This window comes from Ambystoma mexicanum, chromosome 4q (genome assembly GCF_040938575.1).
Source record: "Ambystoma mexicanum isolate Mex_15411 chromosome 4q, UKY_AmexF1_1, whole genome shotgun sequence".
NCBI lineage: Eukaryota > Metazoa > Chordata > Amphibia > Caudata > Ambystomatidae > Ambystoma > Ambystoma mexicanum.
In genome coordinates, this window is record NC_090928.1 from 1,235,510,937 (window position 1) to 1,236,398,063 (window position 887,127).

General features: G+C 48.1%; 1 protein-coding gene across 2 annotated transcripts; it reads right to left on the minus strand.

Annotated features, from left to right (window-relative positions):
- Positions 1-73,828: 73,828 nt before the first annotated feature.
- LOC138468306 (zinc finger protein 318-like) lies at positions 73,829-689,897 on the minus strand. 2 transcript variants are annotated; one of them, XM_069608799.1, is made up of 10 exons: positions 689,462-689,897; positions 651,222-651,349; positions 562,967-563,555; positions 412,389-413,573; positions 337,071-337,170; positions 297,608-298,116; positions 254,255-254,407; positions 174,909-175,008; positions 111,851-111,969; positions 73,829-77,624 (listed from the first exon to the last, which is right to left on the minus strand). In XM_069608799.1, the coding sequence occupies exons 1-10, from the start codon at positions 689,729-689,731 to the stop codon at positions 75,102-75,104; spliced, it is 5,676 nt and encodes a 1,891-aa protein (XP_069464900.1). In that variant the 5' UTR covers positions 689,732-689,897; the 3' UTR covers positions 73,829-75,101. The 2 variants fall into 2 exon arrangements, with proteins under 2 accessions (XP_069464900.1, XP_069464901.1); XM_069608800.1 differs by lacking the exon at positions 562,967-563,555 and having other exon boundaries at positions 689,462-689,895.
- Positions 689,898-887,127: the final 197,230 nt, after the last annotated feature.

Genomic DNA, 887,127 nt, shown 5'->3' on the forward strand with positions numbered 1-887,127 from the left:
ACAGGGCACCTAATTTGAGGTCCTCTGGAGGCGATCTCCCGCCACCTGGCTAGTCGATTCTTGAGTGTGCACGCGCAGTCAAGGCATCCCAGCCGTGGTCTGGGCAAAGGCACCGGAGGTAGATGGCGTAGGGGTCAGACATTGGGACGGTACCCTTGCAGGCTGGACACCTTCTGAAACCCACAGTTGTCAAAATGCACTAGGGAGGAGCATGGCACCAGAGAGCAGTACCTAATATAGAAGAAAAAAGAAGACATGAATACCTCACCAAGGAAGAACACGTGGAATTACGAGGCTGGAGGCCTAAATCAGAAACGCTGGTGGAAGCGGTCCGTTCCTGCCAACATGGAAAAGAGGACCGAGGAGTGGCACTGGTGGGTGGAGTCAGGGGGGCGCATGCTCCCAGGGCCACGCCCGACGCACTTCTAAATTTAAAGGGGAAGGTGATTTTTCTGATGAAAAAGGTTCTGTCTCCCGCCCGTAAGGAGGGACGCCCATACAGTATGGAGGAAAGCGGACCGGACGTAGAAGTATAACGGATACCAGAGTGGGTTGGGCAGATTTGGCAGACAAAATGGGAAAGATCATTGCGTCAGCCTACCTCGGTCAAAATTTGGCAGTACTGCTGCATGCAAACTAGAGGGGTTGCGATTAATAGCCGGCATAAATTAATACATTTTAAATTTCTCCATCAGTTGTATTATACTGTAGCAGCCCTGCATGGACACTACTCGGAAGACCCCGAAGAATGCAAGAGATGCTCATACTCACCTGTGGATTTTGTTCACTTACCGTGGAGTTGCCCTTGTGTAATGGGATTCTGGACTGCAATGTTCCCAGTGGTGTCAGAGATAATTGAACCGTCCCCACTGATGGCTCTGATGGAGGTTGTTGGGGTACGTTTGATACTAGCAAGGAGGAGAGTTGATATGACCTAGAGTGGGAGTGGGGCACCTAATGTGGAACAATGGGAGGATGGATGGATGTGCTGTATTGCAATGACATTGAAACTGAAGATGGTGCTGTGGTGCATCCGTGCGCCAGGCCAAAAGACATCTGGGGGTCGTACAAACTTTATTTGATCACTAAGATGCGGGCGGAACGGACTCCCCCTATGGGGGCTTGGGGAGGTTACTGCAATCCTGCTTTCGACATAGGGTGGAAATGCACCTATATCTGATGTATGTACTGTGATGGTGGGGAGGCCGTGCCTCTGGAATAGCTGGGGATGGATCAGTCGCCTGAGATTGTGGAATGGGCAGACAATGTATGGAGCTGAACACACTCTAGACAAGGGTGGCCGGGTATTGGTGTGCTGCTTGGTAATGTTGACTACATTGATATGTGAACTTCTGTGACGGGTTCAGAGTGGTGAACTGTTTGTTGTTGGAAAAACTAAAATACATTTTTTTTCATTTCTTTAAACAAAGTATCTGTAGTATACTCCACAGGCACATGGCCTGAACATTCCTTGATGAGTTGAGCTCCGTATGGCTCTTCTCTTATAATGGGAGGAATGCAGGGGCACTTGTCTTGGCACTCCAGAGTGTTCCTGCTCGATGACATCGAGCACCCATTTGTCCGCGGGGATAATGCGTCACTTGTCGACAAACTGTGATAGCCAGCCTCACACTAGGGTGCTGAAGTGGGGGATTGGGCCTGGACAGCCTTCCTTCAGACGTCTGTGTCCTGGTGGCTCGTGGATGACAATGCTGGGTACCACCCCTATCAGCCTGAGTATGGCCTCTCAAAGTCTCCTGGGCAGTGGAGCAAGAGTGCTGGCGGTAGGAAGGGCTGCGCAGTTTGGGAGACTTTTCCTTTCTGAGAGCGAAATTCCAGCTTTCTTTATTGCAGCATGCCCAGAGAGCACACCGTCTGAGTGTGTGTCTTGATGGCGAGATTTGTCCGCTGCCTTGCTGAAATGGTTATCCCAGCCAAAAGGCAGATCGACCCCTTTGGCTTCGCCATCCTGCCTGAAGGAAACCAGAGTCGGCAGTGTCCAGGGCGACTGATCACATGGTCAGATGCCACTTCCCCTCATGAAAGATGGACATGGCCTCCGCTTTGTCCTCTGGCAGGAAATCGAGAATGGGTCCCAAATTGTCACAGAATTCTCTGTCGTATCGTGCAAGGATGGCTTGGGCTTTGGCAGCCTTGACTGTAGATGCTGCAGGGGTAGTTATGGGCTTCCCAGTCACATCTATTTTCCTTCCCTCCAGGTCAGAAGGGGCTACCTCTTCCTCGCAGCTGCCGAGACCACCGTGTCCGGAGTTAGATGGCTTCAGACATTTAGGAGCTGTATAAGGGACCCTATATTTCTTCACCCGCTCTCCTTTTTAGTTGTTGAAGAAAAGGGTTTTTGCATCACCACTAGCCTGTCCACTTAGGCGTTATCCAGAAGCGGGACTGAGACCAGTCTTTCTGGAAGTTTTGCGACACTGGAAAAGGAAACCTTCCTTTTCCTCAGGGACCATGTTGACATGCCTGGCTGGCCGGAAATCCATTGTCTGGAAAGATCCCACTTCATCTGGGGGGGAGGAGTCCCTAGATCAGTGGTCTTCAAACTTTTTTGGCCTGCCACCCCTTAGCAAAATGTCATTAGGCCACGACAGCCTGCTCCTGTCACTATCCCATGCCCCCCTCCCTCCCAAACCCCCACTCCCAGCATAGTCCCAGGGCCAGTGGCGGCTGTTGAATTTATTAACTGGAGGGTCAAATATTTCCCCTAGATTGCCATAGCGACAGAGGGTAGTGAAAGAGCCTGAACCAAATAAAATGGAGTTGGGGTACTCCCCCGGGACATTTTTATAAAACAATGGGTTAAAAGAACAAGTTACTTCTTACCTTGTAACGTTCTTTCAATGGGATGTTCCTCCGACGTATTCCTTACCTTTGATAGATCATCTCCAGCTTGCTGGCCTCGGAAAACATTTTTCAATAGAGGGCGCTGCGCGTCGACATCCCTCGAGCCGATGTCCCTCGACGGCCTCCGTATCGGCGCCGACGTCACCACGCGTATAAATAGACTTGCGCAGCGTCCGTTGCTCAGTTCCGTTTTGACCTTAATAGATGTTGTACATGAATTGGTTATTGACCTTGAAAGAGCGTAAGCTGCAACCACAAGGGAAGTATTCCTGCGGGGATGGATGGGAGGGGCGATAAGGAATACGTCGGAGGAACATCCCATCGAAAGAACATTACAAGGTAAGAAGTAACTTGTTCTTCGAAGGGATTGTGTCCTCCGACGTATTCCTCATCTTTGATAGACTCCCATAGCAGTGGTGTGCAATTGGAGGTGGGATTAAAACTCCATGTTTCCTTTTAGGAATGAACCGAATGTAATACGGCTTTACCAAACCTAGTCTCTTGACTAGAGGAGGAATCCAGGTTGTAAAATCTTGTGAAGGTATGTGCAGACGACCATGTGGCAGCCGCACATATGTCTTGAACCGGAACCCCTCTTTGGAGGGCCGAGGAGGCTGCGATACCCCTGGTTGAATGAGCCCTAAGGTTTTGAGGAGGCTCTTTTCCTGCCAGTTTGTAACATTCCAGGATGGCTAAAATAATCTATCTGGAAATGGTTTGTTTTGTTATCGCTAGTCCCAACTTGTGCCCTGAGTAACGCACAAACAGTTGGTCTGCTCGTCTAATCCTAGCAAGTCTGCTGATGTAAAAGCTTAAAGCCTGCCTTGGGTCTAGCCTATGTAGCCTTTCTTCCTCTTTCCCCGGATGGGGAGGTGGATAGAATGAAGGTAAGGTAATTTTCTGAGTGATGTGAAATTCAGAAACCACCTTTGGAAGGAAATTAGGCTTCACCTGTAGGACAACCTTGTCTTTATAGAAAATTGTATGAGGGGGTTTACAAGATAGAGCTTGTAATTCGCTCACCGTTCTAGCAGATGTTAAAGCCACTAATAAGACAGTTTTAAGGGTGAGAAATCTTAACGAACAAGAGTGGAGTGGTTCGAAAGGAATACCCATCAGGAAATTTAAGACTACATTTAAGTCCAATAAAGGAACCTGGAAAGGTCTTGGAGGGTAGACATTAGTTAATCCCTTTAGAAATTGTATTACTAAGGGTAATTTGAAATACAAAGGTTCCTCCGCACTGCGCTTGAAGATCGATAGCGCTGCGAGATAGCCCTTGATAGTGCCAACTTGGAGGCCTGAATTTGCCAAGTACAGTAGAAAGGATAACACCGTTGATGTACCACATGAAAAGGGGTCGATATTCTCTTCTCTACACCAGCTGCAAAATTTGTTCCAACGGCAGCGGTATAAAGACTTTGTTGCTGGCCTTCTGGCAGAAAGCAACACTTCCATGACATTATCAGGGAGGTCCCAATCCTTGTATCTCAACCTTTCAGAAGCCAGGCGTGAAGGTTGAGGGTTCTGATGTCTGGATGGAGAACCCGACCTCCCTTCTGTGAGAGAAGATTCTCCTTTAGTGGAAGACGAATTGGAGGGCAGATGGACATGTCCAGAAGGTCCAAGTACCACGTTCTCCTGGCCCAGTCTGGGGCAATTAGGATCATGGTTCTCCGGAATCTTCTCAACCTCCTGATCATTTGAGGAATGACAGGGACTGGCGGAAACGCATACAGGAGTGGAAACTCCCAGTCCACTAAGAACGCGTCCCCTAGAGCTCCTCTCTGGGGAAATTCCCTTGAACAAAAGAGATCGCACTTTCTGTTGGTACTGGTGGCAAACAGATCCACTTGAGGGGTTCCCCAAAGGGTGAATATCTCCTGAAGGACTTCCTGAGCTAGTTCCCACTCGTGGGAGACTGTGCCCTGCCTGCTCAGAGCGTCCGCCGTCAAGTTCTTCTCTCCGGCTAGGTGGACTGCCGATCGAGAAATTCCTTCTTGGATTGCCCAAAACCAGAGCTGCATCGCCTCTCTGCACAGTGGTATTGATCCTACTCCTCCTCTTTTGTTGAGGTAGTGCATGGCCACTGTGTTGTCCGTCATTATCAGGACATTTTTCCCCTTGTACAGATGGCGGAAAAGCTTTCAGCGCTACTCTGATTGCTCTCAGCTCTAACAGGTTGATATGTAGTTTGGACTAAGATGGAGACCAACGACCGCTGATGGTCAAGTCGTTGGTATGGGCTTCCCACCCCGTGAGTGAGACATCTGTGACTACAGTTATCTCCGGCCATGGTTGCCAAAACAGTTCCCCTTTCAAGATGTTTTTCTGGCAGGCCCACCACTGAAGGTCTCGAGCCACCTTGTCCGGAATGTGAAGGAGGTTTGTCATTCTCCCTGAGAATTGCGACCACTGAGTTCTCAGTGCCCACTGAAGAGATCTCATTCTCAGGCGAGCCTCTGGCACAAGGAAGATGCAGGATGCCATTAAGCCTAGCAACCTCAAAAAGTCTAAGGCTGGGAGACGTTGGGCATTTTGAAACTTGGTGACCATCTGCAGAATATCTTGAGCCCTCACCTCTGGTGGCGAGGCTTTTCCCAGGGAAGTGTCCAGGACCGCTCCAATGAACTGGAGTCTCTGTGATGGTATCATCTGCGACTTCTTTAAATTGAGGGAGAAGCCCAGTTTGTGAAGGAAGTGGCAGACATAATCTAGCTGGATCTGAGCTTGTTCCGAAGATACAGCTCTGATCAGCCAATTGTCCAGGTAGTGGTTGACGTGGATCCCTTCCCTCCTTAGACTTGCAGCCACTACCGCCATTAGTTTGGTGAAGACCCTCGGGCGGAGGTCAGCCTAAATGGCAGAACTCGAAATTGATAAAGAGAGCCGCCAATTGCGAACCTCAGGTATTTCCTGTGTTTGAGATGGATTGGCACATGGAAATAAGCATCCTGGAGGTCCAGAGATACCAGCCAGTCCTGGAGCTGGAGGGCCAGAAGGATCTGAGAGAGAGTTACCATCTTGAACTTGTCCTTCCTGAGGAACTTGTTCAATTCTCCTAAGTCCAAGATAGGTCTCAATCCTCTGTCTTTCTTCGGTATGAGAAAGTAGGGGGAGTACCAGCCCTTGTTCCTCTCCGCTACAGGGACCGGTTCTATGGCACCTTTCTCTAGCAGGTCTACAATTTCCTGCAAGAGGAGCGGATCTGGAACTCTCAGAGAGCTTTTCCCCGGTGGATGACTCCGAGGGATGCGTAGAAAAGGCAGGCAGTAACCTTGGGCAACTGTCTCCAATGCCAAAGCATCTGGCGTAATAGCCTGCCATTCTGTCAGATGTTGAGTTAACCTGCCCCCTACTGGTGTTTTGTGAAGAGAGTCCTCAGAGCGGTTTGGAGGCGGCTGATGCACATGCCGAGGGTAAAGAGGCACCTGCTGCTGCTGCGGCTTTTGTGTTTTCACCCCGTCCACCTCGGGTGAATTTCTTCTGACCCCTTTGAACCGGCTGTCCTCTGCCCTTTCCGAATGCGGAATAGAAGCGAAAGGACTTACCTCTCCAAGAGGTTCCTGAGGGGCGATATGGTGTCCGACGGATTGCAGCTCCTAAGGATTTTGCTGCTGCCTTTGATGTTTGTAGTTTTTCTAAACTGTCGTCCGCCTTCTTACCAAACAAAGAAGAGCCATCAAAGGGCATATTCAAGAGTCTGCTTTGCACATCTGGAGCAAAACCAGACTTTCGCAACCAAGCAAATCTCCTGGTTGTTATACTTGCCGCCATGGCCCTGCTGATACTGTCAGCAGAATCGATGCCAGTCTGAAGGGATTCGCACATTGCGTCCTTACCATCCTTAATGATGTTGAGAAATGCTTCCCTTTCTTCTCCCTCCGGGAGGCAGTCAGCCGCTGATGAATCACACTCCTAAAGTGTGTGGCTGAACCTTGCGAGCGTACAAGTAGCATTGATGGATTTCAATGCCATGCTACATGCGGAAAATACTTTTTTGTCCATAGAGTCATATCTCTTATCATGCCTGTCCTGTGGAACAGTAGGGTAAGCCGATTCAATGCCTGCTGAAGTAGCTGCCTGAACAACCAGACTCTCCGGAGTTGGGTGTTTGGATAAATATTCAGGGTCAGCAGAAGACACCTGATACTTAGGTGATAGTTTCTTGTTAACTGCGGGGATCACCTCAGGAGTTTTCCAATATTCTCCTTTGTAATGCCGCATGAAATGGCACTACAGGATCCTCCTGTGGACCTTTGACCAAGATGTCTGTGAGGTCGTCATGCTGAAAAGCAGGTGAGGGTGTGGACCACCCCATAAACTCTATTATCCTTGCCATCAAGGTTCTATAAGGGGTTTCAGCATGTTCCACTGGGTCTGGTGTGGCAAATTCCACTTCTGGGGAAGTGTCCAACCCACTTGCTTCCTGTAGGGATTCATGGAGGTCTTTCAACCTACGTTCCTGAGAGGTAAATTCCTCTAGTGCAGGAGTTGTAGATCCCTGTAACACAAAAGGCCTTTCCTGATCTGCATCCTCTCCTTCATGAATAGAAGATAAGACCCTGGAGTGGTCAGGTCTTGAAAATGGTATAAATCCCATTTCCAGAGCAGAAGGAGCCAGATTTGTCATGATTGGCTGAGAAAACGTCGACGTCGTCGACGCAGACGTTAAAGGCTTCGAAGCCATTGAAAAAGGCGTCGAGAAAGGTGGTAGAGGCCTTGAACTCGAGAGTATCGGGATTCTACTCGAGGTAGTCAACGACATTCTCGTGCTCGAGGCTCTGGGTATGACCACTGGCTGTGAGGTGGCCGTGGGTTTGTCCTTTCTCGGCGTCGACGACGGCGTCAACTCGACTGACTTGTGCGTCGGAGAACCCTTCGGTGACGGCGTCGATGACGCCGATCTATGAGTCGAAGGGATCTTCGACGACGGCGTCGAAGACGCAACTCTGCCTTTACTCGAGGGTTCGTGACGCTCTCGAGTGGCTTCTTTCACCGGGTACTGCGACTCGCGGCTTTTTGATTTTTCAGGTCTTTCACCCAGTGTATCACCCTCAGCAGTCTTCGAGGGGGTCGAGGCTGCTTTCTCGAAGACGCTTAGCATCTTTTTCCGGAATTCCTCCAACTCGGCCTGAGAGCTATGTTTTGTGGGACAGGAGACCCTTTTTGGGGAAACGGAAGACGAAGACGAGGAAGGGGATCTTCAACGTCTCTTTTTTGAATGCTTAGATCTCGAAGAGTGATGGGAACTGCTTCGAGATCTCGAACGAGAATGTCTTTTATGATGGCGAGGAGACGAATGTCTTGACTCAGCCGAGGAAACTTTCCAAGAGGTTTTAACTGCCTTACCTCTCTCGAGTTTCCCCTTATGCTCCTTCAAGGCTTTCGCCGTCATGGACATGCAGTCCTCGCACTCCGAACAATGGTGCTCGATTCCCAAGCACCACAAACAGATCCTGTGAGGATCCGTCAACGACATTTTCTTTCCACAGTCTCGACATTTTTTTTAAGCCGGTCCGTGGAGTCATCGGTTCGGGTGAGGAAGCCATCGAGTACGAGTCGGTATTCACGAGGAATATATCGATATATTTGACTGAAGAACTGAGCAACGATATTCCGAGGCCCCACGAAGCGCGGAAAAACGGAACTGAGCAACAGACACTGGGCAAGTCTATTTATATGTGTGGTGACGTTGGCGCCGATACGGAGACCGTCGAGGGACATCGGCTCGAGGGACATCGCAGCGCCTTCTACTGAAAAAAAAATTCTGAGCCAGCAAGCTGGAGATGATCTATCAAAGATAAGGAATACGTCGAAGGACACAATCCCTTCGAATGTTGCGTTTTAGAGCATACTTTAAAAAAGAAAATTGGGTAAAAATCCAAACAGTTTGCAATTGGCGCTAGGGAGTCCAGGGGGCAGGCATGGTATTTTTTTACTGGACATCTATGATAGCTGTCTGGTAAAAAGATACCTTCCCTGTACCCTGGGCCTCACAGCACCTAACACGCACATAATCAAAGTGATTATGTGTGCATGCAAGGCGCTGGAGGTCCCAGGGGGAAAGCATGGTATCTGTTTACCAGACATATATGATCGATGTCCAGTATAAAAATACCATACCTGCCCTCTGGATCCCCCCACCCCCAACATCCAGTAAAGAAATACCATGCTTTCCCCCTGGGCTCCACAGCGCCTTAGAAGGAGAGCTGATTTTGCCAATTGGGTAGGGGAATTGTGAAACAAAGGCATTTTTAAAATGCCTTTGTGTACAACACTCCCACTCCCTCACTCGCCAAAATCAGCTCCACGGACCAATACAAACACGTATATACACATTTCAATTAAAAATAAATTAACAGAAACTTACCTCCTCCCCAGGGCTCGAGCTCCTGCATCATGAACAGGAATCGGGAAACAAGAGCTTCCTGGTTCCTGCACATGCATGCAGGGGCCTGAGCGTGGGTGTTAAAACGCCCGCTCCAGCTGCTCTCTCTGTATGTGCGAGGAGGAACAGGAGCTCCCCCTCGCACATACAGACACCCAGTTCCCCAGTCACCATTGAGCTACAAAGCTGACTAAGCAAAATGCCCTTAGCCTTGCATGGCTCATTGAGTATGTGCGGCCAGGGAACTAAACTGTCAAAGGGAAACAGTGTTTCCCTTTGACAGTTCAGCCACGCAGGATCGCTTCCCTCCGCTGGAAAAAGCAGTGGAGGGAGCGTTCCGTGTTTCACTGGGCTAGCTCCTCCATAATGGGTGAGGGGGGCCACTCGGTTGATGGCCATTATGGATGAGCTGCTCCTGTCCAGGGCTCCTCCTGCCCCACTTGTTCTTTCTTAGCTTTTTGAAATAGATACAAAATAATTTCACCTTTCAGGCTGGGGTCTCGCACCCCGACACCCCTCGTGAATGAGGCTGGAATACCTCTGCCCTAGATGGTAGCTCTACATCTGACCGCTCACAGTCTGCAGGGACGAAGTTGTCAAACTCATCTGTACCCTTGGTACCATCTGTATTCAGGTTGGTGTCTGTATTAGGGTCCATTCCTGTCGGGTCCAACTGCTCTACAATAGGGGGCTGCGGAACAGGAGGTGGCTGCGGGATTGCTGGCACTGGAGGAGGTGGCGCCAGTTGGGGCCGAGACAGTCTTGGCGGACTGGCCACAGGAGCTGGGACCGGAAACCACAGAAACATTTCTTGGCGCTGGATCTCTCGGAGCCTGAGGTGTTAAGACTGATGCATGAGGCCAGGGGCTCATAGGGCGAGTAGGCTAAAGCCTCCATAGCGTGTGGGCTGACGTCTTCATAAACAACTTCTTCTTCCGACAGGATGGAAAGAGCAGAAACAGGGGCTGGAGAAACCGCCCTGGGAGGTCTTCCAGGGGATATGGCATGCAGCTAAGGGGCCCTTATGTGCTTTGCCAGAAACGATGTGGCGGTACCTCCCTCTCTCGGCAGGGGCCTCTCGGGAAGGTGCTTAAGACAGGCGCACCTGGAGAAGGTAGTGTAGACGGAGCAGACCCAACCGGGATTGATGGAGGCCTTGGAGGCAATGCTGCCCTTGAGATAGCCGCAGTTACCGTAGATATTGTGCCAGCAGTGCCACCAAGCCTGTAGATGTGACTAAACTGGCATGTTGGTGCAGTCAGTCTAGCCATTGCTTACTGTGACATGACATGTATTACTCAGCATCTTTAAAAAAGCAAGCATGATAAGTAGTGTTCTCTCACTAGACTGATGTTTTGGTATAGTGGCCTGTATGCTCTTCACTGTAGCATCACTTTTTATTAACTGAGCATCTATGACGAATCAAGCAAGATAAGTGTGCATATGGGTCTAGACTGGCTTATATTGGAACCAGTTTGTACAGGTTTTCCTATTGTGGCATGTCACTTTTAATGGCCAAACCAACGGGAGTACTGGCATATTGGCAGAGCCAGTTTTGAGCCCAGTGCCAGTAATGAATAGAAAAACGTCTTAAAGCGAACATAAGTATGGTCTTATATGGGAATACTAGCATATGTTGGTGGAGCCAGCATGGAAATATATGGGTACAGCCAGCATACAAATATACTGGCATATATTGCAGGGACCGGCATGATAAAGCATTGGGAAATGCCCTGTGCACTTTTGGTGACTTGCATCTATTGTACTTTATTTACCCCACAAAACAGACTGTTGGCCTCTTACCCAAATTTTCCCAGAAAGTTTGCTGTGTAATGCAACATTTTAACCCATTATTCAAAATATTTACTCTGGGGAGGGAGAAGAATCCCCCCCCCCCACCGCCCCTGGAACTCCACAACCCATTTTCATTAGTTCTGGCTCCCTTGCTATTCTCAGTTGCAATCACATACTTGTGGCAACTATTTACACCCGACAAAAAAACTATTCACCAGCCACTTCTCTCTATGTTACATTAAAGATTTAAGCTTCGATTGAAAAACAGATTTACTTCTTTTACTTGCAGTAGCGCATGCCCCTGCAGCGGCACAATCATCATGGTCATTGCACACATGTGGCGTACCCTGTGCTTTGTTAAGGGGGTGGGGGTGGGGGTGGGGGGTGTCACAGCATGGCTCGCAGGGGAGCTGCCAAATGCATGCTTATGTCTGAGAAAGGGGTAGTGTGAAGTGCGAGCCTTGAAGTCTACCAGTAAGTCACCGGGTGATAAGCAACTTGTGGGTGTTTTCAATTTTAAATAACTGGTGTTATGAATTTGTGTGTGCAGCAATGACATTACATTAAATGTTTTTTTTGCAAGTCCTCTGGCACCCAGAATTACGCTTACATAATAAAAACTATAGGGGGTCTTGGGTAGATTGAAAGCACCTGTCCCAGGTATTATACTCCAGCAAAGATATTATCAGGTGCACTCCCCTCTGTGCACGCGGACCAGTCTAATAGGTTTCTTCTATCGTAGTGGTAGCTGAATCATATATACATTTATAACCAGGCACTTTTGTTGATACTAAATCCTGGTCAATGATTTAATTTTCAGGAGTTGCTCGTGCAGCATTTTTCTACTGGTTAAACAGCAGCGCACGCCTCCCCTGGTCAGTGCTTTTCTGGCTTGTTTAACACAGCAATGCACCAGATAACACATACTTCTGTGTCCATTGATTGTATGTTTCATAAACTAGCTGTAGCCTGCGTTACAGATTTCGGTTAACCTGTTAGAAATACTGCATTATGAATGTTTTACATATAGACCCCACGTCGAATCTGGAAAATGGCATCCCCCAAATGTGTAATCGTGGACAAATCATGCCTCCCTCCGTGCCTCGGTTCTTATATCTGGCTGAAATTAGAGCACCTGGAAACACGGGTGCTAGATGCACCTAAAAAATCTGAAGGTCGTTTGCCATCACTTCCTGTGATGCCATCAGGGGAGTCAAGGGACAAGGGATGTCACTTCCACTAGCCTTGGCATTTTGGTGAAATGACGTCCCTGGGGGATCGGCAACAGATCCCCACTGCTGACAAGTCACAACAGTGACAGAGTGAGAACAATTTCAAAGAAAATATCAAAAGTAGGCTAAATACTCGAAGATGTTGAGTAGCCAAACTCGAGGACTACCAACACGAAAAAGTGCGGTAAAAATTTGAAGATGCCCACCAGAGGTGGAGCTAAGGAGGACGAATGTCATTGGTTGGGGCTGTATGACCCAAAGTGACAGCAATAGGCTTTACAAGCGACAACGCAGTTTTTAGCTTAAAGTTAAACTGTTTTATTGTAGTCCATGCTTTTGTTTATTTGGTCTTATTAGATTTTGGATTGTTAAAAACCTTTCACCATCTTACATAACATGCGAGATGATGATATAATTATTCACTACAGATTATACACACATTCCCTTTCCTAAAATCAGCAATAAACACAATTCATCACATTCCTTAAATGATTCTGCGAAAAATCTAATCACAGCTAAAACCAGGGGAACACTTGCACATCAAGCAAGTTCCCTACCACTCTACTGGTGTCATGCTAGTGCTTTCCGAGAAGAACTTCCCAAGACATTGTGTTTGTATCTCTGTCAAGCCTGTGCACAATAACAAAAGAATCTTCCGCCACATTATCCCTTCGATTTGCTGCCAGTAGCAACCCTTGTCGAGCCAGCGACTGAGCTTTAGATTTTGGATGATCTGACCATTCCTTTTCTGTTTCTGAGTGGTTTAGCCAAATACCCCAAGTATTTGATTGATTTCACCAGTTCTACTTTTTTCCCTTCTAGGAAGATTACCAGAGGTTTATTTTTTGCTTTTGGTTGGTGCGTCAATATAATCACTTGGGATGTTTTTGTATTGATCAGAAGATCATTCGTCATAACATAGGTTTCCAATTCTTTCAGTCTTTTTTGTAACACCACTTGGGTTTTGTCTAGTATTACCAAAGTCATCAGCATACATGATGTAAGGTAGTTGCGTGGCATTCACTTTCAGGGGATTTGCTAATATGACTCATTGGTTATCCGCTAGATCTGAAGTATATAGATTAAAAAGCGTTGCCGCTAATGGGCAGCCTTGCTTTAGGCCATTCCATGTTTGAATCTCTGTGGACAAGATTCCGTTTTGGGATAGTCTGATTTTTATCACCATCGGTTCAATGATACCTCTTGGGCATTTCCAACTAGTTAATTTATCTCACAGTTTTGATCTGTTAGCATCAAAGGCAAGTTGTAGATCGATGAATTCTGCATAAATAGAGGTACTCTCTCTTATGGCTTCCAATTTTAAGATGTTAAGTAGTATCTGGTTGATGTTTGTACCTACATTCCTAATGAAGCCGGTTTGCCTTGGATGTCGTCTTCCATTTGCTTTTGCCCAGTCTGGTAATTTACACAGCAATAGGTATGCAAATACCTTCCCCAAAGGGTCCAACAAGGCTACCTGACGATAACTGGATGGTAATTTCCGATCGCAATGCTTGAAAATAGGTATTAAAATTTCTATTTTCCACATTTTTGGGATAACCTTATAGTTAGCGATGATCGAAAATATCTGCATACACAAATTCGCATATACATCAGCTTTCTGTTTAAGGATAGCATTACTTAGGCCATCTTCATAGTCCCAAGCAATGTTCCATTTCCGCTCGTTATCTGGTAGCATGTCTTTCTGGAGGTAGATTCTTTTCTTATAGAATACAGAAAAATAAGCTGTCCATTCTGCCTCTGCAACATCCAGTATTAGACACTCATGTTGTTGATGGTTCTCATTCAATAGATTCCATAAATCTCTACTGTTTTTATTTGTCAATACTAGTAGCATGTGCTCTGCATTATTCTGGATAGGTTTGCCTTTATCATTTTAATCCAGTTCTTAAAATGTTGTTTCAAAAGTTTAGTGATTTTCAATCTCTCTCTTCTTGTTCCAATTTCGATGCATTTATTATGTTCGTCCGTAATTCTTTTTTTTCCTGCTGCTATTTGTGTGTTATAGGCATGCTTGCGTCTCACTCCATTGATCTGTCTATTCCCATTTGCTTGTTTAAATGGTATCAGCAGCCATTTGTACTCTAGTTTTTCTAACTCGGTACGAGATGTATTATAGAATGTTTCTTTTAGGCCATCAAGTTGTTCAGAAATCGATAGTCTATTCGTTCCAGTGTTAAGTACAAGAGCAGGTATTGTATCTTTAGTCACACAATCCAAATTGATCATCCATTCGATTGCAATTTTGGTATGGTCACTATTGTTGGATGATCTGTTTGCTATTTTTATAATCTCATGCTTAATTCCATCAGAAATGTAAATGTAGTCCAGCAATGCGCTTGAAGTACCTCTCGACCGAGTTGGCTTAGGTGGCATGTCATCTGTCAGAGTACCATTAATTAATGTCATATTTCTTTAAGACCGTTCTTTAGTCCACATTTGGGCAAGCATTGGTAGTTTTTCGAGTGAGATTTTCTTTCCCTTCTGATGAAACAAGTGTATATTCAGGTCTCCTCAGACAATTAATTCTATCTATCTGTTTATCTTTCACGCACCCAGTATCCATAGCTGTTAGAACAGTATCAATAAACCTATCATCATTGATGGCAACTGAGTTCCAGTAGAGATTCCCATTTTTCTTTAGGTTTTGGTTTTTCATTGCTTCATTTTTCAGTTGCTATTTCTTAACTTTATATTCAACAATGGTAAGTTTACTCCAGGGATTAAGATAGAATGTCTCCACTAATTGGAAGTTGCCATCTGTTTTAATTTTTTTTTAAATTTTTTTTTTTTATTGAACTTTACACAGTTAAAACTGAGTTTTGTCAACGAAAACAGTAGCAGATCCGACCAGGGCAAAACTCTTCAGGGATCAGCAGAAGGAGAGAAGAGAGAAGAGAAGGTAAGAGAGACGACTTCCTTTTTGTCATTCCGCCATTGTTGAGGCCAGTGAGGAGGTGGTTTCCACGAACTAATTGGCATTTGTCTGCATGATTTTTGTAAAGACTAAATCGATCAGTTTAGACAGTGCCTGAGACCATTTGGTACTCTCCCCGGAAATTAGTCTGTTCCATATGTCGTTTTTCTGCAAAAACCATAGTCTCTCAGACAAAGGGAGTAGATAGACATTTCTTATGTCATTAATGGCGATGCAATCCATTATCAGATGTTTTAGTGTTTCAGTCGTATTTGGGTTTTTACAGAGACGACAGAGTGTTATGGTACCCTGATTTCGGAGCGCCAATATCTCTCTGGTTGGTAGCAGGTTAAAGCGGGCTCTCATAATCACGTTTCTCAGTTTTTTTTCCGGAAATTTTGCACAGTAATTTAGGGGTTTTTTCAGCTTGTTAAATGAGGGTGGTAGATGACTCAATAGTTTGTTGTTAGTTGCCTGCTCTATTGTGGTAATCCAATCCATGTCTTCCATTTTAGTTTTGATACGATCTGGGTTTTCCTTTAGCTCCGTCGGGGAACATTTGATCATTTCAAGATCTTCTAGTCTCCTGTTAACCCAGTTTTTTAGTGCGAAACAGTTGCCGGTGGAAGTTTCTGCGTGAATGATGTTCAAAATCGGTAGAGTGTCCGCAGAGATGATTTTTCTATATAAGCGCATCGCACTTTGGTTTACCAAGGATGTTAAAGAAACCAGTCCTAGCTCCCTTCTGATGGCAGCTATTGCAGTAGACTTGGGGAGACCCAGCAACGTGTTCCACACATATCCTTCCAATTTGGTCCAGATTTGCGGAGGAAGATATAACGAAGCTTCTGCTCCATACGGCAGGGATGGAACTACTTTCGTTTTATAGAACAGGATGGCTGGTAGCAAGGAGAACTTTCCGAACTTACGGTCGATCGCCCTTATTTGGGCCGTTAGGCATTTTACTTTTGCCCACAGTTGAGTTTGAAGACTAAGGTCTGTTTTAGAAGTGTCCAGTTGTGTCCCCAAGTATTTAAAGTTGGTGACCACTTCGATATGTTCATTGTCCAGATAAATATTGGGCTTAGAAGTTCCCTTTGCCTTCAGTTTCTCCAATACCAAGATTTTTGTTTTGGATTTATTTATTTCTAACAAGTTGTCCTCCATGTAGTTTTGTAGGTTAGATAGTTTGCGTTGGAGACCCACTTTGGTTTGATCGATGATAGTAATATCGTCCGCGTACAGTAGACGAGGGATCTTGACTTTCCCAATTTTTGGAGGGAACGCTCGGATCTTTGTTTCAGAGTGCTGATAGTCGCCTAAAAAGGCGATAAAAAGCGCTGGCGCGAACGGGCAGCCCTGCTTCACTCCTCTTTTCACAGGTATTTCTTCTGACAGATCACCCTGTTGATTGAGTCTTACTCTCATCTTTATATCCGTGTTAAGTGCCATAATGGGCTCCAATATTTTCATCGGGCATTTCCAGCTTTGCAGCTTTGCCCATAGCCTAGATCTGTCGATCTTGTCAAAGGCTTTCGAGAGGTCCACGAAAGCCAGGTAGACTTTGGGTGCTCCTTCTTTCACTTTGGCTTTCAAGATGTTCAAAGTGAAAAGGTTGATGGTCGTGGAACCATGTTTCTGAAAGCCCGTTTGGAAGTGGTCATTGGCCTCGCTGTTTTCCTCCCAGATCCGAAAGTGGGCCAAAAGGCGAGTGGCATATAATTTGCTCAGGATATCTAGCAACGCTATTGGTCTGTAGCTAGCCGGGTCCTGCCTTGGTCCTTTTTTGTAAATTGGAACAATGACGGTTCTTTGCCAGGATTCTGGGATCTTCTTCGTTCGGCCACAGATGTCAAAGATGTTGCTGATTACCGCGGCCCATTTAGGGGGGGAGATCTTTAAGTCTACATTGGTCAGACCATCGGGACCTGGGGCTCTGGAGGTTTTTAGTTTTCTAATGGCCGTTTCGATGTCTTCCGGATTTGATAGGTCGACCCAAACAGTGTCTGGGAATGGTGTAACCCCATTCGAGTTATCTGGGGGGGTTTTGAATTGGGTCGTGTAATATTGAATCCAGGTTTCCTCTGGGACTGCATTTGTAAAAGTTGAACTCTTGGCACCGTTGTTGTCTTTTATCAATGACCAGAGTTGACTAGATTTTTTTGATTGTAGTGCGGACATCATCTGTTCGGCGTCATTTTGATAGCGACTGGCCCTGTTCTGTTTAAGCCAGGTTTTATACTTTTTTGCTTCCAGTTGCCAACTAGTCCAGTCTTCTGTATTGTTTGTTTTCTTCGCACATCTTAGTAATCTGCGGACAATCTGTCTTTTTAGGACCAGCTCTTTATTATAGGTGTGCATGATATTTGTTATCTTCTTTGTTCCGTTTGAACTTTTCTTGTGAAAGGGAAGTAATAGCGGCAAGTAATTAGGTCTTTCCTCAGTGTCTTTATTGCCGATTTTGTTGTGATTTAGCTCCCAAGAACTTTTAATTTTGTCAATATCGCGTTCAGTCAGTCTGAGTCGCGTTTGTTGTATGTTTACTTCTGTCCCCCAGTCGTATGTTTTGGGTTTAATATGGGGAACGACCCAGTCAGATCTCAATAAATTGTGGTCACTATTCATAGTTTTCTGGACTTGGAAGCTTTTTAAATCTTGGATGAGGCCAGACGACACAAAAATGGGGTCTAATGTTGCTTTGGAGCCCATGCGTTCCCATGTTGGAATATTATTTTGGGAGGGAAAAAGCGTCGCCACGTTTTGAATGTGTCGCGATGTCATGACCTTATTCCATGCCTTTCCTCTTTTAGAGGCGGCGTCTTCCCACTGTCTCTGCAATTTAGAGCAAGCTCGGTCTTTCGTTACTTGAATGCATTTAGCATTAAAGTCGCCACAGATTATGATTTCAATTTTTTCAAATTCTGCATATAGGTGATCGATCACCATAGTCATATTGTCGCAGAAAGTTTTGATGGACATTCTTTGTGGATTCCAGTAGCAGTTGAGTATTGCTACAGTCTTTTGGAAAACATTTTCCATCTTGGCCTTTCTCTGGGTGTGGGAAGTCAGCGTTACCAGTGTTTCGTAAGATTGTTTCCAGATTTTGGGTTCTGTTAGACCCGAGCTAGATTTTATGGCAGTTAACAATCCTGATGACGGTCGGCCGAGTAGGCCTTTTACTGCCGGAGAGATTGCGACCGAGTACCCATCCAGACTTGGTTGTATTGAGAGCCACGTTTCTTGTAAACATAATATGTCAAATTGATTTAGATTGACGTCTCCTGCCATTGTCAAATGCATATGGCCTCTCGTGTTCCAAGAGGCAAGAGAAAAAGAGGTCGCTGTGGGGTGGTCGAGTGTTGTATCTGTGGAGTTGTTTTCACGGACCCCCACCTTCGATGATTGCTATTTTACTTGTTTTTTTGTCCATCTTGATGAGATCCAGTTCCATGGTCCCATTCTTTGCGATTCTGGCTCTCCTTTTTCTGTGTAGGATCGAAGGGTGTGTGTGTCCTCCCCCGAGGCTTTCTTGTTGTGGTTGATTCGCGGAGGGGTGGGAGTTTCTTGTTGTTTTAACCTTTTTTGTGGTTGTCCGGAGTGCCCCGTTTTATCTTTTATGTTCTCATAACCTGTTAGGTGAGTCCTTGTTCTTTCTTTGATTGGCGATTGGTCTCTTCCATCTCTGTCTAGAAATCTTCGATGCTCAAGATATGCTCGAGAGTTTTGCGAGCGGGGAGTTTTCTGGGCCCAATTTCGATTTTCAAATCGGGATCTGAGGGGATACTGGCTGTTTCGTGTTTGTCTCTTGTCCTCCTCGATGTCTCGGCTGTATGAGCTACTTTTTATTTCCCACAAGTGAAACCCCATTTGGTGCAGATCTTGATATGCTGATTCGTTGATATATGCAACGATCTCTGCTTTTAGGTGAATAAAGGCTTTTGCTTTTTTTTCCCTGTGATAGGGTTCCACTAATATCAGATCATCCGAAGTAATTCTTTTCAACGTTTTAACTTTCTTTATGATTTGTAGTATTGTCGATCTATTTAAGATGAGTGAGTATCTATCTGGTCGAATTTGTTCCAGTTTAAAGACTCGAATTATCTTATTTGGTTTTGTTGAAGTGTTTTCCCGGACATTAATTTCTTCACAATCGGTTTGTCGATTTGGAGTTCTCTGCGTCTCCTCTTTTCTCTTTCTCGATGTCTGTGGGCTGGTTCTTAATCTGAGCGCCTGACTATATGTCATTGGTTCATTTGCTCTTTGGTCCAGGTTCTCGGAGGATGCTCTGGTCTCCCTTTTGTTGGGACCCCCATCCGTCGCTTTCAGATTGCGGGAAGTGGTATCAGCCTTGCTTGTTCGTTTCTTTATTTGGACCTCTTTTATAGGTGAGTCCGATATTATATTTGAACCATCCTCAGAATAGGTGGAGATGTTCATTACCTCTGCACATTGTAGGAACTCTTCCATTGTTTTCGGTGATCTTGGGGAGCCCATTGTGGATTCTCGGCTTTTGGTCTCTTGTTGTGGTTTCGTGGGGCTCTTTATCGACAATTCGGTGATCGTTTCCATCGAAGTCAGAGTTTGCTTTTGTGAATTAGATTTCATATTTCTCAGCTCTTTTTCAGGTAACTGCGGTTTTGTTGGCTTAGCCCCATTGGGCCCTTGTTTCTGGTTTTTTGGATTTAAGAGCAACATGATGGGTTCGTGGTTTTTATGGAGATCTCCCCTTTCACCCAACACGTTAGCAGTATTCGATAGTGGAGTCTCAAGGTGTTTATTTAGCATTTCAAGCTTTTCGATCTTTCTTTCCAGGGCTTCAATTTTTTTTTTCCCAATGTATTTTTTGGGTCTCAACTTCCTGTGAAATCCCTGGGTTTGTTCCCTTTTTTGTGAACAGGGTACATGCGGGCACGCTTGATGGTGGTCTCGTGTTCCGTTTAGAATCAAAGGTGTTATCCAGATTAGGTATTTTTTGATTTATTGGCAAGAGGCGAGTCTCTATGAGGGTAAGTTTGTCCATCACATTCGATAAAATTGCCGTATTGTTTTGTACATTTTCCTTAATTGCTTCGTATAGTTTGCAGAAAGGTGCTAGAACTACGGTCATGGCTGACATAGTCGCAATCATATCCGGCTTCTTATTGGGCGAGTCCTTTTGTAGTGTGGCTGCAATTTCACTAAGGCGTCTCTTTTTTGGGGGGGTGAGCAATTTTTCCGATCTTTTTGGCGATGTTCGGAGTTCCAGTGCGGGACTTAATCCAGTGGCCCCCAGCGGTCTATCTGGAGTTCCCCCTTTTCTAAAAGTCGCCCTCTCATTCTCATAGATTTTGCTATCAAAACCCTGCCGCGCTTGTTTGACGTTTGGGTGGTCCTTTTCTTGGATCTTTGTTAGGTGGGGCTTAGTCCAGGCCCATCTATCTTCTTTATTTTGGGGATCTAACAGTGTTACGTCCATTGGCTTATTTGGAGATTTCACTTCCCTGACCTCCTCATCCTGTCCTTCTTCTTGGATTATTGTCTCTTCAATGCTCGCGGGTCTTTTCATCGGAGGACTTATAGATCGTATACTGTCCAAACTAATTATGTGTGGGACACTGGTAGTCCTTGCTTGATTCTTCGGGGTGCTTGTTTCAGTTAGGTTTTCAAGGTCCGGACCGGGTGCTTTTCTTACTGACGGAGCCCTGTGAGGTTGAGATTGTTCCACAAGCCCGTTCTTGTCTGTCGGCCCTATATCTGGTTCCGTTCTTCTTTGTTTTTGTGCAGGCTGAGAATCAGCCGCGATTTCAAGCATTTCTGCATCCGAGATCTCGGTCTCTATACTCGGTTTTCTTTTAGGTTGCTGAGTAAGAAAAACTTTTAATAGATGGGACGAAGGTGGATTATAGCGGCCTCGTGGCCGTCGTCCTGGTTTTTTGAGCTCTTTCCTTGGTGTCAGTTGCCCCTGTTGGGTCAGCTTAGCTGGTTTCTCGTCTCCCCTTTTTTTTTGATTTTGGAGACCTGGGTTCGAAGTGGTATTCACTTTAGGTCTCTCTTTAGTTTTCGCCGTTCCCCCTAGTAATTTTTCCTGTTCCGCGTCAGTTTCTTTATTGGAGCCATCCGACTCCTCGTCCGTTGAGATATTACTCTCAACGTCCTCTTTGTCTGATTCCAAAATCTTCTCTATGTTATGAGCATTTGGCAGTCCTTTTTGTTCGATTTCTATCTCGGTGGAGTCACAGATGGGAACACTGGCATTATCCCCCAGCTTGAGGTTATTAGTTCTTTGTTCGTCCTCGTGGAACATTGCTTGGATACGCATAGTGTTAGTTGAACCCCATATCTTGTCTGATAAGGTTGCTGAGTTGGTTGACATTACCCCTCCCACTCTGGGGCACGGGACATCTTTTTGGTTTGAGTCTGTGTGTGAAAAAATGTCAGTTCGTTCAACCCCAGGCTCCTGTCCCTGTCCCAGTCCCTGTGATAGTTCTGAATGCCTTTGCCCTGTTGCCTGTTGCCCTCCCATTCCCCGCTCCCGCGCACTCGAGGGCTGCAGGTCATTGGACTGGCAAGTTTCCGGGAGGTGAGTCTGATCGCGTAGGGCTGGTAGAATTAAATTTGCAGTATTTACCGAATCCAGTGACTCAGATGGGATGAGTGGGATGCATATGTCCTTCTCTCCCATCTCCCCCTGCGATTGTAATGTCGCAGTTTTGGCGCCAAACAGGGTCTGATTAGCATTGGGGGAAAGGTAGCCCCTGATGGAATGCACCCCCCCCCAAAGTCCTTTCAGTAGGGAGGCTGACTTACTTCTCCTACGTGTTGCACCGCCTGGCTCAATGGGTGCGATGGATGCCGTCATAGTTTTTTGCCTTCTCCTCCCCTCCGTGTCGGCGTTTGTTGGACGCACCTCCGGTTCCATTGGAGTGCATTTACTGCGCGTTTGCAGCGGACTGCGGCAGACTGCGGTATGATGTGAAAGAAATGCTACTTCCTGCAGCACAACGACGTGGACAGCTCTGCTCTGCCTGGAACTGCCACACACCTCAGCCACACAGCTCCGCTACACCGCTCCGCGGTATGATGTGAAAGAAATGCTACTTCCTGCAGCACAACGACGTGGACAGCTCTGCTCTGCCTGGAACTGCCACACACCTCAGCCACAGAGCTCCGCTACACCGCTCCGCGGTATGATGTTTAATTAGCGTTAAGAGTCCAGACGATGGGCGTCCTTTTGTTTGATTTATTGCAGGATTCATGCAAGTCAAATACCAATCGCAGAATGGCTGGTTATATATCCACGTTTCCTGTAGGCAAATTATCTGGTGTTCTGCTAGATCGTTATTTTCATTTTCGAACAGATGTGCTGAACCCCTGACTTCCAGGAACATAGGCCAAGCTTTTTATTTTTTTATATAGATAGTGTTTATAGATTCCTCTTCTTTTTTCATTCTTGTAAATCATTTCGGCACCTCTGGTTGTTGGGGAGTTAATCGTTTAGGTGCTATCATTCCATTTCCTTTTCTTAGCGGACTCCTTCCCATTGCCTTGGTTGGACACCTGTCTTTTTCTGGGATGTCTAATGTCAATAGCTGATGGTATCTTCGATCTGGTCTCATTTTGTTATTTACTTTATTCACAAGTTTGGATTTGTGCCCCCCAAGCGTAGACACTGCATAATGTTGCGTACAGCAGAATCCTAATTTGTAGAAAAGATGTATTCTATCCATCACTTCTTCCACGCTTTGTCGAGATCGGAATTGGAGCCAGACCTTATCCGTAATATTCTCATGTATACATTCCACCAGTTTGATGTCCTGTGATGTAATAGATTGTAACTGTGGCATCACATGTAATAATCAAAGAACGTTAGTTCCGTTTAGTATTAAGCAGTCATTCCTTTCTTTCAGTCTCTCCATCGTTATTGTGTTCACTTCGTCATTATGTCGTGGATCGATGAATGATGGTAATTTCAGCCAGTTTTTCTCTGTTTCTAGGGATTGAATTCCTGAGTGTTCATCATGTTGGTTCATGTCCGACTGGTCATCATCTTGAGTTACATCAGATAGACTTCTAGATTCCCCACGTGAAATATCTAGTTCATTCTCAGAGATATCCTCACACGAAAGATCAACTATGTCATTGTAAAAGGTATGACCTTCATATCCACCCAAAATGACTAATGAGTCTTCTTCATCAAGTCTTTCTTTAGTATGGCATTGTAGATCTAAGTAGACAGAGATTGATCAGAATTTCAGGTTGGGCTCGTTCCTCAGATGTTAGTTTTTTGGTACGTCTTTGGGAGCTGCTTCTTGGCCCTTAGTTAGCAGTTGCTCTTTTTTCTGTATCACATTATTTTTGGTGTGCCCCCACAAAAGTTGTTAAATTTCTCAAGGATGCTCTAGAGCCACTTTTTGTGGTTTTCATTTAATTTAGAGCTGTATGTTCACTTTTTGCCTGGTTACTCCCACTCTTTGGGTGGATATTATTACTTTTTAAGCTGATCAAAAATCGGGAAAGATTCAGTTCCCTGTGCTGGAGGCTGTACACTCTGCTCCAATTTTTCATGCACTGTTTCCTGAGTTCTTAACTTCGGGTCAATTTTCAATGAAGATTTTTGTGGCTGAGGGTTGCTATCTTGTGGGTTCTGTAGTCATTCGTTTTGTTTTTCCATTCTCAAACTTGCTTCCTCACCTGTATTTCGGTTCCTGGATTCATCAAATGCTGGTTGGGCTGCTGTGTGGAAGGCCGCTGCTTCAGGTAGGTGTCTAGCTCGAATATTTTGGGGCTGTTTGGTCGATACCATCTCCAATGGTGCTGGTGTCATTAGCGCCTTATCAGACCGATCATTCCATGCAATGTCAAGTAGTCTGGTTTGCCATTGGTTTGATGCCTCGGCTTCCGTATATAGCCTGGGCAGGATTTTATTAGTAAATGTTACTAGATGTACTTGTTTGGTATGAATTAGTGCCAATAGCGTTGCCTGATCTTTCATCGTATCACTGATTGCTTCATAGAGTTTAAGGAAAGGCCATTAACAGTTGCAGTTTGATCATTGTGGTTGGGATGACTTCCTGATGCTCTTCACACGGCTGTTCACATTGACATTTCGCCTTTGCACTATTATCTCGGTTTCTTTCGTCTGTTGTGCTGGCATTCTGCGCATCCACCATGTCAGTTTCATCTTTTATTAGTCCTGTATTCAAAACTATCAGCAGCCTACTTGAGGATGTTTGTGTCATAAAGTTTGATTTGAAATGTATTGGTGCGGAAGTCATAGCAGATTCCGGCAACTGTGATGTTACAGTTAGTGGCATGCCAAACACCTCATTACGTTTTTCGTGGTTGCTCATAAGAGCTTCTCTCTATTTAATGTCAAGCGCTAACCGCGCTATGCATCTATTATGTAATGCTGGGGTTAACGTAGAGGCAAATGAGGCCTTGTTCTCTTGGTCAAATTTATGTTGCCATAAGCGCTTTGCCTGAATAGCTCTATTTTTTTGGGTCATTAATGTCGTTGCATTACTCTCCCTAAAGTGGCATTGTGCATCTTTTTCTGGAATTCTCCACTCCTCGTTGTTTGGACATAGTGACATATCCTGTTTTCTGCTTGCTTTTACTAAATCAATCTTCGTGGTGTCAAACGAAGATTGTAGTTGGCACGAGACGTCTTCATTACCCGGTTGGGTGGGTACCAGGTACGCAGCTTTCTCGCTGACCTTTTCTTTGTCCTTATATTTGTGTTGGGATCTCTCTGGACTATTTTCCTGTTCCGCCGTCGTGACGACAGGAGGGTCATTAAAGTCCAGCTGATGGATGTCAAAAGGCGGCTGTCCCGGCTCTTGTCTACGGGGAGTTTCTTCCATATTTATGCTTATCCCTCCACCCTTTTCTACTTGAATCAAGGTCTGTTCGCGCAAGAGTTCGCCATGAGGCTGCGCATGCGCACTCACCTGCGGGACCGTATGTTGTTCTTTCAGTTTCAGGGCAGCTTTCACTTTGCATCCGTTTGCATTGTGAGAGTGGCGGTTCTAGCAGGGAGGGAGGAGCGGCCGTCTGTGGGGGATCGATTGCTGACAGTGTCTTTGCTCGATGCCTCGTGCACGGGCCAGTGGAAGCCACCATAGTAGCACTGACTATGGCGCTTTGCACACCACCAAGGACAAAGTTAGTGCAGGGCCAGCCCCGGAAACTCACAGTACTATGCTGCCTTCAGCCCCGCAAAAACTCAAGACTCTGCTGACCCTGCGCCGCTCTGCGGGTCAGCTGGGTCTTTATCCACGTAGCCACGCCTTCCAGTGATGAAACAGGACAACAGACTGGAATAGCCAGCAAACATTGCACACTCTGGAAATAGTGATCCTCCTCAAGACTCTCCTGACTCCTCTTACTTACCTTTACTTTATGGATCCAGCACAACCATCCTATGTGGAGTGCTCATGTAACATTGTGTTACACTAACTCACTTGAATAGCTGGTGGCAGTGGTTTCTTTTTTACTACCTAGTGACATGTATCAGCAGGCTGATACCTTAGCTGCAGTACTGCACACAAGGGTGACCATTTCCCCAAAATAGCCCCGTATTTTTTTCGCCATTTCTGTTTAGTTTCTTATAGACTTTTACTCTGCTTGCATCAGGTTTGAGCCCTTTGTGTAGTTTGTCTTTGGTGGGCTTAAGTCCTGAAGCCCGCCCAGGATCCAGTGTGTCTGGAAAGGCAGGAAGTGAGGCAGGGTCCCAAAACATCCCTGTCCTTTGTCTCTAGATGTGCCTGAGTGAAACCAGTTCCTATGGGCCGGCTGGCTGTCCTGAAAGGACAACCACCCTGCTGTGTGATTGACAGTCTAGGGCTGTGAATGAATGGGGACTTGCATAAAAAGTGAGGTTTTTGGGACTAAGAGCAGAGTCGACCACTGGAGGACAGAATCTGAAGCAGAGGACGAAAGAAAACGCCAGCAGCTCCCTCCTGGACCGCAAAGTGCCAGGTGAAGCCCTGCAGCTGTGCTGACCCAGTTTCCGAATGGACAGGCAAGACCCACAAAGCACGACTTCCTCCCTTAGGCTGGTGGGACCAAATAGCCCAAGACAAACTATTTTGGCGCAAACCCCTGACTTGCTGCGACATTACAAGGCTGCAGAAGGCCAATACCCGGGGTACCTCGACCACGTGAGTGCATTGTCTTCCGAAGTCCGAATCCAGACAGATCTTCGTAGGCATCCAGAAGCAAGAAATCTGCGTCTAGAGTCTCCTCATCAGAGTCTAGGACTGAGGGATCAATGAAATCCTAACCAAAGCTTTTCGTTCTTCTTTAGTGCTGAGGAAAAGGCGCCAATACCACAACAGAAATCCATTGTTGCCGAGTCCCTCTCTCTCGAGTGCTGCCGCACGAGTCCGCCAGACGTCCATTTCGTCACAACGACCAAGGACCAGGAAAAGAGTCTACTGCATTGCATCATGAAGGCAACCAGCCTGAACACTTTTTTCATTTTCAAGGTAATGTGGGGCTTAGGGTATTTTATCCTTTTGCCATTTGGGATTCTTCCTACCTTTGGGAGTGCATTTCAACCCAACACCAAGTTGACCTCAACTTACCTGCACTGGCCTTACAGCTTGTGCTTTCTAAAGGTCACTCCTGAGTTGCTGTGATTTCCCCTTTGAACACTGACTATTTAAGAACATATTTATAAGAAGAAGAGCATCAGAACTTTGACTTTGTCCACTGACCTTGGATGTCCTGGCTCACTAAAGGCCTCTTTCTGTACCTATTGGCTTTGGCAGTGCGTGTTCCCTTACAGGTCTTAAATATTGAACACTTTAATGCTGGGATAATTGACTGCCTGCATCCCCTTTGGGAGAATCTAACTTGTCTTATAACCGATCAGTCTGATCTGATCTAACCCTAACCTTTCCTTCCTGAGAAACTCAATATTGCAAAGGTGATACTATATAAATGCTATACTGACCTCAAATGACGTCACCCCTGGGTGCTGGAACATGTGTAACCAATGACTGAATTACTCACCTGCTTTACTGTTCATTTTTTTAATTGAATCCTAACTTGGAATTAATGTTACAGCCAAATGCTGCTTTTTAAAGAATGTTTTAAATATCTTTGTGTATAAATAAATAATTTAGTATAACTTTAAGCGTATAAGTGTTTACTTGGATATGACATGAATTGCTCACCTTAATAGCATTTCTAATGATAGTATCTGCTTAGATTCACATGCTGTGCATATAGTCCGACATCTAGTGGTAATTGCGGAGCATTGCATATTTCTTTCGAGGATCGAAAGCGGACGGCGTTATGTGTGTGCCTGTAACACTATCCCTAACGTGACGTGTAGTGCACCCAAAATCCCTCACGTGTCGAGGTTCCACCGATTGTGTTTTTTCTGCCGTGAGAGCCTTATGACCAACGTGAGGGAGTACAGCGAGAGAAGGAGTAAGATGTCTATGTTTCTTCTACTCTACAAGGGGAGAAAGAATGGGCGCATGTGATTCTAAGCAGATACAATTATCACAAACGCTATTATGGCGAGTAATGCATGTGTTCTGATGCTCGTTAGTCTGCTTAGAATCACATGCTGTGCATAGACTAGTGAGCAGTACCCAGAGATGATGGTAGGACGTGAGAAGGAATGTGAGAATCAGACCTAGAGTGTGTATCTAGGCAGTAGTGTTGTGTAAAGCTGTGAACAGAACTCCAGGTTGCTGCCTTACAAATTGACTTGAGAGGAACATTTGCAATGAATGCTTTGATAGCCCCTGTACCCCCGAGTAGAGTGTGCTCTAGGCGTGAAGGGCATAGCTCTCTTAGCAAGAGTGTAGCATAGTGTGATGCAATTTACGATCCACTTTGATATTGCCGATTTAGAGACAGGGTCCCCTTCTTTAGCAGCTGCCACTGAAACGTAAAACTGGTTTGTCTTTCTTGGTAGTTTTGTCTTTTACATATAGTAGATTGCCGCTCTCCTCACATTTAGTGTGTGGAGGCTTCTTTCAGCCACGTTAGTGGGGTTCTGGAAAAAGGTGGGTAGTTCTATGTACTGGTTCGCATGGAACTTTGGAATAAATATAGGCGCAAATCCTGGGCGAGTGTGCAGGACCACCTTATTCTTGTAAATCGTGACGAATGGGTCTTGAACTGAAAGGACTTGCAGTTCACCAACTCTCCTTATTGATGTGATCGCCGGCAAGAAGGCGGTCTTGTAGGTGAGTGCTTTAAGGCTAGCCTTATGCATTGGTTCGAAGGGAGGCCCCATTAGTCTGGTAAGTACAACGTTCAGGTGCCACCCGGGAGCTGGGTTGGAAACAGGAGGATGAAGTCTTTTTAACCCTTGCATAAACTCTTTAATTACTGGAATTTTCCACCACTAAACCTTTTTCTGGGACGTGGTGTATGCTGAAAGCGCAGCTAAGGGGACTTTCAGGGAATTGAAAACCAGGCCTAAATCTAGCAGGTGAGTAAGGTACAGGACAAGATGTGTTGGTGTGCATTCAATAGGATTGAGGTCTTTGCCATTGCACCAAAGGACAAAGCGCTTCCATTTGCTGGAGTAGCAATGTCTGGTGTTAGGACCTCAGGAGCCCAGCTAAATTGAGAGTTTGAGGGCATGGATGCAGTGTCCCCCCCTTGACTCGAGAAAGCATGTTGTAAGGGCATGGCAGCTTCCTGGGAGGGGAGACTAACATTGCCATGAGATGGGAGAACCAAGGTTGGCGTGCCCACATCAGAGCCACCAGAATCCTCCTGACTGGTTCCTGGTGCATCTTGTGCACTATCCTGTTGAGCAGAGAAGTCGGAGGGGAGGGGGTGGGGGAGCGTGTAGAGACATTTCCCTGACCATGTTATCCAGAGACAGTTCCCCTTGGAGCAGTTCCGACGGTAGCTGTAGGCATAATCTGGGCATTGTGCATTCTCCAGGGTTGCGAACAAGTCAATCTCTGGGAAGCCCCAGTCTCCGAAGACATTGAAAACAATGTCTTTATGTAATCGACACTCGTACTCTACAGGTAGTGAGAAGTCTCTGCCGAGTACATCCGCCAGAAGATTGAGTTCCCCTAGAACATGTTGTGACAGGAGGAACATCTTGTGTTTGAGAGCCCATTTCCATATGTTCTGAGCCAGCTTGGATATCCCTGGAGAGCGAGTGCCCCCTTGTTTGTTTAGGTAATACATGGCAGTAGTACTGTCTGTGAGGACTAGGACTGTCTTTGCCTGGAGGTGTGTTTGGAATGCCTTCAGGGCCTTGAACACTGCTAGCAGTTCCAACAGGTTTATGTGGTTGGTTGCTACCGCTAGGGACCACACGCGGTACGCCGTCTGATGAAGGAGGTGGGCCTGCACCCCATCAGATGCGTCCGCGGTGAGAGGGGCTGCTACTGTGGGGGTGGTAAAGGGTTTCCCCTGCAGAAGGCTTTCCCTTGACCACCACTGCAGAGACTGAACGAGGGTTGCCGAAACAACCACTAGATCGTCCCATTGTCTGCAAGCCTGACACCATTGGCTCGAGAGCCACTCTTGCATGGGGCGCAGACATGCGTGTGGAACTAGGTAAATGCAGGAGCCCATCATCCCTAACAGTCGCATGGCTTTGCATACAGTCACCTCGTGCCTGCTCCATAGTGAGGAATCTGGAACAGCATGTTTTGAACCCTCTCGTTGGAGGCAATGGCAAAGCCTTCTTTGGCACGAAATAGAGCCCCCAGAAACTGCTCGACTTGGCTGGTGTCTAAGCTGGACTATTTCTTGTTATATGATATGGTATTTATAACATGCCTATACACAAGTGTTTGAAGGCACGACGAGTCAAGGTAGGGGGAACAGAGGTAAGACAGACAACGATCTTACTAGGCCAGGTGACCCTAGACTGAAGAGGAGATCAACCGTCTTTTGGGTATTTGTTATGCATGCCCTGTAAGAATCCCCTGTTATTAGCCAGTTGTCAAGGTAAGGGTAGACTGGGATGGATTGCCTGCGCAGGTGAGCAGCTACTACCGCCAGTAACTTCGTGAACACCCATGGAGCTGAGGCAATGCCGAAGGGAAGAACCTTGAACTGATAGTGCGTGTTCTCCATCATGAACATTAGGTACTTTTTGTGAGCTGGCAACATTGAAAGCTAAAAGTTTGCATCTTTCATATCATCCAACTTTACATTCTCTCGATACACATTCGGCTGATGCCAGCAACCGTCTCACTAAAAAGGCCCTCATGGCCATTCCATTGACAATCATTCTCATCATGGCCACCGGGCGGCCTGCAGCCATTACCAATGCACATAGGGAAATGCCTCCTCCTCTCGATCATAACCAATTATACAGGCCTATTACTGTAGCCGCAGATTGCTATAATCTCACCCTCTCTCCATCCCAATGGATACTACGCTATGCCACTAAGGCAACTGCCAACATACCATGTACTACTGCATGCAGAAATGCTAGACTTGGTTCCCGAACAATCATCCAACACTCCACGCCCGACAAGTACCCACTCAGAAAATCTACCTCAGCCAACATTAGCCCATGCCACACAAACTCGACATTGACCGCACCATCGCCTAAGCGCACACCTATAGTTCAACCATCAGCATCAGCAGCTTCCTACATCATAGGAGCTCTCATTAACGCCAGATCCTTAATGGCTCATGGGCTAGATATAGCCAATCTCATCACTTTCAACATCATTGATTTCTTACCAGTCACAGAAACATGGTTTCCCCCTGCAGCAGGACCTACTCATGCTGGCAATTCCTGAAAATTACACAATCAGAGCCGACAGAATAACTAGTAAAGGCAGCGGCGTGGCATTCATTGCCAAAAACCCAACCAGGTATCAGCCAATTTGCCAGTCAATCTATCCCCTCGGGAGAACTCCTCTCCGTAAAATTGACGCCATCATCTTAGCGTACTTTACTTATCCACGTACTGTACAGACCTCCTGGCCCACTATCCTTCAAGACATCACACACCTACTCACCCACAACACCAAACCCAGCTCCCAAATTCTGCTACTTGGTGATCTGAACTTCGGTTTCCACGACACACAAGATACCAACACTAAAGCCTTAGAACACTCCCTCACAGAATTGGGCCTCACACAGCGTATCACAGATCCCAAGCACAGCAAAGGCAGAACCCTGGACTAGGTAGCCAATCTAAACTGCAACTCAAAAATCCTATCAAATTCATGCAAGGTCAGACCACAAGGTTATATCCTTTGAGATAAAGAACATTGGGCACCTATCGCTCTGCATGTACCGCCGGCCATCACCAGAAATAACCAGTTGGTTTACCCTGGAGAATATACGCCCACTCATCCAACCAATCACCAACCCCACAAGCTGCTAGATAAGGATCCTGCCAACCTGGTAGACCTATACAATCAAAACGTATTTCAAGCATTAGACCAAATAGCTCTGCTCAAATCAAGAAAAGCCAAGGCTGCAGCACACTTAAACAAATGGTTCACGTCAGAATTGAAAGCCTTACGGAAGACCAAAATATGTGTAGAAGCTATTTGGAAAAGAAATCCCACTACCCATAACAAGGAGATATTCAACACCACTTCAAATACCTATAAATCCACCATTCAGAAAACCAAAAGTGACACCTTCAACAATAGAATCCTAAACGCTAAGTCCAGCACCAAAGAGCTCATCAGCATCTTGAAAGAACTGGCGCCACCTACCCCCCAACCGGTTTTGTGCAACAAAAATGCCCTTTGGTGCACCAACATCCGAAAAGCTATCTTAGATAAAAGCGCTCTATTAAAAGCAAAAATCGAAACCCAAAAAGAATAGCCTCGCATCCAAAGGCAAATCCAGCTAACTCCAATCTTCTTCACCCAGTTCCTGCAACCCATTTGAATTCTCATCAGTCACTACTCAAGAGGTTGAAGTCAATCTCCAGCCTCAAACCATCCAAATGCCAAGGTGACATCTGCCCTGCCACCATCATAAAAGAAGGCGCCAAGCAATTTGCACCTCTCATCACAGCCTTCATCAATACTTCCTTCGCCTCATGCTTAGTCCCAAAAAACCTTAAAGATGCCCCTAATCAAGAAACCCACACTCGACCTCTACATCCAAACCAACTACAGACCAATCACAACCGTCCCGTTTCTTTTGAAAATATTGGATAAAGCAGTTTACATCCAAATTCAAAACCATCTCGAAACCAACAACTTGTTCGGCCTCCAGCAATCCGGATTCAGACCCAGACACAGTACAGAGACAGCCCTCTTGGATTTGAAAGTCTAGATGGATGAAGCCAAAGATAATGGAAACCCTGCCCTACTTCTACTCAACCTATAAGCTACTTTCGACTTAGTCGACCACAGCATACTAACTGCTAATCTAACCACAGCAGCCTCCTTCTCATACAAAACTGTGGCTTGGATCCAATCCTTCCTCTGAAGATAGAACTATGAGGGTCTTTTCATCCTTAGTTTCTGCATCTCCAATCATATGCAGAGTCCCACAAGGCTCTTGCGTCTCCCCAACTTTGTACAACATCTTCAGGAAGTTGTTGTTCGACCACCTAGATGAGCTGAACGTCCCATACACATTACGTGGACGATACGCAAATACTCATTACTCTCTCGGGTCCTTACGAGAAAGATTCCACATTCCTTAACAAAATTTACCTCAAAATGCAAGCCTGGATGGCCACGCAGAGTCTCTGTCTCAATGACGATAAGACTGAGCTCCTGCTCATTGACACAAGGCAACGCCTCAACAAGTTAAATCCCCAATACGCCCCATTCACTATTGATGGGAACATCATCAAAGTGGCCATGGATGCCAAAACGCTAGGAGTCTTTCTTGATTCCATTCTTTTTCTCTCCCTCTAAAGACAAGCGAATGCAACAGGTTATTGCTTACACCTCTAAAATAATAAATGCATGCAGACCATTTCTATCCACTACCAGCTGCATCACTCTAACTAGGGTGCTCGTATTGTCCAAACTGGACTACAACACCTTATACTTAGGCACTAGCAAAAGCAAACTTAACAAGCTACAGGTGTTGCAAAACAATGCACTCAGAGTGGCGATTAATATACCTCGCTCTAGCCACATCTCACAAATTATACAACACAAATGGCTCCCTATACCAGACAGAATCCCCTTCACAACCCTAATGATCACACATAAATGTCTGTCTAACTCGGCCCCCAAATATTTGGCTGATAGATTTACTAGAAAAACCTCCACTATACCTACCAGACCTAACTACACACACTGCCTCAACATCCCCAAGTCACAAGTTGCAAAAAGCGGGTGGCTCCAGCTTCCCAGTGTTAGCACCCAAGACGTGGAATGCACTGCCCCCTGCTATAAGGGAGGAACCATCTTTTCCATCCTTCCAATATAAAGTTAAATCCTGGCTCTTCTCACTGCTTACCCACTAACATGTCCGCTACAGCTGATACTACAAGGTATTCCTTTGTCAACTGCCTAGCTCATCAACACGTCCTTGTGATGCTGGAAATGCATCGGAGGGACAGGGCCTCCGTATCCTTGTCCTTTACTGCTTTTTATCATGTGTTCTGTCGTGTTTTCCGCACAGGAGTTCATGTGGGACTCCTGGCGGTGCAGCTCTCTTTCTTTTGGTTTGGTGAACGGACCCGTGGGATACCCTTATGGCACCCATGGGAGGGGGGTACAACCCTGTGCACCTAGTGTATGTTTTTGGGCACCTGTGGGTGGCCCACAGAGCAGGGTATGGGCTGGTGGCAGCTCCATGCTGAATTTGACAGGTGCGCGGAGTATCCTCCATTTTGGGATACCCCGGCCCTGCCATTGGGATCAGTTGATTCCTGATGGAAAACAAGATGGCCCGGTGGCCTCTTGCTTTCTATTACCCATTACCTTGTTTTCCCAAAGTCCTGGGAAGCCCTGACTCTGTCCCTTCCCCCTGACTGGCTGTTGGATGGAAGTGCCATATATGGTGGTGTTGTGAAGGCCCAGTCAGACTAGCTGGAGCCTTGCCGGTGATGTATGTTGTGGGTACCTCCTGTGGGTGGGACCTGGGTGAATAGTGTGTGTGACGAATATACATTCTGTATTGTGGGTGTCTAGTATCTGGTGGTTGACACAATGACTGAGACAACCCTGCCCGAAACCGGTATGAATGCAGCTTGGAGTGTTGAATGGCTCGGTACTTGTCCCAAAACACATAACTTGTTGTAAGTGTCTGGAGAGAAGTGAATGGCCTGAATACCTCGTGTGCCTGATTGGCTGCCTGCCTGCATGAATGCCCGTAGTCGTGATTGGATGCTTGAGTGTGACCCAGCAGAATGAATGGGAGATCAACAGTATATCTGGGGACCTCTCACTGCTAGGAATGGTGTTCAGAAGCTGAAGTCCACTACGACGAGTAACTGGATTAACTGACGCTTGACCTTGAAGCCCTGCTGGACGAGAAGAATTGCTGTTGCTTTCCTTCACAATCAGAAAGCTGTTGTGCCTCCAAGGACTGACCCAGAGAGGACCTGGTAAGGCGCCCTCTTCCCGAGCTCCGAGGGACCATCATGCACAGCTGATCTTTGCCAACGCTCCCTGGTAGACAGACCTACAACAGGCTGCCGACTCGATACAGGCACTGCTGCGGAACTCCAAGGAGAAGCACTCGGACTGTTGTCCGCCACTGTCGACGACCGCCGTCGCCGACCGGAGCCGCCGTGCTCCCATTTGCCTAAGAACTTCCATTGATCATCTGACGCTCTCGTCTGCATCGTCATCCGCTTGTCTCCCGCTGGAGAAGGCCCGACCGTCGACGCGCCGAGGAGCATCCACCGGTGGGTTTCCCGCCACCTAAAGACCGCAGAGACGCCAACGACTCGACGCCCTTGCTGGGCAACAGTTCTTCATCATCTCTTTGCGGTCCAGAACTATTGTCATCGAGGTGCCCCGCACGCCTCTTCCTTGCAGGACGCCAACGCTCTGTCGTCGACGAGCACCGCTAGGAACGAAGCGGCCACTTCCCTGCCATAGTCCACCCTGTTCCCCGTCGGACGTTCGACGACCCATGACTCCTGCCTTAAAGGGAGGGCACTCAAGAAGGGCCGTCGATTCCCCGACACCGAACGCCAAGTTCCCCGACACCTCTCGACGATCCGTGGCTCCCGCCTGAAAGGGAGGCACTCAAGAAGGATTGGTCGGTGCATCGTCGGAGAACTCTACTCCACCAGGTACATTGGGGGGGGGGGTAAAACCTTAATAGGAAGAAGTAAGAATATTGAACATTTGGACTGGGCTTGTGCTATATATCTTTATCTACAGGTTGCCCAGGTGGGGGTATCTCCACACAGAACTGCGCCTAGAGGTAGGGGCCAGTATTCTGCCTGTTGTTTTAACCAACTTACTTTCCTGCCTATCTCTATTGCTGGTTTACTCGTTATTGATCTGTGTGACATTTTAACCGTACAGTTGATGCACTTTAATGAGATTTGATAACATTAGTGGTACCACTCTAGACGTGTATATATTTATCATTATTGACTTCCAAGTACAAAGTGTGTTATTTTGATCGTGTACATACCTTTGAATATTTATTATATAAAGACTGTGTTTTCAGTAATACAGTTCCTTTGTGGGGATTCGGGGACTACACTGTACTTAAGAACCAGCCCGCATCACCTCCTGAGAAGCTAGGCCTTGATTGCTCGTCCATGGCTGCCCTATAGAGAATCTTGGCTGGGGTCCGCTGTGCCTCTCCTCTACCATATAGAGAGCGGAAGTACAGACACCCCCTACCAGTCTTTACAGTCCTCTACTGCACATATCCACTATTTATTATGCTGTCCTTCTCCCAAATCCTGTGACTCTGGCCGGTCCTCAGAAGGAGTTAGCCAACCTTGTAAATTCTATGTATATTGTGCTTTGTGTTCCTGTATTTTTATGCCTTTTGTAACATACTGTAACTTATGTTTTTCAATTCCTGTGCAACATTCTTTAACAATTGCCTTCTCTAAGTTAAAGCGCCTAGCTACCTTCGGGTTAGTGCGCTATATTAGCAAATAAACTAAACTAATGTTGCCATGTAATATGCAACAGCAGTGGGATTACTTCCTGCAATGTGGTCATTCTGAACTTTTGCAGTTTGACATATTTGTTTGCTAGGCGCAAGTCTAACACAGGGCACGCATGGTGAGATCCTTTTTGGGTACAAGGAAGTACACTGAATAAATACCCTCGTTTACCTAGTGAATGCGGACAACTTCTATGGTGCCCTTTTCCAGAAGGATATGCACCTTTTCCAGCAGGATTTGCAGGTGTGCTGATGATAGGCGTCTGCTCTTTGGTGGATGGTATGGAGGTGGCCGCCGGAAATCTATGCAATAACCGTGAGTGACTGTCCTGTGTACCCACTGGTCTGATGTGATGCCCCTCCCATGCATGAATGAATGATAACCGTCCCCCGACCCGGGAGGCATTTGAGGGGACCCGGACCTGGCAAGTCATTGTGATGCGGAGGCCGTGGAGACTCGTGGGGTGGTGTTTCTGCCTGTATCCTTGCCTCTGCACGGGCCTCGTTGCAGATATTTGCTGTTGCCAGCTGAACCTTGTCCGGTCTCAGCTGAACTTTGTCCGGCGCCATATTGCCCGTGGGGAGATCGGGAGAAGGACTGACCTCGAAAGGAACGGGAGTTTGAACCTCCCCACTGTTGGAAAGGCTTGGCTGTAATTTGATTGAGCAATTTCAGCATCTCATGTTCTTTTTTAGCTGTTACGAATGCGTCATCTATAGCAGCCTTACCAAACAGGGTTGACTCTTCTACAGGCTTATTCATCAGAGCGGCCCGAGTCTCCGGCTTGAAACCTGCATTTTTTAGCCAGTTGTGTCTCCTTTTGCCAGAGTGCATCCCGCAGTTTCAGCAGCGTCTAGTGTGTTCTTGAGAATATTATGGCTCACCGGTCTACTATCAGAGACGATCGCCAGCAGGCGTGTCGCGTGAGTTCAGGGACCTCTTGCAGGCCCCATTGCACGACACTAACTAGCAAGAAGGGTCGTATTATTCGCAATTCTGGTTGAATAGGCTGCAGATGTCGTAATACGTTTGCCAAGGGCAGAGCTTATTGCAGTCCTTATCTGGGGGAGCGTCTGCCATAGACAGTGACACCCCTACTCTTTTTTTGGTGGTTGTAACAACCAGAGAGTCCAGTGTGGCATGACCTTGAATATACATAGGGTCAGAAGAAGGGGGGCAAAACAGTTTCTCAAATCGAGGCTATGACTGCCTCTGTTGAGGGGAAGAAGGCGAGTCCAGACAAATAATGTCTGGGGTATGAGTGGGTGAGAGACAAGGAGCTTTATCTGCTGGCTGATCTTGTTCCCAGTCTGGGCACTGGTCAGTTGTGTCCTGACCAAAAGGATTGCCCTCATATGTTTCCTCTGGTTCTGAATACTCAAACACCTCCTCCTGATGGGTTTGTGATTGACTAGGAAGCTTCTGCAGCTTTGGTGGAATGGGACAGGAGTCCTCCTCCCTTGGTGCCTTGCGGGTAATGTATTTCTTTGAGAAGTCCATCAATTGGGACATTTTAGCCATATAATTCTCAAACCTATGTCTACTCCACAGGAATGTAGCAGAGGGGTCTGGAGGGAAAGGCTGCTCAGAAGTGGAGAGTTTCCTGATAAAGCCCTACAGAGGGGATAGGGGCCTTCAAAGTACTCCTTTCGACGAGAGAGGGTGATCCTGGGCTGGTCCATCGCTGAAACAATAGCTGCAAGACTCTTGCATATTTTTGGCAGCTGAATACTGTGTTTCGACGCGCCTGAAGGCGTTGTTGCAGTTGTCGACTCTGCCGAAGCCTTAGGTGCGAGCGTGCCCTTGGATGACGTGTCGGTAACCGTGTACTTTTTAATGGGAACTCCCTTATGAGAGGGAGGCCCAGTCGCATGCCGAGAAGACTGTTGCGGGGAGGGCGCCGGACCAAGAGGTTCGGCAGGCACCATCAAAGTCTTCGGCGTGCCTGTTGGCGTTTGGCGCTTTTTCAACGTGTCCGTTGAGGAGGCCTTCGGGGTTGTGTGTTTTTTCTTGGGTAGTGTGTGCCCCTGTCGCCGGGGTGTGAACTCCCCATAACAGAACCAGTGGCCTATCTGTAGGGCCGGGCATCTGGGAACCAGAGGGTTCCGCCGAAAGATCTATGGCCCCCGCTTTGTCCGCCTATCTTTTCACGTCTAGGGATGAAAGAGTTTGTAGGACTTACAGGAACACTCGTTGTGGTCACATTAAGCCTTTCCAGGGGTGTTTTCCATTGCACGATGAACAACATTTAAATGGAATCCTCTCCATAGCAGAGGTGAAAGGCAGTCAGACTAGAAAGGGGAAGAAAAGGGAAAAGGAAATGCTTTCTCAGAAAGAAATCAACCCAGGGCCCCACTCTCCTTACTCTAAGGGCCAGGCCGGAGGGCCAACGCCACGCGGTCGACAGACATCGATCGATGCACCAGTCACCAAACAGCAGTGGATGTCTTCGGTGTAGGAGTCCACAAAGCAGTCGTTGAAGAGAAGTAGTCGAAGATTATATGACCATTGGTCGTGGGACAACGAAGTAACTATTGAGCAATATGAACTCGAGCTCTGCATAAGGCAACCAACTAGTTGGGCGAAAAAACAATCTGGGGGACCTCGACACGTAAGGGATTTTTGGTACACTACACGTCACGTTAGGGATAGTGTTACAGTCACGCCCATGTCGACGTCCCCTTTTGATCCACGAAAGAAAGATGCAATACTATATGCACAGCATGTGATTCTAAGCAGATTAACAAGCATCAGAACAGTATTTACTGGTATCATTGCACAGCTCTACAGCTCACATTACCCCTCTTAAGATAAGCCTGGCTGCTCAGTCACACTACCAACTTCTGTAGTACAGGCCTATATTAAAAGGTGGGTCTAATACCAAGTAGATAAGCCTTGTGTAGTCCCACACCAGTTGGACTGCACTAATTCTTACCCAACATGAAGCCAAGGGGCAGCCTTGTTTTAGGCCTTCCTGTTTTGATTGGTCTAGATATGCGTCCAGTCAAGTTCAATCTAACACTTAGAGAGGTGAACGAATATAGGGCTTTTATTGCATCTAGTAAATCATTAGGACAACACCATTCCCCCATAAAGGATTATGCTGCAGAACGCCTGGGATAGGTCTATAAATGCCAAGTATATCCATGAGTTTTTTTTATAAGTTTTCATGATAGTAAGCAGAAACACACTGAGGGTTGTGCGTACTCCCTTCACAGCACCCGACTGAAAGACACTGTGTCGACCAGAAGACTTCACTCATTTAGCCAATGCCTCCAAAATGATTGAGGTGAAAATCTTGCCTGCCACTGCCAAAAGGCCAATAGCGAGATCGGTTTTAGGATCAGCCGTATTGCCCTTTTTAAAAATGTAGACAATTATGGCCGTCTTCCACAATAGAGGCACTTCCCTCAGTTTCATCACTTGCTCAAATATATCAGGAAATCTGCCCATAAATTAAGTTCTTTTTTCATCATAGCATTCGTAATCCCATCAAGGCCTGATGTTCGAGAACTGCTTGCTTTTTTAATTTTTAATAATAGCTATAATGTCCTGATTCTCTGTATGAAAGAACAGCTCTGCGAGGGGACTTCTCTTGTTTCTACTGCTTTGTTTGATGCATTAAAAAGACTAGAGAAGTGGGATACCCAAAGCTCCTCCGATATCCTCGGGAGGATTGCTGAGGCGCAACGCACTCGCCTTGGAAGCAAGACAACGCAGAGAAACAGAGGTTCGATCCGCGGGTATGCGCTTGGAAACCTCTGGGTTTAAGCACATTATAAATAACCAATTATCATTATACTGCATTAATTTGAAGAGCAGGTTGGAAATTGATCAGTTGCCATATTTCGCCAGATAGTTTAGCTATATTTCTCAACATGCCCTATTCATCATGTTGCAGCATAATGGCCCTATACGACTGTAATCAATTCTTAAACTGATGCCTTTTCTTCTTGATCCTGACCTCTATTTCAAGACCTGCTTGGGCTTTCATTTGCTTAATTTCTTTTTTACGAACTGTTTTCCTCTCTGCTACTTGTTGATCAAAGGTGGGCTTATGGCGAAACATCCGCTTGGGTAACCCGTTCCAAACGTTTCTAAAGTTTACCAAAATTGAAGAGTAATCAAGCAAGTTTAATGTACTGGAACCCCTGCAGTTTCTTATGTGTTCATCATCTCGCTCTCCAAGTATAATCTCTCTAGGTCGCATTCTCAATCGGTTCCCATTGTGCATACTATCTACTTGATTTTCACAGTATGATTCATGTGGTGTCGCCAGCATTCCCCATGTGATTTGCAAAACATTATGCTCACTGCTGATAGATGTAATGACCTCAAACTTCTTTACCAAATGAAATGCGTTTCCTGACATGAAGATGTAATCCGGGATTATTAATTGCGAATCTCTATGCTAGGTAGTGCATCCTGACAAATCACCCTCAACCTGTCGATTACGGAGTTCAAAACCCCTGAGATCCATTTCAGTTAACCATCAAAGCCCTCTTTTCTCCGTATGCTTAGCGCAAGATTGCTCCTCCTTTGTGGGTCTGCCCCATTTTATCTAAGCAGGTGATATTTAAGTCACCACAAATTAGGATGATTGCATTCCACAGATTTACATGACCCCCATCAACTAAATCCATGACACCCTCCACAAATTCATTGTCCCCTATATCTGTTGGATTCAAACACACATTAAGTATTACATACAAATTCATATCAATGTTACTCATGTTGTTCCAGTGTAATGTTACTATCTGAAAGTAAAGGTTGAGGTTGCAAATCTCTATTTATACAATTCCAAGACCACTTCTAAAAGCTACCAAAAGGCCTGATATCGGTCTTCCTCTGAAGTCCTGGTTGGGCAGAATTCTCAGAAATGTGCTAATTCCCTCCACCCTAGAGACCAACTTTGCTGGATTTTGAGGACTTGATTTTTTTTAACCTGGAGAGGGTTAGACCCTTTTTCCCCACTCACTTGTGTATTTTAATGTTATTTCTGAACTTTGTGTTTCTTTTGGTTATGGAGCCTGACAAACTCCATAGGCATCATCTTTTACATTGTGTCACACAGCACCTTCAGTGCAGTGGCACAGGGAAGTCTTTCAGATTTCCCAGAGGTTTAAATACCTTCTCTGGGATAAACTACTGTTTCCCAGAGCAGTAAAGTGAAATTGACTTTACTTCCATTTATAACTTTCTAGACCTAGCACAATGGGGTGCTGGAGGGGTTACCTAGTATCCCCTTTGTCTTGCTTCTTATGTAACATTTTTATGTTACCCTTTCCTCACTGCATGGCTGGTGGCAGTGGTTTAATTCGCAGCTGCAGTAAAGCCCTGGTCGTCTTTTTTTTTGCCATTTCTTTGTGGAAAGGTCCTTCTTGAGATTTACTCGGCACGCCAAACCAGGTTTGGTGCAATTGTTCACTTTGTCTTTGGCGGGAGTCACGGGTGAAGCCCGCCTCTGGTTCCAGGGTGTCTGGGGTAGGTGGAAGTGAGGTAGGTGCCAGAAACTCCCTGTGCTTAGTCTCCTAGGAGACTGAACGGGTGAAAAGCAACCACCACCCCATGATTGTATAATGGTTACTGAACAAGAAACAAAAGGAAGAATTGACCTAACAGATACCCCGCAGAAAGAGCCAGACAGAGAACTGTTTTGTGACGGTTCCTGTTTCAAATTACCCGATGGCACATCAACTGCTGCATATGCCATCACAACACTAAAGAGTATTGTAGAGAGCAAAAGGATCCTATACAATTCAGCACAGGCTGCAGAGATAATGGCGCTAACCAGAGCATGTGAAATTTTCTGAAAACCTGAATGTAAACATATATACTGACAGTCAGTACGCATTTGGGGTGGTACACAATTTTGGTCCACTCTGGGCTGAGAGGGGTTTCCTAACATCGCATGGAATCAAAATTCAACATGGTTCTTTGATAGCAAGATTGTTGTCTGCACTTGCGCGTCCTAATCAATTAGCAATAATGAAATGCGAAGCACATAAGAAAGTAACATGTAACGTTGGAAAAGGAAACACATTCGCAGACAAAATTGCAAAACAAACTGCCACTGATCTACACACTAAGATGTTTATTGAAAGATCAGAAATACCCTGCATGATAGAAAATGGGATTGCCACAGTAAAGGAGATGCAAACGGAAGCAACTGCAGATGAAATAAAAAAAATGGTCAAAGGGTACAGCAGAATTAGAGGGTTGCTAGGTAGACAAAGAGTAAAAAGTGGATGCTGCCCAACTCCTATGTAACAGCGATGGTAATTATGGCCCACAGTCCCACACAAATGTGCAAAAAAAAATGATTCAGCATTTTTACCAGGTTACTCACCATAGTGACCACCTTACTCCTAGTCCATAGTCCCCTTTCCTCCATACTTGTGGGACATCTCTCCGTCCTGTGGGACGGGACCGGAGCACTTTGTAAAAAGCATCCACTTTTCAAAAATGTGTCCCTCCTCTCTTTCCTGCGCGGGGCCAGCACATGGCCGTAACCCCGCCCACCTTAGCACCGCCCCGCGCATCACCCATCAGTCCTTTTATATCGCTGGGTCAAAGACCCATTAGCAATAACAGAGGAACCTTATTAGAGGGGACGGCGGGCCGGCGTTTGGAGGAAAGGGGACTATGGACTAGGAGTAAGGTGGTCACTATGGTGAGTAACCTGGTAATACTGCTACATCCCGTCCCCTTTCCTCCATACTTGTGGGAGATTCCCAAGCACTCCTTACTGGAACTACGGGTGGATGGAAATACCCTTTACTGAAACAGGTTCTTCAGCACAGCCTGGCCAAACTGAGCGTCAGCTCTAGAGCTCATGTCGAGACAGTAATGTTTACAGAAAGCAGATGGGGAGGCCCAAGTAGCTGCCCTAGCGATGGACTCCCAGGGAACATATTTCTGAAAAGCAACTGCGGCTGCCTTGCCCTGCACCAGGTGTGCATGGATACCTTTAGGAGGTTTCAGCCCTTGGACGGTGAAAGGCTCCGTGATGCAGGCGGCAATCCACCTGGAAATAGTTGCCTTAGACGCCGGCTTGCCCTGAGGGTTACCGAAGGTCACAAAAAGTTGAGAAGAACTCCTAAACTCGGAAGTCCTGTCCAGGTAGAATTTAAGAACTCTTCGGACATCAAGACAGTGTAGAACTCTTTCAGTCTCTGAGGCTGGGTTCGGAAAAAAAGACCGGAAGGGAGATCGACAGATTCAGATGGAATTCGGTCACTACCTTTGGTAGGAAAGCCGGGTTTGTCCGAAGGACTACCTTGTCCTTGTGAAAGACCAAGAAAGGATGCTCCACCGACAATGCCTGGAGCTCACTCACTCTCCTTGCTGACGTAACGGCGACCAGAAAGGACACTTTCCAAGACAAGTACTTGAGGTCTACCGTAGCCAATGGTTCAAAGGGTTTATGGCACAGCACCGTCAGGACTACATTTAGGTCGGATGGCGGGTGCAGATTACGAACCGGAGGGTAGGGCCGTGTCACGCCAGCAAACTGCCTGTTCACCACTGGGTTATTTAGATAATAAGAACAAAGGTCTGTAGAAAGGTAAGCAAAAACCGCTGCGAGATAAGTCCTGCATGACAGAACATGAACCCCTGACTCTGCTAGGGAGGACACGAAGGACAGCACTGTGTCAATCGTGGCCACCCTCGGATCCAAATTCTTCTCCAAACACCAATGACAGAACCTGAGCCATTCACTCCTGTATTGAGATCTGGTCGAGGGTTTCCTGGCTGCCTGGATAATGCGCATGTTATCCGCAGACAAACTCAGATGGTCTAAAGACTTGAACTCAGGCACCATGCCGCCAAGTTGAGCGATTGTGGGGAGTGGTGCCACATCTGTTGTTCCCCCTGGTGAAGATCGGGAGTTAGTGGTAACCTGATCGGCGGAGACACCGACAGGTGTTGAAGTTCTGAGAACCAAAACCTGGCCGGCCACCACAGTAGAAGGGAACAGTTCACAGAGTTCTTCAACTTCCAAATTGCACGGTGAACTAGAGGCAGAGGCGGGAAGGCATCAGCTCTCATGTTGTGCCATGGAATCTCGAGAGCATCCCCCAGAGAGGAGGCTCCCAGCCCCACTCTGGAGGCATACTGAGGAAGTTTCTTGTTCACCGCCGTGGCGAAGAGGTCCACCTCCGGTGTGCCCCAATGCGAGAAAATCCATGATAGGACCTCCGCCTTCAACTCCTACTCGTAGCTGACAACTGTCGACCGGCTGAGGACATCCGCTGTGACATTCAGCTGGCCCGGGATGTGCACTGCAAGCAGCCAGACACCATGAAGCACGGTCCACTTCCAAATCTGGATGCACAGTTCCACGAGGGGGAGGGGGGGGACTTTGTTCCCCCTTGCTTGTTTATGTAATACATTGATTCCACATTGTCCGTTCTTATGCGGACCACCTTGTTGACAATGAGTGGTCTGAACGCCCTGAGCGCTAGGAAGATCGCCAGAAGCTCCAAATGATTTATGTGCAGGAGCTTGTCCTGAGGCGACCAGAGGTCCGAGACCTGAAGAAGATCTAACGTCGCACCCCACCCGAGGAGGGAGGAGTCCGTCGTGATCGTCACCGTGGGGACAGGGTCCTGAAACCCTGCGCCCCCAGAAAGATTGCTGAGAGATGACCACCAATCCAGGTCCACTCTCATGGAATCCGGAATCATTATCTGCATGGAATCCGGATCCACTGCCTGATGCCATGAATTCCAAAGAGCCATCTGGGTCCATCTGATTTTGAGAGGAGCAAGAGGAAGAGCCAGTACACACGAGGCCATGAGGCCCAGAAGCCTCGAACCACCAGGCCGACATGCTCTCCGACTGCGCAAACATCTGAGACGTGGCCAACAGATCCGCCATTCTGTCCCCGGTCAGATACACTCTGCAGTCGATCGTGTTCCAACGAAAAGCTGAAGGAGAGACTGGAGGTTGCCCACTGCTTCTAACGGACAAGGGCTGCGTAAGAGCCAGTCGTCCAAATAAGGATACACATAGATACCCTGGAGACAAAGATAGGCCGCAATCACCGTCATCATCTTCGTGAAGACACGCGGCGCCGAGCTGAGGCCAAAAGGAAGCACCGAAACTGGAAGTGCTCCTCTCCCAAAGAGAAGCGGAGGTATCTCCTGTGTGGATTCCAAATCAGGATATGCATGCACGCATCCTGAAGATCCACCATGCTGAGCCAATCGCCCATCTGCAAAGAGGAGCGTATCTGGCCGGGCGTGATCATCTTGAATTTCTCTTGGGGTAGGAAAAGATTGAACTGGGAAAGGTCTAGGATGGTGCGCAGGCCAACCTGGTTGGGTTTGGGCACCGTAAACAGCCGGGAGTAGAAGCCCTAACCTCGCTCCCCAAGGGGAACGGGTTCCACATCTGAGGTCCAGAAGTTTCTGAACCTCAGCCTTGAGGGAGGTGAGCCCGACAGCTAAAAAAGAGGGTTGAGGGGTGGGGTAGGGGGTAAAGATAAGCGGAAGCCCACTCGAGCGACTGACAAGACCCATCTGTCTTCTGTGATGGTCTGCCACAACTCCCAATGAGACGCAATGCGTCCTCCCACCGGGGTCTCGTGCGAGCAGGGAAAACCCTCATTTGGCAGGCTTATCGGTGACGGTGCCACATGAACCTGATGAGGAGGCTGAGGAGTGGGAGAATAACCGTGTACGCTGTTGTCTGCGGCGGTTATTCCCCGCAGGAGTATCCACTCTGCGAGATTTGCGGTCGAGGAAGCCCCTAAAACTAGAGGAAGGTCGACTTTGCGACAAAGGTCTCTGGGATTTCAAAGGAGCTTTAACCAGGATTTAGCTGTCTGAGTGCTATCCTTGGTTTTGGTGACCTCTACATCAATAGAAGAATGAAAAAGCTCCTTACCATCGAATGGAAGGTCCAACACCTTGTCTTGCACTTCCTTAGAAAATTTAGTGGCATGCAGCCACGCCTGCCGTGAGGTATCAACCCCAAGCATCAGGCCCCGAGCCGAGGTGTCTACGTGATGAGCATAGCCTCCAGGATATCCTGAGCCAAGACCCTGGCATCGGAAAGGCCTCCTTTGAAATCTTCCAGCTTCTCGACTGGGATGTGCTCCTCCAACTCAGACCTTTCCACATCCGCATGTTAGCTCCCGCCAATATCAATTCGGCGTTGGCCTGCCTGAGCTGCAAGGCCGAGTTGGCGAAGATTTTCCTCCCGAGGGAGTCGAGGAGCTTGTCCTCCTTTCCCAGAACCTGAGTAGCCGTCGTGGAAGAGGATGCTGCAGGCTTGGACTGGGACGACAGGGTCACCTCTTCCGAAGAATGCAGCCTGTACCTCGCGTCAATCTTTTTATTGACAGAAGTCCCGAGTGTGGCTTTTCCCAGACTCTTCGGACCTCGGCCAGAACGTCCTTCTGCAGGAACAGGCCGGTATGCTCCAAAGGAGGCAGGGTGAACGGCCCAGAAAGCACGCCCTCCTGCGGAGCGGGTGCCTCGGGCACTGGAACATCTAAGAAACTCATCATGTCCAGTACCCGCTCATGAAAGGCTCTGATAGAGCGGGGGAAGGTCCTCGTTGTCCTGATCGCCTTGAGGGTCATCTGACAGGTCAGGATCCTGCTGAGCCGTGTCAGGCACTGCCTTGTCCACTGGGGACAATGGAGGCAAAGGCGGGAGAGCAGGGGGGGGGGGGGCACCATGGGCAAGCGAGGCGCCGGCGGAACCACCGGAGGAACAGGTGGAGCCGGAGGCGCCGGTGGACATATCTCCTTGAAAAGCCCTTTGAAATATTTCCTCATGGGGTCGGTGTGCATAAGCGCTTGGAATTTACAGATAATGACATCCTCAGGTGATTGTTTCCGGACCTGAGGAGGCCTCTCATGAGGTGGACAAATCCAGGGACTTAACAGGGAAGGGTGACACACCGGCCCCTCCGCCGACGTATCCACATAAATCAAAGGAGCCGCCCCCGTGGGCAACGAAACATTGTGTGGAAGAGGCATCTGGGGATTCCAATCATAAACCAGCCGGTAAGGATGCGCACAAGGGACCTTAGGTTCACCCAAGAGACCGAGCCCTACACCAGAAGCCGATGGCGTAGTTGTAAGGGTAGCACCTAAAATGGCCGCTGTGGTCGTAGCAGGAACGGGTGCCATTTTGTCCTCATCTGAGGGGAACTGCAGCACGTGAGGAAGTGAGGCAGGGGTCCCCGTCGGTGAATCAGGGGTCCTAATCTTAGCCTTAACATAAGGAACCTCGGCTGAGCCGGTACTATGAGGCTTGGAATGTTTTTCTGACATACCAACTGCCAAATGACCCTTCGAAGGAAGGACCTCGGCACTGCCGGTAAAAGAAGAACTTTGCTTCTTTGCCCCCTCAACAGATCTGGTGTCACCACAAGAGCGGGAACGGTGCGCTTTCACCGACAAAGCCTTGACCGGCCTCTTAGAACTGTTGGTAGCTTTAGCCTCTGTACGAGGGACCTCGGACCCAGGCCCGGTAACAGCCTTTTCTGCGCGGGCCTCGAACATCTGTTCGGTAACTACAAGCCCAGCCAAGGCCTCGGGGTGCACCCCGGTTTTGTTTTTGAGGGAAGCCGACAGAGAGGCCTCAGAGCGAACTACGGTACCCCACGACTCAGTAGAACTTGGTCTACAAACAGCCCTCACAGGAGGGGCCTCGTACTCCAGTGTTCACAGGCCCCTTACGGAGACCCTCTGAGAAAACTCCAGTAGAATTATTAGGCCCAACGGGCACCTAAGGGCGAACCCCGGTAACAGAGCGATCAACGCCCCTCCCGGACCGAGAGGAACCCGGGAAGGTATCCCCCGGTCGGGGTGCTCTGAAAAGTAAAGAACTTACCGGGCGTTTTTTCTTCTCGTCGATGAACGCCTGAAAATGCGAAGGAGGAGTTCGTTGGAACACCTCCTCCCACCGCTCCAACCGACGTTGAAGTGCCCTGACCGAAAGGGAGTCACAGTAAAAACAGGAGTCCCAACAGTGTTCCGGACCCAAACACTCTAAACAAAGAGGATGGGGATCCGCCCTCGCGAAGCGACGGTGACACGATGAACAATCCGGAAAGTCTAATTTGAAAGACATAGACAGACTAGTAAACGAACGCTAGCGAGAGCCAGGGAGGAAAAAAGGGAAGAAAATCTTCTGAGGATGCAAGTGCCCTGATCGAGCAGAGAAAAGGACTGCTGGGCGATGCGCGGGCCGGAGCCAAGGTGGGCGGGGTTACGGCCACCTGCCAGGCCCCGCGCAGGAAAGAGAGGAGGGACACATTTTTGAAAAAAATTTGGATGCTTTTTACAAAGTGCTCCGGTAGAGATGTCCCACAAGTATGGAGGAAAGGGGACAGGATGTAGGAGTAAGACACAGTATGGCAGAATCCGCACATAAGAAAAACTGCCGAAAGACTGGTCCAGAACTGTATGACAGGTTTGCAACATAACATTGGAAAAGGAACCACTACCCCAGTAGGTAGTTTTGGCCCCCTGTCTGCCCTTTGAAGTCATCCATTCTGATTTCATAGAAATGGAAAGATGTCAGATCATCAAGTACGTACTAGTGGTAGACTGTGCATTCAGTAAATGGGTGGAAGCATACCCGCTTAAGGACTACACAGCGATGAGCACAGCAAAAAGTAATGCTGAAGGAGTACTTCTCTAGATTTGGCCTGCCTCGTCTCATATGGTCAGATAACGGCCCGCATTTTGTTGCCACCCTAATATTACAAATTTGTGCAGGCCTTCAGATTGATAAAAGATTCCATTCAGCCAGACACCCGATGAGTGCCGGTCTTGTTGAGCGCCAGAACGGTATCTTGAAAAATAAAATTAGCAAAATATGTTCAGGGAGTCAGTTGAAGTGGCCTGATGCGCTGCCCTTAGCTTTGTTGTGCATGTGCACGTCTATGCAGGCAAGGACTGGACTCTCCACCATACGGAATTGTGATGGGGAGACGCGCAAATATTTGGAGCGCCCGCAGCCTAGGCGCTTGAATGAAATTGAATACCCATTGCTCAGCACTTATTGTAACGTGTTAACTCTCAAACTGCGTTTGATTCATCAGCAGGTGCAGGAGGCTCTTCCTGTCAGACACACTGGCCCAGGGCATTGTCTGCAGCCAGGAGAATGGATTCTGGTAAACATTTTTGAAAGAAAATCTTTGCTTGCACCTCGTTGGGAGGGCCCCTACCAAATCCTCCTGGCAACAGACTGCAGTCCGAGTAGTTGGTCGAAAGCATGGATTCATGCCACCCACACGAAAAGAATTCCATTCCCGTTGAAAGAGCTGCCTGATCCAGACGACAAGAAAGAAACAGCTGCCCTTGATTTGAAAGACACCATCGCCAGTTCTCTGCCACAAGTACTGCCTAAGCCTGAGAAAGAGCATGGGAAGATTGCCACGGGGGAGAAAGGGCTAAAGGTGTCCCAACTTTGCCCAGCTGAGCCTGCATCATCACAGGCTGACATTAAGCCTGCATCATCACTCATTGCATCACAGGCTGACACTGAGCCTGCAACTGTAAGTGAAACTGCATTATTCATGGATCACACAGTACCTGAAGCGATAAGGTACAACCTAGGTTCTCAAAATTGGAAGTGATCTGATCTACATGTTTGTTTTGCCTCTATTCCCGACACGAATGAATTGGGAATCGGAGGCGTAGGGAAGTGGAGCGTGGGTGCTGTATCAATCTGCATCGAATTGAAAGCTCTGGAACGCGGCTTCCCGGTGCTATCTTTGGAAACGTGAATGGCCTATGTTGATCACCCTGTGCGAAGAAGCGGGGTGCATATGGTACCAACACAATTGATCCTTGCTCTAAAATCTTTGGAGCACGGTGTAGAGTCACGATAATATCGCCACACCTTTATCAATCCAAGCTAACGAGAACTGGCCTAGACGCTTTTCTGACTTCTTTGGACACTTGGCCGTTTAAAAGGGTGCTGGTGTGAGGAAATTATTTGCGACGAACATTGTCGAGATAAGAATTGCAGACAATGCCTATACTCACTTCAGTTCCCTCCTGCACCAACACTGATGATGTTATAGATATAGAGACTACAAAACTGCCTAAAAGAATTTGCCGTAGGAAATTTATACTAATGATCATCACACTACTTTGCATTTTGAGTACATTGATCCCAGTATGAAGGTATTTGGAAAGTGTGCACCCATTAAGTTCTCTTTTGCCCGTTACCAATGCTCCTGCTACAAATAGTCCAGTCCATGTACTCTCTTATACTCTCTCTCCACTAGAAGAGACACAGAAAAGAGTACGACAATAACACATTGCTTTTGATCATGAATATGACACACACTATTCTGAATAGAACAAATTGTTGGATCTGCTCCCATTTACCCGAGCATGGCGGGAAAGGAATGGGTTGGTATGTACAACCATTACCCCTTAATACAGCATGTTATGCATCATTGAGTGCACTATTTTATGGTAAATGGAATAAGAGTGATACGGGTCAATTAGATGGAACAAACATAGATGAGTTTGAAAGGGTGATAATGGAACCGGTGGGTTGTTCCATATTTAACAGAGCATGGGTAATCAAACCAGTGGTGAGACTAGTAGATAGACTCAATGTGCCTTATAAATCATCTGTAATCACTTTTCACATGAATCCAGTAGGGAACAAGGACGTTGTGCCCCCCTCCTACACTATCAATTACACCCCACCCACTGTCCCATTTTGCTTATGAAAAAAGGGTTCTTACTCAGTAGGAACATTCACTAGATGCATGAATATTGCAGTACTTGAGAAAGAAGAACCACCAATATATGTAGGTGACCCTGTTTATTTCATATGTGGAGAACAAGCTTATCCCTGGTTGCCTAGAAATTGGGGAGGGACATGTTACTTGGGGATCCTTTTTCCTGGTGTATTCCTTTCCAAATCGTCAGACATATTGAAATTATCCAGATCTAGGCCTCGGCGAGATGACACAGGAATAATTGCAGAGGACATAGCAAAATCATTTATCCCATTTTGGCGGCAAGCCATAAACTCTTGGAATATAAGAAGACTGCCCAGGGTATTAGAGAAAACGATAAATGGAACAACTGATATATTGTATAATATGACACTAGAAGAGAAGGCAGTTAGATTAATGACGCTTCAAAATAGAATGGCTCTTGATATAATTTTGACCGACCGTGGAGGTGTTTGCAAAATCGTGGGGTCAGCGTGCTGTGTATTTGCAAGTGACTCCTCCCCTATGATTTTTGAGACAATCAAGAAATTGCACATTCAGAGTTCTGACATTCATACCCCGACAGGCGGTTGGGAGTTGAATATAAATTCATGGTTTTGGGAGTTACTGCGCTCATGGGGATGGAAATGAATTGCAATTCTAGTAACATTACTTGGAATCCTCATGGCATGTTGTTGTTGCATACACTGTCTGCCAATCTTTTGCTCTGAAATAACGAATGAATGTGTACACATGGTAACAGAAAAAAGAACTCCCAAATTGAATACAAATATAAACAACGAAATGGAAACAATGAAAGAATTCATGTCAATTAATATTGATGACGATTACAGCAGCATGCATAGTTCAGAACTAGATATATGGTCAGATGAAGATACGATGTATGGTTGATGCTCTTGGCTTACGACAAAAAGGAGGGTTTGTAAGTCTAGAAACTACCCTAAGTATAGAAGGTATATTATGTTGGCCGAAACCAATCGCATCATATGCCCTACATATATCACCAACAGAGAATCGTCAGCATAACCATAGGGCGTCCATTTTGTGTAACATCTGCCATTTGCTTTCTCTTCCCTTCTGTTAAATGCTTTGCAAAATGTATTTTATTCCGAAAAGCTCATGCACGGAGCGAGGTCACAGTCTACATGTTGAGAGACCGGCCCAGCCAGAAATGCCAAACAGTACAGAAATACATTGTTTTCCTCGCTCACAAGTCCTTGAATGCGAGCAGAGAGGCATTTAATCTGCGTCCCAGGTGCCGGCCAGTCTCGCTGAAACTGAAGAAACAGCCCATTAAACATGAATTATACTTTCCAGCAGTCCACCTTCGGGGCTCTTCTTAGAGCAGACTGACCCCTAGTTCACAAATAGAAACTAGTAAACACTCTTTGGAATGTGTCTCTTCTACAAACACAGTATCCTTGCTGAACAAGTGCCTTATGTTCTTCATAACAAAGAACTATGTCTGCTTACTGCAAATTGCAACTGTTGCTAAAACAAGTAATGTAGATTGAGTCAGAAATGTGTCATATTTGTCACAATTGTCAATTACTGAACCCTAGCTCAAGAAGATACATTATGGGCGGTTTTGATGCGTCACAAAGAGATTATATGAGTGTCATTTTATATATACGATACTGTTGTAGAATGTTCGCTCTCCTGCATCTCACGAGGTCTGGGTGACACACGTTGCGAGACGGTAGACCCAGAATATATTTGCTTTGCAATAATGTCATGCCTACCCCCGGGGACCCAGACCAGGTCCAGCAACCCCCGAAGCAGGCATCAAGTTATCCTAAGCAAGCCCAAAAACCCCTGCTAGGGGCTATTTGGGTCCAGTCCTAGCACCTATGGCGCCAGGCTCATAGATTAAAACTTACCTGATGCAGACTATGCTACAAACTTACCTGATGCAGACCATGCTGCAAGAGTCCAAGCCAAAAGAGGCTTGGAAGGGACTACTTTACTTAGGGACTATTTTTTACTCGGGCGGGGCTGGGGAGGAATACTTACCTGGGACTACTTTGGAGGCTATTTAAACAACGGCCAAAGAGCAGCACACGCTTCGCATTATTCTGCATCCAGCAGCGTAAAGCTCACCGTGCCTGCAAGTCTGCATCCAGCCTTCTGCCACGCCCGCCTCGAGTTTGGAGCTCCTAGAAAAAGGGGCAAAGAAGGAGAAAAGGTTAGAACAAGAGCAATACCTTTAATCCTTACCTGAATTCCCGATCCATCGCGCCCTCGAGCTGGAAGAAAGAAGTTATTTTATGCCCGTCGCCTCGCCTGCTGCAGCGCCGCGCTGAACTCACTGGTCTTCGCAGCATCTTCACATTCCACCGCATCCTCCTGCATGTTCCCGCCGTACTCCGGCACCTAAGGAGAAGACAAGAACATCAAGGTGAGCTAAGGGAATACACAGAGGAATATTAGTTACCGCCCCATAGACTTACCTGATTTTACCACCGGGGGTACTATTCCTCTTCACGGGTCGGCGCAGCTTCCACTGCATCTTTGCCGAACCCCCGCCCCTAAGGGGAAACAAAAGGACAGCAAGGTGAAGCAAAGGGACTAACAAGGGGAACCCTCCTCACCACAATAGACTTACCTGATTTTACCGCTGGAGGTATTATTCCCCAAGACTTCATACTTTCTCTCAGCGCCTGAATAAGGGAGAAAGCAACAGGTTACATATTGACTTTATTTTATCGAACTGTGTTGGAAAATACAAATCCTTACCAGAATACTACCGGTTGCCACGAGGAACTCTTCATTAGGGTCAAGTTGCAACCTGCAAGGAATCGGACAAGAGTGAAAGTCAGGCATTTGAACCCTTACGAACTTTATACTTATGGCGTCTTGCCGGGAATCTCTGAATCAATATTGTTCTGGAACTCACCAATTCCTTCGAGCCAGTGAAGCAACTGGTTATCAACGCGCCCCTGCGCTCAATGTAGGATGGAGAGCTCATCTTTTCAAACCATCAGGTGAGACTATAAGAGGGGACATCAAAAGCTATCTGTGGGGAGAACAGCGGGGGTGGGGGGATTTACGCTCAACTCCAGGGGTGGTTAATTCCCTTTCTCCATTTGCAGAAGACTATTCCTACGGGCCAATCAAACGAAGCTAGGTGGGCCAGTCCAGTTCGTCATCTCAGCCCTACGCGTCACATTGGTGGAGACCGCAGCTGTCCAGTTCCGATCGATGTCTCTGTGGGAGCCAGGTGAGTGTAACAAATAATCCCTAGTACTTGGAAATCAAAACTTGTGTCTGTCGTATCACTAGTGTATGGTGATTGTGCCTGGTTTCCATACGCAAGGGTTTTTAGAACCTAGCACACCCCCCTAGGAGTTTGTCTAGAGAGACAACATGGTCGCCCATGCGGGGGTAGGCCAAAGGTAGATTTGTTGCACTTTTCCACACCACTTGAAGGCCCCTGTGGCCCGAAGTAAGAAAGACAAAACCATAGGAATGGAGCACTGAAAAGGATCAACATTGTGACCTCTACACCAGTCGCAGAACTTACGCCAATAGTACAGGGATTTTGTTGCAGGCCGCCTGGCCAAAAGCAACACGTCCGTCATGTCATCCGGGAGGTCCCAATCCTTATACCTCAACCTTTCAGATACCAGGCGTGAAGGTTAAGAGTCTTGACATCTGGATGGAGAACATAACCCCGACTCCCTCCCCCCTGTCCTCCCCCCACACCCTGCCCCCCCATACCTCTCCCCCTGTTAGGGAGAATTCTCATTCTATGGCTAATTTCCCTTACCTATAGAGTGCCCCAGCAGCTTTGCTGGATTTGAAGGGTTTGTTTCTTTCTCCTGATAAGAGTGTGACTCTTTTTCCCACTCTTAGGCATATTTGCTATGTGTGTTCTAGGCTATGTTTTGTGTTTAATGTCTATGGGGTTTATTTCACCCCCATAGGAACCAGCTTTATCCACATGTGTTACACAGCAACCTCCGTGCAGTGACACAGGGGTGTCGTAGCGACCCCCAAACATAGACTCCATACCCTGGGACTGACTACTGTCTCCCAGGGCATTTAAAGTCCCCATTGACAGTACTAGTCAATCTTTTTGAGAAAAAAAAACAGTACAACCCATCTTGCTATGGATGTACTGGCAAGGGTTAATAGTTTTTCCCTTATGTTCATTTTCGAGAGGGTACCGTACAGACCCTCTCTCAAATGTTTCTGGCTGGTGGCAGTGGTTACTACAAAAAATATTCGACCGCAAATATTTCCCTATGGGATTTTCCCATTGTTCGAGGCTACCACATTTACTGTCAGCCTCTAACATACCACTGGTTTATTTTTATATTAACTTTACTCCTGTAGGTTTTATTTGCCAGATCCTTAGTTCGTCCTTTTGGCGGGCTTCTGCCAAGAAGCCCCCCTTTCGGCGCCACTGAGTCTGGGGTGGATCCATTGTGTGGGAGGGGGAGTAGGACCCCTGGACAGGGTTGCGTAGGCAACCCAAGTCGCACTATGCCCTGATAGGTTGGAGGGTCTCCCGCCAGGATGACCACTCCACTGTGTGAGTGACAGCTAGGCTGTATGAATGGGGATCTTTTTGCATAAAGGCAGGGTCCTGAGGACAGGAAGAGCAAGACGTCGCCAGTGGAACTAAGAAGCCGAAGAGGAGAGAAGCCAAAGACATCGGCAACGACTGAACCACCGGTGAAGCCCTGCTGCAGCGTCTCACCACTTTTCTGCACACAACGAGAGAAGATCTTCATCTGCAAGAGCCTTCTTCCCTCGAGTTGGTGGGGCCAACCAGTTTGCCCATCGCCTTCCTGGACCTGCCTTGGTTGAATCGCCAGTACCCTGTACTCGGAGACCGGATAGCCAGGCACCCGTCTACCCGGACCACGATTTAAAGGAGCGTACCTTTTATTTGTTGGGCAGCACCGCGGCTGGTTTCATCCCTGGGCAGTGCAGTAACTCGAAACTTCCTCCACGACGAGTCTCTCTTCCTCTGCTGGATCTCCCAAACTGCAGGAACTGCCAGGAACAACCACCACCGCAGGAGCCTCTTCTACATTTCAAGGTACTTTGTTCCGCTAAGGCTCCCTTTTCGCGTGGTAGTGCTAAATGTGTTTTAAATCCTTTACCTACCTCTTGGGTTGGCCGCCCCTATCCTCTAACATTGTCTTTCACCTTCTGCATCCACCTTTTCGAATCGTTTAACAAAGACTTGACTGCAGCTACAAGAACATTTTGCTCCTGTGCTCTTTGTCCTGTACCACTGACTCTGGCACAGGTCTATTGAGTCTGGCTGAATCTGTTAGAACAGCCTTCTCTAGATGGCTTCTCAACTAGAACTGTGTTGGTGCACCTACTTATTATAACCACCTTCTTCTTCCCACTTTAAAAACTTGTGAAGTGCCATTTTGCTCGGTTTTCATTTAAGTATTATACATGTTAAAGTACTGCCTTGCCTAAACTTGTTCACAGATTTATGGGAAGTGTTGCTAGGGTGTTTAAGAAGATATTCCTGTATAACTTGTGCTTTCCCTCCCTTGCAAGAAATTGCTAGAGTGCCATTTGTGTTTGGTTTTCACTGTGCCGTTTTGCTCAGTTTTCACTCTTGCTCAAACTTGTCTACAATTTAACTAGGGAGCTGTATATACTTTTCTTGACCGATTTTAACTTGCTTTAATAACTGTGATTAATGTGTTAACTTAGAAGTGTGTAAAATAAATATATATTCTTTTTAATACAACGCTTTGGTCAGTGTTTCCTTGTGCCATAGTATTATAGCCCTATTGTGTAAACCCTGAATACTGCTCATCTCCCTCTTGAGATAAGTCTGACTGCTTAGCCAGAGCTACCAACTAAATCTTTGTGGTACAGACTGATACCAAAGGGGATTTATTGCTCATACCTGTACTCTTCCTCCTCCTCCTCCTCTTCCTCCCCCGCCCCGAGAGAGAGCAGATCATCTTGGTAGGGAAGACGGCGTGAAGGGCAGATGGACATTTGTAGAAGGTCCGGGTACCACGCTCTCCTGGCCGATTCCGGAGCAATAAGGATCATGTGGGAACCAAACCTGTTGAGGTAATTCATGGCCACTGTGTTGTCCGTCATGATCAGGACAATCTTCCCCCATAAAGATGGCAAGAAAGCTTTTAGGGCTAGCCTGATGGCCCTCAGCTCTAACAGGTTGATGTGGAGTTTGGACTCAGATGGAGACCAACGAATGCTGGTGGTTAAGTCGTTGGCATGAGCGCCCCATCCTGTCAGGGAAGCATCCGTCACTACAGTCACCTCCGGCCACGGTTGCCCAAACGGCTCCCTCCTCATGAGGTTCCCTTTGTTGGCCCACCACAGAAGATCCTGGGAGAACGAGAGTGGAATCTGAACGGGATCCGACATCTTGCCGGAGAACCGCGACCACTGCATCTTTAGGACCCATTGCAGGGATCTCATCCGCAGCCTGGCCTCAGGCACCAGAAAAATGCAGGATGCCATGAGGCAGAGCAACCTTAAGAATTCGAAAGCTGGGAGACTCTGGTCATGTTGAAACTTGTCCACCATCTGCACAATGTGATGAGCCCTCACCTTGGGAGGCAAGCACTTCTTGAAGGATGTGTCTAGCACAGCCCCGATGTACTGGAGCTGTTGGGAAGGTGTCAGATGCAACTTCTTGAAATTCAGGGAGAAGATCAGCCTGCGGAGGATGCGGCAGGAGAGACCGAGATGATCCAACGATTTTTCAGGAGAACGCACCCAAATCAGCCTGTCGTCTAGGTAGGGGTAGACTTGAATCCCCACTCGCCTGAGGTACGCTGCCGCCACCACCGTTAGCTTAGTGAAGACACTCGGGCGGAGGTCAATCCGAATGGCAGGACCCGAAACTGAAAGTGCGAGTCGCCAGCCGCAAACCTCAGGTACTTTCTGTGCTTGGGATAAATTGGCACATGAAAGTAAGCATCCTGTAGGTCCAGAGACCCCAATCAATCCTGAAATTGAAGGGCCTGGAGGACTTGAGAAAGAGTAACCATCTAGAACTTGTCCTTCCTGAGAGGTTTGTTCAACCAATGCAAGTCCATGATGGGTCTCAATCCCCAGTCTTTCTTTGGGATCAAAAATTAAGGGGAATACCATCCCTTGTTCCTCTCCGCTATAGGCACCAGTTCCAGGGTTAAGATTTCCTGCGCAAGGAGCGGATTCGGAAGCTTCAAAGAGTTTCCCCGGTGGATTGTCGTCAGGCCGCTGAAGGAAGGGAAAGGCAGTAGCCGTGGGCTATGGTATCCAAAACCCACGCATCTGAAATAATGGCCTGCCATTCTTCGAGATGCTGAGGCAGTCTGCCCCCAACCGGCGAACCATGGGATATGGCCTCATGACTGTTTGGAAGCTGCTGCAGCAGTGCCTGAAGGCAAAGAGGCAGCTGCCTCAGCGGCTTTGGCACCACGATTTCCCCGACCACCACGCATACTTTTTCGAGGGCCTCTTTGACTGGAGGCCTCTCTCGTTCTACCAAATGAGTAGTAGTAACAAAAAGAACCTCCCCTCCATTGCTGGCCCCTAGGACGAAAAGGCGGAGTTTGACGCACAGCTGCGCTTAAAGATTTAGCCGCAGCTTTCGAGGTCTGCAACCTCTCAAGGCTCTCGTCAGCCTTGCTGCCAAACAAATGTGAGCCATCAAAGGGCATGTTCAGAAGACGGGCCTGCACATTCGGAGCAAAACCAGACTTCCGCAACCACGCAAATCTGCGTATAACGGTGCTCACAGCTATGGATCGGCTAACACTGTCGGCCGTATCCAAACCAGACTGAAGGGATTTGCACATGGCATCCTTGCCGTCTTGCACAAGAGCAAGGAACCCATCCCTTTCTTCCCCCTTGGGAATATGCTCAGCCGCTAAAGAAACCGTTCCACAGTGTGTGAGAACCTTGCCAAGGCACAAGTGGAGTTGGCCGATTTCAAGGCCATGCTCCCAGCCGAAAATATCTTCTGAGCCCAACCGTCGAAGTGCTTGTCGTCCCCATCAGGAGGGATGGTAGGGTACGCCGCCTGCCTCGAGGTGGCCGTAGCCACATGAACCACCAAACTCCTGGGAGTGGGGTGAGTACATAAATAGCTGGGGTCGCGTTTTTTGTCAAAGATTTATTAACAGCCGGAAGAGATTACGGGGACTGCCAAGCAGCTGCCACCCTCTTCTGTAAGGTGAAATGAAACGGTAACACCGGGTCAGAGGATGGACCTTGGTCTAAGATGTCCGTTAGATCATCCTGTAAAAGTCTTCAGGAGGACTGGACCAGCCCAGATACTCCGAGACCCTAGCCATGAGTCGTCTGTATGAAGACTCAGCATGCACCCCAGGCTCAGGCCTACCAAATTCCACTTCCGGAGAAATGTCCAGCCCACTGGCATCATGGAGGGTTTGCCTCAACTCCTCCAATTGACTGTCACCAGAAAAAGGGTCCTCAAAATCAGACCTTTCTTCCTCTTCATAAATGTCCAGAGGGAGTTGAAAACCTGGCCTGGGGACAGAAGAGGGCCTGGAGTCCAATACTGGCCTCGCAGACTTCATAGTAGCCTTCCTAGGAGGATCCACGATATCCGGGTACTCCAATGGCAAGTTGCAGGCAAAAACACCCTATGGCTTCGATGTCGTGAGCGTCGACAACCTTAGCGTTGTGAGCGCTGAAGGCTTCGGCGTCAACACTGGTGCTGACGGCGCGTGGGCTGATACGACAGAAAATCGGTGACGTCCGAGGCAGACGGACACAGCGCCGACCGAGTCGACGGCGGCTTCGAGCCCATAGCAGGTTGCAGCAGGCTCGCTGGAGACTAGGACCGAGACCTGAAGGCACGTCTCTTGCGACTGTCCTGAGCCTTATCCGTACGGGACCTCGAAGGTTCCCGGTGCGAGTCGCGTCGCAGACACGAGCCCGAAGGCGTGCAAGCCGCCGTACGAGACCGTTCCTTGCCGGCTTCATTAGAAGGCCCTACCGGAACCGTGCCCTGCGATTGAAATCTGCTCCTTAAAGGCAGCCCATTCCTCCTGAGTCGAGGAATTTGTCAGGCATGCCAGTTTCCTCGAGCCACCATCCTCCGAAGAGGACGGGGAAGGCGACCAGTGACAGTGCTTCCTAGAGTGCCAGTATGAGGAAGAATGGCGGGAGCCACTCAGGGACCGAGATCACCGGGCCACCTCCCGACGCGGAGAGTCGCCCCTCGAGTCGTCGGTGGAAACCCAATTGGACGATTTCGATTTTTGGGACTTACTAGGCTTAGAGCTCCTACTAACCTAGATCTTCCCCTTCCGCAAGACCTTGGCAGTCAGCGACTGGCATTTCGAACAGTCGTCTGTGTCGTGTGACTCGCCCAAGCACCACAAACAAATGCGATGCGGGTCGGTGATTGACATTTTCGGCTTGTAGTCCCGGCAGGTCTTGAAGCCAGACCGCGAAATCGGAGGGGTCGAAGAAAAAGACATCTCAACGATGATAACACACGAGGCATGGCGAGTTTCACGGAGCAACACGTTCGTGGAAAAAACAGAACTGAGGCTATGGGTGCCGTGCGTCCTATTTATAACATCTGGTGACGTCGCCCTTGATGGAGGCCTTCGAGGGACATCGACGAGACATCATCGACGCCCTATGCTGAAAAAGTTTCCGAAGTGCACAGCTGTGGATATTACATGCCAAAGATGTGGAATACGTTGGAGGACACAATCCATTCGAAGTAATGTTACTGACGGGAGGCTCCATGTTAGGGAGAATTCTCAGGAATGTGCTAATTCCCTTCTACCTTAGAGACCCCCAGCTCTTTTGCTGGACTTTAGCACTTTCTATCGCTCATGTAATTTTAATGTTCTTTAACTTTGGAGTCTGACAAACCCCATAGGCATCATCTTTACATTGTGTCCCACAGCAGTGGGACAGGGGAAGTCTCTCAGATTTCCCAAAGGTTCAAATACCTTCTCTCGGTGAAACTACTGTTTCCAAGAGCAGTGAAGTGAAGTGAAATTGATTTTACTTAAAATTTGTAACTTTCTAGACCCAGCACTCATCATCTTACCCATAGGGTGCTGGAGGCGTTACTTAGTATCAGGGGAGTTGCTAGGTATGGAAAAGACCCGGGGCTATGCTGATATCGGAACTGTTGGGACTGGGGGCTAGCTAGTCTTCTGGCTGTAGCTCCTGAGATTCTATCCGGGGCTACAACCAATAAATCAGGGGCTATAGCACCCTTAGCCCCCCCCCCTAGCAACGCCCCTGCTTAGTATTCCCTTTGTCTAGTTTCTAAGGTCACATTTTTAATGTTACCCTTCCTACAATTAATGGCTGGTGGCAGTGGTTTACTTTTTACTACCATTGTGTGTTTTAACAGCGGGCTGCGTTCACAGCCACGGTAAGGCACACGTGGGTGCCCATTAGTCAAAATGGCCCAGTCGTCTTTTTTCACCATTTCTTGTCGGAAAGGTCCTTCTTGAGATTTACTCTGTGCGCCAAACCAGGCTTGATCTCTTTGTTCGTTTTGTATTTGGCAGTGTTCACGGTTGAAGCCCGCCTCAGGCTCCAGTATGTCTGGCAGGAGCAGGAAGTGAGGGAGGTGCCCGAAACTCCCTGTGCTTAATCCCATTGGTTATAGGAGTATACCGAAAGGTGATTGGCCGGCTGTCCTTGGAGGACAGCCACCCCGCTGTGTGATTGACAGCTAGGCTGGAATGAATGGGTGAAACCTGCATAAAAGGCGAGGCTTATTGGCTTGGAAGGCAGAGTTGCCCACTGGACGAAGGAATCCGAAGAAGAACTTGTAAGAGACGCCGGCTGCAACTCCTGGACCGTTGGTTTGACCGGTGAAGCCCTGCTGCTGTGCTGAAGCTTTGAATCCGCCTCCACTAGAGAAGCCCTGCAAAGACGACTTCTCCCTTTCAGTTGGTGGGACCAATCAACACCAAAGTAAAACCATCCGGAAGTCCTCTCGAAGCTGGTTGCATTTCCACTGCAGTTGCTGCTGGAACCGAAGAGCCAGGGAGAGGAACACCCGATTGTTTGCGTTGCTTTTAAGTCAGACCCGAGCGCTAGGAAGATCCTCCGGACTTCCCTGATGCAGGACTGACCAAGCCTGAGCCACCTCAACAGAGTGCTGGAACCCAGATGCGAAGAAAGTCTGGAAGCGGAGTTTCTAGGAGTCCACTCTGCCTTTGTTGGACTTGCTGCTGCAGTGGTTTTTTTTGTTTCGCGGGACACTGTGGAACATCGAGGACGCTTGCTGCACATACAGCGGATTGTTCCTTTAAGGCATTGGATTTGATTGAGCCCTGGTGAGCCCCTCCCCTCCTGTCGGAACTTCCTGCCTCCTACTCCTACTTATACCCCACTTCCTCCGTGAAGCGGAGCATAATAGAGGCAAGTGGAGTTTCTAGGAGTTTGCAGGAGGTGAGGTGGTGCGTGCTCCGGGCTCCGTAAGCTGCGGCTTCAGTCTCCGCATGATAAAGAGAAGTTAAGTTGAAAGTCCCTTCATCGCACGGATGCGTCTGCAGGTCAAGAGGAGTTGCACTTTGTGCTGAAGTTGCCGAGAGGAGCTGCACTCCGTGATCAAGTTGCTGAGAGGAGCTGCACTCCGTGATCAAACCTTCAAGAGGAGCTGCACTCCGGGATCAAATCTGGACGAGATGAGCAACTCGTTGGCTCCAGAACTTGATGTCAGGGCAAAAGACCCGCCAACAGAAAAGGCAGCGCCTTGCCTCTTGCCCCGCCCCCCCAGTCCATTTTGACGCCCACTACACGATCCACGATGAAAGCCCCCTTGTCCCTAAGGCAATCCCGCCTCCCCTTTGCAAATAAGACCTCAGACAAAGGGTCAAGGGATGGGACCCCGACCAAAGTGGGGATGCAGCCATTCCCTCAAAACAGGATCCCACGGAGGTCGGCATGTCACAAAAGTCTGCCTCAATACTGAATGAAATATTGGTGCCTGCCTGAGATGAGGTCCCGAAACCAACAGCTAAACCCCATCATCTCCAAGTGCCCAGAAGGGTGAGAGTGTCCCCGATAATGACCATTCCAACACCACTCCCGACTCCTGCAAGACGGTGGGTCAGTCGCCCTCAGCTGTAGGCAGATCAGCTGAGGCACTGAGTTCGCTCTGAGGGGTCCAGCCCTATTGGATGTTCCATGGCCCAGCATAGTGATGATTTGCATGACCCTGCCACTGTGGAAGCCTCAACCATGGCAGTCAGTAGTGCTGAGACGATAGTCTCTATCGCCCCTCTCAATCCCCTCCCCCTCATACCATCACAATCTGTAAATCAGATGGAAGTAAACTGGTTAATAGAAAATGGAGTCGAAGGGGGAACCGGGCATAAGTCACCAACATCAGAGCGCACGCTCTTGCAGACTTCCCTGAAGTGGAACAAATGCAATTTAGACCTTACCAGCCAAATTTGACCACTCGTCTGGATCTAGACAGTGTTTAGGGTTTAGGGACACTGCTACATTCAAATGCATGCTTGTCTAATAAACTGATTCAAGACATTCCGACACTCATGGGGAGAATTATGACTGAAAAAAGGAGAGGTTTATCTTTCAGGATGGCGAAAATAGCGGCACTTGATGAAGAACCACCGTCTCCCCACTCCTCGCCCTCATTGATTCAAGATGACTCGTCTACACACTGGAGGGAGTCAGCGGGGGATTGCACCTACTGACACTGTGTTCAGACGAGAAAGAGAACTGCCTCGCATGTTGATTGATGAGGCCTCCCTAGTGAAAATCAGTGAAATTTGCAGTAAAGGAAGAATGGATGATTTCATCCATACCCAAAATGTAGTTATGGCAGCACTCAATATCGCAATTGCTCCATTCCTAAAGTTATACGAGATCATCAATGACTGTGACCGCGCTCCACGCATTGAACCTGAATATGAATGCGCAGGTGAAAGATCTGGTCGGCTTTGTGAACAAACTGGACATAAGGCTCGAGAAGGAAGCCGACAATTCCTGTAATTGGCAAAATCGTCTTTACAACCTGGCTCAACAGGACTCCATTGACAAGCAATTACTTATGGAGGCCATCCTGGAAGACCACAAGTGGATCAGGAAATCCACTGAGATCAAGGCATCATTATGCATGAACCATCTTGTGGATAAACAGGAGAAGCTTCCACCTTTACATCCAGTCTCTAAAGAGGCCCCGATACAAATCAGAGGCCCCCCCTGGTGCTGGTGCTGGAAAAAGGACAACCAGGCCTGGGTAAAGTGAAAAATGCCCTGAATACTAAACTTGGGGCTTAGGAGGCCAAACCAAGTTACTCATTGTTCCTTGTTCCAAATAAAACAACTCGGCTCAAAACAGCGAATGTAGAAGGGATTCTACCACACTCTGTCTCACTGACATCGCAAAAGAAAACAAAAAACAAGCATTCAAACGAAAAGCAAATGGCTCTCGAGTCTTTTTAAGGAATATACAAACTCCACCCTGGAAAGACCCGAAACCGCCAGCAAAAAAGCTAAGATGCGAAATAAAACTAAGTCAAAATCTTCAGGAGAGCCCCCTGCTTGACCCAGTCCCACGAAGAGGCACCTTTCAGGATCAAGTTCAGGTAGTGGACCTGGTCTCATCGGACGGCCTCAGTGATCTGATTGAAGTAATTAAAAACAATCAGGAGGAAGAAGCTTGGGAGAACATCAGCCTCACAGATTGGCAAATTATAGATAAATATTCAAGCCCAGTGAAAACAAAAGAAAGGCCGACCTTGGGTACAAACACCCTGGAAAAAAGACCAGAAAGGAAGAAACTGTTACAGGCCAAAACTTCACCAAGAAAGGAAGAAAAATGAAACGACCTCCTTTGAGAATTGGAGGATAACAGAAATAGAAACATCTTGGAAAAGATCAAAAAAAGAAGACTAGACAGTAAAGAGCTCATACAGGCTAAAACCTCATCGAGTAAGGAGGAAAAAGTGAATGATCTCCACCAAGAATTGGAGGATAACAGAAGCTCTTGGACCAAACATCAACATGAGACAGTAAGACCGTCTAAGTGGACGGACACTGAATATTATTTGCGAAGAAAAAAAAAAAAAATCAGGACCTCCTAAAATGTCTGGAAGATCGAAGACAACAAAGACACAAGGGGAGCTTAGCCCCCAGGGCGTCCTGTGACAACGCGAAAGGGAAAGAGAACGTGAATGAGGAAACCAGAACAAAAACAGGATCGGCGGGCTTGCAAGTATCCGTCTAAGGAAAAGCCCTCATACACCTTCCAAGTAAAACTAGAAAGGTTCATAAGAGACAATAAGAAGATCCCCCTGAACAGAAAAAATACTCGAACGTTGCTAAATCAGCTGATATCAAGAGGGAACCTATTACCCGATGTAGTAATCTTCGAATTGCGGGAGGAAGGCCGCACGGACCTAATCATCATTTATTTAAGATCGTGAAAGTACTGGATTCGGTGATGACAACAAAGGATAAGTTGCAGGACCTCAGGTTTAGGCTTAATACCTCTGAGGTTACTCAAGGCAGATGTTGGACAAGGGAATCTTCTCGAACCAGACAAGAAAGACAAAACTTCAAAGCCCAATCTACAGACTCCAATGCTTTAAAAGATCAGCCGAGGCACCTCCCAACTCCCCATATCAACAAATCTCATCATATTGAAATCCTGTGGGATGTGAGGCCCGGCAGACAACTCAAGAGAGATGATCACCAAAACCCCTCAATCAGCACTTTGAAAAAAATAAGGTTTACTGTTGACAACTCAAGACCAAAGGGGAAGCACCCAGAAACATCTGACAAGCCGCAAGCCCAAGGGAATTCAAGATCAGTAAAGCCAGATCTCCAGCTTGAAAAGAAGAAGCAATAGAGCACCCAGGAAGGAGTAGAAAGACGTTCTCTCCTCCCCCTCATACCATCACAATCTGTAAATCAGATGGAAGTAGAACACTAGGGGGTTTGGACATTTATACTCCGGGGAAAGTGACTTCCTGAGTGAATTTGAAATTATACGTCTCCAGGAGACATGGGTGCGAACAAGCCCAATAAGTGAAGGATACCAAACCTTCATTAACCCTGTGCTGAAAGGACAACTGGGAAGGCCTTGAGCTGGGCTTCTGATCCTAATCAAGGAGGACAGAGACTTGCATGTCTTAGATCACCCAACTCATATGTTCAAGTGCTGAAAGTGGTAAAAAACAGAGGGAGCCAGGAGCTCAGACTATTAATAATTAATACATATCAGAGAAGCTATGACTGTGAAGACGAGAAGTACCTAACCGAGATTACGGATCAAATTGATTAGTCCATGCTTTAAGATAAAAACCAGCTGATCTTAATATGCGGAGATCTAAATATGAAATTCATGGACAGAAATGGCCAATTAAGGCAAAGAGCTCATCTGGACCCACTGGAACATAGATGAATTACAGAAATGAAGATCAGAGAAATTACTATGTTAAATGGGTAAACTTATGGCGACATTCTAGGTGCGGACACTTGGTTTAGCAATCTAAGTAGTACCTGCTTGGATTACTGTTTCGTGGCAGGAAACACAACTAAGTGGATTAAATCGCTCAATGTTAGACAACAACAGACCAGTGATCACGCACTGTTGGAAGTAGAACACTTGTGGAATTCTAAAGAGGCGCAGAAACAACTTATACGCCCTATTGAACTAACATGGGGCAGAAATAGACTAAGAATTAAAGCAGCTGCCATCCCGAATTGGTGACTGATCTTGAGGACACTATCAAAAGTAAAAAGAATGCAGTGGAATACAGATGGATGCTTAAGGAATTCGAAGTAAAAAGACACTGTAAGAAAACGCGCCTACAATGTAGACCTGGTCAAAAGGTGAAGGGAACATCGTGCTGAACTAAGAATCCGCCGACACAATTTGCCTGATAGAGAGGAAAAATTGAAGCAATGTTAACAACGATATATGAACTGGCTAAAATCTACAAAGGTCTGGAGAGCTCAGAGAGACGCAGAACACGTTAGCCGTGATCAGTACCGCTAACACAAGATCTCTTTGGGAAATTATAAACAAGGGCAATGACTTCCAACCTGCCCTAACTTCTAACCAAGTCTCAAAGGAAGACTGGGTGAAGCATTATACGGCTTTGTTTAACGTAGAAATGATTTCAAAGCCCTCCAAAAAAAAGCCCAGTTCCTGCCCTTGGCTCATCGAGATCGATAGAGAAGATATTTCGTACCGATTGAAGCATCTCAGCTCTTCAAGAGTCGCCAGCCCCGATGGCATTTCCAACTACAGGCTAAAAGAAAACAGGGAGGCATGAACAGAATTCATTTTTACTCTGTTCCAACTGATTAAGAAAACAAGAACAATCCCGCAATCTTGGAAGGAAGCCCTAATAGTGCCCATCTTCAAGAAGGGGGATCGAACAAGCCATAGAAACTATAGGCCTATTGCCCTTTTAGATACTATAGGGAAAATCTTCTCCTCGATCCTGCTGAGAAATCAGAAAAACTGGGCCATCGAGGAAGATATATTGGATAAACGCCAGACGGCATTCATGACTGGGGTAGGAACCTCACTGAATTTGTTCCTACTAAATCTGCTAACATTTAAAGCGCTTGAAACAAAAGGAAACATCTACTTAGGATTTATAGACCTTGAGCAGGCTTTTCATGCAGTTAGTAGAGAACACTTATGGGCTAAACTGGAAAAATGGCACTGTCCCGAAGATCTCCTAGAAGCAATAAAAGCGCTCTGTAGCGATACATCAATCCAAATTATCGTCTCAAAGGGAGGGGATACGACAGAAAAAATCCTAACGTTTAATACAGGGTTGTGCGCTAGCTCCTTTTCCATTTGCCCTGTATTTGGCAGATATGAAAGCTGCACAAGATAAAATAAGAGCATTTCCGCCAAAGCTGGAAGGGATTGAATTACCCTGGATCCTCTATGCAGACGATGTTGTTTTTACTGATCAAACTGCAATAGGATTGCAGAGGCGAATTGTGGAATTTGAATGAACATCAATGCAGATAAGTTGATGATCCTGATAATGCAAACTGCCTTAGGTGCCAGGAAAAAAAAGACCCCTTTCACGTGGCGACTCGAAAACCAGGTGCTGAAAATTGTGGAGACTACAACATACACCTTGGAGTCAGAATCAATAAAAACATCAACGAAACAGGCACAAATTTGCTTTATCAGGGAACGGTTAGAAAAACTAATGAACCAGGGGAGAGTATTGCATCAGAGACATAGCATCTATTCCATGATCCCAATTATCTCCTTCTACAAACAAAAGGTGATACCAATCTTGATCTATGGAGCCGAGGCATGTTTAAACCTCTCTTGGGGAGTATGGGGGAAATTTGAGGCATACTTTTGGCAGAAAAATTCTTGGACTCCCAAACTGTCTAAAAGTAGAAACAATCAGACATGAGCTAAGACTTCAATCAATGGTATCGACTGTCATATGGAAAACGATTTCTCTCTTTCGCAAATGTATGCTGGATACCCCCCCCCCCCCAATCCCTTTTGAGATCTTAGCAAGACCAACAAGCACTAAAGGAGATACATTTTTTTTCAATCTGGAAACAGACATGTAATGATCTACTACGACGGAACTCCACTAAAATAGTGACACTGAAAGAAAATCCAGATAAGGTGAAGACAATCCTAAGGGAAAAGGATTGGGTCGAAATAATTGTGCAGAAGGAGCAAAATATCTACTCCCATAACATCTGGGAGAAAAAAAAAATTGAATCATCCACCTCAGTATCTCACAAGATTTCCATCTCCCCATTATCGAGACTTATTGATGCGTTGCAGATTAAATCTATTGCCGACAAGAGAGGTACAATACCTAAGAAGACTGACATTAAAGGCAGATACATGCTTCCGCTTCTGTAGGATACCCGAATTTCTGGAAACAATGAAGCATTTGACACTCTCATGCTCGAATTTTCAGAGACTAAGGAGTTTATATCTGAAGCACAGCCCCGCCGGGAGGGACACTATCATTGAGGAGGAATGGTGGGAAAGCCCGATGACGGTTGACAAACTTGGTCAGACACTGGACGCTCGTAGACTGGTGGAACGGATTATTCCATCCCTTTTGGAGGGCGATAAGGTAACTGATGATATGGGCAATTAAGAAGGATACCTAAAGAGGTTCAAATGGTCGAATGAAATAGTCATCTGTCATTGTTTTGTTTTTTTGGTTTGTTAAAGGTTGAAATCTGGCATTGGACCATAAAAGAATACAAAAAAAGAAAGTGGTATCCAAGAACGGCAATGTTGCTATTTGTTGTCAGACGCAAGGAGCTGAAACACAGAAGAACCGCTGAATCAAAGTTTGCCCATTGCTGCCGCTGACCTTACCATTGCAGAGCAGGAGTCCCTAGACGTCCTCCCTCCTGTCCCCGTGACTGAGGCTCAGGAACAATACAGGAACATAAGCCAGCTGGAATCATCTCTTCTATCTAACCAGAGGTACTGTAAAGTCTAAGAGAACTTACCTCTTGTTGTGTAGTCTTACTTGCTCTCAATTGAGACCTGTCTTGGTTACCTTGCAGAGTTGCCCACGGTTTGCCCCTCACAAACCTTTCAGCTTGTGGCCCTTCAAGTGTTATATTTTCAACAAACATTTCTAAAAACATTGTTCAAGACTTTTTACCTACCTGCAAAGAAGATCTTCAGCTCCCCTTGACATTGTGCAATTAACATTGGCTGTCCTGGCTCCCCGAGAGACTCCTCTTTACCTCCGACTTTGTGCTTTGGAAGGTGTTGAACAGTACCTGCCCGTTTATGAATTGTTTGTTAACCTTTGTTTTATTCCTCTATTCTATCTTTTTCACCTAATTCTGTATTGCGTTAAATGTACCAGTGATAAATCAATGTCCTAGCTATTTGAGTCACCTGAGGGTGTAGGAAGTGTCTGTGTGCCATCCCCAAAGGGTGTCATCGGATTTAGAGAAACTGAAAGGGTGTTTTGAAGTATATTTAAGTGTTACATGTTTTGCTCCCTTTCTGAAGAAGGCTTATATAACTGACTATGAAATAAATTAATAATTGTTTTATCAAGAAACCTTGAGTGTAAGTGTTTATTTGGATAACTGTATTGCGAAACACTGTCATAACCTTACTGCTCATATTGAACCCTCTTGAGATAAGCCTGGCTGTTCGACCACACTACCAATCTGTGTAGTTCAGACTTATACCAAAGGTTGGGTCCCTATTGCCAGGTTGTCAAGGTTATAATGCACCCAAAGGGTACTGCATACAACCTTGCCGAACACTCCACTACATTCAAAGGCTGGATGATTAACGCAGGTAGTGCAGGTGGTGTCAGTGGCCTTTCATTTGCTTCTCAGATTGATGCAAGCGATTGGGTCAGGTAGGTTCAGGCGACAACTATTGAGAGGGTGGTAGAGGTAGTTGCTCACCTCGACTGGAGTTGCTCCGGTTTTCCATGGTTGAAAGGTCCCTTGCCACATCACTGAACTCTCCCAGGCATTGTTAGTTGCTGCTCCACCATCATCCTCTACACGAGGCTGCCACCTTGTGAGGCAAGATTGTATGCAGTAACCCTGTGGGAGACTACACCAGCCTTGTCCTCTTGGTATTAGATAACCCACCTATTGGTATAGGTCTCTACTACACAAGTTGGTAGAGTGACTGAGCCGCCAGACGTATCTCAAGAGGGGTAAATGTGAGCTGTAGAATCGAAATCCACACATACAAGTATCCAAATAACACGTACACTCAAGGTTTTCTAACAAAATCATTATTTATTGAACGGTCAGTTTTAAAAAAGGATTCTTTAAAAATGGCAATGTGCAACAATAAAAATACACATCAAAATACTTTCTCAGAAACTAGGCACAGCAAGTAGACACTCTTTAGAGATGCTTCAGACACTTCCTACAACCTGGGGTGACTTCAATTAATAGAACAGTATTGGACATCAAGATTCTCCAAAACGAGAGCTACCCTCACTCCTGACCGATGTCTAACTGCTGCCTGACTGCATGTTAGGTAAGAATTGATGCATTCACACTGTGTGAGACTACCCAATACTTATCTGCTTGGTATTAGGTAACCCACCTTTTGGTATAGAACTGTACTACACAAGTTGGTAGTGTGATTGAGTAGCCTAGCCAGGCCTATCTCAAGAGGGGTAAATGTGCGCTGTAGAGCTTTACCAATGAAATTTGTAAATAAAAGTAACCAAGTAACACTTACAATCAAGGTTTCAGTTATAGTTATTTTTATTAAATACACGTTTTTAAAAAGGCTTTCATGTAACAATGTAATTATTTTTCAGAATCAGAACAAGTTAGTGGATAACGTTTGGACATGCCTCTTACACAATTCCTACACCCCGAGGTGACTTCAATCACAAAGACAGTAATGGGATTTATATATCACACTAGTTATACTTCGCAGATTCTGAGGTTGCAGCAAGGAAAGGTTTAAGGAAGGAAAAGGATAAACAGGTTCTCAGTATATGAAAGGACACTTAAATCTTCTAATGAAATTTAGACAAGCCTTTCCCAGAAGTATCAGTCTAAAACAAGTTACCACCTATGATGGACAAACAATATCAAAGTAAATGGGCTAGAAGAGTCTGCAGGGAGCCAGTACAGCCAAAGTCAATTGGACCACAGTCTATGGAGCACAGGCACTTTTGGAATCAAAGTCTTGCACAAAGTTAGAGAGTTTGTTAGAAAATCACTTGTAGGATCACAAGCTGTTAAGCCTGTGTAAACAGAGTTGGAAGCAACTCTAAAAGTAAAAGTAAGGTCATGTAAATCTCAACTGAGAAAAGCACAGCTAAAAGAAAATTATGTTAGTACCCCAAGTCTAAACAGTACCTCTGGTTTGAAGACAAGAGTTGTCCAGCTGGATTCTGTCCTGCTACTGCGGTGCAGACCCAGTGTTCCTGAGCGTCAGTCGTGGGTACAAGAGGGAGGACATCTGGAGGGCTCCTGCGGCGTTACTTGGTAGGCCGTTGGCAGCTACGGGCTCTTTTCGGTCCTGCAGCACTTCGCGGTTTCAGCGCTTTTCAAACAGCACTGTTGCAGATCTCAGATACCGGTTGGGCTTCCTTCACTCCTTGGGTCCTGCACTCTGGTGAGGGGACTCGAGCTCTGGTCGTCCTGCTTCTGGAGGGTCCCTTAGGAGACTTCTGGAGCTTCTAGTCGGATTTCAGACGTTTGACTCGACTACGGACTACTCAACCCCTGGCACTCGGTTATTGCAGCAATGAAGAAGTACAGCCAGTTGGGGAAATGGTCCAGTGGAGTTTGTCTCAGGGTTAGTTGGTTCCACTAATCCAAGGGGAGAATTCGTCCCTTCCGGAGCTTCTCTGTCGAATTGAAAAAGGAGTTTCAGCACAGCAGCAGGGCTTCACACCGGGAAATTCAAAGGTCCAGGGGGATGCAGCAAGCTTTGTTCACGGTTTCTTCATCGGGTGTTTCTCCCAGTGGTCGACTCTGCCTCTAGTCCCAATACACTCGCCTGTTAAGCAGGTTTCTCCCATTAATGCAGAGCCTAGGCTGTCACAGCAGTGTGGCTGTCCTGAAAGGACAGCCAGGCAGCCAATCAGGACTGGTCGCATTCAGGCATTCCTAGAGACAAAGGACAGGAGAGTTTTATGACCCTCTCTTACATCATGGCCTTCCAGACAAACTGGAGCCAGAGGCGGACATCAGGGCTGAAACCTGCTAAAGGCAAGACAAACAAAGGGCTCAAATCTGTTTCGACACACAAAGTAAAATGGCGAAAAAAGGTCACCCATGGGTGCTGTACTGCAGCTGAGGGTTCCGCCTGCGGTAGAAAAGCACAATGGTAGGAAAATTAAACCACTGCCACCAGCCATTTAAAGTAGGGAGGGTGGCAAAAATGTTACATGAGAATGTAGGATAAGGGGCTACTAGGTAAACCCCCAACACTCCACATAGGATTCGGTATGCTGGACCTACAAAGAGAAAAGGTAAGTAAAGTCAATTTCACTTTACTATTCTTGGGAACAGTAGTTCACAAAAGAAAAGGTATTTAAACCGTATGAGAAATCTAAAGGATTTCTCTGCGAAACTGCACTGAAGGTGCTGTGTGTGACCATACAAAAGGTAGATGCCTATGGAGTTTGTCAGCCTCCAAAAACAGTGGCAACACAGAGTCCAAATCAGGTCAAAACACACGAGAGAGTGAGAAAAAGGTCTCACTCCAAGGTTAAAATTAAAAAGTCCTAAAGTCCAGCAAAAGAGCTGGGCGTCTCTAAGGTTGAAGGGAATTGGAACAGAAATGAGAATTCTCCCCAACACTGAACTCCGCCAGCACTCGCGCTGGCGCTTCGCAACAGGAGCAGTTAATATAGTCCTTCTGGGTTTAAAGGGCCCACTGGTTGATGCAGACAGCAATGAAAACGGGATAAAATGTCAGGTCGCTCCACTCTCCACAGAATGACTGCACACTGCCAGCACTTTATATAATATATGAATTATAAAGAATTTGGACAAAGAAAGCCATTGATAGACAAAATGTGAACATTTGTTGCAAGATCTAACTGAGCATCAACAATTTTTCTATATTCATGAATTGCAGGATTGATAATGGTTCTAGTTTTGCACACCAGAAAACAAGAAAATGAGAATATTTTCTAAAGTCATACACATTTGGTCTGCCTCTCTTCCGCATTCTCCCACACCTAATACAACTTCTCTCACATTATGAAACCAGTGGTTTGAGGCTACATAAAAGCTGTTTATGAGACCAATATAAATTTTGATTGACAAATTTGTAGATAAACAAAAGTAAATTGTTGTAAACCTCATTTGCACCAGCCAATAATGTGCTGAAAGTTAAAGGCAAAAGTGAACTATCGAAGAAACAAAGACTATGCTGAATGCAAGTATAGATTCACAATTGCTATTTATTGTAAGTGATTCACAAACAGCAACAGGTTTCATTTGTCTAAAGGAAACACCTTAACTAGTTCAACTAAAATGGAAAGAGTATTTCAACATATTGATACTCTTCAGATGTATACCAATGTAGGGCAGGGCATTAATCGAATTGGGTAAGCAGGAAAATCACCAGGACTCTTAGCACATTTGACACACACTTTTGCTCGCAGTGCAAGAAAAGAGGTCCTACTTGAAATGAAGGTCAAAAGCATCCCCAAACCTGGTTAAAACACAGGACTTCATTCCAAATTAAATCTGATATTTTTTAACCACCGACGTTGCAGCTTCCTGTGATCCTGCTTCTGTCCAGATGTACCTACCTGCCTTACTGTGGTGTCAATACAGCAAAGACAAATTGCAATACAAAACAAAAGAGTAGTAACAACAAAAGAGGAAACAAGTGTTATCATATATAACATTTATCATATATAACATTTTGGAACATAAAAAAATAAAAGGGTATGTGCAATTCTAATCTAATCTGTGTTCCCAATTCAACATTTACCCTTGTACTTGATCAGATTTCAGTAAATAAATGTTACAGAAATGTTTTAAGTTCCACCTATAAGGAAAATGATAGAATAAAAGTATAAAAAGGGACTCACGGCTAACTGGATGAACTAGAAATATATTCAAATGGCAGAGTACTGCTCTTAAAACATACAAAACTCATTTTACAGATATTGAAATTTACATAATTTATATCATCTTATTTACTTCTTAAACCAGAGCTTCTCGACCCTTTAAAGGAGTCTTTGGTTTGACATTGGCTGAACGCTGACAAGTGCTGGCAGGCTGTCCAGAAGGGGATCTTGCCATTTCAGCATCATCACCCTAATCGTCTGCTGCAGTGTCATCCTCAGGACGGCTGTCCACTTTCTGGTGGAAATCTTAGTAAAAGGTGCTGCTTTCTTTGCTGCGCCAACCTCTGCCAAAAAAATCATTCTCTTCCCCAAAAGAGAAAGTGAAATGTACCTTTTCAGACTCTCTCCTTGCCTGTTCATTGCCTCATGTGACCTCTTGAGAGCCCTCACATTTTTACATATTGGCTCTCATGCGCTTAGGTCCCAGTATGGATGTGCCCATTGCCTTTGACACTGCTAGATTTTATCATTTGAAGTACTGGTTTTGAACTGCTGGTAGGATGAAGGTTACCCAAATATGTTCAGCTTTGTAAACCTAAGCTTGCTTCAAATCTGGAAACGGATAACTTTTCACAGCTTACTCCTCTTCACTTTCCTCATCTTCTTCAGTAACAAACACCCCTTCCATCTCTTCTTCCTGTGCCTTTTCTTGAACCACGGCCATTTCAACATCTGCAGGCTTCTGGAACACAATTTCTGGAGGAGGTGCCACATCCATGTCCATGGAAATTGGCTCTTTCTTTGAGTTTACTGTGCTGGCAACAGTCCCTACAGACTCAATGGACACATCAGACTTGGCATTTTCAGAATGGCCCATTTTGCGGTTTATCACTTTTAAAATTCGTTCAACTTCCACATCAACTGTGTCATTTTCTGCTTTCTCATTAATAGGAATATCCGAGGACATGGCCTTCTCGGGGCCTGGACTGACTTTGTTAACCTTTGAAGTTGTAACCAATGAGCTGGAAACCGGCACTGCAACACCCCTGGTGGCTGTAGGGCGCGCTTTGTTAAACTTGGCTGCACTCTTTGCACTACTTGGTTGGTCAGCACTTTTAAGAGTAGAAAGGGAACTCGGCTTCTCTATGGTTGCTTTAGAAGCAATGCTTTGTTTCAAGCCAGGTTGCACCTCATCAGTCTTCATATTTTCAGTACTTTTGTTCTGTACATTCCCCTTAACAGTGGAAGGACTTGTAACCTTTATGTTAGATGAAATCTTGGCACCACTGCTGTAAAAGTTGTCATAGAGATCCTTAGCACTGGCTGTAGCTAGGCAGGACTTTGTTACCTTTTCACTAGTTGCTGGGATGTTTGCTTTTGGCATAACTGCTTCGGGCAACGACTGAACTACCCCAGCTGCCGTACCCCCAAATGCACCTGGTGTTGCTAAAATCTGTGGCCATTGGGGTTCATTTCTCACGGGAGCTTTTACTTGGTACTGCAGATTTCTTTTTCCAAACGGTGCAGCTACTAAAGGCCACTGAGTCTGAGTGAGGGTTTGAGCATCTGGAGGTTGATTAGTCAGAATTCCACTAGTCAGGATTGGTGGCCACTGGGGCTGGGTGAGGGTTTGAGCATCTGGAGTTTTTGGATTGGTCTGAATTCCACTAGTCAGGATTGGTGGCCACTGAGGCTGGCTGAGGGTTTGAGCATCTGGAGGTTTTGGATTGGACTGAATTCCACTAGTCAGGACTGGTGGCCACTGGGGCTGGGTAGGAGTTGGACTGCTTTGTGTTCCAAAAGTTGCAGTTAATGGTGGCGGCCACACCTCCGGAACTTGTGAAACTGGTAGCCAATCAGGTTTATTAACTGTTGGTTTATCTGAAAATTCGGTTGAACTCTTTACAAATTTCTGAGCAATCCTTAGCATAGGACCAGTTTGGACAATGGATTTTGATTCCGATTTCACTTTTCCGGGAACTGCCTTGTTTGGCCCAACAGTGCCAGGCGTCTTCATACTTGCAGCTGGTTGACTGGGGGGAGTTTTAGCTTGTAAGGAATTTGCAGTTTTTAATGGACTGGGCTGCGGTGCAACTGGTTTTCCAGCAAGTTTAATTTGCAAATCCTGTAGCTTCTCAGACTGTGATTCACTCTCTTTCTCCCTTTCCCTGGACCTCGGTTTTTCCCTCGCCTTTTCTCTGTCCCTGCCACGCTCTCTCTCCCTTAATCGTACTCGCTCCTTCTCCCGCTCCTTCTCCTTCTCCCGCTCCTTCTCCTTCTCCCGCTCCTTCTCCTTCTCCCGCTCCTTCTCCTTCTCCCGCTCCTTCTCCTTCTCCCGCTCCTTCTCCTTCTGGCGCTCCTTCTCCTTCTGGCGCTCCTTCTCCTTCTGGCGCTCCTTCTCCTTCTGGCGCTCCTTCTCCTTCTGGCGCTCCTTCTCCTTCTGGCGCTCCTTCTCCCTCTCGCGCTCCTTCTCCTTCTCCCTCTCGCGCTCCTTCTCCTTCTCCCTCTCGCGCTCCTTCTCCTTCTCGCGCTCCTTCTCCTTCTCCCTCTCGCGCTCCTTCTCCCTCTCGCGCTCCTTCTCCCTCTCGCGCTCCTTCTCCCTCTCGCGCTCCTTCTCCCTCTCCTTTCTCTCTCTTTCCTTTTCTTTCTCCAAGTCTTTTGCCTTGTCCACATCCATGTCCAAATCCTGAAGCATGCCCCTGAGCCTCTCTCGAAGGTTTTCTCTAAGCCTTTCCTTCTGGTCCAGTTCTTTGCCACTCTCAGAGTCTCTTTCCGCTATTTTCTCATGATCCATGCCTACTGCTACAGTTTGTGGTCCAAATTGTTGCTTTTTCTCCTGTGCCAGATTTATCCAGTTAAACTTACTAAAAACGGAGGGCGTTGATTCTGTTTTTGAAGGCTCAACCTTGCCCCCTTGGAAATCCTTATTGTGCACAGAGTGTGTGCTCTCCTTGCCAACAGCCTTGTCCTTCAGTTTATGCCCATCTGTTTTCTTAGCTAGTTTGGAGTCTTTCTCTTCAGCTCCCCCTTTTGGTTTTTCTTGCAATTTGAGTTTTAACTCATTTGCCCGTCGACGATCTGCTTCCATCACAGCAGCAAGCCCCACCTGCCGGTCCAACTTTCTTCTTTCTTCATACAGAAGGTTCTTCTGAATATATTTCTGTGAAAATAAACAAAACTGTTGCAGAATCTATATTTAAAAAAGCACTCGACAGAAAATCTGTACTCCATGTCAGTTCAAAATTGATTCTTTCGAATGATAAAAACAATGTAGTATGACAAAGATCACAATACCTACCTTTATTAATATCCTTCCTGATTGAAATGAACTTCCACCCACCGCTTCCCCATCTTTTTAAAATAGCTTCCAGTGAATTCACGATCCAGAAATCTTTCGCTAGCCATAAAAAGACACTTCAAGGGAGTCATGGGGGTAGTGTCCGCCAGATGTGAGACAGCTGGTAAATAGTCCTCCATGGGCACTTATTCTGAAATTCTACAGAGGTTGCCATGAGTCTCAGACTACAAAAGCAACAGATATGGCATGAAAAGAGCACAATGTACGCTATCAAATGAGGGCACATGGGAGAAAGATTGAATCCATCAAAAAGAATGTTACCAAAGTTAAGTCATTTGTTTTTCTAATGGATATTCTTCCTCATAGATTCTTAACGCTTTTTTTTTAAAGACTCTCGAAACAATATTACATAACAGGATTGTGGGAAAAACTTTGTGAGAAACAGACACTAACTTCATGTGTTAAATGTTAAGGGTATTTGTACCGCGCACCGTCACCAACGGAATTGGTTCCCAGGCGCTCTGGTGGATCTATAAGCGATAAGGAACAAGTTATTTACCTGTAACTTGTTCTCCAGCATGGGTCTGGCATGGATTCACATGCTCATGAATATTCCCCGTCGTCAGGCTGGGAATCCTCGGTAAAGAAAAAAAATCAGTATCAGTTTCATTTCTGATTTGTCTTTCATAGTAGTAACCAATCACTGGTCTCTGGGTCATACTGCCCCCAGCCAATGACTGCCCTCTCTGTAAGCCACGCCTCTGGCAGCCATCTTCAGATTTGGTAGCACGCAAAGTGGCAGTTTGACCAAGTGAAGAGCCGCAGAGGGGTAGGAGGGAGGGTTCGCATGTGAATCCATGCCAGACCCATGCTGGAGAACAACAGTTACAGGTAAGTAACTTGTTCCTTCTCCAGCATGGGGTCTGGCATGGATTCATATGCTCATGAATATAAGAATACATAGCAGTACACACATGCACAACCACAGGGGGTGGCAAAAGGCTCAACATTAAGCATTACATAAACTCAACATTAATCAACTCTTACCTCCCCCACCAGGCCCACCTTCAGGCGAACATGTTGCGCAGCACTGCTTGGCCGACTCTGGACTCCTCCCTGGAATCCCGGTCGACGCAGTAGAATCTCGTGAAGGTGTGCGTCGACCTCCACCTAGCAGCCCTGCAGAAGGCCCCGCAGGGGCACAACAGACAAGAACGCCGTGGAAGCAGCAATCGCTCTGGTCGAATGGGCTCTCGGACGGCCGGGCAAAGGTCGGTTTGTCAACCGGTGACAGTGCATGATGCAGCCGGAGAGCCATCTGGAAATGGAAGCCTTCGAGAGAGCCTTCCCTTGGTTCACAGGTCCAAAGTTCACAAACAGCTGTGATGTCTTGCGAAAACTCTACGTGCGGTCCACCTAGAACTTCAGCGCTCTAGCTACATCCAGCGAGTGCAAAGTCCCCTCGGCCGGCGACAAAGGCGACGGGAAGAAAACTTGTAACACCAAGGGCTCGTTGAGGTGGAAGCCTGACGGCACCTTGGGCATAAAGAAGGGGTGCGTCCTCAGCACCACCCTCGTGTCGTGAAAAGTCAAGTATGGAGGCTTGCAGGATAGGGCCTAGATCTCTCCCACTCGTCGTGCGGAGGTGATGGCCACAAGAAAAGCTGTCTTCCACGACAGGAAGTTCAACGGCGCCGAATGCAGAGGCTCGAATGGCACCCCCATGAGCCTAGACAGCACCGCGTTGATTTCCCACGCCGGGGCAGGAGCCTCCACCAGCGGGAACGATCGGAACAGTCCCTTCATAAATTCCTTCACTAGGCGATGAGACCACAAGGACGCCCGTCCCATAGTTCTGGTGTATCGGGAGATCGCAGCCAGATGTATCTTGATGGAAGCGTGAGCTAGTCCAGCCTTGGCCAGCGACAGTAGGTACGGCAGTACTTGAGGGGCCGTAATCCGCAGAGTGTTAATCTGTGCACGGCACCAGACAGAGAACCTCTTCCACTTATGTCTGTAGCACTTGAGAGTTGAGGACGCCCTGCCTTTGCAAGAACCTCTCTGCAGTCAGCTGGGATATCGTACCCTCCAAACTCTAGTGCTGCAGGAGCCAGGCCTGCAAATTCAGCGACTCCGGGTCGTGATGAAGGATGACGCCTCCTTCTTTGGAAAGACGATCTGCGTCCGTCGGCAGCTTGACCGGTAGGGACACCGACAATTCCAGAAGGCCCGGGAACCAGATCTGCCTCCGCCACGCCAGTGCGACGTGGATCATCCTGCACTGGAACCTCTTGAGCTGGTTGATGAGTTGGAACAGCAACGGAGGAAACACATATAGGAACAGGCCGTCCCAGGGGAACAAGAAAGAATCGGCCATGCTCCTCGGTTGGGGAAACCTGCTGGCGAACCTCTGGCACTTGGTGTTCGTCACCGTTGAGAACAGGTCGATCTGGGATTTGCCCCATCGCTGAAAGAGTCAGTCCACTTGATCCTGGCATAGTTCACACTCGTGGCACGAGCGCAGCTCTCTGCTTAGTGAGTCGGCGATGGTGTTTTTTATCCCTGCCAGATGAACCTGCACGAGACACATCCCTTGGGCAACGGCCCAATGCCACAGATCCTGGGCTTCTTTGGATAGGGCTGGGGATCTGATTCCGCCCTGCTTCCGGATGTAGAACATCGTGGTGGTGTTGTCAGTGAAGATCCTCACCACCATGCCCTTGAGGGATGGGAGAAAGGACCCTAGGGCCCAGAACACTGGCCAGAGCTCTAGGATGTTGATGTGGAGCGGCTTCTTCTCCGGGAGCCAAAGGCTTCTCACGTGAATATCTCCGGTGTGCGCTCCCTACCCCTCCAGGGAGGCATCCGTCGTCACTGTCGCCTGGTGGGCCAGGGTCTGAAAGTCTGTCCCTGCCGCTAGATGTGCGCGGGTGCCCCATCACCGGATCGCTCATCGGAAGGTCTCGTTGAGAGGGACCCTGTCCTCGAAGCTGCCCGTCGCTTGAATCCAGCAGGCGTTGAGGAACTCGTAGAGGGCGCATCCGCAGCCTGATGAGATAAATGCAAGAGGACATCATCCCGAGGAGGGACTTGATGGACCTCACTCTGGCAACATCCGTGGCCAGGAGACGCTGCACCTTGCCTAGGATGGCCTTTGTCCTTTCCTCCGACGGCGAGGCCAGACGCGCCACTGTGTCGAGCTTGTCTCCCAGAAACAGTGTGACTTGAGAGGGGACCAGGTGGGACTTGGGGAAGTTGATGGAGAACCCTAGGTCCGTGAGCAGCTGGACGGTCTTCGCTGTTTGTTCTACGGCAAGCTACCTTGTCCTTGCGCGGATGAGCCAATCGTCCAGGTAGGGGTAGACGTGGATCCCCTGCAGGCGCAGCCGCGCCGCCACTGGAGCAAGGCACTTGGTGAAAACCCTGGACTTCAATTCGAATGGGAGGGCCTAGAACTGGTAGTGCCGCACTTGGACCACGAACCTGAGGAACTTCTGGTGTCCTTGTAGAATGGGAATGTGAAAGTATGCATCCTCCAAATCCAACGACAACAGGAAATCGCCCTCCTCCAGCTGTCCCAGCAGTGCTGGAGGGTGACCACCCGGAACTTCTGTGCCTTGATGTACTTGTTCAGTCGTCGCAGGTCCAGGATGGGTCGCCACCCTCTTGTCTTCTTTTTCACAAGGAAGTAACCTTGAGTATACTCCGGAGCCCCGGAGCCTCTTTGGGACGAGCTCGATGGCACCTTTCTTGAGCATCGCCCTTACCTCCAACAGTAGTTGAGGGATGTGGTTTTCCTTCCTGGCCACGGGAGGAATGCGGGGGCACTTTTTTAGAAATTCGAGGGCGTGCCCCTGGGCCAGGGCGTCCAGCACCCAACGGTCGGTGGAGATGGACTCCCACACGCTGACGAACTTCGCCAGCTGGCCTCCCACCGGGGCGCTTCGGTGGGGGCCAGACTCCACGGTCGGTTCAATCTTGCTTGGAGGACGCCTTGCCGCCTTGGCGATGACGGCGGGATCCACCCGACTTGCCTCGTCCTCTATAGGCTTCCAGGGCCTCAGCCCTCTTGTTGTACCGATCCCTCTTGGCAGGCGGCGTCGACTGGTTCTTGAGAAGGGTGAGACCCTCGTCCCAGAAGTCATCCAACAGAGGCACGGCGAGGACTGTCTTCCTCTTGGCCTCACGCCGTTGGTAAAGGAAACCTTCCTTCTTCATCTCTTCGGGGCAGAGCTGAAAAAGCTCAGATGCCCTGGCGATCATAGCGTGGAAAGACCCAATCTTGTCGGGCGGGGAGGCCCGGGCTGGAGGCGATGGGAGCTCCGTCCCGTCGTCACCGCCGTCGTCGTCATCCGTACCCGTTGTGGCCGTGTCCGTTCCCGGCGGGGCTGGATGGGTCTGTCTTCTCTTGTTTGGGGGACTTCCCGACGGGCCTGGCTCTGGCTCCTCCGTCGGGCCTGGTTCCAGCTCCTCCGTCGGTGGTAGGGCAATCTCGTCCTTATCTCCGAACATAAGGATTGCATTGCCAACAAAATGGCCGCCGAGTTGTCCTGCGGCTCCGGAAGCGACGGGCGCAACGGTTGACTAGGAACCTCGCCGGCGCTCTCGTTGTCCCCTTCGTCGGGATCCCTCCTGTGGGACCGAGCCTCTTCGACACCCTCGTCGAGGCCCTCCAAGATTTCAACCAGTTCCTCCTCGGAGACTGTGTCCGTGTCCACAATGGCCACAGGCTCCCCCTCTCTTTTTCCGCCAGGGTTTTCACGGGGGTCTTCTCGATGGGCCTGAAAGAGGCTTCCCTCCGCGGTGGCAGAGAAACTCTGGGCCCCGAGGTCGCCTCCACTTGTGTAGCCTCCCCAGGCTGCTCCTCGATAGAGGCCTTAGCCGGGTGAATCAAGGCCTTCACCACCTTCTGCGGGCCTGTGGCCTTCACCTTGGGAGGAGGGTCAGCGCCTCCGTCCCCCCTCAGCTGGATCCTTCGAGACCGACCGAGGCCTCTCCAGAAGCTTCGCCGGGTTCTCGGCTTTCCTCTTCCCTGAGCCAGAGCGTTGGCTCATGGTTGATGGTGCTGGAGAGGATGCGCCCTGCCTGGCAGCCGAGGAGCCCGACCGTTCGGTGCTCCCGGTGCCCTCGGACTGGCAGTGCTTTGCTTTCTGTTGGGCCCCCGTCGCCGGGGCGCCCTCACAGGACTTAGAAGACCGCTCAGTCTTCTTCTTCTCACCTGACGGGCTCTTTCCTTCCAGCCAGTTGGAGAGACGAAGATGTCGATCCTTGATGGTCCGTTCCGACATGTTCCCGCAAAACGCACAGTCCTTCTCCACGTGCGTTTTGTCCTCATGAAGGCAGTAGAGGCACTTCGAATGCTCGTCCTCTTTGAACACATTCTGCAGCTGGCATCCAGGGCAAAACCTGAACAGCTTTCCGGGCGTCGAGCTTCCTTTCTCCTGGGCCATGTCCGGGGTAGGCCACAGAAACGTCTGGACTCCTCCAAGAAGCGTAACTCAACGAAAACTTCACCCTTAAGGGGCGTAGAAAAATCTGAAACGGATCCTCGTTGATCGGATGTAGAAACGGTGGAGCTTGAGGCTCTATTTGACCGAAAAATGAGAAAATCTCTTTGAAAAAGTGCGAAAACGCTGCAAACAACTCGAGAACCAAACACGAGGACTCCCAACACTTGAGCGTGCGGTAAAAATCTGAAGATGGCTGCCAGTGGCGGGGCTTAGGGATAGGGCAGTCATTGGCTGGGGGCAGTATGAACCAGAGACCAGTGATTGGTTACCACTAAGAAAGACAGATCAGAAACAAAACTGATACTGATTTTTTCTTTACCGAGGATTCCCAGCCTGACGACGGGGAATATTCATGAGCATGTGAATCCATGCCAGACCCCATGCTGGAGAAGGTGGGATCCGTTAGTAAGGTGAAGAGGGAGTAGGATAGTGAGAGGAGTGGTGTTCTGTTGGCAGCTTCAACTCGATATACACTGGGTGCTGAGTTTTGGTGCGGCTATCGGATCGGTGTCAGTCCGCGTGTGCTGTTGCTCCGGCTTATGTGTTGTTGCAGTGTTGTGAAGTGCGTGTGGCTTGTTGTGCGAGAGATGGTTGTGTGATTTTTTTGAGTGAGATAAGTATGCAGAGTTTGTGCTTATATTGGTTAGTGGGTTACCTGTCCTTTAACATGCTAACATTCATAGTTCCGTCCAAGTGTGGCACTTGTTGGCCTTCACAATCCCGTCTAGATGCGGCGCAGGCCAATGCTTAGAATTCTACCCATGTGGGGTCATGCCAACATTCCCAGTCCTATCTAGATGCGGTGCAGGTTAGTGTTTAGAAATCTGTCTAGGTGTGGGCATGCTAACATTCACAACTCCATCTGGAGGCTATGCAGGCTGGTGTTCACAATTCTAAGTGTGGCACATGCTAGCATTCAAGTTTCTTCTAGGCGTGGGCAGGCTATCCTTCAATCAATCCCATCCAGATACGACGCAGGCCAATCTCCACAATTCCAAGTGTGGCCTATGCTAGCCTTCAGGTTTCGCATAGGTGCGGGCATGCTAACATTCAATGTCCTGTCCCGATGCGACACAGGCCAATATTCACAATTTCATCCAAGTGTGGACATGCCAACATTCACAACTCCATCCTAGTGCGGGTATGCCGACAATCAAAGTCCCATCTAAATGCAACGCAGGCCAACATCCGTAATTCCATCTAAGTGTGGCCATGCTGATAATCACAATTCTATCTGGATGAGTCCGTCGGTCTGGATATGGTTCGTCCGGTACGTACAAGTGGGAGAGTCACTTGGGGGTTTTCGTCTGGGTGTAGGCATGTGATCAGTCTCTGGAGCCTTCCTTTTGTGGCTATTTTCCATGATATCTTATGCTCTGTTGAGTGGTTGGTTCTTTGGGTCGAGTGTTTGTCCAATTTGAGAGTGGCCAAGGTTGGAGTTATGTTCATCATTGTTTTGATGTCTGGGCATTTTAGTGCGTCTCTGTTGTGGTTACGCTGTGAAGAGCCATGATTTGAGGAGTTTCCTGAATGCTAGGTGGTTTGTTGTATTCTGTATATTCTTAGGTAGGTCATTCCAGGTTTTGGGTGCCTGGTGAGAGAAAGAGGATCCTCCGAGTTTTTTTCTGTTGTAGGGTTTTGGTTCCAGGCGTATGTCGGTGCTTGATCTTAGTGTTCTTGTCGGTTGATGTAGGCGTAGTTTGTCGCTTAGGAATTCTGCGCCTTGTTTGTGTATTGCTCTGTGCGTGATGCACATGGACTTGAACTTTATTTGCTGTTTTAGTGGTAGCCAGTGGAGTCTGGCTGCTGCATTTTGTATGCGTTGCAGTCATTCGGGCATGGTATAGGCTATTGGCATAGTCTACTCTGGACATGATCAGAACAATGATGTTAAGTGTTTTGTTGGCGAACGACAGGAACGGTAGGATCCTTTTTGCTGCTCGCAGGAGGAAGAAACATTTCTTGATTACCAAGTTTATTTGTGGCTCCAGAGTGAGGTTATCATCAATCAGGACCCCTAGGTTTTTTTTACAGTTGATGATGGTTCTGGTGTGGTGCCGAGCTCTCTTGGCCAGGGGATGTAGTTGACGTCTCCCTCCCTTTTATGAAACAATCATTATCTCTGTTTTGCCTGGGTTGATTTTGAGCTGGTTGATGTTCATCCAATTGAATATGCCACAAAGGCAATTCTCTAGTGTGGTGTTTTCTTCTCGGGTGTCTTGTATGTTGAAGATTATTTGAGTATCGTCGGCGTAGTTGTAGCATGTGAGACCGTGTTTTTTGATGAGTTTGATTAATAAGTACATGTAGATGTTGTATAGAAGCAGGGAGAAGGATCATCCTTGTGGTACTCCGCACGTGGAGTCTCTGGGTTTGGATTTAAAAGGTTTCATCCATACTGTTTCTGTTCTGTTTGTTAGGAATGATTTGATCCATAGTAGGGCAGTGTCTGTTATCCCTAGTCCTAATCTCTTTATGAGGATGGCGTGGTTGACAGTGTCGAAAGCTGCAGACAGATCAAGGAGAATCAGGGCGATACGGTTGTCCGAATCTGCTTTTGTTTTTAGGTCGTCCCATATTGAGAGGAGAGCCGATTCCATTTTTCTCAAAGGTCTGAAACCAACTTGTGCCTGGTCTAGTAGGCAATGCTCTTCTATGAATTCTTGGGTTATTTGGTAGACGTACGTTTCTAGCAGTTTGGCTATGTAGGGTATGTTGGAGATGGGTCTGTAGTTTGATAAGTCCTCTACGTTTCCTGTTGTGTCTTTGAGTTGCGGCTTGATGTAAGCTGATTTGAAGGCCTGCGGTACTTTACCTGTTGAGATTGAGAGGTTGAGGAGGTTCCTGTGGTTTTCCATGGTGGTTCCCTGTTTGAGAATTGTTTTGTATATGTCCGGGGGGCAGGGGTCTTCAGGAGAGCCCGATTGGTTGCTTTGGTTTACCAGTTTGACGAAAGCCTCAACTGATATTTCTGGGAAGTTTCGTAGCTTGTTTGCGTGCTCCTTGTCTGTGTCGGTGGGGTTGGAGCTGTGATCGCTCGGTCCGTTTTGTATGGTGTATTGGATGGAGGTTCGTTTTTGAAGTGGTCTCCAAGGTCCTCGCAAAGTTTAAATCGATGGAATTGGCGTGTTGCGTTGTAGCAGCCCGGTGGGTTTTTTATTTCGTTTATGATTTTGAATAGTTCTTTTTAAGCGTTTGGTGCTCTGAAGATCCGGTTGTCGTAATGTTTCCTCTTTGCTTTTTATATTTCCTTTTTATATGAGCGGATCTGTTGTAGGAATTTCAATTTGTTTGCGGTGGTGTTGTTGGCCCTCCATTCAGATTATAGTATTCTGTTTTTTCTTTTCATGGCGTTGAGTGGTGGGGTGAACCATTTTGCTGTAGTTTTCTTGCGTGATGGGGTGAAGGGCTTTTCTTTGGGGATGTCGTCTAGGGTTGTTGCGATCCAGGTATGAAGTAGGGCAACTTTTTTGTCTAGGTCTGCTTCTTCCATGGTTGATGCTTGTGGTTTGCCAAGTTCTAGGAGCTCGGTTAGGTTGGAGTTTATGGTTCTCCAGTTTCTTTTCATCATGGTGGGTTGATTTTCTTGTTGCTTTTTTGTTGGAGCGGCCGTTGTGATTATGAATGGAATGATGAGGTGGTCGCTCCAAAGTATTTGAATTGGGGGTGCATAGCAAGAAAGCAGGATCATCCATGGATCCCTGCCCCCTTGACATCTACAAATCAATCTTCGCACAAGGAACGCTGTCAGACTATTACAGAAACCTCCTAAATCTCTCACTAGCAACAGGAACTGTACCAAGAGCCTTCAAATCAACATATATCAAACCGCTTTGAAACACCACAAGTGGAGACGTAGAAGACCTCTCCAACTACACGCCGATCTCAAACATTCCCTACCCAGAAAAACGCCTTGAAACTTACATATACAAATGAACCCAAGAACACATATAAAAACACCACCTTTTAGACCAAGCACAAGTCTGTTTCAGACCCGAAAGATGAATAGAAACAGCACTACTATCCATCTGGGATGGCCTAAAAACGAACGCGGGTGCCCAAGCTACCTCAAACCTGATTCTGCTCGACCTATCCACAGCCTTCGACAGTTAACCATGACACCCTAACCAAAAGACTAGAAGACGTAAGCATAACGGACTTGGCACTACTCTGGATTAAATCATTCCTAGCTGACAAAACAGAAACCATATGGATAAAACCCTTCAAATTCACCCCACGAGTTAACGACTGGTTTACCACAAGGATCCTCACCATCACCACAGTACTTCAACATCTACCAGACTCCAGTAATCAGAATCTTCAAAAAATACATTGCATGCTACCACTAGACAGATGACACTCAACTCATCTACAAAATCGAAGCCACTCAAACCGATCACTCGACCCTAAGAGTGTCTAAAAGAAGCTTTCAACTGGATGAATGGCAACAACTTGAACATTTAACCTATGAAAGACAAACAGACATGGTTATATCCAAAAACCAAGAGAACACCACCTACATGCCATTGCCAACAGAAATGGGAACCGCACCAACACCATCTAAGCTAGTAATAAATCTGGGAGTCCTGATGGACAACACCAATAAATGCTATCAAGAAATGCTTCCTCCTCCACAATGCAAGAGGAATCCTACATTTCCTCTCCTTCACCCACAAAACTAAATTGTTGCTCTCATCATGGCAAGAATCGACCATGTACAATGAAATGAAGCGGCTGATGTAAGGTGAGCCTAGTGGGATTGTAGTGAGGGGAACGCTCCCAAACTCAAATAGGTTGATATTTTACAAATGTGCTTCTCACAGCAAAGTGAAGGTGAGGCAATGCAGGAATAGGGAGGATGTTTCATTGGGCCTCTAACATATCCCACCGCACACACCTTGAGAACAGAGCTTACTGTTGTGGGTATGCCATGAATTATATTTCTGTATCACTGTTAATGTTGGACTCCTCCAACTTCCAAGTGCCAGACTGCAGGTCGAAGCCAGGAGGCAGAGCATTTCCTTGTTCACAAGGTACCCCAGAGATACCAAGGCAGCCCTTGAGGAATCATCCCGCAGCCAAGTCAGGCATTTACATCCTCTTTCTAAGGTTGGTGTTCCGGGCATGTGAAAGGCTGCACTATGGTTGTCTCGGTATTATATAGTGCAAACCTAGCTGTGAAGCAACCAAGCATTATGCAAGTGGATACAGTGGTAGAGTACAATAACATGGATGTTTGATGAAGGCAATGATATAAAGGAGTATACACTTGGAAACACATGAGAGAATACAAGCTAGGGAGGAAACGGCAGATGTACTCACTAAACACTTGAGGGAAAACAGTCCCGTTTTTAGATAGTGCCTATCTGGCATTTATTACCTATCAAAGCAACTCGCATGTGGGCAGATAAAGGATCTGCATTGTAAGTAGGTAGTTACATTTCAGCAAAATCTCATTGTGCATGAGAGTGAAAGAATCGATGAATTTGAAGCAGGTCCACACAAAGGAACTGTCAAAAACAAAATGACCAGAGGGAGGCTTAAAATACATAGGATTACCTTAAAGGCTTCCATATACGAGCATTTGGCTCCTAATGTGGTGAATGTGGCTATAGCTCTGAGTAGCCAAAAGTAAATAACTGCCACCAGCCGACTCCATAACACTTTCAGGGTGATATAATCACCCCTGTGACTAAAACAGTAGCTATAATATACTGGTGAGGTGTGTCGTGTCTGCAAAACAGCAGTGTGGTGAGCTCGCCTTGGCATTGAACAATAGGGTGTCAGTACTGAGGTTACGAAAAAGAAAGTCGAACTGGGAAAGCCAGATTGGAATGCAAAGTCGAATGCGGCACAGATCGGTACCCCACTCTCCTGTGGTAAAGCATGAGACAGTGGCTGGTCAAGGGGTATTGCATCAAGTAGGGTGGAGTGATAACTTGGAGATTCAGATTAGTCATAATGGAACATCAGGTGCTGATAATATGACATGCATTACTCTCCGTAATAGCATTTCTGATGATTGTATCTGCTTAGATTCAAATGCTGTGCATATAGTCATACATCTAGTGAAAAACGCAGAGTACTGCATCTTTCTTCTGAAGATCGAAAGGGGACATCAACATGGCCGTGATTAACAGTATCCCCAACGTGACGTGTAGTGTACCCAAACTCCCTCACACGCCTGGGTCCCTCTGGTTGTGTTTTTGTGCTGTGAGGGAGCCTTATAGTCAGCGTGAACAAGTACAGAAGAGAGAAGGTGTAAGAGGTCTATGTTCCTTCTAATCCACGAGGGGATGAAGGGTGGGCGCATGTGAATCCAAGCAGATATAATCATCAGAAATGCTATAAAGGTGAGTAATGCAGGAATGCATGCTTCTCATGCTTGCGAATCTGCTTAATTTCACATACTGTGCATAGACTAGCGAGCAGTACCCAGAGATGGTGGTGGGATGTGTGAAGGTACAGTAGCAAAGAGATGTCCTCGCACCGCTTTTCCCACCTGAGAATCAGACCTAGAGTGTGGCAGTAGTGTTTTGTAAAGGTGTCTACAGAACTCCTGGTTGCTGCTTTGCAAATGGACTCGAGAGGAACATTTGCAATGAATGCTATGGTAGCCCCTGTGCTCCGAGAAGTGTGTGTGCTCTTGGCGTGAAGGGTAGATCTCTCTTGGCAAGAGTGCAACACAGTGTGATGCAGTTTACAATCCACTTTGAGATAGCTGATTTAGAGACATGATCCCCTTCTCTACCAGCTTCCACTGATACGAAGAACTGGTTTGTTTTTCTTCGAGGCTTTGTCTTTTTCAGATAATAGATCATTGCTTCTTTCCGCCACGTTAGTGGGGTTCTGGAAAAAGGTGGTTAGTTCTATAGATTGGTTTACATGCAACTTTGAGATAAATTTAGGTGCATAGCGTGGGGGTGTGAGCAAAACCACCTTCTCTTTGTGAATCGTGACGAATGGGTCCTGAACTGAAAGGGCTCGCAGTTTGCAAACTTATAGAGGTGATTGCCCCCAGGAAGGCGGTCTTGTAGGTGAATGCTTTAAGGCTAGCCTTGTACATTGGTTCAAAGGGAGTGGCCATTAGTCTGGTAAGAACAACATTCAGGTACCACCTGGGAGCTGGGTTGGAAATAGGGGGATGAAGCCTCTTTATCCCTTCCATAAATGCTTGAATTACCAGATTATTCCACCACAAAACCTTGCTTTTGGACGTGGGTTACGCCAAAAGCGCATCTAAGTGGACCTTTAGAGAATTGAAAACCAGACCTGAATCTAACAGGTGGGTTAGGTACATGACAATATGTTTAGATGGGCATTCAATAGGATTGATGCCCTTGCTGTTACACCAGATGACAAAGCGCTTCCATTTGCTGAAGTAGCTATGCCTGGTGTTAGGTATCCGTGCTTCTCAAAGTATGTCCATACATCTTTGAGGGAGCTGGAGGTGCCCAAACTCTATGACCTCAGGATCCAGGCTGCTAAATTGAGAGTTTGAGGACATGGATGTAGTATTTACCCCCCTGGTCTTGAGACAGCAAATTGTAAGGCCATGGCAGCTTCCTGGGAGGGGAGACCGACATTGCCATCAGATGGGAGAACCGAAGCTGGCGGGCCCACATCGGGGCCCCAAGAATCATCCTGACTGGCTCTTGGTGCATCTTGTGCACTATTCTGTTGAGCGGGGCAATCCGGGGGGAAAAGCACAGACAAATTTCCCTGACCATGTTATCCGAAGACCGTTCCTCTTGGAGCAGTTCCGTGGGCACCTCGAGGCGTAATCTGGGCATTGGGGGTTCTTCAGAGTGGAGAACAAGTCGACCTTTGGGAAGACCCATCCTTCGAAGACGTTTAGTACAATTTTCTGTAGTCGCCACCCGTGCTCTACGGGTAGAGGGAAGTCTCTGCCGAGTACGTCTGCCAGAAGATTGAGTTCAACTGGAACTTGTTACAGGAGGAACATCTTGTGTTTGAGAGCCCATTTCCATATGTTCTGGGACAGTTTGGACTTCCCTAGAGACCGAGTGCCACCTTGTTTGTTTAGGTAATACATGGCTGTAGTACTGTCCGTGAGGACTAGAACTATTTTCCCCAGAAGGGACGTTTGGAGGGCCTTGAACACTGCTAGCAGTTCCAACAAGTTTATGTGATTGGATGCTACAGCCGGGGACCACACGCAGTGCACAGTCTGTTGAAGGAGGTGAGACCCCAACCCAGTCAGAGATGCATCTGTGGTGAGAGTGGCTTCCACTGCGGGGGTGGTGAAGGTTTTTCCCCGCAGGTGGTTTTTCCTTGATCGCCACTGCAGATTGAACGAGGGCTGCTGAGACAACCACTAGATCGTCCCACAGGCCTGACACCATTGGCTTGAGTGCCACTCTTGCATGGGGCGCATGCGCAGGCGAGCGTGAGAAACTAGGTAGACGCAGGAGGCCATCATCCCTAACAGTCGCATGGCCTTGCGTACAACCACCTTGTGACTGGCTACATAGTGAGGGATCTGGAACAGCATGTTTTGAACCCTCTCGTTGGAGGGAAAGACAAGGCAGTCTTTGGTCCGATTTAGAGCTCTCAGAAACTGTTTGACTTGGCTGGGGTTTAGACTGCACTTTCTCCGCGATAGAGAAACCTAGGTTGAAGAGAACATCTACCGTCTTCTGGGTTATTTGTTTGGCATATGAGCCAGTCGATGAGGAAAGGATAGACTGGGATGGACTGTATGCACAGGTGAGCAGCTACTACTGCCAGTACCTTCGTGAATACCCTTGGAGCTGAGGCAATGCTGAAGGGGAGAACCTTGAACTGATAGTGGGTGTCCCATCAAGAACATGAGGTACTGTCTGTGCACTGGCAACATTCAAATAGGAAAAGTATGCATCTTTCATATCCAATGTGGCCATGTAACCCCCTTGCAGCAGCAGTGGGATTACCTCCTGCAGTGTTGTCATTCTGAATTTTTGAGGTTTGAAATACTGGGCGCAGGTCTAACACAGGGCGCATGGTGAGATCCTTTTTGGGTACAAGAAAGTACAGTGAATAAATACCCTGGTTTACCTGGTGAATGGGCACGACTTCTACAGCGCCCTTCGCCATTTTCCAGCAGGATGCGCAGGTGTTCTGGCGGCAGGCGTCTGCTCTTTGGTGGATGGAATAGAGGTGGTCGGTGAAAGTCAATGCAGTAGCCGTGGGTAACAGGCTTTAACACACATTGTCTGATGTGATCCCCTCTCAGGCGTGAATGAATGAATGATAAGCGACCCCCGACCGGGGAGGTGTGGAAGGGGACCCGAATCGGCGAGTCTCTTCGAGGTGGAGGCTTGGGAGCCTCTAGGAGTGGAGTTCCAGCCTCTACCCTTGCCTCTATGAGGACCACTCTGTTGATATTGGCTGTTACAAGAAGAGCCTTGGCGGGAGGACCACGTAGTACTTCCTGAGCCTTATAGTCCATGGGTAGAGCGGGAAAGCGATTGTCCACGAAAGGAATGGCATGAGTTAGAGCCTCCACATTGGAAGGACTTGGCTGTGATCTGGCTGAGTGATTTCAGCGTTTCGTGCTCCTTTTCCGCAGTATCCAGGGCGTCATCAATAGCTTTCCCAAAAGCGTTTGAGTCCTCAACAGGTTTGTTGATAAGAGAGGCCTGAGTTTCGGGTTTAAAGTCAGAGTTTTTTAACCAGCCGTGTCTCTTAAGTAGAGTCCCATGGGCTAGAGTGCGTCCAGTAGTCTCAGCAGAGTCCAGAGTATTTTTCAATATGCTGTGGGTAATCTGTCTGCCTTCAGCCACGACTGCCAGCAGGCGTGATCGGGCGGGCTCTGGAACATCTAGTTAGCTATCCTGGACAAGGTCCCATTGGACATCGCTGCACCTTGCCATTAGAGTTGTATTATTTGCGATCCTAGTAGAATAGGCTGCAGAGGCAGTAATGCGTTTACAGAGGACAACGTTTCTTACAATCTTTATCTGGAGGGGCTTCTGCCGTGGATAGTGGAACTCCTGCCCCTTTCCTAGTGGTTCTAACCACCAGGGAGTCCGTTGTGGCAGGACCCTGTATGTATAGTGGGTCGGAAGGTGATGTGTGGAATAATTTTTGAACCCAGGGATTGACCGCCCGTGTGAGAGACAGTGACCCCAAGAAGGGAGCTAGGTGACTCTTTATAGATTTGAGCAAGGGGATGTCTTGACTAGTCGGAGGCTTCTCCTTAAGGCCACTCTTTTTAAAATAGCGCTGAATATCATCTGGTCATCTACAGGTAACAACTCCCTCTGTGGAGGCGAAGAAGGGGGATCTAGACAAATGATTTCCAGGTCATAGGTATGTGTTGGTAATAGCCATGGTGCCTGATGCCCCGACTGATCTTGATCCCAGTCAGGGTCTTGATCAGCTGTGTCCTGAGCAAATGGGTTAATGTCCTCATAGGTATCCTCCTGTGTTGGGTCCTCTGAGACAACCAAGATATCCTCCTGGTAGCCTTGTGCAGAGATGGGAAGTTTCTGCAGTTTACAAGGAATGGGGCAGGAGTCCGCTTCCATGGGTCTTTTGGGAGTGATGTATTTGTCTGAAAGGTCAAACTGGGCCATTTTGTCCATACATTGTTAAAATCTCTCCATCTCTCCCTAGTCCAAAGTGAAGATGCAGAAGGGTCTGGAGGGGAAAAAGGTTGCCCAGAAGGGGGCAATTTCTTTCCTAATCAGGCTGGGGGGCTTCAGGATATGCCTCTCGTCGAGATGGTATGCCCTTGTGCGCTCTGTAGCTGCCAAAATGATAGCCGCCAGGCTTTTGCAGATTTTCGGCGGTTGAATGGAAGGTGTCGACGTGCCTGACTGCACTGGTGACTCCACAGAGTCCTTAGGTGCATGTGTGCCCTTGGACAGTGTTTCAGCGAACTTATTTTTCTTGGGTGAACGCCCTTTCCAGGGGAATGCTAAATCGCATGCCGCAAAGACGGTTGCGTGGAGGGTGCCGAACCACGAGGTTCGGGAGGCACCGAAGTTTTCGGCGGCCCTGTTGATGTTGCACGCTTCTTTGACGACTGTCGAGGAGGCCTTAGGGGTTGGGTATTTGGGTATTTAGGTATTTGTGGTGCGTGTGTGCCCTTTTGTTGCCGGCGTGTGCAGTCCCCATAACAGAGCCAGTGGCCTGTCTGTCGGGGACGAGCATTTGGGAGCCTGAAGGTTCTGCCGAAAGTTATATGGCTTCCAATTCGGAGCCATGGTTGCCAATGGATTCCTAGTCGTCCGAAGCGCCAACGGGGGAATGGCTTTCAGCCTGCAAAGTGTAGGCCGCCCATTGTTTAGTCTGCCTGTCTCAACTTTTTTTCGGTCGAAAGAGCTTACAGGACTTGCATGAGTGCTCGTCGTGGTCTCAAGTAAGACACCGATTTCAACAGCGATGGGTGTCCTGCCAGGGAAACTTGCCATTACACGACGGTCAAAATTTAAAGGGCGTCCTCTCCATAGCAGAGGGTGACAGCAGCCAGACCAGAAAGAGAGGGGAAAAGTAAATACATTCTTAAAGAATAAAAAACCAAGGGCCTCACTCTCCCTACTGTAAGGGCCTGGCCGGAGGGCCGAGGCCACGCGGTCGACAGTTGTCGAGCAGTTGTGGATGTCTTCGGCGGCAGGAAGCCCACGAGGCAGTCGTCGAGAACCTTTGCTTTTTTCCACTTCTAAAGCGCTCACACAGCCCAGGGGCATCGAGGCCCCGTTACAGGAATAGGTCTTAGTTACATCACATGAGTGGGAGATCGGTTAGATTAGTCCGCCTACATGTATTATTTACAATATTCAAGAGTGTGGCTTTATTACAATCGCCCTTCATTGGCTAGATAGGCATGAATGGTCTCAGTACAATGTGCAGGTTTTGATATTTTGTTAAACACTTATAGGAGGCCGCAGTGTTACATTAGGCCTGCGGTCATACAGAGTGCAATTTTAGATAAACAATCTGGTTTTGATGGCCTTACGGAAGGCGAGATGAGAAGGTTCACTTCTGATGGAGTGGGGCATTGAGTTCCAGTGTCTCGAGGCAATGAAAGGGAAGCTGGCGCCACCGCCTCTTGCACGTTTGATTCTTGGGACCGGCAGTAGCTGGCATATGGGGTCCGAATGGGTCTTGCCGCAGGATGCAGGACTCTGTGGTAGAGGTAGGGGGGTGCAGTGTTGTGGATGCATCTGTGTGGGATGGAAAGTGTCTTGAACAGGATGCGCTGGCAGCCGGTGCGCTTATTGTCTGGCTGCAGAGATATGTTCCCTTTTGGCTATGCCGAGTGCTGCGCGGAGGGCGTTATTCTAAATGGTTTGTAATTGGTCTAGGTTTATTGTTGAGGTTCCTGTATAGAGTACATTACAGTAGTCCAGCCTTGAGCCTATGATTGCTTGGGCAATTCAGACAGTTGGTGGTGGATAGGAACAGTCTGGTGGCATTGAGGAGCTTGTAGTAGTAAGCTGCAGAGGTAGCTACTGTGCTTACTTGTCTGGACATAGTTAGGTTTGTGTTTAAGTAGACTCCGAGAGTTTTGACTGACAGCGAGACTGGGACGGTGATGTTGTCGATGGTGAAAGCTTGGTATTTGGCGTCAAGGATGATGCGTGAGTCGGTCAGGCAAGCAGAAGTAGTTCCGTCTTGTCCCCACTCAGGCATAGCCGGTTTTCTGCCATCCATATGTGGATGGTGGCGTAGATGGAGTTAAGGGTGATGGAGTCATTCTCATAGTTGCCGGAGAGAGGATTGAGGACTTGAATATCGTCGGCATAATTGGTGTACATGATGCCGAGCGAGTCAAGTAGATGGAAAAGGGAGATAGTAAAGATGTTGTACAATGTGGGCGATAGGCATGAGCCTTGCGGCACTCCGAAGAGGATAGTGTGGTATCCAGACAATATGTCCACATTATTTTTTCAAAATACCAAAATGGCTGTTCGCCAGCAAGTTCGGCCACATGCCCTAACGAAACACCATGGGTAAACTTAGCAGTCCAAGAAGAAGTTACGTCAGCAATCTCAAAACCGAAATCTTCCAGGGCGCCGGGGCCAGATGGTCTGACCAACATAGACCTGAAGCAACATCAAATCGAATGGTCCTTCCCGATAACCAAAATCTTCGAGCACTGCAGAATCACCAAACAAATTCCTGCAACATGGACTGAGGCGGTCATTGTCCCTATTTTCAAAAAAGGAACCAGAGATAACCCGGCAAACTATCGGCCAGTAGCCCTTTTAGACATGGGAAAAATATTCGCAACTCTACTCCTTTCAAGATTCCAAAAGTGGGCAAGAACCTCTCCATCAACATACCATTTTCATACGGGATTCCTAAAGTCTGCCAGTACTAGCATCAACATCATGATCCTGAATATCATCAAGGAAAATATAAAAAACGGTGCACCGAAAGTTTTTCTAGCGTTTATTGACTTATCCCAAGCTTTCGACAAAGTAAGCCAGCAAAGACTAAGCCAGCAAAGTAAGCCAGCAAAGTAAGCCAGCAAACTGACCAACTGGCCCTGTCCAACAGAAATCTTGGCTCCAATAATCGCTTTACATACAGACACAACCATTCGAGTCCGTTTAAACCGACAAGGCATGCTATCTGAAGATTTCAAATCAGAACGAGAAGTCAATCAAGGCTGCCCTCTAGCCCCGGCCCTGTTTATCGCCTTCTTGGGTGACTTCCAGTACACTCAACCATTGGTTAGAGCATTTCCGCCTAAAGTAGAAAACACTCCAGTATCCAGTATACTTTATGCAAACGACATGATTTTGATGGACCAAACACAAATAGGTCTTCAGCGTCAGCTGACAAACCTGGCTAAATATATATCTTCAAATGATTTGGAAATAAACACTGAGAAATCCAAAATCTTGATCCTGGAAAACAAGCGCTCGAAATCCAGACCGTGCAGTACCTGATTCTTAAACTACGCAAAGATCGAGACAGTTACAAACATAAAATACTTGGGCATAATGATCGATGAACTAAGATCTGAGAAATCAACGGACCTGGCCCTTTGGACCAAAATAAAAACGCTGACTGCACAAACAAGACTAATCGACCGCAAATATGGAAAATTCTCCCTTGTACCGGTGATCCAGTTTTATAGACAAAAGGTGGTCCCTTCACTAATTTACGGAATGGACCTGGCTCTCAACATCCAAGATTCCATATGGCCGAAACTGGAGGGTTACCTTTGGAAAGTGGTCCTGGGCCTGCCCAAATCTTCGTCCATCTCAGCTATAAGACGTGAACTCTGCTTACTTTCGCTGACGGCCTCAATAGAACAAAGTCAAATGAGAACACTGAGGAAAATCATAAACCCAGATACACTTCCCGTCTATAAAATGATCCAGGAAGAACTCCGCCTTGGCCGCTGCAAAGCTCTGATCTCTTGGGAACAGAAACTCATGACAAAACTGAAAGATCTGGCCTGCACCCAAGAGGCTCTAACACAAAACTCTGGAAAAATCAAAACCAAAGTGGCGCAAGAAGACTGGATCAACACGTGCAATTTGGCAACTGCAAACAAACTTCTCGGCCAACTACCACCTACTACAAATAAACTGAACCTTCCATTGAACTATTGTATCAAATTCCCAAACAAGACTCTGCAGAAACTCTTTATGAGAACAAGATTAAACCTGATGCCAACCCAAGAAATTCGGGCTATTCGAACCCAAACCACAGATTAAACCTGCAGACTGTGTTTAAACTCGGAAATGGTAGAAGCAACAAGACATTTGCTCTTGAACTGTCCTAAAACTGACTACTTGCGTGAAGCCTTCTTACTACCACTATTCCACGATTCATCTCTGAGAGAAGAACTTACATGGTGGTGCAGACTGATGTGCAGACCTATTGCAGGCAAAAAGACGAAATGGGCCCTAGTCACAGTCAAGATGCTTGACGCGGCTTTAAAAAAGGCCACTGAGTCTGAAATCAAACCCATTTTAGGCTGATCTCAGGAGGACTAACAACCCACGTTGCCATACTTTACTAACGTGACACTTCATCTTGTAAAAATCAATTCTTTTTATATTGGTTATAATCAAGTAAATACATTTTTTTTAAAATACCAAAATGTCGAACTACAAGTGCTGACATTTTTTTTCTCAAATGTATTGTTTTTTATTTTATAGGGTTTAGTTTTGTTTAGTTAGCAAAAAAAGATGTTTTTTTTTAAAAAAAACTGAAAAACGGTGTTGGGGGACCCCCCCCCCCCCAAAAAGGCATTTGAAAAAAAATATTTCGCCACTTTTGGTTCGACATTTTGGTATTTCGAAATAGACTATTGGAAAAGTCACTATAAACCGTTGGTGTCTGGATTAGCAGCTGCTATGTCTGAGCAGACACGCACGACTCTTCCTTCAAGGAAGGAGGCAATCCATGTGATTGCGTTCAGTGAGAAGAAGGTTGAGGAAGAGAGATGTTGACATAGTAGATTGTGATCCATGAGGTCAAATGCTGCCGATAAATCTAATAGGAGGAGAAGGGCAGGTTTGCCAGAGTCTCTGATATTGTCAATTTGATTTTTACAGTCCAAAAGGGCTGTCTCGGTGCTGTGCCCAGGACGGAAGTATGTTTTTTGATTCTAGGAATTCCTGGATGTGCAGGTATGCTGCTTTGTCCAGAATCTTGAGCAGGAAGGGTACAGTGGTTATGGGTCTGTAGTTATTGGGGTTCGATGGGTCAAGTGAGGTATTATTTTATTTTTTACAAGTCGATGAACCCAGGCTTCTTTTAGGCTAGGAGGAACCGATACTGATTCAAAAGAGGCACTGATGAACAGTGTGATGAACAGTGTGAGGAACAGTGTGAGGAGGTCCGTGCATTCCCTGAAGTGGGGTGCAGGGCAGATGTCTCCTTTGCATATGGATGGTTTGAGGTTCTTCATGATGGCAGTGACTTCCGTCTCATTGACGTCTCTGAACGAGACAAGAGTAATGTCGGTAGTCTGCTGGTCGGATGAAGGTGGTTTAGTTGTATTGGCGAGGAGTGGGTTGAGTTGATTTGCTCTGAATTTGTTCTGCAAGACGTCAAGCTTGAGGAGCATGGCTGCTTATATGTCAGCGCACCATGATTCATTCGGGGGGGCGTAGAGGGTTTGGGGGGCGGGAGTTTCCAGCTCCCTAAAGATGGAGAACATTTCTTTACAGCTGGACTTGGCATTGACTATTCTTATAGATTTTTTAAAATTCATTGGACAGTTTGTCAAACTCAAGTTTGTCAGGTGTCAGTTGGCTAGCTTGCTATTTAGATAGGGCGGCATGCTTTTTGGTGCGTAGCGTTGCGAGTTCAGCAGTAAACCAGTTGTTAGCGTGTTTCGTATGTTTGGCTTTACAGACTTAAGGATACAATGGCATCAATAGCTTCAGCTAGAAATGGTGTTGGGGGAGAGAGCTAAGGCCTCAGGATCATTGGAGAATGGAGCCTCAAGGACTGGGACCTTGAAATAGGGCGCTAGCCTTTCCTTGGTGAGGAGGCATGCACTTCTAGTGAGTGCAGAAGGGAGAGGTGTGGTGGTGGCTTTTTAGACCTTCAGGGTGGAGAGAGTGAAGAGGATGAGGTGGTTGTCTGTCCATGGGAGAGGGAGGTTGGCTGTGACATCTGGGGCACAGTTGTGGTGGGATAAACCAGTCGATGGTGCGGCCCTTGTTGGGGGTGGGGTTGTTGGAGTGTAAGAAGCCTTGAGTTCCTAGTGCTTTAGCAGGGTTTTTGGCTGGAGTGTTCTTGGGGTTGTGAAGCCCTAGGTCAAGATCACCTGCTAGGACGACCTTGGAGGATGTTTTAAGGTAATCTGAGACCAGGTGCATGATGGAGGCGTGGAAGTCTGCTAGAGGGCCTGGTGGGCAATATACAATGTGAAAAGTGATGGTGCAGTTGTGTGAGGTGGAGATTTTAAGAGATAGGAGATTGTAGTTGCGGGAGTTAGTGTGGTCTATTTTTCGGATATAGATTGAGTCTTTGGCCATAAGTGCCACTCCGCCTCCTTTAGTGAGAGGGATGTCCTGGCAGAGTATGGTATAGCGCAGAGGGAGTGCTATTGTCAGAGCTGGGCTAGATGCATCCTGAAGCCAGGTCTCGGTCACAGCGCATAGGTCTAGGTCGTGGGTCATTATTAGATGGTGCAAGTCTGCTGGATGAGCAGGGATGGAAGTACATTGAGTGCGCAGTGAAGGTGTGTTTCAGTGGCAGCATGGCAGGTAGTGGTGGTAGCAGTTTCATTCCTGTGGGTCGAAGGGAGGCAAGGCTTGCTACAGGTAGAGGACTCAGCAGGGCAGGTGGTGTGGGGGCCTGTGGCTTGGGTGAGCTCTGGAGGTGAGGTTTAACTGTGTGGAGGACTTTTGCTTTGTAACCCATGTCCCTGGAGCATAGCCTAAGGTTGCGGCAGGAAGTTCTCATGGGTTGTGTTATGAGTGGGACAGATGCGGAGAGCAGGGTCCAAGGGGTCTGCCTTTGGGGAGCACATGGTGCACAGTGCATGTTATCAGAGGGTTAGGAGCAATTTTTGTTGAGCCTCAATAGAATGCTAGGATCAAGCATATTATCAGGATGGCAGTGTGCAACAATCGATATTTTCAACAAATGGCAGGGTGCAAAAATCAATATTTCACTGATGGCAAGGCGCAACAACCAATATTTTCTAAAAATGGCAGGTTGCAGCAATCAATATTTGCAGTAATGGCAAGGTTCAACAATCAATATTATTCGAGAACTGGCAGGGTGCAACAACCAATATTTGCACTAATGTCAAGGTGCAACAATCAATATTATTCTAGAAATTATAAGTTACTCACCATAGTGACTAATGTACTCTTAGTAGTCCCCTTAGTAGTTTCCATTCCAAGGGTCGGGAGACGGAACCTTTTTCACCAGAAAAAAACCTTATTCCCCTTTACATTTAGAGGAGCATGCGCTGCCCTGACTCCGACCTCCGGCGCCACACCTCAGTTCCTATAGATATGATATGATATGGCATTTATAACGCGCCTATGTACAAGTGTTTCAATGCGCAACGAGGCAGGGGAGGGGAACAAAGGGAGGACAAAACAATCTTACTAGGCTAGGTTATGTTCAGATCGCGCAAGTGCATGAGAAGGGGGCAGGGACAGTGCAGTACATGGGAATAAATAAAATAATAAGTAAGTAATGGCCAGCATGTGGCAAGTGAATGGTTAAGTGCAGACATGTGTCACAGACTCATAGGGGGGGCTGTAGGGATACAGAAACAGTCCCCAAATGCGGGGGTTGCCAGTTGGGCAGTGCAGGTGTGACATGCTGGCGGGAGGGGGACCTGGGTACGAGATCACAGGGTGTCCAGGTAGCCAGTGCAGTTCGGTTACAGCCAGGAGGTCAGAGGAGGAGAAAAAGCAGAAGCAAAGAGAAAGGTTTTGAGCTGCTTCCGGAACCAGACATGGTTCTCCTCAAGTTTGAGGGAGGAAGGGAGGCTGTTCCAGAGGGAGGCACCAGCAAAGAAAGATCTACCACAACTCGTTGCTTGGAGAAGCGACTGATCCTGGGGGAGTTAGAGCCGGATGAGCGGAGAGCTCGAGAAGGAAGATATTTAGGGAGAGAGAGTTGAAGGTATTGCGGCCCCAGGATCCAGAAGGCATTGTGGACGATGCAGAGGGTTTTGAACTTAATCCTCACAGCCACTGGGAGCCAGTGCAGAGATTTAAGTCCTGGAGAGATATGATCCCTGGGCTTGAGGCCAAGGACAAGTCTCGCAGTCTTGTTCTGGATAAGTTGCAGAGAGTAGACAGGCAGATTTAGAAAGAGGCTGCTGCAGTAGTCCAGCCTAGAGAGAACCAGAGCTCTGGAGACAGTGAGCTTCTGGGAGAAGGAGAGGAAAGGAAGAATACGCCTGAGGAGGTGCAGCTGGTAGTGTGACTTCACACGAGGCGTCGACAATAGATTAACATTGCCTAATGACACCAGTTTTATTTGGGGGGTGGGGGGATGGTGGGACGTATGGAGGAAAGGGGACTAAGGACTAAGAGTACGTTGGTCACTACAGTGAGTGATTTATAATTACTCTTACGTACCGTCCCCTATCCTCCATACACCATACTGCCTGGCGATTACAACTGAATGTAGCCCCAGGGTGGAGAGGATACCCTCCTTAAGCAAACAGGTTTCTAAGAACCGCCTGTCCGAAAGCCGCATCTGATCTAGAACTGGCATCCATGTGGCCTCCCTGCTTATGACTTGCCAGGGGATGTGCCGCTGGAAAGCGATGGCCGTTGCCTTGGCTCTGATCGCGTGGGCGTGCATGTTGGCCGGCAGTGGCTTACGCTGGCCCTCGTAAGCTTCCTTGATGGCCGAGACCATCCAACAGGCTATGGAGGCCTTAGAGGCCTGATACTCCAAGACCCGCCGAAGGTGACAAAAAGTGTGTCCAACTTGCGGAAACCCTTGGTCCTGTTCAAGTAGAATTTCAGGGCACGCCTGACATCAAGGCAATGCAGAACTCTGTGCCTCATCTTTGGGCTCGGCAAAAAACATATGTAGCACTATTTCTTCGTTCAGATGGATGTGGAAGGCACCTTGGGCAAGAATGCTGAGAGTGTCCGCAGGACTACTTTGTCCCTGTGAAACGTAGTATATGGTTCTGAGGCAACCAGCAACCGGATTTCGCTCATCCTGCGAGACGAGGTGAGGCGGAATAGCAAGGCCGTCTTGATGGTGACCAGCCTGATGTCCGCAGATGCCATTGGTTCAAATGGTTTCTGCGCCAGGGCACCAAGAACTATGTTGAGGTCCCACACGGGGTGAGGCCTCTTGATGGGCGGGTAGAGTCTGGCAAGTCCCGTCAAATGTCTCTTGATAATCGGGTTGGAAGAGGAAAAGATTTCCTCCTCCGAGTTTCTGTAAGCCCCAATGGCTGCCAAGTAATTGCAGCAAGTGTCCACCTGCACTCCTGAGTGGGCGAGGTGCACCGAGGAGAGCACATTGTCCAAGGTACCTGCAATGGGTTTGAAACTCTTAAGAGTCTATCCAGTGGCAGAACCTGGTCCACTTGCTCTTATACTGGGCCCTTGTAGACTTGCTCCTGGCGCCCCGTAGGTTCTCTAAATTAGCCTGGGAGAGGCTGAGTTGACCTAGCGGTACCTGTTCAGGAACCACGCTGTGAGGGCTCGTTTCTGTGGGGCGGGGTGGATGACCCTGCCCCCATTCTGCGCCAGAACATGTGCTGGGCCCGCCGTGAGGTGAATGGGCGGCATCTCCAAGAGGCAGAATAGCTCCGAGAACCATGGCCTGGCCGGCCACCACAGTGCTATTAGAATGATGCTGAGGTGGCGAGATTCCTTGATCTTGCATATCACCCTGTGTATCAGTGGTGTGGGCGGGAAGGCGTATGCTGTTATTCCGTCCCACTGAATCTGGAATGCATCACCCCGGGAGCCTGGGCCCCGACCCTGCAAGGCGGCGAACAATTGGCACTTCCTGTTGTCCCACGAGGAAAAGAGGTCCACCTGGGGGTGTCCCCACTTGTAGAAAATGTCCTGCAGTACAAGGTTGGTCAACTGCCACTTGTAGTTGTCCGCACCCAATCCGCTCAGCCTGTCTGCCTCCAGGTTGGATTCCCCCAGCAGGTGGACAGCCCTGAGCTAGATGTTGGTCACCATTGCCCATTCCCACATGCTGACTGCAAGCCTGCACAGTGGCGGTGGGCGGAATCTGGTCCCTCCCTGCTTGTTGACGTAGAACATGCTGGTAGAGTTGTCTGTCTGAATGAGGACAACCTTGCCCTCAATAACCAGAAGAAAGGCTCTGAGCGCCAGTCAGATAGCTTTCAGTTCCAGCCAATTGATGTGGAACTCCTGCTCCCGCCGGGTCCAGGAGCCATGGAGAAAGTGGTCGTCCAGGGTGGCCCCCCAACCATCAAGAGAGAAGTCTGTGGTGATGGTGACCTGCGGATAGGTTGCTGGAAGGGCTTGCCTAGCCGAAGGTTGCAATCCCTGGACCACCATGTGAGGTCCGGTTGAAGTGAAAGAGGAATGTGGATCATCTCAGCCTGAGAGCTAAGCTCCTGGTTCCAAGAGGCTGCAAGGTGCAGCTGTATCCTCCTCATCCTGAGTCTCATGTGGGGGACGGCCAACAGGACTGCTGCGATGAGACCCAGTAGATGTTGGTCCCACCAGGCCAAGGTCACTTCTCTGCTGAGGAAGTGTGCGGTGGCCCTCCTGAGGGCCGTGATCTTGTCCTCCGAGGGAAAAACTCTCTCGGAGCACATGTCCCAAATGAGACCTAAGAAGGCCAGTCTCTGCGTGGGCAGCAGCTGTGACTTCTTGAGGGTGAGTGAAAAACCCAGCTCGTGCAGTATGTTCATAAGAGCGTGGGAAGTAGGGTGCACTGCTTCCAGAGAAGTCGACCTGACAAGCCAGTCGTCGAGGTACGGGTGGATGTGGTGGCCCTGCGACCTGAGGAGGGCTGCCAGACAGTGTTCATTAGCCTGGTAAAGACCCTGGGGGCCGAGTTGATGCCAAAAGGAAACACCTTGTATTGGAAATGGTAGCCCATGATCCTGAATCTTAGAAAAGAACAATGAGGCTGCCAGATCGGGACGAGTAGGTATGTGTCCTTCTGATCCAGGGAGAACATCCAGTCTCCCTTGCACAAGGTCTCCGCTATCAAAGCTGGCGTAACCATCTTGAATTTTTGAAGCGGTTGGGAATGTCCAGCGCAACTCTCAGGCCCGTCTGGTTCTTCTGAATGGCAACAATCATGGAGTAAAAGCCCAAGCCTTGCTGGGAGGCTGGGACTTCCTCCACTGCCTGGCTCTCGACGAGCAACCGGTTCTCCACCAAAAAAAGTTGCTGTCCCAACCTGTGGGAGTGGAGGGGAGGAGAGGCTGGGAAAGTGAGGCGGTACCCTGTGAGACGGTACCCTGTGAGAGGATCCAGGGGTCTGCAAAATTATGGCGCCAGAAATGTGCATGGAGAGCAAGCCTGCCCCCCACTGGAGACATGTGGACCCAGAGGGGCGTGTCATGCCTTGGTTCCCTACGAGGCTGTTGCGGAGAAGGGGGACTGGAAAAAGCCCTTACTCGCCACCCTTTTTGTTTGCGCCGATGAGTCGGTGAACGGTCAGGCTGCTTGGACCTCTGCTCCTGGAAGCTGCGGAACCCTGCGTATGTATGCCCCTTGTCCGAGCGCTGCTGTGACTGGGTGTACCTTTTGGGCGTAGTCTTTGTCAAGATGGATAAAGATTTGGCCGTTTGTGAGCTGTTTTTCTTTTTATCCAGCTCCTCGTCCGTTGTGGAATGGAAGAGGTCGCCCCCTTCGAACGGAAGATCTAAGATGCAATCCTGGACATCCGGGTTGAATTTCATCACACAGAACCAGGTCATTCTTCTCAGGTCTTTGGGCAATGCAGATGGCACGGCCAGAGGTGTCAATGTGGGCCACGGTGGACTCCATGATGTCTTGCGCCACCATCTTTGCCTCTGCCAATCCCACTTTGAATGATTGGCTCTCCCCCGGAAGCTCTGGGAGGAAATCTGCAATTTCCCGCCAGAGCCTCTGGTTAACGGCTGCCAGCATGGAATTCGCGTTGGCTTGACGAAGGTGCAAGGATGTGTTGGAATACAGCTTTTCCCAGTACGCCTCCAAGCTCTTCTCCTTGGCTAGCAGCGACGCAGAGGAGGCGGCTGAGGATGGGCCGATAGCAAGAGTGTATCCCCTCCATCAGCCTGTACTTGGCGTCCAGGCGTTTGTTCACCGGCTGGACTGAGTGGGGCTTGAGCCAACCTTTCTTTGCCAAGGCGACTACGTCCTTTTGCATCGGGATCCATCCCCGTTCTAGTCACAGGCCATAGCGTGAGGACCTCTGCAAGGACCCCCTCTGCTGGTTGCTCAACCTTGGGCTGAGGAAGGCCCATGACCTCTGCCAGCCCTGCCAGACATTTGTGGAAGGCTTTGGCCGAAGAAGGCGTGCTGGGGTAGTCCTCATCTGTGTCCCCCTGCGTGTCCCGTTGGCCAGGGCCCGGAGGCGGGGAGTTGGGAGCCGTGGGCTGCGGAGTGGAGGCTGGGGCTGTCACGGAACCGCTTGGATAGGAGGCTGAGCAGGGGCCAGAAGCATCTGCACGGGTGCCTGAGGGGCCGTTGGAGGAAGCACCGTTAGGCAGAATTGCATGCAGTACCCTCTGGGACCATCACATACAATTAGGAATACAGGTGTAAGCAAAACCAACTTTTGATATAAGTCTGTACTAAACAGTTTTGTGGTAGCGAGCTGAGCAGCCAGGCTTATCTCAAGAGTGAATGTGAGCTGTACAAGAAGTTACACAGAGGTATTACAATCACAGTGGTTCAAGTAGACACTTACACTCAAGGTTTCTTGGTAAAACACTTATACATTTATTACACAATCATTTAGAAAACATTCAATATTAGGAGGCAACTTAATATTATACACAAATATACTTCAACACAAAACCAATAAGTTTCTGAACAACTTAAGCTCCCCTGAAATACGAGTAAAAGGGCATTTCAGTCACTTTGAATGGGAAGGCAAAGGCACAAGTTAATAGAATAGATCACTAGTACGTTCTTAGGCAATGCAAATAGTTATAGTTCACTAGACGACTCGATTCAGTTCAATAGGCATAGGCCAAAATCAATGGACTAGTGTCTTGGATCGGAAAGAGCAGTTCTTGAAGTAAACGTTAAAGTCTTTGCCAAAGTTCTCAAAAGTAGTTTGTACGAAAAAGAATCATATGTTGGCTCACAAGCTAATTAGGCCTGTAAGTTGGGAAAGTTCCACGAACTTTCAAAGCGAGAGAAGCGTTCTCTCAATCGGGTTGGCACAGTACCTTAGTATGAAGCAAAAGATGCAGCTGAAGACGTTGCTTCCTTGCAGTTCCTACAGATCTCACTGTTCCTGAGCCTCAGTCGTGGGGACAAGAGGGAGGACGTTGGGGGGACTCCTGCACTGCACGGGATCGTCGGAAAACGCAGATAAAAATGAAGTCACTTCAGTTCAAGTAGCTGTTCTTCAAGCACACAAGTTGGTGTCCTTCCCCCTGGTTAATCCTAACCAGCTTCGAGAATGCTATCCATGTGGCTTACGAGTTGATTGGTCCCACCAACTCAAAGAGTCGTCCTTGAAGGGGCTTCTCTGTCAAGATGAACTTGGCAATTCGGACCTGCAGCAGGGCTTCACTGGGCAAACCAACGGTCCAGGAGTTGCAGCACCCGCCCTCTTCCAGCTCGTATTCGGTTCTTTCGTTCCAGTGGTCGACTCTGCTTTTCAGTCCAGGAGACTCGCCTTTTAAACAGTTTTCTCCCATTCACCCAGCAGGGTGGCTGTCCTTACCGGACAGTCAGCCAGCCAATCACGCCAGAGTGCATTTGGGTCTCCTAGGAGACTAAACACAGGGCATTTTGGGCACCTCCCTCACTTCCTACCCACCCCAGACACTCAGAGCCCAGAGGCGGTCTTCAGTCCTGAAGCCCGCCAAAGGCATGCATACAAAGGGGACCAAACCTGGTTTGGCATGCAGAGACAAACGCTAGAAGGACCTTTCCAAAAAGAAATGGCGAAAGACGACCGGGACCCATTTAAACAAAGGGGCTTAAAGCGCCATCTTGAAAAACATGGCTCCTGTGATTTTTAGCTACCGATGTTCGCGGTTAGGAAAAATATTGGTAGTTTTTTCTAAAACCACTGCCACCAGCCATTTCATTAGAAAAGGGTATCCTTTGATTGCTACATGAGTTTCTAGGCACAGTGGATACTAGGTAACCCCTCCAGCACTCTATAGGAAGATAGTATGTGCTGGGTCTAGGAATTTAAAAAGACTTTACTAGTCAATTTAACCTTACATTCTCTGGGAAACGGTAGTTTATCCCAGAGAAGGTATTTAAACCTTTGGGAAGTCTAAAAAGACATCCCCGTGTCACTGCACTGAGGGTGCTGTGTAACACATGAAAAGATGCCTATGGAGCTATCTTAAAACTCCCTAATCAAAGAACACGAGTAAAACACACAAAAATACATGAAAGAGTGGGAAAAAAGGCTCACACTCTTTACAGGTTAAAAAAAAAAATCAAGTCCTCAAAATCCAGCAAAGTTGCTGGAGGTCTCTAAAGGTGAAGGGAATTGGCACATTTATGAGAATTCTCCCTAACAAGCACATTGCATCCCTGAGGATGTCCCCCATCCGAGGAGATTTCATGAGCCTGAGGAACCGTTCAAAGAACCTGTCCTCGCAGGTCGGATTGGTGGTAATTGATATTGACGGGGTAGCGAGGGGCTGCTGGAGCCGTTGCGTGCCCTGCCCATATGGACGCATCGGGAACCTGCCTTGCGCAAAGGAAGGGTAAACTGTAGGCCACATACCTGGTTGGCACCAGTCCCACCTTGACACGATCCTCCAACTGCTGCCTTCCCTGGAGCGGCGTCAGCCGGATGCCTGGATCTTTTGGCACGGCTGCGGTTTTGTCAAGCTGCCTTCCACGTGCCTGCGTCGTGGTGCGCGGCTCACTGGGACCCGCCCCGTCCAGGACTCGAGTGTGGATCATGGGGCCTACCCTGTTCCTCAGGCCGAGGCCCGGTAGGCATTTCACCCTCAGCGGATCTGCCGGTAGAACTGCGTATAGGCGACCCCTCGGACATGTTGCTGGTACTAGGGCGTAGCCCCTTGGGTGAAGACCTGGTTCAAGAACCTTTCTGGTCCCTCAGCACTGTCACCGGGAGGATTTACTGACCCCTCGGCCTGTCGGCCAGTAGCTGATTCAGCCTTGTGCTGGTACTAGGACCTGGCCGGTCCCTCCCGCGCAGGCGAGTCCTTGGGAAGGAGTCTCCCTTGCGGGGTGCCTCCTTTAGGAGGAGATTTCTGGAAGAGCTGCCTCCCCCTGGCTAGTCTGTTCTTCAGAGACCTCGAGGATAGCACGTTGCACCCAGTACAAGCTTGCCAGCCATGGTCTGGGCCAAGGCACCGTAGGCAGAGGGTGTGGGGGTCTTTAGTCGGGAAGAGTCCGTCTCAGGATGGACACCTGCTGAACCCTGTAGAAGTCAACATGCCCCCGGGAGGAGCGTGACGCCTGAGAACTGTACCTGAATGATAAAAAGACAAAAAAGAAAGAAGAGAAGAAATATGCGCACGTGGAATGACATGGCCGAAGCCAAACCCTGGAGCGCTTGTGAATTCGGCCCGTTCCCGTCGACACGGAAAAGGGGACCGAGGTGTGGCGCCAGAGGGCAGAGTCAGGGCAGCGCATGCAACCAGGGCCGCAATCCTGCACGCCTCTAAATTTAAAGGGGAAGAAGGTTTTTTTCTGGTGAAAAAGGTTCCGTCCTTTGGAAGGGACGCCCAGGCAGTATGGAGGGAGGAAAGGGGACGGGACGTAAGTTTACTGGCAGGGTGCAACAACCAATATTTGCACTAATAGGGGCAATGGGTGCAACTATTAGAGGTTCCCTGACATTGGCAGGGAGCAACAGACAGTCCTTTCGTAACATGGGCAGGGCGTTATTGAGACATCTATGCAGAGGTGTAGCAGACGGAATTGAGCGAGTCCGGGTTTGTGCACGCAAAAGTAATTGCTCGCGCCAGGAAGAAGTTCCAGGAGGGAGGGGCAGTGAGGGTGGCCTAGAGGCAAGCTAGGAGGTTGTAGCAGGAAGAGGATTGCTGGGTGGTAATGGGTATTTCCTGGCTGCAGTGCGAGTTTGGCAAAAGTGGAGGTTCAGGCAGAGTACAAGTGCATATGCGGAGAAATGGCCATCGGGCTGACGGGTCTTATGTGTCGGGGTAAGCTTAGGCAGATAGTATCATTTCAGGCAGTAAGTGACAGGTGTTTGCCATTATGGTGGAGCCAATAATAAGTGACGAGGTAGCGGTACGTGCAAGCCGATGCGAGAAGATTGTGGAGGCAACACAAAGTAACTAATAGCAAGTTCCAACTTACTCGATCAGTGTAAGACTAGACAACCGTAGGTTGTGGGGACAAAGTAGGCAATATTAAATATTGCGAGATCCGCATAGGCGACCAACTAGGTTGGCGGAAAAAACAATTTGAGGGCCCTCCACAAGAGAGGGATTTTGGGTACACTAAGTGTCACGTTAGGGATCATGTTACAGTCACGCCCATATCGACGTCCCCCTTTGATCTTCGACAGAAAGATGCAATACTCTGATTTCCAAATTGCTTCCACCTCCCTGGCCTGGTGGTTTGTTTGTCAGCTAGCCTAGAGACTTTAGGGTATCATATTCCTCCGGGGTGGATTTTAACGCGTCTTCAACGGCTTTCCCGAATAAGCTGTTGGATTCCACCTGCATATTAAGGAGTGTAGCCTGGGTCTTATGTTTGAAGCCAGACAGGCGCAGCCATGCGTGGTGTTTGATGATGGTCCCCTCTGCAATATTCTGCCCGCATGGTCTGTGGCATCTAGGTTATTTAAGATGCAGCTGGATGTTGCCTTGTCATCTGCAGCTACTAGGGCCAGTTGTATTTTGAGAGGTTCAGGAGCAGAAGCCATCAGTGTAGTTATCTCGTCCCATTTGTGGCAGTTGTAGCTTGCCAGAAGTGTCGAGTTATTGGCGATCCTTGTTTGGAAAGCTGCCGAAGTGGCTACTTTTCTCCCCATAGTGTAGAGTTTTTTGCTCTCCTTATCGGGGGGCACCTCTGACAAGACTAACTGTGTTCCCTCTTCAGAGTCGTGGTAATCATAAGCGAATCCGGCTTAAACTGGCCCTTGATGTAAAGTGGGTCAGATGGCGCTGGACGGAAAGCTTTTTCAACCCGCGGGTTGAATGCCCGTGTCTGGTTTGGGGTTTCCGGAGAAGGTTGAATCCTTCTTTGGACAGACTGTAGGATAGGAATGAATTGGGTGGCAGATTTATTGTCCCCCCAGTATATCTTCCACGAAATCTTTATCGAGCTGAGTCTCTTGGATTCCAAAGTGTTCAGCTGCCTTTATAAGCACATCATTAAAGAGTGGCTAATTGTCAACTGGCGAATCGGCCACTGGCGAGTCCTGTTGAATTGGTGAGGCTAGGTTATACACCTCTTCCTCATTTTCATTGTAATGACCTGTCTCGTGAAAGGTTTCATTGTCATCAGTGTCTGTGTGTACATCATACAGATCACTTTGGACTGGTTCGTACCAATGTACCATGGCATGGTTCCTTGATGTCAGTGCTATATGCAAAACTAGTCATGCTATATTGTTAAGCAAACATTTACTGTTGCTGCAGATGAACTACATACTTCTAATTCAATAATTGTATTGGTACTTAAAGATACTTGCTTTAGAGTCAAAGTAACATTCGGTCCGCAATGAAGGTGAAGACCACTTATTGCTTCTTAATTTGCATACCATTGGGGAAATGTTTCTATTTAGTACATTCCTTATGCGCTTCAATGCACATGATTAATTCAAGGTATTATGTGTTAAATGTTGTATGTGATATTTGTATTTTTAGCATGTATTGTACAACGATCATTATTAATGGTTTATTTTCCAACATAGCAAAAACTCAAATTGCAAAATAAGCTTTTAAAGATGAACTAGGACACATTGCAAGTGGAGATGTAACAAACAAGAGTCCACAGTAAATAGGATGTATAAGGAACTGACCTTGTAACTCTCGTTATGACAACGACTTCTAACGTGCTGCTCAGCCCACTGCTGATCGGCGAAAACTTGTTCACAGAGCTCACAGTAATATCCTGTCACAGGAATCAGAAATTCTGAACCTACACAGGAAGGCGAAACAATCAATACAGGAAATATCAGATGTCACTCATCACAGTGGATCAGATTGCAGGCAATCAAATTCATTTCCCTGCCGTCTTCATTACCATGCAAATCTCACTGCTGGGCTTCCACAATTCTATGAAAGTGATGCCCTACATTTGTGCTAGAGTGTGGCCTCCATTAGTGAATGCACTTGCAGATCACAATGTCATAAACAAGTCACAAGTATCTTTTTATATTAAGTCTGATGAAGCTCTTTGCACTCACATGTTGCTTTTTCTTTTTTATTACGTTTCAACATTTTTCGTTACTCGCTCTGTCTCGGCTCTATTCAGCTTTACATTAGCTGGCCTACACTTGTCAAAATATTGGTAGTGGAACTGTTATCTGTGGTCTCATTACCCAGGCCAGATGTGCTCAATCAGGTATTTTAGACTAGGCCTCACTATTCCTGCTACAATGGATTGTTCTTGCAAGAAAAGTAGGAATAAGTAGGAATAATTGCTCAATTTAATTCACAGTTTCCTTCCCATCAGAGTCTGAATTTTGCGTGTTCGGGAGGTTTCCCCACAGCCCTCTAAGGGAGGAGTGTGAAGAGACTCATCCGAAGTGGAGGAAAAGGGTGTGAACTAAGTTAGACCAAACACTCTCAATGGATAATGTAGCTAAGTAATTAGGTTCCACTCTGAGATGGTGATTGGCTGGTATCAACATACAATTAGCCCCATGTTAGGTAAGATTTAGTGCATTCCAACTGGTGTGGGACTACATAAGACTTTTCTCTTTGGTATTAGACCCACCTGTTAATATAGGCCGGTGCTACACAAGTTGGTAGTGTGACTGAGCATCCAGGCTTATTTTAAGAGGGGTAATGTGAGCTGTAGAGCTGTGCAAAGAAACCAGTAAATACAAGTCTGCAATTAAACACAGTTAAAGTTAAATAATAAATATTTATACACACAAATATTTAAAGCATTCTTTATAAAGCAGTAATTAGCTGTAAGATTAATTCTCAGTTAGGATTCAATTCAAAAAGTGAATAATAAAGCAGGCGAGCAATTCATTCAAGTTACACATGTTCCACCATTCATAGGTGACGTCATGTGAGGTCAGTATAGCATTTATATAGTATCACCTTTACAATATTGAGTTTGTCAAGTAAGGAAAGGTTAGATCAGAACAGACCAAAAAGTGATAAGTTAGATTCTCACAGAGGGATGCAGGCAGTGTATTATCCCAGCATTCAAGTGTTAAACATTTAAAACATGTAAGGGAACAAGCAGTGCCAAAGCCAATAGGTTCAGAAGGTGGCCTTTAGGGAGCCAGGACAGCCAAAGTCAATGGGCAAAGTCAAAGTTTTGATGCTCTTCGTCTTCGAAAAATGTTCTTTAGTCAGTGTTCATAAGAGAAATTACAGCAATTCAAGAGGAGTCACCTTTAAAAAGCACACGCTGTAATGCCAATGCATGTAAGTTGAGGTAATCTTAGTCTAGGGTTAAAATCGCACTGGATAAGATGGGAAGTACCCCAAATGGCAAAAAGATAAAATACCCCAAGCCCCACAATACCTTAAACATGAAGAAAGTGTTCCAGCTGATTGCCTTCACGATGCAATGCCCTGCATTGACCCTTGTTCCTGGTCCTTGGGCGTGGTGACAAAAGAGAGGACATCTGGCGGGTTCCTGCGGCAGCACTCAAGAGAGGGACTGGCAGCAATGGATTTCTGTTGATTCAGCAGCTCTTTGTGGTTTTGACATCTTTTTCTCAGCGCTAACGAAGAACGAAAAGCTCTGGTTAGGATTTTCTTGATCCCTCGGTGCTGGACTCTGCTGAGGCGACTCTAGATGCAATTGTCTTGCTTCTGTAGGGTCCTCTGGATGCCCACGAAGATTTGGCTGGATTCGGACTTCGGAAGGCATTGCACTCGCACATGCTCGAGGTACCCCGGGTATGGAGCTTCTGCAGTCTTGGAAAGTCACAGCAAGTCGGGGGTTGCGCCAAAGGAACAAGTTACTTACCTGTAACTGTTGTTCTCCAGCATGGGTCTGGCATGGATTCACATGCTCATGAATATTCCCTGTCGTCAGGCTGGGAATCCTCGGTAAAGAAAAAATCAAAGAGGTGGAAGTCCGACGGCACCTTGGGCATGAAGGAGGGGTGCGTCCTCAGCACCACCCTCGTGTCATCAAAAGTCAAGTATGGAGGTTTGCAAGATAGGGCCTGGATCTCTCCCACTCGTCATGCGGAGGTGATGGCCACGAGGAACGCTGTCTTCCATGACAGGAACTTCTAAGGCGCCGAATGCATAGGCTCGAATGGGGCCTCCATGAGACTGGTCAGCACCACATTAAGCTCTCACGCCGGGGCAGGAGCCTTCACCGGTGGGAACGATCGGAATAGTCCCTTCATAAATTCCTTCACCAGGCGATGAGACCACAAGGACGCCCGTCCCGTAGTCCTGGTATATCGGGAGATGGCAGCCAGATGTATTTTGATGGAGGCGTGAGCCAGTCCAGCTTTGGCCAGCGACAGTAGGTACGGCAGTACTTGAGGGGCCGTAATCCGTAGAGGGTTAATCTTCTGTGCACGGCACCAGACAGAGAACCTCTTCCACTTATGAACGTAACACTTAAGAGTTGAGGACGCCCTGGCTTTTGCAAGAACCTCTCTGCAGTCAGCCGGGATATCGTACCCTCCAAACTCTAGTGCTGCAGGAGCCAGGCCTGCAAGTTCAGGGACTGTGGGTCGTGATGGAGGATGGCGCCTCCTTCTCTGGAGAGAAGATCCGCATCCGCCGGCAGCTTGACTGGTGGGGACGTTGACAAGTCCAGAAGGTCCGGGAACCAGATCTGCCTCGGCCACGCCAGTGCGACGAGGATCATTCTGCACCTGGACTTCTTGAGCTGGTGGATGAGGCGGAGCAGCAACGGCAACGAAGGGAACGCGTATAGAAACGGGCCGTCTCAGGGGAACGAGAAAGCATCGCCCATGCTCCTCGGGCTGCAGGAACCTGCTGGCGAACCTCTGGCACTTGGGAGTTCGTCGCCATCGCGAAAAGGTCGATCCGGGGTTTGCCCCATCGTCGAAAGAGCCGATCCACCTGGTCCTGACGTAGTTCCCACTCGTGGCAAGAGCGCAGGTCCCTGCTGAGTGAGCCGGCGATGGTGTTTTTTATTCCTGCCAAGTGGAAGGGAACCAGAAACATCCCCGGGGCGACAACCCAGTGCCACAGATCCTGGGCCTCCTTGGATAGGCCTGGGGATCTAGTGCTGCTTCCGTATGTAGAACATTGTGGTGGTGTTGTCGGTGAAGATCCTCACCACTTTGTCCTTGAGGGACGGAAGGAATGACTTGAGCAGCCAGAACACTGCTCGGAGCTTCAGAATGTTGATGTGGAGAGACCTCTCCTCCGGGAGCCAAAGGCCTCTTGCGTGGAGATCTCCGGTGTGGGCACCCTAACCCCCCAGAGAGGCGTCCGTCGTCACCGTCTCCTGAAACGCCAGGGTTTGAAAGTCCGTGCCTGTAGTGAGGTGAGCACGGGTACCCCACCATAGGATTGCCCGACGGAACTCCTCGTGGAGAGGGATCCTGTCCTCGAAGCGGCCTGTCGCCTGAAACCAGCGGGCGTCGAGGAACTCCTGTAGCGGACACATCCGAAGTCTGCAAAGGGGTACAAGATAGATGCATTAGGACATCATCCCGAGGAGGGACTTGATGGACCTCATCCTGGCCCCGTCCGTGGCTAGCAGGCGCCGCACCTTGCCCAGGATGTTCTTCGTCCTCTCCTCTGACGTGGAGGCCAATTGCCCCACTGTATCGAGCTTAGCTCCCAGAAACAGTGCTACTTGCGACGGAACCAGGTGGGATTTGGGGTAGTTGATGGCGAACCCCAGTTCCGTGAGCAGCCGGACGGTCCTCGCTGTGTGTTCGACGGCAAGTTCTTTTGTCCTTGCCCGGATTAGCCAGTCGTCCAGGTAGGGGTAGATGTGGATCCCCTGCAGGCGCAGCCGCACCACCACTGGTGCCAGGCACTTGGTGAATATCCTGGGTGCCGACTTTAATCCGAACGGTAGGGCTCTGAATTGGTAGTGGCATCCCTGAACCACGAACCTGAGAAACTATGTGTCCTTTAGAATAGGGATGTGGAAGTAAGCATCCTCCAGGTCCAACGACGATAGGAAGTCGCCCTCCTCCAGCTGTCCCAGCACGTGCTGGAGGGTGACCATACTAAATTTCTGCGCCTTGATGTATTTGTTTAACCGACGCAGGTCCAGGATGGGGCGCTAACCGCCTGTCTTCTTTCTGACGAGAAATTACCTTGAGTACACTCCGGAGCCTCCTGGGGACGAGCTCGATGGCCCCTTTCTTGAGCATCGCCCTTACCTCCAACAGCAGTTGAGGGACGCGATTCTCCTTCCTGGCCACGGGAGGAATGCGGGGGCACTTCTTTTGGAATTCCAGCGTGTGCCCGTTGGCCAGGGTGTCCAGCACCCAACGGTCAGTGGAGATGGACTCCCACACGCTGAAGAACTTCGTCAGCCGGCCTCCCACCGGGGTCAGTCTTGCTTGGAGCGACGACGGCGGGATCCCCCTTGCTTGCCGCAACCTCTGTAGGCCTCCTGGAACGAGTAGCTGGCCGCCTGGCGTTAAGTGGAAGAGCCACCGCTGGATCCCTTGGAGGCACCCTGTCTGCCTCCGGAGTTCCGAAAGGGCCGTCGTTGTTGAAGTACCCCTAGGGTCCGGGCCGTCTCTGAGTCGGTCTTGATGGCCTGGAGCGACTCGTCCACCGTCTTACCAAAAAGGTTGTTGCCGTCGAACAGCATATCCAACACTCTGGTCTGGACGTCCTGGCGAAAGTTCATCGCCTTGAGCCGTCCTCGTCGTCGGCAGCAAACTCTGTTGCCCAGTTGGCAAATTCCGTTGCCACCGTTATGGCGTGATCCGACGCCACCTCGCCTTCCTGCAGAATTTGTAGGGCCTCCGCCCTCTTGTCGTCAGGTAGGAAGTCTAGCCCACGCTGTCCGGCGGGGAAGTGGAAGTTGAAGCCGCTGCACCCGCTGCTTTCTTCTTGGCCGCTGCCGAGACAACAGAGTCCGGAGTGGGCTGGGCCATGAGGCACAAGGGGGCGGCATCGGGGACTTGGTACTTCTTCTCGTACCTGTCCCTCTTGGCGGGTGCCGTGGAAGGGTTCTTGAGGATAGCAAGCCCCTCGTCCCAGATGTCATCAAGCAAAGGCACCGCGAGGACCGTCTTCCTCTTGGCCTCTTGTCATTGGTAAAGAAACCCTTCCTTTTTTTGTTCTTCAGGGCAGAGCTGGAAGAGACCGGATGCCCTGGTTATCAAGGCGTGAAAGGAGCCTATTTCGTCGGCTGGAGCCCGGGTGGGGGGTGTATGTGGGGGGGGGGGGGGGGTGATGACGGGATGTCTGTTGTGTCATCGCCACCGTCGTCGTCCGTCCCCGTCGCTGTATCCGTCGCCGTATCTCCTCTCTAGGGTCCGGTGAGGGGGATGAAGGGTCCACAAGCCTCGCGGGCATGACGGGCGGAGAGGGGTGGACTCGCCTCCGCTTGTTCGGAGGGTTTCCCGACGGGCCTGGTTCTGGATCCTCCATCGGGGTCTGTGGTAATCTCGTTCTTATCTCGGTACATAAGGATTGGATCGCCAACAAAACGGCCGCCGAGCTATCCTGGGGCTCGAGTAATGGCTGCGGTGGACAGGATGGCCGCTCCACTGGGCCCTCTTCATCGCCATCGTCGCTATCTTCGATCACATCAGCGGGGACCGTCCCCTGGGATCGAACCTTCTCGAACCTCTCGTTGAGGCCTATGAACCTCTCGTTGAGGCTCTTCTCGGTTTCCACCAGATCTTCCCTCAGAGGCTGATTCCGAGTCTGTAATGGCCACCGCCCCCCCCCTCTTTTTCCGCCAGGGACTTCACAGGGGTCTTAACGATGGGCTGGAAAGAGGATTCCCTCCGCGGTGGCAGGGATACTTTGGGCCCAGAGGCCGTTTTTCACCGACGTAGTCTCAGCCGGCTTCACCAGGGTCGTAGCGACCACTTCGATAGAGGCCTTTGCCGGCTGGATCAAAGCCCTCACCTCCTTAGGTGCGTCCTGGGCCTTCGCCTTGGGGGAAGGGTCAGCGCCTTGCTCCCCCTTCGAGATCGACCGGGGCCACTCCAGCAGCTTACCCGGGTTTTCGGACTTCCTCTTCCCCGAACCAGAACGCTGGCTCGTGGTTGAACGTGCCGGGGAAGTCGCGCCCTGCCTGGCAGCCGAAGAGCCCGACCTTTCGGCGCTCCCTGGGCCATGTCTGTTGAGGTAGGCCGCAGATCTTCCGGAATCCTCCAAGAAGCGTAAACTTGACGAAAACTTCACCTTTGAGGGGCGTATAAGAATTCCGAAATGGGTCCCCAATATCGGAAGTAGAAACAGTGGAGCTTGAGGCTCGAGTAAACTGAAAAAATGAGAAAATCTCCTGAAAAAGCGCAAAAACTCGAGAGCTAAAGCATGAGGACTCCCAACACTTGAGCGTGTGGTAAAAATCTGAGGATGGCTGCCATAGGCGGGGCTTAGGGAGAGGGCAGTCATTGGCTGGGGGCAGTATGACCCAGAGATTAGTGATTGGCGGAGTGAGCGCAGAGTGAGCTTGCAGACTTTGGCAGACTCCAGATTCCACAGAGTCTTTCTACAGTGGACATATCCTGTGTGGCTTGAAAAAGCCATCCTATCCGCGGAGCGGCCGCGGGACCGCAGGGGCGGAGTTTCTCATTCCAACCTGCCCGCTCCTGCTGACGTCCTCGATCAACTCAATTCCATCGGATCACCGGTCCCGCTTCACGATGGAGGTTCGCCCGCCCGACATCAACATCCTCGAACCAAGACCTGATTCAGGACTCGAGGTAATATTGCCAAACAACACTAGAACTACTGGCTTGGAACCAGTTCGCCCCTCACAACCTGCCGCCATTGAAAGCTCACCTTCCACCCCTGCCCCTTCCCGAGTCCTTGTCTCACCCATCTACCCTTCCCATCCCATACCTGCCTTCCCTCCCTTCACTCCCGTCTTACCTACCCTTCCCATCCCAGTACCAGCCTTCCGCACGCCACCCCTACCTCCTGTTCCTTCCCGAGCTGCCTCGGCGGATCGTGGCTCTGTGGAATCCGAGGAGGAGGGGGAGGGGCCTTCACGCCGGGCTCTTCGTGCGAGGAGAGAGACTGCCGTGCCCGCTGCGCGTGGAATGCCCACGAGGAAGCGAGGTGAAAGGTTGGCGCTCCCCAGGCGGGCAGTGCGGCGTGTGGCCTCACCGGGCCCGATCGTTCAGATCTTGCAGCCCGTGGATCCGGCGGACGAGCCGGCGACGAAGTTGGCCGTCTCGGCAGAGTGCGGACAGGCGGTGGGCACTGGCTCCTCTAACCCCGCCTCCCTTGGCTTGGGTGGCCGAGCGGCCCGCACTGTGTGCGAGTCACTGGGCTGTATCGTGGACGAGGATTTCCAGCGGCCCAACTCAGCCTCGGCGGAGCTGGGGAGGCGGACCGGCCCCTCTCCTCAGGGGAATGTGGCTCCCAGTACATGTTGTGGGCAGATTGACCCGTTCCCATGGCATAATGGAGATCTAAACCCCGCTGCAACGGATACTGCAATTCCCTTAGAGGGAAACGAAACGGCAGTGGAACATTTTCCTCCAATCCAGGTGGAAACCTATTCCACCAGTTCAAAAGGATCATTATTCCACGTCGAGGTCCACCAAATACCTAATCGGAATGACCTGTCGAGCCCTAAAGAGACCTCTTACCACCCAGAGTCAGTTATAGACACTACTGAGTGCACGTTGAACCCAATACCTTTTCCCAATTCAGAACTTCACTTACTTGGTGCAGACATCCTTGACAGAGCCTGGAAGATTGGGAAGTTGTCTCCCTAATACACCTTCGAAGAAAGTACATCAAGTAGCCCAGGCGATGTCTGCTCAACAAGTCCCCCACTTACAACCCAAAAAAAACAGATAAAATTCTGCCAGCTGACGAAGATCAGAATCCAACTACCAAAATCTACATTAAACGACAACGTATCACAAGTAGTAAGTGCAGAAAAAGGCAGATCACTAAACCAACGGTCCCGCAAAACAAAAAAATGGGACCCATGAAACATCCCGCACTACCCCTTACCGAGGTTACCCTGAATTACTTTTTTAAAAGGAAAACGGATAGCCAGTGGACTCCCCAGGATGAAATCTCCGACAAAGAAATCTTGGATAGTTTAAACTATCAAGAGCAATTTGCCTCTCACTCAAACTCAGTGCCAGGGGGCCATACTAAAAAACTTCAAGAAGTACAGCTCAGAACACCGCCACCACCGGCAAAAGACCCTTCTGTGGTCAGATGGCACTGCACTCCCAAATTCATACCAACAACAGAAATAATTAAACAAAGTACTGAACCAACTCTTGACACTGCCGTAATCTTACTAAATAAAGAAGGTGAGAGGCTAAACAACACACCCCCGAAGGAATGCTCAATTGCAGTTCACATAGAGTCTTCCATAAACCCGGTTTGCCAGGGCTCTGACCAAAGGAGTATGTTCGACGCTCCGAGTCCTCCTGTCTCAGTACAAGCATGCCCACACTTAGATAGAACTGTCAATAGTGAATTTAGAAGTATACCCAATTGCCTCTCTGTGAAAAGGGAATTAGAAGTGTACCCAACAGCCTCTCTGTGAAAGTTAAATTTGAATTTAGAGTTGAATTTGGAAGTGTACCCACTCTGTGGTAAGTTGAATATAGAATTGCATTTAAAAGTGTGCCCAATAGCCTGTCTGTGGAAAGTTTAATTTTAGAAGTACATTTAGAAAGTTGAATTTAGATGTGTGTCCAATAGTCTCTCTGTGATTCTAGAAATGTGCCCAACAACCCCGCTGAATTTAGAAGTGTGCCCTGTAGCCTCTCTATGAATTAAGAAGTACGCCCAAGAGCCTCCCGTGGAAAGTTGAATATAGAAGTGTACCCCATGTAACCCATCATATCTCACCAACACGCTTACTCTCTCCTTACATCACCACTCAAATAGAACACAGAGATACTATGACACCATTCGGTATAACTGTTCTCATATCAACATTTGCCGCTCACCCCACATCACTCTAAGTAATCACTGCTGGTTACGCACCCCCCAGCGAGGCGTTCTCCTCAGGCCTAACGCAGCCACATCCGATCTGGATAAATCCTGCCAGAACGAACACATACCCCTGACCTCTCAACCACCACACCTACCGCTAGAAAGCAGCTATTACACCGATACTGCACGAGCTGTACACATACCCGGTGCTCACACGCACCTTTTTGACTCTCTCTACTCTCTCTACTGATATGAACTTCGGTTCCCAAGGGCGTTCAACCTACCAGCGCCTTCAGACCATACCAATGGTATATAAGGCGCTATATAAGTGCAAAATAACATAACATAACATAACCATTAAGTCCCCCCATCTCAGAGGAAAGAGTCCTGCCTCAACAAAAACTAGAGGATCCACCAGTTCGTGTAACGTTCCTTGTACTCCGACACAACTGAGAAGATCGAATAACGGAGGCCACCCAACACCCCAATCAACGCCTCAACACAAAAAGGCAGATCTGCTGTCTATTATGTCTACGGTGACGATTGCGCTTGCCCCTTTTAGCAAGCTGTATGAGAGCATTAACGACACCTTACAAGACCAGACGTCCTTAATAGCATCAATGCAGTCAAAGCTGAACTATCTCGAAGGCTTTATAGTTGGTAACAACGGCAATCTCGCTTCAAGAATAGATCAATCACTTAAAATGGCTCTTCCCGAAACCTCACTGCCCATGTATGGCGCATTGGGGGACCAAGTAAACAGTGTCAACATCTACCCAAACAAATCAGGACCCACCTATCTGAAGCTGAGGACCACCATGAGGCCGAAGTCTCCAAAATACGCGATAATAACGTCTCTGAAACAGAAAATTTGTTGGATCCCCTTGACGCAATAATCGCAATAATAGATGAAAATAATAAGCCCATTCACAAGGATAATCGAACCAAATCCTTCACTGGACCTAAGCCTTCAATGTTAAACCCTTTCTCCTACACAAAACCAGTGGGTCACCGAATGGCCACCATCAAAGGTCCAGATCAAATACCTAAGGTTTTTTCCTACGGGATCTTCAACCAGCAATAGACCGCATCTCATTTTGGTGCAAAGAAAAACCCAAAAAAGATTGTGACGTTACAATGCTCTCAATCAGTAAAGAATAAAACCAAGCGGGTGGAACATACCCAAGACCCAACAACCAAGTCTCAAGCTGAAAATTCTACCCTGACAAACCATCAACCGATTACAATAAACTTAACAGGATCAGAGGAGTTATAGAACTCAGTAATGACTGTTGAAGATCAACTTGACTGGAGCCCGATAACGATTGATGAAATTGACTTTGAACCGAGCAAGAAAAAATCTTCAAAACGGAAAGCTGCTGAAGCGTGTACTCTACCAGACAAACGAGAACCACCAATTAAAGTTCTCCTGCACGATCGACCATCATCAGAACTGCGTGTAGAAAAAAAATATCCAAAAAAACAAAATGACTGTTTAGACAATCGAAAGAATCAAACAGTCAACAAAAAAAACGATAATCACGCAGTAAGAACATCAAATCCCTCTAATCGAGGAATCAGATCTCGGTCTGCGAGTCTACGTCCCCGCAATCCTGCGAGAACATCCGAGTACAAAACTCGCTCATACGAAATGCAACATGAATCTAGCAACAGATCTCAACTACTCTCTCAGAACCATCGTGCAGCAACAACTATCAAAAATTCGATAAGGCAGAAGAGAGAAAGGGACCAACGAAACAAATCATAAGTGACTCCATCATTAGGTTGAAAAAGATCAACCCAAATGGGGGAGAAATCACATTGAAAAGAACCAATATTCTGAAAATATTGGCCCAAATGCCAAGCCTAAGACAGATCAGAAACTATGACTTGTGGATAGTGGAACCAAGTACATCAGGAAGAAAGGACTATTCATACATTCATTTAAACTCGGAAATCATTAAGAACCAACTGATGAAGGAAATAGAATCGCTGTTGATCCTCGGTTACGAACTTATAGAAATTAAGCGGCCAAACAACCAAACCGAACCATCATTTAGATCACTGACGGGCCTGAGAGAACCGATAACCTCACCAACAAAGCCCGGTCCCTCTCGCATCCATTTTGTCAGCAGGATGGATCACCTACGAGCACCTGACAATAAGCGAATAAGCGAGAAACCAAGAAGACGTACAGTTCCTGATGCGGACCCCGATTCTCCAATCAATTGTCACAGATGACAGCTAGCGCACGAGCAACCCCAAGTAAGATCGCAGAGAAGATTTCATCAGCCTCAGAAACTAGCACCATCGAATCAACTGGAAAAAACAGAGGAGAGAACTAAAAGGGCTTGGACCTGGTTTAAGGAAGAAGCACAACGTAATAAGAAAAATTAGCAACTATCATTAGAAGACGGAACTAATTCACCAGATGCAGGAAAAAAGGAAAATCGACCTAAAACAGACTTAAAGAACCCCTAAAACTGGGAACTTGGAATACACGTGGATTTGAGCACCTAACTAAAATAACTGATGTCAACTTAGGCACCTTCGATATCCTATGCCTGCAGGAGACATGGCTGACTACTAAACCTCACTTGGACGGGTATGAAATAACTTTTTCAGCAGCAACAAAGGGAACCTTGGGTCGACCGTCTGCAGGGCTAATCACGGCTATCAGATCAGGATCGGGACTTAAAGTAATTGAAGTTCTGGCCACACCTAAATGGATCCAGGCGATGATTCTAAATCAAACATTCAACCAGGAACTCTCCCCGACTTCGAATGAGGGGAAAACCCTCTTACCCAATATATACTGGAACCCAGAGGCAACATCTATCGAGGAATTTGAATCCACTCTCTCAAATTTGTTCGATGAAGCCGACGAAAAAAATTCAGCACCATAACATCATAGTAAACGGGGATTTCAATGCAGTATGCGAAGGGATAGGGGAAGATGGCAAACATCAAAACACTTCGGCAAGAAGAAGAGGGAAACTGCTTGAGCATCTCATGAAAGCAAGGGATTTGCAAAACCTTCACCTGATGCGTACCAACGCAAACCTGGAGATCCCCACGTGGGAAAGAGGGAACCAACACGCTTCGATCGACCACGTATTCGTCTCCAAGGATCTACTTCAGGTGATCCATTCCTTTGCGGTTAAGCGGACGATGTTCAGCGACCATAACCTTCTCATTACGGAGGGGAAGAACTGCAGACCCCTTTCTCTCGCATACCCAATCCCCCTGGAAAAGTCGAATATGGGGAACCGGGTAAAGATATCGGAAAAAGGACTCCGAGATATCGATTGACAATACTCCAATCCCCAAGTTATTGGCGAGGCTCTGGGAACAACTGCCAGAGACGCCCTGGATTATACCCCTTTGTTGACCAAATTCTTGATACCAACGTCAAAATCCCGCAACTCGGCAACTGCCCCCAACCATCTGTATAACACCGATTTGGTGAAAAAAAGAAGGCTCCACCGACGCTTAAAGAAAGTCTACTTTAACAAACCCACCGCAGAAAATCTTAACTTGTGGAGGCTGGCTGTCCGTGAATACAAGAGTTGGCTTAGACACTACCGCCACAAACTCTATCAGTGTGACGCAGAACATATGCTGTCAGCCATCTGTGGAAATAAACCCAAAGAATTTTGGAACCTGATTAAGGGAACTTTAAGCAAAACATCTGGAGACATCCAGAATAACGTAGGAGAGGCCAAGTGGATAACCCACTTTTCAAACCTGTTCGCACAGATAGCTGACAACAACTTTCCGTTGGGTTCTGGCACCAGAACAACAGTCCATGACACCGAATTTTGGAATATTCCTGCTGACGAAGCAACGATCCTGCTCAAAATAATTAAACTGAACAACTCGAGGGCCCCCGGGCCGGACGGCCTTTGTAACGCCGAGCTTAAGTCCCATCCAGAACTATGGGCAATGATAATGAGTAAGGTCTTCAAAAACTGCAACCGCCTCCAGGATATCCCTCCGTCTTGGAAAAGAGGCATTATTGTACCTATTTTCAAGAGGGGTCCCACAGACGACCCGGGTAATTATAGACCGATTGGCCTTTTGGACGTCATGGGCAAGGTGTTTGCATCTTTGGCCCTGGACGCTTTCCAAAAATGGATCATGGACTCGGACCAAGTGGACCCTTTTCAAAACGGCTTCGTAAAAAACTCTGGAACATCGACCAACATCTTTCTACTAAGCTCTCTGAAAGCCAGAGTATTGCAGGGAGGCCCTCCCATTTACATGGCTTTTATTGACCTGGTCCAAGCCTTCGACCAGGTCAATAGACAACGATTATGGGCCAAATTGGAAAGCTTAGATTGTTCAAGGGACATCTTGGAACCCATAAAAGCCTTACATTACGGAACGTCAATACGGGTGCGACTAAGCGCCGAAGGCAGATTGTCAAGGGAAATACTCACATCAAAGGGTGTAAAGCAGGGATGCCCGCTAGCACCAGCCCTGTATAATGCCTATATAGCAGACTACAAGAAATCATCGGAACTGATCAGAAGTTTCCCCCCATCCCTAAGAGGCTCAAAAATTGAGAGACTACTCTATGCAGATGACATTATCCTCATGGATTTAACCCCTATAGGCCTGCAACGCCAAATAGACAATCTAACACGCTATATGGCAGAAAATAACTTAAGACTGAATAAAGAAAAAACAAAAATTTTAATACTGGGAACAGCAGCTACAAGAAGGAAAAAATTCACTTGGTATGGAGAAGGGAAGATGTTGGAAACTGTCGAGGCCTTTAAATACCTGGGCATTATGATCAGCAACGACAAGGAAGAACAAGTCATGCAGGAGGCCCTTTGGATAAAACTGAAGAAGCTAACGGCGCAGGACAAAGCAGTGGACAGGAAGCACGGAAGATTCTCCATCATTCCCGTTATAAGATTTTATAAAGCCAAAGTCGTTCCTGTCCTGATTTATGGCATGGACGCAATGCCGCTGATCCCTGATTCAATCTGGCCCAAACTTGAAGGTTTTTTCTGGCGGGGTGTTCTAAACCTGGCCACTTCGACACCGATAACACTGATAAGAGAATTGTGCTTATCCTCTCTTCGGGCCTTAAAAATGAGATCGACCATAATGCTATATCGCAAAGTCTTCGATTCTCCAAAAAATAAAGTTCTGGACCTTATTAGGAGAGAAACTAACTATGGGAACAACACAATGTTGACCAAATGGGCCCAATATAACCTCTCCATTCTCCAAGAACTAAACCTTAATCTGGAAACATTAATACAAAACCCCAACCAGGTATCAAAGAAACTTCTCGAAGCAGACTGGATAAATACCCTGGAAGTTGCAAACAACTACTCGATGACAGCTAATCTACCCAGCACGCCGATGAAACTCGACGGGGTATGTGGATACCTATGCAAGTTCCCAGATAAACGGCTAAGTAGAACTTTCCTCAGGTTCAGACTGAAACAATTGAAAACAAACGAAGTCCTAGCGATTCGAAATCAATCCAGCTCAAACAACTGTCGGTTTTATGAAATATCGGACATTGTGGAAACTACTAAACATCTGATCCTCGAATGCCCTGGCCTAACAGGGAACAGACACCGATTTTTGGCCGACCCTTTGAAGAACTACCGCACCCTCGACTTAGAGAACCTATGGGCCTTATTGGCTAGCGGTAACAACAGAAGGTGCACCATCGGTCTTTCTCTGTTTCTGGAAAAACTGAACTTGTGAAATTGGTCTGTTAAAATATCTCATTCAGAATTAAGAATGAATAATTCAATAACTTATCATTGGTCGGATTTTTTGTAAAAATTGTAACACAATTAAATCAAATAAAAAAAAAAAAATTAGTGATTGGTTACTACTAAGAAAGACATATCAGAAACGAAACTGATACTGATTTTTTTCTTTACCGAGGATTCCCAGCCCGACGACGGGGAATATTCATGAGCATGTGAATCCATGCCAGACCCCATGCTGAAGAAATAGTTCGTCTCGAGGCTAGTTGGTCCCATCAGCCTAAGGGAGGAAGTGCTTTTCGGGTCATGCCGGTTGATTCAAAAACTGGGTCAGCACAGCCGCAGGGCTTCACCGCTTCACGGCCCAGGAGGGTGCTGCTGGCGTCTTCTCTCATCTTCGGCTTTGGATGTTGTCCTCTAGTGGTCGACTGCTCATACTCCCAAAAACCTTGCTTTTAATGCAAGTTCCCATTCATTCACAGCCCTAGACTGTCAATCACACAGCAGAGTGGCTGTTCTCACGAACAGCCAGCCGGTTAATTGGAACTGGTTTCACTAAGGGACACCTAGAGACAAAGGACAGGGAGGTTTTGGGACCCTCTCTCACTACCTGCCTTTCCAGACACACTGGAGCCTGGGCGGGCTTCAGGGCTGAAGCCCGCCAAAGGCAAAACACACAAAGGAGTAAAACCTCATGCAAGCAGAGTAAAAGCCCAGGAGAAACTAACAAGAAATGGCAAAAGAAGACCGGGGCCATTTTGGGAAAACTGTCACCCTTGGGTGCAGTACTGCACCCGAGGTATCAGCCTGCAGATACATGTCACTAGGTAGTAAAACAAGAAACCACTGCCACCAGCCATTCAGGTGAGTTAGTGTATGAAAAATGTTACATGAGGAATGGGTTAAAGGAATTACTATGCAACCCCCCCCCAGCACTACGCATAGGGTGCTGTGTGCAGGACCCATAAAGTAAAGGTAAGTAAGACAGGGGTCATCTTACTATTCTTGGGAACAGTACTTCACTCAAGAAAATGTAGTTAAACATTAAGGAAAGTCTAAGTGACTTCTCAGTGGCACTGCACAAAAGGTGCTGCGTGTCACAATGCAAAAGCAGATGCCTATCGAGTTTACCAGACTCCATAAAACACTAAGGAACATAGAAAATCATAGTCAGGAAAACACAAATGACTGAGTAAAAGGTCCTACTCCGGAGTAAAAATTAAATAGCCCCAAGTCCAGCAAATAAGCTGGGGTTCTCTAAGGTTAAAGGGAATTGGCACAGAAATGAAAATTGTCCCCAACACTCGCCCCCTCCAAACTAACAGGAGGATTTAATACACTCCTGGATGAATCTCTTCTTCCAGTCGTTCATACTTCCTGGAGAGACCATTAGCATTTTGGCGATTGCATTCTGACCTATGCTCAATGGTAAAATCAAACCCTCGGAGGCTGATAGACCATCTAAGTAATTTAGGATTGTCCCCCTTCATTTGCATTAACCATCTCAAAGGTTGGTGGTCTGTTTGAATAAGGAAAGTAGAACCAGACAAGTATGGCCTAAACCTTGTCAAAGACCAGACAATGGCAAAACACTCGTGCTCTATAGTTGCCCACCTTTTTTCACAATCTTTCAGTTTCCTACTGATGAAGCAACTAGGGTGTTCTCTGCCATGCTCATTCAATTGACTTAAGACTGCACCTATCACTGTATTAGTAGCATTTGTTTGTATTATAAAGGATTGGTTGCAATCAGGAGCCCTTAAGACACAAGCTTTGCAGAGGGCATGTTTCAGCCCTGCGAATGCCTTGGCACACACCTCATTCTATCTGACCGTAGGACATTTTGGAGAGCAGATGACATTCAGGGGAGAAGTGTGGTCCCATAGTTCTCAATGGACTTTCTGTAGTACCCAGTGAGACCTACAAAGGCTCTCACTTGGGTTTGAGTAGTGGGGGTAGCCCAGTCCTGTACAGCTTGTACTTTTACTAGGCAAGGGCGAAATCTCACCACCTCCCACCTCATGCCCAAGGTAGATCACTATCCTCTGTCCAATTTGACATTTAATGGCCTTTTGGTCAGATGGGCCTATTCAAGAGCCTGCAATACATATCCAAGGTGATGAAGATGGTCTTCCCAAGTGGGGCTGAATACTGCTATTTCATCCAAGTATGCCATGCACAAGTCCCCTAACCCATTCAGAAACTGGTTCACCTTTCTCTGGAATGTAGCAGGTGCATTCTTTAGTCCAAAAGGCACTCGACTACAACTATGCTTAGGTCCTGTGAACTTCTCACAGTGAAACTAGCAACTTCTCATTCAAGCACTGTAACCATCCACCTCATATATAGACCTCCTGGCCCTACCGGAGGAGTATATCATTAGACTACTTTCAGACAATACCACAAATTCTAGTACTAGGTGATCTTAACCTAGGCTTCTCAGACCCTAATGGCCATGCAGCTAAATCACTAGCGGAATCATTAACTGAACTGGACTTCACACAAACAATTAGCCAACCAAACCATGTGAAAGGAAGAACGTTAGACTGGTTGGCTGACCATAACTGTCACGGCAATAATCGGCATCGAACCTCAGTCATGAACCGATCACTCCCTTATTTCCTTTACTATCGCTGCTAACCAACCAGCCACTAAAACGAAAATTATCGCGCCACCTCTCCTCACCAGAAATGAGCACAACATCACAGCCGAGAAGCTGACACCCATCGTCATCCCAATATTGAATTCCACTAGTTCTGAAGACCCTGAAGACTTGATTGACTTATTTAACAACAGTATGACCAAGGCCTTAGACGCTATTGCCCCACCATCTCCGTAAGAGCAAGCCTAAAGCTCACCTTAACACTTGGTTCACCCCTCATTTGAAGGCTCTCAGGTTTGAAAAAAGGAAATGTGAAACCATATGGAATAATTTGCCTTCCTAAGAAAAGATAAAGTAACCGAAATGTCCACTTTCTACAAAGCCGAGATCATCAGAACCAAACATGAAACTTACGACAGAATTCAGAATACGAGTTCCAGTATCAAGGAACTATTTGGAATCCTGAGGGAATCAGAATCACCTATAGCCCCTGACTCACACCTTAAAAACAAAGATTGGTGCACAAGCATCCAAAATGCTCTGGCCAACAAAATTGTCACCCTACCAAATAAAATTGCAACTAAACGACTTAATATCAACAGTACAGAGACTTCCCAGAAATTCCCAAAAATCCTAGCTTTAAATACTCTCCAAGAATTCACCACACCAGAGGTCGAAAGAATTATAGCCACAAAACCGTTGCAATGCCAAGACGACATCTGCCCAGCGGCAGCCAGAGACTTTGCCCCATTTATTGCTAAATTAATAAACACTTCTTTCAAGTCATGCCAGGTACCCACAAATCTCAAAGACGCCTGGGTACTCCCTTTACTAAAAAGGCTACACTTGACCCTACCATCCCTACAAATTACAGACCTATAGCGGTCCCTTTTTTACTCAAAATCATTGACAAAGCAGCCTATATCCAAATCCAGACCTACCTCGAGTCTAATAACCTCCTAGGGCTCAAATAATCTGGCTTTAGGCCCCTTCACGGAACAGAAACGGCCTTAATTGATTTAAAAACACAAACAGACCAAATGAAAGATAATAGACAATGCGCACTACTTCTGTTCGACCTTTCTGCCGCCTTCGACCTAGTTTGTGAACATCTCCCTCTTGCGGTTAACTTCTCACAAGAGGCTGCAAACTGGATCAAGTCCTTTTTAAGCAAAAGAACAATGAGTTTTCTCTCCTTCTGATGCTGCAGACCCTACCCCTATTACATGTGGAGTGTTGCAAGGCTCTTGCGTCTCTCCAACATTGTATAATATATTCACCAAACCCCTTTTTGACAAATTGGACCGTCTGGATGTCATCTACACAAACTACGCAGATGACACTCAGATACTGATACCGCTTTCTGGTAACTATGACTGGGACACTGCCCAACTAAACAAAATGTACCTAGTCATTCAGGCCTGGATGGCAACCTACAGCCTTTGCATGAATGACGAGAAGACTGAAATTCTCATTCTAGACGCCCCCGCCAACATCAAGAAACTGAACCCAAAATAAATTTCCTTCAACATAGATGGCAACATTAGCAAAACCGCCAAGTAAAGAAAAACTTTAGGCTTTTACCTTGACTCCACCTTGCACCTCAGGAAACAGGTTAATGCTACTGCATCGGCTACTGCCTATACTTGTAAGCTCATCCATGCTTTCAAAGCATACCTTTCCACAGACAGCTGTATCATACTAACAAGAGCACTAATCCTGTCTAAACTTGATTACTGCAATGCACTCTATGCAGGAGCAAATGAAGTATTAAACTTCAAACCCTACAACATAATGCTTTAAGAACAGCCTTGAGCATTTCAAGAAGAAACCACATCTCCGAAACTAGAAGGAAACATAAATGACTGTCAATCCAGGACAGAATGTACTTTAAACCAGTCTCAATCTCCCATAAATGCCTCAACAATGCCGCACCGAAGTGCCTGAAAGATAAAATTACCTTCAAAACGTCATTAAGACCCACGAGATCAGCCAATTCCGCCTGCATTGTTACCCCACGCTTTAACCTGAAAAGAGCTGGCGGTACCAGGGTCCCAGTACAAGCGGCCCTAGCCTGGAATGCGTTCCCGCTTACTCTACGTACTGACCAATCCTTCCATAGCTTTAGGTCCAACACAAAATAAATGGCTCCTCACGAATGACACCACTGCTTAGACTGCTTGAGCACTGTCACATAGCATCTCCTCGCTCCGATAACTTGCACTTATTATCTTTCCACTGCTAACTCTGAATTGCTGCAAACTATCATGCGTCTGCGTACGCTTATAAACTGCATATAATGTATTCACCGCCATGCATGTTCAACATGATGTATGTATGTATTTATGTGCCCTCTCATCATGTTGTATTTATGTATCTATCATGATCTTAAGCTGTCTTGTAAATGCGCCCAGATACCTTAGGGTGTGGTACGCTTTATAAATAATAAAAAAACAACCCTAAAACTGGTATAAGCCTCCTGTGGTGGAAATGCAGTTATCTCCTTGGCATGGCCTGTCAGTGCTATTTGCCAATAGCCTGAGGCCAAGTCAAATGTGCTGAGGAACTTGGCAGATCCATGTTTGTCCACCAGCTCATCTGTCCTTGGTAAAGGATGGGCATCCGTCTTGGTGGCTGCATTTAGAGCTCTATAGTCCACACAGAATCCCAATTCCTTGGTTCCTGCTTTTGGCACTAGTACAACTGAAATAGCCCATGGCCTTGTAGATGGCTCTATACCCCTGAGGTCAAGCATATTGTTAACCTCCTTTTAACAGGGAGACTGTCACCAGTGAGAATATCATGCTGGCCCCAAGGGGTCAAGCCTGGTGTCAGAGAAAACCGCGACAGCAAACTAATTTAACAGAGCTTTTCATTTCTCCTGTTGGTGCAGCGTTAGATCTGACAAGAGTTTGACTCTTTTAATGGTTTCATCTGAAGTGTGCCCCCTGAGGAGATCAGGGAGAGGCTCTCACTCCTTTCCTCCTCCTCCTGATCAGAGGCTAGAAACAAAGCTCCCAGTTCTGGTCTAGAGACATAGGCCTTCAGACGGTTAGTGTGAAAGACTCTAGGGGCCCTCTTGGGGTTGCCCAAGTCCACTCAGTAATTCACCTCTCCAAATGTGCCCACAACCTTGAAGGGTCCTATCTATGTGTCCTGTAAGGCCCTCTGCCTTGTAGGGACCATAACCAATACAAACTGGTCTGGAGTGAACTCCACCAGGTTGGCCTTCTGGTCATGCCAATTTTTGACCAGTCTCTGACCAGCTTTCAGGTTTTCTGTTGCTTCTGTCATCAAAAGTACCATCCTCCTCCTGAGGCCTAGCACACAGTCAGTGACACGGACTGGCGTCAGTGCTGTAGGACTCTCAAAACCATCTTTAATCAGGGCCAAGGGTCCTCTGACTGGATTACCATAGAGGAGCTCAAAGGGGATGAAACCCAATTCAACTTGAGGCACCGCTCTGTAATTAAATAAAAGGCATGGCAGTAGAAGGACCCACTTTCTTCTCAGTGGTTCTTCTAAGGCGCCTATCATGCTCTTCATGGTTCTGTTAAACATTTCTACCAAACCATTTGTTTGAGGATGGTAAGCAGTTGAGAACCTGTAAATTACTCCAGAATTCATCCACGTGGTCTGCATGTAGTGGGACGGGACATAACATTAGATCCTGCGTCAGAGATAACTTCCTTAGGAAACCCAACCCTGGAATAAAATACCAAGGAGAGCCTTAGCCACTGCTTGGGCAGTAGCAGTCTTCGTATGTATAGCCTCAAGGTACCTGGTTGCAATGTCTACCACAACCAATATAAATGGATTGCCTGAGGCAGTAGGAGGTTCTAGGGGACCAATTGTCAATCCCCACCATCTCAAAAGGAACTCTCACCATTGGGAGGGGCACTAAAGGTGCCACATTCTTGGATCCACTTTTGCCAGAGGTCTGGCAGGTGTGGCAGTTTCTACCGTGTTTGTCAACATCTGCACCCATCTTGGGCCATTAAAAGTACAGAGAAAACCTCTCTTTGGTCTTCTTGGAGCTCAAGTGACCAGGTAGAGGTAGCTCATGTGCTAGTTGTAGTAGCTTGGATCTCACCTCCTAGTGTACTACCAGTCGCCTGAAGTCCCCCGAGGTAGATTCTGTAGGCTCACTGTAGGAGTAAATCCTCCCAGTAGGGTCTATGCTTCCCTGGCTCTTGCCCTTCCAGCTGGGAAGCCGTTTTTTTGTCTCAGACCTTCTAGAAAGGAACACTCTCTCCGTCCTCTGCTGAAATCTGCTTTAGAGGGTCCACCTTCTGTAAGCAAAGTCTGCAGCTCAGGATGGTGTCTAGGATACAGATTGTTAGGGAGAATTCTCAGAAACGTTCCAATTCCCTCTACCTTAGAGACCCCCAACAACTTTGATTGATTTTGAGGACTTGATTTATTTAACCTGGAGAGAGAGAGAGAACCTTTATTCCCCACTCTCTCATGTATTCTAATCTTTTTTTATCTCTGTTCATTTTTGGTTGTGGAGTCTGACAAACTCCATAGGCATCTTTTAAAGTTGAATTTAGAAGTGCACCCAATAGCCTCTCTGTGAAAAGTTGAATTTAGAAGTGTGCACAATAGCCTCTCTGTGAAAAGTTGAATTTAGAAGTGTGCCCAATAGCCTCTCTGTGAAAAGTTGAATTTAGAAATGTGCCCAATAGCCTCTCTGTGAAAAGTAGAATTTAGAAGTACATTTAGAAAGTTGCATTTAGAAGTGTGCCCAATAGCCTCTCTGTGAAAGTTGAATTTAGAAATGTGCCCAATAGCCTCTCTGTGAAAAGTTGAATTTAGAAGTACATTTAGAAAGTTGCATTTAGAAGTGTACCCGATAGCCTCTCTGTGAAAAGTTGAATTTAGAAATGTGCCCAATTGCCTCTCTGTGAAAGTTGAATTTAGAAATGTGCCCAATAGCCTCTCTGTGAAAAGTTGAATTTAGAAACGTGCCCAATAGCCTCTACGTGAAAGTTGAATTTAGAAGTACATTTAGAAAGTTGCATTTAGAAGTGTACCCAATAGCTTCTCTGTGAAAAGTTGAATTTAGAATTGTGCCCAATAGCCTCTCTGTGAAAAGTTGAATTTAGAAGTGCGCCCAATAGCCTCTCTGTGAAAAGTTGAATTTAGAAGTGTGCCCAATAGCCTCTCCGTGAATTAGAAGTCTCTGAAAGGGCATGTAACCCATCATATCTCACCAACACGCTTACTCTCTCCTTACATCACCACTCAACTAGAACACAGAGATACTATGACACCATTCGGTATAACTGTTCTCATATCAACATTCGCCGCTCACTCCACATCATTCTAAATAATCACTGCTGGTTACACCCCCCCCTCCCAGCGAGGCGTTCTCAGGCCTAACGCAGCCACATCTGATCTGGATAAATCCTGCCAGAACAAACACATACTCCTGACCTCTCAACCACCACACCTACCGCTAGAAAGCAGCTATTACACTGATACCGCATGAGCTGTACACATACCCGGTGCTCATACGTACCTTTTGACTCTCTCTACTCTCTCTACTGATATGAACTTCGGTTCCCAAGGGCGTTCAACCTACCAGCGCCTTCAGACCATACCAATGGTATATAAGGCGCTATATAAATGCAAAATAACATAACATAACAATAACATTGTGTCACACAGCACCTTCAGTGCAGTGGCACAGGAAAGTCTTCCACATTTCCCCAAGGTTTCTATGCCTTCTCTGGGATAAACTACGGTTAACCACAGCAGTAAAGTGAAATTGACTTTACTTACATTTGTAACTTTCTAGACCCAGCACACACTATCTTACAATAGGGTGCTGGAAGGGTTACTTAGTATCCCGTTTGTCTAGATTCTTATGTAACATATTTATGTTACCACTTCCTCACTGAATGGCTGGTGACAGTGGTTTACTTTTAATTACCGTGGTGTGCATTTACCGTTCACAGCTGCAGTAAAGCACCCAAGGGTGCAATTTTTGTCAAAACGGCCTGGTATTTTTTCGCCATTTCTTTTTGGAAAGGTCCTCCTTGAGATTTACTCTGCGCGCCAAACCAGGCTTGGTCCCTTTGTTCGCTTTGCCTTTGGCAGGATTCACGAGTGAAGCCCACCTCTGGCTCCAGGGTGCTTGGTGAGGGCAGGAAGTGTGGGAGGTGCCCAAAACTCTCTGGGCTTAGTCTCCTAGGAGACCTAAATGCACTCTGTGGTGATTGGCCGGCTGACTGACTGGCAAAGACAGCCACCCTGCTGGGTGACCGACAGCTAGGCTGGAATGAATGGGAGAAACCTGCATAAAAGGCAAGGATTTTTGGCTTGGAAGGCAGAGTTGACCACTGGACGAAGTAACCGAAGAAGAACTTGAAGAGGATGCCTGCTGCAACTCCTGGACCGTTGGTTTGCCCAGTGAAGCCCTGCTGCTGTGCTGAAATTCCAAATTTGTTTCGACAGAGAAGCCCCTGCAAAGACGACTTCTCCCTTTGAGTTGGTGGGACCAATCAACTCCAAAGTAAGCCACCTAGATATCCTCTCGGAGCTGGTTGAATTTCCACAGAATTGCTGCTGGAAACCGAATAGCCAGTGTGCGTTGCTTTTAAGCTGGCCAAGCCCTGCAGGAAGATCCTCCGGACCGAGCCTGAGACCCCTCAACAGAGTGCAGGACCCTAGATGCAAGGAAAGCCCACCTCGACAGCCAGGAACCGCAGTGTTGCTATTTGCGGTAGACGCAAGGAGCTGAAACACTGAGCAGCCACTTGTTTGAAGTTTGCCAGTTGCGAGCGGTGACTGTCTCATTGCAGTGCAGGAGTCTCCAGAAGTCCTCCCTCTTGTCCCCATGACTGTGGCCCAGGAGCAGTGAGATCTGCAGAGCTGCACAGGAACTGAAGTCATCTGCTGCACTTTTCTTCAACTTTAAGGTACTGTAAAGTCTAAGAGAATTTACCTCTTGTTGTGTAACCACTTGTCCTTGTTGGAGACTTGCTTGCAGCTTCTTTACCTCACAAGCCTAAACAGCTTGTGCCCCTACTTTCAATTCTTCTACTTACAAAGACTTTTAAAACGTGCAAGACGTTGTACCTACCTCTGAGAAGTGCTTCAGTTTCACCAAGACTTTTGTTCAATTGGCTCCCTGAATTGACTCTTCTTCCCTCTGTGAATGTGTGTTGTCTTCCTTCCAGGAAAGGGTTAACTAACTTTGCATTGGTGGGGGCGGGTTTACAAAAGTGCTCACCTGCTTTGAGAAATCTTTGTGAGATCTTTTGTTGTATTGTAACCACCTTTTTCTTTGACAAACTCTTAAACCTGATTCTAAATGCAAGTGATATATTAATGTCTGTTAGGCAGAATCACATGCAGAACCCTTTGGGAACACTACAAGCAATTAAGACTACAAGTGTCAGAAGAATATCACCTTTGGTACAATCCTGTACTACACAGTTATGTGGTAGCAGTGGCTGAGCAGCCAGACTTATCGTAAGTGCGTGAGCAGTAGAACAAGTTACACACAGGACCAACAAATACAGTGATTCAAATATACACTTACTCAAGGTTTCTTGGTAAAAGAATACATTTATTTACACAGTCAGTTTGAAAACATTACACTAGCAAGAGCAGCTCAATATCAGACACGAATATACTACAAATACGCAACCAATAAGTTACTGAACAAGTTCAGCTCCCCTGAAGTGGGAGCAAAATGGCACTTCAGATACTTTCAAAAGGGGTAACAAGACAAGGTTATAAGAATAGACAGCCCAAATACTTTCATAGGCAGGGCAAAGGGTTTCAGTAAACTACAACCAGCAATTCAGTTCATAGGCCTGGGCCAACGTCAGTGGCTCAGAATCTTTGTATAGGATAGCACAGTTCTGGTAGTAAACGGTTAAGTCTTTGCCACGGAGTTTAGAAGAATTTGGCTATGCGAAAAAAGTTAGACAAATGTTTAGGGGAGGACAAGCCTTCGAAGTTGGGAAAGATTCACAAACTTTCACGATGGCCGAAAGGATTTCCGGACCGCGTTTGCACAGTACCTTTGTATTGAAGAAGAGCTGTAGCTGAGGCAGTTACTGCTGAGTTCCTGGCAGTTCGAGCAGATTTCGCTGTTCCTGAGCTTCAGTCGTGGGGACTGAAACGTCAGTTTAAGGTGCGAGTGCCTTAAAGTCCACAAACTGGTATCCTTCCCACTGGCTATCTGGTTTTCCACAGCACTCTGCAGAAAATTCAACAAGGAGGGGACGGTGTCAAGGCGGCTTACGAGTTGGTTATTCCCACCAAACTCAAGGGAAGAAGTTAACTTTGAAGGGCTTCTCTGTCGATGGAGTTTCAGGCAATTCGGACCTGCAGCAGGGCTTCACCGGTCGTCCAGGAGAGGCAGCAGTCCTCTTCCTTCAGCTCGTCTTCGGTTCTTTCGTTCCAGTGGTCGACTCTTCTTTCCAAGTCCCAGAGACCTGCTTTTAAACAGTCCCCCCCCCCCCCATTCATTCCAGCCTGGCTGTCACTCACACAGCAGGGTGGCTGTACTTGCTGGACAGCCAGCTGGCCAATCACGCCAGAGTGCATTCAGGGCTCCTAGGAGACTAAGCACAGGGAGTTTCGGGCACCTCCCTCACATCCTGTCCACCCCAGACACTCAGGCGCCAGAGGAGGGCTTCAGCACTGAAGCCTGCCAAAGGCCAACGAACAAAGGGACCATACCTGGTTTGTCGCACAGAGACAAACACAAGGAGGACCTTTCCTAAAAGAAATGGTGGAAAAAGATGACCAGAGTCTTTTTTTACAGATAGGTCTTGGGCGCAATATTGAAAAACATGGCTGACCCGATTTTTAGCTACCGTTGTTCGCGGTCGGGAAAAATCATGGTAGTTTGAACCACTGCTACCAGCCATTTAAAGTAGGAAAGGGTAACATTTGACTGTTACATGAGTGTTTTGACTCAGAGGAAGCTAGGCAACCCCTCCAGTACTCTATAGGAAGATAGTGTGTGCTGGGTCTGTACATTTAAAGAGACTGTAAAGTCAATTTAACTTTACATGCTCTGGGAGACAGTAGTCAGTCCCAGAGAAGGTATTTAAACCTTGGGAAGTCTGAAAGACATCCCTGTGACACTGCACTGAAGGTGCTGTGTGACACAGAAAAAGATTATGCCTATGGGAGTGGTCTTAAAACTCCATAACCAAAGAACACAAAAGTAAAACACATCTCAAAATACATGGAAGAGTGGGAAAAAAAGGCTCACGCTCTTCCCAGGTAAAAATCAAATCCTAGAAATCCAGCAAAGTTGATGGGGGAACTCAAAAGGTAAGGGAAATTAGCACATTCTTGAGAATTCTCCCCAACAATGTCCCAAACATTCTAACTATTGAAGTCACCTGAGGGTGTAGGTAGTGTCTGTGGGCCATCCCAAAAGGGTACTTACTGATTTAGAAACATTAAGAGTGCGTATTTTTAAGTGTATTTGAGTGTTACTGTTATATTGCCCCCTTCTGAAGGAGGCTTATTCTAACTGACCGATAAATTAAGAATTGTTTATTCAAGAGACCCTAGGTTTAAGTGTTTATTTAAATACTTGCCACTGTGAATCTCTGTAACTCCCCTACAGCTCACATTGACCTCTCTTGAGATAAGCCTGGAAGCTCAACACGCTACCAACCTGTGTAGTACAAGCTTATACCAAGGATTGGGTTCCTATTGCCAGGAGGGTAGGTTTGTTGTAGTGCACCAAAAGGGTACTGCATACAATATTGCCTAACATGCACCCAAAGGGTACTGCATACAATCTTGCCTAACACAGATCTTCCAAGCAGAGAATGATCACCTCCAGATCTGTTTCACCAGTAGCTGGATTTTCAGGAGTTTGTGCGTCCACCTACTCTGTTTCAACTGTGGATGGGGTCACTAGGAAATGCTCTCTCAGGGAAATCCTTCAGAGAAGGTTTGGGTTTGAGACCCTTTTTCTTTCCAGATACTCTGGATTTCTCCTTGGTCTCTTCTTTCTAGAAGTGGTAGGTTGGCCTGTCTGCTGGTTTGAAATACCGGATTCCTCCCAGACCTTAAAATGAGAATCTCTTAAGGTTTCCTCTTTGGCCAGTTTTTTCAGCTCTGGTTTCTTTTTGCTGGGAGGCCTCGGGGTACTGGAGACCACTCCAAGAGTTAAGTCATTACCCAACAGAACTCTCCCTGGTACTTCAGATTGCACACCATCAGGAATTCGTAGAGTCATGTTACTGCACTGGATAAGGGCCTAGAAGCACCCCGGTGCCTTGTTGATCTCCTTGCCTCCCCTTCCGTGTTCATTTCCCCGCCTCATGTCCTGCTCCCTCCCCATACTGGCTAATTCCTCAAGCAACTCAAACGGGGACCTAGTCGCTTGTCAAGCCACCTCCAGCATGCCACTTTGGTCCCTGGCAACACTGAGGTGAGCACCACCCGCCCCCCCCCCCCGCACCCGATAGATCATTTGGGTGCATTCTGATGATTTTACTGCCTAGAAGCGCCCCAGTGCCTTGTTCATCTCCCTGCCACCTCTTCCATGTTCATGTGCCTGCCTTGTGTCCCGCCCCCTCCGCTGATTGGGTAATAAAATGCCATTATTAGCATAGCACTAGGGCAGACCCTGCCCGTGCAGCCCCATCGGCTCAGGGCGGAGGCAAAGGGTGGCTCCGACAGGGATGTCGTCATACTGTGTCTGCAGGTGTCAGCAGGGGAAGCAGCCACCCAGTAACAAACTAAACCTAAACTACCAACTAACCCTCAATGGCTCAGTGACACATAACCAAACCGACCCACTGTGCCCCATCACTTAGCGCATGCTCCAAATTGAGCTCAAGGAAAAAGACAGACAGTGCTCAGACTAGAGTCCCAGGGTGCAGTGCCAAACTCCTATTGTGGCCTCTAAATACAGCCAACACTTCCCTGGTGCAACCGCATTCAACGAGGTGGTTGCAAAGGCATAATTCCACTCGCGAATCGGCTGCAGTACCCAGACACGTCAAACAAGGAACAGACTGCTGTCAACCAGCACCAACAGATAAAGTAGGCGCAATTCTCGCACAATCACACTGGTATCAAAAACCACTTTAGCATTCACCCCACCAATTAACACTACCAACAGAAAGAAGAACACCAACGACTCCCACCCATCACCGGAACAAGGAAATCCACTGTGAAGACAAACTATTTAAAAACCAACGTAAATGTAAATATTTTAATATTTTCTTTTGTATTCTGTTTTGTCAAGGTTCTACAGTTTCGTTTTTGTAATTGAACCAAATACAAATAAAAAAAATAAAAAACCGACCATATCGTGAAACCTACGCCTCTCTCTCTCTCCCACTATACAGGATTCTCTAATCTAAGTGCTGTATTACTGCCTGCCATTCTGTGAAACCTAGGCCTTTCCCCCGTTATCCAGGTGTTTCAAATCTAGGTACCGCTATTACATCTACAGTTATTGCACTTACTGTTCTTGCACTTACTGTTATGCCCCCGTGTTAGACCCTTTCTCCCTTTACCAAGTGTCCCAAATATAGGTGCTGCTTTTACATCTACTGTTCTTGCACTTACTGTTGTGCCCCTGTGTTAGGCCATTCTCACTCTATCCAGGTTGCATTTACTGTTATTGCTCTTACTGTTATTGCATTTACTCCATCTGCCTAGATGTCCCAAATCTAGGTCCTGCTACTGCATGACATGCATTACTCACCGTAATAGCATTTCTGATGATTGTATCTGCTTAGATTCACATGCTGTGCATATAGTCCGACATCTAGTGGTAATCGCAGAGTATTGCATCTTTCTTTCCAAGATCGAAAGGGGACATCAACATGGGCGTGACTGTAACACTATCCCTAATGTGACGTGCAGTGTACCCAAAACCCCCCACGCGTCAAGGTCCCTCAGATAGTTTTTTTCACCAACGTAGTTGATCTCCTAATGCGGAGCTCGCAAGAGTTAATATTGCTTACTTTGACTCACGACCAACGGTCATCTCGTCTCCCGACTAATCTTTGGACAACTGCCTCGTGGGTTTCCTGCCGCCGAAGACATCCACAACTGCTCAGCGACTGTCGACTGCGTGGCCTCGGCCCTCCGGCCCTACATTTATTGCATTCATTGTTATTACACTGAACCCCCTCAACCCTTGGTCAGCCTCAGCCACCCAGACTGTTCCGGCCACACCTTGCATCGCAACGACTGACACCTTACCCACCCAGCCACGAGGGTTCGGAAAACCACCACGCATCATGAAGTCATTTGCCTCCTTTTCAATGCCCCCTCCGTGGCGAGAAACGGACAGCATCTTTGACCTCCAATCCTCTGACAATCCTGACCTAATTTACATCACTGAAACGTGGTTCTCTGACGATTTTGCACCAGTCGCACACAGCTTTCCCCCTAGGTTACTCGCTCATCTCCCACAACAGACCTTCCAGAGGTGGCGGCGTAATGATCCTCTATAAACCTAATTTCTCCATCTCACTCACCGAAACCCAGACTTGCAATGCTAACTGTGAATCCCTTCTAGTGAAACTCTCTCTACTGTCAACACTCACTCATTCACAGCTTTCTACTCATATACAGACCCCCCCGGATATGACAGCCATTTTGTCAACAATCTCTGACCTGCTAGCTACCATTCAGGCAAGCCACCCAACACTCACACTACTGGGGGACTTCAATATATGGTTTGATGTGCCAGAAAAACCTCCATGACCCAACCCCTGGTCGACAGTCTAGAGGCAGTGAACCTCTCGCGACATGCCATAGGTCCAGCCCACTCTGGAGGTCACACCCTTGATGCAATCTTCCGCTCCTATGACCTCGTCCCTGAATCTACTCCCAAACCGCTCAGCTCGACAGACCACTCTGCCTTCCCTTTGTCCACACTCCACCACATCCACCCAAGGCTCACCCTGCACACACACATGACCACAAATGCTGGAACGAGACCAAGGTTCTCCCTGACCTAGCTGAAGCCCCGCTACACAATCTCCCAATACCGCTGACCTTAGATAGACCATTAACCATCAAATCCTTTGACTCCTGGCTTAATGAATCACTACTTCCTCTCATCCCCTCACGCCCCACAGCCTCTCGCAAAGGTCCCTTCCCCAAATGGTTCACGCCCCACCTGAAGATCTTCAAAAGCCAAAATAACTCTTGAGCGCTGTTTTGTAAGGTTTGGGGATAGTACCCCGTGGGTGCACAACAACCTTAGCTTCCTGGCAACAGGGACCCAACCTTTGGTACAAGTCTGAACTACACAGGTTGGTAGTGTGGATGAGCAGTCAGGCTTATCTCAAGAGGGGTCAATGCGAGTAGTAGGGTAGTTACACAAATATTCACAGTGACAAGTATTCAAATAAACAAGAATACTCAAGGTTTCTTGATAAAACAGTTATTAATTTATTTACTAGTCAGTTAAACAAGCCTTCTTCAGAAGGGAGCAATATAATAGCAACACTCAAATACACTTCAAAATACACACCCTTAGGTTTCTCAGAATCAGCAGATACCCATTGGGGATGGCACACAGACACTTCCTACTCCCTCAGGTGACTTAAATAGATAGTACACTATGGGCATTACTATATCACAGTTGCATTCAGAGTATGGTTTATGAGAGTGTCAAAGGAAAGGGTTATTAGCATAAACAAGAGATCAAATATTCTTAAGCAGGCAAATACTCTTGGACCCCCCAATGCAGAGTAAGTTAGCCCCTTCCTGGAAGGACAGTGTCAGAGGAGAGAAGAGTCGCTAGGCCAATGTCAATTGGGCAAAATTCAATGGAAGCTGAAGCACTTCTTGCAGGTAAGTTAAAGGTCTTTGCACAATGTTTTAGAAGTCTTTGAAGAAAAATAATCAATATAGGGCCACAAGCTGTTAGGCTTGTGAGAGTAGAAGATGCAAGCATCTCTACAACAAGAGGTAAGTTCTCTTAGACTGTACAGTACCTTTAGTTAGAAGAAAAATGCAGATTACTTTTGTTCCTGTGCAGCTCTGCAGATCTTGTTTTTCCTGGGCCTCAGTTGTGAGGACAATAGGGAGGACTTCTGGGGATTCCTGCACTGCAACGGGACCGTCGCGGACGGCAACTAACTAATCCTGAACTGTAGCAACAGCAGCAAAGAGCTCCAGAGGATCATCTCTGAATTTGTAAAATCCTCCTGCACCTCTTCCCCGACGCCCATGCAAACTCTCCGACTCCCTCACTGCATTTCTACAAAAAAGCACTTGACAGGATGACAACCCTTAATACCAAACTTTCTACCCTCACACCCTGCCCCTCCTGACTCCACTGCTCCGACCGCTGCAATGCCATCTTTCGACTCTTTCAACTCCATCTCAAGAGACTAGTTCCTTGATCGACTATCCAGCAGCAGACCCTACGCATCCCCCCCTTAATCCCTGTCTGGCCGCTCTTCTGAAAGAAATATTCTCCTCCACAAGTGAACAAGCAAAGTCCATACTGAATGAATCCCTGACCCCTGCCATCTTTCCTGAGGCCTTTAAAATAGCACATGTCAAACCTCTTCTGAAAAAAGTATCGCTTGACCCCAAGAATTATAGGCCGATTTCCAACACAGATTCTTGGTGAAACTCATGGACCACGCTGCATACTCACCACTCAACTGTTTAGTAGAATCCAACAATCTACTCAACCCCGCTCAATCAGGCTTCAGGTCGCGCCATGGAACAGAAACCACTCTGATCTCGATCTGAGCTGATCTCATGCTTTGACATCGTTAACCATTCTATCCTCCTTGACCGACTCCACTTGCTAGGAATCCGAGGCTCGGCACTGAAATGGATTGCCTTATTTCTCAAAAACAGGAAACAAGTCCCTTTCCTCTCCCCATTTCTCTCGACCGCTGGAACCGGGAACACTGGAGTACCACAAGGCGCATGCCTCTCCGCTCTCCTTTTCAACCGCTATCTGACCACTCTACCAGGTATCATGCACACGCACAACCTCACCTGCTACAACTACGCTGACGATATCCAAATTATCCGGAGAATTCCCAAAACAAGCTTCAACCCACACCCCAACCTTGAAGCTTGCCTCAGAGACATTGACTGCTGACAAGAAACCACCTCCTTCTGAAGCCAGATAAAACAGATCATTGTGTGCAGCAACACAGCCCTTCTCCCGCAACCACTCCCATGGCCCTCCTTCCTTGGTACCCCTCCTACTTCCGAAATGATATATGTCATGTCATTTACAACGTGCCTATATACAAGTGTGTCTAATAGTCAAAAACCTTGGCTGCACTACGGACTCATGCTTAAACCTCTCCCATCAGTTCAATAATGTATCAAAATCCTGTTACTACCACCTTAAGCTCCCAAGATGCATTTTCCATTACCTCACCTACCCCAACAGACTTGCAGCTATTATATTTGCTGTTATGTTGAGACTGGACTATGCCAACTCCTTATATCTGGGTACAGCAACAGCAGTCAACCAGCAGCGACTACCAAGGTTGGTGTGGCTAGGGTGGGGGTAGAGCAATCACTCTACCCTGGAAGCCCTACCACTTTGAATAAAATATCCAAACACTGTAAATGTTAGCTACATCACACCTTAGGGAGCTGTTCAAACTGACTTCTATCAAATGTGCTCTCACTGCATTATCCATATCTAGAAAGTGCCTACTATGGTAGTACTGTACATTATTTGCCTATGCCGCTCACTTAGAAACTGTTCTTACAACTCTGTTTCACTTCTGGAAATACACACCGGCATTACTAGGCTACTCACCCAGAATTTGTTCCTGCTACATCGATTCTCATGTAGAAAGAGCTCACTGTGATAGCACACAAATCTGCCCCCGTTGGATCGACTCACTCCTTGAAAATTACACTGATTCACATCTAAATAGTGCCCACTCAGAAATTACTCTGATTTACTTGCCTGTGCTGCTCACTTAGAATTGCCCGTCAGCTTAACCCGCATCTAGAAAGGGCCCCCTGAGATATTACTATTACTGTGTTATAGTCTGCTTGTACCACAAGCTTTGAATTGATACACAATGTATGCTCTTCAAGGTCTTAAACCAGCCACTCCGAAACAATATTTGTTAAATACGGCTAATAGGACTCTGAGGAGATTTATTTTACAGCTACGTATGAATACTCTCCCATGTAATGAAATTACTGGGGCTTGGGCAAATATACCCCGTGCTGAAAGACTGTGCAGGCATTGTAAATTAGAGGTGGAGACAGGAAGACACATTTTAACTATGTGTACTAAATTAAAAGGATGGTATTATAAAGGATACTCAAATTTAGTCGGTGACCTCCAAATGATTGAATCTAATCAATTTTGGTCAGTAATTTATGACGATGAAATTAAGGTTTTTATTGGGGCAGCCTTTTATATTTGGAAGCGAGCAATTTCTTTTTAAAACCTGTAATATCTTATTTTAAAATGTGATATCCTGCTTGTATGATTTACATGATTTGATGTGCGATATTCCCTTCTTATGTATGGATAATATGAAATGAATGTATGTTCTCTGTTTTCGATGTAATTAATTTTGTTAGTGTATAAGGTTTTAATTAACCAATATGCACTTTAAATAAATAAATAAAACAAAAATTACTGTGTTATAGTCTGCTTGTACTACAAGCTTTGAATTGATCCGGTTCGCCTGAGTCACATCTAGAAGTACCCCTCGAGATATCACTGTGCTGTATTCTGCATGAGTTATTACTGTGTTTTATTCTGCCTGTCCCACACACTTAAAATTGTTCCTGTTCGCCTCATTCACATCTAGAAGCACCCTCCGAGATATTACTGTGATTTATTTTGTTCCACGCACTTAGTGATTTGTTCTTGCTGCATTGATTTAAATCTAGAAGGTGCCCTCTGTCTTAGAAGTGTTCCTTTTTGCCTGATTTGCATCTAGAAAGTGCCCCCTGAGCTATTACTGTGTTTTCTTCGGCCTGAGTTATTACTGTGTTCTATTGTCCCCGACACTTAAAATTGTTCCCGTTAGCCTGATTCACATCTAGTAGTGCCCTCCAAGATTATAACTGATTTATATGCTCCACACACTTGTAAGTTTGCTCTTGCTGCCTTGCTGCATTGATTCTCATCTAGAATTACCCTCTGTGACTTAGAATCTGTTCCTGGTAGCTTGACTCACATCTAGAGGGTACCCCCTTAAATAATACTGCAATCTATTTGCCTGCGCTGCTCACTTAGAATTACTCCAGTTAGCTTATCCACACCTGGAAAGTGCACACCGTGATTGTTGCTCTTCTAGAAAGTGCACACTGAGATTTCTGTGATTTAGTTGACTCTGCCGCTCACTTAGAACTCCCCACTGCTAACCTCTTTGGTTGTCTCTCACTGCCCCGGTGACCAGAATCTAGACGCAGATTGTACATCTTAGGCCTATAACATATACTGCTACTAGTTCATCAACCTCTGGGTACTGCACTGACCTCACCCACGATGGAGATCCCAACTCCCGATATACCCCCTTCTCTGACCCTTCCCGATCCCTAGCTTCCCCGCACCATTCCCTCCCCCATACCTCTCCCCTCACGGCACATGGCCCGCTCTCTAGCACCCAACTTCACGATCCCCCCCTTTATTCCCCACAGGATCGCAAACCCCATCCACTCCCCCGTACATCAATACACCCAGACGCCACCCGCCCACTCTCCTACCATCATCCCTCGTCCAACTCTAAGATCAGAGGAGCACTCTGGCGCACCAAACAACTGCCCCCTCAACCCCTCTCCCCATCCCACCCTAAACACATTGCCTCCCACTCTCCCAGACATCTATTGAAAACACCCTAATACCCCCCGTCCATACACCACACCCTCTTTCGAACTCCCAAACCAGGGGAGCCCTCTGGCGCTCCAAACAGCACAAACCCACCTCCACTTCATCCTTGTGCCCTCTGAGGAACTTCCCTCCCTCCCAACCTCCCATGCCGCCCACTCCCTCCCCCTTAGCCCACTGAGGAACACACCACCCCCTCGACCAACCTCCCATATCACCCCCTTCCAACAATCCACAACCTTCATATCCCTTCACTTCTCTTAATGTAGCGCATCTCACCTTTGCTCGAACGGTAGCCTTGTCTCCCTCCCCCTCTCACTCTCCACCCTCTGTCACACCCCCTATGGCACCAAATCCCACGAAATGCAGAAAACATGACTGGTCCTCTCCCTCAACACTCTACTCCTTACCACCTCTGCCTCAGCCCACCCTTCCAACCTCTCCATCCCCTACAACCCTGCACTCCCCTCCCCCAGTTTCCACCCCCTTTCTCTTGACTTCTCACCTGGTACACCTAAACCCCCTTCACCCCCCCCCAAACCCATTCCAAAATCTGCCCACCCAAACCCCCCTTGACCCGCCCCTCGTCTCTCACATTCCTACGTCCACCCGCCTACTCTTCTCGTCCCTATCGACGTACCCTCTCTACAGACACTCAGGCACCACGCCCTTCCCATACTCCTCAACCTGTTTCAACACCCCTGAATGTTCCTACGTTATGTTACGTTATTAACGCTTATTAAGCGCTCTGTCGTCCCTAAGGCATCATGGTGCTGGTGGGAAACCCAGATATAGGTAGTTTACTGAAATAGATACCTTTTCAACAATTCCCTAAATCCCAGATGGTTTGACAAACTCTTCAGGAGCAGCGAAAAACTGTTCCAAAGCTGAGAGGAGGCAACTGAAAAAGCTCTGCCTCCAATGCGTGATCGGCGGAAAGGGGGAACAATAAGTACACCCGCAGTGGCTGATCGTAACTGGCTAGCAGGGAAATTGTGAGTAAGCTTGCTTTGAAGATATTCGGCTCCTTGATCATGCATTCGGCTCTTACCACACCCACCGGGCAGCCATGTCCCGCAAGCTTCCACTCCGATGTGCACCACAAAACCCACATTCCCTCACAGTCACTTGCATCCTCTTTAACGCCCGCTCGATAGCAAGAAACAAACAACATTTTTGACCTCCTATCCTCCGACAAGCCTGACCTTATTTTTATCACCGAAACCTGGTTCTCCGATGACTTTGTCGTTGTAGCACATGCAACGTTACCCCCCCCTCTGGCTACTCGCTCATCGCCTATAATAAACCCTTCAGAGGTGGCGGAGTGGCAGTCCTCTTCAATCGTCATTTCTCCGTCTCACTTGTCAAATCCCAGACATGCACAGCCTCCTGTGAATCCCTTTTAGTGTAACTATCTCTACCACTGACCTTCACCCACAGCTTCCTCCTCATGGACACACCTCCTGGATACAACGAACATTGCGCCAACGACCTCTGTGATTCAATAGCTACCATTCAAGTAAACCACCCATCTCTTACTCTCCTAGGAGACTTCGATATCTGGTTCGATATCCCCACGACTTATACACTGGTTAATAGTCTTCATGCGCTCAACCTCTCCCATCATACAACTGGTCCAACGCACTCAGGTGGGCACACCTACTCCAGATGGTCATACATTCTGGAGAGACCATCAGCATTTTGGTGATTACACCCGGACCTGTTTTCTATGGTAAAAATCAAACCCCTGTAGGCCGATTGACCATCTTAACAATTTAGGATTTTCCCCCTTCATCTGCATTAACCATCTCAAGGGTTGGTGGTCTGTTTGAATTACAAAAGTAGATACATACAAGTATGGTCTAAACTTCTTCAAAGGCCACAAGATGGCAAAACATTCACCTTCTATGGTTGCCTAACTTGATTCAGGGTCCTTCAGTTTTCTACTGATGAAGCAGATTGGATGTTCCCAAACATTCTCATCCAGCTGACTCAGATCTCCACCTATACCTGTATTGGAAGCATCTAACTGTACAATAAAGGATTGGTTGTAGTCAGGAGCTCTCAAGACTGGAGCTCGACAAAGGGCTTTCTTTAGTTCTTCAAATGCCTTTGTGCTCTCCTCATTCCACCTGCCCTTCTTGGGGAATTTGGGTGAGATCACCACATTCAAGGGAGAAGCTATGGTCCCTTAGTTCTCAATGAAGTTTCTATAGTAACCTGTGAGACCTAAAAAGGCTCTCACTTGGGTTTGAGTAGTAGGGTGGACCAGTCTTGTACAGCTTGTACTTTGCTAGGCAATGGCATTATTTCAAATCCTCCTACCTCATGTCCAAGATAGACGACTTTACTCTGACCAATTTGACATTTACTTGCCTTTATGGTCAGATTGGCCTGCAATACATATCCTAAGTGGTCAATATGTTCTTTCCAAGTAGGGCTGAACACTGCAATGTCATCCAAGTATGCCATGCAGAAGTCCTCCATCCCATTCAGAACATAATTTACCAGCTTTTGGAATGTAGCAGGTGCATTCTTTAGTCCAAAAGGCAGAACCTTAAACTGGTAGAGGCCTTCAGGTTTTGAAAATGCATGGTCTGTCGGAGATATTTGCCAGTAGCCTGAGGTTAGGTCAAATGTACTGAGGAACCCCTGCTCTCAGGTAGACAGAATATCATACTGGCCCCAAGGGGTCAGGCCTGGTGTTAGTGAAAACAGAGGGGAAAACTGATTTAACAGCATCTTGCACTCCTCCTGTTGTTCCAGGGTTAGACCAGAAGAGAGATTAACTCCTATCTTTCCATCTAAAGGTTGTCCCCTCAGGTGGTCAGGTAGAGGCTCACTCTCCTCCTCCTGAGCAGAGGCTAGAAGCAAAGCTCCAAGTTCTGGTCTAGAGACATGGGCCTTTAGGGGGTTGGTGTGAAAGACCCTGGGGGCCTCCTTAGGATTATCTAAATCCATAAAATAATTGACCTCTCTAAGTTTTCACACAACCTTGAAGGGTCCAATCCATTTGTCCCGTTAAGGCCCTCTGCCATGTAGGTACCATAACTAGAACTAGCTGGTCTTGAGTAAACTCAACCATGTTGGCCTTCTGGTCATGCCAATGCTTCACCAGAGCCTGACCTGCTTTCAAGTTATCAGAAGCTTCTGTCAGGTGTGTCATTCTCATTTGGAGACCCAACACATAGTCAGCGACTCTCACTGGCCTGTGGGAAGGAACACTCTCCAACCCCTCCTTGATTAGGACCAATGGAACTCTAACAGGATGACCATAGAGGAGCTCAAAGGGGCTGAAGCCAATCCCTTCTTGAGGGACATCTCTATAAGCAAAGAGATGGCATGGCAGTAGAAGTTGCCACTTTCTTCTAAGGGGTTTTTCTAAAGCACCCATCATGCTCTTCATAGTTCTATTAAACCTCTCCACCAACCCATTGGTCTGGGGATGGTAGGCTGTTGAGAACTGTTAGGTCACTCCACAGTTTGTCCACATGGTCTGCATGTAGTGGGACATAAAATTGGTCCCCCTGTCAGAGATAACCTCCTTAGGAAAAACTGGTAAAAATACCAAGGGGGCCCTTAGCCACTGCCTGAGCAGTAACAGTTCTCATAGGTATGGCCTCAGGTACCTGGTAGCATGGTCTACCACAACCAATATAAAATCGGTTGCCTGAAGATGTGGGAGGGTCTAAGGGATCAACGTCAATCCCTACCCTATAAAAAGGTACTCCTACTATTGGGAGAGGCACCAAGGGTGCCACGTTCTTGGCTCCACTCTTGCCTGAAGTCTGCCAAGTGTGACAGCATCTACAGAAGTTATCTACATCAGACCCCATCTTGGGCCAGTAGAAATAAAGAGAAATCCTTTCCTTGGTCTTCTTAAAGCTTAAGTGACCAGCTAGAGTAATCTCATGGGCTAACTGTAGAAACTGGGCTCTCACCTCCTGAGGCACTACAAGTCTTCTGTAGTCCCCTGGGGTAGTCTCAATAGCCTCACTGTAAAGGAGGCCATCCGCCCAGTACAGCCTGCCCTTCCAGCTGGGAAGCTGCCTGTTGGCGAAGTCCTTCAAGAGTAGGACACTCTCTTTGACCTCTGCTGAAGTCTGCCCTACAGGGGCCGCCATCTGCAAGCGAAGTCTGCAGCTCAGGATGGTCTTTAGGATCCAGATCTACAACAGGGGGGAAGGTCTTCTTACAGCTCTGTGTCATCAGTGTCTGGTTCACCATCCTCTGGTTGGTCCTCACACTCAAACTCAGCTGGTGGAGGGGTCACTGGTGTAATCTGGGACTGTCCTCGCGGGGATGTCCTGGTTTTGTGCACAGGAGTGCTACTTTTCTTGTTTCCTGAGACCTTGGGTTTCCTTTTTGCCTTTCTTCCAGGAATCGGGTTGTTCTTCGTGTGGACTGGGAGTTATAGGTACTTCTGTAACTTCCCATTGAGAGTCATTTATTAAAATGGGTTCTCTGGCCTTCCTAGTCTGCTTCCTTTTACTGGGAGGTCTGGGGGTGCTTGATACAACTCCAAGAGGTTTCAAGTCATTCCCCATCATGACTCTCCCAGGCACCTCACTCTGTACAATGACAGGTATTCTTAAAGTAAGATTGTTGCATTGGATGAGAGCTGGTAGTATCGGCTCCATCTGGACAGGGCCTCCAGTAAGCTTAGTGGGTTCTTTGGGTGCCTTAGCATCATCCTCAGGTTTTTAAAATGTTTCATCCACCATTAATGCTGACCCCGGTGTCTCTAGTGGCAGGGGTTTCCTGACCATTCACAAGTACACTGTCATTGTAATATTCTTTTGTGTCATCTGGAATAGAGTTATACACATCTAAATTCTGCTGTTCCCACAGACACAGGGACACTAAAGAAACACTGGCTGAGACTCCAATGGGGTCTTCAGCCAATAGATGAAAGTTTACACTTAGCATATGAACTTCTACCTCAGCAATGAAGGCTAAGGAGGCAGTGTGGACCCCTGAAGGTTTACCCTTACATCTGGGATCCCCTTTCACATGGTCAGTTGACCCACAAGCACAACATTTACCAAATGTTTTGACAAATGGGGGCTTCTGCTGACCTCCTCCTGGTTTGGCACTAGAGGTTTCACTAGACTGACCTGGTTTCCCATGGTATTTACCCTTCTTCTGTTTGTGGCCCTCTTTTGGATGGGAGGTTTTAGAATTCTCTTAGTCAACTTTCTTGTGCTGCTTAACCTCATCCTTTTTGTGAGTGGCCCCACAATCCTTGTGAGTAGCCCTTTTGCCATCCCACATGTCAGCAGCCTTTACTAACGTCTTGAGAACAATCTCTTTAGAGTCAGCCAAGTGCTGTCTCAGCTCAAGAGAGCAGGCATCAAAAATAGATTCCAACAAAAAAAGATCTCATTCCTTCAAAAGTAGTTACTCTGTAACCCTTTACCCAACCATCTAAGTTTTTCAAATATTCACACACCCAGGTAGCCCAAGGGGAACCATCAGTCTTTTTGAGGGTCCTAAACCTCTTAAGGTACTGGGAAGGGGTTTTCCCAAATCTAGCTATCAAAGCTAGCTTCACATTTTCATGCTCCAATCTTTCAAGTTCCCCCACCTCCATTACATCATCAGTTGCAACCTGGGGGAGCCTAGACAAAAGCCAAGGAATCAACTGATTCCCTGTGTAACCCCGAATCCCATAATTGTATTCAAAAGCACCCAACCAATCCAAAATATCAAGTTTCACATCATATATACTCACTGCTTCTTTGGGCTTGCAAGGCTTCTTTGTACTGGAAGACCTAGAGGACTCTGGGAGAGAAATCTTTTCAAGATACCATTTATTCATTACAAGAGCATGCTGCATTTCCAACTTCCTAAGTTGGATGTCCTGATGTTTGGTTTCAGCTTGGACTTGTAACTTTTTGAATTCCAACTCCAGTCTCATTTTCTCAAGAGACACAAATTTTACTGGACTCAGTGATGGACTGGCTCCATCCTCCGGACTCCTAGGAAGCAGGACTGACCGAGCCTGAGTCCCCTCAACAGAGTGTGGGACCCCAGAATCAAGGAAAGCCCATCTCGAGAGCCAGGAACCACAGTGTTGCTATTTGTGGTAGACGCGAGGAGCTGAAACACCGAACAGCCACTTGTTTGAAGATTGCCAGTTGCTAGCGCTGACTGTCCCATTGCAGTGCAGGAGTCCCCCGAAGTCCTCCCTCTTGTCCCCACAACTGCAGCCCAGGAACAGTGAGATCTGCAGAGCTGCTCAGGAACAAAAGTCATCTGCTGCACTTTTTTCCTCAATACAAAGGTACTGTAAAAGTCTGAGAGAACATACTTCTTGCTGTAGAGTCTTCTACTACTCAAGTCTAACAGCTTGTGGCCCTACATTTATTCTTCTTTTTCATCAAAGACTTCTAAAACATTGTGCAAAGACTTTTCTTATCTGCAAAGAAGTGCTTCAGCTCATATAGACTTTTGCCCATTGACTTTGGCTTAGCCTGTTCCACTGAATGATTCTTATTAGGGGATCTGAAAGTATTTGCCTGCTTAAGAATATTTGTGGTCTCTTGTATGTTCTAATAACCTTTTCCTTTGACTTACTCCTAAATGATTCTAAACACCACAGTGATATATTAATGTCCCCGGCACCCTAGCTATTGAAGTCACCTGAGGGTGTAGGTTGTGTCTGTGGGCCATCCCAAAAGGGTACTCCCTGATTTAGAGATATTAAGAGTGTGTATTTTGTTAAGTATATTTGAGTGTTACTGTTATATTGCTCCCTTCTGAAGGCTTACTCTGACTAATAAATTAATAATTGTTTATTCAAGAAACCTTGTAAGAGTTTATTTGAATACTTGTCACTGTGAATCTCTGTGTAACTCCACTACTGCTCACCTTGACCCCTCTTGAGATACGCCTGGCTGCTCACTCACGCTACCAACCTGTGTAGTATAGATTTATACCAAAGGTTGGGTTCCTATTGCCAGGAGGTCAGGGTTGTTGTAGTGCACCCAAATGGTACATACAATCTTGCCTAACATGGGGTACCTCCTACACTGTACTGTCGGTGTGGAGATCGCGAAAAGGACTGGGCCCAAAAGGAATAGTGAGAGTGTGCACCTCCCCGCTGTTGAAAAGGCTTGGCTGTGGTTTAGTTGAGAGATTTGAATGCTTCATGCTCTTTCATCGCCGTTTCCAAGGCGTCATCCACAGCTTTACCTAAAAAGTTTGAATCTTCCACAGGCTTGTTTATCAAAGAGGACAGAGTCTCCGACTTCATTTCTTTAGCCAGGCGTGCCTCTTGAGAAGAGTACCCTGTGCCAGGGTGCGTCCTGTCCATCTCTACAGCATCTAGTGTGTGCTTAAGGATGTTGTGTGTCACCTGCCTTTCCTCAGACGACCGCCAGCAGGCTTCATCGCACGGGCTCAGGGATGTGTTGGAGGCCCTCCTGAAGCGGTTCCACTGCACATCGCTATAAGTCACGAGAAGAGGAGTATTAGCAATTCTCAGAGTATGCTCCCGACGTGGTGATATGCTTGCTAAGGGCATAGAGTTTCTTGCAGTCTTTGTCGGGGGAGCCTCTACAGTAGACAGTGGCATTACAGCCCTTTTCCTGGTGGTGTTCACAAGTAGGGAGTCTGGTGTGGCATGCCCCCGAATATACATTGGGTCTGATAGAGGGGCAAAACAGTTTCTCAACCTGAGGGATGACAGCCCTTGTAAGGGAAGTGGACAGTAAGGAAGGTGCAAGGCGCTCTTTATGGAATTCAGAAGGGGAATAGCTTTTGAGGGAGGTTTCGCCTTTAGGATGTCCTCCACAAAATCAGAGTCCTAAACAGCCTCCTGTGTGGCGATTTGGAAGTGGTCTGCGGCCCACTTCAGGATGACATTGAAAGCCATTTGGTCGTCAATAGGCGATGGCTGCCACTGTTGAGGCGAGGAGGGCGGGTCCAGGCAAATAACATCTGGGTCAGGAGTTGGAGTAGGCGAGAGCCAAGGTGCTTCGCCTGCTGGCTGATCTTGTCCCCAATCTGGACACTGGTCAGTTTCGTCCTGCCCAAAGGATTGTCCTCATGACTATAGGGATACTCATAGGTCTCCTCAGGTTCTGAAAACTCAAACACTACTTCTTGGTGAGTTTGGATTGGAAGCTTCTGCAGCTTTGGTAAAATGGGCAGGAATAATCCTCCCTAGTCCTTTTGGGATTAATAAACCTTTCAGAAAAGTCTATAAACTGTGACATCTTGTCCATGTAATTTTCAAACCTCTCTCTGGTCCAAATGGATGAAGCAGAGGTGTCTGGGAGGAGGGAAAGGCTCACTAGAGGGAGGGGATTTATCAGATAAAGCCTTAGAAAGAGGCTGTGCCACTTCAGTGTATTCCTCTCGACGAGAGGGGGTGCCTTTTAGTCGTTCCGCCACCAAAACAATAGCCGCAAGACTCTTGTTTAACTCCGGCGGTTTTATGTAGGATACCGACGTGCCTGCAGGGGATAACGGCGTGGCTAAAACCTTTCAAGCCAACGTGTGTTAGGCAAGATTGTATGTAGTAACCCTGTGGGAGACACCTCCAGCCTTGTCCTCTTGGCAATAGGTAACCCAACCTTTGGTATAGGCATGTACTACACAAGTTGGTAGAGTGACTGAGCAGCCAGGCTTATCTCAAAAGGGGTCAATGTGAGCTGTAGAAGTGCACCATAGAGATTCACAGTGACAGGTTTTCAAATAACACATACTTAAGGTTTCTTATTCAAATAATTATTTATTAATTTAACAGTCAGTTTTAACATAAGCCTTCTTTGGAAAAGGCAATATGCAACAATAAAATACATTTCAAAAATACCTCTTTCAGTTAAGTAAGTTTTGGGATGTCACATACAGACTTCCTGCACCCTGAGGTGACTTAAATTGCTAGGACACTGTGGACATTGATATATCACTTGAACACTTAATGCAATACTGAGACTGTGAAAAGAGGGAAAGGTTAGGGAAGGGAGTCAAGTTTAACAAGTTTCTCCAACAGGTAAGTACTTTACAATCCCCCAATGTAATATAGGTTAACCCTTTTACAGCAAAAGACCTTGCCTTTTATGTAAGTTTCTCCCATTCATTCGCAGTCTAGCGCTGTCACTCGCACAACAGGGTAGCTGTCCTCCAAGGACAGCCAGCCAGCCAATCACCTTTGGGTGCATTCCTGTCACCTAGGAGATTAAGCACAGGGAGTTTCGGGAACCCGGCATCCTGCCCTGCCAGACACACTGGAGCCAAAAACGAACAAAGGGACCAAACTTGGTTTGGCACGCAGAGTAAATCTCAAGAAGGACCTTTCCAACAAAAAATGGCGAAAAAAAGAAGACCGGGGCCTTTTTGACAAAATGGGCATCCATGGGTGCTGTACTGCAGCGGAGGATTCAGTCTGCGGTAAAAACACACAATGGTAGGAAAAATTAAACCCCTGCCACCAGCCATTAATTGTAGAAAGGGTAACAAAAATGTTACATGAGAAACTAGACAAAGGGGATACTAAGTAACCCCTCCAGCACTATATGTAAGATAGTTTTGTGGTTTACAAAGTTATAAAAAGGTAAGTAAAGTCAATTTCACTTCACTGCCCTTGGAAACAGTTTATCCAAGAGAAGGGATTTAAACCTTTGGGAAATCTGAAAGACTTCCCTGTGTCACTGCACTGAAGGTGCTGTGTGTCACAATGTAAAAAGATGATGCCGATGGAGTTTGTCAGGCTCGAAAACCAAAAGAGAAACAAAGTTCAAATCAAATAAAAATATATGAGAGAGTGGGAAAAAGGTCTCACTATCTCCAGGATAAAAATTAAAAGTCCTAAAGTCCAGCAAAAGTGCTGGGGTTCTCTAAGGTAGAAGGGAATTAGCACATTTCTGAGAATTCTCCCCAACAGAAATCATTTAGCTTGAACTGGCTATTGGTAATACGCACCAGTGCATTTTGTAGTATATATAGCAGCCGAGGGAGTGCTAACATTTTAGGTAGATTGACTCGCCCTAGCAATGTCACCGGCAAGGTAACCCAATGTTTTGTGTCCTCTTTATTTAATTTATTAATAATCGGATCCAGATTTTCCATAATAAATGACCCAGGGTTCTTCCGTACTTCAATTCCCAGATATTTGAACCCATCTAGTTCAAACCAAAGGGGGCACCCCATTGGTACGGCCGCTCGCTCCCCTTTGACTGGCATAATTATAGATTTCCCCCAGTTAATTCCAAGTCTGCAGTAGTTCCTGTAGTATCTGAATGACCCTCGCTCCCGATCTTTCCGGATCGCCCAGATACACTAGGACATCATCCGCATATAGGAATATCCCATCTTCCCAACCCCGGGGTCATTTGAACCCGCAAACACTGGGGTCCATAAAGAGGACTTGCGCCAGTGGCTCACTTCCTAATAGAAATAACAAGGGGGCAGCGGGCACCCTTTTCGGGTGCCCCTCCGCAATGTAAACATACGTGACGTGTGACCATTTACTCTGACCTTGGCTACCGGCTTCGCATACAATAAATGCACCCATCGTAGGTATCTGGGCCCCAAACCCATTTTTCCATTCACTGCACATAGGAAGTTCCATCCGACCGAGTCGAAGGCCTTCTCCGAGTCCAGATGACCACATGATCTCCATCTAGGGTCTTCGCAGGTTCATTTGTGTGGCCCTACCCAGCACAAATCCGCTCTGGTTCGGGTGGATCAGCTTGCCGATCCATGGTAGTAAGGGTTCCATGCTATAGCCCCGCAAAAATACAGCCGTACAAGAATGGCAGTTTATTTGTGGCAATATTTCCCTATGGAACCTGCGGGGGACACCCCCGCAACCACCATATTTTTTTTAAAAGGGAGCAGGGAACACCCCATTCCGATTTACCCCATTTATTATCCCCAAAAATAATGTCACCCATGCCGTTTGCCGGTGACCATATGTATGGCGACATTATTTATGGGGATAATATTACCTGACACCGTAGTAAGTAGTCTGGTTCGGCAAAACTTGGGCCAAGATTTTTACCACCACGTTCAATAGTGAGATTGGGCGGTATGATGAGCAGACGGTCAGGCGTTGAAGGCTTTCTCTGCGGAGCCATCTAGGAAAGCATTGGGGGTGTGTGTTTAGGTGTAGGATGTGTGCCCTTGTCGCAGTGGTGCCATCTCCCCATCGCACTGCTGGGGTCATGCTTGTCAGCGACAGACACACAGGTACGTGTAGGTTCCACCGTTAAGTAAACTGCTTCCGAATCATAGCCGTGGCTGCCGACAGACTCCTCTTCCGAGGCGACAGTGCCAGTGAGGGAGTGACTCTCTGCCTACATAGCGTAGGCCGCCGACCGCTTAGTGTGCCTATCTTAAGGTTTTGGGCCGGATAGTTTTACAGGCCTTGCAGCACCGCTCATTGAGGTCACGAGAGAAGCACCGGACGATGGGTACCTTCCCAGGGAAATTTGCAGTTGCAAGATGGGCAGAATTTAAAGAGTGCGCTCCATAACAGATAGAAACGACAGCCAGACTGAAGGAAAAAGAGGCATTCTCAGGAGACAATCGGTAATAAACAGAGCATCACTCTCCCTACTGTGAGGCTAGGCCGCGGGGCCTAGGCCGCGAGGAAATCAGTCGCAGTCTCGTCAGCAGGAGGACAGTAGGCGAAGCACGATCAGTCGACGAGTAGAAATGAAGCACAAACCACTTAAAGAGAAATATAAACTCCATACGAGCTCTGTATGTGTGACCGACTAGATAGAAGGAAAAATACAATCTAGTGGGACCTTGATGAGTGAAGGATTTTGTTAGTCATGGCCATGTTGATGTCCATTTTTGATCTTTGAAAGATGCAATACTCCACGATTACCACTAGATATCGGACTATATGCACAGCATGTGATTCTAAGCAGATTCACAGGCATCAGAACAAGGATTACTGCGTGAGCAGTGATTGTTGCTCCATATCAAACCTCCTGTTCCACCCCCTGCATCGCCCCACACTCCAGATCTTCCTGGTGTCAACCCACATATCCCAGAGCCTGGAAATAACACAATGACGGTTACCCACACAGCACAAACACTATCCACATGTGCATTTGTGATCAGAGACACTGCACCAAGGAATGACGTGTCCCTATTTCATAACCACAACAACCACTGTCTTCCCCTTGTATATGAGTCTCTACAGTGCAGCCTTCTCTGGATACGAGACCCTCTCAGTGCAGTCTCTCCAGCAGAGCCCTAGCCGATTGCCTTCATGCAGCAGTGCAAATATAAACCACTGCTGGGATGAAAGACTGCCAACCCCATATTCCATTTAACAAACTCAAAACACATACAATATGCCAAAGTCAGTATAAGCATGCAGAAGTCAGAAAAGATCATTTTCTATACATGTTTACCCTGCTCAAACACACCCATAAACATAACAGAATTGGGCACACATCTCATTATTTCCAAACCGTTGGCTCACATTGCAACGCAACACCAGATAGAAGTACTGGCACATCCCCACTCCCACCACAGTACCGATTACTAACAACTTTAAACAATACAAGAAAAAACAAGAAGGGGCGAGGTGCGCACTCCAGTTCCTAGCCAATGTAATACCTGAAAAAAAGTTACTGGGTTAAATCCCAAAGTGTCCAGTACATTCACAGGGTTAAATCCCAATTGCTGCCAAAATGTTCACATGCCCTACATTGGAGAGCCATAATTATGGTTTTTCCCCTCCCCTGTTAAGGGTGAGATGTATGTTTTTGGAGGGGAGTCTTTTCCTGGTTACCTGAATTGTTAGAATGGTTTGACTACAGCTACCACAATTCCTAGAGACTGCAACAGCAATTATATTGGATTCACCTGAACAGAAAGGCAACTCAGCCTCCCTGATGAGTGTTGGTGACAAGAAAGCATTAGGAGGAGAACAGCAGTGCAAGAAGGGAATCAACCCTGTGCACAATTGGGCAGCAATTGGGATTTAACCCTGTGAATGTACTGGACACTTTGGGATTTAACCCAGTAACCTTTTATTCAGGTAATATATAGGCCAGGAACTGGAGTGCGCGCCTTGCCCCTTCTTGTTTAAAAAATACAAAGGTTCGCTAAAAAGACAGGATTTTTTTTTTATTGCTGCGCATTTAGTATATAGAAAACACATCATATAAAATACAAATTAATAAAAAATCCATATTACATAATACATCACATAAGCCCGTCTATAAAATTCATTGCAGAATATAAAGATATACATCAATCAAATTGCAGAGTACATTGGATAAGTCAAAAATGATCATATCCACAATTTGACGTTAAGTGACCAAATTCATTTTATCCAAATCTTTGCTTATAACCTGCAGAAACGCATTCAATGCCATGATTAGGGATTTAGACCCCACATGCATCTATTCCAGAAAAGATTAGCTGAGAGCTCTGAATCTTTCTCAAACCTATCTTTGAAGGTCAAGACACGTATAGGCTCAAAATAAGAGCAACTAAGCACCAAGTGCTTGAGGATTTGGTATCCCCACACAAGCGACACCTCAGATCTAGGGATTCCTGCCCTGGTGGACCGTTAGTACCCCAGTGTCTTATCCTCGAGGGTCGGTAACTGATAGAGCCTAAAACGCATATAGCTGGTTCTTCCCCTCTCACATTGGAACCTCTGCCGGTAAAGGGGCAGACATTCCCTTGCGTGGCAAAAATTTGAATATTCTTTATAGGTAGAATAAGAGTTGACACAGTCGACGGTTTCCATCCAATCTGCTCTAAGGAGAAACCTCTTCACCAATCCTGGGCGTTGTACAAGATCAGCCCTAGGGACAAAAGTATTGAATTCATTCTATCACAGAACTTTGTCATGGATGGAACGGATTTGGATCTAACCACCTTTCTTAGCGTTTCGTAAGGAGAATTTGTAGGAGGGTCACTTATTTTCCTATACAGGGAAAGTTGTTTCAAGAGGTACCTAGATTTAAGGGATATAAGGCAAAGCTCATGGCGAATAACTGCTTTGGGCACAGCCATGGATAAACCCAGTAGCTCTTTCCACAACTTTCCATGAATGGTATTGAGAATCAGACTCATATCGTGGGTACAGATATCAAGGCCATAAAGTAAGATAGGCTCACATTTGGCAAGATAGTATCGCCTTATCGGTATCAGAGAAAATCTGCAAACCTTTACTCTCAAACATTTCATTTGGGATTTAAGTTTACAGGCCTGCTCGTCAAGGCTCTGTTTCCATTGTTTGGCGCTAACCCTATTTGTAAGGTAGTACCCCAAGTATGTGATGGCCTGTACCTGGTCCACTGATACGTCACCCATGGTCCACTTATATGTCTGGATCTTTCTTTTTTTTTTTTTTTTTAGAAAAGACCAGAATCCGAGATTTGGATGCATTAGGCATGAAATTGTTAGCCACTGCGTAAAAATAAAAGATGAATTTTTATTCTAAGACAACCAGTCTTAGGATAAAATCGTCTGCAAAGGCCATCCACTCGACCGCCATCCTCCCCAACCTGGCTGGTGCGATTGAAAGTCCCTGCCACACTCCCTCCACATCGCACACATACAGGTTGAAAATAATAGGCGTCAGTGAACAGCCCTGCTTGTCCCCCACATATGTAGCTATTTCCCCAGACAAGGCATCCTCCTTGGTCAAATGGACCCTGATGGATGTGTTCGTATGAAGTAATGCAAGGAGTTGAACTATCTTACGCGGGATCTTCAAAGCTAGCATTTTTTTTACCACAATCACGATCTTATTACTCTATCGAAAGCATATTAGCCTGATGTACCGAATCTCTTAGGTGAGCCAGAATCGTTGCATTTAGATTAGTTCCCAGCTCTTCCCTAAAACCAACTTGGAATTTGCTAGGATGGGAATTATGCCTGACCACTTTATTAAGGTCTCTTAAGAGCAGGATGGCACAGACTGCTCGCCGCATCAATGAGCGATATGGGTCTATAATTCGAGACATCACTTTTTATATATGGGCACGATGATGGATTGAACCCAAAATTCCGGGACTGTGTGGGTCTCAAAGATGTGATCATATACTGGTTTTAAAAGATTGGCCCACAACTCAGGGGCAGCCTTGATAACAAAAGGCGGAATGCTGTCGGGGCCGGGGGCTCTGGACGGCTTAAGTATGTGCATCGCCCATGTGATATCCTCGTGGTCCCATGTACAGCCTCCCATAACAGGAGATCCCAAATCCGTGCTTGGCTCTATAACACATTTCACAGGAAGGTCAAATTTGTTGGTGTAATATGCAGTCCAAGCTGCGGCTTGGACAGGACAATCTAGGCTGCCCTTGGAGGGGACCAAGATTCTATTAACAGTAGCCCAGAATTTGCCATCCATGCCCTTGCAGAGACTTTCCATCTAGACTGATGAGAGCTCAAATAGTGGTCCATCCTAAGTGATTTCACATGATTTTTATGTTTCAGGATTCACTTTTTCTTTAGAACCAAGGACTCAATTAGCGGCAAGGACTGTTTTTTGAGGGCCACCAAATCCCTTCCTTTATTAATTTTTGAGTTGTAGATTCTGGCGTCCCATCTAAAGCTCTTTTGTTTCTTGCCGATTTGGTTTCCCACTTTACTGATTTTATAGGCACAAGTAAGCATGATGTTGTTATATAGGTTACCATCTCGTAAATGTGAACTATCCCCGAAATCAGGATGAGCAGCTTTCATGAAGTATTTTGTGAGGAGGGTATTAAATCTCCTAATGGTATTGTAATTCCAATTAACCGATCTCCCTTGATTTGCCAAAGAAAGACCTATAAGAGCCAGTCTTACTTGGATAGCCGGAAGGGCCAAAGTCAGGGTAAAGGCTAAGGGGATGTGATCACCCAGATCAGTATCTATGTGAACCAGGTTCCCCCAGGTTAATTTCAGTCCCTTAGACACATACATGAAATCAATCCTAGAGTTGTAGGAGCCCCTTCTCCACGTATGCTTGGGTACTTGCGCCTAGTATGGGTGGTCCAGCATCCCCAAATCCCAACCGTTCAAGAAAGTGTCCCACTGCATCCCCCTGGAAAGGTTTGGGTAAAGAATCTTAGGAGTAGCTTCCATATCGTTCCACTCTTCAGCGCAAAGTGAATTAAAATCTCCTCCCAACACAACGCAATGTCCAAGCCCTTTCTCACACCATTCCCCTAGAATCTCACTGAGAGTCTCCTCCACTGTCTCAAATGGCACTTTTAGGCGATTCCAATAAAGATTCAGCAACAATATAGGTTCTAACACTTTATATTCAGAGCGATACCCAAAAGCCAGTCCATGCTACAGGCCACTCTAGACTTAAGCCCCAAATTAGAATCTACGGCTATAGTCAAGCCCTCACTAGGACGTCCCACCGTACCCCTAGAGGCAGGATGGGAAAAGGTATGAGCACCCTCTATACTCTGATGGTCGACCATCATGGTTTCCTGGAATAGATAAATGCGTGGAGAGGTGTTAGTCAAATTCATACGCAGAAATTTACTTACATTTATACTGTCACATGTATTCCATGAGATCACTTCTATATTAGACCTGTCATGCACATCCTGAACCTTGTCTCAGAGTCTCCAGCGTTTTAAGTGCTGGCTGTAGCCAGGACCAGTCATGGCCATTATTCAAGAGACTAGAAATCAAAGACAGAACTGGTACGGAGGTTATAGAAGGATTAGAGCCAGAATCTAATCTGGAGTAAGGAACAAGTTACTTACCTGTAACTGTTGTTCTCCAGCATGGGGTCTGGCATGGATTCACATGCTCATGAATAAAGAATACATAGCAGTACACACATGCACAACCACGGGAGGTGGCAAAGGCTCAACATTAAGCATTGCATCAAACTCAACATTAAGCATCTTACCTCCTCACCAGGCTCACCTCAGGCGAACAGGTTGCGCAGCACTGCTTGGCCGACCCTGGACTCCTCCCTGGAATCCCGATCGACGCAGTAGAACTTCGTGAAGGTGTGCGTCGACCTCCACGTAGCAGCCCTGCATATGTCCAGCAGGGGCACACCAGAAAGGAACGCCGTGGTAGCTGCGATCGCTCTGGTGGAATGGGCTCTGACGGCCGGGCAGCGGTCGGTTTGCCAACCGATGACAGTACATGATACAGCCGGAGAGCCATCTGGAAATGGAAGCCTTCGAGAGAGCCTTCCCCTGATTGACAGGTCCAAAGTTCACAAAGAGTTGTGACGTCTTCCGAAAACACTTCGTGCGGTCCACGTAGAACTTCAGCGCTCTAGCCACATCCAGCGAGTGCAAAGTCCTCTCAGCCGGCGACGAAGGTGACGGGAAGAACACAGGCAACACCAAGGGTTCGTTGAGATGGAAGTCCGACGGTACCTTGGGTATGAAGGAGGGGTGCGTCCTGAGCACTACCCTCGTGTCGTGAAAAGTCAAGTACGGGGCCTTGCAGGAAAGGGCCTGGATCTCTCCCACCCGTCGTGCGGAGGTGATGGCCACAAGAAACGCTGTTTTCCACGACAGAAACTTCAACGGGGCCGAGTGCAGAGGCTCGAACGGAGGTCCCATGAGCTTGGTCAGCACCACGTTGAGCTCCCACGCCGGGGCCGGAGCCTTCACCGGCGGGAACGATCTGAACAGTCCCTTCATGAACTCTTTCACCAGACGATGAGACCACAAGGACGTCCGTCCCGTGGTTCTGGTGTATCGGGAGATCGCAGCAAGATGAATCTTGATGGACGCGTGTGCCAGTCCAGCTTTGGCCAGCGTCAGCAGGTACGGCAGAACTTGGGGAGCCGTAATCCGTAGAGGGTTAATCTTCTGTGCGTGGCACCAGACAGAGAACCTCTTCCATTTGTGGCCGTAGCATTTAAGAGTCGAGGACGCCCTGGCCTTTGCAAGAACCTCTCTGCAGTCGGCCGGTATGTCGTATTCTCCAAACTCTAGCGCTGCAGGAGCCAGGCCTGCAAGTTCAGCGATTTCGGGTCGTGGTGGAGGATGGCGCCTCCTTCCCTGGAGAGCAGATCCGCGTCCACCGGCAGCTTGATTGGCGGGGACGCTGACAAGTCCAGAAGGTCCGGGAACCATATCTGCCTCGGCCACGCAGGTGCGACGAGGATCATCCTGCACCGTGACCTCTTGAGCTGGTTGACGAGCCGGATTAGCAGTGGCAAAGGAGGGAACGCGTAGAGGAACAGGCCCTCCCAGGGGAACGAGAAAGCATCGCCCATGCTCCTCGCCTGGGGAAACCTGCTGGCGAACCTCCGGCACTTGGAGTTCGTCGCCGTCGCGAACAGGTGGATCTGGGGTGTGCCCCACCGTCGGAAGAGGCGATCCACTAGATCCTGCCGTAGTTCCCACTCGTGGCACGAGCGCAGCTCCCTGCTGAGTGAGTCGGCGATGGTGTTTTTTATCCCTGCCAGATGAAACGGCACCAGAAACATCCCCTGGGCGACTGCCCAATGCCACAGGTCCTGCGCCTCCTTGGACAGTGCTGGGGACCTGGTTCCGCCCTGTTTTCTGATGTAAAACATGGTGGTGGTGTTGTCGGTGAAGATCCTCACCACCTTGCCCTTGAGGGACGGAAGGAAGGACCTGATGGCCCAAAACACTGCACGGAGCTCCAGGACGTTGATATGTAAGGATTTCTCCATCGGGAGCCAAAGGCCCCTTGCGTGCAGATTTTCGGTGTGCGCTCCCCACCCTTCCAGGGAGGCATCCGTGGTCACTGTCTCCTGGTGGGCTGGGGTCTGGAAGTCCATGCCCGCCGTCAGATGCGCGCGGGTGCCCCACCACCGGATCGCTCGTCGGAAACTCTCGTCGAGTGTGATCCTTTCCTCGAAGTTGCCCGTCGTTTGGATCCAGCGCGCGTCCAGGAACTCCAGGAAATCCGGAGCCTGCACATGGGAATGAGGTAGATGCAGGAAGACATCATTCCGAGGAGGGACTTGATGGACCTCACCTTGGCCGCGTCGGCCACCAACATCCGCTGCACCTTGCCCAGGATGGTCCTGGTCCTCTCCTCCGACGGGGAGGCCCGAAGGGACACTGTGTTGAGCCTCGCTCCCAGAAACAGAGTGTCTTGCGCGGGTACCAGGTGGGATTTGGCGTTGTTCACGGAGAATCCCAGGTCCGTGAGAAGTTGGACGGTCCTTGCCGTGTGGACCACGGCAAGCTCCCTTGTCTTGGCTCGGATGAGCCAGTCGTCCAGGTAGGGGTAGACGTGGATCCCTTCGCGGCGCAGCTGAGCCGCCACCGGTGCGAGGCACTTGGTGAACACCCTGGGTGCCGACCGTAGACCGAAGGGGAGGGCTTTGAACTGGTAATGCCGCCCTTGGACCACAAACCTGAGGAATTTTCGGTGCCCCTTCAAGATGGGAATATGGAAGTAGGCATCCTCCAAATCCAACGACGACAGGAAGTCTCCTTCCTCCAGCTGACCCAGGACGTGCTGGAGGGTGACCATCCGGAACTTTTGCGCCTTGATGAACTTGTTCAGACGTCGCAGGTCCAGGATGGGGCGCCATCCCCCCGTCTTCTTCTTCACGAGGAAGTATCTCGAGTAGACTCCGGAGCCCCGAAGCCTCTTTGGGACGAGTTCGATGGCGCCCTTCTTGAGCATCGCCTTCACCTCCCGGAGAAGTTGAGGGACGTGAAGTTCTTTCCTGGCCACGTGGGGGGACGCGCGGACACTTTCTTTGAAACTCGAGTGCGGGCCAAGGCGTCCAGCACCGAACAGTCGGTGGAGATGGACTCCCACACGCTGACGAAGCTCGCCAGCCGGCCTCCCACCAGGGTGCTTCGGTGAGGGCCCGACCCCCCGGCCGGTTCAATCCTGCTTCGACGAGCCTTTAGCGCCTTGTCCTTGGCGACGACGGCGGGGTTGCCAGGCTTGCCTCGTCCTCTGTAGGCCTCCTGAGATGACGAGCGGGCTGCTTGACGGTAGGAGGAGAAACCGCCGCCGGAACCTTTGGAGGCGCCCTTGCCTCCGCTGCTCCGAAAGGGCGTCCGTCGTTGTTGCAGAACTCCAAGGGCCCGGGCCGTCTCGGTGTCCGCTTTAATGGCCTGAAGGGAATCGTCCACCGTTTTCCCAAACAGGTTGTTCCCATCGAAGGGCATGTCCAGGACTCTGGTCTGAACGTCTTGACGGAAGTCCGTAGCCTTGAGCCATCCACGCCGCCTAAGGCAAACGCCGTTGCCCAACTGGCGGAACCCAGTGTCGGCGATGTCCGTCGCAACGGTAATGGCGTGGTCCGAAGCCACCTCACCTTCCTGCAGGATCTCCAGGGCCTCTGCCCTCTTGTCGTACGGCAAGAAGTCCAGCAGGGGAGCCAGTTTGTACCAGAGATCCCTGTCGTATCGGGCCACGATAGCCAAGGCGTTGGCAGCTTTAATCGTCGTCGCTGCAGACGAGATGACTCTGCGTCCCATAGCGTCCAATTTCTTTCCCTCGCCGTCCGGTGGGGAAGTCGATGTGGAGGCCGCACCCCCCCCCCCGCTTTTTTCCTGGCCGCCGCGGAGACGACGGAGTCCGGCGTAGGCTGCGCCCGGAGGCACAGGGGGTCCGTGTCCGGGACCCGGTACTTTTTCTCGTACCGGTCTCTTCTAGCTGGCGTCGTGGACGGGTTCTTGAGGAGGGTGAGGCCCTCATCCCAAATGTCGTCCAATAGAGGCACCGTGAGGACCGTCTTCCTCTTGGCCTTGCGCCGCTGATAAAGGAAACCTCCCTTCTTCTCCTCAGGGCAGAGTTGGAAAAGCTCGGATGCCCTGGCGATCATTGAGTGGAACGATCCAATCTCGTCGGGCGGAGAAGCCATGGTGGGAGGCGACGACGGTACATCCTCGTCGTATACCTCGTCGTCCGTACCCGTCGCTGCCGTGTCAGTCCCCGTATCATCCCCTCGGGTGGACGGGGAGGAGGGCTGGAAGGGGCGCGACGGCTGAAAAGGAGGTGGAGGGTGGATCCTTCTTTTCTTGGTAGGGGGAACACCAGAAGGTCCCGGTTCTGGGTCCCCCGACGGGAGAGGTTCCGTCGGCAACGGTAGTCTCGTCCTTATCTCAGAGCATAAGGACTGTATAGCCAACAAAATGGCCGCCGAGTTGTCTCGCGGCGCTGGCAGAGGGGAATCCGACGGGCGATCAGGGGCCCCGTCGGTACCCTCGACGATGTCGTCGTCACCTGCGTCGGGATCCATCCCGACGGGCGGGTCGTCTTCGAGGCTTAAGACCTCGACCAGCTCCTCCTCCGAGGTTGAGGCCGAATCTACGACGACGCCCTGCCCCCCCTTTTTCTTCCCCACGGGGGATTTCACGGGGGTCCTATCGATGGGCACAAAAGAGGACTCCCTCCGAGGTGGCAGGGAGACTGAGCACCGAGGTCGCCACCACTGGTGTAGCCTCCACAGGCTGAGCCAGGGCCGCCGCGACAGTTTCGATAGAGGGCTTGGCCGGATGGATTAAGGCCTTCACCACCTTAGGTGCGCTCACCGCCTTATCCTTGAGGGGGGGGGGGGAGACACTGCCTCGCTCCCCCTCCGCCTTCGAGCCCGACCGGGGCCTCTCCAGGAGCTTCGCCGGGTGCTCGGCCTTCCTCTTACCCGACCCAGAGCGTTGGCTCGTGGTTGATGGTGCCGGGGAGGGTGCGCCCTGCCTGGCGCCCGTAGAGCCCGACCGTTCGGCGCTCCCGGTGCCAGCAGACTCGCGGTGCTTGGCCTTATGTTGGACCCCCGTCGCCGGGGCGTCCTCAAAGGTCTTAGAAGACCGCTTGGATTTCTTGCTCTTCTTCTCGCCGGACGGGCTCTTCCCTTCTAGCCAGTTGGCGAGACGTTGATGGCGGTCCTTCATGGTCCGCTCAGACATGTTGCCGCAAAACGCACAGTTCTTCTCCACGTGCGTCTTGTCCTCATGTAGGCAGTAAAGACAAAAAGAGTGTTCGTCCTCCTTGAAGACGTTCTGCAGCTGGCATCCAGGGCAGACCCTGAACAGCTTTCCGGGCGTCGAGCTTCCCTTCTCCTGGGCCATGGCCGGGCCTGAGAAACTTCTGGAGTCCTCCAAAAGCGTAGCTCGACGAAATCTTCACCCTTGAGGGGCGCAGACGAATCCGAAATGGGTCCCCGTTGATCGGATGGAGAGTCGGTGGAGCTTGAGGCTCTTTTGACCGAAAAAACAACGTTTTTGAGAAAAAACGTGAAAAAATAGCACTAACGCTCGAGAGCAATAGCACGAGGATCCCAACACATGAACATGCGGTAAAAATCTGAAGATGGCTGCCAGAGGCGGTGCTTAGGTAGAGGGCAGTCATTGGCTGTGGTCAGTATGACGCAGAGACCAGTGATTGGTTATTACTACGAAAGACAGATCAGAAACGAAACTGATACTGGTTTTTTTCTTTACCGAGGATTCCCAGCCTGACGACGGGGAATATTCATGAGCATGTGAATCCATGCCAGACCCCATGCTGGAGAATAACGGGTTCCTTGTATGCAAATGAGATGTGAGCCTCTTCAGCACTAGAGAGTGTCAGCAAGTTAACTCTCAATGACTCAAGGTTTTTTTTTTCTTGTGCTCCGATCATATCGGCCGCCATCTCCGAATGGAAGTTACATACCATTCGGAGATTATTATGGGCTAGGAGAGAAATGGTGTCCATGTCATCCGTGGTAATAGAGCGAAGTAAGGGGATTTTCTTAAAAGTATTTAACAGATTAGTTCGGTTTAGGTTGCCTTATTGTTATTTATCCAACCAATGATTTTTCCTGTGTTAGTCACAGCAACTAACTGGTCAGGGACTGATATCCCCTTATTCCTGTTAAGAACGGGTTCCTCTGGCTTTGCTATAGCTATCTCTAGCATATTATCACCTAATATGGTCTTCGAGCCTGTGGGCACAACACCCTTAGTCACAACATTAGAGACCGGCCCCCTGTCTTTGCTTACCATAGACTGTGCCCCAGTTATCCGAGGACCTGTGGAGGATATCTCGCTCAATATAGGAACTGTAGACTGTGTGCCCAGTGAGGAGAGAACCCCCAATTGTTGTAAACCAGTAGACAGTCTGGCATGCTTAGTACTAACTATTTTTCCAAAGGCTGTCATCTTGGTTTGTTTAGTCTGGGGGCGGTCTTCGTCCCCCATCATCAAAGGTTTGCATCTTTCTAGCATTCATTATTTCCCTCCCAACCGCAGACACCTCCCCCTTTGACCCTTCCCCAGAGTGGACCAAATCGCAACTCGAAGGGTGTTTACCTGTAGAAGGCATTTTGGATTGATCTTCTTGCATAGGTATATTTCTAATCGCTCCAAGATTAGAATTCCTCCCCTTAATTTTAGCGCCAGGCATATTTTTCGTTTTCTTAGGCATCCTTACTCCTCTTTTCCCTTTTTTTTCCTCCTGCGCACCGGTGACTGAGGAACCTCATTAATGTCATAATTAGATACATTATGAGACCCCTCCCTCTGATTTTGCAGATTGAGTGAATCAGAGATTTCCCCGTTTGGTGATTCCGCCTTTTTTTCTAATGTGTTTAGATTTTTCTTTACACTTGGTCCCTTTTATCGGGGGAATCTGGAGCACTTCGCCTGATTCTTCACTACTAATACTCGTAATCATCCCTCTCTTAGGTGATTCTGAGGCTAAATCATGACTTGCCCTCTCCTCCATTTGTCCCATCACGTCCAACAAATGGACTATCTAAAGCATTTGTGGAAATTCTCTACATTATTACGACTGGGGCATATAGTTTCTTCAACTCTCCCCCCCCCCTTGTAGGATGGAGATGGCCATTCACCTGAAATCAAATTCTAGTAGTGTGGTGAGTTTTGCATACATCGTGGACAACCTAATATTTTGTTCGACCCTCAATCTATCCGCCTCTTTCAGATTTAGATAGTTCTTCGTTTTTACCCTCTACGAGCCCCTCCAAAAAGGCCAATCGCATGGTTAATTCGTTGAAGGCCGATTGTTGCCCCGCCAAGGCGCCTCCCAAGATTTACTGCGTCTTGCCCAGGGTTTTGAGTGCCAAATTTAAAATAATATGCAAATTACAAAGAAGAGGAAAAATAAAATCACCACTTCCCCGATTATCAATAGGTTTTCGCTCTGTTCTATCCTGAATAGGAGGAAGGCTTTCATTTGCATCTAACTTGTGATCGGGAGCCCTAGCCCCATACTCAATCTGATCTTCTGATCCCTCCCATGGCTCGGTTTGTGTGCCGCCTTCTTTTACATCAACGGGCAGAGCAACCTTCCCTTAGTCATGGTTTTCTTCTATGCAGGATGGCCATATAGCTTCTTTAGCCCTTTCATCTCTGAGATCTGTAAGGAACCCCCTCTGAGAGACTCCTTAAGCCCCTACGGCTGGGGTCTGGAAATCTTATAGGCATCTCCAAATCAATAATTTCTTTTAATAGAACCCCATTTGCATCAGCCATTTGAATAAATGGGTCCTCCATATCCTCCCCACACACTCTAAACATAGATCTTTGCTGACCCGCGGTGGAGGCATCTTTCAGCTGACTCTCCCAGCCCCCAGTGTAGGGTAAGCCTTGCCTCGTGTCGCCTTTGGTAGTTCCAAATACAAACACTGCGGCAGAATGCTGGGCGGTTAGAGCCTTACCCACAGTATGTAGCCGCATAATGCCTTCAGCCCGCCGCCCCACTAAAGGAGTCAAAGCAAGGGAGGCATTTCCCCTTCATTTTTCCCCTTGTGTTTGCCTCCTGTAGTGGTGTGGATGCACGAAAACGTACCACCCTCCTGATACCGGGGACACATTCCTGTAAACACTCTGCATCAGTCAGCTCATGTCTACTAGTATGAGGCCAAAAGACACATTTTTTTCCAGATGCTTAAGACTATCATTCGAATCTGGTATGGTTGTAGCAGTGGAATTAAGGAGCAAGTTCTCCGTCTTCTTAGGAGGCTCCATTGATATAGTGTATTCTCTTCCCCTGCCAAATTTTGAACCTTAGAGGGAAGAGGACCAGGCTCCCCGTCTATGGGAAACTCCACCCCTCCCACAACCCTAGGTAGTATAACATGCTGTGTCACCGGCCCCTTTGTTGCTTGCTCCTCAGAGGAGCCAAAACCGCTTCTTAGAGCCGGCATAGTTCTGCTGTGGGCACCCTCAAGATATAGAAAGAAAACCCCAGTCAAGGTGCCCCGAAATACTATGGGTTAAAGCTACACAATAGGGAATAAATACAGGCATCTTTCCTATTATATAAATATATCATGAAATGTAAACAGTCTTGAACTCTGCAAGATGTGTCAAGCTACAAGAAAAAAATACCCTAAAATCACATAAAAGCCAGGCAAAATGTTAATATTTAAAAATATAGGTAAACATGCAATATGTGGTCGACTGTTCGATAAAAAGTCCCTAGGGTTTGCAGCACAATAAATATAATGTCCAATCGGGTAGAGGAAAACCTTGCAGCCCCCTTATAGGAATATACAGATATTAGAGCAATGCAAAAGTTAATGTGAGGCCCTGCACAGAAAACACAACACAATTTATATAACTTGCCGTCCGGGGAACGCCTGATGGTTTGGGGAGCTGCCTTAGTCCGTCTCTCCCACCCACTGGACCGGCAAATGTATAGTAACTTCTTCCAAAGTATCTATCATATCGGAGTTAATACTATTCCAAACAAGTAGATCCTGGCAACAAATGATCCAAACAACCGGCCGCTCAAAGAGTCTCACCTCCGCAGTTGCGACCTGTAGAGAAACATACAAGGGTTGCATTTCGACTTTACTTTCTACAACCTTCGTGTCAGAAGTTGACCAAGTAGTTCCAGGCTTTATAATTCAAATAGGTGGGCGATATACATGAATCAATGGAGCTAAGCTCCAGCAGTCTACTGTAATTTCTCAGCCCAGTAGTGTGTAAATGTCAATATGGCAAATCGCCTTACCGTCTGCTCTCTTGAGTCTTCACTGGCATGTAGATGCCACTATACGATGCAAAGGATTATTAGGCTGCGTCCTTTCAAAGATGTGCTCTGTCCATGCACCGTAGCACAAACAGCAAAAACAGTGTTGCAGATATAAACCCTTTTCTCCACAGGCGGGCTCCAAGACAGAAATATATAGCAGATTTAAACACCCAAAGCACACATCAGTGTCCAAAAATAGTCCCTGAAGAGTTTGTATGAGGCAAGTTAAAGCAGAAAAGATTGAGATCGCCCCAATCACAACGTGCACTCCACTGACAACTCGGAGCACTGAAAGTAACCCACCGACATCCGTGGTCATGCGCGTATCTTAACTGCCGTTGCAGAGCTGCCAAAAAGTGCCTCTGAAATCCGCTCGCCAGGGCGGCAGCCAACCCAAGCTTCATTGCCCCCCTGCACAAATCCGTCCATTTCCTCATCACACCGTGCAGCGAAACGTTGCAACGCTGCAGGATGCCCCTTTCCAGCAAGCTTGCCTTCCTGCTCGTGACTAGGAACCGAAGGAAAAAAGTAAGCAACCATTTGAACGGTAGCAAAAAGCTGGTGTAAAATAATTAAGTAATCAATCTACACCCTTCAACAATATTATGAAATAAAAACAAATCAATATATATCAAAGTCACAAACATGAAAAAAAAAATAGCATCCAACAGGTTTAAAAAAAAAAATGAATACCAATCTCTTCTTTTTTACTGCTACTGAGCCCCTCCGTATAGCAGTTCATTCCAGCATCGGTTCTTTGCCCAAGCCTAATAAAATTGCCTCCACACTAAGATGATCAGCAAAAGAGTATTTCACCATCCAGGACCACTCCACAAATTGCTGGGTAAACCATATAATATTTCAGACTCTTGTTCCTCACTTTCACGTTAGCCACAACAAACGCCCTTCTTTTTCCATGACATTTCTACTTAAATCCACAAAAATTATTATCTTATCCCGTCCCGATGCAAGGTCTCCCAACTCCCGTGCCCTTTTTAAAATCAACTCCATCTCGAGCTCATGGGTGGAAAGGGGAAACCTTTGAACATCTTTCCATAGGAAATGGAGCCGAAGTGCGGGCGGCAAAAATAGGTCCTGCGGTGCAGCCCTGCACCCTCCTCCTCCACTAGTGGGGGCCTCAGGTTACATAATGACACGACTTCTAGTGAAGCCTCCCTGTACACACAAATAAAGCCAAAAATCCAGGAACATATGCAGAGAAATGGGCAAATGGTTTCGTGCAACATTAAAATGTGACGAGAACCCTAAAATTAGAATGCTTGCCCTTCTTGGCTGCATTGTTAATCACCACTCAGTGGGTCTGGTCTCAACAGCAGGTACAGGGAGCTATTGCACGGCATGCTGGCGGGCCCAGCAGAAGCATACCTCGTAGGGAGTTTATTCAAGGCTGGGTGTAGCTTGCGTGGCTCATTGCTTGCACACAATCGTGCTTATTCACGGATACTTAGAATCATTTGATGCACTATTTGGGACAAATGGAAACATTTGCAAGAAGATGACATGCCTAAAATACACAAGGTGAAAATAATAAAGATAAATATTTCCAACTAAGGAAGTTCTATTGATCAGCTAACATAGGTTTTCCTATTCCGATTCTGTGTAAATAGCTAATAGTAAACTTTGCTAGGATTTCAAATCTATATTATTGTTTTGCATGTGTAAACATTGATTCAGTGGGACTTTCACATTCAAAAGTCATGGTTTGTAATGTGAAGTTCAGAAGTACAAATCCAAACTTGAATTCCTAGTGCCTGACGTACCTTTGGCGTGGATTGATATTTTATTGGAGTTATTTGTCACATCTTGTTTGGCATCATCCTGGACCTTGTCAGCCCATGGTCTCTTGTAAGGATCCAGCGTCTATGTGTACAAAGAAAGAGGTAGTCATTAATGAGGCAGGTTTTAAGAACAAGCACTTGCAAGGATATACAATGGTTATTCGGGAGAAACGGGCTACTCTTCTGCAAGGAAAATGATCCTCCCCTGAAGCAATGGCTTTGTAACTTGAGATTAGTTCTCAAAATCCTACTATTTTATGCCTGGGCTTGGAATTGCACATTAGCATCAGATAAAGTGGCAACTTGTCCAGATAGCCTCTCTAAGAGGTGCACACAAAGTCAACAATCACAAATCAGCAACATCTCCACTGTTCTATTTTCAACATTCTCATGGTCATGGGTGATGCCTTTACTTCATTTACAGCCCAAGCACTCACATGGAGTTAGGGATGGCTCGATTGTGACATATCAAGCCATAAGGTTAATGCCCAAGATACGCAATGTTTTCCTTTTCAAAGCAGGAGGGTTCTAGAGTCATGTTCTGCATGTGCTTTATAGCAGCAATGTATATTCTAACGAGGGACGTGATGGGGGCATATAGAATATATACTTCTGAATTGCCAGTCCATGTAATCATGTTGCAAATGTTGGCAAGACACATGTTTTTGTAAGCATGGGGTTTGAGCTCCAGGCGGCTGTTGATTCCTACTTTATTTCTTGCAGAATGTGCATTCAGGGTGGACAAAAGATTCACATGTCTAAACACAGCTTAGTACACTGCACGATTCAGTTAACTTCTTTTTTGCTGGATAATCTTATGTGGATTTACTAAATCTACCTATAATTGTGTAGTAGTTCTTAATACTTTAGTCTTGGTCTAAAGCCTACAGTGACCTTTCTGCTGCAGACGTGGATCTTTAAAGTGCCCGAATCAACTGTCATTTTAAAACAGGAGATGAAGCAAGAAAAATCCTGGGTGGTTCACAATACCACACCCCCACGCCCCAATCTTTATTGCAAAAGAAAATCACTTGACAAACCTGTAAAAATGCATTTAACATACACCTGTCCCAGGCACATAGATTCAAATGCTTATTCTCATGCCTAACAAGCAAGAGTTTATATTCTAGCGGGACACATGTTTTTGGCAGTCCTGCACTGCTTTCGCAAGTAATGGTGCTCCCTCAAGGAATGGTGCTCATCGGCTGTGGAACAGTGTTAGATAAAGATTTGGGGTAGTAACCTTAGGGTGCACTACAACAACCTCAGCCTCCTGGCAATAGGACCCAACATTTGCTAGAAGTCTGAACTACACAGGTTGGTAGTGTGGTAGAGCAGCCTGGCTTATCTCAAGAGGGGTCAATGTGAGCTGTGGAGTGGTTACACAGTGACAAGTATTCAAATAAACACGTACACTCAAGGTTTCTTGATAAAACAATTATTTATTTACTGGTCAGGTGATTAAGCCTTCTCTAGGAGGGGGCAATATTTTAGCAACACACAAATACCTTCGAAAAATACACACTCATAGTTCTTAAATCAGCGATCACCCACTTGGGATACCACAAAGACACTTCCTACATCCTGAGGTGACATCAATAGTTAGGACACTGTGGACATTGATATGTTACTGTGAGCATTTAGAATAGTACTGAAATGAGTATCAAAGAAAAGGTTATTAGAACAAACAAGAGTTCACAAATATTTTTAAGCAGGCAAATACTTTTCAACCCTCCCCAATGTCAGAGGAGAGAACAGTCTTTCAGTGAAACAGCCTAAGCCAAAGTCAATGGGCAAAAGGGTATGTGGCTGAAGCACTTCTTGCAGGTAAGTAAGAAAAGTCTTTGAACAGTGTTTTTAGAAGTCTTTGATGAAAAAGGAGAATCAATGAAGGGCCACAAGCTGTTAGACTTGTAAGCAGTAGAAGCGAATCTACAACAAGAGGTAAGTTCTCTTAGACTTTACAGTACCTTTAGTTAGAAGAAAATGCAGCAGATTACTTCTGTTCCTGTGCAGCTCTGCAGATCCTGGTATTACTGGGCCTCAGTTGTGGGGACAAGAGGGAGTACATATGGGGACTCCTGCACTGCAATGGGACGGTCACTGACAGTAACCGGCACTCTTCAAATAAGTGGCAATTCGGTGTTTCAGCTCCTCACATCTACCGCAAACAGCACCACCGCGGTTCCTGGCTGTCGAGATGGTTCTGGGTTCCAGCACTCTTGAGGTGGCTCAGGCTCGGTCAGTCCTGCTACCTGGGAGTCCGGAGGATCTTCCTGGAGCTCTTGGACAGCTTAAAAGCAACGCACATGAACTGGTCTTCCTCTCCCTGGCTATTCGGTTCCAGCAGCGATGGAAATTCAACCAGCTTCAAGAAGGATGTCCAGGTGGCTTACTTTGGAGTTGATTGGTCCCACCAACTCAAATGGAGAAGTCGTCCTTGCAGGGACTTCTCGGTTGATACGAATTTGGAGTTTTCAGCACAGCAGCAAAGTTTCACCGGGCAAACGAATGGTCCATGAGTTGCAGCAGGAGTCTTCAAGTTCTTCTTCAGATTCCTTCGCCCAGTGGTCGACTGCCTTCCAAGCCAAAAAGCTTCGCCTTTTATGCAGGTTTCTCCCATTCATTCCAGCCTGGCTGTCAATCACCCAGTAGGGTGGTGGTCCTTGCCGGACAGCCAGCCAGCCAATCACCTAGGAGGGCATTCCTGGACCTCCCTCCATTCCTGCCCCCACCAGACACCCAGGAGCCAGAGGTGGGCTTAACTTGTTAATTCCGCCAAAGGCAAAATTAACAAAGGGACAAAACCTGGTTTGGCGCGCAGAGTAAATCTCAAGAAGGACCTTTACACAAAGAAATGGCGAAAAAAGAAGACCGGGCCATTTTGACAAAAATGGCATGCAAGGGTGCTTTACAGCAGCTACGAACGCAGCCCGCGGTAAAGACACCACAGTAGTAAAAAGTAAACCACTGCCACCAGTCATTCATCGAGGAAAGGGTAACAAAACCCTTACATGAGAAGCTAGACAAAGGGGATACTATGTAACCCCTCCAGCACCGTATTGTAAGATAGTATGTGCTGGGTCTAAAAAAGATACAATTATAAGTAAAGTCAATTTCACTTTACAGCTCTTGGAAACAGTAGTTATCCAAGAGAAAGGTGTTTACACCTTTGGGGAAATCTGAAAGACTTCCCCGTGCCACTGCAATGAAGGTGCTGTGTGACAATGGAAAAAGATGCCTATGGAGTTCGTCAGACTCCAAAAACCCAAAAAATAAATAAAACAGTTAAAATCACATTTAAACACATGAGTGGAAAAAAGGGTCTCACTTTCTCCAGGTAAAAATGAAAAAGTCCTAGAGTCCAGCAAAAGAGCTGGGGGTCTCTAAGAAGGAGAGGAATTAGCACATTTCTGAGAGTTCTCCCTAATATTCGCCTCCTCCCCTATCCCCCCCCAGACTAAGGGACAGGAGGATTTAATCCACCCCTGGATGAATCTCCTTACTCTAGTCGGTCATACTTTCTGGAGAGATAATCAGCATTTTGGTGATCTGCATCAACCTTCAAGGGTTGGTGGTCTGTTTGAATTACAAAAGTAGATCTATAGAAGTATGGTCTAAACTTCTTCAAAGACCACACAATAGCAAAACATTCACAGTCTATGGTTGCCCACCATGTTTCAGGGTCCTTCAGTTTCCTACTGATGAAGCAGATTGGGTGTTCCCTGCCTTTCTCATCTAGCTGAATCAGAACTGCACCTATACCTGTATTGGAAGCATCAGTTTGTACAATAAAGGATTGGTTGTAGCCAGGAGCTCTCAAGACTGGAGCTTGACAAAGGGCTTTCTTAAATCCTTCAAATACTTAGTGCACTCCTCATTCCACCTGACCTTCTTGGGGAATTTGCGTAAGGAGATCATATTTAAGGGAGAAGCTATGGTCCCATAGTTCTCTATGAAGTTCCTATAGTAACCTACGAGACCTAAAAACGCTCTCACTTGGGTTTGAGTAGTAGGGGTGTCCCAGCCTTATACATCTTGTACTTCGCTAGGCAATGGCCTCATTTCACCTCCTCCTACCTCATGTCCAAGGTAGACCACTTTACTCTGACCAATTTGACATTTTATTGCCTTTATGGTCAGATTGGCCTGCTCAAGAGCCTGCAAAGCATATCCTAAGTGGTCAATATGTTCTTTCCAAGTAGCGCTGAACACTGCAAAGTCATACAAGTATGCCATGCAGAAGTCCTCCATCCCATTCAGAACATGATTTACCGTAGCAGGTGCATATTTTAATCCAAAAGGAAAAAACCTAAACTGGTAGAGGCCTCCTGGGGTTGAAAATGCAGTTTATTCCTTGGCATGGTCAGAGCTATTTGCCAATAGCCTGAGGTTAGGTCAAATGTACTTAGGAACTTGGCTGAACCAAGTATGACCACCAGCTCATCTGTCCTAGGTAAAGGAGGGGCATCAGTCGTGGTGACTGCATTAAATGCTATATAGTCCACACAGAATCTCAACTCTTTGAATCCTGCCTTTGGTACTAGCAAAACAGGACTAGACCAAGGACTGGTAGATGGCTCAATAACCCCAAGATTAAGCATCTTGTTGACCTCTTCCTTTATGTGGGCTCTTATATAGTCTGACATTCTGTGATCCGTGCTTTTGTCAGGGTCACCAGAGAGTATATCATGCTGGCCCCAAGGGGTCAAGCCTGGCGATAGTGAAAACAGAGGGGCAAACTGATTTAACAGAATTTTGCACTCCTCCAGTTGTTCCAGAGTCAGATCAGAAGAGAGATTAACTCCTATCTTTCCATCTAAAGGTGTCCCCTGAGGAGGTCAGGTAGAGGCTCACTCTCCTTCTCCTGAGCAGAGGCTAGAAGCAAAGCTCCCATTTCTGGTCTAGAGATATAGGCCTTTAGGCGGTTGGTGTGAAAGACCCTGCGGTCCTCCTTGAGATTGCCCAAGCCCACCAAATAATTGACCGCTCCAAGTATGCCCACAACAATGAAGGGTCCAATCCATTTGTCCTGTAAGGCCCTCTGCCTTGTAGGTAACATAACTAGAACTAGCTGGTCCCGAGTAAACTCAACAATGTTGGCCTTCTGGTCATGCCAATGCTTCAACCAGAGCCTGACCTGCTTTCAAGTTACCTGAAGCTTCCGTCATCATGTGTGTCATTCTCCTTTGGAGACATAACACATAGTCAGTGACTCTCACTGGCTTGAGGGAAGGAACACTGTCCAACCCATCCTTGATTAGGGCCAATGGACCCATAGAGGAGCTCAAAGGGGCTGAGCCAACCCCTTCCCGAGGCACTTCTCTATAAGCCAAGAGAAGGCATGGCAGTAGAAGTTCCCAATTTCATACTCTTCATAGTTCTGTTAAACCTCTCCACCAACCCATTGGTCTGGGGATGGTAGGCTGCTGAGAACTTGTAGATCACTGCAGATGTTTTCCACATGGCCTCCATGTAATGGGACATACAATTGGTCCCCCTGTCTGAGATAACCTCCTTAGGAAAACCAACCCAGGTAAAAATAACAAGGAGGGCCTTAGACACTGCCAGGGCAGCATCAGTCCTCATAGGTATGGCTTCAGGATACCTGGTAGCATGGTCTAACCTACCACATCCAATATAAATCCTCTCAAAAGGAACTCCCACCACTGGGAGAGGCACCAAGGGTGCCACGTTCTTGGTTCCACTCTTGCCAGAAGTCTGATAAGTGCGACAGCTTCTACAGAATTTATCTACATCAGACCCCATCTGAGGCCAGTAAAAATAAAGAGAAATCCTGTCATGCTGCCTACCCTCAGGGAACCAGACCAGGTCCAGCAATCCCGGAAGCAGGCATCAAGTTATTTAGAGCAAGCCCAAAAGCCCCCGTTAGGGGCTGTTTGGGTGCGGTCCTGGCGCCTAAGGCGCCAGGCTCATATGGAGAGTCAGTCCAGGCGCCATAGGCGCCAGGCTCATAGAGTAGAACCTGATGCAGACCATGCTGCAAGCTTACCTGGTGCAGACCATGCTGCAGAACTCCAAGCCAAATGAGGCTTGGAAGGGACTATTTTATCTAGGGACTATTTTTTACTCGGGTGGGGCTGGGGAAGAATACTTATCAGGGACTACTTTGGAGGCTATTTAAACCACGCCCGAAGAGCAGCACACGCTTCGCGTTATTCTACATCCAGTAGGGTAACGCTCACCGGTGTCTGCAAGCTTGCATCCAGTCTTCTGCCACGCCCGCCTCGAGTCTGCAGCTCCTACAAAAAGGGAGGAACAGAAGAAGAAAGGTTAGAATAGGAGCAAACCATCAATCCTTACCTGAATTCCGGATACACCGCACCTTCGAGCTGGAAGATAGAAGCATTTACGCGTGCCGCCTCGCATGCTGCAGCGCCGCGCTGAACTCACCGGCCTTCGCAGAATCCTCACGATCCACTGCATCCTTCTGCACGTTCCTGCCGCATCCTGGCACCTAAGGGGAACACAAGAACAGCAAAGGTGAGCCAAGGAAATAAACAGAGGCAATACTAACTACCCCCATAGACTTACCCGATTGCCGCCGGGGGTACTATTCCTCTTCACGGGTCGGCACAGTCTCCATTGCATCCTCGCCGCACCCCGGCCCCTAAGGGGAACAAAAGGACGACAAGGTGAGACAACGGGACAAATAAGGGGAACTCTTCTCACTGCAATAGACTTACCTAATTTTACCGCCGGAGGCATAATTCCACGAACTTCATATTTTCTCGCCACACCTGAATAAGGGAACACGCAGTTTACATTCTGGCCTTATTTTATTGAACTGTGTAGGATAAGCCAAATCCTTACCTGAACTTCATCAGCTACCACGAGGAACTCTTCGCCGGGGTCAAGCTGCAAACTGCAAGGAATCGGACAAGAGTGAAAGTAAGACATGTGAACTCTTACGAACTACATATTTTTTGGAGTCAATATTGTTCTGGAACTCACCAATTCCTTCGAGCCAGTGAAGCAACTGGTTATCAACGCACCCTGCACTCAATTCAGGATGGAGAGCTCATCTTTTCAAACCATCAGGTGAGACTAGAAGAGGGGACATCAAAGGTGATCTGTGGGGAGAACAGCAGGGGTGTGGGGGAATTTACGCTCAACTCCACAGGTGGTTAATTCTCTTTCTCAATTTGCAGAAGAATATTCCTACGGGCCAAGCAAACAAAGCTAGGTGGGCCAGTCCAGTCCGTCATATCGGCCCTACGCGTCACATTGGTGGAGAAGGCAGCTGTCCAGTTCGACGCCTCTGTGGGATCCAGGTGAGCGTAACAAATCCTTTCCTTGGTCTTCTTAAAACTTAAGTGACCAGCTAGAGGAATCTCATGGGCTAACCGTAGAAACTGAGGTCTCACCTCCTGAGACACTACAAGTCTTCTGCAATCCCCATGGGGTAGTCTCAATAGGCTCACTGTAAAGGAGGCCATCCTCCCAGTACAGCCTTTGCTTCCCTGGCTCTTGCCCTTCCGGGCAAAGCCCTTCAAGAGTAGGACACTATTTGACCTCTGGTGAAGGCAGACCTACAGGGGCCACCTTCTGCAAGCAAAGTCTCAGGGTCTTTAGGATCCAGATCTCCAACAGGATGAAGGGCGTCTCCCAGCTCTGAGTCATCAGTAGCTGATTTACCATCCTCTGGTTGGACCTCCCACTCAGCCTCAGCTGGTGGAGGGGTCACAGGTGTGACCTTGCAATGTCCTCTTGGGGATGTCCTGTTTTTGTGCACAGGGGTGACACTTTTTTTCTTCCAGAGACTTTGGGTTTCCCCTTTGTCTCGGTCTTCCTGGAATCAGTAGGTTGTTCTTCCTGTGGAATGGGAGTTATAGGTATCTCTGTAACTTCCAATTGAGAGTAATTCAAAGTTTGCTCTTGGCCCGTGTAGTCTGCTCCTGCTTCCTTTTGCTGGGAGGCTTGGGGGTGCTTGATACAACTCCAAGAGCTTTTAAGTCATTCCCCAACAGGACTCTCCTAGGCACCTCATTCTGTACACTGACAGGTTTTCTTACAGACATATTGTTGCACTGGATGAGAGCAGGTAGTATTGGAACCATCTGGACAGGTCCTCCAGCCAGTTTAGTGGGGCCTTTGGGTGCCTTAGCAACATCCTCAGGTTTGAAAAAGGTTTCATCCACCACTGTAATGCTGGCACTAGTGTCTCTAATGGCAGGGCTTTCCTGACCATTCACAGGTACACTGTCCTTGTAATATTCTTTTGCGTTATCTGGAATAGAGTTATACACATCTACATTCTGCTGTTCCCACAGACCCAGGGACACTAAAGAAACACTGGCTGAGACTTCAATGGGATCTTCAGCCAACAATTGAAAGTCTCCACTTGCCATATGAACTTCTCCCTCAGGGATGAAGACTAAGGAGGCAGTGTGGACCCCCTGAAGGTTTACCCTTACATCTGGTATCCCCTTTCACAAGTTGACCCACAAGCTTAAAATCTACCAAATGTTTTGACAAATGGGGGCTTCTGTTGACCCGCTCTGGTTTAGCACCAGGGGTTTCACTAGACTAACCTGGTTTCCCATATGGCTTACACTTAGGTTTGCGGCCCTTTTTTGGGTGGGAGGATTTGGAATTCTCTTTGTCATCTTTTGTGTGCTGCTTCCCCTTATCCTTTTTGAGTGGCCCTGTTGGCAACCCACAACTCAGCAGCTTTTGCTAACTTCTTTGGATCAATCTCTTTAGAGTAAGCCAAGTGCTGTCTCAGCTCAGGAGAGCAGGCATCAAAAATAGATTCCAACAAAAATAGATTTCTCATTCCTTCAAAAGCAGTTCACTCTGTAACCCTTTACCCAACCAAGTTTTTCAAATATTCCCACACCCAGGTAGCCCAAGGGGTAGCATCAGTATTTTTGAGGGTCCTAAACCTCTTAAGGTACTGGAAAGGAGTTTTCCCAAAACTAGCTTCACATTTTCATACTTCAGTCATTTGAATTCCCCCACCTCCATTACAGCATCAGTTGCAATCTGGGAATCCTAGCTAGAAGCCAAGGAATCAACTGATTCCCTGTGAAACCCTGAATCCCATAATTGTATTCAAAAGCACCCAACCAATCCAAAATATCACGTTTCACATCATACATACTCACTGCTTCTTTGGGCATGTGAGGCCTCCTGGGACTGGAAGACCTAGAGGACTCTGGGATATAATCATTTTCATTTCTTCATTTCAAGAGCATGTTGCATTTCTAAGTGCCTTAGTTTGATGTCTTTATGTTTGGGATCAGCTTGGATTTGTAACTTTTTGAATTCCCGTTCAAGTCTCATTTTCGCAAGAGACACATATTCTGGACTCAGTGATGGACCTTGTGGGCTGCTGAGGTAAATAGGGGCTCCCATGTTGAGACTCCTCTCACTCCTCTGACTCTTCTAAGACATTGGAGTGAGACTCTGAATTATCATCCTCATTATCAATTTCCACATTCCCTGGGTTAGTAGGTCTGACAGGCCTGCTACCCAGACGTTGATGATTCAACAATCTTGCAATCAATTCATTTTTCTTTCCTTTAACAGGGAGATTCCCGGCCTTACACATTTCTTTCAGGTGATCTACTATTAAAATCATCAGGGCTTCCTGACAGAAGTTATCCATATTTGCCATGTTACAATTTCTGTTCTAGTGGAGCTTAGCCTTTTGAAGGTTTTAGTTGAACAAAAGCAAAGCAAATGCTTAGTGTAACAACTCTACAATAGATCCCCACCGCTACGACCAGTGTTAGGCAAGATTTGGAGCAGTACCCTTAGGGTGCACTACAACAACCTTGACGACCTGGCAATAGGGACCCAACCTTTGGTATAAGTCTGTACTACACAGGTTGGTAGTGTGGTTGAGCAGCCAGACATATCTCAAGAGGGGGCAATGTGAGCAATAGGGTAGTTACACAGAGATTCACAGTGACAAGTATCCAAATAAACACTTCGACTCAGGGTTTCTTGATTAAACAATTATTTGTCAGTTTGAATAAGCCTTCCTCAGAAGGGGCAATTATATCAGTAACACACAAATACACCCCTAAATACACACTCTTAGTTTCTCTAAATCAGCAAATACCCATTGGGGATGGCACACAGACAATTCCTACACCCTCAGGTGACTTAAATAGCTAGGACACTGTTATCACTGGTACATTTAGAGCATTACTTTGAGTGTCAAAGAAAAGGGTTATTAGATTAAACAAGAGATCAGACAAATATTCTGAAGCAGGCAAGTACTTTTGAACCCCACAATGCCAAGTAAGTTAACCCTTTCCTGGAAGGATAGGTGCAACACAATGTCAGAGGAGCGAAGAGTCATTCAGAGAGCCAGGCTAAGCCAATGTCAATTGGGCTAAAGTCCAGGCGAGCTGAAGCACTTCTTAAAAGGCGAGTAAAAGTCTTGCACAATGTTTTAGAAATCTTTGTAGACAAGAAGAATCAATGTAGGGCCACAAGCTGTTAGGCTTGTGAGTAGTAGAAGGTGCAAGCAACTCTACAGAGTAACAAAGACAAGTCTCACCTGAGAACAAGCAAGGCTACACAACAAGAGGCAAGTTCTCAGACTGTACAGTACCTTTGGTTAGAAGAAAAGGGCGATAGCTGCCCTGAAGATCCTGTTCCTGGACCCCAGTCGTGGGGCCAAGAGGGAGGACATCTGGGGACTCCTGAACTGCAATGCGATGTCAACAACAGCAACCGGCAATCTTCAAATCAGTGGTGTTTCAGCTCCTCGCGTCTATAGCAAATAGCACCACCGTGGTTCTCGGATATCACTTCCTCGCATCTGGGGTCCAGCAGTCTGTTGAGGTGGCTAAGGCTTGGTCAGTCCTGCTTCTTGGGAGTCCAGAGTCTGGTGTTCCTCTCCCTGGCACTTCGGTTCCAACAGCAGCAGCAGTGGAAATACAGCCAGCTTCGAGAGGATGTCCAGACAGGTTTACTTTGGAGTCAATTGGTCCCACCAACTCAAGGGGAGAAGTCGTCCTTGCAGGGCTTCTCTAGTCGAGGCGAATTTGGAACTTCAGCACACCAGCAGGGATTCACCGGGCAAACTAACGGTCCAGGAGTTGTAGCAGGCGTCTCTTCCAAGTTCATCGCCTCTTTCAAAGCCTCGCCTTTTATGCAGGTTTCTCCCATTCATTCCAGCCTAGCTGCCATTCCAACAGCAGGGTGGCTGTCCTTGCCGGACAGCCAGCCGGCCAATCACCTTTGGCTGTATTCCTGTAACCAAGGGGATTAAGCACAGAGTTTCGGGCACCTCTCCTCACTTCCTGCCCCTCCCAGACACTCTGGAGCCAGAGGCAGGCTTCACTCGTGAATCCCGCCAAAGACAAAACTAACAAAGGGACCAAACCTGGTTTGGCGCACAGAGTAAATCTCAAGAAGGACCTATCCACAAAGAATTGGTGAACAAAGAAGACCGGGCCATTTAGACAAAATTAGCACCCCCGTAAGTAAAGTCAATTTCACTTTACTGCTCTTGGAAACACTAGTTTCACCACGAGAAGGTATTTAAATCTTTGGGAAATCTAAGAGACTTACCTGTGTCACTGCACTGAAGGTGCTTTGTGTCACAATGTAAAGACGATGCCTATGGAGTTCGTCAGACTCCAAAGTCAGAAGAAACTAGTCCAAATCACAGAAAAATACATGAGATTGGGTAAAAGGTCTCAATCTCTCCAGGTTAGAAATTAAAAGTCCTTAAGTCCAGCAAAAGAGCTGGGGGTCTCTAAGGTAGAAGGGAATTCACACATTTCTGAGAATTCTCCCCAACCTTCGTATCCCCCAGACTAAGGGACAGGAGGATTTAATCCATTCCTGGATGAATCTCCTTACTCCAGTCGGTCATACTTTCTGGAGAGGCCATCAGCATTTTGTTGATTCAAAGACCACACAATGGCAAAACATTCACGTTCCTTGGTTGCCCACCGTCAGTTTCCTACTGATGAAGCATATAGGGTGTTCCCTACCTTTCTCATCCAGCTGACTTAAAAATTCACCTATTCCTGTATTTACCCCACTCTCTCATGTAATCTCTGTGATTTGGACTCTGTTTCTTTTTACTATGGAGTCTGACAAACTCCATAGGCATCATCTTTACAAAGTGACACACAGCACCTTCAGTGCAGTGGCACAGGGAAGTCTCTTAGATTTCCCAAAGGTTTAAATACCTTCTCTTGGACAACTACCGTTTCCAAGAGCAGTGAAGTGAAATTGACTTTACTTACACTTGTAACTTTTTTTATTAATTTCTTTTTTTTATTTATTTTGGTTAATTAATTAACCTTTCAAAACAGAAGTTACAATACAAAGAAAAAAGAAAAAAACCAGAAATTTCAACATAAACATTAAACATCACAATTTTGCATACATAATAAAATAACATATCTAAAAGTTTCCAAACAGTTAAATTAGCTTAGTCAGTAACACATCACCCTAATAGCCCAAACACTTTGTATATAATACCGTGTTTAAAAATTGGATGGTCGCTATTCTTAATGATATTTTAGGTGTCACGAATAGCTCATGCCATAGTTCATCATTTGAGCGTATTATGTGATGTGACCATGTCAGTTTATTAATAATCCCTTCTCTTTGTTTCCGCAAAGCAACACACTCAATTAATATGTGTTTCAATGTTTCTTGGACTTCTATCACTTTACAAAATCGACAATAGGATGTTTCCACTGGGATAAGGCCTCTTCTCAATAGAATTTGATTTGTGGGCCATAAATTTAAGTGAAATCTTAGTATCTGCTTTCTTAGATTGCATGAGGGGCATTTTAATAGATAATCTGCTGCTTGTCGAAATTTTTTGTGCCCAAACAGTGCTCTATCAAAACCCCTTCAACTTTAGACAACTCTGTTGCGTTAAGTGCCAGTCCCATTGATATAGTTTAAGTTTGGCTTTATTTGGGTTGTTAATTAGGAGATCTAATGCAATATTTGCTTCAGACAGATCAAATAGAACAACGGCTCTCCATTTAGATGGAAAAGGATGCTCAGAATGCATTAGATAATTTGCTAGTACTGTCAACAAATTATTGTTAGCCAAACTCATAATACATTTTCGAAACAAACAGCAGCTCTTCCACGATACTTGTATATGCATAGATAGAATACCTAATTCAAACCGCAGCAATGCCGACGGGACTGAGTTGGGGAGATCCAAAACTTTCTTCCAAAATTTTGCTTCAATTTTGTTCCAGAAGCAAAGATTAGATAGTAACCACGCCTCCGCCCCATAAGTAATAATAGGAGTTACCTTTTGCTGATAAAATATGAGGACATGTGCATATGAACATTTCCCATACTTATATTGAAGAATCTTAGCTTGTGAAATTAAAGTAAACAATTTACCATTTAGGTGGTTCTGCTGTGCTTTATTTATGGAAGAGTTACTAAATATGACACCAAGATATTTATATCCATCTACTAGTGTCAATTTTTGATTTTTCAAAAACCAATCATAATGTTTCTTTTGCCTCATTTTGTTTCTCCCTAACTCCATGACTTGAGTTTTCTCCAAGTTTAGAGTTAAGTTGTTTTTGCCGACATACTGATCTAATTTATTAAGCATGTTTTGTAGGCCACTTGGCGTCTGTGAGATAAGTACCAAGTCGTCTGCATAGAGAAGCCATGCTATAGGTTGATCTCCAAGTTTTGGTGCATCGTTCCTTACTTCCATGAATTCAATTCCTAGATCCAATAGGAACAGATTAAATAGTGTAGAGGCAAGTATGCAGCCCTGTTTCAGGCCGCGTCTAGCATGAATCACCTCAGATAACAATCCCTCCAAATTCATTTTAACTTGCATTGAAGTATTGGAATGGAGTAAATATGACAATGCATTACTTACCGTAAAAGCATTTCTGATGGTTGTATCTGCTTAGATTCACATGCTGTGCATAGGTCCGACATCCAGTGATCACTGCGGAGTATTGCATTTTGTTTTTCATAGTCGAAAAGGGACGTCGACAAGGCATGTCTGAAATAGTATCCCTATAGTGACGTGCGTTGTACCCACAATCCCTCACGCGTCGAGGTCCCTCTGTTTGTATTTTTCTGCCCTGAGGGAGCCTTCTAGACGTGAGTGAGTACAAAAAAGAGAGATATAAAAGAAAGTCTATGTTCCTTCCATCCGAGCGGGGAGGAAGGGTGGGCGCATGTGAATCTAAGCAGATACAACCATCAGAAATGCTTTTACGGTAAGTAATGCATTGTCTTCTGATGTTTGTTAATCTGCTTAGAATCACATGCTGTGCATAGACTAGCGAGCAGTACCCGGAGTTGGCGGTGGGTTATAAGAAGGAACAGTAGAGAAAAGATGTCTTAATACTGCCTGTCCCACCTGGGAGTCAGATCTCGAGTGTGCATCTAGACAGTAGTGTTTTGTAAAGGTGTGCACAGAACTCCAGGTAGCCGCTTTGCAGATGGACTCAAGGGGAACATTTGCAATGAATGCTATGGACGCCCCTGTGCCTCCAGTAGAGTGTGCTCTTGGCTTAAAGGGCAGTTCTCTCTTAGCAAGAGTATAGCAGAGAGTGATGCATTGAACAATCCATCTAGAAATAGTGGACTTTGAAACTGCATCCCCTTCTCTTCCTGCTGCCACCGAGACGAAGAACTGATTAGTCTTCCTCAGTGGTCTGGTTCTTTCCATGTAGAACATGACCGCTCTGCGCACATCTAGTGTGTGCAGAGTTTTTTCTCCCAAGTTGGAAGGATTTTGAAAGAACGTTGGCAGTTCTATAGACTGGTTTACGTGGAATTTCGAGATGAATTTCGGAGCAAACCTTGGGTGCGTGCGTAGAACCACCTTATCTTTGTGAACTGTAACGAAGGGGTCTAGAACAGAAAGAGCATGTAGTTCACTTACTCTCCTGATGGAGGTGATAGCTATTAAAAAAGCAGTCTTAAGAGTGAGGTCTTTAAGAGATGCTTTGTGCATGGGTTCGAATGGTGAGCCCATGAGTCTGGTAAGTACCACGTTAAGGTCCCATCCGGGAGCTGGGTCAGCTATCGGGGAGTGTATTCTCTTTGCTCCCTCCATGAAGGCCTTTATAACAGGGATCTTCCACCACGACACCTTGAGTTGGGAAGTGGTGTATGCAGAAAGTGCCGCTAGGTGGACTTTAATGGAATTGAACACTAGACCTGAATCCAATAAGTGGGTCAGGTATAGAACAATATGTGTGGGAGAGCAGTCAATCGGGTTGATGCTTTTTCCTCTGCACCAGATGACAAATCTCTTCCACTTGCTAGAATAGCAGTGGCGAGTGTTAGGTTTTCTGGCTTCCCTGAGGATGTCCATGCATCTCTGTGGGAGCTGTAGGTGTCCGAATTCTATGATCTCAGGTGGCAAGCTGCTAAGTTCATGTTCTGGGGCATGGATGCAAAGTCCTGCCCTTGTCTTGTGACAGCATGTTGTACGGGCAGGGGAGTTTCACTGGGGGAGATAGAGACATCTCCATCAAGTGAGCGAACCATGGCTGTCGGGCCCACATTGGGGCCACCAGTATCATGGTCACTTGTTCCTGGTGCATCTTGTGCACCACCTTGTTGAGAAGGGGAGTCGGGGGGGAAAAGCGTAAACAAATTTCCCTGACCATTGCATCGACAGACCGTTCCCCTTGGATTGGTTCTGGGGGTACCTGGAGGCGTAACTTAGGCATTGTGAGTTCTCCAGGGTTGCGAATAGGTCTATTTCTGGGAATCCCCATTGTGTGAAGACGTCGAAGACGATGTCTTCGTGCAGTCGCCATTCGTACTCTTCGGGCAGAGGGAAATCTCTGCTGAGTTTGTCTGCCAGCAGATTGAGTTCCCCTGGTCATGTTGTGACAGTAGGAACATGTTTTGTTTGAGAGCCCACTTCCATATATTTTGGGCCAGTTTGGACAGTCCTGGAGCGTGCGTGCCCCCCTGCTTGTTGATGTAGTACATGGCTGTGGTGCTGTCTGTAAGGACCAACACAGTCTTGCCTTGTAGGTGTTCCTGGAAGGCTTTTAGCGCCTTGAACACAGCTAGTAGCTCCAGTAGATTTATGTGTTTGGATGCTACGTTCGGAGTCCACACTCTGTGAGCAGTCTGATGGGATAGGTGAGCCCCCCCATCCTGTGAGGGATGCCTCTGTGGTTAGAGTGGCTTCCGCCGCGGGTGTGGCAAAGGGTTTCCCTCTTTCCGGGTTTTCCTTTGTCCACCACCGTAGCGAGAGAACCAAGGCCTGCGAGACCACCACTAGATCGTCCAATAGTCCGCTGGCCTGACACCACTGGCTGTTGAGCAACTCTTGCATAGGGCACACGCGCAGGCGCGCGTGAGGTACCAAATACATACATGACCCCCATCATGCCTAGCGAGCGCATTACTTTGCGTACCGTCACCTCTCGACCGGTCACATATTGAGGGATCTGAAACAGCATGTTTTGGACCCTCTCGTTGGAGGGGAAGACGAGGCCGTCCTTTGTTTGAATTAGAGCCCCTAGGAATTGTTTGATTTGGCTGGGGTCTAGGCTGGACTTCTTTTCGTTGATGGAGAAGCCCAACTGGAACAAAAGGTCTACAGTCTTTTGGGTATTGGAGAAGCATGTTTCGTAAGAATCCCCTGTTATGAGCCAGTCGTCGAGGTAAGGGTAAACTGGGATGGACAACCTGCGCAGGTGGGACGCTGCCACTGCCAGTACCTTCGTGAATACCCTTGGTGCTGATGCTATGCCGAAGGGTAGCACTCTGAACTGGTAGTGTTTGCCCTCTATCATGAACCTGAGGTATCTTCTGTGCGCTGGCAACATTAAAATATGTAAGTATGCATCTTTCATGTCCAATGTTGTCATGTAATCTCCCTGTGATAGCAGTGGGATCACTTCCTGTAAGGTCACCATACAAAACTTTTGGGGTTTGATAAACTTGTTCGCTAGGCGCAGATCTAATACAGGGCGCATGGTTAGATCCTTTTTGGGTACAAGGAAGTACACTGAATAAATACCTTCTGCTACCTGAGATAGAGGCACGACCTCTATGGCTCCTTTTTCCAGCAGTAGTTGTACTTCTTGGAGAAGGATGGCAAGATGTTCCGGTGTCATGCGTCGTCCCCTCGGGGGTCTGTATGTTGGGGAACTGTTGAATTCGATGCAGTATCCGTGGGCTCCGGTGGAAAGTACCCAGCGGTCTGACGTTATTCCTTCCCATGCTGGAAGAAAGGATGTTATCCGGCCCCCGATCGGTGTTGCATGGGAGGGGACGCGAATCTTCGCGTCACTTGGTGTTGTTGGGGGCTTGGGAGCCTCTGGGGTGGACCCCCGACCTCTCCCTTTGCCCCGGCGCTGGCCTCTTTGGCTATACTGCCCACTATTGGTCTGTTAATTGGTGGCAGGATACTGTTGCTGCTGATTCTGCTGTTGGCGTTGGCCACGAAAAAAGCGTTTGTTGCCATAGCCGCGTCTGGTAGTGGGCTTAGAGATCTGGTCAAGAGTTTTGATAGTATCGAACTCTTTTTTAGCCATCTCCAGAGCCTCATCCACCGCTTTCCCGAAAAGGTTTGAGTCTTCAACAGGTTTATTTATTAAAGACGCCTGTGTCTCCGGTTTGAACCCTGAGTTGCGCAGCCATACATGGCGTTTTAGGAGTATTCCCTGAACCAGGGAACGTCCCGCTGTCTCTGCAGCATCCAGAGCGTTCTTTACAATACTCTGGTTGACCTGGGTTCCTTCGCCAATAGTTGATAGCAGGCTTGTACGTAGTGGTTCTGGCGCTTCTTCGGCGTCTTTGCGCAGTTTGGCCCACTGCGCGTCCGCGTAGCTAGCTAGCAAAGAATTGCTGTTCGCAATTCTTGCCGAAAAGGCAGCCGAGGATGTGACTCTCTTTGCAAGGGCATATAACCTCTTGCCCTCCTTGTCAGGTGGTGCCTCGCTGGTGGACAGCGGCACCCCTGCCCCTCTTCCTTGTATTAGTTCCTCGTCACTGTCGGTGGTAGCAGCGGCGGGTGAAGAATCGGCCTTCGACATAGCGTAGGCCGCCCACCTCTTGACCCTACGGTTTTTTAGAGTCTTTGGATTCAGTATTAGTTACTACAAGGGAATCCGGAATGGAATGTCCCCTGATGTACAGCGGGTCTGAGGGTGAAGGAGTGAAAAGTTTTTCAATTCTTGGATTAACTCCTCTGATTAGTGCAGGTGTGGATAGCGAAGGGATGATTCTTCTCTTCACTGAAGCGAGGAGGGGAATGGTCTGGCTGACTGGGGGTTTCTCCTTAATTACTCTTTCCACAAAGTCTATTTCAGGAGAGATCTCCCCAGTGTCCAGTTCGAAATGTGTTGCTGCTCTGCGCAACAGGGCATTGAATGTGGGCTGATCGTCAATGGGAGACGTGTTTCTAACAGGTGAATTGTCAGGAGGATTTAGGTTCGGGACATCAGTGTCCGAATATACTGATGGGGATTGCCAGGGATGAGAAGGTCCTTCTTCTGGATTTTCTCCGAAGCCTTCTCCTACCATGTCTGGGCTGTCTTCCAGACCTTCCTCCTGGTTCTGTCCCTCTTCATCGTCCACAAATTCATCCTCCTCCTCCAAGTATTGTTCCTCACCAGTGAGGTCATACACATTATGGAAGTCTGAGGCTGTGTCCTGCTGGGGATTGACTAGTCTCGGATATTTGGCCCTGTGGTCCTCCTGAGGCCCTTCTCTTGTTCTCTTGGGAGTGGGAGGGTTCTGGGTCTTCATAAACCTCTCCATTCTCTCCATGCAGAGATGGAGCCTTTCCATGGTTTCATGGGGTACCCCTGAGCGGTCTAGCGGGGGAAAATTAGTGTCATCCAGCTGAAAACAGCTCAACCTCTCCCATAACGTTGAGGAAAGTGTACCGTCGCCTTACGAAAAGCCTTCCGGTGTGCTGGGGGTCCCCCCGACTGAAGGGGGTAGTACCTGTCTTTCTTCGGGCTTTTTCGGCGTGTCTTTCGACCTCTGCGTAGCGCTCGACGTGTCTTTCGGCGTACGCTTCTGGGCGTCGGCTACAACGATCCTCGCCAAGCTCTCTGCGACTCGTTTGTCAGCGGAGGGCTGTGGTTTCGACATTACGGGTGTGGATCGTTCTACGGCGGCGTGCGCTCTCTGCTGGTGCGCGACGGCCGATGGTTTGGGGGCGGCGCCCTTATTTGCCGAAAGCCCAGTCGCTAGTCGCGGTTGCGAGAGGGGCTTCGAACCTGAACGGTCCGAGGAGGCCGCCGGTGGAACCTGCGTCTCCTTGGGCGCTGATTCTTTCTTCGTCGAAGAAGAGCTATGGGTTGTGTGCCTATGTGTGGTATCGGGTGCGTCAGTGTCGCCGGGGTATTCATCCCCATAAGCAGGGCGTGAGCCGAGCCCGTCGGGGCCGGGGACAGACGACGAAGAGCGCGAGCGCTCTTTAGAGGGGTGTACGACTTCCGTAGCAGAGGTCGTGTTATCACGTTCCTCGTCACTGTCGGTGGTAGCAGCGGCGGGTGAAGAATCGGCCTTCGACATAGCGTAGGCAGCCCACCTCTTGACCCTACGGTCTTTTAGAGTATTTGGCTTCAGAAGCCGACAAGCCGTGAAACCCTCCTCTTTGTTATCGAGGGGCAAGCAGCGGTTACAACGTGAATGCTTGTCCTTCCAAGTAAACTTGCCCTTGCAAAGTGGGCAAAACCTAAAGGGTGTCCTCTCCATAGCCGAGGCAATAGATCGTGATGACGACCCCAAGGGAAAGGAAGGGGAAAAGGAAAGGCATTCTCAGAAAATAACCAGAGATGTCCCACGACCCCACTCTCCCTACTGTATTTGGCCTGCGAGGCCAGGCCACGTGTTCGGCAACGCCGAAGGATCTCCTCCGCTCGTCCCCTCCGTCGAAGATCTTGCTCGGCGGAGACAGCTTCACTACTGCGTCGAGGGAGGGATCGATATGTTATATATTAAATTGGAAAACGACCAAAGGTCGAGAAGATGGAATCTGCAATGTCTCTTGAGGAGCTCCGCGTAAAGGCGACCAGTAGCTGGGCAGAAAAAAACAATCTGAGGGACCTCGACGCGTGAGGTATTGTGGGTACAACGCACGTCACTATAGGGATAGTATTTCAGACACGCCTTGTCGACGTCCCTTTTCGACTACGAAAAACAAAATGCAATACTCTGCAGTGACCACTGGATGTCGGACCTATGCACAGCATGTGATTCCAAGCAGATTAACAAACATCAGAAATTAACGTTACAATTGAGTGCTGACAGCCAAATCTTATCAACTTTTCAAGAAGTAACTGTCGATCTACAGAGTCAAACGTGACTCGAAAGTCTACATGCGCCAGATAAAGAGGTTGATTTCTTATTGCATATAATTCTTTGATTGCATTCAATGTCGTAATATTAATAGCAGTGCCAAGACCTGCCACAAATCCAGTTTGAAAAGGATCACGACAGTTCACACTTGAAGCCCAGATGTTAATGTCTCTTAGGATAATTCTACTAAAGATCTTTCCAGGTGCGTCAAGAAGCGCCATCAGTCGATAACTTGCAGGATTTGTTCGATCACCTTTTTTGTATATTGGCACTGTTATGACTTTAAACCATTATAACGGAATTGATTGTTTAAATTGAACAGCTTGAAAAACAGCGTATAGGATGGATGCCCATAAATCTGGATTCTGTTTGAGAACAAAGTTTGATAAACCATCTAGGCCAGGAGCTCTTGAAGAGCTGGCCTTATTTATATAGAAAAGTACATCTGCATAAACAAATTAAATAGAAAAACTAATATGGGCAAAGTCATAAGACAGTTGTGAGATGTTATTATGTGGAAGTTCATAAATGTTTGAAAAATAGCTCACCCACCTTTTCTCTGAAACACCATTAGGTTGAGATATCAGCTGTGTGCACATTGGAACTAACATTTATAAACTTTCAAATCTCCGACGTATTTTTAGACTTAGTCACTTGTAACCAACTTTCACCATCATTTTGATACATTGCTGCCTTATGCGCACGAATCCAGTTTTTATAGTTTGTTTTTACTTTGCGTAGAGGTGACTCACGATAATGCACCGGAAGAGATAGTATTTGTCTTTTCTGGTTCCGAAATAGCATTTTCCTTAATCTGACAGATTGATCGAAAATGTGGGCACAGGGCTTATTAGGTTTCTTAACACCGGATACGGTTGAAAGTGCAAATAGATGCATTTTATCGGAGTATTCAGGAGCGGGCAGGCCTCTCTCCAAATAGCATTGATCATCTACCGCACTACAAGCAAATGCTTCTAGGGCAGGTTTGTTCCACTGTAATCTATTTGTTGAGAATTTACAGTCAGATTACTCAGCTGTTTTTGTTGCGCCTGGATCTTGTTATGGGATTGGATCATAATTTCGGCCATCAGCATCAAATGATCACTAGATGCAGTTGGCACTTTACTGAACTTGGATATTTTAGCAAATAATCCTCTATCCACATACATGTAATCAATGATTGCTTTTTTAGATCCACCTGACCAGGTATAAGAGGGTGGAGTGTCAGACTCTACTGCACCATTTAGCATCATTAAATCCCATGTCTGTATGAATTCAAGCCATTGAGTGATCCGCTCCGAACCTCTCTTCCTGGCCGATGTAAAGAGATGTAAATTCAGATCACCGCCCAGGGTAACGTGTACATTAGGAGTAGTAACAATTCTTTCCATAGTGGCATTAAGATCTTTCAAAAAGGTGGAAGTAAGAATTGCCATAGGATTCCAATATATGTTAACTATTACAAATGTTAGCTTTTGAACCAATAGTGTGGAGCATTGTAAATAGGAGTTCGGGGAGGGCCAGTCTGCTATATTATTAGTTATAGTTATGTTAGAGATGGTTACTAGGCCAGACATTGGTCTTCCTTTTTGACCTTTAACAGCAGGAACTAAATGAACATAATGTTTGTCCCAAGAAAATGGGGCAGTTAACCAAGTTTCCTGCAGTAAAATTATATCATGACCCTTTAAATTACAATTGGAATTGTTGAGTAAGTGCTTATGTCCTCTTGTATTCCAACTCACAATTGTTACTTTATGAATTGAAGGACAAGGTTCATCGACTAATAGTTAAGATTTTTTACAACAGCAGCCCTGAGCCATAAGATCAACACCATTATCCCCTCTGCCTTCCGGACTGTTGGGAGACCTCCGCAAGCGGGGTCTCTATAGTAGTTGGAATTAAATTAAAGCCCAAGTCATATAGAGTAGATCTTGAAGACCATATGATATTAAAAATAATGCGAGATCTTATCCAGAGACACAATACAGTTGGGTCATTATCGTCAGGAAATTCTACCTGCTCAATGTCACTTGTAGAAAGTTCTTCCAAAATTGGGATATCAGAAAATATTTGCATGACGCACATTCTATTCATGGTGTAAGATGGAAATGAATCACCGTGACAACTAAGAAATAGTGTACATTTGAGGAGGCTTTTTAACCTTGGAGCTTCCTTTTGTAAATATTTCTTTTTAGCAGAAGTTTATGCATGCACATTACAAGCCCTTTCATCTGCTATTGATTTAAAAGTAACGTTTTTGAGCTTAGTTCTTGCATCTTGGGAACTTGCCAGGTCAGATTTAATACTGATGAGAGTTTTCATAGAGGATTTAAGAGTCTTCTGTTCCAAAGTTAGAGCTACTAAGCAGTCTTTAATTGTACTTAGAATGCTATTCTGCTGAGGGTACTGAGAGTCGGGTGCCATACATTTTTCAAGCACATTATTATTCGGAATCTTTGCGTCAAAAGTACTTAAGAGCTTCACATCATTGACAATTGTATCAGCACCGAGCCCAGCTTTTTCCACACTTATGGAACTCACTTGCATCAGTGGATGACTTACCATCGGGGCTGGATGAAATTGACTCATGTACTCATCTACAGCTTTCCTGAGTTCTTGTCTATTAAGTGTGGAATCAGATTTTTCATCATTAATCACTAAATTAGTTTGGGGAGTGGGTGCAGATTGAATCTTTGGCAGCACATTCCCCGAGTTAATTTCCATGTCTTCCACCACTTGCACCAGCTCATCCAACGGAAAGTGTGTTAAATCAACTCGAGGACTGCTCACACCATTACTTTCCGTTCTTTTCCTTTCTTGCGTCAAGTTTAAACATTTTTTGGTTATAGCAGTCGATACCAGCATTGAGTCTCTTACTGGTTTTGACAGAGATTTAAAGAACTGTCTTGTTTGTCCATTAGAGGCTACTCCTTTGGACTTTTGATTTTTGGGTTTCTTTAAATTTACATTATGGTCAGGATTTTGCTTTTTTGCAAAAATCATATAAGCCTCCTTACGTGGCTGTGCTTTTTTAGACATATGGGGAACAGCAGCAGAGTCAACTGGCAATGGATCCGTGGCCGTATGCTGTGAAGATAAGGATGTAATTTCTGCCACATCTGCAGATAATTCCCGTATAATGCCTTCAACACAAGGAACAACAGTCTTAGAGCATTGTGTGCTCTTACCAGCTTCAGTTACACTTGATAACACATCTAATCGGTCAGTAGACTTGTTTTGCACGGATAGTATCTCTGCAAGTTGATTAAATAAAAGAGCATAAACACCGTCATCAGACACTTGTCTCTGAGCCATGGAATCACTAAATATTTTTTGCCAGCTTATCATATTTTCAACATTAGTATGAAGTAAGTTTACTTTTGAATCCAAAGCTTCAAATAATTTGGCAAGAGACATTAATGCAGTATTCATTATCTCAAGTGTTATCAGAGATTCTTTTTTAGAGAAGGAGCCTGACGATGCAATCAGACTATTTCTGTTCGGTCTCCTCGGAGTCGGAGGAATAAATGATATGGAAGTTTCAGATTCCGAAATATTTTCATTTTCAAATAATGCTGGCGATTTCTAGAGATTAGATTCAGCTTCCTTGGCCGAGTTCGATGACTCCAAATCAATAACCGCATCATCTATAGCATTGGCAGAATTAGAATACTTTGGTGCTGATCTAACAATACCTGACCGAGCATTCTGAAGCAACATAGTGTCTGACAAGGAAATGTTACATAATTGTTTATCTGCCTCATTATCAGCATTCATATTTTGTGCCGTCGGTGAACTCATTAAAGGTTGCAATACAGCCAAACAGTCTTGAACAGCGGGGAGAGGCTGTGCCTCCACGTTCGAGACGCTTAGATTTATACGTTCTAACATTGGTGCCATAGGGCATGAAGAGCGCGAAGAGGCAAAGTCTCGTAGATCACCAGTTAGAGTCTTAGATCGAGTCCGTTTCCTTATTGCGCGTTTGTCCAAATTAGGACCCTTTGCAAATGAACAAGCTGCTTTTGGAGCAAGCACAGGGCTGTCTTTGGACAAAGGGGTAAAAGGAACACGTAAACGTTCCGGGCATGGCACACCCGTGCGCAAGGTAAACATTTTTGTTCTTTATCTTCGTTGTGATACCGCAAAACGAGCCGAAAAAAGGCCTGTAATACACCACTGCTAGCTGTGTTGCACTAATGACAATTGCTAATAATTTTTTTTTAAAAATAATAAAATTAGAAAAATTAAGAAATTCACTCGCTCTGCTAGCCGCGACGAAGTGGCAAAGTGGGACTTGACGGGGCTTTACACGGGTGCGCGCGCGATCGTGTTTATATAGTTCTGCCCAGTAACAGGTAAGTGGAGCCTGAATAATAAAAAAGAAAGAATTGTCACAAATCAAATTTTTAAAAAAAAAATACACTTCTAAGAGTGTCCTTGCTTCAGTCTTCACCTGTTGGGACTTGAAGTACGCTCTTAATCCGTTGTTTCAGTATCCCCAGAAACGCTTGAAGAGCAACCCGCGGCAAAGCGGGACTTGACAGGGCTTTACACGGGTACACTTGTAACTTTTTAGACCCAGCACACACTATCTTACAATAGAGCGCTAGAGGGATTACTTAGTACCCCCTTTGTCTAGTTTCTCATGTAACATTTTTATGTTACCCTTTCTACAGTTAATGGCTGGAGGCAGTGGTTTACTTTTTCCTACCATTGTATGTTTCTAACGCGGGTTGCGTTCGCAGCTGCAGTAAGGCACCCATGGGTGCCCATTTTTGTCAAAATGGCCACGGTCGTCTTTTTTCGCCATTTCTTGTTGGAAAGGTCCTTCTTGAGATTTACTCTGCGTGCCAAATCAGGTTTGGTCCCTTTGTTCGTTTTGTCTTTGGCGGGATTCATGAGTGAAGCCCGTCTCTGGCTCCAGTATGTCTGGCAGAGGAGAGGAGTGAGGAGAGGTGCCCGAAACTCTCTGTGCTTAATCCCCTTGGTTACAGGAATACAACCAAAGGTGATTGGCCGGCTGGCTGTCCGGCAAGGACAGCCACCCTGCTGTTAGAATGGCAGCTAGGCTGGAATGAATGGGAGAAATCTGCATAAAAGGCGAGGCTTTGGAAGAGGCGAAGAACTTGGAAGAGACGCCTGCTACAACTCCTGGACCGTTTGCCCGGTGAATCCCTGCTGGTGTGCTGAGGTTCCAAATTCGCCTCGACTAGAGAAGCCCTGCAAGGACGACTTCTCCCCTTGAGTTGGTGGGACCAATTGACTCCAATGTAAACCTGTCTGGATGTGCCCAAAACTCCCTGTGCTTAATCCCCGTGGTTACAAGAATGCACCCAAAGGTGATTGGCCGGCTGGCTGTCCTTAGAGGACAGCCACCATGCTGTGTGATTGACAGATAGGCTGGAATGAATGGGAGAAACCTGCATAAAAGGCGAGGCTTTTTGCTTGGAAGTCAGAGTCGACCACTGGACGAAGGAATCCGATGAAAAACTTGGAAGAGATGCCTGCTGCAACTCATGTACCGTTGGTTTGCCCGGTGAAGCTTTGCTGCAGTGCTGAAGCTCCGAATTCGCCTCGACTAGATAAGTCTTGCAAATGACGACTTCTCCCCTAGGGTAGGTGGGACCAAATTGACCCCAAGACGAGCTTATCTGGAAATCCTCTCGGAGCTGGCTGGACATCCATTACCGCTGCAGGAACTGAAGTGCCATGGAGAGGAACACCAGTATTGAGCGAGTGTCTTAAAGTCGGACTCGAGCTCCAGGAAGATCCTGCGCATTCCCAGGAAGCAGGACTGACCAAGCCTGAGCCACCTCAGGAGTGCTGGACCCCGGATGCAAGGTAAGTCCATAGTGGTATCCGGGAACTGCGGTGGTGCTATTTGCGAGAATCGTGAGGAGCTGAAACCGCAAAATGCCGCTGATCTACAGTTCGCCCATTGCTGCCTGCCGACCTTCAAATTTGTAGTGCAGGAGTCTCCACGACTGAGGCCCAGGAACAACAGGATCTGCAGACCTACACAGGAACAGAAGCCAGCTGGAACCAATTTCTTCTAACCAAAGCAAACGTACTGTAAAACTAAGGGGACTTGCCTCTTGTCTTGTAGCCTAGCTAGTTCTCAGAGTTGAGACTTGTCTTGGTTACTTTTGCAGAGTGGCTTGCAGCTTTGCCCCTCACAAGCCTCCCAAGCTTGTGTCTCTACAGTGATTCTATTTTTCTACAAAGACTTCTAAAACATTGTGCAAGACTTTAACTTTCCAACAAGAAGTGCTTCAGCTCACCTAGAATTTTGTTCAATTAACATTGACTGGCCTGGCTCCCTGAAAGACTTCTTCCCTCTGACTGTGTACTTTACCTTCCCTCCAAGAAAGGGTTAATTTACTTTGCATTGGGGGGTTTAAAAGTACTTACCTGCTTGAGAATATTTATTAGACCTCTGTTTATTCTTAAACCCTATTCTTTGATACCAAACTCAGTATTGCTCTAAATGTACCAGTGATATATTAATGTCCAGAGTGCCCTAGTTCTTTAAGTCACTTCACGGTGTAGGAAGAATCTGTGTAGTATGTATTTTGAAGTGTAGTTTTGTGTTACATATATATTGCTCCCTTCTGAAAAATTAATCATTGTTTAGTCAAGAAACCTTGAGTGTAGGTTTATTTGAATACTTGACATTGTGTATCATCCTTTTCCACTCATCTGTCGCCTTCAAAACCATTGACCACACCATATACACAGACAGGCTACACTCCTTAGGAATCAAGGACTCTGCTTTAACATGGATCTCCTCCTCGGTCTGGAATCGTTTGCAAATCATGCCCCTCCTTCCTTCTCCTAAACCTCTTCCCTAGATCCAAAAGGTGTTCCACATGGACCTTCACTGTCTCGCCTCCTCTTCAATATTTAACTTTGCTCTTTCCTGGCTCTCATCATATCTCAAACGCATCCGTTACAACTACACAGATGACACCCAGATCATCCTCAAGATCCCAAAATCACCTGCCACAGCTCTCCTCCGGCCTTTCTGTTATCGACCACCGGATGACAACCAACCACCTCATCCTCAACTGTTGCAAAACAGAAATACTTTTATGCAGCAAAAGCGCTCTCCTTCCCCAACCAATCCCCTGGCCACACTCCCTAGAACCCCTCCAACCCCCAGGCAACCTCCAACCTTTGTGAAGTACCATGTATGCACTCAGCACTTGTACCTCTTCCAACACAACAACTACATGTCCAGAACTTGTTTCTTCGACTTACGAATCCTCAGGCGAATCTACCCGTACCTCTCCTATCCTTGCCATCATCCTCTCCTGCATAGATTATGCAAACCACCTTTATCTAGGTGCCCCAGCATTACAGCTCAGGTACCAGCAAAGAATCCAAAACGCTGCTGCTAGTCTCCTCATTGGCCTCTCACCTAGAGAGCATATCAGTCCCGCACTCCAAGTCCTACACTGGCTCCCTATCGCTTGATGGACTACCTTTAAAGCCATGTGCATCACTCGCTGTGCCCTCGACAACACCGCAGTTGAATAACCTTCAGGGTAAACTCCTATGATATCAACTCACCAGGCACCTCAGATCTGGCTCCGCTCTTCTAGTTACCCACCATTACAACTCCACCAAACTGGGAGTATCCTCCTTTCCCATCCAAGCCCCTACCACCTGGAACTTGTTTCCTCTCCATATCCGGTCCATAGATAACCACCTCTCTTTCAGAAAGGCACTCAAAACTTGGCTATAACCTGATACACAAACCCACAGACAGGGGTTGGCTGTTATCGCAGCGGCCCGTTTTGCTAACTCTAACCAGACCACTCTATATACACATGATCACACATCGGTCCCAGACATCCTTCACTCTGCCTGATGCGCTCTGGCTACCAGTTTAGAACAACTGACAATCTTAGGGTAGCTTGTACGTTACCAATTTGAAGAATTTCAGGACAGCCAACCAGGACACGAAATAGCCACTGGTATCCCGTCCTTAAAGTCGCTTCAGCTGCACACCTTCAAGACCCATGCTGGAACCCACTCTCTTGTCGAATAGCTATTACTTTACCAATGAAATCAAATATCCAAGGGGATCGAAAAAAGGAACTCAATGGATTTTTGTGAGTAGGAAATGCGTCACTCCTAGATAGATTTTGGGGGGAGGAGATGTGACACTGGATGGATTTTAGGGGGTAGGACTTGTAAAGCACTCCCTCGCTAGCCTTTCTATTTAGGCAGATGTTTCATGATGATATTCCCAGCACTCTGTAAGGACAGGAATGGGGTTGCACTTAGATATGCATATAGCCTTGCATTGCAACTAGAAGAAAGCATACATATGTTAACACATGTTACACTTGGAGTGTTAGGGAGAACTCTCAGAAATGTGCTAATTCCTCTCTACCATAGAGACCCCCAGCTCTTTTGCTGGACTCTAGGACTTTTCTATTTTTACCTGGAGAGGGCGAGACCCTTTTTTCCACTCTCTCATGTATTTTAATGTGATTTGAACACTGTTTCTTTTGGTCTGAAGATAGGCATCTTTTTACATTGTAGCACAGAGCACCTTCGGTGTAGTTCTAAAGGGAAGGCTTACAGATATCAACAAAAGTTGGCAAAGAACAAGTTACTTTCTTACCTGGTAACGTTCTTTCGATGGGATGGTCCGACAACGTATTCCATATCTATGACAGTAATCACCACAGCTGTGCTGCTTCGGAAACTTTTTCGGCGTCTGCGTCCTGCGTCGATGACGTCGATGCGCCGCCGTCGAGGACCTCCTCCGACGTCATCCGATGTGATAAGTAGGACGCACGACGCCAGTAGCCTCAGTTGTAGTTTTTTCCCCCAGAACGTGTGACAATAGTCAACTGCCAGTCCGACACAAAGCCTTGCGGAACGTAAGCTGCAAACGCAACAGAAACTCTGCAGCGGGGAAGGCAGGGCGGGAGCGATATGGAATACGTCGTCGGACCATCCCATCGAAAGAACGTTACCAGGTAAGAAAGTAACTTGTTCTTCGAGGGGATTGGGTCCTCCGACGTATTCCATATCTATGACAGACTCCCAAAGCAGTACCAAATCAAGGAGGAGGGAAAGAATTTAGAAGCAAAATTTAGAATAGCCAATCAAATAGCAGAGCAAAGGACCGCCTTGCCAAAGGCCAGATCCTGCCCTCTGATGGAATCGAGGGAATAATGCCGCACAAATGTATGCACTGAAGCCCAGGTGGCAGCATCACAGATGTTGCGAATAGGAACACCCCTCTGCAGGGCAGTAGATGCAGCCAAGCCCCTGGTAGAATGGGCCCGCAAGCCAGCCGGAGGGTCCTTGCCCGCCAAGCGGTAACACTCCGAGATGGCCAAAATAATCCAGCGGGACAAAGTCTGTTTCGTCACAGCCTGCCCCAAGCGCTTACCAGCGTAACCAATAAAGAGTTGATCGTCCACTCTGACCCGGGACATGCGAGAAACATAAAAGCTCAAAGCTCTCCTAGGATCAAGCCTATGGAGCCTCTCCTCTTCCTTACCAGGATGCGGAGGAGGATAGAATGCCGGAAGAACAATCTTCTGGGCCAAATGAAATTCCGTCACTACCTTCGGAAGAAAAGAAGGACGAACTCGAAGGACAACCCTGTCCTTGTGAAATACAGTGAAGGGTGGCTTAACAGAAAGAGCCTGTAACTCACTCACTCTGCGAGCGGAAGTAACCGCAACTAAAAACACAGTTTTCAAAGTCAACAGCCTCAAAGGGCAAGAATGTAACGGCTCAAACGGAGCACCCATAAGAAACCTAAGAACAAGGTTCAAATCCCAACCGGGCACCAGGAAAGGCGACGGAGGGAACACATTAGTGAGCCCTTTCAGAAACTGTGAAATTAAAGGGATTTTAAAGTAAGAACATTCTTCAGATGAGCGCTTAAAGATGGACAGCGCCGCCAGGTAACCCTTAACGGTACCCACTTGCAAGCCCCTGTGGGCCAAAGAAAGCAAAAAGGACAGAACCATGGGGATGTCACATGCAAAAGGATCCACATTCTGAACTCTGCACCAGTCGCAGAACTTACGCCAACGGCAACGGTACAGAGACTTAGTTGCGGGCCTTCGGGCCGAAAGCAACACCTCCATCACGTCTTCAGGGAGGTCCCAATCCTTATACCTCAACCTTTCAGAAGCCAAGCGTGAAGGTTGAGGGATCCGACCTCTGGATGGAGAACCTGACCCCCCTCCCGTGAGAGCAGATCGTCTCGGTAGGGAAGACGACGTGGAGGGCAGATGGACAAGTCGAGAAGGTCCGGGTACCACGTCCTCCGAGCCCACGCCGGAGCAATAAGGATCATCCGGGAACCGAACTTCCGTAACCTCCGCAGCACTTGCGGGATGACGGGGACCGGAGGAAACGCGTACAGCAGCGGGAACGACCACTCCACCACGAACGCGTCTCCTAAGGCTCCTCTTGGAGGAAATTCCCGCGAGCAAAACCTTTCGCACTTCCGGTTGACACTGGAGGCAAACAGATCCACTTGAGGGGTCCCCCAAAGGGCGAAGATCTCCAGGAGAATCTCCTGAGCCAACTCCCACTCGTGAGAGATCGTGCTCTGCCTGCTCAGAGCGTCCGCCGTCACGTTCTCGACTCCGGCCAGATGAACTGCCGAGATCGAAACTTCCTGCTGGATGGCCCAGAACTCGAGCTGCATCGCCTCCCTGCACAGAGGAAGTGACCCTGCCCCCCCCTTTTTGTTGAGGTAGTGCATGGCCACTGTGTTGTCCGTCAGGATCAGGACATTCTTCCCTCGCACAGTCGGCAGAAAAGCCCTCAGGGCTAGCCTGACGGCCCTCAGCTCCAACAGATTGATATGGAGTCTGGACTCCGACGGAGACCAACGACCGCTGACTGTCAGCCCGTTGGCATGAGCTCCCCATCCCGTGAGGGATGCATCCGACACGATCGTCACCTCCGGCCAGGGAAGCCAAAACGGAGCCCCCTTCATCAAGTTGCCTTCGACGGCCCACCACAGAAGGTCCCGGGCGACCGAGGGCGGCACCTGAATCGGGTCCGACATCCTGCCGGAGGACTGCGACCATTGCATCTTGAGTGCCCACTGCAACGATCTCATTCGCAGGCGAGCCTCTGGCACCAGAAGAATGCAGGATGCCATGAGGCCGAGCAACCTCAAGAACTCGAACGCTGGGAGCGTCTGGGCATGCTGAAACTTGCGCACCATCTGCTGAATGTGAGGAGCCCTCACCTGGGGAGGAAAACACTGCCCCAGGGAAGTGTCGAGCACTGCTCCGATGTACTGGAGCCTCTGCGTTGGCGTCAAATGGGACTTCTTTAAATTGAGGGAGAAGCCCAGCCTGTGAAGGGAGTGGCAGGCGACGGACAGATGATCCAGGACCTGCTCGGGAGAGCTCCCCCTGATCAACCAATCGTCCAGGTAGGGGTAGACGTGAATCCCCCCTTGCCTGAGATGCGCTGCCACCACCACCATGAGCTTGGTGAAAACCCTCGGGGCGGAGGTCAAACCGAACGGCAGGACCCGAAACTGAAAGTGCGAGTCGCCAACCGCGAACCTCAGGTACTTCTTGTGCTTGGGATGGATCGGCACACGGAAGTAAGCATCCTTGAGGTCGAGTGACACCAACCAGTCCTGAAGCTGAAGGGCCTGGAGGACTTGAGAGAGAGTAACCATCTTGAACTTGTCCTTCCTGAGGAGTTTGTTCAAACCGCGCAAATCCATGATGGGTCTCAATCCCCCGTCTTTCTTGGAAATCAAAAAATAAGGGGAATACCATCCCTTGTTCCTCTCCGCTACAGGCACCAGTTCTATGGCGCCTTTCTCCAGCAGGGCTCGAATTTCCTGCGCAAGGAGCGGATCCGGACACTTCAAAGAGAGGTTCCCCGGTGGATTGTCGCGAGGCCTGTGCTGAAAGGGAAGACAGTAGCCGTGGGTTATGATCTCCAGAACCCACACATCCGAAGTAATGGCACGCCACTCTACAAGATGCTGCGCCAGCCTTCCCCCAACCGGCGAACCATGGGACAAGGCCTCATGACTGAGTAGGAGCGGCTGCGGCGTTACCTGAGGGCAAAGAGGCAACTGCCCGAGCGGCCTTGGCACCACGGGTACCCTGTCGTCCACCTCTGGTACCCCTGCGTTGGCCCCTTTGACTGCCAGCTCCTCTCGCTCTACCAAAGGACGAGTAATAGCGAAAGGAGCCACCCCTCCACTGCTGTCCCCTAGGACGAAAAGGCGGAGGTTGGCGAACTGCAGCGCCCAACGACTTCGCTGCAGCTTTTGAGGTCTGCAACCTCTCAAGGCTCTCGTCAGCCTTGCTGCCAAAAAGATGTTCACCATCAAAGGGCATGTTGAGGAGCCGGGACTGCACATCAGGAGCAAACCCCGACTTCCGCAACCACGCAAACCTGCGTATCACGGTGCTCGCCGCCATGGACCTACTGACGCATTCAGCTAAGTCCAAACCCGACTGAACGGACTCACACATGGCATCCTTACCATCCTGGACCAAAGCAAGGAAACCAACCCGTTCGTCCCCTTCGGGAATATGTTCAGCCGCTAACGCAACACAGTTCCACAGAGTGTGCGTGAAACGTGACAAGGCACAAATGGAGTTGGCCGCCTGAAGCGCCATACCACCAGAAGAAAACACCTTCTTCGCCCAGCCATCAAAACGTTTGTCGTCCCTATCAGGAGGGATGGTAGGGTACGACGCCTGCTTTGCCGGGGCCGTGGCCGCCTGCACCACCAAACTTTCCGGAGTGGGGTGCCTGGTCAAGTAGCAGGGGTCGCCACTGGCTGGACGGTATTTCCGCGACAAGGATCTGCCCACTGCCGGGAGACTCTCCGGAGCAGTCCAAGCCGCCGCCACCCTACGCTGTAAAGCCATATGGAATGGCAGAACCGGGTCAGAAGGGGGACCAACATCAAGGATGTCCGTCAGATCATCCTGCACAAACTCCCCTGGGGGAGCAGACCATCCCAGATACTCAGACACCCTAGCCATAAGGCGCCGGTATGAGGAATCGGCATGGGAGCCAGGCTCAGGCCGACCAAATTCCACCTCCGGAGAGGTGTCCAGACCACTAGCATCATGCAGTGACTGCCTCAAATCGTCAAATTGACTATGGCCCGAGACAATGTCATCCGGCACCTGATCAGGAACCAGGCCAACCGAATCCTCATCCGCCTCCGAAATATAATCCAAGTGGTGGAAAGGCACCTGAGAGTGCCTGCTCTTAGCCAGAGCCTTCCTAGGGGGTACACCCGAGACACGGGGCACCTCCGACACGAAAGGCGTCGATGGCGTCGAGCGAATCGGCGCCGCCGTCGAGAAAACCGGCAACGGCGCCGAGAGGATCGGCGTCGACGTCGAGGAAATCGGCGTCGACGTCAGATGCAGCGCCTCCAATATCGGCGGCGTCGACACAGCCCTCGAAGCCGGAGCCCCGAGCGTGTCTCTCGACGACCTGAACGTCGACGGCCTCGACGACTTCCTCGGAGCCGGAGCTTCGAGAAAGCCTGTCGACGCCCTCGACGCCTCAGACGTCGATGTCTTCCTCGAAGACATCACAGGTGCACACGGTCTCGATCGCGTCGAGGACCGGGACCTGGAACGGGTACGGCGAGAACGAGCCTCCTTGTCCGAACGGGACCTCTCCCGTGACTCGTGCCGACCACTCTTGCGAGCGGCGTCTCTCGACCTCACACGGCCGACCCCACTCGGGGGCGCGGACGGTTGAGTACCCTGCGACTCAAGAATCGCCAACATTTTCTTCCCAAAGGAAGCCCATTCCTCCGGCGTCGCACGGCTGGTGGGATAACCGACGTGCCGGGCAGAGTCCTCGGAAGAGGACCTGGAAGGCGACCGGTGACGGCGCTTCCGAGAACGCCTCGAAGAGGCAGAGGAGTGGCGAGACCGACTCCTAGAAGAAGACCGACGAGACCTCCGACGATGACGCGGAGAGTCACCCCTCGAATCATCCGTCGAAAGCCCCGCCGACTTCGACTTCCGGGGCTTGGACACCCGACCTACCGACAATTTCTTCTTACGTTCGCGTAAGGCCTTGGAAGTGAGCGACAGGCAGTCGACACAGTCATCCGTGTCGTGGGCCTCCCCGAGGCACCAGAGGCAGGCGTCGTGCGAGTCAGTCACCGACATCTTGGACCCACACACCCCGCACTTCTTGAAGCCCGGACGCGGGGTTGAAGACGAAGTGGAAGACATCGCTGCGAAGGAATATTCACAAACGAACAGGCTCGAAGAACCAGAAAGAACAGAACTCCAAAGAGTCGAGGCTAGAACCGAGAAACACGAAGCAACACGTTCGCGGAAAAAACGGAACTGAGGCTACTGGCGTCGTGCGTCCTACTTATCACATCGGATGACGTCGGATGTCGGAGGAGGTCCTCGACGGCGGCGCATCGACGTCATCGACGCAGGACGCAGACGCGGAAAAAGTTTCCGAAGCAGCACAGCTGTGGTGATTACTGTCATAGATATGGAATACGTCGGAGGACCCAATCCCCTCGAACTACTGTTTCTAAGAACAGTAAAGTGAAATTAACTTCTACTTACACTTTTAAATTTCTAGACCCAGCACACACTATCTTCAATAGGGTGCTGGAGGGGTTACATAGTATCCCCTTTGTCTAGCTTCTCATGTAACATTTGTATGTTACCCTTTCCTCGATGAATGACTGGTGGTAGTGGTTTGCTTTTTACTACTGTGGTGTGTCTTTACCACGGGCTGTGTTCGCAGCTGCAGTAAAGCACCCTTGGGTGCCATTTTTGTCAAAATGGCCCCAGTCTTTTTCCGCCATTTCTTTGTGGAACGGTACTTCTTGAGATTTACTCTGCGCGCCAAACCAGGTTTGGTCCCTTTGTTCGTTTTGTCTTTTGTTTCGGGATTCACGAGTGAAGCCCGCCTCTGGCTCCAGGGTATCTGGTGGGGGCAGGAAGTGATGGAGGTGCCCGTAACTCCCTGTGCTTAGTCTCCTAGGAGACCCAAATGCACTCTGACAATTGGATGGCTGACTGTCCGGCAAGGACAGTCAACTTGCTGGGTGAGTGGCAGCGAGGCTGGAATGAATGGGAGAGAACTGACTAATAGGCGAGTCTCTTGCTTTGGAAGGCTGAGTCGACCATTGGACGAAGGAACCGAAGAAGAGAATGAAGAGGACTGCTGCAACTCCTGGGCAGTTGGTTTGTCCGGTGAAGAACTGCTGCAGGTCCGAATCGACAAGTTCGCATCGAGAGAGAAGCCCCTACAAGGACTTCTCCCTTTGAGTTGGTGGGACCAATCAACTCCCAAGTAAGCCACCTGGACACCCATCTCGGAGCTGGTTGAATTTCCTCAGAGCTGCTGCAGGAAACCGTAGAGGCAGGGAGAGGGACTCCAGATTGTGTGCGTTGCTTGTAAGCGGTCTGGAAGCTTTTGGAAGATCCTCCGGACTCCCACGAAGCAGGACTAACCAAGCTTGACCCCCCCCCCCTCGCTCTCTCTCTCATTTGAGTGCGGGATCTCAGATGTGAGGAAAGTCCACCTTGACAGCCAGGAACAGCGCCTATTGCTATTTGCTGTACTGCAAGGAGCGGAAACTCAAAACACCCACTGATAGTAAAGTTTGCCGGTTGCCAGCTTTGACGGTGCCAATACATTGCAGGATTCACCGCCCCCTCCCCAGGCCCCACCCCCACCGACGTCCTCCCTCTTGTCCCCAGGACTGAGGCCCAGGAACAGTGAGATCTGCAGAGCTGTACAGGAACAGAGGTCTTCAGCTGCATCCTTTCCTTCTTTACTATGGTACTGCAAAACTAGCCTCTTACTATGGAAGTACTTGAAACTTCTGCAACTCACAAGTCTAATCAGCTTGTGGCCCTACATTTGGCTCTTCTTTTTATCAAAGACTCCCAAGAACTTGTGCAAAGACTTTTCCATTTACTTACCTGAAGTGCTGCAACCTATACAAAGAGTTGCCTATTGACTTTGGCTTAGCCTGTTGAAATGAATGACTAAGTGCTATCTGAAAGTATTTGCCCTGCTTATGAATATTTGTATTTCTTGTGTTCTAATAACCTTTACCTTTTACAAACTATTGAGAGTATTCTGTATGCCAACAGTAAGGTATTAATGTCCCCAGCACCATTGTTACTGAACTCACCTGTGGGTGTAGGTTGTGTCTGTGGGCCATCCCAAAAGAGCTTTGTCTGATCCAGAAACTCAGAGTGTACAGTATTGAAGTATATTTGTGTCTCACTATTCTATTGCTCCCTCCTGAAGAAGGCTTTATATATGAGTGATAAATAAATTGTTTATGCAAGAAACGTTGAGTGTAAGAGTTTATTTGAATACCTGCAACTGTGAATCTTGGTGTAACTCCACTACAGCTCACATTTCCCCTCTTGAGATAAGCCTGGCTGCTCAAAATTCTACTAAAAGTGTGTAGTACAAGCTTATACCAAAGGCTGGGTTGCCTATACCTGTAGTCAGAGTTGTTTGTAGTATTCCCAGAGGGTACTGCATTCAAACTTTGCCTAACACTGCTGGAAAACTAAATACCAGGGTGAGGAACACCCGTTTAAGTGCGTTGCTTTTAAGCTGGCCAAGAGCTCCAGGAAGATCCTCCAGACTCCCAGGAAGCAGGACTGACCAAGCCCGAGCCACCTCAACAGAGTGCTGGACCCCAGATACAAGGAAAGTCTGTCTCGACATCCCGGAACCACAGTGGTGCCGTTTGCGGTAGACACGAGGAGCTGAAACACCGAATTGCCACTTGTTTGAAGATAGCCGGTTGCTGTCGGTAACCGTCCCACTGAAGTGCATGGGTCCCCAGAAGTCGTCCTTCTTGGCCCCACGACTGAGGCCCAGGAACACCAGGATCTGCAGAGCTGCACAGGATCAGAGGTCATCTGCTGCTTTTCATCGAACTAAAGGTACTGTACAGTCCAAGAGAATTTACCTCTTGTTGTAGATTTGTTTCTACTCTTCACAAGCCTTACAGCTTGTGGCCCTACACTGATCATCTTCTTCACTAAAGACTTCTAAAACATCGTGCAAAGACTTTTCTTACTTACCTGCAAGAAGTGCTTCAGCTACATAGACTTTTGCCTCCTTGAGAATATTTGTGATCCCTTTTCTTTGACACATCTCAGTGCTATTCTAAATGCTAACAGTAACATATCAATGTCCACAGTGTCATAACAATTGATGTCACCTGAGGGTGTAGGAAGTGTCCGTGGGATCCCCAATTGGTGCCTGCTGATCTAGAAACTAAGAGCGTGTATTTTGAAGGTATTTGTGTGTTGCTATAAAAATTGCACCCTTCTAAAGAAGGCTTATATAAATGACCAGTAAATAAATAAATACTTGTTTAATGAAGAAGAACAAGTTACTCTCTTACCTGGTAATGTTCTTTCGATGGGATGGTCCGATGACGTATTCCATATCTATGCCATGTAATCACCACAGCTGTGCTGCTTCGGAAAATCTTTGGCGTCTGCGTCCTACGTCGATGACGTCGATACGCTGCCCTCGAGGACCTCCTCCGACGGCCGACGTCACTGGATGTTATAAGTAGGACGCACAACGCCCGTATCCTCAGTTGTAGTTTTTTCCCAGAACGTGTGGCACCAGTCTTCTGCCAGTCTGACACACAAAGCCTTGCGGAAACGTAAGCTGCAATCGCATAAGAAATTATGTAGCGGGGAAGGCAGGGAGGGAGCGATATGCAATACGTTGTCGGACCATCCCATCGAAAGAAGGTTACCAGGTGAGAGAGTAACTTGTTCTTCGAGGGGATTGGGTCCTCCGACGTATTCCATATCTATGACAGACTCCCAAAGCAGTACCAATGCAAGAAGGTGGGAAAAGAATTTAGAAAACAGAAATTTAGAATGCCCAATCAAATTGCGGAGTAAAGGACCGCCTTGCCAAAGGCCAGATCCTGCCCACGGATGGAATCGAGGGAGTAGTGACGTACAAAAGTATGTACCGAAGCCCAGGTGGCTGCATCATAGATGTTACGAATAGGAACAGCCCTCTGTAGGGCAGTAGAGGCAGCCATACCCCTGGTAGAATGGGCCCGCAAGCCGACCGGTGGGTCCTTACCCGCCAAGTGGTTACACTCGGAGATAGCCAGAATAATCAAGCGAGACAAAGTCTGCTTTGTCACAGCTTGTCCCAAACGCTTTCCAGCGTAACCAATGAAGAGTTGATCGTCCAATCTGACCCGGGACATGTGTGAAATATAAAAGCTTAACGCTCTCCTAGGATCAAGCCTATTGAGCCTCTCCTCCTCTTTACCAGGATGTGGAGGAGGATAAAACGCCAGAAGAACAACCTTCTGGCCTAAATGAAATTCCGACGCCACCTTCGGAAGAAAGGAAGGACGAACTCGAAGGACAACACAGTGAAGGGTGGCTTAACTGAAAGTGCCTGTAACTTGCTCACTCTGCGAGCGGATGTGAATGCAACCAAAAATACAGTTTTAAGAGTTAACAGTCTCAAAGGGCATGAATGCAAAGGCTCAAATGGAAACTTGACAACAAGGTTCAAATCCCAACCGGGCACCTGGAAAGGTGACGGAGGGAACACATTAGTGAGCCCTTTCAGAAACTGGGAAATTAAAGGAATTTTAAAATAGAAACACTCTTTAGACGAGCACATAAATATGGACAGCGCCGCCAGGAAACCTTTAACGGTACCCACTTGCAAGCCCCTGTGGGCCAAAGAAAGCAAAAAAGACAGAACCATGGGAAGGTCACATGCAAAAGGATCCACATTCTTAACCCTGCACCAGTCGCAGAACTTACACCAACGGCAAGGGTACAGGGACTTTGTTGCGGGCCGTCTGGCCGAGAGCAACACCTCCATCACGTCTTCAGGGAGGTCCCAATCCTTATACCTCAACCTTTCAGAAACCAAGCGTGAAGGTTGAGGGATCTGACCTCTGGATGGAGAACCTGACTCCCCTCCCGTGAGAGCAGATCGTCGGTAGGGAAGACGACGTGGAGGGCAGATGGACAAGTCGAGAAGGTCCGGGTACCACGTCCTCCGAGCCCACGCTGGAGCAATGAGGATCAACCGGGAACCGAACCTCCGTAACCTCTGCAGTACTTGCGGGATGACGGGGACTGGAGGAAACGCGTACAGCAGTGGGAATGACCAGTCCACCACGAACGCGTCTCCTAAGGCTCCTTTTGGAGGAAATTCCCGCGAGCAGAACCTCTCGCACTTCTGGTTGACACTGGAGGCGAAGAGATCCACTTGAGGGGTGCCCCAAAGGGCGAAGATCTCCAGGAGAATCTCCTGAGCTAACTCCCACTCGTGAGAGATCGCGCTCTGCCTGCTCAGAGCTTCCGCCGTCTCGTTTTCGTCTCCGGCCAGATGAACTGCCGAGATCGAAACTTCCTGCTGGATTGCCCTGAACCAGAGCTGCATCGCCTCCCTGCACAGAGGAAGTGACCCTACCCCCCCCCCCCTTTTTGTTGAGGTAGTGCATGGCCACTGTGTTGTCCGTCAGGATCAGGACATTCTTCCCTCGCACAGTCGGCAGAAAAGCCTTCAGGGCTAGCCTGACGGCCCTCAGCTCCAAAAGATTGACATGGAGTCTAGACTCAGACAGGGACGAACGACCGCCGAATGTCCACTCGTTGGCATGAGCTCCCCATCCTGTGAGGGATGCGTACGTCACGATCGTCACCTCCGGCCAGGGTAGCCAAAATGGAGCCCCCTTCATCAGATTGTCTTCGACGGCCCACCACAGAAGGTCCTGGGCGACCGAGGACAGCACCTGAACAGGGTCCGACAACCTGCCAAAGGACAGACCACTGGAGCTCGAGTGCCCATTGCAAAGATCTCATCTGCAACCTGGCCTCTGGCACCAGAAGAATGCAGGATGCCATGAGGCCGAGCAATCTCAAGAACTCGAACGCTGGGAGACTCTGGGCAAGCTGAAACTTGTGCACCATCTGCTGAATGTGATGAGCCCTCACCTGGGGAGGAAAACACTGCCCCAGGGACGTGTCGAGCACAGCTCCGATGTACTGGAGCCTCCGAGTTGGTGTCAAATGGGACTTCTTTAAGTTGAGGGAGAAGTCCAGCTTGTGGAGGGAGCGGCAGGTGACTGACAGATGATCTAGGACTTGCTCGGTAGAGCGCGCCCTGATCAACCAATCGTCCAGGTAGGGGTAGACGTGAACCCCCCCTTTCCTGATGTGCGCTGCCACCACTACCATGAGCTTGGTGAAGACCCTTGGGCGGAGCTCAATCCGAACGGCAGGACCCGAAACTGAAAGTGCGAGTCGCCAACCGCGTACCTCGGGTACTTCTTGTGCTTTGGATGTATCGTCACATGGAAATAAGCGTCCTTGGGGTTGAGAGACACCAACCAGTCCTGAAGTTGAAGGGCCTGGAGGACTTGAGAGAGAGTAACCATCTTGAACTTGTCCTTCCCGAGGAGTCTGTTCAAACCGCGCAAGTCCATGATGGGTCTCAAACCCCCGTCTTTCTTGGAAATCAAAAAATAAGGGGAATACCATCCCTTGTTCATCTCCGCTACAGGCACCAGTTCTATGGCGCCTATCTCCAGCAGGGATTGAATTTCCTGCGCAAAGAGCGGATCCAGACTCTTCAAAGAGAGATTCCCCGGTGGATTGTCTTGAGGCCTCTGCCGGAAAGGAAGACAGTAGCCGTGGGTTATGATCTGCCGAACCCATACATTTGAAGTAATGGCGCGCCACTCTGCAAGATGCTGCGCCAGCCTTCCCCCCAACCGGCGAACCATGGGACATGGCCTCATGACTGAGCTGAAGCGGCTGCGGCGTTGGCTGAGGGCAAAGAGGCAACAGCCCGAGTGGCCTTGGCACCTCGAGTACCTTGTTTTCCACCTCTGGCACTCCTACGGTGGCCCCTTTGACTGGCAGCTCCTCTCACTTTACCAAAGGATGAGTAATAACAAAAGGAACCTCCCCTCCATTGCTGTCCCCTAGGACGAAAAGGCGGAGGTTGGCGAAATGCAGCGCCCAACGACTTCGCTGCAGCTTTGGAGGTCTGCAACCTCTCAAGGCTCTAGTCAGCCTTGCTGCCAAAAAGATGTTCCCCGTCAAAGGGCATGTTGAAGAGCTGGGCCTGCACATCAGGAGCAAACCCCGACTTCCGTAACCACGCAAACCTGCGTATCACTGTGCTCGCCGCCATGGACCGGCTGACGCAATCTACCATGTCCAAACCCGACTGAACGGCCTCACACATGGCATCCTTGCCATCCTGAACCATGGCAAGGAAACCATCCCGTCGTCCCCTTCGGGAATATGTTCAGCCGCTAAGGAAACAGTTCCACAGAGCGTGCGCGAAACATGACAAGGCACATACGGAGTTGGCCGCCTTAAGCGCCATACCCCCTGAGGAAAACACTTTCTTCGCCCATCCGTCAAAACGCTTGTCGTCCCTATCAGGAGGGATGGTAGGATACGGCGCCTGCTTTGCTGGGGCCGTAGCCGCCTGCACCACCAAACTCTCCGGAGTGGGGTACCTGGTCAAGTAGCAGGGGTCGCTACTGGCTGGGCGGTATTTTCACGGCAAAGACTTGCCCACTGCCGGGAGACTCTCCGGAGCAGTCCAAGCCGCCGCCACCCTCCTCTGTAGAACCATATGGAATGGCAGTACCGGGTCAGTTGGTGGACCTTGGTCGAGGATATCCGTAAGGTCATCCTGAAGAAAATCCCCTGAGGGAGCAGACCATCCCAAGTACTCGGTGACCCTAGACATAAGGCGCCGGTACGAGGAGTCGGCATGAGTGCCAGGCTCAGGCCCCCACAAACTCCACCTCTGGAGAGGTCTCCAGCCCACTGGCATCGTGCAGGGACTGCCGCAGGTTTTCAATCTGGCTATGGCCCGAGAGAATCTCGTCTGGCACCGTATCAGGAACCATGCCATCATCAGAGCCCTCATCCACCTCTGAAATAAAATCAAGATGATGGTAAGAAGGCACAAAATGTGGAACAAAGCCATGCTTGACCTTGGCCAGAGCCTTTCCAGGGGGTTCCACCGAGCCCGGGGTACCCTCATCGAAACAGCCTCGAAAGGCTTCGAGTGAATCGGAGTCAACGCCGAACGCGGCGCCGACAGCATCAATGGCGTTGACACAGGCTTCGAGACCGGAGCCCCAAGCGTGTCCCTCGAAAGCCTGGGCGCCGACTTCTTTGGAGGCGGGGCCTCGAAAGAGTCCGTCGATGACCTCGGCGTCGACATATTCCTCGAAGACAGCACAGGTGCACACGGTCTCGAGCGCGTCGAGGACCGGGACCTGGACCGGGCATGACGAGAACGATTCCCCTTGTCTGAGAGGGACCTCTCCCGCGAATCGTGCCGACCACCCGAGCCCGAAGGCGTCGCATGCTTGGTGGGATAAGCGACCCCGCCGACGGGCGGTGTCCTCGGATGAGGACGGGGAAGGCGACCAATGACGGCGCTTCCGGGAGTGCTTCGAAGAGGTAGAGGAGTGGCGGAACCGACTCCGGGACCGAGAGCCACTGGACTTCCGACGACGATGCAGAGAGTCGCCCCTCGAATCGTCCTTCGAAAGCCCCGCAGACCTCGACTTCCATGGTTTGGACACCTTGCCTACCGACAACAACTTCTTACGCTCCCGCAAGGCTTTGTACGTGAGCGACTGGCATTCGACACAGTCATCCGTGTCATGGGCCTCCCCGAGGCACCAGAGGCAGGCGTTGTGCGAGTCCGTCACCGACATCTTGGACCCACAGTCCCCGCACTTCTTAAATCCCGGACGCGGGGTGGAAGACGAGGTAGACATCTTCACGAAGAACATACTTCACAATACGAACAGGTTCGAAGAACCGAGAAAGAACAGAAACGCCAAAGAGTCGAGGCGCGCCGAGATCTCCGTAGCAAACACGTTCACGGAAAAAACGGAACTGAGGCTACGGGCGTCGTGCGTCCTACTTAAAACATCCAGTGACGTTGGCCGTCGGAGGAGGTCCTCGAGGGCGGCGTATCGACGCAGGATGCAGACGCTGAAGATTTTCCGAAGCAGCACAGCTGTGGTGATTACATGTCAGATATGGAATACGTCGGAGGACCCAACCCCCTCGAAACCTTGAGTTTAAGTGTTTATTTGAATACTTGTCACTGTGAATCTTTGTGTAACCACTCTACAGCTCACATTGACCCCTCTTGAGATATACCTGGCTGCTCTACCACACTACCAACCTCAGACTTACACCAAAGGTTGGGTCCTATTGCCAGGGGGCTCAGATTGTTGTAGTGCAAGTGTCCAACCCAAATCTGTGCCTAACATGGAGCATTTATGACTTATATCTTTGCGCGTCATGCACAGGCTAAATATATGTTGGTAACCGTCCATTGCACTGATCACTGCTTGGTCAGCCATAGTAATGCACAGTGGCTATACGCAGTGGTTATATGCAGATATCCTAGATGGAGCACTTAATAGACTCTTTGGTTAGCATTTGTAGAACTTGGAAGACATGAAGTGAGATTATAGAGGTTACCAGTATACGGAGCTTAGAGAACCCCATTATCCTAGTGTGAAGGGTCAGAAATGTAAGACGGACAACTTTAAGAGTTTTCAAAATTACCCACTTTATTAAATCAATAAATGGGGAGCGTAACTACGTGGCCATGGACTAAACGTGCATTCTGTGTACTCCTGCCGATCCGGGACTGATCCGACGAAAATAGGTTCTTTAAAGCTAACTAAGAAGCATGGATTGAAAGCTACGGAATCATGAAGGTGACGGGCATGCAACGGTGAAAAGACCGACGGAGATCATGCAGGAGGAAGAGAGTGGGGAGGCGGCAAAGGTGGAGCGTCCCAGGGGACGAAAGTATTAAAATGGCGTCCGTCGCAGAACAAAGAGAAAGGCTGAGTAGTACGGCGCTGGGAAGAAAACGGGAGGTTTCGCCTACATGAACAGCAGCTCCGATTCTACGAGGGAGGATCGAATTAGTGTGGCAGCCGCGGGGTTGCAAAGCGAAGCTGGCAGGGAAGCACAAAGAATAAGGCTGATCAGCGCGGCGCGGATGGAATACTGCATAGCTCAGTTCTTCAAGTAAAGCAGACCCGGCACGAAGAAAGAGGTCCGCAAGATTTTAACAACCGAGACGCTGCATGAGGTAACTGACGTGAAGGAGCTTATAACAGAAGCGGAGAACACAAGTGCTCGGCAGCTACATGGCGCCATTGTATCACTGAACGTACGCAGACGCGCTCACTGGGTGAACCAGGACGGAGCTTCCAGCCACTTTTTGCAGGATCACAACACAAGCGCTCCCGTGTGTACCCAGAAACCCATTTCTGCATATCGTGCAGTAAAGACTTAAGCTCCCAGCGTGCCCCTGACTTTGATCTGGCATGTAATCATCTCTGCCACAGCTGCACAGACAAGGGCTGTGTCGGGCATCTCACCCTGTGGGCATGCCATACGGCATTCCTCTACTGTTCGCCTGCCCCTTTCCCAGCTTGGATTGAACAGTACTCCAGTAAAACGGAACTTAAGCATTCTACAAAGGGCGAAGGAAAAGTATCTAAAAGATTTGATTCAGATACTGGCCACAATTGGTATCTGGAGCACACCGCATGTCAACGTCTGATAAGATAAACACATGAAGGCAACACGTGGTTTTCACCCAACCCACAGCGGCTGGCACTCCTGAACATCACACCTTGGTTCTCCACTGCAGTAGTCCTAAGCCTATTTTGAGACGACCATGGGACCTCGCATCGGCTGAGCCCCCTCGCCGGATGCTGCCTGCAAACTCATATCAATCGTAGAGGCCGAGAGGCGGGGCTGACCAGACGTTGTAGAGCCCCAGTTTGGGTATTTGTGCAATGACTACTTGTTCTTCGGCATCCCCCCGCCACGCTCACTGTGCACACATTAGAACAACCTTTAGGCGTAGCTGAGCTTATCCAAGCACATGCGCACGCCAAGTGCTCCTTGAAAGTACTCTAAGCAGTGTTACATTGAATTCTTAGCACACAGGCGCTCCCCACTTGCAACGCAACATCATTCCTGCCGACTCTGGGGGGCCGGCCTTGGCGCCTTGCACGCTCCTAACCTAGGCCTGACTAGGCGCTCTGGCAGCAGCAGCAGTTCAAGTAGGAATTTTGGCGAGGATTTAAAGCCCCATTTATAGAGGAGGGGGCGGCGGTGGAAAAGAGCACAAGTGGGGATAGTATTGCAATTCACCTCAGTGCCCAAAGAGGTAAAGAGAACAGGGGGAGGCGGCAGGGTGGTGCAGGGCAAGAGAGGGCCATAAAAACAGGCCTTCAGCTGCAATTCTAAAGGAGACAGCTATAACAACAGAGACTGGCTAAGGCACGGAGCACAAGACACCGTGAAGGAAGCACTCGACAAAGCCCTGTATAAAACCGCTTGAAGGCAGCTTTCCCGCTGGGGACTGCGCTAGCAGCCAGCAGCACCACCACCACCATGGATGACAGGAAGTAGAAAAAAAGAACACCAGTGAGACGGCGATAGCAATGTCGTCTAAGGGAAATAAGGAAGTGAAGCAGACATCCCTGGACAAGTTTACCAGATCCGCTCAAGCGATGGAACGAACAAAGTCGCAGCCGCAAGAACCAAATAAAGGAGATACACAAGGACAAATGGACAAGCAAATATTGGTGGCTATAGCGGAACTGAAAGCGTCCCTAGAATTCAAAATAGATGCAATGCAGATAGATATGAACCTCTTGAGGCAAGATGTAAGAGCGTTGTCAGAGCGCACCATGGCGCTGTAAAATGAGGTACAGGCCAATACCAGTAGTTGCAAGGGCAACACCTCGGACGTCTCCATCATGAAACAGCAAGTACAGAACCTGGCAAGCAGGGCGGGGGAAGCAGAAGGTGAGCCAGGCGCAACAATGTGCGGATCATCAGGCTCCCGGAAGGCGAGGAAGGGCAGAACCCGACCAACTACATTGAGGACATGTTCCTGCAAGAAATAGGATCAGGTACGCCCAGCCAGGGATTCACGGTGGAAAGGGCACATAGAGCACTGATAAGGAGACCACAGCCAGGTGCCCCTCCGAGGCCAATAATAGCCAAGATATTGAATTACAAGGATAGAGAGAAGATACTGGAACATTTTCGGAAAGGCGGCACCATCAATAGAGCTTTGACATCCATCACAGCATACCCGGACTACACCTTTTTAATACAAAAGCAACGGATGAACTACGGGGTGGTGCAAAGAAGACTTCGCACGGCCCAACTCAAGTTTCTGCTACTGTATCCTGCAAAGATGAAGGTGCTGTACAAAGACTGTGCCTTGTTTTTTGAAACTCCAGAGGATGTCAACAGTTGGTTGGATGCTCAGAATATGCCGACAGAGCAGCAGAACCGTAATGACGAGGAAAGTGATAAGTGATACGGCGATGGGGACCCTAATGCACAACCTAGGGGGAGGGAACAGGAGTGGGGGCGATAGAGACACTTGGACTATTAGATGAGTATTCTTTAAGACCTATGAATAATAATGGAATGAGGGCACAACGTGCGCTGCGTAAGAACGGCCAGCGCAAGAATCACTCTTACCGACAGTAGGTTAGTTGTGGTGATACAGGTAGCACAGTATCCACCTGCTGCGCTCGAAGTATTGGCAAGTGCCAAGAAAAGAGGGAGAAGCAGGGATGCCTGAGATTCAGTTTTGGAGCTGGTTGTTGGTGTTAGTTTGGGGGACTGCACTGCTGGACATCTGCACTGCTGCTACGTGGAGGTCGACGCACACCTTCACAAGGTTCTACTGCGTCGATCGGGATTCCAGGGAGGAGTCCAGGGTCGGCCAAGCAGTGCTGCGCAACCTGTTCGCTTAAGGTGAACCTGGTGAGGAGGTAAGAGATGCTTAATGTTGAGTTTTTTGTATTGCTTAATGTTGAGCCTTTTGCCGCCCCCCCGTGGTTGTGCATGTGTGTACTGCTATTTATTCTTATATTCATGAGCATGTGAATCCATGCCAGACCCCATGCTGGAGAAGGAACAAGTTACTTACCTGTAACTGTTGTTCTCCAGCATGGGTCTGGCATGGATTCACATGCGAACCCTCCCGCCTACCCCTCTGCGGCTCTTCACTTGGTCATACTGCCACTTCACGTGCTGCAAAATCTGAAGATGGCTGCCAGAGGCGGGGCTTAGGTAGAGGGCAGTCATTGGCTGTGGTCAGTATGACGCAGAGATCAGTGATTGGTTACTACTACGAAAGACAGATCAGAAACGAAACTGATACTGATTTTTTTCTTTACCGAGGATTCCCAGCCTGACGACGGGGAATATTCATGAGCATGTGAATCCATGCCAGACCCCATGCTGGAGAACTATATTAAATGTAATAGAGTTATGATGTACTTGAAATGACAAAAAAAAGTTTATAGCTTTGCTACAAGAAACCCAACTGACCAAAGAAAAGCAGGATGTGATAAGGAAATGGAAAGGGACAACCATGGGAGCAACCTATTCAGCATACGCTAGAGGGGTCATAACATGGATAGCGCGATAGCGCCACATGTCCCGTTTAAACTACTGCAGCCCACCATAGACAGATGCAAGGATGGTATTGATAATGGGTTTGGTAGAAAATACAGAAGTGTGCATTATCAATGTGTATGCCCCAAATCAAGATACTACAGCCTACTTCAGAACCCTGTACACCAAGATTAGTCCTTATATTGATGGAGCGGTGGTATGGAGGGGGGTGGCCTTCAATTACACCCTAGAACCAGTGATGGACGGTCAGACAAGAAGTTGACACACCCAACCCTGGCAACGAAAGCCCTAAACATCCTGATACAAGCTTTTCGGTTGGTAGATGTATGGAGGCTGCACCACCAACAAGATCGAGAATATTCACATTATTCTGCCCCACAGAACCTGTATAAAAGGCTGGATTATATATTAATTGGAACAATTTAATAAAGGAAGCGACAAGCAGAATACAAAGCCATGGTCCTTTCAGATCATGCTCTGCTGGTGGTAACATGGCAGATCCGGCCACCTAGAGCCAGAATCCCGACATGGAGACTCAGGGTGAAATCACTAAAAGATACAGGGTTCGGAGGACCTGCGGATGGAGATAGAAGAGTATTTTAAACACAACACGGGCAGTGTAGACTCTGCTGGGACATTATGGGAGGCATTTAAAGTAGTAATAAGGGGAGCGGCAATGACTAAATCGAAGGGGTTGCAAGGTGGTATAACACGTGAACTGCAAAACGCAGAACGGAAGTTAGAAAAGATGATGCGGGAGGGCACAAGAACTCCAGAGGCGGCTAAGACCATAATCCAATTACAAGAATGCAGAGACCACTGGCAGAGGCTAGGAAACGTAAGCTATAGGAAATATGTTGAGAGGCAGCATGCAGAAGGAGACAAACCAGGCAGATTACTAGCCTGGTTGTACAAAAGCGAGACCTCTACGCAAACTATTAGAGCAATTCAAGGGATAGATGGTCAGATACGAGAAAACCAGGAAGGAGTAAACAAAATGCTTTTTGGAAAACTATAAACAACTGTATGCAGACTCCATAGAAGGGGAAGAGATAGACACAGGGGAAGCATTAACAGATCACACTCCCCAAACTTGAGGAAGCAGAAAGATAGCCTAGAAGCCCTGATAACGTCAGATGAACTATAGCAAGTAATTCAGCTATTGCCCACCAGCAAGGCCCCGGGTGCAGATGGACACCCCAGCAAATGTTATAAGATGGAAAATACTCCCCCCACTTTTAGCGATGCTCAATGAGGCACTTAGTACAGGCACACTGCCAGAGACTCTACGGGAAGCTATTATTCCGCGCCTTAAACCCAACAAACGAGACACAGAATGCGGGTCCTACAGACCGCTCTCACTGCTCAATCAGGACAGTAAGATTCTGACGGCAGCGATGGCTAACAGGTTAAGACCAGTCATAAGCAAACCTATACACTCAGACCAAACGGGTTACATTTCACAAAGGAATATAACCGACAATTTGCGAAGACTCCATCGTGTCATAGATCACACCCAAGGGGGCTCGCAAGAAGCGGAAATAGTTTCACTTGACGCGGTCAGGCCTCCAGATAAGGTGCGTACTAGGCCTTTTTACGCATGAAAATCTTGTAAATACGACAGCTTTATTATTTTCCTGTGTACATTTACACACAAGTTTAAAGCAGAGGGCAGTGCAAAGGTCAGGTTACTTGAAAGAATCCAGAAGGCTCCTTTTGATTTTTATATCTACATGGATGTAATTGCAAGCCACCTCTGAAACAGAATGTATTTCTCTGAAGCCTTTCAAAAAAAGAAACTGCACACTATGATAAAAGAAATGGTTTCTTTCCATTCAGCTTATGCTGTGTTGATGCTCATGAAGCAAACAAAAGCATGGTGCATATTTATTTTCCTAGAATGCTAGGATTGTATAATTAATAAGATGAAAAACTAGTTGCAATTGAGAATTTATATTTTGTAACAAATTATGTTTTTTTTCCCCAGTGAAAGCAAACCATTATTGCACAATTGTATTTTTCAGCGTTCCGGTGCTGTGTGCATAATCATGCAGAGGCACATCATTTTTACACAGTGTGCAAAATGATGACTGCACAATCTAGTTTACATCCATTCAACCTTGCAGTCAATGGGGTACATTACTATAAATGGTCAGTGGCAGCAGAGTATTTGCTCAAGGGTGAGTGATGTGTCATTACACAACTCACAGGTGTTCTAGCCACTCAAATCTTCAAGACTACAATTAAATCATCCAAAACCTGACTCTCCAGGAAGTGCAAGCGCTGTTCAAAAACAAACAAAGGAAAGTTACATTGGTAATTGAAATAGAAACTCAGCAGAGCCTGTCCCCTGGTTACTGGCATTCTGGAAGAATATGGGATTGGGCCCATATACCTGAGATGGTTGAGATTATTGTACAGTGAGCCAGTTGCACGTGTCAAAACAGGCTTGCATATCTCCGAACAATGGCAGCTAAGTAAAGGCACCAGACAAGGATGCCCGTGATCCCTGATGCGTTTTATCCTAGCGCTGGAACCCTTAGAGTATCGAAGGCAGCAATTTGGGGAAATAGGAATCAGCACCAGAGGAGGGCGACACTTGATATCACTGTATGCGGACGATATATTGTTGTACCTGCAATACCCAGAAGAGAACCTACAATACATTCTATAGGTAATGGCACGATACGCAAGGTTATCAGGTATAACAGTTAATCCACAAAAGTCAAGCATATTCCCCCTGGGGAGGTATGTAGGAACACCTAAACACAAACTGCTGGTACTACAGATAATATGGGAAACTGGGACGTTTAGATATCTGGGTATAGATGTGTATTACAATACCGAAAAAGAACACAAGCAGAATACTGTAAAGGTGTTGTCTAAAATAGAAAAAAGTATGGCATTTTGGGCCAAACTACCACCGACTATGATGGGGAGAGCAGCACTATCAAAGATGGTGGTGCTGCCCAGGCTATTACATTATTTTGCCAACATCCCGCATGCAATATCCAAACGTTTCTTCTCGAAACTACAGAGCATATGCAGGGGTTTCATCTGGCATAATTCAAGGCATAGAATAGCATTATGGACGCTACAGAATTCATATGAGCAAAGAGGCATTAGATTGCCAGACTTTTAAGTATACTATCTGGCTAGCCAACTCCAATACGTAGAGAGGTGGCTATCGGAAGAACAAACACTTGAGTCTAAACTGTTAAGTGCCGAAAACACCCCTGATTTGTTACACGAAAGAATGTGGTTACCGAAACATAGGGGTGGAGAAGACAGATTGCTGGGACTGGGAGGGAAAACGTGGCGGAGAGTCTGCCAATTGATAAATAATCAAATCCCATGCTCCCCGAAGATACCACTAGTAGCACTGGAAGGCGCAGATGAACAAATTTGCCTGAACATCAGAAGGAAGTGGGAACCGGTGGTCATAGCGACGGTGGGGGATGTGTGAATAGAGGGGAAGCCAATGAGTTTGATAGATTGGTAGAGGACACAGGTTTACATCAGGGACAGCATATCACATATTCTCGGCTTGTGAGAAGAATAAAAGGCACGTGGCCCGAAGGGGTGCTCGCCCAACAGCAAGATGCAGCGATAGAAACATTTTATGATGTGTCTAAAGGAGGCCATGAGGTCTCCCGTATATATGAGTTGCTGATGTCTAAGAGAAGGTAAGAGATTGTCCAAACGAGATTAAACTGGGAGGCGGATGTGGGGGAAATCAATGGAAGACGGGCTTAGAGCGAAGGATACCATAAAAGGTTTTGAGAAACGCTCGATTGCAACAGATTCAGTTGTATGAAAACCCACAGAGCATACATGACCACTAGGAAAATGGCTAAGTTCAACCAAGCAGGTGAACAGTCATGTCCGAAATGTGGGGAAGCGGAAGCAGGAATGGTACATATGTTTTGGTCATGCCCCGAAATAGGAGGTTTGTGGAGGGAGGTGGCCCAAGTCATGGCAGATGCAGAGATTAACCTAGATGTAAGCACCCCTGGGCATGCCTTTTGAGAGGGGGGGTCAGGGGGGGGGGGGGGTTCCCTAGGCCTTGAAGAGCTAAACATGTAAGAAAACTCAAAGACCTAGCGTATATATTAGCCAAACACAGAATAGCGATGAGATGGAAAGCGCGCATGAGACTGTCAGCCCATGACTGGTGGTAAGATCTAAAGAAATGGGCGAATGCGGGAACAAGATTATGGCAAAAGATGACGGGTGGAGGTGGGGAAGAAGGGGCTGAAATATTGGTCGCCTGGAGACAATTAGTAGCTGCACTATCTATGTCGGACAGGGATAGTCTGAAGAGAGACAGTCCTGTAGGAGAGGAATAATGCTGGAAAACACAGGGAGAAGTGGGTTGCGGAAGAGAGAGGGGTGCTGTAGGCCGGGGGGAGTTAGGTGTTAGGGTGGGAGAAAATTGAATCATGGAACTGTACGAGAGAGTCATTTTGTACAACGGTTTATTGTGCTGTATGGTCGTAAGTTGGAAAACTAATAAAAAAAAATGTTTTTTAAAAATTACAAATAAAATAAAACGGATAAACGCCTCTTCATCCCTACCCTGACTAGGATTTTCCTGCCTAAAATAAACTAAAGGAAACACTAACAAAAAGATATCTGTGCCTCACACTTGTACATTCAATAACAACAAGGAAATGCGTGGCAGTTCAATTCAACAAATATGACATGCATTACTTACTGTAATAGCATTTCTGATAATTGCATCTGCTTAGATTCACATGCTGTGCATATAGTCCGACATCCAGTGGTAACCGCGGAGTAGTGCTTCTTGTCTTTCGGGGACCGAAAGGGGACGTCGGCATAGGTGTGCCTGTAACACTATCCCTATCGTGACGTGTAGTGTCCCCAAAATCCCTCACGCACCGAGGTTCCCCCCAATTGTATTTTTTCTGCCATGAGGGAGCCCAAGGCTATTATGAGCGAGTACATGAATGTTAGGGAGAATTCTCTCTTTAGACTAAATTTCCTAACCTAGTGAGTCCCCCAGCAGCTTTGCTGGATTTCTGGAGTTTGTTTTTTTTTCCTCCAGCCAAGAGTGAGACTCTTTTTCTCCCACTCTTGGACATGATTAATGGTATTCCTTTGATTGGTAAGGTGTTTTATGGGCTATGGGGTCCTTTATTCCATAGGGTCTCATGTGTTTTTCCTATGTGTGTTACACAGCACCCTTCGTGCCCTAGCACAGGGGTGTCATAGTGACACCCCACCATAGACTCCATACCCTGGGACTGACTATTGTCTCCCAGGGTATGTAAAGTCACCATTGGCTTTACTAGTCCCAAATTATTAACAGAAACCAGTACAAACCATCATATTGTGGACGTACTGTTCGGGGCAATTCGGTTGCCCCGGGGTCAGTTAGTCGAGGGGGCACGTCTCCGTCCCCCCGATCGAGTTTTGGCTGGTGGCAGTGGAAACTACTTTTTTATATTCGACAGCAAATATTTTCCTATAGGATTTCCCATTGTTCGAGGCTACCAACTTTATTTAATTCTCATAGCCTCGAACATACCGCCGGTTTATTTAATTAATTAATATTAATTCTCCGGTTGGTATTTTTTGCCAAGACTCGATTCTAAAATGGCGTTTGTGTTCTCTTCTGTGACACCAACCCAAGTCGAGCCCTTTGTTCCACTTTTTGGCGGGCTTCTCCACAGAAGCCTCCAAAAGTGGTGCCACTCTGTCTGGGTACCACAGGGGGTGTGGGAAGGGGTTTAGGCACCCTGGACCGAGTTACCTTGGTAACTCAGGTCGCACTCTTGTGTGATTGGCCCAAGTGGTGAACCGGCCGGCTCACCACTTAGCATGTTTGAGTGACAGCTAGGCTGAGTGAATGGGGGTTCTCTGCATAAAAGCAGGGCTTTGGGGACTGGAACTTCAGAAGTCGCCACAGGACCTGAGAATCCGACGAGGGAGAAGCTGAGCCGACCTAACACGACGACACCACCGGTGGAGCCATGCGGAACCGACTCATCACTTCCGGACGACAGAGAAGATCTCCCGGCTGGAGAGGCTTCTTCCCCTGACTGGTGGGCACAACCAGTTTACCTTTCTTTCTTCGCACCCCAGCCCGGTTTGTGGTCGAACTGCCCGTGCCAACCACCCCGGCAGCCGGATAGCCACTCACCACTGAACCGCGAATCACCGGACCGCTCCTTGTACCTGAGAAACTACGCGGCTGGTTTCTTCCCTGGCACTGCAACGGACTCCTGTCTTCCTCCACGACGAGATCCTCTCTTCCCCCGGACGAAGCACAAACTTGCGCCTGCTGCCAGGAACAACTGCCCCCGCTGGAGTGTTCTCACCACTTAAGACACCGTGTCCGCCAGGCCTCCCTTTCTAAAGATTGCAACCAGGTAGTAATAACTCCTTAACCTTCTGGACTGGGCTGGGCTGGGCTGGCCGCCTTGACCCTCTAACTGGTCCCTTTCTTGGTCCAACTCCTTTTTTGAACCGTCACGAGACGTTTGTGCACTGCAACCATGTGTCCTTGGACACATTTCGTTTTGATCCTCTTAAAGCCGATCCAGCCTATTGACTCTGAATTCACGGTGTTACTTTGCCTTTCCCTCTTGTGTGTTCGTGAAAAAGTGTTGGGATCTGTTGCAATTTATCCTCTGCTTTTCTCTCCCTTTTTAAAAAAACCGAATTATTAGCGTGCCATCTATGTTAAGCGCTCACCGCTGTCTGAAAATAAGTGGCGCTTTACTTAAGACTTGGGGACTTAAGACTTCTTTTAAGGGAGTGTATATCTTTTAGTGACCGTGTTTTTGAATTGCTTACCATCAGTGCCTGTGTGTTTTTCGAGATGTGGTTTTAAATAAATAATTATATCTCTTTTACACCAAGCCCTGGTCAGTGTTTGCTTGTTCTACTGTGTTCTCTTGACCTATTGTGAATACTCTGTATACTGCCTAACTCTTCTTGAGGGAAGTCTGACTGCTCAGCCACAGCTACCAAGTGAATCTGTGTGGTACCGACTGCTACCAAGAGGGTTTACTGCCAAACACCTGTAGTCCTAAATCTTTTGCAGTGGTCCCAGAGGGAACTGCACAGGTTTCTGCCTAACCATGAATAAGGGAGAAGTAGTAAGACGTATATGTTCCTTCCACCCCGAACGGGGAGGTAGGGCGGGCGCATGTGAATCTAAGCAGATACAATCATCGGAAATGCTATTACGGTAACTAATGCATGTCTTCTGATGCTTGTTAATCTGCTTAAAATCACACGCTGTGCATAAGACTAGCGAGCAGTACCCAGAGTTGGAGGTGGGTTGTGAGAAGGAACAGTAGAGAAAAGATGTCTTAATACTGCTTGTCCCACCCGAGAATCAGACCTAGAATGAGTGTCTAGGCAATAGTGTTTTGTAAAGGTGTGTACAGAACTCCAGGTTGCCGCTTTGCAAAGGGACTCAAGGGGAACATTTGCAATGAATGCTATGGATGCCCCAGTGCCTCGAGTAGAGTGCGCTCTGGGTTTGAAGGGCAGTTCTCTCTTAGCAAGAGTGTAACAGTGTGATGCATTTGACAATCCACCTTGAGATAGCTGATTTAGAGACAGGATCCCCTTCTCTACCAGCTGCCACTGAAACGAGAAATTGGTTTGTTTTCCTCAGTGGTTTAGCTCTTTCCAGGTAGAACATGACTGCCCTGCGCACATCCAGTGTGTGTAGGCTTCTTTCGGCCATGCTAGTGGGATTCTGGAAAAAGGTAGGTAATTCAATCGACTGGTTCACATGAACTTCGAGATGAATTTGGGCGCAAACCTGGGGTGCGTGTGCAGAACTACCTTATCCCTGTGGACTGTAACAAAGGGGTCTAGAACGGAAAGTGCATGTAGTTCGCCAACCCTTCTGATAGACATGATAGCCACTAGGAAGGCTGTTTTATAAGTCAGGTCTTTTAGGCTTTCTTTATGCATAGGCGCAAAGGGAGCTCCCAGGAGCCTGGTCAAACCCACATTTAGGTCCCACCCAGGAGCTGGGTGAGAAATGGGAGGATAAATCCTCTTAAGCCCTTCCATAAAGGCCTTAATCACCGGTATCTTCCACCACAACACCCTTTGTTGTGATGTGGTGTAGGCTGACAGTGCAGCCAGATGAACCTTTAGGGAATTGAAGACCAACCCAGTGTTCAACAGATGGGTTAGGTGAATTCTGGAGGTCGGGCGAATTCCACGCAGTACCCGTGGGCGACCGTCTTTATGACCCACTGGTCTGAAGTTATCCCCTCCCATGCTGTGAGGAAAGATGTTAATCGCCCCCCGACCGGGGAAACATGGGAGGGGACCTGGATCTGATGGCTATTTCTGAACGGAGGCTGCAGCTTCTCTAGGACTGGGGCCTCTACCCTTTGCCGCTTCGCTGCCTCTTGAAGGGTAGTATGCAGGCTTCCTGAAGTTTGTCCTGTTTTGAAACTCCCCGTGCTATAGTTACTTTGATTTGCACGGGACTGCCCTCGAAAGGACCGCCGGGAGTTATTACCTCTCTCTGGTGTGGGGGGGAGGGGGAGGCGGTGGGGGGGGGGGAGGGGGAGTCTTTGTGTGATCTGTTGCAGAGACTTAAGAATCTCATGCTCTTTTTTGGTTGTTTCCAATGCCTCATCAACCACATTCTGGAAGAGGTTACTTTCTTGAATAGGCTTATTGATGAGTGAGGCCTGAGTTTCGGGTTTAAACCCCGAGGTACGCAGCCAAGCGTGCTTTGAGTAGGGTCCCTTGGGCCAGAGACCTGCCGGCTGTTTCAGCCGTATCCAGAGTGTTCTTTATCACATTCTGGTTCACCTGCCTTCCCTCGGCTACAATAAAGAGAAGTTTGGACCTGGCGGGTTCTGTGACCTCCTGGAGGCCCTCTTGGAGCAGGTTCCGTTCCATTGAGCATCAGCATAACATGCCAGCAGCGTGGTATTATTTGCTATTACGCGTAGTGTGTGCGGCAGCCGAGGTGACTCGTTTGCCTAAGGCATACAGCCTCTTGGATTCCTTGTCCGGGGATGCCTCCCCAGTAGCAAGGGGTACCCGTGCTCTTTTTCGGGTAGTAAGCACTAGCAGAGAATCAGGGATGGCGCGCCCTTTAATGTATTGTGGGTCGGAAGGAGACAGACGAAAATATTTCCACTCTTAGTTCACTGCCCGAGTTTGAGCCGGTGATACCAAGGAGGGAGACAACCTTCTCTTGATGGAGTTAAGGAGGGGAAGGCCTTGGCTAGATGGAGGCTTCTCCTTAAAAATATCCTCTACAAAGTCCTGCTCAGGCACCGCCTCTTGAGTAGAGATCTGAAAATGTTCAGCTGCCTTCTTCAACATAGAGTTGACGGCCATCTGGTCATCTACAGGCGAGGCATGACGAGCCGAAGTAGACAGAGGGGAATCCAAATACAATATATCAGTGTCCTGATCTTGATGGGGAAGTGTCCATGGGTCCGTTCCCTCGTGCTGGGTTTCTTCCCAATTGTCTGTGGCATCGGCCTGTTCCTCCTCAATCCTGTAGAAAGGAAGTTTCTTCCTCTTCATTGTAATTGTCCCTATAGGTGTCCATGTGGACAATGTCTTCCTGCTGGACGGGAAGAGAAGGCTGATCTTCCTGATAATGGGTAGATTGAAGGTTAGGCTCTCCACAAGACCTTTTCGGGGGAGGATTATCAGACAAACTGATAATTCTCTCCAGACGGTCCATACACCCCTCAAATTTCTCCCTTGTCCATTTGGAGGACCCAGGAGGGCCTACGGGTGGAACAACGTTGTCTTCCGCCCTATGGTGCCGTAAAGTTCTCTTAGGGTGTTGGAAAGAGGCTCCTGACTGTCCTCATAAGTATCATGAGAATCAGGGCCGCCGTTCTTCATACTACCGACATCAATGCGGAAACTCCACGAACAGACAATTACAAACTCGAGCAACAAATAACCTCAAAACAAAATATCACCCAGAGAATCCACTGTAATCTAATAAACGCAAGATCAATGTCCAAACACTCAACGGAAATATACGACCTCCTGTCAGAAGGAGGCATAGACATCCTATTTGTAACCGAAACATGGCTAGACAACTACAAGATCACCCTCAACAACTGCCTGCCTGAAGACTTCAAATGCATCCAAACAAACAGAAAATCCAAAAGAGGGGGGACTAGCGATCATCCACAAGGAACAACTGGCCATCAAAATGGAAGATCCACTAAACATCAATAAATGCGAATCCCTAATACTACGACTTTCAGTAAACCCCAAAACCAACCTGAAATTCATTCTGATATACAGACCACCAACCTACGATACGCTTTCACGGAAGCAATCACCACCCTAGCCATCAAGTACAATCATCTGATCATCCTCAGAGATTTCAACATCTGGTTCGACGAAGAAACCACAACCACACAAAAATCCTTAACCGCCCAACTAGCAGCCATGAACCTACAACAACTAGTCAAAGGAGCAACCCACTCAGCAGGGCACACACTTGACACAATCTTCGCCAACAAGGATCTCATCACCGCGGTACCCCCAATTCAAATACTTTGGAGCGACCACCTCATTATTCCGTTCATAATCACAACGGCCGCTCCGACAAAAAAGCAACAAGAAAAGCAACCCATCATGATGAAAAGAAATTGGAGAACCATAAAAAAACTCCAACCTAACCGGGCTCCTAGAACTCGGCAAACCACAAGCATCAAACGTGGAAGAAGCAGACCTACACAAAAAAGTAGCCCTACTTCATACCTGGATCGCAACAACCCTTGACGGCATCGCCAAAGAAAAGCCCTTCACGCAAGGAAACTACAGCAAAATGGTTCACCCCACTACTTAAAGCCATGAAAAGGAAAAAACGAAAACTAGAATCGGAATGTAGGAACAACACCACCGCAAACAAACTGAAATTCCTACAACAGATCTGCGCATATAAAAAGGAAATACAAAATGCGAAGAGGAAACATTACGAAACCGAATCTTCCGAGCACCAAACGCTCAAAAAGAACTATTCAAAATCATAAACGAAATTAAAAAAAACACCGGTCTGCAACAATACGCCAATCCCATCGATGAAACTTTGAGAGGACCTCGGAGACCACTTGAAAAACAAAATAACCTCCATCCAACACACCATACAAAACAGACCAAGCGTTCACAGCTCAAACCCCACCGACACAGACGAGGAACACGCAAACAAGCTACCAAACTTCCCAGAAATATCAGTTGAGGCTTTCGTCAAACTGGTAAACCAAAGCAACAAATTGGGCTCTCCTGAAGACCCTTGCCCCCCGGACATGTACAAAACAATTCTCAAACAAGGAACCCCCATGGAATACCACAGAAACCTCCTCAACCTCTCAATCTTAACAGGTAAAGTACTGCAGGCCTTTAAATCGGCTTACATCAAGCCGCTACTCAAAGACACAACAGAAAACGCAGAGGACTTATCTAACTGCAGACCCATCTCCAACATATCCTACATAGCCAAACTACTAGAAACGTACGTCTAGCAAATAACCCAAGAATTCATAGAAGAGCATTGCCTACTAGACCAGGCACAAGTTGGCTTCAGACCTATGAAAGGAACAGAATCGGCTCGCCTCTCAATATGGGACGAACTAAAAACAAACGCAGACTCCGACAACAGCACCACCCTGATTCTCCTTGATCTGTCTGCAGCCTTCGACACTGTCAACCACGCCATCCTCAAAGGAATTAGAAGGACTAGGGATAACAGACACTGCCCTACTTTGGATCAAATCCTAACTAACAGAACAGAAACAATATGGATGAAATCTTGTAAATCCAAACTCAGAGTCTCCACGTGCGGAGTACCACAAGGATCATCCTTCTCCCTGCTTCTATTCAACATCTACATGTACCCATTAATCAAACTCATCAAAAAACACGGCCTCATATGCTACAACTACGCCGACGATACTGAAATAATCTTCAACATACAAGACACCAGAGAAGAAAACACCACACTAGAGAATTGCCTTCGTGACATATTCAACTGCATGAACCTCAACCATCTCAAAATCAACCCAGGCAAAACAGAAATAATGACTGTTTCAAAAAAAGGGAGGAGACAACTACATCCCCTGGCCAAGAGAGCTCGGCACCACACCAGAACCATCATCAACTGTGAAAAACCTAGGGGTCCTGATGGATAACAACCTCACCCTGGAGCCACAAGTAACCTCGGTAATCAAGAAATGTTTTTTCCTCCTGCGAGCAGCAAAAAGGATCCTACCGTTCCTGTCATTTGCCAACAAAACACTTACCATCATCACTCTGACCATGTCCAGAGTAGACTATGCCAATAGTCTATACCTGGGCATGCCCGAACGACTTCTGAAAGAACTGCAACGCATACAAAATGCAGCAGCCAGACTCCTTCTCAAGCTACCCAGAAGAGAACACATCACACCCGCTCTAAAAATACTACACTGGCTACCACTGAAACAACGAATAAAGTTCAAGGCCATGTGCATCACGCACAGAGCAATACACAAACAAGGCGCAGAATTCCTAAGCGACAAACTACGCCTACACCAACCGACAAGAACACTAAGATCAAGCACTGACAAACGCCTGGAACCAAAACCCTACAACAGACAAAAACTCGGAGGATCGTCTTTCTCTCACCAGGCACCCAAAACCTGAAATGAACTACCTAAGAATATACAGAATACAACAAACCACCTAGCATTCAGGAGACTGCTCAAATCATGGCTCTTCAAAGCGTAACCACAACGGAGACGCACTAGAAAGCCCAGACATTAACACAATAACGAAAATAACTCCAACCTCGGCCACTCTCAAATTGGACAAACACTCGAGCCAAAGAACCAACCTTTTGACAGAGCATAAGACATCATGAAAAATAACCACAAAGGAAGGCTGCAGAGACTGACCACATACCTAGACCCAGACAAAAGCCCCAAGTGACTCTCCCACTCGTACGTACCGGATGAACATACCCAGACCGGCACACGCATCTAGATAGACATTGGCCTGCGTCACATTTGGATAGGTTCGATTGAAGGATAACATGCCCGCGCCCAGAAAAAAACGTGAATGCTAACATGTGCCACACCTAGAATAGTGAACACCGACCTGCGTACCGTTCAGATGGAGTTGTGAATGTTAGCTTGTCCACACCTGGAGGGGTCTCTAGACACTAGCCTGTGCCGCATCTGCATGGGGGTGTGAGGGTTGGCATGACAATACCTGGATGGAGTCCTAAACAGATGGGAATGTGAGGGCCAACAGGTGTCACACTCAGACAGAACTATGAATGTTAGCATGGTAAAGGTCAGGTAACCCACTAACCAATATAAGCTCAAACTCTGCATACTTATCTCACTCAAAAAACTCAGATAACCATCTCTTACAACAAGCCGCACGCACTTCACAACACTGCAACAACACATAAACCGGAACAGCAGCACACGCGGACTGACTCTGATCCGATACCCACACCAAAGCTTAGCACCCGGTGTATACTGAGTTGAAGCTGCCAACAGAACACCACTCCTCTCACTATCTTACTCCCTTCTTCGCCTTGCTAACCCATCCCACCTTTATCGTTTACAGATCCGCCTGAGCGCCTGGGGACCAATTCCGTTGGTGACGGTGCGCGGTACAAATACCTTTAACATTTAACATCTGAAGTGCCCCGGTCACTCTCAGCTGGTGTGGCGGCGCCATCCTCAAAGGAATTAGAAGGACTAGGGATAACAGGATATACCATACACGGTGCACCACTTTACACAGCGCTCCTTAAGGGTCTTAGGCCAAAGGAGTTTGCAGGCCGCACACCGCTTTTCGTCGGGATCTAAGGGGAGATCGGCGTTACACGTCCTTTGTTCGTCCTTCCAAGGATATCTGACCCTACACTCGGGGCAGAACCTAAAAGGAGTCCTTTCCATAGCAAAAGGGGAAGAGGACTAGACCAAAAGGGTAAAGAGGGGGAAAGAGGAAAGACCTACTGAAAATATGGCCACCCCGACCCCACTCTCCCTACTGTAAAGGTCAGCCAGAAGGCCCGACCACGTGGAAAATATGGCCGCTGGATCTTAGGTGCTGAAATCCACTGCCGTAGACGAATCCCCCGCAGCATTCGTCGAAGATGTTCTTGTGACAAGTCGGTATAAAATAAACAATGTCTCTTATGTAAGAGCTCTGCTATATGGCGACCAGTTATCTGGGCGGAAAAAAACAATCTGAGGGACCACGGCGCATGAGGGATTCTGGGTACACTACACGTCACGATAGGGATAGTGTTACAGACACGCCTATGCCAACCTCCCCTTTCCGTCCCTGAAAGACAAGATACAATACTCTGCGGTTACCACTGGATGTCGGACCATATGCACAGCATGTGATTCTAAGCAGGTTAACAAGCATCAGAAACATAATATACAATCAAATTCACAATATGACCACTGTCTTCTCATGATCTGGATGAATTCCGCTTGCCTAGATCTGAGCTAGGTTTTTATCCACAGTTCAAATGAAAATCCTGGGTTGCCACAAAATTCCAACAGTTCTTGAGGCTTTTAAACTTCATAAAACATTATGTTGCCTCAATAACACACCGAAAGAAATAGTATATTCCAACTCCCCTGGAGTAAGAACAAGTTCACATTTGACTTAAAGTAAACAATACTAGTTGTCAGGATGATTTGCCACAACTTTGATTTCGGAAGAAATCTAACTCCTCCACAGCAGGTTTACACAAGTCTTCTTTCAATGTCAGAATTGACCCAAGTTGTTTTTGTTAAAAGCACAGTTCAACATCAACTACCTGTTTATCCCCCATGCCAGGCCTTCTACTTCAACAACTTGTCATACGGGTTAACTCCCCAACCCGCTCAATACTTCACAAAAGAAAGTGTGCTTCAGTGGTCACTTCCAACTTAGAACAACAATTTCACAATGTTTCTTTAGCATCAAATTTCAAGCCATTTCGGGGAAACAAGGAATCACATTAGTGCTCTTTAGGACTCCTCTGCAAGTATGCTCCTCTCCCTCTCCAGAAGGGCAGCCTGTTTGCCACCTTTCTTTCCCCTCTACACCAGCAACCAAATAGTAGTGACCCATATTTGGCCTTACTCTGCTTGTGTCTTGGCTTTGGCAATGTGCAACTGGTGATCTGTATTTCACAATAGTGAGCCAAAAGTCAACAACCTCACCCAAAGCAGTATATTAAAAAGCAATATTGTGTGACCTTTGATACAATAGCATCACAGGCAGTGATGCGCCATGCAGTCCCAAAGATAGTTTTTGGTGTCAGGGGCAGTGCGTATCTAAGGGAACCCCTCCATCAAATGATCTGAGGTGAGTTGCTTGTGATTTTTTTCAGTGTGTGTGTGTTCATATTTTCCTGAAATAGTGGGGGCAACCGAGCGTAGCGAGGGAGCTATAAGGATCTACCGAGGGTTTGGGGGGTTCCCCCTCCAAGAATTTTTTTTCAAATATGGGGTTGAAATGGTACATTTTACAGCAGAAAAACTGACCAAAAGCCATAAGTTTATAATCGGTTCTAAAACAATTCGAGTATGTGCAGTGTGCCCAATACATATGCCAGTTTATCTCTGTAATAGACATTCATTACTTATGTGGTAATGATTGATGCTGCATGTGCAGTGTGCTCAATACATATGGCAGCGTATCTCTGTAATACATATTCATTAATTATGTGTTAATTTCTTTTTTTAATTTTTTTTTTTATTTACTTGATTTTAACTAAAAAGAATAGATTTTTACAAGGTATAAAAGTTCAGCGTAGCTGTTTCTTTGCTTGCATACCGATTTTTGAGGTCCGTTGATGTAATTTCACAGATTTCATTCTCGACTAAGTTCATTATCAAAGTCAGAGTTCAGTAGCCTTTTTTAAGGCAGCTTCAAGGATCTTGACTGCCACTATAACCCATTTTGTTTTTTCCCCTGCAATCAATCCACACCACCAAGTGTGTTCTTCTCTAAGAGGGGAGTCCTGGAGTAGCGGCAGCAAGAATGCCGCTCGGAGGTGGACGGTTTTAGGACAATTCAAAATCAGATGTCTTGCCGTTTCTGTAATATCTGGGTTTAGACATAGTCTGCAGGTTTTATTTATTGAGTGCGAATAGCCCAAATTTCTTGCGTTTGCATCAGGTTTAATCTTGTTCGCATGAACATTTCTGAAGATTCTTGTTTGGAAATTTGATGCAATAATTCAACGGAAGATTCAATTTATTGGTGGTATGTGGAAGGTGACCAAGAAGTTTATTTGCAGTTGCCAAATTACATGTAGTGATCCAATCTTCTTGTGCTACTTTGATTTTTTCCGGGTTTTGGATTAAATCCTCATGGGTGCAGACAAGATCTTTTAGTTTTGACGTTAGTTTTTTTCCCCAAAGGGTCAATGCTTTGCAGCGCCCCATCTGAAGTTCTTCTCAAATCATTTTGTATATTGGCAGTGAGTCTGGGTCAATGATTTTCCTCAATGCTCTCATTTGGCTTCGTTCTATGGATGCTGACAGAGATAATAAGCCAAGTTTGCGTCGTATGGCTGCGATAGATGTCGATTTTGGCAAACCCAAGACAGCTTTCCAGAATTAGCCCTCCAGTTTTGACCAGATGGAGTCGTGTATGTTGAGCGCCACGTCCATTCCATAGATTAAAGATGGTACCACCTTTTGCCTGTAAAACTGGATCGCCGGTATTAGGGAAAATTTTCCATATTTGTTGTCGATCAGTCTTGTTTGAGTGGTAAGTGTTTTGACTTTAGCCCACAAAGCCACGTTGGTCGAGTTCTCAGTTCTTAATTCGTCAATCATTACACCCAAGTACCTGATGTTTGTAACCATTTCGATCTTTATGTTGTCTAGGAGCCAGGTACCAACCGGTTTAGATTTTGAGCGCTTGTTCCCCAAGATCAAGATTTTCGATTTCTCTGCATTTATTTCTAGGTCGTTTTTGGTGAAGAATCTGGCCAGGTTTGTCAACTGGCGCTGAAGACCGACTTGAGTTTGATCCATCGGAATCAAGTAGTCGGCTTAGAGCAACCTGGACACTGCGCTGTTTCCAACTTTTGGAGGGAATGCTCTCAATAAAGTTTGCGTGTATTGAAAGTCACCCAGAAATGCGATGAATAATGCAGGGGCTAAAGGACAGCCTTGTTTGACTCCGCTTTCAACCTTTACTGCTTCCGATAGCATGCCTTGTCGGTTTAAACAGACTCGCATAGTTGTCTCTGTATGTAATGCGATTATTGTGTCCAATATTTCCTCTGGACAGTTCCAGTTGGACAATTTCGACCATAATCTTTGACGGCTTACTTTATCAAAAGCTTGAGATAAGTCAATAAATGCAAGGAAAACTTTCGGGGCCCCATTTTTTACGTTGTCCTTGATGATATTCAAGATCAAGATGTTTATACTTGTCGAGGCCGTCTTGAGAAATCCCGTTTGGAAGTGATCGGTTGAAGGAGAGGTTCTTGCCCATTTTTGAAAGGAGTAAGGTCGCAAATATTTTGCCCATGATGTCCAGTAGGGCTATGGGTCGATAGTTCGCCGGATTGTCTCTACTTCATTTTTTAAAAATGGGTACAATAACCGCCTCTGTCCATGTTTTCAGGACTTGTCTAGATATTATGCAATGATCGAAAATTTTTGTTATCAAAAGGGACCATTCCGTTTGATTTTTCTTTAGGTCTATGTTTGTCAATCCATCAGGCCCAGGTGCTCTGGACGCTTTCAGTTTTGAGATTACTGACTTTATTTCATCTTGGACTGCTAAATTTATCCATGGTGTTTCCTTTTGGTTTCCCACCTCTGTAGCAGATATAGAGGTAGGGGCGAATTGGGCAGAGTAGAAAGCTGTCCAGGATGATTCCGGTATCAGGTTGAAGAGTTTGTCATCACTTTGGATGCCCTTGTTCTTTATTAGAGCCCAGAAATCTCCAACACTTTTCGATGTTAATGTTTTTAACATCTGTTCTGCGTCTTTCTGATAAAGTTCCACCCTCCGGTGTCTTACCCATGTTCTGTAAGATCTGGTCACCGCAGCCAACAATTGTTTAAGATTTTCATTGGTGTTTCTTTTGTAATCGCGTTGTAGTTTTCTCAGTTCTCTTTGTTTTTGCACTAGTGCTTCGTCATATTCGTGGTGACCAGTTGTTACTGTAGGCTTGCAGCTTTTTTGCTTTTGCATATGAGGTAGAAGAAGGGGCAGGTAGTTTGGCCTTGTCAGAGCACCCGTGGCATTTTTTTGGACTTCATCGTAGTTTTTCGTTATTTCTTTGATGTTTGATGCTGTGAGCTGAAGCCGCCTTTGGTTCGCTGCCAGTTCCAGCTTAGGTGTATAGATCGATCTCAGCGGAAATATAGATTCCAACGTCATGGTTAAAAGATTGTGGTCGCTTTCTTTCGTTTTGTAGATCTCGAAGGTAGACGCGTAAGGTAGTAGAGCAAGGGATGTGAAGATGTAATCAAGTGTGGCTGTTGAAGAATCACGTTCCCATGTCGGGAAAGCAGGAAGTTGGCCCCTCACCATTGCCACGTTATGGAAATTTCTGGCGTCCATCAGGTCTAACCACAAGTCTCCTCTTACTTTTGCGGCTGTCGATAGTGCTGCGTGACTAAAATGATCACACTTTGCGTTCAGGACGCCACAAATTATGATGTAGTCAATACAGAGTGATCTTGTCTAACAGGGTAGTCATTTCTTCACAAAATTCCTTGTTTGTAGATCTTTGCGGATTCCAATAAGTATTGATGATAGCCAGCTTTGACTTCAGGTTTCCCTTAGCATTTGTATTCGGATGAAACCATTCCGTCTGAAGAGCGAGGATTCCATAGGTTTCAGGTATCTTTGCCTTGACGTCGATTCCGGATCCAATTCTGATCGAAGTCAGAAAGCCTGATGATGGTCTTCCAAGGATGCCTTTTATCGCTGGTGATATTTCGGTAGTATATCCATCTAAAATTGGTTTTTCCCTCAGCCAAGTCTCTTGGAGGCAAATCATGTCAAATTTTGCTAGATCTGTGTTTCTGGGTTTAGCAGATGGTCATGGCCTCTCGTGTTCCAGGAACACATGGAGATGATTTGGGGAAGATCTTCAGTGGTTTGATACAAAGATTTGTCTGAGGGTTGCGGTTCTTTGTTAGGTAGTTGCTAATTTTGAGGATTTAGCTTTAGCACTTTTCTTTACCAAGACCAGGGACCAGATGGAGCCTGTGATTGTGATTGGTTCAGTGGTTCTTTATGGTCCGAGAGAAAGTCTTTCACGGAGGTTCTATCTGACCTGATACAGGTTTTTTTCCAACTTTGGCCTCCTTCAGGTCTAAGGTGGTGGGCTCTGCTTGTCCAGGTCCGTGGCGTGTGTTTAGGTCTTTCACGTTGATGTTCTTGTGTTTCTGCAGAGTGACTTCGATACTTGGTGTTCTGTTGTGCTTGAGGAGATCGTTTGTGGTTTGTAGTTGGAGAATTTGTCTTGTGATGTATTGATCCTACTTGGGAAGCAGATTGAAATAGTTGCACTTCTGACAGACCAAAGCCTAGTTGATTCAGTGCTTCGAGTGTGTCTTTAGTTGGCTCATGCTGAGGAATGGTTTTTACATGTAGATATGCTTTGGCCTTTTTCTGCCTGTGGTAAGGCTCAATTAAGACGAAGTTAGTAGTAGACAAATGAGTCAAACTAGGCACTTTAGCCAGTATTGTAAGAACTGTTTTTCTGTTCAGAACTAGAAAATTCTTTCCTGATACTAGTTGTTCCATTTTAAAGAGGCGGGTTTGACTCGTGGTTTGGACGTGTATTGAGGGGTCTTTTGTTGTTTTGGTTGATTCTAGTCTTAACTGGGGTGCTGTTTCAATGCAATCTTTGTTGTTGTCCTGTGGCTTGTTATCATACAGTGTCGTTTTGACGACATCTGTAGGGTGTATATTTACCGACCGTGCCTCAGAAGGTAGTTCTTTTGTCACGTTGGGTACGAACAGAGCAGCTGAGTTCGATAAAGTCGGGGACACTTTTGTGAAGCCCAGTGTAAGTAAGGCAGTAGAGGCGTTTGTTATTCCTGTTGATGAGGGCTTAGGCAAAGCGAAGTGTAAATTTGAAGTAACTTCCAGTTCCAAGTGTTGTGTGAGCTTCATCAAGGAGGAGTCTGGGATAGATGGATGAGTTGTCCACCTCTATTGTCGGTTGAATTTCCAGAGGTGCCGCTTCTTTCGATGAATTCTGTACCTTGACTTGGAGTGGCGTTCTTTTTGGTTGCAGCTCCCCCCCTTGTTTACTCCAGCTAAGGATTTCTGCGCCTTTCGGTTCCAGTTGCTTAGAACTAGTTTTTGCTTTAACAATGGGCAGTGTCGTTTTTTTACTAGATTCATCCACACCTCCTTTCAGATCCTTGGCTGTCTGTTGGCCACCTTGTTTTGATACTTTAATTACAGGAGTAGTTTGGGTTTCCCTAATGGATTGACCCTTATTTGCTTTATCCGATTTTTCCTGAATGGTTGTGTGTCTGTCTATATTTATTGGTGAACAGAGTGTATGTGGGGATCTTAGTCTTAATTGGGCTTCTAAGTGTGTCATTCTTTGCTCCCACTGATGTTCTCGCTCCATGTTTTTTTGGTCGAGAGCCGTAATGAAGCCTTCCAAGAAGATCACTTTTGTGTTTGCAGTGGCCGCTATTGCCACCAGGTCTTTCATTGAATCGTTGAGCGATTCATACAGTTTTACAAACAGGGACAAGGCCACCGTGATAGCTGATATCACTGCAAACATATCTGTGGACCGATTTTTTGACTCGTGGTTTAATTTTGATGGAGGAATCTCACAGGGTTGGTCTTTCCCCGGAGTGGAGGAGTTTCTCTGATGGTCTAAAGGGTGTGTGCATGGAGCGAGTTGGTTCACGATAGTTCTTTGGGGCGCGTCTTCATTCCTGGCATTTGTTGATAGATTATGTTTGTCTAGGTCCAGGACGATAGGTCCCAACACTCGGTCTTCAGATGACTCAACGAGCAAGTTGAGAGCTGGTTGTGTGGATCCGATAGATGGGTTTAACTGTAGGTGGTCCAGGTTATGCGGGAAGTCTGAAGCCCTTACTGGAGAGAGGCATTAGTCGATTAATGGTGAATTCGGTGAATCGGCCTCCCCCGTTTTCATTTGTTTACGAGCCGGGGGAATTTCAGCAATTGCGTCCAATAATTCGGCATCCGAGAGCTCGGCTTCCCTCACCAGTTTTCTCTTAGTCTGTCTGGCAAAGAAGTCTTTTAGCACGTGGCATGTTAAGGGTTTGGAAAGTAGCGTTTTCCCAATCTCGATTTTCTTGGCTGTTGGACTCCGTTTCCTTTGGTAGTAATTGGAGCTTAGTAGAGTCCCGGGCTCACGGGGTTTCTTCTGATGAAGTGCTTTTCTTTTTAGTAAAGCTATAGCAGTTTGTCTTTGTAAGGCGTAAGGCTCTATGGCCGGCGCGTTCACAGGTGCTGATCTTGTGTCCGCTACCATGGGGAAGGTAGAAGGGGCCACCAATGAAAGAGGAGTTGGAGAACCTATCGACCTCTCTATTGTCGGTAAAGTTAACGGTGGGTGTGGTGGTAAAGTGGTAGGCGTTTCGATATCGTCTGCTTCACCAAGTGTTTTCGTAGAGCCAGGGTTTGCATGCAATTCGACTTGAATGATACTTCCAAAATTAGCACACGCCACTAAGTTGTCTTCCTGGTTTCCAGCTTGTAAAGAGGGCGTGTGGATGTTGCACTTTTCGAAGGTTTGTCGTGAGGTTGGATCGATTGGAAGTTCAAGAGTCTGTGGTTCATCCTGGACCGGAGCGCTAGGGTCAGACCGGCGCCCCCCTCCGGCGTCATCCGGTGTGATCCCACTCGCCATGGCAAAAGCCGCAATGGGAGCGGGCCGGTCAGGAGATTGTCGGGTCGGTAAGACCAGGCCGCTGGGGTCAAACCGACGGCGCCCTTCGGCGTCGTCAGGTGTGGTCCCACTCGCCGCAGCGGAGGCAGGCCGGTCTACTGCAGATGAGAACTGGTTTCGCGATACAGAGCATGGCGTATAGCCAGACAGATTTATCGTCGTGGTTTCGCCATTTTCTGTGGAACCTTCGGGTAAGTTCACATCAGGGTTGGACTGCAAAAGAGTTCCGGTAGTAGCGAGGTGCTGGTCAAAGACTTCATCCCTCAGTAAGGCCGCCTCGGTTTGCTCGGCAGTTCCTTCCTCTAGGTCAGCCCGGGCGCTTACATCGCGCAGCAGCCGGATGTCTGGCGAGCTCGACCTAGACGGTGAAGAGGAGGAGGAGGAAGTTGAGATAGGTTTAGCCTCCCCCTTACCCTTCCCCTTCCTTACATTTGGACGGGATCGTGGGTTTCCTTTGTCTTTTTTATTACGTCTGTCAATTTGTTGCAGACGTGTATACTGACTGCGTAGGACACGGCCCAACGGGGTTGTCGGGACTGGTAGTTTGTTAAATAAGTCCAAGTCGGCTGAAGTGGGCATTTCAGCCAAGACGGCCGTGGACTGCCGTAGACTGCGAGCAACTCTGGCGAGCCAACTCCGCGTGCCGCTTCGCGCAGGGTCGGGGGTTTTAGCTGCTCCTCCCTTGGAAAAAGACGGCAAGCGTAGAAAGATTGGAAAGGCTGTGCAGACTGCCGTAGACTGCACGCAACTCTGGCGAGCCAACTCCGCGTGCCGCTTCGCGCAGGGTTGAGGGTTTTAGCTGCTCCTCCCTTGGAAAAAGACGGCAAGCGTAGAAAGACTGGAAAGGCAGTGCGGACTGCCGTAGACTGCTCGCAACTCTGGCGTATGTGTTAATGATTGATGCTGTCTGTGCAGTGTTGTGCCCGATACAGATGCCAGCTTATCTCTATAATACGCATTCCTTATTTCTGTGTTACTGATTGATGCTGCCTGTGCAGTGTGCCCAATACATATGGCAGCTTATCTCTGTAATACACATTCATTACTTCTGTGTTAATGAAAGAAATAATCCAATTCAACAGATAAAATGGAGAAAAGCGATCAACCAAAGGTGAACCTAATTGAAGAAACGCAATGTGAGCACAATCTTTAAGTATGAAGAACTAGACATGGCCTGGTGCCCTCCTCTCCTGGGACCCAGGGGTGGCCTGTGCGCCTGTACTCGGATCACTCCAGCTGAGCTGGGGGCCATGTTGTAGGAACCGGGGAGGGAATTGACCTCATGGTGTCTGCTGTAAAGCCCACAGTGTCTTGGATCTGGTGGGCTATGGTGTTATGAGCTCTGAAAATTCACTACCGCAGCTGGCCTTCCTCCGACAGGGGCACAAACATCTCCCAGGGGCTGTTTTGCCTCGTCCAGGTTAGCACTTGTCAGTTGCAAAAACAAAAACTGGATAGATCCCCCAGGCATTTTACCCGCTGTGCTGCTTTTCTGGATGTGGATGGCATGATTGTGTTGTCTAGCGATTTTGTCAAGGAATTAATTCCCACATGTGGTAAAATCATGTGGGAATTAATTCCTTTTGTGACGCAATTTGAACAGTACCCAAAGGGGGAGGTTTTTTTCAAAAAGTGATGCAAATTGTACCCTCCCTCCCGAGGCGGAATGTTCAAACATTAAGGCAGCGCACGCTGCTTTTGAGCCTTCGAGATACTGCTGGCCAGATACTGGTGTTTCGGTGTATCTGGCCATCAGTATCTCGAGGCTCAAAAGCACCGCATGCCACAAACATACGTCGGAAAATATGGCAGGCAGTACTTCCCACTGCTGCAGGCAAGGAGAACTAGACCTCGGTGTGCACCGCACGTAGCACTGTGAACCTGGGCTGGGCTGCTGGCTCACGCAGGCTCTGCCCTGGGCTTGGCAATGCAGCTGTGTGAAGGTGGCGCTGTGTGCCCGTCACTCCACCCACACACATTACTTGATTATGTTTTTCACAGCCAATGGAAATACGGTTACCATGCAAGGCAGTTATTCATTTCATTTATTTCCACTACTACAACATGCCTTGCATGGTAACAGTGTTTCCCCTGGCTGTTTCTCAGCCAGTGGAAATCATAATCACGTAATGTGTGTGGACTACAATTCCTATCCTGAAACTGCAGCCACAACGCTTGCTGCGCATAAAATAAATACAAAATGTACAAAAGTAACCCGAATGCTTTGTCTGTGCTCTTGGACTTCGAGGGCCACATAAAATGGCTTGGAGGGCCGCATTGCGGCCCTCGGGCCGCATGTTGGAAAACCCTTCTCTAGTGCAGCCCAGCCACCTCAAACTTGGAGACGGCAAACTTCCCTCTGCATGACAAGCCTTCAATGGGCAAACATCATTAGCTCACGCTTCCCGCTGCGCTTTTGCCATTACAGTGGTCCTGGCATATTCGCTCTCCTCCCGTTTCACCTTCAACTGTATAAACAGCTCTCACTACCTTCTCCGCTCCTGCTTCTCTAATGCCTGCACCTGAGGGGGCTTTTTAAGCCTCCCAGGTTCCCTCAGGTGTAGGTCATTTACACTAATTAGCGGACCACTCCTGTAGCAGTGTTCCTCTGCATCCCTCTTCCTCATCCCAGTAGTAAGGGAATTATGGGACTTGAAGTCCCTACCAACAAAGTTAGTTTTTCTAACATTTTCTTTTATGATTTGAACTCTTTACAATATTTATTGAAGGAACATCGCACAAATGAGTCAGACTTGTTTGGAAAAGGAATAAGGTTTTCATTTTAATTGCTATAGGATACTGAAGGATACTATCAGCAAGTGTTGCGGGTTGTTAAAGGGGATTATCACAATATGCCATAGGGGACGTGGAGGATATCCCTAAAAGGGAAAGGGGGATATCATGCCCCATCTGATGATGCCTTTTTAAGCCATTGAGGGTTGCCTCACCTCATGTGATCCTCCCTCACATAGCCACCCCCAGGGTCAGGATCAGGTATCGGCTGCCGTCCCCTAGCCACACGAAGAGAGGCTGTTAGGCAGAATTGCATGCAGTAACCCTGTGGGAGACTACACCAGTCTTGTCCTCTTGGTATTAGGTAACCCACCTATTGGTATAGATCTTAACTACACAAGTTGGTAGTGTGACTGAGCAGTCAGACATCTCAAAATGGGTAAATGTGAGCTGAAGAGCTTTAGCATCAAAATCCACACATACAAGTATCCAAATAACCATAACACTTAAGATTGTCTAGTAAAATAATTATTTAACGTTCAGTTGTAAATAAGCATACTTTCAAAAGGGCAATGTTCAACAAGGAACACGTTACTTACCTGTAAACTGTTGTTCTCAAGCAGGGGTCTGGCATGGATTCACATGCTCATGAATATTCCCCGTCGTCAGGCCGGGAATCCTCAGCAGACGCTGCACCTTGCCTAGGATGGCCTTTGTCCTTTCCTCCGACGGCGAGGACAGACGCGCCATTGTGTCGAGCTTGGCTCCCAGAAACAGTGCGACTTGAGAGGGGACCAGGTGGGACTTAGGGAAGTTGATGGAGAACCCCAGCTCCGTGAGCAACTGGACGGTCTTCGCTGTGTGTTCTACGGCGAGCTCCCTTGTACTTGCGCGGATGAGCCAATCGTCCAGGTAGGGGTAGACGTGGATCCCCTGCAGGCGCAGCCGTGCCGCCACTGGAGCGAGGCACTTGGTGAAAACCCTGGGTGCCGACTTCAATCTGAACGGGAGGGCCTTGAACTGGTAGTGCCCCCCTTGGACCACAAACCTGAGGAACTTCCGGTGCCCTTTTAGAATGGGAATGTGAAAGTATGCATCCTCCAAATCCAACGACGACAGGAAATCGCCCACCTCCAGCTGCCCCAGCAGGTGCTGGAGGGTGACCATCCGGAACTTCTGTGCTTTGATGTACTTGTTCAGTCGTCGCAGGTCTAGGATGGGTCGCCACCCTCCCGTCTTCTTTTTCATGAGGATGTACCTTGAGTATAATCCGGCGCCCCGGAGCCTCTTTGGGACGAGCTTGATGGCACCTTTCTTGAGCATCGCCCTTACCTCCAACAGCAGTTGAGGGACGTGGTTTTCTTTCCTGGCCACGGGAGGAATGCAGGGGCACTTTTTTTTTTTAATTCGAGGGCTTGCCCCTGGGCCAGGGCGTCCAGCACCCAACGGTCGGTGGAGATGGACTCTTACATGCTGACGAACTTCGCCAGCCGGCCTCCCACCAGGGTGCTTCGGTGGGTGCCCGACGACATGGTCGGCTCAATCTTGCATGGAGGACGCCTTGCCACCTTGGCCTCCCTGGCGACGACGGCGGGATCCACCCGACTTGCCTCGTCCTCTATAGGCTTCCTGGGACGAGGAGCGGGCCGCTTGGCGGTACGTAGATGAGCCACCGCCGAATCCCTTGGAGGCACCCTGCTTGCCTCTGGATCTCCGAAAGGGAGGCCTTTGTTGCTGGAGAACTCCTAGGGCCTTAGCTGTCTCTGTGTCCGCCTTGATGGCTTGGAGGGACTCATCCACTGTTTTCCCCAAACAGGTTGTTCCCGTCGAACTGCATTTCCAAAACATTGACTTGTACGTCCTGGCGGAAATCCGTCGCCTTGAGCCACCCTCGTCGTCTGAGGCAAACGCCGTTGCCTAGCTGGCGGAAATCGGTGTTGGCAATATACGTTGCCACCGTTATGGCGTGGTCCGACGCCACCTCGCCTTCCTGCAAGATCTCCAGGGCCTCAGCCCTCTTATCGTCTGGTAGGAAGTCCAACAGGGGGGCAATCTTGTACCATAACTCCCTGTCGTAGCAGGCCACGATCGCAAGGGCGTTGGCCGCCTTAATCGTTGTTGCCGCCGACGAGATAACTCGTCGTCCCATTGCATCCAGCTTCTTTCCTTCGCTGTTGAGGCAGATGACCCCCACCCCCAGCTTTCTTCTTGGCCGCCGCTGAGACGACCGAGTCATCCAGCAGAGACACGCGAGGACTGTCTTCCTCTTGGCCTTGCGTCGTTGGTAAAGGAAACCTTCCTTCTCTTCGGGGCAGAGCTGAAAAAGCTCAGATGCCCTGGTGATCATAGCATGGAAAGACCCAATCTCGTCGGGCGGGGAGGCCCGTGCTGGAGGCGATGGGAGCTCTGTCCCGTCGTTGCCGCCGTCGTCATCTGTACCCGTCGTGGCCGTGTCCGTTCCCGTGTCATCCCCAGGTACAGGGGACGTGGGCAAAGGCTGAGCAAGCCGCGAGGGCTGAAAAGGCGGGGCTGGATGGGTCCGTCTTCTCTTGTTTGGGGGACTTCCCGATGGGCCTGGCTCTGGCTCCTCCATCGGTGGTAGGGCCAATCTCGTCCTCATCTCCGAACATAAGGTTTGTATTGCCAACAAAATGGCCGCCAAGTTGTCCTGCGGCTCCGGAAGCGACGGTTGACTAGGAACCTCGCCGGCGCCACCGTCACTCTCGTCGTCCCCTTCATCGGGATCCCTCCCGTAGGACCGGGCCTCTTCGACGCCCTCGTCGAGGCCCTCCAAGACTTCAACCAGTTCCTCCTCGGAGACTGTGTCCATGTCCACAATGGCCACTGGATCCCCCACTCTTTTTCCGCCGGGATCTTCACGGGGGTCTTCTCGATGGGCCTGAAAGAGGCTTCCCACCGCGGTGTCAGGGAAACTCTGGGCCCGAGGTCGCCTCCACTGGTGTAGCCTTCTCAGGCTGCACCAGGGCCGCCGCGACTTCCTCGATAGAGGCCTTGGCCGGGTGAATCAAGGCCTTCACCACCTTCTGCGGGCCTGTGGCCTTCACCTTGGGAGGAGGGTCACCGCCTCAGTCCCCCTCGGCTGGATCCTTCGAGATCGACCGGGGCCTCTCCAGAAGCTTCGCCGGGTTCTTGGCCTTCCTCTTCCCTGAGCCAGAGCGTTGGCTCGTGGTTGATGGCGCTGGAGAGGGTGCGCCCAGCCTGGCAGCCGAGAAGCCCGACTGTTCCGCGCTCGCGGTGCCTGCTGACTCGTGGTGCTTTGCCTTCTGTTGGGCCCCCGTCGCCGGGGCGCCCTCACAGGACTTAGAAGACTGCTCAGACTTCTTCTCACCTGACGGGCTCTTTCCTTCCAGCCAGTTGGAGAGACGAAGGTGTTGGTCCCTGATGGTCCATTCCGACATGTTCCCGCAAAACGCACAGTCCTTCTCCACGTGCATTTTGTCCTCATGAAGGCAGTAGAGACATTTCCGAGTGCTCATCCTCCTTGAACACATTCTGCAGCTGGCATCCAGGGCAAACCCTGAACAGCTTTCCGGGCGTCGAGCTTCCGTTCTCCTGGGCCATGACCGGGTAGGCGGCAGAAACTTCTGGACTCCTCCAAGAAGCGTAACTCGACGAAAACTTCACCCTTGAGGAGCGTAGAAAATCCGAAACGGGTCCCTGTTGATCGGATGTAGACACGGTGGAGCTTGAGGCTCTATTTGACCGAAAAATGAGAAAATATCTTCGAAAAAGCACGAAAACGCAGCAAAAGCTCGAGAGCTAAACACGAAGACTCCCAACACTTGAGCGTGCAGTAAAAATCTGAGGATGGCTGCCAGAGGCGGGGCTTAGGGATAGGGCAGTCATTGGCTGGGGGCAGTATGACCCAGAGACTGGTTACTACCAAGAAAGACATGTCAGAAACGAAACTGATACTGATTTTTTCTTTACCGAGGATTCCCGGCCTGACGACGGGGAATATTCATGAGCATGTGAATCCATTCCAGACCCCATGCTGGATAATAAAAATACACTTCAAAAATACTTTCCCAAAATCAAGTCACGCAAGTAGATACTCTTTAGAGATGCTTCATACACACTTCCTACCCCTGGAGGTGACTTCACTAACTAGGACAGTATTGCCATTTATACATCACTTTGGTAATTGGTAAATTCTGAGGTTTGTAGAAAGGAAGGGTTAAGGGAAGGAAAAAAAGGTTAATAGGTTCTCAGAGCATGTGAGCACGTTTAAATCTCTGAATGAAGCCTAGACACAACCTTTCCCCGCAATATTAGTTAAACGCCAATGTATCAACTATGAGGGACAGTTTGAATCAAAGTCAATGGGCCAGAAGAGCCTGCAGGGCGCCAGGACAGCCAAAGTTAATTGGAGCAAAGTCTAAGGAGCCTAGGCACTTCTTAGATAGCAAAAAAGTCTTGCACAAAGTTAAAGAGTTTGTTTTAGAAAATCACTGTTGGGCCACAGCTGGTACATTTGTGTAAAGTTAAGAGCTACAATAACTCTAGAAAGGAAGCTACTGCAAATCTCAATTGAGACAAGCAAGCTACAGACAAAAAGGTAAGTACCCTTTAGTCAGAACAGTACCTTAGGTTAGAAGGAGAGGATCCAGCTGGCTTCTATCCTGGTTACAGACTTGCAGATCCTGTGTTCCTGGGCCTCAGTCGTGGGGACAAGGAGAGGACGTCTGGAGGACTACTGCACAGCAGTTTGGAGGTCGGCAGCAGCTACGGGCTCTTTTTAGTTCAGTTGCACTTTGCGGTTTCAGCTACCGGCACATAGCACCACCGCAGATATTGGACACTGGATGGGCTTCCTTCACTCCTCGAGTCCAGCACTCTGGTGAGTTGACTCGAACTTGGGTCGTCCTGCTTTGGGAAGGTCCTCAAGATCTTCCTGGAGCTTCAATCCGGCTTAAAGACGTTGCACTAGACTATGGATTTATTGACCCCTGGCACTCGGTTCCAGCAGCAGCAGCAAAGTAATACAGCCAGTTGGGGGATGGTCTTCCAGCAAAGTTCGTCTTGGGGTTCATTGGTCCCACTAACCAAAGGGAAGTTGTCCTCTCTGGAGCTTCTCTAGTAGAATCGGAAAAGGAGTTCCAGCACAGCAGCAGGGGTTCACCGGGCAGTTAAACTGCCCAGGAGGATGCAGCAAGCTTCGCTTCATGATTCCTTCGTCGGATGTTTCTTCCAGTGGTCGACTGTCTTCAGTTCAAGAAGCCTTGCCTTTTATGCAGGTTTGTCCCATTCATGCACAGTCTAGCTGTCACTCAAACAGCAGAGTGGCTGTCCTGCAAGGACAGCCAGCCAGTCAATCATGACTGGGTGCATTCAGGTTCCCAAGGAGACTAAGGACAGGGAGTTTCGGGCACCTCCCTCGCTTCCTGCCCTGCCAGACACACTGGAGCCAGAGGTGGGTTTCAGTACTGAAGCCCGCCAAAGGCAAAGCAAACAAAACGGTAAAACCAAAGAGACATCACGATCAAGAAATAGCGGAAAAAAGAAGATCGGCCACTTTGACACAATGGTCACTCATGCGTGCTATACTGCAGAAGAGGATTCAGTCTGCGGTAGAAAGCACAATGGTAGTAAAATTAAACCACTGCCACCAGCCATTGTAGTGAGGGTAACATAAAAAATGTTACATGAGTAAGTAGGAAAAGGGGCTACTAAGTAACCGCCCAGCACTCCACATAAGATAGTGTGTGCTGGACCAACAAAGAGAAAAAGATAAGTAAAGTCAATTTCACTTTACTATTCTTGGTTACAGTAGTTCTTGCAAGAAAAGATATTTTAACCTTAAGAGAAATCCAAAGGACCTCTCTGTGACACTGCACTGAAGGCGCTGTGTGTCACCATACAAAAAGTTGAAGACAATGGAGTTTGTCAGACTCCAAAAACCAAGGAAACAGATAATCCAAATCAGATCAAAATACATGAGGGAAAAAAAGGTCTCACTCACTCCAGGATGGGGGTCTCGAGAGTTGAAGGGAATTAGCACAGACATGCAAATTCTCCCCAACAGAGGCTACCTCAGGCAAAGGAGTGATGACATCATCAGATTCATCACACTCTTCTTAGAACTTTCCAATATCTGGACTTCAGCCCCCCGAGGGCGCTACCATCACAAAGCGCATCGAGGCCATACAAATGGGAAAGGCACTATATAAATGACTACTACAATGTACAATCCTTCTGTCCACCCTTGATTGGAGCCAATGCTGCTCTGCAACCGATAATCCATAGACTGGTTTTGGTCTCCCTTTTGTTTGGAATAATGGCTTACAGTTAGGGCAGATTGCTTCAAACACCTCAAAAAAGGGTTTTGGAAAAATCCCTGAGACTTGGTATTCAGATGTGTTCCCAATTGACACTGATGGAAATAAACGCAGGGGTAGAGATATTTTACTCAACATACTTTTTATATTTGATTGAATTCATAGATTTTAAATGCACTGTAGTATAATCACCATCCCGAAACAGGCTGGTGGTGAAGGTTACTACGTGGGTGGAAGACTGTTTCCAAGTATGAGAGCTTGGACAAAGTGACCTGTTACTTCTAATAATCATGCGCACCACTATTATCCACAACTTCATGATCTTTGGTCAAGGAGATTCCCGTAACACTTAAAAGGCATACACAAACTCAAATTAACCGGTAAAAAATGTGTGCCTTTACAAAAACCGTGGCCATGTGCACCTTGCACATTGCGCTGGTAGGTCTGCACAGAAGGCATTCGCAGGCTGCAGGTTAGTTCCCATTTTCCACTAAACAGTTTCCAAGCAAGCATAACAGAAAAAATACATACCTGTCGATGCCTCCTAGTGTGCATGTGTGTAAAGAAGTCATAGAAGGTGCCACAGATGGCATTACAGTCTTTGCACCAATGGCTGCCTCCATCACAATACTCGAACAGATCCGTATTCAACACAACCGATGTTTCTAAAAGGGGTTTTGTAGCCTAAATGACAGAAGTGGCAGATTTTTAACACATGGAAAAATGATGAAACAAGCAAACCAAGATTACCACATGGTCACCATATCATTCACTATGCAGAGCAAAGCTTCAAACATGACTCATCATCATAAACTTTATTCGGCAATAGGCCATCAAAGTGCAGCCTATAAAACAACTAAAATTTCAACATAACAATACCACAATGAAGGGAAAATGGAGTAAATAAAAAGCAACGAGCACCATTTACAGGTACAGATACCCAGAGCCCAACATCTCCGAGCTGCCCTTGTACCCAGGGGTGTCAAGTTTGCGCCAGATAGAACAGTATTGGATGGAGCGTTTCCAAGGGGGCTTACCGGTCCCATATATGGGTGCAAACTCAAAACAATCCTGCTGTTGACCACCCTGCATGATGCCCAAACCTTCCCAGGACGTCCCTGGTCAATCGCTCATTCCTAAGGGACAATTTTACAGAGTCAACATGCGAGTCTCCCTCCGTGGACATCCTTATGCACCCCACCATGTCATCCCTGGACACGAAGTGACATTTCCCCCGGGCGGATCCAATGGAGAGATTTGTTAAGGAGCGCATCACTCGGTTCTTTCCTGCCTGGGAGCAATTTCGGCTCTCCATGCAGATAGACAGTGGTTTTTCTTTCCTCCCTATGCCAATGAGGCTTGAGCATATGCCCCCTTGAGCGATGACTACACACACCGAGTCTCCTCCTCCTAGGGCGGTTAGTCTTAGGTCCACAGGGCGTACGGGCCTCCATCGGGATTGGTTTGTCACATAGTGTGGAGCTCTCTAAGTGCACTGGACAGTGAGGGCTGGTCAGCCATGGGCCGTCTAATCCCTGCACCAACGTCCAGATTGGTCGGGACTATGGTCGGGACTGGGACGTGTCCGAGAACTCCTTTGGCATGCCCTCCCCTCCGTGGTCACTCCCTGGGCGTCAACCAGAGTTCCAGTTCAAGAGCACCAGTTCATTGAGCACCCGTACGCTAGGGCAGGCCCCCACGTGGCTCCCCCTTGGACGTTGACTCAGACAGAGATCACTTCCATAAGGAGGTAGTTTTGGGCCCTAAGTGGGGTTAGGCGTAGAAAGGAACTAGTCCCTGATAGTACAGCCAGCATATTCTTGCCCCAGGTGCTGCAATTTGGGCTGTGCTCCGTTGCTCCATCCGTCTCAGTGTCCATCGAGTCCAGGGCAGGGGGAGAAAGGGCAGACAAGGGGAGTTCAAGAGTGGGATCAAGTAACGGTAGGGTGGCGGGAGCTGGACATGGATTCTGTCGGGGGGAGCTAGGAAGGGCTAAAGGGCAGACTGCCAAAGCTGATGCCAATGGAGAGGCATGTGGTTCGTAAAGCTCCCCAGTTCCACGGAACATAATTCCAAAGCCAGAAACGATAGTCATAGGATGGCTCTCTAGGTTCCTTGTGTTCCTGGGTGAGCCCTGTGGCGCACCAGAGATTAGCACAGAGCGAGTGGAAACGTCAGAGGTAGACCCCGAGGGTTGACCGATCTCATTCAATGTAGGGTGGACCAGCCCCATAAAATTAAGTGCAAGTTAGTGAGTCGCAAAGGCGGCTTCTTGGTAGTGTCAATAGCGGGGGCAGCCAGAGCTCTGTAGATGCAGGGTACACAGTCAGAAACGCAGCCAGTGGCTCTAGCCTGGCTTGGGGGATAGTCCACACCCCCTTTCCTGCACACCACCTGCATCTTGCGTTTGGATTTAGGCTCCGGCTCCATAAGGGACGAATAGAGGCCAGACTAACAGATGTACGAGGAGTAGAGGGGGTAAAGGCACCACTGTTTCCATCTCGGTGGCGGTGGTTAGGGGGTCAAAGAGTAACAAGGTGATTTGTGTGTGTCGGCCAGCTTGGTCTCACCTCAGTCCGGAAGGCGGGCAGAACTTTCAGACCCACGAACACCCCCGCGGGTCGCCAACACCCCGCGCCCTTAACCCCGCGGGCTTGACCCTGCAGGCTTTCCATCCTTGAGTTCCATCTCTGCACACCTTGCAACATGACTCCCGATTGGCAGGTTTTCTGTCAAAACGGATACATTTAACTAACAATTCATCTAATTTCTGGCCAAATACTTCAAACAGATTTTTAGATGGGGGATCTGTCCTAAGCTGTGGCTCTGGGGTGGACTCTCCTTTCCTGAACTAGTTCACCAACTGTTAGGTAAGAATTAGTGCAGTCCAACTGGTGTGGGAATACACAATACTCATCTCTTGGCATTAGGTAACCCACCTTTTAATATAGGCCTGTACTACACAAATTGGGGGTGTGGCTGAGCAGCCATGTTTCTCTTAAGAGGAGTAATGTGAGCTGTACAGCTGTGCAATGAAACCAATAAATACAAGTGTCCAATTAAACACTTAGTGATAATAAATGACATGCATTACTTACCGTAAAAGCATTTCTGATGGTTGTATCTGCTTAGATTCAAATGCTGTGCATAGTCCGACATCCAATGGTCACTGCACAGTATTGCATCTTGTTTTTCTAAAGTCGAAAAGGGGACGTCGACATAGGCGTGTCTGTAATACTATCCCTATAGTGACTTGTAGTGTACCCAAAATCCCTCACGCATCAAGGTCTCTGTTTGTATTTTTTCTGCCATGAGGGAGCCTTATGACTAACTTGAGAGTACAGAAAAGAGAGAAAGTAATAAGGTGCCTATGTTCCTTCCATCCGAGCGGGGAGGAAGGGTGGGCGCATGTGAATCTAAGTAGATACAACCATCAGAAATGCTTGTATGGTAAGTAATGCATGTCTTCTGATGTTTGTTAATCTGCTTAGAATCACATGCTGTAAATAGACTAGCGGGCAGTACCCAGAGTTGGGTTGTGAGAAGGAACAGTAGAGAAAAGATGTCTTAGTACTGCATGTCCCACCTGGGAATCAGATCTAGAATGGGCGTCTAGACAATAGTGTTTTGTAAAGGTGTGTACAGAACTCCAGGTTGCCTCCTTGCAAATGGACTCAAGGGGAACATTTGCAATGAATGCTATGGATGCATCAGTGCCTAGAGTAGAATGTGCTCTAGGCGTGATGGGCAGTTCTCTCTTAGCAAGAGAGAATCAGAGAGTGGTGCATTGGACAATCCATCTAGATATAGTGGATTTGGAAACTGCATCTCCTTCTCTTCCTGCTACCACCACTGAGATGAAGAACTGATTAGTCTTTCTCAGTGGTCTAGTTCTTTCCATATAAAACATGACCGCTCTGCGCACATCAAGTGTGTGTAGGCTCTTTTCTCCCAAGTTTGATGTGTTTTGAAAGAACTTTGGTAGTTCTATAGACTGTTGACATGGAATTGTGAAAGGAACTTTGGTGCAAACCTAGGGTGTGTGTGCGTAGAACCACCTTATCTTTGTGAACTGTTACAAAGGGATCTAGTATAGAAAGTGCTTGTAGTTCACTCACTCTCCTAATGGAGGTGATAGCTATCAAGAAAGCAGTCTTAAGAGCGAGGTACTTAAGGGATGCTTTATGCATGGGTTCGTAGGGGGAGCCCATTAGCCTGGTTAGTACAACATTCAGATCCCATCCGGGAGCTGGGTTAGATATAGGAGGGTGAATCCTTTTCACTCCCTCCATGAAGGCTTTAATAACTGGAACTTTCCACCATGACATCTTATGTTGAGGCGTAGTATAGGCGGAGAGTTCAGCTAGGTGAACTTTAATAGAATTAAAGACTAAACATGAGTCCAACAAGTGAGTCAAGTATAGAACAATCTTTGTGGGAGAGCAGTCAACAGGGTTGATGCTCTTTGACTTAAACCAGAAGGCGAACCGTTTCCACTTGCTAGAGTAGCAGTAACGAGTGTACGGTGTCTTTGCTTCTCTGAGAATGTCCATGCATCTCTGAGGGAGCTGCAAATGACCAAATTCTATGACCTCAGGAGCCAGGCTGCCAAGTTCAGGGTCTGTGGGCATGGGTGCAGCGTTTGGCCCCTGTCCCGTGACAGCATGTTGAACAGGCAGGGTAGTTTCACTGGAGGAGACAGTGACATTTCCATCAGATGAGCGAACCAGGGTTGGCGGGCCCACATGGGGGCCACCAGTATCATGGTAACTGGTTCCTGGTGCATCTTGTGCACTATCTTGTTGAGAAGGGGAGTAGGGGGGGGGGGGGGTAGAATAGACAATTTTCCCTGACCATGTTATCCAGAGACTGTTCCCCTTGGAGCGGTTCTGGGGTACCTGGAGGCATAATCTTGGCATTGGGTGTTCTCCAGAGTTGCTAACAGGTCGATCTCTGGGAAGCCCCATTCTGCGAAAACATTGGAGACAATGTCTTCGTGTAATCGCCATTCGTACTCTGCAGGTAGAGGGAAGTCTCTGCTGAGTCCGTCTGCCAGAAGATTGAGTTCCCCTGGTACATGTTGAGATAACAGGAACATGTGTTTGAGAGCCCACTTCCAGATGTTCTGGGACAGCTTGGACAGTCCTGGAGAGTGTGCCCCCTTGCTTGTTCCGGTAGTACATGGCTGTGGTGCTGCCTGTGAGCATCAGCACTGTTTTCCCTTGTAGATGTGTCTGGAAAGCCTTCAGTGCTTTGAAGACCGCCAGTAGTTCCAGCAAGTTTATGTGTTTGGACGTCACACTCGGAGTCCAAATTCCGTGTGCAGTCTGATGGGATAGGTGAGCCCCCCATCCTGTGAGGGATGCATCTGTGGTTAGAGTGGCTTCCACTGCGGGGGTTGCAAAAGGCTTCCCCAACATGAGGTTTTCCTTCGACCACCATCGCAGCGAGAGACCCAGGGCCTGTGAGACCACCACTAGATCGTCCCTTTGTCCGCTGGCCTGACACCACTTGCTGTTGAGCCACTCTTGCATTGGGCGCATGCGCAGGCGTGCGTGAGTTACCAAATAAATATTTGACGCCATCATTCCTAGCAATCGCATGGCTTTGCATACCCTCACCTCCCGTCAGCCTACATATTGAGGGATCTGAAACAGCATGTTTTGGACCCTCTCGTTGGAGGGGAAGACAAGGCCGTCCTTTGTTCGAATTAGAGCCCCTAGGAATTGCTTGACTTGGCTGGGGTCTAGACTGGACTTCTTCTCGTTGATGGAGAAGCCCAGGTGGAACAAAAGGTCTACAGTCTTTTGGGCATTTGAGAAGCATTTTTCGTAAGAATCCCCCCGTTATGAGCCAGTCGTCGAGGTAAGGGTAGACTGGAATGGACAATCTGCGCAGGTGTGCTGCTGCCACTGCCAGTACCTTCGTGAATACCCTTGGCGCTGAAGCTATGCCGAAGGGTAGCACTTTGAACTGATAGTGTTTGCCTTCTATCATGAACCTGAGGTATTTACTGTGCGCTGGCAACATTGAAATATGAAAGTATGCATCTTTCATGTTTAGTGTCGCCATGTAATCCCCCTGTGTCCCATACGAAATTTCTGAGGTTTTACGAATTTGTTCGCTGGGCGCAGGTCTAGTACAGGGCGCATAGTTAAATACTTTTTGGGTACAAGGAAGTACACTGAATAAATACCCGGCTTTACCTGTGATAGAGGCACAACCTCTATTTCTCCTTTTTCCAGCAGCAGTTCGACTTCCTGAAGAAGGATGGAGAGGTGTTCCGGTGATGAGCATCGTCCCCTTGGGGATCTGAATGTAGGGGCCTGACTGAATTCGATGCAGTAAACGTGGGCTATTGTTGACAGTACCCAGCGGTCTCTGGTAATTCCCTCCCATGCTTGTAGGAATGAGGTTAACCGGCCCCCGACCGGAGATGCATGGAAGGGGACTCAAACATTTGGGTCATTTGGTGTTGGTAGCCGGGGAGCCTCTGGGAGTGGAGCCCCAACCTCTTCCCTTGCCACAACGTTGTCCTCTCTGAGCATACTGTCCACTGGTTCCCTGAGGGGAGGACCAGTTGCCGGTTGAGTATTATTGTTGTTGATTTTGTCGTTGGCCACGAAAAAAAGCGCCTGTTGCCGTAACCTCGCTTATTAGGCGGTCTTGTGATTTGGTCCAGAGTCTTTAGAGTTTTGTGTTCCTTCTTAGCTGTTTCCAGTGTGTCATCAACCGCCTTGCCAAACAAGTTTGAGTCTTCAAGGGGTTTGTTGATGAGGGACGTCTGTGTTTCTGGCTTGAAACCTGATGCTTAAGAAGTACACCCTGGACTAGTGACCGGCCAGCCGTTTCCACAGCATCTAAGGTGTTCTTGATGATGCTTTGGTTTACCCGAGTACCTTCTGTCACAATGGCTAACAAGCGGGTTCGCAAGGGCTTCTTGTAGGCCTTCACCCAACAATCCCCATTGGGCATCAGCGTAGCTTGCTAACAAAGTTGTGTTGTTGGCAATCCGCATGGAAAAGCTGCATTGAAAGTGGGTTGATCATCCACAGGTGAAGGGTCTCTGACCGGTGTGGTCTGAGGAGAGGGCAGATCTAAAACATCAGGGTCTGTAGACGCTCCTGGTGACTGCCAGGGCTGTGGTTCACATATGTCTGCGTCTTCCTCAAAGTCCCCTACAGGGTCTTGTGGAACCTCAGTATTTAGGAATTCTTCATCTTCCTGAAAATGTGGATCCTCCTCAGTGAGGTCATATGTATCAATTTTATTCCTCGCTAGGGTCATCATGGAGTACCTCTCTTGGCCTTTTGGGTGTAATGTGTTCAGAGGTGGACACAAACCTATCTAGTCTGTCCATACACGATTCAAATCTTTCCCTAGTCCACTGGGATAACCCTGAACGGTCTAGTGGCGGAAAGGCCTGCTCCTCCACCTCTAGGTGTCGAGATCTCTCCCATAGCGTGGAGGATATAACCCTGTCGCCCTGAGAACCCTTCTTGTGGGCCCTGCACTGGGGATGTATCTCTGGGTTTTCCCGACGACGTGGGGGGAGGTTCCGGCGTACCCTCCGTAGATTTCAGCGTCTCTCTGAACTTGTGAGCAGGTTTCGGTGACTTTTTCACCACCGGTTTTAGAGGGTCCATGGAGACTATTCTAGCTAAGCTTTCCACTACTGTCGAGGACTGGCCGTGAATGGTTTCCACCGGTGCCGGAACCTTATCGTCAATGGACGCTCTCTTACGAGGCGTTTCGACTGATGTTTTGGTGGTAGCGCCCTTAGTTGCGGACGGCCCCATCGCTAGGCCCGTATGCGGCTGCGGGGAGGGCTGGCGACCCTTGCGGTCGGTGGAGGCTGCCGGTAGATTCGGCATCTCCGTTGGCGCTTGGGCCTTCTTCGACTTACTCGAGGAATGGCCAAGGGTTGTGTGTTTAGATTTGACTTTTTCGTTGGCGTCGCCGGGGTGTAGATCCCCATAAGTAGGGCCGGAGCCAAACTTTTCGGGGCTGGGGACAGACGCGTTGGAGCGTGAGCACTCCATAAAGAGGTCGACAACCTCCGTTACAGAGGTAGCGTTATCACTATCCCCCTTGTTACATTCAGCGGCCGTGGGTGAGGAATCAGCCTTCGACATGCTGTAGGTTGCCCACCTTTTGACCCTGCGTTCTTTCAAAGTTTTTGGACAAAGGAGTTTACAGGCCACACAGCCGGCCTCATTGTGGTCGAGGGGTAAGCAGCGGTTACAACAATTATGCTTGTCCTTCCACGGGAATTTGCTGTTACGAGGGCAAAATATAAAAGGAGTCCTCAGCAAAGCTGAGAACGTAATAAGTGATAACGACCCAGAAGGAAAGGGGGGAAAGGCATTCTAGAAGAAACATAAATTTTCACAACCACCCCACTCTCTGTACTGTGTAGGCCGGGCCACGTGTGCGGCAGCGATGATAGGATCGCCTCTGTCGAAACCACCGCCGTCGAAGATCTTGACTCAGCGGGGAAGTTGATTGGCCATCGAAAGAGGGCTGGAGGTGGTTGGATTAAACAATAACTGACAAATCGACCAAGGGTCGAATAAATGGTAATAGCAATGTCAATGTCTCTTACGAGCTCCGCATAAGGCGACCAGTATTCTGGGCGGAAAAAAACAATCTGAGGGACCTCGACGCAGGAGGGATTTTGGGTACACTACACGTCACTATAGGGATAGTATTACAGAGACGCTATGTCGACGTCCCCTTTTCGACTAGTGAAAAACAAGATGCAATACTCTGCAGTGACCACTGGATGTCGGACTAGGCACTGCATGTGATTCTAAGCCGATTAACGAACATCAGAAATGTATTTATGCACAAAGATATTTAAAGCATTCTTTAAAAAGCAGTAACATTAATCCCAAATTAGGATTGAATTCAACAAGTGAACAATAAAACAGGTGAGTAATTCATTCATGTTACACATTTTCCAGCACCCAGAGGTGACGTCATTTGAGGTCAGTATAACACATATTTAGTATTACCATTGCAGTATTGAGTTATTAAGGAGGGAAAAGGTTAGGGTCAGATGAGAATTGGAGCATGCGCTGCCCTGACTCCGCCCTCCGGCACCACACCTCAGTGCCCATAGACGCGTCGACAATAGATCAACGTTGCCTAATGACACCAGTTTTATTAGAGGGGAGGATGGTGGGACGTATGGAGGAAAGGGGACTAACGACGTTAGTCACTACAGTGACTAAGTTATAATTACTCTTACTTCCCGTCCCCTTTCCTCTATACAGCATGGGCGATTGCAACTGAATGTAGCCCCAGGGTGGAGAGGAGACACTCCTTAAGCAAACCGATTCCTGAAAGCTGCGTCTGATCTAGAGCTGGCATCCAAATAGTAGTGCTTGCAGAAAGCTGAAGGGGTGGCCCTGGTGGCCACCCTGTTTACGACTTGCCAAGGGACATGGCACTGGAATGCGATGGCCGTTGCCTTGGCCCTGACTGCGTGGGCGTGCATGTTGGCCAGGAGTGGCTTATGCTGACCCTCGCATGCTTATTTGATGGCCAAGACCATCCGGTGGGATATGGATGCCTTGGAGGCCTGATAGCCTGCTCTTGCTCCTCCAAAAGTGACAATGACAAATAGGGCGTCTGGCTTGCGGAAGCCCTTGGTCCTGTAGAATTGCAGGGCACGCCTGACATCCAGGCAGTTCAGAACTCTGTGCCTCGTTCCTTATGATCGGCAAAAAACATAGGAACCACTAAATCCTCATTTAAATGGAAAGCAGACTGCACCTTGGGCAGAAATTTTGGGTGCATCTGCAGGACTACTTTGTCCCTGTGAAAGGTAGTCTATGGCTCCGAGGCCACCAGTGCATGGATTTCACTGACTCTGCGAGCTGAGGTGAGGCCGACTAGTAAGGCTGTCTTAATGGTGACCAGCCTGATGTCCGTGGACGCCATTGGCTCGAACAGCTTGTGTGCGAGGGCACCCAAGACTATGTTCAGGTCCCACACACGGTGTGGCTTCCTGATGGGAGGGTAGAGCCCTGCGAGTCATGTCAAATGTTTGACAATCGGATTGGAGGAGAAGACCTCCTCCTCAGAGTTCCTGTAAGCCTTGATGGCTGCGAGGTAAGTTGCGGCACGTGTCCACCTGCACGCCAGAGTGGACGAGGTGCGCCGAAAAGGAGAGCACGTCATCCAGTGTACACGCAAGGGGGTCAATTCTCTTAGATTCTGCCCAAAGTCAGAACCTGGTCCACTTGCCCTTATACTGGGCCCTGGTAGCCTTGCTCCTTGCACCATGTATGATCTCTAGAAGAGCCTGGGAGAGGCTGAGGTGCCCTAGTTACCCATTCCAGAACCACGCTGTGAGCGTTAACTTCTGTGGTTCAGGTGGATGACCCCCGCGCCCCTGCTGTGCCAGCAGATGTGCTGGACCCATGGGGAGATGAATCAGTGGTATCTCAGAGACTGAGCAGCTCTGAACCATGGCTGGGCTGTCTACCATGGAGCTATTAGAATGATGTTGAGCTGGCGAGACTCCTTGATCTTGCACATCACTCTGGAGGAAAGGCTTCTGCGTCATGCCGTTAGACTGAATCTGAAATGCGTCGCCCAGGGAGTCGGGACCCTGTCCCTGCCAGGTGACAAAGAGGTCCTCCTGGGGGTGTCCCCATCTGCTGAAGATCTCCTGAAGAGCGAGAGCGTTTAGCTGCCACTCTTAATTGTCTGCTCCCAACCTGCTAAGTCTGTCCGCCTCAAAGTTGGATTCCCCCGGAAGGTGGACTGACATGAGGTGGATGTTGTCCAGGGCCCACTCCTACATGCTGATCGCCAGTTGGCACAGTGGGTAGGACATGGTGCCTCCCTGCTTGTTGACATAGTACATGCTGGTTGAGTTGTCTGTCTGGATGAGGACAACATTGCCCTAGATAAGTGGAAGGAATGCTCTGAGGGCTAGCCAGATGGCGTCCAGCTCCAGCTAGTTCATGATGTGGTACTCCTGCCGGGTCCAGCTGCCGTGGACCGAGTGATTGTCCAGGGTGGCTCCCCAACCCTCGAGAGAGAATTCCGTAGAGATGGTGACCTGCATGGTGGGAGGCCGGAAGGACTTGCACGTCCGTAGGTTGCAGTCCCTGGACCACCATGTGAGGTCCAAATGGGGAGCTGGAGGAACGTTGATCATCTTGGCTTGAGAGCCCCTCTCCTGGTTCCATGATGCCGCAAAGTGCAGCTGTATCCTCCTCATCCTGAGTCTCATGTGGGGGATGGCCAGTAGGACCGCTGCCAAGATGCCCAGGACCTGGTGGTACCACCAGACCGAGGTCACGTCCCTACTGAGGAAGTGAGTCGTGGCCTTCTTGATGGCTGTGATCTTGTCCTCCGATGGAAACACCCTCTAGGAGCCTATGAGTTCCAAGAGGGTCAGTGTCTGCGCAGGCTGCAGCTGCGACTTGTTGAGGTTGAGCGAAAAGCCCAGATCGTGCAGAATGTTCATGATAGCATGGGAGGTGTGTGCACCGCTTCCAGAGATGTAGCCCTGACGAGCCAGTCGTCTAGATACAGGTGGATGTGGAGGCCCTGAGGAGGGCTGCCACCATATTCATTAGCCTTCGTAAAGGCTCGGGGGGCCTAGTTGAGGCCAAAAGGAAGCTCCTTGTACTGGAAATGGTAGCCCATGACCTGAATCGTAGAAAGGAACGCTGGGGCTGCCAAATCGGAATGTGTAAGTACGCGTCCTTCAGATTCAAGGGCCACATCCAGTCTCCCTTGCACAATGTTTCTGCTATAAAAGCAGGCATAACCATCTTGAATTTTTGTAGAGGTAGGGAGAGGTTGAGGGTAGAAAGGTCCAGCACAACTCTCAGGCCCGCCTGGTTGTTCTTCTGAATGGCAAAAATCCTGGCGTAAAAACCCAAGCCTCGCTGGAGGTTGGGACTTCCTCCACTGCCTGGCTCTTGACGAGCGACCGGATCTCCGTCAAAAGAGTTGCTGTCCCAACCTGTGGGAGTGGAGGAGGGAGGAGAGGCTGGGATGGGTAGGCGGTACCATTGGATACTACAGAGAGGATCCAGGGGTCCGCGAAATTCTAGAGCCAGAAATGTGCATGAGAGCAGCAAGCCTGTCCCCCCACCCCCCTACTGGAGACAGATGGACCCGAAGGGGCGTGTCATGCCTTCTTTCCCTCTGAGGCTGTTGGGGAGAAGGGGGATTGGAAATGGCCCTTACTAAATCCCCCAACCCCCATTATTGATGCTTGCGCCGACATGAGTCTGCAAACGGTCCATCTGCAGAACCCTCCGTACGTACGCCCCTTGTCAGAGTGCTGCTGTGTCTGGGTGTATGATTTGGGTGTGGCCTTTGTGAGGATGGATAAAGACTTGGCCGTTTGTGAGCCCTTTTTCTTTTTATCCAGCTCCTCATCCGTGGTGGAGTGGAAGAGGTCACCCCCTCCAACAGCAGATCTAATATACGTTAGTGGACATTCGGGCTGGACTTAGTAGCACAGAGCCAGGCTGTTCTCCTCATGTCCGTGGCGATGTAGATAGCCCGGCCAGAGATGTCAATGTGGGCCACGGTGGATTCCATAATGTCCTACGCCACCATCTTGGCCTCACCCAGTCCCACCTTGAAACGTGATTGGCTCTGCGTAGGAAGCTCTGGGAGGAAATCAGCAATTTCCTGCCACAACCTCTGGTTAACGTACCGCTAGCATGGCATCTGAATTGGCCTGACGAAGATGCAAGGACGTGTTGGAATACAGCTTCTTCCCGTATGCCTCCAAGATCTTCTCCTCCTTGCCTACCAGCGCCGCAGAGGAGGAAGTCGAGGACGACTGAGGCTTGGAGTATAGTGATGCCGCGGCAATCACCGAGGAGTGTGGCTGAGGATGGGCCGATAGCAAGAGTGTATCTCCCGCCATCTGCCTGTACTTGGCATACAGGGGTCGATTGACTGGCTGGACAGAGTGGGGCTTGAGCCAACCTTTCTTGGCCAAGGCGACCATGTCTTTCTGCATAGGGATTCCTGTCCTAGCGTGAGGACTTCTGCGAGGACCCCCTCTGCTGGTAGCTCGACCTCAGGTTGAGACAGGCACAGGTACTCTGCCAGCCCTGCAAGACGTTAGTGGAAGGCCTTGGCTGACGATGGTGTGTTTTTTTCTGTCGGGTCCTCCTCCTCATTTGTGTCCACCTGAGGGTCCGGTACCGGTGGAAGTGTGTTCGGAGCCGGGGGCTGTGGTACAGGGACTGGAGCCAGGGGCTGCGGCAGAGGCTGGTAAGGAACCGCCTGCACAATCGGTTGGGGGGGGCAGGAGCAGAGGCTGCGCTGGGGTCAGAGGAGGGAGCACGTCCCTGATGCCGTCCCTGAGGATGACCCCCAACCAAGGCGATTTCATGAGTCCGAGGAACCTTTCAAAGAACCTGTCCTCATAGGCTGGCAGGGCAGTAGGGGATATTGACGGGGTAGTGGGAGGCTGCTGGAGCCGCTGCATACCTTGCCCATATGGACGCAGCAGAATCCTGCCCTGCGCAAATGAAAGATAGGCTGTAGGCCACGTACCTGGTTGACAGCAGTCCCACCTAGACACTCGTTCCTTGACCTGCTCTCTTTCCTGGTGCAGCGCCGGACGGGTGCTAATGTCTGGCACGGCGGCTATCTTGTTGAGCTGCCTTCCACGTGCCTGAGTCGCGTTGCTCGGCTCACTGGGCCAGGCCTCCTCCAGGACTCTTGAGTGTGGATCACAAGGCCAACCCTGCTCCTCAGGCCGAGGCATGGTAGGCATTACACCCTCAGCCGGGAGGCCGGTAGAGCTGCGTTTAGACGCCCCCCTCTGACATATTGCCGGTACTAGGGCGTGGCCCCTCGGGTGAAGACCCATTAATAGAACCTTCCGGTTCCTCAACACTGTCACCAGGAGGATCAACCAACCCATCGGCCTGTAGGCAGGTAGCTGAGATAGCCTTGGTGCACATGCTGGTACAAGAAGCTGGGCGGTCACTCCCGCGTGGGCAAGTCCTTGGGAAGGAGTCTCCCTTGCGGGGTGCGATGGAGAAGAATGGCCCTACCTTGGGCCTCGATCGATGGTGGACAAAGACTTTCAGGCCCTCTGGAGGCAATATCTGGAAGAGAGCTCTCCACCTGGCTAGTCTGTTCTTCAGAGACCTCGCAGAGAGGGCGTTGCACGCTGTACAAGCCTGCCAACCGTGGTCTGGGCCAAGGCAATATAGGCAGAGGGCGTGGGGATCTGAAGTTGGAAAGAGCCCGTCGCAGGATGGACACCTGCTGAACGCTGTGGAAGTCGAAATGCGCCGGGGAGGAGCGTGATGCCAGAGGACCGAGTACCTGTATGATAAAAAGACAAAAAAGATAGAAGTATCCGTGCCTGAAATAACATGGCCGAAACCAAACCCAGGAGCGCTGGTGAATCCGGCCCGTTTCCGTTGACTCGGAAAAGGGGACTGAGGTGTGGCACTGGAGGGCGGAGTCAGGGCAGCGCATGCTCCCAGGGCTGCACCCTCACCCCCCCCCACGCCTCCAAATTTAAAGGGGAAGGAGGTTTTTTCTGGTGAAAAAGGTTCTGTCTCCCGTCCCTTGGAAGGGACGCCCATGCAGTATGGAGGAAAGGGGACTGGACGTAAGTGTAAGGAAGGACATCTAGCGGGCTACTGCGGCAGCACTCAAGAGAGGTACTCGGCAGCAATGGATTCCTCTGGATTCAGCGCCCCTTGTGGTTTTGGTGCCTTTTTTCTCAGCGCCAAAGAAGAACGAACAGCAGATCTGAAGTTCCTTAATCCCTCGGTCCTGGACTCAGGTGAGGACTCTGGACACAGATTTCATGCTTCTGTAGGGTCGATTCGCACTTAAAAAGACAATGCAGATGGTCGAGGTACCCGGCGTATTGGGATTTTGCAGCGTTGGAAAGTTGCAGCGAGTCAGGGGTCAAAATAGTGTTTGTCTTGAGGCTAGTTGGTCCCACCAGCCTAAGGGAGGAAGTCGTTCCGTACATGTCTTCCGTGTCGATCAGAAAACGTGATCAGACCAGCTGCAGGGCTTCAACGGACCCTTTGCGGTCCAGGCGGTTGCTGCTGGCATCTTCTTTCGTCTTCTGCTTTGGATGTTGTCCTCCAGTGGTCGACTACTTCTAGTCCCAAAAAACTCACTTTTCATGCAAGTTCCCATGTATTCACAGCCCTAGGCTGTCAATCGCACAGCAGGGTGGCTGTCCTCCAGGACAGCCAGCCGACCAATTGGAACTGGTTTCACTCAGGCACACCTAGGAACAAATAACAGGGAAGTCTCGGGACCCTCACTCCATTCCCGTCTTTCCACACACAATGGAGCCAGGGCGGGCTTCAGGGCTGAAGCCGGACAAAGGCAAAAACACAAAAAGGACTCAAACCTGATTCAAACAGAGTAAAAGCCCAGAAGAAACTAACGGACAAGAAATGGCAAAAGGTATCCGTTAGGTAGAATTCTCATTTCTGTGCCAATTCCCTTCAACCTTAGAGACCCCCAGCTCTTTTGCTGGACTTAGGACTTGTTCATTTTAACCCTGGAGTGAGTGAGACCTTTTTCTCCCTTATGTGTTTTGACCTGATTTGGATTTTGTGTTTTCACTGTTTTTGGAGTCTGACAAACTCAAAAGGCATCTGCATTTAGTATGGTGGCACAGCATCTTCAGTGCAGTCCTTTTAGATTCTCCATAAGGTTTAACTACCTTTTCTTGTGTGAACTACACTTCCCAAGAATAGTACAGTGAAATTGACCTTACTTACCTTTTCTCTTTGATCCAGCACACACCATCCTATGTGGAATGCTAAGGGGTTACCTAGTAGCCCCTTATCCTACTCTCTCATGTGACATTTTTATGTTACCTTCACTACTTTAAATGGCTAGTGGCAGTGGTTTACTTTTTCCTACCACTGTGCTTTTCTACCGCAGGCTGAACCCTCAGCTGCAGTACAGCACCCATGCATGGGTGACCATTTTGCCAAAATGGCCAGTCTTCTTTTTTCAGAATTTTTTATGTTTGTGAGGTCTTTATTGGGTTTTACTATGTGCGTTGAGATAGGTTTGAGCCCTTTGTTTGACTTGCCTTTGGTGGGCAACACCCCTGAAGCCCGCCCCTGGCTCCAGTGTCTGGAAGGACACGATGTGAGGGAGGGTCCCGAAACTCCCCTGTCCCTTGTCTCTAGGAATGACTGAATGCAACTAGTCCTGATTGGCTGGCTGGCCATCCTTTCAGGACAGCCACCCTGCTGTGTGACTGACGACTAAGGCTGTGCATAATTGGGAGAAATCTGCTTAAAAAGGCGAGGGTTTTGGGACTACAGGCAGAGTCGACCACTGGGAGAAACACCAGACGTAAAAAATGAACAAAGCTTGCTGCAACCTCCTGGACCTTTGAATTGTACGCTAAAGCCCTGCTGCTGTGCTCAACTCCTTTTTCACGTCGACAGAGAAGCTCCGGATGAATGAGTGGGTGGAGGAGCTTCTAACAGTCTCGATGTAGAAAAAGCCATTTACAAGTGCAAGGATGAAATTGGAAAATTCTGGGACATTTGGAGCTGTTTTCTTGATGTCTATGGATAATCTTGAACTTTCATTTGGGATTGATGTATCCTCGACTTTGTAGATTACTGTCATCTGTCATTGTTTAAGGTTGTATACAATGTTCTTATGATATTCTTGTATCTGCTGCATGAATTTTTGCTTTTATGTTTTGTATTTTGACTTTGTTCTTTTTCTTGCTTCCTTTTCTTCTTATTTCTTTCCTTTAAATAGGTTGTTTGATGGTAGTTTATGATATATTGCTTACTATGCTGATTAATGCCAAATGATGATGATATTTGCTGTTGTGAAAATAAAAAGGTTTTTTCCGAGAGAAGCTCCGGACAGAAAGGCTTCTCCCTTGGGTTAGTGGGATCAACGAGACGAACTCCAATGGACCACCATCCCGACTTGCTGTGCCTCTCCGTTGCTTCGGAAGCCCAATCCCAGGGGTCAAGTGAAATGTCTGGCCCGAAACTAATCAGGCTGGAAGCTCCAGGAGACTCCTAAGGACCCTCCAGAAGCAGGACCTCCAAAGTCCCCTCACCAAAGTGCAGGACACAGGGAACAAAGAGTCCAACCGGTGTCCGAGATCCGCAACGGTGCTGTTTGCCAAGCGCTGAAACCGCAAAGTGCTGCTAAATCGAAAAGAACTGTCGCTGCCGACGACCTCCCAAGTACCGCTGCATGAGCCCTCCAGACGTCCTCCATATTGTCCCCACGACTGAGGCTCAGGAACAAGGGTCTGCACCACTGTAACAAGGCAGAATCCAGCTGGACCACTTCTTCAAACCAGTAGTAGTGTTTAGGCCTAGGGTACTTCCCTTATTGCCTTTAGCCGCTCTCTTCTCAGTTGGGAATTGCATTGGCTTACCTTTTCGAGTTGATTTCAACTCTCTTCTCACAGGCTTAACGTGTGACCCTACAAATAATTTTTGATCTAAGAAGTGCATCAGATCCATAGACTGTGTCCCAAATGACTTTGGTTGTCCTGGCTCTCTGAAGACTCTTCTACTCCATTGTCTTTTGTTAGGGAGAGTTCTCAGAAATGTGCCAATTCCCTTCTACCTTAGAGACCCCCAGCGCTTTTACTGGACTTTAGGACTTTACATTTTTATCTGGAGAGAGTGAAACCTTTCTACCTCGCTCTCATTTTTTTTCATTTAATCTGAACATTCTTTTGGTTTGGAGGTAACAAACTCCATAGGCATCATCTTTTTACATTGTGTCACACAGCACCTTCAGTGCAGTAGCATAGGGAAGTCTCTCAGATTTCCCAAATATTTAAATACCTTCTCTTGGATTAACAACTGTTCCCAAGAGCAATGAAGTGAAATTGACTTCACTTGCATTGTAACTTTCTAGACCCAGCACACACCATTTTACAAGAGTACTGGAGGGGTTACTTAGTATCCCCCTCGTCTAGTTTTTTTTAATTTAACATGTCTATGTTACCCTTTCTACAATTAATAGCTGGTGGCAGTGGTGTACTTTTTTTTTAAATCTCTGTATTGATTCTTACAACACATAAACATACACCAACATTATAGTACACCTGGCACTACATGTTGGGATACACTCTGTCATCCGTCTTGGCGCACTGGCTTGGCAATCTCCTCGTCTGTCCCCAATGTTTAACCATTTATAGTCCAAGACACTTAGATCGGCCCCATCCGGCGTGGCCACAGCCTCTGGCTTCCCACCCCGCTGAGTGCCCTCACCCACATTGCCGCCGGCAGTTCAATCTTCCTCCAGCCCGCTGGGGCTTGTTGTACCATGCCCTTCTGTGCTTTCGAACAGGTCTTGTATGAGGGAGTTCCATGCAAGTAACTTGGCCCCGCTCTCTCCCCCTCCCCTCTGCATCGCTCTGGTCCACACAGATGTTTCTGCTATTGTCCATTTCTTCAGGTCTGCCCACCACATTTCTATTAATGGCCCTGTTCTTCTGTTCAATGCCATCGCAAAGCGGTGCCTCGCCAGTATACACATTAGGTCTTTCATTTTTGCTATGTGTCCTTTGTTTGCTGCCCCTCTGGAACAGCCCCAGTAGGTAAGAATCCGGCAACCATGCCTGCATTTGGATCCCTTCTGCCGCTGCCCTGTTTTTTTTTTACAGTGGCCCAAAAGTTAATTATCACCGGGCAGGACCAGAACATATGCAGCATACCCACTCTTTCTGTCGCACAGCGTGGGCAGCTACGGGTTTGTTTCCCATGTTTGACATTCTCTTGTGTATGAGGTAAAGCTGCATCTGCTTAAATCTCTTAAATTTCTTGGTATACTGAAGTGTCCTGCTCCACTATCAGTGAAGGTTCTGTGGAGTTCCTCCTCCCATCTAGCTCGTGCCTGCAGCTCCCTTCCATTGTTGCTGCCCAGGATCCGTTTGTAGAGTCTTGATTTCGTGTGTCCTCTCTCTGACGCATCGTACCACGCGTCCAGCTCTTCCTCGTTGTCTCCTCCCTCAAGTAATGTCCTCCACCTCTTCTTGATCCTCTGGACCATGCTGTTGTATAACAGAAATTGTCCTCCGTGTACGTCCTGCTCTTCCATTAAGGTCGGAAAGTCTCCCCAAAGTCCATCTTTCCATAGATCTCCAATCTGGGCCACTCCATCTTCGCACTGTGTGCGATAAGTTGCCAGGGAGACCGTGTAGGTATCGACTAATCCCGCAAGGGGAATTTGTCTGGAGTAGGGGTCTCATGTTCCTTGCATTTTCCACACTCTCTTCCATAGGGTCAGGCCCAGTTTAACCATGTTAGGGAGTGGCTTGGCTAGAGCTTTGTCTATCCATAGGAGTTCCATCAGGTAGTAGTGTCGAATTGCCGGCTGAAAAAGCAGTGTCTATGGATGGGTCATCCCACAGCCATCTTATCACAAATTGGAGTTGACCCGCCAGATAGTAGCGTTCAAAGTACGGCAGCCTGATCCCACTCCATTCGTAATCCCTCTGCAGTGTGTTCAGCGCTATTCTCTTCCTCCCCCGCCCCACAGGAACTCCCTTGCCATTGTGTGGCGTTGTCTAAAGAAGGGCCCAGGAATGTTGTATGGGATATTAGTAAAATAATATAGTAGGTGGGGCTGAACCGTCACCTTCAGTAAGGCCGCTCTTCCTATCATCCCCAGTGGGAGCGTCTACCAGAACTTCATTGCTTTCCCTATTTTGACTAGGGCCACCAGTGTGTTGGCTGTATGCGTCGCTGTGGTGTTGTGGTGTATGCCCACTCCCAAATAGTGGAAGGTGACTGGTGTCCATGCAAGTTTTAGATTTGGCAACTGGTCAGGGGCAGTCCTCCTCAAGCCCGCCAGGGGGAAGAGCGAATATTTCTCCTTATTAATTCTGATTCCCGACAGTCTGCAACTGACCCCAGGGCTTCTAGTAGGTCTGGCATGATTTGCCCCTGGTTACCGACAAAGGAGCATGCCGTCTGCATATATCGAGATTTGGTGCATCACCCCATCTATTTCTATTCCTGCGTCCTTGGACTCCGCCCTGAGGAAAACCGCAAATGGTTCCAAGGCCAATATGTATAACATCAGGGATAGTGGGCATCCCTGCTATGTGCCCCTGTCAATTTTCCACCCCTCCGGAATGTGGCTGCCCGTTTTCACCCTCGCTCTAGGATTCCGGTAAAAGAGCTTTATCCAACAGAGGTATCCCTCCCCTATCCCAAAATGGGCAAAAGCTCCCAGGAGTCAGTCCCAATTCACAGAATCAAATGTTTTGATAGCGTCTAGTGACGCCACCGCGCAGTCTCCCTGTTCTTGATTCGTGCTATCTACATGCTGGAGTCTGCGCAGATTCCATGTTGTGTTCCTCCTCGGTACATATCCCGTTTGGTCTGGGTGCACCAGCGTAGGTATGACTCGCTTGAGTAGATTCGCTAGGGCTGCGGTCAGGGTTTTGGAGTCCTGGTTGATCAGGGAGATTGGTCTATAGGAGCCACACTCGAGGCAGTTTCCCTGGTTTCAATATGGGTATTATAACCGATTAATAGGCTCTGTTGTAACCTTCCTTTCTCATATACCTCCTCATACACATCTATCAACTGTGGGGCCAGGGTGTCTTTGCATTTCTTATAAAATTCCCCAGGTAACCCGTCCGGTCCCAGGGATTTGCCTGTTGGGAGGTCAGCAATTACGGCAGTCAACTGTTCTAGCGTGAGGGGTGCATCTAGTGTCTGCACCTGCTCTTACGTTAGCTTGGGGAGGTCAATCTCCCCTAGGGCATTGGTTATATCTTCCGCCTCTGCTTCCTGGAGTACAGCCTTTCATAGAACCGTGAAAAAATTCAATTTATCCCTTCTTGGGTCCTCATTTCATCTCCCTGCTCATCTTTAATTGCAGTTACTGGTTCGTGTCTGCTCTCCTGTCTGGCGAGCCAGGCTAAGAGCCTACTGGGTTTATCCCCTTCCGCTTGTAGTCTCTGCATGTACATCCCATAGTCTAGACTCCTCAGTTTTTCCTAAATGGTGCTACACTGCAGCCGCAGCGCAGTGAGTTCCCCCGGTTGTTCTCCATTCATGCCCGCCCGTGCCTCTACCCATTCTATCACCCTTTCTATTTCCCCCGAGTTCAGACAAAATGGTCCCATGGAGAACCCCTGTCTTCCCTATCGCCACTCCCCTGCCCACCACCTTGAAAGTTTTCCAAACCATTCCACTGCTGTTGACGCTTCCCACGGTATGGTCAAAATAGTCGTCCATCATCTCTCTAATGTGTTCTTGGAAATCCCCATCCATTAGTGCCTCTGCCCCCCTCAATCTCCAAGTGGGTATGGGGGCCCCCTCTATATGTGTATGTCCATGTTGCTACCAGCGGGGCATGGTCAGATAGCATTCTTGCCTTGATATATATCCCTGTGAATTCTCAGAGACACTCCCTGGGCGTAAATAAGTAGTCTATGCGGGAGTATGTTCTGTGTGGGGCGCTATAGTGTGTGTATATCCCCTGGTGTTGGCATGTACCTTCCTCCAAAAGTCTTCCAGTCACAGCTGGTCTAAAGTCTTCTGTAGAGCTGTGGCCGGTGGGGCCAGCCTCCTCTGCTTGCCTTCAGATCGGTCTACCTGTGGGTTCAGCGTGCAGTTGAAGTCTCCTGCCCAGATGAATGACGCTTCTCTGTATGGGGCTAATCGAGGTGCAATTGTCCTTAAGAACTCTGTTGCATCGTGGCTAGGAGTGTATGTGTTTATCAGGCACACCTCTTTGTTCTCCTGGCTTCTGTGTACAATCACCATTCTGCCCTCCAAGTCCCTCTCTTGCCTTATCAGTTTAAAGTGCACTAGAGTACGTTGAGCTTTACATTTGTCCGCCCCATTTCTTAGCAATCTTAGTTTGGTTTTCGACCGGGTTAGGGAGAATTCTCAAAAATGTGATAATTCCCTTCACCTTAGAAACCCCACGCAACTTTGCTGGATTTTGAGGACTTGATTTTCTTTTACCTGGAAAGAGTTTGAGCCTTTTTTCCACTCTCATGTATTTTGATGTGTGTTTTACTCTTGTGTTCTTTGATTATGGAGTTTTAAGATAACTCCGTAGGCATCTGTTCATGTATGTTACACAGCACCCTCAGTGCAGTGACACAGGGATGTCTTTTTAGACTTCCCAAAGGTTTAAATACCTTTGCTGGGATAAACTACTGTTTCCCAGAAAAAGTAAGGTTAAATTGACTTTACTAGTCTTTTTAAAATTCCTAGACCAAGCACACACTATCTTCCTATAGAGTACTGGAGGGATTACCTAGTATTCCCCTGTGTCTAGAAACTCATGTAGCAGTCAAATGCTAACCTTTTCTATCGAAATGGCCGGTGGCAATGATTTTACAACGAACAACCATGATTTTTCCCCGACTACGAACACCGGTAGCTAAAAATGGCAAGAGCCATGTTTTTCAAGATGGTGCCTTAAACCCCTTTGTTTAAACAGGTCCTGGTCTTTTTTTATCACCATTTCTTTTTGGAAAGGTCCTTCTAGTGTATGTCTCTGCGTGCCAAACCAGGTTTGGTCCCTTTGTTTTCATGCCTTTGGTGGGCTTCAGGACTGAAGACCGCCTCTGGCGTCTGAGTGTCTTGGGTGGGCAGGAAGCTAGGGAGGTGCTGAGACTAACTCCCTGTGCTTAGTCTCCTAGGAGACCCAAAGGCACTCTGGCGTGATTGGCAGGCTGAATGTCCGGCAAGGACAGCCACCCTGCTGGGTGAATGGCAGCTAGGCTGGAATGAATGGGAGAAAACTGTTTAAAAAAGGCGAGTCTCTTGGACTGGAAAGCAGAGTCGACCACTGGAACAAAAGAACCAAAGACGAGCTGGAAGAAGACGACTGCTGCAACTCCTGGACCTTTGGTTTGCCCGGTGAAGCCCTGCTGCAGTTCCGAATTGCCAAGTTCATCTCGACAGAGAAGCCCCTTCAAGGGCGACTTCTTTATTTGAGTTGGTGGGACCAATCAACTCGTAAGCCACCTCGATACCATTCTCGGAGCTGGTAAGGATTAACCAGGGGAAGGACACCAGCTTGTGCGCTTGATGAACAGCTACTCGATCTGAAGTGACTCAATTTTGTCAGCGTTTTCTGACGATCTCGTGCAGTGCAGGAGTCCCCCAACGTCCTTCCTCTTGTCCTCACGACTGAGGCTCAAGAACAGTAGGATCTGCAGGAACTGCCGGGAATCAACGTCTTCAGCTGCATCTTTTGCTTCATATTAAGGTACTGTGCCAACCCGATTGAGAGAACGCCTCTTTCGTGGTGAAAGTTTGTGGAACTTTCCCAACTTGCAGGCCTAATCAGCTTGTGACCCAACATATGATTCTTTTCCGTACAAACTACTTCTGATAATTTTGGCAAAGACTTTACAGTTTACTTCAAGAACTTCTCTTTCCTATCCAAGACACTAGTCCATTGACTTTGGCCTATGCCTATTGAACTGAATCGAGTCCTCTAGTGCTCTAAAACTATTTGTACTCCCTAAGAAAGTATTTGTGATCTCTTCTGCTAACTTGTGCCTTCTTATTCCAATTGAAAGTAACTGAAATGCCATTTTGCTCCTATTTCAGGGGAGCATAATTTGTTCAGAAACTGATTGGTTTAATATTTAAGTGCGTTTGTGCATAATATTAAGTTGCCTCCTTCTAGTGAATGTTTTATAAATGATTGTGTAATAAATTAATAAGTGTTTTTAACCAAGAAACCTTGAGTGTAAGAGTACTTGAACCACTGTGATTGTAAGATCTCTGTGCAACCTCTTGTACTGCTCACATTCCCTCTTGACATAAGGCTGGCTGCTCAGCTCGCTACCACAAAACTGTGTAGTACAGACTTATATCAAAGGTTGGTTTTGCTCACACCTGTAGTCCTAATTGTATGTGGTGGTCCCAGAGGGTACTACATGCAATTCTGCCTAACAGGCCGTCAGATGAGTTTCTTCCAGCGTAGTGATTTATACGTTTGCCCTGTTCAGCCAGACATAGACCCGTAGTCTCTTGACGTAAGCATTTAGTCCCCTGACGTTCCAGGTAGCTAGGTCAGCTTTTTCTTGGCCCAGTTGGTTGCAGTATCCTGCGGCCCGTCTGTTCCCAAAGGGCTATATTTTGTCTTGTGTCTGCCGATGGGCATTCTCATTCTGTCCTTTGCTGGTTTCCCCTGTGCGGGGTGGGTCTGTCCATTCCCTTCCATGTTGGGTCTTGCTTCTGCGGGTGCCTTTAGGGTCCCCCGCTTTGCTGTACTTCCTTGGTTGCCTTTATCGGGGTATGTTTCGGTCTGCCTGTCACTTGCGCTTCGTCCATGTTGCTTGGTGCTTCTTCCTCCACGTGTGCCTTCTCTCAACCTACCTAATCACTCACTAACTGTTAACAAACGCCCAGCCACCCTCCCACTGCTCTGGCGTCGCCGTTTTCCTTGTGCCGCCCTCCTTCCCGCAGATGCACTCGCTACAGCAGGATGCCTCAAAACTGGCATTACGAGTTCTGTTCCTCTGTGGGGTGCCTGGTGGCAATTGGCGGTCAGCCCCAGGAGTTGTGCGGGCTCGCCCATCTAATTGCGGGTCCTTGTCTCTTTAAAGTAGCTTGTTCATCTTCGTCTCACTCTGTGCCTCGTCAGGGTGCATTTCTGTTGATTTGCTAGTTCCCCCCCTCTTGGTTGTGGGATTCCTTGTTGATCCATCCACTCTTGGGCATCGGCTGTGGTCTCAAAGATGTGTGACCTGTCATTTAGTTTGGCAGGGTGCAGTAGCATGAATTGCACACCGGTGGCCTAAAGGCGCTCTTTAGTCGGTCAAAACTGCGCCAGTTGCTTTTGCACTAGTTAATGTTAAAGGATATTTGTACTGCACACTATCACCACCGGAGCGGTGCTGTTGGGTAGATGGTTATTCCGGCAGCGTTTCTCGTTATCATCCACCCTTCCCTTGCAAATGTCAAGATCTTCTCCTTATCCTTGAAGTTCATGATCTTTGCAATCATGGGTCTTGGGGGTGGTCCCGGACGGGGTCTCCTGCTCAGAGCCCTATGTGCTCTCTCTACTGCAAAGCCCTGAGGTAAGTTCCCTGCCCCAACTTCTTGGAGCAGGAAGTATTCTATGTAATTTGTGGGGTCTCTGCCTTCCTTCCCCTTCAGCAGCCCCATTTTGATTTTTTTTCTTTTTTACCAAACTTGCCTTGGCGCAAAAGGGCACATTGGTGTGCCAATCTGGCCCCAGGGTGCCCAAACCTTACTGCCCCACCCACTGAGGGGCCTGTCTCCCAATTTTTACTGGCCCCCACCCCCCACTCCATTTGGGCGGCATGTTTCGGTGGGTGAGCCGAGTGAAATGTGCGGAAAATTGGGGTTTTTTGACCCCATTTCAGAATTTGATAGGGTTTCTGGGTAATGCATTCTGGGCCGATTTGAGCAAGTCAGACCTCTGCGGATTCCCACGGGTGTCCTCGTTTTGGAAATGCATGGGGTTCCCAGTTTTCCTTCGTGGCTTGGACACCAGAGGCCCATATCTGTATGGTGTGCCCGGCTGGAAAAATCGTGAAATTCAGCTGTCTGAAAAGACTTGGGGGTGTTTTCGGCTTTATCCTTGGCGCCTAGGTAGGTGCACCCACACATGCGAGGTACCATTTTCATCGGGACACCAGTGGGAACGCGGGAAGGTATGACATTTGTTGTTTTTGTGTGGTTTTCATAACGTCTCAACACATTTGCAGGTGCCCTTTGTCACACAACCCTTTTATTTCCCAAATGTGCCCTACATTTAATCGCTGCTTTAGGCATCATACACTTTTGTAACCTGCACAAGTCACCTACCCTTGAAAAGGTCTGCCTGTGCTCTTTCAAAAAATGTATGCTTGCCATTCCTCACCACATTGGTTTTCCTGATTTACACATGCTACGTACGTCTGATCAGTCCGTAAGCATAAAGCTCCTGTGTACCATGGCTCAGTGTTTGGCTTGTGGTATTGCTTGTTTTGTGAAACACTACAAAAAATGTGTGCTTTCCTAACTGCAAGAGTCGGGGGAATGTAGCGGAGCATTGTTTTTCTCAAAATTCATAGAAGCCATTGCCGTACCAGGCCAACCATGTCCACCACATACCTTTTTCTTCAGTCATTTCCCCGCTTTTTCACCAAACTATGGCATTTTCCCCTACCAAGTTGTTGCCCGACATGCGCAAATCACCCCTTCCTAAACAAAATGGCCAAAATCGCCTACCTCTCACAAAACGGTTGATAACCATATCAAAATATTTTCTTTCCGTTTCCACTCAACCTGTTCTTGAAAGCCAGGAAATTGGGGAATTCAGCACAGCAAACCATTTGTTCCTAGCTCTTACAAGGAAAAAACCACAGGCTTCTTTGTACATCATGTTATTGGCATTTTATGAAAAAACAAAAAATCTTTGCCCTTTTTGGTTATTTTTTCTCACCCCCCCTACAGCAACTTAGGATTCCTGGGTGGCGTTACGACCGCCTACATGTGGGGAAAAAAAGGGGCCAAATTTGGCCAAGATATCTCATGTAACAAAAAAGCTACAAGGCATTGAATGGTGACATACCGAAATCACCAAAAAAGGCCTTGGCACTGAGGGGGAAAACCCCATGGCACTTAGAGGCCTAAATGTTGGGACCATTAACCCTTTATGTGCCAGGGACAAGAGAAAGGATAACACTTCCGGGATAGAACATAGAAAAGGATCAACATTCTTTTCTCTGCACCAGTTGCAAAATTTTTTCCAACGGCAACGGTATAGAGATTTTGTTGCTGGCCTTCTTGCCGAAAGCAACACCTCCATGAAGTCATCTGGAAGGTCCCAATCCTCGTCTCTCAGCCTTTCAGACACCAAGCATGAAGGTTGAGTCTTGGCCTCTGGATGGATAACCTGGCCCTCCATTTGCAAGAGAAGGACCTCTCTCTGAGGAAGACGTAACGGAGGGCAGATGGACATGTCGAGAAGGTCTGGGTACCACGTTCTCCTGGCCCAATCCGGGGCAATTAGGTTCATGCGGTTTCCGAACCGTCTCAATCTCCCGATGACCTGAGGAATGACAGGAATCGGAGGGAACGCGTATAGTAGTGGGAAGTTCCACTCTACCACAAACGCGTCGCCCTAGGGCTCCTCTCGGGGTAAATTCCCTTGAACAATACTTTTCGCACTTCCGATTGATTCCGGTCACAAACAAGTCTACTTGGGGGGTTCCCCAAAGGGTGAAGATCTCCTGAAGGACTTCCTGAGCCAGTTCCCACTCGTGGGACACCATGCTCTTGCCTGCTCAGAGCGTTCGCCGTCATATTCTCCTCCCCGGCTAGATGAACTGCCGTTAAGGAGATTCCATCTTGAATTGCCCAATACCAGAGCCGCATTGCCTCTCTGCACAGAGGTAGTGACCCTACACCACCTCTTTTGTTTAGATAATGCATGGCCACTGTGTTGTCCGTCATTATCAGGATATTATATCCTCTGATAGATGGCAGAAAAGCCTTCAGCGCTAGTCTAATTGCTCTCAGCTCTAAAAGGTTGATGTGTAGTTTGGACTCCGATGGAGACCAACGACCGCTGATTGTCAGATCGTTGGCATGAGGCTCCCTACCCCATGAGTGAAGCGTCAGTCACTACTGTAATCTCCAGCTATGGTTGCTAAAAATGTTCTCCTTTTAGGATGTTCTCTGTGCAAGTCCACCACGGAAGATCCTGCCAAAGCTTGTTTGGAATCTGAAGGAGATCCATCATTTGACCAGAGAACTGGGACCATTGAGTCTTTAGAGCCCATTGAAGGGATCTCATCCTCAGGCGTGCCTCTGGCACTAGGAAAATGCTGGATGCCATGGGTCCGAGCAACCTTAAGAAGTCGTAGTCCTGGAGATTTTGAGCATTTTGGAATTTGGATACCATCTGAAGAATGTCTTGAGCCCTCGACTTGGGAGGAGAGTTCTTTCTCAAGGATGTGTCTAATACAGCCCCTATGTACTGGAGCTGTTGGGAAGGTGTCATTTGTGACTTCTTGAAATTGAGGGAGAAGCCCAGTCTGTGGAGGAAGTGGCAGGTGACTTTCAAATGATCCAGGGCTTGTTCGGCAGAACTTGCCCTTATCAACCAATTGTCCAGGTTGGAGTAGATGTGAATCCCCCCTCTCCTGAGGTGCGCTTTCACCACTACCATTAACTTGGTGAAAACCCTCGGGGTGGAGGTCAACCCGAATGGCAGGACTCGAAACTGATAGTGTGAGTCGCCAACTACAAACCTCGGGTATTTTCTGTGCTTGAGATGAATTGGCACATGAAAATAGGCATCCTGGAGGTCCAATGACACCAACCAATCCTGAAGCTGAAGGGCCTGAAGGATCTGAGAGAGTGACCATCTTGAACTTGTCCTTCCTGAGGAACTTGTTGAAGCTCCTTAAGTCCAAGATGGGTCTCAGTCCTCCATCCTTTTTGGGAATAAAAAAATACGGGGGGAGTACCATCCCTTGTTCCTTTCCGCTACAGGTACTGGTTCTATAGCACCCTTCTCTAGCAGAGTTAAGACTTCCTGCTGTAGGAGCGGATCTGGAACATTCAAAGAGTGTCTCCCTGGTGGATTGCTTTGAGGTTGCATTAGAAAAGGAAGGCATTAACCTTAGGCTATTATTTCTAGAGCCCAAACATATGAAGTAATGGCTCACCATTCTTGCAGATGACATGAGCACTGCCTCCCACAGGCGTCTTGTGTTGCAAGTCCTCAAAGTGGTTTTGTGGCGGTTGCTGCGGCCGCTGATGGTAAAGAGGCTGCAGCTGGGGATGGCTTTGCACGTTTTCCTCGTTCACCACGAGTGGCTTTTTTCTGCCCTCTGACTCGCCATTCCTCTCGCCTTTAATATGAGGAGTAATAACAATAGGATCTCACCTCCAAGATTGTCCTGATGCATGAAAAGGATGAGGTCGCCCAATAGCAGCTCCTAAAGATTTGGCAGCCGCTTTTGAGGTCTGCCACCTCTCAAGGCTCTCGTCAGCCTTGTTGCCAAAAAAGGTGAGACCCGCCAAAGGGCATGTTCAAAAGATGGGTTTGCACGTCCGGTGCAAAACCCGACTTTCGCAACCACACAAATCTGCGCATTACCGTGCTAGTGGCCATGGACCTGCTCACACTATCTGCAGTGTCCAACCCAGACTGAAGGGATTCCTGCATGGCCTCCTTTCGATCTCTAACAATGGCTAGGAATCCTTCCTTTTCATCCCCTTCTTGTATGTGCTCCGCCGCCATTGCAATGCACTCCCGCAGAGTGTACGAAAATGTTGCCAAGGGACATGTGGAGTTGGCTGATTTTAACGCCATACTCCCAGCTGAAAATACCTTGCGCACCAAACCATCCACACACTTGTCGTCCCTATCCGGAGGGATGGAAAGGTACGCCACCTTATTTGAAGCTGTGGCTGCCTGGACCTCCAGACTCTCGGGAGTAGGGTGTTTCGACAGATAGCCGGGGTCGCTACTGGAAGGGCGGTATTTTGAAGTGAGGGACTTATTCACCGGAGGAATAGAGTCCGGGGTCTCTGAATTTTTGGCCACCCTATTTTGTAAGGCTACATGGAAGGGTAAAATCAGATCTTCGGTGGGACCATGATCCAATATATCGGTCAAATCATCTTGGATGAACTGAGTTGGTGGTCTAGCCCATCCTAATATTCAACCACCTGTGTCATGTATTGCCTGTATGAGGGATTGGCATGTTCCCCTGGTTCTGGCCTGCCAAAATCTCTTTAATCAATTCCACTTGCATTATGCAAGGTTTCCACCAGATCCCTCATCCGGCTTCCTCAGAAATCAGGCCTTCTGGGACATTTGGGGTGCCATATTCCAGTCCAAAAGGATCATCCTCCTCCTCCTCAGACCTCTCCTGTTCTTCAATAATTGAAGTTAAGGATTTGAAATATTCTTTTCTCGGAAGAGGTTTAAAAACCTTTTCTGGGAGAGGTGTATCAGTGGAGCCTGAAGGCTTTACAGCCTTTGCAGCCTTTTCTTTTGCTGTTATTTTGACAGCTTCTGGCTGAATTGGAGCCTTTGGGACATTTGGCGCCGAGGGCTTCGGGGACGGCGCCGATGAAATAGTGGTCGTCGATGGAACTGGCTTCGAGGCGCTCTTCGAAGGCTCACCCTTCAAGGTGCGCCGGGTTCCGGACGGCATCTGTGACCTCGAACGGTCGACTCGACTTGAGCGGTCTTTTTCGCTCGGCGTCCTGGAGGGTTCCCCTTCCTTTCTCCTTCGATCACCTGGGCTCGAGGGCGCGCAAGTGTCGGAAGGGTAACGCTCCCGGCCGGCTTCCGAAGAAGGCGCGGACCGAGGCTTAGCCTTTTCAAACAACTCCATCATTTTTATTCTAAATGCTTCCCATTCTTCGGTTGAAGGATGTTTTGTGGGGCATTGCATTCCTTTGGGGGATTCGTCCGAGGACGAGGTGGAAAGGGACTGGTGGCATCTTTTCTTTTACGTCGACGAGTGGTATGAATCATTTCGGGACCTAGACCAATACTTTTGCCTTTCGCGTCAAGGAGATTCCCCCTCATGGGACCTCAACTCAACGCTAGAGGCTTTTTTCGGTCGGGTTTTCAGCCTACCTGCAGTTTTCCTTTCCTCTCTCACAAGGCCTTCGCAGTCATTGCCTGACACTTCGTACAGGTCTCCATGTCGTGGCCTTCACCGAGGCAGCGCAGACATTCTCCGTGCGGGTCCGTGATGGACATTTTTGAACCGCAGGATTTACACCTTTTGAACCCCGAACGCGGGGTAGTCCCGGTCGACGACAAGGACATTATCGAATATCTTCTTCAGTAACTGCGTCACAGAACTACTCGAGGCGCGCCTAGTCTCCGAAGCAACATGTTCTGTGTAAAAACGGAACTGAAGCCAACGGCCCCCACGCGTGCTACTTGTATACCCCATGATGTCACCCTCTACGGAGGCCTCTGAGGGACCTCGACTCGACGAAATCAACACACAGCACCCTCTGCCGAGAAAAATTTAAACTGGATGGAATACATCTAAGATGAGGAATACGTTGGAGGACACAATCCATTCTAAGAACAAGTTACTTACCAACTGGTAACGTTCTTTTGATTGGATGTTCCTCCAACGTATTCCACATCGTTGACATGTAATGTCCACAGCTGTGTACTTGGAAACTTTTTCAGCAGAGGGTGTCCTGCGTCGATGGCGTCAGGTCCATGTCCCTCGAAGGCCTCCGTCGAGGGTGACGTCACCAGATGTTATAAATCGGACGCACAGCACCTGTAGCCCCAGTTTATGTTTTTTCCTCCATAACATGTAACATACACATATCAAATGTCTGCTTGACTGCACAAAGCCTTGCGGAAACGTAAACTGCAATCGCATAGGAAATTCTCCAGAGGGGCAGGCTGGGAGGGCGATGTGGAATATGTAAGAAGAGCATCCAATTGAAAGAACGTTACCTGTTGGTAAGGAACTGGTTCTTCGAATGGATTGTGTCCTCCAACGTATTCCACATCTTTGACAAACTCCCAAAGTAGTACTAGAAAATGGAGAAGGGAAAGAATTTAAATTACCCAATCAGCAGAATAAAGAACCGCCTTACCAAAGGCCATATCTTGAGCATGGATTGTATCCTGGGAGTAATGTTTAACAAAGGTGTGGATAGAAGGCCATGTGGCTGCATCACAAATGTTCCTAATAGGAAAACCCCCGCTGCAGGGCAGTGGAAGTAGCCACGCCCCTCGTGGAATGAGCTTGCAACCCTTCAGGAGGGTCCTTGCCCACCAAAAGGTAACATTCAGTTAATCCACCTGGACAAGGTCTGTTTTGTAACAGCCTGGCCCAATCAATGACCAGTATACCCCACAAAGAGTTGATCGTCCCCCTCTGACCCTGGACATCCTAAAAATATAAAAGCTTGGAGCTCTCCTAGGATCCAATTTATGGAGTTGTGCCTCTTCCTTACCAGGATGAGGAGGAGGATAGAAAGGAGGAAGAACCACTTTCTGGCGCAAATGATATTCAGACACAACCTTAGGTAAAAAGGAAGGACGTACCCTCAGTACAACCCTATCCTTGTGGAACACAGTAAAGGGCAGCTTAGATGAAAGTGCCTGCAATTCACGCAACTCTGCGAGCGGAGGTAACCGCAACCAACCAAGGACACAGTCTTGAAAGACAATCTCAAAGGACAAGCGTGCAAAGGTTCAAACGGAGCACCCATGAGGAATTTCAAAACCAAATTCAGATCCCAAACTGGCCCCTGGAAAGGGGACGGCGGGAACACATTAGTGAGTCCTTTAAAAATTGTAGAAACCAAAGGAATCTTAAAATAAGAACATTCTTCAGACGAGCGCTTGAAGATAGACAGCATCGCAAGATAACCTTTAATGGTACCCACTTGAAGGCCCCTGTGGGCCAAAGAAAGCAAGAAAGACATCACCACAGGAATGGAACACTGAAAAGGATTAACATTTTGTTCCCTGCACCAGCCGCAAAACGTACGCCAACGTTACAGGGATTTTGTTGCTGGCCTCCTGGCTGAAAACATCACACGCCATCCAGCTCTAAGAGGTTGATGTGGAGTTTGGACTCCGACAGAGACCAAAGACCTATGGCGGTCAAGTAGTCAGCATGAGCTCCCCATCCTGTGAGGGAAGCATCCGTCACTACAGTCACCTCCGGCCAGGACTGCCAAAACAACCCCCCCTTCATCAGGTTCCCTCCGTTGGCCCACCACAGAAGGATCCTGGGAGACCAAGATTGGAACCTGAACGGGATCCGACATCTTGCCCGAGAACTGCAACCACTGCATCTTGAGGACCCATTGCAGGGATCTCATCCACAGCCTGGCCTCTGGCACCAGAAAAATGCATAATGCCATGAGGCCGAGCAACCTTAAGAATGAGAAAGCGGGAGACTGGGCATGTTGAAACTTGTCCACCATCTGCACAATGGGATGAGCCCTTACCTTGGGAGGCGAGCACTTCCCAAGGACATGTCCAACACAGCCCAATGTACTGGAGCTGTTGGTAAGGTGTCAGATGAGACTTCTTGAAATTGAGGGAGAAGCCCAGCCTGTGGAGGGAGTGGCAGGTGAGACCGAATTGATCCAATGCTTGCTCGGGAAAACGCGCACGGATCAGCCAGTCGTCCAGGTAGGGGTAGACGTGAATCCCCCCCCCCCTCGCCTGAGATACGCTGCCACCACCACCACCATTAGCTTGGTGAAGACCCTCGGGGCGGAGGTCAAACTGAATGGCAGGACCTGAAACTGAAAGTGCGAGTTGCCAGCCGCAAACATCAGGTACTTTCTGTGCTTGGGATGAATCAGCACATGAAAGTAAGCACCCTGCAGGTTCAGAGACACTAACCAATCCTGAGGTTGAAGGGCCTGGAGGACTTGAGAAAGAGTGACCATCTTGAACTTGTCCTTCTTGAGAAGTTTGTTCAACCAATGCACGCCCAGGATGGGTCTCAATACCCCGTCTTTCTTTGGAATCAAAAAATATTGGGAAACACCTTGCATGCCCAACCGTCAAAGCCTTTGTCGTCCCTATCAGGAGGGATGGTAGGGTGTGCTGCCTGCCTCGAGGTGGCCGTAGCCGTCTGAACCACCAAACTCTCGGGAGTGGGTGGGTGGGATGAAAGGTAGCTGGGGCCGCTACCAGAAGGGCAGTATTTCTTAGTTAACGATTTGTTAACTGCCAGAAGAGATTCCGGGGTCTGCCAAGCTGCCACCACCCTTTTCTGCAAGGTCAAGTGAAAAGGTAACACTGGGTCAGAGGATGGACCTTGGTCCAAAATATCTGTCAAGTCATCCTGAACAAAAGTTTCAGGAGTGGTGTACCAACCAAGATATTCCGTGATCCTAGCCATCAGTCTCCAGTAGGATGACTCAGCATGAGTCCCAGGCTCAGGCCTGCCAAACTCCACCTCAGGAGAAGTGTCTAGGCCACTGGCATCATGAAGAGATTGCCTCAACACTTCCAACTGACAATCAACAGAAAAGACAGGAGCCATATCAGGCTCAACAGTGTCAAAATCTACATCTGACCTCTCCTCCTCCTCATAGATGTCACCCAGAGGGAGTTAAAAATCCTGTCTTGGGACAGCTGAGGGTCTGGAGTCCTTAACAGGCCTTACGGATTTGGAAGTAGTCGTCCTAGGAGGATCCACCACACCAGGGACTCCCGACGGTAAATCCTGGCCAAAAGGCCCCTAAGGCATCGAGAAAGGTGCCGACGGCTGGTACGAAGACAAAGCTTAGATGTCCGTATCTGTCGGACAGAGTGCTGATGGAGTCGACGCCAACCTTGAGCCCTTAGCAGGTTTCTGTGTTCTCTCTGGGGACGAGGACCGAGACCTGGAAGCACGTCTCTTGCGACCATCCTGAGCCTTGTCTGAACGGGACCTAGAAGGTTCCTGATGAGGATCGCGCCGAGGACCCGAGCTTGAAGGCACACAAGCCATGGATCGAGACCGTTCCTTGCCGGCTTCGTCAGAAGGTGCCGACGGAACTGTGCCCTGCGATTGAAAAATCGCAAACATCTGCTCCTTGAAGGCAGCACATTGCTCCGGAGTCGAGGACTTTGTTGGACAGGCCACTTTCCTGGTGGTGCCATCCTCCGAGTAAGATGAGGAAGGCGACCGGTGACGGCGCTTCCTAGAATGGCGGGAACCACTCTGGGATCTAGACTCCTCGGACTCCTTCCGACACGGAAAGTCGCCCCCTCGAGTCATCGTTTAGCTAGTGTACACGTGGCATTTGCCAATTTAAAAGCCGTACTCTCCGCAGACAAAACTTTGTTAGCCAAAGCATCAGAACGCTTGTCATCTCTGTCAGTGGGGATACTTGGATATGCATTTTGTTTGGATGTAGAAGTGGCAGTCTGAACTACCAAACTTTATGGAGTCAGATAATAGGGGTCACTGCTCGACGGTTCGTACTTGTCAATTTTTGTATTCACTGCCGGAATTAACTCCAGTTGCTCTCAGTTGGCATTCACTCGCCTTTGTAGGGCTACATGAAAGAAAAGGGTCCTCCTGGGGTCCCTTATCTAGAATATCCATGAGGTCGTCCTGTTCAAATAGAGGTGCAGGTTTACTCCAACCCAGATATTCTACAACCCTGCACATCAGTTGTCTGTAGGATTCATCAGCATGGTCTGAGGGATCTGGTCTTTCAAACTCAATTTCTGGGGAAGTGTCCAACCCACTTGCAGTCTGTAGAGTTTCTTGAAGATTTTGTATTTTTGATTGCTCAGAGATCAAGCCTTCTGGGACCACTGGTGTCCCATACTGGAACCCAAACGGACAGGATTCATCCGAAGATGGCCCAACATCCTCAGACATTGAGGAAAGTGACTCAAAAAAGTCGTCCCTTGGCAGTGGGGTGTACGTTTTCTCAACATCCTTTGAGGGCTTTGTAAAGTGCGTCGACAATGGCGAAGACTTCGACGACGTTGACGGCTTCGAAGGCTGTGGCGTCGAGGACTTCTTGGATACGGACGCCGGGCATTTTGGTGCCGACAGCGTGGATGACTATTTTGGAAGGAATCTTTTCTCTACTCAACGGATCCTCTGAGGGTTCCCAAGGAGTTTTCTCCTGGGCACCCGAGAAAGAGGGTGCTCAGGTTTTGTCCTTTGCCTTCTTTCTGTCGTGTTTGTCGACATGCGCATGGCTCTCATCTCTCTTCGAGGGGGCCAAGGCCGCATTCTCAAATACTTAGAGAATTTTAAGTCTGAATCTCTCCCATTCAGCCGGAGAGGCCAATTTGGCCGGACAAGTGACCGTTCCGGTGAGGAACTCGAAGACACCCATCTATGGTGCCTTTTCTTCAAACATTGTGGGGGCCATGACAAGTGGTGAGAACCACTGCGGAATCGAGAACTTTCAGCTTTTTTACGATTAGGAGAGTCGTCTCTCGACTCAGAGGGTCGCTTTTTCGACAGTCGTCGAAGGGGATTTATGCGACCTACCTGCAGCCAACATCCCTCTACGCTCTTTCACGGCTTTCGCTGTCATCGATAGGCAGGACCCACACTCTGATGTTAAATGAGTGGATCCTAAGCAGCTGACACCCAATGGGGGTCTGTAAGGGACATTTAGCCCCGCAGTTGTGACATTTTTTTGAACCCTGTTCTCGGAGTCTATGCCGACGATGATGCCATTTTCACTGAATTCAAAAGGTTTTTTGTCAAGGAACCGAAGCTTGCCGATCTTGCGAAGTGATGGCTCTTGCGGAAAAACAGAACTGAAGCCAACGGTCGCTGCATGTGATATATGCGATGACTTAGACATCGAGATGAAGGCCTTCGAGGGACATCCAAGTCGACAGGCATCGACGCGCAGCACCCCATGCTGGAAAAACTTTCCAAAGCAGCTAAAGCGGGCTAGGCGGATATCATAAGATGAGGAATACGTGGGAGGATACAATCTATTTGAAATATATTTATGAGTGCAACGTAACAACCTAGAAACTGGACAACGAGGAGCGTCACAATGCGCATGTGAGAAAGGAGATTTGTCATGAGGGAAATGTAAAAATCTGTATGCCGTGTGCTTGTTTCATGAAATGGTTAAACTCTGGAGTGAGGGTTTGCGAGGCTTAGTGACTGAAAAAGAAATGGTTTGCCAAGGATTGAAGGACATAGGAAGGGTAGATGCACCAATAATCACATGGTCATACACAGACAGGCCCAGGGTTTTTATGACTTGGCAGTATCGCGTAAAGGAGATGCAATCCTTTAAGTGCATGGGTGCTTGTTATTTTATTGTTCATGGGAATCCGTCCATTTGCTTTTGGCCAGCAATAAACCTGGGGTGAAGGCACGACCGAGGCCAGAGTTGACTGAAACATTGGGTTTCAATTATTTTCTCAGATTGTGTCCGGAGGTCATGCATGCTGAATTGATAGTCATTTAGATTAGACAGTTCTAGGGACGCCAACAAGTTTGGATGGGTGAGAAATGTATTACCAGTTCAAAGGAAGAACAAGTTACTTACCAACTGGTAACGTTCTTTCGATTGGATGTTCCTCCAACGTATTCCTCATCTTTGATGCTATTCCATCCAGCTCAGCTGCTTCCGAATTTTTTTTTCGGCAAAGGGCGCCGTGTGTCGTCGAGTCGATGGTCCCTCGAAGGCCTCCGTCGTGGGCGACGTCATCGGGTGTAAGAAGCATGCGCGGCAACCGTTTGCCTCAGTTCTGTTTTTCCCCCTCTTTTGTTATTGATTTACACTATGCAGACTGTGTCGGTAGACAGGTACTTTGCCTTGCGAGAGTTGGAGTGGCAATAGCCCGGGAAAAATCTACAGAGGGGTAGGTTGGGAGGGCGATGAGGAATACGTTGGAGGAACATCCAATCGAAAGAACGTTACCAGTTGGTAAGTAACTTGTTCTTCTAGTGGATTGTGTCCTCCAACGTATTCCTCATCTTTGATAGACTCCCAAAGCAGTAAGGATAATCCTTATGGAGGAGGGATTACATTTTTTTTTTTGATGGCCGCCGAGTATAGAACTGCTCTGCCAAAATTTAACTCCTTAGATTGGGGAAGCATCTAGGTTGTAGAATTTTGAAAAAGTATGCAGCGATGACCAAGTCGCTGCTTCACAAATGGACTTTATAGGAGCACCTCTTTGCAGGGCTGTAGACGTAGCAATGCCCCTGAATGAATGAGCCCTTAAACCTTCTGGTGGGTCTTTCCCCGCCAGTCTGTAGCATTCTGAAATGCAAAGGACAATCCAACTTGATATGGTCTGTTTTGTTACTGATTGACCCAATCTTTTTCCCTTGTAGCCAATAAACAGTTGGTTATCCAATCTAAGCCTAGATAGCCTAGAGATATAAAAGCTTAAAGCTCTTTTTGGATCCAACCTGTGGAGTCTTTCCTCCTCCTTACTAGGATGGAGTGGAGGATAGAAAGTCTGTAACACAATTTTTTGATTTAAGTGAAACTCAGATACCACTTTTGGCAAAAAAGAGGGTTTGACCTTCAAAACACCTCTGTCATTATGGAACACTGTATAGGGTGGCCCAGAAGACAGTGCCTGCAATTCGATCACTCTTCTTGCAGATGGTAAGGCAACTAGAAAAGCAGTTTTCAATGTTAGCAATCTCAATGGGCACGTGTGCAGCGGTTCAAAAGGAGCACACATTAAGAATTTTAAGACCAAATTGAAATCCCAAATCAGTACTTGAAATGGGTGAGGAGGAAACACATTAGTGAGTCCTTTTAAGAATTGTATTATCAAAGGAATTTTGAAGTAGGATCATTCTTCCGACGAGCGCTTGAAGATGGAAAGCACAGCAAGGTAACCTTTTATTGTTCCAATATTCAGACCTCTATGCGCTAGGGTCAGAAGGAAAGATAGTACTTCCGGGATAGAACATAGAAAAGGATCGACATTCTTTTCCCTGCACCAGTTGCAAAACCTTTTCCAACGGCAACGGTATAGAGACTTTGCTGCTGGACTTCTTGCCGAAAGCAACACCTCCATAACGTCATCTGGAACACCTCCATAACGTCATCCAATCCCTGTATCTCAGCCTTTCAGATACCAAGCATGATGGTTGAGCGTTTTGACCTCTGGGTGGAGAACCTGACCTTCCATTTGAGAGAGAGAAGGTTCTCTCTCTGAGGAAGACGTACTGGAGGACAGATGGACATGTCTAGAAGGTCCGGGTACCACGTTCTCCTGGCCCAGTCTGGGGCAATTAGGATCATGCGGCTCCCGAACCGTCTCAACCTCCTGATGACCTGAGGAATGACGGGAATAGGAGGGAACGCATACAGTAGTGGGAAATTGCACTCCACCACGAACGCGTCCCCTAGGGCTCCTCTCGGGGGAAATTCCCTTGAGCAATCCTTTTTGCACTTTCGGTTGGTACCGGTCACAAATAAGTCTACCTGAGGGGTTCCCCAAAGGGCAAAGATCTCTAGAATGATTTCCTGAGCCAGTTCCCATTCGTGGGACACAGTGCTCTGCCTGCTCAGAGCATCTGCCGTCATATTCTCTTCCCCGGCTAGGTGAACTGCCGTTAAAGAGATTCCTTCTTGAATTGCCCAATACCAGAGTTGCATTGCCTCTCTGCACAGAGGTAGTGACCCTACACCTCCTCTTTTGTTTAGATAATGCATGGCCACTATGTTGTCCATCATTATAAGGACATTCTTCCCTCTGACAGATGGCAGGAAAGCCTTCAGCGCTAGTCTGATTGCTCTCAGCTCCAAAAGATTGATGTGTAGTTTGGACTCCGATGGAGACCAGTGACCACTGATTGTCAGATCGTTGGCGTGAGCTCCCCACCCCTTGAGTGAGGCATCCGTCACTACTGTGATCTCCGGCCATGGTTGCCAAAAAGGTTCCCCTTTTAGGATGTTCTCTGTACAAGTCCACCATAGAAGGTCCTGTCGAACCTTGTTCGGAATCTGGAGAAGATCTGTCATTTGACTTGAGAACTGGGACCATTGCGTCTTTAACGGCCACTGAAGGGATCTCATCCTCAAGCATGCCTCTGGCACCAGGAAGATGCAGGATGCCATGAGGCCGAGCAACCTTAAAAAGTCATAAACCTGGAGATTTTGGGCATTTTGGAATTTGTAAACCATCTGGAGAATGTCTTGAGCCCTCGACTTGGGAGGCGAGCTCTTTCCAAAGGATGTGTTTAATACAGCTTCTATATACTGAAGCTGTTGGGAAGGTGTCATTTGCGACTTCTTGAACTTGAGGGAGAAGCCCAGTTTGTGGAGGAAGTGGCAGGTGACTTTCAGATGATCCAGCGCTTGTTCGGCAGAACATGCCCTGATCAACCAATCGTCCATGTAGGGGTAGACATGAATCCCCCCTCTCCTGAGGTGCGCTGCTACCACTACCATTAACTTGGTGAAGACCCTTGGGGCGGAGGTCAATCCGAATGGCAGGACTCGAATCTGATAGTGTGAGTCGACAACCACGAACCTCAGGTATTTTCTGTGCTTGAGATGAATCGGCACATGAAAATAAGCATCCTGGAGGTCCAATGACACCAACTAGTCCTGAAGTTGAAGGGCTTGAAGGATCTGAGAAAGGGTAACCATCTTGAACTTGTCCTTCCTGAGGAACTTGTTCAAGTTTCTTAAGTTCAAGATGGGTCTCAATCCTCCGTCCTTTTTGGGGATAAAAAAATATGGGGAGTACCATTCCTTGTTCCTTTCCGCTGCAGGTACTGGTTCTATAGCACCTTTTTCCAGCAGGGTTAGAACTTCCTGCTGTAGGAGCGGATTCGAAGACTTCAATGGGTGTCTCCCTGGTGGATTGCTTTGAGGTTGCGTTAGAAAAGGAAGGCAGTAACCTTGGGCTTTTATTTCTAAGGCCCAAACATCTGAAGTAATGGCTTGCCATTCTTGCAGTTGTTGTGACAGCCTGCCTCCTACAGGTGTCTTGTGATGCAAGTCCTCAAAGTGGTTTTGTGGCGATTGCTGCAGCCGCCGATGGCAAAGAGGCTGTAGCTGGAGCTGGCTTTGCACGTCTTGCTCGTCCACCGCGAGTGGCCTTTCTTTGGCCCCTTTGACTGGCCATTCCTATCGCCTTTCCATATGAGGTGTAGTAACAATAGGATCGTCCCCTCCAAGTTTGATTTGTCGTACGAAAGGACTGAGGTTGCCTGATAGCAGTTCCCAACGATTTGGCAGCGGCCTTTGAGGTCTGAAACCTCTCAAGGCTCTAGTCAGCCTTGCTGCCAAAAAGGTGAGACCCGTCAAAGGACATGTTTAGAAGATGGTTCTGCACGTCCGGTGCAAAACCTGACTTCCTTAACCATGCAAATCTATGCATTACCGTGCTAGTGGCCATGGCCTGCTCACACTATCAACAGTGTCCAAACCAGATTCAAGGGATTCCTGCAAAGCTTCCTTTCCATCTCTAACAATGGCTAGGAATTCTTCCCTTTCTTCCCCTGCTGGTATGTGCTCCACCGCCATTGCAATACATTCGCAAAGAGTGTACGAAAACTTTCTCAAGGCACAGGTGGAGTTGGCTGATTTTAATGCCATGCTCCCGGCTGAAAATACCTTCCTTGCCCAGCCATCCACACGCTTATCGTCCCTGTCTCGAGGGATAGACGGGTATGCAAGTTTGTTTGAAGCTGTGGCTGCCTGTATAACTAATCGTTCTGGAGAGGGATGCTTAGACAGATAGCTGGGGTCGCTAGTGGCAGGGCAGTATTTTGAGCTAAGGGATTTATTCACTGGAGGAATAGAATCCGGCGTCTCCCAATTTTTGGCCACTCTATTTTGTAAGGCCACATAGAAAGGTAGAATTGGGTATTCAGTAGGACCATGGTCCAATATGTCTGTAAGATCATCTTGGACAAATTGGGCTGTAGGCCTGGCCCAGCCCAAATAATCCACAACCTTAGTCATATACTGACGATATGATGGATTAGCATGTTCACCTGGCTCTGGTCTACCAAATTCGTTCTCTGGGGACGTATCAATACCACTTGCATTGTGTAATGATTCCACCAAATCCTTCATCTTGCTTTGCTCTGAAATCAGTCATTCAGGAACATTTAGAGTACCAAATTCAAGGCCAAAGGGAACATTTTCTTCATCAGATCTTTCTTGTTCCTCAATAATTGAGGTCAAGGATTTGAAGAACTCCTTCCCAGGTAAAGGCTTAAAAACCTTCTCTGGGGTGGTATAGGAGGAGTGCTACTGGGTCCTGAATGCAAACCAGGTGATTTTTCCTTTTCTCTATTCCTAGCTGATCTTGTCGAGCTGGAAGTTTCGGCGTCGATAACTTCGACGTATTATCCGACTTCAACAGCGTTGACTTCAAGGGCGTCGAGGCACCCTTCAAGGACTTGCCCTTCGAGGTGTTCGGTCTCAGACGGTGTCAGTGACCTCGATTGGTCAACTCGAGTGGCGTTTTCGCTCGAAGTCCTAGAAGGTTCTCTAGCCTTCCTCTTTCGATCACCCGGGCTCGAGGGCGTGCGAGTGTCGGAGCAATGGCGCTCCCGGCCGACTTCCGAGGAAGGCGCAGACGAAGGCTTCGCTTTGTCAAAAACCTCCAATATTTTCATCCTAAAAGCTTCCCATTCTTCGGATGATGAATGTTTTGTGGGACATTTCATCAGTTTTGTGGATTCGTCCGAAGACGAAGTGGAGGGGGATCTATGGTGTTGTTTCTTCGATTTTTTTGTCAAAGACGACAAGCGATGGGAATCGCTTCGGGACCCCGACCGATGCCTTTCGCGTCGAGGAGATTTCTCCTCACGGGATCTCGACTCAACGCTAGAGGCTTTTCGGTCGGATTTACGACCTACCTGCAGTTTTCCCCTCCTTTCTCGTAAGGCTTTCCCCGTCATCGATTGACACTTCATGCAGGCTTCCATGTCGTGGCCCTCTCCAAGGCACCATAAACACTCTCGGTGCAGATCGGTAATTGACATTTTTGAGCCGCACAATTTACATTTCTTGAAACCCGATTTCGGGGTCGTGGTCGACGTGGATATTTTGTTATTTATCTTTTCTTCACAGAACTCGAGGCGCGCCGATTCTCCGAAGCAACGTACACTGCGGAAAAACAGAACTGAGGCAAACGGGCGCCGCGCATGCTACTTATACACCCGATTAAGTCACCCTCGATGGAGGCCTTCGAGGGACCATCGACTCGATGACATCGACGCACGGCGCCCTCTGCCGAAATATTTTTTCTGAAGCAGCTGAGCTGGATGGAGTAACATCAAAGATGAGGAATACGTTGGAGGACACAATCTACTCGAAACACATTTACTCTCTTCCTCCCCATATTGTTTGAAGTATCCTTGCAAACCATGTGCAGTCACGTCTGGGTTGAGAAGGTCCAGCTGGAACTTCTAATAAGTTATGTTTATATTTAAACGTGTAACTATGTGATGCCACAACCCATCACGACAAATCCTAAAAAAGGGGGTGTGCTGTTCACGTGAGCTGAAGTTGTTAGTTAAGATAATTGAGACCAATAAGAATGGTGGAATTGGAGAAGATTGGATTTCCTTTGTATATGTTTTGACCAATCATGTCTGGGGTGGAGGAGTTTGTAATAAAGGGCATGTGAGTTTAACCGTTGCAAACAGTGTGCCATAGTGTATATAATAAATAACTATGTTAACGAAGATAAGTGTACCAGTGTTTTCTTTAGACTAAGTGTATGCTCAGAGTTCGTTGTAACGCACTACAGCCCTCCTCCCTCCTTAAGAGTAAGCTTGGCAGCTTGCCCTTCTACCAAACCCATGTGCGGTTCAGGCCAAACCTAAGGGGTGCAACACTGTTCATCCAAGGTGGGCTTTCGTAAACTCTGTCACAGACAGTAACCTTTGTGAAAATCCCCAACACTATTTTGATTAGATTTATAAAACAAAGTACTGACCTGCTAATGTACATTTATTCTTTGTGCATTCAAAAATAGTACATTTCTTGCAACATACTTCATGGACATTCTAATACTATATGCATGTGTGTAACGGATTACCACCCTACTCCCTGTCTAAGAGCAAAGTATTCAATGCTCAGCCTACTTACACTCTTAGTCTTATCTCCCATCACACTCCCCTCTCACCCCCTTCTAAGCCTTGGCTAAAGTGGTTCAACATTTGGAGCACTGCTTAAAGCAAGGGGTACTCAGCAGACTGAGCAAAGGCAGGTAGATTAATCCCAAAAACCTGCCAGCACAAAGAAGCACACCTTTTACTGTGTGTGGAACATTTAGCATCATTTCCATCTTAATAAGATCAGTGCATATTAAAAAAAAAAGTTTTCAATATTAGAAGAACATCTAATTTAACATGCAGTGGAAAAGCTAGTGCTAAACAATGTTCCCCAAAATATGAGATCCCTGTATAAAATAAGTGGCAGTATAACCAACCTGGGCCTGTGCCATGGGCTGGCTTTGGAGCGGCGCTCTGTCAGAGTTCTTCATATCAGGTAAACTTCTTTCTTCTGCTGAATTCTCGTGTGTGCTGCCCTCTGGCTTGCTGTATTTTTCACTGCTGCTTTTCTCTGATGAAGTCCGAGGTTTACTCTGCCTTTCGTTTGAGACCACTGCTTTATTGCCCTTTTCAGCAGAAACTATTGGTTTGCTGTTTTTTCTATCTGAAGCTACAGTTTTTCTCATTCTTTCAGCCTTAGTTTTACTTTTCTTTTCAACTGAACCCATCTTCCTCTCTGCAGAGGATTTGTGCGGTTTGTCTTTGTGTGTCATCCCCAATATCATGGCTACTGCTTCAAGCTCAGACAGTTTTGTTCTTGCTTCTGCAGCCTCCTTGCATATTGTCATCATCTCAACCTTAATAGAATCCTGCATCCTTGTTACTTCATCTAAAACAGCATCGTTGGTGCCTTCTCGATCACGAGGTTTCCTCTTCAGCATCTCCACTGAACAAAGAGAGGAGGAGGTAGAAAGCAAGAAGGTGTTAATATTTAACCTGTTACATCAGTTGACCCGTTTCAGAAATTATTGCAATGCATTTCTGTATGAAAGCTCACATACCTATCCCTGCAAAGCAAAAACAGGAGCAAATACATGCACAGCAATTCCTGCACTCTTAAGCAATGTTTCCGTCTTTCAGAACTGTGGAAATTCCTGCATCATAGGCAAGATTGAAAAGGTCCTCCAAAAGATTTGTGCCTCGCTCCCAGACCTAGAATGCATTTACACACAGGGGCCCCAGCCACACCCATCTGGTGCCAACTTAAGACTTCCAGTTCGTGCATGATTTTTCCAACATGCAAGATTGTAGCACAGCGTATGTTGCCAAGGGATGCCTGGGAGGACAGTGAAGTAGGAAGAGCAAGGACTGACGGTACTGGAATCCACAAGAAGGTACGTTTTCCTGACAGTCGAGTCCTGGTCTCCCGCCTTACCACTCAATTAGAAATTGGATAGCATAGACGAACAAGTTACTTACCTTATATCTGGAAACGTTCTTTCGATGGGATGTTCCTCCAACCTATTCCACATCTATGACAGGTAATGACCACAGATGTGCTGCTTTGGAAAAAAAATTGGCGTAGGAGTCCTGCGTCGATGATGCTGACACGTTGTCCTTCGAGGGCCTCCGTCGAGGTCACCAGATGTTATATATAGGACGCACGGCGCCGATAGCCCCAGTTGTAATTTTTTCCCAGAACGTGTGGCAACAATCTCCCGCCAGTATGACTGCAGAAAGCCTTGCGGAAACATAAGCTGCAATCGCATAAGAAATTCTGTAGAGGGGCAGGCTGGGAGGGTTCGATGTGTAATACGTCGGAGGAATATCCCATCGAAAAAACGTTACCAGATAAGGTAAGTAACTTGTTCTTCGAAGGGATTGTGTCCTCCGACGTATTCCACATCTATGACGGACTCCCAAAGCAGTACCAATGTATGGAGGTGGGAAAATTTACAAATTTAGAATTTTAGAATGCCCAATCAAATTGCTGAATAGAGGACTGCCTTACCAAAGGCCAAGTCTTGCCCATGGATGGAGCCCAAGGAATAGTCTCTCACAAACGTATGGACAGAGGCCCATGTGGCTGCTTCGCAAATATTGCGAATAGGAACGCCTCTCTGTAGAGCAGTGGAGACAGCCACACCCCTAGTAGAGTGAGCCCGTAGGCCTACTGGAGGGTCCTTTCCCGACAAACGGTAACACTCAGATCGTCAACATGATCAATCTGGACATGGTCTGCTTGGAAACAGCCTGACCTAAACGCCTTCCAGCATAACCAACAAAGAGCTGATCATCCACTCTGACCCGGGACATCTGTGAGAGATAGAAACTCAAAGCTCTCTTAGGATCCAACCTATGGAGCCTCTCCTCTTCCTTACCAGGATGTGGAGGAGGATAAAATGCCAGAAGAATTACTTTCTGGCTCAAATGGAATTCCGACACAACCTTCGGAAGAAAAGAAGGAACACAGTGAAGGGTGGTTTGGTGGAAAGTGCCTGCAACTCACTCACTCTGCGCACGGAAGTAACCGCAACTAAAAATACAGTTTTAAAGGCTAACAGTGGCAACGGACAAGAATGTAAGGGCTCAAATGGATCTCCCATTAGGAACTTTAAAACCAAATTCCAATCCCATCCCAGCACCTGGAAAGGCGACGATGGAAACACATTAATTAGCCCTTTTAGAAACTGAGAAACCAAAGGAATCTTAAAATAAGAACATTCCTCAGACGAGCGCTTAAATATAGACAGCGCCGCCAGGTAACCCTTAATGGTACCCACTTGCAGGCCCTTGTGGGCTAAGGAAAGCATAAAAGACAAAACCAAAGGAATGGAACATTGGAAATGATCCACATACTGTACCCTGCACCAGTCACAGAACTTTCTCTAACGGCAACGGTACAGGGATTTCGTTGCGGGCCTTCTGGCCGAAAGCAACACTTCCATCACGTCTTCGGGGAGGTCCAAATCCTTATACCTCAATCTTTCAGATACCAAGCATGAAGGTAGAGAGACTTCACCTCTGGATGGAGAACCCGCACCCGCGAGAGCAGATAATCTCGGTAGGGAAGACGGCGTGGAGGGCAGATGGACATGTCTAGAAGGTCCGGGTACCACGCTCTCCTGGGCCATGCCAGAGCAATGAGGATCATCCGGGAACCAAACCTCTGCAACACTTGCGGAATGACGGGGACTGGAGGAAACGCGTACAGCTGTCGGAAGGACCACTCCACTACGAACGCGTCCCCTAAGGCTCCTCTTGGAGGAAATTCCCGCGAGCAGAATCTTTCGCACTTCCGGTTGACACGGGCGGCGAAGAGATCCACTTGTGGGGTTCCCCAAAGGGAGAAGATTTCCAACAGAACTTCCTGAGCCAGCTCCCATTCGTGAGAGACCGTGCTCTGCCTGCTCGGAGCGTCAGCCGCCGCGTTTTCGTCTCCGGCCAGATGAACTGCCGAGATCGAAATTTCCCGCTGGATGGCCCAGCACCAGAGCTGCATCACCTCCCTGCACAATGGGAGTGACCCTGCCCCCCCCCCTTTTTTGTTGAGGTAGTGCATGGCCACCGTATTGTCGGTCATAATCAGGACATTCTAACCCCGCACAGACAGCAGAAAAGCCTTCAGGGCTAGCCTGATAGCCAGCAGCTCTAACATATTGATGTGGAGTCTGGACTCTGACGGAGACCAACGGCCGCTAGCCATCAACTCGTTGGCATGAGCTCCCCAACCCGTGAGGGATGCGTCCGTCACGATCGTCACCTCCGGCCACGGTTGCCAAAATGGAGCACTCTTCATCAGATTGTCTTCAACGGCCCACCACAGAAGATCCTGGGCGACCGAAGGTGGAATGTTAACAGGATCCGACATCCTGCCGGAGAATTGCGACCATTGCATCTTGAGAGCCCACTGCAGAGATCTCATCCACAGCCTGGCCTCTGGCACCAGGAAAATGCAGGATGCCGTAAGGCCGAGCAATCTCAAGAACCCGAACGACGGGAGACTCTGGGCACGTTGAAATTTGTTCACCATCTGCAGAATGTGATAAGCCCTCACATGGGGAGGCGAACACTGCCCCAGGGATGTGTCGAGCACCGCTCCGATGTACTGGAGCCGTTGGGTAGGTGTCAAATGGGACTTCTTTAAATTGAGGGAGAAGCCCAGCTTGTGAAGGGAGTGGCAGGTGACGGACAGATCTAGGGCTTGCTTGGGAAAGCGCACCCTGATCAACTAATCGTCCAGGTAGGGGTAGACGTGAATCCCCCCTTTCCTGAGATACGCTGCCACCACCACCAGCAGCTTGGTGAAAACCCTCGGGCGGTGGTCAATCCGAATGGCAGGACCCGAAACTGAAAAGGCGAGTCGCCAACCGCGAACCTCAGGTACTTCCTGTGCTTTGAAAAATCAGCACAGTAAGCATCCTTGAGGTTGAGAGACACCAACCAATCCTGAAGTTGAAGGGACTGGAGGATTTGAGAAAGAATGACCATCTTGAACTTGTCCTTCCTGAGGAGCTTGTTCAGCCAACGCAAGTCCATGATGGGTCTCAATCCCCGTCTTTTTTCGGGATCAAAAAATAAGGGGAATAACATCCCTTGTGCCTCTCTGCTACAGGCACAAGTTCTATGGCACATTTCTCCAGCAAGGATAGGATTTCCTGCGCAAGGAGTGGATCCAGACGCTTCAAAGAGAGCTTCCCGGGTGGATTGTCTTGAGGCCTCTGCCGGAAAGGCGACAGTAGCCGTGGGTTATGACCTCCAGAACCCACACGTCTGAAGTAATGGCTTGCCATTCTCCAAGATGCTGCGCAAGTCTGCCCCCAACCAGCGAACCATGGGACATGGCCTCGTGACTGAGCTGACGCGGCTGTGGGAGTGCCTGAGGGCAAAGAGGCAACTGTCCGAGCAGCTTTGGCACCTCGAGTACCTTGCTTTCCACCTCTGGTACTCCTACGTTGGCCCCTTCGACTGGCAGCTCCTCTCGATCTACCAAAGGTAGAGTAGTAGCGAAAGGAACCTCCCCTCCATTGCTGTCCCCCAGGACGAAAAGGCGGAGGTTGACTGACTGCAGCGCTCAAAGACTTCGCTGCAGCTTTGGAACTCTGCAACCTCTCAAGGCTCTCGTCAGCCTTACTGCCAAACAGATGAACCCCATCAAAGGGCATGTTGAGAAGCCGGGATTGCACATCAGGAGCAAACCCCGACTTCCGCTCTTAGGGAGAATTCTCTGTTTAGGCTGAATTTCCTAACCTAGTGAGTCCCCCAGCAGCTTTGCTGGATTTTTGGGGTTTATTTTTTTTCTCCTGCCAAGAGTGAGACTTTTTTACCCTCACTCTTGGACATGATTTGAGTGCGTTTCTTTGGATCTAGATGAGTTTAATGGGCTATGGGGTCTTTTACCCCATAGGGCTGCATGTGTTTTTGTGATATGTGTTACACAGCACCCTCAGTGCAGTGACACAGGGGTGTCATAGTGACCCCCCAGTATAGACTCCATACCCTGGGACTGACTACTGTCTCCCAGGGCATGTAAAGTCACCATTGACTTTACTAGTCTTAAATTCTGAACAGAACCAGTACAAACCATCATATTGTGGACGTACTGGCTGGGGGAATTCGATTGCCCCAGGGTCTGTTAGTCGAGGGGGCACGTCTCCGTCCCCCCTGATCGAGTTTTGGCTGGTGGCAGTGGATACTACTTTTTATATTCAACCGCGAATATTTTCCTATGGGATTTCCCATTGTTTTAGGCTACTACCTTTATTTAATTTACAGTAGCCTCGAACATACCGCCGGTTTATTTAATTAATATTAATTCTCCGGTTGGTATTTTTTGCCAAAACTTGATTCTAAAATGGCGTTTGTGTTCTCTTCTGTGACTCCAACCCAAGTCGAGCCCTTTGTTCCACTTTTTGGCGGGCTTCTCCACAGAAGCCCTCCAAAGTGGTGCCACTCTGTCTGGGGTACTTAGGAGGGGTGGAGGGAAATTTAGGCACCCTGGACTGAGTTGCCTAGGCAACTCAAGTCACACTCCATCCTGATTGGCCCAAGTGGTGAGCCGGCCGGCTCACCACTTAGCATGTTTGAGTGACAGCTAGGCTGAGTGAATGGGGGTTTGCTGCATAAAAGCAGGGCTTTGGGGACTGGAAATTCGGAAGTCGCCACAGGACCTAAGAATCCGACGAGGGAGAAGCTGAGCCGACCTGTCACGACACCACCACCGGTGGAGCCCTGCTGGACTGCCTCACCACTTTTCCCAACGACAGAGGAGATCTCCTGCCGGAGAGTCTTCTTCCTTTGACTGGTGGGGATAACCAGTTTCACCGTCTTTTCGCTTTCCCGACGTACCTCGTGGCCGCCTCGCCCGTGCCAAGCACCCCGGCAACCGGGATACCACGTTTTACCACGACCGCGAAACAAAGGTACCACCTTTAACCGGAAGACTCCGTGGCTGGTTTCTTCCCTGGTACTGCAACGACCGTCATCTTTCCTCCAAGTCGAGATCTTCTCTTCCCCTGGACGACGACGCAACTTGCACCCACTACCAGGAACAACTGCCACCGCTGGAGGATCCTTCCCACTTAAGGTACCGTGTCCCGCCTGGCTTCCCTTGCTACCGACTGTACGGGGTAGATTTAGCCCCCGGCTTACGAACCTGGGTTAGTCTGGGACACCCCGGCTAAACTTTCTTAAAGCTTCTCTAAACCCTTTTTGAACCCTCTGCAAGACTTTATAAGCATAGTGAAACTGTGTGATCTTGGGCGCATTTGTGCTCTGCTCTCTCTAAGAGTGGGCCCAGCCTTTGGACTTTGGCTCACCAGTGACTTTTTGCTCTCTGCCTTGCTAACAGTGTTCCTGATTCTTAGAGTGGTGTACCTTTTCATATTCTGTCTTTTTCCCTCCCTTTCTCACAAACGTATCGGAGTGCAATCTAGTTAAGCGCTCACCTCTGTATAAAAATAAGTGGTGTTTTACTGTGACTTATCTGATAAGGAAAAAGGGGTGTTTATATTACAATAGTAACTGTGTTTAGAATATTTTACAATAAGAGTGCTGGAGTGTTTCAACTGTGTGTTTTAAAATAAATCATTATATACTTTGATACCAAAGCTCTGGTCAATGTTTGCTTGTATTATTGTATCTGAGTGCCTATTGTGTATACTTTGCATACTGCCTAACTCTTCTTGAGGGAAGTCTGACTGCTCAGCCACAGCTACCAAGTGAATCTGGGTGGTGCAGACTGCTACCAAGTGGGTTTACTGCTAACACCTGTAGTCCTAAATCTTTTGCAGTGGTCCCTAAGGGAACTGCACAGGTTTCTGCCTAACATCCGCAACCACGCAAACCTGCGTACCACGGTGCTCGCAGCCATGGACCGGCTGACACAGTCCGCCATGTCCAGACCCGACTGAACGGAGTCACACATGACATCCTTGCCATCTTGCACTAGGGCTAGCAAACCATCCCGTTCCTCCCCTTCGGGAATATGCTCAGCTGCCAAAGATACACAATTCCACAGAGTGTTAGTGAATCTCGCCAAGGCAGAAATGGAGTTGGCTACCTTCAAAGCCAAACCCCAAGTACAGAATACCTTCTTCGCCCAACCATCAAAGCGCTTGTCGTCCCTATCAGGAGGGATGGTCGGCTACGCATCCTGCTTCACTGGGGCCGTAGCCGTCTGCACCACCAAACTCACCGGAGTAGGGTGCATCGACAAGTAGCAGGGGTCACTACTGGCTGGGCAGTATTTTTTCAGAAGCGACTTACCAACTGCCAGGAGACTCTCCGGAGCAGTTCAAGCCGCTGCCACCCTTCTTTGCAAAGCCATGTGAAATGGCAACACCGGGTCAGTGAGTGGACCTTGGTCCAGGATGGCCATCAGATCATCCTGATCAAAACCAACAGGTGGAGCAGACCACCCAAAGTATTCCGTCACCCTGGACATGAGACGCCTATAGGAGGATTTGGCATGTGTTCCAGGCCTGCCAAACTCCACCTCCGGAGAAGTGTCAAGACCACTGGCATCATGCAAGGACTGACAGAGGTCTTCCATCTGACTGTGACCAGACAAAAGGTCATCAGGGACATCAGGAGGCACAACCAACTCAACAGACCCTTCCTCCACCTCTGACATATACTCCAAAGGCTGGAACAAATCCAATCTGGGAGGAGGAACAGAGTAGGGCTCAAAAACAGACCTCACAGATTTACTGCAAGCCTTCCTCGGAGCTTCGACAGCCCTCCGGGGCACCTCTGGCAAATCCTCCACAAAAGGCGCCGAGTGCGCAGAGGGAATTGGCGTCGAATGAGGCGCTGATGGCGTCAACGCCTTCCTCAAAGGCTTCACAGGTTCCGACGGTCTCGATGGTGTCGAGGACCGGGACCTGGATCTGGCACGGCTACGGCGATCTTCCTTGTCCGGTCGGGACCTCGACGGCTCCCGATGATTGGGCCGACTGCCCAGGCCCGAAGGCGTGCGAGTGGTGGACTGAGCCCGTTCCCTGCCAGCTTCTTTTGAAGGTGCGGCCGGAACTGTACCTTGCGATTCGAAAATCGCCATCATCTGCTGGCGGAATGCATCCCATTCTGCCCGCAACGAAGACTTGGTGGGACAAGTCAACCGCCGTCTGGCATAGTCCTCCGACGAGGACGGGGAAGGCGACCGGTGACAGTGCTTCCGAGAATGCCTCGAAGAGGCAGAGGAATGGCGGGAACCACTCTGAGACCCCCTGGACTTTCACCGACGCAGAGAGTCGCCCCTCGAGTCGTCGGTCAAAAGCAGAGCAGATTTCGACTTACGGTCCTACCTACCGTTAATTTCTTCTTCCGCTCCCGCAAGGCCTTCGATGTCAGGGACTGGCAGTCATCGGTGGCGTGGCTTTCGTCGAGGCACCAGAGGTAGACATCGTGCGGGTCCCTGATGGACATTTTCGACCTCCAGTACCGACATTTTTTAAAGCCCGTCTTTGGGGTAGAAGAAGTCGAAGACATTGCTTTCGAAGTAGAAGAATCGAGCGCACCGAGATTCCGAAGCAAACACATTTGTGGAAAAAAAACGGAACTGAGGCTACGGGCGCCATGCGTCCTATATATAACATCCGGTGAAGTCGACCCTCGACGGAGGCCCTCGAAGGACAACCTGTTGACGTCATCGACGCAGGACTCCTACGCCAAACATTTTTCCGAAGCAGCACAGCTGTGGTCATTACCTGTCATAGATATGGAATACGTCGGAGGACACAATCCCCTCAAACAAAACTTTGGGTGGAGGCAAGCAGCAGCTGCCAAAAGGTTAAGCAGGACCTCCTGGCCAAAAGCTGTCCCATAGGAAGCATCTAGAGAGAATATTTACAGATTCAAACATGAAAGGCCAATGTAGCTGCCATGCCAAGGTCAGCAATGTGGGTGTACATAACTTAGAAAGTCCATCATTCCTGCCCAAGGTCTGCAGGAAAGAGTAAAATTGCTGAGGAACCTCAACCCCACAGATTTAAGCTTTAGAAATACTAAAATTACATTTTGCTATAATAACCTTAGACGCTTTATTGCCAACCAGCGCTCAACCATACATAACGAAAAGATCAGAGTTCCTTGAGGATTTCCTCTTCTAGAAAACATTTCAAGCATCTAGACCAACCTTCAGAAAACATCTCTCATCAGCCCAAGGCAGCATAGTAAATAGGTGAGGGATTTGGAGTCATAGTCCTAAACCTCTGGAAAGGTGCAGGTTGCAGACCACTTATCTTGTATTGTATTTTGTTATTTATATAGCGCTCTTTCCCCACTTGTGTGGCCTCAATGCGCTTTTTCCTTGGTTGAACGCCCTTGGTGACCGTAGTCTATGTTGTTGCAGAGTTCTAGGGGGTTAGTTTAGGAGATGCGTGTGTGCATGTTGCCGTTCTAGGACTTAGGTGGCTGGCAAGGCTCGACTAAGCAGCCCTAGAGAGGTCAGACACATGGGTGGGTGCTGTTGAGGGTTAGAGATAGATTGCTATTGTTGAGAGTTTATGTGGTTCAGCTATACCAGATTTCTTTCGGGTGGTGGTCGCTGCGTGCTAGTGGTAGAGGTGTTGAGGTACGTCAGGTGTTTGTCTGGACGGCTATGTGTGCACTGGGCCGGATGGGCTTAGCTGTAGGTGTATTCTATCATGCATGGATGATTGGCTGTGCCTGTGTCAACGCTAGTGGTGCAAGCTATACATACTGTAGATTCGAGATTCCTGTATATTGGGAGAGAGGCCTACACCTAACAGTGAAATTTAAGAACAAGGCTAAACACAGCTAGATTCGAGAGTCCTGTATAGTGGGAGAGAAGCCTAAACCTGACGATGCAATCGAGTACAAGGCTAAACAAGCTACAGCATACACGAACAGTGCCCCTCGATTCGTCTAGGTGGAGGGGGGCCTAGGTATGAAAGGCTGAGGGTTACAACCGATTGTATAGTAAGTATCCGTGATGTAACAAGTCATCGAGGGCTTGTTGGACCTAGCTTGGGGAATAGGGTTGTGGAGGGGGTTGCTAGTGATGGGAGCTTCCAAGGGTGAATGTTGGGGGTTAACAGAGGCAGTGAATAGTTAATGATGTGCATCTGTTAGCCAGGACCCTCATCTTGAAATTGTCTCTCGTGGACTGGTGGGCAGGGTTTCGTGGTGAGTGTGAGGCGAGTGTAGCCACAGCAAAGGCTGCTGGCTTAGCTTGGGTGCTTGTAGGGTTGGAATGTTAGTGGGTGGGATGTTGGTGGATCAGCAGAGCCACAACGAAAGATGCTGGCGGATCAGGAGAGCCACAACGAAAGATGCAGTCTTATCTGGGGTTCTAGACTGTGGCCAGTGTTGTTCTTTGGCGTTTCCGTAGTTGGGATGCGGGGGCTCCTAGTTAAAGGCAGTTTGCACAGTCCAGGTGGGAGAGGATGATGGAGTTGATAGCCGAGAAGCAGTGGGGATAGGTGAGGTAGGGGAAAATCCACCTGAGAATCCCTAGGTGAAAGAAACAGGTTTTGTATACGCTGGTTGTTTGTTGGGTGAGGGATAGATCTGAGTCGAATTTACATTCAAGGTTTTTAACCACGTTTGAGGGTGCTGGTGCTTGTTCTAGGGATTCGGGCCAAGGGATTAGTTGGGGAATGAGAGATGTTTTCCCGCAGAGTAGGATTTTGGGTTTCCCAGGGTTGAGGATGAAATGGTTGGTCGTCATCCAGTGATCAATATCAGAGGGCACGATGACAGGTCAGGGCTGCCGGATCCTTCGGTATTTGGGATTATGAGGATGATCTGGGTATCGTCCACGTAGTTGTAGCAGGTAAGGTTGTACGAACAGATGATTGTGGGAATGGGTTGTATGTAGAAGTTGAAGATTAGCAGTGATGTGGATGCTCCTCGGGGAACACCTTTGCAAATTGGACGTGATATGGATGTCAATTGGTTGAGGTGCATGATTTGCGACCGGTTCGAGATGAAGGATGAGATCCACGACAGGGCTGTGTTTTGATTCCTAGTCTTTGTAGTCTGTATAATAGAATCATGTGATCAATGGTATCGAAAGCTGCGGAAAGTTCTAGAAAGATGAGAACTGCACAGCCATCTGAGTCAGCTGTTCTTTTTAGGTCATCCCAGATGGAGACCAGGGAGGCTTCTGTTGCCCTTAGTGGTCTGAAAACTGATTGTGCTGGGTCTATTGGGTTATTGGATTCAGAAAATTGGCCAAGCTGTTTGTAAGCCGCGCAATTAGTTTGGCGATGTAACACGTATTGGAGATAGGTCGGTAGTTTTGGGGAAGAAGCGGGTCAAGCGTCGGTTTTTTGAGAATGGGTTTGGTGTAGGATGTTTTTAGGGCTTTCGGGAAGAATCCTGAGGTGAGTGAGTGGTTAAGGATTCATTATTTGCACAGGTGGCGGTTAGTATTTTCTTGAGCAAGGTGGGTGGGCACAGGTCTTCCGGAGAGCCTGAGGGGCAGCTGGTTGCTACCAGCGACAGGAATTCTTGTTGTGTGATGGGAGAGAAAGAGTCAAATAAAGATTGTGATTGGGGTGGGGTTTGTGTGGGGTGCTGCAGGAGGGTGGGCAGGCGGTGGGATTTTTTGCTTGGCAATGATGGCGCTGTGTCCATCGTTGGCGGCTTTGTAGAAATGGAGCGAGAGGGTGTCGCATAGGGCTTGGGTGATCAGGCGGACACATGAGGGTGATTTGAATTCTGCTATGATTTTATGTAATTCCTTACTTGGGTTGCAAGCATTTTGGATTCGGTTCCCATAGAATGATTTATTGCTTTTTCTGATTTCCGATCTGTAGGTTCTGGTTGTCCTTGCTAGGGCGGTTTTGTTTTGGGCTGAGGGGTCGGCTCTCCAGACCCGTTCCAGACGGTGCTTGAGAGTTTTGAGGTGTTTGGGAGAGAACCACTTCGGCGATACTCCATATCTCTGCGAGAAATGTTTTGACGGGGTGAAGGCTTTGAGGGCATTGGTAAGCCAGAGGTCGAAGGAGTAAATTGCTGGTGGCCCTTCTGCTAAGGAGAGTGAGTTGAGGGAGTTACGGGGTGAGAGTTCAAGATCTAGGGTGATTACCACTTTGTACCATAATGGATAAGTGGAAGGGGCAGTTTGTGGGGGACGTGTTGGTGTTGGCCGCTGACCCCAGTGTTGCGCGGTATGATGAAACAGACAGCGGGGTGATCAGACCATGACAGTGGGCGCGTGGGTTGGGTGGTTAGGTTTTTGGTGCTGAATATTGCATCAAGGGTGTGGCCTCCCATGTGGGTGGGAGTGGATGTGTGATATTTCAGATTGAGTGGATCTAGACAGTCTCTAAGTGACCTGGTCATGGGGTTTGATGGTGAGTCGAACCATATGTTGAAGTCTCCTAGGATGGTGAGAGTTGGGTGTTGGATGAGGTTGGCGGCCAGAGCTTCACCAAATGTATAATGTAAAGTTCTTGTTATAGCCGGGGGTTGGGGAGGTGGGGGTTGTAATCGGTGGTGCTGGTGGAGGTGTCCTTGGTTAATAGCTTGAATTGGTCTTTGTGTAATATTGCAAGCCCACCTCTCCTACGAGATCTGTTCCGAACGGTGAGACTGTAACCAGGTGGGAAGGCCTTGTGCACAAGCGGTTCGTAGTCATCTGAGAACCAGGTCTCAGTAATGAAGAAGATGTCTGGGTTTTCTTCAGTGATGAGGTCGAAGATGTGGAGTTTGTTTTTGGAAACAGACCTGGTGTTGATGAGGATGCAGGATATTTGGAGGGATGCCTTTGTGGGTGGAGGTTGGGTGGTGTTTGGGGGGGGGGGGGGGGGGGGGTCAGGGTCTGCTTTGGGGAGAGGCAGTAAGAGGTGGGAAAGTAAGAGGGGAGGTGGAGTGTGGGGATGAAGGAGTAGTTGGAGTGGGTGGACAGGGGAGGGAGGGGAAGAGCTAGGACTCAGTTGGGTGCGGGCAGTGAGGTTTCGCTCCTATATTGTGGTGGCAGGGGTTGCGAACTGTGTCGGAGAATGGGAGATGCTAGGGGGGACATTAGCTGACTGCGGTCTCACCCTTTCCTTGCATTATGTGCTGTCATGGGAGTGTGGGAGAGGGTGGGTGGTTCTCTGGTGAGTGGAGTATTGAGCGGAGTGTTGGCTAGAGCATCTCTTGGTGCGCTAAGTGAGGGGAAGTGGGAGGTGGGCCTGGTCTGTAGATGGTTGGGGGAATGTGAATGTGCTGTGTCGGGGATTGTGTGTTTCGTGGGTGGGAGCATTCTGGTCTGTCTCCAACATGCTGCTCTTAATTGTGCAGATTGAGGACTACAGGTAGGTGAGAGAGTATGAGGCGGCAGGGTAAGTTGGGGCGGAGAAGAAAGGGGGGTGAGGGATGCCAGATGGATGTGCTCTGAGGAAGCGAGGTGGGCTGTGTGGCATTGGGGGTAGAAAGCGACTGCGGTGGGTCTCAGTGGGGGGAGAGGTACGCCCAGGAGCTGCACGGTTATGGCCAGTGAGTGACATGGTGCCTCGAGGACTACTACGGATTGAGGACGTTTCACGATGCAGGTTGAGTGCCAGGTAGAACAGGACTAACTTTGTGTGTGAAACAAGACACAGCTAGATTTGAGTCCTGCATAGTGGGAGGGCCTACCCCTGACAATGCAGTTCATGTACAAGACAAATCACAGCTATCTAAAAATGCAATGTGTGTTCAAAACTAAAACACTGCCTAACAATGCAGTTTGTGAACAAGAGTAGCCACCGCTAGAGTTCAGAGTCCTGTAAAGGGGGAGAGAGGCCGTTAGGCAAAGTTTGTATGCAGTACCCTCTAAAACTACTACACACACCTCTGACTACAGGTATAGGAAACCCAACCTTTGTGATAAGCTTGTACTACACAGTTTTGGTAGCGTGTTGAGCAGCCAGGCTTATCTCAAGAGGGGTCAATGTGAGCTTTAGCAGAGTTGCAGACATTTACAGTTACAAGTATTCAAATAAACTCTTACGCTCAAGTGTTCTTGCATAAACAATTATTAATTTGTCAGTCAGTTAGAATAAGCATTCTTCAGAAGGGAACAATACAATAGTAACACTCAAATACACTTCATGAAATAGACACTCTTAATATCTCTAAATCAGTAGATACCCTTTTGGGATGGCCCACAGGCACTACTTACCCACTCAGGTAACTTCCAATTGCTAGGGTGCTGGGGACATTAATATATCACTGTTGCATTAAGAATCATATAGTAATAAGTCAAAGGAAAAGATTATTTAGAACATACAAGCAACCACAAATATTCTTGAGCAGGCAAATACTTTTGGATCCCTCCAGAAAGACTCATTCAATACAATAGACTAAGCCAAAGTCAATGAGCCAGAGTCTTATATGGGATGTAGCACCTGTGGTAGGTAAATGGAAGTCTTTGCACAATGTTTTAGAAGTCTTTGAAGAAAAGAAGAATCAAATGTTGGGCCACAAGCTGATTAAACTCGTGAGTAGTAGAAGATGCAAGCAACTACAGCAAGAGGTAAGTTCTCTCAGACTTTGTAAACTACCTTTAAAGATGAAAAAAGATGCAGCAGATGACTCCTGTTCCTCTGCAGCTCTTCAGGACTCACTGTTCCTGGGCCTTAGTCGTTGGGACAAGAGGCACGACGTCGGGGGACTCCTGAAATGCACTTGGATGGTCAAAACTCGCAACCGGCAAACTTCACTTTCAGTGGCTGTTCAGTGTTTCACCTCCTCGTGTCTACCGCGAATAGCAACACTGCGGTTCCTGGCTGTTGAGATGGACTTTTCTTGCGTCTGGGGTCCCACACTCTGTTGAGGGGGCTCAGGCTCAGTCAGTCCTGCTTCCTGGGAGTCCGGAGGATCTTCCTGGAGCTCTTGGCCAGCTTAAAAGCAACGCACACAATCTGGTGTTCCTCTCCCTGGCTATACGGTTTCCAGCAGCAACTCTGTGGAAATTCAACCAGCTCTGAGATGGATGTCCAGGTGGATTACTTTGGAGTTGATTGGTCCCACCAACTCAAGGGGAGAAGTCATCCTTGCAGAGGCTTCTCTGTCAATGCGAACCTGGCATTTTGGCACTGCAGCAGTGCTTCACCGAGCAAAGCAACGGTCCAGGAGTTGCAGCAGGCGTCCTCTGCAAGTTCTTCTTCAGTTCCTTCGCCCAGTGGTGGACTCGTCCATCCAAGACAAAAGACTTGCCGTTTATTCACTTCTCTCCCATTCATTCCAGCCTAGCTGTCATTCACCCAGCATGGCGGCAGTCCTTGCCATACAGTCAGCCGGCCAATCACCACAGAGTGCATTTGGGTCTCCTAGGAGATTAAGCAAAGGGGAGTTTCAGCACCTTCCTCACTTCCGGTTCCCACCAGACACCCTGGAGCCAAAGGCTTCACTCGTGAATCCTGCCAAAGGCAAAGCAAAACCTGGTTTGGCACGCAGAGCACATCTCAAGAAGGACCTTTCCACAAAGAAATGGCGAAAAAAGAAGACTGGTGCCATTTTGACAAAAATGGCACCCTTGAGTGCTTTATTGCAGCTGCGAACTCAGCCTGCGGTAGAGGCACACCACAGTAGTTAAATTTAAACCACTGCCACCAGCCATTCATCGAGAAAAGGGTAACATAAAAATGTTACATGAGAAACTAGACAAAGGGGATACTAAGTTACCCTCCCAGCACCCTATTGTAGGATAGGGTGTGCTGGGTCTAGAAAGTTACAAATCTAAGTAAAGTCAATTTCACTTTACTGCTCTTGGGAACAGTTGTTAATCCAAAAGAAGGTATTTAAACCTTGGGGAAATCTGAAAGACTTCCCTGTGCCACTGCACTGAAGATACTGTGTGTCACAATGTAAAAAGATGCGTATGGAGTTTGTCAGACTCCAAAAACCATAAGAAACCGAGTTACAATCACATAAAAATACATGAGAGAGTGAGAAAAAAGGTCTCACTCTCTCCAGGTAAAAATGAAAAAGTCCTAGAGTCCAGCAAAAGAGCTGGGTAGTCTCTAGGGTAGAGAGGAATTAGCACATTTCTGAGAATTCTCCCTAACCCTTTGCTATAGAGCACCAACACTTCACTTTTAACAATTAAATCAGTTAATTAGAACATTAATATAGCAAAGCAAGTGAAGAAAAAGTAATACGTTAAAACACAGCTAAGTAATTCCAAGAGACGAAAAAACCCAATACACATTATAAAAATAACTCCCTATAGTTTGAAAGCTCTACCCATGCTAAGGGAGAAGGGGTTTTGTGCTCAAAGAGTCGTAGGTCCCTAAATTAACCCGTTGCAAGGAGCTACGGATCTTGAGAGGGCTGAATAATTGCTGGAAAAGCCAACATGTATGTTTAAGTGTCAAGTAGTGAAAAAAAAACAAAGTTCTAAGGAGGTCCTTTCTCAACCTCACCACCTTACTGGAAGCCTGATGGAGATTTGTCCAGAACTTCAATGATCACGACCAGCCAAGGGTTAGGTCGAGGTTGGGACTTTGCACCAGTCAACCACTAAAGCGTGTGTGGGTTTGGCGGGGACTCGAAACAGGTATGTTAACTTACCCCTTATATTCAGATTGTGTCAGAAACCACTTCTGAGGCTTCTGAATAAACTGGGCTAACTTACTTCATGCCATGGTTCTGCTGCAAGGAGTTTGAGGGGTTGCTGGTGCAGAATCACGCTTAGTCGCAATTTAGATCCAGCTAGTCAGCCATTCCGCGCTCTGGTGAGACGGTTTGTGAGACTGACAGCTGGGCGACACAGGGACGATGAGATTAACAATCTGATGACCTCAGGGGACTCCCAGCACACTATGCAGGAGGGAGACAGCTGGATCTGTAAGGACCCTGTGGGTGCTGGAGAACTTCAACTGCAGGGTAAGGCCTCATATCACTAATCGAGGGTCTGCAGTATCCCATGTCCAAACTTGGCATGGCAACCGATGTAGCGAGGAAATCCCAGGTAGAAGCTGGACAGTCCTCAGGGTGGTCTCGGGACACTTCAGAAGGCTTGCAAGGGGAGGATTCTCGATCAGGGGTAGAGGCTGGTTGTTCGGTATCGGTTTGGAAAAAGATGAAAAGTTTCCGAAGCAGCACAGCTGTGGTGATTACCTGTCAGATATGGAATACGTCGTCGGACCATCCCATCGAAAGAACGTTACCAAGTAAGAGAGTAACTTGTTCTTCGAGGGGATTGGGTCCTCCGACGTATTTCAAATCTATGAGAGACTCCCAAAGCAGTACCAGAGCAAGGAGGAGGTAAAGAATTTAGAATTAAAATTTAGAATTGCCAATCCAATCAAATAGAGCAAAGGACCGCCTTGCCAAAGAGGCCAGATCCTGTCCTCGGATGGAATCGAGGGAATAGTGACGTACAAATGTATGTAATGAAGCCCAGATGGCTGCATCAGAGATGTTGTGAATAGGAACACCCCTCTGCAGGGCAGTAGATGCAGCCATACCCCTGGTAGAATGGGCCCGCAAGCCAGCCGGTGGGTCCTTACCCGCCAAGCGGTAACTCTCCGAGATGGCCAAAACAATCCAGAGAGACAAAGTCTGTTTTGTCACAGCTTGTCCCAAACGCTTACCAGCGTAACCAATAAAGAGTTGATCGTCCACTCTGACCCGGGACATGCGTGAAACATAAAAGCTTAAAGCTCTCCTAGGATCAAGCCTATGGAGCCTCTCCTCTTGCTTACCAGGATGCAGAGGAGGATAGAATGCCGGAAGAACAACCTTCTGGGCCAAATGAAATTTCGTCACTACCTTCGGAAGAAAGGAAGGACGGACTCTAAGGACAACCCTGTCCTTATGGAAAACAGGGAAGGGAGGCTTAACTGAAAGTGCCTGTAACTCACTCACTCTGCGAGCGGAAGTGACCACAACTAAAAATACAGTTTTAAGAGTCAACAGTCTCAAAGGAGAAGAGTGCAAAGGCTCAAAGGGAGCACCCGTTCGAAACCTGAGAACAAGGTTCAAATCCCAACCGGGCACCAGGAAAGGTGACGGAGGGAACACATTAGTGAGCCCTTTCAAAAACTGTGAAATTAAAGGGATTTTAAAGTAGAAACACTCTTCAGACGAGCGCTTAAAGATGGACAGCGCCGCCAGGTAACCTTTAATGGTACCCCCACTTGCAAGCCCCTGTGGGCCAAAGAAAGTAAAAAGGACAGAACCATGGGGATGTCACATGCAAAAGGATCCATATTCTGAACTCTGCACCAGTCGCAGAACTTACACCAACGGTACAGAGACTTTGTTGCTGGCCGTCGGGCCGAGAGCAATACCTCCATCACGTCTTCAGGGAGGTCCCAATCCTTATACCTCAACCTTTCAGAAGCCAAGCGTGAAGGTTGAGGGATCCGACCTCTGGATGGAGAACCTGACCCCCCCCTCCCGTGAGAGCAGATCGTCTCGGTAGGGAAGACGACGTGGAGGGCAGATGGACAAGTCGAGAAGGTCCGGATACCACGTCCTCCGAGCCCACGCCGGAGCAATGAGGATCATCCGGGAAATGAACTTCCGTAACCTCTGCAGCACTTGCGGGATGACGGGGACTGTAGGAAACGCATACAGCAGTGGGAATGACCACTCCACCACGAACGCGTCTCCTAAGGCTCCTTTTGGAGGAAATTCCCGCGAGCAGAACCTCTCGCACTTCCGGTTGACACTGGAGGCGAAGAGATCCACTTGAGGGGTCCCCCAAAGGGCAAAGATCTCCAGGAGAATCTCCTGAGCCAACTCCCACTCGTGAGAGATCGTGCTCTGCCTGCTCAGAGCGTCCGCCGTCACGTTTTCGTCTCCGGCCAGATGAACTGCCGAGATCGAAACTTCCTGCTGGATGGCCCAGAACTCGAGCTGCATCGCCTCCCTGCACAGAGGAAGTGACCCTGCACCCCCCTTTTTCTTGAGGTAGTGCATGGCCACCGTGTTGTCCGTCAGGATCAGGACATTCTTTACTCGCACAGTCGGCAGAAAAGCCTTCAGGGCTAGCCTGACGGCCCTCAGCTCCAACAGATTGATATGGAGTCTGGACTCCGACGGAGACCAACGAGCACTGACTGTCAGCTCGTTGGCATGAGCTCCCCATCCCGAGAGGGATGCATCCGTCACGATCGTCACCTCCGGCCAGGGTAGCCAAAACGTAGCCCTCTTCATCAAGTTGCCTTCGACGGCCCACCACAGGTGGTCCTGTGCGACCGAGGACGGCACCTGAACCGGGTCCGACATCCTGCTAGAGGACTGCGACCATTGCATCTTGAGTGCCCACTGCAAAGATCTCATCCGCAGGCGAGCCTCTGGCACCAGAAGAATGCAGGATGCCATGAGGCCGGGCAACCTCAAGAACACGAACGCTGGGAGCGTCTGGGCATGCTGAAACTTGTGCACCATCTGCTGAATGTGAAGAGCCCTCACCTGGGGAGGAAAACACTGCCCCAGGGAAGTGTCGAGCACTGCTCCGATGTACTGGAGCCGCTGTGTTGGCGTCAAATGGGACTTCTTTAAATTGAGGGAGAAACCCAGCCTGTGAAGGGAGTGGCAGGTGACGGACAGATGATCCAGGACCTGCTCGGGAGAGCGCGCCCTGATCAACCAATCGTCCAGGTAGGGGTAGACGTGAATCCCCCCTTGCCTGAGATGCGCTGCCACCACCACCATGAGCTTGGTGAAAACCCTCGGGGTGGAGGTCAATCCGAACGGCAGGACCCGAAACTGAAAGTGCGAGTCGCCAACCGCGAACCTCAGGTACTTCTTGTGCTTGGGATGGATCGGCACATGGAAGTAAGCATCCTTGAGGTCGAGAGACACCAACCAGTCCTGAAGCTGAAGGGCCTGGAGGACTTGAGAGAGAGTAACCATCTTGAACTTGTCCTTCCTGAGGAGTTTGTTCAAACCGCGCAAGTACATGATGGGTCTCAATCCCCCGTCTTTCTTCAAAATCAAAAAATAAGGGGAATACCATCCCTTGTTCCTCTCCGCTACAGGCACCAGTTCTATGGCGCCTTACTCCAGCAGGGCTTGAATTTCCTGCGCAAGGAGCGGATCCGGACTCTTCAAAGAGAGGTTCCCCGGTGGATTGTCGTGAGGCCTCTGCCGAAAGGGAAGACAGTAGCCGTGGGTTATGATCTCCAGAACCCACACATCTGAAGTAATGGCACGCCACTACTAGATGCTGCGCCAGCCTCCCCCCAACTGGCGAACCATGGGACATGGCCTCATGACTGAGTGGTAGCGGCTGCAGCGTTACCTGAGGGCAAAGAGGCAACTGCCCGAGCGGCCTTGGCACCACGGGTACCCTGTCGTCCACCTCTGGTACCCCTGCGCTGGCCTCTTTGACTGCCAGCTCCTCTCGCTTTACCAAAGGAGGAGTAATAAAGAAAGGAACCACCCCTCCATTGCTGTCCCCTAGGATGAAAAAGCTGAGGTTGCCTGACTGCAGCACCCAACGATTTGGCTGCAGCTTTAGAGGTCTGCAACCTCTCAAGGCTCTCGTCAGCCTTGCTTCCAAAAAGGTGTTCACCGTCAAAGGGCATATTGAGGAGCCGGGATTGCACATCAGGAGCAAACCCCGACTTCCGCAACCACGCAAACCTGCGTATCACGGTGCTCACCGCCATGGACCTGCTGACGCATTCAGCCATGTCCAAACCCGACTGAACGGACTCACACATGGCATCCTTACCATCCTGGACCATAGCAAGGAAACCATCCCGTTCGTCCCCTTAGGGAATATGTTCAGCCGCTAACGCAACACAGTTCCACAGAGTGTGTGTGTGTGAAACGAGAAAAGGCACATATGGAGTTGGCCGCCTGAAGCGCCATACCACCCGAAGAAAACACTTTCTTCACCCAGCCATCAAAACGTTTGTCGCCCCTATCAGGACGGATGGTAGGGTACGACGCCTGCTTTGCCGGGGCCGCCTGCACCACCAAACTCTCCGGAGTGGGGTGCCTGGTCAAGTAGAAGGGTCGCTACTGGCTGGACGGAATTTTCGCGACAAGGACCTGCCCACCGCCGGGAGCCTCTCCGGAGCAGTCCAAGCCGCCGCCACCCTTCTCTGTAGAGCCATATGAAACGGCAGTACCGGGTCAGTTGGGGGACCAACATCAAGGATGTCCGTGAGATCATCCTGCACAAACTCCCCTGGGGGAGCAGACCATCCCAAGTACTCAGAGACCCTAGCCATAAGGCGCCGGTACGAGGAATCGGCATGAGAGCCAGGCTCAGGCCTACAAAACTCCACCTCTGGAGAGGTGTCCAGTCCACTGGCATCATGCAGTGACTGCCTCAAATCGTCAAACTGGCTATGGCCCGAGACCATCACATCTGGAACCTGACTAGGAACCAGGCCATCAGAGTCCTCATCCACCTCCGAAATATATCCCATGTGTTGAAAAGAAGGCACTCGAGAGTGCTTCCTCTTAGCCAGAGCCTTTCTAGGGGGTTCCCCTGTGCCACGGGGTACCTCCGACACCCCTGCCTCGAAAGGCGTTGAGGGTGTCGAGTGAATCGGCGCCAGCGTCGAGAGAACAGGCATCGGCGCCGAGAGGATTGGCGTCGACGTCAGATGCAGCGCCGCCAGCTTCAACGGCATCGGCACAGTCCTCGAAGCCGGAGTTCCGAGCGTGTCCTTCGACGACTTCCTCGGAGCCGGAGCCTCGAGAAAGCCTGTCGACGCCTCAAGCGTCAATGTCTTCCTCGAAGACATCACAGGTGCACACGGTCTCGAGCGCGTCAAGGACCGGGACCTGGAACTGGTACGTCGAGAACGAGTCCCCTTGTTCGAACGGGACCTCTCCTGTGACTCGTGCCGACCACTCTTGCAACAGGTGTCTCTCGACCTTTCACGGCCGACCGCACTCGGGGGCGCGGACAGCTTAGTACCCTGTGACTCGAGAATCACCAGCATTTTCTTACCGAAGGAAGCCCATTCCTCCGGCGTCGCACGGCTGGTGGGGTAAGCGACGTGCCGGGCAGAGTCCTCAGAAGAGGACCTGGAAGACTACCGGTGTCGGCGCTTCCGAGAATGCCCCGAAGAGGCCGAGGAGTGGCGAGACCGACTCCTAGAAGGAGACCCACGAGACTTCTGACGACGACGCAGAGAGTCACCTCTCGAATCATCTGTCGAAAGCCCCGCAGACTTAGACTTCCGGGGCTTGGACACCCGACCTATCGACAACTTCTTCTTACGTTCCCGTAAGGCTTTGGACGTGAGCGACTGGCAGTCAATACAGTCATCCGTGTCGTGGGCCTCCCCGAGGCACCAGAGGCAGGTGTCGTGCGAGTCCGTCACCGACATCTTGGACCCACACTCCCCGCACTTCTTGAAGCCCCGACACGGGGTCGAAGATGAAGTAGAAGACATCTCCTTACGAAGGATTTTCACACAAAAACAAACAGGTTCGAAGAACCGAGAAGAACAGAACTCCAAAGAGTCGAGGCGTAACCGAGATTCACGAAGCAACACGTTCGCGGAAAAAACGGAACTGAGGCTACGGGCGTCGTGCGTCCTACTTATCACATCAGATGACGTCGGACGTCCTCGACGACGGCGCATCGACGTCATCGATGCAGGACGCAGAAAAAAGTTTCCGAAGCAGCACAGCTGTGGTGATTACCTGTCATAGACATGGAATACGTCGGAGGACCCAATCCCCTTTTTATATATATAAATATATATATATATATATATATATATATATATATATATATATATATATATATATGTGTATGATACATTACTCACCGTCTCACCGTAATCGTATTTCTGATGCTTGTATCTGCTTAAATTCACATGCTGTGCATAGGCCGACATCTAGTGGAAGCTGCGGAGTATTACAGTTTGTTTTTCGAAACTCGAAAATGGGCGTCGACACAGGGCGTGCCAGTAATACTATCCCTAGTGTGACGTCCACTGTACCCAAGATCTCTCACGCGTCTAGGATCCTCGGATTGTATTTTTTCTGACATGAGGTAGCATGAGGACTAGCGCGAGTACAGATAATCCAAGCAGATAGACAGAAAGGTAAGACTACAAGCAATCATGCGCCTTCTCTCAGAGGGGAGGAAGGGTGGGTCGCATATGAATCTAAGCAGATACAAGCATCAGAAATACGATTACGGTGAGTAATGTATCCCTTCTGAGGCTTGTGGAATCTGCTTAGATCACATGCTGTGCATAGATTAGCAAGCAGTACCTGAAGAAGGAGGTGGGATGTGAGAAGGGTCATGAGCAAATAAGTGTCTTAGAACCGCTTGTCCCACTTGTGTATCTGCCTTGGAATGGGTGTCAATGCAGTAATGCTGAGTAAAAGTGTGAATAGAGCTCCAAGTAGCTGCTTTGCAAATGGTGTCAAGGGGTACATTTGCAATGAAAGCCAGAGTGGCCCCAATGCCTCTAGTAGAGTGGGCCCTTGGTGTAAAAGGCAGAGTCTTTTCAGAGAGTGAGCAACACAGCTGGATACAGTTAATAATCCACTTCGAGATGGCACCTTTAGAGACGCAATCCCCCTCTCTGCCTGTAGCTACGGAGACAAACAGTTGATCTGTTTTCCTTAGCGGTCTGGTTTTATTTACATAGTAGAGGACCGCCCTACGCACATCTAGGGTGTGTAGTTTCACCTCAGCCGAGCTTTGCGGGTTCTGGAAGAAAGCCGGAAGCTCGATGGACTGGTTTACATGGAATTTTGATATAAATTTAGGCGAGAACCTAGGGTGTGTGCGTAAAACCAGTTTGTCTTTATGGATAGTAAAGAAGGGATCCTGCACTGACAGAGCCTCAATTTCACTGACCCTTCTTATAGAAGTAATAGCTACTAAGAAGGCCGTTTTATAAGTCAGGTGTTTGAGACTGCTTTTATGCATGGGTTCGAAAGGGGGGCCCATGAGCTTGGCTAGCACCACATTAAGGTCCCACCCTGGTGGTGGGTTTGAAATAGGAGGGTGAAGTCTCTTTACTCCTTCCATGAAGGCTTTAACTACTGGTACTTTCCACCACGAAACCTTGCTATGGGATGTGGTGTAAGCCGAGAGGACTGCCAGGTGTACTTTCAGTGAGTTAAAAACCAATCCTGCATCTAGCAGGTGGAGCATGTATGTAACAATAGTGGAAGGAGTGCAATCAACTGGGTTGATTTGTCTACTCTGGCACCAGATAACGAACCTCTTCCACTTGTCAAAGTAACAGTGCCTTGTGTTTGGTTTCCTAGATTCCTTTAGGATGTCCATACACCTCTGTGGTAAATTGAGGTGTCCAAACTGTATGACCTCAGAAGCCATGCTGCAAGGTTCATTGAGTTGGGTTGCTGGTGCACTGTTTGACCTTGGTGCTGGGACAGTAGGTTGTACCAGGCTGGAAGTTTGATGGGCTCGCACACCGCCATCCTGCGTAGGTGTGGGACCACGGTTGTCTTGCCCACATGGGAGCAACTAGGACGAGCGTCATCGACTCCCTGTTCATCTTGTTCACCACTTTCCTGATGAGGAGTTGGTGGAAAAGCGTACGCAAACATCCCTGACCAGTTCATCCACAGGGCATTCCCGTGGGAGTCTGGTTGGGGGAACCTGGATGCAAATCCTGGGCATTGTCTGTTTTCGCTTGTGGCGAATAAGTCTATAGTGGGGAAACCCCACTGAGAGAAGAGATCTTCTACGACCTCTCTGTGAAGAACCCATTCGTGTTCCTCTGGGAGGGAGTCTCTGCTCAGAGCATCCGCTAGGGAAATGAGCTCCCCTGGAACATGTTGTGATGACAGGAAGATGTTCCGTCTGAGTGCCCATATCCAGATTTTCTGGGCAAGCTTGGACAGATTTGGCGAGCGAGTCCCTCCTTGCTTGTTCAGGTAGAACATGGCTGTAGTGCTGTCCGTCCGGATTTGCACTGACAGGTTTAGTAGGTGGGGCTCGAACGCCTGAAGCGCTCTGAATACTGCCAGAAGCTCTAGCAGGTTGATGTGGTTCTTGGCCACCGAGTGAGACCAGAGATCCTGAGCTGTGTGGTGGAGATGGTGAGCTCCCCACCCCGTCAGACATGCATCTGTAGTGACTACTGCCTGTTTATCGGGATCGTAAAGGGTTTCCCCTGTGCGAGATTTTCTCTTGTCCACCAGTGAAGGCTTTGTACCAGTGTTGGCGAAACGACCACTAGATCGTCCCACTGACCACTTGCCTGAGACCACTGTTTCGCCACCCATTCCTGCATGGGACGCATGCGCAGGCGCGCGTGGGGGACCAGGTAAATGCAGGACGCCATCATGCCCAGTAAACGCATTGCTTTGCGTACCGTTATTTGTTGACCGGACTGATAATGCGGAATTTGCAGTAGTATATTCCCGAATTCTTTCTTCTGAAGGAAAGGTCAACCCCTCCTGGGTATCCAGGATTGCTCCTAGGAATTGTTTTGAGGTGCTTGGCACCAGGCTTGACTTCTTCTCGTTGATTGAGAAGCCTAACTCGTGGAGGAGGTCGATAGTCCTTTGAATGTTTGTCCTGCAAATTCCTGGGGTTTCCCCCGTTATGAGCCAGTCGTCCAGATAAGGGTACACTGGGATTGCCTCCCTGCGTAGGTGTGCAGCCGCCACCGCCAGTACCTTGGTGAATACCCTTGGTGCTGAAGCTATCCCGAAGGGCAGTACCTTGAATTGGTAGTGCCGACTGTCCACCTTGAAGCGCAAGTACTTTCTGTGCGCTGGGAACATGGAAATATGAAAATAAGCATCTTTCATATCCAAGGTTGCCATGTAATCCCCCTTTTTTAGGAGGGGGATTACCTCTTGTAGCGTGGTCATACGAAATCTTTGGGGCTTGACATACTTGTTGGCAGGCCGTAAATCCAATACTGGGCGCATTGTCAAGTCTTTCTTTGGCACAAGGAAGTAAGTTGAATAAATACCCTTGTTTACCTGGTGTCCCGGGACGAGTTCTATCGCGTCCTTTTGTAGAAGAATGTTGATCTCCTCGAGGAGAATCTTCTGATGTTCTAAGGAGTATACTCTTTGTCGTGGAGGATGGTTCCGGGGACGCTGCAGTAGCTCTATACAATATCCCGTGGATACTGTTGACAGCACCCATCTGTCTGATGTGATCCCTTCCCAAGCCTGGGTGAAGTTTGAAATGCGTCCCCCCCTACTGGGGTTGCGTGAGAAGGGACCCTGAACTGAGTGTCACTGCTTTGGTGGAGGCGTGCCGCCTCCCTTGCTGGGGCTGCCTCTGCCTTTACCACGACCTCTCCTATTACCTCTGCCGTTACCCTGGGTAGACTGTTGGTTGTTGTTCCACTGTGTACCCTGCCCCTGGGAATAGTTAGATCCTCTATGGGAATTTGGGCCGCGTGGGCGACGAAAATTAGTATTCCCTCTCTGGTTAGGGGGTTTATTGGGTAACTGACCAAGGGATTTGAGTGTCTTGTATTCGTCCTTGGCATTTTTCAGTGCGTCTTCGACCGCCTTACCAAACAACAGATCGGCTTCCACCGGTTTGTCTAACAATGATGCCCGAGTTTCTGCCTTAAAACCAGACTGCCGTAACCACGCTTGTCTCTTGATAACAGTACCTTCTGCTATCAATCTGCCTGCGTTGTCCGCGGCGTCGAAGGTTGCTTTCAAAATGCAACCAGACACGGCTCTACCCTCTGCGGAAATCCAAGCTAATTGGCCCTTTAACGGTTCAGGAGCAGAGGCTAGGAGAGCCGCGACTTCTTCCCACTGATGGCAGTTGTAGCTGGCCAACAGGGTGGTGGAGTTAGCAATCCTTGCTTGATAGGCGGACGTTGAGGCTACCTTCCTGCCAAAACCGTATAGTTTTTTGCTCTCCTTGTTGGGAGGAGCTTCTTACGAAGACAAGGGTGTCCCAGCACTCTTACGAGGGTTGGTGACAACTAGGGAGTCTGGGCTTCAGATGTCCTCTTATATAGAGAGGGTCAGACTGAGCTGCCCTGAAAGGTTTTTCAACCCTGGGATTGACTGCTCTGGTGAGGTTTGGGTTCACCAGGGACAGATCTATTCTCCGCTGAATGGATTTAAGGATAGGGCTGGTCTGGGCAACAGGCCTCCTTTCTCCCACTAACTCTTCTGCAAAGTCCCTTTCCTCCTGTACACCGTGGGTGTCAATGTGGAAATGTTCCGCTGCGCGAGCGAGAACCTCATTTAGGAGGGGTTGGTTATCGACCGGGGAGTCGGTAACCGGGGCTTCGTTCTCTACTGGGGAATCTACTCTGTATGTTTCCGGGTCATCCTCTTCTTCCTCCTGGTCCTCATCATCCCCATAGTAGGCCGTCCAGGTTTGCTCTTCTATCAACCCAAAATCTTGGTCTTCACAAAAGGAAGCCTCTCCTTGATACCGTGAGTATGGTCTTGCGTAAGGTTGTACCTCGAAGGGTTCGGACCTCATTGGAGTTTCTGTAACGCTCACCTGATTCCCACGGAAGCGCTGGTCCCGGCTGAACTGTTATAGTCTCTTCAATTGAGAAGCGTAGAGCTCGGATGACTCTATGGACTGGGCTTCCTCTTATTGACCGTCTGGCTTGCAGGGTAAGGTTTCTGCAGGCGGAAGAAAAAAAGGTTAATGACCGTTTGGCTGGACTTCCTCCTCACTAATCGCCAACTCTCCGAAAGTCCAATGTCCTGGTGAGCTCTCACCTTAGGCGTATAAATGCTGGGCTCTCCATCCTGCGACTTATGCAGGGGTGCATGGGTTCCAGTTACGTCACTGGAGGTCCTCAAAGTCTTTTGTGGCCTTAGAAGTGGCACAGGTGCTGAGATGCCAGAAGGTGATGCCGCCGTTACTGCACGAGCGGATGCCAGTAGGTATAAAGAGTTTATAGTCTTGAAGAGATGGGCACCTTTAATTAAGTCTTTGCATTGTCTTTTTCAGGTGCCTGGATGCTGAGGGCGTGGTCACTGAGAGCACGACACGTACGGTTGTACGTAGGTATGGGAATTTCAATGACACCTCAATAATGTCCCTTGTTTTCGGTTTTCAGGTCTTGAGATGTTGCGGGCGTTGTTCGTCCGTTGCCGTTGCACGTGCGAAGTACGTGATTATAATGATCTGTGACCTTATTATAGCACCTCTAACAATGTTCTTTTCTTATTTGCAGGTGTCGGGACCTTGCGGGCATTTTCCCAGTCGCGGATGCACATGGGGAAACACGTAAGTGTTAGGCTTTCTTGCAGTCTTTAATGGCACTTCAATAATGTCTTTTCTTGTTTTCAGGTGCCGGGCTGCTGCGGTTGAAGAGATCGTAATACGCGCACAAAAGCAGGTAAGAAAAGTAAATGTGGCCGCCTTCACCCGATTCCTACTTAACAATGTTCTTTGTCTTTACAGGTGCCGTTAGGCTGCTGAAGAGAAGGCCGCGAAGAATCCGTGAAAGCACAGATGGATCAGGTAAGCGAGCGCGGCTGCGAACGTGTTGCAACTTGCTAACCTTATGTTTCTTTTGCTTGCAGTTTCTGCCGGTGTCTGGATTCCTGGATGGTTAGTATAGTTCTCGTGTTTTCTTCCACAGGTTGCTGAGCTGAAGCTGGAGATGTCACTGGAATGCTGGAGCTGACTCGGTGAGTGTCCTGCTGCAGATGCAGAATAACGTGAAGCACGTTTTCCCAATCGGGTGTGGTTTAAATAGTGTTGGAGTGATTGGGTGTCTTCTTCCTCAGCCTCGCCCAGGTAAAAGAGTTCCTGTGTTCCAGAGCTAAGGAGTGGCACCAGCCCCACCCTGGTAAGAAAGTAGTCCCAGTTCAGGGAATAGTTCCTCCCAGCAGAAGGCTGGGGACTTCATCCTGCCAGCATTTGCAAATGTGAGTATGCAGCATGGTCTGCTACAAGTAGGTCCACCCAAGCACCTTTGCAAGAATTATGAGCACGGCGCCCCTGGCGCCGGGACTGAGGTTCCTTATGAGCCTGGCGCCAGAGGCGCCAGGACATGGTCCAAAGGGCCCCAATAGGGGTTTGCTGGAGCCGGGGACGAGGGTCGTGAGCCTGCTTCCGGGGATGCTGGGCTTGACTTGGCTTCTCGGGAGCAGTGCTCATGACAGTTTCAAACCGGGCCTTCTTACTCAGGGGGATAGGATCAGTAGAGCCTGAGGGTGTGGCCCCTTGTGGATCATACGAGAGGAAATGTTCTGGATTTTTATCATAAAAATCAGCCAAAGAAGACATTCTTGACATGACCCTATCTATGTCTTCACTGGACCATTTTTTGGAACTGGGAATGACTCTCTCAGCAAGTCTATGGGATTTATCTTGAGTAGCTTTGCTGGTTGTGGACCTATAAGCAGACCTGGGCTTGTCTGTCTGTTTAGGGGGGGTGGAGTGTTTCACAGGTGTGGAAGAATGTACAGGTAGTTTCTTCTGCTGTCTTCCCCCCTCCCCGTGCGTAGAAAAATGTTTTCCCTGTCCCTTAGTGGCTCCGGAGTTTTTCGACGCCTGGCGACGAGGATCGGGAGAGGTGTCCCTGTCCTTCGAGCGTGGGGCCTCGCTGGCTTTAATTGCGGGCTCCGACTCCTGGAGCGTGGCCTGGGGGTGAAAGTCGTCTTCGTCTTCCGACGATCGAACTTCTGTTAGCCTAGGGAGCGAGGCACTCTTGGCAAGAGTGGATGATTGCCTGGAGTCATGCGGCGATCTTGATCGAGAGCGCCTAGAGGACACCGAATCGGACCGTTCTGTCTGTGCCTCTTTCCGAGAACTCGACGTCGTCGAAACTCCGGATGATCCGGAATAGGGTTTTAGAGGCTGGCGCAAAGAGGCGCTAAGTGATTTAGCTGCCGCTTTCGAGGTCTGAAGTTTTTCTAGGCTTTCATCAGCCTTTCTGCCAAAGAGCCTCGAGCCATCAAAGGGCATGTTGAAGAGTCTAGCTTGCACGTCCAGTGCAAATCCCGACTTCCTCAACCACGCAAATCTGCGTAGCAACGCTTGCAGCCATGGATCTACTGATACTATCAGCAGTATCCAGTCCAGACTGGAGGCATTCCCCCATTGCCTCCTTCCCGTCTGACTACATTCAGGAAGCCTTCCCTTTCCTCGCCTTCCGGAATATGATCAGCCGCCACCGAAATACAGTCCCACAGGGTATGGGTAAACCTGGCTAGGGTACAGGTGACATTTGCCGACTTAAGTACCATACTGCCTGACGTGAAAACATTACGTGCCCAGGCATCAATTTTTTTATCCTCTCTATCTGGAGGGATAGTTGGATAAGCAGTTTGTTTTGAAGTAGATGCTGCCTGAATGACTAAACTCTCTGGAGTCGGATGTTTATTCAAATATTCAGGATCCGTTCCAGCTGGTCTATATTTTCTTGGAAAGGTGCTATCTGCAGCAGCAATAGTTTCTGGTTTCTCCCAGTTTTTTTCCACAGTCCTTTGAAGGGCCCTGTGAAAATGGAGAACAGGATATTTCTGAGGTCCCTTGATTATATCCATCATGTCATCTTGTTAAAAAATGGGTGAAGTATTACCCCAACCCATATATTCAACTACCCTGGTCATAAGACCCCTGTACCCAGCATCTGCATGCTCTGCAGGATCAAGTTTGGCGAACTCTAATTCTGGGGGTGTGTCAACTCCACTGACAGAATGTAGAGTATCACTCAGGTCTCTCATTCTAGATTCCTGGTCAATAAGTTCCTCAGGAACTTGTCTTGTACCATAAGTAACTCCCAAAGGAGTAACCTTGTCTTCTTCTGAAGCAGACTCTTCATAGATTGCTGACATAATTTGAAAAAGTCTGACCTGGGCAAAGGAATGAATCTCCTTTCTTCCTCTTCCATCTGCTTCGAAGGAAATGGCGAATCCCTCGAAGTTTACGAGGGTGTCTTTGAAGTTTTCGAAGATGACTTCGATAATGGCGTTGATGACGCATTTGGCTTTGGCGTCGAAATTATCGACATCGAGGGCGTAGACGAAGTTGTCTTAGTCTTCGACGACTTGTGCTTCTTGCACGGCACCGGAGAGGTGCTCGACTCTCGAAGAGTCTTTGACGGTTTTACGTTGACTCAAGGTTTTTTGTATTCCTTGACGCTACTGGTCTTGGCCATGGTAGCCTTGGACTTCCCTTTGTCGTCCAATGGAGCGACTTTAGGGGTATGGCTTTTTCGAGGGGGTCGAGGCCGCATTCTCGAAAACCTCCATCATCTTTTTGTGGAATTCTTCCCACTTACTGGGAGAATCCGGTTTAGTCGGACAACAAATTTCTTCAGTCGACTCTGAAGAAGATGATGAGGGAGATCTATGTCTCCTCTTCATTTTTTTCGATGATGACGAAGAGTGTCTCGATCTACTTCTAGATCGAGATCTCTTCAAGTGCCTATGGCGATCCGATTCCTTGGAATCAGTCGCTTTCTTGTGTCTTTTTTTCGAAACCTCCCTCCGCACCAACAGTTTACCTCTCCTCTCACGAAGAGCTTTTTCGGTCATCGATTGGCAGGACCCGCAGTCGTCGGTTCGGTGACTGGAACCGAGACACCAGAGACAAATCCGGTGGGGATCGGTGATCGACATCTTAGATACACAATCTGCACACTTTTTAAACCCAGTTCTGGGTGTCGAAGATGACATTTTCTTCACAGAAAATAGAAGCGTGCCGTTCTGGATAGCGAAGCGATCGGACAAACGGAACTGAAGCAACAGGCGCAGCTTGAGCTATTTATACCATCGGTGACGTCGACGGAGTACGAAGTACGTCGAGGGACAATCGACGCCACGACCTCGAGCACAGCACCCTCTGGCGAGAATTTTTTTTTCCGAAGCAGCAAAGCTGGAGATAACGATTTATCATAAGATGAGGAATATGTGGGAGGACACAATCCATTCGAAGCAAGGATTCGAGTGTCGTATATGAATTCAATCGTCGATACTTTAGAACCCCGTGATCATGTAGTGTGTGACTTCATATCGTCACTTACAATCATATCCATGTCCCAATCATAAAGTAAATCTCTAAATTTCGCATCCCTTCCACATGATATTTGGGAGGATTTGGATCTGTACAATCACAATTAAAATCTCCCCCAATGATAATTTCTAGGGATTGATGTTTGCTGGATATATTTTCCATACAATCAACAATTTCATTCAACATAGCATCAATCATGACACTGGCGGGATTCCAGTATAATGATATCATGTTATGTTATTTTGCATTTATATAGCGCCTTATATACCATTGGTATGGTCTGAAGACGCTGGTAGGTTGAACGCCCTTGGGAACCGAAGTTCGGGTCAGTAGAGAGAGTAGAGAGTCAAAGGTGTGTGTGAGCACCGGATATGTGTGCAGCTGGTGCGGTATTCGTGTAATAGCTACTTCTTAGCGGTAGGTGTGGTGGTTGAGAGATCAGAAGTATGTGTTCGTTCTGGCAGGATTTATCCAGACCGAATGTGGCAGCGTTAGGCCTGAGGAAAACGCCTGGCTGGGGGTGAGTAACCAGCAGTGTTTACTTAGAATGATGTGGAATGTGCGTCAGATGTTAGTATGAGAACAGTTATACCGAATGGTGTCATAGTATCTCTGTGTTCTAGTTGAGTGGCGGTGTAAAGAAGAGGGTAAGCGTATGATGGGTTATATGCTCTTTCAAACGTTCCCTGCAGTCCAAACCATACTATATACGTCGCGCTAGGCACTTTCTCAATTCAACTTTATACAGGGAGGGTATTAGGCCTAATTCTAAAATCAATTTTGCACAGAGCGGTTGTTAGGGAGATTGGTCGGCTCAGCCTGGCACGCTATTAGACTAATCGGATATTGGGCACATTTCTAAATTCAACTTTCACAGAGAGGCTATTGGGCGCACTTCTAAATTCAACTTCTTGATGCACTTCTAGATTCAACTTTCACATATAAGCTGTTGGGCACGCTTCTAAATTCAACTTTCCCAGAGACGTTATTGGGCACATTTCCAAATTCTTATGATCGTTTGTTTATATAGCGCCTATACACAATGTGTTTCAAAGCGCTACAAGGCAAGGGAGGGAACAAGGGAAAATACAATCACATTCTTACAGGCCATGAACAGTAAGGATGTGAAATTAACTATCGTACTCGGCCGTATGACATTTCAGATAGTGCAAGAGCTAAGACATAGATAAGGAAGGGAGAGTGGGAAGGAAATGGAAACAGACAGGCGACTAACGTACTAGGCCTGACAACTTTTCTGGTAGAGCCGGAGAAAAACAAAAGGTGAGGGAGAGGGGTGCAGAAAGGGAGGGGAGGAACAAAACAAGCGACTATCATACTAGGCCTGACGATATTTCAGATAGTGCTGGAGGTGTGGTGGGGAGGAAAAAAAACAGTAATAGGAGGGTGGAGGAAACGGACGAGGTTGCTATCATATTAGGTCCAGGGACAATTCTGATAGAGTAAGTGCATAGAAGAATGTAAGGGGAGGAGATAGGAAAAGGGAGAAGGGAAAGGAGGAGAGAAAAGAGAGTAAGCAGTCAAAAAGAGTGGAGAGCAAATACAATTGCAGAAGTCAGTAGTAACACAATGTTGCAAGCCAGGATACAAGATGAAGATGGGAACAGCATGATTCAGGGCCACCATGAGTACAAGATGCAAAGGAAGTCCAGCATGAGAGTTGAGAAAGAGTGACGCACCGTGAATGAATGAAGTCCATAACAGTAAAATCCAGCATTGGCCACAAGACAGTGATGGTGAAGGAAGGCACCAGGTGGGTGGGGCTTGCTAAGTGGTGAAAAAGAGCAGCAGGCAGGAAGGTACCAGGTGGCCGGGCATTAGGCCAGGTGACCTAGATCCACTTGCACCTGCTGCCCATCTGCAAAGGAAAAGAAGCTGGAGGGCTCCTTAAGTAGGGAAACAGAGTGGCAAGCAGGAAGGCACCAGGTGGGCCTGGCTTGCTAAGTGGTGAAAAAGAGCAGGAAGCAGGAAGGCACCAGGTGGGCGGGGCTTTCTAAGTGGTGAAAAAGAGCAGCAAGCCACCAGTTGGGCGGGGCTTGCTAAGTGGTGAAAAAGAGCGGCAGGCAGGAAGGCACCAAGTGGGCGGGGCTTAGGCCAGGTGACCTAGATCCACTTGCACCTGCTCCCCATCTGCCTGAGGTACTTACAGTATGTGTTATGTGCAAAACTACTCCCAGATTAGCCAGACTATAAGATTATCATTTTAAGGAGAGATATGTTCCGGGGAAAAAGAATCTATTAGCAGATTTTTTGTCAAGGCTGCCTTTAGCTGACTGCAATACAGAGTCTAGTGAGGAAATCGAAGTGGTGGCGACGTTGTTTGAAGCAACGTCTAGAGAAGAGTGGTTAGACAAACTCACCGAAGACCAAACTTTATTCAAGGTTATGAATTTTAACAGATTAGGGTGGCGGATAAGAAATTGTTGGATGATGAGTGCACTAAATTCTGGGAAATCAAAGATGAATGCTCTGCGGAGAATGATCTATTACTTAGAGGGGACAAGTTAATTCCCCCGCAAGTGTTGCGAATGGATCTGATTGAGAAAGCTCATCAAGGGCACCCATGTATGTCCGGCACAAAGAACAATGTAAGAGGCAAGTATTGGTGGCCAGGTATTGACACAATGGTTGAAAGATTTTTTAGAAATGGTTGGCCTTGTCAGAATTGTGACAAGAGTTTGAAAATGGAACCCATCACCATGCCCAAGGTCGAATCACCATGGGATAGAGTAGGGACTGACATTGTAGGGCCACATGGGGATCTAATGCATGGGAACAGATTTATGATTGTGTTGGTAGATTACTATTCTGGATGGATAGCGCTCAAATTAGTAAATAGAATTGACGCCAGTGAGATAATAACATTTCTATTGCAGATATTTAGGAGAGAGGGTTATCCTAAAATTATCATAAGCGACAATGGAGTGCAATTCAAAAGTAAAGAAATGAAAGTTTGTCAGGCACCTAGGGATTGAGTGGAGGTTCTCAGCATATTATCATCCCCAGACCAATGGTTTAGTAGAAAGATGCAGTAGGGTTTTGGTGGAGACGATTGAGCAAGCTGTAAGGAATAATATGCCCGTAGAGTCTGTGGAGCAGTAGGGTTTCTGTCAGAAGGGACACAGGTAAATCTCAGTTTGAAATGATGAACGGGAGAGTGCCCAACACTATCCTGTTTGGGTCAACAATAGAAGTGAGAGTAAGTGTGACAAGAAGATTGTTGAACAGAAGGAGAGCAAATTAAGAATCGCCCAGGTGATTTTGTTAGAATAAAAAAGGGGCTCATGGTGAGAAAAGGTGAATCCAAATACTCTGATCCTGTGAAAGTAATAGAAGTGTTTAAGCGGGCTGTTAGAATTCGTGGTGGCTCGGTGTGGAATATGAATAGGATCAGTAAATGGAATTGGATGAATGGCGGTGATGTAGGTCAACGAATAAGAAGGAAAGAAAATAGAAGTGCGATAGAGTTATTTGAGGATGGCCCACATAGAAATCCCATCGGAATGGATGGAAACCGTAGAGAGGAGGTGGATGATGTTAATATGCACCGAGGAAGTGACGTTTGTGAAGGTGGTGGCGAGAGAGTTTTGCAGGGCGCAAGAGTCAGAAAACCTCCAGTGTGGTCCAAAGACTACGTGATGGATTAAGGGATCATTACATTTTCAACGGAATCATAGTCACAGTTATATTTTTGAAAATACGTTCAAATTTGTATATTCTCTTGGGTTGTTTCCTTTTGCATTCTCTCTCTCTTTCTGTTCATTTGGTTGTTTCTGGGGGGAGGGATATTGTAGTATTTTATATGCAACGTGTATTATGATGTCACTTTCACTTCCATGTGTTTCATTAGTATATTGTATTGTTTATATAAGCAGTGCTGCCTGCATCCGCATGCTCAGAATGTTTGGATTGAAAAGGCTAGCGAGGTTCGCGTGGAACGGGCTGAGTGAGAGAGCAGTTGTGTTGGGGGCTGATGGCAGCGGTTGCAGGCAGAGCACCGGGTTTGTTGTTTTCAATAAACTTACCTGCGTTAATCCTACATGAAGCACCGTCGATACTTCAGTAGGCTAAATTCAAAACCCAGCATAGGGCCGAGTGTGTCAATTCGGTGGTTACAAGAAGGCTAAATACAAAACCCAGCACAGGGCTGAGTGTGTCAATCCGATGGTTTCAGGTAGGCCATATACAAAACACAGAGCAGGTGTGCAGTGTCTGGATGGGATCACTCCTAATGGTAGGGCAGACATTGGAAGTGCAAGCAGGCTACAGGACAGTGGTGTACCAAGAAAGTGGGGCTTTGTATCATGGAGCACGGTTGTAGCAGAAATGCAAGCAAGGGCAGGATGCGGTGGGTGCATCAGTGTGTAGAATGGTTACAAAAGGGCATAGTACAAACTGTAGGGGGCAGGCACGACGGAACAGACACTGGAGAAGCCTTTCCTTGTGATGACGGTGCAATGTCAGGTATGCAAACGGACAAGGTGGGTTACATGAGCAACACAGAGCTGCTGCGACATATTCGGTAATTCCCAGCCACCTTTGTTCGGTACAACGTCCATTCATCACTGGTTTTCTTCGTGGCATTTTTTGCCGCAGATCTTTAAGCGCAAAAACCCATCGAAAAATATGGGGTAGGGGGTGGGTAGAGAGATAAGGTTTCAGGATGATTCAGGACTAGATTCTAAATAGGTGGGAAGGAGGGTTTTGGGGGTATCCCCCCCCCAAAACAAAAAAACATTCAATGATTTTTTGCTGCAAAAATTCTGCGGCAAAAAATGCCGCGAAATAAAAACGGGCGATGGAATGACATGGAAGCCTTTGTTCCTGGCCTTGAGGTTGTGCAGACCTTGGTGGCCCAATTTCAGGCACTTAAGACCAATCAGGAGGTGGAGATGGCCATCTAGATTGGTCTGATTGCCCCAGACCTGTAACATCAGCATCCAAGAGGCTTTGGAGCCACCTACAGATTAGAATAGGCCTCCCATTTCACAACCAAAACGCAGGACATCCTGTCCTCACTCTCCTCTACACCCTCCCTACTACTGCACCTGCTCTCAGGCCTCCCTTGCACCCCCCCCCCCCCAACTCTCCCTCTCCCCCATTCTCTCCTCCTCGCCCATAGCACCGGATGAGGTCTCTAAAGTTGTCTGCTCTATGAGAGCCTCCTCCAAACAAGTGCTCCCTGACTCCTCCAGAACTATCAAGGACACCATTTCCTCTCTCGCTCCTGCCTTGGCCGATTTCAGCAACCACTCCATTGTCGCTGTCTCCTTCCCACTACTCCTAAAGCACTCCCTCGTGCACCCTCTCCTGAAAAAGCGGTCTACCTCCTGCCCGGCTAACTACCGCCCTATCTTCACTACCTGCTTCCGGGGCAAACTCTTGGAGAAGTTGGTCATCTCCCAACAGATCCACCCCACTGAATCTGTTGGCTGTCTCCATGACCACTAGTCTTGCTTCAGAGCATCAAGAGGCATTGAAACTGCTCTTCTGAACACCTGTGAAGACCTGCTCTCAAACCTTGATTCTGACTCTCCTTCCGTGCTCATCCGCCTTGATCTGTTCTCTGCCTTTGACACAGTCAATCATGCCACCCTCATAAATCAGTTCTGATACCCTTGGCATCACAGACCTGGTACTGGAGTGCCTGACCTCCTTATCGAATTGACCTTCCCAGGTTCAACTGGGCCCTTTCCTCTCCTCCACCTCACTCTACCTGCAGTGTGCCTCAGGGCTCTATCCTATCGCTGTGACTCTTCAACACCGCCCTTGCCCCTCTGGCCCACTTGATATCCTCCTCCTCGCCTCACTTCCAGTGTTATGCTGACGACGCCCAGCTCTCCTGTAACCTTCTCTCCTCTACCGCATCTCCATCCTCGCTCATTCCCGACTGATTGCTATTCAAGGCATGGTGCACGGCTAACTATCTCTGTCTTAACTCCAGTAAGACAGATTTTCTCATTGGGGCCCCTGCTCCACTCCCACTTTCTGGCCACCCTCCTTGGATCTTCTCCCCTCTCCATCCTATGGGGCTAGCAACCTTGGTGTCCTTTTAGACGACTCTCTCTCTCTCCTTCTCCCCTCACATCTCAGACCTTGCCAAAAAGGCTCACTTTCAGCTTCACCTCCTCAGAGGCATTCTCCCCTTCCTCACGTTGCCCCAGTAACTCATTGTTTCCAGAGCTCTGGTCCTCTTCTAGGCTGGACTACTGCAACAGCCTGTTCCTCCATCTGCCTCTTTCCTCTCTTGCCCCCTCCCCCTTCAACTAATCCAGAATAGGACTGAGACATATCCTCGGACTCAAACCCAGGGACCCCAACTCTCCAGGCCTAAAATCTCTCCACTGGCTCCCGGTGGCTGCGAGGATCAAATTCAAGACCCTCTGCATCATCCACAAGACTTTCTGGGGCCTGGGACGCCACTCCATCCAACTCTAAATACCTCCCTGCTATAGCCTTGGTCCTCTAGCTCAAACTCACTGCATATCGGATGGTAGTCCAAGCAGAAAGGGGGGTGGGGGATTAGATCTTTCTCTTCGGGAGGTTCTTCCCTCTGGAATGGCCACCCTGCCCCGCTCAGACTTGAGCCGGATCTCCTTAAGTTCCGGAAGTTTAAGACACTGCTTTTCTCTACTTCCTTCCCTCTCTCCCTCCCTTGCTAATACCCCCATCTGCCGCTGCGACTGGTGGCCTGGTCCCTTCTAAGTCTTATAGGGAACCAGGCCCTCCTAGAAGTTCCATGTAATGTCCCCGTAAAAATGTCTCCAGACAAAAATATCACCTTTTTTTGCAGAGACATTATTGCATTGAACATGCGGGGGACATCCATTTTTTTTTTTTTTACAAGGGGAGCAGGGGACATCCCCGCAACCATCCCCATACATAATGTCACCATATATCATGTCACCAATGGCTTTTCCCAACAACTTTATGAATGGGGACATTATGTATGGAGACATTATTACCCGATACCCTCCTAGACCAGTCTATAGCAGTTCCCCCCTCCAACCCACCAAACCTCCCAAACAAGCACTGCCCTTCCGGGCCTCTTCCCTGACTAGTCTGGTGGGTTGGGCACCCCTCCACAGTCTGGTCCACCCCTGTCCTTGCACTTAGATGGTGGTCCTCGCCTCCGGCATCCCCTGGCACTTACCCACCCCTGGGCTCCCCTCAGCACTTGCATAGCCCCTGGGCCCTTTCTTCCCTCTGCTTTGTATGCTACCCTCTCCTGACTGTCATTCCCCAACCCCCCCCCCACCCCTTCCACACCTTTTGTTACTGCACTTGCACGGTCCGAATGTCACAAGGTATAGTAGGCCAGTTATTGTTATTTATCTCTCCTGTCCCCCACCTCCCCTTTTTTGTCTTGTGGTGCCTGGAAACACTATTTGCTGTATAGGCACCATATAAATATTCAATAAAGGTACATTTTACACAATCAGCTGGACCCGATCTCTTCCTGATATTAACCAGAAACAATTGCAAGAATAATAAAGTTAGTCTCATCAACATGCATAAGTAAAAGCAATCCAGTAGAGTACCTCGCTTCTTCTTCATCCTTTCTAGTTCTATCCCAAGGTATCGGAGTCTCTTCTGCCGGAGATCCTGATCATCCTTAATGTTCTCAATTTCCTGAACTACCTGAAAGAAAAAACAAAGGTGAAGTTTAAAAATTCACTTCAATCTAATACTATGTTGGTTAAATATTGCATGTCCATCTTTAGAACTGCTGCATCTGTTTGGTCTTTACTTTCCTACGTTAGTATCCGACAGGCACAAGTAGGACAAAGACGACATGATAGATGTAGATTGTAGTGTTCAACCGTATGCAATTCCATACAAAGCGTGGTTACCACACAGATCAAGTAAGGCCATCTTCACATTTGTTGTTCTTCTGAACTTAGAAGCTTAAAAATAAAAATGATATGACAATGCATTACTTATCGTAAAATCATTTCTGATGGTAGTATCTGCTTAGATTCACATGCTGTGCATAGTCCGACTCATTGCGGAGTATTGCATTTTGTTTTTCGTAGTCGAAAAGGGGACGTTGACAAGGCGTGTCTGTAAAACTATCCCTATAGTGACGTGCAGTGTAACCACAATCCCTCACGCGTCGAGGTCCCTCTGTTTGTATTTTTTCTGCCCTAAGGGAGCCTATTAGATGTGAGAGTACAGAAAAGAGATCTATAGAAGAATGTCTATGTTGCTTCCATCCGAGCGGGGAGGAAGGGTGGGCGCATGTGAATCTAAGCAGATACAACCATCAGAAATGCTTTTACGGTAAGTAATGCATTGTCTTCTGATGTTTGTTAATCTGCTTAGAATCACATGCTGTGCATAGACTAGCGAGCAGTACCTGGAGTTGGAGGTGGGTTGTGAGAAGGAACAGTAGAAAAAAGATGTCTTAATACTGCTTATCCCACCTGGGAATCAAATCTAGAGTGGGCATCTAGACAGTAGTGTTTTGTAAAGGTGTGAACAGAACCATTAAAGGTTGCCGCTTTGTAAATGGACTCAAGAGGGTCATTTGCAATGAAAGCTATGGAAGCCCCGGTGCCTCAAGTGGAGTGTGCTCTTGGCCTGAAGGGTAGTTCTCGCTTAGCAAGAGAGAAAGAGTGATGCATTGTACAATCCATCTAGAAGGAACAAGTTACTTACCTGTAACTGTTGTTCTCCAGCATGGGTCTGGCATGGATTCACATGCTCATGAATATTCCCCGTCGTCAGGCTGGGAATCCTCGGTAAAGAAAAAACCAGTATCAGTTTCGTTTCTGATCTGTCTTTCGTAGCAATAACCAATCACTGGTCTCTGCGTCATACTGACCACAGCCAATGACTGCCCTCTACCTAAGCACCGCCTCTGGCAGCCATCTTCAGATTTGGAAGCACGTGAAGTGGCAGTATGACCAAGTGAAGAGCCGCAGAGGGGTAGGCGGGAGGGTTCGCATGTGAATCCATGCCAGACCCATGCTGGAGAACAACAGTTACAGGTAAGTAACTTGTTCCTTCTCCAGCATGGGGTCTGGCATGGATTCACATGCTCATGAATAAAGAATACATAGCAGTACACACATGCACAACCACGGGAGGTGGCAAAGGCTCAACATTAAGCATCACATCAACTCAACATTAAGCATCTTACCTCCTCACCAGGCTCACCTCAGGCGAACAGGTTGCGCAGCACTGCTTGGCCGACCCTGGACTCCTCCCTGGAATCCCGGTCGACGCAGTAGAATTTCGTGAAGGTGTGCGTCGACCTCCACGTAGTAGCCCTGCATATGTCCAGCAGGGGCACACCAGATAGGAACGCCGTGGTAGCTGCGATCGCTCTGGTGGAATGGGCTCTCGGACGGCCAGGCAGCGGTCGGTTTGCCAACCGGTGACAGTACATGATACAGCCGGAGAGCCATCTGGAGATAGAAGCCTTCGAGAGAGCCTTCCCCTGATTGACAGGTCCAAAGTTCACAAAGAGTTGTGACGTCTTCCGAAAACCCTTCGTGCGGTCCACGTAGAACTTCAGCGCTCTAGCTACATCCAGCGAGTGCAAAGTCCTCTCAGCCGGCGACGAAGGCGACGGGAAGAACACAGGCAACACCAAGGGTTCGTTGAGATGGAAGTCCGACGGTACCTTGGGCATGAAGGAGGGGTGCGTCCTGAGCACTACCCTCGTGTCGTGGAAAGTCAAGTACGGGGCCTTGCAGGAAAGGGCCTGGATCTCTCCCACTCGTCGTGCGGAGGTGATGGCCACAAGAAAAGCTGTTTTCCACGATAGAAACTTCAACGGGGCCGAGTGCAGAGGCTCGAACGGAGGTCCCATGAGCTTGGTCAGCACCACGTTGAGCTCCCACGCCGGGGCCGGAGCCTTCACCGACGGGAACGATCTGAATAGTCCCTTCATGAACTCTTTCACCAGACGATGAGACCACAAGGACGTCCGCCCCGTGGTTCTGGTGTATCGGGAGATCGCAGCAAGATGAATCTTGATGGACGCGTGTGCCAGTCCAGCTTTGGCCAGCGTCAGCAGGTACGGCAGTACTTGGGGAGCCGTAATCCGTAGAGGGTTAATCTTCTGTGCGTGGCACCAGACAGAGAACCTCTTCCATTTGTGTCCGTAGCATTTAAGAGTCGAGGACGCCCTGGCCTTTGCAAGAACCTCTCTGCAATCGGCCGGTATGTCGTATCCTCCAAACTCTAGCGCTGCAGGAGCCAGGCCTGCAAGTTCAGCGACTTCGGGTCGTGGTGGAGGATGGCGCCTCCTTCCCTGGAGAGTAGATCCGCGTCCGCCGGCAGCTTGATCGGCGGGGACGCTGACAAGTCCAGAAGGTCCGGGAACCATATCTGCCTCGGCCACGCAGGTGCGACGAGGATCATCCTGCACCGTGACCTCTTGAGCTGGTTGACGAGCCGGATTAGCAGAGGCAAGGGAGGGAACGCGTAGAGGAACAGGCCCTCCCAGGGGAACGAGAAAGCATCGCCCATGCTCCTCGTCTGGGGAAACCTGCTGGCGAACCTCCGGCACTTGGTGTTCGTCGCCGTCCCGAACAGGTCGATCTGGGGTGTGCCCCACCGTCGGAAGAGGCGATCCACCAGATCCTGCCGTAGTTCCCACTCGTGGCACGAGCGCAGCTCCCTGCTGAGTGAGTCGGCGATGGTGTTTTTTATCCCTGCCAGATGAAACGGCACCAGAAAAATCCCTTGGGCGACGGCCCAATGCCACAGGTCCTGCGCCTCCTTGGACAGCGCTGGGGACCTGGTTCCGCCCTGTTTCCTGATGTAAAACATGGTGGTGGTGTTGTCGGTGAAGATCCTCACCACCTTGCCCTTCAGGGACGGAAGGAAGGACCTGAGGGCCCAAAACACTGCACGGAGCTCCAGGACGTTGATATGCAGGGACTTCTCCGTTGGGAGCCAGAGTCCCCTCGCGTGCAGATTTTCGGTGTGCGCTCCCCACCCTTCCAGGGAGGCATCCGTGGTCACAGTCTCCTGGTGGGCTGGGGTCTGGAAGTCCATGCCCGCCGTCAGATGCGCGCGGGTGCCCCACCACCGTATCGCTCGTCGGAAACTCTCGTCGAGCTTGATCCTTTCTTCGAAGCTGCCCGTCGTCTGGATCCAGCGCGCATCCAGGAATTCTTGCAACGGGCGCATCCGGAGCCTGCACATGGGAATGAGGTAGATGCAGGAAGACATCATCCCGAGGAGGGACTTGATGGATCTCACTTTGGCCGCGTCGGCCACCAGCATCCGTTGCACCTTGCCTAAGATGGTCCTGGTCCTCTCCTCCGACGGGGAGGCCAGAAGGGACACTGTGTCGAGCCTCGCTCCCAGAAACAGTGCGACTTGCGCGGGCACCAGGTGGGATTTGGCGTAGTTCACGGAGAATCCCAGGTCCGTGAGGAGTTGGACGGTCCTTGCTGTGTGGACCACGGCGAGCTCCTTCGTCTTGGCTCGGATGAGCCAGTCGTCCAGGTAGGGGTAGACGTGAATCCCCTCGCGGCGCAGCTGCGCCGCCACCGGTGCGAGGCACTTGGTGAATACCCTGGGTGCCGACCGTAGTCCGAAGGGAAGGGCTTTGAACTGGTAATGACGCCCTTGGACCACGAACCTGAGGAATTTTCGGTGCCCCTTTAGGATTGGAATGTGGAAGTAGGCATCCTCCAAATCCAACGACGATAGGAAGTCTCCTTCCTCCAGTTGACCCAGGACGTGCTGTAGGGTGACCATCCGGAACTTCTGCGCCTTGATGAACTTGTTCAGCCGTCGCAGGTCTAGGATGGGGCGCCATCCTCCCGTCTTCTTCTTCACGAGGAAGTATCGCGAGTAGACTCCGGAGCCCCGAAGCCTCTTTGGGACGAGTTCGATGGCGCCCTTTCTGAGCATCGCCTTTACCTCCAGTAGAAGTTGAGGGACGTGAAGTTCTTTCCTGGCCACGGGGGGGACGCGCGGGCACCTTCTTTGAAACTCGAGCGCGTGGCCCCGGGCCAGGGCGTCCAGCACCCAACGGTCGGTGGAGATGGACTCCCACACGCTGACGAAGCCCGCCAGCCGGCCTCCCACCGGGGTGCTTCGGTGGGGGCCCGACCCCACGGCCGGTTCAATCCTGCTTGGACGCGGCCTTGCCGCCTTGACGTCCTTGGCGACGACGGCGGGGTCCTCTAGACTTGCCTCGTCCTCTGTAGGCCTCTTGCGACGACGAGCGGGCCGCTTGACGGTAGGAAGCGAAACCGCCGCCGGAACCTTTGGAGGCGCCCTTGCCTCCGCCGCTCCGAAAGGGCGTCCGTCGTTGCTGCAGGACTCCAAGGGCCCGGGCCGTCTCAGTATCCGCCTTGATGGCCTGGAGGGAATCGTCCACCGTCTTCCCAAACAGGTTGTTCCCGTCGAAGGGCATGTCCAGGACTCTGGTCTGGACGTCCTGCCGAAAGTCCGTAGCTTTGAGCCATCCACGACGTCGAAGGCAAACGCCGTTGCCCAACTGGCGGAACCCAGCGTCGGCGATGTCCGTCGCCACGGTGATGGCGTGGTCCGAAGCCACTTCACCTTCCTGGAGGATCTCAAGGGCCTCCGCCCTCTTGTCGTCCGGCAGAAAATCCAGCAGGGGAACCATCTTGTACCAGAGCTCCCTGTCGTAGCGGGCCACGATAGCCAAGGCGTTGGCCGCTTTAATCGTCGTCGCTGCCGACGAGATGACTCTACGTCCCATAGTATCCAATTTCTTTCCCTCGCCGTCCGGCGGGGAAGTCGATGTGGAGGCCGCACCCCCCCCCCCCCGCTTTCTTCCTGGCTGCCGCGGAGACGACGGAGTCCGGGGTAGGCTGCGCCCGGAGGCATAGGGGGGCCGTGTCCGGGACCCGGTACTTCTTCTCGTACCGGTCTCTTCTAGCTGGCGTCGTGGAAGGGTTCTTGAGGAGGGAAAGGCCCTCATCCCAAATGTCGTCCAACAGAGGCACTGCGAGGACCGTCTTCCTCTTGGCCTCGCGCCGCTGATAAAGGAAGCCTTCCTTTTTCTTCTCCTCAGGGCAGAGTTGGAAAAGCTCGGAAGCCCTGGAGATCATGGAGTGGAAAGATCCGATCTCGTCGGGCGGAGAAGCCCTGGTGGGAGGCGACGACGGAAAATCCTCGTCGTATGCCTCGTCGTCCGTACCCGTCGCTGCCGTGTCAGTCCCCGTATCGTCCCCTCGGGTGGACGGGGAGGAGGGCTGGACGGGGCGCGACGGTTGAAAAGGAGGTGGAGGATGGATCCTTCTTTTCTTGGTAGGGGGAACACCAGAAGGTCCCGGTTCTGGATCCCCCGACGGGAGAGGTTCCTCCGTCGGTAACGGTAGCCTCGTCCTTATCTCAGTGCATAAGGACTGTATGGCCAACAAAATGGCCGCCGAGTTGTCTCGCGGCGCTGGCAGAGGGGAATCCGACGGGCGAGCAGGGGCCCAGTCGGTATCCTCGACGATGTCGTCGTCGTCACCTGCATTGGGGCCCATTCCGACGGGCTGGTCTTGTTCCACGCCTAGGCCGTGGCTTAAGACCTCGATCAGCTGCTCTTCTGAGGTTGAGGCCGAATCTACGACGACGCCCTGCCCCCCCTTCTTCTTCCCCACGGAGGGTTTCACGGGGGTCCTATCGATGGGCACAAAAGAAGACTCCCTCCGAGGAGGCAGGGAGATTCTGGGCCCTGAGGTCGCCACCACTGGTGCAGCCTCCACAGGCTGGGCCAGGGCCGCCGCGACCGTTTCGATAGAGGGCTTGGTCGGATGGATCAAGGCCTTCACCACCTTAGGTGCGCTCACCGCCTTATCCTTGAGGGAGGGGGCACTGCCACGCTCCTCCTCTGCCTTAGAGCTCGACCGGGGCCTTTCCAGGAGCTTCGCCGGGTGCTCGGCCTTCCTCTTACCCGACCCAGAGCGTTGGCTCGTGGTTGATGGTGCCGGGGAGGGTGCGCCCTGACTGGCGCCCGTAGAGCCCGACCGTTCGGCGCTCCCGGTGCCAGCGGACTCGCGGTGCTTGGCCTTATGTTGGGCCCCCGTCGCTGGGGCGCCCTCAAAGGTCTTAGAAGACCGCTCGGATTTCTTCTTCTTCTCGCCAGACGGGCTCTTACCCTCCAGCCAGTTGGCGAGACGTTGATGACGGTCCTTCATGGTCCGTTCCGACATGTTGCCGCAAAACGCACAGTCCTTCTCCACGTGCGTTTTGTCCTCATGAAGGCAGTAAAGGCAGAAAGAGTGTTCGTCCTCCTTAAAGACGTTCTGCAGCTGGCATCCAGGGCAGACCCTGAACAGCTTTCCGGGCGTCGAGCTTCCCTTCTCCTGGGCCATCTCCGAGACCGGGCCTGAGAAGCTTCTGGAGTCCTCCGAAGTGTAGCTCGACGAAATCTTCACCCTTGAGGGGCACAGACGAATCCGACACGGGTCCCCGTTGATCGGATGTAGGATCGGTGGAGCTTGAGGCTCTTTTGTGAAAAAACGCGAAAAAATAGCACTAACGCTCGAGAGCAATAGCACGAGGATCCCAACACATGAACGTGCGGTAAAAATCTGAAGATGGCTGCCAGAGGCGGTGCTTAGGTAGAGGGCAGTCATTGGCTGTGGTCAGTATGACGCAGAGACCAGTGATTGGTTATTGCTACGAAAGACAGATCAGAAACGAAACTGATACTGGTTTTTTCTTTACCGAGGATTCCCAGCCTGACGACGGGGAATATTCATGAGCATGTGAATCCATGCCAGACCCCATGCTGGAGAAATAGTGGATTTTGAAACTGCATCTCCTTCTCTTCCTGCTGCCACCGAGACAAAGAACTGATTAGTCTTTCCCAATGGTCTAGTTCTTTCCATATAAAACATCACGGCTCTGCGAACATCCAGTGTATGCAGGCTCTTCTCACCTAAGTTTGAAGGATTTTGAAAGAACGTTGGTAGTTCTATTGACTGGCTGACATGGAAATGGAATTTAGAGAAATTTTGGTGCAAACCTAGGATGTGTGCGTAGAACCACCTTATCCTTGTGAACTGTTACAAAGTGTCTAGTACAGAGAGCGCTTGCAGTTCACTTACTCTCCTAATGGAGGTGATAGCTATTAGAAAAGCAGCCGTAAGAGTCAGGTCTTTAAGTGTTGCTTTGTGCATGGGTTCAAATGGTGACCCCATGAGCCTGGTTAGTACCACATTTAGGTCCCATCTGGGAGCGGGGTTAGCTATGCGAGGGTGGATCCTCTTCACTATAATAACTGGGAATTTCCAACATGACACTTTAAGTTGGGAAGTGGTGTATGCGGAAAGTGCAGCTAAATGGACTTTAATAGAGTTAAACACCAAGCCGGAGTCTAGTAGGTGAGTCAGGAACAGAACAATGTGTGTGGGAGACCAGTCAACTGGGTTGATGCTCCTTCCCCTACACCGGATGCCAAATCTTTTCCATTTGCTAGAATAACAGTGACGAGTGTTAGGCTTTCTAGCCTTCCTGAGAATGTCCATGCATCTCTGCGGGAGTTGTAAATGTCCAAACTCTATGATCTCAGGAGCCAGGCTGCTAAGTTCATGGTCTGAGGGCATGGATGTAGTGTCCTGCCCTTGTCCTGTGACAGCATGTTGTACGGGCAGGGAAGTTTCACTGGAGGAGATCGGGACATCGCCATCAAGTGAGCAAACCATGGCTGCCGGGCCCACATAGGGGCCACTAGTAGCATGGTAACTTGTTCCTGGTGCATTTGTGCACTATCTTGTTGAGAAGGGGAGTCGGGGGGGAAAAGCGTAAACAAATTTCCCTGACCATGGTATCGATAGACCGTTCCTCTTGGATTGGTTCTGGGGTTCCATGGAGGCGTAATCTTAGCATTGTGTGTTCTCCAGAGTTGCGAACAGATCTATTTCTGGGAATCCCCATTGTGTGAAGACGCCGAAGGCTATGTCTTCGTGTGACCGCCATTCGTACTCCGAGGGCAGAGGGAAGTCTCTGCTGAGTTCGTCTGCTAGCAGATTGAGTTCCCCTGGTACATGTTGTGACAGTAGGAACATGTTGTGTCCGAGAGCCCACTTCCAGATGTACTGGGACAGCTTGGACAGTCCTGGAGAGTGAGTGCCCCCTTGCTTGTTGAGGTAGTACATGGCTGTGGTGCTGTCCGTGAGGACCATCACTGTCTTCCCTGGCAGGTGTGCCTGGAAGGCTTTCAGTGCCTTGAACACAGCTAGTAGCTCCAGTAAGTTTATGTGCTTGGATGCTATGCTCGGAGTCCAAACTCTGTGAGCAGTCTGATGGGATAGGTGAGCCCCCCATCCTGTGAGGGATGTGTCTGTGGTTACAGTGGCTTCCACTGCGGGGGTGGCGAATGGTTTCCCTATTACCAGGTTTTCCTTCGACCACCACCGTAGCAAGAGAACCAAGGCCTGCGAGACCACCACTAGATTTTCCCATTGTCCGCTGGCCTGACACCACTGGCTGTTGAGCCACTCTTGCATTGGGTGCAGGCGCGCGTGAGGTACCAAATAAATACATGACGCCATCATTCCTAGTAAGCGCATTGCTTTGCGTACCGTCACCTCTCGACCAGCCACATATTGAGGGATCTGAAACAGCATGTTTTGGACCCTCTCGTTGGACGGGAAGACGAGGCCGTCCTTTGTTCGAATTAGAGCCCCTAGAAATTATTTGATCTGGCTGGGGTCTAAACTGGACTTCTTGTTGATGAAGAAGCCCAGTTGAAAAAAAGGCCTACAGTCTTTTGGGTATTTGAGACGCATGTTTCGTAAGAATCCCCTGTTATGAGCCAATCGTCGAGGTAAGGGTACACTGGGATGGACAACCTGCGCAGGTGGGCCGCTGCCACTACCTTCGTGAATACTCTCGGCGCTGATGCTATGCCGAAGGGTAGCACTCTGAACTGGTAGTGTTTGCCCTCTATCATGAACCTGAGGTATTTCCTGTGCGCTGGCAACATTACAATATGAAAATATGCATCTTTCATGTCCAGTGTTGTCATGTAATCTCCCTGTGAAAGCAGGGGGATTACCTCCTGTAGAGTCACCATACGAAACTTTTGAGGTTTGACAAATTTGTTCGCTGGGCGCAGATCTAGTACAGGGCGCATGGTTAAGTCCTTTTTGGGTACAAGGAAGTAAAGTGAATAAATACCTTCTGTTAACTGAGATAGAGGCACGACCTCTATAGCTCCTTTTTCTAGTAGTTGGTCCACTTCTTGAAGAAGGATGGCGAGGTGTTCTAGTGACATGCATCGTCCCGTTGGGGGTCTGTACGTAGGGGAACTGTTGAATTCTATACAGTAACCGCGGGTTATGGTGGATAGTACCCACCATACTGATGTGATACCCTCCCATGCTGGAAGAAAGGATGTTAACCGGCCCCCGACCGGCGATGCATGGGAGGGGACCTGAATCTTTGAGTCATTTGGTGTTGGTGGCTTAGGAACCTCTAGGGGTGGGACCCCAACCTCTTCCCTTGCCACAACATTGTCCTCTTTGGTTGTATTGTCCACTGGTGTCTTGGTCAGAGGACCAGTTACCTGCAGAGTATTGCTGCTGCTGCTGCTGTTGCTGCTGGCGTTGCCCTAGAAAAAAGCGTCTGTTGCCATAACCGCGTTTGTTGGGAGGCCTTGAAATTTGGTCTAGGGTTTTGATGGTGTCAAATTCCTTCTTTGCGGCCTCTAGTGCCTCATCCACCGCCTTACCAAAGAGGTTGGCATCTTCTATAGGCTTGTTAATTAGAGATGCTTGTGTTTCAGGTTTAAAGCCTGAATTACATAGCCATACATGGCGTTTGAGGAGGATTACTTGGACTAGGGAACGGCCAGCCGTTTCTGCAGCATCCAGAGTATTTTTAATGATGCTTTGGTTGACTAAGGTCCCTTCAGTAACCGTGGCTAGAAGCAGAGTACGTAGGGGTTCCGGTATCTCCTCTATGTCCTTACGTAGTTTGCTCCATTGTGCATCTGCGTAACTTGCCAGCAAAGAGGAGTTGTTGGCAATTCTTGCGGAAAAGGCAGCCGAGGCTGTAATCCTTTTTCCTAGGGCATACCATTTTTTACCCTCTTTATCTGGTGGTGCCTAGCTAGTTGACAGTGGGACCCCTGCTCTTTTCCTTGTATTTGTCACCACTAAGGAGTCTGGTACAGAGTGGCCCCTGATGTATAACGGGTCCGATGGGGAAGGACTAAATAATTTTTCTATCCTCGGGTTGCCCCCTCTAATCAACGTGGGTGTAGATAGTGAAGAAATAATTTGTCTCTTTACTGAGGCGAGGAGGGGAATGGTTTGGCTGACAGGGGGTTTCTCCTTGATGATCTTTTCTACAAAATCTATGTCAGGAGAAATTTCCCCAGTGTCGATTTCAAAATGCGGTGCTGCCTTGCGTAGTAGTGCATTAAAGGTAGGTTGATCGCCTATAGGTGACGTATTCCTAATAGTCCTTGGGGGACGGGGGACAGGTTTAGGGCATCAGGGTCTGAAAACGCTGATGGGGACTGCCAGGGCTGTGAAGCGCCCTCTTCTGGGTCTTCTCCGAAGCCCCCATCACCCATATCTGGGTTATCTTCAAACCTTCCTCCTCTAGGTTTTGTTCCCCTTATTTGCCTAAGAATTCATCATCCTCCTGAAAGTGGGGGTCCTCTCCGGTGAGGTCATAAATCTACATCCTCTTGGGGGGATTAAACAGCCTAGGGTACTTGGCCCTGGGATTCTCCTGAGGTCCCTCTCTTGATCTCTTGGGTGTTGGAAGGTTCAGAGTCTCCATAAACCTCTCCAATTTGTCCATACAAAACTGGAGTCTCTCTAGGGTTTCTTGAGGTACCCTAGAGCGGTCGGGGGGTGGAGGGAAAGGGAGGGCCTTCAGTTTGAAAACGCTTCGACCTATCCCATAACGTTGAAGAAAGGTTCCACTCTCCTTCTGAAAAGCCTTCTGGTAGGCTAGGAGTCCCTCTTGACGGAGGGGGCAGTTCCTGCCTTCCTTGTGACCTTTTCGTCGTCTCCCGGGCCTTGTGAGCGGTGATCAACGTTTCTTTCGCCATCCGTCTCTGGCTATCGGTGGAAATAATCTGCGCCAGGCTCTCAACAACTAAACTGTCTGTCGAGGGTACCTCTGGCGTCGACGTTACAGGCGTCGCTTGCTCTACACCGACGGGCGCTCCCTGACGGTGCGCGTCGTCTGGCGGTTTAGTGATAGCGCCCTTATCTGGGGGTAGCCCAGAGGCTAGTCGCGTTTGCGAGGGGGGCTTAAGACTCTTACGGTCTGAGGAGGCGGCCGGTAGGACCTGAGTCTCCATTGGCGCTAATGCTCTCTTCGTCTTCGACGAGGAAGAGCCGTGGACCGTGTGTTTATGGGAGTGTTTTTTGTGTGCGTCAGTGTCGCCGGGGTGTTCATGCCCATAAGCAGGGCGTGAGCCGAGCTTGTCGGGCCGGGGACAGACGACGAGGAGTGTGAAAGCTCCTTAGAGAGGTCTACGACCTCCGAAACGGACGTCGGGTTATTACATTCCTCGTCACTTGCGGCGGCGGCGTGTGAGGAATCAGACCTAGACATGGCATAGGCTGCCCACCTTTGGACCCTGCGGTCTTTTAAAGTCTTCGGCTTAAGAAGCTGACAGGCCGTGCAGCCGTCTTCTTTGTGGTCGAGGGGTAAGCAACGGATACACCGTTTATGCTCGTCTTTCCAGGTGAACTTGCCCTGCAACGCGGGCAAAACCTAAAGGTTGTCCTCTCCATAGCTGAGGAACCGATTGCATGCGACAACAACCCCGAAGGAAAGGGAGGGGAAAGGGAAAGGCATTCTCAAAGAGAAACAAATGTCCCACAACCCCACTCTCCCTACTGTATTTGGCGAACGCCGAACAACCTCCTCCGCCGAAGCCACCGCCGTCGAAGATCTTGTTCAGCGGTGAACAGCTTCGCAGCTACGACGCCGAACGAGGGATGTAAAGTAATAATATAGTTATAAGTTAACGACCAAAGGTCGAATAAATGTTTTTGTAATGTCTCTCGAGGAGCTCCGCGTAAAGGCGACCAATATCTGGGTGGAAAAAAACTATCTGTGGGATTTCGACGCGTGAGGGATTGGGGGTACACTGCACGTCACTATAGGGACAGTATTACAGACGCGCCTTGTCGACGTCCCCTTTTCGGCTACGAAAAACAAAATGCAATACTCAGCAGTGACCACTGGATGTCGGACTATGCACAGCATGTGATTCTAAGCAGATTAACAAACATCAGAAATATATTTTTTTAAAGGTCATTGTGTTAATGTGTCAAGTGAGGTTTTTTGTAGAAAAGAAAATATTTTGGGGACGAGCAGTAGGAGAGTAACAAGGCTGGTAAACTGACTAATGCAAAGTCACACACATGTGCCTGTGTCAGTCCAGGCATCTCCATACCGGCCTGCATATTTTTAAGATTTTAGGTATTTTTCCCTTTCATGGTTTGCCTTAAACCTTACGTTGGTGTATTTTCTTTGTTGCATTCTTAATTTCTCTGTTCCTCCACCTCTTCCCCCTTCTTTCTTCTGTTTCTTGCTATCCCTTTTCACTCGTTCGATTAATTTCCATTATTTGTCTGCTTTGAATTTTCTCTACTTTTTAATATTAATTTACTTCTGTTATCAGTCTGCTTTCTCCATTTTTCTAAACATTTTACAGAAACTGACAGATAAAAAGACAAGGAATATCAAATAACAAAGGACAGAAATAAAGGTGGATGAAGGGATAAAAGAAAGAAAATGGAATGATGAAAGGAAAAGCATGAATCGTAAGCAATGGAAAGGAGAGAAGAAAATCAAACATGTTAAGAAATAAAGTGAGAATTATAGTAAACTAAGTAAAGAAAGAAAAAAGAAGAGTGAAAGAAAAAGTCTATTACAAAGTAGACAAGAACTTTTGAACATATACTAAACTTTTTTTTCTTTTACAGGCAATGTGGACATGCATTTATTTTTGCAATAAAGGGACACTGTTCAATCTGATTTCATTTGCTTTTCAATTTTCAAATTAGATGCAGCTTCCTTCTTTTCACAGTACAGCACATTAAACCTTTTAAGTTATGTTGCATTTAAAAACCGCAGCTAGTACATAAGTGTGATGCTTATTTTCTGTTTAAATTCCAGAATGCTAAACAGTAGCCTTGTGTGTCACATTAAACAATGCTTGGAAACAGGGATTTTAGATTCATACATAATAACCTTTTAATTATCCAGGATGTATGAACTAACAGTTCTAGTTAGCATTACCTATCTGTAGGAGACTGGCATTTGAGAAGTCGTTGGAGGGGTGCACCGCCGATGGATTTAATTGTTTTTTTTAATAATGTGCCCAATACCGTACCAGAGTTCCGTTTCTAAGCAAGGATCCGGGATTGGAACCTCTGTTGCCCTGCGTGGTCTTGCTTCTAAGACCTGTGCGTTGCCCCTGTGCTATCCTCCGGTATGAAGGCTAAACAATTTCTTTGCTCTATGGAGCCATGTAAAGTGCTGGGCTTCAGAATGTGAGCAATTGTTCGTACTCTCACATCCAAGAGTTGATACTAGATGCATGATAAACTGCTGTCATCAACACTGTGGGGCCAATGTGGCATGGGGGTTTGTGTTGCTGTGTCCTTAAGGGATGGTCTCGTTATGCTTAGTCTTCAGGGGGGTCCGGTGAATCCATCGCCTCTCTCACTTCCTATGACCTGTGTCTTAACCGCTTTTACTGGTCAGTTGGCCCTCCCATTTGTACAGATCCTGCAGAAAGGTTTTTTGAATTAATTGTATCATATGTCATTTTAGCTGGCTCCTAGCAAATTTCACATGTGCTCCCTGTTAATGGACTTCAGGAACACCTGATCATCTATTTCACTGCCCTCTCCTGTGTCATGTACAATCTTACATACCTCTTATCCTATTCTTTCTGGAACCTTACCTAGTACCCTAGGAGTAGATAAAACAGGCATTAGGTGAATGACAAACTCTTCCCTGAGTTGTATCGCACTGAATGCACTGGTCCATGGGACCATATTAGGCGTGAGCTAGGCACAACCACGACTGTTAGGCAAACAACTCAGACTACAGGTATAGGAAACCCAACCTTTGATATAAGCTTGTATTACACAGTTTTGGTAGCGTGTTGAGCAGCCAGGCTTATCTCAAGAGGGGTCAATGTGAGCTGTAGAGGAGTTGCAGATTTACAGTTACAAGTATTCAAATAAAATCTTACACTCAAGGTTTCTTGAATAAACAATCAGTCAGTTGGAATAAGCCTTCTTCAGAAGGAAGCAATGTAGCAGTAACACTCAAACACACTTCATGAAATATACACTCTTAATATCGCTAAATCAGTAGCTATGTCCCTGTTGGGACTTCCCACAGACACTACCTACACCCTCAGGTGACTTCAATTGCTAGGGTGCTGGGGACATTAATATATCACTGTTGCATTTAGAATCATGGAGCAAGATGTCAAAGGAAAAGATTATTAAGAACATACAAGCGACCACAAATATTCTCAAGCGGGCAAATACTTTTGGATCCCCCCAGAAGAAAGTTACTTACCAACTGTAACATTGTTTCGACTGGATGTTCCCTCCCATGAATTCCTCATCTATGATATTCGTATCTCACCAGCTTCGCTGCTTCGGAATTTCTTTTCCCGGCAGAGGGTGCTGTGCACAAGATCGTGGCGTTGATGTCCCTCGGCGTATAAGTAGCTTGTGCCACGCCCTTTTGCTTCAGTTCTGTTTTTTCGTGGTATGATTCAAGGAGGAGGAGTACCTCAGACTGTAAGCTCTTCGTGAACGAGAAGTGTAAATAACCAACTGTACTGCGGGGTAGGATTGGAGGGGTGATGAGGAATACGTGGGAGGAACATCCAGTCGAAAGAACGTTACAGTTGGTAAGTAACTTGTTCTTCGAATGGATTGTGTCCTCCCACGTATTCCTCATCTATGAAAGACTCCCATAGCAGTAGTCATTTTGGAGGTGGGAGTACCAATTATTTTTTTTATCATGTATGGAATGAAGTACAGCTTTTTCAAACAGACCTTCCCTGGAAGAAGAGGCATCTAAGCAGTAAAGCTTAACAAAGGTGTGCATTGATGCCCATGTTGCAGCTGAACATGAGAATGCATTACTTACCGTAAAAGCATTTCTGATGGTTGTATCTGCTTAGATTCACATGCTGTGCATAGGTCCGACATCCAGTGGTCACTGCGGAGTATTGCATTTTGTTTTTCGTAGTCGAAAAGGGGACGTCGACAAGGCGTGTCTGAAACACTATCCCTATAGTGACGTGCGTTGTACCCACAATCCCTCACGCGTCGAGGTCCCTCTGTTTGTATTTTTCTGCCCTGAGGGAGCCTTCTAGACGTGAGCGAGTACAGAAAAGAGAGATATATAAAGGAAGTCTATGTTCCTTCCATCCGAGCGGGGAGGAAGGGCGGGCGCATGTGAATCTAAGCAGATACAACCATCAGAAATGCTTTTACGGTAAGTAATGCATTCTCTTCTGATGTTTGTTAATCTGCTTAGAATCACATGCTGTGCATAGACTAGCGAGCAGTACCCGGAGTTGGCGGTGGGTTATGAGAAGGAACAGTAGAGAAAAGGTGTCTTAATACTGCCTGTCCCACCTGGGAGTCAGATCTAGAGTGTGTATCTAGACAGTAGTGTTTTGTAAAGGTGTGCACAGAACTCCAGGTAGCCGCTTTGCAGATGGACTCAAGGGGAACATTTGCAATGAATGCTATGGATGCCCCCGTGCCTCGAGTAGAGTGTGCTCTTGGCCTAAAGGGCAGTTCTCTCTTAGCAAGAGTATAGCAGAGAGTGATGCATTGAACAATCCATCTAGAAATAGTGGATTTTGAAACTGCATCTCCTTCTCTTCCTGCTGCCACCGAGACGAAGAACTGATTAGTCTTCCTCAGTGGTCTGGTTCTTTCCATGTAGAACATGACCGCTCTGCGTACATCTAGTGTGTGCAGAGTCCTTTCTCCCAAATTGGAAGGATTTTGAAAGAACGTTGGTAGTTCTATAGACTGGTTTACTTGGAATTTAGAAATAAATTTCGGAGCAAACCTAGGGTGAGTGCGTAGAACCACTTTATCTTTGTGAACTGTAACGAAGGGGTCTAGAATAGAAAGAGCCTGAAGTTCACTTACTTTCCTGATGGAGGTGATAGCTATTAAAAAAGCAGTCTTAAGCGTGAGGTGTTTAAGAGATGCTTTGTGCATGGGTTCGAATGGAGAGCCCATGAGTCTGGTGAGTACCACATTAAGGTCCCATCCGGGAGCTGGGTCAGCTATCGGGGGGTGTATTCTCTTTACTCCCTCCATGAAGGCCTTTATAACAGGGATCCTCCACCACGACACTTTGAGTTGGGAAGTGGTGTATGCAGAAAGTGCAGCTAGGTGGACTTTAATGGAGTTAAACACTAGACCTGAATCTAATAGGTGGGTGAGGTATAGGACCACATGTGTGGGAGAGCAGTCAATAGGGTTGATGCTTTTACCCCTGCACCAGATGACAAATCTTTTCCACTTGCTAGAATAGCAGTGGCGAGTGTTCGGTTTTCGGGCTTCCCTGAGGATGTCCATGCATCTTTGCGGGAGTTGTAGATGTCCGAACTCTATGATCTCAGGAGCCAAGCTGCTAAGTTCATGTTCTGGGGGCATGGATGCAGCGTCCTGCCTTTGTCCTGAGACAGCATGTTGTACGGGCAGGGGAGTTTTATTGGGGGGGATAGAGACATCTCCATCAAGTGAGCGAACCATGGTTGTCGTGCCCACATTGGGGCCACTAGTATCATGGTCACTTGTTCCTGGTGCATCTTGTGCACCACTTTGTTGAGAAGGGGAGTCGGGGGAAAAGCGTAAACAAATTTCCCTGACCATTGCATCGACAGACCGTTCCCCTTGGATTGGTTCTGGGGGTACCTGGAGGCGTAACTTAGGCATTGTGAGTTTTCCAGGGTTGCGAACAGGTCTATTTCTGGGAATCCCCAATGTGTGAAGACGTCGAAGACGATGTCTTCGTGCAGGCGCCATTCGTAATCTTTGGGCAGGGGGAAATCTCTGCTGAGGCTGTCTGCTAGCAGATTGAGTTCCCCGGGTACATGTAGTGATAGTAGGAACATGTTCTGTTTGAGAGCCCACTTCCATATATTCTGGGCCAGCTTGGACAGGCCTGGAGAGTGGGTGCCCCCTTGCTTGTTGATGTAGTACATGGCTGTGGTGCTGTCTGTAAGGACCATTACTGTTTTGCCTTGTAGGTGTTCCTGGAAGGCTTTTAGCGCCTTGAACACAGCTAGTAGCTCCAGTAGATTTATGTGTTTGGATGCTACGTTCGGAGTCCACACTCCGTGAGCAGTCTGATGGGATAGGTGCGCCCCCCATCCTGTGAGGGATGCGTCTGTGGTTAGAGTGGCTTCCGCCGCGGGTGTGGCAAAGGGTTTCCCTTTTTCCATGTTTTCCTTTGTCCACCACCGTAGCGAGAGAACTAAGGCCTGCGAGACCACAACTAGATCCTCCCATAGTCCGCTGGCCTGACACCACTGGCTGTTGAGCCACTCTTGCATTGGGCGCATGCGCAGGCGCGCGTGAGGTACCAAATAAATACACGACGCCATCATTCCTAGCAAGCGCATTGCTTTGCGTACCGTCACCTCTCGACAGGTTACATATTGAGGGATTTGAAACAGCATGTTTTGGACCCTCTCTCTGGAGGGGAAGACGAGGCCGTCCTTTGTTTGAATTAGAGCCCCTAGGAATTGCTTGATTTGACTGGGGTCTAAACTGGACTTCTTTTCGTTGATGGAGAAGCCCAACTGGAACAAAAGGTCTACTGTCTTTTGGGTATTGGAGAAGCATGTTTCGTAAGAATCCCCTGTTATGAGCCAGTCGTCGAGGTAAGGGTAAACTGGGATGGACAACCTGCGGAGGTGGGCCGCTGCCACTGCCAGCACCTTCGTGAATACCCTTGGTGCTGATGCTATGCCGAAGGGTAGCACTTTGAACTGGTAGTGTTTGCCCTCTATCATGAACCTGAGGTATTTTCTGTGCGCTGGCAACATTAAAATATGAAAGTATGCATCTTTCATGTCCAATGTTGTCATGTAATCTCCCTGAGAAAGCAGTGGGATTACTTCCTGTAAGGTTACCATACGAAACTTTTGGGGTTTGATAAAGTTGTTCGCTGGGCGCAGATCTAATACAGGGCGCATGGTTAGATCCTTTTTGGGTACAAGGAAGTACACTGAATAAATACCTTCCGTTACCTGAGATAGAGGCACGACCTCTATGGCTCCTTTTTCCAGTAGTAGTTGTACTTCTTGGAGAAGGATGGCAAGATGTTCCGGTGTCATGCGACGTCCCCTCGGGGGTCTGTAGGATGGGGAACTGTTGAATTCGATACAGTATCCGTGGGCTACGGTGGACAGTACCCAACGGTCTGACGTTATCTCCTCCCATGCAGGAAGAAAGGATGTTAACCGGCCCCCGACCGGTGTTGCATGGGAGGGGACGCGAATCTTCGCGTCACTTGGAGTTGTTGGGGGCTTGGGAGCCTCTGGGGGTGGATCCCCGACCCCTCCCTTTGCCCCGGCGTTGGCCTCTTTGGCTGTACTGCCCACTATTGGTTTGGTAATTGGTGGCAGGGTATTGCTGATGTTGATTTTGTTGTTGGTGTTGGCGTTGGCCACGAAAAAAGCGTTTGTTGCCATAGCCGCGCCTGGTAGTGGGCTTAGAGATCTGGTCGAGAGTCTTGATAGTGTCGAACTCTTTTTTAGCCATCTCTAGGGCTTCATCTACCGCTTTCCCGAAGAGGTTAGCGTCCTCGACAGGTTTATTTATCAAAGACGCCTGTGTCTCTGGTTTAAAGCCTGAGTTGCGCAGCCATACATGGCGCTTTAGGAGTATTCCTTGTACCAAGGAACGTCCTGCTGTTTCTGCCGCGTCCAGAGAGTTTTTAACAATGCTCTGGTTCACTTGGGTTCCTTCGCCAATAGTTGACAGTAGGCGCGTACGTAAAGGCTCCGGTGCTTCCTCGGCGTCTTTTCGCAGTTTGGCCCACTGCGCGTCTGCGTAGCTTGCAAGCAAGGAATTGTTGTTGGCAATTCTTGCTGAGAAGGCAGCCGAGGAAGTAACTCTTTTTGCAAGGGCATATAGCCTCTTGCCCTCCTTGTCAGGGGGTGCCTCACTGGTGGAAAGTGGTACCCCTGCCCTCTTTCTAGTATTAGAAACCACTAGGGAATCAGGAATGGAATGTCCCCTAATGTAGAGGGGGTCTGAGGGTGAAGGAGTGAAAAGTTTTTCAATCCGTGGATTGACCCCTCTGATCATAGCGGGAGTGGACAGCGAAGGTATGATCCTTCTCTTCACTGAAGCGAGGAGTGGAATGGTCTGGCTGACCGGCGGTTTTTCCTTAATCACTCTTTCTACAAAGTCCAATCCTGGAGAGAGTTCCCCGGTGTCGAGTTCGAAATGCGCTGCTGCTCTGCGCAACAGTGCATTGAACGTTGGCTGATCGTCAATTGGAGACGTGTTCCTAACTGGAGAATTGTCCGGAGGAGTTAGGTTTAGGACATCAGTGTCGGAATACACTGATGGTGATTGCCAGGGGTGTGAAGGTCCCTCTTCTGGGTTAACCCCGAAGCCTTCTTCTATAATGTCTGTTCTGTCTTCCAGACATTCCTCCTGGTTCTGTTCTTCATTGTCCATGAAATCATCTTCTTCCTCGAAGTCTTGCTCCTCCCCAGTGAGGTCATATACATCTTGGAAGTCTGAGGCTGTGTCCTGCTGGGGATCGACTAGCCTCGGATTTTTGGCCCTGGGGTCCTCCTGAGGCCCTTCTCTGGTCCTCTTGTGTGTTTGAGAGGCCTGGGTGCTCATGAACATTTCCATCCTCTCCATACAGAGGTGGAGTCTTTCCATAGTTTCATGGGGTACCCCAGAGCGGTCTGGCGGGGGAAACATAGGGTTATCTAACTCGAAATGGCTCGACCTCTCCCAAAGCGTCGAGGAAAGTGTCCCATCGCCCTCCGAAAAACCTTCTGGTGTGTCGGGAGACTCCCTGCCTGAAGGGGGTAGTCCCTGCTTCCCTTCGGGCTTTTTCGGCGTATCCTTTAACTTATGCGTAACGCTCGACGAAATCTTCGGCGTACGCTTTTGGGCGTCGGCTACAGCGATCCTTGCTAAGCTATCGGCGACTCGCTTGTCGGCGACTCGCTTGTCGGCGACTCGTTTGTCGGCGGAAGCTTGAGTTTTCGACGCTATGGGTATCGAACGCTCTACGGCGGTCTGCGCTTTCTGTTGATGCGCACCGGCCGATGGTTTGGTGGTAGCGCCCTTGTTTGCCGAAAGCCCAGTCGCAGGTCGCGGCTGCGGTTGCGAGAGGGGCTTCGAACCCGAACGGTCCGAGGAGGCCGCCGTTGGAACCTGCGTCTCCTTGGGCGCCGAAGGTCTTTTCGACTTTGTCGACGAAGAGCCGTGGGTTGTGTGTTTATGTGGATCTTTGTGTGCGTCTGTGTCGCCGGGGTGTTCATCCCCATAAGCAGGGCGTGAGCCGAGCCCGTCGGGGCCGGGGACAGACGACGAAGCGCGTAAGCGCTCCTTAGAGGGGGTTTCGACTTCCGTAGCGGAGGTCGTGGTATCGCGTTCCTCGTCACTGTCGGTGGTAGCAGCGGCGGGTGAACCTTCGGCCTTCGACATCGCGTAGGCCGCCCACCTTTTAACCCTTCGGTCTTTTAGAGTTTTAGGCTTAAGAAGCCGACACGCCGCGCACCTTTCCTCCTTGTGATCGAGGGGCAAGCAGCGGTTACACCGTGAGTGCTTGTCCTTCCAAGTGAATTTGCCTTTACAAAGTGGGCAAAACCTAAACGGTGTCCTCTCCATAGCCGAGGCAATAAATCGCGATACACACCCCAAGGGAAAGGAAGGGGAAAGGGGAAGGCATTCTCAGAAAAGACCCAGAGATGTCCCACGACCCCACTCTCCCTACTGTATATGGCCTGCGAGGCCAGGCCACGTGTTCGGCAGCGCCGAAGGATTTCTTCCGCTCGACCCTCCGTCGAAGATTCTTTTCGGCGGAGAACAGCTTACAACTGCGTCGAGGGAGGGATTATAAATATTAGAGAAAATACGACCAGAGGTCGAGGAGTTGCAATGTCTCTCGAGGAGCTCCGCGTGAAGGCGACCAGAAGCTGGGCGGAAAAAAACAATCTGAGGGACCTCGACGCGTGAGGGATTGTGGGTACAACGCACGTCACTATAGGGATAGTGTTTCAGACACGCCTTGTCGACGTCCCGTTTTCGACTACGAAAAACAAAATGCAATACTCCGCAGTGACCACTGGATGTCGGACCTATGCACAGCATGTGATTCTAAGCAGATTAACAAACATCAGAAATATCAATTACAGGGACTTCCCTCTTCAGAGCCGCGGAAGTAGCCATTCCCCTTGTGGAATGGGCACAAAGCCCTTCCGTTGGGTCTTTCCCAGCGAATCTGCAGCACTCTACGGTTACCAGTCAAATGGTCGAAAACATTTGGTCGACAGACAATTTGGTCGAATTTTTTTTTTTTACCCATTTTTTGGTTTTTTTTGGGGGGGGTCCCCCCCCCCAACCCCCTTTTTTTATTTTTTTTCCCCACACGAAAACCCACAAAACACATATATATATATATATATATATAAAAAAAAAAATTCGACCATTTGGCATTCGACCAAATGGTGTCGACCAAATTGCAGTCGACCAGTTTGTTGTCAACCAGTTGACTGGACACCGCACTCTACTATAGCCAAAGTAACCCAGAGGTATATAGTTTGTTTTGTCACCGCTAATCCCAGTTTATGGCTGTAGTAACCCACAAAAGAGTTGGACATCTTGGCGCAATTTTATCATTCTTGATATATAAAAACTCAGAGCCCTTTTTGGGTCCAGTCTGTGTAACCTCTCCTCTTCTTTGCCCAAATGAGGAGGAGGATAGAAGGTTGCAAGTGTGATTTTTTGTGCCAAATGAAAGTCAGAAACTACTGTCGGCAAGAAAGAAGGTTCAACTCTATGTACCACCTTATCCTTGTAAATGGTAGTGTACAGAGGTTTGCATGAGAGAGCATGCAATTCACTAACCCTGCAGGCTGATTTTAAGGCCACAAGAAGGACAGTTTTGAGTGTTTAAAGCCTTAAAGGACTGGAATGTAGAGGCTCAAAACGTATAAAAGTTAGGAATTTCAACACAAGATTCAAATCCCAAGTAGGGAAATGAAAAGGTATTGGGGGGTGGGGTGGTACACATTTGTGAGCCCCTTTAAAAACGGAATAATCAAAGAAATCTTAAAATGGGAAACCTCTTCCGAGGAGCGCTTGAATATGGAAAGCGCTGCCAAATATCCCTTTATTGTCCCAATCTGGACCCCCAGATTGGCCAGATGTAATTGAAAAGATAGCACTATAGGAGTGCCACATTGAAAAGGGTCCACATTCTTATCTTTGCACCAGTTACTGAATCTATTCGAACACCACCGGTACAGAGATGTAGTTGCTAGCCTTCTAGCCCAAAGCAAAATCTCCATTACGTCATCCGGGAGGTCTCAACCTCTCAGAAACCATGCGTGAAGGTTGAGCGTCTTGACCTCTGGATGAAGAACTCGACCTTCCTCTTGCGGGAGAAGATCCTCTCTTTGTGGAAGACTTATTGGAGGGCAGATGGACATGTCCAGAAGGTCCGGGTACCACGTCCTCCTGGCCCAATCCCGGGCAATTAGGATCATGGGTTTCCTGAACTTTCTCAACCTCCTGATTACGTGAGGAATTACAGGGACTGGGGGAAACGCGTACAGAAGTTGAAAATTACGAGTCCACTACGAACGCGTTTCCTAGAGCTCTTGGGGGGATATTCCCTTGAGCAGTACTGATCGCACTTTCGGTTGAACGAGGTCGCGACCAGATCCACCTGAGGGGTTCCCCAAAGGGTGAAGATCTCTTGAAGGAATTCCTGAGATAGTTCCCACTTGTGGGATACTGTGCTCTTCCTGCTCAGAGGGTCTGCCGCTGTGTTCTGCGCTCCGGCTAGGTGAACTGCTGACATAGATATTCCTTCTAGTATTGCCCAGAACCAGACCTGCATTGCCTTTCTGCACAGTGGTAGTGACCCTACACCTCTCTTGTTGAGGTATTACATGGCCACTGTGTTGTCCGTCATTATCAGGACATTCCTTCCCCGTACAGACGGCAGAAAGGCCTTCAGCGCTAGTCTGATCACCCTCAGCTCCAAAAGGTTATTGTTTAGTTTAGACTCCGATGGAGACCAATGATCGATGATTGCCAGATTGTTGTTATGGGCTCCCCACCCCGTGAGTGAGGCATTTGTCACCACTTATCTTCGGCCATGGTCGCCAAAAAGATTCTCCCCTGAGAATACTGTCGTTGCAAGCCCACCATAGGAGGTCCTGGGCAACTGTGCTTGCAACTGCCACAAGATCAGACATATTCCCCCGATAATTGGGACCACCGAGTCCCGAGGCCCCATTGAAGGGATCTCATTCTCAATCGGGGCTCTGGCACCAGAGAAATGCAGGATGCCATGTGGCCGAGCAACCTCAGAAAATCGAAGGCCGGCAGATGCTGGGTATTTTGGAACTTTATTACGATCTGCAAAATGTGGTGAGCTCTTATCTCGGGAGGCAAGGCGTTCCCCAATGAAGTATCCAGGACTGCTCCGATAAATTGGAGTCTTTGGAATGGTACCATATGCGACCTCTTGTAATTGAGGGAGAAGCCCAGTCTGTGAATGGAGTGACAGGTGATTGAGAGATGTTCCCGAGCTTGTTCAGGGTAACGAGCCCTGATCAACCAACCGTCCAGGTAGGGTTTGACATGAATCCCCCCTCTCCTGAGACTCGCTGCCACCACCATCAGTTTGCTGAAAACCCTTGGGGCAGAGGTCAGCCCGAATGGCATAACTCGAAACTGATAGTGATAGTGAGAGCCGCCAACTGCGAAACTCAGGTACTTTCTGTGCTTGAAATGGATTGGCACATGAAAGTAAGCATCCTGATGGTCCAATGATACCAACCAGTCTTGGAGTTGGAGAGCCTGAAAGATCTGAGAAAGGATTACCATCTTGAACTTGTCCTTCCTGAGGAACTTGTTCAAGTTTCTCAAGTCCAAGATGGGTCTCAATCCTCAGTCGTCCTTTGGAATGAGAAAGTAAGGGGAGTACCAAGGCTTGTTCCTCTCTGCCACAGGTACCTGTTCTATTGCACCTTTCTCTAGCAGGCTTAAAATTTACTCAAGGAGCGGGTCCGGAATTTTGACAGAATTGGTTCCCGATGGATGGTCCGAGGCCTTTTTAGGAAGGGAAGGCAGTAACCTTGAGCTACTGTTTCCAGTGCCCAAGAATCTGAAGTAATGCCCCGCCATTCATTCAGATACTGTGAGATTCTGCCTCCCACCGGGGTTTTATGTGCCAAGGTCTCAGAGAGATTTAGAGGCAGCTGCACGAGAGGCTGAGGGCAGAGAGGCCGCTGCTGAGGCTGATTTCGCACCACTTCCTCGTCCACTACGAGGGACATTTCTTTTACCTTTATGTGCAGCCCGTCCTCTTCCTCTACCAAATGAGTAGTATCAAAAAGAACGACCTCTCCAGGCAGATGAGCCGAATAAGGTTTTTGAGGCTGTCGCATAGAGGCGTTAAGTGACATAGCTGCCGCCTTGGAGGTCTGCAGTTTTTCTAAGCTCTCATCAGCTTTACTGCGGCACAGCCTCAAACCGTCGAAAGGCATGTTAAGTAGCCTGGCCTGCACGTCCGGTGCCATCCCCGACTTCCTCAACCACGCAAATCTGTACAGTATTGTGCTTGTAGCCATGGACCTGCTGATGCTGTCAACAGTATCCAGTCTAGATTGGAGACATTCCCCCATTGCCTACTTACCATCTTTCACAATATTTAGAAAGCCTTCCCTTTCTTCGCCTTCTGGAATATGTTCATATACAACCCTAATTACTTATTAGAAAAGTCTTAATGAGAAACGCCACTTATTTTCAGACAGAGGTGAGCGCTTAACATAAGATGGCACTCTAATAAGTTATTAAAAAGGGAGGGAAAAAGGCAGAGTTATGAAAGCATGCAAATTTCAATACTTTTCAAAGAACCACAGTGAGGCAGGTTGGGCAAAGTCTACTGGAGAGCAAGGAAGTTCAAATGCCAGGCCCACTCTTAGAGAGAGCAAGCGAAATGTGTCCAGAATCACACAGTGGGGATAGGCCCAAAGAGTCTTTGTAAATAGTTCACAAAAAAGGTTGAGATCAAGTCAGGAAAAGTTAGTTAACAGGTCCCAGGCTAACCCAGGTTAGAAAGTGGAGGATTTACTGTCACCCCAAACGATCTGTCGCAAGGGAAGCCAGTCGGGACACAGTACCTGAAAGTGGGAAGAATGCTCCAGCGGGGGCAGCGGTTCCTGGCAGCGGGTGCAAGTCGGTGTTTCGTCCAGAGGAAGTGGAGGTCTCGGCGTGGAGGAAAGCTGAAGGTCGCTGCGCTGCCAGGGAAGAAACCAGCCGCAGAGTTTCCCGGTTACAAAGTATCACCCTTTTCTTCGCGGTAGTGGTAAACCGTGGGATTCCGGTTGCCGGGCTGCTTGGCACGGGCAAGGCGGCCAAGAGATGGTCCAGGAAGGCGAAAAGTCGGGCAAACTGGTTATCCCCACCAGTCAAAGGAAGAAGACTCTCCGGACTGGAGATCTCCTCTGTCGTCGGGAAAAGTGGTGAGCCGGTTCAGCAGGGCTCCACCGGTGGTGTAGTCGTTGCAGGTCGGCTCGGCTTCTCCCTCCTCGGATTCTTTAGATCCTGTGGCGACTTCTGAAGTTCCAGTCCCCAAAGCCCTGCTTTTATGCAGAAAACCCCCATTCATTCAGCCTAGCTGTCACTCAAACATGCGGGCCAATCACACAAGAGTGCGACTTGAGTTGCCAAGGCAACTCAGTCCAGGGTGCCTAAACCCCCTCCCACACCCCCTGTGGTACCCAGACAGAGTGGCACCACTTTTGGAGGCTTCTGTGGAGAAGCCCGCCAAAAAGTGGAACAAAGGGCTCGACTTGGGTTGGAGTCACAGAAGCGTACACAAACGCCATTTTGGAACCAAGTTTCGCCAAAAAATACCAACCAGTGAATTTATATTAATTTAATAAAGCGGCGGTATGTTCGAGGCTATTTTAAAAAGTGATAGCCTCGAACAATGGGAAAATCCCATAGGAATATATTTGCGGTCGAATATAAAAAGTAGTATCCACTGCCACCAACCAAAACTCGGTCGGGGGGGGGACTGGACAGTGCCCCCTCGAACAACAGACCCCGGGGCAATCGAATTGCCCCGACCAGTACGTCCACAATAGGATGGTTTGTACTGGTTCTGTTCACAATTTGAGACTAGTAAAGCCAATGGTGACTTTACATGACCTGGGAGACAGTAGTCAGTCCCAGGGTATGGAGTCTATGTTTGGGGGTCGCTACGACAGCTCTGGGTTACCGCAAGGAGGGTGCTGTGTAACCCATATACCAAAAACACATGAAGCCCTATGGGGTAAAGGACCCCATAGCCCATAAAACACATACACAGTCAAAGGAACACCTCAAATCATGTCTAAGAGTGGGAGAAAGAGAGTCTCACTCTTAGCAGGAGAAAAAAATTAAACCCCAAAAATCCAGAAAAGCTGCTGGGGGACTCACTAGGTTTGGAAAATTAGCCTTTTCAGAGAATTCTCCCTAACAACGGCTTGATGGCGTATATTTTTTGGGAACGTCTTTATTGACTGCTGCAACAGACTCAGCAGCCACCCAATTTTCAACTACTGTTCTTTGAAGAGCGCTATGAAATTGAAGAACTGGGTCCTTTTGAAGGCCCTGGTCCAGGATATCGGTCATATCATCTTGTTCAAAGCTTGGTAAAGATCTACCCCAACCCATATAGTCAGCAACCCTGTTCATCAAGATCCTGTACCCGGATTCTGCATGTTCTGCAGGATCAGGTTTTTGAAAATCTAACTCTGGTGACGTGTCAATGCCACTGGAAGATTGAAGGGTGTCACACAGGTCCTCTCATTCTTGACTCAAGGTCAATCAATTCCTCTGGCACATTTCTAGTACCAGATTTTACTCCAAATGAAGACCTTTCTTCCTCCGAGGCATTTTTTTCCTCAAAAATAGAGAACATGGAATTTAAAAAAGTCTAATTTGGGTAAAGGTGTATACCTTTTTTCCTGTTCCGGAATTTGCCTCAAGGGAATCAAAGGATTCTTGGAAATTGTCGATGTTGACTTCGATAATGGAGCCAATACCTCCTTCGACGTCAAGGAAGTCGGCGCCGATGGCGATGAACTCGTCGAGTGCTTGGACAGTTTATGTTTTCTAGCCGATACCGGGGAATCACTAATCTCGAGGAACCGTCGACGTTTTAACATTGGGTCAAGATCGTCTAGTTTCCGTCTTACTACTGGACTTGGCCTTAGTAGTTTGACTCTCCTGCGTCATCCAAAGGAGCAACCACAGTCTAGCTCTTATGAGGTTTCTCTGAGGGCGTCGGGGCAGCATTATCAAAGACCTTCATCATTTGTTCTCTAAACTTTTCCCATTTCCTAGGGGAATCTGACTTAGCCGGACATCTTACCTTCTCGGTAGATGTGTCCGACGAAGAGGAAGCAGATCTATGTCTCCTCTTCGTCATCTTAGAAGACGACGAAGAACGTCTATCTACTCCTAGATCGAGATCTCTTGAAGTGTTTATGCCTATCGGAGGCTCGACTCGCCGGACTTTCTATGCTTCTTAGAAGCGGCCTTCGAAGAGGCCCTTGAAGCTTCCCGCCCCACCGCTAGTTTACCTTTTCATTCGCGAACAGCTTTCTCCATCGACTGACAGGAACCACAGTCGCCGGTCCGATGGTCCGAACCCAAGCACCAAAGGCAGACACGGTGAGGGTCAGTGATCATCATTTTGGAACCACAGTCGACACACTTTTTAAACTGTTTAGGAGTGGAAGGGGTCGAAGATGACATTTTCTCTGAGGAAAATATGTAGCGCGCCGTTAACTCAATTGCAAAGCTATCGGAAAAACGGAACTGAAGCCAACGGGCGTGGCATGAGCTACTTTTTTTTTCTTTTTTTAAATATCTTTATTAAATTTCCAACAAAATATAAACAAAAGAAATCATTGATTAATCATTGCAGTATGCATAGTTTGAAAAAACATAACGTTCCTCCACCCTCCCTTCGAGAGCACAGTTAGATCCTCAATCTTCTTATTGGCCCCGTGTCGGGCCGGGACTGTCTGTGCTGACCGAGGCACTATCTCGCACTGCTGGGTGGATTAATGGCACAGTTAACGCCACCCATCGGAGTAGTTCCTCGCTGGAGTCTAGTCTCTGCACTTGGATTGCTGTTTCCCATGCAGCCGTCTCAGCGGCTAACCATTTTATGAGGTCTTCCCACCAGAGGGCATCGCTCAGGTCTCCAGCGCATTTCCATCCCATGGCTATGCGTCTTTTCGCCGTTATGTATATTAAGTCTTTGAGCTTATTAAGGGGCTTGTTTTTGCTGCTTCGCTTGTATCTTCCCAATATGCAGGCTGCCGGCTCGAGAATTTCAACTTCTATCTCATTGTTTGCCATCCTTTCCTTCACCTGGGCCCAGAACCTTTGGACCGTGGGACACCCTCAGAATATGTGGGTCATTCCTGCTTTTGGCTCATTGCATTTGGGGCATGTTTGGATTGTGGCTCCTTTGAACCTTGACATGGCTTCGGGTGTAAGGTAGGCTCTGTTGGTAACGTATAGCTGGATGAGCTGGAGGTGGGCATTTCCAGAAATGTTCTTGTGGTAGTGAGTTATTTTGAGCTACTTATATGACTGGTGACGTTGACACACTACGGAGACCGTCGAGGGACATCAACGCCATAACCTCGAGCACAGCGCCCTCTGCCGAAATAAAAATTCCAAAGCAGCAAAGCTGGCGAGATACGAATATCAGATGAGGAATACGCGGGTGGACAGATTCTATTTAAAAGAGTCATTACAATACAATAGGCTAAGCCAAAGTCAATGGACCAAAGTCTTAAAGGGGATGAAGCACCTCTGGTACGTAAATGCACAATGTTTTAGAAGTCTTTGAAGAAAAGTAGAATCAAATGTTGGGCCACAAGCTAATTAGACTTGTGAGTAGTAGAGATGCAAGCAACTCTACAGCAAGAGTCAACTCTACAGCAAGAGACTTTGTACAGTACCTTTAAAGATAAAGAAAAGATGCAGCAGATGACTCCTGTTCCTGTGCAGCTCTGCAGGTCTCACTGTTCCTGTGCCTCAGTCGTGGGGACAAGAGGGAGGACGTCGGGGGACTCCTGCAATGCACTGGGACGGTCAAAACTCGCAACCGGCAAACTTCACTTTCAGTAGCTGTTCAGAGACTCAGCTACTCACGTCTACTGCAAATAGCAACACTGCAGTTCCTGGCTGTCGAGATGGACTTTCCTCACTTCTGGGGTCCCGTACTCTGTTGAGGGGGCTCAGACTCGGTCAGTCCTGCTTCCTGGGAATCCGGAGGCTCTTCCTGGAGCTTGTGGCCAGCTTAAAAGCAACACACACAATCTGGTGTTCCTCTGCCTGGCTATATGGTTTCCAGCAGCAACTCTGTGGAAATTCCACCAGCTCCGAGATGGAAGCCCAGGTGGCTTACTTTGGAGTTCATTGGTCCCACCAACTCAAGGGGAGAAGTCGTGCTTGCAGGGGCTTCTCTGTCAATGCGAACTTGGCGTTTCGGCACTGCAGCAGGGCTTCACCGGGCAAACCAACGGTCCAGAAGTTGCAGCAGGCATCCTCTTCAAGTAGTTCTTCAGTTCCTTCATGGTCGACTACCTTCTAAGCCAAAAGACTCGCCTTTTATTCAGTTCTCTCCCATTCATTCCAGCCTAGCTGTCAGACGCCCAGCAGGGTAGCTGCCCTTGCCGGACAGTCAGCTGGCCAATCATCACAGTGTGCATTTGGGTCTTCAAGGAGACTAAGCACAGGGAGTTTCGGGCACCTCCCTCACTTGCTGCCTACCTCAGACTCTGTGGAGCCAGAGGCGGGCTTCACTTGTGAATACTGCCAAAGGCAAAGCAAACAATGGGACCAAACATGGTTTGGCGTGCAGAGAAAATCTCAAGAAGGACCTTTCCACAAAGAAATGGTGAAAAAAAGAAGACAGGGCCATTTTGACAGAAATGTCACTCTTGGGTGCTTTACTGCAGTTGCAAACGCAGCTCACGGTAAATACACACCTTGGTAGTTAAAACGGAACCACTGCCATCAGCCATTCAGTGAGAAAAAGGTTAACATACAAAACGTTACATGAGAAGCTAGACAAAGGGGATACTAGGTAACCCCTCCAGCACCCTATTGTAAGATAGTGTGTGATGGGTCTAGAAAGTTACAAATGTAAGTAGTCAATTTCACTTTACTGCTCTTGGAAACAGTAGTTTAACCAAGAGAAGGTATTTAAACCTTTGGGAAATCTGAAAGACACTTCCCTGTGTCACTGCACTGAAGGTGCTGTGTGACACAATGTAAAAGATAATGCTTATGGAGTTTGTCAGACTCCACAACCAAAAGAAACAGTGCGCATAATCACATTAAAATACATGGGAGAGTGGGAAAAAGGGCCACACTCTCTCCGGGTTAAAAACAAATCCTCAAAATCCAGCAAAGTTGCTGGGGGTCTCTAAGGTGGAGGGAATTAGCACATTTCTGAGAATTCTCCCCAACAACCTGTGCAGACTATCCACCAAAAAAGACAATGCTGCCTGTTAGGCAAGATTGTATGCAGTACCCTGTGGAAGACTGCACCAGCCTTGCTCTTTTGGCAATAGTTAACCCAATATTTGGCATAAGCATGTACTACACAAGTTGAGCATCCAGGCTCATCTCAAGATGGGTCAATGTGAGCTGTATGGTTGTAACAGAGATTCACAGTGACAGGTATTCAAATAAACACAAACTCAAGGTTTCTTGATTTAAAAATTATTTATTAATTTAACAGTCAGTTGTATAAGCCTTCTTTAGAAGGGAGCAAAAATATGTAACTTCAAATATACTTCAAAAATACACACTACTGGAACCCCTCTCCCTGCTGGCTGTACTTCCTTGTTGCTGCTGGAACTGAGTGCCACGAGTCAGGAACACCAGAAACAAGTGCCTCGTCTTTAAGCCGGACCTGAGCTCCAGGAAGATCATGAGGACCCCCCCCAAAGCAGGACGACCCAAGCCTGAGCCACAACAGAGTGCTCGACCCTATAAGCAAAGGGAGCCAATCAAGTGTCCAAGAACCGCAGTGGTGCTATTGACTGGTAGCTGAAACTGAAGTGCCGCTGAATTGGAAAGAGCCCATAGCGGCCGCCGACCTTCGAACGGCAGTGCAGGAGTCCTCCAGACGTCCTCCCTCTTGTCCCCACGACTGAGGCCCAGGAAAGCAGGACCTGCAGGACTGCATAAGCCAGCTGGATCCTCTTCATCCAACCAAAGGCACTGTCTTGACTAAAGGGGTACTTACCTTTTTGGTCTGTAGCTTGTTTGTTCTCACTGGAGACTTACAGTAGCTGCTTTTTCTGCAGAGTTGCTTGCAGCTTTGCCCTTCACAAGCCTAACAGCTTCTTATTCTACAAACTCTTAAACCATTGTGCAAGACTTTTGTACTATCTGAAGACATGCCTCAGCTCCCCAGACATTGTTAGGCAAGATTGTATGCAGTACCCTGTGGGAGAATGCACCAGCCTTGTCCTCTTGGCAATAGTTAACCCAACCTTTGGTATAAGTCTGTGCTACACAAGTTGGTAGAGTGACTCAGCAGCCAGACTTATCTCAAGAGGGGTCAATGGGAGCTGTAGGGTTGCAACATAGAGTTTCACAGTGACAAGTATCCAAATAAGCACTTGCACTTAAGGTTTCATTATTAAACAATTATTTATTAATATAACGTCAGCTGAATAAGTCTTCTTTAAAAAGGAGCAAAACATCTAACACTGAAATATACTTCAAAATACACACTCTCAGTTTCAATAAATCAGTAGACACCCTTTTGGGATGGCACACAGACACTTCCTACACCCACAGGTGACTTTAGTAACTAGAACACTGTGGACATTAATATATCACTGGTACATTTAGACCAATACATAGTTTGGTGTCAAAAAGGAAAAGGTTAGAGGGAGAAAACAATGATGAACAAGTTTCTCAAACTGGTAAGTACTTTGGAACCCCGCCCCCCAATGCAATGTAGATTAACCCTTTCCCAGCTATACAAGTAAAGAAAGGTAAGAGGTAAGAAGAGTCTTATCAGGGAGCCGGGACAGCCAATGTCACTTGAGCAAAGTCTAGGGGAGCTGAAGTTCTTCTTGCAGGTAGGTAAAAAGTCTTGCACAATGTTATAGAGAGTTTTTGTTGCAAAAGGAATCTTTGTTGGGACACAGGCTGGGAAGCTTATGAAGGGGAGAGCTGCAAGCAACTCTAGAAAATGCAGTAAAGCAGGTCCCACCTGAGAGCAAGGAAACTACACAGCAAGCGGTAAGTACCCCTTAATTCACAGTACCTTAGAAACAGTACCTGAAGAAATTGGTTCCAGCTGGCTTCTGTTCTTGTGGTAGTATGGCAGATCCTGTTCCTGGGCCTCAGTCGTGGGGACAAGAGGGAGAACGTTTGGAGGACTCTCGCACTATGATTCGAAGGTCAGCGGCAGCAATGGACAAAGTGCAGATCAGCAGTACTTTGCAGTTTCAGCTTCTCGAGAATAGCACCACTGCGGTTCTTGGACACCGTTTGGACTTTCCTTGCTTCTAGGGTCCAGGACTCTGTTGAGGCAGGATCTTCCTGGAGCTTGGGTCCGGCTTATCAACGATGCACTCGATTCTGGTGTTCCTCTCTCTGGCAATCAGTTCTTGCAGAAGCAATGAAAGTATAGCCAGCGCTGAGAGGCTGTCCAGATGAGTTCGTCTTGGGGTCGATTGGTCCCACCAACCCAAGGGGTGAAGTCGTCCTTTGCAGGGCTTCTCTAGACAAGGTGAATTCGGAGCTACAGCACTCCAGCAGGGTTTCACCGGGCAAACCAACGGTGCAGGAGTTGCAGCAAGCATCTCTTCCAAGTTCTTCTTCGGATTCCTTCGTTCAGTGGTCGACTCTTCCTTCCAAGCAAAAGACCTTGCTTTTATGCAGGTTTCTACCATTCATCCGCAGCCTAGTTGTCACTCACACAGCAAGGTGGCTGTCCTTCAAGGACAGCCAGCCAGAAAGCCAAGCACCTTTGGGTGCATTCCTATAACCAAGGGTTAGGAGTTTGGGAACCTCCCTAACTTCCTGTACTGCCAGACACGCTGATGTCAGAGGCAGGCTTCAGCAGTGAAGCCCGCCAAAGACAAAACGTACAAATGGACCAAAACTGGTTTGGCGCGCAGAGTAAATCTTAAGAAGGGCCTTTATAACAAGAAATGGCGAGGAAAAAAACAGGGCCATTTTGACAAAATGGGCACCCATGGGTGCTTTACTGTAGCTGCAACTGCAGCCTGCTGTAAAAACACACAATGGTAGTCAAAAGTAAAGCACTTCCATCAGCCATTAATTGTAGAAAGGGTAACACAAAAATGTTACATGAGAAACTAGAAGATGGGATACTAAGTAACCCCTCCAGCACTATTTTAAGATAGTGTGTGCTTGGTCTCTAAAGTTACAAATTTAAGTAAAGTCAATTTTTACTTCACTGCTCTTGGAAGCAGTAGTTTATCCAAGAGAAGGTATTTAAACATTTGGGAAATCTGAAAGACTTCCCTGTGCCACTGCACTGAAGGTGCTGTGGGACACAATGTAAAAGAATTATGCCTATGGAGTTTGTCGGACTCCACAACCAAAAGAAACAGTGTGCAAATCAAAGAAAAATACATGAGAGTTCTATACAGCTTTAGTTTGCTTATCTAAGGCTGCCAACTGGGTGTCATGACCCATGCCAATGGCCCTCACTGCCAAGTCAGCCTTCCAGTTAGGGCCCGGTCAAAGGCCTTAAAACCCCATCCAAGACTCTCTTGGAGTCAGTCCTGACGCCTTTCGCGCCAGGCTCATAACCATCATGAAGACCAACATTAGAATGGGATTATTTACTTAGGATTATTTAACTTGGGGGGGGGGGGGGTGGGGGGAATTCAGCCAACATGGAGGCACACACATAGCTCAGTTACAAGGAACTAAGCTATGCGGTCTAGTCTTTTGGGTGTGGCAGGCCTGGGACTACTTTACCTGGACTACTTTGGGTGTGGCAGGTATGGGACTATCTTACCTGGACTACTTTACCGGAGACTATTTAAACCGCACCCAAACAGCAGAGCATGCTTTGCGTTATTCTGCTGTGGGCAGCGTAACGCTCACCGTATCCAGTTCTTTCATGCCAGCTTACCTGAAACCAAGGACCTGCAGAGAGACAGAACACTACGAAACTTACCTGGAACAGTATCCTGTCTTCAATCCATCGCCGACTTCAGTTCAGCCACACAATTCTTACCTGGGTGGTCATCTCCTGGTCAGTAACTAACATAGCATTGCTGCAAAGCGAAAGATGCACTCGACAGCTCGCCTAATGTGATAAATAGGTGGAGTACTCGACATTAACTGGGGTTTACTTGTGTCAAATCCAACCCCTAGTTGAGACCATATTAATGCATGGTTCATATGCAAAATAACCACATATACCACAACAATTTCAGTGTGTGAATTACACAATTTTTTATATATATTCTTTTAGTGCTCTGAATAGTAAAACAATCAACAAAAAGATTTTTACAGTATATTCAGTATCGAATTGTAACTTAAAGAAGTGGATTAAATCATGGTCAGTATCATTGCTGGAACATTACGGCGCTCGGAGAGGAACATCGCAACCTGCAAGGAGAGAAAGGACACAGGTTAGCAATATAAAAGACGAAACAGTGCCGCGCATCGTGCATTACTCACCGGACAGCATCGCGCACACCGCGCTTTCGCCTACCGGCCCATGCTCATTTTCAAACTGCATGACAACACCAAAATACCTTTCCATACCTAAAAGGAAAGAAGCAAGACATTATTATTCGAATTAAAAGGAACATAAGAACTGCATATAAAGCAGCAAACCTACGGAGTCGCAGCAGGCCTGGATTCCCACAGGGGGGCTTGCACCAGTGAAGTAACTTGGTCGCTGCTCGCCCCCCCACATCTACACGCCCCTGCCACGAGGAGCAGGACGGAGAATCCACCTTTTACAATATTAAGGTGAGGAGAGAGCCCAAGGGGGAGGAAGGAGTTGAAGCCAAGGGAGGTGGGAAAACAAAGAATCCGGTATTGAATCCAGCTCTCCTATACTGCAAATTAAAGCCTCTTCATCCACTGAAATGTCAAATTACAAAGTCCCCATCCCCAACTAGTCCTCTGCATAGTGTACAGCTTGTACAGTTGCAAGAATGTCTACTGGACATTTAAGAAGCGCTATACTACATAAGTAATCCTTCAGCGCCGAACATGCAGCTCTCACACAGCCTCCTTGTAATGGACCCCCTTTTTGCATCCAACTATGTAGGACTTCGTCAAAACTACTTCAACCTAAGAACTTAGCAACTGGCTTACACATTCCTACCTTGGCACTCCCGGTTATGCCTGCTTTCCCTAAACATCACTCTGACTCCTTCTCTCTCAGCGCACTACTGCTTCCAACTCCTCCAGTACCAAAGATGGCACACACCTAGTCAACCCTCTCATCTGCCCCACTTCCTATCACACCCAGCCTCTTTCTATTCCACATCCCCCTACTCACCACTTATCAACGTTTACTAAGCCAAGTCCATGGTGTGCTTCCATTGACACCCCCCCACCCCCCACTGCGCTGCAAATAGCTTGAAACCATGACCATCTTTCACCTGGCCCATTTCCAAACACTTCACAGGCATTTTCTATGCCTGCTATTAAAATAGCCATCAACATCCCCATTAAGAATACCACTGCCAACACCAAATATCTATCCTTTTACGGACCAGACTCTGTCCTACCTCAACTCAAAAATCCATAAGTGAGTTGTCTTTAAACGTAAGGTCAGCTACCGCAAAGAGCACTCACTCTGACTCTCCCGCCACTCATCTAAGTACACACTACATGCAAACACCACTTGTCCATATCACAAAGTACCAAAGACAGCTCAGCCTATGTGCGCTGCCTTGTAATAGCTGCAGCTAGGCCATGTGTACCCTTCAACCTGATATTGTGCGCCTTGTCTCCGATACCAGCATTAGCTTATGTGCCCTGCCTTGTGATAGCTGCATCTAGACTATCTGATTATCGTATTCAGCACACATGTGTCACACTTTTGACCATTGCCTCTAGCCCATTGCTTTCATCCCACCTGTGCCGCGCTTTTGACTATTGGTATTAGCCCATTGCTTTAGCCCACTTTTGCCGCACTTGCATTAGATAACTGTGCACTAGATTACTAGCCCTAGATAACTGTGCCGGACTAGATCATTCTCACTTCAATCCTGCCTGCATGTTGATTTTCAAATCTAGATGTGCTGTCAGACTCGGTCTCTATGACTTGCTATTTCGCCTGCCCACCTAGAAATTAGACTAATTAGCCCTTCACTTAGACACAGGGTACACCACACATTATATAATGCACCTTATATTGTCCAACCTAGTACACTTGGGCTCCTTACTCATACTACTGGGACTACACATTATGTCGCCATGTACAGGAACAACAATACAACAACCTATGACACAATGTAATATAGCCGAGAGAAATGTAAGATTATGAGCACGACTACCTAGAATCTTTGATCCTTTTATCAAATATGAAACTATCAATAATCGAACCAAAATGGCCACTGAACCCACTCCCAAACTTAGCTCTCATAATCACAAAAGGCATAACAACCTTCGATAAATAGAGAAAAAAGCCTCACCCCCACAACGTCAATAAACCTTATCTCATCCCCACCAACAAACTCCATACCCAAACTTAAAGGAGCCTTAATAAACGCTAGATCCCTAGTCGGCCATGCCATAGAAATATCTGAAGTCATCTCTACTGAAAACTACGACTTCCTAGCCATAACAGAAACATGGCTGCACGAGGCATCAGGCCCAGCACTATCCATAGCTGTTCCTGACAACTACACTATCCTCATAACGGATAGATGTGGAGCTCGAGGTGGCGGACTAGCCATCATCGCCAAAACTAAGCTTGGTATGAGACTTACTCCTTCACCAACCATTGAATCGTGTGAGATAATGTCTACTAAGACTCGCACAGCTAATTCTCAAACTCTTAAACTCTATTTGATATATAGACCTCCTGGTCCCATCAAGACCTTCACAGAAGACTTATCTACTATCCTCTCAGAAAACCTCAAAGACACCACCCAATCAATATTACTTGGTGACCTTAATATTGGCTTCAATGATATCAATGACCCACAAGCCATAGCACCATCCACCACTCTGACGGAACTGGGCTACACCCAAAGAGTGTTTGAGCCTACGCATATCAAAGGGAGAACTCTAGATTGGATTGCTGACCATAACTGCAAAATCTCCATCCCTACTATCTCACCTCAAATATGGACAGATCACCATCTAATCTCATTCTCCTTGGACACCACAACCCCTAAACTGCAACAACCTTGTGCACCACCTGCACTTACCAGAAACAAAAAAAATATGACACTAGACAAACTACTTCCCGGTATCCTGCCCACTCTGAACGCTGTACCTAACAATCTAAACCCCAACGATTTAGTGGAAGAATTCAATAACATTATGAACACAACCCTTGATGACATTGCTCCGCTTAAGCTTAGAAATAGTAATCCACAGAGCCACCTGAATAACTGGTTCACCCCTCTCCTAAAAAATCTTAGATTAGAAAAAAGGAAATGGGAAAATACGTGGAAAGCTCACCCCACTCCGGAAAATAAACTGAAATTAATTAACATTTCATCTCAATATAAGAGACCTACAACAACAGTATTACACAAGCCAATTCAAGCACAAAAGAACTGTTCTCCATACTTAGAGAATTGGAAAATCCCATAACGCCTCAAGATACTGCCTTAAAGATAAAAAATGGTGCTCCGAAATCCAGCATGCATTATTTAACAAAGTTATAAACCTCCAAAAGAAAATGTAACTAAAACGAGAGACCTTAGCCTCTGCCACATTACCCTCTACTAAAACGCTCTCCAACCCTAAACCAACCACCCAATTGCACTTCTCCAAAGTCTCTATATTAGAGGTGGAGAAGGTAATACTTGGTCTAAAACCGTCTAACTGCAAAGGAGACCTTTGCCCAGCACAGCTCATCAAAGATGCTGCACGAGACCTAGCACCGTTCATCACAAAGTTGATTAATGCCTCCTTTACCACGGGCACCATCCCGAGCAACCTAAAAGAGTCTTGGGTGCTCCCTCTCCTTAAAAAGGCAACTTTAGACCCGGATATACCCACTAATTATAGACCGATTACTAGCGTACTGTTCCTCTTGAAGATTCTGGATGAGGTGGCATACATCCAAATCCAGAATTTCCTGGAACAAAATCAACTACTAGGCTCCCGCCAACCCGGCTTCCGTCCACTGCACAGCACAGAAACTGCATTGATGGACCTAAAAGCCCAAATAGACAAAGTATGAGATTCTGGAAAACCAGCACTTCTCCTGCTATTAGACTTATCTGCTGCATTTGATTTAGTGGATCATAAAATCTTGTGTAACCACTTAGATACAGCAGCAGCACACTTCTCCACTGAGGCTATAGTGTGGATCCAATCATTCCTTAGCGACCGTACCATGAGGGTCTTTTCACCTACAGCATCTGCAGACCCCATCCCCATCACCTGCGGCGTGCCACAGGGATCTTGCGTCTCACCAACGCTATATAATATTTTCACTAAGCCCCTGTTTGATGACTTGGACTATCTGGGTATCACGTATACCAACTACGCTGATGATACCCAGATCCTCCTCCCACTCACAGGGGATTACGAAAGGATTTAGCTCTAGTGAACAAAATTTACAGCATCATTCAGGCATGGATGGCAACCCACGGCTTATGCCTGAACGATGATAAAACTGAGCTTCTTATCCTAGGTACCGCTTCCCTCATTAATAAACTAAGTACAAACTACTCCTCCCTCATCATCGATGAAAACTGCATACAAGTATCCAAAGAAGTAAAAACGTTAGGTATTTACCTTGACTCCACCTTATCATTCGCCAAACAGGTCAACTCCCTAGCCTCATCAACAGCTTACACATGTAAACTAATTAGAGCAGGAAAACAATTATTTTCTCAGCACAGCTGTCTAACATTAGCCAGAGCCTTAATCATCTCCAAATTAGACTATTATAACGCATTGTACATAGGAGCCACCAAATCCATCATTAACAAAAGTCAGATACAGGAAAACAATGCCCTCCGAGCTGCATTGAACATCCCAAGAGAAAACACATCAGAAACAAGAAGGAAACATAAATGGCTCTCCACCCACGAGAAAATCAGACTCAAAACCGCATCCCTCACATACAAATCACTTCATAATAAAGCCCCACAATATTTAAAGGACAGATTCACCAGAACACATTCCACAAGACAAACTAGACTAGCCAACACCAACCGCCTCCAAGTACCCCGATTTAAACTTGCCACCATAGGTGGCGCTAGCTTCCCAGTCAAAGCTGCTCAACTGTGGAATGAATTACTCATCATTGTGAGGCTAGAACAATCTTTTACCAAATTCAGGCAAAATGTGATCAACTGGTTGACAACAACAAATGTTAAATGAATGCATGAACTTGTTCCCACTTGATTGGTACCTGTCACGTGTATTACACGCCTGTAACCAATGACCTTTGTATCCTGTAACTTGTAACCTTTGCTGAAACCTGTAACCGTGCTCTAAGCTGTACATCTTCTTACCTTTTGCGCCCTTATACTCCAGGGTCTGGTGCGCATAATAAATACTAAACAAACTCGCCTTCAGAATAATCAAATTTGCTGTCTGCAGCCTTTAACATCATGGTCATCCCTCCCTCAAATGCTCTCCTCCATTGGAATCAAGGATGGTGAACTTCACAGCTTACTTCTCCTTTTCAATCTTCTGCAAACTCAATAAACTCTTCCCTCACACGTCTCCTGTGGGTGTCCCATGAAAATACGCTCTAGAGCACATCCCAGGAAAACTCATCGCCTCCAAATTGCTCTATAACCTCTTTGCCCCTCACAACCAGATCGTTTTTCTGTCTTCCACACCAGACTTTCCCCTCACCTCAGCCAAAACGCCAATAACTACTCCTGTGCTCAGAAAATGTGATTACTATACAATCCTACTCATTGGTCTTCCCCATTTCTTTTTATCTCCTTTTACGTCCTGAACTATGCCACAAGCACCGGCTGTAAGTTTTATTCAACATTCACAGCTGCACACACCACCACCAAGCAAAATGGTGCTCAATGTAAAATGGATACCACATTAAAATCAAATCCTGCTTCTCGTCTTCAAATCGATTCATGGTCGCTTTCCTACCTTCCCAAACTAACGCACTGCATCTCAATGCACGGTCATTCTCATACTCTGCATTCCTCCTCAATTCTTTCCATCCACTACTTCCAATATCCGTATGTTGTCCCACTTCTGCTTCTGCACCCTATTTGCCCCATTTGGATATCAATGCCATCCCTTCAATAGAACGGTTCAAGGCCAGCCTTGAGCTTCACCATTTGATCAGCTGTGACCTCTTGCACCAAAGCCAACCTAGCCCAGTCCATCCTTTCCCACGTGCTCCTCCCCAACCCCTGGTTTCATTTGGAAATATGTGAACTGTACAATACCATGTGAATTTGTACTGTGTGCAGTAGGTCTGCATGTTATTGGATATTTGTCTGCTCCCTAGGCGACATTCCGGTTTCATATCCCATTACCCGCCATCCACCCACATTAACTGATAACTTAAACTCCTATATGCAACCTACTGTAAAGGCACCCAATCTAGGGGCTGCCTTGGTCTGTATATTGCTTATGTAATTCCTATTCAAAATCACACCTAGTCAATCACTACAAATCGGGTCCTTGGCTTTAATCAAGAAATAATTAATTTCACTAGCCAGTCCATGTGTACAATTACATCCCACACGACCCATAACTCGTAAGTGAATTTGGCCACCTCCCTCTCTTATCCCCCCCCTTGTCTGCATTAAAAATAGCAGCTATGAAAGTTTTCCCGATGCAATCGCATGCAGATATGTCCACCACCAACCTCAATTAAAGTGGAGCCACCGAGTAGCAAAAGTGGGAATAAACCTTAAATCTGAGCTAACAACCGGAAACTGTAGATAGTGGAGTCATATTTGTGACTAGTGGGGACATTTCCCTTACGTGACCAAAAGAAAATACCACTTCAAGTTTCAATGTGCGCCTCACCCCAGAAAGCGTGTGACAAATACTCAAGAGTTAGTTGTGATGTTTTCCAAAAATGCAAGGACTCCTATCAGATCAAATTCCCTCTCATCGTGGGGTGAAGCAGGGATGTCCGCTGGCCCCCGCACTCTTTATATCCTTCCTAGGCGACTTTAAAGATTCCCAGGATGCGATCAGGTCATTCCCACCTAAAGTCGGCAACGTAGGGGTCAGCCGGCTTCTATACGCCGACGACCTGATAATTTTGGACCACACGCAGGTTGGACTCCAGCGACAACTCGACAACCTTGCCCAATACATAAAGGATAATAACTTGGAGATAAACAAATCAAAAACTAAAGTCCTGATCTTCCAAAAACAGGGGACTAAAAAGAAAGAAAATCTCCAGTGGTTCCTTCACCAGACAAAAATTGAAGTTGTTACAACATTCAAATACTTGGGAGTTGAAATTGACAGTTCTAAGAACGCTAATACAATGCAACAAACTCTATGGACAAAGGCGAAACATCTAACATCTAACATCTCCGCTTCGGGCAGTTCATAGAAAATATGGCAAATTCAGCCTCCTACCCGCTATCCATTTCTATAAAGCTAAAGTAATCCTGTCTCTAACATACGGCATGGACGCAACACCAACAATCCCGTCGACCCTCTGGACCAAACTAGAAGGCCATATCTGGCGAACAGTACTTGGACTTCCTAAATCTACATCTTCTGCAGCAATAAGACGCAAACTAGGTCTGCTCTCTATATCTGCAGTGGTGGCACAAAGTAGGATTCAGTTATTCAGAAAAATAAGACATCCAGAGAGTCTTCAAATATACCGTATGATCAATGAAGAAATCAGTAAGGGAAACAACAAGCTACTTAAAAACTGGGTTGAATCCGTTAAGAATAAAATCAAAAATGGAGTGGTTAGATTGGATAAATACGAATGAAAAAGCAACATCAAACAAGCTGCTAATCCATCTACCACCCGTCTTTAACAAACTTAAAGAGCCTATGGAATACTGTAAAAAATACCCCAGTAAGCTGTCAATGAAAACTCTACTGAAAGCTCGTCTTAATTTGCTTCCTACAAAAGAAATTCTAGCTATCCAAGCTGCTACTAATGAGAAATCATGTCGCCTTTGTAAAAATTCTGAAACTACAGAATCCATAAGACATCTCCTGATGGTTTGCCCTGCGATCGCACAGGGAAGGGACGTTTTTTTTGGTCCCTTGTTTACAAACTCTTATTAACGATGAAGATATGTGGTGGAACCGCCTAATTACAGGAGCCCAAACTAGATGGCTAATCCCGACGGCAAAACTACTAAACATCATTATGGAAAAGATTAGCCATCTCTGACATTTCTGACATCTAACGAGAAAAGCCATTTAATTCTGATAAATTTTGGATGGTGTAAACACTAACAATGTTCTAAACATCTATTAGTATGTAACTTTCAACACTTCAACATTTCTTTTGTCAGGTAAACGTAATCATGAGAACTCCTTTTGTAAAAATCTAATATAGATTATATACAAAATAAAAAAAAATAAATAAAAAAAAAAATAAAAAAAAAAAATGCATTGGTGCTTAGAATATTACTGCAGTGATGTGGACAACAAATAATCTTTAAAGGCTCATAGCTTAGAAGCTGTTCTTGATCAATCAGGCACACATGAAAAAGTGGCCAATATTAGTGGCCCTCTTCAAACAGCTAGCCAACACATGTTTCGAGCTTTGCTCTTCCCTAGGGCTGTCAAGAAGGTCCGGGTACCACATCCTCCTGGCCCAATAAAGAGCAATCAGGATCACGGATTTCACGAACGTCCTCAACCTCCTGATGACATGAGGTATGACGGGGACTGTAAAAAACGTGCACAGGACTAGAAACCCTGAGTCCACTACGAACGCGACCCAGAGAACCCTGTTCAAAGGAAATTCTGTGGAGCAGAACAGTTTGCACTTCCTGTCAACAATGGGCACAAACAGATCACCCTTTGGGGAACCCCTCAAGTAGAAGGTCTCCCTGAGCTAGTTCCCACTTGTGGGAGACTGCTCTGCCTGGTCAGAAGTCCACCACTGGGTTCTACTCTCCGGCTAGGTGAACTGCTGTTAGGGAGATTCCTTCTTCAAGTGCCCAGATGGTTTATAGTGATAATTTCGAAACAAAAGTTTTGAAGAAACAAAGTTTCAAAAACTTACCTGTAACTGTTGTTCTACAGCATGGGTCTGGCATGGATTCACATGCTCATGAATATTCCCCGTCATCAGGCTGGGAATCCTCGGTACAGAAAAAAAAAAATCAGTATCAGGTTCGTTTCTGATCTGTCTTTCCTAGTAGTAACGAATCACTGATCTCTGGGTCATACTGCCCACAGCCAATGACTGCCCTCTCCCTAAGCCCCACCTCCGGCAGCCATCCTCAGATTTGGTAGCACGTAAAGTGGCCCCCCCCCCGCCTTTTTCCTGGCCGCCGCCGAGATGACTGAATCCGGGGGCGGCTGTGCTCTGAGGCATAGAGGGACCGCGTCAGGGCCCCGGTACTTCTTTTCGTATCAGTCCCTTTTTGCCGACGTCGTGGACGGGTTCTATAGGAGGGAGAGCCCCTCGTCCCAGATGTCATCCAGTAGAGGTACCGCGAGGACCGCCTTCCTCTTGGTCTCTCGACGTTGATAGAGGAGGTCATTGCATGGAAGGATCCAATCTCATTGGGCGGGGAAGCCCGGGGAGGAGGGGGCGACGGGAGGTCCACCCTGCCGTCGTCGCCCTCGTCGTCCGTGGCCGTGCCCGTGTCATCCCCGTGGACTGTGGACGGCGAGGAGGGTTGAGCAGGCCTCGAGGGCTGGAAGGGTGCAGGAGGATGTGTTCTTCTACTCTTGGGTGGTGGACTTCCCGACGGCCCTGCCCCTGGCTCCTCCGTCGGGCCTGGTTCCGGCTCCCCCGTCGGGGGTAAAGGCAGTCTAGTTCTTATTTCAGAGCATAAGGATTGTATTGCCATCAAAATGGCCGCCGAGTTGTCCTGCAGGACTGGCTGCGACAGGTGCAATGGTTGGTCTGGGGTCCCGTTGGCGCTTCCGTCGTCGCCCTCATCGGGATGCCTCTCGACAGGCTGACCTCCTCCATGCCCGCATCGTGCCTCTCAGGGGCTTCGACAAGTTTCTCCTCAGAGGTTGTGTCTGAATCCACGACGGCCACTGGTTCCCCCCCTCTTTCCCCGCCGGGGCTTTCGTGGGGGTTCTTTCGATGGGCTTGAAAGATGCCTCCCTCCGAGGTGGCAGGGACACTCTGGGCCCTGAGGCCGTTACCACAGGTGTAACCTCCGCAGGCTGCGCCAGGGTTGCTGCAACCTCCCCGATAGAGGAATTGGCTGGGTGAATCAAGGCCTTAGTAACCGACTGCGTGCTTGTGGCCTTCACCTCGGGGGAGGGCTCCGCGCCTCGCTCCCCCTAAGCCGAAATCTTCAAGATCGACCGGGGCCTCTCCGGAAGCTTGGCCGGGTTCTCGGATTTCCTCTTACCCGAGCCAGAGCGTTGGCTAGTGGTCGATGGAGCCGGGGAGGATGCGCCCTGCCTGGCAGCCGAGGAGCCCGACCGTTCAGCGCTCCCGGTGCCCGCGGACTCGCAGTGCTTAGCCTTCTGTTGGGCCCCCGTCACCGGGGCGCCCTCACAGGACTTAGAAGACCGCTCAGATTTCTTTTTCTTCTCACGTGACGGGCTCTTTCCCTCCAGCCAGTTGGCGAGACGAAGATGGCGGTCCCTCATGGTCCGCTCCGCCATGTTCCCGCAAAACGCACAGTCCTCCTCCACGTGCGTTTTGTCCTTGTGAAGACAGTAGAGGCATAAGGAATGCTCGTCTTACTTGAACACGTTCTGCAGCTGGCAACCAGGGCAGGCCCTGAACAGCTTCCCGGTCGTCGAGCTCCCTTTCTCCTGGGCCATGTCCGGGGTAGGCCTCAAACTTCTGGAATCCTCCAAAAGCGTTGTTCGACGAAATCTTCACCCTTGAGGGACGTAGAAACTTCCGAAACGGGTCACCGTTGATCGGATGTAAAGACGGTGGAGCTTGAGGCTCAATTTAACCGAAAAATGAGAAATTCTCTTTGAAAAAGCGCGAAAACGCAGTAAAGCTCGAGAGCTACAGCACGAGGACACCCAACACTTGAACGTGCAGTAAAAATCTGAGGATGGCTGCTGGAGGCGGGGCTTAGGGAGAGGGCAGTCATTAGCTGTGGGCAGTATGACCCAGAGATCAGTGATTGGTTACTATTAGGAAAGAGATCAGAAACGAAACTGATACTGATTTTTTTTTTTTCTGTACCGAGGATTCCCAGCCTGACGACAGGGAATATTCATGAGCATGTGAATCCATGCCAGACCCCATGCTGGAAAAGGAACAAAACAAGCGAATTAGGCCCGATGACATTTCGGATAGTGCTGAGGGGTGTGGGGGTGGTGGGGCGGGAGCGTGGGGACGACAAAGGGAGGGGGAAGGAGACGGACGAGGTTGCCATCAAACTAGGTCCAGGGACTATTCTGATAGAGTAAGTGCATAGAAGAAAGTAAGGGGAGGATATAGGAAAAGGGAGAGGAGGAGAAAACAGAGTAAGCAGTCAGGAGTGGCGAAGCAAGAGGGGGCAAGTGAATACAAATGCAGGAGTCAGTTGGGGGGCAGGGTAGAATAATCAAGAAAAACAGGCAACACCTGTGTACGAGAAGGGTGGGGGGCACAAGGGTACATCACGGTAGTGACCAGAGACGATGGGGGAAGGCCTGTGGGTATTACATGGCCACTGGGTTGTCCGCCATTATCAGGACATTCTTTCCCCCATGCAGAGGGAAAAAAGGCCTTCAGCGATAGTAGGATTGCCCTCAGCTCCAAAAGGTTGATATGTATTTTGGACTGATGGAGACCAACGACTGCTGACTGTCAGATCGTTGTGGGCTCCCTACCCCATGAGTAACCATTTTAAACTTATCCTTCCTGAAGAACTTTTTCAAGTATCTCAAGTCCAAAATGGGTCTCAATCCTCTGTCCTTTTTGGGAGTCAAAGTACGGTGAGGGAGGATTCCAAGATAACCGCCTACACCCGAGGACGCAGCTTGCCGAGCTCCAGCCCAATGCAGAAACCCAGCTTGGCGCAGATAACCCAAGACACATAATTAAGCAAAACAAGCCTGTGGGGAGCACCCGCGGCTAGTCCCAGTGCCCTCCAGCAAATTCTTATACTCTGCTAATCCGAGATCACCAACACCCAGGGCCAGCTGCACATAACGATCCGACATACAACGGCCACTGCAAACCCTCCCCTTCCGGAACTTGTAGTAAAAAGGCGCAGGCGACACAAGCCGAAGACCCAGAAGCTGGTAGGGATGCAACCCGATGCACAGGCAGAGGCCGCCTGAGTGTTCCAGCACCCCGGGGAGGACCCATACCCCCCCCCCCACACCAGCACACATGGACCCAAAACACCCACAGGACCAGTTCAAGCGTACCAGCTTGCGGTCACAGGGGGAAAGGCAAAGAGTGACACATGCGGTAAGAGAGCAGCCTGCAACGCAGCAAACAAACACTGGCACCCATATTATCGCTCAATACGCTCCAGAAACCCCCACCGCTCCCCTCCTCTTGATGCCTGCAACCGCAACACAGCAGGCACTGCAAGGGCCACCCAGTTGGGGAGGAGCCTTTGCTGATTGCTAATAAAGTGCCGCGGGACACACCAGTGGCACAACTGAACTCCCCGACCCCCAGGGACCCGGTGTACACAAGCCGGCGGCCATATCTGGGGAAAATACATCAAGAGGGAGAACCTGCCCATAAGCCACACTGCCTAGTGCAGGGCCCGGGCAGCAGCAGCAGCAGCACCACCACCACTCCAGAAACTGGGGAGCGTGATCCCACCGACAGCAGGCGACATCAAGCCAGGAAGGTCCAATCGCCTGCAAAATTATACGTTACTCACCGGAGTGACTAACGTACTATTAGTCCATAGTCCCCTTTCCTCCATACTGTATGGGCGTCCCTTCCAAGGGACAGGACACAGAACCTTTTTCACCAGAAAAAAGGTTCTTCCCCTTTAAATTTAGAGGTGCGCTGGGGCGCGGCCCAGGGAACATGCGCTGCCCTAACTCCGCCCTCCGGCACCACATCTCAGTCCCCACTGACGCGGCGACAATAGATTTAACATTGCCTAATGACACCAGTATTATTAGGGGGGAGGTTGGTGGGACGTATGGAGGAAAGGGGACTATGGACTAAGAGTAGGTTAGTCACTACGGTGAGTAACTTATAATTACTATTACGTCCCGTCCCCTTTCCTCCATACTGTATGGGTGATTACAACCGAATGTAGCCCCAGGGTGGAGAGGAGACCCTCCTTAAGCAAATAGGTTCCTGAGAACCGCCTGTCCGAAAGCCGCATCAGTTCTAGAGCCGGCATCCAAACAGTAATGCTTGCAAAAGCCGAGGGAGAGGCCCAAGTGGCCGCCCTGCTTATGACTTGCCAAGGGACATGGCGCTGGAATGCGATGGCTGTTGCCTTCGCCCTGACTGCGTGGGCATGCATGTTGGCTGGGAGCGGCTTGTGCTGGCCTTGTGCTGGCTTTCATAAGCTTCTTTGATGGCAGAGACCATCCAGCGGGATATGGAGGCCTTCCAGGCCCGATAGCCTGGCCTCGAGCCACTGAAAATGACAAACAGGGTGTCCGACTTGCGGAAGCCCTTGGTTCTGTCCAAGTAGAATTTCAGGGCACGTCTGACATCCAAGCAGTGCAGCACTCTCTGTGCTTTGTACTTGGGATCGGGAAAGAACGTCGGAAGGACTATTTTCTTCGTTCAAGTGAAATGCAGATGGAACCATGGGCAGAAATGATGGGTGCGTCCGCAGGACTACCTTGTCCCTGTGAAAGGTGGTATAGGGTTCTGAGGCAACCAGCGCCTGATCTCGGTGACTCTCGAGCCGAGGTAAGGCCGACTAGTAAGGCCGTCTTGATAACCAGCCTAATGTCCACGGAGCCATTGGCTAGAATGCTTTGTGCGCCAGGTCGCCCAAGACTATATACAGGTCCCACACTGGGTGCTGTCTCTTGACTGGCAGGTAGAGCCTCGCGGGACCGGTCAGTTGTCTCTTGACGATAGGATTGGAGGAGGAAATAGTGCCTCATTCCGAGTTCCTGTAAGCCCCAATGGCTGCAAGGTACGTACGGCAGGTGTCGACCTGTACGCCCGAATGAGCGAGGTGCACTGAAAAAGAGAGCATGTCGTCCAGATTGCAGGCCACAGGGTCAATTCCCTTGGAGTCTGCCCAAAGGCAGAACCTGGTCCATTTGCTCTTGTACTGGGCCTTGGTGGCTTTGCTCCTGGCGCCCTGTATGATCTCCAGATTGGCCTGTGAGAGGCTAAGGTGCCGAAGCATTACCTGATCAGGTACCACGCTGTGCGGGCTAGTTTTTCTGGCGTGGGTGGATGATCCTGCCCCCTGCTGCGCCAGAAGATGCGCTAAGCCCGTCGGGAGGTGTATCGGGGCACCTCCGAGAGGCTGAGGAGCTCTGAAAACCATGGCCTGGCCCGCCACCATGGAGCAATCAGAATGATGTGGAGCCGGTGCCACTCCTTGATCTTGCAAAGAACCCTGTGGATCAGGGGAGTGGGCGGAAAGGCGTAGGCCTTCATGTCGGTCCACTGGAGGTGAATGCGTCACCCAGCGAGCCGGGGCCCTGACCCTGCCAAGATGCAAACTGGGGGCACTTCTTGTTGTGCCAGGTGGCAAAGAGATTCACTTGGCGTATTCATCTTGAACTTTTGCAGGGGTAAGGAGAGGTTGAGGGTGGAAAGGTCCAGCACAACTCTCAGGCCCACCTGGTTCTTCTTCTGAATGGCAAAAATCCTGGAGAGGAAGCCAAAGCCTCGCTGGGAGGCTGGAACTTCCTCCACTGCCCGACTCTCTACGAGCGATTTGATCTCCGCCAAAAGAGTTGCTGTCCCAACCTGTGGGAGTGGAGGCGAGGAGGGAGGAGAGGCTGGGATGGGTAGGCGCCAGACATGAGCATGGAGAGCAAGCCTGACCCCCACCGGAGACACGTGGACCCGAAGGGGCGTGTCATGCCTTCTTTCCCTCAGAGGCTGAGGAGGGGGACTGGAAAAAGACCTTACCCCCCCCCCCCCCCTTTTTGTTGTTTGCACCGGTTCTGAGACAGCGAGCGGTCCAGCTGCCAGGATCTGCGTTCCTGGAAGCAGCGGAACCCTCCATATGTACAACCCTTCACTGAGCGCTGCTGAGATTGGGTGTAAGATTTGGGCGTGGTCTTTGTAAGAATGGACAAGGACTTTGCCGTTTGTGAGCTGTTCTTTTTGTCCAGCTCTTCATCCGTAGAGGAGTGGAAGAGGTCCACCCCCGCCCTCCCTCGAATGGTAGATCTAGAATGCGCTCCTGGACATCCGGTTTGAATTTAGTTGCCTGGAGCCAGGCTGTGCGCCTCAAGTCTGTGGCAATCCAGATGGCACGGCCCGAGGTATCGATATGCGCCACTGTGAATTCCATGAGGTCATGCGCCATGAGTTTGGCCTCCGCTAGCACCGCCTTAAAGCGTGATTGGTATTGGGAGCGGAGATCTGGGAGGAAGACCGCAATTTCCCGCCATAACCGTTGGTTGGCGGCAGCCACCATGGCATCTGCATTGGCCTGACATAGATGCAAGGAGGCGGAGTAGATCTTCTTGCCGTAAGCCTCCAAGATCATCTCCTCCTTGCCTAGCAGCGGCGCAGAGGAGGCGGCTGAGGATGACACTGTGTCCGCGAGGATCGGAGGACCCCTCGACCTGAAGGCCGGTCGCTGCGGCAGCCTCGGTGCACGTGCCGGTGGGAGGACCTGGCCGGTCCCACCTACGCAGGAGTCTCCCTGGGTAGGAGTCTACGTTGCGGGGTGCGCTGGAAAATATCAGCCCTACCTTGGACCTGGGACGATGCTTCACAAAGTTCTTGAGATCCTCTGGAGGCGACTTCTGGAAGAGCTCCTTCCACCTGGCTATTCTGTTCTTCAGCGCCTTCGAGGACAGCGAGTCACACGCCGAACATGATTGCCAACCGGGGTCTGGGCCAAGGCAACGTAGGCAGAGGGCATGGGGGTCTAAAGTTGAGAAGAGGCCGTTGCAAGATGGACACCTGCTGAACCCTGTAGAAGTCGACATGCGCTGGGGAGGAGCGCGACGCCTGAGGACCGAGTTTTGAATGATAGAAAAGATAAAAAACAAAGACCAAGAGAAGAAGTATCCGCGCATGGAATTACATGGTCGAAGCCTAACCCAGGAGCTCTGGTGAATTTGGCCCGTTCCCGTCGACACAGAAAAGGGGGAGTGGGGTGTGGTGCCGGAGGGCGGAGTCAGGGCAGCGCATGCTCCCTGGGTCGCGCCACTAAATTTAAAGGGGAAGAAGGGTTTTTTCTGGTGAAAATGGTTCCGTCCCTTGGCAGGGACGCCCATACAGTATGGAGGAAAGGGGACGGGACGCAAGAGTATGTCACAGCTCGCTGTGACACCCCGATACCTCTTGTGGCACCCCAAACCTGGGTCCACGGAAGCAGTGCAAAAGTAATACAGACCCATAAGGAGCACAGTGACCCCAACCCCCCGCTAGTGAGGGATTACGGTCAATGCCAGGCACCAAAGGAAAGAAAACACTGCGGAATCGGACAACTCGCCACCCCCAAAGAAAACCCAATCCGGAACTGCTGCCTGAGGTCTGAAGAAGCACAATCAAACCCAGAGTGCTCACAACATCCCCGGGAAACCCCATCATATTCATCGGATACCAACATGGCAGCCTCCAAAGAAGACAGGATGCTGCTTTCTGGAGTTCCAGGATAATTTTGCCAGCTCCCTTCAAGCGCAATTCAGCACCTTCACCACAGAATTTAGGTCGGCATTATCTGAAATAAGAAGAGTTGTTTAATCTCTTGAGGAAAGGACGGACATTAACGAAAAAGCACTACAAGACCTCGCCCTTGACGACACGAAGTCGGACAAGCTACTAGAACACCTAGTCAAGACTACACAATATGGAATTGCAATGTGAGGACCTCGAAAATAGATCACAGAGATCCAATATCCGTATCAGGAACCTCCCACAAACAGTTCTAGAAGCAGGTATCTTTAGAGATCTCAAACGCAGAGGGAGAGGTCGATATTACAATCGATAGGATCCACAAAGTGGGTCCAAAACACCAGGATCCCACAAAAGGAACAGATCCTAAGAGGGGCGAGACCAATCACATTTAATGGCAAAGAAATCACAATTCTTTCAAGACCTCTCCCAACTAATGCTACCAAAAAGAAGAGACAAGCGCGAACTTCTAGATCACCTAAAAATTAAAAAGATAACATAGGAGAACCTTCCCATTTAGCCTTCTGTTAAACTCGGAGGGCAAACAACACAGGGTGACATCAAAGGAGGAGGGAGCCCAGATAATGCAGATAGACCTGGACGACTATGCAGAACCAAACACGGCCTGGTTATACACCCCTCAGGGACCCCGGTCATGGAAATGGACCCCAACGGAACAGAGCCACCGAAAAAACATGTAAGGCCCTACAGGCCGCCCCATCCCGTGCACTGAGAAGGCAGTAGACCCATCCGAAACGCTGAGCTGGGACAATTATCCAAGTCAAGCTAAGCTACGGCAGAGTTTACTGGGAATCCATGAAAATACATGGTTGGGATTTTAGGATACCCTGCACATGCTCCTGGTAATTGATTTGCAGTCGTCCTCTGGGGGCCGAGTCCTTGGTAGGAATAACGAGGGTGACCTACACCAGGGAGAGCGGGGGGGGGGGATATTAGGTTTTAATAGGGGAGGGATTTTGGGGGGTGGAGTTGGGAGTTTAGGGTGTTTCGGGGACCTCGGGGAGGGAAATGTAGTACACTGCGGAATGGTCAAATCATGTACAAATGCACATAATCATTCAGGATATTCCTTAAGCCCGAGTCCCAAGCAATGGGCGTACCTTCAGATTTTTAACTCCTAACATTAGGGAAACTAGAATGCCTAAGAACACACCAGCCCGATCGGATAGCCCTAAAAGAAACACACATTAAGCTTCAAGACCAACACAGGCTAAAAGTCAGACAGTACCTAAAAACCATACAAGCAAATGCCAAGGAGAAAAGGCGGGGGTCCTCGCATTCAAAACAGGTACCTAAGTTGTAGTCTCACGCACAAAAGCGGAGAAAGCGGGCCGCTATCTATTTCTAATCGTACAAGTGGGTTCAAAGACCCTAACACTGCCCGCTATATACGCCCCAAACTCAGGCCAAGAGGGCTTCTTGAAAACAGTTCTCATGGAATTGCAACAATTCAGCAAAGGGGAGATTATTCTGATGGAAGACAAACATTGCGTGGGATCCACTCCAGGATAGAAGCTCTTTAACAAAATATACGCAACCCTCAAAATGAAATTTGCACAACTTATACTTCGAGACCTGTGGACAACCTTGAAAGGTACTCAAACTGCATGCACGCACCATTCCCATGTACACAAATGATTCTCTAGAATAGACTGTTATATGGTGTTCAACTAAGTTCTTAGGCAATATGTCACATATTGACACCCACACTATCACGATCTCAGACCATGCTCCGATAACCTTTGACCATCCACTTCGTGGGCTATAACCTAAACTATGGAGCTGGAGATTCCCCCAACTCGCTGGTGACAGACACGGTTGTCTGCGAGGAATTGGAACACAAAATTAGGGACTACTTCGACATGAACAGAAATAGGGAAGCAGGCAGGGATGTAATATGGGACACCTTCAAGACAACTTTATGGGGGAGCTCAGCAAAGAGAAACTCAAAAAGAAAATGGAACTAGACCTCGAATCCACAAGAAAAATATACACTGAAATGGACAAAGACTGACGCTAGCACAGGACTCCATAGAGAATATAGAAACGCAAAAGGTAAATTTGGCCTCATACATACCAAACAAGCAGAAAAAAGAGCTTACTTTACCAGAAACAGTGAATAAAGCTGACAGACTCCTGGCTAGACAGCTACAACAAAAAGCAGCCCAAACAATCTTGGGCGTAGATGACCAAACCAGGAAAAGGGTGACTATGACAAAGCATCGCACTACAATTCCAGACCATTTATACAGCCCTATACGCATCAGTTCACCCGATCAGATAATACAGCATATTTATTTACAGGCTATACCACTAAACAAGATCCTCCACCCCAGATTGGGGGGGGGGGGGTCAGCTTGAGAGGGATATTACCAGGGAAGAGGTGCTACACGCGTCAGAAAACCTACCAATAAATAAATCACTGTGCCTGGACGGTTAACCCCCCGCCCCCCAGTCCCCCGGTCTATAAAAAATTCCAGACAATCTCGGCCCCCAAACTAACCGGTCTATTCAACTCTTGCGCAACGGCAGGCAAGATAGATATCCACCTCAATGGAGGAATCCAAAATAATCCTCATCCCCAAACCAGGGAAAGGCCCAGTGAAATGTGGTTCTTACCCGCCCGATTGCGCTGATAAGAAGTGACGCAAAGATCTACGCAAAAATACTTGCGACCCGACTCGAGAACCAAATGCCTACCCTAATCCACCACGACCAAATGGGGTTAATAAAAAACCACCAGACCCATAAGACGAGCATGCCACCTGCTGGAAAAAGTAGCCAATAAGGGCGGACGGCGCGGTATTAGTGTCACTTGACGCAGGGAAAGCATTTGACGCAGGGAAAGCATTTGACAGTCAAATGGACCTTTCTCTTTAAACTCTGAGCAAAGGGCTTTGGCCCCAAGTTCATCGCCACGATTCACGCCAACTAAAATACCCACATGGCTAGACTACTAATAAATGGACATCTCTCTAGCCCCATCCCCCACAAAGGGGCACAAAACAGGGACGTCATTTCCCCCCCCTCTCCTTTACGCGCTGCATCTGGAACCATTACTGTCACAAATACGGCACTCTGATGCAATCAATGGAATCACATTTGGAGAAAACATTCACAAAATGACGACATATGCAGAAGACATGCTGCTCACCATCACCAGCTCTGTTACCTCGCTCCCCGCAGCAATACTCGAACGGTTCGGTACAGTGGACGGTATAAAAATTAACATTGCCAAATCGGAAATTCAAAACTATGTCTCAAACATGACGAATTGGCTAAGGAAGCGTCACAGTTCCACTGGGTCTCAAAGGGAATCAGAGTCCTGGGGATGACCATAACTCATACACTTAGAGGACTAGAACAAAGCAAAATTTCAGCCACTTTTGGCAGACAGCAGACAACTGCAGAAATGAAGTCCGCTCGCAGTCTCTTGGCTGGGACGGATCAACTCGATTAAAATGATCATCTTACCCTAGGTTCTTTATCTCTCCCAGGCCCTCCCGATACTGGTCCCATCCACAAGATAATCTCTGACTATATTTGGAAAAATAAATCTCCCAGAGTAGCATTCAAAACACTAATGCTTCCACCAAACAGAGAGGGGGTGGGACTTCCAAATTTCCGACAATACTATCGAGCAGCCCAACTGCAAATAATAAAAGAGTGGTTCGGAGAAGACTCGGACAAGAGATGGGGGCAAATGGAAAAAGCAATAGCGGGCCCAAGAATGGGAGAAAAACTATGGTTGCATGGGTCAGACCGACCACGAAAACGTACAGAGTCAGATCACAGAGCTAGTTCTAACTACGTGGGACCAGGTGGCACGTAGGCACAACATCATGATGTTCGCGCCCCCTTCATCCCTTTCTTCGCCAACCCACAATTCACACTGGGAAAAAACAGTGTGCACCAAATTCCAGGACATGTTTCAAGGGAAAGTCATTTGACACATGCAAGACAGAACTATGCCTACAGGAGATCCATAGATTCCAATACTTTCAAGTATGTCACTGGTTGATGCCTCCCCCCCCACCTCCCCTCTAATAGATCAGCAGCACTGAGAGCCCTTACACCATTCGAGGCATTTCTGACCTCCAACCCAGGGGACAAGCATCTGATTTCGATACCATACAAATTCTTAACAGACGAATCCCCACAGACAACACTATCGTACCAAATTAGATGGCAGAAAACTGGCCCGATATCCCCTGTCTGACGAGGATCCATCCAGATAAGGGAATTTTAGATCAAGGGAATGTTTCAATGGTATTATACCCCTGAACATCTACACAAGATATCGCCAAATACACCAGACGAATTCTGGAGGGAATGTGGTGGGCGTGGGTACTGGCTGCATGTCTGGTGGTCTTGCCCCAACCTGCAACCTTTCTGAAATGATGTTAAAGGAATGGTTCGGTCAACATTTATTATTGTCCCTACGGGTCGGCCATGTGTTTTTAAGCCTAAGTCGCTCGATTTTAGAAAAATTTCCTATGGACCTTACCAGAGTTTCCGTCCATTAAATGCACGTGAAAACAGGCATCAGGGCGCTGCCATTTTTTGATAATCCTATCACTTGCCCCATCGCCCTGGCTGACCTGCTTTTGCGGCACTATATCATATCCCCCGCCCCTGAGCCGGTCATCAGCAGACGAGTACCGCCCATTTCACAACGCCAAAGCACGTCTCGTGTCAACATTCGCTGCGCTTCAGCTAATGATGTGTCGCCATGCAAATGGCAGGACACCTCTTTCCTCAATAAGTATAAACAGACCGTTTCACAAAACACAGCAGCAGATTTTCGATTCCATTCCTCTCTCTGTGTTAATATGAGTATTCTGTGACTCGTTTCTGTGCTCTGGTCAGCTACCTTCGTTGCTTGTAGCCCCTGTGAACAGATACCAGTACCACCGCTATAAATTATTTTAGTTTTTTTAACACACAATGGCTACAATAATGCCCTACATGTACGAGCCAGAGTATACCGAGGAGGAACTACTGGAAAGGGAAACACGCGAAAACGAGGGGTCTTCGGGCGGCAGTTGGCAGGACGATTCAACAGCTGAAGAGGCTGGACCTAGTCGCATGGACGGTGTTTCCACCTGGTGCACATGCAATCGGTGCGAGCTAATGCCAACCGAGGACGAGAACTGCTGCTGCTGTGAAAACTCGGGATGCGTGACCTACATTCCGGAAGGCGAGCCACCACCGCAATGCATCACCGAGCTAACAGACTTCAGGGCAGCCTGCCTCACACGGTCCGCGTTGAGGATAATGATGGTGCTTATGCACGAACTTCGCGCAACTGTTCGTCCTCGTAATCCGAGTAACGAGTAAGTATACTCTGCTTATCATGCCACTCCTATTTCATGGTCTTCTACTATATCCAAAATTACATATACATATAATTGTAACGCATGAAAGTCTTTCAATAGTGTGCAGTGTCTAGATAGCATTTGTCCGAGCAGAATGCCATTAGTTACAAGAATTGTCATTGACAACAAACGTTTATTAAACTTATCTTATCTTAGTCATTTAAAAACAGTTTGTTTCATTCCTTTTTACAGGTGGTACAGGCTGGTGGCCTATCGTTCCTTTACATGGTGGCTTGACGGGAGGCTTGGACACCGCGTTCGAAGAGTAATACCCACCTGTGCCATTCGTGCCATAAGAGAAACTTTCCAAAGTGACAGCGGTCAGTACAGGGGATTTTCTCTCGCTGTGCTGCAACCTGACCTGTACAATGTGTAAAGTCTTGTATTTTTGTGTCATCAAAATAAGATACAAAATAAAACACCACATATATTTTAACAACGGTTGTTACAATTTTTCAAATAAATCAAGTGTGTCTCCATTCAAGGATGGACGTCAGACATCTATGCTCGGAATGGGTGAAGGTCAGGTCGCTGTGAAGCAGGGTGGTCATCGTCTAAGCTAACATAATATATTCTCAATAATGCATGCACTAAATAACACTTGTTCAAAGTCTTTCAGTCGGTTATGTCTCTATAACAGTCACACATATATCTATACTATCAATTAACATTGGATTATACAGGCCTTAGGTTAAGGGTCTTGACCACTATAATACACTGTTTGAAGTGTGGGTATGTGCTCACAAGAATCTCCGGTATGTGGCATTTGTTACTGATAGGCAACGATATATACTACAGTAGGGGTCTAATGTTAGTTGGGGACCTGCTAGGTGGGCAACATGGCGTGGTCAGTGGTCTGGCACATGAAGAGAATACCTTGCAGGGACACAGGGTCAGAATGGCAGTAAGTTTCCACTTGCGAGGGTGCGTGGGCAAGGATACGTTTGTGGAGATGAACGAGCTTAGTTCAGGCTGGTTCACATGCAGGACAGTGATCTCGGAGGAAGAGTGATGTGTTACATTTATTAGCTGTTGCAAATACCTCTGGAGTTTTCCAGTCAGAGTGGGAACGACGGTGGGGGCCATGTGCTCTGCGAAGTGAGGCCTGGTCACCAAGATGGAGTGGAAAGGGGGTACAAAAATGGATGCCCCGTGTCCTGCTCAGTGGTCCCATTTACGCGAATGTCAACCAAAGTTATCACATAAGGGCAAGGGGCGAACCCACTTCTGGAGGTACTTGGTCAGAGTTTCTACTGAGAAGTAAAGGATGAGAGGGGCCTGATGGCCACTCGCTCCCACACACTTGCCTGCACGCCCACCGGCCCATCCATCCCACCGCCCTCTATCAAAGGCGGTTCGCACCCGGGGATGAGCGCTGGCATGGGGGGCTGTAACGGGCGCAAACGGCCAAGGTGCCAAACAGCATGTACACTTCAAAAGATATCCCACGCCCAGGGGCCATCGCTCACATGGCCTCCTCAGACCCCTGTCTCTCCAGGCAGGCCTCCCCTGAGGCAGGCCGCCCCCCTGCAATCCACATAAGTGTGTCTCCATTCAGCAGTCTTCCTGTGCCTTATCTGCACGCCCCAGGCCCATCCATCCCACCCCCCTCTATCAAAGGCGGTTCGCACCCGGGGATGAGCGCTGGCATGGGGGGCTGGCACGGGCGCAAACGGCCAAGGTGCCAAACACCACAGACAGACACGTTTCAATTGCCAAGACAATGAGAGAGCAGTTCCCACATATTAGACATCAATTTGATGTATGGCAGCTTGCTAAATCAATCGATAAGAAAATCTCTGCTGCAGGGAAAAAAAAGGTTTGGAAAGTATTTCACAGTGGTCCCAGTCTATCAGAAACCATCTTTGGTGGAGCTCCAAAACTTGTGAAGAGTCAGTGGAAATACTACTTGAAAAATGGCGGTCACTGATGCACCACTGTACCAACGTTCACCACTGGTCAGAAAACCTACATTTCCACCAATGTGAACATGGCCCTTTGTCCCCAGAGGAGGCAAGGAAGAAGAAGTGGTTGATTCCATCTTCACCGACACACAAAGCCATTGAGAAGATTGTTTTCGATAAAACTCTATCAAGAGATTTGAGGGAACCGACAGAATTCTGTCACACAGGAGGTTTGGAGGTGTTCCACAATATGTGCCTAAAGTACAGGCCAAAGCGCTTGCATTTCAGCATACAGGGCATGAAACATAGGACTCTACTTGCGGTCTTCGCCCATAACGAGAATCTCTGCCATGAATAATCTAGGACTACGGGTAATGTAAGGATGCCTCGCTACACTAAGGTGTTTTCTAAAAGAAGCAAGCAATGGGTCATCAAACCAGTCTATGAGGAAATGGAGTTCGACTTTGTAAAAAGCCTTATTGTTGCTGTACTCGAGAAGCACAGATATGGAATTTTGAATGTTTCTGTGCAGAGCACTGATGCATTGCCACCAAACATTGCCACTGTGCCATGTCCACCCAAAGCAGAGCTGGTTGTGAAGTACAAATCCCGGTTTAAATAATTGTAATATGATTGTCTTTTTGTAAATAAATGTTATTGTACAGTGTACATACAAAGTATGCTAACCCCTCCCTTCACCATCCTGGGTGGCGAAAAACCTGGGTGTCATGTTTGACTTCTCTCTCTATTCACCTCATATCGCTGACCATGTCAATATGTGTATGTATATATCTTTGTTGCTGTAACTAAGTTTCGCAAGGCTTGCGTATTGCAAATAATAAAACAAACAAAAAATCTCACTTTCAACTCAACTCCTTGGGTACGTTATACTTTCCCTGACCTTCCCCCAAAAAGTCAATGTCTCTATAGTTATGGTTCTCTAGGGCTGCAAAGCTCGCGGACAACGAGGACAAAATTGGGGGCTTCAGAACGCGCCAAGCGAGCCGTTGCAGATGGGAGAGAAGCCAGTTCACATTGGCACATTGAGGCCTAGTACATAGATGGATTCGAAAAACAGCATTGCGGTTCACCGTGCGACCAAAGTGCTTCTTTTAACGAAAACCAACACCCTGTGTGTTAGGCAGAAACCTGTGCAGTTCCCTTGGGGAACACTGCAAAAGATTTAAGACTACAGGTATAGCAGTAAACCCACTTGGTAGCAGTCCGCACCACCCAGATTTACCTGGTAGCTGTGGCTGAGCAGTCAGACTTCCCTCAAGAAGAGTTAGGCAGTATGCAAAGTATACACAATATGTACTCAGACACAATAGCACAAGCAAACACTGACCAGAGCTTGGTTTCAAAGGTATATAGTCATTTATTTTTAAGAACATATAAGTTGAAAACACTCTAGCAAAGTATAGTAAAAACACTTTAAACACAGTTATAATAAAAGCAGTTTCAACCCTTACTCCTATCTAGCCAACTCTAAGTTAACATCACATAATTAAAACAGAGGTGAGTGCTTAACGTTAGATGACACTCTAGTAGGTTCAAGAAAGGGATAAAAAAAGAAACAGAAATGGGTTAAACACACCACTCTAAGGTCCAGAACACTTGCAATAGGCTCAAAGAAGCACAAAGTCACAGGTGAGCAAAAGTCACTAGGCAGGGCCCACTCTTAGAGTAGCCGGAGCGAAAATGTGCCCAAGATCACACTGTTATTAGGGATTCAAAGTCTTGCAAAGAGTTAGAAAGAGTTTAGAGTGGTTTAGAAAGTTTAGCCAGGGTGTCCCAGGCACTCCCAGGGTCGAAAGCCGGGGGCTAAATCTACCCCGTACAGTCGGTAGCAAGGGAAGCCAGGCGGAACACGGTACCTTAAGCGGAAAGGATCCTCCAGCGGTGGCAGTTGTTCCAGGCAGTGGCAGCAAGGCTCGACGTCGGTCAGGGGAGAAGAAGTTCTCGCTGAAGAGCAGAAGAAGAAGGTCGTTGCACTGCCCGGGAAGAAACCAGCCGCGGAGTCCTCCGGTCAAAGGGTTGTACCGACTTTCGTGGTTGGGGTAAAAGTGGTGGGGTTCCGGTTGCCGGGGTGCTTGGCACTGGCAAGGCGGCCACGAGATACCTCGAGAAGCGAAAAGAAGGCGAAAACTGGTTGTCCCCACCAGTCAAGGGAAGGAGCCACTCCGTTAAGAGTTCTCCTCGGTCGTCGGGAAAAGTGGTGAGACGGTTCAGCAGGGCTCCACCGGGTGGTGTCGTCGAAGCAGGTCGGCTCAGCTCTTCCCTCGTCGGATTCTTGGTCCTGTGGCGACTTCTGAAGTTCCAGTCCCCAAAGCCCTGCTTTTATGCAGCAAACCCCCATTCACCCAGCCTAGCTGTCACTCAAACATGCTAAGTGGTGAGCCGGCCGGCTCACCACTTGGGCCAATCAGGACGGAGTGCGACTTGAGTTACCAAGGTAACTCAGTCCAGGGTGCCTAAATTCCCCTCCACCCCTCCTAAGTACCCCAGACAGAGTGGCACCACTTTGGAGGGCTTCTGTGGAGAAGCCCGCCAAAAGTGGAACAAAGGGCTCCACTTTGGGTCAGAGTTACAGAGGCGAACGCCAACGCCATTTTAGAATCAAGTTTTGGCAAAAAATCCCAACCGGAGTTATAATAATAAATATATAAACCGGCGGTATGTTTAAGGCTACCGTAAATAAATAATTAAATGTGTTAGCCTAAAACAATGGGAAATCCCATAGGGAAATATTCGCGGTCGAATATAAAAAGTAGTTTCCACTGCCACCAGCCAAAACTCGATCAGGGGGGACGGAGACGTGCCCCCTCGACTAACAGACCCTGGGGCAATCGAATTGCCCCAGCCAGTACGTCCACAATATGATGGTTTGTACTGGTTCTGTTCAGGATTCAAGACTAGCAAAGTCTTTGGTGACTTTACATGCCCTGGGAGACAGTAGTCAGTCCCAGGGTATGGAGTCTATGTTGGGGAGTCCCTAGGACACCCCTGGGTCACGGCACAGAGGGTGCTGTGTAACCCACATCACAAAAATACATGAGGCCCTATGGGGAAAAAAACCCCATAGCCCATTCAACACAAGGTTTAACCAAGAAAACACACTTCAACATGTCCAAGAGTGAGGGTAAAAGAGTCTCACTCTTGGCAGGAGAAAAAAAGAAACCCCAGAAATCCAGCAAAGCTGCTGGGGGACTCACTAGGTAGGGAAATTCAGCCTAAACAGAGAATTCTCCCTAACACTGTGTACCATAAAGTAACAGCGCGTGACTCACGATAAAACGGAACAGGATTTGCGGATAGAGAGAAAAGAAAAAAAATGACATTCAGATTTAATATGCCAATTGCTGAATATTCTATAAACATTTAATGTTAAATAAATGTACTTTACCAAATGTACCGTGTTGCTGTTTGATTTGAAAGTACAGTTTCATATTCCGAATTGTGGCTCGCTGTGTTGTGAGTTGATCTGTGTTGGTTTCCGGGTTCTGTGTGAAGTCGCGTAGAAGACGACTCGGCGCATTTGCCTACGCAGCACAGTAACATCATGGAGAGAGGCGGGGAATATGAATGTTTTGATAATGTCAGGCTCAGGGGCGGGGGTTATGATTTAGTGCCGCAAAAGCAGGTCAGCCAAGGCGATGCGGCAAGTGATAGGATCATCACAAAATGGCAGCGCCCTGATGCCCGTTTTCGCGTGCGTTTAATGGATGAAAACTCTGTTAAGGTCCATAGGAAATTTTTCTAAAATAGAGCGACTTAGGCTTAAAAACACATGGCCGACCCGTAGGGACAATAAACATTTTTGACCGAACCATTCCTTTAAGTGTAACATGCAAACAATGTTTGCGTGTCAGGCAGAGAGACAACTAGGGGAACATCTACTGGGCTTGGCAGAACAGGACAGACTGTGGCCAAAGCACAAAAGGAAAGCATATTACATAATTCAGATGGCAGCCCTAATTGTGGTGGCGCAGAAATGGAAAGCCAGATACCCTCCACACATAACTGACTGAATCTATTAACTGTGGTTCGTCTCCTTGGAATTGTTCACCTATGCAATCCAGGGGGAAAAGACCAAATCCTCAGTACAATAGGCAGCAATACTGGACTTCCTCTATTGAGACTGTACTGAATACTGTCGAACAATACTGTCCACACAACCTACAGATAATGGGCATACTCTGAAGCCCACATTGTCTTCCATTCATACTTGTGTATTGGGAGGGGGTCTAGGGTGGGAGCGCAAATGTTGGCCGTTATGTTGTATCGAATCCGAAAACCCAATAAATAAAGGGTTGTACCATCCACTGTGCCTCTCCATCACAGGTACTGGTTCCATAGCAACTTTCTCTAGCAGACTAAAACCTCCTGCAAGAGGAACAGATCCAGAGTTCTGCAGGGGTGGATTCCTAGTGGATGATCCAGAGGCCTTCTTAAAAAGGGGCAGCAGTAACCCTGGTTCACTGTTTGCAAGGCGCAAGTTTCAGATGTAATGCCACACCATTCTTCCAAATGCTGACGGAGCGTGCCCCCCACCGCAGGCCTGTGGACTAAGACCTCAGAGTGGTTTTGGGGAAGCTGAAGCAGCAGCTGAAGGTAAAGCAGCCGTTGTTGGGCAGACTTCGCATCTCTTCCTCGTCCACCACGAGAGAATATTCTTTGGCCTCTGACTAGCTTGCCCTGTCGCACTTCCAAAGAAAGTATAGCAGCAAAAGGGCCGACCCCTCCATCCCCAATAGTTGGATGAGAGGGTTGAGGCTGTTTTATACTGCACTCAAAGACGTGTCTGCCACCTTAGAAGTCTGAATCTTTTCAAGACTTTCATCAGCCTTGTTACCAAAAAGGTGTGTGCTATCAAAGGGCATTATAAGACGTCTGACCTGAACATGCGGTGCAAAACCAGACTTCAGCATCCACGCAAATCAAGTGTTTCTATGCTGGTGGCCATGGCTCTACTAACATCAGCCTGATTAGAGGGATTCACAAATTGTGTTCTTGCCATCCTCAATTATGTTAAGGAAGCCATCCCCTTTCCTCTCCCTCAGGGATATGGTCAGCTGCCAATGCAACAACGTCCCAAAAAGGGAGAGTTAACTTAGCCAGAACGCAAGTGGTGTTAATTGACTAGGGGGCTATGCTTGGGCTCAAAGACACGCAAGCTTTTACCTCATTGGTCGCTTTGTAGGACTTGGTAGGCGTGACAGGGGTCGTGTACTTCAACAGTTCCTTTGAATGGGCAGGAGCGGCCCTTTAAAAAATGAAATAATTTGACAACAGAAGGTCTCCCATTCAGCTTTCGAGGCTGACCTACCTGGGCAGGACACCTTGCGGTTTGGAGTGTAATCTGAGGAGAAAGATGGAGATCTGGGACGCCGCCTCTTAAATCTATTCCTCGACGAAGAGGAGGCTTGATGAGAACTCTTTTTTAATGCTTTCTCGGCAGAGACTCATCCCTCGAGCATTGTTCACCCTACACATTTTTTATCTAGGGTGTCATTAATGGGGACCTGAGGGGGCCTACCTGCAGCGAGTTTCACCTTTCTTTCCCATCAAGTCTGACTGACAACCTGCATGCTGCTGAGGCAAATGCAGTGTGGGTCAGTGATGAACATCTTTTACCCACACTCGATGCACTTTTTAAACCCCGTCTTAGGAGTCGACATTTTTGCAAATAACAGTTGAGATTTGCCAAAAACTGCACTGTATCCGAAGTGAAGCCAGTGGAAAAACAGAACTAAAATAATGGGCATGGTGCATGCTATATATACCATAGGTGACGTCCGCCTCGAGAGGGGATGGAGGCGGTTAAGGGACAAGTTGACCCACAGCGCCATCTACTGGACTTTTTTTCCTAAGCAGCTGACGCTGGAAGGAGACTTAAAATGAGGATTATGTGGGAGGACACAATACATTCGAAAAGAGCGTTACAGGCCATAAGGAACATGGCCTTTCTCCTCTGACAAAAATGTACCCAAATCATCAATTCTGCAGCAATAGCATGACTAAGATAAGGTGAATGCTCAGTAAGAATTAGCTATATCCAAGTCTGGAATCTTGATGTATTGACAGAAGGTGCAGCTTTCAAGGGCATTGATGAAACCGTAGCTGTAGACTCCAGCTCCAAAGAGACAGACGCTGGGGTGGTGAGGATAGGAGCCAAACAGCACATAGTTGGGGTTGAAGGTGCTGGATCTCAGACTTGCACCTCAGTGCGAGCTCTATGCATGTAGGAGCAGTGCTCTTGTTTACAAGAACTGTCATTGGGAGCAGATGGAATTGGGCTGTTGGGCAGGATTGTGTGCAGTACCCTTTGGGAGACTACAGCAACCTTGACCTCCTGGTAATAGGAACAAAACCTTTGGTATAAGTCTGTACTACACATGTTGGTAGTGTGGCTGAGCAGAGAGGCTTATCTCAAGAGGGGTCAACGTGAGCAGTAGTGTTCTGACACAGAGGTCTACATTGACACGTATTCAAATAAACTCTTACACTCAAGGTTTCTTGATTAAACAATTATTAATTTAACAGTCAGTTCAATAAGCCTTCTTCAGAAGGGGCAATATATAAGTAACACACAAATAAACTTCCAAATAGACACTAAATCAGCAAGTAGCCATTTGAGATGGCACACAGATGTTCCCTACACCCTGAGCTGAATTAAATAGCTAGGACACTGGACATTAATATATCACTGGTACAGCAGGCGTATCTTCCAATTTCTTCTTCTGATTCCTTCATCCAATGGTTGACTCTGCCTTCCAAGCCAAAAAGCCTCACCTTTTATGCAGGTTTCTCTCATTCATTTCAGCCTGTCAATCACACAGCAGGGTGGCTGTCCTCCAAAGACAGCCAGCCGGCCAATCACCTTTGGATGCATTCCTGTAACCAAGGGGATTAAGCATAGGGAGTTTCGGGCACCTCGCTCAGTTGCTGCTCCTGCCAGGAACGCTGGAGCCAGATGCGGGCTTCACTCATGAATCCCGCCAAAGACAAAACCAACAAAAGGACCAAACCTGGTTTGGCGCGCAGAGTAAATCTCAAGAAGGACCCTTCCAACAAGAAATGGCAAAAAAAGACGACCGGGCCATTTTGACAAAAAGTCTAGGTGAGCTGAAGCACTTCTTGCAGGCAAGTACATGTCTTGCACATATTTTTGTCTTCCCGGTAAAGAAGAATCAATGTAGGGTCACAATCTGGGAGGCTTGTGAGGTGAAGATGCAAACAACTCTACAGAGACAACCAAGACAAGTCTCAATTGAGCACAAGTAAGGCTACACGGTAAGTTCTCTTAGATTGTACAGTACCTTTGGTTAGAAGAAATGGTGTCAGCTGGCATCTATTCCTGTGCAGCTCTGCAGATGCTGTTGTTTCTGGGCCTCAGTCGTGGGGACAAGAGGGAGGGCTTCTGGGGACTCCTGCACCGCAATGGGACTGTCAACGAAAGCAACTGGCAATCTTCAAATCAGTTGCACTTTGCGGTTTAAGTTCCTCGCGTCTCAAGCAAATAGCACCACCGCAGTTCTTGGACACCACTTCAGACTTTCCTCGCATCTCGGGTCCAGCACTCTGTTGAGGTGGCTCAGGCTTGGTCAGTCCTGCTTCCTGGGAGTCTGGAGGATCTTCCTGGAGCTCAGGTCCGACTTAAAAGCAATGCACACGATCTGGTGTCCCTCTCCCTGGCACTTCGGTTCCAACAGACGCAGAAGTGGAAGTACAGCCGGCTCAGAAAGGGGGTCCAGACGGGCTTACTTTGAAGTCGATTGGTCCCACCAACTCAAAGGGATAAGTTGCCCTTACCGGGCTTCTCTAGTTGAGGCAAATTCAGAGCTTCAGCACAGCAGCAGGGCTTCAACAGTCAAATCAACGGTCCAGGAGTGGCAGCAGGCGTCTCTTCCAAGTTCTTCTTTGAATTCCTTCGCCCAGTGGTCGACTCTGCCTTCCAAGCCAAAAAGCTTCGCCTTTTATGCAGGTTTCTCCCATTCATTCCAGCATAGCTGTCAATCACACAGCAGGGTGGCTGTCCTTGCCGGACAGACAGCCGGCCAATCACCTTTGGGTGCATTCCTGTAACTAAGGGGATTAAGCACAGGGAGTTTTGGGCACCTGCCTCACTTCCTGTCCCTGCCAGACATACTGGAGCCAGAGGCAGGCTTCACTCATGAATCACGCCGAAAACAAAACGAACAACGGGACCAAACCTGGTTTGGCGCACAGAGTAAATCTCAAGAAGGACCTTTCCACAAAGAAATAGCGAAAAAAGACGACTGGGGCCATTTTGACAAAATAGGCACCTATGGGTGCTTCACTGCAGCTGTGAACGCAGCCCGCGGTACAAACACACAACAGTAGTAAAAAAGTAAACCACTGCCACCAGCCATTAATCGTAGAAAGGGTAACAAAAATGTTACATGAGAAACTCGACAAAGGGGATGCTAAGTAAACCCTCCAGCACCTTATTGTAAGATAGTGTGTGCCTAATCGAGAATGTTACAAACGTAATTAAAGTCAATTTCATTTTACTGCTCCTTTGAAACAGTTTATCCAACAGAAGGTATTTAAACCTTTGGGAAAACTGAAAGACGTCCCGTGCCACTGCACTGAAGGTGCTGTGTGTCACAATATAAAAAGATGCCTATAGAGTTTGTAAGACTGCAAAAACCAAAAGAAACAGCGTCTAAATCACAGAAAAAGACATGGGAGAGTGGGAAAAAGGACTCACTCTCCAGGTTAAACATTAAAAAGTCCTAGAGTCCAGCAAAAGTGCTGGGGTACTCTAAAGGGTATACCGTCTTTTTATTGACGGGCTTTTCATCGCAGGGTTTTTTGCCGCAATTTTTTTTTTCGAAAAAAAAAAAATATTTTGGGGGGGGGGGGTTAAAAATGTAATACATTTGGTGTGTGTCTAGGGGAATATTAAAATAATAATTAAAAAAAAAAAACAATTTTTTTTCGAAAATAAATCTGCGGGAAAAAACCCTGCGATGAAAAGTCTGTCGATGAAATCACATAGAGCCCTCTAAGGTAGAGTGGAATAAGCACATTTTGGAGAATTCTCCCCAACAGTCGCCTAATTGTGGAGCTCTGGTTCTGGTGTAATCCTTGCTTTTGTCTTTTTACATGCTCTTCGGTGCCGTGACGGATAATTGACACGGTCGCCCAGGTGATATCCATCTTCCATGACTGTAGATCAGCGCAGGGGAAATGATACAGGAGTTTGCTGCAGTGAACACGCGTGGCTGGTCCCTGTGCGTGGCTGACAGTTCTCTGGGCACAGTTGCAGCGAGACACTGGGGCTGCGGTGTGGCCTTCTGGCTGCGGGCATGGAGTGCAGGATAGGCCCTGGGAGACCCTAACGCCAGCAGGTACTGCTGTTATCACACTGCAGCAATATGAAGGAAAATAATTACTTCCATATATCCTGCACGGTGCAGCATCCAGAGCCATTAGGGCGCTTTCAGTATTGCCTGGACCACCACACTAGGGCCATTGAGTTTTTAGTTGTCAGGGTAGTCAACATCTGTTCCCTCTCTTGGTGCCATAAGGAAGCCGTGAGCTCAAAGCCAGTTCTTCTATCCCTGTAGTAACACTTTTTTTCCTCTTATAATCTTCCTGTATTAATTTACAACTCTTCACAGTGCAAGGAGTTCTCCTTAAGGCCCTCTTTCCTTGAAACATCCTGATCAAATACATGCCTTGGGTTGGTCCCTCGTTTTGACCCAACACCAACGGGCAGTCTTCTTCCCAAAGAAAATCAGCTGAAAACTGAACAAGCCTCCTCACTTGGGGTACTTTCAACACAACTCTTCAATTTTCTCGTGAGATGTCCCTGCTCCCCCCCCCCCACAATGTATTTGAATGTTTGCCCCCAGTATTAAGCCGGAGTGCTGTATGGACCAGAGTGCTTTGCATTTATTGTAATTGTAAATCTGCTGTTAACATATTGCGGTCACTGTAATCTGATTCCACTATTAAGACTTGGAGCATGAGAACATGTTACGGGAAAGAACAAGCTAGACAATAACAATTTGATTCACTGTTTTTTTCCAGGTTGCCCTAGGATTTAAGTCACCTTCCACTCTACCATTAGCAATCAGCAGGTCTCAATCCTCAAAAAATCTGGCCCACTTTTGCCCGTACTTGGAGATATTTTAAGGTGGCCAATATCTGAAGCAAGGCAGTGTGAATTAAAATCACGAGCAAGGAGAATGTAAGGGGCCTCATATTGAGGCAGACCCTCCCCCAAAATGTCAATTTGCATAGCAAAATCTTCAAGTTTGGAATTCAAGGTTCCAATAGATAAACTAACAGCTTTTAGTGCCAATTTATTTTTGCAGGAGCACTTTCACATTACAATACCGTGTTTCTCCGCTGACAATATCCCTGCTTCTTTTACAACTGAACTCCTTACAGCAATAAGCAAGCCTCCCAACAGCTGACCACCATTCAAGTCAACTGCTGAAATATGAGTAGGCTGAAGATCGCATACCGGTAGGTCAGCTAGGACTCCCGTAACATAATATCATAATTACTAAATAAGGTGGCCTTACATTTATTTATTTATATTTGTAAAGCGCCTGCAGCAAAGAGGCATCGCAGCGCTGTTTCAAGAATGTGAATTAGTTACATGGGTGAGGGTAACAACATACGATCGTAGGATCTACATTGTTACAGGCAGTGATACACAGCTCATGAGTTACACATTTTAACAGGCAGAGTTAGCAATGGTTATGAGCTTACATGCCTCCTTGATAAAGCTCCTGAAACTCTGAATAGTCCAAACCACCAATGACAGATGAGATCGGGCTAGAGTCCAGTACCATGATCTCCCAATTTCTTTTATTTCCGATACAAGGTTTCTGGTACCCAGGCCCATATCATCGTCCTTCATATAACCTGATTCCACAAATGTTTTCAAATCGAACCTCTTTTTCCCTAATCAAACTGTTGTTGCAGGTGATTTTTAAAAGTGCGCTTGGACCCTCCTGCCACCAGGTTAAGGACTCCTCTTTATAATTCTGGGACCTCATATGTTCCGATGGACTGCTGAAAAATGTCATAACAGTCTATGGACCTTATTCAAAGATTAGATTGCTCAAAGATTGATTAGATTGACAACCATCAAGGACTTAAAACCAAGTTCAACAAAACCTGTACAAGGGTCACCTGGGAATTATACATAATCTATATTGCCTGTAGAGAGAAGATCAAGATCAGGAATCATCTGAAGTAGCTGTAGAATTGCTGATCTATTTAAAACCACTTGTTTATGAGATTAGAATATATGCTCAAAGCACACCCATTTCGAGAGGGATACCCCTAATTGCTTATTATTCCATCTTGAGCTACCTGCTGGTGCCGCCGATAAATGTAATAGAGGATAAGAAACCACGGAATCAGAGCTTATTCGATACTTTGGACCCATCCAATGAATTGGTAATTGTGAGCAAGTAGACTCAACTACAGGGGGGGCTTGCCCCCTGACACAAATGCAGCCTTTGTGATCCTACATTGTTCGTAGGCTTTTTACCCTGGATATGGATTAACGATTCTTCCCTATATTGAAACATCGACTCTAATCTTTGGTGCCCTGCTACCTAGCCACTACGAACAGGCTATTATGTGCCATTAAATCGATGCAGTTTGTGTCGGAGATGCCATCCCTGTTTGCGTAGAGACCATTCTGTTGGTAGAGCAGGCGCAGCACCAAAAAGGGCTTCACTCTCATGAGCATGCCCAGTTTGCGTAGAGTCCATTTAAATAGTAGACCAGGCTCAGCGCAAAGGGAATCTTCCCTGTCATGGGCATGTCCTCTTGATGATCTATCAAGTTGAAACTCCTGGAATTTTCAGCCTCCTCTTCAGACATATGCAAGTTTCTTATAAACATTCTCGCATTCTTCCTGGCATTATTTCTTTTCCCATTTTTTGATTTTATTTAGAGCTTTTTGACTTAGAACGGTACTGAAAAACTAGACAGTATAGCTTGTGTTCGCTTGTATTTTCTTTTCTGCCTCTTGCACTCGGAGGCAAGCCAAGCTACAGGGAGCCTTTTGCGAGATACCAGTGATAGCGGATCCATGTGATCCGACCGCAGCAGATTTTCCCGCGGCCGTAAGGTTTGCATGTGAAATGTACAAACCACAAAAAGGTTTGTACATTTCCCATGGAAACAAATGTTCAAAACCCCTACATACCCACACCCCCACCCTCAACACATCCCCAACATAAACAAACCCTACTTGTCTTCTTCAGGCTGTGTCGCTGCAACGCCTGTTCCCATTTACTTCCGTGATTGAGAACCGGCGCTGCAGGGTCCTTTTCTTTTTTTCAGGAACTGCTGGGGTTTCCCATGCAACCCCCGCTCACTATACCTTATAGTATAGTGAGCGGGGTGTTGCGGGGGACACCCCCATAATCTTTTTTGTTTATATACTTACCTACAATGCTACCACCAAAGGTTCGAACTTTTGGTGTTCGAACCTTTGCTGGTCGCCTTTTTCGGACTTTTTGTACGGTCAGACCTTTTTTTTCAGTCCGATCGTACAATTCCGTACCAGCAGATATCAGAGAAGGGAAATAATTGTGTGGTGGGGCAACACCTTTTTGGCCCCATTGGTCGGTTTAACCGGACCTTTCTCCTTAGTCTGTATCAGCTCTTCCAAAATCTTATATAGGCCGACAAAGAAACTCGATACTAGATATAAGGCTGAAATAAAAGGCACAGTGAGCTTCACCCTCTCATCCAGATATTGAAACGTTTGATGAATACTGGCCGTTGTTCTGTCGAAGAGATAGAATTCAGATGTTCTGTTATGAATGATGGCAACTCTTCAATATTCACTGGGAATTCATCCTGTATTGCAGCCCCACATCGCCAGACTCCGCAGAACTTGGGGCAATTACTTGTGAAAAAGCAGGAGTCAAAGGTGCCTCTGAATCAGCCGTAGTGACTTCTTCCATCATTGAGAAAGTTAGACTCTGTCCTAATGCGCTGGCCGAAATCCAGTATTGAGTCGAATGTCAGTGCTTGTGCCAGTGGTAGGAAAGAAGTCGAGCATCTTTGTAATCACCGGGCTGGGCGTGAAGGAGGAATTTAAGGGTGATTAACTGAGCGTTCCTCGGACAGAGGAGGCTGCACTGCTCAACTCATTTGGCAGTCCTGCTGTGCCCAAATTTGGAGCGCTGTTGTTAATTGGAGAGGGAATAGCTGGAAGCATATGACCTGCCTGATCAGATGCCACTAGTGGAGGCAGCAGCATCACTTCCAGCACACTCTTCTCTAATCCCCCACCCCCGTGCTGGGTGCCGGGAGCCTGGGCATTGAAAATACATAGTGTCAGCAGATCCAAATGATTAGTACGACCCGAGCCGTAGTAAAGTGGTCTGGCTCATACATTAATGAAGATGTTAAAGGCATGATGCGGATGCAGAACAGCTATTAAGTCAATCACAGAATGAGGCTCATGCAGACAACAATTACTTTGATCGTATGCAATGTTTTTCAGCAAAGTAGAACCCCCTGCACTTCAGCCACATATTTCCAAGACTACAACTCTGCAGTAACACTGTGGCGCTCCGAGCCAGGAAGGGGTTCTTAAGTTGAAACTCCTTCTCTTCCTCACCAGCACCACTCGAACACAGGTAAGCCAGCAAGTACTGCCAAAGCTAAGACCACAACTCTGCAGCAGCTCCTATGCTATGGTTTCCTTTGTGGATGCTGGCAAGCAAATAAACCAGCATTACAGGTTTTGTGCATCGAAGGAACTGAAAGGAGTAAATAGAGTGAAAGAAAAATAAGTAGGAGCTATAGGTGCCTCAGACTATACTGAACGGTGCAGAACGAGATGAAATACTAAACTGTTTTCCCACAATAGGCAAGTTAAATTGATACATTTCAAGACTTTGCAGCATGCATATTTAACTTCTGCTCTGTTGAAAGAAATTCCCCCAGATGTCGCAGACAACTATCCAATGTATGAAAGCAGCAGATTAGTTTTCAGGAGCTTGTAGAACAGATTGTGCAGGTATTTGCATCATTGTCACTTTGATCATTCACAACCTCCAAGTTATGGTTGGTAGGTTTAACTTGATAGCAAAAGGGGAAAACGTACAATAAGCGGGAAAAAATATCAAGTTGCAAGTTACTAGCCAGGTATACAAACTTTCTTGCTCCTCGGTTGTCCAGCTACACACAGCACACTATTTGTTACGCTCCAAAAGTCAAATATCAATGGCTAGTAGAATGCGCATTTTTGAGTGTACAACAGTTTGCAACGCTGGGACTGGTTCTGGTACAATACACTATTATATCAAAGAAGCTAGGACTGTGGCCCTATTTCAGTGAACTTAGTTTGAACTAGAAGGGCAACCGCTGAAAGGGACAGAAGGATCAGAAAGATAAATTGTTTGGACCGAATATACCATTCATTGTGGGGTTCTTTCTTAGATGCAATATAGCCCTCAGCTGATCAAACTAGTGATGGTGGATTGCCACTGGTAATGTTTGCCTTCTTTGTATGCACTGGTAAATGAACAGGGGAGGGAACTGAAGAGAATTACTGGTGTGCCATGAACTGCACCTTAACTACCCAAGGTTGTGGATTGCATGCAATGTTTACACGTCGCAATCACCCAGTTGATAAACTATATTCTAGAGCTGATGCAAATGTGGTATTTTGAATATGATAATGAATAGAAAGACAAAACGAGCTGTGAATCTAGAATTGGATACCATTGCCCCAAAGCAAATCGATCCAATTTAATCTAGCTCATTCCTTAATCAGCAGTTCCATGTGGACCCGGTTTGATTTTATGACTAACAGTTACTAAACAAGACCCTACCGTTACTGTGTATTTGTAAGAATGTGCTGGTTGTACATTTTCATATTCATATTCAACCAAGCATAGTTCAATTTTAACTTGTGCAATTTTAAAAGGAAACATTTACAGAGCAGTCTTCAGCATGCACAAACTAGTCTTGGACAATAGACCAGATATTACAAGGTAACAAAACATGTGTGCCAACTACTGATGTCCCATCATTATCATCATTACTGAAGTGTCCAATGTCCTTCATATTATTGTGTTGCTGGATGTGAGCCATTAGTAGACACTAACCATCATTGTGCAAGTCTTATATTACAGGCCTAGCCTGTAATTGAAAAGAGATTGCAAACGAAGTTTATAGTGCATCATACAATGCAAATGGTCTGGCATCCCCCGCTGCACAAGGAAGCAAATGATATAGAACTATACACATGTAGGTTGATCAGGTCGGCTAAACCCTTCCTCTCAACAAGCAGTTGTACCACACTGGCAAGAGCACTTGTGCTGTCCAAATTGGACTACTGCAATGCCCTATAGCTTGGTTTCAACAAACACATTACCAGGAAAATTCAAATGCTTCAAAATAACGCCTCGAGAGCAGCGTTAGGAATGACTAAAAGAGATCATATCTCAACAGCAAGGAGACAGACAAAATTAGGCTAAAAACCGCTTCACTAACATTCAAGTGCCTCAACAATGCAGCACCTCGCTACCTGACAAAGATTCAACAGAAGACCCACGCTCCAACCTGCTAGAGCGGCCTATATGAACTGCCTGACACAGTCCCCTCCTTCAAAATTACGACTATCGGCGGCAATAGCTTCCCTGTCAACGCTGCCCAACTTTGGAACTGCCTCCCACCCATCCTAAGGGAGAACCAAACCTACCCAGATTTCAGACAAAATATCATTAACTGGCTTAAAGAAAATGATTTTTAACCTCAGTATGACCTTCAAATCTGTTACTCTTACCTACTGAAGCCGGCAAAGTTCAAATGCACTGATTTTAGCTACATATGCAATACATTGGTTGTATCACCTCAGATCTTGTATTTGGTAACTTACACTATGTTTCACATGCATATGTGGACTCTAACTGTAATCAACGCAGTATTTTGTATCGCATCTTTGTAACCATGTAAGCGATGCTGTATTTCCTATTGTTTCTTTGTAATCATGTAGGCTGAAAACATCTTTGTCCTCGCGCCCTGATAGCCTCGGGTCTGCCGTGCGCGCTACAAATAAACAACCAAAACACCAGACTCCCGATTTAAAATAGAAATTTGAGGATTGCAACAATGTTTTTAACACCTCTAATTTATGTACAATGGCACGAAGCAGGACAAATCTACACCTTTCCAACATTTTTATTTCTCACTGAAACCCATTAACACTCACCTCCAGTGATGTAGGCTCCTTGGTTGCACTAGATCGTGCTCGTGTGTCACTGTTCAATGGTTGTGAAGCTAATCCAGAGGCTCCAATACTGGAGACATTACTGTTTGTGGATTCAGTCAGTAAAATGAGATTGTGTCTGTTTTTTGTTTGGTTCGTGGGCGTCGTAGTCTTAACATGGCCAGCCCGATGCACTGTTTTAATGTTTTCAGGTGGCCAAGTTGCTATGTTTTTATTCCTGTTTTTTTTCCTTTTACCTCTATGAGGTACAGCATCAGGAGGTCGAACTTTATTTAGTGGGGCATGAACTGTGGTGGAGGAAGTTGAGATTTGTGTAGTAGAAGTGATCTGTTTCGTGACCAGTGTAGTTGGGGCCATATGCGCAGAAGTAGCTTCCTGTCCCGTTCCTGTTCCTTTTATCGGAGTCTCAGATGCTGGGTTAAGATCCTTGATAGAGGCCTTGGATGGATCAACTGGAGATTCAGGAGCATGTGTGTCACTCTTGCTGCGGTGCATCTCCCAAGAACTTGGTTTATCTGGATCAGGGGATCGCCGCTCAGGAGACCGAGAAACAGGTTTACCATAAAGACGCTCTTGGGTTCGGGCTGTAAGCTGGCCAATTTCACCCACATCCATATCAAGTCCAATGGTCTTGAGTAAATCATGAATCTTTGTAAATTCTCCAGGAGCTTTATTATCTTGTGGAGGTCCAGTCCCATTTGGAGAAGAGCTTTTCTGGTCTGCAGTTTCATCAAAGTTATGGTCTGGGTGTTGAATGTTGGTTGGGTTTGGTTTAACATCATCCTCATCACCATAAAGAAATTTCTCCTCATCTTCAACATTTGATAGGCTTTTCTGCACGCCGTCAGATAGACGGGACATCACATTGTCGGAGAATCCACGGACATCCTGTCTGGCCTTTTCATGAGCCATTAGAAATACACTACTGTGGTCAGAGCTATGTGGCTTTGCAATTTGATTGGTTGCCCCTTTCTGGTCTTGGTTATACAATCGGCCTGAGTCGTACATCTCATCTTGAGAGGGTTTGCTCATAGGATCCGTACTACCACCTTTGTTAAACAGTTTGAGGTAAGTTTCAACCTGCGAAGAGAAGGTATTGCTGCTTGTCTGTGGGGTTGAAGTAACAGTTGAGAGCAAAGATGTAGAGCTTGTAGTGAAGTCTTCACGCTGCAATACAAAACAAAAAACTCAGGTTTACCAGAGAACAAGGACAACACTTCAGTTGGGTAACATGCAATACAAATTGCTGAACAAAGATGAAATTCAAACATGTATGTCACAATGGAAAAGAAACTAATTGCCATGCATGTGTGTGATGCTGGAACAGACTTGACACTAGATTACTGGAGATTCCTGAAATGTTATTATGGAAAAAACAGCAACCACAAATCAGATTCTTAACTCTGCAAGTTAAACAGCACTTGGCACGCAGCATGAAGAGAGCTCAATGAATCATTGTACCAGCACAGTACATTGTATTAGTAGTTGTGATCTCAATCATACTTGTGACCAGAGAGGTGAATTATGTTGCAGACGCAAGACTTACCACGCTATAAATGGGGTTGTTGGAAGAATACTACCAAGTAAACAAGATGTAGTACTTGGGTGTGGTTTGGGGGTTTGACCCAGCTTCTACAGCTTGCTCATTTCCGAACCAGCCAATCCGCCTTTCAGCACCAGAAATAACATGTTGGTGTACACAATTTAAACTCAGCCAACCAGACATCCTTTACTGTATTTTCAGTCAAGAGTAACAGAAGCAGCAGGGACCCGAGAATCCAGTTTTTAAAACCAATGCATTTTTTCCTTCTTTGTTTTTGTATAAAAGCTAAACCCATACATATTTTTAAAATGGACGATCAGGCATCAAATGTTTTCTTAACACAGAATACCCAGACATTAACTACACAACATATTTAAAACGCATTCGAGAGATGTTGAAAAGGAGGACATATTGGTTAACAGTGATAGAGCCTTCCCGTGCCACTATTGAATGTTTTGTTCTCTCTTTTAGGGTGCTCGCATTTCTGGAAACTAAAAATTAAGATGCTTAAAGAAACAAATCTGACTCAATACTTAAAACACATCATTTAAAAGGTTTTGAGCACGGTCCGTCTCGGCTAGATGCCAGGTGCTTGCTTTTATGGGTATCAATTGCGGTACACTTCTCATAAAAGATCACAGGATTTATTTCCTGCTTTTATTCCAGTCCACAAATTTGGGGCAAAACTGAAGTGGCAATTTCTTTGTTTAAATTAGACACATTTTTAAACTTTTGAAATCCCTACTAAAACATGAGTTTCTCACCTTTAAATACAATGCTCCAGTTTGCAACATTCCAATATGTGCCAACTTCATAGGTGCTTCATTTTTAAATGATGGCGAGCACTTATTGGATACAGTCACCTACAGTCCTTTCTGCATTATCATTCTCATACTTTGGGGGACTGGAATTTAGTATACGGATTCTGTAGTATTTTTCAGAATCATAAAGAACCCCATATGATGCACTTGATAAAGAGGACACTACCAGTACAAAAGTAACACATTGGTAAAAGTGATTAGCATCACTTTTATATGCACTTATAGGGTTGGAAATTGAGGGGAACTGGGAGCTATTTAGCTGCTGCCTAATGCCCAGATGAGTCTGGTCAGCTTGATACCAAGATTTACCAGGAGCTACTATGGGCTCCCCGTGCGAACTGAAGCCATACAAACGCACCCATGTGAATTTAGGGCCGAACAAACGCACCCATGTGAATTTAGGGCAATGTATAAACAAACATTAGGACACACTACACAACATTGAAAGCATAATGGGTCATAAAAAATGGATAAAATGTTTGGATTTTATGCGGAAGTTAGATTTGAGAAACACTAGTAGCTCCTCGTTTCCCAGTGGTAGCTCCTGTACACTGAGGAAGCTGGATACGCAGCTAATCCAATCGTAATTTCGATCCCTGACTAGTCTGTACAGTTTAGTGTCCTTGGTTTTAACTTGGTCTGATAGAATTGATCCAGTGTATATGCACTTACAATTTAACCACATTATCATCCTGGGCAAATATCTTTAAGAAGGAAAGCTGAAATAGAGAATTTCTATATAAAGATATTTGGACAAGCAAGAAAGATGGGAAAATAATTTGCCAAAAAGCACACAATTTACAGTGATTACTATGGACAACTATGGCCGGACCCTCGCCCCTAGTTGTAACCTGTAGTTTAAGCAAATAGTATCATGGCAGCAGGAGAATTAAGCTAGCTTTTGAAATCTGACCTTCACTTCATTAGAGTTCCATGGTAGAAATCTCACTTTGTTAAATTCCCGCTCCATTCACCCCAGCCACTTTTCAAATGGTTTAATCTGCAGTTTGTGTTGCTTTGGTGACACCGGGTGTACTAACCCACCAGGCCCTATCCGCAAACAAGCTATATATGGCAGATGTTACTTACCAAGAAATAGTCTTTATGTGGCTTGTATTTGTTTAGCTTAATATGCATTGCACAGTCCATCTAGTGGTTGGTCAGAAGTATTGAAAGTTTACTTCCAAAGTAAAAAGTCATGAAGAGGAGCACCCAAGTTACACTATGACAATCCTATGCTTGACACAGGTATGTCCTTACATTGTTTTTCCCAAACCTTTGTCAGAGGCCATTTTGCCTTCAACGTTAGAGCAGAAGTGCATCCCTTTTTAGTTCAGTGTTACAACTGGTGAAATACACTCATGTTAGTAAACTTTCACGCTGGACCTGGAGCTTCACATTTCAGCTTACAAAACCTTTGGGTGAAGTAAGCAGGCGAGGCCGGCTGTGTTTGACAAGGAAGAGAACGCATGAAGGGTTTCTCGATCAACAAGACAAGGTCACTAGTGTCCTGAGAGCAAGGCTATTTAAAGTTCCACTCTGTAGTAAAAGTCGCATGCAGTGACGGACTTACCGCAAATCTTGAGGTTGAGTTTAGACATTAAGGATCAAAAGCAAAGAGAACAGAAGATGAAATGCATACACATGAATTGCTTTTTATTGATATATGATATGGCATTTATAACGCGCCTGTACACAAGTGTTCCTAGGTGTGACAAGACAAGGAGGGGGGAAAACAGTGGGAGGACAAAACAACAATCTTACTAGGCCGTGTGTTATTTAGATTGCGCAAGGGCAGGGAAGTGGAAGGGGTGGGGAGTGCAGGTAACTCCAAAGTGCAGCCAACACGTGGCTCTTAAGTGCAGAGAGAAGGGACTTTAGGGCTGCAGATACAGACAGACCCCAAGTGCTGGGGGAGCCAAGAGGCAGTGCGGGGTGCAACTGGACATGCAGGGACCTGGGGCAAAGTTCAGAGGGTGGCCAGGTGACCAGTTCTGGGAGCTGTCAGGACATAAGCAGTGGAGAGCAAGAGAGAAAGCGGAAGCAAAGAGGAAGGTCTTGAGTTGCTACAGGAACCGGAGGTGGTTCTGCTCAAATTTGAGAGAGGTAGGGAGGCGGTTCCAGAGGGAGGCCCCAGCCGAAGATAGAGATCTGCCCCCAACTCTCTGCTTGGAGAAGCGTCTGAACCTCAGAGTTGGAGCTTGAGAAGGGAGATGTTAAGGAAGAGAGTGTTGGAGGTAGTGCAATCTCTTGTGGACGATGCAGAGGGTCTTTAACTTGATCATTGCCACCACTGGGAGCCAATCAAGATATTTCAGAGCTGGAGAGATACGAACCCTGGGCTTGAGGCCAAGGACAAGTCTTGCAATCCTGTTCTGGATACGTTGTAGAGGATGGAGTGTAGAAACGGGAAGATTTAGAAAGAGGCTGTTGCAGTAGTCCAGCCTAGAGAGGAACAGAGCTCTGGAGACCGTGAGCTTCTGGGTGAAAGTGAGGAAAGGAAGAATACCTCTGAGGGGGGCAGATGAACGTTTGACTTCTTAGAGACATCAGAGATGTGAGGAGAGAAGGAACTGGTGGAGTCGAAGATGACCCCAAGGTTCTTATCCTCAAAGGTAGAAGCAGGAAGAGGGCGCACATGGGGCGGCCAGAGAGAGTGGAAAGGAGGGAGCCAGTGTTCTGATGAGGGGGATCTCAGTCTTAATGGCATTAAGGCAGAGATCATCGGTAGCACACCATTCCTGAACTTAGACCAGACTGTCTGGAATGATAGAAGGAGAAGAGGCAACCGAGGGGAGCTTGAAAGAGAGCTGGGTTTAATCTGCATAATACTGAAAGTTGGAGCAGAGAGCAGCGATGCAGTGGGCAAGAGTTGCCAGGTATTGGTTGAACAGCCAGGGAGAAAGGTAAAACCGTTGGGGAACAAAACAGGTAGAGAGAGAGAAGAGAGGAAAGACCCAAGTTGGACCTGAGAGGGTGGATCAGTGAGAAAGGTCAGCCAGGCCAGGACCTGATAAGCGATACCCGGGTTATCACAGAGGCGATTGAGCAGGATGGCATGGCTGACCTTATCAAAAGCAGAAGAAAGATCGAGGAGAAGGAGGACAGAAGGAAGGTTAGAATCAAAGTTAGAGAGCAGGTCGTCACGGGTGTTCAGGAGAGCGGTTTCCGTGCTTCTGGCCGCTCTGAAGCCAGACTGCTGGTCATGGAGACAACCAACAGATTCAGTGTGCAGATTCATCTGGGAGATGGCCAGCTTTTCCAAGAGTTTGCCCAGAAAAGGAGTGATGGAAATCGGGTGATAGTTAGCCAGAGAGGAAGGATAAGCAGAGGGCTTCTTTAGGAGGGGGAGCACAAGGGAGTGCTTTAGGGGGGGGGTTGAGGGGGAGGGGAAGGCTCCAGTGGCAAACGAGTGATTGCAGAAATCGGCCAAGGCTGGAGCAAGGGTGTTGATGTGGTCCTTGATGGTTCTGGGTGAACAGGGAAGAACCTGTTTTGGCTAGACTTTCGTAGATCGGCCTTGTCTAGAAACATTGTCTGGGGTGAACAAGGGAAAGGAAGAGCAGGGAGGAGGAGAGGCAGCCACAAGCAGACCAAGAGTGGAGGAGGAGAAAGAGGAAGAGAGGATGGACAGGATGTCCTGAGTTTTAGCGATGAAGCTAAGGCCGTACAGAGGGCCTGGCAGGGAACAGGAGAGGTAGGGACTGCGGCAGGATTGGCCAGCTCCTTGCAGATTTGGAAGAGTACGGCCGAGTTGTTAGATGCCACAGGAGATGCATGCTTGGATGCGGGCTTTCTTCTTGGCAAGGACAGAGTACGCATTGCCTTTGGAGCAGGCCAGTTTGTCAGAGGGTGCACCTAATGCCCTCCACTTCCTCTCAGCCACCCTGCACTTGGGTTTGAGGGTGACAAGGTCAGAGTCCAAGAGTTGCACATGGATTGGGGCTTCAAGCGGAATCTCATGACGGGGGCAAGTACAACAAGAGTGTTCGAGATAGTAAGATGCAGGTTAGATGGGGCTGTATCAGGATGCGTGTCAACCAAAGATATTGGATATGTTTGCAGCTTTGAGGAATGAAAGGCAGATGAAATCTCACACACACACACACACACACACACACACACACGAAGACCCCCCCAACACCCACCCCCACAGGCACTGAAACAAGATTGTTTCAGCTATTGGACGTAGTTTAGGACAGATTTCTCCAGGGGTTCGAAATTGAGGGAAGCTGGGAGCTATTTGGCTCCTGCTTGTAGCCTAGAAGAGCCAGGTATCTTGACTCCAACAGCTACCTCACACCAACAGGAGCTACCTTTGGCTCCTCAGGCCAACTGATGCCAATTACACGCATGCGAGTTTACCTATGTGCATTTGGAAAATCTATTAACTAACACTAGGACACAGCTATGATATTTAAAGCATAAGGACTCAAATAATGGACCAAAGGAAAGTTTGTATTTTATGTTCGATTTGGGCAGCACTATGTACTGGCTCCTGCTCACTGGTTAATGCTGGATACCCAGGAGTGCTTTTAGCTCCTGCTTATCCAATCTTAATTTCTACCTCTGTTACTCCAATGCACAAGTGACAGCTGTAAAAGCTTTCAATGAAACTTTAACACTGGGAATTTTTCTGGATAATATTCTATTGTCATTTACTCCATCTGTTCCATTACAAAATTGAATGAACCGTACACAGTCAGGTTATGCACTACCGGAAAGGGAACGGGTCAGTCTAAAAAGGAACATGGAGGCCATCAAAGCTAGGTTCTGTCAAGCAAGAAAACCATCACAGACCTGTTTCGACAAGGATATGCCCTTGCTTGCTTAACATACATAGTCCAGCTAAAACTCCCTGCTCTGGCCCAATGAGTCTCAAATCTGTAGGGTGTACGTGTTCTCCCTAAATAGAGGGTATGGCCATCTCTCTATAGTGGCAGAGCTCTGTTAATCTGACTATGAGAGACATCAGGAGAAAAAGAAAAAAATTGAAAACGCTCTAGTTACGTACGCACAGTACTGTACCTACTGCCTCATTGGGCACCCCATTTTACTGCTAGTCTCTCCGCCTAACCTGGCCAGAACTCAAAAATAGTAAAAACAGAATTAAAATCCCACTGCTCCCCCCTTGGGCTCTGTTACCAAGGTCACTCTTTGCACTTGCATTCACTGTGCAAGCCCTTCAATCAAGGAACAACCAATACCTGGGGTAAAGTTTTCAAGTCGTCAGCTACTAGCCAGGCATAAAAATGTACTCACTCAATTCTGCACCAGCACACAGCACAGTATTTCTTACTAAGTTAATCATCACTAGCAAAAGTGAATGCAAATCCTTAGGCCGGCTGACATGCAAACAAGCAGAAGAAAGATCTCCTGCTTAGCCAGACTGCAGATTGGCATAAACATATGTAAAATGTATACAAATTGTGTCCGTGCAAGATTAAGTGCTTTGCAATCACATCCAAAAATGTGCAGCAAAAGCTTCAAAAATTCACTTTCAAATTTCAAAATAAAAGAATATGCTTTGGCAGCACTGGAAGTCATCTTGAAAACTCAGGGGAAGGAAAAAATGTTGAGTGCAATTAGACTACAGAGGCCATCAACAATGAGTTGTAGATTTAGCTCTGCCTCGCATGTAGTTCTTTGCAAATTGACACTGTGTTATAGTTATTCTTAATAAATGTCTGGAATCTGATCCATGGCTATACAATTACTGTCAAATAATTAAGGAATGTTTCACATTTCAACATGTTATACATGTAAATCCTTGCTGATGAATAAAGAGAAACTTATTAAACAAAACTTACTGAGGTCTTCCATTTGTTTATTTTTAAACATTTTGGTTTGGGCAGTGGAATCAATCGTGTAGCTGTTTATCACAAGGCAGTTTCCAGCAGCATCTTAACAACTTAGATGCAGGCAGGATCATCGCCGAAGGTACCATCATTAAACGCCATGCACGGCTACGCCAATTTGGTTTCAAACATGAAACGCAGGCAACACTCCTTAACATGACAGTGGAACCCAACGTCCTGTTTGGGAAGGCCAAAGAGGATGCATTCAAATCTGCCAAGGAGGAGTATGATACTTTAAAATCTGTAGGCCAGCTAACGAATAAGCCGCCAGGCCAAAGAGGCGGAAGCAATTTACATCTGTTTCGTGGTCAAAGCTCACAAAGGGGTTCAGGTTTTGGACAAAGTCAGGGCTCATCCCGGGGAAACAACCAAGGACAAGCCTTGCAAGGTTTCCAGAGGGGCCACTGTCGATCTTGTGGCCGGGAGAGGTCCTCCACTTCCAGAGGTGGAGCTACACTACCAAAACAATGACCAACAGCTTCAGGTCCCCTCCCATGCCTCTCCAGTAGGATGGCGTATTTCACACTTCACCCACGCATTGGAGGGAATCACAACAGACAAAGGGTGCTATCTACCGTAGCGAGTGGTTATTGTATGGAGCTAATCCAACAACCTTCCAACCATCCCCAGCGACAAAGAACAACCACGAAGGAAGAACACATCCTTCTCGGGGAGGACGCATCGCTGTTACTCAAGGACACCAAAGAAATAGTCCCAGCGAACCAGGTGAACAAGGGTATTTATTCGACCTCCCTGTGCCAAAAAAAGATCCAACAATGCGCCCAGTATTAGACCTACGCCCGACAAACACTTATGAAAAGCCACACAAATTCTGCATGACAAAGCTACAAGAAGTAATCCCTCTGCTGAAGTGGGGAGACTACATGGGAACACTGGATATGAAAGATGACTATTTGCATATTTCAATGTTCCCAGCGCACAGAAAACTCTTGCATTTCAAGATAGCAAACCAGCACTACCAATTCAAGGTGCTGCTCTTTTGCAATAACGTCTGCTCCAAAGGTATTCGCCAAGGTACTGGCGGTGGTGTCAGTGCACCTGTGCAAGAAGGCAATCCCAGTGTACCCCTACCTGAAGGACTGGCTGATTACAGGGGAGTCACCCCAACTTTGCAGGCAAAACACTAAAAGAACCATAAACCTTCTCTTCAAACAAGACAAAATCAAGCCTTGTGCCAAGCCCAACCAAGCAGTTCCTAAGAGCGGTCAAACACGGAAGCAGGGTTAGTCTTTCCATCAATGGAAAGAGTTCAAAACAAGCTATGGCAAATACCTCCGTATCAAGCCAGTCGCCAGATAGGCGTATGTAAATCAATGCGTTTGCCAGGCATGATGCATTTACCTGGTGTGTGTGACTGAGACAGACAGACAGACAGACAGACAGACAGACAGACAGACACACACACACACACACACACCTCTAGTGTTGGTCGTTTTGCCAATACTAGAAGCCCTACACTGGTGGACAAAGGAAAACTTGTTAAAGGGAAAAACTTTCCACGATCCGGCAGTGCAAGCGATCGTTAAAACAGAGGCATCATTTTCAGGACAGGGGGCACATCACTGTAACCACATAGCACATGGTCTGTGGAATCACAGCACAGAACCACATCAAACTGATGGAACCTCTGACAGTATTCAAAGCGCTACAAGCATTCAAAGCTCAGCTGACAAATCAGTTGGTACAAATCCTAACCGACAGCACCGCTGCAATGTTCTACATCAACAAGCAGGGGGGCACACACTCTCCAAATCTGTCCAAGCTAGCACAGAAGGTATGGAACGGGGAATGGTCCATCTTCCCAAAATGTTCCAGGGGTACTCAACAGTCTAGCAGACTCTCTGAGCAGCGATCCCCTACCAGAAGAACACGAGTTGCGATTAGACTCAAATGACCAAATCTTTTCGCAGTGGGGTTACCTTGTTAGCTACAGGAGAAAACTAGCGATGCCCAGACTTCCCGTCCAGGTTTCCCGAGCCAGACTCCAAAGGGAACGCCCTATGGATGGGCTAGTCAGGGAAATGTACTTATGCTTTTCCCCAAACTCCTCTAATGAGCAGGGTGGTGAACAAGATTCACAGAGAATAGATGACGCTCATCCTAGTTGCTCCCATGTGGGCAAGACAACCATGGTATCCACATCTGCTGAAACTGGCGATGTGCGTTCCCATCATACTCCCGTGCCAGACCAGTCTACTGACCCAACACGGGGGAATAACAGTTCACCCTCAACCTCACTCAATGAACTTGGCAGCATGGCTCCTGAGGTCATAGAGTTTGGACATCTAAATCTACCACAGACGTATATGGATAGCCTCAATCAAGGAGGCACGTAAACCAAACACCAGACACTGTTATTTCGACAAGTGGAGGTGGTTTGTAATTTGGTACCAGTCTAAACAAATAAACCATATAGAATGTACTCCATCCCACATTCTTAACTATATGCTCCACTTGTTAGACTCTACTATTCAACTCTATAAAGGTCCACCTGCCGGCTTTATCGGCTTACATCACCTCTCAGAGTAAGGTATTGTGGTGGAAAGTTCAAGTCATTAAGGCATTCATGGAGGGAGTAAAGAGACGCCACCCACCAATTTCTAGTGAAAGCACAGCTTGCCCTGCAGTACTCATGCTCTCAGGGGTCTCTGGGGCTGTGTGCGCCACAACAGCTTGAGGGTCAATCAAAGTCTGTACTCCCCACGCCCACACACCTTATACAATCTCAACCATCTTCTCAGTCTGAGACGCTTTGGGCAGATAAAACGGTTCTGGCAAAACAAAATGGCTTCATTTGCCTCCACTAGTGACGTTGCCTTTAGCATACAACATTCATTGCGTCAATATTCGAGTGCTCCAATTCTTCTACAGTGCTCCCGGCTCTTACACTTTCAACAATAGGTGGTGAGACTGTCGACACTGAGCACAGACACTTCAGTTGAAAAGTGCACGGCCTCTGATCCTCAATCCGCAATCAATGTTACTTTAACTTGGAGGCGGTAATAAAATCATCTGATCAGCTGTGTCAGAAGCAGCACAGCCTGGTCCTTCCATTTTGCTTTCACTTCCACGCTGCATCAACACCGATCGCTGGTTATCAGCTAGGAAAAGGCTGTTAAACTGCTACAGCCAACTCCTGGCAGCTCGAGGAGTCCTCGGGAGTCGCGAGAAACAACCCCTATTGAGAATTAACTCTTGGCAAGTAAGAAATGATGTGCTCTGTGTGTGTATAGAACTGAGGTGGCAAGTGACTTTCTATGGCTGACTAGCTTGAAACCTGACGTTTTTACTCCTGCCTATAGTATTCAACTTTGTGGTGAAGAAATCTGCACATGAAGAATATGCCCTTCTGCATTTTACATAAACGTACAAGACATGTCTGTTCAGTAACATAGAACTTCAACTGAGGTTTAGTCACCTTCAGAGACTCGCTCTTTGGGGTTATGGACGCTCGTTGCTGTGACAAACTCCCTAAAGATTCTGCCAAGATTCTCTCTTCAGACATATTCTATCAAGATATATATGAAGGAGGAACAAGAATGTGCTACTGTGAATCTGAAAATGTGGATGTCCCTTTAAACAGAAATCATAATTTAACTGGGATGAGAAGGCATGATAATGAGAGGTTGCTGAACACAGAGAGCGATAGTGACGCTGGGGAAAGCCCAGGACACCGTCATTGAGAGAAGGGACAGAGACGGGGAACTTCAAAGAACCAGTGAGTTACGAAACAGCTGCCGAGCCAAGAGAGAAGTGCTGGAGGCAGCAAGCCCTTGAAACTGGAGAGTAAGAGAAGGAGCGAGGGGTGGCGTGACCATAGACCGTGGTGGACCAACGGTCCTTGCACCGACCACTATGCAGCCGGAGCCACGTAACAACCCGCTACATGGCACACCGGAATGACATCCTAGACTATAATGTGAAGTACGAGAGACCGAAAGAAGACAAGCAGTCTGCAAAGTGAAGAGGCAACGCAACCCGACTGAAAAGAACCCCGCGGTCATGTCATCTCTGAGGTTGTCAGGTTACTGGGAAAGTGTTAGACCTCGTAGGGTAATGGAGAAGTTATCCAAACATTCATACTCTTCTGAGTCACGATAAAGAGACTAGTGAAGCAAAAGCAAGTGAAGGAGAATCATAACAAAAGTGTTCCTAATCGCCACAGTGAAGATAAAGAGATAATAGAGAAAGCAAGAGAAGTGAATGAGAAGCATTAAAGGAATGATTATACTTGTCTCAGTCAGGATAAAGACGATGACAAAGCCAGAGAATTGAATGAGACTCATTGTGAGAAGCCTCAGATCAGTCTTGGACAAGACAAAGACAATAACAGTAAACCCAAAGGAAGTGCAGAATAATTGTCATACGAGTAATCCTGCTCTTCACAATCAAAGTAATGAAAGCCTCAGCATGGAAAGGAGTACAGCTCTAAGAGAAAAGAGTGATAAAACCACTCATAAGAAGAGACATTAGTTAAGAATCTGATACATTCTGTAGAAAGGAAAACGCAAAAAAGTATTGAGAGAACTATATCACTTGATCAAGGAAGTCGCAGGACTATTTGAGAATCCGCTATTGAACAAGAGTTGGCCGTAAGCCAAACCCATGAGAATGGAGTCATTTTACTGTCCTTGGTTGTTTCGATAGGGTCAGAGTGAGTGTGGAAGACTTTCACAGACAACTGATGGGCACCTTGGTCAGTTTTAGGTAGGGAACACCCCTTCGAAGTAGGGACAGATCGGTATTTTCTTTACTTTAATAAAGACCCGTTTAAAAATTTCTTGTATAAATCTGCATCGTCCTGATCCACCACCATGGCACCTCCCCACTATCTCTGCCAATATATGGGTTCCCTCAGGTATGCTCTCCCTTTTATTGTAAACGTGTATATCAAACCGTGATCTATTAAAATGGCATTTGGGAAAGTGCAGTTGTAGAAGTGGAGTTGCTGTCTCACTGGCCTTTCTGTGGGTGGAGGAGACTGGACTCAAAACTACTGCTCGAGTCTCTGGGTGTGGATTGGAGCGGTATGAACTGCCTATGGTCATTGACAGTGGATTATTGTGACTATTGACGACTAACTGCTTACAACAGTTAGCCTTTATTCACTTCGTTTTCCTCTTTCTTTTATATTGTCTTCCTATAGTGATTGCCCCCGCCTCCACTCCCAGGATCCTTATTATGAACCTGCACGCGCATTTGGGGAAGTGCAGTTGTAGAAGTGGAGTTGTTGTCTAGCGGGAGGCGGTACCGATGATCCAACGTGGTAAGCCTAGAAATTGGCACTACTCACCCAAACGGGATAACACTCAATATGTCTGTAAACAAGTATTCTTTAAAGACAGGTATGCCTCCGATTCTGCCTGTGCCATTGTCACTACAGCGGGTGACTATTGAGAATCCAAATATAACGGTTTCCCAGCCCAAAAAAGTTTAACTGACCTCTGCATTGAAATCACAGAGTCTTCAAAAATTCCAACGGTCAGTATCCATCTCGGCAGACATCCGGTTCTTTTGTGCATCAGACCCAAAACAAAATGTTAAAGCCCAGCAAGTGGATTTGATTAAAATAAATTGTGAAACCGGCGGGCTTCCCGAAGAACCAGATCGTGCTGAGAGGGGTGCAATTGTGATTTTGGAAGAACCCCAACAAAATATGTTTGATAACCCATTGCACGAAGTAACTGACACCACTCTGGAAACTGCATGCATCACAGGGGATCGACAGTCAGTAGGAACGAAACCCTGAGGTACTAACATACTATTGGAGCCATTGGCCTTTCCAGCAATGGCTCCAGTCTTGTGTTCAGTGCTAGCACGACACAAACTAAGTGAGGCGCACGAGGCGCTGACCATAGCCGGGGTGATTGATGATGACGTGATGGACTTCATGAACACCACTAATAATACATGTCCTGATTCCCAAGAAATATTGTACATCTGTTCAAACAAGAGTGATTTGATTCAATTACATTTAGAAAAAGATATTGGTAATTTGACAAATAATAATTAAAATCCTTAAAACTGAGCTTCCACGTAACTGATTATTTGCAATTATTTTTTAAACCACACAATCTCCATTTAGACAACACAAGTCTTAACCTTAACTGCCATGAGCCCCCCTTACCTCCCAGTGCCAAGGCCTTTTTTGGTGATTTTGGTATTTCGCCATTCAATGCCTTCTAAATCATGACTCTCGCCCAATACCAATCCTCTCCATTTAAAACCTCTTGGGGTTTTCTTCAATGGAGCACCTAAATATATAACCCATCGAATGTGTGCTGAACATTGTTACTAAACTCACTCCTACATGGCGGCTATTACTCCAATCGTTTGCCAACTACAGTTGCTACCTATTACAGCCAGGATTAATTTCAACGTGGCCACATGATTTAAACGTTCCTCGAGAATAATGGCCACCAATATTTGTCTGACAGAGTAAAATGTTACTAGCCAACATGACCCTCCAATCCCCCCTCTAGAAAACTTGTTGTGCCTCACATTTTTTGCCAATGGCTCTAATAGTATTTTAGTACCTCTGGGTTTTGTTCCTACTGACTGTAGTTTGACGAGTTCGCACATCGCCAGTTTGAGCATATGTGGTTACCATGGTTGTCTTGACCACATAGGAGGAACTAGGATAAGCGTCATCGGTTCCTTGTGGATCTTGTTCACCACTTTCCTCACGAGAGTTGTTGGGGGGGAAAAGCATAAGCAAATTTCCCTGACCAGTTCATCCATAGGGTGTTCCCCTTGGAGCCTGGCTGGGGGAACTGGGACGCGAAATCTAGGCATTGACTGTTTGCTTGTAGCGAACAAGTCTATTGTGGGGAAACCCCATTGAGAGAAGAGGTGTTCTATGACTCTTCGTGTAGACGCCACCCGTGTTCCTCTGGTATGAGTCTGCTATAGAGTTGAGTTTCCCTGTAACATGCCGAGACGACAGGAACATCTTGCGTTTGAGTGCCCATTTCCAAATTTGATGCGCAAGCCGGGTCAGATTTGGAGAATGTGTGCCCCCCTGTTTGTTGATATAAAACATCGCTGTAGTGCTGTCTGTCAGGATTTGCAGATTGGTTTGTTAAATGGGATTCGAATGCCCAAAGGGCTTTGAGTACTGCCAGAAGCTCTAGCAGATTGATGTGGTTCTGAGCTGCAGTGCGAGACCACAGACCCTGAGCTGTGTGGTGAAGGTAGTGAGCCCCCCTGCCCGAGAGGTGTCCGTCGTGACAATCGCCTGTATCTCTGGATCGTAGAAGGGCTTCCCCTTCATTAGATTTTCCCTTGTCCACCAGCAAAGATTTTGCACAAGTGTTGGCAAAACGACCACTAGATCGTCCCACTGACCACTTACCTGAGACCCCTGTTTCGCCAACCACTCCTGCATGGGTCGCATGTGCAGGCGCGCCAGTGGAACCAGGTAAATGCAAGATGCCATCTTGCCTAGCAAACGCATAGCTTTGAGCACCCTTATCTGGCGGCCGGCCTGATGATGCAGTATTTGCAGTAACAAATTGTGTACTCTTTCCTCTGACGCAAAGACCAACCCCTCTTGTGTGTTTAAGATGGCTCCAAGGAACTGTTTGGAAGTGCTTGGCACTAGGCTTCACTTTTTCTCGTTGATGGAGAAGCCCAATTGAAAGAGAAGGTTGATTGTGCTTTGAATGTTTTGTCTGCTAATTAGGGGGGACTCCCCTGTAATGAGCCAGTCATCCAGGTAAGGGTACACTGGGATTGCCTCCCTATATAGATGCGCTGACGTCACCGCCAGTCCCTTTGTGAATAGCCTTTGAGCAGAACCTATTCCGAAGGGCAGCACTTAGAATTGGTAGTGAGGGTTTGCTATCTTGAAACGCAAGAATCTTCTATGCGCTGGGAACATTGAAATAATAAAAATAGGCATCTTTCATATCCAGTGTTGCCATGTAATCCCCTTTTTTAGTAGAGGGATTACCTCTTGTAGCGGCAGTCATGTAGAACTTTTGTGGCTTGACATACTTGTTTGCAGGGCGAAAATCTAATACCGGGCGCATTGTTAGATCTTTCTTTGGCACAAGGAAGTAAGTTGAATAAATACCCCCGTTTACCTGGTTGGCCGGACTACTTTGATGGCGTCCTTTATTATAAGGATACGCTGGTGTTCTCCTGAATGGATCTTCTGTCGTGGGGGTGTTTGTGGGCTCGTTGGCAGAGTTCTATACAGTATCCGCCTGCTACTGTGGACAGCACCCATCTGTCTGAGGCGATTCCCTCCCATGGGTGGGTGAAGCTAGAATTGCGCCCTCCTACTGGAGAGGCATGGGAAGGCAACTGAAGCGGAATGTTGCTGCTTTTGAGGTGGTGTGCCACCACAAGAGGAGTTGCCCCGCCCACGACCTCTGTGCAGCCCTCTAGGATAGCCCTGGGAGGATTGACCTTGGTTATTTCCCCAGGAGGAGCCTTGGTTTTGACTAATTGGATCACCGTTGAGAACTTTGGCCGCGGAAACAGCAAAAATTGGCATTACCCTTCTGGCTGGGAGGCTTGTTGGTGAGTAGGCCCAACGATTTAAGTGTGTCATACTTGTCCTTGGCTGTTTTAAGGGCGTCTTTGACGGCCTTGCCGAAGAGCACATTGGGTTCAATAGGCATGTTAATTAGTGTGGCCTGCGTTTCTGGTCTGAAACCTGATTGGTGCAGCCGCACATGATGTTGAATAACAGTACCCTGAGCAATGATTCTTCCGGCATTGTCCACCGCGTCAAGGTTGGTCTTAAGTAAACAGCTTGACACTGCCCTCCCTTCTGCAGCCACCTGTGCTAGCTGGGACTTCAGTGGTTCTGGGGAAGACGAAAGTAAAGCCAAAACTTCCTCTCCTCCCATTTGTGGCAGTTGTAACTGGCCAAAAGGGTTACATTGTTTGCAATTCTGGTCTGATAAGCCGCAGAGGAGGCGACCTTTCTACCCATGGTGTAAATCTTTTTGCTTTCCTTGTCGGGTGGGGCCTCAGAGGAAGCAGGGGGAGGTGGGGTGCCCGCTCTCTTCCTAGTTGTAATTACAACTAACGAGTCTGGCTTCAGTTTCCCTCTAATATACAATGGGTCTGAAGGTGCAGGTTTAAAATAGTTTCTCTAAACGTGGCTTTTTCCGACAGCCTAATGGGCATGCATTGATAAAATTGTGGCAAAAATGTCGCCTGTACAATTATTTAAAAAAAAATAAATAATATTGCTGCAAAAATGCTGTGGTTTGGCCCCTTAAAGGTGTACACCATGACACCATTTAAGGGGAGAGATGGTTGCAGGGGTGTCCCCCGCTCCCCTTAAATGGTATAATGGGTCCGGGGGTTGCAGGGGTGTCCTCCGCATCCTTTAACATGGATTGCGGAGGCAAAACCACAGCCTTTTTGCCGCAATATTTTGTGTTCACGGCCATTTTTGCAGCGATTTTAAAACATGGAACCGTGTAATGTTAGGGGCTTCTAATGACGGTAGTATCCTGTGCTGTACTGACTTTAGTAGAGGAATAAACTGTGCCATGGATTTCTTGTCTCCAAGGAACTGTTCCACAAAGTCCATATCCTCCTGTGTGCCTATTTGAAAGTGCTCCGCCACCCTGGTTAGCACTTCATTAAGAGGGGTTGGTTATCACAAGGAGAACCAATAATTGGAGGGTCCTGATCAATAGGTGAGTCTAAGATATATATTGGCCTCTGTGTCAGCCTCTTGGTCCTCATCATCCCCATAATAAGGGTCTGCTGTATCATCCTCGTACTGAGGGTCAGCTGCCTCTACAATCGAGAGATCTTCGTGCTCGGTTTCCGGGTCATAGAGATCTATGACTGTGCTTTGCACTGGAATATCTGTACGAGACCTTTTAGAAGGGGGTTGAGTCGGTTGAGCAGAGACCTGTGACCGAGATGGAGTTGTGGTGAGGGAGTGGAGTGGAAACTCTGGAAGTATGCAGTGTCTTTTTCGTAGAAATTGGCCATGAAGGTCATTCTCCTAATCACCCTGTCCATGTCTTGTGAAGACCATTCTGATGAACTCGGGATTACCAAAGGTTGGGAACAAAGTCCTAAGTCTTCATCTGTGGGAGGTATTACCCCAGATGTTTTAGGCCTAGCCTCAATAGGGATGGGCCTAGATTCTCTAGGTTTTTCCTTTTGAGGATTTTATTTACCCTAAAAGGGCTTTTATCCCTATGAGGGGTCTTTGAAGATTTCTTCTTGTGTCCTCCCCCTGCTGGCCCCCAGGCGGCCAGAGGCGTGTTTATCCAACTTTTTGGGGCCTACTACCTGATCTGACTGAGCATTGACTTTCAGATGTGGGTAGGGCCGAGGCCTCGTCTGCGGTTTACGCGCAACACCCTTGCTGTCTTTCGACAGTTGGGCCCTGTCGTGTGGCGATCTCGAACGAGAGTGCCCAGAGGACAGGGACTCAACTGACCTTTCCCTGGGTGTCGAGCGTTGTCGATCGCTCCACCCATGTTTCGAGTCTCAACTTGAGGATATGCGTTTAGTGGTGGATGTTTTTGTTGCGCTTCCACCGCCGTGTGTAGACCCCACAACAATGCCACCGGCCTGCCATCACTGAAAGTCACTTCTACCCCCATGGCCCCAAGTTGCCTGGCGTAGTGGGTGCAGTGTTTTTGTCGAGCGGTCCTTTAAAGTCTTGGGCTTGAAGAGCCTACACGCTCGACAAGAACCCTCAACGTGGTCCCTTGGGAAACACAAGTTACAGACTAAATCTTTATCGACACAGGAAAATCTATGATTGCACCTGGGGAACATTTTAAATGGGGTCCTGTCCATAACTACAAACTATGGCAGCTGGGTGAAAATAGTGCAGGAAAAGGGGCATATACATCCTAAAATCACCTCCCCCTCTCTTCCTACTGTCTGGGCCGAGGCCCGGGATGGCCTTCCACGGCCGAACGCTCTGTTGTGGTAGTCTTTCGACGGCAGTCTCTGTCTTCATCGGCGTGATGTCTCGATGGTCGGTGAAGTAAAGGATAGAAAGAATGAACTATTGGTAATTGAAGTAAGTAAATGACTTTACGCCAAAAGAGGAACTCTGCTACACGCGTCTGTCTAGAATGGCGAAAAAAAAACAATCTGAGGGACCTCGATGCGTGAGGGATCATGGGTACAGTGGACGTCACACTAGGGATAGTATTACTAGCACGCCCTGCTGATGTTCCTTTTCGAGTTTCGAAAACAACAACTAATACTCTCCAGCTTCTACTAGATGCTGGCCTATGCACAGCATGTGATCTAAGCAGATTCCACAAGCCTCAGAAATAAATCTATAAATAAAATATAAATAATACATTACTCAACGTAATCGTATTTCTGATGCGTGTATCTGCTTAGATTAACATGCTATGCATAGGCCGACCTTTAGTGGAAGTAGCAAAGTATTACAGTAGTTTTTGAAATGCGAAAAGGGACGTCGAAAGGGCGTGCCATTAATACAATCCCTAGTGTGACTATACCCATGGTCCTTCACGCGTCGAGGTCCCTCAGATTGTTTTGTTTTTGACATGAGGTTGCATGAAGTTTTGCATGAGTATAGGTGTATTAAAGCAGATATGTATCAGATAAAGCTCAGAAAAATATCTATGCACCGTCTACTCCAAGGGGAGCAAGGGTGGGCGCATGTAAATCTAAGCAGATACAAGCATCAGAAATATGGTTAAGGTGAGTAATGTGTCCCTTCTGAGGCTTGCAGAATCTACTTAGATCTCATGCTATGCATAGATTAGCGAGCAGTGTTAGAAGGTGGTGGGTTGTGAGAAGGTCCAGCGGCAAATAGATGTTTTAGAACCGCTTGTCCCACCTGGGTATCTGCTTTAGTGTGTGTGTCAATGCAGCAGTGCTGAGTGAAGGTGTGTAATGAGCTCCATGTAGCTGCTTTGCAAATGGCATCCAGCGGGACGTTTGCGATAAAGGCCAAAGTAGCTCCTGTACCTCTTGTGGAGTGAGCTCTTCGTGTGAAAGGCAGTGTTTTGCTTGATAAAGAGTAACAGAGCTGTATGCATCCGGCTATCCACTTGGAGATGGCATTCTTGGAACGCCGTCTCCTTCTCTGCCTGGTGCTACGGATACAAACAGTTGATCTGTTCTCATAAGCAGTCTGATCTTGTTTACATAGTAAGGGACCGCCCTTTTCAGTTTATTCCTCAGCAGAGCTTGTGGGGTTCTGGAAGAAGGCCGGTAGCTCAATGGATTGGTTTATGTGATATTTTGAAATGAACTTAGGTGAAAGCCTAGGGTGTGTTCTCAATACCAATTTGTCCTTGTGGCTGACAAAGAAAGGATCTTGCATTGACAATGCTTGAAGTGCACTCGCTTATGGAGGTTATAGCCACTATGAAAGCCATCTTGTACATGAGGTGTTTAAGGCATGACTTATGCATAGTCTCAAAGGGGGGTCCGATGAGCCTTTCAAGTACCACATTGAGGTCCCAGACTGGCGGTGGGTTTGAAATAGGACGGTGGAGTCTTTTTACTCCCTCCATAAATGCCTTCATGACAGGAAGTTTCCACATTGATACATTACTATGGGAGGTGGTGTATGCTGATAAAGCCGCCAGGTGAACCTTTATAGAGAGTTAAAGACTAACCCTGATTCTAGCAAGTGGAGCATGTAATGAAGAATGCGGGATGGAGTACATTGTATGGAGTTTATTTGTTTTGACCAGCACCAAATTACAAATCTCCTCCACTTGTAGAAATAACAGTGTCTGGGGTTTGGTTTACGTTCCTCCTTGAGGATAGCCATAAACCTTTGTGGAAAATTAAGATGTCCAAACAATTCCCCATGAAACTTGAGAGGAGCCTGCAGTAGCACCCTCGGAAGGTGCACAGAAAATTTGAGGCCAGACAGAGAAGGGATCGCCGAGTAATAAGCTCAACAAGATCCCACGGCACGTGGAGGAGCGGCAACCGAGCGCGGCGTGGAGGAGCCCGGATCCAAACCTACGCGAGCTACACAGGCGAAAAAGCAGGCGAGTGCGCTCGCGGGGGGAACCGCGGGCGCCCCCGAATATCCTGGAGTGCCTGCGGACGGACGCCCGGATTGACCAGGAGAGAGGGGAAGACCCCGGTTCGCACCGCAACACAGAAGCAGGGAGGTAAGACGGGCCGCCCCTCCCCCGCCGATACATGCGACTCTCCCTCCGAACGAACGCCACGTAGAGCGGCACTACGGGAGCATAAACTGAACACTACAGGCACCGGCAGAGGTATTGCATAATTTCACAGTGCGGGATGAGGTCCCCCCCCCCAACCTACACGTGACCCCGGGATAAGGAAGTAGCACGAACGCTAGGCAAGGTGCGATTCAAGGCGTATAGGTTGCTGCCTCATCTCGTAAACGAACGCAAACTCACTCGCCCATCTACACCCTTACGTCGGACAGGCCACTATATCCCGGAAAGGAAAAGAGATCTAGGGAAAAGAGCCTGCTGGTGTACTGGTTAACGGTATCTTCGCCCTAAACACACTGGGCAATTGGGGCATTCACAGGACATATAAACGCAGCAAATACTCCCGTAAGTTAGTCGGAACCTCCAGCTAGTTACGACGACAGAGCGGAGTGCACCTCCCATTTAGAGGAAATCAGTGAGGACACTCTTGTGAAGACTAACGTCGAATTCAACTGGATAAGCGACGATGCCCAAGAACTTTGGCCCCAAAAAGAGCAGAGGCACAAAAGACAAATATACAACCGCAATCCAAAAAGACACGGCATCAGAGGTCGAAGAGGAGATGGAAGCACAGGACAATCAACCCCCTCCCACAGCAATGATGAACCCCTAGGAAGTTTTCACGGCCATGCAGCAGTGCTTCACAACGCTCACTGAAAAACTTGACGGGATCACAGCCAGTGTGGCCACCATGAAAGCACAACTTGACAAGACCACCTCTCGTGTGACAGAGGCTGAAACAAGAATATCAGGCACGGAAGATGCCCTTGAAGCATTGAAATCCACAGTTTCCACTATGGCTATTGAACTGGGCACCGTGAAAACCAAATGTGAGGACCTAGAAGCGAGATCTCGGAGGAACAATGTTCGCATTATTGGGGTCCCGGAAGACGCAATTAAAGGGCCGATGGAAAAACCGATAGAAGACCTCCTATGCTTGCTATTAGGGGATCCTGGATGGTCCCCGACGTTCATAGTGGAGAGGGATCACAGATCAGCAGCCCCGAAACCCAAGCCAGGGGCTTATCCGAGACCGATAATTGCACGTATATTGAACTACAGGGACATAGACCTGATCCTGACAACCTCCAGAGAGAAACAGGAGTTGAGATGGGAGGCAAATGTAATACGCATCTACCCGGATTTTACGTTGGCGGTCCAACAGGAAATGGAAACTCTTCAATGGGGTCAAGAAAATGCTATGGGACCGGCAAGTGCAGTATGCGATGCTTTACCCCGCCAGATTGAAAATCCAACACCAAAACAAGCCCTTTTTCTTCACATTTCCTGAGGAGGCAGTCAACTTTGTAGAGACACATATTCCTCCGAATAAAGAGCGATCCGCAACTGAGGGTGACTAAGAGGGAAAAATGGCCACATTACCACCAGCACACCAAAGGAACAGAACGGACAACAACAAGGCAGGCTCCACACGGAACTCTACACTAAGGTGCGTCGGAATTCAACTCTCATTGTTGTCAATATGCACCTTAGACAGCACGATAAGAGCGAGTAACGGGACAAAACCAGAAATGGCTCAACACCGGCAGCAGCACCGAAGACGCCGCAACCCCCCCCCCCCCCCCCGTAGCAGGTGCTTAAGATGTTGGAGAGGGAAGGGATGGACAATCTATTGCACAGTTGAAGTTTGGGGAACTGTGAGGGTGGGGGGGAGGGGGGCCACATGGGATGTTGGGGGTTTGTTATGTACAAAGGGCGGAAAAAAGAAATAGCACACAGGGGAATGGCACGTTTGCACCAAAGCAAACAAAGGGAGGCTACTGGAGCACAAACCAAAAGAAATACGTAAGAGACAATGGGTAAACTAAGCAGAGATTATATAAATGCGATAAGCTGGAATGTAAGGGGCCTTGGGTCTAAGATTAAGAGGAGAAAGATCATGGCATATCTAAACAGACAAGCTGCTAAGATCATCTTCCTACAAGAAACACATATTGGTCAAGGACAGACAGAACATGTGATACCTAATTGGGGCTCTTATCAATACTTCACCACGTACTCTAGACGAGCGAGAGGGGTCACAATATTACTGCATAAATCATTACCATTCCGGCCAATAGAGGCAGAGTGAGACCCGGAAGGGAGATATGTGCTACTGCATGGCAATCTCTGACGTGATCTGTGGTGGGGACTTTAACACTATCTTAAATGTACAACTTGATTGCACATCCACTCAACCTAGGTCATTAACTAAAGCTGCCCAGTCAATCCTCACATATATGTCAGACCTGAAGTTGAGGGATGCCTGGAGAGCACTACACCCAGACACGAGGGACTATACATACTATTCATCAGTCCATGATATGCATTCCAGAATAGATCTATGGCTACTGGACCCGGGCAGCATGACATGGGTCCCAAACTCCCACATTCACCCTAGGACATACTCTGCCCACTCTCCGATACAACTAACACTGAGAATCCCAGATAAGACATATTCCCGCCCACCATGGAGATTTAAGCCGGAGGCACTGAGGGACCTAGTTTATAAGAATTCAATGGAACAACACATACAGGAATATTTTGACTTAAATGAAAACTCGGTTTCCACTCAGGCCACTTTATGGCAGGCATTTAAAGTATGCATTAGGGGGCAGTCGATATCTATAGAAGGTGGAATCCTGAAAGATATTAGGAGACGGTTAACCCGACTTGAGACACACATAGCAGCCCTACAGGCCCAATATGCGACCACTCCAACGCCCCAAATTAGCTTAGAGATCAAAAACGCGCTCGATGATTACATCGAGGCAGCAGACCAAGAGGTCAGATACTTCGATAGACCAGTGGCAGCACGTAGGTATGGAGAAGGGGAAAGGCCAGGAAGGCTATTGGCTAGGACAGTGCGAGGTGAAAGGGGCCCCACGACAATACCCTGTATACGATCGGCGGATGGTGCAGTAACCACCGATCAGACAAAAGTGAAGGACACATTTAATGCATTCTACAAAGACCTATATTCTCCACAGAGCACTGTCACAGATCCTGAAATAGAACAATATCTTTCCCGAATACCCACGACCCTCATAGCAGATGCCACTAGGGAATCGCTAGAACAACCGATCGCTGAGGCTGAGATTAGAGAAGCAATCAAAGCACTCCCCAGCGGGAAGTCGCCGGGCGCAGACGGGTTGGGGGCAGAGTTCTATAAAGAATTCAGTCAACTGTTAGCGCCCAGACTTCATGCAACATGGATAGAGGTGATACAAAAAAGAGCTCCCAGAAACCACAAGAGAGGCAATAATAACACTGCTACTCAAACCGAGGGAGCCTCCTGAAGACTGCGGGTCATATCGACCACTCTCTCTAATAAACACGGACGGTAAGATCCTAGCAAAGATTCTGGCCATTAGACTCACGCCGCTGATGCAGTATATGGTTCATGAGGACCAGGCTGGGTTTGTAACAGGCAGATCCACAGCAGCTAACATAAGAAGATGTCACCACATCATCTCCACCATCCCCCCCCACCCCCCTCCGAGACCCAAGCGATAGCAGTCTCTCTAGACATGAGGAAAGCGTTTGATACGGTCTCCTGGCCCTTTCTCTTTGGGGTGCTGCGAAACTATGGAGTTGGCACGCAATTCATAAAATTTATCAAAATATTATACACGACCCCAAGCGAGGATTAGGATCAACGGAACACTCACAGAGGTCCTGGAACTGCTGGGTGGTACGAGACAGGGTTGCCCACTATCCCCGCTCCTTTTTGCGTTAATAATAGAACCAATAGCAGACATACTTAGATCACGCTATAACACGTTTGGGATCCAAAGTGGCGGTAAACTTCATGTAATAACACTATATGCCGATGACATCCTACTATACCTAAGGGACCCGGATCGCACACTCAATAAGGTTCTGGCAGAAGTAGAGAAGTTCGGCGAGTACTCAGGGCTACGCCTTAACCCTAACAAATCGGAGATATTCCCGCTGACCGAAAACACAGCCCAGCCTCAAAACATGCACGGCCTCATATGGAGTCCGGTGCATATCACATATCTAGGCGCACACATAGCGAGGACGGCCCAACTGTCTGGCACCCTGAACTACTCCTCTCTAATAGAAGACCTATGCATCAAAATGAAACGTTGGAATGCCCTGCCCATATCTCTGATGGGAAGGATAGCGCTAATAAAAATAATTATACTACCAAAACTCTTCTACCTTTTCAATGCTGTCCCAGTCTGGCCAGGCCATGCTCTGTTTTCCAGGATAAACCGTGCCTGTATAGCGTTTGCGTGGGGTGGACATCCGAGATTAAGCTGGAGGGTTATGTCTGACACGTATCCTAGGGGTGGACTGATGGCATCCGACCTGGAAGTATACTACCTTGTGGCACAGGCACACCATGGTTCGAGCTGGGCCACATCCTTCATAGACCCTGGCCCCTCATCCCCTATATCATTGGAGCGTGAAGCAGTGATGGCGCTGCAAAGGATCACTAGGCCGGCCCCCAAGCACTATATCGCAATAAACCCAACCAAAGTCACGGCATGGGCAAAAATCATGGAAATATTTGGGGCCAGTAAATTATACCATCCAAGCATGCCAATCTGGGGCGACCCTTATACATCTCTATCTGAGGAGAGCGTAGTAGCGAAGCACTGGAGCTCGAGAGGAATTACACAATGGGGACAGCTATTCCCGGAGAAGCAGTTTGTACTCTGGGAAGACATTATAGAAATAGTGGGTAACACAAATACACAAACCTCAATACGCTCTGGTGGAGCACACTTCACGTCGTATGTTCCCTTCATTCCTGAAGGAACCGGAAATTAACATGGCACTAGGCTACATTTACACTGGGGGAACAAAGAAGATAACCGCCTCAGCGTTGTACAAGATTATAATACAGACACGACCGAGAGTGAATCATTCAGCCAGGGGTAAGTGGGAGCAAGATCTAGGACAACAGATTGAGGATCAAGAATGGTCTCAGATATGCTCACTAACCAAACAAATATCATGCAACTCAAGATTTAAGCTGATTCATTATAAGATAACACATAGGACACACTACTCCCCAACCTAACTCAAGAAAATATATCCCACCTTGCCCGGCAACTGCCCCAGATGCAACAGTGGGAACGCGAACATATTTCATATGCTGTGGGATTGTATTAAACTGAAACAATATTGGGCTGATGTATGTGAAGCACTGGACATGATGGCAGATCAGCCAATGGAATGGTCCCCGAAAATATGTATGTTGGGGGCGGTGGAAAAGATGAAACCGACATGGCGTAAACTGCTAAATGTGAGCCTACTAATCGGTAAAAGGGTCATACTGATGAGGTGGAAGAATAAGCGCCCCCCGACCAGAGAAGACTGGAATAAGGACATGATGTGGGCTAATGACAACGAGGAATTGTACACTGACTCTGTGTTACCCCCCCTCCAAACCGTCAAGATATAAACAATACCTAACGGAGTTAAATGACCTTGAGTCCCCAACCACTGAAGAAATCCCGCCAACCTCGGTTGTGTAAAAGCCTAATGCATGGTATAATGGTATGAGCATAACCTGTGTGCAAATATAAATAAAGTTTTAAAAAAAAAAGATGATGTTCAAACTCTATGAACTCAGGAGTCACGCAGCCAATTTCAGTGAGTGAGGTCGAGGGTGTTATGTTGGTCCCCCCGTGCTGGGATAGCAAATTGGTCTGGCACGGGAGCTTGATTGGATCGCACATTGCCGGTTTGCGCAGATGTGGATACCAGGGTTGTCTTGCCCACATGGGAGCAACTAGGATTAGGGTCATCTGTTCTCTGTGAATCTTGTTCACCACCCTGTTAATTAGTGGATTTGGGGGAAACGCGTAGTCACATTTCCATGACCAACTCATCCATAGGGTGTTCCCCCTCGAGTTGGGGAAACCTGGATGCGAGGTCTGGGCATTGCTTGTTTTCTCTTGTAGCGAACAAGTCTAGCGTGGGGTAACCCCACCGTGAGAAAATAAAGTTAGTCACCGCAGTGACTACCTTACTCCTAGTCCATAGTCCCATTCCCTCCATACTTCTGGGACATTACGTCTTTTAGGACGGGACCGGAGCACTTTTGATAAAAAGCATCAAAATTGAAAAAATGTCCCTCTCTTTTTACGCGGGATATTGTACGTGGCGTAACCCTGACCTCCTGAGCTCCGCCCCGCGCATCGCCCTTCAGTCCTTTTCTATCGCCAGGTCTGCGACCATTTAAGCAATAATAGAGGACACTTATTAGAGGGGACGGCGGGCAGGCTTATGAAGGAAAGGGGACTATGGACTAGGAGTAAGGTAGCCACTACGGTGAGTAACTTTGTTATACTTCTACGTCCCGTCCCCTTTCCTCCATACTTGTAGGAGATTCCAAAGCACTCCTCACAGGTAATACGGGTGGATGGAACTTTCCTACTGATAAAGGTTTTTAAGGACAGCATGGCAGAATTGAGCATCGGCTCTGGAGCTCAGGTCCAAGCAGCAATGCTTACAAAAAGCTGATGGGGATGCAAACCTAGCTGCCTTGGCAATGGTTTCCCAGGGAACATATTTTTGGAAGGCAACAGCAGCCGCTTTACCCCATACAAGATGGGCATGAATGCCCTTCGGAGGTTGAATGCCCTGAATAGTATACGCTTCTGAAAAACAGGCGGCAATCCATCGGGAGATAGTAGCCTTTGAAGCAGGTTTCCTTTTCGGGTCTCTGAACGGAACAAAGAGTTCAGAGGAGCTCCAGAGTTCAGTTGTGCTGTCCAGATAGAACTTCAGAGCTCGTCTGACATCAAAATTGTGTAATACTCTCTAGGCATCGGAGGCCGGATTCGGGAAAAAGACAGGTAATGATATAGAATGATTCAAATAAAAATCAGTCACTACTTTAGGAAGGAGCACAACCTTATCCTTATGGAAGGTAAGGAAGGGATGTTCCACTGACAGATCAAAAAGGCAACCTTCCAGGAAAGGTACTTTAGATCAGTCGCAGCCATGTGTTCAAACGGTTTATGGCATAAGGCGGTGAGGACCACATTTAAATTCCACTTTGGATGAGGATTGCGTACAGGTGGAAAAAGATGTAATAAACCTGTGAAATGCCAATTAATGACTGGGTTCATCAAAGAAAAGGAACATGCCTCAGTGGACAGGTAGGCGGCAATGAATGCCTGAAGCGGCCAGATGAAACGTGAACATGAACAAAAGGACTGTCAATCGTAGCATGTCTGGGGTCTAGATGCTTAGCCAAACACCAGTGACAAAACTGGAGCCACTTGGCTCCTATACTGAGACCTCGTAGAGGGCTTCCTGGCCGCTTGGATAATGCGCATCTTGTCCTCGGACAGGTTGAACTGCACCAAGGACTTGAATTCAGGTACCAGGCTGTCAAGCTGAATGCTTGTAGGGAGGGGTGCCACATCTGTTGATCGCACTGGTGAAGCAGGTTGGGAATCAACAGGAGTCTGATCGGAGGACAAATTGACAGATGCTGAAGTTCCGAAAACCAGAATCTGGCTGGCCACCATGGAGCTATGAACAGGAGAGTGCAATTTGATGCATTCCTGAGTGACAGCTGAATCAGAGGAAGAGGCGGGAAAGCATATGCCCTCATGTTGTGCCTCGGAATCTCAAGAGCATCTCCTAGAGAGTAGGCCCCGATACCGTTCCTGGATGAATAAAGAGGATGTTTCCTGTTTGTGGCGGTCGAAAAAAGGTCCACTTCTGGAGTGCCCCATTGGCGAAAGATGTTGGAGGACCTCCATGTTCAGTTCCCACTCGCAGCTGGCCGCTGTCTGTCGGCTGAGTGAGTCTGCAGTCACATTGAATTTCCCTGGAATGTGTATCGCCAACAGCTAAATGCTGTGCTGGATTGCCCATTCCCAAATCTGAATGGCAAGGTCCACAAGAGGTTGTGCCTTGGTACCACCCTGCTTGTTGATATAAAACATTGACACTGAGTTGTCCATATGGACGCGGACCACCCGATTCATGATGGATGGTTGAAAGCTTTCAGCGCCAGACGAAACAGCCAGGAGTTCCAAATAATATATATGATACTGCCTGTCCTGCTGCATCTATAGATCGGAGACCTGGAAATGATCCAGCGTCGCACTCCACCCCAGAAGGGAGGAGTCTGTGGTAATCATCACTTGTGGGCAGGGCTCCTGAAAAGAGGCCCCCACTTTAAGATTGTTGGTCGAGGACCACCATAGAAGGTCTGCCATCATGCAGGATGGAACTGGGATCATCTTGGAATCCAAGTCCGAAGCCTAACACCTAAGATCTTCGAAGAGCCAGCTGTGTGTGCCTTATTTTGAGATCTGCAAGGGGAAGATCAATCATGCGCAAGGCCATGAGGCCCAGAAGTCTCTGGAACCACCAGGCCGTCATGTGTTCCGACTGGATGAAGAGTTGACACGTGGCGAATAGATCTGCAATCCTGTCCGCCGTCAAATACACCCAGGAGTCGATCGTGTTCCAAAGGAAACCCAGGAAGATCAGGTCTTGTGAGACCGTTGTGGAAGATTTCCGCCAATTCACCGACAGCCCAAGATGAAACAGGAGCTGGAGGAGAGACTGAAGATTGCTCAAAAACATCAGAGGACAAGGGCTGCGTAGGAGCCAGTCGTCCAGATACAGATATACATGAACACCCTGTAGCCGAAGGAAAGCTGCAATGACCGACATCCTCTTAAAGACGCGCAGCGCCGAGCTGAGACAAAACGGGAGCACACAGAACTGAGGTGCCCCCCTCCCAGGGAGAACCGCAGATAATTTCGATGCAGCCTCCATTCCAGGATGTGCATATACGTGTCCTGAATGTCCACTACACTGAGCCAGTCACCCTTCCGAAGAGAGGACTATATTTGACAGGGTGTGATCATCTTCAATTTCTCTTGAGGAAGAGAAAGGTTGAACTGGGAAAGGTCGAGGATGGTGCGCAGGCCAGCCTGATTGGGTTTGGGCAGTGAACAGTCCAGAGTAAAAACCCTTCCCTTGCTCCACATATCCAGAACCCGCTCATGGAATGCTCTGACAGAGCGGGGCTGCTCATCGCTTTCCTGATCTGCTTGAGAGTCATCCAGTGAATCGGTCGCAGACGGCTGGGCTACCACAGGTTTTAAAGTGCTATCCGGCTCTACCGGTGTCTTCTCTATGGCAGATAACAGGGGTAGTGGGGGCGGGGGAGCTGGAGGCGGACCGATAGGTGGTACACCCGCAGGAGCCACTGGGGTGGAAGGCAGCGCCGGAGGTTCGGGGTAATGTCCTTGAAAAGACCCTTAAAGTACTCTTTAATAAGGTCGGAATGCATGAGAAGAACAAGTTACTTTCTTACCTGGTAACGTTCTTTCGATGGGATGGTCCGACGACGTATTCCATATCTATGACATGTAATCACCACAGCTGTGCTGCTTCGGAAACTTTTTTTGGCGTCTGCGTCCTGCGTCGATGATGTCGATGCGCCGTTGTCGAGGACCTCTGCCGACATCCGACGTCATCCGATGTGATAAGTAGGACGCATGACGCCCGTAGCCTCAGTTGTAGTTTTTCCCCCAGAACGTGTGACATTAGTAAACTGTCAGTCAGACACAAAGCCTTGCGGAACGTAAGCTACAATCGCAAAAGAAATTCTGCAGCGGGGAAGGCAGGGCGGGAGCGATATGGAATACATCGTCGGACCATCCCATCGAAAGAACGTTACCAGGTAAGAAAGTAACTTGTTCTTCGAGGGGATTGGGTCCTCCGACGTATTCCATATCTATGACAGACTCCCAAAGCAGTACCAGAGCAAGGGGGAGGGAAAGAATTTAGAATCAAAATTTATAATATCCAATCAAATAGCAGAGCAAAGGACCGCCTTGCCAAAGGCCAGATCCTGTCCTCAGATAGAATCTAGGGAATAGTGACGTACAAATGTATGTACTAAAGCCCAGGTGGCTGCATCACAGATGTTGCGAATAGGAACACCCCTCTGCAGGGCAGTAGATGCAGCCATACCCCTGGTAGAATGGGCCCGCAAGCCAGCCGGTGGGTCCTTACCCGCCAAACGGTAACACTCCGAGATGGCCAAAATAATCCAGCGAGACAAAGTCTGTTTCGTCACAGCTTGCCCCAAACGCTTTCCAGCGTAACCAATAAAGAGTTGATCGTCCACTCTGACCCGGGACTTGCGTGAAACATAAAAGCTTAAAGCTCTCCTAGGATCATGCCTATGGAGCCTCTCCTCTTCCTTAACAGGATGCGGAGGAGGATAGAATGCCGGAAGAACAACCTTATGGGCCAAATGAAATTCCGTCACTACCTTCGGAAGAAAAGAAGGACGAACTCTAAGGACAACCCTGTCCTTGTGAAATACAGTGAAGGGTGGCTTAACTGAAAGTGCCTGTAACTCACTCACTCTGCGAGCGGAAGTAACCGCAACTAAAAACACAGTTTTCAGAGTCAACAGCCTCAAAGGGCAAGAATGTAAAGGCTCAAACGGAGCACCCATAAGAAACTTAAGAACAAGGTTTAAATCCCAACCAGGCACCAGGAAAGGTGACGGAGGGAACACATTAGTGAGCCCTTTCAGAAACTGTGAAATTAAAGGGATTTTAAAGTAAGAACACTCTTCAGGCGAGCGCTTAAAGATGGACAGCGCCGCCAGGTAACCTTTAATGGTACCCACCTGCAAGCCCCTGTGGGCCAAAGAAAGTAAAAAGGACAGAACCATGGGGATGTCACATACAAAAGGATCCACATTCTGAACTCTGCCCCAGTCGCAGAACTTACAGCAACGGTACAGAGACTTTGTTGCTGGCCTTCGGGCCGAAAGCAACACCTCCATCACGTCTTCAGGGAGGTCCCAATCCTTATACCTCAACCTTTCAGAAGCCAAGCGTGAAGGTTGAGGGATCTGACCTCTGGATGGAGAACCTGACCCCCCTCCCGTGAGAGCAGATCGTCTCGGTAGGGAAGACGACGTGGAGGGCAGATGGACAAGTCGAGAAGGTCCGGGTACCACGTCCTCCAAGCCCACGCCGGAGCAATAAGGATCATCCGGGAACCGAACTTCCATAACCTCCGCAGCACTTGCGGGATGACGGGGACTGGAGGAAACGCATACAGCAGCGGGAATGACCACTCCACCACGAACGCGTCTCCTAAGGCTCCTTTTGGAAGAAATTCCCGCGAGCAAAACCCTTTGCACTTCCGGTTGACACTGGAGGCGAAGAGATCCACTTGAGGGGTCCCCCAAAGGGCGAAGATCTCCAGGAGAATCTCCTGAGCCAACTGCCACTCGTGAGAGATCGCGCTCTGCCTGCTCCGAGCGTCCCCCGTGACGTTTTCAACTCCGGCCAGATGAACTGCCGAGATCGAAACTTCCTGCTGGATGGCCCAGAACTTGAGCTGCATCGCCTCCCTGCACAGAGGAAGTGACCCTGCCCCCCCCTCTTTTTGTTGAGGTAGTGCATGGCCACTGTGTTGTCCGTCAGGATCAGGACACTCTTTCCTCGCACAGTCAGCAGAAAAGCCTTCAGGGCTAGCCTGATGGCCCTCAGCTCCAACAGATTGATATGGAGTCTGGATTCCGACGGAGACCAACGACCGCTGACTGTGAGCCCGTTGGCATGAGCTCCCCATCCCGTGAGGGATACAAACGTCACGATCGTCACCTCCGGCCAGGGAAGCCAAAATGGAGCCCCCTTCATCAAGTTGCCTTCGACGGCCCACCACAGAAGGTCCCGGGCGACCGAGGGCGGCACCTGAACCGGGTCCGACATCCTGCCGGAGGACTGAGACCATTGCGCCTTGAGTGCCCACTGCAAAGATCTCATCCGCAGACCAGCCTCTGGCACCAGAATAATGCAGGATGCCATGAGGCCGAGCAACCTCAAGAACTCGAACGCTGGGAGCATCTGGGCATGCTGAAACTTGTGCACCATCTGCTGAATGTGAAGAGCCCTCACCTGGGGAGGAAAACACTGCCCCAGGGAAGTGTCGAGCACTGCTCCGATGTACTGGAGCCGCTGTGTTGGCGTCAAATGGGACTTCTTTAAATTGAGGGAGAAGCCCAGCCTGTGAAGGGAGTGGCAGGTGACGGACAGATGATCCAGGACTTGCTCGGGAGAGCTCCCCCTGATCATCCAATCGTCCAGGTAGGGGTAGACGTGATCCCCCTTGCCTGAGATGCGCTGCCACCACCACCATGAGCTTGGTGAAAACCCTCGGGGCGGAGGTCAATCCGAACGGCAGGACCCGAAACTGAAAGTGCGAGTCGCCAACCGCGAACCTCAGGTACTTCTTGTGCTTGGGATGGATCGGCACATGGAAGTAATCATCCTTGAGGTCGAGTGACACCAACCAGTCCTGAAGCTGAAGGGCCTGGAGGACTTGAGAGAGAGTAACCATTTTGAACTTGTCCTTCCTGAGGAGTTTGTTCAAACCGCGCAAGTCCATGATGGGTCTCAATCCCCCGTCTTTCTTCGAAATCAAAAAATAAGGGGAATACCATCCCTTGTTCCTCTCCGCTACAGGCACCAGTTTTATGGCGCCTTTCTCCAGCAGGGCTTGAATTTCCTGCGCAAGGAGCGGATCCGGACTCTGCAAAGAGAGGTTCCCCGGTGGATTGTCGCGAGGCCTGTGCCGAAAGGGAAGACAGTAGCCGTGGGTTATGATCTCCAGAACCCACACATCTGAAGTAATGGCTAGCCACTCTACAAGATGCTGCGCCAGCCTTCCCCCAAACGGCGAACCATGGGACATGGCCTCATGACTGAGTGGGAGCGGCTGCGGCGTTACCTGAGGGCAAAGAGACAACTGCCCGAGTGGCCTTGGCACCTCTGGTACCCCTGCGTTGGCCTCTGACTGCCAGCTCCTCTCGCTTTACTGAAGGACGAGTAATAGCAAAAGGAACCACCCCCTCCACTGCTGTCCCCTAGGACGAAAAGGCGGAGGTTGGCGAACTGCAGCACCCAAGACTTCACTGCAGCTTTTGAGGTCTGCAACCTCTCAAGGCTCTTGTCAGCCTTGCTGCCAAAAAGGTTTTCACCATCAAAGGGCATGTTGAGGAGCCGGGACTGCACATCAGGAGAAAAACCCCGACTTCCGCAACCACGCAAACCTGCGTATCACGGTGCTCGCCGCCATGGACCTACTGACGCATTCAGCTAAGTCCAAACCCGACTGAACGGACTCACACATGGCATCCTTACCATCCTGGACCATAGCAAGGAAACCATCCCGTTCGTCCCCTTCGGGAATATGTTCAGCCGCTAACGCAACACAGTTCCACAGAGTGTGTGTGAAACGAGACAAGGCACAAATGGAGTTAGCCGCCTGAAGCGCCATACCACCAGAAGAAAACACTTTCTTTGCCCAGCCATCAAAACGTTTGTCGTCCCCATCAGGAGGGATGGTAGGGTACGACGCCTGCTTTGTCTGGGTCGTGGCCACCTGCACCACCAAACTCTCCGGAGTGGGGTGCCTGGTCAAGTAGCAGGGGTCGCTACTGGCTGGACGGTATTTTCGCGACAAGGACCTGCCCACTGCCGGGAGACTCTCCGGAGCAGTCCAAACCGCCGCCACCCTTCTCTGTAAAGCCATATGGAACGGCAGTACTGGGTCAGTTGGGGGACCAACATCAAGGATGTCCGTGAGATCATCCTGCACAAACTCCCCTGGGGGAGCAGACCATCCCAAGTTCTCAGAAACCCTGGCCATAAGGCGTCGGTACGAGGAATCGGCATGAGAGCCAGGCTCAGGCCTACAAAACTCCACCTCCGGAGAGGTGTCCAGTCCACCGGCATCATGCAGTGACTGCCTCAAATCGTCAAACTGACTATGGTCCGAGACAATTTCATCTGGAACCTGACTAGGAACCAGGCCATCAGAATCCTCATCCGCCTCCGAAATATATTCCAGGTGGCAAAAAGAAGGCACCCGAGAGTGCTTGCTCTTAACCAGAGCCTTCCTAGGGGGTTCCCCCGTGCCACGGGGTACCTCCGACACGAAAGGCGTCGATGGCGTCGAGAGAACAGGCATCGGCGCCGAGAGGATCGGCGTCGACTTTGAGGAAATCGGAGTCGACATCAGATGCAGCGCCGCCAGCATCGGCGGCGTCGACACAGCCCTCGAAGCCGGAGCCCCGAGCGTGTCCTTCGACGACCTGAGCGTCGACGGCTTCGACGACTTCCTCGGAGCCGGAGCCTCGAGAAAGCCTGTCGACGCCCTCGACGCCTCAGACGTCGATGTCTTCCTCGAAGACCTCACAGGTGAACACGGTCTCGAACGCGTCGAGGACCGGGACCTGGAACGGGTACGTCGAGAACGAGTCTCCTTGTCCGAACGGGACCTCTCCCGTGACTCGTGCCAACCACTCTTGCGAGCGGTGTCTCTCGACCTCTCACGACCGACCGGCTTAGTACCCTGCGACTCGAGAATCGCCAGCATTTTCTTCCCGAAGGAAGCCCATTCCTCCGGCGTCGCACCGCTGGTGGGGTAAGCGACGTGCCGGGCAGAGTCCTCCGAAGAGGACCTGGAAGACGACCGGTGTCAGTGCTTCTGAGAATGCCTCAAAGAGGCTGAGGAGTGGCGAGACCGACTCCTAGAAGGAGACCCACGAGACTTCCGACGATGATGCGGAGAGTCACCTCTCGAATCATCCGTCGAAAGCCCCGCAGACTTTGACTTCCGGGGCTTGGACACCCGACCTACCGACAACTTCTTCTTACGTTCGCGTAAGGCTTTGGACGTGAGCGACTGGCAGTCAATACAGTCATCCGTGTCGTGGGCCTCCCCGAGGCACTAGAGGCAGGCGTCGTGCGAGTCCGTCACCGACATCTTGGACCCACACTCCCTGCACTTCTTGAAGCCCGGACGCGGGGTCGAAGACGAAGTAGAAGACATCTTCACACGAAAGGATTTTCACAAAAACGAACAAGTTCGAAGAACCGAGAAGAACAGAACTCCAAAGAGTCGAGGCGTTAACCGAGATTCACGAAGCAACACATTCGCAGAAAAAACGGAACTGAGGCTACGGGCGTCGTGCGTCCTACTTATCACATCGGATGACGTCGGAGGAGGTCCTCGACGACGGCGCATCGACGCAGGACGCAGACACCGAAAAAAGTTTCCGAAGCAGCACAGCTGTGGTGATTACAGGTCATGGATATGGAATACGTCGGAGGACCCAATCCCCTCGAATCTGAAATTTCCCGAAAAATACATCCTCTGATGACTGTTTAGGCGCTGGGGTAGGCAGAGGCCTCTCATAAGGGGCATACCCCCATGAAAGCAATGAGGATGGTTGCCAAAAAGGCCCAACACCAATCGGGTCCGCATAGATCAGCAGAGCAGAAGTAGGCTGAAGCGAGACAGTACGTGGCACCGGCATCCAAGCACGCCAATCATAAGAAGAAGAGCGGAACTGATTTTTACATTCCACTTGAGGTGAAAAAGAATGCTCAGTCCCAAAGAGGAGCCTCGGGTATTGTCCCGGTATATGTAGCTACCTCGTGAGGTGCCTCAAGCCGTAGCTTGGTACAGAAAGCTCCAGAAAAGGAGGCCTCAGGGCGTACCCCGCTGTCTGAATGGAAAGCTCTAGAAATTCAGACCTCGGACCGAACCCCGGTGTCCAAAACCACAGCTAAACTGGGCTGACGTTTAGCACCTGAACGGTGAACCTCAGAACGTGTTCCGGTGTTGGCAGGTCCGTCGTGGGAACCCTCAGAGAAACCTCTGGTACGCCTAATTAGGCCTGCGAGGCACCTCAGGAGAAACTGTGGTGGCAGAGCTGCTCGAGCCCCTCCCGGCCCGGGAAGACCCTGGGAAGGAGTCCCCCGGCCGGGGTGCCCTAAAAGGTAAGGAACTTACGAGCGGTCCCTTCTTTTTCCAATGAAAAGCTGAAGATGAGGTGGAGGAACACGCTGAAAGACATCCTCCCAATGAAGAAGACGGCGTTAGAGTGCCAGGATGGAAAGGGAATCGCAGTAAAAGCACGAATCCCAGCGATGGTCCAGCCCGTGACACTCCAAACAGAGAGAATGGGGACCCGCCCTAGCGAAGCGACATTCACATGAAGAACAAGACACAAATCCCAGACGCTCCGGCATATACTTAGGACTAAGCGAACGCAGAACCAGAGCAGGAGAGAATGAAAATGGGAACAAGAAACATTCTTCCCGGTGATGCAAGTGCGTCCAGCACCGACTGCGCAGAGAAAAGGACTGAAGGGCGATGCGCAGGGCGGAGCACAGGAGGGCGGAGTTACAGCTGTGTGCGGTACACCACATAAAAAGAGAAGGACAAACATTTTTAAATTTTTATGTTTTTTATCAAAAGTGCTCTGGTCCCGTCCCGAAGGACAGAATGTCCCACAAGTATGGATAAAAGGGGACGGGACATAGGAGTATGATCTATGACATTTCTGTTGAGTCGCCACTCATGATCTTCTGGTAGAGGATATCTGCTTAGCGGGTCCGCTAGGGTGTTGAGTTCCCCTGGAACATGTTGAGAAGTCAGGAACATCCCCCATTTGATTGTCCATTTCCATATTTTCTGTGCTAGCTTGGACAGATTTGGCGAATGTGTGCCCCCCCCTGCTTGTTGATAAAGAAAATTGCATTGGGTCTGTGAGAATTTGTACCGACTGATTTGTCAGGTGTGCTTCGAAGGCTTGGAGCACTTTGAATACTGCTAGAAGTTCCAGCAGGTTGATATGGTTCTGTGCTGTGAGTCTACAGACCATGTGCTGTGAGATGGTGATGGAGCCCCCGACCCGGAGAGTGATGCGTCTGTTGTAACTACTGCTTGCACCGCCGGGTTGTGGAAGGGTTTTCTCTTCAACAGATTGTCCTTGTCCACCAGCGGAGAGCTTGTACTAGGGTTGGCGAGACGACCACTAAATCGTCCCACTGACCACTTGCCCTAAACCATTGTTTCGCCAACCACTCCTGCATGGGGTGCATGCGCAAACGTGCGTGTGGGACCAGGTGAATGCAAGATGCCATCATGCCGAGCAAACAGATTTGCGTACGCTTATCTGGTGACCGGCTTGATACATTTATTTTTGATTCTTTGCTTTGATGGAAAGACTAGCCCTTCTTCTGTCTTCATGACAGCTCCTAGGAACTGTTTGGTCCTGTTTGTTACAAGGCTAGATTTGTTCTTGTTTATCAAGAAGCCCAATTGGAAAAGGTTGATTTTTCTTTGTGCATTTTGCTTGTAAATTTGGGGTGTCTCTCCTGTGATCAGCCAGTCGTCTAGTTAGGGGTACACTGGGAATGCCTGCCCGTGCAGGTGCACTGCCACCACCGCCAGTACCTTGGTGAATACCCTTGGAGTAGCTATGTCTGGTGTTAGGCTTTCTTGCTTCTCCAAGTATATCCAAGCATTTCTGAAGAAGTTGGAGGTGCCCGAACTGTATGCCTTCAGGTGTCAGGCCGCTTAGTTGAGAGTTTCCGGGCATGGATGGAGGGTTTCCCCTCTGTCCTGCGATAGCATGTTGTGTGGGCAAGGTAGGGGAGATTGACATCACCATTATATGGAATAACCAGGGTTGGGCCGGAATCATTGTGATGGTTCCAGGTGCATCTTGTGCACTACCTTGTTGAGTACGGGTGTTGGGGGAGGGGGTGGATGGGGGGGATGAGCATAAACAAATTTCCCTGACCATGTTATCCAGAGACTGTTCCCCTTGCAGCGGTTCTGAGGGTACCTGGAGGCGTAATCTGGGCATTGCGAGTTCTCCAGAGTTGCAAACAAGTCGATCTCTGGGAAGCCCCATTCTGAGAAAACATTTTAGACAATGTCTTTGTGTAGTCGCCATCCGTACTCTGCCGGTAGTGGGAAGTCTCTGCTGAGTACATCCGCCTGAAGATTGAGTTCCACTGGAAAATGTTGAGACAGGAGAAACATATTGCCTTTAAGAGCACACTTCCATATGTTTTGGGACAGTTTGGATAACCCTAGAGGGTACGTGCCCCCTTGCTTGTTCAGGTAATACATGGCCGTGGTACTGTCCGTGAGGACTAGTAATGTCTTCCCCCTGTAACTGTGTCTGAAAGGCCTTCAGGGCTTTGAACACTGCTAACAACTCCAACAGGTTTATGTGGTTGGATGCTACCGCTGGGGACCAAACGCTGTGCGTGTCTGATAAAGGAGGTGACCCACCCCGTGAGAGATGTGTCTGTGGTGAGAGTGGCTTCTACTGCAGGGGTGTTGAAGGTTTTCCCCTTCAAAACGTTTTCCCTCAAGCACCACTGCAGAGAGACAGAACAAGGGCTGAGGAGACAACCACTAGATCGTCCCATTGTCCGCTGGCCTGACACCATTGGCTGTTGAGCCACTCTTGCATGGGGCTCATGCACAACCGTGTGCATGGGACTTAGTAAATGCAGGAGGCCATCATCCCTAACAGTCGCATGGGTTTGCATACAATCACCTCTCAATTGGCTACATAGTGAGGGATCTGGAACAGCAAGTTTTGAACCCTCTTGCAGGGGAATACGAGGCAGTCTTCTGTCCAAATTAGAGCTCCCAGAAATTGTTTCACTTGGATGGGGTCTAGACTGGACTTCTTCTCGTTTATTGAGAATCCCAGACTGAATAGTAAATCTACTGTCTTTTGGGTGTTTGATAGGCATGTTCTGTGCGAATCCCTAGTCATTAGCCAGTCGTCGAGGTAAGGGTGGACTGGGATGGACTGCCTGCGCAGATGAGCTGCTACTACCGCCAGTAGCATTGTAAATACCATTGGGGCTGAGGCAATGCCGAAGGGAAGGACCTTGAACTGTTTGTCCTCCATCTTGAACATTAGGTATTTTCCGTACGCTGACCGCATTGAAATATTAAAGTATGCATCTTTCATGTTCAATGTTGCCATGTAATCCCTGTGTTAGTAGAGGGATACCTCTTGCAGTATTGTCTACGAAACTTTTGTGGTTTGACAAATTTGTTCGCTGGGCTCAAGTCTAGCACAGGGCGCATGTTGAGACCCTTTTTGGGTACAAGGAAGTACACTGAATAAATACCCTTCTTTACCTGTAGAAAGGGGACGACTTCGATCACGCCCTTTTTTTGCAGGTTCTCGACCTCTTGTAGTAGGATCTTCAGATGTTCTGATGACTCGCCTGGATGTTGGTGGCCGGTAGCAAGGTGGTCGGCTGAACTTGATACAGTAACCGTGGGTGACTGTCTTGAGCACCCACTAGTCTGTGGTAATTCCCTCCCATGCGTGGAAGAATGAGGTTATCCGTCCAGCGACTGGGGAGGTATTGGAGGGGACCCGCCTTGGTAAGTCATTATTGTTTTGAGGTCCGGGAAGCCTCTTGGGGTGGTGCTTCTACCCCTTCCCCTTGCCATGGCGCTGTCCTCTTGGCTGATATTGGTTTGAGGCAGCCGCACCCTGCCTTGAGGACCATGTATTAACCGTTCAGTTCTGATCATGGGGGGAAACGTGGGAAAGATTGACTGAGAAAGTAGCGGTGAGAGCTACCCCCTCGCTACTGATAGGGTCTCTTAGTTACCTGGTTTAGTGACTTCAAGGTCTCATGTTCCTTTTTTGCAGTCTCTAAAGCCTCATCCACCGCCTTTCCAAACAGGTTATATTCTTCCTCAGGCTTGTTAATGAGGGACGCCTCTGTTTCCTGTTTGAATCCCGAATTCTTCAACCATGCGTGCCTTTTCAACAAGGTACTTTGGGCCAGTCTCTGCAACATCCAGGGTGTTTTTTAAGAATGTTTTGATTCACCTTTCGACAACCGTCAGCAAGCGTGATCGGGTTGGCTCTGGGACTTCCTGCAGGCCTTCCTGGAGCAGATTCCACTGGCCATCGCTGTAACTAGCCTGTAACTAGCCAACAATGTGGTATTGTAAGCTATCCTGGTGGAATAGGCTGCTGCTGTTGTAATGCGCTGCCCCAGGGCATACAACTTATTACAGTCCTTGTCCGGCGGAGCCTCGGCCGTGGGCAAGGGTACTCCTGCTCTCCTCCTAGTCGTTACCACTAGAGAATCGGAGTGGCATGTCCCCGGATGTAGAGTGTCTGTAGGCGAGGGGTGAAAAAGTTTCTCAACCCATGGATTAACGGCCCTTGTTTGCGATGGGAGTCAGCAGAGAAAGGGCGATACGCAATTTGATATAGTTTAACAAAAGTATCGCCTGGCTTGAAGGTGGATACTCTTTCAAAATATCCTCCACAAAGTCTGTGTCCTGCACCGCCTCATGAGTGGCAATCTGAAAGTGTGCCACTTTTTTCAGGATAGCTTTGAATGCAATCTGGTCATCGATGGGAGATGCCCGTTTTATAGGGGGTGAAGCGGGAGGATCTATGCACAATGTGTCTGATCCGGGTTAGAAGATGTTGACAGCCATGGTGTTTCGCCCACTGTTTGCTTATCACCCCAATCTGGGGACTGGTCTGTAGGCTCCTCAAAAGGATCATCTCCCTGCTCATAAGGGTCCTGAGGAATCTTCTCTGGTTCCATCAGATCAAACACCTCTTCATGAGGAGTGTGGCTGGAGGTCCTTTGAAATTTAGACATAGTAGGAAAGAAGCCTTCCCCTCTATGCCTTTTAGGGGCGATAAACGGTTCTGAAAAGTCCACAAATTTAGAACATTTATTCAAGGTACCCCTCAAAACCTGTAAGTGGTACATAAGAATGACTCAGAGGAGTCTGGAGGTGGAAAAGGCTCTTCTTGGGGACCTGTATTCTTAGGCCATCTGGTTTTGTCTGACTGTCTTCGACAGGGGCTGAGAACCTTCAAAATATTCTTCGCGACGTCTGGACGTGTCTTTAGGTCTATATGCCGCCGAGATGATGTTAGCGATACTCTCGCAGATCTCCGGCGTATCGAAGGGATTTTGACGGCCCTAGCGGCTTCGTCACGGTTTCCGACATTGCCAAAACCTTGGGCGCGCTCTCAAGAGGCGTCTCAATGCTCTTATGAACTTTGGTGCTGACACCCTTGTCACTTGAGTGGCCGGACGCATGCCACCTAGACGGTTGCGGGGTGGGCGGCCCATACTGTGGATCGGTGGGTTCCATCGAAGATATTGGCGTACCTGTTGGCATCTTTGGCCGTCCCGTCGAGTCAGTCAAGGAGGCCCAGGTGCTTTTGTTTGGGTGTACTGTGTGCGTCCCTGTCGCCAGAGTGTACACTGCCCATAGCAGAACCGGTGGCATGCCTGCCAGGGCCGGACGCCTCAGAGCGCGGCTGCTCCGAAGATAGGTCAATGGCCTCCGTGCCGGAACCACGGCTGTCGCTCACTTCCTCGTCACTCGAGGCGCCTGCAGTGGCGGGGGAGCTACCCTCAGCTTGCTACATGGCGTAGGCCGGCCACTGTTTTAATCGTCGTTCTTCTATTATCTTAGGACGTAACAGCTTGCAAGACCAACAGGACTCCTTGTGGTGATCTCGAGGTAGGCACTTATTACACCTCCCGTGTGTGTCTTTCCAGGGATACTTGCCTTTGCAAGAAGGGCAAAATTTGAAAGGTGTCCTGTCCATAGCTCAGGTTTATAGCGCCAGCAAAACCAGAAAGGAAAAGAGGGGAGAAGGAAATGAATTCTTGAAAAGAAAGAGCCCCAGACCTCATTCTCCCAACTGTGTAGGCCTGGTCGAAGGGCAAAGGAAACGCGGTCGACAGAGTTCACCGAAGCACCACCTGTCGAAGTCTGGAGTCGTCTTCCACGTTGGTTGTGAAGCAGTCAGTGAAGGGGACGAATATTAAAACGACCGGATGTCGTGGACAAAGATATGTATTAGCAATTTTTCCGAGCGCAGCATAAGGCGACCAGCTAGCTGGACGGAAAAAAACAATCTGAGGGACCTCGACGCGGGAAGGATCGTGGGTACACTACACGTCACGTTAGGGAGCCCACGTCGACGTCGCCTTTCGATCCTCGAAAGACCAGATGCAACACTCCGCGATTACCACTAGATGACGGACTATATGCATAGCATGTGACTAAGCAGATTCACAAGCATCAGAAATATATATATATATATATATATATATATATGGGATACATTACTCACCGTAATCGTATTTCTGATGCTTGTATCTGCTTAGATTCACATGCTGTGCATAGGCCGACATCTAGTGGAAGCTGCGGAGTATTACAGTTTGTTTTTCGAAAGTCGAAAATGGGCGTCGACACAGGCGTGCCAGTAATACTATCCCTAGTGTGACGTCCACTGTACCCAAGATCCCTCACGCGTGTAGGATCCTCAGATTGTATTTTTTCTGACATGAGGAAGCATGAGGAGTAGCGTGAGTACAGATAATCCAAGCAGATAGACAGAAAAGGTAAGACTACAAGCAATCATGCGCCTTCTCTCGGAGGGGAGGAAGGGTGGGTCGCATGTGAATCTAAGCAGATACAAGCATCAGAAATACGATTACGGTGAGTAATGTATCCCTTCTGAGGCTTGTGGAATCTGCTTAGATCACATGCTGTGCATAGATTAGCGAGCAGTACCAGAAGAAGGAGGTGGGATGTGAGAAGGGTCATGAGCAAACAGGTGTCTTAGAACCGCTTGTCCCACTTGTGTATCTGTCTTGGAATGAGTGTCAATGCAGTAATGCTGAGTAAAAGTGTGAATAGAGCTCCAAGTAGCCGCTTTGCAAATGGTGTCGAGGGGAACATTTGCAATGAAAGCCAGAGTGGCACCAATGCCTCTAGTAGAGTGGGCCCTTGGCGTAAAAGGCAGAGTCTTGTCAGAAAGAGAGTAACACAGCTGTATACAGTTGATAATCCACTTCGAGATAGCGCCCTTAGAGACGCGATCCCCCTCTCTGCCTGTAGCTACGGAGACAAACAGTTGATCTGTTTTCCTTAGCGGTCTGGTTTTATTTACATAGTATAGGACCGCCCTACGCACATCTAGGGTGTGTAGTTTCACCTCAGCCGAGCTTTGCGGGTTTTGGAAGAAAGCCGGAAGCTCGATGGACTGGTTTACATGGAACTTGGATATGAATTTAGGTGAGAACCTAGGGTGTGTGCGTAAAACCAGTTTGTCCTTGTGGATAGTAAAGAAAGGATCCTGCACTGACAGAGCCTGAATTTCACTGACCCTTCTTATGGAGGTAATGGCTACTAAGAAGGCCGTTTTATAAGTCAGGTGTTTGAGACTACTTTTATGCATGGGTTCGAATGGGGGTCCCATGAGCTTAGCTAGCACCACGTTGAGGTCCCATCCTGGCGGTGGGTTCGAAATAGGAGGGTGAAGTCTCTTTACTCCTTCCATGAAGGCTTTAACCACTGGTACTTTCCACCACGAGACCTTGTTATGGGATGTGGTGTAAGCCGAGAGGGCTGCCAGGTGTACTTTCAGCGAGTTAAAAACCAACCCTGCATCCAGCAGGTGGAGCATGTATGTCACAACGTTGGAAGGAGTGCAATCAACCGGGTTGATTTGTTTATTCTGGCACCAGATAACGAATCTTTTCCACTTATCAAAGTAACAGTGCCTTGTATTTGGTTTCCTGGACTCCTTTAGAATGTCCATACACCTCTGTGGTAATTTGAGATGTCCAAACTCTATGACTTCAGGAGCCATGCTGCTAGGTTCATAGAGTTGGGTTCCTGATGCACTGTTTGACCCTGTTGCTGGGACAGTAGGTTGTACCAGGCTGGGAGTCTGATGGGTTCGCACACCGCCATCCTGCGTAGGTGTGGAAACCATGGTTGTCTCGCCCACATGGGAGCAACTAGGATGAGCGTCATAGATTCCTTGTTCATCTTGTACACCACCTTCCTGATGAGAGGAGTTGGTGGAAAAGCGTACGCAAACATCCCTGACCAGTTCATCCACAGGGCATTCCCTTGGGAGTCCGGCTGGGGGAACCTGGATGCAAATCCTGGGCATTGTTTGTTTTCGCTTGTGGCGAATAGGTCTATAGTGGGGAAACCCCACTGAGAGAAGAGATCTTCTACTACGTCTCTGTGAAGGACCCATTCGTGTTCTTCTGGGAGGGAGTTTCTGCTTAGAGCATCCGCTAGGGAATTGAGCTCCCCTGGAACATGTTGCGATGACAGGAAGATGTTCCGTCTGAGTGCCCATATCCATATTTTCTGGGCAAGCTTGGACAGATTTGGCGAACGAGTCCCCCCTTGCTTGTTCAGATAGAACATGGCTGTCGTGCTGTCCGTCCTGATCTGCACCGACAAGTTCAGTAGATGGGGCTCGAACGCCCTTAGCGCTCGGAATACTGCCAGAAGCTCTAGCAGATTGATGTGGTTCTTGGCTACTGAGTGAGACCAGAGACCCTGAGCTGTGTGGTGGAGATGGTGAGCTCCCCACCCAGTCAGGCATGCATCTGTAGTCACCACGGCTTGTACTTCGGGATCGTAAAAGGGTTTCCCCTTTGCGAGATTCTCTCTTGTCCACCAGTGTAGGCTCTGTACGAGTGTTGGCGAAACGACCACTAGATCGTCCCAATGACCACTTGCCTGAGACCACTGTTTCGCCAACCATTCCTGCATGGGACGCATGCGCAGACGCGCGTGGGGGACCAGGTAAATGCATGACGCCATCATGCCCAGTAACCGCATAGCTTTGCGTACTGTTATCTGTTGACCTGACTGATAATGCGGAATTTGCAGAAGTATATTCCGAATTCTCTCTTCCGAAGGGAAGGTCAATCCTTTCTGAGTATCTAGGATAGCTCCTAGAAACTGTTTTGAGGTGCTTGGCACCAGACTTGACTTTTTCTCGTTGATGGAGAAGCCTAATTCGTGGAGGAGGTCGATAGTCCTCTGAATGTTTGACCTGCAAATTCCTGGGGTTTCCCCCGTTATGAGCCAGTCGTCCAGATAAGGGTACACCGGGATTGCTTCCCTGCGTAGGTGTGCAGCCGCCACCGCCAGTACCTTGGTGAATACCCTTGGTGCTGAAGCTATCCCGAAGGGCAGTACCTTGAATTGGTAGTGGCGACTGTCCACCTTGAAGCGCAAGTACTTTTTGTGCGCTGGGAGCATGGAAATATGAAAATAAGCATCTTTCATATCTAAGGTTGCCATGTAATCCCCCTTTTTTAGGAGGGGGATTACCTCTTGTAGCGTGGTCATACGGAATTTTTGGGGCTTGACATATTTGTTGGCAGGCCGTAAGTCCAATACTGGGCGCATTGTCAAATCTTTCTTTGGCACAAGGAAGTAAGTTGAATAGATACCCTTGTTTACCTGGTGTCCTGGGACGAGTTCTATCGCGTCCTTTTCTAGCAGAATGGCGATCTCCTCGAGAAGGATCCTTTGATGCTCTAGGGAGTGCACTCTTTGTCGTGGAGGATGATTCCGGGGACGCTGCAGTAGTTCTATACAATATCCTGCGGATACTGTTGACAGCACCCATCTGTCTGAGGTGATCCCTTCCCAAGCCTGGGTGAAGGTGGAAATGCGTCCCCCTACTGGGGTTGCGTGGCAAGGGACCCTGAACTGAGCGTCACTGTTTTGGTGGAGGCGTGCCCCCGCCCTTGTTGGGGCTGCCTCTGCCTCTTCCACGACCTCTCTTGTTACCCCTGCCGTAACTCTGGGTAGACTGCTGGTTGTTATTCCATTGTGTACCTTGTCCCTGGGCATAGTTGCCTCTTTGTGAATTTTGGCCGCGTGGGCGACGAAAATTATTGTTCCCCCTCTGGTTAGGGGGTTTGTTGGTAAGCTGGCCAAGGGATTTGAGAGTCTCATATTCATCTTTGGCATTTTTAAGTGCGTCTTCGACCGCTTTCCCAAACAATAGGTCGGGTTCCACTGGCTTGTCTATTAAAGAAGCCTGGGTTTCTGTCTTGAATCCCGACTGCCGTAACCACGCATGTCTCTTGATAACAGTACCTTCTGCTATCAATCTCCCTGCGTTGTCAGCGGCGTCGAAAGTTGCTTTTAAAATGCAACCAGACACGGCTCTCCCCTCTGCCGAGATCCGAGCCAGCTGGCCCTTTAACGGTTCTGGAGCAGAGGCAATGAGCGCCGCGACTTCTTCCCATTGATGGCAATTGTAACTAGCCAACAGGGTGGTGGAATTCGCAATCCTTGCTTGGTAGGCGGACGTTGAGGCTACCTTTCTGCCAAACCCGTAAAGTTTTTTGCTCTCCTTGTCGGGAGGAGCTTCTGATGAAGATAAGGGCGTGCCAGCCCTCTTTCTAGTGTTGGTCACCACTAGGGAATCTGGTTTAAGATGTCCCTTTATATACAGAGGGTCAGACTGGGCTGCCCGGAAAATCTTTTCAATTCTGGGGTTGACAGCTCTGGTGAGGTTAGGATTCACCAGGGAAGGATCTATTCTTCGTTGGATGGATTTGAGGATAGGGATGGTCTGAGCGACCGGTCTTCTCTCTCCTACAAACTCCTCCGCGAAGTCCCTTTCCTCCTGTACACCGTGGGTGTCGATGTGGAAGTGTTCCGCTGCTCGAGCGAGAACCTCGTTAAGGAGGGGCTGGTTATCAACTGGAGAGTCAGTAACTGGGGCTTCGCTTTGTACTGGGGAATCTACTCTGTAAATTTCCTGCTCATCTTCTCCCTCCTCCAGGTCCTCATCCTCTGCATAGTAATCTGTCCCGGTTTGTTCTTCCATAAATGCAAACTCCTGGTCCTCTTCAGGGAAAACTTGTCCCTGATAACTGGGGAGTGGAGTAGAATATGGAGTGGAGTAAGGCTGAACCTTGAAGGGTTCAGGTCTTTCGACCCGGGGCTCTTTACTTAGCGGGATAGGATCGGAGGAGCCTGAGGGTGTGGCCCCTTGAGGGTTATATGAAAGAAAGTGTTCTGGGTTCTTATCATAAAAATCAGCCAAGGAAGACATCCTAGACATAACCCTGTCTATGTCTTCACTGGACCATTCCCTGGAACAGGGTATTACTTTAGCAGGTGATTTATTTTCAAGGGTAGACTTGTGTTTGCTTGTCTGCTTAGGCTTTACAGGGGTGGAAGGCTGTGCTTTCCGCTGTTTCCCCCCTTCTCCGTGCGTGGAAAAATGTTTTCCCTGTCCCTTGGGGGCCCCAGAGACTTTCGACGCCTGGCGTCGAGGGTCTGGAGAGGTATCTGTGTGCTTCGGGCGTGGGGCCTCACTGATGTTAACCGCGGTCTCGGTATCTTGGAGCGCGGCCTGGGGGTGGAAGTCGTCTTCGTCTCCCGACGATCGAACTTCCGTTAGTGTGTGTAGCGAGGCACTTTTGGCAAGAGTGGATGATTGCCTTGCGTCGTGAGGCGATCTCGATCGAGAGCGCCCAGAGGACACCGAGTCGGACCGTTCTTTTTGTGCCTCTTTCCGGGAAGTCGACGTCGTCGAGGTCCGGTTGGTCTTAGTGTGTTTAGTGTGTGTTAGGTGTGTAGCGCTTGCGTCGCCGGGGGTCTTCCCCATAGCCGCCTTGCCGGACGACCTTCCGAGGTCGGGGACCTGCGCTCGTCGGCTGTCTTTCGACGCCGTAATGCCCTCGCCGTCCGAAAGTACGGCGTCGCTGCCATCGCTGAAGGCGCCCTCCGCTGCCATGGCCTCCTGCCTGGCGTGGTGGGCCCAACGCTTTGTCGAACGGTCCTTAAGTGTCTTAGGTTTAAACCTACTACACGCTCTGCAGTTCGCTTCGGGGTGATCCCTCGGCAAGCAGAGATTGCACGTGGCGTGCCTGTCGACCCAAGGGTATTTGCGATTGCACTTGGGGCAGAATTGAAAAGGGGTACCCTCCATACGCACCTTAAGGCAGCGGGCTGCTAAGTGTAGGAATATATATAAATGTAACTATATATCAAGAGTGAAGAGTATGTACCACCCCCCACTCTCCCTACTTGTAAGGGCCGAGGCCAGCGGCCTACTAGGCCCGGGCCGAGGCCAGCGGCCTACCGAGGCCCAGATCCGTCGTGCAGCAGTCGACGGTCGATGACTTCTCCAGCCGTCGTCGAGGTTGAGGGTCGACGTTGGGGTGGGGAAGGGAATGAATAAGAATTAAAATTATAATAACAGCAAAAGTATGGCTAAGGCCAGGGAACTCCGCAAGATGCTTCCGACCAGTATGGCGGAAAAAAACAATCTGAGGATCCTACACGCGTGAGGGATCTTGGGTACAGTGGACGTCACACTAGGGATAGTATTACTGGCACGCCTGTGTCGACGCCCATTTTCGACTTTCGAAAAACAAACTGTAATACTCCGCAGCTTCCACTAGATGTCGGCCTATGCACAGCATGTGAATCTAAGCAGATACAAGCATCAGAAATACGATTACGGTGAGTAATGTATCCCATATATATATATATATATATATATATATATTTCTGATGCTTGTGAATCTGCTTAGTCACATGCTATGCATATAGTCCGTCATCTAGTGGTAATCGCGGAGTGTTGCATAGCATGTGACTAAGCAGATTCACAAGCATCAGAAATATATATATATATATATATATATATATATATATATATTGTGTGTGCAGGTGACAAAAGTTAAACAATACCATTTCTGAAGCGGGTATCAGTTAAGAATCACATGCTAGGCATAGACTGCCATCTAGTGGAGGTTCACAGAACCAATTCCTGTCATACTATATCTATCCTACCTGTATGAGCAACCACAATGCTATGCTGAATCGAAGCCCGCCGTTGTCCGGTTTCTTTGTAATCACGAGTAATGAGTGCTCTATTGTTGGGAAGATCGATGCCCTTATTGCAACTAAGGAGAAAAAAGTCACTGCATATAAAAGCACACATGAAAATAAGCTATGCAGCCTACAGGCACACCATTTTCTTTTTACTCTGTTCCCCAAGAGGGGAGGTCAGGGTAGGCACAGGTGGGTGATGCTAAAAACATGCACGCTGCATAAAGACTGTCTTTAAAGTACAATGTGACTCCTGGGACTTGCAAACCGGTTCAGAAATGCATGCTATGCAACGTTCTATGGTGGCAGGTGCACATTTGGTGCAGATGCAAATAAAAAATATTGAACTGCTTGATCCCGTTGCAAGTCTGCTCTTAGTCGATACCTAACCTACATAGTAGTATTAGGTAAACGTGAGAAATGGACCCCGATTTGCCATTGTAAAGGCATAAAATAAGCAGCGTCGCATAGCAATTTGCTATGCAATTCTGAAGGTTTGCCGATCAAATTGGCACATGTGTAGAAAAGCTAGCTATTTAAGTTATCCTGTTCGATGAAAACACAGCTCGCCCTGCAATCCTCTTGCCCCCGGGGCTCCCTTCTCCCTCTCGTCTCTGCTCACTGCATGTCCAAAGGGGCTAATGGAGAGCGAGTGTGCAGCAGTAATGATCTCATTCACTTTAGGACCAAAAGCCTGTGTGGCAAGAATTTCTTTTTCAAATAATTGCAAACTAGAAGTAACTGGGATTATACTTTTATTAAGCTAACTATATCCTGTCCGGCAAATACCAGTATGCGTTATCTTAAATCTTTTTTTTTTTTTTTTAAAAAGGCACTCATGCTATTCCATTCCTAATATTTTTTACTTAATACATAATGCAAAATTACAGTACTGATAACTTAAAACAGTGCCTCATATCCATGCTTTACAGTAAAGTTAGGTTAGTGTATCTAAATATCATAGTTTCAAACTATATTCCTTTTTATTGGGGAAGATGCATTTTATTGAAGAGTGAACACTTTTGAAAATGTACATGATCAAATGTGTTTTTGAGGAAAACCTAGTGTCATTCCTGCTCCTCCTGCTCCTACTCGTACTCCTTCCTCCGTTTTTTCATGTAGCAATTAAAAGGCTAGGTTGTCTGCCGCTTCACTTCGTGAACAACAGTTTGCCCATAGAACGGCAGCAATACCTTTTTCCTCCCGTTGGAAACTCATGGGGAGGTTTCAATGGAGACGTGCGCTTTGAAGACGCTGCACATTAGGTCTCGACATTGTGGATTGTGGCTGTCACGTGACGAGTTCAGTGTCTCGTGATCAGATTACGTCTCCATAGAAGTTATTTAAACTTGTGTTCAACTGTGCTTCTAATTGCTGTTTTGACTCCAAGGCTCTCTTTACTGTTTCCACAACAGTGCTGCTACTTTGTTGCCTGGGGACGTCCTTGGTCTCATTCAAGCTTACTTTGTCCCCACCTACAGCAACTGTTCTACCCGGACATCGGCTTGTTGAAAAGGAACACTTCTACACGACTTGTCATGATCTCGGTTCTTTTTAAAGGACTGCCCTTGTACAAAGCATTTCCATCGGCCTATGGTTAATTGTCTCGCCCATGGCGGGTATTCCTATACCTCGGCCTGCGATTTCCTGCTTATTACCGTACTGCCTTCAGAGTTATTCAACTGCACCACTAGTGGTGGTAAATTCCTGGTACTTTTTCCCCACATACAGGGTTCTTTATCCGTTCAGAATTTATCCAGCTCTTAATCTGTTCTCCATCGCTCCGAGGATCCACCATCCAAGCACGTTATATCTTTCCTTGTCATCACCGAGGAAACATTAACTCTTTCCTTGTCATCACGGAAGAAACTCTTTCCTATATCTACCAATAAAGATACGTGCATAGAACTTTGTGGACGCTCTCCAGAGGATTCCCAAGTGCACCAACTCGACACTCGTGCATCCCTCATTCCGTTCGGGTCTAGTCCCTAACTAACCTTCCCTTTCTCTCTTGTAACTACCCTGGTCTTCATACTGATGCCATTGGGACTTCCTCGCCTTCCTTACAGTAAGGGGACATATAAGGTTCATTCTCTCCTGGTGGGAAGGGGGGGGCAGTTGTAGTGAGTTTCCTGTATTTACTATGGTGTGATTACTTTCCTAGGAGAAGACAGGGAGCTGAATACAAGTCGACCCAGAAGTATAGAGTTGTGCCTTCAGGTTAGTCTAGCATTTTCATTGCTCATGTAATGGAGTCAAATCTAGATTGAATACTGAAACGTATCCTCTATTCCAGCCTGGTGAATGCCTTGCCCTTTCTGGCTATTCACCCCTCTAGCTTTTCGTATTCTATCAGCTTGTGCGGTACATCATTAGGAAGGTCTTTTTGACTTCTACAGTGTTCCTTACGGAGAAGACAGGGAGCGTCAGTATAGCAGTCATCCTTCTGCATCCCTGGTGAGTCATAGTCTTCCATATCTTTATCTTGGTGACAAATTAGGACACCTAGTTCTGTAACTTGCTGGTTGCATACATCTGTGCAACTAGTGCTCCACCCATGTGATGATCCCATACTCCTTAACATTCTAGCTCATCACCCTGTGCTTTATACCAGCTACCCTTAAAGCGAGATGGTGGAAAACTACAATATTACCCCTAGTTGCCCAGTTCTCTGCCTGCTATGGCCACCCACTCTGCTTAGTTTCTTACTTTCTTTCCTCTTACATAATGAATACAGAAAGCTAACTAGATCATGCAAATTAGTGATCATTAGTTCCATCCAGCCTGTACATCGACAGCTCTATTGCACTGCCATACACTGCTTTATAATTATGATTGTATTATATACTTGCACCTACAGGAAGCAGCTGGCCAGATTGTTCTTAGAGCCTTTTTATCATAGCTATTTATTTGTGTCCATTCATGCAGGTAACTTTTTGCATGTCACAGACACTCAGTCAGGGCTCGCAAAGTCTTTTCGCCCACTCGAATAGTCGAGTAGATTCAACGAAAGGTGAATACAATTTGCAGGGGGTGTTTAAAACTTTAACATTTACTTAGTTTGCGGTAAATGTCAAACGTTTCACTGTGCATGGCTGGCCTCTGGTTGGCAGCAGTGTGCCAAACAAAGTGGGTTTGTTGTTATTGTTATTTTGCATTTATATAGCGCCTTATATACCATTGGTATGGTCTGAAGGCGCTGGTAGGTTGAACACCCTTGGGAACCGAAGTTCGGGTCAGTAGAGAGAGTAGAGAGAGTCCAAAAGGTGCGTGTGCGCACCAGGTATGTGTGCAGCTGGTGCAGAGTTCAAGTGGTAGCTGCTTCTTAGCGGTAGGTGTGGTGATTGAGAGATCAGGAGTATGTGTTCGCTCTGGCCGGCTTTATAACTGAGGTTTGTGGTAACATACACCATTTTACACAAAGTACATTTCAATTTGTTTTCATCTGTTGCTATTGGACGAGAGCATGTCTCTGAGGTCGAGTAGGTAAACTAAGTTAGTTACTTGACCAGCAGGTCTAGTGGAATTTTAAAGAGTCCTCTCACTAATGTGTTACTTCAACGGTACACAAGACTGCAGTATTCCACAAATAACTTCTGGTAACACTAGAAATATTAGTATAACATTGCTAATCAATTGAGTGTGTTTGCTAATGCATACAATTGTAATTAGCAAACTCTGCCGATAATTTTATTTTAAATGCCTTGATTTTACCTAGGGGCCAACAGAGCATTTTCTAGAAACTGGAGTGTTGCCCCTATGGTGTGAGTTGATTGTGGCCTTGGTCCAGTGGGCAGCTTACTCATGCCCAAGAGTATAACACACTGGAATGCAATATGCTGTCCATTGTTCAGTACTTAGATCTTTGAATGTTAAAAACCTGCTTCCCTATAAAAAAGGAAGACCTAGCACAGCGTTAAAAATTGAGGGGGGCAGGAAGCTAATTAGCTCCTGCATTTAGACTAGAAGAGCATGGTTAGCTTGACACCAACAGCTACCAAGAGTTTTATTTGACTCTCGAAGAGAACCAACTCCAAACAATGACATCTGTGTATTTAACTCTGTGCATTTGGGACAATATGTAAATAAACATTAGGACTCTTAGGATTTAAACATGTCCCCTTAGGATTTAAACATATGATGTTTAAATCCTAAGGGGACAATAACATGTTTCCATTAGTTACATTTGTGGAATGCTTTGGGCTAGCTTAGTCTCCCATTTGTAGCTCCTGGTCACTGGTTAATGCTGGATATCCAGGAGCTGCTTTTAACTCCAGCTTGGCCAATCTTAATTTCGAGCCCTGTAGCTTGTTTTACTCATATCTCGTGTTCAGTTCATTCAGAAAATTGCATGTCTCAAATCGACTGTGCGTAAGCTTTTCGCTGCCTTGTTTTGTGGTCTTTAGAAAGAGGCCTGGAACTCTCAGCTCACTGACAAGGAATTTATAATTGAAATTTGTGAGTAACATTAAAACCACCACTTTGCCCTTTTATAATGAATTGACAGTTCGTCAAAGTTACTAACGCTCTGAGGCGATTAAAAATAAGGTGACCACGTTATACATGAGATTTGAGAAAACCTGTGTGAATGGGCTCAAAGGTTGACTGGATAGAATTCGACGAAAGATATTTTCACACCCTCCATGGGAGCTTTTACCACACTACTTCACAAAACTTTGAGTAAGAATTTTACTAATTATGTCACAATACAATTTATCACACCAATTGTGTGTTTGTTGCAGGTCACAAGTTGTAACATGAGGCAACAGGTTCAATGTTTGATGGTTGGGATTTTTTTGTGTTCCCAGGCACTTCCCAAGGACACTGTTCTTCTGTCATAGTGTGGTCCTCATGGGACCATTTACTTTCTTCACCACCCTCCGAGTCAGTGTCTCCTAGAGCAGGGGGCAATAACTGAAGTTGCAAGTTACCAGCAAGCCATCAAAAAGTTACTCCCCACCTCGATGCTATGCTATGCATACACACACGCAGCACACCATTTCTTACTCGCCATGAGTCAAATATTCGCCTGTGGCTAGTGGAGAGTCCACATTTTATCCACTGACCTAGACAGTGGCCTTTCTCCCTTTCATTCTCAGTCCCTGGGCAGAGTACTCATGTACTTTTCAGCACTGCTTTCCTGAATGTACTCTTTAGCCATCCTGTACAACAGCCACCTGGTTTGCGGTTGAGAGCTTATTGGTGCCTTTTGGAGGATTCTATCTGTGTTACTGTGATTTCCAATCATTTTTAGCTGGATTGCTCTTACAGTGCACAGTCTTTGTGATCTGTTTGTGTTTCTAGCCTTCCCCCCCCCCCCCTCCCCACTCTCCATGTCTTAAGCACTGCTCCCATGGTAGCCATGCCCAGGCAGCCACCAGAGGGTGCCCTCCTTCGGGCGCCTACCATCCTGGTAGGCCGGTTTGCTCTGGCGCTCCAGCCCTGCTACACACCACATGCCTCCCACTACAGCTATTCTCAGGTAAGGGACGCCTACTTTGCATCTAGACACTGTTTGTGTATTGCCACTACTTGCACTTAGCCCAGTGTCCCAAAAGTAGATTTTCCTGCCCGATATCTCGCCAGTAGTTGCACTAGCATTTAGTCCCTATTGTCCCAAAAGTAGATGTTGCTGCCTGGTTATCACGCCACTGTCAGAATCATGAAATAAGTTCCACAGGGAGGATTCCTCCTCAGGCAAACCCAAAACGCTGCACGTCTCAGCACCCAATCAAAACCAAAATAAAAAAAATAAAAAACACGGGATAAGATGGAGAGAAACAAGCTACCACAATCCTACAACCACAGCAAGGCAGACACCACTGTGGGTTACAGCACATCATCCTACCATCGAGACAAAGAAAGAAATCACCTCGGGGGTACTCGCATCCAGAACGAACCCGCGATTACATCTTAGCCCACATCAATCTGCCCAACCAAAAACCATACCACAGATCAAAACCAGCAGAGCATCAAGCAACATCCGAGAACTGCACAAGCAGGAAGCCAAACACCGAAAAGGCAAATCGCACAACCAAACCCGCCGTACAACACCAATCCGTAACAGCCTGACACATCAAGACCACAAACATGGCACAATGTAAGGAGGACACAAACAAGAATGGAACACCGAATAAGAAAGAAAAATTTAATCGTAGCCCCTGTTGAACTGGAACCACATAACAGAATTGGCAACACCTCAAAATCCTCACTAAACACCACTAATCGGACTAAAGACAGGAACCAAGACAATAACAACAAAAAAAAGCATGCATTCCACGCCAAGTCTCCACCTGGAATGCTGCCACAACAGAAAACAAACAACCCACGACTAAGGTCCCAATGACTCCTATAGTGAAGCCCACCAGAATACAACACAGACAACCAAACAACCCAATACTATGGACCAGAACACAAACCCCTCTTATATTTTATTGTGTCACAGTTACAAGAAACCTTACACAAAATACAAAAGAGAAGACAGAAGTAAAATAAATGGCATAGTAATACAGTAGTTAAGCATAGTATCAAATCACATCCAAACATCATTTAGAAAACAACCCAGGGCGATAACTAAAGACAAATTATTGCCCCACATTAGTCTAGACCAAAAGAAGTATTTGAAATATTATGCTTAAAACTGCCCACTTCTTTAAAAAAATCAGTTTTTCTTAAAGTGGTAAGTGCACGACGCTCCAAAACCCAGTGTTATAGCATTTCAACGACCCCCATTTCTTTACAAAAGGATCATGCAGTACATAGCACAGTGATCCCCTGGTAATTCCAGTTTTTTCTTTCTTTCTCTAGTGCAAAACTGGTTAAGCATGAATCGTAAATACAGAATGCGCAATTTATTGCACAGAAAACTTTTTAAATAAGACGATAATTGATGTTTTTTTCATGAAAACACATCTTACTTGAACACCTCAACAAAGAGTCAGAGGCCCCCCCAACTAACAGCCTCACCCAATAGAGAACCAAAATCCGACAGACACCAACCCACAAGTGAGACACCAGAAGTGATACGCAAAAAAAGAACAAGGACAAAGAAAAGGACACTCTACACTGCAGTCATTAAGATCCATGGTTAAGCAAAAACAGTAATGTATGACCTCCTTAGGTAAGGCGGCACAGAGGCACTCTTCCTCACAGAAACTTGGCCATCAGACAATTACAAAACTATCAACCACAAAGCCATACCCTACAACTTCAAACACATACATTCTAACAAGAAAACGAAGAGGAGGAATCTCAATAGCGCACAAAAACTACCTCTGTTCCACACCACTGCTGTCAATCAACATAGCAGATTGTGAATCCCCTCTAATCAACATCAAGCTCAACGACCAAGCCAGCCTATTGTTCCTCCTGATCGACAGAATGCCATCCGACAACCCCACCTTTGCCACAAATCTCACATATGCCATTGCCAACCTCTCCACTTAAGAACTTATTGTTCTGGTGGACCTAAACATCTGGTTCGAAAGAAAATGAAACCACGGCCAACTCACTCAACCCCCTACTGGAATACCTCCACTTCAAACAGAGTAAACTGAGCCACCCACAGTGCTCTCTTCAACAGAGATGGACTCTCGACCACCAACCCACTGGTACAGAGCAATGTGGAGCAATCACTACATGATCCCATTCACTGTCAAAATTCCAAACCGCATGATGCGCCACAAACGTAAAACTCCCTGCGACAAACAAAAGAAAATGGAAGAGTCTTGACCTGGAAATGCTAACAGAGCTACTGGAATCAACCATAGCAAACACCTCCCAGCTAAATAGAATGACTCCGGACTCAGCGGAAGAGAAACTGGACATCGTGGCTCACAGAAGAACTGAGGAAACTCAACCAAAAAATAAATAAAGCAGACTTGAAAAACAATGGAGAAATCACTACAACCGATCAGACAAACCAATAGACGACAAATCCGAATTTACAAACCGGCGGTCTTGAAAGCAAAAAAAGCAGATTATGGGGGTCGTGGCCAGGTGGCATACCGACATGGCGGATCTGCTGTAGGCTCCAGGAATAGCTTCCCGTAGACCAGTTTACAGCGCCTAATGCCTGAAGAGCGGCCTAAAAACTGAGGAGGTAGCATGTAAGCACCCACTCCAGCCCCCAATCTACAAAAACACAGGGTCTGAAGTCACAGTAAGATGCAGGGACATGTGACATGATCGCCACGATCCACACTAAAATGGCAGCTCACTTCTGAGCAGTAAAGCGAAGACCGCCGTCTATGGTGGTCAGCAACCCAGGCTCCCTTTGATACCCAAATTAACAAGGAGGGTCCTGGGAGACCCTCTGCCAGACATTAATTCTGGTAACGAGAGCCTTACCCAGATTCTTTAGCTCACTATCTTTCACAGACGAGAAATATCCAAACTATATCCGTCTTTGGTTTGTCTGGTTCGACCTCATCAGTAGGGTGGAGCTGTGCAGCTCTAAGAATAGTGAGCAAGGGGACCACATCTGGGTTCCCCTAGTAACTTTGTCTGAGACCCAAAGTTACTTGAATTATGCAAATTAATTGCTGTTGACACTCTTGTTCAGAAGAGAATTGCCTGGCATTTCGGTGCTGGACTGCCCTTTGGCCGGATAAAGACATATGTAGTGGACATTCCTCTTCTGTGAAAGGATGGTGGGCTAAAGACTCGGGTTGAGACTCTAACCCGGGATAGAGGCCAGTAGAGAGACCTTCCCAGAACCCCCCCCAACCTCGTTTGCCCTTTGATACCAGACTAGGGGCGGGAGAGGCTGGCAAGGCGGCTCCCTCGGACTTGACACTACTGGATTGTTCCTGCGACTATGGTCAGAGCGGTGTGCTGTAGCGGGCCCCCACATACCTGCCTGACGTGCACAAATACAGAGATCGGAAGACTCAAAATCTATAGCAGAATTAAATGACCATGTGCGGGCGGCGGAAAAAACATAAGATGACTTGGAGACAGCGCACTGCAACCACAAACAGGGGCACACAGAACTTCAGCTGCGTCTCATTAACGTGGAGGACCAAGTGGCTCAAATTTGGATCCGCCAAGGGGACAGAGAAAATCGCTCCCTATGCAGTAACATCAGCATTCGAGGGATTCCCCTCTTAGTGAAAGACCAAGAACTAGAGGAATACGTGCGCAAACTCTTCTGACACCTGCTAGACCTGCAGAACAAGGAGAAACTAATTCTGGACAGAAGCCATAGAGTATACTCCTCTGCGCAGATATGAAGGCAACTGAGCCCCGACGTCCTGACACGGGTCCACATCTTTAAACAGAAGGAACAGGTCTTGGCAGCCGCAAGAGTTGAAGGCTCCCTGACATTTCGCGAAGCCGACCATCAGCTGTTACAAGACATAGCCCCCAGGACCCTTGACAGGCGACGCCGGTTCAGTCCTCTCATGACCTGGTTGTGAGAGCGAGAGACAAAATAGAAATGGGGGTTCCCATGTAAGCGAGCACCGAGGCTGGAAACTCGTGATGGGATCTGAGAGGGAGGCAGAGGAATTCCTTAAGCACAGAGCTGGTGATCCTCATCTCACTCGGGATGAGCCGGATGGAAAAGAACACCGCCACCCGAAAGACCCACGGATAGCCCCGAAAGGCCTGAGGTGGGGAGCTTCAAAGAATAGAGCCCTCCAGCGGTTGGGAGAACTATGACATTTAGTGGCCGAGCCGGATGTATTGACCTGACCTGCTTGAGTTGCAGTTGCTAGTAAACAGTGGAAGTGGGGTCACCGGAGGGGAGAGTAGCTGTTAACAGGGCATGAAGTCCTCATTAAGCTATATAGTTTCTGGTTGAACGATAAAGTTGTTTTGATGAGCCATACATTCATAAATGTAAAATAAATAAATCATAGCTCATTACAAAACATCAAAACACCTTTATGCTTCAAGCACTTTAAAAACAAATGTCAACATCTGATTCCTTGTCATGTTTCAATCCACAGTTTATCTGACCTGTCTATTGGATATTTTAAACACAACTGTAATTGTCTAAATGTTCTCACTATGTCTATTTTTCTAGAATAAATTAATTTATATAATAAATTTGTTTTTACTTCATTCATGTGCCCTATTGGTATAATCTAATTATGTTACACTAGGCTTTAGAATTGTGTCTACAACTGCTCCAGCATTATCAGGGACAGGTAGCCTTTGACTCAGTTTCTGTTCTTCCGATACTGTCATAACCCTCATGAGTCAGGCCAACCCCCCCCCCATCACCAAAAAAAGAGGGTACCATAGCCTGTGTTTTTTGTCATGATGGCGACCAGCCCAATGTCTGCAGACGCTATTGCTCGAACGGCTTCTGCGCCAAGGCGCCCAAACACTACGTTGAGGTCCCACACGGGGTGGTGATTTTTTTGCTGGCCGGGTGGAGTCTGGAGAGGCCCGTCAAATGTCTCTTGGCTATCAGGTTGGAGGAGGAGAAGACCACCTCTGACGAGTTTCTGCAGGCCCCTATGGCTGCCAAATACATGCAGCATGTGTCCACCTGCACGCCCGAGCGCGCAAGGTGAGCTGAGAAGAAGAGCACATCATACAACATGCACATAAGCGGGTAGATCTCCTTAGAATCTGCCCCGTGATAGACCTAGTCCATTTACTTTTGTAGTGGCTCCTGGTAGCCTTGCTCCTAGCACCCTGAATGATTCTAGATTTGGCTGAGGTGCTTCAGCATGACCTGCTCAGGAACCAGGCTGTGGGAGCAAATTTCTGAGGCGCGGGGTGGATGACCCTGCCCCCCCACCCCCTGTTGTGCCAGAAGATGAGCAGGTGAATGTGCGGCCTGTCTGAGAAGCTCTGAGAACCACGGTCACGCCGGCCACCACAGAACTATCAGAATGATGCTGAGTTGACAAGATTCCTTTATCTTGCAGATCACCCTGTGGACAGGTGGTGTGGGCAGGAAGGCATATGCTGTCATGTGGCTCCATTGAATCTAATGTGTCGCCCAGGGAGACGGGGCACTGCCCCTGCCAGGACACGAACTGCTGGAACTTCATGTTGTCCCAGGAGGCAAAATGATCCACCTGAGGGTGCCCCCATCTGCTGAAGATATCCAGCAGCACCTGGATCTTCAATTGCCACTCATAAATGTCTGTTCCCAGTCTGTTGAGCCACGTTGGACTCCACCAGAAGGTGGACGGCTGTGAGGTAGATGTTATTCTCCAGGGTCCATTCCCACATGCTTACTGCTAGCTTGCACAGTGGAGGGGACCTGGTACCTCACAGCTTGTTGACGTAGTACATGCTGGTGGAGTGGTCTGTCTGGATGAGGACGACCTTGCCCCCAATGACCGGAAGGAAAGCTTTGAGCGCTAGCCAGATGGCCTTCAGTTCCAGCTAGTTGATACAAGACTCCTGCCGGGTCAAGACTCAATTGACAAGGTGGTTGTCCAGAGTGGCCCCCCCAGTGAGAGAGAGGACTCCATAGTGATGGTAACCTGCAGAGCCGGCTGCCTGGACCCCCCATGTGATGTCCGCGTGTAGAGAAGGAGGAACGTTGACCAGCTCAGCTTGGGAGCCCCCGCTCTTGATTCCATGATGATGTGAAGTGCAGCTGTATTCTCTGAAATGTGCTAATTCCCTCCACCTTAGAGATCCCCAGCAACTTTGCTGGATTTTGAGGACTTGATTTTTTTAACCTGGAGAGTGTGATCCTTTTGCCCACTCCCTCATGTATTTTAATGTGATTTTATACAGTTTCTTTTGGTTGTGCAGTCTGACAAACTCCATAGGCATCTTTTACATTGCGTCACGCAGCACCTTCTGTGCAGTGGCACAGGGAGGTCTTTCAGATTTCCCAAAGGTTTAAATACCTTCTGTTGGATAAACTACTGTTTCCAAGAGCAGTAAAGTGAAATTGAATGTATTTCCGATTGTAACTTTCTAGACTCAGCACATCCGATCTTACAATAGAGTGCTGGAGGGGTTACCTAGTATCCCCTTTGTCTAGTTTCTCATGTTACATTTTTTATGTTACCCTTTTCGCACTGAATGACTGGTGGCAGTGGTTTTGTTTGCACTACCATGGAGTGCATTTACTGCGGACTGTTCGTAGCTACAGTAAAGCACCCACGGGAGCCATCTTTGTCAAAATGGCCCCAGTCTTCTTTGTTATGGGTCACTGGTCTACCATCAGAGACGATCGCCAGCAGGCGTGTCGCGTGAGTTCAGGGACCTCTTGCAGGCCCCATTGCACAACACTAACTAGCGAGAAGGGTCGTATTATTCGCAATTCTGGTTGAATAGGCTGCAGATGTCGTAATACGTTTGCCAAGGGCAGAGTTTTTTGCAGTCCTTATCTGGGGGAGCGTCTGCCATAAACAGTGACACCCCTGCTCTTTTTTTGGTGGTTGTAACAACCAGAGTCCAGTGTGGCATTACCTTGAATATACATAGGGTCAGAAGGAAGGGGGCAAAACAGTTTCTCAAATCGAGGCTATGACTGCCTCTGTTGAGGGGAAGAAGGCGAGTCCAGACAAATAATGTCTGGGGTATGAGTGGGTGAGAGCCAAGGAGCTTTATCTGCTGGCTGATCTTTTCCCAGTCTGGGCAGTCCATATGTTTCCTCTGGTTCTGAATACTCGAACACCTCCTCCTGATGGAGGCCCAGTCGCATGCCGAGAAGACTGTTGCGGGGAGGGCGCCGGACCAAGAGGTTCGGCAGGCACCATCAAAACCTGTTGGCGTTTGGCGCTTTTTCAACGTGTCCGCTGAGGAGGCCTTCGGGGTTGTGTGTTTTTTCTTGGGTAGTGTGTGCCCCTGTCGCCGGGGTGTGAACTCCCCATAACAGAACCAGTGGCCTATCTGTAGGGCCGGGCATCTGGGAACCAGAGGGTTCCGCCGAAAGATCTATGGCCTCCAGGATGGAGCCATGGCTGCCACTAGAGTCCTTGTCATCCGAGGCGACATGGGGGGAAACAACTTTCGGCCTGCAATTGCATAGGCCGCCCCTCGCTTTGTCCGCCTATCTTTTAACATCTAGGGACGAAAGAGTTTGCAGGACTTACAGGAACGCTTGTCGTGGTCACATTAAGCCTTTCCATTGCACGATGGACAACATTTAAATGGAGTCCTCTCCATAGCAGAGGTGAAAGGCAGTCAGACTAGAAAGGGGAAGAAAAGGGAAAAGGAAATGCTTTCTCAGAAAGAGATCAACCCAGGGCCCCACTCACCTTACTCTAAGGGCCAGGCCGGAGGGCCAAGGCCACGCAGTCGACAGACATCGATCGATGCACAAGTCACCAAACAGCAGTGGATGTCTTCGGTGTAGGAATCCACAAAGCAGTCGTTGAAGAGAAGTAGTCGAAGACTATATGACCATCGGTCGTGGGACAACGAAGTAACTATTGAGCAATATGAACTTGAGCTCTGCATAAGGTAACCAACTAGTTGGGCGGAAAAAACAATCTGAGGGACCTCGACACGTAAGGGATATTTGGTACACTACACGTCACGCTAGGGATACTGTTACAGACACGCCCATGTCGACGTCCCCTTTTGATCCTCCAAAGAAAGATGCAATACTCTGCAATTACCACTAGATGTCGGACTATATGCACAGCATGTGATTCTAAGCAGATTAACAAGCATCAGAACAGTATTTACTGGTTACATTGCACAGCTCTACAGCTCACATTACCCCTCTTAAGATAAGCCTGGCTGCTCAGTCGCACTACCAACTTCTGTAGTACAGGCCTATATTAAAAGGTGGGTCTAATACCAAGGTGATAAGCCTTGTGTAGTCCCACACCAGTTGGACTGCACTAATTCTTACCCAACATGAAGCCAAGGGGCAGCCTTGTTTTAGGCCTTCCTGTTTTGATTTGTCTAGATATGCGTCCAGTCAAGTTCAATCTAACACTTAGAGAGGTGAACGAATATAGGGCTTTTATTGCATCTAGTAAATCACTAGGACAACACCATTCCTCCATAAAAGATCTCGGTCTATGCTGCTGAGCGCCTGGGATAGGTCTATAAATGGCAAGTATATCCATGAGTTTTTTTTATAAGCTTTCAAGTTTTCATGATAGTAAGCAGAAACAAACACACTGAGGGTTGTGCGTACTCCCTTCACAACACCCGACTGAAAGACACTGTGTCGACCAGAAGACTTCACTCATTTAGCCAATGCCTCCAAAATGATTGAGGTGAAAATCTTGCCTGCCACAGCCAAGAGGCCAATAGCGAGATTGGTTTTAGGGTCAGCCCTATTGCCCTTTTTAAAAATGTAGACAATTATGGCCGTCTTCCACAATAGAGGCACTTCCCTCAGTTTCATCACTTGCTCAAATATATCAGGAAATCTGCCCATAAGTCAAGTTCTTTTTTCATCATAGCATTCGTAATCCCATCAATGCCTGATGTTCGAGAGCTGCTTGCTTTTTTAATTTTTAATAATGGCTATAATGTCCTGATTCTCTATGTGAAAGAACAGCTCTGCGAGAGGACTTCTCTCTTGTTTCTAATGCTTTGTTTGAGGCATTAAAAAGACTAGAGAAGTGGGATACCCAAAGCTCCTCCGATATCCTCGGGAGGATTGCTCAGGCGCAACGCACTCGCCTTGGAAGCAAGGCGACGCAGAGAAACAGAGGTTTGATCCGCGGGTATGCGCTTGGAAACCTCTGGGTTTAAGCACGTTATAAATAACCAATTATCATTATACTGCATTTATTTGAAGAGCAGGTTGAAAATTGATCAGTTGCCATATTTCTCCAGATAGTTTATTAGCTATATTTCTCAACATGCCCTATTCATCATGTTGCAGCATAATGGCCCTATACTACTGTAACCAATACTGAAGCCTTTTCTTCTTGATCCTGACCTCCATTTCAAGACCTGCTTGGGCTTTCATTTGCTTAATTTCTTTTTTAAGAACTGTTTTCCTCTCTGCTACTTGTTGATCAAAGGTGTGCTTATGGCGAAACATCTGCTTGGGTAACCCGTTCCAAACTTCTCTAAAGTTTACCAAAATTGAAGAGTAATCAAGCAAGTTTAATGTACTGGAACCCCTCCAGTTTCTTATGTGTTCATCATCTCTCTCTCCAAGTATAATCACTCTAGGTCGCATTCTCAATCGGTTCCCATTGTGCATACTATCTACTTGATTTTCACAGTATGATTCATGTGGTGTCGCCAGCATTCCCCATGTGATTTGCAAAACATTATGCTGACTGCTGATAGGTGTAATGACCTCAAACTTCTTTACCAAATGAAATGCGTTTCCTGACATGAAGATGTAATCCAGGATTATTAATTGCGAATCTCTATGCTAGGTAGTGCATCTTGACAAATCACCATCAACCTGTCGATTAAGGAGTTCAAAACCCCTGAGATCTCCATCAAAGCCCTCTTTTCTCCGTATGCTTAGCGCAAGATTGCTCCTCCTTTCTGGGGCTGCCCCATTTTATCTAAGCAGGTGATATTTAAGTCACCACAAATTAGGATGATTGCATTCTACAAATTTGCTTGACACCCATCAACTAAATCCATGACACCCTACACAAATTCATTGTCCCCTATATCTGTTGGATTCCAACACACATTATTACATACAAATTCATATCATTGTTACTCATGTTGTTCCAGTGTAATGTTACTATCTGAATGTAAAGGTTGAGGTTGCAAATCTCTATTTATACAATTCCAAGACCACTTCTAAAAGCTACCAAAAGGCCTGACTTTGGTCTTCCTCTCAGTCCTGGTTGGGCAGAATTCTCAGAAATGTGCTAATTCCCTCCACCCTAGAGATCAACTTTGCTGGATTTTGAGGACTTGATTTTTTTAACCTGGAGAGAGTTAGACCCTTTTTCCCACTTGTGTATTTTAATGTTATTTCTGAACTTTGTGTTTCTTTTGGTCATGGAGCCTGACAACCTCCATAGGCATCTTTTACATTGTGTGTCACAGCACCTTCAGGGCAGTGGCACAGGGAAGTCTTTCAGATTTCCCAGAGGTTTAAATACCGTATCTGGGATAAACTACTGTTTCCCAGAGCAGTAAAGTGAAATTGACTACTTCCATTTATAACTTTCTAGACCCAGCACATACTATCTTACAATGGGGTGCTGGAGGGGTTACCTAGTATCCCCTTTGTCTAGCTTCTCATGTAACATTCGCAGCTGCAGTAAAGCCCTGGTCGTCTTTTTTTGCCATTTCTTTGTGGAAAGGTCCTTCTTGAGATTTACTCGGCGCGCCAAACCAGGTTTGGTCCCATTGTTCACTTTGTCTTTGGTGGGATTCACGGGTGAAGCCCGCCTCTGGTTCCAGGGTGTCTGGGGTAGGTGGAAGTGAGGTAGGTGCCAGAAACTCCCTGTGCTTAATCTCCTAGGAGACCCAAATGCACTCTGTGGTGATTGGCCGGCTGACTGTCCGGCAAGAACAGTCACCCTGCTGGGTGGCTGGCAGCTGGACTGGAATGAATGGGAGATAACTGAATAAAAGGTCTTTTGGCTTGGAAGGCAGAGTCAACCACTGGATGAAGAACCGAAGAAAAACTTGAAGGACACCTGCTGCAAATACTGGAATGTTGGTTTGGCTGGTGAAGTCCTGCTGCAGTGCCGAAACGCCAAGTTCGCATCGACAGAGAAGCCCCTGCAAGGATGACTTCTGCCCTTGAGTTGGTGGGACCAATCGACTCCAAAGTAAGCCACCTAGACATCCATCTCGGAGCTGGTTGAATTTCCACAGAGTTGCTGCTGAAAACCGTATAGTCAGGGAGAGGAACACCAGATTGTGTGCGTTGCTTTTAACCTGGCCTAGAGCTTTTGGAAGATCCGACTCCCAAGAAGCAGGACTGACCGAGCCTGGACCCCCTCGACAGAATGCAGGACCCCAGAAGCAAGGAAAGCCCATCTTAACAGCCAGGAACCGCAGTGTTACTATTTGCAGTAGACGCGAGGAGCTGAAACACTGAACAGCCACTGAAAGTGAAGTTTGCCGGTTGTGAGTTTTGACCGTCCTAGTGCATTGCAGGAGTCCCCCGACGTCCTCCCTCTTGTCCCCATGACTGATGGACGGGAACAGCGAGATCTGCAGAGCTGCACAGGAACAGAAGCCCGAGCGCGCAAAGGGCATCGACTCAACGGAGTATCCTGCTGTTGTGCTGTGGCTGCATTCACGGTCCTGATCAGCTGTTGCTGTTGCTGCGAGGAGAGCGAGGAGAGCGAGGAGAGCGAGAGCGAGGAGAGCGAGGAGCGGCGCACAGAAGGAGAGAGAAGTGCGAATCCAACTCCGCCCCCTTTCCCGCCTCCGTGCACCGCCTCCAGGAAGTATATAAGGACTTCCCAAGCACCCTTGCGGCGCTAAGCCCGAGCGCGCAAAGGGCATCGACTCAACGGAGTATCCTGCTGTTGTGCTGTGGCTGCATTCACGGTCCTGATCAGCTGTTGCTGTTGCTGCGAGGAGAGCGAGGAGAGCGAGAGCGAGGAGAGCGAGGAGCGGCGCACAGAAGGAGAGAGAAGTGCGAATCCAACTCCGCCCCCTTTCCCGCCTCCGTGCACCGCCTCCAGGAAGTATATAAGGACTTCCCAAGCACCCTTGCGGCGCTAAGCCCGAGCGCGCAAAGGGCATCGACTCAACGGAGTATCCTGCTGTTGTGCTGTGGCTGCATTCACGGTCCTGATCAGCTGTTGCTGTTGCTGCGAGGAGAGCGAGGAGAGCGAGGAGAGCGAGAGCGAGGAGAGCGAGGAGCGGCGCACAGAAGGAGAGAGAAGTGCGAATCCAACTCCGCCCCCTTTCCCGCCTCCGTGCACCGCCTCCAGGAAGTATATAAGGACTTCCCAAGCACCCTTGCGGCGCTAAGCCCGAGCGCGCAAAGGGCATCGACTCAACGGAGTATCCTGCTGTTGTGCTGTGGCTGCATTCACGGTCCTGATCAGCTGTTGCTGTTGCTGCGAGGAGAGCGAGGAGAGCGAGAGCGAGGAGAGCGAGGAGCGGCGCACAGAAGGAGAGAGAAGTGCGAATCCAACTCCGCCCCCTTTCCCGCCTCCGTGCACCGCCTCCAGGAAGTATATAAGGACTTCCCAAGCACCCTTGCGGCGCTAAGCCCGAGCGCGCAAAGGGCATCGACTCAACGGAGTATCCTGCTGTTGTGCTGTGGCTGCATTCACGGTCCTGATCAGCTGTTGCTGTTGCTGCGAGGAGAGCGAGGAGAGCGAGGAGAGCGAGAGCGAGGAGAGCGAGGAGCGGCGCACAGAAGGAGAGAGAAGTGCGAATCCAACTCCGCCCCCTTTCCCGCCTCCGTGCACCGCCTCCAGGAAGTATATAAGGACTTCCCAAGCACCCTTGCGGCGCTAAGCCCGAGCGCGCAAAGGGCATCGACTCAACGGAGTATCCTGCTGTTGTGCTGTTTGGCTGCTGGGCTGCGTACGCAATAGCCTATTGTAACGACAAGCGGAGCTGAGGAAATAAAGCTCACACCGAGGAGCTGCAATACAGGATGAAAACTACGGCTGTACACATGGAGTCACAAGGAACAGCCGTGCGAACTCGCCTGCAGGTAAGGCAAAAATTTACATCACTTCCGGAAGCAAATGCAAGCCCAGAGTGTGTACAGAATATGTCAACGCTGAAACAATCTCGCCTACCTTTCTGCACCAAGAAGCGGAAAAGTTCATCTATGGGGGCCCCAACGATTGATACAGGTAGTGAGAAAAGGCTGGGTATGGCAATAGAAGACTCTGTGCGGCTAACTCCAAAATCGCCTGTTCTACCTATGGCTTGCACAGCTCCTACTGTCAAAGAACTTATAAGTCATCCTTCTCCCCCCGTTGAAACATCGAACCCGCACGAGGATGCCGACCAGGCTAAGAAGTCTGATTCAATTTCTGATGAAAGATATCTGAGTAAAACGACCAACATCGAGTCCCCAAGAGACAAAGAAAAAAGCTTAGTTGAAGTAAACCAAATGGTAAGGGTATCATCCGAGAAAAGCCCAGTTCTCTCGGCTAATCTGAGCCCTGAAGAGACAATGGATATATCAGATCAGCCTAGCAACTTTGAAATATGGAGTGACTCACGCGATTCGATACCACCTGCAATCTCCCTAAGGAAGGGAATTGACACTATCCACATGCCGACTTATGGTGCAGCCAATCTTGGTACTGCACCTATACAAAATATGTGCGAAAGCATTTCGGATGAAAACTCTAGTCTGCCATTGACCTCCCCTACTTTGACCCTAAAGGAAACTACAAACAGACCTTTACTGTATGAGTCTGTCTGGGAAAAGGAGGTTCAATGGACCACAAAAGACTTAGAATTATGGGAGAAAGCTTCGCCAGACCCCAACAGGGAAACAGAGAAAAATAAACAACATCTGAGAGTCATGGAAGAACCCACAACAATAAGTGACATCTCCCAGCCATATAGGGAAGAGAACAGAGGTCTGTGGCTCAAGGAAAAGACCCCCCAAAATAACATCCACCAGGAGGCAACTGCCCTGATACCTAATGACCTAACGACCCATCAATTTCCTTCTTGGACCCTCCATAGAGATATGCCGGAGTCGCCCTATCCAAAGGGGATGCTCCCCCCAAAGGCCAGACTAGAAAAGGAAACCCTGTGGAATTTTGATAGCGAAATTCCGTCAAAAACTACAGGTGTTGAGGGAATGACAATGTTGCCACTAGCAAATCTGAGCAACTCAAATTTAGCTAGTAAAATCATGCAAGACCTTACCCTTTTGACGGGGAAAATAGAGAGAAAAAAGGAGGAGCTTCTCGATAATAAGCGAAAAAATGGCTGAACTCGAAAAGGATCAAATAAAAGGGAACTCTCTGGAGTCGGAGGTCGCGGAGGCTGAGCTCCTCGTTGCAAAACCCCAAAGAGACCCTAGGCCACTGACCCTATTACAAAGATCTTTAACGGAGAGGAGAAACTCATGCCTCGAAGAGAGACCGACAAGCTCAAAACCACAAGGCCATTCTGTGTTGGCCGGTCAAGAGCAGTGCTCTGAAATTTCTACGAAAGACCAAATTACACACCTAATTAAAGACGCTTACCAAATGACCAGAGAAAAGGATATGAAACACCTTCAGCAAGTGATTATGACCTCTTTGAACATCACACTGGCCCCATACCTAAAACTGTATGAGATGATAAATGATTCTGTGAAAGAGATGACCACTACTAACATACAAATCAAAGAAGCAAACATACAAACAGAATTGTCCTTGAGAAATTTAAATGTACGAATGGACAAAGAAGCCGAAAAATCGCTCACTTGGCAAAATCGCCTTACGGATCTAGCAAGGAGAGATGCTAATGATAAGTCCCTATTGATGGAGGCGGTCCTGGAAGACTGCAAGTGGATGCGAAATCTATGTAAACAGGAAAAAGATGAGATAAGCGTGGTTGAAAATCCGCGTCGAGGTAAAGGTCCCATGAAACTGAGCAAAATTAAACCATATCAACCTATGCAAAATGAGCAAATGACCAAAGAGGTAATATTGATCTCTCCTGGCTGTAAGGGGATGGGAACCTCTGATATTAAATTACAATCAGAAAAAACAAACTTCGCCATCTTTAGAGGTGGGACATCCAAAGACCTGCTCTTAGATAAGGAAAGTGAGCTGAAGAATAAACTTAATGAAAATGGGAAAAAAACTAAAAATGAAGGATTAAAACGGAAGACAAATAGCTCGAGGGCTTTTTTAAGGAATCTAAGAACACCACCAAGACGAGAAAATCCCCAACAGGCAAAGAAGCCGAGGAGAGAATTGGTAATGGGAGACACAACTATTTCGGCAGATACGAATGCTAAGGAAGTGGGAGGGGGGCATGACCCGACTCCGACCAAGAAGGTAAATGGAGATGAATCATGCCAACGAGAAGACCTAAGTGATTTGATTGACATTATGGAAGAATATAGAGAGGATGAAAAATGGCAATGCATCAGCCCATCAGAATGGGAAACTATGGACAACTGGGAGCTGGTGGAGAGAAGTTCTAACCCCCCCAATCGTAAGACACCTCAACGAGATATCTTGCCGATAATCTTAAAAGAGAAAAAAATCCGATCTGACTCGTGGGAAGTAGAGGAATTCAACGAGGCTGATGACAACTTTGCTAACTTCAAAACCTTAGAGCAAAAAAGACAAATGTTGGCTACCAAAGAAAAAAGGGTACAATTTTACCCTGAAAATTCTCATCTAAAACAAGATGGTAAAAATAGAATTAAAGAAACAAAGAAGAGCATTAAAGAAACAAAAGCGACCGCTCCCCCCTCGAGGACAGCCCCATCAAAAGAACGATGTCTGAAATTAGCGACGACATCAAATGGTCCAAGAAGGGCTTTGCTCAACAGAAGCTACGTTGTCTCACTTTGCAACCAAACATCAGCTCTACGCACGATAACTACTAAAGATATCAAAATTGTGGAATTCCCAAAAGAACAGAGAATGGACCAAGTTATATTACATCTCAACTCAAATGACATCAAGCAGAAATTTCTGAAGGCTGCTGATATCCTTAAAAAAAAGGGTTTCCGCGTAACAGAATTGGAGGATGACTTTAAGCCTGATAGTACCGATATAACCGCAAAGGATAGAAAAAAGGAAAATAATGAGTACTCACCCTACACCGAAAAAGAATCAACGGGGAAAAGGTGGGGAGAAAAAGGACAAGAAAAAGAGGAAAATAAGAGGAAGATTTCGAAAGAAAACGAAAAAGAAGGGAACAAAAACCCCGAAAGCCACTTACAAAGTACTAAAGAAAACGTCGAAAACTTAAAAACCCTGAGGTTCACGGTTGATAATTCACAAAACCCAAGAAAGGACAAAATAAATGAAAACAAATTTGAGATTAAATCAAATGTTCGGTATCCCTTGTCAAAGGAACACAACTCAAAAAAGAAACAATAGAATGAGGAAGCTGGACAGGGATCCGTTCGCTGTGCCTCATGGAATACCAGAGGATTCCATCATCTGTTCTCGACGGAAAGCGCTTTCCTGACTAAATATGATCTCATCTGTATCCAAGAATCATGGCTGTGTGAACCCCCGATATGTGAAGGATATGAAGTCTTCTTCAATCCGGCAAAGAAGGGGCTAAAAGGTCGACCGTTTGCTGGCTTACTGGTGCTAAAAAAAATCGATAGCAACCTTCAAATACTGAAGTACGAAATGCCAAATCCTTATGTTCAAATATTGGAAATAGCCTCTACAACAGAAAATCAGGAAGAGACGACTAAATTGCTATTGATTAACACATACTGGAGGGAAAAAATGCCTAACCCAGGGGCATACCTAAAATCAATCACGAAAGCCATTGACAAGTCCATGACGGAGGAAGAAGATCAGCTTATATTACTGAATGGTGATTTAAACATCAAGCTCCTTGACACAAGGGGAAAAATCAAAGAGATAGAAAATCTTACAGGAAAAGAAAGCCAATGGATGACGGAAATGGGCACACGGGATATGATGATGCTAAATAGCCAAACAAAGGGTGATCTAATGGGGGCCGACACCTGGCATAGCGGAAAATTGAAAGCTTGCCTGGACTATTGCTTTGTGGGAAGAGAAACGCTGGCCCGGATAAATTCGTTCCGAGTGATCAAGCAAGCAAATAGTGATCACTCTCTTCTGGAAACTGAGCTTGCATGGAATTCAAGAACTCTCCCAAGGGGAGGAAAAGTGATGGAAACTGAGATATCCTGGGGAAGAAACAGACTGCGACTTAAAGACCAGACTATTCCAACACTGGTGAAAAACTTCCAGGAAGCGGTAGAAAAGGGCAAAGAGGTGGTCGATTATAAATGGCTGTTCAAAGCCTATGAGGTTCAGTACGATCCATCTAAGCTGAAGCAAATAAAGAAGAAACACGCCTTTAATGAATTTGTAGTCGCCAGACGAAAAAGATACAGAGCTGACCTTAGGCGTATTAAGAAATCTCATAGCCTAGACAAACGTGATCGGGAAAGAAAATGCCGTCAAATCTACAAGAACTGGCTAAAATCAACCAGATATCAAAGAACTCAAAGTGACGCAGAACACATGATGGCAGCCTTAGCAGCTAACAACACAAAAAGCACATGGGATCTTATTAATAACAGAGACTCAAACCAATCGGCCATAGGTATTAACCAAGTCTCCGAGAAAAACTGGTTCGACCACTATACTGCCCTGTTCAAAGGAAAAACTGAGGGAAAGGCTGCGGAAAAAACAACAGGAAACGCTACGTGGTCATTGATCTTTGATAAAGAAGAAATCCAAATGCTGATCAATAAATTAAGCTCTTCTAGGGCGGCTGGACCAGACGGCGTCTCCAACAAAATGTTAAAAGAAAGTATGGAAGGCTGGTCTGATTTAATTCACGCCCTCTTTAAACAAATAGCGAGAACTAAACAAATACCTAGTACGTGGACGGAGGCCTACATTGTGCCTATTTTTAAAAAAGGGGATCGTGGCAACCCTAGAAATTACAGGCCGATTGCGCTACTAGACTCCATTGGCAAGCTCTTTGCCTCCATCCTTCTACGTGATTTAAAGAACTGGGCAGCTCAAGCCGGAATTCTAGACGAGCGACAAACTGCCTTTGTGAGTGGAGTGGGCACCTGCCTTAACCTGTTCCTGATCAATATACTAAAAGCGAAGGCCTTAAAAAGAAAAACAACTATCTACCTGGCCTTTATTGATCTCGAGCAGGCGTTTGATGGAATAAACAGAGAACGGCTCTGGGCTAAACTGAACGCTTGGGGATGCCCTGTGGACCTACTGGAAGCAATCCAGGCATTGTATACGGACACCTCAATCCAAGTTCAGATTAATGCAGATGGTGGACTATCAAGGAAGATCAAGACATCCCGAGGCATTAAGCAGGGATAGACCCTCGCCCCCTTTCTCTTCATACTTTACATGGCTGATATGAAAGCCTCACAAGATCGGATCCGGGCCTTCCCACCGAAGATCAATGGCATAGATATACCCTGGATGCTCTATGCGGATGATGTAGTGTTCATGGATCAGACGCCGATAGGTCTTCAGCGCAGGATTGAGGCCTTTAATGAATATCTGAAAATGAATGATATGAAAGTAAACGCGAAAAAATCAATGATCCTGACCATGAAATCAAGTCACGGAAAGAAATCGGCAGGGAAAATATACTCATGGTCGTTAAATAAAGAAAAACTGGCAGTGGTCGATACTACGATCTACCTTGGGATAAGAATTAACCGAAGCTATAATGAGCAGGCTCATTATACTCTGATCAGAGAAAAACTAAAAAGTCTGGTTAACCAAGGGCTACTTGTACATCGCAGATATGGGAAATTCTCTTTATTGCCGGTTATAACCTTTTACAAGCAAAAGGTAGTAGCCGTCATCACATATGAAGCCGAGGCTCTTCTAGCCCTACGTTGGGAGGTCTGGAACCAATGTGAAGCCTACTTCTGGCGAAAGATTTTGCGCCTTCCGAATTCATTACCCCTGGAACTTATAAGAATGGAATTAAGACTGCAATCCGTCATTTCAATCACGATGTGGAAATCATTATCCCTCTATAGAAAGTGCATCTTAGATAATCCACCTGCTCCATTCAGAATCCTAGCTAAGCTAGGCGATTCCAGTAGTGATTCAATTCTACAAGACTGGAAAAAGAGGTGTGAAGATATTTTGAAACATCTGTCGATTTCCGAAGATACTCTGAAAAACAATCCAGAAAAGGCAAAAAGAACAAATCGGGAAAAAGATTGGGAGGAAACACAGGAAAAGAAATCAGCACGAGACCTATGTCACAATGTCATCTGGGAACGCAAAGTCCTGAATTTACTACCTCCATATTTGATGAAATTCCCCTCACAGCACTATCGTGATCTGCTCATGCGCTGTAGGTTTAACATCTGGCACTCGAGAGAATTAAGGTGGCGTAGAAGGCAAATTGACAAATCACTAGCATACTGTAGATTTTGCAGAAAGAAGGCCCAATTGGAAACTATAAGGCATGTGATGTTGACTTGCCCGAGCCTTAAACTAATTCGGTTGATGTATATGGGAAATTATACGAGTCTGATCACGGAGGAAAACGAAGAAGAGTATTGGGAAAGGCTCATCACAGCTGAGAAAGTGGGCCGTACCTTGGATGCTCTGAAATTTGTTGAATCTTTGAATCTGGAGTGGGAGGAGGGGGAATCTGAGGTGGATGCCACCCAAATAACTAGTGCCTCCGGCCTAGGGACGAACATTTAGAGATTTTGGAACCCGACCCTAATTTTAGGGTGGCCTCCACCTCTTTGAGGAGGGATTGCTAAGGGAATGTTAAAGGTTTAACTTTGTCAAACCAATAAAACAAAAAAAAAAAAAAAAAAAAAAAAAGAAGTCATCAGCTACATCTTTTTCTTCATTTCTAATGGTACTGTAAAGTCCGAGAGAACTTACCTCTTACTGTAGAGTGCTTGCAACTTCTACAATTTACAAGCCTAATCAGCTTGTGGCCCTACATTTGATTCTTCTTTTCATCAAAGACTCCCAAGAACTTGTGCAAAGACTTTTCCATTTACTTACCAGAAGTGCTTCATCCTATACAAGACATTTGCCCGATTGACTTCAAGGCATAAAATAAACAGTGTCGCATAGCAATTTGCTATGCAATTCTGTAGTGTTGCTAATCAAATGAACACTTGTGTAGCAAAGTTAGCTATTTAAGTTGCCCTCTTCAATGAAAGCACAGCTCGCCCTGCATTCCTCTCTTGCCGTCGATGCTCGCTTCACCCCCTTTTCTCTGTTCACTTCAAGTTCTAATGGAGGGAAAGTATAGTAGTAATCTTATCCTCCATCCAGTCTTAAGTGCCAAATGCACGTGTAGGAGTGCAAGATTTTATTTTTCAAATTATTGCAAACCAGAAGTAATTGGGATTTTTTTTTATTAATCTTTTTATATCCTGTCTGGCAAAGACAAGTATGTGTCAACTTTATATATTTTAAAAATACAGTCATGCAATTCCATTCCTAAAAGGTAAGTTGTTAAATAATACATAATTACAGTATTGAGATTGTAAAACCTTGCAACGATCCATGCGTTACAGAAAAGTGTAGGTTAGTTTGTCTGAATTTCATAGTGTCAACTATATTTCATTTTGTTAGGGAAGATGCATCATGTTGACTAGTGAACGTTTGAAAAGGTACATTATCACATGATCAAATGCTTTTGATGGCAAACCTAGTTCTGTAACCTGCAGGTCGCATACATCTTGAAACTGGTGCTCAACCCATGATCGAACCCATACTCCTTGACATTCTATATTATCACCCTGTTGCTTTAATCCAGGGACCGAGAAAACGGATAACCACTAACTACAATATTCCACCTAGATTAGCCAGTTCTCTGCCTGTTACGCAATCCACTCTGCTTAGTCTCTTTCTTTCCTCCTACATAATACACAAAGCAAACTAAATGCTTGCGCAAAGTAGTGATCAATAGATCCATCCAATCTGTAGATCTACTGCAATACCAATCACTGTAGTTAGCCTCTAGAGCTCGCTTTGCTTTATGATTGTAATATATATTACCACCTGCAGGAGACAGCTGGGCAAACTGTTTTCATAGCCTTTCTTTAATCAAATCTATTTATTTGTGTCCATTCATGCAGCTAACATTTTACAGACACTCATCTATGGCTCGCAAAGTAGTTTCGCCCCCTCAGTCAAGTAATTTTACGAAGGGCGAGTAGCATTTACACAAGATGTTTGAAACTTGTATTTAACATCTACTTTGTTTGCAGTAAATGTCAAATAAAAGTTTCACTGTGCATGGCTGGACTCTGGGTGGCAGCAGTGTGCCAAACAAAGTGGGTTTGTACTGACATGCACCATTTTACAGAAGAACAAGTTACTCTCTTACCTGGTAACGTTCTTTCGATGGGATGGTCTGACGACGTATTCCGTATCTATGACAGTAATCACCACAGCAGTGCTGCTTCGGATAATATTCGGCATCTGCGTCCTGCGTCGATACGCCGCCCTCGAGGACCTCCTCCGACGGCACTGGATGTTATAAGTAGGACGCACGACACCCGTAGCCTCAGTTGTAGTTTTTTTCCAGAACATGTGCCACCAGTCTTCTGCCACTCTGACAAACAAAGCCTTGCGGAAACGTAAGCTGCAATTGCATAAGAAATTCTGTATCGGGTATTGGGGAAAGTAGGGAGGGAGCGATATGGAATACGTCGTCGGACCATCCCATCGAAAGAACGTTACCAGGTAAGAGAGTAACTTGTTCTTCGAGGGGATTGGGTCCTCCGACGTATTCCATATCTATGACAGACTCCCAAAGCAGTACCAATGCAAGGAGGTGGGAAAAGAATTTAGAAAACAGAAATTTTGCATGCCCAATCAAATTGCGGAGTAAAGGACCGCCTTGCCAAAGGCCAGATCCTGCCCCCGGATGGAATGGAGGGAATAGTGACGTACAAAAGTATGTACCGAAGCCCAGGTGGCTGCATCACAGACGTTGCGAATAGGAACAACCCTCTGCAGGGCAGTAGAAGCAGCCATACCCCTGGTAGAATGAGCCCGTTAGCCGACCGGGGGTCCTTTCCCGCCAAGCGGTAACACTCACAGATAGCCAAAATAATCCAGCGAGTCAAAGTCTGTTTCGTCACACCCTGTCCCAATCGCTTTCCAGCGTAACCAATAAAGAGCTGATTGTCCACTTTGACCCGGGACATGCGTGGAGCCTCTCCTCTTCCTTACCAGGATGTGGAGGAGGATAAAATGCCGGAAGAACAACCTTCTGGCCTAAATGAAATTCCGACACCACCTTCGGAAGAAAAGAAGGACGAACTCTAAGGACAACCCTGTCCTTATGAATCACAGTGAAGGGTGGCTTAACTGAAAGTGCCTGCAATTCACTCACTCTGTGAGCAGAAGCGACCGCAACTAAAAATACAGTTTTCAGAGTTAAAGGTCTCAAATGGCATGAATGCAAAGGCTCAAACGGAGCACCCATCAGAAACTTGAGAACAAGGTTCAAATCCCAACCGGGCACCTACAAAGGTGATGGAGGGAACACATTAGTGAGCCCTATCAGAAAATGAGAAATTAAAGTAATTTTAAAATTTGAACACTCTTCAGACGAGCGCTTAAATATTGACAGCGCCGCCAGGAAACCTTTAATGGTACCCACTTGAAGGCCCTTGTGGGCCAAAGAAAGCAAAAAAGACAGAACCATGGGAATTTCACATGCAAAAGGATCCACATTCTTAACCCTGCACCAGTCTCAGAACTTTCTCCAACGGCAACGGTATAGGAACTTTGTTGCGGGCCTTCTGGCCGAAAGCAACACCTCCATCACGTCTTCAGGGAGGTGCCAATCCTTATACTTCAACCTTTCAGAAATCAAGCGTGAAGGTTGAGGGACCTGACCTCTGATGGAGAACCTGACCCCCACCCTCCCGGGAGGGCAGATCGTCTGAAGGAAATGCGTACAGGAGTGGGAATGACCACTCCACCACGAACGCGTCTCCTAAGGCTCCGTTTGGAGGAAATTCCCGCGAGCAGAACCTCTCGCACTTCGTGTTGACACTGGAGGCGAAGAGATCCACTTGAGGGGTCCTCCAAAGGGCAAAGATCTCGAGGAGAATCTCCTGAGCCAACTCCCACTCGTGAGAGATCGTGCTCTGCCTGCTCAGAGCGTCCGCCGTCACGTTTTGGTCTCCTGCCAGATGAACTGCCGAGATCGAAACTTCCTGCTGGATTGCCCAGAACCAGAGCTGCATCGCCTCCCTGCACAGAGGAAGTGACCCTGCCCCCCCCTTTTTCTTGAGGTAGTGCATGGCCACCGTGTTGTCTGTCAGGATCAGGACCAGGACATTCTTTCCTCGCACCGTCAGCAGAAAAGCCTTCAGGACTAGCCTGAACGCCCTCAGCTCCAACAGATTGATATGGACCAACGACCACTAGCTGTCAACTCGTTGGGATGAGTTCCCTATCCCGTGAGGGATCCGTCCGTCACGATAGTCATCTCCGGCCAGGGCAGCCAAAATGGAGCCCCCCTCATCAGATTGCCTTCGTCGGCCCACCACAGAAGGTCCTGGGCGACCGAAGACGGCACCTGAACAGGGTCCGACATCCTGCCGGAGGACTGAGACCACTGGAGCTTGAGTGCCCATTGCAAAGATCTCATCCGCAACCTGGCCTCTGGCACCAGAAGAATGCAGGATGCCATGAGGCCGAGCAGTCTCAAGAACTCGACGCTGGGAGAGTCTGGGCAAGTTGAAACTTGTGCACCATCTGCTGAATGTGATGAGCCCTCACCTGGGGAGGAAAACACTGCCACAGGGACGTGCCGAGCACTGCTCCGATGTACTGGAGCCTCCGAGTTGGTGTCAAATGGGACTTCTGTAAGTTGAGGGAGAAGCCCAGCTTGTGGAGGGAGTGGCAGGTGACCGACATATGATCCAGGACTTACTCGCGAGAGCGCGCCCTGATCAACCAATCGTCCAGGTAGGGGTAGACGTGAATCCCCCTTTCCTGAGGTGCGCTGCCACCACTACCATGAGCTTGGTGAAGACCCTCGGGCGGAGGTCAATCGGAATGGCAGGACCCGAAACTCAAAGTGCGAGTCGGCAACCGCAAACCTCAGGTATTTCTTGCGCTTTGGATGGATCGGCACATGAAAATAAACATCCTTGAGGTCGAGAGACACCAACCAGTCCTGAAGTTGAAGGGCCCGGAGGACTTGGGAGAGAGAAACCATCTTGAACTTGTCCATGATGGGTCTCAATCCCCCGTCTTTCTTGGAAATCAAAAAATAAGGGGAATACCATCCCTTGTTCCTCTCCGCTACAGTCAACAATTCTATGGTGCCTTTCTCCAGCATGGATTGAATTTCCGGCGCAAGGAGCGGATCCGGACTCTTCAAAGAGAGATTCCCCGGTGGATTGTCTTGAGGCCTCTGCCGGAAAGGAAGACAGTAGCCGTGGGTTATGATCTCCAGAACCCACACATCTGAAGTAATGGCACGCCACTCTGCAAGATGCTGTGCCAGCCTTCCCCCAACCGGCGAACCATGGGACATGGCCTCATGACTGAGCTGAAGCAGCTGCGGCATTGCCTGAGGGCAAAGAGGCAATAGGCCGAGCGGCCTTGGCACCTCGAGTACCTTGTTTTCCACCTCTGGCACTCCTACGGTGGCCCCTTTGACTGGCAGCTCCTCTCGCTTAACCAAAGGATGAGTAATAACGAAAGGCACCTCCCCTCCATTGCTGTCCCAGAGGACGAAAAGGCAGAGGTTGTCGAACTGCAGCACCCAACGACTTTGCTGCAGCTTTTGAGGTCTGCAACCTCTAAAGGCTCTCGTCAGCCTTGCTGCCAAAAAGATGTTCCCCGTCAAAGGGCAAGCTGAGGAGCCGGGCCTACACATCAGGAGCAAACTCTGACTTCCGCAACCACGCAAACCTGCGTATCATGGTGCTCGCCGCCATGGACTATATGACGCAATCTGCCATGTCCAAACCCGACTGAACGGCCTCACACATGGCATCCTTGCCATCCTGAACCATAGCAAGGAAACCATCCCGTTCATCCCCTTCGGGAATATGTTCAGCCGCCAAGGAAACACAGTTCCACAGAGTGTGCGTGAAACGAGACAAGGCACAAACGGAGTTGGCCGCCTGAAGTGCCATACCCCCTGCAGAAAACACTTTCTTTGCCCAGCCGTCAAAACGCTTGTCGTCCCTATCAGGAGGAATGGTAGGGTATGACGCCTGCTTTGCCGGGGCCGTAGCCACCTGCACCACCAAACTCTCCGGAGTAGGGTGCTTGGACAAGTAGCAGGGGTCACTACTGGCTAGGCGGTATTTTTGCGGCAAAGACTTGCACACTGCCGGGAGACTCTCCGGAGCAGTCCAAGCCACTGTCACCCTCCTCTGTAGAACCATATGAAATGGCAGTACCGGGTCAGTTGGTGGACCAATGTCTAGGATATCTGCAAGGTCATCCTGAACAAACTCCCCCGAGGGAGCAGACCATCCTAAGTACTCGGTGACCCTTGACATAAGGAGCCGGTACGAAGAATCGGCATGAGTGCCAGGCTCAGGGCTACAAAACTCCACCTCCGGAGAGGTGTCCAGCCCACTAGCATCGTGCAGGGACTGCCTCAGGTCCTCAAACTGGCTATGGCCTGAGAGAATCTCGTCTGGCACCATGCCATCATCAGAGCCCTCATCCACCTCTGAAATAAACTCCAGATGGCGGCAAGAAGGCACAGAACTTGAACCAAAGCCATGCTGGACCTTGGCCAGAGCCTTTCTCGGGGGTTCCACCGAGCCACGGGGTACCCCCGTCGACACAGCCTCAAAGGGTGTCAAGGGCATCGGCGGCGCCGACACAGTCCACGAGGCCGGGGCCCTGAGCGTGTTCCTCGACGGCCGGGACGCTGATGGCGTTGACGACTTCTTCGAAGGCAAGCCCTCGAAAGAGTCCGTCGACGACCTCGGCGTCGACGTCTTCCGTGAAGACACCACAGGATCACATATCTCGAGCGCGTCAAGGACCGGGCATGCAGAGAACGATTCCCCTTGTCCGAGCGGGATCTTTCCCGCGAATCGTGACGACCACCCGAGCCCGGAGGCGTGCGAGCGGTGTCTCTCGGCTGCTCACGACCGACCCCACTCGGAGGCGCAGACGGACCAGTACCCTGCAATTTGAGAATCGCCAACATTTTCTTCCCGAAGGAAACCCATTCCTCCGGTGTTGCATGCTTGGTGGGGTAAGCGACCCGCCGACGGGCGGAGTCCTCGGATGAGGACGGGGAAGGCGACCGACGACAGCGAGTGCCTCAAAGAGACACAGACTACGGGACCGAGACCGACTGGACTTCTGACGACAACGCGGAGAGTCGCCCCTCGAGTCGTCTGTCGAAAACCCCGCAGACCACGACTTCCGGGGCTCGGACACCTTACCTACAGATAACTTCTTCTTGCGCTCCCGTAAGGCTTTCGACGTGAGCGACTGGCAGTCGGCAGAGTCATCCGTGTCATGGGCTTCCCCGAGGCACCAGAGGCAGGCGTCGTGCGAGTCCGTAACCGACATCTTGGACCCACAGTCCCCGCACTTCTTAAAGCCCGGACGCGGTGTGGAAGACGAGGTAGACATCTTCGCAAAGAAATACTTCAAACACCAAACAGGTTAGATGAACCGAGAAACAGAAACTCCAAAGAGTCGAGGCGTGCCGAGATTCCCGAAGCGAACACGTTCGCGGAAAAATATCGAGTGACGTCGGCCGTCGGAGCAGGTCCTCGAGGGCGGCATATCGACGTCATCGACGCAGACGCTGAAGATTTTTTCGAAGCAGCACAGCTGTGGTGATTACTGTCATAGATATGGAATCCCCTCGAAATCACATTATACATTTGTAGTCCTCCGTTGCTATGGGTCGAGTGCATTTCTCTTAGGTTGAATAGGTAAACTCAGTTACCCGACCTGCAGGTCTAGCTGAAGATTAAAGTATTTGCAAGGCCCGACTCCTCACAAATGTCTTATTTCAGCTGTAAGCAAAATGCTGTATTGTTGCTCATTTCATGTTTTGGGTACAAATAGCATCCAGTGACATTAACAATATTAGTACATAATTGCTAATCAAATGGGTGTGTTTGCTAATCAAAAACATGTTCATTAGCAAACTCTGCTATCAATTTTTGAAAACTAATTTATGCCTTGGACTTAGCCTATTAAGTTGTAGGACTCTTCTTGGAGGATTCAAAGATATTTGCCTGCTTAAGAATATATGTGGTCTCTTGTTCTAATAATCTTTGCCCATTACCAACTTCTAAAAGTATTCTAAATGCCAACAGTAAGATATTAATGTCCCCAGCAGCCTAGTTAATGAAGTTACCTGTGGGTACAGGTTGTGTCTGTGGGCCAACCCAAAAGGGTCTTCATTGATTTAGAAACTAAGAGTGTACAGTATTGAAGTATATTTGTGTTACAATTATATTGCTCCCTTCTGAAGAAGGCTTATTCTAACTGACAAATTAATAATTGTTTATACAAGAAACATTGAGTGTAAGTTTATTTGAATACCTGTAACTGTAAATCTCTGTGCAACTCCATCACAGCTCACATTGACCCCTCTTGAGATAAGCTTGGCTGCTCAACACGCTCCCAAAACTGTGTAGTACAAGCTTATACCAAAGTTTGGGTTTCTTATACCTGTAGTCAGAGTTGTGTGTAGTGGTCCCAGAGGGTACTGCATACAAACTTTGCCTAACACTCTCCTCATCCAGAGTCTCGTGTGTGTGTGGTACGGCCAGCAGGACTGCTGCCATGAGAAGTAGTAAATGCTGGTACCACGAGCCCAATGTCACCTCTCGGGTGAGGAAGTGAGTAGTCGCCCTCTTAATGGCCGTGATCTTGTCCTCCAAGGGGATCACGTGTCCCAGATGAGACCAAGGAAAGTCAGTCTCTGCGTAGGCTGCAGCCGAGACGTTTTGAGGTTGAGCGAAAATCCCAGGTTATGGAGTGTGCTCATAAGGGCGGAGGAAGTATGGTGCACCGCCTCCGGTTATGTCGCCCTGACGAGCCATTCGTCCAGGTACGGGTAGACGTGGTTGCCCTGTGCCCATCGCGTTCATGAGTCTGGTAAACGCCCTGGGAGCCGAGTTGAGGCCGAAAGTGTAGCACCTTGTATTGGAAATGGCAGCCCATGATCCTGAATCGCAGAAAGGACTAATGCGGCAGCCAAATTGGGACATGTAGATTAGTGTCCTTTAGATCCAGGGAGCACATCCAGTCCCCCTTGATTGGGACATGTAGATTAGCGTCCTTGAGATCCAGGGAGCACATCCAGTCCCCCGATGACGGCGAGTGCCTCAAAGAGGCAGAGGAGTGGCGACACAGACTACGGCACCGAGACCGACTGGACTTCTGACGACAACCCACCCAGTCCTCCTTGCACAATGTCTCTGTTATGAGTGCTGGGGTAACCATCTTGAATTTTTGAAGAGTGAGGGAGAGGTGGAGAGGGCCAACAACTCTCAGGCTAGCCTGGTGGTTCTTCTGTATGGTGAAAATCCTGGAGTAGAACCCCAAGCCTCATTGGGACTTCTTCTACTGCCTGGCTCTCGACGAGCGACCAGATACCTGCCAATAGAGTTGCTGTGCCAAGCTGTGGGAGAGGAGGGGAGGAGGGATGAGAGGAATGAATCTGTAAGCGGTACCCCGTGGATACTACCGAGAGGATCCAGGGGTGCACGAACTTCTAACGCCAAAACTGTGCGTGAATGGCAAGCCTGCCCACCACAGGTGACACGGGGACCCGAAGGGACGCATCATGCCTTTGTTCCCTCTGAAGTGGTTGCGGAGGGGGACTGAAAAAAGCCCTTACTTTCCCACCCACCACCCCCCCTTTTGTTGTTTACGCCTGTGTTGACTCAGTGAACAGTCAGGCTGCCTGGACCTCCAGTCTTGGAAGCCACAGAACCCCCTAACGTCTGCCCCTTGTCGGAGTGTTGATGTGACTGAGTGTACGCCTTGGGGGCGTGGCCTTCGTAGGGATAAAGACTTCGCAGTTAGCAACCTGTTTTTCTTTTTATCGAGCTCCTCATCAGCAGTGGAGTGAAAGAGGTTGCCACCCTTGAATGGAAGGTCCAATATGCGTTCCTGGACGTCTGGATTGAATTTAGTAGCCCAAAACCAGACAGTCCATCTCATGTTGAAGAAAGTCACGCCGACTCCCGAAACTCCCCGATTGCAAAATTTACAACCATGAAACTACGACAGCTGGTCAAAGGGACAACACACTCAGCAGGACATCCCCTTGACGCAATCTTCGCCAAGGAAAATCATACCACGGCACCACCAATACAAATACTATGGAGCGACCATCTCATCATCCCATTCATGATCAGACTACCAACTCAAGTCTGCCTCCAACCCCCAAACTCGCAGCCACCACAAAAAGAAACTGGAAAAGTGTCAAAGCAAGCAACCTATTCGAACAACTGGAGATGACCAAACCTTCAACTATAGAAGTAGAGCTGGCTGTCCTGGACGGGAAAGCGGAGCTACTACACAAATGGATTGCTGATACAATTGATAAGATCACCCCGGAAAAACAAATCACCCCATAAAAAAAAAAAAAAAAACAATGGCAAAATGGTTCACCCCACTACTAAGCGCCATGAAAAAGGACAACAAAAACGTGGAACTGGAATGGAGGAAAAAACAACCCAGAAAAAAAAAAAAAATACTGTTCCAGAAACAAATCCGAGCATGCAAGAAAGAAATTCAAAAGGCAAAGAGAAGGCATTATGATAACAGAATCACCAATGCCACCAGCACACAAAAAGAAATATTCAACATCATTAAAGAAATGAGAAAACCACCAGGCTGCAACAACACCCCAAACCCCTCAGAAAAACTTTGCAATGACATGGCAGAACATTTCAAGAACAAAATCAATGACATCCGACAAATCATACAAAACAGACCAATCAACCACAACATTCAACCAACCGGACCTAACGCAGAGCTGCAGCACAAACTCCAAAACTATCCAGAAATATCAGCAGAGGCATTTGTCTTATTGGTAAAACACAGCAAGAAAGCAGGATCACCCATGGATCTCTGCCCCCCTGACATCTACAAATCAATCCTTGCACAAGAACGCCATCAAAATATTACAGAAACGGCCTAAATCTCTCACTAGCAACAGGAACTGTACCAAAAGCCTTCAAATCAGCATATATCAAACCGCTTTTAAAAAACACAAGTAGCGACGTAGAACACCTCTCCAACTACAGGCCGATTTAAAAAATTCCCAACACAGCAAAACTCCTTGCAACCTACGTATACAAATGAACCCAAGAACACACAGAAAAACGTCACCTGCTAGACCAAGCACCAGTCGGTTTTAGACCCGCAAGAGTAACAGAAACCGCACTATTATCCATCTGGGACAACCTAAAAACGAATGAGAACAACACAACCTCAGCCCTGATACTGCTCGACCTCTCCGCAGCCTTCGACAACGTTAGCCATGACACCCTAACCAAAAATCTTGAAGACATAGGCATAACGGACATGGCACTACTCTGGATTAAATCATTCCTAGCAGACAGAACAGAAACCGTGTGGATAAAACCCTTCAAAATACACCCCACGAGTTAACGGCAGTGGAGTACCACACGGGTCCTCACTATCACTACTGCACGTCAACATCTACCAGACTCCAGTAATCAGAATCTTCAAAAAATACAACATTACATGCTACAACTATGCAGATGACACTCAAATCATTTACAAAATCGAAGACACCCAAGTCGATCACTCAACCCCAAACAAGTGTCTAAAAATAGTCTTGAACTGGATGAACGCCGGGGGGCATGGCCTGATGCTCAGGGTGTGAGGACGCGGTTCCCTTGAGCTCCGGCCGAGCCGCGCAGTCCGATCCTGATTTGGGCACCAAAAATCCAGCAATACAGTCCATCCTTTGGAGCAGCTGTACATCAGGCGATTAGCTGCAACCTACGACTTCTCCCGACGAAAATCGGGGACCAGGGAGCATTCCCGACGCTTCGGCCCGGCCCCCCCTAACCTCCGAGGGAGGCGCGCGGGAACAGCGAGCCGCGCAATCACTCCTCGATTTGGGTGGTGTGGGCTGCCTGCAGCACCCAGCCTTCGGTGTAGCCGTACAACAGGCGATTGACTACACCCGACGATTTGACCCGACAAAAATCGGAGCTCCGGGGCCCGCTGGGACGCTCCGGTCTGGCACCCCCTGCACTCCATGAGGGACTCCCAAGATGGCGGCCGTGGCGATTTGAGCGGATGAGGAGCGCGCACCCCGAAGCGACCTGATCCCGGCCCCCCAGACGCCTCTCCCATTACCCCCCACCGCCCAGAGGTGCGGAGTGCTGCTGGGCCCTATCGATACGCAGGCTGGGGGCCAAGACTGAGCGCCCGGTGCTGGTACCCGCAACGACGTAGCTGAAGTGCGACTGGGGGAGGACCTCCGAGACAAGACCACCGGATCCTCAGGGCCATCTACCGCGACCCCGACTTTCAACTTCCCGGCGAGCGGAGCCCCCAGGCCTGCGCAGACCTGCATACCTCGACCTGGGCCGGCGGCCGTCTCCAGATCTACCCGGACTATAACGCTCACAGGTGAGACCTTTCCCTCCTTGGGATCAGACCTCGCCACAGTGTCCGGGTTGGGTCATACCTAGCTAGGCCCGACCACCTACTCACCGGGTTGCGGGACCCCGCCTACTCACCCCGAGCAATACTGAGAGCCCACACCGCGGCGCTCCCACTGAACTCCCTGCTCCTGCATCCCCCCCAACCAACCTTACCACACCAAGGGACCGGACCCACAATGCGAGCAACGTTGCAGCCCTGAACGACCCGGGCCCCACTGTCTCCTGCCCCACTAAAGCAGGGCGACCACATCCGTTGGGCACCCAGACCCCGGATCAAATAAAGCCTAATATCCCCGCACCACTACGCACCAAAATCAACCCAGGGAAAAAAAACGAGAGAGTCCGCCTGCCTCAACCAGGCCCGAGACAATCCACAATGGCCACAGCAAGAAACAAAGCCAAAAATGCCACCCTAGATCCTTTTGTCACGGCGAAATCTAACCCCACCACCCAGACCACATCGGACGACCCAGCAACACGGGATAGCCCGGACACCAGACACAATCAGCTGCTGGGGGCGATTGAGGCCCTAAAATCATTTATAGACACGAAGATCGGTGAAGTAAAAGCCGACATCCAACTGATAAGGCAAGATGCCCGCAACCTAACGGAATGCGTCACCATTGTGGAGTCCTCTCAGGAGGATATGGCAACTGAATCGGCAGCCATGAAAACAGAACTCGCAGACCTTCAACCTAAGGTAGCCCTGCTGGAGGCGAGGTCCGAGGAAGCGGAGGGCCGCGCTAGACGCAGTAACATTAGGATACTGGGCGTACCGGAGGGGACGGAGACTGCTGATCCGACGGCCTTTGTTGAATCCCTAATCCAACAAGAGATCGGGGTGGCAAATCTCTCACAGGGCTTCGCCATCGAGAGAGCTCACAGATCGCTCCAGAAGAAACCCCCCCCAGGCTCCTACCCTCGCCCCATCATAGCGAAGGTCCTCAACTTCCGAGACCGGGAGGTGATCCTGAAGTTCTCGAGGGAGGGAGGAAAGATAGAGCGAGGCAACTCAAGAATCACGATATACCCCGATTATACTCAGTCGGTACAAAGAGCGAGGAACTCCTTCGTCCCAATCAAGGCCAGGCTGAGGAAACTAAACCTAAAATACATGCTGCTCTATCCCTCCAGGTTGAAGGTAATCTATAAAGGAAAAGCAATATTTCTCGAGACACCAGCCGCGGCCAACATGTGGATGGAACATAATAACCTGGCCGAGGTTCCTGTCGAATCCCTGCATGGGAAACACAATGAGGGTGCCCAAGGATGAGGGCAATACGCCCCGACACAGGTGCTTGCACCCTCCCACAAACACCTGAGAGATCAGGAGACCCCAACCTTAGAAGCAAAACTACAATGTGAGAAGCTAAATGACTGCGGCGCTCACCCGATCTACCACACATGAACACAGACCACGACCCCACGAAAGATCAGTGCAGGCCAATTGCCAGCACTCACCTACTCGCGCCAGACACCCGGATTGGGACAGGCGGCGCGAGAGCACCCGAGCACTCCACCGTTGTGTCAGTCGCTGGATGCACCAGTTATAATTGTTCCACACAAGTTAGTACTGTTTTAACTGCCTTGACTCTGAGGACCTTTGACCAAATGGAATCGAACCCAAAACTAACCAACAGAGTTAACCACTCCACGCGACCAGAACCAACCATGGCTCACAATAACAAGCGAACAAGCCCCAGAGAGGACATATACCTCTCCCCGACAATTAATGCAATCAAGCAATGGCACCAAAACTTAGGGTAATCACATGGAACGTAAGGGGGATGGGGTCCTATCTCCGGAGAAATCGAATACATTCTTACCTAAAGAGGAAGAAGGTATCAGTTGCCCTCTTACAAGAAACGCACCTCACTGCCGACTCTGCAGATAAGCTAACAAATTACTGGGGGGGACAAGGTAATGGTTCATCCTACTCGAAGTATGCAAGAGGAGTATACACATGGGTGAGCCCGGACACACCATTCCAACAGCTGGGGGTAGAGTCGGATAAGGAAGGCAGATACCTGCTGGTATGGGGCATGCTGGAGGGCAATCGAATATGCATAATGAACTCATACTTCCCCCAACATGGCATACCTTCCTACCTCAAGGGGCTGTGCGCCAAAGTCATGCTTCACAGGGACCACACTCTGCTGTGGGGAGGCGATTTCAATTGCGTCATGAATGCGGAAATGGACAGATCCACCACCCCACAATCACACAATTACCTCCCTGCTCGGGCCCTCCACTGAACAATCGAGGACTTGCACCTGGTTGACACCTGGCGAGACCTTCACCCCACGGATAGATCCTATTCATTCTACTCGGCCCCTCACAACCTGCACACCAGGATAGACTACCTCTTTATAAATGACGAGCTGACCCCTCGGGTCGAGTCGGCGGAGTACCTGGGCAGATCAATTTCGGATCACTCCCCGCTAATAATACAACTCCGCCTGCGCCCCCCCCTACCTACTATCCCAACGTGGCGTATGCCAGTGGAGACACTAACTGACCCCGCATTCAGGGAGCACCTGGCCGAGAAACTAGAAGAGTATGTGGAAATCAATAAGGGATCAGTTGAAAAATGGAGTACTCTCTGGGAAGCATTGAAGGTGGTGACAAGAGGAGAGGTGATAGCTGAGGCGGGTGGAATCAGGAAGCAACTAAGAAAGGAATTAGAAGACAAGGAGGAAAAGATCAGGCACCTTGAAAACAATTCCCCTCCCACAATTGAGACAGAGATCAAGCTGAGGGAGATCAGGGAGGAATGCAGAACCGCATGGGAAAGGCTTTCGAAATTGGACTTCTCCACTCGAACCATGAGAGCTCACAAAGAGGCAGATAAACCAGGCAAGATACTAGCCTGGCTGTGACGGAAGGAACATCCGAAGCGGGCCCTTACAGCAAGCAGGGACGATAATGGCACAGTCCACAGAACACAGCAAGCAATAAATGAGGTCTTCACCGACTTCTATGCAGAACTGTATGCTCACAGTGACCAAATTCCCGAAGCAGACATAAGAGACACCCTGGAAGAAGTCGGCCTACCAAAACTGAACCAGGAGCAGAGAAAAATGCTAGGAGAGGACATTACTATCGAAGACATTACTGAAGCGATTAGATCCCTCTCCACATGCAAGACCCCTGGAACCGACGGCCTTACCCCCGAGTTTTACAAGGCATACGAAGAGATCCTGTCCCCCATACTGCATGAAGTCTATGCGGAGGCATTTGAGACGGGCACACTACCAGGCACCATGAGAGAAACTCTCATAGTGCCAATGCTCAAACCTGGCAAACCGCCCGAAAAATGTGACTCATATCGCCCACTCGCACTTCTAAACTACGATAGCAAAATACTTACGACCATACTGGCCAAGAGGCTCTCAAAGGTGATAGGTTCCCTGGTCCACGTAGACCAATGCGGCTTTGTCTCTGGACGCAACACTACAGCCAACCTAAGAAGGCTCCAGCACATAATGGCACAAACAGAGGAAAGCAAAGAAGACCTAGCGGTACTCTCGCTTGATGCCATTAAGGCTTTTGACTCGATCTTCTGGGAGTGGCTAATCGAAACCTTGAGAGAGTTTGGAATGGGCGAACACTTTATCCGATGGGTCAAAGTACTCTATAATAACCCGATGGCAAGAGTCAAAATAGGGGGCATGGTGTCAGGGGCCTGGGCTATCCAAAGGGGGACCAGACAGGGATGCCCGCTCTCACCAATGCTATATATCCTAGGTCTGGAACCAGTAGCAATTTATTTCAGGAAACAGCTATTCGACGCGGGCATAAGCATCGCCGGTACAGACAACATCATCTCCCTGTACGCCGACGATGTTCTCTTATATCTTCGTGACCCTCAGACGAATGCCCCGATAGCTCTAGATATCTTAGATAACTTTTCGAAATACTCGGGCATAAAGTTCAGCCGGCAGAAATCATCCGCCTTCCCTCTGGCAGGCCTCAGGGGAAGGAGCACAGAAGAACTCCCCGAGATTGGAATCCAGTGGCAAACAGAGTCCTTCCGCTACCTGGGCATCACCATCAAGCACACACCAATCTCCACTCACGAAAGCAACACTGAAGCCGCATTATCAGGGGTACGGAGATCCGCCAAATTTTGGTCGAAACTTCCGCTTTCGATGATGGGCAGAGCCGCAATATCCAAGATGATAATATTGCCCAGATTCCTCTATTACTTCACCAATATAACATTTTACATTCCCCCATCCTTCTTCAGGAAACTGGAATCCCTGATCAAAGATTTTCTTTGGGGTCGATCCAGGCACAGGCTTGCACTGAACATCTTCACACTTCCCTACTCCGCAGGCGGTATCCAACTACCGGACTTCAGAAGATACTACCTAGCGGCCCAACTAACACATGTCGCCAAATGGCTGAGCGACGAGCCCTCAGCTGAGACAAACCTCCTCTGCCAACTAACCTCACCCCTACACCCTAAAGAACTGATATGGAACAACAAAATGGGGCCTCCCGACCCGCCCATAATAGTACAGGTGGGTCGACAGGTGTGGAAAAAGGTTAACTCTATGCTGGGGCTGCAACACTCGTACTCACCCGAAACCCCCATCCTAGCAGACATGTGTAAAGTCCCCGGCGACCTACCAACAATGAGGAGATGGGAAAACTTTGGCATCTACACGTGGGGAGATATGTTTGAGGAAGGGCAATTCAGGGACTTCGAATCACTGCAAGAGAACGAGGGGATCACCCTGAGCCACTACTTATGGTACCAAAAGGTGAAATTTATCGCCAAGGAGAAATGGGATGTATGGCCCGAGGAGCCTGAAACACACGCCCTGATCCAGGAGATGTACGGAGTAAGCGATGGTTGGAAACCAACATCAAGGCTATATGCCCAAATAAACGATAGGCCTAACCCAAGAAGCACACGTTTGAAAGAGAGATGGGAATCCGACTAAGGGACCAAAATTACGGAGGGAGAATGGCCGAGAGCCCTAGCATACCCGAAGGAGATATCTAGGAATGCAAGATTCAGGCTAATACAACTCAATGTCCTCTATAGGACCTACATGTCCCCACATAGAGTATCTACCTTCAATGACAGAGTCAACCCGGCATGCCCATGGTGCTCCTCTGACCATGCTGACATGATCCACATGTTTTGGACTTGCCCTAAGTCTCAGAAACTATAGTTCGCAGCCGAACAGACCTGCAGGAAAGCTGGCCTTGAGGTATATGAATGGACTCCGAAAGAGTGCCTCCTAGGCACCTACCCGAGACTGGGCAAAATCAAACACTTGGTGAAGCTGATGGACATAGCATGTGTGCTTATAAAGAGAACGGTCGCAATGGCCTGGAAATCCTCAGCAGGCCCCAGGTACGAACCTTGGATCAGGGAGATGGAAAGATGGACGGCAGCAGAAACCAGAGCATGGGAGGAAGGGAACAATCGGGGCGGCGAAGACCCGAGCACCACACTGGAGGCCTGGAAGACCCTTCTGAGAGACCTGATCTTCTCGACGAGCTATAAACCTCCCTGAATCAACCCTCCACAACCGGCAAAACGGCCGAACCCACGCACAGTAGCATCCATTCTACACCCACTTCCCCCCCTATGTGCCATGGGCACCGGCCAGAGCCCAATGGAGTGGAGACTGGGGTTCATCTACGGAAATGAGGACTATAACCACACAGAGCTCAAAGGACAGTCACTGTTACCACTGTTACTTGTTCTGTTTTCTTTCTTTTTCGTTCTCTCTTTGTTTGTTTTGTTTGTTGTTTAATAACACCCATGCCTTGTAAGACATAAGAGATTTGTAATTCATGCATAGACATAAACCACGATTGTACTGGTTGGAAATATAACAGTGAATGCCAAATGCCAATAAAAACATTTTAAAATAAAAATTGAACTGGATGAACGCCAACTACTTGAAATCAACCCAGGAAATAGAAATAATGATTATATCCAAAAACCAAGAGAACACCACTTACATTCCATGGCCAACGGAAATGGAAATTACACCAACAACATCTAAGGTAGTACAAAATCTGGGCGCCCTGATAGACAACACCCTAACCTTAGAACCACAAATGAATGCAATCATCAAGAAATGCTTCTTCCTCCTCCACACGGCAAGAAGAATCCTACCTTTCCTCTCCTTCACCCACAAAACACTCACAATCGTCACCTTCATCATGTCAAGAATCGACTATGCAAACAGCCTCTATCTCGGGATGACATGCATTACTTACCGTGATAGCATTTCTGATGTTTGTTAATCTGTTTAGAATCACATGCTGTGCATATGTTCCAAAATCCAGTCGTAACCGCAGAGTATTGCATCTGGTCTTTCGGGGACGAAAGGGGACGTCGGCATAGGCGTGTCAGTAACACTATCCCTATCGTGACATGTAGTGCACCCAGAATCCCTCAAGCGCCGTGGTCCCTCCGATTGTATTTTTTCTGCCATGAGGGAGCCCCAGGCTATTGTGAGTGAGTACATGAAGAAGAGAAGTAGTAAGACGTCTATGTTCCTTCCACCCCGAGCGGGGAGGTAGGAAGGGCGCATGTGAATCTAAGCAGATACAATCAGAAATGCTATTACTGTAAGTAATGCATGTCTTCTGATGCGTGTTAATCTGCTTAGAATCACATGCTGTGCATAGACTAGGGAGCAGTACCCGGATTTGTATGTGGGTTGTGAGAAGGAACAGTAGAGAAAAGATGTCTTAGTACTGCTTGTCCCACCTAAGAATCAGACCTAGAATGAGTGTCTAGGCAATAGTGTTTTGTAAAGGTGTGTACAGAACTCCAGGTTGCCACTTTGCAAATGGACTCTAGGGGAACATTTGCAATGAATACTATGGAAGCCCCAGTGCCCAGAGTAGAGTGTGCTCTAGGCTTGAAGGGCGGTTCTCTCTTAGCAAGAGCGTAACAATGTGATGCATTTGACAATCCACCTTGAGATAGCCGATTTAGAGACCAGACTCCTTTCTCTACCTGCCACTGAAACGAAAAATTGGTTTGTTTCCCATCGTTCTTTCCTGGTAGGACATGACTGCCCTGAGGACATCTAGTGTGTAGGCTTCGGCCATGCTAGTGGGATTCTGGAAAAGGGTGGGTAGTTCAATCGATTGGTTCACATGGAACTTCGAGATGAATTTAGGCGCAAATCTGGGATGCGTGTGTAGAACTACCTTATCCCTGTGGACTGTAACAAAGGGGTCTAGAACAAAAAGGGCCTGTAGTTCACTAACCCTTCTGATAGAAGTGATAGCCACTAGGAAGGCCGTCTTATAAGTAAGGTCTTTTAGACTTGCTTTATGCACTGGCTCAAAGGCGAACCCCACGGGCCTGGTTAAAACCACATTTAGATCCCATCCAGGAGCTGGGTGAGAAATGGGAGGATATATTTTTTTAACCCCTTCCTGTTATCCAGAGACCGTTCCCCTTGGAGCGGTTCTGGGGGTACCTGGAGGCGTATTCTTGGCATTGAGCGATCTCCTGAGTTGCGAACAGATCGATCTCTGGGAAGCCTCATTCTGCAAAGACGTTGGACACAATGTCTTTGTGCAGACGCCATACGTATTCTATGGGCAGAGGGAAATCTCTGCTGAGCACGTCTGCCTGGAACATGTTGGGACAGCAGAAACATCTTGTGTTTGAGAGCCCATATCCAAATGTTGTGGGACAGCTGGGATAGCGCTGGAGAATGAGTGCCCCCCGTTTGTTCAGGTAATACATGGCTGTAGTGCTATCTGTTAGAATCAGCACCATCTTCCCTTGTAGTAGCATCTGAAAAGCCTTTATTGACTTGAACACAGCTAATAGCTCCAGTAAGATAAATGCAAAAAAATCCAAAATACTGATTCTGGGAGACAGTGGAAGGGCGAGGAATCAGAAGAAATGGACCTGGACACTAAATAGAGAACAGATACCAGTAGTTGGTTCTATGGTGTATCTGGGGTCGTCTCTAAATAACAGCTTGAATGACGCTTCAGGAATAGCCCTTTTGAGAAGCAAAGCCAAAAATCTGGCATCGCAAGCTTTACTCATCAAAAGACGACACTGCAAATTTTCCATGATACCTATTTTGGATTTCTATAAATTGAAAGTGGTGTCAATACGAACCTATGCTGCTGAAGCCAATTTATTTATGGATCCCAAAATCTGGAACCGATTGGAAAGTCTCTTTTGGAAGAGAGTTATGGTGTCACCTAATTCATTACCTATTGAACAGGTTCGAAGGGAATTGGGCCTGACTTCTTTATACTCCCATATGGAATGGAAATCCTGATCTTTAATGAGGAAATGTCTCCAACCACCAGCAGCGAGCGGCTTCTCGATAATCAAGGAGGCTATGGAAGGGCAGCAGGTAGCAATTTTAAATCCCTGTATGTGTCATGATCCGCCGCGACTGGCGTGCATGGAGCCGATGGCGATGGAGCGGCCATTAGCGGTTCCGCCACGTCTCCGTGCAACGCACAGTGACGGTCTAGTCTTCCAGCCGGCTGCCGGAGGGTGATCGCTTATTAGCCGCTCCTACCCGGAAGTCTGCGCGTTGCAACCTACTCGCGTCAGGCTTTCGGGTTGAAGCGCTAGTAAGTTTTTCTCTCCCGCTGTTGTTGCTCGGCGCCTTTTCTCGGTGCCGGTATTTCTCCCTTCTGCTTTCCCCCTTCCTTTGTGTCCTCCTTACTGCCCTTGGCTCCTCAGGCTCTCGTAAGTTTTAGCAGGGAGCGCAGCTGCATCCTCTCTCCCCCTCCCCTCCAGTTTTCTCTCATTTTCCCCGCTCCTGCATTTCTCGCATTCTGCTCTCAGTATTGTCATCCCTCGTATCCTGGTCTGCCACTTCCCGCAGGCTTCTCAGACAAGAAATCACCTTGTGTCGAATCTCATCTCTCTACATCATCTAGGGGTTTTTTATGCCTACGGCTTTTTCCCCGCTGGTCTGAACCGGAGGAGGGGCCCCCCCCCAGATCTTCTATCCAGAAGTCAGGGTGGCTTCCCTTTGGGGCAGATCCCTTCCACAAAAAAAAGGAAAGAGGAAAGAAGAACTGTGGAAGAAGCGGTTCGGGGAAACCTTACCTTCGGAACTCACAGGTGAGGAGGAGGGGGATTGGAGTGAATCGGATGAACTGAAGGAAAGACCGGAAGTTGACAGTTTGCAACGCCAAAAGATTCAGATGGCTACCCCGGAACAATTACAAGAGTTGGTAGCCGCGGTTCAGGCTATGAACATAGAACTACAGAACGTCAAATCTGAGAATGCCACCCTGAAGCAATTGTTCACTCACCGAGAAGCAAGGGAGGTTGATTTACCTCCCATGGCCTTGTCCTCCGGCAAGTTTGATGGAGCCCCTAAACACTTGAAAGAATTTTTGGAAGCGTGCTCAGTCTATTTTGCCTTTCGTCCACAGACCTATTCCACAGACCACATAAAGGTGGGATTTATGGTGTCTAATATGACAAGCAATGCCCTGGCTTGGGCTACGCCTCTTGTCACATCCAACGACCCAGTTCTTCGGGGTTTCATCCACAGACTAATGGGCAGACTGAGAGACTTAATGCCTCACTCGAACAATATCTCAGATGTTATGTTAACAGTGTACAAGATAACTGGGTATCCCTCCTACCGACTGCGGAATTCGCATATAATAACTCCTTGCACTCAGCCACAGGTTTAAGTCCTTTCTTTTGTACATATGGTATGCACCCACGGGGACTACTTCCCTCCTTCAAATCCTTTTCCAATATACCTACGCTTGAATCCCATTTAGCTGAGATAACCACCGCACACAAGTCTGCTCATCAAAGTCTGCTACATTCCCGCAGTAGGTATAAGGAGCTGGCAGATCGATCTCGCCGTCCTTGTCCCGAGTGGAAGGTAGGAGACAGAGTATGGCTGTCCACCAAATATTTACCACGATGGGTTCATCCGAACAAACTTACTCCCCGATTTCTTGGTCCGTTTAAGATTGTCAAGCAGATAAATCCAGTGGCCTTTAGACTACAACTCCCCAGAAGTATGCATCGGATTCATCCTGTATTTCACTCTTCTTTACTCCGACCAGTGGATTCTGGTACTCCTTGCAATCAAAAACTAAACTTACCTGCAGCCCTACCTCCTTTCCCCGAGGAATACGAAGTTTCAAGTATTCTAGACTCCAGGTATCGACGTGGGCGTCTGGAGTATTTGGTCGCCTGGAAAGGGTTCCCCCATTCTGAGGACTCTTGGGAGCCGGTGTCTTATGTACATGCACCCAGGCTTACTCGGCGGTTTCACCGACTCCACCCGGGTAAGCCGGGGGGGGGTGGGCCGTGGAGGGGGGCATACTGTCATGATCCGCCACGACTGGCGTGCATGGAGCCGATGGCGATGGAGCGGCCATTAGCGGTTCCGCCACGTCTCCGTGCAACGCACAGTGACGGTCTAGTCTTCCAGCCGGCTGCCGGAGGGTGATCGCTTATTAGCCGCTCCTACCCGGAAGTCTGCGCGTTGCAACCTACTCGCGTCAGGCTTTCGGGTTGAAGCGCTAGTAAGTTTTTCTCTCCCGCTGTTGTTGCTCGGCGCCTTTTCTCGGTGCCGGTATTTCTCCCTTCTGCTTTCCCCCTTCCGTTGTGTCCTCCTTACTGCCCTTGGCTCCTCAGGCTCTCGTAAGTTTTAGCAGGGAGCGCAGCTGCATCCTCTCTCCCCCTCCCCTCCGGTTTTCTCTCATTTTCCCCGCTCCTGCATTTCTCGCATTCTGCTCTCAGTATTGTCATCCCTCGTATCCTGGTCTGCCACTTCCCGCAGGCTTCTCAGACAAGAAATCACCTTGTGTCGAATCTCATCTCTCTACATCATCTAGGGGTTTTTTATGCCTATGGCTTTTTCCCCGCTGGTCTGAACCGGAGGAGGGGCCCCCCCAGATCTTCTATCCAGAAGTCAGGGTGGCTTCCCTTTGGGGCAGATCCCTTCCACAAAAAAAAGGAAAGAGGAAAGAAGAACTGTGGAAGAAGCGGTTCGGGGAAACCTTACCTTCGGAACTCACAGGTGAGGAGGAGGGGGATTGGAGTGAATCGGATGAACTGAAGGAAAGATCGGAAGTTGACAGTATGAGGCCTGCTCTTCCATACTGACAAACATTGCTCTTACTGAAACGACACTCACCGAAAATCCAACAAGGGTGAAGTATACATTATTGGACTTGGATTGGATCCAGACTGAGCTGAAAGTGAAATCCTACAAATCGTTTGCCGACGATCCTGAGGAACATTATAAAAGAGGACATGTAATGTCCTACCTTGCCAGATTCCCCTCAAAATTGGAGCGGCAAAACTTCCTGAGACTCTGTTTGAATCTCTACCCAACACGGGAGGTTACAGCAAGGAGAACAAAGGCCCATGAAAGAAAACTTTTAAACTGACAAATTTGTAATAGAAGTAAGGAGACTCTGCAGCATCTAGTACTAGTATGTGAGCCCCTAAACTCTATAAGAAATAATCTCCTGGGGAGATTTATAGGAGGAATCATCAACGAAATTGCAGGAGGATTGGTGGGCTTCCATAAGATGGGGTGGACGGCTTTCTCTGTCCTTAGCCGTACTACAGCTGGTTAGAAGAATCTTCACTGCTATGGAGGTCACTACAAGCCTAGCTGTGGAATGAAACCAGCCCTAGACTTACTTTTCTCCTTCTCTTTTTCCCCTTTTCTCTTTTTTTCTTTTCTTTTTCTTTTCCTGCTTCCTTTCTTTTTGATTGTAGAATGGGCCTTTGAGGATGACGATGATTTTTATCTGTTTCATGTTTTTATGTTTTGTACATGTTTGCATCTAAGGTTTAATTAAAACCAAGAGATGTGTAAATAAAAATAAAATAAAAAAATAGCTCCAGTAAGTTTATATGGTTGGGCGCTACTTGTGAGGACCACACTCCATGCGCTGTCTACTGAAGCAGGTGAGCCCCCCAACCCGTGAGAGGGGCGCCTGTCTTGAGTGGCTTCCACTGCAGGGGTGGTGACAGTTTTCCCTTGACCACCACTGCAGAGAGAGAGAACGAGGGCTGGCGAGACAACTACCAGATCTTCCCATTGTCTGCTGGCCTGACACCACTGGCTGTTGAGCCACTCTTGCATGGGACGCATGTGCAGCCGCACGTGGGGAGCCAAGCATATGCATGACGCCATCATTCCTAGCAAACGCATGGCTTTGCACACCACCACCACCCGACTGGCTACATATTGAGGGATCTGAAAAAGCATGTTCTGAACCCTCTCGGAGGGGAAGACGAGGACGTCTTTTGTTCGGATTAGAGCCCCCAGAAATAGTTTTACTTGACTGGGGACTAGACTTGATTTTTTCCCCGTTGATGGAGAATCCCACACTAAACAGAAGGTCTACGGTCCTTTGCGTGTTCAAAAAACATGTGTCGTACGAGTCCCCTGTTATGAGCCAGTCGTCGAGGTAAGGGTAAACCGGGACGGATAGTCTGCGCAGGTGTGCTGCTGCTACTGCCAGTACCTTGGTAAACACCCTTGGTGCCGAGGCGATGCCGAAGGGGAGTGCTTAGAATTGGTAATGCATGTCCTCTATCATGAACCTTAGATATTTCCTGTGCGCTGGCAACGAAGTATGCATCTTTCATGTCCAATGTTGCCAAATAGTCCCGTTTCAACAGTGGGATCACCTCCTGTAGCGTTACCATGCAAAACTTTTGAGGTTTTATGAACTTGTTCGCTGGGCGCAGGTCTAGAACAGGGTGCATTTTGAGGTCCTTTTTGTGTACAAGGAAGTACACTGAATAAATACCCTTGTTTACCTGAAGAATAGGGAGGGCTTCTATGGCATCCTTTCCCAGCAGCGCTTCCACCTCTTGATTCAGATCTCCAGATGGTCTGGTGAGAGGCGCGGTGGTCTGAATTGTGGAGGTCAGGCGAATTCCACCCAGTACCCGTGGGCGACCGTATTTATGACCCACTGGTCTGAAATTATCCCCTCCCTTGCCGTGAGGAAAGATGTTAAGCGCCCCCCGACCGGGGTGACATGTAAGGGGACCTGGATCTGATGGTCATTTTTGACCAAAGGCTGCAGCTCCTCTAGGATTGGGGCCTCGACCTCTGGCTTTGCCACGTCGCTGACCCCTTGGTGGGTAGTATGCGGGGTTCCTGATGTTTGTCCAGTATTAAAGTTTCCTGTGCCATAGTTTTTCTGACTTGCACGGGACTGAAATCGAAAGGACTGACGAGCACTACCTCCTCTCTGGGAGGGATGGTCTTTGTAATTTGTTGCAGGGACTTCGAGTCTCATGCTCTTTTTTGGCCGTTCTGAAGAGGTTAGTTTCTTCAATGGGTTTATTGATGAGAGCGGCCTGTATCTTCAGGCTTAAACCCTGAGGTACAAAGCCAAGCGTGCCTTTTAAGTAAGGTTCCCTGTGCCAGAGACCTGCCTGCTGTTTCAGCTGTGTCCAGAGTGTTCTTTATCACATTCTGGTTCACTTGCCTGCCTTCAGCCACAACAGTGAGAAGCTTGGACATGATGGGCTCTGGGACCTCCTGGAGACATTCCTGTACTAGGTTCCATTGAGCGTCAGTATAACGCACCAGCAGCGTATCTGGAGGCGCCTGCCCCGTAGCAAGAGGTACTCCTGCCCGTTTCCGGGTGGTAGTCACTACCAGGGAATTGGGGGTGGCATGTCTTTAATGTATTGAGGGTCGGAAGGAGCTGGCCAAAATAACTTTTCTACTCTTGGGTTCACTGCCCGGGTTTGAGCTGGTCACACCAGGGAGGGGGCCAATCGTTTCTTCATAGAATTAAGGAGGGGAATGGCCTGGCTACATGGGGGTTTCTCATTAAGAATATCTTCTACAAAGTCCTGCTCAGGCACCACCCTCTTGAGTAGTGATCTGAAAGTGATCTGCTGCTTTCCTTAACATGGCATTGAAGGCCATTTGGTCATCTACAGGCGAGACCAAGCGAGCCGGGGTGGACGGAGGAGAATCCAGGCACAGAACATCAGTGCCCTGATCTTGCTGGGGGAGCGTCCATGGGTCCGTCCCCACTTGGTGTGTTTCTTTCCAATTGTCTATGGCATCTGCCTGGTCCTCATTGTAGCCCTGCAGGAAGGAAGGCTCTTCATATTCACAGTAAATGTCCTGATAAGTATCCATTTGAATGTCGTCTTCATGATGGAAGGGGACTGAGGGCTGATCCTCTTGTAACTGTGAAGCAGATTTAAGATTAGGCTCTCCACGAGATCTTTTCAGGGAAGGATGTTCAGAAAAATAAATAACTTTCTCAAGACGATCCATGCACCCTTCAAATTTTTCCCTTGTCCACTTAGAGCAGCGGTATTCAAACTGTGGGTCGCGACCCCCCAGGGGTCCGCGGTTGCATCCTGAGAGCTCAGCATAAAATAAAAAAACTTTTTTTTTTAAGATTGGAAGAAATGGCCAGGGGTGGCTCACATGGTCGGGCTGAAGCATGAAACTGCCTCAGGCAACAATGAAAAAGTGGCCCGCAGTTGTAATTGGATATTCATTCCTTTAGTCACAGGCTGGGCCTCATTACAACTATGGCGGTACGGTAATAATGGTGCCGGTATGTTACCAGCACCGTTGCTACCGTACCGCCATAGTACGAGTTGCGCTCGCCGGTGCCCGACAGCCCGCCAGGTCTGACCTGGCAGGCCGTGCAGCACCCGCGAGCACAGCTCGTTGGATGCACCGGCACCGTTATTAACGCCTATGGGGCTCAAATGGGAATGGGGATCTACCGGTACCGGCCCGCGCGAAAGGGCAATTATCAGGTCCGCCCAACTCGGCATGACCCGGTAATTGCCCATTCGCAGGTGCCGGACCCGGATGCAATGTTTTGCCGGCACAGCAACCGCCAGGGTTGTAATGAGGCCCATTGTTTCAGTAGTACCCAAGGGGGTGCTTTGCGTTAAAATTTAAGTATATTGTGATATATTCAGCAACAATGGTCAAAATTACTAACTGCATAGTTAAGTAACTCATCAAAGTAGTCCACATTGGCCAAAATGGTGGCCCATTTTGACTGGCCCACACTAGCATTTTACATTTTTGGTACATGCATTGCCCTATAGGCCAGTCCGAGCCTGGCAGCTGATCCATAATGGCGAGGGGGCGCCCACCCAGTGGCCCCTCAACCATTATGGCGGAGCTAAGGAGCCAGCCCAGTTAGCACTCCCTCAGCTGCTTTTTCCAGCTGATTGAGTGCTCCTGGGCTGGCTGAACTGTCTATCAAAGGTTTGACAGTTCAGTTCAGTTTAATTCCCCAGCCACACATGCTCACTGAGCCATGCAAGTGGTGGGGCGTTTTGCTTCGCCAGCATTGCATAGCTCATTGGAAATGCTGGCTGGGGCACTGCATGTCTGTATGTCCGAGGGGGAGCTCCTGCGCCTCTTCACACATACGGACAGAGCAGCCTGGAGCAGGGCGTTTCAGCACCCACACACAGGCCAATGCAGAAGGTACGTTCGTGTTCATTGTTTTTATTGAAACATTTGCATGGATGCTTGTATGCTTATGTTATGAGTGAGTGTATGGTGATGGATGCTCGTGTGAATGATAGTGATTGCTGTATGAAGTTGCAGCGCCTTGCATACACACAATCATGTTGATTGTGTTAGGCCCGGTGGGGCCCAGGGGACAGGGATGGTATCTTTTTACTGGACATCTATCATAGATGTCAAGTAAAAAATGTCATGTCTGCCCCCTGTGCCCCCCAGCACCAATTGCAAACTGTTTGGTTATTTACCAATTTTTTTGTTAAAAGTATGCTCTACAATGCAACATTTTAACCCATTATTTTAAAAAAATTCTTCCCTTTATTGGTTCGGGCTCCCTCACTATGCTCGGTTGCTATGGCATTTTTGGGGGGAAATAGCTATGCCCCTCCACTTGGGATGAGGGAGCCCAGCGACTGTGATGGGAGCAGGTGATGGCGCGCAATACATACTGTCCATTTGGCATTTCTGGGGGGTCCCGACATGCCCAAATTTTGCTCAGGGGGGCCTCGGCCAAAAAAGTTCGAAGACCACTGACTTGAACTGGAAGGGCCTACGGGTGGAAAAACGTCGTCTTCCTCCCCTTGACGCCGACATTTGTCACTCAGGGTGTTGGAAAGAGGCTCTCGACTGTCCTCGTAGTTATTGCGAGAATCGGGGCACCATGGTGTATCTAGATTTGTCCGCGGCCTGTCCCATGTATTTCAACATAATAGGTATAAGTCCAACCGCTGAAGTAATTCTAGCGACTGTGTTCGATTTCCACCGACACGGCGTGAGATAGTGCTTCCGAAGGTCTAACGGTAGATTTACCGCCTAACGCAGCATTAGAGGGCCTAGCGGTAGGTTTTTCGCCTTGAGGCCCAGTTGTGGTTTTTGGGCCTACCAGGCCTTTCGGGACCGTCGAAATTACGCGCTTCGACAAGTAATCTTGATTTAGGTGTAGCGCCCTTGTTCGTTTTGGGATGCCCAGTCATCAAACGCTGCTGCGGATGAAAGGAAGGTTTTGGATCTGAACGATCTGAGGAATGCAGTGAAATTTTCGACAGCCCTGCTGGCACTTTCACCTTTTTCGATGTACATGTCGAAAAAGGTAGAGGGGTTGTGTGTTTAGTGTAATGTCTTTGTACGGCCCAGTCGCCGGGTGTTGTCCCTGAAGCGAGACCAGAGTCAGGCCTTGAAGGTTTGGGGACGGGTGTGGCAGACCTAGAAGCGTTTGCCACGAGGTCCATCACATCCGCAATGGATGTTTGGTCATCTGAGGTGCCCCCGCCACTTTCGGTGGGTGTGGCGGTGGGGAGCAGGGTTCCGCCTGCGACATACCGTACACGGCCCAATGCTTTACACGGCGCCCCTTACGGGTTTTAGGCTGAAGGAGTTTACAAGCCGCACACTGCTTCTCGTCGTGATCTAAGGGGAGACAGCAGACAGAAGCTCGTCCTTCCACGGGTATCTGACCCTACACTTAGGGCAGAACCTAAAAGGAGTCCTTTCCATAGCAAAAGGGAAAGATGACCAGACCTAGAGGGTGAAGAGGGGGAAAGAGGAAAGACATAACGGAAATATGGCAACCCCAACCCCACTCTCCCTATTGTAAAGGCCGGCCAGAGGGCCCGGCCACGTTGATGTTTCAGCCGCTGTAGACAAGTCCCCCGTAGTCTTCGTCGAAGTTGTTCTTGCCGTCGAAATGACTTAAAGGGAAATAACCGACAAGTCGTTTTAAGATAAACAATGTCTCTTATGTAAGAGCTCTGCTATAGAGCGACCAGTTATCTGGGTGGAAAAAAAACAATCTGAGGGACCTCGGCGCATGAGGGATTTTGGGTACACTACACGTCACAATAGGGATAGTGTTGCAGACACGCCTATGCCGACGTCCCCTTTCGGTCCCCGAAAGACAAGATGTAATACTCTGCGGTTAGCATTGGATGTCGGACCATATGCACAGCATGTGATTCTAAGCAGATTAACAAGCATCGGAAACCAGAATACCTCCTGAAGAAACTACAACGGATCCAAAACACAGCAGCCAGACTGCTCCTCAAACTTTCCAGAGAGACCACATCACTCCAGCCCTAAAATCACTGCACTGGCTGCCAGTCAAACATCGCATCACCTTCAAAACAATGTGCATAACTAACAGGGCAATCAGAAGACAAGGAGCTGAATTCCTGCACAAGAATATAATCTACAAGCCAACGACACTCCTCAGATGAAGCAACGAAATCCGTGTGGCACAAAAACCATACTTTAAGAAAAAACTTGGAGGCTCCTCCTTCTCCCACTTAGCCACAAAAACCTGGAACAACATCCCGAAAGAAATAAGTACCACCAAATACCACCTACAATTCAGAAAATTACTAAAAACCTGGCTCTTCAACACCACAGATTCAAACTGAAAAATCGAAACAACCGAACAGGAAACCCAAAGAAAAGGATGACTAAATTTACAATGACACTTAACACCCAGAACCGACCAGAGAAACTCTTACTACAACAAGAGAGACGATGCCAAGTCGAATAGGACACAAGCGACACCCATGAGGATAGAATTAGCATCCCTAGCCAACTCCAGTCAACAACCTGAGCCGCCCCATAATTGCTACCAGATAGCATACTTCTATAGAGTTGTGTGAATGTTAGTGCTTGCCTCACTTGAATAAAGTTGGGGACATTGGCAAGGGCACTGACCGTATGGAGTTGTGAATGAAGGCAGGTGCCGCCCCTGGGCGTAATTGCAAGCGTTGGCATGTGCCACTTTTCCAAAGGGCTGGTGGTGATAGCCTGCAAAATAAATAACTGAATAAGATGATGAAGGCCAACCACCCGCCACTTATGGATGTAGTAGCTTTAAAGCTAGTTAATCCCTCGCACTGACTGGATTGGGATTGCTCTTTGGGCCAGATCTGAAGGGAAGCGCAAACACCTGCCTGCCCCGCATACACACAGATGTCACGTAGGTGGCCGAGGCCGAACTTGGGTAAGGTTATGAATGTGAGTGTATGCCGTGTTTGAAAGGGAGTGAGTATCTGACGGTCCAGGTCAGGACAGAGACACAGAAACGCTCCCACACACCACCTGGAGAGAATACGGAAATTCAGCGCCTCACTCCAGGACAGCAATGCCAATTAACCAATCCTCTAACAATTTCACCCCTCTGCATACACCTCTCAAACTCCAACCAAACATAACCACAAGCCTACAACACAACAACCTGCACAAACTTCACTACACTACAACAAAACGAACTACATATAGACTCGCACAACAGCACACAACGACTACCGACCGTAAAACACCCCAAGCTCAGCCAACGGACCCACCGGGTTGAGGCCGCCAAAACCACATCTCTGCTCTCTTGCACTTTTCCAGCTTATTCCCACTAACTCACCCCCACACCCCTCACCTTTTATTTCAGAGCCACTAGAGTCCCAAGGGACCACTCCGGTGGTGATAGTGCATGGTACAAATATCCTTTAACATTAACATGTGCGTGGCGATGCATACGGCCCAGCCAGAGGTGTCGATGTGGGCCACGATGGACTCCATGATGTTTTGCGCCACCATATTAGCCTCTGCCAGTTCCGCCTTGAAACATGACTGGCTCTGCACCGAAGTTCTGGAAGGAAGTCAGCTATTTCCCGCAAAAAGCCTCTGGTTAACGGCTGCCCGCATGGCATCCGCGTTGGCCTGACGAAGATGCAGCGAAGCGTTGGAATAAAGCTTCTTCCCATACGCCTCCAAGGTCTTCTCCTCCTTGCCTAAAAGTGCCGAGGACGAGGTGGCCGAGGACAACTAAGGCTTTGAGAAGGGTGACGCTAGAGCAATCACAGAAGAGTGCATCCCCCTCCATTTGTCTGTACTTGGAGTCCAGGCTTCGACTGACCGGCTGGACTGAGTGGGGTTTGAACCACCCCATTGTAGCCAAGGCGACAACGTCCTTTTGCATCGGGACCCCCGTTCTGGCCGAGGGGCGTAGAGTGAGGACCTCAGCAAGCACACTAGTCTCTGGTTGTTCGACTTCGGGTTGAGGGAGACCCAAGTACTCTGCCAGGCCTGTATGTTGTCCGTGGAAGGCCTTGGCTGACGATGGTGTGTCAGGGCCTTCTTCCTCATCTGTGTCCACCTGTGCGTCCAGCTGGTCCGGCGCGGGAGTAGGAGTGCTGGGCGCAAAGGGCCGAGGTGTGGAGACCAGAGATTGAGGCTGGTACGGAACAGCCTGAACTTTGGGAGGCAGGGGAGCCGGAATCGAAGGAGCTGGCTTGGGCAACTGGGGCCTATGACGCAGGAGCCATAGGAGGAACGACTATGGGCGTGGGCAGAGGGGTCAGAGGGAGCATGTCCCTGATGGCATCCTTCAGGATGCCCCCCCCCATCTGAGGAGATCTCATGAGCCCGAGGAACAGATCAAAGAACCTGTCCTCGCAGGCCGGTGGGGTGACAAGTGATCTTGACGCGATAGCGGGCGGCTGCTGGGGCCATTGCATATTCTGTCTAGTTGGTCGTAGAGGAGACCTGCCCTGCGCTACTGATGGATAGACTGTAGTCCACATACCTGGTTGACACCAGTCCCACCTTGACACTCGTTCTTCCACCTGCTCCGTTCCTCACTGAGGTATCGGACGAGCGAACATCTTGTTTGGCGCAGCGGCCATCTTGTTGAGCTGCATGCCACGTGCCAAAGTCGTGGTGCTTGGCTCACTGGGCCCAGCCTCCTCCAGGACTCTTGACGGTGGAGCATGAGGCCTACCCTGCACCTCAGGTTGAGACCTAGTAAGCGTGTTGCCCTCAGCGGAGTCGCCGGTAGTGCTCTGTGCAGGCACCCCCACAGCCATGTTACGGTACAAGGGCGTAGCCCCTCGGGTGTACACCTGGTAAAAAACCATCGGTCCCTCAGCACTGTCTCCGGGAGGATCTATGGACCCCTCGGCCTGGCGGCCGGTATTTGAACTAGCCTCGGTACTTGCGTTGATATGAGAACCTGAGAGAGTCCTCCCGCTCTGACGTTTCCATGGGAAGGAGTCGCCCTTGCGGTGTGCGCTGGTAAAGAGTGGCCCTACCGTGGGCCTTGATCGATGCTTGACAAAGTCCTTTAAGTCCTCTGGAGGCGACATCTCGAAGAACTCCCTCCACCTAGCCAGTCTGTTCTTCAGGGTACGCAAAGAAAGTGTGTTGCATGCAGTACAACCCTCCCATCCGTGGTCGGGGTCAAGGGAGCAGAGTCAAAGGGTGTGGGGATCTGAAGTAGGGAAGTGCCCCTCTCAGGCTGGACACCTGCTGAAGCCTGAAGTCAACATGCACAGGGGAGGAGCGTTGTGTCGGACCCAGTACCGGATTGATAAAAGAAGACAAAAAGACAGAAGAAAGTATACGGGGAAGAGCGCGTGGAATTACATGGCCGAAGCCAAACCCAGGAGCGCTGGTGAAATCAGCCCGTTCCCGTTGAAAGGGGACTGAGGTGTGGCGCCAGTGGGCGGAGTCAGGGGAGTGCATGCTCCCAGGGCCGCACCTCTACATTTTAAAGGGGAAGATGTTTTTTTTCTGGTGAAAAAGGTTCCGCTCCCGTCCCTCGCGAGGGACGCCCATGCAGTATGGAGGTAAAGTAGAATATACAACAAGAATCCAATTGGCAACAAACCCACAAAAAGAATGACTCAAAACCCAATCTTGTGCAACAAACGTGTCATACCATCACAATCCCTTGTGACATCACAACCCATCAAGCAAAAATAGAAGCGATACAATAGACAAGAGATGCAAGCCGCCCTACCAAAAACACACCCAAAGAACCGTCAGAAAACAGCACGGCACCAACCACTGCAACTCGTTTCGACCTATAAGCAAAGACATTTAACAAACTAATTTTTTAAAAAAACAAAAAAAATAAAACAAAAAGGACACCAACCCCGCCAGGTCCCCCAGTGACCCATGTCCACCAGGCATCTTTAAAAAGCTCCACAAACACAGAATGCCAGCCTCATACATCTATCCCAAAACACAGGAATAGTACCTAAAACTTTAAAATCAGCATACCATGAAGTGATAAAGACACTGCCAACTACAGACCAAGATCGAATCTGCCTTGCGCAGCTAAATTCCTTGAGAACTATAGCTACAAAGTACTTCTGAACCAAGTAGAATGCAACGGAATACTCATCACTCCCAAAACGGTTTCAGACCCATTAGAGGAAATGAATCAACACTTCTCTCCACATGGGACAACCTAAAAATAAACAGACAACAGTGCCCAATTATCCCTCATAGTACTAGAAATATCAGCCACATTCGACACAGACACACAACACTAATAGAGACTGGAGGAAAGCGGCATAATAAAACTGCACTACAGTGGTTGAAATCTTTCCTCACCAACCAGGCAGAAAGCACACACTTACCGTCATTTATATTGAACAATAAAAAAAATCACCTGCAGCATACCACAAGGATCAAGTCTCTACCTACTCCTTTCGACATTTTCATGCCCCCCTAATGAAACTCACTCAAACCCATGGACAGACCGCCTACAACTAAACAGTTGATACCAAGTTCATTTTCAAGATAACGTCTGCCCAAAACCATAACACCCTCAATAACTACCCTATGAGCATATAAACCTGGATGACAATCTCAAGGTAAATCAGACCAAAACATAAATGATGATCTCCCTCTAGAAGACAAGGCAACACAGACATACCTGAGCTGGCCAACGTGCATGGGAACCCAACCGGAGAGAATGATAAAAATAAACCTGGGAATCCTCATGGATAACAGACTTTCTCTAGAACCACAAATCAATGTAATAGAAAAAAACATGCTTCTACCTCCTGCGACTGATATACGACAAGTGTTCAGAGCCTATGACTTTTCCTGCTCTGCTTTCCCCTTGGTAAGAGCCTTAGTCTTCAGCTGCTCTGCCTTTGCTTCCCATACACCATTCTTCACTTCGGCTGCAGCCAGGTCTATTCACCTGTCTTTAGGGTCTCCACTTATATCACCTTTTGTGTATTTCCTGGCTTTGGCTTTCAGTCTCCTCTGGTTTCCAGGTTTTACAACCAGTCTCACCTATCTGGGTCCAACAATCAGCCTTTACTCCAGAGTTAGATGGGAAAACACCCATGGCAAACAGATTCCAGAGGAAGGATGGGAACACCTCTGGGAAGATATCCCCAAACTAACACGCGCAATACAAGTTAGGGAGTTCTGGTATACATATATCACTCCATGGCATTACACGCCAGAACGCCTCCACAGAATGACCGTCAGTCCATTATACAGCTTTGTATTGGATGGTTTAATGTGGTTTTGGACATATGTAACATGCCAATAAAAAGATTTTTTTTAAAACCTCATAATTCCATTCCAGGTCTTCCAAAATGGCCAGCAATCTTCCCCTCCTCTCAAGTCTAGCAATCTGTTCATTCACTACATACGTTACAGCCAACCCAGTTATCTTCTCGGTCTTATGTTCTGCCGTCCTCTCCAGGTATTAATGTCTGCGCGGAAGTCTCTCTCTCCTCTCTGGGTCTTGCGACCTGGCTTTCCACTCCAGCCCAGCAATCCTTTGCTCTGGTTCAGCAATCTTCGTCCCCTTTAGCACCACAACGTGCCTTCTCTGTACCACAAACCTCCTTCCACTTTTGTCTCCGATTGGCCAGAGAGGTCACAGGCACGCGCGGGCCTGCTCTTTGGCAGGGATGTTATGTAGGCTTGAGTTCACAGGGGATAGCTTTAAATGGGGAAGCTGCCTTCTTGGATGACACTTTAGTGTGTTGCTGGCTGGAAAGGAGCTTCCCCTGTTTTAAGGTGGAGGTGAACAAGTTACTTACCCCTGGTAACGTTCTTTCGATTGGTTGTTCCACCTACATATTCCTCCTCTTTGATAATATATCTCTCCAGCTTCATCGCTTCAGAACTTTTTTTTTCTTTTTGACAGAGGCCGATGTATGCAGAGTCGCTGCATCAATGTCCCTCAAGGGCCTCCGCCGACCATCAACGTCATCAGCATAAATAGCGCATGCAGCACCCTTTGGCTTCAGTTCTGTTTTTTATTTTCCCCTTTACAGAGGAATTAACCAGGCGTACCCAAGAGCGTATGGCTCTCAAAGCATAGAGAGTAATAAAACATTGTACGGCGGGGTAGGCTGGGAGGGGCGATGAGGAATACGTGGGAGGAACACCCAATCGAAAGAAAGTTACCTGGGATTAAGTAACTTGTTCTTCGAATGGATTGTGTCCTCCCACGTATTCCTCATCTTTGATAGACTCCCAGAGCAGTGTTTGTTTTGGAGGTGGAGTATCAATAAATTTAGGCTTAATCATGGGCCGAATGGAGGACTGCGTTCGCAAAAAGTCCTTCCTGACTGGAGGTAGAATCCAGGCAGTAATGTTTAACAAAAGTACGGATAGTCGACCAAGTATCCGCTGAGCAAATATAATTTATTGCGACACCCCTTTGAAGAGCCGCAGAGGTCACCATGCCCCTTGTGGAATGCCCTTAGGCCCTCTGGTGGGTCCTTACCCGCTAACCTATAACATTTGCCAATACCCAGGATAATCCATCTGGATATTGTTTGTTTGGTGACTGCAAGGCCCAATTTGGGACCAGTACATCCGATAAAATGTTGATCAACTTGGCGGTATTTATCCATTCTGGAAACATAAAAACTTATTTTTTGGGTCTAGTCTAGGCAGTCTTTCCTCCTCTTTACCTGAATGCAGAGGTGGATAGAATGTTGGCAATGTTATTTTCTGTGACAAATGGAAGTCGGAAACTACCTTCGGTAAAAAAAAAAACAAAAAAAAAAAGTTTTACCCTGAGAATGACTTATCTTTATGGAAAATGGTATGAGGAGGCTTGCAAGAAAGACTGCAACTCGCTTACCCTGCGGGCTGATGTTATTGTAATAAGCTAAACAGTTTTAAGTGTCAATAGCCTTAAAGGACATGAATGTAAAGGCTCAAATGGGATACATGTCAAGAATTTTAAGACAAGGTTTAGGTCCCAAACAGGTACACTGAATTGAACTGGAGAGTATACATTAGTCACATCCCTTCAAAAATTGTGCAACCAATGTGATTTTAAAACACAAATCCTCTTCCGACGAACACTTGAAAATGGAAAGTGCTGCTAGATATCCCTTAATGGTTCCAATCTGGAGCCCCAGATTGGCTAAGTGTAGTAGAAAAGAGAGCACCATGGGTGTGTCGCATTGAAATTGATCTACATTCTTATCCTTGCACCAGTTGCTGAATTTATTCCAAGGGCACAAGGATTTAGTTCCTGGCCGTCAGGCCGAAAGCAAAATCTCCATTATGTCACCTGAGAGGTCCCAATCCTTGTATCTCAGCCTTTCAGAAACCAAGCGTGAAGGCGGAGTGTCTTGCCTCTGGATGGAGAACCCGACCTTCCTCTTGCGAAAGAAGATAATCTCTTTGTGGAAGATGTATTGGAGAGAAGATCGACATGTCCAAAAGGTCTGGGTACCACGTCCTCTTGGTCCAATCCAGGGCAATTAGGATCATGTGTTTCCCGAACTTTCCCAACCTCCTGATCACATGAGGAATGACTGACTGGAGGAAACGCATCCAGGTGTGGAATTTCCCAGTCCACCACGAGCGCACCTCCTAAAGCTCCACTTGCAGGAAATTCTGTGGAGCAGTACTGGTCGCACTTCCGGTTGACACTAGTTGCAAACAGATCCACTTGAGGGGTTTCCCAAAGGGCAGATATCTCTTCTAGGACTTCCTGAGCTAGTTCCCACTCGTGGGAGACTGCTCTGCCAGCTAAGAGCGTCCGCAGCTGTGTTCTGCTCTCCGACTAGGTGAACTGCCGACAGGGAGATTCCTTCTTGTATTGCCCAGAACCAGAGCTGCATTGCCTCTCTGCACAGTGGTAGTGACCCTACACAAAATCTCTTGCTGAGGGAGTACATATCCACAGTGTTATCAGTCATTATCAAGACATTCTTTCCCTGTACAGAGGGCAGAAAGGCCTTCAGCGCTAGCCTGATTGCCCTCAGCTCCAAAAGGTTGATGTGTAGTTTGGACTCAGATGGAGACCAACGATCGCTGGTCAGTTCGTTGGTGTGGGCTCCCCACCCCGTGAGTGAGGCGTCCGTCACTACTGTTATCTCCGGCCATGGTTGTCATAAAGATTGTCCCTTGAGAATATTGTCTTTGCTAGCCCACCACTGAAGGTCCTGAGCAACACCTCTTGGAACTTGCAGTTGGTCCGACATATTGCCTGAGAATTGGGAGCCCATTCAAGGGATCTCATTCTCAAGCAGGCCTCTGGAACCAGGAAAGTGCAGGATGCCATGAGACCGAGCAACCTCAGAAAATCCAAGGCCGAAAGATGCTGGACATTCTGGAATTTTGTTACCATCTGTAGAATGTGTTGATCTCTCTCCTCGGGAGGCAAGGCTTTCCCCAAGGAAGTATCCAGGATTTCTCCAACGAATTGGAGTTTTTGGGATGGTATCATATGGGACTTCTTGTACTTGAGGGAGAAGCCCAGTCTGGAAGGAGTGTCAGGTGATGCAGAGATGTTCCCGGACCTGTTCGGGTGAACGTGCCCTGATCAGCAAATTGTCCAGGTAGGGTAGACGTGAATTCCCCCCTCTCCGGAGACTCGCTGCCGCCACCACCACCATCAACTTGGTGAAAAAGTTTGGGGCGGAGGTCAGCTCGAATGACAGGACTCGATACTGAAAATAAGAACCGCGAACCTCAGGTACTTTCTGTGCTTTAGATGGATTGGCACATGAAAGTAAGCATCCCGAAGGACCAATGACACCAAGTCCTGGAGTTGGAGATAAAGGGTAGGCATCTTCAACTTGCTCAAGTTTCTTAAGTGTGTGCGTTTACTGTTGTTCTGAAATGTGGTAAACCAGGGCTTGCCGCTCACTTCCTGTCCGGTTGCTCTCGTCTGTCTCCACCCCCCCTCCCTCCCTCCCTCCTATTCCATGGTGCTCTCTATCTCGCCTATCTTTTCTAACTGCTTCTCCACTGACTATCCTTCTCTCCTCACTAAATCTTTTAGGAAAAGTTTAAAAATGACATCCTGGTCTCCAACCCAGGCCTCCTATCACCGACACCTACACTAGTGCCTCCTCCAAGGAAACTCTCACTGACATCCTCTTTTTCGTGCCTTCACCTGACCTATGGACCCTTCATATGGTCTCTGTGCTCTCTCCTTTCTCCTTTTCTCCCATTAATGGTGGCACCCGTTGGAATGTCCTCTTGGCTTCCTTCCACTCCCCTAAGGCCATCATTAATGTCTACTCTAATGGGACCGTCTTGGTCCAAGTCCCTCAGGCCAACCTTCAATTCTTTGATAGACGCTTCCCGCGCCTCATCAACTTCCTTTCCTCTCCTGCTGTCCCCCCTCCTCTGTCCTCGGCTACCTTGCCTCCACCCTCCCTCCCTGCCCCCTCTCGTGCTCCTTCACCTCCGCAGGGCGTACCTCTGATCTGTACCCCTCCCCGGAAGTCCTTCAAGGATGGAAACCTTCTCCACATTGCCACTCTTAACTCTCGCTCTGTCGTCAAACATTCCTCTGATATCTGTCGCCTTCTTGAGGAACTGGACCTTGCCGTCCTTGGTCTCACTGAGACATGGTTCACGGCCAGCTCTGCCACCAGCTTTGACACACTCCTACCTGACGGCTACAAGATCCTCTCCGTGCCCAGGCCCAACCGTGCTTGGGGGGGGGTTGTGTGGCCCTTATCTTCCGAGTGGATTCCTGCCACTGTCATTCCTATTCAGACCTACTCCTCTTTTGAATGCCTTGTCTGGCGACTCTCTTTCTCTCCTAGCCATTCCCTTACCGTGGCTACTATCTATCGGCCACCTGGTCAAATTTCCTCCTTCCTCTCCGAATGGGCGGGCCTCTCCTCCTCACTCTTGTCCTCAACCACTCAACTCCTCTTTCTTGGAGGCTTCAACATCCACCTGGATGCCTCCTGTCCCCCCTCTGGACTCTTTTGCGACCTCTGCGACTCTCTCACTCTCTATCCTCCCGTCTGGGCCGACTCATTCTGCAGGGCACACTCTTGCTCTGATCTCTTCGGACCTTCCCCTCTCTGTCCCTCTCTCCACTCCCCTCGCCTCTCCTCTCCTCTCCTCTCCTCTCCTCTCCTCTCCTGGAGTGATCACTTTCTCCTATCCTCCCACCTCATCTTCCCTATCCCTTAGGAAAAGCCACCCTCATCACTGCCACCCTCCTTCTCGGTCATCCGACCCATGAAGCGCGTGTTAGTTGAGGCTTTTGCTGCCTCCTTCTCGCCCTCCCCTCCCCCTTCTGCTGACTCCCACCCTGACACAGCCCTCTCCACTCTGCTATATCTGATACTCTTGATAGCCTTGCCCCTGTCATGAGAACCCGCCTGAAGCCCAAAGCCAAATATAACTCCTGGTATGACTCGGATCTTGTCACCCTTAAATCCAAGTGCAGGGTGGCAGAGAGGAAATGGCGTGTGTCATGTTCATCCTCTGACAAACTGGCCTGCCGCCTGCTCCAAAGGCAATTCCGGCTCTCCGTTCTCACCAAGAAGAGAGCCCTTATCCAAGCCCGCATCTCTGCGGCATCTAACAATTCGGCCGAACTCTTTAAAATCTGCAAGGAGCTGGCCAACCCTGCTGCAGTCTATACGTCTCCTGTCCCCCTCCCAGGCCCTCTGCACGGCACTGGCCTCTCACTTCATTTAAAAAACTCAGGACATCCTGTCCTCACTCTCCTCCCATCGCCCCCCCCCCTCTATTCCCTGCTCTTCCTCTGGCCCTTCTGCTGCCACCCCTCCTCCCTCCTTCTCTGCCTTTCCCCTTTTTTCTGCTGACGAGGTTTCCAGACAAGTCCGATCTATGAAAGTCTCATCAAAAAAGGTCCACCCCTGTTCCTCCAAAACCATCAAGGACCACATCGACTCCTTGGCTCCTGCCCTGGCTGACTTCTGCAATCACTCCTTCGCCTCTGGAGTCTTCTCATCCCCCCCTCAAGCACTCCCTTGTGCACCCTCTTCTTAAGAAACCCTCTTCCGACCCCTCCTGCCCGGCTAACTATCACACAATCTCTATCACTCCCTTCCTGGGCAAGCTCCTGGAGAAACAGGCTATCTCCCAGCTTAATCTCCATTCTGAATCTGTTGGTAGTCTTCATGACCATCAGTCTGGCTTCAGAGCTGCCAGAAGCACGGTAACTGCTCTCCTGAACATCCGTGAGGACCTGCTCTCGAACCTTGACTCTAACACTCCATGTGTTCTCATTCTGCTTGATCTCTCTTCTGCCTTTGATACTGTCAACCATACCATCCTGCTCAACCGTCTCCGTGATAACCTGGGTATCACTGGTCAGGCTCTGGCGTGGCTGACCTCTTTCCTCTCCAATCGACCCTCCCAGGTCCAACTGGGGTCCTTCCTCTCTGACATCTTTTTCTCTACCTTTGGTGTCCCCCGGGGATCTAACCTCTCTCCCTGGCTGTTCAACCAGTATCTGGCACTTCTCGCCCACCGCATCGCCGGTCTCTGCCCCTACTTTCAGTGCTATGCGGATGATACCCAGATCAGTTTCAGGCTACCCCCGGCCCCCTCTTCTCCTTCCCTCATCTCTGACTGTCTTTCTGCTATCCAGGAATGGTGTGCCGCCAATAACCCCTGCAGCTCTCTGGCCGGCCTCTCTTGGCCCTCCTCCTGCTCCTGCCTGCAATGCAAAAAACCTCGGGGTCATCTTCGACTCCACACACTCTTTCTCTCCTCACATATCTGACGTCTCTAAGAAGTCACACTACAAGCTACACCTCCTCAGAGGTATCCTTCCTTTCCTCTCCTTTCCCCAGAAGCTCACTGTCTCTAGAGCCCTGGTTTTCTCGAAGCTGGACTATTGTAACAGCCTCTATCTAAATCTGCCTGCCTCTACTCTCCGCCCTCTGCAACTCTTCCAGAACAGGACTGCAAGACTTGCCTTGGCCTCAAGCCCAGGGACCGTATCTCTCCAGGAGTGAAATCACTACACTGGCTCCCAGTGGCTGTGAGGATTAATTTCAAAACCCTCTGCATTGTCCACAAGGCCTTCTGGGGCCTTGGGCCAAAGTACCTTCAACTCTCTCTTCCTAAATATATTCCTTCTCGAGCTCTTCGCTCATCCGCCTCCAACTCCCTCAGGGTCAGCCACTTCTCGAAGTAACGAGTTGGGGGGTAGATCTCTCACCGCAGCAGGGGCCTCTTGAGGAGAACCATCTCCGGTTCTGGAAGCACCTCAAAACCTTCCTCTTTGCTTCCGCTTTCTCTCCCCCTCTCCCCTGCTAAAATAACTGAAACTGCACTGAATCTGCAACTGGGCCACTCACCGATCTTGGTCCTTGGCCCAGCCACTCTCCCCTGCACTGCCTCCCTGGCAACCCCCTACACTGCTGGACTGTAGCCCTACAGCCCCCCTCCTTCCCAGCACTTGTCTGCACCTACCTTGCACTTGCCACCAGCTGGCCCTTATTATTTATCTTGTATTCTACTAACCCTATACTGCACTTTCCCCTCTCCCTTTCCCCCTTGCACTTTTCCATTCCCCTCTACCCTCTCACTTGCGCGATCTGAATGACACATGGCCTAGTAGGATCGTTGTCTGTCTCCCCTTTGTTTCCCCCCCTGCCTCGTTGCGCCTTGAAACACTTGTGTATAGGCGCGTTACAAATGCCATATCATATCAAGTCCAAGATGGGTCTCAGTCCTCCGTCCTTTTTGGGGATCAGAAAGTACGGGTAATACCACCCCTTGTTCCTTTCCGCTACAGCTACACGTTCTATTGCACATTTCTCTAGCAGGGCAAAAATCTCCTGCACAAGGAACGGATTCAGAGTTTTGCCAGAGTTGTAGCCCGGTGGATGATCCCAAGCCCTTTTTTTTGAAAAGCAAAGCAGTAACCTTGGGATACCGTGTCCAGTGCCCAGGCATCTGAATTAATGCCCCGCCATTTGTTCAGATACAGTCACGCTCACCTGAAAACTCTGCAGGAGCGATGAATTCTCTCGGGTTCTGCTCTCCTATCTGAATTCTGTTCTCTCTCTCTCTCTCTCGCCTGGGGTTCTTTCTGTAAGGGTAGGTAAAGAGTGGGTTAAATACTATACCAGGACCCGATAACAACCCCCTCTCCCAGCTCCCTGAGTGAGTGCAGTGTTTTGGGGCTCAACTCCTAATGTGGTAAGGCGGGCTCTCCCTCCTGGCTCAGCAGGGGCGCTATGATGCAGGGCCGGATGGCTGTTGTGCTGTATGGGATGCTGTCCCCGTTTGTGAGTGTTGCGGCGGAAGATCGCCTCTTCGAGTCTTTGTTGTTCCGGAGATCCGGGAATTAGTCCAAGAGCAGTTTATTCACTGACCCTTAAATGGCTGTCCAATGTCCAAGTGTCCGCCGAGGTCTAGTTACTTCACTAGGCGCAGGTAAGGATGAGGCCCAGTTACTTCACTAGGCGCAGCTAAGGAGAAAAGAAGTATGTCCTTGGGGGTCTTGTACCGGAATTGTCTATAGTGACTACTCCGCTTTTCTTTTGTCTTTTCCCCAACAGGTTTGTCAAGAAGTACCTCTGCAGAAAGGAAATCCGGATGAACTGCAGAAGCCAGATGGTCCGCATGATGCAGATCGAACTGGAAGGACGATCGGACCGCCGAAGAACAGGTGAGTAGAAAAACGAAGCTTACTAATGCTTTCTGTTTTCCTTCTTGCAGGTGCGAAGCTCGAGGACGCGAGGATGTCGTCCGGACAAGGATCGGGACTGCAGGAAGCCGTAGAATGGCTCCGGAGACTGGGCCAGGTAAGCGCGTGCTCACTGCTACAGAGAAAACACACAAAGCAAGTTCTGCTCTTTGGGCGTGGCCTTTTATAGGAAGCCTCGCCCAAAGACTAGAGCGTTGCATCCGTTCCAGGTTGGCACAAAGGAACTCATGTAAAATGAACAGGAAGTCCCTCACTATTCTATGGGGGTAAGCGGTTTCTAAAATGGAATCATGGATATTAACCTGACCTTGCCCTCCAAGCTCTTACCCATACTGCTCCCGCCTGATTCCTCCTCGTGTTACCATAAGCTAGGTATGAAATTGACTGGCCTGTTTGACCTAACCTATTACCCATGACAGATACTGAGAAATTCTGCCTCCCACCGGGGCCTTGTGGGTCAAAGCCTCAGAGTGGCTTAGAGGCGGCTGAAGGTAAAGTTGCTGCTGCAGGTGCTGATTTAGCACCCCCTCCTTGCCCACCACGAGGGAATCTTCTTTGGCCCCTTTATTCGGCTTGTCCTCTTCCTCTTCCAATTGAGGGATAGAAACGAAAGGACTTACCCCTGCAGAAAAATGATCCTGAATAAGGTTGCTGAGGTGGTCTAATGGCTGTGCTAAGGGACTTAGCCGCTGCCTTCGAGGTCTGCAGCTTTTCCAAACTCTCACCCGCCATGCTGCCAAACAACCTTGAGCCGTCAAAGGGCATGTTGAGAAGTCTAGCCTGCACATCTGGGGCAAACCCAGACTTACCCAACCACGCAAATTTGCGTAATACCGTGCTAGCAGCCATAGATCTGCTGATGCTGTCAGCAGTATCCAAACCTGACTGGAGACATTCTCCCATTGCCACCTTACCATCTTGCCAGGTAGCAGCCTCTTTCTTCGCCTTCCGGGATGTGGTCAGCTGCCATGGCAACACAGTCCCACAGGTTAAATGTGAATCTAAATAGAGTGCAAGCAAGTAACATTAGTAGATTGTAAGGCCATACTGTCTGCAGTGAAAACTTAACGTTCCCAGGCATCTACCCTCTAGTCATCCCCGTCAGGAGTTGGGGGTTGGTGGGATAAGCAGATTGTCTGGTTGACGTAGCTGTCTGAACTAACAAGCATTCTGGCGAGGGATGCTTGGTCAGGTATTCTGGGTCACTGCTGGAAGGCCTGTACTTTCTTGCAAAGTTCTTGTTAACTGCAGGCCCAGCTTCCAGGGTCTCCAAATTAGCAGTAACTGTCCTCTGCAGGGCCATGCGGAATGGCAATATAAGGTCCTTTTGAGGACCCTGGTCTTATGATGGAGAGGGTCTACTCCACCCCATAAACTCAGTGACCTTACTCATGAGCTTTCTATAGGATGAACCTGCATGCTCATTGGGGTTAGGCCTGCCAAGGTCCAGTTCAGGCGAGGTGTCCAAACCATTAGCCGACTGGAGATTGTTGTATGAATCTCTCATTCTTGATTCATCAGAAATTGACTCTTCTGGCACATTGGGGGAGCCAAATTGCAAACCAAAAGCAGGGGAACCCTCATCAGAGGGTTGATCCTCTTCATAAATTGCAAACATACTTAAAATAATGTTTCCTGGGAACAGGTTTATAAACCTTGTCCTGTATGGTGAAAGGCTTCGACAAAGTAGAAGTAGCCGTCGACTTAGAAAATGGCACCGATTTACTCAGTGTCTACTTCGTCTTCAGTAGCAATCGCTCCAACGGAGTTGGCCAAGTCGTCAAGGTATTTTTAATGCTTCGTGCTTTTTTTGTCGAAACCGAAATAGGGCTTGGTTCCCGACTCGTCGACATTCTCGTCGGGTCGAGAACACTCGATGCGACACCAGCTTTCAGCACGGTTTCCAAATTGTAGCCTTTGAGTTCCCTTTGTCTTTCAGAGCGACCGGGGCATGGCTCTTGTCCGTTTCTTTCGAGAGGGTCGAGGCTGCATCCTCGAAAATTTGCAACATCTGTGAACGAAATGTGTCCCACTTTACCAGGGAATCGGACTTAGTCTGGCATCTGATTACCTCCATGGAGGAATCACTTGAGGATGGAGACCTATGTCGTCTCTTCTTCGTCTTCTTGGAGGAAGACCAAGATTGGTGCAATCGACTCCTCGATCAGGGCCTAGTTGACTTTTTACGCCGGGAAGTGTCTCTAGACTCACTGGACGTTTGCACCTGCTTCGAAGAAGACTTCGATGCTAAGCTCCCCACCGCCAGTTTACCTCTAGGATCTCTGAGAGCTTTCTCTGTCATGGCCTGACAGGACCCAGGCATCGGTACGGTGCCCGGAGCCCAGAAACCACAGTCAGACGCAGTGAGGAGCTGTGATTGAAATGTTTTCGATCCGCAGTCGTGCCATTTTTTAAAACCCGACTTTGGTGTCGAAGGAGTATATGAAGAAGACATTTTTCCACGAAAAACTGAAGCGCGGCGTTAATTACTCAAAGCGTAAGCACAGAAAAACTGAACTGAAGCCAACGGGAGCAGCATGTGCTATTTATGCTGCTGATATCGACGGAGGTCCTCGAGGGACATAGACGCAGCGACTGTATACAGCGCCCTCTGTCAAAAAAATTTATTCCGAAGCAGCGAAACTGGACAGATATATTATCAAAGATGAGGAATACGTGGGAGGACACAATCCATTAGAATTTCCTTCGTCAGAGTTTAGTTTTGATGACCTCTTGTGTCATGCTCATGGCATATATTAAGCATTACTCCTGCGTGAAAAAAATGTTCATCTTCTGGTGCAGTGCGGGTAGTCTTTACCTTTCTTTCAATAGAGAAAGTGATTGCAGGCGATTGTCTCACTTGTGCTGGAAATTGAGAGAGACATGACTTCCCTTTCTCCCAGTTGACCCTGGTAGTGTGGGAAGGAAGTGGGGCCTCTGTGTCCATTAACTGCCCGGGTGAGGACTGGGCTTCCTGCTGCCACACTGCATATTGACTGGGTGAGTGGAGGTGTTCCCCAAGATTGCCTTTTTGGGGGGTTGGGAGGGTGTAAACCCTCTGTGGGTTGCCCCGGTCTACCCCAAGATCTGCAAGTGAATTTTTGCTACTCTGGTCTGGGTATTCTTTTGTTGGGAAAAGGGGATTGTGAGAGAGGTTGTCTCTTTCTTGTGGGTTAACCTGGTGACATGAATGGATAGTGTGTGGTCTATCCCCTCCAGGGCCATAATTTCACTTCCTGGATCTAGTCCAAGATATGATTTCACACAAGAGGAGAATTGTGTGACATGTAGTTTTTGGGTTCTATGCGCGGGGATATGCTTTCACTGTACACAGCTGGTGTTGTGGACTAGGGATATCTTACCCAGGTCGATGTGGCGAAGTCGACATGGTCACTTCGCCATATGCACTAGATGACAAGTAGCAAATTCATGAGTTTGGCTTGAGGTAGCAGCAAAATGCCCACTCTTCTAAACTATGTGGCCAAACTTCCATTTTGTGAATATTGGAGTGTTATGTGCTAGTTGTGTTGGGGCTGTAGGTGTGGCGATACCTGAAATTTGAATCTAGAACTGCAGACGTGTAGTATATGTGGATGCCACAACAATGGCCATATTATTGCAATTGATATCAGTGTCACACTGTCAACTTCAATACTACTTGGTGGATCAGTGGTGTCATAATCAGGGGTGATTTGGGGCAGGGAGGTTTGGAGAGTGGGGTGCAAGTACAGGCAATATCCCCAACTAAGTGAACCATAGTGCATTCTCCAGACCCTGGCTCTGGATTTGAAACATGGGCATTTACATCTATTAAGGACAGATGACTATGCCTTGTTTTCCCCACATGCTGAATATTTATTTGAATGTACTTGTGTTGCGTTCCCCCCACTCGTGTTGGAGAACAGAGGGACTGAGGCTAACAGGCCCTAAACTAGATACTGGCCTTTATGCAATCCTTGTACCCACCACAGTGGGTCCAACTCTACGCTTCTAGGCCAACCCCTAATCAACCATGCCCAACATATTCGAGAAAACTTAGACTAGGAACAAGATTGTTAAAATCATTTCAACTACCAACCAACGACAAGGTCAGACAACCCTACACTCCAACTTTACCCAAAAAGAGACAGACTCAAAAACTACCTACCCATAGTCCTACCAACAAACCAGTTCCAAAGCCAATTACTAGCCTTACTCCCTCCCCTACTCACCCTGGCACTGTTCACTTTAAAAGGTGCCCTAATAAATGCCAGATCTTTGGTAGCCCACCCACTTGATATTGCTGACATGATTACGTCCAACCAACTTGATTTCTTAGCCATAACGGAAACTTGGTTGCACTCGGCTGCAGGACCATCACTCATTAGCTATCCCTGAAAACTACACCTTACTAAAATGAGGCAGAGACACTGCCCGAGGAGGAGGCATCGCCTTCTTTGCTAAAGCTAACTTGGTACTTAGGGCCCTCCCGCACCTACCTTTCTCTTCAGGAGAGTTGTTGCCAATCAAACTGCCACTTACACCATCACGTACCATAACTATGCACTTGATTTATAGACCTCCTGGACCTATGTCAACTTTTAAGGGGGATATTATCTCAATACCTTCCTCAAACTTTTCTGCTGTGATCCTGCCCGGTTATAATCCCTGCATTCGCGCTCATTTGTGAAATCCCCATTGTTTTCGGCCCAAAAATCTGCATTTTTAAACAGGCCGCAGCCCCCGATATCTCTCCCGCAACCCTTGCTCCCTCCCCGCTTCCTGGTAGTCCCCTCCCGCCTCCTGACCCGCCCACTGCGCCCTGATTGGCCCTATAGACTGTTTCACAGGCCATTACCTACCATCCCAGGGCAGCCCTCTGCCCGTGCAGCCACTGCGTCGAAGGGCCCAACGCGAAGGGCGGCTCCTTCAGAGGCGGCTCCAGATCCTATCTGCAGGTATCCGCAGGAGAAGCAAGATGCCAGTAGCCCGACGTCAACCATCACCAACCAAAATGTAAGTGTGGCAAGGGTGGGGAATGAAGCAATTACTTCACGCCAGAAAGCACTACCACTCTTACTTAAAAAATCTAAAAAGCTTTACTGTGTTACATCGTACAATCACATATTAAAGTCAAACAACTACTCGTACCCTAAAAGCATCACTGTACTCAACCTTGCAGCTTGACTGTTCTCCCAACAAAATTGGGTGTTCCTAATAGCGTCACTGTTTAAAATTTGAATTTAGAAAATATGCCTAATAGCGTCACTGTGTTAAAGTTGAATTTAGAAAGTGTGACTAATAACGTCACTGTGTTAAGGTTTGAACTTAGAAGGTATTCCCAACATCATTGAGTGTGCCCCAATAGCGTCACTGTGTTAAAGTTGAATCTAGAAAGTGTCACTAATATCATCATCATCTATGGTGCGGATAGAGACAACACCCGTTCTCCATGTGGATAGAGTGGATGGAAAGGACAGAGTGGGTGGAGTGGATAGAACGGACGGAACAGATGGAAAAGGTGGATGGAAAGGACAGAGTGGGTGGAGTGGATATATCTCCTATAAATGCTGTGTATATGTTATGTACCTGTATCCCCATGTTATCTGTATCACATGTTGACCCCTATCGACCCTGCCGCTTTATATACGTAAGCTGCTATGTACGCCCCCTGTCCTGCTCTCGTGCTTGGTCGCAGGCGCTTTACTGATAGCCACCATATTCTTCTTCCTCCTCTTCCTCCTCTTCCTCCTCTTCCTCCCCCCCCCCCAGCGCTTTGAGGTCATACCAATGATACATAAGGCGCTATATAAATGCCAAACATAAATACCAAAGTAACATAAATACCAAACATACTTCCCAAACCACAGTACTGGTTGACTTCAATCTAGGTCAACATGACCCTAAAGATGATAATTTCACTGCTCTATCCAATACCATTACTGAATTAGGCCTCACCCACCAAATTAACCTGCCTAGTCATACTAAAAGGGTAGAACGCAAGACTGGCTAGCTGACCTAAATTGTGTTATAAAAATGATTGCCAATGAGCCTTGTGCCTGGACTGATCGCCTTATCGCCTTCTCTATACAAGATTGTCCCCATCATACTCAGGCTAACACCATATCTCCTCCAGCTCCTACTGATTGGGTGGATGGAATGGATAGGGTGGATGGAGTTGGAGTGGATGGAATAGATGGAACAGATGGCGTGGATGGAGTAAATGGAATAGACAGAACAGACTGAACAGATGGAGTGAATGGAATAGATTAACCGGAATAGATGGAATGGATAAAATTGATGAATTGAATAAAACTGATGAATTGGATAGTGTAGATGTAATAGATGGAGTGGGCAGAGTGGATGGAATAGATGGAATGGATAGAGTGGATGGAATATGTGGAAGAGATGATATGGATAAAATGGATGGAATAGATAGAATGGACGAAGTAGAAGGCATGGACGTAGTGGACGGAATGAATTGGGGCAGAATGGAATGAGCGGAATTCAATGGAATTCGCCCCACACATTGTGTCACTGTGCATCCTGCCCCCTATGCTGTTGCTATATATCTGTATCCCCCTATATGGAATGCATTACTCACCGTAATCGTATTTCTGGTGCTTATATCTGCTTAGATTCACATGCTATGCATAGGCCGACATCTAGTGGAAGTTGGGAATATTACAGCTGTTTTCGAAACTCGAAAATGGATGTCGAATAGGACGTGCCAGTAATACTATCCCTATTGTGACGTCCCCTGTACCCATGATCCCTCACGCGTGTAGGTCCCTCAGATTGTATTTTTTCTGACATGAGGTAGCATGAGGAGTAGCGTGAGTACAGAGTTCCCAAGCAGATAAAGCCCATATAACATCTATGCACCTTCTCGCATGTGAATCTAAGCAGATACAAGCACCAGAAATACGATTATGGTGAGTAATGTATTCCTTCTGATGCTTGTGTAATCTGCTATGCATAGATTAGCACGCAGTGTTATGAGAAGGTGGTGGGTTGTGAGAAGGAGTAGCGGCCAATAGATGTTTTAGATTGTCCCACCTGTATATCTGTCTTGGAGTGTGTGTGTCAATGCAGTAGTGCTGAGTGAAGGTGTGAACTGAGCTCCATGTAGCCGCTTTAAAAATGCTGTCTATCGGGACATTTGCAATAAAGGCTAGAGTAGCCCCAGTGCCCCGTGTGGAGCGGGCTCTTGGTGTAAAAGGCAGTGTTTTGTCTGATAATGAATAGCATAATTGTATACATTTGACTATCCATTTGGAGATTGCTCTTTTGGAAACACGTTCTCCTCGTCTGCCTGCAGCCATGGAGACGAACAGCTGATCAGTCTTCGTACGCGGTTTGGACATGTCTACATAGTAGAAAACCGTCCTCCTAACATCTAGTGTGTTTAGTTTGACCTCAGCTGAGCCAATTGGTTTCTGAAAGAAAACCAGAAGCTCAACTGACTGGTTTACGTGAAATTTGGAGACAAATTTAGGGGAAAACCTAGGATGAGTCTGTAAAACCAATTTGTCTTTATGGATGACAAAGAAAGGGTCCTGCACTGACAAGGTTTGGCGTTCGCGGACTCTTCTTATGGAAGTAATAGCCACTAAGAAGGCAGTCTTGTAGGTAATGTGTTTAAGGGTAGCTTGATGCAAAGGCTCGAGGGAGGGTCCCATAAGTTTTGCAAGTACTACATTTAGATACAACCCAGGTGTGGGATTGGAGATTGGAGGATGTAGTCTCTTCACTCCCTCCATGAACGCCTTCATGACTGGCACTTTCCACCATGAGACTACTTTGAGAGGTGGTATAGGCTGATATAGCTGCTAGGTGGGCTTTTAGAGAATTAAAGACTAAACCTGAATCTAGCAAGTGGAGCAGTTAGGTTAGAATGTGTGATGGAGTACATTCTATGGCGTTGATCTGCTTAGATTGGCACCAAATGACGAATCTCTTCCACTTGTGGGAATAGCAGTGTCTGGTGTTAGGTTTACGTGCTTCCTTCAGGATATCCATGCACCGTTGTGGAAGATTAAGGGGACCGAACTCTGACTTCAGGAGCCATGCTGCTAGGTTCAAAGAGTGAGGTTGTGGGTGTATGGTTGTCCCTCCGTGCTGAGTCAAGAGGTTGACCTTGTACAGGAGCTTGATGGGATCGCACATCGCCAGCTTGTGCAGATGTGGATACCATGGTTGTCTCGTCCACATAGGAGCAACTAGGATGATTGTCATCTGATCCTTGTGTAGCTTGTTCACTATTCTGATGATTAATGGAGTTGGGGGAAAAGCGTAAGCAAATTTCCCTGACCAGCTCATCCATCCCCTTGTGGGGGAACCTGGACGCGAAGTCTGGGCATACCTTGTTTTCTCTTGTAGCGAGCAAGTCTAGAGAGGGGTAGCCTCAAAGAGAGAAGATGTGGTCTACCACGTCCGTGTGTAATTGCCACTCGTGTTCTTCTGGCAGAGGATCTCTGCTGAGAGTCCCCTAGAGTGTTGAGTACTCCTGGAACATGTTCGGCGGACAGGGACATTCCTCGTTTGAGTGCCCACTTCCATAATTTCTGAGCCAGTTTGGACAGATTTGGAGAGTGTGTACCTCTCAGTTTGTTGATACAGAACATTGCAGTGGTGCTGCCTGTTAGGACTTCTAATGACTGGTTTGTCAGTTGGTCTTCGAAGGCTTGTAGTGTCTTGAAAACTGCCAATAATTCCAGTAGATTAACGTGTTTCTGTGCAGTCACTTGTGACCAGGCCGTATGCTGTGTGGTGAAGGTAGTGGGCCCTCCACCCAGAAAGTGACGTGTCTGTTGTGACGACCGCTTGTGCTTCCGGTTCGTGGAAGGGCTTCCCCATGAGCAGATTTTCCCTTGACCACCAGCGTAAGTTCTGAACTAGTGTAGGCGAAACAATCACTAGATGCTCCCACAGACCACTTGCCTGAGACCATTGTTTCGCCAACCATTCCTGCATTGCTCGCATGCGCAGGCGCGATGGGTACCAGGTAAATGTACGATGCCATCATACCTAGCAGACACATTGCTTTGCGTACGCGTATCCGGAGACTGGATTGATACTGGGTTATTTGCCGAAGCATGTTTTGAACTCTTTCCATGGATGCGAAGGCTAAGCCTGCTTTTGTATCTAATACAGCTCCTAGGAACTGTTTCGATGGTACCAGACTTGATTTTTTCTCGTTTATTGAGAAGCCCAATTGTTTGTGTGTTTAGCTTGCAAAGTTGGAAGGTTTCTCCCGTGATCAGCCAGTCGTCCAGGTAAGGGTACACTTGGAGTGACTCCCTGCACAGGTGCGCTGCCACCACTGCCAGTACCTTGGTGAATACCCTTGAAGCCGAGGCTATCCCAAGGTGGCAGCACTTTGAACTGGTAGTGCTGGTCTGCTACTTTGAATCGCAAGAATCATCTGTGCGCTGGGAACATTGAAATATGAAAATAAGCATCTTTCATGTCCAATGTTGCCATGTAATCCCCCCCGCTTAACAGAGGGATTACTTCTTGTAGCGTTGTCATGCGAAAGTTTTGTGGGTTGACAAACCTATTTGCAGGGCGCAGGTCTAGTACTGGACGGATGGTCAGATCTTACTTTGGAACAAGGAAGTACGTTGAATAAATACCCTTTTTTTGCCTCCTTGTATGGCACAATCTATATGGCGTCCTTGAGGAATCTGGCCTTGACTTCCTCCACCAGAACAAGTTCTTCCTGTGATGGTCTTTTCTGTTGCAGGGGGAGCTTTGATGACCTTGCTTGAAGTTATATACAATAACCTCCTGTTACCGTTGACAACACCCACTTGTCTGATGTTATCCCCTCCCATACGTGGATGAAATTAGATATTCGTCCCCCGACTGGGGAAGGATGGGAGGGGACCCGTAGCGGGGTGTCATTGTTTGGAGGGTGTTCCTCCACCTCTGGTGGGGGAACCTCTCCCTCTTGCGCGGGCCCCTGCGCTGACCCCTGGGATAGCCCTGGGACGCCTGTTGATTAGTGTTCCACGAGGTACCTTGGCTTTGACTGTATCCGGAGCCTCTTTGTGCATTTTGGCCACGAAAACGTTGAAAATTATTGCCACCCCTTTGTTTGGGTTGTTTGTATCTCAGTTAGATAAAGGATTGCAGTGTCTCGTACTCGCCCTTGGCGGACTTTAGAGGGTCATCAATCGCCTTTCCAAACACCACATTCGGCTCAACGGGCATGTTCAGTAAGGTGGCTTGTGTCTCTAGTTTAAACCCTGACTGCGTAAGCCAGGCATTGCGTTTCAGGATGGTAGCTTCAGCGATAACACGTCCTGCGTTATCCGCTGCATCAAAGTTGTTTTTTAGGAGGACTCCGGCTGTTGCTCTGCCTTCGGCTGCCAGAAGGGAGAGTTTAGCCTTAAGTGGTTCTGGCGTTGACTCAGCAAGGGCCGTAACCATCCCACTTTGTGCAGTCGTAGCTAGCTCGTAATGTGGAGTTGTTAGCTATTCGTGTCTGGTATGCTGCGGAAGATGCTATCTTCCTTCCCAGTGTATTCAGTTTTTTGCTCTCCTTTTCCGGAGGAGCTTCGGATGAGGCCAAGGGGGTACCCTGCACTCTTTAGTGTAGTGGTTATTACCAGAGAGTCTGGACGAAGCTGGCCACGTATGTACAAAGGGTCAGAAGGTGATGGGTGAAAAAACTTTTCAATTCTTGGGTTTACCGCCCTGGTCTGATTCGGCATCTCTAAAGAGGGCTGACTCAGTCATTAGACTGACTTGAGTAGTGGGATGAATTGGGTAGCCGGTCACTTGTCGCCCAAGATGTTTTCGGCGAAAATCCTTATCCTGTTGGATTTCCTGAGTTTCAATCACAAAAAGTAGTAGGTCATTGAGTAGGGGCTGGTTGTCCATTAGGGAGTCGGGTAGGGGAGGGTCCTGCGGGACTGGAGAGTCCATTGCAAAGACTACTGACTCAGTGTCGTCTTGATCATCTTCTCCACCAACGTCGTAACCCTCGACATCCTCAGAGGTTGTCCTCGTCCATATATTCATCTTCCCCCGCATCAGGGTCGTACAGATCCGAGGAGAGGCAAGGTGTTTTGTAGGGTGGTATATCACACAGTTCCTCTGTGGGGAGAGACCTTTTCTTTGGTGGTAGAGCAGACAATTTAGACTGAGCTGGCACATGTAGTGACCTAGAGCTAGACGCCTGGGTAGTAGGTGGAGTGTTCGCCAGACTTTGCATAGCATGGGGGGGCGCTCTGAAAAAATTTGCAAGCCATGCCATGCATCCCATAACCCTATATATCTCTTGTGCAGTCCATGTAGCTGAACTGGGGATAATCCCTGGGTGTGTAGGGGCAGATGCAGGGGTAGAGGGAGTAGGGAACCCACCATCTACCTCTTCTTCATCCAGATTGATAGGATCAGGCTGGTCAGACTCTTCTGTAATGTTTTGAACAGGGATACTATCAGGTTCTGGGGTAGTAGACTGTTCCCTAGGCTTGTCTCTTCTGTCCCGTGTCGCTGTCTCTATGAGCGGGACTGGGGGTCTGTTTTTCAATAGACTGGGAAATTCCTGACTTTTGTCCTTTCCCCCTGATGTAGGTCGAATTTTGACTACAGGAACGCGCTCAGCGGCGTCTGTCGACGGTGTGAGGCCCAGGGAAGGAGTTTTGAGTCCAGAGGCCTTGGTCTTTACAGGCTTGTCATGAGACGGGTGCTCAGAGGACCGTGAATCTGCAGATTTGCCCTTCGCCGTCGACTCTTGGCATGCGATTTCAGACGCATCGCCGTGGGGAGTGTGTTTAGTGTGTGGGAGTGTGGTGCCCTTGCCGCCGGGTGTCTTCCCCATAACGGGACCGCCTGTCGGTCAGGGGCTGGCAATGGGGTACCGCGAGGTTCCCAGTCACCATCACCGTCCAAAAGGACGGCGACGCTGCCGTCACTGGGTGCCCCTTCATCCATGGCGGCATCGGCCTGCATGGCGTGATGGGTCCAACGTTCTCTCCGCCCGTCTTTGAGGGTCTTGGGTCAGAGCAGCTTACAGGTCCGACAATGAGCCTCGTCGTCGTCTCTATGTAAGCAAAGGTTGCACACCCTGTGCTTATCGACCCACTTGTATTTCACTAAAGCGAACTCTAACACAAGAAAACTCTTTGCCATTCTAAGAGCATTAGAATCTCCATCTCCTCCAGTAGACACCTGCACCAAAGAGAAATCTTGGTGCGCTAACATTCAAGTAGCACTCTAACCAAATTGATCTCTTACAAAAGAAAATAATTGAAAACAAAAAAAGTAGTCTCTCTGTGAACCCCTCCCTGCAGAAGCCTCAAACGACCCCACAAAACCTGAGCATTGTTTCAAATTCACTCCACTCACCAGTCTTGAAGTGGAACACATAATAGCTTCCCTCAAACCCTCTAGATGTCAGGGGGACACATGCTCGGCACCTACTTTCAAAGAACCCGCACCTACTATCAAAGAAGCCACTAGAGAGCTAGCACCTTTTATCACAACGTAAATAAATTCCTCTTTCAACACATGTACTGTCCCAACAAACAAAAGACGCGTGGGTACTCGTTTTACTAAAAAAAACAAAAAACAATCTCAACCCATCTATCCCAATGAATTACAGACCTATTACGACTGTCCCGTTTCTGCTGAAGATACTAGACAAAGCAGCATACCTGCAAATTCAGGAGTACCTTGAGGCTAACAACCTTCTTGGCTTACGTTAGTCAGGCTTTAGACCTAAACATGGAACAGAAACAGCAGAGACTTAAAAAATCAAATGGACGACATTAGGGACAAAGGAAAACTTGCCCTCCTTTTAGACCTCTCAGCAGCATTTGACTTAGTAGACCACAAAGTCTTATGTGACCACCTAAAATCAGCAGCCGCTTTCTCAGATGAAGCTACTGCTTGTATCCAATCCTTTCTGGATAAATCGCACAACTAGAGTCTTCTCCTCTACTGCCTCAGCGGAACCCATAACGATCACCTGCCGAGTACCACAAGGGTTGTGTGTCTCCGCTACGATGTACAACATCTTTACTAAGCCATTTTGACGACCTTGACAATCTGGGTGTCACCTACACTAATTATGCTGATTACACCCAGGTTCCCATCATTGGTGACCACAAGATGAACACAATTATGCCTACAAAAATCTACCTTACTATTCAGGCTTGGATGGCCACTCATGGCATCTGTCTCAATGATGAGAAAACAGAGCTTCTGCTCACTGGTTCCCCTACACGACTAAATAATTAAGCAACCTATTCAAATAATTTAACATTGACGGCAATATAATCACAGTATCCAAGGAGGTAAAAACCATGGGTTTTTATCTCAACTCAGCCCTAAACTTCAAAAGACAAGTTAACGCCATAGCTTCGGCTACGGCATACACCTGTAGCTAATTAATGCTTGTAAACCATCTCTCTACAACAAGTTGCATTACCCTGGTTAGGGCATTAATCCTTTCCAAATTAAATTATTGTAATGCGCTATACCGTGGGCCCAGCAAACACAATAAACAAATTGCAAATCTTGCAAAAAAAACGCTGTAAGAATGGTACTAAACATTCCTAGAATGCAACACATCTCTGAGCCTAGACGCAACATTAAATGGTTAGCAGTGAAAGACAGAATCAACCTCAAGACACTAATCCCAATGCATATATGTCTCGCTAACGCTGCCTGAAATATTTAGTGGACACATTCTCTACAAATATTTCGGCTAGACCTAACAGAACCCTTCATCGTCATTGCCTCGAGATCCCCAGATACAAACTCAAGAGAGCAGGTGGTAGCAGCTTCCCTGCTCTAGCCTCCAACCTATGGAACTCTTCGCCTGCATTATTAAGGTCAGAACCTTCCTTCCACGGCTTCAGAAAAAATGCCAAAAATTGGCTTATTTCTCTTGATGTTTAACCTGGCATTTCACCTTTTAATGGTACATAACTGCTCTATAAAGTAATATATAGTATCCGCTACCTAGTTCATCGTGTGTATTGTAAACAACTTTTTGCTTAGTCCAACTTGTACTCTGTAAAAGAACTTGTTCTATGGGTGCATTGAAAAGAACCTACCTGTTAAATCTGTATAACTTCTTGCTGTCTTAACCTGTTAATTGCAAATTACCCGATTAATGGGCTCACTGTCAATATTTTGCCTTACCCATTTTCCTACATTCTTATTCTGTATAACTTTTGTTGTCTTATCCTGTAACCTTTGTAAAAAAGCCCAGATACCCACAGGTCATGACCACTATATAAATAAATTTTAAAAAAAACAACATTTTCTGCCAGGTACTGCCATGAAGACGACTTCCCTGGCTCTTCTGTTGCGGGTACGGATCCCAGACCTGTATGTGTATCTTTATCCCAAGTATTCCCTCCTCACCCCTGCTCGGTAGTTTTGGAGTCTTCTGCAGCTCAGTTAAGCCCTTACCAACCGTCCCTGCCACCCTAGTACCTTTTGGGTTCGTGCTGGCTTTCTCTGGTTGCTTTGGGGCTCTCTGGGCTTCAGCCGTCCCTCAGTTTCTCTCCTTCTCCGACTCTGCATCGTGCATTATCTGTAGGCGGACTGTCCAGACTGCAAGCATTCCTGGACTTTCGGTTTTCCAGCTTTCTGTGCGGGCCTTCCTCATCAGACCAAATGGGTACGTCACAACACCCTTGCTCGCGACCCAGTCAGCAGTAGCCTCGCTGTTCTCCGCCGATCTTCCTCCTCGCTCGCGGTTCCTCCTGGTAGGGCTCAACAACTTGTTAAGTATGTCTTTCCTCTTTATTCTGAATGGGCAATAACAACTAGAATGCTCATTCAGATTCCTCCTTGTCCCAGTACATTTCAAGGAAGTCTCTAGTAAGTCATTCATATTCTTTTCAAACTCATTAAATGTTGGACATTGGGTCTCACAGAAGTACAGTCAAGTGTGTCACATGGAGTTAAGGTTTATGGAATAGGAGGATGTATGGGTGGTGGGTTGGAATGAAATGCATTAATCAGTGTAATAGCATTTCTGATTGTATCTGCTGTACATATAGTCCGACATCTAGTGGTAAGCGCGGAGTATTACATCTTTCCATAGAAGATCGAAAGGGGACATCGACATAGCTGTGACTGTAACACTATCCCTAACGTGACATGTAGTGTACGGAACAAGTTACTTACCTGTAACTGTTGTTCTCCAGCATGGGTCTGGCATGGATTCACATGCTTGTGAATATTCCCCGTCGTGAGGCTGGGAATCCTCGGTAAAGAAAAAATCAGCATCAGTTTCGTTTCTGATCTGTCTTTCGTAGTAGTAACCAATCACTGAACTCTGCATCATACTGACCACAGCCAATGACTGCCCTCTACCTAAGCCCCGCCTCTGGCAGCCATCTTCAGATTTGGTAGCACGTGAAGTGGCAGTATGACCAAGTGAAGAGCCGCAGAGGGGTAGGCGGGAGGGTTCGCATATGAATCCATGCCAGACCCATGCTGGAGAACAACAGTTCCAGGTAAGTAACTTGTTCATTCTCCAGCATGGGGTCTGGCATGGATTCACATACTCATGAATAAAGAATACATAGCAGTACACACATGCACACCCACGGGAGGTGGCAAAGGCTCAACATTAAGCATTACATCAAACTCAACATTAAGCAATTCTTACCTCCTCACCAGGCTCACCTTAGGCGAACAGGTTGCGCAGCACTGCTTGGCCGACCCTGGACTCCTCCCTGGAATCCCGATCGACGCAGTAGAATTTCGTGAAGGTGTGCGTCGACCTCCACGTAGTAGCCCTGCAGATGTCCAGCAAGGGCACACCAGATAGGAACGCCGTGGTAGCTGCGATCGCTCTGGTGGAATGGACTCTCGGACGGCCAGGCAGCGGTCGGTTTGCCAACCAATGACAGTACATGATACAGCCGGAGAGCCATCTGGAAATGGAGGCCTTTGAGAGAGCCTTCCCCTGATTGACAGGTCCAAAGTTCACAAAAAGTTGTGACGTCTTCCGAAAACCCTTCGTGCGGTCCACGTAGAACTTCAGCGCTCTAGCCACATCCAGCGAGTGCAAAGTCTTTTCGGCCGGCGACGAAGGCGACGTGAAGAAAACAGGCAACACCGAGGGTTCGTTGAGGTGGAAGTCCGACGGCACCTTGGGCATGAAGGAGGGGTGCGTCCTCCTGAGGACCTCCTGAGCACCACCCTCGTGTCGTGAAAAGTCAAGTACGGTGGCTTGCAGGAAAGGGCCTGGATCTCTCCCACTCGTCGTGCGGAGGTGATGGCCATAAGGAACGCTGTTTTCCACGACAAGAACTTCAACAGAGCAGAGTGCAGAGGCTCGAACGGAGGTCCCATGAGCTTGGTCAGCACCACGTTGAGCTCCCACGCCGGGGCTGGAGCCTTCACCGGCGGGAACGATCTGAACAGCCCCTTCATGAATTCTTTCACCAGACGATGAGACCACAAAGAGGTCCGCCCCGTGGTTCTGGTGTATCGGGAGATCGCAGCAAGATGAATCTTGATGGACGCGTGAGCCAGTCCAGCCTTGGCCAGCGTCAGAAGGTGCGGCAGTACTTGGGGGGGGCCGTAATCCGTAGAGGGTTAATCTTCTGTGCGTGGCACCAGACAGAGAACCTCTTCCATTTGTGTCCATAGCATTTAAGAGTTGAGGACGCCCTGGCCTTTGCAAGAACCTCTCTGCAGTCGGCCGGTATGTCGTATCCTCCAAACTCTAACGCTGCAGGAGCCAGGCCGGCAAGTTCAGCGACTTCGGGTCGTGATGGAGGATGGCACCTCCTTCCCTGGAGAGAAGATCCGTGTCCACTGGCAGCTTGATTGACGGGGACGCTGACAAGTCCAGAAGGTCCGGGAACCATATCTGCCTCAGCCACGCAGGTGCGACGAGGATCATCCTGCACCGTGACCTCTTGAGCAGGTTGATGAGCCGGATCAGCAATGGCAATGGAGGGAACGCGTGTAGAAACAGGCCCTCCCGGGGGAACAAGAAAGCATCGCCCATGCTCCTCGGCTGGGGAAACCTGCTGGCGAACCTCCGGCACTTGGAGTTTGTCGCCGTCACGAACAGATCGATCTGGGGAGTGCCCCACCGTCGGAAGAGGCAGTCCACTAGATCCTGTCGTAGTTCCCACTCGTGGCATGAGCACAGCTCTCTGCTGAGCGAGTCGGCGATGGTGTTTTTTATTCCTGCCAGATGCAACGGCACCAGAAACATCCCTTGGGCGACGGCCCAATGCCACAGATCCTGCGCCTCCCTGGACAGGGCTGGGGATCTGGTACAGCCCTGCTTCCTGATGTAGAATATGGTGGTAGTGTTGTCGGTGAAGATCCTCACCACCTTGCCCTTGAGGGACGGAAGGAAGGACCTGAGGGCCCAAAACACTGCACGAAGCTCCAGGACGTTGATATGGAGGGACTTCTCCGTCGGGAGCCAAAGGCCTCTCGCGTGCAGATTTTCGGTGTGTGCTCCCCACCCTTCCAGGGAGGCATCCGTGGTCACTGTCTCCTGGTGGTCGGGGGTCTGGAAGTCCACACCCGCCGTCAGATGTGCGCGGGTGCCCCACCACCGGATCGCTCGTCGGAAACTTTTGTCGAGTGTGATCCTCTCCTCGAAGCTGCCCCTCCTCTGGATCCAACGCGCGTCCAGGAATTCCTGTAACGGGCGCATCCAAAGCCTGTACAGGCGGATGAGATAAATGCAAGAAGACATCATTCCGAGGAGGGATTTGATGGACCTCACCCTGGCCGCGTCCGCAACCAGCATCCGCTGCACCTTGCCCAAGATGGCCCGCGTCCTTTCCTCCGATGGAGAGGCCAGAACCGACACTGTCGAGCTTCGCTCCCAGAAACAGTGCGTCTTGCGAGGGCACCAGGTGGGACTTGGCGTAGTTTATGGAGAATCCCAGGTCCGTGAGTAGTTGGACGGTCCTTGCCGTGTGCTCCACGGCGAGCTCCTTCGTCTTTGCACGGATGAGCCAGTAGTCCAGGTAGGGGTAGACGTGGATCCCCTCTCGGCGCAGCTGCGCCACCACCGGTGCGAGGCACTTGGTGAACCACCCTGGGTGCCGACCTCAAACCGAAGGGAAAGGCTTTGAACTGGTAGTGACGCCCTTGGACCACGAACCTGAGAAACTTTCGGTGTCCCTTTAGGATGGGGATATGGAAGTAGGCATCCTCCAAATCCAACGACGACTGGAAATCGCCCTCCTCCAGCTGACCCAGGACGTGTTGGAGGGTGACAATCCGGAACTTCTGTGCCTTGATGAATTTGTTCAGTCGTCGTAGGTCCAGGATGGGACGCCAGCCTCCTGTCTTCTTCTTCACGAGGAAGTATCTTGAGTAAACTCCGGAGCCCCAAAGCCTCTTTGGGACAAGCTTGATGGCGCCCTTCTTGAGCATCGCCTTTACCTCCAAGAGAAGTTGAGGGACGTGATGTTCCTTCCTGGCCACAGGGGGAACGCGCGGGCACTTCTTTAGAAACTCGAGCGCGTGACCCTGAGCTAGGGTGTCCAGCACCCAACGGTCAGTGGAGATGGACTCCCACACGCTGACGAAGCTCGCCAGCCGGCCTCCCACCGGGGTGCTTCGGTGGGGGCCCGACCCCGCGGCCGGTTCAGTCCTGCTTCGACGAGGCTTTGCCGCCTTGTCCTCCCTGGCGACGACGGCGGGGTCCGCCTGACCTGCCTCGTCCCCTATTAGCTTCCTGTGACGATGAACGGCCGCTTGACGGTAGGTGGAAAATCCGCCGCTGGAACCTTTGGAGGCACCCTGTTTGCCTCTGCCGCTCCGAAAGGGCGGCCGCCGTTGCTGGAGAACCCCCAGAGCCCGGGCCGTCTCCGTGTCCGCCTTGATGGCATGAAGGGAATCGTCCACTGTTTTACCAAACAGGTTGTTTCCGTCGAACGGCATGTCCAAGACTCTGGTCTGCACGTCCTGACGGAAGTCCGTAGCCTTGAGCCATCCACGCCGCCTAAGGCACACACCGTTGCCCAACTGGCGGAATCCAGTGTCCGCGATGTCCGTCGCAATCGTAATGGCATGGTCCGACGCCACCTCTCCTTCCTGCAAGATCTCTAGGGCTTCCGCCCTCTTGTCGTCCGGTAGGAAGTCCAACAGGGGGGCCAGATTGTACCACAACTCCCTGTCGTAGCGGGCTACGATAGCCAAGGAGTTGGCTGCCTTAATCGTCGTCGCTGCCGACGAGATGACTCTGCGTCCCATCATGTCCAATTTCTTACCCTCGCCGTAGGGGCCGTTCCCCCCCCCCCCCCCCCCCGCTTTCTTCCTGGCCGCCGCAGAGACGACCGAGTCCGGGGTCGGCTGTGCCCGAAGGCACAACGGGGCCGCATCCGGGACCCGGTACTTCTTCTCGTATCGATCCCTTCTAGCCGGTGTTGTGGATGGGTTCTTGAGGAGGGCGAGGCCCTCATCCCAAATATCATCCAGTAGAGGTATAGCGAGGACCGTCTTCCTCTTGGACTCGCAACGTTGATAAAGGAAACCTTCCTTCTTCTCTTCCGGGCAGAGCTGGAAAAGCTCGGATGCCCTGGCGATCATGGAGTGAAACGATCCAATCTCATCGGGTGTGGAAGCCCGGGTGGGAGGTGACGACGGGAGATCCTCGTCATAAACCTCGTCGTCCGTACCCGTCGCGGCCGTGTCAGTCCCCGTATCATCCCCACGTGTCGTGGACGGGGAGGAGGGCTGAACAGGGCGCGATGGCTGAAAAGGAGGTGGAGGATGAATCCTTCTCTTCGGGGGAGGGCTCCCAGAAGGGCCTGGTTCCGGGTCCCCCGTCGGGAGCGGTTCCTCCGTCGGTGGTAACGGCAGTCTCGTCCTTATCTCCGAGCATAAGGACTGTATAGCCAACAAAATGGCCGCCGAGTTGTCTTGCGGCACTGGTTGAGGGGAGTCCGACGGGCGGTCAGGAGCCCCGTCGTCACCCTCGACGTTCTCATCGTCACCTACGTCGGGGTCCCTCCCGACGGGCTGGTCTTCTTCCACGCCAACGCCGTGGCTTAAGACTTCGATCAGCTCCTCCTCAGAGGTTGAGGCCGAATCCACGACGACCTCCTGCCCCCCCTTTTTCTTCTCCGTCGGAGGCTTCACGGGGGTCCTGTCGATGGGCAAGAAAGAGGACTCCCTCCGCGGTGGCAGGGAGACTCTGGGCCCCGAGGACGCCACCAATGGTGTAGCCTCCACAGGCTGAGCCAGGGCCGCCGCGACTGTCTCGATAGAGGCCTTGGCCGGGTGGATTAAGGCTTTCACCACCTTAGGTGCGCTCACCGCCTTCTCCTTGGGGGGAGGGTCACCGCCTCGCTCCCCCTCCGATGGGGCCTTCGAGCTCGACCGGGGCCTCTCCAGGAGCTTCGCCGGGTGCTCGGCCTTCCTCTTACCCGAGCCAGAGCGTTGGCTCGTGGTTGGTGGCACTGGGGAGGATGCGCCCTGCCTGGTGCCCGTAGAGCCCGACCGTTCGGCGCTCCCGGTGCCAGCGGACTCGCAGTGCTTGGCCTTCTGTTGGACCCCCGTCGCCGGGCGCCCTCAAAGGTCTTAGAAGACCGCTCGGATGTCTTCTTCTTCTCACCTGACGGGCTCTTTCCTTCCAGCCAGTTGGCGAGACGTTGATGGCGGTCCTTCATGGTCCGCTCCGACATATTGCCGCAAAATGCACAGTCCTTCTCCACGTGCGTCTTGTCCTCATGTAGGCAGTAAAGGCAAAGGGAGTGTTCGTCCTCCTTAAAGACATTCTGAAGCTAGCATCCAGGGCAGACCCTGAACAGCTTTCCGGGCGTCGGGCTTCCCTTCTACTGGGCCATGTCCCAGATGGGCCTGAGAAACTTCTGGAATCCTCCAAAAACGTGGCTCGACGAAATCTTCACCCTTGAGGCGCGTAGACTAATCCGACACGGGTCCCCGTTAATCGGATGAAGAGACGGTGGAGCTTGAGGCTCTTTGACCGAAAAAAGAGAATTTTTTTTGAGAAAAAAACGCTCAAGAGCAATAGCACGAGGATCCCAACACTTGAACGTGCGGTAAAAATCTGAAGATGGCTGCCAGAGGCGGGGCTTAGGTAGGGCAGTCATTGGCTGTGGTCAGTATGACGCAGAGTTCAGTGATTGGTTACTACTACGAAAGACAGATCAGAAACAAAACTGATACTGATTTTTTCTTTACCGAGGATTCCCAGCCTGACGACGGGAAATATTCATGAGCATGTGAATCCATGCCAGACCCATGCTGGAGAACCAAAATCCCACACGCCTTCGAGGTCCCTCCAATTTTTTCTGCCGTGAGGGAGCCTTATAGTCAGCGTGAGTCGAGTACAGAAATAGAAGGTGTAAGATGTCTATGTTCCTTCTACTCCATGAGGGGAGAAAGGGGGGGCGCATGTGAATCTAAGCAGATACAATCATCAGAAATGCTATTACGGTGAGTAATGCAGGTCTTCTGTTGTTTATTAATCTGCTTAGAATCACATGCTGTGCATAGAATAGCGAGCAGTACCCAGAAATGGTAGTGGGATGTGAGAAGGAACAGTAGCAAAGATGTCTTGGCACCGCTTGTCCCACCTGAGCACCTGAGAATCAGACCTAGAGTGTGTATCTAGGCAGTAGTGTTGTGTAAAGGTGTGTACAGAACTCCAGTTTGCTGCTTTGCCAATGGACTCAAGAGGAACATTTGCAATGAATGCTATGGATGCCCCTACTAGAGTGTGCTCTAGGTGTGAAGGGCAGATCTCTCTTGGCAAGAGTGCAGCACAGTGTGATGCAGTTAAGGATACTTTTTGAAATAGCCGATTTAGAGACATTGACCCCTTCTCTGCCAGCCGCCACTGAAAAGAAAAACTGGTTTGTCTTTCTTAGTGGTTTTGTCTTTTCTAGATAACAGATCACCGCTCTCCTCACATCTAGTGTGTGGAGGCTTCTTTTTGCCACGTTAGTGGGGTTCTGGAAAAAGGTGGGTAGTACTATGGACTGGTTCACATGGAACTTTGAAATATTGGCGCAAATCGCCATACCACCTTATCTTTGTGAATCGGGACGAATGGGTCATGAACTGAAAGGGCTTGCAGTTTACCAACTCTCTTTATTGATGAGATCTCCGCTAAGAAGGCGGTCTTGTAGGTGAGTGCTTTAAGGATAGCCTTGTGCATTGGTTCAAAAGGAGGTCCCATTAGTCTGATAAGTACAATGTTCCGGTCCCACCCGGGAGCTGGGTTGGAAATAGGGGTATGAAGTCTCTTTACCCCTTTCATAAATGCTTTAATTACTGGAATTTTCCACCACAAAACCTTCTGGGACATGGTGTATGCTGAAATCTAACAGGCGAGTTAGGTACAGAACAATATGTGTTGGTGTGCATTCAATAGGATTTATGCTTTTGCCATTACACCAGATGGCAAAGCATTTCCATTTGTTGGAGTAGCCATGTCTGGTGTTAGGTTTTACGTGCTTCCCTGATTATTTCCATACATCTTTGAGGGAGTTGGAGGTGCCCAAACTCTATGACCTCAAGAGCCAGGCTGCCAAGTTGAGAGTTTGAGGGCATGGGAGAACCAAGGTTGGCGGTGCCACATCGGGGCCACCAGAATCATCCGGACTGGCTCTTGGTGCATCTTGTGCACTATCCTGTTGAGCAGGGGAATCAGGGGGTGAAAGCGTAGACAATTTTCCCTGACCATGCTAGCCATAGACCGTTCCCCCTTGGAGCGGTTTTGGGGGGTACCTGAAGGTGTAATGTGGGTATTGTGCGTTCTCCAAAGTTGCGAGCAAGTCGATCTCCGAGAAGCCCCACCCTGCGAAAACGTTGAGAACAATGATCTTGTGCAATTGCCACTCGTACTCTATGGGTAGTGGTAAATCTCTGGTGGGTACGTCCGCCAGAAGATGGAGTTCCCCTGGAACGTATTGTGACAAGAGGAAAGTCTTGTGTTTGAGAGCCCATTTCCATATGTTCGGTGATGGTTTGGACAGCACTCGAGAGTGAGTGCCCCCTTGTTTGTTCAAGTAATACATGGCTGTAGTACTGTCCGTGAGGACTAGAACTGTCTTACCCTGGATTTGTGTTTGGAATGCTTTCAGGGCCTCAAACACTGCTAGCAGTTCCAATAAATGTATGCGGTTGGATGCAATCGCTGGGGCACACACGCGGTGCTCCGTTTGATAAAGGTGGTGAGCCCCCCACCATCCCCCCACCCTGTCAGAGATGGGCCTGTGGTGAGAGTGACTTCAACTTCAGCACTGGTGAAGGTCTTCCCCTGCAGAACTTTTCCCTTGACCACCACTTCAGAGAACTGAACAAGGGCTGCCGAGACAACCACTAGATCGTCCCATTGCCCATTGGCTTGACACCCCTGGCTCAAGGGAGCCACTCTTGCATGGGGGCGCATGCGCAGACATGCGTGTGGAACTAGGTAGATGCAGGAGGCCATCATCCCCAACAGTTGCATAGCTTTGCGTAAGGTCACCTTGTGACTGGCTACATTGTGAGGGATTTGGAACAGCATGTTTTGAACCCTCTTGTTGGAGGACTAGGCCATCTTCGGTCCAAATTAGAGCCCCCAGAAACTGTTCGACTTGGCTGGGGGGTCTAGGCTGGACTTTTTCTTGTTGATCGAGAACCATAGCTGAAGAGGAGATCTACCGTCATTTGGGTAGATGTTTAGCATGTTCCGTACGAATCCCCTGTTATTAGCTAGTCACTGAGGTAAGGATAGAGGATGGACTTCTGCGCAGGTGAGCAGCTACTACCACCAGTACCTTTGTAAATACCTGTGGAGCTGAGACAATGCCGAAGGGAAGAACCTTGAACTGATAGTGTGTGTCCTCTATTATGAACCTTAAGTACTCTGTGCGCTGGTGACATTGGAATATGAAAGTATGCATCTTTAATAACCAATGTGGCCATGTAATCTCCCTGCACCAGCAGTGGGATTACTTCCTGCAATGTTGTCATTCGTGATTTTTGCAATTTTACATTTGTTCGCAGGGCGCAGGTCTAACAAAGGGCGCATGGTGAGATCCTTTTTGGGTACAAGGAAGTAAAATGAATAAATACCATTGTTTACCTGGTGAATGGGGACTTCTACAGCGCCCTTTTCCAGAAGGATCTGCATCTCTTAAAGCAGGATTTGCAGGTGTGCTGGTGATAGGCGTCTGCTCTTTAGTGGGTGTGGAACTAGATGCAATAACCGTGGGTGACTGTCTTGAGCACCCACTGGTCTGATGTGACCCGCTCCCATGCGTGAATACATGATGACAACCGTCCCACGACCAGGGAGGCAAGGGAGGGAACCCGGACTGGAGAGTCACTTTGATGTGGAGCCTAGGGAGCATCTCGGAGTAGAGCTTCTGCCTCTACCCCTTGCCTCTGCGCTGCCCTCTTTGCTGATACGGGCTGTTGCCAGATGAACCTTGTCCAGAGGACCATGGGGTACCTCCAGCACCATAATGCCCATGGTGTGATTGGGAGAAGGACTGACCTCGAAAGGAACAAGAGTTTTAACATCCCCACTGTTGGAAAGGCTGGGCTGTAATCTGGTTGAGCAATTTCAGCGTCTCATGTTCTTTTTGAGCCGCCTCCAAGGTGTCATCGAATGCCTAACCAAATAGGTTGGACGCCTCTGCGGGTTTATCATAGAGGCTCGAGTCTCTGGTTTGAAGCCTGAGTTTTTCCAGCCAGGCATGCCTCTTGAGTAGAGTCCCTTGTGCTAGAGTTCGCCCGCAGTTTCAGTAGTGTCAAGAGTGTTTAAAGATATTATGGGTCACCTGCCTGCCCTTGGTGACGAACGCCAGCAGGCGTGATCGCATGGGTCAGGGACCTCTTGAAGGCCTTCTTGGAGAAGGCCCCACTGTACGTCGCTATAACTAGCGAGAAGGTTCGTATTATTCGCAATCCTGGTTGAATAGGCCACAGATGTGGTAATAAGTTTCTCCAGGGTATAGAGTTTTTTTGCAATCTTTATCCAGGAGAGCCTCCGCAGTGGACAGTGGCCCCACTGCCCTCTTTTTGGTGGTTGTAACGACCAGCGAGTCCGGTGTAGCATGACCTCGAATATACATGAGGTCAGATGGAGAGGGGTGAAACAACTTTTCAACCCGAGGGTTGACTGCCCTTGTACAGGAAGTAGACAAAGAAGGAGCTATGCGTTTCTTTATTGAGTTAAGAAGTGGAACAGCCTGACTAGTGGGAGGTTTTTCTTTGAGAATGTCCTCAACGAAGTCAGAGACCTGGGCAGCCTCCTGTGTAGCGATCTGAAAATGATCTGCGGCTCTCTTTGGGATGGCATTGAAAAGCATCTGGTCATTTATTGGTGACGATTGCCTTTGTTGAGGTGAAGAAGGCGGGTCTAGACAAATAAAGTGTGGGGTATGAGTGGGTGAGAGCCAAGGCCCCTGATATGCTGGCTGATCTTGATCCCAGTCTGGGTCCTGGTCAGCTGTGATCAAAAAGATTATCCTTGTATGTCTCTTCTTGTTCTGAATAATCAAAAGTCTTCTCTTGATGGATTTGTGAAGGAATAGGAAGCTTTTGTGGCTTTGGTGGAATGGGACAGGAATCCTCCTACCTAGGCCTCTTAGGAATAATGTATTTATCAGAGAAGTCAATGAATTGGGCCATCTTATCCATAGAATTCTCAAATCTCTGCCTAATCCACAGGGATGAAGCGGAGGGGTCTGGAGGAGGAAAAGGCTGTTCAGAAGGGGGATATGTACCTGATAAAGCCCTAGAGAGAGGCGGGGGGACTTCAGAGTATTCCTCTCGACAAGAGGGGGGGCCCCTGGGTTGTGCCGCTATATAGCGTATTTTCGGCGGCTGAATGCTGAGTTTCGACACGCCTATAGGCGTCAACGCGGACTCCGCCGAAGCCTTAGGTGCTAATGTGCCCTTGGACGTGTCAGTAGCCATGTGCTTTTTTTGTAGAAACGCCCTTGTGAGAGGGAAGCCCAGTCGCATGCCGAGAAGAGGGTTGCGGGAAGGGCACCGGGCCATGAGGTCCGGCAGGCACCGAAGTTTTCAGCGGGCCTGTTGGTGTTTGGCACTTCTTCGACGTGTCTGTCGAGGAGGCCTTAGGGGTTGTGTGTTTTGTCTTGGGTGGTGCGTGTGTGCCCTTGTCGCCGGGGTGTGCACTCCCCATAACAGTGCCGGTGGCCTGTCTGTCAGGGCTGGAGACGGGCATCTGGGAACCGGAGCGTTCCGCTAAAAGGTCTATGGCTTCCAGGTCGAAGCCATGGCTGCCGCCGGAGTTCTCTTCATCTGAAGAGATGCCCCAAAAGGCGGGGTGGGGGGACTTTCATCCTGCATTAGGTAGGGTGGCCACCGCTTTGTCCGCCTATCCTTAAACGTCTTGGGACGAAAGAGTTTGCAGGATTAAAAGAACGCTTGTTGTGGTCACGAGGTAAATACCTATTGCAACAGCGATGGGTGTCTTTTCGGGGGAACTTTTCGTTACACGACGGACACAATTTAAAGTGCGTCCCCTCCATAGCAGAGGTAGACGGCAGTCAGACCAAAAAGGGAAAGAAGGGAAAAGGAAATGCATTCTCGAAAAAGAATCAAACGATGGCCCCACTCTCCCTACTGTAAGGGGCCTGGCCAGAGGGCCTAGACCATGGGGTCAACAGACTGTAGATCAATGCACCAGTCGCCAGACAGCAGAGGATGCCTTTGGCATAGGAGTAGACAAAGTAGTTGTCGAAAAGAAGCAGCAAAGACCAAATGACCATTGGTTGTGGAACAAAGAAGTAATGAGCAATATCAACTCTTACGAGCTACGCATAAGGCGACCAACTAGTTGGGCGGAAAAAACAATCAGAGGGACCTCGACGCGCAAGCGATTTTGGGTACACTACACGTCACGTTAGGGATAGTGTTACACCTGCCGCCTTCTGGGGGAACTTGGCCTCGGTCTCACGGAGACATGGTTCACGGCCAGCTCTGTCACAAGCTTTGACACTCTCCTCCCTGATGGCTACAAGATCCTCTCCGCGCCCAGTTCCAGTCGATCTGGTGGGGGTATAGCCCTCATCTTCCCCGAGTGGATTCCTGACTCTGTTGCAGGCCTAACGCCTCTTTTGAATGCCTCGTCTGCAGGCCTTCTCTCTCTCTCTCTCTCTCCTAGCCATTCCCTTACTGTAGCTACTATCTACCGGCCACCTATTCAGATCACTTCCTTCTTCTCTTCCTCTCCTCTACCTCTCAATGCCTCCTTCTTGGAGACTTCTACATCCACCTGGATGCTTCCTGTCCTTCCTCTGGACTCTTTTGCGACCTTTGCGACTTTCTCTCATTCACTATTCTCCCCTCTGCAGGGCATACCCTGGATGTTCTGATCTCCTCAGACCTTCCCCTTTCTATCCCTCTCACCACTCCTCTCTCTCCTGGAGTGATCACTTCCTGCTTTCCACCCAGCTCACCCTCTCTACACCTCAGGCCAAGCCAACTCCATCACTTCCATTCATCTTCTCCGTCATGCAACCCATGAAGCGGGTGTCAGTTAAGGCTTTCGCCGCCACTGTCTCACCCCCTCTCCCCGCTCCACTCTGCTAAATCTGAAACTCTCGATGTTCTTGCCCCAGTCATGAGGATCCACCTGAAGCCCAGCCAAGTGCAACTCCTGGTACGACTCAGACCGCGTCACACTTAAGTGCAAGTGCAGGGTGGCTGAGAGGAAATGGCGTGCTTCATGTACATCCTCTGACAAACTGGCCTGCTGCCTGCTCCAAAGGCAATACCGGCTCTCTGTCCTCACCAAGAAGAGAGCTCACATACAAGTCTGCGTCTCTGCGGCATCCAACAACTCGGCCGAACTAAATCTGCAAGGAACTGGCCAATCCTGCTGCAGTCTCTACCTCGCCTGTCCCCTCCCAGGCCCTCTGCACGGCACTGGCCTCGAATTTCATCGCTAAAAATCAGGACACCCTGTCCTCACTTTCCTCCTCTCCCCTTCCTGCCTGCTCTTCCTCTGACTCTTCCTCCCACCCTTCCTCAGCCACCTCTCCTCCCTCCTTCTCTGCCTTTCCCCTGTTCTCCCCAGGCGAGGTTTCTAGACAAGTCTGATCTATGAACGTCTTGTCAAAATAGGTTCATCCCAGTTCCTCCAAAACCATCAAGGACCAGATTGACTCCCTGGCTCCTGCCCTGGCCAACTTCTGCAACCACTCCTTCGCCACTGGAGTCTTGCCGTCCACCCTTGAAGCACTCCCTTGTTCACCGTCTTCTTAAGAAACCCTCTGCCGACCATTCCTGCCCGGCTAACTATCGCACAATCTCCATCACACCTTTCCTGGGCAAACTCTTGGAAAAGCTGTCCATCTCCCAGCTCAATCTTCACACTGAATCTGTTGGTTGTCTCCATGATAATCAGCCTGGCTTCAGAGCTGCCAGAAGCACGTAAACTGCTCTCCTGAACATCCGTGAAGACCTGCTCTCCAACCAAGATTCCAACAGCCCCTGTGTCATCATCTTACTTGATCTCTATTCTGCCTTTGACACAGTCAACCATGCCATCCTGCTCAACCATATCCGTGATAACCTGGGGATCATCGGTCAGGCCCTAGCATGGCTGACTTCTTTCCTCTCTTATCGACCCTCCCAGGTTCAACTTGGGTCCTTCCTCTGGCTCTATCTCCATCTCTACCTGTGGTGTTCCTCCTATGGGTCTAACCTCTCTCCCTGGCTGTTCAACCAATACCTGGCACTTCTTGCCCACTGCATTGCCGCGCTCTGCCCCAACTTCCAGTGCTATGCGGATGACACTCAGCTCATTTTCAGGCTACCCTCAGCATCTTCTCCCACTCTCATCTCTGTCCGCCATCCAGGAGTGGTGTGCCGCCAATGATCTCTGCCTTAATGCCAGTAAAACAGAGATTCTCCTCATCGGCACACCCGCTCCCTCCTTTCCTGTCACTCTCTGGCCGGCCTCTCTTGGCCCTCTTCCTGCTCCCACCTGCTCCCACCTTTGAGGCAAAAAACCTCAGGGTCATCTTCGACTCCACACTCTCCTTCTCTCCTCACATCTCTGATGTCTCTAAGAAGTCACATTACCAACTGCACCTCCTCAGAGGTATTCTTCCTTTCCTCTCCTTCCCCCAGAAGCTCACTGTCTCCAGAGCTCTGGTTCTTTCTAGGCTGGACTATTGCAACAGCCTCTTTCTAAATCTGCCTGCTTCTACTCGCCGCCCTCTGCAACTCATCCAAAACAAGACTGCGAGACTTGCCCTTGGCCTCAAGCCCAGGGATCGTATCTCTCCAGGACTGAAATCTCTGCACTGGCTCCCAGTGGCTGCGAGGATTAGGTACAAAACCCTCTGCATTGTCCACAAGGCCTTCTGGGGTTTGGGGCCTCAATACCTTCAACTCTCTCTTCCTAAATATCTCCCTTCTCGAGCTCTTTGCTCCTCCGCACCCAACTCCCTCAGGGTCAGTCGCTTCTCTAAGCAACGAGTTGGTGGGAGATCGCTTTCCTCAGCTGGGGCCTCCCTCGGGAACAGCCTCCCTGCCTCCCTGAAACTTGAGGAGAATCATCCCTGGTTCCGGAAGCACCTCAAAACCTTTCTCTTTGCTTCTGCTTTTTCTCCTCCTCTCCCCTGCTGACCTCCTGGCTGACACTGAACTGGTTACCAGCTCACCCTCTGAACTCAGTGCCCAGGTCCCCTTCCCAGCCAGTCGCACACCTGCACTGCCTTCCTGGCAACCGCCGTACTTGCGGACTGTTTTCTGTATCCCTAAAGCCCCACTACCAGCACTCGACACCTGATGCCTGCACTTACCCCCGCACTTGCCACCTGCTGGCCTTACTGTTCCTTATTGCTATTTATTCTTTTTTCCAATGTACTGCACTGCCCTCTCCCCCCTTCCCATGCACTTGCACGATCTGAATGACACCTGGCCTAGTAGGATCGTTGTCTGTCTTCCCTCTGTTCCCCCTCCCTTGCCTTGTCGCGCCTTGAAACACTTGTGTATAGGCGCGTTATAAATAGCATATCATATCATGCCCATGTCAACGTCCCCTTTCGATTTTTGAAAGAAAGATGCAATACTCTGCGATTACCACTAGATGTCGGACTATATGCACAGCATGTGATTCTGCACAGATTAACAAGAATCAGAAATTGTGTTCCCGCGAGACGTCCTCCCCTCTCCCCAGAGGGGCAATCCCCACCCCATAAGAACCTCCCACTGAGTACCACCCTCAGGGGAACTTATCGGGTAGCAGCCTCACTTCCCTGGCCATATGGGAAGGGGATTCCCCTCCGGGAGAAGTGACAACATCCCTGGAGTCGTCACAGTCTATACGAGGGGGGGGGTTGCGTGTGGATGGGTGGGGGTGTGTGTAGGGATGGGTGGGGGTGTGTGTAGGGATGGGTGGGGGTGTGTGTAGGGATGGGTGGGGGTGTGTGTAGGGATGGGTGGGGGTGTGTGTAGGGATGGGTGGGGGTGTGTGTAGGGATGGGTGGGGGTGTGTGTAGGGATGGGTGGGGGTGTGTGTAGGGATGGGTGGGGGTGTGTAGGGATGGGTGGGTGTGTGTAGGGATGGGTGGGTGTGTGGGTGTGTGTAGGGATGGGGGTGTGTGTAGGGATGGGGGTGTGTGTAGGGATGGGGGTGTGTGTAGGGATGGGGGTGTGTGTAGGGATGGGGGTGTGTGTAGGGATGGGGGTGTGTGTAGGGATGGGGGTGTGTGTAGGGATGGGGGTGTGTGTAGGGATGGGTGGGGGTGTGTGTAGGGATGGGGGTGTGTGTAGGGATGGGGGTGTGTGTGTGTAGGGATGGGGGTGTGTGTGTGTAGGGATGGGGGGTGTGTGTGTGTAGGGATGGGGGGTGTGTGTGTGTAGGGATGGGGGTGTGTGTGTAGGGATGGGGGGTGTGTGTGTGTAGGGATGGGGGGTGTGTATGTGTAGGGATGGGGTGTGTGTGTGTGTGTGTGTAGGGATGGGTGTGTGTGTGTGTGTGTGTGTGTGTGTGTGTGTAGAGGGGGGTGTGTGTAGCGGTGGTGTGCGTGTAGCGATGGTGTGCGTGTGCTTTCAGGTGGGTCCATGCCCCATGAGCTATGGAAATTGGCCCCCTACCCCTTAATGGAGGAGACTGCATTAAAGAAGTTCTCTCATGTAATTGTTAAAAGAAATATTGGACACAAAAATAAATAAAAAACCAACGCTATATTCAAAGCTTTAAAATAAAGTTTCAATGTAAAGTGAGCAGCAAATCTGCTTTAAAGTCCTGCTTTTTCATGCCTTGCAGGCCTCCATTTTGTATCCAGAGACAGTATGCGGTTTCTTTAATGTAATGCCCTCAAATGACAGCAATCAAGCACGAGTCCCCTCAAATGAGCTCACGCGTGTTTCTATTCGAGCAGAGAATTCAAGCACATGCATTTTCGCAGGACAGCCTGTCTGACGAAGGCCTTCGTAATACAAACAAGCACTTTTCAGCAGAAAAAAAAGTCATTCTTTAAACCCAAGGCAAAAAATTGTTAAAAGCAGCGAGTTGACGCCATCGTCTCCTGACATTAGATTAATAAACCTCACAGATTAACAAAACATGTTTCCATTCAAAAAATATGTTTTAAACATTGTTCCCTTGTCTATTCTTCTCGCGCATAATGTTTTCACTGTCATCTTAATGTTTGTATGGTAACAGAAACAAAGTGAATTCACCAGACCCTGACCTAAATAAACTACAAAAGCTTCAAATCAACAGCAGCAAAACTGACCAGGGATAGTGGAGCACATTACGCAAAATCTCCTATCGTATCATGAGCTGCCCATTAAAAAGTAGCATTTAAGGCTCCATGCCCAACGCACAAGCTATTTTACATGAATAGCCTAACCATTTGAGTCAGGTTTACTGCAAACTTGACACTCATGAAAATTCCACGCTTACATTAAACTCCATTGGTTTGCATTTTGCAGATCAGGTATCTGCCATATGGAACGCCTTACCAAAGAATATGGCAACTATCTAATTTTCTGAAAAGCTGAACAAGGTAAACTGCACAGCCGTAAACTTTGTGGCCTGAAGCCAATAGACAATGGTTTGTTGTCTGTGGTCTTTAGAAATGTTTCATACAAGCCATAACCATCTCAAAAACTACTCTATACTATTACCATCATTTCTTTCAGTAGAAATACTCAAACAGTAACCAGTGTCGCATTACCAAAACTGCAAACGTTTTCCATTTCCCACCTTCCTAGTTACATGAAAAAGCAGATTACAAAATGCAGGAGTCAAACCTGAATCTCTGCTGCAGGCTGTGGCTCCCGTTCCACCCGATTCTTAAGGATGGACCTTGGCATGGATGGTGGCTCTTCTGCCACCTGCAGCGGATAGTTGGCATTGGGCTGCTGTAGGTTGCTAGCCTGTGGGAGGTTGCTTGAAGCTGCAGGATCATGGGCATGGTCATTACTTCGGTAATCAATGTCCTGTATTCTCTGGGAGTCCTCGTGTCCCCCCATCTCCTGGGCATGAGCGTCAATTCGGTAATCAATGTCCTGTATTCTCTGGGAGCCCTCCTGTCCCCCCATCCCCGGCCGGCTATATGGCGAGGGGCTCCTGCTCCTTCTATATTTCGGTGGTAACGGTCCATAGGGTGCTTCCTCTTCATAGCGTGGACGCTTCAGATCACGCTCCAATGGATACAGAGGTTGGTTCATACGTTCCTCAGCTTCACGGTCCAACTGATACGATGGTGGTGGTTTATACAGATCTTCATCAGGCAGGTCATCCCCATATCTCATGACATACGAGGCCGGGGGCTCATCGTCTTTCAACATCTGCGTCTCGTATCGATCAGGACGACTGGGGCTCAGTGTAGCATTCCTCCTGAAAAGAGAAAAGAAAAAGATCTGTTTACAATTCGTTTACAGAGGAATTCCAGGAAGCACAGCACACAAGAAGCATTACAGACAAGAGAAGCCTTCACTCTTCAGTTTTGTTATGTAGACAATCTGGTACGTCGAGTTCTTATGGCACTTGAGGGGTGGTATGCACATGGAACGTTAACGATCCTTACAAAACGCAGCCAATCAAAGGGGTGTGCAGAGGCGCCTTTTGTGTAGAGGAAGATAAAGTAGAACTTCATACTGCTGCTGGAGACTGGAGAGGTATTTTCCTTCTGACTGTACCTTTGACAGTGTGTCAGAATCTGGATGCCTTCCTTACCTGGGTGCAGGAGGCGACGAAAGTGGCCTTCTTAGCTTTTGGGGCCGATTGTTCCTCGCATCTTAACAAGGATACCTGGAAGGATCTTCGCTCACGTTTTCGCTCAGCAGGTTCACAGTACAATTCAGTGTATATGAACAGCATAATGAAAATCTCTGAAGATTGGGAGTCTCAGGACGACGTATTTACTCAGTTCAGCTGCTTATCGCTTGAGTATATGAAAGGAACAAACCTTTAGATTTCTCTTTCCATATGCTTTACATGACAGGAAATTATTAACACCCTAGCAAGGATCTTTTCATAACAGAAAGAGCAGCAGGTTTAAACTGGTCAAATGTGTTGTCTCCATTGCAAATTAAACAAAGCCAACTAACTCGGAAGCGTAATAAGCATGCACACCCTTGAAAAGGAACCCTCCATCATTAAGCAGGTAGGCTCACCATAACACATCCTTTGAGGACACCATGTAGCAATTGTCAGCCACATACATACCCACTCATACCAGAGCTTCAGAGATGAGAAGAGCTGGTCCAACACATTGAGCCTTTCAAAAGACTGCTGCATAAACCGCATAGCTCACAAACAGCATACAAATGCTAGAGCAAACAAAAACAGGAACCACGGATGCCAGCGTCATGGGCTTACTCGTTCCGTTTGACCTCTAAGCAATGTTAGAGAGGACTGCTTACACCATTCTGTAGGATACGTTGTTCATTGGGTGGGAATCAGAACAGTAGCTCTCAAACGTCGGTTTCTTATTCTTGTAGTGCAGCTGTCGATATACCATTGGAGGGGGAAGTAAAGATGATTCTCACAACTGCAGCATGACTTCGGAATCCGACGGGCCACCACTCCATCAGAAAATGCATTTCATTTCATCAAACAATGTGATCAAAAGTCATCAAGCCTAATAGAATTGCAGGGTCAACAATGATTAGACTTAGGTAAACCACCAGTGATAGAGCAATTTGGCCGCAGACATCTTTCTACCCTAATACACTTAAATGTTCTCTTCCTGGCACCAAAGGCGTTTGTCAAGCCCTGCTCCCCACACTGAAGCAGTGCAGCTAGCCCAGCTCAAAGTTGGCCAGACCACTTGAGATCAATTGACATTTCTGCCAAAATATGTCTCGGAGTGGCTCCAAAACAGACTTCTGTAGCTCCTGAACTCACTCTCGAAAAGAGAAAACATTTTAAGCATTCGGAAATAGAAAAAGGTAAGCTTTCATTTCATATTCGTATTTCATCCGCCCACCACAATTATGCAAAACTTGACGCGACCTACAAAAATAGAACACCACAAAAAAACCCGAATTATTCCAAACTGTCAAAAGTAGTAGGAGTGAAACTCAAACCTTAATTTTAAAAAGACTGACAAGCAGGAAATATGTGACTTGTGCTAGAATATATGCAATGTATTTAATGTAGCGCCAACTTATCGCCTTCAGCCGAAGATAAAGGCAGTTTTATATCATTGCATTTTGTAACGTGGGATCAAAACATTGTCCCTGGTGATCGTGGATGCCAATGGGCAGTGGGTAGAAATACTGTAAGCAAATAAGGATGAAAGTGTTTGCTGGGCATTTCCAGCAAGGGGTGCCATGCTGTACAGGGCAGTACTGTCTTCATATGCCATTGAATGGTCAACCAGATGTGCAGAATACTCCAACCAGGGTAACAGGTTTGTGGGAAATGTCACACTCTGGGGCAATGTTTGTTTTGAAACCATTCTTTGGAGCACAGGGTCCCAATGAACACGGGCTGTCATGATGGAAGTGACACTTCACATGAGTTCACTCCAACTAACAGCAGCCTACCCACTGAGAGTTCCAAATCATTACATTCACTCTGCATTTCAGTCCCAAACACGTCAAGGTTGCTTGTGGTCTCTTGCAAAAGAGATGTCACAAAAGCAGTTTGTGGCTGGCCTGCCACTTTTCGGGGTGGATAGAAGCCAGAATAGAATATGGACTTTCCCCTTGCTGTAATGACTTGGCAGGCTGAAGAACAGCGGTTGGGATGGCTGCCCAGAGCTAGCTATGCCTGAGGTAAAGATCAATCTTGCAAATTCTGCCGGATGACTTACTCCTAGTCCTGTTTCTCCGGTCAGACTTCATTATTGCCCTTTAAGAGGTACTGACGTGGGACTTACCAGTCAATGTGCTGGATAAAAAGTGATAAAAATGCAGTTTGGGTTTAAATAAAACATTATTATGGTGGAGAAACTCCTTTTAAACGCCACTAAAAATTGATATGTACGGTTGAGTTACCACCTACTTCTTCTCAAAGTGGCAAATATTACAGGGACTGCATGGTTTGTGGGAAATTTGGAAGGGAGTTGTGTTTGTGGTCGATTGCCTAAGAGAGCACTTCCTTCCTGGCATGCTTAGTACAGCTGCACACCCAGTGTCTGGCCCAGGGTGCTTCAAGACTCATGGCACTGCATTAAGATTAACATATCTCCATGTTTGATGTACTTACCTTGACCTCATTTACTGTTGGGTTATAATAGGAGCAAACTAGAATGTGCAGATTGCTAAGTGTGACCCTAAGAGGAAAGGTGAGTGGGAGGGAATGACCACACAATAAGGAAACAAAAAGGTAAATCTTGGGGCATTCCGAATCGAGGATGGAACTGGGGGGTTAGGGGAGATTGCAATATCCTGATAATAAATCCTGGTGGACTCGTGATATCCTGACCCCGCACTTACGGGTGGCAGAACCACCGCTGCACATCCTGGTCACGAATCGAGGTGAGGTGGGACGAGATCAGAAGTGCCAGAGCCTGGAACGACTAGGAGCGCCTGGACTATCAGCACCATTATCTGTATTCCCTTGTTAGTGCCGGCAGGCACATATCTCATTTGCCGCTCGCCTTCAGACCAATCCATACCTTCTCCCACAACGAGATTGCCCGGGTGCAATGGTGGGCACCAGTGGGGGACGGCCCGACTGAACAATGGTGCCGATTTTGATTTTGGTTATTTCTTGTGCGCACCAGGCAGACCAAACTGCATTCGGGCGCAGATGTTAACTATAATTGCACCTTTAACTGTAAGACGCTGTTCTCGCCCCTGCCTATTTGGTTCACTTAAATAGAAAGGTTTTAAGTTCCTTTCTAAAACCTTCTATCGATGGCCATGACCGTATGGCAGTTGGTAACTGGTTCCATAATTTTGGGCCAAACACGGAGAACCTCCTGTCCCCCTTTGAGATTAGTTTAGCCTGGGGAATATCCATCAGAAGTTTGTCTGGCTGCGCTATGTGAAGGACGGAGAGCGGCAGTCACCTGGCACCGTAATTCTGCAGGGATTGAAGCTGGGTCGTCCTCTGAGGGCACTTGTACCATGGATCCCCAACGGCGCCAGTATCGGGGACGCCGCTCGACCCAATCCTCACCTGAGTTTGGGCCACAGCATGTTGGCTGCCTGGGTGCTGCGTAGTGTGCAGTGGTGACGGAGGCCCAGCACTGGCTGGAAGACACCAACAGATGAGCTTGCCGGGTTGCATGGATACAGATCCCCAGCAGCACACAACTTCCTATGTGAGGTGAGGAGTGGGTACCCGTTATGCGGGTGCTGTCGCGAGGGCGCTTACCAAGAGCTGGGCGCCTGTATCTCAAACAAAGCACTTTCATCCCCCTTCTAAATAGTGTGTACTGTGCGACTGTCAGAATAACGCTGCAGGCTATCTTAATGCCAGTGTGACCAACGTGGATCCTAGACACCTTGTGTTCCAAGGTTCCACCGTTGTCTCCCACTTTACTAGCATTAATCAGCCTGTGCTAGTGCTGGGGTGTCGGTGTCCTCTAAGCCCCTCACAATTGTCTATATCGAGTGGAGAAAGAGGGCTTCCAATACTTGGGTATTCATATAGACCTAGACCATATACGGTTCCCGGTCAATGATCTTTAGCTGTCAGGTTTTCACATTCTGTACCTCACATTAGCAAGGTTCCTAGGAGAATAGGATATTGCAAACACTATTTCAGGTGGCTAAAATATTAAATACATTCTGTTTAGAAACTAGAACATTTTCTGTTTTAGTTAAGTTCATTTTTTCTTGTTCCTTAACTAACTTTCATTAGAAAGATGACATGTCCCCAAGCCAAGATGGAGGAACACTATCCCAATAGTGATTGGTTTAGTTTGCAGCAGGCAGTATTGCGATGTCACTTAGAATGTTCCTTACACATCTAAACTGCCTTTCATTAAAGTATTCATTAGAGTAGGTCGTACATTTTTTTAGCTCCAGTTAAAATAAAACTATAGTGTAGTTTCACTAGGTGTAGAATCTTTGTTTTAGTTCAATTTCTACCTTAGTAATCTCAGTCAAGAAAGAAGTTGCTGAAATCTACCATCAGAGTATTCCAGTTGAACCAGTTGTTTGAACAGAGGGACCAATTGAAGAACAAGGACCAAGCTAAGTGCAATTCCGTTGTTTAATGTTGCTCAAAAGACATTTTAACTTAAGACTTTACAAGTTCATTCATGGTACTTTTTTTAAGTCAAGTAATTTTATTATATTTGGTCAAACCAGAGTAGTTGAAGATTCAAGAAAAAGTATTACATTTTTTTCAATTCAGATTTTTTAAAACCAACTAATACTAACTAGGCGTGCGGATCGTTTTTCGCTGCGTGTCTAATCTCTATTAACCTTATTTAACCTTTCTAACGTTTTGTAATTTTGTTTCGAGCTTTCGTACGGAGCCGGAGCGTATAATTTAATCCTATGTGCGCGGTTAGAGAAAAGGACCCTACGACGTCGCGCGTGCGTCGCAGCCATTTTGAGATGAATCATTTTTTTTTCCCTGTGTCGCACTTCGTAACGGACTCTAAGGAAAAAAGACTTTCGTTTGGACAAATCGCTTCGGATTCAAGGCTAGTCAGTAATGTTATGAACAAGAGTTTTGTACTAAAGCTTTTTTTCGAAGGAGAATTTTTTGAAGAGAATACTCTTTGTAATATTTTCGAAAATCCAGTACTGGCCAGCGGAATATTAGAATTTCTTCAGGAAGTTATCCAAGGTATTTACATTTAATAAATATATTGTTTAGAAAAAATACACTAAAGGAAATATTAAAAGGCTGAGTAACAACTACATAAATGGGTATCACTATTTATTTGTTTTAGAGAGTGATAAGCTGTACGTAGAGAGAAAAGAAAGAGAAAAAACTTCATGTACCGCATCAAAAGCAGCAACATTTCTTACTGAAGCAGCCTAAGGGCAATTCAAGTTTAGGCAACAGGTAACTAGAGACATATTATAGTAATATAGAATAGTCAAAACATAAGTTTAAATATATTTTACTTAAGGCTGTGTTTTCTTTTAGGAACACCACTGATCCAAAAGACCCTTCCAGTGAAGACAGTCTGAAGTACCTGCAGTGGGAGTTCTTGTCTTTGTTTTGTTATCCATTCCCCTTTCCCCTTGGGTTTTACCTGGCCAATAGTTTTATTATATCAGGATTGTTGAGCAGGCAGGCTTTGGGGGCTAGGTGGGCCAGCTTCACTCCTGCAGGATCCAATTACTTCAGTACTTTGACATTAGCCTATCAAGGAATGTTTTCTCAGAGATGTCCAGCATTGGAAGTCTCTCCCACTGACCCTTTTGGGGAGGGCCGACCTATTCAAGATGCTCATGTTACCCCAGTATTTATGTATTTGGCATAACCCTCCCCCCCACACCACCACTACCCTTCAAACCCCCCAACAAGATTTTAACAGGATAGACACTGGCCTTCGTAAACTTCTGTGGGGTGGTAAACCACGGACTGCCCTTGCCACACTAAAACGGTGGGTCTGGGAGGGTGGAATCGGGTTAACGCACGTACGATGCTACTATTGGGCAAGTCAACTGGTGGTTGTTAATGATTTGCTCCACATTTTGCTGAAAGCCTGTGGATGGAGGGCATTAATCCACTTCATGTTCTATATCAGTTGTGGCGGCGAACCTCCCACCAGCTAATGATTCGACACGCAATGCAGGTGTGGAGGGATGCCCACAAATGTATTTGCTGGGACAATAAGATGACCCTGGCGCAGCCGCTCTGCGAGCATGCACTGCTACTGGAAGTGAACAAGTTGCTGATACTTGCGGTGTGGGTTCATGCCAATATCCGGACGCTTAACCATGTGATTAGAGAAGGGAATATTGTACCATTTGCAGAGCTGCAGCGAACACATGGACTATCTGATGCATAATATTACCACCATCTACAAATATCACATGCACAGAGCACACAGTTTACAGACTTCCCAGAGATTGATTGATTATTTGTATAGCGCCTATACACAATGTGTTTCAAAGCGCTTCAAGGAGTGAGGGAACATGGGAGAAATACAGTTCCATTCAAACAGGTCCTTGAAACAAATCAGAATGTGAGAAAAATTGTCATAACAGATAGTACAAGTGCATGGAACAAAAAAAGGGAGAGCAGGGGGAGGAAAAAAAAGGAGACAATACTAGCAGTAACATTACTATGCCTGATGACAATTTTGCAGTGCAAGAGTGACAAGAGGAGGGGGAGGAGGGGAGTTATAGGGGAAGGGAGAGAAGGGAAGAGGAGAGAACAAACAAGTGACTATCTTAAAGGGTCAGCAACTGATCAAGGTAGTGCTGGGAAGGGAGCGGGAGGAGAAGACAAGGAGGAAAGGAGGGGGACATACAAGTTGTTATCAGAGGTCAAGGGACAGTGATAAGATTAAGTGCCTCAATGTTCACCACTTGAAAGGAATTTTCTCCCGGAGCACATAATCGCCAAGGTCGCCTACACCGGATACCAAGTTATATCCACTTTTACAACGCCAGAACTGTCCAACCTTAAAACTGGATAGGAGATGGATGTAGGACATATTGTAATGGGTGGAAACCATGATGTTGCTCAGGGAGATTGCAATCTCCTCTAGATTTCGCTTGGTGCAATTTAAAATCCTACATAGGGTGTGTTAGGCAAAGTTTGTATGCAGTACCCTCTGGGACCACTACACACAACTATGACTACAGGTGTAAGCAAAACCAACCTTTGGTATAAGTCTGTACTACACAGTTTTTGGTAGCGGAGCTGAGCAGCCAGGCTTATCTCAAGAGGGAAATATTTTTTATTTTTTATTTATTATTTATTACATTTGTTACTCGCCCAGACCCTTGGGTATCGCAGCGAGGTTGCAGACAGATTACACAGTGCATAAAATGAAGGAGGCAAAATTAGGTTGGCGATACAGCACAAGACAAATACATGAAAATATGAAATAAAACAGAGATCATAGTAGTGTTTACACTAGACTAAGGTCAGAGACCAGGTTTCCCGAGTGGAGAGGTGGCTAGGTCATTAATATTGGTTAAATGACCAGGTTTTCAGCATCTTTTTGGGGAGAGAATTCCAATGTTGTGATGCTAGGTATTGGAAACTAGAGCCTCCTGCTTTGGACTACTTGAACCGCGGTAGTGACCGTTTGTTAGATTTTAAAGATCTGGTATTTGTTTTTCTAGATATTGCCTGATTGAGGTAGATGGGAGCATTTTCATGGAGGCATTTGAACGTGATGCATAGAGATTTGAAGATAACTCTAGCTTTAATAGGTAACCAATGGTGTTCTCTAACCAATGTGAGCTGTAACGATGTTACACAGAGGTCTACAATCACAGGTGTTCAAATAAACTTACACTCAAGGTTTCTTGGTTAAACACTTATTAATTTATTCAACAGTCAGTTACAAAACATTCACTAGAAGGAGGCAGTTAAATATCATACACAAATATACTTCAGTACTTACTATACTCGTTAAGTTTCTGAGGCATTCAGACTACTTTGAATGAGGAGCAAAAAGAAATAGGTTCCGAACATAAAAGAATTACAATTATTCTTAGACAGTGCAGATACTTTTGAGTTCACCAGAAGAGTCAAGTCAATTCAATAGGCTAGGCCAAAATCAATGGGCTAAAGTCTTGGATAGGTAAGAACGGTTCTGGTATGTAAACAGTAGTTGTAAAAAGAAGATTATATGTTGGGTCACAAGCTGATTAGGCCTGCTAGTTGTGAAAGTTTCAAACACTTTCACCGCGAGAGGTAAGTACTCAGTCTCGTTTCATAGTACCATACAAATGAAGAAAAAGATCAAGCTGAAGACTTCTGTTCCTGGCAGTACTTGCAGATCTCGCTGTTCCTGTGCCTCAGTCGTGGGGACAAGAGGGAGGAGGTCGGGGGAATCTTGCACTGCACTGGGACTGGTCAAAAAGCTGGCAATGGCAAATCTTCAATTCCAGTAGCTGTAGTAAAGCACACAAACTGGTGTCCCTCTCCCTGGTTATTCGGTTTCCTGTAGCACTCTGAGGAAAATACAACCAGCTCTGAGAATGGTATCCAGGTGGCTTAGTGTCGAGTTGATTGGTCCCACCAAGTCAAAGCGAGAAGTCGTCCTTGCAGGGCTTCTCTGTCGAGATTAACTTAGGGATTCGGACCTGCAGCAGGGCTTCGCCGGGCAAACCAACAGTCCAGGAGTTGCATCAGCCGTCCTCTTCAAGCTCTTCTTCGGTTCTTTCATGCCAGTGGTCGACTCTGCCTTCCAAGCCAAGAGACTCCCCTTTTATTCAGTTCTCTCCCATTCATTCCAGCCTAGCTGTCACTCACCCAGAAGGGTGGATGTCCTTGCCGGACAGTCAGCCAGCCAATCATACCAGAGTGCATTTGGATCTCCTAGGAGACTAAGCACAGGGAGTTTCGGGCACCTCCCTCACTTACTGCCCAACCCAGACACTCGGGCGCCAGAGGCGGTCTTCAGACCTAAAGGCCGCCAAAGGCGAATGAACCAAGGAACCAAACCTGCGTTGGCGCGCAGGGCAAAACTCTAGAAGGACCTTTCCACAAAGAAATGGCGAAAAAAGAAAACCGGGACCTGTTTCAACAAAGGGGGCTCAGACGCCATCTTGAAAAACATGGCACGCGCGATTTAACGCTACTGGTGTTCGCGGTCGGGAAATATCATGGTAGTTTATTGTAAAACCACTGCCACCAGCCATTTCGACTGGAAAGGCTAGCATTTGAATGCTACACGAGTATCTAGACACAGGGGATACTAGGTAACCCCTCAAGCACTCTATTGTAAGATAGGGTGTGCTGGGTTAAGAATTTAAAAAGACTAGTAAAGTCAATTTCATTTTACTTACTCTGGGAAACAGTAGTTTATCCCAATTGTCTCTTACGATGTATGATATAGACAACGGCTGACTGTGTGATGCTATGTTGTCTTTGATTCGATGTGATCAAGCATGTTTTTGTTGTGTTATGAACATTTATAAAATTGTTTTATAAATTAAACAAAAAGGAGAGGATGTAATGATTTAATATCTGTGTTGGATGTTTAGTGTGCGGCTTGTTCAGTGTAGCTGAATAAAGCACATATGGTTTGAAGGTCAGGCCTAAAAGTGAGTAAACAGCAAACTGGTAGCCAGCACCACCACAGGTGACCGGCCACAAAAGTGTGCCTTCTTTAGGGCACACAAGTGCAAAAACAGCTTTCCCTGTTTGTGCTACGCATTGAAAAGTCAGGCACACAATTCGACAACAGCTAAGCAAGTCAGATGAGCAAGAGACAGCGGAAAGGAGCGCAGACATGTCTCGCTGCGTGGCCCTTCACAGACAACCTTTGTTCATATTTGGAGCATTGCACAGATCAACCTGGTGGCAAGCAGTAGTTTCTCTGCAAGCTGGTCAATTAACTCAGACCATAATCTACCGACACAAAGGTGTAAATAACGGCTGGCTGACACAAAGTTCCTGCATAAGATGAAGACGTTTTCTGCCTCCGTTGGACCTTTTCTATGTTAGCAATACTTGCGAAGACTATGTGGCACCTGTGCAATAAGCCACCACATGGCCAATGCTGTAGCTTTCCCAGATTTTTCTTCCATCTCCTCTGGAAAACATCTATTTTTTTGGAATTCCCTGGACAGCTTTATTTCACCGTTTTGCCACTATTCTTGTGGAATATATTTATACAATACTATTCAGGGGCGAATAGGCATTTACGGAAGACTTAGCAGCACTAAGCATGACCTCATCCGGTTTTACAAAGGGTATTTGTGGAAGACCGTTATGCCTGTACCAGTGTCATGCTCGCATGCACTGTGGTTTATTTAACGAGGCAGCCAACAAATGAAAGCAAGTATTTTTTTTAAAGGGACAGCAAACCAGGTGAGAACTGAGGTATTGGTCCATAAAGAAATACTGCAAAACGCATAAAAGTGCTTGTATTGCACCATTAAAAGAACCCCAGCTCCTCTGAGAATTGCAGTAATTAATGTAAGGTTAAGACTACTGAGAAGTTCTGGCCAAACCCAGTTAAAAGTAGAGACGACCTGCTTTGGAAGAAAAAGTGGGAGACATGACTTACATACTCTATACGAGTCTCACCTTTCTTCCACACTTCTGGAACATTTCACCCTATGGGACGAGACCGGGGCGCTTTTTTGTAGAACCACAAACACGTATTTGTACACGAAGGTCAGAGCATGTGTGGCCGTAGTCCCTCCTTCCTGTACCTCGTCCTTCAGTCCTTTTACGATCACCAAGGTGGGTGATCGACTAACCACTAAGGATCATTTTAAGAGAAGGCTGGCGGGTATATGGAGGAAAGGGCACTCTGGACTATTAGCAAGTTAATCACGGTGGCGAGTAATTTTCTTATTCCCACACCCCATCGCAGTTCCTCCAAACCTATGCACAGGATTACCAAGCACTGAAACAGGATTATTGCAAAGTTGTTCCTAATTCCTTATTATTTAAATAGGTTTTTGAGAACTGCCTGCCGAAACAGAGTCAGCCCTAGAACTCCAGGACAGGCATTATTGTTTGCAGAAGGCAAACAGGGAAGCCCATGTACTTGGCCCTTGCTGGGCATGGATGAAGACCCTCTGGTGGTGGGAGGCCTTGAACAGAGTAACCCTTTAAGATACAGGAAACTCCAAGAATTACGAACGTGGCAAAAATACTTGAAGACTCTCAAAAGTCCTTTGTTCTGTCAATATAGAATTTAAGGGCTTTCCTAAACTCTTAAGTAATGGAGGACCATGAGGAAAAATACTGGTCATGAAATGTCTTGGTTGATAAGAAAATCTGTCGCAACCTTCTGCAAAAAAGATGGATGTGTCCAAAGGCCAACTTTATTCTGATGAAAGGATGTGAAAAAGATTCCTCAGCACAGAGCCATCAACTCGCTCACCCTTCTTAACAATGAAACCAATCTAATGTCAGTAAGCTATGCCTTCGCAAAGGTTTATGACAAATGATCTATTGCATGAATTTGCCAATGAGTGGCCAGAGTCTCGGGTTTGAACCTCGTTCCCCAGAGCAAGGCATGTCACGAGCGCTGCCACTACTGCTGGGCATCCAGCTGCTTCTGCACCATCTTTGTTCTTTGCAGATTGCTATCCCTTGTAGCTATATCCGCAAGGCATCTGGATGATCCTTTATGAGAGCAGTGAGGTTGTCCCATTATGCCCCATTGTAGCTAGCCATTAAGGCCATCGCGTTTGCTACTATCACGATGCAAGGAGCCGTTCTTGCAATTTCTCTGCCCAATGCATAGATTATCTTACTGTCTTATTCTGGTCGATGAGCAGAAGTGTAGAGGGGAGCCAAAGCCTGTTCCCCGGTAGTTGTCACAACCAGCACATCACAGGTAGGATGGTCTTGAAAATATAATGTGTCAGAGGGGGTCTGCTATTTTTTTTTCCAATCTTAATATTAACCACATTTGTCTGGGCTTGTTTTAGGAGTGAGGGTGTAATATGTTTGAGTGCACCAAAGAAATGCAACGCGATACTCTTCAACTTCGCTAACTGTCCTCATCGCACTCTTGCGTTTTCATTCCAAATCTTGCAGCGGTCCTCTTTAGCAGGGGCAAAATGATATCATTTGGATAATTTGGAGAGTAGGGCTGCTGTGCCTTTTGTATTTGTTTATTTATAAAGCGCAGCCAGGCCCTGGGGCATACAGGCGCGTCAGTTTAAATCAGGTTGCAGAACGTTACAGTTACGTACAGATAAGGAGATACATTAGTGTTACAGATACATATATGTTGTAGTTGCATTTAGTAGACAGTGGAAGCTACAGTTAAATAATATAGTATAGTATTTACAATAGATACAGTAGAGCGGGCAACAAGTCTAAGATCCAGGAAGTTAAGCTGTCATTGTATCCAAGTCTTGAAGCCAACGCTTAGTGTTGCGCTTCAATAAGTGGAAGGAGGGTTCTGATCTGAGGGGAGCGGGGAGTGTGTTCCATAGCTTTGAGGCCTGTACATGGAAGCTAGCTCCTCCCGAGTTATGGAGTTTGAATCTCGGTATGGACATAGTGTTTGCTTGAGCTGCTCTAAGTGGTCTTGAGGGCGTATGTGGGGTGAGTTGGTTAGTAAGGTAGGCTGGTGCAAGTTTGGCCCTGGCTTTGTGTGTTAGGGCAAGGGTTTTGAGAGATATTCTATGCTCTACCGCAGGGGTGCACAACTGATTTTGACAGAGGGCCGAAAGTACCTTACATGAGGGCTATAGTGGGCCGAAAAGTAAAAGTGGGCGGGGCGGTAGGCGGGACATGTCAGGAGGCTTTTTCAACCCCCAATTTGTATTAAACACATGGAAAAAGAATATGTTTTTGAGGGGTAACGATTTTTATTGCATTTCAAACTTACATTTTGTACTATACATTTTCCATTGTTATCATTTATTTCGATTTAGTTATTGTATATCGTATGTTTAATGAAATTATATATATTTTATTGACCCTTGATTGGACAGTCCGTTATTTTGGACTGCTATAGTTTGCTGTTTGGGTTGCCCAAGGGGAGTATGGCCTTCGTCGAGTCAGGTTTCCTCAAAAACAGCAAAGGACGTACATCTCCTAACTGTGCCTGCTTTAGCTTTATTATTGAGTTCACTCTTGGAGTGCAATGCTATGCCCCATGGCTCCCACCCCCAACCAAACACTATGAACCATGGCTCCCACCCCCAACCAAACACTATGCCCCCTGTCCCTCACCCCCAACCAAACACTATGCCCCATGGCCCCCTCACCCCCAACCAAATACTATGCCCCATGGCCCCCTCACCCCCAACCAAAGAATATGCCCCATGGCTCCCACCCCCAACCAAACACTATGCCCCAAACACTCTCTCAAGCATGCACCCATACAGACGCGAACCTCCCCACCCCCCAACTCACCACACACATTCTCAAGCATACACCCATACAGACCCTCACCCCCCTCACCCCCCCAACTCACCACACACATTCTCAAGCATGCACCCATACAGACCCGAACCCCCCTCACCCCCCAACTCACCACACACATTCTCAAGCATGCACCCATACAGACCCGAAACCCCCCACCCCTCCAACGCAGCGCACACACTCTCAAGCATGCACCCATACAGACCCGAACCCCGCCCCCCAAATCAGCACACTCTGAACCATGCACCCATACATGCATATCAACATACAAAACACAAACATATAAAAACAAACATTCATGCACACCCGAACCCCCCACGCCCCCAACTCAGCACACACACTCTCAAGCATGCACCCATACAGACCCGAACCCCCCCCACCCCCAACTCAGCATACACACTCAAGCATGCACCCATACAGACCCGAACCCCCCCACCCCCAACTCAGCATACACACTCAAGCATGCACCCATACAGACCCGAACCCCCCCACCCCCCAACTTAGCACACACACTCAAGCATGCACCCATACAGACCCGAACCCCCCACGCCCCCAACTCAGCACACACTCTCAAGCATACACCATGCACCCATACAGACCCGAACCCCCGCCCCCAAATCAGCACACTCTGAAGCATACACCCATACATGCATTTCAACATACACAACACAAACACTCAAAACAAACATTTATACACATCCGACACGCCCCCCCACCCCACCCCTCTCAACATACACAACACAAACATACAGCAGAACAGGCCCGATACACAAACACAAACACACAGACAGACACAGACCACTTACCGGAGACATGCTGGAAGGCAGGTAAGCTGGCGAGGTAAGTGGAATCGTACTACGGCTGGCGTGGCAAGCAAGGCTGAAATGCTTTCCGGCATCATGCCTTGCTGGCCACGCCAGCCCTAGTCCTGGCCCTCCATTGGTGCAGCACACAGGCACTACGTGGCTCGTAGGAGCGACGTGGTGCGTGTGTGCTGAGCCAATGAGGGCCAGTCTTTTGTCCGGCCCGGAAGACAACAAAGACTTTTCTAATGAAGGGCGGCCGATGGTGCTTGCGGGCCGCCCTCAATTAGGAAAGTCTTTGTGCCTAGCGGGCCGGAAAAAACAGCATGGTGGGCCATATGTCGTGCACCCATGCTCTACCGGGAGCCAGTGCAGATTGCGTCTAGTCTCAGAAATATGCAACTTCTTAGGGATGTTGAGGGCTGCCCTGGTGGCATTATTTTGTATTACTTGTAACTTGTTAATGTTTTTGTGCCTGGTACCTAAATAGAGGGCGTTACAATAATCTATTTTGGACAGAACTAGAGTTCTAGCACGTGTAATGCAGTTAGGTGTTGAAATGAACGGCCTGCAGGTGGTGATAAGTTTACAAGTATAGGCGGATGATGATGCTACTGCCTTCGTTTGTTTGGAGAAGGATAGGGTGGCATCAAGGTAAATGCCAAGGGTTTTAGTGTTGTTTGAGACGGTGATGGGATTGCCATCTATAGTAAATGATTTGAATGCAGTATTTAGTTTTTTTAGTTTAGCGTGAGTACCGAGGGTGAGCAGCTCAGTTTTTTCGTCGTTAAGACAAAGACCATGTTGTGCCATCCATGCTTGTATTACTGCATAGATTTCGTTAAGGGTTTTGCTATCGGTTGCATAGTCTCCAGAGATAGGAATGAGTATCTGGGTGTCGTCCGCATAGTTAGTATACGTGACACCCAGATAGTCAATAATATCGAATAGGGGCTTCGTAAAGACATTATAGCGCGTAGGGGACACCCAAGAGCCTTGCGAAACCCCACAGAGTACCGGGGAGGGTTCGACAGCATCAGTTGGAGAGAAAACCCTCATAGTTCTGTTCGCAAAGAAGGAACTGATCCAAGATGTGGCTGAGTCAGAGAAATGTGCTGCAGATTTCAGATGATGACATAGCGTTTGGTGTTTCACCAAGTCAAAAGCTGCTGACAGGTCAAGCAGCAAGAGGAGTGCTAGTTTACCAGTGTCTTTTAGTACTTGAATTTGGGTGATGAGATCCATCAAGGCAGTTTCCGTGCCATGTCTTGGTCGGAAACCGGATTGCCTTAGTCCCAATAGATTGTTAGATTCTAGGTACGCCTGTATTTGCAGGTACGCTGCTCTATCCAATATTTTTGGTAAAAAGGGTACCGTTGTCATCGGCCTATAGTTGGACGGGTTGGCTGGGTCAAGGGTCGGTTTTTTAATTAGAGGAATGACCCAAGCGTCTTTCAAGTTATCAGGCACTACCCCAGTTTTAAAGGAGGCATTGACAAGGTTACTAATAAATAGGGCGAGTTCATGTGCTGCTGCTTTGATGATCGGGGCAGTGCAGGCGTCGCCTTGGCAATTCCAGGATTTGAGTTTCCTAATAATGTTTTCCACTTCCCAGATTGACAAGGGTGAGAAGATGAATGGTTTACAGGTAGGTAAGGTGGAGGTCTTATTAGGGTACTGTTTGTAATTTGGGTCAGAAAAGAGCGAACATTTTTTCACGTTGATTTTAGATTGTAGCAGAGCTATTTTATCTAGTAGCGCCTTCTGAATGTTAGTGCACCATGGGACATCTGTGATACATTTGTCAACAGGGGCGATAGGAGATTCCAGTTCTTTTAAGATCTTAAAAAGTTCTTTTGTGTTTGATTCCGCTTGTATGATTCTATTGTTGTAGGTGTCTTTTTTAGTAAGTATAATGGCCTCTTTGTAGTTAGAAGATGCTAGGGTTAGCTCATTCTTATTAGTTACTGAAGGGCACTTCTTCCAGTGTGCTTCTGCAGTTCTTTTAATTTTACGTAGTTCTCTTAGATGCGGCGTGAACCACAAATTCAGATGACGTTGAGGTTTAGGTTTCTGCAATTTTAAAGGGGCGATGGTGTTCAAAGCTTTAAGTATAGCCTGATTGTAAGTGTCGACTAGGGCAGTGGGGTCAGAGGTGGCGGTATTGTTGAGTAGGGGGAGTAATAAAGGGAGGAGTTTATCAGGCGTAATGTCTTTCTTGTTCCTAGTGTAGGTGGCTGGAGCAATGATTGGTGCAGGGCGTTGTGTGGTGGCTTTGATAGAGAAGGTTATTTTATGGTGATCAGACCAAATACATGGTTCGTTAGATAGAAGACCAATAGTGCAATTGAGGTTGGTGAGCCAGTCCAATGTTCTTCCTTTAATGTGTGTGGGCTCATGAATGATATGGGTATGACCAAGATCAGATAAGGTGTTGGCTAGTTCAAGGGCGTTAGTGTTTAATGGGTCATTAAGACCAAGATTAAAATCCCCAAGTAGGATGCTTTGTGAGTTGGGTTTTGTATTTGTGGATATAAGGGAGGCAATATCCTCAGTGAATGTGGAGATAGATCCAGGTGGACAGTAGATGAGGTGCACTGTTGCTGTGTGGTTGGGTGATGGCGGTAATTTGATGGACAAGGATTCAGCAGAGGGGATTGTTAGGTCCTGAATAACTCTAATGTCGAAGGTGTTTTTGAAGATGAAGGCGAGACCGCCTCCCTTCACCTGGTTAGTGTTTCTATCACATCTAATGATAGTGTAGTTGTTTGGTATGGCTAAAGTCAAGGAAGGCCCAGACGCTGCATTTAGCCAAGTTTCTGTAACTGCAAGGAGATCCATATTGTCAGAGGTTATAAAGTCAGCAATGTCCAATGCATGGGCAAGGAGGGACCTAGCATTCACCAAGGCTGCTTTGAAGAAGGTTTTTTTTTCAGGGGTTTTCTGTGGTGGTGGGGGGGTGAGTCTTGTAGAGTGATAGGGGTCGGAATAGTGTCCGGGTCATTAGCCTGATTGGCTAGGTTGTTGGGCCAGCGCAAGTGTTTATTTATATTGTAGCGGTGAGGCTGAGGTGTTTTAGTCCAAAGTCGAACTCCTAATCTGAGATTTCTGAATGTGATGTTCGGGTGGTAAGAACATGGCGTGGTTTGAGCAGAGTTGCTTAAGATGCTGTTGCTCGGTGAAGGTGAACTATTATGAGGCTTCGAGTATGAGCAAAGTTTTAGTGGGGTAGCTCTCGAGTTTAGTCTAAGGTTTCTATTAGTAGTAGAGTAGGGTTGATTTGGTGTTGGTTTGGTAGCAAAGTGGTGTATCCAAAGTGCAGGATCATCCAAATAGGGGTTAGCACAGACCATAGTATTAATCCACAAGGTGTGAGCGCTAGTTACCTCAGGAGTGAGGGTGGACATGTAGTGGCCAGTATGTAAGTGAGACTGGGATGTCCAATGACTGGTGTAGATGTACAGTAGGTGGAGGAGGGTGGTTAGGCACCAGTACATAGTGGAGGTATGAGATGCCTGTGGGCAAGGATGGTGAGCAGGTGATCTGAATGTGCGGAACAATTGGGACACTAACTGATATAACACGGTCGGGCTTAGAGGATAAATTAGCTAAGGCTTGTGATTAACTAGTTGACCAAGGTATAGGGCGGATCTAAGGTGCAGCGCCTCTTTTGGGAATGCTACCTCTGAGCTAAATGCGATGGGGAAACACCTAGATTCAAGATAGGAGCAAATGACAAATGCAATAGGGTAGCCTAGATTCAAAATAAAAGCAAATGACTAAAATGCAATGAGGTAACACCTAGATTTTTCAGAATCCATCCAGTATTCATGGTGATCTACGAGATTTCCAACAGGGGTGTATCTTACTCACCATCTTCTTATTCCGTGTAGTCATCCTCTCATCCAACTTTTGCTTTTCGGCTGTAACATGGGCCGAGAACTTATTTTTAAAATTTTTGCTCTGGAAAGCCTGCTCTTCCAAGATCGCCTTTTTGGACAGGGCAGAAACCCCTTTGTGAATATTGGATTTTTCTTCCTGGGAGGTTATTTCCTGTTCCTCCTCCTCTTCCTCTCAAGAGAATTCAAGGACACCCTGTGGCGGGACTATTCAGGCCAAAAATTAGCTGACTTCTTTGTAAGACCCATCTTTTCAATGAACATTCGGTGTGGAGGGACTTGATTTGGGGTGTGGCATCATCCTGGCATGTAAGGGCCCTGATTTTAGGGCAATATTCTTCTTCCATCCTCTTATGTGCCTCCTGCGTAGCATGTTTTGCAGGTGTAGTACCTTAATTAATACTCAAACCCAATCTATTTTTTCAGTGAATTGGATTTGCATCCATCAGATTCCATGGCCACCTGAATCATTGGCGGCATGTTTGCTTTGTGTTCTGGTGCCTGGGGAGCCTTTTGCATTGCCTCGAGGCCACACTCCTCCAACATGGCCGACACCACCATTTTCACTGCAGTCCCGTGCCTGCTATCTCAGCTACTACTTTGATTGGCCTACACAATTTACAAGTAGCCAATTAGGCTACCGGAAGGCTTTAGCCAGCCGCCGACGATGGCCCTGAGTAAGGCTACCTGTCTGGCCCTGTCCTGACATGGCCGGGCCGTGGTGGGTCCTGCCCCTCGTCTGTTCCTAATACTGGCCGTCTTGAATAGGATCCTCTACAATCCCCCCGTTTACCCTTCACGTGAGTGATGGCCGGACTTTCAACTGTCTACTTCTCCCGTTCACCTTGTTGCCTTCTCTTGCAACCTTTCTACAAGCTCCTTGCATTCTTGTGTACCTCACTTCCAAGTTATCTGCTATCTACTGTATCTGCCGCACTGCCTCCTGCATTTCACTGTGCTGTGCATCCAAATCTACAAACATAATTAGGTGTTTTCACCCATCTGCCTTCTCTCTACCTCCCCAGCTAACCTACAGTCCCTACCGGCTCCTTCTGTTCAGTTTGCTGACTGGTTTCTTGGATCACCTCAGAACCTACAGGTCCCAGGCACCCCCGCCAGTCCCTACACTGCCTCCGGGCCCCCGCAATTGGGACTGCATTACGCACGTTCCAAAAGAGAGCCAGGTGCACTTATCTCTTCCCCAACCCTTGCACTTCCTGTCTGTGCACTTACACAATTTGAATGCACCAAACCTGTAAACTCTTTGTCCATCTGCCCCTCTTTTGCCCCTTGCCCCTCCCCCCTCCAGCATTGTGCACCTGAAACACTTTGTGGCAAATTCTAAAACTCCGAACCAACTTAACCATTCCCCTTCCGCTCCCTTGTGTCACCCCATTATGTCAATGTGTACTGTGTTCATTCTAGCAAGAAATGTTCTCTAGTTTGGCTGTGAATTGTTAAGTGCCTCCTACCCTCACTGCTTGTCACACACTTCCAAATTATCAAGTTGTTTTTCATGTACCCCCCCTCCCCCACCTCCCTGCTTTCTCCACTATCAACACACTTGAATTAGCAGAAATGCCGTCCTGGCCTATTACTTATTATTATTGTATATCATTCCGAATTTTCCAAGGCCTTATGAATGATTGTATCCCATGATACCCTCCCATCTTGGAGCGCTTTGAAGCACTCGTTTTGTGTCTAAGCACTTTATAAACAATACAATGGTCTGCGATGTAATCTACCTACACAACACTTTGCAATACAAAATAGTTCATAATTCAGTAATAGCAAACTGTACAAAGTAAAGTAGGAGTAAAGGTGGTTATACACACAGAATACACCCGGCTTTATAATTTTAAGGTGATCACTTCACCAGAGCAGTCCTTGCCCATAAGGCAAGCGGTTCAAGTCTTAAAGAGTTCAAGTCTTGCACTCCATTTTTCAAAGTAACTACCCCTTAGGGTTCCATGTTCTTTCATCGCCTGCAATTTCAACGCCAGGCATTGGAACATGTACATTCTAATGAAAACGTTCATCGCATTTTTTGTTGTTTTGTTTGGGGGCGGGAGTCCCCCCATCTACGTTTTCGTTATAATATACACGTTGAAATGCCAGGGGATGAATCTGCAGGCGATCAAAGGACGTTGTACCCCCTTAGTTACTTAGAATTGCTGGGTTCACATATTTCTGTCATTGATCCCCGTGGGTGATGGTCTTGTGTGCAGTAGGTGTCTGATTTACGTCTGGCTTTGCCGCAGTACTGATGTCCAGTACCAGGATGGTTCCTACAGACTTGCGGAAGGTCAGAACATCAGCCACACTAACTCACGAGGAGCATGGACACCCACGACACAGTAGGCAGAGTGAAGCGGTGAAGAAACTCTGTTCAGGGGAGAGCAGGTTTAGTGTGAGACAGCAGCAGTAAACAAACTCATGGCAGGCCCCTCTTCTGAGATGGAGAGCAGCAGATGCAAATAACATTATTCCTGGAGAACAGCTGAAGATGCACAGCATCCCCAAGCTTCAACCCTGCACAGTTCCTCCTTCGATGTCTGGCAGGTGAATGGTCAGTCATCAAGAGAGTCCCAGGACACTTCTAAAGCCCACCGAAGGCAGAATATTGGAGCAGGACATAGGAGTGGTTGAGCCTACCAACCAGTGCAGGGGAGAAAAGCACAAAGATCTTCCCTGGTCTCAACGAAGACAGCAAGGGTTCCCCAATAGAGGGCTTTGGCCATACTGGTTTGCTTCCACAGTGGTACTCAGGGACGTCAATGCAGTCTTCACGTTGTCAGATTACTTGCTCCAAAGGGAGAACTGTAGAATGGCTCCAGTCCCTCTTATCCCGAGGCAATCCACCAATGTCAAGGATCTGCACCATTCAAACAGGTAAGAGATGTACAATCGTGGACAGCCACTTAACTGACATCTTGCCTGCAATACACATACGTTGGGAGAAATGTTGATTAGGACCAGACAATCCCAATCCCAGTTTGAACCAGTTCAGTCACACAAAGCACTTGCCCAGGAGCCGTGGACAGGACCCCTAAGAAATGCATGTCCTTTTGGAGATGCCCTGCCTCAGGGTATAAAGACTGCCAAAAAGTGAGCTGGACAAAGTGAAGGGCTTGAACCTGGTCCAGAATGTCGGTGAGAAAGGGCAGGGAAGTGGGTTAGACAGAGCGAATTAAGTAAAATATGATTATCCATTGGTCCTAGAGGTAAAGTTCATCCAAGTTTGTGTAATCCTTGCTCTCAATTGACTTGGCAGATTGCCATAATAATACAGATATTGCCAAATAATACAGAGATAATACAGATGACCAAATGTCGGTGGCATGTGGGAAAAAGTGTAAGGGCAATGGATTGCATACTCCTGATCCATTGACATGGAAACAGGATAGTGAAACCAAAGCCAATCGACTCTGGGGTTCGCTTACGATAGTGATTAACCTTATTTACATCATCTGTTTTTTACTACCTTGAGGCATAGGATGTTACTCAAGTGGCAAAGGGAACATTTGTTTACAAGGTCATGAAAAGTATAGTTCACTTGGTCCAAGTCTATAAAATTGGCAATGCCTCAGTCCCGTACAGATTTTCTAGCGGTTGTACTGGTGGAAGCGGCAGTCCGACACCATGGTAGTGTGCACACAGAGTAATGTTTGAGGTCAAGAAATGTGAAGTCAGTCTAAAATGCAGATCCTAACCTTTGAGATGTATTCATCTTGTAGATTAGATCTGCAATCAGGGGAATGGCTATGCAAAACTGTCTGTTTAGGGGCACTAGGTAGAAAATAAAAGCGAATGGCTGCAAGGTGAGCTAAAGATGTGCGACAGTCCGGTGGCCATTGGACCCAGGATTACCTTTTATAATTTTCCATGCAGCAAAACTGGAGCAGTAATACGGGACTGCCAAAACAGGGGGCCAGATATGACCCAGTCTATGATAGACTGAGAAGGAAGACAGTACTTGGATAAGAAAAAAGGCTTGACAATATGCTATGGTATTTGTGGACACACTCTAGGATATGTTGGAAGCCTGACATAACCCTCACAGAGCAATTGTTTCACATTCCGATAATGTAGTTTGCGAGAGTGCAATAACTGCACAGCACAGGTTTTCTGTGCAGAGAGCTGCATGTGTTACATGATGTTCCCATATGTTTCCTATGCAGTAACGACAGCTCACAGGACTGAGTAGCAAGAAGGGAATCATGCAGGCTATAAGCAGACAATAGGGACACCAGTGACACCCAAAGGTTAGCACCAATATGTCCCCAAACCAGCCAACAATGCGAGAATGGTCATGAAATCAAGTGAATGTGTTCCAAAACTGACTCACAGGGAGGAGAAATTAGCAGGCCAGCTTGTACATCCTTTTAACAGCCGAGAGTGGCTGCATGTCAAATACACATTTTTGTACAACTTCTTGAAATATTTGCAAGATTTCTATGTGTCATTTTGACAAAATGTTCTTACAAAGTTTTTATACAGCACTACATCACTACCATGGTAGTCTCCAAGTGCCTAGTCTTGACCTATTGTGAAAAATGGTCAAGAACATGAGCTCATCTTTGGTTCAGGAATGCCAGGCCATTATTAATTTTTTTGATTGATTCAGTTGAATAATCAACAACCTTTCAATGTAAATAAAATTTCATATCAACACTGTAAAATTAACCTGGATCAGAAATTACTACTTCATTAAAAAAAGAAAAAAACTAACAATTAGAGCACTAAATACATATCAGTTTACAAATGTACATAATATCAAATAAAGTTAAAATATTAATCAACATAGGCACGAGAATTGTGTCAACTGACAAAACATATGTTATTGTGTATCATCGTCATCTTCAGTGGATTTGTAGAGAAAGTAAAAACACAATAGCATGTCTGACCACTGATCATTTGGTGGAAAAGATTTTGTGCCACAATATGTCTTTATCCAGAATCTTTAGTTGGTTGAAATATTCTTTCACATAATATACTCTTTTCTCGCTTAATGAAGGACATTACATTATCAGGTGTTTCACGGATTCAATTTGATTTGATATCTTACAAAAGCAACAAACATTCTCTGCTTTCAAAATTCTTTTCCATCTGACTGACAACTCCTTAGTTGGCCAGAGGTTAAATCTAAAATGAAGAAGAGCATTTCTACAAGACAAAAGGAGGACATTTCATTAAATAAGTTTCCGGTGTACAGTATCTTTTATGGTCAAATGGGTTATTCTGGAAGTATATATAATATAGATATGCTTGGCCTGTGTTAACCCAGTCCTGCTGGAACAGCTTTTCCTTGGCACGCACGGGGTTAGATACAAGTAATGCAGCCGAGATGCCAGCTGTTCGCGCCTTATTTAAATCAGTCTTCCATATTAACATATATAAGTGTGAAGAGGTTCTAACATACATCGACATGATTTGCAATAAGGTGTTAGTGGAGTTTAACATGGAAAAGGATCTACATTCTTTTCCTTGCACCAGTTGCAGAATTTATTGCTGGCCTTCTGGCCGAAAGCAAAACCTCCATTACGTCATCCGCGAGGTCCCAATCCTTAAATCTCATCCTTTCAGTAAGCGTGAAGGTGGAGTGTTTTGACCTCTAGATGGAGAACCAGACCCTCCTCTCGTGAGGGAAGGTCCTCTCTTTGTGGAAGACTCATCGGGGGACAGATGGACATGTCCACAAGGTCCTGGTAACACATCCTCCTTGCCCAATTAGGATCAGGTGTTTCCCAAACATTCTCAACCTCCTAATTACATAAGGAATGACGGGGATTGGAGGAAACGCGTACAGGAGTGGAAACTCCCAGTCCACTACGAACGCATCTCCTAGAGCTCCTCTTGGAGGACATTTCCTGGAGCAATATCTTTTGCATTTCCGGTTGACCTTGGTCGCGAACAGATCTTCTTGAGGGGTTTCCCAAAGGGTGAATATCTCTTGAAGGACTTCCTGAGCTAGTTTCCACTCATGGGAGACTGCTCTGCCTGCTCAGAGCGTTCGCCGCTGTGTTCTCCTCTCCGGCTAGGTGAACTGCCAATAGGGAGATTCCTTCTTGAATTGGCCAGTACGAGAGCTGCATTGCCTCTCTGCACTGTTGTAGTGACTCTATACCGCCTCTCTTGTGAAGGTAGTAAAGGCACTGTGTTGTCCATCATCGGGCGATTCTTTACCCGTACAGAGGCCAGAAAGGCTTTCGGCGCTAGTCTGATTGCCTTCAGCTCCAAAGGATTGATATGTCGTTTAGACTCCGATGGGGACCAACGACCGCTGTCAGATCGTTGGCATGGACTCCCCACCCCATAAGTGAGGCGTCTGTCACTACTCCGGCCATGGTTGCCAAAAGGGTTCTCTCTTCAGAATATTGTCCTCACAGGTCCACCACAGAAGATCCTGTGAGACCCTGGTTGGAATCTGAAGTCGGTCCAATATCTTCCCTGAGAACTGGGACCATTGAGTTCCGGGAGCCCACTGAAGGGATCTCATTCTGAGGCGGGCCAATGGCACCAGAAAAATGCAGGATGCCATGAGGCAGAGCAACCTAAAAAAAAAATAATACAAATTCGACAGCCGGTAGACTGTGGGCATTCTGAAATTTGGTCACCATCTGAAGAATCTATTGAGCCCTCACCTCGGGTGCCAAGCTCTTTCCCAAGGATGCATCTAGCACAGCTCCGATGTACTGGAGCTTTTGTGAAGGTGTCATATGGGACTTCTTGTAACTGAGGGAGAAGCCCAGTCTGTGAAGAGAGTGGCAGATGACGCTGAGATGATCCCAGGTTTGTTTGGGAGAACGCACCCTGATCAGCCAATCATCCAGGTAAATCCCCCCTCTCCTGAGACTCGCTGCCACCGCGCCATCAGTTTGGCGAAAACCCTCAAGGCGGAGGTTAGCCCGAATGGCAGAACTCAAAATTGATAACGAGAACCACCAACTGCGAACCTCAGCTATTTTCTGTGCTTGAGATGGATTGGCACATGAAAATAAGTATCCTGAAGGTCCAATGACCCCAACCAATCCTGGAGCTGGAGGGCGTAAAGGATCTAAGAAATGGTAACCATCTTGAACTTGTCGTTCCTGAGGAACTTGTTCAAGTATCTTAAATCCAAGATGGGTCTCAGTTCTCAGTCCTTGTTGGTATCAAAAAATAAGGGGAGTACCATCCTTGATCCTCTCCGCTATAGGCACTGGTTCTATAGCACCTTTCTCCAGCAGGGTTAAAATTTCCTGCAAAAGGAGCGGATCCGGAATCCTCAAAGAGTGGTTCCCTGGTGGATTGTTCTGAGGTCTCTTTATGCAAGGAAGGCAGTAACCGTGGGCTACTGTTTTCAGAGCCCAAGCATCTGAAGTAATGTCTTGCCATTCTTCTAGATGCTGAAAGAGTCTGCCCCCCCCACCCCCACTGGCGAATTGTGACTCAAGACCTCAGAGTGGTTTTGAGGCGGCTGATGCAGTAGCCGATGGTAGGAGGCTGCTGCTTGAGCTGGCTTTGCACCTCTACCTCGTCCACCATTAGGAAATCTCATCTGGCCTCTTTGACTGGCCATTCCTTTCGCCCTTCCAACTGAAGAGTAGTAGCGAAAAGATCTACCCCTCCAAGGTTGCCCACTAGGACGAAAAGGCTGAGGTTGCCTAATAGCAGCGCCTAAAGATTTGGCTGCTGCCTTTGAGGTCTGCAACTTCAAGGTTCTCGTCAGCCTTGTTGCCTAAAAGATGAGACCCGTCAAAAGGCATGTTGAGAAGTCTAGATTGCACATGAGGTGCAAAACCAGACTTTCTCAACCACGCAAACCTGCGCATAACGTTGCTGGTAGCCATGGTTTTGCTGATACTATCCGCAGAATCCAAACCAGATTGAAGAGAATCGCACATTACCTCTTTGCCGTCTCTAATAATAGCCAAGAAGCCGAAGAGTCAAAGAGATTAAAAAAAAATAGATATATTTTTTAGGCAGTGGAGCTTATAATTTGTCTGGAATCACTGTTTTTGGAAAAATTGGCTTTGACGCCATAGAAGTCGTCGATGCCTTCTGTTGTGATGTACGTACTTAGGAGGGGGGGTAGACTCTTGGGGTAGAATGTGGAGTGCCCAGCACCCGAGTTAGAATGTTATTCTTTATCTAGGATCAGTTGGCCGGATGTCTTGCTGGGCACAGGTTGGGGGTCTTTACTGTTCATGTAACTTATAAATTAATACTTTACTGCCCACCAAGCAACATGTAGGGGCCATCTTTACACTTTCTTTAACGGCGCCTTAGAAGAAGGGGCACTCGTCATCGACGGCACATCTGGCAAAGGTGGCGTAGCTGGCGTCAAAGGCTTTGGTGTCGATGTCAAGGGTTTGGCAGGCAAAGGTGGCGCCGCAGGTGTCAATGGCGTCGACGACCTCGACTTTTCCTTTATGTCTCGAATGATCCTTCGATGAAACATCAGATCGAGGCCTAGACGGCTCACAATGTGGATCAGGCCTTTTTCCCGGACTCGAGGGATTTAGGATGACACCTTTCCTTTCCAGCTTTTTTCAAAGGCTCAGTGGGAGCATGGCTTTGTTTTTCAAAAATCTTAAGCATTTCAGCCCTGAAGGCTTCCCTCGGCCAGAGATCCACTCCTCGACCTGGACCGCTTGGCCTTCTTCCTCTGGGGAGAGTTGCCTCTCGACTAGTCAGTCGAAGATTTCATGGATCAGAGATTTGTTTTTAGGGATTTTGCCTACCTTTTGCTTCCCCTTCCGTTCCCTCAAGGCTTTTCCACTCATGGCTGGCACTTCGAACAGTTGGAGGTGTCGTGGCCCCCCCCATCCCAAAGTCTGTCTGGAGGAACCCAAATATGGTCTATTACTAGAACTGCAAATCAACTACAGCAAGTTAGATTTCTCTACTGAAGGAAGGTTTATGCCAGACTAACTTTTATATCATATGCATCAATATATTTAGGATGGCATGACATGTGGTGCGTGAAGCCAGCTTTAAGGAGCACCCTGCCCCTGTGTTCGTGATAGATATATGATGTACAGTGGAGGCTGGTGAATTTCTGAACTGAAGAGGCTTAAATGTTTGCGCCAATTACGCAGGATAAACAGAGCACAGTGAGGGAGCTCAAACTAAACAAGGGTTGCTTGAGGGGGTTTCTCACTCCCATGAAAATCTTTGAAACATTGTGTTAAAATTATGCATTTTACAGCACTTTCTTTGAGAAAATGGGTAGAAATCCGTACAGTTTGTTTTGTATGGAAGCACATGGAAAAAACAATAGTTGCAAATCACCAACCGTGCCCAGGAACATTTTCCAATACATTTGATGCCGCCTTTTCAGACAAAATATTCTAGTAGTAAAATATATTCATGCTAGTTGTTCCCATGTATGTCCATGCAGGCTGCACCAATATATGCCATTATTACAATGTACGGACTCCCAGCCAGCAAACATGCCATGCCACAGAAAGTATGTCCAGGCTGACTGTGCGCCATAAGTGTTACTACTGGATAGATTGCTAAATTGCCCCACACTGAATTTAAACCAAAGGAGTAGGTTAGCTTTTACCTTGATGCATAGTCCTGTGCATCAAGGGTAAAGCAAAACAAGCATTGGCAATGCTAAATAGTTTGGCCTTTCGTGTAGGCATGGGAAAGGCACTGCTGTATTGGATTTAACTGGCCATTGATGGTAGCGGGTGCAAAATAATTTTGGTTCATGAGCATCCATTAGCAGTGCCTGCCAAATTCCTAATACTTGAGCCCATGCCAAAACTGTTGGCTTTGCCAATGTTTGTTTGTTTTTACCAGGACTTCAGTGAAAGACAGGCAGGGTGCTTTTAAATAGAGTGGCTGAAGGCAGAACTGGTCAAGGCATCTTTATTACAACTCCAAATAAGTCATTAAGATTCTTTTGAGAAAACACTTGCAGGCACTTTGAGGGCAACATTTGATGGCAAGGCTTGATTAAAGCCATCTTGGAGTTCCATTGAGGAGGGCAGGGACTGGGTAAGAATTGCCATAGGCACTAGTATGGTCATGAGAAGTCAATCTGAAGTGTTTGTACCACCCCCCGAAATGTTAGCCTAGGTGCACCTCTGATGCTATGAGCCCACCCCTCAACTAAGTGGCCCACAGGGCTGCTAAAGTAAGGGTGGGGGCAGCCCACACACTCGCATACAACACTTTCACCCATTCATTCACCCACCAGTCACAAAACTCCTTGCACGCATACATACAACCAAACATAGCTTTGTCACAAACAAACACCAACATGCACGCATGCCTTCATGCACATACTCATTTAATTTAAAAAGAGCATCAAAAAGGAAATGAGGCTGAGGCGTAAAATTGAAGCACTCCAACCGGGAGGACCCGGTACTAACTATATGAATCCGGCAATATCAGAAGAGTTAAAGGGTTATTAAAGCAGAGTCTAAGGCCCTTTGGCACAAAAACGAAAAGGAATCTATGCTTCCTTAAGCAGGAATACTATGAAAAAGGGGAGAACGCCGACACGATTTTGGCCTGTTAACAGAGAAAAGGATTCTTACCCCAGAATGGCAGAATGTCCACGATACCCGCAGCATCGGAGTGGAATTTAGGGAAACTCCGGGAACAGGAACCAAATTACACAATTCTTGGACAGTCTGGAGCTGCCGAGAATGCTGCAAGAAACTACAGATCGCTTAGATAGTCCGATCATAGTGGAAGAAATCGTGGCTACAATTAAGAAAATGAAGAAAGGGCTGCATCATACATCTTATTAGTGAAAATAGGATTAGTGCGTATAAGGCAGTGTGCCTCCCCTCCCTTATTCATTGCAACCAGGTGAGATTGATAAGAGGCAGGCAGGAGCCTGAGAATATTAGAAAGACTATAGACTTAATCCACTTGGCACAGGAACAGGGGTGGGGGGGTCAAAGTGTGTTTGGGATCATTGGACTCGGAGAAAGCCTTCCATCAGGTGAAATGGCGATTCTAGGGGAAGGTTCTGGAGAAAACAGGCTTGGTACGAACTTCCAAAAATGGGTGGAAGCCCTGTGTAGATCCCCAACAGCAAAAATCCAGGTGAATAGAATGCCAGCGGAACCATTTCAGCTGCCACCGTGCACAAGGCTGGGGTGTCCGCTGTCCCATTTGCTGTGTGCCTTCTCCATCGAACCCTTGGCCGCAGCAATTAGAGGGAACCTGAATATTAAATGGATTAGATGCAGGGAAATATACTTCAAGGGGTCGTTATTTGACATACAAGACTCACTACAAGAAATGGAGAGGACTGTAAGGGATCAAGAGTAAGACACAGTAGCATGTTAAGTGTTGGCTATAGACTTTCAGCACAAAAACAACGAGAGGGGGTGGTAGAAAACCTGTCTATCCCAAATTCTAAGAGGGGTTTCCTGCCTCACCACAACTATCAGGATGTCAGGATGTTAAGCCAAAAAGCATCCTCCGTCCTGTGTCCAAAAACCCCAAACTGACCCTTGCACACTAAATTTATAATGTGTACAAGCGTATTTGTATAAGCTATAGACTCGTAGCTTCCTCTCAGAGTTCCAAACAAAGCTCTAAGGTGCTGATACCAAAGGAATTAAAGTTCCACGAGAGGAAGGGTTCCTCCTTTCCCCTGTGTCTTCTGGTCTTTCACTGTGCACCGAATATTTCAGAAAAAAGTAAAACAATGTTTCAGGGTTTCAAAAGGTGTTTCCACTTCACGTCTCTATGTACAATGTTCCACTTTACAGTTTCAAGAGGGACGACTTCTCCCTCAAGTCTATCCCCTTACTATGCTTCCACAATTTTAAGGAAAAAAACTCTTTCCCTTTGTTCCTTCTATTTTCACCATTCACTATATTAATACAGTTCAAGATTATTCTGGGGGTGGGAGGTTATCAGGGGGCGGTAAGCCTGCCCTAGAATCTCCTTTAGTCGCACAGTTTTCTTGTATCCTCGGTACAACGTTGTTACATCAACAGGCTTTTTTTTGCCAAATATTTTCGGCCTAAAAATCTAAAATCGAAAAATATGGGGCGTGGGGGTAAGGGGAAGGGGATATAAGGGGAAGGAGATATAAGGGGTAGGGTGTGTGGGGAAAAGGGACTATATAATAGGAATGGGGACGGCTTGTGGGGGAATCCCTACGCCCCCCCCCCAAAAAGTGTTTTTTGGTGATAAAATATTCTGCAAAAAACACAACGAAAAACCCCATGTCATCTAAGAATTTAGAACCGTATCTTCACCATATCTGCATTTCCGTTCACCTTAAAGGGGTATGGCCCTTCCCTTTTTCCTTTGACTGTTCTTTTTACCCCTGGTATACTCTCCTGCTAGGGTATTGCGGCTTTGTTATGGATCCTCAAAAGGGGTATGGTTATTCCCTCTTATATTCGTCCTCCTTTTCCACAGTATCAAGTTAGTTTCTCCTCCGACTCCTGATTTACTCTCCTGCAAGGATACAGACAACTCTGTTTCTTGGTTGCGGGGCCCAGACCCGCAGCGTGCCTGGTTTGCTCTCATGCCAGGGATATTTATATCCTTCCATGGGTGAGAGTCCCAGACTCACTGGTTAGCGGGTTCACCATCCTGCCAGAGCTTTCTCGTCCTCCACACACTTTTCTTTATCCAAGAAATACTGCTTCTCCAGTATTGGGTCACTAACCCTTTCTCAACACTGTTCATATAGGTATCAACCATTCCTTTCAACCCTTTCTCAACACTGGTTTCAGTTTCTCCAATTACTTCAACTGGACGTCCTTAAAGATATGCAACGCTCGTTCTCACGTTTGCAAGCATTCCGGTAACCTACTCACTCTATCAGGGCTTATTGGGCAGCTCTGGCATTCCTTGCTTTTCCTTAGGGCCGCTGGCTGGGGGTTTGTCCCGTTACCCGCTTGGCTCCCATTTTACTCTCCTTTGCTTCGGGCGGCTCCAGCAGCCTGCAGCAATAAAGCTAAAGCCCGGTCTCTCGTCACACCATTCTCGACGTGTGTGCGCGTGTGCGTGTGTGTAAGTAAAATTAAAAGGGACATTTTAACCATGCCAAAGGACTAAGGGGGATTTGGATTTCAGGCATATACAATTAGTATAGGGCAGTTCATCTTAGAACTCTCCTGGAACACATGTCGGATGACTTGGCGCATATTGGACTTCGAGGACTGGGTAGCCCATCCAAAGAAAATCCAGGACTGGTTATGGTTCCCAGTAAAGATGATCCTTCAATAGGATGATTATACACCTGATGTTAGAGGTACTCTCTGGTCTGTCTGGAGGAAAGGGGGTAAAACTGAGAAACTATCCACATGGGCTTCGCCACCCAGTTCGTTGTGGGGACTGTGATGAATCGGTGAGGATTACCCCTGAAAACCTCGCCTGGGACCCTTCTCATGTGGCCAGGGAATAGCAGATGCTTACTGATGCCGACCCTGGTGGTGGTGCTCTAAGGGTAGGATCACAAAAGAGAGGGGTTGGGGGGCCGCAGGTGAGGAGAGGAATGGGAAAACCCCTTTGTTCAACTTTCCCCAAAACTTCAACCTTCTAATGGCTTATTGCAAAACAAAAGTTAGAAAAACAAGTTACTCTCTTACCTGGTAACGTTCTTTCGATGGGATGGTCCGACAACGTATTACTTATCTATGACAGTAATCACCACAAATCTTCGGCGTCTGCGTCGATGACATCGATAAGCCGCCCTCTAGGACCTCCTCCGACAGCCAACGTCATTGGATGTTATAAGTAGGACGCACTACGCCCGAAGCCTCAGTTGAACAAGTTACTTTCTTACCTGGTAACGTTCTTTCGATGGGATGGTCCGACGACGTATTCCATATCTATGACAGGTAATGTCCACAGCTGTGCTGCTTCGTAAAAAAATCTTTGGCGTCTGCGCCCTGCGTCAATGACGTCGATGCACCGTCCCCGAGGACCTCCCCCGACGGCACCCGATGTGATAAGTAGGACGCACGACGCCCATAGCCTCAGTTATAGTTTTTTCCCAGAACATGTGTCACCAGTTTTCTGCCAGTCAGACACACAAGGCCTTGCGGAAAGCAAGCTGCAATCGCAAAAGAAATTCTGCAGCGGGGAAGGCAGGGAGGGAGCGATGTGGAATACGTCGTCGGACCATCCCATCGAAAGAACGTTACCAGGTAAGAAAGTAACTTGTTCTTCGAGGGGATTGGGTCCTCCGACGTATTCCATATCTATGACAGACTCCCAAAGCAGTAGCAAGCAAGGAGGTGGGAAAGAATTTAGAATACAAATTTACCATGCCCAATCAAATTGCAGAATAGAGAACTGCCTTGCCAAAGGCCAGATCTTGCCCTCTGATGGAATCGAGGGAGAAGTGACGTACAAAAGTATGTACTGAAGCCCAGGTGGCTGCATCACAGATGTGACGAATAGGAACTCCCCTCTGCAGGGCAGTAGACGCAGCCACTCCCCTGGTAGAATGGGCCCGTAAGCCAGCCGGAGGATCCTTACCTGCCAAGCGGTAACACTCGGAGATAGCTAAAATAATCCAACGAGACAAAGTCCGTTTCGTCACAGCTTGTCCCAAACGCTTTCCAGCATACCCAATGAAAAGTTGATCGTCCACTCTGACCCGGGACATGCGCGAAATATAAAAGCTCAACGCTCTCCTAGGATCAAGCCTATGGAGCCTCTCCTCTTCCTTACCAGGATGTGGAGGAGGATAGAACGCCGGAAGAACAACCTTCTGGCTCAAATGAAATTCCGAAACCACCTTCGGAAGAAAAGAAGGACGAACTCTAAGGACAACCCTGTCCTTATGAAACACAGTGAAGGGTGGCTTAACTGAAAGTGCCTGTAACTCACTCAGTCTGCAAGCGGAAGTAACCGCTACCAAAAACACAGTTTTCAGAGTTAACAGCCTCAAAGGGCAAGAATGTAAAGGCTCAAACGGAGCACCCATAAGAAACTTAAGAACAAGGTTCAAATCCCAACCTGTACCCAAAAAAGGTGACGGAGGGAACACATTAGTGAGCCCTTTCAAAAACTGCGAAATTAAAGGAATCTTAAAATAGGAACACTCTTCAGACGAGCGCTTAAATATGGACAGCGCCGCCAGGTAACCTTTAATGGTCCACACTTGCAAGCCCCTGTGGGCCAAAGAAAGCAAAAAAGACAGAACCATGGGAATGTCACATTCAAAAGGATCCACATTCTGAACTCTGCACCAGTCGCAGAACTTTCTCCAACGGCAACGGTACAGAGACTGTTGCCGGCCGCCTGGCCGAGAGCAATACCTCCATCACGTCTTCAGGGAGGTCCCAATCCTTATACCTCAAACTTTCAGAAGCCAAGCGTAGAGATTGAGGTATCTGACCTCTGGATGGAGAACCTGACACCCCCCCTCCCCTCCCGTGAGAGCAGATCGTCTCGGTAGGGAAGACGACGTGGAGGGCAGATGGACAAGTCTAGAAGGTCCGGGTACCACGTCCTCCGAGCCCACGCCGGAGCAATGGGGATCATCCGGGAACCGAACCTCCGTAACCGCTGCAGTACTTGCGGGATGACAGGGACTGGAGGAAACGCGTACAGCAGTGGGAATGACCACTCCACCACGAACGCGTCTCCTAAGGCTCCTTTTGGAGGAAATTCCCACGAGAAAAACCTTTCGCACTTCCGGTTGACACTGGAGGCGAAGAGATCCACTTGAGGGGTCCCCCAAAGGGCGAAGATCTCCAGGAGAATCTCCTGAGCCAGCTCCCACTCGTAAGAGATTGCGCTCTGCCTGCTCAGAGCGTCCGCCGTCTCATTGTCGTCTCTGGCCAGATGATCTGCCGAGATCGAAACTTCCTGCTGGATGGCCCAGAACTCGAGCTGCATCGTCTCCCTGCACAGCGGAAGTGACCCTGCCCCCCCCCCTTTTTTGTTGAGGTAGTGCATGGCCACTGTGTTGTCCGTTAGAATCAGGACACTCTTTCCACGCACAGTCGGCAGAAAAGCCTTCAGGGCTAGCCTGAAGGCCCTCAGCTCCAACAGATTGATATGGAGTCTGGGCTCCGACGGAGACCAACGACCGCTGACTGTCAACTCGTTGGCATGAGCTCCCCATCCCGTGAGGGATGCGTCCGTCACGATCGTCACCTCCGGCCAGGGTAGCCAAAATGGGGCCCCCTTCATCAGTTTGCCTTCGACGGTCCACCACAGAAGGTCCTGGACTACCGAGGGTGGCACCTGAACAGAGTCCGACAGCCTGCCGGAGGACTGAGACCACTGGAGCTTGAGTGCCCACTGCAAAGATCTCATCCGCAGATGACCCTCTGGCACCAGAAGAATGCAGGATGCCATGAGGCCGAGCAGTCTCAAGAACTCGGACGCTGGGAGATGCTGGGCAAATTGAAACTTGTTCACCACCTGCTGAATGTGAAGAGCCCTCACCTGAGGAAGAAAACACTGCCCCAGGGACGTGTCGAGCACTGCTCCGATGTACTGGAGCCGCTGCGTTGGTGTCAAATGGGACTTCTTTAAATTGAGGGAGAAGCCCAGCCTGTGAAGGGAGTGGCAAGTGACGGACAGATGATCCAGGACTTGCTCGGAAGAGCTCCCCCTGATCAACCAATAGTCCAGGTAGGGGTACACGTGAATCCCCCCTTTGCTGAGATGCGCTGCCACCACCACCATGAGCTTGGTGAAAACCCTCTGGGCGGAGGTCAATCCGAACGGCAGGACCCGAAACTGAAAGTGCGAGTCGCCAACTGCGAACCTCAGGTACTTCTTGTGCTTGGGATGGATCGGCACATGGAAGTAAGCATCCTTGAGGTCGAGAGACACCAACCAGTCCTGAAGTTGAAGGGCCTGGAGGACCTGAGAAAGAGTCACCATCTTGAACTTGTCCTTCCTGAGGAGTTTGTTCAAACCGCGCAAGACCATGATGGGTCTCAATCCCCAGTCTTTCTTGGAAATCAAAAAATAAGGGGAATACCATCCCTTGTTCCTCTCCGCTACAGGCACCAATTCTATGGCGCCTTTCTCCAGCAGGGCTTGAATTTCCTGCGCAAGGAGCGGATCCGGACTCTTCAAAGAGCGGCTCCCTGGTGGATTGTCGTGAGGCCTCTGCCGAAAAGAAAGACAGTAGCCGTGGGTTATGATCTCCAGAACCCACACATCCGAAGTAATGGCGTGCCACTCTACAACATGCTGCGCCAGCGTTCACCCAACCAGCGAACCATGGGACATGGCCTCATGACTGAGCTGAAGCGGCTGCGGCGTTGCCTGAGGGCAAAGAGGCAACAGGCCGAGCGGCCTTGGCAACTCGAGTACCTTGTTTTCCACCTCTGGCACTCCTACGGTGGCACCTTTGACTGGCAGCTCCTCTCGCTTTACCAAAGGATGAGTAATAACGAAAGGAACGTCCCCTCCATTGCTGTCCCCTAGGACGAAAAGGCGGAGGTTGCCTAACTGCATTGTCCAACGACTTCGCTGCAGCTTTGGAGGTCTGAAACCTCTCAAGGCTCTCGTCAGCCTTACTGCCAAAAAGATGTTCCCCGTCAAAGGGCATGTTGAGGAGCCGGGGCTGCACATCAGGAGCAAACCCCGACTTCCGCAACCACGCAAACCTGCGTATCACGGTGCACGCCGCCATGGACTGGCTGACGCAATCTGCCATGTCCAAACCCAACTGAACGGCCTCACACATGGCATCCTTGCCATCCTGAACCATAGCAAGGAAACCATCCCGTTTGTCCCCTTCGGGAATATGTTCAGCCGCTAAGGAAACAGTTCCACAGAGTGTGCATGAAACGTGACAAGGCACAAACGGAGTTGGCCGCCTGAAGCGCCATACCCCCTGAAGAAAACACTTTCTTCGCCCAGCCGTCAAAAACGCTTGTCGTCCCCATCAGGAGGGATGGTAGGATACGACGCCTGCTTTGCCGGGGCCGTAGCCACCTGCACCACCAAACTCTCCGGAGTGGGGTGCTTGGTCAAGTAGCAAGGGTCGCTACTGGCTGGGCGGTATTTTCGCAGCAAAGACTTGCCCACTGCTGGGAGACTCTCCGGAGCAGTCCAAGCCGCCGCCACCCTCCTCGGTAGAGCCATATGGAACGGCAGTACCGGGTCAGTTGGTGGACCTTGGTCGAGGATATCCGTAAGGTCATCCTGAAGAAAATCCCCTGGGGGAGCAGACCATCCCAAGTACTCGGTGACCCTAGATATAAGGCGCCGGTACGAGGAGTCGGCATGAGTGCCAGGCTCAGCCCCCCACAAACTCCACCTCCGGAGAGGTGTCCAGCCCACTGGCATCGTGCAGGGACTGCCGCAGGTCCTCAATCTGGCTATGCCCCGAGAGAATCTCGTCCGGCACCGTATCCGGAACCATGCCATCATCAAAGCCCTCATCCACCTCTGAAATAAACTCAAGCTGGCGGTAAGAAGGCACAGAATGTGGAACAAAACCATGCTTGACCTTTGCCAGAGCCTTTCTACGTGGCCTCGAAAGAGTCCGTCGACGACCTCAGCGCCACCGGCGTTGACGTCTTCCTTGAAGACACCACAGGTGCACACAGTCTCGAGCGCGTCGAGCACTGGGACCTGGAACGGGCATGACTAGAATGATTCCCCTTGTCCGAGCGGGACCTCTCCCGCGAATCGTGCCAACCGCCCGAAGGCGTGCGAGCACTGTCTCTCGACCGATCGCGACCGACCCCACTCGGAGGCGCGGGAGGACCAGTGCACTGCAAATTCAAGAATCGCCAACATTTTTTTCCCGAAGGAAGCCCATTCCTCCGGCGTCGCATGGTTGGTGGTGTAAGCGACCCGCCGACGGGCGGAGTCCTCGGATGAGGACGGGGAAGGCGATCGATGACGGCGCTTCCGGGAGTGCCTCGCAGAGAAGTAGCGGGACCGACTCCGGGACCGAGTCCCACTGGACTTCAGACGATGACACGGAGAGTGGTCCCTCGAATCGTCCGTCGAAATCCCTGCAGACCTCTACTTCCGTGGACACCTTACCTACCGATAACTTCTTCTTGCGCTTCTGCAAGGCTTTGGACGTGAGCGACTGACAGTCGACACAGTCATCCGTGTCATGGGCCTCCCTGAGGCACCAGAGGCAGGCGTTGTGCAAGTCCGTTACCGACATCTTGGACCCACAGTCCCCACACTTCTTAAAGCCCGGACACCGTGTGGAAGACTAGGTAGACATCTTCACGAAGAAAGACTTCACAATACGAACAGGGTCGAAGAACCGTGAAAGAACAGGAACTCCAAAGAGTCGAGGGGCGCCGAGATTTCCGAAGCGAACACGTTCGCGTAAAAAATGGAACTGAGGCTACGGGCGTTGTGCGTCCTACTTATAACATCCAGTGACGTTGGCTGTCGGAGGAGGTCCTCGAGGGCGGCGTTTCGACGTCATCGACGCAGGAGCCGAAGATTTTCCAAAGCAGCACAGCTGTGGTGATTACTGTCATAGATATGGAATACGTCGGAGGACCCAATCCCCTCGAAAAACTAATTATTTCATTTACGACTTCAAGCCCCATAATCCCTGAAGGCACTGGGACGAAGAAGGGGCCCAGGAAGGGAGATACTGCATCCGGGGATATCGGGGGCTGTGGACTGTGAAGGCATCATGAAGTATGATGTAGACAACAGACTTAAAATTCAAACAAAATTTATTAACTTAAATTTAAGGATGGTTGAAGGCCTAACTTGCCCTAAACCAAGGTGGGATTTCCCTAGCTGAACAAAACTAAGGAAAGTCAAAGAGTTAAACATAAAAGTCTGTCCATGTCCAAAACCTATCCTTACCCTCACCCTCACAACTACAATTAAATAATGTGTACGGATGTCGTAGTCTAATGAAATAGTCTTCAACTTGAAAGTTCAGAGCTTCTTCCAGCTCACACCTTACTTTCAGCTCCCCTTACCCAAGCGCAAGAAAGTTCCATGAAAAAGACTTGAAGTTTACCTTCTCCCGTGGCAGGGCGGCACAGTTCCGACCCTATCCTTGGGGTTCTCTTCCAAGGTTCAAGTAACACAATCCAAAAGCAAAAAGGGGTCTTGAGACTCTGCTCTCAAGACAACAAAGGTGGTTCTTGTATGCCTCAGGGTTCCCTTCCCAAACGCCTCAATTCTGCCACCTGTACTTGTCATAGTCTTTCCTAAAGTCTTAACAAAACACCAGGACAACCCGATCTTCTTTCTGGCCCACTTTGCCAGTTTCCTTAGACAGTTGTTCAGACTTCTTATGGTTTACCATGCACGGCTCTTTGGTATAGGCACAGTTGTTAGACCACATAGTCCACCCATTACAGGTCAAGCAACCAGGGCCGCAGGACTCCTTGTAAAACACACACAGGTTCACTTGGCACTTGCTCCTGTGTACCAAGTCACCTTCAATTGGCTCCTTTTGCTGGCCTCTTGGCATTGGGGTTATTCATGGCTTCTTGTTATTGGCTTTGTGGCCCTGCAACTATGTGTTCCCTCTTTCCCCCCTCTGCAAGCTGTGGCCTTGCTCCTTTTTTGGCCTCTTACCTTTGGGAATAATCTTGCACTTCCTTGGCTTCTACCGATTACCCTCGTGGGCCCTGCCACCATGTGTTCCTGATCCCCTACCAAGCTGTGGTCTCGTCACGCTGCATTCACTCACAAAAAGGGTCACAGTCTTCAAATGTGCACTTTTATTGTTGACGTTTTTAAAGTTCGATTCAGTGAAGGAATCAATGTGCACATTTTTATTTTCATGTTTCAGTGTCTCTTTTGATTGGTAACAAATGAGTCTTTAGTTATTCAAAGTAAAGTTTTTTCTCTAGCTCGGTATTCACTGAGCAGTTAACGGTTCAAAGTAAAGTTTCTCATTAGCTAGGTATTCAAAAACAACAGTTCCTCTGTAGTCTTGTTGGAGCACCCCGGAGCCTCTCTGCCCTCCCGATACTCACCGGCCTTCTGTACATTGCCGGTGTGAGTCCCGCTTGCCGGCCTTGTGCTTCTCTCCACACGCCAGCACCTTGAGTGCCTCGCTCGGCACGCTGGCAGCGTCATCTTGGCTCCGGCTTCACGGTAGCTCCTGCTGCACTCTCAGTGGGATGGAAGTTTCCAAGCATGGGGGAAGTCACACAGCCCACTTGCTTCGGGTCCCCCAAATCCGATGGGCGTCTTGCCAGTATCCTGGCTTGTGCTGCTCAAGTTCCACCACGGCTGCCTCTTCACACGTTGCTCTCCTGTTCTCGCGCTCCTGTTCTCTTCCTCCGGCTGCTTGATTTCCATTTATACACCTGCAGCCCCTTGGCAGGCTGCATGTGTCGCCGACTCATTAGTCCTGCCTGACCATAATCAAGGGGACATGCCTGACCTTCAAATCTTGGTAGGCACCTTTCACATCCCAGTACTAAAGTGGTGAAAAGAGGTCTGTCTTCACTGCTCTCAGTTGCCTCATCTTCGTCGCACTACTGTCAAGTGTCACATGTGGGAAAATGAGGGGAGCTGGCTTATAACAGCCAATAAAGTGTGGGGGAGAGTTAGGACGATTGTTATTAGGGTAAGGGGGATACCATGTCTCGCCCAAGGGCACACCACTCCCACTCCTCAAGGACCAACCACCCAGGTGAGCCTCCCTCGCTTCTCCACCCCCAGGGTCAGGATCCAAAAGTGATGGCCTTTCCCTGCCCACCCGCGTAGATGATCCAAGGGGAATGGGAGTGAGACCCTCAGGTTTCTCACAGGATTTAGCAAGGGAAATGGCCATGGCAAATTGTATGTGATCAGGAGGCTAAGCAGGAATTGAAATAAGTGCACATAATGCTAGTTAGTGCCGCTCAGGGGAACAGGTTGTACAGAATATGGTCAAAGTTTTCCCCAAGAACAGGAAGTCAGTGGTTCTCTTGTGGCTCTAGAACTTGAAGAAATGCGATATTTTGGGGTGCTTTATTGGCATTTTGGAGACAGTCATAAAGATCTGTTATCTAGGAATTCGGGTCCACTAGCTCTTCAAGGATCTCTCTGGTTCCAAACCTAACTCCAGCTGAAGTGACATCCTCTTCAGAGGAGTGTTCTTCAAAAATGGATGACATGGATCTGAAAAATTCCTGTGTAGGTTGAGGCTGGACAACTTTTTCAGGTAAAGAGGGTGGTATCGACTTAGGCATAGGCAATGGCATCGACTTGGGTATCGGGATTAAAGAATGCCCCGATAAAGGTGTCGAAGGCATCGATAAAGCAGACGATGGCTTTGACGTTTTCGAAGGAGGCTTCGATACAGTCGAAGGTGTCGATGCCATTTTCGTGTTTCGACTTCAATGTCTATTCCGCTACCACCGATTTATGCACCGGAGGTATTGACTTAGTATGAGGAGTCGGGGAATTTTCCCTTGAAGACATTATCGACTCTTTTTCGACTCTCGAGTGTTTAGATCTCGATTTTCCTCCGTCACTTTTAGAGTCGGTAGAGGCATGATCACCATGCGGCAACTTTGAGGGGGTCTGGGCCGCTTTCTCGAATATTTTAAGCATCGAAGCCCCGAAGGCCTCCCATTTTTCTGGGGAATCGTGCTTTGATGGATAAGTTACTCTCCTCTCAGAGGAGAACGAGGAGAAAGAATACCTGTGACATCGCTTTTTTGACTTCTTAGCCGAAGACGAGGAGGATTTCCCTGAGAGACTCTTTGATCTCGACCGCCTCGACTCATGTCAAGATTTTCGACTAGATTCATCCGAATCATTTTGTCTTTTAGAAGACTTGTAAGCTTACCTCTACGTTCCCTAACAGCCTTCTTGGACATGGGCTGACAGGAACCGCACTCGTCAACCCGATGGTCTGGGCGGAGGCACCAGAGGCAATTCTGATGGGGGTCGTTTAGCAACATTTTCCTACCACACTTCTGAATTTTTTTTAACCCCGTCTTCGGTGTGGGGGGGAAGGGAGTAGATGACGAAGACATCGTCGAGGAAAAATCTGATGCGCTGTTCGTAACACGAAGCAGTTGCATCAGAAAAACAGAACTGAGGTAACGGGCACTGCTCGAGCTCTTTATACAGCGGATGACGTTGACGCAAGACGGCAGCCCTCGAGTGTCTACGACTCTACGGCCTCGAACACAGCACTCTCTGGTGAACATTTTTTCCATAGCAGCAGAGCTGGGATATGAATTATCATAAAATGAGGAATACGTGGGAGGACACAATCCATTCTAAATATATTTACAAATAAAACGTCTCTCTCAGTCTTAGAATTTATTACTTGGGTTTTATAAACAATCTGCTCTTTAATACCAATATTAATCCTCCGATACTTGGCTTTTCACTGGAAGGTATATGATGCCCAGTGACTTTCACTGAGACAAGTATGCTGAGCCCAGTAATGATTCCCATTCTTAGGATTTGCTCCCTCACTGGTGGGACAAGTATGCTATAATGATCCTCCCTCTTCTTAGGGTTTGGTCTCTCACTGGGACGAGTATGATTGCCTCAATCGTTCTTTGTTTTTCTGACTGTGACTATTATTATGCCAACCTTTCTCACAGCCTCTCTCCCCGCGTCTCCAAGTTACCTCACTTGTAAGGGGGCCGCGTCACTGGGTTGGAGACCATCTTTCTGAGAGGCCGTAATGGTCAGGACATCTGCTCACGTCAACTCTTCCTCATGTTCTGGTACTGGGCACTGGCTCGGTAGAGGGTCCCCATCTACACCCTCCAACTCCATCTGGTCCACAGCTTCCTTCTTGTCTGTCCCCCTCCTGGGACCAGTTTGAACTTCACAGGCTCTCGCTAGCCAGTCCAGAGAACTTCGATATTAGTTCTCTGCTGCTTGGGAAGCAGCCTTTTTCCAGCATTCTCCAGCATCCAAGGCATAAATTAGTTTTCAAAAATTGATTAGCAGAGTTTGCGAATTACATTTTTCTTGATTAGCAAACAAGCCCATTTGATTAGCAATTTTGTACTAATGTTTTAATGCCATCAGAAGATACTTGTACTCGAGATATAAAATGAGCAAAAATAGAGCGCCAGGGGACCACTTCGGTGGTGATAGTGCGCGGTACAAATGTCCTTTAACATTACAGCAGTTTTGTATTTCGCTGAAGTGAGACATTTGTGAGATAAGCCAGGCCTTGCAAATTCTTTTTGCAAAAGGGTGCATGTCACCACAAACCCACTTTGGTTTGGCACACTGCTGCCACCCAGCGGCCAGCCATGCACAGTGAAACCTGTATTTGACATTTAATGCAAAAAAAAGTGAAGTTTAAATAAAAGTTTCCACATACCCTGCAAATGGTACTGACCCTTCTTAAAATCTACTCGAGTGGGCGTAAATACTGTATGAGTGTCTATATAAAGGTTAGCTGTATGAACGGACATAAATAAATAGATATGATAAAAAGGCTCTTAAAACAGTTTGGCTAGCTCTCTCTACCGCGAGTGCAAATATATAATGCAATCATAATCATAGAGCAAAGTGAGCTCTGGGGGCCAACTACAATGTACAGTTTTCCAGTGGGTCTGTAGATGTAGACTGGATGAAAGTATTGATCGCTACTTTAAGTAAATATCAAGTTAGCTTTGTGTATTCATTATGTAAAAGACTAAGCGGTGTAGATGGCATAGCAGGCAGAGAACTGGGCAAATTAGGCAGAATATTGTAGTTTGCAGCAATCTCACTTTCAGGGTAGCGGGTATAAACCAACGTGGTACGATAGAATGTCAAGTAGTATGGGATCAGCTCATGGGTTTAGCACCAGTTGCAAGCTGTATCTAACCAGTAGGCCAAAGAACTAGGTTTGTCATCAAAGCATTTGGCTGCATGGTCATGTACATATTCAAAGGTGTCCACTCGTTAATATGATGCATCTTCCCAACAAAATGAAATCTAGTTGACACAGATTAAGATACACTACACTGTAAAGCAGGGAGACAATGCAGCATTTTACAGTAGCAATACTGTAACTATGCATTATGTAATCGATTACATTTTTAGAAAAGAAATTGAAAGCTTTTTTAAAAAAAAAGAAATACTGGTCTTTGGCAGACAGGAAACAGTTAGCTTAATAATAGTACTGTCATGATTATTTCTGGTTTGCAATTAATTGAATAATAAAAATAAAATGTGCGTAGCACTCCGACACAGGCCTTTTGGCACACGAGTGAAGGGGATAATTACTGCTGCACTCTCCCCATTAGCTCCTTTGAACCTGCAGTGAACAGAGAAAAGAGGGCAGAGAGAGCTCTGAAGGCAAGAGAGGAATGCATGGTGAGCTGTGCTTTCATTAAACGGATACTTAAACAGCTAACTTTGCTACACAAGTGCCAATCTAATTAGCAAACCTACAGAACTGCATAGCAAATTGCTCCGCGACACTGCTTATTTTATGCCTTGGCATCCCTCTTACAGCTGGTTTGAAACTCCCGGGTCTGTCTACATTCTCTCTCTTCTGCCACTTTTATGATGCTGCTCTGGGGCTTCCCCAGCGTCTCTTGAAAGTCCTTCTCTGCCTCAGTCATACATTATGACCGGCTTAGGTTTCTTTGTCTCAGTACTTCACATAGAACATCACAGTAGCAGATGTACAAGGATTCTTCTTGTTTTCTCCCGGCAAGCTTAGCATTGGCGGGTTGCTGAGTGAGGTGGGAAGGGAATTCCTCATCAGAACGAGATACCGAGTGTCTCCCGGTAAGGTCCCGCTTACATTTACCACTAGGGAGGTTATCATGTAGGAGGCTCACCAACCTAACCTGCATAATCAACAAATCCCTTCCTTCCTGCTCTGCCTAAGCACAGAGAGGAATCCCTACTGTGGAATAAAACCCTATACTAGCAACATATCTAGCAAAACGTTCTGTGGTGACACTCATGTAACAAACAGCCCCTAGTATCAGAACCCTCTGCATCGCAGGGATTGCAATTTGACAAGGATAAAATGTATCAAAGTTATGGCCAATGATAGCAGTGCATAACATAAAATGCTTTTTAAAAAAAAATTATTCATTAAATGTTAACACTGAATGATGAAAATGTACAATAGTAGAATCAAAATACACTCAGCACCCCCGGGTGCGGAAGGATTCCTCAATAACAAACGAACCAAAAATCAAGGTAACATAGGCTCCGACAACACATCAAATGAGGCTGTACCGTTTCATCAATACGCTCTAGAGGAAACCATCACATCTTCGAAGGTAAGTATCCCTAGTGCAACACCTCACTGAGAGACCCCTTTAATTTGGATCCCTTAGTCACTCCACCACCCTAACTCAGGCTAGATCTCTGCAGAAATAGGACTCAACCCTCCACTCTTCCCTCTACTCCCCTTATCCATCAACACCGCCTTTTAATAAGTATACACCTTATCACATGCCCACCACATGTGCCATTACATAGCCTGCTCTCCACAATTGTGTTTTGTTATGTTATTTGGCATTTGTATAGCGCTCTATACATCATCGGTATGACCTCAAAGCGCTGGTACGTCGAACGCCCTCGGGGACCATAGTCCAGGTCAGTTGAGAGAGTAAGGTGACAGAGTGCACATATTATGTGTGCAGCTGAAGCGAATGCCTGATGGTAGCTGCATCCCAGCATTAGGTGTGGTGGTATTTGATATCAGTAGAACGTGTGCAGTCTGGACGATGGTCACCAGGACTGGGATCTGGCTGCGTTAGGCCTGTGTAGGACACTTATGTGTGCAGCTAGGCCGAATTCGAGGGGTATAGCTGCATTTTAAAAGAGTGTGGAGGTGTTCATGAAGTATTGTTCGTATGTGAGCAGCTAGCCCGAAATTGATCGAGGGGTGTAGCTGCGTTGTAATTGTGTATTGGTGTAGAGAAGAGTGAGCGTAGCAATATGAGAGGTAAGTGTATGGGAGGAGGATTTGATCTAACAAGCTCACTGTTCCCGATTTAAGGTTCGTGTTTGCGATTGCCGTATTCAGAGTAAACTTATTCGTAATTTAATAGCCGCATTCAGTGGCGTTATTGCTCACGATTTCTCTGAACATTTGTCATTAGGTTGAAAGGTCTAAGCAGTCTTAGATGGTCATAAACGGGATTATGGAAAGAGCCAGGTTTTTAGAACTTTGCGGAAGGCCATGTAATTGTGGGTGTGTCGAATATGAGAGGGTGAGTGAGTTCACAGAGTAGGGGCTAATGTTGAAAATGTGGATCCTCCGATCCTGGCAGAATTAGAGTTTGGAATCACTAGAAAGAGGGTGATTGATCTTGGTGTGTGATGGGAGGTAGGGTTTTATCTTCTCTTGTAGGTACGTTGGGCCGGTCTTGTGCACTGCCCGGTGGGTAATGCATAAGGTGTTGAAGGTGGCCCTTCGTCCAACTGGATGCCTGTGAAGGGTTTGAAGAGCGGGATAGATGTGGTCTCTGCGTCCAAGGGCGATGAGTAGGTTGGCAGCAGCATTTTTGGCTCTTTGTAGTTTGTGGAGTGGTATGCCGGTGCTCACAGGTATAAGGAGTTGGCATAGTCCAGTCTCGACATAATAGCGGCTAGTCTGTTTGGGTAGGAGAGGTAAGAAAACATTAGTCTTAGAAATTTGAGGTGATGGTGACAGCATTTTGAAACATTATTGATCTGATGGGAGAGGGTTAGGCCTGAATCCATAATGCTGCCTAGGTTTTTTACTATAATCGAGGAAGGGGGTTGGGGTGAGGGAGGGGGCGGTTGTGGGAAAAGGGCAGTATTGCCGCACACCACGATTTTGGTTTTATCGGGGTTCAAAAGGAGGTTGTTACAAGTCATCCATCGGTCAATATCACGGAGACAAGCTTCAAGGTCAGGACGTGTGTTGGTGCTAGTCTTGGGGATTCTTAGGATAATTTGGGTATCATCGCCATAGTTGTAACAGGAGAGGTTGCGTGTGCGGATCATTCCTGGTAGAGTGGTCAGATAGTGGTTGAAGAGGAGAACAACGGCAAATGCACCTTGGCGGTATTGCAGTGTTGACTGGGCAAGCAGTTGAGACAAAAGGGGGAAGGAAGACTGTTTGATTCCTGTAGCGGAGGAAGGAGGCAATCCATTTGGGTGCCGATGTATGGATTCCTAGGGAGTGGAGGCGGTGAAGGAGGATTGAATGGTTAAAGGTGTCAAAGGCTGCAGAGAGATCGAGGAGTATCAGTGCTGGGCATCCCTCAGAGTCAGCCGTGACCTTGAGATCGCCCCAGATCGAGATCAGAGGGGTTTCTGTTCCATGTCGAGGTATGAAGCCTGATTGTGCGGGGACAAGGAGATTGGTCAATTCTACAAAGCAGTTGAGCTGGGAGTATGCAGTCCGGTCAATGAGTTTCGCTAGATCTGATGTTGGAGATCGGTCTGTAATTCTTGGGTTCAAGTGGACTGAGGGATGCCTTCTTTAAAAGTGGCTTGACGTGCACAGTTTTAAAGGCTCCTGGGAAGAGGCCAGAGGTGAGGGAGTATTTTAGTATGGCTTTTGCATGTTCTCCTGCGCAGCTAGACGAGAACATTTCTTTCAGAACAGAGGCAGAGCAGGGGTTAAGGGGTGATCCAGAGGGTCTGCTGGCTGTTAGTAGGTCAAGGAACTAGTCTCTGGAGACGGGTCTGAAAGAGTCGAAGGTTGGTCGAGTGGGCGTCGGGGGAATAGGGTGAGGAGGGGTCGGTGTAGGGTTTCAGCGAGGTCAATTTGGAGTGAAGGGTTTCCCGTCCTGTCAAGTGCGATGTTGGGGAGATGTAGCAAGAGGGAGTCGCAGAGTGATTGTGTGGAAGTGTATTGGGCAGAGGTGCAAGTAGGTTTCATGAATTCAGAGATGATGTTGTGGAGTTCTTTGCTGCTGCTGCCACAGTTCAGAATTTGTTTATTGTAATAAGCTTTTTTGGCTTTAAAGATCTTGGATTTGCAATTTGGTGGTGGAGGGCTAACATGGATCTTCGGGGGTTGGTTTTAGATGCTCCCCATTTGCATACAAGAGAGTGATTTTATTTTTTGAGTGTCCTCAGGTGGGGCGTGAACCATTTGGGGGGCGGTCCTTTGTGCGAGGTTGCGGGGCGGAGAGGGGAATTAGTGTACTTTGGGTGACGTGTGAGAGGGCTACGTTGGAGAGGGGGGAAGGGAAGAATAGGCGGGCGGTGGTAGGTATGTGAGCGACGAGGTGAGGAGGATCAGGGGGGCTTGGAAGGGTGTTGAGTGGAGCACTTGGGGTGAGGGGGTTTATGCATGTTGATTTTGGCTCGAGTCTGGAGGGCGCTGGGGGTTTAGGAGTGCCGGATGAGAAGTCAGGAGCAAGGGGGTGGAGACTGGGAGTGGAGGGAGGAGGGAGTCTGAAGGTAGGGGAGGGAATGGCTGGGAGGTTGGACCGATGGAGAAGTGGCGAGGTGTGGAGGGTTGAGGTAGAGGGCCAGTCCTTTCGACGTTTAGTGGGTTTTGGTGCCATAGTGTGTGAGAGAGAGAGCAGAGGGGCCAGGAGGGGGAGCGGGGGAGCTGAAGCAACGGTTCTCTGAAAGTAGCTCGTCTCGCCCTTTCTAGAAGGGAAATGAAGGGGGGGGGTCTGTGGGCGGGGGTGAGGGGAGGGAGGGGATTTAGGTTGAGAGTGTGATGAGCTACTCAGTGGCCACAACAATGGTGTGGCAGTGGGGTGGGCACAGAGGCGGATAGCGGCATGGGAGATAGAATGTGCGGGTGGGGAGATCCCCACCTGCTCATTGTATCTCCATCCTGGGGGGGGGGGGGGGGAGGGTAGATCAGGATTAGGTTACCCACGTTGTAACAGCCACCAGTAAACTTTGGACACTCAGTTAAGTATAGTCCTGTACTTACTCTGTTGTCGCGGGCGGTCCTATATTCACAGTTCACTAAAAGGGCGATGTAGGCTAGTATTCGTAGTACTATGTCAAAGCCAGAATTTCTAGGTGTGAGTCAGTGTACCATTAAAATTCTCAGTGTGCGACTGAGGCTAATAATTCACAGTATTATCCCAGTGTGGCACTTTCTAGGTATGAATCAATGCAATAGTAAGGAACAAGTTACTTACCTGTAACTGTTGTTCTCCAGCATGGGTCTGGCATGGATTCACATGCTCATGAATATTCCCCGTCGTCAGGCTGGGAATCCTCGGTAAAGAAAAAACCAGTATCAGTTTCGTTTCTGATCTGTCTTTCGTAGTAATAACCAATCACTGGTCTCTGCGTCATACTGACCACAGCCAATGACTGCCCTCTACCTAAGCACCGCCTCTGGCAGCCATCTTCAGATTTGGAAGCACGTGAAGTGGCAGTATGACCAAGTGAAGAGCCGCAGAGGGGTAGGCGGGAGGGTTCGCATGTGAATCCATGCCAGACCCATGCTGGAGAACAACAGTTACAGGTAAGTAACTTGTTCCTTCTCCAGCATGGGGTCTGGCATGGATTCACATGCTCATGAATAAAGAATACATAGCAGTACACACATGCACAACCACGGGAGGTGGCAAAGGCTCAACATTAAGCATCACATCAACTCAACATTAAGCATCTTACCTCCTCACCAGGCTCACCTCAGGCGAACAGGTTGCGCAGCACTGCTTGGCCGACCCTGGACTCCTCCCTGGAATCCCGGTCGACGCAGTAGAATTTCGTGAAGGTGTGCGTCGACCTCCACGTAGCAGCCCTGCATATGTCCAGCAGGGGCACACCAGATAGGAACGCCGTGGTAGCTGCGATCGCTCTGGTGGAATGGGCTCTCGGACGGCCAGGCAGCGGTCGGTTTGCCAACCGGTGACAGCACATGATACAGCCGGAGAGCCATCTGGAGATGGAAGCCTTCGAGAGAGCCTTCCCCTGATTGACAGGTCCAAAGTTCACAAAGAGTTGTGACGTCTTCCGAAAACCCTTCGTGCGGTCCACGTAGAACTTCAGCGCTCTAGCTACATCCAGCGAGTGCAAAGTCCTCTCAGCCGGCGACGAAGGCGACGGGAAGAACACAGGTAACACCAAGGGTTCGTTGAGATGGAAGTCCGACGGTACCTTGGGCATGAAGGAGGGGTGCGTCCTGAGCACTACCCTCGTGTCGTGGAAAGTCAAGTACGGGGCCTTGCAGGAAAGGGCCTGGATCTCTCCCACTCGTCGTGCGGAGGTGATGGCCACAAGAAAAGCTGTTTTCCACGATAGAAACTTCAACGGGGCCGAGTGCAGAGGCTCGAACGGAGGTCCCATGAGCTTGGTCAGCACCACGTTGAGCTCCCACGCCGGGGCCGGAGCCTTCACCGGCGGGAACGATCTGAACAGTCCCTTCATGAACTCTTTCACCAGACGATGAGACCACAAGGACGTCCGCCCCGTGGTTCTGGTGTATCGGGAGATCGCAGCAAGATGAATCTTGATGGACGCGTGTGCCAGACCAGCTTTGGCCAGCGTCAGCAGGTACGGCAGTACTTGGGGAGCCGTAATCCGTAGAGGGTTAATCTTCTGTGCGTGGCACCAGACAGAGAACCTCTTCCATTTGTGTCCGTAGCATTTAAGAGTCGAGGACGCCCTGGCCTTTGCAAGAACCTCTCTGCAATCGGCCGGTATGTCGTATCCTCCAAACTCTAGCGCTGCAGGAGCCAGGCCTGCAAGTTCAGCGACTTCGGGTCGTGGTGGAGGATGGCGCCTCCTTCCCTGGAGAGTAGATCCGCGTCCGCCGGCAGCTTGATCGGCGGGGACGCTGACAAGTCCAGCAAGTCCGGGAACCATATCTGCCTCGGCCACGAAGGTGCGACGAGGATCATCCTGCACCGTGACCTCTTGAGCTGGTTGACGAGCCGGATTAGCAGAGGCAAGGGAGGGAACGCGTAGAGGAACAGGCCCTCCCAGGGGAACGAGAAAGCATCGCCCATGCTCCTCGCCCGGGGAAACCTGCTGGCGAACCTCCGGCACTTGGTGTTCGTCGCCGTCGCGAACAGGTCGATCTGGGGTGTGCCCCACCGTCGGAAGAGGCGATCCACCAGATCCTGCCGTAGTTCCCACTCGTGGCACGAGCGCAGCTCTCTGCTGAGTGAGTCGGCGATGGTGTTTTTTATCCCTGCCAGATGAAACGGCACCAGAAAAATCCCTTGGGCGACGGCCCAATGCCACAGGTCCTGCGCCTCCTTGGACAGCGCTGGGGACCTGGTTCCGCCCTGTTTCCTGATGTAAAACATGGTGGTGGTGTTGTCGGTGAAGATCCTCACCACCTTGCCCTTCAGGGACGGAAGGAAGGACCTGAGGGCCCAAAACACTGCACGGAGCTCCAGGACGTTGATATGCAGGGACTTCTCCGTCGGGAGCCAGAGTCCCCTTGCGTGCAGATTTTCGGTGTGCGCTCCCCACCCTTCCAGGGAGGCATCCGTGGTCACAGTCTCCTGGTGGGCTGGGGTCTGGAAGTCCATGCCCACCGTCAGGTGCGCGCGGGTGCCCCACCACCGTATCGCTCGTCGGAAACTCTCGTCGAGCTTGATCCTTTCCTCGAAGCTGCCCGTCGTCTGGATCCAGCGCGCATCCAGGAATTCTTGCAACGGGCGCATCCGGAGCCTGCACATGGGAATGAGGTAGATGCAGGAAGACATCATCCCGAGGAGGGACTTGATGGACCTCACTTTGGCCGCGTCGGCCACCAACATCCGTTGCACCTTGCCCAAGATGGTCCTGGTCCTCTCCTCCGACGGGGAGGCCAGAAGGGACACTGTGTCGAGCCTCGCTCCCAGAAACAGTGCGACTTGCGCGGGCACCAGGTGGGATTTGGCGTAGTTCACGGAGAATCCCAGGTCCGTGAGGAGTTGGACGGTCCTTGCCGTGTGGACCACGGCGAGCTCCCTCGTCTTGGAGCGGATGAGCCAGTCGTCCAGGTAGGGGTAGACGTGAATCCCCTCGCGGCGCAGCTGCGCCGCCACCGGTGCGAGGCACTTGGTGAATACCCTGGGTGCCGACCGTAGTCCGAAGGGAAGGGCTTTGAACTGGTAATGACGCCCTTGGACCACGAATCTGAGGAATTTTCGGTGCCCCTTTAGGATGGGAATGTGGAAGTAGGCATCCTCCAAATCCAACGACGATAGGAAGTCTCCTTCCTCCAGCTGACCCAGGACGTGCTGGAGGGTGACCATCCGGAACTTCTGCGCCTTGATGAACTTGTTCAGACGTCACAGGTCTAGGATGGGGCGCCATCCTCCCGTCTTCTTCTTCACGAGGAAGTATCTCGAGTAGACTCCGGAGCCCCGAAGTCTCTTTGGGACGAGTTCGATGGCGCCCTTTCTGAGCATCGCCTTTACCTCCAGGAGAAGTTGAGGGACGTGAAGTTCTTTCCTGGCCACGGGGGGGACGCGCTGGCACCTTCTTTGAAACTCGAGCGCGTGGCCCCGGGCCAGGGCGTCCAGCACCCAAAGGTCGGTGGAGATGGACTCCCACACGCTGACGAAGCCCGCCAGCCGGCCTCCCACCGGGGTGCTTCGGTGGGGGCCCGACCCCACGGCCGGTTCAATCCTGCTTGGACGCGGCCTTGCCGCCTTGACCTCCTTGGCGACGACGGCGGGGTCCGCTAGACTTGCCTCGTCCTCTGTAGGCCTCTTGCGACGACGAGCGGGCCGCTTGACGGTAGGAAGCGAAACCGCCGCCGGAACCTTTGGAGGCGCCCTTGCCTCCGCCGCTCCGAAAGGGCGTCCGTCTTTGCTGCAGGACTCCAAGGGCCCGGGCCGTCTCAGTATCCGCCTTGATGGCCTGAAGGGAATCGTCCACTGTCTTGCCAAACAGGTTGTTCCCGTCGAAAGGCATGTCCAGGACTCTGGTCTGGACGCCCTGCCGGAAGTCCGTAGCTTTGAGCCATCCACGACGTCGAAGGCAAACGCCGTTGCCCAGCTGGCGGAACCCAGTGTCGGCGATGTCCGTCGCCACGGTGATGGCGTGGTCCGAGGCCACCTCACCTTCCTGCAGGATCTCCAGGGCCTCCGCCCTCTTTTCGTCCGGCAGAAAATCCAGCAGGGGAGCTATCTTGTACCAGAGCTCCCTGTCGTAGCGGGCCACGATAGCCAAGGCGTTGGCCGCCTTAATCGTCGTCGCTGCCGACGAGATGACTCTACGTCCCATAGCATCCAATTTCTTTCCCTCGCCGTCCGGCGGGGAAGTCGACGTGGAGGCCGCACCCCCCCCCCCGTTTTCTTCCTGGCTGCCGCGGAGACGACGGAATCCGGGGTAGGCTGCGCCCGGAGGCATAGGGGGGCCGTGTCAGGGACCCGGTACTTTTTCTCGTACCGGTCTCTTCTAGCTGGCGTCGTGGAAGGGTTCTTGAGGAGGGAAAGGCCCTCATCCCAAATGTCGTCCAACAGAGGCACTGCGAGGACCGTCTTCCTCTTGGCCTCGCGCCGCTGATAAAGGAAGCCTTCCTTTTTCTTCTCCTCAGGGCAGAGTTGGAAAAGCTCGGAAGCCCTGGAGATCATGGAGTGGAAAGATCCGATCTCGTCGGGCGGAGAAGCCCTGGTGGGAGGCGACGACGGAATATCCTCGTCGTATGCCTCGTCGTCCGTACCCGTCGCTGCCGTGTCAGTCCCCGTATCATCCCCTCGGGTGGAAGGGGAGGAGGGCTGGACGGGGCGCGACGGTTGAAAAGGAGGTGGTGGATGGATCCTTCTTTTCTTGGTAGGGGGAACACCAGAAGGTCCCGGTTCTGGATCCCCCGACGGGAGAGGTTCCTCCGTCGGTAACGGTAGCCTCGTCCTTATCTCGGAGCATAAGGACTGTATGGCCAACAAAATGGCCGCCGAGTTGTCTTGCGGCGCTGGCAGAGGGGAATCCGACGGGCGAGCAGGGGCCCCGTCGGTATCCTCGACGATGTCGTCGTCACCTGCGTCGGGGTCCATTCCGACGGGCTGGCCTTGTTCCACGCCTAGGCCGTGGCTTAAGACCTCGATCAGCTCCTCTTCTGAGGTTGAGGCCGAATCTACGACGACGCCCTGCCCCCCCCTCTTCTTCCCCACGGGGGGTTTCACGGGGGTCCTATCGATGGGCACAAAAGAAGACTCCCTCCGAGGAGGCAGGGAGATTCTGGGCCCTGAGGTCGCCACCACTGGTGCAGCCTCCACAGGCTGAGCCAGGGCCGCCGCGACCGTTTCGATAGAGGGCTTGGTCGGATGGATCAAGGCCTTCACCACCTTAGGTGCGCTCACCGCCTTATCATTGAGGGAGGGGGCACTGCCACGCTCCTCCTCTGCCTTAGAGCTCGACCGGGGCCTCTCCAGGAGCTTCGCCGGGTGCTCGGCCTTCCTCTTACCCGACCCAGAGCGTTGGCTCGTGGTTGATGGTGCCGGGGAGGGTGCGCCCTGCCTGGCGCCCGTAGAGCCCGACCGTTCGGCGCTCCCGGTGCCAGCGGACTCGCGGTGCTTGACCTTATGTTGGGCCCCCGTCGCCGGGGCGCCCTCAAAGGTCTTAGAAGACTGCTCGGATTTCTTCTTCTTCTCGCCAGACGGGCTCTTACCCTCCAGCCAGTTGGCGAGACGTTGATGACGGTCCTTCATGGTCCGTTCCGACATGTTGCCGCAAAACGCACAGTCCTTCTCCACGTGCGTTTTGTCCTCATGAAGGCAGTAAAGGCAGAAAGAGTGTTCGTCCTCCTTAAAGACGTTCTGCAGCTGGCATCCAGGGCAGACCCTGAACAGCTTTCCGGGCGTCGAGCTTCCCTTCTCCTGGGCCATCTCCGAGACCGGGCCTGAGAAGCTTCTGGAGTCCTCCGAAGTGTAGCTCGACGAAATCTTCACCCTTGAGGGGCACAGACTAATCCGACACGGGTCCCCGTTGATCGGATGTAGGATCGGTGGAGCTTGAGGCTCTTTTGACCGAAAGAATCGAAGTTTTTTTTTGTGAAAAAAAGCGCGAAAATAGCACTAACGCTCGAGAGCAATAGCACGAGGATCCCAACACATGAACGTGCGGTAAAAATCTGAAGATGGCTGCCAGAGGCGGTGCTTAGGTAGAGGGCAGTCATTGGCTGTGGTCAGTATGACGCAGAGACCAGTGATTGGTTATTACTACGAAAGACAGATCAGAAACGAAACTGATACTGGTTTTTTCTTTACCGAGGATTCCCAGCCTGACGACGGGGAATATTCATGAGCATGTGAATCCATGCCAGACCCCATGCTGGAGAACAATTTTATCAAGGTGCGACGCAGGCAAATAATTCATAGTATTATTTCAAAGGGCACATTCTAGGTGTGAGATAATGTAAGAAGAACGATATCCAAGTGTTGAAAGCAGACTAATAATTCACAGTACTATCTCAGTGGGCACTAATGTATAGTACCATCTCAGTGGACACTTTCTAGGTGTGAGTCAATGCAATATTAACAATTAAGTGTTCGGTGCAAGGCTGTTAAGAGGGTAGGTAAAATGGCAGGGCTTCGCAGTAGAGTGATAGCTCTACACCACACTCGGGACACTTACCTTGGTAGTCGCTGCAGGTTGACGGCTGGCCACTGGCATCCCCTGCTGACACCTGCAGACACACCCTGGAGTCGCTCTTTGCCTTGGGCCCCTTAGCCGCAGGGGCTGCACGGGCAGGGAGCTGCCCTGGGAAGCTCAGTTAAGACCATTGATTGAACCAATCCCGGTAGGGGGTGGGATGGGAGGCGGGAGGGGACAGAAAGCGGGCACCAGCAGAAACAGGCAAATATTACAAAACAAGGCCCAGGAGGATCACCAGACAATCGCACTCACCTGCAACGCCTAAGTTCAAAGAGGCGAGCAAGGAGCATCAGTACGGGCTCACCATGTTAAACATTTTAGGGAGCTAAACAGGATCGCACTGCCATCGATGTAAAAGCACATTTTGCTCCACAGTACTGCATCTATTGTCCTATCCAAGCCTCTTTCCCATCTGGCTTTCAAGCTTTGCGTCCCTTCCTCCCACCAGGATCAGTGCTACGTATAATCCATATGCAATGAAATTATTCAACGCAGTTATAAATCATGGTATGGCACCGCCTTCTTGGGTCTGTGCAGAATTTGTCCTGATCTTTAAAAAGAGAGACAGATGCCCCTGGCAAATACCGCCGCATCTCCCTTCTAGTTGTTGAAGGGAATGTTTACGCACATGCAATACTAGAACATTTGGAAGCATGGGTGTCATGCCCCTCCTCTGGCAGCCATCTTCAGATTTGGTAGCAGGTAAAGTGGCAGTATGCCCAAGAAGAGCCGCAGAGGGTATCGAGCAGGATTTTGGATAGTTGGAGAACCCCAGATCCGTAGCAGCTAGGCGGTCCTCTCCATGTGTTCGACGGCTACTTCCCTGGAATTGGCGCGGATGAGCCAATCGTCAAGGTACAGGTACACATGTTTCCCTTGTAGACGCAGATGGGCCGCCACTGGCACCAGACACTTCGGGAACACCCTGAGCGCCGACTTGGGAAGGGCCTTGAACTGGTAGTGCCTTCCCTGTACCACGAAGCGCAGCAACTTCCGAAGCTTCTCGAATGGGGACGTGGAAGTATGCGTCCTCCAGATCCAGCAACGGCACGCAGTCTCCTTCCTCCAGTTGGCGAAGCACGTGCTGCAACATGACCATCCTGAATTTTTGAGAGACGAGGCATTTGTTGAGGCGTGCAGGTCTAGAATCGGCCTCCAGTTCCTGGTCTTCTTTACCAAGAAGAATCTGGAGTATGGTATAGTATTGATTATTTATACAGGGCCTATACACAGGCAAGTGTTTCAAAGCGCGTGTGGGAACATGGGGGAAAAAACCAACAGTCGCTCAGAGCCCTTGAAATTCTGAGATAATAGTCTGCACAGGCAGAGTATGTGAGTAAAAAATATATTTAACAGTCTGGGAGACAGCAAATAGGCCTGGCGGCAATTCTGCAGTTTTAACAGTGCAATTAAGGGGTGAAGACAAGGAAGAACGGACATGTGATCTTCAGGTGTGGTGCATAACGATCGAGCAAGTGCAAAGAGGGTCACAGGGAAGGTGTCGGGGAAGGGGGGGGGGTGGATCAAGTGCACCCAGTCAGTTGAGACTGGGTAAGTGCAGAGAGAGCCACTCTCTAGGGTTAATTTCACAAGTGCCTCGAATGTGGGTGAGGTGTAGGGCCCTGTGGCAAGTGTGAAAGAGGACTTGCAGGGGTGCCGGGTACCAGTGAGACTCTGCGGTGCACCTGGCGGCCAGTCAGCCTGCTTTAAGAAAGAGGAGGGAGAGGGGGAAAAATAGAGAACTGGGTTATCAGGGTAGAGGTAGAGAGAATGAAGAGGCGAAGAGGAAAGTCTTGAGGAGTTTCTGGAATTTAAGGAGATCCGGCTCAAGATTGAGGGCGGCTATTCCAGATGGAGACACCTTATTATAAGGATCTCCCTCCAAATCTCTACTTGGATAACCGGCTCACTCGCAGAAGGTTGGAGGTAGATGAGCAGAGGGCTTGTGAGGCACAGTATCACAGCCCCAGAGTTACTTTGGGACAAGCCTCATTGCCTTTTTTTTTTTTTTAGCATGGCCCGTGCTTCCTGCAGGAGCTAACTGAGGGATGTGCTGCTCCTGCCGGGCCACCAGTGGTATCCGCAGACATTTCTGCTGGAACGCTAGCGGGTGTCCGTGGGCGATAGCGTCAAGCACCCATTGGTCGGTGGAGATTTTCCCAAAGAGGTTGTCCCTGAAGGCCATGTCCTACACCCTCGTCTGGACCGCTTAACGGAAGTTGGTGGCCTTCAACCAGCCATGACGACGGAGGCAGATACCTTTCCAAATCTGTCGGAACCCTGTGTCTGCAGTGTCCAGGGCCACAGTGATGGCCTGGTCCGATGCCACCTCGCCCTCCTGGAGGAGGATCACAAGCGCCTCGACCCGCTTGTCGTCAGGAAGAAATTCCAGCAGATGGGCCATCTTATACCACAGATCCCTGTCATATCTGGACAGGATTGCAAGTGCATTCACTGCCTTGAATGTCGTTGCCGCAGAGTAGATCACTTTCCTAACCATGGCAAACTTCTTCCCCTCGCTACCCGGGGGAACGGAGGTTGAAGATGAGGGATTAGAAGATTTGTCGTTGATCGGCCCGATTTTCCTCCAGAGGCACGAAATGATGGGCAATGCTGCTAAAAAGTGCCTAGGGCACGGGCCGTCTCCGTGTCCGCCTAGATGGCCTGCAACGATTTGTCAACTGCAATCCCAAAGAGGTTGTCCCCGAAGGCCATGTCCTGCACCCTCGTCTGGACCTCTTGACGGAAGCTGGGGGCCTTCAACCAGTCATGACGACGGAGGAAGACACCGTTCCCCATATGTCAGAACTGCATATCCGCGATGTCCATGGTTACAGAGATGGCATGGTCCGATGCCACCTCACCTTCCTGGAGGATCTCAAGCGCCTCAACCCACTTGTCATCGGGTAGAAATTCCAGCAGCAGGGCCATTTTATACCACAGCTCCCTGTCGTATCCGGCCAGGATCGCAAGTGCATTCGCTGCCTTGACTGTCGTCACCGCCGAGTAGATCACTTTCCTACCCGTGGTGTCCAACTTCTTCTCCTCGCTGTCCGGGGGAACGAAGGCTGAAGATGAGGGATTAGAAGACTTCTTCCTTGCTGCCGCTGAGATCACCAAGTCTGGAGAGGGCTGCGACCGTAGGCACTTGGGTGTGGATCCAGCACCCGGTACGTCTTCAGCCTATCCCTCTTCGCCGGAGCTGAGGCTGTGTTTCTTATCAGCGCCAGGCCCTCATCCCAAACATCGTCCAGAAGAGGTACATGTCGTTTGTTTGTTTGTTCATTTTATTTGTATAGTGCTCCAAACCCTGGGGTAGAAGGACGCTTAAGAATACAGTTACAGCATTGAGAAGTATCTTTGTGTTGCACACTTCGTGAATACTTATAATACATACATATATGACAATGCATTACTTACCGTAAAAGCATTTCTGATGGTTGTATCTGCTTAGATTCACATGCTGTGCATAGGTCCGACATCCAGTGGTCACTGCGGAGTATTGCATTTTGTTTTTCGTAGTCGAAAAAGGGGACGTCGACAAGGTGTGTCTAACACTATCCCTATAGTGACGTGCGTTGTACCCACAAACCCTCACGCGTCGAGGTCCCTGTTTGTATTTTTCTGCCCTGAGGGAGCCTTCTAGACGTGAGTGAGTACAGAAAAGAGAGAAATATAGAAAGGGATGTCTATGTTCCTTCCATCCGAGCGGGGAGGAAGGGTGGGCGCATGTGAATCTAAGCAGATACAACCATCAGAAATGCTTTTACGGTAAGTAATGCATTGTCTTCTGATGTTTGTTAATCTGCTTAGAATCACATGCTGTGCATGGACTAGCGAGCAGTACCCGGAGTTGGCGGTGGAATATGAGAAGGAACAGTAGAGAAAAGATGTCTTAATACTGCCTGTCCCACCTGGGAGTCAGATCTAGAGTGTGCATCTAGACAGTAGTGTTTTGTAAAGGTGTGCACAGAACTCCAGGTAGCCGCTTTGCAGATGGACTCAAGGGGAACATTTGCAATGAACGCTATGGAAGCCCCAGTGCCTCGAGTGGAATGTGCTCTTGGCTTGAAGGGTAGTTCTCTCTTAGCAAGAGTGTAACAGAGAGTGTAACAGAGAGTGATGCATTGAACAATCCATCTAGATATAGTGGACTTTGAAACTGCATCTCCTTCTCTTCCTGCTGCCACAGAGACAAAGAACTGATTAGTCTTTCTCAGTGGTCTGGTTCTTTCCATGTAGAACATGACAGCTCTGCGTACATCTAGTGTATGCAGACTTTTTTCTCTGAAGCTGGAAGGGTTTTGAAAGAACATTGGTAGTTCTATTGACTGGTTTACATGAAATTTCGAGATGAATTTTGGTGCAAACCTTGGGTGTGTGCGTAGAACCACCTTATCCTTGTGAACTGAAGGGGTCTAGTACAGAAAGAGCCTGTAGTTCACTTACTCTCCTAATGGAGGTGATAGCTATTAGGAAATCAGTCTTAAGAGTGAGGTCTTTAAGAGTTGCCTTGTGCATGGGTTCGAAAGGAGGGCCCATGAGTCTAGAAAGTACCACATTTAAGTCCCATCCGGGAGCTGGGTTAGCTATCGGAGGGTGTATTCTCTTTACCCCCTCCATGAAGGCCTTGATAACTGGTATCTTCCACCACGACACTTTAAGTTGGGAAGTGGTGTATGCAGAAAGTGCCGCTAGGTGGACTTTAATGGAATTGAAGACTAGACCTGAATCCAGTAAATGGGTCAAGTACAGAACAATGTTAGTGGGAGAGCAGTCAACCGGGTTGATGCTCTTACCTCTACACCAGATGGCAAATCTTTTCCACTTGCTAGAATAGCAGTGGCGAGTATTAGGTTTTCTGGCTTCCCTGAGGATGTCCATACATCTCTGCGGGAGTTGTAAATGTCCAAATTCTATGATCTCAGGAGCCAGGCTGCTAAGTTCATGGTCTGAGGGCATGGATGCAGTGTCCTGCCCTTGTCCTGTGACAGCATGTTGTACGGGCAGGGAAGTTTCACTGGGGGAGATAGGGACATCTCCATCAAGTGAGCGAACCATGGCTGCCGGGCCCACATTGGGACCACTAGTATCATGGTAACCTGTTCCTGGTGCATCTTGTGCACCACTTTGTTGAGAAGGGGAGTCGGGGGAAAGGCGTAAACAAATTTCCCTGACCATTGAATCGACAGACCATTCCCCTTGGACTGTTTCTGGGGGTACCTGGAGGCGTAACTGTCATGATCTCTGCTTCCAAAAGGTCAGGGTTTTCCCAACTCCCTTGGAAGCAGATCCATAACCCAGGTTCCGAGTGCCAACCAGTCCCAATTGGGACCTTTTGGACCCAGTCCTGGCGCCAGTGGCACCAGGCTCATAAATATGCCCAGTCCCAGCGCTGGAAGCGCCGGGCTCATAATGCTTGGGTGGACTTACCTGCAGCAGACCATGCTGCTTACTTGCCTGCCAGTTGAGCCTCTGATCCTCTTCTGTTTGGAACTACTTTTCCTGTTGGGTGGGGCAGGAGCCACTCCCTAGATTCAGAACACTGGAACTCTTCTGGAAAGCAGGAACTCTTTTCTTACCTAGGCATGGCTGTGGAAGGAGACACCTAAGCACTACAGGAGGCTATTTAAACCACACCCGATGGATGAATCTTGCTTTGCGTTATTCTGCATCCTCTGCAGCAGAACGCTCATCGTGTCTTCTGCATCTGATCCTGGGCCTAAGTAAAAAGGCTTACCATCCTGAATCCAGTCTTCAGCAACACCTATAAAGACAAGAAAGAACAGGTTAGCATTACGGGCTTCAGTGACAGCTCTTCACTTACCTGGTCCATCGGCTGTCACCAACGCCTCGTGCTGCATTCCGGCATCTGAAAGACAAAGGCTTACCTACTCTTCGTGCGCTCCGGAGGTCTTCACACTGCATTCCGGCATCTGAAAGACAAAAGCTTACCAACTCTTTGCACGCTCCGGAGGCCTTCGGCGCTGCATCCCGCATCTGAAAGACAAAACAAGGTGCGTTTAAAGACATTGGGGAACTTTAATACTCACGTGCCATTACTCCTTTCCACATCTAACCCAGTGGGTATTCCGGCACCCTGCAGCCGCTCCGAACTTGTACCTGCAAAATAAAAAGACAGTTAGAGCGCACCGTGAAGCAGGCCACAAGCGCTTACTTACGTGCTTCCAGGCGCTTCTATTCATCACACGGGTTCCATCTTCAACTCACTTCAGCCCGTCATCCGCCATCGACGGAACCCTGCAAAACAAGAAACATCATTACTAAAGACTTTAAAGACATTAGAATTACTCGAAACTTACCGTTCGTGCAGTAAACGACGGACAGCAGTCCTCTGAAGTCAAGAGGCCTGCTCCCCTTATCCAGTGAAGAAACTGGTTACAGCACCCTGCCCCGAGGCAGATGGAGAGCAAGGCGTTCACTTACCTAAGGTGAGAGTGTTAACCTTTGGGGTTCTACAGGAGAAGAGAAAGGGAAGAAGAGAGAGACATTCAATAACCCAGTTCCTTAATCCCATATTTTCTATCTGCAGACATCTTACCCTTCAAGTCAGACATACAGTGCACAGAGGTCCAGCCCAAAGAGCCAGCCGTGTGTTACACATCACCTTTGAAGATACGGTATACGCCCAGTCAAGACCGGCGCCTCTACGGGAATCAGGTGAGCGTTACAGTAACTTTGGCATTGTGAGTTCTCCAGAGTTGCGAACAGGTCTATTTCCGGGAACCCGAATTGCGTAAAGACGTCTAAGATGATGTCTTCGTGCAATTGCCATTCATACTCTTCGGGCAGGGGGAAGTCTCTGCTGAGTTTGTCTGCTAGCAGATTGAGTTCCCCTGGTACATGTTGTGGTAGTAGGAACATCTTGTGTTTGAGAGCCCACTTCCATATATTCCGGGACAGCTTGGACAGTCCTGGAGAGTGAGTGCCCCCTTGCTTGTTGATGTAGTACATGGCTGTGGTGCTGTCTGTGAGGACCATCACAGTCTTTCCTTGTAGGTGTTCCTGAAAGGCTTTCAGTGCTTTGAACACCGGTAGTAGTTCCAGCAGGTTTATATACTTGGATGCTAAGCTCGGAGTCCACGCTCCGTGAGCAGTCTGATGGGATAGGTGAGCCCCCCATCCTGTAAGGGATGCGTCTGTGGTTAGAGTGGCTTCCACTGCGGGTGTGGCAAAAGTTTTCCCTAATAACAGGTTTTCTTTTGTCCACCACCGTAGCGAGAGAACCAAGGCCTGCTAGACCACCACTAGATCGTCCCATTGTCCGCTGGCCTGACACCACTGGCTGTAGAGCCACTCTTGCATTGGGCGCATGCGCAGGCGCGCGTGAGGTACCAAATACATACGTGACCCCCATCATCCCTAGCAAGCGCATTGCTTTGCGTACCGTCACCTCTCGACCTGCCACATAATGGGGGGATCTGAAACAGCATGTTTTGGACCCTCTCGTTGGAGGGGAAGACGAGGCCGTCCTTTGTTCGAATTAGAGCCCCTATGAATTGTTTGATTTGGCTGGGGTCTAAGCTGGACTTCTTTTCGTTGATGGAGAAGCCCAGTTGGGACAAAAGGTCTACGGTCTTTTGGGTATTGGAGAAGCACGTTTCGTAAGAATCCCCTGTTATGAGCCAGTCGTCGAGGTAAGGGTATACCGGGATGGATAACCTGCGCAGGTGGGCCGCTGCCACTGCCAGTACTTTCGTGAATACCCTTGGTGCAGATGCTATCCCGAAGGGTAGTACTCTGAACTGGTAGTGTTTGTTCTCTATCTTGAACCTGAGGTATTTTCTGTGCGCTGGCAACATTAAAATATGAAAGTATGCATCTTTCATGTCTAGTGTTGTCATGTAATCCCCTTGTGATAACAGTGGGATTACTCCCTGCAAGGTCACCATACAAATCTTTTGGGGTTTGACAAACTTGTTCGCTGGGCGCAGATCTAATACAGGGCGCATAGTTAATTCCTTTTTGGGTACAAGGAAGTACACTGAATAAATACCTTCTGTTACCTGAGATAGGGGGACAGCCTCTATAGCCTCTTTTTTTCAGTAGCTCTTCTACTTCTAGAAGAAGAATGGTGAGGTGTTCCAGTGTCATGCGTCGGTTCCATGGGGGTCTGTCCTTCGGGGAACCGTTGAATTCGATGCAGTATCCGTGGGCTATGGTGAATAATACCCAGCGGTCTGACGATATTCCCTCCCATGCTGAAAGGAACGATGTTAGCCGGCCCCCGACCGGTGATGCATGGGAGGGGACCCGAATCTTCGGGTCATTTGTTGGTATTGGGCGTGGAACCTTTGGGGCTGGAGCCGCAACCTCTTCCTTTGCCACGGCGTTGGCCTCTTTGACTCAACTGGGTGTTGTTACCCTGGTTAGAGGGCCAGGTGGTAGCAGAGTAAAATTGCTGTTGGTTTTGCTGCTGGCGTTGGCCACGAAAGGAGCGTCTATTGCCATAGCTGTGTCTGTTAGGGGGCCTAGAAATTTGGTCAAGAGTCTTGATGGTATCAAACTCTTTCTTCGCATGTTCTAGGGCCTCATCAACTGCTTTCCCAAACAGATGTGTTTGTTCTATGGGCTTATTTATCAGGGAAGCCTGGGTTTCCGGCTTAAATCCCGAATTGCGCAGCCAGACATGGCGTTTGAGAAGTATTCCCTGAACCAGGGAACGGCCAGCCGTCTCTGCAGCATCTAAGGAGTTCTTTACGATGCCCTGGTTTACAAGAGTTCCCTCTGAGATTATAGCTAACAGGCGTGAACGCAGGGGTTCTGGTGCATTCTCTGCTTCGCTGCGCAGCTTGCTCCACTGTGCATCTGCGTAGCTAGCTAGTAGGGAATTGTTATTTGCAATCCTAGTTGAGAAGGCGGCGGAGGTCGTGATTCTCTTCCCAAGTGCATAGAGCTTTGTTTGTTTGTTTATTATTTATAGCGCGCACCAAACCCGAGGGTAACCGGGCGCGTTGTTCAAGGATACTTTAAACTTTACAGGTTACGCATGCTTACAAGTGGTACATCGTAGAAATTACATAATGCAGGACAGTAGGGAGAATATACATTGAGTATAGTATAAGCATATAACATAATATATACAGGAAATATGCAGTAGGAGATGGAGAGTATATAATTATGTGCATAGTGCGTCGGTAGAACAGTAGTTGTGTTGGTGTAGGGCAGGACTATTGGTCATTTTCTTTGATCCAGTTAATACAGTTAGATCTGAAGAGAGAGTAGGATTGGGTAGATCTCAGGCCGGGCGGGAGGGAGTTCCAAAGCTGGGCAGCTTTGACCGGGAAGCTGTTTCCTCCGGCCGTACTTAGTTTAAATGGGGGTATCACTAACTGGTTGGAATATGCTTCTCTGGAGGGTCTAGTGGAGATTTTTCTGTTGAATCTAGCAGCTAGGTATTTGGGTGCTAGATGGTTGATACTTTTGAAGGTAAGAGAAGCTGTCTTGAGTTTGATTTTGTCCGCTGTGGAGAGCCACTTGGATTGTCTTCTAGCCTCTGAAATATGCTCCCTTCTTGGAATTCCTAAGGCAGCTCTAAGAGCATTGTTCTGTAGTGTTTGAATCTTTTGCAACGTATGTTTATTGGCCCCTAAGTATAGTGCGTTGCAGTAGTCCAATTTCGACAGCACTAATGCTCGAGCAAGGGTTAGGCAGTTGGCAGTGGATAGGTATGGTTTTGCGGCTCTAATCAGCTTGCAGGTATATGCGGTGCTGGATGCCATTGCGCTCACCTGTTTGGTTAGGGAGAGGTGGGAATCAAGGTAAAACCCTAATGTTTTTACCTCTTTTGCCACCTTGATAGTGTTGCCGTCTATGACGAAGGAGGAGTATTCTTCTTTTAATCTATTGATGTTTTGTGTGTTCCCCAGTATGATAAGTTCCGTTTTGTCATCATTCAGGCATAGCCCGTGGGTGGCCATCCATGCCTGAATGATGAGATAAATCTTGTTCACCAAGGCCAAATCTTGTTCATAATCCCCTGAAAGTGGTATGAGAATCTGAGTGTCATCCGCATAGTTAGTGTAGGTAACACCCAGATTATCTAGATCATCGAACAAGGGCTTCGTGAAGATGTTGTACATAGTGGGGGAGACACAAGAACCTTGTGGGACTCCACATGTAATGGATACAGGGTCAGCGGCAGCAGAAGTAGAGAAGACTCTCATAGTTCTACCGGTTAGGAATGATTTGATCCATGCGATGGCATGTGTGGAGAAATGGGCAGCTGTTTCTAGGTGGGTGCAGAGCACATCATGATCCACCAGGTCGAAGGCTGCAGAGAGGTCCAGTAAGAGGAGTAGGGCCATCTTTCCAGAGTCTCTCAGCTCATCAACCTGAGTTTTAAGATCGATGAGCGCGGTTTCAGTTCCGTGCTGGGGTCTGAAGCCTGATTGTCTTGTGCCTAAGAGGTGGTGCAGCTCCAGATGTTTTTGGATCTGCAGGTAGGCTACCCTGTCTAGGATTTTTAACAGGAAGGGTACCGTTGTGATAGGCCTGTAGTTAGTCGGGATGGATGGGTCCAGTGTTTGTTTTTTTAGGAGGGGGAGGACCCAAGATTGCTTGAGGTTATCTGGTATAGTGCCTGAAGCAAAGGAGGCATTAATAAGCTTAGCAATGAATGGGGAGAGGTCTCTGGCCGCGTCTTTAATTAGTTGGGCTGGGCATAGGTTGCCTCGGCAATTGGATGGCTTGAGTGAAAGTATTATCTTTTCGGTTTCAAGTATAGTTACTTTCGAGAAGTTAAATTTATGGTCTAGATTAGTGCTGATTGGTGGTTTGCCTCTTGGGTTAGTTGAGGGTGGAATATTCTGTTTCTTTATCTCAATTTTTGTTTGGAGTGTGGCAATTTTGTCATTTAGTGCTTTTTGGATGTTCGAGCACCATGTTTTATTTTTGTCACAGTTATCCGGGACAGGAATAGGGTTTTCTAGTTCCTTTAGTATAAGGAATAGTTCTTTCGTTCCAGATTTGGCCTGCAGTATTCTGTTGTTGAAATTGTCTCTTTTTGCTTTCTTTATTTCATTTTTGTAAATCTTGGAGGCATTGATGAGTGTAATTTTATTTGTCTCTGTTGGGGTTAGTCGCCAAGCAGATTCGCATTTACGTTTTTCAAGTCTTAGAGATTTGAGGTGAGGAGTAAACCAGGTGTTTAGGTGGGCTCTGGGCTTACTCTTTCGCAGTTTCAATGGGGCAATAGTATCTAGAGCTGTAGCCATGGAAGAGTTGAATTCATTTACTAGTAATGAGGTGTCCAATAAGTCAGGTAGAGAGTTTAATCTGGGGAGGATGAGTGGTAGCAGTTTTTCTGTAGTTATAAGTTTTTTGTTTCTGGTTGGCAAGGGGGGAGCCAGAGCAGTTTCAATAGGTAGGGCCAGGTTAACATTTAGGAGGAAAGTTATCAATGCATGATCAGTCCAGATTTGTGAGGTGATATCAACAATCATTGTATTGCAATTATAGTCAGCAACCCAGTCAAGTATGCGGCCTTTTTCGTGTGTGGGTTGTAGGATTTTTTGGGAGAAGCCTAGTTCTGAGATAACATTGGTGATATTAGTTGCTTGCAGGTCTTTAGGGTCATTGTAGCCTAGGTTTAGGTCTCCCAGAAGGATAGCTTGGGATGAAGTGTTTAGGTTGTTTGAGAGGATTGTGGAAATGTCCTCCTCGAATGTGCCAATAGGGCCTGGTGGTCTATAGATAAGGTGAATAGTAATAGTTTGAGAGGGAGATGCGAGGAGTTTAGCAGTTAATGATTCGCAGGAGTTAGTCGTTGAACTTGATTCAGTTTTTAGGGTGAGATTATTTTTAGCAATAATAGCGAGGCCACCTCCTCGAGGGTTGACTCTGTCTTCTCTAAGTATGGTGTAATTATGGGGTAAGGCAAGCATTAGGGCAGGTCCTGCAGCTTGGTGCAGCCAAGTTTCTGTTATGGCGAAGATGTCATAGTCTCCTATTTGAATGAGATCCGCAATTTCGGTAGCGTGTGCTATTAGTGACCTGGCATTAATAAGGGCGCACTTCAGTTGGATGTTCGGCTTTGCTGTGGCCTGGGTGGTATTGCTTTTCTTTTTAGGTATGCTATTATTAGCATTGGGCTGCTTATTTGGGCGGTTGTTGCGATGGAGGTCAATTTTTACAGAGGGAGTGTTTCGGATGTTAGTGTTACTTCTATTGCAAGAGGTATTGAGTCTAGCTAATGGTTCGTAAATTTTAGGTAGTCTTGAACGTAGTTTTGCGTTTCTATTTGCAATGTCACAGGGAAGGTATGTTAGCGATTGGTGGGTAATAAGTGAGTGTGAAGGTTGATGGCTAGGCTCTAGGGGGGGGAGTTAAGAGTCCTTCATCCACAGGCGGTGTGCCCTATTGTGTAGGCCTCGGATAGTAGTTTACTTTAGGCATTGTGGTCCAAAAGGCTGACAGGTAAATAAAAGTTAGTATCATTGTGACCTGGTTTTAGGCGCGAGCAGTTGGTTTGCAAGAGTCGGGTACCTCTAGGCTAGACGGAGCAATCATATGTAGGCTAAATGCAATCAGAGACAGGTTAAATGCAGTCAGAGACAGGCTAAGTGCAATGTGGTCTGGGGGCGACCGTAAGGCACAACACAGTTCTAATGTGGACTGGGGGCGACCATAAGGCACAACACAGATCGAGTGTGGTCTGGGGCGACCATAGGGCATAACACAGGTCAGATGTGGTCTAGGGGCATAACACAGTTCAAATGTGGTCTGGGGCGACCAAAGGGCACAACACAGTTCAAATGTAGTCTGGGGCGACCAAAGGGCACAACACAGTTCAAATGTGGTCTGGGGCGACCATAGGGCACGACACAGTTCGAGTGTGGTCTGGGGCGACCATAAGGCGTAACAGTTCAGATGTGGTCTGGGGGCGACCATAGGGCACAACACAGTTCAAATGTGGTCTGGGGCGACCATAGACCAGACTGTGTTGTGGTCTGGGGCACAACACAGTTCAAATGTGGTCTGGGGCGACCAAAGGGCACAACACAGTTCAAATGTGGTCTGGGGCAACCATAGGGCACTACACAGTTCGAGCGTGGTCTGGGGCGACCATAAGGCGTAACACAGTTCAGATGTGGTCTGGGGGCGACCATAGGGCACAACACAGTTCGAATGTAGTCTGGGGGCATCCAAAGGGCACAACACAGCTCATATACAATGGGGTTGTATGTTGGCTGGAGTACATCAAAGTATTTGAGTACAAGGCTGGATGTGGAGGGCAAGAGGGTGGCAAGGTGGGTGCAGAGTAAGGCAATGAGCATAAGAGTGATACAGAGGCTGACGGGCCTTGATTGTTACAGACGAATATAAGGCGCATGCATGTGCACGTTGTCTAGGCCTTTATGGGGCAACTCGGAGCACTTGTGTGCCTTTATACCATAGTGGGGCAAAATCAAGGCTGGCCGTGGATAAGTTCACTTGGGAGACCCTGTTTTCATTATCGGTTAAGTGAGTTCAATGCAACTTCCACTGGGTATTTTAATCATAGAGTAACCACTTACCCATAACCGTCACGGCAAGCGGCACGGGCTCTGCGGCATTGGCGGTTGGAAGGGCTGGACATGGACGGACAGGCCGTTGTCCTTATCCCTGTGGTCCTTGCTCCTGTGGGCCGGCTTACGCCTTGCCGGCGTGCTATTGGCCACTATAGTGGCTGCCCCAGCCAATCCAGGTCGGCGACTTCCAAGAGGGGGTTTAGCCAAGCTGGATCAGGCAGATGAAAAAAGGGTGGCCATCTTGAAGTTGGAGTCGTCCTCGTGTATGGCAATGGAAGCTGAAGGCATCGACTTCTGCAATGATGCGGTTCGGTAGATTTGTTGGATTACGGGGGCATCCGTGTGCAGGTATTTGATACGGGCACAAATAGATCACCATTCAGACATCTTCTGTGTTTCAGGAAGTGTGGTTATGCGCAGGGGGTATACTCCGGAGGCATACCTTGCAAGTTTCCAGCGTTTTTCGCCGCTGGTACGGCCACTGCTCCAGCTTCTTGCCCTCTTTGTCAGGTGGTGCCTCACTAGTGGATAGTGGTACCCCCGCTCTTTTTCTTGTATTAGTAACTACGAGGGAGTCCGGAATAGAATGTCCTCTGATGTACAAAGGGTCAGAGGACGAAGGGCTGAAGAGCTTTTCTATCCGAGGGTTGACCCCTCTGACTAAGGCAGGATTGGAAAGGGAAGGAGTTATTCTTCTCTTTATAGAAGCCAGGAGCGGAATAGACTGACTAACAGGGGCTTTTTCTTTAATAACTTTCTCTACAAAGTCTATGTCAGGAAGAGTCTCCCCTGTGTCTATTTCAAAATGCGCTGCTGCCTTGCGCAATAGTGCATTAAGTGAAGGTTGGTCATCTATGGGAGAGGCGTTTCCAATAGGTGAATCCTTGGGAGGAGAAGGGTGAAAGACATCAGGGCCTGAGTGCACTGATGGGGATTGCCAGGGCTGCGAAGTAGCTGTATCTTCTTCAAAAGCTCCTGCACTAGTGTAAGGATCTTCTTCAAACCCCTCTTCCTCATGTTCTTCCTCTCCACCCAAACACTCCTCATCTTCCTGGAGGTATTGCTCCTCTTCAGTGAGGTCATATAAGTCTGTAGAAGGGGGAAACAGCCTAGGAATCTTGACCGTAGGGTCATCCTGGGGCCATTCTCTTGGTCTTTTGGGTGTGGGTGGGTTTTGGCTTCCCAAAAACCTTTCCATTTTCTCCATACAAGAATGGAGTCTTTCAAGGGTCTCATGGGGGACCCCTGAATAGTCTAGAGGGGAAAATCAGTGTCTTCACCTTCAAAACGCTTAGAACGCTCCCACAACGTCGAAGAAAGGTTTCCGTCGCCCTCTGAAAAGCCCTCCGGTAGTTCAGAAGTGCCCTTAGATGAAGGGGGCAGTTCTTGGCTACCCTTGTGCTTTTTCGGCGTTTCCATAGCTTTTGGTGCGGTATTCGACGTTTGTTTCGTCGTCCGCTTACGTTTGTCTTCGGAAACAATTCTCGCCAGGCTCTCGACAACGAGTTTGTCAGTAGAGGGCTCTGGTGTCGACGTTGCTTGCGTTACGCGTTGTTCCTCGACGGCCGCTCTATGGAGTGGTACGTCGGATGATTTTGAGGTAGCGCCCGTGTTTGATGAAAGCCCAATCGCTGGACGCGGCTGCGTTTGCGGGTGGGGCTTGAGACCCTTACGGTCTGAGGTAGACGCCAGAGAGCCCTGCGTCCCCTTCGGCGCTGATGGATCCTTTCGTCTTCGACGAAGAAGAGCCGTGGGTTGTGTGCTTAGGCCTATGGGGACTATGTGCGTCCTTGTCGCCGGGGTGTTCATCCCCATAAGCAGGGCGTGAGCCGAGCCCGTCGGGGCCGGGGACGGACGTCGAGGAGCGCGAGCGCTCCTTCTGGGGGTTTATGACTTCCATAACGGACGTCGAGTTATCACCCTCCTCGTCACTTTCTGTAACAGCGGCGGCGGGTGAGGAAACTGACTTCGACATAGCGTAGTCCGCCCACCTCAACTTTTCGTTCTTTAAGAGTTCTTGGTTTCAAGAGCTTACAGGCCGCGCAGCTGTCCTTATGATCGAGGGGCAAGCAACGATTACAGAGTTTGTGTTTGTCCTTCCAAGTGTATTTGCCCCTACAGCGTGGGCAAAACTTAAAAGGTGTCCTCTCCATAGCTGAGGCAATAATAGCTGGTGATAACAACCCCAAGGGAAAGATAGGGGAGAAAGAAAGACATTCTCAAAGAGAAGATAAAAGTTCGAACCCCCACTCTCCCTACTGTATGTTGGCCGGCGAGGCCAGGCCACGTGTTCGGCAGCGCCGAAGGATCTCCTCCGTCTCTTTCCCTCCGTCGAAAACTTGCTCGGCGGAGAAACAGCTTCACAGCTAACGTCGAGGGGAGGGATCTTTAACAATATAATAAGTATAATTAAGGACCGAGGTCCGTAGTAAGTATTTGCAGTGTCTCTCTAGGAGCTCCGCATAAGGCGACCAGAAGCTGGGCGGAAAAAAACAATCTCAGGGACCTCGACGCGTGAGGGATTGTGGGCACAACGCACGTCACTATAGGGATAGTGTTACAGACACGCCTTGTCGGCGTCCCCTTTTTCGACTACGAAAAACAAAATGCAATACTCCGCAGTGACCACTGGATGTCGCACCTATGCACAGCATGTGATTCTAAGCAGATTAACAAACATCAGAAATACATTTATCAATATACAGTTACAATATACATACAGTACATGAGCCAGTTAACGCGCAAGGGGTGAGAGGTCTGGTGTTGGTGGGTCTACTCTTTGTTTAGGAGCCAGCTGATGACCTGCTTCCTGAAGATCTGGAAGGACTTGATAGTTTTGATGTTGAGAGGTAGGGTGTTCCAGAGTTGGGGGGCAAGTACTGTGAAGCTTGCCCCTCCAGCTCTTATTAGGTGAAATCTGGGCACTGTCAAACAGAGTGTTGGAGGATCTGGTGGATCTGGTAGCAGGTTTCATAGTGAATTTGTTAGCCAGGTATGGTGGTGCTAGGTGATTGAAGGACTTGTACGTGAGGCAGATGGTTTTTAAATCAATTTTTTTGCGTATGGAGAGCCATTTGCAGGCTTTCCTAGTAGCGGACATATGCTCTCGTCTAGGAATGTTGAGGGCTGCGCGCAGAGCGTTATTTTGTAGTACCTACAGCTTGTTGAGTACGGATTGTTTAGCACCTATGTACAGGCTGTTGCAGTAATCCAATTTGGATTGTATGAGTGCTCTGGCGAGGGTGAGGCAGCTGTTGGGCGATAGGAATGGTCTACTGGCCCTAATGAGCTTGCCGGTGTAAGCAGCGGCTGAGGCGGTCATATTGGTGTGTTTGGAGAGGTTGGTGTTGGCATCCAGATAGAAGCCAAGGGTTTTCACGCTTTTGGCAACGGGGATGGTGTGACCATTGATCGTGAGGTTATTGTAGCAAGGATGGAGTTTAGTTAGGGTGTTGGGGGAGCCGTCGATGAGGAGCTCTGTCTTCTCATCATTCATGCAGAGGCCATGCAAGGCCATCCATGCCTGAATGATGGAGAATATTTCGTTGATCCGGGCGACGTCTGCTTGGTAATTGCCTGTGATGGTGAGGAGTATCTGGGTGTCATCAGCGTAATTTGTGTAGGTGACACCCAGACGGTCCAATTGGTCAAATAGAGGCTTTGTAAATATATTGTACAAAGTGGGGGATACACAGGAACCCCGTGGGACCCCGCATGTGATGGGGATGGGGTCTGCTGCAGCTATTGTTGAGAAAACCTGCATGGTTCTGTTTGCCAGGAAGGATTGTATCCATGTGATGGCAAAGGAGGAGAAGTGTGCTGCGGTGGCTAAGCGGCTACAAAGGATTTCATGGCTGACCAGGTCAAAAGCCGCTGAGAGGTCCAGTAGAAGTAGGATTGCGACATTGCCTTTGTCTTTAATTTCATCAATATGGCTTTTGAGATCAACAAGGGCGGTTTCCGTTCTATGTTGAGGTCTGAAGCCAGATTGACGTATTCCTTTCAGTTGGTTGGATTCCAGGTCTTCCTGAATTTGGATGTAGGCAACTCTATCCAGGATTTTTAGTAGGAAGGGGACTGTGGTGATCGGCCTGTAGTTGGTGGGTATGGCTGGGTCGGGGGATTGTTTTTTCAGGAGTGGGAGAACCCATGATTGTTTTAGGTTGCTAGGGATCGAGTTATTCGTGAAGGATAGGTTGATAAGTTTGGTGATGAAGGGGGAGAGCTCTCTGGCTGCACCTTTTATGACCTGGGTGGGGCAGTTGTCTCCTTTGCAGTTTGAGGGTTTCAAGGAGATGATGATTTTTTGGACTTCCGTGATGGTGACTTTCTTAAACGAGAAGCCCGAACTAGTATTGTTGGGCGTGGGTGGGCTAGGGTTGGTGACCTTGTTATTGGAGAGTTGTTGGCGTTTGTCCTCAATTTTGGTTTGGAGTCCTGAGATTTTGTTGTTGAGGGCGTTTTGGATGCTGGTGCACCAGGATTTGTCCTTCATGCAGGTGTCTGGAGGTGAAATAGGGTTTTCTAGTTCCTTCAGAATTTTAAATAGTTCTTTGGTGGAGGAGCCTGCCTGAACAATCCTGGTGTTGTATACATCTTTTTTGGTGCAAATTATCTCGCTTTTGTAAAGTGAGGATACGTTTTTGAGGTTGGATTTATTTTCTGCGGAGGGGTTAGTTTTCCACGTGTGTTGTGCATTGGCTTTCTCTTTTCTGAGTAATTTGAGCTCAGGGCTGTACCACGAGTTCAGATGAGCTTTAGGTTTGTCTTTGCGTATTTTCAGGGGTGCAACGGTATCCATTGCCTTAGCCATGGAGTCATTGAAGGTGTCAATCAGCAGATTTAAGTCAGCATTGAGGGTGGGTGGGACCAATGGTAGTAGGGCTCCAGCAGTGATGTTGCGTTTATTCCTGGTGGGACAGGCTGGTGCCGGGGGTTATTTATTGGGCAGTACCTGATTGGTGTTGACCTCAAGAGGGATCATGTGATGATCAGTCCATGCCAGAGGTTGGGGGTCTTTGCAGGTTGTATTGCAATTGTAGGTTGCTACCCAGTCAAGGGTTCTGCCTTTTTGGTGGGTGCAGAGTACAATGAGTTGAGAGAAGTCATGTTCAGTTAGGACATTGGCTAGGGATGCAGCAGGTGCATCGTTTGGGTCCTGGTAACCGAGGTTGAAGTCCCCAAGGATCATGATTCGTGCTGATGGTTTGGAATTTTCGGTGATGAGGGATGTGAGGTCTTCTTCAAAGTCCCCAGGGGGACCTGGGGGTCTATATATGAGGTGGAGGGTGATCGTGGTTGTGGGGGAGGTTTGCGGTTTGGCTGTTAGTGTCTCGCAGGATGTCAGTGACACTGTGGTAAGGATGATGTCTGCAATTTCTGTGGGGTGGGCAGCCAAGGAACTGACATTGAGTAGGGCACCTTTTAGTGGGGGAGGTATGGGCTTATTTGGCGCGTTGTGCTTTGTAATGGTTTTGGTGTTCGGTTTGGAATTGGGCCTAGTAGTTGTAGTGGGGAGCCTGGAGCATAATCTGTCATTTCGGTCTGTGAGGTTGGGAGTAAAGGAGGAGGGGGAGCGGGGGAGGTTTAGGCCGGGAGGCTTGTTGCGGGCGGGCAGTTTAGTATTCAGTTTAGTTTGGTTGGATTTAGCGATAGGACTGGGGTGGCTGTCTGTAGTGTTGGTGGGGGGGCTTGGGTTGACCTGGGAGGTGTGAGGTTGGTGGTGGGTGGGTGGGAAGGGGGATACGGAGGGTAGGAACGGTGTGGTGCAGGGGAGGGGGTGGTGTCTGGGGCACCCTTGTTTAGCCAGGCCGTCCTGGTAGGCTAACTATTATTGCTACAGAGTACGTTGTCCAGCGTTATGCAGAAAGGGAACATGATTAGGGCAAGCCAGAAGATCATGGTCTGGTAATAGTGGTGCGTGATGCTGGAGGCTAGTGGCACTAGTGGGGGAGCGGGCCAAACTATGATTGTTAGTGGCTAGTTTGAGCTGGGTAGAGCGGTCTAGAGGGGTAGTAGCTGGTTTAAGAGTAATGCCCTCGAGCTGAGGTGCAGTAGTTTTGAGTTGAGGTCAGGGAGCGATAGTTTAAACTAGAGAGCGAAATTCGAATCTAGATTCGAAATTGTACAAAGGTTTATTTATTTTATTTTTATTTATTTGTTTATATAGCGCTAAAGCCCGCGGGCATCAGAGCACTGACACATAGACAGGACAACAAAAGGATGAAGACGGGACTAGTCGGGAGAGGCCTAAATTAACTCAGTAAGATACAATGTGTTTCTAGGATTTACTTAAAAAGAAAGGTTTTCAGTTTTTTCCTGAAGATGAGATAGTTAAGCTCAAGTTTTAGTGAAGTGGGTAGGTCATTCCATTTACCGATGACTATTGTCGGGAAGGCCTTGCCAAGGCCATGTTGTTTTTTAGTGATAATGGTTTGAAGTTTGCCTATATTAGATGATCTAAGGCTCCTGGATGGTTCGTACCATTTAAACTGTTTCTTGAGGTAGGCCGGGCTGTGCCATAGAGACAGCGATGTACTATGGTGAGAGACTTGAAGGAGATTCTCTCCTCCATAGCCAACCAGTGGAGGGCTTTCCTTTCTCTGGAGATGTGTTCTCTCCATGATTTTCCAGTGATCGTTCTGATAGCGTTGTTTTGGATGATTTTACATCTTTTCAGGCACTTGCTGTTGGCTCCCAAGAGTAGGGAGTTTCCGTAGTCCAATCTAGATAGTATAGTGGCCCTAGCAATGATGGTACTATTCTTTTGGTCTAACAGTGGCCTGATCTTTCTAAGGAGGATTTGGTGATATTGACAGTTTTTTTTAAGGTAGTTTGTGTGTGCTTCAGCGCCAAGAGAGGCTTGAAGATACACACCTAGGGTCTTTACTTTTACAGATATTGGGATCTGGATGTTTTTGATGGTAAATGAATTAAAGGCAGGGCTCAATTTCTTTCTGGCTTGTGTGGATCCGAAGATCATGAGCTCGGTCTTAGAGCCGTTTAGGCACATCCAGTTTTCTTTCATCCAGTATTCGATGGTGTTGTAAAGGAAAGTAAGCTTATCGTTGTCTATTTGATGGTTCCCGCTGAGTTCAAACACCAATTGGGTGTCGTCAGCGAAGTTGGTAAAAAATATGCCCATCTGTGATAACATAGTGCATAGGCATCGCATATAGAGATTAAAAAGTAATGGGGAGAAACTGGCTCCCTGAGGGACCCCGCAGTCGACTAGCTTAGCGCTAGATGTTTTGTCTCCCCAAACAATCTTAGATTGTCTGTTTTGCAGAAAAGAGGCAATCCATTCAATGGCTCCCTTTGAACAATTGCCTGATTTTTCAAGGGCCTCGCGGAGTTTGACATGGTCTAGCAAGTCAAACGCCGCTGAAAGGTCTAGAATACACCTACAGGAAATGCAGTGCAAAATACGGTGCAGCTAGATTCAAATGTCAGGCACATCAGGGAATGCAGTGTAAAATACGGTGCAGCTAGATTCGAGTGTCCGGCATATCGAGTAGGACAGTGCAGCATGCACCATGTAGTAGTCAGGTTGTTAGAGCGGGAAGGCTAGGCAGTGCAACGTGCAGCCATGTGGATGCCAACGAAGGCGGAAGACGCAGCTGCCTCAAGGGCCAGTGTACTTACAGTTATCAATGATTGAGGAGCAACCCTTCAGATGAGCGGACCAGACCACTTTTGAGGGCTCACGACGGCGAACAGGGGCAAACGGGAAGCCTTAATCCTCGGCCTTGCTCCGCAGGTCGGCTTCCGCCTGTCGGTGGCCAGGATAGGCTGATGAGGCACCCAGTTGCTCAGCAACTGGGAGCTGCCTCGTCTCCAGGCCGTATCGCGCTGACCATTTTGGAGTCAGGCTCAGGACCGCAAGCAAAGGATATCAGCTGGGCTGGGGGGGGGGGGGCGGGGGGGGGGGGCTTGGCGGGTATCAGATCTCACTGCAGGCATCTGTGGGGGCCGGGGCCCTACACAGCCTTAGGATTGCCTGGATGTCATCTTGGGGTCGGTGGGTGCATCGAGGGAGTCAGGCAGCATCAGGTGGATGCTGCTGCAGCTGGGGAGTACGGGCTCCTGCCCACTCCGATGTTGCTGCTAGAGAAACCTTCCTTCTTGGTCTCTTCTGGCGTCAGCTGGAAGAGCTTTGACAACCATGGCATGGAATAACCCCCACTTTGTCTGGGGGAGAAACACAGCCGTCGTCATCCATGTCCATAGTTGCTGTGTACGTCCCTGTATCCCTAGGGAGGAGTCGGGGGGGGGGGTTGTTCAAGGGGGGGGTCTGGTAGACTTGCTGGGCCCAGCGCCCACATCGTTATCCCTGCCGCTGTCATCCCTCTCAGTGTTTCCGCCATCGTTCCCCATGTCCTCCGGGACCGTGTGAATGGACACCAAATCCTCTTCATCCGAGGAAGAAATATCTGTGCCCTGGAGAACTGTTGAGGCCTCCACTCCCCTACCCCACCCTCCCTTTGTGCATAGGTCACGGGCTTAGGGATAGCATCCTCTTCTCCAGCTGTTTCTCCACTGGTTGGCCGAGGCCTCCCACCTCGAGGGTAGAGCCACCCAGGGCGCCGCCCGGGTCCCCTGGACCGGGTCACCCACTTTCGCCTTGGAGATGGTGGCCACCACCAGCTCGATCATGGAGGTTGACTTCATCTGGACACCTTTCCCTGCACCTTGGTCTTTTCCCGCAGCTTCCCAATACATGACCGTGAATCTTTCCCTTCCTTCGGTACCATAGTAATCCAAGCCTGACAGAATGCCTTGAGAGCCTTTCCAGTAGAAGGAATCAAACTAAACCATTGCACCACATGGGGCACTAAAATAACCACAAACTGTTTGTAAAAGCCAATAGTGAATCAATCGTCCTCGGGAGCCTTAGACTGCTGGCATGGTCCATATAGCTCTGAGGAAAACTGAGCATTCATCAACAACGCCTCCTCCTTGTTTAACACAGTGAGTTCATATCCCCCAAGTATTCCCTCCCCCCTAACTCCTCCACATAAAGGCCCCTTGTCTCTTCTGTAAAGAGCCTCGTAAAAGGTGGCAAAAAATGCACCTATATCTTTCGGGACCATCTCAGCCCTCTTTTAGTATCTAGAATCCGAGTCACCCATTGCTCAGCCCTCTGTGCTCGTAGCGTAGTCACCCATATAGAATCCGCCTCGCCCCCCTTCTCATAAAACTACAGTTTCAGGAACTGCAATTTCCCGATTACATCACCGATCCCCCAGCATCCTCCATTCCTGCCACTTTTCCCAAAGGTCTAAAAGAAGGCCCGACTCTAGTTCCTCTGGAGCTTGAACCCTCTTTCACCAGCAGCCCATGGTCAGAATCAAATCAATGGCCAATACGGACAATCAGTTGGAAATTGATGAATCAATTAACATTAAAAGGTAGTTGCAGCTTTTTTTAGAAAAGTGATACAAGAACTGGATTCTCAAAGCAAAGCATCACTTGGTTCTACACTACAACAAAACATTGCACACACAATCATCATATTGTCACACACAGCCAAGACAAATTAGAGGGAACATTGTTTGGCACATAAATGGAATGTGGCTCAAAGAAAGACGATTTGCCAGGGACAGGATTTTACTAGTAAAAAAATAATAATTGGGATTGGATCTCTGGTCTTCACCGGATACTGAAACATCTTCTACACCACTTTCATAAAAACATATTTCAAGAGTCAGAGCAAACATGCTGAATACCAGCATTCCGACCCAAATGCATTAATTGTGCATGGCTTAAAAATGATTGCTATTACTTTTTGTTTAACCTTAAGACACATCTTTGAGCCGGGTTCTCTTTTACTACTGTATTAAAATATCTACTAAAAAGTCAGGGATTAATACTAGGTTCGCTACACCTGTAGATTACTGAATAAGTGCAGTGCATGTTCACTCATGCCATGCACTTTCTGCTCACAATTGGGGCCCTATTTTCACCCAGACCTATACATTACATTCTATGACAGGATTTTTAACATCAAGGTGGTATAATGAAAATCAGCCCTGTAAAAATGCACACTTGATTCTAGCTCCTTGTACAGCAATGTTTATTGCTTAGTTATCGTCAAGTTCTGAAGAACAAATATATGACGCCAACTGGAAGATCATTCACCGACTGCTAAACAGATTGAAGCCCTCGCACTAACATTCAAAGCTCACCCATCCACAGGATGCCACAGACATTTAATGCAGAAGCATTGATGCACACAAGTGTTTTGCAATACAAGCCCTACCCTATTAAGTTTGGTTTACTTTGGTTTGTTGGCCCTGAAAAAGAATGTCTCCGAAACACTACTTTTCCCCCTTGAAAGGTTTGACAAGTGGGATGCCTTCTAAAAATAGAGCAAATCTATTATATAGTCATCCATGTACTTAAGGGTTACCTTTCTTTACCACCGGATAACATTCACATGGGAGTATTCAAGGCAGTCCTTGAAAGAGGTCTTAGTAGGTTTAATAAAACGTATTTAAAACTGTGAAGGGAGTGCCTTTCACAAGTGTTATGGGATGTTTCCAGCCGAGCCTCGATTGCCATTAGCCCTCTGGCATAACAGAGGTGCTAAGGGCCTTTTTTTTGGGCAAAAGAAACTCTCCATGTAATCGGTGCAAGCATTTATCAACATAGTTGCCACTAATTAAAGGAGTACCAAGCTGTGGCCTTTTCCAAGTTCACACCCTGTCCAGAGCACTGAGGGAGAGATGCAATGGCGAGGAGCAGGGTAAGGACACTAAACAAGGTCTGGAAACAAAGCAGTTCAGTGTGGAAGCAGCAGAGCAGGGAGGTATGCAAGAGCTTGGTTTTAACGTAGGCCGATTGGATCCACGTTCAGACCAACCATATTGCTTGCTCAACCGCTTCAGGTGGCAATTGCCACATACATCATACTCCTACGTCCCGTCCCCTCCATGCTTGTGTGACATTCCGTCCTTCGGGATGGGACCGGAGCACTTGTCAAAAAGCATCAAAAATGTAACAGTCCTTTTATTTTTACGCAGGGCCACAGCACGTGGCCGTAACCTTGTCCTCCCGAGTTCCGCCCTGCGCATCGCCCTTCAGTCCATTTCTACACATGGTCAGGGTTGGACGCACTTGCATCTTGGGATTTTTTCTTTTTAATTCCCTTTTGTCCTTGCTTCCTGCTCCGGTTCCATGGTCTTGTCCTCCAATCTATGCCGAAGCGTCTGGGATTCGTGTCCTGTTCTTCCTGCGTACATCATTTCGCGAGGACGGATACCCATTCTCTATGCCTGGAGTGTCTATGCCCAGAACACCGTTGGGACTAGTGTTTGCATTGCGACTCCCTTGCTGCTCGGGCACTCCAGTGGCGTCTTGTCAGGTGGGATGCATTTCAACGCTTTCCTCCTCCGCATTTACAGCTCTTCATCGACGAGACAAAGAAAAGTCCAGCAAGTTCTTTTCTTTTTAGGGCACCCAGGATCAGGGGACTCCTTCCCGGTGTCTTCCAGGACGGGAAGGGGCTCAAGTGTACCGTAAGGGGCTCAATAGGCGCACCAGAGCCGCCTCCAAGTGTCGAAGCAGGGGGCCTGCCAAAACCGGATACTCTTCTGAGGTTCCCCATTTGGGGGCTTAACTTGGGCCCAGTTCTTCTATGGCTTTGGGTACCGGCGTTCGCACTGAGGTCTCCTTCTCTGGAGCTTTCCACACAGAGTCTCGCCTCAAGGCCCCTCTTGAGGGGGCTAAACATTTCCCAGGCCCCATCCCAAGGTTCCCATTCGTGGGGCTAAATACAATACTGGCAGAATTGAGGGGTCCTCTTCCAGGACCTAAGCAGTGAGGTAAATGCACCAATCCTCCCACGCTCGAGTGCCGTGCTGGTACCAGTCCTGTCGAGGAGGCAAAGAAGGCGGTCACGCGCCATAGGCCTTCCAGTGCCGGCTGTGAGACCATTGCCTCAGTGACACAGTACACCACAGGTGTCGACAAAATGGCAGCCCAACCTCCGTGACCACGGCGCCAATTTGAAAACCTCCATTACACCAACGTTTACTACGGCTGGTGCTGGAAACTTTTTGGGGCTCAGCAGCCTTTTCCACTGCAGGTGGAAAGCAGGAACCTGTTCCGCCCTTCAATCGATTGGCATGCTCAGGCACCACTGCCTCATACAGTCTCGCTCCATCCTGGTTCCGCGCCCCTGATCTATGTGAACCCAACTGGCGGTGGTCCTTCATGGAAACCATCCTCTTTACGTTCATGGTGGTATGCCCTTTCCGAGCAGCCTCTGCCCATCCCAGCGCCTAGACCTTCTTCCGAGAATGCGTTTTTTTGGGAAATTTCAGATGCTCATGCATTCTGATCCCATGAAGGTATAAAGGACTTGTTTAGGGAAATCTACCCTAGACCTCCTGTATGGCCCGGTGGTTCCACCTCAACTCTTCCCGTCAGACCTCCTCCACCACTTCCTCCTCTGCCTCTGCTTTCCTCAGTAGAAAAAACAATGGGTACTCTGCCAAACAACACTTTAGGCCCTTAGGCGCCACATGCAATGGATCAGCCTTTTGCTCTTGTTTCACTGGATGAGGACCAGGAGGACCAGGACAGCAACGAGCAGCCCCGCTCTATTAGAGCATTTCATGACCGGGTGCTGGCCATGATGGCCTTGCTTGACATTTCAGTGCCCGAGGCCTTGCTCCTTAAGAGGGGGTGCTTTCTGGAGCCTTCACTCCATCACCCCAAGAGCACACCAGCCTGCTCCTTCAGAAGGACGTTTTGGCGGAGGCCCGCAAAGTCTGGGGAAAAACCTCATTCCGGGCAGCATCTCAACTAGAGGATTGATTCTCGATACAAGCTTCACTCCTCGGAGGACATATCTTTGACAGCTTGTCCGCTCCCATCTTAGACTGTGGTGGCAGCAGCCACCCTCCAGTCCAAGTCGGCCCTTACATCCTCCACAGCGGCAGCCCAAATCCTCTCCAAGGAGGAGAAACTTCTGGACGCCATTGGCAAGAAAGTATTTTCTAATTCGGTGCTCCAACTTAGTCAGGCTCACACCAAGCTCATCCTAGCAGCGGCCAATGTCAAGCTGTGGAGGCAGTTTGCCAATTTCTAGGAATGCATTCCCACGGATAGGCTTGAGGACGTCAAAGCCGGTTTGTCGGACGCCAGAGTGTTGGCACAGGATCTTCTGGAGGCCGTAGCAGGACACCTCCACTCAGGGCCTTATGGTCGGGGTTGACATCTCCTGCCAAGCATGGCTCCATGCTACGAAGTTCTCAAAGGAAGTACAGGATAAGGTGCTGGATCTTCCTTTTGATAGTAAGGAATTGTTCCATTCCTCTGATGAGGAACTCACAAGGACCAAGGCAAGCACTCAAATAGCCAAATCTTTATCGGTCCTGACAAAAACTCCAGCTAGGCCTCCGTATTCACAGAGGTCAGGGTCCCAAACTCGGTCCTTCTCTGGATTCAGGAACGATGTGCGTGCCTTTCTGATGCTCCGGCTGGCAGGCCCCGCCTCAAGGAACAGCGACAAGGAGGCTGGTTTTTCTCTCAGCCACCAGCCTCCTTTCCAGGAACAGGTAGTCTCCCTGCCGACAAATCTTCCAAATTATATTATCAGTCGCACGAGACTCCGGTGGGAGAACAAATTTCGTCTCATATGGAGGTGTGGCAGACCATCACCCAAGACCGATGGGTTTTGTCAATGGCTCAGGCAGGCTTCCGCTTGCGGCTACCCCATCCTTCAACCCTCCCTTCCAGCAGATAGGGTCGCCCTACATCAAAGGTGAGGTACAGAAACTTCTAGACCTCAGAGCGGTGGAGCCTGTTCCCATCAGGGAGCAAGGGGAGGGCTACTACTCCTGTCTGTTCACGGTGCCCAAACCCAACCAGGCTGGCCTGAGCCCTAACCTCGATCTTTCCCACTTCAATCTTTCTCTTCCCCAAGAGAAATTCAAGATACTCACGCCTTGCCAGATAAAGTCCTCTCTCCAGAAGAGCGACTGGCTCAGCGTGGTTATCTCCAGGATGCATACATGCACGTTCCGATTTGTAGCCCGCATCGAAAAGATCTGCGGTTCTCTGTGGGAGCGGAACATTTTCAGTTTCGTGTACTCCCTTTTGGGCTCAGCTCGGCGCTCTTAACAAAGATTATGTCGGGTTATCGCAGCTTTCCTCAGACTGCAGGGGATTCATGTATACCCATATTTAGACGACTGGCTCCTGCGCAGCCCGTGCTCCCAGACGGCTTTGACCCATCTTCAGTCTCTCCTTCAGCACCTGTTCCAGCTCCGGCAGTCGGTAAACTGGCGGAAATCGTCCATGATGGCCTTGCTGACCCGATCTTCCTGGGTTTCCGTTGGAACACAGTCAGTACCAAGGTGTTCCAAACGGCGGACAGGATGGCGAACCCATCGACCACATATATCTGCCGCCAGTCCTCGCACATGACGGCCTGGTGGTTCCGAAGACTTCTAGGTCCCATGGACTCTTGCATACTATCTCTACTCCTTGCACGTTTGAAGATGAGGCACACTCAGCTAGCTCTGCGGAGCTGCTGGTCTCAGGCAACGGATCCGGATTCCAAGATGATTCCAGTTCCCCCCTGCATGACTGCAGATCTCCAATGGTGGTCCTCGATCAACAACCTCTCAATGGGGGGCCTCCTTCCAGGAGCCCTTGCCACAAGTGACGGGTTACTACAGATTCCTCCCTTCTGGGGTGGGGAGCGACATTGCATCACATTGATGTTTTCGACCTGTGGACGCCTCAAGACAGGCAGTTTCATATCAATTACCTAGAACTCCTGGCAGTTTTCCTGGCGCTAAAAGCTTTCCAACCGTCTATCTCCAACAGGGTGGTCCGTATCGGTACAGACAATTCTGTGGTGTTGTTTTACATCAACATGCAGGTCAGCACCAAGACACCTCTCCTTGTGGATCTTGCCATACAAATTTGGGAATGGGCCATCCAGCAGAAGTTCTGGCTCCAGGATCTACACATCCTGGGTCACATCAATGTGACTGCAGATTCACTCAGTCGTCAGTCGGCAGCCAGTTACGAGTGGGAATTGAACAGCAATGTTCTCTCCAACCTTTTCCATCAATGGGGCACTACAGAGGTGGACCCCTGTGCAACTTTGGTGAACGGGAAACTCCCTTTTTAAGCGTCCAGGGACAGGCTCGGAGCATCCTCCCTGGGAGACGCCCTTGAGATTCCGTAGGAACACATGAAGGCCTACGCTTTCCCTCCATTGCCACCGATTCATTGGTCACTCTGCAAGCTCAGGACTGCATCGAACTGCATTCTCCTGTTCATAGCTCTGTGATGGCCAGCCAGATTCTGGTTTTCGGAACTTCAGCATCTGTCGTTTCTGTCCCCGATAAGATTGCCCCTGATACCCTATCTTCACCAGAGCGATCAGCAGCTGTGGCACCCCTCCCCTCAATCGTTCAGCTTGGCGGACTGGTGCCCGAGTTCAGAGTCTTAGCGCAGTTATCTGTCCTAAGGCATTATGCGCATTATCCAGGCAGCCACAAACCAAGGGACCAGTATAGGAGCAAATGGCTCTGCTTTTGCCACTGGTGCTTAGCTAAACCGCTCGATCCCAGGAATGCTACGGTTGACACTGCGCTATCCTTTGTGTCTCACCTGGCAGCTTGTGGCATTTATGTCCTCTCTTGCAGGACTGATTTATCCGCTATTGCGGCCTACTTGTCCACGGACAGCTGTTCCTTTCCATTGATCAATCCAGTGACCAAAAGACATTTTGCGGGGCTTCATCTCTTCCCGCCAGTCCGGACTCCTCATCCCAAATGGAATCTAAATTTTAGTCCCCACCGATTTAAGTCACAAACCGGTTGAACCCATGGCAACTGTTGATCTTAAGTACTTCTCCTGGAAGGTTGCATTTCTGATCGCAATTACATCGGCAAGGCAAATAAGTGAGCTTCAATTCTCTCAGTGGAACACCCATTTCTCACTTTACACAAGGACAAGATTGTGTTACGTACTCGTACTTCCTTCCTGCCTAAACTGGTTACTGATTTTCATTTGAACCAATGATCTCCTTGCCGTTTTTTTCCTTAGTCCGGCATCTGATCCGGAGAGAGTTTTGCATGACTTGGATGTTAGGCGAGCCTTGGAATGTTACTTCGACAGAACGAGTGAATTCAGAGGCTCCTCACAGCTGTTTGTTACATTCGGAGATCCAAGGGGGAAACCAGCCTCCAAGGAAGCCACATCCCGGTGGATTGCCTCATCTATTTCGGAAGCCTATACTGTTCAGGGCCTTCAACCACCAAAGGGCATCCACGCACATCTAGTCCGTGGCAAAGCGGATGCTGCCTTCCAAAAGTATGTCCTTTGGGAGACCATCGCCAAGGCAGCGACATGGGCCTCCACATATGCTTTTTGTAAGCATTACGGTTTAGACCTGAGCTCCAGGGCCGATGCCCAATTTGGCCAGGATGCACATAAAAACCTATTCCATTAAAGGGATATTCCATCCATCCGTTCTACCCATGGTTGTGCTTGGGAATCTCCCACAAGTATGGAGGAAAATGGACGGGATGTAGGAGTATAACAAAGTTACTCACCGTAGTGACTACCTTATTAGTAGTCCATAGTCCCCTTTCCTCCATACGCTCGCCCACCGTCCCCTCTAAAAAGTATCCTCTATTATTGCTTAAATGGTCTCAGGCCTGGCGATAGAAAAGGACTGAAGGGCGATGCGCGAGGTGGAGCTAAGGAGGGTGGGGTTACAGCCGCGCGCGGTACCCCGCGTAAAAAGGTTAAAAATTCAATTTGTTATGCTTTTTGACAAAAGTGCTCCGTTCCCGCCCCAAAGGGCGGAATGTTCAACGAGTATGGAGGAAAGTGGTCTATGGACTAGGAATAAGGTAGTCACTACGGTGAGTAACTTTATTAGTGTTAACTACTGGTCACAAGTTCATATCCCCTCATGACAATCTGTAAATACTTCCAAAATTGATCAAATGAGCTTTGTATGAACTCATTCACCAAACACGATTTCAGTGGGCGCAACAGATTTTGCAAATATCAGGGAACAAAACATGAGCTACCATCCGATCCGCTTCACCGAGGAAGGGTTTTGTAACCCAACAACAAGAAAGCGAGACAGGGTGGTACATTAAATACACAGAAGGGCCTTCAGTAAAGCCTAGACTCAAAGCAAGTCATATTTGATGGGCAGGCGCATAAAGAAATCCAAAAAAGCCAGTTCACAATCAAAATTGAATAGGATTAAAATGTCCTTCATTTGGGATTAAAGTCTACTTTCATGTAGTCAACATGTGGGATATTGCTGCATTAAAAACATTCGATTACCTCCTAAAGCAAAGTGAAACATGGACACAAATGTAGCTCTCTCTAATCAGTTAGTTTAAAAGAGGTCATGGCCATCTTCTGGTTTGAAGTCTTAACGGTTGCAAGCATATTACATAGCTGCCATCTGTATGAGTACAAGAAAGCTATTTTACAAGGTCACTGCAGCTTTTCGATTGATTAAGCACTGTGTGGCGACAGCATTCATTCCTGAGCATTACTACAGAACCCCTGTGTAACACACAGATAGGCATCGTCACATGATGGGTTCTTCATCCAATGCAACAACAGCATCTAAAAAAAATACCTTATTTATTCTGAGCCTGCTTAGCGGTCACTTACTCTCCAGAGTCTTGTGGTTCTGGTGTTGGTGCCATTTTGTGGGATGGTTTTCTACTTTTCCTCTAGTACCACTTTCTGTTAATGTCATGGTTAAAGTGTGATTTTAAAGTTTTGCAATTTCATTAAGGGCATTTGTAAGATATTAAGGGCATTTGTAAGACTATAAAGGCGTAGAAAACTACACTGGACCCCTTTAATTTTAGCTAGTGGTGGAGTGGAAGTTCCCCCTTACTAGCCCGGAACAATGTCTGTTTTCCGCTGTATGTGAAGTATTTGAATAGACTGCCAGCCTGAAGTGGCAGAAAGGTTGCGTCAGTTGTCACGGAGCTAGATTTGACATCTCTGGTTGTTTTTCATAATAATTTTAATCACAGGCCGATGGATGTTTAGCTTTGATGCAGCAATACCCTAGACACAGAGTGGAAAAGTTAGTTTACAAAATTCAGATTACTGAAACTACTTGTGTGACCCGTTATGCTAAGACTATTTGAAACTGGGTGATCTACTCCCCACCATTTCCTCATTTGATTGCTCGCAGATGCCCTGATACCAAACTGCCCACCCCCCCCTCCCCAGTCTGCCCCCTTCTCGCGTGTTTCTATGCTTCCCTCACCATGTTCTCCCCCCTATGATTGTAAAGCACTCCGTTTCCTGAAGTCGTCTGCGCTCAATAAAAACCCTAACAATGATGATAATTTTAATACTGCAAATCAGACTGGAAATATCCAACGACCAAAGGGCCTCTAAAATGCTTGCAAGCATTTGACAGTCTTTCACAGGTCTAACTGGCACCTGCAAGTCTGGGATAGTGGGTCAGTAACACAGCTGGCTCATCGATTCACAAACGTTTCCCCAGTACCGATGAATTATGCCTAAATAGAAAATGTGTACAAGATAAAAGACAAATATTTGTGTTGATTTCTTTCATGGCCCACTACATCACAAATCTCTGGGTTGTATATGCACAAAAAGAATGCAATGGAACACGAGTTGCTTAGACATTGTTTTTATTTTGCCTGTTACATCTACACCCATTTTCCACAATGGAGGTTTTGGGCGCATCTTCCGGGTAATCTGGTTCTCCTTTGATCACAATTTCACATGACATTTTATTAGCACAGATGCAACCAATCGGGAAGTTCACAGCAACAACCTCTTCATTAGCCTCCAAAGGAATTGACAATCAGTAACCGAATAGTGCCTTCAAAAGGGGCTTGAGTAGATGTCCAAATATCATCGAACAGCATCCTTTCATTGCATTTCCAACCAGGGTCCGATTGTGAGAAACCCCTGGGTTAAGCTTGCTCACATAGAGTGTTACCTTCCCACCAATCAGATAACAGAATGGTGACAATTTCAAACATGTTAGTTCACGAGCAAAAACTAGAAGTTAGAACAAGCAAGTAAGACTGGATTGTTGACAAAGCTGCGCTTGAATTAGCCATATAAAAATCTATGTTCACACTATTGGTGTACGAGAAGGTCGATCCATGCCATAAAGCCATGTAATCATCTGCATTTGCGGATGGGGTGGACGCGGATACATGGTTACATGATTGATTTAATTGTCACTTCTTCTGCTTATAAATCTGCAATAAAGTGAAATTTACAAAAATATCTATTTTCAGCTGCAGTTTAATAAACTGTCAGAAAATATAGATTTCCGCTAAAAACGTGACAAGCAATGCTTCCGTTTCTCAAAGGGCCTTCCATTTGCCCAACTACATTAGGTTGCATCACGGACGGCAAGTGGCACAGGTTGCAGGTTTGAACTCCAATACATTAAAACAAGGCTTTAAAATTGAGGTGCATCTGCAAGACTATTCATACAAAATTAATTCAATCCACACTGCTTTGGCACCCTACCTGTCAATGTCGGCATACATGTCCATCGGCGGGCCGCGAGCGCCCATTGGGTCGCTGATGTAAAAGTCATTCCCCATAGATGGGCGCAAGCTAAGATCACTCTCCAAGCGACGGGGCGGAGACCATTTCTACAAAAAAAAAGTTGAGAAAAATCATTTCAAGTGCTACAGCAATTGCTTTTAACCAGCACAACCTATCTTGCACCAGAATCAATATGTATGGCTAGGGCACCGACTTCAAAAACTTCAATACAGCCACCTAAAACAATGCACAAATATCCAAGAAGCAGATTTAGATACACAAAGACATGGTAACATCCTTCTAACACAAAACAGATTTCCAATCAGCTCTCGTCTCTCTTTAAAGGAGACAAAGCCAGGTATGAACAAACACAGACTGCGATTCATCTTTTAAACAACAAAGCATGAAATCATGAGACGCAACTCCGACCGATAGATAGGCGAGGGTATACTCATCACACATTTATGAAAACATAGAAGGAACAATGGAGGCAAATACTGAATTTACCCAGTAGATTGTGTTTTTTTCCTTCCTTCCCCTTTTTCTTTTACCCATCTTTTCTCCCTGCGATTGTCACTTGGCGCTGTACACTTCGATCACAATAGAATAGTTGTTATACCGATTATCTATAGAAATTGCATGAATGGTGGACAATGGCTCTAACGCACAAATTTAATTCTATACGATTTTTACAGCCTTGAAAAAAGATTGATGGGTCCAAACACATTGAAATAAGAACTCTTTGAAATAATGTTCGCTTATTTAAAATATAGGCATACTGGAACTAATCACAATATAATATGTATCACTTGAATCACGATATAATATGTATTTACTAATATCTAAAGAGCAGCGCATGACTCTCAGAAACAACTCCACCAATTCTCTGAGGCTACATTACAAAAAGCATGCATGCCTATGTTTATGCTTTTATTTTATTATTTTAAAATATGCCACCTTACAACATTCATTCAAATAGCTAAGGGGATGGTGAAAGGGAAATGATGGAACGAGGTATGAAGTGTGCGGACAAGCAATCGGTACTGTAGCAGGTAGGTGAATGTCCCATTTGAAGACACAGTATGTACACCTAGCAGAAAGTGCAAAGCGTTTAGTAAACGGGAGCCTATGAACATACAAAACTACTTGGGTCTAGAGATAAAGATCAGAAGAGAAGAGGCAGAAGACCGAAAACAATACTCCTAGTGAATAACGTACTTGTAGTCCACAGTCCCCTTTTCTCCAAACCTGTGGGCTATTCCGAACAGCAGGGATCGAAATCAAGATTGGATAAGCAGGAGCTAAAAGCAGCTCCTGGGTATCCAGCATTAACCAGTGACCAGGAGCTTACCACTGGGGAACTAAGAGCTAGCACGTGGGATGCAAACGTACCACGTTGTCCATTATTTATGACCCCTTATGCTTTATATGCCATACAGATTTGTTCTAATATTTATTTATAGATGGTCCCAAATTCAGAGTTAAATTAATATAGGTGTGCTTATTCACCTTCAATTAGCGTGGTGAGCCACAAGTAACACCTGGTAACTGTTGGTGTCAGGCTAACCAGACTCTTCAACTACAGTAGGAGCTAAATAGCTCGCAGCTCTCCTCAATATCGAACCCTGGACCGTCCATCGATACAGGACAGGAGTACGTTTTGTTAGCATCCAAAAAACATTGTCCTTTTTTCCATTTTTACGTGAGCCAGTACAGATATGACTCGAATCCCGCCTTCCAGAGCCCATCCCCACTCATCGCATCGCCCTTCAGTCCCTTTACAATCGCCAGGGTCGCTAGACATATTAGTAACTAAAGGGTACTTTTGTAGAGGGGACAGCGGGAAGGTGTATGGAGGAAAAGGGACTGGGAGTACATTAGTCACTACGGTGAGTAACTTTCTTACTCCTACATCCCCTTTCGTCCATACTTGTGGGAGCTTCCCAAGCACCAATGAATAAATAATGGGTGGATGGACTGAACTACCCTAGGTAAAGAGGTTTTTGAGGACCGCCTGACCGAACTGAGGGTCAGTCCTAGAACTCCGGTCAGAGGACGAGGCCCGAGTGGCCACCTTGGTGATGGTTTCTCAGGGGACGCACTTCTGGAAAGCCACAGAGGTCACCTTTACCCGCTCAAGATGAACGTGGATGCCATTGGGAGCCTTCAACCTTGTACTGTGTGAGCATTAGTGATACAGGAAACTATCCAGCGGGAGATTGTAGCCTTAGGGGCCTCTTTTCCTTTTTTGACATTCCTGAATGTTACGAAAAGATGGGAAGGCTTACTGAAGTCCTATTGAGAGCTCTCCTCACGTCTAGGTTGTGTAGGGCGCGCTCAGCGTCCAAATAAGGGTCCATTTCCAGCACTGATGGTAACTTCTGTGAACGGTCATTCTTCATTATGGCATTTCTTTTAAGAAAGAAGCAACTTTTCTGCGGTCTTCCCTCTGCGCCACACCCATCAAGGCTGTGTCAGCCCTCCACGTAGGTGGAACTTGGGAAGTGAGGGCCGCCCTCCTACCCGGTAACTTTCCACCCTTTCTTTGGATGCAACATTTTGTCAACATTAGCCTGTGCAGAAGGGAGCCCTGCTGTTAAGACTAGCAGAGAGGAGATGTGCCATTACAGCATGGGCAGAGGAGATGCTACGTTAGCACTCGCAGAGAAGAAATATCCCCATAGTACGTACTTAGTAAAGATGTGTCATTTGCACGTGCCAAGAAGAGGTGTGCCATTAGTATGGAACAGAAGTGCAATCAGCATGCAGAGCCGAGATGCGCCGTTAGCATGTGCAGAGACAGAATGTGGAGTTAGCATGTGCAAACTCCACATCCTGTCTCTGCACATGCTAACTGCACATCCCGTTGATGCACAGGATGTGAAGTTAGTACGTGCAGGGATAGGATGTGCAGTTAGCATGTGCAGAGAGGGTATGTCCCATTAGAATGTACGTTGAGAAGGAATGTCTTTAGCATGCACATCTCCTCTGTGCACACACACGCAGTTAGCACGCATGTACAGTGAGCTGTCCCACTAGTATGTGCGCAGAGAAGATGCGCCATAACCAGACGAGAAGAGATGTGCCAATAGCATACGCAGAGAAGAGATTTGAGGTCAGAATGGGTAGAGATTTATCATGTCAACGTGTGCAAATATCAGGCTTGCTAAACAGAACGTGCTCTATCAATACGTGAAAACAAAGTCTGCCATTAGCATATGCTGAAAGGAGATGTGCCTTTAACATGAGCACAGAGTATGTGTCGTACTCGCTAGTATGTGTCAAGAGGAAATGTGTAGCTAGCATGTGCTGTTACTATGTGATCAGACGTGATGTGCCGTTTGCATGTGGAGTGAAGGGCTCTGCGCAAGCCAGAAAGCTTTGATCTACAACTCTTTTGGTCTACGGGTCTGATTTTACACATGCATTGAGTTTATGTGTTGGATAAGTTTTACTCTTGCAGGGGAGAAAACTAATTTTTACTCTCTTGAAATTGCCTTTACTCTCTAATTTGAAAAAAATACTCCCACCTCAAAATCTGATCTGGAGCACTGCAGATAGGTATTTAACTTTATGTAGCGCTACATAAATGGTTTGTCCAACATCTAGATACTGCGATTATTACACCTCAGTCGACACTCAGTTAACCGACCTCTGACGGATGTTAGCCAATAAGATAGCTCAGCCAGTAGAGCACTCATTGCTGCAATCTGTGCGCGATCTGTAGGTTGCAGGTTAGCATCCCAGCAAGACCAACTAAGCCTTTCATCCTTTTGAGGTTGATAAAGGAGTACCGACTTTGGTCTGGTGACCATTGTGATAAATATGTTCTATGCACAGTGCTTTGCTAAAGGCGCTATATAAATAACCATTTGACCATGATATTAGATTTAGAATTTAGCCCTTGCCTCTCTGCACTATACTGTTATATCATAATATTGGCATACCATTAGGTAGTAATAGCTTCAGGAAATGAGGACTTCATTAAACATCAAAAGACAATTCTGGTTTCGAACCTCAAAACACAATACAGTTCACGTTTTCTTTACTATGTAATTGGCTAGGTTTTTGTGATTTCAACATTTAAATATATACAGGAGAGAACAAATGGCTAGACCATAGAGAAATAATGAAAGTTGTATTCTGTGACAATGCAGAAAACTGCTGCATAGTAATGATTTCCATACAGTTTTTGCTCACGTCCGCTGGATGTCATAGATTTTACTCTCTTGCAAAGGAGAAATGTAATTTTTACTCTCTTATAATCACATTTACTCTCAAAGTTTAAAAATAGAGAGTCAAATACTCCCACCTAAAAAATCTCATCTGGAGCACTGAGTGGGCCCAAAACCCAAAAGAAAACGGTGCACCCCAAGTGGAGTTATAGCCTCTATGGGGAGTTCACTGCCCTGACGAGGAGGATCCAAGGCAGAGGGCATGGTGCTTGGAGGCAAGGAGAGTCGAATGTTTGAGCCTACTTGACCCAGTGGTGGGAGGATAGCGAAGGGCCAACGTGCTCGCCTTGCAAGCAAGACACAGAGCCACAGGTTTGATCCCTGCTCCCACGCTTAGAAACCTCTGGGTATACAGCGTTATAAATAACCAATCATATCTCATATCCCGCCCCCCCTCCACCCTCTCCAGAGGGGAACTGTATGATTTTAGAGGAACACGGGTGCACCCCCGCCCCACCACCGTAGAGTGATTGGGCCCCAACGGTGAGAGCCAGGGGCTTATCTCTCACGAGAGGTGGTGAAAAGAGTTGGAGCAAACTGTGCTCCCCTCTGCCCAAGGAGGCCTGCAGCAGTATTCAGAGACGGGGGCGGCCTGGGCCGCAGTGAAAGAGGAGTGCAAGCCCTGGTGATACAGGAGGGGTGAGGTCCCCCAGTCCTGGGGCGTGTGCCCCTCTCCTGGACTCAGACCCGAGGGTCCAGCGAGACGAAGCTGGGGGCGGAGGGCAGGGTCTGAGGCCTGGGTGCGAGGCGCCCTGTGAATAAGGGAGTGTTGGCTCCTGCAAGCAGATTGCGGGCGGTGCAGGACTGCGGATTGGTCCCTGGAGCCTGCAGGAGAGGTGAGGGCCCCCAGTTCTGTTGCGTCTGCCCGCCTCTCCAACCCGTGCCCAGGGGCCTAGTTACTAGTCAGGAGTCCACATGAGAGGAAAGAGAGGAGTCAAAGATGACCCCAAGGTTTCTGGTTTCAGATGCAGAAGAATGGGGAGAGCCCATAGAGGGTGGCCAGAGTGAAGGGATGAGAGAGGGGGTCCCAATAGGGAGGATCTCAAGAGAGGGCGTCCCAAGAGGGAGGATTTCAGTCTTGCTGGCATTGAGGCAGAGATCATTAAAAGTACACCAGGACTGGATAGCGGATAGGCAGTCGGGAATGGTAGAGGAAGTGGTGAGAGGATCAGAGGGAAGTTTGAAGAAGAGGTGTGTGTCATCTGCATAACACTAGAAGTGAGGGGATAAAGTGGAAATAAGGTGAGCAAGTGGAGCGAGATAGACGTTAAAGAGCCAGGTTGAGAGGTTGGAGTCCTGGGGAACGCCACAGGTGGAGATAGAGGTGGGAAAGGAGAAAGAGCCCAGGATAACCTGAGAGGGGCGGTCAGTGAGGAAGGAGGTCAGCCAGTCCAGTGTCCGCTCCGAGATCCCAAAGGGTATGGAGTGGTTGACCGTAACAAATGCAGAGAAGAGATCAAGTAGAATGAGAACAGCGGGAGTGTTAGAATCAAGAGATGCAAGCAGCTCTCCACAGGTGTCCAGAAGGGCAGTTTCCGTGCCTCTGAATGCTCAGAATCCAAATTGATTGCTGTGTAGGCAACCAACGAGCTCAGTATGCTGGGTCAGTTGGGGGAAGACCAGATTCTCCAGGAGTTTCCCAAGGAAAGGAGCGAGAGATGGGGCGGTAGTTAGCCAGATATGAGGGGTCGGTGGAAGGCTTTTTCAGGAGGGGGTGCACAAGACAGTGCTTGAGTGAAGAGGGGAAAGACCCAGTAGCAAGAGAGTGATGCAGAAATCAGCAAGTGCATGGGCAAGGGAGCCAAGAGAACTGTTCGTGGGAGACCTTCACGAGTAAAGCCCGCCTCTGGCTCCAGGGTGTCTGGTGGGGGCAGGAAGCGAGGGCGGTGCCCGTAACGCCCTGTGCTTAGTCTCCTAGGAGACAGGAATACACTCCTAGGAGATGGGCCGGCTGGCTGTCCGGCAAGAACAGCCACCCTGCTGGGTGACTGACAGCTAGGCTGGAATGAATGGGAGAAACCTGCATAAAAGGCGAGGCTTTTTGGCTTGGAAGGCAGAGTCCACCACTGGACGAAGGAATCTGAAGAAGAACTTGAAGAGGACGCCTGCTGCAACTCCTGGACCGTTGGTTTGCCCGGTGAAGCCCTGCTGCTGTGCTGAAACTCCAAATTCGTATCGACAGAGAAGCCCCTGCACTTCTCGCTTTGAGTTGGTGGGACCAATCAACTCCAAAGTAAGCCACCTGGACATCCTTCTCGGAGCTGGTTGAATTTCCACAGAGTTGCTACTGGAAACCGAAATACCAGGGAGAGGAACACCAGTTTGTGTGCGTTGCTTTTAAGCTGGCCAAGTGCTCCAGGAAGATCCTCCGGACTCCCAGGAAGCAGGACTGACCGAGCCGGAGTCACCTCAACAGAGTGCTGGACCCCAGATGCAAGGAAAGTCTGCCTGGACATCCAGGAACTGCAGTGGTGCTGCTTGCGGTAGACGTGAGGCGCTGAAACACCGAACAGCCACTTGTTTGAAGACTCCTGGACCGTTGGTTTGCCCGGTGAAGCCCTGCAGCTGTGCTGAAGCTCCGAATTCGCCTCGACTAGAGAAGCCCTGCAAGGACGACTTCTCCCCTGGAGTTGGTGGGACCAATCGACTCCAAAGTAAGCCACCTGTACATCCCCTCAAAGCTTGTTGAATTTCCACTGCAGCTGCTGCTGGAACCGAAGATCCAGGGAGAGGAAAACCAGATTGTGTGCTTTGCTTTTAAGTTGGCCTAGAGCTAAAGGAAGATCCTCCGGACTCTGACCGAGCCTGAGCCACCTCAATGTAGCATCCATCACCTTTGGAACCATGCACAGCCTGTCATCCCTCTGTTCTTAAGAGCGTGCCTTGGAACATGATTCCATCAAGAGGAATCTGGAATGCAGTTCGAGGATAAACAGCTTTCAGATGCAGCAGCTGTTGACATTGCTCCCTCCTTTCCATTTATGTATGTGTACTTTACTTATTATCAATAAATGTAAATATAATCCATCACATTATAGCCGTATCTTCTATCAATATTGTGCCCCATATTACAATTTGTCGACGAGGATTACTCACGTACGTGTCCAACGGTGTTTGGAACTGAGGCTGCTCCACTCATGCCCGAGCGTTGCAGCAGCCACATTCAACACGAATCCCGCTGAAGGTACGTGTTTTCTGCCATCCACTCTGCTTCTGCAAGCGTTGCAGTGGCCCCAAATGTCCAGTGTCCGGGTTGGAACCACGTTTTAATATCAATGTGGATCACCACCTTATCACACGGCTGTTACCATTTGTTTTCATTATACGTGCATGCGCTTTAAGTCGCAATGTTGGCCATTGATTTCCTTGTTTAGAGCCGTAATCCTTGTAATAGCTGCACATGCTCAAGCGTTATCAGCGTATTTGCTTCAAGTAGCTGTCATCATAAACTGCACGGATATTTTGACTGCAAACGTTGGGCTTATTTAAGGAATTCTGACTTTCCTTCACAAAAATAACTATCTGTTTTGACCAATTAACAGCTGTTTTGGAACTTTTGTGTGCTTTTACATTGTATTATCATTGTAGTTTGTGGCCCGAATTGCACAGAAGAGAAAATCATTACTATTGCACTGTTTAGGTCCGGCTGGCCAAGAAAAGTATGAAACATTACCAGATCTTCCGGCGAATGACGATGTTGATATTAATGAATATGAACGCACTGTCAAGAAAATTAATGAGCATTATGAAAAGAAAGTGAGCTTAATACTACAAAGAAACAAATTTGGCAAGAAGACGCAAGAGGAGGGAGAAAGTGTCGAAAAATGTATTACTGCATTAAGAAAACTTGCCAAGACATGCAACTTTAATGATCAACTAGATCAAAGGATAAGAGATCAATTTATGTTGGAGTGCAGAAGTGCAAAAGTATGGAAAAGTTGTAGTCGGAAAATGATCCTTCGTTGGATACTGTGCTGAGAGTGGCGAAAGAGGTTGAACACAATGAGGAATGTGTGAAAGAATTGGAGAATAAAGTCAAATCTATTCAGATTGACACTAATAACATGAGATCAACTAAAATCTCTAGCAATGTCACTGAAGATAGTGAATCCATTTCTATGGTCAATAATACCTCAGTCAGACGTAAAGCCATTAACAATCAATATAAAACCCCACAGACTGACAAAAAGAGGTATAAGACCAATCAGAAAGGAAACTCACACAACTATAATAGGAAGGAAAGTCCAGAGAAGCAACCTGCAAATTCAAGGAAAATGCACCAAGGGAGGTGTTACAGCGCCAATCATTGGGCTGACGATCCAGAGTGCCCAGCAATAAAAATAATATGGAGTAGATGCAAATGGAAAGGCCATTATTCAAAATGCTGTAGATTTCGTAATGAGTCCACCAATTGGATAGGTGGAAATTCAGACAGTGACCTCAGCAATAGAGGGGAAAGTGAAAAGTGTGTATTCGTCATAATGGATGACGATGATGAAGACGTTTTAGAGAGTCCCAAGGCCACAGTTTATGTTGATGGAGTGGAAATGAACATGATGATAGACACTGGTGCGAAGTACACATTGATACCACAACAATTGTGGAATAGAGAAAAACATGAATACTTACATGAGACCGATATCAACCCCAGGGTTTATGGTGGTGTAAGGATTGATACCATAGGATGGTTCAGGGCTAAGCTGAAGTTCAAGGAGAGGACAGCTAAAGGGAAGGTGTACATTACCAGTGTAGGCAAGACACCCTTATTGAGTTGGACTCATCAGAGCAGGTTACAGTCAAAAGTAGATTCCACTGTGGAAGAATCAGTCTTTGCTATCAGTAATGACATGAGCAAATCTGAGAGTAGTCCAAATACAATAAAATACAATATGAGTGATGTCATGGAAGCAGTGTTTCGTGAAGGTATTGGTTGCCTTCGTGGCTATGTGCATGAAATAAAATTTAAACCTAATCACAATCCTATTGCCCAGAAATTAAGGAATATACCGTTGTCTATGCGAGATGAAGTCAGCGAGGAGATCAAGAAGGTGGAGAGTCAAGGAGTTATTGAAAGTATAGATGCCAGTAAATGGGTCTCGCCATTAGTCATTCTAAAGAAGAAGTCTGGCAAACTCTGTATCTTTGTGGATATGCGGGAACTTAACAAATGTGTTGTCCCAGACCGGCATCTTCTCCCCAACATACAAGAGTTTATTTCCACTATTGGGCCTTCAAGTTTCTTTTCCACTCTCGATCTCACATCAGCCTATCACCAAGTGAAACTGCACAGACATTCCAGACACCTTACTGCCTTCATCACGCCAGATGGTTTGTACCAATTCAAGAGGATGCCGTTTGGTCTTGTGTCTGCGGCCATCAGTATTTCAAAAGATAATGCACAATCACGATGAAAGGTTGAGATACGTATGTAAGAAGTTATATAATGCTGGCATGACACTGAGTAAAGACAAATGCAATATCAATTGCTCAGAGATCAAATATTTAGGACACAAGATATTTGCAGATGGTATATTACCTAAAACACAATTAGTAAATACTATTAAAATAATGCCCAGACCACGCAGTAAGGAAGAAGTGCGCCCATTTATTGAAATGGCAGAATACTATTAAAAATGTGTCCGTGATTTTGCTGTCCACACGGTTCCATTGCGAGAATTACTTCGAATGGAATGATGAATGTGAAGAGGAATTTGATTATATCAAAACTGCCATAGACAAAGCTCCAGCATTGAAGAATTTCAAATGTAACAAGAAAGTTATTATAACCACTGATGCCAGCAATACTGGTCTTGGAGCCGTTATAACACAAGAGAGTAAAGGCTGCGAAGTATTAATTGCATTTGCACCAAGGATACTCAAAGGGATTGAAATATCATATGCCACCATTGAAAAAGAAGCATTAGCAATTAAATGGGCGGCGGAAAAGTTCAGGAGCTTCATTTGGGGGCGGTGAAGTGGAGTTCCGCACCGACCATAAACCCTTGGTGAATGTCATAATGTCTAAAGGCTTGGACAGAGTGTCCAATCGCATCAGGAGATGGGTTATGGTTCTCCAGGAATATAACTGCACCGTATCTTATGTGCCTGGATGTGATCTACAAATAGAGCGTTACATCAGACATTGTATCCTTTGCAGTACCAGTGAAAAAAGTTGTGTGGATGTTAAACAGTCTATGGTGGTTACTGAAATTCCGAGTAAAGCATGGAAGGATGTGGGCATGGATGTGTTGGGCCCGGTGAACATCAAGGGTGTACAAAAAATCTGTTAATTGACCTCCTCACCAGATGGGTAGAAGTGTTAATAGCTCCAAGTATCACTGGTAACACAGTAGTTGAATTTTTGTCTGACATCTGTGAGAGAGGGATACCCAGGGAGTATCATGACTGACAATGGTATCCAATTCAGATCAAAAGAGATGGCGGAATTTTGCAGTAAGTATTCCATTGTACACAAAAAGAGCGCCATATACCACCCCCAGACTAATGGCATAGTAGAATGTTTTAATAAGGTGTTGAAAGAGACCATTAGGTGGGCATGGTCCAATGGGTTACATTGGGAGGAGGCTGTCAAAGAAAGGATTGTGGCACATCGTTTTACGCCGCATTCCACAACTGGTCTTTCTCCTTTTGAGTTAAGCAGAGGGAGGAAGGTTAGCACTAAACTAGCACCGTTTTGGTTGGAGAACAAGGACAATGGAGTGGAGAAAGATTTTGGAACTGTATGTGACAAGATCAGAAATATACAAGTGAAGAACAAATCAGTGTATGATAAGAAAAGGCCCATGAACAAGTATGACAGAGGTACTGTTGTGGGAAAAATGGTTAGTCAATCTTCCCCCAGCTCTTAGAGAAGGCCCGTGCAAATGGTCTAGACCTATTAGAGTTGTGGAGACATTCAAACATGCTGTCAGAACGGAAGATGGAAGGATATGGAATGTTGAGAGAGTATGGGTTTGTAAGGATAGCAAATATATGAATGCCAACAGCAGTGTGGATGTCGATGGATGTATGAGTGAGACAAATGAGCAAGTTGTCGTAGGAAAGCATTGAGAGCAAACATTGTGGGAAAAGATTATACTAGCAAATCAGAGGTAATTTCCTTGCCAGATCCTATCAGAGACACGACCTGCAAGTCCAAGTGGGGAAGAGCTTATCGCAAGCCAAGGCGTATGGAAGACCATGTGTGAACTGTCTTTCATTTTCACATTCTGTAATTTTCTGTTTATTAGTTATTGTTTTAGTGACATTATAAAGGAAGGGAGATGTGTAGCATCCATCACCTAAGAACCATCAACAGCCTGTCATCCCTCTGTGCTTAGAAGCGTGCCTTGGAACCTGATTCCATCAAGAGGAATCTGGAATGCAGTTAGAGGACAAACAGCTTTCAGATCCAGCAGCTGTTGACTCCTGCTCCCTCCTTTCCATTTATGTATATGTACTTTAATTATTATCAATAAATGTAAATATAATCCATCACATTATAGCCGTATCTTCTATCAATATTGTGCCCCCATATTACACTCAATAGAGTGCTGGACCCCAGATGCAAGGAAAGCCCAGCTCGACAGCCAGAAACATCGGTGGTGCCATTTGCGGTAGACGAGAGGAGCTGAAACACTGAAGTGCACTTGTTTGAAGATTGCCGGTTGCTATCAGTGACCGAGACCTTAGTATTGCCCTAAATGCAACAGTGATATATTAATGTCCACAGTGTCTTAGCTATTTAAGTCGCCTGCGGGTGTAGGAAGTGTCTGTGTGCCATCTCAAATGGATTAGAAATACGTGTACTTTGTAGTGCATTTGTGTGTTACTATTTTATTGCCCCTTCTGAAGAAGGCTTATTCAAACTGACTGTTAAATAAATTAATAATTGTTTAATCAAGAAACCTTGTGTGTAGCGAACCACCAGCCAGATATATGGATCCTGGGAGGGGATTTTAACTATGTAATGAGCAACACCCTACATAGCACTCACATCCGCAGTCGTTATCTGAACTCCTCCACAAAACTGGCAACACTTATATCTGCAATTGGCTTCTGTGATGTGTGGAGAGAACTCCACCCCACGGACAGAGGCTACTCTTTCCACTCGGGGGTCCATGCTACCTGTCCAGACTGGACTATTCCTTTCTCCCAACCTCAGAGGCATACAGGGTAACAACCGTAAAATTAATGCCCGAGGCATCTCGGATCACTCGCCTCTAGTGATGGAGATGCGCATTGACAGACTGGCGCCCCCCTAGGACCTGGAGGCTAAATAACTTATCTGGGCTTCCCTGAATTCATAGAGCATATCACGGAAAAATATGACGAATACTTTGAAATCAACTGTACCGCAATGGAGTGCCCAGTGGTGTTGTGAGAAGCCTACAAGGTGGTGCTCAGAGGGGAAATAATTTCCTGGACGTCCAATAAGAGGAGGGAACACTATGGGAAAGTGACGGAGGCGGAGAAGGAAGTGGAAAAATGGGAGGGGAAATATATTCTGGAGACCACCCAAGAAATTCACTGCTCCCTCCTGAAAGCTAGAGAATGCCTTCGCAATACGGCCCTGGATAATGCTAAACACGCACATAGGGAATCGAAGGCACGGGTCTATGAACACAGAGACAAAGCAAGCAAATTGCTGGCATGGTTGGAGAGAAGAGGGACACGGACATGTTAGGGAGGTTGTAGATGAACGAAATACACGGGCACAAACGGACCCGATATAGCAGAAGCTTTTGCTACCTTCTATGCCATGCTCTATTGAGCCCCGATATCTCTAATAAACAAATAGGGGGACAGCCCCGGATCGCGCTAGCTACATTACAACTGTCGGTATGGGAGGGAGGTATAGGGGTCCCACATCTCCAATCCTATTATTGGGCAAGCCAAATGACAGTAGTCAATGACTTGCTCCATGGTGACCGTGAGTTACCACATATCAGGGCGGCCTTGGCTGACATCCACTACACCGCACCAATTGATGCGATCTACCAACTCTTACTAACCCTCCACCATCTACGATGGAAGCACACACCACCATAGTCTGGAGACAGGCACATACCTACATTGGTTGGGGGAACAAAGTGACTGATGCAATCCCTATGGCACAACCACATTCTCACCGAACGAGAAAAACGTGCTCATTGGCCAAGGTGGGTGGAGGGAGGAATCACAAAGGTGGCCGACATCCTCACTGAGGGCAGCATAGTTCCATCTGAAATGCTGCAACAGAGGTTCTGACTCCCCGAAACCGAACACTACCACTATATGCAATTGGTCCATGCCCTCAGGAAGCACCTACCAGCACTTACGGATGCGCCCGCCTGCACACCTCTGGAGCACAATCTCCTCCCAGAGCAAATTCCCAGCAGGGTTACCTCCATCCTATACAATGCCATAACAGCCTTTGCTACCCCAGATCTGGGGAAACAGACACAGGTAGCATTGAACCGGAAGACTGGATACAGGTCCTGATTGTTAAGATGGATTTCTGAACTCTGACCTGGAGGGGCAGAGGGTCAGAAGGCCAGCCTAGTTTCTTGGAACAGGGTAACCTCTGGACAAGCCAGACCAATCAGGGTAGCGACGGCGGCGGTCAAGACTAAGTCTCAAGAGGGGTGAGGGTGACTGGAAGAAAGACCTCAATGAGCACACAAAGCAAAGACACTTAAAAATTACTCCAGAAAGGTGTTATATTCAAAATATAGACACATTTATTACAAGGCCTTTGTAACATCAACTATAGAAAAGAATTACAATAATACTAAAGTAAACCAACACATCACAATCAATACAATATATACACAAGACCGTGGGGTCTAAGGAGTTAAGAGCACAAAATATGTAGACCACCTAGATGGGGAGGAAAACCGGCAGAGCAAGTAATCGTTAGACCCAGTTCGACATCAGAAATACACCTAACTAGGAGGCAGTCCAAGTCCTACGAAGAGAGGGGCCTTATGCTCAATAGTACATGCACGCGCCTGTGCCAATGGACAAAATAGTGTTTCTTCAAGGGTCTCAGGCAGTCCAGGAAGGTGAATGAAGCGATGAAGAACAAGTCCCCACTACTCAAACAAGGCCTCCACTTGTGGGCAGAGGCAGGGTGAGAGTGCGGGATAGAGTTGTTATTTCGCAACAGCGGTAGAAAAGAAATGGGCTCCTGCGAGAGGGGCCACCGGTTGGGGTATGGACTACTCACCGGTCCCCGGCGCACGTAGACCCAGACTTCGCCAGTTCAGTTCACATTGCTGACAGGTTCGGATGCGATAAACAGGACATCTCGACACCGTGTAGATTCCGCGGTAGCAGGATGCAGGGTCGAGGGGGGTCACAAATGCAGCGAACGTGCGCAGGTCGTTACCACAGTAGGGCAACACGACCACCGCAGTTATTCTGGTCCGGGCGCACTCGTCTCACTTCAGACCTGGGAATGCCAAGTGTTCGAAATTCGGTGTGAGGGTGCCGTGGACACAGAGTTAGCAGTAGGCCAAGTTTCGAGGGCTTCCCCGAAACGGCGGCGGCGACAGAGCAAAACGTCCTGCGTAAGCTGGTCAGCCCACTGGTTGGCCCAAGGACACTTCCGAAGAGGCTTACTTGCAGGGTTTGATTAAGGTGCTGAGAATAGTTGGTCCCACTATTCCAATGGGTCGAAGTGCCTTCGCAGACCTTCTAGGACGATCAGAGGCAGAGGGGTCTCGCAGGACGATAGCGGGCTCAGGGTGCCAAACCTTCCAGCGGATCACCAGCGGTTCCTCGACTCAGCTTCTTGTTGCAGGATACTTGGCTTCTTATCACTTGTTCGGTGTGAACTCAGGAGATCGACATGGTAGTGGTGTTTTCAGCCTCCTCTTATCCAAAGTTCCCTTCGTGCCAAAACGGAGGACACCCAATGGGAGATCTGCTCACTCCATACGAGGACCAATCACGGACCACAGTGGTCCCAGGCATTCAGGGCACTCCAGACTCTCTGGCACCCAGGATGTGCATTGGGAACAGACATCCCAGCCCACATCCTGGAGGCCCACACACACACAAGGCATTGCAGAAGCCCGCGAAAGCTTTGGGTTTCGCAGCAAAGTGCATGACCAAATAAAGACTGACCCGGATCTACTCGACCTGGGGAAGGTGAAGGGGCAAGATGACCAAAGGACAGGACAAAGAACCGCGTGGCATGGTCATTTTGGAGCCAGGCCACCTATTCGTGCCAAACACGGTAAGCGCAGATAACATGGCAAAAAAGGGTTCAAAACATAAGATAAATGATAGCTGCCACCAGTCCCGCCCGTGACCCACCTGCACTGTTCATAATAAACCCAGCGAGAGTTTCTAGGGCCTTTGGAATGACTAGAGACCCAAGAGTGCGGTAAAGTAAGTTACATTGCACTCTTGTTACATGTTGCACAAAAGCTGCAACATGAGGAAAGGACTAAGGGAAACAAAGTCTCCCAGTACTGACTGTCTTAAGGGCATGTCAGTTTCCCCCATAAGAATTGAGCGAAAGCCCAGAGGAGTGCAGCTGAGGGCTGTGCTTCTCTGGCAAAGTTTAGTCAAGTCAAGTCAAACACCTTTATTCGGCCAAAAAAATGACCATCAAAGTACATCCTGCAATAACAGTTCTAGAAATAGAAATGCAAATCAAAAACAGAGTTACAGGGAGACAACATTAAAGAAAACAACAGGGCAGTACAAACATTCCGCCCCCTCCAAAAGAGACCATAGACAGTTCTTTGAAACAATGGTCTAGACCCACCATCCCCTTACTTCAACCATTTCCCATGGCGCCTCTGGCCCAAGGTGGTCAGATTTGCCCCTGAGAGGGGGATGCTGTTAGGAAAAACCCCAGTGTTAACTCTGGCAGATCTGGGAGGGACAGCAGAGTTTAGAAAAGGGCACATGCTGATTGAAATCCCACTCATAGTCAGTTGGCCTGCCCACCCCCAACCTTCCAAAACCCGGTTAGCTGTACTCTGGTCCCAAAAAGAGAGTTTGATGCTATCCCTGTTGTTCATGCCCATACTTGGAATTCTACAACAGCCCACCAAAGCTTCTCTGCATACAAATGGGCAACCTCCAGAAGTGTTCAGCCAAAATAAACATTTGTTAAGCAGGGCGTCCTTTGGTTCAGACTTGTTTGCTGCCAGTTTGGGAACCCCATGTAAGAAGACAATAGGGCGTTTGGGCTTTCCTTGTTCTGAGAGTTTATGCTGACCCCCAGACTTCCACAGGCCCTGGTCTTTGGACTCAACACACACGGAGCCCGAGATAGCAGAGGACTGGGCCACCGAAGGTAAAGACGTTACACTAAAGTTGGAGACCTTCCTGCTCTCCCTGATAATAGCATTGGGAACACAGGGCCCGTTGTTAGAGAATGATTCCCCAAATGCCAGATTAGGGGGGACGGCAGTCACTTTGGGGGTGGTCAGGACTGGGGGGACCTGAACAAGTAAACTCTTCAAGGGGCTTTCCTGGGATAAGGCCTTATACCCCACGGCAGCTGCAGCGGTCACCATGGACTCCCCCTGGACATTTCCACCACCCTTCAATTGGGCCTCTAGTACAGATAGCAAGAGAGCCTTGATGATGGCCAGTTCCGCCAGAACTTGATTGCACCCACACCCCCCATGTAACAGAGCCTCCTCTGGGAGTCGGTCAATGGACAAGTTACACTCATGAATACTGGCGACAGTTGGATGATTGATGGTCTCAACCATCCGGGGTAGGGTCAAACGGGGGGAGGGACTAGCCCCAGAGCTCGTAGATGAGAGAACATCACTCCACGAACTGTCATGGGAGCTGGAGGAGGATTTGCCCCTTAGGACAATTTGTTCCAGTCTGTCCCCTACAGCCAGGAGGGATGACGCAAGTGCTGAGGGGGTTCCATGGAAAAGGGGTCCGATGGTTGTGGCTGCGGTCTGGGCCGTGCTTTGAGACAGGGGTAGACTTGGTTCCGGCTTGCCACCAGCATCTCCGCTGGCAACCGGAAACAGCTTGAACAGACCACCCTGGTTACTATGCAGGGTTACTTGGCTCCCCAGATGCTGCTGACCCATTACTGGTTGTGGGATTAGTGTCACTGCTAGGGTGCCGGATATAGGCAGGGGCTGATTAGCAATGGACTTGATGGCAGGCAAGCCGGCACATGTCTCAGTGGCCACCAAAGTAGTGCCCATGGTAGTTACTGAGGGTACCCCCCCCTGGGGTCGCTGTCTCCTCAGTACCACAGTCTTACGCTGGAATTTCTGCAGGGGGGGGGTCATGGTCAGTAAGTTCGGGGCAGAAAAGGAGTGGGGGGAGCGGGGATAAGGGGTCAGTAGTCGGCTGCGCCATAGCCGAGACTTGTGAGGTTTCTGTGTCCAGATACTTATGGAAGGGCACGCCACACACCTCCGTCGAAGTCCGCCTCCCCAGCTCACCTCTGTTTTCAATGTCCAGTCCGGCTGGGCTCCAGCAGCGCCGAACACCAAGCGGCGCCAAACACCGCGCCCTTGCCCCGCCGCGGGCTTCACCGCTGCGGGGCTAGCGAGGCATAGATAAGCCCAGGGGGGCGGGGCCACGAACCAGGAAGTCCAGGAAGTCCCGAACACCAAGCGGCGCCAAACACCGCGCCCTTGCCCCGCCGCGGGCTTCACCGCTGCGGGGCTAGCGAGGCATAGATAAGCCCAGGGGGGCGGGGCCACGAACCAGGAAGTCCAGGAAGTCCCGAACACCAAGCGGCGCCAAACACCGCGCCCTTGCCCCGCCGCGGGCTTCACCGCTGCGGGGCTAGCGAGGCATAGATAAGCCCAGGGGGGCGGGGCCACGAACCAGGAAGTCCAGGAAGTCCCGAACACCAAGCGGCGCCAAACACCGCGCCCTTGCCCCGCCGCAAAGTTTAGATCATGGTGCAAAACAGCAGCAAAAGGTTTGGGGGTTGACACATGGAGGGAAAATTACGTTCAAATATGAAATATTTCCTAACACTGATGCACCCACAGGAGATTGCGATAGCCTACAGGCTTCGCTTGGTACAGCTCAAAATACGCCATTGAGTTTATTATCCTAGGGTCGCACTATATGGTTGGAAACGTGCCCCAAATCCAAATTGTTTACGGTGCCAAGAGGGGGAAGGCACCTTCATGCACATCCTGTGGGAATGCCACCGGATCAGAACCTTCTGGAGACAATGCTGTGATAAAGTTACGAAGGTCCAGGGACGCACTATAGTAGTGGATCCTAAAATACTGCAACTGGGTGTACTGGATGAGGGCAGTGTTAACAGGTGGGAGAAACTGTTCTTATCCACAGCTGTGGGGTTGAAAAAACAAAATATAGTCCAAAAGTGGGGAGCACCAGATTGCCCGACCAGGGCTCAATGGGCGACAGAGATCGATGTATGTGCAGCAACGGAACACAGAATATATACTGCAAGGGGATGCACAGCGAAAGCTAATAAAATATGGGGGAAATGGGAAGAGGGTGGGGGCTAAAGACTTCTAGACATCACGGGATGTGTGGGTAGGATGTATTGGTGTGTTTTGTGGTGACTTAATGTAAAAGGGAGGAATTGTTGGGTGGCCTTGCACGACCACGACACGTAAAATAGTGGGAGGTGTTTAAATTGTATGTTTGTTTTTGGAAAACAATATGTTTTATTTAAAAAAAAAGAAACCTTGTGTGTAAGAGTTTATTTGAACACTCGTCACTGTGAATCTCTGTAACTCCCCTACTGCTCACACTGACCCCCCTCTGAGATAAGCCTGGCAGCTCAACACTCTACCAACCTGTGTAGTACAGGCTTACACCAAAGGTTGAGTTCCTATTGCAGGAGGTCAGGGTTCTAGTAGTGCACCCAGGGTTCAAAAGATAACATATCACACCACACCCATTAACAAGATTGCCATGCAAGCGAAGAACATGTTTGAACGGGTAAATACCAGAACAGGTGGCGCTTAATTTTAAAGCATTGGTAACATACATCTCTTGCTAAAATACTATGCATTACACGCCTTTAGTCTCCATGCACACAGCAAGCATACAATTGACACTCCTGTTTAGAGAGGACTCTGTTGCACAGCAGGCTGCTGCATCCGTGGTTGACAGGATCTGCCTTGTGTGTAACTGGCTATTCTCTTCCATATCCTCGGCCAACTACTTATTACCCACAAGATGGCCACCCTGCATGTGTAGATTCGTCATACCCGCTTTTTTCAAACAGTAAAGGGTGGCACATATGGGGTAGCGCTCTAACCTTATGCAGAACAGGCCTCGTGTTTATCTCAAGATGCAATCATTTTCACCCGCTCGTCGTCGTCTATCATTCTATCCTATGGGCACTTGTGTTTGCAAGTGTAATGAGTTGTCCCTTGCGCCTTGTGTGCCAACTGGCCATTACCGTCATCAGATAAGAAACTTTAACTGTACACCGACAGTTGTGGTGAGCATGTGCGGCAAGGCAGGGCACAAACCCTTGCTGTTTGCTTGGGAGTCAGACCGTACGCGCATTTTGCTAAGGCCCGGTCACCCATGTGTTTAGGTTTCCAGGACTGAGGCAATGCAACAATTACAGTACACATTGTCTGCATTATTTCACTGTCCATTAAAGGGGCCGCCCATTAATAAATTCTAGAGCTAAAGTTTGTCTGGGCAATGAAAACTTTTTTTAAAGTTCCGTTATTATATGTTGTGATACAGTACAATAATAAACATTAGCAGATCTGGTAACCAATCTTAACCACATTTCCCCTCTCTCCCCATCCCCCCACCTTAACTTCCCGCAACTATCCCCAACCCTCCATCCCCTTAATACCCCCCCACCCTCCCTCCCGCTACCAATTCCTCCCTTCTTATACCACCTCCTTGTCTCTTCAGGTTAACAAACAAAACCTTAACCAGTGATTTCTGGGCTGCGCACAGGTGTGCACTGCAGAGTAATTAAGCAGACTTCCTAGGCACGGCCCTCGTTCATTCACCCCAGGCACCCTAAACTCCTCTTATGTCAGACGTTTGTGGTGTCCAATGACAAATTTGTATCCGAGTGCAAATATTTATCCATAACGCTCATGAAATCTACAGCTGGATGAACTCTACCTCAAACTCAACCCAGTCAAAACAGAAATAATGATCATCTCTAAAAACGGAGAAAACAAATCACTACACCCCCTTGGCCAACAGAACTTGGTACAGCACCAGCCGCATCCCATCGATGATAGTAAAAAACCAGGGAGTCTTGATGGACAACGAACGAACTGCAGAGCCAGAAGTAAACGCTCTTATCAAGAAATGCTGCTGCCTCCTACGAGCAGTAAAAAGGATCCTACCATTCCTCTCATTCGGCCACAAAACGCTCACCATCATCGCTCTCATTATGCCCAGAGTAGACTATGCCAACAGCCTATATCTAAGAATGCCAGAGCAACTACTAGAAAAACTCCAACGCACACAAAATGCGGCAGCCAGGCTCCTGCTCAAACTACCGCGAAGAGAACTGATCACACCAGCTCTGAAAAAGCTACACTGGTTACCAATAAAACTGTGAATTAAGTTCAAATCGATATGCATAACGCACAGAGCAATCCATGGCCTAGGAGCAGAGTTCATAAGAGAGAAAATAAACATCTACCTGCCAACAAGACCACTCAGATCATCCGTTTGGAACCAAAACCATACAACAAAAGAAAATTCAGGAGGATCCTCCTCTCACCTTGCACCAAAAATCTGGAATGAGCTGCCAAAAAACATACGTAACACGACAGATCATCTATTTAGAAAACTACTCAAAACATGGTGTTACGCTCACCTGGCTCCCACAGAGGTGTCGATCTGGACTGGAATGCTGCGGTCTCCACCAACGTGACGTGTAGGGCTGAGATGACGGACTGGACTGACCCACCTAGCTTTGTTTGCTTGGCCCGTAGGAATACTCTTCTGCAAGTGGAGAAAGGTAATTAATCACCCGTGGAGTGGAGCGTAAATCCCCCCCCCACCCCGCTGTTCTCCCCGCTGATCACCTTGGATGTTTCCTCTTATAGTCTCATCTGATGATTTGAAAAGATGAGCTCTCCATTCTGCATTGAGCGCAGGGGCGCGTAGATAACCAGTTGCTTCACTGACTCCAAGGAATTGGTGAGTTCCAGGACAATATTGACTCCGATATTCCCGGCAAGACGCCGTAAGTATGTAGTTCGTAAGAGTTCAAATGCCTGACTTTCACTCTTGTCCGATTCCTTGCAGGTTGCAGCTTGACCCTACTGAAGAGTTCCTTGTGGCAACGGTAATGTTCTGGTAAGGATCTGTATTATCCAACACAGTTCGATAAAATAATGTCCATATGTAACCTGTTGCTTTCTCCCTTATTCAGGCGCTGAGGGAACGTATGAAGTCTTGGGGAATAATGCCTCCGGCGGTAAAATCAGGTAAGTCTTTGTGGTGAGGAGGGTTCCCCTCGTTAGTCCCTTGTTTCACCTGGCTGTCCTTTTGTTTCCCCTTAGGGGCCGGGGTTCGGCTAGGATGCAGTGGAAGCTGCGCCGACCCGTGAAGAATAGTACCCCCGGTGGTAAAATCAGGTAAGTCTATGTGGGTATTCCTCTGTGTATTCCCTTGGCTCACCTTGCTGTTCTTGTCTTCTCCTTAGGTGCCGGAGTGCGGCGGTAACATGCAGGAAGCTGCGGTGAAATGTGAAGATTCTGCAAAGGCCGGTGAGGTCAGCGCAGCGCTGCAGCAGGCGAGGCGACGCGCATAAAACAACTTCTTTCTTCCAGCTCGAATGCACGATGGATCGGGAATTCAGGTAAGGATCAAAGGTATTGCTCTTGTTCTAACCTTTTCTCCTTCTTTCTCCCTTTTTCTAGGAGTTCCAAACTCGAGGCGGGCGTGGCAGAAGACTGGATGCAGACTTGCAGGCACGATGAGCGTTACGCTGCTGGATGCAGAATAACGCGAAGCGTGTGCTGCTCTTCGGGCGTGGTTTAAATAGCCTCCAAAGTAGTCCCAGGTAAGTATTCCTCCCCATCCCCACCCGAGTAAAAAATAGTCCCTAGGTAAAAAAATTCCCTTCGAAGCCTTGTTTGGCTTGGAGCTCTTGCAGCATGGTCTGCATCAGGTAAGTTTGGCGCCAGGACTGACTCTCCATATGCGCCAGGACTGCACCCAAATATCCCCTAGCGGGGGTTGTTGGGCTTGCTTGGGGCAACTTGATGCCTGCTTCCGGGGTTGCTGTGCTTGTTCTGGGTCCCCGGAGGTAGGAATCATGACAGCACTCCCCCTCCCCTCTTCCCCCTCACCCCCAAGGCCCCTCCTGAAGTCGTTCTTCCCTGTGGTTTCGGTTTGTCTGGGAAATTCCGGTGGAATTTTTTCACCAATCGGGGTGCATGAACATGGTCACTAGGTTCCCATGACCTTTCCTGTGGTCCGTAACCTTTCCAGTCGATTAAATAAAAAAGTTTTGACTTTATCAGCTTGGAGTCCAGGATGTTCTTAACTTCAAATTCGGGTTCTCCGTCTACAAGGATGGGTTCTGGTGGCTTGGTTAGTCTTGTCCCTGGTTGTACTGGCTTCAAAAGTGACACATGAAAGACGGGATGAATTAGCATATTAGCAGGTAAGTCCAACTTGACAGCCACCGGGTTGATAATGGCCTTAATAGAGTAAGGTCTCAAATATCTGGGGTTAAAGGTCTGTGTCCCCCTTTAGAGGTATATGTTTTATGGCTAACCATACTTGGTCCCCTATTTGGTATTGTGGAGAATCACTTCTATGCAGATCAGCATCTTTCTTGTATTTTTCTTTCGCCTGTTTTAAATGTGTAGTTGCTTCCTTAAAGGCTTGTGTAATCGTAGCGTGCAGATGGTCCACTGCGGGCATTTCTAAGTCTTGGGGTGAGTCAAGGTCTGAGGTTCGAGGATGGTGCCCATATGAGGTATAAAAGGGGCTTTGTCCAGTTCCAGAGTGTACTGAATTATTGTATGCATATTCGGCGATCCAAAGAATGTCTTTCCAATTACTCTACGTCTGATGTAACATACAATGCAGGTATTGTTCGAGGGTCTGGTTGGTCCTCTCCGTTTGACCATCGGTCTGGGGGTGGTGACTGGTCGATAACATCACATCGATTTGCGCCAATTGACTGCATTTTTTCCAAAAATGTGAAATGAATTGACTGCCCCGGTCAGAGACCAACACGGACGGAAATCCATGTATGCGAACAATGTTTGAGGAGTTCTTTGGCCAGGGTTGAGGCTGAAGGTAGTCCTTTTAAAGGCATAAAGTGGGCCATCTTGGAAAAAAGATCCACAATAACTAGAATGGTGTTAAACCCATTACAAGGAGGTAGATCGGTAATAAAGTCTAATGATAAGGTGTGCCATGGTGTAGGCGGAATGTCTAAAGGTTGTAAGAGTCCAGCTGGTTTTTTCTTTTGACTTTTGTTTTGGGATCTAATGCCGCAAGACATCACAAATGATTTAATATCCTTTCGCCAGGTGGGCCACCAGAATTGTCTTAATTTTAGCTTCAGTTTTTGCAATACCTGGGTGCCCCTCCATTGGGGTATCATGATAACGGGAAATGACTAGCTCTTGTAGTTCCTTGTGTGGCAGAAATTGCCGCCCTTGATAATAAGGCGGATCATTGGTGACAGAGTAGTCCGGACCTTTCTTTACCCAGTCCTGCAGGGCTGTAGGATCAAAGAGTTGCTAGATCTTTACCTGAATGTCCTCTAGTGTCTGTAGAGTAGTCATGCCAAGAATCCTTTGTTCAGAAATTATAGGTACTGGTTCTGGGTTCACTTCTGCCTCTCCCATCCCTATTCGGGATAAGGCATCTGCTTTACCATTCTTACAACCTGGTCGATGGGTTATCACGAAATCAAACTCGGCAAAGAACAATGCCCATAGGAGTTGACGTGACGATTGGGCCTTGGCCGTTTTTAAATACTGTATGTTCCGGTGATCACAGTAATGGTATGCCTGGCACTGGGAAGATAGTGCCGCCAAGCCTTGAAGGCGGATTTAATGGCTAATAACTCCTTGTCGGTAACCGCATAGTTTAACTCAGGTGCCGAGAACTTTCTGGACCAAAATGCTACTGGGTGAAGCAGGCCAGATTCAGGGTCCTTTTGGGACAGGACAGCACCATTGGCTAGACTGGATGCATCAGTTTCCACTATGTATGGAAGTTCAGGGCGCGGGTGCTTTAACACAGGTGCAGACGTGAATTTCGCTTTCAGCTCTTGGAAGGCATTTTCAGCTTCTTCAGTCCACATAAAGCGTTTATTTTTTCGCAAGAGCGCTGTGATGGGATGTACGACATGTGAAAAATCTGGGATGAATCTGCGGTAGAAATTGGCAAAGCCGAGCATGCTTTGTACTCCTTTAACTGAACTTGGTGATGCCCACTTAAGGATAGCGTCCACCTTTCGCGAGTCCATTCGGACTCCCTTTGGGGTCAGGATAAACCCAAGGAATTCAACTTCTGTGGCATGAGAAACAATTTTTTTTAGTTTTGCATATAGTTTGTGCTGGCGCAATTTCTCAAGGACTGCTCGGACGTGCTTCACATGGTCAGATACTGAAGAGGAGTATACTAGAATATCATCGATATACACGACAACACAAACGTCAATGAGTTTATGAAGGACATTGTTCATGAAGTATTGGAAGGCTGCTGGTGCATTGCACAACCCGAAAGGCATCACCTGGTATTCGAATAACCCATACTTACTGCGGAAAGCAGTCTTCCATTCGTCGCCCTCTTTAACACGTACCAGATGGTATGCCCCCCGGAGATCTTATTTAGTGTATATACAAGCGTCCTTCACTTGGTCTAGTAGTTCAGGGATCAGAGGCAACGGGTATCGGTTCTTAACAGTTATCTGGTTCAATGCACGGTAGTCTATGCACGTTCTGAGGTCTCCTTCCTTTTTGGGTACGAAGAACAAAGCTGAAGATGCAGGGGACTTGGATGGGCGAATAAAGCCATTGGCAAGGTACTGGTCTAAGTATTGTCGTAGGTGAAGGTTCTCAGGTTCCGTAAGAGCATAGATCCTGCTACAAGGGGGTTGTGCACCGGGTATGAGATCGATTTGACAATCGTACGATCTGTGAGGAGGTAAGGTGTTTGCCTGTTCCTTTTGGAAGACATCCTGGAATTCTGGAGGTAGTTGCATGACTGCTGTGGTTACTGTGGCCAGGCCTGCGTTCTGATTTTTCTTTGGGTAACAGGTTTGTGCACAATTCGGGAAGGTTCTCTTCTCTTGCCAATCAATACAAGGATTATGTGTTTCCAACCAAGGTATCCCCAGTATTATTTGGAACTGTGGGGCTTTGATCAGATCAAACACAATATTCTCTCGATGCCCATCCTGACTCAATATTGTCATCTCTCCGGTGGAATGAGTTACAGGCCCAGAGGCAATTTCAGTTCCATCAACTGTGGTGATGACATCTGAGGTGGTTTTTCGGCAGAGAGGTAGATTCATCCTGAAAGCCAATTCATAGTCCACATAGTTTCCTATGGCCCGCTATCAATGTATGCCCTTACTGCGTGCATACGCGATGGCTGCCCTGGATCTACGAGGACCATTGCTATGATGAAATGCAAGGTCTGAGTATCCTTCTTCAAGCTCGGCAAGCGGACCTCTACGCTTGTCGGGCGTGGTCGTTTCCTGAGTCTGACTCCATTTGGCTTTATCAGCAGCTCCTACCACCTTCTTGGGTGGTTTTACGGGGCAATCCCTTAGAAAATGTCCAGAAGTTCCACAATATAAACACAATTGCATTTTCCGTCTCCTTTCTCTTTCCTTCTGGGTTAAGGGTCCTTTAACCCCTCCAATTTGAATGGGTTCTGAAGCATCTGCTCCTTTGGGATTAGCGTGGGTTTTGACCAACACCCAATTCTCAAACTTGGCTCGACCAGTCTTTCTGTTCTGAAGTCTGTGATCTAACTGGACCACTAAGCCTATATATTCAGCCCAGTCTTGAGGTGGGTTCACGACTTGAGCCAAGACGTCCTTGAGTTCTCCTCGAAGCCCTCGATGAAATAACGTGATTCGTTTGACCTCAGGCCATCCAGTTTCCACTATTAACCTATTAAAGGTTGCGATGTAGGATAGAAGGTCCTGGTTACCCTGTCGTAGGGACAAAAGTTCGTTATCCAGGGCCTGTCCTTGGGAGTGCCGGACAAATAGTCTTTCCATGCTAGTTTGAAAGCCCTGAAAATCCTAAAGAATTGAGTCACCCTGAGTAACTAGTGGAATTGACCAATCAGCTGCACTGCCGCTGAGATATGACAATACAAAGGCTACCTTGGCTTGATCGTTTGGGAAGGCTCCAGGTCTGCATAAAAAGTGCAAGCGGCATTGGTTCATAAACACGGCAAACCTTTTGGGATCTCCTGCAAAGCGTTCGGGTGTGGCTAATGGAATATGTCCTGGTAGGTTTATTTGCACAGGGTTACTCGATAACGCAGGAGCTGTATTTCCCCCAGAACCAGGTAGGGGTGCTTGTCCAGCCTGGCTTTGCAATAGTTGCCTAGCAAGATCATCAGTTCGCCCCTTTGACAAAATCAGTTCTCTCCCAAGAGCATTGGTTTCTTGACGTGCGGAATGCACTTCAGCCCTCAGTTCCCCTAGTAATTGGGCCAATTGGTCCGTCTCGGAGGTATCCATAACGCCCGGGTGGGAATTTGTGGGTAGGCTTCGTGTTCTGTTACGCTCACCTGGCTCCCACAGAGGCGCCGATCTGGACTGGACTGCTGCGGTCTCCACCAATGTGACGCGTAGGGCCGAGATGACGGACTGGACTGGCCCACCTAGCTTCGTTTGCTTGGCCCGTAGGAATATTCTTCTGCAAGTGAAGAAAGGGAATTAACCACCCGTGGAGTTGAGCGTAAATCCCCCCACCCCGCTGTTCTCCCCACTGATCACCTTGGATGTTCCCTCTTATAGTTTCACCTGATGATTTGAAAAGATGAGCTCTCCATCCTGCATTGAGCGCAGGGGCGCGTAGATAACCAGTTGCTTCACTGGCTCGAAGGAATTGGTGAGTTCCAGGACAATATTGACTCTGATATTCCCGGCAAGACGCCGTAAGTATGTAGTTCGTAAGAGTTAAAATGCCCGACTTTCACTCTTGTCCGATTCCTTGCAGGTTGCAGCTTGACCCTACTGAAGAGTTCCTCATGGCAACGGTAATGTTCTGGTAAGGATTTGTATTATCCAACACAGTTCGATAAAATAATGTCCATATGTAACCTGTTGCTTTCTCCCTTATTCAGGAGCTGAGAGAAAGTATGAAGTCTCGGGGAATAATGCCGCTGGCGGTAAAATCAGGTAAGTCTTTGTGGTGAGGAGGGTTCCCCTTGTTAGTCCCTTGTTTCACCTTGCTGTCTTTTTGTTTCCCCTTAGGGGCCGGGGTTCGGCTAGGATGCAGTGGAAGCTGCGCAGACCCGTGAAGAATAGTACCCCCGCTGGTAAAATAAGGTAAGTCTATGGGGGCTATTCCTCTGTGTATTCAATTGGCTCACCTTGCTTCTTGTCTTCTCCTTAGGTGCCGGAGTGCGGCGGTAACATGCAGGAAGATGCGGTGAAATGTGAAGATGCTGCAAAGGCCGGTGAGTTCAGCGCGGCGCTGCAGCAGGCGAGGCGACGCGCATAAAATAACTTCTTTCTTCCAGCTCGAAGGCGCGATGGATCGGGAATTCAGGTAAGGATCAAAGGTATTGCTCTTGTTCTAACCTTTTCTCCTTCTTTCTCCCTTTTTCTAGGAGTTCCAAACTCGAGGCTGCCGTGGCAGAAGACTGAATGCAGACTTGCAGGCACGGTGAGCGTTACGCTGCTGGATGCAGAATAACACGAAGCGTGTGATGCTCTTCGGGGTGGTTTAAATAGCCTCCAAAGTAGTCCCAGGTAAGTATTCCTCCCCAGCCCCACCCGAGTAAAAAATAGTCCCTAGGTAAAATAGTCCCTTTCAAGCCTCGTTTGGCTTGGAGCTCTTGCAACATGGTCTGCATCAGGTAAGTTTGCAGCATGGTATGCATCAGGTAAGTTTTAATCTATGGCGCCAGGACTGACTCTCCATATGAGCCTGGCGCCATAGGTGCCAGGACAGCACCCAAATAGCCCCTAGCGGGGGTTGTTGGGCTTGCTTGGGGTAACTTGATGCCTGCTTCTGGGGTTGCTGAGCTTGGTCTGTGTCCCCAGGGGTAGGCATCATGACACCTGGCTCTTCTCTCCATAACTCTCCAGCCGCGCTGCCCGGCTTCACCTATGTTACCGTCCCCAAACGCCCACCTAAGTTCCTACCCCCATCCTCCTCCCACTGACTACGATTCTGCGCTGGATGTGTCGCCTCTCCACACCTGCACATCACAACACCTGGGCTGTTACACTATGCTACGATAAGGGCACACAAGTCATACCTCCCCCAACACAATTCTACCGTGACCTGCTATTGAACGATTATTCTGTTAAGCTATCATTAAGTGCTCAAGCAGACTCACGAGCCGGCTCTTCTGTAATTCATACATGCCTTGCACGGCTACTGATCTTGTCACATGCCTTGCATACACCTCTGCACATAACTTGGTAAATATATTTATTCAGTACCATATCGGCCCTAACCATGGTAACGTAGGGTAGCAGACTTACCCAGTCTAACTTATGTACCAAACATATTTCTGTGCCAATTACTGTACTAGAATTGTATACCGCATTAAGCCCATAATCCACCGTATTTGATTTGTGAATAACTGAATTGTGTAACTGTGATAAGCACATAATCAGGTAATTGTATTGTTTCAGTACCAAATCAGCTCCAACCATGTTAACATAAATGCACAGACATATTCAGTCGACCCTAGGTACTATCTACAGTACTACAGTGCTAGGCTACTATATTTGATTTGTGTAATTCTTTACCCCACATAGGGTGCACTCCTACCCCAGCTAATCCGCCATATTCCCTAGCATGGCGCCAAAATTGCCCTGCTCCGATTTAATCCCACCCACATCCTTCCTCCCGGTCCTTCTCAAAGGCATACCAGTGCCACCGAGGAAAACGCCTACCACAGCCATCATCACCTCACCTCACTGAATCCCTATCTCACTTAAGTTACTAGCAGGTTCGCAAGTTCCCTCCCTCCACCCCCCCCCTGAGGAACCCATTCTGGCCACATCTCATCCACTCACAAAAGGCATTTAGGAAGGCAAACCCACCACCCGCCATCACCCTCTACAACCTCTAGTCCAAGGTCACTGTGCACAATCCATAAGAATACTAATGCCCAAAATACCACAAAAATAAGTAACACCAGTACCAGCCAAATCCAATCGGCGCTTATCAATGCACATTCCATATCAGCCCACGCCTCAGATTCATGACCCTATCACAGACCTGGATCTCGATGCCCTAGCCATCACGGAAACTTGGTTACACGAAGCATCTGGACCAGCCATTTGCCAAGCTCTACCACGGGATACACCATATTCCGTCAAGACAGAACCTCCAACAAAGGAGGAGGAGTCTCCCTCATTGTCAAGGAATCACTCAATTCAAGACAAATAAAATCTGCCACTGCTGAAAATTTTGATGCCCTTTCAGATAAAATATCCTTTTCACCTAACACAATAATCTTCCACATAGTCTACCGCCCTCCAGGCTTCACCTCCAAGGTAATCTCCTACACATTCTAGGTGACAACCTAAAAAATAATAATAAACACAAGCAATACTCTTAGGAGACTTTAATCTGGTATTTAATGATGCGAAAGATAAGAAAGGCAAATCCTTTGCCAAAGCTCTCCTAGAGATGGGCTTTATTCAAAAAGTTAACACCCCGACCAACACCAAAGGTCATATACTGGATTGGATAGCTGATTTTATCTGCGCAGCTAACATCAGCTCCAACACACCACGACTATGGTCTGATCACCATCTCCTACGCTTCCACCTACCATCCAGAGTAACAACTAAACCTAGCCCACCAGTGCCATCTGCTATTGCTAGATCCAAGACTTCTCACTAATGACAGAATCCGACCATACCTAGAAGCCTCAGCGCTAAGACACCAGTTCAAAAACCCCACAGAACTGATAGAGCTATACAGCGCTACACTCAAAGAAGCAATAGATGCTATTGCCCCATTACAGAAAAAAAGAGCTAAGGGCACCAAACACCCCAATTCTTGGTTCACCCAAGAACTACTGGACCTAAGAGCCCACAAACGTGCAGCGCTCACCAAATGGCAAGCTAGCCCCCCTGACTCCACACGAGACGCCTACATGATAATCGCCAAACAATACAAAAAGGCCATCTAAAGAGCTGTTTGCTATATTCAATGAACTTGTTGTACCTCCCACCTCCACACAACAAACTGTGAAAGATAAGATGTGGTGTAACAATATATGCAACATGCCATGCTAGACAAAATAAAAACCCTTCAGAATAAAATTAAATCTCACTTCAATGCCCTGCCCAAGGTCGTTGCTCCCTGCACCACTCCTACAGGCACTGGCACAGTACTAGGCGATACACCGTTATACAAAAGCCCAAAGCCCTTTGCTTTCAAAGATATAACCGAATCAGAAGAAGGTCTACTGATCATGAGACTCATCAAGCCATCTCTCTGCAAGGGTGACATCTGCCCAGCTAGCCTAATCGAAGACTGTGCAGAGTCACTAGCTCCTTTTCTCACAGCATTTAGCAATGCCTCTTTTGCATCAGGCATTGTCCCTCCTCCCCTCAAGGAAGCATGGGTTCGACCATTGCTAAAAAAAAAAAACAAGCCTCGACCCTGACTCTCCTAACAATTATAGGCCAATCACCACTGTCCCTTTTCTATTAAAAATTCTAGACAGGGCTGCATATCTGCAGATCCAGTCTTATCTGGAATTGCATAACATTCTGGGGAAAAGGCCACCTGGCTTCCGTCCTCGTCATGGCACAGAGTCGGCCTTGCTTGAACTGAAGAATCAGTTACTAAAAACTATGGACAATGGCCAGCCTGCACTTCTCCTTCTCCTGGACTTGTCGGCCGCATTCAACCTTGTCGACCACAAGATCCTATGTAGACACCTCACGGAGGCTGCTCACTTTTCCCAGAAAGCTGCAACTTGGATAACGTCCTTCTTGGAAGGTCGAGCCATGAGGGTATTTTCTGGCCAGGCCTCGGCCACTTCATCACCCCATTAACTGCGGAGTCCCTCAAGGAGCGTACGCCTCCCCTACCCTCTACGATCTCTTCTCACTACCTCTAATGATTTAGACGAGCATGGCATAGCTTTCACCAACTATGCCGATGATACGCAAATTCTCCTCCCTCTATCCGGCGCCTACGAGCAAGATCCTAACCCTCTTAAGGAGACTCAAGTATTCATCCAGGCTTGGATGGCGGCTAAGGGCCCATGTCTCAATGGGAACAAAACAGAAATCCTACTGGTAGGCCCTAAGGAAATTCTGAACTAACTGGACCGTCAATACAGCGCTTTTAGCATTGAGAATACTGTAATCACAGTCTCTGCTGCAGTAAAACCCTTGGGGGTTTACCTTGATTCTACCCTATCAATGAAGAGGCAAGTCAGTGCCATTGCATTGTCAGCAGCTCTCACAACCAAAATCATTAATGCTGTAAAACCTCACCTCTCTGACAAAAACTGCCATAACATAGCCAGAGCCACCATTAGTGCCAAGCTGGATTACTGCAACGTCCTGCACCTAGGCACCTCGTCTAAAAACCTCAAACTGCAAATCAAGCAAAACAATGCTCTCAGAGCGGCTCCAAGTATTCCTAGGAGAGAGCATATCTCTCCTGCCAGACGAGACGGCCACTGGCGCCCAGTCAAAGAGCGCATATTGTTCAAGGCCCTCACCATCACACACAGATGTCTCTCTCAGTCTGCACCCTCCTATCTGGCAGAGCGAATCCATCAGGCACCTGCTAACAGACCTAAACATGCCCAATACTCAAATCAACTTTCAGTCCCTGCTTTCAAAAGAGCCAAAGCCGGTGGCGCCAGCTTCCCGGTGATAGCACCCAAAAACTGGAACGCACTGCCACTCAAACTCAGAAATGAAACCTTCACTGTGTGCAGAAAAGCCTTGAAAACAATGCTCTTCAACTAGGATTGTACTTGGAAGGTGTTCCCCTGTAACCATGGAACATACCCACTATAACCTTTTAAATCCAAACCTAGAGACTCCACGTGCGGAGTACCACAAGGATCATCCTTCTCGCTGCTTCTATTCAACATCTACATGTACCTATTAATCAAACTCATCAAAAAACACGGGCTCACATGCTACAACTACGCTGACGATACTCAAATAATCTTCAACATACAAGACACCCGAGAAGAAAACACTACATTAGATTATTGCCTTTGTGAGATATTCAACTGGATGAACCTCAACCACCTCAAAATTAACCCATGCTAAACAGAGATAATGATCGTTTCAAAAAAGGGAGGTGACATCCGCTACATCCCCTGGCCAAGAGAGCTTGGCACCACACCAGAACCATCATCTACTGTACAAAACCTAGGGGTCCTGATGGATAACAACCTCACTCTAGAGCCACAAGTAAACTCTCTACTCAAGAAATGTTTCTTCCTCCTGCGAGCAGCAAAAAGGATCCTACCGTTCCTGTCGCTCGCCAACAAAACACTTACCACCATCATCGCTCTGATCATGTCCAGAGTAGACTACGCCAATAGCCTATACCTGGGTATGCCAGAACGACTTCTAAAAAAAACTACAACGCATACAAAATGCAGCAGCCAGACTCCTCCTCAAGGTACCAAGAAGAGAACACATCACACATGCGCTAAAAATACTACACTAGCTACCATTGAAACAGTGAATAAAGTTCAAGTCAATGTGCATCATGCACAGAGCAATACACAAACAAGGCGCAGAATTCCTAAGCAACAAACTACGCCTACATCAACCGACAAGAACACTAAGATCAAGCACCGACATACGCCTGGAACCAAAGCCCTACAACAGAAAAAAACTTGGGAGGATCCTCTTTCTCTCACCAGGCACCGAAAACCTGGAATGACCTACCTAGGAATATACGAAACACAACAAACCACCTAGCATTCAGGAAACTCGTCAAATCATGGCTCTTCACAGCGTAACCACAACGACGCACTAGAACCCCACCCCATTAAAACAACAACGAAAATAACACCAACCTCAGCCACTCTCAAATGGACAAATGCTGAACCCAAAGAACCGACCACACGACAGACTATAAGATATCATGGGAAATAGCCACAAAAGGAGGCCTCCAGAGAGTGAACACATAATCAGACCCAGACGAAAGCCCTAAATGACTCACCCACTCCTCCCGAAAGTACCGTATCCAAACCGGCAGACGCATTTAGACAGAAAGTTTGAGAGGAGTCCGCCACGCCAGCCCAGCACCCAAGGAGGAGAATAGACACCCAACCCACACTAAGCAATCCATCGGCATTAGAACACCTACAGAGCAGGCTAAATAGAACGGCGAGGACAGCTCCACACAAACCGAAACCTAGCCAGGCGCAGCCTTTCTCCCACCCCGATGAAATTGGAAGGATTGGCGAGTGCCTCAGATTTCTGAACTTCTGTTAACCTTCATACAACCGACTAACAAAAAACTCTGCATTTCTGCAGACTTCTCACTTAAAATCTCACACAACCATCTCTCGCACAACAACCCGCACGCACTTCACAACACCGCAACAACACATAAGCAACACCAACAGCACACGAGGACTGACACCGATCTAATACCCGCACCGAAGCTCAGCACCCGGTGTATACCGAGTTGAAGCTGCCAACAGAACATCATTCAACCGAATAAAACGATTTTTGTATTTCTATTTTGTTTATTTATAGTGCGCACCTTGCCCCGGGGCGTCTGGGCGCATGTTTAAGGAGGTGGTTACAAGTTACAGCAAATAGATACACTATACATTTTTACACATATTTACATAGAGTTCAGAGCATCAACAGAGAGGAGTGAATCTAAGAATGCAGTATAAAACAGTCTATGTACAATGAGCAGTCGGTAATGAAATTGACAGATGTAAGGCTTATAAAGAGGCGGCAAGGGCATCCCGTTCATGTAACCACAGTTTAGTTTTAGCTTTGAAGGCATAGATGTGAGGAACGTTTGAGAGCATTGGGAAGTTCCAGAGCTTAGCCGCAAGGACAGGGAAGCTAGAGCCTCCGGCTGTCTGTAGCTTGAAAATGGGAATAGTCAGCGTATGAGCCTGAGAAGATGTTAGTGGTCTAGTTGTTGTATGAAGCGCGTGGAAAGGTAAGCCGGGGCTGCGCTGTTCTGGGCCTTCTGTGTTAGAACAAGTGCTTTGAGGGATATGCGGTGAGTGATGGGTAGCCAGTGCAAGTTGCGTCTCGTGTTAGATATGTGGGAACGCCTAGGAACGCTGAGAGCTGGCTTTATGGCGGTGTTCTGCATGACCTGGAGTTTATCAATGTTTCTTTGACTAGTCCCTAGGTAGAGGGCGTTGCAGTAATCGATTTTGGACATGATGAGGGTTCTGGCGAGAATCAGACAGTTCTCCGTAGTCAAGAAGGGGCAACATGCTGTAATCAATTTTCAAGTATAGGATGATGCTGAGACAACTGCGTTGGTTTGTCGATCGAGGGATAGAGTCGAGTCGAGATTTATTCCAAGTGTTTTAGTGACGTTGGAGACTTTAATATTGTTCCCATCAATAATGAAGGAATTGAACTTGGGGTCTGGTTTAGTGAGTTTGTATTGAGATCCAAGAATGATTAATTCTGTCTTTCCATCATTAAGGCAGAGCCCATGGTGAGCCATCCAGGATTGAATGACAGTGTAGACTGTATTGAGAGCTTTGGCATCTGTTACATAATCGCCAGTGATAGGGATGAGTATCTGGGTGTCATCCGCATAATTAGTGTAGGAGACACCCAGATAGTCAAGTATATCAAAGAGCGGTTTAGTAAACACGTTTTAAAGTGTGGGAGATACACAAGATCCTTGTGGAACTCCGCACGGGACGTGGGCTGGATCAGCTGCGGCTATGGGAGAGAAGACCCTAATGGTTCTGTTTGCCAGAAAAGAGCTAATCCAAGATGTGGCTGCGTCGGAGAAGTGGGCCGCAATTTTGAGGTGGTGGCAGAGGATTTGGTGATCGACCAAATCAAAGGCAGCTGAAAGATCAAGGAGGAGCAGGAGTGCCAGTTTGCCCTTGTCTTTCAGCTCCTCAATTTGGGTTTTCAAGTCGATTAAGGCTGTCTCAGTACCGTGTCTGGGACGGAAGCCAGATTTTGTAAGCCCTAGAAGATTGTTGGTTTCAAGATAGTCTTGGATTTGGAGATAGGCTGCGCGGTCCAGAATATTGAGAGAAGGTAAGGCACCGTGGTGATGGGCCTGTAGTTAGAAGGATTACTGGGATCAAGATTAGGTTTTTTGATTAATGGGATGACCCAAGCATCCTTAAGGTTGTCAGGTACAATGCCCGATTTGAAAGAGGCATTAACGAAAGAGGTAATGAAAGGGGCAAGATCATGTGCAGCTTCCTTTATGACCGGTGCAGGGCAGGCGTCACCTTGGCAATTGGAAGGCTTAAGCTTCGTTATGATATTTTCGACTTCCTTAATGGTGAGGGGTGAGAAACTGAAAGGTTGGACGGAGTGTTTGGGAGAAAGGGTTTTGTATGATGGAGGGTTACCCGTTGAGGCTGCCAGGTGACTTTTTTTTAGTGTTAATCTTGTCTTGGAGCAAGGCAATTTTATCAAGCAGTGCCTTTTGAATATTGGAGCACCATTCAGTGTCCGGGGAGCATGTATCAAGCGGGGCAACAGGGGACTCCAATTCCTTAAGGATCTTGAAGAGTGCATTGGTATTTGATTGGGCTTGAGTGATCCTTTTGTTATATACTTCCTTTTTAGCAGCTAGGATGGCTTCTTTGTAGGTAAGGGAAGCTGTGGTGAGGTTGTTTTTGTTGACTAGAGAAGGTGAGCTTTTCCAATGGGCCTCAGCTTTTCTTTTTTCTTTGCGCAGGTCACGTAAGTGCGGGGTAAACGAGGAATTAAGGTGGAGCCGCGGTTTTTGTTTGCGCAGTTTGAAGGGGGCAATGGTATTGAGGGCTTTTAGCAAGACGCGGTTGTAAGTGTCTACTAGCACTGTGGGGTCCGAGCACGTAGTGGACGCCGAGTTCAAAAGAGGAAGGATAGGTGGGACTAATTTCTCAACCGTAATATCCTTTTTGTTGCATGCGGAATTGGGAGGGGCAAGGTTGGGTTTATCTGTGGGTGGAGTGGAATTAATGGAGAATGATATTTTGTGGTGATCAGACCATGCACATGGCAACACAGAGGTGACGTTAAGCGCACAGTTCAAGTCAGAGACCCAATCAAGAGTGCGACCCTTGATGTGGGCGGGCTCATTGACATGTTGGGTGAGACCGAAGTCGGCCAGGACTCTTTCTAGGTCAAAGGCTTTGGTGTCATTCGTATCTTGGTAGCCTAGATTGAAGTCTCCCAATATAATGATTTGTGAGTTGGGCTTAGTACTGGTAGCTAGGATAGATGAAATGTCCTCTGCGAATGAAGAGGTCGGGCCAGGGGGCCTGTAAAGGAGATGTATAGTGGCCGTGTGATTAGGGGAGATCGGCAGTTTAATAGACAGTAGTTCAGCTGATGGTAGCTGCAGGCTCTTGGCAGCTCCGAGGTTAAGTGAACTCTTAAATATGAAGGCTAGTCCACCCCCTTAGTTTGATTGGTGTCCCTGTCACACCTGATAATGGAATAGTTGTCTGGGATGGCCAGGGTCAGAGAAGGGCCAAGTTTCCGTGATCGCGAGAAAGTCAAGGTTTTCTGTGACTATGAAATCTGCAATATCTAGAGCGTGTGCAGGGATGGAGCGTGCGTTAATAAGCGATAGATGCCGAGCAGCCCCAACACATGGGGGCAGGGGGCGGGGAGTAAACCCGGGCCAACCGATGCCGCCCTCCGACTAGATTGAGAATGCTTTCCAGGCTAGACTGCAGGGGACGCACAAACGCCTGTCCACCCCGCTTACAAACAGGGGTCACATAGGCAGCCGGTGCCCAACTTGGGCAAGTTATGCATGTGAACGAATGCTGTATGGGAAAGGGGCTGTGAGTATCGTACAGCCCTGATCTGGACGTAGACTCAGACTCCCACACACCCCACCTGATCAGAAACACAGAAACGTAGACTCACTTCAAGCCAGCAATGCCAATTAACCAACCCACTAACAACCTCACCCTCTGCATACACTTCTCAAATTCTAACCAAACACAACCACAAACCTACAACACAACAATCCACACAAACTTCACTACAGTGCAACAACAAAACAAGCAGCCATAAACCCGCACAACAGCACACAACCTCTCCCAGCAGTATAACACCCCAAGCCCAGCCAACGGAATTCCAGGCTGTGGCCGCCAACAGCACATCACTGCTCCCTTGCACTTATCCAGCTGATCCCCTCTAACTCCCCCCCCGCCCCTCCCGTTTTTTCACAGCTGCCAGGGGACCACTCCGGTGGTGATAGTGTGCAATATAAATATCCTTTAACATTAACACCCCTGCCCATGCCCCTTTTCCTACTCTGCTGGAACCGCTCTAGCAGAGTACCCTTTCCCTGCCCCAGCCACAACTCTTCCTGTCAGATCCCCCTCCCCCTCCGCATTATCTCCAGGTCCTCACCGTTGGAGCGCAGTTTCAACCGCAATCTCTACTACCAACACTGTTCAGGTTATCACATGGCACATTTTCACCATTCCTTCCTGCACACATGCTGTCATTTAAGATTGAATAAGAGGGATGCTTTGAAAAGGAGAAGTGGGTTAGCCCCATTGCCTTGCACGGTGGGAAGGAACAGTGCAGGAGGAGTTGGGTTTTTGCTCAATGAAAAATAGCAACATTTTTGTCCAAAAACATGTCTGGCCCTTCTCCGAAATCGGGAGGGTTGGCATGTGTGCCCCTGTACTCACCCTGGGTGGAAGGTCCATTCCAGTCTCCCGTCTGTATGGCGGTAAAGAGGACGTTCCCAGGGGACCCATCGTGGGTAGGGGTGCTAGCGTGGGTAGGGGTGCTAGCGGGGGTAGGGCTGCTAGCGGGGGTAGGGGAGCTAGCGGGGGCAGCGGCGGTAGGGGTGGCATCGGTGTAATGGGAGCCAGAGACGGGAGGACCGGCGCCGGAGATGGGTATGGGCGGGGCGGGAGAAGGCCGCGATCGGGGCTCAGCGAACGGGGGCGATACATGACGGAAAACGGGTTCTAGGGCGAAGGCCCCCCGGTAAGGTTAGAACCGGAAATCCAACGTCAGGGTCTGTGAGAACGTCCACATCCGGGGATCTGCGGGGGGACAATGCGGAGGAGGAGGAGGAGGACGTGCGCGCGCAAGTGCAACTGGAAAAGGGACGGGTGCGAGCACGCAACGTTTGGGGGGTGGACGTACGGTAGCTAGCGACTAGTTCCCATCCGAGAAACGGACCATAGCAACGGCCCGCCCACTCTTCTTCACGTGACTTCCCACGTCAATCACTGTGACTTTTTCCGGAGCACTGTCAGTGAGCGCTCAGCTGGGGTCGGGAAGGCTGCAGGTGCTAGTGGCCATTTTCTTCGGTATACCGGGGACGTTTATGCAAAAACCTGGAGCGCCTGACTTCGTCTTGTCCCTCGTCATTTTTCTGAGATGACCCGGGAAGGCACAGGCTGCAAGAGCGACAGCAATCCGTGTGTTCTTGGCTGGCTGAGAATACAATTTGCGTTTTCTTCGGGATACCGTGAACCTTCCTGCAAGACGCCAGGTTGAGATGGGGAGTGGAAAATTACATGTACGTTAAAAATCATGTTCAGCTTAGGTCTGGAGGGAGGGATAAGGACACAGTGGTGTGGGTCTGGAGTGAGGGTTGTGGCACATTGGTGTAGGTCTGGGGAGGGATAGAGGCACAGTGGTGTGGGTCTGGGAGAGGGATGGGGCACAGTGGTGTGGGTCTGTGGAGGGATAGGGACACAGTGGTGTGGGTCTGGGGGAGGGATAGGGACAGTGGTGTGGGTCTGGGGGAGGGATATGGACACAGTGGTGTGGGTCTGGAGCAAGGGAGGTGGCACAGCAGTGTGGATTTAATGGAAGGGGTGGGGACATTGGTGTGGGGGAGGGATGGTTCATCCAGGTGTGGGTCTGGGGGCGGGATGGGGACATCTTGATTTGGGGACCGAGGGATGGGGGCATCTTGGTGGGGTTAATGTTAAAAGATATTTGTACCACGCACTATCACCACCGGAGTAGTCCGCTGGCGCTTGTCTGCAATGGATGGGGATACATTGGTGTTGGTCTGCAGGGAGGGATGGGGCATCCTGGTTCGGGTCGGATGGGGGCATCAGTGTTGGTCTGGAGGGAGGGGATGAGGTCACATTGGTGTGGGTGAGGTATGGGGCACATTTGTGTGGGTCTGGGGAGGATGAGGGCATATTGGTGTGGGCCTGGAGGCAGGGATGGTGGCATCTTGGGGTCTGCAATGGATGGAGCACATTGGTGTTGTCTTGAACAGGTATGGGGCATCTGTTGGTCTGGAGAGTGGCATGGGGCATATTGGTGTGGGTCTGGAGGGAGGGGATGGGGGCACATTGGTGTGGGTTTCATAGGAGTGATGTGGACATGGGTCTGTGTCTGGGGGGGGTGGTTCATCTAGGTGTGTGTCTGGAGGGCAGGATGGGGCATCTTGCTGTGTAGATAGAGGGGTGGTGGGATGTTGGTGGGGTCTGCAGTAGATGGTGGCACATTGGTGTCAGTCTGGAACAGGTATGGGGCATCTGTTGGTCTGGAGGGTGGATTGGAGCATCTGGGTGTGGGTGGGAAGGGGATATCTGTGCATCTGGAGGGTGGGGCATCTTGGTGTGAGGGGGAGGGATGGGGCACATGGGTGTGGATCGGGAAGGATGAGGACATTGTTGTGGGTGTGAAGGGAGGCATAGGACACATTGGTGTGGGTCTGGAGGGAGGGATGGGTGCTCATTGGTTGGGGAGGGATAGGGCCATCTTGCTGTGTGGGAGGAGGATGGGGCATCATGGTATGGGTCTTGAGGAAGGGATTGGCATCTTGGTGGAGTCTGGATCTGTGGGGGGCATTGTATATCTAGAATGGAGCGGCAGGGCATATGATGGGGGGAATGATGGAGCATGTGGGTCTGAGTGAGGGCTGGAGCCCTCTGTTGGGAAGGAAGGGGGCACCTGGGTGTGAATGGATGGATGGCATATGTATGTCTAGAGTGAAGAGTGCTGGTTTATGGGACGGGTGGGACGATGTTGTCGAAGGAGCCAGTGCATAGATTTCAGTCCTGGCGAGATGACAATCCCTGGGCTTGAGGCCAAGGACAGGTCTCGCAGTCCTGTTCTGGATAAATTGCAGAGGGCCGAGAGTAGAAGCAGGCAGATTTAGAAAGAGGATGTTACAATAGTCCAGCCTAGAGAGAACCAGAGCTCTGGAGACAGTGAGCTTCTGGGGGAAGGAGAGGAAAGGAAGAATACCTCTGAGGAGGAGCAGCTGGTAGTGTGACTTTTTAGAGATGTCAGAGATGTGAGGAGGGTGTGGAGTTGAAGACGACCCCAAGGTTTTTAGCCTTGCAGGTGGGAGCAGAAAGAGGGCCAAGAGAGGCTGACCAGAGACCTACATGGAAGGAGGGAGCAGATGTGCCGATGAGAAGAATCTCAGTCTTCCTGGCATTAAGGCAGAGGTCATTGGCGGCACACCACTTCTGGATAGCAGACAGTCGGAGATGAGCGAAGGGAGAGGAGGCAGAGGGTAGCCTGAAAATGAGCTGGGTGTCATCCGCATAGCACTGAAAGTTGGGGCATAGAGCGGCGATGCGGTGGGCAAGGAGTGCCAGGTATTGGTTGAACAGCCAGGGAGAGAGGTTAGACCCCTGGGGGACACCACAGGTAGAGAAAAAGATAGCACGGAGGAAGGACCAAAGTTGGACCTGGGAGGGCCGGTCAGAGAGGAAAGAAGTCAGCCACGCCAGAGCCTGACCAGTGATACCCAGGTTATCTCGGAGACGGTTGAGCAGGATGCCATGGCTGACAGTGTCAAAGGCAGAAGAGAGATCAAGCAAGATGAGGACGCAAGGGATGTTAGAATCAAGGTTGGAGAGCAGGTCTTCACGGATGTTCAGGAGAGCAGTTTCCGTGCTTCTGGCAGCTCTGAAGCCAGACTGATGGTCATGAAGGCAACCAACAGATTCAGTGTGGAGATTAAGCTGGGAGATGGCAAGTTTCTCTAGGAGCTTGCCCAGGAAGCGAGTGATGGAGCTTGGGCAATAGTTAGCCGGGGAGAAGGGGTCGGCAGAGGGTTTCTTAAGAGGTGGCACAAGGGAGTGCTTCAGGGGGCATGGAAAGACTCCAGTAGCAAAGGAGTGATGCAGAAATCAGCCAGGGAGTCCATGTGGTCCTTGATAGTTTTAGAGGAACAGGGGTGAACCTGTTTCGACAAGACTTTCATAGATCGGACTTGTCTAGAAACCTCATCCGCGGAGAACGGGGGTGGAGAGGTGGCTGCAGAAGGGCCAGAGGAAGAGCAGGGAGTAGGGGGAGGGAGGGCATAGGATGAGCGTGAGGATAGGATGTCCTGATTTTTAGAGATGAAGTGAGAAGCCAGTGCTGTGCAGATGGCCTGGGAAGGGACAGGAGAGGTAGAGACTGCGGCAGGAGTGGCCAGTTCCTTGCATATTTTAAAGAGTTCAGCCGAGTTGTTGTTTGCCGCAGAGACGCGGGCTTGGATATGAGATCTCTTCCTGGTTAGGACATAGAGCCGGTATTACCTTTTGGAGCAGGCGGCAGGCCAGTTTGTCAGAGGGTGTACATGAAGCATGCCATATCCTCTCTGCCAACCTGCACTTGCGTTTTAGGGTGACAAGGTCTGAGTCGTACCAGGAGTTGCACTTGGATTTGTGCTTCAGGGGGATTCACATGACTGGGGTAAGGATATCAAGAGTATCAAATATAGCAGAGTGGAGCGTGGAGAGCGCTGTGTCAGGGTGAGAGTCAGCCAAAGAGGGCGGGGTGGGTGAGAATGTGGTTGTGAAAGCCTCAGCTGACACGCGCTTAATGGGTCGGATGACCGAGGAGGTGGATGGAAGTGGCTTGGCGTAAGGGGTAGGGAGGGTGAGGTGAGAGGAGACAGTGATCGCTCCAGGAGAGAGGAGTGGAGAGAGGAACAGAGAGGGGAAGGTCTGAGGAGATCAGAACATCCAGAGTGTGCCCTGCAGAGTGAGTCAGGCCAGAGGGGAGAATAGTGAGTGAGAGCAAGTCGCAGAGGTCGTGAAAGAGTCCAGAGGGAGGGCAGGAGGCATCCAGGTGGATGTTGAAGTCGCCAAGAAGGAGGAGTTGAGTGGTTGAGGCCAGGAGTGAGGAGGAGAGGTCCGCCCACTCAGAGAGGAAGGAGGAGATCTGACCAGGTGGCTGATTGTAGCCACAGTAAGGGAATGGCTAGGGGAGAGAGAGAGCCTGCAGACGAGGCATTCAAAAGGGTAGTAGTCCTGCGTAGGAGTGACAGAGGCAGGAATCCACTCAGGGAAGATCAGGGCTACACCCCCACCAGAGCGGTTGGACCTGGGTGTGGAGAGGATCTTGTAGCCATCAGGTAGGAGTGTGTCAAAGCTAGTGATAGAGCTGGCCGTGAACCATGTCTCAATGAGCGATGGGGAGGCCTGGGTTGGAGATCAGGATGTCCTCTTTAAACTTCTTCCTACCAGATTTGGTGAGGAGAGCAGGATAGTCAAAAGAGAAGCAGTTGGAAAAGATAGGAGAGACAGAGAGCACCATAGAGTAGGTGGGAGGGGGGGAGACACTAGAAAGGACAACTAGAGCAGGCAGACGGGACAGCAAGAGGCAAGCAACTTGAGCAACGGGACAAGACGACACTCTGGATTAAAGAGATCACAAAATGCTAATTTTAAGACGGGAGGGGAGACACACCTAAGTTTGAGAATCCAGAATAGACGGAGAAAGGCCTAGGTTTCACAATGCAATTTTTTTCTTTATGGTACTCAGTCACATTTACACACACGGTGGAAAATCACCTAAGTTTGAGAATCCTTGGTTTTTACTACATCCTTGGTTTTTACTTCATTGCAGGTGGCGTGCCCTTACCACACTTAAGTATGTTCCAAGAGGGGCTTTGTAGCCTGTCTCACCCTCCGTGCGTGAGACAAGGGGAGCTCTCCCTCCTCCCTTGTGCTGGGCAAGTTGTAGCAGCTGCCGCGCTCGGGAGACAAAGTATCCTCTCGCTTTGTTCTCCAGTGGCGCATGGGTCCATGTATGTATAAGGCTCCTCCAATGCGTTCTCTGGGGCACTTGCACTGCCAATCGGGTATTGCTGCTACAATCTTGCAGCCTGCCTCGCAGCCGCCGCGCTCGCGAGGCGATGTATCCTCCTGTCCTGCTGTTTATATCCGTGCAAAGCTGGGTTCCTTTGAATTAACTCAGGGCACCGGCACCGCACTTCAAGCGCCATTGCTTCGGTCTGCAAGCCTGCCTGCCTGCCTGCTTCGCAAATACCACCCTCTACAGACACTGTTTCTTGTCATACAGTGGCTCTCCCTTCTCTGTTCAGTCACCAGAGACGAGAGGGCTGATCCCGTTATGGCGCAGGCTGAGAGCATTTGGTCCTTCTTCTGAGTTCAAGAAAGACTCCCCAGGCATGATTCCTCCGGCGCTGTCCACGTCCATCAATGATGCCCCACTGACTCTGACCGCGGCACCAGCCCGTCGAAGTTTGCCAGCTGCGCACTTTCAATCCTCCGTCTTTCCTTGTTTTGCGCATAACTTTAGTTTCACGTCTCAGCTGTAGTTGCAGCTTGGTGCCTCGCGTGCTTTGCACGTTCATGCACCTGTGGGTCTGTGTGAGTTCCAATCGCCTCCTCCGCCTCACGAGCGTTCCAGGATCATTTCGGATCTCTGGGAGCCTGTAAGAAACATAGCCTCTCACATGGCCGTTAAGCCACCCCCAGCCCCCACGCCTCCTCTTTGTTAGTGTGTATTTGGCCATCGATGTAAAGCCAGCACTACTTCTCTTGGCCTGGCCCCAGGTTCTTCTCGCTGTGGACCCCCCATGCAGTGAATTCTATATGATAATTTCTCCCCCAGCCTGTATGTCCAGCAAATCTTTGAACGTGTGCTGCAGGTCGGCATCACTCACACTTTCTGGCAGCCCCTTCACCCTGATGTTAGACCTTAGATGTTCTCCAAGTCCTCTGCTTAGAGCTCCATGTTGTGTGTCGCTACCGCCAGCTGCTCTGTGAATACAGCTATCTTCCGGGTCTCTTCACTGAGTTCTTGAATGGTGTTTTCATTTGTATCAATTCTGTCACCCAATTAAACTATGTTGCTTTTGATTTCCTGCAGGCATTGTGTGTATTAGGCTTAATTGTGTCTTAAGGGTAGCCGTCATTTGGTCACTGAATGCCTTTAAAGCACTGTTGCGGCACCTTGCTTGTGACCTCTTTCCCCTGTGGTAGCATTGGGGGGTCCCTGCCTCTGTCACCGCTGGATCCTCTTCCTCCGGGCTCCCCCCCTCCTTTCTCCATAGCATTTGGAGGGTTCCTTCCTGTTTTTTTGAGACCTTGACCGCTGGAGGGCCCTCTTTGGCCTCCTTGGTCTTGTTGCGCAACATTGCCGGGTGATGGCGAGTGCCTACCTGCACCTTACTGTGCAGGACATCTCCCCAGGCCTCTCAGGTTCCTCTTGAACCTGGGGTATTGGCCAGTTGTTATGTATGAAGGGTATGCTCCTCTCTCCCTCCTGTGCGCCATGGGGGGTCTAGCTCACCTTTAGAGCCTGGGTTGGTTGCCCCCTAGGGTCTGTGGGGCTAGTACACTCAAAAGTGAGCTTGAAGTGGTCAAGGTTGTGGTGTCACACTGGCCCAGGAGCTTCTTGAATTTCTTCCTGGGGTGCCCCCCCCCCCTTTGCACACACCGTTCATGGGCCTCTAAGTACACTCTTGCCCCCCTGGAGTTTCTTCTCCGTTAATCTTGCACGGCAGGTTCAGTTTTCGTGAGGGTGGGTGGTGGAGCGAAGCAGTGCTCTCCTCCAGAGTCCAATGCTGGGGGTTGGGAGCACGCTCCATCCCCGCCGGGTTCCTTCCTTGGTCGGGGGGGGGGGGTGCTGCAGGAGACTTAGTGCTGTCGCCCTTCTATTACTGCAGTTTGCCTCTGATGTTGCTGAATGTCGTTTGCCTGGGTCCAGGTATGCTGCGGGTCTCCTGCCGTAGGGGCTCCCCTTCCAAGTGTAGGCTATGGTGCGTTGGGGAAGATGCTTTCATAAACCTCCATGTCCCTTGTTTGGTAGGGGAGCGGCTTGCGTGCGTCCGCTTCATGGCTGCCGACTCCCTTAATTATGCCTGCTTACCCTCCGCCACCTGGGGCGCATCACAGCTCATGGGGGCCCTGCAGAGCCGGGCTTGCTGTATGGGGCCCAGGCAGACACAGGATTTCAGGGGAATACTACCAGCTCCCCCTCCTTACTTTTGTAGCTGGGTGTCCGCGCCGCTCTGCTGGATTGCTGCGGTGCGTGCGCCAGTGCGTCCCGGCCCTTGCGGGTGCACTGGTGTCCGGCAGCCTCGTCTCTACCTGTCGGCCGCCAGGGATCCACGGTGGTCCGCTCACACTCCCCAGTCTTGCCTATGTTGCCGTGGCTGAACGGTCTTCTGCACCACCTGCGGGGGTTCTCTTTGATCTTCTTCGGCTCGGCTGCCAGTCCCCACGCAGGCATCGCTGCTGGCAGTCTCAGGTCCGCTCACTCTGCCCTTCTCTGCCATCAAATTTTCTGGTTGGAATTTTCTTGGGGACCGCTTGGTTCTCGGTTCGTCCCCTTTGCTACCATGGGGTCTTGTTTTTAACGCTGCTTATTGCTCCTTTTTCGGGGTGCCATGGAGGAGCGCGCTCCTCACAGTGGAGCGGTCGCGGCGGCCATCATGGAATCTTCTTATGAAGCTTTTTAACCAGGTTACTCACTGTAGTGACCACCTTACTCCTAGTCCATAGTCCCCTTTCCTCCATACTTATGGGACATTCCTCCGTCCTGTGGGACGGGACCAGAGCACTTTGTAAAAAGCATCCAAAAATTTTGCAAAACATTTTTTGTCCTTCCTCTCTTTCTGCGCGGGGCCCGGCACGCGGCTGCAACCCCGCCCATCTCGGCTCCGCATCGCCCATCAGTCCTTTTCTATTGCCAGGTCCAAGACCTCTTAGCAATAACAGAGGAACCTTATTAGAGGGGACAGCGGGTGGGCGTATGGAGGAAAGGGGACTATGGACTAGGAGTAAGGTGGTCACAATGGTGAGTAACCTGGTTATACTCCTACGTTCCGCCCCCTTTCCTCCATACTTATGTGAGATTCCCAAGCACTCCTTACAGGAACTATGGGTGGATGGAAAAAACCCCTTACTGAAAAAAGTTCTTCAGCACAGCCTGACCAAACTGAGCATCAGGTCTTGAGCTCATGTCTAGACAATGCTTACAAAAAGCAGTTGGGGAGGCCCAAGTAGCCAGCCGCCTTTGCGATGGTCTCCCAGGGGACATATTTCTGAAAGGCAACCGCGGCTGCCTTACCCCGCACCAGGTGTGCAGGAATACCTTTAGGAGGATTCAGCCCTTGGACGGTGTAAGACTCCGTAATGCAGGCAGCGACCCATCGAGAAATAGACGCCTTAGAGGCCTGCTTACCTTGTGGATTACCAAAGGTCACAAATAGTTGCGGAGAACTCCTAAGCTTGGATGTTCTGTTCAGATAGAATTTAAGAGCCCTTCTAACATTGAGGCAATGCAGAACCCTTTCTGCATCTGAGGCAGTGTTCGGAAAAAAGACTGGTAGGGAGATTGACTGGTTCAGATGGAACTCCGATACCACCTTCGGCACGAAAGTAGGATTTGTCCGTAGGACCGCCTTATCCTTGTGAAAGACCAAGAAAGCGATGCTCCACCGACAAAGCCTGGAACTCACTTGCACGCCTTGCTGAAGTAACGGCGACCAAAAAGGACACCTTCCATGACAGGTGCTTGAGGTCCACCGTGGCCATTGGTTCGAAAGGTTTATGGCACAGTGCCATCAGCACCACATTTAGATCCCACGTCGGGTGTGGACTAGGAATCGGAGGATAAAGGCGCGTCAAGCCTGCAAAATGCCTCTTAACCACTGGGTTAGACAGAGTAAGAGCATTGGTCCGTAGATAGGTAAGCGTAAACCGCCGAAAGATAAGTTCTGCATGACAGAACGTGAACGCCCAACTCTGCTAAGTAGGATACAAAGGACAGTACTGTGTCAATTGTAGCCCGCCTTGGTTGCAACTGCTTGTTTAAACACCAATGACAGAACCTGAGCCATTTGCTTCTGTACTGGGACCTAGTCGAGGGTTTTCTGGCTGTCTGGATAATATGCATGTTACCCGCAGACAGGCCAAGATACTCTAAAGACTAGAACTCCGGCACTAGGCCGCCAAGCTGAGCGATTGTGGGGAGGGGTGCCACAGCTGCTGTTCTCCCTGGTGAAGAAGATCGGGGGTCACCGGTAACCTGATCGGCAGATACACCGACAGGTGTTAAAGTTCTGAGAACCAAAACCTGGCCAGCCACCACAGGGCTATGAGTAGAAGAAAACAGTTCACAGAGTTCTTCAATTTACAAATCGTCCGGTAAACTGGAGGCAGAGATGGGAAAGCATAAGCCCTCATGTTGTGCCATGGAATCTCGAGAGCATCCCCCAGAGAGGAGGCTCCCAGCCCGCTTCTGGGGGCATACAGAGGAAGCTTATTGTTTGCCGTCGTAGCAAAGAGGTCCATTTCCGGTGTGCCCCAACGCAGGAAAATCCATGAGAAGACCTCTGCCTTCAACTCCCACTCGTAGCTGACCATCGTCCGCCGGCTGAGGGCATCTGCCGTGACATTCAGGTGGCCCGGGATGTGTACTGCAAGTAGCCAGACACCATGAAGAACCGCCCACTCCCAAATCTGGATAGACAGGTCAGCGGGGGGGCTTGGTTCCCCCTTGCTTGTTGATGTAATACATCAACACCACATTGTCCGTGCGGATACGGACCACTTTGTTGGCAATGATCGGTCTGAACGCATTGAGCGCTAGGAAAATCGCCAGAAGCTCCAGATGATTTATGTGAAGGAGCTTGTCCTGAGGTGGCCAAAGAGCCGAGACCTGAAGAAGGTCCAATGTCGCACCCCGCCGCAAAAGGGAGGAGTCCATCGTGAACGTTGCCATTGGGGCGGGGTCCTGAAACCCCACCCCTACCGACAGGTTGCTGAGAGACGACCACCAGTCCAGGTCTGCTCTCATGAAAGCCAGAATCGTTATCAACTTGGAGTCTGGATCTACAGCCTGAAGCCAAGAACTCTGAAGAGCCATCTGCGTCCACCTCATTTTGAGACGGGCAAGAGGAAGAGCCAACAAACATGAGGCCATGAGGCCCAGGAGCATCTGGAACCACCAGGCCGACATGCTCTCCGACTGCGCAAACATCTGACACGTGGCCAACAGATCCGCCATTCTGTCCCCGGTCAGGTACACTCTGCAGTCAATCGTGTTCCAGCGAAAACCCAGGAAAATCAAGTCCTGTGAGCCAGTCATGGATGATTTACGCCAGTTCCCCGACAGCCCAAGGGGGAACAGGAGCTGGAGGAGAGACTGAAGATTGCAGGCGGCTTTCAAAGAGCACGAGCTGCGCAAGAGCCAGTCCAAATACGGATACACATGGATACCCTGCAGAGGAAGATAGGCTGCGATCACCTACATCATCTTCGTGAAGACTCGCAGCGCCGAGCTGAGGCCAAAAGGAAGCACTCGAATTTGGGTGCTCCTCTCCCACAGAGAAGCGGAGATATCTCCTGTGTGGATTCCAAATCAGAATATACATGTACGCATCCTGAAGGTCCACCACGCTGAGCCAATCGGCCATCTGCAAGGAGGACCGTATCTGGCCGGGCGTGATCATCTTGAATTTCTCTTGGGGTAGGAAAATATTGAACTGGGAAAGGTCTGGGATGGTGCGCAGGCCAGCCTGGTTGTGTTTGGGCACCGTAAACAGCCGGGAGTAGAAGCCCTCCCCTCGTTCCCCAAGGGGAACGGGTTCCACAGCTCTGAGATTCAGAAGTTTCTGAATCTCGGCTTTTAGGGAGGACGACCCCAGCTGCTAGAAAGGAGGGTTGAAGGGCAGGGTAAGCGGAAGCCCGCCCGAGCGATTGACAAGACCTATCTGTCTTTGGTGATGGTCTGCCACGCCTCCCAATGCGATGCAATGCGTCCTCCCACCGAGGTCTCGTGCGAGCGCGGAGACCCTTCATTTTGTAGGCTTTTCAGTGGTGTTACCACCTGAACCTGAGGAAGAGGCTGATGAGCGGGAGAAAAACCAAGTCTGTGGCTGCCTCCGGCGGTTATTACCCAAAGGGGTATCCAATCTATGAGATTTCCGGTCTAGAAAACCTCTAAAACCAGAAGCGGGCCGGCTTTGCGATAACAGTCTCTGGGTCTTAAAAGGAGTTTGAACCAGGACTGACAAGGACTTAGCTGTCTGGGTGCTGTGCTTCGTTTTGGTCAGATCCACATCCGTTGTAGAATAGAACAGCTCCTTACCGTCAAACGGAAGGTCCAACACCTTGTCCTGCACCTCCTTAGAAAATTTGGTGGCGTGCAACCACACCTGTCGGGAGGTATCAACTCCCAGCATAAGCCCCCGAGCCGAAGTGTCTACGTGGTGAGACGCAGCCTCCAGCACATCCTGGGCCAAGACCCAAGCATCGGACAATCCCGCCTTAAATTCTTCCAGCTTCTCAACCGGAAGGAACTCCTCAAACTCAGACAGACCTTTCTACATCCTCATATCCACCCCCGCTAACGCTAGTTCTGCATTGGCCTGCCTGAGCTGCAAGGCCGAGTTAGCGAAAATCTTCCTCCCAAGGGAGTCTAGGAGCTTGTCCTTCCCCAGAACCTGAGTAGCCGTCGTAGAAGAGGATGCTGCAGGCCAGGACTGTAAAGTGGCCGCAGCCACCACTGTGGAGGAGGGGGGCGGACAAGATGACAGGGCCACCTCTTCCAAAGAATGCAGTCTGTATCGCGCGTCAATTTTCTTATTGACGAAAAGTCCAGAGTGTGGCTTTTCCCAGACCCTACGGACCTCTGCCAAAATGTCCTTCTGCAAGAACAGGCCAGTACGCTCCAAAGGAGACAGGGTGAATGCCCCAGAAAGCGTACCCTCCTGCGGAGCCGGTGCCTCGGGCACCGTAACATCCAAAAAGCACATCATGTCCAGTACCCGGTCATGAACAGCTCTAATAGAGCGGGGCAGGTCCTTGTTGTCCTGATCGCCCTGCGCCTCATCCTGCAATTCAGGATCCTGCAGAACCGTGTCAGGCACTGCCTTGTCCACAAGGACAATGGTGGCAATGGCGGAAGGGTTGGGGGAGGCACCGTAGGCAAGGGCGGCACCGGCGGAGAACTGGAGGAGCGGGTGGAGCCGGAGGTGCAGGTGGGCATCTCTCCCTAAAAAGCCCCTTGAAATATTCCCTCATGGGGTCGGTACGCATGAGCGTCTGAAATTTGCCGTAAAAAGCGTCCTCCGGGGACTGTTTTGAAGCTAACGGAGGAGGCCTCTCATGAGGAGGATAATTCCAGGGACACAACGGGGAGGGTTACCACACAGGCCCATCCCCGAAGTGCCCACAAAAATCAAAGGTGCCGACCCCACAGGCAACGAAACATTGTGCGGAAGGGGCATCCGAGCGTTCCAGTCGTAAACTGGGCGATAAGGATGCGCACAAGGAATTTTATGTTCACCCACAGAACCAAGCCCTACACCTGAGGCCGATGGCGTAGTTGTAGGGGAAGCGCCCAAAATGGCCACCGTGGTTGTGGCGGGAACGGTTTCCATTTTGCCATCATCTGAGGGGAACTGAGGCAGTGGTCCCCATCGCTGGATCAGGGGGTCTTAACTTTAGCCTTTACGTAAGGAACCTCGGCCGAGCCGGTACTGTGAGGCCTGGAATGTTGCTGCAACATACCAATAGCCGAATTAGCCTTCTCAGGAACGACCCCGTCGTTGCCGGTAAAGGAAGAACTTTCCTTCTTTGCCCCCTCAACAGTTCTGGCGTCGCCACAAGAGCAGGAACGGTGAGAAACAACTTTCACCGAAAAGGCCTTGCCTGTCAAAACTTTCTTTTTTCACCTCTTTTTCCTTGCTAGAAGACTTCTTGGATGCAAGTTCCTTCTTTCTCGCTGTTCAAGACTTGTACAGGGTGGAACGCGGTGTCATGATTCCTGCCCCTCATGTCCCCAGCCCTCCAAGATGTCAGGCTGGAGCCAGGCCACGATCGCCTACATGGCCCTCAAGGGCCTCTCCATCCCTCCAAAGACCCACTTGGAGTCAGACCTGGCGGTTGTGGCACCAGACTCACTCACTCCCAAAGGATAACATTGGGGATTGGACTTGTAGTGCATTGATGGGGACAAGAGGGATGCCCCCACATATTTCGGTTCCCAGAATTGCATGTGCAGTCTAGTCATTTGGGTGTGGTTCAGCCCAGAGTCACCTGGGATACCCAGAGACTATTTAAGCCACGCCCCAGCTAAGAAACATGCTTTGCGTTTTCTGCACCTGCAGCGTGACACTCGCCGTGTTCGGATCAGTCTCCAGTAGGCCTGCATCTTTCTTCTGCGCTCAGCTCCTGCAAGAACAAGAACACCGTTAGGAATAGCCTTACCTTGCAGCGGTTTTGCCCATCATTCATCGCTCCTTCTGTTCTGCGGGCATCTTCGGCGGTGTCATTCCTATCCCGACACTCCGCTTCCTAAGGGAAAAGAAAAGAAAAAAGGCATTAGTAAGCATTCTGCGAATCTTCGCCTATTTTTAAATACTGTTCGAGCTTCAAACGCTTACCTGAATCCTAACCGCTCTGGGGGAACTCTGTCTCCGGAACTTCTCATCGATCTGCAAGAGGGAAAAGACACTCCAGGTTAGCGTGGAAACACCTAGAGGTGCCGCATATCGCGCTTACTCACCGCATTTGTTCTTCATAACCGGCATCCACGCTGAAAACATTGCGGCACCTAAAAGACACAGAAAAAGAACTCAGTTCAATACAAATACGAAAGTGGTGCATCGCACTCTCACCTTCAGCGCTACTCATCTCAGCAGCACGCCGCCATCACCAGACACCGGCCATCATCTAAGGAAGGAAAGGAACGAAGTTAGAGAACTGTTCAAAAGACGCATTATACTTACCTGTCGGACTCTTGCCAGTGAAGTAACTAGGCAGCAACGAGCCCGCATCATCAACGCTCCCCTGCGCTGAAAGCAGGACGGAGAGCACACTATCCAAGAAAACAAGGTGAGCTGTGGATCAAAGGGAAGGGTTGGACCCCGGGGAAGAAGGGGTTCAAGCACACAGAGACAATAGGGAGTTAAACTCTACCAATCCTGTGTTTCAGGCCTAGTCTCCATTCGAATAGCCTCCAGGGAAGGGTTCAAGGTCGTAAGAGGTTAGAACAGGCTGAGTGACGGCCCCGTGGATACCAGGTGAGCGTTACACGCGGCTCTTCCGGTTCCAGTGTGGGTGTCCGTCCGTCTAAGCTGGACGGCGTTCAGTATCCAGGAAGGTAGTCGCAGATCCAGGAAGGAGGAGCACGAGGAACGTTCATAGGAGTAGGTACACGGTACTGAAGGTAGGGCGGAATTCGGAACAAGGTAATTAATTACGGGACTGTAGAAAGCTGAAAGAGGGTTCCAGGAAGGAGATAAGGGTAGAAGTGTTGAAAACACGGACAGCAGACTAGAGCACATATCTAGCAACTCCAAGCAGAAGCGTTGAGACGCACAGAGCCGCAGGGTCGTGCCTGTTTTCTAGAAGGCAGGGTGTTGCGCATCAAGGCTAGAGCGCAGCGTTTCTGGGCTGTTGGTCATCTTGGAGGGAACACTGAGCTTACGCTGCGGTGCATCATGGACCACAAAGTCCAAAAAGGTTGAGTTTGGTGGTTCATGACATTGCCAGGCATCTCAGAAATGTTGGTAACTTTAGCCTCTGTACAAGGGTCCTCGGACCCAGGTCCGGTAACAGACTTACAAGCGCGGGCCTCGAACATCAGTTCGGTAACACCAAGCCCAACCAAGGCCTCGGGGCGCACCCCGGTTTTATTTTTGAGCAAAGTCGATAAAGAGGCCTCAGAGCTAGCCCACAAATCCATAGAAATGGGTCTGCAAGCAGCCCCCACAGGAGGGGCCTCGGAGTGTACTCCGGTATCCGCAGGCCCCTTACAAGACCCTTGGAGAAAACTCTGGTACAATTTTTAGGCCCAGAAGGCACCTCAGGGCAATCCCCGGTGACAGAGCGACTAACGCTCCTCCCGGCTCGGGAAAGGTGCTCTAAAAAGTAAAGCACTTACCGGGTGTTTCTTCTTTTTGGTCGATTAAAAGCTTGAAAATGCAAGGGAGGGGCACGCCGAAACACCTCCTCCCAGCACTCCAACCAACGTTGAAGTGCCCGGACCGAAAGAGAATCACAGTAAAAACACGAGTCCCAACGGTGGTCCGGACCCAAACACTCGAGACAAAGAGGATGGGGGTCCGCCCTCGCGAAGCGTCGGTGACACGATGAACAATGTGGAAAGTCTAGTTTGAACGACATAGACAGACTAGTACACGATCGCTAGCGAGAGCCAGAGAGGAAAAAAGGGAAGAAAATGTTCCGCTGATGCAAGTGCGTCCAGTCCCAAACGAGCAGAGAAAAGGACTGATGGGCGATGGGCGGAGCCGAGATCAGCTGGGTTACGGCCGCGGGCCGGGCACCGCGCAGAAAGAGAGGAAGACTAAAAATGTTTTGCAAAATCTTGGGATACTTTTTACAAAGTGCTCCGGTCCCGTCCCACAGGACAGAGGAATGTCCAATAAGTATGGAGGAAAGGGGACGGGACGTAGGAGTATGAAGCCTTCGTCGGTCCTTTCTTGAGTCATCTTTCTTCTTCCACACTTACCAATCGGTTTTCGTTCAGGGTGTGGCACAAAGGGGATGCTGGTCTCCAACGTTGACGATGGGTTTGGCTGCACGAGTCGGGCAGTATCGGTGCTTTATTACTTGACTGATCTTCTTTGATACCATTGACCATGCTGTCTTGCTCATCCAGGCCGGGCTTTCTGGTGCTGTTCTTTCCTGGTTTTCTTAGTTTTCCTCTGACCGAACAGTCAATTGCCCCTCCCCCTTTTCACTCTGTGCCCACTGCCTTGACATGTGGAGTCCCTCGGGTTTCCTCCATCTTCCAGGCTTTGTTTAACATGTGCATGCAACATCTTACCAAGCTTATCTGCCCTTGTGGCTTCCAGTGTTATTCTTAAAAGATGACACAGATCCTGGTCTGTTTAATCTCTCTCCCTCTCTCTTGTCGAGACAGCAACCAGATTCAGGGCCTGCCTCGAAGCTGTGGGTGCATGGATGTGTAATAGCTGGAATGGGGGAAAAATGGAGGTGTTGGTGGTGGTCCCTCCTTCCTCTACTATCTTTTGGACCCCCTCTTTTTGGCCATCTTTAGGGGTAAATATATTAGCTTTTCTGTCTGCGGAATCTCAGAGAAGTCCAGTATGTCAAAGGGGCTATCTTCAACTGAAAACCCCTTAGTATGGTTCTTTGTTTACTGCTTTCTCAGTTATGTGCCCCTGTGGTGTCCTCACTTGTTATGTCCACAATAGACCACTGCCACACCCTATTTCTGGCACAACCTGTCTACCTCTCATGGCACCTTGAGGTCCTGCCGAACTCTGCGGCCAGAGTAGCCACTTATGCACCTATTTGTGCTCGCATTACTCAAGTTGTGCACCGTCTTCATTGGCTACCCATGGCCAAGCCCATTCAGGTCAAGGCCTAATGTCTAGTTCATCATGCCTTTTATAGAACTGGGGCCGAATGTCTACAGGCAAAATTCTGTCTGTACGTTCCTGCTCGGCCACTCTGCCTGATGTTAAATATTGATAAAACTGCCTTGTACATACAAATCCATTCTACATCCATATAAAAGTGCTGAGTGCAAAATGCGTCATAAAGTCAACGCAGAACCATATTACGTCACCTAGGCAAATCATAAATATTGGAAATGCCCGATTAAAGTTTAAAGAGTATAACAGATTCAAAAAGTGCCATGTGCGCTTCAGAAAAGTGTCACGTGTTTGAGTTCCTTCGACTCTAATCACATTTTTAATTTTAGGCAGTGTGAGTTGCTTTTCATGTTATTTTAACTTACTATCCTATAAATCCATATTTCGAGTGACATTTTTAACTTGGAAATGTTCTTTCTGAGATCTTTAGTTGTCTGTAGTTTACCCGTACTTGGTCACACTACAGCATCATTATGCAAAGCCGATCATTTATAGATTGATAATTGCGTCACAAACCTCTGGCACTGTGTATCAGCGTGCCCCAGCTGAAGGTGTTAAGTCATGTTATCGGTTGAGCTCTTACACAAAATATTGTGACGAAAGATTGTGAACATTTGCAATAATACATTTTATTTTTTCTGTTAGTTATGAGAACTGTTCTTCCACAAATGTTTCACTATTCAGCTTCTTTTTCTTCCAATCCCCATGGTAAAGCAGGTTCACTTCATATGGCTCCATCAATTCGATCTCCTGAGTTGGGTCATATTGCTTAATTATGTATCCAGCCTACACATGTATATGTACTATTTGTTGCTTTATAGTGTAAGCACTTGTCATAAAAACATGTCCATTACCAAATTGTCTATTTCTTTAAGCTAATGTGTTATTTGTTTTTAACCCCTTAACTGCCAATGATTCTCCCTCCCAAACCCCTGTGCCAAGCCCTTTTTTGGTCGTTTCGGTATGTCACCATTCACCCTTGTAACATTTTTGTTACATGTGATACTTCAGCCAAATCAGGCCCCCTTTCTTCCCACATGTAGCTTCCCACATGTAGGCGGTCATAACGGCACCAAGGAATCCTAGTTTGCTGTATGGGGGTGAGAGAAAATAACCAAAAAGGAGCACATTTTGTGTTTTTTCAGGAAATGCCAATAAAATGATGTACAAAGAAGCCTGTGGTTTTTTTCCTTGTAAGATGTAGGAATAAATGGGTTGCTGTGCTGAATTCACCATTTTCCAGGATTTCAAGAACAGGTTGAGTGACAACCAAAAAAAAAACAATTTTATAAGGTTACCATCAATTTTGTGAGATGAAGGGGATTTTTACCCTTTTTTTTCTCCAATAGTCCATGCGTGGATGTAATGGAAAAGGAGGGTAGGGTGCTGAATGGGAAGACAGAAAGGCATACATTTCTGAAAAGTGGACACCTTTCCAAGTTTAGGAAAGGGTGATTTGCGCAGGCCAGGCAACATCTATGTAGGGAAAATTCCCATAGTTTGGGGAAAAATTGGAAAAATGACAGATAAATATGTGCTGGAGATGGTTGGACTTGTAAGGTAATGGCTTCTGTGAATATTGAGAAATGCAATGCCCGCTACATATCCCTTACTCTTCCAGTTAGGAAATCACACATTTTTTGTATTTCACAAAACAAGCAATACTACAAGCCAAAAACAGAGCCATCGTACACAGAATGTTTATGCTGACGGCCTAAACAGATGTACTTAGCATGTGTAAATAAGGAAAATAAATGTGAGGAATGGCAAGCATACCATTTTGTAAAGCGCACAGGCAGTCCTTTTTAAGGGTAGGTGACTTGTGAAGGTTACAAAAGCATATAGTGCATGAATCAGCAACTAAATGTAGCTCAAATCTAAAGGTTTGTGTAACAATGTGCAGTAGCAAATGTATGAAAACATTATGAAAACCAAGAGAACACAAATGTCCTACCTTCCCACAGGTGTCCCAATGAAAATGGTACCTCACACATGGGGGTGCACCTACCTGGGTGCAAAGGGAAAAGGCTAAACCACTGGTAACCCCAAGTGTTTAGGCAGAGCAGATTTTGCGGGAATTTGCTCTTGTGGACAATCTCCAGATTTGGCCCTGTGGTGTTGCAGCCACCAAGGAAAACCAAGGAAAACTGAACACAATGCATTTCCGAAAAGAAGGCACCTGTGGTAATCAACAGAGGTCTGACTTGTGTGAATAGCCCCAGAATGTATTACCCACAAAGTCCAAAATTTAGGGACATTGCCCACCTCCAAACCACCAAAACGCACTGGCACATGAAGCTTCCTGTGATACCACAGGTGTCCTGATGAAAACTGTACCTCACATGTGTGGGTGCACCTACCTTGGCGCGAAGGGAAAAGGCTAAACCACTGGTAACCCAAGTGTTTCGGGAGAGCAGACTCCTGTGGGAACCCATAGAGGTCTAACTTGCACGAATTGCACCATTTTCAGGCATTTCCCACCTGGTAACTACTGAAACATACCGCCAACAACGCATGTCCTACCTTCCCACAGGTGTCCGGATGAAAACAGTACTTCATGTGTGGGTGCACCTGTCTGGGTGAAAAAGAAAGTGTCAACCGTCCTCAAGTCCAACCGCAGTTCCAAGGAGCCCCGGGAGGGTCCCATCCGCTCCATGGGGGAGCTATGTCTGCCCTGCGTTACAGTTTCTCTCTCTGGGAAAAGTCGGGACCTGCCGGGGATCCTTGGGCCTGCCGCTGTTCTTGGGGATGGTCGACCCACATGGGAGACAGCCACCCAAGGCCGGGGACATCACCTCCGACCATCTTGGAGCTCTGGCTGGCCTGTGTTACAGCTGTTCCCCACCAGGGAGCCCCAGCATCTGTCTCCCATGTGAGTCCACCATCCCCAAGTGCAGCAGCAGCCGCAGGGAGCCCAGCAGGGTCTCCTTCACTGAAAGAAATTGCATAATGCAGGACAGCCCAGAGCTCTAGGATTGTCAGGGGTGCTGTCTCTGGCCTTAGGCAGCTGTCCCTGATGTGGTTTGACTGTCCACATACCCAGCAGCGGTTACAGGGAGCCTCTGCAGGGTCCACGTTCCTCCCGGAGGGGGAAGCTGTAATGCAACCCAGCAATAGATTCCAGAGCGTTTGAGTGTGCTGTCCCTGGCCTTGAGCATTCGTTTCCCATGTGGGTCTACCGTCCCGAAGCACAGCGGCTGTCTCATTGAGCACTGGCAGGGTCTCTGTCCTTTCCCGAAGGTAGAAGCTGTAATGCAGGCCAGCCAGAGCTCCGGGGGGCTGGGAAGTGATGTCCCTGGCCTTGAGTGGCTGTCTCCCATGTGGGTCGACTGTCCCCAAGTCCAGCAGCAGTTCCAGGGAGCCCCGGCAGGATCTCCATTCCTCCCCGGGGGCGAAGGGTCCCCATTCCTCCCCGGAGGCGATATCTGTAACACAGCACAGCCAGAGGTGCAGCCTGTGCTTGCGGACAGTGAACCCACATGGGAAACAGCCACTCCCAGGGAAACACCAATGTTTTGCTGGCATGGGGGCAATTTGTAGCCTGACCGTGCATTTGTGCCCCAGCCCACCAGAATACCTCCCCAGACTGCCCAATCCTGTAGAATAAAAAAACAACTCTCATAACGTTGCAGCTCCTTACGTAAAAAAAACCTGTATACAAAACAAAAAACATTCATTACCTATGTTCAGCCCAGCAAAAACAAATCATAACTCTGACGCGCCGATCACTGCCCCCCTTTTCAAGCCATCCCTGGTGGTCTAGTGACCCTCACCATTTTATCGTTAAAAACACATTTACCCCTTCCTAGGGGCAGATTTTTATTAAGAATATTAGTGACCATAAAACCAGTTAACAGTATAATTATAGGTTTATGGATTATGGTCACCCCCAAGCCCCCCCCAAACTGGTTGAAAATCCCCTGCCTCCTCCCCTCAATTTCTTTAACTGTTTTATACCACCAAAGGTAGATGGTGGGTTGGAGTCAGGTATTATTGGATTGTGAAAGGGGTGGAGTGGTGCGACCTGCCCCACAATCTGACATTTAAAAAAATTAGGTACAAAACATTTGGAATAAATGCAACTAGTTCAGATTCAATTTGAACACATAGATCCATAATTATTCCAATGGCTAAAATATCTTGCACTTCGGTCCAATTAAATGGTTATAATAAATCTTGAATGTGATAAATATGTAACAACCATGAACTCAAAACTCTAGTAATATAATAAATTAAAATAAGGCCTACTTTAACAATATAAATACTTTCATGGAATATAAATGACTGAAAATATGAAACTGTCAATGAAAGGAATTACATATTTAGTACAAAAATGAACTGAGTGACAGCATAAAAAAAGGAGAGAACTGTGACCATGTTTCTAGGTGGACACGTGAATGGAGCTACGAGACCCTGGGGGGCCTGTACCTTCAGAAAGATAATAGCCAGTATATAAGGTATTCCCAAGGCGTCTGCCCAATCCACTTTATCCTTTGCCAGGTACCAGTCTGTAATTCAAGACCTAGCAGAGTTTTGAAGAATGAACAACTCTGCATTAGAAGGCCAAAGGGTTTGTGGGTATCGTCTTTGATCCCACTAAAAGTACATTTGAATACACAGTCTGCAGGATGGACTGTGAAAAAGACCTACTTTAGCTTGAGGGTATGCAATGAAGTTGGCAGATGAGGAGGTTCATGGTTGGCAGAGTTATTGTGCAGCTGCTTGCAGGAGGCACCATGGTGGGGTCAGGCAGCTACCATGACAGCGCTGCTTGACTTCAAGTTAGCAGCTGACGATTTATAACTGATACAAATCCCTAGATCTTGAGATGGTGAGTTACTCAGAAGAGCCAATCACTTTGTCACGTACACACAAGGACTTGGGCACATTCATTAACACCTTTCCTTTTTTAGTTTCAAAAGGAGCAGGACTATACATGGAGGCTTGTTTAGAAGGCCTAGTATGGGAGTTTGGAAACAAGCGTTGCAGTAAAGAGCAGAGTAAAAGAGGAAGAAGGAAGACTAAGGGAGTGGAAGGAGAGTAAGACTTAAAGAGAGGTGGATGGGAGAGGAAGTTGAAGATGCGTCAAAAGAAGGGACAGGGGAGAGCAGCGTGAAGAAGGGAAAACTAGCAAGGGGAAAAGGAGAAAGATGGCAGGTGAGACACAAGAGAAAGGAGGAAATTACTTGGAGAACAGTTTGAAAGGTACAGACAAAATCGGTGTAGGAAGATGAGGGCCACCGATGGAGGAACATTTTGGGGAGAGGTATTAAGGAAGAAAGGGGAGGTGGAGGAAAGAAGAAGTGCAGAAGGTGGACCCTGAGAATAAGGTAAATACTGCAGAAGAAGACGTATGCTAGCTGGCGCCTGGTTGAACATCTTAACCTAATAACTAGCCCATCAAAAGTAGAGAGAGGTAGTGGAAAGATGAGTGCAGTACCCTGGGTAAACCAAGTTGACAGTGGTTTAACTCCCAACACCAAGGTGGGTGGTGCCTATCTTCAGTTTCTGGCCCTGCCGATGCATTACATCATCAGTTTCTGACTGGTTCATAGTGAAGCAATAGTAACTAATTCAAAGATCAAGGCAAATATACCAGGCACTGGGTTATTCCTAGGTCATTAAATGGAAAGAAAGATTCCAGAAGTATATGATGGCAGTATATGGTCCTAATTATTTGAGTAAAAAGAAAGAGGCACTGTTTCTTTGTCGAGGTCAGGCTGGACAACAGTTTCTTAAAACTACCTGAATGTGTCTAGATGGGCAACCGACTCAGTTTGATATATACATAGCCAAGATGGGCATTACGAGGTGAAGGGGAATAACATTCTGGCTGGTTATCAATTTGCCATCAGACAACAGAAATATTGTGAGACCATTGAGTTTGTTACAGCACAATGAGGGTTGGCTATAACGTTTTTTTGAACATTATCAGAAAGAGTACATTCGGGACAAGTTGATGACCAACAGGAGAGCAAGAGGTCCCCTCGTCAAATGGGAACTAGCCCACTCACACTGAAGCAGCTATTTCCAATTACAGAAACGGCCCTCCGACCTGGAGAGGCAGAAAGGGCCCCTTGTCTAATAGGAACTAGCCCACTCACACTGAAGCAGCTATTTCCCATTATAGAAACGGCCCTTCGACCTGGAGGGGCAGAAAGGTCCCCTCGTCTAATGAGAACTAGCCCACTCACACTGAAGCAGTTATTTCCCATTAGAGAAACGGCTGTCTGACCTGAAGAGGCAGAAAGGTCCTTTTGTCTAATGGGAGCTTGCCCACTCACTGAAGCAGCTACTTCCCATTAGAGAAACGGCCCTCCGACCTGGAGATGCAGAAAGTTCCCCTTGTCTAATGGGAACTAGCCCACTCACACTAAAGCAGCTATTTCCCATTAGAGAAGAGGCCCTCTGGCCAGGAGAGGCAAAGGTCCTTTTGTCTAATGGGAACTAGCCGACTCACACTGAAGCAGCTATTTCCCATTAGAGAAATGGCCCTCTCACCTGGAGAGGCAGAAAGGTCCCCTCGTCTAATGGGAACTAGCCCATGCACACTGAAGCACCTATTTCCCATTAGAGAAAAGGCTGTTCGACCTGGAGAAGCAGAAATGTCCCCTTGTCTAATGGAAACTAGCCCACTCACACTGAAGCAGCTATTTCCCATTAGAGAAACGGCCCTCTGACCTGGAGGGGCAGAAAGGTCCCCTCGTCTAATGGGAACTAGCCCACTCACACTGAAGCAGCTATTTCCCATTAGAGAAACGTCCTCTGAACTGGAGGGGCAGAAATGTCCCCTCGTGGAATGGGAACTAGCCCACTAACACTGAAGCAGCTATTTCCCATTAGAGAAACGGCCATCCGACCTGTAGAGGCAGAAAGGGCCCCTTGTCTAATGGGCACTAGCTCACTCACACTGAAGCAGCTATTTCCCATTAGAGAAACGGCCCTTCGACCTGGAGGGGCAGAAAGGTCCCCTCGTCTAATGGGAACTGGTCTACTCACACTGAAGCAGCTATTTCCCATTAGAGAAGCAGCCCTCTGACCTGGAGAGGCAAAAGGTCCTCTCGTCGAATGGGAACTAGCCCACTCACACTGAAGCAGCTATTTCCCATTAGAGAAACGGCCGTCCGACCTGGAGAGGCAGAAAGGACCCCTTGTCTAATGGGAACTAGCCCACTCACACTGAAGCAGCTATTTCCCATTATAGAAACGGCCCTCTGACCTGGAGAGGCAGAATGGTGCTTTTGTCTAATGGGAGCTTGCCCACTCACTGAAGCAGCTATTTCCCTTTAGAGAAACGGCCCTCTGACCTAGAGATGCAGAAAGGTCCCCTTGTCTAATGGGAACTAGTCCACTCCCATTGAAGCAGCTATTTCCCATTATAGAAATGGCCCTCTGACTTGTAGGGGCAAAAAGGTCCCGTCGTCTAATGGGAACTAGCCCACTCACACTGAAGCAGCTATTTCCTATTAGAAAAGCGGCCCTGTGACCTGGAGAGGCAAAGGTCCTTTCGTCTAATGGGAGCTAGCCGACTCTCTAATGGGCAATAGCTGCTTCAGTGTGAAACGGTCCTCCAACCTTGAGATGCAGAAAGGTCCCCTTGTCTAATGGGAACTAGCACACTCACACTGAAGCAGCTATTTCCCATTAGAGAAATGGCCCTCCAACGTGGAGATGCAGAAAGGTCCCCTTGTCTAATGGGAACTAGCCCACTCACACTGAAGCAGCTATTTCCCATTAGAGAAAAGGCCCTTCGACCTGGAGAAGCAGAAAGGTCCCCTTGTCTAATGGGAAATAGACCACTCACACAGAAGCAGCTATTTCCCATTAGAGAAACGGCCCCCAGACCGGGAGAGGCAGAAAGGTTTTTTTTTTCTCTACCCCCTTCTCCACCCTCCCAACCCCACTTAACTTCTGCTTCTTTTATTTTTGGGAGCGGAAGCGCTGGGAACACTTGTGTTCCCAGCGCTTCCGCTCCCAAAGGCTGCCATGGAAAGAGAAAACGGACTGCCGTTTTCCCTTTCCTGGCGTCCATTTTCTTGGTCGTTTTTTTTTTCTGTCCCGAAACGCCACAGCTTTTCGGGACAGAAAAAAATGCTTTTAGAGCCCCAGTCGCTCGGGCCTATAACTATGGACCCTGGGCATTACCTGAGTCGGTAATGCCCCCGACGCTCGGGTCATATTGCTTAATTATGTATCCAGTCTACACATGTATATGTACTATTTGTTGCTTTACAGTGTAAGCACTTGTCATAAAAACATGTCCATTACCCAATTGTCTATTTCTTTAAGCTAATGTGTTATTTGTTTTTAACCCCTTAACTGCCAATGATTCTCCCTCCCAAACCCCCGTGCCAAGCCCTTTTTTTGTCGTTTCGGTATGTTGCCATCCACCCTTGTAACTTTTTTGCTGCATGTGATACCTCAGCCAAATTAGGCGCCCTTTCTTCCCACATGCAGGCGGTCATAACGGCACCAAGGAATCCTAGTTTGCTGTATGGGGGTGAGAGAAAATAACCAAAAAGGAGAACATTTTGTGTTTTTTCAGAAAATGCCAATAAAATGATGTACAAAGAAACCTGTGGTTTTTTTCCTTGTAAGATGTAGGAATAAATGGGTTGCTGTGCTGAATTCGCCATTTTCCAGGATTTCAAGAACAGGTTGAGTGGAAACCAAAAAAAAACATGTTTATAAGGTTACCATCAATTTTGTGAGAGGAAGGGGATTTTTACCCTTTTTTTTCTCCAATAGTCCATGCGTGGATGTAATGGAAGAGGAGGGTAGGATGCTGAATGAGAAGACAGAAAGGCATACGTTTCTGAAAAGTGGACACCTTTCCAAGTTTAGGAAAGGGTGATTTGCGCAGGCCAGGCAACATCTATGTAGGGAAAATTCCCATAGTTTGGGGAAAAATTGGAAAAATGACAGATAAATATGTGCTGGAGATGGTTGCACTTGTAAGGTAATGGCTTCTGTGAATATTGAGAAATACAATGCCCGCTACATATCCCTTAGTCTTCCAGTTAGGAAATCACACATTTTTTGTATTTCACAAAACAAGCAATACTACAAGCCAAAAACGGAGCCATCGTACACAGAATGTTTATGCTGACGGCCTAAACAGATGTATCTAACATGTGTAAATAAGGAAAATAAATGTGAGGAATGGCAAGCATACCATTTTGTAAAGAGCACAGACAGACCTTTTTAATGGTAGGTGACCTGTGCAGGTTACACAAGAATCAGCAACTAAATGTAGGTCAAATTTGGGAAATTAAAGGTTAATGTAAGAATGTGCAGTAGCAAATGTATGAAAACGTTATGAAAACCAAGAGAACACAAATGTCCTACCTTCCCACAGGTGTCCCAATGAAAATGGTACCTCACACATGGGGGCGCACCTACCTGGGCGCAAAGGGAAAAGGCTAAACCACTGGTAACCCCAAGTGTTTAGGCAGAGCAGATTTTGCGGGAATTTGCTCTTGTGGACAATCTCCAGATTTGGGCCTGTGGTGTTGCAGCCACCAAGGAAAACCAAGGAAAACTGAACACAATGCATTTCCGAAAAGAAGGCACCTGTGGTAATCAACAGAGGTCTGACTTGTGCGAATAGCCCCAGAATGTATTACCCACAAGTCCAAAATTTAGATACATTTCCCACCTCCAATCCACCAAAACACACTGGCACATGAAGCTTTCTGTGATACCACAGGTGTCCTGACGAAAACTGTACCTCACATGTGTGGGTGCACCTACCTGGGCGCGAAGGGAAAAGGCTAAACCACTGGTAACCCAAGTATTTCGGGAGAGCAGACTCCTGTGGGAACCCATAGAGGTCTAACTAGCGGGAACTGCATCATTTTCAGATATTTCCCACCTGGAAACTACTGAAACATACCGCCAACAACACATGTCCTACCTTCCCACAAGTGTCCGGATGAAAACAGTACCTCATGTGTGGGTGCACCTACCTGGGTGAAAAAGAAAGTGTCAACCGTCCTCAAGTCCAACGGCAGTCCCAAGGAGCCCCGGCAGGGTCCCCATCCGCTCCATGGGGGAGCTATGTCTGCCCTGCGTTACAGCTTCTCTCTCTGGGAAAAGTCGGGACGTGCCGGGGCTCTTTGGGCCTGCCGCTGTGCTTGGGGATGGTCGACCCACATGGAAGACAGCCACCCAAGGCCGGGGACATCACCTCCGCCCATCTTGGAGCTCTGGCTGGCCTGTGTTACAGCTTTCCCCCACTAGGGAGCCCCAGCATCTGTCTCCCATGTGAGTCCACTATCCCCAAGTGCAGCGGCAGCCGCAGGGAGCCCAGCAGGGTCCCCTTCACTGAACGAAATTGTATAATGCAGGCCAGCCCAGAGCTCCAGGATGACCAGGGGTGCTGTCTCTGGCCTTAGGCAGCTGTCCCTCGTGTGGTTTGACCGTCCACAAACTCAGCAGCGGTTACAGGTAGCCTCGGCAGGGTCCGCGTTCTTCCTGGAGGGGGAAGCTGTAATGCAACCCAGCAATAGATTCCAGAGCATTTGAGTGTGCTATCCGTTTCCCATGTGGGTCTACCGTCCCCAAGCACAGCAGCTGTCCCATTGAGCACTGGCAGGGTCCGTGTCCTATCCCGAAGGTAGAAGCTGTAATGCAGGCCAACCATAGCTCCGGGAGGCTGGGAAGTGATGTCCCTGGCCTTGGGTGGCTGTCTCCCATGTGGGTCAACCTTCCCCAAGTCCAGCAGCAGTTCCAAGGAGCCCTGGCAGGATCTCCATTCCTCCCCGGAGGCGATATCTGTAACACAGCACAGCCAGAGGTGCAGTCTGGGTTTGCGGACAGTGAACCCACATGGGAAACAGCCACTCCCAGGGAAACACCAATGTTTTGCTGGCATGGGGGCAATTTGTAGCCTGACCGTGTATTTGTGCGCCAGCCCACCAAAATACCTCCCCAGACTGCCCAATCCTGTAGAATAAAAAACGACTCTTATAACGTTGCAGCTCCTTACGTAAAAAAAACCTGTAAACAAAACAAAAAATATTCATTACCTATGTTCAGCCCAGCAAAAACAAATCATAACTCTCAGGCGCTGCTCACCGCCCCCCCTTTTCAAGCCATCCCTGGTGGTCTAGTGACCCTCACACCCCAGTGAAAACACATTTACCCCTTCCTAGGGGCAGATTTGTATTAACAATATTAGTGACCATAACAGCAGTTACGAGTATAATTATAGGTTTATGGATTTTGGTCACCCCCTCTACCCCCCCAAACTGGTTGAAAATCCCCTGCCCCCTCCCCTCAATTTCTTTAACTGTTTTATACCACCAAAGGTAGATGGTGGGTTGGAGTCAGGCCTTATTGGATTGTGAAAGGGGTGGAGAGGTGCGCCCAACCCCACAATCTGACATTTAAAAAAATTAGGTACAAAACATTTGGAATAAATGCAACTAGTTCAGATTCAATTTGAACACATAGATCCATAATTATTCCAATGGCTAAAATATCTTGCACTTCGGTCCAATTAAATGGTTATAATAAATCTTGAATGTGATAAATATGTAAGAACCATGAACTCAAAACTCTAGTAAGATAATAAATGAAAATAAGGCCTACTTTAACAATATAAATACTTTCATGGAATATAATGACTGAAAATATGAAACTGTCAATGAAAGGAATTGTGACCATGTTTCTAGGTGGACACATGTGAATGGAGCTACGAGACCCTGGCGGGGCCTGTACCTTCAGAAAGATAATAGCCAGAACTGGAAGGAGATATTTCAGAAATGGCTTCGCAGAATCAAACAATGCACTTATCAATATCCATTTTGAAAGAAGCACTCAAAAGTAATGCTGAAGATAAACGCTTGTTTGCCAAAGTCACAAAACAAGCCCTGAACGTTCTAAACAAAGAACAGGACCGCAAAGCGAGTGTACGCAGACCACCTGGTTTCGGGGAAGCAAGCATAGCATCGCAAATACCGATCCAGATTGATCTCACAAATTCCCAACAGATGCCAAGACTGCCAAGTAAAAACATCGAGTTTCAGTGCCCAAACTTCAAAATAAATGAAATAATTGACCCTTTGCAAAAGGTAGTGAGTATCGATCAAGGCTTGGCTGGCAGCTCTCGTACTAACGAGTGTAACGCTCACCTGACTCCCACGGAGGCGCTGGCCTGGTTCGCGCTGCTGTGTCCTCTTCTAAGGTGATGCGCAGGGTTCGGAAGACGGACTGGACCGGGCCCCCAAATCTGGCTTGTCTGGCTCGCAGAAGTATCCTTCTGTAGGCGAAAATAGGGGATTAACTGTCTGCGGGGTAATGCAATCGGCCTCCCACTTTCCCCTCTCACCCTCCTCGAAACCCTTCTGTGAACCCCCGTAGCGTCTCACCTTAGGGTCTGGAAGGACGAGCTCTCCATCCTGCTTCTGATGCAGGGGCGCGTTGGTATCCAGTTACTTCACTGGATTTTCGGATTGGTGAGAACCAAACTTGCTTGGCTTCCAGGTACGTTTTTTGAGGTTCCCCTTGTGTCCATGCATTAATGTACTAATGCTAGTGTCTTTTTCCCCACAGGGGCCGGGGTACGGAATGCCGGGGAACAGGCACCGACCCGAGATGAGAGGTGAAATCCTTGTAGAAATCAGGTAAGTCTTTAATGAGCGTTTTTTGGTAATGTCTTTTCATTCGCTCATTAACGCTGATGTCTCTTTTTCCCCTTAGGGGCCTGGGTCCGGAAATGCCAGGATGCGGCGCAGACCCGAAACGAAGAGGGAATGAATCAACAGGTAAGTCTTAACATGGAGATTTAGCTTTCCTTATTCCCTTCTCTCTCTCACCTTTTGTTCTTGCCTTTTTCTCCCTAGGCGCTGGGGCGTGACTGCGAATCGGGATGATCGCTGCTGAACATGGAGGCGCCCTGTAAAGGTGAGTGGAATGCGGCGCTGCAGCGATCGACGCGATGAGCTTTTAAATAAAAGTCTTCCTTTTCAGGATTGTCGGCGAGATGTCTCCGGGATGCGGATTTAGCAGGTAAGGGCTTTTCCTTCTTCTGTTCTCTTCTTCTCTTCCTTTGCAGGTGATCCAGGATGCTGGCAGGCGTGGCAGAAGTCAGGATGCAGGAGCAGACACGGTGAGCGTCCAGCTGCTAGATGCAGAACAACGCGAAGCACGTGTGGCTGTTTGGGTGGGGTTTAAATAGCCTTGGAAGAAGTTCCAGGTATGTATCCTTCCTCCAATCAGGTATGTATCCTTCCCCGACCACGCCCGGATGGTAAATTAGTCCCACAGGTAAAGTAGTTCCTTTCAGGCCTCAAGGAAGCCAGGATCCTGCAGCATGGTCTGCATCAGGTAAGTGCACCCAAGCACTCCCATAATGAGCCTGGCGCCTATGGCGCCAGGACTGATGTCTTTTATGAGCCTAAAAAAGTCAGGACACTGTCCAAAGGGCCCCTATATGGGGTTGCTGGGTCTTTCCTTGGGGACTGAATGTCCGCTTTTGGGGACGCAGGGCTTGAACCGGCTCCCCGGGAGCGGGCATCATGACAACGAGTCTGTTGATGCCCCTAGCCGCAGTAGCTCCTACGGTACTAAAGCTGCTGATGAGGCTCAAGAGGACACCCATACAAACAAAGAGGTTGGAAATGTACCAGATTCATTGAGGCAGATGACCTCGGCTAGTGAGGTAAAGAAGAAACCCCAGAGCGCTTCCTTGCCTACCTCAAAACAAACGCCAAACGCGCAACCTCTAACACCAAAGTATCTTGAGCAAGAAAATGAAAAAGAAACTTTTTTTTAAACTAAATGAAATTTAAAAAAAAAATTAATAAAAAGAAACTTCTCAGCCCAAGTCATCAGCAATTAAGGATAAATCGAATGAGCAGGACTGGTATGAGGTCTTTGATAAACCACAGACCTCAAATCAACCAAAAGATAGTAAAAAGCAAGATGAACCTGCTACCAAATCAGGTAAATGCAAACGCAAAACAAAAAACATGGTTGCTCCTAAAAATAAAAACGCAAAAAACTCATCAAACTTTTTTTAGGAACATAAAAGCGTTAAATGTGACAATTAACAACGCAGAAATGAGTAAGGAGGTACCTTTAAAGAGTACCACAAAAGAGCAAAAGAAAAAAAGCTTTCAAAAGACGAACGAAGCGCGCCTAAATCCAGAAATGAGCCAAGACGGTGATGCGCGTAGTGTCGATGATTCTGTTATTGCAGACTTGATGAATTTGTCGACATACAGTATGTCTGAAGATATTGTACATGAACCCAAAAAGGACAATGTTGATCCATAAGAGAAAGAGCCCAGAAAGGAGCAATGGATTGCCCCGAATGAGACTCCAAAAGATGCAAACAGAGAAAGAAGAGTGATAAGAATAATTGAATCACCTACCAAAGAAACTGAAGTTGTTGAAACTGATCTGATGGGTTCAAGACCAGAAGAAAAAAGATTTTATACGATGGCAGAAAAACGGAAGCGTAGCTTATCAAAAAAAGATCTCGAGTATATTACGCCCCTGACGAATCCATTACTTGCTAACCCATCAAATAATCTAAAGCCGTCAAATGAAGTCTGCCCACAAACAAGATTGAGAGCACAGGGACTGTCTCAAGGGAAAACTGAGATGTGTCAACCAACTGGGAATGGAAGAAACGCGGTAGACCTTAGCAATGGCGAAATACAACGAGTCTAATCTGAATGTCCGAGTTACAGGATTCTGATTGAAAGAATAGAGGTGAAAAAACACAACTCCCCGATAAACCGAAGCTTGATATTACAACTCTTTAAAGTAATTCCGACTCTAAGGGCAGTGCAAAGGGCTGAAATCAAAAGAGTGGAACTTATTGACGAATATGGCCAAGCAAGGGCATTGTTACACATCGACTCGCTGAAAATAGCTCAACTTGTTATGATGTGCGAAAGACTAGTAATGGATGAGGGGTTTCAAATTTATGAAGTCGACAACACCTTAACAGCACCCTCTACATCTGCAACCAGTTCACTTGATAACCAATCATCTAGTAAAATGGTCAATGCAGAAGGACTTAATGCTCGATACATCGAATCAGAGTTCAAAAATCGAAACAGGGCAGAAGATGAATTGAGCAGTGATCAGAAAACTAAAAAGATCGAAATCACTGTTACAAATACACTGGCAGTCACTTCAACAACTGGAACTGCAAAACAAACGAACGTCAATACTGATGAAGAAGGAAACTGGTCCTGGCTAGCAAAGGCTATAAACTCCACACACGAGAGCTAATGCCAAGACAACTGTACTCAAGTCGCTCTGGCAACCTGGAATACCAGAGGATATGTCCACTTGATCTCTAGGCCCGAACAAGAGCTTCGATCCTGTGATATAATATGTCTACAGGAGACTTGGCTGTCCAACTGCCCATATATAGAAGGTTTTGAGGTTGCCATGAATCCAGCAGTACAACAACAAAAAAGGACGTCCAATGCCAGGCCAACTAATCTTAGTAAAGAGAACGAGCGGTTTCAGTATAAAAATAAACAGGAACCACTCTCCTAACATCCAGTATGTAAAGATTGAAGCTGTTGGGCTGACAAATAGAAGGACAAAGGAGGTACACATCTTTAACGTGTACTGGAATCATCTAGACGTCAAGCAAGGAAATCTAATGGAAGATCTGCTGGATCTTGTTGACTTGGTATTGGTTGACAATGCAGCTGCTAACATAGTGATCTGTGGAGACCTCAATCTGAAGATCATTGATATTAGCCTAACCAAATTGAACCCAATGAAGAAAGAGGTCAAAATTGCGAAACTATGGTTAGAAGAAATGAATGATCGTGCGATAAACATGATGAATGGGAACATAAGAGGAGATATCCCACCAGTAGAGACTTGGGAGAGGGGCCCTCAAAAGTCGATACTCGATTATTTCTTCATCTTGGAGTCAATGTCCACGGAGATCACTAACTTAAAAGTCGTAAAAACTCCTCAAAGCGACCATAACTTAGTGAAGCTCATTTGGAACCAACTGAAGCCGCAACTCAAACAAGTTTGGACTCAAGAGCTGGGGATCGAGCCAAGTAGAAACCGCTTGCGAATGAACAACCAAGACATAATGTTGTTAGTAGATCAAATCAGGCCTCAGCCAAACGCAGGTAGGGACCCCGCAACTGAATACAAGGAATTCATGGAAATATTCAGAACCAAGGGTGCTGCCTTTGGGAAACCGCAATTCAGGAAACATAAATTCAATGAGCAAGTCGCCCAAAAGAAGAGAGAACTCCGTAAAATCAGTAGGAGAATAAGAAAAGATAATCAAGGAAACCAAAACCAACGAATCAAGCGTCTAAAAAACACATACAATAATTGGCTAAAATCGCATAGAATAATAATGGAGCAAAATGACGCAGAAGCAATGCTTAAGACTCTAGCTTTGAGGAACTCGAGAGGATTTTGGTCCTTGATCAATGAATTAGAAAACCCGTCAGGATCCCTGATGAAGAATATGGTCAGCGAAAACGAGTGGGTAGAGCATTATGGCCAGCTCTTTGAGAAGAAATTATCAGCGAAAAGCCCGCATATCCCAAAATTACAAACATGGGACTTAAGTTTCGAATTTAAAGACATTAAGAAATGCATTGAAACTTGCAGCTCATCGCGGGCAGCAGGACCTGATGACCTGTCGAATTACATGATGAAAAATAACATCGAGGAATGTTCGGAGCTCTGCTACATCCTATTCCAAAACATAACACAAAATGCAAGAATACCCACCATGTGGAAGGAAGAGATCATAGTCCCAATATTCAAAAAAGGGTGCCGAATGGAACCAACAAATTACAGGCCGATCGCCTTACTCAATGTGTTGGGAAAAATATTTGCAAGCCTACTTCTAAAACAACTATCCGATTGGATAAAAGCAGAAAAGGCTATGGACGATAGACAAACAGGATTTGTAAAAGGTGTTGGATGCAGCCTGAATTTGTTCCTGCTTAATATTCTAAAGATAGATGCCATCAGTACAGGTCGAAAAATATACCTGGCCTTCGTTGACCTAGCCCATGCCTTTGATGGCGTGGACCGTGAAATACTATGGACAAAACTACTAAAAAGAGGTTGCCCAATAAGCTTAATTTTGGCTATAAAAGAACTGCACTCACAGACAAAGGTGAGGATTTGCCTAGACAATGAGGGTCACCTTTCCAAGGCCATTCCAACGGCCCGCGGCGTAAAACAAGGGTGCTCCCTGGGCGCGACGCTGTTCCACTTTTATATTTCAGAAGTTGGGGAAGCGATAGATGGAGTGTGATCAGTACCGCCAAAGCTGAATGGCAGGCCTCTAAGCTGGATACTATATGCGGATGATATAGTACTATTGGATTTGACCCCAATAGGGCTGCAACGCAAACTAAACGCCCTTAAAACATATATCAACGATATAGGATTAGAAATAAACTCAGCAAAAACAGAGATTTTGGTCCTTGAGAATCTAATAGGTAGGTCAACCAAAAAGAAGAAATTTCAATGGACCTTGGGAGGTAACCGTTTAAGACAAGTCGATTCCTGTAAATATCTGGGAACGTATATCAATGCGAGCATAAGAGACGAGCCGATGATAACCAAAACATTAAGTACATGTAGACAATTGACCATTTAAGCAACTCTAATCCAAAGAAGATACGGGAAATTCCCGTACAAGCCAGTCATAAACTTTTACAAAAGTAAAGTAATTCCATCGTTAACCTTTGGAGCAGAATGTATGTTCGGTTGCTCAAGTCAAATCTGGTCTCGCTGTGAAGGAATGTTTTGGAAACAAATTTTTCAAATCCCACAAAGCTGTCCAACTGCATGTGTTCTATATGAAGCAAGCATGTCAACTTTGAACGCCCGAATAACATTTAACTCGTTAACACTGTTTGGCAAAATGCTAGGAAAGTCAATACCACAATTTGATATACTAACAGAACATGGTTCTAAGAGAAATCAACTACCACTTCAAATATGGAGACAAAAATGCAGAGGAATACTGGACAATATAGGAAGCGATGAAGAGACTTTGTTATCCAATCCGAACCTGGTTAAGAGGAAAGTTCTCGAACTAGACTGGATCGAGACTTATGAGAAGAGAAGATCTCACAAATGTATGGGAGATTCTCCATCTGAAGCAAAAAGATTTAATGAGATACCCCAATACATGGAAGTGTTCCCATGCAAGTACCTAAGGAGGAGATATTTGAAGTTCAGGTTAAGCCTATATGAGACCAGAGAAATTCAAAATTATAGAAAGAGATTGTTAATAAGTGATGCGATTCTGTGGCAAAGAAGATGAAACCTTAAAACATCTATTCCTGCTATGTCCTGATTTCAAAACACAAAGAACCACATTTTTTGGCACAAGAACTGAGTACGGGGATGACTTATACTGCTGATGAATGGTGGGCAAGACTGCATTGTAGCACAAATAAGAAACTTGTGATTGCCCTTACATTGTTTTTGAAACAACTGGAAATTAGACTGCCTGAAGTGGAGTAATGGGAAAAATAACATTGTTATTTAACAATGACATGAATACGTCGTTATAAGTAAATGTGGCAACAAGAATTTTAAGTAATTGAATAGTGTGATGAATGTGGCACTTTTCACAAATTATAGTGTTTAGTGACAAATGTTAGTTTGTTTTTGATAAATTGTCTTTTTTCTTTATTTTTTCTTTTCTTCTCTCTTTTTCAAAAGTTTGTAATAAACTAATTGAAAATAAAAAAATAAAAAAAATAGCCAGTATATAAGGTATTCCCAAGGCGACTACCCTATCCACTTTATCCTTTGCCAGGTACCAGTCTGTAATTCAAGACCTAGCAGAGTTTTGAAGAATGAACAACTCTGCATTAGAAGGCGAAAAGGTTTGTGGGTATCGTCTTTGATCCCACTAAAAGTACATTTGAATACACAGTCTGCAGAATGGACTGTGAAAAAGACCTACTTTAGCTTGAGGGTATGCAATGAAGTTGGCAGATGAGGAGGTTCATGGTTGGCAGAGTTATTGTGCAGCTGCCCGCAGGAGGCACCATGGTGGGGTCAGGCAGCTACCATGACAGCGCTGCTTGACTTCAAGTTAGTAGCTGACAATTTATAACTGATACAAATCCCTAGATCTGGAGATGGTGAGTTACTCAGAAGAGCCAATCACTTTGTCACATACACACAAGGACTTGGCACATTCATTGACACCATTCCTTTTTTAGTTTCAAAAGGGGGAGGACTATACACGGAGGCTTGTTTAGAAGGCCTAGTATGGGAGTTTGGAAACATGTGTTGCAGTAAAGAGCAGAGTAAAAGAGGAAGAAGGAAGACTAAGGGAGTGGAAGGAGAGTAAGACTTAAAGAGAGGTGGATGGGAGAGGAAGTTGAAGATGAGTCAAAAGAAGGGAAAGGGGAGAGCAGCATGAAGAAGGGAAAACTAGCAAGGGGAAAAGGAGAAAGATGGCAGGTGAGACACAAGAGAAAGGAGGAAATTACTTGGAGAACAGTTTGAAAGGTACAGACAAAATCGGTGTAGGAAGATGAGGGCCACCGATGGAGGAACATTTTGGGAGAGGTACTGAGGAAGAAAGGGGAGGTGGAGGAAGGAAGAAGTGCAGAAGGTGGACCCTGAGAATAAGGTAAATACTGCAGAAGAAGACGTATGCTAGCTGGCGCCTGGTTGAACATCTTAACCTAATAACTAGCCCATCAAAAGTAGAGAGGGGTAGTGGAAAGATGAGTGCAGTACCCTGGGTAAACCAAGTTGACCGTGGTTTAACTCTCAACACCAAGGTGAGTGGTGCCTATCTTCAGTTTCTGGCCCTGCCGATGCCTTACATCATCAGTTTCTGATCCCTGGAAGGGCCTATCTTTGTCTTCAAGCCCAGGACAGACAAATGGTCTTTCTGGCCAGGAGAGCAAACAAATCGTCATGCCTAATTGGACCAATGCCTCGTCACTCCTAGGATGGTCAACCCATGCTCATATAGAGCACTAGAGGGGGGCTAACTGAACCATTCACACTTGGCAATACAACTCTGGTTGAGTAATATTAGAATACAGAAAGTGACCATGGGAATAAAGTACTCTAGAAGAAAGGGGCCCTCCTCACGGTGTTCGGAATGTCAGCAGAGGGAATGTTATGGGTGTTGAATGCGAACAGAGAACACTAGAAGAGAATGCAAGGCAAGTAGTACAGTGGTTGGTGTAAGGGTGAGGACAGAGAGAGTTGCTACTGCATAAAGATGAACTAAAAAGAAATTAAGTCACACATAATGGCTGTGTCCTGGTTCAATTTGCTTAACTGGTGATGAGTTGCGGCAATGACATAGAGCCTGCACTTGCCATTGATTGTGGTTGCCCTTGCTGAGCAGGTACAGGGTTAGTTGCACAGTCCAATGGTGGCTCAGTGGGACTCTCCAGGCCTGTGTTGGGGAGTTTCTGGGCTGTGCGTGATCTTATGAGGACACAGGAAGCCCCCTAGCAGCATAGCCGTATATGCACACTACAGAACACGTGATCCAAGGACGCATTGTCCGCTGTTGCCAGTTGTTACCTGGCAATTTGAGATATGATAAGAACTTGACATATCTGTTGCTTAGCTATGTAACAAGCTGAAGGCCTTCAATGTGGGCACTGCGCTTCGTGCTGTGCCCGTCCCACATGCAGTGTAGCGACCAAAAGAAACACTTGCACCATTAAGAAGGGAACATGTCATAGCACAATTGGCTGTTACTCTGAGAAGTTTTTTTTCACAGCTCCTTAAAAGGAAGATTACAGACATTTGTCCCTGTGAACAAGGTGACAAATACCAAGGGCACGGAAATAGTGAAGCAATAGTAACTAATTCAAAGATCATGGCAAGTATACCAGGCACCGGGTTATTCCTAGGTCATTAAATGGAAAGAAAGATTCCAGAAGTATATGATGGCAGTATGTGCTCCTAATTATTTGAGTAAAAAGAAAGAGCCACTGTTTCATTGTCGAGGTCGGACTGGACAACAATTTCTTAAAACTACCTGAATGCGTCTAGATGGGCAACCGACTCAGTTTGATATATGCATAGCCAAGATGGGCATTACTAGGTGAAGGGGAATAACATTTTGGCTGGTTATCAATTTGCCATCAGACAATAGAAATATTGTGAGACCATTGACTTTGTTACAGCACTATGCGGGTTGGCTATAAAGTGTTTTTGAACATTATCAGAAAGAGTACATTCGGGACAAGTTGATAATCAACAGGAGAGCAAGAGGTCCCCTCGTCGAATGGGAACTAGCCCACTCACACTGAAGCAGCTATTTCCCATTAGAGAAACGGCCCTCCGACCTGGATAGGCAGAAAGGGCCTCTTGTCTAATGGGAACTAGCCCACTCACACTGAAGCAGCTATTTCCCATTAGAGAAACGACCCTTCAACCTGGAGGGGCAGAAAGGTCCCCTCGTCTAATGGGAACTAGCCCACTCACACTGAAGCAGCTATTTCCCATTAGAGAAATGGCTGTCTGACCTGGAGAGGCAGAAAGGTCCTTTTGTCTAATGGGAGCTAGCCCACTCACACTGAAGCAGCTATTTCCCATTAGAGAAACGGCCCTTCGACCTGGAGGGGCAGAAAGGTCCCCTCGTCTAATGGGAACTAGCCCACTCACACTGAAGCAGCTATTTCCCATTAAAGAAGAGGCCCTCTGGCCAGGAGAGTCAAAGGTCCTTTTGTCTAATGGGAACTAGCCGACTCACACTGAAGCAGCTTTTTCCCATTAGAGAAACGGCCCTCTGTCGTGGAGAGGCAGAAAGGTCTTCTCGTCTAATGGGAACTAGCCCACTCACACTGAAGCAGCTATTTCCCATTAGAGAAAAGGCTGTTCGACCTGGAGAAGCAGAAAGGTCCCCTTGTCTAATGGGAACTAGCCCACTCACACTGAAGCAGCCATTTCCCAATATAGAAACGGCCCTCTGACCTGGAGAGGCAGAATGGTGCTTTTGTCTAATGGGAGCTAGCCCACTCACTGAAGCAGCTATTTCCCTTTAGAGAAACGGCCCTCTGACCTGGGGATGCAGAAAGGTCCCCTTGTCTAATGGGAACTAGCCCACTCACACTGAAGCAGCTATTTACCATTAGAAAAACGGCCCTCTGAACTGAGGGCAGAAATGTCCCCTCGTGGAATGGGAACTAGCCCACTCACACTGAAGTAGCTATTTCCCATTAGAGAAACGCCATCCGACCTGTAGAGGCAGAAAGGGCCACTTGTCTAATGGGAACTAGCCCACTCACACTGAAGCAGCTATTTCCCATTAGAGAAACGGCCCTTCGACCTGGAGGGGCAGAAAGGTCTTCTCGTCTAATGGGAACTGGTCCACTCATACTGAAGCAGCTCTTTCCCATTATCGAAATGGCCCTCTGACTTGGAGGGGCAGAAAGGTCCCCTCGTCTAATGGGAACTAGCCCACTCACACTGAAGCAGCTATTTCCCATTAGAGAAGCAGCCCTCTGACCTGGATAGTCAAAAGGTCCTCTCATCGAATGGGAACTTGCCCACTCACACTGAAGCAGTTATTTCGCATTAGAGAAACGGCTGTCCGACCTGGAGAGGCAGAAAGGACCCCTTGTCTAATGGGAACTAGCCCACTCACACTGAAGCAGCCATTTCCCAATATAGAAACAGCCCTCTGACCTGGAGAGGCAGAATAGTGCTTTTGTCTAATGGGAGCTAGCCCACTCACTGATGCAGCTATTTCCCTTTAGAGAAACGGCCCTCTGACCTGGAGATGCAGAAAGGTCCCCTTGTCTAATGGGAACTAGTCCACTCACACTGAAGCAGCTATTTCCCATTATAGAAATGGCCCTCTGACTTGGAGTGGCAGAAAGGTCCCCTCGTCTAATGGGAACTAGCCCACTCAGACTGAAGCAGCTATTTCCTATTAGAGAAGCAGCCCTCTGACCTGAAGAGGCAAAAGGTCCTGTCGTCGAATGGGAACTAGCCCACTCACACTGAAGCAGCTATTTCCCATTAGAGAAACGGCCGTCCGACCTGGAAAGGCAGAAAGGACCCCTTGTCTAATAGGAACTAGCCCACTCACACTGAAGCAGCTATTTCCCATTAGAAAAGCGGCCCTGTGACCTGGAGAGGCAAAAGGTCCTTTTGTCTAATGGGAACTAGCCGACTCTCTAATGGGAAATAGCTGCTTCAGTGTGAAACGGTCCTCCGACCTTGAGAGGCAGAAAGGTCCCCTTGTCTAATGGGATCTAGCACACTCACACTGAAGCAGCTATTTCCCATTAGAGAAATGGCCCTCCAACCTGGAGATGCAGAAAGGTCCCCTTGTCTAATGGGAACTAGCCCACTCACACTGAAGCAGCTATTTTCCATTAGAGAAAAGGCCCTTCGACCTGGAGAAGCAGAAAGGTCCCCTTGTCTAATGGGAAATAGTCCACTCACACTGAAGCAGCTATTTCCCATTAGAGAAACGGCCCCTAGACCTGGAGAGGCAGAAAGGTTTATTTATTTATTTATTTCTCTACCCCCTTCTCCTCCCTCCCGCCCTCCCAACCCCACTTACCTTCTGCTTCTTTTTTTTTCGGGATCAGAAGCGCTGGGAACACTTGTGTTCCCAGCGCTTCCGCTCCCAAAGGCCCCCATGGAAAGTGAAAACGAACACCCGTTTTCCCTTTCCCGGCTGCCATTTTCTTGGTCGTTTATTTTTTTTTCTGTCCCGAAACGCCGTGGCTTTTCGGTACAGAAAAAATGCTTTTAGTGCCTGGGTCGCTCGGGCCTATAACTATGGGCCAAGGGGCATTACCAGAGTCGGTAATGCCCCCGCTACTCGGGTCATATTGCTTAATTATGTATCCAGTCTACACATGTATATGTACTATTTGTTGCTTTACAGTGTAAGCACTTGTCATAAAAACATGTCCATTACCCAATTGTCTATTTCTTTAAGCTAATGTGTTATTTGTTTTTAACCACTTAACTGCCAATGATTCTCCCTCCCAAACCCCTGTGCCAAGCCCTTTTTTGGTCGTTTCGGTATGTCGCCATTCACCCTTGTAACTTTTTTGTTACATGTGATACCTCAGCCAAATTAGGCCCCCTTTCTTCCCACATGTAGCTACCCACATGTAGGCGGTCATAACGTCACCAAGGAATCCTAGTTTGCTGTATGGGGGTGAGAGAAAATAACCAAAAAGGAGCACATTTTGTGTTTTTTCAGAAAATGCCAATAAAATGATGTACAAAGAAGCCGGTGGTTTTTTCCTTGTAAGATGTAGGAATAAATGGGTTGCTGTGCTGAATTCGCCATTTTCCAGGATTTCAAGAACAGGTTGAGTGGCAACCAAAAAAAAACAATTTCATAAGGTTACCATCAATTTTGAGAGAGGAAGGGGATTTTTACCCTTTTTTTTTCTCCAATAGTCCATGCGTGGATGTAATGGAAGAGGAGGGTAGGATGCTGAATGGGAAGACAGAAAGGCATACGTTTCTGAAAAGTGGACACCTTTCCAAGTTTAGGAAAGGGTGATTTGCACAGGTCAGGCAACATCTATGTAGGGAAAATGCCCATAGTTTGAGGAAAAATTGGAAAAATGACAGATAAAATTTGTGCTGGAGATGGTTGGACTTGTAAGGTAATGGCTTCTGTGACTATTGAGAAATGCAATGCCCGCTACATATCCCTTACTCTTCCAGTTAGGAAATCACACATTTTTTGTATTTCACAAAACAAGCAATACTACAAGCCAAAAACGGAGCCATCGTACACAGAATGTTTATGCTGACGGCCTAAACAGATGTACTTAGCATGTGTAAATAAGGAAAATAAATGTGAGGAATGGCAAGCATACCATTTTGTAAAGAGCACAGGCAGACCTTTTTAAGGGTAGGTGACCTGTGCAGGTTACACAAGCATATTGTGCCTGAATCAGCAACTAAATGTAGTTCAAATTTGGAAAATTAAAGGTTTGTGTAACAATGTGCAGTAGCAAATGTATGAAAACCAAGAGAACACAAATGTCCTACCTTCCCACAAGTGTCCCAATGAAAATGGTACCTCACACATGGGGGTGCACCTACCTGGGCGCAAAGGGAAAAGGCTAAACCACTGGTAACCCCAAGTGTTTAGGCAGAGCAGATTTTGCAGGAATTTGCTCTTGTGGACAATCTCCAGATTTGGCCCTGTGGTGTTGCAGCCACCAAGGAAAACCAAGGAAAACTGAACACAATACATTTCCAAAAAGAAGGCACCTGTCGTAATCAACAGAGGTCTGACTTGTGCGAATAGCCCCAGAATGTATTACCCACAAAGTCCAAAATTTAGGGACATTTCCCACCTCCAATCCACCAAAACGCACTGGCACATGAAGCTTCCTGTGATACCACAGGTGTCCTGACGAAAACTGTACCTCACATGTGTGGGTGCACCTACCTGGGCGCGAAGGGAAAAGGCTAAACCACTGGTAACCCAAGTGTTTCGGGAGAGCAGACTCCTGTGGGAAGCCATAGAGGTCTAACTTGCGCGAATTGCACCATTTTCCGACATTTCCCACCTGGAAACTACTGAAACATACCGCCAACAACGCATGTCCTACCTTCCCACAGGTGTCCGGATGAAAACAGTACCTCATGTGTGTGTGCACCTAACTGGGTGAAAAAGAAAGTGTCAACCGTCCTCAAGTCCAACGGCAGGTCCAAGGAGCCCCGGCAGGGTCCCAATACGCTCCATGGGGGAGCTATGCCTGCCCTGCGTTACAGTTTCTCTCTCTGGGAAAAGTCGGGACCTGCCGGGGCTCCTTGGGCCTGCCGCTGTGCTTGGGGATGGTCGACCCACATGGGAGACAGCCACCCAAGGCCGGGCACATCACCTCCGACCATCTTGGAGCTCTGGCTGGCCTGTGTTACAGATATTCCCCACCAGGAAGCCCCACCATCCCCAAGTGCAGCGGCAGCCGCAGGGAGCCCAGCAGGGTCCCCTTCACTGAAAGAAATTGCATAATGCAGGCCAGCCCAGAGCTCCAGGATGGTCAGGGGTGCTGTCTCTGGCCTTAGGCAGCTGTTCCTCGTGTGGTTGAACCGTCCACATACCCAGCAGCAGTTACAGGGAGCCTCTGCAGGGTCCACGTTCCTCCCGGAGGGGGAAGCTGTAATGCAACCCAGCAATAGATTCCAGAGCGTTTGAGGGTGCTGTCCCTAGCCATGGGCATTCGTTTCCCATGTGGGTCTACCGTCCCCAAGCACAGCGGCAGTCCCATTGAGCACTGGCAGGGTCTGTGTCCTTTCCCGAAGGTAGAAGCTGTAATGCAGGCCAGCCAGAGCTCCGGGAGGCTGGGAAGTGATGTCCATGGCCTTGGGTGGCTGTCTCCCATGTGGGTCGACTGTCCCCAAGTCCAGCAGCAGTTCCAAGGAGCCCCGGCAGGATCTCCATTCCTCCCCGGGGGCGAAGGGTCCCCATTCCTCCCCGGAGGCGATATCTGTAACACAGCAAAGCCAGAGGTGCAGCCTGTGCTTGCGGACAGTGAACCCACATGTGAAACAGCCACTCCCAGGGAAACACCAATGTTTTGCTGGCATGGGGGCAATTTGTAGCCTGACCGTGCATTTGTGCCCCAGCCCACCAAAATACCTCCCCAGACTGCCCAATCCTGTAGAATAAAAAAACGACTCTCATAACGTTGCAGCTCCTTACATAAAAAAAACCTGTAAACAAAACAAAAAACATTCATTACCTATGTTCAGCCCAGCAAAAACAAATCATAACTCTCACGCGCCGATCACTGCCCCCCTTTTCAAGACATCCCTGGTGGTCTAGTGACCCTCACACCCCAGTAAAAAAACATTCACCCCTTCCTAGGGGCAGATTTTTATTAAGAATATTAGTGACCATAACACCAGTTAACAGTATAATTATAGGTTTATGGATTTTGGTCACCTCTCTACCCCCCAAACTGGTTGAAAATCCCCAGCCCCTTCCCTTCAATTTCTTTAACTGTTTTATACCACCAAAGGTAGATGGTGGGTTGGAGTCAGGTATTATTGGATTGTGAAAGGGGTGGAGAGGTGCAACCTACCCCACAATCTGACATTTAAAAAAATTAGGTACAAAACATTTGGAATAAATGCAACTAGTTCAGATTCAATTTGAACACATAGATCCATAATTATTCCAATGGCTAAAATATCTTGCACTTCGGTCCAATTAAATGGTTATAATAAATCTTGAATGTGATAAATATGTAAGAACCATGAACTCAAACTCTAGTAATATAATAAATGAAAATAAGGCCTACTTTAACAATATAAATACTTTCATGGAATATAAATGACTGAAAATATGAAACTGTCAATGAAAGGAATTACATATTTAGTACAAAAATGAACTGAGTGACAGCATAAAAAAAGGAGAGAACTGTGACCATGTTTCTAGGTGGACAAATGTGATTGGAGCTACGAGACCCTGGGGGGGCCTGTACCTTCAGAAAGATAATAGCCAGTATATAAGGTATTCCCAAGGCGTCTACCCTATCCACTTTATCCTTTGCCAGGTACCAGTCTGTAATTCAAAACCTAGCAGAGTTTTGAAGAATGAACAACTCTGCATTAGAAGGCCAAAAGGTTTGTGGGTATCGTCTTTGATCCCACTAAAAGTAGATTTGAATACACAGTCTGCAGGGTGGACTGTGAAAAAGATCTACTTTAGCTTGAGGGTATGCAATGAAGTTGGCAGATGAGGAGGTTCATGGTTGGCAGAGTTATTGTGCAGCTGCCTGCAGGAGGCACCATGGTGGGGTCAGGCAGCTACCATGACAGGGAAAACTAGCAAGGGGAAAAGGAGAAAGATGGCAGGTGAGACTCAAGAGAAAGGAGGAAATTACTTGGAGAACAGTTTGAAAGGTACAGACAAAATCGGTGTAGGAAGATGAGGGCCACCGATGGAGGAACATTTTGGGAAAGGTACTGAGGAAGAAAGGGGAGGTCGAGGAAAGAAGAAGTGCAGAAGGTGGACCCTGAGAATAAGGTAAATACTGCAGAAGAAGACGTATGCTAGCTGGCGCCTGGTTGAACATCTTAACCTAATAACTAGCCCATCAAAAGTAGAGAGTGGTAGTGGAAAGATGAGTGCAGTACCCTGGGTAAACCAAGTTGACCGTGGTTTAACTCTCAACACCAAGGTGAGTGGTGCCTATCTTCAGTTTCTGGCCCTGCCGATGCATTACATTATCAGTTTCTGATCCCTGGAAGGACCTATCTTTGTCTTCAAGCCCAGGACAGACAAATGGTCTTTCTGGCCAGTAGAGCAAACAAATCTTCATGCCTAATAGGGCCAATGCCTCGTCACTCCTAGGAGGGTCAACCCATGCTCATATAGAGCACTAGCGGGGGACTAACTGAACCATTCACACTTGGCAGTTGTACTCTAGTTGAGTAATATTAGAATACAGAAAGTGGCCATGGAAATAAAGTACTCTAGAAGAAAGGGGGCCTCCTCACGGTGTTCGGAATGCCATCAGAGGGAATGTTGTGGGTGTTGAATGCGAACAGAGAACACTAGAAGAGAATGCAAGGCAAGTAGTACAGTGGTTGGTGTAAGTTGAGGACAGAGAGAGTTGTTACTGCATAAAGATGAACTAAAAAGAAATTAAGTCACACATAATTGCTTTGTCCTGGTTCACTTGCTTAAATGGTGATGAGTTGCGGCAATGACAAAGAGCCAGCACTTGCCATTGATTGTGGTTGCCCTGGCTAAGCAGGTACAGGGTTAGTTGCACAGTCCAATGGTGGCTCAGTGGGACTCTCCAGGCCTGTGTTGGGGAGTATCTGGGCTGTGCGTGATCTTATGAGGACACAGGAAGACCCCTAGCAGCATAGCCGTACATGCACACTACAGAACACGTGATTCAGTTGTTACCTGGCAATTTGAGATATGATAAGAAGTTGACATATCTGTTGCTTAGTTATGCAACAAGCTGAAGGCCTTCAATGTGGGCACTGCGCTCCGTGCTGTGCCCGTCCCACATGCAGTGTAGCGACCGAAAGAAACACTTGCACCATTAAGAAGGGAACATGTCATAGCACAATTGGCTGTTACTCTGAGAGGTTTTTTTTCACAGCTCCTTAAAAGGAAGATTACAGACATTTGTCCCTGTGAACAAGGTGACAAATACCAAGGGCACGGAAATAGTGAAGCAATAGTAACTAATTCAAAGATCATGGCAAGTATACCAGGCACCGGGTTATTCCTAGGCCATTAAATGGAAAGAAAGATTCCAGAAGTATATGATGGCAGTATGTGCTCCTATTTATTTGAGTAAAAAGAAAGAGGCACTGTTTCATTGTCGAGGTCGGACTGGACAAAAATGTCTTAAAACTACCTGAATGCGTCTAGATGGGCAACCGACTCAGTTTGATATATGCATAGCCAAGATGGGCATTGCTGGGTGAAGGGGAATAACATTTTGGCTGGTTATCAATTTGCCATCAAACAACAGAAATATTGTGAGACCATTGAGTTTGTTACAGCACTATGAGGGTTGGCTATAAAGTGTTTTTGAACATTATCAGAAAGAGTACATTTGGGACAAGTTGATGATCAACAGGAGAGCAAGAGGTCCCCTCGTCGAATGGGAACTAGCCCACTCACACTGAAGCAGCTATTTCCCATTAGAGAAGCGGCCCTCTGACCTGGAGAGGCAAAAGGTCCTCTCGTCGAATGGGAACTAGCCCACTCACACTGAAGCAGCTATTTCCCATTAGAGAAACGGCCCTCCGACCTGGAGAGGCAGAAAGGGCCCTTGTCTAATGGGAACTAGCCCACTCACACTGAAGCAGCTATTTCCCAATATAGAAACGGCCCTTCGACCTGGAGGGGCAGAAACGTCACCTCGTCTAATGGGAACTAGCCCACTCACACTGAAGCAACTATTTCCCATTAGAGAAACGGCCCCCCGACCTGCAGATGTAGAAAGTTCCCCTTTTCTAATGGGAACTAGCCCATGCACACTGAAGCACCTATTTCCCATTAGAGAAAAGGCCGTTCAATCTGGAGAAGCAGAAAGGTCCCCTTGTCTAATGGAAACTTGATCACTCACACTGAAGCAGCTATTTCCCATTAGAGAAACGGCCCTCTGACCTGGAGGGGCAGAAAGGTCCCCTCATCTAATGGGAACTAGCCCACTCACACTGAAGCAGCTATTCCCCATTAGAGAAACGGCCCTCCGACCTGGAGGGGAATAAAGGTCCCCTCGTCTAATGGGAACTAGCCCACTCACACTGAAGCAGCTATTTCCCATTAGAGAAACGGCCCTCTGAACTGGAGGGGCAGAAATGTCCCATCGTGGAATGGGAACTAGCCCACTCACACTGAAGCAGCTATTTCCCATTAGAGAAATGGCTATCCGACCTGTAGAGGCAGAAAGGGCCTCTTGTCTAATGGGAACTAGCCCACTCACACTGAAGCAGCTATTTCCCATTGGAGAAACGGCCCTTCGACTTGGAGGGGCAGAAAGGTCCCCTCGTCTAATGGGAACTGTTCCACTCACACTGAAGCAGCTATTTCCCATTAGAGAAACGGCCCTTTGCCTGGAGGGGCAGAAAGGTTCCCTAGTCTAATGGGAACTAGCCCACTCACACTGAAGCAGCTATTTCCCATTAGAGAAGTGGCCCTCTGACGTGGAGAGGCAGAAAGGACCCCTTGTCTAATGGACCTAGCCTACTCACACTGAAGCAGCTATTTCCCATTATAGAAACAGCCCTCTGACCTGTAGAGGCAGAATGGTGCTTTTGTCTAATGGGAGCTAGCCCACTCACTGAAGCAGCTATTTCCCTTTAGAAAATCGGCCCTCTGACCTGGAGATGCAGAAAGGTCCCCTTGTCTAATGGGAACTAATCCACTCACACTGAAGCAGCTATTTCCCATTATAGAAATGGCCCTCTGACTTGGAGGGGCAGAAAGGTCCCCTCGTCTAATGGGAACTAGCCCACTCGCACTGAAGCAGCTATTTCCCATTAGAGAAGCGGCCCTCTGACCTGGAGAGGCAAAAGGTCCTTTCGTCTAATGGGAACTAGCCGACTCTCTAATGGGAAATAGCTGCTTCAGTGTGAAATGGTCCTCCGACCTTTAGAGGCAGAAAGGTCCCCTCGTCTAATGGGAACTAGCCCACTCACACTGAAGCAGCTATTTCTCATTAGAGAAGTGGCCCTCTGACCTGGAGAGGCAAAAGGTCCTCTCGTCGAATCGGAACTAGCCCAGTCACACTGAAGCAGCTATTTCCCATTACAGAAACGGCCGTCCGACCTGGAGAGGCAGAAAGGACCCCTTGTCTAATGGGAACTAGCCCACTCACACTGAAGCAGCTATTTCCGATTATAGAAACGGCCCTCTGACTGGAGAGGCATAATGGTGCTTTTGTCTAATGGGAGCTAGCCCACTCACTGAAGCAGCTATTTCCCTTTAGAGAAATGGCCCTCTGACCTGGAGATGCAGAAAGATCCCCTTGTCTAATGGGAACTAGTCCACTCACCCTGAAGCAGCTATTTCCCATTATAGAAATGGCCCTCTGATTTGGAGGGGCAGAAAGGTCCCCTCGTCTAATGGGAACTAGCCCACTCACACTGAAGCAGCTATTTCCTCCCATTAGAGAAGCGGCCTTCTGACCTGGAGAGGCAAAAGGTCCTCTCGTCGAATGGGAACTAGCCCACTCACAGTGAAGCAGCCATTTCCCAATAGAGAAATGACCGTCCAATCTGGAAAGGCAGAAAGGACCCCTTGTCTAATGGGAACTAGCCCACTCACACTGAAGCAGCTATTTCCCATTATAGAAACGGCCCTCTGACCTGGAGAGGCAGAAAGTTGCTTTTGTCTAATGGGAGCTAGCCCTCTCACTGAAGCAGCTATTTCCCTTTAGAGAAACGGCCCTCTGACCTGGAGATGCAGAAAGGTCCCCTTGTCTAATGGGAACTAGCCCACTCACACTGAAGCAGCTATTTCCCATTAGAAAAGCGGCCCTGAGACCTGGAGAGGCAAAAGGTCCTTTCGTCTAATTGGAACTAGCCGACTCTCTAATGGGAAATAGCTGCTTAAGTGTGAAACGGACCTCCGACATTGCGAGGCAGAAAGGTCCCCTTTTCTAATGGGAACTAGCACACTCACACTGAAGCAGCTATTTCCCATTAGAGAAATGGCCCTCCGACCTGGAGATGCAGAAAGGTCCCCTTGTCTAATGGGAAGTAGCCCACTCACACTGAAGCAGCTATTTCCCATTAGAGAAAAGGCCCTTCGACCTGGAGAAGCAGAAAGGTCCCCTCGTGTAATGGAAACTAACCAACTCTCAGAATTCGAAGAAACTGTGTGTTGGTCAATACCCCGAATCACCACCTTCTCCTCCTCCTCACCTGAATCTGGTCCTTCTAATGAACTCTCTGTGGAAATCGTTCTTCTTTCTCTCCAGGCGGTGTTTTGCTTTTTTGTGCAGAATTTAGGACGGACTCTTCTGGAGGCCACCTTGCCAGTTAGCTATCTGCTTGGCAGTGAGACCCCCAGGGAGTCTGCCCCCAATCCCAGGGAAAAGCGTAGCTAAAAAACCTTGGTATGATGTTTCGCCCGCACAGCAAATGCCAAAGTAGGTGAGTACTACAAATCCCAGAAGGCTCTTCAGGTGGCTCGAAGTATGCGGGCTCCAAAGGATTCGAGTAGAGTGAGAATTCAAAAAAATCCAGAGCGGGAAGGTAGCGTTGGAGAGAAGGATGCGGCTCGTAGTCCACAATCAGGTAAGCCAGTAAGGGTGGAGCCAAACAAATTAGGTAAGGTACACAGAGACGGAAGGCAGGAAGAAACTGGAGAACACGCCAAGTGGGAGACAGGAACAACGTACATACCCCGAGGGGTCTAAGGAGTAAACAGGAGGGAGCGAACCTGAAATGGGAATTTAGCTCCTTGTAAAAGGTGTCGCCATTCTTCATATGCCTGCCTGATGGCCAGCAGCTCCTTTTCGACCACCGAATAGTTTCTTTAACTAGATGTGAGGGTCCTTGAGTAATAGGCTATGGGATGTTCCAAATGGTCTTCCTTTCTTTGAAGAAGAGCTGCTCCGACGGCTCCTTGAGAGGCGTCTGTTTCTACGATGAAGGGTAAAGCTTGATCCAGTTGTCTGAGGATGGGTGCAGATATAAAGGCTTCTTTGAGGCGGTTGAAAGCTAGGTCGGCTTCCTGATTGCAGCCAAATCTCGTTCCTTTCTTCAACAAGGCAGTGAACCCAGTATGAATTTACGATAGAAATTGGCTAGGCCCAAAAACCTTTGTATATCCTTTACCGAGTTGGGAGTCAGCCAGTTGTTAATAGCTGCAGTCTTGTTAGGGTCCATCTCTATTCGACCTTCTGAAAGGATAAAGCCCAAGTATGACACAGTAGTGGCCTCAAACAAGCATTTTTCTGGTTTAGCCAATAAATGGTGGTTTCGGAGTCTATAGAGTACCTCCCTTATATGCTGTCTATGTTGTTCTAGAGTCATGGAGTATATCAGGATGTCATCCAAATAAACCACTACAGAGTTGAACAAAAGATCACTAAATATCTTGTCCATAAATCTCTGGAACTGAGCTGGGGCATTAACCAACCCAAAGGGCATCACCTTGTACCCATAATGACCTAAGGGAGTCTGAAAAGCGGTCTTCCATTCGTCTCCTTTCCTTATTCTTAGGAGATGGTATGCTCCTCTAAGATCCAGTTTTGGAAACCGTTTGGCTCCTTGCACTGCTTCCATAATGTCCTTTATCAAGGGCATTAGGTATCTGTCTCGAACGGTTAGACTATTAAGACCGCGGAAATCAATACAGGGTCTGAGTTCCTTTGTACCCTTTTTAGGTATAAAAAGATGCTCCAGCGGAAGAGGTGGTTTCTTGTATCAGCCTGTTCTGGAGATTGGTTGCTAAGTATTCTCTTAATACTTCCTTCTCGGGAAGGGACAACGGAAACATCCGCCCGAAAGGAACCACTGCTTCTGGTATAAGATCAATCTTGCAATCCTTGGTACGATGAGGAGGGAGAGGTCTAGGCTGAGTGTCAGCGAATACATCGACAAACTCTTGATATGGTAAAGGTATGGTGTTAATGCTTCTTATGGGTATAGGATCCCCTTGATGGAATGGTAGTTCCTTGTTGGAGAGACAGGACTGAAAGCAATGATCAGAACGGAATTCCACAATGTTGGTTCTCCTGTCTATGCCGGGATTATGCCTTCTTAGCCAAGGAATGCCTAGGATCACTGGGAAGTGGGCTGCTCTTATCAAATCGAATACCATACTTTCCTGATGTGACTTCATCTTGACTATGACCTTCTGAGGTTCCTGTCTGATTAGGCCTGAAGATAATGGGGTGCCGTCCACACCTTCTACAGGAACTGGAAGTGGTTTTTCCCTTCTCGGTGCAGCATGGTCTTTGGCCCATTGATCGTCCATGAAATTCCCGGCTGCTCCACAGTCTAGCATGGCAAGACATTCAACTGTGTGATCCTTCTTCCACTCTAGAACCACTGAAAAAAACCATTAACTGGTGAGAGGGATCCGGAAACTTGGGGGAATTAGTGATACAGGGACTGGCCATTGGAACCCCTCCCGTGTCCCTGATCAGGGTCGGGGTTTTTCGTTTCCCGATCTCCTGGGAGGCACTTTGGGACAGTCTCGCAGAAGATGTTTCTCAGAGCCACAGTACATATATAGGCTCAAGTCCTTATGTCATTTTATTTCAACTGCAGTCAGGGGACCCCTAGCCGTACCTATTTGCATAGGCTCTTCTGTCAGCGGTAATGGCCTTTCTGCCGGGCTTGGTGTGTCGGATGGTGAGACAGGTGTAACACCGGGCTTGTACTTCCTTCTTTCTGTCCGCCGTTCAGAAAGGAGGTATTCAATCTGAAGGGCTAAGGTAACCAGTTCCTGAAAAGAAGCTGGTCTGGCCACCCTAGAGAGTTCATCTTTTATTTCATCATGTAATCCTCTTCTGAAGAGTGTTTGTTTGGCTGAGTCCGGCCATCCAGTCTCCATCGCTATCCTTTGAAAGTTAAATACGTATGTCTGTACGTCTGAAGCACCCTGTTTGGTGTCCAAAATTTTCTCGTATGATGTATACAGCACTTCGGGTCTTTCAAACCTAGTGTGGAACTGTTGAACGGAGGTTCCGTAATCATTCTATACAGGAGCGGAGTCTGTCACAAGTGGGGTAGCCCAGGCCAAAGCATTTCCCCCTAGATTGGAGATGATAAATCCGACTTTTGCCTTGTCTGATCCAAACATCTTTGGGCGAAAAGTAAAGTAAACCTGACAAGCGTCAAGGAATTCTTTCATCCTTTTAGGATTGCCTTCATATTTCCCACAGGGTAAAGGCATTGTCGGAAGATCGTCACAAACATCTTCCCTTTGAGTGATTTGTTGTCTCAAAGCAACATTATCCACGTTCAGTGCATTATTGTAAAGACCGGTGGGGGGGTCTGTACTTCCGCTCTCTATATGGTAGAGGAGAGGCACAGAGGACCCCAGCCAAGATTCTCTAATACGGTAGCGATGGACGAGCAATCAAGGCCTAGCTTCTCAGGAGGTGATGCAGGCTGGTTCTTAAGTACAGTGTATCCCCAAGCCCCCCACAAAGGAATGTCCACACACTGTATTACTGAAAACACAGTCTTTATATAATTAATATTCAAGGGTTATGTACACTTATCACAACAACGCACTTTGTGCTCAGGAAAACCAATAATGATAAATATCTACAATTCTAAAGTGGTACCACTAATATTAGACCTCATTAAAGTGCATTCACAATACTGTAAAAATGGCACACAGATCAATAAGAAGGAAACCAGCAATAGAGAGAGGAGAGATAGAAGATGGTTGAAACAATAGGCAGAATACTGGCCCTAGCTACTGGACACAGTTCTGTGTGGAGATCCCCCCACCTGGGCAACCTGTAAAATAAAGGGATATGACACAAGCCCAGTCCATATATTGTTCAACAGTCTTATTCTCTCCTACAATGTTTTTACCCCCCCAATGTACCTGGTGGAGTCGAGTTCTTCGAAGAGGCGTCGACAGATCCTTCTTGAATGACCCCCTTTTAAGCAGGAGTCACGGATCGTCGAGAGGCGTCGAGAAACGTCGAAGACCTCGGGGTTCGGCGACGGGGAATCGACGGCCCTTCTTGAATGCCTTCCCTTTCAAGCGGGAGGCACGGGGCGTCGAACGTCCGTCGACAAACGAGGTAGAACGATGTCGAAGAGGCGGCAGCTTCGTCCGAGCGGTGCTCGTCGGCGTCGGGGCGTCGGCGTCCTGCAAGGCGGAGGTGTGCGGGGCACCTCGATGACAATAGTTCTGGACCGCAAAGATTGTAGAGACGGGAGCCCAGCAAGGGCGTCGAGTCGCTCGAGTCTTTGGGATCGTGAGGTGGCGGGAAACCCACCGGCGGATTCTCCTCGGCGCGTTGGTCGTCCTCGACTTTCTCCGGCAGGGCAAAAGCGGTCGACGGTGCGGACGAGGGAGTCCTTCGAGTCAAATGTTCTTAGGCAAGGAGCGGACGGCTCCGGTCGTCGGCGGCTCGGCGTCAAGTGGTTCCCCCGGCTGGGCAACACAACTTCGACGGGCCTCCAGCGGTTGCACAGACCTGCGAACCCTGGTCGACGGCAATGGACTTCGACAGCGTCGATGTCCGGGTGCTTTACTTCGGTCTCCTCGGCGGTCCCGTCTCGGGTCGGCAGCCTTTCGAGGGTCTGACTTCCAGGGCGCTTCGGCGAAGATTCAGCGGTGCTCGATGGTCCCTCGGAGCACGGGAAGAGGGCGCCTAGCCAGGTCCTCTCTCGGGTCAGTCCTCGACGATGTCGACAACCTTCAGTTTCTGTCGAAGCAAATGCCACAGCAAGTCTTCTTCTTCCAGTTGGACGTCGAGGATCAGCAAATCCAGTTACTCTTGAGTGGAGACTCAGCTTCTGAATGCTTCTGAACAATTTCCAGTGGTGAGAGGTCCCCAGATATACTATTCTGTCTCTCATCCACACTGCTGGCACACACACAGCAGCCAATCACACAGAAGGGCATTCATGCAGTCAGTCAGCCAATCAGGCACACAGTGCATTCAGGCCACACTCCTCCCTTTCAGACACTCACAACAAGGAATGTGGATTGGGACAAGTACCCAGCCATTCAACACTACACACTGCATTCAGGCCAGTTTCGGGCAGGGCTGTCTCAGTCTTTGTCTCTCATGCCAGAAACCAGACAACCACAACAAGGAGTGTATATTGGTCACACACTCCATTCACCCAGGTCCCACCCACAGGAGGTACCCACAACATACAGTCACTGGGAAGGCTCCAGTCAGTCTAGCTGGGCCTTCACAACAACACCATATATGGAACTTCCACCCAACAGCCAGTCAGGGGGAAGGGACAGAGTCAGGGCTTCCCAGGACTTTGGGAAAAACAAGATAACAGGCAATAGAAAGCAAGAGGCCACAGGGGCCATCTTGTTTCCTATCAGGAATCAACTGATTCCAATGGCAGGGCCTGGGTATCCCAAAATGGAGGACACCCAGAGCACCTGTCAAATTCAGCATGGAGCTGCCACCAGCCCATACCCTGCTCTGTGGGCCACCCACAGGTGCCCAAAAACATACACTAGGGGCACAGGGTTGTACCCCTACCCATGGGTGCCATAAGGGTATCCCATGGGTCTGTTCACCAAACCAAAAGAGAGCTGCACTGCCAGGAGTCCCTCATGGACTCCTGGGCAGAAAACATGACAGAACACACGGTAAAAACAGAAAAAGGACAAGGATTCAGAGGCCCTGTCCCTCAGATGCATTTCCGGCATCACAATTATTCTCTGCTTTCATGGACTGTAGTTCGGCCGTGATTCCTTGAATGGCATTGACCAATTCCTGATATTGCTCTAAGCTGGCCATCCCTTGGCGTTGCAAAACTTTCATATTTCAAAGAAACTGTGTGTTGGTCAATACCCCGAATCACCACCTCCTCCTCCTCCTCACCTGAATCTAGTCCTTCTGATGAACTCTCAGTGGAAATCGTTCTTCCTTCTCTCCAGGCAGTGTTTTGCTTTTTTGTGCAGAGTTTAGGACGGACTCTTCTGGAGGCCACCTTGCCAGTAAGCTATCTGCTTGGCAGTGAGACCCCCAGGGAGTCTGCCCCCAATCCCAGGGAAAAGCATAGCTAAAAAACCCTGGAATGATGTTTCGCCCGCACAGCAAATGCCGAAGTAGGTGAGTACTACAAATCCCAGAAGACTCTTCAGGTGGCACGAAGTATGCAGGCTCCAAAGGATTCGAATAGAGCGAGAATTCAAAACAATCCAGAGCGGGAAGGTAGCGTCGGAGAGAAGGATGCGGCTCGTAGTCCACAATCAGGTAAGCCAGTAAGGGCAGAGCCAAACAAATTAGGTAAGGTACACAGAGACGGAAGGCAGGAAGAAACTGGAGAACACGCCAAGCGGGAGACACGAACAACGTACAGACCCCGAGGGAGGAGTAAAAAGGAGGGAGCAACAGGACATAAGGGAGGAGGGAAACAACAGCGGAATGCTCACTAGGCAGCACAAAGGAAAGTAACTCAGCGTCTTCACCCGAAGCAGAGGCAAGGGTTGCAACGCATCAGCGTTACTGACAGGCGTGTACTTGTACGCGTCACACTTCCTGGAGGCGTGGTGAGCGTGTCGAGAACTATACCGCTGCAGGCTGATAACATTCTAACCCTTCTTCCATTCCTTCCACATTCTCCAAGGTGCGTGCGCCATGACAGTATGACCCTTCTCCACGGACCCCCTCCGGGTTTTCCTGGATGATATCTATGGAAAAGGCGCAGGAGTCTAGGTGCATTGAGGTTTCTGTCCGGTTCCCAGGATCTTTCTGTCCAAGGGTATCCCTTCCAAAGTATGAGATATTGAAGTACTCCATGTCTGTATCGAGAGTCCAGGATGCGTGAAACTTCATACTCACGGGTATCTTCTAGGCTTGGTACGTTGTTCTTGATTCGCCTCTTATAGGGATAAGACTTGTATTCCTTGAGAAGGGAGACATGGAATACCGGATGAACTTTCCGTAGGGAGTGGGGCAATTTTAATCGAAAAGCCACTGGATTCATTTGTTGTTCAATGGAAAACGGGCCTATGTATCTTGGAAAGAACTTTCCTGTATGTATCCGCTTAGGTAGATATTTCGTGGATAGCCAAACCTTAACATCAGTCTGGATTTGTTTGTCTGTTTCTGTCGGCCCATCTTTTATATGACTGACGGCTGGCTGACAGGGTTTCCTGAGCCTTCAAATGTGTTTGTTTCAGAGTGTCCAGTAATTGATCCACTGTGGGGATGTTGGCGGTTGGTATTGTCGACAAAGGGATATGTCTGGGTTGGTAACTATAAGTACACTTGAAGGGACTCATTCCGATAGCTGAATTCAAGGTATTATTATAGGAAAACTCAGCTACTGGCAGAAGTTGACACCAGTTTTCCTGGGTTTGGTTACAATAGCATCTGATATATTGTTCCAACGTGGCATTCAGGCATTCCGTCTGCCCGTTACTCTCGGGATGAAATCCTGAAGACAAAGACCTCTGGATCTGCAAACGTTTGCATAACATGGTCCAAAACTTGGAGGTAAACTGTGTCCCTCTATCAAATACTATTGTTTGAGGTAGTCCATGTAGTCTTACCACATCTTTCAGGAAAACGTCTGCCGTTACGGTGGCGGATGGAGTACCTCGGAGAGGGGAAAAATGAGCTAGCTTACTGAAGGAGTCAACTACTACCATGATTGCCGTGTAACCTTCTTCCATTTCTTGCACATTCTCCACGGCGCGCGCGCCATGACACCCACGCACACGGAAGAAGCTATTTCCCATTAGAGAAACAGTCCTCCGACCCGGAGAGGCAGAACGGTCCCCTCGTCTAATGGGAACTAGCCCATTCACACAGATGAAACAGCTATTTCCCATAAGAGAAACGGCCCTCTGACCTGGAGAGGCTGAAAGGTCCTTTCGTCTAATGGGAACTAGCCCACTCACACTGAAGCATCTATTTCCGATTAGAGAAACGGTCCTCTGACCCGGAGAGGCAGAAAGGTCCTCTCATCTAATGGGAACTAGCCCACTCACACTGAAGCAGCTATTTCCCATTAGAGAAACGGCCCTCCGACCTGGAGAGGCAGAAAGTTCCCCTTGTCTAATGGGAACTAGCCCACTCACACTGAAGCAGCTATTTCCCATTAGAGAAACGGCCCTCCGACCTGGAGGGGCAGAAAGGTCCCCTCGTCTAATGGGAACTAGCCCACTCACTCTGTCAAGTATTTCAATCGGGCGACACACACCGGACCAGGACCTTTACCCCTAGCCTTGGATGTAGCGCTCAATTAGAATGCTTTCGTGAAAGAGAGAAAATCGGTTTGGAAAGAAAAAGACAAAGTTTACTAATCCGAGATTATCAATAAGATAGTGCTGCCCATGAAACAGGTTAAGCAGCCGAATTAACCCGTTCCACGCCGCGTTTCTCTTTATGTGGAAATTAATTAAATTATTCAAAATATTACTAAGGAGTTACAAGATGGGGTGAATGAAAGAATCTCTCTAGCACTAGGAATCAAGGACGGGGTGCACAGAAAATTCGAACAGTTTTGGACAGGTTACCAGGGTATGGATAGGATTACCTAGAGAGTAGAACAAAGACAAAGGGTGGAGATCGGGTAGGCTATGTGTTATGGGATGGGGAATACTCACAATCCGCTTTTGAATTTGGGAAAAGGAACAGTCATCCGGGTTCTGGACTCCAAGGCTCGGGTCACCAGGTAGCGGCGGACTCTCCTAGCAGAACAACAGCTGGGCCTGTCTGGTCACTGGATAGCAAGTACAGCTGGATGGCAGGGGTACAGCGGGCATGCAGTTAGTGGGCAAAAAGCCGGTCTGGTCACAGGAGGCCCCCCAAAAGGGGTACCACAGCTTTTCCCCTTTGTTATTGGGGTTTTTAGTGAAATTTCTGGATATAGGCCTTGCTGAGATAGGGTAAACTATGCTTTGGCCTGGCAGTAGAATCTGGAATCTGGCAAGGTGAATGTAGAATATCAGGATACACAGGGCTGAAAATTCTGGAGAGAGTGTGTCCTGTCCCTGTGAGCTCTCACCCTTTATATAAAAGTGGGTGACATCACCGGTTTATTGTTGGGCAGAACTGTGCTAGACCTACCCCCAAGAACCGGATAGGTCACCCAATGTTGGTTGCCCCCTCTAGGAGGGGACTCTGTTTATGGGGTGGTGTTTTTATGAGGTGCAAAGCCTTCCCACAGACCTTTTTGCCAAAAAATCATTCTTAACATTAATTACACTTTTGCACAGTTGTGGGACTTTAACAAATTGCACAGGCAGATTACATATTTCACTCAGAGCATGGTGTAGCCACTCCCAGGTCTATGCCATTGTTTCACCCTTCTAATAGTTTTTCGCAATTTTAGTGATAACCGTTTCATCCAACATCCCACAACTTCAGGTGTGTGTGCATATTATCATAGGGCATATTTCTATTAATTCTTAACGTTCCACCATATGTACTTTCCCCATGATTTACATTCTCTTGGTGTTAGTGTCCCATCCATGCTATGGACAGCCGCAATATCTTGTTTAGAAGCCACAAAAATCACATTTAAACTGTACAACTTTTACATTTCTGCGCTGTCCGGTTACAGAATTAACAGTCTTAAATTTTATTCATTAAATAGTATTTTGAGACAGATGGTCAGCCTTTGTCCTTCAACTGGGACCCTTTATTTTTCTTCAGCTACCCCCAACTGTCAGTTTCAGCCCAGGTGGCCATGGGGGTTTCCCAGTTTGATTGAATGTTTATTGCCACTTCCCCCACTTCACACATGGGTGTCCCAGATCTATTGTCTCAAGCTAAAGCCCAGACAAATGTCTGACGAGCATGTGACATTTCTTTGTCTTGGTCCATTCAAAGTTTTCAAAGGTAGCAGTTAACAGGTAGGTGTCCCAGAATCTAGTGTGGCATCTTTTGGGGGAAGGCCTCAGTTTAGCCAGCCGAAAAACCTATTCTGGAGCTTTTTCAGTCAAAACAATGCATTTAATTCTTTATTTTATTTTATTTTATTTTGTTCTGAATCAGAAGCAAGCCTATTGAAATAAAACATCCCATATATGTGTCCCAGCAAAAACCCCTTTACATTCCTAGGCCTAGGCCTAGGCCAGGCCAGGGCCTTATCCAACATAAACCTTTAAAATAGGTATTTTTCTTTTTTTGTAAAAGTACATTTAAACATGTAGTGAAGTCTGCTGAAAAGTCCCTTTCGAAAGGTTTTCTCTTCCATTTGAATTTCCCACATGGTTTTGCAGCCCTAGTCAGTTTCTCTCATAAAGCAATCTGTTTAAGATGCAGATCCACTGAAATTGACATAGGCCCAGAGAGCCAGAGCCTCTTTGAAGCAGTGATTTTTGATATTTTGTAGCCCAAAAGTCAAGTGTTTTTCCATACAGCTGAAAAGAAGTTTCTGTTGATTTCCCAGATTTGGTCTGACACAGCCTGCCATTCAGGAATAATGCTCTCTCCTGCTTGCTGGGCACAATTTGAATATGGATGGGAATGGCATGGCCTTACTGAGTAATGTAGAACAGATGAAAAGAGCATCAGAGCGACATCATTTTAAATGTAAAATATTTCCCTTTTTCCATGGGAAACTTTGGGCTAGCAGCAAAGCAGCACAGCTTTTCACTTCGCTTCTTTGGTACACACAAGAACACACCCTGGTAGCCTTTCTTTGGGGTACTCCCTGTTCCTACTTGCCCAATGGTGCTTGGCAAAACAGTGCAGCCATCCTTTTGTAGATGCAAAACGCAGTTTTGATGCGAGTCTGTGGTGCTCAAAGGAGTCAGCGCATCCATTTTGCCGTTAACTGCTGAAGTGTAGCTTGGTTATGGATGGGAATTCTGTTGAGTGGGTCAATGTATCCTACAGATCCCCCCCCGCACGACTCTTCTGTAACATTTTGTCAAGGGAAAGTAGGGCAAAGTGGGGTTGATCAGGGGGCAGTCCGCCCCGATCCTCCTGCTGCCTCTCGTGGGAGTGTGAAGCGACACCCACAGCTTTCCCTTAGGTCTTTGTGTTGTTGAGCGACACCCCCAGATTTTCTTCGATCTTTCCTTTCCATGTCCCCGAAGAAGTCCTCCTTGGTCTATAAAGGGTGCAGCCAGTACGAATCTATTGAATAAATAAAAAACGGTTACTACATTTTCCCACTGACTGCCTTCCCGGAAGGTTGACAGCAGTGGGACACACATGCATTCAATATTACAGTACTTAGATAATAAAGACAAATGATCACTCACAAGACACATAACTATTGATTTGACTAGAATTTTTGGGAATCCCTTTCATCCTGACAATTAAGAAAATACTCCCTGTAAAATAATTCTACCTCTCAACCTACCTGTTCCCTTCTGGTTCTTCTTTTTGTGGTTCTCATTCTCCAGATGTCTTCTCTATTTGATTTTCTCTGGGCTCATCAATTAGCTGCAACGTGTGCCTAGGGTGACACATTTTTACCTGATTAATATGGACCCATTTCTCTTCTGTCAGTTCTCCTTGGGGGATGTAGATTCTATAGGTGACAGATTAAATTTTATCTACAATTTCAAAAGGACTGCACCAGCTCGGTAAACATTTCCACTCCTTGGTCTGGTTCATTTGGAAATTGTACAAGTAGACCTTATCTCCTACTTGGTATTCTTTTTTGGTTGTTTTTAAGTCATATTGAGTCTTTATCCCTTCTTCTGATTTTTCCTGATTCCACAGAGCATACGCAAAAGCATGTTGAAGAAGTTTTCTTAGATTCTCAACATACTCATGAGTTGTGGAGGTATTTATCAGTTTCTATAGAACAAAAGAAACGGTCCACCACTAATCGGTGGACAAACACAGGGCACACTTATGTCTGATAAACGTCAGTCCATATTAGATTCGTTGTTAAATAAAAATAATATTTTTATTTTTTATTTTTAATTATATTTTAGTTGATTTCATACGAGACAACTATCTCAACTGAATTATACCGGTATAGCCTACAGAGGTTAACATTTAACGTACACTTTGTGTAAAGTAAATACATTATACATAAAGAAATTTAGCAATTTGTAAACATTATGAGCAAATATGAGAATTTATGACATTCACATTATATCAGTCAAGAACATGAGGTTCATAATCTCACAAAACGTATGTACGACGCGTTTCGGGACTAGCCCTTCTTCAGGTACAATTTTGAAGCTTTACTTTTCTTGTAGTCTAAAATACAAATAAGAAAATATCGGGCTTGTATTCAGTTTTAAAATATATATCGGATTTTAACAATAAATATAGTAGAAAGTCAAAAGGTACATAACTGACCTGTGTTCAAAGGGTACCCATGATAACTGGCCCAAATTAGGTGGCATCAGAGAGTTGATAAGGTCTTCTAGATGTTAGTTTATAAATCGGACTGGTACCTAATAGAGAATTGCATATTTACAAAAACTTGTCATGAGTCTTATATGTACAAAAAACCGCGAGTGGGACCAAGTCGCTCTAAAGAAGCGCTGGTTCCCACTCCACGGTTATGTCATCTGTTATTTCAAAACCAAGACATTCAGCTCACCGTATTCCTATGTAATATTTGGTTGAGTGCGAAGATTTCAGTGCACAGAACGGCACTTGTAAAGTTCGGCTACATGTCAATGGTGGTATTGATCGTGTTTACCTTCCGATTCTATCCACAACAACGCTCTCTGGAAGGTGACAGTAAAAATTGATTACGATATTATCTCAACTACTCTAGGCTTGCATTGCGGCTACTTTGCCGTGTTGTTGCACCCGTTAGATAAACAGTCAACCTACTTGTATTGCTTGATATTCACAGACGGCTGGAAATAGAAGTCGTCTTCATGGCGCAAATGCGATAAAGCAGTAGAAGTTCAGCTATCTGCTCAAACCAAGAGGCACCGGGTTTGTTCTTCCTAGTTCCCGCACTGCTTCACCTGATCCTTTCCTATCTGGGGGAGACGCGTGGGTGTTTTCACTGTCGATAGAGTGACATAATTAGTTTTACAACCGAGAGGGTTGTTGGGTAATTGAAACCCAACACACAACCTTGTCGATGCAGAGCACCATTTTGGAATGTCCTGCCACATGACGAAACTCAATGAATTGTAGACGTTCCATTGTATAGCTGTTGATAAAACGCGCACTGAATTCGAGATTGTTAATTACTTTAACCTAATATTCCCAACTGATATAATTAAGTTCACCATCGGTGTTCTTCAGTTTCAAATGTATGGAGTTGAATCATTTACAGGTGTTTATCAGTTTCTGCTCTTGTGTTCTATAGAGCTGATGCTGAGGTAGCACCATCCTTCGTCCAGTCATTAGCTCAAATGGAGACATCTTGGTCTCAGAAGAAGGTGTAGATCTGATGGCCATCAGGACAAGCGGGAATCAGATGTCCAAACTTGGCCCAGAATCTGCCACAAACATTTTTAGAATGCTCACAATGGTTTTGTTGTACCTCTCAACTCCCCTACTAGAGGACAGCTGTATGCAATGTGAAGTTTCCTTTTTACCCCAAGTATCTCTCACATCTTTGTCATCACTTCGCTGGTGAAGTGACTACCTCGGTCTGACTCAATCCTTTGGGGTAGGCCAAAACGCGAGAAGATGTGGTTGATGTCATGGCCACAGGCCCCAGAACACAAAAACCACACCATCTAGTGATGGGGGCAATGGGTCACTTGACTCACTTATGTCCCTTTGGGACCTATGGCACCAGGCTCATATAGAGATGTGAGCAGGAACACTTTATTTCAGGAGTGCTTTTATTTTACAAGAACCTTCCAGGAGCTGAAAGCCTTTATTCCAGCGAACATCCTCATGTGCTGACACATCTGGTATGGCTCCCTAGGCCTGGTCTTCATGTGCTGACTCATCGGATGTGTCAGACAGGCTGAACCTGGTGGCCGTCGCTTCAGAAACTCAGCTATATAAGCTGCTCCAACCCTAAGGCTGGTGCTTCGCGTTACTGTGCACGCATGTGCAACGTGACGCTCACCGCCGCTTGGACCAGTTTACTTACCTTTGGAACCAGGCTTTCTCCTGCATACTCACCTCCAGGAAACCGGTGCTTCATCTGCAGACTCATCTCCTGACATCCACTGATCTATATGCTGACGCCACAGCACTGCACTCCGCATCCACGAACTCAGACCCTGTGAAGAAGAAGAAAGACAAGGTCAGAACATCTGTCCTAGGGCCGCGCTGCGCTGCATTTGAACCCTGCGGGCCCCCTAGTTAACAATTTACCAGCTACTCTACCGCTGCAGCTTCGTTTCACATTCCCTCCGGCTGTCGCCTCGAGCTCCGCAGCTTCTGCCGGACCAGCGAAATCACCTGCAAGGGAAGAAAGCAAAAGAGAAAACATTGAAAGTGGAACGGACAGCAATACAAGACAACAAACTTTACAATACAACAAAAACAGACGAGGAAAGACAAAGGCAAACAGGAACACTTACCTGAAGTATAGTGGCTTAGTCGCAGCAGGACTGGACTACCACCTGCAAGGTACCAGTGAAGGAACTCGGTCCAGATCATACAAGCGCCCCTGCCAGAAGCAGCAGGATGGAGTGCTCATCAAAACGAATCAACAGGAGCAGTCCCGAGCAGCATCACCTATTACCACCAGTCACCACATAAGCGCACAGGGCGAAGTCGGACACGAGCGACCTCACCCCCAGGAGGGCTGCAGCCGTGCCCCAATGCCTCTGCAGAGACCAGGTGAGCGTAACAGTTGATCATCAGGGCAGCTGCTGTTTCTGCCTTGCAATTTGGGGCCGGGAGACATTCCACCCATTTGGTAAACAAGCATGTTACTGTTAACATGTACTTGTTCCCCCTAGAGGAGCGACTCACGGGCCCGATGAAATCTACTTGTAAATCTGACCAAGGCAGTGTCATCCCCCTCTTCTGGAGAGGAGCTTGGTGAGTGAGTGAAGTTGGCTGAAATTGTGCACACACAAGAAACCCCTTCAAATATTGGTTGAGGTCCTGCCCCATGTGTGGCCAGTATGCAACCCTCCCGCAAGATTTCTAAAGTAGTGTGAAACCCCCCGATGACCGTCTGTTGCCGCGTCATGGGGGCGTGAGTAAGCTTCAGGCTTCAGAATGAGGTAGGTACCACCCACTGGTCACAGCCAGAGATGGATCTCCTTACCAACAAACCGTATTGGATTTGGAACCTTTTTGGACACTTCATCAACACCTTGAGGTCCTCTTTCCCAATATAATTGGTATCCATCAGAGGAAAGTTCTCAGGGTCCTCAATGTGTTGATAACATTTCCCAATAATTGTATCCCCTTTTTGTGCCGTGATTAAATCGGCATCTGGGGTCTCCGTACTCCACTGGGCAGTTGAGAGTTCATTGTGAGCATTTGTCTGGGACCTAGTGATAGCAGTGACCTGGATTTCCCCCAACAGGGACTCAATCTCAAGGAGATCCCCCTGGATGGCTCTGGTTTGGCCAGCTGATCAGCTAGGCCATTTCCAGTTTTGTCTGGCCCCTCTATTCTGGAATGACCCTTGATCTTATTCCAATAGATTGTCATCCCACTAGAGGTGACCAAATCATCAATATTTAGTATTCACTTCCCATGTTTAAGTGGTTTGTTATCACATAGCATGCCTCTGGTTTTCCAATTGACCAGGTGTTTCACCAACCCGTTCTGGACATAATCTGAATCCGTGATTATGACCAGTTCGTGGAGCTGGTGTTGGACGGCAGTGAGAATGGCCTGGTGAACTGCCATCAACTCCGCCACCTGACTACTGCAGGGATCGATTTTGCAATCATGCAAGTCAGCCAGACCTTGCACGAGGGGACTCTTCATGTTTTGGCCATATCCGACCTCCACAGGACAGCCTTGCATGGACAGAATCCAGGAAGTAATTCTGGTATTACTCACATTTCCGGCCCGGATTCTGTCACTTTGGAGGTATTGCAAAGGCTGGTGTGGGGTCTCCACTATAATGTGTTCCCCCTGGATGAACGGGCGGTAATTTTTCAATGCCCACACCGTCGCCATGAGTGCCTTCTCACAATCATTGAATTTTTCCTCCACAGAGGATAAAGTCTTGCTTGCATAGGCGATTAGTTTATTGACCTTGTCATGCTTTTGATATAATACTTCTGTCAAGCATGTATTCGAGAACCCCGTCTCCAAGAAGAACTTCTTGTTTTTGACAGGGTAAGCTAGACAAGGCGCTAGTGAGAGACTTCTTTTGAGTTGCTTTACTGCCTCGGCTTGTTCTGGACCCCACTCCCTCTTGACCCCAGCTTCAACAGATGGATCAGGGGTCTTGTGACCTCTGCATAATCCTCAATGAACTTCCTACTGTAATTAGTCAGTCCAAGGAGGCTTCTTAGGTCACGCAGAGTTGTGGGGTCTTTTAGCTCTAGGAGTGCTTCTACTTTCTTTTCCTGGGGACAGAGACCCTCAGGAGCTATCCCATGCCCCAAGAAGTTGACACGGGTCCTGCACCACTGTGCCTTTTGGAAGGACAGATTTTCTCCGGCAACCCTCAACTGGGTCAGAACATAACAGATTTCTGCTATATTTTCCTCCACCGTTGAGCTTTTTATCAGGACAACATCCACATAGGTCACGTTACCCCATTCACCCAAGCCGGGCATGGCCTTATGTAGGAAGATGTTGAATTTGTTGCCGGAGTTGAGGTATCCGAAGGGAGTCGGGATCCACGTGTACTGCTGCCCTTCCAAAGGTAAAAGCCAGCTTGTATTGGTCCCCCTTACTGATGAGCACGGTCCTGTACCCATTTGTCAGGTCAATGGCAGTGTATACCTTTGACCCCTGGATCTGGGCCAGTCCTTGGTCAATGTATGGGAGAGGCCATCGGGACATGTGGACCTGTTTATTTAGCTCCCCAAGGTCTGCGCAGAGTCTCCATTGGCCATTTGGTTTTAAAATCCCCAGCACCAGATTATTAAAGGTGCTGTGTACTGGACAAATTATCCCATGGGACTCAAGGTTTTTGATGATTTCTGTCAGGGACTCCATGGATGTGAGAAGCAAGCGATATTGCTTCACAAACACTGGAGTCATTCCAGGGTCCGTGGGAATTGTAGTATGGATCTCGGTGCGAACACAGTCTTATGAGTCCACAGCAAATATAGCTTGAAAATCTAAGAACACCTGTTTCAACTTTTGCTTTTGCTCCGGAGTCTCACAGGCATCAGCTAGGTTGACCCGCTCTTCAACCATTTGCCTGAAGCCTGGAAAGACTTCGGGTTTTGCTATCTCAGCGGCCTCCTACAGTTGGGTGGAGAGGCTTCTGGTTATAGTATTGACCTGGACAGAGGGTTTCAGGTCGGAGAGGCAGTCATTGTGGACCTGGAATACCACCTAATCCTGCCTGATTTCACAAGTCAGATTTTCCTCCTCGCCAGAGTAGGAAGAGTACACCAGGAAATTCCCCCCTTGCCGGGTGAATATACTGTCTGGTGGTATGTCATGGTCACCGTCATTGTCAAAGCAGTCATTGGGGATTTGTCCTATCAGTTAATTTCCTAGATCCATGGAAAAATGTCGGTCATCAACCACCATTCCAATAATGGTGCCTGCGCCCAGGGTGATACTCCTGAGGTCGCTGTTATCCATCAATATTGGAATGGTGTTGTGTTCTACATTGACTAGTGGTGTTGGGTTTAACCCCAACCCCTGCTGTTGGAGATGGGCATTGGGGTGTACATATGCATCAGGATTTTGCAGTTTCTGTCTTCTTTTAATTTAATTTTTAATTTTTAATTCAAGTGGGAATAGCCGTGTCTGTCCTGGGATGGTGACCTCCTCTCCAATTTGAACTTCAACTGCATACAGCAGCAATTGGGCTGACCGAAATGCTTTTTCTGAATCATCCAAGCCCATGGGATTGCCCCTTAGGCGGGACCAGGCCTTGCAATTGATAAGGTCCAAATTAATTGCAAACTGGTTGAGAATGTCACTGCTTAAATAGTATGCAGCAGGGACATCTCGCACAATTATGGATATGCTTTTGTTACCTATAGAAATTTTGAGCATACACTTGCTAGGGAGGAGATATTTGGAATTGGGAGTTTCCAGGGCCATTTCTCATTTATCGATCAATTTAAATGTGGCAATGGTTGTATCTTTGGGGAGCTTTCTGAACATGGCTTCGCTGACAAAGCTCTTTCCGTTGTTCACGCACACTCGGGCGAGAACAGACTCCTTCCCCCCATTTAACTGAGCAGGGAGGAACAACTGTTCTCTAATTTTATGAATGTCAGATAAACTTTGAGCTGGTTTCTCCTCACTTTTGACTACATAATTGGAATTTTCGGATTGTGAATCAGTATAACATTTCAAAGTATTTCCTTCCAGTGTGGAATGCCACTTAAAACTAGAAGGAAGGTTTATTTTCAGGAATGGATAGGAGTTTCCATCACCAGTTTGTTGTCCTACAGCAATCACTGTCATGTCAAGTATTTGATTGTTCTGGAAATGAAACTCAATATGATCAGATTTTTGTTCAACTATGTGGCATGTGCCATTTAAACTAACATGGTTGACACTCTGTTTTAATTGTATTGGCCTGTTAGTCCGAGTCCAGAGTACTTTGTTCACACCGTCTATTAGGGGAGACAACCTGCGGAGGATGTCATTCCCTAGTAGACAGGGTGTTGCCTCTTGAGTCACAACTATGACCGGGTGTTTCACTTTGTGTCACCCAATTTTTATTTCCAAATCCGCAGTCCCCTTGACAGGAATTTCATTCCTGTCCAAGTTCTGGAGTTGTTCAGGAAGAGGGGTGAGAGGGATCTGGCATCTCTCCCCCTTTCCTGAATTTAGCTGCTCAAAGGCCCTTTTTGACAGAAGAGTGGCTTGGGCTCCAGTGTCCACCAGTGCTGAAAATGTACATTGCCCTTGCACTTGGACCGGGGCATAGAATCTCCCCTCCTTCTCCTCAAGCGGACAAATGTAATGTGCATTTTGGGGAAGCTGGGTGGTCAATTTCTTTATTTTGGACTCCGACAGAGTGGAGCTTTGGACAATTTTCAGTGCCGTAGTCTGGGAATCTGTAATGAAAATGTGGCATCCTGAAATAGTGGAGATTTTGGAATCCCCTGTTTCCCTTAGCTGTGAGCTGCCCCCGCTTACCGGGCGGCGGTCACTACACCCAATTTGTGGGGAGGATCCCTCCATTACTATTTTTTTTTATCACAATGACAATTCTGGGGTTCAGGGATGGGTGACTCGAAATCAGTCCCCACACCCACCCAGTCTTCATTTAGATCTCTTGGGACCCATTTTTCTTTGGGAGGAGTGCCCCCGTCCCTGAAGGAGAAGATTTTGTTCCCAGAATCCTCTAAGGATTCTTCCCCTTCAAACTGGAGGACACTAACTTCCTCCACAAAATGGGCCTTTTTACTGTCTTTATTTCACCTACCCACCCTCTGTTCCCGGGGTTTCAGATTTTCAGGGGCAAGAGATTTTTGTTTCGGTTCCTGGGTGTCCAGGGGCTTTTCACAGGTGAGGAAGGAAGCTTCCTCTAGGGCTTTACACCCTCCTTCCCCTGTACCTCCTCCTCTGGAACCAGTGAGTTGTCAGGGTTCTCTCCCCGTCATTGTTCTGGGGTACCAGACCCTTGGTTTGAGGGGTTCAGAGCCGCCATGTTCATCTGAGGGTTCTGCTGAGCCCTCAACATACAACCCAGATCCTGTGTGAGGTTCTGGACCTGGCGCTCCAGTTGGGACACCCGTTCCGGCCGGCACGGGGGTCTCTGCTCCTACCTCGGTTGTTCTCGGGAAGGGTAACTAACCCTTCTCCCAGAGTACCCTGGGAATTGTGGATTTGGTAACCCTCCACCCTTGGCCTCCCCTCTCCCGATTGGGTTGTCTGGACTCCTGAAAGCGGGGAAAGAAAGGAGGGTTGTCCTGCAGGTTGGGGTTTTGTGGATACCGGGGAAAGAAGCTTAACCCAGTATTTGGAGGATTACTGCCCTCCTGGCTCCTGGGGGAAGTTACGAGGGAAGTTTCCAGGGGCAGTACTTACTGGATTGGAGTTTTTAACCTGATTCGTATTTTCTACAGGTTTTTGTACTTCATATATCCGGGTAGCCTGCTCTATAACCCAGTCCAGAGATCTTTTATCATGGAAATCCCTCACCAGCTGGGTCATAATCTATTTTGGGAGTGAATGAAAGTAGGTAGTGATAAACTCTCTGCTATCTGTGTGCACCCTCCTGGTGCTTTGGGCAAAGGCGCGTTTTAGTTCCTGCACAAACTCTTGTGGGGCTTGATCTTCTCCACACTGTTGATTGTAGGCCGCTTTGCGAGCCTCTTGGGGGTTTCTATGGGTGGAGAAGTGCTTCAAGATGGCTGCCTTGTAGGTGGACAATCTTAAATGTTTTTGGTCTTTCAGTCCAGCAAAGAAGCTGGAGTATTCTGGAGAGAATGTCCATTTGGCATAATCTATACAGGCTGGCTATATTTTATGTGAAATGTGTCCATCATTTGTTCATAGAGTTCCAAATGCTCCCAGACAGAATATTTTGCGTTTTTATTGTACAGTGTCATGAAATTCCTAATAGCCTTGAGCTGTCTAATGGGGTCTTTCACCATAACTCTTTTTAATGTATCTGCCTTCTTTCGCCGTGTCACCTGAGTCCATTCGCCCTCAGACTTAGAGGCGCTGCTGTTTGAGTTCCCCCCATGATCATCTAGGTGCTCCCTGATTCTGTGAACTTGGAAGGGGCTTGCAGAAAGGTGGGGCCTAGTTTCTTCTCCCGTGTGGCGCACAGGAGAGTAGTCTTCTGACTCCTCCCTGGTTCCAGGGTTGGCAGAGTATCCCCCCACTGCCCTGATTGGGTGGAGGTCTTCAGGATGCTCTTTTGGGGCCTCTTTTCCTGTTGTTCTTGTGCAAATCGAACCAACTGGTCTCCTTGAAGGTAGTGATTCTGCAGATCTAATTCCATGACTTTATCCTCATAGGAGGTTTCCTGGTCAGAGACATCCGCCATTATATTTTTGTATTATCTATACAGAGACGCCCTTCTATCTATTTCCGGGGGGCGCTGACCTGCCAGCTCCATCATGCTAGGCCTATTTGATTGTGATGGCCTCATGGTTTCTGGCTCATGTGAACCGGTAGCCATGAAGTCAGCAGTGCACAAAGTATTAAATGGGTTTGAGTCCCATAGTACATAGGTCATCATACTATGATCAGGGGTTGCCCTGTCCCTCTCTACCTGTTCGGGGTCCCTCTAATTTGGGTTGAATCTAATATACTCTTTCTCCAACCTCGCTAGTTTCTCTTCTGAACCCCTATCTCTTGATAATAGGCAAAGATCAGAGCCTTTTGCTCGGCTATCAGGGCTTCACTAGCCTCTATGACCGGCTCTTGAGCTGCCACTTGCTTGTGGAGCCCATCTTTCTCCTCTCTGAGGGCCTCATTATCTTTTTGTGCTGCTGTATAGTTTGGGAACACTGGGCCAATTTTTGTTGCAGGAGACTCACTCTCTCATTTTGTGCATTTTTAGTTTGGGTGTTCTCTTCCAGAGCATCTTCTACCCTTCTGGTGTGCTCCAATAACTTTCCATATTCTGTTTTGATTTCGTTTAGTTTCTGGAGGCCCAACTCACTTTCCTGTAAATCTGTTTTTAAATTGCTTACTTCCTGACATAGGGCATCTTTCTCCAGATTTAGGGGGCCCCTTTGTTCAGCCAGGTCATCCCTTTGTTGTTTGATGGCTTTCAGTTGTTTGCCTTCTTGATCAAAGTTTGTCTGAAGGTGAAGCTCTCTATTTATTAATTGCTTACTCTCCTCTTCCAATTTGTCAACCTGTTTTTGTAAAGCGATTACTTGCTCTGAACAGGCACTGTTATATTTTATTTGTTGTTTTAATTTCAGTTGACCCTCTTCCAAAGAGTCAACCTTTTCTTGACACTCCATTCTTAAGGCATTTAATTGGGCCTCTTGTTCTACATTATTTTCTGTTTGAGAGCCAAGTCCTCTTTTTGATGTAATTTCCTGATTCTGCCTCAGAATCTTGGCTCTTTTGCAATTTTTGTTCCGCTAATTTTAGTTCAGTCTGGATTTTAGGTAAGATTGATTTTGCACAAGAGTTGTATTTTCTTCATGTTTTTCCTGCATCACTCCCATATGGAGAGACATGTAGGCCGTGATTCTGACAATTTTAATCTTAATCTGCTCCTCTTTAATGTTCATGGCGGTGACCTGCTGCATCATTTCTTATAGCCATACTTTTTCATCTTGCTATGCCCATTCCCCTCTGACAAATAACTTGTGCAGATGGTGCTCCCTGGCCATATTTATCTCTACTGTGGTCATTTTGGAAAGTGTTCTTTCTTTATTAATTTATTTATGTATGGGTAATCCTTATTCTGTTGCTTTTTGTCTATTTTTGGGGTTGATTTAGTTTTACTTTTATACACGGGCCTTGGATATTTGTTTTGGGGAGGCGCTTCTACAGTGTAACCCAGTGTTCCAACCACACAAAGTATCACTACCTTGCAGGTTAGTCTGCTGTGTTAAACTGCCATGGGTAGCAACACAAACCCAAACCCCAGTTATGAGCCCCCAATTCTGTTAAGGATTTCAATCAGGTGACACACACCGGACCAGGACCCTTGCCCCTAGCCTTGGATGTAGCATTGAATTGGAATGCTTTCTCTTTATTTTCTACGAATTCAAATTGAGATGGCTCACAACCCGTCTCACACCCCCTTTTACAAATGCCACAGGTCACAATGGACCATGAACCAGGCCGGTTGGTGGGAATGCAATATTTATTTATTTTAAAATTCAAAGAAATCACACACATTTTAATATTGGGCAGATAATTACAATGAAAACCACTGAAATACACGTGGTTAACCTTCTACAAGAACATATCCAAAGCACAAATGAATGAAAGTAGTTTTGAAATACTGGTAGATAGCACCTGAGTTAAGATTTCCCCCTGAAATGCTCTCCCAAACCCCAATGAATTCAGAGTGGATAGAAAGAAGCAGCAGGGAGTCAAGGATATGAAATAGCAAACAGAATCAAAATCCGACCTTCCGTCACAAAATAAGGGGCAAAATGGATTTTAAAACCCTTTGCAATGGCATGAAATGACACTCGGAATTTGACAAATAATTAATTAATATACGTTTAAATCAATGAGGCAAACATGATTTCTCACAATAGCAGGAATGTATAAACACTAGCAACCACAAGGCAAGGTATCAACAAAAGGCACACAGTTCAAAAGCAAGTTGAGAGTAAGAACACGATGCAGCCGAATCACATGTTGGAAAGTTGCATGTTTCTCAATTGCAGTTTAAATGTCAAAAACATTTTTTAAGAAAAACGGGTGAAATATTCAAAATTGGAATGCAGTTTTGGGCTGGGGAATAGATGCACATCACAGGGACAATATAGAAGTGAAAGGATGGCTATAGCTGAAGAATTGGATGAGATTTGCAAGATAAAAGGAGGTTCAGTTTTGGAAAAATAAAGCTGTGAAAGAGAGAAAATCGGTTTGGAAAGAGAAAGACAAAGCTTACTTTTACTAGACTATCAAGAAGATAGCGCTGCCCATGAAACAGGTTAAGCGGCTGTATTAACCCACTCCACGCCGCGTTTCTCTTTATGTGGAAATTACTTAAATTATTCAAAATATTACTAAGGAGTTACAAGATGGGGTGAATGAAAGAATGGCACTAGCACTAGGAATCAAGGACAGGGTGCACAGAAAATTCGAACAGTTTTGGACAAGTTATCAGGGTATGGATAGGATTACCTAGAGAGTAGAACAAAGACAAAGGGTTGAGATGGGGTAGGCTATGTGTTATGGGATGGGGAATACTCACAATCCGCTCTTGAATTTGGGATTAGGAACAGTCAACCGGGTTCTGGACTCCAAGGCTCGGGTCACCAGGTAGCGCTGGACTCTCCTAGCAGAACAATAGCTGGGCCTGTCTGGTCACTGGATAGCAAGTACAGCTGGATGGCAGGGGTACCTCGGGCATGCAGTTAGTAGGCAAAAAGCCGATCTGGTCACAGCATGCCCCCCAAAAGGGGTACCACAGCTTTTCCCTTTGTTATTGGGGATTTTTAGTGGGATTTCTGGATCTAGGCCTTGCTGAGATAGGGTCAGCTATGCTTTGGCCTGGCAGTAGAATCCCTGTGAGCTCCACCCTTTATATAATAGTGGGTGACATCACCGGTTTATTGTTGGGCAGAGCTGAGCTAGACCTACCAATGTTGGTTGCCTCCTCTAGGAGGGGACTCAGTTTATGGGGTGGTGTTGTTATGAGGTGCAAAGCCTTCCCACAGTCCTTTTTTCCAAAAATAATTCTTAACATAAATTACACTTTTGTACAGTTGTGGGACTTAACAAACTACATAGGCAGATTACATATTTCACTCAGAGCATGGTGTTCCCACTCCCAGGTCTGTACGCCATTGTCTCGCCCTTCTAATCGTTTTTTGCGATTTTACTGAGAACCGCTTCACCCGACATCCCACAACTTTAGGTGTGTGTGCATATTATCATAGGGCATATTTCTATTATTTCTTAACGTTCCACCATATGTACTTTCCCCATGATATACATTCTCCTGGCGTTTGTGTCCCATACATGCTATGGACGGCCGTGATATCTTGTTTAGAAGCCACGAAAATCACATTTAAACTGTACAACTTTTACATTTCTGCGCTATCCGGTTACAGAATTAACAGTCTTACAGAATTAACAGTCTTAAAAGTTTATTCATCATATAGTATTTTGAGACAGATGGTCAGCCTTTGTCCTTCAACTGGGGCCATTTTTTTTCTTCAGCTACCACCAACTGTCAGTTTCAGCCCAGGGTGGCCATGGGGGTTTACCAGTTTGATTTAATGTTTATTGCCACTTCACACATGGGTGTCCAAGATCTATTGTCTCAAGCTGAAGCCCAGACAAATGTCTGACGAGTGTGTAGCATTTCTTTGTCTTGGTCCATTGAAAGTTTTCAAAACCCATTTACATTGCTAGACCAGGTCAGGGCCTTATCCAACATACACTTTTAAAACAGGTATTTTTCTTATTTTGCAAAAGCACATTTAAACATGTGGTGAAGTCTGCTGATATGTCCCTTTCAAAAGGTTTTCTCTTCCATTTGAATTTCCCACATGGTTTTGCAGCCCTAGTCAGTTTCTCTCATACAGCAATCTGTTTAAGACACAGATCCACTGAAATTGACATAGGCCCAGAGAGCCAGGGCCTCTTTTGAAGCAGTGATTTTTGACATTTGAAGTTTCTGTTGATTTCCCAGATTTGGTCTGACACAGCCTGCCATTCAGGAATAATGCTCTCTCCTGCTGGGGCACAATCTGAATATGGGTGGGCATGATAGGGCCTTACTGATAAAAGCAGAGTAACGTAGAACAGATGAAAAGAGCATCAGAGCGGCATCATTTTAAATGTAAAATATTTCCTTTTTTCCATGGGAAACTTTGGGCTAGCAGCAAACCAGCGCAGCTTTTCACTTCGCTTCTTTGTTACAAGCAAGAACACACCCTGGCAGCCTTTCTTGGGGTGCTCCCTATTCCAACTTGCCCAATGGTGCTTGGCAAAACAGTGCAGCCATCCTTTTGTAGCTGCAAAATGCAGTTTTGATGCGAGGCAGTGGTGCTTAAAGGAGCCAGTGCAGCCATTTTGCCGTTACTGCTGAAGTGCAGCTTGGTTATGGATGGGAATTCTGCTGAGTGGGTCAATGTATCCCACAAATCTGAAGCAGCTATTTCCCATTAGCGAAACGGACCTCCTACCTGGAGAGGCAGAAAGGTCCCCTTGTCTAATGGGAACTAGCCCACTCACACTGAAGCAGCTATTTCCCATTAGAGAAACGGCCCTCCGACCCGGAGAGGCAGAATGGTCCCCTCGTCTAATGGGAACTAGCCCACTCACACTGAAGCAGCTATTTCCCATTAGAGAAACGGCTCTCTGAGCTGGAGAGGCAGAATGTTCCCCTCGTCTAATAGGAACTAGCCCACTCACACTGAAGCAGCTATTTCCCATTAGAGAAACAGCCCTCCGACCCGGAGAGGCAGAAAGGTCCTCTTGTCTAATGGGAAATAGCCCTCTCACACTGAAGCAGCTATTTCCCATTAGAGAAACGGCCCTCCGACCCAGAGAGGCAGAAAGGTCCTCTCGTCTAATAGGAACTAGCCCACTAACACTCAAGCGGCTATTTCTCATTAGAGAAACGGCCCTCCGACCTGGAGAGGCAGAAAGGTCCTCTCGTCCAATGCGAAATAGCCCAAACACGTCTAATGGGAACGAGCCTTCTCAGTGTGAGTAATTTAAGCCCCATTATTATGCAGGACCAGACCTCTAGGGGAGCAAAAAGGGCTATTTCTCCAATGGGAACTAGCCTTCTCAGTGTGAGTAGGCTAGTTCGCAATTTTATGCAGGACGTGGCCACTAGGGGAGCAAATAGGGCAATTTCTCTAATGGGAACTAGCCTTCTCAATGTGAGTAGGCTAGTTCGCATTATTATGCATGACTTGGCAACTATGTGAGCAAAAGGGGCCAATTCTCTAATGGGAACTAGCCCACTTACACTGAAGAAGCTATTTCGCATCTGAGAAATGGCCCTAGCAACCAATGGTCCATTTCTTGGATGGTCAACCATGGAGGTACCAGCAGGCGACAGAATAGAGCAGTGCGCATGCCAGGCTGCGCCATGCTATAGAGCCGTTTGCGAAGCCACACATTTGTGATTTGGTCTCTGTGGTGGGTGCCTACAGAGTTATAATAGTAGAAATATGTGTGGGTGCCTTAAGTGGCAAAGGAAAATGACCCGGGGGTCACCCGGACACCTAACGGCTGGGGTCACCTGACGGCTCGTTAGGCTTCGCGCCCATGACACACCATGCCTTAATGGGCTACAGGCAGCCCTTTGTGATTAGCATTCTCTCCTCATCCTCTCCCCCCCTAAATCGGAGAGTGTGCTTATCTCTGCATTTATTTACTAACGCCTTGCCTGGCAGTAGAGTGATCAGACGTCCCGGTGTTCCTGGGACTGTCTGGGGAAATCACCCGGGGTCCTGGGAGTTTTTTCATTTTTCAAAAAAAAATGTTTTATTGGTTATGATATGATATGATATGGCATTTGTAACGCGCCTATACACAAGTGTTTCAAGGCGCGACGAGGCAGGGAGGGGGGAACAAGGGGAAGACAGACAACGATCCTACTAGGCCAGGTGTCATTCAGACCGCGCAAGGGCAAGGGCAGGGGTAGGGGGAAGGGAAAAATTGCAAGGGGAAGGAGGAGGGGGGGAGTGCAGTACAAATAAGTAGAATAGAAATAAAATAATAAATAAATAGGGCCAGCTGTTGGCAAGTGCAAGGTAAGTGCAGACAAGTGCTGGGGGGGGGGCTGTAGTGATACAGAGACAGTCCCGCAGTGCAGGGGTTGCCAGGGAGGCAGTGCAAGTGAAGAGTGACTGGGCCCAGGACCGAGGTCGGTGAGAGTGGCCCAGTTGCAGAATCAGTGCAGTTTTGGTGAAGAATTTAGCAGGGGAGAGGGAGAGAGAAAGCAGAAGTGAAGAGGAAGGTTTTGAGGTGCTTCCGGAACCGGAGATGGTTCTCCTCAAGTTTTAGGGAGGCAGGAAGGCTGTTCCAGAGGGAGGCCCCTGCCGCGGAGAGAGATCTACCCCCAGCTCGTTGCTTCGAGAAGCGGCTGACCCTGAGGGAGTTGGAGACGGATGAGCGTAGGGCTCGGGAAGGAAGATATTTAGGAAGAGAGAGTTGAAGGTATTTAGGCCCCAGACCCCAGAAGGCCTTGTGGACAATGCAGAGGTTGAAACAGTTTAAGCCTTTAACATTATCATTTCCAATCCATAAAGGTTCCTGGGAGTTTTTTCATTTTAGAAACCCTGTCCGGGGATTGCCTGGTTGTGTCTGTGGCTACGGCCCTGTTTTTGCCGGGACCCGATTTCAAAATCGCGAAATCGGGTCCCCGCGCAACTCTTCCTGCACAAATGAGGGCGTGAAATGCTTTGCACGCCTCCATTTCCTCCCCCTTCCCCTCCCCGGCGCTCTACTCCAATGAGAGGAGTGTGTCTGTGAGCACCCCCCTCATAACAGGCCAGCGACATAGAAGTAGGACTAATGTTTTATTTGAATTTACTTTAGTCCTTCTATTTCGGTGGCCTGTGCCTTTTTTTTTCTGGTCACCCTACTGGCAGGGGACAGTGCCTGTCTTGCCTTTTCAGCCTTAATGATGGCGCTGCCTCCCGCCAGGCATCATGCCTGGCGAGAACAGCAGCACCATTAAAGCTGAAAAAGTGAGGCCACTAGAAGCCGAGGCCTGTTTTCCGAAAAGCCTGAAGCTTACAGCGGCCTCACCTTTTCCTCAATAATGGTGGCGCCGGCCCACGGTCATCTCTTGATTGAAGGGATGCCTTGCAGGTGCCAGCACCACGATTATGGATTAAAAGCCTTATCCTTTAGTGGCAGGTGTGATGTCGTCAGTCACTCCCGTGTCACGTGGGAAGGGACACGGGGCAACGGGAAGGGGAGGGACGGGAAGTAGGAGTGTTCAGGCAGTTCCTGAATAGCTGTGTTACAATAAAGACGTGTTGATTCGCACCGCATTATTGTCTGTTCATTTAATGTGCGAAGCCCTTAGATGTGAGTGTCTAAGCCTGCGGGAGACTGATCCACCTCTTTACATTGGCGACGAGGCGGAAGAACCACCGCCAGCACAGCCACGCAAGTCCCAGCACCTCACGCTCAGAGACATCGAGTGCAGACGGAGCGGCAGGCTGCGGCCCTACCAAGACGCGACGGTGAAGGTAAGGCGGGTGGGAGTGAAAAACTCCCCGCCAGCCACAATCCTTGGTAGGATTCCGGGCGGGGTATTTGCACGTAGCTGCCAACGGCAACTGACAACCGGCAGGTGGAGCGCGTCAGCTCCCTACGACGGCAACAAACACCCGGCAGGTGGAGCGCGTCGGCTCCCTGCGACGGCAACAAACGCCCGGCAGGTGGAGCGTGTCGCCTCCCTGCGACGACAATAAACGCCCGGCAGGTGGAGCGCGTCGGCTGCCTGCAGTAGGGGCGGGTCATCCCGCCAGCGGCGTGGGCCCGGGGTAGAAGGAAACTACCCACGACTGGGAAAGAAGACAGCGGTGGGTGGAGCACGTCGGCTCCCCACATGAAGGTAGGCTGTCATTTTCCCCCAGATCACTCGCCAGAGGCGGATGCACGGGAGGAGAGTGCATTCGGCTCCTCGCCACATTTTCCCGCCAACTAAGTCGTGACCTAAGTGGGTGGAGTGTATCGGCTCCCCACATATTAAACGGAATCCCGCTACCGACGGTAACGCTCGTGGGTGGAGCACATCGGCTCCCCACGGGATTGAAAACTTTCCTTTTCTTCGTTTCTCCTTTTCTTTTCTCCCATTTCGTCTCTCATCTCAACGAAAATTTCACGTGGGAAGAAAGCGCCGGCTCCCCGCATCTCTTTTGACCAGCCGCACTGCAACAAACAATAACTGTGTCATGCTGGATGACTCCTCAGAGGAGTCACTTACCGTACAAATAACACCTGTCCGGGTAACTCGCTCAAAAATGACAGACAGCCTGATCTCACAACTGCCCCCCAATTTTGATCTCAGTGACTCCAGCACGCTAGGACCCAGGTGGAAGAAATGGTTAAGGGACTTCGAAGTTTGCCTTAAAGCTGTGGGCCCTCTTGAAGATGAAAGAAGACATAGTCTGCTCACTCATGCCATAGGATCTAACGTAAGAGACATTCTAGATGAAATGCCTGAAGATACCATAGACACTTATACCAGCTTAAAAACTGCTCTCACTGATTACTTCACACCACAAACCAATGTGGACTATGAACGGCACATTTTCCACACCACGAAACAAGTAAAAGGTGAAACAATGGACGCATTCGTGATGAGACTGAGGGTAAAAATGAAACACTGTGAGTTCAACAAATATTCCAATGAGGAAGCACTTCGCTCACAAATAATAGTAGGATGTGAAAGTGGTGACTTCAGGAAAAGACTATTGCAAAAACCACGTAATCTGGAAGAGATTCTATGCCTAGCACGATCAGAGGCAGCCATAACAGCACAGGTAGAAGGGCTGGATGGCATCACCATCACCCATGGGAAACATGAGAGTCTACATAAATTGGAAAACACCCCTAAAGGGAACACAGACCCTTTTTGCTATCGATGCAGGCACGAATACCCACATGAGGGCACGTGCCCCGCCATGGGCCAGATCTGCTCTGCATGTGGGGGAGAAAACCATTACAAGGCTGTATGTTTCATATATCGCAGTAAAATGCGAGGAAGCGGAAGGAACAGAAGATCCACGCCAGAAAGAGAGCCGAGGCGTCCAAGTCCCAGTCGCGACTCACACAACAAAACCGAGTCGCCACGTCACAGATTTCGTGAGTAACCCACCAACCGAAGACAAGCGAGGTCATCACGAGATTGGAGAGACAACAAAACAACGTCCTCCGGGAGAAGAAGGCGCCCTAGGAGATACGTCAGGTGCTTGGTGGAACAATCACAGTCGGACAGCGTCTCCAACACCTCTTCAGAAGACAATCCAAAAAATTAACTGAAACCACGAAAAGGAGAACCACGGGTGAAAGGCTACTTATACGCACTTGGAAACCCCACGGCAAAAGAAAACAGCCCCACTCTCATAATACAAGTCAACCAGGTGGCTGCTGAAGTTCTAGTGGACACGGGAGCCACGGTCAACGTAGTAAGTGAAGAGGTCTACAACAGCATGCCAAACGCACCACGCCTGCAACCAGCCCGAGCGCTTATTTTTCCATATGGCTCAACGACACCCCTTGCGTGCAAAGGTTTATTCATGGCCTCATGCAAATACAAAGATCACGAGAAAGAAATACCTATGCATGTTCTAGAAGCCGCCACACACAGTGGATGCATTCTCAGCTATAAATCGGCTGTCGACATGGGGCTAATACATATTCTATACAGACTCATGATGCACAAGCATTTGGATCCCACTTCAAGCATTGATCAAGTCTTCCCCGCCCTATTTAAAGGACTAGGAAAATTGAAATGCAGGCAAATTGAACTACACATAGACAACAGCATCATGCCTGTAGCCCAACACTACAGATGAATTCCCATTAACATACAAAAACAGGTAGAAAACGAACTGATCAAACTCCTAGAAGCCGACATAATTGAACCGGCTGAAGGTCCGACCCCCTGGGTGTCCCCCATAGTACCCGTACCAAAAAAAGACTCCCCGGACATTCGCATTTGTGTGGACATGCGAAGACCAAATGAAGCAATATTAAGAGAACGTCATCAATCTCCCAGAATAACAGATATGGTGCATCTACTCAATGGTGCCACCGTTTTTTCAAAACTGGACCTCAACAAAGGGTACCATCAACTAGAACTCCACAAAAGATCCAGGTACATCACCACTTTTGCTACTCACCTGGGTCTCTATAGATACAAGAGACTCAGCTTTTGAGTTTCCTCAGCAGCAGAAATCTTTCAGTCAGAAATTCACAACGTAATTAAACATGTGCCAAACTGCCTAAATTATAGCGACAACATTTTGGTTTTCGGACAGACTCAGGAACAGCACGATGACACACTCGTGCGGGTGTGCATGACACTGGAAGAAGCGCACCTCACACTAAACAAAGAGAAGTGTGAGTTCAGGAAAACAACACTACGATTCTTCGGGCACATCTTCTCTGAAAGTGGAATGACACCGGATCCTGAGAAGGTCAGTGCCCTCACAAACACCACACCACCAACCTCCGCCACCGATTTGCGATCATTTCTGGGTTTGGCAAGCTACTGCACAAGATACATCAAGGATTTTGCATCGGTCAGCGCACCCCTACGAGCCCTCACCAAACTCAGTGCAGAATTCAGGTGGTCAGACGAGTGCCAACAAGCCTTCCAAATCATCAAAAACCGCATTGCGGACGCCAAAAACATGGCCTACTTCGACCCCAAAAGACACACAGAACTAATCGTGGACGCAAGCCCAGTTGGCCTAGGGGCCATATTGACTCAACTTGATCGCAAAGATGGTCAAGCCGCACATGTGGTATCCTATGCAAGTCGCAGCCTCTCAAAAACTGAGCAAGCCTATTCACAGGCTGAAAAAGAAGGTTTAGCTGTAGTTTGGGCCTGTGAGCACTTCCATCTATTTCTCTATGGAAAACCATTCACAATAGTCACCGGCCATCATGCATTACTGTTCATCTACGGCAGTGCTCAGGCCAAGATGCCCCCTAGGATAGCTCGATGGGCCTTAAGGTTGCAAGACTATCACTTTGACATCATTCACCGGCCGGGGAAAGAACAAAATCCAGCAGACTTTCTCTCGCGTCACCCCAGCCAAGATAGCAGCCCAGACCCCTCTATTACGGATCAATACATCATGTATGTAGTTCAGGGAAATGCCCCACAAGGTGTGGACATGGAGCAAATAGCCAGAGAAACCAACACAGACCAAGCAATACAAATCATCATGAGATGCCTCGAGAAGGGCCGCTGGAAACATGCAAAACAACTCAAAGAGAATGTAGGAGATGAGACTAAACAAGACATCACGTGTCTACTGTCCGTAAAGGAGGAGCTTGCCAAAACAGAGGAAGGACTCTTACTAAAAGGAACCAAATTAGTGATTCCCAAGACTCTGAGAAAAAAGATCCTTGAGCTGGCGCATGAAGGACATCGAGGAATAATGTCCACCAAAAGAATGTTACGACAAAGAGTATGGTTCCCTCAATTGGACACTCAAGTAGAAGAACTGCTCAAAAACCTCCCCACCTGCGTGGTCCTCAATCCACAAACCAGACCAGAACCACTCAGGATGACTGAATTGCCTGAAGGGGCCTGGGAAGAAATTGCAGTAGACCAGGGATCCCCAACGTGTAGCTCAGGAGCAACATGTTGCTCGCTGCACCCTAAATTGTTGCTCGCCAGTTGCTCTGGGCCATGGTGTGGAGCCCTAGAAGGAGGTGCTGAATGGATGAGACCTCAGTAGCACTGTAGTCAGGACAGAGTCCTGGACAGTGCAGGAATGTTGGCCAATGAGCTGCTGTGTTTCCAGCTGGCTTATTTTTATACTTGCAAGATTTGTGTTTGGTGCCATCATGCACATCATTTTTCAGTAAATGTCTTTACTTGTTATGGTAGTGTCATTGTTAAAACCATGTCATCTCCAGTTACTTTGCCCAGCTGACAAATGTATTAATGAGTAAAATATTTGAACCATGTTTGTGTCATGGATGGAGAAAATTGGCATATTCTGTTCCTTGGTACAGCTATTATGAGCATAATGAGGTGATATGCATACCCAACTTTCCGTTATTAAATAATGTGCATGCACACTTTCTGTATAAGTGAGGTATGTGTTTGATGCTACCATGCATATTTATCGACACTATTCATTTTGGTGTCTCCTATATTTATTATTACATAGTATCCTAGTGGAAAAATGGTAATTGTTTGATACTCTGCCCATCTGGCCCATGGTTAATGGGCAGATATGGTAAATGCAAGCCACATTTTCCACATTTCTCACAATTAATTTGCCCTGTATTCCAATCTGATTAAGTTATTGTTAATAGGTTTAAACTAACAAGCCAATTAATTGATTCAAATACTTAGTTAACACCACCACACCCCTCTATGAAGTGGTCATCAAATGCTCAAAGGTTTGACCAATGTTTGCCACTAAGTTTTGTGTAAAATCTCTTTTGGCCAGAGAAAATAGGCTCCAAAATAATTGAGAAAGGTATTATTTTTATTCATAACCACTTTTTCACCAATGCAACAGCCTTCAGGAGTTTAAAACCAAACATTTGCCATAACATTCCCAAATAATTCACAGGAGGTAACCTGCTAAGGCCCAATGAAGTGATCTTTAAAGCCTACCATGTAATGACCTGAAGTACTAATTAATATTTAAATCGTACTTCTCCATTAAGTCAGCAACGTTTATAAACATGTTTCATATTTTTCATACAATTCACACAGAACAAGCCCAAAATAAAAAATAAAAAACTTTAACATATTCAAACTTGCTATATATAAAAGCCTGATCATTACACTTAATTATATATAACATAGCTCTCATGCATTCCATGCTTATGCAAAACAGAGAAACAACGGCAAATGAACAGAAAATGAACTCTTTGACTCCTATTTTGCAAGTGCACTTTGTGCTTCCTCCTGCACACTTTCTTAATTTATTGAGGAGTAGGTACATTTAAACTTACCATTACCACCAGCCTCCTGCACTCTGGGGATCTTATTTCACAAATTTCTCCTTGCCATCTTATATGTGTACGCAAGTCTGTATATAAGGCTAAAGTGGGCAGCCTATGTATATTTTGGACATCTGACTCTTTTTCCATTGGACAAGCTCTTGCTTTTGGAGCTATTTTGAGTTGACTTAATGCACCACATTTAGTTATATCCCATGCCTATCCAAATGGATAGTGCCTTACAACCGCCCATAACCACAAGTATTTTTCTTCACCAGGGGAGGCTATAATCGCACTTGCACTGAAATTCACTTTATGATTAGCAGAAAATCCCAGACGTGCTTTTAAAAAATAAGGAACTTTCTTAACTGGCCTGACACTTTAAAATTGAACACCTCCATTTCAGCTCACAAGGCGCTACCAGGTGTATCTGCAGGGAGATCTACTATTTGGCACAGGAATTTATTTTGCAACCCCTCCAGGAAATAACAGTTCTAACCACCCTAGATTTTGCGCCCTTAAAATCATGGAACAGACCTTTGTCTTATATACCTCCAGATACTTCTCCAATCAGAATGCCGCAAACTTGAAATAACAAATTAAAAAGCCATTTAATCATTAATGATGCCTTTTCAGCAATCTTCTTAAAATGGCTGACACAAGCACTGCTCTTTCAGAAGAGTAGAAAAATGTGACTGTCTCCTCATCTCTACATTCATTTAAAAACTAGCTACAAGGTTTCACCCTTTGCCTGAACACCATTATTTTTGTTTTTACTATATTTCATTTCAAACTTTAATTCCCAAAGTAGTAACTTGTGTTTAGCAGGCCCTGTTGGAGACCTGCTGGGGGCAAGTACAAAATAGCTGTGTCTTCTGCAGGTGGAGGGTGGATTAACTTTCCTAACAGAAGTACTCGAATCAACATCCAAAAGGAATACATTGGGACCAACTGACATCCCTGCTTGTCACCTTTATTGGTGTTAGAAAACAATGCATAATTCCACAATCTTGTATATTGGACAGATGCTGAGATGTCTGTGTATCACCATTGGATAAGACTTAAAAAAACATTAGTGACCTTTAAGAGTGTAGAAGTAGAACTCGGACACAGTAGGCTCATGTTGATTGACATATACTTTTATTGAATGTTAAAGAGTGGGGGACTGGGGAAACTCCTGCCTTTCCCTAAAGATAAGAGGGGTTTCCCTACCTCAACCACAACTAAGGAAACTGTTAAGATGTCTTATCTAAAGCAAATAGTCCACTGTCACAAGTTCGAAGACTATTTCCATCCCTCACACTATTGACTAAACTATAAAAAACAAAAGGTCTTGTTAATTCATAAGAATATGTTGTAGATCCAATCAAAGGGTTCCAAGTAACAAAGGTTCCAAAACCAAAGTTCTCAAATGTAAAACAAAGTTTCATAAAATTCTTAGATATTTCTCTGTTGCACAAACTTCGCAACAACCAGGGGCAACAACTCCCTTGTCCTGGTTCCTTCTCTTGGCAATTCTCTATTTCCTGAACCACAACCAGGGGCAATGACTCCTTTGCCCTGGTGCCTTCTCTTGTAGGTCCCAGATCTTTGCTTCTCTCTCTTTCCGGTTGGGCCAACTTGGTTCACTTCCCTTCCAAGTACGCTCCTTAGTAAATTAATTACTCTGTGGTTTTGCTTCTTCTCATGGGATTGGGTGCCAGACCACGTTTTATGTTCGGGGAACTGGGAGCCCTCTACTCCCAAGTACCACCACGAAGAAGAGGACTTGTGTGTTTCTCATGTAGTGGGTCCCAGATCCCCCTTCTTTGTGTGAGGGTACTTGGAGCCCTCTTCTTCCATGTACCACCACGAGGAAGATGACTCGTGTAGTTCTCGTGTAGTGGGTTCCAGACACCTCTTCTTTGTGTGTGGGTACTTGGAGCACTTTCCTCCCAAGTACCGCCACAAGGAAGAGGACTGATGTTGTTTTTGTTTGGTGGGTCCCAGACACTTAAGTTTCTCTTGTTGGGGGACAGACCTGGTTCCCGTGCCTGCCAGGTACTGTGACTATTTAGATGCAGACTGCGCCGTCTTAGTTTCCCACCAGCCAGCCTGTGTGATCACCCTTTGTAGTGGGCTCTGGTCTGCCCGGGAACACTGCAGTGTCAATCTTTCCCAGGCAGCGTGGTCTTCCTTTCACACACTTCCCAGTCTGCAGGAACACCGGGAGCTTCTCTCTGCCAGCTCGCCTTCTGGTCATTCCACTGTGGACTGGCCCTTGTCCTCCCAGCATCCTGATGTGCTTCCTAGCACCTTCCTGCACCTTGCTGGCTCCTGCAGCTCCTCCATGGAGGACTAGACAACTTCTTCCTGAGTCTCTCTTCCTTTTCTATGAGCAGCCAGCAACAACTAGACTGCTCATTGTGGTTTTTAGGAGAACTCTTCATGCCTCCGCTCCTCCTCTTCATCCCAGTACTTATTCCAAGTTGTCTAGAATGCTCAAGTTGGTTATGCGAAACACTCTACATTCCTCCAGTCATCTTCTTTGTCTCAGTGGTTGTCAATAGCATATCTTTCAACTCTTCTCCATTCTTCCTCGTCTTAGTATTTCTACCCTTGATCTCCCTTGGGTCAGTTGTGCTGATCATAGTCCCAGTACTTATCTAGGGAAATGGCAGGGCGACTATAGCTCATGAGCCTATTAGGGGAGGGGTTGTTCTTTGGTTATAGGAAGGGGGTAAGGGGTGTCTAGGGCCTGGTGATTGGTGGGGATATCGCGTTCTCAGGGGAGGGCCGTTCCTAGTCCCATGAGGGGTTTCCTCTCCCATGTGACCCTCTCCCTGTGCATCACCCTCAGGAGAACTATTGTACCAAGGACATCCCGCCCTGGCCCCATGGGAATGGTCTTCCCCCCGTAGGGGAGAAGGGACAGCATCCACAGATTTGTCACAGACTCCAATAAAATGTAACTTACACCACATTACTATCAAATACCGACAAAATCCACCCTGGAGTGCTAAGGACTCCATAATTGGGGACTAACACCGCCAAACCACCATTTGGAATCTGGCAGTGATACCGCTGGATCAAGTGGCAGTAACGGTACCATTGAGATGCCACCAAACTCATAATGAGCCCCAATGTCCAGTAAGGGAATTGGCGAATAACCGTCAGGGGCTGGTGATCCAAGAAATACTTGTCTAACAGGATGGCATAATACCTGCCTTGACAACAGCAATAAACATAAAACGATTTTGTGTCTTTCAAAAAAGCTCCCATTGTTTCTTTTTTTTTTCAAAACTTTATTAAACTTCAAACCTAGTATGGCCCATTGTTTCTCAAATTCTTTTGTCCTAAGGCAATTTTTTATGCCATTTTGAAACTATGAATCTGACCAGCAGTGTACACACCACTCATAAATCATGGTTCAGTTTTCTTTTCTTTTCTTTTCGAGATTCTGCATCGAACCATGGTGCATCCCTTTGTATAACCTGGACCTCCTGAACTTGGGGGCATGGTTTGCCAACAGCTCTGTCCTGGATAGTTTCTCAAAAAACTGAGACTTTTCCTTTATGGCCTCTGAACTGTTCAACAGTTTTAAGAATATATCTTAATTTCTTGTGAATTAGTAATTCTTTCCAATGCCTCCTTTTCGAGCGTAGGCATCGCCAACCAGCTTCTTTGTGGTGCCTACCCTGGCCATTGGAAAATGAATTCAAGAGGATTGTGATTAACTCAAGAGGATTGTGTTTACTCTTTGATCAACAAGAAATGTAAAATTTCATAACATGAATGAAGAAAAAAACAATCCACAATACAGTCATCAATGACTGTGGAGCAGTATTGGTGATCGTGTATGCTTAGGAATGCACCATTTCCCATTAAAGATCCCATAAAATCCTAACCAGAATCCCAGTAGACCTGAAAAATCAGTGCTCCGTTTGTGGCCATTTTTACTGTCATATATTTGCACTAATATTTTGCTAAGGAGCCTGAAAGCCCTGGTAATGTTTATTTACTCCTATTCAATTTTTGAACAGCTGGACTGGTCTTGTATGTCTCAATATGTACAACTCATCACTTAATTTCCTCAAAGTTGCTTGTAAACAACCACTTAACGTCAAATGAAGTTAAAGACCTTGCACATTTCCTTGACTAGAATAACACGTGGTCTAGATAACCATTAAGTACTGCAAATTAAATGTTCTATACGCAGTTTTAACTTTGTTACATTTCTAATTTGTGTTGCAATCATTTGTCCGCCAACTGTGCGCCGATATGTTCCGTTGAAAAATTGATGTTGCTCACCATTTAATTTGATATGCCAATTTTGCTCATTGCGCACAAAAGGTTGGGGACCCCTGCAGTAGACCATTATGGCCCACTAGAAGGAGGTGAATATATCCTTGTGGCCATTGATGAATATTCCAGATTTCCGGACGTACAGATCATACCTTCTACAGCGGCATACCATACCATTCCTGCGTTGGATCGGATGTTTGCCATTTATGGCATTCCAAAAATACTTGAATCCGATAACGGACCCCCATTTACTGGACATGACTTTAGAAACTTTGCAGAATACATGGGTTTCCATCACAGGAGAGTAACACCGTTGTGGCCTCAGGCCAATGGTACAGTTGAACGATTCATGAAGAACATCAAGCGTACCACGCAGATCGCTCGCCTGACAGGAGAATCGGTGGAGAAATTGCTGTGTCAATTAATGAGGGACTATCGCAACACACCCCACAGCACCACAGGCAAATCGCCGTCCGAAGTCATGTTTGGAAGAAATGTAAGAACCAGACTACCTCACATAGAGCTGGAAGAAGAAAGATACAAAGGTGATGCGGAAATGAGAGAGCAAGATGCATCACGGAAATCGGACATGAAAGAAACAGCTGATAATAAAAGGAGGGCTGAAGAGAATCTGTTAACAACTGGAGACATCGTCATTACAAGGCAGCCGCAAAATCGCAATAACATGGCAGCTTTCAGAGAAGAGCCCCTCACCGTAACACATAGGAAAGGGTCTCTCATCACGGCTGAAGGCAGCACCCATGTCGTGACAAGAAATAGCTCCCACTTCAAAAGGATGCCAGGAATTGTACCGCTCGTTGAACCTCGCACGCCCCGAGGTACAGGGGAAAAGGATGCACCCTACGAAGGAGACAGGGAGGATTCTGGCGCAGAGGAGCCCTGTTGGCTCTCCCAGGAATCGAGCGAGAGAAACGACTGGAGGCCACAAAGGACTCGCAGAAAACCACATCGCCTCATTGAAGAAATGTCATGATCCCGAACTTTATGTTTAGTATCGGGGGGGTGTGATGTCGTCACTCACTCCCGTGTCACGTGGGAATGGACACGGGGCAACGGGAAGGGGAGGGACGGGAAGTAGGAGTGTTCAGGCAGTTCCTAAATAGCTGTGTTACAATAAAGACGTGTTGATTCGCACCGCATTATTGTCTGTTCATTTAATGTGAGAAGCCCTTAGATGTGAGTGTCTAAGCCTGCGGGAGACCGATCCACCTCTTTACAGCTGGGGCTGCCAGGGGACATTAGTGAGCCCTTGCAAGGCCCGCTCAGAACGATCTTTCTGGGCCAGCCGGGGCACAGCCCCCAGCCCATTTGAAGCCCTGGGCTGCCACTGTTAATTACGCACAAGTCACCACAGCAGCCATGTTCGAGTCAGGCAGCCGAGCATCATGTTAGCGCTGTAAAAAGGGTCCAACCAAAAGGGAGGGTTCTGTGTTCACTGTCAGTATGAGCCCTGTCGGAGCTGAATGAAAATGCAGTTTGTTTATACCACTGAGGCTACAATTACCAAAAATCCAGTGGATTAATGGCTGAAAATTCCTAGCTTTTCATAGCAGGTGCTAAAATGTGGGTTTGTTAATGCTCATTACTCAGTAATCTTCATTACTACTAGTCACAATATTTATCACAGAATGCATCTAAGGGCGTAAATGCCAACTTTTCACATTGGGCTCTGTACTTTCTTGCCTCACGGGCGGCGCTTCTTCAGGCACACAATAATTGAGCCCACACAAGTGCACGGTCTGGCATCAACTGCTGTTTATTGCTAATCCCTCCTACTGCATCAGCTGTGGTCACATGACCGTGGGCAGCTCCACATGTCCGGACATTACGTGCTGTCCATAACGCACATTACATCTCCCCCATAAAATAACAATGTCCTACCCCATTTCTTCAATCCGTCTCCTCCATCGTTTTAAGGTCCAGTAGATTTGCCCTTCCGCTCTGGGGTGTTCTTCTGCCTGGTCGACACTCCCCTACGCTTCTAATTCTTCCTCATCTTCTGTGTATCCCGACTCCTCTTACCTTTCTTCCTCATAGTCACTTCTCTCCCTCACTTCTCCCTGAGTTGATGTTTCACTCGGAGGCATTTCACGTCACTCGTTTGTTTAGACGTGCCGCAGTGATCATGGATCCATTTCTTCCTGTTATGACTAGTGTTCATGGGTCAAACGGTGGCATGCATTTGTGCGTGACTGTTTGCTTCACTATGACACTGGGCCTCATTACAAGTTTGCTGGTCCGGAAACAAGGGTGCCGGTAAGCTCACTGGCACCCTTGTTTCCAGACATGCAAACTACATGTTTGCCTGCCGTGGCCGCCGCACCCGACAGGTCTGACCCTGCCGAGTGCAGCGGCCATGGTAGGCAGACCAATTATGGAAGCGCTGGCACCGTTAGCAACGGTACCGGCGCTTCAGAGTCCCCACTCCCATAGAGTCATGACTCTGTGGGAATGGGGACTAACATTTTACTGGTGTCTGGCTTCCCGGGCCGCCGGACTTGTAATCTCCCGGTGGCACCAGGAATTAAGGCACCGGTAAAATGTTACGAGTCCGGCAGCACCTGACGGTAGCACCGGCAGGGTTACCACCAGACTAGCTGAAATTTGGAAGCGTGAGCCTTCATAATTCATAATCATAATTGGTTATTTATAACGCGCAGCTCCCATGGAGCAGTGTGGCATGTTGTGGTAGTCCCGCAAGAGTTGATAGATTGTTTGCTCCATCAGCTTGTCGGTTATGTTAGATACCATTACCACCCTCTTGATGTTGGCCCTAAAGCGTTCGACAGCTTTGTTCACCTGAGGCCACAGTGCAGTGACCTTCCTATGGTGAAAGCCCATTTATTGTGCAAAGTCTTTGAAGTTGGAACTTGTAAACGGAGGTCCATTGTCAGATTTAACCACTTTTAGGATGCCGTAGGACGAAAAATGTTCGACCTAGTGTGGGAATCATTGCTGTGGCTGCAGTGGACTGTAGAATTTCAATTTTCGGGTACCTGGTGTGTTCATCCAGGGCTACTGGAATGTAGTCACCTGATTGAAGGGACCTGAGAAAAAAAGGCCACTTCCTCCAAGACAAGTTTGGGTAGAGGTGTCATCTGCAGCAGTTCAGGAACAGTGTGTGGTTGTAGGCTAAGGTATGCATGGCACATTTTGAATGTGCTCTCAATCATGCTGTCCATGCTGGGAAACCATACTCTTTTCCTCAGCTGTCTCTTGGCTGATACCATCCCATGGTGGGCTTTGTGTGCTATGTCAACTGCCCATTGTTGCAGTGATGCCGGTGTTACTATCCTCTCTCCCTTAAGGATTAGATTTAATGGGGTGAGGGATAGCTTGTTTTTGAGTCTCGCAAGCATCCGCCACAGTGTGTTGTCAATCACTGGGTTAGACAACGCTGCATGTACTGCTCTTTGCAATTTTCTGTTCTGAATGCAGGAAGCAGCTAGCTCCAGTGTTGGGTCCTCAGACGTCTTCAGTTTCAGTTCTTGTAGTGTGGTCGCCAGTGTTATGGCATGGTGCAGTATGTAAATGTATCCTTCAGCCCGATCACTGGTTGGTCGGAAACTCACTAAGGGATGAAGGTACAGGAAGTCTGCCGGATTGAATTGAATTGACTTTATATTTTATTTCAATCTCGCTCTTACACAATTGTTTCAGAGCGCGACAAGGCAAGGGAGGGGAACAGGGGAGAACAAAACAACGATCTTACTAAGCTCAGTGACATTGAGAAAGAAGTGGAAAGTGCAGAGCAAAGGAGAAACAGATACATGATAATAAATAAATAATAAAGACAACAAACAGTGGTTGTGCAGCCAGCAAGTGGCAAGTGCTGGGTTTAAGGCAGCAGACAGGGTAGGTCTGATAAGTGCAGGAAGATAAAGGGGGGGGGGCTGTATGGGTACAGATACAGACCCCAGTGCAAGGGGTGGGCCGGAGGCAGTGCGGGGGGTGGCAGGGTGAGCAGGTACCTGGGCCCGGAGGACAGGGGGTGGCCAGGTGCACAGTGCCGAGAGAAAACAGATCTGCAGGGGAACGGGGGGAGGGGAGCAAAAACAGAAGCAAAGAGGAAGGTCTTGAGGTGCTTCCGGAACCGGAGATGGTTCTCCTCAAGTTTCAGAGTGGCAGGGAGGCTGTTCCAGATGGAGGCCCCAGACAAAAACAGAGATCTACCCCCACCTTGTTTCTTTGAAATACGACTGACCCTGAGGGAGTTAGAGGTAGAGGAACTAAGAGCTCGAGAGGGGAGGTATTTGCTGAGGTATAGCTGAAGTCTTCTTTTGGACCCAGGCTCCAGAAAGCCTTGTGGACAATGCAGAGGGTTTTGAATTTAATCCTTGCATCCCCTGGGAGCCAATGGAGAGATTTCAGAGCTGGCAAGATACAATCCCATGGCTTGAGGCCAAGGACAAGTCTCGCAGTCCTGTCCTGGATTAGTTGCAGAGGGCGGAGATTAGAGGCAGGTAGATTTAGAAAGAGGCTGTTACAATAGTCCAACCTAGAGAGAACCAGAGCTTGGGAGACAGTGAGCTTCTGGGGGAAGGAGAGGAAAGGCAGAGTATCTCTGAAGGGTTTATAGTCAAAAAGTCGAAAAAAAAATCGAACAGCAAAAAAGTCGAAAAAATAATGTTGAATGCAAAAATGTCGAAATCAGATACATATAATAGAAAAAGTAATTAATTCGAAAATAAAATGTCGAAAAAAAAATCGAAAACCCAATGCTAAAATAACAATGTAAAATGTCACAAATACTAACGTTTTTTATGGGGGGGATGGGGGGATCCCCCCCCCAACCCACATCCCAAACCCCTACCCCAACCCCCCCCCCCTCCTCGCCATCCCCCCTACCTCCATGGATATACCTGTAATTATTTTAAAAAAATGTTTAATAAAATATTAATTAATTAATTAATTAATTATGAAAAAAAAACATCCCAAACCCCTACCCCAACCCCCCCTCCTCCCCATCCCTCCCCACCCCCCATGGATATACCTTTAATTATTTAAAAAAAAGTTTAATAAAATATTTATTAATTAATTAATTATTAAAACATTAATTCGAAATAAATATTTTCGACATTTTGACTTTCGAAAATATTGTATTCGAAAATATGACTGGACACCCCTCTGAGGAGGTGCAGTAGAAAGTATGAATTTTTAGAGACATCACAGATGTGGGCAGAGAAGGAAAGTGTGGAGTCAAAGATGACCCCAAGGTTCTTAGCCTCGCAGGTCGGGGTAGGAGGAGGGCCAAGAGAGGCCGGCCAGAGAGTGAGGGGAAAGGATGGTGGCATTCAGACAAAGATCGTTGGCTGCACACCAATCTTGAATGGCAGTTAGGCAATCGCAGATGAGAGAAGGAGAGTAGGTGGCCGAGGGCAGCCTGGGCAGCCTGAAAACGAGTTGAGTGCCATCAGCGTAGCACTGGAAATTTGAGCAGAAAATGGCAATGCAGTGGGTGAGAGTTGCCAGGTATTAGTTGAAAAGCCAGGACGAGAAGTTAGACCCCTGGGGAACATCACAGGTAGAGAGGGAGATACATGATAGGAAGGACCCAAGTTGGACCTGGGAGGGTCGATCAGAGAGGAAAGAGGTCTGCCAGGCCAGAGCCTGAACGGTGATACCCAGGTTATCGCGGAGATGGTTGAGCAGGATGGTATGGTTGACTGTATCGAAGGCAGAAGAGATATCGAGTAGGATGAGGAGAGAGGGAATGTTAGAGTCAACGTTGGAGAGCAGACCCAGCTTCCTTACCTGGTTTGTAGATGATATTGAACTGGTATTCTTGTAGGCGTAAGGCCCATCCGACAATGAGGGGATACATTTGAGCTGTTGGCTTGCCATATATTGTGACAAGAGCCTGATGGTCTGTAATGATGGTGAATGGTCTACTATCAACCGTGGAACCTGGGAATCGGCAGGCCTCCTTCCCTGCTCGCACTGCCTGATGTCCTGTGACTATTCCATCAATTCTAATGGGGATTGTGGCGCCGTAGACGCACTAACGAAATAAAATAAGAAAATGTCTATCATTTAACTGTGTGTACAACCCACTTGGGTTGGATGCACTTTAATGTCTTCTTTGTACTACAAGCCTGTACAATCTTTAATCCTGTAATCTTCAAATCGTATATATGCTTCACTGGATAGTCAGACAAGTCTGCGTGCATAGTTAATTCTGTGTTATTGTTTGAATTTTGCACAAAAACAAACTATGCATTTCTAATTCTACCTGTTTATTCAAATGTGGGTTATTTGCTTTGCCCTTGAAAGTTGAATCTGGGCTTTTTGAAATCTGCTTGTTTACCCAAATTGGTGGCTTTTTTTTAGTAACCTTATTTCAAATGATGTTGCCCTAACCCTCATGCTGACTCTTTGTACTGTCCTCGCCTAAATTGCTGTTACCCTCCTACCTTTAAACTTCAAATCTAGGAGTGTTTTTGCATCTGCTGGCCTGTTGAAATGTTGATATGTCCCTTCATATTTGAACCTCAAATCTAGGTGTGTGTTTACATCTGCTGCCTTGTTTAAACTCTGCCCTTAGGACCTTAGTCATCTGTGCCTGCTGGCTGCTACGCTGCCTGTTGAGTTATTTCGTGCATAGTGCAGTTCCTTACCTTCTTCCCCTGTGTTCCCTTCTTCCCCTGCCTCCCATGGTGCTCTCCATCTCCCCTATCTACTCTAACTGCTATTCTATTATCTATCCTTCCTCTCTTTCAAAGCCTGCAAGGAAAAAGCTCAAGAGGGGCCTGCTGGTCTCTAACCCAGGCCTACCCATTGCTGACACCTACGTTAACACCACTTCCAGGCATATCTCTCCCACCCCCTCAAACACTCTTGCTACCCTCTACAGACCCCCTGGGACGGTCTCGCTCTTCCCATCGTAGTGGGCCAACCTCACCTATTATCTCCTTACTTCTACCTCTAAGCTTCTCCTCCTCTGGGACTTCAACTTTCAGCTTGACTCCCCTGAAGCGGCCACCCTACTCTTCTGCAACCACTGCATCTCTTTTTCCCTCACCATTCTTCCCTCTGGTCCAACCCTCACCTTTGCCTTGTTCTGATCACTCACTCCTCTCTTCTCACCTGGAGCTCCCTGGCTCTACGGCTAAGCCTCTGCCTGCACTGCCATCCTCCTTCTCTGTCATCCGACCTATGAGACGAGTGTCAGTAGCTGCCTTTGCCGCCTCTTTTATCCCTCCCCCTACTCCTGCTCTTGACTCTCATTCTGACTCGGCGCTTGCTAACCTCAACTTTTCCATCTCTAGCACCCTTGACATCCTTGCCCTTGCCATGAGGATCCGCTTGAAGCCTGCCTCCAAATGCAAGAGTTGGTACGATTCCGACCTAGCCTTGCTGAAAAGCAAGTGTAGAGTTGCTGAACGGAAATGACTGGCCTCTCGTACACCCTCTGACAAACTGGCCTGCCATTGCTCCAAAGGCATTACAGACTCTCCATCCGGTCCAAGAAGCGAGCCCATATCGCAGCCTACATGCTGGTGGCCACAAACAATACGGCTGAAATCTGCAAGGAACTTGCCAAGCTTATTGTAGTCTCTACTGCTCCTCTTCCTTTCCAGGACCCCTGCATGGCCTTGGCCTCCCACTTCTCAACCAAAACTCATGCCCTCCTGCCCTCACTCTCCTCTTCAGCCCCTCCTTCAGCTTCTTTCTGGCCTCCCTTGCCCTTGCCCTCCGCCCTTATTCTCTCCTCTTTCTCACCCATTGCACCTGATGAGGTTACCAATACTGGTCATTCTTGGAAGGTCTCCTCCCCACAAGTGCTTCCCTGCTCCTCTAGAACTATCAAGGACAATATTGCCGCCCTCACTCCCGCCTTGGCTGAGTTCTGCAACCACTCGTTTACCACTGGCTCCTTCCCTCAACCTCACAAGCACTCCCTTGTGTACCCCCTCTTAAAAAGCCATCTGAGGACCCTTCCTGCCCGGCTAACTACAGCCCTATTTCCACTACCTCTTTCTTGTGCAAACATTTGGAGAAGTTGGCCATTTCCCATCTTACCCAGCACACTAAGGCTGTTGGTTGTCTCTATGACCACCAGTTTGGCTGAGCAGCCAGAGGCATGGGAACCGCTCTCCTGAACACCTGTGACAACTTGCTCTCTAATCTCGACTGCAGATTTTCCTCTGTTCTCATCCTTCTGGTTCTGTCATCTGCCTTGGATCCGGTCAATCATGTCACCCTCTTAAATTGCCTCCATGACACCCTTGGTATCACGGACCGGGCACTAGCTTGGTTGACCTTGTTCCTTTCTAATAGGCCCTCCTGGGTTCAAATGGGCCCTTTTCTCTCGTCTACATCACTATCTACCTGTGGCGTTCCACAGGGCTCTATCCTCTCACCATGGCTTTTCAACATTTACCTTGCCCCTCTTGTTCACTTAATCTCCACCTTCTCTCCACATATCCAGTGTTATGCGGATGAGAAACAGCTTTCCTATAAGCTGCCCTCCTCTACTTCCTCTCCTTCTTCTCTCATTCCTGATTGCCTGACTGCTATTCAGGCATGGTGCACTGCTAATGATCTTTGTCTTAATACCAGTAAGACTGAGATCCTTCTCACTGGACCTCCTTCCTCTTCCTTCCTTCCTTCCCAATCTTTGGCCGCCCTGCTTGGGCCCTCTCCCTTCACCATCTTTTGATGCAAAAACACCTGGGAGTCATCTTCGATTCCTCTCTCTCCTTCTCACCTTACATCACAGACCTTGCCAAGAAGGCCCACTTTCAGCTTTACCTCCTCAGAGCATTCTCCCTTTCCTCACCTTCCCCCAGAAACACAATGGAGGTAGCCATGCTGCTTTTAGCGGCATGGCTACCTCCAAACCTGGTTCCGGGTTCCAGGAAAAGGGAATTACTGGGCCATTCTGACCTTAGAGGGCCTGGTAATTCCCATTCCCGGGACCGGGACCCGGTACAACCCCATTCCCATTTGAGCCCCCATAGGCCTCAATGGGAATGGGGAGGATGCTAACAATGGGCCCGTTAATGACAGACCCGTTGTTAGCATCCTGGTCTGCTAGCGGGTCCCGCTAAGGACGCCTGGTCTGGCCAGGCGTCCAGTGCGGGACCCGCTGCAGACCAGTAATGAGGCAGCCCGGAATAAACGGTGCCGCTCTCTTACCGGCACCGTTCATTTCATGGCCGCCCTCGTTGTAATGAGGCCCTATGTCTCAAGAGCTCTGGTTCTCTCCAGGCTGGACTATTGCAACAGCCTCTTCCTCAATCCGCCTCTTTCTTCCCTCAGCCGTCCATAAGTAATCCAGAATAGGGCTGTGAGACTTATCTTTGGCCCCAATCCCAGGGTCCATATCTCACCAGCCCTAAAATCTCTCCACTGAGACCACCTGGAGGCGCAGACCCTGATGGCCGTGTGAAGCTGTGCTCAGCCATCAACCATCTTGTGGCTGACATTGGAGCTTCGCTCCCCCTGATTGAGAAGCCCATACTTGGTAGGAGGCATCCACAGGACCCTGGAGTTGGGAGCGTGTAGTCCCATATGTAAGCAGAGGGAGCAAAGATGGCAGGGCAGGCCGGCGCATCCCGAGGGCCCAGTAACGGCAGGGGTGCCTGTGGCAAAGGGCTGGCAAATCCCCGCTGAGGGGAACAAACGAAGAGAGGAGCACCAGGCCCCAGAGCCAACCTGTGCCGGGGGACAGTGCGAAGCACCGCAGCAGAATTGAGTGCTGTGTGAGGAGCCACGGGCACCGAAGTCTATCAGCACCGTGGGGCAGTTCACAGTGGTTCCAGGACAGCCTGTCATCTGGCTGCAGTGGAGATCGTCAGGAGCGGAGAGTGAGGGAAAGGAGCCGGTACCCGCGTAAGCTGCAGAGGACACCCCAGAGGCTGGTACAGAGACAGGAGGTGAGGCACCCCGAGCAGACTGGGGAACACTGCAGGGGGGCACCCAAACTCTGGAGGACACACCAAGTGCGAAGGGCAGGAGCCCATGGGGAAGAGCAGACCTCAACAGTTGATGCCCGGGGAGTCCATAGGCCCACTGGGAAGGAAGAGAGGCCCCAGTGCCTAGTGCAGTGCAGATTGGAGTGACTGGGAGTCCCTGGGACCACGTGTGCGCACTAGAGGAGGACTGCAATGCACAGCGCAGCTGTCCATGGATTGTAGGGCTGAGGACTCCAGGGGGGGGGGCACGCATACCAGAGGAGCCAGAGAAATACCTTAGCCCCCAGCCCTGAGGCGGAGGAAGGGGGTGGAGAGGAGGTATTGGTGGAGAGCGAGCAGTGCGAAAAAGGCTAAAAGGCCTCAAAGAACTCAACGTGGGCCACACGAAAAGCAGAAGATTTGATGCAGTGGCTGCGAGGGACATAGGCCAGTTGGGCAGAGGCTGAACTCGGAGGGAGAAGCGCCACACATCTCTTGAGGCACGCAAGGAAATGGAGGAGGACAGGTGTCCCGGAGCTCCGACATCTCCCAGACGAGCATCCCCCAGAGAAGCTGGAGAAGGACGTCTCCCGGGGTGTAGGTTCCCTGCAGTGCTTCAGAAGGGAACCTATGATGGAGACGGAGGGGGCAGGCGGCAAGGGGAGAGAAGCAGAGGAGGAGGGCGCCCCGCCACGCTTCACGAGGGAGGACCTGAAAGATATTTTTCAAGAGATCAAAGCCATCAGGAGCGATATCCAGGCCTCCATTTGTGATCTCAAGGGGAGGGTGGACAAGTTGGAGGACAAGATGGAAGGGATGGAGAACAACCACCTTCAGGTAGACCTCTTGGAGATGAAGCATGAGGCTAGGCTGACTGTCATGATCTCTGCTTCCAAAAGCTCAGGGTTTTCCCAACTCCCTTGGAAGCAGATCCATAACCCAGGTTCCGAGTGCCAACCAGTCCCAATTGGGACCTTTTGGACCCAGTCCTGGCGCCAGTGGCACCAGGCTCATAAATATGCCCAGTCCCAGCGCTGGAAGCGCCGGGCTCATAATGCTTGGGTGGACTTACCTGCAGCAGACCATGCTGCTTACTTGCCTGCCAGTTGAGCCTCTGATCCTCTTCTGTTTGGAACTACTTTTCATGTTGGGTGGGGCAGGAGCCACTCCCTAGATTCAGAACACTGGAACTCTTCTGGAAAGCAGGAACTCTTTTCTTACCTAGGCGTGGCTGTGGAAGGAGACACCTAAGCACTACAGGAGGCTATTTAAACCACACCCGATGGATGAATCTTGCTTTGCGTTATTCTGCATCCTCTGCAGCAGAACGCTCATCGTGTCTTCTGCATCTGATCCTGGGCCTAAGGAAAAAGGCTTACCATCCTGAATCCAGTCTTCAGCAACACCTATAAAGACAAGAAAGAACAGGTTAGCATTACGGTCTTCAGTGACAGCTCTTCACTTACCTGGTCCATCGGCTGTCACCAACGCCTCGCGCTGCATTCCGGCATCTGAAAGACAAAGGCTTACCTACTCTTCGTGCGCTCCGGAGGTCTTCACACTGCATTCCGGCATCTGAAAGACAAAAGCTTACCAACTCTTCGCACGCTCCGGAGGCCTTCGGCGCAGCATCCCGCATCTGAAAGACAAAACAAGGTGCGTTTAAAGACATTGGGGAACTTTAATACTCACGTGCCATTACTCCTTTCCACATCTAACCCAGTGGGTATTCCGGCACCCTGCAGCCGCTCCGAACTTGTACCTGCAAAATAAAAAGACAGTTAGAGCGCATCGTGAAGCAGGCAACAAGCGCTTACTTACGTGCTTCCAGGCGCTTCTATTCATCACACGGGCTCCATCTTCAACTCACTTCAGCCCGTCATCCGCCATCGCCGGAACCCTGCAAAACAAGAAACATCATTACTAAAGACTTTAAAGACATGAGAATTACTCGAAACTTACCGTTCGTGCAGTAAACGACGGACAGCAGTCCTCTGAAGTCAAGAGGCCTGCTCCCCTTATCCAGTGAAGAAACTGGTTACAGCATCCTGCCCCGAGGCAGATGGAGAGCACGGCGTTCACTTACCTAAGGTGAGAGCGTTAACCTTTGGGGTTCTACAGGAGAAGAGAAAGGGAAGAAGAGAGAGACATTCAATAACCCAGTTCCTTAATCCCATATTTTCTATCTGCAGACATCTTACCCTTCGAGTCAGACATACAGTGCACAGAGGTCCAGCCCAAAGAGCCAGCCGTGTGTTACACATCACCTTTGAAGATACGGTATACGCCCAGTCAAGACCGGCGCCTCTACGGGAATCAGGTGAGCGTTACAGAACACAAAGCCTACCACAAAACTCCCGTCCAGGCGCTATGGAAACCTCGGATACCGACCAGCTAGCCCAGTTACTTGGGGAACTAAGGGCAGAAGTGCATGCAGCCCGTCAGGAAACGAACGCTCTAAGAAGGGAACTGATTATTTCCAAGGAGCGAACAGATGATCTCGCTAGACAATTGCTACAGTCACAAGCCGGACAGACCCCGTTACCCGCATCTGGGGGAAATCTTCCTTCTACATCCTCTATGAATCCAGTGCAGATCAACCTACCTGGGAATGTACCTCTGGCTCCGCCCGAACGATTTTCTGGTGACCCAAAGAGGTTTGCAGTATTTATCAATCAGTGCCGGTTGCATTTCTTATGCCGGCCAGCAGCCTTTCCAACTGATCAAGCTAAAGTAGCTTTCGTGCTTTCGTACCTTAGTGGCAATGCGGCAGACTGGTCGATCCCTCTAGTAAATCAAGATGATCCGGTCCTCCATGATTTTCAAGCTTTTCAGCTCAGTATGGAAAAACTGTTCGCAAGACATTCACAGGGGCAGGCCTTGGACAATGAGCTTCTTTCGTTGCGACAAGGTAATCAAGACCTTTTGGCTTATATTGCGTCTTTCAACAGACTGATAGTGGAAACTCAATGGCCTGAGGACAAAAGGATTACGCTGTTTTATAGAGGTCTACGTGGAGAGCTCAAAGATGTGTTAGCCCAAGTAGTGAATCCCCCACAAGAATGTTCGGACTATATAGACTTAGTCGTTCAAATAGATCACAGACTGCAGAACAGGAAGGCCGATCGTTCCAAGTTTGATGCTCGAGTATTTTCCAAACCGCCAACTCCTTCCAAAGGAGTAGACTCCGGGGAACCCATGCAAATAGGGGGTCTGAAAGGTCCTCTAACACAAAAGGAGCGGGAAAGGAGAAAACAGTTGCAATTATGCCTCTATTGCGGAAACTCAGGGCACTTTCTTCGAGACTGTCCGGTGAAACCTGCCAAGAAGGCAGTAGGAGCTGCAGTTACCAAAGTTACAAACTCTGAGCAGGGAAACGACCTCGCCCGACAAGAATAGAGGTCCTCTTGCCGAGCGTGAAAACCAGTTCCGTGACCTCGCATTTCGTGATACCTATGGTCCTCATTAGCCCTGATAATCCGGATCGATTACATGCAATTGAAGCTTACGTCGACAGCGGTGCCATCGGCAATTATGTGGATCATGAAATGGTTTTGAGGATGAATCTAACTCTTTGTCCCAAGGCTGTAAAGGACGTCCTTACTACGGTGGATGGTACGGAGATAGCCTCCGGGCCAGTAACGCATACCACTCAAGAGGTGACGCTAGTAAGTCAAGATGGACACCATGAGAAGATCGTGTTCGATGTGATCAAGGCCCCTCAGTTTCAGATTATTCTAGGAATACCTTGGTTAGAGAAACACAATCCTCTGATCGATTGGCGAGCAAGAACGGTCCAGTTTCCAGAATGTGTCTCTACTTGTCACCCTCCACCTGGTGTTGCACTGGCAGCAATTTCTTCAGAGACTCCCCAGTTACCTCCCGAATACCTAGAATACCAAGATGTTTTCCGGAAGGATCAGGCTAACTCTCTACCTCCTTATAGGTCTTATGACTGCCAGATAGACCTGATACCTGGATCTACTCCTCCTTGTAGTAGAATTTATGCCCTCACCGAGCCTGAGAACCTTCACCTTCGACAATACCTGGATCAATACCTGGCAAATGGGTTTATTCGTCCTTCCAAGTCCCCTGCTTCTTCAGCTTTGTTCTTCGTTCCAAAAAAGGAAGGAGACCTTAGAACTTGTATAGATTATCGCTCCCTGAACCAGATCACCGTTAAGAATAGATATCCATTACCTTTGATCCCTGAACTCCTGGACCAAGTCAGAAAAGCATGCATATATACAAAGCTGGATCTTAGAGGAGCTTACCACTTGGTACGAGTAAAAGAGGGCGATGAATGGAAGACGGCCTTCCGCACCAAGTATGGGCTATTTGAATATCAGGTCATGCCCTTCGGACTTTGCAATGCCCCGGCCGCCTTTCAATATTTTATGAACGATGTCCTCAGAGAGCTCATAGATGTGTGTGTTGTTGTTTACATTGACGACATCCTCGTTTATTCTTCATCGGAATCTGAACATCTGAAACACGTGAAAATGGTCCTCGAAAGATTGCGTCAACACAAACTTTTCGCTAAATTGGAAAAATGTGTTTTCAACGTGACTGAAGTTGAATTCTTGGGATTCATATTATCACCTGGCGGAGTGCGTATGGATTCAAAGAAGGTCGATGCAGTTCTCAAATGGCCATCACCATCCTCCGTAAAAGGTGTGCAAAGCATGTTAGGCTTCGCTAACTTTTACCGCAGGTTTATCCCCGAATTCTCTCGAATAGTCCAGCCCATCACTGCCTTGTTAAAGAAAAACAAACGTTTTGAATGGTCTACCGAGGCGGAACAAGCTTTCCAGGATTTGAAGACTAAATTTATCTCTGCACCAATCTTAAAACACCCTCGCCCCGAACTCCCCTACATCGTGGAAACTGATGCTTCAAGCCTTGCCATGGGGGCAGTTCTATCACAAAAGGACCCGGTAACCAATCAGTTGCATCCCGTGGCATTTTGGTCCCGCAAATTCTCGCCTCCTGAAATCAATTACACGATTACTGACAAGGAACTTCTGGCTATCAAGTCTGCCTTTAAGGCTTGGCGGCATTAACTGCTGGGGGCCCGACACACCGTTACTGTGATTACGGATCACCGAAACCTGCAATATTTGAAAACCGCAAAAGCCCAATCCTCTAGACAACTCCGTTGGGCATTATTCTTTGCCGAGTTTGACTTCATAATTACCTATCGACCTGGTACAAAGAACGGTAAAGCTGATGCCCTTTCTCGGATGGGAGTGGAAGAACACTTGATCAACCCTAAACCTGTACCAATCATTCCCGAACAAAGAATTCTGGGTGTAATCGCCACAGAATCCATAGAGGAAGTTAAGGATAAAGCCAGGCAACTTGTAACTCCAGCAGACATACAGAATTGCCATCTGCAGGGAAAGGACTTTGCAGTAAAGGACAACTTATTGTATTTCCAAGAACGATTATAACTACCCAGCACAGATTTACAGAAAAAAGTAATCTCTTGTTATCACGATTCTTTAATGGAAGGACATCCCGGTATGGCCAAGACCTCAGAAAAGATCAAGCGCTACTTCTGGTGGCCGTCTTGGAAAAAAGATATCAGAGACTTTATAATGTCCTGTGGAGTATGCGCCCAAAACAAGAGTCAAAAGGAAAGACCAGCAGGCCTCTTACGCCCTATTGACATCCCACCTCGCCCTTGGCATACGCTTTCTATGGACTTCATCACCGATCTACCTCCATGCTCCGGATACAATACGATTCTAGTAATCGTGGACTTATTCTCCAAGATGGCGCATTTCATTCCGCTCAAGGGCTTGCCAACAGCAGCAACTCTGGCCCGAGAATTTCTCGAAAACATCGTCCGACTGCACGGTTTTCCTTCGGTTCTAATTTCGGATCGAGGTAGTCAATTTATTTCTCATTTTTGGCGAAGTTGCTGTCGGTCGGCTCAAATTGATGTGAGACTATCGACCAGTCACCACCCTCAGACCGACGGACAAACCGAGAGGACCAATCAAACTCTGGAACAGTATTTACGCTGCATGCTGCAACAAACTGAAAAAACTTGGAAAGACATCCTTTGGATAGCCGAATATGCCTACAATAACTCTGTCCATTCGGGAACTGGGAAAACCCCGTTTTTTCTTTTGTACGGCAGTCATCCTCGAACCTCGGAGTTGGATCCCCTCCAAGATCTTGAAACACCAGCAGTAGACTACCTGCATTCTACAATCACCCAAGCCTTTAAGGAAGCTGTTTCTCACCTTCAAAGGGCTAAAGAACAATACAAGAAAGGAGCAGATCAACATCGGAAGGAAGCCCCTCAATATCAAGTAGGGGATCAAGTCTGGTTATCCACCAAATATCTACCTCTAAAAGGGCCACGCACATTCAACCCAAGATACCTTGGTCCCTATTCCATCACTACCATAGTAAACCCAGTAGCGGTCAAGTTGGACTTGCCCCCGGACATGAAGATACATCCGGTCTTCCACGTCTCTCTATTAAAACCCGTGCAACCTCAAACCCGACTAACTAAATCTCCAAAACCTATCCTAGTTGATGGAGAACTCGAGTTTGAAGTCAAAAGCAGTCTGGACTCCAAGATCTCCAAATCTAAACTATTTTACCTAATTGACTGGAAAGGCTACGGCCCCCAAGAGAGATCCTGGGAACCTGCTGAATATGTCCACGCTCCTCGCCTAATCAAAAGATTTCACCGAACATTTCCTGACAAGCCAAAACCCCCGGAGAAGCCCGGTTTGGGAGGGGCCTTGAGGGGGGTACTGTCATGATCTCTGCTTCCAAAAGGTCAGGGTTTTCCCAACTCCCTTGGAAGCAGATCCATAACCCAGGTTCCGAGTGCCAACCAGTCCCAATTGGGACCTTTTGGACCCAGTCCTGGCGCCAGTGGCACCAGGCTCATAAATATGCCCAGTCCCAGCGCTGGAAGCGCCGGGCTCATAATGCTTGGGTGGACTTACCTGCAGCAGACCATGCTGCTTACTTGCCTGCCAGTTGAGCCGCTGATCCTCTTCTGTTTGGAACTACTTTTCCTGTTGGGTGGGGCAGGAGCCACTCCCTAGATTCAGAACACTGGAACTCTTCTGGAAAGCAGGAACTCTTTTCTTACCTAGGCGTGGCTGTGGAAGGAGACACCTAAGCACTACAGGAGGCTATTTAAACCACACCCGATGGATGAATCTTGCTTTGCGTTATTCTGCATCCTCTGCAGCAGAACGCTCATCGTGTCTTCTGCATCTGATCCTGGGCCTAAGGAAAAAGGCTTACCATCCTGAATCCAGTCTTCAGCAACACCTATAAAGACAAGAAAGAAAAGGTTAGCATTACGGTCTTCAGTGACAGCTCTTCACTTACCTGGTCCATCGGCTGTCACCAACGCCTCGCGCTGCATTCCGGCATCTGAAAGACAAAGGCTTACCTACTCTTCGTGCGCTCCGGAGGTCTTCACACTGCATTCCGGCATCTGAAAGACAAAAGCTTACCAACTCTTCGCACGCTCCGGAGGCCTTCGGCGCTGCATCCCGCATCTGAAAGACAAAACAAGGTGCGTTTAAAGACATTGGGGAACTTTAATACTCACGTGCCATTACTCCTTTCCACATCTAACCCAGTGGGTATTCCGGCACCCTGCAGCCGCTCCGAACTTGTACCTGCAAAATAAAAAGACAGTTAGAGCGCATCGTGAAGCAGGCAACAAGCGCTTACTTACGTGCTTCCAGGCGCTTCTATTCATCACACGGGCTCCATCTTCAACTCACTTCAGCCCGTCATCCGCCATCGCCGGAACCCTGCAAAACAAGAAACATCATTACTAAAGACTTTAAAGACATTAGAATTACTCGAAACTTACCGTTCGTGCAGTAAACGACGGACAGCAGTCCTCTGAAGTCAAGAGGCCTGCTCCCCTTATCCAGTGAAGAAACTGGTTACAGCACCCTGCCCCGAGGCAGATGGAGAGCACGGCGTTCACTTACCTAAGGTGAGAGCGTTAACCTTTGGGGTTCTACAGGAGAAGAGAAAGGGAAGAAGAGAGAGACATTCAATAACCCAGTTCCTTAATCCCATATTTTCTATCTGCAGACATCTTACCCTTCGAGTCAGACATACAGTGCACAGAGGTCCAGCCCAAAGAGCCAGCCGTGTGTTACACATCACCTTTGAAGATACGGTATACGCCCAGTCAAGACCGGCGCCTCTACGGGAATCAGGTGAGCGTTACAGAACGCAAAGCCTACCACAAAACTCCCGTCCAGGCGCTATGGAAACCTCGGATACCGACCAGCTAGCCCAGTTACTTGGGGAACTAAGGGCAGAAGTGCATGCAGCCCGTCAGGAAACGAACGCTCTAAGAAGGGAACTGATTATTTCCAAGGAGCGAACAGATGATCTCGCTAGACAATTGCTACAGTCACAAGCCGGACAGACCCCGTTACCCGCATCTGGGGGAAATCTTCCTTCTACATCCTCTATGAATCCAGTGCAGATCAACCTACCTGGGAATGTACCTCTGGCTCCGCCCGAACGATTTTCTGGTGACCCAAAGAGGTTTGCAGTATTTATCAATCAGTGCCGGTTGCATTTCTTATGCCGGCCAGCAGCCTTTCCAACTGATCAAGCTAAAGTAGCTTTCGTGCTTTCGTACCTTAGTGGCAATGCGGCAGACTGGTCGATCCCTCTAGTAAATCAAGATGATCCGGTCCTCCATGATTTTCAAGCTTTTCAGCTCAGTATGGAAAAACTGTTCGCAAGACATTCACAGGGGCAGGCCTTGGACAATGAGCTGTTGGTTGTCTCTATGACCACCAGTTTGGCTGAGCAGCCAGAGGCATGGGAACCGCTCTCCTGAACACCTGTGACAACTTGCTCTCTAATCTCGACTGCATATTTTCCTCTGTTCTCATCCTTCTGGTCCTGTCATCTGCCTTGGATCCGGTCAATCATGTCACCCTCTTAAATTGCCTCCATGACACCCTTGGTATCACGGACCGGGCACTAGCTTGGTTGACCTTGTTCCTTTCTAATAGGCCCTCCTGGGTTCAAATGGGCCCTTTTCTCTCGTCTACATCACTATCTACCTGTGGCGTTCCACAGGGCTCTATCCTCTCACCATGGCTTTTCAACATTTACCTTGCCCCTCTTGTTCACTTAATCTCCACCTTCTCTCCACATATCCAGTGTTATGCGGATGAGAAACAGCTTTCCTATAAGCTGCCCTCCTCTACTTCCTCTCCTTCTTCTCTCATTCCTGATTGCCTGACTGCTATTCAGGCATGGTGCACTGCTAATGATCTTTGTCTTAATACCAGTAAGACTGAGATCCTTCTCACTGGACCTCCTTCCTCTTCCTTCCTTCCCAATCTTTGGCCGCCCTGCTTGGGCCCTCTCCCTTCACCATCTTGTGATGCAAAAACACCTGGGAGTCATCTTCGATTCCTCTCTCTCCTTCTCACCTTACATCACAGACCTTGCCAAGAAGGCCCACTTTCAGCTTTACCTCCTCAGAGCATTCTCCCTTTCCTCACCTTCCCCCAGAAACACAATGGAGGTAGCCATGCTGCTTTTAGCGGCATGGCTACCTCCAAACCTGGTTCCGGGTTCCAGGAAAAGGGAATTACTGGGCCATTCTGACCTTAGAGGGCCTGGTAATTCCCATTCCCGGGACCGGGACCCGGTACATCCCCATTCCCATTTGAGCCCCCATAGGCCTCAATGGGAATGGGGAGGATGCTAACAATGGGCCCGTTAATGACAGACCCGTTGTTAGCATCCTGGTCTGCTAGCGGGTCCCGCTAAGGACGCCTGGTCTGGCCAGGCGTCCAGTGCGGGACCCGCTGCAGACCAGTAATGAGGCAGCCCGGAATAAACGGTGCCGGTCTCTTACCGGCACCGTTCATTTCATGGCCGCCCTCGTTGTAATGAGGCCCTATGTCTCAAGAGCTCTGGTTCTCTCCAGGCTGGACTATTGCAACAGCCTCTTCCTCAATCCGCCTCTTTCTTCCCTCAGCCGTCCATAAGTAATCCAGAATAGGGCTGTGAGACTTATCTTTGGCCCCAATCCCAGGGTCCATATCTCACCAGCCCTAAAATCTCTCCACTGAGACCACCTGGAGGCGCAGACCCTGATGGCCGTGTGAAGCTGTGCTCAGCCATCAACCATCTTGTGGCTGACATTGGAGCTTCGCTCCCCCTGATTGAGAAGCCCATACTTGGTAGGAGGCATCCACAGGACCCTGGAGTTGGGAGCGTGTAGTCCCATATGTAAGCAGAGGGAGCAAAGATGGCAGGGCAGGCCGGCGCATCCCGAGGGCCCAGTAACGGCAGGGGTGCCTGTGGCAAAGGGCTGGCAAATCCCCGCTGAGGGGAACAAACGAAGAGAGGAGCACCAGGCCCCAGAGCCAACCTGTGCCGGGGGACAGTGCGAAGCACCGCAGCAGAATTGAGTGCTGTGTGAGGAGCCACGGGCACCGAAGTCTATCAGCACCGTGGGGCAGTTCACAGTGGTTCCAGGACAGCCTGTCATCTGGCTGCAGTGGAGATCGTCAGGAGCGGAGAGTGAGGGAAAGGAGCCGGTACCCGCGTAAGCTGCAGAGGACACCCCAGAGGCTGGTACAGAGACAGGAGGTGAGGCACCCCGAGCAGACTGGGGAACACTGCAGGGGGGCACCCAAACTCTGGAGGACACACCAAGTGCGAAGGGCAGGAGCCCATGGGGAAGAGCAGACCTCAACAGTTGATGCCCGGGGAGTCCATAGGCCCACTGGGAAGGAAGAGAGGCCCCAGTGCCTAGTGCAGTGCAGATTGGAGTGACTGGGAGTCCCTGGGACCACGTGTGCGCACTAGAGGAGGACTGCAATGCACAGCACAGCTGTCCATGGATTGTAGGGCTGAGGACTCCAGGGGGGGGGGCACGCATACCAGAGGAGCCAGAGAAATACCTTAGCCCCCAGCCCTGAGGCGGAGGAAGGGGGTGGAGAGGAGGTATTGGTGGAGAGCGAGCAGTGCGAAAAAGGCTAAAAGGCCTCAAAGAACTCAACGTGGGCCACACGAAAAGCAGAAGATTTGATGCAGTGGCTGCGAGGGACATAGGCCAGTTGGGCAGAGGCTGAACTCGGAGGGAGAAGCGCCACACATCTCTTGAGGCACGCAAGGAAATGGAGGAGGACAGGTGTCCCGGAGCTCCGACATCTCCCAGACGAGCATCCCCCAGAGAAGCTGGAGAAGGACGTCTCCCGGGGTGTAGGTTCCCTGCAGTGCTTCAGAAGGGAACCTATGATGGAGACGGAGGGGGCAGGCGGCAAGGGGAGAGAAGCAGAGGAGGAGGGCGCCCCGCCACGCTTCACGAGGGAGGACCTGAAAGATATTTTTCAAGAGATCAAAGCCATCAGGAGCGATATCCAGGCCTCCATTTGTGATCTCAAGGGGAGGGTGGACAAGTTGGAGGACAAGATGGAAGGGATGGAGAACAACCACCTTCAGGTAGACCTCGTGGAGATGAAGCATGAGGCTAGGCTGACTGCCATGATCTCTGCTTCCAAAAGGTCAGGGTTTTCCCAACTCCCTTGGAAGCAGATCCATAACCCAGGTTCCGAGTGCCAACCAGTCCCAATTGGGACCTTTTGGACCCAGTCCTGGCGCCAGTGGCACCAGGCTCATAAATATGCCCAGTCCCAGCGCTGGAAGCGCCGGGCTCATAATGCTTGGGTGGACTTACCTGCAGCAGACCATGCTGCTTACTTGCCTGCCAGTTGAGCCTCTGATCCTCTTCTGTTTGGAACTACTTTTCCTGTTGGGTGGGGCAGGAGCCACTCCCTAGATTCAGAACACTGGAACTCTTCTGGAAAGCAGGAACTCTTTTCTTACCTAGGCGTGGCTGTGGAAGGAGACACCTAAGCACTACAGGAGGCTATTTAAACCACAGCCGATGGATGAATCTTGCTTTGCGTTATTCTGCATCCTCTGCAGCAGAACGCTCATCGTGTCTTCTGCATCTGATCCTGGGCCTAAGGAAAAAGGCTTACCATCCTGAATCCAGTCTTCAGCAACACCTATAAAGACAAGAAAGAACAGGTTAGCATTACGGTCTTCAGTGACAGCTCTTCACTTACCTGGTCCATCGGCTGTCACCAACGCCTCGCGCTGCATTCCGGCATCTGAAAGACAAAGGCTTACCTACTCTTCGTGCGCTCCGGAGGTCTTCACACTGCATTCCGGCATCTGAAAGACAAAAGCTTACCAACTCTTCGCACGCTCCGGAGGCCTTCGGCGCAGCATCCCGCATCTGAAAGACAAAACAAGGTGCGTTTAAAGACATTGGGGAACTTTAAGACTCACGTGCCATTACTCCTTTCCACATCTAACCCAGTGGGTATTCCGGCACCCTGCAGCCGCTCCGAACTTGTACCTGCAAAATAAAAAGACAGTTAGAGCGCATCGTGAAGCAGGCAACAAGCGCTTACTTACGTGCTTCCAGGCGCTTCTATTCATCACACGGGCTCCATCTACAACTCACTTCAGCCCGTCATCCGCCATCGCCGGAACCCTGCAAAACAAGAAACATCATTACTAAAGACTTAAAAGACATTAGAATTACTCAAAACTTACCGTTCGTGCAGTAAACGACGGACAGCAGTCCTCTGAAGTCAAGAGGCCTGCTCCCCTTATCCAGTGAAGAAACTGGTTACAGCATCCTGCCCCGAGGCAGATGGAGAGCACGGCATTCACTTACCTAAGGTGAGAGCGTTAACCTTTGGGGTTCTACAGGAGAAGAGAAAGGGAAGAAGAGAGAGACATTCAATAACCCAGTTCCTTAATCCCATATTTTCTATCTGCAGACATCTTACCCTTCGAGTCAGACATACAGTGCACAGAGGTCCAGCCCAAAGAGCCAGCCGTGTGTTACACATCACCTTTGAAGATACGGTATACGCCCAGTCAAGACCGGCGCCTCTACGGGAATCAGGTGAGCGTTACAGAACACAAAGCCTACCACAAAACTCCCGTCCAGGCGCTATGGAAACCTCGGATACCGACCAGCTAGCCCAGTTACTTGGGGAACTAAGGGCAGAAGTGCATGCAGCCCGTCAGGAAACGAACGCTCTAAGAAGGGAACTGATTATTTCCAAGGAGCGAACAGATGATCTCGCTAGACAATTGCTACAGTCACAAGCCGGACAGACCCCGTTACCCGCATCTGGGGGAAATCTTCCTTCTACATCCTCTATGAATCCAGTGCAGATCAACCTACCTGGGAATGTACCTCTGGCTCCGCCCGATCGATTTTCTGGTGACCCAAAGAGGTTTGCAGTATTTATCAATCAGTGCCGGTTGCATTTCTTATGCCGGCCAGCAGCCTTTCCAACTGATCAAGCTAAAGTAGCTTTCGTGCTTTCGTACCTTAGTGGCAATGCGGCAGACTGGTCGATCGCTCTAGTAAATCAAGATGATCCGGTCCTCCATGATTTTCAAGCTTTTCAGCTCAGTATGGAAAAACTGTTCGCAAGACATTCACAGGGGCAGGCCTTGGACAATGAGCTTCTTTCGTTGCGACAAGGTAATCAAGACCTTTTGGCTTATATTGCGTCTTTCAACAGACTGATAGTGGAAACTCAATGGCCTGAGGACAAAAGGATTACGCTGTTTTATAGAGGTCTACGTGGAGAGCTCAAAGATGTGTTAGCCCAAGTAGTGAATCCCCCACAAGATTGTTCGGACTATATAGACTTAGTCGTTCAAATAGATCACAGACTGCAGAACAGGAAGGCCGATCATTCCAAGTTTGATGCTCGAGTATTTTCCAAACCGCCAACTCCTTCCAAAGGAGTAGACTCCGGGGAACCCATGCAAATAGGGGGTCTGAAAGGTCCTCTAACACAAAAGGAGCGGGAAAGGAGAAAACAGTTGCAATTATGCCTCTATTGCGGAAACTCAGGGCACTTTCTTCGAGACTGTCCGGTGAAACCTGCCAAGAAGGCAGTAGGAGCTGCAGTTACCAAAGTTACAAACTCTGAGCAGGGAAACGACCTCGCCCGACAAGAATAGAGGTCCTCTTGCCGAGCGTGAAAACCAGTTCCGTGACCTCGCATTTCGTGATACCTATGGTCCTCATTAGCCCTGATAATCCGGATCGATTACATGCAATTGAAGCTTACGTCGACAGCGGTGCCATCGGCAATTATGTGGATCATGAAATGGTTTTGAGGATGAATCTAACTCTTTGTCCCAAGGCTGTAAAGGACGTCCTTACTACGGTGGATGGTACGGAGATAGCCTCCGGGCCAGTAACGCATACCACTCAAGAGACGCTAGTAAGTCAAGATGGACACCATGAGAAGATCGTGTTCGATGTGATCAAGGCCCCTCAGTTTCAGATTATTCTAGGAATACCTTGGTTAGAGAAACACAATCCTCTGATCGATTGGCGAGCAAGAACGGTCCAGTTTCCAGAATGTGTCTCTACTTGTCACCCTCCACCTGGTGTTGCACTGGCAGCAATTTCTTCGGAGACTCCCCAGTTACCTCCCGAATACCTAGAATACCAAGATGTTTTCCGGAAGGATCAGGCTAACTCTCTACCTCCTTATAGGTCTTATGACTGCCAGATAGACCTGATACCTGGATCTACTCCTCCTTGTAGTAGAATTTATGCCCTCACCGAGCCTGAGAACCTTCACCTTCGACAATACCTGGATCAATACCTGGCAAATGGGTTTATTCGTCCTTCCAAGTCCCCTGCTTCTTCAGCTTTGTTCTTCGTTCCAAAAAAGGAAGGAGACCTTAGAACTTGTATAGATTATCGCTCCCTGAACCAGATCACCGTTAAGAATAGATATCCATTACCTTTGATCCCTGAACTCCTGGACCAAGTCAGAAAAGCACGCATATATACAAAGCTGGATCTTAGAGGAGCTTACCACTTGGTACGAGTAAAAGAGGGCGATGAATGGAAGACGGCCTTCCGCACCAAGTATGGGCTATTTGAATATCAGGTCATGCCCTTCGGACTTTGCAATGCCCCGGCCGCCTTTCAATATTTTATGAACGATGTCCTCAGAGAGCTCATAGATGTGTGTGTTGTTGTTTACATTGACGACATCCTCGTTTATTCTTCATCGGAATCTGAACATCGGAAACACGTGAAAATGGTCCTCGAAAGATTGCGTCAACACAAACTTTTCGCTAAATTGGAAAAATGTGTTTTCAACGTGACTGAAGTTGAATTCTTGGGATTCATATTATCACCTGGCGGAGTGCGTATGGATTCAAAGAAGGTCGATGCAGTTCTCAAATGGCCATCACCATCCTCCGTAAAAGGTGTGCAAAGCATGTTAGGCTTCGCTAACTTTTACCGCAGGTTTATCCCCGAATTCTCTCGAATAGTCCAGCCCATCACTGCCTTGTTAAAGAAAAACAAACGTTTTGAATGGTCTACCGAGGCGGAACAAGCTTTCCAGGATTTGAAGACTAAATTTATCTCTGCACCAATCTTAAAACACCCTCGCCCCGAACTCCCCTACATCATGGAAACTGATGCTTCAAGCCTTGCCATGGGGGCAGTTCTATCACAAAAGGACCCGGTAACCAATCAGTTGCATCCCGTGGCATTTTGGTCCCGCAAATTCTCGCCTCCTGAAATCAATTACACGATTACTGACAAGGAACTTCTGGCTATCAAGTCTGCCTTTAAGGCTTGGCGGCATTAACTGCTGGGGGCCCGACACACCGTTACTGTGATTACGGATCACCGAAACCTGCAATATTTGAAAACCGCAAAAGCCCAATCCTCTAGACAACTCCGTTGGGCATTATTCTTTGCCGAGTTTGACTTCATAATTACCTATCGACCTGGTACAAAGAACGGTAAAGCTGATGCCCTTTCTCGGATGGGAGTGGAAGAACACTTGATCAACCCTAAACCTGTACCAATCATTCCCGAACAAAGAATTCTGGGTGTAATCGCCACAGAATCCATAGAGGAAGTTAAGGATAAAGCCAGGCAACTTGTAACTCCAGCAGACATACAGAATTGCCATCTGCAGGGAAAGGACTTTGCAGTAAAGGACAACTTATTGTATTTCCAAGAACGATTATAACTACCCAGCACAGATTTACAGAAAAAAGTAATCTCTTGTTATCACGATTCTTTAATGGAAGGACATCCCGGTATGGCCAAGACCTCAGAAAAGATCAAGCGCTACTTCTGGTGGCCGTCTTGGAAAAAAGATATCAGAGACTTTATAATGTCCTGTGGAGTATGCGCCCAAAACAAGAGTCAAAAGGAAAGACCAGCAGGCCTCTTACGCCCTATTGACATCCCACCTCGCCCTTGGCATACGCTTTCTATGGACTTCATCACCGATCTACCTCCATGCTCCGGATACAATACGATTCTAGTAATCGTGGACTTATTCTCCAAGATGGCGCATTTCATTCCGCTCAAGGGCTTGCCAACAGCAGCAACTCTGGCCCGAGAATTTCTCGAAAACATCGTCCTACTGCACGGTTTTCCTTCGGTTCTAATTTCGGATCGAGGTAGTCAATTTATTTCTCATTTTTGGCGAAGTTGCTGTCGGTCGGCTCAAATTGATGTGAGACTATCGACCAGTCACCACCCTCAGACCGACGGACAAACCGAGAGGACCAATCAAACTCTGGAACAGTATTTACGCTGCATGCTGCAACAAACTGAAAAAACTTGGAAAGACATCCTTTGGATAGCCGAATATGCCTACAATAACTCTGTCCATTCGGGAACTGGGAAAACCCCGTTTTTTCTTTTGTACGGCAGTCATCCTCGAACCTCGGAGTTGGATCCCCTCCAAGATCTTGAAACACCAGCAGTAGACTACCTGCATTCTACAATCACCCAAGCCTTTAAGGAAGCTGTTTCTCACCTTCAAAGGGCTAAAGAACAATACAAGAAAGGAGCAGATCAACATCGGAAGGAAGCCCCTCAATATCAAGTAGGGGATCAAGTCTGGTTATCCACCAAATATCTACCTCTAAAAGGGCCACGCACATTCAACCCAAGATACCTTGGTCCCTATTCCATCACTACCATAGTAAACCCAGTAGCGGTCAAGTTGGACTTGCCCCCGGACATGAAGATACATCCGGTCTTCCACGTCTCTCTATTAAAATCCGTGCAACCTCAAACCCGACTAACTAAATCTCCAAAACCTATCCTAGTTGATGGAGAACTCGAGTTTGAAGTCAAAAGCATTCTGGACTCCAAGATCTCCAAATCTAAACTATTTTACCTAATTGACTGGAAAGGCTACGGCCCCCAAGAGAGATCCTGGGAACCTGCTGAATATGTCCACGCTCCTCGCCTAATCAAAAGATTTCACCGAACATTTCCTGACAAGCCAAAACCCCCGGAGAAGCCCGGTTTGGGAGGGGCCTTGAGGGGGGGTACTGTCATGATCTCTGCTTCCAAAAGGTCAGGGTTTTCCCAACTCCCTTGGAAGCAGATCCATAACCCAGGTTCCGAGTGCCAACCAGTCCCAATTGGGACCTTTTGGACCCAGTCCTGGCGCCAGTGGCACCAGGCTCATAAATATGCCCAGTCCCAGCGCTGGAAGCGCCGGGCTCATAATGCTTGGGTGGACTTACCTGCAGCAGACCATGCTGCTTACTTGCCTGCCAGTTGAGCCTCTGATCCTCTTCTGTTTGGAACTACTTTTCCTGTTGGGTGGGGCAGGAGCCACTCCCTAGATTCAGAACACTGGAACTCTTCTGGAAAGCAGGAACTCTTTTCTTACCTAGGCGTGGCTGTGGAAGGAGACACCTAAGCACTACAGGAGGCTATTTAAACCACACCCGATGGATGAATCTTGCTTTGCGTTATTCTGCATCCTCTGCAGCAGAACGCTCATCGTGTCTTCTGCATCTGATCCTGGGCCTAAGGAAAAAGGCTTACCATCCTGAATCCAGTCTTCAGCAACACCTATAAAGACAAGAAAGAAAAGGTTAGCATTACGGTCTTCAGTGACAGCTCTTCACTTACCTGGTCCATCGGCTGTCACCAACGCCTCGCGCTGCATTCCGGCATCTGAAAGACAAAGGCTTACCTACTCTTCGTGCGCTCCGGAGGTCTTCACACTGCATTCCGGCATCTGAAAGACAAAAGCTTACCAACTCTTCGCACGCTCCGGAGGCCTTCGGCGCTGCATCCCGCATCTGAAAGACAAAACAAGGTGCGTTTAAAGACATTGGGGAACTTTAATACTCACGTGCCATTACTCCTTTCCACATCTAACCCAGTGGGTATTCCGGCACCCTGCAGCCGCTCCGAACTTGTACCTGCAAAATAAAAAGACAGTTAGAGCGCATCGTGAAGCAGGCAACAAGCGCTTACTTACGTGCTTCCAGGCGCTTCTATTCATCACACGGGCTCCATCTTCAACTCACTTCAGCCCGTCATCCGCCATCGCCGGAACCCTGCAAAACAAGAAACATCATTACTAAAGACTTTAAAGACATTAGAATTACTCGAAACTTACCGTTCGTGCAGTAAACGACGGACAGCAGTCCTCTGAAGTCAAGAGGCCTGCTCCCCTTATCCAGTGAAGAAACTGGTTACAGCACCCTGCCCCGAGGCAGATGGAGAGCACGGCGTTCACTTACCTAAGGTGAGAGCGTTAACCTTTGGGGTTCTACAGGAGAAGAGAAAGGGAAGAAGAGAGAGACATTCAATAACCCAGTTCCTTAATCCCATATTTTCTATCTGCAGACATCTTACCCTTCGAGTCAGACATACAGTGCACAGAGGTCCAGCCCAAAGAGCCAGCCGTGTGTTACACATCACCTTTGAAGATACGGTATACGCCCAGTCAAGACCGGCGCCTCTACGGGAATCAGGTGAGCGTTACAGAACGCAAAGCCTACCACAAAACTCCCGTCCAGGCGCTATGGAAACCTCGGATACCGACCAGCTAGCCCAGTTACTTGGGGAACTAAGGGCAGAAGTGCATGCAGCCCGTCAGGAAACGAACGCTCTAAGAAGGGAACTGATTATTTCCAAGGAGCGAACAGATGATCTCGCTAGACAATTGCTACAGTCACAAGCCGGACAGACCCCGTTACCCGCATCTGGGGGAAATCTTCCTTCTACATCCTCTATGAATCCAGTGCAGATCAACCTACCTGGGAATGTACCTCTGGCTCCGCCCGAACGATTTTCTGGTGACCCAAAGAGGTTTGCAGTATTTATCAATCAGTGCCGGTTGCATTTCTTATGCCGGCCAGCAGCCTTTCCAACTGATCAAGCTAAAGTAGCTTTCGTGCTTTCGTACCTTAGTGGCAATGCGGCAGACTGGTCGATCCCTCTAGTAAATCAAGATGATCCGGTCCTCCATGATTTTCAAGCTTTTCAGCTCAGTATGGAAAAACTGTTCGCAAGACATTCACAGGGGCAGGCCTTGGACAATGAGCTGTTGGTTGTCTCTATGACCACCAGTTTGGCTGAGCAGCCAGAGGCATGGGAACCGCTCTCCTGAACACCTGTGACAACTTGCTCTCTAATCTCGACTGCATATTTTCCTCTGTTCTCATCCTTCTGGTTCTGTCATCTGCCTTGGATCCGGTCAATCATGTCACCCTCTTAAATTGCCTCCATGACACCCTTGGTATCACGGACCGGGCACTAGCTTGGTTGACCTTGTTCCTTTCTAATAGGCCCTCCTGGGTTCAAATGGGCCCTTTTCTCTCGTCTACATCACTATCTACCTGTGGCGTTCCACAGGGCTCTATCCTCTCACCATGGCTTTTCAACATTTACCTTGCCCCTCTTGTTCACTTAATCTCCACCTTCTCTCCACATATCCAGTGTTATGCGGATGAGAAACAGCTTTCCTATAAGCTGCCCTCCTCTACTTCCTCTCCTTCTTCTCTCATTCCTGATTGCCTGACTGCTATTCAGGCATGGTGCACTGCTAATGATCTTTGTCTTAATACCAGTAAGACTGAGATCCTTCTCACTGGACCTCCTTCCTCTTCCTTCCTTCCCAATCTTTGGCCGCCCTGCTTGGGCCCTCTCCCTTCACCATCTTGTGATGCAAAAACACCTGGGAGTCATCTTCGATTCCTCTCTCTCCTTCTCACCTTACATCACAGACCTTGCCAAGAAGGCCCACTTTCAGCTTTACCTCCTCAGAGCATTCTCCCTTTCCTCACCTTCCCCCAGAAACACAATGGAGGTAGCCATGCTGCTTTTAGCGGCATGGCTACCTCCAAACCTGGTTCCGGGTTCCAGGAAAAGGGAATTACTGGGCCATTCTGACCTTAGAGGGCCTGGTAATTCCCATTCCCGGGACCGGGACCCGGTACATCCCCATTCCCATTTGAGCCCCCATAGGCCTCAATGGGAATGGGGAGGATGCTAACAATGGGCCCGTTAATGACAGACCCGTTGTTAGCATCCTGGTCTGCTAGCGGGTCCCGCTAAGGACGCCTGGTCTGGCCAGGCGTCCAGTGCGGGACCCGCTGCAGACCAGTAATGAGGCAGCCCGGAATAAACGGTGCCGGTCTCTTACCGGCACCGTTCATTTCATGGCCGCCCTCGTTGTAATGAGGCCCTATGTCTCAAGAGCTCTGGTTCTCTCCAGGCTGGACTATTGCAACAGCCTCTTCCTCAATCCGCCTCTTTCTTCCCTCAGCCGTCCATAAGTAATCCAGAATAGGGCTGTGAGACTTATCTTTGGCCCCAATCCCAGGGTCCATATCTCACCAGCCCTAAAATCTCTCCACTGAGACCACCTGGAGGCGCAGACCCTGATGGCCGTGTGAAGCTGTGCTCAGCCATCAACCATCTTGTGGCTGACATTGGAGCTTCGCTCCCCCTGATTGAGAAGCCCATACTTGGTAGGAGGCATCCACAGGACCCTGGAGTTGGGAGCGTGTAGTCCCATATGTAAGCAGAGGGAGCAAAGACGGCAGGGCAGGCCGGCGCATCCCGAGGGCCCAGTAACGGCTGGGGTGCCTGTGGCAAAGGGCTGGCAAATCCCCGCTGAGGGGAACAAACGAAGAGAGGAGCACCAGGCCCCAGAGCCAACCTGTGCCGGAGGACAGTGCGAAGCACCGCAGCAGAATTGAGTGCTGTGTGAGGAGCCACGGGCACCGAAGTCTATCAGCACCGTGGGGCAGTTCACAGTGGTTCCAGGACAGCCTGTCATCTGGCTGCAGTGGAGATCGTCAGGAGCGGAGAGTGAGGGAAAGGAGCCGGTACCCGCGTAAGCTGCAGAGGACACCCCAGAGGCTGGTACAGAGACAGGAGGTGAGGCACCCCGAGCAGACTGGGGAACACTGCAGGGGGGCACCCAAACTCTGGAGGACACACCAAGTGCGAAGGGCAGGAGCCCATGGGGAAGAGCAGACCTCAACGGTTGATGCCCGGGGAGTCCATAGGCCCACTGGGAAGGAAGAGAGGCCCCAGTGCCTAGTGCAGTGCAGATTGGAGTGACTGGGAGTCCCTGGGACCACGTGTGCGCACTAGAGGAGGACTGCAATGCACAGCGCAGCTGTCCATGGATTGTGGGGCTGAGGACTCCAGGGGGGGGCACGCATACCAGAGGAGCCAGAGAAATACCTTAGCCCCCAGCCCTGAGGCGGAGGAAGGGGGTGGAGAGGAGGTATTGGTGGAGAGCGAGCAGTGCGAAAAAGGCTAAAAGGCCTCAAAGAACTCAACGTGGGCCACACGAAAAGCAGAAGAGTTGGTGCAGTGGCTGCGAGGGACATAGGCCAGTTGGGCAGAGGCTGAACTCGGAGGGAGAAGGGCCACACATCTCTTGAGGCACGCAAGGAAATGGAGGAGGACAGGTGTCCCGGAGCTCCGACATCTCCCAGACGAGCAACCCCCAGAGAAGCTGGAGAAGGACGTCTCCCGGGGTGTAGGTTCCCTGCAGTGCTTCAGAAGGGAACCTATGATGGAGACGGAGGGGGCAGGCGGCAAGGGGAGAGAAGCAGAGGAGGAGGGCGCCCCGCCACGCTTCACGAGGGAGGACCTGAAAGATATTTTTCAAGAGATCAAAGCCATCAGGAGCGATATCCAGGCCTCCTTTTGTGATCTCAAGGGGAGGGTGGACAAGTTGGAGGACAAGATGGAAGGGATGGAGAACAACCACCTTCAGGTAGACCTCTTGGAGATGAAGCATGAGGCTAGGCTGACTGCCATGATCTCTGCTTCCAAAAGGTCAGGGTTTTCCCAACTCCCTTGGAAGCAGATCCATAACCCAGGTTCCGAGTGCCAACCAGTCCCAATTGGGACCTTTTGGACCCAGTCCTGGCGCCAGTGGTACCAGGCTCATAAATATGCCCAGTCCCAGCGCTGGAAGCGCCGGGCTCATAATGCTTGGGTGGACTTACCTGCAGCAGACCATGCTGCTTACTTGCCTGCCAGTTGAGCCTCTGATCCTCTTCTGTTTGGAACTACTTTTCCTGTTGGGTGGGGCAGGAGCCACTCCCTAGATTCAGAACACTGGAACTCTTCTGGAAAGCAGGAACTCTTTTCTTACCTAGGCGTGGCTGTGGAAGGAGACACCTAAGCACTACAGGAGGCTATTTAAACCACAGCCGATGGATGAATCTTGCTTTGCGTTATTCTGCATCCTCTGCAGCAGAACGCTCATCGTGTCTTCTGCATCTGATCCTGGGCCTAAGGAAAAAGGCTTACCATCCTGAATCCAGTCTTCAGCAACACCTATAAAGACAAGAAAGAACAGGTTAGCATTACGGTCTTCAGTGACAGCTCTTCACTTACCTGGTCCATCGGCTGTCACCAACGCCTCGCGCTGCATTCCGGCATCTGAAAGACAAAGGCTTACCTACTCTTCGTGCGCTCCGGAGGTCTTCACACTGCATTCCGGCATCTGAAAGACAAAAGCTTACCAACTCTTCGCACGCTCCGGAGGCCTTCGGCGCAGCATCCCGCATCTGAAAGACAAAACAAGGTGCGTTTAAAGACATTGGGGAACTTTAATACTCACGTGCCATTACTCCTTTCCACATCTAACCCAGTGGGTATTCCGGCACCCTGCAGCCGCTCCGAACTTGTACCTGCAAAATAAAAAGACAGTTAGAGCGCATCGTGAAGCAGGCAACAAGCGCTTACTTACGTGCTTCCAGGTGCTTCTATTCATCACACGGGCTCCATCTACAACTCACTTCAGCCCGTCATCCGCCATCGCCGGAACCCTGCAAAACAAGAAACATCATTACTAAAGACTTTAAAGACATTAGAATTACTCGAAACTTACCGTTCGTGCAGTAAACGACGGACAGCAGTCCTCTGAAGTCAAGAGGCCTGCTCCCCTTATCCAGTGAAGAAACTGGTTACAGCACCCTGCCCCGAGGCAGATGGAGAGCACGGCATTCACTTACCTAAGGTGAGAGCGTTAACCTTTGGGGTTCTACAGGAGAAGAGAAAGGGAAGAAGAGAGAGACATTCAATAACCCAGTTCCTTAATCCCATATTTTCTATCTGCAGACATCTTACCCTTCGAGTCAGACATACAGTGCACAGAGGTCCAGCCCAAAGAGCCAGCCGTGTGTTACACATCACCTTTGAAGATACGGTATACGCCCAGTCAAGACCGGCGCCTCTACGGGAATCAGGTGAGCGTTACAGAACACAAAGCCTACCACAAAACTCCCGTCCAGGCGCTATGGAAACCTCGGATACCGACCAGCTAGCCCAGTTACTTGGGGAACTAAGGGCAGAAGTGCATGCAGCCCGTCAGGAAACGAACGCTCTAAGAAGGGAACTGATTATTTCCAAGGAGCGAACAGATGATCTCGCTAGACAATTGCTACAGTCACAAGCCGGACAGACCCCGTTACCCGCATCTGGGGGAAATCTTCCTTCTACATCCTCTATGAATCCAGTGCAGATCAACCTACCTGGGAATGTACCTCTGGCTCCGCCCGAACGATTTTCTGGTGACCCAAAGAGGTTTGCAGTATTTATCAATCAGTGCCGGTTGCATTTCTTATGCCGGCCAGCAGCCTTTCCAACTGATCAAGCTAAAGTAGCTTTCGTGCTTTCGTACCTTAGTGGCAATGCGGCAGACTGGTCGATCCCTCTAGTAAATCAAGATGATCCGGTCCTCCATGATTTTCAAGCTTTTCAGCTCAGTATGGAAAAACTGTTTGCAAGACATTCACAGGGGCAGGCCTTGGACAATGAGCTTCTTTCGTTGCGACAAGGTAATCAAGACCTTTTGGCTTATATTGCGTCTTTCAACAGACTGATAGTGGAAACTCAATGGCCTGAGGACAAAAGGATTACGCTGTTTTATAGAGGTCTACGTGGAGAGCTCAAAGATGTGTTAGCCCAAGTAGTGAATCCCCCACAAGATTGTTCGGACTATATAGACTTAGTCGTTCAAATAGATCACAGACTGCAGAACAGGAAGGCCGATCGTTCCAAGTTTGATGCTCGAGTATTTTCCAAACCGCCAACTCCTTCCAAAGGAGTAGACTCCGGGGAACCCATGCAAATAGGGGGTCTGAAAGGTCCTCTAACACAAAAGGAGCGGGAAAGGAGAAAACAGTTGCAATTATGCCTCTATTGCGGAAACTCAGGGCACTTTCTTCGAGACTGTCCGGTGAAACCTGCCAAGAAGGCAGTAGGAGCTGCAGTTACCAAAGTTACAAACTCTGAGCAGGGAAACGACCTCGCCCGACAAGAATAGAGGTCCTCTTGCCGAGCGTGAAAACCAGTTCCGTGACCTCGCATTTCGTGATACCTATGGTCCTCATTAGCCCTGATAATCCGGATCGATTACATGCAATTGAAGCTTACGTCGACAGCGGTGCCATCGGCAATTATGTGGATCATGAAATGGTTTTGAGGATGAATCTAACTCTTTGTCCCAAGGCTGTAAAGGACATCATTACTACGGTGGATGGTACGGAGATAGCCTCCGGGCCAGTAACGCATACCACTCAAGAGGTGACGCTAGTAAGTCAAGATGGACACCATGAGAAGATCGTGTTCGATGTGATCAAGGCCCCTCAGTTTCAGATTATTCTAGGAATACCTTGGTTAGAGAAACACAATCCTTTGATCGATTGGCGAGCAAGAACGGTCCAGTTTCCAGAATGTGTCTCTACTTGTCACCCTCCACCTGGTGTTGCACTGGCAGCAATTTCTTCGGAGACTCCCCAGTTACCTCCCGAATACCTAGAATACCAAGATGTTTTCCGGAAGGATCAGGCTAACTCTCTACCTCCTTATAGGTCTTATGACTGCCAGATAGACCTGATACCTGGATCTACTCCTCCTTGTAGTAGAATTTATGCCCTCACCGAGCCTGAGAACCTTCACCTTCGACAATACCTGGATCAATACCTGGCAAATGGGTTTATTCGTCCTTCCAAGTCCCCTGCTTCTTCAGCTTTGTTCTTCGTTCCAAAAAAGGAAGGAGACCTTAGAACTTGTATAGATTATCGCTCCCTGAACCAGATCACCATTAAGAATAGATATCCGTTACCTTTGATCCCTGAACTCCTGGACCAAGTCAGAAAAGCATGCATATATACAAAGCTGGATCTTAGAGGAGCTTACCACTTGGTACGAGTAAAAGAGGGCGATGAATGGAAGACGGCCTTCCGCACCAAGTATGGGCTATTTGAATATCAGGTCATGCCCTTCGGACTTTGCAATGCCCCGGCCGCCTTTCAATATTTTATGAACGATGTCCTCAGAGAGCTCATAGATGTGTGTGTTGTTGTTTACATTGACGACATCCTCGTTTATTCTTCATCGGAATCTGAACATCGGAAACACGTGAAAATGGTCCTCGAAAGATTGCGTCAACACAAACTTTTCGCTAAATTGGAAAAATGTGTTTTCAACGTGACTGAAGTTGAATTCTTGGGATTCATATTATCACCTGGCGGAGTGCGTATGGATTCAAAGAAGGTCGATGCAGTTCTCAAATGGCCATCACCATCCTCCGTAAAAGGTGTGCAAAGCATGTTAGGCTTCGCTAACTTTTACCGCAGGTTTATCCCCGAATTCTCTCGAATAGTCCAGCCCATCACTGCCTTGTTAAAGAAAAACAAACGTTTTGAATGGTCTACCGAGGCGGAACAAGCTTTCCAGGATTTGAAGACTAAATTTATCTCTGCACCAATCTTAAAACACCCTCGCCCCGAACTCCCCTACATCGTGGAAACTGATGCTTCAAGCCTTGCCATGGGGGCAGTTCTATCATAAAAGGACCCGGTAACCAATCAGTTGCATCCCGTGGCATTTTGGTCCCGCAAATTCTCGCCTCCTGAAATCAATTACACGATTACTGACAAGGAACTTCTGGCTATCAAGTCTGCCTTTAAGGCTTGGCGGCATTATCTGCTGGGGGCCCGACACACCGTTACTGTGATTACGGATCACCGAAACCTGCAATATTTGAAAACCGCAAAAGCCCAATCCTCTAGACAACTCCGTTGGGCATTATTCTTTGCCGAGTTTGACTTCATAATTACCTATCGACCTGGTACAAAGAACGGTAAAGCTGATGCCCTTTCTCGGATGGGAGTGGAAGAACACTTGATCAACCCTAAACCTGTACCAATCATTCCCGAACAAAGAATTCTGGGTGTAATCGCCACAGAATCCATAGAGGAAGTTAAGGATAAAGCCAGGCAACTTGTAACTCCAGCAGACATACAGAATTGCCATCTGCAGGGAAAGGACTTTGCAGTAAAGGACAACTTATTGTATTTCCAAGAACGATTATACCTACCCAGCACAGATTTACAGAAAAAAGTAATCTCTTGTTATCACGATTCTTTAATGGAAGGACATCCCGGTATGGCCAAGACCTCAGAAAAGATCATGCGCTACTTCTGGTGGCCGTCTTGGAAAAAAGATATCAGAGACTTTATAATGTCCTGTGGAGTATGCGCCCAAAACAAGAGTCAAAAGGAAAGACCAGCAGGCCTCTTACGCCCTATTGACATCCCACCTCGCCCTTGGCATACGCTTTCTATGGACTTCATCACCGATCTACCTCCATGCTCCGGATACAATACGATTCTAGTAATCGTGGACTTATTCTCCAAGATGGCGCATTTCATTCCGCTCAAGGGCTTGCCAACAGCAGCAACTCTGGCCCGAGAATTTCTCGAAAACATCGTCCGACTGCACGGTTTTCCTTCGGTTCTAATTTCGGATCGAGGTAGTCAATTTATTTCTCATTTTTGGCGAAGTTGCTGTCGGTCGGCTCAAATTGATGTGAGACTATCGACCAGTCACCACCCTCAGACCGACGGACAAACCGAGAGGACCAATCAAACTCTGGAACAGTATTTACGCTGCATGCTGCAACAAACTGAAAAAACTTGGAAAGACATCCTTTGGATAGCCGAATATGCCTACAATAACTCTGTCCATTCGGGAACTGGGAAAACCCCGTTTTTTCTTTTGTACGGCAGTCATCCTCGAACCTCGGAGTTGGATCCCCTCCAAGATCTTCCAACACCAGCAGTAGACTACCTGCATTCTACAATCACCCAAGCCTTTAAGGAAGCTGTTTCTCACCTTCAAAGGGCTAAAGAACAATACAAGAAAGGAGCAGATCAACATCGGAAGGAAGCCCCTCAATATCAAGTAGGGGATCAAGTCTGGTTATCCACCAAATATCTACCTCTAAAAGGGCCACGCACATTCAACCCAAGATACCTTGGTCCCTATTCCATCACTACCATAGTAAACCCAGTAGCGGTCAAGTTGGACTTGCCCCCGCACATGAAGATACATCCGGTCTTCCACGTCTCTCTATTAAAACCCGTGCAACCTCAAACCCGACTAACTAAATCTCCAAAACCTATCCTAGTTGATGGAGAACTCGAGTTTGAAGTCAAAAGCATTCTGGACTCCAAGATCTCCAAATCTAAACTATTTTACCTAATTGACTGGAAAGGCTACGGCCCCCAAGAGAGATCCTGGGAACCTGCTGAATATGTCCACGCTCCTCGCCTAATCAAAAGATTTCACCGAACATTTCCTGACAAGCCAAAACCCCCGGAGAAGCCCGGTTTGGGAGGGGCCTTGAGGGGGGGGGGGTACTGTCATGATCTCTGCTTCCAAAAGGTCAGGGTTTTCCCAACTCCCTTGGAAGCAGATCCATAACCCAGGTTCCGAGTGCCAACCAGTCCCAATTGGGACCTTTTGGACCCAGTCCTGGCGCCAGTGGCACCAGGCTCATAAATATGCCCAGTCCCAGCGCTGGAAGCGCCGGGCTCATAATGCTTGGGTGGACTTACCTGCAGCAGACCATGCTGCTTACTTGCCTGCCAGTTGAGCCTCTGATCCTCTTCTGTTTGGAACTACTTTTCCTGTTGGGTGGGGCAGGAGCCACTCCCTAGATTCAGAACACTGGACCTCTTCTGGAAAGCAGGAACTCTTTTCTTACCTAGGCGTGGCTGTGGAAGGAGACACCTAAGCACTACAGGAGGCTATTTAAACCACACCCGATGGATGAATCTTGCTTTGCGTTATTCTGCATCCTCTGCAGCAGAACGCTCATCGTGTCTTCTGCATCTGATCCTGGGCCTAAGGAAAAAGGCTTACCATCCTGAATCCAGTCTTCAGCAACACCTATAAAGACAAGAAAGAAAAGGTTAGCATTACGGTCTTCAGTGACAGCTCTTCACTTACCTGGTCCATCGGCTGTCACCAACGCCTCGCGCTGCATTCCGGCATCTGAAAGACAAAGGCTTACCTACTCTTCGTGCGCTCCGGAGGTCTTCACACTGCATTCCGGCATCTGAAAGACAAAAGCTTACCAACTCTTCGCACGCTCCGGAGGCCTTCGGCGCTGCATCCCGCATCTGAAAGACAAAACAAGGTGCGTTTAAAGACATTGGGGAACTTTAATACTCACGTGCCATTACTCCTTTCCACATCTAACCCAGTGGGTATTCCGGCACCCTGCAGCCGCTCCGAACTTGTACCTGCAAAATAAAAAGACAGTTAGAGCGCATCGTGAAGCAGGCAACAAGCGCTTACTTACGTGCTTCCAGGCGCTTCTATTCATCACACGGGCTCCATCTTCAACTCACTTCAGCCCGTCATCCGCCATCGCCGGAACCCTGCAAAACAAGAAACATCATTACTAAAGACTTTAAAGACATTAGAATTACTCGAAACTTACCGTTCATGCAGTAAACGACGGACAGCAGTCCTCTGAAGTCAAGAGGCCTGCTCCCCTTATCCAGTGAAGAAACTGGTTACAGCACCCTGCCCCGAGGCAGATGGAGAGCACGGCGTTCACTTACCTAAGGTGAGAGCGTTAACCTTTGGGGTTCTACAGGAGAAGAGAAAGGGAAGAAGAGAGAGACATTCAATAACCCAGTTCCTTAATCCCATATTTTCTATCTGCAGACATCTTACCCTTCGAGTCAGACATACAGTGCACAGAGGTCCAGCCCAAAGAGCCAGCCGTGTGTTACACATCACCTTTGAAGATACGGTATACGCCCAGTCAAGACCGGCGCCTCTACGGGAATCAGGTGAGCGTTACACTGACAGACCTGGAGAGCTATGAAGAGAATATCCTGCTGAAGCTCGATGACCTAAAAAATAGAGAGCGCCGCAACAACTTGCGCATACTGGGCCTGAGTGAACAGAAAGGCTAGATAGCGGCAGACATGGGGAGGAAGGTGGAAGGGCTTATCAATGCTCTTTTTCTGGCAGAGGGAGGCAAGGTGGTTCAGCTGGTGGGGGCCCACAGAGGTGATGGAGGAAGAGGTGGAGGCCCGAGATCGATAGTCGTCCGCTACCTCAGATACAGGGACAGGATGGAAGTCTTGGAGAGGGCAAAGTGCTTGGGAACTTTGCAGTATGAGGGGGACTTGATTAAAGTGTTCCAGGACATTTCGGGACTTACTTTGACACACAGAAGAGACTGTCGGCCCCTCATGCAATGGCTGACGGAACAGGAGCTTCAATACCGCTGGTCATACCCATTTGCTCTGTGTTTTGAGACAGGCGATACGGACTAGCGGATCACGAACGGCCAGTAGGCACAGCAGGTACTACAGTCCGTGAGAGAGGTGGCACCGGATCCAGACACGAATTTGGAAGCAGACAAGACTTGTGCCAACTCTGAGCATAGAAAGGAACTCATGGCTAAGAAAAGGATGGCGGGTGGCAGGAAGTACAAGAAGCTGAACACCCCACCTTCAGGGAAGTGACTGCAAAATTGTTGTGTTCTGCTTAAGATGTGTGGAACCTCCACATGACCTCAAATGTTTGAGTAAAGGCAGGGGAGGAGAAAAGTGGTTGTTTGGTTAGACAGCTTGGCAGAGTCATTCTTAGTGGCCCATTACATGGTGGGTGTCTCTAGTTCGAAGGGGAGAAGCCGAGAGGAGGGGAGGGTGGTGGGTCGAGAGGGGGGAGGGGAAGGGTGGAGTGGGGTGGGGACGGGGCAGTCAGGGGGATGGACTGGGAGAGTTGGGCAGTTTATATGTTATTGCAATGGAAGGGCCAGGAGCTAATTTGTGAACCAACAATGGTGAGCAGGGATAATGATGGGCGGGTGGACGTGCTCAGGGTGGTGACATTAAACGTGAAGGGGTTGAACTCGCCCACAAAGTGCGCACTGGTGGCAAGGGAATTCCGGAACCAGTGGTAGGACATCATGTTCCCTACAAGAAACAAGGATAGTGGCGGGTGAAGAGAGGTGTGTTTTGGGTGGTCAGATAGGACAGGCAATCTTGGCCTGTAAGACCAAAAAAGGAGGGGTTGGTATTTTGCTTAACATTGCTCCGCCTGGGAGATATGAAGGTGTAGCAGAAGTCGGATGGTAGGGCCCTGCTAGTCTCGGGCACTCTGGAGGGGGTGCAGGTTACATTGGCCACAATTAACTGCCCAATCACATATTGGTGAAAATACAGCGGCAAGGTAGCAGCCTATGGCTCTTGGGGGGTGACTTCAACTTGTGGGCTGATCCTGCAGTGGATAGAAGCGGGGGTGATGGTGCGACAAGGGTGGGGGGCCTGCAAGTGGGGAGTGGTTTCCGCAATCACTTGGCAAGGGAAGGTATGTTGGATGTCTGGAGGGAGCTCCACCCCGAGACCAGGGGATATACATTTTTCTCCCCCGTCCATGGTACGAGAACGAGGATTGATTACTGGTGTATTCAGAGGCCTCACATTGATAGGGTATCTAGCTGTGACCTCACCACCATTATATGGACAGATCATGACATGTTTACAATGGGAATCTCCAGGGTGGGCCTACGAACGAGAGACTCGCTCTGGAAGGGTAACAATATGCTGCTGAAGGATGACGTATACGCTGAGATGAGGAAAGTGGTGGGGAATTTTTTCCACTTTAATAACACGGGGAGGTTGACCCTTGTATTGTCTGGGAGGCAGCTAAGTCGACATGGAGAGGCCTGTTGATTGGAGAAGGAGCAAGGAAGAAGAGGGCCAGGGCATTGCTAACAGATTGAGGGGGGAAGTCTGGGATCTCGAGGCTGAAAGACAGGGCGGGGAAGACTGCATAGGGGAGGTTGGCTCAGGCCAAGATGAAGAGACAGGAACTGAGGGAACTGGAAGTGGGCAAGGTGGTGTCAGGGCTGCAGTCCCTCCGGCAACGCTATTACGAAAAAGGGAATAAAGCAGAGGCCGTGTTTGGCGTCCAGGCTAAGGGGCCAACGAACAGATCGGTGGGTGGAGGGGATTGAGGATGGCTCGGGAAGGCTCCACTCAACCACGATGGGATTACTGGACAAATCTGTTAGGTTTTATGAGAAGCTATATGAGAATGACACGGTGGTGGACAACTGCCAGGTGGACCATTACTTGCAGGGAATCCCTCTACCGAGCTTGAATAGGGGCAAGATAGAAGAGCTGGAGGGTTCCATTATGGCGATCTGTGGGATTTAGATAGGGAAGGCATCTGGGGACGATGCATACATGGTGGGCTTCTTTAAGACCTTTGCTAATGAGCTGGACCCGCATTTGGTGAAACTCTTCAACCATATACTGACCCCACAGGAAGGGCCCCTCGCTCGTTGGGCGGGGCCTGATATTGGTTATTCCGAAGGAAGGGAAGGACCGTAAAAACTCTAAGTCCTACCACCCCATATCGCTTATAAACGTGGACGTAAAGATGTTTACGAGGGTATTGGCCTCAAGAATGGAGCGAGTCATGCACCGACTGGTCAATACTGACCAGGTCGGATTCATTAGGGGGAGACAAGGGGCAGATACACTCCAGAACACATTACATTTGATTGACCAGGCCGAGAACATGAGGATAATAACGTATTGTTTTCCCTGGATGCCGAGAAGGCTTTTGATAGGGCGAGGTGGGACTTCCTCTATGGAGTCCTTCGGAAATACGCGTTTGGGGGCTTGATGATGAGGGGTATCCAGGCGCTATACGCTTCCCCCATGACAAGGGTGGCGGTTAACGGTGGCCTCTCAAGGGGCCTGGAGTTAAGGCGGGGGACGAGACAGTGGTGCCCAGTGTCCCCCCTGCTATTCGATCTCTCCATGGAACCGCTGGCAGAGAAGTTGAGATGGGCGCCCCGGGTGGAGGGCATTGTGGTGGGTGGGAGAGAGTTTAAACTGGGGCTCTATGCGGACGATGTCCTCATACAGCTAACAAACCCACTGAGCTCGGCCACGGCAGCGATGGAGCCAATTGAGGAATATGGGTCTTTCTCAGGCTTTAAAGTGAACCCCCAGAAATCTGTCCTATTTCCATTTGCTAGAGACGGATTGAGGGAGGTGGAGACACTCAGGGGTTTGGGGATGGAAATCCAGGGGGAGAGCATTTGATACCTGGGTGTCAACATTAAGAGGGCTCTGGGGGACCTTAGTGGGGCTTACTACCCCCCTCTATTGAACAAATTGTATGGCGAAATGGTGGAATGGGGAAAGCACAACATTTCATGAATGGGGCGGCTAAATGCATTGAAAATGAACTTTCACCCGAGGGTATTATACCTGTTAAAAATGTTGCCAGTGAGGGACCCAGAGGAGCTCTTGAGGGAGGCTAAGGGACGCATGCTTCATTTCTTTTGGCAAGGACAAAAGCCTACAGTGTCCTATGATACATTGGTGCTACCGAAGGACCGGGGGGAGGGGGTCTTCCCGGATCTGACCCTTTACTATAAGGCCTCCCAACTGAGGGCAATGGTGCTGCACCTTTGGGAAGACGTGGACAAGCAATGGGTCTTCTTAGAGAACCTCCACCTGCGCTTGCTACATTGGGGGAGTGGCTCTGGGTCCCACAGGAAAGGATCCCTCAGAGAATCGGGGAGCACCCGATATTGGAGGTCCAATGGGAAGTGTGGAGAGGGGGTACCGGTATGAGAGGGGTCACCTCCTTGCCCACACCGATGAGTGACATCTGGGCCCCACCAATTAGGGACGATATTCCCAAACCTGAGAGATTCCAGGGATGGTTCGAAGCAGGGCTGTCCAGGGTGGGTCAGTTATGGCAGAACGGGTGCTTTATTGGCACTTTTTGGGATCCAGGACCTGGAGACAGCTCTGAATGTGGGCAAGCTGCCGATTTTCCTTTACTTGCGACTGAAGGGTGTTCTCACAGCAGAGAAATTGAGGGACTTGCTGAAGAGGGATCTTACCCCTATGGCAAAGATCCCAGACACCCATACGGATATGAAGGGATTAATAATATATGAAGCATTGCTGGAGATGAGGAAGGATGTAGTTGTGGGACTCCGACGGAAGTGGGAGAGGGACCTCAGGCCGGAACTGGATGACGACCTATGGAGATTGATGTGTAGGCGGGTCTTCAAGACCTCAGTGGCCTGTCAATGTAAGCTTCACAGCGTTAAGTTGCTGCACAGATGGCAATACGACCCAGTGAGGCTATCGAAAATGTTCCCAGATGTGAGCCCTTTATGTTGGGATGGATGCAGGGAAAGGGCGGACTTCTGGCACATGTGGTGGGGGTGTCGAGAGGTCCAGGTCTTTTGAGCCAAAATCCTGGGTTGAATTATAGAGGTGGAGTGGGTGGGCTGGGGATTGGACCCAATGATGATACTGTTTGGCCTGGAGAGAGAAGGGGTCCACTGGAAAACCCTGCCCCGTATGGTGCACTTTCTGTTGCTCGCTGCAAGGGCATGCTTAGCTAGACAATGGAAAAGGACACACCTCCCGCTGTTGGAGGAATGGGTTGCGAAAGCTAAAGACATATACCTCATTGAAAAGATCACAGCCGCAATACATGGGGGGAGAGGGGCGATAGAATGTGAATGGCTGAAGTTCCATGATACTTACGGAGGCTCAGGTATGGGACAAGAGGGGCCCTACGCGGGGCCCGCACCCTACGAGGGTAAATGTTTTGTGTTAACTGAGCACCACGTTGCAGTTTCATAATGTTGCATGGCGTGTTGGTATAAAGAGGCCCTAAGTTATGTTGGGGGGAGAGGGGTGGTGGGTGGTCAGGGGGAGGACCAGGAGGGATCTGGATGGGTTGTTTCCAGAAATATATGATTGTACCCATGACTATTGATTGTTGTGAAATGCATTTTTCTGTGGTTCCTGTTTCGTTAAAATACTAAAAAACTCATTTACAAAATAAAAATCTCTCCACTGGCTCACGGTGGCTGCTAGACTCAAATTCAAGACCCTCTGCATTATCCATAAGGCTTTCTGGGACCTGGGACCACGCTACATCCAACTTTCCCTCCACAAATACCTCCCTGGTAGAGTCCTTTGGTCCTCTAGCCCTGACTCTCTGCAGGTCAAACAATTCTCCAAGCAAAGAGTGGGGAGTTTGGTGGGGGGTAGATCTCTTTCCTCAGCAGGAGCCTTCCTCTGGAATGGCCTCCCTGCCCCTCTCAGACTTGAGCCGGATCTCCTAAAGTTCCGGAGACTCCTCAAGACTTTCCTCTTCTCCTCCTCCTTCTCTCTCCCTCTCATAATTCCCCCCCCCGTTGCAATGACTGGCTGCCTGGTCCCTTCTGTGTGCTATTGGGGCCAGGCCATACCCCTACCAGTCTTCCGCAGTACCCCACTGCTAGCACTTGACTTTGAGCACCTGGCACCTCTTCCCGACTAGCCTACTGAGTCTAGTCACCCCTGCTCCTCACAAAAGCCCTTATCTGCCTCCCAACGCACTTCCCTCCATGGGCTCCTCTAGCACTTACCCTGCCTCAACCCTCAGGCCTCCTTTCCACCCATCCACTTTAATTACTGCAATTGCACGATCTGAATGTCACAAGGCCTTGTAGGACCGTTTCTTGTTTTATCCTCCCTTTTTCCCCTCCCCCTTTTGTCTTGTGGCGCCTTGAAACACTTTCTGATGTATAGGCGCCACACAAATGTCCAATAAATAAATAAAATGTTTGCCACAGAGAAGTAAGTGCAAGTGCTTGCATGCCCATACGATAGGAAAGCTTTCTTTCTCTACCTGTGAATAGCGTTATTCAGCTTCTGTCAGGCGCTTGCTGGTATATGAGACAATCTTTCTCTGGGCATGGTCACTTCCAGAGTGTTGTGCTAGGATGGTTCAGAGTCCTACCGGGCTTGCAACAACAGTTGCCTCAGTGTGTAGGTTGGGGTCAAAGTATGACATGCATACTGCTGCCACGATTTCTCTCCTAATCCTGTCGAAGGCTCCTTGATGTGTGGACCCCCATTTGAACTTGTGGTGCTTTTCTGCCTGGGTCCATAGTGGGGCGCTGGTAAAGGCGAAGTCAGGCAGGCATCATATACAGTAGCTCGCTAGCCCTAGACACGAGCAGACCTGGGCCACGTTCAAGGGGTGTGGGGCTTCGGTTAGGGCCTTGATTTTGTCCAGGTCTGGTTCTGTACTCTGTTCAGAAAATATGTGGCCAAAAAATGTCAGCGTTGATTTATCGAACGCATACTTCTATTGAGCATGGGATTGGCCTCATCTAGCGCTTTTCAGACTCCTAGCAAGGTGGCCCCGTGTGATCCTTGCAATCATCCGAATATAACAATGTCGTTTCTATAGTTGATGCAGTGCGGTACTCTAGAACCTCAAGAGTAGCTTTTAAGGATGCTGAAGCCACTCCCATCCTCTCAATGTGCGGAGTACCTCAGGGATCTTGCTTATCCCCGACCTTGTTTAATATATATACTAGACCATTACTTGATCTTCTTGATTACCTGGGTGTCCAATATGCAAATTATGCAGATGACACCCAGGTCCTTTTCCAGTTGACAGGTACCTACGCCACTGACATCAAAAACGTGAATTGCAAGTACAATGAAATTCAAACATGGATGGCTTGTAACTTTCTAGCGCTGAATACAGAGAAAACTGAGCTTCTTATGCTTAACACAAGCCCTCGCCTGAAGAAAATTGACCCTACGTACTCCCCTCTCCCTATCATGGGCAACCATATTCCGTTCAGCAAATCAGTTAAAACTCTCAGCATTATACTGGACTCTCAACTCTCCATGAAACGACAGATTTCAAGCGTGCCGTCCTCCTGCGGATACATCGTTAAGCTACTTTATCAGATTAGGTCATATCTCCGTATCAAAAACAGATTTCTTCTGGCCACAGCCCTAATCAATTCACGGCTGGACTATTGCAATAGCCTGCTTATTGGCACCTCGCCATCCAATCTTGCCCGTCTGCAAACCACACAGAATAGGGCTATTAGAGCAATATACGGTCTTGCTAAGAGTGATCATGTATCCAACCTCAGGAAAAAGCTACATTGGTTTCTGGTCCAACAAAGAATTATACATAAGATACTCTTCCTGACTTATAAATGCCAGAATGCTGCTGTTCCTCTTTACCTCGAAAGAAGAATTTCCCATGTTCAGCTCACTAGAGCCTTGCCCTCTAATAGCACCCATTCACTATATCAACCTCGCTTTCGCCTAAAAAGGTTCAGAGGCACCTGCTTTGAAGTCTGCGCTCGGACGCACTCCCCTCTGCTTGCAAATTATCATCCTCACTTCCGGTTTTTAAGAAGGCCATCAAAATCTTCCTCTTTAACTATTGCGATTAGGATTTCACGTTCTACTCTCTGTCCAACTTACTTCTCCTGACCTCTCCCTTTCCCTTCTTTCTGTCTTTGTTGTGTGCGCTGAGGCCTATGAGCGTGTAGCGTGTTAAAGAATTGAAAATAAATAAATAAATGTGGCACATGACATTCCTAATTTCCTCCTGGAATATCTCCGCCGCTGAAGGTATGCCAAAATGTAGTCTCTTATATTGGAACAGCCCTAGGTGAGTCATGAATGTTGTATTGATTTTAAACTTTGTTTATTGCCATTTATTCATAAAAACATTATTCATTTCATTTGCTTTGTATTGCATATGGTTAATAAATCCTTTACAATCCACATACAAAAAACAATTAAATTCACATAACTAACACACATTCATTCATATATTTACAGAAAATAGAATCGATCAAATCAAAAGAATGACAGACATATAAAACGACAGAATTTGTTGAAAAGTAAACATGTTTCGATCCATCACAGAACATAATAATTCCCAAACGAGCAAACAGAAGAAAAAAGAGAAAACAGAAGAAAACCAGTCATATGAAACAACTTTCGTTTCATGGCAAACATAAAACATAAAACATAAAACTCTGCTATGTACATCCAAAAGTAGTTAGCAGGGGCAGACAATTACATTAGATCCATACTGACGATACTGGCAACCCCTCCCAGAATAGCTTAACATCTCCCACCAATATCAGCAATGTAACTGACCCACCAGGTCTCCAGTTTTCCCTGGTAATGCATGGCCAAGAGCCTCATAGATGGTTCCCGGTAGTGGTGAGAACAGTTTTTCATGCAGAGCTGACATACTCCATTCCATTCTAGCCTTAAGTGAGGAGATACCCAGATCATATCTTATGGCTGCCCCCAGTATCACATTCGGGACCCTCAGAGTTTTACGCCACACCCTGGTTTCTATCTGATCTAGGATTTTATACAAAGTAGTACCACATAGCTATAGCCCATAAGTCAGTTTTGGGACGTTTTTGCCCTCATCAAATAATTAGGCAGCGTTTAAAGAAAATTGTCCATATTTACTGTTTATCCTCCCCAGCTGTTTCTGTAGCATAAGTGCCTTTGGAGTATAATCTACTGAGATTGCCGTATTCCTGGATTGGCACAAAAATGAAAGCCCATGTAGGTGAAACTCTGTGTTGCTCTAATAGGAGTCTTTCCCAAGGACCATAAATGCACATTTTTGGCTTTTTTTCCCTTCGAGAATGCTAATATCTTGGCAAGGATACACCCCTTAGCAATAAAACAGGGCTATGGGCTTGGCTGCCTAAAGCACTTACCACACACCGGAAGAAATAGCCATCCCTGAAGGTTGGCTCTGCAGCAGGCGACACGAGCAAGGAAGAAGCAACTCAAATCACCCTTTGCTCCTGGAACACCCGAGAACATTCCCATCTGACGGCTCTTGGTGGGCCCAATCTAGGGGAATTTGACATCATTTGCCTCCAGGAAACTTGGCTCCAGCATACACCATTGATGGAAGGATATCAAATAATCTTGGCCGCAGCAGCTAGGGGAAGCAAAGGACGCCCAACCTCAGGCTTGATGACAGCGTGCCGCAATGGATCTGGAGCCTCATTAGAAAAAACACTTATGGCAAATCAATCGATGCTAGCAGTGTTAGTCTCCTGGCAAGGCATGGCAAATCCGAAACTGGAACCAAACCATGTTATCATAGTCAAGCTATATTGGAACCCAGCAACAACTACTGCAACAAGATTCATTGAATTATGTGAAGACCTGCTTGTAGTAGCCACGATTGAATATCCTGCTACACCCATACTAATGTGTGTTGACTTAAATGCCATCTGCAAGGAGCCAAAGAAAGCAACGACAGCCCAGCATGCGTCTGCACAACGAGGCAAAGAATGGCTAAAGTTCAGCAAATCACATGGGCTATACAACCTTGATGATGCATTCCCAGAAACAGACAGAATATCAACGTGGGAACGCCCACCCGCGGCTACAACTATCGATCACATCTTCGTTTCACAGCCACTATTACACATTACCAAATTCTTCAAGGTGCGTCGCACAACAACGAGCGACCACAATTAGCTCGAAACTGCCTGGAATCTAAAAAGTAGAAAAAGCATGAACTTCTCGACACATATTGAGCCCACTGCGCAGGGCATAAGAGTAAGAATAAATGCTGCAGATATCATCAAAGTGACTACCAAGTATAATGCAAATGCATACTCAGCAGCCACCAACGCCATCGACTATCAACCTCTACTGATCCCTCATATCCAACAAAAAAGGGGAATTGGGCTTGCAACAAAAAGAATCACCAAACATGTCTATAACAAAGAACTAGTCGAGAAAAGGCGAGAATACAGAAGAGCATTACGAACTGCTCGTAAGATCTCGAACACAGACGTGTTTGACAACATCAAAGACATAAAAAAAAGGTACAAAGATTGGGTAAGATTCCAAAGACATAAATTGAATCAGGCAGACGCCAAACAAATAACCAAAGCCCTCATTACCAACAATAGCAGAGACTTTTGGACATTAATACGTGATACGGACAAATCGCTAAGCAACCAATTTTTAAATAACATCAGTCAAGATACCTGGGAAAAGCACTTTGAAAAAGTATTCTGCTCAGCTGTCAGCCTGCCGTCGCAAGAGCAACAATGCAACACTGCAAAATGGATCAACTTAGAAAAGGAAGAAGACATTCTTGACGCCATCAAAAAACTGAAAAATTCTAGAGCTCCAGGCACAGACGGCATCTCTAATGCAGAGCTGAAAAGTCATCCTGAAGAATGGGACAGCTTGATGAGCGCCATCTTCCGCCGATGCGCTGAAACACAATCCATTCCTCAATCATGGACCAAAGCAGTCATAATTCCGATCTACAAGAAAGGCAATCTAACAGATCCGGTGAACTTCCGACCGATTGCCTTACTTGATGTGATGGGCAAGGTATATGCCTCACTACTCAACGATCCCTTCCAGGCTGGTTTTAAGAAAAATGCAGACACAACATGTAACATTCTGGCATGTAGCACGCTAAAAGCCAAAACCTTGCAGAACAAACGCCATCTGTTCGTAGTCTACATTGATTTTACCCAAGCTTTTGATCGCGTGGAGAGACAGCTGCTATGGGACAAACTAAAAGCCTGGATTCAATTAGCCCCTATTCAAGCGTTACATCACAGCACCACTCTGAGAGTACGATTGAACCGAGAAGGCGAGCTATCAGATGAGATTCACAGCGCACGAGGAGTAAAACAAGGGTGCCCGCTGGCATCAGCACTCTTCCTTACCTACATTGGTGACATTCAAAGCATAGAAGAAACAATTAGGGCCTTTCCGCCAAAACTGGGTTCATCACAGATCGGTCATCTCTTGTATGCGGAAGACCTGACAATATTTGACCAGACAGAAATTGGGCTCCAACAGAAACTCAGTTCCCTTCAAGCATACGCCACAAAAAATTACCTTGAAATCAACACGAGCAAAACGAAGGTCATGATTCTCCAAAATTACGAGAAAAAACAAAAAAGCAATTTTAAGTGGCATCTGGGTGAAACCAACATTGAGATTTTTACAAAATTCAAATATCTTGGAGTGATCATGGACAGCTCAAGAAAAGAAATCACCATGCAAGTGGAACTATACTCAAAGATTAAAAAATTAGCCGCACAAGCTAAAGTCATCGATGGCAAATTTGGAAAATTTTCCTTAATACCCACGATAAATTTCTACAAAATGAAGGTGGTGCCTACAGTAACATACGGCGTGTAAGCAATGCCCACGATACCAAAACAACTATGGTCCAAGTTGGAAGCACTCTTCTGGCGCAAAGTGTTGCACCTACTGAATTCCACACCGGGGTAAGCCATCAGAGGAGAATTAAGTCTGCAATCATTAGAATGTACAGTGACCTGTAATTTTATTATGCTATACAGGAAGTGTAGAATGGCCCACAGCAACAAGGTTTTTAGGTTGCTGAAATTCGAAATGGACATTTGAAATTGTGATATGTTAAAAGCCTGGCAAAATGAAAATCAAGTGGTCCTAAATAACATTGCATCAAATGAGGAAGAACTCATCAGCAATCCATGTAAAATCTTAAGCAAAATAAAAGACAATGATTGGGCCTCCACAATAGACAATGCTGCAAAGCTGAAAATTACTCTCCATCTATCAAGCAACACGCTAAAAAGAAACGAGTTGCAAAGTTATGTCAAACAATGTTCAAGCAGACAGGCACGAAATTTAATTCTGCGAGCACGTCTGAACCTATGCAAAACGAATGAGATCCACTACATTCGAGGCCAGACATTAACTAATAGCTGCCGTTTTTGTAAACATGATCTTCATCCACCGAAAGAGACCCTAAGACATGTGATTATGCTCTGCTCAGCCACCAGTGCCATCAGACAACAATATCTATCACGAATGGCAGGCTTTGACATCTTGGCCGAGGAGGACACATGGTGGTGTCGGTTGATAGGAGGCGAGAAAACTGCATGGCAAATTGCAATGGCCAAAATGATTGAACACATCGAGAACAATCTACTAAATGACAAAAGTGGTCACTAAATAGTTAAACATTCTCAAAACCCAATGCATTCAGTTGGACCCTGCCACTATTGTCAAAGCCTTGTCAAAGCATTGTCAAAGCCTTTTTCTGTCTTGTTCGCCTGATGAAATGCTCAAGCAACAATGTATTGTAAAATCTTATTTTGATTAAACAATAAAAAAAAAATATATCTTGGTCTTATCTGGATTAATAATTAGCCCATTCTCATCAGAATATGCAGAGAAGGCAGACAAAAGTCTTTGTAAACTTACCTTTATGTTATCCAATAAAATAAAATCATCTGCATAGGCTAACCACGGTACATTTGCCAACACTCGGATGGATAAGGCCTGCTTTGTCTAGATATTCGCCTGCGTCTGATGTGTATTGATTATACAGCCAGGCACCAGGGCACAGCCTTGTTTTAGGCTTGAGAAAGTCTTAATTAGCCCTGAGAGGTCCCCCTCTTTATTTACCTTAATACGCACGCTTCAGTTCTGGTATAGACTCATCAGTAGCCGCAGAAGGCCATCTGGTAGACCCCAGTTTGCCAACTTTGACCAAAGATGATTTCGAACTACCCGATCAAAAGCGGCTGATAAATCAATGGAGGCCAAAAAGGTGCATGCTCCCTCAGTACCCCATGCAGTTTCCTAGACACTTCGCAACAGCAAACCATTTATATTAATAGAGTGACCTCTACAGAACCCAGATTGAAATGTGTTCAACATGTGCCTACTCTTTGACCAATCCTCCAGATGTTGGAGAAGAAGGGTCGCAAATATTTTGCAGTCAGCATCAATCAATGAGATTGGTCGATAATTTCTCGGCTCAGCCCTGCATCCCTTCTTGAATATAGTCATAACAATTGCCGAACTCCAAGAGGAGGGCAACAGGCCTGTGTTGAGAATGCTTCCAAACTGCAGAAAAAGGACACTTGCCCAAGTTACTGGATCTGCCTTCAGAGTATTCTTTGTCAAGGCATTTGGTCCCGGGGCCCTAGATTTCTTGAACTTCTTTCGAAGATTGAGAATTTCTCCTCTATCAAAATCAGAAATATATTGATGATCAAAAGAAGGCATCCCAATAATTGGAACATCGCTATACCTATTCCCCTGGTCATACATAGTCCTAACGTATTCCACCCAATAGGTTTCTGAAGCAGCATTGATCTGGGAGGTACTACTAGATGGTTCCTGCTGCTGTATCAGGGCCCAGAACGCCCCCATGTCAGCTGAAATAAAACAGACAACATTGCTTCTGCATCTCTCTGAAGCAACTTGCCTTTCATATATTTACAACATTTGTTATAGTTGTGCCTGAATTTTTTAATCATGATTAATTTTCCCTCCAGATTCATGTTCTCGGTCTTAACCCACCTAATATTCTTTCTCATATTGGTTTTAGCCATAGCAACCTCATCATTATGAATATGTATTGGTCTTTTAGTTTTAGCATTCATATTAGTATACAATGTTTAAATTGAATCATTTTATATTGAATTCTCTTTTACCGAATGTTTTAAGTTGAATTACATATATATTGAATTCTTTTTATCTTGAAAGTTTAATATTGAAAAAATGTGAACATTTAAAAAGTTTTAACATTTTAACTAATAATTGAAACTTTTTAAACAGTGTAATATCTATTTTGACAATTTTTCCTATTCGGATGCATTCGATCCATCGCGGCCATTTTGGATTACATCCGCCGGAGTGGATGGAGTGTTTCCTTGGAGTTCCCTTTTTTCGATGGATTTCTTGGTTTTTTTCGATGGATTTTACCAATTTCACCCATTGGAGCGGATCGAGATGTAGAGGAGGTCCCAGGTATGGCCTGCACTCCAGCCACCCATCTTGAAGTACCAGGAACGTTCACACCAAGATATGTGACGTATGACAAGCAAATAAACCAGCAGAGGGCAGCATTAGTGCCAATCAGAATAGCAATACCTATTGAAGTGCCAATAACCAGACAACCATGGGCAGTAAGGTATCCATTGAGAACCTTACCAGCAAATGACAAGAAATGAAGATTGCTTAAACACTGTCCCAGAAGAAACTCAAAAGGCCTTAATGGAGGACGAATGGTTACGTCACAAGGGCCCGGACAGACTCACAGATGAACGAACGACAACCAAAAGATGACACACAAAGACGAAATGTTATGAATAAGGATATAATGTACTTAGAAGAAGGGACGATGTTGAAACAGATAGAAACTTAAACTGAAACGCAGGATGAAAATATTCAACCCAACCAGCTATCGCCTGTACATATGCTTGTAACGCAAGAAGCTGAGAAAACAGTGGGGCTTGCTATGCTTAGTAGAAGAATAGAGCGGCAAGCGCCAACTATATATCTACCTCAACGAAGCACATTATATAAGAGCAAGTCCACTTTATACAAAAGCAGAATTAACACAGGTTACTAAGGGTCAAACAGGACAGGATTAGGATCCAAGCACAAAGCAAGAAGAGAGGGCTGAATCGAAACTCAGCAAGAAGCAGCTCGTGCCTTGGAAGTCGAGGTCAAACCAAGCATGGGAGGCGGATAGTAACTTTGGAGAATCGAAACTCAAGGAGACAGAGCAGCCTACCCCATGAAGGTCGAGATAAGGAGGCTCAGGCAGGTGGCGGCTGAAAATGAGAATTAAATGCACAAATAGAGGGAAAACGAAGCAGATTTACAGTGGACTAACACATGACCAGCCAAGCACGAAGAGGTACCAACGTCTGATGTCACCCAAAAGCAGAAGATACCATACCATTTCCTGACAAGAAGCTACAGTTTCGAGGCCGACCGCAGCCAACTAATTGACACATAGTCATTTGAGTACTGATTGATGGAAGGGAGGCTGGATGAATCTTGGGGCATCCTGCACCTGGTTGACCGTTCTGCGTGCTGCTAATTAAAGTGGAGATTTATGCTTGGGGTGTAACCAACCCAATCACAATGGACCAAACAATCTAGGGTCCTATAGATAGTAGAACCAATGGGAAGTTGTACTTTTAGTGACGTCTACATGAGTAATATTAGAGGGAAGGGCGTAGACGCCCACCTGATAAGGATTATCCAATCCTCACACTCTATTACTATATACAGCTATAGCACCTATACTGAAGTACCTTTTCCAACCAATGAGTGTTACACGTCAATGATGACGAATTTTGGGTATAACTGTTACTGTTTGAATGAAGATTGTTGGGAGTTGAAGCGAGACGGGCCATCACATCATTGTTGATCTGCACGTTTCCCTGTTATTTGTACTTGTCATTAAACAGACTCCCCTTTGCCAAACCATTGAGTTGTCCTTATTGATTGGGGTTGGAGTAAGAAACCTGCACCCCCATCCACCTCAAGTTGCAGCTATCTCGTCTTAAAGTATTCGAGAGCAAGCTCTGATTCTATGGGCCGGTCAATGGTCACTTGCACTCGATTACACTTGGTAGCAGAGGATGGTTGGAAACCCTCGATTATTGATTAAGATAAGACACCTAGTGACCGTTGACACAAAGTATCTCTAGGTCTTTGGCAATATCACAAGTACTTCGCCATTCGGCTGAGTAGACTGTGAAGCTCCCCATGGACAATGGTAGTATAACTACCCAAGACTGCAGTCGATGCCTGAAGAGACCCGTTTAAAAACATATCCCTTCCCATTCCTATGGGCAGCCGATCAGACGAAAATGTGAAGGAGGCGGTAACGGAGGCGGTGATCCCAAGGGTCCAGAGAGGAACGATGCAAACAGTGACTGAAATAAAAAATTGAGTGCTTTGGCAAATTTCGTAGGCTTTAGAACAAGTAAAGGGAAACGGTAATGGAGGGAGGAGGGAAAACAAAATAGTCAGAAGTAGAGAGGACTGTAAATATATATAAGGGGATAATGAGTCGAGAATAATTGAATAAATCAAGGTTACCAGGGCGGACACCTGAGAAAAGATCGGATACCAGGGCGGATACCTGAGAAGAGAGAGGATACCAGGGCGGACACCTGAGAAGTGAGAGGATTCGCCTTATTCCTGCGCTTTAATATAGCAGTCAGAAGAAATGTGAACTCAGAGTCCCACATAATAGGGAACGATTAGGCTAACACCACGTTTAAAGACGTCATGAACGGGGTTCGTTTAAACTCTGTGTAGGGGTAATGATTAGAGGCAGAGATATTTGTGTCCAGCTGGTGTCTGTCTAGTCTGTTAAGGGTTTGTCCTATATGTTCTGTGTAACGTTACCTGTGAAAGACATTTTTGAGAAAGAATTTATTAAGATTTTGCGCGATTCGATAGTTGAGACGGAATAGTACACAAATTGATGTTTTTGAGTAAATTGGTGATATAAAAGATTTTTGGCAAAAAAAATAATAATAATAATAATTGGATTGGAGCTTGCGGTGTTTATTGCTCGCTCATATTGTTGAAAGTGTTAAAGTTGCATGAAAGCATTGAAAAGTGTTGTATAAAAGGAAAGCGAACGGATTTAAGCATGGAAGCCATTAATCCATTGGCACACTTATGTAAGCAACTGCCAAAACACGCAACCACACTAAAGAAATATAGCCCTGAGTGGGTTAAAGGTACTGCCCACAAGATGTTTATGCTGTGGCCACAAAATGGGGCTTTATCCAAAGCCGTCTTACAACATATGACAACATATTTGCATGCCACATATACAGGCAAGAAGCTAGAGAAACACCTTGCTGTTCTAGAACTCTGGAAGATGTTTGAACAGACAAAGGAGGAAGAGCCTCCAGCAGATTGGATATTAAATGTATGCACTGAGGGGGGTGAGACGCCTACCGCGCCACCTCCCCGCCTGAAACAGAAACTGAAGAAAGTAAGGCTGAGGGACTCTACCCATTAAAGGAGCATAAAGCAGCCACGGGGTATAGCAACCCCGCATATGAGTCACCTACATACAGTAGTGACGAAAATCAAGTGAAGGATAAGGACAAGAATCTTACCTCCACAGTCCCGAGGGACAAAGGGAGACGCGATGATGAAAGAAAGGATCAGGCACAGACAAGTGCATCTCTCGATAAGGAGAGAGAGGGAAAGAAATGGAAAGGGAGCGAAGACAGAACTGATGAGATAGAATTTGCAAAAGACGAATGGATGGGAGGACAAATCTTATTAAAAACTCGATGGGAAAGGAAGTGATGGCGTGAGACCTAAAGAGAGTTTAGATGAGGCACAGAGAAAGGAGAAAGAGAAGGAGTTCAGGGATGAAAGGATAAGAAGGAAAGATAGGTTGAAGCGAGAACAGCTATATTGCGAAGAGCAAGAAAAACAGCTCAATCTCAAACCGAGAGCAGCCTATGTTCAAGACAGACAGAAACTGCAAAGGTTGGAAGAGGAGCAAAGGGTACGTGAAAAAAGGTTAAGGAGACGAAGAGATGGGGAAGTTCGAAGGGCAGATGAACGTAGAGATGAAAGGAGAAGGGAAGAATATAGAGTCAGAGAAGAGGGGAGGAAGCGCAAGGAATTCCATGACAATATTGAACGTAAGCATAGGCAGAGGGCACGCGATCTTGAATATCTGAGAGGGAAGTTAAAAAACCTGATCCAGTTGTAAACATTGAAGAATTATTTCCTGCGTACGATTCAGTACCAGGCACATCTAGGGCAAATATTGAAGATGACTTCGACACCAGAAGCATCAGGGAAACGATCGATAAAATATATGATGAAATGGGGCTAGAGCAATTACCCCAAGGAGAGGGGGAGGACGAGCGCTTGGAAAGCACTCAGCTGTATGACCCTGAGGATGTCACCCAAAGTAGTGGAAGTAGGAAGCTGTCCCTGGATAGATTAGAAATCAGTAGAAACGATGGTGACACAAGAAGTTGCGTGAATTGGGTACAAACAATGAGACAAATGAAGAAGGGAGACAGCGCGAAAGACGACTCCCAAGAGAACAATGGTCAGATGCTAGCGAGTCTGCACCGAGGGCAGCAGAGTCTGCCACACAGTCTGACCGGTATGAAGGTACACCCCATGGTCAGAGGGGGGTGTCGTCACTGCCCTATGTAGACAGATTAAGGACATTGCTAGGTAGACGGCGATGCAGGAATATTACCCCTGCGATAGACAGGGGGGCGATGAGGGAAGAGAAAGAGGGCTGCACACTCCAATTTCCGATACTAGAAAAGGGGGGAGCAGGACCACAATATATTCCATGGCCACACATGGATCGAGAAAACCTGAAGAACAGGCTTCCAATGCTGACATCGGGAACCGGAAAATGGATACATGAGTTAGAAAAAATAACAGACGAAAACACGTTAGCTATAGGAGACATTAAAGGTCTCCTGATCGCCATACTTAGTGAGAGCAGACGGTGTGTGGACACGGGCAGGCTACCCTGGTGTAACCACAATTAACACTGTGCATGACTGAGCTCCATTCAACAACTGCAGAGCAGCAGTATGGAAAGCTCTACGAGTGCTTTACCCAGACACTTCCGATATGGGAGCTATAATGACTTGAAAAATGAAGGAGTCAGAAGATCTGTTAATTTATATCCAGAATTTCCAAGATGCTTGGGTGCTCGAAATGCATGAATCTTGGATACCTGTGTTTTACCATATATTGTGCCAAGGATTGCCAGAACCAGTGCAGAAACAGCTCAAGAAATTGGTAGGAGTTGAGGCTAAACCTTGGGCTGAAATACAGTTGACTATCGCACATTACTGTAGACTGTTGCAAGAAAAGAATCGGAAAATAGAGGTGACTTGAAAGGGTGAGGAAGCGAAGCTGGTGCAAAAGAAATTATCGAAGTATGCTCTTGAAGGAGCCATGCTACTAACGCAGCTGAACAACACGTGCAGCAAGTGGCTAATCCACAACCGAACAACCAGGGTAACGTAGGGTTTTACCCACGGGGAAGAGGATTTAGAGGAAGAGGATGGCAGAGCAATCAGGGTGGTTTCCAAAGTAATGAAGCAGGCTTTCAAAATGTGCAGAATGGTAACCTGGATATGTCAGATGGACAAATAATCCGACCACCGCCAGTATGTTGGCTGTGTGGAATGACAGGGCATTTGGAGCGCACATGCAGAAGTCAAGGCATGTGGCAGAATAGCCAAGGAATGGGAGCCGGCACGGCAAATCCACCTGCAGTCTCACAACAGGGCGTTGCACAGAATCAAACGGTGCAGCAGCAAGTGCCAGGAGTGCAGCAAGGGGTGCAGCCACAGAATATAGGGAATTTTCCACAAGGACAATCCCAACAGGCACCACCGCAACTGCCACAGACCCAGAACCCTGGAAGGGGAAGAAACACTGTGAATGGGGAAAATCCGCAAGTGCACAGTGGGCCAAACTTATATATAAACTAGGGCAGCTCACTGAGAACCCTGATGTGCTCTATCCTATCAGTGACACCAGACCCTCATAGGGAACCTAGGGTGGATGTTGTTATAGGGGGTAAAGAATATTTCTTCCTAGGGGACACAGGTGCAACACGCTCGTGCATACGTGAAGGCAAGATTTCCTTGTCCGGCGAGGCCATAGATACTCAGAGTTTTACAGGAGCTCACAGTCGAGTTCCCTTTACAGACGCACTCCCAGTCTCCATAGGAGAGTGCAAAATGAATGTACCTTTATTATATTCATGTCAGACCCCAGTAAACATTTTGGGTCGAGACTAATGACAAAGTTGAACATTACAATTTCGTTCACGGAGGAGGGCATAGTATGCTCCACTCCAGGAATGCACTATTCAAACGTATGCGACATGATTAGAGCATACTCAGGACACATAGCCATGAGGGCCATACCATTGGAGCCAGAAATTTTCGCATATGGCATGCATGTGCTTATGGCAGGATTGCCAGGTCTTGCAGATAAAACCACGAGAACCCGTGATGATTTTTTATTCAGACCAAGAATACCTATGCACGAAGAGGAAGGACAAGTATTTCCCTTGATGATACATGCTGCAGCAGTGCGCGGGAAAGTAGCATTGATTGACGGATACGATGATGAAGGCAGACAATGGTGCGCGATTATCACCATTGAGGAAGGATATCGAGTGACTGACGTCACCGATGACAATCTGTTTGAAGAACAATCAGACGCGGAAGAGACAAGCGTGGAAGTGAGTCTCGTATTTTGGGTAAAAATGATCAAAAGAGAAGTGCCCCAGAGAATGATGTTGGCACTGAAACGCCCGGAATATTTTGATGAGGATATAGCTAAAGTACCAGTCTCAGTGTGGACTACAAGATCCTATGACGTAGGCCTCTTGATGGGGGTGGGAGAAGTGAAAATTAAACTAAAACCAGGAGCAATTTTACCGAGAGTCCGACAATATCCCATGTCCAGAGAGGCAGATGAAGGGATTTTTAAGACAATCTCTGCCATGATGGACCAGGGCATCTTAGTGACGTCAGAGTCACCATGTAATACATCAGTTCATACTGTCAAGAAATCAAAGGGGGTTCTTGGCGTTTAATCCAGGATTTACGAGCATTAAACGATATTGTTGAAGCCGAGTTCCCTTTAGTCCCTAATCCAGCTACAATTCTATGTAATATACCCATCTAGGCAAAATATTTCACAGTGATTGACTTGAAAAATGCCTTTTTCTCAATCCCGTTGCACCGTGACTCACAAGATCTGACGTCATTCACGTTCAGACAAATGTGTCTGAAAAGCACAAGGCTGCCACAGGGGTACTGCAAGTCCCCGTCCATTTTCAATAGAGTTTTGCAAATGGACCTAAACAATATTGCATTAGAAAATGTCATATTGCAGTATGTGGATGACATTCTAATCTGCAGTACCAGAGAAGAGCAATGCAAGCACGATTCCGTTCAGCTACTAACTATACTGGCTGAGAAAGGTCATAAGGTTGACAAGGAAAAGTTAAAATATTGTCAACAGGAAGTGCTGTACATAGGCCAGCTGATCTCTCATGAAGGGAAGAAGGTGACCCCAGAAAGGGCTGAAGCAATATTGAACACGGCTAAGCCTCACGCGATAAAGCAAATGCAGAGCTTTCTAGGCCTGTGCAACTATGTTAGGGCATGGGTTTTCGATTACAGCTCTTATGCTAAGCCTTTACTTCAGGCGCTAAAGAAGGCCCAGATGACAAAGGAAAAGATTGAATGGTCTGAGGCAATGGAAAAAGGGTTTGCTGAACTCAAGAGAGCGATTTGTACGGCTCCAGTTCTCGGAATTCCTAATTATGCAGAGGAATTCTACCTGTTTTCGCACACAGATGGTAGCGTTATGACGGCAGTGCTCGCCAAAATAACCTCGCTAGGTTACAAACCCTTAGCATATTACAGTGGGAATCTGGACCCAGTAATGAAAGGTCAATTCCCATGCAAACAAAGTTTAGCTGCCGCAGCGTTCGCCATAGAAAAAGCGACAACCATTGTAATGGGATGTTCCATGACGTTATACGTCGAGCACTCATTATTTGCCATTTTAGTGAAACCAAAGGGCACATTGACATCTCAGAGAGCTTCTGCTTATGAAGTGATCATATCAAATCCATTGATCAAAATAGTCCAATGTAAGATAGTGAACCCAGCTATGTTTATAGCAGAGCCAGCCACTGAAGGAGAGCCGATACATGACTGCACGAATTATGAAGAATTCTATGATGAAATCCCCAAGGTGAAAGAAAATGCCTTGGCAGGAGGAGAGATCGTCTTTATTGACGCTTCTTCGAGAATTGAGCAAAGTGATGGGCAAAGATATACAGGCGTCGCTGTATTGAAACACATAGCAAATGGAGAATTTCGAGTACTTGTTAGTGCGCGAATACCATCTCATTACTCAGCTCAGGGTGCAGAATTATTGGCGTTGATACTTGCCATTGAGAATCACGCAGACCAGGAAGTAACGGTGTACAGTGACTCCGACTATGTGACATCCACAGTGCATCCAGGCTTAGCGTGCTGGAAAAGGAGGGGCTACCTCTGAGCAGACAGGATGCCAGTGCAGCACGCAGCCTTATTGGACAGACTGATTAAGGCACTACAGCTCCCAGTGGGCATAGCGGTAGTGAAATGCGCTGCCCATACGAAAGGGACAGATTTTGTGTCACGCGGAAACCACGCAGCAGACATGGAAGCCAAGCGTATGGCATCCAAAAGTGAGACATTTATGGAAGTGGAAGTGGTGTGCACCCATGAGAGAATGATGGTCGCACGAACCACACCTGAAGCCTATAACGATCTTGGGCAAATGCAACTAATGGAGCTTCAAGGGGAGGCACCGCAGGAAGAGAAAAACCTGTGGAAATGTCAAGGGTGCTCTTTAAACCTCTCTGACAGCTTGTGGCGGCAAGACAGCACTGATAAACCAGTAATGCCTGTAGCCCTACTAAAAATAGCGTTGGAGCAATTACATCACCCGATGCACATGACAAAGGAGAATCTAGCAGCAACGCTCATGGAAGAGTGGTTCATACGACTGATTCGTACCGAATTTAGCTGAGCATGTTTCATTCTTTATGGTGAACTGCATAATCTGCCAGCAGTTCACTGCTGGGCACACATTAAAAGTAATGAGAAGAGTCATCCCAAGGCCAAATGGGCCTTTTCAGCACTTGCATGTCGATTATGTCGACATGATTCAAGTGTGTAACGGGTACAGATACTTAATTGTTGTGGTGTGTCCATTCTCTAGATGGATAGAAGCAGGTCCATGTACACACCCAAACTCTACTTGTGCGGCCGAATTCCTAGTAAGGGAAGTGTTCCCTAGGTGGGGGGTGTGTGAAGTAATGAGATCAGAAAATGGGCTCATTTTGTCAATGCAGTCTTTGAACAGATTAGCTTGCTGCTTGGTATAATGCACAAGTTCTCGTTTGCATATCATCCAGAAGGTAATGAGATCTGTGAGAGGCTCCACGGCTTGTTAAAGGAAAGGATAGCCAAGTTGAAACTTACTCTAAAGAGGGGATGGTTGCACTGCCTTCCATTGGCAATGTATGCTCTTCGGAACCAACCGGGCTCCAACCATTATCTTACGCCACACGAGATAGTCACAGGAAGAAGAATGAGAACCCCCCTAACCCTTCGAGACAGAGCTAGATGTGATGCCCAGTCAACCCGAGAGGTCCTAGGATCCGAAATGCAAAAGTACTTGAACTGCATGACATCCAGCCTTACTATAATTTCAGACCAGCTGCAACGACAACAAAAGGGTGCAGCGCAGCACAGAACGCAGAAGGAGACACTGCAACAGACTCAGTTCAAAATGTACGTGTTCCACTCGTCTTCCCTGGAGATACTGTGTTGGTAAGGAACCGCACAAGGAAAAGGTGGGACGAGCCAAGATTCAATGGTCCTTTCATCGTGGAGGACTGCACTCCATCAGCTGTGAAGCTAAAGTGCAGGAGAGCATGGATTTTTCTAAATGACATTAAGCCCTATATCCGAGAAAGCCCCCTGCCGGCACCCCACCGCGAAGAGACTACAGACAACGGGGAAGAACCACAGCATGTGCAGATGAGATCCATGACAAGGAAGAAGGACGCATGAGCAGCAAAGCAAAGACCAAGAACCATTTTGCAAGTTGTGGCTTAACTTGGACATTTCCTCTAAACAAAAAGGGGATAAGGACATAAAATCGGACACTCTGTGCATCCTAGTTGCAGGGTGAAGAAGAAATTGTGCATACAAACCACAACACGTTTGGTGACGTGAACATTTGAACCAAGTCACACTTACGCCTTGATGAAAAAGAGACTATAACAAACTTGATATATTTACATTGGAAACAGACACTGCATCCCGATTCATCCAGAAACGAGACCTTGTTTGGCAGCACTTATGGTGTCCCCCAGTAGAGACATCACAAAGGACGTAATTACTTACTTCCACTTAGTATTAGTATCATAGCCGTCACTGGTAGAGAGGGTCAGCAGTGTCACAGACTTTCTTCAAGATCCCGACAATGAAAAAGTAATCAGACACCTGCTTACTGTCATTGCGGAAGCCTTCATCATACTCCCGGAGTACAGCGAGAAGGACATAAATGCTTCTACCACAGGTCATACTAGATGAACTTATCAATACACTTTTCTTTCGTATAATCAAAGAGTGCCCTATTGTCGGAAGAACCACAGATACACTGACCTTTCTGAGAGATCCAGCGAACACTGAACATTTAAGCCATCTTTTAAATAAAGTTCTCATTTTAGTCGCACTCCACGCGACCGGATAGTGCAGACATTGTTTACATCAAAGAAAGAACTTATAATCCTGAACCCAGCAAGACAGGACAAATGTCCCTGTCACCAGAAGACAGCAGATTAGTGCACAATGTCCTTTTTCGCCTAGTCACTGACTTTCCAGAGATGGTGGGGAGGCCTATCGAGGTTGACGTCTTCACCTTCATCAGAGATCCAGCTAATGTCGCGCAGATGGGAATGCTCCCCCATGGTATAATAATGCAAGTGGAACTTTCCAACCATCAGAGAGACTATCTGACGAGATTCCAGTGAAACTTTCCGCCGAGGGACAGATCGAGGAAGCAGAGTCAAGAACTTCACCTTTTACATTTGTTGTAATTTTTCTTACTACTTTTACTGACTACAGTACAGCATGTCCTCCGGATTCGTGGAGTGACTGGGAAGTTCACATACTTTGAACATACACAGTAAAAGTGGCTCCCCAAAGTGTTAGTCTAATCTATTTTTTCCATAGTCTAGCAAGGGAACTATATCCTGTATCGAGAGACAATCGTCACCCGCAAGAGGGGGGACACTTGTGAAGCACCAGCCACTTTATGACACAATACTTTTCAAAGAACGATATTGAGTGGGGGAAAACAATAACATTGACATGTGGAGAATGATCGAGATGGGGGCACAGAACAGTAACCTGGTCCTCCCACAAGCAGAGGGGCACCCTCGCTTCTCTGGAAGAAAATGCTGTCGCCTCACATATCAAACTATAATGTACTTATGCATTGTGTTTATCATAATTTTACTGTCATTAACGATCAGAACTGCATTTTTCATTGGTGCACATGCCAATTTCAGTGCACCCACCTGATGATGTACGTATGAAACCCACAAAAGCACCAAAACCTTATATAGTCATTCCAGTCCCGAGAAAGTCCGATGGTAAAGTAAATGAACTGGAAATTAATGTAATTAGCAGTGATACACACACAGTTGAGGTAACAAATGAAGAGAAAAGCTGGAGACAGGGTCAACAGGAGATGAATAAAAACATAGCCCTGACAACTACACGCACACACACACTGAATACACACGAACCAGGGCAGATGGCAAGAACCACAGAACCTCAGACGAAAGCAGCAGAGAAGACGAGACTGCCTACCGAAAAAACTTTCACAGGAGATAGTGAGAAAAAACGAGACAAAGTAAGCGGAAAGCCAACAGAAGCAGTCATGTCAGAAGCCCTAAAGAAAACAGAAGCAGCCACAGAAAGACTCTCCACAAGGACACAAATGTTAGTAGACCTTCTATTTCCACACCTGAGCAGAGCGAGAAAACGACAAGAGGAACTGAAGAACAGAATGACAGAGGCTGTATTAACCAGCATGCATATTCCAATACAAGGGACAAGTACCAGGCCTACGATACAGCCATACACTGGGCCAGCGTCAGCCTGGTGGTTGATAAAGGCACTTACAAATGGCAGGAAAAGGATGCAAGAAGAGAAGGAGAGAACTGAAAAACCACCATCTACCCCATTGATGCAGATAAAGAAACCTGTGCCATGGACCAGAATACCTGAGAGTCCTCCAGCAAGAAAAGGCCATACAGATGCATTTATGGATGTAGTTATAGCAAAGTACAGGAAGACACTAAGAATCAAGAGAAGCCTATATGAAGATAATAATGAACTGACGAAGTTCGGAAGGAGAGTGCTTCGTTTGTGCACTTCTACCATACAGCATGGGGAAATCCAAGATCTTCGTAGCTGTCGAAATAGATGTCCCAACAGCACATTTTTTGTCACACGTAGCAATGTGCAACACCAGAGGCCAGTTCATGGGAAGTGATGCCTCATTGATATGGGCAACCGTGAAAGATTACCCCGATGAAGATGATTATGTTCAAGACATTAAGACGAGAAATAGAGCTCGTACTAGGAACCACGTGATCAGGTATGAGAAGCCTAAAGTTAAAGGAGCAGGAATAAGATGGGAAATAAACCCGAAACTGAACGTCCAAGGAAAAACTCCAGAAGAGGCTCAAATTTGGAAGAACAGAGGTCAAATGCAGATTTGGGGAACAGTGCTTTCACCCAATGGATGGGAGGAAGGAGTGGTGATCTGCCAAGCATGGATGGTCCTTGGAGCCTGCAAAGAAGCAATAGAAAACTCACAGAGACTGTGCAATCCTCTATGGCCAAAACTCACAGAATTACTGACATGGGCCAAAGACAGAGGAGGACCCCTGCAGATAGTGCCACTAGGAAGCCCGAAATTGTGCTTCAGGAACAACGGCACGAGGAAGATGGGAGAGAATCAGAACTGCAGACGAATTTTCAAAGCTCCAGGAATGACGCATGGAACTGCAGTAATTATGGATCATTATTGGGCGTGTGGATCCAAAGCATACATTAGACTGCCAAAGAACTGGGGAGGCATATGCACGATAGTGAATGTCCACGTTCCAGCATTAGTGATCGCGAAAGGTGACCTGAATATTGACAGTTTCCCGAAAACAGATGCTCACCTGAGGAAAAGGAGATCTGTGGAGCTGGTATCCCGAATGAAGAGAGAGAATTACTTCTCTGCCAAATCAGAAGAACCCTTTCATGCAATCCCATATGAACACAGGCTGTTTAGCCTCACCTCATCAGTGTTCACGACAATCCTCATGCCAAGATTCCAAGTTGGAACAACTACCAAATGGTTACAGATAACCAGATGTTACTGCAAACCATCAACTTGACAATAAAAGCATTCAATGCAATCAAGGAAGGGTTAAGAGCAATTCGACTGATGACTCTCCAAAACAGATATGTCCTTGACATGATCACAGCTATGGATGGAGGAATTTGTGCAAAAATCAGAGAATTATGTTGCACATTGATATCTTCTCACGACGAAGAAAATGGAACTTTAACAGAAGCCATAGGTATGCTGACAAACCTACAGGATCAGATGATCAATGAAACCGAGGAAGTTGATGATGACAGCTTTTTTGGATCACTGTTTTCATGGGTCCCACAATGGATGCCAGACACATTCATCAAGTTCCTGGGAGCCCTGCTAGTGAGGATATTGCTAGGATTTTGTGTCATTAAAATAATAATCTCACAAAGCCAGAAAACTGCGAAGAAAGCCATAGGGATGAAGATCATGATCAATGTCAAACCAGGATGGAAGCCCAGAGATGTAACTGATGATGAAATAAGAGACTTTGTGAAGGCAAGCGAACATGCACCAGAAGTTACGAAGTTTCTGTATCCCAGGAAACGCAGAAATTATGAAGGAAAATTGATATATTGCAGACCAAATGGGCAATGTAAGCTAATGACATGGAATAAAGACGAACATGTGAAAACAGCAGGAAACCTGAAAGGAGTGATAAAAATATGGACGCCAAAGAGACATTCCTTCAAACCATCATGTACAAACCCAGAAGATGAAGAAAAGATGAATACAGAAGAACCAAGTGAGTTGAATCCCAAGGAGGAAGCGGAAGTAGTCGATAAACCGACCAGAGGGGGGAGTGTAGAGGAGGTCCCAAATATGGCCTGCACTCCAGCCACCCATCTTGAAGTACCAGGAACGTTCACACCAAGATATGTGACATATGACGAGCAAATAAACCAGCAGAGGGCCGCATTAGGGCTCTGTCCAGTGCCAATCAGAAGAGCAATACCTACTGAAGTGCCAATAACCAGACAACCATGGGCAGTAAGGTATCCATTGAGACAACCTTACAAGCAAATGACAAAAAATGAAGATTGCTTAAACACTGTCCCAGAAGAAACTCAAAAGGCCTTAATGGAGGACGAATGGTTACGTCACAAGGGCCCGGACAGACTCACAGATGAACAAACGACAACCAAAAGATGACACACAAAGAGGAAATGTTATAAATAAGGATGTAATGAACTTAGAAGAAGGGACAATGTTGAAACAGATAGAAACTTAAACTGTAACGCAGGATGAAACTATTCAACCAGCTATCGCCTGTACATATGCTTGTAACGCAAGAAGCTAAGAAAACAGTGCGGCTTGCTATGCTTAGTAGAAGAATAGAGTGGCAAGCGCCAACTATATATCTACCTCAATGAAGCACATTATATAAGTGCGAGTCCACTTTATACAAAAGCAGAATTAACCCAGGTTACTAAGGGTCAAAGAGGACAGGATTCGTATCCCAGCACAAAGAAAGAAGAGAGGGCTGAATCGAAACTCAGCAAGAAGCAGCTTGCGCCTGGGAAGTCGAGGTCAAACCAAGCATGGGAGGTGAATAGTAACTTTGGAGAATCGAAACTTAAGGATACAGCGCAGCCTGCCCCATTAAGGTCGAGATAAGGAGGCCCAGGGACCAGCCAAGCGCGAAGAGGTACCAACGTCTGATGTCACCCAAAAGCAGAAGATACCATAACTTTTCCTGACAAGAAGCAACAGTTTCGAGGCCGACCACAGCCAACTAATTGACACATAGCCATTTGAGTACTGATTGATGGAAGGGAGGCTGGGTGAATCTTGGGGCATCCTGCACCTGGTTGACCGTTCTGCGTGCTGCTAATTAAAGTGGATATTTATGCTTGTGGTGTAACCAACCCAATCACAATGGACCAAATAATCTAGGGTCCTATAGATAGTAGACCCAATGGGACGTCGTACTTTTAGTGACGTCTACATGAGTAATGTTAGAGGGAAGGGCGTAGACGCCCACCTGATAAGGGTTATCCAATCCTCACACTCTATTACCATATACAGATATAGCACCTATACTTAAGTACCTTTTCCAACCAATAGAATTGCATGACAAACTTTTGAGTGTTACACGTCAATGATGACAAATTTTGGGTATAACTGTTACTGTTTGAATGAAGATTGTTGGGAGTTGAAGCGAGACGGGCCATCACATCATTGTTGATCTCCATGTTTCCCCGTTTTTTGTACTTGTCATTAAACGGACTCCCCTTTGCCAAACCATTCAGTTGTCCTTATTAATTGGTGTTGGAGTAAGAAACCTGCACCCCCATCCACCTCAAGGTGCAGCTATCTCGTCTTAAAGTATTTTTTTAAATTTTTTTTATTTTAATCTATAAGATTTTTACAAAAATGATTAGTCTATATTTGTCGTTTCATACAACCGGAGAGATCGAAAGTTCACAGGTTGTTGGCTGGCCGAAGAGGTAGAAGAAGCTTAATGTTCGTATATTCCAAACTTTTAAAAGCTGCCAATTGCCATGAAGTTCTATCGCCTGCTATAAATTTGGCCCAGCAGACATCTAGGTCACTAAGTACGAACTCTGAGAGTTTTCCCTTCAAATACATTGTTCGTATTCGGCGCGTACGAGGACATGACAAAAGCAAATGCCGAATTGATTCTGTTTCTGCTACCACATTACAGAAACGACAGTCCTTAGTCAATGACTCTCCTCTAATTGCCAGGACTTCATTCGTCAGAAGAAGGTTCAGCCTAGCTCTCATTAACAGTTCACGTGCCTGCCTGCACGGAATTTTTTTTATATATGGCTGAAGTTCGTTGTACTTCCTAATGTTAGGAGGTAGATGAAGTATCAATTTATTTTGTGCTGCTGCAGTTTGAGTTTGTATCCAATCAAGTCCTTTAATCTGGTTTGAATTTTTGAGGGATTTCTCACCAAGGTTTCTTCATCACATTCCGTGGTAGCCAGCAGCTCTTGTTTTTTTCAAACCAAGCGGAGAGCATCTTATTATGACCTCTCATGTTTTCTTTTAAGATTAAGCTCAGTAATGATGACTCTTCAGACATTATGCACTTACGATATAACATCAAAGCATTACTTTTCACTGTTCCTCCCAGTGAAAGTAAACTTAGTTCTTGTCTTATTATCGTTACTGATGTTGAATTTGGGAGTCCTAACGTCGCTCTCCAGAAGGTCGCTTCCAATTTCGGCCACAACGTCGACGGTAAGTTTGGTAAAGCGTCTGCCCCATACGTAAGGGTAGGAACCACCTTTTGCTTATAGAAATCTAAGACTGGAATTAGTGAAAAACGGCCAAACTTTCTATTAATAGCCTTTGCTTGGGCTATTAGTTTTTTGGTAGTCGTTTTTAAATGCTCCTGCATTGCCATTTCCGTTCTTGAACTGTCTAAAATCACCCCCAAGTATCTAAATTCTTTTACTTTCTCTACAGGGTGATTATCAAGGTTTACAAAAATATTTTCTCTTCGTTTTGCACTTTTCTCCATAATGAGAAATTTAGTATTTTCCTCATTAATTTCCAAATGATAATTTTTCGTGTACTCCAATAAGTTGGCTAATTGACGTTGCAGGCCCACTGAAGTATGATCCATGAGGATCAGATTGTCTGCGTAGAGCAATCTTTTTACATGGTAGGTTCCCAATTTTGGCGGAAAACAATGCACTGGTTGGCTTGACTCTTGCAGGTCTCCCATAAATGCAATAAAGAGGGCCGGAGCCAAGGGACACCCTTGTTTGACTCCTCTTGTTGTTGATATTTCTGACGAAAGGAGCCCTTGTTGGTTTAATCTAACTCGCATGGTGGTTCCTGTGTACAATTCTTTGTTGGGCCCAAGATCGACGGAGGACAACCCCAGGTTTCCAGTTTTGACCATAATATCGGGCGTTCCACTTTGTCAAATGCCTGGGTTAAATCAATAAAGCAAATGAAGAGTCGGGAGCCACCTTCCAACACTCTGCTTTTCAAAGCACTTAAAGCCAGAATGTTCATCGAAGTTCCCATGTCTTTTTTAAAGCTCGTTTGTAGATGGTCCTTGCAATGGGCCTGTTTTGCCCATTCATTACATTTTCTCAGTAATAGTGATCCAAAGACCTTCCCGATACAATCGAGTAAGGTAATTGGTCTGCAGTTCTTCGGATCTTCTTTATTTCCCTTCATATAAATGGGGACTACAATTGCATTTTTCCAGGATGGCGGAATTGATCTCAACTTTGCACATCTCTGGAAAATTTTACTGAGAAACTTCGCCAATTCAGGTGTAAATGATTTGAGGTCTACGTTTGTAATACCACCCCGGCCCGGGGCATGGGAATTTTTCAACTTCTTTATTTGATCCATGACGTCGTCAACGTTTCCAACGTTGACCCACTTCGATGGCTCCTGCCTGTTCGTCTCTCTCAGTGGTGTTACAGATGCTTTAAATAAAGTCTCAAAAAAATTTGACCATGTAGATACTCCAATGTTCGAAATAAAGGCTGCCTCTCCTGTTGAGGTGGCAGAATATAGTAACTGCCAAAACTCTGTATTGCTGGTAAATGTCATTGCTTTTAAGATTTCCTCTGCATTTTGTTGGTACAATGTACGTCGGTAATCTTTGATCCAGATTTTGTATTGGCGTTATCCTTCCGTGGCCCTCAGTATTGCTGATCGAGTACACTTCAACTTTGCTTGACGATTTAATCTTCGCATTTCTTTTCGCTCTATCAACAGATTTTTGTCGTAAGCATGATCGATATTATGATGTGTACCTCTTCTTCCAGTCTTGTGTTTATAAATCTCTAACAGAGGCAGATAATCAGTTTGTTCAGTGGGTTCCACATAGATCTGTGCTTGGTACTTTAAATCGATCTCACCTATTGCTGCTGCCGATATTTTCAATCGTGTTCTTTGGTTACTCACACCCAACTTTGACTGAGCGTATGTTATTTTGTTCTGTTTCTTCAACCAAGTTGTGGCTAGCAAATTGTGATCGCTAGCTGACGTCTCTATGACTTCAAACGGTGTTATTAGAGCTAGCAATGCTGTGGACACAAAGATGTAGTCTATCGTAACGCTAATTGTGGCTCTCGTCCAAGTTGGCAAGCGCTCTGAGTCTGGGTATACTGTGTCATGGTTATGAAGATTACGTGAACTCATTAGCTTTCACCACTTCATTCCCCTTTTAGCTGCTGGGGCTTTCGTATTCCAGTATTTACTTGTCGCTAGGCACGTGGCATTAATGTCACTGCAAATCAAGAGGTGTGAAATTAAGTGCACCGTACGTGCAACGTCAATTGCCTGTTTCATCATGTCCAAATACTCTGTATCGCCTATCACCACCGAGTTCCAGTAGGTGTTAATGATAATAACAGGTAAGGCTATTTCTTTCTGACCATTGTCAAAAGACCAAATAGCTTCGGTCATCAGGATAGAGGAGTTCTTTATGAGTACTGCTTCTAGGGTGAGACCGCTCCCTAATCGACACGCTGTTAATATTCCAGAGGACGGTCTTCCCAGTATTCCTTTCTTGGCCGGGGCTAGGCAAATTTCATATCCCTCTAAGATTGGTGCCTGGTGCCTCTATAAGCCAAGTTTCCTGCAAACAAAGAATGTCGTAATCCGCCAACACAATCTCCCCTTGTCTCATCAAATGGGAGTGATCCCTAGTATTCCAAGAGCCCAGCTGAATATTTGAACTTACTGTTGCCGTGGTCAGACTGGCTTTCAGGCTGGGCTCGTGGGGCCGGAGTTGCTATTTTTTTGATTCCCTCATCAGGGCTTTCGGTAACCAAGACCATATACCCAGCTTCGTTGTTATTTCCGCTACTGATTTTTCTTCCCCTATTTCTTTCACAAATGTTTTTGTTATCGTGAAATTTCTTCCCTCTTGATTGAGTATTTGCGGATCCTTGCTTGCTGGTCTTGCTGGCTCTAGGCTATCTCTGTTCGTGGCTTCTCTATATTTTTTCGTTTCTTTGCGATCATTCAATTTTTCATCTTGCTCCCCATGAATTCGCCTGTTTTTTTAACCTAGTTTTTCTGCGGACACATCTCAAGTGTTTTTAATAGATGGTCTAATCTCTCGAGGCCCTCGAGGTCCTTCACTTGCCGACCCTGCTCTATTGGGGTCAGACTTTTTTCTCTCAATACTAGAGCCATAGCCCGACGATCTTGTAGAATCTATTATGTCGTACCCCAATTTCAACAGAGCCTTTGTGTCAGGATTAGTCAGGCGAGTACAAAGGCAGCGAATATGGCAAGGGAAATGTGCACTAAATCACACAGTGAATAGCTTTGAATTAAACTACGTGCACCCAGGAACAACGACTCATGTATGCTAGAACCCAGGAGTGCAAATAGAGTGTGACAACAAAACCAATATATGAAAAGGGATGTGGGGTAAGCACCTGACCGCGAGGAAAGTCGGCAAGCACCTCACCCCCAATTGCTGTTACAGGTACTGACAGCGCTAAACCCACGTGGAGGGCAAGCAATGACAGGATCTGTGAACTAACACTCTTGATGGTATTAAATAAGGGAACTAAAGAACAGTACTCACGAGGACGAGATAAACCTCTTGAATGTCAGCTAGCCCACGAATCCTGTTGATGAAACTGGGACCCTGAAAGGCTATAACAGCAATGGGAGGAAAACTAAATACCTAAGTTGGAATAGTGATTACAAATTAGTGAGGAAAACATAAGCATTCACACAGGAGCTAGCTACAACCGCACACCACACCTAATAATCAAATGGCAAATAAATGCAGAAGTGCAATGGAAAACATGGAATGGATCCCAATGGAAAGTAAGGATCAGGAGCAGGGAAAAACGAAATAACCAATGCAAACTTCCCCCTACCCCTCCAAGGAAAAGACAGGAAGCTAATCTAAGAGGAAGGCTAAGGCATAAGGGTTTACAGCAGCAAAGGACAGAGTCAAAGAAATATAGAACACAGACAAACTGGGCTGCATCTAAAAGGGGAAAGCACTGAGAAATGCTGCCTGCAAACAGAGGAAGACAAAAAGGGAATCAAGGGAGCAGAAATCAATTAGCGCATGAATCCGAGATTCAGGGCGGAGGAACAAGAAAACAGGAACTAGGAACTAGGTACAAAGGCTAAGATCAAGGAACAAGGGACTAGTCACAAAAGGAAACACTGCAACGATGACCAGCGCTGGACTGAAGTAAGACTGAGGCTTTTAAAGCTGCTTAACGAGCACACGCCTCAGGTGTGCTGATTGCTGCACCTGCAGCCACAGCTGTTACCTATCCTCCACCCAACCTTGTCCTGCAAGGGTGGAGGTAAAGCAGTGGGCCAGGCATTGTGGGAAGCATAGTCATTTGGTTAAAGAAGCATGCTGGCTGCCAAAAACCTGGAATGGATCCGGAAGGGAAGTAGCTTGGAAAATAGGGATTTAGCGCTCTCAATTCATCACAGCACTGTAGCATAAGGTTCGGAGGAAAAGTCCAGTAGGGAATAAACCCCAAATCATGCCCCCAAGTGGTGGGAACGGGAGCGAAGGGAGCGAGTCGTGACACTTTGTCTCGTCCTTTAGTGACACGTATGCTTCTTTCGAGGCGATGTACAAATGAGCGATTGATTTGTTGTGCCTCTGACTCGGGTCTACAATGAGTAAGTCTTCCGTCCTAATTCTTTTTAGGTTCGGGACGTAACTCAATATTTCCCAAACCGCCCGTCGATTTAGGATAACGTCGTCTTCATTGCCAGAGATCTGTTCCAATTTTAAGATCCATTTCTTTTTGTCAAGAGGAGTTCTCGACTTGTAATATTGTTCTGTTCTTGAAGTAAAATGCACTTTTCTACATGTAGTTGAATGCTCGTCTGAACGAGGCTTTGTTTTTAACGTTCCGATTCTTCTGTCTCTTTTTTCTTCTTTCTTAGGTCTTATATTAGTCTCCTCCTCCTGCTTTGTCTTTTTTGTCACTTTCTTGCGTCGTTCTTCTAAGGTTATAAAGTCCTGATCCTTTTGTTCAACCTCGACTGTCTTGTGTGGGCTATGACCACTTGGTGACCTTTTTTCTAGAAGCTGCGTAGTGTTCAATACACTTTTGTCCGGGCTGCTGGCCTCGCTCAAATGTTGGCTCAAATTCATCATATTTTCTTCTTCCAAAAAGTCTTTTACCGTTTTAGGAGATTCCCCCCGACTTGGACTAGTAGACCTCTCTCTGATAATTTTCGTCCGATGTTCTTTGGACTTGTGAGTCTCGTCCCTTGTCCACCTTTTTATTACTTGTCTCTTTGGCGTTGTTCTTTCCTCTGGCACTTGTTTCTGCATCTTATCATTTTCAAGCCAATAGTTAGGCAGTGTTTTTAATTTGGTTTTTTCCCCCGTTGGTTTGACTCCCGGAGTCCACTTATTCTGGTCTTTTCCATCATTTCCGCCCCTTTGATGGTCCACAATATTGATTCTCCGTTCCTCTACAAGTGGTCTCGTTAGTTTTTGCACGTGAGGACTCGAACGTACTGTTTCATTCACTGTCTCTTTTGGTGTTTCTTTTGTCAGATCTATAGTGACTTCTGTTTGCGTACTTGAGGCCTTGCTCCGCCCCGCTACAAATGGCACTTCTGGCTTAGAAATTAGATCCAAAATACTACATCTTTCTGATGATGTTAGGTTCATAGATGTTTTCTCCTTTGCCATTATAAACACCTCCAAGAAAGTTAATTTACTGTTCATCATAGCCTGTATTGAGGTGTGATCTTTCAGGCTATCGCTAATTGTTTCGTAAAGTTTCATAAATGGCGATAAGGCTATAGTGACCACGGACATTATCGAGAGAATATCTGTGTTCTTAGAGGGTGCCTCTGCTGTTGTTGAATTTAAAACAATCTCGGGTCTTCGTGTTACTGACGTGGCCATCAGTTTCGAGATTTTTCTGTTGCCCATGTCTAGGTTGCCTTCTCGGGCAATCTATTGAGGCTCTCCGGTTTGAGGGGTTGCTCGAGAATTTTGCCAACGCGGACTTCCTGGAGCTTTCGGTTTTTCCTGCTCCCATAATTTGCTCTTTATTTGTCTCATTAGTACTCGGGGTCTCTCTGCCACACCCCGTCTGTCCCTCCCTCTTCTTTGTCCCTGATTGACCTTTGGAGCTTTGAGTATCGAGATGTATTAATACTCGTCTCCATTCTGTATCTGCTCGAACCTTTCGTACTTGGCTGAAAGTAGTTTTTTAAATTCTGCCTCACTGCTGTTCTTTTAGGCACTCCCGTTTTCACAGTTTTCACCGCTGTTGGTTTCTCTTTCTCTGTATTGGAGTGGTACCTTGACACTTTTAATTTAAATTGTTTGTTTTTGCCTGTGCCCCGCTTTCTCTTAATCTTCGAGGCCGTCTGTGTTCCACTCTGATTTCTTTTTCTCTTGTTGTTTTTTGGAGTCGTTTTACTTGTAGCTAGAACTCGTGTCGTGTTCTCTTCTAATTCCTCTATGTTTTCTTGCTCCCACATTTCTTTATTTAACTGAGATGCTGCATGGATCTGGGCTTTTATTGTCAAATCGTTAATTGGGCGATCCTCTTTGTTCGTCGAGGAGCCGAGGGGCTTGCAATTCTGTTACTCGGCATGCCGACTCCTCCATCCCCTCCCTCCAGGATCTCCCCAAGGTCACGCCTCACTCCCTGCATGATGACCCACCTTCCCCCCTCCCCTCCACCGGGACCACGTCCTGGTCCCACAGCCTCAACGGTCCGTCCAAACCCATCGGTGAGAGAGGCATATGGGGAGGGCCACACACCTTTGGCGATAACAATACTTTTCCTTGAGCACTTACTAGCGCCGCCGCTTCACCGTTCTCAGTTGGTGGGGGTGACTCTATATGCCTTAGGGCTGCTCCGGCGTTGTCGCGGCTGGATGTCACACTTCTCTGAGGCCCGTTCAATGTGTTTGAAGATGCCAGTGCTTCCTTTTGCATAACCATTTTCTTCTCCAAGTTATTTGGTCCCAAGAGTTTAAGGGCTACGCGTTGAGCTTCCACGCCCACACGTCCCCTCGAGCTCCTCAGCCAATGGCTCTCCTCTTCTCCCGATGAACATGACTCCGGCAGGGTTCTCTCGTTTCTTGCCGGCCTGGCCGACCTAGCCGACCTGCCTGGCATGACTGCAGGACTGCTCACACTCAGCTCGCACTCCGCTCCGCGGAGGGCCAGTGATGTATGAAAACTCCTCCTTCCAACAGCAGGCACTGTGAACAAACTCAGCAGGATTGCTCACACTCAGCTCGCACTCTGCTCCGCGGAGGGCCAGTGATGTATGAAAATTCCTCCTTCCAACAGCAGGCACTGTGAACAGACTCAGCAGGACTGCTCACACTCGGCTCGCACTCCGCTCCGCATTCCGCTCCGCGAGGCCCAGTGATGTATGAAAACTCCTCCTTCCAACAGCAGGCACTATGAACAGACTCAGCAGGACTGCGAACAGACTCAGCAGGACTGCTCACACTCGGCTCGCACTCCGCTCCGCGGAGGGCCAGTGATGTATGAAAACTCCTCCTTCCAACAGCAGGCACTGTGAACAGACTCAGCAGGACTGCTCACACTCGGCTCGCACTCCACTCCGCGTTCCGCTCCGCGGAGGGCCAGTGATGTATAAAAACTCCTCCTTCCAACAGCAGGCACTGTGAACAAACTCAGCAGGAGTATTAAAGTATTCGAGAGCTGGCTCTGATTCTATGGGCTGGTCAGGGGTCACTCGCACTCGATTACAGAGTGTTTCCTTGGAGTTCCCTTTTTGGATGGATTTTTCAGTTTTTCTTGGTTGGATTTTTTGGGTTTTCTTGGATGGATTTCCTCATTTTCCGTGGTTGTGCTCTGGATCCATCTTTTGGGTTTTCAGTGGATTTCTTGGGCTGTTTTTCGGATCTGTGTTGGTGTTTTTTTACCTTTTGTGGATTCTTTCCTTTTTTTCTGACTTGGGATTCTTGGTTTTTCAGTTCAATGACGATGGATTACACCCCTTTGAATTTGGTTGTGGCATTTCATGCATGTGGTTTTTGGTGATCTCGAATTTCGGTGGTTGCTGTGGTTAGGCAAAATGTCTATTTCTAACAGTTTATATTAAAAGCACCATTGTTCAGATAGGCACATTTATCCTGTTTAGCAAATGCCAACACACAGTCCTTTAGTCTTTGTTGACTGTTTCAGTATTTTTTTCTTTGTACTTGGGTTTTGTCTCTTGAGATTATTTGTGCTATTTGCATTTCTTGATGTAATTGTTCATTTTTTAAATGGTTCATTTCTTGATGTGATTGTTTGTATTTTAAATGTTTCAAAAAACACCAAAAATTAGGATTGAACGTTTTGAATGATTGCTGGATTTCATTGAGCCACCCTTCTAGTTTATTATTGGTTTTGGCAGATTCTTGTAGTACAGCAGTGTATGAATTCCATTTGTCTTTGACAAATCGGGGTCTTCTACGTGTTCCACTTCTAGTTAATTGTCCATTGATTCAACTCTACAAAAGCTAATGCGAAAAGTAATTTAATGTTGTGTAGAAATTTGATATTGCTGTATTTCGCTATACACGTTTCGTTATATGAACTGTTTTCATGTAGTTAATATCATTTCGACAAATATGTTTTCATTCTATATTTTTCGGTATACATTACTCTTGATATATGTGTTTCGATATGAAGACGTGTAACCATTCCAATTTCTTGGGGGGCATTTTTCGTCAACGTATTCCACCAGATTTAAAATAGTCCTACCAAAGTTATTTACATTGAAGACCTCCATTTTCCATTCCAATGGCAATTACTGCATGACCATGTGTAATTTGGAATTTAAAGCCCTAATGTTTCTGTCAGACCAACGAATAGCCCGTCCGAATCATTAGTTCTTTATTGCAAGAGATGAGGCAATCTCGTACAGGAGAAGCAGGTGTTCAAACTAGCCTCCAAATTTCACTGATCACCCCAATCATTTCCCATGACTGAAAAGGAAGTACAACTATTTAACAGGCGTTCGACCGTAAATATGTAATACAGTATCAAGGAGCTGGTCCCTCTAAACCAAATGGCCAGCCTAACCCCAGCACCAAAATCCACCCCACTCAATGGAAAGAGCCCCAACACCTCTAATGCCATACACCAACTCCCTACCCATTTGATATTTAACCTCTTAAGTGCCAAGGGCGAGATAACTCGTCCTTGGCATTCCCTCCCGGGTGCCAAGGACGAGATAGCTTGTCCTTTTTGGCACTTCGTTTTGTTTGATCCCTGCAAAGCAGGGATCACACAAAACTGTAATCCAACCCCCGGGCCTCACGGCCCAAACTAGCCTCCAAATTTCACGGCCCGGTGGTTGGATTACCTTCAGTTTCACGTCGGCGTGCGTAATGCACGCCGACATGAAACTGAAACTATTTTCACTGTGGCAGCCATTTTTTCCGGCAGCCTTTATGAAAAGAGAAGGTGAGTTCCCTTCTCCTTCGATCTCCGGCTGATCTCCTCTTTCCAACGACACCTTTTGTGAAAGCATTGCTGGTCGCGGATCGGGCGCAGAACGCTCGATCCGCGATCAGCAATGCCACTAGACCACCAGGATCTGTTACTGATGCGAAGGGAGGGGGGCTGCTTACTAGGTAACCGGCCACCTCCCCTCCCCCCCAAGGCCCCAAAGCATGGGGACACAGCTATGGAGATGACTGGGGGCAGATAGGTGATCATCTGCCCCCAGGGAAGGGGGATTAAAAAAAATAAAAAAAGAAACAGCCGCAAAATATAGAAGTGGGTGGGGGTGGGGGGACTCTAGCCACCAGGGATTTTTTTTTTTTTACATGAAAGGGGGGTGGCCCTCCCCCCCCACCCCAAGTGGAAAGGGGGGTATCACTTGTAACCCTCCCTGGGGGCAGATTTCTGCCTCCAGGGAGGAATACATGAAGTGGCCCCCCCATCCATTTGGGGTAGGGGGGAGAGGGCCACCAGGAAAGTGTGGGCAGACCACCCAAAGGATGGGGCCTGCAGGTTAGGGCCCCCCCTCGGGCAGATGGGGAATGGGCCCCAAAAAAAAAAAGGAAAATTTCATGGTTGGTTTTGGGGTGAGTGCCCCCCCCACTAGGCCATCAGGGATTTTTTTTATGGAAAGGGGGTGGCAACCCCACCCAAAATGGAGTGGGGGCCATCTCATGCAGCCCTCCATGGGGTCAGATATCTGCTACAAGGAAGGGGCATCTAACCCCAGGGAGGACTGCATGAGATGCCTCCCTATCTTCCCCCAGGGAGGGCTATATGAGATGCCCCCTCCATTTGGGGTAAGGGGGGAGAGGTGCACACCCCTTTACATTACAAAATTCCTGGCGGGTTAGGGTGTCCCTAAGCCCCCCTAAAGTGCAGCCTACCATTTTCAATTCTTTTATTGTGTTTACCAAACTTCCCTTGCGCAGATGGGCACATTATTGTGCCAATCTGCCCCCAGGGTGACCAAACCTTACTGCCCCACCCACTGGGGGGCCTGTCCCACGTTTATTGATGGCCCTCTCCACCAGTCCCCAAATGGAGGGGGGGGCCTCATGCAGCCCTTCGTTGGAGAACCAGGGAGGGCTGCATGAGGTGCCCCCCCATCCATTTGGGGTGGGGGGAGAGGGCCACCACAAAAAGTTGGACAGGCCCCCAATGGGTGGGGCAGTGGGTTCTGGGCACTCTGGGGGCAGATTGGCACACTAATGCGCCCATCTGCGCTAAGGGAAGTTGGTAAACAAAGAGAAACATTGAAAATGGTAGACAGCATTTTAGGGGCGGCTGTGGGGCACCCTAAAACAGCTGAGAATTTTGTAGTGCAAAGTGGGGTGGCCCTCTCCCCCCCACCCAAAATGGATTGGGGGCCATCTCATCCCTGGCGGCAGATATCTGCTCCTAGGAAGGGACACCTGAACCCAGGGAGGATTGAGATGCCCCCCTTATCTGACCCCAGGGAGGGCTGTATGAGATGCCCCCCTCCGTTTGGGGTGGGAGAGAGGGCCACCCCCTTTACATTACAAAATTCCCCAGCAGTTTAGGGTGTCCCTCAGCCCCCCCTAAAGTGCAGACTATCATTTTCAATTTTTTTCTTTGTTTACCAAAATTCCCTTGGCACAGGTGGGCACATTAGTGTGGCAATATGCCCCCAGGGTGCCCAAACCCTACTGCCCCATCCATTAGGGGGCCTGTCCCATGTTTTCTGGTGGCCCTCTCCCCCAACCCCAAATGGAGGGGGGGCACATCATACAGCCGTTCGTAGGAGCCCCAGGGAGGCCTGCATGAGGTGCCCCCCATCCATTTGGGGTGGGGGGAGAAGGCCACCACAAAACGTTGGACAGGCCCTCCAATGGGTGGGGCTGAGTAGGTTTTGGGCAACCTGGGGGCAGATTGGCACACTAATGTGCCCATCTGCGCCAAGGGGAGTTGGGTAAACAAAGAAAAAAATGGAAAATTGTAGACAACATTTTATGGGGGGCTCTGGGGCACCCTAAACCTCTGGGGAATTTTATAATGGGAAGGGGTGGTGGCCCTCTCCCCCCACCCAAATGGAGTGGGGGCCATCTCATGCAGCCCTCCCTGGGGGCAGATATCTGCTCCTAGGAAGGGACACCTGACCCCAGGGAGGAGTGTATGACATGCCCCCCCTTATCTGCCCATAGGGAGGGCTACATGAGATGCCCCCCTCCATTTGGGGTGGTGGGGAAGAGGTGCACGCCATCTTTACATTATAAAATTCCCTGGCGGTGTAGGGTGTATTCCAGCCCCCTAAAGTGCAGCCTACCATTTTCAATGTTTCTCTTTGTTTACCAAACTTCCTTTGGCGCAGATGGGAACATTAGTGTGCCAATCTGCCTCCAGGGTGCCCAAACTCTACTGCCCCATCCATTGGGGGGCCTGTCCGGCGTTTTGGGGTGGCCCTCTCCCCCCACCCCAAATGGAATGTGGGGCAGCACCTCATGCAGCCCTCCCTGGGGGCAGATTTCTGCCCTAGGAAGGGGCAAATGTGTTTTTACTGGGGGGGTGAGGTTCAGTAGACCACCAAGGATGGCTTGCAAGGGGGGGCCGTGATTTGAAAGTATGAGTGTAGATTTGTTTTTGCTGGGGTGACCGTAGGTAACAAATGTTTTTTGTTTCATTTAAAGCTTTTTCTACGCAAGCAGCTGCAACGTTATGTGAATATTTTTTTTATTATTCTACGGTTAGGGCCCTCTGTCAGTGGGTGGGTGAAACTGGGGCTGGATTGTTGGTGGTGTGGTTGGGAATGGGCCATCTGGGGAGATATTTTGGTAGGCTGGGACACAATTGCAGGGGCAGGCCACAAATTGCCCCTCATACCAGCAGAACATTGGTGTTTCCCTGGGAGCGGATGTCTCATGTGGGTTTACCGCCTGCAAGCCCAAGCTGCACCTCTGGCTGTGCTACGTTACATATGTCCCCTACATATGTCCCCTCCGGGGAGGAATGGGGATCCTTCTGGGGCTCCCTGGAGCTGCCGCTGTGCTTAGGGGATGGTACACCCACATGGTAAATGGATGTCCAAGGCCGGGGAAATCACCTCCAACCGTCCTGGAGTTGTGGCTGGGCTGCATTGCAGCTTTTCCCTTCGGGGAGGTATTGGCACACTGCTGGGAATCCCTGGTGGGGAAAAGCTGTAACACAGGCCAGCAAGAACTCCAGGACGGTTGGAGGTGATGGCCCTGGCCTTGGACATCCGTTTACAATGTGGATGTACTGTCCCCAAGCACAGTGGCAGCTCCAGGGAGCCCCGGCAAGGGCCACTTCCCTCCCCCAAGGGAAATTCCGTATCGCAGCTCAGCCCGCGCTCCACGATGGCCGGGGCTGATGTCCCTGGCTTTGGGCAGCTGTCTCCCATGTGGTTTCTCCGGCCTGAAGCTCAGCAATGTTTTCAAGGAGCTCCGGCAGGGTCCCCAACCTTTCCCAGAGGGAGAAGCTGTAACGCAGGCCAGCCAGAGCTCCAGGTTCTTAGGGGCTGATATTCCTGGCCTTGGGCGGGTGACTACCATTTGGGTTGAACGTCTTCATGCCCAGTGTTGGTTCCAGGGAGGGCCAGGACATTCCCCGTCCTTTCCTGGAGGGAGAAGCTGTAACGCAGGCCAGCCATAGCTCCCGCAAAGTCAGAGGTAATGTCTCTGGCCTTGGGCACCCTTCTCCCATGAGGGTCTTTGGCGGGGCTTGTGGGTAATACATTCTCGAGAGATTTGACATCTTTGGATTCCCACGGGTGTCTTCTTTTCAGAAATGCATGGGGTTCCCTGTTTTCCTTGGTGGCTTCGACACCCTAGGCCCAAATCTGTAGGTTGTCTCCCCACACCCGTTGTGTATTACCAGTGGTTTAGCCTTTTCCCTTTGCGCCCAGGTAGGTGCACCCACACATGTGAGGTACCGTTTTCATCGGGACACGTGTGGGGTCGCGGAAAGGCAGGCTATCTGTTGTTGGCGGCATGTTTTGGTGGGTAAAGCGGCCCAGAATTTATTACCTAGAACCCCCGAAAAAGGGAAAATTAAGTTTTTTCCCACCAAATATCAAACTTTGTCAGGGATTGTGGGTAATACATTGTGGGCCGATTTGCGCAAGTCAGACTTCTGTGGATTCCCAGGGGTGTCCTCTTTTCAGAAATGCATGGGGTTCCCAGTTTTCCTGTGGGAATGCGGAACGGTAGGCCATGTGTTGTTGGCCGCGTGTTTCGGTGGGTGAGCCGAGTGAAATGTGCAGAAATTGTGTTTTTTTCACCACTTTTTGGACTTTGCCGGATTTCTGGGTAATAGATTCTGGGCCGATTTGCACAAGTCAGACCTCTGCGGATTCCCATGGGTGTCTTCTTTTCGGAAATGAATGGGGTTCCCTGTTTTCCTTGGTGACTTGGACACCCTAGGCCCACATATATAGGGTGTGCACATGAGCAGAATTCCTGAAATTATGTGCCAAAAGACTTGGGTTTAGCCGTGTTTTAGGCTTTCTCCTTTGTGCCCAGGTAGGTGCACCCACAAATTTGAGGTACCGTTTTCGTCAGGACACCTGTGGGAATGCGAGATGGTAGGCCAGGTGTTGTTGGCAGCGTATTTCGGTGGGTGACCGGAGTGAAATGTGCAGAAATTGTGGGTTTTATTTTTTACCCAAATTCGGACTTTGCCAGGGGTTCTGTGTAATAAATTCTGGGCCGATGTGCGCTAGTCAAACCTATATGGATTCCCACAGGTGTCCTCTTTTCAGAAACTGCATGGGGTTCCCAGTATTCCTTTGTGGCTTGAACACCCTAGGCCCATATCTTTATGGTGTGCGCTTGAGCAAAATTCCTGGAATTCTGCTGTCCAAAAAGACTTTGGGTTAGCTGTGTTTTAGGCTTTCCCCTTTGCGCCCAGGTAGGTGCACCCACACATGTGAGGTACTGTTTTTGTCGGGACACCTGTGGGAACGCGCGACAGTAGGCCATGTGTTGTTGGCGGCATTTTTTGGCGGGTGATCTGAGTGAAATGTGCGGAAATTGTGTTTTTTTGCCACATTTTGGACTTTGCTCAGGGTTCTGGGTTATACATTCTCGACCGATTTGCGCAAGTCAGACCTCTGCGGATTCCCACGGGTGTGCTCTTTTCGGAAATGCATGGGGTTTTCAGTTTTCCTTGGTGGCTTGGACACCCTAGGCCCATATCTGTATGGTGTGCGCTTGACCAAAATTCCTGAAATTCTGCTGTCCGAAAAGACTTGGGGTTAGCCGTGTTTTAGGCTTTCCCCTTTGCGGCCAGGTAGGTGCACCCACACATGTGAGATACCGTTTTGATGGGACACCTGTGGGAAGGCGGGACGGTAGGCCATGTGTTGTTGGCGGCGTGTTTCGGTGGGTGAGCCGAGTGAAATGTGCGGTAATTGTGTTTTTTTCGCCACATTTCAGACTTTACCCGAGGTTCGGGGACGATTTGTGCAACTCAGACCTCTGCGGATTTCCACGGGTGTCCTCTTTTCGGAAATGCATGGGGTTCCCCGTTTTCCTTGGTAGCTTGGACACCCTAGGCCCAAATCTGTAGGGTGTGTGCACGAGCAGAATTCCTGAAATTATGCTGTGCCGGAAGACTTGGGGTTAGCCGTGTTTTAGGCTTTCTTCTTTGCACCCAGGTAGGTGCACCCACACATGTGAGGTACTGTTTTTGTCGGGACACCTGTTGGAACGCGGGATGGTAGACCATGTGTTGTTGGCAGCATATTTCGGTGGGTGACCAGAGTGAAATGTGCGGAAATTGTGTTTTTTTTTTACCCAAATTTGGACTTTGCCGGGGGTTCTGGGTAATACATTCTGGGCCGATTTGCGCAAGTCAGACCTCTGCAGATTTCCATGGGTGTACTCTTTTCAGAAATTCATGGGGTTCCCAGTTTTCCTTGGTGGCTTGGACACCCTAGGCCCATATCTGTATGGAGTGCGCGTGAGCAACGTTCCTGAAATTCTGCTGTCTGAATGTGAGCTTTTCATGGCTCACAAGACTTGGGGCTAGCTGTGTTTTAGGCTTTCCCCTTTGTCCCCAGGTAGGTTCACCCACACATGTGAGGTACAGTTTTTGTCAGGACATCTGTGGGAATGTGCGAAGGTACAACATTTTTTGTGTTTGCGTGGTTCTCATAACGTTTTGACCCATTTGCTGCTGCCCTTGTCACACAACCCTTTAATTTCCCAAATGTGACCTACATTTAGTCGCTGCGTTAGGCCCTATACACTTTTGTACCCTGCACAAGTCACCTACCCTTCAAAAGGTCAGCCTATGCTCTTTCAAAAAATGTATGCTTGCCCTTCCTCACTGCATTTGTTTTCCTTATTTACACATGCTAAGTACGTCGGTTCAGGCTGTAAGCATAAAACTCCTGTGTACCATGGTGTCATGATGCCCACCTCCGGGGTAACAGACCAGGTCCAGCAACCCCGGAAGCAGGCATCACATTATTTAGTGCAAGCCCAAAAACCCCTGCTAGGGGCTGTTTGGGTGCAGTCCTGGCGCCTATGGTTCCAGGCTCATATGGAGAGTCAGTCAGACCATGCTGCAAGCTCCAAGCCAAATGAGGCTTGGAAGGGACTATTTTACCTAGGGACTATTTTTTTACTCGAGTGGGGCTGGGGAGGAATACTTACCTGGGACTACTTTGGAGGCTATTTAAACCACGCCCGAAGAGCAGCACACGCTTCGCGTTATTCTGCATCCAGCAGCGTAACGCTCACCGTGTCTGCAAGCCTGCATCCAGTCTTCTGCCACGCCCGCCTCGAGTCTGCAGCTCCTAGAAAAAGGGAGGAACAGAAGGAGAAGAGGTTAGAATAAGAGCAAAACCTTCGACCCTTACCTGAATTCCGGATCCACCGCGCCTTCGAGCTGGAAGAAAGAAGTATTTTAAGCGTGCCGCCTCGCTGAACTCACCGGCCTTTGCAGCATCCTCACGATCCACCGCATCCTTCTGCACATTCCCGCCGCACTCTGGCACCTAAGGGGAACACAAGAACAGCAAAGGTGAGCCAAGGGAATAAACAGAGGCAATAGTAACTACCCCCATAGACTTACCTGATTACCGCCGGGGGTACTATTCCTCTTCACGGGTCGGCGCAGTCTCCATTGCATCCTTGCCGTACCCCGGCCCCTAAGGGGAACAAAAGGACAACAAGGTGAGACAAAGGGACAAACAAGGGGAACTCTTCTCACCACAATAGACTTATCTAATTTTACCGCCGGAGGCATTATTCCCCGAACTTCATATTTTCTCTCCACACCTGAATAAGGGAGCCAGCAACAGGTTACATTCTGGCCTTATTTTATTGAACTGTGTAGGATAAGTCAAATCCTTACCTGAACTCCATCAGCTATAACGAGGAACTCTTCGCTGGGGTCAAGCTGCAAACTGCAAGGAATCGGACAGGAGTGAAAGTCAGACATGTGAACTCTTACGAACTACATACTTTTCGGAGTCAATATTGTTCTGGAACTCACCAATTACTTCGAGCCAGTGAAGCAACTGGTTATCAACGCGCCCCTGCACTCAATGCAGGATGGAGAGCTCATCTTTTCAAACCATCAGGTGAGACTATAAGAGGGGACATCAAAGGTGATCCGTGGGAAGAACAGCAGGGGTGGGGGGATTTACACTCAACTCCACGGGTGGTTAATCCCCTTTCTCCATTTGCAGAAGATTATTCCTATGGGCCAAGCAAACGAAGCTCTGTGGGCCAGTCCAGTCCGTCATCTCGGCCCTACGCGTCACATTGGTGGAGACCGCAGCTGTCCAGTTCAGATCGACGCCTCTGTGGGAGCCAGGTGAGCGTAACACATGGCTCAGTTTTTGGCTTGTGGTATTGCTTGTTTTGTGAAACATTACACAAAATGTGTGATTTCCTAATTGCAAAAGTCGGGGGAATGTAGCGGAACATTGTTTTTCTCAAAATTCATGCATGCCATTGCTGTATCACGCCAACCATGTCCTCCACAGACCTTTTTTCAGTCATTTTCCCGCTTTTTACCCAAACTATGGAATTTTTCCCTACATAGTTTTTCCTGACCTGCGTAAAGCACCCCTTCCTAAACCTGGAATTTTGTCTACTTTTCAGAAATGTATGCCCCTCTATCCTCCCATTCAGCTTACTTACCCTTTTCTTCCATTCCGTACACACACGTCCTATTACAAAAAAAGGGCAAAACCGCCTACCTCTCACAAAACGGTTGATAACCACATCAAAATAATTTTATTTCGTTTTCACTCAACCTGTTCTTGAAAGCCAGGAAATTGGGGAATTCAGCACAGCAAACCATTTGTTCCTAGCTCTTACAAGGAAAAAAACAGGCTTCTTTGTACATTATTTTATTGCCATTTTTTGAAAATCCCAAAATGTTCTCTCTTTTTGGTTATTTTCTCTCACCCCCCTGCAGCAAACTAGGATGCCTGGGTGGCGTTATGACTGCCTACATGTGGGAAAAAAAGGGTACATTTTGGCAGAGATATCTCATGTAAGAAAAAGGTTACAAGGCATTGAATGGCGACATACCGAAATCACCAAAAAAGGCCTTGGCCTTGGGGGGAGGGGGTTAAGGGGTTATAATTTTGTGGGAACATATCAGATGATATTTCAGTTAACGCATTCCCAAGATCCGGAAAATCAAACATGGAATTCAAATCCCCAGCCACAATAGAATTTGAACAATTAGTAATACACTCAGAAATAGTATCCAGGAACGGTTTTAACTCCGCAATCCCTTTATGCCAGTAAATATTCATTAACAATAGTTTGAAAGTTAAATCCTTTGCTGTAAGGGATACCACCATAACACCAAAATGGAGGCCATCAACGGCAGATGCTACCATTCCCAAAGTGGAATCCACCGCAATCAAAAGTCCCTCCGAGGCTCTCCCCACCCTGCTAGACCTGGCAAATTGGCTAAAAGTCTGGAAACCATCCAAGACCAAGTCCTGAATTAGCCGAATCTCCTGCTGACACAGGCAGGTTTCCATTTTTAAAAGCTTAGCAACAGCAGGATTGGATAGAAGGTGATGGCTCCCCTTGTATTCCACGATTTGATACTTAATAGCCTTTCTTTCTCTTGCATCAATCCATGATTGAGTTTACTATGGGTCAAATTTCCTCGAAAGAGTTCACGTGAGGGTGTTGGCCACCCAGAGTGGGTAAAATCTCTAATGGGTGCTAAATCCCCCTTAGGAAAATGCCCCTGTAGAGTATATGAAATAGGGCGATGGGTAATCTCTTGTGAGCCCCCTAAGCCCCCCTCCTCTTGCTGTATTGAGCTTACATCAAAGCCAAGTGCCTGTAAGCTTACTCTTCTCGAGAGAACCAACTCCTTTCCCAGTTTTTAATTTAAGTAAATAATGGCAGTTTCAGGATGGTAAGTATCTTTAAAGGCCACCCGCTCGATATCAGTAGAAGAGAGCAGGGCTAAATCGGGGCCCTGGATCTCGCCCCCCCCCGCCCTAAAGAAGATCTGAGGAGTTTAGAGCTGTGGAAAGGCCGGGTGTCCCCAGGTGTGTGCGGACTCCCGCTGTGCCCCACCTCCTGCGGTAATGGCTGCGCTGGAGAGGAGTGCTGGAGGCCTGACCTGTGCAGGGGCACAGAGGCTCTGGTCCACCTGCGGCATGAGGCGCGGAGGGAACACTGCAGCTCACTCTGGTCTCGGAGCACAGAGAACTGAAAGGCGCCTGGAGTCCCTGGGTGCCAACGTTGAGGGGACGGTTGGCAGGTGACAGCAGTGAACAGCCTGCAGGGTGAGGGCCCCCTCCTAAGGGGCGTGTGCCCGCCCTGCTGGCATAAAGAAGGATCCCATGCACCAGGGAGGAGGGAGTCTTGGCACCTGGGAGCAGTGTTTCCCCCTCGGCCCGCGACACAGCCAAGGAAGGGAACCTGCACAGAGACTTTGGGCTGAGCAGCGGCCCCTGGGGGAACCTTTGGCCTGGGGTGCAGCCCACTATACCGGGGTCCACCCAGGCTGCAGGACACAGGGCCATGGACGCTGAGGGAGGACAGGAGATCCTGTTCTTATGCTTTTGGGTGTGCTGGGCCCTAAAGGTAAGGAGGCAAGGTGACACTAGAGAGGAGGAGAGGAAATCCCTGGAACGCATGGAGGTGCACAGCAGGACCTCAAGCATGTAAGGGGCTGTAACGCAGGTGTGTGGCCATCAAATTCGGGGCGTGTGCCACCCTGCCTCAGCCCAACCAAAAAAGACATAAGACCCCTGGGTGGGTGGTTTGGTGGCACCCCAGAGGCGTGGCCCTCTCTCTGGACACCAGTGCGGCCGACACACCTGGAAAGGCCCTGAGAGCCCTCTGTGACCACAACGTAAACCCACCCCTGGCTACATCTCTTGGGGACGCCAGGCATTTGCTGCGGTCTCTCTGTGGTCATCCACAGGAGGGGGGGTGAGTCCCTGGGGGCCCACGCTTCCGGGAAGTGCTCTACCTGGACACAGTAGTGCATGGAGCCCAGAGCCCAGTTGGGCGAGTTCGCATATCTGAGCATGCGAGAAAGCACTGACTACAATAAAGAGAGGGCAATGGCGGCGGGAGGTGAAGACTCGATGGCAACGAAAAAGGACGTTGTATCCCTATTGGAGGAAATCAGGGGCATGAGGGCCAATATCGGGGGAACAGTGGATACGATCAATGTCAAACTTGACAAGATGAAGGAGAGGTTACAAGAAGTGGAACACAACCAATCCTTGCTGGACACCCTGGAAACCCAAATGGACGTAAGGATGGGCGAAATAGAGAAGGGAAGCTGAGATGGTGCTAAAAATTGATGATTTTGAGAATCGCGAAAGGAGTAACAACCTCTGGTTTTTTGGGGTCCCGAAAAAGGAGGGGGAGATGTAAAGGGATCTCAAGAGAATAATCCACTAAATCACAAAACTCCTCTTTGACGATGACTCTATTGACGAAACAAAAATCAAAAGAGTACATATAGCTGGTGGCCCGTCTAGAGGCCCGAAATCATTGTTGGTGCGCTTTCACAACTACCCAGACAGGCTTAAGATCCTGGACAAGGCGAAGGCGAAAGGGCCGGTGATGTTGGGTACGGCGATGGTCGCTATATTCCAGGATCTGTCCTCCCTCCCCCTCGCAAAGAGGTGGCTGTGCCTACCCCAACAAAGTGGCTGAATGGAAAAGGTGTGCGTTACAGATGGGGATTGCCGTTTTCCATTACTTATGAACTTGATGGGCAGAAGTATAGGCTCTCAACGGAGGAAGAAATCAATAGAGCCTAGAGAGAGTTACTCAGTGAGTAAGAACTTGCCCGGGATCCCAGAGAGAGACCGGAGGAGACAGAGGATGGCGTGTTAAGGGTCTGAAAAGGAGAAAAATCCTGGCCTCCATGAAATGTATGGATCTCAACGCCTCCCCTCCCAATACATCCTGAATATATTCTGGGAGATGACAAGGAGACGATTTAGGGGGACCTTCTCATACGCTGTGCTCTGTAGGAGCGCAGCAGAGAAAAAGGGGAAAGCACAGTTTGTACATTAGGGGCTGAAAAGTGCTGAAAGGTCTGGCTCGGGGTCTAAGAGAGTTCCAGAAAGTTTACAAGTTTTAAAATGTTTGGCTTGTATGGTGTTTGTTGGATTTGGGGGAGTGGTGGTGGAACCCAACAATGAGGCGTAAAGAGCAGGGGTCAGGGTTTCGGGCCTGTTTGGTGGCTCGGACTCACCTAGTGATGCTAACTGGGAAGGACCGAGCGTTGTAGTGGGCTGGGGGGGACGGCAGGGGATTTAGGGGGGATAGGTTGGATGGGATGGCTCTTGTAATGTTCACCAGCATAATTGGGCCTGCAGAGCTCGGGGGGTTGCTTTTTGTGCTGAGAATCACTGTGAGCACAGGTCTTGCTTATGGCTGCGATAGGTGGAACCGGTAAGGGTGACAGTCTCTGTGTATGTACGCTGAATGTTAAGGGGCTCAACTCCCCCACAAAGAGGTCACTTGTCAACAGAGAGTTTAAGAGATCAGGGATTGATGTTCTATTCATATAGGAAACTAGATACCAGAGTGGTGACGAACGAAAGGTCCCCTGTGGCCTTATAGGGGTGAATACTGGGGGTCGGGAATTTTCCAGAAAGGCAGGAGTTGGAACTCTGGTACGGAAAGGGCTCCGGATGGAGGTCACGAAGAGATGGTCAGACACATAGGGGAGGGCCCTGCTGATATCCGGTCTGATCCAGAAAATAAGGGTTACCTTTGCAACAATATATGCCCAAACCAGGGACAGAAGATATTCCTGCAAAGGACCGTAGAGAAAATAATGGGAGAGTCCCAAGGGCACCTTATACTTGGGGGATTCTTCAATGTCTGGATGGGGGCAACTCTGGATAGGCAGGCCAGGCGCGAAGGAAATGGTGAACCTCAGGGACAGGGAAAAGTGGAGCGCAGTACGGCCATGAAGTTCCATGGTCTCAGGGACATTTGGAGGCACTTACCCCACAGAGGAGGGGATTCACTTTCTATTCCACCCCACACGGTACCCTCCCGAGAATAGACTAGAATATACTACTTGTATGTATCAAAGGACTTATGGGAGGTAATAGGGGACTCAGGGATTAACACGATCTCGTTGTCAGACCACAACATGGTCTCGGCAGACATCAACTGGGAGGGATTATACCCGAGGAATTCCAAGTGGAGATGTAATGAGTCATTGTGGAAGGACCCAGTCTTTAAAGAAGAAATGGAGAACAGAACGCTTTTACCATTAATGATACAGGGGAGGTGAGAAAGGGCATGGTATGGGACGCTGCTACGTGGAGGGGTATGCTGATCGGGGAGAGGGCCCATAAGAAAAGTGAACGTGTGCTCATAGAGAAAGGGTTAAGGGGTAAAATAGGAGCCCTGGAAAGGCTCGCTCAGTCATCACCCGCAGATGGGCAGGACCGTCTCCTGGAAGATAGGGGCCTGAGAGAAGAATCTCAGTCATCACCCGCAGATGGGCAGGACCGTCTCCTGGAAGATAGGGGCCTGAGAGAAGAATTTAAATTGTTGGAAGAGGGGAAGATAGTCAGTAACCTACAGTTTCTTAAACAGAAATTTTACGAGAAAGGAGATAAGGCTGATGCCCTCCTGGCTGCGCGACTCCAGGCACAGCGGGCCGAGAGATGGGTCACTGAGACAGAGGAAGGGGATGGTAGTGGAATAGGTACAGCGGAGGGGATTCAGGAAGCGTTCGCCTCGTCTATGAGGTTTTATACAGCAGTGAGGGGAAGGCTCCCCTGGGGGAGATTGATGAATATCTTGAAGGCTCCCACCTCCCTTCTTTACTGGAGACTGAGGTGGAGGCCATGGAGGCCCCAATTACAGGGGAGGAAATCCAGTGAGCTATAGGGCGCTTCCGCCTGGGGAAGCCACCAGGTGAGGACGGTTTTACCCCGGGCTTCTATAAAACCTTCTCAGTGGTACTGCTCCCCTTCTTGATTCTACTTTTCAATGATATTATGGAGACGGGGAGAGCACCTGACTCCTTTGCCAAGCCCTCATTACAGTGATACCTAAGGAGGGCAGGGACCCTAGATCCTGTGGTTCCTATCGCCCAATCTCACTCCTAAACATTGATGCCAAAATCTATGCCAGGGTCCTCGCGGCAAGACTGGAGGGTCACTTATTGAAATTGGTTCACTCTGACCAAGTGGGTTTTGTAGGGATATGCCAGGGAGCGGACACCATGAGAAAAACATTGCATCTGATAAACGAGGCCCAAGGAATGCAAGGGGACCCCACTCTTCTCTCGGTAGATGCGGACAAGGCATTTGATAGGGTGGAATGGGACTTTCTAGAGGAGGTTCTTTTGAAGATAGGACTGGGCGAGAGACTCCGCCGGGGCATTAGAGCAATTTATTCCTCCCCGAGGGCTTGCGTTTCGGTGATTGGGGGATACTGGAGGAGGTTTAGTCTGGGAAGAGGCACGAGGCAGGGTTGCCCACTGTCCCCAGCTCTTTTTGTTCTTTCACTAGAACCCCTTGCTCAGAGACTGAGATGGGAACAGTGGGTGGAGAGGATGGTGGCTGGGGTGAAGCCTTATAAACTGGGCCTATATGCAGATGACATGTTACTCCATGTCATGAATCTGCTAACATCAATCCTAGCCGCGGTAGAGGTGATTGAAGAATACGGCCGATTGGCAGGGTTTAAAATAAACACAGGCAAATCGGTCCTTTTCCAATCAGATAAAAGCAGGGACGGAGAGATTGGGCAGTTCGTATTCCTGGGCATGAAAGTTAGACTGGCAACATTGCAATATTTGAGCATTGATGTCACAAGAGAACTAAAGGGCCTATACGAGGCAAACTTTCCCCCTCTGATGGCTGTAGTGGAGAAGGATCTGGAGAAGTGGAACAAGCTTACCTTTTCCTGGATGGGGTGACTCGATGCGATTAAAATGGTTGTTCTCCTCAAGATCGTATATCTGTTCTAGATGCTCCCATACAGATCCCTGACGACTCCTTTACGAAAACTAGGGGTTCCCTCTCACAGTTCCTCTGGCAGTGGAAGAAACATAGGGACTCTAATGTAACACTGAGTCTCCCGAAGGACAGGATGGGTCGGGGTGTGTGGGACTTCCAGACATACATCTTGTAATAAAGACCGGAGAGCTGTAGGTGCCTGAACACAATTTGGTAATTATTGATAGTAACCAGGATCAAAATAACATAAGAAGCTCTTGCCCAGAACTCCTAGACTTCATTCAGTCTCGTACAAGAGCGTTCTGCTTGGTTTACCTTAAGTAAGTGTGCCCAGAAATTGTCCTGCCCTTAATCTTCATACGCCCAGGTGTGCCCCTTGTTGTCAGCTGGCTCAACCTCTATTTCCTCCGAATCTATGTTAGACAACACCCCCTCCTCCTCACCTGCTTCTTCAGACATGCTGTCTCGTGGGAGATCCTTTCTTCTTTGTCCTCTTCGTTTCTTTTGGAAGAGATATGGTCTTCCACGGAGTGAAGCCACAATGATACCCCTATAGACAGAGGTAGCAAAGGACCCCGCTCTGGAGGAGCCTTAGGAGAGGAAAAAGCCAGGAATGTGGAAAAAACCTCTCGAGATGGTTGACCTGCGGTCCTTGCAGGACGAAGATCCGGCTGGAGTAATCTTCCAGAGAGATGGGAAGCGCGGGCAAGCCCGAGCTTCTTGAAGGTCTCCAAAGTTCTCTGACAGTTTCTTGAGGTAAGAAGCTTCCGGCAGACCACAGAAATCCCACGGGAAGATTCCGGACCCAGTAAGACTGGAAGCACGGAGGACAGAATAACGAGAAACAAACAAAGGAAAGGCGTAAGAGGGAAAGAAAGGCGGAAATGCGGGGAAACCGCAGGGAAGCCGCAGGGAAGCGGGGAAAAGGGAAGCGGGCAGAAATAAATGGGAAATGAATGAGCAGGAGAGCAACACAGCGTGAAAACCCTGATGCGGAAGCGAAACAGAAACCGAAAAGGAAAAATCAACTAGACCGATAAACCAGGAAATAGAGAAAGTAAAGAACGGCACCACCTAATGGCCAGAGAGCCGCCAAGCCCTCCATAGCCTCCATGAAGGCAGGCGCCCAAAGCGCGTGACAATTGTCTGCTCTCTCCTCTGTCTCTCTGCCGTTCTGAAATAGGTCTCAAAACTCCACTACGTCCTTCTTCTATGTCTGTCTTATATGGGGGCTGGAGGGCTTTCACCCAGTCAGTCAGGATCAACATTATCAGGCAGTCTACATAAACCCTTCCAAGCCCTGACCCTTTCTTCCCTGAGTGAAGGTTTCCATGATGGCTCCCCACGCGGTATCTGAAAGGGAAGTGTAACATCTAACCCCAGGGAGTGGCGTGGTTTGGGAATAGAAGGTAGGTGCATGTATGAGGGAAAGTACTCCTTGCTTTGACTAGGTTCACATATTGGCGCCGCTAGGGTTAGCTGACCCTTGTCTGCGTCCTCGTATGGTTTGCCGGTGGCCGCAGGTCGGTTGCAATCCTCCTAAACTGCCGTACCCTTGGCGTGCGAGGGCCTGCTCTGACCTGTGTCCTTCAGTATTTCCTTGGCATCCGCGTTTTGTGTTTCTGTGTCCCCGCTGTACCCGTGACCTGCGAGTGTGCGAGCTGGTCTCGCAATTTTCCCACATCTGTCACTTGCTACCGATTCCCGTTAGTATGGCCAGGAAGAGATGGCTGCTTGCGGTCCGCATCTCCAGACCGTAGCTCAGTCCCAAGCGGGCCATCATCTCCGTTGCTCCTCTCACACATCTATACTATAAAGCCACTCAGCTCAGGGTTCTTATCCCACATCTCAGACATAGGGAAGACCTGCAATGGGTGGGCCTTGATAACCACCACTTGAGCCCTGCGACGGTTAGGGAATGATTATGGGTTCCCAGGTCAAAACTACTCCAAAGGATAAGGGGACAACCCATTTTGGGCACTATTTGGAGCATTTGGCGACAGAGAGCGGGACTGGCGGGCGTTACAACTTGGCCATTTCCGCTGGGTCATCTTTGGGTCCCGGGGATCAGGGACGCCATCCGAACTCAGAGAGATTCCAGAACTGGTATGAAGCAAGGCTGGAAAGGGCGGGGCAATTATGGATAGAGGGCAACTTTGTTAAGATACAGAAGTTAGAAGAGGCATTGGGACTGGGCTCGCTCTCAGCCTTCTTATACCTACAGTTGAAGGAGGTGATGACGAGGGAGGTCTGGAAAGAGAAATTACAGAGGAAACTTACATCTTTCGAGAAGATCTTAGACACCGGGTCTGGTTCCAGGGGATTTATCGGTGCATTATACAGGGCCTTAGTGGAGATGAAAAGGAAGTCCTCAGACAGGCTGAGACGGAGCTGGGAGGGGGACTTGGGGAGGGAACTCTCCCCACGGACATGGCAGAAGATGTGCAAGGGGGCCTTAAAGACATCTATTTCTTGCCAGTATAAACTACATGGTATCAAATTCTTACACAGGTGGCAGTATGACCTGGTTAGACTTTCCAAGATCTACCAAGGAGCGCGCCCCATGTGTTTGCATGAGTGTGGGCCTAGAGCCGACTATTGGCATATGTGGTGGGGATGTAAGGTGGTCCAGTTTTACTGGGATGATGTCCTGAGTTGGATTAAAGACCTGGATGGGACTACGAGGGGGAAAGCACCGATGCTGATATTATTTAGCCTGCAAGAACAGGAAGGGGAATTCACCAGGTTGCCGAGGATGATTCACAGTCTGCTCCTTGCTTGGAGAGCATGTCTGTCAACATGCTGGAAAAGAGAGCTTCCCAGAGAAAGAGTGAATGGGTCATTACAGCCCAGAAGCTATACCGGATATACCGTCTAACTGCGGCCATTCACGGAGATGCGGGGTCCGTAGAAATTGAATGGGCAGACCTTTGTGCAAAATACATTCAATAGAGCGGGGTTTACCAGCCCAACAGTATATGGAAGGGGAGTTATGAAGCCTTGAATTTCCCATCGTAAAGGTTAACATACACAAAATGGGACTGTCCCTTGTTCAGAAGACTAAGGATTCCCACAGGGGTGTAATGAAGCATTGGTGTACCTGAAAGGGCTTTTTGTTTGTTAAGCGGGATGGGGAGGGAGTAGTGGGTTGGATGGGAGGTGGGGGGAGTGGACCAAAGGACGCACCTGCACAGTTTGCTTTCTTAGTACTATGTTATATTGCTGTTGATCCGGCTATTGGATCCCTTGCTGCATGTGTGAAGGAGGACTTCCACCTTTCTGGCTGTTCCCAGTGCTGCATGTGTTATGCTGCGTGTTTCACCTTATGGCAAGATGTTGAACTTTGCTGTGCCCAGTCCTGCATGTTTTTCATCCTCCAGCAAAAATGTTGCACTTTGCTGTGCCCTGCTATGCCCAGTGCTGTGGTTGTTTCACCTTCCTGCAATATGTTGAACTTGCTGTGCCCAGTGCTGCTTGTGTTTCATCCTCCTGCAAAAATGTTGCGCTTTGCTATGCCCAGTGCTGTGGTTGTTTCACCTTGCTGCAATATTTCGAACTTTGCTGTGCCCAGTGCTGCGTGGGTTTCATGCTCCTGCAAAAATGTTGCACTTTGCTATGCCCAGTGCTGTGGTTGTTTCACCTTCCTGCAATATGTTCAACATTGCTGTGCCCAGTGCTGCGTGTTTCACCTTTCTACAAAATGTTGAACTTTGCTGTGCCATCTGCAGCCTCTACCTCCTGCCCATGCTCCTCGTCCTCCCCTCCACTTCCCTCTTTGTCGCCATCCTCCCTGCTATCACTCTCTGCATCTTCTATTTCTTTGTATGATGATGTATTGCCCCCCCTTCTGTTTTTTAACCACCCACCCCATCCCGCTCTCCCCTCCACCCTACTTCCCGTTTCCTTACACCTTAAAAACCCCTTAACTACTTGGAGGGTAGTTATGCCCAGTAGTCTACCCTTCCCTCACCAATCTTCCCCTCTGCCCCATGCACCCACCCCCCTCCATTGCATTTATGTTACACTGCTATATAACTCGTTATAGCAGCCTGTCTGTTCTACCCCTCCGACCCCATTTGTGTAAGGCACTTGGAAAAACTAAGGACTGTTGTCAGACATGAAAGAGCTAGATTCACTGTTATATGTTTTATTTGCACTTACCCTTGCACTTACCGTGCCATGGGCAGGCCTGTATCATTCAGAATGTCAAGGGCTCTGAATGACTGTTGTTTTTGCTCCCACTGTTCCCCTCCCCTCCTTGAGCGATTTGAAACACTTCTTGTGAATAGGCGCTATACAAATAAACAATAAATAAATAAAACGAGATTCTCATAAAACTCAAGGAAAATTGGAATAAAAAAAAAAACAAGCAGGTGGTGACCAAGCGTCAGGCGCAGCAAGTGAAGACAGACCACTCATCTACCAGTCAAGTGTTTGTTTGTTTGTTTGTTTGTTTGTTTATTTGATATAGCGCAAAACCAAACCCGCAGGTATCCGGGCGCAAGCATATACAAGGTGACTTGAGAACTTAGTTACAATGACAAGCAAAAAAATATGCAGTGACACAAAACAATAGGCAGTGCGGTAATTCAGCAGGGTTACAGTCTGAATATACTTATACAGATGATGCCATATATCGAAGGCATGCAATGCTAGGTAACAATAAGCCACAGTTTTGTGGTCTCGGACAGAGCCAGTGAAATTCCTAGATACTGGCAGTGGTGGACGGGTCCCTAAAGGAGGTCAAGTTAACAAAAGGCATAGTCAGGGGGTGACACTCAAGACGAGTGGTTCTAGTAGAGGGGGGTGATCCCGTTAGATGTCATTTGATCGTATCCATGAAAGAACCTTACGCCTAAAACATGGATAAGGTTGGTCCTTTCTAAGTTCTAAGGGGAGTTTGTTCCAGGTTTGGGCAGCTATGACTGGAAAGCTGGCGCCGCCAGCTGTACTCTTTTTGTATCTCGGCACCATCAAGGGTATAAGCGTTGGTCATTCTTGTGGGGCGGTTTGAAATTCTCTTGTTAAGCCTGTTTGCTAGGTAGGGGGGAGCTATATTGTTTAGCCCTTTCGACGTGAGCGAGAGAGTTTTGAGGGTGATTCTGTCTTTAATTTTTAGCCAGTGGATATTCCTTCTGGAGGTAGAGACATGGGCTCTGTTAGGAATGTTTAAGCATTGTTTTGGAGTGTTTGGAGTTTGTTAAGGATATACTTGTTGGATCCCGCATATAGAGCATTACAGTAATCCAGTCTGGATATGATAAGTGCATTAGCTAAGGTAATGCAGCTAGCCTCTGTTAGGAATGGTCTGCAAGCTCGGATCAGTTTACATCAGTTTACAAGTATAGGCGGTGGAGGAGGCTAGGGAGTTAATTTGTTTCTTAAAGGTGAGTGCTGAGTCCAGATAAACTCCTAGGGTTTTGACTGCAGGCATCACTTTAATGAAGTTATTGTCAATGTTAAATGAGGCATAGTTTGGGTCAAGTTTTTTAATCGCTGTCTCTGTGCCAAGGATCAGGATCTCCGTTTTGTCGTCATTCAGGCAGAGGCCATGGGATGCCATCCAAGCCTGAATGAGGAGATATATCTTGTTTACCAGAGTGTGAGGTGACCCACCATTTCAGGGGCTGTAATAAAGTTTGACAGTATTAAGGTATTTTTTGGGAGGGTTACCCCCCAACCGTGTGCCCCTGGGCCAGAAGTCCGGGGCGCCTTTATTGTGTATCCCCTGCATCTTTTACTTATTCTGGGCGCTTATGGCGGTTTGTCGTCAGACGGGTGGAACATGGTATCAACCAAAGATTTCTAGGCTTCCAAAGTAACAGCGAGGCGACCATCTTGAGTCAGTACTGATTTTGCCCAGGCCCTTGTCTCCGCCTCACACCAGGTTTCAAAGTCAGAGTTTATAGTGGGGGCCCTTTCGCTGAATTTCATGACATAGTAATCCATTGTTTCGCAAGTATGCACGCTAATTCCATAAATCTGGTGACATGTTTATGTTTGCTTTGTCTAGGGTATGCTCCCAGTAAACACTCTGGCGGGCTGCAGGAGTATCTAACAACCCCTGCCGCCTTGCATGCACATTCGATTTGGGACCAGAAGGCCTGCACTTTGAGGCACTTCCAGAACATATGTATAAAATCTGCTTCATCTTGGTGGCATCGGGGACACCGGGTTTTGCCTCTTGTTTGAATTTAGCTACCCTGCTGGGGGTCATGTACGTACGATGAAGCACATTAATTTGGAGCAGTTTGAACCTAGCTTTTCGAGACACCTGTCTGGGGAAGCTAAGTGCCCGTTCCCATTCTGGGTCACCGATAACTGAACCCATGTCCATCCCCCTTTTTCTTTTTTTTTTTTTTAAATAGTCTTTTATTAAAGCAAAGAGAGAAGGGTACGTGGTTAAAACATTTCTTTCAGAGAGAACAGCAAAACCACATGTCAAAAACAACCCTCAAGCTATGGATGACGTAATTGTCCAAGATAGATTATGCTTTCAGAGGACGCCTGGTGATTCACATCAGTCGTCGTTTCAGACCCCCCGCAGCAAAGTTTCTGTCTTTGTTCCCTGCGGAGTTGACCCGTCTTTGTTAAAAAAGAATTGGATCCAACACAGGATTTCCTTCCAGTAAGTTTTGACTTTGGGACATTCCCAACATTGGTGCCAGTAAGTACCCACAGCCGTGCAGCCGCCGCCACCAGTAAGGACTAATCCCTGTGTACATCTTGGCTAATCTGTGAGGCATGAGCTGCCACTGCATGAGCAATTTACATTTGTGCATTTTGTACTGGGCTGCGATGGTTGAGCTCCAGACCGCTCTGTAAGTGACTGCCCATCCTTCAGGATTGTCTGCCCATCCCAGGTCTTTCTTTCACCGGGCCTGTGTGTGTGCTACTGGCAAGTGACCCCTTGCTAGCAGTGCGCTGTATAGTTTCGCTATTAGATCTCTTGATCCCTGGTGGGTGTTTAGAACATTTTCGGATGGGGTTAGTTGTCGCTGAGATTGCTTCTCCCATCATGGGTCTGTCAGTGCGCTCTTCAGCTGGAAGTACAGTAACGGGCGAATTGTCAGGCCTTGTTGTGCTGTCTCCAGTTCGACCTTAGTCAGGAGCACCCCATCTTTCCACAGTTGCCCTAGCCTCACCAGCCCATGCTCATATTCCGGCTGAAATTGAATGGGGTCGACTGTAAGATCCCTAATAGGGGGCGCCCAGATGCAGTTTAGGGGGGATGGCCATGTGGTGACACCCGCCATATCCGATTTGTTTTTCCAAAGAGACCACAGGACTGCAAGAGTGGGGTTCTCACGTATTCGTTTCGGTAGGAATGTGAAACTAGAAATGTTGCACTGTGACTAAGTAAACAAAATCATAATGGCAGAATCACAAAGACACAGGAAATCGGTTCATTTCAAAGCCCAAAATGCATCTTTGTTCATGCCTTGCATTGCTTGGCATAATATCACTAATCACTACATAAGCAAGCAAATCAGCACTCTCTAAGCATGGGTGCATTTAGTAATCCCAACCCTCCCGTCTTCTCCTAGCAATGCTCTCTCCCTCACAGACAGTTCTCTAGGACTGTGCTCTGAGTCTGTCTCCTTCTCATGAGACAGATTCCTACCCTCTATCTAGCTCTCATAGCAGCTCCCCAACACACTCCTACCCCCCTCTCCTACATCTACTGCCGTCTGAATCTACTCAACAGAAGCCCCACAGTTACACATTAGCATTGTAGTGCTGTGACACGCTCATTACATATATGCGCAGTAAGCATTTCGTGGAAAACAGCATGTGTCCATCTGTGTACATACATTGTTATGGAGTGAACTATATTAGTCACGGTGAAATGTTTCCCAATTCTCCTAAGAACAGAACAAGCTATCGCTAACATTCTTGCATTGAGACAGCAGTCTCGTTTGCAAAACCCAAAACCTAGCATTCTCCTCACTCAGCAAGGTTGTTTCTCTGTGCCAAGGAGTAGCTGACTGTCTGCCAAAGGGCAGTTGTTATCATAATATTTCACACTGTGGAAGCCCTGAGAAGTCCCGCTTTGCCCGGAGTCGCTTTTCTGCTTCCTGCAAGCTGGTTTACTGTTATTTGCTTTGCTACTACTGAAACGGACTGCAACATCCAGGAGGTGAATTGTTTCACCACATTGACTTTTTTAAAGTTATTTTAAAAAACGTATTGATACTCAAACTTGCTTAATCTTTCTGTTTGTACAGCCTTCACTCTTGATTGGAAGGCGGGCTATAAGAAGGCGGGCTTTGCCGCTTCGCCGCGGCGTCCGGGGCGATACGGGGTTCCCTGTTCTACCTACTCAGTTAGTAGCTCAGCCGATCCACTTTTAAAAGCGCCACCTTTCTTTTTTTTTTTATTTTTCTTTTCCATTCTTTACCCACCAAGTGTGGTGTTTGTAGTGTGCGGATTCAAATGATTCGCAAACCCAGCGAACCATATCGTCTTACAACAGAGATGCCGTTTGATATACGCCAACGGATTGTGTCAGAATCCCAGGCGCTCCCAGAGGAACGACCCTCTGCAAAGGCGACAAAAAAGTTGTGTTCAACTCCTAAACAACTACTACCTAAAAATAAAATGAAAACAAAGGAAAAGCTGAAAACGCCCATCAAATGCAATGTTGACATTCGGAACTATGGGTTTGGAGTGAAGAGTAAATCTGCTGTAAGTCTGATTCCTGCTGCATCTGTGCCTCTGGTTTTAGCATCTAATGAAAGTTTGCCGATTGACTCTGTAATGTGTATGGCTAAGGTTGATTTACAAAGCACTATTGCTGATACTGCTCTATGTGTGCCAGCCGATTCCATAATGTGCTTAGCTAAAGATGCTGTGCCTATTCCAGATACTCCTATGCATGTCGAAGGAAATATCAATTTACCAGAAATGCCTATTCCACTAACTGATAGTATGCTGTTAGAAAATGTTTCTTCAGGTGACCCATTTTTAGGAGCCCCCAAAACGATTGGCATTTCAAAAGAAATTACAAACATCTCAGATGTCAACAATATGAGTACCTCGCTTAGAGCAGTTGATTCTAATTTATCTAAATCTCCTGAGATGTTTAAACAATCGGAAAGCAGCATATCCACGCTAGATATTTCCTATATTCCTCCAACCCCACGGAGGCTAAATAACGCCCCTCTGAGCTCAGAAAAAGTATTCAATTCCTCGAAATCTACAACGCTAACTCTAGAAGTTATGAACATCGCCCTTATGGCTCTTGCAAAACTTTTTGAAACTGTTGATGGTTCATTGAAGAATGTGGTTGAGAATATCAAAGCCATGGAAATAGATCAAAAGAAACGCAACTCAGTTGCGAACTCTAGGCACAATGACATATATAATAAATTGATCCACATTATTGACCATCAAAATGAAATAACACAATGTTTGGCTCAGAAACAAGATGGAAATCTAAAAACCAACATGACAGGAGTTTGTGCTTCCACCCAAACAATCGAAGACCCTGACTGTGAAATCATAGAAGTGATTTTGGACTCACAAATACATCTCCCTTCCCATATGTCTAATTGCCAACAAAAGGTCAAATCAGACATTCCGTTTGTTGAAGGTATTATAAAAGAAAAAATTGCAACAGCCACTTCCATTTATCAGCACGCGAACTCCCCGCTCTTGCAAGGGGAACAAAAGTCAGATTGTGGACATAAATTCCAACCTACGTATTCTGTTTTTGACATGAAAGTGGCTAACGAAGCCATAATCAAGTCAAAAAAGAAGAACTGTAATAAACTTTCAGAACAAAAAAAAAGCCAAAAAATAAAAAATCTGCGAAGAAACCAGGAAACTCTTCTACTAAACAATTTATTAACACTCTTGCTAAAGCAAATATGAGATCGACAGCGGCTGCGAGTCTCATAACGAAAAAATATGTTGCCTTAGCTAATCTGAGAAAAAAAAATAAACAAGCAGATTCTATTCAATTGTCAAAAAAAATTGCAGACCATCCCCCACTAGATGAACTCATCAAATTGGCTGAAAAACAGCAATCTGTACATGACAAAAACTCTGATGTGCTCTTGAATCCCATACCAGTCATCTCTGGTGATCAGAAAATAGATAATAATGAGGTTGGCAAAGACTTAGCAGCATCAAGAAAGGCCTTAAGACACGAAATTGACTCGTATCTTGAATCTCGGAAGTTTGAACCACCAATCTTTCCAATTATAACTAATGGCCCAGCCAAATGCTCCACTGTTACTCACTCTGACACAATGCTAAAGATGAGTGCAACAACAAACACCCCAGTAAAGCGAGTCTCGTTTGCTGATTTCGCTCCTTCTGGTGTTGAAAACAAGAGCCAAAACCACTCTAGTAACAATAATTTATTACAAACAGATCTGAATGAAATCAGAGATTCTATTGCGCGTCTGTGGCAACTCAATGCCAGATCACAGACGGTATCTTCCCCAAAACAAGCAAATGAAAGACATTGGACAAGCCTGCAATCTGTTCCAAATGTAAAGTCTTCTTCAGGCAAAACATCAATGCTATCTAACACCCGGATAGTAAAGGTGGAAAACAGACATTCTGTGACACTTTCGTGCCGACAGGACTTAGGTTTGTCATACAACATGAATCGTCAAAGCATCCTAAGACTTTTTGCCGACGTGAAATCATTACAAGAAATTCATTCACAAGATCTTGACCAAATTGAATTTCCAATAGCAGATGACAACACCACAGTCCTGATATGGTGCCCGTCATTGGTCATCCATAACATTATTTGGGCTGCACGACAGGACTTGTCTAACTTGGGATTTTTACTTACCCATAGTGAAAACAATCAAAGACAAATTAAATCTTGCCTGAAACCAGCACTCAGTTTTCAACCTTACACCTCAAGAAATCCTGCTGACCTTACAAAAACCATGTATAAAGCACAAAATTATATGACTAGAGTATAACTAGCTAGTAATGAAGAGTTTGTAGAGCTAGCAGTATTGAGCTGGAACACACGTGGGTTTACTCATTTAATTAACAACATGGAGAGCATATTGGGGGATTACGATCTAATTTTTTTGCAAGAAACATGGCTCTCCACTTCACCAACGTGGAATAATTACGATGTGTTGCTCAATCCAGCTATAAAAGCAACCAGAGGCAGACCCATGTCAGGATTGCTCACGGCTTTGAACTCTTTAGCAGGCATTCAGCTCTGTTCCACACCCTCTTCTAACGCATACATACAATGCTCTTACGTCACTATCAGCTTGATTAAGATTGCATGCCTTAATATATATTGGAACCCTATAGGCATAACATCTGCTCAGTTTTTCAAAAACTTAACATCTGTTCTGGAGAATGCAATGTTGAAATATGAAACTATTCATTTGATCATTGCTGGTGATCTAAATTTACATCTTGTAAATAAGAAAAAAGTGAAAGATAATGAACGCGCATTTATGTGGAACAAATTCATTAAATCCTGGGACTTAATCATGCTAAACGGTACGAGTACGGCTGATTCGCCTCCTCATGACACTTGGTTTAGGCAAAAACAATCAGCCATTATTGATTATATTTTTGTCTCGAGAAGTTTGTTTGCACATTCAAATAGTTTTGCTGTCAAAGCATCACAAAACAGCGATCATCGACCTCTGACCTTTAAGATCAACCTACGCCTTGCTTCAACTGTACCAAGACATGTACTCAAAGGTCAATATGAAATTAATAATTCTTTAAATCGACTGAAATGGTCACATGAATCTTTGATTTCATATTATGACCATCTACAATCTTACAAAACATCTGTGTCATCTTCTGAACCAAGCAAAATATCTCCGTTTAGTCTAATGCAATTGTATGCTTCACAACAAAGCATCAATACCAAAATAAGTAAAATCTCTGATAGCATAGTTCGCACTCGGAAAGCATTATTCAGATCACAAAAAAGAGAAGCCCTGAAACTACCTTTACTTCTAAAAACACAGGCTTTGAAATCTATCAAAACCAGTTATAAAAATTGGTTGAAAGAATACAAAATCACCAAACATCAGAACAATGGAGAACTCATGTTAACTCAAATTAAAAATAAAAACACGGCACAACTCTGGCAACTACTAAATTCAGTCACCACCTCGTTCCAACTATCTTCACACATCAATGGTGTTTCAGAATCTGATTGGTGCCTACATTTTGAAAATTTGTATGCTGCTCCAACTGCAGATGATAATGTGCATATGATTTCTACCCCGTTTTCTCTTGAATTCGATGAGGATGATATTTATTATTTTATCAACAAAGCCAGTATGTCCCAAGCCCCAGGCCCAGACGGTCTATCTAATGCCATCCTAAAAAAGAACATTGACTTATGGGCGCTGATTCTATTCTCACTTTTCCAACTTATTATCAGTCATCAAAAAATCACGTCATCATTGACTCAATCGATCATTGTTCCCATTTTCAAAAAAAGCAACAGGCAAAACCCGTTTAGTTATCGACCTATTGCCCTCCTTGATGTCTCAGGGAAAACATTTTGTAGGCTGATTTTACGAGAATTAAACAATTGGTCACTACAGTTTAAACGAAGAGACCCCTTTCAAACTGGGTTTGTTTCGGGCACGGCACTGCTATTAATTTAACTATTCTCAATGCCTTCAAATGTTCGTATGCCGTGCGGAAGCAACCACTTTACATAGCATTTGTGGACTTTCGCATGGCTTTCGATTCGGTGGACAGAGTGCTGCTAACTCGGAAATTGGTGCGATATGGCTGTCTGGAAAACTTGATAAGAATTGTGACACTATTACACTCCAACACTTCTGTACAAGTCAAACTAAATATGGAGGGTTTACTTTCCAAATCTATCTCGACTGCAAGAGGCTTAAAGCAAGGGTGCATCCTTGCATCCACCTTATTCAATTTATTTTTACTTGACATGGCTGATGATTTAATGAGAACTCAATCAGATCCTCCGAAGCTGGGTAATCACGTTGTTCCCTGGCTCTTATATGCGGAATTTAGTCCTGCTGTCTCAAACTCCTTCTGGCCTTCAAAAACTACTGACAGCACTTGAGTCTTATGCTGTGGAAAATAATCTCACAATTAATGAAACCAAGACTCAAATTGTTACACTTGGAAAGCTTCCAATTCATTCACATAACAAGTTCCAATGGACAATATGTGATAAGAAACTTCAGGTAGTTACTGAATATAAATACCTGGGCGTAGATTTTAACAATCTATTATCTGATAAGATAATTGAGATAAAGCTTCAATCCAAATTGACAGGACTCATTTCCCAAGCAAGATTAATTCATGCCAGATTTGGAAAATGTTCCTGCATACCGGTAATGAGGTTTTATCAGCAGAAAGTACTTCCTATAATTACATATGGTTCAGAATCCTTGCTACCCAGGTCCCCTAATTGTTTGATCAAACTGGAAGCTAAATTCTGGAAAACCATCCTTAACCTACCACATAGCACCCCTAGCTTGTTGCTTAGGTTTGAACTTGGTCTGTTATCAATCCAATCACAGGTCACTTGGAAAATGTGTGTTCTTCTAAGAAAATGTTTTATGGGTCTATTTAAACAAGATTGTTTAGCTATATTAGCAAAGTATCTTTTAACATCATCTCACTCTTTTCCATTAAACTGGAGAACTCACGTATTGGATGCCCTTGTGGAGGCAAATATCTCTATTGATCTAGTACTCACCAATCCGAACCGGGCAAAAACCAAAATTTTCCAAGCTGACTGGATCATGACCCAAGATAAATGTTCTAAATTAAAAGATTTCAACAGGATGTTATTTGGTCATAAAGAATACCGAAGAATGGCAGACTATTTAGTTAGATGTCCATCATTGAGCTTGAGACATAAAATATTACGATTTCGACTAAATTTATGGCCTGTCAATGAAATTTTGCTAAGACGAGGACTCATAACTAAAGAGTCGAGTTATTGTCGATTTTGTTCTAATAGAACTATTTCTGAAACTTTGGCACACATTATTATGCAGTGCGAAGCCTTTGAACCTCAACGATTTAAAATAGCTGAATGCTTAGCCTGGAATCTTGCTGATCATACGCTCAATGAAATATGGCATGAGATTTTTAGCTCCAGAAGGATTTCAGTTAGGATCGCAACAATGCGATTGCTTGATTTGGCCTTTCCGTATGTGTTAAAGCCTGTAAATAATAACAAAAAAATCAAATAAGGTGATTACCTAGCAACTGAGAAGTTCTTTTTCTTTTTATTCTTACTCCACATGGAGCTTAAGAGACCAAGTTGATGTGTTTAAAAACATATAAATTCAAGAGGTGGTAAATCATCTCAACATGTGAAATTATGTAAAAATTGTTATATGTTATTTATGCATAAGTGTTTTGTAATAGTTGTTGTCTTGGATCTTAACTTATGTATTGTCAGTTATAAAAAAAAAATTAAAAAAATAAAAATTTTGTAAAGTTGTTATTGCAACTAAATCAAATAAATAAAAAAATAAAAATAAAATATTTCACACTGTGTTCGCTTGCGAAAACAATTCCCTCTCCGCGCACAGCAAGAAGCCAAATTCATAAATGGACAGAGACACAAAGCAGATCATTTACACTATATTGTGCTTTAAATGACAAGTGTACATAATCAAATGGCTCTCCGCATATATTGAACCATAATAGCTTAGACCAAAACTACAGTGCTCAAACATAGCCTATTCGAGATTAATTCAAAACGAATGCATGTATGAATGGATGAATAATTAATGGATTAGTTGATGGATTAATTTCATGATAACTATCATAGAAAAATGCAGTTTCACAGTAACTCCTGGGGATCCCACAGCCATTCCCCCAATGTCACAGGCGAAAAGTGCCCATTCTCTAGTTGGACCCATTGCTTTTCTCTTGACTTCCTGAGGTGATCTAATAACACCCTCAATTGTGCTGCCCTGTAATATTTGTAGATATCTGGGAAACCCACGCCTCCTCTGTCTCTCGGGAGAATCAACGTCTTGTATGCGATGCAGGGCTTCATCCCTTCCCATAAAAAAGTCAAAAGGGAGTGCTTAATCTCGACAAGGAAAGATTCTGGGAGTGCTACTGGCAGTGACTGAAATAAGAACAGAAATCTTAGGAGAATGTTCATTTTTATTGTGGTCAACCGCCCCTCCCAGGAGAGTTTCAGTTTTGCCCATTTTGGGATAACAGTTTTCACTACTGACCATAGTGGGTTGACGTTCGCTAGAAATAGGTCTCCTAGTTCTTTCGTGATGGTCACCCCCAAGTATCAAATTTCATTGTGTTTGAGCAATATACCCCAAGTGCCAAATGAACCGGGGGGAGAGGATACTTTGTCTAGCAGTGGGAGGGCCTCCGTTTTGTTTAGGTTAATATGAAAACCTGAATGGGATCCATATTCGGTGCATGTTGCCAGGGGGGCAGGGACAGACTGGGTCAAGCGAGTCAGGTACACTAAAATAACATCTGCGAATAACGCCAGTTTATATTCTTTTCCAAACCTAGTGAGACCACTAATTGCACTCGTCTCTTGAATCTTTTGGGCGAGAGGTTTCATGACCAATGCGAATATCAAGGACGATAGTGGGCAACCCCGCCTGGTGCCTCGGTTTAGAAAAAGGGGGGGATGCTATGCCATTGACTACTATCTTTGCTTTTGTATTTCGATATAAGACCTGTGCGAATTTTATCCAGTGTGCCCCTAGACCTGCCTTTTGTAACAGTGCCATCATGAATGGCCACCCGACCCTGTCAAATGCCTTTTGAGCATCAATCGAGAGCAGGGTAGGGTCGTCATCCCGGGCAGTCAGCATCGCCATCAGTTCTACTGTTTTGCGGATGTTGTCTGACACTTGCCGCCCTTTGACGTAACCCACTAGGTTGCTGTGTATGAGTTTAGGCAGAGTCGTGCTTAGCCTGTCAGCCAGAACGCTTGCATACATTTTCACATTGACATTGATCAGGGAGATCGGCCTATTGGAGCTGCATTCCTGCCTGTCCCTCCCTTCCTTCCTTCGGCAGAACAATTATGCGTGCCTCTGTAAAGGAGCCAGGAGATAACCCTGTTTCTGTTATTTCATTGAAAGGTAGGGTTAGAAAGGTTGCAATGGCCCCATTGTAAAACTTATAAAAGGCTGGGGTGAAGCCATCTTGACCCGGAGCTGAACCCGGTTTCAATTTTGAATTGGCTTTGTTTACCTCCTCGAGCCTTATGGGGGCATTTAGATGATCCGAATCATGGCTATTCAGATTCTCAAGCGTTATACCATCCAAATACTCTTTTGCGTTGTTGCTGTCTTTTTCGCTGTCTGAGGCGTAGAACTGTTCATAAAACTTTGTGAACCATGCAGTGATTTCACTAGGGGCCTTAAGTAACTTCCCATTTGGGTTCCAAATGTTATAGACTTCCCTTTCTGCTCCCTGCTCTCTTAATCTTGCCGCCAATAATGTGTGGGCCTTGTCTCACTTCTCATAAAACTTTTGTTTTGTATATCTGAGCTGAGTCAGAGACTTCCCCTTCCATAATTCTTTTAGGTCTTGTCTTAACACTCCTATAGCTGTTAAAGGCAATCCAGGTAAACGAAGCAAGGGTCAGAAAGGCAATAATGCGCGGGGTGCCATCTTTTCCTGAGCATTTGGCAGAATGGAAACACTGATTATTGACAAATATGCGTTGTGATTAATATCATTGTTTGGATCGGCTCATATGTGTCATGTCATGTAAAAGGTACAGAGTATGCTTACCAGGTTAGGTTATTCTGGGGTGTTGGAGTGGTGAGGCATTATGCCTGGAGTTATTTTTAGTATTGTGCACCAAGTAGTGCTTCTGTGGAG

What these genes read in the sequence shown, in the direction of transcription:
- LOC138468306 (XM_069608799.1), bottom strand. Translation starts at nt 689,731, where the DNA reads ATGTATCGCCCCCGTTCGCTGAGCCCCGATCGCGGCCTTCTCCCGCCC. An exon ending in GAATGGACCTTCCACCCAGG is followed by an intron (nt 651,350 to 689,461) that starts GTGAGTACAGGG and finishes TTTTTTTTGTAG; the next exon opens with AAATGGTCTCCGCCCCGTCG. An exon ending in GTCATAACGAGAGTTACAAG is followed by an intron (nt 77,625 to 111,850) that starts GTCAGTTCCTTA and finishes TTATTTTCACAG; the next exon opens with AAATATATTCAGAAGAACCT.